The 1,070,367-nt window shown below is 44.0% G+C and overlaps 4 protein-coding genes and 3 long non-coding RNA genes across 23 annotated transcripts; 4 read left to right on the forward strand and 3 right to left on the reverse strand.

Moving 5' to 3' along the window:
* The first annotated feature begins 374 nt into the window (after positions 1-374).
* On the forward strand, positions 375-123,661 carry LRIG1 (leucine rich repeats and immunoglobulin like domains 1). Its single transcript, XM_081852401.1, has 19 exons — positions 375-1,635; positions 53,770-53,841; positions 61,784-61,858; positions 86,484-86,621; positions 88,786-88,929; positions 90,562-90,705; positions 91,554-91,697; positions 93,563-93,706; positions 95,965-96,045; positions 103,277-103,348; positions 105,512-105,583; positions 107,277-107,440; positions 110,878-111,195; positions 112,444-112,725; positions 113,468-113,887; positions 115,722-115,847; positions 116,622-116,765; positions 118,459-118,761; positions 120,055-123,661. The coding sequence occupies exons 1-19, from the start codon at positions 1,421-1,423 to the stop codon at positions 120,237-120,239; spliced, it is 3,243 nt and encodes a 1,080-aa protein (XP_081708527.1). The 5' UTR covers positions 375-1,420; the 3' UTR covers positions 120,240-123,661.
* An 882-nt stretch (positions 123,662-124,543) lies between these two features.
* Positions 124,544-254,515, reverse strand: SLC25A26 (solute carrier family 25 member 26). Of its 5 annotated transcripts, none has more exons than XR_014154133.1 (10): positions 254,393-254,515; positions 248,659-248,815; positions 243,229-243,338; positions 224,463-224,567; positions 222,483-222,530; positions 160,900-160,944; positions 148,366-148,435; positions 138,747-138,811; positions 136,623-136,765; positions 124,544-127,207 (listed from the first exon to the last, which is right to left on the reverse strand). XR_014154133.1 is itself a non-coding variant. In XM_081853899.1 (10 exons), exons 1-10 carry the CDS (start codon positions 254,423-254,425, stop codon positions 127,111-127,113), a joined length of 804 nt encoding a protein of 267 aa, XP_081710025.1. In that variant the 5' UTR covers positions 254,426-254,515; the 3' UTR covers positions 124,544-127,110. The 5 variants fall into 5 exon arrangements, 4 of the variants coding, with proteins under 4 accessions (XP_081710025.1, XP_081710027.1, XP_081710026.1 ...); XM_081853899.1 differs by having other exon boundaries at positions 136,692-136,765; XM_081853901.1 differs by lacking the exon at positions 222,483-222,530 and having other exon boundaries at positions 136,692-136,765.
* Positions 254,516-384,468: 129,953 nt separating this feature from the next.
* Positions 384,469-888,206, forward strand: MAGI1 (membrane associated guanylate kinase, WW and PDZ domain containing 1). 13 transcript variants are annotated; one of them, XM_081852290.1, is made up of 26 exons: positions 384,469-384,827; positions 653,204-653,320; positions 762,544-762,663; positions 774,789-774,995; positions 777,109-777,322; positions 779,843-779,925; positions 783,724-783,759; positions 791,490-791,547; positions 797,518-797,565; positions 798,868-798,974; positions 802,019-802,111; positions 807,165-807,350; positions 809,097-809,717; positions 827,855-827,886; positions 840,872-841,088; positions 851,947-852,024; positions 860,045-860,136; positions 862,137-862,329; positions 864,410-864,703; positions 871,074-871,277; positions 877,954-878,044; positions 878,187-878,247; positions 879,462-879,608; positions 880,296-880,434; positions 883,362-883,450; positions 885,325-885,515. In XM_081852290.1, the coding sequence occupies exons 1-26, from the start codon at positions 384,524-384,526 to the stop codon at positions 885,379-885,381; spliced, it is 3,888 nt and encodes a 1,295-aa protein (XP_081708416.1). In that variant the 5' UTR covers positions 384,469-384,523; the 3' UTR covers positions 885,382-885,515. The 13 variants fall into 13 exon arrangements, with proteins under 13 accessions (XP_081708416.1, XP_081708415.1, XP_081708421.1 ...); XM_081852295.1 differs by lacking the exon at positions 883,362-883,450 and having other exon boundaries at positions 384,470-384,827; positions 871,110-871,277; positions 885,325-888,206; XM_081852292.1 differs by lacking the exon at positions 883,362-883,450 and having other exon boundaries at positions 384,470-384,827; positions 807,168-807,350; positions 885,325-888,206.
* On the reverse strand, positions 481,417-482,678 carry LOC309337187 (putative CENPB DNA-binding domain-containing protein 1). The gene is made up of 2 exons (XM_081853924.1): positions 481,929-482,678; positions 481,417-481,853 (listed from the first exon to the last, which is right to left on the reverse strand). Exons 1-2 carry the CDS (start codon positions 482,409-482,411, stop codon positions 481,560-481,562), a joined length of 777 nt encoding a protein of 258 aa, XP_081710050.1. The 5' UTR covers positions 482,412-482,678; the 3' UTR covers positions 481,417-481,559.
* Positions 795,609-797,516, forward strand: LOC309337475. The gene is made up of 2 exons (XR_014154340.1): positions 795,609-795,693; positions 796,543-797,516. It is a non-coding gene; the product is annotated as an uncharacterized lncRNA (long non-coding RNA).
* LOC309337488 lies at positions 823,379-827,989 on the reverse strand. Its single transcript, XR_014154353.1, has 3 exons — positions 827,914-827,989; positions 826,675-826,761; positions 823,379-824,307 (listed from the first exon to the last, which is right to left on the reverse strand). It is a non-coding gene; the product is annotated as an uncharacterized lncRNA (long non-coding RNA).
* A 50,649-nt stretch (positions 888,207-938,855) lies between the features above and the next one.
* Positions 938,856-945,193, forward strand: LOC309337485. The gene is made up of 2 exons (XR_014154350.1): positions 938,856-939,243; positions 940,796-945,193. It is a non-coding gene; the product is annotated as an uncharacterized lncRNA (long non-coding RNA).
* The last annotated feature ends 125,174 nt before the right edge of the window (positions 945,194-1,070,367 follow it).

Below are 1,070,367 nucleotides of genomic sequence, written 5' to 3' on the forward strand. Positions count from 1 at the left end.
CAGCAGGCGAAAGCGCGGAGAAAAGGAGCGACTCTTTCCAGCTCTCTCTCGCGCGCTCTTCCCCTTTAAGAGGCGAGCGGCTGCTGCCGAAGCGGGAGCCTCCCGCTTTCACACCTTGGGTGGGAAAGGGAGGCGGGACCTGCTCTCTTCTGATTGACGGCCTGCCAACCTCAATGGAACGTTGTGTATCCGAAAGGCGGCACGCGGGTGGTGGGGCGGAGAGGGGAGGGCCTCCTGTCCAATCGGGAAGCGGGCGGGCGCGCCGTGGAACGCTAGGCAGCCAATGCGGAGCGAGAGGCGGGCGGCTTGGAAGAGGAGGAGGGGGGGATGGAACGTGTTGCAATGTGCCCAACGTGGGTTTGAGTCGGGGAAGCGACGCTTGCGGGGAGGGGGCGCTGGAAAGTGGAAGGGAAGGCGAGAAAGAGAGGGAGAGATGGTGGCTGGCAGGCTGCGGGGGCGCCCCGAGAGGATCGCGGCTGGCAGCGCTCCGTGTGGGCGCTAAGGGCTGCTGGCTCAGGGTAGGCGGGAGTGGGAGGTGTCGGGAGGGGGGAGGAGGAAGAGGAGGGGGGGCGGCCAGGGAAAAAGCCCAAGCGGAGAAAGTTGCGGAGGTGGAGATAAAGCACCGCTTGCCTCCCACCCATCCATCCCGGTTCCTGGGAAAAGGTGTCTGATCCCCGGGAGAAGAAAGAGGGGAGAGCAAGGAATCGGCCCCGCTCGAGCAGCAGGCGATGCAGCCCTCCTCGCCGGCTCGCCCCTTGCAGCGCTGAGACACTTCCCGGGAAGCGGAGGCGAGGCGGAATCTGCAGCGGGGGGGAAGGCGGAGGGACTTTTCGGGGGACGCCGAGCCTCTTTCTTTGCAACAGCAGCAGCAACAAGGCGCCCGCCTGTGGGACGGGGCGCAGGACTCTGTTATTCCCTCCCCGCGCGCCACCCCTGCCTTTTCCAGCAGCAGGATCCGGACCCTTATTTATTGCGCGAGTGGCGATCGCTGAGAAGGAAGAGGAAGACTTTTAAAGTTTGGCGCTGGTGCCAAGAGCTCGGGAGGCTCCATCCTGCCTCGCTTCCTCTCCCTCTCTCTTAGTGGCACTGAAATTCAGCTCTCTGGATGAGCCGGTTCTGGGCTGCTGGCCCCCCGACGAGTGAACTCCAGACCGGCCCCCGGAGAAACTTCAGGAGTTGCAGCTGCAGCTGCAGCCTCACTCGGAGCTGGCATGGTCTGACTAGTAAATGTCGCTGGAGGCCTAGAGACTTGGTGCAAAAGAGATCTGGGCTGAACGAGAGTGACGAGTTGTTGGCACTTCCTTGACTTTTCCTTTCTGTCTTTAGTACTTTATTATTATTATTTTTTAGTTGGTGGGATACCACCAACTCTGCGCTTCTGGCCTCTTATTCCTAACCCCCCCTCCATCCAGGATACAAAATGGCGCTGCCGGGATGGGGAAAGTGGGGGTCCCTCTTCTTTTCAGATGCCTTTTGGACCTTCTTCATCCTTTCCCAAACGTTGGTGGGGTTTGGCTGCTGCTCGGAGCGGCAGGCCTGCGACGTGAACTGCACGTGTAGCGGTGATCGTGTGGACTGCAGCAACCGGGGGTTGGAAGAGGTTCCCGAGGTGCTGCCTACCTGGGCAGTCTATTTGTAAGTCTCCCGCCTCCGAAGTCAAAAGTTCTGAAGATTTCTTGTGCCTTTTATTTCTTTCCCAGTCAGACCTCCCAACCTCCTTCAAAGTCTTCGCTGAAGGCCAGTTCCTAACCCTTTTCTTCACTGCAGTCTGTGATTAATGTAATATTCCGTCTTCCCTTTATTGAGAGATCTAATTGTAACCGGTTGCCGAGCAACTAACTCCTGGGAGATCCCTTTGGGGGTAGAGAGTTCTCATATCCTTGTGGAAAGATCCCGGTGGGAATAGAGGCTGCTCATTCCCCTTGTAGTTAGGGATGTTCTGCAGAATGAGATGTTCGGCCTTTTAAAGGGAAAGCTTCAAATTCTGATCATTTAAAGGGTTTTTTTGGGGTGGGGGTTGCGTTTTTGTGTGTGAAACTTTGCCACCCAGACTGTGGGACCTCCAGGTCCTTCTTAACCAGATGAACTTTTTGGGACACCAGCCTGTAAACTTGCACTTTTTAAAAATATTGTTGTCACTGATGTTGGCAGCGTTCTCACGGTGTGTTGCAAAGGTGTGGGGAAGAAGGGTTGTGTTTACTGTGTAGAAGTCCCTATAAGACTCAGTTTCATTTAGGCTTAGAAATGTCTGTAGTGTGGCACGGGTGTTAGCCCTTAAGAATCAGATCAGTAGTGGAGCTGAACATAAAAGTGGATGACAGGCTGAAGATTTTCAGAACTCTTAAAAAAAAAGAACTTTTACTGACTTGTGAAGCATTTACTCTTGCCATGGAATATAAAAGAGTTTGATTTAATAATCCCCTTCTTAGATGATTCAAACACCTATGTAGGACTTTGAAGACCTAAAGAATTGGGACTCTAAAGTTTCATTCTTAAACACACACACACACACACACACACACACGGTAGCAAGTAAGGCCCTTTCAAGTAAACATTGATAGAATTTTACTGAGTCTTTATTATGCACGAGATCAGGTAGTTAAGGCTTGCCAAGGGTGTTATAAGAGTAAAACAGATCCTCAAGAACTATGACGGTGTGTATCATCACTATGTAAACAGCTGCTGTGGTGTATTGGTGTTGGGTGTATGTGTATAATCTCAATATTTGAGATACGTGGGGTTTTTAATTTTAAAATTGCCTGTGCTTTCCTGCAGACATTTAGAACTAGTTCTTGAAAACTCTCTCTATCCCCCCCCTTTCTTCCAGCTCTGTGTGAGATTACATATCTCATGTTTCACCTCTAATTCAGTGGTGAAAGTTGGAGGGGCTGTGAATAAAAGGTTGCTGTTTGCCTCTTCAGGACAAAGAATAATCTTACTACTTGTTCGACCCACTTCCTTGTGTTTCTAAGGAATTAATAGCTGCACCCCAAAGTGGGGAAAACTTAACATGATGAACTTTTGTAGGGAAAAAAAAGAAGTCAAAATGGTTAGCAGATGTAGGCCAATCGCCCCTGGTTGCTGCACACTAGGCCCTTGTTATCTGTTAGAACAGTTTCACAAGACTCTCTTATTAGTTATTAAGTGATTGAATCGTGTTTTCTTCAGAATTGGGACCCAGGTGGCCAATTTGAGGTTAAGGTATTAAAATATGGATAAACTAGCCTGTGGTTGGTGCCTGACTTTGTGATTTTCAATAGCACTTGCGTTCAGATCCTGATAAATCTTCACATTTGGGATTATTTCCCTTTGACTCCAGCAAAGGGAGTTTTACGTGAAACTAAATGTGTTTTAAGATTACAACCTGTGGTTTGAAACCTAATAACAGCGTCACACTTTATCCAGTCAGAAAGTGGGAGTGTAGCAAAAGGTTACCTGTATATAGGTGTTATTCATAAAACGTATAGCTATATTGGTTCCTTAGATGTAAATTATTACTGTTGCTGTTTTTAAGATGGTATCAGGAAAACTCATTCTTCCCATGTTCCAGTCGCTGCTGCGTGTTGCAGGTTAAAGGGTTTTTTTTTTAGCAAAGAGCAACATGAGTTAAAAGTAGACACAAGTCAAGTATGGTACTCTACTTAAATATGTTAGAGTAGTTTAACACACATTGTACGAGAAATGTCAGAATAGGGTATGTTTAAATTATGGAATAGGGTATGTTTAAATCTGGAATGAAACATATAGGTAGTCTCTGGATGAGAATTTGGATAAGTTCATTTTATTGGCCACCACATTGTGCAGCAGCCTAAACATCTGTGTATACGTATCGTGTACCCAAATATTACAAAGCGTCTGCTATTGTACATATGGAGGACTGGAATTAAAGATGGGCAATATTGTGCCATTAGGGGGTTTATGCTGAAAGAGACCTGAAAATGCTAATAGGTTCTGTTTGTATCAGAAAAGAGAGTGGTAGCTGAGGTATTAACACCCCTATCTTCAATTCAAAGCCTTGACTAGAATTCTGCCTTTCATAGGTTGTAATGTAGGCTAAATTCTCCCTCTGAGATAGGGAAGATAAACATTCAATTGTGGTCTGCTTAGTGCTGTGTCAGTGTGAATGTTTAATTCAGATTGATGTCATTATAATTTAGCTGTCAGCCTCTGGAGTACAATTTATTTACCGCCACCATAATTATATCGCTATCTTAAGTTATTTACAACCGTGCTTTACAGACGTGTGAAACTCTGGAGTATATCATATGTTTAAAATTTGCTGCTGCAGAGCTGCAAGTTGTTGATCTTTCGAGTGTGTGAAGCACAAATGTGATTACTAGCTGATCATTACTTTACCCTAATTCCTATAATCCGCCATACTTGTTTTTTTGGAAGGATTTCACATCTGGAAACATGCACTGTTTTCTTTCTCTGTCCATGCACGCACAGAGTTAAGAAGCTGTTCGGTTTAGGGCAGCTCATATGCTACCATAAGAGGACATCTCGATGACACTTCTCTTGCTTTTCATATATGCCAGCTTCATTTTAACAGTAATTGCCACCACCGATGTTGAATATTGAATGTTCATTTGATTAAGCTTTACAGTGGTGATAATTATTGTACCTCATGAAGGGTGAAGCTCCTTAGATTTTGTTTCTTCCAGTATTCATACCATGTTCATAATAACTCCTATATGGGTCACAGTTAGGGACCGTACTGTAGCTGCCATACTAAGTATCAAGAGCAATTTATAACTCTTCTGTTTACTCTTCTGGATATCTGTGCAAGCTGTTGTAGCAATACCGGTCAAGAGTCCTGTAGCATCTTGAAGAGAAGACCAACTTACTGATTGAAGCTTATGCTTTTGTGGGCTAGAGTGCTCTTTGCTGAATGCGTGAAGCATTCAAGGAACTCTCTAGAGTCCATTCCATTCGTTTTGACAAAAGTGAACTCTAAACCCATGAAAATCCTGATCTCCTTTCTGCCCCCACCCCTGCTTCAAAATACAGGAAAACGTTTAAGCAACCAGGCCAGAGTTTCCCATCTTCAGTGCTTTCACTCCTTGTGTAAGTCGGGTGTGTGTGTTTAGGTCTTTGGGACAATGTTTGGATGGGAAATCAAAGCTGTAGGTTTCTTTAAAATCTCCTGGTGCAATTGGGAGAGGGGCATCTTCTCCCACCCTTTCTTTTTTTGGCCATGCTTCTTAACTTTTCAAGGAGGGCTATTCTTGAGAGCCTAAACCCTCCTGTGCAGTCCTAAGCACATCTACTACTAGGGAACAAGCACCATTAAACTTGATGGGAATTACTTCTGAGTAAACAAGCACAACGTTTCACTGTTTGAAAGTCCACACTTTGTGAATGGAAGATTGGCTTTGTTTATTTACTGAATTTCTAACTCACCCTGCCCTTTAGCTCAGGGCAGATAGCAACAGCTTGAGATGTGTATCAGCACTAAAATTTCCTATAAATGCAGTTAAAATGTATACAAGAAAACATCCCCATCCCTGAAAGGCTGCTAGTAATACTTTAAACAAATAGTCTCACGGCAGGCTCGTGACAGCTACAGAATTAACTTGGACGTTTTTATGTTTTGTAAATAGTAGCAAACGGTTTCAGTGTTAGTATCATATCTTATGAACTTGCTTGGTTGTTGTGGTGTTGCCAAGACCTCCTAGAGAGTTTAAGGATTGTGTGTGTGTGCATATTATACATATTGATTTGCCTTGTGGGGCGTGGAATATAATTCAATAACCTCTGGCACTAGCATGTGCAGGGAAATGTATTTTCTTTAAAAGAGCCTACAGGGAACTGGAACTCTGCACATGAGACTGAACTGTGTCCTTTCAGTGCGGTGTGTGACAGTGGTTATATAAGATTATTTATTTGAACTCTTAACTGCTCTCTGTGTAATTTGCTTTGCACTCAAACTCCCATGTGGTTTTGAAAAACCGAGAATCATTGTGTGTGGTTGTGGAGGAGAGGCCACAGCTCGTGTGTGTGTGTGTGTGTGTGTGTGTGTGTGTGTGTGTTGCAAGGTAGTGGAAGATCTTAAACCTAGCATGCAGTCTGAGGCTCCCGACCCCCTTTTGCCTGCCCACAATTTCTTGGTGCCTGGCTTTGAAGCTCAGATAGGCAACAAAAGATATAAAACGTCTGAAGTGTGATTTACTTGAGAACATTATCCGCAGTTAAAAAAAATGTCTGCAAGAAGAGTATAGGAAACCGAATGCTTGCTGCCAACAGATGCCAGGTGCAAAGTGTGGAGAACGTCAAAATGGGAATTACAGGCCTGGCAGCCCCCCCCCCCCCCGACACACACACACTTTTTAAAAAATTTAAAGCCATAAAACCCTTTCCCTTTCTCTTGCTCACTTAGGGTTGATAGAATTGCTGTGAGAGTTTAACTTCTTCCCCAAAATGGAGGAAGGGAAGAGAGAGACTCAGTGGAAAAGATTTCGAAGCTGGTCCGTTGTTAGTCTGGTTGCACCACATGGGCCCTCACAACAACACTTCTGATTATGTGCACATAGGATTAAAACATAAGACGAGCCCCAGCCTTCCAGTCCTGTACAGTGGTACCTCGGGTTAAGTACTTAATTCGTTCCGGAGGTCCGTACTTAACCTGAAACTGTTCTTAACCTGAAGCACCACTTTAGCTAATGGGGCTTCCTGCTGCCGCTGCGCCCCCGGAACACAATTTCTGTTCTCATCCTGAAGCAAAGTTCTTAACCTGAGGTAATATTTATGGGTTAGCAGAGTCTGTAACCTGAGGTACCACTGTATTCTCATTCCTCACAGTGGCCAGCCAGGCAAGCAGGGGCTGAGGGCAGAATTTGTCTCCTGTTGCTGTTCCTCAGCAACAGGTATTCAGGTCAGGTGTGGCATGCCTCTGATATCACAGCCACCATGACTAGAAGCCACTGAGGGCTTTATCCGCCATGAATTTGTCTTTTCTGCTTTTTTTGAAGTTGGCTCGTGGTAGCAAATTCCATACGTTTTAACTCAGGTGCCTTGCGAAAGAACTGCTTCCTGAATCTCCCACCATTCACATTTGCTGAATGACTCTGGTTTTTAACTAATAAAAACCCCCTCTATCCATGTTCTTGTTAGTATTATTGGGAGAGGGGGGGAAAACTGTCCACTTTCTCCACACATGCATTATTTTGTACGTACTTCTCCCCAACCCCGTTCACCTGCCCCTCCAAACTAAAAGTCCCCGAACACCTTTCCTCAGAAAGGAGTTGCTGCAGCCCTACCAGAATAATGGTTGCCTTTTTCCAGCTCTACAGCATCCTGTTTTGAGAGGTAGGGACAGGAACTACATGCAGTGCTGTATTCAAAGTGTGGTTGTACCATAGATGAATATATTCAAGGCATTTAGGTGCTGGGAGATTTATATTAGATCCTTTCCAAATGATCTTTACCATGAGAACTTTTTTCACAGCTTCCATTCACTGGGTTGAGGTTTTCTACCATGACTCCGATATATTTTTCCTGGTCAGTTGCCATAAGCTCAGATCCCATCAGTGTATATATGTGTCCTTAGAACCAATGTGCATTGCTGTATACTGGCATTGGACTGCGTTTGCCATTTTAATGCCCATTGCTTCAGTTTTGGAGCCCATTGCAATTCCTTCTTCTTTTATCATCCTGAATAATTAATTGGGTTTCATTGGCAAACTTGACTCACTCCAAACTCGGTATCATTTATGGATAAGTTTACAAGCACTGGTCCCAATACAGTTGCTTGTAGAACCCCATGAACTGATCATGTATTCCTACCTACTGTTTCCTGTTCTTTAACCTGTTAGTGATTCGTAAGAGGACTCGGACCTCTTTTTTTTGTTTGCTCAGGCAAATCTTTTTGAAAGTTCAGGTAAAGTCTTCTGGATCATCATTTCCACATACTTGTTGACACACCTAAGCACTGCAAGATTAGTGAGACAAGACTTAACCTTTGCTGAGGCCATGTTGATTCTTCTTCAGCAAGGCTTATTCTTCTATATGCTTGATAATTTTCAGGCTGCTCATGCTCTTATTTCCCTCTTAAATTGTCATCCAGAGCAGGAGCAAAGAAAACTGAGGCTTTCAGCCCAAATTGCTTCTCCTTTCTACCTGTTCCTTGCAAATCTCCCACCTCGATTAAATTGGCTCCTACCTAATCTCTGTTGGAGATATCAGATTGTGGCAATGTGTAACAGACCCCTAAGTCCTGTTGAAAAAAATGATCCCCTGTGAAAATTTAAAGCAGTATGGATGAAATGACGTGATCCCTGTAGCTGCTGATGCTTGTGTGAGAAGTGTGTGTATATACACTCATGCACGTGAACAGAGACATTACACCTCTGTGTTAACTGAATTCAGGTAATAAATGTTATATTTCTGAGTGTTGCTCAGCGGTCAGCTTAAAACAGACAAAATATCCCTATTCTGTTGAAGTCAGAAAACGAGATATGAGATGTCTAACAATATGCATTAAGTCTTTTTCCAACTGTATACGGTAATCTCTTAACAATTGGTGTGAGTGCATGAAAGGTGTTTATGGACTGTTTAAAAGCTCTTTGCAGATTAAAGTGGTGTTTTTTAGTGTAGGGAATTTGTTGACACTAAGGAGACTTGGGTTCAAATCCTTATTCAGCTGAGAAACTCACTGGGTGACCCGTTTAAACTGTTTTGAAAACAGCCAAGAGTCAGGGCAGGGGGTTGTTGTGACCCTGCAAATCAGGACTATAGATTCCACATCTCTGCTTTCTAGTTATGTCATTATCCCCCCAACCCCGCTTATTCAGAGTAGGCTGACTGAAATAAATAATTTCAGTGGATCTACCAGGAATATAACTGACGTTGAATTTAGCCCTATGGAAAAGCAGTGTACAAATATTTAAATGAGATCTTGGGTGAGAAAGTTCTGTTCTCTCAACCGTGCCCTGCCTTACAGGGATGTTGTGAAGATGAAAACGTTGCAAGCAGAGGACTGTGTATAGCAGGCATAGACAAACTCGGCCCTGCGGATGTTTTGGGACTACAACTCCCATCATCCCTGACCTCTGGTCCTGTTAGCTAGGGCCGAGTTTGCCTATGCCTTGAGGGGAGGTCAGGATAAGCATGAAATATAGAAAGCAGTTAATGTATTTTTGCCTTAAAAATATAACTGTTGATTATCTGCTGACTTGAATACATTGCTAGTAAACCACTTGATAGTTTGGGTTGAAGTTTTCGTTTGTTTATATGAACACATAAAATAGAAGTACTCACTGAAATGAACAGAGCAGTCAACAACAAAGCATATCATTAAATGCGCAGCCTAAATCAGTGATCCCCAAACTTTTGCCCCCATAGACCACTTGAAAATTTATGAGGGTCTTGGCAGACCACTTAATGATTTTTCTTTTCTGCCTCTTTTAGCAAACGTAATGTGTTGCACTAAATGCAATATGATTTAATTATATTTTTATGGCTTCATTTTTTCTTCAGTGTTGAATTTAATTGTGTTGCACTTTGAAATCAAATTGTAGTAGCTTCAGATAAAATATAATAAGCAAACGAAGCAATAAAAAAGACAAAGTCAATATGAAGTGTCGATGCCTTGGGTTTGCTGCTTCCCATCTTCAACCACAAATCCACAGACACATCACATAGACACATATCCACAGACCACAGTTTTGGAACCCCCTGGCCTAATTCACGACTCTTTGCTTCCAGTTCTCCAGTTGTTGTTTGTGTGTGTGTGTGTGTTTTTGGAATAAACATTTCAAGTGACACTTGCTGAACAGTTACGTGTTTTTCAGGGCCCCCCCCCCATGCTTTGTCTCTTGCAGCAGAAACAGAGTCTTGGGGTCCTTTAAAAAAAAGAACATTTTATTCTTATGGCATGGACTTCTATGGATTACACTCTGTTAGCAGTTTCTCTTGATTAAGACATGACATGTATTCTTGGAGTTGGAGGAGCCTTCCAAAAAACATTTTAAAGAACTTCTTAGTAATTAGCGGAGCTCAGGATAACTGGTGCTGCCAGGAGGTGCTTAGACAGTCTGCTTTGTGCCCCTGATGAAATACTTTTACAAGCCCTAAATTGGAAAATGTCTCTCTTTTTGGTTGCGGGTGTGTGTGTGTGTGAACTTGAGGAACAACAAAATGTCAAAGTTGACCCTCGTAAAGGAGGGTGTGTGTGTGTGTGTGTCTGTGTGTAGGCAGCTCACTCAAGCTTGGCCATTATGGCTTCATACCCCTAAATCCTATTCAGTATCGCTGAACAAATGGAATGGAACTGAGAATGAGCTGTAATCTCCAAAGGCCAGCTTGTTGCATAGCTCAGCAGGACTGAGGGAGAGCATAAGGATTTCTGTTCTCCTCTGTACTCTCACCCGTGCTTCCCACCGAAAACATTTCCCGCCTCTTTAATTTTAGCATTGATCAGCTAACTCCCTTCAGCAGGCTCTCTGAACCTGCCGCCCCTATTGTCCGTTGTTCCATATCTGGCTCTGTTCCTATTAGAATGCCTCGGCCCTATATTCTTCGTAATTTGTAGTGTTTTGCAACTCACAGGGATTTTTGCATTCTTGCCTCTTCCCAACTGAAAGGCTTTGCAGTCTGGCCCTAAACATGTTTACTCAAGGGCAGAGCCCCACTGTGTTCAAAGGGATTTGCTTCCTCAGGACATGTTCTTAAGATTGAATTTACACACCTCCCCGCCCTGCCTGAGGTACTAAGCTCTTCAGGACCTTTCAGACTCCCCTGTTCCCAGCATGGGGGAACTGTGTTTGTTGTTCATATGGGAGCCATTCACACAATCAGAGGTGAACATGTCTGAATTTGTGCAGTGGGCTTGTTGTGTGAATGAGCTATGGGCTTGTCCATTATTTTTTTATTACTTTATTTATTAAATTTGTATACTTCATCCGAAGATCCCAGGGTGGTTCACAAAATGAGAATAAGAAATGAGAATACAAAATACGTAATAAAGCAAACATCAGCCAATAACCCCCCTCCCACAAACACATTTCAAAGGCCCTAGAACAGGGGTAGGTAACCTAAGGCCCGGGGGCCAGATCCGGCCCAATCACCTTCTAAATCCGGCCTGCGGATGGTCTGGGAATCAGCGTATTTTTACATGAGTAGAATGTGTCCTTTTATTTAAAATGCATCTCTGGGTTATTTGTGGGGCCCACCTGGTGTTTTTACATGAGTAGAATGTATGCTTTTATTTAAAATGCATGTCTGGCTTATTTGTGGGGCATAGGAATTCGTTCATTTCCCCCCCCTCCAATATAGTCCGGCCCACCACATGGTCCGAGGGACGGTGGAGCTGCCCACAGCTGAAAAAGGTTGCTGACCCCTGTCCTAGAATGTTACTGTCTGATTACAGAGAAACGGTTTTGCCTGGTGCCTTAAGATATGTAATGAAGGTACCAGGTGAGCCTCCCTGGGGAGAGCATCCATAAGCGGGGAGCCACTACAGAAAAGGCCTGTTCTCAGGTTGCCACCCTCCAGATCTCTCAGAGCGGCACACAATGAAGGCCCTCAGATGACGGTGTAACTCAGGCATAGGCAAACTCGGCCCTCTAGATATTTTGAGACTACAACTCCCATCATCCCTAGCTAACAGGACCAGTGGTCAGGGATGATGGGAATTGTAGTCTCAAAACATCTGGAGGGCTGAGTTTGCCTATGCCTGATGTAACTGGATAGATGCTGCTCTTAGTTCTTTGGGGCAGCTTCTGATTTTCACAGGATTCTTTCTTCCTCAAAGTTGGGGGCTTAATTTTGCCTCTGGAGCCATGGAAGAGAGAGAGCTAGAGCAGTGTTTCCCAACCTTGTGCCTCCAGCTGTTTTTGAACTACAACTCCCATCATCCCTGACTAGCAAGACCAGTGGCAAGGGATGGTGGGAATTGTAGTCCAAAAACAGCTGGAGGCATAAGGTTGGGAAACACTGAGCTAGAGAGTGCACTACGGGTGAAGCTGACTTGGAGTTGCAACCAACCAAATTATTGGGTGGGACTTCCTCCCACCAGGAATCACTTGCAGTGCCCCCCAAATCTGCTGTAGAAGGTTGGGGGGAATCGCCAGAGCACTGCTCACAGAAGTTGTTTTGGACGTTTTGGATTTAGTTAGACACAACCCTTTTTGTTTTTCCTTGGATGCATTCAGAGAGCTTTGAACACCCCCGTGGCCTCAGATTTTAGAGGGATGGCATGAATACCAGGGAGTGGAAGACATTACTGTTGTGTTCCCATTTAGTCCAGAGCATCCTGTTCTCATAGATGCCTATGGGGAGTCCACCAGCAGGACACATAACGCACAGCAGTGGTCTCCTGCTTCTGATCTTCAACTACAAATTGCTACTAATCTTCCTTTAATCTCCTGGCAGCGAAGTTTAAAAATGGGAGGGTTCCCCCGCCCCCCAAGAAGGCGACACAAAGTGCTGAGAACACTAGAATTTCTGCAAATCCTCAATTTTCTGAGAGATTGCAGTGAAAACTGAGAATGGCACACTTCAGATCTTTCAGACACTGGGTTTAATTAAACAAGAATACATCAGTAACTTGTGTGAGTTAAACTTGTTCCTAGGGTGTCTGGTTTTGATTACAGCTTAAGTGTGCAGCTGTGGCTCAATAGCATACATAATAATAGGTATACATGTCACTATTATTTGAATGAGAATGCTGATAAGTAAAACATACTCAGCAGTATTCCTTTCATGGTAGCCAAACGATACCCCAATAGGTATAGTGTTGCATCCACATTTATGTGCTTGTGAAAATTTGTATAAATGCAAATTTCAAGTCGTAAGGTTGTATCCGACATTGTCTGTGAGCTGAGGGAACAGGCTTCTGCTTTCTTTTGCCCCTATCCTGGTCCTCTGTGTGCCTTCAAAATCTTCTCCTGGTGTGTTGGGTGTCTCTGGAGCCAATTTGCAGGGCACATGGGTGGGGGGGCTGCAGGGGGAGATGAGAGGAAACTGAAGTCCCATTGTGTGAGCAGATGTCCACTCACGCAGCATTGAATTCCTCCCATGGCACTTTTAAGTCTTTATTTTAGTTTTCTGTGTGAGAGCCTCCCCCCCCCCCAAAAAAAACCTGTTTGCCATTCAGGAGTTGTCCCATATTATGCCATTTAACTTAGCTTCCCCAGTAATGCAGTCCACAACGCACACACAACCAGTAGTTTCCCCAAGTGTTGTGATAATCTGTGACACTTGTTGTCATTGCTTTCTAACTACTACCTTTTTGAGTTTTATCAGTGTTTGTTTCAATTGTTGCAAGCCACCTTGAGTCATGGTTCTGGGGGGAAAGGTGGGATGATATTATTATTATTATTATTATTATTATTATTATTATTATTATTATTATCATCATCATCACCATCATCATCCTCCAGGGATTGTTAGTTTGGGAGGGAACCACTGAAGCCATCTGAGGAGGCTTAATAAATGGAGTTCCCCAGAACACCCTGGAACATTCCTTGAAAAAAGAATGTATTTCCATTCAAAATGTGCAAAGGCATGCCATTTGGGTTATTGGATGTGTTCATTCAGGGCAAAATCCAATTGTACATGTGCCTCCTTCACTTTGTATTTAAATCACGCTTTTGTAAATTCAGCTTTCTTAACGCTGAGGCCAAAAGCCTTTTCTTTTATCAGTGTATATGCGCTCCATCAGCACTGATACACATTTTTCAACTGCACCTTTTGTTTTGATTTGCTGGCTGGCTTGTCATTGGAGTGCATGAGTGCTCTGTCTTCTCCCTTCAGCACCATTCACAGATTTGTTTTTTGTTTTGTTTTTTGGCATGCTTTGCTTTGCCTTCCCTGTCCATGGGGGGGGGGGGGAGATTATTTTCAAAAGCTTCCCCTTGTTAGGATGCCGATTCGCTTCTCTGTAGATTATCAGCAATTTTGCTGTTTCAATTTTGTTGTCTCAGTTTGTGGTGCTGCCCGATAACTTCTTGTTGGTGCTTTCTGAAGGGCTTCAGGACCCCAGAGTTTAAGCCTCAGGACCCCCCCCCTTCCTCTTGAGAAGCTGTTTGCAGTCTTTAATTGCCCTGCTTGGCTTTCCCTCCCCATGGTGACAGCAATTTGAAATGCAAGGGCCTGCATACAATGGGAGCCACTTTTCAATAGAATTGTGTTAATAGTCAGAACTACTTACAAAGTGGGGGAAAGTTTGAATGAATGGGCTTGGGGAGGGGGTAGTGAGAGTGTTGGGGGAGGGGCAGTAGGGAACATTTTCAGAGGTAGGAAAAACAACCTTCTATGAAGAAGTCTGCATGCACACAAAAGCTCATACCAATAACAAACTTAGTTGGTCTCTAAGGTGCTACTGGAAGGAATTTTTTTATTTTGCTTCAACCTTCTCTGGAGGCAGCTGAGATATGAATCCTCTTGGCACTTTTGACACAATCCACAGTATTTCTTGTAGACGCAGTTCTCGCAGATTAGTTAGGTTCAACATGTACTCAGTATTCCTAAATACATATTTCTTTCTTTTAAAAAGTTCTATGTATCCCAAGGGGTTCCTCCAAGTGGCTCAAGGCATTATGGATGGTTCTTTTCTCCCTGTTTTATCCTCATAACCACGTTGTTGAGAGACACTGATGGACCAGGGTCACCCAATGAGTTTCATGGCTGAGTGGAGATTCGAACCCTGGTCTTACAAGCCTTAGTTTGATGCTCAAACCACTAAGCCACACTGGCTGTCATCCCAGTTGAATGTCCTTATGCCATACTTTTGGCTAGAGGAAATACCTGATTTTAGGCATGATGGCCTAAATCAGAGCTTTCCAAACTTTTCACGTTGGTGGCACACTTTTTATAGACATACATCGTTTGGCGACGCAGTAATTCAGTTTCACTAGCAAGACAGGTGTTAAACTAACCCCTTTCCAGCCCCGGGAAGAGCATGGGGACCGTTCGTGCGACATACCTACACACTGCAGCCGACACACTTAACGTGTCGTGATGCACAATTTTGAAAGCTTTGGTCTAAATTGTGTTGGCTGGTTGGAATTTGACTCGTGTAATGCTACTTTGGCTTCTCTTCTCTTTTGCGCCTCTTCCCTATTGGCCTCCCAGAGTTAAGTTTTGAAGGCATGTGGGAAGTGTGCAGCGGAAGAGGAGAAAGGTGCAGTCCTATACAACCCTGTTCCTTCCAGGACCGGAGTCAGTATGCTTCTCAGTACCAGTTCCTGGGAAGCACAAGTGGGCGCTAGCGCTGTTGTGGCCATTATGTGCTGCTTGTGGGCTTTCCATAGGCATCTGGTTGGCCACTATGAGAACATCAGGTGGCAGCGGCGTAGTGTGGGTTGTCAGCACCCGGGGCAAGGCAAGTAATTTGCGCCCCTAACCCCTAACCTGCCGCCGCTGCCAGCTTCTTCTTGCTGCTGCCTGGGCTGGGGTATTTACGGTAAGGTAGCCACGGCGGCGGCGGCGGCGGGTCCGTGTCAGGTGATCTGAGGCGAGTTGCTGCTGGCGCTGCCGCCCAAACGACGCCGTTTGCCCGGAGGAGGGCAGAGAGGCGAGGAAAATGCAACATGGCCCAGCGGCGGCGGCGGCGGGGCTGTGAGGAGGGGCTGCCTGGCGCACCCTCCACGGTCCTGATGCGTGGGGACCGCGGCGAGCGCTGAGAGCCGCTGCCTGCTGGACGCCTTCAGCCCGGACGCGCGCACAGCTCGTCGGTTCCGCGAGACATGGGGCTCTGCTACAGCCTGCGCCCGAGGCTCTTCGGCGACTCCGGAGGCGGCGAGCGCGCCCCCCCAGATGTTGCGCCCGGTGCGGCCGGCCCCTCCTGCACCCCTCACGCTACGCCACTGTCAGGTGGGCTTTTGGACTAGCCCAGCAGAGCTCTTCTTAGGCCTTGGAAGTATTAAAAGTACCCAGTCTACAAACTGAAGTAGCTGCTGCGGTGCTTGCTTTTCTCTTCCTCCCCAGTTCCGCTTTCCTTTTGTGACATGACCGTGGGCTGGAACTGTATTACCATTCAGTATACGTACGGTGTGTAGGCTGTATCGAACGAAACAAAACCAAATTCATTGTAACCATGAATCAGCAAAAAAACCCCAAATTGGTCATTTGTACAGTGTTGTTGGAAACCACCAGTGAGAGATGAAAGCATTGCCTGTTTCTGTTTTATTAGGAATGGTAGTGATGCGCTATTGGTTGCCACTCATGTTATAGCCTACAGTGCTTTAGCTAACAGTGGTGTGCAACCGATACCTTCTGTTTAATAGAAACAGCCTTCCATTCACAGTGCTCCGCCATGTATTGATACTTCACCATAGATTGAGATTATGCACGACTCCTGCCAGTGTTGCAGTTCCTGTGAAAATGTTGTATTTAAGGTCTGCGACTGAAAGGTCCAAGACCTCTCATTCAGTGTTCGAAATTCTAGGCACATTTTGCAACAGGGAATTTCATTAGCGTGAGCAGTTTCTGAGCGCTGGGCACAGTACTACGCCTAAGATTTCAGATTAAAACTACACAGTGGAAGGAAAGCAGTTGGCAGTTTTTTCCCAACCAGGTCACCCCCCCAGATACTTTGGACTTCAATTCCCATCATCCCAAGCCAGTATACTCAATGGTTGGGGAAAATGGGGGTTGTAGTCCAAAATATGTTGGGGGAACCCGGTTGGGAAATGCTGCTCTATGGAGAAAGAAGAAAAACAAAACAGCATCTTATGGGCCTATTGTAGTCAGGCTTGCAATCTCTGCCCATGCCATTTCACTTTGGGGGTTGGATTTGTGAAGGGTCTGAATACTGCTAAGAACCTTTGTAAGTTATCTTGGTTTTATCAGTGAACTTTTTTGGGTGGAGTGGGTAGCCATCGTGGTGCCACCAGGATGTTTTAGACTGCAACTCCTATAATCTCTGACCATGCTGCCTGAGGTGGATGAGAGTTGTGGTCCACAATGTGCTGGCTTCGCCTTATCTAGCTAGCCTTACGTACTGCATAGGTAAGAGGTCCTCTTGCAGGAAATGGGGCCAAAAGTAAACTCGTTGGTGTAATCTAGGAATTAGAGGAGGGTAGTGAAACTTGTCGCCAGCCGTTGTAAACGGAGGAGTTGTTCTCTGTTGTGATAAAACACTGAACTTTAAACGGAACGGGTCTATTTTTGAATGAGCCACTTCAGATAAAATGCAAATCAAGCTTCTTTGCTGGCCCATGGTGTACTAAACGAAACCTACGGTTCAGTGATGGGAAGAAAGTGGTCCGTCATTAATTGCTAATGGATCTTACGTTGTTCTGCTGAGAATGGTAAAAAATATATATTAAATGCCTGTTTGTGGCCATGTTCTTCAAACTGGTCACCACCTCGTACAAGCAAAGAGAAGAACAGTTTGTGCCCCAAGCCATTTACCCAACGCAAGATGTAGTATTGAAAACTGAGCAAGATTCATGGTTGCAGTGGCTTATGAGCATTCTGTTGGGCTATGAAAGCAGTGCATATTGAAACCAGTGTCTAGCATATTGCACCTTGACTGAGGAGAGCACTGGGACTGGGTTCAAATTACAGTTTTAACCATAAACTCACTGTTGCCTACCTATGTTACAGAGGTTTGAGGATAAATGAGAGCAATGAAATTGCTGTACCTTTTTAGTAGCAGTGAAGAAACTAGAGAGAAGCAAGCTGTGTGCATAGATGTTTGGGTGTGCCAAATCACAGAGCCAGAGTGTTGTTGTTTTTTAATTGGGGCTTAAAAACACACACGCTAGCCCCTTGCATCTCATTTCCTCTTCATCAGTTTGTGTCGGTGCTGCTAAAATTCTGCCTGTTATTACAGATGAGGAACCTCTTTCCCCTGTTTTAACATTCAAGGGTAGCAGTTGCAAGGAGAGTCAGATTTGCCCCCCCCCCCTTTCTCAGCTTAAGAGACGAGACTGTGGAAGGTATAGCGGACTGGTGAGCCTGCAAATACTATCTGCGGGTATAAAACGGATATCATAAGAAACCAGCCTGGTTGGAGGCTCTGTGAAATACAACCCCGTTAATGTCTTCCAGTTGTCCAAACACGGCTGCTTCACCCTCCCTGTGCGTGGATGTGTAGGAGAGGCTGGTTTCATTGGCCGGCAAAGGGAAAATGAAAGAAAATTGGCTTTGGGGTAGAATTAAGCACACTGTCCAGACAGCCTAAGCCAGTGGAAGCTGGCGTGTCTTGCACAGGTTCACTTTCCAATGGCCTGACTGCCTTGGTGGTGAATAAATGACAGAATCCGCTAGGGATGTTTGAGTTCAGTAGACTTTCTACAGTCTATAGTTTCGCTGAGGCTGTAGTCTGTTGTGTACATATTTAAACCATTCTGTTGCAAAGAGCTTTGGGGTGTGCTAGCTACCCTTGCTTAAACGAAACAGCAGGGCCATAGCTGACACCACTAAGCAAGCAAGCAAGCAAGCAAGCAAGCAAGCAAGCAAGCAAGCAAGCAAACAAACAAACAAACAAACAAACAAACAATGTTTCATTTGGTGCATAAAGTGCTGAATTCAAGTGTTCTCTAGGCTGAGCATGGATTCCTGCCTCTTCTCTATGGTCTTAAAAATTGTTTTATTTATTAAATTCATATCCTTCCCTTCCTTCCAGACAGCTAAACTTGTTTGGGACCCCACGTCCCCTTATTCATTCAGCGGGCTTCTATCATTGTGACAGATGATGAGCAAGATTTTAGTGCACGTTGGGTGCAAATCTGCAGTGAAAAATGTGTTCCGATGGTCAGTGTTAGAAATTAGCTGGGCACCAGGCATGTTTTGTTACTGGTATGGGTCCAGTTGCAACTATGTGGAGATCTCTGGGCACCAGGTTGGCGACCACAGTTTAAAAAGCTCTGCTTTAAAAAAGGGACCCCTGACCGACTCTGGGGTTGTGGCACTCATCTCGCTTTATTGGCCGAGGGAGCCGGCGTACAGTTTCCGGGTCATGTGGCCAGCATGACTAAGCCGCTTCTGGCGAACCAGAGCAGCACACGGAAACACCGTTTACCTTCCCGCTGGAGCGGTACCTATTTATCTACTTGCACTTTGACATGCTTTCGAACTGCTAGGTTGGCAGGAGCAGGGACCGAGCAACAGGAGCTCACCCCGTTGTGGGGATTAGAACCGCCGACCTTCTGATCGACAAGTCCTAGGCTCTGTGGTTTAACCCACAGCGCCACCCACGTCCCTAAAATTAGTTCATAGCTAATACCATTTCCATTTCCAGTGTGTGTATTTCTCCTCCTTGCATACTGGGACGAGTGAATTGTCGTAAGAGCAAGCTACAGTCGAGCAATGTAGTTGATGACATAGAATTGTAGAATTGGAAGGGATCCCGAGGGTCAACTAGTCTAACTCCCTGGCAAATAGACATTCTGTTGTGGTAACTGTAACCTAGGTTTAAGATGCCATTTGGCACCTAACCTATATACAGTGGTACCTCGGGTTAAGTATGTAATTCGTTCCGGAGGTCCATTCTTAACCTGAAACTGTTCTTAACCTGAAGCACCACTTTAGCTAATGGAGCCTCCTGCTGCTGCTGTGCCACCAGAGCACGATTTCTGTTCTCATCCTGAAGCAAAGTTCTTAACCTGAAGCACTATTTCTGGGTTAGCAGAGTCTGTAACCTGAACCGTATGTAACCTGAAGTGTATGTAACCCGAGGTACCACTGTATCTGAGTTTCTAACACTGCTGGTAGTTACATCTGTGTACACCATTAGCATGCCTGAATTCCGTTCTCCCCCTTGTACGCTGTGATAATAGTTAGAGGATATGAGCATTCTCAAACTTCAGTTTTTCTTTTCCCACAAAGTGACGTTGGAAGTGACAAAATTGCTCTTTTAAATAACTGTTCCCTGACTTCTGTATGTCTGTGTAGCGAGGTATAACATGGCTTTATGGAAGTCCAATGTTAAGTTTGTGTGTATGTGTTTGTGTGCTTAAAAGAAACACCACAGTCTTTGATGCCATCCCACACTACTGCTTTCTTGTGGTCCAGTCATTTCTTGTGGTGATGGTTTTGCAGTTCTGCTCCAGAGCACAGTGCTTTGATCAGTGTTTCCGCAAGTAATTTGGGTCATGTTTATCGCTCTTTCTTTTTTGTTATTCTCTTAGAGTTATGCAAGATAGCAGGTCTCAACTCAAACACTGCCCCAAGCGATGTCGATAGCAGCTATCGCAGCAGTATATTTTAGTGTCCTTAAAAGTAATTGGTTGTGACTCAATGAGTATTCATATTTCATTTTGTTCTGGCCATACCTGAGGAGTTGTTATGTTTCTGAAGATGTAAACAAAACATGTATAATAATCTTTGAAACTTTTCCAAACACTCTTTTTTTTTTGTAGCCTGTCATATGTTCGTGATACTCATATCTAGCCAATCTTGAAAGAATAAAAAGATGTTCTCTACCGATACCAGAAAATATAGTTTAAAAATAAGCAAGTGAATTTAAAGTTGTTGTTGTTGTTTTTGAGGGAAAGGGGTTAGTTTGTGTTTTGTTTCTTATTTGGATCACAGATCCCCTCTGGATTATGCCTTGGGACAGCAATAAATAAGAAACGCAAATCTATTCTTTTAGAAGCTGTCGTTTAGAAACATTCTATCTATACCATGGCTGGTCTTGTATAGCATCCTTTCCCCCTGGAGCACTTAATTTTGTTTGCAATGCTGTCGTAGAAGAACCGGCTAAAACACATACAAAAAGTTTTAGCCAAATGAACCATTGAGTCCAGTTCAGCCTCCCTGGATGTCTGTCAGAAGTGAAATGTGCAGATGTTCGCGTAGGACGGCCTTCCTTTTTTAAACTGCTGGCGATGAGGCATCGCTTCTAAGACTTCATTTAGTTCAGTCAGGCTGATTAAATCGGCACAGTTTTTCTATTCCTCCAGCCACCTGGATGGGGAGAGGGGGTGGAAATTACCTCCTGGCCATTGGCTAATGTAGCTGTTCTTCAGAGGACCACTGAGATTCAATTGAAGCCAGAACATTCCTCAAGCCACTTGAACCCGTGACCCCCATACCTTAGCGCCATAGGGGGAAGGAGGGAACTATGCAGGATCACAAATGGTTCGGTTCGCTACCTGTTGTGGGAAGCAGTTGGGGGGAAACTTGGTTCAGTTTTCCTCAAGGAAAAATAAGGGCCAACATGAATGAAAGCAAGGAAATACTTCATTCTTGAATACAAGCAGATGCGTATGTGTGGGTGTTTCTTTGACACAACAGTGCTGGTTGTTTTCCCCAAGGGGCAATTAGTATTGGGGGTGGAGGGGGGCTTAGTTCTGGGAAATGTTGCCCATCGACTCCCATCTGGGGAACATGTGGCCCACCAACTTCCATCAGTCCCAACCACCGTGGCCAATGGTCAGAGATTGTGGGAGTTATAGTCCAGTTCTGCAGCCCAACATAAGATCATTGACAACCTTGTTCTGGTGCAGCCTTTGCAATATACACATTTGTCATCTTTTGCTGATTGGTATCATCGTTGGTCTGCATTGGCCATTCTGGTGCAAAATGAGCCATTTTAAGAAGCAGAGCTTTGCTATATCTCTTGGAGAGAAGGAACAGTCTAGCTGTACCCAGCCCTTGGGAGCTAAGGAGGTAATGGAAATTTGTCTCTGTGACATGAGGAAGTGGCTCTAGTAACATATGCAGACCAAGGTTCCAACACCGCAAGAGGCGACGCCAGGAACCATCTGTAATAGTATTCCAGTATAGGCTCCCTGGCACATGGCTGACACAGGAAAGTGGATTGTACTCACACCATTGGTCCATCTGACTCAATATGGGCTATACTGACTTGCCCTGCTCTCCAGTGTTCCTGTAGGGCAGAGCTGTCCAAACTGTGTGCCGCAACACATTAGTGTGTCAGCTGCAGTGTGTAGGTGTGTTGCACGAATGCTCCCTGCGTTCCTTTCGGGGCTGGAAAGGGGTTAGTTTAACCTCTGGTTTGCTAGTAAAACTGAATTACTGTGTCGCGAAATGATGCATGTCTAAAAAGTGTGTCGCCAAAATGAAAATGGGTACTTCTCAGTCTGGAATGAACCTTTGACCTTCTGCATGCAAAACATGACTTATATGGAGAGACATCATGCATGGACCAGGGAGCTAAATCCATCCTTAGCACCATGTGTCTAAGCTAACACCCCCCCCCCCCGCTGTCTGCATTGAGCATGGATGTTAGGGGTGAAGCTAGCCCTTCCGCCTGGACATACCTCTACATATGAGTAACATGTGAAGGAACTTGGGTTCAATTTCTAGAGTGTAAACAGAATCTACCCTAATTAGATTACGGGACTTCTCCAATATGCTTGACGTTTTGCTGGCACTGTGGAAAAGTTCAGGGGGCTGGCGACTTCTAACCAAGCAAGAAGTGTTGCTGTTGAGCAGGCAAGCTTTTGTGTGTTGCCCATGTGAAGCTTTTGAACATGCTGGCTGCTTTTCCCTCCCCCTTTTTGCAAGACCGGCAGGAGAAGATGCCGGAAAGACTTCAACCAGCTGCATCGGTGTTTATCTTTTCTGAACGGTTCTCAATAGATGACTTCATTGGTTTAGCAATATGCATTTTGTGTGGGTTTTTAATAAGCCATTTGTTTCGGTGGTCCCTCCTGATTGTTTAGAAGGAGTTCCTGGCTTAGTGTGGGATACATGAACCTAAGGTGGATTTGAGGGCACTATTCTTACTCTTCCCCCTTCCTTGCCACCAATGCATAGATCTTGCGAAAGAATATATTGCGAAAGAATATAGTGCTCTAGGAACTGGCCCTGTGCTTGATTAAAACACTTCAGCTTGTCAAAATGCAAAGAAAGCACGGCCACTGGGCTGTGTAAAGGTGGAATGTTAATTGGCTAAAGAGACACATATATTTTACTACAGGGGAAGTTGGTACATGTCCCCTTCTGCCTCTGAATTCATGGAAGTGCAGTGTGGAAGTTGCTTGGTCTAATAACTTTTCCTGCGGTTTCCTCTATGGCTTCCTGGATCCTTCTGACCTCTTGCCACTTCAGAAACATCCGCCTTCATTGTTTTCATGACTTGTGTTGTCCCATTACAATTTATTTAATATAGCGTGCAGCAGTCTGCACAGTCTGGTGAATAAGATCTTTGCAATCCTGGGGATTTTTTGAAACGTAAATTTGTTTTAATCGGTTTGCGCAGTCGAGTCACGTTTTATAAAATGGAACGTGTGTATACCACCTGTGGAGAATTGGTTTCAAGCAAGTGGTTTATGAATTTTAAATAAATAAATGTGAGCGTCCCCCTCCCCAGTAAACAAATGTTTAGCCTTGATTTTTGAAATGAATGGCTAAATTAGGCTCATCAATTTCAGTAGGACTGCTCTGGTAAAGCTTGCTTGTTTACCTTCCTTGCTTTCTGTCCCAGCTCCACAGCTTGGGGGAAAAAGGACCAAGGAAAGCAGAAAAAGGAGGTGGAGTCTAACTGGTTAAGGAAGCAGTACTAGGAGGCATGTTCAACATCCTACAGAGTCCAATATGTGGAAGATTCCTTGAGCATTTAGCTGTTGTTTCAGGGAAGGGGACTGAATGTGCAACCCAGATTATCGAAACTGCCTTTTGTCTCAATGCGCCGCCGGAACGCCCTGTAATCATTGAGAGATTAAGGGCCAAACGACACACAACAAGTGTCCCGTCTGCACTTGGAGAGGCAAGGCATTTAAAAATGGAAATGGTGTCTGCTGAGTGCATGTATGTTGTTATTATCTGGATTGCAGCAGAAGGTGAAATGGAATGCTAATTGGGGATTTCCTGGTTTTTGCATTAGAAGGTGCAGGTGAGGGATTTTCCTCAGAACTGCAACAGGGGTAGAAAGATCTCACCTATTATTCTCTCTCTTACGCCCATACCTCCCAGATGCTGTTTTCATTTTAAAAAACCACATCTGCATTTGAAATGCAATCACCTGTTTAATTTCATGCCTAGTTTGGCCCTAAAGGTGTCATGTCATTGGTTTTTATTCAGAAATGGAAGTAGAGGAAGGTTGAATGACTGAAGCCCTCAGAAGAAGGCTTGTGGGCAGGGAGCAGAGTTGGTTCCTCTTGATCTGGGGTGGAGCATGTGGTAATATTGGGGTTGGGGCCAGGGTACCCAGTCCCCCTACACATTTTGCATCCCATTCCCCCCCCCCCCCCAATGCATGAAAGAAGGCTTCCATGCTTCTGGAACTCTGCTTTCTCCTATGCAAGTTCGTGCTTCAAACATACGCAGGCACCATCCTAAAAATGATCCTATGAAGTAGGTATGCTTAGGATTGGGCTGTGAAAGAATACTGTGGCACTGGTGTGAGTTCTCAGAGTAGCAGTTTCTTTCATGGCTTGTTTTCCCAGAGGGGAAATTGGGCAGTCGAAAGGTGGGGTGGGGTGGGGGGTTGGGTCTCATCATGTGATGAGACGTTTGTGGAATTGGGGTTTTTTTCCTTCTCCCTTCTTTTCCAAAATGGGTTTGAAATGCGCTCTGAAATGCTGCTTGGTGAATGTTATGGTCTGCTGTGTCCCAGATTTCCTCTGAACATTTCCCTCCCTCGTCTTGTGTGGGATTTGTTTATTTTTCCAGACTTCCAGGGCAGGATTCCTTTGCCTCCACTTGTTTGGGTGGCTTTGTGGCTACTGGAGCATGTCAGCTGTAACGCAGGAACATGACTTACCCCCATCATGTAATGTGTTTGTTTTGGAAGAGCAGCACAGCAGCACATTTGCTGGTTAGATCTCTTGTCTATAGAGAACAACTCCAAAACCAAGAATAGAAAAAAAAAAAATAATCCCTCCCTTTTAAACTTTTACTACTGGGTAATTTTGCCTCCTCTTAAAAGTCACATCATGTACGGAACTGCACTTCCTCTTCCTACATGGAGCTGCAGGCTGGATTTAGATGTTTCAAGTCAAGGTGAATGAACTCGTGTCGGCTTCTTGTGTTTTATGTGCATGCGCACACAATGTGCATGTACACCAAGCAGCCCCCGTAAAGCCAGCATGGATCAGTGTTTCATGTTGTATGTTCTTGGGTTGAAAGCAGATTCCAGGGTTCAGATTAAACCTGAGTATCAACTGTTGAAGGGATCCTTTCAATCACATTGCCACACTCACAATGACTGTACCTGAGGTGTATATAAACTGAAGGACCCCCCCTTTTTTTTAAACCAAGGTCTAGCACTGGGGAATCTAGTCTATATTGCATCCTTTTGGGATAATTGTTTTACTTACTGCACATTAAATGTGCAGCTGCTGCTTGGTTGTTCTATGAGTATGCATTTCTTTAGCATCCCTTGTGGGAAAATAGAGGGTAGTGCCCAGACAGTTAATTTCATGGATCTACTCAGTGTAAAGCTTAGTTGAATACCACCCTGCATTTTCCCAGCAGCACACCCCCCCTCAAACACCTACCAGTTGCATTTTGAAGACTGTGTGGAAAATAGCTATATTTCATTGGCATCCCTTTGATAGTGCCTCTCCAATGGTGATGAGAAACTCCCGCTCTGTTAATGCAAAGGGTTTTATCAGTGGCGTAGCGTGGGTTATCAGCACCCGGGGCAAGGCAAGTAATTTGCGCCCCCTAACCCATGGATTTGCGCCCCCTAACCCGTGGATTTGCGCCCCCTAACCCGTGGATTTCCCTAACCCCCAGATGTTGCGCCCGGTGCGGCCGGCCCCCCCTGCACCCCCCACGCTACGCCACTGGGTTTTATTATGAACATTCAAAAAGATTTTAAAAGATGCCTTCCTCTTTAAGGAGGAGAGCCCAGAGGCCACATGCTCTGTTAACCCTTCCTTTGCTGCAATCTGCCACAGTTTCATCTAACTGTTCGTGTTATTTTGATTTATTAATCTCCTTTCACCCTAAGGTCCCAGGATAGTTCACGACGATTTAAAACACAATATTTAAAACAATGTTGTTGTTTTTTTGTTCTTATTTTTATTGAGTATTTTATATTGTAATTTTATGTTGTGAACCACCCTGAGATGTGTGGATGAAGGATGACATAATAATTTTATTATTTATACCCAGCCACTCTGGGCAGCTTACAGCCCATATAAAAGCATAGTAGTAATAAGAGAAGAATTTATTTATTTATTTATTTATTTATTTATTTATTTATTACAAATGCAATCACAATTAGACTGGGTCCTGAAAACATACATCTTGGATGTCAATGGTTAGGGGAAAGAAGTGCATTTTCAGCATTTGCTGAAAGCTGTATAATGAAGGTGTCATGTACCCCACAACTTTTTTGACTACTACATGGAATACTGTCTCCCAGGCCTCTACCAACCAGATCATCTTGGGGCAGTGGAACTGCTAAGACGGCCCCCTCTGCTGCTCTTCACAACTGAAATGGTCTTCAAAGAAGAAGGCAGTCTTTCAGATATCTACCCTTTCTCTTATTTATTTATTTATTTTTGTAAAAATCATGTTAGGTTGTATGATCCCCCTTTCTACCACTGTAATGTAAATATCCCCTTATCACAGGTGATTTCATTAAAGCATCTTCCCCAGACGTCTCTTCTGTGGTAGGACAGTGTGTTTATTTACTGTGGGCCCACAGGACCATGGGGTGATCATTACTGTGGGCTGATGCAGTACAGAGACAGTGATCCTGAGCACATCAAAGAAAGCTGATCTTCATGTTGGATTAAGGAGCAATGAAGCAGAGGAAAGAACACTCTAGCAAATGTAAAGCTGTCCTTGGAGGAATTGGTTGAAAAACTTGAGCCATGAACATGGAAATTGGGGGGGTGTCCATCCATTTCAATATCACCTCTCCATAGAAATATTCTTGCCAAGCCCACCAGCCTTGCTAGGCACACAGGGTTTTCTTGGCGTTGTAGAGGAACCCAGCTGGAAAAATGTGATTTTTGGGTGATATTTGAGTTTCAGCTGCTTGTGAAGTCTTCTTGCTAAACAGAAAATAATCCTCATTTCTACATATTGATTTTTCCCTTATATTTTTAAATGTAGAACTTTACTTTGAAGCTATTTCAGAGAAATGGTTGGGTTTTCTTTTGCCCATGGTGCAAACATTCCTTCTCAAGGAGATAGTTTGCATTTGCCGGGGAAAATTTTCTTCCTCTGAGAAACACTCTGGCTAGATTTGAGGTTTTTGCAAACTTCCGAAACTGATTAGGGTGGGTTAAGTTCATGAGCTAGTGTCTGGAATGCTGAAGCTTTCATCCTAGCCACCCTAAATTCATATTTCATTTCGCCCCTATAGTTTCTGTATGTTATAATGAGTCAGTGCCTCTTGGGCTGCTGTTGTTGTTTTAGCTAATTCCTGGAATATGCTAAAGGCTAATACAGTGGTACCTCAGGTTAAGTACTTATTTCGTTCCGGAGGTCCGTTCTTAACCTGAAACTGTTCTTAACCTGAAGCACCACTTTAGCTAATGGGGCCTTCTGCTGCTGCTGTGCCGCTGGAGCCCGATTTCTGTTCTTATCCTGAAGCAAAGTTCTTAACCTGAAGCACTATTTCTGGGTTAGCTGAGCGTGTAACCTGAAGCGTATGTAACCTGAAGTGTATGTAACCCGAGGTACCACTGTATATGCAAGATTTATTTATAACACTGTAGTGTTACTTAAGTATCCTGTTAGCGTAAGGATCAACACTTTTATAATGGGACTGCTCACTTCCCCCACATGTGCTCTCCCCAAATCTGCTTTGGAGGATTGGAGGAACCCCATCAGATTTAGGGGGCCTAGGGCGGTGAGGGAAAACTTCTGTCATGCAAGTGTAAATCCATAGCACTATTTGGGATGCTGGCCTTGTTTTATTACATTAGATAGGCAAGGGGTGGCTAACTCTTTTCAGACTGAGGACCTCCTCTACCTCCAGGGTGGGATTCATCTAAAAATAGGTGTGGCAAATTTATTTTATTTTGTGGGTTTGGCGTATGCAAGCTGTTGGTTAGCCACCTGAGGTAGGCCTTTGGTGTGCTCCAGCAAGGATCTCCTTAGGTTTTTACTGCTGACCTCTTCAATGCATGTTTTTAATCTGATACCTTTATTCTGCTTGTTCAGTCGTAAGATGCCTTGTAAGAACTTGCCCTCAAAGGTGGGGTGGAAATAAGTTTATTAAATAAATAAATGTTGTTCTTCAGCCCAGGTGCATAGTGTGGGGGGGGGTGAGAGGGGGGTCAGCTTGATTTCCCTTCTCACTTCAGATGATCTGAGAATAATTTTGAATGGTGATACGATAGATAATTCCTCTGCACCCTTTGTAGGACATATCTGCACAGACTGAAGTTTAGGGTCCACTTTTTGGTCTATATTCCAGCAGACCATTTTTTTTTTTTTCAGAACGAGCAGCCTGTTCCTGTGATCTAAACCTAGCTTATATACTCCTCACAAAACAAATAATTCTCATTCTCTTGCTCTCATTTTTTTGTATATGTACATCTTTCGCTAGGAAGTTTGCCTTCTGTTCTTAATGTTTGTTTTGTGGGAAAAGTTGAAGCTTAAAAAGCTGAAATTGCTGATTGACTCCCCTCCGCCTCTTCCCTTCCCTTTCTGTTAAAAGCCGAGAACCACTTCAAAAGCTGTGATGAGTTGGTGCCAGACGCCACACAGTTATTGTTAGAGGAATCTGAAATATAATTGAAAACAAACGTTTGTTCAGCTGAGCCAATCAGCCTGGCTTTTCCTTTCCTTTCTTCCCACCCATCCCACATCCCCCTCCTCAAAAAGGAGAGATACTTTCTGAAATTGCCTGCACCCAGATTTCATTGTCTATGCACTCATCAGCATGATAGATGAATCACTTACAAATTCCTTTGCATCTGGTAACCATTTGTAGAGTTAGGAATCTCATATTTTTAAAAAGTCCTGTTAAAGACACACACACACACACACACACACCACGTTAAAGTTTTGGGCATATTCACATACTTTGTGCATATGTTAGCAAAACATCTGAGGCTGATGAGATAAATGGTGCTGAGAACACTAAGGGTCTTAAGTTATGGGTTTCCTGAGTTGCCTTTGTCATTTTAGTCTGCAGGATACATTTGTGATATTAAGAACATCTAAGTCAGGGATGGGGTACCAGCGGTTGTCTGGATGCTATTGCTGTTAAACCCCAGCTTCTAAAGTCCCTGACCATTGGGCATGCTGGCTGGGGTTTGTGGCAACTGGAGACGAAGATGGCTTACAAAAATTAACTAAAATGGTACTTTGGTTGATAGCTGCATCTTCAAAAAACGGGGCCCTCAAATATAAATGCCAGAGATAATTTTCTTATTGCCTTGGCTCTGTGTTTTTATTGGTGCATGTTCACCCATTTGCTACTAATTGTCGAGTATGCAATATTTGCTGCAGTCTTGTGACATGTGTACACATAAATCGGACCTGCAGATTTTGCAATGGTCCAGCTTTAAGCAGTATGTGAGTTACATATACTGAACTTAGCTTAGTGCAAGGATCCAAGATCTGCTTAAAGACTTCTTAACCTGTGTGTTAGCCTCCATCTGAGGTTACCGATGAATGAACATCTGTATGTAGGTTCAAGCTAACACAAATAAGCATGTCAAACAAGACCCTCCCACTTTAATAGTTTGGAATCTAATTATTTCTGTATCCACATACTTGATTCTTCATGTTCTGATTCTGGGTTTTGTTTGGATCGTAAGAAGAGCCTCGTGGATCAGGCCAATGGCCCATCTAGTCCAGCATCTGGTTCTCACAGTGGGGTGCCCCAGTGACTGTGGGAAACCCTCAAAACAGGACCCAAGCACAGGAACACTCCCTCCTTCTGCGGTTTCCAGCAACTGATACTCAGAAGCATTGCTCCCTCTGACTGTGGAGGCAGAACATTTCCATAACGGCTACGAGCCATTGATAACTTTACCCTCCATGAATTTATCTAGCCCTCTTCTAAAGCCATCCAGACTGGTGGACATCACTGGCTCCTGTGGAAGTAAGTTCCTTAACCATGCGTTGCATGGAGAAGTCCTTTCTTCTGTCCTGAACCTTCCACAGTTCAGCTTTATTGGAGGTCCACGAGTTCTAGTGTTAGGATGGCTTTGAAACTATTCTAGCATAGATTAGATCCCCGCCCCACCTTGTTTTGGATCTAATGATTTCTATTTCCACATATTTGATTCTCCATGCTGTGACGTGAGCTTCGTTTGAGATGGTGCTTTCACAATAATCCTACCATAGATGAAGTGTTCCAGTGTGGTGGCCCTCATGTAACTAAAGTGCAAATTAGATCTGGCCCCGGAGCCATTTAGTGTCTCCACTTTCTCTCTTACCTTCTGTCCTCGCTCACTATTGCTGCTGCAGAGCCGTTTGTCTCTTCATTGTTTGGAGCAAAGAGTGGGCCCATTGTCCATGTTAGGAGCTAAATCCACTAAATCATTTATAAATATAAAGCATACTTTTGGGGGGTTTAAGTGCTGTTTTCCCCCCCTGACCCTGCGCTGCACGTGCATGTTTGGCTAGCTGATCTAATGTAATCTCTCCATTCACATCGCCAGATGTTGAACAGATCGTGGTGTTGTTTTTATCCCAGAGAGATGGAAAAGGTTCATAATGTGTTTGTGCTGGGAAGGTCATCACGAAGCCCCCAAAAGATGAAAAGTGAAGTGGAAAGGAAGCAGACACTTTTTTGTTCTGTTTTTTTAAAGCAGAGACTAGGATGGCAAGAGTGCTCCACAAAGTGCTGTGATTAATCGGTTCAGGGCAAAAGAATGGGAGCTTCAAGGACTCTCCGTAACACAAATGCCCCAAGTGGGGCTATTCATTGGGTCAGAAAGCGAAGAGTCAGGTGGGGGTTGTGTGTGAGATGGAAGCACGTGGTCAGGTGTGGATTTGGGCGATTTCATGGATGCTGGTTGCACACTCACCCTTGCAAAACCCTCTTTGACATTGCATATTACGGGGAAGGTCATTTCCATTAAACTGTAGCTTTAAGGAGTCTCAACCCTACACAAATCTGGAGTGGGGTCTTGGATGACGCCTTGTACACCCCCTTCTGGAAACTCCCTCAACCAAGCTGGTGCCAAACGTATTGCTCTGCTTTTCTCTGGGCCAAGAGAGGGGTCTTGTTGTCTGGGCAGGCCCAGGACCTCCATACACTCTGCCCAGGTAAGCGAAAGACTCCTGTGTCTTTCAAGATACAGTGGTGCCTCGCAAGACGAAATTAATCTGTTCCGTGAGGCTCTTAGTATAGCGGTTTTTTCGTCTTGCGAAGCAAGCCCATTGACAGCTTAGCGGATTAGCGCTATTAGCGGTTTAGCGGCTTTTAGCGGATCAGCTGATAAGCGGCTTAGGGCTTAGGAAAAGGGGGGGTGGAGAAGGGAAAAACCCCCGCAGGAACTCGCAAGACATTTTCGTCTTGCGAAGCAAGCCCATAGGGAAATTCGTTTTGCAAAGCGCCTCCAAAACGGAAACCTTTTCGTCTAGCGGGTTTTCCGTCTTGCGAGGCGTTCGTCTTGCGGGGCACCACTGTAGATGGCTGCCAACAATAGCTTTAAGGAACAGTTTGACTGTGGAAAGAGTCCTGAGATTATGTGGGATATTCACTGACATGGGTATCAGGGCAAAAGTATTACCTCAGAGAGCTTATTTCAGTCATCCACAGAAGGCTAACATCTCAATCAACCTCATGATAGCATAGAAAAAGAAAGGTGAGCTAAATCTTAGAAAGCAAAGGCAAAGGGGCTTATGGTTTGGAGCCGGTCCTGCTGACCGACAAATGGAAAGAAAAATTTAAACAGTGGAAATGGATCCAGCCAATGCTGAAATGAAGGCTAGGGCTGGATCTAGACACCTCAAAGAAGCGTTTCAGTTCCTAAAGCGTTGTAAATTTGAACAGGGAAAACGGGTAGAGAAAAAACAGGACTCCACATCGCCATCTGGTGGCACAATGTTATATCGCATATGCAAAGCGTATAAATCACTTTTCCTTTACCAGTCTAGCTGAGTCCCTGGTCTTCGCTGTTTCCCCTCCCTTGCTTGCTTGCCTCCTTGGAGATTCGAAAGGAAGTGCTCAGGACGGAGAGTGAGAATAACATGATGAGGCTTAAAAATAATAATAATTGTACAGTCTGCTTCAGACTGAGTTTGTAATGAATCCTCCTGCTAACTAAACTCATAGCAGGGTAACTTTCAAGATGCGCATTCTATGAGAACACTTGTGCGGTGAACTCTGGCCTTTGCCTTAGCCAAAATGGCTGCCTTATTGGTCTCCCCTCACTGGTGGACTTTGGGCTTCAAAATTTCAGTGGTGCCCTGTGCGACACCAAAATTTGGCGCCTCTTCGCCTCTCCCCTTCCATCATTTGTCATTGTTACAGTTCTCCCTGCAGTACACTCTGGCTTGGTACCCAGTGTGGACGAACCAGTCATGCTCCCCTAAATCCACCTCTGCTCCCATTCATTCTGTAATACAGGACTACTCCATCCTATGCAGCTACTGAAATGCTGTATATGAATGTACATATGTAGAATGCTCTGAACATGCAAAGCATAAATGGGTCAAATGAGTCAAAAGCTCCCTTTATTATTTCCCCCCCTTTACAATATATTTCTTTAAAAGTGCTGTGGTGTAAATTCCCGTTTTCCCGCCAAGACTTGAGAAGCTATGTATAGTTTGACGTTTCATGTATGCCAGTCAGTCTCTACCCCCCACCCCCAAAAAATACAGCAGGTTCTTCGTGGGGATCGAGAAAATGCTGCTATAGCCTTACTCAACTTCAGCAGGCCATAATGTGTCCTTGTGGAACTCCTGTTTTATTGCTGAAAAATTTATGGCTCTTTGGTTATCAGTACCAACCTTTGAAAAACACGGATCACTTTTCAAGTGGAAAATAGCCTCAGTATGCCTGTGGTTCTTTGGAGTTTTTTTGGACTGGTGGACGAGTTGTTTCATAATTTTCCTGCTCGTGAGACTGAACTGAACAAGAGATCTGCTGCCTTTTCTGCTTTCATCTATGGACTCTGTTCCAAATAGGTAGTGTAACAAATGTCACAGCATTACATGGGTGTGAATGGTTTTAAAGAAATTTAAATCTCCTGTCAAAGTGGGCAAGAGCAGCATGGGACATGGCACATCGTTGCAGACTGTGTGGTAAAATCTTTTATCAGGCTGGAGGCTGGAGACTGAAATTCTGGGTTAGATCTCTGCGAGTTTGCTGGTTTAAATGGTATGTGCTGGTGCCCGTGATTTTTATGAGATTGCTTCTCGCAATAAAGCCAGAAAAGTGTTCTTTGTCTCACACAGAACCACCACCAGTGGGGATAAACCCATTAAAACACTCTCACACATCGCCCTGTCTAGAACCACAGAGCAAAGCCTTTAATGTACGGATTGCGCATTAATGAACAGCCAAGCAGAGGCGGTGGTTGCCAGGAGCCAGCAAGTGGGAGAGCCAACAATATCAGTGTGGCGAACTTTGCACTCTGCAAAGTGTGAAGTGATCTTGGTGAAAGGAGTTTATTGCACAAGTGGATGTCTTTGATGCCTCAGCTTCTGCTCTAGGGAGCCAAAGCTGAGCACATCTAACTGTGCCAGTAGACAGTTCTGTTGAGACCCAGTGGCAATTTATTGTGTACCTGAGATCTAAACCTGGGTGCAAATCCTCTCAGTGCTGCATCGGGCCTAGGAGGCCATAGTATTGCGCATATATATAACCTAAAAAACCATGCACAGGCCTCTCTACCTGGTACATAAATGGTACATCTGGTTTGGATCACCTTGAAGTATTTTTACTGTGCAGCTGTAATATGCAGACAGGATTCTTTTCTGTCTTCAGAGGCTTGTCTGGAAATATCAGGTAGACCAGAATCAGCCTGGAATATCTACAAAATGGCTTAATATAAATCCGTTTATGTAATAGAGCTGCGGTGTCTGTTACCCAATATGGACATAACTTCTCTCCTAAATATGTGAACTTCGATTTCTTTCTGGGTAACACATACTTTTTAACAAATATTCTTCTTAAGCTGCCATGAAGAAATGGTGGTGTTGGTGTACCGTTCCCCCCCCCCCCGCAAGTGGAGGGAATTCTTCTTGGACTTCAAAAGGCTCAGGTTGATTCCTTTCTCACCCTCCCATAGAGATTTCCTGTTTCAGAGTCTTGAAAAATCTCTGTGCTCTGGAGTTGTGGATAAGGGTGTCCATGTCCGATAGCCTTTCAGGAGCTATTTGGCATTTTCTTTTGTGGTAAGGTATGAGAGATGTGATTGCAGATGTGAGAATTCAGCGACTTTCAAAATGGTGTCTGAATTCACATAGCATCTGAATCCGCCTACTGTGGCTTAGCATTAAAAATGGCCAGCGCAAATCAAGATTAGAAATGAGGCAATTTTTGAATTGCGATTATTTTTCTGTTAGGATGCTCACTGAACAGCCAGTCTTAACTTGATGGTGTTGAACAACTGTCAGCTGAACCTGTCCCATTTGTTGTTACCTGGCATCTGCCATTTTATTAGGCTTCAGCAGAAGGCAGAAGAGAAGGGACGCAGAGCCACTTCCATCAGCATCGCTGAGAGCCCAGCAGCTTCTTACTTCTCCTCTTCCTCAGTTTTTCTTCCCCAGCTAGTCATTGGAAGATCTTGCACTTGAGTTTGCATATATCCTCCTCCCTCTCAGTCCACTCTTCCTTTTGTGCTGTATCTTTTATAGATTCTACGCCTGCCTGTCTTGTAGTGATCCGTAAGCCACCAACTTGGGAGCCTTTCTTCCGCTCAAGAGTGGCATGAAAATTCTTTAAATTGATGAATCAATTGTTGAGTCTACAGGAGGTGTAGATTGAAAGATTGCCAGTGTCCGTCAAACCTTAATTTTCTACTGTGTGGGTTGTGCTATCGCACAATCAGTTTGGCTTTCGGTATGGAAGCCAATTTGTCCGTAGGATTCCTAAGAGCCCACACTCTGTGAAATATATGCTTTCTTAATATGTCAAATGCAATGGGATCTTTAGAAAAGAGATTTTAGTGCAGGGATGGGAAACCTGTGGCCTTCCTGATGTTTTGAACTGCGATTTCCATCATTATTGGCCATTGGCCATGCTGGCTGGAGATGCTGGGAATGGTTTTTCAAACTCCTGAGTTCCCCATTCGTGCTCCGCTGATTAGAGAGAGAGGTTTGCATGTTTGTTCTGCAAACCTTCCTCTGCTACATTATACAGTGGTACCTTGGTTTATGAACTTAATCCATTCTGGAAGTCCGTTCTTAAACCGAAACAGTTCTTAAACCGAGGCATGCTTTCCCTAATGAGGCCTCCCATGTACAAGTGCCTGCTGTTTCGCCCTTTCCAACTTCCTGTGAGTCCAACCTGTTCTTCCCTAACTACTTCTATCTTTAAATGGAAAGTAACACCTGCCTTCAAATTATGAAGGAATTGCTTCATTTGCACCATATATTCTGAGGTGCAGCAAACTTGCAGAAATTAGCCTTCAGAATGGCAGAATTCTGATCTTTGACTCCACATAGGTGAAGATCCTGCACTGAAGTTGAGTAACTGTTGAAAACTCTAGTCCAATTCACACGTTAAGCCAAACCTGGGTTTGTGCCCAAGTATACACACAGCAGGGATACACTCCCTGATGAGTGTACCTACACGTCACACAGGATGACACTTAAACAACCCAGGTGTGCATCTTTAATGTGTGAAGTGGCCTAGAGGTGGGAGTGTTAGGCGAGCAATCCATTTCCTCCCTGCTCAAACTTGGCACGGTTGCTAGGAATCTCCGGAGGGCTAGTCACGATAGTCTCTTGCAGCAATAACGGCAAAGATCCTTGAGGCGCCTTTAAAGACTTGGCGGATTTTGTTGTGGTGCAAGTTTTCCTGGAATCGAGCCCACTTCGTCAGAGGGAAGTCTGAGGGAAGTGGGTGGCGGTTGACAAAAAGCTTTCGTTTTGTAATGCGCCCGTTGGTCTTTATGGTGCCCCAAGACTGTTGGGAATCAGTGCTGTGGCGACACCCTAAAGTCACGACGCCGTGTTTGGGAACATGCCAGAGTCACCGTGGGGCTGGGAGCGTTGGGGAGAAATCGACAGAATTGCCAATGCAATTCTGGGCTGCATCAATAGGAGTATTGCATCTAGATCAAGGGAAGTAATAGTGACACTGTATTCTGCTCTGGTCAGACCTCACCTGGAGTACTGTGTCCAGTTCTGGGCAGCACAGTTCAAGAAGGACACTGACAAACTGGACCGGGTCCAGAGGAGGGCAACCAAAATGGTCAAAGGCCTGGAAACGATGCCTTATGAGGAATGGCTAAGGGAGCTGGGCATGTTTAGCCTGGAGAAGAGGAGGTTAAGGGGTGATATGATAGCCATGTTCAAATAAATAAAAGGATGTCACATAGAGGAGGGAGAAAGGTTGTTTTCTGCTGCTCCAGAGAAGCGGACACGGAGCAATGGTTCCAAACTACAAGAAAGAAGATTCCACCTAAACATTAGGAAGAACCTCCTGACAGTAAGAGCTGTTCGACAGTGGAATTTGCTGCCAAGGAGTGTGGTGGAGTCTCCTTCTTTGGAGGTCTTTAAGCAGAGGCTTGACAACCATATGTCAGGAGTGCTCTGATGGTGTTTCCTGCTTGGCAGGGGGTTGGACTCAATGGCCCTTGTGGTCTCTTCCAACTCTATGATTCTATGATTCTATGACAGTCAGAGGAGGACCTTCCTTTGCACTCCTTGCTCTCTTTCAGCTCAGCAAGCAAGGCTGTGCAGGCCTCTTGTGTCTTCTCCCCATTGCCACACTTCTCCGGCAGCTTTCATGTCCCCCCTCCCGACCACCTCTGCCCCCGGGGCCAGCCTCCTGTTCCTGTTGTGGCTGCACCGGCTATAAATTAGACTGCTGTGTGTTCTCAGGCCTATCTGCGCTGAAGTAGGGTAATTGCTCTGGACAGCTTTACAGTAGGGAGGTGTGAAGGGCCTGCTGTCTGTCTGAGCTTCGCAGAGGCAAGAAGCGAGACCCAGGGAGTGCGGGGAGGAGGCGGTCAAGCGGGGGACGCTGATAGATTCCTAAATGCCCGGCAGTTGAGATACGGGCAACTGGACTGAGATAACTAATTGCAGTTGGAAACCTGTTGTTCCTGCTTTGCAGGAGCTGGAGGTGTTGCTTTGGGTTTGCGGGATTTGCTAGGAAATGGGCCTGTATCTTTCATTCCAAATGGCCAGGAACTGTGTGCTCCAAGCCCTTGGTGCTGGGCTGGTTGCTCTGGTGAGGGTGGGGTGGGTATATATTAATAAACATTCTCAGCAGGACCAATGGCACCTGCTGTTCCCACCTTGTGGGCTGCCTTCTGCAAGCCTGGAGAACGACTGCAAAATGCTCTTGTACTGTGAAGTGTTCTCAGCACCATCCCAGAGGTTTGCTGCCTTCTTGAAATGCACCCTTAGTTTTGATTTCAAAAGTCCTGCCCCCCCCCCCCGCTGTAATGTTGGCATCTGGGAGTGAGGCTTAAATACCCTTGCAAGGGCTTGTCGAGTAAATGGGCTTGCAAATGTAGAGTAAATGGGCTTGCTTGCAGTTGGTGCACATTTAAAGTTTTTGGTTAGCAGCCTGGTCAGCTAGAGTTGAATGGTAGGGTCAGTTCCAATTTTTCCTGCTTGCTGTGCAGTTCAAGATGCGCTTTAGATTTGCCACACAAAGCAAGCTGGAAGAAATGTCAGCGTGCATCGCCATGAGAAACCACCTTTTTAATTTGAAGACAGTTAAAAAAGTGAAGCAACGCTCCTGTTCATATATGATAAAACAGTTCACAATAGCAGGAGCATCATAGGGACCTATATTGACATTTCATTTCCAGCTTGTAATTAATTTGCCACACATTGCATATACTGATTAAATCGGTCATTTCCAAACCATGTGCTGCAGAAAACAAACACTGCAAAAGCTCTTGGGAGGAGCACAAAGTCCCCACTTTGACAGGAGCTGGGACCGAGCAATGGGAGCTCACCCTGTCGTGGGGATTTGAGCCGCCGACCTTCTGATTGGCAAGCCCAAGAAGCTCAGTGGTTTAGACCACAGCGCCACCCACGTCCCCTGTGGTGACTATAACCTAGGTTAAAGGAGCCATTTGGTGCCTAGCTTATATATCTGAGTTTCTAACACTGGGTGGGAGGTGAAGGAGGGTGGCTGGAATGGCGCTGTCTTATACTCTTGTTGAGAAGACGTCATCTTTCAGAGTCTAGGGATGTGGCAGAAGGCTGTGTTGTGTGTACTGAAATCAGGAAGGCATTAAGAGTGTCCATTTTCCAAAGGAGGTGGTAAAGCTGTGATTCCCACATCATGTCAACAAAATGGTGTACAGTGGTACCTCGGGTTACATACGCTTCAGGTTACATACTCCACTAACTCAGAAATAGTGCTTCAAGTTAAGAACTTTGCTTCAGGATGAGAACAGAAATCGTGCTCCGGCGGCACGGTGGCAGCAGGAGGCCCCATTAGCTAAAGTGGTGCTTCAGGTTAAGAACAGTTTCAGGTTAAGTACGGACCTCCGGAACGAATTAAGTACTTAACCCGAGGTACCACTGTATTACTAAATGGGACCACCCGTCTCTCATAGATTGCTGTTAAACGCCTGCTAGGCTGTGGTGTTTATGGCACCTGACATGTGAAGTTGTTTTGCATGTAATGTTTGGGTGCCAAGTTACCATTGTGTGCGTATTTGCTTAATGAGTTGGTTACATCACTTTTGTCGCCAAGGCGCTTGTGTTTTCCTTCTGGATATTAATTTGAAAAGACTGTGACGTTAAGTAAGCGTTCCCTGTGTCGCAATAGCACAGTTCTCCAGAGGACTGTTAAAATGAGCCCTATACTTGGATAGGTTTTTTTGTTTTTGTTTTTTAATTAAAACGTCTAAAGTTGCTAGTAATACATTTCTCTGTTTTATTTAAATATATCTGAAACATGCTGGAAAGGATGAATGTTTATTGTTAAATTAGCCCAATGCATCTCAGCTTAAGTGTCCTTTCGAAGGACTTGTTTCTGTACAAACTGCTGGAAAAAAACATCAGTTTCAGAGACCTTGCAAGGCAAAAGCTCCTAAAGAGAAGGCAAAAAAGCTAGAAACAAATTAAAAACTCGTAGGTTTTATTTTTCATAGATTTGCCATACGTAGCAAATGAAATGTCAATATATGTCATCATAAGAAACCTCCTTGTGTTGGTAGCCAGACATTGGATTGCAACTGATGAGGTCATCCTGTTAGTGCAAGGACTTCTGCTTGCACAAAAGGGCTTCCTCTTCTCTCTCTCCCCCCTCCAAATCCAGACAGAAGTGGGGACCCCCCCCCAAAACAGATTTATTTGGGGGGAGGAGTTGCAAGGCGAGGAAGTCCTGTTGCACAGGCAGATGTCCTTGTGCTAAAAGAACAGCTTCATTGGATGCATACAACCAGTGCTTTTTTTCTGGGCGAACGCAGGGGTACGCATACCCCTGTACATTTTGTGAATCTTTGCACTTTTGTCCATTTACTGTATTTATTTTCCCTGATTTGAACTATAAAATGGTGATTTTCTTGAGTCAAAACGAGAGTACCCCTAAACATTTTTTAAGGAAAAAAAATAGCTCTGCATACAACCCATTATTTATGATTGCCACCAAACCCTTCCCCTGTGAGGATATGGAGAATGTAAGTAAAGGCAGAAGTCTCCCACTGCTTAAAAGGAAAACCTACTGCTTCTTAGCTGCTTGGAAAATGCAGTGGACATAATAAGACCTGCAGGTTAAGGGTCTGTATGGTTGCTGGTTGTCCTGCTCACCAAGGTGCAGCGGGGTTATTGGCAGGTGAACCTGTGGATGCTTGGAGATGACAGAGCTTTCAAAAATATGTCACTCTAGTTGAAATGCGAAATAATGTAAGTTTACAGATCTGCCTCCAGAGTCCTTCCATCTCATTCTGTGTTATGCGTAGATCAGCTTTTGCAGCTCGAGAGACATACAAGACAGTTCTCATGCTTGATCAAAAGGGCTCCCTATTGGCTTCATATGAATGAAGGAACTTGAAAAGGAGGCCCAATAATTTTTTTAAAAAGGCCTTTGGAAAGCGTATCGTTATAGCACTGGCTGCTAGTTGATCTCAAATAAAGATTCAAATTTGCCATTGTGGTTTCCCCAGCTGCCTGAAAATGTGGGCAAGTTTTTGAGCAGCACGGATTTCTTTCATGAGAACAAGGTTGTGCAGCCCCATAAGCTAGCTGTTCCGTCTGCGTTGCAATCTGGACCATTTGAGATCCTGTTCATTTGGGAACTTAGGCAGAGGTCCATCTAGCCCAATGTTATCTGCACACCAGGGTTTCAGGCAGGGGTCTTTCCCAGTCCTGCTTGGAGATGCCCGGGTTGGAATCTGGGACCTTCTGTGTGGAAAGCAGATGGTTGACCATTGAGCTGCAGCGCTTCCCATGTTCAAAACGTGGTGTGCTAAAGGAACTGTAGGCATAGCTGCATCATGTGGTTTTGAACTGATGTGAGGACCCTTTGTCATTCTGGAGACTTAAGGTTGTATCCAACAAAGTTCTGCTTAGAGTAGGCCCACTGAAATTATACTAGTCATGTCTGTTAATTTCAATGGGTCTTCTCCAAGCATGAGTCACGTTGGATACAACCTACATGGTTAGTTGAGAAACCACCATGTGCATTTCTTTCCCACCCACCCTAATTCTCATGTCTAGCTTCACTTCTCATAGTACAAGTATCTCTCACCTGTGTCGAAAATGAGACGTGTGTTCCAAGGGACTCTTAAAAACAGATCCAGACTAGAATTCCTATATTATCTTCCCACACAGTATTAAAATTTTGTGCTGCTGTGACTATCTCCCATGAAATCTGGGGGTCTAACATCCTGCTGATTTTTTAATACTTATTTTAAACTTCCCAGTCCTGATCAGATATCAGAGAACAGCTGCAATGACAAACGATCTGTTAACTAATTTATGCTTGTGATATATACACCCACACACAGGTGTCGAGATCCCTCAAGGTATATCTATATTGCTATATATCAGGTTTGACATTTTTAAAATAAATGGATGACTCAATATAGAAAGGGCTGGGGAAGAGGGGGGAAGCCCTTGCATTCCTTTTTAGGTTTCCAAGCCAGTATTCAACTTCTGATCCTGCTAAATGGATCCTGTTTTAACTTGATTTATCTTATGCTGATGTGCTGCCAGGATTTTTTTTTAAAAAAACACAGTACTTTGAAGGAAGCAAAGGCACAAAATTCTCTACAAATTAGTTTGGGCTAAAATGAAATGTTAAATAGCTGGTAATAAAAGGGAAAGATTGTGATTCAGAAAAACCTGCCTTTCAAGATGGCAAGTTTTTCATTGTGTTACATGAGATATGACTACAGAGATGAGTGTGCAAGCTCATCTCATGGTTTTTTCCAGTAGCTTATGCAGCTAACTTATGCTGGTTTTGTGTACGGTGGCATTGCTACTCTTTTTAAAAAGGAGTGGGAAGCGATAATTCCACAAAACGATTGGTCTGAACAACAGTGATCAAAGGGTATGTGGGGTGATTATTTTGTTCAGGGGAACTGGTATTCAGAATGTTAGCTGCAGTTCTTCTGAGTGTGTATATTTATTTTTTAAATAAACTGTTAAGTATCTATGTGATATATATATATAATGAAACATAACATAACCAGGTATCCTGGTTTTATACCGGCATATAAAATAATAAAACGCAGCAACAGAGGTACTGAAAACCAACTTTTAAAAGGTAAAGGGACCCTGACCATTAGGTCCAGTTGTGAACGACTCTGGGGTTGCGGTGCTCATCTCGCTTTATTGGCCGAGGGAGCCGGTGTATAGCTTCCGGGTCATGTGATGAGCATGACTACGCCCTTCTGGTGAACAAGAGCCGCGCACGGAAACACCGTTTACCTTCCCGCCGGAGCGGTACCTATTTATCTACTTGCACTTTGACGTGTTTTCGAACTGCTAGGTTCGCAGGAGCAGGGACCGAGCAACAGGAGCTCATCCCGTTGCGGGGATTCGAACTGCCGACCTTCTGATCGGCAAGTCCTAGGCTCTGTGGTTTAACCCACAGCGCCACCCGCGTCCCGAAAACCAACTTTAGGGTTCAGCAAAATATATACGCTTTCAGATGGCACCTAAAACAGATAAAAGTTTCATGAATTGGGGAGGAAAGGGTGTTTCCAACTGGGAGGGGGACCATGGAAAACTCCTACTTCTGGGTCACTGCCCTACAATAGTTGGTAGGGCATAAAACCACCAACAGACCCCCCCCCAATCGTCCATAAGTGGTTGAGCAGGTCTGAATATGAGGTGGCTTTCAGATCCCTTGGTCTCAAGTTGCTCAGGGCTCTGTATGTCAATAACAAGACCTTGAACGTGGCCTAGTAGATAATTGGCAGCCAGTGTAGTTCCCTCAGCTCGAGAGTAACGTTTGTGTGCCCGGGTTCTCCAGTCAGCAACCTGGTCTCAGCCTTCTGGACCAGTCACGAGGGAAGTCCTACCTACATTGTGTTACCATAGTCCAGTTATGAGGTTACTAAGGCATGAGTTGTGGCAGAAAAGCTATCCATGTCCAGGAAAGGGCATATAGTACTTGTTGTGCCAACATAAATTGATATATGTGTCTGTCTGTCTGTCTGTCTGTCTGTCTGTCTGTCTGTCTGTCTAGCTACCTATCACAGTGTTGCACTTAATCTGTTACCTAACTCCCATAATGCAAAGAATGAAGTTGATTAATGCAGACGTTGTTCATTATATTTCAGAGAGGCTCATAAACATCAGATATATGACGAAAAGCCCCCTAAGGATAAATGAGTAAATGGAAATATATTAATCCCCTCTGGAAAAACAGCAACTGGGGAAAAAGTCACATTGGTTGTACCTTTGGAAGGTAAAGAACAGAAAGCTCAAAATGTATTAGTATACATATTGAGAAAATTCTTTTTCTAGTGTAACTCTATCTCTTCATGGAGCTTTCTACTTCTAGCGTGTGTGTTTTTAATTCAAGGCTTTCTGGGGGACCATTGGGGGGATGAAAATTAGTAATGTTCCTTACAATTGCCAATTTTCAGGATTCTTTAAATTGCCTGGTGCTTTATTAGTAATAAAAACCCACCACAAATGTGACTACATTATTGGGCATCGATTTCTGAAAAGGAGACAAGGTATACGGTTGTAGAAGCTGTACACCTCCATTTAAGACTGCCAATATTAGGGTTTCTTTTCTTAATCAGAGAAAATCACAACAAACATGTTTGGTCATCAAAGCCCTGTTCATAATTGCAAAAAGAGAGAGAGAGAGAGCGCGCGCGCATGCTTTTAAGGCGAGGGAATGGGGGGAAAAACCAGAAGAAAAACAAGACTGTGTCATGATGTCTTCTTTTTTAAGACTGGGATTAAAACCTTGTACCTTCCCATGTGCCGTTTGTTATGGTATGTGGTTTTCAGCATAAATCACGAGTAGCCAATCTGTACCACAAATGCAACAGGGACTAATGGTTTGTGGCATGCCTGGATGTGGGTGGGAAGGAGAGAGTTTACAGACCAGGGCCCCATCTGCACTATACATTTAAAGCGGTACCATACCCCTTTAAACCGTCATGGCTTCCCACCAAAGAAGAACTCTGGGTAGTGCTGTTTATTAAGGGTGCTGAGATTTCTTAAGAGCAGGGTTCAGTAAAATTTTTCAGCAGGGGGTCGGTCCACTGTCCCTCAGACCTTGTGGGGGGGCCAGACTATATTTTGGGAAAAAAAAAAATGAATGAATTCCTATGCCCCACAAATAACACAGATGCATTTTAAATAAAAGCACACATTCTATTCATGTAAAAACGCGCTAATTCCTGGACCATCTGCGGGCTGGATTTAGAAGGCGATTGGGCTGGATCTGGCCCCCGGGCCTTAGTTTGCCTACCCATGCTTAAGAGGCCCCTACTCCCCTCTCATAGAGCTACAGTTCCAGAGTGGTCTAATGGTTAATCCTCTTTCCCAGCAACTTCTGGGAATCGAAGTTCTGTGAGGGGAGTAGGAGTCTCAGCGCCTTTAACAAACCACACTTCCCAGGATTCTTTGTGGGAATCCATGACAGTTTACAGGGGAATGATGCTGCTTTAAATGAATAGTGCAAATGAGGCCCAAGACTATACTGGGGTTCAGGACTGTCTGAATTGGTACTGAAGAATGCACTAGCGTAGTGCTATCTTTGGTGTTAACTTAAGCTAGCTTTCACTGATACAGGCATTATGCACCCTGCCTGTGATGTTTAAAGTTACTTCTTCTGCATTGGTCTGCATTAGTTGTTAACATTTAGTTTATTTAGTTTATGTTTTTAATTATTGGCTTTATCTGTTATTGGCCACCCTTGGAACTTCTCTTGGCGTTCTCAAGTGGGGTCGAAATACTCAGATGGTAAGGTTTCAGGGACAGAGGCCTTCATGGTGTGGAGCACCATGAGAAGGAGCAAAGTAGGGTTTTAAATCTTGTCATATCTGCTGCTGGTACTTTTCGTCTGATTTCTCCTCAATACTCAACGACCGCTATGTCCATGCCTTTGAAAGCAAGAGCAACAAATCCAAGATCCTGGGCTTACCATGCTTTGTGAACCTCATGGTTTGATTCTGACAAAACAAGCCACAACCCGTATGCCATGGTTTGTCCTCAATTTACTGCTCATGGTTTGTCTTTGGGGAAAACAAACTGCCAGTGCTGGTTCACGTCCCACAGCAAGGCCAGGCTTGTGGTTATTGCTTCTGACTCCAGAGAGGTAAGAGGGAATAGAGAGTGATTTGGCAGCATGCAAGCAGCACAGTGCCTTGTCCGTGGTAAGCCAGGCATAGGCAAACTCGGGCCCCCAGATGTTTTGGGACTACAACTCCCATCATCCCTGACCACTGGTCCTGTTAGCTAGGGATGATGGGAGTTGTAGTCCCAAAACATCTGGAGGGCCGAGTTTGCCTATGCCTGGTGGTAAGCTGTGGTTTATGGCTCACCGTGAAGCATTGGACAACATTGCTGCAGGCCCGCAGATGTCCTAATAAAACCTTTTAAATTTCAACATCATACACCACAACAAAGCCTGGATTAGGTTGCAGAATAGAGGGAGAGATGAAAATCAGGCCTATTCTGTTTCCTTGGTTGAGAGACCAGCTGCCTTTGGCCATCTCTGAACCTGTTGCTTAGTGGCTGCCCTTCCATTTACAGTATCTGATCTGTTTCTACCCTAGCCGGTCATTATAAGAACTGCTGCTTTAAGAACTGATCCCTGAGCTTGCTTTCCCCCCTTCCTCTTTTTCCTTTTTTTCCTCCGTGTTTGTGTCTTTTAGAGTGTAGGCGGAGACTGTCTTCCTGCTAATCTTCGTAAGCTGCTCTGGGTGCCTTCTTTGGCTAAAGAAATTGGGGTAGGAAGTCTTAAATAAATAGAAAGAGTGACACGCTCCAAATGAGAAATTGCCTGCATTGGCACACATAAACAAACAAAGTCAAGTCATCAAGCAGTAGTTATTGATTTAAAGCGTTTCTGCCGCAAAGTGACAGGCTAACAAGCTGAGAGAAGTCAAAGCAAAAGGATGAAGCCATGAGAACGCAGCGACAAAGAGCAAGTCCATCACAGTCAGCCTGTCTTTTATTACGGCCATAAGATCTGTTCAGGTTGAAATAATAGACCACAAATAATAAGGAGGAAAAGCAACAAAAAGTGCTGCATTTCCAGTTTAGTTAATGCTGGCAATCAGCTGAGCTCTTAAGTGCATAACATTTTTTTATATAAAAAAAGTCAGTCACTTCCTTGGTAATATATGGGACTTTATCTGATATCCTGTCCTTGGCAGAAGCTTTGGCATGCGGCTCCCAGAGGTTTTGATTCAAGGCAATGCAGTCCTTGGAGCCAAAAAGGTCAGCCATTTCTCTAGCAAAGTGTACATAAGCTCTTACCTGGATGCCTCAGTGAAGGGTGAATTATAAGGTGTTTTCAGTTAGAATAAAAAAGAACCATATTAAAGGTGCAGGTGTTACTAATTTCAGGGACTCCCACCTTAAACGGATGCAATCTGTATTGGAAAAACAAATCAAAGTGGTACCAGTTGCGAACAGTAATGCTAACACAAACTAAGCTCCTAAAAACTACAGCCCATCATAAATCCTCTGCAAAAAGTCATGGCGGGCTTAGCAGCCTTCGTCTGATGCTGTTGGTAATCGGAAGAACCTCAGTGGGAGGGAGTTCCATAGTTCCATAGCCACCACTGAAGCAACTTTGTCACTAGTTGCCTTGCCTGCAGAGATGAGAACAGCTAGAGCGAAGGGCCTCTGAAGATTATCACAGCTGCCAGTCAAGCTGAGAACGCAACAAGAAAGCATATTTATAGTTGTAAAACTTCAGCGAGCTGTTTTCACGAATCTTGTTTACAAATACAACCCCTCCCCATAGGTGTTGTGAATTTTAATCGATCTTATTTTGTGAGTTTTTTTCATTCCACTCTTTTTTTTTTCCTGCGGAGGGGAGGGAGGCTCAAGCGAGACCTTTCTGTATTAATAGCTAACTAAGACCAGAAAGGAAAGGGGGGGGGGGGGGAGAGAGAGAGAGAGAGAGAGAGAGAGAGAGAGAGTCGCTCCCAGAAAGATGAATAAACACTCCTAGTAAGTACAGTGCCTGCTCTCGAAAAGGGTAATAATGATTGATTGCTTTGTGGTTTCACTTTCACAGAAGTCCATACTCAGTGATTGGAGAAAAGTTTGGCTGGGGCCACAGTTCTAACTCAAGACAATAGCTTTATTCCGACTTGCCAGTGTTGTAACGATTAAACTATGCTTTGTGCAATAAATTTATTTGCAAAGTAGGTGGCTTCATTTTGCTCTTGTGGGGTTGGTTGTTGGTTTGGATATCTTGGTTTGTTTTTAACATACGGATCAGACATCCTGTCTGCTGACTTTGTGCAGAAGCTGCAATGCTAACTACCCCCAATTAAAACCCAATTGGTCCAGCTCCTCTCCCCTCCCTATTTTCCCTCCTGAACTGTGTCACTATTTATGATGCAATAGCGGGTAATCCGGCAAATTTCTTTTTATGTAGAGGTTCATGGTGGAAAGCAGCTTTCTGACAGATATTATCAGCATTGTTCTTTACCTTTTGGAGCAGAGCTGCAACCGATTCAGGTTGCTGTGTACTTTGCAAACTGAATGGGCATGCAGCAGGGAGGTTTCTGAATGGGCTTTCCTTTATTAGCTTTGCTGATAACCCCAACCCCGCCCCCTCCCAAGTTCCTCATCCTGTTTGCCAGTCATCACTGGGTGAATAGAAATCATTTTCTTTAGGCAATGCAGATTAACAGAACTAGCAATTTTTCACTTTATTTGCTGCAATTAAGAACGGGCAAATGTATGCCTCTGTTTGCTGCACAATGGAGTCTTTGACTCTGCTCTGGTTTCTGAAGCAGAGGAGCGTGGCGTCCTGATGAGATGTCTTTTGTAGCTCGCAGTTAATGGCAGCCTATGTTTAGGGCTGTTATATTGTGAGCAAAACAGGAGATGGAAGGTCTCTGGTAGTATAATCCCATGCCTACTTTTTCTTAGGTTTGCTTGTAAGCCTCTCTCTTTGGTCTTGCTTTGTCCCCTTGGAGTGCAGAATCGTAAGGCATTTTGCTCTAAAGATGCACCTGTACTTCAGTGGGTTTCACTTGTTCCTTACTTGCTCCTATACAAAATTCTGCCTACCTATACACAAACACATACAATGTTCATGAACCCTGACAGATAGAGTGTCTGAGCCCTAGTGACAGATCATCAAGGTAGCAACCGAGTGAGTAAGCTGTGCTCATTGGAAGAGTACGTGCTTGTGGTATGCAGAAGGTCCCAGGTTCAATCCCTAGCAGGTAAAGGTAAAAGGTAAAGGACCCCTGGACAGTTAAGTCCAGTCAAAGGCAACTATGGGGTTGCGGCGCGCATCTCGCTTTCAGGCCGAGGGAGCCGGCATTTGCCTACAGACAGCTTCCTGGGTCATGTGGCCAGCAGGACTAAACTGCTTCTGGCACAATGGAAACCAGAGCACACAGATAGACATTTACATTCCCGCCACAGTGGTACCTATCTATCTACTTGCACTGGCGTGATTTCAAACTGCTAGGTTGGCAGGAGCTGGGACAGAGCAATGGGAGCTCGCCCCCTCGTGAGGATTCGAACCACCAACCTTCTGATCAGCAAGTCCAAGAGGCTTAGTGGTTTAGACCACAGCATCACCCGCCTCCCTATCATCTCCAAGTAGGTAGGGCTGGAAAGAGACCCCCTTCTGAAATCCTGAAGACCTGTTGTCAGTCAGTGTTGACAAGATGGATCCATGGAGCTAGATGGACCAATGGTCTAACTGTGTATAAGACAGCTTCCTCTATCCAAGTCCTGCCAGATCAGACCTAAGGTCAATTTAGTCCAGCAGCCTTTTAGCTATTGTGACAAGTAGTCATTGAGGCCTTATCCTCCAGGAATTTTGGCTGATCGGCACCATACACTTAAAGTACACTCAAAACACGTTTAAAATACATTTAAATACGTTTAAATTCCCCCAAAGAAGCCAGGGAACTAGTTTCTTAAGGCATCCTAGGAATTGTAGCTTGGGGGCAGTGGGGCAAGCTACATTGGAATGTGCTTTAAATGTAAGGTGTGGATCTGTCCTAAATCTAATCTACGTTTTGGTGACCATCTTTGGTTCCCGTCTTGTGGCAGTAAGTTCCATAGCTGAACTATGTGCTGTTTGAAGAATACAGTCCCAAACACTCACTTTTTTAATCCTCTGATAAGTGGAAGAGAAAATGAATCAGATATGGAAAAGGTCAAGGTGGGGGGAATAGAGATCCTTTAGGATACTGGAAAAGGACTATATGAAACAGGACAATGGATGGAATTGAAACTTCTTTCTTGCTTGCCATCCACATATTCAGGGATATTTTGTTAGTAAAAAGTGAAGCATTAACTCTACTTCAGCACAGGCTTTCAGAAGCTCTGGTTGTGGATTCATTCCACTGGACTAGACTGGAGGAAGTCATTTTATCCATAGACTTTATTGTTCTCCAGTCCCAAAGTTCCTAAACCAGTTTAAGAATGACAGGACCTATTCTGGGTTGGATCAGATGCCGATCAGTTTTTTATTCTTTCTTTCGTGCTCAATGTGCAGCTACCAAGGGGTGGGGCAGCCAATGCCATCTCACTATGCCCTCTTTTATGCTTGGATCCATAGTTACATGTTTAATACAAAAAAGGAGACTCACAGTTTTGCACTGAGTCCTTTCCCCCCTTGTAATCAGTGTGCATCTGTTTATTGTGGGATTAGCGTTTAAGCACTGAGCTGGCTAGTATAAATGCAGGAAACCGCAGGAAAGTGCATTGCAGGATATTGGGAGAAGAAGAAAAGCAGCAAGTTTATTTTCTAAGGCGAACTTTCACCAGCCTGGCTATTTCATGTACCTGATTACGTGATGTAACTTCGAACCAATTTTAGGGTCTAAAATGTATTGAGCACCAATTCTTTTCTTGTTACCCTGCAATTTCCAACAATTCAGATTTGGCCAAATTAGGTAACTTCTCCCCATGAGCCGATCTGTCTTAAATGCTGCACATAGAATCTTTTTAGGAAACTTTTTGAGGGTAGCTTGTTCGACTACTGTATGCTACACATTTTTTATTTTATTTTTTTGACAAAAGGCATGCTTGCTTTCCCTACAGCTTCCCCTTTTCCAATTTTACCCTGCAGTAGGGAGTGGGAAAGGGAATTTATACCTGGCCTGTCAGAATCTGTGAACGGGTTTAATAGGCTTGACGTTCAGCCACAGTCTGTTTCGAAAAAGCTTTTCCAAGAAGGGGTTCTTGTTGGCTTTCCACTATGCACTTGTCCCTTCATAAGCAACTCAGTGACTTCCCCTCCCTTGTTCCATTCAGATCCAGCCATGTGTGCACAGTGCTCTGTTTTGCTATGCTTAAAGAATCTGCAAGAGATTGTTTTTGGGGGTTGGGTGGGGTGCCTATTCAGTAAAGCTGCAGACTAGGCAGCTATCTTTCGACAGATTAGCCGGAGGAATTTCTATTGCGAGATTTTGATTGTTCAAGGGCCCTTTGGTTCCTTTTGTGTGTGAAACGGTGAAAAGTTGTGTTAGGACAAAGGCTGACAAAGTGTTTAATGAAAGCTGCGTTTGGCATTAGCAGACATTCCTAGACTTTCTCCCCTCCCCCTTTGCTGTCTCTCTTCTGTTAGCAAAAGGTGCCAAAAAGTTTTGGATAAAGTGTGCTGAATTAGCAATGACGGGTACATGTCTGTGAGCTAATCTGATGAAACCTTCAACTTGTTGAGTCAAAAAATAAATCCAATAGAACTATGACTTTATGGATCCATGCATTTTGTACAAGAAATACAAGATATGAGATCTGTGTGTGTCTACATGCTGTATTGACTTCCTGGTTTTCTCCAAATGAAAAATAAAAGAGATAAATTCATCTCATACTGTAATTACTCATAGGAATCCAGGGCATATAGAATTAGCTCTTTTGTTATTGGCATAATTTTATGTAGAAATTCTGCAGAAAGATATGACAGTCTTTTACTTCCAAGAATCCTTTTCAGCCATGCCACTATTTCATTCCCATTTTACAGACTAGAACCTGGGTCTGGGAGGCTTAATTTGATGTTTTTTACTGCTTTGCTTTAGGATTGTTATTCCCCCTATGTTATTCTAACTGAGATCAGGACATCTAATTTTAGTAATATATAAGTAGGCAAATGAATAAAGAAGCCCCTCCACCTTTTTTTATGGGAACAAACAAACATTTCTGTTTCTTTTGGAAACTTGGAGCTTAATGAGGTCATTCAGATCTGAGACATATGAATGAAATTGCAACTCTCGGAACATCTGTTATTACTTACACAAGTGTGTCTCACTCTTTTCTCATGTTGTGCATTCTTTTGGGGAGAATTATTGACTCCAGGGCTGATATGCTCCCTTACCTGCCCATTTCCCTCTTTGTCTCACTGACGAGCTCAGACTTGACTTTGTGGTGTGTGCATATGCATTTGAGGAAGGCATTCTTTGTCATCGTAATCTGGATAAATTGCGTTTTTTGTTCACTCTCATTTCTTGGGATGTATTGATTTAGGTTTCAAAGCACCTTGGAGTAATCGGGTGTCTTTTGTTACATATAGAAATTTCTCTGAATTCTGCTAGCCATGGTGTCTGTGTTCTACCTCCAACTGTCAGAGGCACTATGGCTTTGTAAACCAGTTGCTGGGGAAAGTGCTGTTGCGCTCCAGTCCTTCTGGTAGTCTTTCCATATGCCACTGTGAGAACAGAATGCTGGACTAGAGGGGCCTTGGGCCTGATCCAGCGGGCCATAATAGTGCTGCCTGCTTCCAGCCTGGAGAGGAAACCCAGTCCTTTACATGAAGTATGGATGGGATGGGGGGGGAAATGACATGCGCAAATCCCCTGCTTTGTGCCAGCTTCTGGCATTAATGCTGGTGTAATGGATTTCCATTGCAATGTGATTTAAAACAACAACAGCAGCACCCACTGTTTGGCACCTGGGATGTTATATATTTTTTAAATAACGCTAGATATGCACGTTGGTTTCCTGCACTTGATAAGGCAGAAATGCAGGGTGAAGTTGGGAGTTGTAACCAGAAGGCATAATGCAAGATTGTGCTGCAGTCTACTTAACATTTCTGGTGGATCAACATTTTGCAAAATAACTTGCGTTTATCAGTTCTGAAGATACCTAATTCTGAAGCTAGTTGCTTATCCCTTAACCTTGCTTTCAATCATCCTTGCTGCTCTCTTTTTTTCCTGCTGCCCTAGTCTACAAGGATTTATTGTTTCATACCAGGGTGAATAAGACTGGCTCAGAATGTCACACTTAACAGAAAATCTGAAGTTATGCTGTCACTGGCCAGACGAAAAGGATGTAGAAGGTGGAGAAAAGGGACTGACTTGAAAGTACACACACGAGAGGTTGCCAGGGGATAGCCACCACTCTTTCCCTGGTGGAATTAAAAGCCTTTCCTTTGGAAATCTAACCTCTAGCTTTTGTTATGGCTGACCAAGTTAGTTGAGGTGGTGGTGGTGGGGGAATTAACCTTGGGTACAAATTCTAGTAGGTGGCACAGGAAGTTGCAGGAGTAGTTCGTGTGGTGGCTTCCAGATGCTGTTGGACTACAACTCCCATCATCTTTCACTATTTGCCATGCTGGCTGGGAGATGGGAGATGGAGTCCAAGATCATCTGGAAGGAAACCACGTTGGCTATCCTTTGAGTCAAATGCTTGTATTAAACACTTATCTTTGAGTAAGCAGCCCTGGACACAGGAGGATTCACGTCTAAGTAATTACAGACATAGGATTGCATTGGTTCATAGACAGACCTGCATACACGGTGGTTTTTTAGAGCTAACATTAGAACCCTTCACCTGTGCCCAAGCCCGTTACAGTTGAAATTCATTATAGTGTTGAAATTAAGAGTGGCTCAATCTTTGTCTCAGTCATGTCATGATTGTGCAGCTTTTAATATAGATAGATGATAGATAGATAGATAGATAGATAGATAGATAGATAGAGCAAGCAAAATTCTGGTTGGTTCCAGCATACTAATGAGAATCTTTTCCTGTATGCCTGCTGTCTTTAAGGTAGATGGTGACAGTCTTTCAGTATTTCCTGCATGCTATGCTCTGACAGTGAAATCATGTAGTTTATACCTTTGTCTTTGGTCTTCATTGTGGTAGAAGTTTGATGGATGTCTGGCCAACTCCCCCCTCCCCACTGGAGATGATGACCTGAAGTTAAATGGGCTTATCACCAGGTCAACAATTCTTAAGGAATGCAGATGGGAAATAGCTGATGTTCTAACAAAAATATGCGGCCATCACAAAAATTGGTGTCCTTGATGGGAGCACTGGAAAGTTGCCAATGTAACACCATTTTTTAAAAAAAGGTATTTGCAGAGAGCCTGGAAACTGCGAGCCTGTTTTGTCTGATGTCTGTCCTGGGTCAATGATGGAAAGCATTATTAAAACAAGAATTTTGAAGTACATAGAAGAAACATCATTCTGGGAAAGAATCCACATGGCTTTTGCAAAGGGAATCCCTGCCTCTCCAACCTTTTGGAGTTCTTCTCCATAGAAGGGGTGATCTGGTAGACGTATTTGTGGACTTGTTGAAAGCTTTTGACAAAGTCCTTCACCAAAGGCTGAATTTTAAGATCTTTCCCGAAGGTCTTGCTCTGGGTTGACCCCATTGTCATACTGGGCAATAGGTAAACAGTCCACAAATACGTCTATCAAGGGCTATCTGCCATGGTAGCTAAATGGAATTTCATTCAGAGGAAGTCAGTCTTTCAATACCAGGTACCAGTTTGGGAGGCAAAGACCTGCTTGAGCCTCCTAAAAGCTTTAGGATGTCCACCTTTGGTAGTAAGTTGTTGGACTAGAAGGACAATTTTATCTGATCTAGGCAGGACTCTTAGGAACATAGGAAGTTGCCATATATGTCATTATGCTCTTGGCAGCTTCACAGCTGCATGATCATGCTCCCTTCGGTGAGAGACTTGAGCACCTTTTCGGAGAGAAGCATAAAGACTTGTTAAAATGTTAGGCTTAGCTTTAGGTGGCTGGGTATTGAACCACTTTCAAATAACGGAGCCTGCTTCTCCACCTGTTATGTAGAAGGACCAATCTGGTGAGCAGAGTGCATTTTCCTCCTGTGTTCACTCACAGGTAAATCCCCGTATATAAAACACTGCTAACTAATCTTGCTGTGCAAGCCCTTAATAATTAAAATTGCCATATTTTTGCTGAGTGAAGTGACTGCCAGGTATGCTGATTCGACTGTCTCTTTATTTTTAACAGAAACCTGAGCCACAACAAGTTGGCGGAGATTGATCCTTCTGATTTCTTTAACCTGCCAAACCTACGGGAAGTGTAAGTATTTCCTTCAGAAAGGACTTTAATCTTGGCTTCTCCCCCCACCCCACCCCCGCGCCGCCTTCACTTCGATTCTGGCTGGGATGGCAGCAGCAAAATGTATACTTTCCCGTGACATGCTTTCATTGTATTGCTAGCTTGCATCAGCAGATTAAATCTGAGCCATTGTTTTTCTTTCATACTGTACCTGTATGCTTTTTCTTTTTTAATTAAGCAGTCAATTAGCGGAACACAACATCTCAATTAAACCGCAATACATTTATTGGAAATCATTGATGTTTTGTCTGCCTCCTTTTGTCTCTACCCCACTCTGCCTGTGCATTTCATAAGTTGGAATTAGCCAGAGTAGTTCAGGTAACCACACCTGGCTGTGTGGATGCACTTTCATCTGGCAAGGCGGAATGGGCTCAGCTGTGACATCTGATGCTAACCTCCCCCCCCCCCCCGAATCTCTCGGGGAAACAAAGGTGTAGTGTACTGTACTACAGAATTATTAACTCGTTCTCCTCCCACCTTCTGTTTGCTTGTCTGCGAGACAAGGTGGAGATTTTGGGTTTAGTGGCATGGTGGAAAGATTGCCTTGGCACCAGTTTGTGGTAGTGGAAGCCAGGAAAGAAAAGAGAAATGTTAAGCTTGCTTGTAAAAGTTTATTCCCTTACCAGATCGTGGTCCATTTCTCTTACTGTAGCTTATATTCAGGTGGAAGGCTGTGGAAAAGGCATTAGGTTTATGTAAGGAAGGGCTGTACAGTGGTACCTTGGGTTAAGAACTTAATTCGTTCTGGAGGTCTGTTCTTAACCTGAAACTGTACTTAACCTGAGGTACCACTTTAGCTAATAGGGCCTCCTGCTGCCGCTGTGCCGCTGCTATGCAATTTCTGTTCTCATCCTGAAGCAAAGTTCTTAACCTGAGGTACTATTTCTGGGTTAGCAGAGTCTGTAACCTGAAGCGTCTGTAACCTGAAGCGTATGTAACCTGAGGTACCACTGTAGCTCAGTGGTAGAGCAATTGCCTTGCATGCAGAAAGTTTCAGGTTCAATCCCTGACAGCCCCAAGTAGGTCTGGGAATGTCATAGAATTGTAGGATTGTAGAGTCGGAAGGGACCCTGACGGTTATCTAGTACAGCTCCCTGCAATGCAGGAATCTCAACTGGAGCATCTATGACAGATGGCCATCCAAACCTCTGCTTAAAAACCCCCCACCTGAAACTTTGGAGAGGTGCTGCCAAACCACCATAGACACATTGCGCATGACCCAGGGAGGCCACTTAAATTCAGCACCCGCATGTTGAGCTCTTGCTGTCTCTCCCCTGTCACCTTTAGGATCACTTATGCAGGGATGGGGAACCTGCATCCCTGCAGATGTTGATGGGCTACAGCTCCCATCATTCCAGACCACTGGCCTTTCCGGGTGGGGCAGATGGGAGTTGGAAGTCCCAACAGCTTCTGGAGGGGCGCAAGCCAAGTTTTGACAGCCATTGATGTGCAGCATAGGAAGCCATCCTGAACATTACAGGACCAGGGTGTGGGTTGGTGTCACCTGAATGTGGAGGTAATTGTCTTTGCCATAGTACCCCTATATGGCGGTAATATGGGGTTCTAGCGTAAGGCAGCACAGTGTTCTGTTTCATAGATGAGAAAAAAAACATGCTTGTTCATATATATATATAGAGAGAGAGAGAGAGATTTGATTTTCTGCTATCAATTTTTAAAAGAAATGAGTAGCAAATTGAGTAAAGCTTCTTTCCCAAACATTTCTCTTTTTACAAAAAAAGAGAGAGAGTAAAAATAAATAAATAAATCTAAGTGCCTTTCAGCGAATCCTCAAGAGAACTGTGCTATTTTTGAGCAGGATCCATTTCAGCATGACATTAGCCTGGCAACTGGGCTGTAAATATTTTATACTGAGTGGCACTCCCACCTCCCCTTCTTTACCGCACAGAAGAGCACGATCAAAGGGGCTAGAGAAGACAGCTTCCAACCAGACAGCTAGTGGTCACCTTTGCTTGCTTGCGAACGTGTGTTTGGTTTTTTTTTGGAGGGACATTGGAGACCAGATGCCAAAGCCACTTACCCAACGCACTTTACAGCAAAACGTCTTGTTGGAACAATGTAAAATAACAACCGAGGTCTTGAAACCGTTTGTTTTCGTGGCCCAAGCTCTAGGATATATGGGAGATTGCCAAGTTCTGACAAAACTGCAGACCGACTCCCGGTGCTCTGCACCACCAGTCTCCTGTTTGTCAGACGCAACTAAAATCCTCTCCACTTCTGTAGCCTCCAACAATGCAGCCGTTTGACCCAGTCAGAAGCGCCATACGTGCTGTAGTGCTCACATGGAGCTCCTCCACAAACAAGGTTCCCATATACAGGGGTACCTCGGGTTACATACGCTTCAGGTTACAGACTCTGCTAACCCAGAAATATTGCTTCAGGTTAAGAACTTTGCTTCAGGATGAGAACAGAAATTGTGCTCCAGCGGCACGGCAGCAGCAGGAGGCCCCATTAGCTAAAGTTCTGCTTCAGGTTAAGAACAGTTTCAGGTTAAGTATGGACCTCCGGAACGAATTAAGTACTTAACCCGAGGTACCACTGTATTTTGATTTTGTGGGTGTGCGCATCCCTTAGTGCACAGTTGCTCCTTTTCACAGACAAGGACGTCTGTATGGCCAGAGGAGCTGCATCAGACCGCTGGGCCATCTAGTTAGCCACACTGGTCTCGCAGGGGCCAGGCACATGCTTGTGGAAAGCCCGCAAGCGAGCCTTAGTGCAACATCAATCTCTTCCTATTTGTGATTCCTAGTAACCTGTATTAATTGTCCTACTACCTCTGGCAGAGGAGGTAGAACATAGCCATCGATAACTGCCTCCTCAGTAAAATTGTTTAATCCTCTTTATTTAAAAGCCATCTGAGTCGCTGGCCATTACTGACTCTTGTCGGATTGAATTCCATAGTTTAATTATGTTTCATGAGCAGAATGTATAATGCATACACCTGCAAGGGAGAGCTGGATTGAAGCAACAATGTCTTTAAAACATTATTTGAGCAGTTACTGAAAATTGGTTACATGGTTCGGGACACTGTGCACTATTCCCAGGGTTTTCAAACCTGTGGCGGTTTTGGGGGCAGTTTCCTTGACGTAGAAGAATTGGTTTGCATTAGCACAAGCCCATTTTGATATCCCAAGCAGGATTTTTGACTGCTAAGTTTCTGAAGGATCTATTTATTTGTTTATTTCATTAAATTAATGCAGCACTTTTTAAGCACCAAGCTTCTGAGGGAATTATTTGGTTTCTTTGTTTGTTTATTTCATAAAATTTACACACCGCTTGATTGTTTAAAAAACCCTCAAAGCGGTTTACATAAAGATAAAAAAATAAAATCAAGGGGAAAAAATCACAACCGCACTTTCAACCGTATGATAGTTAAAATACTAAAGCAGATTTAAATTGCCTCAACTTTCTAAGCATCTGGACAGGCTTGTCTTAAAGAGATTAGGGGGAAAGAGACTCTCTCTTTCTTCAGACTTATCTCCCTAGAGCTTTTAGGATATCATGAGCCATAAATCCAAACAAACAACTTTTAAGCTATGCGGATCTGAAAACCTAAAGGGTAAATAAATGAGAACCAAATATGCATTTCCTTGTTAGAATTAGAAGCTCTAACACGTTCTGAGGCAGAAAGTCAAAATATTTCCTCTTGATTCCCCCACCGCTGCTCTCCTTAATTGCTGGTCAGAGGGTGAAGGCCAGGAAATTTAGGCAATTTTCAGTCTGCCAGACAAGCAACTGTTATTATGGTAATTAATTGACTAATTCGACACACAAACAAGGGGTTTTTAAACCAAGAACAGAGCATGCTATGTGACCCAGATCAGCTTTCACTCCACTCACTGACAGAATTTAAATCTTGTGCCACTGAGACGGATGTTCTTTTCTGTCTGGTAGCGTAGCAATGGAATGACAAGTTGTGAAGCTTCTTTCTTAACTAATTCTGCACACACACACCTTTAGAAAAGAGTTGCATATTCATCCAGTCATTCCACACACACCCCTTACATAATCCTAATTTGCCTTTGTTTGGATGCAAATGTCTTCAAATCATTTCCAGAAGTTTATGCAGCTTATTTCAGCCTTTTACCTAAAGACAAAGAGATACAGCTTTGCACGAACATTTGCTTGTGAATGTGGAGGTCTGTACAAAAATAATTCCTGATTGAGACATATAGATTCCAATAGTGAATAATTTCAAACATATTACAGTTGTACCTCGGCTGTCGAACACCTTGCTACTTTTCGGCTCTCGAACGATCAAAACCCGGAAGTGAGTGTTCTGGTTCCCAAACTTTTTTTGGAAGCCAAACATCTGATGGGGACGTTCCACGGCTTCTGATTGGCTGCAGCAGCTTCCTGCAGCCAATCAGAAGCCGCACTTTGGTTTCCGAATGTTTTGGAAGTTGAACGGACTTCCAGAACAGATACTGTTCAACTTCCAAGGTACGTCTGTAGTTTGTTTTAGACAATGGGCTGCAGCACATGTACAAGGGCATGTGTCTTGCATCCAGAAGGTCCCAGGTCATTTCTTCTCCCTGAGATCCCAGAGTGCTGCTGCCAATTGGAGCAAGCTGCCCCCCCCAACCTAGTGTCCTCCAGATGTTCTAGACTCATAACTCCCCTAATCACCAGCCAGCGTATTCAGGGGGCGACGGGACCTATAGTGCAAAATATGTGGTGGACACGCTTGGCTGTAAGGGAAAACTCTGGTTTGTTTATTTATTTAATTACATGCATATTCCAGCTTTCATCCAAGGAGTTCCAAGTGGCTTTCATGGTTCTTCTTCTCCCCCATTTCTTCCTCACAACAACCTTGTGAGGTAAGTTGGGCTGAGAGTGAGGGACTGGCCCAAGGTCACCCAGAGAGCTTCATAGCTGAGTGGGGATTAGAATTCTGGTCTCCCAGGTTCTAGCCCGAAATGCTTAACCACTACACCACAGTGGCTCACCACACTGGTTCCTTCCCTCTCCTGGGTTCCTAAGATTTCACCAGTTATTGCCCTGTATACTTTGAAGCCCACGTCTCTTGCAACTGGAGCGATGAGTAACGGCCGAAATGAAGCATTTAAAAAGTCACGGTCGCTTTACATGCCCATTTCCCTTTGAAATAAGCAGGATTTGCACTGGAATCCTATGCATGTTTACTCAGAAATAAGTACTGCTAGTTCCTTGGGGCTTCTTCCCAGGAAAACCGAGCTTTGGATTGCAACCTTCAAATTGACTGACTTTGGCTCATGTGCAGGGTTAAGCCCTGTGAAGCTTGTGCTTCAACCTCTCCTGTTGAAACCAAGGGGGCTTTTAAAGGGAGGGGCCTGCTTGCGTCATAGTTGAGCACTTTAAACATGAAGACTCTGACTCTCAAGTTGCTCAGGTCAGTGTCTCAAATTGCATGTTTACGGGATACAGGCAGAGCAACACCGACTGTACACAGCCAGCGTGGGCCCAAGACACTTTGCTTTTCTGCGATTAGGCATAACCATCCCTTCCATTCAGACACTAGTTCCAGATTTCATCTGTCTGCCCTCCTCATGGTGCCTCCCAAAGCAGGTTGCTTTCATTCTGCCAAGTGGCAGGGCTGGTTTGGCTAACAACCCTGCTTACGGGATAACACTTGAAGGGGGGCACAATAACTCCTCCACATGTGGAAAGGCCATGCAGAGAAGATTGCTAGACTGCATCATTCTCTTATATCTTTTGTCTTCCAATGTGCAGTGGTACCTCTGGTTACGAACTTAATTCATTCCGGAGGTGCGTTCTTAACCTGAAAACGTTCTTAACCTGAGGTACCACTTTAGTTAATAGGGACTCCTGCTGCTGCCGGTACCTCGGGTTAAGAACTTAATTCATTCCAGACCTAATGGGGCCTCCCGCTGCTGCCACAAGATTTCTGTTCTCATCCTGAAGCAAAGTTCTTAACCCGAGGTAATATTTCTGGGTTAGCGGAGTCTGTAACCTGAAGCGTATGTAATCCGAGGTACCACTGTATTTGTAACCGAGGTACCACTGTACACCAATAGTTAGTCATACAGCCCCCTTCCCAGCCCCTCCACCCGAATTTTCTGTCAGGTACCACAGAGTTTGTGACTACTACTCAAACACATTCTTTGCTGTGTGTAACTCCCACTTTGATTAAGTTCATGAGTAAGATGCCATATGGGGTTACAGTTCTCCCCTCCTTTAAAAAACAGGAAAGGTTGCATGCATAATACGGCAACAGGAGTTGCGCTCTGAAATCTCCAGGAGCTGAATGTGTCTCGTGATCTGCAGTTTGGCCACCCTTGATGGGGACCTGGCATGTGCTGCCGTTCCATAAATATGTCTTAGCAATAACTGAAGTAGGCATGGAATGTGCAGCTGGGTTTCTGTTACAAGTGTTCTTGGCAGAGACTTGGCTGGAAAGATACAGGAAGCGCCGAACGAATAGTTTTCTGCAAATAATCAAGCCTTCAAGGTAATGCAGGTTGTTGTTGTTGATGGTGACAGCCGAAATCGAGCTTCATCCTTACAGCAAAACGACTACCTGAGGCTCGCCAAATGGGCACACCTCGTTTCAGAGCTGCTTGTTTTTAAATTCGCCTCAGAGCAGTTACGACCAATAGTGTATAATAGTGTGCGAAAGGTTCTCTGAATCCCTTCATCCAGACTAGAGGGTAAACAACTCCCCTGTGAGGAAATATTAGAGCACTTGGGGCTTTTTTGTTTAGAGAGAAGGTGAGTAAGATGAGATTTGGTAGAGGTGTATAAAATTAGGCATGTTGTGCAGAATGTGGAGAAAGAGAAGTTTTCACATAACTTCAGAACTTGCAGGCATCCTGTGAAGCTGCATGTTAGAAAATTCAGGACATCTAAAAGTACTTCTTCAGATAGCGCATAATTGGCCTTGGTTGCACTGTTTGATAACCACCTCTGGGAGAGATAAAAGACAGTACTTCTTCACGGAGCGTATAGTTAAGCTGTGGAATTTGATTCCACAAGAGGCAGTGATTTCTACGAACTCAGATGACTTTAGAAGAGGATTGGAGGGCAAGGCTGTGCTCTGCCTTCATGGTCAGAAGCAGTAATGTTCCTGGATACCAGTGGAGAGGGCTGCTGTGCTCAGCGCCACCTTTCCGTGCATCTGGTCCTCAGGCATCTGGTCGGCCCCTGAAAACACCGGATACTGGACTATAGATAGGCCATGGACCTGATCTAGAAGACTCCCAGCTCGTTATGTAAACTTGCAATGATTTCTGTGTACTCAAAAACTTGTGTGTTATTTTATGACATCTTGGTTGCCACCTCCATGAGAGGTCTTGGAGGGTGGCAACATGAGAATGGGCCTTTTCAGTGGTGGCTTCCCGTTTCTGGAATGCTCTCCCTAGGGAGGCTTGTCTGGCGCCTTCGTTGCATACATTTAGGTGCCAGGCAAAAACCTTTCTCTTCAACCAGGCCTTGGGTAGATTAAACATTATATGACCTTTTAAATGTGTATGTGGGAGGAAGGTTATTGGTTTGTTTTGCAATAATAATAATAATAATAATAATAATAATAATAATAATAATTTATACATACATACATACATACATACCCCACCCATCTGGCTGGGTTTCCCCAGCCACTCTGGGCAGCTTCCAGCAAAATATTAAAATACAATAATTTATCAAATATTAAAAGCTTCCCTAAACAGGGCTGCCTGTTTTATTACGTATGTTGTGTTTGTATTTTGTATTTTTATGATGCGAACCACCCTGGGATCTTCAGATGAAGGGTGGTATGCAATTTTAATAAATAATAATGATAAATGTGTTGGTCTAATGAGATTTTTAAAATTTGTTTTTCTTACGGGCTGGCATAGGTACCATTTTGCTCTTTTGTTTTAAAATTATTGTTCTTTGTTTCTTCCAGGCATCTGAATAACAATGAACTGACAGCCATTCCATCCCTGGGAGCAGCTTCAGCCCACATAACTTCTCTGTACCTGTAAGTCTCAGTTTAGCATGCCTGTTGATATATTCTTTCTTTCAGGAATCTGTGCAGGGTGTGTGTGTAGAAAGCTGGAGCTTTCTAGAGCACTCTGGATTCAATGTAGGTTTCTCATCCCTATGTTCCTGCCTCTTAAAAATGCTGTCGGACAGGTGTGACCCTCCAGATGTTGCTGAACTTTGACTCCCATCATCCCTGCTTAATGGGTTGGACCAACCCTCATGACCCCTAATCATGGACATGATGGGTAGGGCCAATGGGAGCTGGAGTTAAACAGCATATAGGAGGGCTATCTGTTCCCCATCCCTGATCTAAAGGGAGACCTCTGACATTTCCCTCATCTGTATGTGACCGAAGAAAGATATGCAGTATCAGCTTTGGACCTCAATAAAACACATTTCCATAGATTCATTGCTGCCGCCACCCCAATCGTATTCCTGCCCTTCATTGTGCACTCCCAGATTTTATTGTACCCGACGTCGCTCAGGAATTCTAAGGAACCCAAAGAACTAGTGCGGTTTTGAGATGGGTGGTTACCATCAGTGAAAGGCTACATCCACCATATTGAGTCAAAATGGTGTCCTCTTTAGAGAAACATAGATGAAAGCTTGCCCCTTTTTCTCGGGAACCGTCGTGAAGAATTTGGGTTACTATATCTTCAGGGTGCCCAAATTCATAGCAAGCAGGACAACAAGCTTCAGAAATATAAAGTTGATCTTGCTTCCATTTGCCCCCTATATTGATTGAAGGTTGCAGTTGAGCCCAGTCATTTTCATACTTGGTCAGTGGCTGTTGTTATTCAGTTCCTCAAAGGAGGCATGCAAGGTCTTGGGAGAGAATATGATATTGGAGTGGAACGTGCAGTATACATGGTGTCCATCGAGCCCAGACTGTACACTCAACATGGTATGGAACTAAGACCTAGACTTGGGCATGTTACCCACTGTTGTGTGTCACATGGCTGAGGCATAGGCCTGTTCACATCCACACACCCCTCCCAAGAGATGATCAAGTGTTGTTGCTGTACCACCTGCATTGATTAGGCGCCGCTTTTTCTCATTTTTACTTTGTGATTCCATGGTTCCGCCGTTGGGTTTAACCAGGCTTCCTCCAGATGTTATGAGACTACAATTCCCATCATCCCTGACCACTGGTCCTGCAAGCTAGGGATCATGGGAGTTGTAGGCCAAAAAGATCTGGAGGGCCAAGGTTGAGGAAGCCTGGGTTTAACTGTTGTATTGCTTGTGGGCTAGCGCATTTGTTTATAATGCTGAGATATCTCCTGCAAGACAACATGAAATCAATCGGTAGGCATGAAAGTGAACACTGTTATTAAAAGGGGGGGGGAGAGGAGGCTCTTAATAAGATAGTTGCACAAGGGTGCAGTTTGTCAGCATCATTGCTTAGCTCCCTCACATCTAGCCACTGCTGTCAACTTTAGTCCTAGTTGGACATTTCCAGCGCTGGGCTGTCCTAGCTTAAGGCTTCCTACAGCCTGCGAAATATTGTGCGCTTCTGACTGATGTGAAGTGACCTTGATATATTTGTTTAATCCCCCACAAATTACATGGAGTACATAAGAGAGCAAGACAAATTGGCTGCATTCCTACTTTTCCATTAAGACTGTGCTAAAATATGGAAAGCTGCAGAGTTCCATCTTTCAGGTCAAAATTGGCAGCTGTGATCATGTCTTCCTCCCCCTCCCTCCCCAAATAGTTCATATTTCAAAGAAAACAAAGTCAAATCTAGATACTTAAGGGTCCATTATTTTGAGCGTATTTTGCTGCTCCCCCCATCTCCCGCCCCAATATGCCACCGCTGAAGGGCAAACCAGAGGAAGGCTCAGATGTCTCCGGCTTTATTTCTCCATTTTTTTGCGGAGTTTAAAGTTTTGCTGTCACCAGAGTGAGTGCTTAAACTACCTTTTATTCTTCAGTGGCAGTGATTTATTATCTACATCAGTGGTTCCCAAACTTCACAAACTACATGGAAATTGCTGAGGGTCTGGGCAGACCACTTGATAGGTTTACCGCCCCCCCCCCCCCGATGTAGCTGCGGTAATTCTATAGAATTCAAATTGTAATACAGTAAGATGCCACGTAAGGAATAAAAGAAGCAAGACAAATACAATTTTTAAAAAATCAATGTGAATATTTAATGTGATGGAGGTGTTGTCTTCAACCACAAATCCAGACATGTCGCAGACCACAGATAGTGTACAGACCACAGTTTAGGAACCCCCCCCCCAATCTACATTATGGTTTAAATTTGCTGTCCAGGTGCTCATTGGGACTGATTTGGTTCCCAGCCCATGCAAGGCACAACCGGCCAACCCTTTGCTTTTCTGATTAGTACTCAACCAATGCATGTGTTGCTTGCGAGTTTTGAGACTATTTTCCAGACTTGGGTGTGAAATATAAACAAATTAAAGCCCTGCACAATTCCAGCTAAACTCTCACCACCACCACCACCACTGCCCATACTGCTTCCTCAGATAAAAGATTGGGGTTTGGGGGCGGGGCGGGTTGGCCTGTTGTATTTTCTGGCCTGATTTTGATGATCCTGCAACTTGTCGTGTATATAGCAACTTCTCATGTTCAATTTGCTGCTGAAAGTCAGGTGTTGCTACTACAGCCAGGCATCCCACATGCATCTGTGCTGCAATGTTTTGAGACTTAGCATAAAGTTTAATTATTCACTGGGGAGCAGATTTTTATATTTCTCCCTTTCTGCTTTGAAAACATTGCCAAAGCAGTTCATCTCCGACACCAGCAAACAGTTGGGGAGGGTTTTCATGGAACAGAAGAAAACAATTTGTCTCTGAGTTAACCAAAGTCAGGCCTGTGAAGACATTTAAATGCTAACAACTGCTAATGCTACACAGTCACTGTTCTACCCCAGGAAACTCAAAGTGTAGGAACCAGATTCTGATAGTCATCTGTACTAATTCTAAAGTTACACAGGCAGGAGCATTTTTCTCATTCTTCTCTCGCAGCAATTTTATTTAACCATAGTCCACAAAAGAGAACATGTGGGAGTTATTTACAGCTGTTTTCAGAGAATGTGTAGCTGTGGAATTCCCTCTGCTACATTTATTGTTCCATCTTCTAGTGTTTTTAACTCCCTAGGTCTTTTATTAAGGGTCCTGGGGGACCCTGCATTTCCAATACTGTTGGCAGTGACAGTGGAATGCTGAGCACCAGAATCTAGCTTCCAGACTCAGAAACCAAAATAAGGCCTAGAGAAGGACTGGGAAACCTTTCACTGCACCCTGGATGTGGGATAGATGTGGGATACCACATTTCCCTGGTTGAAAGCTGGCGGAGTCTACATTGCAGGAGGGGCTGGAGTCAGACACACACAGTCACATGATCTTAATACACACATACACACACTTCACATGCACAGGTCTCACACATGGGGACTTGTACACAATTATGCACGCTCACACATTCTCCTCGCTGGTGCAATTAAGGCTTTTTGCTTGGTTTTTTTAAAACCTCTTTTCAGAACCCATAGGAGGGGTCTTTCCGAAGTCTAAATGCTGTATGTATATTTGAAAGGGACGGGATTTAGGCTGGGGGGAGGAACCCCTTCTATTGGCACCAGTAGGTCCTTTCCCCAAACCTAAATGTGGGGTGGTGGTGGTGTTTTTGGCGTTGGTGTGCAGCAGTTGTGAAGCAAAACGTCAATCTTTCTTCCCCCAGTTGTATTACCCCATGATATCAAGCCTTTGCCAATTGGCTTAAAAATCACCCTATTGACTTCAATAGCATTTTTGGAAGCCTAATTGAAGTGCTAGGAGGAAAAGCTGCAGGTTGCTCTGGATGGGGAGTATCTTCTTTGTGGGAGCTCAGTTACCTTTACGTGGCCTAGAGCCTTGTAAAATTAAGAATGGCCCAGAGATGCTCAGACTGTGATCCGACAAGTTAAATGAAACTGTTTTGAATCTTTTGTGTGGCTATCAAATGTAAAGATGATGCAAAGTAGTCAATCTGCTGTTCCCCAGCACACACATACATACACTCCTGGGAGACCTAAAAAATGGTGTAAAAGCCATTTGTTACAAGGGCACTCGCATCTGAAGAAAATTATTGGGAGCAGAGGAATAGGAGTTGCTGCTGTATGGTACCTGCGGCAAGGGGTAGGATCTGTTAGGGTGCTTGCAGGATGGAAAAGGGAGGGGGCTGCTCAAGAGAAAGCAATGCCCTTCCCTACCTAACTCTGCATGTAAAGTTTCTCCACGCTTTTACCAATCTTTCCCCTTCTGCTTTTGTGGTTACGGCAACAGCTTTGATATTATTATGGGTGACCTGAGAGGATGTTTCTTCAACTTCTCTGTCGCTGTCTTTTCCTTTATCTGTTCCCCGTTGTCCTCTTTGTCTTCTTCCTGCCATTGTTAAATCAAGGTATCTATTGCCGCGTTTCCTCCATGTTGTAAATTGGGGAGAAATAATAAGCTGATTGTTGTTGTTGTTGTTTAGTCGTGTCCGACTCTTCGTGACCCCATGGACCAGAGCATGCCAGGCACTCCTGTCTTCCACTGCCTCCCGCAGTTTGGTCAGACTCATGTTTGTAGCTTCGAGAACACTGTCCAACCATCTCGTCCTCTGTTGTCCCCTTCTTCTTGTGCCCTCAATCTTTCCCAACATCAGGGTCTTTTCCAGGGAGTCTTCTCTTCTCACGAGGTGGCCAAAGTATTGGAGCCTCAGCTTCATGATCTGTCCTTCCAGTGAGCACTCAGGGCTGATTTCCTGAAGAATGGATAGGTTTGATCTTCTTGCAGTCCATGGGACTCTCCACCAGCTGATAGTTACTTTCAAAAGTTGCAGACTCTCAATTCCTTGATATGGCTTAAGTTTCCATGATGATGATGATGATGATGATGATGATGATGATAACAGTGACAATGGTAGTGTTGTTTTTTATCGTATGTCTCTGGAGTTGAATGCTAGCTGCCTGTCCATTTTTCCCAGTTGGGAGGAAAACGAAGGTGAGAACTTGCAATTTTCATTGAATTACTGCTAGTTTCCACCCTACCACACCCAAGTCCCCAAAAACCATGTGACAGAAGATTATTATTTTTTAACACAACCCACAATCTTTGGGAAAGACTCTTACCTATCTTCTTGTTTCACCTATTGGGAGGCTGACCGATGTTTTGCACGGCAGATGTGTTTGCTATGCATATATGTAATGGTAAACACTCTGAAGACCTGCTTTCCACTAGGTAGGAGCCACATACTGGGGAGCCATAGCCAATGGTGACTTCTTCGCCCTTCCCCACATCTCCTTTTCACCCTCAACAGCAGTTGCCAGAGAAACATGGATAAGTTTAACATTGTTCATTGCTTTTGTAGTAGGGTTGGAATGGAGAATCTAGCTAGACATTTTTTTTTTACTGCAGTCATCAAACACAAAGGCATTTTATGACCCAATACACCCAACAGCTTGCCGGTTGTAATCCTACATTCTTGAGCTCCTCCAGCATTATGATCCTGCTAAGAGAAAGCACTGGATAGGAAGAAGTCACAAGCAGAGTTAAGAGCGTTTCCAAGTTTGTTTTGTTTTTGACCAAAGGAGTGGAAAACAGGATTAGCTAATTTGTAAAGAACACAGCGGTGCTCTGCAAAGTGTTCAGTGCCAGAGTGAGATCAATAGGGCTGCACAGCTGCCAAACAGAGCATAGCTCTCTCTTGTAAAACATTAAGTCATCTTTGCAGACTTGTTAGTGTAGAGGTCAGACATAGGCAACCTTCGGCCCTCCAGATGTTTTGGACTACAATTCCCATCATCCCTGACCACTGGTTCTGTTAGCTAGGGATCATGGGCGTTGTAGGCCAAAACATGTGGAGGGCCGAAGGTTGCCTATGCCTAGTAGAGGTGCTTTCACATTAAGCTGCGGTTACCAGAGAAGTAATAATGGGAGGTAAACAATCTGTTCTGCCATTGGTATTTCAAAATACATGGGTGTGAAGCTTTCTTTTATACAAAGACCTTTTAAACAGAGCTTCCAAGCTCTCTATGCAAGTATCAGTATCATAGGAGAGCCCATGTGGGGAAAGATCCAGGGCAGAGGTAGCAAACATGGTGCGCTCTAGATGTTGTGGACTACAACTCCAATCATCCCTGATTTCTGACCTAGGGGTGAAAGCCTAAGTCCAAATCCTAGGAAGGAAGATTGAAGGAATCCAGTTTGATTAGCGTAGAGAAAAAGGTTGTTTGTTTGAAATCTGCCAGCTCCACTTTTTATTTAGAAGGATCTTGGGGAAGAGAGGGAGCCTATGAATGATTTTAAATGGCAGGTTTAATGGCTGATCTCTAAGGTTTCATGCGTAGCACAGATGCTGAGGTGTGGTGCACTGAAGGCTAACCTAAACAACTTGTCTTGTCTAGTTAAGAAAGAAAAAGTCCAGGGGGGAATCTGGGCAGATCGAACCTGGTGTACAACTGACTGAACGCTTACTTCATTGTGGGCTTGATCCATCCAATCCACAGTCATCCCATTTCTTTCAACAGGAGAGCTTATTGAACCCCTCTTCCTTTTGGCAAAAAATAAATGAATGTCTATTTATCCAAGACAGAACTTTGCAGTGGCTATTTCTACAAGACAGAACTTTGCAACCCATGGATAAATTGCATGAAATTTGCTGTTTTAACCACAAGTGTGATTAGTAAATTACAAGGAACATGGAATGTGCAGCTTTTTCTGCTTCCCAATTCAGTTTGGGATGCATAAAAAACAAAAGATCCCATGCTCCCTGTCATGAAATGATGGTCTTGGGCATGGTCAAGAGCATCTTTTCCTGTTGAAGAGAAGCTAGAAAAACCTGTCCTGTCTCCCTGTCACTGTTTCACACACACCATCAAATCGTAAATAACTCCCCACCCCGACACCCATTTTCCTTTCTTTGGAAGTACTCGGGAAGAAGGTTGAGGGGTTTGTTTTAGCTTTCTTGGAAAACCTTGGATAAACTTGACACACACACCCCCTCGCATTTCCCAAGAACACTTAAATACATATTTTTGAGTGGAGCCCTCCCATCGCTAGTTTACAGCACACTAGCTCTACCATCAAATAAATCAGCTCCTCTCCGTTGCAGCTGTCGGGTGTGGTAATTCAGCTTGTTACATATCAAGTGGTGCCTGAAAGTTTCAACAAAATAGCCTGGCTCCGCATCTCGCTTTTTAGCTTTTTTTTGGTTTTTAATTGATGATCTTGCCCGGCTACCATTGTAGCGACAAGTTCAGTTCAGTGCATTGTGGCTTTCCAATGGCGCTTGGAGGTTGTCACGCTGCTCTTGTGAAAGCATGGTTTGGGCACCTGGGCTTGGTTAAGGCAACAGGAAGACAAGGGGGCGCAGGGAGGCTTGACCTATTACAAATTCGCAAGCAGCCAGTCCAGAAGTCCGCAGGATGGTGCACTTCCCACCGTGGGCTCCATTTGCTGTTGCACAAAGTACTTCTTTACCTCTTGGAGAATGTCTCCCACCGTGTACGCCTTCTTGCCTGCTTTCTCAGCCAGCAACGGGAGCTTAGCAAGTTCATTGTCGTTTTCATTAATGAAGGTCAGGTTGGGCACGTTGAGATGAGAAGCCACCATCCACTGGAGAATAGCCTGCAGCTCCTTGTTCACGGGGCTGTCGTCCGCATTCTGGTTGCCCACGATTACTTCGGAGTCGGTTAACTGTTCGCCGTTCGCCGGCGAAGTTGATGTTTGGCCTTCCGAGAAGGAGTCGCCCGAACCGTTTTGTTTGTCTGGTAAGTCGTCGGTTGCTGTCTCGGAGGCGTCGTCTTTAGCCGTGCGTAAGGACAGCTTTGTGACGGATAGTGACAGTTGATCCATCGGTTGGTCGTCCGTCTGGTTCATGTTGTCACTTGCAACAGAACCACCCATGGCCTGTTCTGGTACAGCCCTGTTGGATTGGGATGAGCTCTCAGGAGCAGCCGTTGTTCCAGTGGAGCTGTGAGACATATTTGCAGCAGCTCACTAGACAACCTTACCCAGGGCTGTACAGAGTTGCTCTTTTGAGTTGAGCAGGTTTGATGACCCAGCCGGACACGAGATGTTTGCCTGCTCTCTCAGATGCCCATGCTCTTAATACTGACCTGATAGCATTTTCACTCCTGTGGGCACATAGTTTCTATGCCAACGGTGACATCACAAATCATCATTATTAGTCACCAGCCAATGGTATGCTGGCAGTGCTTTATTTATTTAGTCTTGTGTTTCCCAAACTTGAGCCTCCATCTGTTTTTGGACTACAACTCCCATCATCCTTAGCGAGAAGGACCAGTGGTCAGGGATGATGGGGACTGTACTCCAAAAACAGCTGGAGACCCAGGTCTGGGAAACATGGATTTGGATGTTGAGCCTGCCTGATTCCAACAGCTCTGGGCAGTCTATTACCCTGTATGCTACATAATACAATAGATAATTGAAATCCATGAACAGATGAACTCCATGACTTGTAATGCTTCCAGATTTTTCCAAGGTTTTGGAATATTCCCAGAAGCAGGAGCTCTTCTTCTCAGAGAAACCACCAAGAATGTATTTGTACTTTCCTGACTAACCCACCTATATATCTATTTTTTAAAAAAAAATCAAGCCAGGTGTGGGGAACCTTTGGCCCTCCAGATGCTGCCAAACTACAACTCCCATCAGCCCCAGCAAGCATGGCCAAAGGCCAAGGGGGATGGAAGTTGTAGTTCGGCAACATCTAGAGGGCCCAAGGTTCACAATGCCCAAGCTAAATCATTGGGGAAAAGCAGAATAACAACAGTATAAAAATCCAGCATGAAACTTCAACCAAGTAGATAATATTGATATTACCTGTTAAAGAACTGGGCAAATGAAAATCTGTTTGCCAGGATTTGGAATGACATCACAGTTGCTGCCAGGCCAGCTTCCATGGAGAGGGTATTCCATAAGCAGAGTGCCACAACTGAAAAGTTCTTCTTCTTAAGTCATTACTTACCTAATTATAGGTGGTGGCAGGGAAATGTAGTGGTTAGGTAAACTCATGTGGGATGCACATTTCGTCCCACCAAATTAAGTACTGTCTGAAACTCCAGAAAGTGGCTGCCAGTCAGTTTTGACAATACTGAACTAGATGGACCAATGGTCATGGTATAAGGCACCTTCCTATGTTCTGTGAAGAATATTGCATTTGGTAGCCTCCATAGAGTGAAAAAGCAGCGTATAAATTTAAATCCCTGAGGCTATAAAATTAGAATCTTAAAACTGAAAGGCCCCTAAAATTCCTGGGATTTTAAAGCCCAATAAGCAGTTTGTGTTTGTTTGTTTGTTGCATTTGTATCACACCTTTTTCTTCATTGAGCTTATGGTGGCATTCTTGGTTCTTTCCCTGCAAATTGTTTCCTTGCACAATTTGGTTTTATGGGGTTGGGTTTTTTTTTGTTTTTTGGTGTGTTTTTTTTGCGTGTGGAAATATCTGTGCCAAGTGAAGGATTGATACTGGGGTGGTTTGCAACTCGTAATATCTGATTGCAAAGCAGCCTCATGCTTGGCTTGTAGTGACACAGAGCAATCTTTCTACCTGCCAGGAGATTGTCTAATCTAATATAAATATCAGCTAGGACAAAGCGCTTGCAAAGAGAATTCCTCCGTAGCTCACTCATAGTCTGGGTGGATTTCAAATGTAAATAGCTGTTGAATTTTATAACAAAGGTGTGTTTTCGCTTAGCATACTGGAGGTGAGAATTCTCTCGCAGCTCCATATTATTTCAGATTGCTCTGGGCGAAATAATACTAATAATGATAATAATTTCAAGGCGCACAGTCCTTGATTTTCCACGGCCAATATTTTAATAAAAAAACACCTTCAGGTGCTCTGTATTGATAAAGAATTCTTATGGGACTTGTTCCTTCCTGTCTGCAGCCAAGATCTACATCAAAGTATATCAAGAGCAGAGAGAGGTTTGTTTACACAGTGAAAATGGAATAGCGGCATTCTTGGAACAGTGTTTACCTGCCTTTGTCAACGTCCCAGTTCTCAACACTCTGGCCCGCTTGAGTGTGACCCAGGAATGCCATCAGGGGCACACAGATCTAGGCTTCAAACTTCGGCCGTGGTGGTCTTGGGCCCTCCTTTTCGTCCTACGTAACTTGAATGGCTGCAGTTAACTTATAATATTGGAAAAAGTAAAGCACATCTTTCTGGTTGGGAAAATTCACTGCCCCTGGTTAGCCACACACCCCTTTCAGAAATCCTGATGGGGGTCTGTCTTTCAATATAGAGGCCTGTCCTCCACACAGTGCCATCTCTTAAAATGGCCACCCGTTTTGCTAGTGTATAAATCATCTTGCCCTGCTCATAGGGACAATCAAAAGGTTACTTCAAACACACCACACACCCTGAGAAGAAAGCCGAACTATCTCTTGCCTCAACACTTGGTCCCCCGTATGCAACTTTCTTGTCAGTAGCCCATCTATAGGGCCCCACTTTTAAAAGAAAACAAAGCTGCCGTTTGATGTGGTCTCCAGTTTACTTGTTTCGTTTAAATCTTTGAAACCATTTTGACCTGCTGTCATTTCTAAACTGAGTATCTTGTTTGTTTCATTATTTAATACTGCCTCGTTCTTTGGAGAAGTCTAAAGCAAATTGTTCGGTAAGAAACTTGAGTATTTAACTGTTGTAGAGGTGCATGTATTTTGAATTATAATAGACTTTTTCACCCCCACCCACCCCCCTCTTCTGATTTTATTTTAAAACTGTGGAGATGGGTTTTTTCTTCTTCTTTCCTTCTCTTTCTTTCTTTTTTAAAATTACTTGTAATTAAGGTCCTGGTCCCATATTGGTGATGCTGAAAACAACAACAATATTACCCAGTATAAGTTGGATTGTGGGAAAGCAAGCGTGGCTTGGTGTTTAGCTCAGTGTGATGTAAATATCATGTTGTGATCTGTGAAACGTGAAGTTTTGCAACGTCAGAAAAAGTTGGAAGTGCAGGCTGTGAATGTGAAGGAGAGAAGTGATAAGCTCATGCCCGTACATAGGATCTTTCGTTTTTTTGTTTCCCCCCCCAGGCCACCTTCCCCACCCACCGCTGAAGCAAGTGCATAATGCTATTGGTGAGAGATATGTACTGATAGGATGAAAGTGGCTGAAAGAAAACATGTTGTGCATGTCAAGCCCATTTAATGTTGAATTATACACTAGGAAAATAAAATATAACATTTTCCCCTGACTTCACGTCGAAGGTACAAAATATTTAAGGTGTGGAAGGGCTGGCAAGTTGTGAATAAACAAGTGGGAATTGCAGCAAAGCATTGCATTGTAGAGTGCTTCTGTCAAGGTGCAGCACCCAACCATGCCCCTTTTCAGGATACGCCATTCCTTTTCCTTCTTTGCACCCCTCCCTGGAACACACACACTCTGCTTCCAGCAGTCAGCAGTTTTTGTCCAGTGACTATACTCATACCCTCCAACATTTCTCTGATGAAAATAGGAATGTCCCATGCCATAACAATAATTTTATTGTTTATACCCCACTCTGGGCAGCTACCAACATGCATAAAAAACATACATTTTTTTAAAAAACTTCCTTGTACAGGATTGTCTCCAGACGGATCGGGGGTCGGATAACTCCATACTCTCCAACATTTTTCCAGTGAAAATAGTGACACCCTAAGGAAAAGCAGGGCATTCCAGGATCAAATCAGAAACTGGGACGGCTTCTCTAAATCAGGGATGTCCCTGGAAAATAGGGACACTTGGAGGGGTCTGTATGCTCAATGTTCCCTGGGCTGTTTCTCTCTCTCTCTCTCTCTCTCTCTCTCTCTCTCTCCCTCTCTCCCTCTCTCCCTCTCTCCCTCTCCCCTGCCTAATACACACTTAAGGTTCCCCCCTCCCCTAACATTTTGTACTTCTGCAAATTTTGGAGTTCTGCCAATCTGGCTGATACCTCACTCCTCTGAGAGGACAGTGCCGTTTTGGCTGCATAAGGTTAAGCATCAGGAGAATGACTTCTCTGTTAGTATGTAAGATTTTAAAAAGTCAAAAGTACATAGAAGCAGCAGTCGAACCTTTTTTAAAATTATTTTTAAGAGTAAGCCACAGTTATGCCGGTCCATTTATTGCAAACCCACGTCTTACATTACAACGGTTTTGTGAAAGAGCACGACTGTTTGCTTGAGTGTATGTGGAAAGTATTCTGTGTGGTCATGTTGAATAAACGCTAGCCTCCCCATCTCTTCTCTCCCCCTCCCCCCCCCCCCCCATATATGGCCTTATAGCAATTAACACATTTCCTTTTCGGAATGGCAACAGCTAAAGATGTAATTTTGTGTAGCTGTTCCAGAGAGATTTCTGCTGGATTGGGCTGCTGGTTCATGCTTTCTGAAGCTTTTGCAGTTGGAGACCTTCTGTTACATAGATCTGGACTGTATGGTTAGTGATTGTTTTCTCCCAGTTCTAAACTCGCTTAAAAGATTTCTGGAGCCTGTTTTTGCACAGGCGTTGGAAGGATGTTAGTTTTATAAAGGAATGTTACTCGTGGGTCATTTAACCCATTTTCTATGGTAATGGGACTGTTCTGCTCCAAAAAGAATGTGTGCCCCCCCCCCAAGTTTGAATGCACTCAGCAGGGATGTAGAAAACTCAGCAAAGATTGCCTATTCACTTGCTATGCTGTCTTGCAGTTTTTCTGACAACACTCTCATTGATAAGGCCTTTCAACAGCCTGTGAGCAGGCTCCATGCTATAGCTGATCAGCTAGCCACGTTTTATCTTGTATGTCCTGAAAGTGTTAACAGAAGCCTAAAGTGATTGAGATAGTATTAACAAAGCTGCAAACATGGAGGTAAATCTCTTCCCCCCCCCCATCCCCCCAGCCTATTCTTACCTGTATTCGTATCCTTGATAGTCAGAACAGTATTCAGGAGACTAGGCAAAATCTTTGAAAGCTAATATTTTTAAAGATGGCCATGCAGTCCCCTTCCTCTTCCTTCAAAGAGGATTGGCAGTTAAAAAGAAAAAGGTATCCTTTGATTGATTTTGATCTAAACCAAGATAGGAGACCTGGCACCCTTGTTTTGGGTGACTTGCATCCGAGGTTAATCACTATATCTGCCATAGAAATGGTGGCGAAGTTACCAGCCGTTCCCAACTTTGCACCTTTCAGATGTGTTTGGACTGCAACTCCCATCAGCCATAGTATGGCCCAACAATCAGGGATGATGGGAGTTGTAGTCTGAAACAGTGGTCTTCAACTGTTAACAGACCCGAGACCCAACTCATGAGTCTCCGAACCAGAAACACAGGACCCACTTTCACATATTAGTTTTTGGTTTATATTTAATAGTGCCAATAAGGCACATTATCAATCCTAGAATGGCAATTCGCAGAACAATATATGTAGCATAACTTTAGCATAACAAAATGGAAACCAGCAAGGAACTATCCCGTGACCCATCCCTATTCCAGGATGCAGGGAGTGGACTGAGGGTGATGTAGAAATATGTTGCCTTATTGAAAAAGGCTCTTTCCTTTCTCCTGCCACTTTGCAGCACTCATGAAAATTGATAAAACAAGTGTCTCATTGGAATAATTTGCTCTTGCTCAGACACCGCATGTAGTCCTCCTTTGGTCAGCCTCAACTGGAGTCCAGCATGACAGCAGCAGCTGCGATAGCCTCGTGATCCGCGAGTTGGAGACCTACGGTCTTAAAACATCTGCAGGGCACCAGGGTGGGGAAGGCTGCTCTACATCTTAGCTTAGTAGAGGCCTTCTCACTGAGGTAGAAAATCTAAATCTTCTCTCTGTTCTACACTTGCTCTCCTAAATAGGTGCATATTGTGCCGCAGACTTCTCTTCTGCAGCAGAATACCCATCTCTTCTTAACCATGTTTCCTGCTCTCTAAACTAGTGCTAGTTTGGCAACACCTTTCTTACAAAATCAAGTTGGACATCTGGTGCAGTATTTCGGCTAGGCCTCTCCATTTCCAAGCGTAATGGAACAGTCGTGCTCCATTGTCTTTGGAACTAGGCTTATGCTGCCCAGTTCCTAAGAACTCAGCATATTACCTCTGATCTGGTGGTGTTTCAGAAATAAGCTAGAAAATTTTTGCTTTCATTGTTATCCATTCAGTCTCTGAGTCTAACTGTACCTTCCAAGCACATTAAATTGTGTGGGGATTATAGCAAAAAAGGAAGAAGTTTGCCTGAGATTAGAATATTTAGCATACCCCATTTAGCTAGATTTCTATCTAGCATACTCCACCTATCTAGCATACCCCATAGATTTCACTTCCGGCTTCAAAAATGCTTGTTCTGTCTGGCCAAGCAAGAAAGCCCTGCAAATATTCACGCTGGATTTTGTCTGTGTAGAGTTTCACCCTCCCTGCCCCCAGTCCCAAAGTAGGCTCTGGATATGAGTCTGCATGCCTGATTATGTAATAAGAGCCTCTATACACAGCAATCCAAGAAAGAAGAGCCAATATCCTGTTAGACTGAGTAGTGCATAATTGTTCCTAGAGCTTGCAGAGTTCCTACTTTGGAAAGAGCTTGAGATTCCAGCACAGTGACATGTACCGAATTTGGTTCCCTCTTATATGATATATTAAGGGTTTGGGGAGGGGGGAAATGGTGTGTAAAAGTTGTCTAAGCGTTTTGTCTCAAGCTCATAGAACAGTGCCTCTTCTAGAATCCAAAAGCAGAAGCAGCCTCCCCAAAAACTTTGCTTTTCAGTTCTCAACTGGGATAGCCCCCAAATTCCGTATCTTCAGCTGAATGTAGCTACAGTCAGGCGGGGCCTGTAGGGAACAGAGTCTTGTTTTTGTTTTAGCTTTTTTCTTTTGATCAGTGTCCCCCCCCCCCCCCTTTACATGAAATCTAGTTTTGTCTAGAGAAATGGTGATTGAGCAGTTGAGACACTTGATTAAATCCCTGGAGGTTATGAGTTGCTTACACAGAGATTCCTTTTGCCTGTGAAGGGCTGCCCTTTAGAAGCCCCACCCTGACTATCTGATTTCAGCAGGAAAGCCTACAAGCAGCTGCTCAAAAAGAAGCTCAACGGTGATCACCGAGAGAGGAAAATGTGTGCTGGATCTGCCCCATTCAGGATGCACGCCTGGACATGTTTACTAAGGAGTAAGCTCCACTGGAGAGGCTGGTGCCTTAGCTAAAAAACCCTCGAGGATTGCAGAGCAAATGTTCAGGATTGCAGCCTCATACTGTTCAACTGCCCTGAAAAATCCCAGGACCGTCCCCAAAACCCTTTAGCCTTCTCACGGTGACATGGAGATCCCGATTTCCCTTCAGTACAGCGTTTCAGAGTTCAGATCCATGTGTCTCTCTTAACACATTTCTTAGCTGCATGCCTCCCTCCCCCTCCTCCCTCACCCAATAAGCAGCACTTCCTGTTTGTATGAAAACGAGATCCGGGTCACTTGAATGCCCCTAAGAATGTCTTGGCTCTGGCTTGCTTAATTTGGCCTCTGTGTCCCTGCCTTGGAGGCAGCAGTGTGGGGGGGACAACACTATTTTTATCTGAGGTATGTTGGAGGGGGTTAGTGGAGAAGACCTAATGTAAGCGTACCAGATACTTCCCATCCCTCTTCCTCCTTGATTCTCCCCTGTACCCTGTGTATCTGCTGGCTAGAGCATGGTATGTCCATTAACTGCCTTCTAACAGTACATCTTTGGATGATGAAAGAGAGCGAAGGAGTGTTCACATGCGCAGTCAGCTAAGATTTTGCAACTTTTGAATTAACCCCATAGCTGTCCACACTTAGCTTGGGATCTGCACCTTAAGCATATCATGGTTCATCTGTCAGAGAAATATATTGTAAGCAGTCCCTTCAGAAAGCACTTTCTGCCCTCTTGGGTCCCAAGTGGACCTATATCAGCTCCTCGATAAGAAGTACAATGAAAGCAACTTCACCCACAACAAGCAAAGTAATTATGAGTGCAAGAGAGGCATCATAATTTGCTTTGAAATTGCAACAGGCTTTGTAATTTTCTGGTAGATACATCTCTCTTCCGCTTGTTGGTAGACTAAGGCTCTGCCCTATCTCTACACACACTTTAATCTGCGTTAATGGCAACAGCGGGACAGATTGCTAAAGGCTTAGAAAACTGCTTCCCATAAAGAAAAGAAAGGGGGGAAAAAGAGTTTCAATTATTTAAAACAACAAACACTGAAAACCACGTGACATTGTAGCTATAAAGAAAAACGTGGATATTTGTTGGAATAACTATATATTTTTATTGGACCAAACAGGTTTTAAAAAGTGTTTTTCCCCAAACTCCACAGGTTTATGATGAGAGATTTAGTTTTTGTTCACAACTGAAAGCTATCTGCAGTGGCGTAGCGTGGGGGATGCAGGGGGGCCGGCCGCACCGGGCGCAACATCTGGGGGGGGCGCGCGCTCACCGCCTCCATAGTCGCCGAAGAGCCTCGGGCGCAGGCTGTAGCAGAGCCCCATGTCTCGCGGAACCGACGAGCTGTGCACGTGTCTGGGCTGAAGGCGTCCGGCAGGCAGCGGCTCTCAGCGCTCGCCGCGGTCCCCGCGCGTCAGGACCGTGGAGGGTGCGCCAAGCAGCCCCTCCTCACAGCCCCGCCGCCGCCGCTGCTGAGCCATGTTGCATTTTCCTCGCCTCTCTGCCCTCCTCCTCCTCCGGGCAAACGGCGTCATTTGGGCGGCAGCGCCAGCAGCAACTCGCCTCAGATCACCTGACACGGACCCGCCGTCGCCGCTGTGGCTACCTTACCGTAAATACCCCAGCCCAGGCAGCAGCAAGAAGAAGCTGGCAGCGGCGGCAGGTTAGGGGTTAGGGGCGCAAATTACTTGCCTTGCCCCAGGTTAGGGGGCGCAAATTACTTGCCTTGCCCTGGGTTAGGGGGCGCAAATTACTTGCCTTGCCCCGGGTGCTGACAACCCACGCTACGCCGCTGGCTATCTGGTTATTCTTCTCTGAAAAATCAGGCCAGTGTCACTGACTTGAAGCTTACTAGGCTTTACCTTGGAGATTTCTGGTTGTTCTAAACCCTTCAGAAGCAATGGAGCCGATACAATTCTTCAGCACTGAGAACAATACCTTTCGAATCAAGCCTTTTCCTGCCTTCAGGTCAGTTCAGGTTTCGTGGTGCCATTTCAAGTATGGCCAAGCAAAAATGGTAATTATTTGAGTTAAGGGTGCAATCTTGTCCATGCTTTCGCAGAAGTAAGACCTGTGAAATTCAATGGTGCTTCCTCCCAGGTAAATGGGCGTAGGATGTTACAGCCTTAAGGTGATATTAATTGGAAGAAGAGCATAGTTGGCCATTCGTTCAACTGGATTTTTTTGTTCATTGGCACTGCATATTGGCTTTCAGACATGCATTTGGTGCAATGCTCATAAACTATAGGGAGAGGGGTCTAGTGGGATTTTCTCTAGGCAAAGAACATAATAACCTGGTGGATCCAGCCAATGGCCCATCTAGTCCAGCATCCTGTTCTTACAGTGGCCAATCAAATGCCTCTGGGAAGGCAAGAAGTAGAACATAAGCACAAGAGCACACTCATCTCCCGTGGATTCCTGCAACTGGTATTCAGAAGCATTGCTGCCTCCAGCTGTGGAGGTAGAGTACAGCCATCATGGCTAGTAGCCATCAATAGCCTTTACGTCCATGAATTTGTCTAATCCTCTTTTAAAGCCATCCAAGTGGGTGGCTTTCTCTGCCTCCTGGTGGAGCGAGTTCCATAGTTTGACTTTGCCCTTGATCAATACCAGCCTGCCTTCTGCAGCTCAGTTGGTAGAGCATGAGACTCTTGATCTTAGGGTCATGGGTTTGAGCCCCGCATGAGGCAAAAAGATTCTTGCATTGGACCAGATGACCCCCTACAATTCTATGATTCTATAGGGCAGGCATTGCCAAACTTGGCCCTCCAGATGCTTTGGGACTACAACTCCCATCATCCCTAGCTAACAGGACCAGTGGTCGGGGATGATGGGAATTGTAGTCCCCAAACATCTGGAGGGCCAGGTTTGGCCATGCCTGCTATAGGGTGTCAGACTACCAGCTATTATGCTTTGATATAAAAATGTGTAAACCTAAGTTTGGTGGAGTCTAATGGTATAACTGTAGTTTAGGAAGACGGCCCTGGGGGGCGGGGTGGGTCGCCTGGAGTCAGGGCCCTGAATCTACATATTGAACCAAGAGGGCAGGGGAGAAGAAGATGCCCAATCTGATGCCCTGCTCTAGCCTCTAGTCACCAAGGCCTAGGGATGCTTGGCACAAATCATAGTAGGATTTTTGTTTTATTTTTTTAAATCACGGTTCTGAGCAGCTGTTCAAATAAAGTGTGAATTTCATGTTGGGCAGATGAGGTTGGCAAGACAGGTGGGGATGTGAACGGAGTCAATGTGTAGGCTCCTGTGTGGTGGCTTGCCACACATGGACTCTGGAAAAACATTTGGGCTGCTGGCCCATGAGATGGACACCTGAGGCTTCCTGTGTAGCTTGTTTGGCTTGCGGTGCGAAGGCTAAAGTGATGTAACCCAGGAATGAGGTAATCGATGAGCTTATGTGTGCGTGCATGTGCTCACACACTTACTAAATAGCCAGGAGTCCCCCTAATGGAGGATGCCTGAGATACAGCGACCTAGAAATAGAAACGAGCTTTTGTTTACTCTTGTCAAAGTCAAGAGAGGAAACGCTGGAAACTCATCATGCTTAATTGGGCGCTGTCAATGCTGTGTAGTTGCTGACAGGCACCGGGGAAGGTAGCCTGACTAGGAGATAGGATTTTGGTGTGGCGTTTTTTTGCCAGGTTTGCCTTGTTGAACCCCATCTATTGTTGACCTGTGGGCCAAATGGAAGATCGTAGTTGATGGCTCAAATCCATTTTCATCAACAGGGGACCCATGCTCAGTTTGCAAACTCAAGGTTTGCCTCGGTTCCTGAATTCTAAAATAGGAATAACAAAGGTTCGCTGCAGAAGAGCTATGCCAGAGAAATCAGTAGCCATATTCACACCTGGCCCTAAACCTGGGTTTATTGCTATGTGCTCAAGCTGGAGGGATTTACTTCCAGACAAAGCATTTGCTTTCAGTTTACCTGAATCTTGGTTTGTCTTGTCGTCTTGATCCGAATAAACTGGCTTGTCCGTTGAGCCAGCTCAGCCTTCTAACAGGCTTGCAGGAAGTTTGTTGTGGCTCATTTCTTCTAACTTGCAGGAGGATCCTGTTGTGCCAGGTGCCAGGAAGTAAACCGAAGTATGAAATGTCCCATGCTATCAGTTCATTGACCTAATTTTCCACCTCCTGTTAGTGCCTGTTGGTGTCCTGTCGCCACCCACTCCCTTGTTCCTGCTGTGGACTTTTGCTCTGCCTAGCATTGATGGTTGGAATTCCCACTTATGCAAAACGTATTGATTTTTCCTGTGCTGTGAAATGCAGGTGGTTGGCGGTGAAGCTGTAGCACGAAGGTGATACTCACGTTAGCAAACAGTGTTCGGCAGTCCTCCACAAGCTATTCTGGCATCACTCTGTAGCAAAGACTCCTGTGGCACCATAAAAAAACGATGCATGTGCTTTTGTGGATTAGAGCCCACCATGCCACAATAAAACCACAACCCTAGGATTCTGATAATGCCTGCTGGCTGCTTGGGGATAGCATAGAGAGGAATACGTGTGAGAGTGTGTGTATATCCTAACCTACGGTACAGAGGCAAAAATGTACATAGTGCATCACACTGTTGATTCATGTTAAGCTTGTGATTCGCCAAGACCCCTGGATCCTTTTCTTATGTACTGCTAGTAAGCCAGGTGCTCCCCCCCCCAAAAAAAATCTTATATTTGTGCATCTGGTTCTTCCTGCCTAAGTACAGAACTTTACATCTGTCTCTTTCAAAATTCATTTTGTGAGTTTGGGCCCAGGTCTCCAATCCATTAAGGTCACCTTCAATCTTGGTTCTGTCTTCTGTGACATTATCTACCCCTCCCAGTTTGATGTCATCTGTGGATTGGATGAGCTCCACCTACTTTTGCCTCTGAGCCTTCCCAAACACTGGCATGTAGTCCCCATGTGTTTACCTGGAAGGAAACGTGGGCCTTGGGGTGAAAAAATGTCCCCTGCCCCTGGTTATGAGGCAGTGCTAGACAATGAGGTGGGTGGAAAATCTTTTCTGACAGAACTTAGTTGGTTTAAGTTTCACCCCTTAACATCAACCCTGGTCTTATTTGTACTGCTGTGTAGGCCGTATTTACGGACTGTTCTTTTCCCGTCTTATGAAGTGGAATAGTTCCTTATGGATAGGAGATTAGGGTAGGAGCTGGCCTGCTTCTCTCCCTTTTGTTACAAAGCAAGCATATCGCCCATCTCGTTCCAGGGCCAGTGCTGTAACTAATTAAGAAACTGGTGTAGGCAGCGTACGTTGAGTTTCACGGCGGCTGACCCAAGCATGTCAAGAGTGCATATCCAGCCCCTGGCCCGCTCTTGTTATGTATCTGAGCTCCACCTGAACAAACAGCCTCTCTGCAATGGGGCTTGAGAATCTGCCAAGCTTTCCCTTGGGAACTAGTGATTCGGTGGCCTCAGAGCACAAAGTGGGGGCTACTCACTTCCTGCCTGAAGAACATACTTAAAGAGACTGCAGTTTCCTTTCCGAAGTGTTACACTCTCAAAGGGTCAGCAGAGGCTTTCAGTGTGGAGCAAGGAACATCGTTTGTCGGTGTTTTCTTTTTTTAAATGCAGATCAGTGGGAAGCATATATATTACATTGACCCACTATTGCAGCTGGTAGAGTACACAGATCTGTGTCCTTAAACTAGGGGATAGCCAACGCGATGGTCTCCAGATGTTGCTGAACTGCAGCTCCCATATTGATCCATCTAGAGGGCCTCATGTGTGACCACCCTCAAGTATGGATTGGAGACCATGCAGGAAAAAAAGAGAGTGTGCACCTCGGTGACGCTTCTGCTTTCAAAACTTGAACGGGCTTTGTTGAAAAGCTGTCCCTCAGATGACGGGCCCTGTTTGATGTTTCATCACCCAGAGCCTATAGAGGCTGAGGAGCTGACTTTAATTCCCTTGATATCCATCTGTAGTACCACATCTGACATCAAATGGACTGAAATGGTTTGGGAGCTGTCATGTGTTTCCTTAGCTGATCATGAATATGCCTCTCTGCATGCTGATCAGTTAAGATAGAGATGCAAGTTTGAACATTACTTAGGTTGGAAGTATGCACAGACTGATGTGTTGGAACCAGTCTCAGCTGGGCTTAGAGGAATGACTAGCTGCTGCTCCTCCTCCTCCTCCTCCTCCTCCTCCTCCTCCTCCTCCTCCTCCTTCCAATTATTAACAGTTTCTTTCAAACATTTTGTAGCACAACTTCCCATCTCTACCTTTCCCTCACCTATTTCCCTCCACCTGCCCATTTTCCAAGGTGGGCTTAGGTTTCGGGATAGCGTCTCTTACTTAAATCCATTACACTTATGAAACATAAGCAGAGCATCTTTAACGCACCAAACCATAAAAATAAAATAACAACACCGTGAACAAAAAACCTCTCCCAGTGTGGTCATAAACCCTGAATTCTTTTTTGCACCCATCTTTTATCTCAGTTGACATGTTGTTGGGATGGCTACCTCTTGATGAAAGGCTGATCTGGATGGTTTTTATAGAATGTAGAAGCTGAAACTGGCTGTGACTAAGCAAGCAACTGCTTAAGAGACGGAAAGCCAGAAGGCCCATTCCTAGCAGCAGTGCTTGATTCATCCCATGTGACCTCTTTTTGATCTAGATCTCCAGTCATGGTCTGGCAGCCCTTTATAACACGAGACCTTGCATGTCCTCTGGTAGAAGGCATTTCTAGGTGGTTTAATTGTTCTCCTTCCGCATGTACATATCTGAATATTAATAGAACGAAAAGGGAGGTGCAGAGCTCCCCTCTCGTTTGAAGCTTCCTTTTGGTTTTGATGCTTATAGCAGGTGGTGCCTTAATGGGGGTTTTGCTGTATTAAGGCTTCCTTCCACCCCCAACTCCCTAAATTAACAAAGCTGAGCCAATACTGAAAGCTGATACTAGATGAAGGCCAACCGTGCAATTTCCCCCTGCCTCCCCGTTCTCCTCATGGCAAACCAAAAATAGCCTTCACCCTGCGGAAGGAAAGTCTTCCCCCTCCCACTTGTACTTGTGGAAAAAGCTGCCAAAAAGATTTATCAATAAAAAAATCCATGAAGACGTTTAGCACTGGCCTACCCACTGGGATTAAGGTGTAACCTTAGCTTCTCTTAAGGGATACTCCAGTATTCCTAGAAAAGCCATGATCCTTTTGAAGTAGCCCCACCTGTTTTGCTCTGTCATTTCTCACTCCACCTCTAGCGCATGCGCACCTTTCTTACCTTTTGTTTTACTATGCCATCTGCTTCAAATTGTGAACAATAATGTAACACCTTATTAAGAAATAAGAACATTGATATAAGGAGGTTTGGAGGGTGGTGTCTGCATGTCATCTGTGTTCCCCTTCTCCCAAGAAAGTGCAAGACTCACCAAGGCTCTCTTAGCTGAGACTGAGTTGCATTGAACTCTGCGGGGCTTACTGTCAGGTTAACGACATGTAAGACCAGGTTGCACATTTTGAAGGGCAACAGTATATATGTGCCTCTTGCACAAAGTGTTCAAGGTCAGTATGCTTCATCTGTGGAGATGTTAATTGTGAATAGCGTATACTGGAGGACTTCAGTGGAACGCTTGCCCATGTGGAGTAATCAGAGTTTCATGTAGTGATTGCTAAAAAGCCCCAGCACATTATTATGATTGGATCCCGAACGCCTTGGAAGTTGAACATTTTGGCCCCCGAACGCTGCAAACCCGGAAGTGACTGTTCTGGTTTGCGAACATTCTTTGGAACCCAAACATCCGATGGGGCTTCCGATTGGCTGCAGGAGGTTCCTGTAGCCAATCAGAAGCTGTGCTTTGGTTTCCAAACATTTTGGAAGTCGAACGGACTTCCGGAATGGATTCCGTTTGACTTCCAAGGTACAACTGTTTTGGGAAAAGGTATGGCGTTGCAGAGGCCAGGAAGGTTGGGTGTTTGTTTGCTGCAAGGTGCAATCTCAACTGTCACCCTACCTGCTCTTCCCTACGATGCCAACTGATGGTGCAACTTGAATAGGCTCTAAATGGCATGTAGGTGGACCAGTGACAAGATAGAAATCAATGTAGTTTGGGCTACACCCAAACTAGCATTGTTGTAGTCTTGACTGATTTCCTTACCCCACTCTGCAAATGGTGGTGGAGCTCTTTTAATTTAACAAGTCCATCTCCTCTAAACGATAACCACAAAAAATACCTCACATTTAGTATAATTTTCTCCAGCCAAGTGAGACCATAACTAGGTCAGTTGTTGAGCTTGGTGGGAGTGGGGGAAGCTGTTGAGGCCCACCTAGGACAGAGGTTGGCACTGCAGCGGGTCCCAGTTGCCTATGGGTCTGCTTTGTGTGCCTATGACAGAAATGGCGCTTGAGTATGGTTGGTTGATTTTACTTAAATGGTCCTAGATCCCTATAGTGTGGCCAAATCAGGTTGATGAAAGTGGCTTATCTGACAGTGGTGACAAAATAAGATTCTTCTGTGGACCCCTGCTCCCTTGTATTGGTACTGTTTCTTCACACTACTCATTCCTGGCTTCTGGTCTCCGATCAACACAGAGAGTCAGTTTAGACTAACTCTGGTGCTTCCGTCAAATGCAGGTAACCACACACTGATGAGGATGGAGTTAAAGACCGTTGGCTGATATGTTGCAAAATTCCAGTAGGTTTTACTTACATACACACCTGCCTTGTGTCATTCCATCTGGGCAATGCATAGTTTTATATAGCGGAAGTGACTGAAAAGAATTTACATTACTTTGCTCCGTTTGACTATATATCTCACCCTTCCCCCAGCTTGTAGGTAGGAGGCCTCTCGTATGGCCTTGTTCTTGTATTACATCTAAACGAATAGCTTTGAATTCTTCCTCCTATTCTGCCTGGTGAACTGTGCTGTGTAACTTGAAAGCTTGTCTATGCCAGCATAAAGGTAAAGGTAAAGGTACCCCTGCCCGTACGGGCCAGTCGTGTCCGACTCTAGGGTTGTGCACTCATCTCACTTAAGAGGCCAGGGGCCAGCGCTGTCCGGAGACACTTCCGGGTCACGTGGCCAGCGTGGTGAAGCTGCTCTGGCGAGCCAGCACCAGCGCAGCACACGGAAACGCCGTTTACCTTCCCGCAATAAAGCGGTACCTATTTATCTACTTGCACTTAGGGGTGCTTTCGAACTGCTAGGTGGGCAGGAGCTGGGACCGAAAGACAGGAGCTCACCCTGCTGCGGGGATTTGAACTGCCGACCATACGATCGGCAAGTCCTAGGCACTGAGGTTTTACCCACAGCGCCACCCACGTCCCTTCTATGCCAGCATATGCCTGTCTAATAAAAGGTATTCTCATACCTTTAAAAAGAATAATAATAATAATAAATCTAATCTAATTGTCTCCATAAAATGGACTGCATGCCATCCTGGAGCCAAACAAGTTAGGAGAGACTTGTTTATTAGATGCTAGTACTTATTTTTAACACAAGGGAGGGGAAAGTGGATTATGTCAGATTCTCCTCCTTTCTGTATTGTAGGAATCGCAACAAGATCTCCAGCATTGAAGCGAGCCAACTGGAGCCCTATATTGCCCTGGGAACGTTAGATCTGAGCTCGAATAACATCACGGAAATCCGAAGTGGCTGTTTTCCAGTGGGGCTTCGTATAAGGGATCTGTAAGTTCCTCCCACACATTTTTATTATTATTATTTAAACATTTTATGGGAAAGTATCTGTTTATACACCAAAGGCTGACTTTTAAAACCTATTTCTTTTAAAATTGGATTACAGGGGTGGATTATAAATCAGTTGGGTGTTGCTTTTGTGTGTGTGTGTGTTTGTGTGCGCATGTGTGTGCATATTATCTCAGTTCTTTAGGTGATCACGTTACGTATGATGCAGGTTGAAAAAAGTCCTTGTTGTTCCTTTCGCTTGCTCTCTTCTGACGGTTTTAAACAGACAGATGATGGAGTAGAAAGCTGAACACAGCAGTAATCCAGGGCAGGGGTCTTTGGTCCCTAGGCTGCTGCATTCTCTTATTCCCACTTGCTGTAGCAAAGAGAACAGGGGTTTTGGGGGGGGGCAGTGGAGGGCAGGGGTTGGGGAAGAGAATGAGCTACAGAAGCTTGATTGTGCACCACTAAGAGAGAGGCCAAGTGCCAATTATTTGTATGGGATTTTTAATCAAAACTTCTCTGCTCTCTTTTTACTGCATCACATATTATGAAAATGCTCGTGCTGCAGGGTTGTACACGGTTGTAAATGTCTGTTTTTATAAAGAAAGGAGAAAGACAAATTGTGACTTCTGGCTTGGATTATGTCACAGCTGAACTATACTGAACGTTGATGTGCGGCGGTTTTCTGATTTTTATTTTCTACAAAGTGGTCTGCAGCAGAAGCTCAGAGGCAAAAATTTGTACTGGTAAAGGCATATTTTTGTAAACATTGCTTTATGTGACCCTCAAGAGGTACAACGTTTAATGCTGTGAAATGAAACTGAGTGCTAAGAATACTGTGTCTTTCACTTTTCACTATGCATTATTGAAATTGAGTAGGGGTGGACAGAACACAGATTGAAATACCACTGGTTAGATTACTGGGTAAATTCCTAGGGATTCTGATTGTCAGTTGTTCAGCAATAGCAACAACAAAAGGCTGTTCTCTTCCCATACCTCGTTACACACATACAGGCTAGGCTATTTGAATCACCTGATGTGTAGCAAATCAGATGGAGATTTATACTTGTTTATCCTAGTTATCCCAGTTGATGGGTTACTTCTTCTTCTTTGAAGATCACTCATAGCTGAGTAAGATTGTCTTCTATGAACATGGTCTTAACCGTGAAGTGAAGGCCAGTTCTGGATCTGCACATCCTTCCACAGTGGGGACATAGGTTTCTGGGTGGGAGTTGATCACGATGAGGGTTTGCCAAATGTGCCTTCCTCTTAGCACATTTCTCCCTTTTGTCCTGAGTTTGAGCGTCTTCAGAGTCCATGACACCTTTGGTAAAGGCTGTTCTCCAACACTGGCTCACAGGCCAGTGTTTCTTAATTGTCGGTGTTTATACAGGTACCGTATTTTTCGCTCTATAAGACTCACCAGACCACAAGACGCACCTAGTTTTTGGAGGAGGAAAACAAGAAAAAAAAAGATTCTGAATCCCAGAAGCCGTAACAGCAAGAGGGATCGCTGCACAGCGAAAGCAGCGATCCCTCTTGCTATTCTGGCTTCTGGGATAGCTGCGCAGCCTGCATTCGCTCCATAAGACACACACACATTTCCCCTTACTTTTAGGAGGGAAAAAGTGAGTCTTGTAGAGCAAAAAATACGGTAATTGACTGTTCCTCCTGAGTCAGCCTTTTGCATCTTGCTTTGCCATCCTGCAAGCCCTCATTTTGCACTTGGCTCTGTTTGATGGACTTTGGGTTCTGTTAAAACAAAAAACAAAAAGCATCCAAGAATAGAAGCTATGTAGTATGAGCCAGTATTTAAGTCAAACTGAACATAGATGCTAAATTCCAATAATTGCACTCTTCCTACTAGGCTATAGTATATGTTTGCTCTGTACCCCTTCACTTCTGACATGGGATGTATCAGCTACTGATTCCTCTGGGAGGTTGAAGGTGCTGAGGTCCCTCTGGGGATCTCTTATCATCAGCTGTCTAAATTGTGCTAATGGAAAAATGGGCTTGGCTTGTCTGTGGAGGGGGAAAAACATTGGATTTTTTAAAATAATAAAAAACACACAGTGTGTCTAATGTCACCAGCCACTCAGATAAAGAGTGAACAGCCAATACCTCTGACATAGCCGCTTAAATGTTCTGTGATGATTTATTACAGGCACCTGGGGAGCAACAGAATCAGCATCCTGGAGACCAAGGCTTTTGATAGCCTGTCACGATCCCTTCTAACGCTTCGCCTGAGTAAAAACAGGATCACCCAGCTTCCAGCTAAAGCATTCAAGCTGCCCAAGCTAACACAACTGTGAGTAGAAATGTGCAGTTTAATTATGGGCAACCAAACTTTATGGAGACAAACGTTCCCTGAGGACATGCTCACCAAATGCAATCCTCCTTCACGTCCATAAAACATTGGATAAACTATATTTTAATGGCCCTATGGTAACACCTAATAAAGCAAATTAGGAATAGGTTGGGTTTTTTCCTGGTGGTCCTGCATGGCCTTGAAAAAGCCCTGTTGGGAGAGTAATCTGAAGATAATAATAATAATAATAATAATAATAATAATAATAATAATAATAATAGCATTAATTACTTAAAACATACAGTGAAGACCACTGCACTAGTCAATCCAGCCAGTGCATTTATTTTTCTCGTTCCTTTTTGTTACTCCCTTTGTTTCACAAGAGGGCAGTGAAAGCGAATTAGGTCAGAGGGCTTTCTCGAAACCCTGTTTTCAAGACCACACATGGGTCTTTTATTTGGTAATAAAACTACAACGAGGGAAGGCTGTTAAAGTGTGCGGTTGACATTTAGATGGGCAAAATGGTGCTTTTGATGAGTTAGCACACACGTCGTTGTTTGTGCAGTCAGAGCATAGTGTGGGCTGCATTTGATCACAAATACACATCTGCATCTGCGAAGGTGCTTCGTGCGCAGATAATTGACCTTTGGCTTCAACATTCGCTTGCTGCTTTCTAAACGCTTGGAACCCGACTCAAAAGGCTGGATCGCGCACCATTTAGTATATGATTTCAATTGACATTAAAAAAAAACACACACACAATGGAGATTTTTATATGAAGAGACAAAATAACTTATGAATCTCTTTTAAATTTTACACAAGCTAACAAGTAGGATTTCGGTCAGACACTTCCCTCCGGTGAAAGTAACTGGTCACCTGTTCAAACAGTGGATTCATAGAAGATTCCTATTTCCTTCACTGAAAATCCTGTGCAGAAAACGGGAGTTCAGTTTTCCACTGTGATAATCTTTCTTCTTTGAATATTTTTAGGGCATTCGAAGATAACAACCCAGCTTCTAATGCTGTGCAGCTATGGAGGGGCTACCGTATGTAGCAGTAGTGATCCGTAGGGCAGCACAGGTGGGGCAGCGTTGCTCACCTGCCTTCTGAACACAGGTGAACTTTACTGCTGGTTCCTGCGAAGGAGAGGGCTTGGGGATGGAGCCAACCTGACTTTTCTGCCACCACATTGCTCCCTACTACCTATCCCTTTTTCAAGAACCAGCAGCAATGCTCACTGCTCAGAAGGCCACCTCATCAGCAGTGCCCCTTCACCAGCCTCTTCTGCTAGATTTATAGTTGCACATTAAATATTGTTCTCTGGGCAACCTCAATTAAATTATTTCTGTAACTGTCCAGAGACTCTTAATACAAAAGCTCAAAGTAATGTTGAGAGTGGTCTTGGTCTCAATAGGGTTGGACCCAGAAGTCTCTTCTGTTCACCAATGAGCTGTGTATACCTTGCACTTGGATACAATGCTTCAGATCCAAAGTATAGGCACTCTCTTGTTTCATGTCCTTCAAATGATGCGTGTTAAGAGCAGCAGAGGTTTTTGGTTCTTGTTCCCCCATCCTCAACCCACTGGAAAACAATGGTCTTTTAACACCCTTCTGTGCTGTTGGCAATTTTAGGGAGCTGAACCGGAATCGTATTCGTCTGATAGATGGCCTGACGTTTCAAGGACTGGACAGATTAGAAGTTCTGAAGCTCCAGCGAAACAACATAAGCAAGCTGACCGATGGTGCTTTCTGGGGTCTGGCCAAAATGCAAGTTCTGTAAGTTAAAAGATGGTTATTACTCATAAGTTCTAGGCATGTACTGCAGATGCCTGGTGGGTAATTGCTGGCGTGCAACTTACAGTAGCATTGGTGTACCAAGGCTTTGGTAGAGATGCACTTTGACTTGATAGCCAAAGTGCACCTCTGTCTATAAAGATAGGATAGCCATCTTCAAATATCTTAAGGGATGTCACGTGGGACAGGGAGCTTGCTTGTTTTCTCCTGCTCTGGAGGGCAGGCAGGCCTTGAACCAATGGCTTCAAGGTGCAAGGAAGGAGATTCCGACTAAACATGCGGAAAACTTTCTGACAGTAAGAGCTCTTTGGCAGTGGAACAAACTCCCACGAGAGGCGGTGGACTCTCCTTCCTTGGAGGTTTTTAAGCAGTGATTGAATGGCCATCTGTCTTGGATGCTTTAGCTGAGATTCCACATTGCAGGGAGTTGGACTTGTAAGAGTATATGATTCTATGACTTTTACTCTAAAGCCACAAGCTTATGCATGCATGCCCATTGAACACAGTGAAACTTACTTCTGAATGCACCTGCCTGGGATTGAGCTATTAGCCTAGAAAGGAGGGCATTAATGGGAGGGAGATTACTGTGCTTCTGGGACCAAACCCAAATAATGGCATGCTAAAGCTGGCAGCTGGCTTTGGGAAGACCAAGGTGGCATGTTCTTGGTCTTAAGAGGTATTGTGGGCTGGCGGAGTGGGGGTGGGGATTAAGAGTCATTTTTTGGAAATAAATGTGGCATTTTGTACATGGGTTGTTTTTTGCTTCTTTAAGTACATGCATGTGAGATGTGAACTGGTGTGTAATATGTTTAAACTGGCCGTGCTTCCAGGAATCTGGAGTACAACGCCCTCACAGAGGTGAACAGCGGCTCCCTGTATGGACTTGGGTCCCTCCAGCATTTCCATCTCCGTAACAACTTGATTTCCCATATCAACCCGGCTGGATGGCGCTTCTGCCAGAAGCTGAGCGAACTGTGAGTTGTCTCTCCTGAAGTTGCTAATGGGCGGCAGTGAAAGTAGCTATTAACGGGCAAAAGCACCCAGTGCCTGGCATGTTTTATCCATGCTCTCGTAATGTCCTGTTTGGATTCCTGCAGTGTGCTGTATGTGTACGGCTGCCTGTGGAAACATTTCTGAAACTTCAGTTAGTGCAGAATGCGGGCAGCAGCCATAGTTTTGACTGGCACTTGCTCACGCACATCACATCACATCATGCTCCACCAGTTTTGAAAGAAGTTCACTGGCTGCCTGTTCATTTCTGGGCCTAATTCAGAGGGCTGTTGCCAAATGGTTTGGGACCCAAGAAGGTGAAGGTCCGCCTCCTCCCATGCCATCCTACTTGCACTCGAAGATCATCAACAGATGCCTTTCTCCATATATTCTCTTCATCAGAAATGATAGCTGTTTCAGCAAAGGAAAATGTCTTTATGGTGTGACATGCGTTCTACAAGGTGGTATGCCCAACACCAATTTTCTTGTCCTTGAGTTGCCAGACAAAAACCACCTTAAGTATTTTAAACTCTCTGTCTTTTAATTTTCATTGGCTGCGGTTTTTTTTTTTAAAAAAAAATTTTGCTTGTTTGTTTTTATCGCCTTGAAATTTTGGATAAAAAGGCAGTATATAAATATTTTAAATAAATCTCCCCCTGACTTAGGAACCTGCTGCCTTGCCCACTGCTCTGGCAGTTGCCTGCTCTTGCTGCATTTCAAATATGCAGAAAGAGTGGCGAAAGCAGTGTTAGAATGTGTGCTAGGCTACAGCTATAATGATGGATATTCTGAAGTGATATTCTGAAGTTTGCTCTTGGCTATCTGCGGATGACATCAGGAAAGAAACATGCCTCTGCCAGTTCTGACAGGAAACACCTATGCAGAATATCAAAGGGAAGGTCCCCCCCCCAAAAAAAAATCAAGTTTAGCATTACCTGCTGGCATTGGATTTCTTTTTCTCCCTTCCCCTGCCCACCCTTTGAAACATTCTTTCATCGCAGGTGAAGAAATAATTTTGACTGGCTGCCATTTCTTCATAATTCAACACTCCAGCCTCTTTAGGAACCAAATGTATGTTGTCCCATGCCTTCTTGAAAGCCATTAATCTCTCCTGAATTTCTTCCAGTGTTCCTCATTGCACCACTGCTGCCTTTGCTCATGCTTACAAAAGACAGACAGCTTATTTGCCAAGGAATGACACTCTGAGTACTTAAAAATGTGTCTGTTTTGACTTAGGCTTTGGCATATGCTGTTAACTTTCATGCACACCCAAGACGCCTTTTCTTCTTTTTCATGCCAGCGGTGGTGAGGGGCAAATCTGTAAGAGAAATGCAGAGATCTAGAAGTAGGCAAAATTAATATTATTAATAATAATAATAACAATAATACACTCTGAAATAACAGCGTGCTCATGAAAATAAAATGCTTCTTATGTTGCTTTGTAGAAATAAGATGTTGCTCTCAAAATGTAAAGGTCCCCTCCTGCTTAAGGAAAGCCTTAAGACTAGCAGTAAAACCCACTTGGTCTCATGTTTGCAGCACTTGTGTATGACCCTAGCTTATATTATACATCCAAGGGCTAAGTGAAAATGTAGCTCTTTGAGGCTACAAGAGAGCCTGCTTAACCCCAGAACAGAATGATTTCTGTACTTGTGGGGCCACCCCCAAGGAAGACCCTATTGCGATACACTTTGCCTATTTGAGGTAGTTTAGACCCTTTCCCCCGCAGTGTTGATGATGTGATTTACATAACTATTCTTGTCAGAAGAGAGGTGCTGCGAAGCAGAGTGGAGCCTGTGGGAAAGAAACAAATGAGAACTTACACTGATATTCTGCTTCTTGTTTTCAGGTCCTTGTCATTTAACAACCTAACCAGGCTGGATGAGGGGAGCTTGGCAGACCTGGGGGGCCTGCAGATGCTTCAGCTGAGCCACAACTACATCAGTCACATTGCCGAGGGAGCATTCAAAGGACTCAAAAGCTTGCGACTTCTGTACGTGTTTCAGTTTTACCTTTTCTGTCCCGTTAGATCGGCCCCTGGGGCAACAAAAGGGACTGCTTCTTATATTTGTTTGCGTCCTTTTTCTTCTTTTCTGTTTCAATAAGACGCAAGGCCATAGCATAAATAGTGAGGATTGCCATTGATCTGAAGCCCGCTTGGTGTAGCATGGGAGATTACTTGTCTCTGGTACAGCTTTCCTGCCTGAGAGCAAGGGTCCCCTTTCCAGTTTCCCATGCTTAGTGTGACTAAACAAAAACCCAAAACAAAACCCTGTTACACTACTACTGTCTTTGATGGAATACTTCATTCTCAGCTGGAATATATAGGAGCTAGCGATGCTGTGGCTGCTTCTTTCCCACAATTTATCTTGGCTTTTAATGCCTTGTGATTATGCACGCATAATTATTAATCCCCAGTGTCATGAAATCCTTAGTGCCAGTTTTCCAGCATGGTTTTGCGCTGTGGCCAGCATCTATGGGATTAATTTTCTTCTTTTTTTTCCAAAAGGAAACACACATTTTATTTGAGACAAATGAACAACGCTCGTTGTTGTTGCTATTATTATTATTATATTCTAAGCTTTGTTGAGGCGCTGGCTTATTTGAAAGGAAGCAAGAACTTCCCTCCTTAGCTACCGCGCTGTGCAGCCATTTATTCCTTTTATCGAGCAGAGGGAGGAAGCGCTTTTATGTTCCTTTGCCTTTTCCGAGAACCACTTTTCGGTCCCATGCATGCTTTCAGAAAGGCCCTTCTCCTAGGCAGCTGGCACCGAAAAGGACGAAAGGCTTTCCCAAAGCAAAAAAGAAAAGAAAAAAAAAGAGCTGTTTTGGATTGCAGCTAATTCGTGGGTCGCCTTTTGTGTCCACTGCCCAGAGAGAAAGTGAGGGTGGGAGAGCAAGTTCTAATTGAATCAAGAAGAAGGCCCATTGGGTCCTGCACCTGGTGAAAAAGAGCCGGGCATGCTTTAATTACAGCCTATTGTTGACAAGCCTTTGGTGGGTGTGAAACTGCTGAAATGCGAAGCTATTCAAATAGAGGTCAGGCCCAGGGACCTCACAGCAGAATGATTAACAAGGCAGTGTGCATTCAGGGCCAGCCAGCCAGAAAGAATAGGAAATTGGCAACAGGGGCTGGGAGAAAGCAAAGTTGAATGCAAGGAAAACTGGGCCGGAATACTGAATCCCTATACTTTGTGTGTGAAAGTACGCAACCCCCCCCCCCCCACACACAACTTTTCATCCCTTGGCATTAAAAGACATTTCAGGTTCCTTTGGAAGAACCAGCATAGCAACAAGCTATGTCTTTTCTCTCTCTGTCCTTTTATAGAAAATGCAGTGTAGAGTTCAACCAACCAACCAACTAAAAAAGTTTGCTGCAGAAATCTCACTCATCATGTGCAAGGTTCCCAAAATGTCCTTAGCCAATATGGCATTACGAGAGTGCGTCTTTTCCCACTCCTCCAAAGATAAATTTGCAAAAAGAGAAGTGGGGGAATAGGGAGGACCTTTGATTGGAGTAAAACTGCCTTTGTGGCATGTGTAGAACCAAAGACAGTGTGGCTCAAAGAAGTTTGCTGCTAATTGTGCTGATGTAACCTGGTCTCTCACTGAGTGAACTTTTTTTTAAAGACGTTGCCATATTTGCTTAGGCGCTGCTTCTTTCCCACTCACTGTTTCACCACTGTTTATACGCTAGCCAGGTGTGTTGATTACATCATTTATTTATTCTTTTGGCTTCTATCTGCACAGAATTCTTTCCAATAGCCACATCTGTGTCGACACACCCAGCAAACACCCTGATGCTTGGGATGCAATCTCCGTGCCGTTCTGGCACAGTGATTGTGGCTTTGATTGTTCTCTTCCTGATTTTTGTCTGATTTGGAGTAAAGCCCCAGTCCTTTGTTGCTCTGACAGCAAAAAAAGAAAAACAACAACAACAACCCAACTTGGGCACCAGAAGGAGAGAAACCAAAATCTATTTGAGGCACAGAGAGACAGGAAGCTTCACTTTGGATTTTTTAAAATTATTATTAAATAAAACAGTATGGAAGAGGCTAGACCTATTCAGTTAAGGTTAATTTTAGCTTTTTCTGCAAGTACTGGGCCGTCCTGATAAAAGCCTTATGCCTTGGGGACAAAAGAAGAGCCCTTTGGTAAACTCTTCCTAATGGTTACCCTTAGGCTCTTTCAACATTTTGCTCACAAACTGCGAAATTGATTGCGGGTTTTCTTTTGTCGTCTTCTCTACAGGGATCTGGACCATAACGAGATTTCAGGCACAATAGAAGACATCAGCGGGGCCTTTACAGGGCTGAAAAACTTAAGCATGCTGTGAGTGTCTTAAGATGTTTTGTTTTTCTGTTTTTTGTAAAGGGTGGTTTTTGTACAGTCCTTTATTCTTTTTGCGCTAAACACAGCATAGCATATCTTTTAGCAATGGAAGGGGAGAAGGGGAAGAATCTGTTGAAGATCATGTTGCACGTAGTTCCTGGGTGCTCATTAAATGTTTTCATTGTGCAGCATATGTCTTAGTCACGGTTTCGTTTTTCTGAATGATTTTGGGTTTCTTAGAATTGCACGCGGTTCTTTTATTCATATCAACCTTGAACTGTAAATTGGTTACAAAACCCAATATCTTTTTATACTCTTGTCATCGAATTTCTAGTTTCCTGCTGTTCAGCATCTGCCAGTGTGCTAACAAACCTGAGAATGCTATAGACTTTGTGGAAATTCTGTTTTCGGTGTTTAGTGCCGATTTTATCAGAAATGTACTTGGGATGTGGACTGTAGGCACAACACTATACTTGAGATCCATTAGTAAAGAGGGTATAGGGTTTGGCAGAAGTTTTGGATACGCTGGTGGATCACTTCAGGCTGTATAGCTGCCCTGTACTGTTGAAATGGGTGTAGTTGTAAGTGGAACATCGCAGCACATGGGAGATGCATCCTTATGTTGCATCCTCTGCAGTACGCAGTATAGACTGAAGAGGTTTAGAACATGATACAATTGTGCTCCTCCCTTCTATGGCCATGCCCTCATTGACTTTACACCAGCTCCAGTGCAAAGCATTTCCCTCCTTTTAGCTTTAGGGTAGGTGGGATTAAAAAACCCCAGATACCTCTGTGTTGATGACTGCCCTGCCCATTTCACCACAGCAAAGCATACGATATGGTGAAATTCAGTATCAACTCCACCCATGCTTGCCAGTGGAAATCTCAACACGGTAGCGGAGGAGTAGTTTTCTCTTCTTTTCAAGTTGCAATTCCGAATCCAAGACAAGCCAGGAGCCTCTCCTTTGTGTTGAGATTATTATTGTTAATTATTTTTTATTAAATTTATATGCTTCCCTTCATCTGAGGCTCACAGGGCGGCTTACAATATACAACAAAACCAAAACCATGCCATAGTAACAAACAAAAAACAACAACTTTCTCCCCCACCCCCCATGTCACATAAGGATGGTAAAGAGTTCAAGAAGAGGGATCACTCCCACTGTTTAACCCATTCTTCCAGCTAAGGAGTAGGCAGGCAATGGGTCAGTTTCTAGGAAGATTCTTGAATTGTACTGTAGTAACAGAGTAAGGCTCAGGTGCTTCTTAAAGCAGCACAGCCCCAGGGCAACATGGAGACTCCAAAACGATGGTCCCATTTTACAGGGCCTCATGTGTAGGTAGGAACCAGGTGGCAGGAAGTAGCTCCCGAAATGGTTGCAGGATGGGCCTGTCGCAAGAGGCTGGACAGGTTGAGTTTCACCCAAGATCAGGCACTGAACCGAGGGGACTTGGTTGGGATTAGAAAACGGAAGCGGTCAGATAAGCTAAGTATTGGCCTCTCAAAAGCCACACATCCTGCATACAAGCAAGGGAGGCTTGCAGAGGCAACCTAGCCGCTGGGCCTGAGGTGGTTGGCTTCCAGCTTCCTATTTCAGAGCGTTTAGACCCCATTGGAACAGTCTACAGCTTGGCACACTTGGTTAGAAATAAGTATTGCCGTTGCTGAAAGAGAGGTGTGTGTGACTTTCTTCCCTTACTTCAAATTGGAAGTTGTTGGAACCCTTTAAAACAGTTGCCAAGCAACCACAAAAGGCCACAGAACCCAGATTTTGCCAACTCCATAAACGGACTCTGGCATTTTCTCCTTCTCTGGGAAAATGCATAGCCGTAGCCTAATATGTAGCCATGCCAGCAAAATCATATTAATACCCCCACTTCTTCCCGCCCCCTCCATTTTGGTGTAAGTGCAGTATTTTAAGATTTCAGTGAATTGTCAGCCGCTGATAAGCTCAGAGGAGTCCGTGGTGTCAAGTGGTATAGTTTAAGAAGCACACACACGCACTCACTCTTTGGCTCACGACTTATTTTAGACTGTAATTGTTAGATTATTGGTGGGTTATTTGCAGCTATTCATTAAAAAGTCATCAAAGATTAACTTGGGTATATGATAAGCATTATTTTTCCGTCAGGCAGGGTCCTGTGTTTAAACTGTCAACCAAATGGATTAGCATAAGGGGGAGGCGTGGGGTGGGGGGGTGGGCAGACACTTAGGAGGAAACCTTCGAATGAATTAATAATTACCTCAGCACTTTGGAGATGGCTTTAAAAGCTGCTCCCCTTTTGATCTGTTGTGGATAAGCTTCTGAAAGGGTTTCTCAACGAGCCCTGCAGTGCCTTGTTCAGCATATCGGAGGTGTTAAACGGGGAGAAAAGGGCAGGCCAAGTCGCTAGCCTTCTCTGCATTATGGATGAGGCCCTTCACACTGCGGGGGGGGGGGGGGGAGCGGGCCCTGCATTACAACAGTGCATTATTGAGACTTTGTATTCAAAATACCCACCTCTCTTCTTAATAGAAGGCAAGTGGAAAGCAGGCCAAAATGAGCATAAGAAATGCAAATCTTGTTTTTTCATTAAAAAAAAATATAATGCTACAGAACACAGTGAAAGAACTAAAATTCAAATGATCGAAAACTCTGAAGGAGAGCAGAAGAACCTTCAATTACCTGTCATTACCTCCAGATAAGAGATTTTTTTACTTGGGAGCCAAACTGAATGGTGCCAAGTGAATGTCTCTCGGGAAGCTGTTCTACAGCTTGGGTGCCACCACTGAGAAGGCCCTGTCCCTGTTAATCGGCTACTGTTCCGTGGACGATGACCTCAGTAAAAAGGCAGGTCTGGAGGAGGACTGGAGGAGGCGGCCATCACTGAGGAACTAAAACCAGCTTCCATTTATCTGGTTTTGAGCTGAGGATGCGGTCTAACCTCTCAGCTAGGCCACACAGGGCTGTGTAGTAGGGTCTCAGCCAAGTTCAGAGAAAGCAATAAATCAAACCTTTATTGCATTAGCATAAAGCCATAGCAGGATAAAACAAAAATGCTAGAGACAAGCAACCAAACAAAATTCAAAGCGATATTACTGGGGTTATGACATTTTAATTACCCTAAGACAATAATGTAAAGATTTAGTTGCCGTCGCCGGGAATCTAGAATGCGGATGTATATAAAGCATATAATGGCCCCAAAATAGGCTCGGCACATTAGGTTAAAAAGGTAATAAAAGAATTAAAACAGGTCCAGGTCTGGGACACACTACCCAGTCAGAGTAGCCCTGAGTTTCAAGGCCTGCACTATAAAGATTGCCACCCCACGTGAAACTTGGGGATTTGCGTCCACAAGAAGCGATTTCAAACAGTCTTCCTTAGATGTGATGGTGGACGGGATCAAGAGGAGGAGCTTAGTTCTTATTAGCTCATAAATAGGGCAGTAGAAAAAGAAATGTATGAAGTCCTCTACTTCATTCATTGTGCATGGACATAGACGCTGAGTAATGGGGGTCAGTTCAGAGAAAGCCTTGCATAAAGTTCAGGCTTAAGAGCGAAGGAGGGGAGTCTGAGTCGAGTCACATAATGCTTTGGACTACCACGTTTCTGTTTGGACTGCAGCCAGGCAACAGGGTGCTTCCACATAGTTGGCTATGTGGACTAGTTTCCTTCTTTCCCATGAGATAGCTATTGTGTTTACTTTTTTGGAGCAGGGATGGGAAGAAGCATCAGCTAGCAAGCAGCCAACATGCAACCGGAATTAAAGCTTGAAATCAAGGGCTGGCAGAAAATAGGTCAGCTACGTGGGAAGGACTTGTCCAACTAGGAAGCTGCTTTATACAATGTCAGACGATTGGTCCATATATTATAAAAAGAGACAGAAGGCAGTCTAATTATTCAGGCTGCCATAATGACTTTGAAAAGGGGCGTTGGTTCCCTTTTCAGTCCCCAATGATAGAGCTGCCTGTTAAGGAACTCCTGGAAATACTCAGGAAAAAGTGCTCAGAATACTCTTGTCAGTAATTTGGCTTTCTCACACCACTGCAGTTCCCAGTGCTCCGTTGAGGGGAAACCATGGCAATTAAATCCATTTCTTGTGATTTGAAGTGAGGACATGACCTAACTCCATCACATCTCAACAATGGATCAGGAAGAGCACAGGCTAACCCTAAACTGTTTAGAGGGGGGGGGGGGCTTCCCAAACATCTTTGCCAAGCCCCCCAAAAGTTCAAGCCGCAATTAGCTCCTCTCGTCTGGTCATCGTTTTTGTTTTTGTTTTGGAATTATTATTTGCCCTCTTGAGACACACAGTTTTGTGAGACTGCAGTATTGGGTTACGTATAGCGTATATACCTGCCTTGGAGAACAGAGGTATGAGCTTTTTACCCAAATGCTGCTTTTAAGGACTAAACCGAGAAGAAGCGCAGGAGCTGAAGCATTGACAAGGCTTGGGTTGGCGTACGTGGGATAGTTAGTTCATGCAGCCAAGTTGCAGTTTCCTACGTACTGTTTGCCAATTCCTCGTCTGATCCACTAGCTTTGGCTAGGTGTGGCTGAGAAGCAATGTGCCAGAAAAGGCATATCTGAAAGTTGCAGGGTGTGTTCTTTGTGGAAGTGGCCACCTGTGCGAGTCGCTTACATAAACTACAAAGATAATTACATGGGCTGTTCCCAGCTCTGGAAACGACAGGCCATTTGCAAGTAGCACCACATGTTTAATTTGCCCAGGTACAGCTGTCTGTCCACGTGCAGTTTGCTTATGGAAACTGAATTGCTATGAGGTGACCCTGCCAATGTTTTATTTCCGGAATCAGTTCCAACAGTGGGGTCTCGGTTTTACAGACTGGAAGATCTTTAGTAGGGTAACTTTCTCTCACATCTGTTCCAAGCTAGGCACATGGGGTGGAATTCAGCTAAGTGGTTGCATCCACGGAATGAGGTCTACTCATGTCTCTTCCCCCATGCCACCTAAATCTGTTCTGGAGGGTTGGAGGAACCCCAGAACGGGTTTAAGGAGGGCATGGAACACACAGGGAGAGGAGATGAGAGACTGCACCATTGGCACAAACATTTCTGCTTGCCCAGTGGAACAGTCTGCACAACATTGAATTTCACCCTCAGTTTGCATTCAGCCTGTTGCCTCCAGTTTTTAGGACATTGCCAGATGCGCAGTTTTGTTCCGAAATAAGAGAGCTGCATTACATTTCCCGCCTGCTTGCTCAACACTTCTAGATACTGGCCTTGATAAAGTAATGCCAGAAACCATATAGGTTCTGAATATGAGCAACTAAGAATACTGTGTGAGAAATCTAGCAAGATAGCATATATAGCAGCATATCTAAAGAAGACAGCTTTGATTTTCTCCGTTTACTCACAGGTGAATTCCTATCCCAGAATCTATCCATTGCTCCAGTCATAGATTCACAAGGTGGGGTGTCTTCCTGACTCCCATAGTCTTCCATATTCTTGGGCATGCTGTCATGCTTCATCACATCTTTATTCCGGGTAGAGAGTTACCGGGATACTCTTAGTGAAAATTGAAATGCAATAAGCATTCCAGGACTCATCATATAATACTCCTGAGTTGATTTATTGTAGAATTTTAATCTCTTCTGTCATCAGGAATCAGGATGAGGCTACATTACATTAAAAAAACAACCCAAGGAAAACACTAGAAATCAGATATAAATAACAGGATACCTCTATGCCAATTTAGTCCCAGCTATTAAGACACCAAGCAACATAAGAAAGTCCTTAAAGCGTTTCCCAGATTGTGGGAATCCAGATTTGATTTCAAGACCAGTCCAGGTCTAATGCCTCCATACTTCATTTCTGTGTGTACGAGGAGGGTGGAACCGAGCAGCAAACGCTTCCTCTTGGAACTTAATGTAACTTGAATAGCTTTTACTTTTAAAGTAGACCTGCTAGCTCTCATGCTGCGGCAGATGGTTGAGGATGTGGCAGCAGCATATTGCAGAGTCAGAAGGCTAAAAACTAAACCCACATGATATGCCACAGTGGGACTGTGGCTTGCCAAGTCACATAGATTTGGGGATATAATGACTCAACGTTTTGAACGGCAGAAGCTAGCAATACCAAGCCTTTTGGTCATCATGGCTCTTTGGCCTGGACTCAGGTAACCAGAAATGAATAAGGTTGAGCCAGAAATGAGTTTTCTATATATTAAAAAAGTGCAGGCTCCCACCCTGGCTCAGTCACAGGCTCAAGTGCATTCATTTGGAAACAAATTAATGAGGATAAAGCGGGGGAGAAATGATCTACCGAAAAACACATTGTGTGTCGTGTGGTCACAGAAATCCATATTCAGCTGCCACACAAATTGTCCCCTCTATAATTAATACACCTAATTACTCCATGCAATTCTTCACGGGGAGGAAACATATGGAATGGTTAGGGTCCGTTATTTATCATCAGATGGAAAGCACAGAAGGAGCTCTTTTATCAACTGCTTAGAGATTTTACTGACAATTAAAAGGTATAGTACATTTTGTTAAATAAATTTTAAAAACCTAAAATAAAGGGCTTTATTAGGCAGCGGGCATTGCTCTAAGACACCTTATATCTTTTAATGCTCTAAAGTGCCTAGTTTGTTTTAGGTGCATAATAAATAGTCTCTAGAGGGATGAGGGGGATGTGTGCAGGACAAAGATACCTTGTCCCTTGGAGCATCCCCTAAATCCGCCGTGATGGTTTTAGCTGTTTCTTCAGAAGGCTCTCAGGGCTTCTCCTCATCCCTGCCCACCTGATGTGTGGCAAAGAAGTCACAGGATTATTTGGGTCTCTATTGCGAGCCATTTATTACCAGCTGCGAAAAGATCAGGAGTGAAATGAGGCGAGTCCAGTGTCTCGTTTAAACCGTGTTCTTTCTGATAACTGAAGGTCAACTCATATTCTGACTCCCCTTTCCCCAGCAATCCGAGTGAACCTGCGTTTCTTAATTCAGCACAGCGTGCCCCGTGTAAAGCTATCATCACTATTAAGTTCTAATAAAGATAAAAGTATTTAATTTCAGGGAAGGGGGGAGAGAGAGTACGCATACTTCGGCTTCCTTAATCTGCACAAGATCGTATTTCCAGTGCCTTACATGGGGATGTTTCATCAGATAGAGCCACGCTAATTGGGGTCTTTTCATTTTCTTTCCTTTTTTCTCCTCTATCTCTCCCTCCCTCCCCCCCCCCCCACCTCCCCAAACTGCTTATCTGACGCTGGGTGTTTTGAAACTGCAGAACTCTGTTTGGAAACAAGATCAAGTCTGTGGCCAAGGAGGCATTCTCAGGCTTGGAGGCCCTGGAACACCTGTGAGTAACCCACAATGCTTTGCAGTTTTGAAGAGAAGTGGCTGGGTGGGAGAAGGGAAGCCTGCCAGAAGTGGCTGCTGGAGAGGCCTGCGAGCAATTTAATAGCATCTTTGTAAGCTGAGAAGCCAGTCCGTTTGTGAGAGCCAGCTGCTTCCTTCTCATTATAAGTCAGCTCCAACGTTGACTCTTTTTTTCTTCTTGCCAGGAAGAAAGTTATAGAACACATGGCCAATTTGCATGCTATTATTTTATTTTATTTTTTAAAAAAAAAAATGCACAGTGGAGTATATCTTATTTATTAAGACAAGAGGCACGGCAAAAATTCTAACCTACTGGGAAATGTGACCTGTTATTATTCCCTTTGCTCTCACGCTCCGTTTTGCCTTTGCTAATATCCTGGGGTAGTATCCTTCGCTCCGTTCTTCCTCTCCACCTGGGTCTCTGTGTTTAAAATGCAAGAGGGAGTGGGGGAACAAGTTCCACAGGAGTCCCTCTCCGTTTATTTTGCTAGTGAAGCCAAGCAAGCTGTAAGGCAACCAGCAGCAAGGAAATGGTGCACATGTGTGTTGCTTTTGCTATGACGGATAACCTCTCTCTGTTTGAAATGAACTCTCAATATCGCAAGCAGTATCGGCTGGTAACATTGACTGAGTGGCATGTTCATCTGCATTGCCTCCATGTCTGCATTATGGATCCTTTCACTGCCATATTGTAGGCTTGAAACATTTCAAAAGTTCAGCCCCCACCCCATATTTTTGTCTTCCCTTCCTCTTCCTTTCCTGGCATTGGGAACATGACAAATTTGCAATAAGTTGTTTGACCTAAAAAAGCCAAACTGTTCCCAGTTAATTGGGCAGCAGATTTTTTTTAAAACAAACAAACAAACAAACAGAAAAATATACTTATTATTTAATGCAAGTACAGTGGTACCTCCAGTTGCGAATGGGATCCGTTCTGGAGGTCTGGCCAGATCCCGAGGTTCCTCTCTCTGCAGGAGAGGAAAGCGGAAGACAGTTTCATTTCTGCACGGAATCTTTTGGCTGCAACTCATCATATTAGTAACATTTAAAACATCAGTTCCCTCTGCAGTGTTTATTCAAAGCAGGTATAAACCATACAATGAGAAGAACCCAGCATAACCATAATAGTCAGCCGCTAAAGGTCATGGTGTAATTAAGGTTTCTTTAATCGGGCATCAGCAGAGCTGGTTTTCTTACTGAAAATGGCAAGCACTCTGTTTCTTTGAGCTGATGCTGGATTTTTTTGGTGGGAGGGGGGATGTGGTGGAAGTAGCTCTTCCTTTTCTTATCCCCACATCTCATCAGGAGTTAGATTCACTGGGGATCTTCTTCAAATAAGGAGAGTTTTAGATGGCCACATAAGCTTCTTATCTTAAATGTAGCTTTTAAACCGTTGGTCAGATAAAATCTTAAAGACATCTTACAGATGCCAGCTGTTTTAATGAACACTTACGATTCAGGAACAACACAATTGCACACATTTAAAACAACTATCCACAAGAAGTCATTAACATTGTGATTAGTTCAGTTAAGGACAAACTGGTCTTCAGTTCACACACTCCATGGGAAAATCTATACTGTCACACTAATTATAGCAATTAGTATACAGTCGTCCCTCAGAAGTCGAATGGAATCCATTCTGGAAGTCCATTTGACTTCCAAAATGTTCAGGAACCAAGGCGCAGCTTCTGATTGGCTGCAGGAAACATTTGCTTTTTTTAAAAAAAGCACAGTTTAGCATTACACCTGAACCCAACAAACTGTGGTTAATCTTTGTGTCATGTATCACGAGGTTCGCTCATTTCAACAAACCATGGTTTAGATGCAATGCTAAACTGCGCTTAATCTTAAACAGAAGCAAAAACCTCGGATCTCATCATGGCCAGGCAGGAGGGGTAGCGGTGGGGGTGGGAGACTCCAAAGCTCAGAGCCCCCCATTCCTGTCATGAAAAATCATTGTTTACGTATACTAGTTCACTTGCCTGATTTATACACAGCCTCTGATTGGTAGTAGAAATATTATGAAGGAGCGCAGACCTATAAACCATTTGACAGGAAGTAAACTGACATGAAATCTGGTTGAATGAAAAAAACTGTTAACACTTATATGTATTGGTTTCTTTTAATGCTTTATTTTCTGTAGGAATCTTGGAAATAATGCAATACGTTCTGTTCAGGAAGATGCATTTGCTAAGTTGAAGAACCTGAAGGAACTGTAAGTAATGGGGAGCGGTGCTGTTAATCTTTGGGCCATTGTTGCGACATGCCCCCCCCCCCAGCGGCTGCTCTCCCCCTCCCCAGCTACGCTCCCACTATTGCTGCTTTCCACTTGCCACCCCCACAAGCTATTTTTACACTGGAGCAGATGTCAGAGACTCGTCTCACATTCAGTAACGAGTGAAACAGGATCTTCTCAGCAGTCCTTTCATTGGGCTGCATCTGTGCCCTTATCCATCTCCGTTCAGGAAATCTAGGCTCCTCTTCTCAAGCCTTACAGAGCATTCAGTGGCTTACTTAATTTCTGGTGGCAAACCAGTCTCTCCTTTTATAACTACATTTTGGGTATGCTGACATTTCAGTGATAAGCAGGTTTCAAATTTGACCCATGTGCCCACTTATTCTCAGGGATGGGAAAATTACGTTAGCAGATCTAACACTTCAGCTGCGTCAGTGGGATCTTGTTTAGTACATTGCCAAACATCCTGTCTCATGATAATCTCCAAACCGGCTCCCCCCTTCCAATGTGAATACGCTGCTTTATGCTCTACCATATGTTCAAGCAATATTAGTTGTCCAGGATCTAAATTTATTAGCTCACTTTCCAGGTGAACATGTGTGTGTGCACACTTACACCTGTCCAAGATCTTATGAATTGTACCAACCAAGAACTTTTCCATTAGATGCCATTTCACTTAAAACATAGTTTAGAGAGGCACTCATCATCATATTCAGGATCTGTAAGAAGTAATTGCTTGCTTCCATTTGACGAAATAGCAGTAGCCATGTCCCTAGACCTGAAAAGAGGCAACTTGACTTACTGAATTTGCAGCCAGAAGATGCGGTGATGGACAGTGTCTTAGATAGCTTCCTCCCTCCCCACAAAGGACTTTTACGGAGCGCTTACTCTCTGTTAAGACAGATGGTATATCTGCCTTATACAGATAGATATTGCCTCTCATAGGGGGCTAGCGAGCAAGTTAAAAGCTATTAGCCTTTTCCCCCTAGTTCACATATACTAACATAGTCCTTTGCGGCACAGGATGACCTGAAAGAGACAAATAACAATTCCATCTCCAGTTTAAAAAAGGGTTGTTCAGCTGCAGTGAATTAATACTCACCCCGGGTGACCAGGCAAGCAGCTATTTATAAAGGTCATGTGCAGGGTCAGATTAATGTCTCATATATTATTCCCCTGCTCTTCACCCTGAATGCTCAGCTCAAGGCCAACGTTTTGTCTACTATACCACCAGCAGACACTCTCCGCCATTCTGTTGCCTGGGATTTCTTTGGGATCAGTGTGCAGTGGTACCTCTAGTTAATGGACTTAATTCGTTTTGGGGGTCCGTTCTTAACCTGAAACTGTTCTTAACTGGAGGCATGCTTTCGCTAATGAGGCCTCTTGCTGCTGCTGCGCCACTGGCACATGATTTCCATTCTCATCCTGGGGCAAAGTTCTCAACTCGAGGCAACTCTCCCAGGTTAGCGGAGTTTGTAACCTGAAGCATTTGTAACCTGAGGCGTTTGTAACTCGAGGTACCACTGTATATATAAGGCAGGAAGGCTGCCCTATTAGCAGCCATTATTTTTTCATTTGTCAGTATCTGGGTTGCCATTTGCATTAAAATTCCCTTTCAAGTTTCACAGGAGATGTTTCCCCCCCCTTTTGCATTTTGTTTGCTTCCCTCTAGCCGCATAAACAGCGAGAGTTTCCTGTGTGATTGTCAGCTGAAATGGTTGCCGCAGTGGTTAACCAACAGGGAACTGCAGCCGTTTGTGGAAGCTACCTGTGCCCACCCAGAGTCATTAAAGGGCAGAAGCATTTTCGATGTGGCTGCAGAAAGTTTTGTGTGTGGTAAGTCTTGGCCGTAGCTTGGTAATCTTGAGGTTGCTTTGGAGGGCAAGCCCTGACGCAGGAATGTTTGTATATTTTGTGGCCGGCTTGTTCTTCTGTATGCAATGGAGTGGAGCATACATAGGATTTAAATTCTTCACTGGGCAGAGCTGGTTTTATATCAGAACTGCACTTAAATTGGCAGTGTGTGGCAGCATGTATCTGGAGCAGCGATTTCCAAAGGGGGGGGGGGGAGAGGCATTAATAAGACATGGGGAAGTTTTTGGTAGAAGTGGTAGAGAGCAACTTTAGACATTCCCGAGTGTCTCCTCCATTTCAATCTTGTTTTCATGAGATGGCGATTGCCTGGGCATTGGATTTTCATCTTGTCTCTTCAGCTTTAGGAATTATTATTTTGCACTACCTTTCAGCAGCACAAGCAGACCTTCAGTGTGTCTGTAGGAGGAATGTTCACTCAAGCTAGCTGACGTCGTGTTAACACTTTTCTCCTGAATAGTCCTTCTCTGAGCCTTTTCATTGTTGCTGCTGCTTCAGGGAAAGATTGCAAACCAGCGTGGCAAATAGAGAACAGCTGAATACACACGTGCTTCATTTTTTTGTCTTTTAAAATGGAATAGTTTAAAAGCGTAGAACCACAGCCAAAGTCGCAGTTGTTCATACTTTCCTCCTCTTAAACTGAACGGGTCGTGGGTTCTCCCCGAAACTTTCCCCCTCTGTTCACTTGTTTATTGATGTAGAATTCAAGCTGTCGCGATTTGTCGGGCATTGCTAGCTTTGCATGGAGAATAGCAGCTTCAGGAGGATCTCTCCACTTTCGTTGAAAGCCCCATTCATCATCCCTGTTGGAGTATGTCCATATTGTACTCTGCAATCAGATAGGCGCAAATATACAGACACCTGCTCAGAACACAGGAACATCTCATCTGCTCGGATGATCTCATCCTCCAGCTGTGCGTGTATTAAAAGCTGATTAGGAAATCCATAGGCAGCAGCTCAGATAATGCTACAGTTCTACCCACCCATAGCAACCAATGGCTGTGGCCGCACCTTGTTTACTGCATGAAGTTAAGGTCACTCTCTGTTGATGAAAGCAGCAGCACTCGGATTAGGAAACCAAGCCATGAATAAGAACATAAATGAGAGGTTATGGTTATGCTTCCCAAACTCAAGAGCAAAGGGCCTGTCATAGCCTTTCCCAAGCTGGTGTCCTCCATGCGTTTTGGACTAAGAACAGCATGGCTGTGCTAGGTCGGGCTGGCAGTTGTGGTTGAAAACATTTGAAGGAAACCAGGTTGGAGAATGTGGGTTAAAACAGAACTTCACTTCTCAGCAACAGGCAGCTTTATGCTCTTAGCCCTGGCAAATCCAGATGTACGTAGTTCTGGCATAATGCCTGGCTCAGCAGCAGCTGCCAGGATTGCTCTAACTGGTGGGAGCTGGGGGAGAGAAGGAGAAGATAAATTCGGAAATAGTGTTTAGAGATCCTTATAAGCTGGGACCACATGCCAGAGGGTGAATGGGCAGGCAGAATTTTTCTATACTCCACCTGAGGCTTCTGTTACAGTCAGTGTTACTATATTGAACTGTACTGACCATTTGCCTGTCTGCATGTGGCATTTACTACATGTCATAGCTGATCGGCCCCTGACTTGCCAAACTGATGTTAATTCAGTTAGGAAGTAGAGAAAGATTTTGAGAGTAACGCAATCTACTCCCTCTTCAGTAGAAGGCTTCCCTTGACCCCCAAGTCAAACCATTTCAGTGGGTCTTCATCCATTAATGCCTTAAAAAAAAAAATCAATCCTGGGATGGAGATTCCACAAATTATCTGAGTAGTCTCTTCCATTGTTCAGCTGTTCTGAACAGTTAGGGGTGAAGGCAACAAGAAAGAGAACACATCCTATGTCAGTTTTCTGCCTCCCTTCACATGAGTCGCTTGTTGCTTCTCTTCCACTGGTGTTGGTGAATCTTAAAATCACCTTCCTTTATCACACCTATTCAGGTATTTGGACGCTGACGTCATTGTGAGCTCTGTAATCTTAGTTTCTTTTGTATCGGTCCCACAGGGCCAACTCAGATGCACAAAAATACCGTGTGATTGATTATGTCATGGAGAAGGCTAGATGAAAGCCTTTCCCTCTGACATGCCAGCCTTTTGGGGGATTGTCCCCCCCCCACACACAATGTAATATGAAGTAATCCAGCTGGAGTGGGAAAACTAGCCTTTCCTATCAATATTGGACGGCAACACCCATCATTCTTGAGTGCTGGCTATCTTAGCTAGAGTTGATGGTAGTCCAACGACATTTGGAAGGGTGCTGGAGTCCACACTCCTACTGTTTGGGAAGGGGAAAACTGTACCATGTGCTTTCTCCATCTTTTGGAATAGCTCTCAGGCTGCCTTTAATAATGTAATACGTTGGCATTCCAAACCTCTTTCTTTCTTTGCCACTGAATCCCATTCAGATTTAATCTGCCCATTGAGTTTCTCCATTCCATTGGTAATGGCTGTGTTTTTTTGGGTGGGGGGAAAACGTTCAACATTGAAATCAGAGATGCCTTTTGTGTGACTAATAAATTAAGCTGCTTGGAACTCAGCTAAACCAAATAGCCCTCAATGTCAGGCCTTAAGAGCAGAAGCCTCTTTGCCTTGGAAGGGTGACAACCAGCTACATCTGCCGTTCCTTCAACATCTTTGTGCCAGGATGCTATCCTGCCTGTCAGCACTTGTCACTGGTGACATTAATTGCAACAGTTGCTGTAACTCTTAACAAATTAACATTGTCAGCCTGTGGTAGCAGCACTTGGAGGGCATCTCTCAGGGACCAGCTGACGGAAGATGGAAATAAGGTGGCGCGTGCATGCATATATATATATATATATATCTGCATACCTTGGAATTTCCACGCCCCCTTCCTAAAATAAATTGGCCAGATGGTTCAGTTGTAAGTCAGTAGAAAGCACTGGTTTCTCCTTTCACCCAAAGGATTGATGGCAATCCTTTTTGCCATATGTCTCCCATTTGGTATTATATCTAGCTCACGCCAGGTTATTCCATGCACCAGCCCTAAATTCGGAAGATTTGCTTTGGTATTCCTTCTGGTATTCTGGGTGCTGCCTATTGCTTCATTTTTGCAAACGGGCAATCACACGTTTCCGTAAACCCGAGAATTGTTCAGTTTATAATTACGGTAAAATGAGGCTACAATGGGAAAACACTCAATAGGCAACCACCCAGGCTCGTATTATTTGTAGGTATTGAGCATTTTGCTGCATTTGAATAGCACAGCCAGGAATTGGATGAACAGCAGCTTTTCTTAGTACTCTTCCACGTAGGAAAACTTAACGCCTTGGGAAGGTGTTGAGATTTGAATGCCCCGTGGCCACGGCATCTATCTAAACCAAAAATGCTTTGGCATTCTGTTTTCTTTCCTCAGAGGATTTCCCCAAGCCCAAAATTATCGTTGAGCCGGAAACTACAATGGCTGTTCTTGGCAAGAGCATCCGCTTCACCTGCTCGGCAGTCAGCAGCAGTAGTTCCCCCATGACCTTTGCCTGGAAGAAGGACAACGAAATTCTGCACCATGCCGAGATGGAGAACTTTGCCCATGTCCGGACCAGAGATGGTGTGGTGTGGTTCACCACCATACTGCATCTGCGCCATGTCTCTTTCAACCACAAGGGGTGCTACCAGTGCATCATCACCAATCATTTCGGTTCTACCTATTCTCACAAAGCTCAGCTCACAGTGAATGGTGAGTAAGAATTTCATAAGGTAAAGGGACCCCTGACCGTTAGGTCCAGTCGTGGCCGACTCTGGGGTTGCGGTGCTCATCTCGCTTTACTTGCCGAGGGAGCCAGCGTACAGCTTCCGGGTCATGTGGCCAGCATGACTAAGCCGCTTCTGGCAAACCAGAGCAGCGCACGGAAATGCCATTTACCTTCCTGCCGGAGTGGTACCTATTTATCTACTTGCACTTTGATGTGCTTTCGAACTGCTAGGTTGGCAGAAGTTTCATAGCTAGGGCTAAAATTACATAACCTTCTAAAATTTTGGAGATTTATTTTAAAGCATAGTGACCAAAAGAGGGAGAGCACAGATGCCCAAAGGGCAGGTCAGCCTGTGTTTAAAAAACTAATGCCCCGAAGAAGAGCAATGACTCAAAATGCATCAGGATGCTTCTATAAACCACAGCTTGCACCCTTCCCTGATGCATGATATTATTACATGTCGTATTCCTTTTGGAGGTAGTTTGTTCACCTTTGGTCCCCACCCTCACTCAGCTCTCACCCGTGACTCCTAGGAGTTGTCAGCATGCAACAGCAGCTACATCCCAGGAGCAGTTTTGACTGGCCAGCTAAACCAAGTGAGGGTAGCTGATGGGTCCCAAACCCTCAGTGAGTTAGGGACTTCCCTGCATGCAAAGACAGGCTCCGGCAGATTGTGCAGATGAGACCGATAGTGGGTGCCACGGTCAAGGTGGTGGTTTCTGCACATGCTGGAGAGGGGAGAGAGGGGTAGGCGGGGCTTATCATCCTGGGAAGGTAGCCGATCTAGAAGGAAAACTCTGATCCTAAACCTCCACGGCCTTACAGGATATTTTGGGGAAAAGAAAAGGCAAACCCTATACAAATCCAGAGTGGAGGCCCTAAGATGGTTGGATGGCGCTTTTTACGCCTCCTTCCGGCAACTCCTGCAGCCAAGCTGGTGCCAAACCTATTGCTCTGCTTTCCTTTGAATTACACCAGTGACGTTGAGAGGGTGATTTGGGCATCTGGGCAGCCTAGGACCACCATACACACTGCTTGCGCCCCAGGGAGGTCGCTTTGGCACTGCTAACACGGTGGTTTGACTCCATTCCCGAAGGCACACTCCATTGTCTCTCAAGACGGACAGATGCCAATGATGACGCTGGATAGATTTTAAATTCTAACATTGGAAGAATGATGGCTGCTGTTCTTCGAGAATCGTTGCTACTCTCAATTCTCCTTGTCCCTCACAGTGTTGCCATCGTTCCTCAAAACTCCCCATGACATTGCAGCCCGGACAGGGACAACAGCCCGGTTGGAATGTGCTGCCGAAGGTCACCCAACCCCACAGATTGCTTGGCAGAAAGATGGAGGCACTGACTTCCCTGCAGCTCGCGAGCGCCGGATGCACGTCATGCCTGACGATGATGTCTTCTTCATCACGGACGTGAAGATAGAGGATATGGGGATGTACAGCTGCACTGCTCAAAATTCTGCTGGGTCTGTGTCAGCAAATGCTACCCTGACTGTGCTAGGTAAGGAAATTTGCTTCCTTTGGGTGGGGAAGTCTGGGCCATTCATTGCAGATGCATTAATTTTATACTGATGTCCCTTTAGAAATTTCAAAGTTGTGGTGTTTTAAGACACCATTGTCAATAATGGATGGGCGTAGATAGCTACAGCAGAGAGGACCCAAGTTAACTCTGTTTGGGATGGGCAGAGGGTGATAAGGAAGGGTTATAAGAATTTGTAGGCTGGGGCCTGGGGGTTTTGGACAGTATTTATCAGAAAACAAGGTTGGTTTCCTTGGAATATAGAACCTTGGAGACATGTATCAATACACCAGAAGCCCGAAAGTTACAATACCAGAAGTCTTGGACGTTTCTGCTGCTATATCACTGCCAGTTCCCTGTTGTTAGGCTTGTAACCTGGCTGATTTATAGTATCATGCCTTGCTTTTCCTTTGGGGCTAGGTGGGAAGAGAGTTGTGGCACTATTATTGCAGTCGTTTTGAATATGTCATGTTTGCATGCACTTAGATGCACACAAATACACCTGTAGCTGAATATTTATTGGGGAAAAGGTATACCTCAGCCGTTACTATTTGTTGCAAGGAAAGGCAGAAAGGCAGCCCAGAACTGAGCGAGTTCAGGTTTCTTAAAGAACACAGTGTCGTCCGAAGCCTTCGTTTCATAACTGTGCTGTTGAAGTCGAGAGGCTTAGCCCGTAGCATGAATTTTCCGTAGACTTGACATCTCTTTCTCTGGATCCTTACAGAGACTCCGAGCTTGGTTCACCCACTGGAAGATCGTGTTGTATCTGTGGGCGAAACCGTGGTCCTGCAGTGCAAAGCGACGGGAAGTCCACCTCCACGCATTACATGGCTGAAGGGCGATCAGTCTCTGCTGGTCACTGAAAGGCATCACTTTACCCCAGGCAAACAGCTGCTTATCGTCCGGAACGTTGTGATGGAAGATGCCGGGAAATACACCTGTGAGATATCAAACACTGTTGGGACCGAACGGGCGCACAGCCAAGTGAGCGTGCTGCCCTTGCTTGGCTGCCGAAAAGACGGCACCACCGTTGGGATCATCATTATCGCTGTGGTCTGCAGCATTGTGTTGACCTCTCTGGTTTGGGTGTGCATCATCTATCAAACCAGGAAGAAGAGCGAAGAATACAGTGTCACAAACACAGGTAGGCCCAGAGTCTTTTTTGGGGTAACCAGAAACATATCAAAAGGGGCTAGTTTTTGAAGCACCCCCCCATCATATAACCAGCATTCATAGGTGGCTTACTTTACTGCAGATACAGAGAGTGCTTCCAGGTATCCCAGGTGGAATTGTTCACTATTTGCATGGTTTACAGGCAGGGTCCTGGTTCTCGTACCTCTTCATACTGCCCAGGAATTTTGCAAACCCAGAACGTAGCCTCTTGTACTGCCAGCATTTTTTTTTTTTTACTTTTTTACCTGTTGTTTGGCTAAATGCCCAGCATTTCCCTAAATGTTCTTGGGTGTCTGTCTCTCCTCCAGAACACCCAGTTTATTTATTTATTTATTAAAACATGCACAGACTTCCCTTAGTCCTGTTGGGTTTCTGGGAGGCACACCCAACAAAAATTAGCATCCTAAATGCAAAAAAGCAAATGCGAACGATAAAACATAAAAAAGTTCTTATCCTCCAGCTTTTTGGAGTTGGGGCACAACTGCAGCTGCGGTCAAGTTCCTGCCTGAAATAGTACCAAGGAAACAAGCCGCTCAAGCGAAAACTCAAAAGCAGTGTTGCAACAACTCAGATACAAGCACTGCCAGAAAGTTGCTGTCAGCTAGCCGGGCAGGGCCCTTCTGGGAGCTCTTCCTGGAGGCCATGCTTGTCAACCGAAAGGGAGGTGCTTCTCAGAAGTGAAGGCTGCACCATCCAGGAACCACTTGAGAAACAATGACACACGGTGCATATTTTAGAACTGTGTTGGTACACTCTAGAAAAAAATCAGCAGAAATAAGTTGCTGGCTGCATGACCTGTAATAAAACTTTTTGGCTCCAGCTCTTGAAACACGATCCCCGCATAAGAAGGCATGCTAAGTTTTTAAGGGAGACACATCTTGTTCTCTGACATATTCGCTGAGTGCTCATCAGCTGTTTTTGTGGGCCATGATTGAGCCAGCAGGTAAAGCTAACTGCATGCCCTCTTTTGAACCAAAGTACTGGGAATATCTCAGTGACTTAAGAACACGAGACTCTTACTGAATCAGACCAAAGGCATCGCCAGACCAGCATCCTTTTCCCAGCAATGGCTAGTCATAGCATATGCCTATGGGATGACTGAAAACAGAACAGGTTTCATATACATAACTTATGTTGATATTGCTGACTAAAAAAAAAATTGGGCTGAGGAGCTTGGAGATATTCCCTGTGATAAAATGTTAGTACAGTGGTGCCCCGCAAGACGAATGCCTCGCAAGACGAAAAACTCACTAGACGAAAGGGTTTTCCGTTTTTCGAGGTGCTTCACAAGACAAATTTCCCTATGGGCTTGCTTCGCAAGACGAAAATGTCTTGCGAGTTTGCTTCCTTTTTTGTATAACCATTAATACCCGGGGAATCCGCGCTCCGCAAGACGAAAAAATCGCAAGACGAAGCGACTCACGGAACAAATTATTTTTGTCTTGCGAGGCACCACTGTATCTGTTCAGTCAGAGAACAGCTGGAAGATTTAACAGGAGCAAAAAAGTTTGAGCATAAAAGTGATTTGGAGGAGCACCAGGGTACCAGATATGTTTCCAGAATACTGTTCTCTGCATATACTAAATCTCTAAAGAGGACCAAGGGCAAATTTTCATTCAAAGAGCAAAAGAAGTCCTCCTATGTAGTCTCCCAAACTTTATCAGATGGCTCCTGAATAGCCTGGTTCAAAGATGGAGTGTAACCAAGTGCCCAGTGTCCAAATCTAGTCTTTTCCCTAGTTTCAATGCCAATATTGTGCTCTAACGCTGGCCCTTCACTTTTGTCTCCTTTCCCTGTATTTCCAGATGAAACCATTGTGCCACCTGATGTGCCAAGCTATCTGTCCTCCCAAGGGACACTTTCAGAACGGCAAGAAGCAGTGGCCAGGGTGGAAAATGGACAACAGCCCAATGGACACATACAGAGCAATGGTATGGGAAGAACTCTGCTGTCTGGCTACACTGTACTCCTTTTGCTTCTCTTATAACGCAATCCTATACATCAAGGATGGGAGGCTTTATAAGTATTTGCTGGATTATGGCTCCCATCATCCCTGACCATTGGCCATGCTGACCGAGGCTGATGGGAGCTGGAGTCTAACCATTTTTTGAGGGCAAAAAGTTTGTCACCCCTATGATATATGTCTGTCCACTGAGTTTAATTGAATTTAATCTCAGGCAAACGGGTATAGAATTATAGTCTTAAGGGACTATCTGCACATTCACTGAAATTACATGGTCAGGTCCTTCCTGGACTGTCCCATTTCAGACCGAAGGTTGGGGGGTGACTTTTTGGGTGTTCTCTTACGACAAATATTCCTGCACGTAGAGAACTAGCTACATATCAAGGGCAGAGCTAGGCTTAAAACCTTTCTCAAAACTGCTATTTTTCTGCATGAAGAACTGTTGGAGCACATAAGACAAGCTTCATTAGTAATAGTATAGACATCAAAGAGCTCCTATAATTTTTATAAACATATAATTCAGCTTACAGATAAAAGATGACCAAACCATGACTTCATGAGCAGATGTTCCCAGCTACACTAGCTTTCACTGTGTGTGCATGGAGATGTTTCAGCACCAAACTGACCTTTGCGGTTTTGTGGACCTCTGGTTTTCCCTTTCCATAGATTCGGACAGCTAATGTATTTATCTTTCTTATCTGCAAACATTTGTACATCTGGTCACTTTGTCATTTTGTTGCAGGGGTTTGCCAGACCGATGCAGCAAGAGATACAGAAGTCGATTCTCACCCTGTTTATCGACAGCCAAAGCTCTGCTTAGGATACAGCAAAGAAGTTTGGAAAGGAGATGATATAGCTGACAGGGCACTCGTCGCAGATAAGACAGGTATGGAACCTATTAATCTGCGAAAGCATTTTGGAAAATTCACTTTAATAAAGACCACAAGCACATCAAAGAAGCCTTTTCTTAGACATTCAGAGAATTTTATATTTATTTTATATTTATTGAAACAGTTATATACACACTTCGTTTAAAATCCCACCTTTCCTGGTTTCCAACTAGATTTTCGTGCCACCTTAAGTAGCAGTTGTCTTAACAGCTGTGAAAGCATCATATTATTATTATTTTGTCTGAAAGCTGGGTAGAATCTAGAGAGCATGAATTGTTTAGGGAGTTACTCACCAAAATGAGTAAGGAGCTATATAAGATTATTCCTCATGCCTATTTGTGGGTCCTGCCCCTTTTAGTGATAGTGGCATGAGAGAATCTCTGTAAAGGCTGTAATCCAGAATGGCTCAATAATACCTTTTATTGACTCACTTCTCCTTGGCAAGGATAATCAGCCTTTGGGCTGTGCTGAACTCTTTAAGTGTAATTCTCAAGTTTGCTGTCTACAACAGCACACAAGGTTGTATCGGCCCGTGATTGTCTACCCAATTAATAGGTCACAATTGAACTGCAAACAAATCAAAATGTAAACATGCATTATATATTGGCAAAGAGCAGCAAAATGGCAGAAATGGGCAGAGAAGTTGTGGGTAGGAGGCAAGGTGCTTAAGACTTGTCCTGTGTACCAGTTTCCCCTCTTGCAGTCCCTTCCCTTCTAAACACATATATTTAATTCCCCCTGGAGGGGGAAAAATCAGCACAAGAAGAGTAGCAGTTGAAAAGCAGCAGGCCAGTGGAGGACTGGTGTTTTCCTGCTTCACATCATGCCCTTCCTCTACTGTTTTTTATCTGACCATCAGAGAACCAACTTCCTGAATCAGCATCTATTTATTTCCTTTCTTATGCTGTGATGGAGATGATGTATTAGCATTAAGGCCACCCAAATCCTGCTTCACAAAAAGCTGGGTTCTGTGACGTGTGCCGTTTTGAAAATTAAGTGCAATACGTGGTTTATTCTTTGTAATTCAAAAGGAGAGGCAAGAAAGTTCAGGGTATTGTGATCCCGTGTTTGACCTGTGTGAATTTTACTCAATAACTCCCCCGGCTTCTGATAGTTCACTAGAGCAGTAGCTTCATAGCATTTGCCATCATGAGGGACAGAGGCTTGCTTTTCGTTTAAAATAATTTAGCATCCTAAGAAGCTCAGCTTTCAGAATGACAGCATATGCCTAATCCTAGCTATGGTGACGAACAAAAGGGCATACAGTGGTGCCCCGCAAGACGAATGCCTCGCAAGACGGAAAACTCGCTAGACGAAAGAGTTTTCCGTTTTGGAGGTGCTTCGCAAAACGAATTTCCTATGGGCTTGCTTCGCAAGACGAAAATGTCTTGCGAGTTCCTGCGGGGTTTTTTTCCTCCCCCCCCCTTTTCTAAGCCGATAAGCCGCTAAAAGCCGCTAAACCGCTAATAGCGCTAATTCGCTAAGCCGTCAATGGGCTTGCTTCGCAAGACGAAAAAACCGCTAGACGAAGAGACTCGCGGAATGGATTCTTTTCGTCTTGCGAGGCACCACTGTATAATAAGACAAGTCAGTCATTGAAGCTACCATTGCCTATTTTGTCTGAAGCATCACTGCCCCCAAAGTCATGGTTGCTTTAAAAGAATAATAACCTGCCTTTTCTCCCTCTAGGCTACAGCTTGCCAGTTGCGTGTACTGATTGCAGCGGGAGCACTGACAGCATGAGCGTCACCATTTACCCCAAGGAGCCAGATTACGGCCCTCTGCCTACAGAGACTGTGCCTCCAAATGCTTCCAAAAGCAAAGAGTCCAGCAGGCAGGACAGCATACCTGTTGCTAACCGTCAAGGCCCTCTAAAGTGCAACGGGAGTGCAAGCAGCAGAAAATCAGATGGCAGCAGTACCATCTACCCCAGTAATCACGACAGGATGCCAGCTGCTAGCCCAGGAACACCGCCTCAGCCGGAAAGCAAAGGTGCGTGCATGTTTTAATCTCTTCGACATGCCTGCTACTACAGTCAGTAGAGCATGAGACTCTTGGCATCTCAGGGTCGTGGGTTCAAGCCCAGGTTGGGCAGAAAGGTTCCTCCATTGCATGGGGTTGGGCCAGATTGTCTCTTCCAATTTTACAATTCTATTGATCCTTTTCCAGGTGCTCCAGTAAAGGGATGGGAACACCTGTGGCCCTCCAGATGTTTTTGAACTCCAGCCCTAGTCAGCATGGCCAGTAATCAGAATTGATGGGAGCTGGTGTCCAGCAACATCTGGAAAGCCCACAGGTTCTCTTTCCTCCTCTAGTAAATTGCACCTGCCTGTTAAGGTTTTGGAAAATGGATGTAATGTATCGTATTATTCGCTCTATAAGATGCACCTAGTTTTTGGAGCAGGAAAACAAGAAAAAAAATATTCTGAATCCCAGAAGCCAGAATAGCAACAGGGATCGCTGTGCAGTGAAAGCAACGATCCCTCTTTCTGTTCTGGCTTCTGGGATAGCTGCGCAGCCTGCATTCGCTCCATAAGATGCACACACATTTCCCCTTACTTTTTAGGAGGGAAAAAGTGTGTCTTATAGAGCGAAAAATACAGTATATTTGCTGCTAAGCCAGGCATGGTTCTTTAGCCTTGATTCTTATACGCCCATATTGCTCTTGCAAACGATCCCCTTAAGAGTCGCGTTCCAGAACTTGGGTTCTGGAGTCACACAGGCCGGCAGGCAAGCAGCCCCAAATATATTTCCGCAGGACCTTTTGTGGAAATATAGCATGACACATAACCAGGACACTCTAGTCTTGTAGCTTGGAATCTTGCGGGGTGGAGGAGCATCCAGAACATTGCTGGTTGGGAAGCACAGGAGAGGAGTGCCTAAAATAAGAAGACAGTGGCTGCGTCCCTGCAATGTCACCAAAGAACCTGGGGTGCATTCTGACTTGATGGTGGCCTTGGTGAGTCTAGTGACCAGTGTTTGTGTTGCATCCAATCTGGAATGCAGCTCACTTCCCAGAAACTTGCAATGAATTGTGTGGTTTGTTCTAAATTGGCAAGCCATCCTGCATCATGGGAAAGCCAAGAGATGAAGCTGAATCTCTGCTTATGGCTCCCAACAAATGCAAATAGTCGTGGAGGCAAAAAGTCTAAACTAGAGATTTACGGGCGTTTGTAACTAAAATTACTTTTTAACTAAGTTTGGTTTAGGTCTAAATGTGCTGGTGCGTGTACTGAATGTGTGTGAGAGAGCTAACAGTGGGTTTTTATTTTTTTATTTTTACAGGTTCTTCACAGCCTTTAGCGAAACCTTTGGAGCCTTGTGGCTTTCTACTGCCTTGTGAAGGCTCACTGAGGCTTCTGAAAGGAACTGCTGAACTATCGCTATCAGAGAGCAAAGCCAAACAGGCGCTTCTCTCCAACGGACACTTACCAAGGTCACGCGACTCCCTTCACGAATTGAGCCACTGAAAAGATTGCAACAGACTGAGGAAAACTGCTATGTGCAAATTAAAACGGAGCATCATATATATATATATATATATATATATATATATATATCTACAGAATTTCTTTCTTTGCACGAAATTATCTAGGCTACTTCTACCTCAAGTTCTGAACTGATAGCTCCTCAAAGAATAGGGAAAAAAAGAAAGACAGGAAACAAGATGAGGTATAAGAAGCAAGCTTGCGTGGGGGAATGAAGTCTTATCAACGCAACACCCGCATGTACATAGTGTCAGAACTTTCCTGGAAATATCCGTGGCTCACACGCTGGCTTGCATTATAAAGCACAGAAATGCAAAAGGTTCTTGTGTAAAGTGAAAAGTATTTGATAACAAAATTGTACATAAGAGTTTTCATATATAAAAATCTATCTAAATATATAAATATATATATATATATTATATTATATCTTTTAACAGAGGTTATTTTATTCCTTGGTGCATGATGGAACTGAGTGAACTTATACAATGACAACATACAAGGTTTTTCTCGCTTAGAAGGTTGCTGTTAGGTTTCTGTGTTCTGTTTTGTTTTGTGTTGTTGTTGTTTTTAATTCCCCAATCATTCTGGTGCCTTAGGTGAAAAAAGAACAGACTCATACATTTTTCTTACTGAAACAAGACCTTGTTTGTGAAATCTCTCTCCCCCCCCCCCTTTTAATAGCAAGTACTGAATTGGTTTGCTAGTTCAAATATCCCCTTAGAAATATTGCACTTACAGCACAATCCTGTCGTCTACTCAGAAGTGAGCCCTACTGACTTCAGTGGGGCTTGCTCCCAGGTAAGCGTGCAGGATTGTTGCCTCGGATGTTTTAAACTGAGCTCTGTTGCTTTAGTATTGCTTAGGCAGAGGTGGTGCAAAAGTGTCCCGGAAAGTTTGAAGAAGAATATGTTCCTTGAAACAAAAGGAAGTTAGACAAGAGTATGGGTACCATTATTAAACAGATGTACTTTGGCGCGGTTCCCATGCCGCGCAATCGGGCTTGTGAAGGGAGAAGAGGGCTGCAAGTTCTTTCTACATCCTAGCTCCTGTTGTGAATGCCGGGATACAGGCACACACATCCCATTGACTTCAAACAAATGTTAGCATGCATGCAGCCTTGGAGGAATGTAAGCAGCTGCCTCCTACTTGAGGCAGACCTAGCTCAGTCCTGTTTACACTGACTGGGAGTGGCTTTCCAGCACTTCAGAAAAGGGTCGCTCCCAGCCCTACCTGAAGATGCCAGGGATGGAACCTGGGACCTTCTTATAAGCCAAGCAGATCCTCTGCAGCCAAGCTACAGCCCTTCCCCTCTGCAGGATTGCAACGTTCGTGTGCCTATCTAAATGCGAACTGTTCATCGCACTAGTGCAGGCATAGGCAAACTCTGCCCTTCAAATGTTTTGGGACTACAACTCCCATCATCCCTAGCTAACAGGACCAGTGGTCAGGGATGATGGGAATTGTAGTCCCAAAACATATTGAAGGCTGAGTTTGCCTATGCCTGCACTAGTGGAACAGCATTAAAACAAGCATAAGGAAGAAGAGGATTGATTGGCAGACCATATTTTGCTCTGAAAGCTACAATTTTTTTTCCTTCTGGCATTTTAGCACGGTCTATGGATATTTCAAAAGGCCTGGTTGCTTTCTTACGCAGTAATCTGACACACAGAATAATCCGTTTGCACACAAAGACCCGGTTTTCTTTTTCTGGATTCTGGCTTTGAATCTAGATTTTTTAGCTAGTTGCTCTTTTTGCTTTTAAAGAAACTTCTCTGAATTTTGAATCGTCTTTTTATAGGTCCTCCAGGGCATTTTTAAATTTTTTTTAAAGGATGCAACCACAATAGGCTACTGCTTTCATTTTTAAAGTAACACTGCTTTGAGAGCTGTCATTTACCTAAAGCACTATTAAAAAGTAAACATAGAAAAACAATGTGAACACACAGGGAAAAGTTCTACTCAAAACTTAAATATAGAGAGCGTTCTTTTTGTCTGTAGAAGTGCTGCTGCTTCTCCTGATGCTTATTCACCTGGGTGAATAAAATTTCTCCTCTCCACCCCCAAGTTCTGTAGTTCAGGCTCTGCTAATATAAAGTTACATTTAGGTTGTGAATTAAGACGGAGAGAGGCAGAATGACATTTTGTGTTTTCTCTTTTTTATTATTCGTAGCCATGACTTGAAGGCCAGTTTCAGAGGAGCAAACGTGGGAAGCAAGAACATTTAGATTATTGTAGGCGCTTACGTAAGATTTCTGGGCCCAATTCTGCCTATGGGGCAGGACACAAGTGAGGGCTTCAGCTAGCTCTAAACATACAGAGTCTTTGGATTGGTTCCGGTGTTCCCTTGCTCAGATTGTTCACAGTTCTAAAGAAGGCATTGCGTTATTTTATTTCACCAGCAACAACAAATACCATTGAAGGCGGCGTTGCAAGGCCAGATTAACATGCAAGTTGCTCCTCACCCCAGTGTTAACATTGCTTCATTCTACCTAGGTTACCCTCTTCTACTGCAGCTCCAGAGGAAGTAACTAGATGTTTGTGGCCTGGCTACTGTGGGTATTTTACTATATATAGTTTTGTGCGTGTTGTGGGCTTTCCACGAAATGGAAAAGCCAGTGACACACACGCTGCTCTCTTAAAGCCTGGGTAGTGCCTGCAAACATCTGGCTATTTTGCACCTCCCATAAGAGAGGTCCTACTTCCCACCCAGCCCATTTGGAGGAGACGATGGGTTTGTCAAGCAAGGACCCTCAAAACCCAGGAGTGTAAGGAGAAAGGCAACAAAAACAAAAGACTCGGGACGAGTTTTGCCATCTGCTTTTTTAGCTGAAGCTGGTCGTTTTGAAGCAATGCATAACTTAGCCAGCTACCTGTCTCTATCACTTCCTGATGGTAGAGTCACTTGCACTTTCTGGTAGGTGGCTAATTATGTGAAGTGCCAACTTGTAGCTAGTCAGTGAATTTAAAAGGAAAAGAGTAGCCAATGGAGGTGGGAATCAGACTGCATTTTCCCTCTTGGTGGTACAGAAAGGGAATGCGTTATATGTTTTCTAAGAAGAGGTAGACTCATAAAGGCTAAGTTGATAGAGAGATGCAAGGGTGGGGGGAGGTATCATCATCGGAAATGCAAAGCACACTTGCCACGCTGACATTTTGAAAAATATTGTATTTTTGCATACTGTTAACTGTTTAAATAATATTGTTACTTCCACTAAATATGTGAATCTGCTGCTTCTGAGAGGCATTGTGAAAGAGGAAGTATTACTTTTGTGTACAAAGTTATTTATTTATTAGAAAATTTTGGTACAATGTTGTACATTGACAAAGTACATTGTAAAAATATTGGAAGTGTCCTAACAAATGGCATTGAAGTGACTTTAATAAACACCCATTTATAATATCAATGGTTTCTGTTTAGATTAGGGTCTGTGATTATTGTTGGGTGGGTGAATGGGGTTAAGAGAAAAAGCCACATTGCTACGTGAGTGGAATTTGCAAAACTCCTTTTTAATATGCAGTCCATCCTAAAAACAATTAACTAGAGAACAAGTCCCACTGAGCCAAAGTGGAACTTGTTTAAGAGCAAATAGGCAGAGGGTTGTACTTTCATTATCATTGATAAGTAAAGCTTTTAGGTGGTTTTACTAACGCCTCTCTCTGTCACCATGGGCCAATCTTATGGGCAAAAGTGACTGGGGGATTTGGCAGTGTGCCGTATTGCCACCATCAATAGTGTTATATGGCATGCCCTACTCAGCTTTCTCTCAGTCTCTCTCACCCTATGAAGTGGAATCTCAATTTTCAAGTGTCTTGGAAGCCGAATGATTCGGAAGCCGAATACCAAAAACCCGGAAGTGAATGCTTCTGTTTTTGAACACGCCTCGGAAGTCGAATGGCTTCCAAGGATTGTTTCTCCATTTTCTCCATTGACATTGCCAACCACCCATTGCGCCTCGGTTATCGAACGTTTCAGAAGTTGAACTGTCTTCCGGAACAAATTATGTTCAACAACCGAGGTTCCACTGTATCTTCTTCACCAGTTCGCTCCCAGCTTGGAGCTCCCCTTCACCCTCTTCCTTGAAAGATCCAACACTTATTCTAAGCCTCCCTACAATGCCTACAGAAGAACTGCTATAGAATGAGGGGATGTCTCAAGATGAAGGTTTGTGAAAATATGAACTATGAGCAAAAGGAGAATTTGCAGGCACACATGCAATACATTTCAAGCATTAGTGGCAAAGCAAGAGAAAGCAAAGCAAACTCATATCAGGCTTGTGTTGATACAAAGCACATACCCAACTAGGAACAGGTCAGGAAATGCTTGATTGAAAATAACTAGCAGCCATGGCTTCAAGTGGGCATGAAGCAAATTGGACAAAAAAGAACTCTGGACTTCTCAGGCATGCTTGAACCCTCAGTAGATATCACTGTAATCGAACACAAGCTCACTTAACATATTTGTAATGGACATAATTCGGGGGGGGGGGGGGGAGGTTGACAACATGGCTTAATTCACAGGGTTCTAAAAATTACACGGCACTGAAGAAGAGTTCTATGGCTATTGCCCATGAGAGCTGATGAGTACCTCCATGTTTGAGAGGCAGCGTAAATCCAAGCATCAGACGATGAGAACAAAATAGGATGTTTTCCAGGAGAGACAGAGAGAGAGCTGTTGGAATGCTGGAATAGACAAGCTTTTACTCCGAGCCAACAAAGCAGTTCTTGAACGGTCCATCTGAAAATCTGATCCTGCTTTGCTGAGCAAGATTATTGGCACAACATTGTGTCTACAAGAAAACTTAATTAGTAGTTATGTCTCCAACTTAAGCATCTATATTATGTGGGGGAATGGTGTGTTTCCCAGGAACTCTGGAACTTTGGATTATCTCCTGCCTGGGTAGAACATGCCACAAACGTTATCTAGATCATTGCTTTGTGATAAGGGCAGGTGACAAAAATTATTCTTCAATGGCTTCTTTCAATTCACTGCCAAGACTGTTTAAATATTAAACTTTAAAGACCTGATGAACATTTTGCCCTTTAATCTGCGTTATTTCTGTTTGCTTTTCCGTAAGTGGCTAGAATTCAATGAGACACTGACACATGTTCTGCCCAAGCAAGCATTTCAATTGCCAAGTACGATAGTGCTGGATTTACATATAAGCTAAGCAAGCTATAGCTTAGGGCCCCACTCTCTTGAGGGTCCCCCCAAAAAATTAAAGAAAAAAATATAAGATGAAAAACAAATAAAATAAAACCTACACATAGCAACAGTGTTTTGTGTTGTGTAGGCTCCTATGATGTAAGTAATGGGCCCTGCCTCCTAGCCTGCTCCCTAAAATATCACTGGTTTGATAATTTCTATATATAGGGTGCCTACATTCTGCATGGACTGGTTGCAGGGCAACATATGCAAATGGCTTTAGATACCTGTTAGGTCCATAAATTACCATGTAGCATATATTCAAGACAAAAAACAGTGACCATTTGTTGTTGACAAAGGACAGCTGGACATATAAAGGGCCCCATTACCTTCAGTAGCTTAGGGCTTCATCAAACCTAAATCCGGCCCTGGGCATGATCCCCCAGCATGCAGTTCTCCTGATACACGGACACCCAGCACAGAGGGGAGAAAGCCCCTTTGGGCAGTTAGAAGTCCTTTGCACATGCCGTCTGTTTGGCAGGGTTCATTGGGTGAATCCCGCCCAGTGTATTTACATCCGAGTGTAGCCTTAAGCTGCAAAGCGGACAGCATCTCTCAGGGACGGCATCGGAGACATGCAAGTAACAAACTTTGCACCCAGCTTTCTTTTGTAAGCAGCTTCGCAAGCTGCGCTTACAGGTGGTTACCAAGCAGTGTACAAAAATCAGAAGCCCAACTCACTATGTTACCCTGAGGACCGGAGGCACAGACTGCAACCCATCACTCCCTCCAGGACAGGCCCACCAATTCTTGCTTTGTTTGCTGCACTATTCCTCAAATAAAAGGGGCTGTAAACGGCACCCTTACCCATCGCCCCCCCTTTTGTTGGTCATCCCCCTCCCCTTCTTCGCGTTCTGCAAGACTGTGCTGCTCGTGAGGTGGGAGGCGGGTAGAGAAACCAAGAGCATTGTTTCATTTTCATAAGCAACCTTGTTAGACAGTAAAATAATACAACATTGTACTTTTACTGGAGAAATCTGAGTCTAATTAAAAAAGGCAGCCTTGCTTATCCAAGCAAGAATGCTTGCTATGCACCTGCAGGTAGGAACAGTGGTCTAAACTTTCCAAATGGGGTTCAAACCACACATACACACTCTTAAGGAAAGAAATCCCTGCGCCTGTCCTCTTTTCTTCTGTCCTCTGGAGCATGGCAGGCTTGGGGTAACGTAAATGCTGTGATGCCGGTCTCACAAAACAAATGAGTGCTCCTTTTATTCCTTCCATGCCGTGCAGGCCATGTTCTTCTCATTTGCACATCATTTTCCCTAAATGAGTTCTAATAATAATGCCTTTCAGGCACAAGGCTGGAGCCCATAAAACGAGTTGTTTGCCCCCCAAAGTTGCCTTTCTTGGCATGCTCCTTCCAATGAGCTCACCACTCGAACAGGGGTTTCCATACAGGGACATTTTATACTAGGGAAACGGAATTAAGGGTTTTCTTTTCTTTCTTTCTTTTTTTAAATAATAGTGAGAATAGAGTCCAGGCTGTTGAACAGCTGCTGAGCCACAGGAGGCAGGACCCAGGGCCTGCGGGGAGATAAACTTGTGGGAAGGCAAATGAATAACTTCACAAATGTGCATTTTTTTTCCTTAGGAGAAGGGGGGAGGGAGCAGCTCCTCAGCTGTTCCTTTTTGAGTCCCAGAGCCAATTCACAAGAGCAAACGGCGTATCTTGTCATACATCCCCAGGAAAATAAATCCTCCAAGACTGATGGCAGATATTCGAGGGACAACGCCTGCAAACAACCTGAGAGAGAGAGAGAGAGAGAGAGAGAGAGAGAGAGAGAGAGAGAGAGAGAAGCAAAGATTATTTTAAGTCTCTTATCAAGATGCATACAACCACATATGTTTGGATTTAGGTTTGATGAGGCCCTAAGCTCCTGAAGGTAATGGGACCCTTTATATGTCCAGCTGTCCTTTGCCAACAACAAATTGTCGCTGTTTTTTGTGTTGAATATATGCTATATGGTAATTTATGGACCTAATAGGTATCTAAAGCCATTTGCACATGTTGACCTGCAACCAGTCCATGCAGAATGTAGGCACCCTATATATAGAAATGAGCAAACCAGTGATATTTCAGGGAGCAGGCTAGCAGGCAGGGCCCATTACTTACATCATAGGAGCCTACACAACACAAAACACTGTTGCTGTAGGTAGGTTTTATTTTATTTGTTTTTTATCTTATATTTTGGAAATGTACACCCAGTGTTTATTTTTCCTTTAAAAAATTTTGGGGGCCCCCAAAAGAGTGGGGCCCTAAGCTTGTTTAGCTTATACGTAAATCCAGCACCGATCTGTTGGATGTAGCTTCACAACTTAAGGATTTCCATCAGGCGTTTCTTAGACTACGGTACCCAACTCGACAAAGTAGGAAAGCAGTGAAGGAAGGCCGGATCTGGGGACAATCTGCTACTGAACAAATCTAGAAGGGAAAGAGAAAGGGTACCCCAAGTCACCAACAGGTAAAGGTAAAGGGACCCCTGACCATTAGGTCCAGTCGTGACCGACTCGGGTTGTGGAGGTCATCTGGCGAATCATAGTTGCCACCTAAAACCACAAACAACGCATAATTGATTTATTTTATTTTATTTTGTCACCACTATTGGTTTTATACATAACTGAAATTTGTATTTGCTGTTGTTTACTTTCTCATTGGGACTGTGCACATTTTTGGCCCGCATTCTTCAGGCAAAGCGCATATTGTAAACACTTTAAACAGGTAAATAGTAACAGACTTGACTTCTTGCATTTCATTGCTATTTTACTCCCAACTTTCACATCTCTCTCCACCACCTTTACGCCCGTCCAGATATATCTGCCACCCAAGAATCTGCATCTGCTGAAGTGCCCCAATCCAGGAAGGTTTATGCCATAATAGATGTGTCAGTCTTTAAGGTGCCACGGGGCTCTGTTGGTGGCGGTGGTGGTGCACAAAACTAACGCAGCTACCAGTCTGGAAACCGATACAAAGGCTAGTGAGGTATTTAAAAGGTACAGCTCTGCCATTAGTAAAGACTTCGTTCAAAGGGCAGGTGGCAGCATTGTGGACTGGGAGGCTACAGTCCTTTCCTAATCTTAGGGAAGAGGGATGGAGAAATTCATCCTGGCAGTCAAAAAGCAATTTGTCACTCCCACACAATGGGGCTGTTTGCTTCTAGCCCAGTTCATTTGGGTCCAGCTTTCCTGTGAATTAACAATTTGCCAACGAGAGCACCAAAAATGCAAAAAAAGTGTGGGGATCTGTCAGGCTATATAACACTGGCTCACACCCTACCCCTTCGACATAAGAAAGAGGTTCTCCCTAATTCCAAGCACATGTTGGCTGATTGTGACCCATGGAGTGACGTAAGGCAATCCTTTATATGATCAGCAATATATTTCCTGGAATGAGCCGGCGGCACTAAAAATAGATTCTCACGTTAAGCTCCAGTGGTGGATCCTGGCTCAAATGAAAAGTCCTCTTTGGCTGAAATAATTAATTCTTTCCATTCTGGTTTATGAGAGATTGAATGAGTATCTGTTCAAAACCTGCTGGGCAATAAGCAGCAGGTGCTTCCTGACTTTTAAAAGCCTTGCTGTATGTGGCGAATTTAAATGCGGAGGATGGGTGTGTCTACGCATTCTCCTAAAAAATGCATGAATTCAATAACTGATTATGCAGGGTGACTAAGTTTCTACATGAGAGGCGCTGGGGGTTCAACTCTCTCTCTCACCAACAAAGACAATCTGTCTTTCTGCAAGTGCCAGGTGCTGTTCAGCAAGGACACAATGACACAAAATAATAATTAATAATAAATAATAATAAAAATAAATTTGTACACTCTGTACATGTTCAGTGGCATTCATTCCTTTACATATGTTGTAAGGAAATGTAGGAGGTGCAAGACCTGAATTCCCAGCGCCTTAAAGAGCAATCAGCCATCCTTGACCTCGCTTTGACCGCACAGCTTAAACATTGAAATCTATTTCAGAAACGATATTGCAGAGTGAAGAGGAAATGTGGATTAAATGTCAGCAAATAAATAAGACTAGCATTTGTAAGAAAACTGCTATTACTTATAAGTAGCAATAAAAGTAAATTAGAATTGTATGATGACAATACTATTATAATGATGACATCGTGTAGATTTCTTTGTTAGTGTAGCACTGATTCTGCAATAAACTAATCGGGAAGCAACCCTGGAAGAGAGCAGCAGGCAGGAGACCTCTTCCCATCAGGAAAGGCTGCTGGATTCAAGGTGTTTCAGTGCAGGATAAAGGTGGCTGGAAGGAAGAGGGGAGGAAGAAGAGGCCATGATGCATACATAAGGCCCTTGGAGAGAGCTAGTGTGGTGTAGTGGTTAAGAGCAATAGACTCGTAATCTGGGGAACCGGGTTCGCTTCCCCGCTCCTCCACATGCAGCTGCTGGGTGACCTTGGGCCAGTCACACTTCTCTGAAGTCTCTCAGCCCCACTCACCTCACAGAGTGTTTGTTGTGGGGGAGGAAGGGAAAGGAGAATGTTAGCCGCTTTGAGACTCCTTCGGGTAGTGATGAAGCGGGATATCAAATCCAAACTCTTCCTCTTCTTCTTCTTCTTCTTCTTCTTCTTCTTCTTCTTCTTCTTCTTTCCAACTCTGTGAGGTGGGTGAAGCTGAGAGTGTGTGTGTCTGGTTCAAAATGCCCTAAACGAGCTTCATGGTTTTGTGAGGATTTGAAATCTGTTCTAGCCCACTCAAGTCTGTCCTATGCTACTTGGGTTCTGGTGTGGAGAAAGTGGATGGAGCTGGGAGTTTTTTTCTGGTCCCCTGGATAAGGAAGTTCAGGTAATCCAGGGACACTGATGGACAGGAGATACAACGCAGACAAAAGGAAGTGCTTCCATACACATCAAACAAGGGAGGCAGAGACTTTGTTCCCACAAGATAACAGTGGGGGCTGTTGGCTTAGACGGCTTTAAAGGGGATTAGGCAAATTCATGGAGGATAGAACTGTCAATAGATATGAGTCATAGCTGCTCCAGGGAACAAGCAGGTTCAGAGGCAGCATACCTAGAATTACTAGCTGCTAGGTGGCAACAATGGGAAAGGGATGTTGCCTTCATGGCCTGCATGAGAGCTTTCTAGAGGGATTTGGTTGGCCACTGTGAGAAGCAGCATGCTGGACTTGATGGGCCAATTGTCAAACTTAGCAAAGCTCCTCACATGTTCTTGTGCTTGCTATACCGTTCTGTTGTGCCCTGGGGTCACAGGAGGATATGGGATTACTTTGATACTCTTGAAACAACCTTCCCACCATCACAACCCCTCTATATGGCTATGTAGGTTTTTTTAAAACAAATACCCAGTTTACCCAGGCAAAAAACAATGTTGCACAAGGAAAAACCAACATTCCTCTCCTCTCCTACTCCAGTGTGGTGTAGTGGTTAAGAGCAGTGGACTTGTAATTTGGTGAACCGGGTTCGCGTCTCCGCTCCTCCACATGCAGCTGCTGGGTGACCTTGGGCCAGTCACACTTCTCTAAAGTCTCTCAGCCTCACTCACCTCACAGGGTGCTTGTTGTGGGGGAGGAAGGGAAAGGAGATTGTTAGCCGCTTTGAGACTCCTTAAGGGGAGTGAAAGGTGGGATATCAAATCCAAATTCTTATTCTTATTCTTATTCTTCTCTACTGCAGTCCGGCACCCTCCAATAATCTACACTGGAGGGCACCCCAAACAGATTTTAAGAGTCAAGGAGGGCTGCAGGGGGCAGGGGGAAATAAGCTCTGTTGCAGCAGCAGAAGTCTGTTCAGTTTGTGATACAGATAGCTTTGGGTGCACCCCAAATCTCCCGACTTGAGTTGCTGCAGCAAATTCTGTAGTGTGAGGCTGTTCCACCAACAAGAAGAAACATGGTCATGTGTAAGCCCTCCATCTCACAATCAACTGCCCATCAGCCTCAGGTTTTCTGCTCATGAAAGGCAAATTCAACTTGGGAAAATGGTGATCGGTAGGTCTGGATTTCAGCACTTCTGAAAGAGGATATAATTCTCTATGGGGATAGTTTTTTTATGCCTCCAGGCTGCTCCAGTAATCCTATGCACAGGCCATTCACTGCCCCATTACATATGTAATCTTTACCTCTTCCCAACTGTACGCCTTCAACTTGCTCCTTTAAAGAAACCAGGTTCTCATAATCCTAGCAGAAAACGTCTGCTCACTAGACTTAGGCCAAATGTTACCGCAGTTCTCCCCGCTTCAATAAAAAATAATAATAATCAGCCTGGATTTTCTAACCTGATTAAATTCTTCCAATAGCCTTTCAGCACGGAAAATTACACATCCCTATTGGATTAGAATTCTTCCTACAACAAAGGTTTTAGCGAGCAATGAGACTTGTCTGTAAAGACCAAAGCTCCTTGATAAGTTCTGTGGGGCTTTGGAGACCTGGTGCCAACTCAGGAATAGATATTGGTGAGTTTTCTCTCTCCTCCACTGCTAAGTCAGATGCAGAGCTCAGTTCACCTCCTTCCTGCACTTGCACTTGTCTGTGGTAATGATCTTTGCTTCGGGGCTGCAGCAGGCAGATGGAAATGTTTTATGGTTTCACTAGACAGCAATTCGGTCTATTACCATAATTACAGCTTTAAAGCCAAGTAATTTGTAACAAGGCAAGTACCGACAGAGCATTCCATGGGCAGATATTGTGGTAGAGCACCATTGTTCCCTGTAGAAATGCTGTCATCTTCCTTGGAAGCTGAAGCAGTTTAATTGGGAAAGACCATCTTCTTGAACAGGCACCTACTCCTTGTGAAAGATGATGTCATTGACAAAAGAATGGCATATTATTACTTCATTATCCACACACTAAACCACCCGCATGCCTCGCTGAATCTCAAAATCACAAAGAAAGACCCTGGTTTCATTCCATCATCGGTTAACCATGGCCATCTTCCATACAGGGATAACTTTAAGAGGACTGGCACCTGAATTCTAAGCAGAGATGGACAAATCGGTCATTTTCAATCCCCCTCAGGTAATCATTTTTCAAACCCTAAACTCATTTTTTACATCAATTTGCGAAGTTTTCTTTCCACATGAAAGTGACTATGTATTTTTGTGCCAATTTCTCTTAATATATGCATTCATATATTCATTTTTGCAAGTAAGATCTTCTGTTATAATACAAGCTTTGAATTTTATTTTCATTTACCTATGCAATCTTTTTAATTTTTTTTGGCACACATTTTAGTTGGAAAACTGGGTCATAAAGTTTGGAGATGTGTGAATTCCGCAAGGTCACTGTCTTTTGGTTTCTGCATTGTTTTGGGAAACGAAAATTACGCAGGTTCACACAAAAATACAAACCAGACAAATTTCTCCCCCAAACCTAACACTAAGGCCACGTCTAGATTTTCCCAATTGCAGGTTTTTATGCTAGTTGATATCAGATGCAGCAGACCACTATCATTTGCCAATCGTTTTCCGTGAGACCACTTCCCACTCCTCATTCCAAGGCAGACTGTGAAAATCTATTAAGGCTACCACCCAAAAGCAAGCTTACTTGGAAAAGAAGGCCTACTGAAATCACGTCTAAAAGTCTCAGTGTTTGGGTGCTTGGGTGTTGCTCCCTCAGACACTAAAATGTGTTGACAGATCTTTATCCACCCACCCAAGTTTATGTCATATCATAGGTTAAAAATCATTCTCATGCTTGTCTCCAGTACTTCATTGGCAATGCTCTCACTACAGAAATGCTTGAGTCACACTTCTTGGTTTGGGTGGGTGCCCCAGTCTCAAAATGGAAGCGTCAAAAGATGCATCTCAGTGCCAGATGCTGACACTATAGATGTGATCCACGGGAGTCTTCGTGGGGCTACTTCCCCAACAGCATTTCCCAAGAGCAAGTCTCTTTGAATGCCCTGCTGAGTTGAGAAAGCAGTTTAAGAAACTTCCAAGCACGTGTAGACCACTGTGTGGATGGGCACGCAGTTTTGTAAGAAGAAGGAAAAGAAGAGTTTGGACTTGATATCCCACTTTATCACTACCCTAAGGAGTCTCAAAGCGGCTAACATTGTCCTTTCCCTTCCTCCCCCACAACAAACACTCTGTGAGGTGAGTGAGGCTGAGAGACTTCAGAGAAGTGTGACTGGCCCAAGGTCACCCAGCAGCTGCATGTGGAGGAGCGGGGAAGTGAACCCGGTTCACCAGATTACGAGTCCACCACTCTTAACCACTACACCACACTGGCTCTCACTGTAAGAATGCACCTACCGATTGCAGCCTACAACACTGGACTCCAGCAAACATTTCCTTGTTTTAGTTGCTTAACTATCCCTCTCAACCAGTGCCTCCAACCCTGGGCAACTCCTACATCCACCAGCTAAAGTGAACGAAGTCCACAACACCATAGGGAACTCCACTGTCCACTACTCAGTTCCAGTTTTCAACAACTCAGCAACACAGCAAATGGCGTTCCATGGTTGTTGGTTGTTGTTTTTTAAAGGTACAAGAGGCTTTGAGGGACATGTAACTTGAAGCCCGTCTCTAAGTTGCAACCTCACAACTAAATACAACCCATACATTCTGAATCCGATATCCAAAACCATGAGTGCTCTAAAACTGGAAGAAGAGACTCTCCAGATACCAAAAGGCCACATTGGATTTCTGACTCTGCAGAATGCAGACAGCCTGGAGCACGACGCAGAGAAGTGCCAGTGTGAACGAAACAGGGGAGCAGCCTCTCATCTGGAAGAAGAAAACCAGCGCAGGCGTATGTCTGCTTTACGCCCCTCTGATCTCCTGTTATAATCTCCTATTATATCACTGTCAAGACACCTATCTGCTGCTGTTAGTTCTCTTTCTCTCTCCCCTGACAGGACGGGATGTTAATTTGCTGGCCCACAGTGGAGGTGCCAACAGGAAGCCCAATGCGCCCTTCTGGTTTTAATAAGGTGTCAATCCGCAAGATAAGGCATTTGTCATTCTTGGTTTCAGACAGGCACAGAGCCTGACACTTTTACTGTTCTGATTAATAGATTTATAATTGGCAGCAGGCCTGGCAGAACTGGTCTTTCCTATTTCCCACCCTTTCCAAGACTTTTCTTGATGCTGCCCCAGCTTGCCACTTCTCCCTGCCTAGAGATTAATCAGTGCTATATTTTTTCCACCAGCTACAGAAATTTAGAGAAATTCTGAAGACGTATATCTAGAGAGGGGGGAGGGGAGGGTGATTGTAGGTCTAGAGCCTTTCAACAGAATTAATCAATGAAATTTAATTTTCAGCTGCAACTGTGTGTGTGCCTGTTCTTACAACCTTTCTTATTTACTGTGCTACAGCCAGTCTAGAGAGCCATGAAGTCAGGTGGTTTCCTCGGATGGCATTTTGCAGTGAATATAATTCAGAGGGAGCAATGTCCCAGGCATTTATGGACGCTGCATCTTTGCTCGGGTGGCTGGTCTGTGGCCTGCCGCACCTCGACAATGCCAGCAACTTCCAAAGGTCCCTGAAGGACATTACACGTCTGTTGATGCAGCCTAGAATAGCATTAGTCTTTTTTTTGCTGCTGCATCCCACTGTTAACTCATGTTAAGCTTGTGGTCCCCTAAGACCACTAGATCCTTTTCACATGTACTGCGAACAAGCCAGTGTCCCTCATATTATATTTCTGCAACTGGTTATTCCTGCCTAAGTGTAGAATCTTGCAGAGGTGTGGTTTTTCTTAGGATCATGGAGGGATGTGCCCCACCATCCTAAGGCTGCTCAGCCTTCCCCAAAGCTCATGTTGACACAACAACAAAGTGTGCACTCATTAATTGCATGCATGAGTGATTGGCTCAGGACCGCAATACCTCAAGGACCACCTCTTTCCATATGAACTTACCCGGACCCTGAGATCATCTTCTGAGGCCCTCCTTCATGTGCTGCCTCCTTGAGAGGTCCGGAGGGTGGCAACACGAGAACAGGCCTTTTTTGCAGTGGCTTCTCGTCTGTGGAATATTCTCCCCAGGGAAATTCACCTGGCGCCTTCATTATACACCTTTAGGCGCCAGGCAAAAACGTTCCTTTTTAACAAGGCCTTTGGTTGACCTGATCAACATCCCACACCCTTTTAAAATGTGGCTTTGGGGGGGGTATTATTGGGTTATTGCTTTTATTTTTGTTTTATATACTGTGATATTTTTATGTGAACTGCCCTGAGACCTCCGGGTATATAAATTCAATAAATGATGATGATGATGCAATTAATGTTATATCGAAGTTTGGCCCTAACTTAGACTTCTTTTTAAATGAAATGTTTGTAAGAGCAACGTGGCTCTGTCCAGAGGAGTCTACTTGATAATCTCTGAGGTTCTTCTAATTCAACAAACCTTTGCCTCCACAGAAGCTCGCAAGCAGGCCTGCTCCAGAATGATTATTAGCATTTGCTCCTTTTTCCCAGCTTTCTATTTGTTTTTAGAGTGAAGCCTAATATCAACCCCATTACTTATTCTCTGGCAGAGAGGATAGAAAGAAAAGACTGTTATTACTCAGTAAGTTTTGCAAAGCAGAGGGTGATTACTGATTGAAAGAAAGGAGGCAGCTGGAAAGAAAGGCTATTCAGGGTCTTCTTCTTTTAACCCCCTGAACTACTAAACCTACAAGTAAACCATAATACATATAAATATACAAACAGGGTGCAAATGACAAGCAAAGATTATGGACCCACTGTAGTATGTTATTATACTAAACCTATTAAATATAAACTCACTAATCCAAGCTAGAGTTTGAACCCATACCCCGCTTTGCTGATCACAACTCCATGGAAACCCTTTGGGCCACTGCAAAACACTGATTTATTTATTTTTTAAGTAACCCTCTTCAAAACAAATACTAGCCACATAATATTTGTTCTGTCGAGCTGTTGGGTCTTCCTTCCTCCCCTACTTCTCATCAAGTATTCTTTATTATTATTACTTTGTGTACATTGTTGAACAATAAAAACAGCTGAATCTTTCTTGTTTGCCCACATTTTGCTCTAGTGCTGTGCCTGCTGCACACTCAGTGACCCCCTGGCTTGAAAGGTACTAATTTAAGTTTCACTCATTCCTCTTACAACTTATCTGTCACCAAGCAGCACAGATGAAAACATTAAAACATTCTGCCTTTCTGCAGAAAAATATAAAAGCCCCCAGTAATTCACTTGTTACAAGTGAAACCCACCTTCTTCCTAGGCAGTGTTTTCAAATGCTACATGCTGAGACATTTCCCCTGTGTCCAATCCATCCTTACCCAGAAATCCCTTGGGTCCTCCATACTTGATGCAGAGCCGACAGCACATTCCCACTTGCAGTTCTGGAGCCGGTCTGTATAGAAGAAGCACACAGATAAACATTTGAAGCTGCCTCATATCAGGTTAGACCACTGGGATGTCTTACACACTACCGTCTACCTCTACTCCAAAGTCTTAGGCAAAGGTCTTTTGCAGCCCTTTAAATTGAGAAGTTGTGCATGCAAGGCTCATGAACTACCACTGTGCTCCACAGATATGGAATGACTGCTGGTTTCCTTTTTACGCCACCAAGCAGTCCTTCCTCTTCAACTGCATTTGGCGGGTGGGCATCTTCTCCACACCACCACACATCCATGAAGGACTGAATCTAAAAGCTGCAAGTCAAGGTACTTCTTCCAAGACAAAGGTCTGCTCCCAAGATGGCTTGTTTATATATTTTTTTCTTTCATTATGCGTCCCACCTTCTCTCCAAAAAGCTCTAGGTGGTGTTCATGGTTCTGTCAGTTTGCAGTTCGTAGTACAGTAAGTATTGATCTGATGTGTAGAGATCTTTCCTGTTCTGCTTAATTCAGGAGTGTTCTGGAAGGTTTCTTTCTATGTGAAAGAAACAGACAGAAGGTTCTTGTTTGGGTTATTCCTTCTGAAAAGCTGAATACAGCTGATTTAAACTGGTTCTGCTATATTTCTGTCAAGGTCATGCTAACTATAATAGGAAGGCCAAAAGGAGCATGAGCTTACTGTCTCTTTGTTCTGGTGTTCTGTTCTGTTCCGTATGCAGTGTGAAGGTTTCGTCTTATAAGTATTGTAAGTTTTATTGTAAGTGCTGCAACTGGATTTTTTATGGACTGTGCCAATCCTGTATGTGTTGGATTTGTGACCATTATGCTCATTTGCCTTCAGTAGCAGTAAAGCTCTGCTGGATGAAGTACAATGGCCTCTGGTCTATTATTTGGGAACTCTGCAATGTGTTTAAGTTTTCCCTTCCTCAGCGTGACAGGTTCTCCCCACCTCCGACCCCCCATTTTACCCTGTGAGGTAGGTCAGGAGATGCTGACTGGTCTTTGAGTGTCATAGCCGAGTGTTGATTTGAACCCAGGTCTCCTCAGTCCTAGACCAACACTCTTACCAGCATGTCACACTGGTTCCAGATGAAGTCATTTATTAGAAGAGGAGGAGGAGGTGGAGGAAGAAGAAGAGTTTGGATTTGATATCCCGCTTTATCACTACCCAAAGGAGTCTCAAAGCGGCTAACATTCTCCTTTCCCTTCCTCCTCCACAACAAACACTCTGTGAGGTGAGTGGAGCTGAGAGACTTCAGAGAAGTGTGACTGGCCCAAGGTCACCCAGCAGCTGCATGTGGAGGAGCGGGGACGCGAACCCGGTTCACCAGATTACGAGACTACCACTCTTAACCACTACGCCACAGTGGCAAATAATGTACATGTCCACTTTGTCTCTCTTTTGTTGAAGTGCAAGATCCTGGTGCTTAGAATGAAGTGCTGTGGGAGCACAGTGCTAAGGCTATTTTTCTCAATTCAGTCTTAAAAAAAGAGGTGTCAGGCTCAGATGGGCAGAGTGGCATGATAGGACCTGGGAGAGCTCTGGGCTTGACTCCCAGCCTAATGCAGCACAGCTTTGGGCAAGCCACCATCACTCAGTCTCTGTTTCTCACTTGAAAAACAGGAATAACACTGGTCCACCTCGGTGTATTGACTCAAGGATAAATGGGATTAGGGGAAGCAGTTGCCAGCCCCGAGTTACAGGAACGAGCCAAGCCTATAAATCTAAATTAATAGATCAGTTAATAAGCACCAACTGGGGAAGCCCTTTGGGGAGCAGCAGCAGCAGCTGAGTGGGAAAAGAAACGAGAGGTGGCAGGGAAAGCCAGGAAAAGGGGCACCAGAGTTGGAGAGACAGAGACCCCAAACTTAAAATGGAAGAAAAGAAACCATTAGAAGGTGCTGGGTTCGATTTTGTTGCTACTACGCAAACCCCCCAGTGCTATTAACCTGCAAACCTGTCAATCAGCCTCACACTGTTCTCCGAGCTCTTACCTTTGCCAGCATAATTCTTGTCTTGGCTACATCCAGAGGGGTGGTGACTGCAGCTGCAAATCCACCTGAGCATATAAAAATGCCGAACACAAGCAAGACTTTGTTTGTTAAATATGCATGCTACACAGCCCCATAGTTCCCACAGCTTCTGCCAAAACCACTTCATTATTAATGCTTACAGCTTGTTTCTCACTTCAGAATCTGGGCATAGGTTGTCTGAAGCCAAAGTCTTGTTGGATTGCAGGGTCATCAATGCAACACATTTATTTTAAAAACCTTTTGTTCAGACTCCTTTCTTTGGAGCCCACAAAGAATTGTAGAATTGTAGCATTGTCTACTCTGAGCAGAACTTGGTTGGCTACAACCTATCAGATGCTGCTTTCTACTAATCTGCCCATCCATCCCAGTGTTGTCTACTCTGACTGGCAGTGTCTCTCCAGGGTTTCTGGCAGGGGAACAGCTGTTCCATAACTTGCTACCTGATCTGCAGATTCCAGTGACTGAATCTGGGACTTTCTGCATGCAAACCATGTGCTCTACCATTGAGCTATGGCCCCAGGTTGAGAGGGAACAAGGTAACAACTAGAAGTTCACAACCCAGATTCTGACTCTCCCTAATCAGCTGATGGAGCAGGTCTGCTTCCTCAGTTCCTCCTCCATTCACAGACATCCAAATGTGTACATTCGTGGACTGAGGCTATCATTAGAACAGCTAAGTAAGGAGCAGGAAATAGCAGAAACATTTTTGCAATGAGCCAGGGACAAGGTACCACTTCATTGACCGGTGTAGATAGCACTCAGCAGTTATAGGGATCTGAAGACTGTCCTAGCAGTGTTTTGTTAGAACTCAGCTCAAACATGTGGGTAAAGCAATCTGCCACAGACTGGTTGGACGCAGAGCAATGGTGGGAGGAACGAGCTGGGGAACCCCCAAGGGAAGAAGGCTCAGGGCCTGAGAATTGGTGGAGGGACAACAATGAGGGGCCATAGGAAGAAGAGACAGAAGCCTGGGAGGAGGAGGTGTCAGAAGCTGAAGGGGTAAACAGGGCTTAGTGAGCAGGAGGAGTCAGGCGGAGATTCAGAGGCAGAAGCGGAAGCAGGAGAGGAGGAGGCCAAGAGGCAGAGATGAGTCTGGCTGGTGAAGAGGCACAGGTGTCTCCCTCTCCCACTGCCACAAGCTCCCCACCCTGCTGGTCTCCCGGAACCAGCAGGGGCATGAAGAGTGTGGAGAAGTTAACTTCATGCAGGCACAGTCTCAGATTGCTTAGGAAAACCCCTGGAGAGGAGGGGATTTAGTGGGGAGGCAGGGACCTTCAGTCTCAGCAACTGCTTCATGGGGTCAAGACTTGCTGGAGATGAGTTGCTGTGCTCATTAGGCCTGGCACTTCTGTGCAGATCCTGCGTTGGCTAATAAAGAGTTAACTCCAATGTGTTCAGTGTGATTTACTGCTGCTTTGCTCCTGACACAACTGGATGTGTTGAAAGAAAAACAGCAGTGAGGCAGGTCCCCTCTGGGTGGGGCACAGGACAGCATAAACAGGAGGCATAAACTTCTAGGAAAGGAGAAGAGCCTGTGGCAGCCAGAGACAGAGGCCTCCAGAGATTTAACCACTGTAGCCACCCAAACAGCTAGGCTAACCCCAGAAGCTGTGGAGAGGCAGAGAACACATTACACCAAGCCCATCTTAGAAACATTTTTGCCTTGTGCCTAAAGATGTATAATGAAGGTGCCAGCCGAACCTCCCTGGGGAAAGCATTCCACATACAGGGAGCCACCACAAAAAAGGCCTGTTCTTGTGTTGCTACCCTCCGGACCACTCATGGAGGAGGCACATGGAGAAGGGCAGCAGGAGATGATCTCAGGGTCTGAGTAAGTTCATATGCAAAGCAGAGGCCCTTGAGGTATTGCAGTCCTGAGCCCTTCCCATAAATACATGTAGCATGATGCCAGGAACACAGATCACGCCTCTGGCTGCAAGAAACAACACGGTGCCGAGAGAAGTGGGTTGTTGCTCGCACAGCAATAGCACCACTTCTCCCAAACCAAAGGTAATGTAATGCATGCCAAGATGTTCAGAACCAAGGAGATGAATTCTTGGCTCTGTCACCCTGGCAGTGCAGTACCAAAGCGCAAGCTATTAAACGGACGAGCGGTAATGAAGAAAAGGATAGAGGAGAAAAGCAGTGAGAGGTTAAAAAAGCAAGCTCCTTTCTAAGGAGTGTGCAGAAAATTCAGAGCCAAGGTCAGAGTACATGTTCCAAAAGGTCCAGCCCAGAGCATTGTCTTGGGAAGGAGCTATAAATAGTTGTCTTTTCCTCCCAGTTTTATGGAATATAGAAAGCTTGTTCTTTTCCAAAGTGTAGGCAGGAGACAGATATTTAAATCTGGAAGTGATTGAAAAGCATCCCCCCCCCCCCCGAACTAGGCTTTGAGCAAACCTGGAAGTGTTCCTGGTCTTGCAAGCTTCATATACTCAAGTTTCCACCTTCAGACAGGTAGAATAAACTGTAAGGGGCAACGAAATGCAGCTCATGTAGCCAACATGCATGGAACATGGTCAACGGAGCTCAGACCCTAGGTTTCCATGACGCTGCGGATAATCTAGTTTACGTGTATCAGAAGATCAGGGAACTTACAAGAAGTCCACAAGCAGCAGTTCCTGGGATTGTATTCAAAGTACTGCTAAGGGGAACAATCTGCCGGTGCATGTATGTAATAATAATAATAATAATAATAATAATAATAATAATAATAATAATTTATTATTTGTACCCCGCCCATCTGGCTGGGTTTCCCTACTTTTGTTTCCCTACTTTTGTTACTCGTGAAAAATACTGTAATAAAAACATATGGTGGAAGGAGAAAACCAAGGAACAACAATTCTAGGTAAGGAGGGTCTCTCCCCCCCCTAAATCTGAGGAATAACCTGTCTGTCTTCCTGAGCAGACTCTGTCAGGACACCTGACACCATAACACAGTGTAGCTTGAAAGGAGATACACCCCACACTTTGAGACACCCCCACACTTTTGAGATTCCTAGAACGAGAGCAGAGCAATATCTCCACCTGCACTGGTTGTAGATCAGACTGAAAGCTCACATTCCATAAGAATAGCTGCATGACATCCTTAAGACATGCAATCAGTTAGTCAGCAGATATGGCTAGTCTATAAAAGGAAGATTCAACTCATAATAGAAGGAAGAAATCTCAGGATGGGGCATTTCATCTGCAATGATTTAACCAATTTAGGTTTGGAAGAACCGTCTTGGGCATCTGTAAAGAGTCAGTTCTAAAAGAAGATTTCATCATTGCCTTTATACCTTGTATGGGCAAGGAGACTCTCAAAACGCAACACTGTAAACTTGTCAGAGCTAATTAGATCAGAAAGGGAAACCAAGGCAGCTGTCCAGGTTTATTGCACAAAAAAGCCTTCGCTAGCATTGTACTGTTCGCAGTCTTCACTTCCAATACATTTCTGCCTCGACAAAGATGCCCGTGATTAATAAAGGCAGATGGCAGCACGAAGCAGGGAAGACAACAGGTTTTAACACAGTAATTTCTCCAAATGCATCAAAGTAACGCCATAGATCTTATGCACTGTAAGATATGCCAAGATGGACTGGATCAATCATCCCCACCTGTTGTACCAAAACAAAACCCTCTGGGAAAACAGTATTTCAAGGTATCCTGACTTCCTTCAGCAAGTAAACAAAACAATTCCCTTATTGTATAAGACAAAGGTCTCTCACCAGCAGCCGTGAGTTGCTGCTGACCATTCACAAGCAGAGCATGGAAGAGAGAAAGTTACAATATTTGAGATCTTTTAGTTTATGGCTTTAGAAAAGATGTATTGTATTCCTAGACCTGTGAGCAAAGATAATCAGCTGGTCCCATTAAATACATTGCAAACAGCTGAGGCTGCTATCGAAACCCCACTCACCTGGGAGCAAGCCCCATTAAATTCAATGGGACACACTTCTGAGTAGACACGGTTAGCACTGCGCTGCAAAGCATCGTAGAAAGTTTACTTCAACCACCACTGCAATTTTGCAAGCATTTAAACAAAAATATAGTGTTGGCCATTTAACTTAACACTAATGTTTGTTTTCCCTCTGCCAAGTAGACAACATTACGATTAGGGGGCGGGGAAAGGATCCAGTATTTTTTCTTGGTTAACACAACAGTTCAAAACAGAAGGCTGTGTTTATCGTGTTTAATGTTTTTTCTCTCCTCTGACCTCTAAAAGGCTTTAAGTAAATTTTGTGGTAACGCAAAGAACATGAGCAGCTAGGGAGTCTCAGACAGTTATAGTGTCTGAATACAGCCTTTGTGGTATTGGCAACCTAGCCGTGATTAAGGATTGGCTAGCGGCTTGGGCTTATAAACTTTTATTTTCCTTCCAAGAGACCTGCAACATGGTGATAAATGTAAATAACTCTCACGCAATGGTTTGACTTACTTTATGCTTATAAACCATAATGTTTACGTATGGTTTTACATTGGCATGCGGGTGTGTGCACTTTTCCTCTCCACAAATGCTATAGACATGTTGCGTCTGAAGGAGCTGGATGTGTCAAAGGGGGAAAGGGGATCAACAAGGATCTAACCCAAGTAAAACAAAACAAAACAAAACAAAACAAAGGAGGTCCCGCCCCCGCCCCCCGTCTTCCAAAACATATTAAAAGATTGGGACAGTCTGGAATTTGTTCCAGGGGGACATGAAAGTAGAGATAGGTGGGGAATCTGGCTTGTTGCTAAGCAACCATTAATATACATTCCAACTGCTTCAGGAAGTAATTTGGAAAGGCAGCATTTCAAATCCAGAAAGGACTTTCCACCCAGGTCATACCATGATCCCAGCTTGGTAGGACCTCTTTGTCATGTGTAAGCAGTAGGAAACCAACAGGCCAAGTTAATCCTGAGGGGAACATAGCAAGTCTGTTAGGGAGGAATTCAAGGCACCTCTAATGCTGAAGTCCCCTCAACATTGTTCTAGTCGCACTAGCTGAATGGCCTTTGCAAAAGAAGGAGCAGGAAGCCGCTGTCGTTCTTGTGACTCATTGTGCATCAGATTGCTATGTCCCGTTCACCGGATTTCATTTTGCACATCCATGATTCTCACTCTTACATTAACACAACAGCCCTTGCGCTGGAAGTCAAGAAAGCACTGTCTCTGAGCCTATTGGTACAAATTCTAGATTTAGAGTATGGCAAAGCTACACGTGGGCAGGAGAGTCACATAAAGCAAGGGGTCTGCTTCTGCATCAAGAGAGGAACAGAGCACTGCCTCTCCATTCTCCCACTTTAAAGCAATCCCTCACACCCCCACCATTTCAGGCTTCAGATTGGTCCAGTTCTGGAATTGCAGCTAGGACAGTGCCTGAATTTGTGGGGGCATGAGAAGATAACATGGGAGATGTTTGAGTTCCCATCGCCAGCATATTTGGTGTTAAAAGAAGCCAACCCTACACCAAACATGCCCTGATTTACATGCCAACCAGGCAGGCTATGGCCAAATCCAGCACCTGGAATCCATGGACAGCTGCTGGGGCCACAGCATTCTGGCAGAGACCACAGGTGATGACTGCCCCCCAGCTAACCTTTAAGAAAGTAATATCTACACAACTTCATGCACATAACACAGCACTTTCCACAAGACGTACTGGGAAGCCCTTACAAGATCTCAAAGGTCTTAGCCAGGTATTTATAGTGAGAAAGCCTAAAAGCATATTGGGGGAGTGTGGCGTCAATGGAAAATGGTCAGAACGGTATCCAATCATCCACAGGTTTGCAAGGAAACTATAAACAAAAATCATACTGAAACTGTTTGCTGATCCTATAGGCCTGGGAAAGTGCTACAGAATATTCAGCATGTGGTCTGGTTTTAAAATGGCAGGCGTAATGCAAAATGACAGCTAAAAATGTTCCTTTCCCCACTTCTGAGGCCGGAAAATAATGGCGGAGCCTTGAAACAAAATCAGAATGAAAGCCAGGGCTTGAGGTTACATTTAACATAATTTTATTGCCTGAAATATTGGTGACATTTGATGTTATTTAACAAATGTGAAATGCCTAGTGCTTGTCAGGATGTGGAAAGCAAACAGGTAAAACATTACCTGTAGAATTTTCCTTATATCTTTCCAAGTAACAGAACTAAATACCTTTTTCTTTCAATGAAAGCTGAAAATTCACAGAAGGGGCCCGGAATACCCCTAGGCCATCACTCCACATGTCACACTGAGCTATGACCCTACACCAGTGTCTATTTACAGAGGATGGTTCTTTCAAGGCAATTATATGCCACAGAAGAAAGCACATGAATACTACTGCTAATGATTCCAAGTGCAATTAAGTATATAGTGTCTGAATACATCATCTGGTCATCCAAGCAACTCAGACCCAAGACATATTTACTCTAGTTTTTGAGGTTGTGGAGAAAATCTCAAAAAATGTCATCCACACAAACACACACAAATGTTGAGAACTGTTTCTCAGCTACTTTCAAATGTCTCCAAACACTAGTGGAGTTGCTCCACTGGAAACGACACAATACAAAGACCCCCCCCCCCAAAAAAAACCAGACGAACCAAGTGAACTGATATTAATATGACTATAAACAAGTACAAAGGGGCGCGGGTGGCGCTGTGGTCTAAACCACTGAGCCCAGGGCTGCGACAGGGTGAGCTCCCATTGCTCGGTCCCAGCTCCTGCCAACCTAGCAGTTTAAAAGCATGTCAAAGTGCAAGTAGATAAATAGGTAGCGCTCTGGCGGGAAGGTAAACAGCGTTTCCATGCGCTGCTCTGGTTTCGCCAAAAGCAGCTTAGTCATGCTGGCCACATGACCCGGAAAAACTGTGGACAAACGTTGGCTCCCTTGGCCAGTAAAGCAAGATGAGCACTACAACCCTAGAGTCGTTCACGACTGATGTAAAGAAAATGAAGGAACATTCTTTCACCTCTGGTGGTCATGCCCTAAGGTGAAGGCTTTCTGGGAAATGATATATAATGAGCTGAAAAAGGTATTTAAGTATACCTTCCCTAAGAAACCAGAGGCCTTCCTTCTGGGCATTGTCGGCCAGAAGGTGTTAAAGAAGGACCGAACATTTTTCATGTATGCAACAACGGCAGCAAGGATACTCATCGCAAAAAACTGGAAAACTCAAGATCTACCCACACTGGAAGAGTGGCAGATGCAGCTGATGGACTACATGCAATTAGCCGAGATGACTGGCAGAATCCGAGACCTGGGAGAAGAGAGGATTGAGGAAGACTGGAAGAAATTTAAGATGTATTTACAAAAACATAATTTGGTTGAATGTTAAGAAGGATGCTAGATTATAAAAAATTGGCCACCACTAAATTAGATTTTGAATTTGATGATAAGTGAGATTAAAGAAAACATAAATTTTATGGAGAATTGTTAGATTATACTTGATTGAGTGGATATAAGATCGTAAACAAGTTGATAATTTGCTTGGAAAAATCTTTTAACGATGTAAATGGGAGCGGGAGACGTGAGGGAGTCCAAAGAAGTGATGAAACTACGTTGTGATAGAGGTGGGATTGTTTGTTATTGGTGCATTTGTATTTAAAAATTCTAATAAATATTTATAAAAATAAAAATAAAAAAATAGAGTCGTTCACGACTGGACTTAACTGTCAGGGGTCCTTTACCTTTACCTTTAAACAAGTACAAAGGTGGCTGTTTTCAGGGACAATCCCAATAATTATAAAGTGGGAAGAAGGGAATTGAAGTGGTAATAGTCACAAAGGGCATATTGCTACCAACAACAAGTAGAACTGCCCAAATAGAGGTGTCACACGTAGTAGGTAACCAGAATGCACTGAAGAAATTGGAAATGAAGCAGATGATGGTGGCAGTGGTTCAAAGCAGAAAGGGGGGGCTAGCATTCCTGGATGCAAGACACCATGACAGCTAGATAAGCAGGAGGGTTCAAGAAGTGGAATAAAGGGATGACTTGACTGCAGGAAACAAAGCACAGACACTGTGATTCTAAATCTGTTAATAATAATTTCTAATTTTAATAAAACATATGTCCACATTAAAGGAGAGCACCACAGGAATGTGGTCTGAGTATACATAAGCAGCAACAATAAGGATTTGGAATGAAATACTGTAATACCAAGGGGACGCGAGTGGCGCTGTGGTCTAAACCACAGAGCTTAGGACTTGCCGATCAGAAGGTCGGCAGTTCGAATCCCCACGACGGGGTGAGCTCCTGTTGCTCGGTCCCTGCTCCTGCCCACCTAGCAGTTCGAAAGCACGTCAAAGTGCAAGTTGATAAATAGGAACCGCTCCGGCGGGAAGGTAAACGGCGTTTCCGTGTGCTGCTCTGGTTTGCCAGAAGCGGCTTAGTCATGCTGGCCACATGACCCAGAAGCTGTCTGCGGACAAACGCCGGCTCCCTCGGCCTATAGAACGAGATGAGCACAAAACTCCAGAGTCGTCTGCGACTGGACCTAACGGTCAAGGGTACCTTTACCTTTTACTGTAATACCATGGGGTACAGATAGACAGACGAGGGATTTTCTAAAATAGGCTGCCACATGTTGTCCTAAACTGTATGGGTAGGTTACCAACTCATTTAAATGGCTATTTCTATGGCTCCACTGCATACCTTGGAAAAAGACAACCTTTTATTTTTTAATTTATCATAAACAGGCCAATATATATGTATGTATATGTATTTAATGGTGTCTACTTTACTTTGGGTCAATCCAAAAGTGCCTATTCACAATTTGCCATTCACCATGACCACTTTGGACCCTCGCACTGTACTCACTCTGGAAAGAAGATTTTTGCCACTCCACCCTTAGCAGCCACTAACCTGAGATTTCTATCAGACCATTAAGTTCCCCCTCCCTGCTCCTTGTCAGACGTGTGGGATGAGCCACTTGTGACATCTTAAAGGAAGTTATTTTAAAGCAGGCTGTTAGAATAAGGCAAGGTGGCTCTTTAAGAATTCAATTAACTTCCAGCTTGTTTTGCAATAAATCGCCCAAAAGCACGTCCTGCCACTCTTCATTCCAGGGATAGTGTCCGGAGATTGCCCAGATGTTTCAGCCTCCGGTTCTCCTCCGTGGAAAGTTTCCGCCTGCAGGCTGCTGCATTTAGACATTCTGTTCTCCTGACTCTACTTAATCTAGAGTGCTGTCAGAGCTGTCACATGAACAGTGAATCATGGGCCCTTATTGAAAACCCTCAAGAGGAGCTCAGGGCAGACAGCTGCACAAACCCGCACCCAAATGCAGTCTCTTCTCGCTGAGGGTTTTACAACTCAACCTCTGGATAATCCCAGAGCTTGACTGACAGGGACTGTTTGTTCAATAACAGAAATTTGTTAAAAACAAATTGGCTGTCTTTCAAACAGACACCCTTTCCTGGGTTCCCTAACCTCACCTTTTTTTTTTTTTTTTTTTTTGCTTCCCTTTCTTTCCCCCTCTTCCATGCACAGCAAGATCCATTTTCTTTGCTCTAAACAAACTGGAATTATAAAAGAATGCTGCTGTGCTGCTCGCCTTAATAGATTTGCACATTTTCCCTCCTCCCTTCCTTTCTTCTTTAGCATTTCCCAGGATAACATATAATCCTTTGCACCTGCAAAAGCTCCACAGACTGCAGACTGCCAAGAATCGACCACGTGTCCTTGCTTCCATGACCAGAGATCCTGTGTTTAAAGAGATAGGAGAGGGGAAAGTTATTAAAAATTAGTATATCTGCCCGGTCTTCCTCGTTAACTTGGCGGGGGGGGGGGGTTGGAAACAGGAGTTTTAAAGAGCTGTTTGTGGCATTTTCAATTATGTAATAAGTCACATACACATACACATACTGAAGGACCTTATGTGCTCAAAAAAAGTAGATGGTCTGGGAAAGATAAATGGAACAGCAAGAGCGAAGGCATGTTTGCAGAGAGTTAAGTACATATTCATTTCAGCCTGGAGCAATGCAATTTTACAGATACAGCCTGAATCTTTCTTCCTCTTGGGAAGATAAAGCAATGCAAAAAGAACACTGGAAAAATATCAGGAGCGAGTTCCAATCCATATGTACATGCCAAACAAAATCCATTTCCAAATGACTTCCCTTTGTGTTACTTCATACCCAGACACAGTGTCCTAAAGCTGCTGAGAGGGGCAGCAGCAACAGCATTTTGTCACCCACTGCTAAATTGCCCAGTCTTGAAACCAAGGTGAACAACACAGGCACCACTAACAAGCGTGGCCTTATTGGCTTACGACGTAGGTCACTAACACACCCATTTTACAGATGTGGAAGTATGACCGAGGCAACCCTTTGAGCTTGCAGCTACGTTTTGAACCCAGAGATGTACATTTCTTTGAGCAGTGGATCTATACTCTACCCCTACCCCCCCCCATTTTAGACAGAAACTTCTAATCTGATTGCCGGCTGTGCTGAGTATCAATAGGCTGCCCCTTGTAACAACTGTGAAACAACTTCCCCCTGCTCCCCACGCCCCCAGACGGCTGCGCATAGGAATGATTGTCTGGCCCTTGTGCCAATCATGAAGAACAATGGTTGATTTTTAAATTGTTTTAAAGGGAAAGGGTGCAAAATCTTTAATCAAGTACAGTGGTACCTCAGGTTAAGTACTTAATTCGTTCCGGAGGTCTGTACTTAACCTGAAACTGTTCTAAACCTGAAGCACCGCTTTAGCTAATGGGGCCTCCTGCTGCTGCCGCGCCGCCGGAACACGATTTCTGTTCTCATCCTGAAGCAAAGTTCTTAACCTGAAGCACTATTTCTGGGTTAGCAGAGTCTGTAACCTCAAGCGTATGTAACCTGAAGCGTATGTAACCCGAGGTACCACTGTACTGTGTTAGTTGGAAAAGCAAAGGCATGCTGAAGTAGAGCTTCCTCCATAGCTGGAGGAAAAAAGCACAAACACTCATGGATGGAAGCATGCCTCTATCTGGAGTTGGGCTCCAAGTTCCCTGTGCTAAACTGTAAGCACTAGGCTACCCATGACTAAGGTGTATGGCAACTACTTACAACAGGTCTAAATGGAGAAAAACAAGAGCCATTAATAATGGACTACTCTACCCTACAGCCAAACTCGGAGCAGTCCAGGGGACGAAGGCCAAAGGAGAATTCAAGTTGGCCAAGAGGAAATAATAAAATCCACTCGCAGCAAGGCCAACTTAATTGTGGTGTGGTCTTCCCCAGGGAAGCAGGGAAAACCCTGTTTTCTGGATCATTTAAAAATAGACCATAGCAGACAGCACTTGAGAACATACCACAGGGAATAATCCTACACTGGAAGAGACTGGACGTGGATGACCTAATAAGTTCCATCCCATCCCTCCTTTTCATAGGGAGGCCCAAAATGAAATGTGCGAGAGAGAGGAAATGAATGCATCGAGTAACGGGAAGGAGAAGATTATAGAATAATAGCTGCATCCCATCCGGCTAAGTCTACGAAAACCCAAAGTAAAATATTTCAATTGTCACCCATTTTTGAGATTATCTCTCTCTAAAAAAAGAAAAGGTTCCTGCTTATGTTCAATGCTCCATATTTTATTGGTTAGATCTGGATGATTTTTTCAATACGGTGCATATTATTATTTTGCTTGTTTTTACCATGTTGCTGTGTTTTCCCATAAGATGAGGATATAAGCACAGCCTGCTGGATCAAGTCATTCACCCAACTATTCCAACACTCAAGGGTAACCCACAAGCAGGACCGGAGCACAACAGCATTGCCCCCACTTGCACCTCCCACTAACTGGCATTCAGAGGCGTACAGTGGTACCTTGGTTCTCAGACTTAATCTATTCCGGAAGTCTGTTCCAAAACCAAAGCATTCCAAAACCAAGGCACGCTTTTTCATAGAAATTAATGCAAAATGGATTAATCCATTCCAGACTTTTAAAATCAACCCTAAAAACAGCAATTTAACATGAATTTTACTATAAAACGAGACTACTGATCCATAAAATGAAAGAAACAAACCATGTACTGCGGTCACACAATCAATCAATCAATCAATCAATCAGTAGCTGAACTGGGTTCCACACAGTCACAAAAACAAAACAAAAAGAGCTGCAAAAACAAAAACGGAAAATGAATAGCAAAAAAAGCCCGACCTCAGCGTAACACTCAAAATGGAAGTGTGGCACTCAAAACGGAAGCGTAGCACTAAAAACGGAAGCGCAGCACTCAAAATGGAAGTGTGGCGCTCAAATTGGAAGCGTAACACTCATAACGGAGCATGTTTGGCTTCCGAAAAAAGTTTGCAAACCGGAACACTTACTTCCAGGTTTGCAGTGTTTGGGTTCCAAGTTGTTTGAGTACCAAAGCATTCAAGAATCAGGGTACCACTGTACTGTCTCCAATAGTGGAGGCAGAACACAGATGCTTAGATGCTTTGCTTGGGGAGAAATGCAGGAGAAAAATATCTATTTGTTTCCAGTTTACACTATTTTCAGCTTCTGGAAGTTACAAAAAAAAAAAAAAAAAAAGCACTTTAAAGCACTGCTTTCACATATTCTGCAAGTAGAAAGCGGAGGTCCCCGTGAGATGTGCTCCCATCTTTATCATCACAAACACACGGTGATATATGGAAGTCTCATTTTCTAACTCTGCTAGTGGGAATAAGCATGCTGCAGTTCTGAAAACTAAAGCCATTAATGAAGTAATTCCTGCTAGATAAGAGAACTCTCAGCTACTGCAATTCTCCCCTTCTTACTGCTAGTGGTTTGTGATAGGATGGCATTCCTAAGAAGCTCTGGCCACATGCGTATCTTGGCCCAAATGTGGCCCAAGACCAGGCACCCCCAAACTCGGCCCTCCAGATGTTTTGGGATTTCCATCATCCCTGTTAGCTAGGGATGATGGGAGTTGTAGTCCCAAAGCATTTTGGTGACTGAAAATCCAGGCAGCACCCTTCTTGACGATTAAAATATAATAATAGACTATATAATAAAAGACAATTAGAACACAGTAAGAGTCTGTTGGATCAGACCAGACCAGATTTGTTTAGGTCAGCATCCTTATTTCATACAGAGGTCAACCAGATGTCAATTCTCTGCCCTTTCATAGTATCCCAAACTCTGTGGCTGCTTCACTCTACCAAACAATAGGACAAGCACATCCCTTCTAATAAGAGATGTTGCTTTGTCTTAAATACATTCCTGACAAAGGTTAATATAACTAGCAGAATGCCAACAGTGAAAACAGCTAATGTCTACTATATTGAACTGGTGATATAAAAATATGTGTCATGGCATTGAGAGATTTGGGTTCAAGACCCCAATCAGTCAGTGGGTGCCATTCTTGGGTGGTTCCAATCTCTCAGCCTCAGCACCACATCAATAATAGGAAAGATGCAGAGTCCAACAAGATACAAATGCAAGTCAAATGTATAATCCGATCAACTGTAGAGCAATAATGACCTTCTATATGAGGACCTACACAGTTGCGCAACAGTACAATTACTTTGGCATCCTGAATAAACCCAGGGAACACAAAAGCATTTAGAGGATAAGGGAATTGGCAGTGCATCTCATTACGGAAGTTTCCTTTTTTGGGGTCCAATTAACTCTGAAATTGTAACTGCACTGACAAGGTATCAGTGTGAGTACACAAGCCTTTGGTCATCTTGTTTCTCTCTAATGATTCCCTGTCTGATTGCTCCAGGCATGCGCTATTAAAGACAGCAGGAAATAATTAGCCGTGTTTTTCTTTCAGGGCAATACCCATTCCCACCAGCATTCCCAGTACTGGAAAGCAAAGATGACAAGCGCTGCACTTTTAAAACAGGCTGTGATGCCAAGCCTGTGTCATGTGCATTCTATTAGACCCAAGACTGAATAGAAGACTTTGTTTTCCACTTCAAAGGACCCATCCCAATCTTGCGCTCTTCCCTTATGAATAACAAATTGGAAATAAATCTTCTGGCTGAAACACATGGAAACTCATACAACCCTGGCCCTCCTTAGCTTCCTAGGTCACTTGTATGCTAAGTTGTATTTGCTTGTTGTTGTTTTTTTTAAAAGAAATACCAAAGTGAGACCTTCATATAAGTTCATCTTCATCATTCAGCCTTCCGAGGGTCTTCTGGCAATTCCCTCACTGTGAGAAATGAAGTTACAAGGAACCAGGCAAAGGGCCTTCTCGGCAGTGGCACCCTCCCTGTGCAATGTGTCAGGGAGATAAAGAATTACACAACTTTTAGAAAACATCTGAAACATTGGGGGGGGGGGAGAGTTTGACTTCACCCCAAGGGGAACTCCTCCATTGTCTCCCAAGACAGATGGATGCCAACAACAGATGAAATGAATTTACTTGAACACAATGGAGGCCTAGATCGCTACGTTAGCCATCTTAGATAGCAACTACAACAACCTAGTTCTTTTGGGTGACCTAACTCTCCTCTCACCATAGCATTGTTTACATACACTTTGCCACCCACATCAGGGCAGAATTCCCAGTAGAGAGGTGGCAGTGAGCTATGTCTACTGGCACTGAGTAGCCCCTCCCCAATCTCAAATTCTGCACATGCTCAGAGGCCCTCTCCTCCCTATTTATGAACTTATCAAAGGGTTGTGCCGGGCTTTCAATTTCAGCTAGCGCTGGGTGCTATACCAAGGCTTGCTGAAGTAGGTTAGCCCTGCGAATGCAAAGGGCTGGGCTGGATTCCCCCACGAGATCTCCTCCAAGCGTCTGCCTACCATCCTGAATACTGAGAAGCTATTGCATTCACCTCCCTGCCCCCTTTCGCAGTGTGGAAACTGTTTTCTTTTGGATACTTTTGCAAAGAGAAAAACAATACTCTTCATGGAGAATTCCTGCTCAGGAGGAGGAAAGAACTAATCTGCCTGCCTTGCAATCCTATCCAAACCAGTGTTCTAAGGAAAGAAGCACTCTAGGGAGAGCAACAGGCTTTGGAGCCTAGAATGAATTCAGTACATATTTGGAAGGAGGCATGCACAAACTTTCTAGAAATCGGATCACTTCCCATTCTGAAAACAGGACTCAAACCAGAGAATAAACTTCATGTGCATCCACCCTCTGGGAGCCTGTTTTCAATGTGCTGCCTGTTTCCAAACTCTTGAGCATTTTCAAAGGGTGTTTTAACTCAGCCAGCAAAGCAATTCCTTTCCTTTCACTGTTCCAAGCGCACATCAGCTTACAGATGGTGCGCAAGAATGTCTTTGACAGTATTCTAAAGCCACTGTGAATAACAGTTATTGTGACACTGATAAAGTAAGGTTTGTTTGCTGAGCAGCTGTGGCTGTATTGTTCTTTTTTTTCCTGGGGTGGGGGTGGGGCAACCATTCGGCAAATGGAATGCACACTCCCCATTGGCTGGAGGTGACGTCACCTGCCTCGAAAGGCTGCACTAGAAATCTGGTTTCCGTGAAGGAGCACCTCAGCAAATGGCAGACACGTTAGTGTAACTGAACGATTAGTGCTTAATCCCCCAAAGAAGCAGAGTCGTTACACCAAGAAGGAGAAGGGAATGGTAGAACGCTTACTGCACAGCTTGCAAGGAAATGGGTTTAAGGCCCTGTCTGGGTTTCATCTACCCTGGGCTTAAATGCCACTAGGAACAGTAAGAAGAGAAATGAAAAGTTACCTTGGGGGAGGGGGAGGGGAGCTGTGAAAAGGGAAATGGAGGGGGGGGGAGAAGGAAAGAATGTGGGACAAACTTCGCTTGCCCACCCAGTAAAAACTATTTTAAGGCTTTTAAAAACAGATAGCTACATATACAGCCAATAACGTATTTCGCTTAAAAACGGTGTGTGTGTTTACTGGATATGCTAAAATTTCAAAAACCAACTAATAAATTAAAACTAACAACAGAATAAAAATACTAATTGGTGCGATACCATTTTAGAGGAATTTGCTTGTGACACAGGAGCATCTGAGAATGGTTTTGCCTAGACTTTCAACATCACACTCTCCTCTAAACTTTAGAATACCTAATTAGGTTAGGACAGCAAAACACGCTGAATCCATTTCTAAGCATCAGACTGCATATGCTCAGACCACTGAAGGGGAAGAAAAAAGCAAAAAAAGAGGCTTCCAAGCTGCAGCTGAACCTATTTGGGCTGCATATCAGGAACTGCTGTACATCCTAATCAAATGCATGTTTATTCCAAAGTACATGCCACTGAATTCAATGCTGCAAGTCGAACAGAATCCGTTCTGGAAGTCCGTTCAACTTCTAAAACATTCGGAAACCAAAGCGCGGCTTCCGATTGGCTGCAGGAAGCCAGGTTGGCGGCATATGGGAGCCAAAATGTCTGAGTACCAAGGCGTTCAGGATCCAAGGTATGACTGTCATGGTGCAGAGATGGAACTGCCTACCTGAAAATGTTTGTGGTCCACTTTTACATTCTGTTAAGTTACAGCACCTATCCGTCCTATATCTAAAAGGGTTCATATAAATGGTTCATATTAAAATCTACTCCTTGTCTGATTGTTGACCATGATATCTAGAAATATCTTTTTTTTTAAAAAAGTAAAGTGTCTGAAACACTTGAAAATTCATCTTCCATGGCAGCAGTAATTTTGCAGCTCAGAAGCCCACTCTACAGATCTTCTTGCCCAAATGGACTATAGTAACAGCCAGGGCTTCAGCGTTAACACCTGCAAGCTAAAATAATATGTGAAATATTAAGCCTCTTCATAGATCCATGCAGCCATTAGATCAACATGTTGCAAAAGATAATTTTATTATTCATTTTACAGATTTATAAACTGTCTTGCAATATAAAAAGGTTATCCCAAGCCATCCTTTCAAAGATGATAATAAACATCAGTTAAGACATTTATCAGCATTGAAAAAATAGACAATAAAGTATAATAAAAAAGCAGTAAAAGCGCAATAGAATCATTTCAATTTAGTACCCAATTTAAGCATAAGATCTAAACATTGCACGGAGAACAATATAGTAAAAACCCAACCTTTACTCTAAATTAAAAGCATAGAAATGAAATAGAAATGTTTTCTCTAAATCGGACCAATTGCTTGACCCATAAATTTAATGAATTAAAACATAGGTATATGGTTAAATGGGAAAGGGTTTTACAAATGGGGTGCCCAGAAATATGGAGTTTCTTACTTGGCTTCAGCTCAGATTTTAAAGTTGCTACGAACGACAGAGAAACCTGTACTAAAATGAAGTTACAGTGGCATCGGTCTCCATGGATAAGCAAAATGATGGGGTGGGGAATAATAATGGGAAGTGCTGGTTTTGCAAGAAAAGGAAAGGGTGTTTCATGAAAGAAAGGCTGCCCCACACAGAATACACTGCAGTAGCCTAGCCTGGATGTAACCAGAATATGAGTAATGGAGGCATGAGCTAACATATCCAGAGAGGGCTGCACCAAGTATATCAGCTTACGGTGATAAAATGCACACCTAGCTACTGCAATCTCTTGAATTTCTATGAATTTGGTCTTCCGGAGGGAGTGCAACTCCATGCAGACCCAGCTAAATACTGGAGCAATTGACACATAGCACCTCTGTCTCTTTTGAATGAAGCTTCAGCTTGTTTATCCTCCTCCACCCCAAAACTGCCTCCAGACACTGGCTCAGGAATTATTACTCAAGTTATCTGAATTTTACTGGCAATAAACTGTTTAGATTACACTCTCTCCAAACCCCCAATTGCCTATTTACTTTGTGAGCTGAATTCCACCAGTGTACTTCATGCCCTATGTTTATAATACATTTCACCTCCAGAGCATCTTGAATGTATCCTAAAGCAGCCTTGTATTCTGAGAATCACTACATCACACTCCTGTTTTTAAATGTGGTTGGGGTTTTTCTTGGAAAGCACACGGTGGCTCTTTCCCTCCTCCCCTTAATGCTGTCATCTCCATTGTCCAGAACAAAATTATACCCAAAATTACTGTGTCGGGCTAGTTCTTACAGTACACAACTTAAGAGAAAGCTGCCACAACACTATGGTATCACAGCAGACTCCAAATAAGGCAAGTGAAGTTATCCTAAAGGTTGAGACGATTCCCAGATGCCCGGATGACGAAGACACCTTTGCCAAAAAGCACTTCATAAACAAGCCACTTGGTTTCATAAGACCTGATATGTTTGTTAGTAATAGATTCAGCAGTTCCCAAGTAGGTGCACATCACTCTAAATTGGAAATCTCAGGGTTTTGAAGCTAAGGCCTGGTCTGGTGAGCTACCACAGACTGTGGGTGCTTAAGCCACTGGAGCCCTTGTGAAGCCCTCAAGGAAATGAGGATGTGAAAAATCAACCACACTGTTACAGTCATACCTTGGAAGTCGAACAGAATCTGTTCCGGAAGTCCATTCGACTTCCAAAACATTCAGAAACCAAAGCGCGGCTTCTGATTGGCTTCCTCCTGCAGCCAATCGGAAGTCGTGGAAGCCCCATTGGATGTTCAGGTTCCAAAGAACGTTCGCAAACCAGAACACTCACTTCCGGGTTTGCAGCGTTCAGGAGCCAAAACGTCCAAGTACCAAGGTATTCAGGATCCAAGGTACGACAGTACTGGCAAGTACAAAATCCCTGGATTTTTGAGATAAGTACTAGAAGCCTGGTCTCCGTTCTTTGCCTAGCCAAAAGAGTAGAACCTCCAAAGATGAGATTGGGAAACTGCCACTCAAGGCATTGGCCTAGCCCAGGCATCCCCAATCTCGGCCCTCCAGATGTTTTGGGACTACAACTCCCAACATCCCTAGCTTACAGGACCAGTGGTCAGAGATGATGGGAATTGTAGTCCCAAAACATCTGGAGGGCTGAGTTTGGGGATGCCTGGCCTAGCCTTTTAATCTTCTATGTTTTTCATGATGTGAGGAGGCAAACAGGTCAAAGATGCACCTCTTTGCAAAATATAAATAGAAAACCATCAATCCATCAGCAATTGTGTGGGCTGCATAATTTGTAGGCCTGACTATTCACAAGTTAGAAGAACGCAGGGACAAAACATGTGAAAAGTGTCCCCCATGCCTGGCAGTGCAATCTCCTGCTCTGAGACAACTTTCCTCTACACCCTTTTTACCAAAGCATCTTCAGCGGTATTTCAAAATGTGTGGGGAGCCTCCATGAATAACTCCTGCTTCAGACTGGAGGGTAACTGGAAGAGCAACTGAGGTGAAGCTACTGAGCTTGTCCATACACTCTCCTGTATGTTTACACTCAACCTTAATGCAGAATTCCTGAATGGGGCTTATTTCTTATTTTTTTACTGAACACAGATGAGGTAGCTGGCATGCTGAAGCAATGCTTGGGCATGGTAGTGGACTGCATGAGGGTGGATAAACTGAAACTCAGTACAGAGAAGACAGAAGTACTGTTATGATTCATCTGTCCAGGTGAGTTCAGCCAGGAGGATGAGTTGCAGACCTTCAGAAGTCCACAGTTTCAGGAGCTCTTTTATCCTTTAACAGTGCTTTGCCAGTTTCACTGGCTCCCATTCTGTTTCCTGGTCCAATTCAAAGTCCTGTTTGTGACACTCAAAGCCAGGCTTCCTCAACCTCGGCCCTCCAGATGTTTTGAGACTACAGTTCCCATCATCCCTGACCACTGGTCCTGCTAGCTAGGGATCATGGGAGTTGTAGGTCAAAAACTTCTGGAGGACCGAGGTGTTTGGAGCTAGGATTCTTGAATGATTGCTTGCCTCCACATGCACCTACTCATACTTAAGATCATCTTCTGATGCCTCCGCTGGGTACCCCACCAGATGAGGTGTGGTGGATGGTTGCTGGGGGAAAGGGCCTTTTCAATGGGGGCACCCATGCTACTGAATGTCCTCTCCAGAGAAGAATGCCTGGAAACTACCTTTGATATAATTTCAGCTCAAGGCAAATACCTTTTTATTTTCTCAGGACTTTAAAATCCATTAATTTCGACTGGTGTTTAATAATAATAATAATAATAATAATAATAATAATAATAATTACATGCATTGTTGATTGATGTATTTTTAATCAATCTGTATTGTAAGCAGTGAGAACATGGCTATTGTTTGACATATTAATATTTAAAATAAATAAAATTATTTAAATGTTTTGAGTTACTTTATGGCTTAATGTCAATATTATACCCAAAGCATTCATAATTCAGGAAGTTACAATCCCTTTTAAGCCAACACAAAATTTGCAAAGGCATTTTTAGAATGAAAATTCCAGTTTTCAAATGTCAAAAAGAGACATTCTCTTTATTTTTCAAAACATCTCAAATTTACTCTTTCACTTATAATATTAGAGCTTAGAATAACTGCTGTCTTTCCTAAGGTTTCTGCCACCATGTCCCATTAGATCAGCGGTTGTCAAACTTTTTGGATTGGGGGGATTCATTTTGAATTTTCAGGGTGCCAGTCACAAAATGGCTGCCATGGGGGGTGTGGCATAACACAATAGGGAGAGTACAATCATGGTGAAACTTTTTCCATAACTGTTTTTCTATACAAGAAAAGGCTTAACATGTTGAATTTCTGCCTTGGAAATAAGGCCGTAGCAGGAAAAGTGTATTAAAGAGCAAAAGAAAACAGCAGCAGTTTAGAACCCTGGTGTGCAAACAATTCACTTATCAATCGCATCTGTAGCTTCACTCATAAGCTAAAAACACTGACAGGCAAAAGCAGCCAGCCTGGCTCATCCCACAGAAATGGCTTAAAGGAGTTCATGCATATTTTGCAATAATGAAGGCCTTAATGGGCACCATGGCATGGCATGTGTAGGCACTGGACTGGGACTCCTGCACTAGATTACTATGAGAATTGTTTGTGGCATTTTCTTATAATCCATCCATACTGAATATTCAATCAAGAATAAAGCAAGCATGATTAGAAACACTATTCTCTTTGAGTTATGTGAAGCTACAGTTTTGGGCTTCTTCCAGCAGGGTAACTTCGAACGGAAAATATATTTCATGTCCCTTGAGCAAAAGCCTGGTAGTGGATGAAATTTACTAGCATCTGACAGCAGTTTGGTGGTTTATGTAAAATTATTTTGTGGTCTCAGTCAAGTTCCAAGTGGGCCAGTGGCTTCAACTCCAAAACCACCAGTACAATTTAAGTTAACTATGCCTCAGAAGATAGCGCAATGCCTCATTTAAAAGAGGAACTGGCTTATAAAACCACCCTAAACAAAAAAAATCTCCCCGGGACCACAGATAATAATTGATGACGTGTATTACTACAGGCTGGGCGGGCAGGATTTGCAACCAATTCCTTTCCCTTTGGTTAAAACCCAAATGATATAACACATTAAGCCCAGAATAAACAGCACTGATCATTTAGCTTACACTTAAGACCGTGGGCAGGAGTTACATCCAGGAAGGAGGGGAGGAATAAGGGCTGAAGAAATATGAGTAGAGAAATATTGGCAATTTAATTTAGCTTCAAACATTCTAGATTGTTTCAAGCACTTACAGGGTGCGCATTCTGAAGCTGCCACAAATAATTTGGCTCCAATCCTATACAGCCTGCAGCTAACCTGCCACCTTCCTGGTGTTGATGAACTCCAAGTTCCATCAGTGCTACTCAGCTTCCCCCAATGGTCAGAGATAATGGAATTTTCCCCTCAGAGCTGCCACTGCCATTATCTTTTCTGTCCAGTAACATCTCATTGGGAAGGCCAAAATTTAGCCACCCCGCTTCACAGCCTTGACTGGGAGTATGTCCCACTGAACTCAATGAGAACTGAACTTCTGAGTAGGCAGCACAGGATGGTGGCGCCAGTTTCTTTTATTTCACCCAAACTTCACAAGAAACTATGAGAAACGGTAGTGAAGTATGGTGTCAGTAATGCAATTCTGTCATGGGTACAGCCCAGTGTGTTAGAACAGTGACACTTGGAGAGAAAATAAAGTGGCGTATGATCAGACTGTGTCCATCCACCAAACCTCACAAGCAGGCTTTCCGTTTTTCCCTGAGATATCTAGCCAAAATTTACGTGCAGCATACTCATAGGTTACATTGATCTCACATTCACCACCTCCCCTTGTTCCTGTACTCATTTTTCAGGGATAGTCTTTCTTGCTCTTAATCACCATTCGGCCATTGGTTTGTCCCCAACTGAATTTTCCATTGCATTTATTTTACCTTTTTTAAAAAAATGGCAATATTCACATTTATATTTTTCACTTTCAAAACGTTTGTATGAGAGACTTACCTTTAAGGATTCCCACAGAGGAAATTGTACAAGGGAGAAAGGAATCTGGAAATGGAGAGAGAAAGGGGAAAAAACACCTGTCATACAAGCAAAAATTATGCTGGCATGTTAGTCGACTTTCTAAATTGGGAAGTTACTGTTCACTTGTTGAACTGTAGCTTATTAAATTTATAAATCCTGGAGGATTAAATTATGCACACGCCTTGTTAGATGGCTGGTTTTGCTACAGAACCTTTGACTCTGTTTAGCACATTCCCTGCCAAGAGGTTAACGTATTGTTATGAGGGTGGGCTCTAAGAGTAATAACTGGCACCATCTTAGTATGGTGAGTTTGAAAGTTTGACTCAACATCTGGGAAAGCCATACAGAGGATGGTTTAGAAGCTATGCACAGAAATCTAGCTCGCCAAAGAACTGCCAGCTCAGCTTTAGAGCTCCGCAGTCACAAAGGCTTAGGTTAAACAGAAGACTTAAAGACACTTTATAAGGGAAACTATATTTATGATATCTGGCTCACCTCAATATTGACCACTGGAAATAGAGTCAGTCCCAAAAGTTATTAATAACTTGGGAACCAAAGTTGTCAGTGCTTGAAAATGCAACTCTGGAGGTTGGGCATCTAACGTTTCCATCACTCAGCCACGGCTAGGCACCCATACTTGTCTGCCCCTCTTTTCAACTTCTGGTTTCAAAAATATAAATGGTTGAGGTGAAAATTTTCCATTCCTCATCCAAATATTCCAGGGCTTGACTGACAGTGGTAGAAGCCTTGGAAAGGTACCAATGACTACCACCACATGGTGACTTTCTATAGCCTCTTTTAGATAGATACTCAGTTCTGCGAGCGGACACAACAAATGCTTGGTTGCTCATCACTCCTTGCAGCTCCGCAACCCATGGCCCAACAGCCAGTCTCCAAAAAGAATTCCCTCTGTGCATGCATGAAATCCATTCATAAAATCCAAGACCACCACTTTGTGGTGTGGAACAGAGATTGTGTGAATTCACTCTGGGCCAGTGAGGCTGTGATGGGATATCTGGTTTACTGCACATTTAGTAAACCTTTATTTCCTGCTAGAAGATTAAGATGCTACGGATAAAGAAATTAGGTTCTTGCCATTAAATTGTCCAGGGATCTTTCTTCACAAAACAGTATGAAATAATCCCACAAACTTTAGCGAAACTTTCTCTGTTCTATCTTATTATTAATCCTTACAGGCAAATCCTTGTTTGCTACTTCTATGGGACGCCATCAACATAAAGGTACTTTTGTCTCTGTCCCTCTGAATTCAACAATGTTTAAGCATTGCCTAACTGTGCGCTGGACTGCAGCCATTGTTATTTTATCATGTGTGTTATTTTATCATGTCCATAATGTGTTTTTCCAAAAACTGGTTTCTATAAAGGCGCTAGAAACTTTTAAATGTAAAACATTATTATACTATGACTGTCAACATGACAGGCTTCAGCTCATACAAGTTTACATCATAGATTGTAGCTGTCCTATTAAATCTATACAGACTTACAACAAGGAAGAGTAAAGCTGAGAGCCAGCCATTCATTGTGACATTTAATTTAGCGTTATTCTAAAATGCACTCAAGAGGCCTGGCATGCATTGTTTACGCTTTCTTTCTTTTTTTATGAAGATGACTAAACCAATACATACATTTTTAACAAAACAGCAAAGAAACAGATGTAACCACTTAACATTAATCTAATATATTCACTCAAAAAAACCACTTGCATCTGGCTATCTGTCCACATCACCATCTGCATGTGTCTCAATTTCAACTTCCAAAAATGGAAAGCCAGCATAATAAAATGGGAGTTTGTTGTGATACTAACTCTTATTTTTCATGGCTATGACTCTCTGTCTTAACTACCGTAGGTGAAGAAACAGGCCTTTCTGCAACAAATGAATTTCATGCCTCTAGTGACATTGTGGTACATGTGGTATTGAGGTTTCTCAACTGCAGTTCAGAGAATGAACATAACATTTCTAGTTCTGAAAGCTTGTTGTTTCCTACCAAAATCTTTGCAATATAGCCAGGCAGTGTCCTGAGTAAGGTCACTCAGTGAAATTCTTGGGAGAAAGGGGTGTAGTGATTGATCCAGCTACCAGAGTAAGAACACCCTTTAGTGGCCAGAGAGATGCACTCCATGCCTACTGGCGAGGCAACACTGGTTTGATTCCTTTCCCTCCCATACAAATGCCAGTTCCCAGGCAAAATTAGGCTCAACACTCAATAACTTGGCCTCAGTCTTTGAGGTAAGAGGGTAGCATTCACTCCTTTCCCCCTTGTACTCATCCCTGTCTTCTCCACATTAGCACCTCAGGGGATCTCTCCTTGATCTTGCACTTTCTGCTGCAACACACTTCACACCAGTTTGCCTAAGAAAACTACTCCAGTCCCTGTAGTTACCCAACCGCGTTAGCCGCCCCTTCTTCTGGAGCTACTTTGGAAACTATAAGAGAGCAGTTGCAGTGGGATGTTGCAGTTACTTATTTTTCACCCCATTTTTCAAGCCGAAAAGGTTCTGAGAGCAGCTTGCATGACATCAGTAAACAAAACATGGCAGCTCCTCCAACCAGCAGACCTATTATAATCTAAAAGGCCAAGGAAAGTGGGATGAGGAGGGAGGATGAAAAGAAGCAGACTCAGGCACCAATTCTGAAAGCTGTGTGGTGGTTCGAAAATATCCACCTGGAATAGGAGCAATAGAGGGAGAGGAGGAGTTAAGTGGCATCCCATCTTCTCATCTGCAGCAGCCTGAGGGAGTATCTCCTGCTGGGTACAAGCTTACGGAGTGAAGATTTAACCTCCCTATGCTTCTTGTTAAGAACTGAGTCAATCATGAAGCTTTCCCAGACTGCATATTTCAACACTACCCATGTTTGAATCATCACACCATCTTATGAAGATCTGGACTATAACCCTTTTCTGGATCACAGAGATGAAGTTGGAAGGGGTACTTTGCCTCTCTCTGATTTTCATAATCTACAGTTCTCTAGAGAAACCTGCCCACTAAAATAGGAGAAAGCACACTTTTATAGAGTATACAGAGATGTAAGCCTGTTCTGAAAAAGCACTAGCAACTTGTATTTGGTCTATACCATGGGTAGGCAAACTAAGGCCCGGGGGCCAGATTCGGCCCAATCGCCTTCTAAATCTGGCCCACGGACTTTCCAGGAATCAGCATGTTTTTACATGAGTAGAATGTGCCCTTTTATTTAAAATGCATCTCTGGGTTATTTGTGGGGCATACGAATTTGTTCATATTTTTTTCCAAAATATAGTCCAGCCCCCCCACAAGGTCTGAGGGACAGTGGACCGGCCCCCTGCTGAAAAAGTTTGCTGACCCCTAGTCTACACTTATAATTTCCCTCAATAAATTCCTACCATGTAGGCGGTAAGGTCCCTATCACTCTACATCCCCCTCCATGTTTTTCAACACCACAAGAGTTAAAGATTATTGTCTGGTTCCTCATGTTGCAGCTAATGATTAATAAATGAGTCTACACCACTCCTCTGCCAGGCAAAACTTAGCCTGACAGACACCTGCCACGGGAAATTTGTTATCTAGTCAGGGAGGAAGTGGCAGTGAGAAGAAATCAATGTCACTGCTGTACATTGAGCTGACAAACTGAAATCTCATAGGAAGTTTGTCATCGCAAACAAGTAAGAATTTCCCTTGTGGCATCTCAAAGACCCGCAGTAAAGGTCAAACATGGTTCTTATTTATCAGGGCCATGAAACTCAAGCGCTGAGATTAACTTTCTTCCTGCCCCCAATTTCAGGTGCCAAAGCCCTGTTCACTTTACAGCAAAAGGCGTAATATATTTATGAGGAGATAGAGACTTGCAAAAGGATGCCTTCCCCCTGAACAAGAATTAAGTGGGTGATTACCTTGGGCCTGAAAAAGCAAATGCAATATTATATTTTATATATAGGGGGTGCCCAGGCTAGGGTAGAAGAAAAAACAGTTTTGCCCTTGCATGGAACCAGAATGAGGTCAAGCCCAATTCCAACATTGCACCATCCAAAATGAAAAATTCAACATCCTGAGATTTTTGGCTTACAAATATTTTTAAATATTTCACATTCTAGCCATGTGGGCTTACAACCCAGGCTTGAAAATGAATGGGCAATGGATGCAGGCTGGATTTCAGAGGACTAAGGCAAATGACATCCAAGACAAGGATAGATCCTTAAACTAGCCCCAGAGCAAAAAGATGCAATATGTTTATATAAATCGCACACTCACACAAGGAAGCTGATTCATACAGAACAAAGTCAATGGTCCATTTAGCTCAGTATTGTCTACAATGGTAGACAACAGTTCTCTGTGGTTTCAGATGATACATTCCCGGTCTGAAGATGCTTATAAATGAACCAGAGGCCTTTTGCATGCAGAGTAGATACTCTACCAATGAACTGTAACCCATTCCTACTATTCTCCATGTGAATTATGGCTTAACTTGACACAAATATTAACATTTTTAATCCATCTCTCTCTCATGTCTTTGGCCACTCTATCCTAGCCTCACCAAAGCACACAACTGTGTAATTCTCTCTTTTCCCCTTTCATTTTCCTCAGAAACAAAAGAACAAACGCACACACACAAAATGGCCCTTGAAGTAAATGTTTCCTGACGCAGACAATAAAAGTCACCAAATAGCAAGCTCATCAGTGTTCGAAATGGAGGACAAGACAGGAGGGATTCCCTACTAACCCCAATAAACCACAATTCCTTAAATAAACCGTGAATCTCACGCTGAGCTTCCCAGACAACAGGGAAATGCTAGTTTCAAGATGAAGATGAAGTCAGTTGCCATGGAAGTTGAACAGGTTTTATTTCCATGGGGTACTCAAAGGTACATAGTACCAGCACCCCTTTTTGTTGTTGTTAAAAAGTGTGGCACTTACTGTAACCACTTCATGGCGAGTACCAGCATCTATTTTTCTAGAGAGAGACAAAGCACTGCTCGCAAGCTATCTACCCAACAGTGAGAATGTTAAGAACGTAACCCTGTTGGATCAGACCAAAGGCCTATCTAGTCCACCATCCAGTTCTCACAATGACTATCTAGAACTGATTGAATTCACTTACCATGTGAGTTTGGAATTCTCCAACAAGCAAAAAGAGAGGAGTGGCTTCTGAAGCCACAATGACCCAGAAATCCAGATTGAGAGCTGTGGTGCTGAGCCGAGGGGCAGTCTTCCCAAGCTAAAAGCAGCAGGTTCTTTACCCACCAACATGACCTTCCTATCTACCTCAGACTTTTGATAGGTCTTCACCTGGTGATTCCAAGTGCAATTGGGGGGAGGGAGAAGTAGACCCACTCACATTTGTGTGCTCACAGACATCTGGGACATTATTATAGAAATTAATTGTTAATCTACATACAGTGCTTTCCCTAAGTGTTCGAAAAGTTTCACATACAGGAAGAATAAACTAAAATAAGAATCTAGATGCATTTCACAAACTGCAATCTCACACAAACCAGGAAATTTAAGAAACTGTTGCATTTTCCAAATCTTTTTTCATTATTATTTAACTACCCTTTACACCATCTTTGACAGAGAAAAAAGTGGAGGCTCAAATACAGAGTCACAGATACAAAGACCGCTTTCTTTACGAGGTCATTCGAAGAGTGACAAAAATTGATTGGATTCACCGCAAGCTTTTTACAGCTCCACCACAATTAGGGTGATTAAAATGTCTTGGGGTGGTTTGTGAACTGATTGCATTTTGTGATTATTTTCCTAGAGAAATCACCGAAACAGAAGATCATCACGCCCTGCCAAGCATTGATATTTACACCTGAAATATGTTAAAACAACAGTGAAAATGTGTTCCACACATGTGGATAACTTTCTGCCAGCAAAATGCTGGCTGGCTCCATCAACTCTCCTACAATGTTCACAGAAAACAGACACCAGAATACCAGCTCTCTCTGCCTGTCTGGCTTGATGTTATATAGCTTTACTGATTATTCAGCAGAGTTGACTAACACTAGAATTACTTCCAGACGGACATCAATTATCCTAGAATGTTTTACAGATTAACATTGTCAATTTTCTCTTAGATACATATACTTTAACTCTGTAATACTGATAATAAGAAATAGATTCATCCCACTCGTGGCAACAAATGCTGCCAGTTTTATTGCCTTTGTTGTTGAGAATTAACTCAGTCTTGTTTTATATATGGTAGCACGTGGTATATGTTGTTTAAGATTATATTCCTATACTCCCCAACTGTCCCTGCTTCAAGAGAAACAGCATCTATTTCTGAAGCATACCAAATTTGTGTCACCAAATTAGCACTTGACTATTGAACATGCTCTCCGGCTACAGCAATTTGGCTGGGCCAACAATATCTGCCTTTCTCTGAGCCTAATAGTAGGGTTTCAGGATTTCCAGTCCTGAAAAAGAACACACACAACACACACACACAACAAACAGTCTTCCCTTTGTGACAAATTCCAGAGAGGTAGCTGTATTATTTTAATAGAGAAAAAACCACATGGGTCCTTAGATGTTTGTTTACGCTACTCATCTTGCTATGAAACTTTATCTCCACTAGTTTCTACATGGGAACAGGTCTCACTACTCATTCTGATCAGATCTTGTATTCTTTTGGTTGGATTTTGTACTCATTTATGCTTTGCACAGGAACGTGACACAGTCTCTTGCATTGCTTGTCCTTTTGTTCTCACTTTGTAAACGTTTTCTCCTCCTACCCATATATATATATACCTACTTAGAACCAAACCAGACATGATGCTAAACAAATCAGTTCAAGTGTCATGTCTATTTTCACAACTTTAAAATAACCAGAAAAGGGGAGGATTTCATCAAGATCAAGATCCTTTTTGAGGTGGAGCAACCAGAAATGTACAGAGTATTCCAAATGCAGTTGTGCCATAGATTTGTATAACAGCGTTATGAAATCAGCTGTTTTGTTTTCAGATTCTTTCCAAATGATCCCTAGCATGGAATTTGCCTTTTTTGCACCAGTCGCAACACTGGTTCAGCATCTTCATCGAACCATCAACTATGATCCCAAGGTCTGCTTCCTGGCCAGTCACCCCTAGTTCAGACCACATGAGCATATATATATATATATATATATATATATATATATATATATATATATGCAGGTTTTGGTGTCCTCGGGTGTCTTCCCGTGTAAAAGTTGGGGTGTCTAGGCGACGTTTCGACGAGGTCTCACTCGTCATCTTCAGGCTGGTGCTTTCGGCTTCTTGTTACTGGAACAGAGCAGGATCTCAGTGTTTGAGTTCCTATAAATACTGTAGAGGGGGTGTGGTGTATAGCCTCCAATGTTCTGGGCAGAGAGGAAGTTCCCAGGCTAGTGTGCCTTTTCTTCTTTTGTTCCTTAATTACTTGAGAGATATCTTGAGTGATTTCTTGAGTGATATCCTGAGTACCACTTAGGTGGGTCATTAGGTGTGGATTAGTTGTTAAAGTCTTTGTGTCTTGACCTCTTGAACTTTGTGAAGAGTTTTCCTGAGAAGACCCACCTAAGTGGTACTCAGGATATCACTCAAGAAATCACTCAAGATATCTCTCAAGTAATTAAGGAACAAAAGAAGAAAAGGCACACTAGCCTGGGAACTTCCTCTCTGCCCAGAACATTGGAGGCTATACACCACACCCCCTCTACAGTATTTATAGGAACTCAAACACTGAGATCCTGCTCTGTTCCAGTAACAAGAAGCCGAAAGCACCAGCCTGAAGATGACGAGTGAGACCTCGTCGAAACGTCGCCTAGACACCCCAACTTTTACACGGGAAGACACCCGAGGACACCAAAACCTGCATTCCTGTACCCGTGAAAATCTACGAAAGCAAATATATATATATATATATATATATATATATATATATATATATTTGCCCCAACAATATGCATCACTTTACACATGCTTACACTGAATTGTATTTGCCAGTTTGGAGATGCCCTTTTGGACCTCCTCACAATCTCTCTCTTTTAAACAACCCTGAACTATTTAGTATTGTCAGCAAACTTGGCTACTTCACTACTCACCCCTAACTCTAGACTGGTTATGAAAAGTCTATTTATTGATCTACTTATGAGTGATCATTTATGCCAAACAATTTATATTTCAGCGGAACTATAACCCACAAGCCTCAGAGGTGCCTTTCACTGACCTCTTACCAGGTCAAAGAAACACCAATGGTCCCCAACCTAGGACCTATATATTGCCTCAATCCCAATTTAATCCAGATCTCAATGTTTGCACGGGAAAGTTTATTGCAGTTACGGGAAGGAATAGAACTGGAGAAACTCTCTGGTGCATTCTTATTGACACCTAGCAGGAGACGGGAATTGAATATTTATTCATTCTAGCTACGCAAGTTTTCTACGCTTTACACGACATGTTGACTTAACAATACAATACTGTAAGGAGCCTCAACTGTTGCTATACCATTCGACAGTAAAGTTTGCGAACTCAGAAGATAAACTCCAGGGATGCTCAAGTACGAGAAGATGCCGCTGCAGTCAGTTTACACAAGTGAGAAAAGAAGCTGGGAGACAATTTGGAAACCTAACTTACAAAACGGGTGGATAAACAACATGGCCTAACACAGTGTTTCCCAACCTTGGGCCTCCAGCTGTTTTTGGACTACAACTCCCATCATCCCTAGCTAGCAAGACCAGTGGTCAGGGATGATGGGAATTGTAGTTCAAAAACAGCTGGAGGCCCAAGGTTGGGAAACACTGGCCTAACAAAGGGCTTGATGGACTGCAGAGCAGGGCTTGGAAGGAAGGTAGCAGGCAAAGCATGTCGAAGAGTAGCAAAAGCAGGAGAAAGGCAGACTCACTGAGAACCGAAATAGCCTCCGAAATGCTAGAATTCTTCCACATCAAGAGGAAACAGATGTCCATGGCTGGAATCTGCATGTGGCTTTATTCTCTTCTAAGATACAATAAAACTACTCTTCTGCTGAGACTTTAAAACTTAAAGTTAAAACAGTGGCATGTCATGCTCAGTGCAGCTGCACCTTCTTCCCCCATCCTTTGTTACCCTTCAAAAAAAAAAATGAGTAAGGGGGGTGGGGTGGACAAACAAGAGCACAAAAAAGAGAGGGGAAAATGGTATGTGCTCTCAAAACAATCTAAAAACTACAGATGTTCCTACTAATCTGCAGCAAGCATTTGTTTATTCAGGTTCTGTCTGTTTCTGAAGCAGGACAGCTTTGCCCTCCAAATTATCTCCCTTTGCAAAACTCTAAAATAAATACTGGAAGAGGAGATCTGTATAAACAGCCTCAGGAGAGAACTAGCTCACCTCGCAGTACTGAAGGCCTTTGTTTAGTCCAACAGGTGTAGCTTTGTTTTTCTGTGGAGATCCTGAATACCTCATCCTAGCAGTTAACACATGGTTAAATTAAAACAAACAAATGGTCTCAATTAAAGCAATGGGTGAGAGGCAGGCAGAGGGGCTGGCTGCCCCCATATGGTCAAGAAGTGTTTCCCCCTCCCCACTTTGCCCAGAGGACATCAAGAAAAGAAGAAATAAAAGGGAAGAATTGGGGGGAAAAGGAACAGAGGGTGACTGCCAAGACCCAGAGAACTTCTTTTAAAGTATCACAAAATCCACTAAGCCATTTCTAAATTAGTTCTTCTAAGAGAACTGCACAAGTCAGGTATTTTTATACCCTGTCCTCTTCTTCCCCAGCTGATGGCTTGCAAAGCTCAACCACAGCCAGTAGCCTCTTCAGTTTTGCCACAGCTCTCTGGTTCCATCATGTCAGGGGACAACAATGGGCATGAACATGATGCACATGGTTTCCCCTGGATTCTCATTCCAGCTTCTTGCACCAGTGTTGGAGCATGAGAAACACGCTTTGCACATCTAAAAAGCAACAGAGAAGCAGCATGGCACAGGCAGAATCTATACTGCACTTTCCAGTATATGGACTAAACCAAATTATCTAGTACAGCACTAACAGCTCCCAACCTTTGGAATGCAGAAGGGCAGATCAACAAGTCCTTGAGTGGCTTGCAGCAAACCAACCCACAGTGCAGCTGATCTCTGGTTAGGAGTGAAGAGAGTAGTGTATGTTCTGAATCTTGAATTACAGTATCTGCTTCATGTACAGAACAGGGCAAGACACCCTGCTGGCTTCCTGAAGTACTTGACCTTCATGTAAGTACAGCTGTAATTGTATTTAAGCATTCCAAGAAGTTGCAAGGCTATTCATTCAGGCATTCAGATCTTGCTTGTGCAAAGACTCCATAACGTCATCATCACAAAGGCTGGAAAACAATTCAAAGTGCACGGCTGTTCAACCATCTAGGAACAGAACAAGAAGCCTGAAGACGACGAGGTGGCAAATGATTTCTGATGAGTAGATACAAGACAAGCCACTGCCACACACCCTTCCCAATTGCCTCGTGGCCCTCATTCAATTTGCAAGGTTGCAGTGTATAGGAAGAAGCCACTCCATTCTTAAACGTTGATGAACTCTTTCAGGATATAGACCTTTGCTCTTCAGCTAACTGGATCACAGTGAGCCTCACCATAATCCCACCTTTCCTCAATTTCTTGTCTCCCAAGAAATTATATTTAAGGAATGGGCCATATCTCAGAGGTGGAGCATCCATTTTGCTTGCAGAAGATCCAAGCTCCATCTCCAGGTAGGACTGTGAGAGATGCCTGTCCAAAACCCTGGAGAGCTACTACCACTCAGGGTAAACAACACTGAGCTAGATGGGCCAATGGTGTGACAGAGTAGAAGCCAATTTCCTGCATTCTTCTTGCCAGAACCTTGTATTTAGCCTACAGTTTAGTTCAGCTTTCCACAATCTGGTGGCCTCCAGATGTTGTGGGATACAACTCCCAGCAGCCCATCAATGGTTAGGACTGATGGAAGTTGTAGTCTGAAATGCCTAGAAGGCTGGCTGGGGAAGGTTGGTCTAGTTTGTCAAACTTAATCTGCCATAGGCTTTCAGCCCACATCCTTGTGCAACTGGATCTCATACACAACCTCATGCCACCATCACTCCCCACCCCTTCTCTGCCAACAGCATATATCTTCTGGCCTTCAAGTTGGGAGAGATCAGCACAACCCCTATTTGGTTTGTGGGTTTCAGACATGCTCAATTAGCATACCTGACACTCTAAATGCCCTCCATCTGGCAATGCTTTGACTCTCAAAAATATTTTGGAGGGGCGGAGGGAGAATCAAAGGTTTCAGTTCAATTCCACTGAATGCCCTAGGACACAGAAACCTCACCAACCAGATGTACTATTCACGGTTGTGGTGATTTTAAAAACACCAAGATGGAATTTTGTTTGTTTGTTTGCTCCTGTTCACCTGTCCCTTTTGTGCCACATAACATTTTTCCACAACTTTTTTTTTTGTATAGAGCAACATCTCATTTCAATTATCATGTCCCAGTAAATATGAGGCAGTGTATATTTTGTCCTCCAAGTTCACCTCTTCACCCATAATAGGATTAAAAGGTTAGTTTAAAAAAAGAACAGAAGACAGGCTGAAGCAACTCTTTAGTGAGAGCACAGAAATAAATAAGATGCTAGATATCAAAATATCACTGTATATATACCTCCCAGTAAGCAGTCCAAAGTCACTAGTCAAGATCATTTGAGCTGAAATTTCAATGAGAAACCCCTGCGTAACAGTTTCATTGAACTATTCAAAAGAATAACAGAAAGTGAAACCGCAGCCAAGGTCACTGGATAAGATGAAGACACTTTACTTCACTTATTTACATGAATAAAAATGAAAATATTTCACTTTTATTCAGAGAATTTAAATTGGAGAATTTTATAGCAACCAATAATGTAGCCGAAACCAATAATGCAAGCAGAAAGGGGCTTATCCGCAAAGCATAGCAGGAGAACAATGCTAATGGTGGTCAGCTTCCCTCAAAGCACCGCTAAAAAGCCAGGTGTTAAGCAGGTGATAAAGCAGGTGACTTTAAGATAGGGTCAGCAAGACTTCCAAGGGGAGAACATTCTACAGAACATATGCAGCGTGGTTTTATCTTCAGCCTAATGTGCAAGGACATAAGCAGCAACAGGGCACAAGACTAGATCTAACCATGCGCCACGGACAGGCCAACAGGCCCTTCCTGTTCTTGTCCAAGTGTGACACAAATCTCTACTTCCTATGCTACGTGTACTGCCCTTGCTGTTGATTGGTCATCTATGGTTTAGTCTGGCTCCGGTTTCTGACAGGGACAGAGCTCAGGCAATAAATATATTGTATCCTTTGATTCCCCCCTCCCAACCATTATCCAACAAGAGAAAATAAGTTGCACGAAAAATCAAAGGAGAAAATTGATGTGACATTTTCATGAGTGACGTGCAGTGGTTTTGATGTGTATTCCTTGCTTTCCAGCTAGCCAATGAATGTTTCTGGCTGTCTTTTCTTTCATTCTACAAATAATCCCACCAGCGGTCTTCACTCTGCAGCCTTCCCAGGTGTCTGCACTTTGATTAAAGCCCAGGGGAAAGACACCATGAGATGGGAGGAATTAAGTCAGGAAGTGTACACAGCCTAGGAGGCTTCAAGAGTGCTGGGAAAATATTTACTTGTGGGAAAAAGAAAACACACACAGCCTTGACCCATGCTAAAGGTAGAAACCAAAATGGGTACCCGCCAAAATTCTGAAGAGATTCTCAAGTGCCCAGAGAATGAAGCAGAAAGATGGAAGTCTCTTTCGCAGGAGGGGGACGGACAACCTTTGGCATAGTACTAAGATAAAATAAAAATACAACCTTCCAAACCTTATTCAGCAGTTTTGAAATAAGTTTCAAAAAAAGAAGAAAAATGTAGTTAAAATAAATCTACAAATGATGGTAACAGAGATATAGCACAGATGTTGAAGGAATTCTAGATCAAGCTAGAGCTTCTCTTTGACATCCCCTAGTGTTAGAGAAAGGAGGGAAAGCAACTATGAAGCTTTACAATTTCATGATTTTCTTAAACCTAAGTATTAAGATTTTTTTCCTTAAGTACATAAAATACAGGCAACTAGACTTGTGCTGCAGCCTAACATGATAATTTTGAAGCTTTCATTTGCAGTCTAAAATATTGGCAGATTTCTAGTCACAAATCACATTTGTAAAGTTTTGGATCGTTGTGGAGTCAGTACAATGCGCCCCTGATTTCACGAAGCAGCCTATGAAATGTTACCAGGGACACGCCTCCAAAAGATGTAAATAAGCTGTAACCTTCTAAATGATTATGCATTTTCAGCATGTTCCCATGGTCACTTACAACAGTGTGACAATATGCAGAGAGGGAAAAGAGCCCAACTGAGAAACTGAATATACAGCAATCCACTTGTACTTGCTGTTTTCAAGGCAAAGATACAAATCTCATAGGATAACAGATGAGTTTAGCAGCTCTGGAAGAATGAAGGTATTGTTTAACAGGAAGCAGATGTATGTCAGATGGCAAACTCATTAGAGTGTCCCATCGTTAAAGGAAACAGGATAACAATGAGCCATCTGAAAAAATGTGGAGGGATCAGGAAATATACAAGCCGCAGCTAATCTCCTATTTATTGGTAGGTAATGCCTTTAAGTCATGCACATGCATTGAGTTTAGGACCATGAAGGACAAAACTTTGTTCACAGCAGAGAGAAAAAACCAAAACCCTGTAACAGCCAGCCCTTTGAGCATTGAACACGGCATGGGGGGTGGGGAAAGAGAGACTTCTGAAGCACAGATGTAAGAGAAGAGGGCAAGGACCTTAGTATTTGAAGATGAAACCCATTATTTCTCACAACCAAAACGTTTCCACCCAAAAAGCTTTACATTAGAAACATCTTCTCAAAATGAGCATTTTGAGGACCGCAATCTATTGCTCCATTTGGCCATGTCCAACACTTCAGTGGAGATTTTGGATTTGATTAGATATGGGAAGTCATTCTGATTTCAGCAGAAGAGTTTTAAGCATGTGCTTAGCTCATCCACTGAAGCAACGGGCTTGGGAAAGGGCTTTGCTTTGACAAGGTCATGCTCACTTAGTACAACTGTGACAGGCAACACCAGCAGTCCAACCCTATGCAGACTTGGGCACACCTTAGTGAAAGGAACTTAAAATGAAACCAATGGTCTTGGCATGCCAAACTCTACTCAGAAAAGCACCCCAGATTTTAAAAGACTAAAATAAAAATCCATCCATGTCCTTATTCTGTTATACAGTGGTACTTGGGGTTAAGTACTTAATTCGTTCTGGAGGTCCGTTCTTAACCTGAAACTGTTCTTAACCTGAAGCACCACTTTAGCTAATGGGGCCTCCCGCTGCCGCTGTGCTGCCGGAGCATGATTTCTGTTCTCATCCTGAATCAAACCTCTTAACCCGAGGGAATATTTCTGGGTTGCGTAGTCTGTAACCTGAAGCGTATGTAACCTGAAGCATATGTAACCCGAGGCACCCCTGTATATTTCATTAATGGTCTTTACAGCCATAGCACGCACTGTAACTCTTCAACTGTTTGACTTCACCGCCTAAGGAACATTCTTCCATTGTCTCCTAAGACAGACAGATGCCAACCTAACCTAAAAATGTTAACAATACAAGTGGAAGGGACCCTGCCACAAAACACTACGTGCAGTGCTTCAGTTCAGGGCTATAGTCATACCACTCCATTCTCTCCCCCACCCCAAGCTTGTCAGCATTCCGTGATCACTGAGCATTTTGGGGGGAGTGCCTCCCCCTTAGTGTTTTTTTCTAAACAACTTCTCCACACTTCAGGGTCACCCCAAGTCTGCTGACACCTCCCCTGTTTTGGGTGGCCAGTAAAATAATAATTTCAAAGGAAAACAATTTCAGTTTTAGAATGATTCCGAAGGCAGGAGCAAAGTATCCCAAGAGGCTGCACTGATTCTGATTGTTTATTGCTGTCTTTTCTTGCCTGCGCTGATGTAACTGAATTATGCGCTAAAAAGAAAACTGAGGAGAAAAGCAAATGACTACACGTGAGCCCTGCACAATAGTGGATAGAATAAATCCCAATTCATTCCTTGTCTAAGGCTTTTTTTTTTTACCTAGAGAAATCATGCTGGTTTTATCTTGCACCGTCATCTCCATCATGTGGCAGAGAAGTTTATCGCAGAAGTTTTTTCAAGCAGTGAAAACAACACGCATTCCAGTGTCATTGGCTTAACTTTCACATCTCCGGTCTGCACTGCGCTAACACTGCCAAGTAATGCATATATCACTCCGAGAACAATTCCCAAATGCTGAGAATACCTTCTTGTTTATTTATTTCTTAGAATAATTCTATGCCCCTATTGCAACGGTTTGCAACAATATCAAAACATGAAACCAGACAGTAAAATCAGAAGAAGTTAAAAACAAGTTAAAACCAAAAGGAAATTAAAAATGAGCACCAGTAGACCATTGTTGTGGAATGTCCTCTTAATTGCCTCCAAAGGCCTGGGGAAACAGAAAAGTTTTCACCAGGCATATAAAAGTTTTAGAGTAGAAAAACTCTCTTCCTCCCCCATTCTTATTCTATAATCTGTAGTTCGGATCTTCCTGGTGTTTTTAAATATTGTTTTATTATACTCATGTTCTGCTCTTAAACAGGTTGGAGATATATTGAAGCCAAACAGTTATGAACCTGATCAAATGTGTGACCACTCTCCAACCTGTTTAAGAGCAGGATATGAGTACATATGAGGAGAGAAACAAGAGGACAGGAGAATGGACCCCCAACCACACAAAACAAATAATCATAGAGTTGGGAGGCAAATCCAAAAGTCTAATCTAAGTTGCTCGTGCTACAATAAATCCATTCCTACCACACCTGGTAAGTAGCCAGGGTTCAACACAAGTGCTTGCTTCTCCTCCTGCCGCCCCCCTTCCAAAAGAAATCTCCACTTCTGATCCTTTAGCAAATGACACACAAAATACAGTGGTACCTTGGGTTACAAACACCTTGGGTTACAAACACTTCGGGTTACAGACTCCGCTAACCCAGAAGTAGTAGTAGTAGGAAATCCTTGTGGGCGGGGGGAGGATGTTACAGTGGTACTTCTGGTTACAAACTTAATTCGTCCCGGAGGTCCATTCTTAACCTGAAACCGTTCTTAACCTGAGGTACCACTTTAGCTAATGGGGCCTCCCGCTGCCGCCACGCCACTACGAGATTTCTGTTCTCATCCTGAGGTAAAGTTCTTAACCCGAGGTACTACTTCCGGGTTAGCGGAGTCTGTAACCCGAAGTGTTTGTAACCCAAGGTGTTTGTAACCCGAGGTACCACTGTATTTGTTTCTGGAGATCATGGCACTGATAACCAACAAAGGGAATGAGGTGCAATACATTCATTCATAGCCAACCTTCCCTGTAAGCAGTTCAAAGCAGCAGAGATGCTTTTGCCTTTGTTCATTTTATCCTCACAACAGCCCTGTGTGCGAGACTGAGAGATTGTAAGTGACCCAAGGGGACGTTTGAATCGAGATCCTTCCAGTCCTAGTCCGACATTCAATCCATTAAATCACACCGGGACTGCTGCATTAGCCTTCTCTGCTGCCTGAAGCTCATAACTAACTCCCCCAACAACCCATTCATGCCTCCCTTGAGAGGTCCAGTTCACACTTTGAAAAGGCCACTTTGGACTACACAAGGAGCATTCATTCTGCTTGTCCAGACACTTCGAAGCCTCCCTGTGCAATTGCTTTAAAAAGAATAAAGAAAAAGACTGATCTTAAAAAGAAAAAAACTTTTTACTTGCTTGCTCTGGAACACATAGTGCCATAAGATAAATGGCAAAAGCCTTTACTATGTCAGGACAGCTAAATAAAATCACAATAACATTCCACCTGCCAAGCTCCAAAAGCACCGCACATGTAGAATTTATACAAGCTGAACTGAAGTTATTCCAGGGCATGTCATAACATTTAGTCATTTCTGCAATGTGTACTGTTAAAAATGGTCTGGAGATGAAATGAGTGCCTACGAAAGGGCAACCACATCTCAAGGAAACCAGGGCAAGCAAAGAGTATATGGACATCTTCAGGCTCTCAGCTGCATTCCAAGGGTGTTTAATTTTGCCTCCTATGTTTTGGGCAACGTGTTTCCACAGTGCTTCTAAAAATTCTATAATCCAGTAAAAATAAGCTTCAGTGGGGCTTAATAGCAGCAAACAGCCTTTGCGTTTATGCTGAGATTTTTATACACCGCTATCCAAACCTGGGCTTGTTAAGGATAAGCAGGAGCCACAAACACGCCTTGGCCGCCATAAATTGTCTGCAGTTTGTCAGGTTCCCATAAACTAAAGCACAGAGTTTCCATAATGACAGGATCAAATGAAATATTTTAAATGGTCATCTCTTCGTAGGGCACTTCAGCAAGTGCTGACCTTGAAAAGCAATATTATGAGAGTACCATCTTAAATTACTCTCAAGTCAAGATGGCAGGTCCTAACACTGCTCAGGAAAAGCATCGTCAAGGGACTGGCTCCGGCAGGCTTGGGAAAAGGCTTCTGTGGCATAACCCCAAAAAGGTACACTTTAGCCAAGTGTGAAAGCTGAAGCATTTTCCAGCTAGAGCACAGGTAGCATTCCATTGTACTTGGGCCCCGAGCTGTATTGTCTTATCCTTCAATAATATTAAACAACAGAGCACAGGACTGGCACACCCATGAGGCAAACTGAGGCAACTGCCTCAGTTGGCAGGATCCACAGGGGCAGCAGATCTGGCCTCCAAGGAATGCATTGACAACTGCTGCTGCTGTGGTGACAGCAATGGCTGTGGTGCTCTCCTTGGAGGCCTCCTTGGCAGCCCACCTCCCAATGCTCCTTCTACATGGCCTCTTGGTGAAGAGGTGGTAGTGCTGGTCTCTTCCTACCCTTCTTCCCAATACAGATCTTTATTTCCCCCTTGTTCCTGATGTAGATCTTCACTCGCCCCTTCTTACTTAGCGGGGGGCACGGGAGCCATTTTGTGGTTCATCTCAGGGGACTAAATGTCTTGGGCCGGCCCTGACAGAGTATACAGTGGTGCCTCGCAAGACAAAATTAATCCGTTCCGTGAGGCTCTTCGTATAGCGGTTTTTTCGTCTTGCGAAGCAAGCTCATTGACAGCTTAGCGGATTAGCGCTATTAGCGGTTTAGCGGCTTTTAGCGGATCAGCTGATAAGCGGGAAAAGGGAAAAACCCCTGCAGGAACTCGCAAGACATTTTTGTCTTGCGAAGCAAGCCCATAGGGAAATTCGTTTTGCGAAGCGCCTCCAAAACGGAAAACCCTTTCGTCTAGTGGGTTTTCCGTCTTGCGAGGTGTTCGTCTTGCGGGGCACCACTGTACCAGTGTTTTTCAAGCTTCATGAAGCAGCTGGTGGTAGCTCCCATGCATTTTGTTCTGGGACTGTAAAACAGACTAGCTTCCTTGGCCTGGATTTTCCAACTGGCACTCTATGGCAGGGACAGGGAACTAGTTGCCTTCCGTATCATATTAGACTATAACTCCCATCACCCTTCACCATTGGCTGATGCAGCTGATAGGAGCCAGTATCTGGCAACATATGGAAGATGACAGGCTCCCCACTCCTAGCCTATACGAATTGTTTGTCCTGTAAAATATTATTTGTATGTTTGTCATTTTTTTTGCCATGGCAGAAGTTTGCGGAAGTTAAATGTGTGCAGTGTGAAATAGCCAAGAGGTAGTCAGGTCATTCATTCATTTATTCATTCCAAATTGCCTAGCAACTTTCTCCAGTCTTAGTTATACCAATATGGTTATTCTGAATATAGGTATCATGCATTTACGTATTCAGATTTTTCTGAATGAAAGTAATCTGAAATTCTGCACACTGTATACATTACAGTAACTTACACAGGGGTTACGTTCTGGGGATCGCACGTAAGTTAAAATTTTGGACTGGGTGCAGTTGCAATTGCGATTGCCAAAGCCTTTCCCCCCCTGAATGACCACCCCCTTTTTAACTAGTTACATTGCTTTTGTCAGGCGTGTAAAGCTGAATGTGCACAAGTTAAATGCATGTAAGCTGCAGGCTTACTATATTTATGTATTTGGATTTTGCATACAGTAGACTGATTTGAGATCTCCAGTCATAAGCAGTCTACAAATAGATGAAATGAAATGCATATCCTGCCCTTAAAATGCATCTGCCTTGCTAAGAGTGGTTTACACTAACAAAACGAGCAAACCTCCAATAAAATAACACAAAAACAGTTAGTGTTTTGCCTCCTAACAATGTAAGGTTTCCTCAGCTAGGAGTAATGTTATCATATATTTAGCATTATAGAGCCCAGCAAAACAAGTCTGCTCTGTCATGCTGAATTTTTGGAAAAGACAACAGAGCAACACTCAAACACTTCCAGCTTTCAGACCAAACTAGCTAACTATCTCTATAGATGACACGTTTTATAAAATAGCCTCCTTGTGATTATATGTATGTAACTTGATTGCGCCCTATACCAAAGCTTCCATCATTCCTGAACATTGGCTATTCTGGCTGTAATGGGAGTTGTCCAACAATATCTGGAAAGCCACAGGTTCCCACCCCTGCAACATTCCAGTAGTAAACTTAAAGAATTTTAAATTAAAACACTTTATTGAAACTCCGTATACAGTGGTACCTCGGTTTACGAACTTAATCCATTCCGGAAGTCCGTTCTTAAACCAAAACTGTTCTTAAACCGAGGTGCGTTTTCCCTAATGAGGCCTCCCACCACCAGTGCCCTTCCACCGTTCGGTTTCCGTTCTTAAACTGAGGTAAAGTTCACTAACCGGGACACTACTTCCAGTTTTGCAGAGTTCGTAAACCGAATAGTTTGTAACCAGGGCTCTTCTTAAACCGAGGTACCACTGTACACTCTTTGCCGTATACATATATTTGTCTTAGGCTGCAATCCTAAGTACCCTTAGTACAGGTATGTATATAGATTTGGCAAATTAAATATGAAGAAGCTTTTATTCTTTACGCTCGTACTGCATCTCACAATAGTCAATACTCATTCATATTGTTCCTTGTGAAGCTTCTTCACTCCCTTAAATCAATTACCTCAACAGGACTATTTTGTTAACAACAGCTCCTCTCAAAATAATACCAGCTGTTAGCATTGGCTCAACTACTTAACCCTGCTCATTTTTTAAAAAAAACCATTTCCTATAAATTAGCCTTCCAATAGAGAGAGAGAGAGAGAGAGAGAGAGAGAGAGAGAGAGAAAATACAGCCAGCAAAACTCAAGAGGGGAAATCAGTACTTTGTTTTTATGCACTTTACAACAGAAAGGTAAACTTTTTCATCATTCCCACATCATTATTATTCTCAAAGGCAGCTTTCAAAAGCAGAACATTGTCATTTCGCCACGAAAAGCTGTTTTCCACGGCACAACTGGTAGTTTAGAACAAACACAGTTTTCCATTCTAAAATAGATTATTAAGATTTTATGTGATGTTGCTCTGAAATCTGTGCAATAATCTCCTTGCCCTCATACGCTGCTTAAGGTTTAGAGAATTGTTATTCCAGTATTGCGGCCCCTGTCTACATATAGTGGTTCAAATTGAAGCGAGACAATCTAAAGTTATCCATTCCAAAAAGTATTTACATATAGAATAGCTATAACGTCTTAAAGGAATCAGACCCAGAATTCTGTTTTCTGTAAGTTCTCGACACTTTGTCCTACTAACCTGCAGCTGTAGCCAGGCAAGTAAGCAAAAAACAACAGGAAGCCTATTATGTATAAATCATTTAAGCACGTGCATAGAGATTCACTGCTCCTTCAAGATAATTGCGGTTTTTAGGAGCTCCCAAATGAACAGGGGCTGCAAATGAATTCCCAACTACCACCCTGCTGTCAGAAGGTGTATTTTATTGGGCAATTCATTACCTTCCACTGGAGTTCAACCCTTACGACAGCTACTTGAATGAAAATTTCAAGATTATAAGCTGCTGAAGCTGTGGCACCTGTAGTTTTTGTTTTTCCCTGTAATTATTTAATGATAGGCAATTAGATTCCTTAAAGCTCAGGCAAAACACGTAGCATAACCCAAAAACTCTTTTCCTTCAGGAAAAAGACCTCAAGCTCAGTGGGTCATATTATATTCAAACGGATGACGCAAGCAAGTTGCAGGTAATGAAGATTAATTCCCAGTTCGTGTTCTCAGCAGCATTCACAGAAACAAAAGTGAATCCAAAAAGAGAGGCCTTCCTCATTTTTCCACCTGAATAAGAAGAGGCAAATAAGACATTCATTCCGCACAGCCATTCATGGGAACAGCTCCCTAGACTACAATCTGCAGAAGAACCAATTAACAAGTGAAAACTCCTACTGAAAATATCTAAGCTTCCAAACCATTTAATTACGAAATGAAAATGATCAGATTCCGTGAACTGAAATAAATTGAACGGTGAGTCTGAGATATTTCATCACTTGTCCCCAGATTCCAGTTCCTCTGGGTGATATCCAGTTGTCCTAGCGGAACACGCTTCTGCTTGTCCAATTGGACTTTTATTTCCTCTGCTCCCACAGACCTACACCCACACAAAACGTGGTGGGGGACTCTCTAGAGCAGTGGCTCCCAACCTTTTTTTTGGGCCATGTCCCACCTAAGCATCTCTAAAATTCTGATGTCTGCCCCCTGTGACATATACCGTATTTTTCGCTCCATAAGACGCACCAGAATATAAGATGCACCTAGTTTTTGGAGGAGGAAAAAAAGAAAAAAAATATTCTGAATCCCAGAAGCCAGAACAGAGGGATCACTGCGCAGCTGTTCTGGCTCCTGGGATAGCCGCATGAAACTTCTTCAGGGCAGCAGGATGAAGGCTCTCCCTACCTTGAAGAGGCTTCGCGCAGCTAAGCTAGAACAGCGAGAGGGAGCGCTGCGCAGCGATCCCTCTCACTGTTCTGGCTTCTGGCTTAGCCGCGCAGCCTGCATTCGCTCCATAACACACACACACACACACACACACACACACACACACATTTCCCCTTACTTTTTAGGAGGGAAAAGGTGCGTCTTATGGAGCGAAAAATACGGTAATTCTTATTATTCAAAAAGTGAACTCCTATTCACATGGAGGAAGCCTAAAAGGCCATTAACTGTTAATAACTCATTCTCGAATTGCCCCCCCCCCCAAATACCACCACCACCACCCCGTGGGGCATATGCCCCAAGTTGGGAACCCACGGCTCTAGAGCGTATTGGAGAAATGCAGAGGTCTGTAGGAAGTTAGAGAGGCAGGGAAGAAGTCCTGCTGAAGAATTGGAAGTCTGCTCATGCATGATTAGATTTCACCCTCTTTATTCCCACAACTCACCCTGCCTTCAAGGCGGCACCCAAGAAGAATTTTCTAAAAGCTACCCGGTGGAAGCAAAACACCATCGTACCGAGGCAGTTCTGTGACTCATCTCCTACCAACCCATTTCACTTGAGCACTAACTGTCCTCTCAGCTTGCAGCTCCGCTTCTACTGATGACTGTGGGTTGCATGCAATGCTAATCCTACACAGAGTAGATCCACTGAAGTTAACAGACAAGACTAACTAAGGTTCATTAAGTTAAATGGGTATACTCTGACTCCCTGGAAAAGACCCTGGTGTTGGGAAAGATTGAGGGCACAAGGAGAAGGGGACGACAGAGGACGAGATGGTTGGACGGTGTTCTCAAAGCTACTAACGTGAGTTTGACCAAACTGCAGGAGGAAGTGGAAGACAGGAGTGCCTGGTGTGCGCTGGTCCATGGGGTCATGAAGAGTCGGACACGACTAAACAACTAAACAACAACAACTCTGACTAGAACTTTGTTGGATACAATTCTATGGTACAGGACTGCTGCTGCTACCTCAACCAGCTTTTGATCTTGCATGGTCTGCCATTGCGTAAAACTCCTGCTTGCTGTCCACTGTTGCCAGGAATCCAACTATCAAACCATCTCATTGGATAGAACGAAACGAACAAACAGCTGAATCAATACCACTTCCCCAGATTGCATACAGTGACCCCCAATTTCTCATTTTCCCTCGATATCTCCACCTGAAAAAAGCTACATGTGCTTCAATGCCTTCCAAACAATTTAAGCACACACACACACGAGCTAAACGCAGGCTATACATTTTAGTTACTATATGTCCACTGAAGTGAATATAAACATTAAGTGAAATTTTAAAACAAATATATTTATAAGGCAGCAGCTGCTTTAGCCATTGTGAAACTAAATAAAACGGCTCTAGATTTCTCCATTTATGGAGCCAGCTTGTGACAAGAGAGGACAGGAGCAACTTAACCTCTCTCTAAGCAAAAAGCACAAGAAGCAGCATTAAATTATTATTCGGTATCAAGGTTGCGCAAAGATTTTGTTCAGTGCACGTTTTTAGGGGAACCAACCTAAGTTTCTTACCCGACCCTTCCTGGATTAATAAATGATAGTGGGCCTTCTAAGTAGTGGCACCTACCCTGGGGAACGCCCTCCCATCAGATGTCAAGGATATAAATAACTACAGTCATACCTTGGTTTTTGAACAGCTTAATTCTTGAATGTTTTGGCTCCCAAACGCTGCAAACCCGGAAGCGACTGTTCTGGTTTGCGAACTATTTTTGGAAGCTGAACGTCTGACGGGGCTTCCACAGCTTCCGATTGGCTGCAGAAGATTCCTGCAGCCAATCAGAAGCCGCGCTTTTGTTTCCGAACGTTTTGGAAGTCTAACGGACTTCTGGAATGGATTCCGTTAGACTTCCAAGTTACGACTGTATACAACTTTTAGAAGACATCTTAAGGCAGCCCTGCATAGAGAAGTTTTTGATGTTTTACATTTTGTTATGCTTTTATATTTGTTGGAAACCGCCCAGAGTGGCTGGGGCAACCCAGTCAGATGGGCGGAGTACAATTCCTCTTCTTCTTCTTCTTATTACACAGCTATCCTTCGGTAGTTGCACTTTTCCGTATTTTGAGATGCCATTCCTGGCTGAGGATGTAAGAAGGGTGGGCTATACGGGCCACTGGCCTCCTCCAGCAAGCTCGTATTATATTCTTATGGTAGTCTAATCGTGAGGGTCTCAATGACCACCTTCTGATTTAGATGGGTATTATATTTCTGACTTGCCTGCAGTAGGTGTCAAAAATGTTATCTTCCACCTGCAGTCGGAAGCAGTACAGTGCATTCTACCATATCACCATTCAATTTCCTAATTCAGCTTTATGCATAGACCAGCATATCCCCAGGACATTTGAAAGAATATGAGAATTCTCAGAAGGATTAGCTGTAGAGAGAAGGCAGCTTTCATGTGTGGGTTTGTAGATGGAACATCACAGCAACCCACAGAGTGTCTGAAAAGTGGTCTTCTCTTTCTCTCTCGTCAACCTTATGAACTTGTTTGGTTTTATTTAAAAAATAAAAAATAAATCGCCAGTTCATGACCCTGATTTTTAACTCATCTAATGCTTACTGAAAGTTACAGATTGTCCACGCAAGACATTACATAACCTTAAAATAATTAACTACCCCTAGCCAAGAGTGGCACCGAAAAATCCACAGAGAATTTTAACCCATGTTATGCGCTTTGAACATCAAACCGAACATTCTTCTCCCTTCCATATGCCCACATTCCCTGGTTATTGAAAACACATGCCGGCACTGAATCATTTCATGGTTCATTTCAGACAAACATGCAGAAAACTGTGGGAAACAAATATGCAGCCCCGTGAAACGGTGAGGAATAAAAGGGAGCTTACAGCAAATGAAAACTCGGACAAGCTGTTGCTTGAACCACAAGGAGCTACAGAAAGGATGCTACGTATGCAGTGGGAAAGGGAGAGGAAAAACTCATCAGAAAAGCATCATAAAGCATTATAAAAGGAAGAAATTTGATTTTATATGTGTGTGTATTGCTATGCGAATAAATCACCGAACTGAGATCTTGCAGCTTTCCGTTGCATCTCTGCTTCTATTACTGGAAATAGACATGGACAAAACTCAAGGAAAGTAGCATTAAAGCAACTGGCTACTGTACTGAGAAGCAGCAGATGTGTTCACATAAGGCACCTTCTAATTTAGTTATTAAGGGTAGAATCATAGAATCATAGAGTTGGAAGAGACCACAAGGGCCATCGAGTCCAACCCCCTGCCAAGCAGGAAACACCATCAGAGCACTCCTGACATATGGTTGTCAAGCCTCTGCTTAAAGACCTCCAAAGAAGGAGACTCCACCACACTCCTTGGCAGCAAATTCCACTGTCAAACAGCTCTTACTGTCAGGAAGTTCTTCCTAATGTTTAGGTGGAATCTTCTTTCTTGTAGTTTGGAACCATTGCTCCGTGTCCGCTTCTCTGGAGCAGCAGAAAACAACCTTTCTCCCTCCTCTATGTGACATCCTTTTATATATTTGAACATGGCTATCATATCACCCCTTAACCTCCTCTTCTCCAGGCTAAACATGCCCAGCTCCCTTAGGGTAAGTTTAACCCTACCTGGGAGTAACTTTGGCCTACGTCCAGTATAATCACCTGGCAACTAATATAAATCTATATTGCCTGGATATGAAATAACAATAATAATAATAATTTATTATATATACCCCGCCCATCTGGCTGGGCCTCCCCAGCCACTCTGGGCGGCTTCCAAATGAATATTAAAATACTGTGATACATCAAACATTAAAAGCATGCCTAAACAGGGCTGCCTTCAGATGTCTTCTAAAAGTCCAGTAGTTGTTGTTCTCTTTGACATCTGGTGGGAGGGCGTTCCACAGGGAGGGCGCCACTACCGAGAAGGCCCTCTGCCTGGTTCCCTGTAACTTGGCTTCTCGCAGTGAGGGAACCACCAGAAGGCCCTCGGTGCTGGACCTCAGCGTCCGGGCAGAATGATGGGGGTGGAGACGCTCCTTCAGATATACTGGACCGAGGCCATTTAGGGCTTTAAAGGTCAGCACCAACACTTTGAATTTTGCTCGGAAACGTACTGAGAGCCAATGTAGGTCTTTCAAGACCGGTGTTATATGGTCTCGGCGGCCACTCCCAGTCACCAGTCTGGCTGCTGTGTTCTGGATTAGTTGTAGTTTCCGGGTCACCTTCAAAGGTAGCCCCACGTAGAGCGCATTGCAGTAGTCCAAGCGGGAGATAACCAGAGCATGCACCACTCTGGCGAGGCAGTCCTCAGGCAGATAGGGTCTCAGCCTGCGTACCAGATGGAGCTGGTACACAGCTGCCCTGGACACGGATTTAACCTGTGCCTCCATGGACAGCTGTGAGTCCAAAATGACTCCCAGGCTGCGCACCTGGTCCTTCAGGTGCACAGTTACCCCATTCAGGACCAGGGAATCCTCCACACCTGCCCGCCTCCTGTCCCCCAGAAACAGTACTTCTGTCAGGATTCAATCTCAATCTGTTAGCCGCCATCTATCCTCCAACTGCCTCCAGACACTCACACAGGACCGTCACCGCCTTCACTGGTTCTGATTTGAAAGAGAGGTAGAGCTGGGTATCATCCGCATACTGATGAACACCCAGCCCAAACCCCCTGGTGATCTCTCCCAGCGGCTGCATGTAGATGTTGAAAAGCATGGGGGAGAGGACAGAACCCTGAGGCACCCCACAAGTGAGAGCCCAGGGGTCTGAACACTCATCCCCCACCACCACTTTCTGAACACGGCCCAGGAGGAAGGAGCGGAACCACTGTATGACATTGCCCCCAGCTCCCAGCCCCTCAAGACGGTCCAGAAGGATGTTATGGTTGATGGTATCAAACGCCGCTGAGAGATCCAGCAGAACTAGGAAACAGCTCTCATTTTTGTCCCTAGCCTGCCGGAGATCATCAACCAGCGCGACCAAGGCAGTTTCAGTCCCATGATGAGGCCTGAATCCCGACTGGAAGGGATCCAAATGGTCCGCTTCTTCCAGGCGTGCCTGGAGTTGTTCAGCAACCACTCGCTCAATCACCTTGCCCAAGAATGGAAGATTTGAGACTGGGTGATAGTTGGCCATCGTGGCCGCATCTAAAGATGGTTTTTTAAGAAGCGGTTTAATAACTGCCTCTTTCAGCAGGTCTGGGAAGGCTCCCTCACAGAGGGAAGCATTCACCACCCCACGAAGCCCATCGCCCAGCCCTTCCCGGCTAGCTTTTATAAGCCAGGATGGGCAAGGATCAAGGAGACAGGTGGTTGGTTTCACTCGTCCAAGCAGCCTGTCCACATCCTCGGAGGTAACAGATTGGAATTGATCCCACGCAATTTGACTAGACAGGACTCTAGCACTCTCCCGCCCCGGCCCTGCTCCCACGGTGGCGTCTACCTCTTCCCGAATCTGAGCGACTTTATCTGCAAAAAACTTTGCAAAATCATTGTAGGAGATCATGTGGCCCGTACTGGGCCCCGATGTAGCAGGTGGTTCCGCTAAATTGCGGACCACCTGAAAAAGTCTCCTGCTGCTGTTTTCTGCAGATGCAATAGAGGCGGTGAAGAAAGTCTTCTTCGCCGTCGCTACCGCCACTTGGTAGGCTCGACATTGACCTCTAACCTGTGTCCGGTCAGCTTCAGAATGGGTCATCCACCACCGGATGAAAGACACAAGAGCACACACAAGGTGCCATAACTACACAAGTTTCCCAAATGGCCAGTACTAAGTCACCACATGCGAGCTTTGGATATGTTCCTGGCTGGTCCATCAGTGAAGACAATGCAACATGAGGGAGTAATAAATGTCACTTCTGAAGCAGAGGACCAACAAGAGGAGGCATTAAACAAAAGCAAATCCCTCCCCCAACTGTTTCATTATAAGAACTCTGTAACACAACAGTTGGAGCATTTTTAAAATAGTTATATTCTACTGAAGAGATGGATCTAAAATTAGCCTCCCCCGCCAGTGAACTGCCAAACTAATGACCTGTGAGGGCAGCCCTCTTACAGTTCCCTGTACATAGAGAAAGAGATGCCGGTCTTTCCTATTATATTTCAGCTGCCTGATTCTCATTTATACGACTTTTCAGTTATTTTAGGAATTCAGTATAATATACTATGGAATCTGCTTTGACAGACAAGACTCTAGATTTGAATAAACCTTAGCCTCATACCTTTCCTGGAAATAATAATAATAAAAAGTTCATGAATTTGTTTATTTGAACTGCAGTATGTCAACAACATAAATTCCCACACTCCTAGTTAACTGACGTACATATTATGGTCTCAAAGTTCTTGAGGACTCCACCAAGATGCATTCCAGTTACAGTAGAAACCAGTGTTTCCCAAATGGGGGCCATATGGCACCCCCCAAGATATTCCAAGGGGGCAACAGGTGAAAATTGCATAAATGGGGAGGGGTTAGGGGGCCACAGAAGGAAGTGAGAAGTGAAGGGGGGGTCATTAAAAAAAAAAATCCTGATTGGTTGGCTATCCACTTGGCCAAAAAGAGGATTAGACAAATTCATGGAGGATAAGGCTACCTACAGCTACCTTCCGTGTCAGAAGCTCTGACTACCAGTCACTGTGTATTGCAGGAAGGGAAAGTGCTGTTGGGTTCATATTCTGTAGGTGGGCTTCCCACGGGCATCTGGTTGGCCACTGTGAGAGAAGAGCGCTGTAACCCCATCATGGCCTTGCGACTTCTGAGCTGGAACTGTATTGGTTTGAACATCCCTCGGAAGAGGAAGAATGTATTTCATATACTAAACAAGCAACAATTGGATTTAATTTGCTTACAAGAGACACATGTGATGAGAGCACATAGAAGATTACTTATCAACAAAAAATTAGGACAAGAATTTGTCTCATCTGATAGAGTGAAAAAAGAGGAGTTGTTATATATGCAAAAGACAATTTGATGCCAAAATTGATATTTAAAGATGAACAAGGAAGATATCTGGCAATTGAAATTCAAATCCAAGGACAGAAATTTCTGATTGTAGGAGTCTATGCACCGAATGAAGGTAAATCTGAATTCTTTAAGAAGTTGCATGAGATCTTGTTGGACTTTTTAGAATGGAATGTATTTTGATGGGAGATATGAATGGAGTTGTCTCCACAAACATGGACAAAGCGCAAAGACAAGTAATATCGAAGGATGGAAGACTACCAAAAACTTTTTTTGAATTGACTGACAATATGGATTTGGTTGACATCTGGAGAACAAAGAACCCCCTTGAAAGAGAGGGAACCTTCTTTTCTGAAGCCAAGATGACCTGGACTAGAATTGACCAAATATGGGTTACTAGAGGATTGGCACCAAAGATAAAAAAAGCGGAAATCTGCCCAAAAACATGCTCTGACCATAACGCCGTGAAGATGGAAATGAACCAAACAACAGCTGGCACCTTCAGATGGAGAATGAATGACACCCTATTCAGAGACAAAGAATTCTGTAAAAAGGCCCAAAAAACACTGAGAGACTATTTTGAGATCAATCTGAAGCCCAACGTTGAAAAAAGAGTAATCTGGGACGCAAGTAAAGCCGTTATGAGAGGGTTCTTGATACAACAAAATGCAATAAAAAAGAGAAGCCAGAATGCGAAAAAGGATAAGATTTTGGAAAAGATAAAAGAAGGAGAAAAGAAATTAAGATCAAAACCAAAGTCTCAGGAGATCTTGAGAGAAATTAAATTATATCAGGTCCAGTATATGGAATTGATGAACCAAGAAATAGAATGGAAAATTAAACAAATGAGACAGAAGACCTTTGAATCCACCGATAAATGTGGTAAATTTCTAGCTTGGCAATTGAAGAAGAGACAAAAATTGAATACAGTGACAAATTTGGAAGTGGATGGTAAGAACATTTATAACCCAACTGAAATTAGAAGTTGTTTCCAGAGATATTTTAAACAATTGTATGCACAAGGGCCACAAAAAGACTCTGATATAGAACAATTTTTGGAGAAAAACGGATTGAAGGAAATTTCAAGTGAGGGTAAAGTACTTTTGAATCAGAAAATAACTGAACAAGAAATAGAGAGTGCCATTCAAAGTATGCAACTGGGCAAATCTCCGGGGCCTGACGGACTGACTTCCAAATACTACAAAGCTTTAAAGGAATGGATATTACAACCTTTGAAGGAAGTCTGCAACGAAATTCTTGAGGGGAAAAAGGCACCTGAAACGTGGAAAGAGGCCTACATCACGCTTATACCGAAGACAGAGACTGAGAAGACCCAACTTAAGAACTATCGCCCAATTTCTTTACTAAATGTGGATTACAAAATCTTTGCTGACATTTTAGCTAGAAGATTGAAAAAAGTATTGATGGGGGAGATTCATAGTGACCAAGCAGGCTTTCTCCCGAGAAGACATTTATCAGATAATGTAAGGAATATAATAGACATTTTGGAGATGTTAGAAGTTAATATAAACACAAAAGCTGTTTTGATATTTGTGGACGCGGAGAAAGCCTTTGACAATATTTCTTGGACCTTTATGAAGAAGAATCTCCAGGGTATGGGGGTAGGCCAAGGGTTTGAAAACGGTATAGGCGCAATATATTCTGAACAAAAGGCTAAACTTATAGTGAACAATGTGATCACGGAAGAACTTAAAATTGAGAAAGGGACACGTCAGGGGTGCCCAATCTCCCCATTACTCTTTATTTCGGTCCTGGAGGTTTTGTTAAACCTGATAAGAAAGGACCAGCTGGTTAAAGGGGTCCAGGTCGGAGCGAAACAATATAAATTGAGAGCTTTTGCAGATGATTTGGTACTTACATTACAAGAGCCAGAATCTAGTACTAAAAGAGTTTTGGAACTGATGCAAGAATTTGGTCAAATGGCAGGATTTAAATTGAATAAGTTAAAAACTAAGGTATTAGAGAAAAACTTAACAGTTATTGAGAAAGAGAAGTTTCAGAATGAGACAGGTCTAACTGTGGTTAAGAGTGTAAAATATTTGGGGATCAATATGACAGCTAAAAATATGAATTTATTTAAAGATAACTATGAGAAATGTTGGAAACAAGTGAAAAAAGACTTAGAAATCTGGTCAAATTTGAAGCTTTCCTTGTCTGGTCGTATAGCAGTTATAAAGATGAATGTATTGCCTAGAATGTTGTTTTTGTTTCAAACTTTGCAAATTGTGGACAAGATGGACTGTTTCAAGGGTTGGCAGCAAGATATCTCTAAATTTATCTGGCAGGGCAAAAAACCCAGGATAAAATTTAAGATTTTAACTGACGCAAAGGAAAGAGGGGGATTTGCCCTGCCGGACTTGAAACTTTATTATGAATCAGCAGCTTTCTGCTGGTTAAAGGACTGGCTGCTTCTCGAGAATACAGACATTTTGGATTTGGAAGGATTTAACAATTTCTTTGGGTGGCATGCATATTTGCGGTATGACAAGGTTAAGGTCCATAAAGGTTTTAAAAACCATATTGTCAGGAAAGCATTATATAATGTCTGGATTAAATATAAAGACCTGCTGGAGAACAAAACTCCAAGGTGGCTGTCATCAATGGAGGCAAAAGCTTTGAAAAAAAATTAATATGGAGGCTAAATGGCCAAAATACTGTGAAATTTTAGAACAGGAGGGCGATAAGTGGAAATTGCAGAGTTTTGAGAATCTAAAAGATAAAGTGCGAGACTGGCTTCATTACTATCAAATATTGGAGGTCTATAAGTTGGACAGGAAAATTGGCTTTCAGGTGGAAAAATCAAAACTGGAAACAGAGTTGCTAGAATCCAAAACTAAGAATTTGTCAAAAATGTATAACTTGCTGTTGAAATGGAATACACAGGACGAAACAGTTAAATCAGCTATGATTAAGTGGGCACAAGATATTGGTCATAACATTATGTTTGCTGACTGGGAAAGGTTGTGGACCACCGGCATGAAATTTACGGCATGTAATGCCTTGAGAGAGAATATTATGAAAATGATCTATGGGTGGTACATGACCCCAGTCAAGCTTGCAAAAATTTACCACTTATCAGATAACAAATGTTGGAAATGTAAAGAAAATGAAGGTAAATTTTTTCACCTCTGGTGGACATGCCCAAGGATTAAGGCTTTCTGGGAAATGATATATAATGAAATGAAAAAGGTATTTAAATATACCTTCCTGAAGAAACCAGAGGCCTTTCTCCTGGGTATGGTAAGCCATGTGGTGTTAAAGAAGGACAGAACTTTCTTTATGTATGCTACTACAGCAGCAAGGATTCTTATCGCAAAGTATTGGAAGACACCAGATCTACCCACTCTGGAAGAATGGCAGATGAAGATGACAGAATATATGGGACTGGCAGAGATGACTGGCAGAATCCGAGACCAGGACAAAGAGACAGTGGAAGAAGATTGGAAGAAGTTTAAAGACTATCTTAATAAATATTACAAAATCAATGAAGGCTAAAAAGATATGGGTTTAAAAATTAGTGGTTTGCAGGGGCGTTGATTAAGGAAAAAGAATAGAATTAACAAAAACTATGGGAAATATGGGAATGGATTTGCTGATAAGATAAATGAGATTAGAATACAGAAGGGGGAGGTGTGAGGAGGTCGGTGAAATTAGGTTTAGAAAATATGGTATGAATTTATACTTGTTTTTGATTTGTTTGTTGGTTGGTTTATGTTTTTATTGTCCTTTGTGTTTTTATGTGTTAATTCAAAACTTTAATAAATATCATTTAAAAAAAGAGAGAGAGAGAAGAGCGCTGAACTAGATTGGCCTCTGGCTTATAAAAATATAAAAACTGGCAATGGATTGGTACCAGACTTTTAGAAGACATCTGAAGGCAGCCCTGTTTAGGGAACTTTTAATGTTTGATGCACTATTGTATTTTAATATTTTGTTGGAAGCTGCCCAGAGTGGCTGGGGAAACCCAGCCAGATGGGCGGGGGATAAATAAATAAAAATAATAATAATAATAATAATAATAATAATAATAATAATAATAATTAGTGATTGGCTTACAGGTGACCTCAGGCTTCACCACGTTTCTCGGCAATTACTGAGCTCTTCCTGCTCTAACACTCTTGGAACCACAAGAGTTCACCTTGTACAATTCGCCAGATTGCATCGCCTTTGTAAAAGAGATTCTGAGTACAGAACATTTGGTCTTAGATTGCTGGGATTTTAGCTCACGGCACACCACTGAGTAATCATCGCCAAACAAAATTCTTCCCTTTTACATATCTCTTTGACCACATTTTTACAGGGTTGGAAGTGGATGAAACGAGATATGTCCCCCTCACCACTTTAAGATCAATTATTTAGAGACACAGAGAGACAAAAGCAAACAGGCGTAATCCTCCCAGCTTTTCAACAGTTGGTGAACGCCTGTCTGGTAAAGATTTTAATTTGCCACCTGACAAACAGAGGCTGTAAAATTTAATGTCCCCCCCCCCCCGGCCTAAGCGGTTAAATGGTTGGGGAAATAACCAACTGAACTGGAAGGAAGAACAGACATATTTCTTTTGGCACACTGAAAATATTTTTTCTCTACTTGCCCTGTACCTTATAATATATTTGCTTTACCTTACTGGAAACTTAACTGGGGTTCAAAATGAATCAGCTGCACAAGCAAACAAAGCTAGCAAACACTTTGAAAAGAGATACATTCATGCAGCTCAAAAACAGCCAGATTAAACAGACTTAAGGCCAAGCCACAGGGAATTTGGTTGCTATCACATGCATTGCGTCACACATTTCTCATGTAGGGAAGAATGGCATAGGTTAGCCTGCTCTGCGTAGGAGTCTCTGCGTGAAGCATGCAGCACACACTGGGTGATAACATCAAGGAGGAGCAAGTGCCACCATCTCCTCTTCCACCTCGTGATCGGAGCCACTGGCCCAGTAAATTTAGAGCTGGGCTATAGCCATGTGACTCAGACCTTAGAAAACTCAATGGAAATCCTGGCACTGCTTGGCGGGATAGTTTGTGCACGCCAAGAAGCAAATTCTCTCCATTTGGTGACTTAGCACATGGATGTATTTGAATTAGACCCCCAAGATGGACACACCTAAATTCTCTCTCACGAAAGGTTCAAACAAAATGCTTTTTATTAAAACTAGTCAGCACTCACCAACAGATTAGTACAGAGAACCTCTAGCAGTTGTGCAGATCACTTATCTCTACCCTGTAAAACAGGAGTGGGGTTTAAGGGCCATATTCCCTTTGAGACTATATCCTGAGGGCCATATGTCAATGACGAGCAATATGGATTAACTAATCTGGAATTAAGGCAGCCCTGGTTCAATTTTCAGTGTGGCTATCCCAAGTAAGAATTCACAATCCAACTCAGGTTTACGCAGGGCAAAGTTCCACTGGGTTTGATGGGATTACTTTTAAATAAGCATATAAAGGACCCCTGACCATTAGGTCCAGTCGCGGTTGACTCTGGGATTGCAGCGCTCATCTTGCTTTATTGGCCAAGGGAGCCGGCGTACAGCTTCCAGGTCACGTGGCCAGCATGACTAAGCCACTTCTGGTGAACCAGAGCAGCGCATGGAAACGCCATTTACCTTTCCGCCAGAGCGGTACCTATTTATCTACTTGCACTTTGACGTGCTTTCGAACTGCTAGATTGGCAGGAGCAGGGACCGAGCAATGGGAGCTCACCCCGTCGCAGGGATTCGAACCGCGACCTTCTGATCGGCAAGTCCTAGGCTCTGTGGTTTAACCCACAGCGCCACCCGCGTCCCAAAATAAGCATATAGAGCTGTATTATTATTATTATTATTAGACCAATAGAGCTACTGTTCTGGAAAGCAAGTGAAAGTTATTTCCTTTCTAAATGTAATAAGCCTACTAATTTCTTCTTTGATAGCTCGGGAAGGAGTGTCCTCAGGTCATACAAGCATTATTTTTATTAAATACAACACTGGACCAGTTATTCTGAAACTACATAGAAAGTGTGGAAGGGAAAAACACTTTTAAAAGCACAGGAAAAATATGGAGAAAACCAACAGGAGGTTGCTTTAGGAGATGTCAGAAGCACAAAATAAGGATTGGGGGGCACATGTGATATCAGGGTTTCAGGTTGCCCACTTGAGCTATAAATGGTGAACTGGGAGTAACAGGTCTATGTCCCACAATTTAGGCAGTGATATCTAATTACAGGGACACGGGTGGCGCTGTGGTCTAAACCACTGAGCCTCTTGGGCTTGCCGATCAGAAGGTCGCGGTTCGAATCCCCGGGACAGGGTGAGCTCCTGTTGCTTGGTCCCAGCTCCTCCTAACCTAGCAGTTCAAAAGCACGTCAAAGTGCAAGTAGATAAATAGGTACGCTCTGGCAGGAAGGTAAATGGTGTTTCCGTGCGCTGCTCTGATTTCGTCAGAAGTGGCTTAGTCATGCTGGCAACATGACCTGGAAAAACTGTCTGCGGACAAACGTTGGCTCCCTCAGCCAATAAAGCGAGATGAGTGCCACAACCCCAGAGTCATTCGCAACTGGACTTAACTTTCAGGGGTCCTTTACCTTTTTATATAATTACATGCAAAAATAGGAGCAAAGGAAATACATCACACAATATCAGATAGTAGCAGTAATGGAAAAGGCAAATGTCAAATTTTAGCTGTAATTAAAAGTGCATAGTACAGCGTGTTTTAAAATAGGCATCTCTTAGCTGTTTGATAAACTAATTTTTATTCATTTGTTTGCAATGCGCTTTGCGCTTTAAAAAAATGAAAACAAATTTTCACCATATTGATTGGTCTTAACTCACAATGTCAATTTGTTATGGATTGTAAAGTTATGTGAAGTCCAAATAACATGTTAACTTTTTAAAAAAGAATTACTATGAAAATTACACTGACCAGAGTCCAGTTCATCAAATTTATTTGCTAAACCCAATGGTCAGCAAAATTTATTTTGGAGGGGCAGACAGACACCAAGCTGAAAGGTGCACTTTAAGATGATCACCAAAACACAAGACTCCATTTTACTCAAGTTTTCTTTAGGCTGCTAGAGCAAACGAAGAAACCTTACATAATCCCTCAGTCTGCATCTCCCTACAATCACATTTTCACAACTCTGTACTTCTCCATGAGTTCAAATACCTTTTCCCAGACCGCCCCCCTCCCCACAAAAAGTTATTTATCAAAATCCCCAAACATTTCAAACATCTCCCCAAAACCCAGTTGGACAAAGAAATTTGGTTTGTGGCAGGGGGCAAAGAGCTAAGCAATGACACAAAATTGTTAAATTTGGCTTTTGTGAATGCAGGATTCGTACATGACACCGAAGCTCCCCAGCAAATATGCAGACAGTACTTGAATCCTGACCTTGGCCCAGCCTTGAGAAAGGCCCAGGACCCAACTGAATGGCGCCAGGAGGTGTGGCTTCCTACACAACAGTAGCATTGTAATGGATGAAGCTGTGCCTGTCATAACTGTCTCTAGCTACCATACAGATATGAAAGGGACAGGAGTTGGAACTTCCAAACTGCAATGAAAGAGAGTCAAGAGACAAGGCAGACATATACAGAGAATGCAAGACATAATAAACTGACAGTGGAATTTTTCCTACCAGATGCAGTATGGATTGAAGATTGGGGGAAACAAAAAGATCATGGTTGTACAGTTTAGAGAGAAAGCTTGCCTGTGTCCAGTAGATTGTGGAAGGTATTCATCCTGGCCTATAGACTGCATACATATTAGATTAGTTATGCCGAGATCTATCCAAACTGGTCAGTCAAAATTTAAGCATGTGGATGACTGAAATAAGAGCAAAAATTATGCAAAATCTTCTGTAGTTGATATAAGTCACATGCAATCACAGCAGCAAGATAAGGAATTGATGAATTAATAATTTGCCGTCTTTCTCCTTTTATCAAAACCAACCTGAGCAGTGTTGAGAGAACTAAATCTCCTACAACACACTATTGTAGATTGTATACCGTATTTTTCACTCTATAAGACGCACCAGACCACAAGACGCACCTAGTTTTTGGAGGAGGAAAACAGAAAAAATAATAATTCTGAATCTCAGAAGCCAGAACAACAAGAGGGATCGCTGTGCAGTGAAAGCAGCAATCTGTCTTGCTGTTCTGGCTTCTGGGATAGCTGTGCAGCCTGCATTCGCTCCATTAGATGCACACACATTTCCCCTTACTTTTTAGGAGGGAAAAGGTGAGTCTTATAGAGCAAAAAATACGGTATTTTAGGAACATATTTGGACTTATTGTATGTGCATTTTGACTGTATACGCAGCAATGTCCATTGAGGTTACTTCTTGGCCTCCTGACAGACATTGGCATTCCAATTATGTGTGCCATAGTTTCCAATCAAGGATTCCCATCAAGTAGGTGAAACCGGGACCGATCCCACCCACACGAATGACACACACAGAGAGACAGACACAAACTCATCAGCAGGAAAGGATGTCAAAGGTAAGCAATTTTAGGACTGAGTATGAACAGCTTTGAAACGGCCTCACCCAAACGAATCCATCAGTGACATATTTTGCATAACGATTGTGTCTACTATGAACACAGATCACATATCGGTCATAAAATTAATATGAAAGAAAAGATCTGTTTCCAAATTACTGAAACCAAACCTCAACCTACTGAACTCTTTTTAAAAGCCGGCAGTGGTTCAGTAGAATCCTAGTTTTACCCACCTTCTCCCTCCCTTAGGAGAAACTGCTATGCTGTGTGTGCACGCATGTGTGTGTGTGTGTACACGCACACACACAACATGTTATCAGGTGGCCAGCAGATTCAGATGGAGAGCTTGGATTTACTTTAAAACATATCCTTGAGAGATAGTATAAAGAAAACTGAAACCAGTGAATGGCAGTGCTCTTTTCCTCCTACATGTTCCATACACATGACAACCTTCTGTATCTAAAAGCAGTGTGTACATCAAACAATGGTTGCCAACAGATGGGGGCAAGCTGGTAGGTCTCCGCCAACTGCTCTGCTGCAAGAGACTCGTCTCCTTACAGGAGGGTAGGAAACTCTGCAGTCACTTTCCTCAGATGCTCAACTTACTAGCAGAAAGCAGCCGAATGATTCCGCATATATAAAGATATATGGGAGGAAAATGGACTGTCTCTTAATAGCCCAGCTAATATACGTATGAATGTAAGGTTCTGCGTTAAGGCTGGAACAACCAGATGCATAAATATAAGATGGGGCACACCTGGCTTGACAGCAGTACATGTGAAAAGGATCGAGGGGTCTTAGTAGACCACAAGGTGAACATCAGTCAACAGTGTGATGCAGCAACAACAACAAAAAGAGCTAATGCTATTCTAGGCTGCAGCAACAGAAGTAGACTATGCAGATCAAGATCTATTCTGCCTTGGTCAGACCACAACTGGTGTCCAGTGTCCAGTTTTGGGCACCACAAACATGTGGGAAACCAAGATGACCAAGGGTGTGGAAACCAAGCCTTATGAGGAACAGTTGAAGGAGCTGAGTGTGCTTAGTCTGGAAAAGAGGAGACTGAGAGGAGATATGATAGCCACCTTCAAATACCTTAAGGGCTGTCACATGGAAGATGGAACAAGCTTGTTTTCTGCTCCTCCAGAGATAGGACCAAAACCAATGGATTCAAAATACAAGAAAGGAGATTCTGACGATACATTTCCTCTTGAAACAAAAACAAAAATCTGAGTAACAAGCAAAGAACTAAATACCATAAGGTTGTGTATACAATCTCTACTGCACCCTTAATTCTTTAATTCAAAGGGAGAAAGGCTTATATCGCCTAATAGACTTTTATAAAAATAACAAACCCTTGTCAACACAAGAAATACAAGACAAACTAGAAGACACCCAAATGACCTGGTTAACACAACACCAACTACATGCCTTCTTAAACAACCCAACAGTAAAATCAGCAGCAACTAGGCCCCTGACAGCCTTCGAAAACCTCCTCCTAACAACAAAGGGAAACGGTAAAGGGACGGTATCCGCAATATACAAAATACTATTCCAAAATCCCGCAAATCCCCTAGACACAATCAAAAAACAATGGGAGAATGACATAGGCTATGAGATTAACCCCACTCAATGGACCAGAATGTGGTCTAAACCCCCCTTTAAATCCATATCAACAAAAAGAAAAGAACTCACACTGAAACTCACCTACAGGTGGTACCTAACACCAAGGAAACTAGCGCTAATACACCCAGGAACCTCACCAAAATGCTGGAGAGGGTGCACCTCCTCAGGCACATACCTCCACATGTGGTGGGAGTGTCCCAAAATTCAACTATTCTGGACAACAGCCATACGAGAAATATGTAAAATAACTAAGCAAGTAATAGACATCACCCCAGAATTGGCCCTACTAAACATCTTCCAAGACAACAATGCCCATTTACACCACAAAGAACTCATAACCCACCTGCTCTCAGCAGCCAGAAGCATCATAACCAGACACTGGAGAGACCTGTCAGGAGTAAGCATGGACCAATGGTACCAAATAGTATGGGAAACAGCCCTACTAGAAAAATTAACTAATAAACTGAAACTGACACGGGGACAAACAGAAGAAGACGCCTTCACCGCGGTATGGCTCCCCTTTATCACATACACAGCCCAACAGGACAATGACAATAATCCACCAACAGCATACAAATCAATATGGCTAACCTGATCCAAAACACCCACCCACCTCACTCACACACGAAAACAAAGATCACCACAGCCAATCACAAGCAAACAATCACACCCTAAGCCAACCCCAACCTCTCTCACCACCAAAGGAACACAAGTGAACAACACAAGCAACGCTGACACCAAACTCTACATACATTAAACATAATAGAAACACCGCCACCCGACCCCACCCCCATCCATCCCCCCCTCTCCCCACCCCCCCCTTTCTTTTTTATTTCTGTTTTCTTCTCCCCCTAATGCCTCAACAAATGAAACGGATTTGTAAAAACGTTACATGGAAGAAGAAGAAGAAAAAAAAAATACGAGGCACTACCCTTCTGTAAAACAAGAAAATCCTTAATAAAAAAAAAAATAAATAAAGGCCAAGCCTATAGGCTGCTGATTTGCTCAAAAAAAAAAAAAAAAAAAAAAATTCAAAGGGAGAAGAGGTAGCACAACATGTAAGGCAACATTTATTTGCCTGAAAATCAAAACTGAATATACTTGGCTGCTCCTGCCTCTCTGGTTCCTGAAGTGCTCACATTCATGAGGCCCCAGCAAACATATGTCATATTGCTTATACTCAGATTGTTGTTTTTGGCCATCAAAGTATTGGTTATTTTGCAAGAGAGTGATACCGTCATTGTTGATACTTAATGAGGACAAAATCTGACTAATATTTACAAAATGTTAGTGAGAATGAACTGGCTCATTTGTAATTAAAAGGAACACTATTTGCATGATACTAGATTTTAAGACCATGCTCTGGTCCATGGGGTCACAAAGAGTCAGACATGACTAAACGACTAAACAACAACAACAGATTTTAAGGGAAATTTTCTAAGAAAAACAAGAAGGTCCAGGGAAAGAAGGAGCCATATTAGTCTGTGGTGGAAGAATCAGTTTGAATGCAATGTTAAACCATGGTTTAGTGCTATGTGCCTGAGCAGGAAGGAGCCGCTACAAGTCTTTGGCTCCTGCAACACCCTCCCGATACACACACTGATGGAGCCAGGATGAGGACTTCTTTAGCTTCAGTTTCCACAAAACCTTGCTTGCCAGGGTTTGCTGTTTAAAACCAAATTCTGGTTCATTTCACAAGCCAGCTTCATAAACCTGGGTTTGGCGTTAGCTTATTTAGAAACTGAACAGTGTGTTTAACAACATACTTTCTGGTTTCTAAGTAACAAGCCAGAATTCATACAAACTGAAATTCAGCTCTGCAGGAGTCTTTCTCCTGGCAGTGTAAAGGCGAATGCCGGAACCTAAAGCTTCATGTGAGCTCCTTCATGCCCAAGCAAGCGCAACTTATAAGGATTATTCTGTTGATGAGTCCTTTCAGCCTTGAAAATAATTCTGGGGCATGTTCTAGGGTGTCAACTCAGCTTATATGGGGCACCAGTCATGTTTGTGGTGCCTTATGTGAAAGCGAGCGCTCTGTAGCTCACAGGTTAGTAACTGTGGATGAGCTGTCTTTTGGGGAAGGTTGTCCACCATTGCCCATCTTCACAGTGTGCAATCCCAGAGTTCTCAGAAACGCTTTGTAAAGGCACTACACTACAGCAACCAAGAAACAGAACCAAGGATGGGGCTACGCAAAGAACTGGTAGGTTTTTCTTAATTGCTGGGCCATCAGGGGTGAGGGAATAGTTTCACACCCATCACAATAATGTCCCCAAGTGCACAAGTGTCACTTCTTTCAATGCAAGTGCATGGCTGTGTGGGCAGCACGAGAGAGGGGGGCAGGGGACAAGTGCCCCCTCTAAAACACAAGGGGCTTGCCCTCCCACTTGCCCCTCCATTGCTGGACGATGTCATTAACATATACTATCATTTTTCTAGAAATATGCTTTGCTCCTTCTGCGTGTGATTTTTCTTTTCTTGTGCCATCACTAAATGGCTGCCATTCATTCCCATAGGGGAAAAAATCAAGTGCTACACTTGGATATATATGGCTGGACCATAAAGAAGGCTGATCGCCGAAGAATTGATGCTTTTGAATTCTGGTGCTGGAGGAGACTCTTGAGAGTCCCATGGACTGCAAGAAGATCAAACCTCTCCATTCTGAAGGAAATCAGCCCTGAGTGCTCACTGGAAGGACAGATCGTGAAGCTGAGGTTCCCATACTTTGGCCACCTCATGAGAAGAGAAGACTCCCTGGAAAAGACCCTGATGTTGGGAAAGATGGAGGGCACAAGGAGAAGAGGATGACAGAAGACGAGATGGTTGGACAGTGTTCTCGAAGCTACAAACATGAGTTTGACCAAACTGTGGGAGGCAGTGGAAGACAGGAGTGCCTGGCGTGCTCTGGTCCAAGGGGTCACGAAGAGTCGGACACGACTAAATGACTAAACAACAACAACACTTGGATATAACATTGGGAGGCCTGGCCCTTCATGTACTAGATGGGCCGTTGGCCTGATCCAGTTGGCTCTTTTTATGTTCATTTTGCCTGTGATATAATAAAAATCCAGACATTTTGTCAGGGGGGAAATGCATTAAAACCTAACTCCTTATAGCACACACCCCTGCTAGAATCTGCCTTGTGTCATCTACATAATATAATCAAGCAACCAGAATTCTGCTAGGTGATACAAGCCACTGCACTTCTCAAGAAATCTGTGTGCTATCTATGGTGAACAAGTAGATGCATGTGTTTAAACAGTTTATGTGAAGTACTCTGAAAATGAAAAAGCAGGTTGCTAAGTGCAAGCAATCCAAAAAAGGAAACGAGTTTTTTTTTGGGGGGGGGGGGGAGAATAATGATCAGTTTAAGGAACATCACGAGACGCTTGCCCAGTTGTAAGGTGCATCATCTTTAAAGATGTGCTACTTTCATACAAACTAACTTGCAACTGGCTTCTATCAGGTGTAATTCGTAAAATACACCTGTTGAATTGGCTATCATGGGTCTAAGGCATCATATCTATGATTAAAATTTAACAACATTGGTAACAGTATGCAAAATACTTTCATAATTTATTAGAACATGCAAGTACAAGACGCCGTATGTGCTAATGCAGTATTAGGTGTCATTGAATAACAACGTGTAAGTTATTCATTTGATTTTTGTTTATTTGTTTCTTTGCATTTGCTCTCTCCCCCCCCCCCCCCAAAGTTGTTTTATTTAACTTGAATCGAAGTTGATGATGTAAGGTTATCAGGAGAAACTGCTATTGTGATTGATATTAATCATCTCTTTTTTATTGTAACGAAGTAGGAAATTAGAAACTAATCAGTGAAAATCTGCATAAATAATCAGCACCAGCTCTTTGGCTACTTTCAATGTGAGATTGCAATTTTGGCAATAGCTGGGGCAGCCATACCCCACCTTTTTTTCCTTTTCCTTTTTACAAATTCCTTCTCTGTGGCATGAAACAACACCAAAAACCTTGATTCTATAGACTACTTCAATCACTGATTTGTACTGTAACAACTATCTGAAGAAACAACGTGGGGTTTCACCCAAGTAAGTTGTACTCAATATAGACTCACAGAAATCCATGGAGTTAAATTAGTCATTATTAATTCTGATGGGTCTACTCTAAGTATGATACAACCCACAATCTGTGAATGCAATTTTTATATGTTCAGTCTCGATGTTGGGACTTCTTAGTGGAGAACAATTCTAATCTACAAAACCTATCCTACTGCTCTTTCCCCAATTGCAGGAAGTGAATGGTTAAATTCTTGGATGCCTAAGTTCAAATGAATTATCAGCATGGATGGATGAAAAGAGCCTCTACACAGCTGTACCATAAATGCTCGGAGGAAAACAGCTGATATAGCAAGCATCAAAGACTTGTAAAGCAAATGACCCTTCACTAGGCAAAGGCAAAGTGGTCCTAGCTGAAGCCCAAAAGCTGTACGCAAAGAAAATAAAGACCCCAATGACCAAATTAACAAGCTTGCACATTTTTCAATCCTTAGAGAAGCAGAACGTAGATGCTGGCACTGAGTCTGTCAACTTGCAAAACTCTCAAGAACTGGAGCAAGGCCTCTTATGGCTAGTTTCTACTATCGACTTTTACAGGGAAACAGCACCATATTATGACATTCCCCTGGAATTCTTTCCTGGTTATGTTAGTTATAACACTACATACAGTATAAGGTTTCTGTTTGCATTAGCAGCCCAATGGACAAAATTTAGACAAAATTTCATTGGACAACATTGGGTCTGGCGTGCTAGGGATCAGTTATGCCAAAGCGTACCTCAAAATGGCTTGAATTTCTTTATTTTTGTGATGGCCAGTGGTTTTAAGCAAAAAGATTTGACTGACTGACTGACAAGATGGGTTTTTTAAAAAAATGACCCCCCCCCCCTTCAGCTAAATGTAAACACAGAAGCAGAAAATTCAGCTTCACACAGCCTTGGGATTTACCTGCCATCCACTCATCTGATGAGACTTTCCTATAACAATTCCTCATATAAAAATCACAATTCAAATTGTTTTTATATTAAAGAGAAAAGGGAAATGCATTGTTAGTTGTTAAGGAACGCATTCCACATGGTGTTTCTCTTTCCATGCAACAAAACATGTCTTAAAGAAATAGAAGATTATGGGGGTGGGGGTGGTTCCCTTTTAGCTATTTGTTCCAGACACTGACAAATGAAACATAAAAATAACATTGTGTTAAAACCAGAAGTGCAACCACTGATTTCAGCTATCCAAAGTCCATGGTTGTACCTCTCTTGTACCACCTGGGGCTGTTTTACATAAACCTTACATCATGGAAGAATTCCAGTGAATCTGCAAAGGAAATGATTTCATGTGCTGATTCTCTTTATCAAAGCAATTTCCTAGACCTTATAAGTTACAAACTTTTCCAGTATTCAGCTTTCACTATCTAATGGGATTCTCTGTCCCTCTTTTGTGACCTCGCTTTAAGCCCACCTCATCCAACCATTTACCATACTTTTCCTTCTGCTACCACTCCTTTTCAAAAATAAATGTCTCACACACACAAACCCCCCAACCATATTCCTGGTTCAAATAAAGACCACCAATTTGCAACAGCCTTATTAGTAATTAGTAATTAGTTTCCAGTTACATGAATTAAGGATGTTTCTACCCAATTTCTGGAGGAGAATTCTCAGTGGAGGTGAGAACTGTGACAAATGATGGCTGAGGGAAACGACAGCTGAGAGGGAGAGACACAAAAAATTGGAAGCGGGGATGGCAGAGAGAGAAAAATGAATCTCTTACTCATTCCTGGAAGAAAAACTGAGACAATCCATGAGAAACACCTTGAGAGGAACCCTCGAAACTCAAACCCAGTAGCTTGCAGGCCTTGCCTGCTTACACACATGGAAAAAGTCAATCTGTAGAAGAGCTTAGGAGCTGGGAGAGAATATCTAAGCCCCGCCACTACTTAAATCCTTGACTTTCAGTCTTTCCATCTTATTTTGAAGGCAGAATCTTATTTCTTTCAGTCTTCTTTCTCATTTCACTCTTTCCTTGCATACCATGTGCTGTGCTCTGTGTGTGTGTGTGTGTGTGTGTGGTGTGTATTCACACACACAAAATATACAGGCACCCCTCTAAAGGTATTTTCTAAATTCTGTCCCCTTCCCCCACCTCCACCACTCCACCGTGAGATGGAAATGAAGTTGCCTGCCAAGCATAGCAGGTGTGAGATGAATTTGTTCCAACGCTGAAAAGAATTCTAACAGGATGACGTCACTCCAGAATGTTCCCTCTACTTGCACAGTTTTTCCCCTAGCTGCCCACCTGGCTATTACTTTGTAGACAATGCATTGTGGTATTTGTGGTACTTTGCCATTAAAAGAAAGAGAGAGAATGAACCGAAGCAAGTTCTAAGCATATTACCGAAACTTTGTTCTGGAGCAGGGTCAGTGAAGCAATTTGTTCTGAACTCTGTCCAAAACTTGTTAAAGAACTTATTCCTTCAACAAATCAAAATCAAACGGCAGCTTTCCCATTTTCGAAGGAATTGTGAGGGAACCAATAAAAGGTTAACAGTTTCAAAAATTGCTTGGGCAAATTATTGGGAGCCTTACTGAAGCCAGCTCCCGGGCAAGATTACTTTAAACATTAATTAATTTGTCACCTTTCTACAATATATCTGTACTCAAGGTGACTTAAAACAAATGGCTTTAAACACAGGTTAAGTATAAGTTACAGGCTGAATACAGCCCATGTATGACCAAATATGAACAACAGTATTCATCCTACCCGCAAAGCAGAATAAGGGCATTATTAGAACTAATCACCATACTGTACATGCGTAGATTCTAGAAGGGGACATTATACCTAGTACAGTACTTTTTTCTATGCTCAGGACACATCCAACAGACCACTTGTGCATTGCCCTGCCTAGCTAAGCATAGATGTAAACACAGATGAGACTAGAGATGTAAATATGGGGAGTTATAATTGCAGCTGACACGCTGTAATATGATTACCTCAGATGGTATACTGCTGGGAATAACAGTAAGAACAAAGATGAGATCCAACCACTGGAAGTTAGCAGCAGAAAAACAGCACGTCAGTTATAACTCATTGTAGATATTGTAATTCTTGGGGGGGGGTAAATTTTTGGCCAAAATCACCCAAATTAAAATACTGGAAATTCCTGGGGTGCAAGGGAAACAAAACAAAAAACAGGTTCCTGAATGTCGCTGTTAATAACTCTCCAAAACACTTAGAGAAATCTTCCCTCCAGGTTCACCACCTGTGACCAGGGAAGCAAAAATGAGGGCCGTTTAGGATCAGCCAAGAAAGAAAGAAAGAAAGAAAGAAAGAAAGAAAGAAAGAAAGAAAGAAAGAAAGAAAGAAAGCTCCAAACAAGTTTTAACCACTAGTGCAGTGTTTCTCAAACATGGGTCCTCAGCTGTTGTTGGACTACAACTCCCATCATCCCTGACCACTAGTCCTGCTAGCTAGGCATGATGGGAGTTGCAGACCACAAATCGTTTGGGACACACATTTGAGAAATACACTGGCATACACTAGTGTTGTAAAATTATTAATCCCAATCCACAAAATGCTCCAGTTCCACTGAAATCAACAAGAGTAGCTGAAACAAACCAAAGTCCAAGAATTGGTTCTCCCAACCAAACAGCCTATCACTTTCAAAGCAAGCCATTATTCTTCATACTCAAGTTACCTTGCCTTTACAAAAACACAGTATTGCCTTAAAACTTTGGGGAACCGTCTTACTCGAGTGTGCACATCGCAGCAGCGCAGAGAAAGCCCTTAAAGGTCAGTGACCCACTCAATTTTCTGTCATCAGGAGGGGCTTAATCCTTTTCAAATTTTCAGCCCAAATCCGCCGTTAAATGAAGGGCACTACTTTCATGAGGTAACACTTAAAGAAGATTCAAGAAAGCAAGAGCCAGTATGGTGTTAAGACTTGAAAGACCTACATTGGCTCCCAGTACGTTTCCGAGCACAATTCAAAGTGTTGGTGCTGACCTTTAAAACCCCAAACTGCCTCGGTCCAGTATATCTGAAGGAGCGTCTCCACCCCCATTGTTCTACCCGGACACTGAGGTCCAGCTCCGAGGGCCTTCTGGCAGTTCCTTCACTGCGAGAAGCCAAGTTACAGGGAACCAGGCAGAGGGCCTTCTCGGTAGTGGCGCCCGCCCTGTGGAACGCCCTCCCACCAGATGTCAAAGAGAACAACAACTACCAGACTTTTAGAAGACATCTGAAGGCAGCCCTGTTTAGGGAAGCATTTAATGTTTGATGTATTACAGTATTTTAATATTTGGTTGGAAGCCGCCCAGAGTGGCTGGGGAAGCCCAGCCAGATGGGCGGGGTATAAATAAATTATTATTATTATTATTATTATTATTATTATTATTACCGTAGCCCTGTTTTCACTGTTTGCAAGGGGTGGGGGCAGTGATCACAGAGGGTTCCTGATCACATGGAATAAAAGTTATACATGCAATTGTAAGTCTTGCACACACCTTCTGCCCCTGTCCTCTCTGGGTTGAGCAGAATCTCACCGGCAACCATGAGAGGGGAGAGTGCTCTTGCGCTCACGTTCTGCCCCCTGGTCTCCCCTACAGGCACCCGGTTGCCACTGTGAGAACAGGATGCTGGGCTAGATGGACCATTGGCTTGGCCCAACAGGCTATTATTATGTTCTCATGCATTCTCTGCATCCAGCAAACATGCTTAGAAGATGAGAATAAGGCTTATGACTGAGGAAAACTGGGTTCACATCCTTTTTCAACCACGAAGCTCACTGGGTGACTCTATCTCAAGTCTTACCCACCTCATTGTAGGAAGAGGGAAGCATGAGCTCCTTGGAGAAGGGGGTGGGTGGAAATAAAGATTAAGAAATAATATTTTGAATTTACCATCTGGCCTTTTAAACTAACAAATTGGGGGAAACATATAACACAGTACAAAGACATATGCCTTGCATACTAATCCAAGAGTAAAAAGCTTCTTAATTAAAATAAAAAATAAAAAATCCACAAGCACTCCTTGAAATCACAAAAACATGAATAATTTCATTAATATGGTTCAAAGCTGTGACATAAAATTAGCTCTAAGACTAAAAACAAAACTTTGCAAAACGTGTTTGAAGTATTTTGAGCCAGGCATTAAAACCCATCAGTTATTTACAGATGAAAGAAGCTCCAAGTGTCCTGGAACAATCAGAGTGAGAAATGCCAAAATCTGATTTCATCCATGTCCACATGTTCCTTTGAACTTGTAATTCAGAGAATTGGTCAGTGTATTGAACTAATTATCATGCTTAACGCTTGCCAATTTTGATGGCTGTGATCCTTTCTTGGTAAGAAGGGGATGAAGGCAAAAGGGGGGGAAAGGCAGGAAAAGGTGTAGTCATCTGTGAGGGGGATTTGGGAATAGTACACGTGCAAGGATATTATCGCATATACAAACATACAAAAACACATATAATTATACTGATGGAGTGCCAGAATGAAGTCATTTTTGTGCAGGTTATGCAACATTAACAGTACTCTTCCCATTAATTCTCATAGAAGACATTGCCTTTCGCAGAATGCAAATTTTAAATCAATCTCTTTAAGCAATAACTTTGCAGTTAAAGAAGGTCCAGCCGCTCTCACAGTACAGATTTAGACCTTGTACTCAACAATGATACTTGAAACCAGACTGCTATTATTCAAGCAGAGATACATTGAAATAAGACACGTTGAAACATGGATGAAATTAATGTTAATGAAAATTATTATTATTATTATTATTATTATTATTATTATTATTATTATTTATACCCCACCCAACTGGCTGGGTTTTCCCAGCCACTCTGGGCGGCTTCCAACAAAATATTAACAATACAATAAAACATCTAACGTTAAAAACTTCCCTAAACAGGGCAGCCTTAGGAGTCTTCTAAAAGTCAGATAGTTGTTTATTTCCTTGACATCTGATGGGAGGGTGTTCCACAGAGCGGGTGCCGCTACCGAGAAGGCCCTCTGCCTGCTTCCCCGTAACTTCGCTTCTCACAGTGAGGGCACCGCCAGAAGGCCCTCGGCGCTGGATCTCAGTGTCCGGGCTGAACTGTTTTAGACAGTCTACTTTCGTGCCTGAAAGTGCCCTAGAATCCAATTACTTTCATTGCTTGGTCAAATCCTATACAGTGGTACCTCAGGTTATAGACGCTTCAGGTTACAGACTCTGCTAACCCAGAAATACATTGGTACCTTGGGTTAAGAACTGTGCTTCGGGATGAGAACAGAAATCGCGCAGCGGCGCAGCGGCAACAGAAGACCCCATTAGCTAAAGTGCTACCTCAGGTTAAGAACAGTTTCAGGTTAAGAATGGACCTCCGGAACGAATTAAGTTCTTAACCCGAGGTACCAATGTAGAGTTATGTTGGCGAGCACAAAGGAGACAGGAAATTTTCGAACGTTATGAAGTGACTATCTAAAACAGTTGATCTATTGAAGCTTTCCAATATCCCCGGCAGGTAGCCAATCTTGTATTTAACAGCTCACTTGGTAGCTATAGGTGACTAAGAATTCCTTGCAGACAAGCAGACAAGCAAGTTGAGGAAAAGTTGAGGAAAAATTAGGCCATCTTATCCCTTCTCTACTAGCCCACTTCAGTTTCATGCAAGCCACAAGGAAGGAAAGACTCTCTATAACCATGATGGAAATCCTGTAGACTGGTAGAAGACTGGGAGATTGCTTCATACACTTCCATCATTCTGTGTAATACAAAAACTGCTTGTTTTGTTTTTAGTGTTTTACTGCTAAGAGGCAAGAAGCAGGCATTTCTATGCTGGTCACAGGGGAGGGGGCTTCCCCTTGTCCTCAGTGGGCATGGTATTGCAGGAAAGTACAACAAAAATTTTTTTTGCAGGGTTGTAACTTCTGTGGACCTAGAAAGTCTCTCAGGAGTTGTCACTTGTAGTTTTTAACTATCTCCACAGATTAATGCACCAGCTGAATCAGATGAGGCGATTCAGTCCAGATCAGCCTTTTTCAACTTTAGGTCCCCCATATATCAGCCTTAAATATCCTTTAAAGATGACTGGCAAGTGTATTTTTTTTTTTTATAAATATTTATTAAAGTTTTTAAATATAAATGCACAAATAATAAACAATCTTACTTCTCTCACAGACATAATTTCATCACTTCTTTGGACTCCCTCGCGTCTCCCGCTCCCATTTACATCGTTAAAAGTTTTTTCCAAACAAATTATCAACTTGTTTACAATCTCATGTCCACACATTCAAATATGATCTAGCACTTCTTCCAAAAAATTTTATATTTTCTTTAGTCTCACTTATCATCAAATTTCAAATCTAATTTAGTGGTGGCCAGTTTTTTATAATCTAGCATCCTTCTTAACATTCAACCAAATTACAATATTTTTGTAGATACTTCTTGAATTTCTCCCAGTCTTCCTCCATCTTCTCTTCTCCCAGGTCACGGATTCTGCCAGTCATCTCGGCCAGTTGCATATAGTCCATCAGTTGCATCTGCCACTCTTCCAGTGTGGGTAGATCTTGAGTTTTCCAGTTTTTTGCGATGAGTATCCTTGCTGCCGTTGTTGCATACATAAAGAATGTTCGGTCCAAGATGACTGGCAAGTGTAAATTGGGGGGGGGGGGGGATTTAAGGGTGCTTGAAATCAATTTTCAGTTGAAAATTGGCAGGTATTAAGATTACTTTTGAGGAGAACTGGCCAGACTACTTGAGTAACTTATGCAATTAAAAGGTAAAGGTAAAGGTACCCCTGCCCGTACGGGCCAGTCTTGACAGACTCTGGGGTTGGTGCGCCCATCTCACTCAAGAGGCCGGGGGCCAGCGCTGTCCGGAGACACTTCCGGGTCACGTGGCCAGCGTGACAAAGCTGCGTCTGGCGAGCCAGCGCAGCACACGGAAACGCCGTTTACCTTCCCGCCAGTAAGCGGTCCCTATTTATCTACTTGCACCCAGGGGTGCTTTCAAACTGCTAGGTTGGCAGGCGCTGGGACTGAACGACGGGAGCGCACCCCGCCACGGGGATTCGAACCGCCGACCTTTCGATCGGCAAGCCCTAGGCACTGAGGCATTTACCCACAGCGCCACCCGCGTCCCAACTTATGCAATTGGTTTCACACAAATTAGCAGCTTCTGAAACAACACCACTTTCAAAACATACTTTTAAAAGTCACCTAAAAGATGTTTTTAAATCAGTATTTAGCAATTAATTGGCTTCTTAACGTTCACAAAATCTACCCCAGGTTGAACCGGGGATGGGAGCGGGGTGACCAGTTTCAAGGGAATTGTTGCTCACTGAAAAAAAATTTAGTGATTATTCTGAAAGACAACCTCAATTGCTCTACAGCTTCAACTACAGCTGGAGACAACTGAAAATCCACTTTACGGGAGGGGGTGAAGCTCACAAGGTTTTAGGGCTGCCATATTTCAAACAGTGAAAATCTGGACAAAACAGCTGTTGAGCATTTATTTTTTTTAAAGCAGACTAAAGGTAAAATCATTTTTTAGCAGGCTAAAGGTGGCCCTTGCTATCAAATTCATCCCAATTTGTTTTTTTTAGATCATCTGATTTGGGATTACTATCTAAATGGTGTTTCAAAAGTGAGGCAAGAACTAAAGATTTGGAAGACTCTTTTACCTGCTTCCCATGAAAATTCAGCTGTTTGAAAACCAATCTGATAAATCATAGTAATCCACATCTTGCTTGCTTTCTTTATTTCTAAAGCCCTCAGTCAAGCAAACCACAGTTGAGTTTGATATGGAGTTCTCTTCTACGAAAAGTAAAGCGAAGGATAAAGTAGCTTGAACAGGTTTCTCCAATGTGAAGATAAAGACCTTGTGTGGTTTAAGCACCTCCAAACAACGCAGACATCAGGCACCCTCTAGAGTATTGTAAAGAAATTGTCACTCAACCCTACTTCGTTTTCTTGTTGTTTTTAGTGCAATGAGACGCCACGACTGAAAAGCCTTCAAACTGGCTTTACAATTAAAGATACAAAATTGTTTTTTTTTTTTTTTTTTATAATAATTTTTATTGATTTTACAACATAAACAAAAAACAAAACAAACATAATGCGACTTCCCCAAACCTCCCCTTCACTGCATCCAAATTTCAAAATTTTTAGCAATTCTTCATCCCATTTTTATATTTAATTCTCTTTAAAAAGAGTTTCTGCTTTATAAATTTCGATTTATAGCTGTAATTCTTTGTGTCCAATCCCCTGACATCTTAACATTCCGAAATTTTACAACAATTTTTAAGATAGATTTTAAATTTTTTCCAGTCCTCCTCCACTGTCTCTTTCCTCTGGTCACGGATTCTGCCGGTCATCTCTGCCAGTCCCATAAATTCAGTCACCTTGGTCTGCCATTCTTCCAGAGTAGGTAATTCTTTAGTCTTCCAATACTTCGCCAAAAGGATTCTTGCTGCTGTTGTTGCGTACATAAAAAAGGTCCTATCTTTCTTTGGTACCAATTGGCCGACCATGCCCAGGAGAAAAGCCTCCGGTTTCTTTACAAATGTCCACTTAAGGATTTTCTTAATTTCATTATAGATCATTTCCCAGTAGGCCTTAATCTTTGGGCAGGTCCACCAAAGGTGATAAAAGGTTCCTTCACATTCATTACACTTCCAGCAATTGTTATTGGGCAAATGATATATCTTTGCAAGCTTGACTGGGGTCATGTACCACCTATAGATCATTTTCATTAAGTTCTCTTTCAGGGCACTACATGCCGTAAATTTAATACCTGTGGTCCATAACTGCTCCCAGTCAGTAAACATAATATCATGGCCGATATCTTGTGCCCACTTAATCATGGCTGATTTAACCGTTTCATCTTGTGTGTTCCATTTTAGCAGCAGATTATACATTCTAGACAAATTCTTAGTATTGGGTTCTAGCAATTCTGTTTCTAACTTTGACCTCTCCTTCTGAAATCCTAGTTTTCTGTCCTGCTTAAAAGTTTCATTAATCTGGTAGTAATGTAACCAATCTCGGACTTTAGGTTTCAATTTCTCAAAACTCTGTAGTTTCAACTTTTCACCATCATATTCTATAATTTCACAATATTTTGGCCAGTCTGTATCCATGTTCAATCTTTTTACCGCCTTAGCTTCCATTGGTGACAGCCACCTGGGGGTTTTACTTTCAAACAAATCTTTATATCGATTCCATACATTATACAATGCTTTCCTAATAATATGATTTTTAAAATTTCTATGTACCTTTACCTTGTCATACCATAAATATGCATGCCAACCAAAACTATTATCATAACCTTCCAAGTCCAGAATGTCTGTATTCTCAAGAAGTAGCCATGGTTTCAGCCAGCAAAAAGCTGCTGCTTCATAATAAAGTTTTAAGTCCGGCAGGGCAAAGCCCCCTCTATCCTTTGCGTCAGTCAAAATCTTAAATTTAATTCTGGGTTTTTTGCCCTGCCAGACAAATTTAGATATATCTTTCTGCCACTTCTTGAAACAGTCCATCTTATCTAAAATTTGCAATGTCTGGAACAAAAACAACAATCTCGGCAATACATTCATCTTAATTACAGCAATTCGGCCTAACAAGGAAAGTCTCAATCTTGACCATATATCGAAATCTTTCTTCACTTCAGCCCAGCATTTCTCATAGTTATCTTTAAATAGGTTCACATTCTTAGATGTTAAATTCACCCCCAGATATTTTACTAAAGATACAAAATTGTTGCCTTTAGCAAACAGAGCTAAATTTTCCATGTTGAATAAACCTCCACCTTCAAAATGAACTAGTCCAAGCAAATTATTTAGGCACACTACAGACTGAATACAGAATTCACGGCTTGGCTTAAAAGTTGAGGCAGTGGGCATTTTACAAAGGAGGCATTGATATATGGAAGAGCACATACAGTCATACCTCGAGTTGCGTTTGCTTCACGTTGCATTTTTTCAGGTTATGAATGCAGCAAACCCAGAACTGTTTACTTCCGGGTTCGCTGCTTCGTGCATGTGCAGGAGCGATCTCTCACGTCACGCACACAAGCGGCGCTGTATTTACGGACTTTTCAGGGTACGAACGGCACCCCGGAACGGATCGCATCCGTAAGTAGAGGTACCACTGTACTTAGCTCATAAAACGGTTCCCAAATCTCCAGTTGAAATATCTCATTAAACAGAGCTGCTGGAAACGAAGGAGTAGTAGACTCTATTGGGGTCATACCTTTTCCTTTTCCTGGTCAGCGATAATGGCAACAGGTGTCCCAGTGTAGCCAAAGGTTCTTCTAGATTGCTTCTAAACTAGAGACTGAAACCCAAATGAATATTCTTCAGGCTCTGGTTTAGAAGCTAAACTGCAGTCGCAGCTGTTCAGACATATTAAATACCGTATTTTTCGCTCTATAAGACGCACCAGACCACAAGACGCACCTAGTTTTTGGAGGAGGAAAACAAGAAAAAAAAAAAAAAAAAAATATTCTGAATCTCAGAAACCAGAACAGCAAGAGGGATCGCTGCACAGTGAAAGCAGCAATCCCGCTTGCTGTTCTGGCTTCTGGGGTAGCTGCGCAGCCTGCATTCACTCCATAAGACGCACATACATTTCCCCTTACTTTTTAGGAGGGAAAAAGTGAGTCTTATAGAGCAAAAAATATGGTAGTTATTTCTAACCTGGAAAGGAAGTCAATTCACACAGCGAGGAGGAGGATGGAGGGAGCAGTTTGTGTCCCAGTTGGGACACAATACCTATTTAAGGGAAGCTTCTGCACCATTTTCTTTTTCTGACAGTGTATTTAGATTCCAAATCTGCCTCTTCAATCCACCCATCACCTCCACGTTCCTCTCTCAGTGTTGTGATAGTTGGTCTAAATTCCTTGGAAATCCAAAAAAAAAAAAAATGTTGGTTGCTTGACAAAGAGTCTAAGGTCCCGATCCTTGGTGCATGAAGCAAGTGAGTATGCCTGCAGAGATAACTTAAATCTGAACAAAAGGAAGTAAACGGGAAGCTTTCCACCAACTTAAATCAAGAGCAAACATTGCTCCATGGAAGAAAATTCCTTTTTAAATCCCACGTATTAAGAACTCCTTGTGAGCATGAAAAAGATGGTGTCACTGAAAATGAAAACTGTGCAGGAGGGAAAATGTTTTACACCAGAGGTAGAGAATCTGTTGTTGGACTACAACTCCCATCAGCCCTGACCACATGCTATGCTGGCCGGCACTGATGGGAACTGTAGTCCAACAACATCCAAAGGCCACAAACCTTCCTCCCCATTTCATGCAGTTATTTAAATTGTGGCACAATTCATGGGTGACATCAACATCATGTTAGCCTTTTGAGAAACGGAAATCAAGTGTCGGTGGTTCCAGTGTTTTTTCAGGTCAGTCATGTTCTTATAGGCACTCATAACCCTATGAGGGGCTAAATTTGCGGTAATGAAATCCACCATACTGTATTAGAAGCTGCTTCTCCAAAGTTTTCATGTTTGAAGCTAATGTTATGTATGAAATAGAGCATGTGACTCTGAATCCCAGGGTTGTGGGTTTGAGCCCCAAGTTGGGGTTGGACTAGATGACCCTAGTGGTCCCTTCCAGTTCTACAATTCTATGATTCCACAAAATGAGCCCAAAGCCAAAGTGGCACTGCACTGTTTGCCTTCGGGTCTTTGCACACATGCAACTCATATCAAACATAGTTATACACCTCAGGTTACATACGCTTCAGGTTACAGACTCCGCTAACCCAGAAATTGTGCTTCAGGTTAAGAACTTTGCTTCAGGATGAGAACAGAAATCGTGCTCCGGCGGCGCAGCAGCAGCAGGAGGCCCCATTAGCTAAAATGGTGCTTCAGGTTAAGAATAGTTTCAGGTTAAGTACGGACCTCTGGAATGAATTAAGTACTTAACCCGAGGTACCACTGTACAGCCAAAGGGTTGAGTGGAGTGGCGGCCCAGCAAACTTACGTTGCCGTTTCTTTATTTGGTTGTGTAGGGGGACAAGTTTAGGGACCCAGCAGTTGTAGAAAAAGTCCTGATACAGGCAACCTGTTCAATATGGAGAGGTGTATTTAAAGTGCAACATGAGCCCAGCTCTCGTTTCATGGCCCATCTGCATATGCTTACTATAGAATTCCACCGCACGTGTTGATCACAGCAGTTGCAAACACTGCATCTGAAAGATATTAAGTTGTAATAATCCTCCAGTGTTTCCTATTTGGTTCAGCCCTTGAGTATCATATGAATAAAAATCAAAGCCAGCCCGGAGCAAGCTATCATAGCTCACATCACTTTAGGAAAAGATTTTTCTTCCAAGGATTGTACCTGCTCTTCTGTTGCTCCAGAACAGGCATAGGCAAACTCGGGCTGAGACTACAATTCCTATCATCCTTGACCACTGGTCCTGTTAGCTAGGGATGATGGGAGTTGTAGTCCCAAAACACCTGGAGGGCCGAGTTTGCCTATGCCTGCTCCAGAACCACAGACTCAAAGGAAAGCAGATTGTTTTCGTCTGGTGCCTTCCATACTTGGTCATACTTAAATTCCAATTAACAAAAAAACCTTCCGGATTAACGTGTTGTGCTAAGGTCACCAACATTTTCAGGCCTGGGGGTGCATTTTGACTTTGATGCAAGTGCTGCGGACTCCGTCTTTTGGTTCCTTGCCTCCCACCTTACCAGATCACACACCCCCACCCAATCCCCCGGGACACAGAAAGAGAAAGTACATGTTGACACACATACAGTGGTACCTCGCAAGACGAATGCCTCGAAAGACGAAAAACTCGCAAAACGAAAGAGTTTTTCGTTTTTTAGTTGCTTCGCAAGACGGATTTCCCTATGGGCTTGCTTCGCAAGATGAAAACATCTTGCAAGTTTGTTTCCTTTGTCTTGCAAGTTTGTTTCCTTTTTCATAAAACCGTGCATTCACTTCGAGGAGCAACTCATAGCACGCGGTGTGGTAGCCTTTTTTGAGGTTTTTGAAGACTTCGGTGATTTTTGAAGCTTTTCCAAAGTCCGTGCTTCGCAAGACGAAAAAATCGCACGACGAAAAAACTCGCGGAAAGAATTAATTTCGTCTTGCAAGGCACCACTGTACTTTGGTTTTCCAAACAACCCCATCAGAACCAATTGAATGAATATGAGCTTGGAAAAGCACAGAGAGTTGAAAGAGGAAATGGGGGGAAAGAATCACTCTTCCAACTTCTTTCTGCAGCTTTACATACTTCCGGGGGGGTACAGACAGTAACCACCCTCACCATTTCGTGACTAAGGGGACAGTGAGTGGGTGGGGGCAGGTGGAGCAAAGTTAGACCTGGTATGGGGTGGGGGTGGGAAAACAGCTCAGTAAGCCCACAATACATTTCAGTCTTTTCATTGCATTTCTGAAAAAAAATTAAAATCTTCTAAGTCACGGGGGGGGGGGGCTGATAAGGCTTAATGCAGATTCGCAGCAATGGCTAAAGCAATTTAAATAACACAAGATGTGTTAGCGTTAATTGCATTATTACTATGCAGAATAAATCTTTACACCTAAACCACAGTGAAAGCTGCAGTTGCGTAAAGGGCTAGTTTCAATGCTAAGTTTTCATTCATTATAATGTCCATTTCAGACATCTGTTAAAAGAATGTTCGCTTCAGAGGAAAAAAGAAAAGTCTAAGGAGAATTTAGGATCGGAGAGGGCTTCCCTCCTTTACCACCCCCTTTTTCCCATGAACTAAATGTAATGGAATTTTAACAGATGTTCTCCTTGGTCATAGTTAATAAAATGAATTCTCCAGAAATGGAAAAGCCTGGCTCAGCTTACTAGGATAAACTTTCAGCAGAGGAGCTATAGATGTCATCACCAAACTGCAAGATCATGAATGCACAATTCCCTGTACAACTGGCTTTATCAGTATGATCACACTTTGCACAAGATCTACCCCACACATCGCTTTGCTTTCGCAGTCCTGGAAATTCACGCAAAGCTGCGTCAAAATCCTTCACTTCTGTTGTATGCGATTGGGTTCCCAATGCCTACAGCACCATCATAAAGCACCCATTCTTCCCGAGCTCCATTAACTGAACTTCATTTCTGCGCTGCTGCATTTGCATAGGATTGGTTAAGAAGCGGCCAAAAGATCACATTTTAGGATGCTTAGGTATAATTTCCTCGCCTTGTCATCTTCCAGGTTTTAACCATGCTGCTACAGAAGCCTGGAGAAAATGTTATCAGCAGGCTCAGAGACATAAAAATAGATAAATAAATTGAATTACATGCAATGGGAGCTGCATATGTGCTGCCAAAGAAAGAATCACCACGTTCCCTCTCCCGGTTTTGGCAACACCTACAAAATTGCACCACGTAGGTCAAGGTCAACCTTGTGGCAAGGTCTCCACCTCCACGACACTTCACTGGCTGCCATTGGCTGGGCTGCAGTGACATCATGCTGGATTTTGTTTCTCCTCAGATAAACAGGGACAGGAAAAAGAGGAGAAACGTGTGGTTCCTGCCACATCTAGTTATGAAACCAGTGCGCAAAAAGAACAGTGAAGTATCTAACAGTTCGCAGCATGTCTCCCATTCAGTGCAGAAATCCCGGGGCAACAAGTGTGTGTGTGTGTGTGTGTGTGTGTGTACACAAGTGTGTGCACACAACTGTTTTTGTTCATTACATGCCCAGTAAAAGAGTGCCATTTTGACACACAAAGCTGGAGTTAAATTTAAGAGAAGCTGGTCATTCACGATTTGTTTCAATCTGAAGTGAAGGTGAATCTCATTCAACCATAATTTGTTATTCATTCTATTAAGGTAGATGTTCAAGCTGCGGTGTGCGGGGAGCAATATTTTGACTGAAAGTGGCTCTGAAGGACCTTTTGTGAATTCACACAATGGAAAGGGCCCCAACAAAGTGTTGCCATTTTGAGTACCCAAGAGTTTTTCTCGGCAGGGTCAGATACGTAACTGTGATAAGAGACCCAACCAGAAATTAATTATCAACCTGACACATATCAAAAAATATATAATTTTTTTGAGAGAGAGAATAGCATCCAGTAGCAGCCATGCATTTTATCTATCAGTTAGTATGCCAAAAAATAATAATAATAAATCAGTATTCTTTGGCAGTTGCATTTTATTCATTTATTCAGAACCCCTCAGAGAAATCAAAAAGCCTTGTTGCCCTTTTTCTTTTCTTTTCCTTGCCTGAAACCAGATGAAATTGCAACAAGTAACATGTGCTTAGTGAGGCAGAAAATAAGTACAGGATGAAGATATAGCGGGGGTTACGTTTGAGAAAAGCAGGTGTCACCTCTTCAGACAAATAACTCTTCCCCTCCCCCCCCCCGACACACAGAGGTACGAGAACAAAGAAACCCTCATCACCATTCCCCACTACCTAGAGCTAGACTAAGTGTGGGATTTACTATTGTTATATGATAGTATTTACACAGGACATGGAGCTCCTGTTGTTTTGTTTGAAACCTGAGGTGGTCTGTACGTGCACAGAAGAAAGCATTTAAAGTAGGGGTAGTCCCTGTGAGGCCCTTCCAAATGTTGTTGGACTACAACTCCCATTATCCCCAGTCAATGTGACCCATTGGGCTCGGGGAGGGGGGAGGGGGAGGTTGTAGTCCAGCAATTTCTGGTGGGCACCACGCTGCCTACCCTGGCTTTAAAGGAATAAATAAACTTTGGAAGGAAAGCTAGCAAACTGGCGCTTCAGACAACAGTATAAACTATGTGCTGGTTGAAGAATCTGGAGCTTGCTCAAGTTGTTGATATTCTATTTTATTTTTCATTAATGCAGTATTATGGCCCCATTCTGCAAAAAAAATGCAGGGAGAAAAAAGAAGGGATAGGGAAGAAACAACTTTTGAGATTAGGGGAAGCGTAGCTCAATTATTAAAGCGTGAAACTCTTAATCCCAGAATCATGGGTTTGAGTCCCACGTTGGACAAAAAGAAGAGGAGGAGTTTGGATTTGATATCTCGCTTTATCACTACCCGAAGGAGTCTCAAAGCGGCTAACAATCTCCTTTCCCTTCTTCCCCCACAACAAACACTCTGTGAGGTGAGTGGGGCTGAGAGACTTCAGAGAAGTGTGACTGGCCCAAGGTCACCCAGCAGCTGCATGTGGAGGAGGGGAGACACGAACCCGGTTCACCAGATTACGAGTCCACCGCTCTTAACCACTACACCACACTGGCGCTGCAAGGGGTTGGACTAGATCAGCCTCATAGTCCCTTCCAACTTTATAATTCTATTATACTGGTACTATGCTCCTTCTCTTCTTCCAGATTGCCAACCTGTTGCCTGAATCTTCATGCGGTGCGTAGTTAAATTATGGCGCTCACTCCCACAGAAGCCACCCAGGTGGCTTTCAAAGAGGATTAGACAAATTCAAGGGGCAGAGGGCTACTGATTGCTACTAGCCACAATGGCTAGACCCTGGAGGGGAAAAAATAATTCTGAATATCAATAGCTGGTAGCTACAGGAGGATGTTCTTGTGTTTGGGTCCTGCTTGTGGATCTCGCGGACTGGATGAGCCATTGGACTGATCCAGCAGGTTGTTGTTATGTAAGGTTTTAAAATTTATCCCAGATGCCAAGACAACTTCTTTGAAGCACGCTGTTCTCGCATGCTCCCACGGGCCTGTGTGTTTTGTTTTTTATTCACCTACGACGTTACGAAGCATCACCAGCGAGTGCCTGACACAACATCAACAGCGCCTGAGGGAGAGTTCGCCCTGGAAAAATGCGGCCGCTCCCAAAGTAACAAGGAGCCCAGATAAAAGGAAAATGCAGTAGATCGTCCTGGAGATTACCATAGTCCCTAACAAAGATGGGAGCCGATGTTCGTATTGTTGTTTTTAATCATACTAAAGGGGCTCATGGCACAATGGCGAGAGGCGCCATTTGAGGCACAGGAGCCCCTCCGCTGTCCTTTAGTAGCAGCCGCTCTATCGAGCTGCAGAACGGGAGAGTAAAGAAACATGGCCACTGCCTCACCTCTGCTGAGAGACCAGCAGCCTTTGGATCTGCCCCAACTTTCACCCTCAGGCAATCTGAGCTGAACCCAGCTGGTCATTATAAGAACGACGGGTGGTCCTCAGTGCCAGTCCTATGCAGAGCAGACCCATTGAATGGAATAGAAATACATGCCCTTGGGTGGCCTGTAGTTCAGACAGTAAGATGATTCGTGGAGGAGTAGGCTATCCACGGTAGATGGTTACACTCTCCCTTGGCTGTTGGAAGCGACATTCCTCTGAATACTAATTTCTGGGAATCACGAGTAGGGAGAGTGCCGCTGCACTCAAATGGCCTGCTTGCAAGCTTCCCACAGGCATCTAGCTGGCCACTGTGAGAGTAGGATGCTGGACCAGATGGGCCATGGGCCTGATCCAGCATAGGCTCTCCATTTCAATCTGAACTGATTCTTTCTCCCTATGAGATGGAAGTTTAAAGGAGGCATTGTCCGAGAGGGCCAGGTAAAGGGAAGCATGAGTGAGAACTGCTTACAAAATTTCATCGTTTCCATTTCAGATGTATTACTACCATAACACATCTGGAGAAAAAGAAATAACTGAAGGAAATCCAAAAGACATAGATCATTTTAAAAGGGGAGGGGGGAAACGTGTTACCTCTCTTAATACTGTGCTTTTATAACCTCGGTAGAGTCCCAGAATACCCTGCGAATAAACAAGAGAAAACTTCAGCGATCGGGAATTATGTTAGCAAAGACTGCAATTTACGGATGATTACATGGCAGGTATTACAGCTTTACTAAGCGTAATGCTCAGGCTTCCAGCAAATTGACAATATTGATTATAAACACACTATAGGTTGTCTCCCTAGCTTTACCAACATGGGAGGGCTTTACCACCACTTTCAAAACTTGCTTAACGGCTACTAAAAAATAATCAGTCGCAGTGGCGCATCAAAAAGATAATATATTGCATTCTTAAGTTAGAAGAATGGGAAGGCATAGAAATATGTCAACACATTCTTGCCATGCATAGCTGGTATCTAGAGCCATCAGGTATTCCAAATGCGCAGGAACAGAGGAAGGGAGTCTTTGAGGCTGGTGGACAGCCAAACAATTAATGAATAACCCTTAATATTTAACAGCTTTGGGTCATACCCACTCTGAAGAGCAATCAATTTTATTTGTTGTTCCAACCATCATGGTCATTTCAACCACCACCAAAAAGAAATACATGTCCTATACACGCTATACAGAATGCTATACCACGCTATACCATTAAAAAACCAATTTATGCATAGATATATTAAAACAGAGGCCAACACAAATAAGTTACTATATTACATTGCCGATCAAACTTTGCAGCCCGCCATATTATCTTTGATGAACTTCTTCTCAGTTTCTGGTCTGCAACAGCAAATCCTGCAACATTAAGGTTGCAAACTTATCTGTGCCAGGCAACAAGTATGTGATCTCCACTTGGTCGTCCACATCAGGCATCTTACACAATAATTCCAGACCCACTCTGAAGAAAAAAAGGCTCTCAGAAGAGTGCCAGAATACTTTGTGTGCATTGCACAGATCTGGTCCACTGGTGTTCTTACAACACCAGCTTCCTGTCAGTATGACTTCTTACTTCCATGTCGTGGTCAATCCAGCCTCCTGCAGAACTGGCCAAGGGAGATCCTAGGAACACATCCACACCAAGGTGGATATGTCAAGACAGAAGATGAGGAGAGCCAAGTCAAGCTGCTTCATTGCTCTGGACACATCACAGGCCTATCCATACTTCTTCACATGACCTGCTTTGGCTTATTTGCTGGTCTTTTGAGGCTTCTTGCTGATCTGTCTGGTCATCCTCCAGTTTCATCCAAAATTCAGTGGATGTACACAAGCTAAATCCTTGCCCATGACAATTCTAAAAACACACACCCAAAAAACTCCTCTTAGAAGACACTCTGGGCCAGGCATCAGCAAACTCGCCCCCCCCCCCAGATGTTTTGGGACTACAACTCCCATCATCCCTGACCACTGGTCCTGTTAGCTAGGGATGATGGGAGTTGTAGTCCCAAAACATCTAGAGGGCCGAGTTTGCCTATGCCTGCTCTGGGCCATTCAATGAAGCTGAATGTTGGAATATTCAGAACTTACAAAACAAGGCACTTCTTCAAAAAGTGCGTAGCTAAACTGCAACAATGCAAACCTCCCAATCTGCACACCCCAACCCAGAACAACTACTTTCTCAACTTGCCATTTTACACTTTTGAACGGGGGCTACTTTTAACAAAATGGCAATATGATCCCTGGGGTTTCTGCAGACTCCTTGGTAAGAGACCAACAGGGAGTTTGAATATCTGGTCCAGAAGGACTTTGGGAATCATTAACGTTCTGGAGCATACAGTAACATCTTTCCGTTCTCAAGGAATTAGCAGCTCTCCTTAACTAAAAACTGCTTTTTGGTTTATTTATCCACTGCCACTCATGTATATTTGTCCTTTACAGAGTAGAAAGAGGCCAGGTCCCTGCCCTGAGGAGCTTACAAAACTCAATTTTGACACATGGGAAACCACAGTATAAGGAGATAGAAGTGGAGGCAGGGGTAAGCACAGGAATAATATATTATTGCTTCAGTTCATACCTCTTCGCATACAGTATTGGTAAGGATCCGTAAGGTACTGGAAGAAGGAGAAACTTGTGCTCTCTGTTTCACAACTTCAGAGGGAACCCGTATTAGACAAGCAACCTGCAAAAGCAACATAAACTTGAGTAAGAAGTTGAGAGAGATCAACCTGCTTCTAGATGCTGTTTTGTTAACCAGAGACCCTTTCTTGTTAAAAAAGGAAAAACAAGGTATGATTTATGTCTTTCCAAACAGCCTCAAGAAGCATTTTGTGTCTTTCTGCCAAGCATTCTATCCATCCATAAAGCCAATATGCTGGATTTGGAGAAAAGAATTAATTGGTTTTGTTTAAAGAGAATGGCAGGCAGGCAGCAAGTATGCACCCTTCTAATATTAGCAAGTACTTGGGAAGCTCTGACAGCTCAACATGGACACACTTCCATTTTCTGAGAACACAGGCAGGCAATGCCATCTAGTGACCGACAGAGAGCAACTTTAATCAAACTTATAGCCTCAAAATGTGTGAGGGTATGACAACACCCTCATCTCAAATATATTCTGTAATGCGGAGTATATTTCACACAGAATTAATCCGTACTGAATTATTCCTCCAGCTGTAAATAAGCCCTTTTACCAACCAAGACAATATTACCAAGGGGCTAAATTTGCCTGCATGTTGCTAAATTTCTTCCTAATATTGTCCCTAAATTTGTTCCTAATATTGCACAATTGCCTGGAAGGCTCCTTCTGCAGGAAAATATATTTACAATGACTCCTATCGTGGGTTAGTTTCGCAGGAGGAGTTTCAAAGCTGAAAGTTTTGAGCTGGATCCTCACAAGCAAAACAGCTAGACTCCCGGTTAAACAAATACTATTCCAGGAAAACCTGGAATTAATTTTGTTTAATAAGGTCCTCTCCCTTCAATCCTGTCCTGCCTTGCAAACATGCTGCCCAATCCAATGTATTTTTACTCAGAGGCCTGTAATGGTGCCTATTCCCATGTCCAAAGAACTTTAGGCCCATACAGTGGGCCCATTTTGAATTCTGAGAGAGTGCCAGCAGTGACAGTCACAAAACTGATGCTATAAGGGGAACAGCACAACACAAAATGCCTGCCAAGGGCAGTACAGTATATAACACAAAATGGTAGACACAGCCATCCCCAAACCACCTCATGCTTACCATGAGGCATATCAGCTGTATCTGGCTGATTCTGTTGTAGAGATCACACAATAATGCAATTTTGCGTGCGCGCACACACAATACATTTGCTGTCTAATAGCATGCAGTACTGGAGGAAAATATACAAGGTGGTCACACCACAATCATTCTCAATCCGCATATATCGCTTAGAAGCTACCTGCACATTTCGCCCCATAGCTTTCTTTCTAGGAGGGCTAGAGACTTGTTTTCTTTTTTTAATGAAAGCTCAGGCTCTGGGGCAGCAACCCAGAAAGAGCACCACTGAAAGCCTTGGGGGGGGGGGTGCCATAGCCCCTGTGATGCCAGAGTGGCAACAGAGACTGTAAGACCTAAGGACCATGCTGCGATACTGATCAGTACAGAGACAGTTACAAGACCGATATCAGGGCTTTTTCTAAGAAGGGCTTTCACTAAGAAGGGGAGGGCCAAAGCTCAATGGTACAGCATCTGCCTGGTGTGCAGAAGGCCCCAAATAATCCCCACCATCTCAAGGTAGGGCTCTCTCTGAAACCCCAGAAAGCTGTTGCCAGTCAGGGCTACCCAAACGTGGGTCTCCAGCTGATTTTGGACTACAATTCCCATCATCCCTAGCTAGTGGGACCTGTGGTCAGGGGTGATGGGAACTGTAGTCCAAAAACAGCTGGAGACTCAAGCTGGGGAAACCCTGGTGTAAGCAATACTGAGCTACATGGAACAATTGTATGACTTGGCATGAGGTAGTTTCTTATGCCAGTAACTATCTTCCAATAGATCAGTCAGACCCGAACAACCCAGATCCAATTGATTCATATCTCTCATACACACACACACACACACACACACACATTTTACAGAAGATATCAGATATTCTTTTATACAGTTGACATTGACATTGACTTCCCTCCCTCCCTTTCTGCTGTTACATAAGTTATCTCTTCTTTTTTTCTGCATTTCCAACATTAAAAACTAATTATAATTAATCTCTTACACTTAAAATTTCAACATCATCATGTGCACATGTTTATATCAGTCCTGCTAAAGTTTTAAGCTGTTTACAATAGTTCTTTAAATATTTAATAAATGATCCCCTCTCTTGATTAAAAATTCTCTCTTCTTGATTTCTTAATCCTCCAGTAAGTTTCATCATTTCTGCATATTCAAGTAGTTTTTGCTGCCAGTTCTCTTTGTTTGGAGCTGATTCTTCTTTCCACCTTTGGGCAAACACTATGGATTTTTCCCCCCATGACTGAGATGTTTCAGATACATTTGTGTTTTGTTTGTTGTTTTTTTTAAAAAAAAATTCTTATTTTTTTAAGTTTGCACAACAGCACACATTAGTTCAAGGGCATATATTGTTTCATCAGCCAAAGGCCTGGTTGTAGAGGAAGGTGTTTGTCTGGCGCCTAAAGTTATTTAATGAAGTCGCCAGGTAAGCCTCCCTCGGGAAAGCATTCCACACACAAAAAGTAACCATAGTGCTGGAACCAAAACTCAACTCTATTTCCTGCCCCAAACTGAACTTATGTTCATGTCCCACTAGGACTAGTTCCCACTTCGCATGGGATCGTTGCAGCATCAAAAGTTTTAGAAACAACACCTAAGTAGCTTACACCAAGTTGGTGACCAACGAGGTGTAGGATCTGATTTCTGAGTCCAAGCTTTTTCAAAGTTACCTGTGAAATGAAATCAATTCATCAAGAGCCAGAGAGAGATGTGCAGATACCCAAATGTCATTCTAAAAAAGGTACAAAGCCGTGTGTGCTCTTCAATCCCAGTGGTCAAAAACAACAAAATGACCCCAATATGACTGAGAAAATAAGAACCGTCAATGTTTTTTTGTAGTTTGGCATAAATATTTATAGAACTTCATGCTTCATAACACACCATGTCCTTATATTTAAGTTGTGGTGTGGTTTTTTTTAATGGTATTCCTTAATACTAGAGGGGGGAAAGACTTTAGAAATACTACAGATGAAAAACAATCTAACCTACCAAGGGGATTCAAGGCACCTACTGTGGCTTCCTGACTTCTGTGGCGTTGCAATCTTGGCATGAGAGGGGAAGCTACAAAGTAATGTGCCTCTCTCTATTTTCTCTCAGACACTTGCGGTGCCTTCCATTTTGTTTCATATTATACTTTGATGTCTTTTAGATTTGAATTTGAGCTACAAGGGAATTATTTCACTGCACAGGAACAAAAAGAGAGAGAGAGAGCGAAAGAGAAAAAGAGCGCAACACATTGTAGTGTGATGAAAGTTAATGTCATTCCGTTGTCAGGTTGGTTCTATATGGCACTCTTGTGCAGAAAGACAAGGGGGGTTGTTGTTCCATCCTAGATGGAAAGGTGACATTTTCACTTTACATCTGAACTTTGGACTTGCTGCGTTCTTCTTGCAAGCGCTTCTCAGAGACAGCCGACAGAGAGAAGCAGGCTTTGGTTTGCTTCCTCCTCGCAAGTTTGAAGTATGAAAAAGAAAAGGTCTCCTATTTGCTTTCAAGACACAGGGCAAAATGATAAAAAGGGGCCTAACTCATTCCTCTCCCACTAATCTCGCACGTGAAAACTTCCACAATTAAAAGGGGGTGTGGAAATCAGCCATCTGTATGATACAAATTGTTTTCTTAACCATTCTTTGCAAATGGAGGCCATTGATCTCCAGTCACGGAAAAATGAATCCAGTCACCGAAAAGGGTTCTGGGAAGCCATTTTCCGCTAAAGCAAAGACCCTCACTGTGCTTTTCGCCATGCACAGAACAAATTATTGTTTCTTGCTGCTTTCTGTCAAGCAGCTGTATGCCATTTATAGCCGCTTGGCTCCACCGTAAACGTGTACATCTTGCCCTCGCGGGGCAGAAAAGTGTGCAGGCTTTTTTAAAAAACAGGGATAAAAAGTAATAAAGACTTTTTAGCTGAAGTTCCAAACCTAGTACTACAGCAACAAATGTAGTTTCTCTTTTCTTTCAGCAGAGCAGGCTTGTCCTGTAGCTTGTTCATTTTGCTAATGAGTCAATGGGAGGCTTACGTCATGAGTGACCCTGATTCTCTGCTTCTCTATTCCCCCTGACCCCAGCTCGCTCGCTCGCGCTCTCTCTCTCTCTCACACACACATATATACAGGGCTCATTCAGATTTAACTTGAAAGCACTCTTCAGCTATTGCATTGGCTTTAAACTAAACCATTTACAGTGGTGCCTCGCAAGACGAAATTAATCTGTTCCGCGAGTCTCTTCATCTAGCGGTTTTTTCGTCTTGCGAAGCAAGCCCATTGATGGCTTAGCGGATTAGGGCTATTAGCGCTAATAGCGGCTTTTAGCGGCTTTTAGCGGCTTAGCGGCTTAGCAGCTTAGAAAAAGGGGGGGGGGACCGCAGGAACTCGCAAGACATTTTTGTCTTGCAAAGCAAGCCCATAGGAAATTTGTTTTGCGAAGCACCTCCAAAACGGAAAACCCTTTCGTCTGGCGGGTTTTCCGTCTTGCGAGGCATTCGTCTTGCGGGGCACCACTGTAAACTAAACCAGCATCCTGATTGCCTCATGGGTGAAGTTTATCTCCCAGGAATCTCTGGATCCAAGTCATTTAGCCTAGCATCCTGTCAGACTGGCCAGCCTGAAGCTTCTGGGAAGCCCGCCGCAAGGCTTGAAGAGTACAACTTCTTCTTTCTTCCCCTTCTGCCTACACCCAGCAATTAGTAGAGTGGTACCTCGGGTTATAGATGCTTCGGGTTACAGACGCCGCTAACCCAGAAATAGAACCTCGGGTTAAGAACTTTGCTTCAGGATGAGAACAGAAATCGTGCGGCGGCGGCAGCGGGAGGCCCCATTAGCTAAAGTGGTACCTCAGGTTAAGAACTGTTTCATGTTAAGAACGGACCTCCAAAACGAATTAAGTTCTTAACCTGAGGTACCACTGTACTCAAAAAAACAAGCAGGGCCCTGCAACAAAATATCGTGTGTGTGTGTGTGTGTGTGAGAGAGAGAGAGAGAGAGAGAGAGAGAGAGAGAGAGACACCTGAGCCTGCAGCTGAGAGGGTTGGGGAAAAAGAAAATTTGACATCAAACAAGGAGTCCCTGCTCTAACTTGCATTTTGTTTCAAGGGAGCATGAGGTTTCTGCATGAAACTGACTTGCCCGCCAAAATATTGGGAAATATTAGAAAAAGAGGGAGACAATTGGAAATTGCAGAGTTTGGAGAAAATAAAAGATAAAGTGCGAGACTGGTTACATTACACTCAGATTAAAGAAGTTTTTAAAAATGACAAAAAGTTAGGGTTCCAGGTGGAGAAATCGAAATTGGAAACAGAACTGTTAGAACCTAGGACTAAGGTACTTTCAAGAATGTATAACTTGCTGTTAAAATGGAACACACAAGATGAAATGGTTAAATCGGCTATGATAAAGTGGGCACAGGACATTGGGTATAACATCATGTTTGAGGATTGGGAAAGGTTGTGGACCACTGGGTTGAACTTCACTGCATGTAATGCTTTGAAGGAAAATGTAATGAAAATGATATATAGATGGTACATGACCCCAGTTAAACTTGCCAAAATATACCATTTGTCTGATAACAAATGCTGGAAATGTAAATGAAATGAAGGAACATTCTTTCACCTCTGGTGGACGTGCCCTAGAGTGAAGGCTTTCTGGGAAATGATATATAATGAGTTGAAAAAGGTATTTAAGTATACCTTCCCCAAGAAACCAGAGGCCTTCCTTCTGGGTATTGTCGGCCAGAGGGTGACAAAGAAGGACAGAACTTTTTTCCTGTATGCAACAACGGCAGCAAGGATACTCGTCGCCAAGCATTGGAAAACCCAAGATCTACCCACACTGGAAGAATGGCAGATGCAACTGATAGACTATATGGAATTGGCTGAGATGACTGGCAGAATCCGAGACCTGGGAGAGGAGAAGGTTGAAGAAGATTGGAAGAAATTTAAGATTTACTTACAAAAATACTGTAATTTGGTTGAATGTTAAGAAGGATGCTAGATCATAAATAATTCGGCACCACTAAATTAGATGGAATTAGGAAGATAAGCGAGATTGAAGAAAATAACTTTTTGGAGAAGTGTTAGGTTATTTTTTCAATTTGTGGAATACAAGAATGTAAACAAGATGATAAATTGCTGGCAAAAACTTACGGTGATGAAAGTGGGAGCGGGAGACGTGAGGGAGTCCAAAGAAGTTATGAAACTATGTTATGATGTTATATTGTTTATTGTTTTTTTCATTTGTATTTTTAAAAAATCTGAATAAATATTTATAAAAAAAAAAAAGAAAAAGAAACTGACTTGCCCTCCTGGAAGGGGGTCTGGGGGCACAATTGAACTAGAACAACTTTTGCTGCAACCTGAAAGGTAACTCCAAGGTTAGATTACTGTAATGCGTTATACGTAGGGCTGCTTCTGAAGACGGTTCGGAAACATCAGCTAGTACAGAATTCAGCAGCCAGAATGAGGCAAGACAGTCTCAGCATATTACACTGATCCTGGTCTGACTGCACTGGCTATCAATTCGTTTCCGAGCCCAATTCAAAGTGCTTGTTTTTATCTATAAAGCCATAAACAGCTCAGGACTGCAATACCTCAAGGACCGGCTCTTTCCATATTAACCTACTAGGACCCTGATAGAGTGGCCCAGAACCAGAGGCAGAAGTGGAGGCTGGAGAGGAGAGGAGGCAGGCTGCTGAAGAAGACAGGGAGTCTCCCCTCCAACGGCGGCCAGGGACTCAGCTACACTGTCACAATAATACGTTTTGAACGTGTTATAAACATGCAATACCAGATTCTGCCAGAGAGCAAAAATGAATTTATATGAATTTTTACATAGGCTCCCCCCCTTTGTTGTAACAATTTAATTTCTGACTTATTTATAGCATTTTTAACCTGTGTCTAGATCCACCCCAGCTCATCTCTCCCTGGTCTCCCATAACACGAAGAGGAATGAAGAGAGCAGAGCAAAGAGAGAGAAAATGAAGGAGTCTCATGTTGGTGGGGAAGGACCCAGGAGAAGAGAAGACTTAGGGAACAGTGGGAAGGCAGGGACCTTCAGTCCTCGCTACTGCCTCACTGGGGCAAGACCTACTGGGAACAGTTGCTGTGGCCACTTGGCCTCTGCTGGTTTGGTTTCTTTGAATGAAGAGTTAACTTCACTGACACTGGGTGTTTTATTGCTGCCTGCCCCTGACTCTAGCTCTCAACACTCACTTGCAGTATTCAGTGTGAACAACATTGCAGAGTTGTCATAAGCGCCCACCCCACTCAACTGCAGCCCGTTCCAACCAGTAACAAGGAGAATGAACTGTATTTGCTTTGTAATTTGCATTAAAACCAGTTTGGAGGGGTTTTTTTTTAAAAAAATAATAATTTATTTTATTTTTTTAAATCGCACTAAACAGAAACCAAGCTGCTATTACTATCTCTGAAATCGATCGTTCTATTTCATCACTGCAGCCAACAGCAGCTGATAAGAGTTACGGTCTCTAATTTGATCTAACCACGTAGCTATCGCCACATCTTCCAGCAGTGAAACACTTATCAATTATGAAGTCAATGATGAGAAAAGTTTCCCCTTTTTCTTTTGCTGTTCTTGAATCTACTGAACACGCACGTATGCATTCCTGGAGGACGTAGAAGTACCAACTCATTTCAAATACTATTTGGAGGAAAGTAACAAGCTAGAAAAGGAAAGCATATTTGCTTTTCGGAGCTGAAACATTTGTTCAGGTGTCAGAAATTGTTAATTAGGACTCATCCTTTTCCTGAAATGGGGATATGCTTTAAATACACAAGGATCCAATAAGTGTACCAATACTGCCATCTAGTGCTCAAGACTGCACTGCAATCCGTTTAAAACAGATTACAGAATTCAGTAACATCAGAAGAACATAACTTTGGTTTGTTTTTAAAAAACAGCCTTCAGTAATTACACACTTCAGCAGTTTGTGGCTCTAGTTCAGTTGTGATTTCAAGTCCGAACTTGAAGGATGGGAAGTCCTATTAAAAATTTGTAATCTGGCAGAATATTTGGATTATTTGATATGTATATGTATAATTTGGAATATTTAATGTGATTTGATTGGATTGTTAAAGTGGAAAATTTAATAAAAATGATTTTTTTAAAAAAATAGATCAGTTGTGATTTGCGCTGTAATGATATAAACATTCCTCAAGATCACTCGCCTTTCTGCAACATGAGGAAAAGAAACATTGGCCTACTTTACAGGACTGTTGTAAGGATTGCGGATATGGGAACTGTTCGAAGCACTTAAAATGTGTGCTATACAAATGCCTGTACAGTATAATCACAGCTTCCAGTGAAGGCAAGTAAAGATTTAGGAATTCATCTGGTGGTGCAGGGGGGCCAAGGAGGATATGTATTGCATGTACAAACAGAGAACTCCTTATCTATTTTATTTTATTTTTAAGACATTTATATGCAGCCTAACTACCCACAGAAAAGGGAACAGAATTTCATCATAAAGCGAAACACTTTCTTAAAATGCCTGCTGGAATAAGAAAGTTTTGGTCGTGTGCCTGAAGTTCAGCAAGGAGGGTGCCTGTCTAACCTCAGGTGGGAGGGAGTTCCACAGGCTTCGGCCAGCTACACTAAATGCACAACATCTAGTAGCCGTGAGCCTGAGCCACAGGGGACTACCGCCAGCAACTCTCCCAAGTATCTCAGTGATCAAGCTCATATATAAGAGATCGGGTGGCCCTTGCAATATCCTGGGCCCACGTTGTTAAATAATAATAATAATAATAATAATTTATTATTTATACCCCGCCCATCTGGCTGGGCCTCCCCAGCCACTCTGGGCGGCTTCCAAAAGAATATTAAAATACTATGATACATCAAACATTAAAAGCATCCCTAAACAGGGCTGCCTTCAGATGTCTTCTAAAAGTCTGGTAGTTAAAGGCCTCGGAAATTAATGCAAGGACTTTGAACCTGGCCTGGAAACATGGGTGGGCAGTCAGTGCAAGCTTTTAAGCGCTGTGTTAGCAGCAGGCTGTCCAGCTGCAGCGTTCTGTACCAGCTGAAACTTCCAGAGTTTCAAGGGCGGAAGCGCAGCCTTTCTATGAGTACGGATCCTTATGTAGCTGAAATGGTCAAGGGAACACACAGATATCAGGAGGCAGGATTTAGAATCCAAAACCACCAGCACAAGAAGCTCAGTGGGGACTGAGCCTGCCCTGTGGTGACAGGGACGTTGACGGGGGGGGGGGGAGAGACCAAGAGGGGGTGGAAAGGAGCATCCTGAAATGTGTAAGGCTGCAGCTATGAGCAGAAGCATCCCACTCTGCAATATTCTGCCCCAGGTTCCACTTGTTCATGTTACAACATGTTTTAAAGTTTTATTTGATGTTTTAATGTGTTGCAAACTGCCTTGAGATTTTTTCCTTTAAAATATAAAGTGGTTTATTTTTTTTTTATTTTTATTATTATTATTATTATTATTATTATTATTATTATTATTATTATTATTATTATTTCAGTGTAAAAAACGTGCCTAGACATTCCATTGTGGCATCCGTAACCAAGGTTTAAGGTGCCATTTGGCAATTAGCTTATATATCTTATATATCTGAGTTTCTAACCCTGGCCATAGCTGTCAACTTTCAGATTTGAAAATAAGGGATCAGCAGCCTCACCTGTCCTGGGGACAGTCTATGGGATATCTAACAATCCGGGACAGCAGCGGGAAGCAGCAGGAAACGGCACTGGAATAAGGGAATTTCCCGCAAAAAAAGGGAAGGTTGACAGCTATGACCCTGGCTAGCACACTAGCAGGTGAGGCAGCTAAAGTCTCATTATAGGCAATTAACTCTTGTCTGCCATTTTTCCTATGCCAGCTATCTCTCCCGTAGCCTTTAGCGTATTCTTTCTGCAGGGATAGTATGATAATAGGAAGAGCTGCTATAAGTCTCATGCACAGGGTAAAATTAAATATACACATTCTTTCCATCTTTCTCCCCTCTTTTGTGCCTTGCCCCAAAGCCACACAAGCAACCTCTGGCCCAGCGAAGCACCAAGCCTGAGCGTATCCCGTTACCAGTTGCCGTCCTAGTGGCTAGAGTGGAAGTTGCTGAAAACACTGACCTGGTGACACAGTCTTGTTCAGTGAAAGCAAAGTCAATGCTCTGTAAGAACAGAAGCTGAAAGCTACAGGGATGCTTAGCGAAAGGGGAGTCATGCACCAAGAGGGACGAAAGGTGGAAGCAAAGATTGCGCAGGTGAAAACGGTGTGATTCTGAGTTCCCATTGTTCTTCCAAACCATCCACAGTGCTACAAAGGGCACACGCGGGGGAACAAAAATAGCTGAAGCCGAATAAAACCAGGAAGAGGCGAGGGAGCGCCGATCAACATTTGGATAATAGGTCACTTGGTGAACACAGCATGCGAGAAAGAGGTAGCAGGCCAAATTGCAAAGTTACCCGTATTTTTCACTCTATAAGACGCACCAGACCACAAGACGCACCTAGTTTTTGGAGGAGGAAAAAAGAAAAAATATATTCTGAATCTCAGAAGCCAGAACAGCAAGAGGGATCGCTGTGCAGTGAAAGCAGCAATCCCTCTTGCTGTTCTGGCTTCCGGGATAGCTGCGCAGCCTGCATTCGCTCCATAAGACGCACACACATTTCCCCTTACTTTTTAGGAGGGAAAAAGTGAGTCTTATAGAGCAAAAAATACGGTAAATTTTTGTGACAGGAAGACCATTCCGAGTTTGCTTATGGATAACAAGTTTGGTTCCCTGCCCCGCACTCTGCCCGTTAACATCTTCGACCCTGATGTCAAAACATTTGCATTGGTCTGGGATGCCTAGACTAACAAATGGAGAAGAATGAGGCTGGACCACAGGGTGAAGATGATGTATTAGAATCACACACACACACAATTGCTTGCAAGAGAAAAACTGCTAGCCTACTGTGCTGTTTTCCTGCTTGCAAGAGTAACACCCCCAAACCTGTTTTCAAAAGCAATAGAAAACCCATTCCAGCCCTTCATTCAGCTGCAGGCGCAAGCCTGGCTTCAGACTGCGGCAACCAGGTGGAGTGCAATTGCCATCGCAGTCCCAGCCCTTGCTGTGCTTTTGCTGCATATAATCAGGAAAGAAAGAAAGAGCAGGTACAGACAGGGATGTCATTTTCAAGCACAGATATGCATCTCCCAGAAGAGGCTTTGTCCAAAAAAGCGGCCTACAGATAAACGAGCTAACTTAATAAATTCAGTTCAACCTAGAGGTGCCTCAGCAAATAAGGACCCTCTACCACCCCCACCACCCCCACCCCTCTCTCTCTCATACACACACATATATATACACACACTATAATATAAAGTTACCAATTTTGCCAGGGGCTAGAGGAGGCAGGAAATCTAATCCTTTCACTCTTATTAAAAACTTTAACACATACAATGGCAGAAAACTCCAAGAACCTTTCAAAGTAAGTATGCCTCAAAAGCACCTTTTTTCCTCCTTCAAACTCCAGAATTTTTATCATTTTAACTTGTTTTATGTGAACTTGTTATCACAGGCTGATATCATCCATCACTCCTTTTTTATCTCATCGGCTCATCACCTAATCAGAGGCAGGCAGGTTGGGATGTGATCAGAAAGAATGATTCAAAAGACCATCCGCATTACAGCCGCCGCCTCATGACAGAGACAAAGATATATCTGCGCTCCTGTCACAGCGTGAGCCCACACCCTCGGCCTCCGAGGGAGGCAGCAGACACAGCCTGCAGACAGATGGCTGCCAGCGTCACCAAAGGTCTAGTTCTTTCGCTTCTGACATCCTAAAAAAAAAAAAAAAATATGACCTAGCTTCCCTTTCATATACTTCCACAGCTCCTGCGGCAGAATCAGAAGTATGCAGCAATAAAACATTCTGAAGTTATCCGCAGGGGAAAGAGATGAGGAAAAGATGGGCTGGACAGATTGCCGAGCTCGGACCAAGAAACTCTCCAGCCAAACTTAAAGCTTAGCCACTCAGCTTCACGTGCCGACTGCTTCTAAGCTCTGCATCTTTTAAGATGGCGGGCAGTAATAACACGGCTTGAAGCAATTCGGATAGGGATTGCAAAACGCTTCTGCGCTTTAGAAAAAACTAACGCTGATTATTTGGATCACAGGTATCAAGGATTTTCCCTCAAGGAAAGACACTGCTGGGATGTTTTTTCCACACGAGACATAACTGGCTGTGTTCTTAGATAAATAAGGTATACTATTCATTGTATCAAATAATAAATTTCAACGGAAGTAACTCATAAAGTTCACCAAACGAACAAAGCAGAAGACCCAGTGGATTGGTTCATTCTCTAATCAGACCATGCATAAGGTCCATCCTTGTAATTCCACCTGTCTGTTCATAAGGTCCAAACAATCCACATGAAAGGTTGTTACAGTTCCACAGAATCCTTTCACAGAGTCTAAGACAAGGATTTCCAGAATATTGGCCTTGTTTCGCCGTCCTGGGCTTCATCAGTAGTTAAAGCTCATATGTGATATTACAGGACAGTGGATCTTATGAAGGACTGCAGCTACTACTATGCCCAAACCATGTTCATTCATATTTTCTTTTCATGGAAGTTATCATTAAGAGCTCCAACTAAAAGATCTATTTATTTACCCAGAATCAGGTAATTGCCCCTAGTTCTTTTTTTTTTTTTTGATACCTTGCATGTGCTGTTGATCTAGTGACAATACTGCCGTGTTTTTACACAGATGGCATTCATATGCAGTTGTGAATTCCTGCTCCCCCCCTCCCCCAGTAACGTAGAAAGAGTGAATGTGCCATAGGACACACTTGCAAGTAGTAATTGTGGGAATGGTTGCTTACTGCATGCTACTTCCATTGAAATTTATGATTTTATACAATGAATAGTATACCTTATTTATCTAAGAACACAGCCGGTTACGTCTTGTGTGTTTATTGAGTATGCTTTACGTGACCATAGGTTTGTTTGTTTGTTGTTGTTTTGTTGGGATGTTTTTTCCAGGCAGTGAGGAGAGAGGAAACTGGGGGTGTACTTGATTGCTGCCACTTGGCCTTCCCTGTTACCCAGAAACCCACTTCTCCTGGCATCACCTCCACCAAAACTCTTGTGAAGGAGGAGACTGGGCTTCATCAGAGCTGACTACCCAATAGCCTTATAAAAGATGTTGGGGCACCCTGGCTTTGTGGAGGACCCTCTGATACAGAGTGAGAGTGTGTCTGGAGTGACAAGAGCGTTTTCCAATCGACCTCTTAGCAAGTGGGCAAGCCCACAGGGGAATAGCCCTTTAGGGAAGTTTTTAATATTTAATGCTGTACTGTTTTTAACATTTGATTGGGAGCTGCCCAGAGTGGCTGGGGAAACTCAGCCAGATGGGCAGGATATAAATAATACATTTATTATTATTATTATTATTATTATTATTATTATTATTATTATTATTATTATTAGATAACTCAGGTAATCTTGACGGACAGGTCATTGTGCATGTTGCTGTTGCCAGCTTTGAGGCAAATATTGCATTTTGTTATTGGGGAAGCCTAAACTGCATGAGATCAGAACCATTTTAATCCATGGAGGCCCAAGTGGCGCAGGTAACCTTATGCTTGGACTACCGCAATGTGCTCTGCGTGGGGCTTCCCTTGTGACTGGTTCACGAAGACAGTACCATCCTGTTCACCAGTCCACAAAAAAGTATGCATTTATTTTTTAAAAAATGTTTATAAACAACAAGGGTTTGCCAAACAGGTCAGAGATCCAAGTACCATGGTACCTCTGGTTACATACACTTCAGGTTACATACGCTTCAGGTTACAGACTCTGCTAAACCAGAAATAGTGCTTCAGGTTAACAACTTTGCTTCAGGATGAGAACAGAAATCGTGCTCTGGCAGCGCAGCGGCAGCAAGAGGCCCCATTAGCTAAAGTGGTGCTTCAGGTTAAGAACAGTTTCAGGTTAAGTACGGACCTCCGTAACGAATTAAGTACTTAACCTGAGGTACCACTGTACTGGAGCAGCCAGGGTGGGGTGGGGGAGTATGCACCCCAGGAAAGAAACACATGATAGTGTAAAAAGGTAGGCATTGGAGAGATTCCTTGGCTGGCTGGTTATGTATCTGACAGATTCTAATTTGCTGGTTTCAGCCTTTAATTGTGTGATTAATCTGCTGGCGGCATCTGCAGCTCTCTGCCTCTATTCATCTTTATTTACAGTCAATTTCCAGCTGCAGCCTGAATTTGAGCTTCCTTCCAATATAACTGCCCTTCTTCTCTGTATTCTCCACCAGGTCCTAATGGCAGGAAAACACACTTTCTCTGCAGCCCCCCCCCCTTTTTTTGCCAAATGTGATCCTGTTTAGGAGCCCTGGCATACATCCAGCATTTGCATGACACAAAGAGTCTCGAGTAGTTTATGAATATTTCAGAAGCTAGCATGATTCATTCAAGAGACAACTCCTGCAGAGGCCTAGGTTCTGCAACTTGCAGAACATCACGATTTTGCAGCCAAGTGCTTCAATGACTTTACGACATGGCAGCTTAATCCCTGTACACAGAACGCATTTACGGAGCATGTGTTCACATGCAATTCACTCAAGGTACAGTGCCCACTTTGGAGATTGTTTGCAAATACAGGAGATCCAGCCAAGATACGCAGTCTGGCCATATTGCTCAAACTTTACAGAGCAGGGGTGCTTCCAACCTCCCCACACTTTGGAGATCCGATTCAGATCAGATGCCTGTCCCTATATGACAGAGAGAGCAGATTGCAATGTGGAAAGCTAGCATGAAATGGAGCAGTCTTGCCTATAACTTTTTGCACTGACACAACAGCTTTCTATATGTCGGAAATGTTTGTGATGGTGAACATTTAAACACAAAAACGCTCTGTCAGCATTCTGAAGTTGTAAAGACCCCTGGATGGTTAAGTCCAGTCAAAGGCAACTATGGGGTGTGGCGCTCATCTCGCTTCAGGCCGAGGGAGCCGGCATTTGTCCACAGACAGCGTTCCGGGTCATGTGGCCAGCATGACTAAATCGCTTCTGGCACAAAGGGGCACTGTGGTGGGTGCCAGAGCCATGGAAACGCTGTTTACCTTCCCGCCACAGCAGTACCTATTTATCTACTTGTGCAGGCACGCTTTCGAACTGCTAGGTTGGCAGCAGCAGGGACAGAGCAATGGGAGCTCACCCCGTTGCATGGATTTGAACTGCCGGCCTTCTGATCAGCAAGCCCAAGAGGCTCAGTGGTTTGGACCACAACGCCACCCGCTCCCTCCTGTGAAGTTGTAGCTTCTGGAAAGATTGGTGCCACTGTTATAAGAATTCTTAGGTCTCAAATATAGAATAAATGTTCATAAGTGCACAAGATGAACACACATACATAAGTATATAAACAACATGTCTGTACAGGAGAGCAATTCTGAAGCCATCTTGATTCTTAATGATATCAAGGTGGACACTGAGGTCCAGCGCTGAGGGCCTTCTGGCGGTTCCCTCACTGCGAGAAGCCAAGTTACAGGGAACCAGGCAGAGGGCCTTCTCGGTAGTGGCACCCGCCCTGTGGAACACCCTCCCACCAGATGTCAAAGAGAACAACAACTACCAGACTTTTAGGAGACTTCTGAAGGCAGCTCTGTTTAGGGAAGCTTTTAATATCTGAAGGACTATTGTATTTTAATATTTTGTTGGAGGCCGCCCAAAGTGGCTGGGGAGGCCCAGCCAGATGGGTGGGGTATAAATAGTAAATTATTATTATTATTATTATTATTATTATTATTATTATTATTACTACTACTACTACTACTACTACTACTACCTCAAATATTTCCCTAACCCTCTCCAAAAAATCCCTGCATTGCAGGGGGGTTGGGCTAGAATGTCCCTTCCAACTCTACAATTCTATGATTCTATTACTCCAGTTAGACTCTACCGCTTGTGTTATTTTGCATGCAACCCACTAGTTCTCCATTCTTTTGTCAGTACCCTCAAGAAAAACACTTAGAATCAGGAGCCGAAAGCTGGTGCCCTGCATAGATCTGGAGTTGTCTCTCAGTGCATCTACCTAGCCAGCACAGGTCCACGCTCTGCACTTGTAAAGCAGAAGAGCATGAAAACAACAGGGCTGAGTCCAGCCGGTGGTAACCAATAGGATTCAAGAGCGTTGCTTCCCTACTCACATGAAATCCCATGGCTCTGAAGCGCCTCCAGCTTCAAAGCTGGGGAGATAACGGAGGTAGCGGCAATGACCAATTTTGCAGAGGCGACTCTCCTGCAGGGGCACGCCCCTGTTTGCCACAGGATAGAAAATCAATTCCCCCAAAGGTGCCTAGGAATCCAGAAGAAACGGCAGACACAATAATCTCCTAATCAGCACTGCATTCTAGAGAAGGGCAGCAATTTGGCAATAGCCCAGCTGGCCAGAAAATGCTAAGAGAGGCGTCTTCGCGATTCTGGCACACAACAGCCCTGTTTAGGGAAGTTTTTAATGTTTAATGCTGTATTGTGTTTTTCATATTGGATTGGGAGCTGCCCAGAGTAGCTGGGGAAACCCAGCCAGATGGGCGGGGTATAAATAAGTAAATAAATTATTATTATTATTATTATTACTTGTGCTTTTGGCTCATTCCTTGCAGAGCGACATTACAACCCACTGGTTGCAACCAAGCAATTAAGACATTTGGAGGGATCTCAAAATAATAGCCTTTCCCAGTGGTTACGGCTTGATTAAAAACCTAATGACTAATCAATAAAACTATAATTACAACTTTCACCATTTTGCGTGCAATTTGGGACACGCCAAAAGGGGGGAGGGATCAATCAAGTAAGAATCGATAGGGAGTGGGGAGGAGGGGAATGGTTCTCCCCCTCATTTGCCTCACCTCTGAGGAAACTGAACCAAACTCCAAATTCAAGTATTTTGCAGCCTGGCTTCTTATCAAAAAGAAGAAGAAAGAAGGAAAGACGTGTTAAAACCGCCACATACAAACATACGCATTTTAGAAGGCTTCTGCACATTAACAGGGAGACCGTTTGTCCTGAAACGTAACTGATGTTCTAAGAGAGGTCTCTATAGAATATGCTTCCCTTAACAAGTAATGGGACCCTGAAGCCTCAAATAGTGGTACCTCGGGTTAAGAACTTAATTCGTTCTGGAGGTCCATTCTTAACCTGAAACTGTTCTTAACCTGAAACACCACTTTAGCTAATGGGGCCTCCCACTGCGCCGCCGGCACCGCCCAATTTCTGTTCTCATCCTGAAGCAAACTTCTTAACCTGAGGTACTATTTCTGGGTTAGCGGAGTCTGTAACCTGAAGCGCCTGTAACCTGAAGTGTATGTAACCTGAGGTACCACTGTAGCTGCAAACTCCATCCGCGCCCCGCCCCGCTAGAAAGAACATGGTGCATCTGAGACACTGCAACTCTTTCTGAAGGGCTCAATGGAAAGCAACAGATGCATAGCTGCAATGTTTCACTGGAGGGGAGGCCACAAGTGTCTCCTGCATCTACCGCCAGAGGCTGTGAAGGACAGCAGCAGCAGCAGCATGACAAAGTCCTGGCCTAGGAGGACTTCGACGCAAACCAATTGCTAAAACTTTCAGGCCAGCAGAGAACCAGGGCAAAACTGTACCACACTTTTCTGTGTACAGTGGTACTTCGAGTTAAGAACTTAATTCGTTCTTGAGGTCTGTTCTTAACCTGAAACTGTTCTTAACCTGAGACACCACTTTAACTAATGGGGCCTCCCGCTGCTGCCGCGCCGCCAGAGCACGATTTCTATTCTCATCTTGAAGCAAAGTTCTTAATCCGAGGTACTATTTCTGGGTTAGTGGAGTCTGTAACCTGAAACGTCTGTAACCCAAGGTACCACTGTATAAGACACCCCCATGTATAAGACACCCCCTATTTGGGGGGACTCAAGTTTAAGAAAATGGGGGGAGATGGCGCAGAGTTGTTCAGCTTTTTTTGCGGAGGGTTCCACAGAGTTGTTCAGCTTTTCTTAGGGCGGGTTGACGAAAATCGCTCACTCGCACGCATTGCAAAACCTGTCTCTCGTCTGTCCCCTCACCGGCAGAAGCTGCCAATCGCCTGCCCAATCGTCAGCCTATCAACACCACCCATTGACGTAGCAACCAGTAACACGCACAATAGCTGCTAACAGCCGTGGCAGCAACCAATCAAACGTCCACCTATGCACTACCCATGTATAAGACGACCACCATTTTAAGCATGATTTTTAAAGAAAAAACCTAGTCTTATTCACAGAAAAGTACGGTACATAGAATTCCCCCCCCCCCAGCATAGTAACTCTTGTGCATTTTATTGCATTTTAAATATATTTTAAAGCTGCCTCAAGATTTTCAGTTAACTGGCAAGATATAAACACTCCAAATACCGAACCTGCCCTGCTTTAGACCTTGTGATACATCTTGTCCCTCTGGATATAGATCAATGCTACCAATGGGTTCGTTATCCTTCCAAAGCCTACATTAGGCAGCCGATGGTGGCAGAAATCCCTTGTAAAATGACCCCCCCATTCAGGCGTGCATCTGCCGACTCTCCCCCATCCCCCTCTTGTGAAAAACAGATTCAAACTTCTACTTACTACTTCTCCCAAGGAAGCGGCCAGCATGTGCGTGAGAGGAGATAAATATGGAGAGGCATCTTTGCGGAGCGTGGCTTTTGTAAACTCGTAGGTGGCAAAAAAGGCAGCAGCTGAAACAGAAGACAGAGTGTCCGTTAAGCTACTCAGGGGTCCCCTCCAATAGCACATGCAACTGTGGGTGCAACGTCGACTACACTTCAAGTGTTATAAGGTGAAGATCTCCAAGCATCTTGCCAAAGGCAAGTATCCAGACAAAATCCCTGCCCCACCGCACATCATTCAGAATGAAAATCTCCAGAAGCAGGAAGAAGGCAGTGGCCTTTTCTAGCAGTGCTAGAAAAAAACCTACAGTGGTACCTTGGTTCTCAAACGCCTTGGTACTCAAACAACTTGGAACCCAAATACTGCAAACTCAATGAAGTTTTAAAAGAAAGGTGGGGAATTACACTGCAGACTGTACATGAATGAGCAATTCAACATTCAAGTTGGACTTCCAGGTGTTCAGAAACACCAACTCTAGTCACCTTTTATTGTAAATATTCCCTTTTACTTAATAGGTAAAGTTAAAGGGACCCCTGACCATTAGGTCCAGTTGTGACCGACTCTGGGGTTGTGGCGCTCATCTTGCTTTACTGGACGAGGAAGCTTCCAGGTCATGTGGCCAGCATGACTAAGCCGCATCTGGCGAACCAGAGCAGCACACAGAAACGCCGTTTACCTTCCCGCCGGAGTGGTACCTATTTATCTACTTGCACTTTGACGTGCTTTCGAACTGCTAGGTTGGCAGGAGCAGGGACCGAGCAATGGGAGCTCACCCTGATGCAGGGATTCGAACCGCCGACCATCTTATCGGCAAGCCCAAGAGGCTCGGTGGTTTAACCCACAGTGCCACCCACGTCCCACCTCCCTTTTCCTTAAAAAGCCACAAATCCAAAATACCAAAATGGTGGCATAAAAGTAAAGTTAGAGGTTGAAACCACAGCAGTAGCATATTTACTTGAGTCTAATGCAACATGAGTCTGACCAAACTGCGGGAGTCTGACCAAACAACATGAGTCTGACCAAACAACATGAGTCTGACCAAACTGCGGGAGGCAGTGGAAGACAGGAGTGCCTGGTGTGCTCTGGTCCATGGGGTCACGAAGAGTCGGACACAACTAAACGACTAAACAAACAAACAATGCAACATCAAATCCGATGTGAACCTTAATTTTCACAACGTAATTTGGCCAGAAAAGGTCACATTAGATTCAAGTGAATACAGTATTATGCATGGAAAAGGGTCTAAAAATCTGCCTTCTGTCCAATCAAAGGCCATTTAAAATATCTAACTCTTGCTGCATCCCAATAAACAGAAAGCAATTCAGAATGTAACACTGTAATCCATTTACACAACAACCTGTGCCTAAGTCCGACTGAGCTCAACTGAATTGAACTTCTGAGTCGATGTGCACAGGATTGTGCTGTAAAAATGCAAACGGTACAGAACAAAAGGAGTGAACTTTGCCAAGAGGAAGAGTTTTTAATTGTGTGACAGGGCTCCTCCGTCTGTCGCCCTCTGTTGCTAATCAAAAGATGCTTATCATCTCCAAAAGGAGATAAGAGCAGAGACGATGGAGAAGAGAAAATTTTCATATCATCTTATGAAGGGCTGGGAAGGTTTGAAGGTGCCCGAGGATGCTTCCGTAAACTTTCAATAACATCCACCACCAGAAGTCAAGCTGAAAGTGCTCAGAAAGAGTAAGGATATTGCTTGACCCTGCTTCTTTAAGTTCATTCAACAGTTATAGCAAGCCTATTCAAATGTAACACCGAGCCATGTTCTAGTGATATGAGCTGGGGAAGCAGCAACAGCAAATTTGTAACTGCAGTGTGGACTCCCAGCATTTGAACACAGCAAAATTATGGTTTTAAAAAGCAAAACCACAGAGTAGACAATACTGGGCTAAATGTGAAACAGAGGGAATTCAACGAAGCAACAGAGGAGACTACTCTGTCAGTGTGGGCAGAAGGGCTAGCACTGACGAAGCACACTCTCCTCTCCCTGGGCTGTTCTGGTTGTTCTCCTAACCCAGGCTCAGAGTCAACTGGAGGGGCGGGGCATTCAGGGGAGGAGAACCATTTACCGTATTTTTCGCTCAGTAAGACGCACCAGACCACAAGACGCACCTAGTTTTTGGAGGAGGAAAACAAGAAAAAAAATATTCTGAATCTCAGAAGCCAGAACAGCAAGAGGGATCGCTGCACAGTGAAAGCAGCAATCCCGCTTGCTGTTCTGGCTTCTGGGATAGCTGCGCAGCCTGCATTCGCTCCATAAGACACACACACATTTCCCCTTACTTTTTAGGAGGGAAAAAGTGAGTCTTATAGAGCAAAAAATACAGTAGTTGAATCCGGCCCATAGCAGTTAAGGGACTGAGCTACAATGAGGGTGTGCCCGGTCTGAATCTCCACTAGGCCATGAACTTACAAGGCAGTCTTAAGAATCCACTCTTTAAGCCCCAGTCCCCATCTACACCCTCACCTGCAATATGGAGACAATTATACTGACTTGCCTCTGGGTTGTTGCAAGGATTACAGCCATTTCATCACTTGTAAACGTGTTACCTATTACACTGGTCAACAACAAATTTGTTGTCTGTGTTTTTTCAGTTCATTTAGGACGAATCTGATGCACTGAATCCAAAAATCACATTGGTTTTGCTCAGTCAGGTCAAGTTTTTGAGCTATGGCCACATGTCATTTTTTTACGTTTTTGTTCACATATACGCTTGTGTGGAGCATTTTAGAAGAAGTTGGTGGGGGGAAATGCCATGTCGAATAATTGTTTTGATTGGAAATGATTATTTCAATGACAAGAAGTATTCAGGTCTGATAGTTCTGGGTGATTATGTCGAAAAGGGATCAGTTTGAAGTCATAAAACCTCGAAATCTTCCATAAATTGGTGCGCTGTTGATGTGACTGGGATCAACAGAAAGAACCGGAGCAGCCTCAAGTATCCTGATCTTCAATCATCACGTCGTCCTGTAGCTCATTGTGATGAAAATCCAGTGCCTATCTTCAGAGAACTTCCTGACATTAGTGACGAAGATGCCTCCAGTGTTGAAGGACATGAAGAAGAAGTGGTTCTTGAAGATGATGCTCCACATCTATTTTCCCAAAAGAAGTTGAATGATCTAGTTCGCAACCTCAGCTTGTCAAAGGACTCTGCCGAACTGTTGGCATCCAGATTGAAGGAAAAAAACCTCCTCTCTGACAGTGCTCGCATCAGCTTCTTCCGCAACAGGCATCAAGAGTACCTCCGTTTTTTCTCGGAAGAGAAGTATTTGGTGTACTGTGCAGATATTGCGCAGCTTCTGCTCAAGCTTGGAGTGCCACAGTACGAACCCAAAGATTGGAGACTGTTCATTGACAGCAGCAAGCGATCACTGAAATGTGTTCTGCTACACAACGGCAACCTGTTTGCCTCTATACCCCTGGCTCACTCGAGTACACTGAAGGAGAACTATGAAGCGGTAAAGTATGTGCTGGAGAAAATTGGTTATGATCAGCATAAGTGGTTTATTTGTGTTGACCTGGAGATGGTGAACTTTTTGTTGGGACAACAGTCTGGCTTCACCAAGTACCCATGTTTTCTGTGCATGTGGGATAGTAGGGACCGTGCTCAGCATTACACGAAGGACTGACCTGTGCGGGAGGAATTGGTGCCTTGCAAAGAAAGGAACGTCATCAACGACCCTCTGGTGGACAGAGACAGAATACTCTTCCCACCGCTGCACATCAAGCTCTGCTTAGTCAAGCAGTTCACCAAGGCTCTGGACAAGGTTGGTGACTGCTTCACTTACTTGTGCCAGGCTTTTCCAGGATTGACCATGGAGAAGTTGAAAGCTGGCATCTTTGACGGTCCTCAGATCCGTCAGCTCATTAGAGAGCCAGAGTTCGGAAACTCAATGAACGAAGTGGAACTGGAAGCGTGGAAGGCATTTGTTCTGGTAGTGAAGAACTTTCTTGGCAACGATAAGGCCAGAAACTACGCAGAACTTGTCAACAACATGCTGACTGCTTTCAGAAACCTGGGCTGCAACATGAGCGTCAAGATGCACTACCTATTTTCACATATGGACCGGTTTCCTGAGAACCTGGGTTCAATGAGTGACGAGCAGGGGGAGAGATTCCATCAGGACATGAAAGAGATGGAGACCAGGTATCAGGGTCGCTGGGACGCTGGGACGCAGTCATGATGGCTGACTACTGCTGGACTCTGAAGAGAGACCTCCCTGCCGCTGAGCATTCCAGGAGTTCCAAGAAATGGAAGTTCAAGCCCTGAAGTTTGAAAAATGGTGAAGCAACATGCAATTACTTACCTTTAGCAATGCGGGTGGCGCTGTGGGTAAAACCTCAGTGCCTAGGACTTGCCGATCGTATAGTTGGCGGTTCGAAACCCCGCGGCAGGGTGAGCTCCCGTCTTTCGGTCCCAGCTCCTGCCCACCTAGCAGTTCGAAAGCACCCCAAAGTGCAAGTAGATAAATAGGTACCGCTTTATAGCGGGAAGGTAAACGGCGTTTCCGTGTGCTGCGCTGGTGCTGGCTCGCCAGAGCAGCGTCGTCACGCTGGCCACGTGACCCAGAAGTGTCTGCGGACAGCGCTGGCTCCCGGCCGCTTAAGTGAGATGAGCGCACAACCCTAGAGTCGGACACGACTGGCCCGTACGGGCAGGGGTACCTTTACCTTACCTTTATCAATGCCCACCATTCAGTTTACAGTAAACCTGACCTGATGGAGAGAAACGGATGCCATTTCCTAATTCAGCAGTGCAAAAATACCCTAAATCAGTTGTAGAAATCTAGACAACATTCAAAAAGTAAAAAAATTGTTGCCCAGTGTTATTATTATAACCATTACTTCTAGATCAGGGGTTCCCAAACTGTGGACTGCAGACCACCAGCAGCCTGTAAGATTCATTCAGGTGGTCTGTGGCATGTCTGTGAAGAACCCTTACCATCTGAATCCCATAAAATTATATGGAATTCAAAATGCGATACAGTAAAACACAAGTATAAGAAATAAAAGGAGCAAAACGTACAACTGAAAACCATCTGGCATCTAGCACAGAACCTTACAATTCCCACAGTGGAAGAAAATAATAATTAAGTGGTCTGCCAAGACGCTCAGTAATTTCCAAGTGGTCTGGAGGGAGGGGTAGTTGGAGAACCACTGTTCTAGATAAATCCAAAATTTTATCTGGTCTGATTTCTCTCAGAGAAGGATAATAGTATCCAAAAGATAAGGGCCCTCATTTTCACACCATCTTGATGTCTTCAAGCATTTTTCAGAAGTACTAGCAAAGTTCAGGCCTGAAACAAACCAACAGTTAGTTAAGAGGCAGCAGCATTGATCACAAATACAGAGCATATAAACGGCCTCCTTACCATTTGGAAAGGACCCTACAGCAGTGGAAGGAACACCAGCATAGATGCCACGGAAGCCACCAGCCTTCTTAAATCCTTGAGGACTCTGCAGCCTTGTCTTGACTGTATCCAAGGGGAACAATATCAGGTCAACACACACTCCAGCTATCCCACCAGCCTTCAAAACAGAAAAGAAAAATTTTCATGTTAACTGGAGTGGGGGGTGGAGAAGAAGAAGAGGAGGAGGAGGAGGAGGAGGAGGAGGAGGAGGAGGAGGAGGAAGAGGAGTTTGGATTTGATATCCCACTTTATCACTACCCTAAGGAGTCTCAAAGTGGTTAACAACCTCCTTTCCCTTCCTCCCCCACAACAAACACTCTGTGAGGTGAGTGGGGCTGAGAGACTTCAGAGAAGTGTGACTGGCCCAAGGTCACCCAGCAGCTGCATGTGGAGGAGCGGAGATGCGAACCTGGTTCACCAGATTACGAGTCTACCGCTCTTAACCACTACACCACACTGGCTCTACTGGCAGGTCAAGTTAAGGACACGCTGGGCAGGTTCACGTGATTAATTTCTCAGTTTAATAAACCTGAAAATGTACAAGTTGTGCAATGGCGCACAGAGCCTCATTTCTGCTGCTTTGCTCCTTCCTTTGTGCAAGCAACTGAACAAACCAGGTTTCAGGTTTTATCCCTATCTTCCATTTAAGGGCAGATCTGAAAACGCTGCTTTAACAGTTTGCAAGCAGAACAGGATATTAAGCCAACTCTAAGCCACAGTTTTAGAGCCTGAAGCATAGCATAACACAAAATCAGAGGGACAACCACCCCAATAACCTTATCCTTGCTGGTCCTGATTTTGGAGTTCACACAATATTAATTACACACACAGACACGAAGGGGGGCAGTTGCTATCTAATAGCGGCAGGGAACATTCATCACTATCTGGAAAAATAGTCAAGGTGGCCACATCCCACTCACTTTCATTTCACAGAAATCTCTTAGACTGTATCTGTACATTTTGCCCCATAACTTTCTTTCCACAAGGGTTGTAGAGGATTTTGATTTTATTTTTTTTAAGAGTACTAGTCACCCACTAGTACTCCTGAACAACATTTTCAAAGACAGATTAAAACTGTATCCAGACCCTTGATCATCTTGGTTGCCCTCCTCTTGCACGCATTCCAGCTTGTCAACATCCTTCATAAATTGTGATGCCCAGAACAGGGCACAGTATTTCAGGTGTGGTTGGACCAAGGCAGAATGGAGTGGCACTATTACTTCCCTTGATCTGGACACTATACTTATAGAATACTTCCTAGAATACTATAAGCCTTTTTTGCTGCTGCATCACACTGCATCACACTGTTGACTCATGTTAAACCTGTGGTGCACTAAAAACCCCTAGATCCTTTTCGCATGTACTATTAGTAAGCCAGGTGCCCCACATTTTATATTTGTACAGTTGGTTATTCCTGCCTAACATTTGACCCTACTGAAATTCATTTTGTTAGTGAAGGCGCAGTTCTCTAATCTGTTACGGTCATTTTGAATCCCGATTCTGTCTTCCGTGGCATTAGTTACCCCTCCCAGTTTGGTGTCATCTGCAAATTTGATGATATGCACATATTATGTTGGAAGGATATGCCATTAGCATAAGAAATTGCTGTGGAATACAAGTATGCGGGAAGAGCAACAAAGGGACATGAACAGATCGCTAATATTTATGAATTGATAGCATTATACTAAGCACCAAATCGTAAACAGGACCAATACAGCCCCTGTGTATAGTATCTCTCTCATGCAGCCATTTTGAACCAATTCAAATTATTTCAAATCTGCAAAGACACAGGGAGGTCAGACAAGACTACATTACCAACTTGCCAAACAAAATATATCAAGAGGCTATTTATTTATTTAGAAGATTTTTAAGCCACCCTTTAGGGCACACTGTCCTCACAAGGTGGTTTTCACAAAGTTAAAAACAAAACATCACCACGACCATTGCAGCAATAAAATACTCCACCAACCCCTTAATTTGTAAGCAGCAGCAATAACATGGTTTAAAAGAACAGCACACTAAATTTAGACAGACACAGGCTGGAATAAAAATTACTTTAAGGGCCTTTGGCATTTCTCTAGGAAGGGAATGTTAATGGTACAGGGTCACAGCTGAAAAGGCCCTGTTCTTGGTTCCCTCCAATTTAACAGCTTTCCAATTTAACTGGTGGGCCAGAAAGAGCAAGGCCTTTGGTGCAAATCTTAAAGTTCTGGCAGGTTCATACAGGTGCAGAGAGTCCTTCAGATAACCCGGTCCAAACCATTTAGGAAGGAAGATGAACTTGTGGCCCTCCAGGTGTTGCTGAACTACAAGTCCTATCAGTCGCAGCCAACTTGGCCAATGGTCAGGGATGACAGGCAATATCTGGAGGGCCACAGGTTCACCCTCAATCACTTGTGCCCTTGAAGGCCAAAACCAGCACTTTAAATTGGGCTTAGAAATGAACAGGAAGCCAATATAAATAGTAAGGAATTGGTGCGATAGGATCACCTGCCACCCACAAGCATTTTAATTGCTGCATTCTGTACCAGCTGCAGTTCCCAAGCCATCTTCAAAGTGTAATGTGTATTAGGTGGGCTAATAAGGATTTCTACAAGCTACTAAAATGTTGATAACATACCTGCAAGACTTCATTACCACATTGCAAAATTAAATGGTGTTGTCTTAAAACACATACATACACACACATCAGCAGCATGTTCTTCCAAACCAAGGCCCAAAGATACATCAAATGTTCATTTTCTTTGAAAATAAATCAAACAGTAATTAATTTCAGCTCACAAAGTACTGCTGAATATCTTGATAGCAGAAACCCAGGGAAGCCACCCCCACTTCCGATATTCTTTTCCACACCATTCAAGAGGGACTCACTGGCTACAGTTAAAGTTTTAATCAATAAGTTAATTACTCTTCTAATCAGCTTGGCTATTTTGCATGCATTGATTTTGCAACCCCCTGAAAGTTATATCCTTCTAGCTTCTTCTCCATCACAATTCTTATCTGTAACAAGTGATTAAAAAGGGGGAAAACAAAATTGATCCGATTTTAATCTAGCCACCTGGCAAAAAGCATGAATCAAAAGTTACTAATTGCTTCTTTGGATTTCAAACTTCTGTATCTTAAATGTAATTTAAATTCATGAAGTGGCTAATGGAGCATCTGCAGGAGAGCACAAATATCTAGCTGTTTGTTCCATCTGTGGAAAACCATAATGGTTTTTTGTTTTGTTTTTATCACAACAAGGGGATTTAGTCACCCCCTTTTGCAATGCTACATCTGCAGGTTGAAAGCTGATAAATAGAAGTATTTGCATGCAACTGCCTTTGCAGCTCAAGGCGAATGTGTTCTGTCACCTTTGTATGTAGTGTTTCTAGTCTGGGTCTGCTTCAGGGCTGTGATGGTAAGGGGCCTGGACCTGTTTAACTTGTTTGAGGAGAGCCCATAGCACAATGAATGATCCGCTGCACGCTGTCAGGTTCAATCTCCATCATTTTAAAAGGAATTTAAGGGAAACAGCTTTGCCAAAACCTTGACAGTCAGAGAAAACAATAAAGGGCCAGCATCTGATAGGGTGTGACTATAAGTTGACCTTGCTGCTAAATAGTATACTGTAGCTTCATAAGAACATATTCTCAACTTACAAATGGAGAACTGAGAAATAGTGATGGTCAATTATTACTTTAATTAGTTGTTATACAGTTGACTCGCATCTTGCGGGCGTTTAACTTGCACAATTTTAGCTTTACATGCTTGGTGGCTGGCTGAAATCGCACACACAAGGCAAACTTACTATTTTCATTGAGGTGATACAATGTTATGCCAAATTAGCAACATAATATGTTCAATGTTTCTAATTTGTTAATTTTATTTTACAATACATTTGTTTTTCTAAAACTGGATAAAAAACATTGATTTACAAGGCATGCTCCCATGCTGGCGGTTGGTTATAACTAAAAGCCACCAAATGCCAATTGTTTTCCCAAATGGTACAAGGAAAGAGAATGAAAATCAGTAGAATTAATCAGGAACCTGATAGTCCAAAATGCTCAGGAAGGAAGAGGCCACGCAAGTCCGTTACTGTGGAGGGGAGAAAAGTCAGGCTAAATTATAGATTAGGCCTCTTGTACAGTATGGGGTTTGTTTGGGTTTGGGTTTTTTGTTGTTGTTTTGGTCATGCTATTTACTTATCCAACTCCATGTTATTACACAAATATATGCAGGATGTGTTACAATGGATATAAAGCTACTAGTCTGTAATGGGGCTGATAAAATGTTGCTTGGGGGCCTGCAAATCCTCCCCAAATTTGCATGAAGCCTGCAACTGCAAGAAAATAAATTGTATTGAACTTCTTCCAAAAAAAAGCTAAAAATTGGATTGTTAAATCTTTCTAGACCTCCAAGAGCTACTCAGTATAGTGCCATGAATCGCAAATTAAAAAATTAATATTTTATATATGTTCTCCTCAAACAAGATAACTGCCAAGAAAAAAAGTCAGGTATGCATATTCATACCCAGAAATCATCCCTTATTCATATACTTGCACACTTCTGCAATTTTATTCTGTAGAGATTGGTATTCTTAAAAAAAGGAGAACAATCTGTAGTGGAAAACTTGAGAATTTGCTCAAAGCAGGGTTCTATCCAACCTATCCTATGTTTATGGTTTACAGATGCAACCCTAATCCTAATTACCTGTGAGTAAACCCAACTGAATTTGATAGGACTTACTTCCTAGAAAGAAGTATCTGAAGAAGTGTGCATGCACACGAAAGCTCATACCTAGAACTAACTCAGTTGGTCTTTAAGGTGCTACTGGAAGGAATTTTTTTATTTTGTTTTTACTTCCTAGAAGACATGGTTAGAACTGCACTGTAATGCTCTCTACCTCACACTAAGCCATACATACTACTTTCCTGTATACACTGCTCTGACAACCTACAGAGTTAAGGTTGCAAATCCTGCAATCTTAGATTTCCAGAGATTAAGTCTTATTGAACTCAGTTGGGGTTACCTTTGAGTACACAGGCATAGATAGGATGGCACTGTAAGTGGTTTTTTAAACCATCACTTGACAAGCAACATCCTTCTAGCTTCTCATCACATATCTGTAATCAGCCATAACTACAACAAATAAAACTAGTGCTTCTGAGTGTTTTTTCCTTTGAATTCCTTTCCTCAATGCCTGCACACACACAAACACAGGTTCCGATCCTAACCATGCTTACTTAGGAGTAAGCCTAACTTCTACCACCACCCTGCCATTCTGATCACCCACCACAAGATGGAGAACAAATCTGGAGGCTCCCAGAACGTTTAAGATTCTTCAGGAAGCTCACACAAACAAGCCAAGCTAGACACATTGGGGATAGTTAACAAAGCAAAACAAGATCTCTGCCAAACACACTGGCAGGACAGTTTGTACGCACAAAACCTTGAACCCAGTTTAGGACCCCAGTTTAGGTATCTGAAGAAGTGTGCATGCACACGAAAGCTTATACCCAGAAGAAACTTAGTTGGTCTCTAAGGTGCTACTGGACAATTATTTATTTATTTTTATTCCAGTTTAGGAGGGTCAATTCTGTAAATGCCTTTAGGCTGAACAAAATCTCACCACCGGCTCGTTCATCCCCACCCCCGCCGCCCGACCCTTTCCTTAAATGAATCCGGCAACGCTGCTTGCGTTTCCTTCTCTCACCGTCAGGGAGACCAAGAAATCCCCTCGATCCATGTGCGCACAAAACGTCAGCCGCACGCTGTAAACACACCCGATACTCGCTCCACATGGGCGCAGCCATATTGAAACCTTCCGCCCCACCCCCTGGTCTGTCACATGACCAGCGCTTGCTCAATCAGCTTCCGCTAACGAAGAGTTCACAGGGCCGAGCGCTTGCAGCAGGCGCGTGCGCGGCGTCGGAAAGCGAAGCCGCGGTGAAGCATTTGCCCTCTTTTCTGTGCCCTTGGCACCTTCGTCTGTCGCTTGACCGTTCTAATGTCTCACTGCAAAGGAAACTGATCTGTAGAAAACACAACTTGGGGGAAAAGAGACAGGGCACGTATTTTTGTAAACTAAGAAATATTTAATAAAAATATTTTTTTTTTAAATAGCAGAAGGATGATTGTAACCCATTTTAGACTGTAGACGAGAAATACCTGTCAGTCGTGTGTGTGGGTGATGTTTTATCTTTTTTGTGTTATGGAATATTTAGTAGTGTGTGTATGTGTGCTATTAAGCAGTGTTTATACACCCTTTAAAAGAGAGCACGTTATAAAGGATAATTGATAGATAATGAAGCAGCTCCCACCCACCCTATTAAATTACAGTATGGGGGAAAGCAAACAGCTTGGGGAAATCTTTCAGCTAATAATGCTACAGAAGAAGCAGAATTCTAAAGCTTATTAAGCATAATAGTTAATTCCAACCTGGCTTCCCTTCTTGCAGCAATAATCTTGATGAAAACTATTCACAGGTAGTCTAAATAAAGCAGATTAGCAATAGCATGCAACTTTAAAAAGAGGACTTGGAATGTGTGCTGTTTAGGTATTTAAGCAAAGGTTTTCATTGCTCCTCTTCACAATTTGCAATGATTGCGTTCAGTTACAGATACCGTGCAGAGAAATGAGGCATTATAACTTCATAGCCTCACTTACCACACTGTAAAAAATGAAAGCTAAGGGCTTTGCATTTAATTCTGTGTAGAATTCATTTGATGTTAAGAACTGAGACATACACAGGGTTTTAGGAAGAAATATGGGAAGCTGCCTTATAATACCAGGCCCAGATATGTGTCCCTGGAGCTCAGTATTGTCTGTTTTGACTGGCAATTGCTATAGGGTCACAGGCAGAGGTCTTTTCCCATGACCTGCTACCTGAACCTGCTGATTTAAGATTCTGAGACTGAAGCTGAAATCTTGTGCATGCAAAATATATTCTCTGTCTCTGAGTGATGCTTCCTTATCCCCCCCCCCCATGCTCTTGTCCATCACATTGACATAACCACCTTTTTTTTTTTTTAACTTCAGTGCAAAACTGCTCCGTGTAGTTCTCCAGATACAGACCAATCAATATGATTTATTTTTTTACCACAAAGGATTTTCAAAAATATTAAGTGGACCCTTTCAAGTTACTGCAATTTTCTCTTCATTTTAAGACTAACTTTTTGTTATCATTTTGAGGTGAATAGTCTTTCTTCCCTAACCATGATTGTGGCTGACTCATTTTTCTGGTTTGCTGTGTGACGCATGACGATTTTGGAAAGGAACTTTTAATAATAATAATAATAATAATAATAATTTATTATTTGTACCCCGCCCATCTGGCTGGGTTTCCCCAGCCACTCTGGGTGGCTTCCAACAGAGATAAAAAATACACTAAAATGTCACATATTAAAAACTTCCCTGAACAGGGCTGCCTTCAGATGTCTTCTGAATGTCAGGTAGTTGTCCATCGCCTTGACATCCGATGGGAGGGCATTCCACAGGGCGGGCGCCACCACCGAGAAGGCCCTCTGCCTGGTTCCCTGCAACTTGGCCTCTCGCAGTGAGGGAACCGCCAGAAGGCCCTCGGAGCTGGACCTCAGTGTCCGGGCAGAACGATGGGGGAGGAGACGCTCCTTCAGATATACTGGACCGAGGCCATTTAGGGCTTTTACCGCTCCTCTCTTCCTGATCAAGAAACACCAGCAATTGGGGCTGACTGACTGCTGAAAAAAACCCTTGGGAAATATAAAGGTAAAGGTAAAGGGACCCCTGACCTTTAGGTCCAGTCGTCACCGACTCTGGGGTTGCGGCGCTCATCTTGCTTTATTGGCCGAGGGAGCCGCCGTTTGTCCGCAGACAGCTTCCAGGTCATGTGGCCAGCATGACTAAGCTGCTTCTGGCGAACCAGAGCAGCGCACAGAAACGCCGTTTACCTTCCTGCCAGAGCGGTACCTATTTATCTACTTGCACTTTGACGTGCTTTCAGACTGCTAGGTTGGCAGGAACAGAGACCGAGCAACAGGAGCTCACCCCATCACGAGGATTCGAACTGCCGACCTTCTGATCGGCAACTCCTAGGCTCTGTGGTTTAACCCACAGATCACCACCTTTCTGCTTTTTGTGAAATGGTGCAAAGAGATCTGCACCTACTCCTCATCTTTCCCTTCCCAATGGCTCGATTTAAACCATAGGAATTCCAGGTTTATGTTTTAAGGACCACCTGAAAGCTGTCAGCTCAAAATTGAGGGTGTGGGAGCCAGGAGCAGTAACTGAGATCCTGCCCCCATCTCCTCTGCCATTCAAGGCATCATGCACAGCACCCATGCAGAGTCAGAACTGCGATAGGGTGAGTGGGGCCCTTGCTCCAAGTGGGAACCCAAATCATGATTAATGTTATGTGTGTGTACACATTATTAAAATAAATAATTTTTATTTTCAGTGATACAGTGGTACCTTGGGTTAAGTACTTAATTCATTCCAGAGGTCCGTTCTTAACCTGAAACTGTTCTTAACCTGAAGCACCACTTTAGCTAATGGGGCCTCCTGCTGCTGCCGCACCGCCAGAGCATGATTTCTGTTCTCATCCTGAAGCAAAGTTCTTAACCTGAGGTAATATTTCTGGGTTAGCGGAGTCTGTAACCTGAAGCGTATGTAACCTGAAGCGTATGTAACCTGAGGTACCACTGTATAGCGGGTGATACTGAATGTTATTGGGGCTGGTGGTGAAACACAGTTGTTGTTGGTGCAACAACAACAACAACAACAACAACAACAACAACAACAGATGTGTAAAGGTAAGCTGACAGCAGCTGGGCAGATGTTTCAAAAGTAGGGTAGAAGTGCAAGGTGCCTTTCTTATTAACTGCTTGCATCTCTTTTGTCAAAGTTTGGGTTCCTTTTTGCTCTCCTTATTTGAACAAAAGTTCAGTTTTTAAAGGAAGCCGCCCTCTTGCCACTTATTAACCATACAGGCATCCTCTTGGCCCTTTCTTGATCTGCAGTATATATTTAAATGTTTAAATGATACATGCTTGTTGTTTGCCATTTTATTGCAACCGTTGTTAGTCTTTTTTCTTTCTTTTTTTACACCATAAAATACAGGGGTTGGCTTATGGCAACATTTCATGTTGTTTACCCTGGGTGCGAAGATAACCTAGTTCCATTTCTGCACCCAAGGCCAGCCAAATTATTCAGGCAGAAAAATTCCACAAATGTCTCTCCCCCTTCCTGGCAGTAAACTATAACAATAATATAGTAAATAACTAGCTAGCCATTTGCTACCCTTTCATGCTACTGGAATCGGCTGCCTGAGGCAGCCACTTCTGCCCAATGGGAGGACCGGCTCTGCAACAGGATAACAAGCTGTTCTCTGCAGAACAGAAAAGGAAATGTATCCTCTTCTTGGCCCAGTTTTTCATCATTTATCTCAGCCTTTTCAGCTGAGGATGACAGACATTGAAATTTGGCTACGACTCATTCGCTCAGCTCAAGGATCTCCTCCATCCCTCGCTTCATATTTGATTTGGCTAAGGCATAAAAGGTTCATTCATAAACATACTTTATTAAAGATAATGAAGCCTGCCATCACTGCTGGAGCTGAGAGCAAATGTGTACACAAGCTAAGCAGCAATTTCTGTTGAGGAGATGACCTTTCATCATTGCTCTTGATTCTTATGCACACACAAAGAAGATTTCCATTCATCCTAATGAGCTATGCTGGAATCAAGCTCTTGTGAAACGTGACTTCTAATAGCTTCCCTGCATAGCAGATTTCCAGGGAGAAGTCTTGTTTGTCTGTGGAGCAAAACCAACCAAGAGTACTGCAACAGCTTACAGTGGGAGTGAGGAACCTGTGGCCCTCCAAATGTTGCTGGACTTCAACAGCCATTATCCCAGTCATGCAGGCTGGGACTGATGGGAGTCGGAGTCTAGAGGAACCCAGGCTAACACATGAATTGTGTGGCAGGAGCATCCAGTTTTGCTGCACCATGGCTACTTGCTACAAGACCCTGATCCATTTTGTATGTGGTACAAATGCCAAAGCAAACATTTGCACACCAAAAGGGCATAGCTGTCAACTTTTCCCTTTTCTCGCGAGGAATCCTATTCGGAATAAGGGAATTTCCCTTATAAAAAAGGGAAACGTTGACAGCTATGCAAAAGGGATTCTATGGTTTGTTTCTACTCAGGCACTGGGACGTCTGCTCCAGAGGATCCCCCAACCCTCCAGAGATTGTTTTGAGGGCATGTGGGGGTGCTGGAGGGGCAGAAGATGAAGTTCCACTGCACCCACAGAAGCCTGTTGTGCCAACGCAGCTGCAGTGTTGGATACAACCTATGAGTCGTCATTCTCTCTTCCATATGATTCTTGTTATGTACTGAGTTGAATCCTAGAACAATAGGATCCAGAATGCAGCAGTCTGATTGGTCCGCAGGAGCCACCCAATCCAGCTCCAGGTGGAAGTGAATCAGCAACCTGATTGGCCTGCAGGAGCAGCCCAGAATTAGCCAGTCATGTGGGGCCCATTGTGTAAATAATGTATATATAGCTAGACGTTTTGGGGGAAGTTTCATTCATTGCTATTACGAGCTGAATAAAGAGCATGAAATTCACACTCAACTCCGAGTATATTTCAGTTCTGCAGTGATGAAATGCATAGCTCAGTGTTGGAATTGCAACTGTGGATTCGCAACAGGGAAATTAGAAGCATTAGGTATGTTGCAGGAACAACAGGCAGGCAGTAGTTGTTGTCAATTGAAGTGGACACTAAAGTCTTAACATCTGGCCTCTAGAATTTCTTTGGAATTCTCCTCTAGGTCTCAGCACTTTAGCAAACCCATTGGGCAAAGAGCTGGACTTGATTCTTGCAGTTTTGTGTTCAGGTTTCAATTCTGGCATGAACAAATTGCCCTGTATTGAACATGACGCTCTTTCTCAGATTCTGTCCTCTTGTTTTAAAAGCTAACCAGCCTCACTTGCAGGGCTCCTCTGTGAAAGCAAACCCACTATAAAGCACTTTGCAAATGAAAACAGCGACACATGCCCTGAAGTGTTAAATAGAACTTGAGTTTTGTCAGGAGCTGCTCACACAATTTCTGGCTATTCTGTGAAGAAGCAAGAGATAGGAACTTGGTTGTTGCTTTTAATTTAAAAAGTTAGGTTCTCACAATGCACCATTTTTGCTATAAATAATTGAAAACGACACTTTCGTGCCAATCCTAGAGCTATACAGAATGCACATCGTTCCAGTTGTGGTGTGCCACTTGCTACATATCAAAAGAATCACAGCTGTTTACAAAATCTCCTTGCAAAGAAATCTGGGAGTTATTAAATTTTCTAGGCGGTGAAAGGAAGGGAGAAGATGAGAGTGATTTGGCTGAAATGCTAATTGCTATAGATATAATCCAAACAGATGGGGGGGAACAGGCAGCCAGAGAGCTAATGGCTCCTCGGAGTGCTTAACAGTAGAAACACCTGTTTCAGAATTCATTAAGAAAAAATGATTAATGAAGATGTCAATTTTTTAGTAATTATAGAAAGACTTGAATGGTGCAAGTTATTATTATCCCAGTTTGCTTTGGATTCCAGTACTTTATTGGATGTCCAGGACAATCTAAGGCTAAAACTGCAATCCCAAAAGCATACAGTACTTAGTTGTGCTCTGTTAAAAATCTATGCAATTGATCCACAAACATTTTTTTTGTTGCTGTTTGAGGTTAAGGGTACCTGCCTGTTATTTTTAATTCAGCATGGATAAATGACACTATTACTTATCTAACATACAGTGAATTGGAGGATTTTAACGGTTAGATTTTTTTTTTTTAAGATTAGAGCTTTCTGTTTATAGTCCAAGAGAACTGTATTACATATAGGCACATTTGTTTCTATGGGAGTGACCCTTATATGCCAGCAAAAAGTGAGTGGGAAGGTTTACTCATCTCTTTAAAAGTGAAGTGAGATAAGATTCATCTCCTCTTCTATGAGAATCTGCTCACAGACCGACTATGAGTAGGCAACATCATCCATAGCACAACCATAATGGCTGAACATAGTCACCAAGACCATATAACACTGGTCCTGAAAGACCTACATTGGCTCCCAGTTCATTTCCAAGCACAATTCAAAGTGTTGGTGCTGACCTTTAACGTTCTAAACGGTCTCGGCCCAGTATACCTGAAGGAGCATCTCCACCCCCATCGTTCAGCCTGGACACTGAGGTCCAGCGCCGAGGGCCTTCTGGCGGCTCCCTCACTGCGAGAAGTGAAGCTACAGGGCCTTCTTGGTAGTGGTGCCCACCCTGTGGAATATCCTCCCATCAGATGTCAAGGAAATAAACAACTATCTGACTTTTAGAAGACATCTGAAGGCAGCCCTGTTTAGGGAAGTTTTTAATGTTTGGTGTTTTATCGTGTTTTTAATATTCTGTTGGGAGCCGCCCAGAGTGGCTGGGGGAACCAAGACAAATGTGTGGGGTCTACTTAGTTAATTAATTAGAGATGCATCTAGAATGAATGTCTTCCTAGGTGATTATTATCATTCCCTTTGTTTCTGTCTGCCAGAGGGGTAGTCATGTTAGTCTCTTGCAGCAAAAACAATAAAGAGCCTTGCAGGCCCTTAAAGAAGGCACAATAAATTTATTATGGCATAGGCTTTTGTGGACTGGAGTCCATTTCATCAGATATATGAAGTGTTGTCCTGAGCTGCAAGCCTGCAAATACAGGGTTTTGATGTATCTCTCTATGTTGTGAACAACGATGCCAGAAGGAAGGAAATGCAGGAAAGTACAGACAATGATGTTTATGTTTTTAACAGTGGTCATTCATATCACAGACATCCAGGCACTGGTACCACACGTGTTGTGTGATGAATATCCATTCTACCAGCCCAGTCCACAAATTAAGTGCTGAACCTCTTGATGTATTGCAATTCAGTGGGTTTCACATTGCGGTTTCCCTTTGATGTTCCTTTGCTCAAGGATAGCCACCTTAAGGTCAGCATGTCATACCCCCAGCCAACCGAGGAAGGATCACAACAAAGAGTGCAATCTCCATGCCTTCTGTGAACCACGCCTGGCAAAGGGATCACAAGAAACAGCCAGCTTGCATCTGGTCAGCTGTATATCAGGCTTAATTCTGGAAATGTTGTCCCAATTCCTCCCAGCTCCAAGCTCTTGTAGACCTCTTCTCCCCAGTGTTGTGTCCATGGTGTCTACATCTTTGGCCTCCTCAGTAGCAAGTCCTAACTGGCTGGGTTCCTCCCAGAGCTGCCTGAGGGTTCCCCAAAGGCTGTTCCCCAAAGAGGGCAGGGGTCTTCTGCCTCAGTGCCCCTGGCAAATTTAAATCCAGGGCTCCTGTGCTTTGTCAGGGAGCAGTGGGGGTTAGACAAGCCTTCCTCTGGCCCTGCCCGATGAAGCTCAGGGGAAGAGCCTGAAACATCCAACAGGGAAGCAAGAACCACTCTTCTCCAATCTTTGTAAAAAGGTAAAGGTAAAGGGGACCCCTGACCATTAGGTCCAGTCGCGGACGACTCTGGAGTTGTGGCACTCATCTCACTTTATTGGCTGAGGGAGCCGGTGTACAGTTTCCGGGTCATGTGGCCAGCATGACTAAGCCTTTTCTGGCGAACCAGAGCAGTGCACGGAAACGCCGTTTACCTTCCCGCCGGAGCAGTACCTATTTATCTACTTGCCCTTTGACGTGCTTTTGAACTGCTAGGTTGGCAGGAGCAGGGAGCGAGCAACAGGAGCTCACCCCATTGCGGGGATTCAAACCGCCAACCTTCTGATTGGCAAGTCCTAGGCTCTGTGGTTTAACCCACAGTGCCACCCTTCCAATCTTTGTAGAGGCACCTTATTTAGCCTGTGCCCTGTTTCTATATCCCTCCCAGTCTCCTCTCCCTCCCTTCTGCATAAGGCACAGCAGTGGGGTTCTTTCTTCAGTGGGGCAGATGGTGGAGAGTGACCCACCCTCCTTCACACACAGGCAGAATCTCCAGGCAATGTCCAAATGTGTTCTCCTCAGGAGTCTTCTTGGTGCCTGCTAGTGCAGATCAGGGGGTCCAAGAGCCAGCAAAGGACCAGCAAGCCCTGGCAATCCATCAAAGTCAGTTACATAGGCTCCTAGGATTTTGAAATATTCTCTTACTGGTTTTTCAGTATTGTCATTTTGGACATCAGAGCTGGGTCCATTTATTCTTTTGCTTAGGACATCGCTTGTTTCTTCTGCGTAGAGAGCAGGAAGGCATTGTTGGCAGGTGAGGGCATATGTCACATTGGAAGAAAAGCAGGGGAAATAATTCCTGATGGTGTGGGTCACATGGTTGGGTCCTGTAATAGTGTTGCCAGAGCAGACATGGGGACAGAGTTGGCATCAGGGTTTGCCACAGAGTCTGGTTCCTGTATATTTGTTGTGCGGAGTCTGTAACCTGAAGCATCTGTAACCTGAAACGTCTGTAACCCGAGGTACCACTGTAGTTGTATAGTGGTGCCCAGACGGGATGACGGCAGGGTGAAATCCTGGCACAACTGCACAAGTGCCTCCTATCCATAAATCCAGGTAGTAAAGATGTCATCAACACATCACAGGTAAAGGAGAAGTTTTTGGAAAGAGGAGCTTTAAAAAACACACCACATTGTTCTAAGTCAGCCAGCCATGTGTCCATCAGTCTGCATATGCTGTTGCTTAATGCCAAATTAATGTTTAATGCTTAATGTCGTTGCTCATCCATGACTTGATCCTGGATGATGGTACTGATCTGGCATGTATTAGCAAGACCTGGGTGGGTGAACCTGGGAAGAATTGATCTGACTCCACTGTGCCCACCCAGATGCTCAGGGTAGCATCAGTACAGGCTATATGGATAGCAGTGAGGAGTTGCTGTGGTTCATGGATGTCCACGCTGCAACATTTGGTTTCAGGACTCACTTGCAGTACTCAGCAATGAAATATCCACCCTATCGTAATGAAACTCAGCTTGTAAGGCAATTATTCTCAACCCTGAACTCTCAAGCATTACTTCACAGGAAATGGCAGTGCCGATGTACAGAACTAGCAATTTGCTTGAAATAATACTCTTGCTGCAGGCCATCCCCCCCCCCCATTAAAAACAAAAGTTTGGAGAGATTATTTGGACAGCTGAAATATCATTCTAAGCTAAAGATACACAAGGAAATGTGGGTGGTACTGCTATCTGCATCTATGTGGGGTTCTGGGAGTAATCATCACCCCATTGCACTTGAGTAGCAGAAAATCAAATGTAAGACTCGGATTTGGGTGGCTAGAAATTCCTTCCTCTAGCTTCTGAAATCCCTATTTCCTTTGTGGGTCCAGTCCGCCTTGTTGATAGATTTAGGTAGAACTGAGGAAATGAAGACCATAAAGAGTTCTGCTGGATCAGATCAACATCTAGCATCTACTTGTTTCTTTCAAGATCCCATAACAGAAGAAATAAATGCAGGGTTTTCCATTGCAAAAACCACCCCCTCTGCAATACATGGTGTTGGTAGTGAAACAGCACTTGGGTTCTACCTGGGATTATGGAAATGATAACCAGGGTTTATAGTAAAACCCACTAGGTGTCCAAGCAACATCCTTGAATAGCTTCAAGGCACCTTAAGCACATTATATCAAGGGTGGGGTGTGGAATTTGGATGGCAGGCCAGATGGCTATCTCTTCCATGGGCCAGGTGTGACAGGCTGGCTGATGGTTAAGCTGTGCATGGTGGCATCAGCAAAGCCCCTTTTGGGTGAGCCAAGTCGTTACCTGGCCCACACCTGATGCCCTGTATGGTATCAGGCATAAGGTAAGTGAGTGTAGCTTGGCCAAAATGGCCTCTTGGCCTGTCAGGCTTCAGGGAATCTGATCTCTCCCACAATGGGCAGCCAAGAATCACATAAACAAGAAGAGTTCTTACCAAGTCTTTTATTAAATATTCAGTGAGTGGCTTAGAAAAGGTGCTTCTATTTCAGCAATGGCGTTGTTCCGAGTAAAGCCCCACTCCCTCTGTCTCTCCTATTACACATCATCCCTATGCTGGCTGATCTGTGATTTCTGCCTCTGTGTTTTCTGTTCTCCTACTTTCAATACCCGCCAGCTGCTCCGGGTCTGCTGTTCTCCCCTCCTCTTCCCCCATTATCTCCCAGCATTGTTTCTCTTCTGTCTCAGAGTCATGACCTTCTGCAAACCACTGTTGTAAATCTATACTGTCTCCCTCTTCTATGGAAAATGCAGTTGTGGGGGGGGGGTCTCCTCCATTCCTCTTCAGCCCACTCCCTGACATGGGCCATAGGAGGAGGTTGAATCGCTCGAGTCAGTAGCACTCTTAAGAAAAAGGCAGCTGTGAAGGCTTTCTGAACCCTGTTAAAAACCTGTGCCAAAGGGATCAAGCATATATCAGTCAGAAAGGGAGTTCCAAAATTGTGTGGCTGCAACTGAGAAGGTCCTGCCTCTCACAATGACCTTGGGATCATAAGCAGGGCCTCTGAAGCAGATCTTCATGGGCAGGTATCGTCATATGGTCAAAGATATCTCTCAAGATATCCAGTGCCCCAACATTTCAGGTTTATAGGTTAACACCAGCAGTTTGAATTGGTCTGGAAGCTAAAGCTTATTTGTTTTGGAAGCAGAGCCCTCTTAATTAATGAGTGCAAACCACCCACAGCAGCTTTGCGTGTTTTTCCCCTCCCTGTACATAGAATTAGCAATGTGAAGTTAGATACAGTGCTTACAATGATTTAGATGTAATCTATAACACACAACTCCCCTCTCTGTCTAATTAATTCCTCTAATAGAATTAATCAGCACCCTAAATACAAGACTCTCTGGCAATTAAAAAAAATAAAAGATGCTCTCTTTCCCAAAATACAATTACCCTGACAAACTCAATTACACGCCTGAGTTGCTTCGTAAATTGTGTTGCTCAGTTGCTTCTTCAAACCAACCTGCGCCCTATTCAAGTTTTGATTGTTAAGAGAAATCGCAGCTCTCTAAATCAGATGGTGTTTACAAAAATATACGGCCATGATGTTTTATTACCCCCGTGGGCGAAATTAATTTGACACATCAAAGCTAAATGAGCAGAGCCAGGTGAGGGATAACTTCTGGGTGCTCTCCCACCCCAATTCAGCAGATGCAATTTACCGGTATATCAGAACAGTGTTTCTCAAACAGTGGGAGTGGACCCACTAGTGAGCCTTGGGCCTCTTTCATAGAATTGTAGAATCCTAGAACTGTACAGTTGGAAGGAGGGTCATCTAGTCCAACCCCCTACAAGGCAGGAATCTCAGCTAAAGCATCCATGACAAATGGGTAGCTGTCCTGTAAACACACAGACAGAAGGCAGGAGACTGGCAAATGCCATGTAGGGACACAATAGAGGTGTCTAATAAAATGCATGGTGGGAAGAAGATGGATAGAGGAAAGTAGACAGAACCCAGGGCCACCCAACGAAGCTGAACGTTGGAAGATTCAGAACACACACAGCATGTAGTCAAAACTATGGAATTCACTCCCACAATGATGGCCAGCAACTGGGATGGCTTTAAAAGAAGATTCAGCGAAGTTGTGGAGGATCAGGTTATCAGTGTCTGCTAGCCACATGTTCTACCACCAAGGTGGGAGGCGAGATGATTCTGAATGCTGGTGGCTGGGATTCACAAGTGTGGAGGAGCCCTCAGATCCTGCTTGCAGGCTTACCATGGGCATCTGTGCAAACAACGCACAGGACTAGATGGGCCTTTGGCCTGATCCAGCAGGGTTCCTCAAGCAGGAAGGAAGAACCTTGTTTATCAAAGCACCTGTCCGCAGTCATGGTTCCTCACCCCAGCTCAGGTTAGTTAGTGGAGGCTTGTATCCACACATGTATGGCCCCGGACTAGATCAGGCTGTGGGAGGGGGCTGGGAAGCAACCGTATGCAGCCCCCTCAATGCTTTTTATATTTTAATCAGAGCTTGATAGAACAAAATCATACATCAAGCTGATAGCTTTCTTCGTAGCTTCGGTAGCTCAGGTGCGATATCCCCAGAGCCCATCCTTTGCTCATTCTGCACATTTTCCCGGTCAGCAATGATGCACGAGATGACACTTGCAAAGGCCTGCCGAGCTCATACAATATTAGATAAAAATTACAAGTGAGAAGCTATTTTACTGCTATTTATTTTCATCAGCTAAGCATCACTCTCCTAAATGTCATTGCGGGCTGGTCGATATTGGCTTTTCAGTCTCCTGAAAAGTTTTGTAATTCTTTTTTTTGCCGCTTATGTATAGGAATCAATAATAGCTTGCTATTTGTTGAAACTGTGAAATGGCCAAGTTACCGCTAATGTGTTCCTGATTTCGCCCTGTATTATATTGCTGCTCACTCTGCGGAATGCAAATGGCTCGTTTTCAAGTTAAAGATCTATTTATTTGTTCACTTAAAAGAAGCCCTTAAAATTCACATTAAGATTTTCTGCCTTCTTCGCATCCTACATCCAAAAGCATTATAGAAGATAACTAATGATGCCACCGTGGTCTATGAGGATACCAAGCAGCTGAAATCTGCATGTGCAGGTAGGTACCTAGAGATTCTATGGTGCAGAGACATCAAGGGCAGAGTGGACCACACACTATATGTGTATTGGGTAGGGGGTGGGTTCTGACTACAACAGCAAACCTAGCCACCTCAACCTTGCCTCCAACTTACAAGCATTGCCCAATGGCCTAGGCTTGTACATACTAGCGCCAAAGCAAAGGGCACACACAGATCATAATGTTGGTCTCTCCTATGTGGTGTTTCCAGGCAGGGCTAGGAGAGACTCTTGGCTGAAATCCCAAAGAGCTGCGGACAATACTGAGCTAAATGAACCAATGATCTGACTCAGTATAAGACAGCTTCCTATGTTACAGTGCTCTGTGCACTGAACATGGATGTGTATGGGGAGAATTGCTGAACACCTGATCCCACAGCTCTCTGAGCACACATTGGAATTTCACTGAGCTTAGAATTGGATCAAAAGGACTAGAGTAACACTCTGTGTTTTAAAACCTACAATTGGGGCAACAGTTTTAGGACCAACCAAAATAGCGACCAAGCTTTCAGGTTCTCCGAAATTCTTCATCAGGTTGGATATTTAGCAAAATAGGAGGGTGGAGAGAGAGTAAAAAAGCAGCTTGGTGGTGTAGCCACAAAGTTTGTCATGGTTTTAAGATGGAGAAGATGGCAGATTTAATTGTGACTAGCATGCACATATCTGCTCAGATCCACTCCCCATTGGCTTCAATGGCTTTCCCCCTAGGCAAGCGTGTATAAAGGTGACCAAAGGCAGATATGGGCTTGTATCCCAAGTTTTATGTGGTGTAGACCCAATGGGATTAATAGATCTAAGGTAGTCATGTCCATTAATTTCAATGGGTTTACTCTGAGTACAACTAATGCTTTATACAACCCACTGTAGCCATAACTTCCAAGTCAAGTTTTATCTCTTCCACTTTCCCCAAACTTTATTTAACATCCAGCCTGGTTTTGGAGAATTTGAAAGCTTGCTCACTATTTTGTGACATTTTGGTTGTTCCTAACAAATCTGTTGCTGGACTGCATGCATTTAAAAAAAGAAAGAAAGAAATCCCCTTATAGATCAGCACAGCTTCCTTAGCTTTTTGTGTGTCATCAGATTTTATTATCCTTCTTTGCAATTGGTGCTGTAGTCATTCACTGAGCTAATCTCCATGTAGCAAATTCTGTACACCCTCACTTATTTTCAGTGAGTGAAGTGCAAGTAATAAATGATGGTAATTAAGTGATGATGAAGGGCAACACAAGTATTTATTTGCCAGGCGTACACAGAACAGGAAGGTTGCTACCTCTTCCTGGTAACCACTTTGGTTAGCAAAGGGAAAACTCAGAACTGTTGCTTAATAAGCCCCAGTTTTACTTGGCTGGTCTGAGTCTGCCATCTAGCGTTTTAGTGCCAGGCTACAGATTTTCCTTCTTAAAGGGCTGGCAAAAAGTTAGTTAGAAAAAGGGCCGTGTGGAGAAGTCCTTTTTTTTAATGAACTTTTAACCTAAGACTCTACAACTGCAAACACAATGTCAATATGCCCTATACTGGGAGCGGGCAGAGCTTCAGGTTTGCAGGATTTATGTCTTCTTATTTCTTTTATTAGAACCCCAAGATGCACCAGCCAGGTGCAAAATGGTTTCTCGCAAGTGGAGATTAACATCCTCTTGCCGTTAAGAAACAAGGTGCCTCTGAGCCACATACTCAGCCCCAGAATTGAGTCTCATATGAAAGTCCACTCCTGCCCTTCAAGCTTCCTTCATCTCAGCAGCCTCAGTTTGAAGCAAGGCAAAGCTCTTTTGGGTTTTGCTATTGTTTTTTTGTTTGTTTGTTTGTTTGTTTGTTTGTTTGTTTTAAAAAAAGGAGGCAGAAGCCTTGCTGATCGATTGCAAATTACTCAAGAGATCTAGCAGTAGATCTAGCAGTAGAAAGTAATGTTTATTCTGCTCCCCCCGCAACAGTGGCAAATGAGGCTACCCACAATCCTGCCTTCCAAATGTGCCACGTTACTACTGCTTACCAAGAGGGAAGCAGAAGACAGCAGGAACTTGGCACTGAGTGGGCACAGTTCCTGAGGCTACTGCCTTGTTCCTTCCCTTCCTGGTAAGCAGCACTGATCTGGAATGGTCAGAAGGCTGGAGAGCAGTGCAGCCTCACCTGTGCAGCCCCATTGGCGGCTACTCTGAGGCCTAGGGTGTGTGGACTGAAAACCAATATTCCCTCTCCTTTTCTCTCAGGGACTACCGCTTGCCCAAGGACTTGTGAGAAGCAGTGGCATAGCATGGGTTGCCAGTGCCCAGGGCCGTGTGGTGTGGCAGAGGGGAAAGGATGGAGTACGCATGCGCATTCAACTGCCTAATGGCATCTGTGTCACCCAGGAGATCGCAGCTGCAGAGATAAGAAAATAAGAGTTGTTCCATTGTATGGAGAAGTCACTTACTGGTTCACATGGAGAAGCCGTTTTTCACGAAGCCCTGCGACGGAAGCAAACAGCTGCATTGAGGCAGCAATAGGTGTTGAGATTTTGCACCCCTAACAATTTTGCACCCGGGGCAACCGCCTCTTTGCCCCCCCCCCCACGCTACGCCACTGGTGAGAGGAGTTGGTCAAACCCCAGCAATCATCTATTACCAGAACATTTACTCTTCCCTTAGTTTAATCGCCCATCTGTATCTTTTGAAAGGTAATCATGACAAGTTTAGATTCTTTAATCCTATGAGGAGTTAAAGTTGGAGAAGCCTTTTAAAAAACCCAAACAACTTGTCAAGTGGAATCTAGCTTCAAAGGAAGCAGTATATTATCCCTTGGACTTTCTGCTCACCTGAATTCTTCTAGCATTGACTCTTTCTAAATTGCCAAAAGAAAACAAACCACCAGTGTTTAGGATCCAGGCAGGTGCAGGGGAGGCAGTGAAGGGGTGTGCCTATGGAAAGTGGTCTACTGTTGCCCATTCTTGGAACTACTGACAGTCCTTTATCATGATGTGATCACCCAGCTCAGTAGCTCTCAAGCGTTAGAACCAGTGTCTCAAAGTAGAACGAGTTGAACAGTTAGAAGTATTTTATCCGTTTTCATTTTCCTTATCTCTGCCTGTTCTCCCTGATGCTTTCTATTGCCTGTTTCTATTAGCAATACTTGCTTGTGGCCAAGCCTTCTAGATTGGTGTGGTACTGCACCTCTACAGTTTCAAAACCCGCACTCTCCATTGTAAAAACAAGACCCACTGATATTCAGGAAGGAAGTGCATGGACCCACTACAGCAGGGATTAAAAATTCAGTCTCCAAATGCATGTTTAGGACAAAGGTGGGTCCTGGGTCTGGGGGGGGAAAATGACGCTAAGCACAAAAAAGGTTGAAAGAATTGATAAGGGAGACTTGGCACAGGTACAGTTGCTGAAGGATGACACACAAGCGCCATACAGCAGCTCTGTTCCGTTATTTTGTTTGCTTCTGTTTGGGTCCTGGTTGTATCTGTGGAAATGCCAATTTGAGAATCCCAGGTCAGCCATGTAGCTCAGTTTGGGCAGCCATTCCTTTTCCAGCCCAACTTATCTCAGAGAGTTTTGTGCGAAGATATACAGTGGTACCTTGGGTTACATACGCTTCAGGTTACATACGCTTCAGGTTACAGACTCCGCTAACCCAGAAATAGTGCTTCAGGTTAAGAACTTTGCTTCAGGATGAGAACAGAAATCGTGCTCTGGCGGCCCCATTAGCTAAAGTGGTGCTTCAGGTTAAGAACAGTTTCAGGTTAAGTACGGACCTCCGGAACGAATTAAGTACTTAACCTGAGGTACCACTGTAATGGGATTGCCCCCAACTAATGTTGGGCAGGGAGTGTTCTGTGGAGGGCTCAGGATCAGCACAATATAAATGCTTGAAAGTCTTGCATTGACCGTGTAAGAAAAAATGATCTTAAGAACATTTCTGGATCAGGCCAATGGCCCAACTAGATTTCACAGTGGCCAACCAGATGCCTGTGGGAAACCAGTTTCCAACAACTGGCATTCAGTTCATTTCTGTCTCCAACCTGGAACCCGCGGGCACCATGGCACTCACAAAGGTCTTCACTGATACACTGAGTGGTGCCCCTAGGCTCTGAACTTTCACTTTGAAAATAAATAAATCTCTAGACCTCCTAGAAAGGAGGTCGCGCCACAAAATACACAGGCACTATTTTAAGAGATTTCTTGTCGAATAAGCCAGCCTGGCTGCTCTGCTCCCACCCGTCAAATGTTTTTAGCCAATGAGTGAAGTCAGAGCTGTGATTGATAAATGGATTGTTTGGACACCAGGAAATGGGAGTCTACCTCTCTCCTTTAGTGGTGGCAAAAAATCTCACATGTCCACAAAAGGCAAAAAAGGTTTAAGTGTGTCTCCTACTATGCACTCACTCGTTAAGAATTTACTATATACTTACAGTATAATGATATACATGTATACTCAGAAATAAGTCTCTTTGTGTTTAATGGGGCTTACTCCTTGGTACTTTCTCAAAATTTCAAATGTACCTCTGGGGACCTAAAAGGGTTGGCGACCATTGCCCTAGAAATAACTTATTGGGAATAGTAGTATCAGTAGTAGTAATTTGCCTGGTTTGAGAAGCCTAAGTTTATGAATACTGGGAACTGTAATCAATTGGCTGAGCAAATCTGCATACATTTTCATATGTCATACGTTCTGAATAATTCTTTCAAAAAATTAGTGAGGTTAACTTTCATCTCCTTTCAACACGAAAACATAGTTCAACATGGTCATAATTCAGGCCGGAGTTAGTCCTCTGGCCCAAGAAACTTAATTCAGTACTTTGATGTGATAGCCATGTTCAAATATATAAAAGGATGTCACATAGAGGAGGGAGAAAGGTTGTTTTCTGCTGCTCTAGAGAAGCGGACACGGCGCAATGGTTCCAAACTACAAGAAAGAAGATTCCACCTAAACATTAGGAAGAACTTCCTGACAGTAAGCGCTGTTCGACAGTGGAATTTGCTGCCAAGGAGTGTGGTGGAGTCTCCTTCTTTGGAGGTCTTTAAGCAGAGGCTTGACAACCATATGTCAGGAGTGCTCTGATGGTGTTTCCTGCTTGGCAGGGGGTTGGACTCGATGGCCCTTGGGGTCTCTTCCAACTCTATGATTCTATTATTCTATTCTATGATTCTATGATTCTATGATGTCATCATTCTCCTGTTCTGGGAAAGGAGTTCTCTGCAAGAAACAGTTAGGGCAGGCTTTACCTTCCTTTGCCACTAGATGCAGCTCATGCTTCATTCTGAGTTACCTGTGGCAACACACAGTTTTGTTAAATCAGCTTATCATAGAGGCTAAATCCATACATTCCGGCCCCCGCCCCCACACACATACAAACACACGCACCCAAAATGCAAAGGCTGAACAAGATGGATCTTCATAATCCTGTGTTTCCTGAACTTCCTTTGCAAATGTGCACATTTTTGGCTATTCTCAATTCCAGTCTTCACAGCCCCACCAAGCAACATTATCAAGATGGCATTTACACACCCTAAGGTCTTTCATGGGCCAAATCATTTTAGATATGCAGCATCTGCAAAACCACCTTGAAAAACATTTCACTTTGAACCCCATGAGGAGATTAGGTATTGATTGGCTGGACCTGGCTATGATTGATTGATGATGATGATGATGATAAATTAAAAAAATTAAAAATTGTCCAGTAGCACCTTAGAGACTAAGTTTGTTCTGAGTATAAGCTTTTGTGTGCATGCACACTTCTTCAGATATACTGAAACAGAAGTCACCAGACCCTTATATATAGTGGGAGGGTGGGGTTTTTCTCAGAAGAGTAGTAGGAAATGGGTGATTGACTCAATGGGTATGGCAAACCTGTTGATCATGATCATCTGCATACTATCCCTTGCTTTTTCCTGTAGGACTAATTGCAGTCATTAACAGAAGTGTGCATTCACACGAAAGCTTATACCCAGAACAAACTTAGTTGGTCTCTAAGGTGCTACTGGACAATTTTTTAAAAATATATATATTTATTTTGACGGTGTCAGACCAACACAGCTACCTACCTGAATCAGTGATGATAATGATGATGAGTTTTTCAGCCTCAGCACTTCTGAAAGTCAACATGTTGGAAGAAGTTGTGATGAAGGGTGATGAGTGGCCTTCATAGCACATAGTGACATTATTCTACACTTTTTGTGTATCATTGTTAGTTTTGACTGATGCAGAGCTGCCATCATGGGTTGTGAAATATAATCGGAGTCGAGAGTGGATTTCATGCTCTTTATTCAACTCATAGTGGTGAGGAGGAATGGAAGTTCCCTCAGAATGTCTGCTTTATATACATTATTTACACAATGGGCCCCACGTGATTGGCTAATTCCGGGATTCTCCTGTAGGCCAATCAGGTTGCGGATTCACTTCCACCTGGAGCTGGATTGGGTGGCTCCTGTGGACCAATCAGACTGCTGCGTTCTGGATCCTATTCAACTCAGTACATAACAGGTTGGTAGCTTGGGTGCTTGCCAAGACCTATGTATCAGCCAATCCCAAGAGCCTCTGCTGCTTTTTGCTACTTCTACCTGTTCACCAGCTGCAGCCAGATTTGTGAACGGCAAAGAGAAGGAGCAGCAACCTTGATTTTCCTCTCCCTCTGGGTGTTGTTGCTGACTGGGCCTAGAGGGAAAGAGCAAGCACGTGGGCTGAAGGGATTGTTATCATGGAGGAGGTGGGGTGCCTGCAATGCTAGATGTTTCAACAGCACATATTTATTTAGTTGCTGTTTCTTTGCTTCCCATCCGCACTAAACATTTAAAGCCATATCATTCCACTTTAAACAGTCATGGCTTCTCCTGTCATTGGAAGGGTAGTTTGTTAAGGGTGCCAACAGTTGTTAGGTGATCCCCTGCTTCCCGCACAGAGCTATACTTTACGATACGATAATCTTTATTATCATTGTCCCATACAGAACAACGAAATTGAAATTACAGAGTTGCTTGGGAAGAGGAATGGACTGTTAAACCACTCTAGGAACTGTAGCTCTGTGAGGGGAATATGGGTCTTCTAACAACTCTCAGCAGTGCACCCTTAACAAACTACAGTTCCCGGGATCCTTTGAGGGAAGCCATGACTGGTTAGAGTGGTATGATACTGTTTTAAATGTATAGTGCAGATGGGGCCTTTAATAATACAAGAGATATGTTGACCATGTCATTATATGGCTTATTCACTAGGTTGGGCTGGACTTAGTTGTATCAAGAGGTTTCTGTGGAGATTGACAATGACAGTTCTTGTCTTGCTTCCTGACTGATCAGGGCAAGACCAAGATGTCTTGCTGCCTGAGGCAAAGGACAAGATGGCACCCTCTCCCATTCCATATACTGGAACCAGATGGACTAGCACTTGAATTTTACCTGAACAATGCTGACGGAACATCATCTTCCATGGCAGCTGAAGGTGGCAGGCTAGTTTAGGGGGTGCAAGGAACATTGCATGGCATACTGAGCTCTGTTTGCTCTGGACCCCTCCGCATCCGCCACCTGAGGTGGCTATCTCACGCTGCCAGATGGTAGGGCCTGCCCTGTACATGGTATATACTCTAAGATCTCAGGACCGGGATCGTAATATTGACCCATCTCGAGGGGGCATTTTAAAGAAGACTGCATGTGATGTGCTTTGAACATTCAGTGTGCTATTTTTACCGCCTTAGAGATCATTATTTGCTTCATGGTAGCTGCTAACCCCTTGAGATCCCAGCAATGCCTGGAATCAGCATAAATGCATTGCTGTGGGGCAATTATATACAGAAAAGATAAAGCAATCTTTTCAAATAATGAAAACCCTTGTATGCATCTTCAAGAGTCTGAGGATTCTGACACTGAGTAAATAATAATGATGCAGAATAAGGTTACAGGGTGGCAAGAGAAGAGACCAGGAAGCATTAAAGGCAACGTCCTATAGGCTCCGTGTGTGAATGACAGAGCTATGCCCTGAATACCCTCTGAGTCTTAATGAAAAGCATCAGGGCAAATCAAAGTCAAGTTGCTGTCAAAAGGACTGAGACTTTGGAAGGTTGAAGGGAAAAGCGACTTTGCCACAATATACAGTGAAACTCATTCAATGCAAGTTGTGGAGGCTATAGGCTGATGACTGGTGCAAAAAAAAAACACCTTGCTTTTTTGCATTATTATTTAATTTGCTTTGAGTCAATGAAATGAGTGGTTTTATATTGACTTCCATTTAAAAGGGGGGGGGAGAGGAGTAGCCATTTTCTCCCCAGGTCATGTGCCTTCTGGGGTAGTTTGTGCACCTTTGCTCCCCACCCTGCACTCATCTCCAGCGTGGAGATGTCAGTGTGGTGTAGTGGTTAAGAGCGGTGGACTTGTAATCTGGTGAACCAGGTTCGCTTCTCCATTCCTCCATATGCAGCTGCTGGGTGACCTTGGGCCAGTCACACTTCTTTGAAGTCTCTTAGCCTAACTCACCTCATAGAGTGTTTGTTGTGGGGGAGGAAGGGAAAGGAGAATGTTAGCCACTTTGAGACTCCTTTGGCTAGTGATAAAATGGGATATCAAATCCAAACTCTTCATCATCATCATCATCTCTCACCTGTTGGCATGCAACAGCAACCACATACCAGGAATTGGCTTTGACTGGCCGGCTACCTCAGGTGAGGGTCGCCAGTGGGTCTCAAACCATCATTGAGTTAGGGACTTCCCCTGCATGCAAAGATGGGCTTGGGTGGGTTGTGCAGATGAGACCAACAGTGACTCATGCGAAATTTTGGTCCTGGAAGACAGTGTCTCAGATTTGGACCACATCATGTTGGGGGCGGGGTATGCTGGTGTAACCTCAATACATTGTACCGGATGAGGGTGAGGATGAGATGGAGTGAGCATGCTCAGCTTTGCTCTCCCCTTCACATGTTGATTAAATGAGGGAGGGGGGCATTTGAATAAATCATGAAATTCTAAGGTGCTACAGATACCTGTATATCTATGTATCTATATCTATATAGATATCCCAGTTTGAGCTTTGTCTGTATAGCCCAATATTCCGAGTTGCACCTGGATAACCTTCCTGTCCCAAGGAAGAATGATTGTAGACATTAGAAAGCCCAGGGGGATTTATGTTTCTAATCTGACATTTGTGTCTACCTTTCTCATAGTTCCTGATGGCTTTAGCTTCCCAGCTGCGAGCATCTATCAGCAAGATATGCTCACATTTTATTTTCCTGTTAGTCATATCACCATACTTATTTTAGTTTGCTTCTTTTTTAAAGTTATCTGACAATTCTTGTTTCTGTGGTCTGCTGCAGATAACAGGCGTGTAGAAAGAGTCCGATATTGTTGGGGGCATAGGCTGTTGTCTGCAAATTTGTTCACTTGGGAAATTTCCTAGTAAATCAATGCATCTGTATGCTGCCTTGAAGGGATGAATGAAATCATTTAAATAAATAGATTTGCAAATAGATTTGTACCATATTTATTTATAAACAAACAAACAGGGCATGCTGGAGGATTGGGAAGGTCAAGGGTTAAGGACTGGGTTAGGCTACTTCATCATTAACATTTAACATTTTTGTGTCATCATGATGCTTAAGTGTCGAAGGCAGTAATGTAAAGGTCTGGGATGAGGTATTTGGGAACAAAATTACCCAGGGAGAATTAAATACTACAGCCTTATCTCTTGTGGTGCTTATTTCCCTTACTCCCCTCAGTGTGTAATAATGACCTGAGTCTCCTGTTTTAATAACTGTCCTGTTTTTAATGGAACTGTTTTATTGTTTATTTTAATTATGGATGTTTATATTTTAAGGCTAGCATAATTGGGTTTTTTATACTTGTAAACCACTTAGAATGTTAAAACAAAACAAATTCCTTCCAGTAGCACCTTAAAGACCAACTAAGTCAGTTCTTGGTATGAGCTTTCGTGTGCATGCACACTTCTTCAGATACACACTGTGTGTATCTGTGCATGCACACGAAAGCTCATACCAAGAACTGACTTAGTTGGTCTTTAAGGTGCTACTGGAAGGAATTTGTTTTGTTTTGACTATGGCAGACCAACACGGCTACCTATCTGTAACTGGAACACTTAGAATGTTGTTATTGTCTTGCATTAAGTGGTATATTACTTAAATAATTCTTAATAGGTTTTTTTTTAATGACAGTGGAGAAAAAAATACCAATACTGATATTAATTTCACTAGCACTTGAAGAGTATAACCATAGTTATAAATTATTATTTTTTTGAAATAAGGAATGTTATGACTACTTTTGCATTAGTGCTCCTAGTGACAATGGATGGATACAATTAGTACACCTTTTACTGCGTATTGTCCAAACGCCACTTAATGTGTCCAAGTCAATTCCACATAATGCTCAAAAAGGCAAGAAAATACATGGAGAGTTGGGGGAAAGTCTGGTGTGAGAGAGCCAGTGTGGTGTAGTGAGTGCCAGTGTAGTGTATTGGTGTAGTGGTTAAGAGCGGTAGTCTCGTAATCTGGGGAACCGGGTTCACTTCCCCGCTCCTCCACATGCAGCTGCTGGGTGACCTTGGGCCAGTCACACTTCTCTGAAGTCTCTCAGCCCCACTCACCTCACAGAGTGTTTGTTGTGGGGGAGGAAGGGAAAAGGAGATTGTTAGCCGCTTTGAGACTCCTTAGGGTAGTGACAAAGCGGGATATCAAATCCAAACTACTACTACTACTACTACTACTACTACCACTACTACTACTCTTCTTCTTCTTCTTCTTCTTCTTCTTCTTCATAGATATAAGGATATAATAATATGTCAGGAGTGCTCTGATGGTGTTTCCTGCTTGGCAGGGGGTTGGACTCGATGGCCCTTGTGATCTCTTCCAACTCTATGATTCTATGATTCTATGAGTGGAAGGATGAAACAGCAGACAGCAAGGAACTATTCCCCTCCCAATTTTCCGTATTCCCCCACAGTTTTCAAGAGTGGTTGAGACTAGTTTATTCCCAGCATTGCTTTACATCCCAGGGAACTCTGAGAATTGTAGCTCTGGGAATCTCCTAGCAAATCTCGGCACCCTTAACAAACTACAGCTCCCAGGATTATTTGGGCGAAGCCTTGACTGTTTAAAGTCACATGATACTGCTTTGCGTGGTGTGGATTCAACTTCACTTCAGTGACTTATCACACAGTGAAGCAGCACACAGAGACAAAGTTTCCTGGTTTGGGTCCAAGATATACCTGTTGCACTTTACGATGCAACATGATGCCTGAAGCCGTTCTCACAGTGCTGCAGGACCCGCAAATCGTTGCACGAGGAAGGGCATGGTCTGCCATTTGCACTAGAATTACTGTGTATCCTTAGGGAAAGAGAGGGCAGCATTTCCCCTTTTGAAAGGGCATTCGTTTTGGTCAGCATAGCCATAGGCAGCTGTTTAATCTGTCCCACTGTCTGCCGCTAGCAGCCTCGTCCCAGAGGCACAGCAGGGCAACTGCAATGTTAGCATCTATTTTTAAAACCCAAACCAATTGCATGCTAGTCTTCGGCAGCGGCTTCCCAGGACCACTGGAGGCAGTTAGTTTATCACCTTTTCTGAAAACTGACCAACGCAGGGCTCTAAATCACATTTTCCTCTAATAGCGTATGAGAAGATAGCGCTCAGATCTGCTACACCGGGTGCAGTAAGTCCGCAGCGCTGCTCTGAGCCTCTGCAGTAAAGGGTTTATCCCTGTAAAAGACCTTAAATGCCATTCTCTACTTCTCCTTTAAGCGATGCAAGCTCGCAGCTGGTTGCCATGGCAACCATAGGCTGCCCAGGCTGTGCAATGTGGTTCCTCTTAAGAACCAGGAGCAGTGCATGAAAGATGCTTAAAATATACAAATAAGATTTAATAATAATCTCCTTAACTAGAACACACCCTTCAAGTGCTGAGTCCTAGTTGAGAAATGGCAGTGGGCTACTAACACTACAGCAATCTGAAACTGAACCAGTTTCAGGGAATGATAGAGTTGGAAGGGATCCCGAGGGTCATCTAGTCCAACTCCCTGCAATGCAGGAATCTCAGCTAAAGCATCCATGACAGATGTCCACCCAACCTCTGTTTAAAAACCTCCAAGGAAGGAGAGTCCAGAACCTCCTGTGGGAGTCTGTTCAAAGAGATCTTACTGTCAGAAAGTTTTTCTGAATGTTTATTCGGAATCGTCTTTCCTGTATCTTGAAGCCATTGCCTCGAGTCCTACCCTCCAGAGCAGGAGAAAACAAGCATGGTCCCTCTTCCATGAGACAGCCCTTAAGATATTTGAAGATGGCTATCATTTCTCCTCTCAGTCTCCTCTTTTCCAGGCTAAACATACCCAGCTCCTTCAAGCGCTCCTCGTAAGGCTTAGTTTCCAGAACCTTGATCATCTTGGTTGCACATGTTCCGGCTTATCAACATCCTTCTTAAATTGTGGTGCCCAGAACTGGACACAGTATTTCAGGTGTGGTCTGACCAAGGCAGAATAGAGTGGTACTATTACTTCCCTTGATCTGAACACTATACTTCTGTTGACGCAGCCTACAATAGCAATACATTTTTTTGCTGCTGCATCACACTGTTGACTCATGTTAAGTTTGTGGTCCTACGAAACCCCTGGATCCTTTTCACATTTACTGCTACTTCCAGTTTGCTTGGAAGTTTCGGTACAGACCTTGGACTTTCAGAAAAGCCCCTTCACTAACATGCTAGGAGGTTTACGTTTATGTCTCTATATCTAGACTGAGCCATCTAAGTTGTTGGCCATCACGACAACTTACAGCAGCATATTCCAGAGTTTGACTGAGTGCTGTGTGAAAAGACACTTCCTTTTGTCCTGAACCTTCCACCATTCAGTTCCCTTTATATTATAATTATTTGCAATGGTATCCCATCTTCTCCCTAGAACACAGTGGTGTTCATAGTTCTCCCCCTTCCTATTTTAGCCCCACAACAACCCTGTGAAGTAGATTAACCCTGAGAGACAGTGAGCGGTCTAAGGTCACCCTGTGAGGGATGACTGGAGATTTGAACCCTGGTTTCCCAGGCCTTCATCTGATACACCACACTGACTTTATTTGATATTCCAAGTTCTAATATGTCTTATTGGTATCTTTCGGTGCTAAAACAAAGAGAACATTCCAAACGAGAGAAAAACATACAGAATGAACCTTATTCTGCATTCTCCCTCCCTCCTTATTCTAGTGGAGAAGGTAGCCTGGCACAACCTCACAGACTGCAGATATTTCAATACTGTATCTAGCTGATGGCGCTAATTCAATTACAAGCCAGCAGATGATGCTCAAGTCAAAAGCAGGAGCTATTTAACATTGTCCTCTCACCTGATGTGCCTGTAAGCAGCTGAGTCATACTATAATCATTATGGCCAAAGACATCATTCACCCACAGTGAGTCAGCCAAAATCCCTTTTTCTTCTTCTTTTTAAAGAAATATTCCCCTAGTGCAACTCGATAAGAGGAGAAGAACCACACGGCAGACAACAAAAGAGGAAGAGATTTGTTGCTGTCAAGAGATTTGTTGCTGTCTGTACTAATCGGCCACCTAGATGAAACCACCCAAAATAAAAGCAGAATGTCAGAGAGAAATTCAGGATCACAAGCTGACATGTCCCTTGGTAGTCTCAAAGCTCCCTGGTTCCACATGGGCTCGAGAAAGCAGCCTGTGGCCAAGAAAGGTTTATGTTAAGAGTGGCTATTTCAGGGCAACCATCTCTGGTTGGCTGGCCTGAAACGCGGCAGTGGTTTAGAATGTTGGACTGGGGTCCTGCAAGATCCACATTTAAATCCTAACTCAACTACGAAGCTCGTCAAGTGACCTTGAGTCACTATCTCTTGCCCTCACAGGGGCGTTGTGAAAATATGAAGAGGAAAAGCTGGGAAATAATTGTTACAGATCAACAAACAACATAAATGTGTGTTGCAGAAAGAAGCCATGCTCAAATTATAGGAGGAAGGGGGGGGCGTTCCTAGTGAAATCCACAAACCCCATGCACTGACTTCAGGGCCATTGCGTGCTTGCGTGAAATTACATGAAATTTCAACACTCTGTTCTGCCTCTGTCCCTCCCTTTTAGTGACGTCTTTTATGACGTTTCTGGGTTGCTTCAGGGTTTGGCGCATGTGCGCAATCGTGCACATATCAGTCGTGCCTGAAAGGGTAGTTGCCTGCATACATTGTGGGAAATGAATGTGTGGTGTGGACAGTTAAAATCCTTCTTTCTCCTCGGTTGATAGATGAACAAGAAGGAAAGGCAGGCTGGCTGGCTGGCCCGGCGTCATAGCTATGCTTCAGAATATTTGATCTGTCAGCTAGCCCCATTTTCTAGCCTCTAATTTCAGGTCTTTTCAAGAAACCACCAGGACCCAGCACTAAGCAGATGGGAAATAATCTTTTTCCTATAATCCCACTGCAGCATTTTTATATTCCTTTCCAGTTAATTAAGTTTGCTTGATAAGATAGATAAAATTAGAATGGAAAACACCAGCCGGTGGACTGGTGGGTGGGTGTGGGTGGGCGAAAACAGGCCCAGGGAGGTAAAATGGCTGCCCCAAGGTCACAGAATGACGCCAGGATAGAGAACTGGGAACAGGCAGCCCATCTGATTCCCCATCTATGCGCTAATTAATGTCTAATCATCCATCTGTAAACACTGCCAAACACTTTAAGAAATTATATAGCAGGAGGTGCCCTTGGTTGCATTGTGTGAACAAACAGACTTGGGCTCTTCCTTCCTTTTCACAGCAACCTAAATGTTTGTTGGCTAAGAGCTTGACTTGTTTATTTGAAACCAGCCAAATATAGCCAAGAGAGGAAATGGTAAACCAACAAGAGGGGTATTTGCATTTATCATCAAACTTATCAAGACTAAGCTTGCCTTAAACCAGGAGCAGGAATTTGAGGCCAAGGGGCCAGATATGTCCCTCCAGATTTCCCTAAGTGGCTGTTTTGACTCTCTCCAGGCTACACCCCTCTCCACTCTGGGAGAGTTGCTGCAAACATAACCCCTGATCCGGTCCTTGTGCCAAGTAGAAATGAATTTGCTCTCCACCGCAAGAATGAGTTCCAAAGCTTTACTGCAGAATGGTCTTAAAATAGTTATAAACAAACATTGCAGAATACAAAGTAACACATAGCTCTTAAACAGAAAGCAACGCGGCCCTCTCATCTTTAAGTCCTTTATAAAGTTCAATAACTTTCCTCTCTGTGGTCCCAGAGAGAGATCCTATACAAGCAAGATGCTTATATCCACATCGCTCAGCTTGGACTTGGATGCTGAGTTCTCAGGTTTCATATTCTGTTGACAGAGAGATTGCAGCTCAGGGTTCCGGGATGAGTCGTCAATTAAACTGAATGGAAACTTCCACCTTTACTTTGCTGCATTTATATATTTACATTAAACTCGTATCTTTAACACAGTCTTGGTCTGTTGTCCCCTCTAGTGCTCTTGCCTGGCTGGAATGTTGTGCTGTTGTTTTTAATTGAAGCTTGCATGAGTGCAAATCCAACCTTTGTAACAAGAATTAGAATGAAAGCCCAACTTGGGATCACACATGTTTTGTCTTATGCCCAAGAATGGCATGCATAGAATATGGGATCGATCACCCATTGTTTACTATTCCAACAAATCTCTCCGGTGATTGCTGTGTGACAGGGGTTCTCCCTTTGTACAAAGGTGCCAAACTGCATAGAAAGTGTTACATATCTTAGCTGCTCTAATCTGACAAGTGAGTTTCTCAGCTAATGCAATTGACCACACACGATTGTGCCAGGTATCAATCAATAGTCCTTGATGCATATGCCACTGGAATGTGATAATGAATGACAATAATGCTTCTTGCTTGCTTGGAAGGATGGATGGAAGATGAAGCGATTATAAAGGAAGAAGAAGCAGGGAGTATAGAAGCCTCTGACGTCTGATTGGCTCGAATATAGTCATATGGAACACCCTCACGTCTCCTTCCCCCTATATACTGTTACTGGGGCTCTCCTAACCACCAGAGCCAATGGTGTTAGAAGGAAGAAAGCCCTGTTATGACTCATTGTGCAGATTTCTGCTAGTCCTAAGTAAGTAACAGAGACTACCTGCCCCTGTACAGACACTTAGATCATTTGGGGGTCTTCCAACCCTACAGAATATCATAGGGTGGTGACCTGAAAATGGTCATTTTCTGTTGGCATGCAGAGGGTCGGGAGGCCAGCTGGCTAGCCCCAGCTGGGCCGTCTCCTTCTAGTCTTCCTGCTTCAGTCTGCTCTGACGTAAATCAGCGACCCGGGCTTCAAAGCCAGGGCACACTATCAGCAGAGCGAACTACGCACACAGAATAGGTGTGAGGCTTATGGAAGCATACTACAACTACAGATTTATTAATCATAAATCAGGACAAAGAAACATTTTGTGTGTCTCTCTCTCCTCGTCTCAGAGAGAACAGGGAAAAGCAAAAGCTGTACACAACGGAAGTTCCCAGCAAGCTGTGCTGGAATGTAAACAGACATGTGATGCGTAACAATCCCATTTCTGTTCCTCAAGGTGGAACAGAAATCTCAACATCTTCTGCTGTTGCCCCTGTACTAGAACCAGATGCCTTGAGTTCTGCTCACAGAAAGGAGAGAAGAGGTGATTTTTTGTGATTCCGCCTCCTCCCCCTTTCTCCCTGCAGCACCTTAGTACCCTTGAAAATTCTCTCCAGAGATTTGAAGGACCCTTCAGAACAGTGGCAGTGGTTGGCACAGAATCATAGCAAGCTGCGAGAAGAATGGGTGAAAACCGTCCTTCCACTGCCCTTTTCCATGAGACTCCACTGGATGTAAGCTCTATGTGCAAACGGAAAGAACCATTCTGGTTACAGTAGGGTGGTGTGCTAGATCCAAGCCATACCTGTGAAGGCACTCATCTCTCCCCCCCCCCACACACACAGGGCAAAGAATCAGAGCAGAAACACATTGCCAAGTTCAGCAAGAGCTGGGGTGTTCTGTATGCCACATGGCCACTTGTTTCCTCTGCCCACTTGGGGTGAAAAAGCTGAGAAGTAACACTTTGAGGAACACCCTAGCTTTTGCTGAGTTCCACAAGAGCTGGGACATCATGGCTTCAGAAGTGGGGTGCAGAAGTAAGCAGCAATTCTCCTTTTGCCTCAGGTGGCGAAACAGGCCGGGCCGCCCTGTCCCTGTGAGAGTGTTAAAAGGAACGAATCTGGGCCACAAGGAATCATTTATGAACGTTTAAAAAAAGTTTTTGAGGGAGACCCTACTTTTTTATTCTCTCCTTTGGGAAAATTGTCCATTTATTCCTCCTCTCTGTTTCCTGTTCTCTTAACAGTCACAGAACCAAAGGCGGGACTGTCCTTTTATCCTATTACTGCAAACTTTCGGTGAGGGACTTCAAATATACCCCTACTGCTGGATCACCCCTCTCTACATGCCTGTTTAGGAAACTGGCCTCAGAAATTCATATTTGAAATACAGTAGTTTGATTCTTCTTCAATCCTTGGGGACTTTGCAAGCGAATCAACTCCATCTACAGATTATTGGCATAACCCTTAAAAGGCTATCTGTTTAGACAGTCACACATCTGCAGTTTTAAAACAACGCAGCAGGAAACACTTGGTAGTGTGAAAATTGGGCCATACGTCTCTCTGTCTCTCTTTCTCTCGCCAGTGGTCCGTTTTCAAAATGCAGACCTACAGAGTCCGACCATGCATATCAATATTCCCCCACTCTGATCTGAGGAAGTGAAGGAGATTTCCCTTTAGGGAATGTTCTGTACACAAAGGCAAAGTTCTGGATGCGAGGAGGCCGAGTCTCTCTTTCCCCCTCCGGCCTTCTTGAAATGCCTGACACGAACAGGCAGGCCTGATTAGAATCTATATATTCTGTCCCTTTAGGAATAGATAAGACAGATAAAGATAGCCATGGAAGAAATTGCTTCCAGGGGCAATTTATGTGCTGATTCCTTATCCACACCCCCTCCCTGTGTAAGAGCATAAAACACTTCGGCTAGGAAAGAGACGAACTGCTGTCTTCTGGAACCACTGGGCATATTGTTCACACGGGCGATAGTTTTGTTTTTCTTAAAAGTATTGGCATTTGCAAACCAAACTCTGTAAAAGTACTTTCAGCAACAACAGAGAAGTCCACACCCCATTAACAGCATCCAACCAGTTCATTCTACAAACTGGAGCCTGCACAGAGAGAGGTAATTAAAAACACGTGCCTGGCTGGTTCGTGAGATCCAAACCCCTCTTTCTTCTTTCTCAGTGAGTGTATGATCCTTGCTGAGGAGGAATGCAGGGGAGGAAAGGTTTCCTAATAGTTAAAGTATTCACTTCAACAAGGAAGTTTGCCGCAAGATTCCTAAGGCAATGCCTTTTACATGTGTGGTGTAAAAAGCAACAAACTTTAAAAGAGAGAATGCAACACACCATACCCATTTACCATACAAAACATGGTAAATACCCAGGAACAATACTACAAATAGGATATAGGGAAAACCATCAATTAAGCTGCTTCAAAAGAATGAACTGACTTTGCCTCCTCTTGCCATATTCACATGCTGCAGCAATATTAGACCTATATTTTCTGACTGATATTATTTCTGCCACATAAAAACAATAGGGTTGTAGCCAGAAGTTCTACTCAGAGTAAACTATTGAAATTAACGTGCCTAAATTAGTCTATTTATTTCAATGGGTCTAATCTGAGTATGATTAATGTTGAATTTTGCCCCTATCTTCTGGTTAAAATTCATAGTTTATTATCAGAAATCTTTGGTGTTTGTAAGATATCTGTTGATCAAGGTGACAAGAGCGGCTTAGAATGAAATATGTAGTACACAGATAACTGCTGCATATCTAATTTTTCAAACTCTGAAAAGGCTTCCTTACATGAAGGCAATTCTAGCAAGAGTATCAGATTTTTTTTAAAAAAAAAGTTAAATGGGTGGCAACTAAATCATGCAGCCCAACACAGTTTGGTGGTATTGCCTTTATTCACCAACCACAACCAGGGAGGGGAGAGGAATTTGTTTGCTTCACATTAAAATTTGCAAATCTACCTAATTCACACTTCTGTACTCATTTCAGTAGAGCATATACTAAAACTGGAACGATACAGAGAAGATTCACACTTCCTGCACCAAAACATTGAAGGGCAGCTCAGTTGGTGCTGATAACTCCCAAGGTCACAGGTTTGATCCCCGTAAGGGACAGCTGCAAATTCCTGTATTGCAGGGGGTTGATCCTCAGGGTCCCATTCAACTTTATGATTCTATGATTCAATACAGTGGTACCTCAGTTTGAGAACAGTCCAGTTTTAAGAGTTTGGTTTACAAACTACGCAAAACTGGAAATAGTGTCATGGTTTCAGAACTTTACCTCAGTCTAAGAACGGAATCCGAACGGTGGAAGGGCACTGGTGGTGGGAGGCCTCCTTAGAGAAGGAGCGCCTCAGTTTAAGAATGGTTTCAGTTTAAGAATGGACTTCCGGAACGGATTAAGTTTGTAAACCGAGGTACTACTGTACATGGATTGAAACACAGCTCTTCCTTTAAAATTCGCACTTATCTGAATTTTGCTATGCAGTTTTCCACCCCAACACACCAAGTGCATGGCCTATACACTGGTACCTCGGGTTACAGATGCTTCAGGCTACAGACGCCTCAGGTTACAGACTCTGCTAACCCAGAAATAGTACCTCGGTTTAAGAACTTTGCTTCAGGATGAGAACAGAAATCGTGCTCCAGCGGTGCAACGGCAGGCCTCATTAGCTAAAGTGGTGCTTCAGGTTAAGAACAGTTTCAGGTTAAGAACGAACCTCTGGAACGAATTAAGTACTTAACCTGAGGTGCCACTGTATTAGGAAACTTGCACTAAAATGCATTAGTAAAAACTGATCTGTTAGCAACCTTAGAACGTACAAAAATGCACTCTGTTAGGGGAAATTGCTTTTCAAAATGTGTATTATGCACAGGAAAATGCATATGGCTTTCCATGCAGTCTTTAAATAAATGAACAGCAGATTGATGAGGAAATGATATGAATGGAAGGTGTGACAAATGAGAGAGGAGAGAAACTGAAACAGTCAGATTTGCTCGTCCCTAACTCCAAATAGCTGCTATAGTCACAGCAAAAGTTCACGTAGTCACAATAGTTATAAACCGTATCCATGAAAGGGTGGACTTTTTGGCGATGCCACTGGAGTTCTTTCATCTGCTTGCCAGAAAATGTTGCAGGATCTTTTAGAGTTTGCCTTGGCAACCAAAGAGAAAGGTTTAATTCAGTGCTCTCAGTACAGGGCAGGGATCCCACTCAGCTGCGCAGAGCAAAATGTCTGCCTTCTCTTAGAAACAGATATGGCAAATGTTAAGGAATGTTAAGGAACTGACACTTGGCTTGAAGAAGTGCCGTATGTTCAAATCTTTCACACTGGGCCTGCTTTGAGTGGATCAGGATGTTTCTTTGAGGCTGTTTTCACAAATGATGCTTACCATGATTTTTGTCCCCCAGTTTCCAATTATTTCAACTGAAAAGGTAATTTTTTCAACTGAAAAGGTAAAAAATAGATTCATTAGATAACTGAGACATTGTTTGTGAAGCGCTTTGAACACTTTAAATCTGCATCATCATAATTACTCAGGAGAACCACTTCATTAATTATGTCACCAAAAAAGAGGACCAAAAAAAGGACACAGAATAAATTTGCATATATTCATTTATAGGCATAGCTGCAAATGTAGAGATAATTACTATACTTCGAATTGAAAAAGAATATGTGTCACCTGTGGAAGACTGCAACCGGTAACCTATGTACCTGCTCAGTCTGCTCTCCAGGTGTTGGCAGGCAACGACAGGGACCCTGTTTCGCCTTCTTTATCTTTGAAGCAGACTTGGACTGCATGGTCCTTCAGACAGACAATGCCTTCAAAGAGATTGTCTTCTGTAAAGCAGAAGACCAGAATGGGACATGGCCACAGTATGCTATCGTCTGTTATTGTCGTTATCATCAGCTTTCTATCCAACACTCTTAGCTGATCAATTCTAGACTGCAAAATGTGTTTATTGTTACCTATGGAAACATCTAAAGTCATCTGAATTTTTCTTTCCAAGATTAATCAATTGTAAGACTTGACTGTGTGCTTTTTAAAAAAATATTTCTATTCTATTCTATTCTGTCCTGTTCTGTCCTGTTCTATTACTCGTGTCTGTTTAGGGCAGTGGTGAGGAACCTTCAGCCCACAGACATAACCCGGCCCTCCATGTCCCTCAGTTCAGCCCTGCCACTCCTGCCTGGTGGACCCCACCCACCTGCCAATCATCAAACATCAAACACTGTATTGCTCGTTTCATCTTTTTGTGGTTTTTAAAATTAGTCACCTCACTGTGTCTAACGATGGATCAAACAGTGCATCTGCTGTCTTCTACTGCCGGAGTAGGGACTCTTATTTCAGCTCAAGCACTGGATTCAAACTTGGGCATCCTCCAAAGGTCAGTGGAGCAAAAGCCAGTGGGCAAAAGCAACTCTCATCATCCCTGACCATTGCTGACTAAGGCTGACCGGAGCTGTAGTCCAAGACACCTGGAGGGCACCATGTTGGCTTCCCCTGTCCTAGATGATTAGCTTCAATCTCAATTTTTAAATGCATACTCCTCCTGTATTACATTGCCCCCACTCCTGCATTATCTCCCTATACAGATGGGAGAACCAAAGCTGAAAGAAAACCCAGTACAGGGAGTCTGTGTTAGATCCGAAATGGAAACTCAGGCCTTCCAAAGGCAAATGTTAATTTTGTAGCTATATATACAAGCTTAACAAGGTGCAATGTTCCTCATTCGGCAGAGACATTGGGCTTGGCATGAGTGTGGAAGCAGTTGGAGAAGAGTGTCATGTATTTCCCCACATCTTTCCATGCCAAGATAACGTTGTATAAATATCACTTCTTTCCGCTAGAACTCGGATTATCTGAGCGTTTGGTACCCCTATAGGTTACTTGGATAAAATAGGTTGTATTTATTGCATTGCTTAAGGTCCTTTGGAAAGTGCCGGGTTTTTTTGTCAGTACTGAGTGCCTTGGGAGCCCCTGAGAGAAACTTAGCTTCTCTTTTCTCCCTCTTCAATTGATCACCACCACAACCTGAAACATTCTGGTGACCTTCTGAAGAGGATAAAATAAAGGCTGTTGCCCTGGCAGAGTTCCTCGTTTTCTGTTTTGGTTAAGAAGGAAATAATTTTTATTTATGGCTATTGACTAAACGCTGTGCTTCATTGTTGACTTTCATTCTTCACAAAGAACTAAAGCTCAAGATTAGCAATAACTTAGCCTACTCCTACTGTAGCCTGCAAAGCTGGAGGCAATTATCCCAATGAGAACCCATCAATTTCCTCACCAGCCTTTCTTCTTCTTCTTCCTCCTCCTCCTCCTCCTCCTCCTCCTCCAGAAATGTTAGTCATTGTTAGACAGATAAAGTCTTCTAAAGATTTTTAACAGGCATAATGCCCTGGGTTTCCTGACATCTTCTCTTTTGCTTTAGCTCAGCCATTGCCAACTCTGTACAAAGCGATACCCCACTAGCATAACAGCAACAACCCTGGCGTCTTCATAACAGCACAGATCCTCCATTGCCTATCCCAGCCTTTCCCAAACTTGTGTACTGCAGATGTTTCAGACTACAACTCCCATCAGCTCCTGCCAGCATGTGCAGCATGTTCACTATCAGACTACATGAATACAGATGTTGCAAGTGTTTCAGCGTTTTGTTGATTGGGGCATTAAAACTGTTGGCTTCCCCAAACCTCACGCCTTCTTCCCCTTCCCCAGCGATAAGATTGGGCTGAACCTTCCGGAACACATAATTTATTGAGTCATTTCACAGGTCACCTCACATTAAGAGCCGAGGCTGCGATTGTAAATCAGAGGAAACCTCCGCCATAAAAATAAAATGAAGTGAGGCATGTTAGTTTGCTTCTGGCATCGGAAGAGAAAGGAAAAGATTCCATTCCATTCCAAATAGCCTTTGGTTCTTATGGGGTGAAATACCTGTTCTTGGGAAATGCTCCTGTGTCTGTGATAACTCCCTGGAAGGGCAGAAGGGGCGAAGTCAGCAAATCTAGTTTCTTCAGTCACCACAGCACTAAGAGGATGATGAGGAAAATGTGCGGAGCAGGGTGACCATGATGATCAAGCATCTGGAAACCAAGCCTGATGAGAAATGGTTGAGGGAGTTGGGTATGTTCAGCCTAAATAAGAAGAGGAGAGCAGATATGATAGCTGTCTTCAAACACCTAAAGGTTTTGGGTCTATGGACCGCAAGAACAAGCTTGTTTTCTCCTGCTCCAGAGAGTAGGAATCGAACCAATGGATTCAAGTTACAAGAAAAGGGTGTCCAACTAAACATCAGGAAGAACTTTCTGAGGGTAAGAGCTGTTTGACAGTGGAACAGACTCCCTTCCAAGGTAGTCTCTCCTTAATTGGAGGTTTTTAGGCAGAGGTTGGATGGCTACCTGTCATGGATGCTTTAGTTGAGTTTCCTGCATCACAAGGGGTTGGGCTAGATGGCCCTCGGTGCCCCTTCCAGCTCTACAATTCTGCGATTCTATGAAAGCAATGCAAGGGCTGTCTCATGGAAGCAAGCTTGACTTCTGCTGTTCCAAAAGGTAGAACCTCAGCCAATGGATTCAAGTGACAAGTAAGGAGATTCTGACTAAACATCAGGAATAACTTTCTGACAGTAAGAGCTGTTCAGCTGTGGAACAGACTCCCTCAGGAAGTGGTGGATTCTCTTTTGTTTGAGGTTTTTAAGCAGAGGTTGGATGGCCAACTGTGATTCTCGCATTTCAAGGGGTTGGACTAGATGAACCTCGGGTCTCTTCCAGTTCTACAATTTGGTCATTCTGTATGGGGCAAGCGTGTGCTGCTGCTTAATCAAGGGTTCCAGATATTTTTGTGTGAGCCTAGAGTCAACATTAACTTCCCTGAAGAGCAGGTATTTGGGTGTTTAATCCAAGCCAACCATTTCATATGAATAAGATCAGTAGAACAACAGCAGGAAGGGCTGCAGTTCCAAATGGTGTGCAGGATCAGGCCCTCTCTCCTGCAGTCATTTCCCTCTCATCGGGTAGGTTTAATGTCAAAAAGGAAAGAGGCCCAAATAAATCAAGGAAGAAACCAGGGATTTGTTTGGTGGCGGGGAGAAAGTGAGAGAGAAATGAAATACTGGGAGTTGTTCCATTTAAAATAGATTTGAAGAATGTGTTGGGGGCAGGCCAGGGGGGAGAGAAAATCTGTACATAGATCAAATCTTAATTAAAGATCTGGCATCAAATCTGGCAATATATATATATATGGAGACCAAGGAAGAAAAGACGAATAACCCATCCTTTAGCCAAAAATAAGCTGTAGATGAATCAGAATGGCTTTCTGCAAGTCAGGCACTGATAAACGAAGTATCTTGGGGGAAAGTGTTGAAGGCCCATTCAGGAGACGAGATTTCTTAACACTGTGCTTGGCTCTTAAGACTGAATACATGGTGCCAGCAGGAATCAAATTAGCCAGAGACTAATGAATGCAAACAAACCATTTTTCGATAGTCTGTGCCACTAAACTGTGATGTAGTAGCACGATGGCAAACAGGGAGGAAGTTCTGGAGAAATAAGGAAATCCACAAGCACCATCCTTATAACCTTCGAAGACCAGGAGCTGTTTCCATATACAGTGGTACCTCCGGTTACGTACTTAATTCGTCCATTCTTAACCTGAAACTGTTCTTAACCTGAAGCACCACTTTAGCTAATGTGGCCTCCCGCTGCTGCTGCGCCGCTGCCGCACGATTTCTGTTCTCATCCTGAAGCAAAGTTCTTAACCCAAGGTACTATTTCTGGGTTAGCGGAGTCTGTAACCTGAAGCATATGTAACCTGAAGCGTATGTAACCCGAGGTACCGCTGCATGCCATTGACCAACAGAATCAGTCAGTGGGTCCATACAAGCATTCTTGTATTACAGGTTCTTAATTCTATTATAAATATCATCATCACTGATTTATCATCACCTTCCAAACCATTGTCTCAAGGCGATTTACACATAATGTAATTAAAAGCAGTTTAAAAAATTTAAAGGACTCATTTATCCAGCTGGGAAAGCCCGTGGCCACAAAACACGTCTTCAATTGTTTCTGGAAAGTGCTGATTATGGGCTCCTGTGATATCTCAACAGGAATGCTCTTCCACAGAGCAGGGGCAGCCACACTGAAAGTCCTGCTCAGAGTTACTGTGCAGCAAGCTTCTGAGATATTTGGAACTTGCAGGAGAAAATCTCTCCCCCAGGCCACAGTGGGAGTATATGGGATAATGCAGTATCTCAAGTAACCTGGTCCTGAGCTGTATGCCAAATGCCAGGAACACAATTCTGGGACTTTGCATCTCCTGACGCTCTTAACAGCCCATATAGGACTCCACTAACAGGAACAATACTGGAGAAGGAGGCAGGTGAGGACACACAACTACTTTGGGAGAGGCTGGCCCCCTCAAATATTTTACTAGGGGGGCGAAGGGAGCTCAGCCCCTAGGAGTTGGCTCCTATGGTGTGTCAGGCAAAGGATCTGTCCTCTTTCTCGGCTGCCATCTTCTCAGGTGGCTGCCTGTCCTTTAACATTCTTCCACGCCCAGCAGACTGGCTCAACTAGAGACTCTCGTGCTCTTCCGTGGGATGTGTGTTGCTAAGGGCTGATTTTGCACATTACAGAGGTGCTGCCTCTGGCAGGCCTGCCCTTAAGTACCTGAAGGGAAAGCAGAGGCTGGTCAGCAGCTGGCAGCCACACAAGCAGAGGGCAACACATAGCTGCTCCACACAGCCTCCACTCACCACCCAGAAGGTAGGCTTAACCAGTGCTTTTCCCCCCTTAAAAAGATGTTTAGGGGTACTCTCATTTTCCTACTCATACTGAAATGTTGTTGTTTAGTCATTTAGTCGTGTCTGACTCTTCGTGACCCCATGGACCAGAGCACGCCAGGCACTCCTGTCTTCCACTGCCTCCCGCAGTTTGGTCAGACTCATGTTTGTAGCTTTGAGAACACCGTCCAACCATCTCGTCCTCTGTCGTCCCCTTCTCCTTGTGCCCTCCATCTTTCCCAACATCAGGGTCTTTTCCAGGGAGTCTTCTCTTCTCATGAGGTGGCCAAAGTACTGGAGCCTCAGCTTCACGATCTGTCCTTCCAGTGAGCACTCAGGGCTGAATTCCTTAAGAATGGAGAGGTTTGATCTTCTTGCAGTCCATGAGACTCTCAAGAGTCTCCTCCAGCACCATAATTCAAAAGCATCAATTCTTCGACGATCAGCCTTCTTTATGGTCCAGCTCATACTGAAATACTGCCCCTCAGTGAGACCAAACTTAGATTCACAAAGCTGAGAATTGCAGCTTGCCCACTATACTCCAGAGCTATGGAATTTCCAGAGCTTCATGTTTGCAGACATTGTTGTTGTTTAGTTGTTTAGTCATGTCTGACTCTTCATGACCCCATGGACCAGAGCACGCCAGGCACTCCTGTCTTCCACTGCCTTCCACAGTTTGGTCAAACTCATATTGGTAGCTTCGAGAACACATGCAGACATTAACTATTTACAAATACAGGACATCATTTATGCTCATTCGTTCTGCCTTCTGACTCGTTAACCAGCTGGTTTAATAAGATTCCGCCTTTGTCACTGTGGAATTGGGAAAATAGATTCTGTGAGCCACATTTTTTAATCTTGTAATTGGTATAAGAAGCCTGGAAAAAGGCTGATGGTTCTTTTATTAAGAATTCTCCCCGGAAGACCCACTGAAATTCTGGTATCTGTTTAAGTGATGATTCTTATTACGTTACTGAACAGGTACTTAATTTTTTTCCCTACCCCCAGTACAAATTAGGAAGCAGATGGTAAAGTAAATTTTCCTCTGGCTCCCTTGTGAATCTTATTTCCGTATTATGTTAATTATCCTGTGTGCCTCAGTTTTTATTGGTCTGTGACATCTATCATCTGTCTATCTATCCATTCATCCCAGCAGGGAAACTGGGTTGGAAGAATTCCATACACATCCCTGCTGATAAAACTCTATGCAGCGTGAGTTCCTTTTTTTGTGGGGTGGAGCAAGGAGACAATATTACTATATACCAGCAAAGCGAACATATATAAAAATATATTTTTATTCTCTCTTTTAATTTCTCTGCAGAGCAGCTGCTTGTATGGACACATCAACTGCCTGCTAATGAGAGATCTGTAGCTGAAGCCAACATTTATGTCGTTCAAGATTACTACTATAAGCCGCCAACTAGAAAGATAGAACTGTATAATATTTTCTGCAGAGTAGACTTGTTGTGGAATCCTAGCTGGACTATAATGCTGGACGATAGCTCTGAACAGTCCTATAATATATGGCCTCACTGTTTTTTAGCTTTGGAAGAGTACTTTTCTAATTAAACTGCGAAGCACTACCTATCTGTAATAAACACAACAACTCACATACTTGTGGAGGCCTCCAACACTTACATACATGAGCATGTACATTCTCTCTCAGTCACATGCACACATGTGTGCTTACATATACAAAGGGACGCAGGTGTCGCTGCGGTCTAAACCACTGAGCCTCTTGGGCTTGCTGATGGGAAGGTCGGCAGTTTGAATCCCCACGAGGGAGTGAGCTCCTATAGCTCTGTCCCAGCTCCTGCCAACCTAGTAGTTTGAAAGCACGCCAGTGCAAGTAGATAAATAGGTACCACTGTGGCAGGAAGGTAAATGGCATTTCCGTGCGCTCTGGATTCTGTCACGGTGTTCTGTTGCACCAGAAGCGGCTTAGTTATGCTGGCCACATGACCCGGAAAGCTGTCTGTGAACAAATGCCAGCTCCCTCAGCCTGAAAAGCGAGATGAGCATCACAAACCCATAGTCGCTTTTACATATACATCTTAAGAATTGCCTTGGATACTGGTAACATTCAGTTCAGTTCAAGTGCACCTATTGTACCTGTCTAAAACTGGAGAGAGATAATACTCTAACCAAGGTGCTAGGCATAAATAGTTAGGCTTCCACTTCCCCGCCAGGTGGAAATTTTGTTCCTTTTCCTGGCTGCAAGAACAGTATATATTTAACAACAAAGCTATTCCTGCCGTTTGGGTGCATTACACGCTTCATGCTTGTAAGGGGAAGGCTTTACCAGTTGAATGACTACCTGTGCCACAGAGCTAATAGCAACAAAAGAGACAGCAATTGTCCCTAAGCCCCTTTCACGTGCAAATCACAAAGCTCCCCCTGGAGACCCATTTACTGAGCATTAATCCTGATTTGCTTCCACAAAGCTGATTCAGAGTTAAAGCTATAGCTGTGTACACATTACCGCCCTGAAATGCAGCTAGGCTGTCGTTTTCCCCAATTTGGGTTGAAGCTTGTTTGCGGAGAAATACATCATAATGCAGTCGCAGTTAGCATCCGTCTATCTCAGGAGACCATGGAGGAGTGCACCTTTGTGGGTGAAGTCAAACTGTTGGAAGGTTGCAGTGCCTGCAGTAGCTGCAGAGACCAATGTGGGAGAGACATGTTTTGTTGCAGGTGGGCAGATGAAGGCATCCGGTTGCGCTGCTGCAGATGGACCGTGGCAATCCTTCTCTCTGGGCTCCTCCCGGCAGTCATTCCTCCTCTGGTCACTGTGGATACATGACCTGTCTGTCTCCAGGCACTGCTGTTGCCTGCAAAATATTCCCACATGGTGGGGTTGGTGTTGCCAGCCTTCATGTCTCATTTCCAAGCATCTTTGTAACACAGAATTGGTCTGCCAAGAAACAACAGGATAGATGCTGGAGTTGTAGGGAAGCAGAAAGTTGGAGTATTAAAGCAGTGTTGCTTCTATCGTAGATAATTTTTGCAGCTCACTTAACCTAAGGTGGTTGTTGTTGTTGTTTAGTCGTTTAGTCGTGTCCGACTCTTCGTGACCCCATCGACCAGAGCACACCAGGCACTTCTGTCTTCCACTGCCTCCCGCAATTTAGTCAAACTCATGCTGGTAGCTTCGAGAACTCTGCCCAACCATCTCGTCCTCTGTCGTCCTCTTCTCCTTGTGCCCTCCATCTTTCCCAACATCAGGGAGTCTTCTCTTCTCATGAGGTGGCCAAAGTATCGGAGCCTCAGCTTCACGATTTATCCTTCCAGTGAGCACTCAGGGCTGATTTTCTTAAGAATGGATCGGTTTGATCTTCTTGCAGTCCATGGGACTCTCAAGAGTCTCCTCCAGCACCATAATTCAAAAGCATCAATTCTTCAGCGATCAGCCTTCTTTATGGTCCAGCTTTCACTTCCATACATCACTACTGGGAAAACCATAGCTTTTACTATATGGACCTTTGTTGGCAAAGTGATGTCTCTAATTTTTAAGATGCTGTCTAGGTTTGTCATTGCTTTTCTCCCAAGAACCTAAAATTAACTCTGTATAATTAGAAATGTTTGCCATTGGTTGCAACTGCAAAGGCCATGAGGAATGGAGTTGGCGTATAGGTAAATCATTTCCATAGAGTAAGTTGCCATAACTTACATTTCTCTCTGCAAAATCTGTTTTAGAATATCTAACTTTAACTCTGCTGCAAGATGTATCACTTAGCAACAGGTATTGGCTCAGCAATGGCAAACTCATGTTAGTGCAATATTTCTTCCAGCTAGTATTTTAGTCTTGGAAAAGAATACAGCATTTTTACTGTGTTTTGTGCCTGCTCTCTGGAGAAGGTTGAAGAAGGTTCACATATATATCACAGCGTGTGTGTTTGTTTGGAACATAACTCAGAATAGCGACAGATTACAAAGTGAGGGAGATGGTTTTGGATAACATTCTTGCCTCGGTACGCTTTGCTATCCATCTATGCTTGTGCCATATGCAAATGTAGCAGTATAGTTTGCGATCTCTTAGGACCCATGTTCACTGTCCGTGTAAGAAAACAATTGTACTGATCTCCCATTAGGCCAGGTGTGAATTTGACTCAGCATAAACTCAAGGGATAAATTGTATTTTTAAAAATGCAGATATTCCAGGGTGAATAAATATAATTGGCACGCAGGGTTTACCCAGAAGCCCATGGTTCGTAATCCCAGCTAAGTATCATGGACTGCAGTTATTCAGAGGTGATGAAAATATATTTTGCTTAGACACAAAGACACTCTTTTCTTTATTACAACATCAAAAATCCTAGATCTAAACATTAGCACAAAACTATGTTCCAGACAAGCTTTATATTGAGCATCTATCGTGATCTATTTGCACAGAGGTTATACTCTGTGGGCTGCTTATTGGGCATTTATTCTGATTTGTTTGCACATGTGTCACTATTCCAAATTCACCTTAATTCCAAATCCACCTTATTTGTGCAACCTAAATTTGCTGGCATACAATCATACCTGCAAAACAGTGACAACCTGGAAATGGCCCAGGAAGTCACATCCACGGTCTTAGCTTCAGCAAGTCCTGGCTCCAGCGATGAAAATTTGCATCCTATTATGTGACTGAGCCACAAACCACTCAGGTGTGCATGGTTGGGCAGGCTGTCTCCAAATGGGATACCCATGGGCAAATCAGAGGTTAACCAACATCCCTTTCTAGTATAGGAGTGGTGGACATGTTAAGAGGCAGCAGTCAGAGAGGTACAATACCTAGATGTTAAGCACCAGTTATTTGGTGAAGGCCAAGCCAGATGTAATGTAAACACACAGCTGTCCACAGAAAATGGCCACCTCATGTCTAGTCCTCCATAATGACTAGTAGAACTTACCTTACATGTAATAAGTCAAGCTGATACTGTTCTCTGTTTCCTTGCAGCCATTGGCAGCAAATGGAAAAGACTGAAAATTGTGACGTCACCACACAAAGTAACTTGGACTAAAAGTTTCTTCTTCTTATAACATCGAGTCCAGTTTACTGCTGCCATTGCTGTGAACCAATGCATATAACATGAATAATCTTATTTTTAAACCGACTTTACAAGTTGTTGACTGATTCTTTGTTAAGCAGGGGAAGAAGGGAGAAGCCAGACTGCTTCATAGCTGGACTTGCTGAAAACAAGGTTTTATAGCCTAATTCCTATGCTTTAATTTTTGCTGCCAAGGATGGGATATTAAAACTCTGTTCAACCCACACATGCAAATAATATATCTTCTCCTACCTGTTAAAACCCATCCCGCAGACTTGATGCTCACAAAAGTCCTATATGGTGCTCTGGAGTGTTCAGCTAAAGTCGCCAAAAACAACACTGCCATCATGGGTTGCAGACAACATGCAACATGGGTCTCCATACATTTTTGCCATTTCCACCCAGATACCGCTTCTGACCGCAGTATTCCTGCTATGTCCAGGAAATTCTGCATGTATGGCAACCCTAACTGCCTAACAGTGAGAGCCAATGTGCTGTAGTGGTTAAGTGTAGTCTCGTAATCTGGGGAACCGGGTTCGCGTCTCCGCTCCTCCACATACAGCTGCTGGGTGACCTTGGGCCAGTCACACTTCTCTGAAGTCTCTCAGCCCCACTCACCTCACAGAGTGTTTGTTGTGGGGGAGGAAGGGAAAGGAGAATGTTAGCCGCTTTGAGACTCCTTAAAGGGACTGAAAGACGGGATATCAAATCCAAACTCTTCTCCTTCTCCTCCTCCTCCTTCTAACAATGTGCCCCTCAGTTGTAAATGTCTGTCACCACCTCTAATTTTAGTGTTTTGCAAAGACATATGTCAGACTTGCCTGTCCTGCTTTCAGGGGAAGGGGGGGCATCTCTTGAAGCAACATCTCCATCCTGAAAACAATGGACTTACTTTATCCCTTTCTTTCAGATGCTTGTTTTGAAACACCGGCACCCTGCATCCTAGTCCCGAGCAGTTATCCCACTGCTGTGAATCAGTATGGTTCCCCATCCCACTTAATGCGATACAAAAAAATTAGGAAGACTAGCTAGTGATACAAATTACAATTTCTTTACACTGATCAGATATGTTAAGCTTTACTGCCAGGAAAAAGCACAGCATGCTTAATTAAGGTAGGCACACTGCAAGGAAGCTAATCTCTGCTGCTTTATTAGATAATGCAGCAAAAGACAGATTGGGAATTATTCCCTTTTGTTGTTGTGACTTGTGGTAGGTGGGAAACAAGTGCCTCCATGCAAAGTCAACTTAATGAAGGGCTGGGAGGAGATAAAAGCAAACTGAAGATATACTTACATGCATCACTGCATACTTTCACACCCCAAACTCCATAGACCCAGCAACCATATTTACAGAAGGGTTGCTTCTCCTAAAACCTCCTAATTAAAGCTGTAAATCTGCTGAATTCACCTGGACAAGGGGGGAAATGGGGAGGGGAGGGGGTAGGCATGAGAGACAGATGATCAAATGGTCTCCAAGCACCACCCCTTTCCTCAGAAATCTTATTTACTTGTATTTGGCTGCCTTTGTTATTCCAGCAGTGTCCAGGTTTGCAAGAGATGGGAAGTAAAACCAGCCCTAGGCTATGGCTGGCCTCAGTTTGTCTTTTTCTTCTTTAATAAGATGTTTCAGAACCTGATGGGAAACCAGCCATGCTCTGCAATTTACAGTAAATCACGGAGGCTGGGTTTTTTAAAAAATACAAAAATGTGGGTAAATTTAGATGTGAGGTTTTAGTGCCTGGCTTAAATGGGCCTAGCCAAAACTTGATTCTGGGTCAGCTTCTCCCTTCCCCTCAAGCTTTGACTGTGAAAGATAATTCAGGGTTTAACTAGTTATCAAACAACTGGCACACACTGATAAATAAGTACAGGGCACAACTGAGTGTTTTAGTTTCTCAGAGCAACCATCGGGACATAGTAGGATTGCCATATTTTAAGAAGTAAAAATCAGTTGCTGAGCTTTTTGGGGGGAATTTAATATACTCAATATAATATACTTGGGAGAAAAGCAATGACAAACCTAGACAGCATCTTTAAAAATAGAGACACCACCTTGCCAACAAAGGTCTGTATAGTAAAAGCTATGGTTTTCCCAGTAGTGATGTAAGGAAGTGAGAGCTGGACCATAAAGGCTGATCGCCGAAGAACTGAGGCTTTTGAATTATGGTGCTGGAGGAGACTCTTGAGAGTCCCATAGACTGCAAGAAGATCAAACCTATCCATTCTGAAGGAAATCAGGCCTGAGTGCTCACTAGAAGGACAGATCGTGAAGCTGAGGCTCCAATACTTTGGCCACCTCATGAGAAGAGGAGACACCCTGGAAAAGACCCTGATGCTGGGAAAGATGGAGGGCACAAGGAGAAGGGGACAACAGAGGACGAGATGGTTGGACAGTGTTCTCGAAGCTACAAACATGAGCCTGATCAAACTGCGGGAGGCAGTGGAAGACAGAAGTGCCTGGCGTGCTCTGGTCTATGGGGTCACAAAGAGTCGGACACGACTAAATGACTAAACAACAACAACAACAACAACAACAACAATATATACTCAAATACACACTTCCTGGTTTGGTTGGCAAAAACCTGGACATTTTGCAGATTTTTTGAAATTCCGTTTGAATCCCGGACATGTCTGGGAAATTCTGTACTTATGGCAACCCTACATAATATGAGTCTATGTTGTCTAGTGGATTCTGGGCTCATGCCAGGCTTGGACCCAGGAACATGGAATGCACAATGACTATCTGGTCTGTGTTTTATTGCATGGGCTCAGTAGGTTTTTCTGCAGAAAACCCAATTGGCGTTTGTTCTGATTCAGTGGTAAACTGCAGGTTTTCCCAGGGAAAGCAGCAGGGGGGAAAGAAAAACCTCTCAGACCTTTGCCTAGAAATCATGGGACAAGCAGTAGAATGGATGAACCTCAAGACTGCGTGATTAACACCTGCTCTGTTTTAGCCCTAATTAATCCCAAGGCAAAAATCTGGACAGGACCTCCTCCTCCTTCTGTTTCATTTTACAATATAATACCGCCAAAGAAGGCTTCCGACATCACTTTTTGAAAATGCAACAACAATTTTAAAAAATCCCCAGCAAACCCAGCGTATTAAAGCAACAATAAAGCCATCCAAGGCCATTAAACTACAAAAGCCGTTGTCCATTACTTCTTGGGAGCAAGTCCAACTAAGTGCTTTGGACAAAAGTCTGGATGCTGACCAAGGAGGAACCAAGGAGGAGCGGTTTCACACTTTAGCCTCCAGGTGACTTGTCCCGGATTTAAGCACCCATTTATAAGCTTTCAGGTCTCTCATCAGCGATGTCACAGGCAATGTTACTTCATACACTTGTCCTCCCAAAGAGCAGTGGACCTACATTTTCCCGGCAACAGCGAACGGTTGGTTCGAGTGCTGAGAAAATGCAATATCCTGAAACTGAAGTACTCCCTTGAGGGAAGACGACTGCGCATTTGTTGCTATAAACTGATTGCCTGGAAAGGCTCTCCATTTCTCATCTGACAGATGGAGACATTAAGGATATCCTGTACGGTTCCCATGATGTCACAAAACCCCAGGGGATGGCAAGTTGGGCTGAGTCTATGTCAGGCTGTGACGCCTGCCAGGAGAAGTGGCATGTGTCTGTTTGTATGTCAGCTCTGATGATAATAATAATAATAATAATAATAATAATAATAATAATAATAATAATAATTTATTATTTAGACCCCGCCCATCTGGCTGGGTTTCCCCAGCCACTCTGGGTGGCTCACAACAGATTATTAAAAACACGATAAAACATCAAACATTAAAAGCGTCCCTAAACAGGGCTGACTTCAGATGTCTTCTAAAAGTCAGATGGTTGTTAAGAAAATAAACAACCATCTTGACATCTTTTCTTGACATCTGATGGGAGGACATTGCACAGGGCAGGCGCCACTACCGAGAAGGCCTGTAACCTCACATCTCGCAGTGAGTGAACCGCCAGAAGGCCCTCGGAGCTGGACCTCAGTGTTTGGGCTGAATGATGGGGGTGGAGACGCTCCTTCAGGTATACTGGGCCAAGGCCGTTTAGGGCTTTAAAGGTCAACACCAACACTTTGAATTGTGCCCAGCAGGGAACGTCAGGGGTAAACTACAGGAGAGGACAGTGCTCTTGTCCTCAAATCCTGACTGCTGGTATCCCATAGGCATTTGGTTGGCCACTGTGCAAGCAGGGTGCTGGACCAGATGGGCCCTTGGCCTGATCCAGAAGGGTCTTCTTACATTCTTACATTCTTATATCATGGGTTCATGGGATTCGGGTGATGCTGTAGTCTAAACCACTGAGCCTCTTGGGCCTCCCAATCTGAAGGTCGTCAGTTCAAATCCCTGCAACGGGGTGAATTCCTGTTACTCTGTCCCAGCTCCTGCCAACCCAGAAGCTCGAAAGCATGCAAGTAGATAAATAGGTACCACTGCAGTGGGAAGGTAAACAACATTTCCATGCTCTCTGGTTTCCGTCATGGTGTCCCATTGCACCAGAAGCGGTTTAGTCATGCTGGCCACATGACCTGGAAAGCTGTCTGTGGACAAATGCCAGCTCCCTCGGCCTGAAAGCAAGATGAGCGCCGCAACCCCATAGTCACCTTTGACTGGACTTAACCATCCAGGTGTCCTTTACCTTTTTACCTTTAGAACTCTCTGACCTCTATGTGGCTTGTCTGTCCTATACTACTGTATAATTGCTCTGCCCGTATAGCCTGCCCTACAAGTATTGGCCCGCTAGCAAATGCAGCCCCTTGGCTGAAAAAGGTTCCTCAACATCCCTGTCTTACAAGCACATCACTTCTTTTGGGAAAAAGTTAGTGATCTTGGCATTGTTTTCCCCTCTGGTGTACAGCATCTGCAACTGAAGAGCCCTAATTGTATTGCGGAGCACCCTGCATGCCAACTGCCGGTGGGAGAGGATAATCAGCAAAGGTTGTTCTTAGCAGCAGTGCTGGCATTAGGAATCATTTTAAGTGTTTTCTTATTTTTATTTATGAAAAAAATTACTGGGTGGGGCTGATTGTATATAATTGCTCGCTTCAACGCTTTATTGCAAGCATACAAAAACAGAGGGTGGGTGTGGGGCATGGAATCCGTGCTTCCCTAATTTCCAACTTTCAAGATTATATTCCATGGAGTCTATAGACCATTGCAGACCCATTGATAGTAACACTGGGGGGGGGGGGACTTCTTAATAACAAAGCCATTTGTTTGATGGCACTCAGTCCTGCAGCTATTTCTTAAAGTGCAGTTATGCTATAGCCAGCTCCTCTGGGAGCAATTTATGAGGGCTATAAATACGCAGAAGGAAAATGGCTCTTTTATTTACTTTTCTGATAGTGTGCGTGAGCTTTGCCGTGCTAGAATTTGTAAGCTGATTTATGACAAAAAAAATATATGAAAGCAGTAAAAGTAAAACCCCTTTTTTTAATCCTCCACCTGTTTCTGTCTCGCCTGCTTTCCAAGTTGCTCATTCAGATAGGCTTCGACACAAAAGAAGTCTGGAAAAACAAGCCAAATATTTAGGCTGCAGTTCAGAACTTTCATTACAGGGTCGCCCACTGTAAGTACACAAGTACGTGAGCTGGTAGAAAACAGGGCTGTGCTCACAACCTGAAGGCTACACATTCTGCAAAACTGCAGGTGAGGAATCCATCCATGGACAGTTGCATGTGCATAATGCAATTGAGAACACCACTCACCTAGGCAGCGCTAGACCCAGGTTTGAAGGGCCCCAACTCACCATCCTTGGTCTCCCCTCAGTTTACTTGTGGCGCTGTGGTCTAAACCACTGAGCCTCTTGGGCTTGCCAGTTGGAAGGTCAGCGGCTCGAATCCCCGCGACAGAGTGAGCTCCCATTGCTCTATCCCAGCTCCTGCCAACCTAGCAGTTCAAAAGCATGCCAGTGCAAGTAGATAAATAGATACTGCTGTGGTGGGAAGGTAAATGGTGTTTCTGTGTGCTCTGGCTTCCGTCATGGTGTTCTGTTGCACCAGAAGCAGTTTAGTCCTGCTGGCCACATAACCCGGAAAGCTGTCTGTGGACAAACGCCAGCTCCCTCGGCCTGAAAGCGAGATGAGCGCCGCAACCCCATAATTGCCTTTGACGGGACTTGCCCGTCCAGGGGTCCTTTACCTTACCTTTTACCTTTTACTTGTGGGCATGTTGCATTTTGGGGTGGAAGCCCCACAAAAAGAGCGTCTTTGGGGGCTGCAATTTCACACAGGTTACACGACTTGTGCGGGAGCCCCGGAAGGCAGCGTCCCGATGTTTTTCCGCCTCAATGTGTTGGAGGGTATGGGATTGTCTCTGATGACCTTGCTCTTGTGGTGTCTGCCCTTGCTCCCCCCTTTTCTCCCTTTTGAAAACTATAACTAGCAATGAGCAGCACTTCAGGGTTACAGCAACCATCCTCCCTGCCAATCCAAGTCAGCCTTCCCCAACCTGGTGTCCTCCAGATATTTGGGGCTACATGTTCCATCATCCTGACCTTGGCCAATGTGGCTAGGGCTGATGGAAGTAGGAGTCCAACAATAGGCGTAGGGCACCAGATTAACGAATTCTGGTCTAAGGGATTTAAATAACTGAATTGGGGCGGTGGTGTTTGCTGCGGGTACATTTAATACAGCAGAATAAGGGACTACTGAGCCCTGCTGTGCTGTAAGGTGTGTGTGGGGTGTGTGCATCCTTTCCAAAGGAACTTGAGCTTCTGCCATATATTTTTTTTCATCTCAGCAGGAAAAGAGAGGGTAGTAAATACTTCAATGCAGCCTGTCAGTGCCAGCTCCGAGTCAACTTCATCTCTTGTTCCATAAAGCTGGAAGATAAATGTGTTACTGAACTGTATTAATAACTCTGTTGACTCCGACAGAGACACAGAGTACAATAGACTTTCACCTGTATCAGTGTTCATAAATAGCAACAGCAAGAAAAAAGCCTTTGGAGCTGTTGGGGCAGCGGGGGGGGGGGGGGTTGGGAAGTAAGATCCTTTGCCCTGACGAAAGCACCCCCAAGCGCTCATCCATTTCTGACCAGGACCTTCTCTGTTGGAGCACAACGTTGTATAGGGCACCATGGCTCCAACTCAAAGCATGTTTATCCGCTAGAAAACAGCAATGAGCATCCCTTATTTATTATTGAACTTATTAGTTGCTTGCCACCCAAAGGGTCTTCAAACAGCTTGTGTTGGAACACAATAGGCATAAATACATTATACCATAGAAAAGGGGGCAGGCATATAACACATTAATATTCCATATTGGAAGATCTCTCCCCCCACAAAACCCCACCAGTTCCCTCCTCCCATAACAGCGGCAGAAAACATTGGCAGCACACTAACAATCATCAAACAATACTTTCACAAACTAGCAGATAAAAAACAGCACGGACACCACATCCCCTAGCCTCAACATCATTCAGGGTTGTTTTTTCCTTTCTTCCATCTCCTCACCCAGAAGTCTGGCATCAAGGCCAGCTGCTGTTCCTCCACAGATGGTGCAACAACTCCTGTGTTTTCAGGGAGAGCAGCAGCAGAAGCAGAGCAGGGAGATGGCAAGCTGTTCCTCCTCTCCAGCTGCTATTGGGGGTCTAATGGGGCATATTTCTGTGTGAACGTGCATAAAGGTAAAGGTACCCCTGCCCTTTAGGTCCAGTTGCAGACGCCACTGGGGTTGCGCGCTCATTTTGCTCTATAGGCCGAGGGAGCCGGCGTTTGTCCACAGACAATTTTTCCGGGTCATGTGGCCAGCATGACTAAGCCACTTCTGGCGAACCAGAGCAGTGCATGGAAACGCCGTTTACCTTCCCGCCAGAGCAGTACCTATTTATCTACTTGCACTTTGACATGCTTTCGAACTGCTAGGTTGACAGGAGCTGGGACCAAACAACGGGAACTCACTCCGTCATGGGGATTTGAACCGCTGACCTTTTGATCGGCAAGCCCTAGGCTCTGTGGCATAGACCACAACGCCACCCGCGTCCCACAGTGCCACCCGCGTGGCACTGTGCATAGGATTGTGCTATTTGTCCTGAAACAACATGTTGCAGCATGGGAAGCTGCTGTTCAGAGCTCCAAACGCTCAGTTCCATCCTGCTCCTCACACCCTCCAGTACCCCCTAAAAAAACCAAAAACCTGTCAGCATTCTGTGACTGCTGAGTATGCTCAGTCCTTGCTGAGTTGTTTTAGGGGCTTTCTTTTCTGGTGATTTCCTTATACTTCTGCAAACCTTAGAATTCCCCCAAGCTTGTTGATACCTACTTAAATGGGTGTGGGAGGTGTCACTTTCGGCTACATAAGCCTTGGCACAAAGTGTCTGAACATCAGAAACAGAATGAATTATGGACATTTACAGAAATGCCCTTTGTTTTAACATGCCAAATAATCTTTAGGTGTTTTGAACATTTTTTCTAACTGAACTTAGATCCAACCTGATGCATGTTTTTTATTTTTGGACTTGAAGACTGGTAAAGGAACTTGCTACTTCAAACTCAGAATGGTGCAGCATTGTGACAAATATATCCCACCCAGAGTTGACAGCCGAGTGAAAAAGAAAATGAAACAGCGTTCCCAGTAATAGAAGGGTGCAGTCCAGAAGCATTAAAATCAATGAGATTTTTGCCCTTGGGGCATCACATGTAAGAATAACACAATATGTCATATTAAAAATATTTTTTTAAGGAAGTGAGGAAAGATGGAGAAAATAAACACATATTGAGGGAGGCCAGCAGTGGTTCTTCTAAAAAGAGTTGTGGATGTTTTCAGAAGATTTTTTTATTTTTATTTTTTGTGTGAAGGGGGTTTTGTTTTCCAAAACGAAACAAAAAAGCAAAACAGGCAATAACCATTGTTTCTTGTATGAACAGCATCAGAAAACCCAAAATCAGGAAGGAGCTCTGTGCTTCTTTCTGTTTTTCCTGTAACATTGCAAAAGAAATATTGACAGCCGAAGAGAGGCAGAAGGGAACTTTTCACTTGTGCAAGTTAATTATTTGACAGTTGCAACATCAAATTGATGACCTGCGTGCATGAAATGCATTTGTGCAGCAACACAGATCAAAATGCTCTGAATAGAACTTTTGCATAATTGTATGTCACCTCAGATGCGATGCACTTCAGTGGAAGCACACCAGCCATGCAAACCTCAAGGCATTAACAGCACGATCCCATGAGTTTCTGCTCAGAAGCAAGTTCCATTGAGTTCAATGGACCTTAATCCCAGGTTGGAGACTAGCAGCCCAAGTGATGACATTTCAAATTGCCGTTTCAATCAGCCCAGAGACATATAACTAGCAAGCTCTGCACTGACACCTGCAGCAGCAAAACCTGGGTGCCTGCAGCTGCAGGTGTGATGGCAGGGTATTCCAATTACAGGCAGCGGTGATCCACTAGGCCAATATTTCAATGGTGAGTCATGATTACAGCAAGCACTGATATTGTTCAAGGGTTTACAACCCAGTGAGTCCCATGTTGTGTTCAGGATGCCACTCTAGAAGCAACCTGTATAAAGGATACAGAGTGAATGTAATACAACCACCATTGCCTGGATCAGAAAGCAGTGGATCTGCTCCAGTCTGAAGAAGCTGCAGGCGAATGGGAAGCAAGACACTGAATGCATTAAATCCAGCCTTGTGGCTGTCAGAGCATGAAACACATATGGGCAGAGCCCAAGCTGCACACAGAGGAAACCTACTTTGGAGCTGTGTGTGAAATCTCATATTTCATAAAAGAAGATGATAATGGTCCTTTACTGAGCCTCTAAATTCTCCCTCAGCCCCATGCGCAGAGGCCTAAGAGAACACAGAGCATTCTCATGTCAGCTATCAGGTCCTACCAGTTGAATACCAAATAGCTCTGGCATGCCTCCTTTCATCGCTGTTGCCCCCAAAGCTTCTGCTACTCAAGTCTCTTTTGGCTCCAAACCAGGGCAAGCCCTATAATGAGCCACAATGAGCCATGTGGTTCAGGTGGCAAATTGGAAAGCGTGGCAGATGGCCCCCAACTGCCTGCTCCTGCCATCACAGGACACTGTCCCCACAGCCACCGACAGCTCACCCTCCTGCCAGCTGCAGGTAGCAGGTTTCAGTCAAGATTGTAGGCCCAGGCTTCTCTCTGAGGAAGGAGTCCTTCCTTCAAGTGAAATTAGTGGCAGGTGCCAGTCGAGAGTGCAGGCCCAGGCCTTTCTCTGAGGAGAAGCCCTTCCTTCAAGCAGGGGCGCCAACTTGCCCCCTCACATGACATGTCCCACCCAGTGCACAAGCGTTCGCACACTAGGCCGGGCTGGGCTGCGCGGGCATCCTTTCCCCACCTCTGCGATGCCAGTGCTTGCACGCCGGGTGGGAAATGGAGAGCATGGAGATGGGCTTCATGTTCGGCCTCCTTCTCCCCATGGCGTGCATCTGGGTCATGGCAACAGGTACATGCCCAGCAAAGTATTTGGTGGGGGCAGCAGAGGACACGACAGCTGGTAGTACACATCAAAACAAGCTACGTGGAATTAGTTGCAAAGAGATTCTGCATAGCGTTGCAGGTCTGAAGTTTCGTCAAGGTGATCTCAAGATGCTATAAAGGCTGGGAGCAGAGGCCATGAATTTTAAATATCCCTCCTTGCAGACGGCTTGCCTGCCAACTGCCAAGAGGGACTTGAAATTACAGCCTCGGGCCTGAAATAAGATGCTACCCTAGCGTGTTGCCATTCTCATGCTAATCTTTGTCATGAGGACAGATAAAATATGCCATGTTCCAGTCTTGCTATTAAAATAAAAAGGAATTCAATTTTTTTGTGTTCCATCTTTAGTTTTCATCCCCGCATTTGCTATCAGATTGAATTATCACTAAAAACTTGGCGGGGGCCTTATAGATCTTTGTTCTCACTGTCTGCTCTCACTCACTTTGGCGGCCAAGATTGCTAGAGCAGAAAATAGCACGCCATTAAGCCAGTCCACGGGTGGTATTAGAACTAAAGAGGTTTAATATGACGCAGAGTAGTGATGGGAAATCCGTGGTCCTCTGAATATTGCTGGAGTCCAGCTCCCATCAATAGACAAGGATGAGGGGAGTTTGTAGTCGAACAACCTATGGAGGGCCAGAGGCTCCACATTTCTGAAATATAGAAGAAGAAGAAGAAGAAGAAGAAGAAGAGGAGGAGGAGGAGGAGGAGGAGGAGGAGGAGGAGGAGGAGGAGGAGGAGGAGGAGTAGTTTGGAATTGATATCCCACCTTTCACTCCCCTTCAGGAGTCTCAAAGCAGCTAACATTCTCCTTTCCCTTCCTCCCCCACAACAAACACTCTGTGAGGTGAGTGGGGATGAGAGACTTCAAAGAAGTGTGACTGGCCCAAGGTCACCCAGCAGCTGAATGCGGAGGAGCGGAGATGCGAACCCGGTTCCCCAGATTACAAGACTACCGCTCTTAACCACTACACCACACTGGCAAGAACAGGGATCGTGATGCTCGCTAGATGTTGCTACAACTCTCATTCTCCCTAACCACTGAGCATGCTGGCTGGGTCTGATCGGAACAGGTTGACCAACAGTTGTCCTTATGTGGCCCTGAGAAGTAGCCCAGCTGTTCAAGGGTACTTCACGTTATTTTCATTATACCTATAACCATTGTGTCTGGTGAAACGTCATTTTCCAAGGTGATGTTGAGCATATATAGTTGTTGGCATCCGTCTGTCTCGAGAGACAATGAAGTCAACCCGATGGGTTTGCAGTAGCAAAGAGACCTCCCCAGGGCGCAAGTCTTAGGAGTGTGTATGGAGGTCCTGGGCTGCCCAGAAGGCAAGACTCTTGCTCTCGCTGATGTGGTTCAAAGGAAAGAAGAGCAATACGTTTGGCCCCAGCTTGGCTTCAGGAATAGATGGAAAGAGGCATACAAGGCGGCATGCGACCATCTTAGGGACTCCACACCAAGTGTGCCCACAAGATGTTGCTGAATGACAGCTCCCATCAGCCCCAGCAAGCATGGCCAATGGGTGAGAGTTGTAGTTCTGCAACATCGGGAGCCCAGAAGATTCCCCTAGAGCCAGCACTGCTGTGAGATTAGTTAGGCTGAAAGACAGCAGCTTGTGCAAGGTCACCCAGAGAGCTTCATGGATGAGTCAGGATTTGAACCCTGGCCTCCCAGCTCCTAGTCTAACATGTTAACTGCTATGTTCCTCCGGCTCCTGAAGTCTGGGGACAAACAATGTGGGAAGGCTACTTACCATATTTCCCCGTGTATAATACTAACTTTTTGTTACCAAAAAATTAGGTTTAAAATTGGGGCTTGTCTTATACACGGGTAGTGCTGAGGGGTGTTTTCTTAATTTGGAGTCCCCAAAAATAGGGGGCATCTTATTCATGGAAATATACGGCACCTTTGTGCCTGGATTGTGAGACAGGGGTGAGGAACTTCTGGCCCCTCTGGATCCTGTTGGTCAGGGATGATGGGAGATGTAGTCCAGAGGGCCACTGGTTCTCCACTCCTGCTATAAGCTATCTGGTTTTCGAGTGTTAAAAACAAGATGGTGGACCAGACAGACCTTTGCAGGGCTCTTCCCATGTGGAATGATCCCTGGGAATTAGTGCATATTGACAGGTCATGGAGTACTGAAATACCATTCACACGAAGTGGCATTAATTTAAACAGCAGTTAGATGACATAAAAATCTGCCCAAAGTTGGGTGACAAATAGCAAATTCTGTCCATGTTTGGATATTTAGCACATACTTGAAATGTGCAGGGCAGGGTTTTGAGGAGAATGAATGGGAGCAGAGATGTTTCCAGCAAGCTCTTTCCTTTTTGTGCCAGTACCTCTTCTTCATCCATTCTCCCAGCTCCAACCTGCAGGAGCGCAAAGCGTGAAGCTCACAGGAGAGCATCTTTCCAAGATCTGTCATCTCCCTTTCAAGAAACTCTCTGAGCTATGTCCATTCCTCCATCCACATTTGTGACAACTTTGGGAAATGTATGAGTCTCCTTCCTGCTAGTGGCATTATAAATGGTAATGAGGAAATCACGTTACTCTCAGAATATAGCTTGCCGCTCTCCCCGCCACTATAAATTTCAGGGGAAATGACCTTTAATAACAGTGAGATGAGGAAGTTGGTTGCATTAATAAAGTTAGTCTCTGAGCTAGTCACGTGGCAGGTGCGTGTGAGCATAAGCTTCTTGCTCCAGGTGGTCCAAAACTTTGCAGCGCCTCCGTACTAAAACCAGAATTGACTCCGATCTCCGGATAGATAACATCCACCTGTTAAGGCCCAAACTACCAAAAACAAAGAAAAACAAAGAAAAAAACCCTTAGGATGTTGTGGGATACATTAGGTTGCTTGTTTGTTTACTGTGCATGGTTCTTTACAGAGTGCAAATAGTTAACCTGCCCCCCCAAAAGAGGCTACAATCCAAAATTCAACACAGAGCAAACAGAGGCAGTGGTTGTTGGTGTCCATTGGAGCCAATAGGACAGAAAGAAGGTTCGGCCAGAGTCAAAGAAAGGTACAGCCACTCCGTTGCAGGTAAGAAGGCAGGCAGGTGACAGTTGGCTGAAGCTGGTGGAGCATTGCCCCATTCCCCCCAATGGACCAGCCTACTCTAAGGAAAGAGATAAGTGGAGGCAGGGATAAGCAGGGGAAGTGATATTGCAGATGGGTGGGGTATGATGATGAAGCAGTTGTTCCAATTGAACAGCCTTGGTTTTGCTACAGTGGGGCAAGGGAAACTGGGGGCAGGAGGCTGTGCCAAAGGCTTCTAACGAAAGATGGTGCCTGAGGTTGGATTCTGAAACACCAAAGGTGGTGGCATCACACCTGTGCTGTGGGAGATGAATGAATGGATGAAAAACTATCCATCAAGCCCACCCTTAGAATTTAAACCAGTAGCTATTAGGTGGTTTCATGTTACTGAGCATCCAGGAAATGCCGCTGAAAGTTTTTCCAGCAGTTAATAATCACACATCAGGCTATGTTCAGTACACCAGCCACAAGATGCAGTTCAGATCCTGGTTTGCTGCTTGAGAATACAGCCCAATTTGTGTTTGGACCAATTTGGAAGCTACCTGATTCAGCTTGCATCCAAGTCCTATCTGGGAAAACTGAAGCTTTGTGCATTTGAACATGGTTTCCCCACCACCATGACGCGGGTGGCACTGTGGGTTAAACCACAGAGCCTAGGAGACTTGCCAGTTGGAAGGTCGGCGGTTCGAATCCCCACGACGGGGTGAGCTCCCATTGCTCGGTCCCTGCTCCTGCCAACCTAGCAGTTCGAAAGCACGTCAAAAGTGCAAGTAGATAAATAGGTACTGCTCCAGCGGGAAGGTAAATGGTGTTTCCGTGTGCTGCTCTGGTTCACCAGAAGCGGCTGAGTCATGCTGACCACATGACCCGGAAGCTGTACGCCGGCTCCCTTGGCCAATAAAGTGAGATGAGCGCCACAACCCCAGAGTCAACCACGACTGGACCTAATGGTCAGGGGTCCCTTTACCTTTACCACCACCACAAAATTGGGTTGAATGTGCTAGTATATTATCCCAACCTGAGTGGATAAAGCTGACCAAATTCCAGATAAATAGATCCAGGGATTTTTGTGCTAGGCACATTTAGAGTTGTCTTTCTTTATTTATAGGAGCCATATATAACTTCTAAAAATGGCTAAATGAGATGAAATTTGCAGGCATGATACCACCTTCTGAGGGGATGAATACTGCCAAATTTTAGTGGTTTTCCTGAAAGGGCTGCCTGTACTGTTTTAGCTTGGTTAAGCAAGGGCTACCTTTGGTCCTAAGCTGGGGATGATGTGCACATTAGCTAGATAGAGACATCAAAAGCATTTCAGAATTCCCAGGATACCTCTGAACCTGGAGCCCACTAGCCACTTCCATGTGTGGTATCCCTCATTCACATCCGGGGGGGGGGGGGCGAGCCCTATACATAAATCCCTTAGCACATTCAGAACTTTTCCCTGTCACTGTAGATTTTATCTCCCCTCTGAACTTTAGATATCTATTTCAACATGCCACTGCTTTACCAAGTCTGTTATAGGAACTGTGAAAAAGAAATATAGATCCTAGGAAACCTCTCTCGGGTTTTTTATAAGTGCACGAGATAAAACGGATAACATGGGGTCTCAAGAGTAATCGTGTGTTTTTATCAGCAAAGAAAAAGGAAAGTAAAAGACAGAAAAGCTTAAGGCATCCGAAAATTCATGGAAATCCTTGTCAGAAACCACACAATGCAATTGTTAAAATGGTGGCGTGAAGTTTGCTTGTATTACCACATCGACAGGCGCATTCCATTTGACAACTCTTTCACTGCAGTGTCGCTTTTTACAAAGAACAGAGGGTTAAGTATCGCAAGCATACGAACATACACTATTGCCTTCTACAAAGTCAGGTCTACCTTGCCCCACGGACTGTCAATGTGTGCCTTCCACAGGCTGTTGTACTACATTTCCTGTCACCTCTGATCTTAGGACATGGCAATGTGGGATGGAGTCCAACAGCAGTGGCTCCCTAATTTCACCCTGCCCTGGACCACTTGAAAATCGCTGAGGGCCTTGGCAGAGCTTTCCAAACTGTGTCACGACACATTAGTGTGTCAGCTGCAGTGTGTTGGTGTGTCGTGCAAATGCTCCCCATGCTCCTTCCAGGGCTGGAAAGGGGTTAGTTTAACCTCTGGTTTGCTATTAAAACTGAATTACTATCTCATGAAATGATGCATGTCTCAAAAGTACGTCACCAACATGAAAAGTTGGGAAAGCTCTGACTTAATAATTTTTCTGCCGGTTGTTTAGCAACTGTAATGTGTTGTGCTATTTTTTAAAAAATATATGGGGTGGTATTCAACTAGGTTTTACTCAGAGAAGACCCACTGAAATTAAGGGACCTAACTGCATCATGCTCATTAATTTAAAGGGCCCTACTGTGAGTGAAACACTGATGACTATCACCCCTACAGCTATGCCTTGAGCAACTGATTGACATGCAGGCTGCACTACAGCTTCTATTCATGGAAAAGTTTCAACCAGGGCTGCACTACAGCTTCTATTCACGGAAAAGTTTCAACCAGGGGTCAGCAAACGTTTTCAGCAGCGGGTTGGTCCACTGTCCCTCAGACTTTGTGGGGGGCCGGACTATATTTGGGGAGGGGAATGAACGAATTCCTATGCCCCACAAATAACCCAGAGATGCATTTTAAATAAAAGGACACATTCTACTCATGTAAAGAAGAGTTTGGATTTGATATCCCGCTTTATCACTACCCGAAGGAGTCTCAAAGCGGCTAACATTCTCCTTTCCCTTCCTCCCCCACAACAAACACTCTGTGAGGTGAGTGAGGCTGAGAGACTTCAGAGAAGTGTGACTGGCCCAAGGTCACCCAGCAGCTGCATGTGGAGGAGTGGAGACGCGAACCCGGTTCCCCAGATTACGAGTCCACCGCTCCTAACCACTACACTGATTCCCAGACTCTCTGTGGGCCAGATTTAGAAGGCAATTGGGCCGGATCTGGGCCCCGGGCCTTAGTTTGCCTACCCATGGTTTCAACAGTTGGCTTCTGCACATCAAGGAGCACTAGAAAAGTCCCAGCCATTCCAGCCTACCCTGCTACCAGCTAACAAACCTAGGAAGACTGCGGTCCACCCCTGGCTGACCTCCAACAGACAATCTTGGCTCCTAGGACTATTGCCAAGAAATTTGAATCAAGCAGAACTTGGTTTCAATGCAATAAAACATAATTAGATATATAAGAAGCAAGGAAGATAATAAAAATAAATGAAATGAAATAAGTAAATAAGATAGAGCTGCTGTTTCAGACCTCCTGAATGAAGCTCACAACCATCAATGGTCAACAGAACATACTTTGGGAACTCCTGATTTAGAAGGCAACAAGTTGAGCACCCTTGACCTAGCCCACTGCTGCCCCCTCCAACTGGCAGCTGCTGGCAAAAGTCAACCCCGTCGTCTGCTACCTGAGCCTGTTAACACTAGGGTTTGCCCCTGGAAATTCCTGTATGCACAGCATGTTGTCTGTGCCCCCAACCCCTGCAAAATGAGGGTGTGGGGGAGAATGCGGCCAGGAATGGAGACGATGCAAAAGAGGAGAGAAATGGCAGTAGTCAACAGCCAATTGAAACTGATGCAACTGAGTAGGAAATGGGTGCAAGAGATAATTCCTCTGCAGGGGCTTGGGGGAGGACAAGAGCCTCATTGCACACCTGAGCCTTGCCTCTTGCGATCTTACAGCTTGATCCTGTCCACTGCCAAGAAACCTTTGCCACAGTTGTTGGTTTGTGCCACTGCTCTCTCCCAAGTCACCATCATATAAAATGAGAAACCCATCCCATAATGTTCCTAGCAAGATTGTGTTACCTCCCCAGATTTATTTTTATTTTCTTTCATATGCTTATACACTGCCCCCCCACATTACAAATGCCCTTTACATTCCACTTTTGTGCTTTTCCCAAAGCACAGGCGAAGTAGCAGTACTGGAACCTGGAGCAACAGCGCTGAATATATAAAATAGCACTAATAATATTATAGCCTGCTAAAGAGTTTGATTTGCATGGAGTGCATCTGTCACCGAACAGCACTTGGTATTTGCAAGCCCTTTCATTCTCACAACCTCACAAGTTCCATAGGGAACAAACAGACACGAAGTGATTTCCCCTGCCTCTTCCTTTCTTATATGCAGGCTGGTGCGCATTCTGTGTTTTGCAGTGGGTCCAGAGAGATTGTTTCCACCAACGGTTGGCTTAGGGAGCTGCACATCTGTCCCCTTCGCTCCTCATAAGACTTAACCGAGACTTGCAAGTGAAACCACGCTTTGCTCTCTCTGTGTGCAGATATATGGGAAGCCTCGAATTTCCATATGAATTGTATCAAGCACTTGAAAACATGCCAGCTTGGGTTTGGGGCGGAAATGTGAATAGATATTCACTCAGCACTATAAAGTCATCCACAGAAGGTTCTGAGTGTAGCAATAAATCATGCCTTTTAAACAAATAATTGACTAGTTAGGAATCGGTAACCATTTATCAAAGGATCAATTACCCATTTAAGAAGGCAGTTGTACACAAAGCCTCCTGCAAACCAGAAAAGGAACTGACTCAACGGGGTGGGTGTGAGGAATAAAGGGGCAGAGAATTGACTTGCAGAAAAATGGTGATGGTTGTTTATATTTTATACTGAGCCATCAGTATACCTGTCTTCTTAGAATTTTATATAGGCAGCATCCCGTTAAGCTTTTACAATCTACATTAGGCAATGTGGAAAGAGAGGGAGGAAAGGAAACAGATTTGGAAATGACTCTGTCAGAGGTTGTCTGCAGCAAACCCATTGCTACAATATCCCACAAAAGATCCCAATGAACTAAAGTCCATCACCTTCGAGGGGTTCTACTCCACTGTCAAACAACTTGGACCATCCAAAAGTTCTTCCTAATTAATGTTTAGTTGAACCCCCCCCCCCTTTTTTTTTGAGGATATGCGAACTTCAGCAATGCAGAAAAGTCTCCACTGGCACAAACGGGAGCATTTCTTTCAGTTCAAATATGTGATGCAGGTTCTCCAATCCAGATGAGAGCCACAGGAGGAAGCAAAAATTCCCTTCCCATTAAGAAGCAGTGGAGATGGAATAATAATGAACTATAGCATGCAGCAGAATCGTACAGTAGCTGCATTTTCCAAACTCGTCAAATGCAATTGACCCTAGATGTAAACAATGGGAGGAATTCAACTTTGCAAACTTCAGGTTGCTCCATTGCAAGCCAGATGGAATGACCCCTCCTCATCCCTCATGCACTGTTCTGGGGGTACTCCCAACCCCTCCCCATCTTTATTTGGGGCTGGAGTGCAGTGGGAGGAGAGGAGGGGAGCCTTGCTGTGCATGTGGAAGTCCTTGCCCAGGGTTTCCACTGACGGGACTCATTAGTTGAATCCTACCCAATAGTTTAACCTGAACATGATAGTGGCCCGATTTGCCATCTCCAGAAAAGGCCTCAGCTGGCTCTCTACCAAAGTTATCGAAAAGCACTCTAGGCCATATCCAGAAATAATGCTGGGTCTAGAAGCATTCCCGAGCTGCAGATCTGATTATCAAGGGGAGGGCAATCCCCTCCCAGACAGCCTGCATGCCAAATCCTCCATCCACTTTGCTGCTGGCAAAAGGATCTCTCTCTTATAAGGATTAGATCTCGGCTTGTTAGCTCATCATTGCCTGCAGACACAAGCTCAAGAGCTCCGCCACCTCCCCAGAACTTGATGGAAGGATAGAAGCGGGTGTCATCAGAATATTCATTGCAACATGCTTTGATTCGGGGGGAAGGAACCCTCTAGTAGTTTCATGTAGGCATTTGTAGATGTATTTGGAATCATTTGCATAGACCAGTATGGCACAGTGCAGCAGAGTGTTAGTCACAGGCTGAGGAGACCAAAGTTCACATCCCCAGTAGGTTCACGGAGTGAGCTTGGGCTTAACCTACCTAACTGGGTGGAAGGGGAGGAGTTTTATATCCAGGGTTGGCCCTTCTATGAGGCAGAGTGAGGCAGCTGCCTCAGGCAGCAAATTTTGAGGGGCGGACAGTGGCTAGAAATGTGTGCCCTGTAGGCCCCAAGCTAACTTGCTGCTCTAGGGTGCAGTGGAGAACTCTAGTCCATCACAAGTGCTGAAGTATGATTCAGCTACCAGATTTTTGTGCACAGAATGGGGAAAACTACATCTTGTCCTGAACCTCAGGCGGCAAAACGGCTTGGGCCGTTCCTGTGTTAGATATCTCTCTTGAATTCTTTGGGTGCAATTCAGATGTAATTCACAGAAGAATCAGGGTACTGCCTGCAAAACAGGAAATAAGTTTATCCGAAAGTGCAAGGGTGAAGTTGTGAGGCTGGTTTTTATGCCCAGACTTCATATACCAGTGAGATGATGATTTAGCTGCTGCATGAGCAACAAGGCCCAGGGAATGAAAAGGGAAGTCAAAGAAACCCCAAATGGAAACAAGGTGCACATTCTGTTAGTTTGAGTGCTTCTGGATCTGTTATGTGGGGTTTCTCCTTCCTGGAACTACAAGCCAAATGAAAAGTTATGTGTTTAACTTATAGTTGAACTTTGGATGCAATAAAAAGCTGAGTGAACTATGAGAGCAAAGACATGGAAGGGAGGGGACAGTGGGGGGAACTTCTGGTACGTTCTGTACCAGAAGCTATAAAAATATTCATATTCATCTCTCTAATCCCGGCAGCCCATGATATATTGCTGGCATTAATCTATCGAGTTATAGCAGGTTTCAAACATCAGGAGTCACATGACCACATCTTTTTGTAAACAGCTACATTCTAAAGATGCATTGATCTGGCTCACTTTGTGAATATTTATCAGAATGTTCCCTTCTTCTCGGAGCACTTAATAACAATAATAAAGAAGAATGCCAACTTTGGCTGGCCTAAAATGTTCCAGAGCTATTCTTTAGGCTCACATTTAAGGAAGCCTATTTATAAAAACAAGCAGATTTGTCATCCTGTGGGGTATGAGGCTAACTTAAGAGCTTCCTGAAATCGCTATGAAACAAGATTATGCAGCATAGCTAATACCAAAACATCTATCTTTTGGTTTTCTAGATCGGTTAGTAATTGTGTTCAAATAAGTAAATAATAATAACAAGGCTCAACTGTTTAGCTGCCCAGAGTGGCTGGGGCAACCCAGCCAGACGGGTAGGGTCTAAATAATAAATTATTACTAATACTATTATAACTTAGATATCTTGTTTCTTGAGGTGAAGGACAAAATGGCAGCCTTTCCCGATCCACATCCAGATGTTGACTGAACTGGCACCTGCATCTCAACTCAGTGATGTTGTGTCCTCCATCACACCTGAGGCAGTAGGCTTGTTTATGGGGACAAAGACATGCCATGTAGAATATACAGCTCTACCCTCCAACAGAGGGGAATGGTCAGAGGGCTCAGGAGGACCTAAGCATTGCCACCTGAGGTGATTGCCCCACTTTGCCTAACGGTAGGGCTGGCGCTGCTGAGATTAGTTTACTTGCCAGTTTTCTACCACCCCACCAAGATTCCAAAACTTTCGTGGGCTCATTGTGCTTTATGACACATCTTGTTTAATTAATTATTTAACAAAAATTATATACTACTTGATTATACTAAAACCTCTAAGCCGTTTACAAAAAAACAAAAACCCCAGACATTAAAATTATCAATAAAAGACGGTTAATAACAGGTATTTAGAAACATTCAAAGATCAGTAAAATCAACAGTAAGCTAAAAATATGTTTTTAAAACACAGAACATCTTAAAACACAGGGATGGGAGAGACACAGAGAAAGAATATATAGTTGATAATAGCATAAAATAGTTGTATTAAAAGCAATTGTAACAGAGAGATATAATCACCCAATACTTGTTTATCCCTGATCACCAATGTAATTTTTTGTGTTTTCACTAGATTATTGCTGCTTTCACATACTTGCTTTGCTGGGAGAAATCGCTATTGAGCTATTAATTTGCTTCCAGGGAGATTTCCCCCCTGAAATCTTTTTCCTGTTTATGTTGAAAACTTGTTATCAATAGGTAGCAATGGCTGATATAGGACAGTTGTTTTCCTGGTTTCTTATATATGAAAATCTATTTATTTAAATTTTTTATTTTATCTTGTTGAATATGAATCCCAGCATGACAACATTTATCATCACCATCAGATTTCTAACCTTATGTTCCTATACTCCAGTGGCGTAGCGTGGGGAGTGCCAGGGGGGCCGGCTGCACCGGGCGCAACATGGGCGGGAGGCGCACTCGCACTAGCAGCTCTCTGTCCCTACTAAAATCCACGGGTTAGGGAGCCCGTGCTCGCTCGGCTTGGTGAGGAGGTCGCGGAAGGGGGAGAGCGAAGCCTTCTGCCGCGGGCAAAAAAAGGAGAGGAAGCCGGGCGGGCGGGCGGGCGGGCTGGCTGGCTGGCTGGCGGGGGTCTGGCTGCGCCTGCTGCTGCCGTCGCCGCTGCTGCCGGGCTTTGACAGCTTGGCGAAGCGGAGGGAGAGGAGCTTTATGGTAATTGCGGCTGTCTCTCCACTGGCCGCCTGGGTAGTGAGCCGAGCCGAGCCGGGAGTCTGGCGAGGGGGCGGGAAGAGACTTCCCCCCCTTTTTTCCACCTCGCCTGGTCAAAAAGGAGAGCGGAGTCTCCTCAGGGCGCCCTCAGGCAGGGCAGGGCAAGGCAAGCAGAGCGAGGAGGAGAGAGAGGGGAAGGGGGGGGGAAGCAGCCAGGAAATGCCGCGGTGTGGAGGGGGAATCAATTAAGGAGAGAAAGCGAAAAGCCTTGGAGAAAGGGAAAAAAGGAAAGAAAAGAGGCAGCTCCGGGAGAGCGCGGGGGAAAGAGAAGCCTCGCTGCTGCTGCTTGGGCGAGTAAATTACTGTACTTGCCTTGGCCCGGGTTAGGGGGTGCAAATTACTTGCCTTGCCCCGGGTGCTGATAACCCACGCTACGCCGCTGCTATACTCACAAACCAGATGCAGGCCAGCTTAGTTTCAGCAACATGATAGCCTCATAAGCCTTCAGACCATATACTGGGTGGTCCATAATTTTAAATTTAGTACCTCCTTTGATACCTGGGTGGAATCTACACACATATAAAAAAACACTGGATTTTAAAAAAAACACGTTTTGAAAAATATATTGAATTTGCCATAGCTCACCATCGCCATCTAGTTTCACATTTGTATACTGCACTTTACAACACACTTAAAACATTTTATTTGTAGCTGTATAGCTGAGTCCCAGGTTACCCATGTAAACTATATGGGCTTCAAGGCAGGGACAATCTTCTGCTTGTGTTAAGCTATAAAAATCCACGTATTGATGATGTTATTCTAATTCTTCTCCCATTTATCAGTAGGAGTCCAGAAGCAAAAAAAGGGGGGAGGCACGGCTTATGCACCTTTAATAGCCAAGTAGAAGATGGAATTTTAGCAAATACAGAAGCTCTTTTGCTTTTTTGGCAAAACAAAGTCACGTATCAGTTTGTTACATCGTTTTGTAGTCTCTGGGTGAGGCCATGTGCAGGAAAGGATATGTTTTTTTTCATATTAGAAACTGGTTTCATTTTACGACTTTAGGAGTCTGTAGTTATTTTCTGCAAATGGGCTCCAAATGAAGATTTATATATCGTTTTATTTAAATCAATAGCACTTGAATGCAGTTTTGATTCATTATGCCCACATGGTCGCTTTAAATTCCAATATTTCGTGTACCAGCAAAACAAGGACAATCACTGGTAAAGGACAGCAAGGCAGTTTATTCTTTATCCATATCTGCAGAAAACAAAGTCATACAACTAAACAGCCACTCTGGCCTTTAACTCCCGATTTCTAACCATACTATCAGATAACATTTGCTTGAGATTCAGTCTAACCTTTAAATCAGAGTTTTCCCAAACTTGGGTCTCCAGCTGTTTTTGGACTACAACTCCCATCATCCCTAGCTAGCAGGACCAGTTGTCAGGGATGATGGGAACTGGAGTCCAAAATCAGCTGGAGCCCCAAATTTGGGAAACCCTGCTTTAAATCCAGGGTCATTAATCTGTGGCACTGCAGATGTTGTTAGAATCCAACCACATCTTCCTCATTTGTTAAGTTGGCTGGTGCTGATGGGAGTTGGCCTTCTGGTTTGCTTTAAGTCTTTTATGCTTTTCTAATGTTCACAATAACATAGTTGCCTGACGGAGAAACTCAAGGCTGGGGCAAGCATTGAATATATTTTTATAAGGTGGACATAGTCCATTTGTAACAAAGATTCCAAGTATATTTTCCATTGGGTAGGACCATTTGGAGGGATGGCAGTGGGGCAGGGGCAGCCAAAGGCATTTTGGCACCTGAGGTAAACCACAAAATGGTGCTCTTCTCCCCTGACCAGATAAGAAGGAGTGGGCGAAGATCTACAGCGGGAATAAAGATCTACGTTGGTAACTAGGCTGGGAGGAGACCAGCAGCACCTCTTATTTGCTAAGAGGCCTCTGTAGAGGCAACTTTGGAGGAGGGCAGCCAAGGCCAGCATGGTGTAATGGTTAGAGCGCTGGATTAGGACCTGAGGGAGCAGGGTTCAAATCCCCAATCAAATCACTGGGTGACCAGTCACCATCTCTTAGCCCAGTGTTTCCCAACCCTGGTTCTCCAGATGTTTTCAGATTACAACCCCCAGCATCCCTGACCACCGGTCTTGCTAGCTAGGGATGATGGGAGTTGTAGTCCAAAAACAGCTGAAGCTCCAAGGTTGGGAAACACTGTCTTAGCCTAACCTATTCCACAGGGCTCTTGTGAGGATCAAATGGGGAGAAGGAGAACCACGTACAGAACTTGAGATTCTTCTAACGTAAGGATGGCATGTAAATGTAAAATGAATGCATGAATGCATGAATGAGGCAGCAGCAGATTCGGCAGTAGGCGATGCATTCCTTGGAGATCGAAATTTCTGCCCCTGTGGATCCTGCTTTCCAGAGTGGTGACCTCACCTTGCCTCATGGGTGGGCCGGCACTGCAGTGTGGGGGGGGGGGAGGTTTTAACTCAAACCAGAAGCATTGGAGCACATTTTGTTTCATTCAGCAGAGGGCAAAACCGCACTCCTGTGCCCTGTGTGGATTATCTGTTGCTACCATGCGTTTGGGGGGGGGGAGTGTGGCGTTTGCCCTCCTAGGTGTGTGACATCATACTGGGTTCATAAGGAAAGGGTTAACTAATTGTAAAATGACTAACCAATGGGAACCCAAGGGGAGGAGTTAGAGTTAGGGGGGTTGAGAAGTTAGTCTGGAGTTAGAGAAGAGAGAGGGAGGATAAGTCTGTGGGTTGGGCTAGTCTGATGTGAGAGAGTGAGGAAATCTGTTAAGAGGAGTCAGTCAAACAGTTGAGATAGTCAGAAGGTATTAGGAAGGTATAGGACGGTAAAGAAACTAAGGTTAAGAAACTGACAAGAATATTATCTGAGAAACCATAAACTTCTTAATGCTTATAAAATAAACTTGTTTATTTGGTTCAATTTTAAGAACTGTCTGGACTCAGTGTTTTACCCGAGAGTAACGGGTTGGTGGCAGCGGGGAAGCAAGCACAGTGGTGACACAGGGATCAATAGACCGTCAAACGTCCGGGGACCCTGTGTGATCGCCACAAGGAGGCATGCCATTTTCTATAATTCTACGATCATGTGGCTCATGACCTGAAGTATATGTCCCTTACGTCCTCCGAGAACTCTATGTATTTCTAAAACTCTAAGTATTGTCTGAGAAGGACAATCTTGCCCCTGATCTGTTGGTCTTGCCTTTCATTTTAACTTGCTTTGCCTCCTTTGTCAGCTTGGTTCTGGCACTAACTGCAGATTTATGGGCAAAGCAATGTCATCAGGTGCACCCTGCCATTGAATCCTTAGCTTGCCTTCTGCCCACTTATTCTGCCCCAGTTCTGGTTGGTGGACCTCAGTAGTCCTGGAAGGCAGGTGTTTGCCCACCCTTGCCTTAAAGGTAAAGGGACCCCTGACCATTAGGACCAGTCGTGGCCAACTCTGGGGTTGCGGCGCTCATCTCGCTTTATTGGCTGAGGGAGCCGGTGTACAGCTTCTGGGTCATGTGGCCAGCATGACTACGCTGCATCTGGAGAACCAGAGCAGCGCACGGAATCGCTGTTTACCCTCCCGCCAGAGCGGTATCTACTTGCACTTTTCGTGTGCTTTCGAACTGCTAGGTTGGCAGGAGCAGGGACCGAGCAATGGGAGCTCACCCCGTCACGGGGATTCGAACTGCCGACCTTCTGATCAGCAAGCCCTAGGCTCTGTGGTTTAACCCACAGCACCACCCGCGTCCCTACCTTACAAAGCCCTCAAAAAAGTTCCTCATCTGTAACATATCAACTTTTCATTCTGGCTTGCTCCTTTGCTCATCATAGCACTTCTTCCATTACTAAATAGGCTTTTGCAAAACACTTGTGTAACCGTAGAGAGTACAGCTCGTTCTGCTAGCAAAAATCACACATCCTCCCTCCCCCGCAACCCCCAACCATTGTCCTCTCCCTTAGCAAAATTCCCCATTCCCAGCAGATAAACTGTCCTGTCAGGGGCTCAGGAGCAGAGACACAGAGGAGAGGGGAAACGGAGAGCGAAGGGGAGGAATCTGAGGGCAGCGTAGGGGAGTATGACAGTGGCCCGAGAGATTCCATGAGCTTCTCCAGCAATTCAGAAGATTCCCAGAGGGGGGCGCCGATGGCCAGGGCAAGGGGGGTCCCAGGGGGGACACACCAGAAGCAAGGGGCCAGCGGGGACTCCCAAAGCAGCAGCGGGAGATCAGGACCAGTTCCCCCACCAGAGCGTAGTGGGGGGGAAGAGTCCCATGTATCAGGGCCAGCGTCTCCTCCAGTAGGGAGAGAGGATGAGTCAGGGCTGGCCACGCCTCTATCGCAGAGTGAGGGAACGGAGGGGAAGTCAGGTCCAGCTAGCCCTCCCGAAGAGGGAAGCAGTGACAGGAGCAGTGAAACGGTCAGGAGAAAGGTTGCCGGCTGGGCGCGCGCGCCAAGTTCAAATGTACAGGCGCGCGGGACAGCAGAAAATCCGGATTGGGAACCAGGTCCTAAAGCCCGCCGGAGGCAGGGGGAAGACTCAGGGGACTCAGCGTCAGAAGAGTCTAGAAAGGGGAAGACCTCAGCGGACAAGCGGACCCAGAGGAGGAAAGAGCAAAGGAAGAGGTGGAGCAAGGCTAGAGTCTTAAACTGGTGTCTGGGGGGAGGAGATTCAGACGGAGCTTCAGCGGTCTAGAGTTTGAGACGTAGAGCTGCGCGCCGCGGCTTTGAAATGGAAACTGAACTTCAATAAAGACTTTTGTATATAACAAGAACTGGCGTTGGTCCTTTGTGAGCTGGGACCTCGGGCAGCTCTGACATGTCCAAAATCCCCCTTTCGGATTTCTGCTCTCTGGAACTGAGTGCTGCCTAGTTGCTAGGCTCATCCTCCGTGTATTTTTCAAATGAGGACATCCTGATCTAATTGGTGGCAGCAGCAGCAGCAGTGGAACACTAGCCAGGGCTATAAATTTGGGGCAACTGGGTAAGAGCGCCGATATCAGGAGGTGGTGGAAACAGAGGCATTCTTCGGGCCTTGTAACCCTATTAAACTCCAACAAGGGAATCTTCTCTCTTCAAACGAGAAATCGCCGCTGCAGCTAATCACAAGTAGGAAGAGCGCTATTGCACTAATATCCTGCCTGCAAGTTTCAGAGCGGCATCTGGTTGGCGACGATGAGAAGCGGATGCAGGAGCTGACAGGACTCTGATCTGATTCAGAAAGGCTCTTCTTATGTTCTGGTTCAAAGGGGCTAAAAAAGTGTTTGCGAAGGTTCTGGCCTTCTTTTGCAAACACTCCAGAATTACAGCTGGGAGGTAATTCTATCCTTTCCTCTCTCTCTTTTGAAAACGCATCACAGGGAAAGAGTTGTCAAATAACCAGTGTGAAATTTAAGCGCAATTTAGGTGTACATGGAAAGGCTCTTATCTTTAAAGGCTGTACAGGATCTTCTGCTCCAGGTGCCCCTTTCCCCTGTCACAGAAATAACGCATAATCCTAAGAACTAGCCAAAGCCAGGTGTAATTTCATTTCTATGCATTAAAGACTGAAGAGCCCATGCAAGGTCTGGATCTGGTCATCAGTTGATGACTGGATGTTGGAAGAGAAACAGCAACAGTATTCTTTTCCCTTTTGATGTTGAATTTTCAGAGTCTGCATAATAAAAGGATCCTGGATTTCAGGATATTTATTGGCAATGCTTTTCCAATCATCTTAATTACTGGCTGTTATCTTTCAGTATGGGAGCCCTTGCAACATGTCTCCTTCCGAGTTAGCACATCTGTAAACATAGATGGAACTTGCCTTGTAGCACTGCCAACTGGCCAGCTCCTAGGCTTTCTTTTTTAAAGAGAGGGTTTGATCAATGGAAATCAGAGAGTAAAGCTTTTCAAGGGATGGGATAACAATTGCAGAATGACAGAGTTGGACGGAAACCTAGAGATCATTTAGTTCAGCCAGCTGCCGCAAGTCAAGCTGTGGTTACAGGGAGACCTATACTAGCAAGGTCACAGGTTAGCAGCTCTGGCTGAGATGGACTGTAGAATTAAAGATGTAATGGAATCAGAAAGGGCTGAAGATGTTGTCTGTTTCATTCCCTTCATCGGTGATATTACACTTAACTGCAAAACATACAGTAAAACTGCATTTATATGTTATCTCTGACATCTGCTTAGATATACAGTGGTACCTCAGGTTAATAGCTTAATTTGTTCTGGAGGTCCGTTCTTAACCTGAAACTGTTCTTACCCTGAGGTACCACTTTAGCTAATGGGGCCTCCTGCTGCCACCAGAGCATGATTTCTGTTCTCCTCCTGAAGCAAAGTTCTTAACCTGAGGTAATATTTCTGGGTTAGTGGAGTCTGTAACCTGAAGCATATGTAACCTGAAGCCTATGTAACCCGAGGTACCACTGTATTTTAAAAGTCATGCTAGAGAGGAGCTTCACTGGATTTCTGCTAAACTCCTAGCGCTCGGGTTGCTTTTTACACCGAGGACAAAGTAAGTTTGGGATCCTGATTCATAGCACTGAAAGGAAACACAACCTGCTTCAGGATCACTGCTGCCAGGTGGAAAAGAGAGGCTTGCAAGCTGCAGTGTGTTCCTTCTCTGCTGTTGTGGGAACTAACACTAAGAGGTGTTGCTTGTTTTGGAATTGAAGCAGGTGAATCCTGACCAGGCCCTTGCGTTCCAGACAGCAGATCACATCCTCAGCTGAGTTTCTTTGCATTGTTAGGATGACAACAGCTGTGTATAGATGGTTCTCAAGAGCCAAACAGACTTTCCTTGCTAGTATAGGTCTCCCTGTAACTGCAGCTTGACTTGTGGCAGCTGGCTGAACTAAATAATCTCTGGTTGGCTACTGTGAGACTTCGGTGTGATCCAGCAGAGCTCTTCTAATGACAAAAACAGCAAAAACCAGACAGCACACCTCTCAGGTGCTGGTAGGATCAGCCACAATGCTGCATTTGCTTCCATTTCCCCTTCTTTTAAAAGGCATGACAAAGAAGCAGAGTGGGACATTAAACAGAAGGAACATCTGCAAACGTTTTAGTCTCCTAGAATTCCAGGAATGCTTTGCAACTCAAAGGTTCTCGGCTTAATTTTTTTATTTGTTCTCTCTCCAATAGAATAAGCCACATCTTAGGAAAGGGCTGGTCTGCCCTCGTGCCTCTCCTCCCATGCACTATCACATAACGTCCCTGTGGCAACGTAACTAAACGCCAACATACACAAGTCATAAGGTGGGTGCAGTTAACACATTTGTACTCTCTTAGTAACTGAACGACTTGCAGTCGAGCTCTTGTAGGCAAACGAGGAGACCGCCCAGCCACTCCTTCCTGTCAAAGTGGCACCATTTCGGCTGTTCACCAAAGATCTGTGGGGAGCTAACTTGAGAATTTGCAGCACATCTATCCTGGCACATACAGTGATTGGAATTCCATATTGCTCCCTAGACTAATATTTGAACGCATATTCTACAGGGAGGAAGCACTAGAGGGGATGGTGAAACCTTCTGTTTCTTGTTACAGAGAAATGCAGAAAGACGACTGCCCTTAAACGCTGAGTTGCAATGTTGCTTCTTAATAGAGCTCAGGATCCATAGACTGAATCTTTGCAGAGCTTGCAGACATTAAAACATAGAATAATATGGGGCCCAGAGCTTCTAACCACATTAGGCCCCACTGATTTCATCTGTAGTGCTTAAGCCTTATGCTGTCAGCCACTGCATGGATTCTTTTCTCCATAGAGAATATAAACCCAGTCATTACAGGTAGAGTATGCACCTGAAAACCCAGTCATAGCCAGCGTCTTACATTAACATTTCCCAGCTCTGATACGTATATGTGTATGCATCCATCTTGTACTGAATATATCAACTGTGCCTTGAGTTCAGCATCACAGGTCCTCCTTGCTGGCCTACCTTGAATATTGCAAGGCACTAGAAACAGGGCCTTCTTAGCAGTGGCCCATAATTTGTGGGACTCCGCAATTAGCCTCTTCCATATTGTCCTCTTTCCACACTGGACATATACTGTGGAGTAACCAAACTTTGTTCACTCACTTCTTATGGGGCTTCTGCATGATGTCATGATCAAAATATGCTGCTCCCTTTGTTTTCCTTGTTCCATTCCCCCTTTTTTTCTTCTCAGAGCTCAGAAAATCTATCTGTGGACCAGCTGTGCCTTTTCCCCAGGTACAAATGGGCTGTTGTGCATCTTAGGGGTTGGACTTATGTGGAAGAAGGGATGCTATTATACTTGACTGAAAGTTGTGAAATTGCCCACATTGGGAAGCACCTTTGGTTTTCAAAGAGGCTTTGAAGAGTTATTGGTGCCAAGTGTATTTTTAATTCATAAGATTTTATTGGCTACACAGCTGATTTACTGCTTCACTGTTGTGGTTTGTTTTTTTGCTGGCAGTTCTTTATTTTTAAATGTGGTTGGTTGTCTGTGAATTTTGCAAGCATTTAAAAGTGTTAATACTGCTTTCTTGTTCTGTTTTGCCATTTATTTACCATGTACTCAGGTAACCTCTTGGTTAAACTACTGCAGTGCACTTTACATAGATCTGCTTCCAGAAGCTAAGCTGATATAGAATGCAGCAACCAGTTTATTTACTGATTCCACCAAGTGGGATCCTGTTTCATTGACCCTTAAGGCTCTGCAATTACTGCCTGATTCCACCAGCCACAATTTCAGATGCTCACTTTGGTCTATAAAGCCTTCTACAGCTTGATATCCAAGTATCTGAAGGAGCACCACACCCATTGCCTGCCAGCATGTGCGAGAGGAGAGGCTCTGTTTGTAGCTCCATCCACAGCTATAATTTCCTGTGCGACAGCAGGGACTTACCGGTCATGGCACCTTGGCTGTGGAACACCCTCCCACTGGAAACGCAGGTATCCCTACGTTATTGGTTTCAGATATCAAGTTAAGACCTAGTTTGCCTTTCCAGCTTATGGAGATGTTTGCTTGTTCCTTCTACTTGATTTGTTGTTTTACGTATATGATGTTCATCAGGTTTTTATGTGATATGCTGCATTTTAATGAATTGTTTGTGAACCTTCCCACTGAAGCATGGGCTGGAAATATAAATACCAACAATTTGCTGTCGTCTGCTGCCTTGAAAGGACCTAAAGTGCTTAAAGTTAACAAATAAGAAATGTGGCACGTGTTTCTTCGCAAAGAAACTGCATTTCATACAAGCCAGCGGTTGTTTTCTACACAAAGAACGTAAGAAGAAAATGCAGCAGCTGAAGTAGTCCTAAGTAACAACAGCTCAGGTTTAATTTGAACTGGTGACTGTCAAGAAAAAGGTTCTGGAATCTATTAGCAAGCCCTGAGTGCCCACTCCTTCCCACCTAGGGGGCATTGACATATATAATACAAATCAAATGTTGAGAGTAAATCATTTTCTTCACTTCAACCAAAACCATAAGTTGCAGACCTTTAGGGGAAACTACATTACAATTTACACTTTAAAAAACAACAACCCAACAACAACATAAAGGATTTATTTTTTTAGAGAAAAGTTGCAGATGTACTGCTGTCACACTGCAGATCAAGTTACTAGGAATCAGTGCAAAAATTGTGTCAGGTCCCTCAGTACTGAAAATGAGGGTTTCTGTGGGTTGAATCCTGTTGTTGGTCCCATCTTCCTCATCACCCTGAAGGTACCTGTGGATCAAATCTCCACAGGTCAGAGCTTCTAGAGGAGGAGTTAGCAACTGGATGCCAAGGTTGACCCTTGGAGAATTACCAGCTAGCCTTTCACTTACTTACGCAAGGGCAAAACAGGAACTCACAGGTGGCATAAGGAGCCACTATTTTCTGTCCTGTCCTGTACTGGTTGCAAGCAGCATCGTTTCCATTCCTCTACAGTTTGTCTTCTGCAAAACAAAAAACAAAAATGACATTATTGACGTCACTGTCTGCTAAGGCAAACTTTCCCAACTTACATTATTAATTACATTATCCCACCCAACTCAAGGAAGGCAATGCAAATGGAGTTGGGGGAAATAATCACTTACGCATGGTTTGCAAGCTGAAAGCAACAACAACAACAGAGAACGCCAATCATATTCACATATTGGATTTCGCTTCCAGACATTGAATGGATAAGAAAACACTGGAAATTTCTGCCCCTGTTTCCATTTTCATCATCATTCTCTACTTGAAGGGAAAGCGGTGGCATCTTGCTAAAGATGTGGCCGATCACTTTTGAAGGTGGAAGATACATCCTTGGCCATCTATCACTAGCTCTGTTCTCAAGACTTAACTGGATGGGACAAGGGACTCACTCATCTCTTCGGATTTTAGTAACCATGGTGGAGCAAGGAGCAATTTGAATTGGGACAATAAGTCTATAACATCTTGATGGCACCATATTAGGTACCTATCATCTATCTATCTATCTATCTATCTATCTATCTATCTATCTATCTATCATCTATCTATCTATCTATCTATCTATCTATCTATCATCTATCTATATCTATCTATCATCTATCTATCTACCATCTATCTATGTTTCTATCTATCTATGTTTCTATCTATCATCTATCTATCATCTATCTATCTATTTATCTATCATCTATCTATCTATCATCTATCTGTATCAATTATCTGTATCTGTTTGAACATAAAAATGCACATTTTTTTCTGTAATTGCAGCTTTCCCCCTTATTAATCTTTATAGCAGGATTGCAGTAATAGGGCTCTTGGTATTGCAGTAAAAAACAATCTACCACATGAATATTTCAGTGCATTAGTCCAGATTGAGAAAGCATTAATTGCTGCCTAATGAACACTTTCAATGGACCGATCCCTGCATCTTCACACTAAAACAGAACAAAAGTTAAGTTGTGAATTTGTCTTTATGTGTATCTTGGGGAGTGGGAGTGGGCAGAGTGAGAATCCACGAGAGACAGGAGGAGCACACAGACAGCATGAAACCATCCAACCCCTGTTTCGGTGAAACATTATCCTTTTATTATAGAGGCCACATCCCAGCAGCATGCTTTCGTAAGGGGGGGAAAGTGTTCTGGTTTCCATCAAAAGCAACCGTAACCCATATTTCCACTTCCCTCTCTAGAAAAGGGGTAAAATAGCAAAATAAGAGAACACACAGAGCAGACCTGATGCATCCAACACCAAAGCGCGTTTCCACTGGACAGGAAGACAAAGTTATCCATGGCTTTTCTCAAGCATCTGCCGAAATTTGCTTGAACACTTCAAAACATGTTGCCAGATGTGCTCAAATAATAACTGAAAGAGCTGGGCTTTGTCTCTCCAACAGCAAAATGTCACCCCGTTAACACTCACGTTCATCTGCATCAACAAAGGTGGTAACAGTATTAATTTTTCTAATTTCTTTCTGTTGTTCCCCTCCTTTAGGAAACCAGCAGGGCTTCTAACATTTTAAAGATAAGGCGTTGACTGGGTGGGCGCAATCTGAGCAGGAATTGCACTTTCGGATCCTGTGGCCTGAAGGATCAGATTCACAATCTGGGGTTGCAGCACTGCCCTTGACTTCAGTAGCACCAAAAAAATTTTTAGCTGGGTGTACCAGCAGCAGCTTTTCCTTGACCAAGATAGCCTGGCCACTTTAAGTCATGCTCTGATGAAACTGCATCTGGATTTCTGCTAAGAACATTGTACATGGGGCTGCCCTTTATAACTGCTCAGAGGTCAGCAACCTTTTTCAGCTATGGGCTGGTCCGCCATCCCTCAGACCATGTGGTGGGCCGGACTATATTTTGAAGGGGGGGGAGAGAACAAATTCCTATGCCCGCAAATAAACCAGAAATGCATTTTACATAAAAGTACACATTGTACTCATGTAAAAACACCGGGCAGGCCCCACAAATAACCCAGAGATGCATTTTAAATAAAAGGACACGTTCTACTCATGTATAAACACACTGATTTCCAGACCGTCCACGGGCCGGATTGAGAAGGCGATTGGGCCGCATCCGGCCCGCAGGCCTCAGATTGCCTACCCCTGGTGTAGCTAGTATGATGTACAGAACATGGACTGTGAACTATGATTGGTTCTGTGGACCACATCTTGCCAGCCTTAAGCAAACTTCACTGCCTGGTGCCTGATCTGCTACCGGGCTCAATACAAGATGCTGGTTTCAATCAAGGATGCAGGATCTCAGGCCCAGGGAGACCCCTCCTTCCCTCTCTAGGCCCAGCCCACACTCCTTCTCCCCAGGGTACATCTTCATTGGCCTCACTTTGTACCCAATTTGAGAGTTATTTGCCTGGCTGGAAGGTGCCCTTGAGCTCTGGATAATGCTTCTTGCCTGCCTGGATGAAGAGGGGTATGTGGAGAAAGAAAGAAGCCTGCTGTACAAAGGTAAAATTAGCATTCTTTTTCCACCTGCTTTCGCTTCTGGCCCCCAGGCTGGAAGAGGTTCCCCACCCCTGCTTTTGAAGCTTTGAATGGATTCGAAGCAAGGTCCTTGAGGCCTGCTTCCTCTCACAAGAACCTGCCCGGCTGGCAAAACCTTCCATGATGACCCTCTTTCGCATGTGTGGAAGTGACATCTGCAATTGGGCCTTTTCATTTGGAGATGCAGGAGCCAAGAAGGTAGGCCTGGCACTTAGCCCATGCCTTTTTGGCACGGGTTAAAGATATTTTATATACACGGACTCTTTAGTTTTTAGTCCAGGGTGTTTCCAGCGTTATTTAAATCTGGTTTTTTATTGCTTTCTGCTGCTCCTGTTTGTATGCGACTGGCTACTGTTTTGTTGTCACTTCCTCATTTCAAAGTGCATGTTAAGATGCTCTGAGGGACTGTTGCCTGAAGCGTGGTGCATATGTTTTCTTAATAAAATCGTTTGCTGCACAATCAAACACAATACGGCTTAGGTCCAGACTATCTGAAAGACCGTATTCTCTCATATGAACTGCCTGGGTTTTAAGATCCTACAGGGATGTCCCACCACACTTGCAGGCATGCTTTGTGTGGAGTAGAGTCCCTAAGATAAGGTTACCAGATTTTTTTCAATGAATCCAGGGACACATTAATTAATTAATTACTACACGTTCGGGACATTGATGCTGCAGCGATGGCAGTGGTAGAGGGGCAGCTGCCGCCTTGACCTTAACCGCCACGTTTCCCCTTCTTCCGAGGCTTCTATCTCTTTTCTGCATGAGCCTGGGCAGCCCCTGAGTTGTTGGTTCTTCGGTGGTGGTGGTGGGGAAGCAGTGCGCAGTGGGGCAGGCATGGAAGGCAGAGAAAGAGGGTTGATAGCAGCAGGGGCAGCAAGGCTCAGGCAGCGTGATGCCTCCCTTCCCATCAGAGCAGCCCCAATCCCATTCCTACTTGTGTGCAAGCAGGAGGTCAAGGAGATCCCACAGCTGGGAAGGGAGGCTTCCCATTGCCTAACTGAGAGATCCCTGCCCCCTCCTGCTTGCACGCGAACTCTGATAGGCAGCATGAAGCCTTCCTTCATAGCTGAGAGATCCCCACCCCACTCCTGCTTGCCCCAGAGTAGGAGTTGGGAGGCTGCTCCCATAGGCAGCATGAAGCCTCCCTTCACAGCTTAGTTGCGGGGGTCAGGGAAGGTGGAGGCAGCCTGGAAGCTGCATCTTAGAGTCCCTGCACCACCATCATATGGGGACTTCTGAGCAGCTCCTGGAGCCAGCAGTTGGCACTGTTCCGGGCTGCTGAGACTGCCGCTGCTGCGTTTCCCAGGGACATTAGATGAAATCCGGGGACATTCCAGGGATGGAATTTGTCTGGGAACTTATTCGCGAATCCGGGAACAGGCCCCGGGAAACAGGGACGTCTGGTAACCCTACCCTAAGATGGTTGGATGGTGCCTTGTACACCTCCTTCCGCAGCCAAGCTGGTAACAAACATATTGCTCTGCTTCCCTTTGGACCACATCAACAAGGCTGAGAAGTGAGTCTTGTCATCCGGGCAGCCCAGGACCTCCATAAACACTGCCAAGATTTGCACCCCAGGGAGGTCACTTTGGTGCTGCGAACGCAGCTGTCAGAGCTGCCCGAGGCCCCAGCTCACAAAGGACCAACGCCAGTTCGTTGTTATATACAAAAGTCTTTATTGAAGTTCAGTTTCCATTTCAAAGCCGCGGCGCGCAGCTCTACGTCTCAAACTCTAGACCGCTGAAGCTCCGTCTGAATCTCCTCCCCCCAGACACCAGTTTAAGACTCTAGCCTTACTCCACCTCTTCCTTTGCTCTTTCCTCCTCTGGGTCCGCCTGTCCGCTGGGGTCTTGCCCTTTCTAGACTCTTCTGACGCTGAGTCCCCTGAGTCTTCCCCCTGCCTCCGGCAGGCTTTAGGACCTGGTTCCCAATCCGGGTTTTCTGCTGTCCCGCGCGCCTGTACATTCGAACTTGGCGCCCGCGCCCAGCCGGCAACCTTCCTCCTGACCGTTACACTGCTCCTGTCACTGCTTCCCCCTTCGGGGAGGCTAGCTGGACCTGACTTCCCCTCCGTTCCCTCACTCTCCAATAGAGGCGTGGTCAGCCCTGACTCATCTTCTCTCCCTGCTGGAGGAGACGCTGGCCCTGATACATGGGACTCTTCCCCCCCACTACGCTCTGGTGGGGGAGCTAGTCCTGATCTCCCGCTGCTGCTTTGGGAGTCCCCGCTGGCCCCTTGCTTCTGGTGCGTCCCCCCTGGGACCCCCCTTGCCCTGGCCATCGGCGCCCCCCTCTGGGAATCTTCTGATTCGCTGGAGAAGCTCATGGAATCTCTCGGGCCACTGTCATACTCCCCTACGCTGCCCTCAGATTCTTCCCCTTCGCTCTCCATTTCCTCTCTCCCCTGTGCCTCTGCTCCTGAGCCCCTGACAGCAGCAGTTTGACTTCACCTGCAGAGGTGCACTCCATTGTCTCTCGAGACAGATGGATGCCAGCAACATGCAGGAGGATCCTTCAGGATCCCTCTGTAGTGCGCCCAGGTTTTCTTGCTCAGTAATTAAGGACAGCAAAAGGGAATCCTAAGTATTCTGGAGGTAAAAGATACTGATCACTGAATTCTATAAACCAGAATCTGCTATTAATTTATGGCTAAGGCGTGGGAGGTGTTGAAGATGCTGTCATTGTCATATTCACTTTATGTAGATGAAATTGAAAGTGATTGGTTTTTAGTTAAAGGGAGGATCCTTGTTTATATTTGTGCACACATGCAGAGAGAGAGAGAGAGAGAGAGAGAGAGAGAGAGAGAGGGACTTATTCTTATCTTTTAAGGGCTTTAGACATTCAAACCAGTAGCCTGAATTGTGCTCAGAAGCTAATTGGCAATTGCTCTTACTAGATATAAGACAGTATAATTTCAAAATGGGGTTCTTTGTCTTCTGAATTAGATGTTAATGGCAGGATCGTGTGTTGAGACAGCATTCTGGTATTGAATACAAGACAGCCAGTGATATATGGCTATGGTGTCAGACTTCAGAGAAGGAAATCCAGGTTAGCTCCTTCATTCACCCAGAAAGCTCTCTTTATGATTGCAGACAAGTCCCTCTTAGCTTCACCTGCATTGCAGGATTTTAGTTGCTCTCGGACACCTGGAGGAAGAGCAGGCTATTCTCATGAATGACTATCTCTGTACCACAGTGAACATATAACATTTAGGCTGCAGTCCTAATCCCACTTACCTTGGAGTAAGCCCCTATGAATTCAGCAGGACTTCTGAGTCAACAAGGTTAGAGTTGCATTGTCAGTGACTATCAGCATGCACTTGTGAATATTGCAATCGAAAGCAAATTTTGTGATTATCTGAAGAGGGTGCTGACCATCAGGTAAATGCAATGGTCACTGTTGTGTGCCCATTGGTGGTGGGGATGTGTCTCTTTTCAGACACTCCTGAAATCCACCTGATTGTCAGCATTTGTGCATGGATTTGTGCAAAATTTTGACAATTCATGGCTTTATAATATAATAATACAATACAATACAATATACTAATGTGGCATTTTTCAGTGCCTATGTATTTTAAATGTATGTATTTCTGTGAGCAAGCTCAAGTGAAGTGCTTGCACATCTGGGTAGCATGTGTAGGCCACAAAGATGCCAGTAGGAAGCATCTAGGAAACCAATGAACATACTTCCTGCAAAATGTTCTAGAGTTATACAATAGCTAGAGAGGGAGGGTATTTTTTACCACTAGTATAAAAAGCTAAGAAATAACCTAAATCAAGTTTGATCACAAATGAATTGATAGGCCATATATATAGCCTCTGGCAGAGGGAAGGGGTCCAGTGGAATGAAAAGAACATTAAATTTACTCTTGATCTATCAACCCTGTCAGGTAAGCAGTCCTTTAATTATTATTGATTTTCACAATTGTGTTTTATTAGGCTTGACTGAACTCAAGTTATAGCCACACACACACACACACACACAGAGAGAGAGAGAGTATATACACTATACACACACAAACGTATACACAGACCAATGCAGTCATCAATGTCCATACCCGCTATGCACATTATGCAAACCCTTGTCTCACTATTAAATACTGAGTGTTTAATGTACCATTATCGAACACACACACAATAACACAAATGGCTGGCTGCATTATCATTTCAAACAGAGGGGGTTTTTTTGTTTTGTTTTTTACAAATAAATATTTTGAGGCTTTGGCTTGGATCATGCATTCTTTCACTTTGGTCGTTAGAGCCCTTTACATTCGATGATTGACAGCAGCACGTTTGAACTGAATGCACTCAAAGGCATTGTGATTGAGACAGTTTGAAGGTTTTAATGCAGCATTTTTGGGAGGGCCCTTTCGTTGATGCGTCAGTCATCGTCATGTGTTTTTTGCAACCATCAAATGACAGGCATGCATGTGTGAATAATAATAATAATAATAATAATAATAATAATAATATTTTTTTATTTATACCCCACCCTCCCCAGTCAAGGCCGGGCTCAGAGCGGCTTACAAGCAATAATAAAAACAAGATGAATGATTACAACTTAAAAATTAGCCCATGATAAGGGACGTGTGTGGCGCTGTGGTCTAAACCACTGAGCCTAGGGCTTGCTGATCAGAAGGTTGGCGATTAGAATCCTCACAATGGGGTGATCTCCCGTTGCTTGGGCCCAGCTCCTGCCAACCTAGCAGTTCGAAAGTGCAAAGTGCAAGTAGATAAATAGGTACTGCTCTGGTGGGAAGGTAAACAGCATTTCTGTGCGCTGCTCTGGTTTCACCAGAAGCGGCTTGGTCATACTGGCCACATGACCGGAAAAACTGTCTGAGGACAAACGTTGGCTCCCTCGGCCAGTAAAGCGAGATGAGCGCCGCAACCCCAGAGTCGTCCAGGCCTGGACTTAACTGTCAGGGGTCCTTTACCTTTACCTTAAGCATTGACTGAACTGGCTTGGCAACTTTAGACAAATATCCTTTCCATGTTCTGAACTAGAGCTATCCTGTTTGCCACAAGCCTTCTGTGGCTTTTTAGTAGATATGCAATTGAGCCAAGTTACTGCGTCCGCCCCTGCGTGTAGTAATTAGCTCTGACCTGGCACTCACATGCCTTGCATAGAATGATAAATCAAGTGGGTAAATTAATGGCTCTGTAATGCTGCTAAGGCTTTAAATGTCTCTTTTTGGCAGTGCGGAAGGAGCATCCTAGTGAACCATGTAAAATACGTACTTAAGCCATCTAAGGTAATGGTCCTGTTGGTCATTGTTTATTTATGACAGCATGAGGTTCCTTGTACAGCCTCACTCTGGTTGCTTCAAGGCTAGCAGAAGTGGCAATGAAGAGACCCACTTGTCGTGTTTCAAACAAAGCTATTAAAAGAAAATTATTTCAAGTGTAATTCTTCTGTTGTGATGAACTGGCTGAGTCTACATTATAGCAGGTGAGGCTGGGTACTCATATCGTATTATGACAGTCACATTGTAACACACAAACATATTTTAAGCCTTCTTTTTTAAAAAAAGGAAATATAGCAATGTATTTCATATTAACAGGGATACAGTCAGTGCTATTTTTCTAGAAAAAGAGGTGTCGGAACTCACCATGAACTCACCCTTTCTCTCTTATACAGTGGTACCTCGGGTTACGTACGCTTCAGGTTACATACGCTTCAGGTTACAGACTCCGCTAACCCAGAAATAGTGCTTCAGGTTAAGAACTTTGCTTCAGGATGAGAACAGAAATCATGCTCCGGTGGCGCAGCAGCAGCAGGAGGCCCCATTAGCTAAAGTGGTGCTTCAGGTTAAGAACAGTTTCAGGTTAAGTACGGACCTCCGGAACGAATTAAGTACTTAACCCGAGGTACCACTGTAGTGGCAATGGCAATGGCTCCTACCTAAGTCTTGCCAGCAGGTCAATAAGCAGACACTCGTGTCAGTATGTTTCCAGCATTTGGCATTACTATTCATATTTATCATGTGTCAACAGTGTCATGTTTTGTTTTGTTTTGTTTTGTTTTGTTTTGTTTTGTTTTGTTTTGTTTTGTTTTGTTTTGTTTTGTTTTGTTTTGTTTAAAACATTGGTACATTTTATAAGCATGTTGCAGAATACTATGGAAATTTTGTTCATTTCTGTTTCAAGGTTACAGCCATTTCCCAGTGTCTTATTTTAAATCACTTGTTGGCTTATTTTCTCCAGGGCAGCTACTGATTTTAAAGTTGTTGAAAAGTGTTCTGCTCGGTCAAGATGCAATGCAAACACGTATTATGAATATTTGAATCGTTGTTTGCGAATGGTGACTTTTATAAAGTAGCAATGAAGGCACAGCCACTGAAGGCATTTTCAGTATTCTGTAGAATTGAGAGCAATGGCAACATTTGTATCCAAAGGGGCTTTTCCAGACAACCTCTTTATTGAGCATTGATTCTGATTTGCTCACACAAAGCATACACCGAGGTTAGACTATGGTCAGTTTTTACTGAGCCTTCATTCTGAGTTATTTGCAGAGTGGTTATGCAACAACACACATTCATCCTGATTGGCTTGCACAGTGTTCATTCATCTTCTCTTTTTTTAAAAAAAGAATATTTATTCGTGTTTCAAAAATAGTACAAAAACAAAAAAAAGAACAAAAAATAACAAAAGTACAAAAATACAAAACTAAAAACAATTAAAAACAGATAAAATTTCAATTGCTTATTTTCTTTTAACTTATTTCCCAGACCTCCTCACACCTCCCCTTTTTGTATTCCAATTCAAATTATTAGCTCAGCAAATCCTTTTATTATAACTTATTATAACTTATTTCTCAACCTTTACATTACAGCTGGGAACCACTTAATTTCTGTCCAACATCATTCTAACATTCATTAATTTTACAATGTTTCTGAAGATAGTCTTTGAATTTCTTCCAGTCTTCTTCCGCCAACTCTTTTCCCTGGTCTCGGATTCTGCCAGTCATTTCTGCTAGTCCCATCTTCTCAATCATCATCATCATTTGTTCACCCCACATTGTTCAGTACATTTCCGCTTTCCTAACCACAATACTTTTTAAACAGATTTTTTTTTTTGCAGTACTGTGACAGAGCACTTTAATCCACCTTAATTGTGCAAACCTAAATTTCTAGGATACACTTGAATCCCTGATATTCGAGAGGTAAGCTAGGATTTGTTTTTAAAATAATGTGGAATAAGGATATGTGCAGTATTTTGCTTTTGTGCTATGTGGACTAATTTACTTGGAGAGCTTACACATGGGTAATGGGGTGTCGTGGGCCTTAGAAAGCCATGTGACCCTACCTAGTTAAAGCCATAGGTCCATTGTCCAAGCCTCTGCAAGCATAAACAAAACACTTTGCCTGGTAGAGCTCAAAACAGATTAAAGAGAAGCAGCAGAGCCACATGTGCCCAAAAACGTATTTTAAGCAAGCAAGAAGTTGTGTCATTTCAGATCAGCAGAATCACTTCGACTCGAGCATTGTACTGATTGGGATGAGGTGAAATAGTGTCCTAGTTTCAAGGCCAGATCCAGCTCCTGTGGAGAAAAGAGGGAGGCCTTCGTGAAGATGATCTCTGAAGCTCTGTTAGAATGCTAGCTGTGACAAATATATGTAGTGAGAAGGGCCTGCCCAAGATGTTTTGCTGGACAGACCTAGTGGTCTCCCATGACATGCACAGAAGCCAGCAGGAATGGCAGGTGACAATATCTTCCATGCTGGTAATGGGGCAGCAGTATCCATAACTATAACCAGGAGCAGGAGGCTAGCTTCGGCAGGGTGCCTGGAAAACACAGCTCTGTCCCGCAACAAAAGTCACCACACTTCTCCAACATTTTGCTCCCCATACTCAGCATCCGCCAAATGAGGCTTCTGCTTCACTCTGCCTAATGGTAGGGCTGGTCCTGGTGCTAAGTCTTGGAGTTAAGAAGATTAGGGTGGTGGTTCTATCTTTTATTATGGGAAGCTTGCAGCAATCCATGGAACTCCAGAGTTCCACTGGTACTGTATATACAACTGCCTGGAAAATCTGAAGCAAACTTATGTGCAACAGAATGAGAAACACACCTAAGCTTGTCATTTTAGCTGAACTTCTTCTTAGATCAGGGATGGGGAACCTATGAACTTACAGGTGTTTTTAGATTACGGCTCCCATCATCCCCAGACAGAAGGATGGTAGTTGGGGAGTCCACAGGGTTCCCTATCCTTGCCTTAGATGATGCTGCAGCAAGTAACTGCTACAGCCTGAAAGCCGCATGTCTGTTATACAATCAGCTGCTGTAAAAGTGGTTCAACTCAGTACTGCAAGCGCTGCTGTAAGGGCAGGAATACACAACAGCCGGAGCAGAAGGAATAGTAGAAGGAAGACAACAGGAAAGAAAAGGGGGAAAGTGTTTTGTTTTTAAAGGAAGGATTTTGACTGAAATAGATGTTGGTGAACTAAAGAGGCACTCTACACACACCCAACAGCTTTAGAACAACCAATGAGAGGTTGAAGAGGAAAAGTGTTATATGTTGCGAATTGGTTTTCTAATAAATAAATTGATTCAGTACCACATATTCCAAGGAATGCAAAGTAGACCAGTCAAGGGCATTCATCTTATAAAAGCTGTTTCTGACAGATACTGATACAGGAAGGAAGAGAACTTCTTAAGTTGGGAAATGATTAAAATAACAACTGCTGAGAAATTGTTTCAGCGTCGTGCCTTAGGATCTTGGCAGTAAACATGTAAAATCTCACCTGATTCTTACACTTTGGAAAACCACAGAGAAACTATAGTGGTACCTCTGGTTATGTACTTATTTCGTTCCAGAGGTCCGTTCTTAACCTGAAACTGTTCTTAACCTGAAGCACCACTTTAGCTAACGAGGCCTCCTGCTGCTGCCACGCCACCGCCATGTGATTTCTGTTCTCATCCTGAAGCAAAGTTCTTAACCCGAGGTACTGTTTTTGGGTTAGCAGAGTCTGTAACCTGAAGCATATGTAACCTGAAGCGTATGTAACCTGAGGTACCACTGTACTTCACTAAATATTCACTGGAGCTCCATGCTGGCAACCCAGTCAGATGGGTGAGGTACAAATTAATTAATTCATCATCATCATCATCATCATCATCACCACCACCACCACTAAGACTGATTTGCCTTCTCCAAGTGATTTATCCTTTATACTATTCATTCTCTGAATGTTGATCAAAACAGCTCCATCCAGACTCAAAGAGGGACATATCAGCAGACTTGAAGGAACATCAAGGTTTGTAGAAGTGCAATAAATACGAGAAGGAAATGGGGGAGTGGTCCAGAAAGGGGGAAGGAATGGAATATCCTATTAGAAAATAAATAAATGCATGACTGACTGAAATCCTGAAGGGGAGTACTCCACTTTGTTACATCCAGCACAATACCCTGCTAGTAATGGTAGCTGTATTCCTGGACAGGACGTGGACCTTTCCTACTGCAGATATCACCACTGTGAGCCATAGCACAGTCCCCTTGTTATTTAGGTCGGTGTGCATGCTAGGTCTGACAGCTGGTGAGTGGGCCAGTCCTGGATCACACAGAAAGACCTCTTTACTGTAGCTAAGAGGTTTCCTTGCAGGCCTGGCTGCTTCTTTCTTTCATTGGCCACTGCAATCTGAATCCTTCTTTGACATCACTGAAGCTCATCTAGGACCTGCTGTGGACCCAAGTTGTGGTATCAATGCCTGCTTCACATACTGCTGGACAGCTGAGTCCACATAGCTGAGACCACAGAGTGCCTCTGTGACAAATCACCCTGTCACTTTCTAAGCAGGGTTGGGGAAACGCTGGTGGGCTTCACCTCCCATCATCCCTGACCACTGGTCATGCTGGCCGAGGCTGATGGGAGTTGTAGTCCAACAAAAACCAGGAAGGAAATAGGTTCCCCATTGCTGAGCTGAGGCATCTGCTGGTGGATCGTGCCTCATCTTAAATTAAAAGTGAATTAAAAGTTCCCAAGTTAGAAAGGCATTGTTTATTTCCACTTTGCCTTGCTACAAAAAAAAAAACCAGATTGGTGCGTGGGTGATGTTAAAACTGGACTCATAAATCAAGTGGTATTATCAAGCCTGTGCTGATGCTGTTCGCAAGCCCCTTTCCTTCCTATTGATTACTTTTACAGCAGTTTGTTTCGTATGCTGCCCACATCTGCGCAAACCTTGTTACTGTTACCAGCCTATCTTTTTATTCTTGTAGAGCCGTTCTCGATGCTTAGCTGCAGCAAGGTTGACAGTCAATAGTGTATGTATATATATAAAAAAGGCTACAAGAGAAAGGAGGGTTGGGGTGGGGGAAGGAAAGACTATCAAGATAGGATTTCAGATGCATGTGCATTGGTATCTTGGCAGCAAACATCACTCCTCCGTCGCCACCTCTAAAGAGATTTGGCACCACACAGGTTGCCTCACACAACTTCTTGTCCAATTTTGGCATCAGGAGTGGATGTAGACTGGCCAAATCCAAACGACAGAACCTGCAACTTTAATCATTGTGTAGCTGTACCTGCTAGAACTCCCTGTTTTGCACATCGGCTAAAGCCGTAGCAGCCCTGGCTGCTTGTTTATCTGGATACGGCGAATGTGGTGTTCTCCAGATGTGCAGGGCTACAACTCTCAACACCTCTGATGCTGGCTGGGGTTAATGGGAACTGTAGACCCAACAATCTGGAGGACAGCACATTGGCTAACAGTTGCCCAGAATAGATGTGGTGGCGAGTGAGCCACCTACTTAAACTTAGAACTGCCCCAGTTAGAAGAAGAGTTTGGATTTGATATCCCGCTACCCTAGGGAGTCTCTAAGCGGCTAACATTCTCCTTTTCCCTTCCTCCCCTACAACAAACACTTTGCGAGGTGAGTGAGGCTGAGAGGCTTCAGAGAAGTGTGACTGGCCCAAGGTCACCCAGCAGCTGCATGTGGAGGAGCGGAGACACGAACCCGGTTCACCAGATTACGAGTCCACCGCCCTTAACCACTACACCACACTGACTCTAATAGAAAGTCCAATTTTAACAGCAAAAGAATTGCACGTGAGAAGGTGATTGGACTTTCTCCATCCTTGGTGCTGATGTTTCTGCCGCCCCTCTCACTAGATGCTTTTCATCAAGCCCATGGTCCTTTGCAGTGTTGGAACCTAGTTTTCTCCAAGTGTCAGAACAGAGAAACTGCACAGAGCCCTAGGGGGTGGGTGGGAATAGTCTGCTGTTGAAACCAGACTTCCCACTTCCCTTTTTTCTACATTAGGGGTGGAAAACCTCAGACATAATGGCATCCCTCTAGACCTCTCTATCAAGCCTTTGAAGTGGTCCTTGGACCATGCCCTGTCTTTCAAGGCCACACACCGCACCAGACCTCTGTCTCTCCCCTCGAGCGCTTTTGCCTGTCTGGAATCCGTCCTTCGGTTGTCTTCATGCCTCTTCCTTGCCTGGATAGAGGTAGGTAGGGATATGTGTGTTTGTACAAATGTAAAAAAGGCTTTTGCGTTGCTGGCATGCAGCCTCCTATTTGATCCGCTGCCCCGCCCACTTTTGCCTCTGGCTCTGCCCATCAAGGCACATGACCCTTAATGGTTGCTCATGAGGGAATGTGGCCTTTGGGCAAAACATGGGTGTCCTAGTCTTGTTCTGCACCATTGAGAGCGGTTCCATTTTCAAACACAGAGAACTTTAGCAGCAGGAAGACATTTGTATTATAGAAAAGGATTACAGTGGTACCTCTGGTTAAGAACTTAATTCGTTCCAGAGGTCCGTTCTTAACCTGAAACTGTTCTTAACCTGAAGCACCACTTTAGCTAATGGGGCCTCCTGCTGCCACCTTGCCACCGGAGCACAATTTCTGTTCTCATCCTGAAGCAAAGTTCTTAACCCGAGGTACTATTTCTGGGTTAGCGGAGTCTGTAACCTGAAGCGTATGTAACCCGAGGTACCACTGTATAACTGTTGAGTGACAAAGTGTTACTTTGAATCTTGAAATAAAATAAAATATTAAAGAGAGAGAGAGAGAGAGAGAGAGAGAGAGAGAGAGAGAGAGAGAAATTCAGCAGTCCTTTGGGGATCTATACAAGTCTTAGGTATACATGGCAAATGCACAAATTCCTTTGCTTGCAAGCATGATCAAAATTCTTGTTTGCCCTATGCAGATATAGCTATATGTTGTTGTTGATGTTGCTGTTGTTGTTTGTTGTTTTAATGCAGTACTGTATTTTTAAAAAGACCCCCAGAAATGTCTTGCTTTTTCTCTCTTCCATGACTATATTCAAGAATTACGATTACGATATCTTTATTGTCATTGTCCCTTGTGGGAACAGGGTTCTTTTCGGGGGGGAACAGCTGTTCTCCCACAACCTGCACAACAGGACTCACACACATACTATGGTACAGAAAAGGAACTGGGGAGGGCTGGACTCTGTAGCTCATTACAGACATCCGCACTTGGAGGTGGGGGGGGGGGAACACTCCGTTACTATCTTACATTAGCAGAGGTAATGATAGCAATAGCCCCTTATCATCTGCCTGCTCACAAATGGATTACTTAAAGAGAATGGGTGGTAATGAGCAATTTCTGTGAGGGATTATTGCTTTATGCTCTCCTCGAATGTGACATTTCAGTTTGCAGAGCCCAAGCCAGACAGCCTTGGGAAACGACACATCTCCTAGCTGAGTAAGGCTGCTAAGACACTAATAGAAATGCTATGCTATACATCACGGGCTAATTCTGAGCAAGGGACGTGACAGGGTCACTACGGCTTGCCCTTGGAGCTCCCAAGGCACTGTTGATACTGAGAGCCAAATGAGGCAGTGGGCAACGGGAAATAAGGGGAGGGGAAACTGACCAAGTGGACAGAGAGGAGCTTTTTTTTTTAAGAATAGAAAAGAAAATAAATTCAAAGAGCAAAGTGAACGGCAATGCCTTACCCTCTACGTCCCCCCAGTTGATCACAGTGGTGGCACACTATGACAGGTCCCCCGTGGACCAGAAGAACGACTTCTGTCCAGGAGAGCTGTGTCTTGTAGGCCCAACTCTGTGGAACTCCTTCCCACAAGAAGTCAGACAGGCACTGTTCCTGCTGAGTTTCAGGTGCCCTTCCTACAACCATTTTGTTTCGAGAGGCCTTTGCATCATGAATGCTTCTCTGGTGTTTTTATTCCAAATTTCTGAGGTTTTAAATTCTTTGAGGTTTACTGTATTTTTCGCTCTATAAGACGCACCCGACCATAAGACGCACCTAGTTTTAGTGGAGGAGAACAAGAAAAAAAATATTCTCTCCCACCCTGCGCAGGACCTCTCCAGCAAAGCAGGAGGAGAAATGGAAGGGGTTCTGTTTCTCCCGCTTCGCTGAAGGGGCACTGCGCAGAGAGGGAAAGCTGCGCAGCACCTCTCCAGTGAAGCGAAGTCAGAACAGCAAGAGGGATCGCTGCGCAGCGAAAGCAGTGATCCCTCTTGCTCTCCTGGCTTTAGCGATAGCTGCGCAGCCTGCATTCGCTCCATAAGACGCACACACATTCCCCCTTACTTTTTAGGAGGGGGGGGAGTGCGTCTTATAGAGCGAAAAATACGGCACTTTATGTTTTAAATTGTGTATATCTTGTGCTTGAGCTGCCAAGGAGGGGGGTGCATATGACCTAAGATTACTTCAGGAGATGGAACTTGTCTCACAATTTGCTTTTTGGAGCAGGCAATAATGAACTTTTGTGACATCACTACTTCCCTTCCAGTGTACTTAACGTGATATGATGTCTCTTCATCATATCACGTTATATATATATATATATATATATATATATATATATATATATATATAAAATATTGTTGCATGCGCCCCTCCCCCCAAACAAAAATGTTTTGAGTGGTGTGAGATTCCAGGAGCTCCAGGCAGAACCCAGAGTTCGGTTTCCTTGGACTGAGGGACAGCAGAGACTGTGGTATCTTTAGGATATCTGGTTTATTTGCACATATATACACCCTGAATCTAAGGTGGAGGGGCTCACAGCATTAACACCCCAAGAACGTCTTGCTTCTCCCATAGCCACAACCTTGGATTCCAGCAGAAATCAGACATGACTCTGTCTCTCAGCTGCCCAGCCTGCTTCTAGCTCTGACACACAACTCTCTGGGCTCTGTCCTTCTCATCAACAGCCAGGTGAGGAAGGGGAGTCCCATCCATTGGTTCTCTAGCACAGAGCCATTTTCTTTCTTTCCTTAATGGCCCATACTTAGGGGGCTTTTATGCCCCTTACCTGGCTGATTCAGCAATTGAATCCTTTCCGGATCCAAGAATTAAAAGAGTATCACCCTAACTCCCGCCCCCAGCAAACTCAAAACAATACTCATTTCCCGCTTTCTAGCCCATCATTGTGACATCTTTATCATGCCATGCCCTTTTGTGTTATCTTGCTCTTATCTTTCTTAAAGAGGACAGCCCTAGATGTGGTCTCTTGTAAGGCTTTAGCAAGGACAGAGTTAGCACACCACACCCCAAACCCTAAATCAGCCGCCAATGCCTCTCTTTATCAATGCCTCTTTTTTTACTGGTTGTGTGCAGGGTATGTGTCCGTTTTATCTCATGCACAATCTCCCAAAACATTCCCTAGGATCTTTCCACACCTTAGAAGGCACAGGCGCTGGCAAGTTACTTTCATAATAAAAGAGAACGTAATCTTTCACACCAGCCCAATCTCCAAGCGGCGCGAGATTCCAGGGCGTTCCGGGCGCTTACCTGGGGTTCGTGTTTCCTTCACAATGAGGCACAGCGGAGACTGTGGTGTCTTTAGGATATATGGTTTATTTACACATATATACAGCCTGAGCCTATGGTGGAGGGGTTCGCAGCATTAACACACCAAGAGGGCTCCTGCTTTCTCCATACCCGCAAGCCTTGGATTCAAACAGAAATCAAATGCTGCTGTGTCTCCCACAGTCCCCATCTTTCTGCTCCCCCCGCCCCGCCTCACTCACATTACTCCACTCGCTGCCCTCAACTTGGTGGGGACAGAGACCCTACCCATTTCTCATCTCGCACAGTGCCTCTTCCTTTGTTCCCTATCATCAAGAGGCTAGCTTGGCTATTCCAGGAATTAGAAAGGAATCCAGGCATTCACTCTAACCCCACCCTCCACCCCAAACTCATAACAGTAATTAAAGCGTGTGTCAGATTGAATTCATTATGGCCCTTTCCCTCTCTCGACCATGTATGGGTATTGATTTCACCAGTGGCTTGGGAGTCATGTAGTTTGATACCTTCTCTTTCATATTAACCAGACCTCTGCATACATACCGTTCAAAAAAGGACCCCAGGAGTATACTTTCAATCATCTTTGATTCCACAAGGCTGAGTTCCTATGACATTGGGTCAGAATACAAACTTACAGCAAACTGAGACAGTGCTTGTATGAGGAAGGTAGTTTTAAAACATGATTTGCAAAGAGCATGACAGGGGCATTTTCCCCGAGTATAATTTTGGATAAAGCAGAAACACAGTCCACAAATCCCATTGCTTGGAGGATAGTGTGGCATCATTTAGGTAGATGGATGGCTGTGTTTGTGTGTGCTTTAGGTTTAATCACTGTGTGTATTTGAACTGCCCATTTGAGATACATTAACCATTCCCCTGTGAAGTGCAGTTTCAGCTATGGCATTATTCAAGTGGGGGCAAAATATGAATAGTTTCTGTTCAGGGTTTCAGCCTCTCTATTCCACACACACATCCCAACAATCAGTCAGCATTCTGTGCCCACTGAGCATGCTCAGTCCTCAATGGGCTCTGCAATCAGTCAGCATTCTGTGTCCACTGAGCATGCTCAGTCCTCAATGGGCTCTGCAATCAGTCAGCATTCTGTGTCCACTGAGCATGCTCAGTCCTCAATGGGCTCTGCAATCAGTCAGCATTCTGTGCCCACTGAGCATCCTCAATGGACTCTGCAATCAGTCAGCATTATGTGCCCACTGAGCATGCTCAGTCCTCAATGGAGTGTATGCTGGTTTTTGTCTATCCATGTGGGGACCTTTACTGTGTAGGATGGATGCAATTGTGCCCAATGCCAGCTACATTAAATGTCTTCATTGGCTAGCTCTCTGCCACACCAGGAGATACTGACGAATAGCTTATCAATATGAAACAGAAAGTTACCAACCCAATGAGATAGGTACTTTCTACAGGTTGTAGATGGGGGGGGGGTTAGTCTAGATGTCATCTTTGGAGACGTCCCCCTCCCCTGGCCAAACAGCCTGTGGTTTTATGCCAATAAGATTGGAGTCTGTAGAGGAGGAGACTGATTTGAATGGTCAAGCCACTAAAGAGAACAGCTGGAGATGCTTCCAGAAGGCAGGCCTCCTCACTGACTGGATGTGATGTAATTGAGGAGTGTAAAAGGTAGCTTAGAGCAAGGACCATGGCTTTGTGTTGGAGTTAGGAGACCCAGAGGCTTGAATCCGGAGCTAAGGCCTTGGGAACCCACCTAGAAACCAAATGGAGGAATAGGAGCTGCTAGGCTGGCAGTGCTGTGAGTCCTCCCGACTTATGCTCATCATATATCAATCCCTCTTCACAGAAAACTCTGGGAATTGTGGCTCTGTGAGGCGAAAAGGGGCCTCGTAAGAACTCTCAGCACCCTTAACAAATGATAGTTCCCAGGATTCTTTGAGGGGAGCCACGACTGTTTAAAGTGGTGTCATAGTGCTTTGAATGCATGGGTACGGATGTGGTCGCAGCCCCAGGCAGCAGCATCTCCTGTAGTTTCAGTTGCAAGAGAAGCAGTGCTGGTCAGCTCGTCTCAAGCCAGCCCTGGAAGGACCCTTGCAAACTCCCTTAATCTTTAAGAAGCAATGCTTGCCTATCTCTCTGGGGAGCTTTGCTTTAAAAATTCAGTAGAAACCTGGAGCTATTCCCCCCCCCCTTTTTTTAAAAGCACGTCTACTGTTTCGGCTTCTAAACTAACAAACTGTGGGCTTCATTTACAAATGGAAATGTTAGCTGTTCTCTGAACACACAGGCAGGCATCGGGTTTCGCAAGGCCAAAGCTGGCTGTAATTCCTCGTTAGAGGATTGCCGATGCAGCTGAGAAAGGAGACCGGCGTTTTACCTGCAGTGCTTACCAATGAAATGAGCAATAATTTATACAGATTATGCAGACGATTCATCCCATGGGATGAACTGGTGCATAGGTGGTTTGTTAGCTGCATGCAAACTGTCCTCAATGGATCAAGAACTTTGGTTATATAGCCTGTTGTGCTGATGAGTCATTCTAATAATCAAGGTATATTAAGCTTTCTTTTAAAAAAAAGAATCTAGCACAGCCTAAGGCTAAAAGATGCTGAATGCCTTTTAGTCTAGACTGCGTCACTTGCGAATTTCATTACTGCAGCAGAAATCACAGGAGCCCTATCCTTAAATCAAAGTTAAGTTCTAGCCAGTGCTTTCGTCTAGCTAGGAGGCAGGTGTGCAGGGAAACAGCTGTCTTCACTAGATGAGGAACAGTCTGCACAAACAGGCACTGCACACACAGGTCCTCCGCTGGTTCACCTGACAGCCCAGGGAGGGCATAGTCTGAGCCAGCAGAGTGGTTTGCAATCCTTATGAAACTACCTGTGTGGATGTGCAGCATCTACGCTTTGCCTGTGTGGCCCCAGCCAGGAAATCTTCAACTCTGTCAATCAGCTGTTCTTCAGGGGACATGACTGGAACAATTATTTTCTGTCCACAGCTGCTTTTTCTGACAGGGCCACACAGCTACATCTCAGGTACATCAACCCAGTTGGATCAGAGGGAAGGTAAGCAAGCCATGTTTTACCAACATGGCAAATGCAGAATCTGGCTTAAGTGCCGGTTGTAAAAGTCCAGCCAAGACCAGAGAGGCTTCACACATTATCTGGGTCCAGAGTGAGCAGCTGTGCAAAGGTGTTCCTACTTTTTACATGCACTTTACATAGCACATACCCCGCAAGTGTCCCAGAAAAAACAGGTCACCCCGTTTTTCTCATGCAAGGGCACAGCAGCCATTTTGGATGCTGTGATCTTGCAAGCAAGGCCCCAAAGAAAGCGCTTCTTTTTGGGCTCTGTGAACTTGAGCGGGTCACATGACTCACATGGGACCCCTGTTTTGGGACTCAAAATGTTGGAGGGTGCATAGCATTACAATAAAGGAACACAGCAGGAGGAGACAGGTTTCGAGCTCGCACCCTTGTCCCGTGTCAGTTCCTTTTCAAACAGGAAGTACAAATCACATGTGCTTTCCTCCCCCATCCAATCAAAACCCCATTTTGAAAAGAATAAGGTGGCAGGGCGCATCGCTAAAAAAAACATGCCTTGTTTTGCCAGGTATCAGCAGGTGGCGCTGTTGCACATCATCTCCAAAATTCTTAATCTTCATTCAACAACAGAAAAGGAGGAGGAAGGAGGGGAGAAGGAATACTATGCTGGCTGCAATTCTAACTTCAACAGGGTATTTATTTATTTTTTGAAAAAGAGGGACAGAGGAAGTAGTGCATCAGGAGTGTTTGCCTTCTTTCACTCCTTTGGAGGCTGCATTACTGAAATGAGAAATCCCCAGTGCTGCTGGGTATGTAAATCTTTATGAAAATCAGCGTAACACACCCGGCCGAATAAGCTATTGTGATCTATTGCCTGTCTTGTTATATCATGCTTGACTCCCAATCTTATCCACACACATAGAGAAGTCAAATGCAGAATATACCCTATAGCCTTAACTCTAATGCTTTCCCCTTATATAGCTAATGTAGATGTAAACCCCCTCCCATTCTTTTGCAGAAGAGCCTTCCAGCTCTGCAGCAACACCGCCGTGGAAAAGTGTGCAGCCAGCATAGTACAGTGGCCTCCGAGCATCGATTTGTGATGTGGGTAAATTCAGACTCAAAAGTTCATTGTGGGGCATTGGTGCACAGAATAGCTGTGAGGTTAAATTATTGTTCTGACCTCCTTGGAAGAGAGGGCAAGGTGCTAATACGGAACGCTCCTCTGATAGAGGTTCAGTTGCCGTTTTCTATATTCGCTTTAAACGTTTGCTGAAAATTCCTCTTTGCTGCCAGGCTTATGCAAATATTTCGGGGAGGAGGGGAATCATATTCTGCAATACGTGGTGATTTGCTTGTTTGCTTAAAAAAAAAAAAAGAGGTAAGTTTTGTGCCATATAGAATAAGTTTTGTGCATATATCATTGTGGTAAACTTTTGTATTTTTTTAAATGAAATTGCAATATGTAAGTATTTTATAAATTGAATGCTTGGTGTTTTTATTTTGCAAACCGCCCTGTGATCCTCAAATGAAGGGTGTTGTAGAAATTTAATAAATACAGTGGTATCTTGGGTTACAAATGCTTCAGGTTACATACGCTTCAGGTTACAGACTCCGCTAACCCAGAAATAGTACCTCGGGTTAAGAACTTTGCTTCAGGATGAGAACAGAAATTGTGCAGTGGCGACGCAGCGGCAGTGGGAGGCCCTGTTAGCTAAAGTGGTGCCTCAGGTTAAGAACAGTTTCGGGTTAAGAACGGACCTCCGGAACGAATTAAGTACTTAACCCAAGGTACCACTATAAATAAAATGAATGAATGAAAATATAGCAAACCTCCACATGCTCAGCTGCTTCCAACATTGTAGTTTTGCAGTCTGTGTTGTTCTGTTGAGTATTTAATATGCCTTTAATGACACAGCAGTGTGCTTACATGCATGCTTTACTCTGGATGATGTTTCTCTGCATGCTTCATACTGTCTATCGATACTGAACATGTTCAGAGGTATAAGCAGGCCTCCGTTGTCTCCAGTGACCACGGAGGGAAGCATTTATCCTGCTGCCAGTGAGGTGGCAACCTGATAAAAGACAGGTGGGAGCTACTCACAGGTGCTGTGCAGTTTGTGGGTACCTGATGCACTGAATGTAATGATCCGCCTGAGTCTCGTGTGGGCATATCAACTAAACGCAGCCTACTATTTTGTAAACAGGTGAAGGGAAGGACATAAATACTACAAATGAATTAATTAACAGTGCAATTGAATCCTGTACATATCTACCCAGAAGTAAGTCCAACTGAGTGCCGTGGGACTTAGAAAGTTAAAAACAGCATCATCTCATATTTACAGTTGTTTCTATATAGTGCACGCAAATAATCAGTAACATCCTTTTTTGCTTTTATTGTGGTTTTTTTGTAAAAAAGTAGCATTTTAAATAAACTAAAACTAATAAACAAAAATAGAGATGGTCTGTGACCCTCAGTTGTGTTTTCCAAAATTTACCCTTCATTTTCATAGTCTGGAGCTGCTGTTTTCATTTTTATTTAGAGCGTATGTACATTTCTAAAGTGTAGGAGGAATGCCGAGAGAGAGAGAGAGAGAGAGAGAGAGAGAGAGAGAGAGAGAGAAGTTTGAAAGATAACTTTGAATAGCGGGTGTAATCGATTCCAGGAAAACAATTGTTTTGCTATTGCTTATGTCCTACAATCTCAAACAAGGTACAATGCTTTGGGGACCCCTAGGGTTCAACCACATAGTGGCTTTAGAAAGGGGTATAAGAGTAAAAACCAAGCGACAAAACTTTGTGCAAAGTATTGAGAGAAATCCGCCAGCTGTTAAATTTTGCTGTGTGTGTATGTGTGTGCCGACAGTCTTAATTTTAGCAACTTCAAAGCAATAAGCCTTTCAAAGGCATAAGTGATGTTAGCGAAAGTCTTTCTCAATTTGCCTCAATCAAAGCAGCAATCAGTAAACTGCTAATCACTTATGTGTCAGGGCGACAGATACTATGGCAATCAGAACTTGCAGGCACCGAGAGACAAAGGTGTGTGAAGGACATGGAAGCGATTGGCCTCTGGGAGACGGGATGTGGATAAGCTACCATTGACCTCAAGGACAGATGCTGCAGCGACAAGAATAGCAGAGCTAAGGGTAGTGATCCTCAGGGATGGCAAGGCGTTTCCTGTGAGTTGGGGACGGCAGTAGCACTCTGTGGATGTGGTAGCAACTTCTTCTGCACGATGCATCTGGGCTTTGATCCTGCAAAGTAAAGTATTTGGGCTACAGTTGCAATGGATGGGGTGGAGGAATGCCTGGCTTTTGCCAACAAAACGCTTACCTACAAGTGAGGATGAGTGACTGCCCTGAGAAAACCTTGTGAGGACAGCTAAAAGTAAACAAGTGAGCAGATGGGTGTATCTCTGCTGCCCCCATCTCAAACAAATGAAACCTTCTAATAAGGAAAAGAAGGTCACCAGTTGTTAGGAGTGCTTGCAGGAGTTAGGAGTGTGACCATTAGGACTTTGCAGGACTGGGGCCTTCCTAAGTTTGTTCTGGAGAGGCAAGGCGCGGCCTCACAGGTGAGGCCAATTGGTAACTCACAGCACCTGGTGGCAAGAGCTGGGAAGGGATATAAGGTCAGCATTTCCCTTCGGCTCTTTGCCACAGCAACTCATTTCCTGCCTTGCTGTGGTTGGCTTCTGGCTTCCTGGTCCTCAGACCTCAGCTTCTTGACTCCTTGCTTCTCGACCTTCGGACCCTTGACTTTGTGACTCCTTGCTTCCTGACCCTCGGACCCCTGGCTTCTGGACTCTCGTTCCTGCTCCCACCCCGCCATCTTGTCCCCGGTCCCAACGTTCTCAGCCGGGACTCCGATCGCCCGTAGACCGGACCGTGACACCAGTGATGGGAAGAGCTTCCAAGGGAGAGGGGAGTCACACTTTTTCAGAACAGGGAGTGCTGCGGAGAAGGTGCCCCAAAAGAAAAGGCCTCTGAACTAGTTTGTGCTTACATGAATGAGCAGGGGACTACCTCTGACCTTACTTCAATTCAGAAAGTATTTGGGAAGAGAGATTCCTTTTAAAACAGTGGACCCAGGCCCAGCCCACCCATCAGGCAAGGTGAGGTGATTATCTCAGATGGCGGGATCCACAGCAGTTCCAGCCTCCAAGGCATGCATTGCCCACTGCTGCTTCCAAGATGGCAGCAATAGCTCCTTGGAAGTTGGATCTGCCTCTTACAGTGGCCTCTCAGCGAATAGGAAGCACCGCTGGTCTTCTCCCACCCTTGTTCCTAATGTAGGTCTCTATTCCTTCCTTATTCCTGATGTAGATCTTCACTCACCCTTTCTTCCCTGGCAGGGGGATCATTTTGTGGTTCACCTCAGGTGCCAAAATGTCTTGGACCAGCCCTGCCAAGGCCTTTCTGTGCTATGTACCCTATAGGGCCAGGGCAATATTATAAAACGATGTTGGCTTTTTGTTTCTCGTCCTTCAACATTTTAAATTGTAGTGCTGAAGGCTCTCCCCACCCCACCCCTGGTCTGTGAGACTTTAGGCACAACAAATTTTGTTTGTGTATAATTCTCAGCACGCTAGCTTGATCTAGTTAGCAAGAGCTGCTAGGAGCTATATGCTCACATGTTGTGATGATAGATGAATTAGGGTATGTTCACATAGCTCTGACCCCTGTCTGGGTTTGAGATTTCCTGCCATGTAAGCAAGATCCTTGGGCCATGTTAGGACCCCACCCTGTATGCCTGAGAGAGACACACACACACACCAGCATTAGGGGTGAAACCTTTGCTATGCCAGAGGCCTCTGATTCTTTCTGGAATGGCTCCAGAACTGCTGGCCCGGCGTTCATTCTGAAAAGGCTCTCTTCCCAGCTTGGCATCCAGCATTCTGGTCTGGCAACAACATCCTTTGTTTAAGCAGCTGTCCGCCTCCATCAGCATCTTGTAGAAGAACTGAAAGCCAGTTCTCCAAATGGACCTGACATGTCTGATGAAAATAGGAATCTCCTGTTCCATGATGATGATGATGATGATGATGATGATGATGATGATGATAGTTTTACTATTTATACCCCACCCATCTGACTGGGTTGCCCCAGCTATTCCTGGCGGCTTCCAACATATATGAAAACATAATAAAACACTGTACATTTTAAAAACTTCCCTTTACACACAGCTGCCTTCAGATGGCTCAGGGGTCGGATAACTGACATGAAGGCTGCACGCGTAACCTCGCTTACCTGGGAGTAAAGCCTGTTACATTCACTAGGATTTATTTCTGAGTAGACCACAGTTGAGCTTGGCTGTAAGTTTATACTATGTGGTGACCTATTTGTGTGCTCTCTCTCTTTGCATGTAGAACATTGAATGTGAACCAGAGTACAGTTGAAGAACAGCCCTGTTTACGAACTATTCGGTATACGAACTTTACGAACTATTCGGAACTCTGCAAAACTGGAAGTAGTGTTCCAGTTAAGCGAACTTTACCTCGATCTACGAACTTCCAGTTAAGTGAACTTTACCTCAGGTCTACGAACGGAATTCGAACGGTGGAAGGGCACCGACGGCAGGAGGCGTCATTAGGAAAAGCACACCTCGGTTTAAGAATGGTTTTGGTTTAAGAACGGACTTCCGGAACAAATTAAGTTTGTAAACTGAGGTACCACTCGGTAATGTGTCCTTTACTTCCTACAGGAAGATGCCCAAATCACCTGATCAGCCTGCTGAAGAAACCAAGGAAGTCCTTTCCCATGTTGCGATATATAGGGTTGTATCTTACTCAGAGTAGACCTATTGAAATTAATGGCTGTGATTCATTAATTTCAGTGGGTCTACTCTGAGTAGAGTTGGCGCAGGATGCAACCCGCTGTCAGAACCCTAGGTCCCCATAAAGTGGTGTTTTTTTTTTAAATGTAAGTCAAATTGAGACACTTGTGCAAAGCAACCAATAAGCTTAATAAATATCAGCAGTTTTCTTGTGCCAGTTTTTTTAATACATGGGCACAAAATGTGTTATTCTACTATAAATGTGAGTTGCAGATGTTTCTCATCCTAGACGTTCTCCGTCAATTAATCAAACATGGGTATTGGGCTTCATTCAAGCCCATGGGTTTACGGCATGCATTTTTCATCTGGAAAAAAAAAAATGTCCTGAATGCTTTTAATTCCCTCCTTTATTAACTGATAGTTTCCACATCAAGGTAAAGGCGTCTCTCGTACAAGCATGGGCTCCATCTGGATGCAATGCCTCTGATATGCTTCAGGGAGTCTGTCTGACAATATTCCTTTTGAAGGTGAGGACGGAACTGGAGGGGAATGTAGGACTCCTGTTCATGAATCCTGAAATGTTTCCTTTATCCTGCTCGGTTGTGATTTTAAAATGCATTAGCTCTTACCCAAAAATAAATTTGAATGTGGAATTAATCAGAGTTCTCCTGGTGTTGCCCAGCCAGATGCATCCCTTTTGCATCTGTGAGAACCTTGTTCTCCCCCACAACCCAGTCTCCAAGCAACGAGGGGTGTTAGCGCATAGGTTGGGTTTCCTTAGAACTGTGGTGGGAGACCTCAGCCCCGCAGGCCATTTCCCCAAAGCCCTGCCCATCAGGTGTGGAGCAGGTATGGCTGCAAAGGAACATCAGGGGCCTCAGGCTGTGTTCACATTACCTGTGTTCACACACGCAACAAGGTCATTCTTCTCAATTCAGACTGAAGCTGTTTTGGGGAGGTGGGAAGACATAAAGCACAGTGAAGGCATACACCCCCACTGACACGATTTCTACGACCATGTTTATGCACATCGCTGTGAAATAAATAAAGGATTTGAACGTGGAAATGGTGCCAAAACAGCACAGAAAGAGTGGGAGAGAGCTGGAGTGGGAGGGACGACAGCTTGCACTGTCGCTCTGATTGTCTCGTTGCCCCCATTCACCCTCCTGTGCTTTCTTCTTCCTGGCCAGCAGGGGGTGCTCAGCCCCTCTGTCAACCTGACTGTCATTTGCTTGTCGATTTTGTCCCCTTGGGCAGGATCCAAGAGTCCCTCTGCCCTCCGATCACCATTGCCCTCTCTCGCTTACCACCCAACAAGCAGGCAGCAACATTCTTTCTTGGGGGGGGGGCAAAAAAAGACGCCAACTCCAGCAACTTCCAAGATGAACAGGTCCTGCAGTGGTGCGGGGGCACTGGGAGCTACCCAGCCACCAACCCACTGACCCCCCAGCTCAACTTTTTTGGTCACTGGAGGCCATAGCTGTCAACTTTCAGATTTGAAAATAAGGGATCGGCAGCCTCGAAAATAAGGGATCAGCCGCCTTACCTGTCCCAGGGACAGTCTACGGGATATCTAACAATCCGGGGTGGCAGCGGGAAGCAGCAGGAAACGGCGCTGGAATAAGGGAATTTCCCACAAAAAAAGAGAAGGTTGACAGCTATGCTGGAGGCAAGCAGGATGCATGCGTGCAAGGGTGTATCCCTCCCTGGGAAGGCTTGTGGGATAGACAGGATCTACTGAGAGAGATCTCTCTCAACAGCGGCTTCCCTACTTGACGTGATTTCACGTACATGCGTAGAGGCCAGGAACATAACCCTGTGCAAGTGGGACAGGGACACACACACACACGCACCTGTATTTCATATGAAAAAATAGGATAGATATGAATTGTGGCTAATGTCATGTGCACCCTGCTTCCCAAACCAGCAATGGGAGCACATCGGATGCAGAGTAAATGGGAGTGCACACACAGCCTTAAAAGTGTGTTCCCAACTGTTCATTGGCAATTTGGGCTTATATTCAATTTAAAAAAAAAAAAATGGTGCCAAATGCAAGCTCTGATGGGGTTGTTTTTACACAGGAACTCTCAACTGGAACTCTTGTATGGAGATGACTCCTAATGGAAGCAGGGCTTCCAGCCACTGTCAATCAACAAATCGGCACAGGGTGCAAACCCTGCTTGCTTTGGCTGTGTGCTCCGCCTGACATCATGGCAACATCAGAGAATTAATAGCTGGGCGGTGCCTGTGATCCTCCAAATAACCCCATTGTCCCTGCCCACCAGCCATGCTGGCTGGGGCTTATGGGAGTTGGAGTCCAGCAACATCTGGAAATCCATCGGTTCCTCACCCCTTATATGTAATCTTGCCCTGGATAAAGAGGGGTGTTTTTTGAGCAGGCAGGAATGAGATGCCCTTGCCGAGATGACTCTCTCATTCTTTGCTAAGGAAATAAATAGCTTAAAGTGTCCAGCGCCTGCCTCTGACTTTATTTGACAGCATGAAGGGGAGCAAGGAAGCACAGATTGCGATCCATATGTTGTGTGTAACTAATTTGTACTGCGTTGTCACTCGAGGCACAGAAGGCCAAAGCTGCTCACTGGCGTAGATCAGCCCAAGACCAGTGAAATCAAAGGCAAGGCTCTCATTTTCACCAAGAAAAGATTTGGCCCCATGTCAAAGGCAGACCCTGCCTTCCCTGACTCCCCCCCCCCCCAAGTTTCCAGTTACTGCAAACAAAATCCAGCTCCAGCCCAAATTACAAAACTGTGTTTGGGTGATACGAGCAGCACACATTTTATGCCAGCTCTTTCTCTGAGAGGGTTCCCCCCCCCCATGCAGGATGGCAAGATGATATGAATCTCTTCCAAGAGCAGAGTCCATTAGAACAAAACTGAAGGTTGACCAGTCAACAGCTAAAGCAGCGCAGCCTGATGAAATAAACAGCCCCGCCGTACCATTCCTTCCGCATAACACTCAAAGCAGTATTAAAAGCTTTATCTCAGGAAGGAACTGCAGGCACCAAATGAAAATCAGATGCAATATTTTGTAGGCTGAAGGGCAGATCCCTGTCCAGATGCACTGAGAATTATGTACACAAACGGGGGGGGGGGAATAATTCGGTTCTATAGTGCACTTTTCACAGTCAAGCTATATTCCCCAGGAGGTTTGCAAAGAAATGTGTTAGTTACCGGCTGCACAGCGGACGGAAACGTACTCAAGATATGTACAGAGAAGGTTTGGGGCTCTGCAGAGGAGGGACGTCAGCTGCTTATTCGCTGTTCCAGCCGATGAGTGCTATGGGCAACTTTCAGCGGGAGAGATACTAGAGGAAAGGCAACAGTTTTCATGAGTCCACAGCCCCCCGACTGCCTTATCTGCTTGCACATTGTTGTAGAAATGTTGGTGATTCACAGATGTGATTCCCCGCCCCCCCAGCAGAAGCAGAGATGGCGTGCATGTACATGTGTGCTAAAGAGCTCCTCGGAATTTTGTTGCATACAGTTAAATTACGTTAACCAAATTAGATGGGATCTCAAATGGTTCGGATAATACTTTCTGACAGAACCAGTTGTGTTGGTGTGCTGCAGCTTAAGACAGCTGCTACCCGCCCGCCCCCTCAAGACAGCTGGTGCAAGAAAATGGCCTATCTGCATCTTCCCATATCTGCCCACCCTTGCGCCAACGCAGGAAGCACAGTAATGGGAGAAATAGATAGATGGGTGATAGACAGATCAGATTTATACAGTGCAGAGGTCTCTGTGTGAATGGTGAGAACAGGTATATAGTGATGTCCAAGCATAAGGCGGCATGGAAACCAACTGCGGCTACGTCTGCATTGTACACCTTCCAATTCCACTTGAACCAGAATGTTTCTAACCATTCCCAAAGTGATCTAACAATCCTTCCTCCCAGTGAATTCTGGGAATTATAGCCCTGTGAGGGGAACAGGGGTCCCCTAAGAACTCTCAGCCCCCTTAACAAATGGCAGCTCCCAGGATTCGGGGGAAGCCATGACCTTTTTAAGCGGTATGATACTGGTTTAAATGTACAGTACAGATGAGGCTTCAGATCTATTAATTTCCACCCCACAGAGCAGATGCTTTTCCTTATCTTCTGCTCTCCACCTCTTGACCTCTCCCCCCAGGGTGAAGAACAAGTTCCTCTGTGCCCTCTCCATTTTTCACCCAAATATGGACTGCAAGCTTCCCCTTCCTTAAAAAGACTTCCACGTCAAGAAGAGATTCTGGTGGTCTACAAACAGTGGCAGCAAGCTGTGCAGGAAAGGCAGGAGAGGGCGGGCAGGCACACACACCATTCCTTTAAATCACACACCCAATAATGCTGGGCACTGTAGTTCCCCCTTCACAGAGCTGCAATCCCCAGCACTCTCAACAAACTACAGTTCCCAGCATTCTTTGGGGGCAACGTGTTTTGAATGTGCTTTAAAGCTTTGTGCAACCAAATCCGTATGGATGCTGGATAGAGAGGTCATTGGGAGGAGGCCTGCAGAAGTCCAGCTCAGTAACGGTTTAGCTGGACGAAGAGAGCTCCTCCTCTTTTTACCCTCTCAAAAGATCCCAACTTGCTCGCTTTAAGAGTCTGACAGGTGAAAATAGAGCTATCAGAAAGGCAATGAAGAGAGTGAAACCCCAATGCAATAAGCTGCAAATTGATCAGCTGTAGTTATGGAAACCAAGCCATGAAGTTATAATCCTATCAGACAATGGGGGAGCGTTTTCAGCTTCCACCATGGGCTAGGCAAGAGTACATTTTCTTGAAAGCACTGGTTTCGGCAATGACTCTTGCTCCCAGCTATTTCGTGAGATACTGATACCCCAGTCGATACTGTAATCAGAGAAATCCCCATTCCAAGCACTCTTCAAAAATGCATTCATAAGGTGTAACGCGTGATGGAGACAAATGGCGCGGGAAAACCTTTGCCTTGCTTGCTTCTCCATCATTAACAAAAATGGAAAGCACCGAAAATATTATAGGGTGGTATCCAGTTGTGTCTGTCTGTGAATGCAACAGATTTGCACAGTGGGGTTTCCCCCGCTCTGTCCCCCCACCGATCGAGAGGAATGCAAGACCAGAAACAGATTTTGGGTAGGGATGGGGGAAAGCACAGGGAATTGGAGGAGAAAGTGGAAGCCTGCACGTGGAAGCCTGTTTGTGCAATGCTGGGCATCGCACTGTACCTTTTCTCTTGAACATTTGGGATAATACAAAATAAAAAAATTCCTTCCAGTAGCACCTTAAAGACCAACTGAGTTAGTTCTAGGTATGAGCTTTCGTGTGCATGCACACTTCTTCAGATACCAAGTGTGCATGCACACGAAAGCTCATACCTAGAACTAACTCAGTTGGTCTTTAAGGTGCTACTGGAAGGAATTTTTTTATTTTGTTTTGACCATGACAGACCAACACGGCTACCTATCTGTAACTGAAATTTGGGATAATGGCACCGTTCAACGATAAAGCACAAGCTTCGAAAGCTAAAGGTTTGAGGTTCCATCTGCAGCCTCACTGGGTAGGGTGAAGAAATACTATTGTCTGAACACCCTGGACAGTAGCCACTGCCAGTTAGTGTAATTGTAATAATAATATTAATAATAACCCAGCCAGATGGGTGGGGTATAAATAATAAATTGTTGTTGTTGTTGTTACAGTGGTACCTTGGGTTACAGAAGCTTCAGGTTACATACACTTCAGGTTACAGACTCTGCTAACCCAGAAATAGTATCTCGGGTTAAGAACTTTGCTTCAGGATGAGAACAGAAATTGTGCGGCACTGGCAGCGCGGCGGCAATGGTAGGCCCCATTAGCTAAAGTGGTACCTCAGGTTAAGAACAGTTTCAGGTTAAGAACGGATCTCCAGAACAAATTAAGTTCTTAACCTGAGGTACCACTGTATTATTATTATTACCCCACCTATCTGGCTGGGTTTCAGCTGTAGACACAACTGAGCTAAGTGTGACTTCATACAAATCAGCCTCCCCTGATCGATTGGGTTTCAAGAAATCAAAACAAGTAAATAACCGGTGTGCGAAGGACGTCTCTCCATTCAGCCGCAACTACATATGTTGTGAAGTTGCGACACGCAGCAGCAGCTTCCCAACATGTGCAGTTGCGGCAAAACAGACACTTGCTTTTATTACACTGTAGGTTATTACAGCCATGCTGTTTCCATTATAGCGGCTCTGTCTTCCAAGGTTTCGTATGATCTGAGGAAGATGGGGGTGGGGGGTGGGGGGGACCTTTGCTATTCCAAGTATGTAGAATGAAAGTTGCATCCTCCTGCCGAAATGCAGGCAGTTGAGTCTGAGTGTGCAGAGTGCATCAAGGAAAGCAGAGAGCAAAGTTTGATGGCCAGTATTGGTAAGTTCCAGGGACGCGGGTGGTGCTGTGGGCAAAACCTTAGCGCCTAGGACCTGCTGATCGCATGGTCAGCAGTTCGAATCCCCGCGGCGGGGTGCGCTCCCGTCGTTCGGTCCCAGCGCCTGCCAACCTAGCAGTTCGAAAGCACCCCCGGGTGCAAGTAGATAAATAGGGACCGCTTACCAGCGGGAAGGTAAACAGTGTTCCGTGTGCTGTGCTGGCTCACCAGATGCAGCTTGTCACACTGGCCACGTGACTCGGAAGTGTCTGCGGACAGCGCTGGCTCCCGGCCTATAGAGTGAGATGAGCGCACAACGCTAGAGTCTGGCAAGACTGGCCCGTACGGGCAGGGGTACCTTTACCTTTTTTATTGGTAAGTTCCAGCATCTTAAAAAGCAGAGACATCACCTTGACAACAAAGGTCCGTATAGTTAAAGCTATAGTTTTCCCAGTAGTGATGTATGAAAGTGAGAGCTGGACCATAAAGAAGGCTGTTCGCCGAAGAATTGATGCTTTTGAATTATGGTGCTGGAGGAGACACTTGAGAGTCCCATGGACTGCAAGAAGATCAGACCTATCCATTCTTAAGGAGATCAGCCCTGAGTGCTCACTGGAAGGACAGATCCTGAAGCTGAGACTCCAATACTTTGGCCACCTCATGAGAAGAGAAGACTCCCTGGAAAAGACCCTGATGTTGGGAAAGATGGAGGGCACAAGGAGAAGGGGACGACAGAGAACGAGATGGTTGGACAGTGTTCTTGAAGCTACCAACATGAGTTTGACCAAACTGCGGGAGGCAGTGGAAGACAGGAGTGCCTGTCGGACATGACTAAATGACTAAGCAACAACAATTGCTAAGTTCCACCCCTTCAGGTGCTGGTGTTTCTCCTCCTTTGTTTGCTTGTGTGTGCCCCAATGTCCTTCTCAACCTGTACATTCGTATAGCAATAGATTGTTTATTGTATAAGGAGCTCTGGGGAGCAGAACTGCCAGGTATATATTTGCAAAAACAAATCAGTGATAAACGCATCCAGATGTTTCCAGGACCTTCTCTCTCCACCTAGAGCATGGTTAGGGCACCTTTCTCAGTTGGAGAGCATCACTCCCTTCTACGCAGTCCTCTGCAAGCCACATCGTACTGGTGGCGGGTGAGGCCAAAGCGGGTAGAACAATGACTGTAAGTTTCACCTTTGTATAGGAGGCAGGTTTCTGCAGGAGGCTGCATCCAGGAAAGAAAGAGTCTTTATTAGAGTTCAAAGAAACATTCCAGCTTAGCAGAAAGCGGTTACAAAGCAGGGCTTGTGAGGAATGTAGCATAGCTGCAGGAGGAGCGGCCTAGACAGAGTCCCAAGGGCCAGACAAAGAGGTTCAGGGGCCACAGTCCGGCCCCAGGCACGAGATTCCCCATCCCTGTCCTAAAGGGAGCTCAGCCCTGATAGGATTTCCTGAATTTTCCATGGCTTTCCCACTTCATTTTATTTAACAAAAATTATATACAACTTGCTTTGGGGGGGGGGGTGCGCAGCTACTGAGAAACCTCTAAGCAGTTTACAGCAACATAAAATAAAAGATTAGAATTATGAACAAAAACAGGTTAAAAACATTCAAAAGACCATTACCAATAGCTCAACAGAGATAAAGCACATGTTTAGGGAAGTTTTTAATGTTCAATTTTTTTATTGTGGTTTTTAATATTCTGTTAGCAGCCGCCTAGAGTGGCTGGGGAAACCCAGCCAGATGGGCAGGGTATGTATAAATAAATGAATAAATAACTTTTCATGTCTGGACATTCTTGCCTAAACAGAAATGTTTTAAGCAGATGCCAAAAAGAAAGAAAAAAGTGACAGTACCTGCCTCTTGTCAACAGGCAGGCAGTTCCAAACTTTAGGTGCTGCCACACTAAAATATTGATTCCTTATATACCATATTTTTCGCTCTATAAGATGCACCAGACCACAAGACGCACCTAGTTTTTGGAGGAGGAAAACAAGAAAAAAAATTTCTGAATCTCAGAAGCCAGAACAGCAAGAGGGATCGCTACACAGTGAAAGCAGCAATCCCTCTTGCTGTTCTGGCTTCTGGGATAGCTGCGCAGCCTGCATTCGCTCCATAGGACGCACACACATTTCCCCTTAGTTTTTAGGAGAGAAAAAGTGAGTCTTATAGAGCAAAAAATACGGTATGTAAGATGTATCAAGACAGGAAGCTGTCCAAAACTAAGGCAGACCATTGGTCCATCTAGCTCACTGTTGTCAATGCTGACTGGTCTCTGCTCTCCAGGGCTTCAGACAGAAGCCTCTCCCAGCCCTGTTACCACACACCAGCAGATGTCCCAAAATAACTCAAGAAAGAAAACAGGGGCAATGATGCAGCAACATCCAAAACAACTAATGTCAGGGAATCCATCCAGGTCCAAAACATAATCCAGAGGCCATGTCAGGCAGCAGCCCAAAATCAACAGCAGGAATCCCATTGCAGTGTAGGCAGCTAGGCTCCCAGGAACCAAAAGCCTGTGTTGTCTCCAACAACTGGAAAGCTCAAGAGGGACACCTAATATACTCACACCCCAGCCATAGCTGACAACGGTGAAGGTGTTTCAGAGATTCCCTGCTCTCAAGAAGCCCCACGATCTCAAGCAGTCACCTCTCTGGATCTGTAAATGCGCCCTGCATCATAGCTCCACAGCCCAGTCCAAATGACCACAAAATGCAAAATGTACAGTCCATGGCAATCCCATTAAAGCTTAAATCTATTTAAAGTAAGGACATGCAACACACACAGGAGAAGTAGCTGGCGATTTCACAGGTATCCAAGCTTCGCTATGTTAGTTAGCACCTGTAGTGAGACAAGAACCACACCTCTGTCCAAGCCAACTTTTAAAAACAAATGGATCTCCACCAACCGGCGAAAACTGATTAATGTTGTGGCCTGAGGGGAGGGAGTTGCATAACTGTGGGGCCACCACCAAGAAGGCCCTTTTCCAAGCACATGCACAACAAGCAACACTTATTGGAGGGACCACGAGTAGAGGCATAATGCTATGAAGTTATTTACAAGGGCTGTGTACACACCATACATTTAAAGCACATGACTTCTCCCAAAGAATCCTGGGAACCATAATTTATTAATGTCACGGCTAAAATGGCTGCTGTTTCTTTAATGCGAATAAAGCTGTGTCAGCATGACCCAGCGTTCTGCACCAAGTTGTATATATAAGTGAGAAATGTTAGTTTGTTGCTGAGGCTGGTGTTTGGGTTGGTTGGCTGATTGGTGCTGGTGTGTATAGTTGTTCAGTCGTGTTTTGCACAAAGACTTTTAAGAATAAAACTCTGCAAGGATATTCTCGCGGACTCTTTTTGTGCCGACAAGGAGACTGAGGAGACAAAGGGAGGTCAGAACCCTTTCCTTCTGACAATTAAGAGTGCTAGCAGCTGTAGCTCTGTGAAGTACAGTTGCCAGTATTCTCGGGGGGGGGGGGAGTGTCACAGGCTTTATATGTACGGCATATACACAGCTGTTTTAATTTGTTGGAAGCCACCAATTGTTGTTGTTGTTGTTGTTGTTGTTGTTTACAACACAGTGACAACCGAGGTCTAGACAAAGCCTCTGATTATTTAGTGGCTCTTACTGCATGCTTCCCCTATGGAGTTAATTCTTGTTTATGAAAATATTTTTTAACAAAAATCCCAAAAGGATGGAGCAAACTCTGAGGCCAATATCTCATAAAACGTAAGGCATAAACAAACCCCAGGAAGACAGAGCGCAGCACTTGGTTTTGCTTCAGCACAGCAACGTTTCCTATAAAGTAGCGGGAATGAAAATACATTATGAAAGAACTGCTGTCACTCAGGAAGAATGCACGCGCAAGAGGCGCCTGAGAAGTTGAGCCGAGGGTGCTGAAAGCACCCCCAGGGGATATTTAATGAGCAAACACACTCACAATCTGCCTTGTAAAAGACTTTCAATTCTGGCATCACCAAAGAGCTAGACTTGATAATTGGAAGTTTAATGTGATGTGAACTAAACTTCAGAATTGGGAAGAGAGATAGTTATTGCTCTTCTAACAACATCAACAAAATAAAGGAAATCTTCTGTGCTTTCGCTCGCTGATTTATACTGTCACACGCTAGAAGAGGGGAGCTCATAGGCCAGGTAAAAATCCTATGCATGTGTCAGACATATCAGTGTTATCGATGGCCATGAATATTTGCTTTAGATTGGGGTGGGAAACTGGGTCTTGCAGAGCCAGGCAGAGACCTGGGCCAGGTAGATAATGTGCCCCCCCTTTTTTTTACCCGGGGGAAGTCTTATAAATAAGTAAGTATATACAGTGGGACCTCAGGTTACATATGCTTCAGGTTACAGACACTTCAGGTTACAGACTCCGCTAACCCAGAAATAGTACCTCGGGTTAAGAACTTTGTGGTGGTTTCTGTTTATGCCACTGTGCAGTGCTTGGAGTCACAAGACTCTGTTTTGCATTCCAGAGATTCCAGGCTGTTGGAAGTCTCACGGAAGACAGGAGACGGATGTGGTGTTACTGGTTTCCTGTCCCTTTGTGTTTCAGTTGCTCTTCTTTCACAGAGAGAGCATGTATATTTCTTTTCTGTCTGCGTAGTTAGAAATAAAACCTAGCAACGTAGCTCAAACTTCTCGTCTCTTCTGCTGCTTAGATACTGTGCTAAATGGGGAACGTGCCTGGAGCCTTATCAAAGGCTCAGGTCGTTAATCATCGTCGGAGGAGATTCCGAAGGCTCGACCGGAGGAGTAGCTCAGTCGTAGCGGAGATTCCGACATTTTTCTTCAGGATGAGAACAGAAATTGTGCTCCGGCGGCGCCGCAGCAGCGGGAGGCCCCATTAGCTAAAGTGGCGCTTCAGGTTAAGTACAGTTCCGGGTTAAGAACAGACCTCCAGAACAAATTAAGTACTTAACCCGAGGTACCACTGTGAATAATTTTCACAAAAGTTATGCTGACAAATAATTTTATTTCAAGGCTTGAACCGTATCTGCATATAAAGACAAAATGGAAAATATAGATAAATATGCTGACCGAGGCCCCCTTTGGAATCGGAGGCCTGGGCCAAGTGGCCCATATATGGCCCCCCCTCTGTCTGGCCTGGTGGGAAATCCAAATGCGGACCTCCAGGTATTTGGCCCTCAAGACTGTCCCCAGGCCACTTCCCTGGACTTAGCCACTCCGTTGTGCTGAAGCAAAAGCAACTGGGAACCACAAGTGGGGAGAATGCTCTTGTGCTGGTGTCTTGCTTGTGGCCTTTCCATTGGGACCTGGCTGCTGGCTGAGAGAGCAGGATGCAGGGCTAGGTGGGCCTGATCCAGTAGGGATCTTCTTATGTCCTTATCAATATCATGCTCAACTGCTCTTCATCCTAACTGAGAAGGTGGGTGCAGTAAAAAAGAAAGCTTACAGTCGCCATTATTGTTGGGTTACACTCTGATTGAAAGTGATAGGAGCAGGGTCTGAGCCTTGTTAGGGTTGAGCTGTCAGAGGTCAGCCAGGAATTGTGCCTCTATTCCAAACCTGCTGCACCTTGCAACCAATCTGATTTACGCATTAAAGTCTTTGGCAGAAACCGAGCTGGGAGTCTGAGTTCTGTCCGGCAATGAGGGCGAGAGTGCCACCACCCTCCCTGTCCTTTTGCCCCTCTCCTTCCCCCTCCTGGCAAATAACAGCAACTCAGTCACCTAGAAGCCACCCCAGCCAATGACGCATCTCTTAATAACAGCAGAATACAAACGTGGATGTCAGGGGTTCAGGGAGAGAGGCGCAGATGAGGGAGGAGACAGAGAGTGAGGGGAAAGGATTCCAGAGTGACGAGGAAGAGGATGACAATGACCCAAGATTGTCCATGAGTCCGTCCAGTGAATCGGAGGACTCCCAAAAGGGAGCCCCTCTGGTCAAGCCAAGGGAAGCTAGAGGGGGAAGCAGTCAGGAGCAGGGAAACGAAGGGGGAACCCCCAGTGGGAGTTGGAGAGCGAGACCGGCTGCTCCGCTGGAACGGAGTGAGGGGGGAGGAGTGACCAGTGTGTCAGAAGGAGCAGAACAGGAAGCAGAGAGGGGAAGGAGATCAGGGCAAAACGTCCTGCCGGAAGGGGAGGAAAGTAGTATCGAGGGCAGTGTAACTGTCGAAGGCAAGGTCAGGAGCAACGTACGCGCGCCAAGTTCAAAATGGGAGGCGCGCGGAAATGAAGAGAGTCCTGGGGAGGAGCCTGGTCCCAAAGCCCGAAGGAGGGGGGAGGAGGCAGCAGAGGACTCAGCCTCTGGAGAGTCCCGAAGGGAGAGAACACAGGGGGGCAGAAAGACCCTGCGGAAAAGGAAAGAGAGAAAGAGGTGGACCAGTACAAGCCTCTTAAACTGGTGTAGAGGGGGGACCGACTCAGAGGGTACTTCAGCGGTCTAAGCGTAACAGACGTAGGGTCACGGAGCTCGGATGTAAAGCTAATAATGTTCTTCAATTAAAGCTTTTGTACATAAGCTGGAGTGGACTTTGGTCTCTTGTGAGCTGGGACCACGGGTGACTCTGACAGTAGTTAAGAAAAACAAATATTCCTTCCTCCAGCAATCAGTCAACAAAGCAAAAAGCAAAATGACTGATGCACACACACACATACGTAGACCAAAGAACTATCTCAACAATCACTTGTGTTAACATATTCTGAATAATGAAGCTACCTGCAAGTTTGATTCATTACCCAGAGATTTCTAAAGTGAGAAAGCAGCGTGCAGCAGCAGTACCACCATGCTGTTTACAAAACAAATATAATCAGAGAGGCTGGTGCTGCTGGGTGGTTAAAAACGTAGCACTCATCAAACTATTCAGAAAATGTACATGGCCCCTTCCGGACTTCGCAGTGCGGGGGGTGTTAATATGCATCTCTCTCCCTTGTTAGTGGAAAGTTAGCATGTTACCCTACCTGTCTCCTTATCACTGGTGTTCTCTACAGGGTGTACTGTTGCATTGACGAAGAACCGAATTTGCGCCTCCCATAAGCATTTTCAAGTGGTAAAGGCCACAGTCAATCTGCCCTGAGTTGCCAGGGCATTTCAACAATGGATACCATCTTGACTTTGAGCCCTGGAAGACCAGCTCCCTGCCTTGCAGGACTTTTTCCACCTGGCCTGGGAGGGGAGGACCCTGACTGACTCCAGCTACAAAAACTAAGGTTGATGAACAGACTCTTGTGCTGGAATGTTGTTTGGGTTGTTGTTGTTGTTGTTGTTGTTGTTGTTGTTGTTGTTGTTGTTGTTGTTGTTGTAGGGTAGGTGTTTTTATTGCTGTTATTAGTATTGCTTTTTATATATTTCGTTTTAGATCTTATTATGATTTATGCAGAAATTATTCAGTTTGGTAGTGTACTTTCTGATGGGTTTTATTTATTGTTTATGACTACTTTTGCTATGTTTGTAATTATGAAAATATTTTCATGCTGCAAGTAGGTCCCAATGAGAATAGTGGGATTTGTTTGAGTCAATTTCTATGGATCTGTACTGTTATATTAGTCATTATTGGATATAGAAATGTTCTGCTATTAAAATACACACATATGTCACCATTACTCATTAAACAGTGTCCTTGCTTAATTTGATCTAGGTCTGTTTTTAATTACAATTACCTCCCTTCTGGAACCTGGCAAGCAAACTGCAAGCTCTCACTACTCAGCAACCTCCCTGAAGTGCCTCCCTATATAGTGGTACCTTGGGTTACGAACTTAATTCATTCTGGAGGTCCATTCTTAACCTGAGGCATGCTTTCAGTAATGGGGCCTCCCGCTGCCGCCGCACAATTTCCATTCTCATCCTGGGGCAAAGTTCTCAACCCGAAGTACTACTTCCAGGTTAGCGGAGTTTGTTACCTGAAGTGTTTGTAACCCGAATCGTTTGTAACCTGAGGTACCACTGTATTTTGGACAGGTGACAGCGCTTCTTTGTCAAATACAGTGGTACCTCAGGTTACAGACGCTTCAGGTTACAGACTCTGCTAAGCCAGAAATAGTACCTCAGGTTAAGAACTTTGCTTCAGGATGAGAACAGAAATCGCACAGCGGCGGCAGGAGGCCCCATTAGCTAAAGTGGTACCTCAGGTTAAGAACAGTTTCAGGTTAAGAACGGACCTCCAGAATGAATTAAGTTCTTAACCTGAGGTACCACTGTATTTTGTTTCAAATGCACATAGACTACCTTTCGACCCACACAAAATGTACAAGCAAAATCGCATCCTAGGACAATTTGAATCCGACGCCATAACTTAAATGTTCAGCAAACAATTTTGATTCATTAACATCAATTCAATAATCCATTGCAGCAAGGAAATATCAGCTAACGATCAAATAATCACTGCTGGCAATTATAATAACACATTAATTAGGAACAGCCAAAACAGTCGCAGCAAAGAGATACAATGCATAGAATGCCTTAGTAGACCGTTGGTTAGGAACATAGGAAGGTGCATTATATTGAGCCAGACCATTAATATTGCCCCCACTGACTGGCAGCAGCTCTCCAGGATTTCAGGCAGGGTTCTCTCCTCGCCTACCTGCCGATGTCAGGGATTGAACCTGGGGCCTTCTGCATGCAAAGCAGATGAGCTACTACAGTCCTTAGAGGCGGCCATCTTCTCACCCATGAATTGGTCCACCTTCCTGGCTATTTCCAAAGTAACACTTGGAAGTGGGCTGAAAAATCATGAGCCGAAAAAGAGGACATCTGGAGCACTACTACAGAAGTGGATGTTGTTGGACGCTGAGGATGGACTGGCAGAAATGGGGAGCATGCCATCCCATTAAAAATGCTTCCACAGGCCCAAGTGTACCTCCAGCAATAATACTTGCTGCCATTTGCAGTCACTGCAACGCTTTCTGGATCATTCGGGAATTTCGTTCCTTGTACTGGGCATCCTTCCTTTGAAAAAGAAAATCCATTCAGAAAAGCATTTATTACCCTACGGGAATGTCGATTTGTCTGGCTTGACTTGCACAGAAGAAAGCGAGTGTGATGTTGAAGCCAATGTTTAGACTAATGAATTATAGGAGGTCAGGATACGTGAAGATGAAGCGGATAGATCATCCTACGGCTGCTGAACCCTTTCAGATCTAATTCATTTTGGGAGAGTTTCACAGGATTGATATTTTAGTGGCTAGGCAGGTACAAAGGCAGCCTAGATGGCATTATAGGGGCAAGGATACCGGGGGGAGGGGGGAGTGTGTGCAACGACAGAGAAAAGGGAAAGTTGCTATTTTTGTTATTAATCCATTTATATCCCCCCCCCCATCCTTTCCTTTCCTTTCCTCAAAATGACGTTCTTGGGTCTCCCTGTTTCTCTTTTATCCTCATGACAACCATGTGAAGGTTAGGCTGAGAGACAAAGGTCAGCCAGCGAGCCTCACAGGTTTTGAACCCTGGCCTCGTAGCTCTTGGTCCAACACTCTATAACTGTTATGCCACAGTAGCTTCTCCACATTTCCAAGTTGACAGTGGACTGAGCCAGTGTTCTACCCAATGGAATACACTTGTGCTAATCCCGTGGGAGAAACTGGCCAACCAGTGAAATGTGTGCATTTCTCAGGGCTGCAAAGTCTGAGCTTATCTGGCCCAGGCCTGCCGGCTCTTATCTCGAAATGCTGCAGCTGCTTGTTTCAGCCCCACTACCACACAAAGAGATTATTGGTGCAGGGATTTGAACCCAGATCCTACACTGACACTCTGACCACCATACCACATAGACTTGTCCATGGGAAGGGGTCTAGACAAAGGCGACAGAAGCCAAATCTATCACAAACTTTTCCATGTATTGCCATGACCTGCTATGGTTGTTTATTATTATTATTATTATTATTATTATTATTATTATTTATTTATTTATTTATTTATTTATTTAAAAAAATATTTATTTATACAACAAGAAAAAACAAGAAAACACACACACACAAAAAAACAAGTACCAAATTACACACAAATTACAAAAATAACCATAGATGCATAATTTTCTTGACAAACAATAAAACATCTATTGGTCTTAACACTAAAGACCCAACTTCCCGTCTATTCCATATTTCAAATTCAAATTACTTATTGCCAATACACATTTTTTTCAAAATTAAACTTATTCTCAATAAATCTGATTTCTTCTCTCTACCTAGCAACTATTACTGAAGTTCCTCGAATGCTGCAACAGAATTTAAACTACTATATTTATTTTTCAGATATTCTTTGAAAACCTCCCATTTAGAAACAAATTCCTGTTTGGATTTATTCTTTATTTTTTCTGATAAACCATCTAATTCGGCATATTCTGTCAGCTTTTGGATCCAATCTTGTATAGAGCGGATTTCATTACTCTTCCATTTTGCTTCGATCAAAACTCTTGCTGCTGCCGTCGCATATAAAAAGATACCCTTCCTCTTTTGTGGAATATCCAAATCTGTTATTCCCAGGAGGTAGGCCTCTGGTTTTTTATTGAATGAGATCTTTAGCATTTTTTGCAGTTCTGCATGTATACTCTCCCAGAATACCTGTATTTTCCTACATGTCCACCACATATGGTAGAATGTTCCTGAGTCTCCGCATCTCCAACAATTACTTGACACATTTTTATACATTTTTGAGAGTTTCCATGGTGTTAGATACCATCGATGTTGCATTTTTTGAAAGTTCTCTCTAATAGTGTAACAATTTGTGAATTTCCAATTGATCTTCCATAAATTTTCCCATTGGGCCATGGTTATTGAATGGCCAAAATCCTGAGACTACCTCACCATTGCCACTGTTACCTCCTCCTCCTTGACTGTCCAGTCAAGGAGTTGGTAAGTTTTGGAAAGAGTTTTTCTTTTAGAATTTACAAGATCAGATTTGAATCGGGAAGTTTCTACTGAGAACCCCTTTTGTTTGTCAGATTTAAATTTTTCAAATAACTGATGGTATTGGAACCAGTCTGAAATGTGTTCTCTTATTTCCTCAAATTTTTTAAATTTTATTTGGTTATCTTCATTTTTTAGAAGTATTTTATATGTTGGCCAGCTTTCCTGAGTATTTTTCCGTTTTACTGCTATGGCTTCTACTGGAGAAGTCCACCACGGGACTTTAGGCTATATATAAAAACCTGATGGGACCTGCTATGGTTGTTGTTGTTGTTGTTTAGTCGTTTAGTCGTGCCCAACTCTTCGTGACCCCATGGACCAGAGCACGCCAGGCACTCCTGTCTTCCACTGCCTCCCGCAGTTTGGTCAAACTCATGCTGGTAGCTTCGGGAACACTGTCCAACCATCTCGTCCTCTGTCGTCCCCTTCTCCTTGTGCCCTCCATCTTTCCCAACATCAGGGTCTTTTCCAGGGAGTCTTCTCTTCTCATGAGGTGGCCAAAGTATTGGAGCCTCAGCTTCACGATCTGTCCTTCCAATGAGCACTCAGGGCTGATTTCCTTAAGAATGGATAGGTTTGATCTTCTTGCAGTCCAGGGGCCTCTCAAGAGTCTCCTCCAGCACCATAATTCAAAAGCATGAATTATTCGGCGATCAGCCTTCTTTATGGTCCAGCTCTCACTTCCATACATCACTACTGGGAAAACCATAGCTTTAACACCTGCTATGGTAAGCTTCCTCTATAATTATTTTGTCCAGCTCACCTTCCCAACCCTACCTACAGTGTTCATTATCCTTTCCATTTTGCAGATGCGAAGCTGAGACGGAGCGGTAGCAATTCACATAATGGATTCACCCAAGGGGTAGTCTTTGAATCCATGGCTCCATCGCACTGGATTTCAATGGAGCGGTTTCTGAAAGTCATTTTGCTGTGTAGCGTTTGAAATTAACTGCCTGATGTACTGTCAGTTTGTGTGTTATTTAAGTCAAAATGAATAACTTACGGGTCATATTTTATGGAACCATTAATTCATACCATGGTTGACTTCCGCCACCCAAGCGGTGTATTAATGGAGCCATAAAACAAACCCTGGAGTATCTTAACATGATGATGAGATTGATCTTCAGCTTTATATTTCACTGTTTCAAACATGACCAGACTTAATTACAGAAGAAGACAACGCTACAACTTCTCCCAGGGAGAAAAGTACAGTGGTACCTCTGGTTACGTACTTAATTCGTTCCGGAGGTCTGTTCTTAACCTGAAACTGTTCTTAACCTGAAGCACCACTTTAGCTAATGGGGCCTCCTGCTGCGGCTGCTGCTGCTGCCGCGCCACTGGAGCACGATTTCTGTTCTCATCCTGAAGCAAAGTTCTTAACCCGAGGTAATATTTCTGGGTTAGTGGAGTCTGTAACCTGAAGCGTATGTAACCTGAGGTACCACTGTATAAGGTTTGCACCTCTGATTAAAGTGCACCTAGACGGACACATTTTTTCTCTCTCCCTCCATTTCATTTCAGTTTTGTCCTTCATAGTCCTCCATAGTCTCAGCACGCTTTTCATACATTGATGCTATTCTTGAATTATGTACCCATCCATCTTGCCTTAAAATAAATATGATGCAATATGACAAGCTGCAGAGGACTTGAATCCTGAGATAACGAACCAGACTCTGCAAAATGAAATCAGAAGAAGAAATGAGAGGTTTTTTATTTTTTTTTCAGGCATTTAGATATCACCATCCTTCTCTAGTCCAGATGCACCACTCAGGGACAACGTTTTTTAAAATACAGTTTCATGAAACTATAGCATAAAACAGCTGATGCAAGAGAAAGGGTATAATATGGAACAAATTCAGCATGAATAGGATAGCATTTCTGTCTTTGAGCACAGGTTCCAGGTCAGATTGATGGAGTTTAATTTAAGTCTGCATAAACTGCATGCCTTTGCCCCTATATATTGCAAACAAACAAGTACATACATCCATGTTTAAAGTGTTGGGATGGAGCCCCGTCACTTTCCAGCAACGCTTTGGGGCAGAACTGGGTATTACAGCAGGTATCCAGGTGAAAAGGACACATTTTAAAAGCAAAACGTAAACACCAACACTTGAAATTCTGCCAAATTCTGAATGTGCGCAAAAATTAATTTTCATTCCATGGTGGACCCCACCCCCCGCATTACAAGGTGCAAGGCTGACAGAATTCTTTTTTAAAAAATAAATAAAATAAAAACCTCAGCAGTTCCTCTTGAGAAGAAAAAGTGCTGAACTTCTTATGGCCTTAATGATTCCATTTCACTATCCCCTATGTGTTCTGGAGCTTCATTAATTAATGTTTGCAAAGAGCCCTGTTGCCCCTTTGTGAGAAGAAAGTGCTACTATTAGTGCAGTGATGGTTAGCAGTGGAAATGGCCTGTGAGATTATTGCTTCCACACCACCCAGCTAAAAGCAAACTGTAGCCTACCTACCCAGACGGACTCTGAATGTACTGGATGTTAAGAGCATCTTGCTTGACTCTTGAATGCCTCAAACCGTATCCTTGTTTGGCATATATAGGTAAAGGGAAAAGACCCCTAGGTGGTTAAGTCCAGTCAAAGATGACTCATCTCGCTTCAGGCCGAGGGAGCCATCTTTGTCCACAGACAGCTTTCCGGATCATGTGACCAGCCACTTCTGGCACAATAGAACACCATGACGGAAGCCAAAACACACGGAAACACCATTTACCTTCCCTCTGCAGCGGTACCTATTTATCTACTTGCACTGGTATGCTTTCGTACTGCTAGGTTGTCAGGAGCTGGGACAGAGCAACGGGAGCTCACTGCCATTGAGCAGATTTGAACCGCCAACCTAATCTAATGATTAATTTGTATTGCACAAAGAGGACCAGCCTTACTACTTTTCCCATAGCTGTCAATGGAAGGGAGCTGCCAGCAATTCTTCCATAATCTTTGTGGCTCCTGGATATTGCGGGTAAGGAGGAGACAAGGGAGGGATATCAAAGTTTCAAGGGGGCCTGAAGAAAAATACCCTTGGTAGGTGTCATTGGCAACTTCCCTGGAAACCAAGGAAACAAATTTGTTTTGTAAACGTCCAAATGGGAACTGCAATTAGTTCGCTTTCGGACGTAATGAACTTGAACTAGAACTGGTTTCTTTTTAAAGTTCTGGGGGAAACAAGCAAACCCCAAGACAGGCCAGTGCTAGCTGGAATGCTCACTGACTGTGGGAGGAGGGGGGGAGAATAAAATAGGAATGGGTGTGGGACAGAGTGGGTAGAAGGTGGACCAGAAGCACTTCACACTGCAACATTTTGTTGTGGTGTAATAATCAGTAGCTACTAGTGGATAATAATAATAATAATAATAATAATAATAATAATAATAATAATAATAATAGGAAGAGGGTTAGATTTGCTAAAGCAGACAAAGAACAGGCCTGCGAAATATGGGTCAACTTTAAGGTTTGTTTATCCTTTATTCCACTGCAAATTAGCAATGCTCCTAATGAACGCTTAATATGTATCCCAGAGGGGCCTCAAAGAAGTCACACCACTTGACCTAGAAACACCGGCATCTAATGCTAGATGGGTGGATTTGGATATGGTTACTCAGTGGCCATAGAAGTGCACTCTGCACATTCTCAGAGACACTTTCTCCTTTACCACACAGACCTCAGCCCTGAGCTTTTTGACAGCAGAATGGACTCCCTTGGAAAGTGGTGCGCTCTTTCCTTTTTAAAGCAGAGGTCGGATGGCCATCTGTCCTGGAAGCTTTAGTTGAGATTCCTGCATTGAAGGGGGTCAGACTAGATGACCCTCGGGATCCCTTCCAACTCTGCACTTCTATGATTCTGTGTTCCCCCCATTTGTCAGGGATTTGCTTGATGGGGAAGAAAACACACTGGAGATAGCCCAGACTTTCCCGCTGTGACTTGGCAGGAGTATCCCGATGTCGAGTGTCTTCCCTGGCTGCTTTCTTGCGAGGCAGCAGCAGCTCTTTCCAGCACGCAAGGCAGGGCATGTGACATTCACATGCAGCCCAAATGAGCTTTGCTGACCCGGCGGAGGCTGTCACAAAGCAAATCGCAGGAACTGATAAATGAAAGGGCTGTTCTCCAAGCAGGAAAAGCAGGCCGGCTCTTTGCTTCTCCTCCTCCAGCCTGTTGCTTAATTCTTTTCCTTCTAATGTGGATCACTTGCTGCAGGAACAGACTGGGATCTACATTTCTCTCTCTCTCTCTCTCTCCCCACCAATCCATGCTCCTGTCACTCTTGCCTGTTTATTGCCTCGTGTTCCCTGAGAAAGGGCTAGGTTTGCAGATTTCCACAGGCTTGCCGATCAGAAGGTCGACGGTTCGAATCCCTGCAATGGGGTGAGCTCCCATTGCTCGGTCCCTGCTCCTGCCAACCTAGCAGTTCGAAAGCACATCAAAGTGCAAGTAGATAAATAGGTACTGCTCCTGCGGGAAGGTAAATGGCATTTCCGTGTGCTGCTCTGGTTCACCAGAAGCGGCTTCGTCCTGCTGGCCACATGACCCGAAAGCTGTACGCCGGCTCCCTCGGCCTATAGAGTGAGATGAGCATGCAATCCCAGAGTCGGTCGCGACTGGACCTAACGGTCAGGGGTCCCTTTACCTTTACAGGTTCGCTGTACTGTTTACCTTTGAAGCACCCTGCTCCCCTCGAATAATCCTGGGAACCACAGTTTACCCTCTCGCATAATTGTGGTTCCTGGCAGCCTTGGCAAACTACAGTTCCCAGGATTCTCTGGGGGAAGCCACGTGCTTTAAATGTGTGGTATGTACGCAGCCTATGGCAGGTCTGGGATGGAGCAGAGATCCACTGAGGCCACACAGCAGCTGCCATACAGCATGTGCATAGAGGAGGGAGAGGTCACTGTCTCCTGGTGTTCAGATCAAACCAGGGCAGCAGGGCGGCTTTGTAATTAAGGATTAAAACAAAGCACAAAGCAAAACAAAACCCCGTAAAGGGGGGTGGGGGTGGATAGCAGGAGAAGCTTAAGCTGGGAGAGAAATAAACAAGGATTTGCCCTGTGGGACTTCAGGGTTCTTTCTGCTTTCAGATTTAGAGCATCCTTAAAATGCTTGTCTTATCTTCTTTGTTATCCCCGCTCTTGCTGTATTTCTGGCTTACTTCCCCATCTTCACATACTGAGAATTGATGGTGAAGTACACCATTTGAAGCCACTGTGTGAGATGGGCAGATTGAACCTGAGATCATGTTTGCATATTCATAACCAGGCAGTCCTCCTGCTTTACAATTGCAACGCGATTGGCAGTTCAGATGTATGAGTTATGATCCAAAGGGCTGAGGATCTGTTTCTTTATCATTGCCCACCCTTCACCTTAACTAAGGTCCTGGGGCAGGTTACACGATCTCGCACAATTTCATGGCGTGATTCCTCCCCGAAAAGAAGCGTGGTGCAAAATTGCGCAAGATTGACTGCCATTCTCTCACGAGAAAAAACAAGAAGATGGCATTGTGGTTTTTAGCTTCAAGGCGTTGGAGGGCCTGTTAGTTACTTCGGTCCCTAGCCATTTTGCTTTGTATTCTGGTGTTAAATTGGGCTTGGTAATGTGCAGGCAGCCAGGGCAGAGCTTTCTGGACCAGTGAGAGAAGGTCACTTCAGGTTGCCCACTCAGTGACCTAGCAGCCGCATCCTAAGCCAGCTGCAGCCTAAACTGAACAACCACCACAACATAATGATCAGATGATCACAAAGCCATATTTATATCAGTCTTCTTGCCAGATGAGTGAGGTGATGACCTTAGCCTCTCTCAGCTATTTGCCTCTCCCTCTTCTACTTGAACCTGAATTTCATTCCCAACCAATTATCTCCTGGCCCAGCATAAGATGACCAATTTTTTTTTGGGGGGGGGGGAGGGAACAGGGCCTGAGAATCTACACTTAGGCTGTATTCAGATGAGGGGTTTATTGTGTTACTTTTCATGATTATAATGCTAGTGCTTCCGTCCCAATTCCTTAATGTTCCTTTTACTCTACAATACTTGTTGTGTTTTGAGGGATGCAGGTGGCGCTGTGGGTTAAACCACAGAGCCTAGGACTTGCTGATCAGAAGGTCAGTGGTTCGAATCCCCGCGACGGGGTGAGCTCCCGTTGCTCGGTCCCTGTTCCTGCCTACCTAGCAGTTCGAAAGCATGTCAAAGTGCAAGTAGATAAATAGGTACCGCTCCATGCTGGCCACATGACTCGAAAGCTGTACACCGGCTCCCTCGGTCAATAAAGCGAGATGAGTGCCGCAACCCCAGAGTCAGTCACGACTGAACCCAATGGTCAGGGGTCCCTTTACCTTTACCTTACTTGTTGTGTTCCGGATCAATATACTGCCGTGTCATGCTAAATTTAAAATGGCAGGAGAGAAGCATATGCTAGGATGGCACCCCAAATTTCACCAAGTGAAATTACAACGCAAAAGGCCTGCATTTCCCCCTGGTTGAACTGCGTTTTTTTCCTACAAATGGATTCTGTACGCGCACCCTCCTGGAAACATGTCAATGAGTGCTACTTTTACATCATATGAAAGATCTCATAAAATGTAGAAATTAACAGGTAAGGAAATGTCAGGAAGGCGGAAGAAAGTGTTGTCTGGATGCAGCCCACTTGAAACGTTATCTTGTATGCAAATTATTGCATGAGACCTCTGCTTTTCTCTTCACTTTGCTACCCTAGAAGAGATGCCAGGAATTGAACAGGGGCCCTTTGCATGCAGAAGTGCTCTGCAATTTAGCTATAGCTTTTCTCAAAGCCATTCTAAGGGGTGATTTGTACTTAGGGTAAACTCTTGTGGTCCTTTGGCCTGGGACATAGAACTTTGGGTTTCTTCTGCACCCATCCTAATTCATGCCTGCATATTCTCGAGTTTTAAGAGGAGTTTGGCTCATGGTATCGTCAAGTTTCTGAATGTTTTGCTGTGCAGTCTAGTTTTACATGTGCATATATATATATATATATATATATATGCACACATATAGGTGTGCACATGCCCCAAGCCAGATTTGATGCTGGGGTGGGGGTGGGGGGAGAGAGATCAGTGGCTACTTCTCAGATTTTGTTAAAGAACCATTTGTTAAACCTTGTCTCAGGGGGCCATCATTTCGTAATCTTATTAACCACCACTTGGCCTCCAAACAATAAATCAATAAATAATGAACAGGCAGATCTGTGCCAATTACAGCTCAAATACAGTTTTAAAAGGGAAGAAGCTGGGTGGGTTGTGGACAAAAGCCAACGGTTGTGATGGTGTGTGTGTGTGTTTTAACAGAGGGGTTGTTCCCTGGCTGTTTTTGAACCTCAAGTGCTTCTGAGAATGGGAGAGAGAGAGAGAGAGAGAGAGAGAGAGAGGAGCTGGGGGCAGGCTGCAGTATCAAAGTCAGGAAAGTGGATTGTTTGCGTTTCATTTTTTAAATTTTTTTTGCAACACTCCAGAGATTCCAGGATTTTAAAAGCAACTGTCTTCTCCAATTCCTGCAATGAAACTTCAGAAAAACTTGGAATCATGTAGTAATTGTAGCCAGCTGCCAGAATGATCACATAGCACCTTTAGAACATCCCCCCCCCCTTACAATATAATTTGCTCCGATAGGCTTGAGGAGAGAAAATGGAACTGCATAGAGAACCAATGCCTCAACTTCCACCCTACCCCCACCCCAGATAACTTGATATTGGTTTCTGTAAATACTATATATAGGGCTTGCAACGGGGTGAGCTCCTGTTGCTCTGTCCCTGCTCTTGCCCACCTAGCAGTTCGAAAGCACATCAAGTGCAAGTAGATAAATAGGTACTGCTCCGGCGGGAAGGTAAACTGTGTTTCCGTGCGCTGCTCTGGTTTCACCAGAAGCGCCTTAGTCATGCTGGCCACATGACGCGGAAGCTGTCTGCGGACAAACGCCGGCTCCCTCGGCCTATAGAGTGAGATGACTGCACAACCCCAGAGTTATCCGCAACTGGACATAATGGTCAGGGGTACCTTTACCTTTACCTTTAAGCTGCCCTGAGCCATGCAGGGAAAAGTGTTTTTAAGCACATAGGGAACTGCTTTTTATGCACTCAACATCACTTGCCCACCAGGCCTCCTCATTTCACCCCAACCCATGCCACCCTGAATCACACCAGACATAATTTGTGGTGTTCAGGTACTGTGCAGGAAAAGGTGTGGCTGGATCCTACTGCTGGAAAAAGCACAATTTCTATTTCCCCACACATCAACTGATGGTGGGGAGTTCTATCCTGCTTGGTTTGGGTGTGTGAGCTACCGGTATAATTCCTCGGGGGTGGAGCGTGTCATGGTAGTGGTGGGCTAAATTCAGCTTGACCACAGGGTCCACTGGGACAAAAAGCTTTCTTTTCCTTCCCGCAGCCATCGTGGGATCTGCTGCTGCTGCAGCCAGTTGCTCCCTAATGTACACCCATGGGGCATCTGGTGCTGTGGTGGGAGGGGAGGACTGCTCCATAAGAGGAATATCAAAGCAGACTTCTCAAGGAGACCTTCAAGCTCCAAAATCCGGTGCTGGTCCTGAACTTTGGACCTTCTGCACGAGCTGTGGTCCCACAAACAATCTGGAAGTCCTGATTAGCTCATTTCTAGCCTCAATATTCACATAGAGGTGTCCATGTTTGTCCCTGCTGTTGCAATGGATAAGAAACTGGCTTAGTGTGTGTCTGCAGTACTCACACCATGAGATTCTCAGGATGCTAATGATGAATTTCATGCTTGCAAGACGCAACAGGGGGTGCCGAGAATAAACGCAGCACTGACAATTACTCCCCACAGCTCCGTTGCTGCCAAAATAGGTAAAGTTGACACGCACGTTTCTTCAAGTATTTCTGTTTATATATGTATTTGGATAATAATAATACCTATACATTATTAGATAAGTATATGTAGCATTGTAAATATAGTGATATAGGAAACCTTTTCTCCCCCACTTTTTATTTTCATTTTCTGATGTTCAGTTGAGCTGTTCTTAAAATAAAAAAGTATGTTTACAGTATAAGCTTTCATAAATAATACATGGTCATGTTCATGTAAAATAAGACTTTCCCTCATGAACTGCCTTCTTTGTCTACGAGTTTTGTTCATGACACTGGTGCGGTTCCTGGCTCAGGACTATGCATGTAGCACCAATCACCAATAATGTGTGGCTCAACGGAGGCCCTTCTCTCTCCCCCCCCCCCCCAGCCCAACAAGTGGTAGTTGCTGTCCCTGTTTATGGCACTGATAATCTCCTTTGACAGGTGAATGTAAATGTGCACCAATATTTCTGGAAGTAGGATTGTGGGCTGTAAATTCTGTGAATTCAAATTAATCAGAATTTCACCCTCAAAGAGGAACAAAATTGCTTCCATAATTGTTTAATGCCACACCACAACTAGTATTTAATTATATATAATTTTGCTGCATTTGGTAGGCTTGCCGTAGGTCAGGAAAATTCCTGACTTGTCCTGGTTTCCGGGTGTAAAACTAGTGTGTGTGTGTGTTTGGGGGGGGGGGTATTTTGCCAAATTGGCAAAATGTCTGGGGTGTATGGCAACATGATGGAAAAAGCTGCAGGAACAGCTCAAAAAGCTTAAAATCACTATTTGGGGTTAGGTTTGCTGAAAGCAGCTCAACAATTTGGGTTTGTTCTAATAATAATAATAATAATAATAATAATAATAATAATAATAATAATAATAAAGCTCAGCAATTTGAGGGTCAGGAGTTTTACTTTTTGAAATATGGCACCCCTAGTATTTGGTTACATCTTTCGAGATGTTAATATCCCGAGACAGAGAAGGTTGGTAAAAAATTCACTAATTAATAAATTTCCTCTAAGTAAAAACAATGAAAATCTCACTGTGTGCTCTTTTTTTAAAGCAACTCCTTAGGATGTATGCTTCCATGTACTTCTTACTAAACTCCCTTAGGCTTACGGTGTAGCTAAGTAACAGCACAATCCTGACCGTGCTTACTCAGAAGTAGGTCCAACTGAATCCAATGGTAAATAAAGCGTTGGCATCATCGCAGCACAATTGTCTGCTGGTTTTCGAAGCAACTCCGTTTTTATTTTAATGAGTGAGCTGAACTCTCGAGTTAAGTGCAGCCTTAACATTTCGTCTCAGGTGGTGCACCTTCCGGCTCAATAAAGCAACAGAAAGGGTGTATAGATAGATAGGCATTCACTTTTTAAAAAAGTACACATGTGCTGCAACTCTGGGAATCAAGCGCCGACTTTTATGCCGCTCGTCTGGGCCAGCCTCGGAAAACAAAGGGGACAAATAAGAAACATCTGGCCAGCCTAGATTCTGGTCTGGGCTGCTGCTTATGGGCCATTCAGCCTTAAGGGCAACGGCTTCACTCCCCGCCGGCGCTCCTGTGCGCGCTCACATGCCGGGGAGAGAGGCGCGCTTTCTCCAAGGGGAGGCGGCCAGGGAGGAGGAGAGGGCGGAGCTTGTGCCGGGCGCCTGCGCCGGCGGTGCCTATCGCTGCTCGCTCGCTCGCTCTCGCTCTGCTTTGGTCTTGCTAAGAAGCGACCCGAGTGAAATGTAACAAAACAAGCGGCGCCTTCGCCCGCGCTTAAAGGAGCCGCGCTCGCTCGGAGGCGAAACTGAGGGCGGGGGGGAGAGAGAGAAGTCGCGGGGAAAGTGGCCCGGAGGAAAGGGGACGAGGACCCTGTGGTTGGTTTGCTTCCTCCACGTTCTCAGGCGGGACGCGGAGCCGCACGGAGGGGAAGCTGCGCCGGGGAAGGAGGCTTGCCTACCAAGAAGGAAAGGGGAAGCAGGAAAGCGGCAAGGCGAGGGGGACGCGCGCCGGACTCTTGCTGACGGACCAGGGCCGGCTCGATGGCAGCGGCGCCGTCGGAGGAGGCGCTCGCTGCCGCCGCCGCCGCTGCTGTTGCCGCCGCCGCCGCCGCTTCGGGCAGGACCTGCGCGAAGTTTGCTCGGTGATGGCTTGAAAGTTGCCGGCAGCGCCCGGGGAAGGCTGGCTCGACGGCCCCAGCGCGCCTGCCTGCCTGCCTGCCTGCCTGCCTGCCTGGCCTTTCTCTCTCTTTCTGCTGCTGCTGCTGCTGCTGGTGTTTGTTTCGGACTCGGCCATGTCGAAAGTGATCCAGAAGAAGAACCACTGGACGACCAAGGTGCACCAGTGCGCGGTGAGCCGCGGGGCTCAGGGCCAGCTGGGGGTCACCATCCTGGGGGGAGCGGAATATGGAGAGTTTCCTTACGTCGGGGCGACGGCCGAGGAGGACGGCGGCGGAGGCGGCGGCGACGGGAAGCTGGGCGAAGGGGAGCTCTTGTTGGAGGTGCAGGGCATCCGGGTGTCGGGCTTGCCCCGCTACGACGTGCTGGGAGTTATCCGCAGCTGCAAGGACCCCGTCCTTTTCAAAGCCGTCAGACAAGGTAAAAGGAAAGGAAATTGCGGGCCGGGGGGGGGGGAGAAAGAGGCTGGTTGGTTTGCATGCTGCGGGGTTGGGGGGCGAAGAAGACTTGCGGGAGTTTCGCTGCGGGACTTGAATTCCTCCACTTTTTTCTTGGTTTGGTGCGAGGAGGACGCTTGGAGATCTGTCTCCTCGACTGCCGGCTTTCTTGGGGTGCTGCTGGCGACTTCGGGGGAAGTTTGCGGGGCTGCGAACCAACTTCAGCCGCCTCCTGAGACGGAGCAACGACGGCGAGGCTCCCGCTGGTCCTGGAGGCGGTTTTGGGGGGGAAGGAGGGGGGGGGAGCCTCTCTTTCTCCTCCGCAGTGCACCGAGTCTGCGGACAAGGGAACGGGGCTGGTGGCGCAGGAGAAGCTGCGCTCTTTCTCGGACTGGCTCGGGGGCTTCTGGTCTCTGCGTGGAGTCCGTGTGCCTGGTTTTTGTTAAGTCAGAGACAGAGACAACGCACTACGGTGGTCTTCACACTTTGGGCACCTCTAGCTTGACCCGTCTCGAAGGGATGTGTGATGGGTTGATGGAGCTGGCGTAGCTCAGGTGGTAGAGGCTCTCAAAATCTCAGGGTCGTGGGTTCGAGCTCTGCGTTGGGCCAAAAAAAATCCTGCATTGCAGGGGGTTGGACTAGATGACCCTGTGGGTCCCTTCCAGTTCTATGATTCTATGAAGGGAAAGGTGCTTTTGAGACGTGAGTCGGAGAGGTGCCTTGCTTTAGCCAGGACAGAAATAGGTGCTGGGAATTCTTAAGGTGACCTATGGGATTTGGGGACCCCTAGCAATGGAAGGAGGATTTTACCCTGCTCAAGATTTCATTTATTTATTTATTTTCGTAAAATGGCTCTCTGCTAGGTCAGGGTCAAGGTCACATCTGCCCAATGTGAACTTCATCATGCTCTGTTTCAAGTGATTTTTTTTTTTTTAAATTTTTTGACAGGTGTGAAAGTCCTGATTTAGTCCACCCATCAGGGTTGGGTAAACTCTGTTGCATTCTAGAACCTTATAACTGACTGACTGGTGCTGGAGTGAGTGATAGGAAGGTGTAGGAACCTGCCTTATACTGAGGCATATCATTGGTCCATCCCACTCAGCAATCCTCTGTACTGATGACCCAATGACTCTCCAGGGTTTCAGACAAGCTTTGTTGTCAGCCTCTCTGGAGACGCCGGGGATCTAACCGGGGATCTTCTGTGTGCAAGGCAGAAACTCTGCCACTGAGCTATGATCCACCCCCAAATTAGATGGTTCAAAATTTCTAACCTGCCCCATCCGTAGGGTGAGGTCGGGTTTGCTTCTTAAAACCCTGATGGCAACACACATCCCTTAAAAAAACCAGGCAGAAAACTGAATACATCTTGGAATCTCAGACCTGTAAAAGCAATATTAAAAAAAAAAAACTAGCTAAAGTTTGCTCTTGCTTCAAAGGAAGACTGGGACTTTTTCTGTTTGGAACGGTGGATTCCATTCCTAGTTCCTGAGATACGAGGTGGCCCTATAAAGAGCTTGCCAAGCCTCCAGAAAGAGGAAGTCCATTGGTTCCGTTCCTCCTTTTTTTGTACTGTGCTAGGAATAAGTCCCATCTCAAGCCTTCCATCACAGGAAGAAGATGCTGCTGCTGCTGCTTCTCAGTCCCATTCCTGGACGAGGCTTGGTTTCCACTTGTTGGACGCTGTTTGAGCTATAAAAGTTGCCTTGGGAGTGGACAAACCCAACAAGCTCTTGTGTTGCATTGAGCGGCGTGGGAGGTGTGCTTCCTCCCAGGTCAGCTCCTTGGCTGGTCCTTGGGAAGCGAATGAGGGTGGTAGCTGGTGTGTTTAGAAAAGGGGAAGGCTTGGTTTCTATGGGAAGGAAATTGCTGGGTAATGCCGGGTGTGAGTGCACCTCAGATGCTTATCGGTTCTAAGTAGAGTTTTATTACTCTCCTAAAAGATCACACACAAAAAGATAAGTAATGGGGAACTCTTAATATGTTTAAAAAAAAGAAAGGGTGGAGAACCACAAAGTGTTGTTTTTTTTTTAAGTCTCCCAAAATAATGTGCTCTTCAAGTGTTTTTGTCCTGCCCCCCCTTACCAAAAAAAAGATTACAGTGGTACCTCGGGTTAAGAACTTAATTCGTTCTGGAGGTCCGTTCTTAACCTGAAACTGTTCTTAACCTGAGGTACCACTTTAGGTAATGGGGCCTCCCGCTGCTTCCGCGCGATTTCTGTTCTCATCCTGAGGTAAAGTTCTTAACCCAAGGTACTATTTCTGGGTTAGCGGAGTCTGTAACCTGAAGCGTCTGTAACCCGAGATACCACTGTATTTTTGTGTGTGTAATCATTCTGTTGCCTATATAGATGAACGAGTTGGCTTCTTTGCTTTTCTTCTTTGCAGTCTTTGCCTGCAAAAGTTGCAATGGGCAAAGCCACCTTCAGGGAGCTTTTTACTGCTGCTGTTTTCTTTTTTTAAAATGCAGCCACAAATCAAGTCTGCCTTTTCTCTCTCTCCTCGCCCTTTCTCCCTCCCTCTGCCAGTTTGAAAATAACGGAGTCACCCTAGGAGAGAGAGAGACAGAGGGGAGCATCTTTGCTTTGTTTTGATGCCAAGGCAGTAATTATTTGGGGATGATGCTCTGATTCTCCTGGGTAATCCGAACTGCATTCTTCTCCGCTGCCACCCTCCACACATCTCCCTTGGGGACTCGGCTCTAAGTTTTACGGCTTGTGCTGGCTCCTTTCGCCCTGCAGCTCCCCTTCAATTGGAGATGTTCTTTTTAAGAACTGCACCAGCGCCCCTGGCCACAGACGGTTCCGGGAAGGGCTTCTGCAGTTTGTCAAGTGGTGAGTCCCTGGGTCTGGTGGCAAACTCTATTAGGGAGCCAAACAAATATTCCACTTGACTGGACCTAGAGGAATTTCCGGAGAGACCGACTCCTCCCTTCGAATTGGAACATTCGGCTGCTTTGCTGGAGGATGACTCCTTGCCTGTGTGTTTCTTAAGTGTAGGCATGTGATTGCCAGCTGCCTCCCTTGCTTTATGTCAAAAGATTGGCATGGATTTCTGCATGGGAAATGGATTATTTCTCTCCCCCCCCTCTTCCCCTATTGCTTGCCAGGAATGGTTTATTTTCTGCTTTGCTGAAATCCCAAACGTTTCTTCCTTCAGACTTCCCTAGCAACAGGACGCTTCTGGATCCCTCATAGCCTATGCAGAGACGCTTGGCATTCACTTCTGGCCTGTTCTGGTTGGCATCCACCAAGTTTTTAGGGGCCATAGCCAGGGATAGTGCTTGTTCCTCTTTTGTCCCTGTGATTAAGCAAGCCAAGCCACCTTACCCTACCCGTCCCGCTCTGTGGCTTAGAGGCCATTGCCTGGGGATTGGCTGAAAAGCTCTTGACTTCTGCAAGTGTCCTGGACCCGAACAAGCTCCTGAATTATCAAGTGGAATTTTTGTCCACAGCCTACCACAGATTCATCGTGCCAGCTGATTAGTTAACAGCTGCTAGCTGGGATAGCTAAGTGGAACCTCAATTTCCAGAGGCAGTAAACCTGTGAGAGCTTTCACCTCTTTGTGGTGTTCCCCTGTTTAGAGCAGGGGAAGGGGGGGGGAGAACCTTTGAGGCTGATCCAGCAGGGCGGTTCTTCTACTCTCGACTGCAAAATGAAAGATGCCAAGAAGCTGCTTTTTTATTCCTCCTCGGAGGCTGTTGTTGGGGTCTTGCAGCCCTGCTTGCTTCCCTTTTCTCCCTGTGTTTTGCTGTTGTGAACTTGAGTAAAGCTGCCGGGCAACCTGCCTTTACGTTATCCTAAGTATGCTTTAGGGAAAGGGCTAAGGAGTTAACCCTACACAAATCCAGAGTGGATGTCCAGGGACTGTTGGATGGAGCCTGGCAGACCTCCTTCCAGCAACTCCTGCAGCCAAGCTGGTGCTCTGCTTTCCTTTAGACCACTGTTCCTTTCAACAGGTGCAATGCAAGTTGGCACCAATTGATCTTGGGCAGTCAGTTCTGAATGCTTTCAGGAGTTCGGCTGATTGAACTTAACTGCAAGTCTCAGTTCTGTTTGCACCTTTAAGTTATGACTTGTAGATGTGTGAGCTATGATCTGGAATCTGCCACAGCTGATAAACGTAGTTACGTGTACTTGTGCTATGGGGTGTAAACTACCCATGGGACATCCAACAGCAGTTGGATTACAGAAGTTAGTGCCTGTCACAGTTGGCAGAATTATAACATAGGACTGTGGAATTATAATGTAGGGCAGTAAATTATAGCTGCTGCTAGATTTTCTACAAAATGTAATTATTTTTATTTCAAAATTTACTTCTTTACTTCTATTGAGCCTGCTTTCTTGATAAATTTTCCCAAATACATTTTTGCTCTGGAGACATTTAAGGCATATTATCTGTGCTAAACTTCAGGCCACACATTAGCATAATAGTAACAATTTTTCTTTGTATTCTTTTTTAAAAATAACTTTTTATGGTGTTTAATAAGTAAGGATCATCATCATCATAAATGACACAAATCAGTAGACCAAGTCTTCTCATGTTACTTGTATATCGCAAAAAAACCCAAACCCCAGCATAATAAATTTGAGGCAATATCCATGACATATGGTTCATTATTAGTGGTCAATGTACAAACTACTAGTTCATGGATTATTTTCAACAAAAACATAAGGGAAACAGAACAGAGTTAACAGAGAACATTCAACATTGCATAGCCACTCTGTATTTTTTGCATTTAACTGAAAGGCGTACCAAAGGGCATCCAGGTAACTTCTTGCTCAGAGACATTAACGTAGATGTCTCCCATGCTTAAATGAGAGATGCACCAGTTGTGATAAGCAGTGGTTCTGCTAGAACACTTATTGATGCATCTCATGGCAAAGTTTTATTTAGCCTAGGGCTTGGAGGCAGGAATTAGTCTCTGAGAGGCATCATACTGTACAGACACATTTCTTCTGTTCCAATCTGCTGGTCAAACAGGTCTTTCAGGAAAACTTGCGGAACTTGCTGGCCAGATATAGAAGCAGGAAGAGTGTTTCATGCTACTAAGCAGTGATCCTGTCTTCCATTCTGCTTCTGCCTCTATTTAATACACAGAGACTGCAAGTCACACTGGAAATATTCTTACCAAAAATTGTGAACTCTTAAATCTTGATTCATGTTTTGACGGGCACAAACTAATACTTAGCAGACCCTTCTTGATTGCCTGGGTTCCCACAAAATAACCTTGGGGCAGGTACAGAAAATAAGTTTAGATGTCCACCTCTCCCCCTTATTTTGTAAAAGGGCCAGCCCTACCGTTGGGCAGAGTTTTCAGGAGACTTCTTCCCACACAGGTGCAGCAGCAAAGTTTAGGATGTGAGCTGTTGCACTCAGGTCCTGTTTACAGGCTTCACATAGGCCTCTGGTTGACCACTTTGAGAACACGATGCTGGTCTAGGTGGGCCGTTGGCTTGAGCCAGTAGAGCTCTTGTGCCCAAGAGACTTCTAAGCTAGCCTGTTGCCCTGGGGTGCACTGGAAGATGTTGTCTCATTGTCAGTGATAAGTAAGGCTCTATTGCATGCCAGCTTTTGTATGTAGAATGGAAAGGAAGGTGCTATCTTGTCACTGGTCTCAGGCAACAAGATGTCTTTGGTTGGCCAGTCTTGTAAAAGCAGTGTTGGATTGCCTTCTAGTTGCTTGGAGATCCCTACTGCACAGCATTCAAACTCTTGTTTGTCATTAAACATAATGCCACTCGTTCCCTCAAGCAGGATCCTGTTATGCTTGTTAAGTACATTGAGTTGCCCCTGAAATAAATGCCTGTTTCCACTTTTGAAGGCCTAGTGCCAAGCCCATCCTTGGCCCCAACTCCAAATGTGCTTCCCCGTAAGGATAGGTTTCCAAATCGATGGAACACTTTGGATGCCAGTAGGCATTCTCCTTGCTTTTGCAATGTGGAGGTTGAAACCTACAAAAACCCTGTGGTGAAACTGACGGGAGACGAAATGAAACCGGTGTTTCCTTGCATGTGGGTAAAAAAGCCCAAAGCCTGGCAATGGGATTAAAACTTGCATTTCCTTGCATGGCTTTGTGTCTGTTTTGAGTTGTAGGCCGTTGGCTACAGAGATTATGAAATTAAAGTATGAACTGATTGTCACTTAAAAACTGAATGTCTAGATACATAGGATGCTGCCTTATCCCAAACTGGATCCCTGGTCCCATTTAGCTCAGTGTTGTCCACACTCCAGGTTTTCAGACAGGATGGATTTTTAATCCCTCCCCATTTTTATTTTTCTTTTTTAAAAAAAGAAATTGCTCTTGCGTTTTCTAATTCGCTGCATGAATCAATCCTTCTAAAGTTACAGCCCATGAAGATCAGTTTACTTCAGTGATATGGTATTTAGATTATTTTTGGTTGATTTAAATTTTTTTTAAGGAAACAAAAGAAATAAAACCCAGCATGCCGGCGAAGGAAGACAGTGGTCCTGTTTTCTGCTTGCTGTCACATGTGCTGCTTTGACAACATTAATTTGACCCTGAGATGTATGTGAAAGCAGAAGGATGTAATGGTAGATTTCTGTGCAAGGGCTGGCATTAATTACCCAGGCCAGCTGTGGAATGTTAGGCTCAATTACATTTACCAATGCGAATGAAACAGGCTCTTTAAAAGTTATTTGCCTGAGCACTTATTCTGACATGTTTCCCCTGAGGGTGTCTGGGAGGGATGTGATGTCTTCAATAGTCTGAATTTCTCCTCTTGTGTCCCTCCAACACCCTGCCAAAAAAGAAAGAAAAAGATATATATATATATTGGAGGGGTTGGTTAAGGAAGGAAGGGTGGGTCATAATGATCAGTGCTTCAGTGAAAGTTTTTTTACCCCTTCAGCAGCTTCATGTATGCAGGGAAGCAAACTGCCAACTTTTGTTAACAGATAACTCAAAACCTCTGGCCATATGTATATTCTAACCATCTGCAGCCAAAGTGTAGAAATAGTTGCAATAGTTCTTTGTGTTTTGATTTTCAAATTCCTGTGCTGGGTAAATGCATAACAGGTTAACCTCCCCACCCCCCTTTTTTATATTAAAAAAAACATTTTAATAATAAATAATAATAATAAATTTTATTTATATCCCGCCCTCCCCAGCCGAAGCCGGGCTCAGGGCGGCTAACAACAATCAACAATCAAACAATCAAATATTCACACATTCTAAAAATATTACATTATAAAAATCAATTAAAATCAAATTAATGGCAACTAATTAAGCAAGATTCTAAGCAGGTTGCCAGAGGAGGGAGTCAGGCTGCGCCCTGACCAAAGGCCTGGTGGAACAACTCTGTCTTGCAGGCCCTGCGGAAGGATGTCAGGTCCCGCAGGGCCCTAGTCTCTTGTGACAGAGCGTTCCACCAGATTGGAGCCGCAGCCGAGAAGGCCCTGGCTCTAGTTGAGGCCAGCCTAACGTCTCTGAGGCCTGGGACCTTGAGGATGTTATTATTTGCAGACCGTAGGTTTCTCTGTGGGGCATACCAGGAGAGGCGGTCCCGTAGGTACGAGGGTCCTAGGCCGTATAGGGCTTTAAAGGTTAAAACCAGCACCTTAAACCTGATCCTGTACTCCACCGGGAGCCAGTGTAGCTGGTATAGTACCGGTTGAATGTGATCTCGCAGCGAAGACCCCATAAGGAGTCTCGCCGCGGCATTCTGCACCCGCTGGAGTTTCTGGGTCAGTCTTAAGGGCAGCCCCACGTAGAGCGAGTTACAATAATCCAGTCTGGAGGTGACCGTCGCATGGATCACAGTGGCTAGGTCAGGGCGAGAGAGATAAGGGGCCAACTGCTTAGCTTGGCGGAGATGAAAAAATGCCGCCTTTGTTATAGCTGTAATCTGCGCCTCCATAGAGAGGGAGGTATCGAAGATTACACCCAAACTCTTAACGGACGGTGCTGGCACTAGTTGCACCCCCGCAAGAGATGGGAGTTGCCCCCTCAATCCCATATCATCCCGCCCCAGCCAGAGGACCTCTGTCTTCGAAGGATTTAACTTCAACCGGCTCCCACGTAACCATCCAGCCACAGCTTCCAGACATCTCGCCAGTGTATTGGGGGCCGAGTCAGGATGGCCATCCATCAACAGATAGAGTTGGGTGTCATCGGCATACTGATGGCAACCCAGCCCAAAACTCCGGACAAGCTGGGCGAGGGGGCGCATAAAGATGTTAAAAAGCATCGGGGAGAGAATCGCACCCTGAGGCACTCCACACACCAAGGAGTGGCGTGATGACAATTCCCCCCCGAGCGCCACCCTCTGTCCCCGACCAGAGAGAAACGAGCGCAGCCATTGAAGGACTGTGCCCTGGATCCCCACGTCGGCAAGGCGGTGGTCCAGGAGTTCGTGATCGACCATGTCGAAGGCTGCTGACAGATCTAGAAGAATCAGCAGCCCCGACCCGCCTCGATCCAACTGCCTACGGAGATCATCTGTTAGGGCGACCAGAGCCGTCTCGGTCCCATGACCAGCACGGAAGCCGGACTGGAATGGATCCAGAGCAGATGTTTCATCCAGAAACCTACCAAGCTGTTCAGCAACCGCTCTCTCAATCACCTTACCCAGGAATGGAAGATTCGAAACCGGGCGGTAATTGGATAGATCTAAGGGATCTAATGATGTTTTCTTTAAGAGCGGACGCACCACTGCCTCCTTCAGTTCCCCTGGGAATATCCCGGTGCCAAGGGACAAATTGATGATATCCCCCAGGGGGGCCCGCACCTCGTCTGGACACGCTCTAATCAGCCATGACGGGCACGGGTCAAGAGGACAGGTGGTGGGCTTTCCAGCTTGGAGGAGTCTGTCCACATCGGCTGGAGATATCCGGTCAAAATGGTCCAATACTGAACCCGAGGACAGTCGAGGGGCCTCCAGTTCCTTTATTGTATCCAAATTGGCAGGGAGGTCATGGCGGAGCAACAGGACCTTCTCCGCAAAAAAGCTCGCAAATGCCTCACAGCTGTGTGTCAGATTGTTATTTAAATTTGGCTGTCCTTCAAGGGACGTTAAAGACCGAATTATACTAAATAATTGCGCCGGGCGAGAGCTAGCGGATGCAATGGAGGCCGAGAAGTAAGACTTCTTAGCGGCCTTCACAGCCATCTCATAGGTTTTCATAAAAACCCTATAAGATGTTCTTGAGGCTCCGTCACGGGCACCCCGCCATACTCGCTCTAGCCGTCTGAGGTCCCGCTTCATTTTCCGAAGCTCCTCGGTAAACCAGGGAGCCCGGTTTCTGCGGGGTCGCAGAGGGCGCTTAGGTGCGATCTCATCGATGGCTGCCAGGAGCTGGGTATTCCAGCCCTCAACAAGCTCAGTCAATGAGTCGCCAGGGAGAGCAAGGTCCCGCAAGGCTTGACGGAATCTAGCAGGGTCCATCAGCCTCTGCGGGCGAGCCCAAATCGGCTCGCCACCTAAGCGGGGTGGGGGTGGAAAGTCAATCCTGGCTTTCAGAGCATAGTGATCAGACCATGGCACCTTCATCGAAGGAGACATGATCACATCTATACCGGCACCAAAGATCAAATCCAGCGTGTGGCCTGCTTGATGTGTGGGGCCCGAAACAAACTGGGAGAGCCCTAGTGTCGCCATGGAAGACACCAGGTCCAGAGCCTGTGAGGAGGGAGCGGCATCAGCATGGAAGTTGAAGTCTCCCAATACCAATAGGTTAGGGAACTCCAAGGCCCAGCCGGCCACCGCCTCCAGCAGGCCTGACAGGGTGGCTGCTGGTGCGCTAGGTGGCCGGTACACCAGCCAGACAGCCAAGCTCTCCTCGGAGCCCCACACTAGGCCAACACATTCAATGCCGGGGATCGATGGCGATGGTAGAGCCCTGAAAGAACAATCTTCCCGGATTAATAATGCCACCCCTCCCCCCCGGCCCACAGTCCGTGACTGGTGGAGGACAGAGAAACCCGGGGGCGCCATCTCTCGTAAGGTAACAGTTACCCCTTCGCGCACCCAGGTCTCCGTCACACAAGCCAGGTCGACCCCCTGCGAGGTAAAGAAATCTCGCAGAGTGGCGGTTTTGTTGCCTATAGACCTGGCATTGCACAACACCAGTGAAGGAGGTGAGTAATCCTTGCTCACCCTACCCTCGTCTCTCGGGATGGGGCGCAGATTGGAAGGGGTACGAGCATATCCGTATCTCGATCCCCTTCGCTTATAACATCTGCCCCCACCGCCATACCTCCCTCGCCCCTCCACGGTAGCAATCCCAAGCCTCATAGTAACCTCCATTTACAAAATAGAAAAACAATACAACCAAAAAACAATTGTGCCCAAACAAAAACCAATCCCCACCCTACTCAATATCCCACCCCAAAACAGAACAAGATAGAACAAAACAAGAATACATAGATAAAACCCACCATTCATGGTGGTACAACAAAATAAGCAATAAAAACACGTTTAAAACACATTAAAATATATAAAACATCTTTAGCATTTGCTGCAGCAGCACCGTCCTTAAAACTATCAGGGAGGTGAGCCTGGGCCCCACCCCCTAGGCCAGATGGAGTTAGCCGGAGGAGGGAGAGGCCTTACACTCCAAGCACTCACGATGCAGCAGCAGCAATGTCCCTGGCCTCAGTGAGGCCTCTTAAAGCCGTGGCGAAGGTGAGCCTGGGCCCCGCCCCCTAGGCCAGATGGAGTTAGCCTAAGGAGGGAGAGGGAGAGGCCTTACACTCCAAGCACTCACGATGCAGCAGCAGCAATGTCCCTGGCCTCAATGAGGCCTCTTAAAGCCGTGGCGAAGGTGAGCCTGGGCCCCGCCCCCTAGGCCAGATGGAGTTAGCCGGAGGAGGGAGAGGCCTTACACTCCAAGCACTCACGATGCAGCAGCAGCAATGTCCCTGGCCTCAATGAGGCCTCTTAAAGCCGTGGCGAAGGTGAGCCTGGGCCCCGCCCCCTAGGCCAGATGGAGTTAGCCGGAGGAGGGAGAGGCCTTACACTCCAAGCACTCACGATGCAGCAGCAGCAATGTCCCTGGCCTCAGTGAGGCCTCTTAAAGCCGTGGCGAAGGTGAGCCTGGGCCCCGCCCCCTAGGCCAGATGGAGTTAGCCGGAGGAGGGAGAGGCCTTACACTCCAGGCACTCACGATGCAGCAGCAGCAATGTCCCTGGCCTCAATGAGGCCTCTTAAAGCCGTGGCGAAGGTGAGCCTGGGCCCCGCCCCCTAGGCCAGATGGAGGTAGCCTAAGGAGGGAGAGGCCTTACACTCCAAGCACTCACGATGCAGCAGCAGCAATGTCCCTGGCCTCAATGAGGCCTCTTAAAGCCGTGGCGAAGGTGAGCCTGGGCCCCGCCCCCTAGGCCAGATGGAGTTAGCCGGAGGAGGGAGAGGCCTTACACTCCAGGCACTCACGATGCAGCAGCAGCAATGTCCCTGGCCTCAATGAGGCCTCTTAAAGCCGTGGCGAAGGTGAGCCTGGGCCCCGCCCCCTAGGCCAGATGGAGGTAGCCTAAGGAGGGAGAGGCCTTACACTCCAAGCACTCACGATGCAGCAGCAGCAATGTCCCTGGCCTCAATGAGGCCTCTTAAAGCCGTGGCGAAGGTGAGCCTGGGCCCCGCCCCCTAGGCCAGATGGAGGTAGCCTAAGGAGGGAGAGGCCTTACACTCCAAGCACTCACGATGCAGCAGCAGCAATGTCCCTGGCCTCAATGAGGCCTCTTAAAGCCGTGGCGAAGGTGAGCCTGGGCCCCGCCCCCTAGGCCAGATGGAGTTAGCCTGAGGAGGGAGAGGCCTTACACTCCAAGCACTCACGATGCAGCAGCAGCCTTAAAAGTTTCTCGCTGTTGAGGATTTTGATGTGTCTCTTCTTACTGACATTTGTATATGTAAACATGACACATACAGGATTTGGGAAGATGCTCTGGCTTGCAAGTTCTTGGCTGAAGTTCCTTTTAAAAAGGCATGGCTCCCTGGTTTATATTACTGCAGTGATTAGTTACATTATCTAGTGTTCAAACTACAAAACTTGCAGATTAAAACAGATGTACATGGCGTTTTTATAATTATGCCAGAGTGCTCTGAACAACTGACAATCAGTAGTTTATGAATTAGGTTTTTCTTTCTTTCTTTTTTTGACCCGTTAGGAAGAAGGTTTAAATCAATATTGCAGTGTGTAGTTTAAAATTTCATTTTTTTCTCCTATGAATTTTACCTTGCTGCTGTTGAGCCGATTTTCTTTTTCAAGATTGTTTATTGCATTAATTGTGTCTTGCAGGATCACTGTGCCACCTGTTGTATAAGTTCCCGTTATATAGTACCATATGGCACACAATAAGGGGGGAAAACAGCAATTTTATGGAAGCACGTGCTCAAAGAGCAGTGGTGGAAGCTGCAGAGATTAGAGCATCTTTGAATGAGAGGCAGGTGCTGGATGGCCGGACATCCAGGTAGATTCTTATTTCAGACTATCCAGCTCTTGCACAAAGCTGTATGTTCAAATCTTAGTGTATACAAGGGGCCAGCAAACTTTTTCAGCAGGGGGCCGGTCCACTGTCCCTCAGACCTTGTGGAGGGCCGGACTATATTTTGAAGGGGGAAAAAAGAACAAATTCCTATGCCCCACAAATAACCCAGAGATGCATTTTAAATAAAAGGACACATTCTACTCATAATAATTTAATAATAATAATTTATTATTTGTACCCCGCCCATCTGGCTGGGTTTCCCCAGCCACTCTGGGCGGCTTCCATAGAAACCAAAAATACACTAAAATATTGCACATTAAAAACTTCCCTTAAGATGTCTTCTGAATGTCAGGTAGTTATGTATCGCTTTGACATCTGATGGGAGGGTGTTCCACAGGGCAGGCACCACTACCGAAAAGGCCCTCTGCCTGGTTCCCTGTAGCTTTGCTTCTCGCAATGAGGGAACCGCCAGAAGGCCCTTGGCACTGGATCTCAGCGTCCGGGCAGAACGATGGGGGTGGAGACGCTCCTTCAGGTATACTGGGCTGAGGCCGTTTAGGGCTTTAAAGGTCAACACCAGCACTTTGAATTGTGCTCGGAAACGTACTGTAAAAACAAGCTGATTCCCGGACTGTCTGCGGGCCGGATTTAGAAGGCGATTGGGCTGGATCTGGCCCCCGGGCCTTAGTTTGCCTACCCATGGTGTATACTATTCAGAAGACAACCTTTTGAGTGTAATGTATGACAGCCTACTCCAGAGTAGAGTCTCCCTAGTTTCATTCCAAGGAAACCTCCAGTTTCTGCTCTTGACCTGTGGTGGTGCTCTGAAAAGTTGGTATTCCACTTGCATAGGGTTCCCTTGTTCCCTTGTTCATGGTTCATAACTTGCCAGTTGGCAACTGCTATTCTGCAGCAAGTACAAATTTATAACAATGCAATCGCCAGCCATGATTTCCATGGGAAAGGCAGTATTGATTAAAGATGACACATTTTGTTCCAAAAACTTATGCATTGTGTTAACGGCAGCCGTTTAATTGTTGAATGCTTGTGTGACGCACCCATTGAGCTCAGTGCTGGCATACCCTGGCACATGGTGTGAAATTTAACACAAGACATCTGTGTACTGGGTGCTTAAAATCTCAGAGAGAATGCTCCCTGTAAGCATTTACCAGGGTATGGAATGTAAAAAGGGATCCTCTTTAGCAGCCAACTGATGTGCACGGTTCTTGCCATTCGCCTTTACAAAGATCAAGTTAACACTTTATATTTTTTTCCCTTGTGTTCTTTGGTGTTGACTTCAATTGCTTTCTGTTTACAATTTTTCAAGAATTAATATGATCCTTTAATGGGATAAAATTGGATTATGTTTTCCACAATAAGGTTAAATCTTTCAGCCTCATTATTAAATAATACTGCAGGCTTTCATTTTTAGGGGCTGCCAGATCATAGTGCAATTATCCTTCAAATTACAGTGTTAATTGCAACCGATGTTTGAAAATTATTGCCATGTAGGGTATTAAATAATTTAACTACTCTTGGTGGTTGTGTGGTGTGTGTGTGTGTGTGTGTGTGTGTGTGTGTGTGTGTGTGTGTGTGTTTAAAGCTGTTTACAAACTTGAAATTTAAATGTGCTTTCGGTCTCCCAAAGAACAAGAGCCTGAATTTAGAATTCAGCCTTTCTAGCTTGTTTCACAAGCTGCCAGTGCAGACTCCCCCCCCCCTTTAATTAAAATTGGAGACACCTTCTTCCCCCACTGCTTATGCATCTGAAAAGGATATATTGTAAACAAGTTGATACTTCTGTGACCTCACAGAAGTCACCTTTCTTGATTGGAAGGAGAAGGCCTTACAGCACTCAACCACACACAGATCCATTGGGAGAGTGTCACAGGAGCATGTCAGTCAGTAATCACACAGTTCAAAGTTGGAGCTAACTTTGTTGTTTAGTCGTGTCTGACTCTTCATGACCCCATGGACCAGAGCACGCCAGGCACTCCTGTCTTCCACTGCCTCCCGCAGTTTGGTCAAACTCATGCTGGTAGCTTCGAGAACACTGTCCAGCCATCTCGTCCTCTGTCGTCCCCTTCTCCTTGTGCCCTCAATCTTTCCCAACATCAGGGTCTTTTCCAGCGACTATTTATTAGCAAAAACACAATCTCCACAGACTTGGCTGAGGATCGGGCCTAATGAGCACAGCAGCTCATTCCCAGCAGTCTTATTCAATGAAAATCAGTTACCAAGACTGAAAGTCCCTGCCTCCTCACAGCCGTCGTAAGTCCCCTCCTCTCCAGGACTTCCCCCAAGCAATCGGAGACTGCGTCTACATGCGGCCAACCTCTCCTCTGCCCTTTTCATTCCTCTCCTGGTTCTGGGAGACAGTGGGAAGGGGAACTTCTTGCAGCAGGAGTGGGGGTGGGGTGGGGGAGACCCCTGTGACTCTTCACCACCCTCACTCATCTCTGCCTCTTGGGCTCCCTCCTCTCCTGCTTCAGCTTCTGCCTCTGGTTCTAGACTTCTCTCTGCCACAGACTCTCCCTGCTCACTAAGTCCTCTTCTTCAGCTTCCGACACCACCTCCCACCCTCCTCTCTCTTCCTGTGACCACTCATTGTAGTCCCACCACCACATCGTTGTCCTGGGATGTTCTTCATTTGTAGGCTGCAGTGCCCAAACAGAAGGGTTGAGGTGTGAGTATTAAAATTCAGCCTGCAAAACCGGTTTGTGGGGAAATAAAGCATAAGTTGTTGTTGTTGTTGTTGTTTAGTCGTGTCCGACTCTTTGTGACCCCATGGACCAGAGCATGCCAGGCACTCCTGTCTTTCACTGCCTCCCGCGATTTGGTCAAACTCATGTTAGTAGTTTCGAGAACACTGTCCAACTGTCTCATCATCTGTTTTCCCCTTCTCCTTGTGCCCTCAATCTTTCCAAATGCCCGTGGCAGTGTGTATAGTGCTGAGTGTGGTTCAAATCTCTGTAAAGTCTTGAAATTCGCTTTGGAACACTTCTGCCAGATTATGTCCTCTATATTTAGACACGCATGCACTATGATGTGGTAGACACCACTGGCTCATTTTGTTTTCGTACATTTATATCTCCCCCTTTCATCCAAGGCAGCATACATGATTCTCTGTCTCCCTGCACCCATTTTATCCTCCTAACAGTCCTGCAAGGTAGGTTGGCTTCACACCTGGGTGGAGATTTGAACCCAGGTTCCCCACTTTCCTAGCTCACCCACTTTTAACCACTTTACTGGCTCACATTTTGCTGCACTGCTTGTGTTTAAAATTATAGACATACTTTCACGCGTACCCCATTTCTGCATCTTTATATTACGTGAAATAAAATCCTTCCAACTCTTGCCATTCTGTGATTCTATGAAATAACCAAGGGAAGAAATAATTAGCTGGAATTCCCGTCCTGCTTTTTGACTGTGGAGTCCTCAAGTCTTGGGTCTGAAGACAGCCTCGTGTCACCTTGAACAACGCAACTATACTGCAGTGTTTGTGCAGCTATAAAAAGGGAGAGGATGATTCCCCCCAACCTGTCATAAGCCCTTGGAATAACACAAAGATAGAAATGTGAATTAAATTAGTGTACAAATCTGTGAATGCATGATTATTTAATACTGCCCTAAAGATACAGCTATATATGTTCAGTTGTAAGGTTTTGTTTTGTTTTGTTTTGTTTTTAGAAAGAAGAGAAGGCCACATTTGCCTGCTGCTTTTTCAGCTTAAAATGGTCATGCATCCAAAACGTCTGTCTGAGCTCCGAAATCCTACAGGGGCAGCAGAGAGATCATACAGGGAAAGCAAAAATAAGTCTGTCTTGGGATGGAGCTGTTTTAAGAATGCAAGTCCTTTTAAGTATTTAAGAGCTAGTAACCTCTCAGCGCTAAAGACTTTATTCTCATTACTTATACATCTTCTGCTTCATTTTAGGAGTAAAGGGTGCCCATCTATTATTTAGGAGGCCTGTTGGGTTGGTGGCAAAAAAAGGCCAAAAGCAATTCTTGTGCTGCCTCCTCCTCTCAGAAGCTCCTCTTAACTTTCAAGCAACTGTTTGACAACCTGCATTTAAACTCCACCGCTGGATAAAAATATGGACTGAGTGCATTTTGTGAGGAAGCGAAACAGGGCGAGGCAAGCAGAGAAAGGCCACGGTTTTTCTGTTTGATGAGACGCCTGTCTGTTCCATCCCTCCTGCCTCGTCCCATAAAGTGGTACCGGAGGAGTCGGGAACCTGTGGCCGTCCAGATGTTGCTAGACTCCAGCTCCCATCATCCCCAGGCAGTATGGCCAGCGTTATAGTGGTCAGTCCAGCAACATCTGGAGGGTACAGGTTCTTTACCCCTGTGGTACAGGCTGGTGCTGGTGAAGGCAAAGTCACACCTCTGTGGCTTTTGTCAGGGGACTGTAGCCAGGAAGCCATTTTACAGTGTTACACTCTTAAGGAATATTAGTAGTTAGCAAGTAGTTAGCATCACCTTAACCGTTATTCCACTCCTACCTGCAGGGCCATGGCCAGAAAGTAGTGATGCAGGAGTTCTTCTCAGATCCTTGGCTCTTAGGCTGTGGGGTCGCCTGCAGGATTCTGTTCTGTTCCCCATCTTGTTTAACATCTACATGAAGCTGTGGGGAGATGTTGTCACTAAAATTGTCAATAAATGTTGTCACTAAAATTGCTGATCATACCCAGTTGTGTTTGTCTGACCCTGCTGGGTTGGGTGGAGTAGCGCAGTTCTTGGAGGGCCAGGATGAGGTCCAGCAAGTTGAAGCTGACACCTTTAGGTGGCTAAGGCTGACCTAGTGACTTCATATTACAGTGGTACCGCGGGTTACATACGCTTCAGGTTACAGACTCCACTAACCCAGAAATATTACCTCGGGTTAAGAACTTTGCTTCAGGATGAGAATAGAAATTGTGCTTTGGCGGTGCAGCGGCAGCAGTAGGCCCCATTAGCTAAAGTGGTGCTTCAGGTTAAGAACAGTTTCAGGTTAAGAACAGACCTCCAGAACAAATTAAGTACTTAACCCGAGGTACCACTGTACAGGCAAAGATTTGAAAAGGGATTTGATTGCAGAGTTGGTAGGGTCTTCTAGGAATCCTTTTGCTCAACGTGGGGCTCAAACCCATGACCCTGAAATTATGGTAAGTGTCTCATGCTCCACTGGCTGAGCTAACTGTTGATTTATAAGTTACCACTCTAGCTGCCATTTTGATCTCAATAGCAGTTTGTTTTAGAAGCCTGCCAAACATCCCCTTTGCATCCTGGACAGCGCCTTACAGATGTTGTTGGACCACAGTTCCCACCAACATCTTCTGAATAACACATTTGCTGCTCCTGAATTAGGGTCTCTGTCCTCCTTGCCCCCTTCTTTTCATGGTTTTAGCAAATGCTTCTTAAAATATGCATTATTCATCTATAGCATCTGGATTCTGGCATCTTCTGGTTGGGCTTCTCACAGCTTTTTCCTCAGAGTTTATTTCCTTAATGCAATTGAGTGACTTAATTAGTTCTGGGGCTAATCTAGCATTAGCAAAATGCGTTTGTCAATACTTCTTTGTCCTAGTCACATAGGACTGCCTAATGTGGTTTGTCATATATTCTTCAGAATAGCTTTGCATTGCAGTTCTTAGCTACTACTAGAAATATATTCTGCAAGATCAAAATTTTGTGACCAGAAGGGACACATTCAGTGACTGGTTCGTTTTATGCAAATTATAGCACAAACTTCTGGGCTTGCAAACATTGGCCTTATGCGTGTTTACATCAAGAACTGGTACCCATAGAAGAGGCATGGTACATTGATGGGCAATAGCCACCCAGTAAACCCTCTTAAATAACATAAATTACAAACTGAAATGGAAGGGTTGAGCATGCAAAACAAGTCTGTCCATGGTATTATTGTTCAGCTTGCATTCTGATCATAACTACTTCAATAAGTCTTCCTTGTAAGATTGTGGGCTTAAGAGTGTTTTATTCTTGCTAGGGGTGGGGGGACGCCAGTAATAAGAGTCTGATTTTATACCTGGAGTTCAAACAAGGATCTTTGAAATGAGATGCACTGAAACTTAAGACTATGCTATGGCTTTGTTTGCATGTAATGCTAAACTGTGGTTTAGCGTTTCAAGGGCACGTTACAGTGAGCCTTGAGCTTGCACACTATGCGTTCTCTCTCTGTTCTCCCAAGCCCAGCTGTGAGGATGAGTTTGGAAGCTTCATCTTCCACTTTAAACTAACCACAGCTTGTCATGATGTCTGAATACAAGCAAACTGTGATCTCAGCTATGATTAGTGGACACAAGCCAACTTCAATCTACGAAGCTGGCTTATTTTCATTAACCGTACTTAATTAGCCAGAGTTTAGGTTTTGGAGGGAGCTCTAAACTGTGGTTAATCTAAAACGGAAGCAGAAACTTCTGATCTCTGCCTCATGGCCATGCCAGAGAGGGAGAGGAGAGAAGATTACTGCAGTTCAGCCTCATAAAGCTAAACTGTTGTTTAGCATCTTGTGAAAACTGGGCATGTGTGACCCTGGACCCAAACACTTTCCCTTAGCCTGGCCTACCTCATAGGGCAAGACCTTAAGGTCCATGGGCAAGGGCAGGGAAAAGTGTGTAAAACCTCATCTATCACCAGGAACGATTCCATGAAGAGGAGACAGGCAGGCAAAGGCTAGGCCTCTGCTCCAGCTAGGCCAGTTTTCTTCAAGTGTGAGGCTCTTTAATTCGTTCATTGCATTTTGTCTATGTTCTAAGCAACTTTGGGACATAGATATACTAAAATAGGCTACACTCGATTTTGAAGCCAAGAACTGCATGGGCCTCATTTTGCGCAGTGTGTAATATACCCGCTGGGATGCATGTGGGGAGTTGCTCTCAGAGAGCATGGGCAATTCCAGCTTCCCCTGCCTTGAATTCTGCCTATTTTTTTTCTATCCAGCTCTTGGGATCCAAACTGAGGTACATGGGGGTAAATACACTTTAAAATTGTGACATTTGCTTCCTTATCCTTAAGCATGTTTGCTTGGAGATAAGTCTTTTTGTTCAGTGGGACTTGGGCAACCATACATTTAAAGTTATACCACTTTAAACTGTTGGCTATTTGCAGTATGGTAGCGCTGCAGAGAGCTTGCTGGGGAGACCATGCATTAAAAAGGGACTCAAAAATAACTTAAACAAGGTTTTAATTACAAAAACAAAAACTCCCTATACACTAAATACATCAACAACAAACCAGACCCAACCACCAACCCATCCCCCAGGGTAATGGGAGAGCTAGGTGCTGCTCCTTATATACTACACCCAATTGCTGCCACAGCTTGATTAACACAACTCAGCAGCACCTGCTATGTTTCACAGCTGTAAAGCTAGGTCTCGTTATCTGCTCTGGCCCCTTAAAGTCATACACATCAGGTGGAACAATGATGAACCTTTACATTTAAAGTGACCATTCAACATAAACAGTCATGGCTTCATCCAAAGAATATTGGGAACTGTAGTTTGTGTTGAGAATTATTAGGACACCTCTATCCCAGAGTGGTTTAACAATCAGTCCCTCTTTGTGAGGAGAATAGAGACAACTCTCAGCACGCTTAACAAACTACAACTCCCAGAATTCTTTGGGGGAAGCTGTGACTGTTTAAAGTGGTGTCGTAGCACTTTAAGTGTATGTATTGAATGTTGCCTTGGTTCCAAGCAGATGTGCTTAATATTGCTGCCTTGAGTGCATGAGTTCAAGATCAGTTGACGGTAGGGCCGGCCCACCCATTAGGCGACCACCTCAGGTAGCAGATCCCAATGTAGATATTAGTTCCTGCCCCCCTTGCTCCTGATGTAGATCTTCACTCATCCCCTCTTCCCTGGTGAGGAGGGAGTGCCATTTTGTGGTTCGCTTTAGGTGCCAAAATGTCTTGGGCTGCCCTGGCTCTCTCTCACACACTGTTCTGGATTAGATTTTTATTTTTTTAAAAAAGGTAAAGGACCCCTGACAGTTAAGTCCAGTCGCAGACGCCTCTGGGGTTGCGGTGCTCATCTCGCTTTACAGGCTGAGGGAGCCGGCGATTGTCTGCAGACAGTTTTTCTGGGTCATGTGGCCAGCATGACTGAGCCGCTTCTGGCACAATGAAACACCGAAACCAGAGCAGCGCACGGAAATGCTGTTTACCTTCCCGCTGGAGCGGTACCTATTTATCTACTTGCACTTTTGGGTGTGCTTTTGAACTGCTAGGTTGGCAGGAGCTGGGACAGAGCAATGGGAGCTCATTCCCGTCGCAGGGATTCGAACTGCCGACCTTCTGATCGGCAAGCCCAAGAGGCTCAGTGGTTTAGACCACAGCGCCGCCCGCGTCCCATTGGATTAGATTACTGCAGTACAATTGTGAGTGGGGAAGTAACTCCAGCTGTGCTCCATAGGGCTTACTCTCAAGAAAGGCCTGCTTAGATTAGCAGTCTCCATGGCTGAAGGAGCTGACTTCTTAGATGCACTAAGCCAAATAGATACAAGCCTCATGGCTGCCAAACATTTAAGCAAGTGATTGCTCTTGAAGGGAAGTGTCTCCTCTCCTTGCTCTCAACTTTGTGAGCGAAGACGCTTGCTGGACTTTACAAGGCGGCTGTGCTTGGCACCCAGCTTCTAAGCAGAAGACATTTCAGAGCAGGGTGAGCTTAATTTAATTGAAACGGATGACTTTGCAATAGCCGAGCTGCCCGTGAAATGGGGAATGGTGCGTACGCTTGTTATCTTTGCTGCATAAGCTTGTGGCGGCGCATAAAAAGAGAACTGTGGTGCTTTGATCTGGGGATAGAGCTCTCTGTGAAGTTTGCTGCTGAGACAGAGGACGGTCTCTTGTGGCGGCAATTCTTGTTTGGTAGAATTCAGGTAGTTGATGACGGGTGGGTATGTTAAGCACAGGGAATGAGAGAGGGAGAAAGAAAGAGAGAGAGAGGGAGAGATGTCATTGTTAGGTGCGAGTGAATTGCGCATGTACGTCAAGGAAGGCTGGATCCTGCAGGTAGAAAACTATGTGAATTCTGACTCAGTGTTTACTTGGTGTACTCTCTGCATAGTGGCAGAGAGAGGTTGTGCTACTAATCAGGAAGTACTTTGTTCGAATCTCACCTGTGCCATGGAACTTACAAGGTGGCCTCAGGCAAATCACTTTTCCTCGCATATGCACCAGTCTGCAATATGGGGATAATAAAATTAGCATTACAGCCTTATTAGAAGGATTGCACCAAAGTAATATAGGCAGCTTGAAAGCACTTTGGAAATGCTAAGTATTATTGCTCTGACGGTAAGAGCTTTTCGACATTGGAACCGTCTCTCTTGGGAGGTGGTGGATTCTCCTTCCTTGGACGTTTTTAAGCAAAAGCTGGAATGGCCACCTGCCATGGATGCTTTAGTTGAGATTCTTGCATTGCAGCGGGTTGGACTAGATGACCCTTGGCGTCCCTTCCATCTCTCCAATTCTGTGATTCAGTATGATTGAAGATTTACGTTTCTTGGGAATGCAACATGGTGGGCAGCAGCGGTTACTAGCAATAAAGGGGCAGTGAGTAGTAACTTGAAAAGTGCTCCTGCTCCAGGGTTTTTTCTAGATCCTATCTATTCAGCTTGGAGACTGAATAATCACAGAGTCATAGAGTTGTTGGAGGGACACAAGAGGAGAAATTCAGACTATTGAAGACATCACATCCCTCCCAAACACCCCCAGAATAAGGTCAGAATAAGGTCTCAGGCAGGAATATGCAGGTGGGAGCATATGGGGATCGAACCAGCGACCTTGGCATTATTAGCACCATGCTCTGACCAACTGAGCTGACTGGTATTTTAGTGTTTGTGAATCCTGGAGGCTGCACAAATCCTCTACAGTGGTACCTCGGGATGCGAATGGGATCCGTTCCAGAGCCCCGTTCGCATCCTGAAGCAAACGCAACCCGTGTCTGCGTGTGCACGGGTCGCGTTTCGCAGCTTCCGTGCATGCGCGTGACGTCATTTTGACCGTCTGCGCATGCATGCACGGCGAAACCTGAAAGTAACGCATTCCATTACTTCCGGGTTGCAGCGGAGCGCAACCCGAAAATACTTAACCTGAAGCACATTTATCCTGAGGTATGACTGTACTGCAGTTGGAAAGGAACCTGAATTTAGAGCAATACAGTTCCAACCACCAAAACACTATGTGCAGATTGCTAGGCGTTCCCCCAGATTAGCCATTGCGTTACAGTGGCTAAAACCCCTGCTCAGCCATTTAGCGATCTACCTCGTAGGCTGGTTGCGAAGATCAAGCGGTGGTGGTGGGTATCGTGTACATCGCCCTTGAGTTGGTGAGAGGGCAGTATAAAATGAGAGGCGTGTGAGAGGGAGCCATGAACGTTGCATTTGTCATGCAATGATTTGCAGTGGACGCTGGATCATTAATAATGGCTTTCCACATCGAGACGGCCATGTAGTTCCCTGTTCCGCTTTGAAAGGTGAGCAAGCCCATTGCTCTCAGTTGCTCTGCTGTGTCTTTCTCCAGTCCCCTTGGCTGGCTCAGATGCTGCAGCCTGGTGCAGTTTCACAAAGAATTGAAGCTTGGAGACAGTATCAAGGCAAGTAGTCTGGAACCAAGCTGTTCACACAGTGGCCAGATGGAAGCGGGTGGAAAAGCCTTCAAGGGTTGGCTCAGGTCATTTCCTGTCTCTCTCTGACACTGGCCAGTTTTGGGGTTGTTGTTTTTTGCAGTTTCAGTGCAGAGGTGAGGAAGTGGTGACCTGCTGGCATCGCTGGGCCCATCATTCCTAACCGCTGGCTGGGTTTTGATGGAGTTGGATCCCAGCAACATCTGGAGGGTGCCAAGTTCTCCACCCTTTCTCTAATGGAAAGACAGACGCCTGGCTTCTTTGCAAGCGTGAGGGTAAATTGTGTTTGGCGTTTGGGGGTCTGCTCAACCTCACCGCAGCTTCCTTGAACCCTGGAAAGATGCATAGAACGCCCTCATAATTTGAACTGGTGGCTCCACAGCTGGACAGAATAACATTTGGTTGTCTGCAAGACTAATTCTAAAGAGATGGCAGAACAAAGGCTACCAAATGCTGTTGTTTTGCTATTTTTACTTTGGGAAAGGAGGCTGATCGCTCCTAACATACTTGGCTGGTTTAGCAAATATGTCTCAAATGCTGCCAGCACTGGAGTTATGTGCTACTTACTAGGACGCAAACACTTTATGTTGTATAGTTAGGTTTTCCTCCCTTCCTGCTTACCAAATGCTAAGATATTGCATATTGCAAGCTGGATTTGCACAGGTAACTGAATGTAGAGGTTGAGGCATAAATAAAAGTGTGTTTTGGGGGGAATACAGTTTCTGAATTCTCTTGTATGTTAGGGGTTGACGGTGGAAACTAGCAATTTAGGAAGGCAGTTTGAAAATATGCTTTCCCTTGCAATGCTAGGTTTCTGCCTGCAGGGACTGGCTTAAAAAACATGGTGGTCTTGGGTTCGAGCCTCACGTTGGGCAAAATATTCCTGCACTGTAGGGGGTTGGATCACATGACCTTTGTGGCCCCTTCTAACTCTACCATTCCATGATTCCATTGTTCCATGAAACCTGAAGAAATGGTACTTTCTCACCTGCAATAATGTAGTCCAGTGTCCTAGGCGCGTTTTGCAACAGGGAATTTCATTAGCGGGAGCAGTTTCTGAGCTCTGGGTGCAGTACTGTGCTTAAGATTTCAGATTAAAATTACAGAGTGGAAGGAAAGGAGGACCTTTTTATGCCTCCCCACTTCCAGACGCTCTCTGAAGACTGGAGAAGAGACCCTCTTAAGAATATTAGGGTGGGTGGTCAGGGGAAGGACTAGAGCACGTGAAAAATGAACATAATATTTTGGCAGCAGTTCATTCATTTTCAGCTTTGGGTTCTTGTTATAAAAAAAGCGCGCCTAGACATTCTGTTGTTGCGCCTATAACCTAGGTTTAAGTTGCTATTTAGCTCCTAGCTTTCACATCTCACTTTCTAACACTGATGCTGCACCATACAGCTCTGCTGCATGTATAAGCCCAGCTTCCTTTCCCCTCCCTAGAAAGCAAGTTGGAATATGGCTTGTACCATCTTCGTCACTGGCTTTCTTTCTCTTTTTCGTGTGTGCTCTAGACCAGTTAATGCAAATTGACCATTGCCCCAGCACACTTCAACCATCCTGTTCTGCCTGCAGTTAAAGATGGAGAGCTGCCACCTTTTTTTTTTTTTTTTTTTTTTTGCGCCGGATGCTTGGGAGCGGTTTCTGATCCATGTTTGTATACGGTATGAGGCACTTTCACAAATGCTCGGCACTGCTAATTGCGCTGATCCTAATAATAGCTCCAATAAATCCTAGGCACTCTATCTTCTTACATAAGAAGCTGAATCTGAGATCCAGTGTTTTCCTTAAAGCTGACCAGCAAGCCTATGGTTTATCTCTGGGGATCTCAGACCTGTGACCTAGCATATGTTGTTGGACTCCAACCCCTATCAGCTCTAGCCAATGGGACCAGTGGCAGTGGATGATGGAAACTCTATTCCAACAACTTATTTCTCAACCATTGCTTGTACATTATAATAAATACATTATTGTCAATTTAAGCAGGATTCCAGCTAAGGTCGCTTAAGGTGTTGCTTGCTTTCTGTCCTGCACAGTATTGTTTAGTTTTCGGCATTGCTTCAGATCTTGCTCTTCTTCCAGAGAATTTGGGGGCAATGTATCCAACACTATGGATCCATTCGAACTTTGCAGCTTGGATTCCAAGCTGGTATGTGCTATAGCTTTAAGGCATCGGAACACGGGTCTCTCTGGTCCAAGTCAAGCAATCCAACCTTTAATGCAACCTGTGGGTGCAAACAAATAGATAACACTAATCTTTGCTATACATCCCTGGTCCGCAATTGGATTTTGAGAGGGTTGCCTTCAGGAAGGAATGGAGAGTGGTGGAAAAAGATATCAATTCAATAGTTGTGAAGCAATTTTTGTGTGTGTGTGTGTGTGTGTGTGTGTGTGTGTGTGTAACCTAAACTCTTGGAACTTCTTCCTGTTTCATAGGTCTGAAAGGCACACTGATCCCTTTTCGGTTACAGAATAAAAGCTTTGTGATTGGCCGGAGCAATGACAAAAGTATAAATGGAGGGTGGTTCAGCCAGTCTCAGCCTGGGTTTTGCGAGCTGATATCCAGGCAAATATTGTGGTATGTGAGACCTTGGTAGGCTTGGCGGGAGAGAGGCTGGAGGTTTAAGTTGAGGAATTTTTAGAGCTCACAAATATTTAGCAGTTCTGAACAACTGTCATTCCTGAAATGTTTGCTGCTCTGTATAAGAAGCTGGGGGACATGCTCTGAGCGAGTGCTAGAGACAAAAGCATAAGCAGGAAAAATTTTGCTGTGCTGCTGAGCTTTGCGTACTGGTAATGGGAGGCAAACTTAATGCTTATTTTCAGCAAAGGGGATTTGGTAAATCTGTTCTGTCCCTCTGCCCTGATGCATATTCTGCTTGCAATGCCCAGGTAGCACAAACACTTGTTTTGGGTCATTGGTGCATTAATCCATGCACTCAATAATGAAATCTGTTTCTGCATCCCGCCTCTCTTTTAGAAAGAACCCAGATACTGTTCCAACACAATTTTCATTCTGCTCTCTTATCTGTGTGTTTTTTCTTTTTAACCTGCTGCTTATTGCTCTACTAATTGTCATTTTAAAGATGGGCTTGTCGTTTTTATTCTTGTGGCCAGTATTGTAAATGAACCACTTTTCTCATAACAAGGTGGAGTAAAAAAAACCCCATGATCATCCTTCAAAGAGGGGTTTTTTTTTTAATTAAAAAATTGCATAACTACAGAAGCTCGCCACAATCAAATTGTTATCTGTATTTGTTCTTAATCACTTTTTACCACACCTTTCCACCCACAAAGAGGCCCTTAAGGTGGCTTACATTGAAATTGCAGGCTTTAATGCAATGCAAATTAAAAACCAACAATGTTGTATAATAAATAACAATCTAGTCATTGAAACAGAGGCAAGGAGAAAAGTGAGCCAGTTTTAGCAGTGCTTTGTGAAGGGCAACTGGACCAAACTGTCTTCCAAAGGCAGGTTGAGAGACTGTCAAGATTCTAGCGAGCAAGATGCCACTACCAAGAAGGCCCTTCTCCTTGTGGATGTCACCTTGCAGTGCAGGAACGACAGATGTATGCCTGGGAGAAGGCCTTGCAAATGTGTAGTTTTGCGCTCCATGTGAAAGTCTGTGGCAGAAATGGGAACTCTACAAGTCATGTGCATTTCTGACTTGTCTTCATACCCATCCCTTCCATCTCTGTGTTATGTGCAAAGGACTGAGGGTTGTATCCAACCAAGTTATACCTGGAGTAGCACCACTGCTATGAACGGAACCAAGTTAGTCATGTGCATTATTTTCAGTGGGCCTACTCTGCATAGGGCTAATGCTGGATACAATCCTGAGCTGTCTTGGTAGTGAGATCAACAAGTTGCTTTTTCCATGATACCAGCGGAAGCACGGCTTGTTGTTTGTTATGTGCAAATTCTTCTGAGATAATCTGGTATATAATTTAGTTGTTCTTAGGGATAATACAGGGATAATATAGACAGTAGTCATTTTTTTCACTTCTAAAACAGCATTATGCTGCAGTGATACTGTTTGGTATTTGCGTGGTGTTAATCCTCACTCCCCACCATATTTGGTTGTGTTTCCAGATGATTATCTCCACTTTTCAAACATCCTTCTGAGAATGGAATAGAAAGCTGGCAATAGAAAGCTAGAAAGGCAAACCAGCCGTTCTACAGCAAGCACAAGACTTCTGTGTATCAGAGCGCACAATGTTCAATAAGACCCTGAACTTTCAAGTTCACAAAAGTTAATATTAACTGCATCCTGCACAACTGGCTGTTAAAATGAAAAAACAAATTGTGTGCTTGCTTCATTCAGTTCTTTGTGCTGGACACGTTCTTAGAAAAGAGTTTAGCATAGTGTTTAATTTTTTTAAAATCAAAACCCATTTATTTTTAATAAAGTTGAATGACGTTTCTTACAAATCAGGGCAGAGAGAACTTGTGCAAATGCCATCTTTTCTGTCAGGAGCATGCAGAGTGCTATCTAACTGGGGATCCTAGGATTAGGTAGCTCATGGTGGATAAAGCCATTGGTGGCTACTAGTCATTATGGCTATATGTTGCATTGAGAGCCAGTGTGGTGTAGTGGTTAAGAGCGGTAGTCTCGTAATCTGGGGAACCGGGTTCACTTCCCCGCTCCTCCACATGCAGCTGCTGGGTGACCTTGGGCTAGTCACACTTCTTTGAAGTCTCTCAGCCCCACTCACCTCACAGAGTGTTTGTTGTGGGGGAGGAAGGGAAAGGAGAATGTTAGCCGCTTTGAGACTCCTTAGGGTAGTGATAAAGCGGGATATCAAATCCAAAATCCTCCTCTTCTTCTTCTTCTTCTTCTTCTTCTTCTTCTTCGGGGTCAGAGATGTGTTGCCTCTGAATCCTGGTTGCTTGGGGGCATAAGTGGGGAGAGAGTGCTCTTGTGCTAATGTCCTGATTGTGGGCTTCCCATCTGCAGCTGGGTGGCCACTGTAAGAACCAGCTGTTGGACTAGATGGAGCTTTGATCAGATCCAGCAGGGATCTTCTTATGGAGGAGATAATGAATGCAAATCATGACACTAAATGATTCGTCACAAACAATATAAAGCTGTAGTAGAGCAAAACCAAAGCTGCCTAATGGTGAAGGCAGGATGTGTGTGCATTCTCATGATGCATCACAAGATGCATCACTGTGAAGGAGCCTGACTTGCATGTTGGGCAGAACTGCAGTTTATGCTTAATTGCAGCTCTTGTGGTATGTTAACCGATAAATGGTGCTGGTGGCCCTTGTGCCTCCTTTGCAGCCACCCTCAACAAGTAAGAAGAGCCAGGCTGGTTCATCCTGAGCATAGGTCTCATTTGGGAACATAGAGATGTAGCTCTGGTCAGGAAAGCAGATTAAGATAAAGAAGCATTCTTTTCTCTTCTCGAATGAAGATTGATGAGATAATTTGCTGCTGTTAGATCTAATTGGAACCAAGTCTATAAAACCAGGCGTCTGTAAGAGTTGAGTTATTGCCGTGTTTCAATGCTTGAACCAGAAATGTGCTTTAATACCTATTGGTTGACATTGTTATTGGGTGAGCTCATCTATTCCTGGCTGAAATCACTGCTGGGAGGTTTGTAAGCCATCCTAGCAGCTGGGCTATTGCTTGCACCTGCTGTTGACTGTGGCTGTGGAGAAGCCAAATTTCTGAAGCCACTTGCTAGTCAGAGTGCAAAGTTGCTTCTGCCTCTGGAGGGATGAAGTCCTTGCAATGTGCCCAAACTCCCTGCCCCCGCATGCCGGAGTATTTATATTGCCACACTCTCAGCTTATTGCATCTTCTTGAACTATGCAGTGGGCCCTACCTCACAGAGTTCATCCTTGAATAAGTCCAAAATACACAGACCTTGGAAGAAGGTGGGCTTGGTAGATAAATTCAGTGTTCCCCATCTCATATTGATGTTGCTGCTGTTTATATACTTGAATAAATACAATTGTTCAGATACCTATGTAAAACCCATAAGAAGGGCCTGAGTGCAGCAGCAGCTCTGCCGAACAGATTTTTCATTTATTTCTATTTTCATAGAATAATAGAATTGGAAGGGCCCCCAAGGGTCATCTAGTCCAACCCCCTTCAATGCTGGAATCTCAACTAAAACTTCCATGACAGATGGCCATCCAACTTTTGCTTAAAAACCTCCAAGGAAGGAGAGACCACAACCTCCAGAGTGTTCCACAGTCGAACAGCTCTTACTGTCAGAAAGATAAAAAAAAAGTATCAAGGCGGTGTACAAAATTCTGATTAAAACCCACACAACCACAATGAAGTAAAAGGAAAACACATTACAGAAACAGAAGTATGGAATGGACAATCTGAAAAGAAGGTTAAAATAAAAAAACTGCACAAAGGGGCTGTGGAGATAAATCAGTGGCCCTGCCGTTGGATGTATGGACATTTGTACAGAGCACTTATTCATGAACAGGTGAACCTGCGTTGACAATCTGTGTGACAGTTGTGCTTCCCATGGCCTCCTCTTGCTTCCCCAAGAAGTTGTTGGCTTTTTAAGCAGTAGTCTGCCTCCTTGTGCGTAAGCTGGTTCTCTGGGCTATTCTGTCCCTCTCCCCCGCAATTGCTTTTATACTGCTGCCAATTCCTTGACTCTCTAGTCTTGGAATGCAGCTTTTAAGATGATTTTTTGGGGGGCCTCTTCCTTTCTCTTCCTGCATTCCGCTTCCTCCAAATTGCCTATATTAAACTTTAAACAACATGTGAAAGCCTTGTAGTTGAGAACTATAAACAAACCTGATAGGTAGCCGCAATTTGAGCCGTTGAACTTGCTTAAAGTCTCTCTCCTTTGCCTCGCCGTTTCATTCTAAAATGACAAATTGCTCAGAGCGGTTTCCATGTTGGGTTTTTTTTTCCTTTTAAAGCTTAGCTCTTCTTTCTTTGCCCACCCCCACCCCCTTTGGGGGCATGTGGAAGGCATTTGTGCACTTGACTTACCATGGCTCAGGCCTAAGGTTTGTGGTTTCTACATGACTGTGTCAAACATTCACACATAGCTGTTCATGTTCACTTCAATTAATGTTCTGCTGGGCCAGTGCGAGAGAAGCCAACTCCTTTTCTCTTTTGGTTGAGTGCAGCTCGCGTTGCAGGGATTCAGGGTTTTACAGGTTCATTTTTTTAAAATGCAGCACGAAAGCTTTTTAAATGCTTTTTAAAAGGAGGTGGTGGGGAAGAGAGTAGTCCAGTGGATATACAGTGGTACCTCGGGTTACAGACGCTTCAGGTTACAGATGCTTTAGCTTACAGACTCCACTAACCCAGAAATAGTACCTCGGGTTAAGAACTTTGCTTCAGGATGAGAATAGTGGCGGCATGGCGGCAGCAGGAGGCCCCATTAGCTAAAGTGGTACCTCAGGTTAAGAACAGTTTCAGGTTAAGAACGGACCTCCAGAACGAATTAAGTTCTTAACCCGAGGTACCACTGTACGGTTCAGCAGCCTGTGCCAACCTGATGCCCTCCAGATGTTTTGGCCTTCAGCTGCAGTCTGGCTGGCTGGGACTGATGGCAATCGTAGTCCAAAACATCTAGAGGGCATCAGGTTGGCCAAAACTTTCGCACACTGTGCCTGTTAATAGAGGAAGCAATGGTGTCTTTAAGGATTCATTGTCTTCCCACTGAAAGCAGCGAGGCAAACCTGCATGCAGAAAAAGGCTGAAGGAATAAAGGTGTGCTTTGCATATCAGACGACTGCAAATGTCTTCCATTGGGTTTATAGTGGTTTCCCGACCACGTCGCTCGCTTGCGGCTTTCCCAGCCCTACCTGGAGACACGGTTGATCAAACCAGGGACTTTCTGCATACAAAGCAGGTGCTTTTCTACTGAGCTATGATGTGTGGGAGACCAGGGTTCAAATCCCTGCATAGCCATGAAGCACTCTGGGCAGCCTTGGGCCTAGTCACTGTCTCTCAGGCTAATTTACCTCACATGGCAGTTGCAGGGATTAAATGAGGAGCAGGGATAACCATGTATGCTGTCACTTTGAGCTCCTCAGAGAAAAAGCTGGGACAGAAATGCAATCAATCAATCAATCAATCAATCAATCAATCAATCAAACTACAGAAAAGCTGGGGGGGGGGCAGTAGTTGTTGCCATCTGCCCCTGGCCCTCTGTATATAGGACCAGTTCCCCAAAAATGGTGTTATAAAAGGGTTGCTGGAGTCAGTCTGGACCCCAGTGTTTGCTTCATATTAGTAAGTGCTGTAAGACCAGCTTTTGGCCTTTTTTCTTTTTGTAGTACAGGAATTACTTCAAACAGTGAGTTGCACAGACACTTGCCCCCACGCATATATGTACTAGGCCTGTGGAGGAAGGGGGAAGATTTGCAGTTAAGCCTCATGGATTTTTGCAGGTCTTCTCTAAGCACAGCTAAGTCTGGATCAGACCCGTTGTGCTGGAGGATTTGGGGTTGGTGTTCTGAACACTGACCTTTTTTATTGTGGGGTCATACTTGGGAGTTCGCTCTGCTGAATGCAAGTGGAAAACAGTGTTTTTGCAATAATAACCTTTTTTAAAAACAAAAAATCCCTACTACTCAGGCAGTAAACAAGCCCGTGAGGCTCAGTGCCCCACGTGGCCTAAGCTGGCAGGAACTGGGTCTTGCCCTGTTGCTCCGCTTGAGGAAATGTCTCCGCATAAACAGGCACACGGTGGTAGGCAGAGCCAAGGGGATCTGAGGACATTCCACATGCCTTTGCTATAACTTGGAGGCATGTTGTAGCTTGGCATGTCTATTTTTACCCATTTCTCTTTTCCCTCCACCACCCACTTTCTTGTCAGCTTCGTTTCTCCGTGGGCAGACGGTATGTAGGCTTTGCTTACATTTATGCAGGCAGTCAACATACGTGTGCTTTTAGTGTGTGGTTTTGAACTGTCTTTTACCTCCAGAATGCACCAGACGTGTTGCTCTTCCGTGTAATAATAATTCTCTTCAGGAGACTTGCTGATGCTCTCAGGTCCTCCTTGTGGTGTTTCCATAGGTATCTGGTTAGCCGCTGTGACGATGGCCTGCATGGGCCTTTGGCCAGCTCTGGTAGGGCGCTTCTTATGCTATTGGGTGCTTGAATTCTTCCCTAATGTCCACATTTCCCAGTTCTTCTTCACAGAGAGAAGGAACTCGCCTACATTGCTCCCTAATGTGCTCGAAGTTGCGGTGGGGAGCCTCAGGCCTGAGACCCCAGTTGTGACTCTCCAGCCCTCTTGATATGGTCCTCAGGACTCTCCCCAGGGAACAGCCAGACTGCTCCATGCCTTTCTCATGTGTGTGTGATGTGATCATGCTTTGTGCTGCCCTAGGTGAGGTGTGTAGGAACCTCTGACTTCTGTGTGACTTGGATGTGGCCTCCTTTTGCTCAGCCCCTTTTGCTCCTCATCCTGCGCTCCACTAGCACATGTCCCCTGAGGCAATGAGGCCTTCAAACCAAAAAAAAGTGTCTGCACACCTGCTGTAGATTTATGGGGCGACATCCAAACATGGCTGCCAAAGGGGGTTACACTCCTTATAGCTCTGTACCATGCGATTCATCCACGTGCACAAATCAGCTTGTCTGCCAACAGAACTTTTTTTTTTTGGGTGGCCGGCACCCCAGAATAAGTACAACACCTCTGCTCAAAGTTGACTCGGCCTCAATGGCTTTTTCCTAAAGTGGTTGATGCAAAATGGTAGTGGCCAAGTTAAGTCATCATGGTCCTCCCAGCGCGTGAGACTGCTAGGAGTTGCGAGGCCTTGGGGTAAATATTTCATTACTGCCTCAAATGTTAAGAACATTATTCTTTCCTCAAGAAGTGCCTGGTTCCTGCCCGCCCCCCAGTCTGCAATGTATTCTTGTACATAATTCAGAATGCCTCTTTGTCTATCAGCCTGTCTAATCCTTTCGCAAATTCTCTTAAGCCAAGTAGAATTGGACGTTGTATATAATATTTATTTATTTAATGAATATAAAGCCCCGTCTTTGGGCTGGTTGTTTATCTCTGGCTATTAAAATTGAATACTCCGAAGCCGGCAATTATGAAACCTCTTTCCTCTTTACGTAACGGCTTGGAAATTGCTTTTTTCTCCTCCAATATTTCTGTGTCACTCTCTTTTCTGGCTCTTAATTCTCCGTAATGTATGACCTAAGCTGATCTTTATTTTTCGTTGTAGGACAGACAGATTTGGAGATGTGTGTGTTTTTATAGTAGTGTTTTCTTTTCTTTTCTACTTCTTCTTTTTATAACGTTTTAATCACATTCCCAGGCCAAATAACTATTATGCTCTGTTCCTGAGGGGAAATGTCATTAATGCTTGCTTTAAAAAGAAAAGAAAAAGAAAACTAATAAAATTGCTTTTGCTCTGATTCTGAAGGCGCACAGTGCTGTGCATATGGTTTGAATTTTTCCTTCACTCGGCTGAAGGCACTGAATTGTGCAAATAGGGATTTTGATGGCAGCAAGCTGTATTCAATACCAAAGCCAGCGCAGGTATGGGGGACCCTGCAGCCCTCCAGATAGGAAGCTGCCTTATGGTGAGCCAGACCATTAGTCCATCTAGCTCCATATTGACTACACTGACTGGCAGCAGCTCCCTGGATTTCAGGCAGGGTGTCTTCCAGCCACACCTGGAGATGCCATGGTCCCCAACCTGAGACCAATGACATGCAAGGCAGATGCTCTGCAACTGAGCCATGGTTCTTCCCCCAGATGTTGTTGGACTGCAGATCCCATCATCCATTTCAGAGAACAAATTGATTTTCAGTTATAATATTTGGACTTTTTCTGTAGGGTTTGGACATTTGGAAAGGTGGTTTTGCCTGCAGTAATACCTACAAACAGCCCAGTCCTTTTAACATTATGTTTACCCATTTATATATCTCCTTTCCTCAAAGCAATAGCGTACATAGCATAGGTACCTCTGCATTTTATCCTCACAACAATGCTGGTTGAGCATCATGACTGAGTGGGGACTTGAACCTTGGTCTCCCAGGTCGTAGTCTAGCTCTCTAGCCACTGCACCACGCTGGCTCCATATTGCAAAAAGGGTGGGTGGGTGGATGGGACTGATTCAGAGAGAAAAGGACTTGCTGTAGCCACTTACTGAGTTCGAGATTGTCATGCAACAGGAAGCTATCACTTTGCATTGGAACACATTTTAAAAAGAAAATCCCAACTACCTTTTCAGATACCTTTTAATTGAATAACTTTCTAAAGAAATGCCTGAAGTAACTGATATTTTAGTTTGAAGTCTTGTTTCTTCTGTTATATTTTACTCCAAGAAGATCCATTTATCCTGAATTGAACCCAATAAGGCAGACATGTATGTACTATATACATATATATGCGTGTGTGTGTGTGTGTGTGATCCTGTTGAGATCCCAAGATGAAATTTTGCAGGTAGTACTTAGAAATATTAAATAATACATTTTTTGGAATTTTGAATCATGTTGATTTTTTAAAATCACTTTTTTATTTCTAAATTTTAAATTTTGTAACTTAACTTTAAAATTTAAAGTAAGTCTATCATGTGACACATCATATTCAAGCCCATGATGTTCTGGAGAGATCGGTGTTTTTAGTTTTGAAATACCTCAATTCTGGGCTGAGCTTTTAAGGTTTTCGTGAAGTCTGGCAAGGCCAAAATTGTCTTCTTTTTTAATTTCAAACCCTCATAACTCAAAAATTGGGGAATATATATATATACACACACACTTTTAGATTTAAACTTAGTTTTGATCATTCAGCAAGTATACAAAATATAAGAAAATTGGATGACATGAGGGAAAAAATTGGATCATTTGATATGGAATGACCCTGAGGCACGTTTGGGTGAGAGATGGTGCCTGGCTCAAGGTCAACCATTGAGCTTCATGGCTGAGTGGGAGGTTACGGGAACAGGGACATGAGTCTCACCAGACTGGCTCTTTCTGCTACACCAGCTCTTCCAGGATGCCATGAGGCTGACTTGAAGGCCCAGGACATTTAGAACAAAACTTAGTTCCGTTGGATTCCTACCACATGATGTTGATGAATAATCTGACGCCACATTCCCACCGTACATTTAAAGCACTATGATCTGACGGCTTCCCCCAAAGAATTCTCGGAGCTATGGTTTGTTAATGGGCGCTGAGATTTGTTAGGAAACCCCAGTTCCTACAATTCCCAGAGTAGCTTAACAATCCATCTTCTTGGGGAACTCTGAGAATTGATCTCTGATGGGGATAATGGTGGTCGAACAACTTTGGCACATGGATGAAGATCAGGGGAGCAAGCTCTTATCAGGATTGTTAAGATGTGCCCAAACTGGTTTTCATGGGAGGACATTGGGTTCCCATGCTGCCATCCCATCAGTTTGTGTTAATTAGTTACACCATCTGGGCTATTAGTATGCCCCGTACAGCCGATTTTAATTCTGCTCTTTGCTGTTAACAATAATGATAAGCTACATAAATATTTGAGAGTGTTTTAGTTTTGGTGACTAAGAGGGAATTTCCAATTGATTTAGGAAGACTGTGTTTGAAGGTTAAAATTGACATGTACCTGACTCCTTCAGAATAACAAACAGCTTTCATTTGGGGCCACTTCAGGCTGTCCTTCTGAACTGAAAAGTGCATATAAAATTTATGATGGATGTGGATTTTTCCTTTTTGTTACACGTTTCTTTGCTCATGAACAAGATGTCTGTAAGTACAAGTGTATTAGTGAACTGTAAAAGTTCCATTACTCGCATCTGATAATGGAAATGCACCAGCAGCAACCCCATGAAAACAGTACTGTACATCTTTTAAAGTTTACTACCGCAGTTTTACGAGCTTCCGAGCATTTTGCACAGAACAAAATGAGTTACTGCTTTTTAAAAGCCTCTTGCCTGCCTTGACTAGGGTTTACATTTAATATTTTTTTTGTGTTATTTTTTTCTTTTTTACACTAGTGAAGAGGCATCTCATATCTTCAGGGTGTAGCTCAAAACTTGAGAGGTGTGTATGGAAATATCAACATGTATACATTGACCTCATTCAGGGGATCCACTATTCAATATATTATATTACTTGGGAGTAAGCAGCACTGAACTGAAGGGGATGTGGGAGGACAGATGAGATGACAATTTGTGCATTTAATTGCTTCAATTTCCTGCCCAGAGCCTCATAGTCTCTTTTGATTTTCTGGAGGCTATTGCTTGCAGTGTCATTGGTTCCCACATGAACCAAGAGGAAGGGGTATTTGTCAGTGGGTTTTATGATTCCTTGCAGTCGTTCCGTTACATCTTGGATCTTAGCCCCGGGGAGACAGCACACTTCCCGAGACATCTTGTCAGGCCCACAGATCACTGCTTCTGTTCCCCTCAGTAGGGAATCCCCTATCACTACTACACGCCTCCTCTTAGGTTTGGTCGGGGTTCTTTCGTGAGCTGTCCGTTCCAAGGTCGCCTGCACATTCCCTGAGGACTGACTTTGCTGCTCGTCTTCATATACCTGATCGACAGTAATGAGGGAGAGATCCTCAAATGGAGTCTGCTCTTCGTCTTCCATGCTAGGGGAGAGGACCTCAAAGCGATTGTGTATTTCTAAACAATCAGAGCGAACCCTGGGCCTCCTACTTCTTTGAGTCACGTTTCTCCATATATCTGGCTCCTGTGTTGGTGAACTAGCCTCCTTCTCAGGGGAGTCCCCTGTCTCCTCCTTGGTGGAGACGGTGTGCTCTGTTGCTTCCAAGAAGAGCTCCATGGCTAATGGCTTAATAAGCAGAAATATGATTGAGCCTTGTGCCTCCCAAACCACCCTTGGCTCTCCTCTTGGCAAACTCTAGTTGTCCCCAGAAGTCTCAAGTTAACCATAATTTCTTCTTGCGCTTGAATTGGGAAAGTACTGCTATTAGGCTTGGAACAAGCCAGTATCTTAAACCATAGCATAAAGTTCTTTTAACATCTTGGTTTGTTCTCAGATTGGTAACCATAGATTCCCAATTTTAAAAATAATAGGAAATATGGCTAATTGGAGATTTCTCTCTTTAGGTGGTGGTCGTGAGGAGGAGGGCAAGGGGCCTTGATACCCTTCCTTTGGTGAAGGGCCTTCGTTCAGTGGTAGAGCATCTTCTTTTTCTGTAATCTTGCCCCTATCCACCTGCCATCCCCTGGATCAGCACGACAGACAGACAGACAGACAGACAGACAGACAGACAGACAGACAGTGTGTGCACATTCACTTTGTTTTACTAAGGAATCTCGCTAGAAGGCAGATTCAGTAGAATAAATCAGAGCCTTGAAAAACACATAGAGATGAAAGAGGAAGCGGGAAAGAGAGTCACTCTTCTGATTTCATTTTTCAGCTCTATGTACTTTTCAAGGTGACCCTTCTCACCACCTCTTGCCCAAGGGGGGAGGGAGTACTCGGAGGCTCTGTGGGGCCCATTAAGAAACACCAAGGTCATTATGGCACCCGTGGGCCATGTAGCAGAAGAATCTGGTGTGTTCCTGGTTGTCATAGTCATTTCTCTCCCTTTGTTTTGATTAGCTGGGCCTGCAAAATGCCAATGACATTTTGTCATTTGTCATTTGTAGAAGGGAAAAATACAGCATGACACAGGACTTTGGGTGCAGGCACACAACTCCTTAAGCGAAGCATCTTCTGCACAGGTTCAGTTCTGAGTATTGTCCATGTTGCTGTGAAGCAGGCTCAGGTGCGCCTTGGGGGAACTGAGGTGTGGCAGAGAATGAGCAGCTAAATGGTCACTGTCAATACTGCAGTTGACTGTGGATCTCATTAAAGCGCTTAAAGATTATTGGTAGATGAACAGTTCCAGAGTGCTAAATAACTTCCAGGTACCGTGTCCAGCTAACTTAATTACCAGGTTTAGGTTCCAAGAGTAAGAAGCGGAATCTTAAGTAGGCCAGTTAACATACAGAAGTTGGAGTGTGAAGACAATTAGAACTTTTATTCTGGCATAGTCCCATTAGAAATCCATTAGGTTTTATTTATTTAGTATAGGTGCCACACAGATAGCAAGAGAATAAAAACCGGGAGAAATTCAGCGTTGTGATAAGGTCATTGTTCCACCAGGGTAGGCATTTTGACTTGCCGGATGGCACAATTCCCTTGCATGCTGTCCTGGGGTTTCTCCCACTCCCCCCCCCCGCCATTCCTTTTTGGGGAAGCAAGTGAAAGTCCTTGCATAGGGCTTCTATTGTTGGGACTCATTAGTTTCACCCCACCCAATAAACCCACTAAAAACTTGACGCCCACCTCTCTAGGATATTGGAAACTTCTTTCGGAGCTGGAACAAACTAATTTGCCTCCCCCTTCCCTATGGAGAACATACTCTTGGTCCTTTACTTGAGGCCCTCCAGATAGATGTTGCTGGGCTACAATTCCCATCTGGGCCATTGATTAGGCTGGTTGGGCTGATGGAGTTGTGACACCAACATTTGTAGGGCCATGCATTTCCCACCCCTCCTTGGGCAAACTACTGTTCTCTGAACCTTGGCTTTCCATCTGTATTTCCATCTATTACCCTTGAGGTTACTGAGATAATGTATGTGTGGTGATTTGAGTGTTCGGTGCTATACAGTCATACCTCGTGTTACGTTTGCTTCATGTTACGTTCTTTCAGGTTACGTCCCACAGCGACCCAGGTGTACCAGAAGGGGTTACTTCCGGGTTTCGCCACTCACACATGTACAGAAGCGCTAAATCGTGCTGCGCATCTGCGCAGATACGGCGCTTCAGGTTGCGCTCTTTTCATGTTGTGAACGGGCCTCCGGAATGGATCCTGTTCACAACCAGAGGTACCACTGTATAAATGCTTCATATCTGTTAATACCACTCATTGAAAGGCTTAGAATTGAGCTTTTGGACTGGGTGAGATGTGAAATTGCCTAACTGTTGTTGAGGTAGAAACCCTTTAAATAATTAGTTTCCTTGAAAGTAAATCACAGCAGCCATTTTATGTTCTATTAAATATCGTCTGCAATCTTTCGGGTTATTACAGTTACATGGTTTTTGAAAGTGTTCATAGCAACAGGGTCCTGATGGCCACAAATTCTGTAGTGGAATATACCTAAGATGATTTTGACCAAACAAGGCCCTTGCTATGTGCTGAAGTACTCAACTGATCAGGTTTTGACATCCATGATGGATGACCATTTTTTGACAACGGCATATAGCAGTGGTGTCCAAACTTTTTTCAAAGAGGGCTATATTTGATGAAGTGAAGGACCATGAGGGCTGACCAAAGTTTTACCCTAGGAAATAAACTGCCACAGGGGCCAGATTAGACCAACCGGCGGTCCACATTAGGACCCCAAAACGGACTTTGGACATGCCTGGCATATAGAACCACTATGCAAGCATGGTTGACTTCAGATATGGGACTCTAGAAACAAGAAATGTTTGGGATCCCCATGTTCTGATTACAAGAGAGAAGTTCCTTCTTCTTGATCTCTTTAGGCCTGTGGTGGCCAAACCTGGCCCTCCAGCTGTTTTTGGACTACAACTCCCACCATCTGTAGCTAACAGGACCAGTGGTCAGGGATGATGAGAACTGTAGTCCCAAAACAGCTGGAGGGCCAAGTTTGGCCACCACTGCTTTAGGCTGACCTGTGAACTGCCATCAGTGGCACAACAGCATCCCAGATGAAACACAAAGTCTAGGAGTCTTCTCTGTACGCCTCCTAGATGTGACTCTTCGGAAAGACATAACCTTCTGACATGGTATGTTTTAGGAAGCAGGAATTAGGAGTGTTGGCGGCATCAAAGGCATTTTCTACTTAAGTGGATTTGGAAATGGTAGCACAGAGGAAGCACACAGGACTTTTTGTTTGCTTCGTTTCCTCGTTCCTCTCCCTGAAACTGTTAGTAATGCAGTTTCGAGTTCCTGTCATTCCTCTACTTTGGTTTGCAGAGGTGGGCAGAGCAGGACAGTGTCGCGTCACGCGGGCAGAGTGGGTGCGGGGAGAGAAGAGGTGACAGCAGCTATACTGCACAGTTCCTGCCATGATCTTGTCCATAAGGAAGGAAGTGCTGCATGTAATGTATTTGAGATATGTACTTAGTACTTCAAACAAGACTGTTCTCTCTTGATGATGAATAATCTTCTGCCAAATATGGATAAACTGAGGCTACACAGAGTAACTTTTTGGCGGGCAACCAGGGTCAACACTGATCGGCTGATTTATAATGGAGAATCCTTGGACAAAACCAACCGGGCAAAAGTAGTGAATACTTTTATGTAAGGCATCCACTGTTTAGTGGAACAACTTCCACTAAGCAATGCTGACATGCTGCTGCATTTAAAATGCAGTGAAACAAGTCATATGAGGAGGAGTTCCATAGGTCTCCAAAGAGCCTGTTTCCCCCCATTATCCATTTGACATGAGTACTGTGCATGGCACTTTGCTGGGCTTACTGGAGCAGCATGGGAATCTCCTCTGCCTTGCAATGCTCCCTCTTGCTTCCTGTGAGTGCAAAGCAAAATTCCATTAAGCCTTGTTTGACTCACATTGTGGGGCTGCAGTCTTAGGGCTCATCGGCATTTGTTTTTGTGCTGTGTTTCTAGGTGTCCCAGTGCTTCTCCTAGGAAAACCCACATTTTACTGCTGAATTAGAGTGAACACCAATCGGGTTTGCCGTTTGCTCAGATTCCAGGTTTTCCCAGGGAAAGTGTTGGGCCAAACAAACAAACAAACAAGCATGCCGCTCTGACACAGACCTGGAAAACCTGAATCTGCACCTAGAAAGTGCAGACCAAAGGTAAGTGTGCCAGAGCCCCAAGTCTAAGGGATTATCCACTGTCAGGGCTGCCCGAGGTCCCAGCTCACAAAGGACCAACGCCAGTTCGTTGTTATATACAAAAGTCTTTATTGAAGTTCAGTTTCGATTTCAAAGTCATGGCGTGCAGCTCTACGTCTCAACTCTAGACCGCCGAAGCTCCGTCTGAATCTCCTCCCCCCAGACACCAGTTTAAGACTCTAGCCTTGCTCCACCTCTTCCTTTGCTCTTTCCTCCTCTGGGTCCGCCTGTCCGCTGGGGTCTTGTCCTTTCTAGACTCCTCTGACGCTGAGTCCCCTGAGTCTTTCCCCCGCCTCCGGCGGGCTTTGGGACCTGGTTCCCAATCCGGGTTTTCCGCTGTCCCGCGCGCCTGTACATTTGAACTTGGCTCGCGCGCCCAGCCGGCAACCTTTCTCCTGACCGTTACACTGCTCCTGTCACTGCTTCCCCCTTCGGGGGTGCTAGCTGGACCTGACTTCCCCTCTGTTCCCTCACTCTCCGATAGAGGCGTGGTAAGCCCTGACTCATCTTCTCTCCCTGCTGGAGGAGACGCTGGCCCTGATGCATGGGACTCTTCCCCCCCACTATGCTCTGGTGGGGGAACTGGTCCTGATCTCCCGCTGCTGCTTTGGGAGTCCCTGCTGGCCCCTTGCTTCTGGTGCGTCCCCCCTGGGACCCCCCTTGCCGTGGCCCTCGGCGCCCCCCTCTGGGAATCTTCTGATTCGCTGGAGAAGCTCATGGAATCTCTCGGGCCACTGTCATACTCCCCTACGCTGCCCTCAGATTCTTCCCCTTCGCTCTCCATTTCCTCTCTCCCCTGTGCCTCTGCTCCTGAGCCCCTGACATCCACAATTACCTTTTGCCCTGCTATTTCCAGACACACAGGTCAGCATTTTGAAGCTCCACATATGAATGCTCAGACTTGGAGCTTTAAAGCGCGGGCCTGGAAATGGCAGAGGAAAGGGAAGTGTAGATAAACCCTAGCACACAATCACACTCTCTCTCTGTAAAGTTTAATTGTTTAATGGGATGCAGCTACTAAAAGCCCATGTAAATTTCTTATGATACCTTCAGGTCTTGGGTTTGATAGCATAGAGACTAGATAACTCACAAGACAGCCTTTTTTGTTCTGATTCATGCAGCAAATACGCCTTAAAGGCCTCTGCTGTAATATAAGCCTTCATAGCTCTGCAAGCTAAACAAAAGCTAAACTGTTTACATCTAGCATTGGAGGGATTTTTAAAAACCCACTTTTGTAGTTTGGAAAAGTAATAGATGTGGCAAAAGAGAGAATCTTTTGTTTTGGAAAGGGTGTCCCACTCTGAGATTGCAGTGTATGATTTAGTATTAAAGTTAAAGGTTACTTCAAGAATCCTGGTAGTTTAAATATATCTATATCTGTGCATATCTATATGTATATGCCTTGCCTTTCATGCTTTGATGTGGTTTAGCACATATTTGCACTGCAACAAGTAGAGAGTGATAAAAATCAACTTCTAGCTGCATTGGAGGGGACTTGCGACTGAAAATATCTGGAGGTTGGAAAAGGATGTCCCCAAACTGGTACAGATCCCTGTTTGTAGCTTTTAGATTAATGGAAGGCTAATAAAGGAAGTGGGGCTGCCTCAACTATATGTGTCTTGGACCATTAAGGGCTTTGAAGGAAAAACACAAATGCCTTCGATGAAGGCTCATCATGGGCAATGTGATAAAATGCTTACAGGACCCAAACTTTTCCAATTTTCTCAGTGCCTTTTCTCTTCAAGGGTGCCAGTCTTGCACTCTGCTCAGTCTCTCGATAGCAGCAAGGGATGGCAGAGAACTCGTAACTGCTCGAACTGTGCAGCAGCAGATGCTAATTAAAATATATATAATACTCGCATGATTAGTTTGTAATGATCGTAATCCCCTTCTATTTGCTTATTACCGCAGCGTGACAGACCTTAAACCACCCCGCGCTTCATCTGAAGCCTTGTAAGTAACAAACCAGCCATTAGCTGCTGATAACCCATTCCTAAAGGATTGTTTTCCAAATAGAAAAACATGGCTGAATAAAGGCGTCAGTTTTCCCATTTGCTATTGAACTCAGAGGGGTTGTTGGAGTTTTCCCCCCTTCTTGTTGGTTCTTCTGCTCAGCTGGCTCCTTTTGCTGGAGTACAATAGTGCCTTGTTACTCCGTTGCGCTGCGTCTCATTCAGACACAACAGCTTCTCATGTAGGGGAAGGGAGAAACACAAATGGTGATGAAGACGTTCCCCTCCTGTTAAAATATTTAGATGCACCAGCCAAAATGGAATAGTTCAACTGTGTGTCAGGTTTCTCTGGAATTTATTCCATTGTTGTTCTTTTTGTTGTTGTTCCTCTCTCTCTCCCAGCAGCTTCTGCTAGTGTGATTCTTGCAAAATTCAATGGGTTTTTCAACCAGGTTCTTAGTAAAGATGGTGTAGGCTTCTGCTGGATTCAGCGGTCCCGAATCTGGCCCATTTGAACCAGGGATGGGGTGGGAATTTGCTAAGCAAGTGCTGAATCAGAGAGAAAGAGAGGGAGAGACCGTCCAATTTATTCGTTTGTTCCATTGTTTATTTCATAAAATGTATATGCTGCTCCATTGTAATAAAACCTCAAAGCCATTTACAAAAAGAATTAAACGATAAGATTATCAGCATAAAAAAGTTATATGCAACTATTTAAAACGTTAAAAACAAACAAACAATTGAAACCAACAATAAAAACTTTCAGCATTCTGGATATGCTTGCGTAAACAAAAAGAGCACAGCAAAGACTCCTGCCTAACATCAATAGTCAGGGAGTTCCAGAGTTCCAAAGAGCTGGAGCTACATGCAGGATAGCAAATTATAGCATCAAACCACCTTGAGAATCCATCATGCAAAGCTGTGATTTTAGGCGGAGGAGATTTGAAGAGGGAGGATGAGTGGAAAGACGCTGATGCCCATGTAGCTGTATTTTTGTCCTCCCCTATTCAACCTTCATCCAGGACTTAAAAAGCATCTTTACTGGCAGAGGTGTTGCTAGGTACTTTAAAGGACTTGGGGCAAAGGCTTATGGCATCTATTTGCATAAAATTTGCATATGCTAATTTTTTATATACAGATGCCTCTGGGTAAATTAAGAATGCATGGTGCCAGTGTCTCACCAGCAGAGTACTTTTGAAGTGTGCTTGGATGCTCTATAGACAAGTTTTCTTTTTTAAAAAAAAGTTGAAAGAAAACAGGGGAGGGAAAGGGACACGAAGTCTGGAGCACAGTACAAAAAACTCATAGCGAGGGGCTTCCTGGGCCACCTTATAACTATGCTCACCCCTGCTGGTTAAGGGATGTAAAGCAGCTTATGGGATATAACCTGCGTTACTGAAGTGTTTGGGCTGAGTTCCTTCTTATCCCAGCACACTACTTGATATGTTGCAAGCAATGTGATAGTTTGTGCCTGAACCTCTGAAGTGGAAGACGAGTTTCTTTTCAGGGTATCTCTTATCTCAAAATGCCTCTTGCAGCCACTTGCACAACCTAAAATTAGGTTTCCAGCTTTGCACTGTATCTCAGGTGTGCTGGCAATCATCTCTTGGCATTCCTCTGGGAGAAGCTTCCTGTAAATTTCAGGACTCTGCTGAGCGAGAAGAGCGTTGCGTGGCGACAAAAGTACAGCTGTGCTGGATCTGGTTTCCTTGTATGTTGATGCACGATGAGGGACGCGGACTGGTTTTATTGAGATAACATAGCAGGGATGGGGAGCTCGTGGCTCTTCAGGTGTCATTGGATTCCAACTCTCATCAGCCCCAGCTGGTGTGACCAATTGTCCGGGATGCTGAGAGTTGTAGTCTAGCCACATCCAGGAGGTAACGGCTTTCCCATCTCAGGAATATAGACTCCTGTTATATGAAGCTGACAAACCTAGACAGCATCTTAAAAAGCAGAGACCTCACCTTGCCAACAAAGGTCTGTATAGTAAAAGCTATGGTTTTCCCAGTAGTGATGTATGGAAGTGAAAGCTGGACCATAAAGAAGGCTGATCGCCAAAGAATTGATGCTTTTGAATTATGGTCTGGAGGAGACTCTTGAGAGTCCCATGGACTGCAAGAAGCTCAGACCTATCCATTCTTAAGGAAATCAGCCCTGAGTGCTCACTGGAAGGACAGATCCTGAAGCTGAGGCTCCAATACTTTGGCCACCTCATGAGAAGAGAAGACTCCCTGGAAAAGACCCTGATGTTGGGAAAGATTGAGGACACAAGGAGAAGGGGACAACAGAGGACGAGATGGTTGGACAGTGTTCTCGAAGCTACCAGCATGAGTTTGACTAAACTGCGGGAGACAGTGGAAGACAGGAGTGCCTGGCGTGCTCTGGTCCATGGGGTCACGAAGAGTCGGATACGATTAAATGACTAAACAACAACAACAACAACAACAACATATGAAGCTGAAGTCCATTGGGACTGCATTGCTTCTTGATTGGGGTATGGAAGACCCATGACTTATGTGGGGGTTATGTTCTGGGGATAGCACCTAAAGCCCAAATCACGTATCATTGAGGCACACTGGGTGCAATGGAGGGTGGGATTGCCAAAGTCCCCCCCTCTGGTCGCCTGCCCCCTTTCCACCCCCTTTTTTCATTTTTTTGACAATATTTTTGCTAAGTGTGTAACCCTGAATGTGCACAAGTTCAGTGTGTGTAAGTACTGTACTTGGTTTTGGGGGACTTTTCTGGAGGAATCTTTCAAAGTAGCTTCCCAAATGGCTTGTGATTGGCTTCTATGATCTGAATCTGTTCCTGGGGCTCGGTAGTTTTCGTTTGGAGCCCTTTCCGGTGCTTTGAGAATCTGTGCAATAAAGACAATCCGATGGAGATTTAACTGTCTTCAGGGAAGGGGTTGGCTTGCCTTGCTTCGCTGTCCCTGCTGTCAAAAAAAGTTAATCGCAGCCTCTCCTGGGTTGCCGGGTTACGTTGCTTTAGAGGAAATGTGCAGAGCTGCTGCGAGTAATGAGAACAGCCAAAGAAAAGCGCTCTCTCTCTCTCTCTCTCTCTCTCTCTCTCTCTCTCTCTGAAAATAAAAAATGCCACAAGACCCATAGAGATAATAGCCACTTGCGCCTGAAGGGAAAGAGAGAATCCACCCACCAGCAGATTATTGATTTGTGGTTTTGCCAAACAAAACACTCCTTTTTCTTATTTGTAAAAGCGGAATGCTTTTGTTTTGTCTACAGTGGAGGATATGCGATATTTGTTTAGTATAAGCAAAGTGTTTTGCGGTGAGGCAAGAGGAACTTTATTTGGCGGAAAGACGTGCTCTGTGCTGGACTTGGAAGGTGCCATCACTCTCGCTTCCTGAGGTGACATCACTCTCGCTTCCTGTAAGGCAGTTTATCATGTCTCTTTCCATGCATGCTGTCCTCCTTCAGAAACCAGAGAATGGGGTTGCACACATTGGCCTTTGTGGTTCCTACCAGATCTCTATGCATTGAGGGAAAGGTCTGAAGGGGGAACCTGCATATTTTTAACTGGATGTGGATTGGTTCCTCCATATGATCAGGAGCTCTGATTGTATGCATCTCCCAAAGGCACAAACAAACCTGTGTGCATTCAGCTGAAAATGTGTCGATTCCTCCTTCAGTGTGTTTCTCCAACCCTTTACCCAAATCTGAAGGCTGACTTTGCCAGTCTGGTGCCTTCCAGATTTTTTAATTATGGCTCCCACCAATTGCAGCCAGGCCGTGGCTGATGGGAGTTGTAGTCCAGGACATCTGTAGGACACCAGGTTGCTGAAGACTGGCCTAGAGCAAAGCTTTCCATGGTGACACACTTTTTAGACATGCATCATTTCGTGACACAGTAACTTATCAAACTGGAGGTTAAACTAACCCCCTTTCCAGCCTCTGGAGGAACACGGGGAGCATTTGCATGACACACCTACACGCTGCAGCCAACACACTTAACGTGTCGCAACACATAGTTTGGAAAGCTCTGGTCTAGAGAGTAGCGTGGAGGGTCTTCCATTAATAGTTTCATTTAAATAAACACATGGTGAGTTGCCATATGCAGCCCAAATCACAGGACATTCATATTGGTGGTGGTGGTGGAATGGAAAAAGAAGGTTTATACACCATGTTTTTATTTCAGTTACATGACTGTAAATTCTGTTGGTGATTTTATCTGCTGTATCACTTTTGTTCTTAATGATTGAGCTCCTTTTCCCCCTCGCCGCCTTTGTGATGTATTTGGTGCCTGGATGACATGGAGATGTGGTTGAGTTGGTCCTTAAGTACCTTGATTCTGCTTTCTGGCATCCTCCCCAATTGTGTTTGGCAAATGTGTCAACTGGCCAGGTGACTGCTAGTTGCAGAATCCAAGAACCCTTAAGTTTGTCAGTCTGCAGGTGTTCCTAAAACCATCATCTGGTGTCCATGTGGATGAAAATACAGGACCCCTTTCTCTATCATCCTCCTTCTCCTCCTTTTGACAACTCTGACTAGTCTTGAAAAATTCTAGCTCTACAGTCTCCTGCAAGGCATACGCAAGAAGGTGAAAAAACACTCCAGAAGGATCTGAATTCTTCTAGGTGATCCCTGTACTTCAAAGAGAATGCAGTCTAATTAAAACCATCCATCATGAAAAAAGTGTGCATGCTTCCAAGTTTTATTCTGCAAGAGGGAATGGTGTGAACTGCTAATCTAAAAGTTAGCTTTAAATTGCCAGGGAAATTAATATAGGTGTAATTAAAAATGTGCAAATGGGTTTAAAATGCATGGTTTTGGGAGAGGGAACGGAGACTCTGCGCAACAGTTTTAAAGTAATGTGAAGATGATTTTAATAGCCATGAAGGACTTCCAAAGAACAACACAGTCGTGTGAGGACGGAGTTTGAGGGTTTGGGTGCATTTGCTCTTGTGGCATTCTGTTTTCATGCTGTCAGAATGAAACCAGTTCTGCTGGTGGTAAGGAAAATCGTAAACCTCTCCTGTATGAGCTTTACTGGATCAGATCAGAGACCAATCTAGCACCCTGTTTCTTCCTCTGCAAAACCAGAAGTCTTTGGGAATCCCACAAACAGAACGTGAGGGCCATAGGCATTCTTTCTCTGATCCTGGGGGTTTTAAGAATGTACCCCATGCATTTGTCTAAACCCCCCTTTAAAAAAAAATCTATCGTGAATCAATGGTTATTGCTATATCTTGTAGCAGATTCTGTAGCTTAACTAACTGCTGTCGGGAAGTACCGTGTTTTTTGTACCATAACACTCACTTTTTTCCTCCTAGAAAGTAAGGGGAAATGTCTGTGCGTGTTATGGAGCGAATGCCTGCAGGTGGCGGGGGGATCTGCTGCAGTCGTGAGCAGAGGATCCATGGTTCCCCTTCCTTCCCTCCTCCGTGGTTACAAAGCATGGATCCACATGGATCCTCAGGATTTTTGCATTGGGCTACTCCAAACTCACTGTCAGATCACATGTCTGTGGCCACAGCATGAACCACAAAAATCATATATCCACTATTTCGTTTAGAATATTTTTTTTCTTGTTTTCCTCCTCTAAAAACTACGTGCTTGTTATGGTCTGGTGCGTGTTATAGAGCGAAAAATATGGTACTTCATTTTGTCTGTCCCTAATCTCTCACCATTCAGCTGCTTTGATTGGCCCATGATTCCAGCATTATGAAAGACTGAGTAATATCTTCCCCCTATACTTTCTCAACACCATGCATTCCCCTATCCTAACCATATCCCCCTTTGCTTTCTTTTTTCTGAACCTAAAAAGGCTCCAAGTGTAACTTTTTCTTTTCTATCTCTACAGCACCCTTGCTGAGGTGCAGTAATTAGAGCTTGGTAGAGTTTTCCAAGTGTACCTGCCACAGTGCCAGGTATACTATGGCTTATAGTTGGAATGACGCTGGTTTACTTTTCTTAAGATGTTGACAACTCAAGTGCGAAGCTGCCTAGCTGATTTGCCACCTGATTGCAGTGGGTCCAGAAAATTGTTCTACAATCTCCTGTGCACGTCAAGGTTTAGAGACAAGGCAGCTGCTGAAATTGGGCAAAAAGGTGGATGGAAGAGGAAGAAATGCACTGTGTAAAAAGGAATGCTGTAGCACACGTTTGTACAGTGGTACCTCGGGTTACATACGCTTCAGGTTACATGCGTTTCAGGTTACAGACTCCGCTAACCCAGAAATAGTACCTCAGGTTAAGAACTTTGCTTCAGGATGAAAACAGAAATCGTGCTCTGGCGGTGCGGCGGCAGTGGGAGGCCCCATTAGCTAAAGTGGTGTTTCAGATTAAGAACAGTTTCAGGTTAAGAACAGACCTCTGGAACGAATTAAGTACTTAACCCGAGGTACCACTGTAATGGAAATGCTAACTGTCTTTATGTAAATAAAGCACTCCACAACAGGACAAGAAATGCTATTTAATTCCATGAGCAATGGGTTTTATTAAGTGTCTAAAAAGTCTGTTCCATGTAAGAGACTATAAACTGGATTTTGTCTGGAGACTAGCACCCATCTTAAGGCTCGGCTGCTGTGATGTCATGGAATGTTAGTACAAAGTTCTGTCTGTTAAAGTTGAAGGCATGTCACTTTCCATGACCAGTCAGGATGGATGAAAGTTGCACGGTAAGTTAGGAATGGGGACTGTATGCCAAGGGAGCACAATCAAGGCACAGCCTGAGCAGTGCCTTGTTCTGTGTGTATTCTCATGCTTGGTCATAAACACATTGGTGCCACTCAAGCTGGGCCCCACAATATTTCCCTTCTCTCATTTGTGCCTGGCTTGTGTCCTGGAAACAGGTACGCCAGGTTGATGCTTCTGCTGCTGATCTCTAACTCAGGACAAAACTCGCCCTCTGGGTATGCCACCCTGTCAGGAAAAGGAGAAGGAAGAGTTCACACACTATATCCTTTGAAGCTGACAGTTGGATCGCTTTTTTTGTTATAGCAAACAAAGTCTCTTTCTGGTTTGACTTCAATTTGTTTAACAAATGGCTGTGCTGGCACCAACATTCATGGGGATCGAAACTGATGGATGGGTGAAGAAACAAGAGAATGGTTGAAGGAGATGACGCAAGTCGCCCTTAACTTTTAATAAGTGCAATAAGTGAATACGGACATTGTGGATCAGAAAGTGCAATCAAATAGTTACCATTTGATTCGGCACACCATGTAGATGTAGAATTATCTATAGCAAAACATCGTTTTCTTTGCTGGGGGGATTGGAAAGGACTAGATGGGAAGTGAGAAAAAGCAACACCCTACCTCCACTTCACACATGCATTTGATGGAAGTACAGTGGTACCTCGGGTTAAGTACTTAATTCGTTCCAGAGGTCCGTTCTTAACCTGAAACTGTTCTTAACCTGAAGCACCACTTTAGCTAATGGGGCCTCTTGCTGCTGCTGCCGTGCCGCCGGAGCACGATTTCTGTTCTCATCCTGAAGCAAAGTTCTTAACCTGAGGTACTATTTCTGGGTTAGCGGAGTCTGTAACCTGAAGCATATGTAACCTGAAGCGTATGTAACCCGAGGTACCACTGTAACAACTTCTCTGGGTTAGCTGAGCTGTTGGGAGAGCAGGCACCACAAGTTGGATGTGCATATTCTCTTGAATGCAGTGGTTTCTAATGAGGGCAGTTCACATGTTTAGCTGAGAATCAAGTGTCATTTATGTATTTGCGAACCAGCCAGGACGTTTGCATTTGCAGGTCTACTTATACAGTGGTACCTCGGGTTAAGTACTTAATTCGTTCCGGAGGTCCGTTCTTAACCTGAAACTGTTCTTAACCTGAAGCATCACTTTAGCTAATGGGGCCTCCTGTTGCCGGAGCACAATTTCTGTTCTCATCCTGAAGCAAAGTTCTTAACCTGAGGTACTATTTCTGGGTTAACGGAGTTTGTAACCTGAAGCGTATGTAACCCGAGGTACCACTGTACTTGCATGGATCTGTGCATGCAAGTATAAGTAGAAAAAGGCTTTTGAAGGTGGGCGACTTTAAGATATGGGCCAGGATAAGGTCTCTGTGTCCCTGAAGATGGGCACATAGATAGAAACAACAGTAGCTTGACAAGGCTTTGGGAAACATGCCACTTTGACCAAGGGAGGTTGCTTAGTGACAGGGTGGCTGCAGAGAATACTGTCCTCTCCTGTGAATAGAGAGAGCAAACAGTCAAAAGGGGTTGGGGGAAAGAGCAGGAGCCAGTGATTAGGAAAGGAGCTTTCTAATCTTGAACCCCATATCTGATTGACAGCCGCTTTTTGTGAAACTGCTCCGTGTGTGTGTGTGTGTGTGTGTGTGTGTGTGTGTGTGTGTTGCTAATTTTGCCAAGATTATAATATAATAGCACTTCAGAAAATGTCAGGCTACACTTATTTGCATCAATAAAGAAATGTCAAGAGTCTAGCGTGTGCATTTCAAGCCTGCTACCATCCTTCGGGATGCAAATATGTTTTTTTTTAATAAAAAAGTTCATATTAAGGTAACCGAGGACCAATTTGATTTGTTCCAAAGATCCACCACATAGCATAAACTGAGAACATAAGAGCACTGCTGGATCACACCAAATCCTGTTTTCCTATAGTGGCCATTAAGAAGTTTATGGAAGGACCACAAGCAAGGCATGAATAGCATTCTCCTGCTTTAGTTTCCCAGTGGCTAGTATTTGGAGGCATGCTGCCCCGATCCTGGAGGTAATTCTGCAAATGATGGTAAAACCTACACCTGTGTCTTTCTGACTTCCGCAGAATGTTTGGCAGTGCATATATTAATCAGATCACATACATGATTCCAAGCATTTATCACCAATGGAAACTGAGCTGAAGTAACCTCTGGTTTGACAATACCTGGAATACAGATGGTCTAAGTTCCCGGCATGCACTCTGGTTGATTGCTATAATGTTGCAGCAAAGGAAAATGTGGCATTTCCTAGTATTTCCTGTCATGTACCTTTCCCTCTTTTCACTGCTAGAATCTGGGAGGATTTTAAAATTTTGCAGCAAAATATTATGCATCTGTAAATCCCACGGTGTTCAGTTCAATTTACTCTCAGTTTATGGTGGCAGGTTCAGTCTTGTTATCATTTGAGATTAGAAATCCTGGATGGCCAAAGAAAAGCTTGCCTATTTTAATATGGTGATATAGACAGCCTTGCATTTGGGCCATTAGTGTTCTATTGGCCTTAAAACGACTCTGTGGCTGAAGAAGATATTTGGACTGGTTTGCACATTATGCTAAGGTCAATCTTGACTTAACTCCAACATGCGGGCTCTCAGAGAGGAGATCATCACCACTTTGCTCCTTCCCAGTTGCTCTGCCACTGCACTGTTTGCCTTAGCTTGTCCTCCACACCTCGTTGAACTCATGGTTTAACTCTCTCTAAATTAACCATGAGCTGTGACCAAGGTTGGTTCCGTGTTATGGCTTGTGTCTTAGTTCACTGCAGCACCAGAAAAACTAGGGGCCACAAACCTCTCTCCTGGAGCCTGCAGGGTTATGCATTTTCACTAAGCCATGGCTTCTCTTAGCACAATGTGCAAACTAGGCCAGTACAGTCGTACTGCGGCTCCCGAACACCTGGGGAGTCAAACGTTCTGGCTCCCGAAGTGATTGCTGCAGTTTTTGAATGTTCTTTCAGAAGCCTAATGTCCAACGGGGCTTCCGATTGGCTGTAGGAGCTTGGAAGTCGAATGGACTTCCGGAACGGATTCTGTTCAACTTCTGAGGTACAACTGTATTTACAATTTGCCAGGGGGCAGGGGATGTTCATGCAACACTTTGGTCTTGGGGCAGCCATACATTTATTTAGCCTTTTTTGACCTTTGATCATACGCCAACCCCCATGAGCTGAGTTTGGCCTGGGTCTGTTTTGATACCCAAATGCAACCACATATTTGAGAGCAATTAGTCAAAGACTCCCAAACTAGTCTTGATTAAAGTTCAGGGGATGCATAGGTTCAGCCTGTGGTGACCTGCTGGAAGTTAGCTAAATGATGATTGTGGCTGGCATGGGTTTCAGTGCCTTTGGTTGCTGTTAACAATTTTGCAGTTCATAGATGGTTTTTGTCTGCATGTTGTAGTTTTGAACCCAGCCAGGAGTTTATTAGATTATTTTAGCCAACCATGTGTGTGTGTGTTTGCCCTGGATTAGAGTAGGTGAACATACAAATGTCCTTGGAGACTCTGCAAGGAAAGCAATCCTTCTTAATCTTATGGATTTTCCATGGTTCCTTTTGATGAAACAGCCCAATGAAAATGAAGGTGTGAACTCACCGCAGTATAATTTATTTGTAAATGATTTCTTACCTCAGTCCTAAAACATATTTACTTAGAAGTGAATCCTGCTGATTTCATGAGAACGTAATTCCCAAATGAGTGTGCTTAGAGCCTGTATTCTGCGCATAATAAGCTTCTCATTTTCTTGTTCTCTCTTCCCCTTTTGCAGCCTGTTCAAGGTTGGCAGAATAAAATTATAATGTGGCACAAGGGGATTAAGAATAGTTAAAAGAATGATTTGAGAGAAGAACCCAAATAGTGAATGGGTTTTCTTAATAGCTTGCAATGATGTCAACTACCTTTTTCATAAATGTGACAGGCCCCTTTGTGGAAGAGTTGTAAATGGCTGTGAATTGCAACTGCATCTTTGTGTAGGCAATTTTTGTTTAAAGTAGATCCTCAGTGAAAACCAAGCTTCTTGTGATCTGATTGTTCTTTGGTGCCTGAGAAGGTCATGGCAGTAGAAAACTTATTCAGATTGTAGAGCTATTGTTGGCACCATACCAGCTGTTTTATGGTATTTGCTAATACATTTATTTAAAAATGGCATACTTGATCCTCACCACATTTATATTACAATGATGATGAAGTGGCGATGTTCAGTAGCAATATACTTCTTGTCTTTCTATGTAAGGACAAACAATCTTTGTGTGTGCATTTTCTTCTCTTCTTTGGAAGCGTTCAGCTGGACTCTACAGTGGTACCTCGGGTTAGGACTTTTCTATGTTAGTACAGTGGTACCTTGGGTTACATACGCTTCAGGTTACATACGCTTCAGGTGACAGACCCGCTAACCCAGAAATAGCACCTGGGGTTAAGAACTTTGCCTCAGGATGAGAACAGAAATTGCACAGCGGCGGCACGGCAGCAGCAGGAGGCCCCATTAGCTAAAGTGGTGCTTCAGGTTAAGAACAGTTTCAGGTTAAGAACGGACCTCCAGAACGAATTAAGTACGTAACCGGAGGTACCACTGTATTGGAAATATAGCAGTGGGAGCTGTAATCTACTCTTGATTCATAGAATTGCAGAGTTGGAAGGGATCCCTAGAGTGATCTAGTTCAACCCCCTGCAATGCAGGGCTGTGCAGGTTGCCCGTATGAGGATTGAACCAGCAACACGCTCTAACCACACGGAACTAACTGAGTTCATGGAAGTTGGAACCTTATTCCTGGGTGTTCCAGCTCCCCTCTTATTATTGCAATCATAGCATTGCCTGGTGAGCACGCTGGCTGAGCCAGGATTTGAAGCCCAGATCTCCCTCATATTTCACATGGCACTGGTTCTGACATGGACTCCCTACATCCAGTATTGGAGTTACAGATGCAAGCCTGCTGTTTCGAACATTTTTGGGGGGAGTGTGTGTGTGTATTTCCCCAATTTTATTACATTTCAATCCCACCCTTCTCCCAAAGAGCTTGAGATAACCTGTTGTAAGAGTTTGGTAAATATATTTGCAGCAGTGTGCAGGGGAAAAAAAACAATAATCTGGTAAGACTTCTGGTTGAAGGGATAGAGAAAAACTTTAGGTTAAATTACTCATGGCAAACAAAGCCATTCTAAGTATATAGGCTTTACATGTGGAGACACTTGCTCATACTAACTGGCTCAAACTAACTTGCAGAAGTAGTAAATAAAGCATGAAGAAAGAATCAGTGAGAAGGAAGAACAGGTTGACTTTCTGTCTGTTACACACCCACTCTGCCCAGGTTCAGCTGGGTTATGGCCAGTGTAGTGACTCCTAACACATAGTTAGGCCCAGTTGAGGCCATCACCTAAGACATGCCTTAGTTCAGGGGTGGGGGTGGCTCTCCCAGATGTTCCTGGACTAGCCAGCGTGGGTAGTCAATGTGGTACCCTCCAGATGTGGTTGGCCTGCATCTCCCATTAGCCCCAGGCAGCATGGATGGTCCAGGTATCATGGGAGTTGTCATCCAATAACATTTGGAGATCCCGAGGTTCCCTCTTTCTTAGGTGACTAGGGAGGAGTTTGGCAAGCCCTGAGGTTCACAAACTGACCCTCTCCTCCTTTTTTTGTACGTGTGAGAGAGTGAAATGCTTCTGCCCTAGGACAAACCACAGTTGTGTGTTGGGAAACTGTGGTCTAGGATAGAGGTAGGCGATTGTGGAACCTGCAATATGTTGTTAGACTTCCACTGTCCCTGATCATGGGTGATACTGACTGTGGCTGATGGGAGTTGTAGTTCAACAACATTGGCTTCCCCTGGTTTAGGTGATCTTTGGAATCAGGCCATGGTCTGTACCCTTTTTACCCTCAGAGCAACACTTTTTGATCGTGACTAGCCCAAGTTCATTTCCTTGAACCCAAGGCTCCGACCTTGGGACTGGGGTATCAGAATAAGTAGAAGCTGGTAGTGCAGTCGTGACTCATTCTGTTAAAACACGTCATTAGTTGGTCGACTGTAACAAACCCTTGATCATTATACTCCATTTTAGGTTGGGATGTGTAAATTGGTTGGAATTAACAGTGTGTGGAAATCAAACTGAAGGCTGTGACAGAATTTCACAGGTACAATGGCTTTGGTTGTGGAGGTGCAGCACTCAGTTCTGTGGGCAGCTAGAGAGCAGACTTCTATAGTGTGGGGGTGCTCTCCTTTCTTTCCTTTTCCAAGCAGAATTTTTGGAAGTGCCACTTTTCTTTTAACGGGAAACCTGAGCAAGTGGTACATTCCGCCAAGGTTAATGCAAATCTCAGTTCTAAGGAAAGTATGCAGAGTGTGGCACACTTGGCGTATGTATTCTGTATATTTAATTTCAGCCACATATCCTGTCTTGAGTGATTGTTAACATACCCTGCTGTGCTTAGACTTTGTGCAAAAGGTTTCCAGACATTGGGTGGTCTTATGGCTGAAATGTTAAAGGATAGAGGGGCCTTGGGTAACTGGAGCTTCAGAGTTAATTTCCAGTTAATTCTGAGCTTCCTTGTGTTTGAAAACCTGAGGCCAGAAGTACTCTCTTTTTGATCAGATTTGTGGTTCAGCTTTTGAAGGGAAAAGAAATAGACCAACGTTGAGTTCTGCTTTGCTCTTTCTGCCTCTTCCTTCCCCCAGCGTAGTTTTGCATTTTGAATTGCTGCTACGGATTTGTTTGCGGGGAAGGCATGTTGAGAAAATCGCCTTTGAAATTATAGGGATCTTGATTGTATCCTGCCTGTGCATTTGGGTGCTTTTTCCTTTCTCAATTAAGGAAAAAAACAAAAGCCACAGTTGGGGAAACAGAGACAAATGGGGGGGAAATGAGCTTGAGCTTTTATTACTAGATAAGTAGGGGAATACAAATAGCTTTTGTGCCCTGAGATTCCAGTGACGCTAATCATTCTAGACTTCACTTGCAATCATTTTTACAGCCAGTCAAGAGCGCAAAAAAAAAAAAAAGCGCAGAGAAACATAACAAATTTTGCTTTCTTTTGTAGAGCTCTCGCTCTGATCTTTGGTGTTCTTGGAAGCCAGCCATAAAATGGATTTGTATGATTTAAGGTACAGGGGTTTCTTGCAAATTTACATTAGGGAAAAAGAGCTATGGAAAACTCTCCAGAAGTAAGTCTGTGCCGGGAATAAATAAGCAGTGGTTCCTGAGAGAGGCTGGAGGGTGATTTCCCCCACTTTTTAAAAAAATACTATTTTAAAAAATACTATTCTCCCCCCCCCCCGATTTTTTTTTAAAAGAATAGTTTTGCCCTTGAATTCATTTTTGTGCAAGCAAGGCCCACACTAGTGCACAAGGGTGCATATGTTTCATGGCCTGTAGGAATTGAGATGATGTTACAAAATGCTTTCATGTTACAAAATGCAATACAATTGCCCAGAACCTTAAGAGATGTGATTATTAAAATGAATCCAGGGCTACAGCTGCTGTCTGGACTTGGTGGTGGTGGTGGCGGCTGTAGAGGCAAGGGCACCTATAGCTGCCAAAGACCACTCATTCTCCTACCAAAGTCCTGCGTCTCGCTTGTGGTGAGCACTGCCAATGTATTATTTGCCAACTCCTCTGGCAGGGCAACCAGAGAACCTTTCCTCCAGTCAGCAAAGTGGACTCAAAAAGTTAGCTTCTTCCCAAGAGGTGATAGTGCTTCCAAGATGTAGGGTGGGATTGTGAATCTGTGGCCCTCTAGATCAGTGTTTCCCAACCTTGTACCTCCAGCTGTTTTTGAACCACAACTCCCATCATCCCTGACTAGCAAGACCAGTGGCAAGGGATGATGGGAATTGTAGTCCAAAAACAGCTGGAGGCACAAGGTTGGGAAACACTGCTCTAGATGATGGTGTGTGTGTGTGTGTGTGTGTGTGTGTGTGTGTCTGTCTGTCTGTGTGTGTGTGTGTCTGTGTGTGATGAATGCCCTCAGTGCCCGCCAACATGGCTCAGTGGTCAGGGATGAAGGGACTTGTTGCCCAACAGCATCTCGAGATGCCACAGGTTTACTATCCCTGTTGCAGAGGGAGAGAAGGCCATCTTCCCACCCTGTCACCCCCTGGGACACCTGAACAAAAGCTATGTACCGTATTTTTCGCTCTATAAGACGCACCAGACCATAAGACGCACCTAGTTTTTGGAGGAGGAAAACAAGAAAAAAAATATTCTGAATCCCAGAAGCCAGAACAGCAAGAGGGATCGCTACGCAGCGAAAGCAGCAATCCCTCTTGCTGTTCTGGCTTCTGGGATAGCTGCGTAGTCTGCATTCGCTCCATAAGACGCACACACATTTCCCCTTACTTTTTAGGAGGGAAAAAGTGAGTCTTATAGAGCAAAAAATACGGTAATTGAATGTTGCACAGCATCAAACTCTGCTCGTTCTCAGTTTTGTAGGGATGCCAGCTCCCTCACCCCATGCCTTTCAGTACAACAAAACTCCTTCAGAGCTTCTGTGAAAGATGACATTTGAGCAGATTAGCAGCTCCTAATTCAATACCAGCAAGTTGAGTTTTATCACCTATCTCCTATAGGATCAGTGAAGTTTAGGGGAGAAGAAACAAATAACCAAATGATTGATCTGCACTGTGGGGTGGGTAGGGGATGAATGTGAGCATTTTAAATGAGGAATGATTAGCTCTCTCTCCCTCTCTCTCTCTTCTCCCCTTTGACTTGAAAAGCTATTGGTTTGCTATGAAATAGCTTTTAACTGCCCTTGGCTAGCCTGCCTTAAGTTGCACTCATGTTCCTCTCCCTTCCACTTTTTCAAGCTGCTCTCAGTTCGAATATTTGACTTGATTTTAACTGAAATACGAGCGGTTTAAGGAAGTTGAGTGATCTAAAACATTGAGAGGTAAGACAACAATAGCACTGCTAAAGCAGGTACTTAATTAAGCTTCCATTTGTCCTAATAAGCCTCCAGCCACTGAGTAATTGATGCAGTGCACATTCTCGATCTGTGAGTTGGTTTTAATGCGAAATCTTCACTTCTCCATCATGTAAACTCCTTAACGAGACAACAGGAGCATTAGAAACACAAAGCACCAACTTTTAATGAAAGTTGTGCTCTGCCAATGAAAGCATAGTTGAGAAATCCTCTGTTGGAGCGATTTCCTACAGGTTGTTTAAACTGGGCAAAATCCAAAGAGTCACTTTTGACCTTTTTTTTTATTTTTTGAAACGTGAATATTTGGATAATGCTACCGAAGAGTCAAATGAATGCAAAGTTCAGGACAAAAGTATCATTGCATGTCGCTTAGCAATTGGCATTGTCTCTGTGTTGCCTGCTTTTGTCTATGCTTAACAATGTGTTTCTGTCTTCATAATTGAATGTTTAACTTTTCTATTTGTATTCAGTTCCACCTGGGCTTTAGATGCATATTGACCATTTGACTGTAACACCTTCGTTGTCATTCGCTGTCACACTCTCCTAACTTCACAGGGGTCAAGCCATAGCCCATTATGGTGAAGGGACTGGTAGAATTTGCCTTCCATCATGTTATTATTACTGTTTTTTAAAACGCCAGACTTTTTTTTACAGTGTTGCGGAACAAAAGGACTGTCCTACTTTGGAACATGACAGGTTTCTCTCCCCCTCCCTACAAAGCCTGACATGTCAGATCTGTATCATACTATTTTGATCTGAATCATTGTTTCCTGTAAGTCTGTCAAGGATGTGAAATACAGAACGAATTCAAACATTGCATTGTTGCGTTTGCGGTAGTTTATCCTTCTTGATATCCTTATGGCCAGAAACAGCAACACCACAGTTCTCTTCAAACAATAACCTTCTCTGGATAGAGCTACGTCTTCGGTGCCGTTTTGAACAACAAAATCTTTGTTCCTCCTTTCTCATTGCAGGGGTCTGTCGGATTCTTTTTTAATGAAGAGCCTTGGGCTTTGTTGGGGCTGCGGGACTGATATCCTTGATTTGTGGCATTAGCCTTGTTTTGGCGTTGATTGAACCTGTGGAAGGGTGACTTTTTGCCCACAAGCAACACACATTCAGGGGCCCTTTATACATAGAGCCTGTGTCCCTTGAAGGATGTTCCCAGAGGTCACCTGGATCCAAGTTGTTCAGGGCATTTTACGTGCCAATTGAAATGTCTTATATTTGGCTCAGTAGCATGTTGGCAGCCCTTTCACTGAAGGCAACCTTGCTCTGACATTCCTCACGAGCTCCAGCTCAAGGCTCAGCCTTAAGGGAAGCCCCACATAGAGGGCATTGCAACACGACAATCACCAATGCCTGTTTTATGGATGAGACCAGTGACACACTGGTGGTGCAGTGGGAAGTTGAATTATGGTCCAGGAAGCTGAGAGGACACTTTCGTTCATGTCATTCAAGTTGATCTTTGAAGTCAACAGAAAATGCCTTGGGGAACCCTGGGGTAAGCTAGAACTCTGTTGTGTGGACTGCCTGGATGATGGAGATGTGGAGCTGTTCTCCATCCATTCTCCTGGACCAAGAGGTCCCCCTGGCTCAGTCCCCAAGCTGAGGTTGCAAAGCTGGAAAAAGGCTTCTTGTCATTTGTTGTCAGGACATTCTTGTTCAGGCTCCAAGTCCCGGCTCTCCTCTCCGTCTTTCACTGGGCCTCACGGATTTCGATTACCGTAGCCATTTGTATCTGGTGTGTATGGCACTTTAAAAAGGAGAGAAAACAGCTTCCTTTCCCAGTGCTGCTCTTGTAGCACAGTGCACCTGATCCCTTGGATTTGGACCGGTTTGACTAGTTTCACCTGTGCTGGGGGAGCGCTCCCTCTGAGCTGCTTTAAAAATAAGTGTTGCGAAACCTCTCAGCCTTGGCAACAGCATGTAAACAGTCTGTGCGCCAGAGTGTGTGGCCGCCTAGAAACCTCCCAGCCTTGGGAGTTGCCCTTATTTTGATATGTACAGCAGGTCTGCTGCCTCGACAGACGGGATCTTATTTCTTCTGAGACAACTTTGGGATCTTGGAACTTGCCAAGCAGAGGCATTGCTGCCAAGAATGAGTGCAAGGATTAAAATCAAGAGAACCCAGGGGGGAAAGGGATGTGCGTGTCTCTTCCATGTCTCTTCCCAATGCATCCTTCTGTGCCACAACACTTTGCTTTGTGAAAGCAACCAGCCTTTTTTTTTTTTAAAAAAAAATATTTGCTACCAGAATAGAGAAGAGCCCTTTCTTTTCCTACCTGTGTGCCTCCTGCTTGATTCCCAAATGGGATTCCTAATAAAACCAGAACTGATGCTTTAGTATCTTCTAGTTGTTCAGATGCGGGTGGCGCTGTGGGTAAAACCGCAGCGCCTAGGACCTGCCGATCGCATGGTCGGCGGTTCGAATCCCCGCGGTGGGGTGCGCCCCCTTCGCTCGGTCCCAGCACCTGCCAACCTAGCAGTTTGAAAGCACCCCCGGGTGCAAGTAGATAAATAGGGACCGCTTACCAGCGGGAAGGTAAACGGCGTTCCGTGTGCTGCGCTGGCTCGCCAGATGCAGCTTGTCACGCTGGCCACGTGATCCGGAAGTGTCTGCGGACAGCACTGGCTCCCGGCCTATAGAGTGAGATGAGCGCACAACCCTAGAGTCTGTCAAGACTGGCCCGTACGGGCAGGGGTACCTTTACCTTTACTAGTTGTTCAGATTATATATTGAGCATCTGCACCACAAGCAAGCCCATTAAGATGTTTCGTAATGACCATGTTTTGGGACTAAGCAGTAGACTTTACAAACACCTGGATGAAAGCATGCCAAAATAAAAATCCAATGTGCATGTATCCACGAACCTTTATTTTTATATGATTACACCGCTTCTTGACTGCCCATTGGCCAGAATCCCCTAGGCACTTTGCAAAAATCAAGAAAATGCACAAATGCAGCATGCACAATCTGTGAAATAAAAATGAACAAGAAAATTAAATCCGTGAGAAAAGGACATACAACACAATATTACTAAAATGTCTATCCTGCCAAAGGATACTAGGGCAGCAGACACCAAAGTGGCAAAATGAAACTATTAAAAACAAAATAATTCAAAAAAAATCAAAGTCTTTTAGAACTTGTTAAAGCATGGAAAACATCTAAAAACATGCTTCAACTTTCTCTTACTTCTCTTCCCCTATCTTCTCTCCATCCCTCCTCCTCCTTTTGGCTTTCTGGTTCACGGAGCGATTTTGTGCATGCACGACTGGAACTTTATTTGTGCATATGCAAAAATCATTAACAGTGCATCCCTTTGCATACATTAATGCAAATGAGGAAGTGTGAATTTTTAAATGGCTCAAAACCAAACATACCCCAACAATGAAACCATTCTTCCCTTCCTGGAAATAATTTGTTGTTCCATTATATTTATGCAGTGTACCCAGTCAATGATATCAGGTTAAGCCAAGTTTATCTGTAACTGAGCAACTCTTTGGAGCTAGAACATTGTAGTCAAAGTGAAATGTTTCCAGCCTTCAACGCCCTGATCAGCTATTGGTCCAGCTTTAGGGCATTTTCCCCTTACCTCTTCCCCTCCCCAGCAAAATCTGTATGTTATTTAACAAACTTTTAACATCATTATGTGGGACTCTGCATTTCAAGACAGCATGGAGCTTGAGTTCTGAACGGGTGGCAATGAGACTGCATTTCCTTAATGAATAAAATTCATTTAGTCAACCACCAGAAATAAACTTTGTGCCTGTTTTGTTTTTCTTGCTTTCCAGTCACCGCTCTCATACTATGGAATGCTCTTCCAGCAGGGATTCGGCAGGCATCCCTGCTTTTGAATTTCGGGCATCTCTTGAAGACTGTTTGTGCTGAGAAGCATTTGCAGCTGTTTTGTTAGCCGGTTGCCAGACTTGATCTCCTGTATTTTCTTTTACATTGTATGATGTACAGCCATTTAATGTATATTATGATATGACGGTATAGAAACACCTTTTGTAAATAAATAACCATTGCTGACCACTGTTTATGATGAATGTGGATGGTGGGAATTGTAGTCCAACAGCATCTGGAGAGAACCAGGGTTGGCTAACCTCTGATTTTAATTTGTCTGTCTCATCTCCCTACCCTTGTTTTTCACTGTTAGATCCTGAAATTCCAAGCTGGTAGCTAAAATAAGGAAAACAAGAAGTGCAAATGATAGCAGCTGGGCTTAAACTGATCATTTCCTATACGGGGAAACCCCACTCCCAAGCTAGCAGTGTATGAGGTTGTAAAACCTGTTTGCTTGCTTGCCAACAAGAGTTCAGCATCTGTGCAGGCCTGCTGGAACATGTGTACAGCTGTGCATTCTAGTGGGAACTCTGTATTCCTCTCTGTGTTTTTATTTTTTGATATTCTGAATTAAGACACAGTTTTTACAAGGTTTCTTTATTTTTAAAATTCCCAAGAGCTCTTGAGATATAACAATTCCTGTTACCCTTCATCCCATGTGAACATGAGGAACACATGTTTGGATCTTTTAAGAGTCACTATATGCTGCCGGCAGTAATTGGAGGCACCCAGGTGGGGTGTAGTGCAGAGTCGATAGATGGGGATAGGGTGCTTGAGCCATGCGGTTTATTACAGAAGTGGGAAGAATGGTTACAGAAACAGCATTCAAGTGGGGCCTGTTAATTCTATAGAGGGCGTTAGGGATGGATGGAGTCTGAGATTGAGTGAACTTTTAAGTGTTCCCTCTGCTCTTGTGAACTTCATACTGAAGGTGGGGTTTTTAAAATCACTGATTTGAAATCTGACTGAAGCAGCATATGAGTATGATCTCAAACCTCTGCGTGTCTTAATAGTTCCCATAATGACAAAATCCTTTTTCCCGTCTTCATTTTTTTTTGTAAACACATGTGCACACTCACTTGCATATTTATTTAAACAGTTCACATCTGCATATGTGTTGTCTTTGAAACGGTTTTTTGCTGTTGTTGGTTTTAATTGTTTGTATAGATGGAGTTGCGTTTCGTTATTCTGCTGTTGCAGTTTTCACTGCAAAATTGCTTTGAGATATTTTATGGGAAGCGGTTCATAAATGCAGCCAGTTGAAAAATAAATAAAACGTGTGTTCTTCCATGTCGGCCTACATCATTTTCACTTTGTTTATTTTATAGCGTTTGCGCCCCCTCTTCAGCCCAAATGCCTCTCAGAATGGCTTACACACAATCAGTCAAAGCAAGACAGATTCTTGCCCAGAGGCGTACCATTGCGAAAGCAAATAAACAAGACACACAAGGGAAAAGTGACAGGAAGGGAAGAGGAGAAAAACAAACTCAGGCACCAATTCTTCAATAGTTGGTTCTTATATTAATAGGAAGTGAACCTACACATTCCTATCCATACCTGGCAGTTGGCGTGAGAAGGCATCCCTGGCCTGTCATTAGCAAAATCAGATTGCAGGTTAAGAAGACAGGGCTTTCTCAGCGGTGGCACTGTAGTTATGTCATTTGGTTCCCCAGGGAAATGTACCGAGCCTCTTTCCCTACCTGATTGAAAATATTTCTGCTCCACAAGACTTTTCATGACTTTTTAATGCTAGGTTGTTTGTGCTACGTCTTACATATTTTGTTTACGGGGGGATGTGCTTTTAACTGTTGGATATTGTTCTTCTTTTTCCTTGATAACTTGGGGGAGATTTTATTTTTGAAGGCGGGATATAAGTCCAAAAAACAAAGTGCCATGTTGCTACTTGGTAGTACTCTAGCATTTGCAGGCATGCCATTCCCTGCAAGTATCAGTGTTCTGCAGTCTTTGGGAAAGTACATTGTTTGAGCATCTCCTGACCTGAATGTGGAACTTGGTGTTTGAACTTAGGGTTTTTTTTAATGTGTGCAACAGCTTTTGTTCCCCACTTGAAAAAAGGTGCAGGAGGCAAGCAGGTATTTAAAATGTAAGCTGATAAATATGAGTTGTATCCATTGCACCTCTTCCATTAGCACATGGATTTTTGCTTGTGCAACAAGACTTTCCTCCCCTCCTTTCTCTGTTCTCCTGCAAATCTGTGCTGGGGTTTTCCCCAGTCCTCTGGAGCAAATTTTGGAGAAGGTTCAGGGTGCACAGAGGGAGGAAGTACAGTTGTGCAAGTGGAAATCCTTGCATAGATGGGATGGTTGCTTAGCCTTGCATTGGATACACACCTATGTATTTAGGATGTAGCCTTTGTTCAATGATAGAGTGTGTGCTTTGCATGCAGACAGTCACAGTTTGAACCCACGGCTTCTCCAGGTAGGCCTGTGAAAGAAGCTTGTCTGAAACCCCAGAAAACTGCTGCCAGTCAAGGTAAACAAGACTGAGCTAGGTGGACCCAGGTCTGACTTCGTATAAGGTGGTGCTGTGTCAGACACTATGTTTCACAATCAATCTATTCAACTTCGTTTCAGATATTACATACCCTCCAACATGTTCAGTCCCAAAACTGGGATGTGCATCTTTCCGTCTGCACTTCCACAAGATCATGGAGCCCCAAAGATGTTCTCTTTTCAGGGCTGTGCTCTTGGGGTGCTGTGCAAAAAGGTTTTTTGGGGCGGGCGAGATCTTGGTGCAAAATCGCATGAGATCATGGTGACCAAAATGGCCGCCATTCTCTCACAGGAAAAAAAACAAGATGTTCAGGTTTTTCCAGGGCACTTGCAGGGTATGATATATTACACCATGGGCTTGGTTGCATTTTCCCAGATTCCCTTGAATATAGGGCAAGGCCTGAGTTTGGGTTTTGAACTTGTACCACATAACAGGGTCCTGAATGAATGTACCAAATTCTTCTCAGAAACATAGCCTTCAGTGGAGCTACCCAGCTACAGGCAAACTGACAAGCGGGCTTCGCTTGGCCAGTTTTAGTTTCCTAGCATAATCTTTTGTTCAGCTTTTGTTCCACAGTGTGTGCTGCTTCCTGCTTTTCCTGTTGTCTTCATATAGGGAAACCATATATGAAAGAAGGGCAAGCGTGTCCCTGCAATGTTGGTGTGGCTGTTTCGAAAACAGGAATTGAGTCATAGCCTCCAAATGAGGTGGTCTCCTGGAAAAGGATAAAACAACACAAGGCCACCCCCCTTAGAGACAGGAAGACTGCTGGTATTGAGCTCAAAGCTCCCAAGGCCACCATTGTTAATATGCAACAGCATTTCCTTTATAAACATGCCTCTCCGGTCAGCCTTGTAAGCACACCTGGGCTCACTGTCTCCAAAATGTAATTGACCAGGCCTCGCCTGGGAATGATTTTAAAAGCCAATCAGCCCATTTGGCCAAATTACCGTATTTTTTGCTCTATAAGACTCACTTTTTCCCTCCTAAAAAGTAAGGGGAAATGTGTGTGCGTCTTATGGAGCCAATGCAGGCTGCGCAGCTATCCCAGAAGCCAGAACAGCAAGAGGGATTGCTGCTTTCACTGCGCAGCAATCCCTCTTGCTGTTCTGGCTTCTGAGATTCAGAATATTTTTTTTCTTGTTTTCCTCCTCCAAAAACTAGGTGCGTCTTGTGGTCTGGTGCGTCTTATAGAGCGAAAAATACGGTAGTTCTTAATTTGAAGGACACTTCAGACTTTTAAATGGTGACCACAATCAACCTGCGGCGAGAGGTTTATGTGGATTTTAATTCTTTGTTTTTTAATATATATTTTTTAAAGCAAATGCTTGTTAGCTTAGCTTCACACATATGCAGCAGTAAAGAGGAAGATATTTGGGTTCCTTTCTCAGAGCCGGTCTTGAATAGAAGTTGGCGCAAATCACAGGTGGAGAGAGTCCTGTTGCAATCAAGTTCTGCTTGTTTCCTCCCATGAGTATTTGGCAGGCCCTGTGCTCCATAGTTGATGGTTCATTGTTCATCTCATCAGCTAGCCTTCTCCTCTAGAAACACCACTGTGGCAGAAGAGGCTGTAAAAGAAATCTGTCCTTTCCATAGGCATAAGGACCACTGTTGTAGTGCAGCAGTTTACTTGATCATAGCCCCATTGCATCTAAGGCGTCTCAGTGTGTATTTATTGTGTTATATAAACACAAGAATGTTGACCTCTCTGTGGCACTACCAGCTCCACACCTTTGTGAGACATACAATTCATAGCTATTAAATCCATGCCTCGGTTTCACTGTGAGTTGGTGTTTTCCTGTGTTTTCTAGTGCCAGGCTGTAATTTGGTTCTGATAATGGGCTGGACTGTGTAAACTAAATATAAGGTGTGTTGTTTGGGGTGTGGTAGATTATAAGGCCACCCTTGGGAGGTGGTGGACTCTCCTTCTGTGACGGACAGCAGAGCCAGACTAGAGTCTGGTTGGTTACAGAGTCAGCTGACCACCAAGCAGTGGGGTACAGCACTTTTTTGGGGGTGGGGGAAAAATAAAAGGAGCAGTTTCTGAGGGAGAGAGTTAGATAGGGCTGGGTTTAAGATGAGATATAGTGCTGGATTTGAGAAGAGGGATAGGATTTCATTTGAGATGCTAGACAGGTTATAGGTTGGGAGATAGGGAGTGAGATAAGGAGAACTGGTTCTGAGTGAAGTGAAACATATACATTGAAGGGACTATCCATAGTGAGAGGACAGAGCCTCACAGCTTGGATAGAGAGACCGGGTTGAGGGTTTGGGAAAGGTATACAGACAGGAGTGTCCTGGGAGGGCTGAGTCTGAACTGGGAGAGGTAGATCCTGTGGGAATTCAGGCTACCTGGGTCTCAGTGTTGTTGTTGTTAGAATTTATATACCACCCTATACCCAGGGCTCTCAGGGCGGTTCACAGAATAACAGCCAGGAGGGGAGAGTTCTTCTAGGTAGAGAAGACTCCCAACCCAGTAACAAGGGGTGAGGCGATCCTCTGGGTCTGTTATACCATTTAGAAAATCTCAGGTGTGGGATTCTTAAGAGAGTGGGTACCTGAGGAGAAGTGCCCCTCGCTCATGAACCACAGTAATAATCTGTGAAGGAAACTGTATGGTGTTGAAAATATTTAACTGTAATATCTAAGTAACAGAAGCTGAGTTGAGCATTTTGCCATCTATCCTAAAAACCTTAACATCCACCATCTGATTTTTAGTAACTGAACTTGAAGAAGAGCTGTGCCAATTGTGTTGTGTTTGAGCCTGAGACATCTTAGAGTTAGTTAAAGCAAACAAGTTAACTTCTACCTGAAAGAACACTTTTCCTGACCCACTTTGTTTCATAAACCTCTTTTGTTTAATAAAACTTTTCTAGCTTGTTTAACCAACTCTTGCCTGAGACTCTAAATCATTAAGTTTCCCCTCACACAAGTCCCCCACTAGATAATCTGTGGTAAATTGTAGGAATTCATGTTATTGGTGTACCTTGAAGTGGGTGCGCTGTATTTAATAGGGAGTGGATCCGCCACATTATTAATTCGTGGTATTAAGTGGTGGTTCCACTACACCTTCCTTGGAGGTTTTAAGCAGAGGTTGGACGGCTACCTGTTATGGATGCTTTAGTGGAGATTCCTGCATTTCAGGGGGTTGGTCCTCACGGTCCCTTCCAATTCTATGATTCAGGGATCTTGGTCGAAGCTAAATGGCAGTCTGATGAGCAAAATGTGCTAGCAGCTCTTTACGTGTATGTTTGTAGCAGATGCTGTTGACTAAATGTGAATTTCACAAAGCAGTTTTGATTGAAACCGTTGGCTACAGCAAGACCCGTAGAAGTGAGTCAGTAGAAATCCCCACTTTTTAAATTCCCTGGCATATTCCCAGTTGATCTTCATGGTCTTAGCTGTTTTCAGTGAAACCCATTTTAGTCATAATTTTATTTTTGTAAATCAGGTTATCCACATGCAGTTGCATTGTAATTAAATTTCTCCCCTCCCTACAGCACAGCCTATCTTCTGCAGGCAGAAACAGGGTAAGGGTGTATCATGCAATTACTTTCCCAGCCAAGTTACTTTCCCATCGAGGAAGTGGGCATTTGAATAGCCCGAATGCTTGGTATTTGAATGCCTTGAACACGTTCGGGGAAAGCAAATGAGGTGACATACTGGAGATGATGGATTGGAAAGCAAAAAAGCCTTGAATTTTTCTTTTTCTTTTTTACCTTCTAAAATGACTGCAGTTTGCATTGCATGGAAATGTTACGGATCATGGAGATAAAGGCAAAGCTTCCAAATATTCTTTTGGAGTTTCCAAACACTGGTCCATGGACTGCAAAGGGATGTGGGTGACGCTGTGGTCTAAACCACTGAGCCTCTTAGGCTTCCCAGCTGGAAGGTCAGCAGTTTGAATCCGAGCGATGGGGCGAGCTCGCGTTGCTCTGTCCCAGTTTCTTCCAACCTAGCAGTTTGAAAGCATACCAGTGCAAGTAGATAAATAGGTACCGCTGTGACAGGAAGGTAAACAGTGTTTACATGAGCGCCGCACCCCATAGTCGCCTTGGACTGGATATCCCGTGGTCCTTTACCTTTACTTTTTACCATGGACTGCAAGTGGTCTGTGAGGTTCATTCAGGTTGGTCTGTGGTGTGTGTCTGTAGAATAGCGGGATCATTGGCTATGAATGGCAGGTTCAGTGCATTAAACATTCATACTGATTTTTAATTTTAACTTTATTGCTTCTTATATTGCATTATGGATCATTTCATGTTACACTGAATTCTATGGAGTTCAAATTGCAGTACACACTGAAATACAATATAATAAACAAAACAAAAAGAACTAAAATGCAACTAAAAGTCTCACAGTGTCTAGCAATATAGTACTGAACAACATAGTACTGAAATACAATATAATAAATAAAAGAAGCACTAAAATGCAAATAAAAATCACACAGTGCCTAGCACGGTGAGTTACAATTGTTACAATGGCCGAAAAATCCTCAAGTGACCTGCCACTTTTCAAGTGGTCAATGTGGGGACAGAAAGAGAAAGTCTGAGGTACTAAAGCATGTGTGAAGAAAGTGGATAGAGAAAATATTTTCTCCCTCATAACACCAGAACTCATGGACATCCAATGAAGCCAAACATTGGAAGATTCTTGCAGCAGATAGTTGAACTATAGAACTCACTCCTGCTGGAGGCAATAATGGCCACCAATTGGATGGCTTTGAAAAGAGGATTAGAAGGATTCACGAAGGCGAAGGCTATCAACAGTTACTAAGCCTGATGGATATGCACTGCCTTCATTATCAGAGGCCTTCCCATTGCCAGAGGCGGATTCAGGGGAGAGTGACCTGTTCGGTCACACTGGGTGCAGAGCCGTCCTAGGGGGTGCTTCAACTACAATTTAGAATGGAGTGTGAGAGGCAGAGGTTGCCGAATTTGGGCATCACACAGGGTGCTGCTGAATTTGAGACCGCAGGTCCTCCGTTGCCATTGGCCATTTTCCCTGACAGGACTCAATTTATACCCAAGATTCTCTTTGGTAGGCTGATATTCCCATTTTACATATTGGAAACTCAGAGTCCAGACTTTGCTGTGGGTATCCTGCAAGGATTTTGCTGCCTGTATCCCAGTGGCTCATCAAAGCTTATATATATTTTTGGTGGATATACAGTGGGGAATCAAATGTGTTAATCTCTTCTGTGTTCCTACAGAGCTTGGGAATGCTAATCAGAGCTTTTGTTCTTTTAGTTCATAATTCACTTGTTGGCATCTTCGGGATATTGGATTAAGGGAAAGCAAAACCAATGGGTACAAGACAGACTTGATTTAACAAGCTCTGTTTTCAAGTTTCCATTGCATTTCAAATCTAATTGCTTCTCATGGGAACTACTCAACGCTGAATCCAACCAGAATATAGATTTTGACTTCTTCCAGCTTACTTACTAAAGAGTAAATGGACTTATTAACAGTTGTACGATTCCAGAGGCGCCCCCCTTCTGTGCCCAGGCATGAATTGAAAGCTGCTTCATTTTCATTTTGTGTGTTGCGTGAACTGCTTCCTGGCCATTGTTGAGGGCACTGCCTGCTGTTGCTTTCATTGTCCTTTGGGGATGAATGTGCGAGACTAGCAACCACTTACTAGCACAGAAGATTGCTGTTTGTTTAAGGAAGAAGGAACACTGCACTCATGATGTCACCCAGAAGGGTATTACTACCGAATGGGAAAATTGGAGAAAGCATCGTGAAATCGTTTACTTACTTGTTTTCTATGCATCTCTCTGCCCACAAGCCTGGAAGAAAAGTATGGAATAGGTCTGTGAAGCGGCTGGCTAGAAGGCTACTGAGAATTCCCCTTTTACGATACTTGTTGTACCTTAAGAGCCCTGTTGTCCTTAAAAAGCCATACCAGTCTCTCTGCACATGGCGTCCCTTTTTTATAAGCACGTTCTGGGTCTGGCGCCACCCGTGAACTTCATTAAATAGGCCATCGGTCCTGTTAAATAATCAAAACTTACTTTTGTGTAGCAATAGAATTAAGTGCTGGGATGCCTTTGCATATGCTACATGCAAAGCAAACAAAAACGGTGCAGAGAAGCGGCATGTATAAGATATGCTCAGGAGCCAATTGCAAGAAGCATAGGCTTTGGAGACCTAGAGCTCCTGGCAACTTGGCTTTGCTGATTCATACAGCAGAGTAATGAGTGTTTTCTTTGGCTGACAGGACATTGCCACAGTTCCCCAGAAGTGACCTTTCCCCCTCCCCTCCCCAAAACCTGCAGAGCCTCCTATGTAGTGTTGCCAGCTTAGGAAACAGCTGCTTTTCTAGGCAGTGTCCAAGGAAAGAGATGACTCATCCAGCTGAATCCAGCCTAGACATGAAAGTTTTGCCTAGCCTACGGGGTTCAGCAAATCCCATCTTTAGCAGACAGGGTCCCAGCAATGAGGAGAGCAAGAGAGTTTTGAAAGAAAGCATATAACAGCCTCTACTTATTGCAGTCAGATACCATTGAAATGCAGTGCTCAGAGAATCGCCACGCTTGGGAACAAGTGAGCTAAAATCTTCCCTTAATGTGATTATATTTTCCTTTCATAGTCAGTGTGTCGTATCAGACAGAATGTTGCCTGCTCATGTTCTGGAATAACTTCCCTATGTTTTTGTAACCAGTTTTTCAGGCTGCAGAGGGTTATCTGTCTCTGCCCCCACCCCACCCCGCTAGATTATAATTTTGTTTTGAAGACACTTGCATTTCATGCTGTTGTCACCTCAATTCTAATAGTCAGTTTGAATGGATAGACAAGATCAGACTAGGATCCTCCACTCGCTTTTGTTGCATTGGCCCATAACTGGGATCTTGGCAGCCTTCCAAATGACTGGCCGTTTTTGCAAAAATGTTTCATACTCTGAATAAACTTCCTTTGGGTGTGCAACTAGTCACTGTGAGTTGCCCTCCTTGAAGCCAATCGTTATCCGCTAACAATAACAATTTTATAGCACTTTGAAAGTGTTTTAGGATGTATTTCATTAAAACAACATTTTCTAATCCCTCTTGCATAGGTAACAATTCTCCTCCTCGGCTATCTTATGATGAAGGTTTATTTATGTATAAAACAATTTCTGTACTGTTTTATGGCCCTTGCAAGGACCCTTAAAGCTTTTTACACAAAGCAGGGAGGGAGAACCTGTGGATTACTTTGCTGAGCACGTTGTTGGATTCCCATTTGCATCATTCCTGGTCACTGGTCATGCTGGCAGTGGATGATGGAGTTGACGTCCAGCAACACCTGGAGGTCTACAAGTTCCACATTCCTGACACAAATGAATAAAAAACCCCAAACCCAAACAACATCAAATAATAAAAAAAGATAACAAAGTCAAAAACTTCCACCACATGGAATAGTATTTTCACTGCTTGGTCTAGCTACCATCAGAGTTGGGCAGCGTTAGTTCCAGGTTTTACAGGGCCTTTAGGCAAGACACCTGCCTCCTCCATCATTAAGTCCATCTCCTCACTGCCCTTATCACCAGCTGCTCCTCCTGTTCTTTTCACATCAGTGCTACCACCTGCTTGCTTGCCAGGCAGAACGCCAGTGAGCAAGCAGGCAGGAACATCTACTCATCCTTCTTGCCACTACTGGTGTCTGCAACAGAGTGAGAAGCTGACAAACAAATAGAAGAAGAGGAGCAGGCCCAAGGCTCTTTTGTCAGTGGAGATCTTGCCGGGGTCTCTGCCTGCCTGCCTGGGCCTACTCTTGATGCCAGCTTCTGAGGATGAAGCTGGTCGTCTCACCTCCTTTAGAAGGTTCAGTTATGCAAGGCAGGTTCTGGAAGTGCCCTCATTGTGAAGTTACAGGAAATCAGACAGAGGGCATTCTTGGTAATCGCACCCACCCTGTGGAACGCCCTCATGTCAGATGTCAAGGAAATAAACATCTATCTGACTTTTAGAAGACATCTGAAGGAAACTCTGTATAGGGACATTTTAAATGTTAGATGTTTTACTGTGGTTTTATAATTTGTTGAAAGCTACGCAGAATGGCTGGGGCAACCCAGTTAGATGGGCAGCATATAAATGTGTTGTTGTTGTTATTGTTATCCTGCTTTCTTCTGTGGCAAGCAGCTTTGACTTCCTAGACATAGTAGGATATGATACGACAGTGACAGCTTGATACCCTCTTTCTCATGCAGAGGGAAGGCTTTTGAGAACAGCAGATTTCACTATATTAAGTACAGTGGTGCCCCGCAAGACGAACGCCTCGCAAGACGGAAAACCCGCTAGACGAAAGGGTTTTCCGTTTTGGAGGCGCTTCGCAAAACGAATTTCTCTATGGGGTTGCTTCGCAAGACGAAAAAATCTTGCGAGTTCCCGCGGTTTTTCCCCGCTCCCCCCCTTTCCTAAGCCGCTAATCCGCTTATCAGCTGTTCCGCTGATAAGCTGCTTAACAGCTGATCGCTAAAAGCTGCTAGACCGCTAATAGCGCTAATCCGCTAAGCTGTCAATGGGCTTGCTTCGCAAGACGAAAAAAACGCTAGAGGAAGAGAATCGCGGAACGGATTCTTTTCGTCTTGCGAGGCACCACTGTACAATATTCAAGAATGGTTAATCACTGGATTAGATGGTCAAATACCCACAAGGTTTTCTCTGTGGTTATACATGTACATACGATTCTCTCTCTCTTTCTCTGTGTCTCTCGGCAAATTCATGCTAAATTTGTATTAAAACCAGTTCAGTGTTCTATGAGCCTTGTTGGAGGTCTGGTAACTCCAGTTGCTTCTGGGTGAAACTGACTCGAGCCATTTCAGCTGGATTTCAGACCTTGTTTGGGGGGCAGAAGCAATCTTGGTTGCCTTGTCCGATGACCTTCATGTAGAAAAAGACAGAAGGGACGTACAAACAGATTTATGTTCCTGCACTTCTCAGCAGCTTTTTGATATCGTGAACCATGCTGTTCTTTTGCACAGGTTGTCCCCGTTAGGCCCTGCTACAGAGACACCTCTTGGCAGTGGTTCCTCTCCTCCTTGGATGGCCCTTTCAAAAAGGTAGTCCTAGGAGATTACTGCTCATCCCCTGTCAGTAACCTTTCAGCCTTTCTTGTTGTTTTGCTTATCTTCCAGCTTGAATAATTGGAAACTGGCTTGTTACTTTCCGACAATTTAGTGGATCGTAATAATAAAAGGAAACAGATGGGAGTCTGAGAATTTGGGGTTAGTTTGCCATCAGGCTAGCCTGGGTTTTTCCTGTAGCCTAGGACTGGGAAACCCCAGGTGATTGGATCATCTAAGCACTTGGACATCCTTCCATCCCTGTGATGGGCTCATGTTCCTTGAAACTTCTGGCACCTCTGGACTGATTAAAAACGAAAGGACTCCAAACTCTGTGAACCAAGTCCAGAATTGTTGGTACTTCAGTGTTAACATTTTAAAAGAAATCCCCAAATGGGTGACCTCATTATTTATGTTCATGATGGACGGTGGTTGTGGAAATATCTGTTGTTAGTTGTGGCTCTCTTTCCCACACCACTCCCAGCAGCTCTCAGATGTGCCAAGGAGACACACAGAGAATGCTTGAGAAATTGGCCGTGAGCTCAGTACAGGAATGTGTTGGTCTTAGTCTTGCTTCACAATGGGAAAACATGCTGTTTGTGCTATGTCATTCTGTTTCTGAAACGGTAGAGAGTCTGCTTAACTAAAACGCCTCAGACAAAGTCTGGTTAAACAGTAATGGATCTTTATCGCTACATTAGTAGGTGCGCTGTAAATATGGCAAGCAGAAAATATGTGCTCATGTGACTGGCGGCCCATCAAGGTTAAAGTATGAAATACTGCTACAGTTACTCATGGAAGTCAAAGGTTGTATTTGTCGTGTGGGAATCGATCTAACACACTTATCTTCTCCTTCTCCCCCACCCCTCGGGGCTGTTAATCCGAGCATGTTTTAAGACTTGGCAAATTCCTGGAACCTGGTGCGCTATAAAGCAATTCTCCATTAGGCCTGCATTAGGAAATGCCAAAGGTTCTCTCTTTCGCCCTCCCCCCCAAAAGCCACTAATAATGAAAATTAATATATGCATGTGAAAATTGCACTTGAATGAAAGCTTGTTCTCATAAAATGTTAAACCGCAGCATAATCTTGCCTTCTGATTCTCAAGCCAAGTTGGGGCAGAAAACATGATGCTTGTGTCTGTTGGTGCTTAGAGCAACAGAAATCCAAAGTAGGCCATTTGCTCAGGCCCTGTGTCCATAAAACCAGTTTTGTTTGGTTCCTAAGTCCTTTCCCTAACTGGGTCTTGACAGTGAGATATACTCTCTGGAAAAATAAATGTGAACATAGTCACCATTTGTAGGTTTGGGGAAGGATATCAGGTTGTAGCTCTCGCCAGCATGGCCAGGGGTCGGGAGCGATGTGGGATGTGCTTGGGCAACAGATTGCCAACTACTGGGAAATACTTTTTCTTTCAGGAGTGATCAGAATGTCCTTTTGTTGTTGTTTTAGTCGTTTAGTTGTGTCCGACTCTTCGTGACCCCATGGACCAGAGCACGCCAGGCACTTCTGTCTTCCACTGCCTCCCACAGTTTAGTCAAACTCATGCTGGTAGCTTCAAGAACACTGTCCAACCATCTCGTCCTCTGTCATCCCCTTCTTGTGCCCTCAATCTTTGCCAGCATCAGGGTCTTTTCCAGGGAGTCTTCTCTTCTCATGAGGTGGCCAAAGTATTGGAGCCTCAGCTTCAGGATCTCTCCTTCCAGTGAGCACTCAGGGCTGATTTTCTTAAGAATGGATCAGTTTGATCTTCTTGCAGTCCAGAGGACTCTTAAGAGTCTCCTCCAGCACCAAAATTCAAAAGCATCAATTCTTTGGCGATCAGCCTTTGTTCTTGGAGTTTTCTTGGCAGGGATACTGGAGTGGCTTGCCGGTTCCTGCTCCAGGTGGATCACGTTTGGTCAAAACTCTTCACTATGACCTGTCCATCTTGGGTGGCCCTGCACGGCATAGCTCATAGCTTCTCCGAATTACTCAAGCCCCTTCGTCACGGCAAATAACAGTAAGCAGCTTTCCTACATTGTGGAAGGTGGGGAAGAAAGTCCATAGCTCTGGTGTAGAGCATCTCCTTTGCCTACAGAAGTCCCCAGGCTCAATCTTCAGGCAGGGGCAGGACAGAACCCTGTCTGAGGCCCTGGAGAGCTGCTGCCAATCAGTGTAGACAATACTGAGCTAGATGGGCCAATGATCTGACTCACCATAAGGTCTCTGGTTATGTTCAAGTTATATGGCTGGGGGAAGATTACTTTTCTCTTCCTCACTGCTCATCCTTCCATCACCTTGTAGCCCAAGCTGGCAGGAATCTTTCAGTGTCAGCCAAGTGTGAGCTGTCACTGAGGTGAGCCAGCCACATGGCTGTTAAATGACATGTGATGCATGTTGGGCAACAGGGCAATTGGGAGATTTCGGGTCCAAAAAGAGCCTACGCTAACTGTTTTAGCTGTACCGACTACTTGCCCAGACTGCATAGTTTTTAAAAACCCAGGTCTGTGGAAGGAGGAACGAGTATAAATATGGTACAAAGTGTCTGAAAACGATGGTGTTTTTTAAGTAAAGCATTTCATTTTGTCACACTTTATTGCATGCTGGGTTTTAAAAACTGGCTGTGGTCTCCTGTTACTTCATAAATGCAACGGCTTGAGACGGCAACATGATGAAGTTAATATGGCTGCAACTAAAATATTTATTGCAGCTTTAAGGGAGAGATTAGAGCGTACAAAAATTCTGCATAGTTTATTAAAACCGCCATGCAGTGTTTTAAAAGTTCAAATGTTCACGGCTGGTTGTTGTCTTATTTAAAAGGACAATAAAGCTCGCTATACTGCACTTGACAGTTCTCAAAGCCTTGTTTGGCACAATTAAAGGCTTAGGCATGCTTGCTCTTAGAGACACGTGCCTTCAGAGCTGCTTTCTGAAGGGAAACCGCTATGAAGTTTCCCGGTGATTCTCAGTGAAACTCGTGGCTCTGGAAATATCTTCCCCTTGAAGCCACTCTGCTGCAAATATCTGTCTTCACCTTCAGCAATGTGCTGAGAATTGTATACGAAAGAGAAGGATAATCTATTTCCTCTTTTGTGCCCTCTTTGTCCCATGATCTAAGATTATGCTCCGCAAGCAATAAGAATAAAGTTGTAGTCTTCGTTGCATTGTTGAACAAACATCTTGTGGCACGGGTGGGGAAGGCTGAATCATGCTAAGGGCCGTGTTCCCTCCCGAACAGCCTTTTAAGGTCCACATGCCTAGAGATGTGAAGGACTGAGGGGGGGGGGGACCCTGAAAAAATTCAGGGGGGATGGCAACATTTTTTTTCCATTTCCCCCAAAGCCTTTTTCGGATCCCTGTACCTTCTGCAGGTGAAATAAACTTGTATGTGTTCGGGAATACTTCATTCCGAATAAAAACTGCTAGCACATTTGCAAAGCTGAGCAGTGTGGGGTATGGTTTCGAACTGGATGGGGGACCTTGTGTTGAGTTTCCTGCATTGCAGGGGGTTGGACTAGATGACCGTCAGGGTCCCTTCCAACTCTACAGTTCTATGAAGAAAGAAATTGGCGTGTGAAAGGCTTGAAGCTTATTTCAATCTAGGCAAACCTTCTGTTTTTAGAGGTCCATGATAAATATGATGACAAATATGAAGAAAGTGAATCTGATAGCGATAGCTTAGAAGAAAGAGACTGATTCAATTTCATGAATGTTCATTTAGATTTGTTCCTCCTCCCTGCTTTTTCTCAGCTCTTTTTATTTCTGCTTGACACTGTGGAAAATGGGAGAAGACATAATAATTTCCAGAGTAAATAATAATTTGTTTTACAATTATGCTGATGGTTTCTGTGTTGTTGTTGTTTTTTGCATTCTGGTTTTTGTGTGTGTTTTTTGCATGCTTGGTTCCTTACCATTCAGCAGATTATAGCTACATTTGTAACAACAACAACAACTTTTTAAAAATAAAATCCTTCTCATTCACTTTCTCATTAATTGATGGAGAATGGTTGGAGGAAATGCAGGGTTACGTTTTTCTTACAGCACATAATTCTGCTCTGCACAGATACATGCATCCCTGCACATGGATCTGCAAACATATAGCCATATTACAGACAGAGTGAGAAACATCCACATTCCCAGATGATCCCTGTGCTGTACCTTAAACCTATCAGCTTCCTTCTCTATCATCCTGTTCAGACAGATACATTTTAGGCTTTGTCCTGTTTACAGCTTCCTCCTCCTCACACTGCTCTCTCAGACCTCAAGATGAGAGGTCATTTAACTCTCCTCTGAGGGACAAAGGAGAAAACACGGCTGCCTTGTTTTTTCTCTAGACTAGTTAGGTAAAGGTAAAGGGACCTCTGACCTCTAGGTCCAGTCGCAGATGACTCATTGGGACGCGGGTGGCGCTGTGGGTTAAACCACAGAGCCCTAGGGCTTGCCGATCAGAAGGTCGGCGGTTCGAATCCCCGCGACGGGTGAACTAATTAGGTTAGGTTGCAACTAGAAATTTTTCTATACAAGTTATGTGTTTCCTACAATAAACAATTTTATTATTTCCTTGCTTACATGCATCTCTCTGTGTCTGATTGCAGCAAGTAAAGTCCACTCTCTTAAGACCTACCGGCGAAACGCTGCTCACTCTGCAGATGTTTCAGTAGATAATTGACCTGATTATCCCAACAGTTTCTGCAGTGAGTGTTCTCTTTGCTGGTCTACTCTTTGAGCCCCGGATAACCTGATGGCTAGTGACAAGTTGTTTGTAGTAGATGGCTCTGGTGCTGCTGTAACTTCTAAGTGGGGAGAAAAGAGTCTGGGACCAGTGTGTTTGCAAAATTATGATTCCTGCAGCATTTCAGAGAAGGTCATGCTACATGGTTGAATGCTTGCTTGTTCTTTTTATACAAACACACACAGAGAGACAGAGAGACAAACAGACAGAGATAAATTGGCATTGGTAAAAAAAGAGCAACTCCTGAGAGCCTTGTCTAGCGTGCACCTGAAAGACTTTGTCATTTATTTTAAAGCTGGCAAACTGAACAGAAGTGAGCACCTAAATTCAATTAATACTGAAGATAACCCTGGCATCATTCATGCTTGTAATAGTTAAGAATTTATGCCCTCCTTTGTGAATTCAAGCTTTAATTTATCGCTTCAGCCTTCCAAAGGTGTAAATACTTTTATTCCTGGAACCGTAACCATGGAAAACAGATGAGTTTTTATCTCAATTAAAAATATCCAGCTTCAAATTCAGATGGGAATACAGCACGCAAGTTACCTTGTTCTTACAAAAATGCAAAATGAATTTGGAAACATACTTAAGAGGATATTTGGTGTGGCTTCTCCCTTGTTCCCCTCCTTACTGTTCTTCAGGTAGTTGTGAGCAGTGCAGACATTGTACCCGAACCGCAAGTTATAACTGAACTTTGACTGCTATACATTTTACTTACCAGATATTATTGGTTGATCTTCATCTTGGCATTCTGGGAAGGGGGAATGTCCTTTGGAGGTTGCTATGATCCTGAAGCTGAGGCTCCAATACTTTGGCCACCTCATGAGAAGAGAAGACTCCCTGGGAAAGACCCTGTTGTTGGGAAAGATGGAGGGCACAAGGAGAAGGGGACGACAGAGGACGAGATGGTTGGACAGTGTTCTCGAAGCTACCAGCATGAGTTTGACCAAACTGCGGGAGGCAGTGGAAGACAGGAGTGCCTGGCGTGCTCTGGTCCATGGGGTCATGAAGAGTTGGACACGACTAAACAACAACATGATCTGGTTGAGGGACCTTGAATAGATTCTTGGTTCTAGATAAAAGATTTGAGTGCCAGTAATAATGGACCTAATGACACTGGATGAAATTTCTCTTACAACATTTGCTGTGCCCTCTGCCCTTACAAGTGTTGCACCTCTTTGAGCGCCTATTAAGGTATTTTTTATAAGGCCACTCAGTGCCACTGAAGCAGTTGTAACTTGGTAGTTCACAATGCATATTGTCATCACCATCACAACGGAGATCCTTCGTGGCTGTCATTGCTGGTGATGCGCAAAGGAACGTGTTTAAAGTAGTTCCTTGCCATTTATTCCAGTTTTTATGGAGCCTATCTATATCAGATGCTGTATGAAAAGCACCCACTAGCCCTTGTGGCACACACAAATGCATCTTAACTATGCACTGACCCCACAACATATAGCATGTGCGATGATCTGTTGCCCAGTGATGTATCTCCACTGGCGTACAAACACAGGTGTTTAAGCCTCTCACAACATGGTGGTCACTTACGTATCGCCAGAGAAGAGGGCGCAGTTTTTCAGGAAATGTGCATATGAAAACATTTCACATATGGAAATTTGTAAACAAGTACAGTAAGTTAAAATAGAAATGCACTACGTTTCACTATAGTGGGAAAGACTTTTACTTCTGAGGTTCTCTTCTGTAAAGCAGAACACATGGCTGCTCTACATCTCTGTTGACACCAGACTGTGTGGACAGGTTTGGTGTTTTTTGGGGGGCACCAAACACCTTGGTGAAATCTAGGAGGAAAAATGGGTTGCCCACACCCTCACAACCTTGTCTTGGGTATCTGTATGTTTGCTGGACAGTGTTCTTTTTCACAAGCTCCCCACCCCCACCCCTGTGTGGATACAGGTGCTGCTCACAGACAGACATATGTTCCAGCAGGTAAAGATAGCTAATCTCTTACCTCCTTTTGAAATCAGCTCAGTTTACTTCAATTTAAGCCAAGGTTATAGGCAGCCAACGCCCACCCATCCCGAACTACTACTGCTTTCATTGGGGGCCATAAAGTTCTTCTTCAGGAACAGCAGGACATTTGAACCCACCGCAAGGTTGTAGAAAATGGTCCCACGAATTACCTAAGCTATGGTGCTGAGACTGCAACTGCTCCAGGATTCGGATTTCCAGCACTATGGCTACAGTGCAAGGGAAGGAAGCTTTTTTTCCTTTTATGCAGGATGCACCTGTAATGTTTTCTCCCCTTTGCTTTGTATGAATATTTATGTGCAGATATGCATGTGCTCTCTTCTAAGATCATATACCGTTACATGCAGTGACAAACTCCAGAGGCAGGGCTAAAGGATTTAGTTTCCTTCTGGATGAGTGTGCGCCAGAGACTTGCGGCACTTCCGTGATATCTGTTTATTTACAAATGCGCACGTTGAGCACGGCGGAGCAGTCATGCACAGAGGCAGTTGAAATCTGTAAGGCATTGGTTCCTCAGAAGAAGAAGAGGAGGAGGAGGAGGAGGAAGAGGAGGAGGAGTTTGGACTTGATACCCTGCCTTTCACTCCCCTTAAGGAGTCTCAAAGCGGCTAACAATCTCCTTTTCCCTTCCTCCCCCACAACAAACACTCTGTGAGGTGAATGAGGCTGAGAGACTTCAGAGAAGTGTGACTAGCTGCATGTGGAGGAGCGGGGATTCGAACCTGGTTCACCAGATTATGAGCTGATAGACCACTGCTCCTAACCACTACACCACACTGGCTCTCACACGCCAGTATGCCTTCGTCATCTCCCAGTAACACTGTTCCTTTTCCAAGCTAGCTCAAAGCTGATGCTGCCAGGTACCTAACTACAAACTGCTGACAGAACTCTGTTGCTGCCACCACCCTGCAGAGTTTAATTTAGTTTAGGTGCAGGTTATGCAAAACGAGAATTCATGTTGAGTTAACATTATTGATAGAATCTGTGTATAAAAACTGTATGTGCCAACTTGAGGTTTAATAATATTTACCAACTTGGTGTTTAACTGCTGCCAGTTGGAGTATATCAGTGTTTCTTAAACTTGGGTCTCCAACTAGACTACAACTCCCACCATCCCTGACCACTAGTCATGATGGGAGTTGTAGTCCAACAACAGTCAGGGAACCAAGATTGAGAAAAACACCGGACTGTATGAAGTACAGAGCTAGATGGAGCAGTGGTCTGACTCAGCATGTGACAGCTTCCTATGTTCCTAAACTTTTAAGTAACCAATACCAACACACATGACAGAATATATAGGTGCCTTCTGAGTTTTAAGCAGCATTTTGTGTTCCTGGGAAATCTGAATTGATGGCTGGTCAGCCCCCACCCTCCCGCCCCGCCGGCTGGCTGGCTAGTGTCATTGCTCATTCAACTATAAGCATTATTTATTAACCTCATAACTATTTCTTTCCAACAGAGTTCTGTCTGCACCCCCTAGTGGTATGGGGGGGGAAACGTATCCATGGAACAGATGAGAGCTTACCTGCGTTGCCAAAGGGCTTGGCGTAACACGGGTCTGAAAAGTGAACATTAATTTGGAGATGGCCTGGATAAAATATAGCAGCGTGTCAGCAGCGCTGCAAAGCACATGATTGATCTGAGTTTCGCTAAATGGCTCTGGACCTGAAAATAAATAAATAAATAAATAAATAAACAGAACATTAGCATATAGAGAGGGTTCGCTGCATGTGACAGAACCTGCTTGGCTGTAAACTTCCAGTCGCGATGAAATATAATGGCGGGCTTAAGGGTTTTCCTGTAGCTACATTTTGATGGCGTCTCTACTTCCTAATTTGTTGGACAGGTGAGCTCTGATTTCTCTAGGCACACTTTGCACAAGTTAATATATTCTGGCTTGACTATTCAAACCAGCAATAAAGAAAGGGACCCCCTATGATGACTTTGTACATAATCCTCTTATGTAGCTGCAGGGCTGTCTCATTTTGTGTGTGTGCTAAGTTATTCTGTTCCAGCTTGTTCCCTTTAGCATGTATATCATTTCCCCTCCTTCTCTTTGTGCTGTGCTGGGTATTCAAAACACTGCTTTCCCAGACTTTTAAGATAATGAGCCCTCCTTAAGATGTTTGAGGAGATGCTGGAGAAGGAGATAAACGTGTTTTTAAATCCTCCCCCCCCCAAACCCCTTTGCGAAGCCTGATTTTTCTCAGCATGTTGACAGGTGAGAATGGGAATCTTGCAATGCCGGCAGTGCAATAAGGTGATAACAGCAGAAAAAGCTTTTCATGCTTAAAGCAGTTTGCTTCCAGGTGCTTCCTCCTTTCGTGTGGACCCACAGCATGTGGAGATCCACAGATGAGGTCCCGATCCCCGTTCCACCATTGTCTGAACGGGGGCATATGTGAATTTGCAAGAGGAGGCCTTTTGGGTAGTGGCACCCAGGCTTCAAAATTAGTTGTTCCCTAGGAATCACCAAAGCTCTCTGCCTGCCTCCTTTGAGCTGCCAGGTCAAAACACATTGCTTCAGCAAATGAATGACATGAGTAGTTCAGGTGACTTTCCTTTCTTCTTATTAGCTATCAGAACATAAATAACATGGTCATTCATACAACAACAGCTTACGTAATGCAACAATTTTACTGCCTCGACAATTATTATTATTATTATTATTATTATTATTATTTGGTATAAGGCATATGGTAACAGTTGAGAATAAAAATAAGCAATTATAACTACAGTGGTACCTCGGGTTCAGTACTTAATTCGTTCCGGAGGTCCGTACTTAACCTGAAACTGTTCTTAACCTGAAGCACCACTTTAGCTAATGGGGCCTCCTGCTGCTGCCGCGCCACCGCTGCACGATTTCTGTTCTCATCCTGAAGCAAAGTTCTTCACCTGAAGCACAATTTCTGGGTTAGCAGAGTCTGTAACCTGAAGCGTATGTAACCTGAAGCGTTTGTAACCCGAGGTACCACTGTACTAACATAGAAAAAGGAATGGGAAAGGTATGGTGAGATCTCTTCTAAAAAAATGTAAGGTCTGACACATATTTATTTTAGTCTGGAATACAAGTCAGTTTCTCTGGAAATGTTTTATCCTGCTGCCTTCCTTCTCTGACTTCAGCACATCACAGTAAATTAGCTAATGTGCCACACACAGATGATTATTTTGAGCCACTCATCAATAGTAGGTGGACGAGTGTTTTGTTCCTACTCAAAGGAGACAGCCACACAAGTATGCGGCCAAGAGGTTTTACTTTTCTAATGTTGTTTTATCCTCTGCCCTGGATTGTATCATCAATCTCTGGGGCTAAAATACATTCAGAGGTAGTTATCACAGATATATAATGGTGCCCAAAGCTCTTGTTGCTATCTGCAGGATAATATGATCGGCTTTGTGCCTTCTGTTGCTGATACAGTGGTACCTCGGGTTACATACGTTTCAGGTTACAGACTCCGCTAACACAGAAATAGTACCTCAGGTTAAGAATTTTGCTTCAGGATGAGAACAGAAATCATACCCGCGGCAGCGGGATGCCCCATTAGCTAAAGTGGTGCTCCAGGTTAAGAACAGTTTCAGGTTAAGAACGAATCCTCCAGATCGAATTAATTACTTAATCCGAGGTACCACTGTACACAGAAACTCAACATAAAAGAGTAGTTTAATAGTTCTGGGATGAGTTCCAATTAAAGTGGGTGTGGGGAGAGACCCCACCATGTTTATACCCTTGGCCTCACCACCATGGCTTCTTCCTCTGCAACTAAGGCAAAAGTCCCCCCGCCCCCATGGCAGCAGGATTATCTGCCCCCTTTCGGTACATTAAAAAAAAAAATTAAGCCAGGGCAAACACAGAAAGTAGACAGGGAGGAAGTCTGTGCAAAGTGGAATTGTAGTACAGTGGTACCTCAGGTTAAGAACTTAATTCGTTCCGGAGGTCCATTCTTAACTTGAAACAGACTCCGCTAACACAGAAATAGTACCTCAGGTTAAAAATTTTGCTTCAGGATAAGAACAGAAATCATACTCCGGCGGCAGCGGGATGCCCCATTAGCTAAAGTGGTGCTTAACCTGAAGCACCACTTTAGCTAATGGGGCCTCCTGCTGCTGCCGCGCTGCCAGAGCACGATTTCTGCTCTCATCCTGAAGCAAAGTTCTTAACCCGAGGTACTATTTCTGGGTTAGCGGAGTCTGTAACCTGAAGCGTATGTAACCTGAAGCGTATGTAACCTGTATGTAACCACATACAGGTATGTAACCTGTATGTGAAAAGCTAGATAAAATGAAAATTTGCAACAGCAGTAGACTTCCTTGCACTGCTAATTGACTAATTAGTCTGTTTGCAGCAAAAAGACATAGGCCGGAGGTCTAGAAGCTGCAGAATGAGCTGGAGCCCTGAGGTGGTGGATGGGGTGCCATTTTTGAAGACTCGTTGTCCAAACAAACTCAGTTCCCCACAAGCAGAGAATTAGTTGGAACAGAGGACACTGCCATAGACAGGACCAGACATACTGGTTGATGTATTGTCTTCAGTGCTCTGAAGCTGCTTTCTAAGGTTTCAGGCAATCCTTATTGAAGATGCTGGGGTTCAAACTTGAGACCTTCTATATGCAAGGCAGATGCTGTACGACTGAGCTACCACTGAGCTATGGCCCTTAGGAAGCTACGTTATGCCGCGTCAGCCCATTGGTCCATTTAGGTCAGTATTGTCCTCTCTGCCACTGAATTATGGTAGGTACAGGACTAGGTTTGAGCCTTCTCTGCTATGCTTGTTTTCCATTTGAAGGAGAGATGTTTGTTTTCTTTCTTTTCTTCTTTTTTGCATAGGGGAATCTTTTTTTATTTTTTATTTTGTTTATAAATGATATTTCACACTTGCTGCTTGAATGTTGGCTTTCTGTTCTGCCATCTTGAGACTTGACTGCCTCATTCTACTGGGTGTCAAAATAAGCTATTTATTTGGCTGCACTTCCACACATGTTTGCACGGAACTGCATAAACACCCTATATTTAAAGCATGTCATTTCCTCCAAATAATCCTGGCAACTGTGCTTTATCCCTCACAGAGCTACAGTTCTTCCTCCAACACCTTCAACAAGCCATAGTTCCCAGGATAATGTGCTTTAAATGTATGGTATGTACACAGCTACTGTGTCATTCAAATTTGTGGGATTTGTGGGTTTTGTTTTTTTTAAATTGTTAAAATAATTCAACATTAATACGCATACAAACATACAAACATACAATTCATACAACATACCTACATACATACAACATACCTACACTCAATCCCACAGATAATTCCCATCACTATCCACCACCCCTCACCCTTTGTGTTAGACTTCCAATCTACTCAATTGCAATTTCTTTCCACTTCTATTACTTTCTTTCACACACCTTTAACCTAATTTCATACTTCTTTTTCTATTACACATTGTTATCCATCTTATTTAGTATTCCAATATCTGAAACGAAACTTGTTTATTCTAATAGGAGTTCTGATTTTTCGATATAGTTTTGCAAGTATCTTTTAAACACTTTCCACAGGGACTGGAAGGTGTTTGAAAGGGGATTTGTGGCTTTTAAAGTGAATGATCTTGTCAGCTTTCCCAGAAACTTTAATTCTGAAGGCATCTCTACCAGCTGACCATAATGGGGACCCTTTTTTGAAACACAGATGTTGGAATCAGGACCCGAGCACAAGAGCACTCTCTCCCCTCCTGCAGTGTTCACCAACTGGTTCTCAGAAACATTATTCCCTCTGTCTGTGGAGACAGAGCACAGCCATTATGGCTAGTAGCCATAGATAGCCTTCTCCCCCATGAATTTGTCTAATCCTCTTTTAAAGCCCTCCAAGTTGCTGGCCATCACTGCCTCCCGAAGTTTAACTGTGTGCTGCGTGGACGTGCTGCTGTCTTTTACCTTTCCTGAATCTTTCAACATTCAGCTTCCTTGGAATTCTGGAGAGAAGGAGGAAAACCTTTTCTTTATCCATTGTCTCAGTGTCATGCATAATTTTATAGACTCTGTCATTCTACCTCTTACTCTGCACAGTATTCAAAATACAGTTGCATTTGTTTGTAGTTTGTATTGGGCTCAGGACCACAATACCTCCAGGACAACCTCTTTCCATATGAACCTACCTGGACCCTGAGATCATCTTCTGAGGCCCTCCTTCGTGTGCCCCCTCAAGAGGTTCAGAGGATGGCAAAACGAGAACGAACCTTCTCTGCAGTGGCTCCCCGTGTGCGGAATGCTTTCCCCAGGGAAGTTTGCTTGGCACCTTCATTATACACCTTTCGGCACCAGGCAAAAAAGTTCCTTTTTAACCAGGCTTTTGGTTGATTTGATTGACATCCTATGCCCTTTTAAAATGTGGTTTTTTTGTGGGTGGGTATTGGGTTGCTGCTTTTGTTTTTACTAGGTATTTTGTCGTTTTATATCTTGATTTTATTCTGTGAACCGCCTTGAGAACCCTGGGTATAGGTGGTATATAAATTCAATAAATAATAACAAAAATAGTTTTGTAGTTTCTCCTACTGCAGTTTATTCACTTCTTGCACAGTGTAGATCAGTTAACAGAAACAGAAGTGAATAAACTGCAGTGGGAGTAACTACAAAACTACACACACACACACACACACACACATCATAACACTTTGTATATGGAAAATCTGATCTTTTCATGATGAATTTATGCTGTGATCTGTATTTAACCTAGGAACTGCTAGTTTAAAAATCTAATTAGTCCTTCTTGGTGACTTGTCTACAGAAGTGAGCGTAGGCCAGAATTGTTAACTACCCCTAGGAAGATGAAACAGACTAGCTTTGAAGACAGAACTGTGAAGGAATGAAAGGAGGGAGGGAGGGAGACAGAGTAGGGGTGGGGGTGGGAAATTAAATCCTACCGCAAAATTCCCCTTGAGGTTTTTTCCCTTGCCCCTGGACATTTTCTCTTAATTAGTCTTGTCCTTAGATCAGTATAGTCAATACTTCATTATCTGATTTGCAGTGTCCAGAGAAGAGAGTGAGACAGAAAGCCCCCTTGTTTGTTTCATCTGGCTATACTGATATTGGCTGGTGTAATCCATGTGCACATGCGTATATCGACTTCAAGCAGAATATTCTTCTTAAGCCTTCTATGGGTGCCTCTAAATGGAGATTGTAAGGCAGCGCTTCAGCAACACTGAACAGTTTTTATTATCGTATACATGCTACCAGGGAACCCTAATTTCTGTGCGAAGGTAAGCTGAATTTGGTGCCAATAGCAGCTGAAGCCTGTGATTGCCATGATGTGGGGAAATTTTCACGTTTCTAAAATTTCTGAAATTCCATTAATCACTGGGAAAGACCAGACTCTATATAACAGTTCTGCTGGAAGTCTTTTATTTCCTAGTGATCCCTGGTAGTCTTAGGAATATGCATTCTAACCCAGCCACCTTTTTTTTTTTTTAAAAAAAGAAAAGTTAAGATGTTTTAGATGCTGAATTTGTAGCTGGTACCATATTTTGGATTTGCGTAGCACAGTCGTGGAAATGGAGAAACATTGTTTTCTCCCAGTAGTGTCAAAAGGCATTAATGCTTTTTAAATTTTATTTTACGAGCAGTGGGGAGATAACTCCCACATAGAGCAAGAGTTTGATTAGCAGAGTAGGATATGCGAGGAATCCATGCATGTTTGTGTATGAATGAACATGCATACACATACACTGGGGACCAGACCCCAGGCATTGCACCAAAATAACCAACCAGGGCTCTGTTTTCCCATTTTTGTTGGAGGTTGCTGCTGGAGGTTGAAAGAGGGCTTCCAGTCCACCAGATGCAAGAAACTGAGCTGCCATCTTTGCTATGAGCTTTTGGGATTTTGCTGTGTGAAGAGGAGTTGAATTCGTGTTTTTTGAGCATTGCTGATTGGTCTGGAAGGGAGGTGGAGGAGATGATTTTGAGCTCTAACTGCAGATTGGGAACCTGGCTCGATACTCAGCACGGTCAATTTCTTTTATATAAGTGTCCTCCCCTTCTATGTTGACGTTTAAAGCTGAGCTGGGCTTGGATATGATGCCTTACTTTTTATCAAGGGCAATGACAGTGATAAATATTCAACTTTCAGTCCTGAAGACAGGTAGCATGTTATACATTTTAAGTTGTAAACAGAAAGATATATCACAAGCAAGACCTGCAAAAAAGCTTTGCTGAGCAATGAAAGCTGTGTTTGGAGCAACGCTTGGGGTTGTTTGCCTGGAAACTGCTTTCTCCCCAGAGAACATACACTCCTTAACAACTGTTCAATTAACTATGGTACATATACTTGCCGTGTAGTTTGCAGCTTCCTTCCCCTTCAAATTTTTTTTATTTGAAGCAAAGCTGTATGTGTAATTCAAAAGTTTGCATATTTTTTGCACGGACTATACCAGGCATAGGCAAACTCAGCCCTCCAGATGTTTTGGGACTACAGCTCCCATCATCGCTGACCACTGGTTCTGTTAGCTAGGGATGATGGGAGTTGTAGTCCCAAAACATCTGGAGGCTGAGTTTGCCTATGCCCGGACCATACAGTGCAAAAAAAAAAAAAAAGCAAACTTTTTTTAGTGACAGAGAATTGTGTTTCAGAAAAGGAAAAGGAGCTGGAAGTTGGCTGTGTTCCTGCTCAGCCGGCAAAAAGTCTTCTCACTTGAATTTGCATATGCAGATATTGTTGGCTTCAAGACCCCATCAGCCTCAGCCAGCATGGCCCATGAATAGGGGAAATAGGAGTGATAGCCCTGCAACATCTGGAGGGCATCCCTGTGACCAACTCCGGGCTCCCACTTGTCGTCTCTCTGCAATTTCGTGTAGCTGCAAGACAGGAAATTGGTTGGCTCACCACATCTAAAGATCACCCCCAACAACAAGGTCTGTGACCATGCAGATAGCAGTCCTGAGTTTCCACACTGATCACCTGCTGTAACCCACTGATGTCAGCCTGGCTGTAAGGAACAATAATCTGACTGGATGCTTGCTTCTGGCCACTGGTTGAAGGTGTCTGTGTGGAGTGCCATTTCATACATACAAATGCAACTTGATGGGAGCCTCATGGGGACAGGAACAAAATGCAGAAAGAGAGAGACAGAGTAGCAGCAAGCGGGAAAATACGGTGACTTTGATCCTGGATCCGTTGAGTCTGCCGGCGTAACAGCCTGTGTTTCCTGCAAAGGAAATAGGTAATACTTATTGTGCCTGGCAGCCAAATTACATAATCTTGAATCAGGGAGCTGTCGGATCATTTAGAACGAGATCGGCTTCAGTTTGCTTTCCTCTGGATGCAGGCATCCATGCCTGCCTGTCGCCAGGCATTAAGCCTTCACCAGATTGGCAGGGAGACTATTAGACATCTTCTGTGGTTGAAGAGCAACAGTGCAAAGGAACATCTTAATGAGATTTGGGCGCCGATGGCGGGGGGGGGGGTGAGAGTTGACATAAGGACATGTTGCCAGCTTCAAACTGTATTATGATGTAGAACAGAGCAGAATTATTTCTTGCCGTATATAATACAGGACACGAGCCTGTGCTATTGACACAAATCAGAATTTTGATGGCTGGCAGAACATTGCCACCCTTGTCACACCTCTGCCCAGTTAATTTTCGTGACCTGTCAGGCAGAACATCCTTGCTGTCCTTTTTTCTTTTTTCTTGACAAGGCTCAGAGTCCACCCTCCTTGGCAGGATTTATTTATTATATTGATACCAAAATGTCCTTCCTTGCTTTTCTGTATTGACTACAGTCAAACTGGCTTTACAGCATTGACAGCGACTAAAAGTCTAAAACAATATAAATTCAGCAGCAGCAAGTCAGCAGAAGACTTTTAGGAAGTGTGCAGGCTGAAAATGTCTAATGAAATAAAACAACATCCGCCGCGTAATAGCAAGCAATGAAAGGGCCAACAAATCTCTCTTGAGGGCCACTGAATATTCTGGAAGTTTCTTGAGCACCCCCCTCCCCTGGGTACCTCTGAGGGAGGCAGAAGGGATGCCTTAGAAACACGATGCAATTATTTGGTGCTCCTTAAGCCGGGAAAAGGTGAGCCTGGAAACAAATAGGCAGCCAATGAAACTGATAAGGGGTCAGAATAATAGGTGCTTAACTGGTAGCTGAGTTCCAAAACAGTGGATGTTTCTGAAATGACTTCAAAGGCAATCCCCCACATAGGTTGGATCATGCTGGTGCTTATTTATTAAATTTGTATATCGCTCTTCATCTGTAAATCCCAGGGCGGTTCAGAACACAAAAATACAAGTTAAAAAACCACAAAATTCATAGTAAGAACAAGAATAAACCAATAACCCCTCCCCAACACATCGAAAAGGGTATCTGATGTTAATCAGCCAAAGGCCTGGTTGAAGAGGGACATTTTCGCCTGGCACATAAAGGTATATCATGAAGGCATCAGCTGAACTTCCCTTAAGGCGCATGCTCTGGTACGGGTGTACAAAGTCCTGTACAGCTTTGGACTAGGATACCTTAAAGTAAACACACGTATCCCAGTGCTCTGTGGGAAAGGGCCTCCTGCAGATACACTCACAACAGCTTGTCGGTTCTGTGTCAGGTAGAATCCAGGCCTTTAGTGTGAATGGCACCTAGTGCCCTCATGAACTCCCTCCTGTTGCATATTGGGCAGATGCAGTTCTTTTTTAGTGCCTATTGAAGACCTTCCTTTTTTCATGCTGCCTTTTAAGTGGAGTCTTTGAAACAAACATAGTTTCTCTCCCCCCTCCCCAGTGTGCCCTCGACAACAGTGTTTTGTGGTTGTACACACCGTTTGTTCTCTTAACATGGCAGATGCTATCCATGTTGTCTGTGTGTGATGTGGGCATGTCTTCTTCACACTGGTGGAAACCTTCCCCTCAGCTAGTGTTTCCACAGACTTTTAAAACAACAGCAACAACAAAACGCCACCATCAGTCTTTCAAAAGGGAGAGGCTGGGAACTGGTGTGTGGCTATACTGAGATACAGAGGAGATACCGTATTTTCCCGGGTATAAGACTAGGTTTTTTAAAACCAAAAAAATAGGTTTTATATTGGGGCTTATCTTATACACGGGTAGTGCTGAGGGGTGTTTTCTTAATTTGGAGTCCCCCAAAATAGGGGGCGTCTTATACGCGGAAAAATATGGTACTTCCATTTAAGTTACCATGCTGATTCCTATTTTGCCTATGTCAAACCTAGTGAGAGGCTGTGGTTGCAACCCTGATAAACCAAGAGGTCAGTCCCAGTAGGAGCTGATCTGAGAAAGTGCTCTCTGTGTACACAGGTATACAGCAAGTGCGCGAGAAGTGTGTCTCGACACATAATGGAGTATAATCTAAACCAATTCATGAACCAAGAACCTATACATTGACCACTAATAATGAAACATATGTTGTAGATATTTTCCCACATTTATTATGCTATTTTTGTGATATACAAATGGCATGAGAAAATTGGTATATTTGCTTGTGTTACATTATTCTTGTTTATAATATCCCATATAAAAAATAAAAAATAATGGATTATAACCGTTTCAGCTTTAGATTGACAAATACAGTTGGGCAGGGACAACATTAGGATGAGGTTGTGTGTGCAGCACCCCCAAAAAAGGTGCCAGCATTCAAAACTGAATGCATATTATAATGCAATGTGCATTCGCTCTCTGCATCTTTATTGGACAGACAGACACACACACACACACACACACACACACACACACGATAAATGAATATAGGAAATTGTCTGTTGCTGATGTTTTTATTCTTAAATCTCTTGGAGATCTTTCACAGGAAACGATTCGTAAATTAAGCGAAATAGCATGAATGAAATGAAATATGCAAATGAAACCAAGTGTCTCTCCGTCTCTTGTGTGTCTGATTTATTTTCCATGAGGTGAAAGAGGAAAATGATACAAATGACTATTGGTTTTATATAATATTCATTCCTCAAACCTTCCAGAGAAGTTTGTTGCTAGGGAGTGACTGAGTATTAAAAGAACAAATTAGAACAAAATGAAAACTTCAGTATAAGCAATTCGAATGGAGACCGTTTTGAAGGGGGAAAGTCCACTCTTCCCCATCTAAGTGCATGACTCCACATGAATCACTGCACTTTCCTTTTTATGTGTGAGAGAAAAGCACTGCCTCCCCAGACAACTCTTCCTTGTTCAACTTGAAATTCCAGTGGAACTATATCAAATCACTGCTACTCTTCAAGAATTCTGAAAATGGGGCAGGAATGGACAAGTGTGGAATACCAGTAAAACGCGATGGAGTCCCAGCAGACTATTCTTTTAACATTAATCACCCCGTGTCTTTTGATCAGTACTTTGTGGTGGCATGTGTGTTTCTGGGTTTGCGGGGAAGTCTGCTGCATGCGCATAGACAAGTGCACACACCCTTTTTGCTTGCTGTGCATCACTAAAACTCTCCTCCCCCCCTTTGAGAAACCGGGTTGCAAGGCAGCTCCAGGCATGCTCGCAATCTCCTTAAGGAGTCAGAAAGGAAAGAAGGGGAATGCACCATTTTTGTTTTTTTTGTAAAGTAACTTCAGCAGGCTTTGAATTTAGATCCTAAGGGTGAAGAAGAAACAGGTAAGAAGCTCCTATTATTATTATTATTATTATTATTATTATTATTCCACAGGCATCTCCAAAGTGAATCCTTTTGCGGAAATGCATTCCAACTTCCTCTTTAAAAACTGATCTTGTGTTCTGTTCACAAGTTCTGTTGCTTATTGTTTGAGGCCTCTTGCACTGACTTCTTTTGTCAGGAAGCCATCTTGTATGCTCTCTCTCTCTCTCTCTCTTTCTCTCTCTCTATATCAGTGTGTATTTATTTGGGGTGTATTTTTCCAGGAGCTGGTGCTCAGGTGGTAGCCTCTTCAGTGAGGCAGATGGGCTTCAGAGCATGCCAGGAATACTCTGACTGAATGTTTTCGTTCAAAGAAGCCGTGTACTTTTAATTCTTGTTTTACAACAAACACACCCACACACGCACACAGGCAGCGTGCCTCACTCGCACCTGTTTTCTTTCAAAAAATAAAAGTTGCTAGCCCAGGTTATTTCTCTTAGAGGGGGAATGTGCCCTTCTTCTAACGTGCTTCAGTTTTGTTAACTGTGTGAAGCTAAATCCTGTTACCATGCAAAGTTTTTTTTAAATGTATTTTTATTAAAGATTTTCGTTACCATGCAAAGTTGAGGGTTTTACCCCCTAGGCATAGTTGTGTTAGCAACAATCTTCCTTCCTTCCTTCCTTCCCTGTTAAACATGTAAACTGAGCACTGACTGACAACATAGAGCATGTTAAATCCCACAATCGTTACGATGCTGGGCATTTCAGTGTTAAAAGATTACTTACACAGCTCAATTTCTATACTTCAGGGTCACTTACAAAGCTTTGTGATGTACGGGTTTTAAGTGTGCACGGTGCGTTTGTGCAGCTTGAAGGATGGCAGCACAATGGTAGTTACGGAGCAGCTTCCTTTTAAAAAAGTGCACGCTATTTTTACCTTTTGGGAAAACGTTTGGAAGCCTGGGCGCATCGTGTTGGAAGGCCATATTTTGTGGAGGTCTGGTGTGCATTTTGCTTTTTAGGGAAACTAGGTTTAACATTGCTTTCGGAACTGAGTAGCTAGTTGTGCAGTTTATGTTCCCATGCCTTTTCCTTTTTAAAGTAATATGGTACTTTGTGGGTAAATAGGACAGGAATTACCATATTTTTCGCTCTATAAGACGCACCAGACCACAAGACGCACCTAGTTTTTGGAGGAGGAAAACAAGAAAAAAAATATATTCTGAATCTCAGAAGCCAGAACAGCAAGAGGGATCGCTGCGCAGTGAAAGCAGCAGTCCCTCTTGATATTCTGGCTTCTGGGATAGCTGCGCAGCTTGCATTCGCTCCATAAGGCGCACACACATTTCCCCTTACTTTTTAGGAGGGAAAAAGTGAGTCTTATAGAGCAAAAAATACAGTATATGGATCTGGAAACCCTTTTCCTCCCCACCTTTTTGTTGTTGTTGTTGTTGTTGTTGTTGTTGTTAAATTGCCTTTGGGCTTGGTGATGTTTCAAACATTCACTGTCAGTTTGCTTGGCATATCCAAACTTAACTAAAGTAATTTCCAACCAAGGCTAGCCTGTGATTCTAGATTTTACCTTGTCGGGTTTTGAGAAAGTCTTCTGTAAAGTTTGGTTGAATTTTAGGTTTTTGTTGTTTACCAGCAAAGTAGGATTGGAATGCATTTGTTAGAGAAACTTCAGCTCATGGGCGGGGGGGGGGGGGAGAAATCAAAATGAAGTTTTTGTTCCTTTACAGTGCAGCAGAAGCATAGCCTACATAGCGGCAAAAAGAAAGCTGCCCAGATATTTTAACAGATTTTAAGTGCAAGAGGGAAGGACCTAGAGACAGGGAAACTGATGCCTGTGTTTTAGATCAGTAGTTCCCAAACTTTTTTGGGCCACTGCCCCCTTACTTCCAAAAACTCATCCCCCGTGCCCCCTGCCCTACCCTGTAAAAAACATTATTCAGAATAGCGGTTTGCACAGCACACTAAAAAAAGATAATACAATAAAATTCAAAGTGGTAACAATTAATTGCACATTTATTAAAATCCAGTTAAAACTGATGAACTTGAAGCGTTATCCAGTAGCACCGTAGAGACCAACTAACTTTGTTCTGGGTATAAGCTTTTGTGTGCATGCACACTTCTTCAAACTTAGTGTGCATGCTAAGTTTGCACTTTTTAATTTATTTCATCTGCATCAGACCAACACAGCTACCTACCTGGAACTTGAACCAGTGATGCCAGCTTTTGAAAGTTCGACAGCCATTTTCACCCCCCAGCACTCACCCTCCAGGGTGGTCAGTGCCCACTTTGAGAACCACAGTTTTAGATTATTAGTCTTGGCTCAGTCCTTTGGAAGCAGCTGAGAGGCCAGTTACTTTAACGTATTCCTCTGGAAGTTGTCAGCCTGTTAATTAAAACTGTTTCCTGGCACCCTCGGACAGAAGGTACATCTAACAGCGAAGGGGTACAAAATCACATGCAGCGGTGTTAACTCGGAGTGCGATATCACATACAAGACAGGAGGATTGTGAGAGCCAGTGTGGTATAGTGGTTAAGAGCGGTAGCCTCGTAATCTGGGGAACTGGGTTCGTATCGCCACTCCTCCACATGCAGCTGCTGGGTGACCTTGGGCTAGTCGCACTTCTCTGAAGTCTCTCAGCCCCACTCACCTCACAGAGTGTTTGTTGTGGGGGAGGAAGGGAAAGGAGAATGTTAGCCGCTTTGAGACTCCTGAAGGGGAGTGAAAGGCGGGATATCAAATCCAAACTCCTCCTCCTCCTCCTCCTCCTCCTCCTCTTCTTCTTCTTCTTCTTCTTCTTCTTCTGTGCTAAGATTCCTCTCATTTGGCATTTTGGAATATGTTTCCATGGTGGCTCTGCGTATGTGTGTACAAGACAAGCTCCTTGGGGAATTACGGCAAGGCAGGGGATCATAGCTTTGTGGGAATGCTAGAGGACAAAGGTTCAGTCCTGAGCATCTCTAGATTAGGCTGGCAAAGACCGTGTAGATAACACTGAAGCAGCGGTCTGACGTGGGACCAGGCAGCTTTCCTGTGAGGTTTCTCTCTTCTCAAAGCACACATTTATTTTATTGTTCTTCTCTGAATTGGCTGCGTTTTTACAGGTTTGAAGCTCTCTCTGAAGTATCTGTGCATTCCATGTGCTTCAGCATGTGAGAGCTGAAAACCATGGTGGCAGTTGTAAACTAAACAACAGCTGGTTTATGATCCAGTAGCCGGCAAGGTGGAATACTACTACTGTACTGTGATACTGTGAAATGTGGTGGCGGCAGTAGGTATTTGCCAAAGGATGCGTGCGACTTTCCCTACAAATCAGCAACCATATACAGTGGTGCCCCACAAGACGAAATTAATTCGTTCCGCAATTTTTGTCGTCTAGCGAATTTTTCGTCTTGCGAAGCACGAAATCCCGTAGGAATGCATTGAAAATCAATTAATGCGTTCCTATGGTCAAAAAAAGTCCAAACAAAGCCAAATTTGGTACAACAACAGTTTATTAACTGCTCTTTAAAGTCACACATACTGTAAAGAGCAGTTCAAAAATTGAAGGGAAAATAAATTAACTTTATAAACATGACAGAAAAACATTTAAAAATCAACAAAGTGTACAGTACATTTTCTAAGACTCTGGGGGACCACTCGAAGAAGGCTCCTCTTCCACTCTTTGCTTCTTGGTCAAGAACCTGTCCATAGTCTGCTGCTTTATCCGCCTTTTCAGCAGCTCCCTGAAAGACGACATGACCCTCGTATCATAAAAGTTCCCAGCGTCATGTGCCACGTGCTTCTCATGGTGGTGTAGATCTGCAAAAGTCTGCACCTCCTTCCACTTCTGGCAAATGTCCCTCAGTCTTTCGGAGGACAGCCGTTCCTCAGTTGCTTCCTCCTCTTCCAGTGAGGCCTGCTCCTGCGCAGCCTCTGCCTGCAGAACGTAGCCCTCCGTCGTCACAACCTCCAGGAACTCCGCTGCAAAGTCTTCAGCCGCAGGAACATCAGAACTGGCAGCCTCTCCATGCCTGACCACACTGTGGATGCCAGATCTTGTCTTGAACCGGTCAAACCAACCTCTGCTAGCCTTGAAGACTTCTGGCTCGGCTGAGGTTCCTGGCTGTTCCCGGATGAGGTCAGCGTGCAAGGCCTTGGCCTTCTCACAAATGACGGCCTCAGACACTGTGTCCCCTGCACGCTGCTTCTCTTCTATCCAGATGAGCAGCAACTTCTCGACCTCCTCCAGGACAGCTGGGCGGTTCTTCACGATCCTGGTGACTCCCTTGGCTGCATCAGTCGCCAGGATCTTCTCCCTCATCTTCAGGATGGTCCCGATGGTCGATGGGTTCCTGCCGTACTCCCTGGCGATGTCCGTCACACGCATTCCGCCGTCGTGCTTCCAGATGATCTCCTTCTTCATTTCCAGCGTCACCTTCTCCTTCTTCCTCTCGCCGGCCACCGCAGCAGCAGTCTTCTTGGGTCCCATGGCAGCACAGCTCCTACCTTCGTAAACTCAGAAACAGAAAAAAAAATCAGTGATGTGCTTCAAACCCAAAAAATACAAAAGCAGCCAGCCACCCACCACACAGAAATTAAAACCCAGAACCAAGGCCTTGAATCCCAAGCACCCCAACCCCAAATCCAAAATCCAAAAACCCCCAAAAAAGTTTTAAAAGTTTAGCTTACCAAATGGATGAAAGAGAAGTTCTGGAAAAGCTTCAACAATCAACCACCGACGTCCTCAGAAACCTCAAATGGCTGCAAAATAAGTTTAGGAAAAGCTTCAAAAATCACCAATGTCTTCAAAAACCTCAACTGCTCCCACAGACACGCACCAACCCACCCACAACACAGAAATTGCAAACCCCTCCCCAACTGCTCCCCCAGCCCCTCCCCAACTGCTGCAAACCCCTCCCCAACTGCTTCCCCACCCAGACAAAAAAAAAATTTCAAAAAATAACAACATGGCCAGCACTCAGAAATTCAAACTCAGAAAAATTTTCAAAAAAAATCAACCTGGCCCAGTGGTCACAGAAAATCATAAAAATTCCCAAAAAAGGCCCACAAGCCCCCAGATTATCGCAAACCCCTTCCCAACACCAAGTCCTTGAATCCCAAACACCCCAACCCAAAATCCAAACCCCCCCAAAAAAGTTTTAAAAGTTTAACTTACCAAATGGATGAAAGAGAAGTTCTGGAAAAGTTCTGGAAAAGTTTTGGAAAATCTTCAAAAGTGAGCAAAGTCTGAGAAAAGGCTACCAAACCACGTGCTAACAGTTGCTCCTCGAAGTCAAGTCGCAACTGCAGCTGCTCAAGCTAAGCACCCTTGGTTTTAACGGTTTTTACACAAAGGAAACAAAGTCGCGAGACGTTTTCGTTTTGCGAAGCAAGCCCATAGGGGAATTCGTCTTGCGAGGCAAATCGCGGGCGAAAAAACCTTTCGTCTAGCGAGTTTTTTGTCTTGCGAGGCATTCGTCTTGCGGGGCACTACTGTATTTGTGGTTTGAATACAATTACCGTAACTTTTAAGCTTTGTGCTCCCAAGTTTTTGCAATTTGGGAAAAATAGTAACATGTAGTTCATGCTAGGAAAGTAATGAGATTCAGTTTGCTAGTAAGGCGGGAGTAACTAGAATTGCATGTGTGTGCATGTGCGCATGCGCACACTCGCGTGCGCCCCCCCCCCACAGGGATGCATATTGAGTGTTCCTTCCTTTTCCCCTTTGCAGGCAAGCTCTTGTGTGTCCATGGAATGCCACTCTGGAAGGCATTCTGATCTTTGGCTACCACTTGCCGACTACCACTGTAAAGCAGAGACCTCAAATCCTGGTAGATGCATGCAAGTCAAAGGGTTGTATCCAACACTGCAAGAGCAGAACTCTGCTTGTGCAACATTTTACCCTCCTCTCCTTGCCCCACACATCCCCAAAGTGTAATTTGGACGGTCCTCCGACCCCCCTGGAGCTGATTTGGGGGCTGCAGAGGCATCATAGAATAGAATCATAAATTGTAGAATTGGGTGGGACCCTGCGGATCATCTAGTCCAACCACCTGCAATGCAGGAATATGCAGCTGTCCCTTATGGGGAGCAATCCTTCAACCTTGGCATCATCAGCACAACACTCTCACCAACTGAAGAAGGGGAAGTTTCATTGGGCAAGTGGAAAGGAAGACTGTTGCATGAGTGGAACTGCAGCTTTGGATATAAGCCAAAGTATTGGGGTGACTCGGAAACTGCAACTAATCCAGAAAGCAGCAGCTAGACTGGTGACCGGGAGTGGCCCCCGGGACCATATAACACCGATCCTAAAGGATCCTCGTCAGCTCCCAGTGCGTTTCCGAGGACAATTCAAAGTGTTGGTGCTGACCTTTAAAGCTCTAAATGGTCTCGGCCCAGTGTACCTGAAGGAGTGTCTCCACCCCCATCACTCAGCCCTGTCACTGTGGTTCTCCTCTGAGAGTCTTCTGGCAGTTCCCTCACTGCGAGGAGTGAAGTTACAGGGAACCAGGCCAGAGGGCCTTCTCGGTAGTGGCACCCTCCCTGTGGAACACCCTTCAAATGTCAAGGAAATAAACAACTATCTGACTTTTAGAAGACACCTGAAGGCAGCCCTGTTTAGGGAAGTTGTTAATGTCTGATGTTTTATTGTGTTTTTACTATTCTGCTAGGAGCCGCCCAGAGTAGCTGGGGAAACCCAGCCAGATAGGCAGGGTATAAATAATAAAATCATTATCATTGTTACAATTATCGTTATCATTATCATTATCATTATATCATTATTACTATTTGCTAGGTAAATATTTGAGAGTCACCAGATTGGTAATGTGCCTTTTTAATTATTAGACAGGTGGTGTTAGACAACAAGGTATTTTGGAATGTATGTAACTTGAGCAATGGTGCTAAATGCTTCTCCCCCTCCCAACTTTTTCTTTTTAACCCTTTTCCTAAGGTCTCAGAGCTTTCCTCTTCACTGCCCTATCCCCCCCCCCGATATCTCTTTGCTTATATGCGTGTCTGACCTATTCACATCAAGCTTGCAGAAGAATGTTGGGAAATGATACATTTCATTCCTTTCCAAATTGGTTCGATATGATGTGACAATTGCTAACTGGCTAAGACGTTTCCAATTACTTTTTGTGGTGGCAATTTCGTTTTGGTGTGCATCCTTTTGCAGACAGATACATGGTTGCCAAAAGCAAATGGTGTGTGATAAGCTATAAGCAGCAATGGATACTAAAGTAACTGTGTAGGAAGAACCAGACCAATTTTTAGCTCCTCAAACTCTATAGGCGGCCTTCACACACACAGGTAATGGTTTGCTGTGAATTTGGCCCCATACTACATCTCCCCTAGCAGGAGCTGCAAACCACAGTTCTTGCCTTAGTGTTGCATCCCAACTGGAAACAATAGTTTGCTTCCCTCCAAACTAATTATGTTGTGAAGCCAAGATTTGATACTGGATGCAGAACTGGACCTCTAGACCAGTGTTTCCCAACCGGTGTTCCGCGGCACACTAGTGTGCCGCGAGACGTTGCCTGGTGTGCCGTGGGAGGGAGGCGGGCGAGAGCGCAAGGCTTGGGGCGGCAGCTGGCAGCGCGGAGCACGGGGCGCCCTTCGGAGGGCTCCGCGTGCTTCGGGCAACAGGCTGCCGCCCCAAGCCTTGCGCGCCCGGCGGGAGCTCCTGCCGGGCGCGCAAGCCTTGCAGACACTCGCCCGAAGCACGGGGAGCCCTCCGGAGGGCTCCCTGTGCTTCGGGCAACAGGCTGCCGCCCCAAGCCTTGCGCGCCTGGCGGGAGCTCCTGCCGGGCGCGCAAGCCTTGCAGACACTCGCCCGAAGCACGGGGAGCCCTCCGGAGGGCTCCCTGTGCTTCGGGCAACAGGCTGCCGCCCCAAGCCTTGCGCGCCCGGCGGGAGCTCCGCGCGGGGCAGACATCTGCAGCTTAGGGAGCCCTGCAGGACTTCCCCGCAGGGCTCTCCAAGCTGCGGATAGCAGCCTGCTGCCCCGCACGAGGGGCGCTCTTAAGCAGAGCGCCCCTCGCGCGGGGCAGACATCTGCAGCTTGGGGAGCCCTGCAGGACTTCCCCGCAGGGCTTTCCAAGCTGCGGATAGCAGCCTGCTGCCCCGCACGAGGGGTGCTCTTAAGCAGAGCGCCCCTCGCGCGGGGCAGACATCTGCAGCTTGGGGAGCCCTGCAGGACTTCCCCGCAGGGCTTTCCAAGCTGCGGATAGCAGCCTGCTGCCCCCCACGAGGGGTGCTCTTAAGCAGAGCGCCCCTTGGGCGGGGCAGACATCTGCAGCTTGGGGAGCCCTGCAGGACTTCCCCGCAGGGCTTTCCAAGCTGCGGATAGCAGCCTGCTGCCCCGCACGAGGGGTGCTCTTAAGCAGAGCGCCCCTCGGGCGGGGAAGACATCTGCAGCTTGGGGAGCCCTGCAGGACTTCCCCGCAGGGCTCTCCAAGCTGCGGATAGCAGCCTGCTGCCCCGCACGAGGGGTGCTCTTAAGCAGAGCGCCCCTTGCGCGGGGCAGACATCTGCAGCTTGGGGAGCCCTGCAGGACTTCCCCGCAGGGCTCTCCAAGCTGCGGATAGCAGCCTGCTGCCCCCCACGAGGGGTGCTCTTAAGCAGAGCGCCCCTCGCGCGGGGCAGACATCTGCAGCTTGGGGAGCCCTGCAGGACTTCCCCGCAGGGCTTTCCAAGCTGCGGATAGCAGCCTGCTGCCCCGCACGAGGGGTGCTCTTAAGCAGAGCGCCCCTTGGGCGGGGAAGACATCTGCAGCTTGGGGAGCCCTGCAGGACTTCCCCGCAGGGCTTTCCAAGCTGCGGATAGCAGCCTGCTGCCCCCCACGAGGGGTGCTCTTAAGCAGAGCGCCCCTTGGGCGGGGCAGACATCTGCAGCTTGGGGAGCCCTGCAGGACTTCCCCGCAGGGCTTTCCAAGCTGCGGATAGCAGCCTGCTGCCCCCCACGAGGGGTGCTCTTAAGCAGAGCGCCCCTTGGGCGGGGCAGACATCTGCAGCTTGGGGAGCCCTGCAGGACTTCCCCGCAGGGCTTTCCAAGCTGCGGATAGCAGCCTGCTGCCCCCCACGAGGGGTGCTCTTAAGCAGAGCGCTCCTTGGGCGGGGCAGACATCTGCAGCTTGGGGAGCCCTGCCGGACTTCCCCGCAGGGCTCTCCGAGCTGCAGATAGCAGCCTGCTGCCCTGCACGAGGGGCGCTCTTAAGCAGAGCGCCCCTCGCGCGGGGCAGACATTCACAGCTTGGAGAGCCCTGCAGGACTTCCCCGCAGGGCTCTCCAAGCTGCGGATAGCAGCCTGCTGCCCCGGACCTGTCCTGAAGGCTTGCAGCGGGAGGAGGGCTTTCCTCCCCACCGCCAACATTCAGAATGCTGTTCTGAATGTTGGCGGTGGGGAGGAAAAACCCTCCTCCCACCGCAAGCCCCGGGAAGAGAGGAGAAGCTGTGCGCCTTCTCTTCTGTTCCCGGACCTCCCACCGCAAGCCTTCAGGACAGGTCCCAGAACAGAGGGGAAGGCGCGCAGCTTCTCCTCTCTTCCCGGGGCTTGCGGTGGGAGGAGGGTTTTTCCTCCCCACCGCCAACATTCAGAACAGCATTCTGAATGTTGGCGGTGGGGAGGAAAGCCCTCCTCCCGCCGCAGGCCTTCAGGACAGGTCCGGGAACAGAGGGGAAGGTGCGCAGCTTCTCCTCTGTTCCCAGGGCTTGCGGTGGGAGGAGGGTTCCCCGCTGTCCCGGAGATTTCCCTATGGGCTTTCGTCTTGCGAAGCAAGCCCATAGGGAAATTCGTCTTGCGAAGCCGCTAAAAAATCGGAAAACCCTTTCGTCTTGCGGGTTTTTCGTTTAGCGAGGCATTCGTCTTGCGGGGCACCACTGTACTTTATATATAGTCAATATAGGCACAGAGTTAATTTTTTAAACATTTTCTAATGGTGGTGTGCCTCGAGATTTTTTTCATGAAACAAGTGTGCCTTTGCCCGAAAAAGGTTGGGAAACACTGCTCTAGACAATCTTCATTTCAAGTTTCAAGCCTTTGTGGTTGCACTGATATTCCTGCAAGTGTGTGTGGTTGGTGCCCACTGAGATCTGAGGGGTAGGTGATGTTTCATTTTTTAGCTGCTCTTGCCTGTACAGCTCAGTGAAGATCTGGGATGGGGTGGCCAAAAAAACCTGTGTCTGTTGACGTCTTTCTTTTCATCAGGTGGTGGGACACGTACCGACTATTAGGATATAGGATAAGCTTTTACTTTGTACTGGTGGCTGCAGTTGTGCAGAAACAAGTCTTGCAGCTCTTTAAACACTAACAAATTAATAATAATAATAATAATAATAATAATAATAATAATAATAGGTAAAGGTAAAGGTACCCCTGCCTGTACGAGCCAGTCGTGTCCGACTCTAGGGTTGTGCGCTCATCTCACTCTAGAGGCCAAGAGCCAGCGCTGTCCGAAGACACTTCCGGGTCACGTGGCCAGCGTGACGAAGCTGCTCTGGCGAGCCAGCACCAGCGCAGCACACGGAAACGCCATTTACCTTCCCGCTATAAAGTGGTACCTATTTATCTACTTGCACTTAGGGGTGCTTTCGAACTGCTAGGTGGGCAGGAGCTGGGACCGAAAGACGGGAGCTCACCCCGCCGCAGGGATTCGAACTGCTGACCATACGATCAGCAAGTCCTAGGCACTGAGGTTTTACCCACAGCGCCACCCGCGTCCCATAATAATAATAATAATAATAATAATAATAATAATAATAATAATATATTTATACCCCATCCATCTGACTGGGTTTCCCCAGCCACTCTGGGAGGCTTCCAACAGAATATTAAAATACAAAAGTCTATTAAACATTAAAAGCTTCCCTAACCAGGGTTGCCTTCAGATGTCTTCTAAAAGTCTGGTAGTTATTTTTCTCTTTGACATCTGGTGGGAGGGCTTTCCACAGGGCGGGTGCCACTACTGAGAAGGCCCTCTGCCTGGTTCCCCGTAACATGGCTTCTCGCAGCGAGGGAACCGCCAGAAGACAGTTGCTTACGTTTTCATGGACTAGAAGTCCACTTCATCAGATGCATGAAGCATTAGCCTGAGTTACAAGTTTACTTATTCTTCTCCTGGGGGGTTGGATTAGTTATTACATCACAATAAGCAGCTGCACATTGTACTGCAATTGCCAGTGCAGAAGGCAAATGTAGTAAGTACATAAAATGAGTACACAGTGGTATTATAGATATACTCCTGTGTTCTCTCTGTCTCTCCTGCAGCGTGTACATTGTAATAGATGTTCTAGTTTTATCTGATCCATTATTCATTCATGCACCCAACGTTCTATTTAGGGTATGTTTTGAAGTGTCCACTGAACTTGTGATTTATGTCCTTTTAAGTGTATTACGACTGAAATGCTTGTGCTGGGTGATGCTGATGGGAAACACCACTGAATGACAGGGTGGTGGCGTTCTGTTTTGTTTTTTAAAAAGCGATCTTGACTCCACTAATGACACATACGACAAGGGCATTTTAATTTTATTGTTTGGTAGGATTGAGAAATATCAGATGTGCTTATCCCATGTACAGTATTTGATTCTCACGTATTTCAGGGGATCTTTCTTCAAACCTCAAATCTGGTACTTAAAACGCGTAGCCTGGACTGTGAAAGTGAGAAGCCCTGCAACAACATAGCATTGGGTAATGGGCTTTTGACTTGAGCACTGCGTTCACCAGGTCTCTTGGGCTATGCCAAAACCTTGACGCCTCCTGGGTATTCATACATACACGGGTGGATTTCATACAGACGATAGTTCCTCCCGCAAGTTTCTAACCCCTGTGGATTCTGGAAAGAGAAATGGCATTTTGTGGCAAATTCTGCTGAAGGTTCAGTGTACTGAGCTCCGAAATGTTGAGGGCATCATCCCATCCAAACCAGAACTCGTTTATTTAAATGTAATTCAGATTTTCCTGGGGGTGCATGCACATTTGATGAGTGAAATAATTTGAAATGGATGCTGCTGTAGTTTGACATACAATACCCATCTTTAAGCTCAGTGTGCTTGTTATTGCTGGAGGAAATAATCACTACTATTAGATTTTGCTACCTATCTGTCAAAAGCCAGTTTTGCCTTAACTGACAGAGTAGCTAAGAGGCTAGGGGAAGGCAATGCATATTTTTATTTATTAAAAGTAGTTCCACATGTAGTTCTCAGATATTATAGGGTGATACTGTTTTGCTGGCTCTACAATTTCCTGCTTATTTTTGTGCTCCCCCTGACCCCAAAACCTGCTCATTCTTCATATTTGTAACTAGAAAATTACCAAATCACTGTAAGCTGCCTGCTCGTTTACCTCATAAGCTTATACTGAGTAAGAAAGCTGTCTTATACAGAGTCAGATGCTGGGGTTTGAACCATGATCATTTGAATACAAAGCAGATGTTCTACCACAGAGCCGCACCCCCTCCCCCTTTTCCCCATCCTGGAGAAAAGGGGAGGGCAAAACAATGTTGTGCATATATAAAAATGCAAGAAGCATGGTAAATATGATTTAACATTAATTGTGAGGGCAATTTGGCAGTAATCTTGATGAGATATTAAGGAGCTAATTTATTCCTTTTTGATTTTGGTTCTAAGCTGCAGACTTGGCACTCTGAAACTGCATAAAATTTAGATTAAGCATTCATAAGGGGGATTTTGTGGTGAAAAACCATTAATCTTACCCAAGTGCTCTTTATTACTGACTTAACTCCCCACCCTCAAATCTTTCCTAGTGCTAAATAACCAAATGCACATCATGAGGAAGACTCATCTATGGCATCATAACCTCCCCATCTTTGCCTGTTCCACGTGTTCCTCTAGGACTACTGTGGTGACATTAATAGTCACCAAAACAAAGTCATACAAGAACCCCCCCCCCCCCAAGCTTTGTTAATTCCATGGCTGATTCAATAACAAAGGAGCACAGATCAGTGAGAAGCACACTGTGGCATCTCACCCACTGCTTTTGAAAGATCCGTTGGCTTCAAAAGCAGTTTGTCATGTGTAGGGATAAGGGCACATTGGGACTGCTTCATCTGAGGAGGCCTTGTGCAACTATCTGCATGGTTGTTTAGAGATTGGTGGCCTTCAAGAAACCTAGAGCTGATGTACTCCTTTAACAGGGTAAAGGTAAAGGTACCCTTGACCGTTAGGTCCAGTCGCGGACGACTCTGGGGTTGCAGCGCTCATTTCGCTTTATTTGCTGAGGGAGCCGGCATTTGTCTGCAGACAGTTTTTCTGGGTCATGTGGCCAGCATGACTAAGCCGCTTCTGGCGAATGAGAGCAGCGCACGTGTCAGGGTTTCTGGGAGAAGTGAGGAGATGGCAGAGGAGACGGAAAGCGAGTGGGAGGAGGGAGAGAGAGACGAGGAAGAAGATGACGGAATTCGAAGGGAATCTATGAGCCTAAGCAGTGAGTCAGAGGATTCCCAAAAGGGAGCTAGCATGATCAGGCGAAAAGCAGGAGAAGAGAGAAGCTGTGAAAAGTCAGGAAAGGAGGGGAGAAAGCCCAGTGAAGCACAGACGCTGTCAGAGGGGTCTCAGCCGGAACGGAGTAAAGGGGGTGGAGTTGTCAGCCTCTCGGAGGGAGGAGGAACAGGAGAAAACAGAGAGAGGGGGTTGGAGCAAGGTGTTCAGCCGGAAAGGGTAGAGAGTGGAACAGGGGGCAGTATAGAGGACGAAGGAAAGGTCAAAAGCAACGTACGCGCGCCAAGTTCAAACATAGAGGCGCGCGGAAGTGGGGAAAGCTCAGAGGAGGAGCCCGGCCCCAAAGCCAGAAGGAGGGGGCAGGAGGCGGCAGAGGATTCAGCCTCAGGCGAATCCCGGAAAGAGAGAACCCAGGGGGGCAGAAAGACCCTGCGGAAAAGAAAGGAGAGGAAGAGGTGGTCTAGAGCCAGGCTATTAAGTTGGTGTGGAGGAGGGGAGGAGTCAGAGGGGGACTTCGGCGGTCTAACGTGACAGACGTACAGCCACAATGCTGAACTGTGAAAGAAGCAATTATCTTCAATAAACTTTTCCTGTAAGTAAACTATAACGGAGTAAGGTCTCTCGTGAGCTGGGACCCACCTGGGTGGCTGTGACAGAAAGTCCCCCTCTCTCTGAAAGCAAAAATTTTTTTTTGCGAAGCTCACGAACGGGGCAGCCATGAGTGCTGAGGAACAGCTGGCTGCACTCCGGGATCAGATTACCACTCTCACAACGGCAGTCATTGCTTCGCAGAAGAAGAATGCTGACTTGGAGAAAGCGTACCAGGATTTGCAAGCAAGGTGGGAAAATGCGGACAAGGCGGGGACCCCGGGCTCCAGAGCGGAGGGCATTGCGCTTGGAAGGAGGGGGGGTGCCCTAGTTTCGCATTTTAATGGCAACTTGCAAGACTATCCCAACTTCAGAGCAGATGTCGTGTATGCACTGCATTTACTCCGTCATGATTTTAGAGATGAGGAGGAGAGAGTGGGATTTATTGTTTCGCACCTGCATGGGGAGGCCAGGGCTTGGCTACGCAATCTGTGGCGCGAAGATGGACCAGCCCGTCGCAATGCAGATGCGTTTATCAAGGCAATGGATGCTTGTTTTCAATCCTCTGTGGATAAGGACATTGCGCGCCGGCAGATGCACGGGCTGAGGCAGGGGAGAGCCACTGTACGCCAATATCATTCTAAATTTTTTGCATTGCTCACCGCCTTAGATTGGCCGAAGGACAGTCTACCGGTCAGGGATCTTTTTTGGGAGGGATTGAGCCCCTCCGTCAAGGATGAGATCGCAAGGGGGGACAGACCCCAGACCCTGGAAGACGTGGTGCAACGGGCTTTGGCTATAGGAATTCGACATGAGGGACGTCCGTGGCACGAGGAGGGGGGGCCCCAAGCGCGCGCGCAAGCAAAAGCTCTCCCTTTTGTGCACAGGGATTTCAGCCGTGCGCACCCCTCACCAATGGGGAAGGAAGGCGAAGAGCCAATGGAGATTGGTGGTGCTAGGGCTCAAAAGCCATCCCAGAGCCCCATCCCTGCTGCAGCCAAAGCGAAGCCTCCTAGAGGGACCAGGAAGTGTTACATCTGCGACAGTGCACACCATATGGCGAAAGAGTGCCCCCAGAGGCTCCAGAAGCACACTGCAGCACTAGCAACTGTGACAGCAGAGGTGCAATCAGAGGAGCAGCTTCAGGGAAACTGCAGTGCCTGGCTGGAAGCAGAGCTACTGGGGCTCAGCCAGGCGGATCTGTAGAGAAGTCCCCAGCATCCTTGCAGCGCATGGACCCTTTACCTCCCAAACCAGCAGTTTTACTCACAGCAACACTCCAGCTGCCTGATGGGCGACTTCTCGAGGTTCCAACAACCATCGATTCGGGAAGCAACGCCGATTTCGTGGGATTACAGTTCGTCAAGCAGCATAACATAGCGCTCCTGCCTGCAACGACGCCTCTGAACGTGGTCACGGTAGACGGCAGGAAGTTGCTGGGGGGGCAAGTGGTGCAGCAAACCCCTCCCATGATGATGCAAATTGGAGACCATCGAGAGCTTATTAGTTTCAATGTCACCCACTTATCGGACACGCCCATCGTGTTGGGCATGAGTTGGCTGGACAGGCACAGTCCCGCGGTTGCTTGGTACCAGAGGCAGATCACCTTTTGTTCATCGTATTGCGCCCAGAATTGCATCCAAACCGATCAAGGAGGAGAAGCCGAACAGCAGCTGCATCTGAGTATGGTGCAAGCGGTTCCTCACAAGTACTCGGAGTTCTTGGAGGTTTTCTGCGAAAAGGAAGCTGACAAATTGCCGCCTCACAGACCTTACGACTGCGCGATTGACTTAGTGCCAGGCGCGCAGTTGCCAACTGCCAGGCTGTACTCCATGTCGGAAGACGAGCTGCAAGAGCTTCGGGAGTTCATAGAACACAACCTCAAGCGCGGATTCATCCAGGAATCTAAAGCAGCGGGAGGCAGTCCTGTTTTCTTTGTGAAAAAGAAAGACACGCCCCAGAAGAGGCTCATTGTGGACTACCGGTTCATAAACAGACTAACTAAGCCCAAGGCCTTCCCCATGCCCAAAATTGACGACCTTTTGGCTACAGTCAGGAGGGGGAAGATTTTTACCAAGCTGGATTTACGTGGAGCTTACAACCTCATCCGCATCAGGAAGGGCGACGAGTGGAAGACGGCCATGTTCACTCCTTTGGGCACGTACGAATACAGAGTTATGCCCTTCGGTCTACAAAATGGCAGCCATGTTTTCCAAGCATTCATGCATCACGTCCTGGCAGGTCTCCTCTACAAGAAGTGTGTCTGTTTTCTCGACGATATCCTGATTTTCTCGGAATCGCCAGAGGATCACGATAAGGACGTGAAGGAAGTTCTGCAGAGGCTGAAGGAACACAGGCTGTACGCCAAGTTGGAGAAGTGCCAGTTTGATGTGAGAGAGGTAGATTTCCTTGGCTACAAGCTGTCCGACGAGGGACTGGCCATGGACAAGACTAAAGTCCAAGCGCTGTTGGACTGGAAGAGCCCTCGAAATCGGAAGGAGGTCCAGAGGTTCATCGGCTTTGCCAATTTTTATCGCAAGTTTATTAAAGGTTTTGCAAACGCGACGGCGGCAATCACTGACACCCTCAGTTCCAAGAAGAAGAAGTTCGTCTGGACCGAACAAGCAGAGCGATCCTTTCGGAAGCTTAAAAGCCTTTTCGCCTCCGAGGAGCAGCTGCTGCACGTGAATCCTGGCAGGCCCATGCGGGTAGAGACAGATGCATCAGACAGAGCAGTTGGGGCCGTCCTCTTGCAAGAGGATTCGCAAGGCAACTGGAGACCGGGTGCATTCTACTCCCGGAAGCTCAGCAAGACGGAGCGCAACTACACCATATGGGACAGGGAGTTGTTGGCCATTCATGCAGCTTTCAAAGCGTGGCGACACTTCTTGATAGGAGCCAAGCACACGGTGCAGGTCCGCACGGATCACAAGAACTTGGAGTATTGGCGGACGGCTAAATTGCAAACCCAACGACACATGCGCTGGGCGGAATTCTTTGCGGATTTCGATTTCAAGATAGAATACATCCCTGGAGACTCCAATGTTATAGCAGACGCGCTGTCCCGAAAGCCTCAATACCTGGAGGAAGTAGCTCCAATCGCAGCAAAGTACATTTTCGCACCGCAGGCGTGGACGTGCGCTACCATCGCAGTCGACCTGGACGCGGTGCGACGCGCGCTGCAAGAGGATCAGTTTGCACAATCCAAGATGGAGGAGCTCCGCAGAGGGTCGCCTGACAACAATGAGTTTCAGTTGCAGGATGGACTTTTGACTCGCAAGGGCGCCCTTTACGTGCCCACCGACGAGCTTCGCGCCACGGTTTTGCAACAATTGCACGATGCCCCGAGTGCGGGCCATTTCGGCAAAGAGAAGACGATGGAGTTGGTGGCAAGGGACTTTTGGTGGCCCCAGATGAGAGGAGAGGTGGCGGACTACGTAGCCAGGTGCGATATCTGCCAGAGGTCCAAACCAGTGCATCAGAAGCAGGCGGGATTGTTAGAACCGCTGGAGACACCGCAGCAACCGTGGGAGAGGGTAGCGTTGGACTTTGTTACAGACCTGCCCAGCTCCAGAGGTAAGACGGCGGTGTTAGTGGTTGTGGACTTGTTCACCAAGATGGCGCACTTCATTCCTTGTGCCAAAGTGGCGACGGCAGAACAGACCGCAAAGCTCTTCATCGATCACGTCTTCAGAGTGCATGGACTACCGCAGTCCGTCTTGTCCGACAGGGGGCGCCAATTTGTTTCCACTTTCTGGCGGAAGCTTCTGGGCATCTTGCACGTCAAGATCAACCTGACGTCAGCGAGGCATCCACAGACCAACGGTCAAGCGGAGAGGGTCAACGCGATCATGCAGCAGTACCTACGGTGTTACGCCAACCAGCGACCCGCGGCGTGGGTGGACTACCTGCCGATGGCTGAGTTCGCCTACAACAACACGAAGCACGCATCCACCGGGGTGACGCCTTTCTTCGCGAACTATGGACGTCATCCCAGAACCTTCCCGAGCTTTACAGCACCTGAAGGGGGGGGACCTCAAAATGCCGACCAGTTTGCAGCAGAGTTGCAAGAGGTGCACGAGGAGCTGCGGAGACATTTGGAGCTGGCAAAGCAGGCGTATAAGGTGCAAGCCGATAAACACAGAAGGGCGGGGGAAGACATTCAGGTTGGGGACTGGGTATGGTTAGCAGCCCACGCGATGCCGGCCAGGTCGTTGGCCAAAAAGAAGTTAGAACACAGGCAGCTAGGACCATATCAAGTTGAGGCTAAGATCAATCCGGTGGCTTTTCGCCTAGCCCTTCCGGAGGGCTCCAGGGTGCACCCGGTCTTTCATAGGTCGGTGCTCACTCCCTACAAAGCCCCACACAGGTTTCAAGAGTCAGGAGCACCTCCAGAGCCACGTAGAAGGGCGCCTGAGGGAGGGGAGTCGCCAAGACCAGAACCTCTTAATGAGGTCACAGAGATACTGGATTCACGATGGGGGGAGGAGGGAGTTGAATATTTTCTCGCCAGGGAAGGCACTCCAGTCTCTGCAAATAGCTGGGTGCCGGGTTACGCTTTGGACGAACCCCTGTTGAAGGAGGAGTTTCATGCAATTTTTCCGCACAAACCCATGCCCGAGGAGTATTTTGATGATTGGCTTTTCACGCCCACTTTGTCGGGCAGCACGTTCGGGGGTTTCTCCTCGCCCGAGGGCTCTACGCCCAAAACAAGCCCGACCAGGGATCCCCGCCTGGGGGGGGGAGAGACAAACCCTTATTGGTGGGTGGATCAGCCAAGGGAGGTATGGAGTCAGAGGTGGATGATAGGTCCTTGGCAGGCAGCGCCAGGAGAAGCAGTGAGGGAGGAAGAGACTGTGATGCCTTCAGGGGGGGAACCCGAGTTCGAACACACGTATACGGAGCTGCCAGAGGAGAAGATTGACGTGGACACCCGGTATCCTGAACCGACCCAGGAAGAACCACATTTCCCTCAACCTGCACCCAGCGACCGGGAGGGGGGAAGGGGGGGCTTCGAGGGGGGGATGGATGTCAGGGTTTCTGGGAGAAGTGAGGAGATGGCAGAGGAGACGGAAAGCGAGTGGGAGGAGGGAGAGAGAGACGAGGAAGAAGATGACGGAATTCGAAGGGAATCTATGAGCCTAAGCAGTGAGTCAGAGGATTCCCAAAAGGGAGCTAGCATGATCAGGCGAAAAGCAGGAGAAGAGAGAAGCTGTGAAAAGTCAGGAAAGGAGGGGAGAAAGCCCAGTGAAGCACAGACGCTGTCAGAGGGGTCTCAGCCGGAACGGAGTAAAGGGGGTGGAGTTGTCAGCCTCTCGGAGGGAGGAGGAACAGGAGAAAACAGAGAGAGGGGGTTGGAGCAAGGTGTTCAGCCGGAAAGGGTAGAGAGTGGAACAGGGGGCAGTATAGAGGACGAAGGAAAGGTCAAAAGCAACGTACGCGCGCCAAGTTCAAACATAGAGGCGCGCGGAAGTGGGGAAAGCTCAGAGGAGGAGCCCGGCCCCAAAGCCAGAAGGAGGGGGCAGGAGGCGGCAGAGGATTCAGCCTCAGGCGAATCCCGGAAAGAGAGAACCCAGGGGGGCAGAAAGACCCTGCGGAAAAGAAAGGAGAGGAAGAGGTGGTCTAGAGCCAGGCTATTAAGTTGGTGTGGAGGAGGGGAGGAGTCAGAGGGGGACTTCGGCGGTCTAACGTGACAGACGTACAGCCACAATGCTGAACTGTGAAAGAAGCAATTATCTTCAATAAACTTTTCCTGTAAGTAAACTATAACGGAGTAAGGTCTCTCGTGAGCTGGGACCCACCTGGGTGGCTGTGACAGCACGGAAACGCCATTTACCTTCCCGCCAGAGCGGTACCTATTTATCTACTTGCACTTCGTGCTTTCGAACTGCTAGGTTGGCAGGAGCAGGGACTGAACAACGAGAGCTCACCCCGTTGCGGAGATTCGAACCGCCAACCTTCTGATCAGCAAGCCCTAGGCTCTGTGGTTTAACCCACAGCGCCACCCACGTCCCAGGGTTTCACAGGGTAGAGTTGCAGAATTCTGCGATGTACTTTTTCAGGCTGCAGGTAGATGGCTCCTCTTTTGTTGGGTGTATCTAGGGTGTGCAACAGGTTGTCTGTGGGTTGTACAGGAGTAGCTGCAGTGGTTCATACTTTTAAACGGCAACAATTAATGAATTATCAAACAAGTGCAACAAAAAGGCGCGGGGGGGGGGGGAGGAGGAGAAGCCCTGTATCCTATAAAATGCTGACGTATTATAGGTGTGCAAAGGACACACTCTTAGTGTTAAACAATGGTATCCTTTACGGCAGCATTAAATAAAGACCTCTGGGATTTAAAATCTCATGAGTGAGGAAGGGAATAATCTCTAGCCAGCCATGCCCTTCAGGAGAGAACTTAAGGGCTTTTACTTTTTAATAGCCTGTTATATTTGAATTCTCCTCTTTTGTGATTGTAAATGAATCTCCCTGGCACATTTATAAGGTGGATAACAGAGAAGGTATTTAAGATCTGCTGCTATGGCTCCAGGATCAAACTTTTAAAAATTGTATTTAGATTGTAATGATTCTTACTTTAAAAACAACCCCCGAATAAATTCACATTCTTCACTTGTTTAATTCTAGGCAAGGGATGGGAAGCCTCAGGCTTGGGGGGCAATACTCTAGACTTCTCTACCTGGACCCCAGGGCTTTCCCCAAGCCACATCCCTCACCTGCTTGGCTTTGCATCCTCTTGAGTGTTTTTGCCTGGCTGAAATGTGTTCTTCAACTCTTGTACGCTTCTTACTCGCCTGGATAAAGGAATGTGTGAGTGTACAGAAACTAGTCTCTGTGTGAAGCCTGTCACTGCTCTGCTCGTTTCAGCCCTCTTCTGGTTCTGGGAGACAGGAGCTTGTCACAGCAGGATAGGAGACACCCATGACTCTTCACCATCCAGACTCATTTCTGTCTCTTGGCCTCCCTTCTCCCACTCGCTGAATTTTGCCTCAGATTCTGAACTTCTTTCTGCCCCAAACTCTCCCAGCTCACTATGCCCTGCTACCTTTTCAGCTTCCGATGCCTCCTCTTCCTGGTCTTCTCCCTGTGATCACTCATCGTTGTTCCCCAGGTGGTTAGCCTTCTTCCCTTGGGGGTTCCCTAGCCAGTTCACTCTACCATTCTTCCATGAGCAACCTGTCCATAACAGCTAATTACTAAATTTACTGAGGATATTCATGTTTTATATACTGTATTGGCCTGAATATAAGCATCACTTTCCCCCCAAATTCCAACCGTGAGAAGTTAAAGTGTGGCTTATATTCACGACCTTACGGTACGCAGTCAGGAGCACAGGGCAAACAGCGCCAGGAGTGCGGCACAGCAGCTCCCGCCCTGCACCTAGTCCCCCACCCTCTCCCCCAAGGCCAGAAAGGGAGAGAGCAAGGAGTGGAAAAGGCCACCGACAACACAGCCTGGCTGCCCCTCCCCAAGTATGCAGCCAGGAGCAGCAAGGAATGGAGCAGCTTATATTTCGGTATTTTAAAAAAAAATTCTCTCCCCCCTCCAATTTTAAAGGTACGGCTTATATTCAGGCCAGTATGGTATGTATGGGATTTTAGAGATGTTGTATTTATTGTTGTATTGATGTACGTCTATCGGTCTTGGGACTGTGTGATGAGGGTGAGTTGCAAATGCCATTGATTGATTGATTGATTGATTGATTGATATAACAGTTTGGTATTTGTTTTTTTTTTTAAGAAAAAAACCTTGTGTTTAAAAAGTGGTTTCAAAATGTTATGTAGCAAACAAACAAGTTGGAAGTAAAGCAAGCATCCTATATTGCTGTTATAGCTCATCAACTCTTCAGGAAAGCCATCATTTATCCCTTTGTTTTTAATACCACTTCAGATGCGTCTTAAAGGCTGCAGTTGCTGTAAGGAAGCCGTTCCCTCTTTGCTGCTAGTGATTCTGGAGCTCTTGCCTAGATGTTTCAGTCCAGTTCAGCTGGTTTTGGCATAAGCTTTCCTATTCCTTTCAACTAAGTTCGTGACCATCATTTTAAGCATACAGACCTTAGCTTGCATTGTGAGCAAGCGGCGATAAAGAAATCTAGATCTCCGCTCTTATCGTGTAAGCCCTTTGGGGCGGGCTAAGTTCATGCTTTTGTGGAGTCTGGAGCTGTAGTATAGTACTCTGAAAAAGTACACGAGGATAAGGATTACAGTGAATCATGCATCTATGCCTACGCATGTTTGCTTAGATTTCACAGTGTTCATAACACCCACTGCCAATACAGGCTATATATCCAGAAAACAGTCTCATCCAAAACAGTTAGTGCTAACATTCCTGAGGTCAATCACAAGAGTAGGGTCGAATTAAGGCCTTCGATGTTTCCTGTTTTACGCGACTTTCTTAGCTCTGTTGCCAGTTCCTGAATCATAGCTCCGTTTCCTATGTTGTCAGCTTCTTCTTCACTTCGTTTAGAGCCAATCTGTCTCCTGGAGGAGTCTCTGGCAGGAATTGTGGGTGATATTAATTAGAACTCGCTGCCTGCTCTAATATCTGCGGTAACGGCTGCTTTGAAGATTTGCCTGCTGACCATGGTAGTTAACCGGAGCCTCCATGTTTGCAAGCAGGAAAGCAGATGCTGGAGCTGATGACAAGCTGCTTGGGTTGTAAGCTTCCCAGAAATATCTGGCTGGCCAATGCTGGAAGTGAATACTGATAGCTTACCTGAAGGCTATTTTTGTGAGGCCCTAAATCTTCATCCCATGCAATCCCAGTTTGCTGCTGTTTAGATGTTGCTGGACTACATCTCCCATCAGCTCTGACTCCTGCCCCTGCTGGCTTGGGCTGATGGGAGTTGTAGTCAAGTAACACTTGAGGGGTACTAGGTTAAGGAAGCCTAGACTAGGCTGTTTTCAAAGGACATTGGTATTAATTTGCGGGCCCCCGCAGTGGTCACTCTTTCTAGCTGTGTTGCATTGCTCCTGTTTTGTCCTACTCCATATGAGTGATCATCTTCTACAGTTACCTGATGGCTTGGAGCTGTCTGGCCTGTTCTGAATCCGTTGGTCTCATAAAACCCGTGTACATAAGCAGCGCTAGAGTGAGACTGTCTGACCATCGGTGAGAAAAGCCTGAGTTCTTGCTATCTCTGGCATACATTACACTTAACACTTGGGCTTTCTTTGGGAATCTTACTGAGGAGAACTTTGTTTCTTTTTAATATCAGTCTGCAGGGATGATAATATCCTGTGTGAGATGTCAGAAGCATCTGAGATCATTGATGCAAGTAGAATTATTTTTCTCCCCTTCTGCCGGAGAATTAAGACACCATAAGCTTTTTATTTGCATTAAATCATGGGTGTCTGCCGACATCTGAATCCCCTGGTTTTCAGCTGTTTATGTGCATATTTTACAGCCATTAACAGCGCAACCTGGGGGCGGTTCTGAGTCGGAGATGTTCGTTCTTCAAAGTCCTTCTTAATACCACTCCACTCCCTCTTGACGGGTTTCCCCAAACCCTCCCGCTGGATGTCTCCAGTGCCTGTCCTCTACCCGTGCTCCTAATACCTCCTAATAACCACAAGTTATCCATACTGATGGAAGTGGCGCCAGCCAAGGCAGCAGAGGCATGAAAGGAGATATAATAGAATGTGCCTGTGACTGAAATCGATGTTAATGTGTCTAAGGTATGTGTAGGCTGGAGTCTTCTGCCTGGTCTGAAAGCTGAGTGGGTTTCCCTCCCTTCTTTTGTTAAACAAGATTATTCTACTTTTTGAGGACCTTGCCAGTCCCAGCACTCTTTTTGTCTTGCCATGCTAGCTGTCCAGGAGGAAAAACAAAGAACTTCCAGGACCAGGAACCACAAAAAGCAGGAATTGCAACAAGAAACCGGTTTCAGAGCCTTTACGGTCTTACCTCAGTACTTACAGAATCATAGAGTCAGAAGAGGTCCCTGTGGTCATCTAGTCCAACCCCCTGCAATGAAGGAATCTCAACTAAAGCATCCATGACAGATGGCCATCCAACCTCAATTAAAAAATACTGTATTTTTCGCTCGATAAGATGCACCAGACCACAAGACGCACCTAGATTTGCAGGAGGAAAACAAGAAAAAAAATATTCTGAATCTCAGAAGCCAGAACAGCAAGAGGGATCGCTGCGCAGTGAAAGCAGCAATCCCTCTTGCTGTTCTGGCTTCTGGGATAGCTGCAGAGCCTGCATTTGCTCCATAAGATGCACACACATTTCCCCTTCCTTTTTAGGAGGGAAAAAGTGAGTCTTATAGAGCAAAAAATACGGTACCCAACTTAGCTTATTTTTAAGTGTACAGTGCAGCATAAGTAGAATTCTGCCTTTGCAGTGGGGCTTCCTCTCCCTCTCCTCTCTTCTCCTTGTGTGCCTCCAAAGTCTGCTCTGGAGGAGCCCCCAATGCTGTGCAGTAAATTTTGAGGATACTTGAGGGGCTGCAGGGGGGGAGTTCCATTGCACAAGTGGAAATATGCTGTGCAAGTGGGACAGCAGCATTGGATACCAATCCTATGATTGCCCTACCTCCCATGGGCTTTGGTTGGATTGGCATCTCGTATGATTCACTGGTTCAAGAGACAACTGTGGGCAGTAAGAGGGGCTTCTCTGCGGTGGCACCCTCTCTGTGGAATCACCTCCCCTGGAATTCAGAGCTGTTGATACTATGGTGTTTCAGCAACTTCTGCCAGGCGATTGCTGGTATTTAATTCTGGAGGTGGCATATTAATTTGCTCAGGATTGCCAACTCTCAGGGACTGGACATTGGAGGAGGAATGGTGGAGTCTGCCCCTTCCCCCTCCACTTCCCAGAGAAGAGGGAGACACTATAGATTTAGAACAGTGGTTTGCAGAAGGGCATAGTTCAGAGGCCGCAGAGGGGAGAAGCTGGGAAATATAGGGTGAAGATCAGGAGCAGGAAGAAGAAGCACCAGGGGAGAGACAGCTGACAGACTTAGTGTCTTTAGACAGCATTCCTGACCCCCCTCTCCCAGGACACGGCGTGCTTTGAGAATAGCAGAACAGAAAGCTCAGAGGCAGAAAACACAGGTTAGCTGGTGCAGGCCCTGCGGAAAGATGTCAAGTCCCTCAGGGCCCTAGTCTCTTGGGACAGAGCGTTCCACCAGATCGGGGCCACAGCCGAAAAAGCCCTGGCTCTAGTTGAGGCCAGCCCTGTGGCCCAGGACCTCCAAGATGTTTTTATTTGAAGACCATAAGGTCCTCCATAGGACATACCATTATCTAAGAGAAACGGCATTTCTACGTTCTCTCTCAGTGAATATTGAATAAAGGACTCTTCTTGTTTTTCTACTTCTTGGCTGCCACCATGGGAGGGATAAGATTCCCTGAAGCCTTGACACCAAGGTATTTTATTCTTTGTAGATTTCCCTGTTGTGTCAATATTTATTTTATTCAATTGATTCTCTCCCCCACCAGTTGTGCACAGCTTTGGGATGTTATATGAAAGGTAGTACAAAATATTTAAATTACTTTTAAAAAAAATACTTAAAAACAAACATTGTGGGTAGTGAAGAGAGGAGGGTTAAAACCAAGTTCGTTCAACAGTCTGAAAACTGGATGTCAATGAGGGAATGCCAGCGTGAAGAATGCTTAACAAAGAAAAGTCAGTGGGAGTTCATAATTGATGATTGAGAGGAGTTTTTATTAATTAGTACATTAGCAGATCACTATCATGCTCCAGTTTCATGTGTTTTAAAAAAAACCTGAGAACTTAACTCGGCAGGGGAAAATGCCTCTAATGATTTATTGTGCATGCTTATATAAGGAACACAACATTTAAGTTCATAAAAAATATTAACCATTAAAATTAAAAAGGAGAGACAGATTGCATGGATAAGGTGGTGCTAAAGACATTGAGATAGTTGGCTGCAGTGCAAGTGGGGAGAGGACTGTTGGGCTCAGATCCTGCTAGTTGCAAGCTTCCCATGGCCACCTGGTTGGCCAAGATGAGAACATGATGCTGGACCAGAGGGAACTTTGACTTGATCCACCAGGACTCTTGCCTTGATTTCATCTTACTTCCTGTGATTTTCCGACTGCAAAAAGCAAGTGGATTAGATGTTCTCCTTCAACCCCCTAGAAATCTGCTCACTATGTTTTGTTCCAAGTTTACCTTTTGGATGGGGCAAGAAGGGGGGCATGGCTGCAACCAAATTCATATGATGACCCTTGTTTGGGGTGGGGGTGGAATTGGCTGGTTAGAAATCAGAAGCTGGCAATTTTATCATTTTGTCCCGACATTGATCTCTAACCAGATGTGAGTCATTTTTCACAGGTATTAAGAGCCTTGCTGTTTCATAAACTGATAGGTAGCGGCAGAACGACAGAAATTATGGGGTGGGAGACGGGGTATCATTCCATCTAGCAGGCTGAAAAGCTTGCACAGACAGAACTTTTGTCGTAGTGTGACATTGAATTCAGCCCCCCCCCCCCCGTGTGTGTTGATTTTCGTTATTGGCTTCATATGAAGAAGGGCCAAAGAAGACCCTTCCACCAATTTGGCTGTGGCCAACTTCCATACCAAACTGCAGGAGGCAGTGGAAGACAGGAGTGCCTGGCGTGCTCTGGTCTATGGGGTCACGAAGAGTCGGACACGACTAAACGACAACAAACTTCCATTTAGATTCTCCACTCTGAACAATTTTCTGCAGTGACAACTCCTGGCTGTCATGTGACATCTGTAGTTTTGCTGTGTGCTTCCGTTATCTGCATTTCCTATTCCCCTTTTCCTATTGTTTTCTCAGAGATTCACAAACATCATTATAAAATGCAAACCACTTGGATTTCTTGGGCAGAAAGGCAATACAGTGGTACCTCGGGTTACAGACGCTTCAGGTTACCTACGCTTCAGGTTACAGACTCCGGTAACCCAGAAATAGTACCTCAGGTTAAGAACTTTGCTTCAGTATGAGAACAGAAATTGAACGCTGGCAGCAGGAGGCCCCATTAGCTAAAGTGGTACCTCAGCTTAAGAACTGTTTCAAGTTAAGAACGGACCTTCAGAACAAATTAAGTTCTTAACCCAAGGTACCACTGTACATAAATGGAGTGAACAAATTAGTAAAACTCGGCTAGCTAGCTCCTCATCTATTCAGACTGGAGTAAGGAGATGGGCAAAAACTCTTCAAGTAGTCTGGTAGGGGAAGAGTCATAGCTCAGCGGTAAAGCCTGTGTTTTGTATGGATGATATCCCACATTTAATCCCTGGCACCTCCAGGTACGGCTAAGAAAGAAACCCTGGAGAGCAATTGACCATACAGTGGTACCTCAGGTTAAGAACTTAATTCGTTCTGGAGGTCTGTACTTAACCTGAAACTGTTCTTAACCTGAAGCACCACTTTAGCTAATGGGGCCTCCTGCTGCCGCCGCACCGCCGGAGCACAATTTCTGTTCTCATCCTGAAGCAAAGTTATTAACCCGAGGTACTATTTCTGGGTTAGCGGAGTCTGTAACCTAAAGCGTATGTAACCCGAGGTACCACTGTACTGAGCTAGGTGGAGCACTTATTATATTACTGTAGCACAGAGATGGATGGGCCAACCAGGCCTCCCCATGTTGCCTACCAGGCCGTTGTGCCCCATGCAAGCCCAGCTGCCCTATACCTGATGCACTATATGCAATCAGGTGTGGGGCAAGAAAAGTTGCAGCTGGTCCCCCAAAAGGGTTTGCGGGGCTGCTGATCGGCCTGTGTAATCCTTTGCAAGTTGCTTTTGAGCCCTGACTATCGGCCGACATTTGAGGCGTCAAAGCATAGAGCAGGGCTCTCTGTAAGAATCAAGGCTCAGCTAATTGTCAGTGCTTGGAAAGAGCCAGAGTCCCACTGAGGACATTACTAAGCAGTAAAGAATTAATAGTAACTTCAAGTGAAATGAGATTTGCTGTCACCCAGGTCTTCATTTTAATGTTAAAAACCTTGAAAGCTCAAACACACATGAAAAGGAGGGAATCCCCCCCCCCTGTTTTCATATCATTTCACACTTAAAAAGAAATCAGTTTATGATATATGCTGGCTGACTCATGATTTTTGGACGCTTGCATTTGGCACTGTTCCTTAGCCACATTCTGTAAAACTGGTAGCCGTTTTGCCTCTCCTGTTGGCGGCTGAGCATAGTGGCCGGCTGCCAAGACTGCAGTGAAATCCAAGAAAGGCTAGACTTCATTATAACTGCTGTAAGGAATGATTGGAATAGTTAATAATCCTCTCACCTCCTTTTTTTTTAAAGTCATTGGGACAAAACCTTGAGGTGGATTTTTTGTTTGCTATCGAGTTCAACATTCTGGTGTATTAGGAAGGTGAGCTGCAAAAGTGACATGAGAATCTGAACTTTTTAAATATATATTTTTTTGCATTGAAAGATATTATTGTCTAATTTCTTAAAATTATGTTTCTTACCAGATCTGTGATTGTAAATTTTGAACATAGCAGCAAGTTGGTTTGTGTATATTGGCGGTGATGGTGGGGATTTGCACTTGGGATATGATCTCTTTTTTTCCTGTTTTAACTAGAAATGGAAGCAAAACAGGATCCTGCAAATAGTGCAGTATTTCTGGTAACACCAGGTCCATAACATGCTTCTGTACACTGGCACGATTGTTTGATAGACGCAATCATCAGTGGGTGGACTGATAGTGGTAAGAGAATGCAAGATAATTCATGCAGAACAGGCCAAAATAAATGTTAGAGTTGTGAAAGTCTCTGTGTATGTGTGAATGAGAGAGAACGGTGATCTCCTCCTACTTTTAAAAAAAGAAATAAGTAGGATTAGTTGGTTGGAACTCCTGTGTATGTGTTAGATCTCTAGGGCCCCAGTAGCATCCTACAAATCCTACTAATGCTTTGAAGCCACTCCCATCCATACAAACCATATCCTGCTTGCTCTACTAATGTAATACCCTCTAAGCCAGTGTTTCCCAACCTTGGGCCTCCAGCTGTTTTTGGACTACAACTCCCATCATCCCTAGCTAGCAAGACCAGTGGTCAGGGATGATGGGAATTGTAGTTCAAAAACAGCTGGAGGCCCAAGGTTGGGAAACACTGCTCTAAGCAACCATGATGGGTAAATGGAAGCTTTATGTTCAGAAGAGGTCTGCCTTTTATGTGCAACTGAAGTGTGTAAATAGATTTCCTCTTAAGAGGTTGTACCAAACTGAAGAGCTTGTTTCTTTGGGCAGAAGTAATAGGCACAGCTTGGTTGTAGAAGGACTGTTGTGCTGGAAATCAAAGATCACAACAAACACTATCAAATCTCTTGCTAATCCCACCTGCGCAGGATGAAATAAAGCAAAGATTTCCATATTTAGCAAGGGTTCTGTTCTTAAAACAAAAACAAATATGGTGTGTTTCAATGCAATTGAGACTTGCACAAAGCCAGGCCATTATCCTTTCATCTCTTCTTCAAATAAGCTAATAGCTTAGTGATTACGTTTAATGGCATGAGAGCTTTTTGTATCTGTTCCCTCTCACCATATTTCTTTGACAACTGTAAATATGTCCGTTGTGGACAGAGGTATAATTTTGCATCCTATCCATGGCTGCAACATAGGTGGTTGCCAGGTCACTCCTGGCACCTTCTGAGATTTGGCTATGAGGACAAGGAGGATAAAGTTCTGGGGAAGGACACTGTGTCTTATTTGCCGTACGTATTGAGAAGAGAAATGGAGAATCAATAAGTGAGCTGTTTGCTGACCAGTTCCCCATGGCAGCTCATTTTAGGGAAATGTAGAAAATTTATATTATATGGTAACTGATAAATATAAGTACTCTTTAGTCAAGTGTTGTGTAATGGTTAGCATGGGGCGTAAGATGAGCTCAGGTGGATCTAGCCAAAGACTGTTCTCACATTGGCCAACCAGATGCCCTGGGGAAGCTCACAAGCAGGGCTTGAGTGCAACACTGCTCTCCCCACTTGTGGTTTGGAGACATATTGTCTCCAACAGTGGAGGTAAGAACATAGCCATCCCGGCTCTATAATAGTAGCCATGGATAACCTTATCCTCGATGAATTTGTGCAGTTCTATTTTAATGCCATCCAACTTACTGGCTATCACTACCTCTTGCTGGCCTGAGCTGGATCCTCAAGCTGAATGAGGGAGACTCAAGTTGAAGCTACTTTTTGGAACTTTGTAAGCTTAGTCTTTCTCCAAGAAATTCCCCCGTGTCTCCTAGTTGCACAACAAAGTTATGATACAGAGCAGGGATGGGAAACTTGGTGTCTTCCACATGCTGCTAGACTAGAATTCCCATCATCTCAGAGCACCGAGTATGCTGGCTGGGGATGATGGGATTTACAGTGTCACAGGATCCCCATCCTTGATACAGAGACTTAGTGCCCCAAGGTTACCTAATGATTTTCTTGGCAGAGAATAGGTTCAAATCTAGGTCTCCCCAGCCAAAAATCCAACAGTCTATGCTAGAATAGCCAATGTGGTTCCTTCCAGTCATTACCAACTCCTGCTCTCACCAACCCCAGCTAAAGCAGCCAGTATTCAAGGGGTTATGGGACTTGTCATCACAGTGGCTGAGGTGCACATAGAAGCCCATGGTAGAGCCATTATGCAAATGGAATCTTTCTGCATTTATTTATTCTGATAGGTAGACGAGGGCACTGGCGGAGGAAGAGGAGTGTGGGAGGAGCACACCGCCCCTGCAGCATGATCCTGGCAGGGTGCCATCGTGGCTGCCTCCCCCGCCTGCGCTGGGTGCCCCACCCCTGCGGGGGGCTTACCACACCCCCAGGATGCACGCCAGCCCCACCCCCACCTGCCCTCTGCCCCCCGGTGCCGGAGCATGAAGTTCCGCCACTGGATGAGGGTGATATAAATGCTTACCTGTAGCAACATCAAGTGATGATACTTGATAAAATGCATGTGTTTTACATGTGGTTTGCATGTCTGAAATTTTTGAAAGCCTGTGTAGAGTCAGGGGCAGCAGACAGTGAAGAGAAGAATAGCATTCTAAATCGCCATAGCCAGGAATCGCTTCCATCAGGCCCTGCCAATGACATCTGTAAGGTTTTCCTTCCCCATCAATCTGCCACACCACTGTCCACCCTGTTCTGGAGCTGATTTTTTTTTTTTTTATGGGGGGGTGTGTGTGTGTGCAAAAGTGGGAGATGGAACTGGCAAACATCCCCTCCCTGTTTCTTGCATTGATTCTTCTGCTGGATTCTTCTGCGACCACAAGGGCACCAATAGGATGTTACCCTCCAGTTCTTTAGGATGCCTTCTTCTAATTCATGTGAATGAGAATCAGAAGTGGACATTATTGCAATGGCAACTGGGAAATCCTTGACTTTAAGGGCAACAGATTGCTAGGTATTCATTAAAATAATGTCCCCATCTCTCCATCCTATCCCCCTTTAAAATAACTCTGTGTGAGCATAATACAAAACTGGGATCTCTTTTATTTTAGATACTAAAATTCATGGGTGCTTTCTTTTTCAAACACTGTGTGTGAACAGTGTGCTGTTCGGTTCTCTAAAACTGGGTATTTTAGCCCAAGCCGCACCTTGGGTCCTATATGTCTTCCATCATGGAAAAGTTTTTCACAATGGCCTTGTTGTTTTTTAAAGGAGCACCACACTTAATGGATAACATTGTCCAAGGCCTATAAAGAAATTAGGGGAAATTTCAGCAACATAAGCAGAATGTTGGCAGGTCTGCCCTTTGTAACAATTGATGAGAAATGGGAACAACAAGAAAACTAATTTGTTCTTCTGGTATATACTAAAAAAAAACCCACCAACACCTCACAATTTGTCCAGCCTGAAGAAGCACTTTCAGTTTTGCAAATCTTGTAGATACAATGACATTGAAGTGACTTGCAGAATAAGAGGGTGGAGAATAAACTTTTTGTATTGTTTCCAATAGCATAGAAATGTTTTGCCACAAAGAAGCAAAATACCACTTTGCACATACCTTCCCCTTCAATATGAATACTGTACCTCCTTCCCTCTTGCATAGAAAAGGTTTGCAAACTCAAAAGAATAAATTCCAGTTTGTCTGTCTCTGGTGTGCTGATGATGTAGCTGACTCATCACCAATTAAACAGTGTTCTGCTGCGTATAAACGTTTGTTTGCAGAAGGTGATTTAAATGAAAAATACAAGGAAGAAACATTGAGGCCCATGTGCCAAACAGGTTAATCATTGTCAAACCCAGCAGCCTAGCAATCCCACAAGCCTTTGCAAGTGCAATCCCAGGAACCCATGCACTGACTGTTGAGGCCAGTGGAGAGTTGAAGTTTGAGCAAGGAGGAGCGACTGCAGTGGAATTTGACAAGGTTTGGCATCTGGTAAGTGCTGCTGGTTTTTTAAAGGGTTTCCAGAGGCTTAGGTGGCATTTGCAGGCTTTTCCAATAGTGTTTCATATATACAGGATTTCACGTAAACGTGTGGTGCCTCAGAACATAACCCCCACAGGAATTGGGAGTTGCCTTTACAATTAAAACAAAAACTGGGCATGATAAAAGATCTCCCTAGCCGTTGTCACAGTGTGGACAAGTTTCACATGGCCAGGAATTGGGAAATCTCCCCACAACAGCCTGTCACTTAATTTTATCCTGTGTAGCTGGATAAAATATGGGACATGGTGATTTCTTTTTTTTTTTTATAAATATTTATTAAAGTTTTTAAATATAAATGCACAAATAATAAACAGTCTTACTTCTATCACAGACATAATTTCATCACTTCTTTGGACTTCCTCACGTCTCCCGCTCCCATTTACATCGTTAAAAGTTTTTTCCAAACAAATTATCAACTTGTTTACAATCTCATGTCCACTCATTCATATAAACTTGCATAGCGTATGCAGGCAGCCAGTTTGGTACCCTGCTCAAACAATTGACTACATGGTGACCTGACTCGCCCTAATGCCTGCTTTAATTGGCACTGTGACAGTATCCAGTTATGGCTGCCTCCCAAAGACTTTTGTGTCACAGGTAACAGGCCACTACTGTGCGCATATGCTGCCCCTAATCTTCCCACATGCATTTATGTAGCAAAAAGCTCACATGTGTGATTGCCACATGACCAACTGGCTTGCATGCGGATTGTGCACTGTAGCGCTTCTCCTTTAGAAGAAAAACGGTAGTTACAGATTAAATGCACACTGCTGCACGGAAATCTGTGTTGAGTGCACTGTGCACATGCAAACTAGCATGTTGCATGAGGGTGAATGAAAAGAGACACCATGGCCATTCCTGGTCTGTGGCAATGTGGCCTTGGGGTTCACCTTTTTTAAAAAATAAAAGTTTATTGGCATAAACACATACAGAATACAATTAACGTGGTGGTTATGGTGAATAAAAATAAATGTGAAAATAGAAAATGAAACACATACAGAGGAGGGATAGAAAAAAAAACAGGGAACGCTGAAAATACAATGCCACATTCAGTCGTCACATATGCAAAGAAGAGGGAAGCGGGTGGCACTGTGGTCTAAACCACTGAGCCTCTTGGGCTTGTTGATTGGAAGGTTGGCGGTCCAAATCCCTGCGTCAGAGTGAGCTCCCAGTGCTCTGTCTTGGCTTCTGTCAACTTAGCAGTTCAAAAGCACACCAGTGCAAGTAGATAAATAGGTACCACTGTGGCGGGAATGTAAACGGCGTTTCCGTGCGCTCTGGCTTCTGTCATGGTGTTCTGTTGCGCCAGAAGAGGTTTAGTCATGCTGGTCACATGACCCGGAAAGCTGTCTGTGGACAGAAGCGAGATGAGTGCTGCAACCCTATAGTCGCCTTTGACTGGACTTAACTTTCCAGGGGTCCTTTACTTTTACCTTATGAGAAGAAAAAGGTTGGTCCCTTTAGTTCTCAATAAAACCTCTCCATATACTTTTCTGTAAAGCAGGGTGTTTAGTAGGCTGTTCAAATGAGTTAGCATAGGCGACAAAGGTACCATATCAAGTAAAAAAAGATCCATTTTTGATGAACCATGAAGGACTCTCTGTTTATACATCAGGTGTTCTGACAGTGCAGCCACATACTTTCGCTGGCCACTCCTCCTGGAAAGGAGGTGATTTGAACTTCCAGTGGGCAGCCACTTCTTCATGTTGCCCTGAAGACCAAGAGCGTTCGCTCATATATGCGCATAATTGCAACTCAGAAGTGCAAGGGGAGAAATTTTATTTATCAGGGTGCTCCGTCAGCATGTTAGGAATTAAGCACTAAGGACCACTATGCCGATAAGTGTTTTACTGATCATTGTAGGCATTCGTCAATGTTATGGGTTGCTGTCTGCAGTTGCGATAAAAAGCCTGGCATGTTCTACAGAAGCAAGATAGGTTTTTCTTCCAGGAAGAGGTGTATTTAATGTGGAGAATGGATAACATAAGCCATAGCTGTGGCATGATGGGCTTAATGTTTTATATTTTAAAAAATGGCTGTATCATACCAGTGGTATGCAATTAGATGCTTCCTAATGGAACTTGACTGGGCTTTTTGGGTAGAAACAGATGTTTGATTGGCAAGGTTTGGAAGAGCTTGGGAGTTCTCTGAGGAGTGATTTCCACTTCTCCTCCATGTGCCTTGTCATCAGAAAAAGTGACATTCGTGCCTGTGTTCCTGCCAGAGTTCTTCAGTCCCAGACTTGGCAGTTCAATGTGTTGAGTGTGGGGGCTGCCCCTGAAAACTACTTTGAAACTTCTTCTGGTATTGGCTCCTTAATAGCGGGCAGACTTGTAGATGTGCACGTTTTGGGTCGAGGGCAAATAATAAGGCTGGAATCTTATATATGCTTAACTCATAAGGTGGCTTCTAAGTAGGCATGCATAGGATCACACTGTAAGTTGAGGACAAACTGTAGTTGGGAAGCAGAACATAATGAGAATCCCTGGTTCAATCCGTGATATCTCTCATTGAAAGATTTAGATAGCAGGTGATATTACAGGATTTTCGCTGTCTGTGATCCTGCCAGAGTAGAACCATGGGTAGCCAATGTGGTGTCTTTCAGATGTTTTTGGACTGCAACTCCCATAATTCCTGACTACTGGCCAGGGTAGCTGTGGCTGATGGGAATTGTAGTCCAGCAGCAGCTCAGAGTAGACAATACTGAGCTGGATGAACAAGTAGTCTGACCCAGTATGTGGAAACAAAACAAATTCCTTCCAGTAGCACCTTAAAGACCAACTAAGTCAGTTCTTGGTATGAGCTTTCGTGTGCATGCACACTTCTTCAGATACCAGTATGTGGAAGTTCCCATTCTTTCCTGGCCCATTCAGAAAATTGTATTGGCAGTAGGAATCATGCAGAAGCTTCTGCCTCACTCTTTGAGAGTCTTACCTTAGGGGATAAGACAAGGATGTGTTGCTTTCTCCCCTATTCATCATGCCTGGGTACTCTTTTGTAAATATCTGAGCTAATTTGTCATGCGTGCAAAGCCCTTAACAGAAAACTGCAGTGAACAATTTCCCCCAAATGGCAATTCTCATCATTTAATGGTGTCTGTTTTATTTATTCCAGTCCACTGCATCTGACCTAGAAGGACAGGTGTTGTTTATTATTATGAACTTTGTGAAACAGTTCATACAGTAGAATTTTTCTCTCTAAACACCTTGAGCTGTGCTTAAAGCTGCCGGATAGTCTAATGCTGCTATTGAAAAGCTCAGCTGCTGGATTAGCTCCACAACAACCAGTGTCAAGCCGTGACGCCTTTCCTAATTAAGATTTTTCAACTTCATCTCATCTAGTGTGGCGTCAACATGAATGAATCGTTGAAAGGAAATGTCTTTCGACATATTTGTGTACATGTGAGTATGCATTGGCATGGGAGGGAGGAAGAAGCTGATGATGATAAATTCATTTATTGACCTGGTTGGGACGATCATATCTCAGCTTAACAAGCCAAGATATCAACGAGCCTCTTGCCCACACAGATAGCTCCATCTCTCCTCCTTTTATGGCATGAGCAATCAAGCAAGCAAACTTCTGATAACCTGTAGTTTTCCAGTTCATCCAAACTGGTTGCCAGCGTTGGAACAGGCCAGTCGACTTTGGTTCAGAAAACTCGGAAACTCAGTTTAATTAGAAGCTTCCTGGCTTGATTAATTCCACTGCAGGAGGTGTGAATGGGATTATATGCCCTAGGAAAAGGCTTTCTCATATATTTCTTAAGCAGAAATTTGATTGCCCTACCACAGCCGTTATCAATTTATTCCTCACAAGAAAGGGTGGTGTCTAGTGGTGCTCCTCATGCTGACAAAAGGCTCTTTGATCTAGCTCAGGCTTCCATCAGCAGAAGAGAGGGAGAGGCAATTTCAACTGATTTCTCTATTGCTCTGAAGCTCTGCCCCCCTGCCCCCTACCAAATAAATCGCTCCAGGGGGTTGAATCTCCCTTTGGAACAGTGAAAATTAGCTTCTCACCCCTGTTCTGATGGTAGAAGTCTCCACCAGATCAAAGGGCTTTCCATCAGCATGAGAGACACCAATGGGGGCACCCAAAAGTTTAATTATTGTTAGAAATGATAGGAGATACCAAAAACAAATATGGCTACCTGCATAATTATAAAGTCTATCTATCATGCATTGGCAGTCCCGGGGCAGAAGGGGAGTGTGTCTAGTTCTGAATGAAAGAGATGGTATCTGAGTGTCATTTTCATTGCAATAGTACTGTAGACCAGCCTTCCCCAAGCTGGCTTAATCCAGATGTTTTGGACTACATTTCTCACCAGCCTCAGATGGCTTCTTTCTGCTGTGTTGTTGAAAATAACCTTGGGAAATCTGTGCAGAAGATCTGTTAGGAAAGTTTTATGTCAGAATGAGAGAGCACTGTAGTGTGTGTGTGTGTGTGTGTGTGTGTGTGTGTGTTGGCCATTTTTTTAAAAAAAGTTTTTAATTAGATCTAATCTGTTCAAGTTAATCAACCCGATGCACAAACGCACGTTAGCATAATAAGGCCTCGAGAGCTAATCAGAGTCTCATCTGCCATATATCTGAATTTCTGTAATTTTGAAGTAAAGTTTCACAAAGCAGCAGGCAGCTGCCAAATGAAAAAACACACACATCCTGACTGTAAGTGTGAAAGAGACTTTATAAAACTGCCAAGGAGTCTCATGTGCTTTCTTCTTTTCAAAGGCGGTTACAAAGAGCCAAAGTAGATGTTTCGCTAATTGTGTGGCGGATGCCCAAAATGGCAGCCACACGCCTAAGTAACATCTCACCTTGCCTCCCCATAGGAGCGCCAGGCATGGCATGCCGCTGCCCTTCTTCTCGTGTCTGATTTGACCCTTTTAAAAGACGCTTAATGATTGACAGTTTAATTTCCTGGCTGTCTTTCTGGCTGACTAACAGCCTTGCCTACCCATTCCTCTATTCCCGTAGGTTTTCAGTCATGCTTCCTTGCTCAGTGATTCAGGTCTTGACGCCCACTTGAGATTGTGGGGATGCTATGTAAATGTTTAAACAAATAGGTTCTACCCTGGGGTCAGTAAATGTTTGCGATGATTACGGAGCTCACATAACCTGAGAATACTAATGATGTATCATTTGCTGTTAGACTAAACAGGAGACAAGGCTGTGGGGCTGCAGCTCATTGGGAGAGCACATGCTCTGCAAATCCTAGGTTCAGTCACAAGCACTTCCAGTTAGGGCTTGTTGAGAGCCATGGCCAGCGGACAGTGCTGAGCCAGATGGAATAGAATAATAAAATTGTAGCGTTGGAAGGGACTCTGAGGGCCATCTTGTCCAACCCTCTGCAATGTAGGAATCTCAATGAAAGCATCCATGAGAGAGGGCCATTCAACCTCTGCTCAAAAACCTCAAAGAAAAGGAGAATCCACACCTCTTGTAGGAGTTCATTCCACTTTCGATACGATACGATTATCTTTATTGTCCTTGTCCCATACAGAACAACGAAATTGAGAAAATCTACATCAGACATTCAAAAACCAACACGCCTGCTATCCCAGCCTGGTTAACCCCCTAAAAACTCTGATACCCCATAATTAAATACAATACACTCCCACAGAGACTACCTACCACTGCGTTTAAAACCAAAATCGCATTTGGATAGAAACTGTTTCTCAGGCGGCTTAGTCCTAGGCTTTATAACCCTGTACCTTCTTCCAGAAGGCTGAAAGAGATCATTTCCATGGTGCACACTATCCTGCACTATCTCTGCAGCTTTCTTATGACACCTGGAAGCATAGATTTGATCCAAGGTGGGAAGAGTGCACCCAGTTATTCTCTCTGCAGTCTTTGCAACTCTTTACAAGCCTCTTGCTGTCAGAAAGTCCTTCCTGATGTGTAGTCGGACTCTCCTTTCCTGTAACTTGGAGGATGGAAAGATGTGTCTGTAAATGTCTAACTTTGGGTTGACCTGCTGCACAAGGTTAGATAGTCACATTCATTGTTTCAAACACTTTTGCCTTGCCCGCCACTGACATGGAGCCCCAGGAAGCTTCCTCGTGAAGAAAGGCGGTCCTTGGATTGAAATGTTTTTCCACCCCTGTCCTAGAACACTTGCCCACTTCTTAGTTCTTCCCTCTCCATGGACCCATTTCATAGATCCCACCTCTGCTTGCATCCTGTGCTATTTCATCACTAGCCTGCGGGCACACGCCAGGAGTGTTCAGAGTATTCCAGTAAGGTCACCATCTCCACGTTGGGAAATGCTTTGGCAACCCTGCGAGCTGCATCAATCATATGTGCAATAAAGTGTTGACTTTAATTGGTGATGGACTGAGGGGAAATTTCCAGACAGAGCGACAGAGCCCTTGGTAATTTCCACTGTTGTTGACTGTGTGTAGATAGGTAGTTTTCTTTTGAAGTTCAGTGGATGGCTCAGGAGTTCCAATTTAATAATAGAACAAGGTTGCTAAACTACCTTCAGGTGGGCTGTCGGGGTGGGGGTTTGGGGATTGCAGCCTGTCAGTCCTGCTCTAAAACTTTTATTTGCTCCTCAGAAGCAATGGCTGAAGAAAGTCATTTGGTGTATCCTCAGCCGGTTCTTAATTGCATAGAAGAACATCAGCAGAAATAACAGCAGAACCTGGCTTCATGAGTGCTACGATTGGGATTGAGTTTTTGCCAGCATAGTGGTAATGGGGAGAGGCTAGCCAAGCAAACTATTTACTTCGTTTATATAGCAATAACAGGAGTACTCTGGTGGTTTGCAGAGCAAGAATAAAACGAAAACAAGAATTCTATTATTTTTGTACGCGGCTTAGAAGGTTTTTTTTTCTCCTGATGAAGTGGTTTATATTTTTTCTAAATGAATAAAATAAAAATAAACAGTCACAAAATGTTTACACTTGCTGCTGTGCATCTGTTATGCTTCTGTAAAATGATTTAAAAGTAATGTAGCTCAAGCATAAGACTCTTAATCTCAGGGCTGTGGGTTCAAGCCCCACATTGGGTGAAAGGTTCCTTCTTTGCAGGAGGTTGGACTAGATAATCCAGGTTGTCCCTTCCAACTCTATGATTCTATGTGCCTTTTGCATGTAGCCAACATAGTTTACAGCCTGCCTAAATTCTCATCAATTTTGTCATCCAGAATCATCTGCTTGCATGTGCTTTTAATTCCCCATTTCTCCATGTAGTACTGTAAATTATGAGTTCGGATTACATTGGGTTGTATCTAACAAAGTTTTCCCAAAGGACTTTGGTTTGCACAATAGAACTTCCCCTCCCCTTCCTGCACAGTCCCAGTGTCCTCCCCCCCCCCCAAAATGGTCTGGTCCAGAAGCTTGGGAGAACCCCCAGAAAAGATTGGGAGTATATGATAGGAGGAGAGGGAGGTGAAATTGGATTGTACAAGTAGAAGTCATTGCAGGAACATCCTTGGAAGCAACTCAGTGACACCAGTCTACATTGCTAGATTACTTGATTCTTCCACCTTGGCTATGCCACTTATGCATGGGCACGTCCTGATTTTCAGCTATGAAGCACCACAGGATTTGGTTCTGTGTAGATCAGCCATGGGACGCAGGTGGCACTGTGGTCTAAACCACTGAGTCTCTTGGGCTTGCCGATCAGAAGGTCAGTGGTTCGAATCCCCGCAACGCAGTGAGCTCCCGTTGCTCGGTCCCAGCTCCTGCCAACCTAGCAGTACAAAAGCACACCCAAAAAAGTGCAAGTAGATAAATAGGTATCATTCTGGTGGGAAGGTAAATGGTGTTTCCATGCACTGCTCTGGCTGCGCCAGAAGTGGCTTAGTCATGCTGGCCACATGACCCAGAAAAACTGTCTGCGGACAAACGCTGGCTTTCTTGGCCTGTAAAGCGAGATGAGCGCCGCAACCCCAGAGTCGTCTGCGACTGGACTTAACTGTCAGGGGTCCTTTACCTTTAGATCAGCCACTAGCATTCTCCTGCACTAACACAGTCTGAATGAACCCAGCATATCACGCTTATTGGGCAGATGTCACAACATGAGACGTATTGTTGTTTACTCTGACAAAAGTTTACTCTGGAAAATCCACAGAATGGCTGAATTGCTACGCTTCTGATTTAGGGTGATAGCAGTCAATCTTAGAGTTGACACATTGAAATCACTGGACAAACAACATAAAGCGATTGATTCTAATGGATCCACCCTGAGTATGACTTAGTTGGATACATATGATTTCTCTTTTCCAGCACAAACCTGGCATTTTTTCACAGCAAGGGGTTGAAACAAGTTTGTGGGTTGTTGTTTTTTAAAACTGGGGTTGGATTCATTCCTGAAACAAGTACAAATCTGCTGTCTCCATAAAATAGTAACTCTCATGCCAAATTAAATGAAATTTTATAATGTGCCTCCCGTCTCATTACAACAGGCAATGCCTATTCCTGATAACAAAGTCTCTGCCTAATTCATGACAGTTATGTCTTATGACAAGCAATTTTAGCTTGCCTAGGCTTCCACTAGTCCTTTGCTCCTATTTGGCAAGTCAGCTGCAGGGCAGTCTTCCAGCAAGAAGAGTATGGCACCCTCAGTGGGCTGGATTGGTGTCAGCCCATTTTGTATGATGGAGGTATTTCACCACTTTATGGATTAAGGCAAAAGTGTTGCAGAGCTTATAAGTCACTCTGTCATTGAGTTAGGCAAAAGCTTCCATTCAACTGGTGAATTTCATATTCTAAACAAATAATAATAATAATAATAATAATAATAATAATAATAATAATGCTTAGTTCTAGTAATTTTGAAGAAAATATATGTTGCATGGTCCAATATATTTTGTTCATTTCACTTTTTTCTTGCATTTTGCTTTGTGACTATGTGTGTAGTGATGCTAACTAAAATAAACAAGGTATGAAAGATAATACGCTCCTTTAAAAGCCTATATCAATTTCGTTAAGTCTTCAGTTTAGGGTATCATTTAACAGAGCAGCAGTTTTTTCGCTAGTCAAATGCTCATGCTTTGTCTTTGGGTGTGTACGCTGAAGTGTGTTTGACTCTTGCAGATGAGCAGCTCAGAGTTTCGCACCAGTATTACTAATCTCTTTTGTTCTGGTGTCCAAACATCTGCCTCAGATTTAATGTTGTCGCTAGCAACATTAGAATTAGAGGTATAAATCCTCAACCCGTTGCTGGAGATTTAGCTTCTGTCCTTCTGACAAAGTGCCGTGTTGAAACTATATACTTGTTCTTTGTTAGTGATGTGTGCGTGTGTTCGTAGAGGTCTTCACATGTTTGAAACGGCAACTCTGCATGGGAAACAAACAGAAGTTTCTGTTACAGTTGAAATTTTGAATAAAAAGAGACCTCAAATGACCTCCAAATTTCTTCAAAAATATGCTTTAATTGACTAGCACCTATTGTATCAGACCTGTGAAGTGTTGGTCTCAGCCTTGTTTTGCCTGCATATATGCTATACATATATGGAGCCTCAGCTTCAGGATCTGTCCTTCCAGTGAGCACTCAGGGCTAATTTCCTTAAGAAAAAACGCATCCATTCTTAAGGAAATCAGCCCTGAGTGCTCACTGGAAGGACAGATCCTGAAGCTGAGGCTCTAATACTTTGGCCACCTCATGAGAAGAGAAGACTCCCTAGAAAAGACCCTGATGTTGGGAAAGATGGAGGGCACAAGGAGAAGGGGATGACAGAGGACGAGATGGTTGGATAGTGTTCTTGAAGCTACAAACATGAGTCTGACCAAACTGCGGGAGGCAGTGGAAGACAGGAGTGCCTGGTGTGCTCTGGTCCATGGAGTCACGAAGAGTCGGACACAACTAAACGACTAAACAACAAATGCTATACATATGACATACTTGCCTGCAGAGAATAGCACTTTTGCATTATATTGTGCCACAAGGCTGTTGGGTAAAGATGCATTTTCAGTGTTTTAAAATAGCACTAATGTTTTCAGAAATAGCAAGCTGTTTATACGAAACAATCCATTGCTGGGTCGCATTTGCCTAAAGCCATGAGTGTGTGAAGGGAAAGAGAGGCATCCCTACTTAGAGTACCTTTATTATTATTTTGTCTTGATCTTATTGCATTCACGACTAAATACAGTCGTACCTTGGTTGTCGAACGGAATCCATTCCGGAAGTCCTTTTGTTTTGTTTTTTTTTATAAATATTTATTAAAGTTTTTAAATATAAATGCACACATAATAAACAATCTTACTTCTTTTACAACAATTTCAACACTTCTTTGGACTCGCTCACGTCTCCCGCTCCCATTTACATCTCATGTCCACTCATTCAAATATAATCTAGCACTTCTTCCAAAAAATTTTTATATTTTCTTTAGTCTCACTTATCATCAAATTTAAATCTAGTTTAGTGGTGGCCAATTTTTTATAATCTAGCATCCTTCTTAACATTCAACCAAATTACAATGTTTTTGTAGATACATCTTAAATTTCTCCCAGTCTTCCTCCATCTTCTCTTCTCCCAGATCACGGATTCTGCCGGTCATCTCGGCCAGTTGCATATAGTCCATCAGCTGCATCTGCCACTCTTCCAGTGTGGGTAGATCTTGAGTTTTCCAGTTTTTTGCAATAAGAATCCTTGCTGCCGTTGTTGCATACATAAAAAATGTTCGATCCTTCTTTAACACCTTCTGGCCGACAATACCCAGAAGGAAGGCCTCTGGTTTCTTTGTGAAGGTATACTTAAATACCTTTTTCAGCTCATTATATATCATTTCCCAGAAGGCCTTCACCTTAGGGCATGTCCACCAGAGGTGAAAGAATGTTCCTTCATTTTCTCTGCATTTCCAACATTTATTATCAGACGAATGGTATATTTTGGCAAGTTTAACTGGGGTCATGTACCATCTATATATCATTTTCATTACATTTTCCTTCAGAGCATTACATGCGGTGAAGTTCAGCCCAGTGGTCCACAACCTTTCCCAGTCCTCAAACATAATGTTATGCCCAATGTCCTGTGCCCATTTTATCATAGCCGATTTAACCATTTCGTCTTGTGTATTCCATTTTAGCAGCAAGTTATACATTCTAGATAGTACCTTGGTCTTTGGTTCTAACAATTCTGTTTCTAACTTCGATTTCTCCACCTGGAACCCTAACTTTTTGTCATTTTTAAAAACTTCTTTAATCTGAGCATAATGTAACCAGTCTCGCACCTTATCCTTCATTTTCTCCAAACTCTGCAATTTCCAATTGTCTCCATCTTTTTCTAATATTTCCCAATATTTTGGCCATTTGGCCTCCATATTGGGTCTTTTTCGGGCCTTAGCCTCCAGAGGTGAAAGCCACCTTGGAGTTTTATTTTCCAATAAGTCTTTATATTTTGTCCAGACATTAAACACTGCTTTCCTGACAATATGGTTCTTAAAGGCCTTATTGATCTTAACTTTGTCATACCATAAGTATGCATGCCAACCAAAAGCATTGTTAAAACCTTCCAGGTCCAGTACGTCAGTGTCTTCGAGAAGTAGCCAATCTTTTAGCCAGCAGAAAGCTGCGGCTTCATAGTACAACTTTAAGTCTGGCAGGGCAAAGCCCCCTCTTTCTTTCGCATCTGTTAATATCTTAAACTTAATTCTGGGCTTTTTGCCCTGCCAGACAAATTTAGATATATCTTTCTGCCACTTCCGGAAGCACTCCGTTTTATCCACAATCTGTAATGTTTGAAACAAAAACAACATTTTTGGCAATACATTCATCTTAATAGCAGCAATTCGGCCTAACAAAGAAAGCTTCAATTTTGTCCAACTATCCAAGTCTCTCTTAATTTCAGACCAACATTTTTCATAATTGTCCTTGAATAGACTCAGGTTTTTTGCTGTTATGTTTACCCCTAGGTACTTTACCTTTTTAACCATAGTTAATTCTGTTTCTCTCTGAAACCGTTCTGACTCTATATCTGTCAAATTTTTTCCCAGCACCTTGGTTTTCTGTTTGTTTAATTTAAATCCCGCCACCCGACCAAAGTCCTGAATCAATTGTAATACTCTTTTCGTACTAGATTCTGGCTCCTGCAGGGTCAAAACTAGGTCATCTGCAAAAGCTTTAAGTTTGTATTGTTTCGCTCCGACCTGAATCCCTTCCACCAACCGGTCCCCTCTGATCATATTCAAGAGCACCTCCAGAACCGAGATAAATAACAAAGGGGAAATCGGGCAGCCTTGTCGTGTTCCTTTTTCAATTTTGAACTCTTCTGTAACCACATTGTTAACTATCAGTTTGGCCTTTTGTTCTGAATATATTGCATCAATCCCATTCTCAAACCCCCGTCCCACTCCCATTTCTTTCAAATTTCCCTTCATAAATTTCCAAGAAATGTTATCAAAGGCCTTCTCCGCATCTATAAAAATTAACGCTGCTTTTGTATTTATGTCTGTTTGCAAAAGTTCCAAAATGTCAATAATGTTCCTAGTATTAGCAAACATATGTCTACCTGGGAGAAAGCCTGCCTGGTCTTTATGAATTACTTCATTAAGAACTCTTTTTAGTCTACTTGCCAAAATGTCTGCAAATATTTTGTAATCCACATTCAGAAGGGAAATGGGACGATAGTTTTTGAGTTGTGTCTTTTCAGATTCAGATTTTGGTATCAATGTGATAAAAGCTTCCTTCCACGATTCCGGCGCCTTCTTCCCTTCCATAATTTCATTACAAACCTCCATCATTGGTTGGATCAGATAGTCTTTTAATATCTTGTAATACTTGGAAGTCAAGCCATCTGGCCCTGGAGATTTGCCCAGTTGCATGTTCTGAATGGCTTGTTCAATCTCTTGTTGTGTTATTTTGTTGTTCAAGATTAATCTGTTTTTTTGTGACAACTTTGTTAGTCCATTTCTTTCCAAAAATTGTTTAATCTCAGCCTCATCTTGCGGCCCTTGAGTGTATAATTTTTTGAAGTATCTCTGGAAGCACTTTCTAATTTCCATGGGGTTCTGAATGTTTCTTCCTTCAATTTCTAGGTTTGTAACTGTATTTAATTTCTGTCTCTTCTTCAACTGCCAAGCAAGCAGTTTCCCACATTTATTCGCCGATTCAAAAGTTTTTTGTTTCATTAATTTAATCTTCCATTCTATTTCTTGGTTTATCAATTTGGAATATTGTGCTTGGTATAGTTTAATTTCTCTCAGAATCGGCTGTGACTTCGGATTTGATCTTAATTTCTTCTCCAATTCTTTAATTTTCTGCAAGATCTTATCTTTCCTTTCATTTTGTGTCCTTTTCTTTACGACGTTCTGTGTATCAAGAACCTCCTCATCACAGCTTTGCTTGCGTCCCAGATAGTTCTTTTTTCCACCGTAGTGTTCATATTTATTTCGAAATAGTCCTTCAGAGTTTTTTGGGCCTTCTTAATAATCTCCTGGTCTCTAAACAAGCTATCGTTCATCTTCCATCTAAAGGAGCCGGTTGGCAAAAGTGACTCCCGAAAACGTTTGACCACCAAGGCGCGGCTTCCGATTGGCCACAGGACCTTCCTGCACGCGATCGGAAACCGCGTCAGACGTTTGGGTTCCAAAGAACATTTGCAAACCAGAACACTCAGTTCCGGGTTTGTGGTGTTTGGGAGCCAAAACGTTTGAGTCGCAAGGCGTTCGGAATCCAAGGTACGACTGTAGGTACTTTGTGCCTTATTATGAAAGTATCAGATATCTATCTATATGTATATGTATATGTGTGTGTGTGTGAGAGAGAGAGAGAGAATATTCTCGAGAATATTTTCCACAAACTGTAAATTCTAATGTAAGAACCAGTTTTACAACCCACATTTAAAAAATCTAGTAAATAATAAGTTAAGCTGTCATATTGCCAGTGTAAGTAACGAATAATGATTTTTTTTTTATCCAGTTACATTACTTGGCATTGTGTCATTCACCATTGGCAGTTCTGAAATGTGATTAACATGAGTCATTCATGTTGAATTTTCAGTTTTAAGTTTGGTGCAACAAAAAAATCAAATAATGTGAATTTACTTTATTGCTCCATTGAATAAAAGTATCTGTACAGTTTTTGGTTGCCATCTGAACATGTTTACCCATAAATAAACATGTATATTAACTAATTATATCATTTTCAATGCATTAAAATGAATATTCTCCTATTTTAAATGAAAATTCTCTAATATTCTCATTAATCGAGAATAATCTTTTGGAGAATATTCTAGAGAATTTAACATCACTATTTGCATGTATATACAACCTGAGTCAAAGATGGAGGGGATCACAGCATTTGCACCCCCAAAAGGTCTTGCTTACCCCATGGATTCCAGCAGAAGTCCTGCATGGTACTGTCTCTCTAGCTGCAACCTGCTGCTCCCTGCTCTCAGCTCTCACACCCAAAACCCTGGACCTGGCTTTTGTCTTCTAACCACCAGTCAGGTGAGGAGAGGGCAGCCCACCGATTTGCCCTCTGGCACAGAGCAACTTCTTCTGTTACACTAAGTGTCTTTGGGGTTATTAACTCACAAAGAAACACGCCTGACTAGTTCAACAATGGAATTCTCCATTAGATTTCAAGCCAGGACTTGGGGCCCCAAGAAGTAGCAGGGACTCTGGCACCATATAGATTAACCTTCCTCCCCAACTTATCACAACACCAGCAGAACAGCTGTGATTTTGAATGCATGTGGAAATTCCCACCCAGGGCAGTTTGGTGGAGCTGCGCGTTTTTGAATTTTTTTTTGCACATGTGCAAGCTGCAACACACGTCTTGTGCCTGCATTCCATGTGCAGTTTCTTTGTCGAGGTTTCTAGGTGACACTACATAATTTGGTGATGGTGAGGCTGTGTCAAAGCATTAGGAGGGGCTTTTCAGTAGGGAAGCTTTTAAAATACCTTAAACTTTCTGGTTCCCTCTGCTATCCCATGTGGGCTGTCAAAAATTAATATGAAATAGAGTACTTTGGAACCAACCAGTTAACGGCATCTTCTATATTGAATTTTTTTGCAGTTAAAAGTTAATTGTTTTCATGCATTCCAATTATACTTTCGGAGCATAACTCTGGGAACTTGCCATCTTATAACTAAATAGCTTTTGCATTACGCATTTATGAGGAGCTGGTTCATAGCAACAGATGAACAGCTTCATGGCTTTCAAAAGGTCAGTTTTTGTGTCTGTTGGCAGAGGGCACTTTGCTTGCTTGAGCTGGAGTGCAAAATCCACCTTTGCGAGTGAGATTTCCATTAAAAGTTTTTCGGCTCTTGGGTGGAATGAGAAATAGTGGAAGCCTCGTGGTTGATAGTGTGTAGAACAGTCTTTCCATAGCCTGTTGGCCTGCTCTTGTTTCGGACTACAAATCCCATCATCCTGTGTCTGCATGGCCAATAGTATGGGATGATAGGCTTTTTAGTCCAGAACATCTGGAGGGCAACAGGGTGGGGAAGGATAGTGTAAGATTTCCACTTGACTAAAGCAGTTCACAATGTTAATTATTTGCTACATGATATCTCTCTACAGCTCAGGTTACATACACTTCAGGTTACAGACTCCACTAACCCAGAAATAGTGCTTCAGGTTAAGAACTTTGCTTCAGGATGAGAACAGAAATCGTGCTCTGGTGGCGCAGCAGCAGCAGGAGGCCCCATTAGCTAAAGTGGTGCTTCAGGTTAAGAACGGACCTCCGGAATGAATTAAGTACTTAACCCGAGGTACCACTGTATTTCCCTTTAATGGACTGCTCATCACCCTTCTCACACGTGCAGAAAAGGCTGTTACATGCCTCCTCCTCATACCTCTCATTCAAAATTAAAATACCATTGGCTTCCAATCTTTAGAAAGACTTCCCTTGTTTTTCAAACCAGTATTATTAAGCATTTGTATGGCTTCTTTTCCACAGCTTTGCATGCATTCCTCAACTTGGTCTCCTCTGGATACTCTGGACTGATGGGAGTTGTAGTCCAAATCACCAGGTTGAGGAAAGCTGGTGTAAGTAATCCTATAACACCACCTCAAGATAGGTCAGGCATAGGCAAACTCGGCCCTTCAGATGTTTTGGGACTACAACTCCCATGATCCTAGCTAACAGGACCAGTGATCAGGGATTATGGGAATTGTAGTCCCAAAACATCTGGAGGGCCGAGTTTGCCTATGCCTGAGATAGGTCGTTGGGTGATGTTTGGAACTGAAGTGAGTTTTAAAGCAGAGTCTTCCTGGATCTCACCCTGTCGTGGTTTTAAAATGTTTTGTGGTTTTAACATTTTGTCTTAAAATGTTTGCATCAGTAAAAATACCTGTGCTTGAAGAGTCATCCTTAGCTACCAACTAATATAATAAGGAATCAAGTTTAAACATTACTCTTTTATGATCTGAAGCTCAGTCTGTTACGATAATTCTTTCCGTAAGTTAAACTTAGTGTCAGTGAAAAGTGAGAGACAGAAGGGATATGTGTGTGTGTGTGTGTGTGTGTGTGTGTGTGTGTGTAATATATATATATTGTTCTGACCAAGTACAGCTTCCCTGAGCACACTTCCAAGTTTTTATAAAATGCACGCAGCCGTAAAATGTCACCTTCGTGGCTGTGTTTGCTGTTCTTCCAAATGTAAGCGACATTCCTTCTTGTGCACCTGCACCATAAATCAGCGAGTAATGAGCTGTTTTACTGTTACGATTATGGGTTTGTAATTTGGTAGAGGCTAAAATATAGCAAATAGAACTGGTGCAGTTGAAGCGTCTGTAAATGTATATAGTTTCCATGCATTTATTTATTTAATTGTATCCCCCCCCCCGTTGTCGTTTCCTTTTTATCATAAATTAAAAAACAATGCTGCAGATTAAACCCAATAATTCCAAACAACCAAAGCAAATTATAACTACTTCTTTTTTTAAGGGCAGGAGGATGAAGCAATAAAACAGCGAAAACTCAGCAGAGGTGTGTGGTTTTTTTAAAAAAAAAACAGCCCTCAGCTTTCCTCTTCTCTTTAAAACAAATACATTTGGAAGATGGCGCTGCAGCAAACTTCACTATGCCTGCATGACATGCCCTCCCCCTGTGACTTGAAGTTCAGTTTGTACTGCCGGGTAGCTCTCTCCTTTTGCCTCCCTGTAACCCTACCCCTTCCCTGTGCCACAGCTCCTCATGTCTGATATCCAGAAGAGACTGATATATGGAAAGTTACCAGGTATTCATATTGATTTAGAATAATTTATTCAGAGTTATTCAGGGTGAGCTCCTATTGCTCGGTCCCTGCTCCTGCCAACCTAGCAGTTCGAAAGCATGTCAAAGTGCAAGTAGATTAATAGGTACCGCTCCGGCGGGAAAGTAAACGGCGTTTCCGTGTGCTGCTCTGGTTCGTCAGAAGCAACTTAGTCATGCTGGCCACATGACCTGGAAGCTGTACGCCGGCTCCCTCGGCCAATAAAGTGAGATGAGTGCTGCAACCCCAGAGTCGGTCACGACTGGACCTAATGGTCAAGGGTCCCTTTACCTTTAAGGTGTCCTGGATCTAGTCATTTAGGTGCCACAAGCTACAAAATTCTGTTGTTTTGAGAGCCGAAGAGTCACAGAAAAAGCAGAAGCCCTTAGTGGTAGCTGGACTGTATCAATTCAGACTGCAAGCCTTGTAATGAGTGAGTGAATGCTCTCTTCCACAAAAAAAGAAGAAGCTCTCTGCATCTGTAAATGTAGGAGCTGACCTAGAACCTCCTTACCTTTATGGGGAAGGGAGCATTTTATGTAAGCAGTATTCTGGCATCCAATCCCAAATTGCAATCTGCAATGGTAGAGTTGAGCAACAAGTTAGCTAGCCATCTTGTGGTTGCTTCTTATCTACGTTGGCACTCCCTACAAAAAGACTCGCTTGGGCCTGCTCTTTTTTCTATGTGTGTAGAAGACAAATATCATCCAACTATATGTGCAAAAAGTCTTAATGCATTGCCATTGCAAAGCTGTTATCATTCCATCCATTAACTTGGCTTTTATGGCATGCCAGTGTATCATGGGTAATGTTAGCTGGCAATTTCTCTCGCAGCCGTTGGTAATCTTCTTCTTTGTTGACTCCAGCTTGGTTACCAGACGTGAGTCTATTGAGGACAAGACAGCCCTTGGAGGACATCCACCTATTAAACCGGCATATAGTAATCTTTTGCTAAGACATGCATTAGCAAAGTGGTGGGTTTCAAATGAGGAACAGATGCAGCAACTAATGATAGGAGCAGGGCTGAGTGTGTGGTGATAAGGGAACCGAGAAATGAATAAGAAGGGGAAATAGAGCCATAAAGTTGTACTTTTAAGTCTGCTAAAGGAGAGAAGTTGAGATTTGGCCATGATTTGTTGGCGTTAGGGTTTTATCTAGGGAAGGATCACAAGTTCTGGGGCTCTCTCAGAACATTCATATCTGATGCTCTTAAAATTGGTTAGATAGGGGGTTTGATGTCATCCAAGTTCACTCACTGTTTCCTCAATAAAATCCAGCACTGAAGTCTCTGGAAAGCTTCTAGACTCTCCCACATGCTCCCTATCGTTTGATTTCTGACTGTTGCTTTCCTCTTGTGCCAGGTTTGTCACTTACCATTCTGGGCTGGTTTTCTTCTCCCGAGGATGTCCTGCAAGGAAGCAGGTATTGATCAAGAGTAGACACGTTGATATTAACTTAGTCCGAGTGCACCTCACCAGCTTACGATACAGCCAAGCTATTCTTTTCTCAATTCACATCAATGATAGTTTGCCCAGAGAAACATCAGTATTTCATAAGAAAAGGCGGGATGGATATGGATTATGGCCAACACTGTGGGCACACTGCTTTCTATTGGATGAAGAATGAACGAGTGTGTTTGTTCATGGCCTTAGTTATTTCAGTGGGTCTACTTTGAGTAAAAGTTAGTTGACTACTACCCTATGAGTTGGGTTTTTAAAAATATCTTTATTTAAAAATCCAACTTGGGTCTCCTGCCACCCATCTCCTTTAAAATTACTTTCTGTGTTAGTAATTGGGAAAGGGCGTGATTCATTCAGTCATACAGGTAGGAAGCCATGTGTAAGGGTAGAGACCATAGCTGGATGATGGAGAATACACTTAACCAAACGGAAGGTGCAACGTTTTAACTCCTACATCTCCAGTGAAAAGCCGGGGAGGCGCAGAGCAGGTACACCCTAAATGGCAGTAGACAGTCCTGGGATAGACAGGTAATTGACTTGGTCTGAGGCAGCTTTTGTAGAGGAATAAAGTTAGCCGAGGAACAGAAAAAAGTCCATAGCCTGGCATATTCCCATTAAGACAACATTCTGATTGCAGAATGTGGTGAAACTGTGGATTGGGAGAGGTAAGCTATTGAGGCTCATTTCTAAAGGGGTCCCTGTCAAATGAAGCAGGGGCAAAAGAACTCATAAAGTTTGTTGAACTCATTAAGTTCAACAAACGAACAAAGCAGAAGAAGTTTGTTGAACTTTATGAGTTACTTTTGTTGAAATTTACAATTTGATACAACGAATAGTACAGTGGTACCTCGGGTTAAGTACTTAATTCGTTCCGGAGGTCCGTTCTTAACCTGAAGCTGTTCTTAACTTGAGGTACCACTTTAGCTAATGGGGCCTCTCACTGCCGCTGGTGCATGATTTCTGGTTCATCCTGAAGCAAAGTTTTTAACCCGAGGTACTATTTCTGGGTTAGCGGAGTCTGTAACCTGAAGCATATTTAACCTGAAGCGTATGTAACCTGAGGTACCACTGTATACCTTATTTATCCAAGAACACAGCCGGTTAGGTCTCGTGTGTTCATTGAGGATGCTTTATGTGACCATAGGTTTGTTTGTTGTTTTGGGATAGAGAACAAGGCAAGGACTGGAGTTTGTTAACTGCACCAGGTAGGTAGAAGAATAGATCTTTAAAAATGTAAGCCAGAGAAAGAGCCTGGTGTGGCCTGCTCTTCTTCCTGCATTCTGTGGTTTTTTTCTTGCGTGGAATTAGTCAGACACACAGTGAAGTGGACCTGCCTTTTCTCCCACCCTGTGACTTTATTTAGCACTTTGTTCTTTGCTCAGCCTTCATCTCCTAGGCACCATGCAAACAGTCTCCTAAGCAGTCCAGTTCTCAGAATGCCTGCAGTTCAATTTTACCCTGGAAGCGAGTTTAATATTCCAGTACAGTGGTACTTGAGGTACCACTTTAGCTAATGGGGCCTCTCACTGCCACTGGTGCATGATTTCTGTTCTCATCCTGAAGCAAAGTTCTTAACCTGAAGCACTATTTCTGGGTTAGCGGAGTCTGTAACCTGAAGCGTATGTAACCTGAGGTACCACTGTATTTGTCTCCATAATCTCTCACACATAGACCTACCTACTTGAGTTGCCAAATTCCATCCCTAAGAGCTCGCATCGCCCTGTTTAACAGCACCGCAGTAGCAAAGAATGAACCAGTTGCTCCTTCTCATGGACTAGACTTTCTCTTAGACAAGCCATCCTCCTGCTTGCTGTGGGGCAAAGCAAACCACATTGCTCCAGCAGGCAAGAGCAAATTGAAGAGGGGCGTGAGAAGGAAGATCTTGCCGTCTCCTCTTTCAAAGTTGCAATGGTCTCCGAGTCATGTCTCACCTGCGTTTGTGGCGTGCGGGTGTGGCAGTTGCCACACCTATTAATGAGCCAGTCTGCCACAAATTGGAGAGAGTGTGGAAAATAAAACAGAATCCAGATGCATTATTGGTTTTCATAACCTCCTACGTCGTCTAGCGACGTTTGGGAAGGAAGAAACTGACAAAATGGCTCTTGTCCGCTTTCTCTGTGCTGTTTTTTTGTGATGACTGTAATCTGCCTGGATGTCTAGACTTGCCAGATGTTGCTGTGTTCGAACTCTGGAGGGAGCCTATGGCTCATACGCTTTCAGGGTGGGGAAGTAGCACAAACCCCTACTGTCTACCACAAGCCTTGGCATCTGGTAACTCTAATAATTCTCCTCCCCCGACATGCCAGAGCCTCCTTTTTTTTTCTTTTTTTTTTTTGAAGTTGCGAAGTCTTAAATGTGGTGCACATAGAATTTAGGCGGCAGAGCATCATGCTCTGTGAGAATAATGCTGAGTTTTCTCTTTTAATTCTTTGAAGAGTTTTAACAACAGCAAAATGGTTTTAATCCTATTTAAGCAAGTGTGACTCTCTTTTTTTACGAATAAAAATAAAACTGCCAATATCATAATGCCGTTAAATCAATCTGTGGCACAACCACATTTGGGAAACGGTGTACGGTTCTGACCTCAGAAAGCGTGTTGTAGAGTTTGGAAATGTTTCAGAAAGGGGCAGTCGAAGTGATCAAGGGGATGGAGCAGTGTTTGGGATTTCTTAGTTTAAACAAATGGTGCATAAGAGGTTGCGTGGTAGAAGTTTATAAAATTATGCACGACATGGAGAGTGTATAGAGAAAAGTTTTTCTTCCTCTCTCATAACACTAGAACTTATAGACATACAGTGAAGCTGAATGATGGAAGATTCAGGAATATACAGTGGTACCTCGGGTTAAGTACTTAATTCGTTCCGGAGGTCCGTTCTTAACCTGAAACTGTTCTTAACCTGAAGCACCACTTTAGCTAATGAGGCCTCCTGCTGCCGCTGCACCGCCGGAGCCCGATTTCTGTTCTCATCCTGAAGCAAAGTTCTTAACTCGAGGTACTATTTCTGGGTTAGCGGAGTGTGTAACCTGAAGTGTATGTAACCTGAAGCGTATGTAACCTGAGGTATCACTGTAAAAGAAAGCATGTCTTCGCTCAGCGTAGTCCAACTATGGAACTTGCTCCCACAGTTTTCCTTTTCTCTCTGTGCCCCCTTCTAATGACAGTGGTACCTCGGAAGTCGGATGAAATCCGTTCCGGAACCCATTCGACTTCCAGAATGTTCGGAAACCAAAGCACGGCTTCTGATTGGCTGTAGGAAGCTCCTGCAGCCAGTCAGAAGCTGTGGAAGCCCTGTCGGACGTTTGGGTTCCAAAGAACATTTGCAAACTGGAACACTCACTTCCTGGTTTGCGGCGTTCGGGAGCCAAAATGTCCTAGTACCAAGGCGTTTGGGATCCAAGGTACGACTGTATATTCCATTTACCTATGGAAGTTTCATTTCCATGCTGTAGCTCCCTCACTCTGCTTCTTGGCATAGAAGGCCTTGTTGATTGGTCCATGCACGTACAGGCAGAGTTCTTAGTGTTTCTCATCAGCGTTGCTTTCCCTCATAGAAAAGCCTATCAGGTGTCCTTTGCAGTCAGCACTGCAAAGGTATCAGCGGTGGTGAGATGCTGTGCTGTGAAAGGGAAGGGAACGATGAAACCTCAGACAGTTGGAGGCTTTAATGTGGTTTCTGAATTGTTCCACGTTGACCTTCAGCCCTGCTGCTTTTAGCCATGGAGAAGAATTAGCAATTAATTAGAAAATTCCCTCCCTCTTCCCTCCCCCCCCCCTTTCAACACTGATAAGAGGGAGAGGTGGCACCAGTAACCTGTAAGCATTAGGAAGGGAAAATGTACAAGGGTGGATGACAATACAGTGGTGCTTGTAAAGTGCAGTCGAATTAATGGTCATATTTTGAAATATGTTTTGAAATCCTAGTTTTCAGACCCATCAGGAGCAACTGATGAATGATGCTTCACTTGTGGCGGAGGGAAGGTGGCCTTCCAGAGTGCAGGGGCAATGGCAGAAAACACCCCTTTTTTGGGGGGGGGGTGTCAATGCCTAGCAGTAATTCTGTAGGGTGCAATGGCACTAGTAAAATGTATTCATAGCTAAGTGATCTTACAGGTCTTTACAGGGGGAGGTAGTAAAATGTATTTGGAAGTGTGGTTTGAAAGCTGATGTTCGCTCTCAATGTGTGAAGGAGGTGCACGCACTGAAAAGCGAAATGGATCCATGCTGCTGGTCTCCCTCCCCCACCCCGTGACATAGTGCAGCTTCTTCACCTCCACCCCCACACATTGAGCAAGGACATACCCGAGTCAGGTAAGCCTATGTGCACAGGCGTCCGCTGGAGTTCAAATGCTGTGCGGTGCGGTTGGGATTCCATCTCCCATGGAAGTCTACCTGCATATGACAAACCTGCTCAGATGTCTCTATTAAGCACACAAATATTAGAACCAGGCCTGCAGAAACAATGTGGCTTTGCTACCCTTTTTGACAATTGTTTTTAAAACTATATGGTTTTTTTAACTTTGTTTTTTTGTGTGCTTTTATTAGATGGATTTATCTTTTTTTATTGTTGCAAACAGCTTTGATATATATTTGTGATATAGCAGCATATAAATATTTTTATAAACAAATAAATAAAGGGGCCCCTTTCACAGGTATAATGCATGAATGGAGCTACTGACGTGATGTTCTTTTGGGGAATGGGAGAGGCTTATTTAAATAGGCTGCTGTATCACTTTCAGTTCTAAATCATCACTCTCAATACCATCACTGCTGCTTTGCCTTTATGAGGAGCTTTTCTCAGCCTTCTGACCCCAAAGTCATACCATAGCGTCCCAGATAAGTCTTTCCTGTATCCCTCCCCATGCACCAGTCTCGTTTCCATAATCCACTGGGAATTATGGACTATCTTCCTTCAACAATGGCTGCAGGGAGCACTGTTTGGCTAAGTCTTTTCTTCACTGTGTGTACACAGAACAGGGAATCTTTAAGTCCTTCTTTTGTTAATGGCATGACGTGGTCCGTGAACCCATCCTCACTCAAACTAATAGAAAAATGTAAATATTTGAAGTAGCTTTTTTCTTTTCTAACTTGACTATTTCTCTTTTGCGCGAATGAATTAATATTAAATTCTAAAACAAGCACAGCGCAGGAATTGTCTGAGCTTATATGACAGGAGCTAAAAATAATATTTTCTGCAGTAGGCTGTCTCGGTGCAAATTCCTTTAAAAACAATGGCCTAGCTAGAGGATTGTATTCCTGGAGAGCTAATCACACAGAGTTTCCCAGTGTTTCATCTCTTTCATCTCCTCCTGTGTGAACACCAGGCCTTGGGTTGATTAAACAATCTATGGCATTTAACATGCTTTGTGGGGGGTATTGTTGTTGTTGTTATAGAAGCTTTAGCTCATAGAATCATAGAGTTGGAAGGGATCCTGAGGATCATTTAGTCCAACCCCCTGCAATGCAGGAATATGCAGCTGTCCCTTACAGGGATTGAACCTGTAACCTTGGTGTTGTTCTTAATATGAAATGTATGTTTTGTTTTCATTTTGTATTTATGTTGTAAACTGTCCTATGGTCTTTGGGTGAAGGGCAGTATATAGATATTATTATTACTACTATTATTAAATGACCATAAGCCCTCCACATTTAGGTTTTGTTACTGGATTTGCTAGCACGTCTGTCTATGAACACATGCATAAGAACTTGTATCTTACATGCATGTTCACAGAAAGCTCCAATTCAAAAAGCTCTTGAGATCTTTACTGGGGTCTGTTGCTAACTGCAGACAGGGTTACATTGGCTTCAGTAAACTTGCTCATTTGGGGGGAATTTGGAAATGACTTGTGCAGATTTATTCAGAAACATTCTTTTGATTTCAGTAGGACTCATTTCCAGCTAAGTGAGTACAGGATTGCAGCCAGCCGGGCTCCCCACCGTGCAACTGGGCAGGCAGCTCAGTGCAGCTCTGTTTAGCTCCAATGGGCAGGGGTAGCTCAGACATAGCGCCCCGCTCTGGACACCATCGAGGAACGCTCTGCCACTGGTTTATGAATGGCATGGAAAGAGGCTCCATTGGTCTATTCCTCCAGTTGCTCCAACTCTAATACTTCAGGAGCTGAGCAGCTCAATGATTAAATGAATGGGCTATAGATTTCCCACTTGTGCCTTAGGTGTTCTTTTAGAATCCTGGCATATAAACACATGTTCACAAGTGGCAGGTACCACATGCAGGTTTTAATTTGGGGGGTATGTTTTAGTGAAAACAACAATTGCTGGTGTCCTAGTAGTTGCAAAGTGTGAGTTTTAAGTGACCCTGTAGGTCAGTGGCAGAACCTTGTGTACCTGGTTTCTCTAATTGTAGGACCTCAGGTGTAGTAGGGTTGAGAAGGACCCGTGTTGAGACCCACTGTCAGTAAGAGCACGTAATACCAGTGGTCTGCTTTGGTATAAGGCATTTCAGTTCTTCATACAGGGATGGGGAACCTGCAGCCATCCAGGTGCAGATGGACTCCATCTCCCATCCATCCCAGTCAGCCTGGCCAATGGTCTTGGAGGATGGGAGTTGTTGTTGAACAACATCTGGAAGGCCACAGCTTCCCCCCTCTGATTCAGCAGAATGGAAGGTACTATTCCTTTGCCGCTGGTGGTATTATAATGGCCTCATGCGCTGCATTAGCTTCAATTGTAGGACATTTTCTGTCGTTCTTAAGGCTTCGTTCTTTAACTGGCATCTTTATTTATTTTAGTTACATACAGGCATAAGTCATGTCTTAATCAAAGCGCTGACTCGTTAATGCGTACTGCATTGGATCAGATGACTTGCACGAAAATGCAAACCAAACAATACACCCTTTGTCCACTGAAGGTGGCCGTCCCTCTGTACAGCTGACAGTGGATGGGGCCAAGTGCCATTTGGCTTGCTCTTTCAACAGCTGTATTAAATCAAACAGAAATCAAAACTTATTCTAGGCACAAAGCCCTCTGGAACTCCCTCTAAGGCTTTGTGGCTTTAGAGAATTGAAGGCTTGTGTATTGTCTCTGGCAGCAAAGTCTCTAGTTTCTATTTGATGCACATGGTTGTGGGCTGCACAGCTAAATGCTCCTTTAACATGCACCAGAGTTGCCATTGCTGATGTCAGATTTACATCCGTTTATTCTCTTGTGTAGAGAACGACCTGCTTCTCCTCTGTAGAGTGCAGAAATGTGCTGCTGAGCCACTGATACTGTCGGGTCTTGTAGCAATCTTGCCTGAGCCAGACAAGAGGATTGATTGCGTATTTGGGCTTATTGCAGGCTCTGTCCCCTGCATTTGTGTGTCTGTCGTGTGGTCTGTTGTTCCTGGTGAGTAGCTGCTTTAGGTTCTCCCACCTAAGGTCGGTGAGAAGGAAGTTCTGTTGTCCAGAACTGTAGAGTCATTCATACATTGTTGGAGTGGTTTTAGCTGGGAGTTGTAGTGGTGGTTTGTCACCTTCTCTTCTGACCTTGCTGATCTCACCCCCCCCCCTCCTTCCTTCACTGGGTATTGTAGTTTAAGGCTAGCCTGATGTCAATCTTTCAGGTGTGAATACCTGTCCTGAGTTGCAGCACCTGTGGCTCTGTTGTAGGGCTTGCCTAGTATAGACAAGTGGACACTTGTGTGCAGATATCTGTAGTGATCATTGGGTTTCTGGTACAAGGGAGTTCTAAGGTGTCCATGATATAGTCCACCCAGGCTCAGTTCAAGTGCAGGTTTTGACCAATAAAGACCCCAATTCCTTAGGTGCTGCTTCATCCAAGGACCTTCTTTGTGTGTCTACTCTAAGGGAGTTGGAGAGGGTGGCAGCGCATGATTGGGCCTTCCTGACACTGGAATCCTCTCCCCAGAGAGATGCATCGGGTGCCACCACTATCAGCTTTTAGGCACCGGCACTTTTAATTAATAATGCATTTTAATATTTTGATGTATTTTGATTTGGTATTGAATGCTTTTTTAAAAAAAAATTAAGTCGCTTTGAGAAAAAAATTCTTGTAGGAAGTGACAAATAAATATAGCCATTGTCAGGCCTGGGGGCCAAATGCAATCCTCCAGCCTTTGGGACCCCGAGGCCACAGACCTTGTGGTCTTGCTTTGCAGCTACCTTGAGTGGGTCTGCCTGTCTGAAATGTGCCCTTGAACTCAAGGCTTTGAGTTCTTTCAGTGAATCTTGCTTGCCTGGTTGCAGGATACAAGTGATGTGCCTCTGTGAGTGTAGAGAAATTAGCCTAGTTTGCAAAGGTGAAATTCACATTGGTTAGCCAGCCCACCTTTGCCTCTGACCCTGCCCACCCTCTGTTTGCAGCCTCCAGAAGGGAATGTGGTCCTGAGCCTACAAAGGGTTTTGATGTAAGTGAATTGTAGTGCCTAGTAATAAATAGTGATGTAGTGATGTATGGAAGTGAGAGCTGGACCATCAAGAAGGCTGATCGCTGAAGAATTGATGCTTTTGAATTCTGGTGCTGGAGGAGACTCTTGAGAGTCCCATGGACTGCAAGAAGATCAAACCTCTCCATCCTGAAGGAAATCAGCCCTGAGTGCTAAACAACAACAACAACAACAGTCGTTTAGTCATGTCCGACTCTTCGTGACCCCATGGACCAGAGCACGCCAGGTAATATTAGAAACCTGGAAATGTTTAAGGCAACGACTAAACGACTAAACAACAGTAATAAATAAACCTGATACTTGTATTAGTCCAGGTTGATGCTTCAGTGCAAGTTGAAGCTCTGCTGTTAAGTTTTAAAGAGCTTTCTGCCCATGTGGTTCTGATGAAGATGGTGTTCTATCTCAAGCAGTTTTGATGCTATAGCATCTTGCGGGACGTTTGCAGCTTATATTTGCATAATATACACCTATTTTTTCCCGACAACTAAGTCAACTGCAAAAAGGTTCGGAGCAAATAATGAATGCCGAGTGGAGGACTTTTAATCAATGAATTTGGCAAGTAACCTTGCTTCTTGAGTAAAGCGTATTCACCGAAGAGTTAGAAGGCGAAGAGTGGCTTAATCGAGAGCTTCCTTGTAAAAAGGAAAAGTATAATTCAGGGCTTCCCGCAGCAGCCATGCTGTGCAAAATACCTCTGTACTGGGATGCAGACGCACACATAGCTCCACTATAGGCATTTGCCGCCGCACCACAAATAACATCAAATGCTGTAATTAAGGAACCAACGTAAAATGCCAAAGCCTATCATTTCTGTGCTTTTTGGTCTGGAGGGATAAAGGGGAAGCATAGAGATTCTTTGTGTGGGGCTGAATCTGGGTGGTAGGGGAAGGGATTTATTTTCTGGCTGGCTTTCTTCTCCTTTGCTAAGATGCATTTTTGTATCATAGCGAGGGAACGTCGTTGTCGGAGCAATTTTTCATCTGCCAGTGATGTCGACATAATAGGAATGTGTGAGAGACAGCCTGCTCACAGCAGCTGAAATACCGAATCATAGATTTTGAAGGGATCGCATGGATCACCTAGTCCAACCCCTGCAATTCAGGAATATGCCCCCATATGGAGATCAAATCTGTGACCTTGGTGTTATCAGCACCAAACTCTAACCAACTGAGCTAACCTATGGGGATAGTTTCTGATGCCCAAATAAACTTTTGTTGGCACAGGAATGTGCATGTCTCTAGGTTAAACAGGGCTGCTCATCAGGCAGAATGTGGAATGACTAAACTTCGCCTCTATTTAGACAAAGGTTGCTTCAAGAAGATTAAAAACCGAGTTTTCTGTTTTGGCATAGTTTAATATCCTTCAAAAGTCAGCTGCAACTTTAAGCGGAGAGTTTGTGTGCCTGTGTGTGTTTTATTACGTCTGTTTTCAATTTACCTGAAAAAGAATACGTGTGCTTTCTTTTTCTTTTTTCCTGGGTTTACTCATGTTGCACTATCATCCGAGGAATTTCAGCTCCTTCTCATGGAGACTCTCTCCTTCTGCAAAACAAAAGGAAAAGGAAAAAGAAAGCTGCCTTTTTCACTTGACCTGGGAATATGATTTCCTTTGCACAGCCTGCTTGCTGCTGTTTGGTTTAGTAAAATGTGGAGCTGCGTTAGCATTTGGCAGCCCTTCCTGGACCGTTGTGAAAGAGAGAAATGTTACTTGGACTCCATCCGCCTGTGTATCCACCCATTCACACGCCCTCACACATCTGGTGCCAGTTGGACGGACTGAAAAGGAGTGCTATGTACTCCTTTGAATGGACATTGCATAGTGCATTCCCTATGGGCCACAACGTGCCTTTTCTGTTCAGCTCTGAAAGAGAAGGGAAAGATGATAATGTATATGCTATTTCATGAAGAATCAAGGCTAATGTATTTCAGATACTGGAACCTGGAATGATACTCTTGCTTTTTGCTCCAGGAAAGAAGCCGACCATGTGCAGAATGCAACAAAAACAATTAAAAACAATTTTTAAAAGTCAAGTAGACAGCCATAGCAAACCATGAGTTTGCTTCCAAGCTTGCTGATACTCCCTTGAACGTGGGCGATGCTGTGTTGGCTACATAAGGACATATTACTTTGCTATTAGTGCCTAGGAGGGTGGTAATATGGAACAGCCCTGCTGGGTAGCAACAGCTGGTAGTGTTACTGGCTTGAAGGGGGCTTTCTTGAGGTATTGGGTTGGCTAGTGCTAGAAGCAAGATGCTGGCAGACTAGATGGACCTTTTTTTGTCTGATCAAGCAGGAATGGGCCCTTAAAGCAAGGTTATGCAAAGTTCAGCGGACCGAAAGGAATTGATCCCAATTCTAAATAATACAGAGTTCATGTTCAGAAAACAGTGCTGTATAAGAAGAAGAGTTTGGATTTGATATCCCGCTTTATCACTACTCGAAGGAGTCTCAAAGCGGCTCACATTCTCCTTTCCCTTCCTCCCCCACAACAAACACTCTGTGAGGTGAGTGGGGCTGAGAGACTTCAGAGAAGTGTGACTAGCCCAAGGTCACCCAGCAGCTGCATGTGGAGGAGTGGAGACGGGAACCCGGTTCAAGTGCCTGGTGCTACAGATCACTCAGTCCTCCCTTATCTTTCCCCCACCCTGCTTCTCCTTCTTCCAGAACTAAAACACAACACAACACAACACAAAATCGCCTCTTTGAGAAGGAGGAGACAGCGAGATCTTCAATCAAAGCATGGAATATATTTTCCCTCATTAGGGATCAGGGACCAGGGGCTGTGTATAGACTGTACATTTTAAGCACATTTTAAGCACGTGCCATTCCTCAAAGAATCCCGGGAACTGCAGTTCGCCACTAGCAGAGCTATGGTTCCCAGCACCCTTAAGAAACCGCAGTTCCGAGGGGAAGTCATGTGCTTTAAATGGGTGGTGTGCAAGCAGCCGAATCTGTAGTGGGAAGACATTCCAGGTGTCGGTAGGAGTGTGCACCACCTCCCTCCTCCCCGAAGTAGAGCTTTTAACGCAACACGATGAACAGCGATACTGCAAACATTTATTTTGTTCTTGTTTTGTTGCTCTTTTTTCAATTTAAAAAAAGCAGCATGATTCTGAGCAAAGCCTGTATTGGCGTAGGAAATGTGGCTGTACAATAAATACTCTCTTAGGAAAGAGAGCTCTATTCCACTTTTCAATACCCAGGCTGCTGCTGCTGCTGCCTTCGTCTCTTTAGTAGGCTGCTGCTGTGTCTGCAAATATAAGCTAGCAGCTCCCTCTGCAGCTGGCATCAATGCAGGCTTCCTTTTAAGAAACTAGTTGCAAACCCTGTATTCAGTTGCATGAAAGGGGTGGTCTGTGATCTCCTTGCAGTTCGTTGTCATTTTTGTGCAAAAACAGCTTCAAACAGCTGTGTTGACATAGTTAAAAAAACAAACTAGTACATTTAGATACTGCTTTGCCCCTCTTTACCCCAATTGTTTGTAGGGATTTTATCTACATCTTGGTTTAACACCAGTTTAATGAAAAATAAAAGGGTGGAAGGTCGAGTTTTCACTGTATGAGCAGGTTTAAGCTGAACACCGAAGCAGAAATGAATTATGGTGAGAACATGGTTCTGATTTATTGCGTTTTATTCTGAAGGTTCGTAACAGTTGCGTTGGGGAGCAGATCTGGCGTTTTCAAGCATGCAAGCTTTCTTTCAACCCCAAATGCTTAAAAGATACAGGCTCGACAAAACCTGCAAGTGATTAGTTGTCGAGGGTTTTTTTAAGGCTTTCTGTGAAAGCAGAGTACTGGCGGTACAAAAGGCTATGTAAGGAATGAAGTTTCGCTTTCAGGTGATAACTCCATCAGGGCAAGCATTTAGGTTTGCCAGGCCCAACAATCCCGCCTCTTCTCCCCCATGTGCTGTTCTGGTGCTCTCCTGACGTTCCCCCCAATCAGGTGAGGGGAGGAGAAATGGGAAAGACCCATTGCACAAGCATGGAGGTCCTTGGGCAATACAGTGGTACCTGGGGTTACATACGCTTCACGTTACTGAAGCTTCAGGTTACAGACTCTGCTAACCCAGAAATAGTACCTCAGGTTAAGAACTTTGCTTCAGGATGAGAACAGAAATGGTGCTCCGGCTGCGTGGCAGCAGCAGGAGGCCCCGTTAGCTAAAGTGGTGCTTCAGGTTAAGAACGGACCTCCGGAACGAATTAAGTACTTAACCTGAGGTACCATACATAGAGGACTCTTTAGTTGAATCCCACCATACATGTGTGTGTGTCTGTGTCTATGTCTATGTCTATGTCTATGTCTATGTCTATGTCTATGTCTATGTCTATGTCTATGTCTATGTCTATGTCTGTCTCGTCTTTCAGGGAAGTAGAAAAAAAGTAATGAAACATAATAAAAGCATCATTATGAAATCTGCACTTCAGCAAAACAACACAAGACACATCAATTGATAAAAATTAATTAAAAGTTAATTTGACAAAGTCAAAAGGCACAAGGAGAATAGGAGATACATTAATTTTTTTGGGAACAAAAATGGGGCCCACAACTGAAAGGTACCTGTTCTCTTTTTTTTTTAATGAGTTGTGAGTAGGGCCTCCAGCTTGGGCAGTTTCGTACAGGTGCAGTCAGGCCTTTAGGTAATGTGCTCCGAAACCATTTAGGGCTTTAAAGGCCAAAAGCTGCACTTTAAATTGAACCTGGAAACAAAGACAGGCACACTGTGGTCTGCGTAATTTTTTTGTGCGTGCATGTGTGTATGTATGGGGATGTGGACCAGACTGTTGCATAGAAGTTTTGTGTGGATTTGTGTGACCTTCTAGGCTGCTCCGAGCCTAACAGCACCCCCCCCCACACACAAAAATTGAGACACATCAGTGGGTCATAAGTGCTTTGGGGCATGCTGTGTTGCTGACAGAGACTGTTTAGTGCAAGGGCACATGTTCCTTACAGGAAGCTGCCTTATACTTAGAGCAATGGTCCATCTAGCTCAGTATTGCGTGCACTGACTGGCAGCAGCTGTCCAGGGTTTCAGGGAGGGGACATTCCCAAACCTAGCTGGAGATGCTTGGGGTTGAACCTAGGACAGGGGTAGGCAACCTTTTTTTTTTTTTATAAATATTTATTAAAGTTTTTGAATATGAATGCACAAGTAATAAACAATCTTACTTCTATCACAAACGTAGTTTCATCACTTCTTTGGACTCCCTCGCATCTCCCGCTCCTATTTACATCGTTAAAAGATTTTTCCAAACAAATTATCAACTTGTTTACAATCTCGTGTCCACTCATTCAAATATAATCTAGCAATTCTTCCAAAAAATTTTATATTTTCTTTAGTCTCACTTATCATCAAATTTAAATCTAATTTAGTGGTGGCCAATTTTTTATAATCTAGCATCCTTCTTAACATTCAACCAAATTACAATGTTTTTGTAGATACATCTTAAATTTCTTCCAGTCTTCCTCAATCTTCTCTTCTCCCAGGTCTCAGATTCTGCCAGTCATCTCGGCCAGTTGCATATAGTCCATCAGCTGCATCTGCCACTCTTCCAGTGTGGGTAGATCTTGAGTTTTCCAGTTTTTTGTGATGAGTATCCTTGCTGCCGTTGTTGCATACATAAAGAATGTTCGGCCCTTCTTTAGCACCTTCTGGCCGACAATACCCAGAAGGAAGGCCTCTGGTTTCTTAGTGAAGGTATACTTAAATACCTTTTTCAGCTCATTATATATCATTTCCCAGAAGGCCTTCACCTTAGGGCATGTCCACCAGAGGTGAAAGAATGTTCCTTCATTTTCTTTACATTTCCAACATTTATTATCAGACGAATGGTATATTTTGGCAAGTTTAACTGGGGTCATGTACCATCTATATATCATTTTCATTACATTTTCCTTCAGAGCATTACATGCAGTGAAGTTCAGCCCAGTGGTCCACAACCTTTCCCAATCCTCAAACATAATGTTATGCCCAATGTCCTGCGCCCACTTTATCATAGCTGATTTAACCATTTCGTCTTGTGTATTCCATTTTAACAGCAAGTTATACATTCTAGATAGTACCTTAGTCTTTGGTTCTAACAATTCTGTTTCTAACTTCGATTTCTCCACCTGGAACCCTAACTTTTTGTCATTTTTAAAAACTTCTTTAATCTGAGCGTAATGTAACCAGTCTCGCACTTTATCCTTCATTTTCTCCAAACTCTGCAATTTCCAATTATCTCCATCTTTTTCTAATATTTCCCAATATTTTGGCCATTTGGCCTCCATATTGGGTCTTTTTCGGGCCTTAGCTTCCAGAGGTGAAAGCCACCTTGGAGTTTTATTTTCCAATAAGTCTTTATATTTTGTCCAGACATTAAACACTGCTTTCCTGACAATATGGTTCTTAAAGGCCTTATTGATCTTAACTTTGTCATACCATAAGTATGCATGCCAACCAAAAGCATTGTTAAAACCTTCCAGGTCCAGTACGTCAGTGTCTTCGAGAAGTAGCCAGTCTTTTAGCCAGCAGAAAGCTGCGGCTTCATAGTACAACTTTAAGTCTGGCAGGGCAAAGCCCCCTCTTTCTTTCGCATCTGTTAATATCTTAAACTTAATTCTGGGCTTTTTGCCCTGCCAGACAAATTTAGTTACAGATAGGTAGCCGTGTTGGTCTGCCATGGTCAAAACAAAATAAAAAAATTCCTTCCAGTAGCACCTTAAAGACCAACTGAGTTAGTTCTAGGTATGAGCTTTCGTGTGCATGCACACAACGATGGTTTACAAGCTATAAGGAATACCATTTCAGATAAAACCACAGCGGACTTTGCTACCAAACTCTGCCAATTTGTCCTTACCCACAACAACTTCAAATTCGGTGATGACCTGTTCCTTCAGATCAGCGGCACAGCAATGGGCACCCGCATGGCCCCACAGTATGCCAACATCTTCATGGCGGATTTAGAACAACGTTTCCTAAACTCCTACCCACTCAAACCTCTCTTGTACCTGCGATACATTGATGATATTTTTATCATCTGGACACATGGTCAACAGACCCTGGACACCTTCCACCAGAAATTCAATGATTTTCACCCCACCATCAACCTAACAATGAATCAATCTATGCAAGAAATACATTTTTTGGACACTACTATAAAAATACAGGATGGGCGCATAGACACCACCTTATACCGTAAACCAACTGACCGACAAACATATCTACATGCCTCTAGCTACCATCCCAAACATACCAAACAGTCCATTGTATATAGCCAGGCACTACGTTACAGCCGCATCTGCTCCAATTCTACAGACAGAGACTCTCACCTAAGAGATCTACAGCAAACCTTTTTAGAACTAAAATACCCAGCAGATGAAGTTAGACAACAGATCAACAGAGCCAGACTGATACCCAGAGAGAACTTGCTGCAAGACAGACCCAAAAAAGAAAATAACAGAACACCTCTAGTCATCACATACAGCTCCCAAGTTAAAACAGTACAACGCATCATCAGAGATCTACAACCTCTCCTGGACAATGACAGTTCTCTTTCTCAAGCTCTGGGAGGAAGACCTTTCATTGCCTACAGACAGCCACCCAGTCTTAAACAACTCCTAACCCACAATAATACTACAACCAGACCTAACACGGACACTGGCACCAGAGCCTGCAATAAACCCAGATGCCAACTTTGCTGCCACATACACCCGGACAACACCATTACTGGCCCCAACAACATCACACATACCATCTCGGGACTATTTAATTGCTCATCGTCTAACATTGTGTATGCCATAAAATGCCAACAGTGTCCTTCAGCTCTCTATATTGGACAAACAGGCCAGACCTTACGCCAAAGAATAAACGGACATAAATCCGACATCAGGAACCACAAGACAGAAAAACCAGTAGGAGAACACTTCAATCTCCCAGGACATTCTATACAAGATCTCAAAGTAGCTGTTCTATTACAAAGGAATTTCAGAAATAGACTGGAAAGAGAAGCTGCTGAATTGCAACTTATCACCAAACTTAAAACTATGGAGAGACCTGGTTTGAACAAAGACATTGGATTCTTATCTCATTATACATGACAAAGCCATTTTTCACCTTCTCACCCCTTGCTTTTTCCTGTTAGACCTATTGCAGTCGTTAAGAGTCGTCAACAGGCTCATCGCAGCTATCTGCCAATCACCCATTCCCACCACCCTTCTGAGTAATACCCCTCCCCACCTTCTCACTATATAGAAAGGTCCGGTGACTTCTGTTTCAGTGTATCTGAAGAAGTGTGCATGCACACGAAAGCTCATACCTAGAACTAACTCAGTTGGTCTTTAAGGTGCTACTGGAAGGAATTTTTTTATTTTGTTTAGACAAATTTAGATATATCTTTCTGCCACTTCCGGAAGCACTCCGTTTTATCCACAATCTGTAATGTTTGAAACAAAAACAACATTTTTGGCAATACATTCATCTTAATAGCAGCAATTCGGCCTAACAAAGAAAGCTTCAGTTTTGTCCAACTGTCCAAGTCTCTCTTAATTTCAGACCAACATTTTTCATAGTTATCCTTAAATAGACTCAGATTTTTTGCTGTTATGTTTACCCCTAGGTACTTTACCTTTTTAACCATAGTTAGTTCTGTTTCTCTCTGAAACCGTTCTGACTCTGTATCTGTCAATTTTTTTCCCAGCACCTTGGTTTTCTGTTTGTTTAATTTAAATCCCGCCACCCGACCAAAGTCCTGAATCAATTGTAATACTCTTTTCGTACTAGATTCTGGCTCCTGCAGGGTCAAAACTAGGTCATCTGCAAAAGCTTTAAGTTTGTATTGTTTCGCTCCGACCTGAATCCCTTCCACCAACCGGTCCCCTCTGATCATGTTCAAGAGCACCTCTAGAACCGAAATAAATAACAGAGGGGAGATCGGGCAGCCTTGTCGTGTTCCTTTTTCAATTTTGAACTCTTCTGTAACCACATTGTTAACTATCAATTTGGCCTTTTGTTCTGAATATATTGCATCAATCCCATTCTCAAACCCCCGTCCCACTCCCATTTCTTTTAAATTTCCCTTCATAAATTTCCAAGAAATATTATCAAAGGCCTTCTCCGCATCAAGTTCCAGAATGTCAATAATTTTCCTTGTATTAGCAAACATGTGTCTACCTGGGAGAAAGCCTGCTTGGTCTTTATGAATTACCTCGTTTAAAACTCTTTTAAATCTACTTGCCAAAACATCTGCAAATATTTTGTAATCCACATTTAAAAGGGAAATGGGACGATAGTTCTTGAGTTGTGTCTTTTCAGTTTCCAGTTTTGGTATCAATGTGATAAAGGCTTCCTTCCACGATTCTGGCGAGGGGTAGGCAACCTAATGCCCGTGGGCCGGATGTGGCCCAATCGCCTTCTCAATCTGGCCCGCGGACAGTCTGGGAATCAGCATGTTTTTATTTAAAATGCATCTCTGGGTTATTTGTGGGGCCTGCCTGGTGTTTTTACATGAGTAGAATGTGTGTTTTTATTTAAAATGCATCTCTGGGTTATTTGTTGGGCATGGGAATTCGTTCATAATTTTTTTTCAAAATATAGTCTGGCCCCCTACATGGTCTGAGGGACAGTGGACTGGCCCCCTGCTGAAAGAGGTTGCTGACCCCTGACCTAGGACTTTCTCCATGCAGATGAGCTGCAACCCTTTTTATTAATCCCTCAGTTGTTTTCATGTAGAAGCAAGAGCTGATTTTACAGGACCAGGTAGGAAAACCTCTGGGAAGTCGAAGAGGACTCTTGGAAGTATTCTTTGTTTTGTTTTATTAGCTCTTCTTTTCAAGCCATTTTTGTGTGACAGTGACTAAGGCTGGCATGCCCACAAACATTCTGAGCAGTTCAGTATTTCTGGACTTCACCTACAAGGCTGCATAGGGGATTCTCTTCCGTAATCAGCAGTTCAGAAGCGCCATTCAAAAAAAACATTGCCGGCGAGCCTTTTATAGGTGGCCGAGGCCCTGACTCACTGCAGTACTTTAATCTGCCTCGATGTTTTCATGAGGAACCCAGCAAGACACAGAGGTTGCCAGCGCTCGTTGTAAAGCTGAACTCTGCGGCCTGACCACCAGAGCAGTTTGTGGTAAACTAAGCTGGGAAAGGAAAGGAAAGGACGGAAATCGCTTGACAAGAGATTAAAGGAAAATTAATGGAGGGTGAAAGAAAACGGCTTGAAAGAGCCAGGCCAGAGTTGTCTCCCGAAGTCAGCCCTTGGCCAAAGATGCTATGGGATTTTTTCTGAGGATTGTTTGGGTCACTATGTAGCTTTACTTTCATTAATGAGAATTCTTGTGAACCACCATAAAACCTTGGTGTTAAACCTCCAAGTTCAGGGCAGGCATACCCATTAAAAGCCTCCTGCAAATTAAAGACATGGATCTGCTGCAAGAGTTGGCAATCTGATTCCCTCTATCTGTCGAATCTGAGCACTGCATACCCTCTCATGTTGCACAGCGATACTGTATGTGTAGCAAATGTGGTTTCATTCCTGTGACCACTTTTGCTCATAGAAGTGGGCAAGACTCCACAGGTTTGTGAAATACTTGCAGTGGACCAGTGTGGTTTAGTCAGACTAAGACTTGGGAGGCCAGGATTTAAATTCCTATTTGACCATTCCTATCTGGCCCAAGGTCACTCACTGGGTGACCTTGGGCCAGTCACTGTCTCCTGCCTCTACCTCACAGGTGGGATATAAATGCAATTAATACATTTTACACCCCCCACCCCCACCCCCATAGCTTAGTGAACTTCTGCCAGTGATGCTTCTGCAAGGCTGTTACCTGCTTTCTGAATGGTAAAGGTAAAGGGACCCCTGACCATTAGGTCCAGTCGTGACTGACTCTGGGGTTGCGGCGCTTATCTCGCTTTATTGGCCGAGGGAGCCGGCATACAGCTTCCGGGTCATGTGGCCAGCATGACTAAGCCTCTTCTGGCGAACCAGAGCAGCGCATGGAAACACCGTTTACCTTCCCGCCGGAGTGGTACCTGTCTATCTACTTGTACTTTGACATGCTTTCGAACTGCTAGGTTGGTAGGAGCTGGGACTGAGCAACAGGAGCTCACCCCGTCGCAGGGATTTGAACCGCCGACCTTCTGATCAGCAAGTCCTAGGCTCTGTGGTTTAACCCACAGCGCCACCCACGTCCCTTCTGAATGGCAGCGACAGTTTAAATATGGTAATGTGCCAGTATCAGATACTGTGGACTTTACACATGGCACATGTTTTTAAAAGTCTGACTTATGAAACACTATTGCCTAGTGAAATTGGAGTGAATGCAATGAAACCAGTGGGGATTCTATATGATATTTCTGCTTTGACCTCCCCCTTTAACAAAACATTAACACTATGCTCTTGCTGTCTATTTATCTGTCAGTTTGTTTATTTATGTAACAAGTGTATCAATCTATCTAATATAGATCTATTTATCTGAGTAGAAGTTGTGGTTTAAGTCTAGCAATGAATAAAGTCAAATGATACATTGTGTATTAACTTTGGAAAGTTAACGAGATCAGCATTGTATCCTTTAGTGAAGATGAAGTCCTAGATAGCTTGACCCTTAAGATTATGTGTGGCCAGAAATTGACTTGACATTTCATATTTATTTATACTAACTGATGCCTTGGTAACAGGGTATTAACTTGTTCACCCATGCTGAATTTGATTAGAGACAGTCTTCTGATAAGGAAGCCATAAATCTATCAAAAATGTCTAGAGGAGAATATCTGCTGACTGTACTTGGACACAAATCATCCTATGTGTTGATGTCTCTCTCTGCTCTCTGACCGTTTCATAAACAGAAGCTGCCGTTGAAATAATTTTTCGGCGTTAAGCTTTTTAAAAGCCCCCTCTTGTGGTGTATTGAAGCAGCTGCATCTCTCCAGTGAAACTATTCTCCCAGCGAGTTTGTTGTGGGCACCTAGCTGTAGCTGTAACCCACAATGGCTGCCATCTTTGCATTTATTTTTCTCTTCTAATTCTGCCACAAACACGTCCAAGAACAGATGAATCCTCCAAATTGCTCCTTAATGTAAAAGTCTATCAAAGTTGTGCCAGTGTCAAAATGAATACTCAGGTGTCAGTTGGTTGCTCTATCCTAACTAGACATTGCTTAGGGAGCTGGTGATAAAAGGAAGTGCCAATCTGGGATTTGTGTTAACATTTTTGGTCCTAAGTAAGACAAACCCCAGTTCCTCAAGGACTGCCTCTCCCCATATGAATTGACCCAGACTCTGCGAACATCCTCTGAGGCCCTTCTTTCTGTGCCTCCTTCACAAGAGGTCTGAAGGATGGCAACATGAGAATGGGCCTTTTCTGTGGTGGCTCCATTTGTGGAATGCTCTCCCCAAGGAGGCTTGCCTGGCACCTTCATTACATATCTTTTGGCACCGGGGGAAAAAAAACAATCTGTGGCCTTTTAAACTTAGGGGGGGTATTGTTTTTGTTTGTTGCTATGTTATATATTTTTGCATATTGTAAATGCTCTGTGATTTTTGGATGAAGGGCAGTTAATAATAATAATAAGAAGAACAACAACAACAATATCACCAGGAAACTTCTCATCACATCCCATTAAAAAGCTAAAGGTAAAGGGACCCCTGACCATTAGGTCCAGTCGTGACTGACTCTGGGGTTCCGGCGCTCATCTTGCTTTATTGGCCGAGGGAGCTGGCATACAGCTTCCGGGTCATGTGGCCAGCATGACTAAGTCGTTTCTGGCGAACCAGAGCAGCACACGGAAACGCCGTTTACCTTCCCGCCGGAGCGGTGCCTATTTATCTACTTACACTTTGATGTGCTTTCGAACTGCTAGGTTGGCAGTAGCAGGGACTGAGCAACGGGAGCTCACCCCGTCACAGGGATTCGAACCGCCGACCTTCTGATCAGCAACTCCTAGGCTCTGTGGTTTAACCCACAGCGTCCCTCACATCCCATTAGTTCCGCCATAATGGGCGTATTCAGCTAAATTTGAATATCACGTAGTGACTCACTTGAACAATGCATCCTAATCTTTTACTGTGGACCTCTGCGGTATCAGAGGAAGTAGGCGATGGGGACTTTTCAGCTGTGGCCCTACCAGAATAGCCTTTTTAAAGTGTATGCAATTTTTTGACATATGTAAGGTGAAGTTGGTTGATTTTACTGAGTTTGCATATCCAGCAGTATTTTATAAACATTTTGTGTTTTACATGGTCACGTAGCCAGATTTAAATATATATTTTGTCAATCTGTCTTCTAATTCCAGTTCATAAGCGCTATTCCATATCCAGCTAAACTGGTAACAGCTGCACACAAAAGAGTGGTACCAGTTGACTTGAGGTAACCCTCAGTTTTGCAGAAGTACAAAGAACCTGGGCGGGGGCAACATAGCGGGGAGCCCCCACCAGTAGCCCAGTAACAACTGAATAAACCATTGTTGTCTAATTTCATCTGAATTGGGTCCATAGTTAGATCTGTTTCATGTCTCGAAAGTTTGGTCTCTGCTAACTTGAGTTCCGCACAGAAAATGATCATTCCTGTATTCGGCAGGCTGAGTGGTGTCTGAAGCGTAGAATCTAGCTACAAATATTCCATGGTTAATGCATAGACCATATCAACCTTCAGCTGGCTGACCAAAAAGAAATTGGTCTCATCTGACCTTTTCTGCCTAGGCCTGAACCTTCTCCGAATCTAATTGAGACTGACTTGAAGTGAGAATGTGAATTGATTTTGTTCCTATCTGGTTGGGTTGCAGGCAAAATATCAATAATGGAGGAGGTCATATCTGCACTAATGGTTGCTGAAGTGTAAAATGCAGCAGCTGCCATTGTGCTTTTCTGCTCCTTTCTCTATAAACCTCTGTAACACAATAATAGGGCAGGGTGATCAATGGCCAAGGAAGATGAGTGCTGTTCATGCATGCAAATTTTTCCAGTGTCAACATGATGCCAGTGACCTAAACATGCCACCTGGCATTTCCCCCTATTAAATCTCGATTTACCCTTTGATAAGTTAAATAAACCTGTTGCTGATGACCCATTTGTGATATCTGAATGCACAGAAGCCTAAGACTTGTCCCTGTTGTTGCAATTACACAAAACCATGGTTTCTTGTAATGTCATCATACTCTAACCGAAAATGTAAGTTAGACATTCAGAAAAAGCAAAAGGCCTGATTTTATTGGAACTGATCCAGTTTTTTCTGGGAAGAGCGCTGATTGTTTAAATGGTTCATAAAATAAAATAAAATACGAAGGGGGTTGATAGCCTAATAAGACAATCCAAGTCTTTCTGTTTGCTTCATGAAGCAGTTCTTCTGGCATCAGTGTGAAGTACTTTGCTTTAGCAGAGTTATAAAAGTGCAGCTGAAAGAAGGCACTCTGTGCTAAATATTGTGATCTCCTTTATATGTGTTGATGCACCATATTTATTAATGCTTAAGCAAAAGGTTGGAGACGGAGAAGTGAATGGCAGAATCTCAGTCTAGTGTTTTTTTTAGCTTGTCACTCAGGCATATGCTTTCTGTTAACTGAGAGGGGCGTATGACACTCATTAAAAGCAATGCACAAATCTGTCATATGGTACTGAGCTTGCTGTTTTGGTGTTTGCCGTTGAGCTTCAGGAAAAACAGTGACAAGCCAAAGCAATATTTTGATCCCCTGCTTCTGCTATCCACCCGCCCACCCACTCCTGTCAATGGGTTTCAACATTCCAGAGCTCTCTGCTCCATCTGTCATGGCTTGCTCAGTGCTTTGTTCTTGCATCCATGGCCTTTAGCAAAGCTGTCTCCAGCTCAGTTGGCCAGGCTCCCACCGTTCAGCGAAGAACTTGGTTCTACTACAAGATCTGCTCCATAGCCAACGTGATTTGTGTGAGACTTTTTTTAAAAAAAAAAAACAACTGGTGGGAGACTTAGTTCTGAGTCTCTGAAATGGTCCTCAGGCGATGAAGTTATATGAGGGGAGATCCAGTTGGCTGACGCAATCGTATTTTGTCTTCTGTAGTCCAGATGAACGTGCTCTTGGTATTCTGTTGAATGAATGTGTGTTGATTTTAACCCCCTTGAAGGCACATGGCAAAATTTGGTAGAAACAGCAACAACATTAGGGTGATCGCCTAAAAATTTACTGCCCGGTGAGATGACCACAAGACACAGGCCTTCATTATCTTCATTATCCCTGTCTCCGCTATAAGCTGCCACCACGTTTCAGTAGGTTCACACATAACCCTAAGACAAACTATGGTTCAGCATGAGTGTGTGAGTGCTGTCCTGGTTGTCCTGCTTCCAGGCTAGCCAGAGTTAAGCCATATTTTGGCATAGTGTTATATGTGAAATGCACATATAACAACACTCAGCCAAAGCACCACCATCATATAATTCACATAATCTCCAATCGTATTGGACACTGATACCACCACATAAAATTCTCGAGTCAAGCTTATTGCAGCAATTGGTAATTATAGAGTAAAATATTGTCACATTGTATTTTTTAAAAATTAAAGATTTTGTTGATTTACAAAAGTGTGCAATGTCTCTCTCTCATATTTTTTTTCCATGTAACATTTTTACAAATCAGTTTCATTTGTTGAGACATTAGGAAGAAAAGGGGGGAAAGGTGGAGGGGGGAGGAAGATGGGTGGGGGTGGGGTCGGGTGGCGATGTTTCTATTTTACTTACTATATGTAGGGTTTGGTGTCAGCGTTGCTTGTGCAGATTCTTTGCTGTGTTCCTTTGGTGGTGAGAGAGGTTGGGGTTGGCCTAGGGTGTGGTTATTCATTTGTGGTTCGCTGTGGTGGTCTTTGTTTTCATGTGTGAGTGGGGTGGGTGGGTGTTTTGGATCATGTTAGCCATATTGATTTGTATGCTGTTGGTGGATTTTTGTCATCTTGTTGGGCTGTGTATTGTCACATTGTGTTATGGGTTAGAACGAAGAGTCCATCTTTTAGCATTTTATTTTGTTTTCATCTTCAGGCACATGCCTAAATCTCTTTAAAAGTATAGATCAGGGGTTGTCAACCAGGTCCCTACAGCCCACTAGTGGGCGTTTCAAGATTCTAGGGGGGCGGTAGGGGGTTCCATGGCACAAGCTGAATCCTCCTTCCATCAAGCACTGGTGGGCAGTCAGGAAATTTTACCATCAAGAAAGATGCATTAGTGAGTGGTAGGTATAAAAAGGTTGACTACCCCTGGTGTAGACTGTGTCTATGCATTCTTTCTTTCATTCTGACAGGGTCATTCTGTATACAGCTTGAAACGGGTATTATGATGTTGCATATTGTGTTGCTGCTGGCCACCAAGAAGTTGTTATGCATCAAATGGAATTTCTCCTTGCCAGAACTGCTGATGTTAGGAATGTCAAGTGACAGGCTATACATGTTACATGTGGTGAAGCCATCAAATTGGTACAATTTTAAGTGGTAATGCAGACTGTGATGACTGTCAGTGAGACAACAGGGGCTTTTCAAAACAAGTGTATCAAACACCTAATTGGAAACCCCAGAAATGGATAATTTTATGGCATTGAATGATGCCACATGATTGCCATGCGTGTTTCATGTCTGTAGATAAGGGGCGTTGATGGCAAATGGATATTACGGAAAGGTTCATTTCGAAAATTTTCCTTAGTAAACACAGCAGTGCTTGTGGATCGAAAGTGATCCCCTCCACCTCTTTGCTGTTGTCTTTTGTGTGAAGGCGGTCACCTCATTGCCATCCTGCGTGACAGAAGATTATTGGGTAATTGAGGCTGTTCATGCAATGGTGACAGCTTATAGTAGAAATCTGACAGCTAACTTCCTTTCTAAACAACGTGGGCTTGCTGAGTGACTTAGGGTGACGTTGCTCTTAATGCTTTTTCATTTTTAAGCGAAAGCTATTAAATGGTTGAGGATTTAACATCCAGGGGCTGCCCTTTAATGAACTTACACAGTAGTGGCCAAGAACATGCAGCATGCAAGTGCCCTTATGCCCCTTGAATGCTTTTATTAAATTTTTTAAACTAATCAAGCAAAAATCTCTAGTCCTCCGTTTTTGCTGATGTGCTTCCAATTGAAGGAATGGGTTTCCAAAACCCAAACACTGACTGTGCAGGCAGTTTTAAACTGCACCAAAATTCCTATTTTTCCTTAGCTAAAATGCATAAACTTTAGCCGTTGAGCAAATGCAAAACAAGAACACAGCTCTCTCCCTTATCAGTTTGACGGCAAGACTGGCCTTGACTTTACCAGTAGAACAGACACAGACATATCTTATGTCCTGACCACAAATGACGCAGAGACCTAAGCCTGGGACTAACGCCAGAGCATGTTCTCGGAAGTAGTGACCTCCTGCTCCAAGATAGGAGTAGGAACAGGAATATCCTTTTATGGTCAGAAGTACAGGAAGGAAGATCCTTTTATGGTTGAGAGTACCAGAGCAGGAACATATGTGATGTCAACCTGTGTACGTACGCCGAGGTGGTTGGGCTCCTAGGGGAGGAGTGAGAGGGTGCCTGGAGGATATATAAACTGCATGAAACCTGTCACTTCTTTGGACTTGCTGTGGACTTGATCACGCAAGTGCCTTCTGCTATCCGGAGAGCAGAATAAACTCTTTCTTTGAATCAACCTCAGGTGTCGTTTGACTTCCTTCCTCCTGTCCCGGAGCAACGCTGACCCAATCGGTGAATTCCAATAAGGCTACACAATGCTGAGGACTTGGAAGGCAAAGAGAGAGAGGCACATGTTCTCTGGCCGTGGCAGTGACCATGGCTTAGCAACATGGCATCTGTTTTGTAGGACGTCTCAAGCTCAATAACTTGGCATCACCAATTCAGTGGAGATCTAGATGCTTGCAAGGTTATTGGAGGCGTATGGCCTCCCACCTCTTCGTTTGCCCCCTTGCCCTTCTTGGCTCATTACATTGAGCAGGGCGGGACCAATGGAGGCAAATGAACCATGGGCATGCAGTTATTGGGGGAGTGGTTTATCTACCCCCACCTCCCAATATTTTATTCAAGTAAATGCACCTGATGCCAGGTCTTTCTAAAACTCATTGGAAACCATTCTAAGTAGGGTTAACAGGTGCCTCCAGAATCATTTAAGTGAACTCTAGCTTCCATTTCAAGATTTTATTTTTTCTGCGACATGCAGTGGGAATTCATGAATGTTATACAACATTAAGTTAAGTGTTAGATGCAGGTTTTGATGAGTGATTTTATTGGACTGAACCCTACTGGAATCTTGTATATGCCAATAAAGGTCTGAGAATTTGAATTTGATCTTCAATAGTCAATACCACTTATATAATAAAAGCCTCTAGTATAACATATATTATCCCTGCATTCTTTTGTTTTTGAAGAATGGATTGAAATTTTGACAGTGAGTGCAGATGTAAATGAGGCTAGATGGTAACCACAATCTTTTTCAAATAATTGGGATTGAGTTTTTAACAGGGTTTTTGCAGCGTAATATTCATTGAAAGGAGCCGTGTGTGTTTTATCTAGACAAGGTTATTTTAGTGAGCATTTCTTTTCTCCTTGTAATACCTACAGTGCTCTTTCCCTCTTTATTAATGTAATTACCGCAGGTTAACATGACAATCATTTTTGCTCTTTCGTGGCTCTGTAGAATACTATTACTTTTTTCTGGAAAAGAAATGTAGATGGCTTTAATGGCACTATTACCACTCTTCGGTGTTTAAATTTCATATCAAAACTGGTTAAAGGCTATGATCAGTGCTTAAAATTGCTCTGTGGGGAATGCAATAAGATGATTTATAATGTAAATATAAACCTTTAAATAGGAAATGAGAATAGCAGCTCTTGAAGATCCAGCAGTAATGGTATTTAGCTCCAAATATTCAGTCCATATCTAGGTGGTGGAATTTGTGTGTATGTGTGCATGCTCTTTCCTCTGTGGCTTCAAACTCCTGGGCAGTTGTTTTGGTCCTTTAGCTGTGCCTGCTGTTCTGAAGCTGTTTGCTTTATAGTAGTAGTGCCACCATTATAGCACTGGTTCAGGTATAGCAGAAGTGCTTTAGATGGATTTCTGTGGATGAACGATGCACTGCTGTTGACATTTGTATGTCTCAAGAGACAATGGAGTGCGCCTCCGGTGGTGAACTTAAAACATTGTGTTAGCTGCACTGAAGTGACCTCCCCAGGGCACAAGCCTGGGCAGTGTGTATGGAGATCCTGGGCTGCCCAAACAACAAGGCCCCCCTCTTGGCCTCACTGATCTGGTCCAAACAAAAGCAGAGCAAGATGTCTGGCACCAGCTTGGCTGCAGGAATTGCTGGAAGGAGGTGTACAAGGCACCACCCAACCACCTTAGGGACTCCAGATTTGTGCTGGGTTTACTCCTTAGCCTTTTCTTCTCAAGATATCCCTCAAGGCAGCAGAGGTTTAGGAACAGAGTTTTCTTTCTCCCAAATGGGCTCTTTTTCCAGGTTGAGAAGCCTCATCTGCCCCTCACTTCCCTCTGCAGCACATGCAAAAACTTCCTCCTTGACCACTGGACTTACTATTGGTCTCATCCACTCAATACAACAGAGCCAGTCTTCACATGCAGGGCAAGTCCCTAACTCACTGAGGGTTTGAGACCCATCGACTACCCTCACCTGGTTTAGCCAGCCAACTGAAGCTGCTCTTGGGGTGTGGCCCCTGTCGCATACTGAAAGCTTCTGGGAGCCGCAGGTGATAGCTGAGTGCAGGGTAGGGACCAAAGGTGGACAAACTACCCCAGAAGGAACAGGACATGTTGCCCACCAGAGGTGCAACCCCTCCGCCAACACCCCACACACCCCTGAATGATGTACACCCAAACATTAATGTGGAATATGGACTCCACATGGAATCTGCCACATCATCCTTTACAATTGCTCCTCCTTGTAAGAATTTTGCAGGGACCTTCCATTCACACATGTTTTTGAGACATACCTATCTGTGGGGGAATATTTCCAAAGCAGTTCCGTGGCGATAAAATTGCTACGCGCGAACCATTCCCATGAAGGTCAGTGTGCTGGTCCAGGGGGGAGGTTACCGTGGGGCGAGGTCCAGGACCTGAGTCGAGGGTCGGCAGACAGTCCTCCACGGGCGAAGCAGGGTCCACAGCGAGGAGCCGGGCAAGGACAGGAACTCTGGGGGAACCGGACTGGGTGCTGGCCGAAACAGCTCTTCAGTGACGTTGGTCCCGCAACCTGGGACCGGGCTGACTGGCCTTTATCTTCTCTGAGGCCAGGGGCGGTCCCAGCCCCCAGGAGACCCGCCACTCCTGGCCTTAAGGCGAGCACTCCTCCTGGGAGAAACCAGTTCCCTCCGCCTCTCTGCCCTGAGCTTCTGCAGTTCAGGAGAGGCTGAAGGGTTACTGGACCCAGGGGGAGACTCACCTGTAGGCACTGAGTCCTCAACCACCTCCGGAGCTAGAGTAGATTCACCTGGTGCCTGCTCCTGAGGATCCGGCACAGGTGCAGGCGCTTCAGAATCAAGGCCCTGCCCCAGTTCAGCCGGCCCTGGAGGTGGGGACTCCTGTGCAGGCTGGGATTCCTCCGGTTCAGCCTCTGAATCGGATTCCCAGGCCATCATAGTCAGTTGCAATCATTTGCATTTCACACACCCTCCAAAGAATCTGTTGAAGGCTTAGTGTCTCGAGTGGACTGGAAGGCAACTTACAAGTGTGAAATTATGCATTCGCTTCTTCTGCAAAGTTTATTCATCAGCTATGTTACAAATGGGAATAACAAGCTGCTAAGGCCTTATGTTAGTCAACACTGTGGTGATGTTACCTTTGATCAAGGACCAAAAGACCTTTGATCCCTCATCTTCAAAAGGTACACAAAGCTAGGAGATGGGAGCAAAAGCTCTCCATGTCGCCAGAGGCACAAAATCGTGCTCCATCTGAACTGCTCCCTCCCTGCCATCTACCACCAACTGCCCTACGGAAGGATCTTGGTGAATTGTTATATTTTTATACTGTATTTTTATGGAACTTGTGACGTTAAGAAACTTAACACATTTCACAAACCCTACTACTCAATCATGGTTGTATTTTGATTCTACATGTAAGGTAGCCTACGAGGATTTGCGTCCAGAAAGGCAGAGAATGCCTTTAAACAGTAGGCATACTGTGGCAGGATCATATTACTATTGGAAGCAACTCATGGGCACCTGCCTCAATGCTTTCAACATGTGCTGCATCAGGAGAATTGTAGGTACCCCATGGCAGGACAGAATTTCCAACAAAGGTGTGCTCTCCCAAGCCAACAGTATGTTTGCATTCCTGTCTCAGCGACGTCTACACTGGCTTGGCCCTGTCCACAGAATGGAAGATGGCAGGATCCCCAAGGATGCGAAGGCCCCATGAGATCTTACGTAGACCCCACAGGATTTTGCACAACCTTCCCAGAGCCCAGTAAGCAAGGCGGTGGGCTGAAAAAGCTCTTTATGTACTTGATTTTCTTCTTGGGAGAACTTGCAGGAGCCACCCCCAGCCTTCCAGAGGCCTCACACGACCTGCCCAGAGTTTAGTAGAATAGGGATGGTCATGAAGGGGGCGGGCATGTTCCTGGGGGGCCTTTGTACATGGACCACCGGAACATAACCCCTACATTAAGTTTTGGTCCTGCTGTAAATAAAGACTAAAAGCTGAACAAAACTGAACTGAATCTAAACACTGTCTCTGAAGGCATGAGAGAACAAAAAATTCTTCACTGTGTGCCAGAAGCCCATAAATCTATGCCAGCAACTGATTTATTAAAGGTGTCGCTTCCCCCCTCACATTTTTTCCCTCAAGGGGAGAGGAGGGCAGTCAGCTTTGGGAAAAGCCTGTCCTGCAGATCTGGAAGGCAGGCTCTTGAGCAGGGGTCAGCAAACTTTTTCAGCAGGGGGCCAGTCCACGGTCCCTCAGACCTTGTGGGGGGCCGGACTATATTTTGAAAAGGAAAAAAAAAAATGAACGAATTCCTATGCCCCACAAATAACCCAGAGATGCATTTTAAATAAAAGCACACATTCTACTCATGTAAAAACACCAGGCAGTCCCCACAAATAACCCAGAGATGCATTTTAAATAAAGGACACCTTCTACTCATGTAAAAACACGCTGATTCCGGGACCATCCATGGGCCGGATTTAGAAGGCGATGGGGCCGGATCCAGCCCCCAGGCCTTAGTTTTCCTACCCATGCTCTTGACCAACATCTAGAGGAGTCAGAATTGCACTCTGGTTCTACAGACTACTTCTTGCCTCCTCCTGTCAGGTTGCGTGTGAGAGATGGCCACAAAGGATGGGGATTAAGAAGAGTGGAGTTGAGAAGCAAGGAGGAATTTGCAAGGACTGGCCGGGGTGGGGTGGGGTGAATAAAGGTTCCAGGACCGTCTTTGGGTTTTGGCGAGTCCACGTGGTGAAGTCAAATTCCCAAATTGTGACTCCCACCAAGAATTGGATTCTGTTCTGTTTTCTGTTTCTCATTGGTTGGATTCTTGGTATTTGGGGAAAGAGGTATTCTTATGAAATGTTATTCGTTCTATTTTGGGTGTTGATCTTAGAGTAGACCCAGTCGTAGTATTTGGCATAAGTCAGGGCATTAAAGCTAAATAAATGTTAAAATTAATAATTTGCCAAAGCTTCTTTTGATGTCAGGCATCACTGAGTCGTCTCCTACATTGAAAGAGGAAATATTCTTCTTTAGTACAAAACAATAAAATTAAAATAGAATCCCACTGTTTGCTTAACTGCTCTTGCTCTTGTTTTTATACCTCTCTGTAGTCTGCAAGGTTCATATTAGCAGCACAGTAAAATGAAAAATGGCAGCAATAAAATACCGCGAGTCTCTCTAAATATTGATTTCTCCCAAAAAGCTCGCATAAATCATAGTACTTGATGGCCCGTTTCATCATTTCTTTTTTTTAATTATTATTAACACCCTTTGGAAATGACCCCCATTTCTCTTTCTTGTAAATAAGGCATCTCAACTGTTTCTGACCAAAATTCATGTGAACTGCTCTCCTGGCTTGCTTCCTGAAGCACATCGTTTCTGACATATCCCAAAATGTGTGTGATATGGAGCTGATTGGATGTAATACACAAAAGTTAAATCTTGGCCTTGTTTTCACTGCTTCGTTCATCATTTGCGGGAGAGAGGGAACATGACAGGGGATGGTTCTAAGCATGTTAGTATTACAAGCAGAGCACACTTGTGAAAGAGCAGGATATAAATAACTTTCGTTATTATTGTTAACAGACCAGCAATTAGAATGCTAGCACTGCATACTTACTAAGGATTGCATCCAAATAAATAATTGTACGTGTAATGTGACTTCTGCAATGGCAGCTGAGGGTTCACTGAGCCCCCAGGAGCAGATTGGGGGGGGGGGAGAGAGCGCAGGGGGGAGGTGGAGGAGCCATTGAGCTCATGTAATTTGTTCCGCTTGCACAATTATTTTGTTGGATTCAACCCTTAAAAGGTAAGTCCTGCTGAATTCAGTAGGGCCTTCCCCAGAAAACTTAGTCAGACTTATTTCTCGACTAAACACGCTTAGGAACTAGTTGTAAATTTTATGGATTTTTTTTTTTAAAAAGATGAAAAATGAGACTTGCTCTTCAGAAGAACCAGGATTCCACTTTCCAGTGGGGAAGCGATCAAGCGATCGTACCTTGATTGAACGCTGTCAGCCGATGTTATTTGTGTGTGTCAGTGAACTGTCTCCCTTTGAATGAGTCATATGGTAATTTCACGCCATAAATAGGCAGGTAGAAAGGATTAAAATAAATCCTTAAGTTCAAATGATATTTAGAAGATATTTATGGAAGCTGGTTCCTTGTGATTGTGTGATGCAGCTAAATCCATTGTCTGCAAAAATCTTTTAAAGAAGAGTTGCCTACATACTCTTCACATCTTCTGAAACACTTTCCCGGGTATTTTAAAACCTGTGATTAACTGATAATATTTTTTAGCCCTGTGCCATGAAGGGGAAAACTACATTTGCAAGGAACATGTAAGGTAGAGGGCTACTTAGATTGTAAGGCAAACTGCATCAAAACAGAGAGTGAGTGAGTTACTAATTCCAGTTAGGGCAAACAGACTGTCAAAGCAGTGGAGAGAATAGAGTGGAATTGCCACATGTGTCACAGTTTAAGCATGTTGTTCTAATGATGGTTTGCTGCAAGTACTCATTAAACATTAAGAAGCTGCTGCTTTAAGAGCCACTAGAAAGCACAGAGACAGATCTCATAAATACTCGTGCCTCGTATATAAGGCTTGATCGATCTTGACTTTGGCGGCGGGAGCTTGGTTAACAAAAGCCAGATGCTAATGTTCCTTGGGCCTTGATGAAATTAGAGGGCGATCGCTGAGAGACTTACCTGGATTTGAAGAGCCAAACCATCTCTCTGGCATGACGTTTTTGATGGAGTAATTCTCAATACACTGGTACCTCGGGTTACAAACACCTCGGGTTACAAACACTTCGGGTTACAGACACCACTAACCCGGAAGTGGTACCTTGGGTTAAGAACTTTACCTCAGGAACAGAACAGAAATTGCATGCTGGTGGCGTGGCGGCAGCAGGAGGCCCCATTAGCTAAAGTGGTACCTCAGGTTAAGAACGGTTTCAGGTTAAGAACGGACCTCTGGAACGAATTAAGTTCGTAACCAGAGGTACCACTGTATTTATATGCTCCGCTTTGCACATTTTATCCCCTCCCCCGAGCAGAACATGAGATTGGTTACATGCCCATGGCTAAATGTTGGGTTTATGCATGGCCACAATTGTGTGCCTGAGGCAAGCGAAAATCCCTTGTGGTTTTCAGGATCATAGCATTATGCACATCACTTCCTTGTACTTATGAGCAGCCTTGGTTGCTTCACAGATTCTACGGTGAAGGAGATATTGCTGCCCTTTTTTCTGCTTCTGGGCTGTGTAAGGGGTTGCCAGTGTGCAGCATCCAGCTTGGAACAAATTTACATAGACTATGGACAAGTAGTGGATGGTACAGTAAATGAAGGGAGTTCAGGGAAAAAGCAGACTGTTTGATAGCATGTTATTATGAACTCAGCAGGAAGGTATTTTTGGAGACCACTTTGAGGTGGGTTTTTGGTTTTTTACCATAAAGTGGTATATAAATTTCATAATCCATTAAGTAAGTAAGTAAGTACAGTGGTACCTCTGGTTACATACTTAATTCATTCTGGAGGTCCGTTCTTAACCTGAAACTGTTCTTAACCTGAAGCACCACTTTAGCTAATGGGGTCTCCTGCTGCCGCCGCACCACCGGAGCACGATTTCTGTTCTCATCCTGAAGCAAAGTTCTTAACCCGAGGTACTGTTTCTGGTTTAGTGGAGTCTGTAACCTGAAGCGTATGTAACCTGAAGCGTATGTAACCCGAGGTACCACTGTAAGTAAGTTGCAGGGAGCAGGACTAGGATTTTACTTCCTTCAATTAAGCGGCTCATGCAGGCTAGATGTAGGAATATGAAGACAGGGGAGACTTCCAACTGATCCAAAATACAGCTTAGGGAAGGGTTCCACTAGGAACACATGCAATTCCTGCATTAAAACAGCTGCACTAGGTTGCCGGTTCATTTCCAAGCCCAAGTCAAAACGATCGCATTAGTGTTTAAAGCCCTGCACGATTTAGATCCCAGATGTCTGAAAGACTGTCTCCTTTCCTACAGACCCCTTTCCTTTCCTACAGACCCCTTGTGAGTTAAGATCTTTTGGTAGTTCCACCACCCTCAGATATGTGGAGGATAGCAGCCTGGGAGAGGGTATTATCTGTAGGTGTTCCTAAGTTGTGGAATTCCCTCCCCACAGAGGTGCAGCTAGCACCTTCAAGTTCCTTTGTATGTTGAAGGAACATTCTGGTCCTCATAACAGATGAGGGTTTTGGGTAAGAAGAAAGAAACCTGAAAATAGGAGGAAAGTTTTTGATACATGCTTTGAAATTAGAGGTTTGTGTAGGTCAGTGGTTCCCAATTAGGGGTCTGGGGACCTTTGAGGGTCCGTAGAATGCTCTCAGCGGGTCCATGGCCCTTGCCTCCCTCCCAACTAATTTTTTGTCATTTTTGCATGGTAATATCACAAATTTTATGGTCTCTTTTAGCCCTCTGCAGCTTTTCAATATATTGGCCAAAATCTGTTTTGAAATAACACCGCCATAACGATTTTAATCTGGCAATACTCAGCAATATATCGCTCTTAATGCGAGGGGAGCAGGGCAGCTGATTTCAAGGCTTCGCTGATATCGCATGGTGATCTCAGCCGATAATGCTGTTCCTTCCCTCATCCCCACACCTGATCTGCACGCCCCCCACCCGTGTGATCTCCGTGACATCGTCATATAGCGGAATTTCAGACATCATAATATATCAGAATATCACAATGTTTAGCTGCTGATATATCACGATGTTGAAAACCAGATATCGCTTAGCCCTATTCTGTTTTTTAAGTATACCTAAAATCCTTTGCTTATTGGGGCTATTGGGGCTTATTTTTTAAGTATACCTAACCTAAAATCCTTTGCTTATTGGAGCTTATTGCTTATTGTTCAAAAAATTGTTTTGTAGAGGTAACTACCATAGAGCTATCAAAATTTTCAAAAGTAGGGGGTCCATGGCTTGGCTTTTGAAAAATAAGGGGTCCTCAGTAATTGGGAACCCCTGGTGTAGATGATGGCCAAAGCAGGTATATAAGGATTCTGATCTTCTGTCCTATGTACCAGTTCAATTCTTGGTGAGCATTAATCTGCAATGTTGATTAGTCCCACCCTTCTTTGTCCAATATAATTAAAAGTATTTAATTTTTTTTACAAAGCATCATTTAAGTGTTTTTTTGCAGAATGTTTTTATATTATAGAATTATGGGTTCTTTGTAGTGCAGAATTGCAACCCCAGCATGTGCACTACACAACCTGTTGCCTGTATCCTATTGGCTTGTGTTTCATTTCTTGGTAATGCATTAATGGCAGGCTATTGATTCTTCTTGTCTGTGGTATTTATTAGTCACTTAATATGTTTGCTACATGCCACGATGGGAACTTTACAAGATTAATAAAAATTTATGAACTTAATTACTAGATCGGCTCATGTCATTGCAAGCTTAGCAGCATAGTTATTGGCTCATGACCGCTCGATGATTGCTTGGAATGATTCCAAGCTCATAAAGCTGTCTGCGTTTGTACTCCAAATGACTTGATAGGAAGCACTATAGGAGAGAGGGAAGGGTGCTATGTTTGTAAGTAGGTCACCGTGAGGATTTTAGACAATTCAAGGTGGCTCCATGCTATATACAGCAAGAATGTATCCTGCAGTAGAAAGTATGGGCGATAGACATATATTTTAGGAACTGTGCTCTCCCTCTCCCGCTATCTTTCACTTTCTCTGTTTAAAATAATAATAATAATAATAATAATAATAATAATAATAATAATAATTTATTTATACCCCGCCCATCTGGTTGGGTTTCCCCAACCACTCTGGGCGGCTTCCAACAAAACACTAAAATACAATAACCTATTAAACATTCAAAGCTATTGGCCACATGTAATGTCTTTTCACAATACAAAAGCTATAGTGCATAGGGATTGGAGCTGAGGCTACTCGCCTTTTTCAGCCTGAGGGCCACGTTGACAGCTGACCAGCCCACCAAGGGCCACATGCCACTAGTGGTACAGCCACCACAATTTGTGTGCTTGCACACACATGGAATATGCAAGCAGTGGTGGACTTTGGGCCCTCAAATTTCAGCGGTGCCCTGTGCTACCCTAAAATACAGCGCCCCCTGCCTCTCACGCTCTGTTCTAAAGTGTTGTTGTTGCACCCCCTACAGTGTGGCACCCAGTGCGCGGCTGCACTGGTTTCGCAACCCTTAAACCGCCTTTGGTACAAGCTTGTCACACACACCATGCCCCTTGCTTTTCAGTCATACCCATGTTGGACAGCCAGCAATTTCAGTGGAGTTTTTTGTATCCCCTGCCTGTGATAGCGTTTCTGGAGACGTTTGATGGCAACCTGTGCAGCTTCTCTGATGGTGTTGAGCAAGACAGTGCAATGGAGAGCTGGTTGGAGGGCTCTAGAAACAGGAAGGCAGTCTCTGATATGCTTTGAAGTTTCACCAGCACTTGTTTGGAGAACAAGTTTATTAAGAACTGGTGGTGCTGTTTAAAAAGTTCCTATGCAAGGCATTATACTTGGCCAAAGATGCATTTTTATTCTGGTTCAGATCAGTGATTTGGGTGAAACACACTAATTACCTTTTCTGAAAATGTGAAAAATGGAAGTGTGAAAAATGTAGCAATCATTTAAGGACCCGACATCTGGTGGCGGTGGAGAGATGTATCTTCAGTAGAAATATATTGATTATGCATCCCTCCCCCCCCCCCCTGTTTCTGCCTGGCTAGATATAAATGCTTCTGAAGTCGTTTTAATTAGAAGATGTGTGTGGATTTTTAATACTGTATAAAATAGTTGATGCAGACATCTCTCTGAGCTTGGCAGAAAGGGCTGATTTTGCATATGTTTTAATATAGTAAATGTGTTATTAATGTCTGTGGAGTAGAATGTAAATGTGCATTTCTTCTCTATGTTTTTCAGGTAAGAAATTGCATTCCACTGAGCCAAGCTGCCTTTGGGACTTGACAGATGCTTCTTCTTTACTCTCATTTGTAAGCTGCCAAATCATGCAAAAATGTTCTAGCTCGCAAAATTAGGGACCCCACTTGTAAGTATTTCTTAAAAAGAAAAAATCCTCCTTGACATGGCAGACACTGTACTGGTGTGGATGTGATTATTGAGTGACACGTTCTGAAGTACCGTATTTTTCCCTCTATAACACGCAGATTTTTTCTCCTAAAAAGGAAGGGGAAATGTCTGTGCGTGTTATAGAGCGAATGTGTGGTCCCTGGAGCCGAAAAAGCAGGCAAAAATCAAATCGCGGGTCTCCTAGAAGGGAAACTTGAAAAGAGGAAGCGGCTGCTTTCCTCCATTCTGCCTCAGGGTCTTACTCCCCACCCTCCTCTGTTTCCTTGCTGTGTTTGCTCAAACGGAACAAAGAGCAGGGAAAGCCCCTCCCCTCCAGGCAAGAAGAGGGGAAAGTGTCGTCTCTGTGCTCCGGTACTGCTGGGGGAGAGGGAGAGAGAGGGGGGAGGGAGAGAGAGAGAGAGAGAGAGAGGGAGGGAGAGAGAGAGAGGGGGGAGGGAGGGAGAGAGAGATGGCTGGCTTGGGTGGGGGAAAACTTTTGCCTTTCTTTCCTCCCTCCCGTTAAATCCCTCTCCTGCATTCCTCCCCTCCAGGCAAGAAGAGGGGAAAGTGTCGTCTCTGTGCTCTGGTACTGCTAGGGGAGAGGGAGAGAGAGGGGGGAGGGAGGGAGGGAGATGGAGAGAGAGAGAGGGAGAGAGAGAGAGAGAGAGATGGCTGGCTGGCTTGGGTGGGGGGAAACTTTTGCCTTTCTTTCCTCCCTCCCGTTAAATCCCTCTCCTGCATTCCTCCCCTCCAGGCAAGAAGAGGGGAAAGTGTCGTCTCTGTGCTCCGGTACTGCTGGGGGAGAGGGAGAGAGAGGGGGGAGGGGGAGAGAGAGGGGGGGGAGAGAGAGAGAGAGAGAGAGATGGCTGGCTTGGGTGGGGGGAAACTTTTGCCTTTCTTTCCTCCCTCCGTTAAATCCCTCTCCTGCATTCTTAGCCAGCTGCTTCTCTGCACACCCCTCTCATGTCCCTTCTTTGTTTTTCCTTCGCTCCCCACTTAAAATGTGGTTACAAAGCATAGATCCACATGGATCCTCAGGATCTTTGCATTGGGTCACCCCAAATTCACCATCAGATCACATAGCATGTCCATGGCTACAGCCTGCCCCCCCAAAATCACGCACCCACTGTTGCTTGGGGCTGCAATGGTGCAAAAACGTGGTTACAAAGCATGGATCCACAGGGATTCTCAGGATCTTTGCATTGGGTCACCCCAAATTCACCATCAAATCACATAGCATGTCCATGGCTACAGCCTGCACCAAAAAAATCACGCACCCACTGTTGCCTGGGGCTGCAATGGTGCAAAAACGTGGTTACAAAGCATGGATCCACAGGAATTCTCAGGATTTTTGCATTGGGTCACCCCAAATTCACCATCAGATCACATGCCTGTGGCCACAGCATGAAGCCCAAAAATGATACATCCACTGTTTCATTCAGAATGTTTTTCCCTTTGTTTTCCTCCTCTAAAAACGATGTGCGTGTTATGGTCAGGTGCGTGTTATAGAGCGAAAAATACGGTAAATGTTGAATACCCATTGCCTCAGTGGACATCTCTTGATAACACATGAAATTATAGCTATGGAGATGTCGATTTTTGACCTTTTGGCCCAGTATAAATCATGACAGTAGTGTAATTTTGTTTATCCCTTTGCAATGCATTCTGTGCTCTGACTTTGGTGTATCTTCTTGGTGCAACGGAGACCAAGGTGCAAAGCAAGCATCAGGAATAATTTTGTATCTTGGAGGTTATTAAAAGTTAGGCATTGCTGTCCATTAATTATGAGATAGTTGAGCTTGTCTTCAAGGTGGTAAATGAAAATCTGTCTTGCTCAGAGACTTAACTAAAATCAGGAGGTCAGGCAGAATGCACTGCAATTATTATCTGCAACCTAACGCAGTAAACCACATTCAGTGAGTGGGGCGGAAATATTGGCAGAATTGTGATGGAGCCAGCAGATCCACTCCTACCCACCAACACAGCTTTTGGGAAGGACTGTTTCATACAAGCAGAACTTTCAATTTCAGATTCTGTGTTGTATCTGAAGAAGTGTGCATTCACACGAAAGCTCATACCAAGAACTGACTTAGTTGGTCTTTAAGGTGCTACTGGAAGGAATTTGTTTTGTTTTTTCAATTTCAGATTCAGTGTTTGCAAAGTCCTACAACCATTCTTGACTTGTGCCATTGATAGATTGTTGGTATAGAATCATGAGCCTGGCCCCAACTGAGAAAATGACTGACTAACAGCATCCCAGAATTACTTGGTCATGCACACACACATGCACGCGCGCGCGCACACACACACACACACACGCATACACACACACACACACACACAAACAACTCCTTGGCTGGTTCTGCCTCCTTGATTAGTAGTAGGCAGGCAGAGCTGTGCATTAAATGCTGACATCGCTAAGGGCAATGGCAAAAGTGTCACCTATTTCTGGTAAAGTTGTGTAGATTTCCCTGTACAGTGGACGCTCGGGTTGCGAACGTGATCCATGTGGGATGCATGTTTGCAACCCGCACCTGCGCACCTGCGGGTTGCGCTTTGGTGCTTCTGCGCATATGCGACCACCAAAACATGGAAGTGTCCCGTTCCGGTACTTCCAGGTTTCGGCGTTCCATAACCCGAAAAACGCAACCTGAAGAGTCTGTAACCCAAGGTATGACTGTAATGTGTTACACTGTACTCTCCCCCGCCCCCCTCTCAGGACCCAAAACAGCTGTTCATTATTACAGATATCTTAAGGGAGTGTTTGGTAAAATATAAACTGTGAGGAGACTGACAGGCCAGAGATGGAACAGGACCGTGCTGTGTTTCTTCTGGCAGAATTCAGCTAGATACTTTTGTGGGAAGGGAAGTGGGAAGCAGGTCAATGGCATATCAATATTTCAATAGTTAGCGCAATTTCCTATGAAAAGAAGAGTGCAATTTCCTGTTAAAAGAAGAATGCACATTGTATAGAATGTGGCGGGCCAAAAATTGCCTTCTAATTCAACTGAAAGTGGTTATGAAGTTAAGATTAGCTGTTTTGATATTCTGTGGATAAGTGCCTGATGATTTAACATAAACTTAGGAAGAATCTTCCTGGATCAGGTCAAAGGTCCTTCTAGTCCAGCCGGATAAGAAGCCCATAAGCAGGATCTGAGTGAAACAGCTCTCTCGCCACTTGTGATCCCCAGCAACTGGTACAACTCTGACAATGGGGGTAGAATTATGCCTATTAGTCGTTGAGTGCTTTATCCTCCAGAACTTGTCTAATCCCACTTGGTCGTCATCACTACCTCCTGGGGGAGTGAATTCTATAGTTTAACAAAGTGCTCTGTGAATAAGTAATTTCTTTTGCCTCTCCGGAGCTTCATTGGGTGTCCCAAAGTTTTAGTGTGATAACCTTTTCTACACCATGAATACGTTATACAGCTCTATCATATCCCTTCCTTGTATTTTTCTCAGCCTCCAGATTTAGCAGCAGTATAGTCCAGCATTTTGTGTGCCCCCCCCCCCATCATTGTCTGGTAGACACATTTTCCACCCAGGAAATATCGATAAGTGGATATATAATTATTGTTACTATTATTTTATTAAGTTTCCATACTGTCCTTCATCTGAGGACAATTGTCTCCCTTAAGTACCCTTCTGTGTGTCTCCAGCTGGAAAATGGGGACACTCAGTAGGAGAAAAGATAGACAGAAAGGTTTATGAAGGAGAGAGAGACTCATAGAACCATAGAATTGGGAGTTAGGAGGGACCCTGAGGGTCATCCAGTCCAGCCCCGTGCAATACAGAATCTCAGCTAAAGCATCCATGACATGGCCATCCAATCTCACCTCAAAACCTCCAAGGAAGGAATCATGAGAGCTCGCATTGCATGCTCATTCATGCCTTCTTCTCCTTCCATCTTTCCCAGCCACTCCTCACACGCTTATAAAAATACAACACAAAGAGAATATAAGATACTAATAAATACTACTTGAGAAGCAATCCAGAAACTTTCTTACAAGGATGAGGATTCCTAGGACCACTAGATGTTGTCTAACCCACAATTCCATCAGTGGTCAAAGATGATGAGAGTTTTGGTCCAGCAACATCATAGGGCCTCACTTTCTCCATACAGTGGTGCCTCGCAAGACGAAATTAATTCGTTCCGCAAGTTTTTTCTTCTTGCGAGTTTTTCGTCTTGCGAAGCACGGTTTCCCATAGGAATGAATTGAAAATCAATCAATGCGTTCCTATGGAGACCGTCCGGGGACAGAGGGGAAGCGCCACGCGTCTTCCCCTCTGTCCCCGGACCTGTTTAAAGCAAGGGGCGGCGGGGAGAAGATTGCTTCTCCCCGTTGCCTGCCCCGCAATCTCCGGGGACAGAGGGGAAGGCGCGCACACCTTCCCCTCTGTCCCCGGACCTGTTTTAAAGCAAGGGAAGGGGCAGCGGGGAGAATCGCTTCTCCCTGTTGCCGCCCCTTGGTTCAAAAGGGGTCCGGGGAGAGAGGGGAAGGCGCGCTGCGCTTCCCCGCTCTCCCTGGAGCTTGCGGGGCAAGCTTCGTTTTGCGAAGGAAGCCCATAGGGAAATGCGTCTTGCGAAGCGGCTAAGAAAACGAAAAACTCCTTTGTCTAGCGAGTTTTTCGTCTTCCGAGGCGTTCGTCTTGTGGGGTACCACTGTACCTAATTTATTGACATTCTGTGCTTGAAGACTTCTCATGGAAGAGATTTGAAATGAAGTGACTATTGGCTTTGAAGAATAGTGGTGATATACTTGAAATATGTCAGACAAAGTTACTGCTAAGTTCAGAATTCTGGTTTTAGTGTATAAAGTCCTATACAGTTTATGATCAGGATACCTGTAGGGTGATCTCACCCCTTACTTACCCAACCGATCACTGTGCTCTGCAGGTGAGGGACATCTGCAGATGCCTTCTCAGAGGTATCTACAGAGGAGCAAAACTCTCCCTTTCTGCTGCTTATGTCCTAGGCCACATAGTTTTGCAGAGGCTTCTACTCTGGTCCCACAAGTGTGCAGCTTTAAGAATGTTATTCAGGCTATTCTCATTTAGTTTACCTGTTCTCAGGTCCTTGGAAACAAATAGAATACCACCAACTTTTAGCAACTTAATTTCACTTCAGGTGTGCGCTTGTATCAGAGGGGAATAGATGTATCAAAATTAATTTACCTGTTCATACATCAAGTGCCCTGGGATATAATTTCAGTTGCTGATTTCTTTTCACATTGATTGGTTTCAGATGAATGTGGTATAGTGAACACTGGCGTGGTAACTGTAGCTACATGGAGAGTTAGGCATTTCTGTTGATGCTCTCCATGGGAAGGTGAATTGTACCATGTTGCTGCAACCGACTGGGGAGAAGCTATAGTTCAGTGGTAGAGCATTTGCTTTACGCATATAAGGCAACAGGTTCAGTTCCTCACATCTTCTGGCAGAGCTGGGAATGTCCTCTTCCTGAAACCATAGAGAGCTGCTGTCAGTTAGTGGAGGCAATACTTAGCTAGATGGCTCAATGCTCTGCCTCAAGTTAAGGTGTCATGGACTGGCTGGATGCAGAGGAATGATGGGAGGCAACAACTGGGGAACCCCCAAGGGAAGAAGGCTCAGAGCCAGGGGATTGGTGGGGGGACGACAATGTGTGGTCAAAGGGAGAAAAGGGAGCAGACTGGGAGGTGGTGGTGTCAGAAGCTGAAGAGGCAACAAGGTTTAGTGAGCAGGAAGAGGCTGGGGAACTCAGCAGGAAGGTATTTTATTATGAACTCAGCAGGAAGGTATTTTTGGAGACCACTTTGAGGTGGGTTTTTGGTTTTTTACCATAAAGTGGTATATAAATTTCATAATCCATTAAGTAAGTAAGTAAGTACAGTGGTACCTCTGGTTACATACTTAATTCATTCTGGAGGTCCGTTCTTAACCTGAAACTGTTCTTAACCTGAAGCACCACTTTAGCTAATGGGGTCTCCTGCTGCCGCCGCACCACCGGAGCACGATTTCTGTTCTCATCCTGAAGCAAAGTTCTTAACCCGAGGTACTGTTTCTGGTTTAGTGGAGTCTGTAACCTGAAGCGTATGTAACCTGAAGCGTATGTAACCCGAGGTACCACTGTAAGTAAGTTGCAGGGAGCAGGACTAGGATTTTACTTCCTTCAATTAAGCGGCTCATGCAGGCTAGATGTAGGAATATGAAGACAGGGGAGACTTCCAACTGATCCAAAATACAGCTTAGGGAAGGGTTCCACTAGGAACACATGCAATTCCTGCATTAAAACAGCTGCACTAGGTTGCCGGTTCATTTCCAAGCCCAAGTCAAAACGATCGCATTAGTGTTTAAAGCCCTGCACGATTTAGATCCCAGATGTCTGAAAGACTGTCTCCTTTCCTACAGACCCCTTTCCTTTCCTACAGACCCCTTGTGAGTTAAGATCTTTTGGTAGTTCCACCACCCTCAGATATGTGGAGGATAGCAGCCTGGGAGAGGGTATTATCTGTAGGTGTTCCTAAGTTGTGGAATTCCCTCCCCACAGAGGTGCAGCTAGCACCTTCAAGTTCCTTTGTATGTTGAAGGAACATTCTGGTCCTCATAACAGATGAGGGTTTTGGGTAAGAAGAAAGAAACCTGAAAATAGGAGGAAAGTTTTTGATACATGCTTTGAAATTAGAGGTTTGTGTAGGTCAGTGGTTCCCAATTAGGGGTCTGGGGACCTTTGAGGGTCCGTAGAATGCTCTCAGCGGGTCCATGGCCCTTGCCTCCCTCCCAACTAATTTTTTGTCATTTTTGCATGGTAATATCACAAATTTTATGGTCTCTTTTAGCCCTCTGCAGCTTTTCAATATATTGGCCAAAATCTGTTTTGAAATAACACCGCCATAACGATTTTAATCTGGCAATACTCAGCAATATATCGCTCTTAATGCGAGGGGAGCAGGGCAGCTGATTTCAAGGCTTCGCTGATATCGCATGGTGATCTCAGCCGATAATGCTGTTCCTTCCCTCATCCCCACACCTGATCTGCACGCCCCCCACCCGTGTGATCTCCGTGACATCGTCATATAGCGGAATTTCAGACATCATAATATATCAGAATATCACAATGTTTAGCTGCTGATATATCACGATGTTGAAAACCAGATATCGCTTAGCCCTATTCTGTTTTTTAAGTATACCTAAAATCCTTTGCTTATTGGGGCTATTGGGGCTTATTTTTTAAGTATACCTAACCTAAAATCCTTTGCTTATTGGAGCTTATTGCTTATTGTTCAAAAAATTGTTTTGTAGAGGTAACTACCATAGAGCTATCAAAATTTTCAAAAGTAGGGGGTCCATGGCTTGGCTTTTGAAAAATAAGGGGTCCTCAGTAATTGGGAACCCCTGGTGTAGATGATGGCCAAAGCAGGTATATAAGGATTCTGATCTTCTGTCCTATGTACCAGTTCAATTCTTGGTGAGCATTAATCTGCAATGTTGATTAGTCCCACCCTTCTTTGTCCAATATAATTAAAAGTATTTAATTTTTTTTACAAAGCATCATTTAAGTGTTTTTTTGCAGAATGTTTTTATATTATAGAATTATGGGTTCTTTGTAGTGCAGAATTGCAACCCCAGCATGTGCACTACACAACCTGTTGCCTGTATCCTATTGGCTTGTGTTTCATTTCTTGGTAATGCATTAATGGCAGGCTATTGATTCTTCTTGTCTGTGGTATTTATTAGTCACTTAATATGTTTGCTACATGCCACGATGGGAACTTTACAAGATTAATAAAAATTTATGAACTTAATTACTAGATCGGCTCATGTCATTGCAAGCTTAGCAGCATAGTTATTGGCTCATGACCGCTCGATGATTGCTTGGAATGATTCCAAGCTCATAAAGCTGTCTGCGTTTGTACTCCAAATGACTTGATAGGAAGCACTATAGGAGAGAGGGAAGGGTGCTATGTTTGTAAGTAGGTCACCGTGAGGATTTTAGACAATTCAAGGTGGCTCCATGCTATATACAGCAAGAATGTATCCTGCAGTAGAAAGTATGGGCGATAGACATATATTTTAGGAACTGTGCTCTCCCTCTCCCGCTATCTTTCACTTTCTCTGTTTAAAATAATAATAATAATAATAATAATAATAATAATAATAATAATTTATTTATACCCCGCCCATCTGGTTGGGTTTCCCCAACCACTCTGGGCGGCTTCCAACAAAACACTAAAATACAATAACCTATTAAACATTCAAAGCTATTGGCCACATGTAATGTCTTTTCACAATACAAAAGCTATAGTGCATAGGGATTGGAGCTGAGGCTACTCGCCTTTTTCAGCCTGAGGGCCACGTTGACAGCTGACCAGCCCACCAAGGGCCACATGCCACTAGTGGTACAGCCACCACAATTTGTGTGCTTGCACACACATGGAATATGCAAGCAGTGGTGGACTTTGGGCCCTCAAATTTCAGCGGTGCCCTGTGCTACCCTAAAATACAGCGCCCCCTGCCTCTCACGCTCTGTTCTAAAGTGTTGTTGTTGCACCCCCTACAGTGTGGCACCCAGTGCGCGGCTGCACTGGTTTCGCAACCCTTAAACCGCCTTTGGTACAAGCTTGTCACACACACCATGCCCCTTGCTTTTCAGTCATACCCATGTTGGACAGCCAGCAATTTCAGTGGAGTTTTTTGTATCCCCTGCCTGTGATAGCGTTTCTGGAGACGTTTGATGGCAACCTGTGCAGCTTCTCTGATGGTGTTGAGCAAGACAGTGCAATGGAGAGCTGGTTGGAGGGCTCTAGAAACAGGAAGGCAGTCTCTGATATGCTTTGAAGTTTCACCAGCACTTGTTTGGAGAACAAGTTTATTAAGAACTGGTGGTGCTGTTTAAAAAGTTCCTATGCAAGGCATTATACTTGGCCAAAGATGCATTTTTATTCTGGTTCAGATCAGTGATTTGGGTGAAACACACTAATTACCTTTTCTGAAAATGTGAAAAATGGAAGTGTGAAAAATGTAGCAATCATTTAAGGACCCGACATCTGGTGGCGGTGGAGAGATGTATCTTCAGTAGAAATATATTGATTATGCATCCCTCCCCCCCCCCCCTGTTTCTGCCTGGCTAGATATAAATGCTTCTGAAGTCGTTTTAATTAGAAGATGTGTGTGGATTTTTAATACTGTATAAAATAGTTGATGCAGACATCTCTCTGAGCTTGGCAGAAAGGGCTGATTTTGCATATGTTTTAATATAGTAAATGTGTTATTAATGTCTGTGGAGTAGAATGTAAATGTGCATTTCTTCTCTATGTTTTTCAGGTAAGAAATTGCATTCCACTGAGCCAAGCTGCCTTTGGGACTTGACAGATGCTTCTTCTTTACTCTCATTTGTAAGCTGCCAAATCATGCAAAAATGTTCTAGCTCGCAAAATTAGGGACCCCACTTGTAAGTATTTCTTAAAAAGAAAAAATCCTCCTTGACATGGCAGACACTGTACTGGTGTGGATGTGATTATTGAGTGACACGTTCTGAAGTACCGTATTTTTCCCTCTATAACACGCAGATTTTTTCTCCTAAAAAGGAAGGGGAAATGTCTGTGCGTGTTATAGAGCGAATGTGTGGTCCCTGGAGCCGAAAAAGCAGGCAAAAATCAAATCGCGGGTCTCCTAGAAGGGAAACTTGAAAAGAGGAAGCGGCTGCTTTCCTCCATTCTGCCTCAGGGTCTTACTCCCCACCCTCCTCTGTTTCCTTGCTGTGTTTGCTCAAACGGAACAAAGAGCAGGGAAAGCCCCTCCCCTCCAGGCAAGAAGAGGGGAAAGTGTCGTCTCTGTGCTCCGGTACTGCTGGGGGAGAGGGAGAGAGAGGGGGGAGGGAGAGAGAGAGAGAGAGAGAGAGGGAGGGAGAGAGAGAGAGGGGGGAGGGAGGGAGAGAGAGATGGCTGGCTTGGGTGGGGGAAAACTTTTGCCTTTCTTTCCTCCCTCCCGTTAAATCCCTCTCCTGCATTCCTCCCCTCCAGGCAAGAAGAGGGGAAAGTGTCGTCTCTGTGCTCTGGTACTGCTAGGGGAGAGGGAGAGAGAGGGGGGAGGGAGGGAGGGAGATGGAGAGAGAGAGAGGGAGAGAGAGAGAGAGAGAGATGGCTGGCTGGCTTGGGTGGGGGGAAACTTTTGCCTTTCTTTCCTCCCTCCCGTTAAATCCCTCTCCTGCATTCCTCCCCTCCAGGCAAGAAGAGGGGAAAGTGTCGTCTCTGTGCTCCGGTACTGCTGGGGGAGAGGGAGAGAGAGGGGGGAGGGGGAGAGAGAGGGGGGGGAGAGAGAGAGAGAGAGAGAGATGGCTGGCTTGGGTGGGGGGAAACTTTTGCCTTTCTTTCCTCCCTCCGTTAAATCCCTCTCCTGCATTCTTAGCCAGCTGCTTCTCTGCACACCCCTCTCATGTCCCTTCTTTGTTTTTCCTTCGCTCCCCACTTAAAATGTGGTTACAAAGCATAGATCCACATGGATCCTCAGGATCTTTGCATTGGGTCACCCCAAATTCACCATCAGATCACATAGCATGTCCATGGCTACAGCCTGCCCCCCCAAAATCACGCACCCACTGTTGCTTGGGGCTGCAATGGTGCAAAAACGTGGTTACAAAGCATGGATCCACAGGGATTCTCAGGATCTTTGCATTGGGTCACCCCAAATTCACCATCAAATCACATAGCATGTCCATGGCTACAGCCTGCACCAAAAAAATCACGCACCCACTGTTGCCTGGGGCTGCAATGGTGCAAAAACGTGGTTACAAAGCATGGATCCACAGGAATTCTCAGGATTTTTGCATTGGGTCACCCCAAATTCACCATCAGATCACATGCCTGTGGCCACAGCATGAAGCCCAAAAATGATACATCCACTGTTTCATTCAGAATGTTTTTCCCTTTGTTTTCCTCCTCTAAAAACGATGTGCGTGTTATGGTCAGGTGCGTGTTATAGAGCGAAAAATACGGTAAATGTTGAATACCCATTGCCTCAGTGGACATCTCTTGATAACACATGAAATTATAGCTATGGAGATGTCGATTTTTGACCTTTTGGCCCAGTATAAATCATGACAGTAGTGTAATTTTGTTTATCCCTTTGCAATGCATTCTGTGCTCTGACTTTGGTGTATCTTCTTGGTGCAACGGAGACCAAGGTGCAAAGCAAGCATCAGGAATAATTTTGTATCTTGGAGGTTATTAAAAGTTAGGCATTGCTGTCCATTAATTATGAGATAGTTGAGCTTGTCTTCAAGGTGGTAAATGAAAATCTGTCTTGCTCAGAGACTTAACTAAAATCAGGAGGTCAGGCAGAATGCACTGCAATTATTATCTGCAACCTAACGCAGTAAACCACATTCAGTGAGTGGGGCGGAAATATTGGCAGAATTGTGATGGAGCCAGCAGATCCACTCCTACCCACCAACACAGCTTTTGGGAAGGACTGTTTCATACAAGCAGAACTTTCAATTTCAGATTCTGTGTTGTATCTGAAGAAGTGTGCATTCACACGAAAGCTCATACCAAGAACTGACTTAGTTGGTCTTTAAGGTGCTACTGGAAGGAATTTGTTTTGTTTTTTCAATTTCAGATTCAGTGTTTGCAAAGTCCTACAACCATTCTTGACTTGTGCCATTGATAGATTGTTGGTATAGAATCATGAGCCTGGCCCCAACTGAGAAAATGACTGACTAACAGCATCCCAGAATTACTTGGTCATGCACACACACATGCACGCGCGCGCGCACACACACACACACACACGCATACACACACACACACACACACAAACAACTCCTTGGCTGGTTCTGCCTCCTTGATTAGTAGTAGGCAGGCAGAGCTGTGCATTAAATGCTGACATCGCTAAGGGCAATGGCAAAAGTGTCACCTATTTCTGGTAAAGTTGTGTAGATTTCCCTGTACAGTGGACGCTCGGGTTGCGAACGTGATCCATGTGGGATGCATGTTTGCAACCCGCACCTGCGCACCTGCGGGTTGCGCTTTGGTGCTTCTGCGCATATGCGACCACCAAAACATGGAAGTGTCCCGTTCCGGTACTTCCAGGTTTCGGCGTTCCATAACCCGAAAAACGCAACCTGAAGAGTCTGTAACCCAAGGTATGACTGTAATGTGTTACACTGTACTCTCCCCCGCCCCCCTCTCAGGACCCAAAACAGCTGTTCATTATTACAGATATCTTAAGGGAGTGTTTGGTAAAATATAAACTGTGAGGAGACTGACAGGCCAGAGATGGAACAGGACCGTGCTGTGTTTCTTCTGGCAGAATTCAGCTAGATACTTTTGTGGGAAGGGAAGTGGGAAGCAGGTCAATGGCATATCAATATTTCAATAGTTAGCGCAATTTCCTATGAAAAGAAGAGTGCAATTTCCTGTTAAAAGAAGAATGCACATTGTATAGAATGTGGCGGGCCAAAAATTGCCTTCTAATTCAACTGAAAGTGGTTATGAAGTTAAGATTAGCTGTTTTGATATTCTGTGGATAAGTGCCTGATGATTTAACATAAACTTAGGAAGAATCTTCCTGGATCAGGTCAAAGGTCCTTCTAGTCCAGCCGGATAAGAAGCCCATAAGCAGGATCTGAGTGAAACAGCTCTCTCGCCACTTGTGATCCCCAGCAACTGGTACAACTCTGACAATGGGGGTAGAATTATGCCTATTAGTCGTTGAGTGCTTTATCCTCCAGAACTTGTCTAATCCCACTTGGTCGTCATCACTACCTCCTGGGGGAGTGAATTCTATAGTTTAACAAAGTGCTCTGTGAATAAGTAATTTCTTTTGCCTCTCCGGAGCTTCATTGGGTGTCCCAAAGTTTTAGTGTGATAACCTTTTCTACACCATGAATACGTTATACAGCTCTATCATATCCCTTCCTTGTATTTTTCTCAGCCTCCAGATTTAGCAGCAGTATAGTCCAGCATTTTGTGTGCCCCCCCCCCCATCATTGTCTGGTAGACACATTTTCCACCCAGGAAATATCGATAAGTGGATATATAATTATTGTTACTATTATTTTATTAAGTTTCCATACTGTCCTTCATCTGAGGACAATTGTCTCCCTTAAGTACCCTTCTGTGTGTCTCCAGCTGGAAAATGGGGACACTCAGTAGGAGAAAAGATAGACAGAAAGGTTTATGAAGGAGAGAGAGACTCATAGAACCATAGAATTGGGAGTTAGGAGGGACCCTGAGGGTCATCCAGTCCAGCCCCGTGCAATACAGAATCTCAGCTAAAGCATCCATGACATGGCCATCCAATCTCACCTCAAAACCTCCAAGGAAGGAATCATGAGAGCTCGCATTGCATGCTCATTCATGCCTTCTTCTCCTTCCATCTTTCCCAGCCACTCCTCACACGCTTATAAAAATACAACACAAAGAGAATATAAGATACTAATAAATACTACTTGAGAAGCAATCCAGAAACTTTCTTACAAGGATGAGGATTCCTAGGACCACTAGATGTTGTCTAACCCACAATTCCATCAGTGGTCAAAGATGATGAGAGTTTTGGTCCAGCAACATCATAGGGCCTCACTTTCTCCATACAGTGGTGCCTCGCAAGACGAAATTAATTCGTTCCGCAAGTTTTTTCTTCTTGCGAGTTTTTCGTCTTGCGAAGCACGGTTTCCCATAGGAATGAATTGAAAATCAATCAATGCGTTCCTATGGAGACCGTCCGGGGACAGAGGGGAAGCGCCACGCGTCTTCCCCTCTGTCCCCGGACCTGTTTAAAGCAAGGGGCGGCGGGGAGAAGATTGCTTCTCCCCGTTGCCTGCCCCGCAATCTCCGGGGACAGAGGGGAAGGCGCGCACACCTTCCCCTCTGTCCCCGGACCTGTTTTAAAGCAAGGGAAGGGGCAGCGGGGAGAATCGCTTCTCCCTGTTGCCGCCCCTTGGTTCAAAAGGGGTCCGGGGAGAGAGGGGAAGGCGCGCTGCGCTTCCCCGCTCTCCCTGGAGCTTGCGGGGCAAGCTTCGTTTTGCGAAGGAAGCCCATAGGGAAATGCGTCTTGCGAAGCGGCTAAGAAAACGAAAAACTCCTTTGTCTAGCGAGTTTTTCGTCTTCCGAGGCGTTCGTCTTGTGGGGTACCACTGTACCTAATTTATTGACATTCTGTGCTTGAAGACTTCTCATGGAAGAGATTTGAAATGAAGTGACTATTGGCTTTGAAGAATAGTGGTGATATACTTGAAATATGTCAGACAAAGTTACTGCTAAGTTCAGAATTCTGGTTTTAGTGTATAAAGTCCTATACAGTTTATGATCAGGATACCTGTAGGGTGATCTCACCCCTTACTTACCCAACCGATCACTGTGCTCTGCAGGTGAGGGACATCTGCAGATGCCTTCTCAGAGGTATCTACAGAGGAGCAAAACTCTCCCTTTCTGCTGCTTATGTCCTAGGCCACATAGTTTTGCAGAGGCTTCTACTCTGGTCCCACAAGTGTGCAGCTTTAAGAATGTTATTCAGGCTATTCTCATTTAGTTTACCTGTTCTCAGGTCCTTGGAAACAAATAGAATACCACCAACTTTTAGCAACTTAATTTCACTTCAGGTGTGCGCTTGTATCAGAGGGGAATAGATGTATCAAAATTAATTTACCTGTTCATACATCAAGTGCCCTGGGATATAATTTCAGTTGCTGATTTCTTTTCACATTGATTGGTTTCAGATGAATGTGGTATAGTGAACACTGGCGTGGTAACTGTAGCTACATGGAGAGTTAGGCATTTCTGTTGATGCTCTCCATGGGAAGGTGAATTGTACCATGTTGCTGCAACCGACTGGGGAGAAGCTATAGTTCAGTGGTAGAGCATTTGCTTTACGCATATAAGGCAACAGGTTCAGTTCCTCACATCTTCTGGCAGAGCTGGGAATGTCCTCTTCCTGAAACCATAGAGAGCTGCTGTCAGTTAGTGGAGGCAATACTTAGCTAGATGGCTCAATGCTCTGCCTCAAGTTAAGGTGTCATGGACTGGCTGGATGCAGAGGAATGATGGGAGGCAACAACTGGGGAACCCCCAAGGGAAGAAGGCTCAGAGCCAGGGGATTGGTGGGGGGACGACAATGTGTGGTCAAAGGGAGAAAAGGGAGCAGACTGGGAGGTGGTGGTGTCAGAAGCTGAAGAGGCAACAAGGTTTAGTGAGCAGGAAGAGGCTGGGGCAGAGAGCAGTCCAGGAGGAGGTGGGCCAGGAGACAGATACATGGCAGGCTGCGGAAGAATCCAGGGAGTCTCCCCCTCCTGCTGCAACAAGCTCTCCTCCCTCCTGGTCTCTCAGAACATGAAGAGGAATGAAGAGGGTGGAGCAAAGAGAGACAAGACAGCAAGACCTTAGGCTGCTGAAAAAGGAACTGGGGGGAGGGGGTTTAGGGAGTGGTGAGAAGCCAGGGGCCTTTAGTCCTCGCAGCTGCCTCATTGGGGCAAGACCGACTGGGAAGATCACTGGTGTGATCACTGTTTTGGTTTCTTTGAATAAAGAGATAACTTCACTGACACTGGCTGTTTTATTACTGACCTACTCTGGACTCTGGCTCCTGACATGAGGTAGCTTTATGTGTTACAAATGACTTTTAATTCTTCCCCACTCCCACTGCTGCCCTATTTTGACGGACTACTACCTCTTCTTGTGACTACAGTTTTCATAGGATGAGTTTTGAAGTAGTTCGTCATTATAAAAATGATTATCTGAATCGGCCAACTCATGGATTAAATGAAGGATTGGAATGAGCTGAAAGGCTCAGCAAATTGTAGCAAAACCATGGTCTCTTGACTTGCTCTTCTTCTCTCTTCCTAGGATGTTCATATAAATCACAGCAGGATTTTTGTATTGTTCCTTTGCTCATAATAATCTGTGAACAAGCCATGCTATGTACCGTATGTGGGCTGCAGTAGCCTTGAATTTCCTTTGTCATATATAGGGGTTGGTATTTTAGAGACTCCAGACATGGGGTAATCACTTCTGTACTGTGATTGTTTGAGGAAATTCTTCCTTACAAAGTAGTTCCCTCCATGACTACAAGAATGGCTGCATAATATTTTGAAGGCACCATTAGTAGCATCCATAATAAATGGAACACTCCAGGGATATGCAACTTAAAAGAATTATGAAACTTGTATTAATTCATTGTATTCTGAGTGAACTGAACTAGGTCAACTGGAATAATAATCATCATCACCTGGCCTTCACTCCAAGGTCCCAGGGCTGGTTACAACAATTAAAACACAATATTTGAAAAGCTTAAAACAACTTAAAATTACTGAAATGAGGTGGGTCTATGCATCTCCGGTGTCAAAAGTCATTTGAGTAATGACATCTTTTTGCTAGTTCTACAGCGGGAACTCCTTGAAGTTATTCCCGCTGGGCGGGGTGAGGGTGGGGTAAGGTGACCAAGCGGAGCCTTGCTCTTTCTCATGTCAGGTAGGTGTGGGAAGTTATGAGGTAATAAAGGTTTTGTGAGCAGCCTTCTTGTTGTTGTTGTGGTTTAGTCATTTAGTCGTGTCCGACTCTACGTGACCCCATGGACCAGAGCACGCCAGGCAGCCTTAGGCCACCTTAAAGGTGAAGGGTGTGGTCCCAAGACTTGCCTTGAGGAACGTGGTATTCACTGGCATGGTTAGGGAGTAACACCTGCCACTTGTGGTTTAGAAAGGAGAGAGATTAACTATGATCCTGAGCCCAGATGACCCTGGGGAGGAGCAGAGTAAGTGCAAACTCCTCTCTTGGAGTTAGCATGTTGATGTGGTCTAGTAAGCCATAATTGGGCTTGCAATGACCTGCCAAACAGGACACCATTTTCAGGTATTCTTTAAGACTTCCACTCTCTTGTTGAGCCAGATGTTCCCACAAGGAGGTGGAATGGAATGTAAAAGAGTAGGTATTTGATATTTCCTTTAGTGAATGCAAACAGGAAGGGGAAATGGCTGACTTTTATCTCAAGGAGGCCTTCCAAGGAGGTTAGAAGAGTTGTTTAAAGTCAAGGGGAAGTGGTTGGGTGGCAGCGTACCAACCATGGCTGGGGCTAGTGAAGCCCAAACCAAAAGTGAGTGCAGAGACCACTGTTCAGTCTCATCCATCCGTTCTGTATTCACATCCACCCACCCACCCACCCACCCACATTTAAGCCTGTTTATCTCCCATTATTCCCCCTCCCTGCCCCATGGCAATTAGGCTTGGAAAAAAGGTCCCACCATCACTAATGGGACCTTCTCCCACTGTGCCTAATTGCCATGTGGGAGGCAGCAGCATATGGTGATGGGAACCTGCAAATTGCCTTCCTGTACAATAATTTGGCTTTGGACGAAAGGATCCATTTGTGTGAATCACCTTATGGTGTGGGCTCCTTTTTCAATGTGACATTCAAAGCTAAAGCCCAGTTATTCTGTTGGAGCCAGTTAGTACTAATTTTGATCAGTCAATACAATTTTTCTTTTCTTTTTTTATTGCTAGCCACTGTATCGGCAGATACAGACAAGCTGTCATCTGAACAGATGCTTAGAAAATATTTGGCAGTGTGGAATTTCCTGCATGTTAATGAATGAAATGTTTTTGCAGAGATATGAAATATAATGGACGAACGTTTAGCCATATTGGAGGTAGAACATGAGCGTGGGAGATTGATATGTGCAATAAAATGTGTGTATGTGTGCATATGTTAAGTATTTGACTGTTTTATTTTAAGATTTGGTCTGTTATGATTGTGGAAAGCTTGGCTACATGGATTTGTGACAGTGATTTGGAAGTTGTTTCCATTACAATGATAATAGAATCAGCCATCAATGTTACTTGAAGATGCTCACAGTAGGCTAAGTTAAATCTTAGTCTATAGGAAAATTGTCTCCTGTGTATGGCAAAATTTCTCAAAATCTACAAGTCTGTAATCCTATACCCACTTGCCTGACAGTATGCTCTGCTGAACTCAGAAGGACTTCTAAATAGTCATATACAGGACTGCATGGTGTGTAGCCCATCTGAGCTTCACTGAAGTTTCCAAAAAAGGAAAAAAGGGAAAGTCTGATGTGCTCTCTATTTAGAATGATAGTGATCACTTCTTGAACCCAGTGTAGTTTTTGTATTTATTATCTTTCTGTCTATTGGCATATTGTAAAGACCTAGACTTTGCAACTTGCTGCAAGAAGTCCATTTAGAAGGCCATGAAGAAGTTTGAATACTTTTAACACTGAGCAGTTGTGTGTATACACACACACACACACACACACACACACACTGTAATAGCAACCTCTGGTTCAAGCTAGGATTGGCACAATAGTACAAAACTGCTACAAAGGAGCTCACACAGGCAGATTTTTAAAAATATGTTGTGCAGTTGTTGTACCACATACATCCATATTTCTACTAATTACACCACCAAAAGAGTATTAAAGTTACAGTCAATGTGACCCTGCCTACAGTTAGGCAGTTAGGCCCTCTAAAGCTTTGGGCAGGGATTGCTGCCTTGGATCCTTTAACTGGAGGGGGCGGGCGAGATTGTGTCTATGACATCATGCACAGAAAGCAGGTAACTCTACTAATCTGCTGTGGCCCTGCTTCCAGCCATCTCATTATGGGTAGGTTCCACATCCATCACCCAGAGTTCCAGGTGAGATTAGAACACAGTTGAAGACTTGCTCGGCAGCTCTGAACTCAGCTAAGTCCTGTAGACTTCAAATTTGTCCTGGAAACCTGCCAACTGTTCCTTGATGCTTCTTGCCGATGGCCGGGTCACTCCTTGCTCTCAGCCCAGCTGGGACAGGACACAATAAGTAGGAGACTACTAATTGCACAAGATTTATGGACACACATCTGGTTGTTAGCTCAGTTAGTTAGAGTGTGGTGCTGATAACGCCAAAGTTGCAGGTTTGGGGGGTTGGACTAGGTGATTCTTAAAATCTAGTGCATGCATAGCCATCATAGTTGTTGAACTGCAACTTCCATTATCCCTGACCACTGGCCATGGTAGCTGGGTCTGAGGGAGTTATAGTGAAACATCTGGATGGTACCCCTTTGGCCAGCAACATCTGGGCCGCACTAGTTTGGCTTCCCCTACTCAAGTGCATGCTGTGTTTGTGAAAATCAGTTTTGGGGATTCTCCTCTAGTTGTGTTGATCTTGAACATGGGTAGGCAAACTAAGGCCTGGGGGCCGGATCCAGCCCAATCGCCTTCTAAATCTGGCCTGTGAACGGTCCAGGAATCAGAAGGTTTTTACATGAGTAGAACGTGTGCTTTTATTTAAAATGCATCTCTGGGTTATTTGTGGGGCATAGGAATTTGTTCATTTCCCACCACCCAAAAATATAGTCCGGCTCTCCACAAGGTCTGAGGGACTGTGGACCGGCCCCCTGCTGAAAAAGTTTGCTGACCCCTCATCTGGAACAAAACTGTTGCAGACAAGTGGCAACCCATTAGCCTATTCATAAACATAACTGTCACTAGGTTTTGAACCAAATTTATTAATTTGAAAGAGGGGAAATTGTGAGCCCAACTATGATTTCATTAAAGTTATTATTCTATATCCACTGTTCTTTGAACTGGGCCTTAGGATACTTATTAATATAATTCAATCACTACACAAATAAAACAGCAAAATCATATCTCAATAATATCTCCATAAAACCAATAGCTATGTCAAATTAAACTTAACAAGATTAGTTTTAGAATGGAGATAATCTTCAGTTGTATCCTAGAGTAAATAATACTAAATTACGGTGAATGTGAAATAGGACACATAACTACTTGGCTTCTAACCAGTTTTTCTAAGCTGCAAATTGTCCTTTTATTCTATGGACAGAGTCCCTTTTAATGAACGAGCACAGTTAATGCCCAGTATTAGACTGGCAGACACTTGGAGAACCTATTATAATCTAATAATGTAACCAGATTATTATTAATCAACAACTAGATGCTACCAACATTGCCAACCAATAATACTTTTTAAAAGCACTGTGCTTGGCAGGGAACTAGAGAGTGGAAGCCAGTTTGGCTCTGGATTAACCAGAGGACAATGGGTGGAGATGCACTGATAATTTACAAGTGTTGGGAATTTTCTAGCATGACATTCACACGTGCTGAATTTGAGTGCACTTTGGGTCCATGTTCTGATGTATTTATTCTCTTCCTCCCCTCTCTCATTTTCTGAGGATTTAAGCTTTTTGAACCATTGTCTTAGTCACCAATGGCCCACATTATGGTATATGGAGAATAAGATGAACTTAATTGACCTCAGTATGACTGAAAGTCCTGGTTGAGCCAAAGACTCAGCTTCCTTCCTACACTACCGTAGAGCATAGCTATAATCTTGAGTTGTTCTTTGACAGTGACAGTAATCTTTGTTGTTGTTTAGTCGTTGTTGTTGTTTAGCATCTTAAAAAGCAGAGACATCACCTTGCTAACAAAGGTCTGTATAGTTAAAGCTATGGTTTTCCCAGTAGTGATGTATGGAAGTGAGAGCTGGACCATAAAGAAGGCTGATCGCCGAAGAATTGATGCTTTTGAATTATGGTGCTGGAGGAGACTCTTGAGAGTCCCCTGGACTGCAAGAAGATCAAACCTCTCCATTCTTAAGGAAATCAGCCCTGAGTGCTCACTGGAAGGACAGATCGTGAAGCTGAGCTCCAATACTTTGGCCACCTCATGAGAAGAGAAGACTCCCTGGAGAAGACCCTGATGTTGGGAAAGATTGAGGGCACAAGGAGAAGGTGACGACAGAGGGCGAGATGGTTGGACAGTGTTCTCGAATCTACCAGCATGAGTCTGACCAAACTGCGGGAGGCAGTGGAAGACAGGAGTGCCTGGCATGCTCTGGTCCATGGGGTCACGAAGAGTCGGACACAACTAAACAACTAAACAGCAGCAGCAACAACAGTCGTTTAGTCGTGTCCGACTCTTTGTGACCCCATGGACCAGAGCACGCCAGGTAATCTTAGAAACCTGGAAATCTTTAAGGCAATGTAGAACGTGGGAGGCAGATGTGGGAGCTCCCCTTTCTTCCAAATGATGGGTTTGGAGGATTGGAAATGAGACGTTTGAATGTGAGCACTGCACTGGAGCTTCAGTTTATCTCTTTGCCTTTTTTTCCTATGTAACAACTGTATCTAAGAAATCTGCAAGGCAAATGCAGATTAGTGTTCTATCATTTTTTCTGCATTTTAATATTTTGTAATAATCTCAGCCAAAAAGGAGTATAAAGGGACAGAACATAGCACTGATTTCTTTTTTTTAAAAGTGAACATTAGAATTAACATTAGCTCAAGGAACATCTCCTTGCGGTAAAATGTGGGATTTATAGTTGGCGAGGGATGCATTGTAAGTACACATAAATTTTGCCATGTGCTTTATAACATTGCATGTTCACTAATGAATAATGTGGGAGAAAGCCATTCCTTCTTAATGCAGGGACCAGGAATAAATTAACACATACTGCACATTCAGTTCTGTATAGATTTTGTGGCATGGGTTTTTGTCTAATATATCATGGTTGTAATTTTTGTTAAGCATAATCTTCAGAGATTTCTCTTAGCCTCAAAGCAAGTCTCTAGCCTTGTGAGTTGTTTAGTTTGGCGTGTGCTGTTTTCAGAGAGATCAGTCAGACCAGCAGTAGAGTTTGTTTGCTCTTGTCGACTTTGATTACTGGCATGTTGCTCTATTTTAAGATCTTTTTATTATTATTATTATTATTCAAGGATTGATATAGCTACATAAAGACAGTGGTTGGAATAAAGGTCAGTTCTTATGTAATATAACCTGCTTTTCCTCCTTCGTTGTTTATAATAATGCCATACAAATTTATAGGCACCCTGGAGATTTTTTAATTTCCTCGTTTAAGCAGCTGTTGCAGTCCAGTGGACTTGGACAGTGAAGAGCTGGAATTAATTTATTGCATTTTCATCCATCTTTCTTCCCAGGAAGCTCAGGGGCAGCATATATTATTTTCTCTCCCTGCTCCCGCCATTATGCTCCCACAACAACCCTGTGAGGTAATTTAAAATGATGATTGCCTCAAGCATGCTCAGTGAGCGTCACGTCTGAATAGAGTTGTGAATGTCTGGAAGGTGGGGGGGGGGGAAATGGAAAAATGGAAAAAGAGCAGCAACCTAATTTTTTGGTTTCTCGTCTATTTGGTTTTTTTGGGGGGGGGGGGAAATGAGAAACAAAACAAAATGGAAAATTGATTTTTTTCTTTCTCCTCTCCCAAAGTCTTCACATCTGTATGTCTGAATTTCAGCTTGGGACTTTCAGCTATCTTAGCCTGACAAGCTTAGCTATTGCCCTACACTAGCTCTCAGACTTCTTAAATTATAGCTCATTGTCTTGTCATTGGAGCAATAGAGTGCATCACAACCGCATCTGTAAACTAGAAAGCAGAGTGACTTGTCTAACAGGGTGATTGCAAAGATCATGGAGTTGGGTTCCTTTTGGGGGGTGGGATAGCGGTAGAACTCTGAAGCAGAAGGGAAAGGGCACGTAGGGCACATACTCAGAAACACTTCCAGCAGCTAGCTCTAGGTCCACACTGTGGTAGCCTAAATCTGTAGTTGCCAGAGCCTGGATTTCAGTTGTGTGCCTGGGAACTTTCCTGCTTTGACTGCTTCACCATTGAGGTGCTCTAGGCATCTGGGCTTCTGAGCAGCCAAAAACCCCTTGCCACCTGCCACTTTGTTTGAAATGGTCTGGTAAACATGCTGATTTGGATACTGTGCGGCTGAAGAGCATTGCCAACACAGCATGGCAGCTGTTGGGTGACCCCCTGCCCACCTCAGGAACTCTTTAAGGATGGGAGGAAGGCTCATCAGAGGGCAGTGGCACATTCAACATGGCGGCCAAAGATGTGGAAGATCTTGGCCAGGGGTCAGCAAACTTTTTCAGCCGGGGGCCGGTCCACTGTCCCTCAGACCTTCTGGAGGGCCGGACTATATATTTTTTGGGCGGGGGGAATGAACGAATTCCTATGCTCCACAAATAACTCAGAGATGCATTTTAAATACAGTGGTACCTCGGGTTAAGTACTTAATTCATTCCAGAGGTCTGTTCTTAACCTGAAGCACCACTTTAGCTAATGGGGCCTCCTGCTGCCGCCGCACCGCCGGAGCACGATTTCTGTTCTCATCCTGAAGCAAAGTTCTTAATCTGAGGTACTATTTCTGGGTTAGTGGAGTCTGTAACCTGAAGCGTATGTAATCCGAGGTACCACTGTAAAAAGACACATTCTACTCATGTCAAAACACGCTGATTCCTGGACCATCCGCGGGCCGGATTTAGAAGGCGGTTGGGCTGGATCTGGCCCCAGGGCCTTAGTTTGCCTACCCATGATCTTGGCTGTTTTAACGTGAAAGCGGAGGAATATACAAATGGAGAATGCTTTCCTTTGTTATTTCCGAATGCTTTATGCAAAATGAGATGGTGGGGTGCTGTTGATGCTTGTACAGTCTTGGTGATCCTAGCAAATGGCTGACCTCATCAGCCTGTGGTGCTAGTTATTTAGACAATTGGAATAATTTAAGGGAGGATCCCTGTATTAATTAGTCCGAGGTTGTACTGGAAGACAAGTGAAATTGCCTGTGATTTAATGGTCCACAGGATACATTCACAAGATCAATATAAGCAAATCTCCCCTCTGTGGCCCCCTCTAGAGGGTTTAATTTGAGTGCTTTGCTTTATTAATTAAAAAGCAGGAATTTCTGGTATGAGAATATTTTGAATGCTGTAGCTGTAATTGCAGAACAGTTCGAAATTATGCTCTTGCGTCATCTGCCTAATTTTCTTTTTTAAAAGTGAAGTCTAGTCAGCTTTTCAAGTTTCAGTCTCAAACCTGCTGTGTAAATGTAGAAGCCCACACGGAGAAAAAATAGCTAAGCTTTTGTGTGGAAATCACAAGATAAAAACTGTTAAATGCCAAATCAACATTGCGGGAATCTCAGAAACTTGTTTTTTCTTTTTGAAATGTTTTTAGTATGAAAAGTTTCTGGAGTAGGAACAGAAAATGGAACAAGCATCTCTCTCTCTCTCTCTCTCTCTCTCTCTCTCTCTCTCTCTCTGTGTGTGTGTGTGTGTGTGTGTGTGTGCACTCTGTTTTTCTTCAAGAGTCGTCTCTATAAATGAAATTGCAATCTGCAATACATTTGAAGAAACAAAAATGGCACAGGCTTTGGGACAGACTTGCCAGACTGTGACTCACAGGTTAGGGGACACTGGTGCAGTGGTTAGATGTTATACTAGGCCCAGGATCAGGGAGACCCAGATTCATATGCCAACTCAGCCATGAAACTCATTGGGTGACCTTGGGCAGTCACTATCTGTCAGCCTTACTGACTTCATGGGATTGTTGTAAGGATTAAATGGAGGCAGGTGTGATACACTGCCTTGAGCTTCTTGAAAGGAAGGTGGGCTACAAATGCAGTAAATTAAATAAATGAATTTTGGTTGATCCCAATAAAGGCGCTGCCTGACTGAATTGTCTGTTTAGATTTGCTTCCCTGGTTCTTCAAGCTGCAGGAATATCAGAGTGGCTCTCAAGAAAATTGAAATCCATAATAAGAAAATCAAGAAAACGCAATAATAACAAATGAAATTGCGCAGCAAAAAACATATCTAGCAAGGAACAGAGTTAAAATCTAAAGGGCTGTGGGGGGAATGAAAAAGTTTCATCTACACATACACACACAACACACAAATGCCAGCACCATGTTTTCACAAGTTTTATATAGGCAAAGCCACTAGGGATATAATTTCAAAGGGAACTACTGAAATGGCCAGAACCTTCCATTAAAAAAATAAATAAATCACTGTATAGTATTTGTTGCTCAAACCTCTTCTGCCCCATACAAAAAAACGCATCAGCAGTGTAGAGCTATCATTTCATTCAGGCTTCATGACAAACCATGGTTTATGTTAACCATGTTTTGAGCCACACATGTAATCTATGATCTGGTTGACATGCAACACTAAGCCAAACAATGGTTTAGCACGAACAGGCAGACATGCTGGTGCACGTTTAGATAATCGTTTCTTCTTCGCCCCTCCTCTGGTCTTCTTGCTGACCAGGAGCCTAAACCATGGTTTAGCTTAGCCTTCATGCAAATCTGGGCTCATGGTTTGGTTTGGGAGAGACAAACCACGAGCTGAGATTTGTACACAATGCTTAGCCCAAACCAAGGCTTAGCTCTCTGTAGTGTGATAGCAGCAGGAGCACGGGAGTAACAAAGCTGCAGTAATTTTCTAAATGTGCTGTGCAAATTTGTTTATTCACAATAAGCCATAGTTTGGCTGAATGTTGTGTGTGAACTGAACTGCTGTGAAGGGTGGGATACACATTTCTATAATATGTAAGTAATAAATAGTCATGGTTCCAGACAATCAGGCATACAATGGTTTAGTCCCACTTGTCTGTTTTCGCTTTATATTTGGTCAATATGCCCATTTAAGTCCATTGGCCTCTGGAGGCAGAGAAACAACTTTGGTGAAGGTTTGTCTATTTAGACACCCCACCATGGTTAGCAGAAACCGTACCATCCAAATCTACAGCAAAATGGTTTCTGATTCTGATTTGCAGGAATTGCAAACAGTGGCTTGTCCAAATACTATACCTACCGTAAATCCCTTAACCATGTTTTGATGTCTGAATTGCAGCGCTGTGCGTTTGATGTCTGTATTAAAGCATTGGGTTCTTGCCTGAGCACTCTGCTACTTAAGCACACATGAAGGTAGCAGACAGTGGATATATCCTGGCCTTTGGATAGAGCAAATGTGTTTAATGTTAAGCCAAAAAAAGGTTGTGAAATGATTGTAGAACCGTAATAGCATTTCCTAAACATATATGCATTGTTTCCAGTCCAGAAGTGTTTTCATTTTATACTTGGAGATATTCTTACCCAAGCACCCAGTGGGTGGCAGTGTACTTGCTTTGGACGAACGAGTACATTGATTCTTCTTCTCTCTCCCCCCCCCCCCGCATTATTATTCTGAAGCTAGTTTCCATGGTAATCACTGCAGCTTTGATGCTTGTGGAGAAGGGAGGAGGGTGATAGTTCATTAAAACCAGAGCTGAAAGAAGCATGCAGCTACCTGAAGAGTAGCCTCCATTAAGCAGCTTTTTAAAAAAACTTCCCAGAATCTCTCTTGAAGAAAGAAATGATGAAAATCCTTTTAAGGGTGGTGGATCAATAATGGAGGAGAAAAAAAATACAGAAATGATTCTGTTTATCTTAGTGTGCCATGATCCGCTGTCTTTCTCCAGAGCTAACACAGCTTGGAAGAGAGACTGAGGTGGGGTTTTTTTTTTAGCTAAATGTCTCTCTCTCTCTCTCTGTGTGTGTGTGTGTGTGTGTGTGTGTGTTTAATTAAAGGTAAAGGGACCCCTGGCCGTTAGGTCCAGTTGTGACCGACTCTGGGGTTGCGGCGCTCATCTCGCTTTATTGGCCAAGGGAGCCGGCGTACAGCTTCCGGGTCATGTGGCCAGCATTACTAAGCCACTTTGGGTGAACCAGAGCAGCGGACGGAAACGCCGTTTACCTTCCCGCCAGAGCGGTACCTATTTATCTACTTGCATTTTGATGTGCATTCAAACTGCTAGGTTGGCAGGAGCTGAGACCGAGCAACGGGAGCTCACCCCGTCGCGTGGATTCGAGCCGCCGACCTTCCAATCGGCAAGTCCTAGGCTCTGTGTCTTAACCCACAACGCCACCCGCGTCCCGTGTATTTAATTAGGAACTAATTATTTATTAGAAAACTCTGGAAGATCCATGGCAAGAATGTAGACTGGTTATAACAGAATATCAAAACACTTATTTTTCAGTCCAGCTTAGCTTTAAACCTGAGTCCTTGAGCTCATGATTCAGCAGGAAATATTGCCTGAAAACAGGGTACATAATTGCCTGGTTCAAATGTCACATGAAACCAAACTATGACTTCATGGGAATGCCCAGAGAGGGGCTTGCAGCTGCTTTTCTCCTCCCCACTCCTTTTTGCGGTTGCGCTGAGCTCAGCCAAGCTTTGGTTTACTGAGTTGTCTGAATCGGGGGCTCATGGTTAATATCTCCTTGCCCTAACCACAAGCTGTAACCAGGAAAAAAAATTGGCTACAATTTGTGGTTAGCAAGGAGAGAGCTTAACCTTGAGCCTGGGTTCAGACAATATGCATAGCTAAACCTTGGCTTAGTATGGTGCGGCACAGCAGCAAGAATAAAATAAGGAAGAGCAAAGCAAGTACGAGCCCTCGTGTGGAGTTTGCACAGTCCCACTAAACTGTGGTTTGGCTTCATATCATCATATGAAGATTAGATTAGATTAGATTAGATAAATTTATTGTCATTGTCTGTATATACACAGTATACACAACAACGAAAATCAAACACCCAAGACCGGATTCACATACACATTTGCACGTATCTCCAACACTCTCATCCTATAATCTATTAAAACATACATAATCCAGAATATAACACAACCTATTAGAAGCATAGCATAACCTAAAACCTATCTCATTCCTTACTACTCACTGCTTGCTATTTCTTACAACTGGCCCTGAGATCATTATTTAGTGCAATCAGAGCTCTTGGATAGAAACTATTCAGAAGGCGTGTGGTTTGTGTTTTCATTGTCCTGTATCTTCTGCCCGAAGGCAACAGTTCAAAGAGGTTGTGAGCAGGATGGGTGGGATCTCTCAGGATATTGTGTGACTTCTTCAAGCTGCGAGACGTGAAGATCTCATCCAGGGTTGGTAGTTGGAGCCCAATAACATTCTGGGCAATTTTAATTATTCTCTGTAAAGCTTTTTTATCCATTCCAGAGCTGCTCCCATACCACGATAATATACTATAGGTTAAGACACTCTCAATGGTACTATGATAATAGGACAGAAGTAGGTGCTGAGATAGATTCAATCCTCTGAGCATTCTCAGGAAATACAACCTCCCCTGCACCTTCCTCACATGAAGCAGGCCATTCACCGAATTAACGTGCTTCAAAAGTTGACCTCCCAAATGTTGTTAGATTCCCAAATCCCATCAGCCCCAGCTAATGTGACCAATGGTGAGGGAGGATGTTGGATCCCAATATCATGGCATACGTTCCCAATTCCTGTTCTAAGTCATGGTGTGGATGATTCAGTGAGCTGTGACACTCATCCTTTTCTTCTTGAGCATTTGGAAAGAACTTCAAAACAACAGCTTGGAAGCACTTTGATTCACGTCACATGAAGCCAAACTATGCCTGTCTATGTTGCACTGGGTATTTATGCCATGAATTAGTGGAAAGTGGAAACTATAGATTACACTTTATGGTGGTGGTTCATCCAAGTGGAATCGATGTCTAGCGGATAGCATGGCATGCTCCTGAACCAAACCGGTGGCAATGTAAAATAAGCTGCTTAATTTTCTCTATAGCCCCTGGAGGGTTCTCAACTTGCAGGATACTCCACTTAGGAAATCATCACATGCAATGATGTTACAGTACCGTTTTCTGTGCAATTTTGAAAATGCTCTGTAGTGCAATACATGCCAGGCAGACTAGGGAGCTGTGCATCTGGACTCTTTTAAATCATTAGAAGGTTAAGTAGTAGAACAGTCTCAGGCAGTTTCAGGGGAGAGAGCAAGAGACAATGTACGGGGGTGGGGGGGGAGATGGAGTGGCCCTACTTACCTCTGAAATGCAGGCCCCAACAGATTATTCCCAAGATAATGCAGCCCCATTTTTTAAAAAAAGATTGCCACCCCTATTCTACTGACTGTCCATGCATTTATTTTGGATTTGAGAATCACAATTTTAAAATAACTTTATTTATTGCTTTTCTTTTTCCTTCATTTTGTGTGGAAGGAAGAAAGAAGGATGCCTAGGAAGTTGCCTAGGTCAGGCTATTTATTCCCCTAAATCAAAATTCTCTACTTTTGAGCTTCAGCCGCTCTCCGGGATTGTAGGCACCAGCTACTGGGCCATTTTTAATTGGAGACACCAGGAACTGAACTATGTGTCTTCTGCTCGCAAAGCCATGCTCATAATCCCTGATAATTCACCCAGTGACCCCAGCCCAGGAAAATCTCACCTGGTTCTTTCTGGACTGTTCCTTGCTCAAAGCTGGTGTGCAGAGGCAGGAGGAAGCTATGTGATTGGATGGGTGTCCTACTTGAGATCCCCTGGGACACTCAGGACACCTGCTGGAACTGGGTGTATGCTGCTTCAGAAGGGGGTGAGCATGAAATTTGGGGGTAAAAAGGGAATTGGATGCCTACATTTGGAACTTCCTCTGGCAGCCTTCAACTCATGGCTGCTGCTGCTGTTGCTGCTGCTTCTTCTTCTTCTTCTTCTTCTTCTTCTATTATTATTATTATTATTATTATTATTATTTATTATTATTATTATTATAATTGGATCTCTTACCTGCCCTTCAACATAAGATCCCAGTCCAGGTTACAGCAATGTAAAAACACAGTTTAAAACATTTGCCTCAGAAGGATGGGTTAGGCCCCCAGCTTTCTCTCTGTTTCTGTCTCAAGTGTCAAAGCTGGGCACCTGAGCTACATGAAGAAGTACAGTGGTATCTCTGTTTACTGAGTATTAAACTGAATTTATTGTTTCGGTCATAGACCAGTTCCAGCCCACATACAATATTAAGGAAGTCATAAAACACGATAGGGATACATTTGAATTTGCAATTCAGTATAACAGGGACAATACAGATATAGCAACAGTTAAAATATATATAAATTATAACTTAGGTAAAGGTAAAGGGACCCCTGACCATTAGGTCCAGTCGTGGCCGACTCTGGGGTTGGCGAACCAGAGCAGCGCACGGAAACGCCGTTTACCTTCCCGCTGGAGCGGTACCTATTTATCTACTTGCACTTTGATGTGCTTTTGAACTGCTAGGTTGGCAGGAGCAGGGACTGAGCAACGGGAGCTCACCCTGTCTCAGGGATTCGAACTGCTGACCTTCTGATCGCCAAGTCTGTGGTTTAGACCACAGCGCCACCCGCATCCGAGTTAAAACTTAGGCACTAACATATAACCTAAAATTATCATTTAAGGCCTTCATCATTATGATAGCACAGCTTGTTCCCTAAGTTTTATGGCAATCACACAGAATTTGACTACCCTCTGTTTACGAACTTAATCCGTTCCGGAAGTCCATTCTTAAACCAAAGCCGTTCTTAAACTGAGACGCACTTTCCCTAATGAGGCCTCCTGCCGCCGGTGCCCTTCAACTATTCGGCTTCCGTTCATAGACCGAGGTAAAGTTCGCAAACTGGGACACTACTTCTGGTTTTGCGAAGTTTGTATACTGAATACTGTAAACAAGGCTGTTCTTAAACTGAGATACCACTGTAATTCTATTCTGGTGGGGAGTTCGGGGGGGGGGGAGTCAGCCCCCAGAAGGAGCTCCAGAAGTGAGTTTCCTCCCATCTTTAATTAAAGAAATTTCACGCACACACCCTCCAATGGCCAAACCAAGTTCCCTTTTTTGACACCCTTGAATTTTAGCTCCACTTTAGATGTAGCTCTGTATTACTTGAGAACAGGTGGGGGGGCACATTTGTTAGCTTGTCGTATATGAAATGAGCTTTTAGATCTGTTGGGTTGGGATCACCTTGCCGTCACTTTGCTGTAGTGGTTCAGGACTCTCAGGAAACTGTACTCCACCCCTACATAAATACTCAAACTCTCTCTTGGAGGCAGATTGTTTGAGATGACAGCAATTTTGCTCTTATGGCAGAGTGCTCTCTGATCCCAAATATCTAATTCTCCCCCCGCCCCTTCCTCACACTCTCCTCCCCTGTGCAGCTCTTGAGCTGCTGACTAGTCATACCGGCTGAGTATGCTTCACTTCATTTAAGGAAGAAATTGTCAAATTGTCTTACTTCTGACAAGGAAGTGTGGAGGTTGAACAGAAACGGCACGGGAAGGTTCACCAAGCCTGGGTAAATGCTTTCCCCCTCCTTCCTTCAAGTGGAGCTAATTTAATAGCCAAACCTTTGCTCTATTATGTTAAATTACATTTCATGCATATCCAACTGCAAAATGGATCTGCTTCACCTCACCTCTGTGACACCTTGCTTTTCTTGTGCTAAAAAAAAAAAAAGCGCTTATCCACTGTTTCCATTTCCCACGACTTCCTGCAATATCTGCCTAGTTCTGGAGTTTCACAGGCTTCATTTTTACTCACGGTAGACACCTATAGACAACTACCATGTTGCCAGTGTGGGTTTCGATTGTTTATGTGTGTGATGCAGGTGCATAGTGCCAAGACAATTTTATCCTGACCAGTTCAAGAGAGGTATTTGACAACTTTATTTAGGAAGCATATTAATGTAACTGTAAGTAATGAAGCACTTTGGACAATCTTACTATCATCAACGTTTAGTGGAAGCACATGTTGGTTATACTTTGGCCTGTAATAACCACATATACTTTTATTGTACTTCTGAATATTGTACGGGGTTCTGGGATGCCATAGCCTCCATGATGGCAAAATGCAGGACACAATCTTCCAAGACTCAATCTTCCCTTTGTTTTTTCTTGCGAGATAGCAGCGGCCATTTTGGATGCCATGATCTTATACAATTTCACTCTGCAATTCCCCCCGCAAAGCACTTTTTGTGGGGCACGGTATCAAAAAGCACACCAAAATGGCTGCTGTTCTCTCACAAGGAAAACAAAACAAAACAGGATGTCCCGGTTTTTCTGGGACACTTGTGGGGTATGGAATGCCCCCCTATGGCATTTTCAGAGGGCCCCTTCCCTCAGCCACAAGGTGCCAAGGGAAAGAAGGCTATCCCTTGTTATGTACTGAAGTTCTCACCCTGGGCCAGCAGGGGGATACTGTAGATAGTTATGCAAATAAGGGATCAAAAGTGACGTTCAGTGATTGGATAATTTTAGAAAATTGTTACAGTTACATTGTACTGGAGCTCTATATAAGCAGGCTGACTGAACCCTTCAGTTCAGTTCTGTCCTGGCCTGTGAATAAACAAGAGTTGTTTGAAGAATCGCTGTGTCGTCTGATATGTTCACCCACAACTCAACATCCCTAACATGCCTTAAAAATAATGCTTGCGTTCTATGCATTTGGGCAAGCAGAGTATGGAGAAAGCATATCAACTTCTATGCCAAGTAGAACAACGTCTATTTTTGGGGGGTGGGGTGGGGTTATTCCTCAGAGCAAGAGGGTTGACCTGTGTAGTCTGTCACCTTCCTTGCACTCCAAATAAACTCACTCTGCAAGTTTATGTCTCAAACTTAAACTATTAAAAAAAACCACATAACCCACTTTGTGTCAAATTGTGATGGGTATCACATTCTAAAGTCTAGAGGGATATTCCAGACCATTAAAGTCTTTTGGTTCTGCCTCAGTCACAGACCAAGCTTGTCAGAAAACCACGGCAATAGACTCATTGAGGCTAATCTCCTCCCTCTTTATTTGTGTGTGGGGTGGTGGTTATCAGAACAGATTAGTATTAGTCAATTTTAAATTGGACCTAGATTGACTGTTTCCATATTCCATTCCATTTGTAGATAAATTTTAAAAAATGTTGAAGCTCCGTGCTTGAGGATTAGTAGAGTTAATTAAAAAATCAGGACTGCCATCCCTGGAGAATAAAAAATCTCAACACTTCTGAACTCTTTTTGGGATTTATCTTTTAAATAAGGCCTATCTCGTTCATTGTAATTGTTACGAGCAGAAGCATGTACACGTTTGGTTCTTATGTGTGCCAATTCATGCTTGGTTGCTTTTCAAAACAATATTTGTCATCAGTGGTACTGCTGTTGGTGCCATTGTCTTGAGAAATGATGATAAAAATGAACTGAGAATGTTTTTTAATTAAAATGCTTCTGAGTTTGAAGGTAAGGGAATGCAATAAAACATTACATTTCCTTTTTCTTTTCAAGTTTTGTATGTTGTGTTCTTCATTGTGTGTTTCTTTTTTTTATAATTTTCACTTATGACAAATAAACATTTCAAACAGAATCATCTTTACATATCATATGTCGACTTTCTTCTTCCTCTTTCTGTTTTTCCTTATATTTCCTGCATATCCCAATTTAATTCCATTTCATATATGAATTCAATACTGCACGTTTTTACATTAATCCTGCTAATGTCTTAATTTGTTTACTGTAAAACATTAAATTTTTCAGTGGCAGCAACAACAACAAATAATATTATCTGTGGGTTGCACAATATCTGGTTTTCAACATTGTGATATATGTGATATATAAACATTACAATATAGTGATATATCCCAATGTCTGAAATAAGGTTGAAACCACATAGAGGCAAAAACTAGGCAATATCTAGTTTTCAGCATCATGATACATCACCAGCTAAAACATCACAATATCACAATGTCTGAAATAAAGATGGAGTTATGTAGAGGCATTTTTCCTGCATCACGATTTTTGTTCTTGTGATTTCTCTGCCCCCTGCGGGGGGGGGGGGGCAGGGGAGAGCCAGCAGAGTTAACAGGGGCTGCAGGAATTGAGAGAAACACTGGCTGGCGTCATGATTTTTCCCGCATTGCGTTTTTTTGCATAGCACACACGCACATCAGGATTCATGATATATTACCAGGTTCAAAATTATGAAACCAATATCACAATATGGACTCCAAACTGGTTTTGGATGATATATCGATACATCACCCTCCTCTAATTATCAGGGATGGGGGAACGAGTGGCTCTCCAGTTCCTATTAATTTGTACAAGGAAAGAAAGGACACTCATAAACACTCCACCGCCGCCTTGAAGTAGTTCAAGTACAATGAAAATCCCTACTTCATCCATGTGAATTACATCATTTCCCCCTCTTTATTTCATAATTTTAAAATGCAATGCCTTGTATCATAAATTGATGGAGAATGTTTGGAAAAAACGCAGGAGGAAATTTCAGTACAGCCCTGCTGTTCCTACAACAACTGCGCAACTTTACATTTCGTGGAGAGGTGACTTGTTAACTTCCCCTTCTGTTCAGCTTAGATCAGGGCGGCCCACTCCCGAGTGGGCCGCAAGAGTACTTCAGTATGGAAGCTACAGGCCTCACACTGCCTTGTCGTCTAGGGGAGCCCTTGCGTCTCCTTCCCAAAGCCCAGTGCCTTGCTTACCAGGCTTTGAGAAGGCAGCACAATGGCTTGGGGAGAGGGCATCAAATGTTTCTGAGGGCCGCTGAAAAAGTCCTTTGGGCCACACATTGGACCACCCTGGCTTAGGCCCTCTGGGACTAGTTTATCAAACAAGATAGATGTTGGGTTGTCGTGAGATACAGTGAATGCAGTGCTCAGTTAGTAAGATTGCTATCGAAATGCCTCACCAGTCTGAGCCGCTCTCCATTCTTTTAGTTAAATAGTGTCACTTTTGTACATTACCACTCAGAATGCACATAGTGCACAACATCCCATCATGTGGTTCTCATTTACAAAACAATAATATAAATGCCAATATAATAGACACTTGCCCATTGCAGCAGCGTAAAAGCACGTTTAACTTCTTTTAATTTCTTAATGGACATTGTCTTTTAGAGTTTTTCCCCTCCTTCCTACTCTAACCATCCCTCTAATAATGCCCACAGTTTTACCACCTAAGTGGGTCCTGTAGAGATTTCAACTCTTCTCAGACTGATGCTGAAACAATCAGATTTAAAACACAGCACCCTATTCTTTCATATTCCTGGATATGGCTTTTCTAGTGCTTCAGGTTGCTTTTTCTGAAATGGCTTCGTGTTTGGACTAATCTGCCACATGCAGGAAAAGTCTCCCTATGTCTCCTCCTGACAGTTCTAGCACCTGTCAGGATTTGTGTTAATATTTTATATCTCCTCCAGGTTGTCATTGGAATAGGACTTTATAACAGTTTTGTCTTGAAATCAAACGTAATGAAAGCTCAGGAGTTATCACCCCATACATATTTTTCCAGGTTCTTCACTTTCTTCTCACATTACTCTACAATTTTCTTTTCCTTCCAGGGTCCCTATAATCTCAACAGCAAGCGATAATTTTTTTTTTTCGTTGCCAAAGCTGATCTTTCATATTCATTTAGGACATTCACTATCTTCTTATTTTATTTTCAAATACTTTCTGTTGTGGAAATATTGATTTGAAGGAAGGCAGATGTCATTAATCCCCTCCCCCCCCCCGTTGTACTGATCATAAGACAAAGTAGAGGCATTTATTGCCGGCCTTACAATTCTCCATAAGATCAAAGGAGTTTTGTCATTTATGAAGATACGGAACTTTGAAGCTACGTGTTTGATTATGTTGTCCAGCTTTGCCTGTTATTAGTTTGTAATAATGACTTGTCTGCAAACTCGTTCAAAATTTCTATTCAATGTGTCTGTTTCGTAAGCCTATATTTAATAGGCTTGATTTTGCATAATGAAACCTTGGGCAAATATAATTTACTCCTAGGCCGCTTCCAGATACTATTGGCATACCAAATTTCAGCTGGTAATTTGCTCAGGGAAAAAGAGTATTGTTTGGTTATAGTTTTACTGCTGAACTAGAGCAGCTCAAGCAGATACATTGGCATGCGCAAATGACCCAACATCAATAAATCCAGCTAAATCAGGGATGGGGAACCACTGGATGCTGCTCTACTACAACTCCCATCATCCTTGAATATTGCCCATTCTGGTTGGGATTGATAGAATTAGAGCCCAACAATAGCTGGAAGGCCACAGGTACCCAATCCCTGAGCTAAAGCATCCTGGGTTGAAGGACTGAGATAGTATTCTGTTTGGGCGCTGCTTCTCGTGATCAAGGGCAAGAGTACTGGGCTAAGTGGACTTTTGGACTACCTTGATAGCAGACAGTTACTTTTATAGCCCTACCTGTTTTGAGTACAGATGGTTCAGTGGTTTTTCATTTGTATGCTGTGTGTAGGACCGTGGGAAGCCCTGTTTCCCCAGAACTACGGCTGTACTGCTTGGAAAACAGTTAACTATGGTCAGTGTGAGTTGCCTGTCAGCCAGAGCTGCCAGTCAGCCTCAGGGTCTGGTTTCTAATCCTGCTTAATATGCAAACTATAGGTAACATTAACCATAGTTACGGTTATTACAGACATAACCTTAGTCATGGTTAAGGTAGATGTGGGGAGTTCACTTGTAAAGGTGCTAGAGGGATAGATCTCATAATCCTGCAGCCTGCTTTGATTAATAAATTGAGAGTATTGTATTTGTATGAGTGTAGGAATAATGGAGACGACAGGAGGTTGAATGCAGGTGAGCTGTGCAGAAGCACGCTGGCAAGCATGCTCCAAGCAAGCTGCTGGCTAGCTCTGCCGAGGCTCCTTTTATTAGCAGAAGTCAACAATTGGAAAAAGTAGTGAAACCACCCTGAACTTAACGTATTTCCATCTAAGCACATTTTCAGCATTAGCAAATACACGTGTCAGCAGGTATTTCCCTCAGATGGTCCCCCGATACTTGATTATGTCTGCGTCCCCCGTCGTGCGCCAGCCAAGTGATATGTCTAACAAACAAATTGTGAGAGGACAAAAGATCAGGGGGGAAAAACTGTTTTCTAGCCAATAAGGCAAAAGGTCGGGGAAAGCAGACACAATACTCCTTGACATACTTTTGCATGTCTGGTGCAAGGTTTGCCTTCACAAAGCGGAGCATTACCTCCACGTATGAGTCCTGGTTCTTAAGTGTGCCAGCGAAGTCAATATGCAGCTGATTTAGAGAGAAAAATCCAAGGATAGCCTTATATCTGGTGAACTGGAGGAAAGGTCTGTTAAGGATGTTGTGAAATATTGCTTCCTTGTGCTGAAGAACCTCATTATGACCAAAGTCATGAACCACTGCTCTCATCTCACTGGCGGTGGAGAATATTGCACTAACTGCTCTCATTCCTCCCCTCACTACTCCAGATTAGAAGGTATCATTTGCCAAAGTTAAAGGAACATATTTATGTCAAATGTTAAGTCAATGGAAAAGAAATGGCGTTACAAAGATTGCTCCCTGTTCAGGTGTGGGAAAGAGACTGTAGACGTGCAAAAGCAAGACCCTCATTTTATGGAGACTTAATGGCTTTTGGTTTTGCTTACTGTCGTTTTGCAGCAAGTACTATCCCTGTCAGTGTTGTTAACTGACCCTTTGCCAGCTGGCTGCCATCCCAATCCTTGTCTGACCCAGGTATTGATCAAATTACAGATATGCCTTTGCGTAGATATGATGTGCTCAGTGTCAGTGTCCTATTGATCAGTTACGCAGTGTCTAGTTTGTACGTCCATATTTTGGTGTATGTTTTGTTTTTAAATAGTTAGGCGCAGTGCTTTTTTTCTTAAAAATGTTTAGGGGTACTCTCATTTTCCTACTCATATTGAAATATGGCCTGCATCCAAGACATGCTTCCCACGTACATCTGGTTGGCCTCTGTGAGGATGGGACGCTATTCAATTCAACAGGCTCTTCACAGAATTGTAGAGTTGGAAGGGACCCAAGGGTCATCTAGTCCAACCTCCTTCAGTGCAGGAATCTCAGCTAAAGCATCCATGACAGGTGGCCATCCAAGCTCTGCTTAAAAACCTCCAAGGAAGGAGAGTCCACAACCTCCCGAAGGAGACTGTGCCACTATTGAACAGCTCTCACTGTCTTCTTATGTCCATAGTCCATCAACATCTGGGGACCAAAATCTGAAGAAGGTGAGGATTAAGAGAAACCTTTCAAATTGTTCTATAGCAAATGTGGTTGTGTTTCATTTGCTAACAGGTTGGGTTATGCTGTCAAGGAGACAGTGACTGCCTGCTGTCAATAACCATGCAAGTTTAAGAGCTCCAGAACTGGGAACATTGCATATGATTGTTGGCTTCTGCAGCTGTAGTAAAGAGTCTTCCTTTACTACCACTAGCGAAAGATGAGAGCGGATGACTACATGGAATATCCTGCCTTAGTGTTCTTTCAGAAACTAATGCTGCTTCTTTGTCAGACATAGCAGCAATCTGAGCAATGGTGACCAAGACTTGGGGGCTCTGAACTACATGTGTCTTCAGTACTGGGACAAGTAACCTAATGGAAATAGATGTCTGACTCACAAATCTGTAACAGATTTGTTTTGCTTTGCTGTCAAGTTAAAGCAATCACAGTTTCAATGTAACTTAAGGTTTTGATAAACATCAAAAGGAGACCTTTATTGGGGTTCTGCATAGGCAACCCAGAAGTACCTAAGCAAAGAATCCTTTCAAACAATGGTCTATTGCAAAGGGTCACAATTTTTTTTTAAGACATGGATATTTCAACGGGGTATAGGCAGATCACCCTCTGATCACTTCTTTTCCCCCAAGACAGAAAGAGAGAAGGTGCATGCAATTAATCTGGATCTTTTAAAAGCACATAGAGCTGAAACAGGTGTGTCACTCTTCTAATTTCCTCCTTCTGCTCTATGTACTTTTCAGGGGACAAGAGGCAACTATCCTTATCACCTTATGATCAATGGGGCAGTGAGTGGGGAGCCTCAGATGCTTCAAGGACACCCTTGCAGCTATGGGAGCAACACTGGTGATTCCCTGGTATACCGTTTCCAGCTGCTGCAACAACAGTGTTTGTGATCTGAACTTTTTTACTCCCTTTCCCATTCTCTTAAAAGAAAGTGTAGTTCTTGTTTGGTTACTTACATCAGAAATCACACGCATCACCCTCTTTTTCATAAGCTATGTGTGTGTAACACACTTTCTCCTTTTATTCAGTTACCTTTACACAAACACAAACACACACACTCATCCAAGTACCATTCTGTTATCCATTCTCACAGTAGCACATGAGGTATAGAACAAAGTAGATAAGCTGTTTATAACCTTTCAGCATGTTGTCACAGCAGAAGATTTAGGAACCTGTACCCCACCACTCCTCATTAATAGATGGATGGTTCTGTTGCAGCAGAGGAAGGAAGGACCTTCACCTTTCTAAACTAGATGGAAGTGACACTGGACACATTGACGATTTGGCTCTTAAAGCCAGAAAGAGCAAATCAAACGTTTTCCAGTATTGCGAGACTTTCTATTTTTACAAATCATCCTTTTTTCTCCTTCTTCTGAGCCTGGTTAGGAATTCTAGCTGTCAATCAAAGGCTGTTAAGATTCTGGTAGAGACCCCGCAGCAGTTGCCAGCTGTAATGTTGTACAGTATGCTATTATTAACTAGGCGTTTTATACAAATGGTTTTGATTTGCTAAGATAAAAGCTTGGTGTTTTTGTGCATGCGTGTCTTTCTGTGTAGGTGTAGCAAATGCTAAGTTCCCTCCCCACAACCTGCTGCAGACATAAATGAAGCTTTTGCACACTTGATTGATCAAGCGAGTTGCAGATACCTTTTCCCCCTTTTCCTATAGTAGACCTGTGCTTAAGAAATGCTTTTTTTAAAAAGCCATTATTTCAAACCAGGTCTTATCCAGGTCTTATCTCCTATCTTTAATAGCAATACAGTGGTACCTCGGGTTACAGACGCTTCAGGTTACAAACACTTCAGGTTACAGACTCCGCTAACCCAGAAATAATACCTCGGGTTAAGAACTTTGCTTCAGGATGAGAACAGAAATCGGGCTCCAGCGGCACAGCAGCAGCAGGAGGCCCCATAAGCTAAAGTGGTGCTTCAGGTTAAGAACAGTTTCAGGTTAATAACGGACCTCCAGAACGAATTAAGTACTTAACCCGAGGTACTACTTTACTTATTACAGCAGGAAAAATATGGCTTTTGTCAAAGTGTTAAGTTATAAGGCCAGCTTCAGACTTAAGGGGTGCCTAAAACTGTCTCTCACGTGTTGTAGTGTTTGCCCTTTATCTGTGGCAAGGGATCCCAAGGCTCATCACAGCTAAGGAATCCCTGACAGATGGCCACCCAACCTCTGCTTAAAATCCTGCAATGAAGGAGAGTCCGCCACCGTTCGAGTTATTTCGTTCCACTGTTGAACAGGTCCTGCTGTCAGAAAGTCCCTCCTAAAATTTATGTTATGTGTATATATCAGGAGGAAATGGTTTCCTCTTTGTCCCAAAAGTTGTGTAAATAACTCATTCTCTCCCTACGTTTCTTTCTGGTCTGGTGCAGAAGCAATGGAAAATTCTGGTTTCAAGTTATGTGAATGAGCTCCAGTGAGAACAAGGCTTGCATACACCTCCTCCTCTCCTTGTCTTTTGTGGATGTGAAAGGGATATTGGAAGTTGTAGGCAAACTACAGTAGTCCAGTGGCATCCATATTTGGAAACCTTGGTTTGCTTAACCTTAACTATGGTTAAAGAGAACAACCTGGGATGATGATGATGATGATGATGATGATGATGATGATGATGATAATAATAATAATAATAATTTTTATTTATACCCCGCCCTCCCCAGCCAAGGCTGGGCTCAGGGCTGCTAACAAGCAATAATAAAAACAAGATGAATGATTACAACTTAAAAACAAAAATAAAATACAACATTAAAATAATGGAACATTAAAATATTAAAATGTAGCCTCATCGCAGGAGGAGAAGGAAAAGAAAAAAGAAAAAGAGGGAGGGAATCAAATTGGCTCCAAGCCAAAGGCCAGGCAGAACAACTCTGTCTTACAGGCCCTGCGGAAAGAAATCAGATCCTGCAGGGCCCTGGTCTCATGAGGCAGAGCGTTCCACCAGGCCAGAGCCAGAGTTGAAAAGGCCCTGGCTCTGGTTGAGGCTAATCTAACTTCCTTAGGGCTCGGGACCACTAGGGTGTTGCTATTTATGGACCTTGAGACTCTCTGTGGGGCATACCGGGAGAGGCGATCCCATAGGTACGAGGGTCCTAGGCCGTGAAGGGTCAGACAAAGATTCATTTTCTGGCTTGTTCTCAAACCACAATATTGGTTTTACTACCCCATCCCTTCTTTCCCAAAGCCAGAGAAATGCAGGCAGTGGGTTGTGGAATGGACCATGGATCTCCCACCATGTTGCCCCCTAACTCCCAAATTCATTACTTGGGAAATATTTCTTGGTCATGTATGACAAGGAATATAATTCATAGCATAATTATATTGACATATCTAATATGTCTTCCCTTTTAGGATTACAGTGAGTCTTTTCTCTGGTCTCCAGAAATATTGACTTGGTTCATTTGACGTGTTCATTGAAATACCATGAACTTCGTTTGCCCTTAATGTACATCCATTTATCTCTCATTTCCCAATGGATGTTGGGAGCATATTCTTAGCGCTCCACATTTATAGCTCCTAGCGCCGACTTTCTCCATCCTTGCTATCCATATTGATGCTAGTTGCCCAGGTTGACATTTTTAAAGCTATTGATAGGGGGAAAGGCATTGCAATGGCTGTTATGTAATTGAAATGATGACAAGGGCCTCCCACAAAGGTTATCCAGATGCATGCCATTGATTGCTCAATATTACTTTTCCAATAATGCAATAGCAGATGAGCTGCCAATTAACAAACTGGCTTGTATTGACTTTGCTTCCTCAAAACATCAGTATCCAGAGAGCCTCTAGGAAGACTCTGTGCTTTGCATGCAGAAAATAATAGGATTAAAACTTAGGAGGTTTTATGACCTTGAATTGGGCCTAGAAAACAATTAGCAACCACTGTAGCTGTTTTTAAGATGCTCATGGCCTGCTGCTAGCATTTTTGCTGCAGGATTTTGCACTACATCCAATTTCTGGACAGTGTTCAAGAGCGGCCCTGTGCAGAGCACATTATAGTAATCTATCTTGGAGGTTACCAGAGCATGAATTACCCATGGCCAGGCTATCGCTATACAGGGACAGAGATTGCAGGCTTGCACTTCTGTTTTTGATTACCATGGACTTGTGTTTTCTGAATGCTGCAAATTATGGCTAATTTTAACTGAGATTTGCTTAAACCTAGGCTGTGTACACATCGTGCCTTTAAAGCACATTTGAAGTACATTTCCCCCTCAAATAATTTGGGGCACTGTAGTTTACCTCTCACAGAGTTACCGTTCCCAGCAACCCTTAACAAACTATGGCACTCATAATTCTTTGAGGGGAAGAATGTGCCTTAAGGTTGAATTGTGTACACCGCCTAACTAGTTTTCCCCTCTATCTTTTATGGATGAACCCTCCCACTGTTGTCCTTTAAAGTAGTATGTCATTACATAAAACTTTTCACTGGGTGTTCTCCAAAGACAGTGGCCTTATTTCTTTAGTCTTTAAATTTGAATTTAAAAGTTTAGAAAGATCTGTTACCGCAAGGTTTCATCAAGAAGTAGCAGTGAGCAGTCTGGGACTAACTCTTTCTCAGAAGATCTCAGCTGGGCCACTACACCAGTGCAAGTAGATAAATAGGTATCACTGGAGCGGGAAGGCAAAACTATGTTTCCGTGCGCTCTGGCTTCTGTCACGATGTCCAGTTGTGCCAGAAGCTGTTTAGTCATGCTGGCCACATGACCCAGAAAGCTGTTTGTGGACAAACACCAGCTCCCTTGGTTTGAAAAGCGAGATGAGTGCCACACCCCATAGTCATCTTTGACTGGATTTAACCATCTTGGGGTCATTTACCTTTACCTTTTACCTTGCAAAGTAATTTATTTTGCAAAGACCTCAAACTGAATGAAAAGGCTATTGCATATGGATATGTTTTCTTATATTGCTGTGGTAGTGTGTGTGTGTGTGTGTGTGTGTGTGTGTGTTATTCATAAAAGAATAAGAAAATCCAGAGATAGACAGGAATAATTTTCAACTCCGAATATATTTTGCCTTCTCTGGCAAAATAGGGTAATAATAATAATAATAATAATAATAATAATAATAATAATAATAATTTATTATTTGTACCCCGCCCATCTGGCTGGGTTTCCCCAGCCACTCTGGGCGGCTTCCAACAAAGATGAAAGATACACTAAAATGTCACATATTAAAAACTTCCCTGAACAGGGCTGCCTTCAGATGTCTTCTGAATGTCAGGTAGATGTTTATCGCTTTGACATCTGATGGGAGGGCGTTCCACAGGGCGGGCGCCACTACCGAGAAGGCCCTCTGCCTAGTTCCCTGTAACTTGGGCCTCTCGCAGTGAGGGAACCGCCAGAAGGCCCTCGGAGCTGGACCTCAGTGTCCGGGCAGAACGGTGGGGGAGGAGACGCTCCTTCAGATATACTGGACCGAGGCTGTTTAGGGCTTTAAAGGTCAGCACCAACACTTTGAATTGTGCTCGGAAACGTACTGGGAGCCAATGTAGGTCTTTCAAGACCGGTGTTATATGGTCTCGGCGGCCGCTCCCAGTCAGTCACCAGTCTAGCTGCCGCATTCTGGATTAGTTGTAGTTTCCGGGTCACCTTCAAAGGTAGCCCCACGTAGAGCGCATTGCAGTAGTCCAAGCGGGAGATAACCAGAGCATGTACCACTCTGGCGAGACAGTCTGCAGGCAGATAGGGTCTCAGCCTACGTACCAGATGGAGCTGGTAAACGGCTGCCCTGGATACAGATTTGACCTGTGCCTCCATGGACAGCTGTGAGTCCAAAATGACTCCCAGGCTGCGCACCTGGTCCTTCAGGGGCACAGTTACCCCATTCAGGACCAGGGAATCCTCCACACCTGCCCGCCTCCTGTCCCCCAAAAACAGTACTTCTGTCTTGTCAGGATTCAACCTCAATCTGTTAGCCGCCATCCATCCTCCAACCGCTTCCAGACACTCACTCAGGACCTTCACCGCCTTCACTGGTTCTGATTTAAAAGAGAGGTAGAGCTGGGTATCATCCGCATACTGATGCAGAAAAGATGGAAAAACAAAGTTGTCTGAGGTTGGAGTATGTCTCATCTTTCCCCTTTCAGCTCTCCCCAAACACTGCACACTTAAATGATGTTGTGACACTGTTTCAGTATCTGTTCTCTCTCTGTGCAGCATCTATTATCTTTTAAGGCTTACTTATCAGGACCAGCAATGCTTAGACACGCGCAGAATCAAGCCTGCCTTGCAAGCTCATAAACTTACAACCACCTTGGATCAAAGTGCAGTCAAAGTTAACGGAAAATCTTGGGGAGAAATGAATTTTTACAGTAGCCCTACTAATGAGCAAAGCAATCTTAATTTTAGTTATCTAGCTGCAAAGCTGAACCTGCTGTGCTGTTGCATTTGCTGTGTGCAGCAGGCAGCCACCTACTTCTACGCGAATGAGTCTTTGGTCCAGTGGATATCAGTCTAGAACTGAAGCAAATGCTGTCTTTCCCTGCAAACTAGGCGACTCTGCAGTGACAGCATACAGTATCTGTTGATGAATATCAGGCCTTTACATATAAGAGCTTTAATTTCCTAATGTTTTCTTTCAATTGGGAAAGTTATTTTTTGCATGCACAGTATGTCCTGTGTTCAACGAACCGTATTATCACAAAGCCAGCCAGCAATCTGCTAGTGATATTTCTTGGTCTGCAAGCAGTATCTGCAGCCCATAGGCTTTGCTGAGTGTTGACGCTTCAGTAGCAATCTCATAAAGTAGCCATCTATGTGTTGTAAAATAGTACATCCCCTTCCACCTCCTTGCCACCTGCCAGCCCCAATTTCTCCTTAGTACTAAACATTTTGGACTAAGCATGCATCAGGATGCCATGCCCTCTTTAGGAGTCCTCTTGATATTCTTCAGTGTCCTCAGCTCTGCCAGATCCCTGCCCAGTGCCGGTTGAAGGAGTACTGGGGCTGTAATGTTGCTAGATGCTATATTCTGCTTTCTGGGGGACTCAAAAACATAGGCCAGAGCAGGGTTGGCCGATGTGCCCTCCAGATCTCGTTGGACTCCCAGCTCCCATCAGCCCCAGCCAGTCTGGCCAATAGTCAGGTTGATGGGAGTTGCAGTCAAACAGTGTCTGGGGACCCAAGGTTGAAGAACACTCTAAAAATGCAGGAGCCAGTGTTGTGTAGAGGTTAAACTGTTTATTAAGAACATGGAGGCCCGAGTCAAATTCTCAGCCAGTTCTGTGGCTCACTGGGTGAACTTGGGCCAGATGCCGTCTCACATGCTAGAGAAACAGCGGGTAACCATTTTGCAGGTCAATGGCAAATTCCCTTGTGGGAAATCATCATCAGTCTGGATAGCACAGCTGGTTAGGGTGTGGTGCTGATAGTGCCAGGGTTGCTGGTTCGATTCCCGTAGGGAACAGCTGCATATTCCTGCATTACAGGGAACTGGACTAGATGATCATTTCCAACTCTACAATTCTATGATTCTATGAAACTTCCTGGGGCCACATCTCAGCACTAGGCAGATGGGTGCCAAAATTGAAAAGAAATAGAAAGAAAAATGGTGACACACACCCCCACACCAAACATTCATTCAGTTATCTCCGCTCCCCCTTCTCTCTCTCTCTGCTGATACCTCTCATGTGTGGAGGGGCAGACAGGGTAACAATTTTGGCCAGATAAACAATAGCACTATCTCCTAATGTATTGGTACATAGGGTTACCACAGGGTGACTGTGTTTGCTGATTGAAGTTTTTCTTTTATTCACGATTGGTAGGCTGCATGCTCTGCAAAACTATGACTTAAAAAGAAACCAAGGCAATCTCCTCCTTCCTCACCCTGTGATAACAGAAGATGAAGAAGCCTTCATCATTCAGGGATTTCTGGGCAATAGACTTGAGGTGCTAAATTGCTTTCGGTTGAAGCTGATCCTTGCTACATCTCAGGTGACAAAATATTCTCTTTGAAGCAAGGTTGTTCTGTTGCATTTGGTGTTCAGGGATTCTTGGCACAGCAGAGAATCCAGCACAGAAGATCTGAAGTTCATCCAGTATTGATTTTGTTACAGTGAAAGAGAAGAACGGGATTTTTAACTTCTTTCCTTACTGAGCATCATTCCAGCCTTTAAAAAGAACCCTTGAAAGGGAGAAGTAAAGTAATACTGCCAACAACTCAGCATACCAAAGTGGAAGGTTTCTCATCATCCGAGAATTCCCTGCCCCATTCGCCATATATCTATCTATCTATCGTTTCAATCATATATACATATATACATACATATAGAGGTGAATGGCCCACCTGGTAATCATCAATTTCAGTTCTGGGTAGGAATGGATGTGTATCAGTCTATCTCCAGGCTGTGTTGACTTTGCATATGTTCATTCATAAGTCAGTTCTGTCCTGTTTTCGTATTAGTGGTTTTTTTAAAAAAGAAAAACCATTAAAACTCATATTCAAAGTACAGTGGTGCCCCGCAAGACGAACGCCTCGCAAGACGGAAAACCCGCTAGACGAAAGGGTTTTCCGTTTTGGAGGCGCTTCACAAAACGAATTTCCCTATGGGCTTGCTTCGCAAGACGAAAATGTCTTGCGAGTTCCTGCGGGGTTTTTTCCCTCCCCCCCCCCTTTTCCTAAGCCGCTTATCAGCTGATCTGCTAAAAGCCGCTAAACTGCTAATAGCGCTAATCCGCTAAGCTGTCAATGGGCTTGCTTCGCAAGACGAAAAAACCGCTATACGAAGAGCCTCACGGAACGGATTAATTTCGTCTTGCGAGGCACCACTGTAGTATTTTATCAGAAAAAATAGGTATTTGAATAGGTATGTTATCTTAATATACACATTTCTAAATGTATTTGCTTGTACAAAATGCACATTTAATATATTTAGCTACATTTTTTTTTTTTAACTGATAACTGCATTAAAACTGCAGAATCAGAAGGATAATTATGCCCTGTAATTTGCCCTGCAAACAAGTTGGTACAAATGCTCAGTAAAGGCTGGATATAATTTAACCTCAGTGTGAGCCTTATGCAAGTAAATCAGGATGAATGAACAGGTCACTTGGAAAGGCAACAAATGTCTCGTAACACCTTACATGTGGACCAGAACACCCTACAAGTTCTGGTTGTGGACCAGAACTTACATAAGAGTTTTAAAACATCTGTGTTGCTTTGAATCCATCACATCCAATTGCTCTTAAGGAAGAGCTCCATGCCTCTCTGCTGCCAGCCAGTGATTAAAAATAATTGTGTTTCAGGGTTTACTAATGAGGGTCTGACAGCTTTGTTTAGATTCAGACCACCCAGAAGACAGACAAATGTCCCTGAACATGTTAGCAATGCAGAATTTGTGTGGCTTTGAAAAGTATATTTTAAGGTGCAGCTTTTCGGAATTCACAGCAGGGTAAATTAATGCTGGAATGCAGCTTTGCCAAAATAAATCCCACCCACAAACATCAGAATCCAAGGATCTGGCCTGCAAAATATACCTAGTATTCCGAATTTGCATTGTGTGCAATACAAGTAATTGCGTTGGACTACTCAAACTAGAATTAAAGGTCATCCAGTGTAACTGACTGGCAGGAGATGGAGAAAAGACAAAGGACTCTTTCATAAATCTCGTAATTAACTTATGGATTCGCTGCTGTAGGATTTGGTGGTGGCCTGTAGCTTGCATACATGGATTTAAAAGGGAATTAAATGCATAAAGGAAAACCCTACCAACGGGTATTTTCCCCATTTGCCTGTATGCATTCTCTGAATTTAAAATGCAGGCCAAGTTGCTATTGATCTAAAGCAGGACTACTGCCTTCAAGTCCCATTTTGTGGTGTTCCTGGAGGTGCTAGTTGGTCACTTTGGGGAAAAGGATGTTGGCCAATCTGTTCCAGCATCCTGTCTCTCTAACCTGTTGAGTTTTCCTAGGTTTCTTCTCTTTAAGTATTTAAACATTTGTTGACATCTTTTTCGTTTTAGGAAACCTATGTTGTTGTTGTTGTTGTTGTTGTTGTTGTTGTTGTTGTTGTTGTTGTTGTTGTTGTTGTATGTTTTTGCTTCCGTTTTGTGTATTTGACTTTTAACCTGTGTTAGGTTTTAGCTACCATGTTTCTGCTGTTGTGTTTTATTCATATTACTTCACTGTGTGCAAATAAGTGGAAAAGTTTGTACTGCTCTCTCCTTTGCTGGACAGAGATCTGTCAGGGATGCTGTGATTCCTGCACTGAGCAGGGATTGGAAGAGGTGACTTGCCAAGGTCATTTTCAGCTCTGAAACTCTGATTCTAAAGTCACTTTGTGTGTTCCTGGGCAGAAATGCAACGTAAAAGTAATAAATCAAACATACTTCTTGTTCACCATAGATGCTGTGTTTGCTGTCAGCAGGGTAATTTCCCCTTTCCATATCACTGCACACCTATGTATTTATCAAGCAGCAGTATCCTTTTTTATTAATAGAGCTTTATAGTTTTATGTTTAGCAACAATTTGCTTTTATTTAGCAATATCCTGCTGATTTAACTTGAAGCCAGGAAGAGGAGGGGAAGAAACAATGAAAGAGTCTCTCACCATTTTCTAGGAGTTAAGATTCATAACTGTAATTTAATTTGTTTATTGATCTCCCCACATCCCCGGGAGGGGGAATCTTGCTTATTGAGCAAATATTGAACATACAAGGGATAGTGAAGGTAGCAATGGAGAGAGCTGGTTTTGATGCCAACCAGGAACTCATGCTTGTGTTACTCGAAGACTATCTTTTAAACTGTGTTGGGAGGTTGTTCATCACAATAATAAGTGTTGTGGCTCCCGCCCAAAATATGTAAGTTTGGGTGTGTATGTCTTACACAAAATTTTATTCAGGCAAATAATGGTACAAGATCAGCAACAGACATGAGGCTCAGGAGTCATGGTTCAGGAGTCCACAATCAGGGCAAGAAGCTCAGAACTGGACAAAAGCAACAAAGATGTCCAAACAAGTTTCCATGCCCTGCCCAACAAGCTTTGAAAGACAAGGCGTGGAGTGCTCATTGGCGAGAATCTCTTGCCTTTTGGGAATGACAGGATTGCAAATATAGTGGACCCTCTAGTTACGTACCGCTCTGGATACGTAACTTTCAGGTTACGAATGCGGTAAACCCGGGAGTGTATACTTCCGGGTTTCACCACATGCACAGAAGCGGCGCTTCTGCCTACGGACTTTTAGGGTTGCGGACGGACCCCCGGAACAAATTTAATTTGTATTCAGAGGGTCCACTGTATGTATTGCTTTGGGGTGGGTGGGCCTGTTCCTATCCGCAAAAGCAGTGTCTGCTTCTAGGTGACAAGACTGCACCCTCTTGTTTGGAACCCTGTTCAGTCGCTGCCTCTTGCGGTTCTGACTCCCCCATATGGCTGCTCCAAGCCCTCCCCAGCCTCCATTGAGACTTTGTGCACTGCAGGAAAGTTGGGGTGGGGTGGGGAGGAAGAACCAGAATCTCGTGCTTCCCCTTCTGAAGCTGCTGAAGTCGTTGCAGAAAGGGGAGATCCCTCCTGCTCCAACTGATGGTACCAGGTGGTTTTGAATTTGGAAATATTTCCCTGTCTTCTTCAATACAGTGTTCCCCTGCTGAAGATGGCTAGATATTTCATTAGCAGCGCTGGTTAATTCAGTGTCATTTCCATTCAGAAGTGCCTTGGATGCTTTTCTGATCGGCATTCAAATGGTTCATTATTTCACACGAGAATGAGTTAATATACAAACTTTAAAGGTTTTAATGTGCAAACTTTAAATTACAGGAAGTAAATTGCTCGTCGCAGTTCTCATTATGCAGCAGGCATGAGGGAGACAGGAAATACAGCACTTGAAAATGCATGTTGTTAATCTTTCTTCTTTTCTTCTTTTTAAAAAAATCTTGGACATGAGTGAATCCTTTGTTGATTGTGACTCATGAAATGCACTGTTGAGGGCACATGCTTATCAGAGGGATAAATTGATGTGTTAGTTCACAAGCCAAACTTAGCCAACGAGAAATTAAGACAAGTCTGGAGGTGAGAGGGATGAGCAGATGGATCAAAGAAATAAAGGTGGACAGTTTTGCTAGGCCTTGAGCCAGGTAATATAGAGTGACAATGTGCTCAGTTCCCAAATATCCAAAAATGTGTCAGTGGAAATACGATTCCATTTTAATTAAAACTGCTAAGTTGAATAGAGCTGGGAAGGCAGAGCACTTGGCAGACTGATATGTTTTAGCTTGGATGAGCTCTGTAGACTTGTTTGTGTTGAGTTTTAAAGTAGGAAGAAGAGAGGTGGTAGAGACATGTTCAATTAGTATGCAAAACTGTGTGGAATAAATGCGTTGACTCTTAGCCCTATTCTTTTTGATTGTAAATTGATTTAACTGATTTAATTATTGTACTTTTACTTTGCTGCCAACCTGCCCAGGTACCTTATGATGAAGGATGGGCAAGAAAGCTAAGTAATAATTAATGTGGTTAAAAAGTAAGAGTCTTGATTTAAAAAACAACAACACTTTTCAAAGGTAATTGTTAAAATGTCACCTTGCATATGACAACTGTGTGTTTTGTTAAGGTCTAAATTGTTTGCCCTGTTTTGAGGGGAGGTCATCCTGTCACTGAATGTCAAAGAGGAAGACCTCAAAGTCCACAGCGCTTGCATGTGTGGACTCTAGGTTGACTCTGTGAGAGTGAGATTAAGTGTGGCCAGACTTAAATGAGCGTCACACTTCTTAGGGATGCTTCCCTGGATAAAATGTGGAGATGTTGACTCTTCATTTCAGCAGTGTTCTTGCCTATGTAAAAGAGCAGAGTCTCTATGGGCTCCATTTTGGGTATTGGTTGAATGAGTTTGGTGGAAATATTTCTTCTGACTCCTAATTGCCACATGGCCTCATTTCTTTTTTCTTTTCTTTTCTTTTTAAAAAAAGTGTGTTCACAGCACTGGCAACTGGTTGCCATCGCTGTTTTGCAGTCTGCCTTGAACTCTCACAACCTGTGTGTTTTCAATAGGAAGAGTGGGGTACCTAATGTGGTACCTTCGAGGTGATGTCAGACAAGAAATCCCATCAACTCAGCCAGTATGACCAATGGTCAGCGATGATAGGAGCTGTCATTCAGCGACCTCAGTATGGCACCATGAATAGAGTTTCCATCTCAGACGGAACATGCCATATCTCCAAGTAATGATTAAAGTCAGCAGTCATTAAGTACCTCTGCTCTGTGCCAAATTATTCCATTTATTTTTGCAGGGCTGCAGGGCTTTCACTGATGGGTTGTTAAGCTTTGTTGGCAGTAGTGATGTGTGTCTTGGCTGTTACACGGTCCAGCTCTGTGCTTGTGTTGGGCTCTTTTCTCTTCCACATTGGTGGCAGAAATGGTGTACATAACAGACAACTTATTAGGTGTGCTTAAGGATGTGTCACTGAAAACAGGAGCTTTCCAAATAATTTCAGAACAAATCAAGTGCATTGTTTGCGTTAAAAGGCTGCTCTCACAGCGTTTTACAAATCTGCCTCAGTGGGAAAAGTTCTGTGTGAGGAAACTTTTCAGAAAATGCAAAGCATCTGGGGGAAATTTCAGGCAAACCTTCATTTTTTTTTTCAGAAGAGCTGAAGTATATTTCAGAAGCTAGAGTCAGAAATATGGCAAGCAGTAGAAGATTCAATTCTAAAAGTAATGATGCTTAATACATTTTGGGATATAATACCTCTCTTGCTGGTGCTAAGACACTTTTCTGTCAAGCGCTTGCCTGACAGTTCAATTACAGAATAAAATAAAAAATTCAAGTGGAGCAGGGTACAACTGCAGTTATGGTCAGTGCGGCTGCCCTGAAGCTGGTCGGGTTTCTCACATGAAAAGCCTAAATCTGTTCAGGCTCTCGCTGCCTACAAATAGCAGCAAATCTAGCAACAGAAGCCTGTCTCTTTGCTGCCTAGGGCTTTCTTTTGTTTTTTAGTGGGAGGAAGATTATGTAGGTACTTCTTGATTCTGTGCTTTTAAAAAATAGTGGATGACTGACAGTCGGGCTGCTTCTTCAGTAAACCTCTTCCCATGTCATGTTTGGGTTTCACACCAAAAGATGTAAAGTGTGCATTTGGCAAACATGAGTACCATCTCCTTCCTTCCTTCCTTCCTTCCTTCCTTCCTTCCTTCCTTCCTTCCATCCATCCATCCATCCATCCATTACAAGCTTGGTAGATCAGGGGGATGCTGTGGACGTAGTGTATCTTTTGATTTCAGGATTTATAGCTTGTTGACTTGACGGAACCCTGGAAAAGAGGAGACTGGGAGGAGATATGATGGTGATCTTCAAATATCTCAAGAGCTGTCACATGGAAGATGGGACAAGCTTGTTTTCTTCTGTTCCATAGGATAGGACCTGAACCAATGGCCTCAAGTTACGAGAAAGGAGATGGCAACTCAGCATCAGGAAGAACTTTCTGGCAATAAGAACTGTTCAACAGTGGAACAGACTCTCTTGGAAGGCTGTGGCCTCCTCTTCTTCATTGGAGGTTTTTAAGCAGAGGTTGGAAGGCTATCTGTCATGGATGCTTTTGCTGAGATTCCTGCATAGCAGGGGTTCGCTCCATGTCTTGCATGAAATGGTTTTCTCCCTAAGCCTTCTAACCTTTTCTTTTGTACCATAGGTCATTGTCATGGGGAAAACTAAGAATGCTTTCATTGCATCCTAAAGTGAGCGGGAAGGATCCTCTACGTATGCAGTTTATGTAGCACACAAAAAATGGAGCTTCCCTTTCTTAATTCATGTATTAACTCTTGAATGTGGCTTTTAAATTTCAGGTTATTTTTAAAATTCTTTTTCATTCTTATGAAGAGGTGTGTTCTTAAATGTAAGCACTGTTGTTCAAGCCATAGTATCTGGAATGGGCTCTTCTCAAAAGGCGTGGCCATCCCCAAAGTGATTGTTTGGATGTGAAGCTAGGAGGGGAACCCACAGAGAAAGAGAACATAGGACGCTCACTTCCCTTTCCTTGATCTACCTTAGTGTTGTCTACACTGCCAGTGGCTCTCCCAGTTGTCTTCTGAGCCCTACACAGAGATGCCAGAGGTTCAACATGGGACCTTCTGGATGCAAGTTATCTGTCAAACAAGTGGGCTTCTTTTTTGGAGGATTTTCATAGCATCAGATTGGAATGGACTGGGAGGTATTGTTTATAGTCCATTATGATTTTGCTTATTTGTGATAACTTCGTGTTTCCCTCACATGGGCAGGCGTTTTTGTATCATGGCTCCAGAAGTGTCTGGAACTCTTTTCAGATTAATCTTTTGGAGCTCTTTGAATGTTCCGCAACCCTGTTTGCTTTACTTGAATTGTGTTGGGTGTTCAAATATTGGAAATGCTGTGCATCTGTACACACCGAGAGCTTGTGCTAAAATATTGATGGGCTTTTGCAGACTATTTGGTGAGATGTTTGTATAGCGGTGCCCTTTTACTTTGCCTTGAGTGTTGCATTTGCAGAGGCGGGGGGTTGGGTGGATGGTGTTAAATGAAATTACCTCTGTTTATAGAATTCTCTTATTAAAAATTTGTTCGCCCCTTCTCTGAGCATGGAGCTGACTTGAATTCTATCTGAAGATCAGTTGGAAAACTGATACAGCCTCCCTGCATCACCTGGTGATTATAACATCTCTTCTTCTTCTTTCCATGCCCAGTATGCATAGAAAGGCAATGGGTTGTATCCCACGGTGCTATTCTGTTCATGCAGCAGGTTTCCACTTTTACATAGGAATTTTTTTAACCCGTCAGCCAGTTTTAAACAGTATAGGGGTTGGGGGTTGGGGTGGAAGTTCACAGTGTATTTTATAATCTACGTGCAGCCACTGGTAAAGTGTGTGCATTTGCCGTGTAAAGAATGAATGGGTTTCAGGCATAACCTGATTGCATGCAAACAGCCCTGTCTCTGACTATGCTACAGACATAGGGGCAGCGGCAGAGCGAGCCGATTGGGCCCAGGGGCGGGGCCAACTGTGGCAGGACACTCCACTGGGCCTCCGCAGTGTCTGCCTGCCTCCTTCCACTCAGCCACCCTACAGCTGAGGGGGAGGTGGTGGGTGGACTGTTTGGGGCAGCATGGAGCCTGCAGGCCCCCAAGCCACTGTGTCACTCCCAGGAGAGACGCGCGGCTTGGGCGCGTTGCAGGCCCCACAGTGAGTGCTGCCCGGCATTTTGTCACCTCACCTCAGTGGTGACACCTGGGGTGGACCGCACACCCTTCCTCCACCCCTGCATGGTGGATGCCCCTAAGGTGAACACCTGCTATCTCATATCTAGCCCCCAAATAATGGGGATCTCACACACGCAGGGAATATAAGAGTTCAGCTGCTACTCAGGGTGCACAATATGGAGAAAGGCCAGAATAAGGCAAATTCCTCTGTTTTTGTTTTTTTAAAAACTGGGTGATGATGATGGTTTTATTATCCCTTTGATATGATTTATGGGAATTGATTTCTAAATGAAACCAAATAAATAAAATATTATTTTCCTGCACTAGATCTCTTGACTATTTGACTATACGGTATAACCAAAATAATAACTGTGCATGACTGAAATGCTGTAGCAGGTGTTGAGCACAAATGGGGAATAGGTTTCCAGAATCTTGAAGATAGTACTTTAGTTGCTTCATATCTCTCTCTCTCTCTCTCTCTCTCTCTCTCTCTGTGTGTGTGTGTGTGTGTGTGTAAAATTTGGTTTGTAAATAATATAACAACATTTCATCAATGCCAAGAAGGAAATGAACTCCCAATTGTCACTTGAAATTGTAGGATTTAAGATTCCTGGTTAGCATATTTCATAAACAGAAGTGCGTCTCAATTTCCTTTCCCTAAAAAAATAAATGCTCTCCAGATATGCAACAAGATTTCCCTTCCATTAACAATAAATAAATACATAAAATTTTATGTCCTGATATTGCGAAGAGCAAGAGATTGTCAAGACAGTGGCACAGGTTTTCTGTTCTATAATTTTTGTTAAATAAAGAATGAGGATTGCTGTGGTGTGGATTTTGTCATAATCGTGTTTCGTGCCAGTCTTGCTCTGGTGTCTGTTGACTCTTTCAGTCTTGAGCCCCTCTCTTAATTTAAGATGTATGGCGTTGAGTATTCTTTTTTTCCTTTCTTTAAAGTATACTTCTGTCCGCTGAGACAGGTTTTCCTCAGATCTGATCTGGTATCCGTTTGTCTCTTGACTCAAGCAATTTAAAACTGTGCTCCCTGTGTACTCCCTAATATCAGCTTTTTAAATCCCCAGAAATCCTATCCTGTGCAACTTGCCGTATAGATGTGGTATTGTGCACTTCCAAAGGTCAGCAGAAGCTCCTGAGGCGGGAAGGCATAAACAGAACAGAAATGCATCCTTCACTACCCCTCAGACAAAGGGAATGAAGGAGTGCTCAGATGTGGGTCCTTAATACTCAGTATTAGGAGCCTGCTGGAGCATCATCATTTGGATGTTGGTCTGTTGAAGTAAACTGCATTATCTTGAAAGGTCCTGAGAGAGAGAGAGGGCAGGCCAGTACAGCCGGGTGATATATTTCACCACACAATTGGCATGAAGCAATGTCATCACATGGCATGGGTTCAATGGTGGGGAATCTCTGGCCCAGTTTAGGCCTAGCAGGCCACACCATATGGCTCCATGAGGCATTTTGGCCAAACCACGCCCACCTGCCCTACTAGTAAAGGTAAAGGGACCCCTGACCATTAGGTCCAGTCGTGGACGACTCTGGGGTTGCGGCGCTCATCTTGCTTTATTGGCCGAGGGAGCCGGCGTACAGCTTCCGGGTCATGTGTCCAGCATGACAAAGCCGCTTTTGGCAAACCAGAGCAGTGCACGGAAACGCCGTTTACCTTCCCGCCAGAGCGGTACCTATTTATCTACTTGCACTTTGATGTGCTTCGAACTGCTAGGTGGGCAGGAGCAGGGACTGAGCAACGGAAGCTTACCCCATTGCGGGGATTCGAACCCCCGCCCTTCTGATCTGCAAGCCCTAGGCTCTCTGGTTTAACCCACTGCGCCACCCACATCCCTAGTAACAGCAGCCAAAAAGGGTACTGATCAGCTGATCAACAGTCCATTTTAAAGCATGGCATAATATATAGTGCTTTGAAAGGGGCTTCTGAAAACCCCTGTGTGTGGAAAAGGTCATCTGACATCACTGTGACATCAGGTGGTTGGGTCTGCTTACTTGTCAGACTTGGCCTGCGAGGCGTGAGGAAGGTTCCCTCCCCTAGAGAGATGCAATTCTATGGAAAGCTTTTAGCGGACCACCTTCAGTTAATGATGTAGATTTGAATTTGTATGCTTTGAGGAAATAGTAGTGGAGATAGGCAATTTTCAGTTATTTCCCCCTCCAGAGAGCCATTGTGGTGTAGTGATTAAGAGCGGTAGACTTGTAATCTGGTGAACCGGGTTTGCGTCTCCGCTCCTCCACCTGCAGCTGCCGGGTGATCTTGGGCCAGTCACACTTCTCTGAAGTCTCTCAGCCCCACTCACCTCACAGAGTGTTTGTTGTGGGGGAGGAAGGGAAAGGAGATTGTTAGCCGCTTTGAGACTCCTTAGGGTAGTGATAAAGCGGGATATCAAATCCAAACTCCTCCTCCTCCTCCTGCCTTACACCCCTCTGGTGTCTGTACTGTCCCCCAATTTGCTCTGGATAATTGGGGGGACCTTAAGATTAGGCATGCGGGGGAGGGGATATTCCATTGCTCAAGGAGAAACGAATGAAACAAATTGATTAGTGCTACATTCAGTGCTACCCATATAAAGCTGCTGTATATCTAAAAACCATTGTTAATACAATTACTTATATAAAAACAATTTCAAGTCTAGTGCTAATGCCAATTGGGATAAAAATCTCCACTTCAAAGAGAGTCATTGGATAATTTTAAATAGAGGTTGGGTGGCCATCGGTCAGGGGTCCTTTAGCTTTGTTTCTTGCATTGCAGGGAGTTAGACTAGATGATCCTTAGGGTCCCTTCCAGGTCTACAAGTCTGTGGTTATATGAAGGCTTCTTGAAAGAGCAAAGTCCTGAACAGATGCCAAAAAGGCAACAGAGAAGCCACCAGCCTGATATGTAACAGGAGGGAGTTCCAAGGTAGCTCACGTTGTGGCAGGGAAGGAAAAACTCAGATCCTATAGCGTGCAATTTGCAATAAAGTGTTGTGTACAAACATTTCATCTTTACTTTTGAAGGTCAGAGATGCCCTGCACAATGCATATTAATCACTATCATTATTTAATAGGGCTCTGAGTCACTGCATAATTTATATACAATCACTTTATAATTAAAATGATTTTGTAATTTATTATAATTTATTATTGTGAATATGCAGTGTGCAGGCAATATGTGGCCTTAAAATGCGAGGGGAGTGTTGGCTATTTGCAGAGAGCTTGCTGGGGAGACCATGCATTAAAAAGGGACTCAAAAATAACTTAAACAAGGTTTTAATTACGGAAACAAAAACTCCATTTACACTAAATACATCAACAACAAACCAGACCCAACCACCAACCCATCCCCCAGGGTAATGGGAGAGCTAGGTGCTGCTCCTTATATACTACACCCAAATGCTGACACAGCTTAATCAGTACAACTCGGCAGCACCTGCTATGTTTCACAGCTGTAAAGCTGGGTCTCGTTATTTTGCTCTGGCCCTTGCTCCGGCCCCTTAAAGACATACACATCAGGTGGAACAATGATGAACCTTTACATTTAAAGAAACCATTCAACAGGGAGAAGCAAAGCAGAGCAAATACGGGATCAGGTAAGCAAGCTTCCAGGTACCTCAGGTTGCATACGCTTCAGGTTACAGACTCCGCTAACCCAGACATAGTGCTTCAGGTTAAGAACTTTGCTTCAGGGTGAGAACAGAAATTGTGCTCCGGCGGCGTGGCGGCAGCAGGAGGCCCCATTAGCTAAAGTGGTGCTTCAGGTTAAGAACAGTTTCAGGTTAAGAACGGACCTCCGGAACGAATTAAGTACTTAACCCAAGGTACCACTGTACCTTTATTGAGCTGGAAGTTCAAGAAGAGTTCTGGAAGTAAAGTTAGATGGAACGTTAGGAGTGGATTGTCCGGAGAGGAACAGAGTTTGTGTGTTATCTGGTTTTAGTCTGGTCATAATTTCTAAGAGAGGCACCAGTGTTTTAATTTGTGTGAGGACCCCACCTCGCCAGTTAATCAATGGGTTGATTCAGATGTAACGGGAATGAACGGTTTTTATTTTTTATTTTACTTTTCTTGTTTTATACTTTGAACTTTTTTTTGAATTAGAATTGTGTATTTATTGCTGTAACCTGCCCTCAGATGTTACGGTAAAGGGGCAGGTGAGAAAAAAATATTATATATATATATATATATATATATATATATATATATATATATATGCAGGTTTTGGTGTCCTCGGGTGTCTTCCCGTGTAAAAGTTGGGGTGTCTAGGCGACGTTTCGACGAGGTCTCACTCGTCATCTTCAGGCTGGTGCTTTCGGCTTCTTGTTACTGGAACAGAGCAGGATCTCAGTGTTTGAGTTCCTATAAATACTGTAGAGGGGGTGTGGTGTATAGCCTCCAATGTTCTGGGCAGAGAGGAAGTTCCCAGGCTAGTGTGCCTTTTCTTCTTTTGTTCCTTAATTACTTGAGAGATATCTTGAGTGATTTCTTGAGTGATATCCTGAGTACCACTTAGGTGGGTCATTAGGTGTGGATTAGTTGCTAAAGTCTTTGTGTCTTGACCTCTTGAACTTTGTGAAGAGTTTTCCTGAGAAGATGGCTGTACTGTACTTAGTTGTGCTCTGGCTTGGCTTCGTGTATAGGGGCGAGCTGTGGTTTTGTGGCTTGTGTCAGCCAGATCTGTGTAGGGATTGCAGGGGGGTGCAGCATCCGGAGGTGCCACCATGGATTGGCTACTGGATGGTGTCTGTAATTCATCTGTGGAGAGGGTCTGGGTTTGGGTCTGGTGTGGTTGATTGGTGTTGGCGTTCTGTGTGCCTCTGGATCTGGTGTCAGTTTTTGTGGGGAGGGCTAATTTCCAGATGTCTGGCAAGCGGGATGTGTCGTCACGCTTGTTCATGTTGTGAGGGTGTTTCTCTATCTCGATGGCTTCCATGATTATTCTCTTGTGGTGATGTTCCGTGTTAAAGAGCAATTTGGAATCTGCAAAATTAATTTCGTGTCCTGTTTCTTTCATGTGTTGGAAAAGAGAGGAAGTTTTTTCTTCTTTTTTGACGGCATTCTTGTGTTCTGCGATACGTGCATTTATTCGTCTGTTTGTTTGTCCAATGTACGTGGCTGGGCAGACTTTGCAGGGTATTTCATAGATCCCTTGGTTTTCCAACTGGATTTTATCCTTGGGGTTTCTGAGGATATTGGCTATTTTTTGGTTGGTGCAAAAGGCTGTTTTGATATTGTGTTTATGGAGGATTTTGCTAATTTTATCTGTAGTGCCCTTGATATAAGGAAGGAGGGCCATGCCATTGTTTTCTTCTGTGTCTTGGTTTTTGGGGGGTGTTTCCTTTTGGATTAGCTTCGTAATCCTGTTTTGCTGGTATCCATTGGCAATTAACACGTTTGAGAGATTCTGTAACTCAGTTGTCAAGTGGTCTTTGTCAGCCAGGCGTTTGGTTGCACTCTGGGACAAATGCAAACAACTAGCCGTCTGGAGAGCTGAAACGGAGACCTCACATAAGACAGACACACACACCAACAAACTCCACAAACTAGAGAAACGCCAGAAGCCCAGCCACCCTCCACAGCAACCCATGAAACAAACAGTACATAACATATCAGACAGGATCCTCACCACAACTGAAACCAAAGTACTCTCCAAAGGTTTCAACTTTGCAGTCGCCCCGAGACGCATCCCCACGGAAAACATCATATGCGGAGTCGAAGCTAGCCTAACCAAAATCAACCCAGATGAAGCCAATAAAATCAGACTTGAAGTCACCAACATCCTCTGCTCCAGCAAACCACCCAGAAGCAATTTACACAAAGAAGAACAGAAAGCACTCACCAACCTGAGGAAAGACAACAACATAATCATTCTCCCAGCAGACAAAGGTAATGCCACAGTGGTGATGAACACATCGGACTACCAAGCAAAACTATCAAATCTACTCCAAGATCCTGCCTACAAACCTATAAAAACAGATCCCACCACCTACCTGGAAAAAACCACCAAATCCAAAATAAAAGCCTCTCCTATCAGTGAAGAAATCCAGCTAAGAATCATCCCCAGAGAAAAATCATCCAGATGCCCCAAACTCTACGGCCTCCCCAAGATACACAAAGAAGGAACACCACTCAGACCAATAGTCAGCTCCATAGGCTCACCTCTACAAAATCTCGCTAAATTTCTCGCCAAGCAACTTCAGCCCTATGCAGAATCCATCTCTTCACACGTACCAAACTCCTTCCAGTTCATAGAAACAATAAAGAAGCAAAACCTACATCCTAATGACCTACTTGTGAGCTTCGATGTTGTATCTCTCTTCACACAAGTGCCCATTAATGAAGCCTTGACAGCTATTCAAAACAAATACAATCCCCCCGAATACATCTTGGACCTGACCAACCACTGCCTAACCAACACGTACTTCATCCACAATGGACAAAGATACAAACAGATAGAAGGAGCACCTATGGGATCACCCCTCTCACCGGTCATCGCAAACCTGTACATGGAACACTTTGAAACCAATGCTTTAGACAAGTCAGAACACAAACCCAAACTTTGGCTCAGATATGTTGACGACACCTTTGTAATTTGGCCACACGGGAAGGAAAAACTGGATAGCTTCCTCACACATCTCAACAACTTACACCCCAAAATACAATTCACTATGGAAATAGAAGCCAACAACCAACTTCCCTTCCTTGACGTCCTAATCTACAAAAAACCTGATGGCTCCCTAGGACACACTATCTACCGGAAAAAAACACACACCAACCGCTACTTACATGCACAATCACACCACCACCCTGCACAAATAAACTCCGTAGCCAAGACTCTCATCTCCAGAACCAAACGCCTGGCTGACAAAGACCACTTGACAACTGAGTTACAGAATCTCTCAAACGTGTTAATTGCCAATGGATACCAGCAAAACAGGATTACGAAGCTAATCCAAAAGGAAACACCCCCCAAAAACCAAGACACAGAAGAAAACAATGGCATGGCCCTCCTTCCTTATATCAAGGGCACTACAGATAAAATTAGCAAAATCCTCCATAAACACAATATCAAAACAGCCTTTTGCACCAACCAAAAAATAGCCAATATCCTCAGAAACCCCAAGGATAAAATCCAGTTGGAAAACCAAGGGATCTATGAAATACCCTGCAAAGTCTGCCCAGCCACGTACATTGGACAAACAAACAGACGAATAAATGCACGTATCGCAGAACACAAGAATGCCGTCAAAAAAGAAGAAAAAACTTCCTCTCTTTTCCAACACATGAAAGAAACAGGACACGAAATTAATTTTGCAGATTCCAAATTGCTCTTTAACACGGAACATCACCACAAGAGAATAATCATGGAAGCCATCGAGATAGAGAAACACCCTCACAACATGAACAAGCGTGACGACACATCCCGCTTGCCAGACATCTGGAAATTAGCCCTCCCCACAAAAACTGACACCAGATCCAGAGGCACACAGAACGCCAACACCAATCAACCACACCAGACCCAAACCCAGACCCTCTCCACAGATGAATTACAGACACCATCCAGTAGCCAATCCATGGTGGCACCTCCGGATGCTGCACCCCCCTGCAATCCCTACACAGATCTGGCTGACACAAGCCACAAAACCACAGCTCGCCCCTATACACGAAGCCAAGCCAGAGCACAACTAAGTACAGTACAGCCATCTTCTCAGGAAAACTCTTCACAAAGTTCAAGAGGTCAAGACACAAAGACTTTAGCAACTAATCCACACCTAATGACCCACCTAAGTGGTACTCAGGATATCACTCAAGAAATCACTCAAGATATCTCTCAAGTAATTAAGGAACAAAAGAAGAAAAGGCACACTAGCCTGGGAACTTCCTCTCTGCCCAGAACATTGGAGGCTATACACCACACCCCCTCTACAGTATTTATAGGAACTCAAACACTGAGATCCTGCTCTTTTCCAGTAACAAGAAGCCGAAAGCACCAGCCTGAAGATGACGAGTGAGACCTCGTCGAAACGTCGCCTAGACACCCCAACTTTTACACGGGAAGACACCCGAGGACACCAAAACCTGCATTCCTGTACCCGTGAAAATCTACGAAAGCATATATATATATATATATATATATATATATATATATATATATATAAAAATAAATAAAATAAGCAAGCAAGCAAGCCCAATACAAGCCTTTCATACAAGTTACAAAGTGATGCCCATTTTCCATAAGAAAGCATTACATATATTTCCGGTTTTCACAAGTTGTTAATTGCTTCTTCCTCCAAAGCCTCATTTTCCACCTAAGGGCTTACGAATTTCTGCAAGTCTCTAATATATTAAACAGTTAACATGAATCCATATGTTAAAAACAGTTAAAATTAGTTCCAGTATGCTATAGTTCGTCTTACAGAAAAATCGTCAAACTGCAGATTCCTTTTCTTAAAAAGCATTTCATTTATTCCTAAAGGGAAAAATATTTCCTAAGATCCTTTTGGTCCTTTTCCTGCCCCAAATACAATTTTTCCCCCACTGAAAAAACTTGAGGAGAATGGAGCCTGAAGGTGGGGAGGGAGGGAGGGAGGGAGGTTCATTTCTCCCTGGATTTTCTTTGCCCTTCTCCAGCTAATAGTTTTCATTATGTGCTAACCTTTTCCTAATTATGTAGGGGAGGTTGGTGCAGTTTCATAATTACAGCGGTACCTCAGTTTAAGAACAGTCCTGTTTACGAACAATTGGTTTATGAATTCCGCAAAACCGGAAGTAGTGTCCCGCTTTGAGAACTTTACCTCAGTCTAAGAACGGAATCCAAACAGTGGAAGGGCACCGGCGGTGGGAGGCCTCATTAGGGAAAACATGCCTTGGTTTAAGAACGGACTTCCGGAATGGATTAAGTTCATAAACTGAGGTACCACTGAATATTATGTACACAATTGTTTTGTTTATTTGATGTATTTTCTTTTGGAACTTACTGGAAATAATCTCAACTCTGAACCATTGCTTTTGTCGTATGTTGTGTATGTTTTTGTAGATGCTATTACATAGACCAAGTGAAATAGTTTTAGAAGAGCATTGCGGCAGATGTCTTTAAACCCTATTCTTTTCCTTTTCCTTTGGGTGAACGGATAGCTCAATTGTAAGGCTTAAGAGAGCCTCACATGTTTAAAAAGATTCGTTACAACAAGAGCAGAGCTTCCTTCAAAGGTCATTCTCTATCCTTTTATCATTATCGCCATCTTCTGTTTCCCACTGTGACTCTGTGCTGCCCTTGTTCTGAGGGTATATGGCCAATGAATGCCTAAACACACATACAGAATTATTTGTCTGTGCTACAGACCATTTTATCTCCCATTAACAAGGAATCGTGGCATTTGCTGTGTGTCACTACTTTGCGACCATAAATGTCAGGCCCAGAGGGGCTATAATAAAAGAACCAATTTACTTGGGTGGTGTGTGTGTGTGTGTGTTTTATCAAGGGGGAGGGGGTTATTTATTTGTTTAACTTGAATAGCAAGAGAGGAGGAAGACAAGAAGTGCTGCAATTGTGAGGTGCTTCACCACTGAATTTCTCAAAGAACATTTAAAAACCTTGGAGGTTTTTAAGCAGAGGTTGAATGGCCATCTGTCATGGATGCTTTACCTGAGATTCCTGCATTGCAGGGGGTTGGACTAGATGGCATTGCTATGCTTTTAAGACAACAACAACAACAACAACAACAACAACAACAACAACAACAAGAAGAAGAAGCAAACCTCACCCCTCCTACCCTTCCCATATTTCTCCTTCATGTACTGTCTTCTGAAAATATATAAAATATTCTTTTTTTTTTTTTACTTTGCCTCGGCATATTGTGGAAAACAGACATAGCCCATGCACCATGCAGGAATTGCCAGTTTACTAAGTTTGATAATGGTTTGGTTTTGTCAAAACGAGAACTTGCTTTCGGAGTTAGTGTTTGAAGAGGAGACTTTCATCAGTCTTGCTTGACTTCTGTGGCTCATTTTGCGAAACATGCAAGTTGTCCTGGCTATGTGCTGCCTGGAACACAGCTATGGTTTGGGCTCAGTGTGTCCTCCAAACCCAGGTTTGTGGTTTGTCTATGTAAATCGAAGATTTAGAAGTCTGAAATTACTTGCTTCCTCCCTAGAGTTGTGCACAGGTGATCTCTCAAAGCGCTCCACCTGATTCATGGGGAGAGAAATCGGATGGGGGTTGCTTCACCCTATTTCTCTGGGACGAGATGGCCTTTTCCAGGGAGGGGATGAGGAACAATCTCAGAACATGTTTGGCTCAGCTCTATTTTCTTCAGCTGCAGGAAATTCACAGTGGTGAAGGTGCCCAGTAGTTGAAGTTGTAGCCCTCTGACTCACCTGTGTGATGGGTTGGCATACTTTAGTTAAGCCAGTAGGTGGAGCAAAATCTTTAGCCTTTTTTTGGTCTATGGATGTTGTGTGCTCTTTAATTCTGGTTGGACAGTGGGTGGACCCTTCCTTCCTTCCTTCCTTCCTTCCTTCCTTCCTTCCTTCCTTCCTTCTCTTACTGTTGAAGCTTCATCAACAGCTACTGGGCCAGGCTTTTTTCTTTGATCATATAACGTTGAAAAGCCTTGAACACCTTTTTTTACTTACAGAAAATTTCTGTGAGAAATTTCAACGACAACCTGCTCTAGTAAATTTTTTTAAAGGCATACCTATTTCTAGGTAAGCCAAATTCTTAAAGGATAGTTGAACACATTTATTTACTTCTGTAATACTTGGCTTCTTTGTATAGAATTCACAGTATTTAACTGCATAGAATTGACTGTGTCTAGATACCTTCCTTTCTTGACATGCATAAGAAATGCTCAACAGTGTTGTCATTTGTTAATATTAATGTAGGAATAATTCTTTTTTTAACCTTGTAATTATTCACCTTTTATGAGCAGCACGTTGAGAGTTCTGCCTTGACCGTCAGCAGATCCACACTTAGATATATAGACATTCATTAAATATGATGAATGTTTTAATATCTTCAACATTTTCACATGTGGGAAGAAAATCCACTCTGATCTGATTTCTTTGAGCTGCAAATGCAAATATAATACATTACTTTAAGCTCAAATAAAATATATAACAATGCTGCTTAATCCATGTCTGAGTTTGAAAAAAATGAAGCCTGATATAAATGTACCATTGGAGGAGTATGGGTCTAGGGATGCTGCTCTTTTGGAGTATCAAACCTGTTATTGGTTATTTCTTTGCTATTTCTTTAAAAACACCCTTGAAAAACAACAGTTAAAAATCATACAAAAGAAAAATTAGGTGAGATAGAAGGGTTGAGAAGCAGAGATTAAAATTTCAATACACTTACTTTCATTTGGGAGCTGTTGATAAATTAATTAAAACTGCCCCCCCCCCAAAAGGCAGAGGATCACTAATTGGCTGCATTCACGTGTAACTCTGGCGGCAAGCTGAACAAAATGTTGGGTTTGAACCTTCCTGCTCAAATGCAGCCAGTTAGGGGATTTCTGAGGGATTGGTTTGCCTTTCAAGGATGTTGTATTGCCACACTGTACAGATCAGAATCCTGTTTTACAGCAGAAAAACCAGCTTCATAATCCATTGTGTGAAGTGGTTGTTATTTTTTTTTTTTTAAAAAAAGCAAACCCTAACTAAAGTTATTGTAAGCAAGGATTCCTGGCTTGTATGCCATGCCATGGCAAGACAACATTCTTTGGAAGTAAACATGTTATGTGTAGGAATTGGGAATGGGCTGTGGAGTGCATGAACTCAGCATGTTCTTTGTTTTTTAATATATATTTTTATTGATTTCTTTTTTAACACAATATTTCAACATACCAATAACAAAACAAATAAGTTCTTTGCTCTGCTGAGCTCATGACTTCCCTCCATCCCTTCAACAGTTTTTTTTTTCTTCAAGTCTTTATATCACACTTTATATCCTCACCTTCTGACCTTTCTATCCTTATAAGCAACTCTGTCTCTTTTGGTCTAGAAGGTTTTAGCATATCATTTTCGTTGCAGAATTTATGTCAATCCTGCCAGTGTCTTCACATTTTTTACAATAGTTAATCACATACCCTATAAATTTACTCCAGTCTCTTTGGAATTTTTGGTCTTCTTGATTCCAGACACTGCCTGTCAGCTTGGCCAGTTCCTCATAGTCCATCACCTTCGTCTGCCACTCCTTAATCATTGGCAAATCCTGCAATTTCCATCTTTGGGCTAATAAAGTTCTTGCAGCCATTGTGGCGTACATGAATAGTCTTTGATCTATCTTTGCAATTTCTTCTCCCATCAACCCCAGCAAAAATGCCTCTGGTTTTTTGGGGAAGGTATATCTAAACATCTTTTTCAACTCATTATAGATCAGTTCCCAAAATGCTTTTACTTTGTCACACTCCCACCACATATGATAAAAGTCTCCCTCTTTCTCTTTACATTTCCAACTCAGCATGTTCTTTGACCTTGCTGCCACTCATTTCATAGCACAAAACCATGGTTTATCATCACACACTGACACTGTTTAAAATAGGGTTTCAAGCTCAAAGGGGTTGAAAGTTCTCTTTCACCATCAAATTAGATATCTAAGGTAAAATCTAGACCTCCTATTGATAAATTAGTTTTCTGTATGCATAGATTATGTATACAGAAAGAGAGAAACATCTTAAAGTGTTGTCTCCCTGCTTTCTGTCTTATTTCAAGTTTATGTAACCTCAGTTCTTTATTCGCAATATCTGTCTAGGATGTAGTGTCTGTAAATGCAGTAGCACTTTCTGCCTATCATAGCTCATAAGCAATGATAGTCTAATCTATGCAGTTAATCTTACACAGGTGCATTTCCATCACTGTTTTCAATACCAGTATGATCCACGGACACTGGCTCTATAAACAGTTGTGTAAAGATATTGCGTTTGTCTTTAACTTCACTTCCTACTTATTTTTTGTGCAAGGTTTTGGTGTTGTTGCTGTTTTTTGTCTTGAGATTGGATATAGTTTCCACATCCACTCATAATTGTTTTAAACTCTGGTATGTCCTCATTCAGTCATCTAATTCTGTAAGGTACAAGATCAAGCTATTTGAGGCTTTCTTCATAATGAAGATGATTCATAGATAGGATCATTTCTCTCTCTTTCTCCCTTTATTCAGCACTACTACTTCAATTTAAAGGCGGGTGAAAAGAATTTCACACACTATTCTAAATGTGTGCTCCATTACGGTGCTTGCTATTTTAATAATTTGCGTTTAAAAAAGAACTGCTGAAGCACAATCTTCAAGACGGTCTAAAACGTTCAAGCATAAGCAAAGGATGAGACCAGAGGCCCAGCATCCTGTTCTCTCAGTGCCCAAGCAGATGCCCAAGGGAATCCTGCTAGCAGGACTTTAGCCCAGCAGAATTCCCCCCACTTGTGATTCCTAGCGAGTGGTATTTATCCGCACTCTAGGAGCCAACGCCTGGGGGCCAACAGGGGCTTCGGACACCCCAATAAAATATTTGAGGGGGCTGGGGCCTTCCTAAAGTTGATGGTCATTGCCATTCAAATGGTGTGTGTGCAGGATGGGGCTTTCCTGGGCCCCCCAATATTTTATTCAAGTTGGCACCCCTGATCCACACCATAGATTTTGTAGAATGGCATTGCATGTAGTTAGGATCACTTGCACTTTTATTTATACCAAGCACTTGCTACTTCCCTTGCAAGGTAAAAAATTGGTCAGCATCCTAATGAGGCTGAGAAAATGGTACAAAGGAAAAAGCTCTTTTGTGTGTGTCTGCGTTTGACCAACTTAGAGGTCCCATGGTGTGCTTCAATCTCTGAAGGCATTGCAGTGCACTAGCATGCTTGGCTGTTGCGCCTACAGGAGGTTAGTAGCATTAGCAGATGATGATGTACAACAGAGAAGCAAAACAGCTAGGAGGTGTTGTTTTCCCTTATGGTGATTCTTCTTTCACCAAATTCTGGACTTTACTCCTTGAGGTATGGTCTCAGTGCAGCAAGCAAAGAGAATATTTTGAGGCTTTGAATCAAAGGGAAAGGTTGGAATAGTGGGGAGAAGAACGCTTTTTCTGTTCTCTCTGTTGAAGCAAAACCTGCAAAATGAGTGCTCAGTACAGCAGGAGTACAGATGGGATATTAAAATTCATTGCAATATCTCTGGGTGTCTCCATTCCGTAACTCCTGTTGCTGCTTCTGCAATAATCCCCATTTGACTGGAACGAGTTTTTTATATTCACTTGGAGAACGGAGTGTGCTTATTTGTTTCTGTTCTCTGCAAACAGTTTCCTCCACTTATTCATTATTCATTATTCATATATTTTGATTTAAAATGCATCATACCTGTAGAAAGTCAGGGTAAGTGACTGCCTTTTAACTATTTTTAAAAGATGAAAACATTTGAAAGATAGGTATTTTTAAATGCACTGTTAACTTTTTGCATTACAGTATTTTATCTCGGAAAGCTTTCCCTGCCTTATATGTGGTGCTTCAGGTTAAGAACAGTTTCAGGTTAAGAACAGACCTCCAGAATGAATTAAGTTCTTAACCCAAGGTACCACTGTATATGACAAATAATGGTGGGTAAGTAGTTGACTGTTCTGCAGAGATGGGCTAATTCTTCTGCACGTTGGCGAATGAGCTGTAGGAGCTTGGGAACTTCCTCTCTCTGTGCTGCTACGTTTAATTTAGAATTATGTAGATGTACTTAATGGGTTATGGCTACCATTGTGCAGTGCAGGAAGGCATAAGTGGCAAGGAAGATTGATTAAATGCCTCACTGTAGCCTCTGTTATTAATCATTCCCAAAATCCATTCGTAGCGGGAAGAGTGGAAGGCAGTGAAGGGTGCTGGTACAATCCATAAACACTAAAAAAAGAATAACCACTGACAGAAAAATAACCCCAGCCCTTCGCTTTGTCGGTAATGGAAAATGCTACTTCTTAAGTGGGTACCCTCCAGTTTGCCAGTGAAAAACTGTAGCAAGATGGTAACTTAACATCTTAACATCATCCGGAACCTTCCAGGGAGAAAGGAACTCTGAAGTGTTGTAACAACAGTTATTTCATACTGAATAACTCTACAAAATAAGGCAATTCAAAGCTTTAAAAGGAACATTAACTTTTACAAAGGTTTGATGGGTTCATATGCCTTGAATGTCTTTTACCTTTGGTAATTACATCGCCTCAAGTATGGATGTGGCATGTGACATTTCGCTCTTCATAAAATCAATGAGAACTGAACCCAGTAGTGTGTACCTGGTTATGAATGCATTGCCACAATAATCTGATAACTAAAAATAACTGTGCCTAATTATGTTTGTTGCGATAGGAAACTTTGAACCTGAAATTACCACCATTCAGCTAAAAATGCTAAGCTGACAGGATTCACGCTAAAAGCTAACTTAATGCTAAGAAAGTCTCCGGGATATAAAATATTAAGCCACAGCTATTGATTATGGATTATTGATTCTGATATATATAACTTTAACAAAGGGAAAGTACAGGCGTAATGTTATTGCATTTTTTATTTCGGTTGGAAATGAGGTATAAATATAAAAGAGATGGCTGCTTTTGAGAAGCGGGGAAAGAGGGAGATGTTACAGCATAGGAATTTGTGGGGAGGGGGGAGAAGATTGCTGGTATAAGGTTTCAACTATTTTTTTTTTTAAAATAATATTTATTGAAAGTTTCCAAATATAACAAAAAAAGAAAACATTTACTTTTAAACCTTATTTTCATTAGCATCTTTCCAGGACTTCCCCACCCCACCCCCTCTTGTATTCCAGTTCCTTCGAATAAATTCAGCAAGTTCGTACCCCAAATTTTAGACTTATTGTCATTGACCCAATGTTAAAAATATTTTTCCATCCCCTAAAATCGACCCCTGTTCCCTTCCACGAGTTCCCCTCTTTAATATGCAGAACAGAATAGAATAAAAAAATAAAAAATAAAAAATATAGTATAATTTTACACCCTTTGGATTCCAAATTTCCCTCCCCCCTTTCCCGGTTGTGTTCCCCAATGTCCATCAATGTCTGCTGTCGTCCTGGAGATCCCACATCTAGGCCGAAATCCTTCACAACTCCACTTTGCCGTCTTTTTAATAGTCTTTGCCATCTTTTTTGTCGTCTTTAATTTCGAGCATCCAATCTTGGAAGGATTCTATCTCAAGAAGGTCCATTTTTTCCATCCAGATCTCTATATTTAAGAGTAAAACTCCAATTTTATTTCTTTAGACCTTTCAAATCTGGATGTCCCAAATGTTCCCACTTCCAGCTTTGTCCAATTCTTGTTGTTCTTGTTGTTCTTGTTGTTCTCTCTCCTCACTTTCCTCTGGTTTCTTTTCCTGCTCCACTGCAAAAATGTTCTAATTCCAAAAGCTTCTAGTTCCTCTACAGAGGCTTTGTTATTCAGGAACAAAACCTTACGTCAAGTCCCTTCCATTCTTCAATAGATAAATCTATTGTCTCCTTTAGTGTAGAGACCTCTGTAGACAAAATAGTGTTCCATTTCTGCAGTTTTCCCAGGAGATAAAAAGTCCTATTCAATTCCATGCGTACAGCAATACTTGTAGTGTCCCACAGCCCCTCTAGAGGGATTATGGTAACTCAGTTTCCTTACAGATCACACCCAACAGTCAAAGTAACTTGTTATCCCTTGTTTTCAACAATTTATATCAAATTGTAACAAATGTAACTGGCAAAGTCCTCGTAACAAAGTTCTCTTTTTATTCTTCAACTTTGACAGCTCCTTTGACAGCTGTCAAAGCTTCTATTTCTCCTCACCAGGCACTCTCACGAATCGCTCCCGGTTCCGGGGGGGGGGGGTTACGTTTTAGCTCACAAGTTCCACTTTTCTCCTCCAGCACAGTCTTATAATTTTCCGTCGTGAAATTAATAACTTTATCAATATAAAATAGCTCTCGATCTTAGTTGTCAAATCTTTGCTTTAAATCCTCTACAACAGGGGGGAGACGGACTTCCTTTTTGCACCTCCCCCGCTTGTTCCAAATTTTTTTTTAAAAAAAATTCCTTTTAAATTCGATTTCCCAATTACTCACGGGTTGTTCTTTGTAGTCCAAATTTTCAATGGAAGAAGTCAGCGCTCTCCGTCAAATGGCATGTGGCTTCACTTGGCAGGGGAAGCGGAGGACTCATAGCACCACACCACCCCCCGTCCCCCGCTCCGTAGCCTTTAAAAAGGCTCCTTCGCGGGTTGGGGGGGCGCAAACGGTGCCCGCCGAGTCACCATGTCCATGGGTTTCAGCGCCCATGGTTTTTGAGGGTCCCCGCGTCGCCGGCGCGGTAGGACCCAGCCCCTGCCGAGCAGGCTCCCTCCGGAGCTCGGAGGGAGTCCGCCATTCGGCGATGGCGCTAACCCGGAAGTCTAAGGTTTCAACTATTTGAATCTTACACAAGATTCAAGCTGCAATCCTGTGTATGCTTACAGTAAGCCCTAGACAACGTACACGGGAGTTACGTTCCAGAGATTGCGCCTAAAGCCAAAATTGTGTATGATCAAAACCCATTGGAATCAGTGGTGGGTGGGAGTGCGAATGTCATTTTTTTTCTGGAACCTTGCTCGCTTTTTGCCCCTCCCCTTTATTTATTTATTTCTGATGACACACAAGTAAAATTGCACGCAAGTTGTAGCCGCACTGTAAAAAGGGAGCAGGTGAAATACTTTGGATAGAGGTGTGTAGGATTGGGCAATCAAAGATGCAATGAACTCCTTTTTTAAGGGAAAATTGGCAAACCGTACTTTTCCGTGTATAAGACTAGGTTTTTAAATTTAAAATCTATGTTCAAAATTGTGGGTCGTCTTATACATGGATACAGTCTCCCGTGTTATACACGGAAAAATATGGTAAATCAGACTATTGTAATATCTCAAAAACCTTAAAATATATGTTCAGTCCATTCCCCTTGGAATTCAGCCAGGTAGCTCATTACAAGTGTTAGTTATTGGCCACAGAGCAGCAGCAGTAAAAAAGAAAGAAAGAAAAGAAAAAGTGATGCCACAGGTTAGAAAGCTGTGCGGTTAAAACCACTTTCCCCACTCCTGGTATTCCTATTATCCCCCTAGGTGTCTGCCTTTCTTCTTGATTGCTGCATCATTACTGCTATCATCTTCAGTGATCTCCCCTCCCCCCCATGAAGGGTATTAAGTCAAATGTTTAGATAGAGTGGTTAGAAGTACCTGCAGTCCTGTTCAGTGCATGCAGAAGGCCATACCCTCCAACATTTCTCCGATCAAAATAGGGATGTCCCATTCCATATGTATAATTTTACTATTTATACCCCACACATTTTACTGGGTTCCCCAGCCACTCTGGGTAGCTTCCAACATATATAAAAACATAGTAAAACATTAAGCATTTCAAAAAAATAATAATCCCTATACAGAATTGCCTTCAGATGGCTCGGGGGGGGGGTGTCGGATAACTCCATACCCTCCAACATTTCTCAGATGAAAATAGGGACGTTGTAAGGTAAAGTAGGAAATTCTGGGATCAAATCCAGAAACCGGGACAGCTTCTCTAAATCAGGGAGGTCCCTGGAAAATAGGGATATTTGGAAGGTCTGCAAGGTCTGTATGAGAAGGTTATGAGCAAAGGGTGGGAATAAGGGCGGCTGTGTTGTTGTGCAGAGGCTTGTTAACTGATTTCTCTTGGCTAATTTCACTGAGCAATGCTTGAGTGTGTTGCATGTGCTTCAACAGAAGAGGGAGTTAAGTGCTTCTGTGCTCATCTGCAATGTGAAAAGCTGCTGGTTATCCCCCTTCTCTTCCAGTCCCTTTGGTTTGAGCCAGGCCAGTCAACGGCTACAGGCAAGACGCGCAGAAATCTTATGTGCGTGTGTTTATTTATAAAACATTTGTATCCCGCATTTCCCGCACTTGTGGCAGCCTAGAACAATAAATAGAACAAGGAAGTGTGTGATGATCTTGTAAAACCCCTAAAGACAGCCAAATTAAAAGATCTGCATCAGCTTCCAAGTACCTTCCCAAAGGACGTAGGTCTCAGAATCCCTTCTTACGTCTCTCCAGAAAGAGCTTTGCCAAACCTCTGAGGGACTGTTCCATGAACCTGAGGCAGTCTCTGAAAAGCCCTGCTGTTTCCTGCTGTTGTCAGGGTCCCCTGCAGAGAATAAATACAAAGCAGGGCACCAGTGGAAGAACTTAATTGATGGAGAGGTATGTAAGAGGCAAGGTGGTTTCTAAGATATGTGCATCCTAGACCAAGCCATTTGGCCATTGCTTCAACTTATTCCTGCATTTCAGGGGGTTGGACCCTAGGGTCCCTTCCAACGCTACAATTCTAGGATTGCTTCAGTGATCCTTGCTGCTTTCTTCAGACTTTTCTTCAAAAAATAGTTGTTTAGAAGCACTCTTGCATCTTAAAATTGTTAAATAAATAGGGGGAACGGGACGAATGATGTACAGTGGTATGTCGGGTTAAGAGCTTAATTCGTTCCGGAGGTCCGTTCTTAACCTGAAACTATTCTTAACCTGAGGTACCACTTTAGCTAATGGGGCCTCCTCCTGCTGCTGCGTCGCGATTTCTGTTCTCATCCTGAAGCAAAGTTCTTAACCCAAGGTACTATTTCTGGGTTAGTGGAGTCTGTAATCTGAAGTGTCTGTAACCTGAAGCGTCTGTAACCTGAGGTACCACTGTAGTAACATTAGGTGTCAGCGCTCCCAGCAGGGTTTGCAGGACTATGTTCTAGAGGAAAATATATTTGGAATATTGGGGACTGAATAGGGGCAGCCCTACCCTTATATACAGTCAGGCAGCAGCCTCTCGAACCAGATTTTGGTGTCACGAAAGGGTAGCAACTTTAGTTATTTAATTTGTTACGGGTCATCATCTGTTTTCATAACAATGAGCTGTTTATTTACTGTACTACTGTACTACCTTTCTAAGCAATTACGCCCAAACTGCCTCTCAATGTATAAAATGCACAGTTAGTATACGAATTCAAAAAACACATTATAACAATCAGAAATTATAATAATATCAGTAAGTAAACACACACACACACAAATCCCTCCCTCCAAAACTGTATAAAGCAATTTATTATGATTCTGTTTTTTCTGCCAAGAAGGGAGAGAGATTTTAGATTGTTAGATTTTCTGCCTCAGGTGCCACAATAATGTGCCTGGCCTTGGTGTTAGGTGGGGACAGGGTTTGTTGCTCTGCCTCAGGCTGCAAAATGTATTGGGCTGACTCGGGCCCTAGGACTGGTTCATGTCCTTCTGTGAGTTCAAAATGAAACAGCACAGTGCCAAAATGAGCAGAGAGGCCTATCTGCTGCCTCACGCTGACCGCTTAGTAGACAGAGGCTATCAGGCAGATGGCGATTGAATTTGCCCCCAGTATGATTTCGCAATACGATCAGGTGCCTTTGGGTGAGAATTGTGCTCACAGATTGCTTTAGGTTGGTCGTTCCAGAAAGAGCTTTCTTCCCTAGTTAATAGTATAAAATGGTTTGGTTGAACAGCAGGTGGGGATTGCTTTATTTTAGGAGGAAAGTCTAATGATTCTGAGGGAGCATTGGGGCTGTGGGGCTGCTCACAAAAGCACTGTTTTAGTGGACACGTAAATTGGCAATGGCAACTGCAGGGAACGTGGCTGGGGGACAGAAACAGCAAAAGGGATCCAGTGTGAAGAGAGGTGGACTCAGGCTCTGTTCATTCTAGATTTTAATTATGTAAAAATTGAATATTTTTCTATTACTCTATTACGTAATATGTAAATCCCCTATTACTCAGAGTTGCAAAACATGGTTGGGTTCCAAAGTGCCACTGTTCCTTTCAGGAGCCAGCGTTAAATGTTTATAGACACCGATCTTGCAGAGACTTGGAGTAGCGGATGTTTCATTCTTTGGGGCGAGTTTCTAATGTTTAGGCAAGCAGATGCCAGGGCTCCTTACACCTCTGCAGACATCCTCTCTCCCCGCTTGTGTGTTTAATGCCCTGCAATTTGCTCCTGGTGTGGGTTGAGTAGACACTTCCTTGGAATGAGCAGCAGAGGCCAGCAGTGTCACCGCCCAGCCATCTCTCTCATTTAACTCTTAGTGTGGTGTAGTGGTTAAGAGCGGTAGACTCGTAATCTGGTGAACCAGGTTCCCGTCTCCTCCACATGCAGCTGCTGGGTGACCTTGGGCCAGTCACACTTCTCTGAAGTCTCTCAGCCCCACTCACCTCACAGTGTTTGTTGTGGGGGAGGAAGGGAAAGGAGAATGTTAGCCGCTTTGAAACTCCTTAAGGGGAGTGAAAAGCGGGATATCAAGTCCGAACTACTACTACTACTACTACTACTACTACTACTACTACTACTACTACTACACTTCTTCTTCTTCTTCTTCTTCTTCTTCTTCTTCTTCTTCTTCTTCTTCTTCCCTTCTATTTTATACTCCATTGCCCGTTTTGGTTATACAGTGGTGCCTCGCAAGACAAAATTAATTCGTTCCGCGAGTTTTTTCGCCTTGCGATTTTTTCGTCTTGCGAAGCACGGACTTTGGAAAAGCTTCAAAAATCACCAAAGTCTTCAAAAACCTCAAAAAAGGCTACCACACCGCGTGCTATGAGTTGCTCCTCGAAGTGAATGCACGGTTTTAAGAAAAAGGAAACAAACTTGCAAGACAAAGGAAACAAACTTGCAAGCCCATAGGGAAATCCGTCTTGCGAAGCAACTCAAAAAACGAAAAACTCTTTCGTTTTGCGAGTTTTTCGTCTTTTGAGGCATACGTCTTGCGAGGTACCACTGTATAAGAGTGCACAAAGAAGGGTTGAAACACACAACACTTGGTTTCTGCGATTGGCAATGGCGGTTGTGGTTGTGTAGCAGTCACACAGAACCAGAGATGACACAACAGCAGGCGCTGCACAGTGTTGCAGGCGAGAGAGGATGGTCAGGCAGTGAAGACAGAAGCTTGGATGAGACAAACAACTTTGGGGGAGGACACACACTCCCTGTGCTCAAGAAGTAATATTTATATATATCTAGTTGCATATAGATCTAGTTACATATGTGCCTCTGTATTCGTTTAAACCAAATATCTATTCAGGCACAAAAATAAGGAAATATCCCAAGCTACTCTGTGTACAGCCAACACATTTCCTGAAAGAGTAATCTGGACTCCAAGGAAACGTGCAGTGCCAGCTGCAGATTTTTTGGGGGGGTGGGGGAGCAGGCTTGGGCAAGATTCCCTCAGTGGGCCCCTCCCTGAGTGGGTTCAGCAACTGTTCACTTTTTGCCCAGTCATTGCCCCCTGTATGTCTGCCCAGAGGGAAAGCACAAGGGAAGTGAAAGAAGCTATCTTCTTATCCTTCCACTCTTGGAATAGATTGTATGCCCAGAGATGGCAGGTGAACAGGCCAGAAGGCTCCAGTGGTTGATAGTGGTTCCCTTGTGGAGATGGGCTTTGGCAGCTGCCCAGTTGTGCCTTCCACTTGCACTGCTACAAGTTTAGTAGCTCCTTATGCCTGCATGAGCTACTGACAGCTCAAATGTTGTAGCTCTTTCTGTTTGTGACATCCAGAATCTTCAGACTTGGACCACGCAGGATGCTGGTCTATGCACGATGCACAACCCGCTGGCCCAACGTGCAATGACTGCAGCGATTTTTGTACTTCTTATTACAGTTATTCAAGGGTGAATTCACCCATTTTGCTCTGCATGGTGAGTCTAGTTATATGGCTCCCAGTGACTGGCCTTTGCTTGCCAGGTGCTGCAAAAGCCCCCACAAAGCTAAGGTTCTATCTATGGCAAGTAATTACATGTGGAAATAAGGAGGCAAAACACAAGGGTTGAGTGCAATTGCAGGGAGGGTCTACGAAGAGTGGCATTCTATGCATGCTTACCAAGGCACATTGAAATGTGCAGAATTTGCTGCCAAGGAAGCATGAATGGGATCAGGCTGATGGACTCATACCAAGGTACCATTCAGCTAACCTTAATAGATGCTGTACCGATTTACGTGCTGAGCTTAAATATTTGATAGCCAGTGCTGAATAGGACTGGAACCTTTTGGCAATTTTTATTCCTTTGGCCGCTTGCCTTACCTGGGAAAGTGCAGCGCTGTTGAGAGCAATTTTGAAATAAAAGCGCAGTTGTGACACTGCAATGTAGAAATGTACAATATTGAGTTACAGGTAGCTGTATATTTTCATTAATCCACCAGAGAATGGCACAGACTGGAAGCATCAGTGAGTCATGCTTCTTCATACCACGCACTGCCTTGTTTGTAGTCCATAAATGTGCATGGGCCATTCTTGTTTCTACTGTGTACGCATCCAAAGGCACTGAACTATGCACTTTGTCTGAAAGTGGGTTGATCTTGATCATCGTATATGACTTTGGATTGCTTATGGACAGTGAATGTTTCAGGGGGTTTTTTATGACAAGAAGCTAGAGGGCTTGGATAAGCCTTCAGTAGGTGGTGCAGAGTAGCTTCCTTGCCATTAATATTGCCTGGCTGTGGATTCTGAAATTTCTCTAATGAACCAGCATGGTTTCCTGTGTGTCAGTCTTGGGGTGCCCATTTTAGTGCTGCCTGGTGGCTGTCATTCACCCTGTGGAGCCAAGAGCTCAGAAATGCATTAAGAAATTATTCTACATCACCAAAAAGAAATTGTGGTTGTTATTTTTTTGGGGTGGGGTGGGGTAGGGTAGAACCTGCCACTCACTCACAATTCCTCAGTGTCCTGGCAATTCACCTCCACCTCACTTCCGTACCTTTTCAGATATTTTGGAGAATAGACATTTAATGGCGATTCCCACTATTTTAAGAAATGTAGCAAAATTTGCGTTCTTCTCAGTCGAAACCCTCAGTGTCCTGGCAGCAAGTGCAGGAGGAAGTATCCTGTGCTATTTCAGCTTTCCACGTTTACTGGTGGCTTCCGCTCTTCCGTGAAGCAGGTAGCAGAATTTCCATTATCCCCAAAGTATGTTTTGGTCTAATCACCTTTTTCCGCAGCCCATTGCTTCTCCCTGGTCATCACCCAGTGCTGATTTTCCCCAAGTGCTTCCCCTGTTTGATGTGCATGAGGATCAGTTCTGATTCTTAGCTTGGCCTAGATATTTTCATTTCAATCGGATAAATGCCCTCCTGTATTTGATCCCCTGGGCACCCTTTTCTCACCTTTGCTCGCCTCTACTCTTTGGTGTCAATTCTAGAGAGGTTTTGAAGGCATGCCTCTCCTCTCTTTTCCCACATCAGCTTGTGTTTGATGAGTATTCTTCAAAGAGAGGAAAGGAGGAGGTGAAAAGAGTTGGAACCAAATGCTTGTCTCTTTTTCAGACACCAGTGAAGTGTGTGGGGGTGTCGTCTCTGGCTCCCAAAGAAGCTGCAGCTGATCTGTTCTCTCCCAGTGAAAGAATCAGAATCAGAGGAATCTTTATTTGCATCAGACATTAGCTGTAGCAATAAAACAAAATACAATGTACTGAAGGTAGAGGTAAAAAACTTAACTGTACAAAATACATTCTGGAGGTTTACATCAATAATCAAATTATAGATCTTATTCTAATTGCCCCTGCTAAATGTTTTGCAGTTTTTGCTGTCCCATGGTTATCTTGATCTGCTAGAAGATATGACACAGTAGAGACCTTGGTATGGATAGCAGTAGAGGGGTAATAACCTCACTGCTCCAATTTTTATAAAGAGTGCAGACTAGAAGCACATGACCCACTGACTCAACACCACCATCTCCACATGGACATAAGCATTTTTCCAGCGGAATTTTTGGAAATCGACCCTCAAGTACAGCTGAAGGCAGTACACAAGGGAAATCTTGCATAAGTGAAACCGCATATGAATTTTGGAATTGTTGCAAATAGGGTGCCAACGTCTCAAAATGACTATGTGGAAAATAATCATACCATGGACACAATTTCCCAATGTTCTCTCCCAATGAAATATTTATTCACACACTATAAAACAGTTTCTATGTTTTTCACTCCCACCTTTGCAGTGCTTAAGCTAGAGGTCCAATTTGCAGCTTGCCCAGAGTAGCATCTGGTCTAAGAAAAGCACCCATAACAATAAAGCCCTAAATCTAGCACTGTTTGTTTATTGCATCCTATGAAAACAGAATCTCCCCCACCCCATCCATTTGTCTATAACACACGGCAGTGTTGCAGTTCTGTGCACACTTACTTGAGAGCAAAGCCTGCTGAACTCTTAAGTAAGCATGCATAAGACTGTGTTGCAGTGCCCATTACAGAGCAATTCTAAATATGGTTTGGGATTGCAGAACCACTACACTAACCAAAGCCTTGCAGCTTAAGATCAGCAGATCCATGGTTTGCTCTGCTGCGTGCGCGTGCGCGCGCACACACACACACAACACACACAACACACACAACACACACAACACACACACACACACACGACAGTCTGTAGGTAGTCACATTTCCTCTGGCAGCACAAATCAAGGAATTAGAAGTGTGCTGTTAGCATGCCAGACATTCTCCTGGACCTTGGTTTAGGAACTGGGAAAACTGTGTAAGTTCCAGGTCTTACGTGGAATGATGTTATTCAAGCCCTCATTTCCTGGCCTTATTTCTACCTCTTTAAGCACGAGTAGAAAACCAACCGCACTCATGAACATGTTTTTTGAGAATGAATGATGTATGAAATTGTTTTTGCTTGCCTTGAATCAAAATAGCTTTTCTAGCTTGTGCTAGCTGGAAGGGGTGTGTGCATGCCCACATTTTATATAAGCGAACTGTCCGCTTCCGTGATATTTTAACTTTGTTCTGTGTTGATGTATTTTGTGTGTTTTGTAACCTGTCCTAAAACAATTCTACGAAGAAGGGGAGAATACGCATCTTTAAAAAATAAATTCAAAATAATGCTGTGTAAGGTGTATCAGAGAAAACCCGGCGCATCTGCTGTGATTCAGATCACACTCCCTGTCCCAACAAAGAGACACAATTCAGAGATGAGAGCAACAGGTTCATTCTGTTATGCAACATTCAAGCCAGCCAGCCAAGCCATAAGAATAATAATAATATTAATAAATTATTAGTACCCTGACCATCTGGCTTTGTTTCCCCAGCCACTCTGGGCAGCTCCCAACAGAATTAAAAGCGCAATAAAACATCAAACATTAAAAACTTCCCTAAACATTCTCACTAACCAGCACGATCTGAACAGAAATTTCTTCCTGATCTTAGATACGGCAGTCACCTAACAGAGCCTTCCCACCCAGGTCCCCTTCATTTTAAAAAATAAAAAAGAAAGAGAGAAACTGTGCAGACAAGAAGCAGGCCATTCAATACTGTTTTGTTTGTTTTCTTCCTCTTATCTCACTGAGCAGTGTGAAGCTTTGACCTGAAAGCCACAGGGATATTGCAGCCTGTAGACTGGCAGATGTAACATTCCTGACTTACATAAATCACTCTCTTTTGTCACTGCTGGCATAAGGCCAGTGAGTGTTCTAATTATTGAATGGCTTTTATAGCCCCATTACTTATAATCACTTTTGGTCTACAGCTGGGAGGCCAGGATGGAGCAGAGCGAAGTAATATAGCACAAAATGTTACCATTTGTTATCTGCTCCTGGGATTAGGGTTATGCCAGCAACAGGAGTTTAGATGCTTGATGTTGTGTTAATCTTTTTTTTTTTTAATGCACCAAAAAACCCCAACATTATTGGACGCTGCTGTTCTGAACAGGGTGACTGCATCCGAGCAGTTATCAATATATGTTGAGTATGATGGGGGGTTTTTTTTTTGGACTGATGGCGGAATATGTGTTTTGATTTTGCTGTATTGGTTGTGTTTGATGGCTACGTTGGCTGCAAACGACCCACCCTGTGATCGTTTTGGCAAAGAGCAGGATATAAATTTCAAAAAACAAATTAAATGGTATGTGCTCACCTGAAGCTTTCCACTTCACAAGGGAAACCGTTCTGGGCAATACCCAACAAATAAAATTCTAAAGGGTGCCATTTGCTCAAGCAGGAACAGCATGTATGATTTTTCCTTTCTGCACCAGAACATTTGCAGTGGCCTGAATGCTGTACAAATCGCTACTGTGCGACCTCTTAACTCACGGAGGGCCTCATTTCCTATATGTTCTCTTGCAGGGTTTCCCATTCAGTCCTAATACGGACTCGCAGTGGTGATGTTTCTCATTGCCAAGCACCAAGGTGCAATGGCATGTAGAGAGGAGTCCTCCTCAGATTTGGCAGTCATTTCCTCTGGAGTTGTGCAGTTTTTGGTTGGGATGTCTTTATAAGAACAAGCATGTCTCGATTAGGTTGTTTTTAAAATTATATATTGGGAGAGTACCTTTTGGGGACATCGGATTTGGAGAAAGCAATGGGGAAATACTGAAGGAAGTAGTCTTCTGGAGTTCTTTTGGACTTTAAAATTCCAACCAATGTTGTGAAATTATATATGGAAGGTTATTGGGAACCAGTACTGAACCTTAAGTACTTGTGTGCATGTGTCAGACAAACATCACTGCAGCATCCTATAGTGTCATCTGGTGCTACTTACTTGCATCTAGTGAATAAATGTATACTCAAAAGAAAGCCACACTGAGTTCTGTGGGCCTTACTCCCAGGTAAGCTTGAGTGGGGATGGAGTGTTTTATCTAAGCAGCCAGGGCTCCTTGGGATGACAAGATCTTTTTGCACCAGGTCAGTGAGGACCATTTGCTTTTTAAAATTCTCCCATATATACAGAACTTCCTGTGCGCCTTTCAGACTGTATCTTTAGGTTTCCCCCTCAGTGTCAAATAACTGGGGTGAAATAAGTGTTGTTTATTTTTTATAATACATGGAAGATGAATCTCCCTTGGGAGGTTCTGGACTCTCCTTCCTTGGAGGTTTCTAAGCAGAAGTTGGCTGGCCATCTGTCATGGATGCTTTAGCTGAGATTCCTACATTGCAGGGGGTTGCACTAGAATAGGCTTCCTCAAACTCGGCCCTCCAGCTGTTTTGAGACTACAATTCCCATCATCCCTGACCACTGGTCCTGCTAGCTAGGGATCATGGGAGTTGTAGGCCAGAAACATCTGGAGGGCCGAGGTTGAGGAAGCCTGCACTAGAAAGATGGCCCTTGGGGTCCCTTCCAGTGCCATGACTCTATGTGTTTTTCTGCTTCAACAATATTTCCTTACGTTCCTATCATTTTATGTAATTGTATTATGTATAAATTAGAAAAATTATAAATGAAATATGTTCTGTTTACAAACAAAACATTTAAATAGCTACCTTTCTACTGGTAGGATGGAGGGGGGCATGGGTGTAGCCAGAATTTTTGTTAGGGGGGGGCAGAACCTCAAATTTGTATTGATTTGTATTTTTACTTGGGGGGGGGGAACAACTGCCCCCTCTTGGCTACGCCTATGGGGGGTCCAGGAAGGAAACAAGGTCGGAAGGGAGCCATGGTTGGAAAAAGTTTGAGAAACAATGTATTCCAGATGGGATTAATCTTGAAGTTTGCTGCCTTCTGATTTAGCAGCATCTTCCACTTTTCTTTCAAGAAACATCCCATCTGGAGTGTTGCCAGTGCATGATGTTCTGTATTAGCTTCCAGTAGCCTTCTAGATATAATTATAAAGATGCTGGTTTAGACTTACAAAGCCACAAATTGCTTGACCCCTGCAGGACTACCTCTTTCCATGTGTTCCATTGCGCGCGCGCTCTCTCTCTCTCTCTCTCTCTCTCTCTCTCTCTCAAAATCCTCTTTCATTAGCTTACATTGTGCAACAAATCTGTGAGTTCCATTGGGTGAGGTATGGAGCGTGGCTTGCTCAAGGTAATTAAAACAGATTAATAGTTGAAGAGGCATTTGAGCTTGAGTTCCCTACATTCATACCATTTTCTAGCTTCATCAAGGCAACTATGTAGCACTCAAGTGTACAGTGTATCAGCAGTTAGGAGAAATAGCTTTTCAAAAAATGGTTTGAGCCAAATGGATGATTAGGGTTTTTGGTAGTTATCTTTTGCTTTGCATTCTCAGAGGTGTTCAGTCCACCTGCACCTAAAAGCATCATCATCATCATCATTATTTTTTAAGTGTTTGACAAGGTTTGCATGCAAATTTATTACTCTCAATGAATAAGAATAAGAATGTTATTATTTATATGCTGCCCAGCTGACTGGGTTGCCGCAACCACTCTGGGCAACTCCCAATTTCCCTATATGGGGCTGCCTTCAGATGTCTTCTAAAAGTCAATAGTTGTTTATTTCCTTGACATCTGATGGTAGGGTGTTCCACAGGGCAGGCACCTCTCCCAAGAAGGCCCTCTGCCTGGTTCCTTGAACCTCATAGTGAGGGAAACACCAGAAGGCCCTGGATTCTGGACCACCATGTCCAGGCTGAATGATTAGTATAGAGACGCACCTTCAGGTATACAGGGCTGAGACTGACCTAGAATTGTTATTTTACCTTTGACAAAAAAATAACTATGCATTAACATTTTAATTCCCGGGATGGGGGTGGGGGGTGGGTCAGGGAATATGTCCACACATATATTTATTGTATTTGTCACCTAGGTTTGTAGACTGCCCTTCATCACTTATTATAGTGATCTCAGATTGGTTTCCAGAATGTCCTGAAACAAACAACAGTTAGAAAATATACAAGCTGATAAAGCAGTGACTGAAACTAATTAAGAAATATAAGTGCCTTGGCTTTCACCCTCGGGCACAATACTTGATACTCTTGGCTCCAGGAAACCCAAAAGCTTTATTCCATAAGTCAGCACAGAGTCTCAGCATTAGCTCAGAATACAAGATGTACTGCTCAGAGATCCATTTGCAAAGTTCTAAGATGCAGAGCTAGGGACACGGGTGGCACTGTGGGTTAAACCACAGAGCCTAGGGTTTGCTGATCAGAAGGTCGGCTGTTCAAATCCCCGCGACGGGGTGAGCTCCCGTTGCTCGGTCCCTGCTCCTGCCAACCTAGTAGTTTGAAAGTACAAGTAGATAACTAGGTACCACTCCGGCGGAAAGGTAAACAGCGTTTTTGTGCGCTGCTCTGGTTCACCAGAAGCGGCTTAGTCATGCTGGCCACATGATCCGGAAGCTGTACGCCGGCTCCCTCAGCCAGTAAAGTGAGATGAGCGCCGCAACCCCAGAGTCAGTCACGACTGGACCTAATGGTCAGGGGTCCCTTTACCTTTAAGATGCAGAGCTAGGCATGAGTTTAAGTGCTTCTGCCATGTTGGTGTGGCTGCTGGAGCTGTTTGTGACGGTGCAGACAATCATAATGGGCCTCATTTCTCTTGACTTTCCCTTCTCCTCCAGTTCACCAGGCTCTGCCAATCGGCCAACTGCCTCTTCAGCTACCCTGAGAAACTCATTCTTTGGAGGTGGGATAGGACTCAACCAACTCCTCTTGCTGGAATGTCTGACCATGGCAGGCTGGAAATAGATAACCTTCTCTATCATTTTTGTATGATTCTATGTTTTATATGCTGTGGCTTCTGGGTGGCTTCATTTTTCAGTAGAATTTTGTCCTGCAGCCTTGAATGCCTTTTGGCATTGTGGCGGCATATAAATCTTTAAACCAACTAAATCGTAGAATCTGTCCATAACCTTCAGTTGGAGATGATTCAAACTGCTATTGGAAAGTAGTTTATTGCAATGACAGGATTGAAAGGAGGGTTCAGACTGGAAACTGCTGCTCAACGTATATAGGCTTAGGGCTTCAGTGCTTGCAATCTGACCAACCACTGTGCTGAGTTCATTATGGTTCTGGAACGTAGAATCATAGAATAGCAGACCTGGAAGGGACCATGAGGGCCATCTAGTCCAACTCCCTGCATTGCAGGGAAATTTTGCCAAATGTAGGACTCAAATCCATGGCCCTGAGATTAAGAGTCTTATGCTCTCATGCTCTACCGACTGAGTTCCTCTCATTTGCTTGTGAGGAGGGGCTTGTCAGCTAGGGAATTTACAGTGGCAGTGCAGCGTTAGTGGCAAGTTGTTCTGTTATGAGAAGACCCAGGTGTCTTCTGCCCATAGCCGCATAGGAGCCACTCTTCTGTAATGTTATCCTGTGCTTCTGGGAGCAGTATGTGAATGGTGGAATCATGTGAGTCTTTCCTAAACAATGGAAAGGCCCAAGCAGTGTGCCACAGCCACATATTTACGTCTTTTACTGAAAACCCACAGTGGGAAAGGATGTCATCAACAGATAGCTCAGTTGATAGCTCAGATAGCTCAGACTCAACAGATAGCTCAGACTCTTAACCTCAGGGTCATGGGTTTGAGCCCCACGTTGGACAAAAAGATTCCTGCATTTCAGGGGGTTGGACTAGATCAAGGTTTCCCAAACTTAGGGTTCTTGGACTACAATTCCCATCATCCCTGACCATTGGTCCTGCTACCTAGGGATGATGGGAATTGTAGTCCCCCCAAAAAACAGCTGGACACCCAACTCTGGGAAACCCTGGACTAGAAAATCCTTGTGGTCCCTTCCAACTCTACAATTCTATGAAAGGTATCTCCCATGTGAATGTGATTGGGGGGAGAGGAGGGCACCCCGTTCCATTTAAGGCAAAGCAAATGTACTTATTTTCACTGGAAAACTCTTGGAGCACGTACAGTGAAACTGGAATGGGGGTGGCGGTGGGATTTGCAAAGGTATCTTAAATCCTGTGGGAGTTTGCATTAGTGGAACAATTTCATTTCAGCTTAATTATTTCGCGTGCCTGGAGAATGAATTTGCTGGGCCCTTGTGGGACTCTTGGAAGTGTAAAAATAGATGAGTATGTGACAGAGAGAAGTGTTGCTTAATTGTTTCCCCTCCCCCCCTTTTTTTTGGGGGGGGGAATTGACTGATCCCATGCCCTGCTAGGAGCTCATTAGTGGGAATTCAACAGGACTAATAAAAATGTCTCTTTCGCAAATCCCAGAACAGTGATTAGTCCTGGAAGTCTCTAATGGAGTTCTGTTCCTATAGAAAAACTTAGAAGATCCTTGATTTTTTTTTTTAATTAAGTGTTTCAAATTCATATTTTTAACTACAGCACATTAAGTCCCTGCTGGTCTATGACCAAAATAACTAATGAGTACATTTATTGATGTATATGATTATGAACATAGAAGAAGAAGCTATATGTGATTTATATCCTGCATAAATTGTGTGTGCTGATACTGCACAATTTCGCCTTTGAATATTTCACCTACTTGTACAAACATCTCATGACACTGTAATATATTTGACTTAAAAGGAACCTATACATCCTTCTTGGTCAACAGAAAAACCGAGATGCAATTGCAGCTTAGATATTGGGGACTATTAAATCAAGAAACCCATTGCCTGGTTAAGATACTGTTAATATGTGCAGGTTGTTATTAGTTTAGCAGACTGGTGTTGGAAACGACTTGTTATGTTACTGTTTAAACCCACTGGGTAGATTTGGTCATAATGGGTGGTATTCAGCTAAGTTTAGACCCACTGAAATTAATGAACATGACTAAACTAGGGTCATTGATTTCAGTAGGTCTCCCTGAGTAGAACTTAGCGGTTTAGTGTACACGTTTATGTACACCTAAGTGTACAACTTTGCCTTTCCTCTTTCATTTGTGTCCTGGTTTTGGTGCTTTGTTCTTCGTTCGTTTACACCAGAGTTTTGTCTCAAATGGATAGCTCTCGCTTAATATCTGCTTATCATCTACAGTGTTTCCCAACCTTGCATCTCAGGCAGTTTTTGGACTACAGTTCATATCATCCCTGACCACTGGTCTTGCTAGCCTGGGATGATGGGAGGTGTAGTCCAAAAACAGCTGGAGACCCAAGTTTGGGAAACACACATCTAGGATTTGAAACTCAGAGGCCTGTCTAAGTTACAGCAGTGGATGTTTAGACTTTACCCAGACCTGATTGCTGTGGAGGTTGCAAATGTTAGTTTATTTGAGTATTTCCCAACTAAAGACCAGGCAGCTCTGCTATGCTAATCTGTGTGTCCAGCCTTCCTTTTTACCTAAGCCTTGGGCTTTGTAGAAGAAGAAATGCTCTCCCTTTTAAAATATTTTTTCCCCATCATCATTTTGTCTATGTCATTTTTTCTCCCAGTGCAGAAAAAATATGTGCTATTGCCAGGAGTGAGGGTGATAATCCCTTTAGCACCAGCAGGAAGGAAGAAGGGTTGTAAAGCCAGGGAGATTTCATGTTTGCAGCAAGTTATTTTTGGTAATTAGCCATTTACAGAAAACGCACATGAAAACAGCATACCATAATTCAGAGGAACTGCAGATTGCAAGTCTAATGTTAGCTAGAGCTGGCAATGTTAATCCCTTCTCTGCTCAATTTGTGATTGCTTTCTTTTTCTTGCAGGAAGTCGTCTGAACAAAGATCTGAGACATTATCTCAACCAGAGGTTTCAGAAAGGATCTCCAGATCACGAGCTGCAACAGACTATTAGAGATAACCTTTATCGTCACGCTGTGCCTTGTAAGTAGCTAACAATTCATCTAGTGAATTTAGTATAATAAAACTAAAAACAAACAAACCCTTTGGTGCTAACTTTTTGATGACAGCCAATGGGGCTGCTGTGTGGAGACCTGGTTTTTTTGGTTTAATTTTCTTACTAGGAGATGCTTGCTTCCGGTGGTGGTTGAGAAAATGCTGGATTTGCTTTGTTACCAGTTGCACAGAGTGCTTGGATGGAGAAGGTTAAGAAATTAAGGAGCAACAGCCTAGTGGTTAAAGCACATGGTTGGTCTATAGGAGGTCCCAAATTAAATCCCTGACATCACCTGTTTAAAAGATCAAGTACCAGGTGATGAGAAGGACCTTTGCGTTAAACCATGGAAGGCTACTGATGACAGTGGGCTAGATGGATTGAGGTTGAATCCTGACAAGACAGAAGTACTGTTTTTGGGGGACAGGGGGCGGGCTGGTGTGGAGGATTCCCTGGTCCTGAATGGGGTAACTGTGCCCCTGAAGGACCAGGTGCGCAGCCTGGGAGTCATTTTGGACTCACAGCTGTCCATGGAGGCGCAGGTCAATTCTGTATCCAGGGCAGCTGTCTACCAACTCCACCTGGTACGCAGGCTGAGACCCTACCTGCCCGCGGACTGTCTCGCCAGAGTGGTGCATGCTCTAGTTATCTCCCGCTTGGACTACTGCAATGCGCTCTACGTGGGGCTACCTTTGAAGGTGACTCGGAAACTACAACTAATCCAGAATGCGGCAGCTAGACTGGTGACTGGGGGCAGCCGCCGAGACCACATAACACCGGTCTTGAAAGACCTACATTGGCTCCCAGTACGTTTCCGAGCACAATTCAAAGTGCTGGTGTTGACCTTTAAAGCCCTAAACGGCCTCGGCCCAGTATACCTGAAGGAGCGTCTCCACCCCCATCGTTCTGCCCGGACGCTGAGGTCCAGCGCCGAGGGCCTTCTGGCGGTTCCCTCATTACGAGAAGCAAAGCTACAGGGAACCAGGCAGAGGGCCTTCTCGGTAGTGGCACCCGCCTTGTGGAACGCCCTCCCATCAGATGTCAAAGTGATAAATAACTACCTGACATTCAGAAGACATCTTAAGGCAGCCCTGTTCAGGGAAGTTTTTAATCTGTGATATTTTAATGTATTTCTGGTTTTTATGGAAGCCGCCCAGAGTGGCTGGGGAAACCCAGCCAGATGGGCGGGGTACAAATAATAAATTATTATTATTATTATTATTATACCTGGCCCAATATTTGGCAGCTTCAAATGTTCCATGGTGAATGTGGATCAATGAAGAGAGCTTCATAAGTTCCTGTTAACAATATGAAAAATGTTGGTTTTGACCTAAAAACTGTCTTTGACTCAAAAGCCGCCTTTCACCGCAAACCAACAATTTGATTACTTTCTCCCCCAATATACCGTATTTTTTCGCCCTATAGGACAGGACGCACTTCCCCCCTCCAAAAGTGAAGGGGAAATGTGTGTGCGTCCTATGGGGCGAATGCAGGCTTTCGCTGAAGCCTGGAGAGCGAGAGGCGTCGGTGCGCACTGCCCTCTTGCTCTCCAGGCTTCAGGAGAACCCCAGCGCCAGCCCCGCAAGCTCGGGGAACAGCGGGGAGGCGGAATGCTGCCATCCCGCTGTCTCCCGATGTGGTTTGGAGGCTGACGGCGGGGAGACGCATGCTTCTCCCCGCCGCCAGCCCCGCAAGTTCTGGGGACAGACCTGGTCTGAAGGCTGGCGGCGGGGAGAAAAGCGCTTATCCCCGCTGCCAGCCCCACAAGCGCCTGGGGGGGGGGAATAATTTTTTTTCTTTATTTCCCCACCAAAAAACCAGGTGCGTCCTATGGCGCGAAAAATACGGTACTTGGATATCTGTGGAGGGCCCTTCACTTTGAACAGGAAAAAAAAATGTATAAAGGCAGGATCACTGCCCTGCAAATTGGAAGCTTCTCAATACTTAATCCTGACTCTTTTGCAAAGTGTTGTATCGCCTTTCTCTTGACAGGCCAGCTTTTACGGAGTTGGTGTTAAACTTTAGTCCATCTTCCTGACGTTTCCTTACCTGCTAATGTTCATGTTTTATGTGATCTTTCAAACAGCTTAAAAGTTTAGTGCTCATCTCTGTTTTAAGTGTTTCCCAAAAAAGACAAATCCGTTTGCAACCTCGTCAACTCAGAAAAATGCAGGAGTTTTGTGTTGTAACTTTCCCATGGTTTTCATGATCTGCTGCTCATGTGACACAGTTTGGGGTGGTATCCTGGCATACAGTTCTTTCCTGCCCTTTAAAATTCAGCGTGGTGTGGTAGTACAGTGGTACCTTGGGTTACGAACTTAATTTGTTCCAGAGGTCCGTTCTTAACCCAAAACCATTCTTACCCTGAGGTGCGTTTTCGCTAATAGGGCCTGCCGCTGCGCTGCCGGCACGCGATTTCTGTTCTCATCCTGGGGCAAAGTTTGTAACCTGAGATACCACTTCCGGGTTAGCAGAGTTTGTAACCCGAAGAGTTTGTAACCCGAGGTGTTTGTAAACCAATGTACCACTGTATATTGATTTAAAAGGCACCGTTCCGTAATGCAACAGATACTGCAATGTAGAAAGAATGTTATAAGGGGGGAAAAACCCCACACCTGAATGCAGCCATATTACTTGCACAAGAAGAATGACCTATGTTCCCACAATGCAACTTGCTCACCCTTTCTTCCCCTCACATGCCTCTGTACCCACCAAATCTGCTCCAGAGGGAGCCCCCAGAGTACCGTATTTTTCCATGTATAACACGTCCCCTGTATAACACGCCCCCTATTTGGGGGGGCTCCAAATTAAGAAAATGGGGGGCGGATTGCTCAGACTTGTTCAGCTTTTTTTGGGGGGGGGGGAAGAGATTGCCCAGGGTTGTTGAGCTTTTGGGGGGAGGGATTGCCGAAAATCACTCACCCACACGCCTCGTCAAAGCAACCAATCATCGGTCCGTCGCTAGCAGCCACCAATTGCTGCAGCGACAGCCAATCGACACCAACCCTTGACGCAGCCACCAATCTCCCACCCAATCACCACTGACAATCTCCTGCTCGCCGCACCAACCAATCCCCAGTCCACTCTATGCACTATCCGTGTATAAAACAGCCCCCAATTTTTCACATTATTTTATAATTCAAAAACCTCGGCTTATACACGGGAAAGTACGGTATATTTTGGGGAGCGCATCAAAGAGGGGAGACAGAAGAAGGAGCAGAATTCCAGTGCATGAACAGAAGCACTCCACTCGTGCAATTACTTTCGTAGCCTACAACCCAATTACTTTTTAAAAACTTGTTACATGCTTCAGGCTTTTATATGAATTGGGTATTTTTATCGTATTATAAATGTGTTACTTTCCTTACGCCTTTTTAAAGGCAACATGGCCTACCTATTTTTTAAAAAAGCAAGACGCTGAATTGTTTTCATGTGGTCAGCTGTACTTGGTGTCAGATTTTGAGGGTCTGAAGAACTTTTGCTATAGGGAGCCGTGTGCCCTTTGAACCCCCTGTAACTGCAGCTTGTTGCCGCCGACTTTCTTGCTTCATCATCTTCCTCTTCTTTACGGTTCCAGTTTCAGAAACGACGAATAAAGCAAAACGGGCCTAAGTTCTGTTGGAGCATTTTTCTGCGTTGCCAAGGTTACGTTTTGAAATGCTCTCGACTTGAATCTTTTCTCTGATTTATTGGACTTGACTGTGAGCTAAACTACTTTGCTTGCTTTTTAATCTCACCCAAGGCCTTGATTATAGAATCAGGTGTGTATTTGGGGGGGAGGGGGTGTTTAGCAGGGAGATGCTTTTTTTTTTTAATATACATTTTGCAATTCTATTTTTAATGAAAGGAAAGGGAGTGGTGACACTGCGAATGGGAGACAATTCTCTTCTTGCATTAAAATGAACATCTATATTCATGCCTCGCAATTATATAACCGACAGACAAACCTAGAAGGGGGAGTTGGTTGTTATGCAATACTTACCTTTGTAGAGCAGTTAGCTGAATAGCATTCTCTCTCCTCCTCCTCCCCCTCCGCCCTGGCGGTTTTTCTGCAAAGAGCTTTCCTATGGGCTTTGGATGTGATAAAAATGTGCAGGCTTGAAACTGAATGAAGCTACTGTATGTATGGCTGTTTGGTACTTGGAAGTGGTGAAGTGGGGGAGGGCAAGGGGAGGGAAGAGATTTTTCCAGGGCTGAAGATTAATCTGGCTGCTGCATACTAATATTTTTTTATTCCTCGATGCACGTGATGAGAAAATCCAGTGCTCTGGGCCAATCTCTGTTGCTAATGGATTATGAAGTCTTGTATTTTGAAAATGGAATTCCCTGCTGATTATGTGGTAAACATGTTAAAGGCTCACAAGGTCACTCAAACTGAGCATGCCTTGACTGCCTGCTGATCCTTATTGCTGCAACCAGAGGACTCTGCTGAACGGACGACTAATGGCCCAAAATGCATAAAATGGGTCCTTTCCTCTACGTCCAACCCCCCCCCCCCAGTCATTTGAAATCCTCAGAATTCGGCTCTAAGTAGTGCAGTTACATTGCAAAACCAAACTAAGTCACAAATCAATAAAATCGCATGTGTAGCAGGGGAGAAGGGCTGGCTGGCCACCACAGAAATGCTCGTGGAACAATAGCCGTTTTCAAAATGTGCAGCTCACGGCATTGATCAACAACCCCCGCTGCCTTTTTCTGAATTAGGAAGGAGCCGCCATACTTAAGAAAAACAGCCACGGCCAAAACTGAGCAGCTACAGGCAGCTTTACAGTTCTTGCAGTGATCAATTGGCTTTCTTTAGCTGTGGTAGAGGAGCAGTCTAATAGCCGGCCTAGTTGATATATTCCAGCCTTTAAAAACTGCTCCCAGAACTTACAAAGAAAAATGCAGCAAAATCAACTAGTTCTTTTTTTAAAATGCAGCTGAGTTGCATCTCTACATCTGGGGAAATGACTTAAAAGCATATGTTACTGTGTTTAAATCAAGTGTGAAAAATGGCAAAGGAAAGACAAACGGGCACTTTCTGAAACAAGGCGATACCACACCAGCCTATCTGCAGTTAAGCCCCAAATGAGATGTCGTTTTGTTGCTAAGGTGTAGAAGAGCTTATACAGTGGTACCTTGGGTTAAGAACTTAATTCGTTCTGGAGGTCCGTTCTTAACCTGAAACTGTTCTTAACCTGAGACACCACTTTAGCTAATGGGGCCTACCGCTGCTGCCGCACAGCCACCACACAATTTCTGTTCTTATCCTGAAGCAAAGTTCTTAACCCGAGGTACTATTTCTGGGTTAGTGGAGTCTGTAACCTGAAGCGTCTGTAACCTGAAGCGTCTGTAACCCGAGGTACCACTGTAGATTCACCTGTGTTGCCATTTTGCAATCTGACTGAGGGCACGAAACAGAAGGCCCTTTTAGTACAGATTCTCTCACGCAGGTGCTGCTAGATTTTCATTATATTGGTTTTATTAGATTTGTGTACTCGGTTTTTGACTACAATGAGTGAGAAATTATGCAAAGGAGTGAAAATGGTGAGAGGTGGTACTTAGGGTGATCTAAATGTAGGGGAAATAGAAAAGGTTAAAAACAGAGGGATTCTAGTGGAAAGTCGAAAACAGAAGTAAAGAGAACTGCAGTGGAGTGGAAGAGTGAACTTAGTGTGCAATGGATAGATAAATATAGATACAGTGGTGCCCCGCAAGACGAACGCCTCACAAGACGGAAAACCCGCTAGACAAAAGGGTTTTCCGTTTTGGAGGCGCTTCGCAAAACGAATTTCCCTATGGGCTTGCTTCGCAAGACGAAATGTCTTGCGAGTTCCTGCGGGTTTCCCCCCCTTTCCCCCCCTTTTCCTAAGCCGCTAAGCCGCTTATCAGCGGAACAGCTGATAAGCCACTTATCAGCTGATCCGCTAAAAGCCGCTAAACCGCTAATAGCACTAATCCGCTAAGCTGTCAATGGTCTTGCTTCGCAAGACGAAAAAACCGCTATACGAAGAGCCTCATGGAACAGATTAATTTCATCTTGCGAGGCACCACTGACTTCCTGGAAAAGACCCTGATGTTGGGAAAGATGGAGGGCACAAAGAGAAGGGGATGACAGAGGACGAGATGGTTGGACAGTGTTCTCGAAGCTACCAGCATGAGTTTGACCAAACTGTGGGAGGCAGTGGAAGACAGGAGTGCCTGGTGTGCTCTGGTCCATGGGGTCACGAAGAGTCGGACACGACTGAACGACTAAACAACAACAACAAAATTTTCCTAAAATGCTTGCTGCATTTCTATCAATTTGTGCTGCAGCGCTGAGCTAAAACTGGTTCATAAGTTCAAAATGTGAACTACTTTCTTTCTTTTTTGAAAATAAGAATCTTTATAAGTTTTAGATCCTGTTGGTTTCACCCAACTATTTGTTTTTGCCTTTAGCAGCCACCCACATTATATTTTTCAGCCTAGCAAACCATTTCAGGTTTAATTTTTTGTTATGTTTTGGGGGAGGGGGAAACACATCTGCTGACCAGCATCATTGAAGAGCGGCTTCAAAGTGGCCAGAGATTAAGAGAATACAACAAAAATCAGAGCGAACACTTCCCTGAAGTTCATCTCGAAAGTTTTTCTTTATCACTTGCCAGGCAGCATTCCAGTAAGTAGTGTGGGAAGATGGCTGATGGTTTTAGATGCCTTTGTTTCTTTATTAATTCCCAGTGCTCTTCAGTTTGCTCCCATAATTACGACACGCAAAGGGCTTCCAAAGGGCTTTGTCCTCATTGTGAGGAATCTGCAGTGGGTATTCAAGTGGTCCTAAAAGGTATTGAGACTTGAAAGCCGGTGGCCAAGAGGGAAGAAATTGCAGCTTAATGCTGAGTTATTAGTGCTCTTTACAATCTCAGACGCAAGAAAGATATGCATCTCAAATGTAATATTCCGTCAGCAGAAAACAGTGGCATGCTCTCTCGATTGAATTCTAAGCACCAAGAGGGAGTGGGAGCTTTTTTTTCTTTTTTAGCTGTCTCCCAAAGCCTAATCATGGAGTTCCATCAAGGGAACATGGAATGGATTAAAGCAGGGGTAGGCAACCTAAGACCCATGGGCTGGATGCGGCCCAATCGCCTTCTCAATCCGCCCCACGGTCAGCATGTTTTTACATGAGTAGAATGTGTCCTTTTATTTAAAATGCATCTCTGGGTTATTTGTGGGGCCTGCCTGGTGTTTTTACATGAGTTGAATGTGTGCTTTTATTTAAAATGCATCTCTGGGTTATTTGTGGGGCATAGGAATTTGTTCATTTTTTTCCTTCAAAATATAGTTCGGCCCACCACATGGTCTGTGGGATGGTGGACTGGCCCACGGCTGAAAAAGGTTGCTGGGTTAAAGCTTCATATAGCCATCTGGGGGAAAAGTTTTTTTATGAGATGGAGCTCAGGAGCAGTTTAGAAGTAAAAGAAAGTATGATAGCTTAGCAAAGATCAGCAGCTGGTGATGGACCCTTTTATGCAGTTGGTTTCCAGTGTTGTCATGCTGTTTGCCTTCCAAAAACCTATACCTCTCCCTCCACAAACACCTACCTCTGCATCTTCTCCCATAGCTTATGTTAGCTTGGATACAGCCATACCTTGGAATTCAAATGCCTTGTGAGTCAAATGTTTTGGCTCCTGAACGCTGCAAACCCGGAAGTGAGTGTTCTGGTTTGCAAACATTCTTTGGAACCCGAACGTCCAATGTGGGTTCCGCAGGTTCCTACAGCCAATCGGAAGCCGCGCCTTAGTTCCTGAACGTTTTGGAAATCAAACGGACTTCCAGAACGGATTCCATTCGACTTCCAAGGTACGACTGTAATGTATTTCCATAGTTCCATACTTAGTTTGTTGGCATAGTTAGCCCCATTGATCTCATCGGAACCCGATGTCACATCAAAATACTTAGAGCTGAACTTTAGTCAGTGTATTCAAACAGGATTTGGGTGGGAAGGTGGTTTCTGCACACCACATCCAAAACCCAGTGTTAGGTTATAATATTGCCTAATGAATGTCATCTTGCTCATGTACTTTCTCCATTTGTTTTAATACTGCCTCCCAGTTTCTCACAGTTTAATAATGTGGTCAGCACGCTATTAAAGTTTTCTCCATTGTCATATGGTTAGGAATTTACGAGCTGTTCCAGATTGAAAGAAAGTACTTCAGTTGCTTGATTCCTTAAGTTTTATGGCTGAACTGAACATTAGTTGCCCTGGTTCAAGAGAATATTGCGAGTGTGTGTGAAAGAGAGAGAGGGAGAGAGAGGTCCAGCTGCTAAAAATCAATTAGCACATAAAGCAAATATTTTCAGTTCTGCTTCTGTTAAAGGTGAAAATAAATCTCTCTGCTTAAGTCATAACACTCTGGAAATATCCATAATCAAAGACTTGTCCTCCTTGAATAATTACGGCCTTGAGTTATGAAGTCAAGATTGCTGGGAAGTTGCCAGAGCAGATTTGTTTAAGAATGGAGAGGAGGAGGGGGGGGGGTTCCTCCTCTGATAGCCTTTTAAGAATTGCAGTGTCCCGCGATGCACTTAATTAGTGATTTAAGAAGAGACACATCTGTTTCAACGAGAATCGTGAAAATTATTATTATTTGAGTGGGAATGCATAATAAATGGCCCTTGAAGGGCTAATGCATCTTGAAAATGAGACGTATATTGTAAAATGATCAGGTAGATATTGGCCTGGTTTGCATGCAGATCTAAACTGTTCTGTAGCCTCCGTGCTTGGGTGTCCCTCTGCCCCTGCTCTGGCACAGCCGCAAGAAAAAGTCTAGAACCTTTTTGCGTTCGGTAAACCATGGTTACAGTTATGTCTGAGTCCCGAAAAAGGCCTTATTTGCACAATGCAGTAAGACAAACTAATGCTTACCAGGACCGCATAGGCTCTCAGAAAGGAGGTCGAAAACCAGGCCAAGCAGTGGTCAGTGTCAGTGCTCCCCCCCCCCTTAGAAAAATAGGTGCTGGTATTCACCATTAAGGATGCGGGTGGCGCTGTGGGTTAAACCACAGAGCCTAGGGCTTGCTGATCAGAAGGTCGGCGGTTCGAATCCCCGCAACAGGATGAGCTCCCTTTGCGCGGTCCCTGCTCCTGCCAACCTAGCAGTTTGAAAGCATGAAGTGCAAGTAGATATATAGGTACCACTCCGGCGGGAGGGCAAACGGCGTTTCCGTGTGCTGCTCTGATTCGCCAGAAGAGGCTTAGTCATGCTGGCCACATGACCTGGAAGCTGTACACCAGCTCCCTCGGCCAGTAAAGCGAGATGAGCACTGCAACCCCAGAGTCGTCTGCGACTGGACCTAATGGTCAGGGGTCCCTTTACCTTTTACTCACCATTAAGTTTTTACAGTAAGTGGCACACTTTTTAACAACAACAACAACAAAAGAGGTGCAGGTACTTCGTACCCTTGAGTACTCCAGAAAGAAAAAAAAGCACTGGTCAGCCCTAACTGCAGTTTAGGGGAACTAGCCAGCTTCAGACTGTTCTTAATTATCTTGTCTTGTTCCCCCTCTAAATACAAATGACAGTTCTTGGCTTAGACAAAGTGAGTAACCACGCTCAGTTGAAAATGGATGCAATCTCTTTCTTGCAGTTGCACCAGGAGAGGGGAGGGGTTTTTATGCAAGACCAGGCTTGTTCTTAAACTACCTGTCATGACCCCTGAAGCCGAGAAGGGGAAAGGTAGGCAGACCCCAACCTAGAAATGCTTTGTCAGATAAGTTTATGGTGCTAGTGCCCCTCTGGTCCGAGGATGTAGCGTTGCTATCTTCAGAGGACTGCTTCTCAAAGACCCCAGTGTCTACCCTGCTTCTTTGGAATAGAAAACTGGGAAATGGAATGTGGTCTTTTAAAAAGCACCTTCTAATGAGGGTGAGGCTGGCAATAGGGATGCAGAAACGCCAGAGCTCTAATCTCCTATAGTTGGGGGTCCCAAACTGTGGCCTACGGACTTCGTTCATGTGGTCCATGGCCTGTCTGCTTTACACATTCATCTTGCATGTTCATTGCTGATTTGTTTCTTACATTTCCATTTTATCGCATTACTCTGTGGAATTCAGACTGTAACGCAGTGAAACACAATACAGGAAAGCACACATAACCAAGTGCAGTGCATTACAAATGCTACAAGAGGCAGAAAAATCTCTAGACTGCCAGGACCCTCAGCGATATTCATATAGTCTATGGGGGGGGGGGGAGAAGTGTAGGAGCCGCTGCCCAATAGTCCTGCTTGTCTTCCAACTAAATTACATGTTAACATTGCATCCGAATGCAGCCGCTAGAGACATGCATAAATTACTTTGCATCACAGGCCGCAGATATTGAGCTCGCTCAACCTTGTAAATAAGCTGACAAAAGGAAGTCACCTGCAAATTTATTTACTAGTCTGCTGCGGACTAGCAGAGGAGGGCCCGTTAGATTTCTGCACTGGGTGCAGAGGAGAGGGATTCTGTGCTCTTGCAGCCCGTTTGATTCCTGTGCCTTGCAGAGAGGAGCGACAGAGCGCTCCATTCATAGAGTGCAAGGAATTTTGCAGCCTCAGTTGATTCCTTCTTTCACCACTGCTGCCCCTTCTTACCTCCACCACGGGCTCTGTATGCCCTCAACCCACCCACTTACCCATTGACTCCTGCTAACACAATGTCAACACTGTGCCTCGGCCACTTCTAAGAAAGGGGTTGGGGAGCAAGTGGGGAGGCTGAGGTGTGGCCAGTACTTTGGCTACATTAACAGTAGCAAAACAGTTAACAAGTAAACAGGTGGGCAGGGAGAGAGGAAGAGTGAGAGCAGGGCAGATGTAGGGGGCCAGGTATGATTCTAAAGAACCATACGGAAACCGTGGTGTCTGGATGGGTTTGTGGGCTGGTCAGAAGAGATGAGCTAGTTAAGAGGGGCCGGGTCACTAATTTCTTGCCACCCTTGCTGCCTAAGGAAATTGCATCATTTGCCTCTTGATAATGCCGACTCTGGCCCTCCTCCCCCAGGAACCCACTTAGTCTCTTGCATAGAATCCCAGATGTTTCCCTGCATGCGGTTCCTTGTTGCCTATGGCTACCAGGTGAGTGCTTCAGCACAAGGATGAGCTCAGCCATAATCCAGGAGCTCGGAGAATGCGAAAAGAACGCCGTTGGCAAACTACATTTCTTATTAACTCTCTTTAGAGGAGTTTGGTTTGTTTCAGCAGCCGTGCATGGTGACTTTGATGGGTGTGAGTACACAGCCATATGCCAGAATAGTTGGTGGCATTAGTTGTTCATTAAAATTATATCCCTCCCCTCTTCCCAGAGGAGCCCAGGGTGGCAAACTGTGTTAAAATAAAAACACATTGAAAACAATTCCAATGCAGATGTAGACTGCGAAAGATCCCAACTTCAAATAATTGATGAAAGAGGAAAAGGTAACCTTGGCAGCACATGTCTGTTATTCAAGAGGAAGGGATTCCAAAGGGTAGATGCTATAGCCACTAAAGGCTCTCAAACCCTCAGTGAGTTAGGGACTTGCCCTGCATGAGAAGACAGGCTCTGGTGGATTGAGTGAACAAGACCCATAGTCCAACGTTCAAGAAGGCGGTTTCTGCATGTGCTGTAGAGGGAAGGAAGGGGTGGATGGGGCTGGTCAACCTGGGAAGGCTGCTTTTCTAGGAAAAGGGAAACTCTTATCCTAAACCTCTGCTACCTTCAGTGTATCTGAAGAAGTGTGCATGCACACGAAAGCTCATACCAAGAACTGACTTAGTTGGTCTTTAAGGTGCTACTGGAAGGAATTTGTTTTGTTTTGACTATGGCAGACCAACACGGCTACCTATCTGTAACTCTGCTACCTTGTGGCTATACTCATTTGTGAGAAAGGCTTTGGGAGTATTCAATGATATGGCGATTTATTGCACAGCCCTAGTGCTAGATTGTATGGTCCCATCCCAGAGTTCCCAGAATCTGGTTTCCACTTCTGAATGAGTAATTTTTCTGAAAGCACTCACATATGTCGCTTAATATGCCATCACTTACCACTCAGTGACTCAGCTGAATGGAGGAACATTCTGCGTGAAGAATACTGTATTTGGGATCATATTAGGAAACGGTTTTAAATATTTTTGGGCTGCATTTTTGTTCTCCTACTTTGTAAGTGATGCTGAGACATTTGTGTAAAAGGAGTAATAAGTTTAAACAAGCAAGCAAAACATAAATAAAGAAGGCTATTTGTGCTGTCTGGCCTTTAATTGGTATCTCTCATGCAAGTCATCGCTCAAATGCTGCAGCATCAAGTAATAAATATACATGTGTGAATCCTTGCAGAGAGAGGCTTTCTTTCTGCTGCAAGTTCTTCTGCTTGGCATGGAAGCTCATTTGCTTCTGTGCTTTCCTTGGTGGTTTTGTGTCAAAATCCAGTCCTCTCCACACCCACAGGAGAAAGAACCCTAGGTGATTGTTAAATATTATCCAGGAGAATGTAAAGTGAGAAGCGGAGGCGAAATACTGACCCTTTAATCTGAAGTGAACCATCTGTGTTTAATTTCCACATCTTGCTGAGTTTTCAGCTAATGTGAATTCACAGTTTGTTTCTCCATTTGGTGCTCCCACATGCTAAGCAAATTGGTTCCAATATGTGCTGATGAAACTCAAGAGAGGTCTGATTGCAGAAGTTAGCTTCTGCCTGAGAACATTGGAGTTTCTAGCTTGCCATAAACTTCTTGTTGGTTGGCGATCTGTTGGGAATACCTTTCTCCTTGACCTAACTGCGTGAAGTGGAACTGTAGAGGTCTAAGGTGGAGAACGTGAGAACAATTTGCTTACAAGTGCTTACTCATCTCCCAAGTTGTCTATGATGCTGCTGCTGCTATTATTATTAATTTATTTCCACAGCAGGTTTTCCCCATGAAGTATGCTGAGTTGCGTTTTCCCTACTCTTATCAGCTCCCAAGTCTAAGCCCCAGACTCTGCAGCCCTGCATTTATATAGAGAGAGAGTCAGAGATTTGTCACTAAATCCTGGTCCTGTTATGAGGTGACATCCATTCCTGAACAAGTACTTTTCTAGCTATACCATTCATGTGCCAAACACACACACTAATGGCACTTAGGGCTGCTTTTTCCAAATATAGCTGCCATATGGAACAGCTGCCATGCAAAGGACACTTAAAGTGTCTGTGACATGACTCCTTTTTTTGTGTGAGAAGCAGCCCTTAAATAGTATTCTCCCTAGCTGCTCCTCCAGAGACATTCCAGAGCCTGTGTTAGCTTTTGGAACTGTTTCAAGGCTCTTTCTACTTGAACTGGCATTATGTGATAAGAGTTTCTTTCATTCCTGTTGCACAATTGCGTGTGACATGTAAAGCTCCCAGCCGGGCCTGGTGAATTTTGCAGACAACCGGGCACCTTTTAGAGGGCATGTATGTCGTACTTGGCTGCCAAGCTATAAGGCAGAGCAACTTCTAAGGAGGAGCATGTGCTGGCTCTCATAGGACTTTGGGCCAGTGAGAACCTTCATATGCTTTTGGAGTTGGACAGTCTTCTCTGGCCTATAGCTTGAAAGTCAAGAACAACAAACATGGAGGTGGATTGGCACCCTAAAGAACGCCCACCCTGTGGAATGCCCTCCCATCAGATGTCAAGGAGATGAGTAACTATATAACTTTTAGAAGACATCTGAAAGCAGCCCTGTATAGGGAAACCTTTTAAGGTTTAGTGTTTTCATATACAGTCAAACCTTGCTTTGCGGACGGGATCCCTTCCAGAGGCCCGTCCGCAAGCCGAAAATGACGTACGTCTACGTCAAAGTGCTGCGTCTGCACATGTGCATGGCGCGACTTAGTGCTTCTGCGCATGCGCAAGCGGCAAACCCAGAAGTACTTTCTGGTTTGCCGTAGATGTTCGCCGAAGCGGATGCAAGTGGAGGCAGCTGCAGAATGAGGTTGGACTGTATGTGAAAGCCGCCCAGAGTGCCTGGGGCAAACCAGTCAGATGGATGGGGTACAAATAATAATAATAATAATAATAATAATAATAATAATAATAATATTAAGAGAAGTCAGGAATTCCAGTCAAATGGTCACATGAAAGTGGGCCCATCTCTCCAAGACTTGGAGAGGCATTTAAAACAGGAGAACTGGGAAGTTTCCAGGAGAGCCAGATTAAGAAAGTCTGCACATGAATGCCAGCAGCACCACTTTCGCTAATAATGTGGGTACAAAGTATGCCTTTATTTCCCAATAGCCTTGTAAATGAGCCCACAACTAGGCACAGACAAGTGTGACTCAAACATCTGAAAAGGCGAACCCAAGGGTCAGATCGGATGAATAAACGAAGCTACCTTAAATTGAGTCAAGCAGGTGGTCCGTGCAACTAGGGTGTTTTTCCTGTTGCCTGATATTTTAGTAGGGCATGTCAGGGATTGAACATGGAAACTTCTACATTCAAATCACGTATTTTACTCACTGATCATGGTTAATTTCACTATACAGTGGTACCTTGGGTTAAGTACTTAATTCGTTCTGGAGGTCCGTTCTTAACCTGAAGCACCACTTTAGCTAATGGGGCCTCCTGCTGCTGCCACGCCGCCGGAGCACAATTTCTGTTCTCATCCCGAAGCAAAGTTCTTAACCCAAGGTACTATTTCTGGGTTAGCGGAGTCTGTAACCTGAAGCGTATGTAACCTGAAGCGTATGTAACCCGAGGTACCACTGTAAATGAAAGGATCCTGAATGGCTGTTCACAAGCCAAAACCCAGGTAAGACCCATAGGTTTGGCAGAAGAGGACATGATCTTGCTACAAATGGTCTGTAACCAGGAAAATCAAAGCAATGGTCCTGGATAGGCAATGCACTACGTGGAGGTCTTGAATGCAAGCTTCCGTATGAGCTTGTGCCCACAAGTGCCCACTGCCCGGCATCCTTCCCAAATCTGCTCTAGAGGGTTGGGGAACCCTTACAACAGATTTAGGGGGACTTAGGGCAGGGGAGGAGGAAGTTCTATTGTAAAAGTGGAAATATTTGCATGGATGGAGGAGCAAAATAAAATCTTTATCTGCTTCTTTTTGCTGTGCTAATAGTATTTACATGCATTTCAAAGTTTTGTAAGCCACCTTGAGGGCAATGTGCCATGAAAGGTGGGTTAAAAAACACTCACTCCAATTTAAAGAAAGAGAGGATCATAGCTATTGCTGATGTACATGTAAGCAAATTACAAGAAGAAAGGCAGAACCAGGCTTCCTCATCCTCGGCCCTCCAGATGTTTTGAGACTACACTTTCCATCATCCCTGACCACTGGTTCTGCTAGTTAGGGATAATGGGAATTGTAGGCCAAAAACATCTGGCGGGCCGAGGTTGAGAAAGCCTGGGCAAAACAGTCGTCTTGGGCATAACCCCTGACCAGCCTGATATAGATGTTGGTGGTGTTGGTGTTGGTGGCGTCACCCACCTCCACCCAGCTTGGTTTATCTCTACTACTGACTGTAGTTAGGGTGCCAGCAGCATCAGTGGAAAATGATGCCACCTTGGATGGCTGGGAATACTGCAGACCAGCATTAGGCCAAAGGTCATGTATGTAGTTGCAAGCATCTCTGGACTTGTGGAAGCAAGGTTGTTGGAAGAACTAGGCACAAAATTAATTAAGTATGTGTCTAGAAGGGACGCGGGTGGTGTTGTGGTCTAAACCACAGAGCCTAGGGCTTGCCGATCAGAAGGTTGGCGGTTCGAATCCCCACGACGGCATGAGCTCCCATTGTTCGGTCCCAGCTCCTGCCAACCTAGCAGTTTGAAAGCACGTCAAAGTGCAAGTAGATAAATAGGTACCGCTCCGGCGGGAAGGTAAACGGCGTTTCCGTGTGCTGCTCTGGTTTGCCAGAAGCGGCTTAGTCATGCTGGCCATATGACCCGGAAGCTGTCTGCAGACAAACACCAGCTTCCTTGGCCTATAGAGCTAGATGAGTGCGCAACCCCAGAGTTGTCCGTGACTGGACCTAATGGTCAGGGTTCCCTTTACCTTTACCTATGTGTCTAGAGGAGAATGAAGCATTTCAAGACTGTTTCCTTTACGTTGGTCTGCAGAGATACAAGAAAGTTCAAATGAATAGTTTGACATGGAGGGGTGGGGAAGGGCGCCTGTGCGTTTTTGGCTAAAACTTTCTAGTAATGTCCAAAAGTGCCCCTGCCCTCCTGTAGTGATATTTTGGGTATTGCCCTAAAAGCAGGTGAAAATTGCCTGCCCTTTCAGCCTGAGGGCAATGCTGATTTTTGGATTTCTGCACCTCAGCTCTAAGGGCTGCTATCCACCTAGTAATTCTCAGCTCCTGCAGCCAGTCCAGTTAATCAGCCTTTGAACTAGGATTGATTTCCCTCCTCATTTTGATCCCCACTCCTCCATTAAAAAACACTGAACTGATTGTAGAGTAACGGATGGAGATCACCCCAGATGCACACACCTGCTTGACTCTTCATGAATCACAACAATAATTAGATAACCTTGCAACCTGTCTCCATCATCAGCAACACCATCATTATTTAACGTCGCGCACATGCCTAAGTTTCAGCAAATGTCCTTCTGGGAAACAAGATTTTGAGAGAGGAGCAAAATGTCTATGAAGGAAAAAACCGAGAGAAAAAAGAATGCCTGGTTTTGGCCTAAAAATAAATCCGGGGAAGGGGGTTGGGGGGAGAGAAACTGAACTGCTGCATTTGCTACAGACACATGCATACATATATATTCATTCTCTAGTTCTGTTGCCTTGCAAACGAGGGCAGTACCATTTCAACACTTCCCTGGGCGTCCTCCCAGACAAAGGCAGAGAGAAAATTAAAAGGGAGATGGGGAGAGAGGGGGAAGGGGGGCTGAAAACCCCTCCGTAGGTATTTCACATTTCAACACACACAGGTGCTTTTTAATCCCCCCTTGGCCTACAGTGCCGACACCTCAAGGAATAGAAGGAATTGTGATGTAATGCTCTTTTTTCCCCTCACACTCCCGGCTTTAAACACAGATGGAAGTTGTTGTCATGTGTTAGAAATGTCACCAGTAATATAAAAGGCAGGCTCCTTCTTTTCCCCTTTTCTGTGCTGTCAGCTGCCGCCACCAGCTTATTCTGTCTCTCTCTCCCGCCCCACCTTCCTCCAAAACCCTCTCTTCTTTTTTTCTGTCATGTGGCAAAAGCTGTGATGCATGTAAGCATCGACCACCCCCACCTGACCCCCTCCCACTTCTGAGTCTTGCTTTTCCCTGCCTTCCTGCCTTCCTCCTTTCCTTCCTTTTTTATTTAAAAATAAATAAATCCCCCCTTTTTTACTGCAGTACTGTTGAGGATCATTACATGCACAGGAGAAAATATCTCACAAAGGAAGGATTAATCTGGTAGCGGTGCTTGAATTTCGAAGGACCCAGGCAAGTCAGAATGCTGGTTTGTGTGTGTGTGTGTGTTTGTGTGTACATGTTCTGGGTGTGGAATGCTCTCTGTCTCTCTGTGTGATGCCCAAGCAAGAGATGCTTAAAAGCAGCAAGTCGTGGGGTTGGCAGTATTTTAGCGAGCCAAAACCCCAGGTTCTTCCTCCTGCTCCAGGGGGAAAGGAGAAGCTGGAAATGGGGAAATGTGGGTTGTGATGGGGAGAAAGAGAGGCAGCTGGAAAAGGTGGAGGGGGGGGGGGAAGGAGGTACAGCCCCTCTGCCACCCTGTCTGAGTTCAGCTTGGGAGGACAGATGGCTAGTGCTGCTTCTCCCCCCCCCCCACTCCACTCTTCTCTCTCACCCTCCCCCCCCCCCGCCCCACAATTCATCAAGCAAGCTTTACGTGAGGCCCATTCGCGAACGGGTTGCGCTGTGAAAAGCGGGGTCAATGGGCACGAATAGGTTGAGATCAGGACCAGATGCCTGCTGAACAATGGGGCTTTTGAGCGAGATGCAAGGGGAAGCGTGGCGCTCGCTTTGTCTTGCCTCCGCATTGCAGGTTGGAATCGGGCAGCTATATTTTAATGAAGTGCATTCCGAAATGTGGTCGTCAGTCTGTAGCTGGGGGGGGGGGGGAGGGTTCCGCACACCCCCTCCTCCTCTCCTGCCAGGGAGGGGGGGGGGGAAGGAACATGTCAAAAGCGGCTTGGGGTTGCAGGGGGAGGAGGAGGGCGAAGGAAGCCCAGCAGCCCAATGGATTGCACACTGGCAGAACAATGCTGTCTCGGTTGTTGTTGGCGGGGGGGGGGGCAAGGGAGGGGGGGCGGGGAATCCATCCATCCATCCCCGTGCATTTCAATAGGGTCCGGCAGGTGTTGTGCAAAACTATTTCCTCGCGCTGTGTTTTCCCCTGCAGCTTAGCCAAAGGATGAGGGTGGGGTGTGCAAGGGAATTCCTTGTGTGTGTGTGTGTGTGAAGCAATTCAGTTGGAATAGAAAATGCAGTTGTTCTTCAGGCATCGTTGTGGGCTTTGGCTGGGAGGGAGGGGTGCAAATATCAGCCCCCTTTTTTTTAGTTCTCCTGTGTGGTCGGTATATATATAGAAATGAGGAGCCTTTGGTTTGTGGGGAGGGATGAATGTGTGTGAGAGAGACAGACAGCAAGGAGCACTTACAGAAAGAAGCTTGGATCTGTGAGGGAGACAGCTGTGAGCTGCTACACTGATCGCCTGCTTTGGGTGCCTGATTCTGGCAAGCAAATTATTGAAGCGGGAAGAGACTGGATGTTTCCTTAAAGGGACAGCAGAGGCTTTAATTTGCAGTGCATAATCCTATAAAAGCAGTAGAACCAGGAAGGCTGATATCAGTTAGGAATGCTGGGCTGGTGCTGTTGCTTGGGAGATCCTAAGTAGATCTGCTAACATAGATCAGGGTTTCTTGTTGGCCGAAGAATTAAAACCACATCTTTTATATATGCTGTTCTTCTGTTTTTACTTAAAAAATAAATTGCCTTGTGTTTTTACCCACTGAACGCTGTGTGATTTAGAATTCTCACAATGATATTCATGTTAAATAAAACATTAAATGTTATTTTTCTCCTGGTTCCGTTCAGGATGGGGTTTTAGGTGGGGGGTGGGGGTGGGGGTGAGGGAGGGCAATTTATCTTTGCCCTAAGTAGTAATAGATATGTTAACCAGTTTTATAATGGGTGATTATAGGAGGAAAATGTGTGTATTACTGTGTGTTGACATGTCTCCTCCCACTTTCACAAATGCGCGGTTGCGACTCTGAGATATTATGAGCATCGAGTTCCATTCTGCTGTTGGGGAAAGACCCAAAATGGCAAATGGGCAGCTTTGTTCCTGCAACACAGTCTCTCCCCCCCACCCCCCACCCCCCACCCCGTTAAAAACAGAATGCTTCTTTGCAAAGCTTGCTTAACAGGTTGTACCTATACGGAGGATGCCTATAGGTATTTGGATGCTCAACAGGGCTTATGCTGCTTTCAGTTATGAACATTGCAAGTATTTATCAAGGAAACATACAGGACTTTTGTGTGCATTAAGTGCAGTGGGAAAGGAAATGAATATATAGCCATGCATGGTAATGTCTGTTAGTAACCTTATGCACTTTGTTTTCTATGTGAATTGAATTCACATAGAAAAAATAATGCAGTTATGACTGTAGCAGACCACTGGTTCTTCCTCATTGGTCAGCACTGAACTTACCAGCAAGGGTGGTATTCTGTCCCTCCACCGCCACCCCCGCTGCCTTGTGAGCTTTGCCTGTGAGGATGAAGATTGATCACACCTTTCTTCTCAGAGATGAGTTATGATTTGCGGATCATATTGACTTGGTGAGACTAGCTCTGATTACGGCCAAGCCACTTGAGATCCTCTGTAATCAAATCCTGCACATCTCACTTCATATCACCTAGTACTACTTATTGACCACCCCGCTGAGCTACTTAAATATCATTCTTGTGTGCAAGCAGGCAATATTTCCAAGCGTGATGTATTTTTAATGCTGACACCAATGGCAGTGGCTTCTCAAGATTAATAAGCCCTTGCCTTTGCACATCTATTTCTTAAATGCTTTGCTTTTAATGTAGAAGTGGGTCATAAAAAGGCAAAGCTGGGGTGGCATATAACAAACTGCTTTATGGCGACCTCAAAAAAAATTATAGGGTGCCGTCCATCCATTCACCTATTTGGATTTCTAGACCTTCTCTATCAGTTGTGTTGAGCATTTATTCATTTAAGATGGTAGCTCGTTTGACCTCAAAAGGTGGATTAGACATATTCATGGAATACAGCCATTGTATCCATGGCTCTTATCCATGATGGCGATAAGATGGTTATATAGCTCCAGTTATATGCTGGCTCTATTTTCAAAGGCAGTATATCGCTGAATATCACTTACTGTGAGCAACTGGGGGACTCCGTTGCTGTCAAGCCCTCTTTGTGGGCTTTTTGGAAACATCTTCTGGACAATTTTGGGAAGCAGGATGGAAGACCTGTTGGACCTTTGGTCTGCCCCAACAGGACTCTCTAGTTCTTAAAACATGCATTGAGATGAAGGGGACTAAAGTGAGCATTAAAATGTCCTAAAGGAAACATGTATAAGTCATATAAAAGCAAACTAAACTAGATGGCAATTTAGCACTTGCTTGGACCTTTTATGGCCTCACTATGGACAAAAGCCAGGTCTTTGGGCTAAATCCACAGTTGTAGTGGATGTGCTTCTACTTGCCTCTGGTATCTCAAGTTGGCAAATGGATGGTTAACTCAAGAGGGGATTCTTTGTCAGTCTTTTAGATCAGGACAAGATAATAGTAAAGGGGAGGTAATTATGGGTATGATAAGCTGGAGGGCAACTTTAAGAATAGGCTATAATTTGCACCTTTAATTGTGCAAGGTATTTTGAAGTTAAGACTTTGAAACTGGTATGCTATTGTAAGATGATCCCATTGACTCATACCTATCAGGAGGTGGGCCGTGATTTTCCACATGAATTGAGCAGTAGTTAAAATGAACTATATTACAGTCATCTGCCCCTGTTGACTGACATATTCTAGTGTTTTTGCAGCATGGTGTTATTGGAATGTGCCTGCCCTGTTCTTAGCATTCCAGGTGTAGCGATGAATTCTAGGATGACCTCGGCAACATGAGAGTGCAAAGCAAAAGTTAGACAAATGGTTTCTTGCTTACACCTGGCTGCTGAATACCATTCCACATATTTACCCTGCATCTTTTCCTGAAGATTCTTGGGTTGTGGGAAAGCTTTCAAGGGAGCAGGGGCAGAGATTTCCAGAGCTAGGAAGCTGCTTATCTCTGTGCTTTCATTGTTTCTTTGAATGGCCAGAGTGACACGGGTAATTCAGAGAAAGACATGGGGAGCAACCCTAAACTCCTAGAGACAGCAGATGAGGATCCTATTGGGTACTGTGGACCTCCTCCTCCATTGGTGGAAGGAAAAGTCAGTGCAGCCGTTGCCAGCTCTCCTGCTGGCACTTCACCACCATTGGGGCTGTGTGGGCAGTGGGTATGTGGAAAGAGTTACAGGTATGTGAAAAGCTGTTGGCGTGGCATTGAATCTGATGGACTTCTCCAGTTCACCCCTAGAAATGCTGAAAAGTGCTAAACATGTACAGATGGTGACCGTTTCGCTTGGGGGTTCCTTTTCCTGGTCCCCACACATGCCGGCAGAGCACGTATAAGAGTATCCCATCACGTTCCACCTCGCCCCTGTTCCGTACCCTGTTCCGCCTTATTCTGGGTCCAAAGGGACCCACACATCAACAGTTGCACATCAATTGGATGCCCCTAACATGGTCACAAGGTAAAGGTACCCCTGACCGTTAGGTCCAGTCGCGGATGACTCTGGGGTTGCGGCGCTCATCTTGCTCTATAGGCTGAGGGAGCCGGTGTTTGTCTGCAGACAGCTTCCAGGTCATGTGGCCAGCAGGACTAAGCCTCTTCTGGCGTACCAGAGCAGTGCACGGAAACGCCATTTACCTTCCCGCCAGAGCGGTATCTATTTATCTACTTGCACTTTGACGTGCTTTCGAACTGCTAGGTTGGCAGGAGCAGGGACCGAGCAATGGGAGCTCACCCCATTGTGGGGATTCAAACCGCCAACCTTCTGATCGGCAAGCCCTAGGCTCTGTGGTTTAGACTACAGCGCCACCCGCATCCCAACATGGTCACTACCTGTATTTAAATACCAGTTACTGGAAATCACAAGAGGGGAGAGCGCTGCTGCACTCAGGCACTGTTTCTGGGCTTCCCATTGGCATCTGGTTGGCCACTATGAGAACAAGAGGCTGGACTACATGGGCCTGAGCCAACTAGGCTTATTTTGCAACTGATGAAGTTATTTCTGCTCCCATTGGTGTAAATTAAAAAGTTTCTATGTTTTTTGAATGCAGAAAGCAGTTTAAAAAAAGGGGGGGGGAAACTCCCACTCCCCCTTCACCATGGAAACTCTCCTCACTCTTTCTGATCACCATAGGCCTGTAGATCTGTAGTTAAATCAACATTTCCTAGAAGTAAAGGCAATGAAAGAAAAGCAATTGGTGGCTTTCGAGTTTGAAGGACATGGATGATCTACTGTGAAGCTGTGAATAATAATAATAATAATAATAATAATAATAATAATAATAATTATTATTTATTATTTATACCCCACCCATCTGGCTGAGTTTCCCCAGCCACTCTGGGTGGCTTCCAATAGAGTGTTAAAAACAATACAGCATTAAATATTAAAAACTTCCCTAAACAGGGCTGCCTTCAGATGTCTTTTAAAGATAAAATAGCTACTTATTTCCTTCACATCTGAAGGGAGGGTGTTCCACAGGGCAGGCGCCACTACTGAGAAGGCCCTCTGTCTGGTTCCCTGTAACCCCACTTCTCGCAATGAGGGAACCACCAGAAGGCCCTTGGCGCTGGACCTCAGTGTCCGGGCAGAACGATGAGGTTGGAGACTCTCCTTCAGGTATACAGGACCGAGGCCGTTTAGGGCTTTAAAGGTCAGCACCAAGACTTTGAATTGTGCTCGGAAACGTACTGGGAGCCAATGCAGATCTCTCAGGACCGGTGTTATGTGGTCCCGGTGGCCACTCCCAGTCAACAGTCTAGCTGCCGCAGTTTCTGGGTCACCTTCAAAGGTAGCCCCACGTAGAGCGCATTGCAGTAGTCCAAGTGGGAGATAACTAGAGCATGCACCACTCTGGCACGACAGTCCGCAGGTAGGTAGGGTCTCAGCCTGCGTACCAGGTGGAGCTGGTAGACAGCCGCCCTGGACACAGAATTAACCTGCGCCTCCATGGACAGCTGTGAGTCCAAAATGACTCCTAGGCTGCGCACTTGGTCCTTCAGGGGCACAGCTACCCCATTCAGGACCAGGGAGTCCCCCACACCCACCCTCCCCCTGTCCCCCCAAAACAATACTTCCGTCTTGTCAGGATTCAACCTCAATCTCAATCTGTTGGCCACCATCCATCCTCCAACCGCCTCCAGGCACTCACACAGGACCTTCACCGCCTTCACTGGTTCTGATTTAAAAGAGAGATAGAGCTGGATGTCATCTGCATACTGATGTATGTATTAAATAAGTGAGAGAGTTTTCTTAGACTCCAGATCTTTTCCTTTTTCCTGTCAGTAGCAGATAGAATCCCTGAAGGCTTCTTAACATACCTGATACAGGTGATTCTTTGCAGCTTGGTGTAGACTAAGTTTAATCCACATAACATCAAATCAGCTTCCCATAATTAGTGTTGCGGGAAGAAGTGCTTTAATTGCAGAGGGAAGGGACAAACTTCTGTTAAGAAGAACTCCAAGAGAGATGAGATTTCAGAAGCTCTGTTGCTGGAGCACAGCTGGGGAGAGCAAGAACAGAAATGATAAATTTGGTGAAACTGAACAAAAGACACCATCAAGGGTGGCTATGGAGTCATAATTCCCAGAAATTAATTATCATTGAATAAATATCTGCTGAGGAAGTTTAAAAATTATTTTCACCTGACCTTGCCTAGAGGGTATGACCCAAAGAACCCATAAAATGTTACGGCTTTATTTAAATACAGTGCTAAACAAACCTCATTGCTCAGAATAATATAATTCAGAAGTGGTAACGCCACCTTAGAATCCTGAAACCTATTTTCAGAGTGCTCACAGCAGAATCGAAAGGACCATATCCTGAACTTTCTTTAAGCTGGGAGCGGATGCTTCTACTCCATCCCACATTAATAACAAACAGGTGTTCACGCCTTTCCAGATTCTATCAAATCAACTATATCTGCAATCAGACAAACACACTGATTGATCTTAAAAGTGTATGCTACTTAGATTAATATCCAGATTCGTAAATTCAGACTGAGCATATACCCTGGTGAATACAAATAGCATGCTGTGGTAAAAGCAGGCTTGTCATAGCATTCAGAGTGTCTCAAAAAGGGGCGGGTGGCTGGGACACAACAGCACAAGGGATTAATTCAGCAATGCAAGCTGATTAGTTAGCTCAGGGTTCTGACTCCTTGCCTGACAGTAAGAATGCTTACATTGGATTTTAGTCATTTTTTAAAATAAAAAGGAAAGAAATCCAAGTCCTATCGGTGTGGCTCATGCATGCACTTTGAAGATCCACTCCGATGCCTTCCTTGACAGCCTTTCATTCACTCCTTGCCACTGTGCCTGGGAAATAATTTATGCTACAAATGCCTGCAAAAATAACATGCATTATAAAAAAAAAAAAAAATCTGTGCTGTTGACAAAGACGGTTGGATGTGATGTGTTGAGAAATGTGGTGCCATTTCTTTGTCACTCAAATCTTCTCCTGAAAATCCGCTGCATAGATCCCCCTCTTGAATATTCTAGTAGGTATGATGGCTGGTTTCACTTTGTTAATCCCACATACGCTCCTGTCTGCAGCTTATCCTGAGCTGCTGTCATTTGCATACAGGAATGAGTCAAACCCTCACCCTATTTTTAATATCCATTAGAATTTCAGAAGGCTGCCGTTTTCCACACATATATTATATATTGTCGTCGTCCTCCTTAATTCATACTTTCAGGTTCCAGTGTAGAACCAAAACGCCATGTTAAAGACTTTTGCTTGAAAATGGGTGAAGAAAGCTTACTCATTCTAACTGAAGATATGGTTGCGTAAGGTTGGTTTACCAGGCTCATGGCTACGTAAAAACCACTGCTGGAACTATGTCAGGATTCGTCTCATTCATTTGAAGTTGATTGTTGGAACACAAACTAATTTCACTCGCGGTTTCACTGCGTCAAGGAGTAACACATTGTGCAAAGGAAGTTGGCTTGGTAGGAGAGCATGTTCTTGGATGCCAGTGTATGTAATATTGTAAGAATACATCAATACACATCCATGGATCTCATAAGCACATTTATGCATTTATTTATTTTGTCTGCCACATTTCACCTGCAAATCTCAGGGCGGTTTATCAAAGACATGCTGGATTTTAGACAAGGGTTTTGCGTTCTGGGTCCAACTAAGAGTTCTGCTTGTAGCAAAATATCATGGAGCTGTCAACGAGCTGGGTTGTCCACAGGGCAGGCACACACATGGAAGGGACAGAATGCAATTCGCTTTTCATTAGCCGAAAAAACAATACAGCAGTGCCCCTGGTTCGTCTTAACTCAACGAAGGCGTTTCTGATGCTAAGCTCTAGACATACCCTTCCCCTCTAGCCTCTCACTCTGGCTCCCTCCCAAGCAGACGAAGGCTTCATCAAGAGGATGGGCTCCTCCTCTGGGCCTGTTTGGTGCATTGCTCAGCAATGTGCAGGTTCCTCCTTGAGTGGGGAGTCGGAGGAAGGGGAGAGTCAGTAGGACTGGGAATGTCTGTGCCCACGCTGTGACTCTCGGCTTCCAATCCTCTCCTGGAGGGCCCTCCTTCTCCTGACACCTTCTCAAGTCTCCGGTTTCTATCGGCTCCCAGCTCATCCCTTCTGCTGACTGCTCCTCGGTGTCCTACCACCAGGCTCTGGGCTCTAAGGTGTCATCTTCAGAGCCCTCCCCTGTGAGGCAGGCTCCCACCAGTCTTCTTCATCCATGCAACAAGTCTGAATCCGCCCTGGGGTAGGGTTACCATCCATCCAGAATTTCCTGGACATTGCTGGCAATCGTCCTTCGCAAACAACGTCCGGGCAGAAAACGCTGAAACTGAAGAAAGCTCGACAACTTTTCTGTCAGGATTTTCATTTTTTGAAATATGGCAACCCAACCTTGGGGGAGGCTCTTGGGCTAGCCTCCCACCACTCCTCATTATCCAGCCTGTCCCTGATACAAATTACAAAGGTAATTCGTGGACAATAAAATGGCTCAATGGTGCAATGAATTAACAGGCAATGAATTGTTCATCGAAAGGAGACAGGAAGAAGAAAAATTGTGCCCCAGATGCAGGAGCTTTGGGCAAGGTCCTATGAACCTGCTTTCTTTCTGGATCCATCTAACACTGTGTTGTCTTCCATGACTGACATTGGCCCTCCAGTCTCCCTAGCAGAAGTCTTTGCTATCGCCTGCTACCTGACTGCTTAGCTGGAGATGCCAGGAAGAAGAAGAAGAGTTTGGATTTGATATCCCGCCTTTCACTCCCTTTAAGGAGTCTCAAAGCGGCTAACATTCTCCTTTCCCTTCCTCCCCCACAACAAACACTCTGTGAGGTGAGTGGGGCTGAGAGACTTCAAAGAAGTGTGACTAGCCCAAGGTCACCCAGCAGCTGCATGTGGAGGAGCGGAGACGCAAACCCGGTTCCCCAGATTACGAGACTACCGCTCTTAACCACTACACCAAACTGGGGACCCTTCTGCATGTAAATCACATGTTCCACTTGTGAGCCGTGAGCTGTGACCCTTCTGCAAGTCCTGTGTCTCAGTTGGGCTTTCTATGACCATCCCAATAAGACTTACTATGGAGCAAGCGCAGCATATACCTTACATAAACCATATCACAAGTGCCAAACTGCATGTACCCGAAAGTGAAGGATCCAAGCTCTGACACCCATATTCCAACATGGTCTTGATTTTTATATCCTTGTGATGAAACTGAGTTGTATGTGTTTAAAATTCCTCTCAAAAGCTGTTGAGTCTTAAGATCTTAAAGGAGATGCATCCTGGTGTTAAGGCCTGATATTCAGACCTTTTGAATGCAAATTTTCAGTCCTCTTGAGCTATCCAAAGCATAATTGCTGATGCTTCTTGATCCCTGTAGCTTAATTGCAGTTTCCGTTATGAAAATCTTTTTAAATATAATTAATATCTATTCAAATATTTTTTGGTTAGTTGCATATGTTTATAGGAACCTGAGCGCTTACAGATGTCTGGTGTAATTTTTATTTTTAAATAAGAATTGGTTTATCACATATTGCTTAACCCCTGACTGACCAGGAAGGTTGATGCTGCTGAATGGTCTGGTCCCTCATCATGCAACTATGGTTTTCCTTGTATAGCAAGGAAGAGTTAGTAAGAGGATTGATGTGAGAAATGTGTCAGTGCCTTTCTTGTCTGACAGACTTTTAGAAGACATCTGAAGGCAGCCCTGTTTAAGGAAGCTTTTAATGTTTGATGGACTACTGTATTTTAATATTTTGTTGGAAGCCTCCCAGAGTAGCTGGGGAAACCCAGCCGGATGGGCAGGGTATACATAATAAATAAATTATCATTCTCATTATTATTATTGCCTGTTTTGTCATTTTTTTTTTAATCATAAGAATGCAGAGTGAGCCCATAATGGAGGCTGTAATCTTAGGGATTCCAGTCCATTTTAAAAAAAAGTTTTCCAGTTGAGATTTCATGTAAAACTGCGGGGTTCTAGAGTTGAAGTCCTGAAGCAGCTGAAGAGTTTTCTGACGGGCTTTTCTCATGCTTAACGGTGTGCTAGAGATGTTAAAAATAAACTCATTCTCTGGGGAAACTTAAAAGAAAAAGCAACGTAAATTATTAAATAAAAAATAGGTTCAGATATGTTCTACTTAGCAATGGACAAAACTCACCCATTCGTCATTCAGAATGGGCTAGGTCTTTTCAAGTCATGGGATAATTCTCAGAAAAAGCTCACCTATTCCTCCCAGGTGGTTTTTCGTCTTTTTCTAGACAGGAGATTTCACAATCCCTCTAAGCAGCATGTTCATACCTACAAGAGGAGTTCAGCAATAGAACTGAAGTTGTTTTTTTCTTTTTAAACCTGTTGTTCAGTAAACCAAAAGTGATTAAAAAGAAATAAATCTGATCTTCATGGAATGTAGAAAACAACTCCTTCCTAACATTTGGTTCTAAAATTGTATTGAGATTCTGAGCCACAACAGTGATGGTGATGATGTAGCAATCCTTACAAGAGTCCTGAAAGGTATGCCAGTATTATTATCATCACTTTATTTCCAATAGGGAGCCAAGACTGAAAAAACATATTTGCGGAGTCCATACCTATGGTGACATTTGAACATGTGACTCCAGTTTCACAGCCTGTTCTTATTTCTGTTCTTCCTCTGTCATTACCCTATGTCTGTTTTGATAATGCTGTTCCCTAAGCCTTTGTCTCTCATCTTTTACATCACTGGAGACTTTTGGCAATGTGTTCTTCACTTCATAATAAACTGACCACCTTATTAAAGTTTTGTAAATATTAAATACTGTATTAAATATAATACAAGCATTATAAAATATCATACAAACATTACCTATTATTAAAGCCTCAATCTGCACTAAATGCAGATTTCCCAGTGTCCCAATTAATTCTGTGTTTCCTAAGCAAAACAAAAGCTACTTTTCGCTCTGCGACTCAGCTTTTCCACTAGTTAACTTGCCACAATTATTTTTCTATTTGTCTAACATCCTAAGAGAGTGATATATTATTATGAGATGTCAGGAACCCATCCAAGCTATAAAAGCTGGTGCCAGCTGCATTGATTGCCAGTTCAACGTCTTCAGAGTTCCCCAGTTTTATTGTAAATTGCCAAGATGTGTGCCACTCTTGTGTACGGATCTACTACACTTACGGCTGAAAGTGAATATTACGCTGTGTAGCAGAGGTTCATCTATGACCTTGGTGCCCCATGTCCTTTAGTCTCCATTGGAGTTGGACAGTAACTATCAGCAAATCAACAGCTGATGCTGCTTTGTGAGAACACTTCTACATTTTGTACCAAACTGTGTGAGGCATTGAAGCATTTCTCCTGTGAGAAACTTTTGTCCCATTTGGGCCTTTTTTGTTTAGAGCATGAGAACATAAGGATAACTCTGCTGGATTCAATCACCAAGGGTCAGCAAACTTTTTCAGCCATGGGCCGGCCCACTGTCCCTCAGACCTTGTGGGGGCCCAACTATATTTTGGGGGAGAAAATGAATGAATTCCTATGCCCCACAAATGACCCAGAGATGCCTTTTTAAATAAAAGCACATATTCTACTCATGTAGAAACACCAGGCAGGCCCCACAAATGACCCAGAGATGCCTTTTTAAATAAAAGCACACATTCTACTCATGTAAAACCCGCTGATTCCTGGACTGTCTGCGGGCCAGATTTAGAAGGCGATTGGGCCAAATCTGGCCCCTGGCCTTAGTTTGCCTACTCATGCAATCCATCATCCTATTCTCACAGTGGTCAACCAGTTGCCCATGGAAAATCCCACAAATAGGACCTGAGCAAAAACACAAGTAAGAAGGGACTTGGTCTGCTGCAGTAAATGTTTCTCCTTTTCTCAAAATGCTCACTGCCCAGAGATCCTTAAAATTAATTTCATAAACAAGTAACTCAGTAAACAGAACTCAGGGCCATCTGAATGTTGGAAGATTCAGTTCAGGAAAAGAAAAGTACTTTACACAGCGCACGGTTAAACCATGAAGTTGACTGCTACAAGTTGGCCACCAACTTGGATGACTTTAAGAGAGGACTAGACAAATCCATTGAGAGCAAGGCTATCTTGTGGCTACTTGCCTCCACTGTCTGAGGCAGTGTGTCTCTGAATACAGTTGCTGTGAATCACAAGTAGAGAGAGCGCTGCTACACTTGGGTCCTGCTTGTGAGCCCCTTTATATTCTACTTGGTATCTCATAACAGACAGAAGGCATCCTCTTTATGAAAGGCTGTAAAGGCAACTGATTTGAGTTGTGTCACAGTTGGCTTCCTCCCTTGCCTTGCCCTTTTCAAATGCCAAAACAGACACCCCCCCCCCCCGTGCCTACAGGTTCAAATTGGTTTCCTCCATGGAATTTCACATACAGAAGAATTGTGTGGACATGGCTTAGGAAACAGTGGGTGAATTCTTCTCTTCCCCACTCCCCCGTCTATAGACATGTTTGCAAGGATTTAACACTTGAGAAAATCAGGCTGTTGGAAAGTATTGAAAATGAGCCACACACAACAGGCAAACAATTATTCCACTGTGTCTCCTGCGTTTTAATTTCTGACCTTCTTGGAAGACAAGAGTGTGTCATTCAGACATGCTTCCTGGGAAATCTTTTGGGAATTTGTTAGTATTGGCTCCAGTTTTGGAAGGTTTGACAAACTATGACCGGTATTATCCTGCAAGTTACACACTGACTGGGAGCTTTGTGCAATCCCTTCTTGTGTTTCAACACTGTATTTTTAAGCTGTTATGGAATAAGCCTTAAGAAGAAAAAGAAGAGCAGTTAAACAGGGATAAAAACACAAGGATTGTCTGGAATTTGTACCTGCTAAGCTTGTCAGTCAGGGAATTTGATGCAGGGCTTGTTAACCACCTCAAATTTTGTAGTCGCCACCAGTTTTCTCCTCTTGGATTCTGTTCCCTAGGTCGGGGACCTTTGAAGGAGGTGCAAGCCAGGCAAGAGAAATTAACTGTGTGAATTATAACCGCGTATATATGTTTGGGACTGGATGGAAAAGGGAAACTCATGCTCTGCTAAAAATTACCAGAATGGTAGAAATGAAATACTAATCAGTGCAACTGGCACATTTGTTTCGAGGTTGGGGGGGGGGGGACGCTCTGGAACACAACCAGCTACCAATAAATTGTAGATTGCATGCCTGTGGACAGTGTCCATAATGTTCTTAATATTTTGTACAGGATTAGGATTTTGGGTTTTTAATGCTGATTTAATTCTAATAATATATAAGCATGCCAGTGAGCTTTTATTGAGAAACTGGAATAAGAGCATTGAGCCACAGCTGTGCATAAGTAAGCAGTTCACGAACCTCTTGAGACCCCTGAGTCATCTGGCTATCCAATTAGAAAATGCGGGTTCCTGATTGAAAGATCCCTGGGTAACGGAACATGAAGCTTGAGTGCTGCCTTTCTAATTGCTCTGAAGTTTTTTTTTTTTAATATAAAAAATAATTATTATTGTGGCACGGCAAAGAACTTTTAATTCCATTTTATCTTTAGACTTTGTAGTAGCTATTTGATTGGAAGCCTCTTTATCAGAATTTCGCCCCATTTATCTCTCTAATAATTCCTTGTGTTTTTATAGTTTTATTAGTTCTGTGGTCTTTGATGTCTTCAAAGGCTAAGTGTACCAGCCTTTTAAGAAGATCTTGGTAAGAAATTGTCACTGATGGCAAGAATTTTCTCTGCCTTCCTCCCCGCTCTGTTTGCTTATAGTTCTTCCAAGCCATGTTCGTTCAGATGATAACGTCTGAATCTCTTGTGCTGTCTGAGGCGGTATCTGTTAGCCTTTTGTCTTGACTAATCAAATACAGATATTTTATAAATGATGGATTTTGTGCACTCGTTCCTTTTACACAGTTCACCGCCTCAGTGTTTGGGGACGGGGGAGGAGCATTTGCTAGATTTTGTCTAACTAATCAGCTGCAGATTCTTTTCAAAAATATGGATCAATCAGTTTGCTATTTCAGTGTGAGGGTGCAGAGGAGGAATAGATTTCCTATTCTACATCTTCCACACCCCATTAGTTCTGCCAACAAAACTGATACAAGCAAATGTCAAAGGCTCCAATTAGATGCATATATTTTGAAAAATGCTGACAGGCCCAGGGTGCTAAGGAAGACTACCAGACTAGTATGTTTTTCCAGTGGTTTTCTGAACTCGTCTTCTCTGTCATATGTAGCGGAAATTCAGTGAAAATGGTAAAGAGACGAAATCTGGATGTTGCTGTAAATTCTCCCCAAATCCTACAATGAGTTACATTTTGGGGCCGTGAAAACTGCCATTGTAAATAAGCACCCCCCCCCAAAAAAAGCTGCTCATTTTCTATAATTAGATGCAGACAGAACTTTCTGTGAGATCCCTTGGGTCACCAAAGTGGCCGGTCCAATGTGCATTGTGGCTGGCAAGGGCACGAGGCAACAAAATTAAGCCGGCATTGATGCAGCGTTCAGCAGTAATGCACACTCTGTTATTTGGAATACCATGAGAAGGAATTCTAGGCAGGGTTCCACAGATTCTGGTTTGGCTTGCTAACGAACTACCATATTTTTCTGTCTATGAGACGCCCCAATGTATAAGACACCCCCTATTTGGGGGGACTATGATTTAAGAAAATGGGGGGAGATGGTCCCTGTGTATAAGATGCCCCCAAATTTTAGGGGGGAAACCTAGTCTTATACATGGAAAAATACGGTAATATTTGTAGCCGCCACCTATCTCAATCTCTTGGTTTCTGTCCTTTAGGCTGGGCACACCAAGCAAAAGCCCAGCAAGCAGAGGAAGACAACTCCTTTCCTCCAAGGAGATGACTGAGCAGAAAGGATGTTTTCCTTCCCATATGCGAGATTTCTCTTGGAGGCACCAGGAACAAACTGGCCTTCCTCTGAATGTTTTAATAAAGTAGGGCGAGAGGAGGTAAAATAAGTGATGGGAAGAGAAGCCTGTGATGTCATATGTTTTTCAGTCAAAGCCCACAATTTGAATTAGGCCCTGAAGCTTAGGGTAAACAGTAGAGGCAGCTAAGTGACATTCCGTATCTGCTGAAGTTTTCAGTGCCACTCTTTATATATAGCAAGTGTGGGTGTTGATTTTTCTCATGAATAATAGCAAGATCCCCATTTATAAGAAGAGTTCTAACAAGACATGCCACTGGCTCATTCACTAACAAAGGTGAATCAAGAAGCATCCATCTTCTTGAGTAGGATACATAAGGAAACCCAAATAGTGCTTTTTTAAAAAATAGAAAAATAGGTGTCGGTACTCACCATGAAGTTGTTACAGTAAGTGCCACACTTTTTAACAACAACAACAAAAAGAGGTGCTGGTACTACATATCCTTGAGTACCCCCTGAAAAAAAAGCACTTCAGATAGTAAACACTTCTTTAAATGGTTCCAATGGGGATCATTCTCCGCCCTTTATATGCCATGAGGGGCGGTGTTGTCAAATGGGCATTAGTTTTATTGGGGGGTGGGATTGCCTTTAAAATGGTGGCTGTGACCTAACCAAGAGAGCCCAGGATGCCAGTATACCAGGTTGGGTATGCAGAGCCTGTTTGCTTGGTTTACTTATAAATAAATATTTGTTTTCTCACATGCAAGCTTCTGCAGATTTAATTGACTCTCATGTGATTAAGCAGATATGTTTATTTAATTGGTGGCTGCCCTAGTTTGGGACAGTGCAGACGTCTACTACAGACTAAAGCACATGTGATAATTTCCACAATCTATAACTCAGTAGGAAGGAACACCTGAACCAGGTTTTGGGTTTGCGTATCACTTACCTTTTGTATCCCTCCTGGAAATGATAGGGCACCTGTCAAACAGCCACAGTACTTGATTTTTTTCTTTACCACCACCTTGACACAAAAATTTAACATGCTCTCCCTTTCTACATCTAAGTTACAATTTTGCAATTAATATGCTAATATGGGCATTATTTAACATAAAAGCATTCTCCCAGTTTCCTTTTATAATCCAACTCCAATATTTAAATATGTGTGTGTGTGTGTGTGTAATCTTAAAAACCCGACACCTTTTTGGATGCTCTTAAATCCTTTCTCTAGCTGCAAACATCACATTATTATCCTTTGTGGAACGGTCTTTGTATTAATAAAGTTCCATTTTTTGCTTCTCTAAAAAAATCACTATTGGTTATATCAACTTGAAGGGCATGTTGGAAAATGAGAATGTCATTATCTCAGTGGGGTTCCTTTAGTATAAAATATTTAAAAGTAACTCACTCCCATTGAATTACCTGCTGACCTGTTCCTTTAGTAGCTGCATGATTTCCCTTTATTAAGCAGCAGCCTGTTGACGATTTCCCCGAAATTTTAAAAGTATCTGACTGCACTAAGGCCCAAACCAGATATCCCCATTATGACAAAAACTCTTTGTACGGGAACACTTTGATCTGACGATTCCCATGGGTGCTTTCATAATGAGGGACCGACTTGGAGTGACTGTTCTCTGATCCCCTTTTCTGCTCAACCTTATTCCTCCGTTAGGAGGAAGCGGGGGACTGAGGCGGTGCACTGCAATAGTATTTTGGCTTTTTCAAACTGCAAGAATTTATACAGTCGCACACTGCAGAACCAGTGTGGCAAAGGTTCACAAAGATGGATGCAGTGACTCCAGAATATAATAAAAATTCCTACCTCAAATCATAGCTAATTCAGCAGTGTGCCATCCCAAAAGTTCCAAAATAGAGTGGTCTCAGTAATCACTATCAAGTAACTTAATTCCTAGTGTCTCTGCATGTCAAAGCATTTGAGTAGTTGTGTATATCATTCCTTTTCATGTTGCAATAGGTACAACAGCGTATTCTGCAGCAACTTTGTAAAGTGTGAATACCAAGGGCTGTGTCCTTTAGCAAGCAGGCAGGACTAGGGTCAGTTGTGACATCATTGGGCACACGACAAGGCCCGTGCCTGTTCTCTCCTAGACATAGCTGTCAACTTTTCCCTTTTCTTGCGAGGAATCCTATTCAGAATAAGGGAATTTTCCTTAAAAAAAGGGAAACGTTGACAGCTATGCTCCTAGAACAATGGAGAGAAGATACTATAACCTCTGCTTTCCTTATCCTTGCACTCTCTCTTCCTTTCTGGGAGATGGCGTGGTTTGAGCCAGTGGCAGACCTTGGGGTCTCAAATTCTAGCGACGCCCTGTGCAACACCAACATTTGGTGCCTCTCTACCCCTCGCACTCCATTCTAAATCATAGTTGTGGTGCCCCTGAGACTCCACACCCAGTGCGGCCGAACTGGTCGTGCTCCCCCTAAATCCCCCTCTGTTTGGCGCCATATATAGTGGTGAATGGTCAGTGGTGATAATGGTGGGCAAGAAGAGATGGGGGCGCTCAAGAGAGGAGGCCCATTGACACAGCCTTGCCCACAAGCCCCACAAACCCTGGAACTCACCCTGTTCCCAGTCATGTAAAACAGAGGAATATAACAGGGGTCAGCAAACTTTTTCAGCAGGGGGCCGGTCCACTGTCCCTCAAACCTAGTGCGGGGCCGGACTATATTTTTTTTTGGGGGGGGGGGAGAACAAATTCCTGTGCCCCAGAAATAAAGAGAAGGATGCAGCAACTCTCTTAGAAATGATTGTTTCAAGAAATGACTCCACAAATGCACGGAAGATAAGACCATTGATGACTATTAATCACGGTATGCTACCTCTAGTGTCGGGGATGGCATGCCTCTGAATACCAGTTCCTGGGGGACACAAATGAGAGTGTTGTAGTGCTCATATCCTGTGTGTGGGTCTCCCATAGACATCTGGTTGGTGTGGGACTAAACCAGCAAGGTTCACCTTATGTTCTTAATACAGGTGTTGAACAGAGGCTTTTCAGATTTCCCAGCACTGCCTTTCTCCTGGCACCAGGTAGCAATTTATTTTATTTCCCCCCAAGCCTTTTTAGTGTTTGTTTACATTTTATTTTATTTTATTTTATTTATGTGTTGTTGTTAACAACAACAACAACAACAAACACTTTCGACATAAATATCCTAAGGTGATTTGCAAGTATATCCTTTAAAACAGCTAAAATAATTTTAAAAACAGTACAAGAACACCTTTTTAAAAGCAACATGGAATAATATAAACACCTAAGCAGAGACCTTTGCATCTCTAGGTGGAAAAGCTTGTTATGTTTTGATTTTAGTTGCCTAAATTTGTTCCCCGCCTGCCCCAAAGCTGTTGTGGATGCTACAGCTATGGATGCTATGGCTGAAAAAGTGACAAATGTTAAAAAATAAACAACATTTCCCCAGGCCAGATTGAATATTGCACTTCAGACTGAGGTAGCTGAGTATGGCTTGTCTCTTGTTGGTTTGGATGTAAATTAGGTAGTCACAGGTTTCAGCTATACCTGCTCTGAAATGAAGATAAAACTGGAGCTGCTAGTTGAACTTTAAGAAGTGGAATGTTGGTGGGAGAAAGATCAAACAGTGGCTCAGTGCACTTCACAATAAACTGCATGTAAAGGCTTACTGAAAACAAGCAATGTGCTAAATCGCAGAAACATAGTCCATCTATCTCAGTATGGTCCACACTTACAGGCAGTGGCTCTAGTTTTCAACAACATGATATATCACCAGCTAAACATCACAATATACCAATATATCACAATGTCTGAAATAAGGATGGGACTATGTAGAGGTGAACAGTAGGGCTGGGTGATATCTGGTTTTCAACTTTGTGATAGATCACCTGCTCAACATTGTGATCTACTGATACATCACAATGTCTGAAATAAGGATGGATCTGGTTTTCAACTTTGTGATATATCACCACTGAACATCACAATATACTGGTATATCACAGTGTCTCAAATAAGGGTGGAGCTATGTAGAGGTATTGGCTGGCTTTACAGTTTTTCCCCACATTGTGATTTTTGCATAGCACACACACGCAATGATTCGCAATATATTGCCAGATCAGAAATTATGAAACCAATATCGTGATATGGACTTCAAACCGGTTTTGGACGATATATTGTTATATCAACCACCCCTACTCTCCAGAGTTTCAGACAGAATTTTCTCCCAGTCCTAACTGGGAATGCTGGGGACTGAACTTGAGATCTTCTGTATGACATTCAGTCCCTGAGCTTTGGTCCCACCCAGAAGTCACACTGCCTGGTCACATCTGCTTTCCTCCTACGCTGGTGCAAAAGAGATCAACAAGCTATGAAGCTTGCATAGGGTGATGCCTGTGCCTTTGTTCCTTCCAATGTAAACGTATTATTGGAAGTCACAGTTACAAATGGGGCCATGTACATGATTTGTGGCTATCTTTCCTTGACAGCGACAAAGAATTGAAACGGAAAAGAGACAGAAATATCAGGAACATCAAGGTTAGAGTTGAAACAACTTAGATGCAGGAGAAAAATAACAATTACCCAGATTAAGTTATAAAGTTTTGGAAAGTCGATTCTACTCTTCGTTGAAATATTGAGATTTTGGAGAATTAACTCATTCAGTAATTTTATTGTAATTAGTAATAGCCAATGATGATAACCTGCAATGAAATCAAGGGAATAAAACTAACGATGCCTGACAGAGCCACTTGTCTATCCTGGGGTCTTTGGAAATTCTTAACTTGAAAGCTCTCTGCAGCTTTGTTTCCTCCCCTCATCTTTTTTAATGGCCATTAAGTCTGAATGCTGGTCTCCACCACCACCTCCACCCGCCTCAAGGTGAAGGCACTGCAAACTTTTGCAAAAGAGAGTGGCCCATAGATTACAAAGAAAATCCATTTAATGCAATTTGCTGCCTCAAACGTATAGTTTTGAGTGCGTTCAGTGAATCGCCAGATGGTTCAAATGGTCCATTGTATCTCCTGGATATTTTATTGTAGGAAATAGCTCTCGGGAGAATTTGGTTGTGAGCTTGTACATGCTATTATATAGCTGGATTCATCCGTGTCTTTTGTGTTTTGCTGTTCAAGCATTTAAACTGTGTGAGATGGGCATAAGAATAGATATTTTTTCCTGCAGTTTGGTGAGACACAATCACAATTCATTTGAGGTTCTTTCTGAGCTGGCATTTCTTAAGACTGAGAAGGTGGTGTGTTTTCATCAGCATGAGTAGAATGGAGCAGTTACTTGAAAAGAGAGTTGCCTCAGTGAATGAACTTGCCAAAAGGAGAATTCCAAGCCATTTGCAATGCTATAGAGTCTTGTCTCCTCTGCACCAAAACATTGGTTTATGTGCATAAATCCCACATTTAATTGCACGGTTTTGTTCTTTTTATGTTTCCTCTTGGCAAAATGTTGAGTTCTGTAAGATGATTTCAGAGAATTACTTACTCTACCTGGCAAGTTGACTTGAGAACCAGCTGATCAGGCAGTTAGAAGAAAAAGTGGTCAGCTGTGCAGAATGAATGAATTAATTAAAAGCACTTGTATCCCGCCCTTCATCACAAAAGTGATTGCAGGATAGGGTCCTGTAAAGCCTAAACCCATCACATAAATTTAAAAACAGCACCATCAAAACAATATCAGATTAACAGGTGCCCAGTACAAACTATGTCAGTACAAGCCTAGGATGAATATACAGCGGTACTTCAGTTTTCGAATGTCTCCATTGACAAACATTTCGATTTTCAAACACCATAAACCCGGAAGTAAATGCTTCAGTTTTCGAACACTCCTTGGAAGTCGAACATGCCACATTGCTTCCACTGAGTGCAAGATCCTGAGGCCTAGCTGTTGGCTCTTGAGTTTTCGGTTTTCGAACGTTTCAGAACTCGGAACGGTCTTCCGGAACGAAATACAGTATATTCGAAAACTGAGATACCACTGTATAGGCCACTTGGTACACTGGTTGCAACTTTCTTCGGCATTGCCCAGCCGCCACTCACCCATCCATCTTTTGTGGCATCTCCAGAGTGAAAGCACCACCCACATGACTCCCTATGAGGAAAAGGGTCGCTCCTCAAAGCAAGGCATTCTGGGAGGGATGGTCTCAGAAAGTGCTGCTGTGTCTATAAATTCTTCACCCACCCAAAAAAAGAGAGTTAAAAGTAACCAAAGTAAATTTAGAAAGGTGATTCCTAGCCGTCATAGCAAAGCACAGCAATTCAGGCATGTGCACTCAGAATGTCATCTCAGGCCACCTCGCTTGGTATGCCTTGCTCTGTGGAAGGGTCCAAGATGCCAGATTTAGACATAATCCAGAATTACATCTTGGAATAATGTCACTTCTATATTTTGAAGTGCAGCATTTTCTGTGTTCTTAATGTTTTCCAAATTTCTGGTAGAATTCGTTATGAATTAAAATTTCAGGTGATATTCACTCATTCACTCAAATAACTTCTTCACTTTTAGTTGGGATAAATGTCCCAGAATAGGCACACCTTGCCACTGTCAAGTGGTAAATGCTGAGGGAGGAATGGTAATTGAAATGTTAAAGATAGATGTTTGCTGTTCTTACAAACCTGCAGAGAGGCTTTTCCTGTCATTGTTGATTAGGTCATAGTGACTAATTGTAAATGCTTCCATTGGGAAGACACTGAGAGCCACAAAATAAGTTTGTGAGATTTGCACTATTAGAACAAGAAACAGAATGCATTAATAAAACCTATTTCTGTATGGTCTCATAGCCTGTTCTGGCAGCACTGTCCTTTTCATGTGTTAAGCTAAATCCACAAAACTCTAATGCAACCATTTTTGGAGTTCAGGTGTGAATGGGAACAAAGACATTCTTTCCACTAAGACTGACAAAGTATAATGACTATCACAATGGTGATGTTCAATAAAAGCCTGTGAAAACCAGACTTCCTTTAAGAACAAAACAACCAGCAGCAGCCAAATCCAAAAAAGGAAGTGTGTTTCAATAAATGACTTAAATCTGTCATTCAAAGATTCAGCACACAACTTTTGTACAAGAAGAACAAACTCCAAATATTGATAGAATGAGATCAGTAAGATAGAATGAGATAGAATGAGACGTTCCCTGACATTTTTAAATCATTAGTTGTTCCCTGATATTATTAAATCATTAGTTTATGACGCTGACATCAAGCTTCTTCACCTTAGCAACACGTGAGACTGTTTCAGAATAACCTTGCCCCTGCCCCCAAGTCTTGATTCCCGCAAATCAAGAACTCAGCCATATCAACCTCTTAAGTTTAAAGGGAGGCAGCTATAAGAAAAACTTGGCATTAACAGTTCGAATATGTTCAGCTAGAGTTATTATTCTGGTAGTTACTATGATCCCTGTGCAGTTTCTACATACATGGGCACATGTATTTGTTGAATAACATACGACAACTGTATCTATTTAGGATCTATTACAGCTTCACCCAACATTCAAATTGGGCTTCTTCGCATCTTGGGTTCCTTACAATGAGAGTCCGCCATTGGCTGCTTCTGTTTTTCTCTGTAGCTTTTACAGTTTGCTATTCATTTCACTCTTGACCTAGAAGGCAAGGGTGAGATTGCTACATACATTCCACAAAACACTTGCAACCAGTGAAGTCAATGAGAATTTTTCCAGTGAGGTCAGTGGGTGAAGTCTTGGCAGATCTCCGGCTGATTTCAGCAGGTTTAATATTTCAGCCTTGGGAGTATAGTTTTGAATACATCAGAATTTTTTTAAAGTAACTGTGGAGCAACTAGAGCTAAATTCAGTCGGCAGTAACTCGATCTATAACTTGATCTGTACCTAGGAACCTTAAAAAGCCTATTAATTTATATTCTTGATACTGCATTGAAATTATTGTTGGCAACTGTCTGTCTCAGGAGACAACGGAGGGGTGTGCCTTGCAGGTGAAGTCAAACTGTTGGAAGGTTGCAGCGCCTGCTGTGGCTATAGAGACTGAGACTGGAGAGACATGCTTTGTTGCAGCTGGGGCAGATGAAGACACCTGGTTGTACTGCTGTAGATGCACCACGGCGTTTCTTCTCTCTGTGCTCCTCCCAGTGGTCATTCCTCCTCTGGTCACTGCTATGGTTACACAACCTGATTGTCTGTCTCCACTCATGGCGGGGTTGATGTTGCCAGCCTTGATGTCACTTTTGCAGACATCTTTGTAATGCAGTTGCAAACCCAGAATCTATTACAGTGGTACCTCGGGTTAAGTACTTAATTCGTTCCGGAGGTCCGTACTTAACCTGAAAAAGTTCTTAACCTGAAGCACCACTCTAGCTAATGGGGCCTCCTGCTGCTGCCGTGCCGCCGGAGCACAATTTGTGCTCTCATCCTGAAGCAAAGCTCTTAACCTGAAGCACTATTTCTGGATTAGCGGAGTCTGTAACCTGAAGCGTATGTAACCTGAAGCATATGTAACCCAAGGTACCACTGTACTTAAGGTTGGGCCACGAAACTGACCACGAAAGTGGTGACCATAGTGATATTGCAAAGAGCTAATCTAATGTAGCAAGTTGTCTAATACAACTGTGGGCATCATAAAATTTAACCTCCATACAGTGGTACTTTGGTTTAAGAACAGTCCTGTTTATGAACTATTTAGTATACAAACTCTGCAAAACTGGAAGTAGTGTCCTGGTTTGCGAACTTTACCTCAGTCTAAGAACAGAATCCGAACGGTGGAAGGGCACTGGTGGTGGGAGGCCTCGTTAGGGAAAGCGCGCCTCAGACTTCCGGAGCGGATTAAGTTCATAAACCGAGGTACCACTGTATTGAAAAGAAAATGGTTACATATTTCTTCTTCACATATGCAGGATCTCTTGCTGTATCACTAAGTGGCCCTACATCAAATAAAGTTGGGCAGCCTGGATTGTTCTTGATTTCTCCCCAGATCTGGGCCAACTAAATAAAAATTGTGCCTTTTAATGTCCACAAGGATAAAGTATAAGGAAGGAAAGCTATTTTTTTAGGGGTGGAGAATCTCATTAGAGCTGAATCTCATTAGTTTCTGCCACCATAAATATTACTATGAATTGTATTCAGGAATTGAGTATGTGTTCTCTTGACATCAAGAGAAAAAAGAAACACGCAACGGATGCTATATTTCATATTAGATAACTTAGAACCATAGAATTTTGTAGAGTTGGAACGGTCGTCTAGTCCAACCCCCTGCAATGTAGGAATTTCAAGTCAAGCATCCATGACAGATGACCATCCAACCTCTGCTTGAAAACCTCCAAGGAAGGAGAGTCCTTAGCCTTCCAAGGGAGTCCATGCCACTGTTGGACAGCTCTTACTGTCAGAAACTTCTTTCTGTTGTTGTTTTTCAATAGGAATCTCCTTTCTTGTAACTTGAAGCCATTGGTTTGAGTCCAATGCTACCCTCTGGAGCAGAAGACCTCTGGGCAATTTGCTATAGTTTCAGACTCTCAGTTGTCGAACAATCACCATCAACAATATGATTTCCCCGACTTGCTTTAGGCTGCTGAATTGAAGAGATCTAATCAGGTGTGGACTTGGCTAAATGAAAGGATTTTGCGCCTCAAATCGCTGGGCTCAGAATCTCCTCAGAGGCAACTTGTGTCTTTCATTCTCTTGCGCCTGGATCTTGGGGATCAAGTGAAAAATAAAGTAGTTCCAAGAAGTCAGGACTCTTCCCAACCATGCGATTGAAGCCCCTCAATCGCATGGTTGGGAAGAGTCCTGACTTCTTGGAACTACTTTATTTTTGCCCACATGTGCTGCTGCTTTAGCATGGTCAGCAACCGCATTAGGTGATGCCCGGGGTCCCTGGAAGCTGCACCCGTTGCATGGTTGCTATAGCAACCCTCACAGGCAGAAGTATTTAGATGCCCATTTACTGGAGTAGGAAAAACCTGATAACATTTTTTTTTTTTTTAAAGGTCTTTGTTTCTGGAATAAGAGAACTATTAGGTCCCTTGTAATAGACTGGAATTCAGAAATGTTTAATGTGCTTCTTTGGTAATGCTCTGGGAAATGGATTTTCCACCTCAGTGGTGGGGTGTCTTTTGGCTCAAGAATATAAGGTTCAGGGTCTGGGAAAATGTTTTCAACTCACATCACCTCATGAACAACCCTGGGCATGCCAGTCGTGGGTGGGTCCAGAGATAAAAGTGTAATGGATGTTGCTTTTACCTTTGTACCATTGGCGGCATAGCATAAGGTTACCATATTTTTTTCAATGAATCCAGGGACGCTTTTGAACTTCAATCGATTTTGTATGGGGACTGATTTGTAAATCCAGGGACTGTCCCCGGGAAACGGTGACGTCTGGTAACCTTAACATAGCAGCCACACAAAAACAGAGGTTCCTTCAAACGCACACACCATTTCCCCATCCATCACAGTTAGAGGCATCATCAGGATCACGTTTCAGCCAGGAATTTGACCCTGAAGGCTGGGCTTTCCCATGCTTGTCCTATGGGATGCTTTCTTTTACTGCATGGCCAAAATAAGATTTGGAGATTCCCCATTCGTCCCATGAACAACAGTGCACCCTTAATGCCAAAAAAACGGTTAGCTCCGCTTCTCGTTGTTTGAGTCCACGTGGCAATAAACCCAACTTGGAGGCATCTTGTACAGCAGACTTCCCCCAACCCGGTGCCCTCCCTGATACTTTTGCACTACAATTCCTATCGGCCCGACCCAGCATGGCCCGTGATCAGGAATTATGGGAGTTGTAGTACAAAACACCTGGAGGGACACCAGGAAGGGGAAGACTGTCCTTCTGTAGGATCCTCTGGAAACAAAGTATGCCTGCTCTCATTTCCTTCTGTTCAAGCTTTTGTGTAAGGGCACTTGACCAAAATATTGTTCGGCCCTCAGCATGCATCTTTCTGTGTGTGTTTTTTTATACTCTTTGCCTAATTAAATGGGCTAGAAACAAGTTGTGAGACATAAGGAGTTCTCTCCCTTTTCTTCGCATGACTGCGCAGTTTGCTGACATCTATATAAAAACCTCTTAGGACGGGAAGAAAAATGTATGGTGAGTGGAAACCAGCATGAGAGACTGAAGCAACTAATTTGTAGGTTATTGGGTTGAATGCTCAGCTCTGAACGCCCTTTCCTTGTAATAGAAGCTATGCAGTAGAATGGTTTGCTCACCATTTAATGCAAAAGCAACACCGGCCGGATGCCCTGTCCTTGCCTTGAATACCTTCATTTTTTGTCACTTGGATCAAAAAGTCTCGTGGGCATTCTCTTTCATGGTAACTTTTCTGCAGGTAATTAATTTCCTAATATGTTCCCAGGAGGTTTGGGGAGAGGGGAAACTTCTTCCTGGCAACGTCTTCTGATAGTATCTTTATTTCAGAGTGTGTGTATTAACAGAGAAACTAAAACGGAAGGAAGGGATAATTTGAGAGCTGCACAAGTTTCTGCTTTGGTTATTCCAGTATAGTTCACTGTTTTCTGTTTGCAAATACAGTTTCCATTTGATAACTCTGGAATAATTAGGAACACTCATCAAGCAGAGATGTGGCACGCAATCACCCTCGCTTTTTACTTTCAGGTGTCTCTTGAAGATTTTTTTTTTTTTAATGCTGACAGGCCTAAGTAGTTGTTCAAAATTTTCTTGAGTCGCCTGTCATCTTAATTGATTCTAAAAGTTTTTGTGTTACTGTAGAGAGCCCTGATGTTTTGTGAGACGACCATATATAAATACTAAAACCAACTTACCTTGAATCCGGTGAATGCCATTAAAAAAAGACTTTTCAAAATTTTATATCGTGGTACGTGTGTGGGGGAGAACGACTTTAGGCAAGACCCTTTTCTGGGGGGAAAGCACATTGAATGTGCTTCTCAGAATACCTATGGACAACTCTTAATCAAGGCCCTCTTTTGTCCATATAATTCGTTGTATTCTAAAGCAGAGTTAACCTGCCACAAAATCCATGTGGCTAGCTAGCTTCCTAGTTGGTCTATATTTGGACCGCCTATAAATAATACTTGGAGTGGGGTTGGCTTTTGCTTAATTTGGATTCCTCTTCTTTTGCCGTACAGCTCCCGCCCTGCCATGCCATCCTTATTAAGGAACCTCCTATCTTAAAGATAACAGCTCAGCATCTCCTGATATTCTATACTGGCTATTGTTCATTTTGCAATGCTAGCATAAATCATCCTCTAACCTCAGTGATAGGGAACTTCATTTGTCTGCATTAGAGGACTTATCCACAAAGTAAATGATGTAGTGGATGAAGAGGAGACTTAGAACAAAGGAGGCATTCGTTATTAAAAATATGTAAAATATGACAAATAGAGGGAATGACTCCGCTCCACCCATAAAGACATCTAAAAGGATGGAATGTTTTGCAGTCAGTGGTCCAGTTTGTGATGTACTGCTAAGCCAAACCTTGGCTTAGCCCCAGCGAACAAACGTGTAAGTTCCCAGAGTTAATATCGAGGCCATAAGTGCTCCTCCTTCAGGCCTGCTGCTGCTATGCCGCCCTGGGCCTAAGGCAGTGTTTCTCAAACTTGGGTTCCCAGCTGTTGTTGGACTACAACTCCCATCATCCCTAGCTAGCAGGACCAGTGGTCAGAGATGGTGGAAGCTGTAGTCCAACAACAGCTGGGGACCCAAGTTTGAGAAATACTGGTTTAGTGTTGCATCTGAAATCAGGCTTAAGGTTTGTCTCACTTCCAAGGTTTAACCAAGGTTTGTTCTTGTTTTACCCCTCATGGTTTGCCCGGAGGAGACAAGCCACAATCTGGATTAGGACAGAATGCTAAACTAAACTACAGCTTAGCTGCAGGTAGCACTAGGGCTGTAGTCTTCGATCTGGAAAATGACAAGTTTGCTCATTCCAGCTAAAGTATGTTTCGGTTTAGTGTTGTTAAACACGTGAATTGGGCCAGTGTTTCTCCAGGGTGGCCTTTCTCAACCTGTGGGTCCCCAGATGTTGTTGAACTACAACTCCCATCACCCCTAGCTAGCAAGGCCAGAGCTCAGGGATGATGGGAATTGTAGTCCAACAACATCTGGGGACCCACAGGTTGAGAACCGTTCCTCTAGGAGCTATGTTTAAATTGGACAGAGTTACAGTCCAAGGATAATAAGTATGTAGATGTGTACACACCTGTGTGGGTTTATATGCTCCTACATGTATGGGCATGTAAATTCCTTTTGTTTCTCTCTTGAATATAAACACACGCATTCCCCATCCATGCACAACTCCCATCTATACTGGTACTTGACTAGAACAGGGTTCCATACCTTGTGTAGATTATGAACATAAGATACCTGCTGGATCAGACCAAAGGCCCATCTAATCCAGCATTTTATATCAGCCAGATGCCCATGGGAAGGTCATAAGCAGGCCCTGAGTGCAATAGCCCTTTCCAGTGGTGATGCTTAGCAACTAGAGCTCAGAGGGAGACTGACTCTGGTACTGGAGGTAATATAGACATCATGACTAGCAGTCATTGATAGTCTTACCCTAATCCTCTTTTAAAGCTGTCCAGGTTGACAACCATCATGACATCTTGCAGTAGCAAATTGAATTGTTCAACTATGCATTGTGTGAAGAAGTACTTCATTTTGTCTCACCATTCAGCATCATTGGATGAGCTTTAGGAGAGGAGAAAAAGTCTCACAATCCACTTTCTCCATACCACCTCTTGGCTCATTAATCATGCTGATATCCTTTGTTATTTACTATTTATTTACTTCCCAAGACCCAAATCTCTTGGACTTGTTGGTGCATAATCTGCAGAATGCATCTCTGTTGAGCTGCTGTTATTGTTGATTTGAATAACCCACAAATGTTCTGGAGAGATTTGACCCTCTTGACTTCCCCTTTCAACCCAGACCCATCATTTCTGAGAATTTCCCCTGCTTGAAATCAAATAAAATGTGACTATGTTGGCCTTTTCTTGGGGAGGCTATGTAGGCCAGCAGAGGGGCAAAGTTTCCCTGTTGCTGCAACTGCTCCATTGGGCCCAGACCTGCAGACAGCTGCCTAGAGGCTAGACGTGTGGGTACATATGTATCTAGAGCACTGCGGAAGCTGCTGTGAGTGTTTCTCTTGCTAATAAAGAGTTAACTATCAAACTATAAGATAACTGTGTTATTTGGGATGGGCCCTGACACACCAATTTTGATGTCATTTCAGTATTAGACAAATACTCTTCCCCTCTCCCCAATATAATGTCATGAATTTATAAGTAGGACCGATCATGAATTTATCTGTTCTACATGAATTTTAGTTTTGCTTTGATTCCCATTTCTGCTATTTTGCTTTGTGGTGGCTTTATATATTATTTTTTATCATCTTATTGTGTGTTGCTCTGAAAGTGTTTAATGTGAAAGGTGGCATAGCTTTCTAAATCAACAATTGGTTAGAATAATGGATATATTTTATTAAAGAAAAAATGTGTATTGCTTTACGTAAATATATTGCAGCAGCTTGGAAAATTAAAGTAAAAGCCACTAACATACAATACACTAAAACTGAGGTAGGGCCAGAAAAGCAAAAGCAATTAACACAGCAAAGCAAATATCAAGTACAGGCCAAACAAAGTACACTTGTTCCTTCAGAATTACTGTTTATTCATATGCAAATTTAGGCAATTTAATTGGTTTGATTACCTTTATTTAATTGGGCAAGAGCGCTATTTTCCACCCCTTGGAGCAGAGGCAAATTTTGGAATAATTCTTCTGCGTTTATGTCACTTTGAGTCATTCTGTCTGTCTTTTCTCTCTCTGGACCAAAATCCACAACTGTAACTCTTTATGAATGGCTCACTTTACAGTAGCCTACATATTTTCTTGTGCCTCAAAAGGTATCTCATGTTTGATGTCATTATATTGGACATGCACCAGTCTACCAGGCTTCTAAGTTGTTATAGATAGCAGAATAGACTTCAGGAGTTCAGGAGAACAGGCTATTTTTAAAGCTACCCATCTAAAGCATATAGAAGTGCGTATTATTTTTTGGTCTTAATTTGGTTCCATTTATTTAAGTTATTTATCTACTGCTCTTCAAGCTAAAGCCAGATCAATGAATTTACAATAAAACAGTGTAAGACCAATTAGTCAAAGGATTAAAAATTAGATGAAAACAGTACTGAGGTGGGGTGGAGGGAATCTGAATGCACAGATGTCGGGATGGAGAAGGAAGTCTTCACTGGTATTTCCCTGAGAACAATGCCGAGTTAGAATAGCATAAGAGGGAAGACCTTGTCTTGGGTCTTCCTCACCCCAGTTTCGTCTGGGCCAAGGCAAGTCACAAGTCTTGGTTTGGATGTACAGTGGTTCTCAAACTTAATCTGTTCCGGACGTCCGTTCCAAAACCAAGGTGCGCTTTCCCATAGAAAGTAATGAAAAACGGATTAATCCATTCCAGACTCTTAAAAACAACCCCTAAAACAGCAATTTAACATGAATTTTACTATCTAACAAAACCATTGATCCATAAAACGAAAGCAATAATCAATGGACTGTACTATAAAATGAATAAGACAGTATTGTAGATGATAAAAATTAAAATTAATTCCCCCCCCCCACCTGCACTGATGATAGTCATTGTTTGGATGGGGGGGCTTTTATCCATTTCCGCAGCCACAATCAGTAGCTGAACTGGGTTCCACACAGTCAAAAAACAAATCAACCGAAAAAGCCTCAAAAACAAAAGTGCAAAATAAATAGCAAAAACAAAAGTGCCAAACTTAATCCGTTCCGGAAGTCCGTTTGACTTCCAAAATGTTCAAAAATGAAGGCGCAACTTCTGATTGGTGCAGGTGCCCCGGAAGCAATAGCCGACAGCCGCATCGGACGTTCTGAAAAACGTTCGAAAACCTGAACACTTACTTCTGGGTTTTCGGCGTTTGAGAACCAAGGTACCACTGTAATGTTAAATCAAACCATAGCTTAGTCCTGGATAGCACAGCAGCAGCAGCAGGAGAAGGAGCACTTCAGCCATGAACTTTGCACTAGGAACCCATAGTATACACTAAACCATGGTTTGACTTAGTGTTACATGTAAACTAAGCCAGAAACCGGGTTTGCTTTAGATATCTATATCGCTGCATCCCACGATTGACACAGTAAGTGTGACTGACCCTTTTTAAGTGGGATTTGGGAACCTCTTGCAGAGCAGACGTTGATGATGGCTTGTTTGGGAAGCCTAAGCACACAAGACTTAGGTGGTGGTGAGGGTCTCTGTGCTGTTGGAATTTGCCTCAAAGCTTGCAAATGTCATGAGCTTTTTAATAACGCATAGCAAGCAGTATTAATAAAACTTCCTGAGGGGTTGCGAAAGAAAGAGAAACCAAAATGTGTGTTGAATTATCATAATTAGGCAAACGTCTAATCTTAAATCCGCTCAGTTATGATTATCGCTAGGAGAGGGGGGGGGAACCCCCCACACTTTTTTCAGTTTTGATATTCACAAAGATTTATAACCAACTACATGTGCAATAAAGCCTCCTTGCTCATTTTGTTAAACGAACTAAAAATCCCTTGGTAAATGGAACCTCACATATAATTGGGTACAAACTGCTCAGACTTTCACCTGCAGGAAAGACCTTGATGGGCAGAAAGTGTGTGATGGTTTCTGTACAGAAGGAGTCTGATATAATTACCCTTCATGGGTGAGGTATCTTGCTCATCTCCTGGGAAGCCCATATTTCTGAAAGATCTGACAAGAATTTATGGTAGTCTGCAGTGACTAGAATCAGATGTTTCTTTATTATTGTTAATTGAGCCCTGTGAGAATGTGGACTCTGCCTTTATCTTACCTTCACTTGTCTCTGAGCTGATTGAAATGCTAAAAAAAGAATCACATGGTGCAATTCTTCAGGGACTGGACCACATAAGAATGCAGCTGGGGGAGATGGCTGGTTTGATCACTCTCCCTACATCTGACTGTACGCAGAAAACTGACATGCCAAGGGAAAGGCTAGGCTTGGGACACACTTGCTAGCTAGCTTGCCACAGCCTGGAAAAATACATTGCATGCGCTTTCTGAATGGCTGAATCTCCTATTAGCAATATGGAATCAGGCTTACAGTGGGGCAGTGGTGACTGAAAGTTTAGGGCACTGCCCTTAATGAGGTATTGCCCATGTGGAAATATTAAAATGAGTCATTTCTTCCTTACAAATTATCAAGATAAAAAGATGATGATGATATATTATTATCTGAAGGCAGCCCTGTTCAGGGAAGTTTTTAATGTGTGACATTTTAATGTATTTTTAATCTTTGTTGGAAGCCGCCCAGAGTGGCTGAGGAAACCCAGCCAGATGGGCGGGGTACAAATAATAAATTATTATTATTATTATTATTATTATTATTATTATTATTATTATTATTATACCCCGCCCATCTGGTTGGGTTTCCCTAGCCACTCTGGGTGGCTCCCAATAGAATATTAAAAACACGATAAAAATCAAACGTTAAAAACTTCCTTAAGATGATACGCAAAGTTGAATGTGGGCACCCTAAATTTTGCTTGTTTCTAAACATTAGTAAGTATCACTGTTGGGTTTTCTAAAAAAAAAAAGCCCAACACAGTTAGGAAGGGGGAAAGCAATCAAAGATAAATAGTTTCGATTTTAAGTTTCTCAATTTATCTTTCTAGAAAAGGTAACAGCAGCAACTTGGTGTTCAGGCATCTATTTTCCAACTCTAATTCAGGTGACCACACCTGAGTACCACAGCCGTACATTCCCAACATTTAAAAGTAGAAAATTGGGTTATTTTTATTGACTTAAGTAAAATATTGAGTTTCTTATATGATAGAAAGCCAGCTTTGCTAATGAGTGCTTTGAATTCCAGGCTTTAAAACACAACTTTTTGTATACTGTCACAATTAGATGTCAAATTTTTTTTGCATATATTTGTCGTTGTGTAGTGTCATTGTTGTTGTTGTTGTTGCTGCTGCTGCTGCTACTGCTGTTATTTTCTGTCTCACCTTTCCTTCCAGAGGAGCCCAAGGTGGCAAACAACAAAGTGGTAAAATAATACAAATAAAAATACTATTGAAACAAATCTCAAACACATAAAAAAAATTCTGAAAATATGTAAAAGCTTATGACTTCAGTACTAAGTGTGTGGAATTCTTGTTTCAAATAAATTGCATTATCTGTTTAGGGAAGCTTTTAATGTTTGACAGTCTATTGTATTTTAATATTTTGTTGGAAGCCGCCCAGAGTGGCTGGGGAAACCCAGCCAGATGGGCAGGGTATAAGTAAGTAAGTAAGTAAGTAAGTAAATAAATAAATATTATTTGAATTGAAATATAAATATATCCACAAAACATCGTAAATGAGAGATCATAGACCACTGCTAGAAAATTAGGATGTGTTTCTAAATACCGGTAAGTCTCACAGTATCTATGCCAGCAACATAGGATAGTTTGTTTAAAGGTCTGTAATTTGTTTATAATCCTCTTTAACCCATGCCTCCCTTTGATTTTCTCCCCATCCCAGTAAGAAACATTTCAGTTGTAAGCTTCTTGGAGCCTACGTGTTGTGATTAAGTTACCGTACTTAGGAAACTATTGTGTGCATTGATGGCACTCTATAAATGGCATTAGCAGAGATTCAAAATTCACCAGTCTCTACTGAACAGGATAGCTACATACAGGCTTTACAAATGTCAGGAATAAAAGGTGTGAGAGGGTGGAGGGGATGAGCACCCTGATTCTTCCCTCCACCCACCCCAATTGATTCCATCACCTTCCAACTCATGGAAATCCTGCAATATGGGGGAGCCTTTTGGATCCATGGAAGTTCCCCCTCCATTTCAGAACCCTCCAGGGTTCCTTGTATCTCCATGGATACAAGAAAGAAAAAATGCTTGCTGCTACAGACATCTATCTGCCTTCCACACATTTTAAATATTGCATTTTAATGTATTCTCCCCTGGGACCTTATGGTTTTATGGTGATGGAAGGGAAATAAATAAATAAAATAAAGTTGGAAGTTTATGAAACAAAAATCCCCCCCCCCTCTCTCTCTCTCTCACACACACACGTTTATTTCCCAGTATTTGTAATGGCTGAGTAGAGATATTCTGTATCTATTCTGTAAATTTATCTGCAATTTTTAAAAAAATATTCAACAGTAAGCAGTAGACCTGTTTGTTAGGCCACCTGTAGAGTTCAGAGTTGCTTTTTCATTTCACAGCAGTCCTGTGTGTTATTTTTGGCTAAAGAGATAGCAGCTTGCCCAGGGCAGTCAAGGAGACTGTGTGGCTGAGGCTAGGTGCGAACCTCATTGATCAGAAGGTTGGTGGTTGGAATCCCCACGATGGAGTGAGCTCCCGTTGTTCGGTCCCTGCTCCTGCCCACCTAGCAGTTTGAAAGCATGTCCAAGTGCAAGTAGATAAATAGGTACCACACTGGCGGGAAGGTAAACGGCGTTTCCGTGCGCTGCTCTGGTTCACCAGAAGCAGCTTAGTCATTCTGGCCACATGACCTGGAAGCTGTCTGTGGACAAACGCCGGCTCCCTCGGCCTATAGAGCGAGCAACCCCAGAGTCATCCACGACTGGACCTAATGGTCAGGGATACCTTTACGGTGACAGCAGTCACGAAATTAAAAGACGCCTGCTTCTTGGGAGAAAGGCGATGGCAAACCTAGACAGCATCTTAAAAAGCAGAGATATCACCCTGCCAACAAAGGTCCGTATAGTTAAAGCCATGGTTTTCCCAGTAGTGATGTATGGAAGTGAGAGCTTCCATAAAGAAGGCTGATCGCCAAAGAATTGACGCTTTTGAATTATGGTGCTGGAGGAGACTCTTAAGAGTCCCATGGACTGCAAGAAGATGAAACGCATCCATTCTTAAGGAAATCAGCCCTGAGTGGTCACTGGAAGGACAGATCGTGAAGCTGAGGCTCCAATACTTTGGACACCTCATGAGAAGAGAAGACTCCCTGAAAAAGACCCTGATGTTGGGAAAGATTGAAGGCACAAGGAGAAGGGGACGACAGAGGACGAGATGGTTGGACGGTGTTCTCGAAGCCACAAATATGAGTCTGACCAAACTGGCGTGCTCTGGTCCATGGGGTCACGAAGAGTCGGACACGACTAAACGACTAAACAACAAAACAACCTTTACGTTTACACACCCAGTGCATTATACAGAAACCCTAGCCAAATATGTCAAGTAAGCTGTGCCAGCGTTCATCAGGCTGACTGATGTAAAAACCACCTTGCCAAATTCAAAATGCGTATGGAAACTAGGCAAGGGCCATGCTGTTTGCTTCCTTCTTGAAGCACGTCATCATTGTTGCAGTTAGCGAAGTAGGGCACCAGCAGGTAATAGACCTCCTGGATCCATGATTACTTATCAGTATTCTGTGCTGGCAGGATGTCTCAGGTGCCCCACAGCTAAGCAAAGCAAAAATCCAAACCATATAGGAATAAGTACTGTTAACCATCTGCATGCAGTTGATACAGATGAAATGAGACTTGTTTTTTTTTTTAAAAAAAATCAGTCTCCAGGGGGTACTGATGCTCTAAGGCTCTTTGTTTTTGATGAAGGGCACAACAGAAGGCCAGCATCTCTTGTTCTGTGCTGTTTATTCTGTAATAGTGGAGCAGAGGACACCGGCTCCTGTTTCAAACTATATTTGGGGGCCCTGCAGCCCTTTGAACTATGTGCTGCGTGTCCTTCTCTTCCTGTATATATGCACAGAGATTCAGTCACAGCCAAACAACCCTTTCCAGACCCAATAATTCCACCCATCTAGCGCTTTCCAAACTGGCAGATGATCTGTATTTTATGTTTTCCTGCAGTTGAGAATATTGCCACTCTTCCTACGAAGAGTGGGAATCTCCCAAGAGAATCCTACTGAGGGGGCAGAACATCCACTTTTTTAGGTAGTTAAACTGCTGGTTCAAGTCTTCTTAACTGTAGTCCTAGGGCTTTGGGCATGGGTTGCTGTTTTAAAAAGCTATGTAAAACATCCAATAACATGACGCACAGCTGTATGCACATCAAAGGCATATTCTTGGCAATCCAAAGCAAAGCAAAGCTAAAAATGTTATGTACGCATTATAGAAATTTATAACCCAACCTTCAAATAGAGTTGGAAGGGACCTCAGAGCCCAGCTAGAACCATAAGAGCATTTTGGAAGCACACAACATACTGGAAGCTAGGAGGAGGATCAAAAAGCTAAGGTAGAAGAAAACATAATGCCCTCGAAGCGATAAAAGAGTTTAGATTAGAAGGCCCAGGAATGTAAAAAGCAGACCTAGTGTCAATTGTGAGCTAGGTCAGACTCTGGCAAGGGCCCAGTTCTGACTTGGAAGGGGTTCTCACTCTGTCTCGGCTACATCACCGGTCTCCTCAACTGACCCAGGTGCTTTTCAGCAGCAGGCAGCAATGACAGGGGATGATACGAGCAACATCTGGAGGGCACCAGTTTCCTCACCATCCCTACTTTAGTTGTATTTGCAGTGCATAGGAGTGGGAGAGGACATCTGTGAATGCACAGATGTGATAAAGAAGGCAGACGTCGTACGTAATAGGAGGGTCGAATATTCGTATGGGATCTTTTCTGCATGAGACATTGCTCAAGCCATTATGAAAGTAGATGTAGAGGTGCCGGACTGCTACATCCTGTGAAAAGCTCTTGCCGTGGTATCCTGGTTCTAAGGAATCTTTTAAGGTTCTTGGGTGTTGCTGCTTGCTTCATTTTCACTTCCAAGTGGACGGTCCGGGAAGCAGTGTGTTTTTACATGAGTAGAATGTGTCCTTTTATTTAAAATTCATCTCTGGGTTATTTGTGGGGTGTAGGAATTCGTTCATTATTATTTTTTTTCAAAATATAGTCCGGCCCCCCACAAGGTCTGAGGGACAGTGGACTGGCCCCCTGCTGAAGCTGTTTTTAAGTTATTTTCATTTTAACTTTTGTGTCAGGGAACTGCCATCGGAGCCAAGAGTGGAGGTAAGGCCCCCCAATGACGCCGGAGAGGGAACCAGCAAGGAGCGAGGGAGAGCTTCCTCTGGGGAAGGAAATCAGCGTGACGCCAGGAAGAAAGGGGAGGCTGAGAGGGCTTCAGAGGGAGAGCTCCGAGACTCTTCCACCAGCGGGGAGAGCACAGGACCTCCACTGGGCACATCCACTCTGCGCAGAAAGCTTCCGCGCATGGAGGCTAGGCGGAGACTTGGTGTCAAAGAACTTTTATGTTGGAAGAAGTTCAGGAAACGCCCACTGACGGATTCTGCTAGTGATTAGGACAGCCACGGTGTGAGGGCTGTCCAGCCAGGGGAAAGTTTTAGCCAGACAACCCAGCCTGGAGCAGTTGCAGCTTACGCACAAGCAACCCCAATTCCCATTACATTTTGTATATCGCTTGTCATTAAATGTGAAGGTAATAGATAGATGATTCCCACATTTTCTCCCATCCAGGAACTGACCAGACCAAGAGTTGCTTAGACTGTATACACACCCCATGGCACATTTAAAGCACTGTAACGACCCCTCAACAGAACTGCAACTCCCAGCACCCCCAACAAATCCTTTGCCGGGAAAATGTGCTTTAAATCAGCTTCAGTACCGTGGTTCCACCATGTGCTTTCAGACCATACCTTGGATGAACTAATGGCCACCACCGCTTCTTATGATAGTAAATTTAGTCTGCTAACCTAGGTTCAACATGTATCTCTGCCATTCATTATTGAGCAAGACACCGTAATTTAGTTTAATTTCCAATGGATAAAACAGGAATAATAGTGATGTACTTCAAGAGTGTGTTGTTTAACATCAGACTGTAGAATGCTTTGGGGTTGTTGTTTTTTTAAGTATTACAATTAGAATTCCTGATGTGAATAATGGTCATTGAGAAAACATTTCAGATGTGATCAGAATACGTTTAAATGCATAAGTATAAAAGCATCTAAATCAATCTGCTGTTCGGCAGCATATTTAATAATTACATATTGAAAGGGAGTTATCAAACATACTGTCAACTTTTAGTAGAGCTTTTAATGAGGGCTATTTAGTTGCTATTCATTATTGTTTAAGCAGTGCTGTTGCTGTGAAGCTGAATGAGAGCAAAGAAACAGATTTTCTTTCTTGGTGGCAGTTGGTGATATAGTATGTTGGTGATAACAGACTGTGAAGTACAATGCTGTCAACAACTTGAATGGTTCTTGTCTACAAAGTAGCATGGAAAACTGGGTTGTATCCAATTCTAGTCCTACTCAGAGTAGGTCAATTAAATGAATGAACATGACTGCTGTAGGTTCATTAATTTCAGTGCTTCCACTCTGAGTAGAACTTAGTTGGCTACAAGATTAAACCACAGTGATTAAAGAACAAAAGCATTGTGGTTCTATGGTATCTAGCCATCCATTTGGAATTTTTCCCAATGAAGTTATCCCAATTCTTCTATATGTATGATCAATATTATAAATAATATTTTTTTATACTATCGCTACAAGTCTCTCTGGTCCTTTGACTAAAACAATAAACTTCTGAACTTGAAGAACATGAATGCATCATGTTTAGTTTTGCCACAACTTCAATGATCTCAGATACGGAAGGTTTACATGTGTGCATTCTTTTAATAAAGGCACAGGAGTGATCATCTCTGGTCTGAGCTCTGGCTGATCCTTTGTAGTATTTCTCTACCAGTTAGAGGATATAACTCAAATCCACCCAAAGTTGTCTGTTTCAAAATGCTATTTGCAGTGGGGGGATGGGGACTAGCCAATTTCAGTATTTTAAATTTGCATAAGAAAATTCAGACAGACTGTGTTTTATTTTTTTGGTCAATATCTGACCTTGGCCAAAGATTTGATCATCAAGATGATTTTTGGGCCACATTGCCAAGTGTGTCTGCCGCAGCTCAGATTGTTTAGGGTACTAGTGAGATCCCTCCAGCGCAGCAGGGGTCCTAATTTGGCCCAGGAGGCTGTTTTTCCCCAAGCCGCGCCCACTTGCCCCACACTTGACAACATATACAAAATCCTCCACTTAAAGGACTTATTGGAAATGGAAGGTGCTGAAAAGATAATAGAGGGCTTACCTGTCTGATACAAAACCTGCCTTGAGATTTTGTTTTTCCTTTGATGTATATAAAGCATTGTAGGGCTAATTTAAATAAAGTAATGGAGACAAATAATCTCATCTTGCATAAGGCATCATTATAATGCATCTGACTCTTTCAGACCAAGGTCCCTAGCCAAAATCTGCATCTCCCTGCCTTCTCCCCAGCCCTACATTTCATGAGGACTTTTCTACCCTGGTGTATTTATTCTCCATTATTAGCCTGTTTGCATTGGCTTCTGAGGCAAGGGTATTGAAAAGCTGATCGCCACCTTTTCCTTTTTTAAACACACACACACACACACACACACACACACACACACACACGCAAATGCTATAACAGGGTGCTTTGCACTTGCAACAGATGGGGGCTGTGCTTGTTAAACAATAGGTGCTGCAATTCAAAGATATTCAGCAACATTTATTATTTTGATATAAGCACATCCTGACCCTACAGAGGCTACAAAGCCAAGGGGTGGAAAAGAGAGCTAGCTGGCGGGCTCTGCAGCGGATGTGCGCAACTTCAGATACTGGTTTTAAACAAAGACAGGTTCCTCATGCAAGGCAAAAATCAGTATGCATAGAGATTTGCCTGTGGCATAGGAGATTGCCTATGGGAAATAGGGTCAGAAGGGTGCGCCTCTCACTCCCAGCCTCGTTTCAACCTGATGTTCCTCAAGCCCACAGATTCCTGCATTGCCGGGGGGGTGGGGGTGTGGAGGTGGTTCCGGACTAGATGAACCTTGGGGTCTCTTCCAACTCTGTGGTACCTCAGGTTACATATGCTTCAGGTTACAGACTCCGCTAACCCAGAAATAGTGCTTCAGGTTAAGAACTTTGCTTCAGGAGAAGAACAGAAATTGTGCTCCGGCGGCTAAAGTGGTGCTTCAGGTTAAGAACAGTTTCGGGTTAAGAACGGATCTCCAGAACTAATTACTTAACCCGAGGTACCACTGTATTTCAAGGCAAGGAGGATGAAACCGGTATTTGGTGATGAGTCTCCCAGGAGAGAGGAAACCTGATTTCAGCCCCTTGTCAAAATAATAATAATAATAATAATAATAATAATAATAATAATAATAATGACAACAACAACAACCTCCTGCTGCTGCTGCTGCTGCTGCTGCCTGTTTAATAGGCTGTCTTCACCTATCAGCCCAGCCCAGCCCAGAGCTTCTCCTCTCCCTCCACCTCCCAGCCGTGCCGCGCTTTGCTCCGTGGCTGCTGTGCCAGAAGAGCCTTGTTTATCCAAAGGCCATGTGGAGGTAGCCGGGCGCTGCTCGCCAGAGGGACGCGGCCGGGCCGGGAGAGGCTCGCCTCGCAGCAGCGCCGCTCGGGGTGTGCGCGCCCTGCTAGCACCGCGCGGGGGCTCTGGGCAGGGGGACTCCTGGGCTCTCTGCCTGTGGGCTTAAGAAAAAGAAGCAGCTGCTGGCGACCGCTCGCTCAGATGCATGTAGATGAGACGGTGGACTGCGAAAAGCGGGGAGGGAGGAGGAGGGGGAAAGGAGGGACGCGAAAACCTCGCCGGGTTTTTTTCTCTCTCTCTCTTCCTCTCCGCGTTACCTCCGGAATCTCTGCCTCGCGCTCTCGCCGGTGAAGTTGCGTGCAATCAGGTAAAAAAACAACATTTCCCTTCGCCATTTATTTATTTTTGTTCATATCCTCGTCTGCTTTGCTTCCGATTGAGTGACGGGTGAGCGGAAGGCACGGGCGAAGAATAAGGCTGCGATGCAAAAGGAGATCCGTGCAATATCGGCCAGACCTTTTTCCAACAGGCAGGCGAGCTGCAGTTGGCTGTCGGCGGCAAAACTTTGATTTAAAATGCGAAAGGCTCTTTGCCCTTTTAATGAATGGGGGCGCAGCTCCTGAGTGGCCGTGGGGGGTGGGGGGGTGCTGCTGATGTTTGCCTTTTCCTTTTGAATGCTGTGCTGCTCTAAATAAGCCTCAGTCGGTAAGTTCTTGTTTGCATCTGTCGATGCACCAGCCAGCCATGTTTTTCGTGCGCTTATCTACTGTGTTTGCCTCTCTTGCTGAGAGAAGCGAGGATGCTCACTGCTCTCTCGGAGGCAGCTTCGCCCAATGCAATATGGGGGAATCGCAATATTCTACTGGTGGCTTACAGATGCACACACACAATATTTTCCAGGGAGAATGAGGAGGTAGCAATATTTGCATGGAAGGGGCGAGATGAAACAACCCCCTCCCCCAACGATCTCCCCCCCATTCCCTTTCCTGATTCTTGTACGGCGGCTATTTAGTTTCCCTCCTTTGCATTGTGCTTGCTTTTTTAAAAAAAATATAATAAAGATGCTGTTTGAATGAAGCTGGGTCTCAGCTGGGGAAAATGGAGAGGCAGGCAGGGTGAGAAGGATGGCCTTTTGTGTTGCGCGCTATTGTGCAGTCCCTTTCCTTCCCTCTCCCTCTTCTCTTTCTGTCCCCCCCCCTCTCCCCACCCCCTTCAGCTTCACTAGAGAGAGCACCCCCTTGTGAGTTAACCGTCTATTGCCTGAAGAAACAGGTCTGCTGACCCTTGTGGTCTGGGGAGAAGGCTGGGGTAGGTTTTGAGTCACAATATCAGAAGGATGCGGAAGGCGGCTCAGAAACTGTAGGCTGGGAAAAGGCTGTCAACTTAGCCAAAAGTGTAGTATGTGAACCTGCCTCCCCTCCTCCTCCTCCTCCTCCGCCCTCCCCATTTATTGACAAGCTGTTCTCTTGGCTTCATGAGCACTGCATTTCTCAGGTTCCTCTTAACAGCAGACTCTGCCACGGTTTTTCTTTCTTTCCTGGAGTGGTATTTGATGTGGCTTTAATAAATCAGGCTCGAAATCGCCTGGTAGTTGATTAAAAAAGAAGTGCAATTTTCTCCTTATATTTCAGCATAGTGTTTGAAGATGTCACACCTCTCTCTCTCTCTCTGACACACACACACACACACACACACACACACACACACACAGATGTGTGGTATACAGTATTTGGGCAGAAGCGAGCAAAAGGATATTGAACTTGCATCTGTGGAGAATGCCAAAACTCCCAGCAGTCTGGCTCCCTCCACCTTCTGGGTGTGAACGATTCTGTTGCCACAGGCTCATCACTGAATGCTAAGCAATCGCCAATACTTTGCTTCTATTTCTGGATTGTCAAATCTTTGTTCCCTGCTTGCAATAAATGCATTCAAAGGCAAATGGGTGAAATGCAAAGAGCTGCAATTGTATAGTAAGTGATTTTTGGTGTGTTGTGTGTGTTTTTGCAAGGGGAAAAAATGACAACCACTGTGAGAGATTTCTAGGGAATGAAATCTTTTTCTTAGGTTTCGCACGGAAAAGAAATATTTGGCTTTGGTCTAAAATGTTAGCATGAGGTTAGCCTTTAAAGAAACATAACTTTTGATTACTTGTATGTTTTTCACGTTGGAGTTCTAACGTTCTTTGGTGTCGCTGCAGGGAACAAGAGGGTCCCAATGATAATAATAATGCCAGTATATGCCTATTTGCAACTGCACTGGAATCATTCAGTTTAATCAGAAGCTTCCATATCCTTGAAAGATACCTTTTGCAATGGCAAATGTGCTTCTGTTAAATGTTGTAGGAGAGAGGTAAACCTCTCCCCAGCTGCCTCTTTTCCACTATATACACATAATTAGGCATTGGCAAAAATGCATCTTCTCATCCCTTCCATAAATGCAGAAAACTAAGCTGCTTTCTCATTGTACTTGCTATTGGTACAGGAGTGGTGTGAATGTGTGTTTTTGTAAGAGGGGGTGGGGGGAAGGGAGGAACAATTTACTAAGAGCCAGTGCCCTCAGGGATGTTACCACACTGATGCTTGGGGCCCCCTTCCTTCTCCTTTGTTTCTGCTTGGCTCTGGGCTGAGGACAGGTGTGGAGACTGCCCCATAAGCCATCTGCCTTTGTGGTAGTTACACTTGGCCCAAACTTAAACAGTTTTCCTCTGTTTGTATCAAGCCTCTCAGAGAGTGATAAAGGACTCCTCAGGGGAGTCATAGTGATAGACAGAATAATCACAACCAGCTCCTTGATAGGTCTCCCCACCCTCTTCCTCTTAAAATGCCCCATTTGTATTGCATGTCTTTCCTAAACCTGAAAGTACTATGGTCAGTTTTGTGTGCCCCACCTGCCCCCCAGTACCATGTGGGGTTTGGTTAGCACTGGAATCTAACAGTTCCATTTTTTCATGATCCTTGCCTTTGCTTCCTGGTGACCTCTCTTTAGGGGACCTTGCATCATATCTCAATCCCACATCCTGTTTCTTCCACTGTTTTGCGCTAAATGTTATGTTTTGTTGTTGTTGTTTAGTCGTTTAGTTGTGTCCGACTCTTCATGACCCCATGGACCAGAGCACTCCAGGCACTCTTGTCTTCCACTGCTTCCCACTCAGCTTGGTCAAACTCATGTTGGTAGCTTTGAGAACACTGTCCAACCATCTCGTCCTCTGTCGGATGCTCATTTGAATTGCATGTCCTTGGTTCTTGGTTTTCTTTAATTTATATCGCCACAATAGCTTGGCAACATGGTATGTCACACTTGAGAATGGCTAGGATTACTATTCTTTTGACCTCAAACATATACCGCCATGTCCAAAGGGCATTGAATGAATTGTTAATGGTGTGGTGCATATGTTAGCTATGCATTCAAAAAAATAGTACCAGGTGATCTGTTCACTCTTGCTCAATAATAGCATTTATTGTTTATTAGTTGAAGGGATAATTGCCTTTTGGTGTGTGTGTGTTATGTTTAACTGAACCAAAGTGATAGATTTAAGTCCAGATGTGCACTGGTTAAGGAAGAAAACCAGAGTGGCCAACATGAGAGCATCAGGGTCTCTAAACTCATTCTCAGCTGCCGCTTAATTTCTTGTAGCTGGAAGCATCCCACCCCCAATGTCTGCTTAAGAAACTGAGAGTGATCCCAACTAGAATAGCAGTGGTTAGAGTTGAGGGGCTGAAGGGTCCCTGGCAAGTGATGGGAAAGGAAAGGGTTCTCCACTCCTTACCAGTATGAACCCTTTGCTCCTTGAGATAGAACTCATCTGCTCTTGCTTCCCTTTAATTGACAAATTAGAGCAGTTCCTAGAGTTCCTGAGAAGCCTAGCATGATAATGGTCAGGAAATGGGAAAATGCAGACTAAAGTGGGGAAATAAATTAACTAGAAATGGGAATTGTACTTAAGCTTTTGTTTCATGCTCGTATTTAACAATTTGTGGGCGTTTAAGTCTGAGATTGCAGAATTGCGCTGGGCAAAACTTTGCCCCATAGTGCTTCATTACCAAAGACTGAAAAAATATGAGATGCTCAGCCCTATTAAATCTCAACTACTTACACATCAGCTTCTTCTGTAGAAGAACAATAGGACATGTGTGTTGCTGATTTTGGAGCAAGCTCAGAAACTCTAAGCATTACTGAACCATAATGTTTAAACCTGGAGGATTCTGAATGGAAAATATTGCTATAGCCAATGTGTTACTTCCGTGCATCTTCATCCTGCATGGGCAGCAGGCCTCAAGTGAAGACACTCAAAGACACCAATACGTAGTAGGTTGCCCATCATGGAATAACGGAATAGCAGTTTCTTTAGGGAGTCCTGCACATGGTGTTGAATATACAGTACTGACTGTTCACATGAGAGAATCTTTAAGACAGGATGGGGGAACTTGTTTAGCTCAAGGGCCATGTTTCTATTTGGTCAACCTTCTGAGGGCTGCACGCTGGTGGCAGAGGCAAGAGTGGGTGAAACAACCGTGGTACATTTTCCCTTTGTGCAGTTGGCTGCTTTCTGCACATGCTGATATACACCTCTGTATCCCCCATTCAGAAAAACAAGAAGGGTTTTGAGGTGCAGATAAAAGATAAAGGTAAAGGACCCCTGGACGGTTAAGTCCAGTCACAGGTGACTATGGGATGCGGCGCTCATCTCGCTTTGAGGCTGAGGGAGCCGGCGTTTGTCCACAGATAGTTTTCTGGGTCATGTGGCCAGCATGACTAAACCACTTCTGGCACAACAGAACAGTGTGACAGAAACCAGAGTGCATGGAAACGCCATTTACGGTACCTTCCCACCACAGCGGTACCTATTGATCTACTTGTACTGGCGTGCTTTCAAACTGCTAGGTTGGCAGGAGCTGGGACAGAGCAATGGGAGCTCACCCTGTTGTGGGGATTCGAACCGCTGACCTTCTGATCGGCAAGCCCAAGAGGCTCAGTGGTTCAGACCACAGTGCCACCCGCGTCCCTTGAAGTGCAGATAGAGAGGCCTAGAGGACCACATCTGGCCTGAGGTTCTCTAACCTACTTTAAGATCATTCTCATATAGTAGAAGTTTATATTTTTAGTACCATCTGTATACATGATATTTTACAAAAAGTGATAGCCCAAGGAGCCAACAATCTAAAACAGATTTAGGGAAACAACAGAGGAAGGCAGGGGGTGGGGGGCAGGAGAAGAATATGTGATCATTTCCATTATATGCCTTTTGGCTTATTTACAATAAGGTATAGTGACTTGGGGATGACAGTGACAACTTGAGAGGAAACAGGAAAAGGGAATCCAGGGGAAGGCGGAGAATAGGGATGAGGTATTTGGACCCCTTCTCACAGCATACATAGCCTAATGGTAGCTCCAGTACATAGGTTCATATATTTAAAATAAAATTTGGAAGCACTTATGGGGTGGGGTGATGCTGACATTTAAAGAAAATAGGGCATTTGGAAAAAAAAGCTTCCAACTAATTATGCCTATCGAGACATGAAAAGAGCCAGTGTAGTAAAATTGCTCACCATCCAGTTGAACTCCTATTTATGTCATAGTAAAACTAAGCTACCACTTCTCATTCATTAATTTTTCACATGATGGAAGCTGTAGGTCAGGGATGGCTAGCACCCAGTTCAGATACATTTCTATCTGTCTCCTTCCCCCTCCCCGAAGGCTCTAAAAAAAATAAGTATACACAGTAAGCAGCAAAAAAATAAGTATGCACAGTGCTGGGGTGGGCAAAGTCCAGCACCCTAATGGGGATGCAAATTACCACATCCTCAGTTATCAGACTCGCCATTTGATGAATGGAGGGTGGACAGTAATTTCTCCTTCTCAGCTGATCTGAGCTGTGTGTGTGTGTGTCTGCATGTGAAAGTAGTGGGAGAGAGGGTGTGTGCTCTGCCCACTGCCTTGAGAGTTGTCCAAGGGTGAGTTGGCTGGGGGTGGGGAAAGGTTAACCACCCCCTGCTGTGGGTAGTTGAGAGATTGTAAAGTTCTGACCCAAATTGTAGCATAACCGCTTACTTACTGGCTGCAGATGCTTTCCAAAATTCCCCCCCATCTCAGAATTGCATTGCATTACTCCTTCCTGAAGAATGCTCTACTATCCCTGCTATAATTGTCTCCAGTGACAGTCTGCCATATAGCTTGTTAAATTCCAAAACATAAACCATCATGTGACCTATGATACCATCTGTTACATTGCACTACCAAAATGATTTCCCTTTACAAAGCAAATCTCTTGGTGGCTGTAAAGCTAGATAGTGTCCCCTCCTCCCTCATACACATACTGTATATGCTTTCCCCATCCCATCTCAAAAGAAAGGTGTATCTGTTACTAAAGACTGTAAACATGCACACATTCCCTAACCTTAACTGTCTAAATTGGGTTACAGATAGGTAGCCGTGTTGGTCTGCCATGGTCAAAACAAAATAAAAAAATTCCTTCCAGTAGCACCTTAAAGACCAACTGAGTTAGTTCTAGGTATGAGCTTTCGTGTGCATGCACACTTCTTCAGATGTATCTGAAGAAGTGTGCATGCACACGAAAGCTCATACCTAGAACTAACTCAGTTGGTCTTTAAGGTGCTACTGGAAGGAATTTTTTTATTTTGTTTTGTCTAAATTGGGGTTTAATTCAAAATGAATTGTGTGCACGCACTTGTTGGTTTTAAGAGAGAAGCTGTCTCTTTCACCACCTCATTATTTTTGTTCTTAATAACAATCTTAAGAGGCATTTGTACTGCTGAACTATCATTGTTTAATGCCCTTTCTCTTAATACCATTTGGTCCTTTTCACTGTTGTTTTGCCCGGATACAGGAATGAAAAATCATATTGAAAAGAAAATCATTAATGGTATATGATTGACTGAGGACAATGGATTTGTCTGGCACTGAGATACACCAGAGATTCACTTTCCTCATTCAGGTGTTGCAATCCTGGCCTGGGAAGCCATGGTTTGTTGGACTGGGAATACACAATGTGTCCCCTCACCCCCAACTTCCCTCCTTTCCTTACATGCTTGTTTAACAAACCAGGGATTTTTATTTTAGGTCAAAGCAGTTTGTCATAACATCCAAACCAGGCAAACTGGGAGTGCTCATACCACACACTGGTCTATCAAACCAGGTCGTCTCTCTATGCATGGCACATGGCTGATGCAACATACAGTGGAGTTCTGGACTGTTGGTGTGACATCTAGACTGGGCCACTGTGTGTTTACGATTAAGATCATTTTAATATTATTTATGTCTTCATTTTTATTTCGTAACATTTACGTACCGCTTGATTGTTAGAAAAAAACAAACAAACCTCAAAGCAATTTTACAAAAAGATAAAACAATCAAATTGAGAGAGAGAGAAATCACAACCGTACTGTAAATCATAACAAAAGTTAAAATACCAAAACAGATTCAAATGACCTCAACTTTCTAAGCATCGGGGTAGGCTTGTCTAAACAAGAGTACGATGAAGGGCAAAGCATTGCAGAACACAGGTGCTTCCACACTAAATGGCCAAGTTCTTATTGCACCAACACATTGTGGACAATTCTGAAGAAATGTGCATGCACACGAAAGCTTATACCCAGAACAAAATTAATTGGTCTCTAAGGTGGTACTGGGCAATTATTTAATTTTTTAATTTATTTCGACTGCGTCAGACCAACACGGCTATCTTCCTGAATCTACATTGTGGACAAATCAAGATAAATGGAAGAACCCATATTCGCTGTTTTGCAAGTGGAATAGTACCATGAGATAATTAAGTAGCAAACTAAAGGCAGCTACGCTAACATGTTATCATACTTCCAGGTTGGTGCCTCCGGTAATGGCGGAATTCCTCTGATCGGGAGGAATTTGCCCCGTGGGAATTTGGGTCTGGCCGTCACGGTGAAGGCGGAGACCCGCAAAAAATCACAGGCAGGAGAAGCCTGTGAGCGTGGGATTCGGCGGGCACCTTTTGCACCTCCCCTACTCGCGGGGAAACCCAGAGCGACGTGGGGTGAGCGGCGCGGTGCTTCGAATCGTCTGCTTCTTCCACGGAGCGAAGCCGCATAGCTGTTGCCGGAGAGCGCTGACTTTTTCCTGTGGACAATTTGATTTTAAAGTAATTACCCGTGAGTAGAGCTGAAGCGGGAGAATTGGATTTCTAAAAGTTTAATTTGGTATCGTAACGGAGAGGTTCAATACAGGAAGTCCGCCTTCTCCTTTTGTAAATAGACTGAAGCATTGAGGCTGCAAGCTGAAGCCTTGGAAAGCCTATTGTAAAGGACTAAATTTCCATCGGTAAAGAACATTACCCCCCCCCCCACCTTTGGAGGCAGGAGAAGAGGGGGGGAAGTTGTGAACTGAATATGCCTGCGGGAGAGAGCGAAGAGAGTTAAAATACCGCCGCTCAGACCCTGGAAACGGGCTGCTAGCAGGACTGATGTTCTTTGGAAGGCTCACTGACAGCGATTAGAACGTTCGTTGACAGCTAGCTAATAAGAGAAATACATTGTTTCTACTGTCTCCGTCTGCTCTTAAAAAGGAGTAAAAGTAACTGAAAATTGAAACTAACTTCATTGTTTGAGCTGTGTTTGACTAATATAAACAGAAACTGTTTCCCCCTAGAGGAAGCTTTTGAAACTGTTACAAGAGCTGGGCTGGGGAATTTCCAGCTGCAAGATAAAAAGCTGTGAGACTCTGGGACTGACCTTGAACCGGTTAAGTGTTATGGCAAATGGAAAGGAAAAAAACGGACTAGTCAATTCCTGAAAAAACATTAAGGTCTGGGAGGACTCGGCAGCAATCTAGGAGAGCCTCAATATCAGGCCCCCCTGCTTCTTCCGCTATTGCTTTTGTAACAGTATATTCAAAATCAAGAGGAATGTCGACAGAAGAGGCCTTAGCGGTTGCATTAAGTAAGATAAGTGATTCATTGGAACAGCTTAACAAGAAAATAGATGTGACAAATACGAAAGTGGACGTTGCAACTATTAAAATTGACTTAAATACAGAAAGTATAAATAATCTGGGACAAAAGGTGAATATTAATACAGAAACAATCCAGAAATTGATACAGGAATCTACTTTGATACGGCAGACTGCGGAGGAAGCTAGGGAGAAAGCCGTTGCTGCTGAATGTAAAGTAACACAATTGGTGAGAGAGTCCCCGCCTTACAGAGGCAACTTGATGACCATAAGTCGACGCTTGTTATGATTGAATTTAAAGAAAAACAGACAAATTTGAGGATCAGAGCCCTACCTGAATTGGAGAAGGAAAGTTTGATAGACTTCTACACACAGGAATTTGCTGATTTTTGGGACTTGGATCTGGGTCAAGAAGAGTTTAAAACTGTGAGGGCCTTCAGATTTGGAAGAGGAGGGAAAAAAAGAGGAGAACAGAATAAGAGACTGTTGGCACTACCAGAAGAACCTAGAAGTACAACAGCCAAGAGTGGAAATTTTTAAAGACGTCCCGAAATACTTTTTGGATCTTAGGTCTAACTACGGAGATTTGGTTGCCCTGCTGAGAAGGAATAAAATCATCTTTAGGTGGGAGTTTCCCCAAGGTCTATTCTTCAGCTTTAAAGGAAGGAAAATAAAAATAAAATCAGTAGAAGACAAAGTAAAGTTTTTGTATAAATACGAAGAAGATCTGCAGAAGGGACTTGGAAAAGAGCTAAGAGCATCGGACAGAAGATCACCAGGTTGATGGACCATATGGAATAGGCGGAAATGACGGGCAGAATCCGAGACCAGGGAGAAGAGTCGGTGGAAGAAGATTGAAAAAAAGTTTAAAAACTATTTATAGAAATATTGTAAAATTAATGAATGTTAGAAAAATGTTGGAATGAAGTTATATGGCTTTAGTAGAAATGTTATAAGGAATTAGGTATAAATAGATTATTAGAGTATTAAAGGAAAAATAAGGCTAGAATATGTTAAGATAATTATAGGACAGAAAATAGAGGAAGATGGAAAGGAACTGCTGAAACAATTAATAGAAGTGGAATACAAAAAGGGAGGTGTGAGGAGGTCGTTGAAACAAGTGAATGAAAGATAAGATACTGAAATTGTATGATGTGTGCTAAACTGTCTTTGTTTTGTTTTGTTTAGTTTATTGTGTTAGTGTTGTGTAATCTTTTTATATTGTATTGTATTGTCTTTTTTCTTCTTTTTTCTTCTTTCTTTCCTTTTTTTTGTAGTGTTTAAAAGTAATAAATATTATTTTTAAAAAATATAACATGTTATCAATATATGATAATACTTGGTAATGTTTATTTTAAAAGGCCAAGGGACAAGACCCTTCTTTACGTCCGAGTGGATGCTAGATTTCCACTGCTCTCTCCTGCCGGAGCTCACCGTCTTCATTTATATATAAATATATTTTTTGTTCTCCCGTGAAGCAACTGCAAACAGCATTGATGATGCAGGCGACGTAGCGCAGTGTAAGCTCTCAGAATTACATTGCATACCCTGTGGATCACAGTCATAAAATATTCAGCCAAGCACTGCAGTTCACAGCTTTCTGTTCACATAGTACAAGCACATCCCTTCTGTACTTCCCTCCCCCACTTCCCCAACACCCCACTGCTTTTGAGTTTTGGAATTAAAATAACTGGAGGCTCTTATTAAGAAAAGCAGCAGCATGGGTTTTTGTTGCAGGTGCCATGGCTTCCTCACAATTTTGGATTGTGTCTGTCGGTGGGGGAGATCCCACACCAAATGAATTATTTGTAGTGTGCTTTTTCCCCCCGAATGGCTTTTGGTGCATTCACTCTGATTTTCTGTTTGTTTTCTGTAAGAACAGCCCCTCTACTAGTGGCATTGGGTGGCTTAGCTTACACACTGTTCTTGCCTGCTAATTCCTCCACACTTCTTTGCGGTTGGGGTAATTCACAATAGCCGGAGTGTTAATAAGGAAGAAATAGCTGACATGATTAGTATGGGAGATAGGTTGGGGATAACGCGCACGCACAACACATATTCTATAAAGTATAGGCCATTTTTTTGTGATAGCTTAGAAATTCAGGTCTATTGCCACCCTGGGTTTCAGGTCAGCTTCTTGTAAACCCAGCTATTTTCCTCCAACTTTTGGCAGCTGTGATGAATGACTTGTCAGGATACAGAAACTTACCTTCTGATGCAATCACACAAGACAATTTATTTTGCAATATAAGCAATACCTCTTGGGGTTTGCACTGTCAGCCAGTCTCTTATTTAAACTTTTCTCAGCAAGTTGTAGACTTGCGCATTTATTCCTCTTTGTGGGTAACAGTATTCTTCTGTTGTCAATGGATGGGCTGGTGTATCCAACAATTTCATAAATATATGTAATGGTAATATTAAGTTATGGGAGACAAAGTGATGGCTAGGTTAGATGGCTTTTCAAAAGGCAATTACACAAATCTGTAGAGTGTGTGTGTGTGTGTGTGTGTGTGTGTGTGTGTAATAGCAGCATAGTATCATGGTAGCAAAATTAAAATTGTATTCAGCAAAATTCTCCTTAGAGTAAAGGTAATGGGTAAAGGACCCCTACTTAGAGCAGACCCAGTGAAATTACTGGACAGAAGTTAGTCCTGGCCATTAATTTGAATGGGTGTACTCTGACTTGTGTTGACCACAACCCTACATTTAGAAGCTTTGAACAAATTGTATACCAGAAGCTAAGGATGAGTAGCAAAAGAATGACAATAAGCTTCATACTCAATTTGTGGTGCTTTTTATTTTTTTAACAGCTTCTGTTATGTATCAACAAAATAGGATTGAGATAGAATCACTTGTCTGGTTAGCACATAGCACTAAGTCATGGTTTAATGTTAACCATAGTTAATAAAACATGGTTAAAGTCACTGAAACATTGGTTTATTACATCACAGAATAGTTAAGCACAAGTGAGAACAGCCGATCCTTGCAGGGTTTGAATTTTTAGCTGCTCATTACTTATGGCCCATGCGGGTTGTTTAAACGGCCCATAGACCCCCTCCGCCCCCTCAGTTGGCTCCGGTGCACCACGCGAAACAGGCATGGAGCAGAGCAGGGACCGCCTTCCACAATGCTGGCTGGCTTCCCATTGGCTGCAAGAAGCTCCTGCAGCCAATGGGAAGCTGCACACGCCTCCTTGCGCCAAAAGGAGACCAGAAATAGCGTTTGCGCATGCATGCGCACACACGTGCACTTCGGCCCACCGTGACATCTGTGGGACCGTGAACTGGCCCAAGCCACAAAAAAACCCTTTGCCAACCCCTGCTCTAGGCTATGGTTCATGTTAACAACGGTTTATAATCCAACTGCAAAGCTTAGTTAATGAGTGACGTTTAACTAAACAAAAGTTTATTAACCATAGTTAATAAACCAAACAGTATACTGGGTTGACACGAAAAGCTTAAGCTATGGTTTAATAAACCATAACTTAGTGTTATATTCGAACCAGGCCACTGAGTTCAAATGGACCTTGGAACTCAGATGGACCAACTTGTATGTTGAACTTGCTTTGTTGAACTTGCTATGTTAAAAGAGAGACTTGGAACATGGCCATCGACTCTCGTGCCACATCTGCATTCTGGGGGATGATGCAAATATTTGGGCCCAGATTTTAAACTGTACTATTGGGGCGGGGGAGGGAGAGAAAGAAATCTCTTGGTAAACGTAACGTGGGGAATTAATTGACCGATGCAGCCTCCACCCCACCCCTCTAAGAAGTTTATTTTCCCCAGCTTACATTGTGCCTATTGTTACTTATTTATGAGCAAAGTTTCAGAATAAAAAAAAGTCTAAAATAAGTGAATATGACCTCTAGCTGTGCTTTGGTAACTGCTATGTTTATTAAAATGTTATGAAATTTAAATTATGCCCAGTAAACATATGTAAATTAATGGTGACCTTATAATGTATCCCTCTGAGCCAAACAGGTTGCTCACCTTTCACGTGGTGGAAATGGTTATCGCTTCTTCCCCCCCCCCCTATAAGCAGAAATTGTATAATGTGTTTGATAAGAATAGTGAAAATGTTTAGACCACCAAGGGTAGTTAAAAAGTGCATATGAGAGGGTGTGCCTCCCTTTAGCAGATACTGGAGTTGCATCTTGAATATACCACATTTTTTGCTTTATAAGACGCACCAGACCATAAGACGCACCTAGTTTTTGGAGGAGGAAAACAAGAAGAAAAAAAATCTCAATCTCAGAAGCCAGAACAACAAGAGGGATCGCTGCGCAGTGAAAGCAGCAATCCCTCTTGCTGTTCTGGCTTCTAGGATAGCTGCGCAGCCTGCATTCGCTCCATAAGACGCACACACATTTCCCCTTACTTTTCAGGAGGGAAAAAGTGAGTCTTATAGAGCAAAAATACGGTACGTTCTTGTCTATAGTCATGCCACCAGGAGTCTTAGCTCAATCTTAACTGTTTTCTCCATCAGAAGGAGAGAGATGGGGGATGTATTTAGGACTCTGCTTTCTCTTCGCTGAGACTCTCTCTAGCGTTTAACAGTGGCAACAAAATCGCCTGGCCTATTTTCCTCAGACAAAATAATCCTGCCCTAGAACATCCGGAGAGATTGCACTGGAATTCTGTGACACACACTTAGGAGGATCTTGCTTCCAAGTGTATGAATGGGATTCGAGACTTGACTAGTAGCAAAGTAATGAGTGTCTATAAATAACTCGGCATAGCTCTGCCAAGCAAACACTGGGATGAGCTGAAGTCACAACTGATCCGCCGTGCCAACCCTACTGGGCAACCAGTTGTTTCCATTAACAGCACAAATTCCTGGCAGCAATAGAACGTAAATAGAGCAGTAAGTAGCACACGTAACTTGCGCAGGCTTATTTTGTAGAGAGGTGAGCTGCAGTCATACGAAATGTGTCATTAATAACCATTTCACACCGAAATAAGTTGCGGTTGGATGGCTAGGACAGCTGTGGCTAATTTAAAAGTCTGTCCCTTTCTTTGGAATGTCAGCAGCCCATAGCTACAAGCGGTTGATATTGTACTTAAATCTAATTCTGGGTAACTTCTATCTAATGTGCTGCAAGCTATTTTTGTCAGTTGTGATTTCCAGGGCAGTAAACGATTGGCATGTAAACTAAGGAATTTCTCGATGCAAATTTCTCGATGCAAATCTTTTTAAAAGAGTACAGCTTAAACGGGATAACCCATTGAGAGAGATTGTTAGATCTACCTTCTCTGCTTGGATTCATATTGAGAAATGTTACCCCAAAGTCCATTAAGATTAAAATTTTGTACATGCAGCTCAACAATTAAAAAACAACTTTTATCTGTATTAACTTTTTTATTTTTTACATAAAACTATTTAGAAATAAAATGTGAATTGAGATATCAGATGTAGGTTGGATTGTTCAGCTTTCAGTATTTGTTGGAGAGTGGTGGATCAGATTGATTTCAATGCCACTTACCTCCAAGTGCACAGGTATAGAATAGCAACCTCAATTAGGAAATAGTGCTTAGTGAATACACTTAGGATTCTTTTAATTCAAGGGGTGTGCTTTGAGCTGTGCTTAAAACTGTATTTTCCTGAAATGCGTGTGTTTTTGGAGAGTACTTGATTTGTGTTATTTCAGTGTGATTATTCTTAACCATAGAAATTATAACATTATTTATAAAAAAGAAAGAGGAACAAATATTAAAGCCATGTTAAAGAATGCACTGAGTTTAGAGATGATATGAAATATTGATATTATTATTAACAACAACAACAATAATAATAATTTTATTATTTCTACCTCACCCATCTAGCTGGGTTTCCCCAGCCACTTTGGGCGGCTTTCAACAGAACAATAAAAACAGAATAAAACTTCAAACATTAAAAACTTCCCTAAACAGGGCTGCCTTCAGATGTCTTCTAAAAGTCAGATAGTTGTTTATTTCCTTGACATCTGGTGGGAGGGCATTCCACAAGGCCGATGCCACTACCGAGAAGGCCCTCTGCCTGGTTCCCTGTAACTTTGCTTCTTGCAGTGAGGGAACTGCCAGAAGGTCCTCAGGACCGGTGTATTATGGTCTCGGTGGCCAATCTCAGTCACCAGTCTGGTTACCTTCAAAGGTAGAGCGCATTGCTGTAATCCAAGCAGGAGATAACCAGAGCATGCATCACTCTGGCGAGACAGTCTGCGTGCAGGTAGGGTCTCAGCCCGCAAACCAGATGGAGTTGGTAGGCAGCTGCCCTGGACACAGAATTGACCTGTGCCTCCATGTTGGAGCCAGCCATCACAGGTGGTTTAGCATAGCATAGAAAGAAGACACAATGAGGCAGCGAGTATTTTCATAATACTGGAGGGCAGCTCCTTCCAGCCTTTCTCCTCCGGCAACTTTTTATTATCTCCTTTGTTCTCCCAGCCGCATGGCCGTTTTCCAAAGTCTCCTGTTACCTCATCCGGTCAAGGCTTGACACTCCCCTCTCCATATAAGGTAATCATTGTCCAGAGGAATGTCAGGGGGCACCCTGCATTATTTACAAGCCTCTGCCTTGGCTGTATGACTCCCACACCTCCATGGACAGCTGTGAGTCCCAAATCACTCCCAGGCTGCACACCTGCTCCTTCAGGGGCACAGTTGCCCCATTCAGGACCAGAGAGTCCCACACACCTGCCTGCTCCCCGTCCCCCCAAAACAGTGCTTCTGTCTTGTCAGGATTCAGCCTCAATCTGTTAATCATTATCCCTCCTGGCACTCACACAGGACCTTCACTGGTTCTGATTTAAAACAGAGGTAGAGCTGGGTATCATCTGCATACTGAGGAACACCCAGCCCATACCCCCGATGATCTCTCCCAGCGGCTTCATATAGATATTAAAAAGTGTGGGGGAGAGGACGGAACCCTGAGGCACCCCACAAGTGAGAGCCCAGGGATCTGAACACTCATCCCCCAACACCACTTTCTGGACATGGCCCAGGAGAAAGGAGCAGAACCACTGTATAACAGTGCCCCCAGCTCCCAGCTCTAGACAGGTCTGAAGCACATGAGGCTCTATTTGCTTCAATGACCATTTATTTATTTATACATACATACATACTTATTTAAATATTTATACCCTGCTGTTTAGGACAATTACTTACAAGGTGGCATGAAGACAAAAGAGAAATGCGGCAGGTGTTAGAAATTAATAAGATGCTGATCAAAATAAAAATGTCTTGAGAGTCTTTAAAAATCAATAATGAAGGGTCATGCGTACTTTCTGGAGCACACTTGTGTACCTCCTGGGGGAACATATTCTATAGGTATGGGGCAACCTTTGAAAGCATGGGAAACCTGTCTCTGATACCCATTAGTCTGACTCAGGGGTGGGGAAGTGGATCAGGCCATTGTTCCCCTACCCCTCAAAGGGCAGGTTTGACAGGTGGAAGGAGCAAATCTCTTACACACACACGTGTGTGTGTGTGTGTGTGTGTGTGTTTCCACTCTTTGTACCTTTCCCTCTGATAAAACTATTACTTCTCTAAAATGTGGTATTTCCTGCTTTGCAAGAATGCAGCCAACAGATCAAATTGTGAAGAAACCGAGCCACACGTTATATTTTAATTCTGACATTGTTCAGGTTCTCAAATCAACACTGGTTTGTCCCGACAACATCAATAAAACAGATAATTGCAGTCCCTCCCTTTATTAAAAAACCGTTCGTAACCAAGTTATGTTAAAATGAATAAATTAGGTTTGCAAAAAGCTCAAAATGACTGTGAATGCCAATCATTGGAAACATAGCTGGGTTTTTGTGAGAGAGGGAAAGGAGAGACAAGGAGACAGAGAGACTGCTGGTTTCATTAAAACCCCAATCTTGTTTATTTAGATTACCTAAATGTATATGGAATATCCTACCCATACCTTCAGTGCTTGGTCTCTGATCCCTGGGCGCAATACTGAATGTCTTAATACTTGTCTTTTTGGTTTTAGCTATCATTTGTTCTTAAACACAGAGACATATGAAGGTTTATAAGACTAAGAGCCAGTGCAGCATAGTGGTTAGAGTGCCATACTTAGACACTCTGGGAGATCAGGATTAAAAAGCAACAACTCCAAAGTTTCTCGTTTCCTGTAGCAAGTAGAATACTGTAGTTTGTGCTTGAGCAGCATGCAAGGTTTTTACTGGCTTTTACTGTGCGGACACCGTTTATAGGCTTTATTGTGTTGCTTACTAGTCTTAATTGAGTGGATTAACCTGTTGAATGTTACATTTTCTGCAGAGGTGATCCGATACCACCCCAATTCAAAGTGTCTTTATAGATCAGAAGCCTCTCTTCTCTAGTCTCTAATGCCCCTTTGTGGTTAACTACGAGAGGAGTATCAGAGTTCTAGTCCACAAAGTTTGGCTGGCTTTGAGATCGTCGACACTCTTCTTCTCCTTCCTTTGTATGCCTACTTGGAAGTACCGTATTTTTCGCTCTATAAGACACACGTTTTCCCTCCTAAAAAGTAAGGGGAAATGTGTGTGTGTCTTATGGAGCGAATGCAGGCTGCGCAGCTATCCCAGAAGCCAGAACAGCAAGAGATATCGCTGCGCAGCGATCCCTCTTGCTATTCTGGCTTCTGGGATTCAGAATATTTTTTTCCTTGTTTTCCTCCTCCAAAAACTAGGTGTGTCTTGTGGTCTGGTGCATCTTATAGAGCGAAAAATACGGTAAGTCCTATGTGTTCAGTCCCACGAAGTTAGAATAGGATTGCAACCCTTGTCCCTGAGCTCCGCCTGCATATCTGTGGGCACTCACGAAAGATCTCCAGCTCATCTCTTCAGCTGCAAACGTCTGGGCTCGGAGCAGGGACTTGTTACTGTTCCTTGGCAGCCAAGGTATTTGGAGAGCCTTAGCAGCCCATTGCCAAAGTCTTCTCCTCAGAACCAGGATTGGCGCTTGTTTTGGTATTTGGCTGTTGAAGCACTCTGGGCACTTCAGTGAGCTTCCACCAACTTGACCAGCCATTGCTTTAGAACTGAAGAGGGGTTGGGGATCTTGTGCTGAGCCCCATGAAGCTGAGGGTCATTGTGGGATGGTCTCCACAGGTCAGAGCTTCTCAAGAAGGCTGGGGGCCCTTGTCAGATGGAACCAAAACATTTGTCACGATGAGTTTGACATGTGGAAGTGTGAATCGACCATTGTGTACTCTTACGGACCCTGAACGTAATAGCCCCAGGATGGTAATGTGATACTAAAAATGATTTGATACTTAGAAAATTAGACATGGTTCTCTAACCGTTTTTGTGAATTTGTTGTTAAAAAATACATAAGTGTTTTCCTAATGATGGTTTTGGCACTCTTTGTGACTAATTTTCTAAAGAGGTCAGAGATGAAATGAAATGAAAGTAAGTGAAATATATGGGATTAATTGCTCATGCAGTGACCAGAGGGCTGCTTAGATGGGTAATATTAGGCACCAGGCAAAAACATTCCTCATCTCCCAGGCCTTTGGCTTATTAAACAATCTATGTTTAGGGTTATCAATTTTCTTTGTTACTGTGTTATGCATTTTTGTGTTTTTATATTGTAAAAAGCCCAGTGATCCTGGAATGAAGGGTGGTATATAAATTATAAATTATTTATAAATTATAAATATAAACGTGGGTGGCGCTGTGGTCTAAACCACTGAGCCTCTTGGGCTTGCCGATCAGAAGGTCAGCGGTTTGAATCCTCACGACGGGGTGAGCTCCTGTTGCTTGGTCCCAGCTCCTGTCACCCAAACAGTTCGAAAGCACGCCAAAAAGTGCAAGTAGATAAATAGGTACTGCTCTGGCAGGAAGGTAAACGGCGTTTCTGTGTGCTGCTCTGGTTCGCCAGAAACGGCTTAGTCATGCTGGCCACATGACCCGGAAAAAGCTGTCTGCGGACAAACGCCGGCTCCCTTGGCCTGTAAAGCGAGATGAGCGTTGCAACCCCAGAGTCGTCTGCCACTGGACTTAACTGTCAGGGCAGGGTCCTTTATCTTTACCATATAAATTTAACTAATAATAATAATAATAATAATAATAATATGATGATGATGATGATGATGATACTATTAAAAGGCATCATTTAGTGGCAGGTCCTCTCAAAACTGGTTACCTTGCCCTCTCCAGACCCTTACTGAAGAAACCCTTCGTGGCTGTGGCTAGGATGTACCATAAGAGCAAGATATAACAATGCTCAAGAAATGCATCGCATGAACTGGAACCAAATGGACGGAGCCCTTTTAGTTAGCAACCCAAGGCTATTTTGGACAGCAGCCTTCCTAATTTAGCTGCTAGCATGTGTGTGTTTCTCCTTTTTTTGCTGTGGCATTTGGCTGGTGCATTTATAAACCATGACTAAAACCAAATAAAGTGCTGCTACTACCAAGTTGAAGAAGATTAGGGAAGCAGAGTCTTAACACTACTAATTCTTTCCAGTATTATCATTGTGATCATCTTGAGCATCCAGGTTGTGCCGTCAAGAGCTGTCCGACTGTAATGAAGGCATCGTTTTGAAGGTGATGTGTCTGTGTCTTTATTAAAGGCTACTTTTGTGGCAAATGCTTAGCATCATTGTTCCATTTGTAAAAAAGAAAAGAAAAAAGGAAGCATCCTAGCAAAATTGCTCAATGGAAGTTAGTAGTGCTTGGTAGTTTAGCTTCTGGGATGGGGAACCTCAGGCTCAAGGACCGAATGCAGTGCTTAGAGAGCCAGTGTGGTGTAGTGGTTAAGAGCGGTAGACTCGTAATCTGGGCAACCGGGTTCGCTTCCCCGCTCCTCCACATGCAGCTGCTGGGTGACCTTGGGCTAGTCACACTTCTCTGAAGTCTCTCAGCCCCACTCACCTCACAGAGTGTTTGTTGTGGGGGAGGAAGGGAAAGGAGAATGTTAGCCGCTTTGAGACTCCTTCGGGTAGTGATAAAGCGGGATATCAAATCCAAACTCCTCTTCTTCATCATCTCTTTCCAGCCCTCAACACTGTCTCCCTCTGCTCCATGCGTTTATCCTGGGGTGGAACGTGTCCTAGAATGGTGACAATCTCACTTGCCTGCCTGGATGGAGCTAGTGGTGTGTGTCTGTGGAGAAACATCTCTCTTTGGGATGTGACCTACTCTGCCCACATTCGCCAAGCACACTTTAGTCTCTCTTCCCACCTACCAACTGGTGTATGCAGATCCCAGAAGGTTGCCAATGAGGGAAATGCTTCTGGGGCTGAAGCACATGCCCCACCCCAGTTTAGCCATACAGAGTGACAGAATCAGCCAGCTCTGAAAGTTGAGTCGCCTCCCAGCTAGGCTATATTTGATTGCCCCAGCAACTACTGACAAGAAGCTGTCACCTCTGTGATACCTCGCCGTAACAGTTTCAGCAACTCATGTTATCAAGGGACAATGCTGCGAGCTTCAGATACAGGCAATATGAGAGCACTCCCCGAGTCCCTTACTGAATCTCTTCTTGGCCCTCACCCAACAGAGCTGAACAACAAAATGCAATGAAATTGCTAAAACCACTTGTTAATCCTGCTACCCTGGTGCATGCTATATCTCCATAGGGATTCCTTTCGGCCCCCTTGTTATAGTATGCCAGTGTTATTTGGGTCTGCCATTCCTCCAAGCATAAGGACAGCTTACATTGCCATTCCTTAGTTTTCTTTCACGAAACCTGTGAGTTAGTTGCTTTATTTCTGAGCAAGTTTTGAAATCTGGTCTCCTTAAGTCTATACAGTGGTACCTCGGGTTACATACGCTTCAGGCTATAGACTCCGCTAACCCAGAAATAGTGCTTCAGGTTAAGAACTTTGCTTCAGGATGAGGACAGAAATCGTGCAGCGGTGGCGAGGCAGCAGCGGGAGGCCCCATTAGCTAAAGTGGTGCTTCAGGTTAAGAACAGTTTCAGGTTAAGAACAGGAAGGAATTAAGTACTTAACCTAAGGTACCACTGTATTTGGTACTGTATCCACCTGGATCTCAAGCTATTCTTGACTCTAGAGACTGGCATTTCAAAAACTAACAAACATATTGTGGTGTGAGCTTTTGAGGTCCAGAGCCCACTTTGCCAGATGCGCGAAGGAGAGAGCAGGCTGCTTTGCAGAGAGCAAAATGAATGCAGAATCCAGCCATATGAATGCAAGACCCAGCTAGCAGCTACTGATGATGGATAGCAAGATGAATAATGTAAAATGTGCAGACCAGAGAGAGCTGGTGAGGACTGTGGCCTAGAGTGAGTCTGGCGAGCTAGATTGACAGGACTGGCAGGCGGCAGCCTTCCATTCCTTGGGTATAAATGAGGAACTGAATAGGGACAGCTTCTTATTATAGTGAACTAGCCACTTCCAGGCCCTGTGTGCATAGTCTATTAAGCACTTAAAAACTAGCTGTGTGGAAAGTTTAGTCATGCGTAATCTAGAATAGCCATTGGTCACCTCTGGAAAAAGAGGGAGGAGTAGAGAATTTCTAAGATCCTTTATGAATTGATACTTTGGGATGTACCGAGGTGCTGGAAGTGGTGGCGCTCCCTGTAGACAGGTGCAGTGGATCTAATTTATTTGTATGCTCTCTTGCAGTCAAAGAATTCAGGGGGCTTTATAAAATTTGTCAGTGCCAAATTCTTTGAGGGGTCCCCCCTCCAACTGAAGACATGACAGAAAACTGGATTTAAAGGGGGTCACTTTATTAAAGCAAATGAGGATCTGCGACTAGGTAGAGCAAACCATGATATGTGTATATGAAAACCATGATAATTTGTAAATGAAAAAGGCTAGGGGGAAGCACCCTGGCTCAGGGCGCAGACCTGGCAAAGGAGGTCACCACCAATCCCAGTTAGGGATGTAAGGAGGCAGGAGTTTCTATCCTGCCCTGTGTTCTTACAGTCAGTGCTGTTTCAATTCCGCTGCAGTTTGGCTTCTGCTGAACCCTACATTCACACGGCCACATGGCAGGCAGCTGTCGGCAGAAGCGGTCGGCCCATGGCAAGGTCTGCCCCTTTCCTCTGCCTCCAAGGGGTAGGATGGGTTAGGATCCCATTTGCCTTGAGTTGTTCACCAAAAGCACACTCCTACCCCTCAGGTGTTGTTCCCCGGCCCACCTAACATTGAGAATATTGAACAACCTGATAGGCAAAGATGGTGAGCAGCAGGAGAAAAGATGGCTCCCATGGCTGGTTCAGGCCTCGCTAAAAAACCCTGCTCAGACTCTTTAAAGGATGAGCAAGTGAAGTCCACATTATCAGCCATAGGGCAGGAAGATGGGTAGCCACACTGAGAGAAGAGAGACATGGAGGCACCTAATGGGCTTACCTTAAATAGAGTGAGGCCATGCCAGTAATGTGTCTGTGTCGCCATTCAACATTGGCAATGTTGGTGGCTTCATTCCATCCCAAAGGGGAGGGGGGCCAAACTTGTGCCAATTTGAAGATGGGGGAATAACAAATTATGTCAGAGCTGCTCTGACATATGTTTACATTTGCGACAATGCCTGAATCTTGCTTGCCCAAGGCTAATAAGTTGTTGTGGCGAGTTCATAAGCATGAAGTCTGTTCAGTGGTATAGGGGTCTCCCTGTCGGTCTTGATTATAAACAAGATGCTTTGTGGTTTTGTAATAAAGCATTGATACATCTAGAAGAAAAATGTGTGGTTTAGGGTTTTGTTGGAGGTTTGTTTTTTGTTTTTTTTTGTTTTGCATTTAACATGCCTACTCTCAGAAGTTGATTCCATTGTTTCAAATTTTAATTTAATAGTGGTGGTCTGTGTCATTGAAGAGGGTGACCACGTGAGCCACTTAAGCCCTTATATAAGAAACTGATTTCTCCTTAATGCGCGTACAGCTCTAATTTTATTGATATATTTGTCCAAAGAAAGAGCAATTTAAAAAAATTCTGTAGCGCCATTAATGAGAATATAATGAAACATATCCGTAAAATGAGCACAGGAAAAAGCAGTAAGTGCTATATTGATTTTTATTTTCAGAGGCTAATCACTGCAAATAAGGTTTGTGGGAAATTGCATAATTCACTCTGAAGCCAACTCTGAAAACCACATTCAAAAGGCACAGAGGACCAAAGGCAGAGATCTGAGCCTCATGATGCTGATACACTGTGAAATGTTGTTGCATGCTTTGGGAGAGCAGAGGATGCCTCTCCCTTGATATTAAAGCGCTGAAACACAACGGCAGCCAGGAGAGGAGGAGAAAGAGAGCAGACGAGATTCATGATATTGCATTCCCATCCCAGACTAGCTGGCTGGATGAGCTCAAATGTATCTAAGAAATCTGAAGAGGTGGAATTGTGTGCTTATTCAAAGTAGGAATCTCTTAAAGACAGCAGAAGTTTAAATGCTTAGATTATAATCAGTTTCCCCCCTTTGTGAACACTCCGTTAGGTACTCTGGATATTATATATTTTCTCTCTAAATTACTTTGCAATGTGATTGCGGATCTGATGTTCTTCTCCCCTGTTGTTGAGTTTCCTTCCTCTTGTCTGCGGTGCGCCCAGTAGTTAGTCAGCAGCAGCTGATGATTGATGTCAAAGCTAGGAGCAAACAGCTGCTGATTTGATTATTACTGTTTCATCTGATAGCCTTCAGAGCATTATCGGGGTATATTTGCTCACCTCGGGACACTTCAGTGCAGTACTTCTCTGGAAGCAAGTGGGGTGTGTGTGTGTGTGTGGTTTGTGTGTGTGTGTGTGTGTGTGTGTGTGTGTGGTTTAGGTATTTCCCTAAAATAAGAAGCATTCTTGTTCAGTATTATTATTATTTTTAAAGGAAAAATAAGCTGAAAGGCTTATAGCAGGGGTAGGCAACCTAAGGCCTTCTCAATCCAGCCCGTGGACAGTCCAGGAATCAGCGTGTTTTTACATGAGTAGACTGTGTCCTTTTATTTAAAATGCATCTCTGGGTTATTGGTGGGGCCTGCCTGGTGTTTTTACATGAGTTGAATGTGTGCTTTTATTCAAAATGTATCTCTGGGTTATTTGTGGGGCATAGGAATTTGTTCACATTTTTTTCTCTCCAAAATATAGCCCGGCCTACCACATGGTCTGTCCTGCCAACCTAGCAGTTTGAAAGCACGTCAGAGTGCAAGTAGATAAATAGGTACCACTCCGGCAGGAAGGTAAACGGCGTTTCCGTGTGCTGCTCTGGATTGCCAGAAGCAGCTTTGTCATGCTGGACACATGACCCGGGAGCTGTACGCCGGCTCCCTTGGCCAATAAAGCGAGATGAGCGCAGCAACCCCAGAGTCGGCCACGACTGGACCTAATGGTCAGGGGCCCTTTACCCTTTACCTTACCACATGGTCTGAGGGATAGTGGACCGGCCCATGGCTGAAAAAGGTTGCTGACCCCTGGCTTGTAGGTATGTGAATGGATGTCATTCTGCCTTCCGTTTTCTGTTTGGGACTATTAGAAGCAGAGGGGGGTGGCTTTCGAGGCAGCATATTAATAAATTAATTGTACAAGGATGCCATAAAAGGACCGGATTCATTATACATCGCATGTTGTAATGCTTTCATTATAGCAAATGCATAGCATGTGGAAATAATTTGCATGCAGATAAGGGAATCCAGACAGCTTGCTTGCATAATTACAGTATTGCATAGAGAATGTTACCGATAGGAACTGGAGCTGTTATTGGAAGTATGCTCTTGTGGCTAATTAGGTTGCCTGCGTTATGTGTCAAGATGATAGACAGAAAAATAATAAGGATTTTTCCCAGTACGACGGACATACCATGTACATTGACTTCAGAAAGACCCTGGACTGTTCAAACCATTCTTTAAAAAAAAATAGATATCTTAAATAAAAAGGTGTAAGTGCTTTTAATAATGGACAGAGTCGTCCAGCCCATCATTGTGAAGCAGAAACAGAACTTGAGAAATGGTGGAATCACCGATGAGGTGTTTTGTTTGCTGAGCAGACACTATCACAAGATCAATAGCTTGAGTAGTGCTTGTTGAAAACTGATTGCTCATGTGTTGAAAATATGTTTTGTCTCAGATATTTGTGACACAGTACAAGAACTATCAGTACAATTAAGTGTCTGTGTATTACAGTTTCTGCCAGATTTGAAAAAAATTCTGGTGGTGGAACCTACCACAGAATTTAGGGGAGGTTTAGGGAATTCATCAGGGCACGAATTTCATTCATGAATGAGTCAACAATAAAGTTGATCTTTGGAAAGTAGTGTTGGTTTTCTTCATTGACAGTTCTTAAATGGCTGCTAAATGCTGGCTTCTCCTATGGCATTCCATTGCACTTTCATTTACAGCAGGGATGGCTAACCTATGGGGTCCTCCTGATGTTGTTGGTCTGTAATTCCCATCATCCTTCGTCATTGGCCGTGTTGTCTGGAGCTCATGGGAACCGGAGTCCAACAACTTCTGGAGAGCCGTAGGCTAGTTGCCCTAATGTGGTAAGCTTTTTGAGTTGCTCCTCTTCCCCATCTCACCATAATCTGAAAAGGTCTAGAAAATATTGAGGGGGGCATACGTAACAGATAATGCATAGAAAGTATTTGCAAAAGCTATAGGCATTTCTTCAGTTCCTAACCAGGCAGACTTGGGGACCATACAGCTCCTTTCCCCCAGGATTGTGGAGCTTCCTGGCCTTCGGTTATGGCGTGATCAACTCCCGCCCTGGAACCAATGTCCCCACTGTGGAAGGACGTGTGGGTCCAGAATTGGCCTCCACAGTCACTTACGGACTCATTGTTAAAACCATGATTATGGAAGAAAATCTTACTCGGCTACGAATGATTGCCAAAGAAGAAGAAGAAAGAAGACTTGTATTCTTAAGAAAATTTCCTTAGCTGTTTTTGAGTACCAATGGGTACTCAAAAATAGAAATACACTACCACTCTCTATTCTTGTGCAAAACCTTCTTTAGCATTCTAAACGGTAGAATAACATTAAATTTGTATTTCATCTCAACATTACGTGCTAGGAGAATTCCTATTCTGAATTGGGTAATAATGAGGTTTGGGGACCTCTTTATTCAGCAGGCCCTGTCAAGAGCTAGCCAGGATCCATCCCCACCCTCCCACCCATATGGCAGTGCTAGAAAGGCAATAATCGTAGCCACAATGTTCAGATATCTGTGTACCATTTACTGTTGTGTTTTTCAGTTACTTGAAACGTGAGATCAGTATTGGAACTGATTTGTAGACATATTTTGACTTGATAGCCAGTTGAGTTGTTTAAGCCTCAAAAATCCAGTTTCTTTTATTTGTAATAAGACTTGAGCTGAATATAGGTTTCATTTACATTTTTTTATTCATTTGTGTCATACAGACGTCCTTTGTTTCTTTAATAATGTGTTATTCCATAAAACTGTTAATAATAAGAAAAAAGCAACAACCGGGCACGTCATGGCTGCAAGTTGGCTCTATAGATGAAGCTGCGTGTGCCAGTTATTATGCCCGATGCCTTTAGGAATGATGGTTCTGCCTTTATGATTGAGCTATAAAGGAATGGCAGACAGAAATGCTTTTCCTCTGGCTGTCATGTGGTACAGCAGGTGAGTCACAGTTGTTAATGGAGAGGAGCTGCAAGGGGTTATAGGGCATCTGACAGTCACAGGCTCTTGAAGCTGTACATTGTTGAAGATGGTCTGAAAGGGACAGTGTTTGTTCCCTGCTTGTCAACCTGGCAGGTGGCTTCAGCATTTTCCAACTACAGCTTCACAAATCAAAGAAGTTGCTTTGACTCCCATAGTTGATGCTTGCAAAGAGACAAGGAAGCAACTGTGGAATTTTGATTCATTTGTGGATAGTTTGCTGGGTGTAACCAATTCAGGCTCCCCCAAAGGAAAGCACAAGTAGATGATGGGGAAGACAAAAGTCCTCTTTCTGAAACCTCTCCAAGTGACTGGGTGGGTAGTTATTTGATTGTATGGTTTAGTGATACATATCTTAGTGATGTGTGTGCACCTTACTTCTTTGATGCAAACAATCCCAATGTCACAAATAGACTGAGGAATCTGAACAGATTCCATGCAGAGGATTATCAGGAAAGGGATTGGAATGAAAACAGCCAATATTATAATGCCCTTACATAAATCTATGATAGAGACACGTTTAGATAAGCAGTTGCAGTGAGCAACCAGCTCTGTACTTAATTTTCGTTACTCTAACAGAAGCTAAGGGGACACAGGTGGCGCTGTGGGTTAAACCACAGAGCCTTGGACTTGCTGATCAGAAGGTTGGTGGTTCGAATCCCCGCCACGGGGTGAGCTCCCGTTGCTCGGTCCCTGCTCCTGCCAACCTAGCAGTTCAAAGTGCAAGTTGATATATAGGTACCGCTCTGGCGGGAAGGTAAACGCCATTTCCGTGCACTGCTCTGGTTCACCAGAAGCTGCTTAGTCATGCTGGTCACATGACCCGGAAGCTGTACGCCAGCTCCCTTGGCCAATAAAGCAAGATGAGCACCGCAACCCCAGAGTCGGCCACGACTGGACCTAATGGTCAGGAGTCCCTTTACCTTTAACAGAAGCTAAAGCAGTGTTTATTGCTTGAGATTCTGATTTTACTCTGCAGGCTCTGTACTAGGTTCATAACCACATGCATAGAAATGACTTTCTGGTTTAAAATATGAAGTCTAGCCTTGTGGATAAGATACTTGGCCAGTTTCCTAGGTGGCATGCTTGAAATGTTAACAGGAATGTTTGTTTCTCCTCTCAGTGAATGTGTTTTCATTATTTCATCTGTGTCTGCACAGAGTTGAATTTTCTTTCCTTGCTGTATAAATGCTGGGGAATCCATCAGTCTGTTTGGCATTGACAAATGTCATAAATAAGTGTAATACACTTCTTACAGCAGTTAGTCCCCATTCTGGTTAAAGCATTTCCTTGGTGGGGAACCAAATAATGCCTGGACTGCATAATTGCATGAAAATGTGAGCACACCCAGTGTTTCCCTGTTGTTCTGGCAAGCTCCTTTTCCAGCAGAAACTTGGCGCTGAGGTGCAGTGTAGGGGATTGTATCCGACTCCCTGTGGAGGTACAGTATGAGGTCAATGCGAAGGGAAGGATGCAATGTCCTGGTAACCACAACTGCTTACAACACAACATTCCTGTACTCTTCCTGCTTTGCAGGGAGTTGGACTAGATAATCCTCCGGGTCCCTTCCAACTCTACAACTCTATGATTTTATACCCTCCAACATTTCTCTGATGAAAATAGGTTGCCTCAGCCCTCTGGGCAGCTTCCAAAATATATAAAAACAATAAAACATTAAACATTTTTTTAAAAAACCTTCTCAATGCAGCTGCAGATGTCTTCTAAAGGTTGTATAGTTACTTATCTCCTTGACTCAGGGGGTCACATAACTCCATACCCTCCAATGAAAGTAGGAATGTCCTAAGGAAAAGCAGGACATTCCAGGATCAAATAAAAAACTGGGACGGCTTCGGTGAATTTGGGACTGTCCTTGGAAAATAGGGACCCTTGGAAGGTCTGTGATTTGTGAACTTTAAACACACCCACTTGCAAGAAAACAGAAGCTGCCTGGATTAACTGAGGTCCATGGAGGCTTGAGCAGGAGTCTCTTGAGGCTGCAACAACTTAAATGGAGGAGGGAAATTAGCTGATGTTTTGACCCCTTTAAGCCACCCAAGGCATGGCCATCCTCTGGGAAAGTTCCACAAGATACCAGTAGGGAATCGTAAGGGTTGCATCCAGTGCTAGTCCTCCTCAAAGCAGTTAATAGAATTAATCAAATTTAGGTTGATTGATTCCAGTGGGTCTACTCTTGAGTAGAACTTAGCTGGATGTCACCCAAAGAGCATAAGAGGCTGGATCAACCCAAAGGCCTATCTAGTCTAGCATCCTCTTCTCACAATGGCCAACCAGATGTTCATATGAGCAACAGCGCTCTCTCTGCTTGCGGTTCCCAGCAGCCTGAGACAGTGGAGGCCATAGTAGCACGTAATCATATATAGGCCACCTGTCCTCCATGAAATTTGTCTAATCCACTTTTAGACACTTTGGTTGCCGTAGTTTAATTATGCCCTGTGTGAAGAATACTTTGAACATCCAGCTCCAGTTTCATGTGAGGAGAAAAATTGCTTTTCTCTGTTCACTTTCTCCACACTGTGCATCATTCTATACCCCTCTATGATGTCCTCCCTTACTCACCATTTTCTCCTAGGCTAAAAAGCCCCAAATGCCGTAACCTTTCCTCATAGCAGAGTTCCTCAAACCCTTGATCATGTTGGTTGCTCTTTCCTGGGGTGATGCCTGCCAGCTAGCATTATATGAGTACCCTTACCATCCTGTCAGAAAGGACTTTTCACTCTCATGCATTTCTTTGTTGAGCCTTACCATTCTGTTTTATAGTTTCAGCTGACCTTTCCTTGAGAAAGGAGTGCTGTTGCCTCAGCCCGGGGTACTTCATTTCAGTAGTGGAGCTGCATCAGCAGTTTCCTCCTAGTTCCATGACTTTGCTGCCATTGACCTTTTAATGTCACAATTCAGCGAGGAATGTGCTGTGGAGATGTACAAGTGTTTCCCCATCAAAACTACTTTTCACTTACATAAATGTGACGCCGAATTCAGGTTCTTAGGTCCCATAGCCCGCGTGACATTTGAGATGCCCTCTAACACTTTAATTAAACCATATTAAATCTCATTCAGTAATCTTACAGTGCTATATGGTGGTGCTGAGAAAATTATCCCCAGCCATTCTCGAATGCAAAGGTCCATAAAACCTCTAGATGTGTTTCCCACTAAATCCTTCTGTGTCCTTCACTTCATTTCGGAATCGTTTGTGGAACAAATTGGTTATTTCCACACAGCAGCAGGGCTCCTATGTATGCAGCATGCTTAGTTTAATAATAGTGCAGATCCACAAAATTCACAGACCTTTGAATAACCCATATCTATTGGTATTGCTACCTTTTCTTTTCTTCCAAGGAACTATTAAGTGACATGTAGCGATCACTCTCCCACCCGCAATTTAATAGAATCGCAGAATTTGTAGAGTTGGAAAGGACTCAGAGTGTCATCTGGTCCAACATTCTGCAGGCCAGGAATCTCATCTAAAGCATCCCATGACAGATGGCCAACTAACCATTTAATCCTCACTAGAAGAATCCTAAGAGAGAGATGGTGGGAGACACTGTCCCAAGTTTACCCACTGAGCTTCGTAGCTGAAAGGGGATTTGAACCCTGGTCTCCTTGTTTGTAGTTCAGTGCTCTAACCATTATACCACACTGTCTATTGAGTATGAGAAGAGTTTTTACTTCAGTTGGCTTGACTGAGCCATTGGCTCAGTTTCTGAGATGAAGGTATGATTGCTTGATAGTCAACTGCTAGTCACTGGCATTCTTGATGGTGGTATGTGGTGTATTTGTGCGCAGTTTGAATAAATGGGGGAATGTGTGAAACATGGGCATTGTATACACAGAGAAGGTGTTGAATGCCCATGCACAACATAAATTTACCACACAGACTCCACTTGTTTGATGCTGTGTTGCTTTTCCGCCGATTGATTTAAAGCTGATTTTATTAACTCTTCTTCTAGTCCCCTCCCATAAAAACAAAAGTAATTTAATCGAGAGTAATATCAGTTAAGTTCAATTCAATCCGTCCGTTCCCAGCCTTCTAAGCGGCTAACACGGGTTCATATCCTCCTCTGAGAATGAAAATGAACAATCTATTCATCCAGTCTTTCCCCCATTCATTCTCGTTTTGTATTTATCATCTCACTGATCGGGCACAATGCTGCCTGCAGAATTGGCTCAGAAAAGCTCTAAAAGGTTGTTGGCTTTCTTGAAATTCCTCCTCTTCGCCAAGGCTTTGGATAGAAGGTGATTGACCGCGAACTCTGTTGGTGCAATGTGATCCTGGGAAACAGAAGAGCAGTGAGCATTTTTGAATGAACTCTGATATGTTGCATATATGGGAGTGGGGAGTTATTCACTGTAGAGGAGGAGGAGCTGGGGTCTGTAATTCAACGAGGATGGAGAATCAACACGAATTATAGGTAAAAAAGTAATCTTTACCTATTCCAAACACTGGTTGTGCCAATTGAACACTATGGAGCATGACTGGCTGGATTGAGGTGTTTTTTTTTAATGTAGATAATTGTTTTGGTCCTAATCTTCTGACAAACTTCTGAATGTTCAAGCAGCGCAGGAACCAAGAACCTACTCAGACACTTTATCCCTGTGTGAGTGGTAAGGAAGGACCATACAAGGCCACTCTTGATTTTTCTTCTAGTAAAAGTTCTGGGAGGAGGGGTGGTCTGTCATCCCCAGTATGTTGGAGTCCATTCGCTGTTTTATCATGGTTTCTGTTTTCCAGTCATGGTGGGAAAGCAAGTCACTGTTAAATAGAAATAACGCTAAACTGCTTTATACGAGGACGCCAATCCCTGCCCTGTATTTCCATTTACACTGATGTAAGACTGTGGCCTTGTTAACTTTGCCTACAAAGGACTATGAGGATAGAAAGCATATAAATACCCCTTGAGTTTTGACACATTGGCCTATTACTTCATTATTTATTCTGGTGTTTACAGTGATGTTGGCTATAATTAGAAACAGAAGGGATCAAAGCCACGAAGGCCTGATATATTCAAATTTAATTCAGCCGCTCTTTCATTTGTGCTCTTATAGAAACAAAGCTTGTCCAACTGTGCTTTGTTGGTTCCCACTGAACTGGAAAGAAAAGAAGAAAATGTCTTGACAAGAATCCGAAACTCTTACTTGTAATACTATTCAAGTAAATTATTTCCAAGTGAAGCTTGTGGGAAGGAAGGCTGGAACAAGGCAGTATTTCCCCCATTCTGAAAGATTATTTGTGCTTCTGGTAGTCGCTTTCAGACTGTGTTCTTGGGGAACCAGGAATCCTTCAGAGCTTAGCTGGGCTAAGATGAGTCATAGCAGACAAGCTCGCCTTAAAAATAGCTTGCCCATCTCTACAGTCTTCAGGTGAATGCTGGATGTGTCTAAGGCACTCTGAGGTCGTGCGTCATAAGGGTGAGCCTCACAGGTCTGGCTAGTTCCTTACATGAATTTATCACTCAGAATGTGACCATGATAGATGCTTAGTGGTCCACAGACAAGCTACAAGTAGAAAGTTTGAAAAACATTAGCAGAGGATGATGACACCTATTTAATTTTTCTTTGGGTTGATTCCGTCAGTCGGTTTTGCTCAGAGGTGTGACTGGTACGTTGAGGGTCAGAAAGTGAACTAACACTGACAAGTGGCATTGGTATCTGGGTGTTGTTGTTGTTTTTAACTCTTTTTCATTTTGTCTGCCCTGTTGTTTGTGACTTGACTTACTTGGGTGAGATACCTTGAGCTATTTGCATTGTACTTTCCTTTCTGCAAAACAACAACAACAAAAAAAACAACAACAAACCAAAAACAAAAGCTCTCTGCTTGCATAACACATCCTGGGTCTTGTATGGTAATCTGAGAAGGGGGTGTTGAGGGTTGGCAGGATCCTTTCAGCATTTGGTTTCGAGTTCTCCCAACCCTGCTTCTCTGTATTTTTCTTGGAGTGGAGAGCTAGCCCTTTATAGCAAAATGTACTGAGTAAAATAGGGCAAGCCTTGTGCCCTATGTTCCATGTAGAACAGGAAAGGGAAATAGTGTGGGTGGAATCCAACATATAGTGCTAAATGAATGTTTTGTCAACATAAGGATTTCTACTTCTGCAATGGAACATTCTCCTTCTCTGCCCCCCACCAACTCCCCAAGAGCACCATCCAAATCTGTTCTAGGGGTTCACCCAACTCTCTGAAGTAGACTAGGAAAGAGCATAGGCTCACACCGGGGGGAAGAGATGGGGTGAAAGTCGCCTTGCGGAAGTGGGAATCCTTGCACTTGTGGGCTGGGTTAATTGAATGCCGCCCTGTATGTTTAAGTAAGGCTGAAGTGAAACGGAAATCTTCTTTAAGTACTCTGTGACTTGCGCATTCTGCTTGACGGCTTTAACTCCCACAGTTAGCCAGTGGCAAGATACACGCCATGTTCTGGTCTTAAATCCTCGCAGACAGGGTAAGACATTTTCAAGCATTACGAATCAAGTTCATTTTCAGAGATGTGAATACAGTAACTCAGATTGCGCCTGGCATCCAGGCTCTGGAAAACGGAATTCTCCTGTGTCTTATGTCAAACTTTTCTTTGGCACAGGCATCTAAGCTGGATTCCTAATGAGAGTTTGGCACTCTGATCCTATAGATGTGCTACAGCTGTGACAGCAAAAAGAGTAGCTCACGTCAATTGTAGCTCTAGTGGTGTCCAGCACTTGACAAGTGAGGCAAAGCTATCAAATTCCACTGTTTCTTATTTACTGGAGAATGTGATATGTGCAGCATTGTGGGTGGAGCTGATCTGTGGCTGCTGAACTACGCTTAGGATGTATCCATGATATGTGGACACAGCCATGTTAATCACCCAAAACAAATTATATTCTCCACCAAGAGAGGGGCGCAGGCAGCTGTTTGGCACGACTTTGTCATTTACCCAGCAATTTTCTGGGTGGACTATGCTTTGGTTCCTTTACCAGTTGGCTACACTGGCTAGTGAGCACTGGTCTATAAGTATCACATTTACCTGAATGGATAATTTATTAGAAATTATTTGCTGATGAAGATTCATCTTCGAAACAGTTGACTTAATTTGGAAACACTGTTGGTATTCCCCGACAGCAATTCATTACGTTGACTATTTCTTGTTTATGGACTTATACATACATTATATAATGATGTTTATGATTTGTAAATTTTGGATTATATTCTAACTACGAACAATAATACATTTACCATACTTTATTAGCCACGTGTTGTGGCTGTATTTGAGCAGATTGGTTCCTTTATCAGCATGGGAAACAAACCCAACTACCCCAAGTGGTTAATTTAGGAAGTCACTGAAACAGAGCAGCGAGGCTCTTTCTTGCAATGCACCCTCAAGTTGCTTCTTAAAAATGCTTTGCATGCATTCTTGGCAATCTGTACAACAACTCTGTAACTGTAACTGTGACGGTATCCTTGGCTTCAAGTTGGGAACCTCCAAGTTTGAGGTATTGACATGACCAGTTGAACAATGAAGTTATGGACCTGATAATGTATTAGGTTTCAGATATGTTTTGAAGAAAGACTAAGGTGTGTGCCATCTTTCAATTTAGCTATTATGAAAGAGTAGATTTCTTAGAGCAAGAAATGAATGGGTTCTTGCTTAAATTATGAAACAAAACAAAATTACTTTCACAACACTTCGCAGGAGGAAATTGGTGTTGTCTTGCAGGATGTTTATTATTCTTTACATTTACCTGCCAGTTCTTTATTTTCAACCCCACACCCCCAGTGATTTTGTTGAAAATATGTTTTCATACAGGAAGCATTGATCTATTGACTATTCTATGTGCAAAACTGAAAATGATCTTTAGCAATTATTGTATTGAACTTTATTGCAGCTACTCCAGCTAAATTAATGAAATCTTCCAGACAATAGATTTATTTTCCATTTATTAAGAAGCTTGATGGAAAATGTACTCCCTCTCCCATGTTAGTCTCACAACAGGCATACTTCAGAGATATTTTAGGTTCCGTTCCAGACCACCACAATAAAGTGAATAAAGCAAGTCACACAGTTAATTAATTAGTTAGTTAGTTAGTTAGTTAGTTAGTTAGTTTCCCAGTGCATATAAAAGTTATGTTTACACTATACTGTAGTCTATTAAGCCAGAAGGGGTGGGAGTGGGAGTGGCAGGGGGCTTCCTTCCCCTGAAAGCAGCCAAGCTGTCTTCAGCTGCACCCACATCCTTGTAAGGAGGTATGCCTGTATTGGCCGACTGTTGTTGATAATGATCATAGAATAATAGAATCGTAGAACTGGAAAGGACCCTGAGGATTATCAAGTCCAATACCATGCAATTCAAGAATATGCAACTGTCCCAAATGGGGATGGAACCTGCAATCTTGGTGTTCACCCAGTAAGCTTTATGGCTCTCCTTTATCCGATCTAATACATTTGTTTGTTGGCTTTGAATGTGTGTCATTATGGTGTGTGTGTGTGTGTGTGTGTGTGTGTGTGTGTGTGTGAAGTTGTAGCTGAGCATGATTCAGAGGTAACAGAGAGCCTGGAGCAGCATTTCCCAGCCTTTCGCTTTTTGGAGGTATTCGACTACAACTTCCATCAGGCCAAACCAGAGCATGGCCAATGGTAAGGGATGATGGGAGTTGTAGTTCTAGAACATAGTGAGGCCATCATATTTGTTACTTCAGCCCCTACAGTACAGGAAACAGTTTAGTAAAGATGCCAGGCCCAAATCATTTGTGGTTGTGTCAGCAAAGGTCCTCCCTTGCCTTCATTGTCCCCCCCAACCCCATTGCCTACATAGAATTTTTCCTTAGCAGATGTTTAGAAGCATTAATAATTGTGTTTTCCCCTTCACCTCTAAAAGCTGCCTAATTTGGCTTAGCAGTCAGAGTGAAAAATAATAATTAATGTGACTCATCCATCTAGAAAGTGTAACACATAACACAAAATGAATTGAAATAGTGCCCCAGAAATACAGTGTGTTATATGTATCATGATATAATTTTTCCCTGTAGAAGGAAGTGATGCAAATGAAGAGAGTTATCAGCTGATGAATTAATTTGCATCTCAGGAAGCCTTGTACGGTTCCCCCCCCCAAAAAAACCCACCTTGTTGTGATTTAATAGTTGTAGAGATATTTTTTTTGTAGCTAAAAATGTAGAAGAATGGCGTAGCCTGAAACCAGACTGTAAATAATTCATTTTGCAGGTAAAGTGTTGGTATGTTAAAGCCTAAGAATAGTGGATTATAGCAGTAAATTCCTATCTTCCTGCTGTTCCACAACACTCTGTTGTTTGTGCTTACACTTAAAGGGGCCACCTACAGAGAAATCTGCACTCCCTCTCTCTACCTTGGGTGAAATTAACTTCTCATTGCAGAAAGATATACAGTACATGTTTTTCCCCATTCCATGTAAAACCTGGATGTGGCAAGAGAGTAAGCTAAAGTAATTCGTTCTTCCTGTCGCCACTTCTTTAAGTCCCTGCAGAACGTGTCTTCAACCTCTTTTGCTCCCAGCCCAAGTGCTCCCAAGTGCTAGAGCAGGGATAGGGAACCTGTGGCCAATCACATGCTGTTGGACTCCAACTCCCATCAGCCCCAGTCAGTGTGGCCATTGGTCAGGGCTGATTGGAGTTGTAGTCTAGGAACATGTGATTGGCCACAGGTTCCCCACCCCGCTGTCTAGAGCAGTGTTTCCAACCTTGGGCCTCCAGCTGTTTTTGAACTACAATTCCCATCATCCCTGACCACTGGTCTTGCTAGCTAGGGATGATGGGAGTTGTGGTCCAAAAACAGCTGGAGGCCCAAGGTTGGGAAACACTGGTCTAGAGGTTTACTTTCTATTATAAGGAGAGAATTTGATCCATAAACTTGTACAGCAGAAGTTAAGGCGAGGCCAGACCTCTGCCCTTTCACTTTCCCACTGCTGTGGGGGGGAGAGTGGGGAGACTCATGTCTCCCCCCTCCTGAATCAGTCCAATATTAGCACATCTCTTTCCCTGTTTACCCAGACTGCAGTTTTCAAGTGGCAATAATTAACACTAATGTCAATGATATTAAAATTACTCACAATATAGCGTGAACAATAAAACCCATCTCAGCCGTGGATATGTGTAGCATCGCTAAGTAAAGTGCCAGTCCTATCAGCTTAACCTCAGCAACAAGATCTAATACAGCTGCAAAGGTCTTGAAATGCTTCCATAAGGTGGCCAGACTCTGGATTTCGTAAGCCAAGAGAAAATAATCCAGTGGAAGAGTGTTCTGTAACTGGGGGGCAGTCACTGAGGACACGATGGCATACTTCCTGTTGCAGGTTAGAATGCTGGCAAAGGGGACTTCCGGGTTAGCGCGAACGGCTAATGGCGGATTCCCTCCGAGCTCCGGAGGGAATCGGCTCTACTGAGGACGGGTCTTGCCGTGCCGGCGACACGGGGACCCTCAGAAACCGCAGGCGCGGAAGCCTGCGGACTTGGTGACTCGGTGGGCACCTTAAGCGCCCTCCCCGACCCACGAAGAGCCTTTTTAAAGGCTGCGGAGAGGGTACGGAGAGTGGCGTGGTGCTGAGAGTAGACCGCTACCTCAGTAGAGCGAAGCCGCAAGCCATGGCCGGAGAGCGCTGACTTTCTTCCCAAAATTTGGACTGGATAACAAAGGACCCGTGAGTAGTGGAATTTGGACTTTAAAAATTTTATCCTGTGAATTCGGCACGATCGGGGGATGTGTTAAAGGGAAGTCCGCACCCCCTCTACTTATAGACGTTTCAAAGCAAGGAACGGAGAATTAAGGCGGAATGAATACTGTTTTGATGATTTAAAAGTTTCTCACAAATTTGATAGAACAAGATTTTTGTGCTGGAGAGAAAGGGAATTTGGAACTTTGTGTGTATCCCCCCCAAAAAACCCGGGAGTGTCCTATTTGGGTCCCGGAGGAAGAAGTGAAAGGAGTTTGACAGCTGTCAAAGAAGCTGTCAAACGGGCGGACAAAGTAAAGAATTTTGCTATTTAATAACTCTTGGAATTAAAGCTGATACATTTGGACTGAGGCGATTGGAAACAAAGTATTGATAATAACAAAGTAACAGATTATTGGAAAAGGACTACTAAATAACTGAAAGCCCCCTAGGGGGAATTAGTGACATTACAATGGCTGCAGAGGGAAAATTACTGGCGGAGATAGAAAAAATGTTCTTTCTCGTGGGAATCCTGCAGGAGCAGAGTATGGCTCTGAGTAAAGTTTTTATGACCTTGAATCCTGAAACAAACAACTCTGCTGAATGCACAAAGGAGATGTATGATAAAAATTCTGCAGCTGAGCAGGAAGAGATGCCTTTGGAATTGACAGAGAAAAAAGAAGGAGTTCAGACACTACAAGTGGAAAATATCAACCAGGAATCTGCAGCGTTAGAGTATGAGCAAGAAGACCTCTGGATTACAGACCTGCGAAAGATGAGAAAGAAGAAGAGAGAAGCCCCTGGAGTACTTGGAATATTAAAACTAGAAAGAACAAAGCAATATGATTGGGACTTTTCTCTTGAGTATGGAAAACTAGATGGTCTTTCGCAGCAAACACTCTTCAACATTCTGAATGAAAGAAAATATGATCTGACTCTGACTGAACTCCTTCGGGGTCTTAGGACCATCAAAGAGGACTACCAATATAGTTGGCAGAGAGGGACTGACAGAGAATCAGACGCCTCGGACGTGAGGAATCCGGGCTAGAAATATTTTTTGTTTGTTTTCTGGACATTTGTCTAGGAAGGGACAGAAACCGGGGCAGGGGGGGGAGAGAATAGAATTATAAAATGTTATGTTTTGTTTTACTTGGTCAATGTGACCTATAATTAATATAATAAAGGGAAAATTTGTGAAGGGGAAGTTAGATCGACCTTAAAAAAAAAAGAAATTAATGATTATAAGAGAATTGGATAGTTGAATATAGATAAACAAAAGAATTTAATTTTTAAAAGCAATGTGAATATCTTTAAGAGGTTAGGTAAGAACTTGCTGAATTAATTTTGGAATTGGGATGTAAGAGGAGGGGGTGGGGGGAAGTCAATGAAAGTGGGTAAAGAAACTTAGGGTATGTAATTGTATTTGTGTGTATGTTTGTCTTTGTCTTTGTGTGTGTGTCTGTTGTTATAAAATGTAAAAACCCAATAAAAATTATTTAAAAAAAAAAAAAATAGAATGCTGGCAAAGGTGGTATGTTTATTAATATCTGAGATTAGAATATCTAATATCAGGACCGCAATACCTCAAGGACCACCTCTTTCCATATGAACCTACCCGGACCCTGAGATCATCTTCTGAGACCCTCCTTCATGTTCCTCCTCCTCGAGAGGTTCGGAGGGTGGTAACATGAGAATGGGCCTTCTCTGCAGTGGCTCCCCATCTATGGAATGCTCTCCTCAGGGAAGTTCGCCTGCGCCTTCATTTAGGTGCCACGCAAAAAGGTTCCTTTTTAACCAGGCCTGATTGACGTCCTATACCCTTTTAAAATGTGGCTCTTTTTTGAGGGGGCACTATTGGGTTATTGTTCTTATTTTGATTTTATTTATTGTGATCTTTTCTGTGAACCACCCTCCGGGTATAGGGCGGTATATACATTCAGTAAATTAATAATAATAATAATAATAATAATAATAATACCCACAAATGATCTAAGTAATTGTCCTTAATCATGGGAGAAGAGGTAGTGTCTTATTGATAATTAAAATAGAAAGTGTCTGCATAAGGAAGAAAACCTTGATAAAAACAGTTCTTTGGCAAGCTGATGCAGTTGCTTGTGAAACTCCCTCGTCGTTGTAACTCAGTTTGGAGTATTGAATGTGGAGAACTACGTAATTGCTTTTCTTTCTGCCCTATCCAACTTCAGTTCCTTTAGTCTTGTGCAAGTAGAAAATTGCAAGTTATCCGAGCCAAGATGTACAATGGGTTCCCTATGAATAAGAGCCAAAAGGAAAGGAAGAGAGCAGATGTCCGTCTTGTTGAAAATTGGCATGTCACAGGAGCCACAGATTTGTAAGAAACCAGTGAGGTTATCCCAGTTGGAAGTCCATTAAGTTTATAGCATTTCACAGCTTCTGCACTGTGGGAAGAAAGCACACTGTAGAGAAGTTGTCTCTAGTGTTCGTTGTTCAGGAATAGGAGCGCACTGAATAAAGGCAACCCTATAAATCTGGGTTGTAAATGTGATGCTGTGGTGTCGAGATGCCAGAGACGACGAGAATGTCAAGTCTTCAGTAAACAGTCCCGGTCTACATGTGCGGTAGACCGAGACGAGTGGACAAATGGACAATGCTGTTTTGGACCAGAGGCGGGGAATCACAGCTTTGAACGCTCCTTTACAAAATCCCCTTGCAAATAGACAGCCAGCAGGCAAAGGGCTGGCTTGTATTCACCTTCTAGTTTGAAAATTGTTGGGGGGATTCAATTAACAATTCACCCCACCCGCCTTAAAAATATGAAAGCTTTGTGTCAGGGCATTGTCTGGGTGTGCCAGGAGCTGTGGGACCCAGCCAGTAGTCAGGACTGAAGAACAAGTCAGGACTATAGGGAAAACCAGGAGGCAGCATCAAGGAGCAAGGGCAGGAGTCAGGACCAAAAGGATAACCAAGGATGCAGGAATGTGCCAGAGTTCAGGAACGCTTGGCAAGATTCAGCTGATACAGGATGATTTTGATACCCTTTCCTGTCCAAGAAGATCCAGTGGTCATGTTGGACCAGAAGAGTCTGTCAAATGTCGGAAGGTTCTTCTCTTAGAAGACTGCTGCCTGCAACTCTGCACTTCACCAGACAGGGCAACTTCTAACACAGGCATGTCCAACTCCCAAGAGACTCTGATCTACTCCCAGTATAAAAAAACTGGCAGTGATCTACCCATTGTCATTGAAGGGAGGAGGAGTGCGTGTGGGGTGGGTGGATTGCCCACAAATTGTTAAGCTTTTTGGGGGAAGGATTGCCCAGACTTGTTGAGCTTTCTTCCATAACTTTTGTCCCAGGATCAGCAGGGGATCTACCAGTAGATCACGATCTACTGGTTGGACATCCTTGTACAGATCAGGCAACTTCTGACACAGTGCCCTCCTGCACTATGCATTTAAAATAGTAGAATTCCACATTCAGCAGTTGTGACTTCCCCCAAAAGAATCTGGGTACTGGTAGTTTGTTAAGGGTGCTGAGAATAGTTAGGAGACCCCTATTTCTCTCTCTGTTCCCCCCAAAGCTACAGTTCCCAGAGTTCCTTGGGGAGAGGGATTGGTTGTTAAACTACTCTAGGAATTGTAGCTCTGCTCACTATTCAGTATAGTTTGAATTTCCCTTTAATCACGTTGGTCATTTGCTTGTCTGTTTTTCTGTAGATTGTAAAGGTGATCTCGAGATACTCTTTATCCTGTATGTCAGGGATCAGCAAGGTTTATCTTGCCTGGGCTGGATGCGTCCCTCAGAGATCCGTCTGTGGGCCGGATCGTGCACGTGTGTGAGCGCGCGCACATGCAATTTTCAGCATCTGTGCATGCGCAGATGTGACTTCCAGCGCTGCAGAAGCAAGTCCTCACGCTGCGCTGCTCTGGTTTAGCGCAGTGCATGAGTGGGCAACTCAGTTCAGGGGCAGCTCATGGGCCGGTCAAATGACCTCTGCGGGCTGCTTCTGGCCCATGGCCCTTAGGTTGCTGACCCCTGCTCTAGGTCTTCCTGGAAAGTTAGTGACCTCCACTAATCACTTTGCGCCTGCCCTTTGCCTTGGTAGTTTCTTCCCAATCAATCCATTGTTTGTTGTGTATTACATAAAGGAACCTTGAAAGTCTCCAAACAAGTCTTTATGGCCCTAGAGTTAACTAACATGCTTGCTTTCACTGTGGCATTGCTCTGTTGCACAACATTTGGTTTTGATATATTGCGATTTATTGGTTAATTTATAAATAAAGAGCTTGTGTAATGTCTTGGACAAGGTGTCAGACACTAGACGTGGAAACCACTGGAGGACCCCCAGGGCATAATCACAATGTCTCAGCCCAGCCTGAGAAATCAGAACTCTAAACAGGTACACCCAAAGACATTTAGCAAGGGGTTACCAATGGGGTGCCTGTGGTCAAACATATTAATATTAATAGTATTATATAGTATGTTTTGACTGGTGCCCAGAGGATTTTCTCCCCACCACCACCACCACCACTGTAGGCATGGAAGAAGCATGCAATTGTAACCAATATAATAGATTGCAGTGTGTTCGTGTGTGTGTGTGTGTGTGTGTGTGTGTGTGTGTGTAGCCGCAATAGTGTTATCCAGTTTCCATATATGTCCACAACAAGCCCAAAATGGTTGTCAACCCCTTTGATTTGGTGATCCTAAATGTCTAGATTGCACTCTTAAGATCTTTTGTGACGTTGGAGGGAAATCCTGCGTTTCAACTCTTGGCTCATGCTGTTTAGTCAAAGCTATGCCCCTGCATCTTTTTGTGTCGTCAGAAGGGAAACCTGCAATGCACTCCTTAAATCATGCTCTGCATTCACTTCTGGCCACTTAATATTGAAGGGAAATATTTGGTGTCTTGCCCCAGGTGACCATTTAGAATGCTTGTATGGTTAGCTGGCACTGATTGCAAAAACATGTTAGGAATTATGAGGAGTAGTAATTTTATCTCGCACCTCATCCTAAAAGCCTCAGGCCAGGAAGAGTATTTTTTAAAAAATAATAAAAGAAAGCCTAGATCTAAAATGCATGTTTAAAAATGAATTAAATCTATATGAACCCTATTCCACTAAAAGCTTAAAAGGAGTTAACTCTGTGGCACTTATTGTGTAATCCGTTGACTTCTAATTGCTTTCTGCCACAAGGTAGCATTTATTTGGCATATTATTTTGCTGGCAGTTAAGTGCATCCATTCTGCACAATGTTGGAATGGAAACTGATGTTGCTGTTACTTACAACGGATGTCTAATGTCTAGACACCACGCAAACACTTTTCAATATCTTAACTTTCTCCCTTGTTTACAGCATGAGCATTGTTCACCATACAATGGTCATTCATAATTTGGGGAGCAGTCCTCAGTCAAGGTGCACATACAGGGTTCTGGTGTGGGGTGATAGTGTGACATTCCAGGGTGTGCATTGAAGCTCTGGTACAGGCAATCTCTTTCCTTCCCCACTTGACAGTGATTAGACTCTCACAGATCCACACTGGATTTGTAACCTGTGGAGTGATTTTGGAGGGTGAGAGTTTTAAGGAGAGCTGCTTCTCACAATTATTATTTTTTTTTTCTGTAGGATGAGATGAGAGAGATTCTGCTTTGTATCTCCAGCAGGAGATTGCTAACTAATCTACCGAACCTTGCACACAGGAGCAGGCTGTAGACATAGCCACATGCTAGGTTCTCTGTACATTAACAGGTGCTTGTTGGCTGGGTTGGAGATCCTCAGAAGATCCTCTCTCTTAGAGGGGAAGCGGAATTCAGAAAGCTTGAGGAACACTACCAAACACAAAGTTAAACCAGAGATCTGTTTACATCGAAAGAAAGTAGATTCGGTTGAAACACTCTAAAATATTACACAAGTTCAGCAGTACAAAAGCTTTTATATTGTGGTAATTAAACGCAGAAAGGTAATAACAGGGGCCAAGGCATAAAATCTTGGCTTTCCTTCTAGATCAGCGATCTAGTACCAAGCTGTGACTTCTCTCCCTTCCAGTGATACCCTTGATTTTCCTATTCCTGTCGTAGAACTCATTTTCCGCTTCACTTTGTTCTACTTTAAGCCACTCAGTTGTAGACCATCTAAGACTGCTCACCGACCCTCCTCTTGGCTTGAAACCTTATTGTTATAATCGGTACATTCAACTGGTGGCATTCTATAGCTTGCTTGCTTTCAGGCAAAGTTCCAGGGATATAAATCTAACAGCCCACTGTTGTGATCACACCATTGCCACCATCTTCCCACCCTGTGGAGTCTACAAGGAAAGGATTTGTAGGTACCTGCTGGGGATACTCCCGATATGGGTACAGTGGTGCCTCGCAAGACGAAAAGAATCCATTCCGCGAGTCTCTTCATCTTGCGGTTTTTTCGTCTTGCGAAGCAAGCCCATTAGCGGCTTAGCGGATTAGCGCTATTAGCGGCTTAGCGGGTCAGCTGATAAGCAGCTTAGCGGCTTAGAAAAAAGGGGGGGAGGAAAAAAAAACCTGCAGGAACTAGCAAGACATTTTCGTCTTGCGAAGCAAGCCCATAGGAAATTCGTTTTGCGAAGCACCTCCAAAACGGAAAACCCTTTCGTCTAGCGGGTTTTCCGTCTTGCGAGGCATTCGTCTTGCGGGGCACCACTGTATGTTCCTTTAGGAGCATGAATTGTAACTGACAACTCTTGGGGTCTGTGTTGTCTCTGCAATTCTACAACATTGTGCTGAATGTCCATTACATAAATATTCTACCAGATTATAATTATTGTTATACATCGTCGTCATAACAAGCCCACAATTTATTTGACCTAGTAACAGATTTAAGGGTTTACTTCAGATGTGTGTGTGTGTATAATAGCCCTGGGAAGGGTTGTTAATTTATTATTATTGTGTGTGTTGACAGAACAGAAATTCATTGCTTGCTTCTGATTGCTTTGTGGCTTTAGAATGCATTGGTATCTCATCTACAATGAGGAGCAGTGTTGGATTGTGTGCTGCCATGAAATAATAATAATAATAATAATAATAATAATAATAATAATAATAATAATATGTTATTTATACCCCTCCCATCTGGCTGGGCTTCCTATTAGAGACTGGGACAATACAGCTGTTTCCGCCAGTTCTCTGTTTCAGAAGGAAGTAGCAGGTACTAGGAACTGTGTGATGGGGAAATAGAAAGCTACCTTATACTAAGTCAGCCCATGTTGCTCAGAGTTGTCTGTCCAGCTGGCAGCTGTCTGTACTGAAACTGGCAGGGTTTCAAGCAGGAGACCTTCCCTGTACTACCTGGAGATGCCAAGGATCAAAGCTTTTGCTTCCAGGGCATGTGCTGTCCACTCTGACCTGTGACCTGTTCCTTTAGGTGCATTGATGTACTCAATGAAGAATTCTCAGGGTATGAAACGGCACTCTTTACAGAGGTTGTGAGCACTTGCTGGAGGGTGTGTGTATGTAATCTTTCCTCTTAATTTTCCCATTCTGCCCAATCCTTCCCCAAGCTGGCTTTTGTGTGTCACTTTCAGGTTGGATCTGGATCTGTACAGCAGGGGCTTGTCCCATTTCCCAATCAGCTTTGCACCTTTTCTCCCTGCATTGCTTGTGCCTTTATTGCAGGATTTCCCTAGTTTCTCTTTAAAGGGATTGCCATTTCATATTGTCTTTCTTCTCCTCTGATCTGCTTGGCTAGATCCCGGGACAAAAGTGGGCTCTGCCAGTCAGGTCTGGAGGATGTGGAATTGGCATATTCCTCATACAGAGAGAGGCAGGCTTCCACTGTGTTGCATTAACCTGAAGTGTGATGACACATTACAAATCCAAATAAATATATAGCAGATACAGTGGTACCTCAGGTTACATACTTAATTCGTTCCAGAGGTCCGTTCTTAACCTGAAACTGTTCTTAACCTGAAGCACCACTTTAGCTAATGGGGCCTCCTGCTGCCGCCACGCCACCGGAGCACGATTTCTGTTCTCATCCTGAAGCAAAGTTCTTAACCGGAGGTACTATTCCTGGGTTAGCGGAGTCTGTAACCTGAAGCGTATGTAACCTGAAGTGTATGTAACCCGAGGTACCACTGTAGTCAAAATGAGTGGACTGGTAATAAACATACTGTTTTTTTATCAGATGTTTATAGGTAGAATAGTTACCCAACTGTTTTTAATACTCCAGATCCTGTATAATGAATATCACACATGTTTACTTTTTTGCCCTTTGCTTCCCCTTCTGAACTATTGGGCTGGTGTGGGTGCGATTAATTTGTCAAGCCTGACTTTAGAGACCTGCTCTACAATCTATTCACTCAGCTTTTAGGGAAATTAGGATCAAGTAGTTCTCCTTGCAGAGGGACCAAACTGACAGTAGTTTACAATGTATGGTGGACATTTCTTGGAGGGCAAATGCCCTTAGGAGCCTGAATTGCCTTGGAACAACAGCTGTTGTTCTTTTGTCATTCACAGTCCCTGCCAGGAGTCAAGGAGGAACAGAAGTCTCCCTTCTCCAGACAGCAGCTGTTCCTCTTCATTTGTACACTGGGTTGTAGAGAGAAGCGGGTAGCAGCTGACTCCTCTTCCCACCTGCACATAAACAAGTTTGCATGTATCGAAAGTGAGGGGAAGAGGTCTGGGTTGGAGTCCAGAGTCACCACCCACTCCCACTGTTTCTGCTATGGCTTTAGCACTGCCAAAGTTGAGCTGCTGTTTTCTTCCTTGCTGTAGAATGGATCCACTTCTGCTTCTGTTTTGATGCAGTCACTTGTGAAAATTTGAATGGAGGAAAGAAAGATACTACAGGGTGCCAACTTTTGGGGGGTCCTTGGCACATTTACAAACTGGAGAAATTGCTGTGGGCATCAAACACACAAACCCTTTCCAACTATATTGGGGTGGGGTGGGGTTCCCATGACTCTTTGACCCAGAATGTGACCCGAATCTATGGAGCAAGACTTTCTTGAGGAATCCTCTGTTGGGATACTGCCAGGGAGACAAAGTCCATCATGCCCCCACGCCGATGCCGGGTGATCCATCGATCTCCCGTAGATACAGTATCAGTCAATTAGCAACACAAAGCCTCAAAAATAGCTTTCCACATTTCAGAGCTCGTGCACGCTCTATCAGCAGAGTTCACACAACGAAAGATGCCCTCAGGAGAGCATATTTACAAGTTTATTCAGCGTTGGTCAGAACAAAGAAAAAAAACATGACTGCCTGCTTCGATGTCTCAGGCACAGAGAGAAAACGAAAGCATATACAAAACATAAACTTCCTGTGAACAGGAAATACGCAGGCTGTGACACAACAACCTGCTCCCTTTTTAAGGTGGAACGGAAATATCCTAACATCCTCTTGGTTTAAGCTTCTTGGAGGGCCTGGACCATGAATAAGCAAACTAAGGCCCGGGGGCTGGATCTGGCCCAATTGCCTTCTAAATCCGGCCCGCAGGCGGTCTGGGAATCACATGAGTAGGGAATTACATGAGTAGAATGTGTCCTTTTATTTAAAATGCATCTCTGGGTTATCTGTGGGGCATAGGATTTCGTTCATCCCCCCCCCCCAATATAGTCCGGCCCCCCACAGGGTCTGAGGGACAGTGGACCGACCCCCTGCTGAAAAAGTTTACTGACCCTTGGGGTAAAAACTGGCTCAACAATGCAGCATCTTTGGGTTGTTAGGCACACAGTCGGTGTTGTCAAGAGTTCTGCGTAGAGGTGTTGGAGCTGGGTGCATTTTTCAGGGTTTTGTCACAGTTTATTGGGATAGTTCTGATTATGTGTCACAGGTAATTAGTTCATACTTGTGCCTGGCCACTAATCAGGTTGCCTTTTCTGGAAATATGGAGCAGGTTGTCTCTGTCTGTTCCATTTTCGTGTTGCCGTCAGCAGATCTGCAGAGCTCTCTTTCTCCCTTGCCTACCATTTAACTGTGATTTAGGTGACAGATGCAAAAGAGGTAAGGCAGTCTTTCCAAATTATCAGATGACATGGTTGAAGAGGGTGACCTTTAAATGATACAGGATCCCCTGAGCTGTTGAAGATTTTCAGAACCACAAGAACATAATATCTAAGTGGAGACCCTCTCAGATGATTCCAAGTTGGATGAGTAAAACTATGTCACTGATTCAAAGAAGTCAGTAGGGAGACACACCCAACTACACTATATGCAAAAATTTAACTTTATACTTTTCGAGTTCTGAATATTTTGGCATAAGGCTTCCTGGGAGATAATAGTCAAAATACATCCATTTACCATTCTTCTACCCAGCTTGAGAATGCAAACCTTACTAGTTTAAATTGCCGTCATCCAAATCAATTCACTCTACCGACCACAGCCAAAGGTAAAAGGATTATTAAAAATGTACCGGTATATTTAAAAGCACACAGATGGATTGGAAGGGGCCCTTGGTGGGCACCAAAAGTGAGTTTCTGGGGGTACTGTGGTACTACCCTAGGACACAAAGATTTTTTCCAGAGGATTATTGTTAGGACCTCCCCTCCCCCCAAAAAATCACCCTTGTCTTTCATCTGGGTAAAAGACACTCCTGCCTTTAATTTTCTTCTGCTTAAGAAAATGTATTTGATAGAGTACCATTCACTTCTCCCCACCCCCTTTCTTTAATAATTAGTTTTTAAGTAGTTATGTGTACGTTATAGGCATAATGGCAGAGGTTGATTCCCAGGAAAGACCAACTGATTCAAGAAATGTATATGTGCCTATCCGAGTTGATCTTCTTAAAATTTGCCTGGCTTATATTGGGTTGTGGCTTCCAGGTTTCCAGTAGGGGGACCTGCACTTCCTCTCAAAGGAGCCTTGTTTTTGCAGGTGAAAGTAAGCTGACTCCTAGATTACCTGGAAGACTTTAGGTACTGGGTTCATCCCAAAGAGTTGGGAATGTTTACAGTATTTTACAAATAACAAGCCCAGTTCAGATTATCTTTTGAGGCTTCGTGTCCCTGTGGTTTATGAAGCCAGAAACAAGGGCTGGGACCAAGTTCCCTTCCTCCCCTCCTCCTTTTCGGTTCTTTGGAGTGAAGGTGCTGGCTGAAGTCCCCTGTTAAATCTCTGCTGGGAAACTCTGGATTAATGTCAGGTGACAAACCAGTACAGGGGTCAGCAAACTTTTTCACCAGGGGGCCGGTCCACTGTCCCTCAGACCTTGTGGGGGACCAGACTATACTTTGGGGGGGGGGGAAGGAACGAATTCCTATGCCCCACATATTTATTTTTAAGCACATATTCTACTCATGTAAAAACACCAGGCAGGCCCCACAAATAACCCAGAGATGCATTTTAAATAAAAGGACACATTCTACTCCTTTAAAAGCACACTGATTCCCGGACAGTCTGTGGGCCGGATTTGGAAGGCGATTGGGCCAGATTCAGCCCACGGTCCTTAGTTTGCCTACCCATGAACCAGTAAAATAAGCCAGGATCACAGCATGGTTTATGAAGACCTGAACACTTGTCCCAACTACCCCATCATAAACTCTCTAACTGTTCTCATTTGTTCATGCACATCCCTAAACTGCTTTCTGAAGACTGTTTATATGCTTTAATTGTGGTGCAATATCAAATAATTGTTTTAATATAATGCAAAAGTAATTGAGGTGACTGAATGCAGGCTTCTTGAAGTGTTGTTCTAATATTACAGTAAGCAAGTTTCTGATTAATTTAGCCTCAGGGTGTCAACTTTTATTAAGCAACCTAACAGGAAACCTTGCACAACAAAAGAAGTGCATAGCTGGGAAAGAGCAGAGAGAGAAAGTGAGCAAGAGCTCTGATTTTTCAGAATAACTTTCTGACTCTGGTCTAATTTTGGATTCCTTTCAAGTGGTTTAGCTTTTTAACGAAGTTACTTTTGCTTGGGAACACGTTCTTATTCAAAGTTTTATCATTCAAACGGTTTCAAAATTTTGCAAAATGCCTCACTGAGCATTTTAAGTGCTTTTCTTTTCTTCAATATCTGATGTTTTAATTTCTCTACTAAATTCCCTATTAATTTAGATCGGTTTTTGCTGAAAGGAAAACTCGAAACTGGAATTTCTTTTTGACAAAACTACTCCTTAAAAAGAAACTGATTGTGTGAAATCAGTTGCTCAACTGGTTTTTATCTCAAAACCTTGCAGAGTAGGTAGAGTCGTGGCCTCTGACACTGTTCTTTAGAAATTAATAGTGAAATTTGGGTTTTTCCCTGTTCAGGAACTCAGCAGAGAAAAGGGTGAACTTATTGCTTATGTAAAGATTGCAGGGGAAAAGAGACTGAATTTGGTTTGCCTGTTTTTCTGTGTCTCCTCTTAAATAACATTGAACAGGAAAACCCCCCTGAGTTGGTAGTAAGTGTGGTTTGTAGTCATTGTGTACACCCCAGATGGTTCATAAAAACCCTTTGAAATGCCATCTGTCAGGCGTGTGTCCAGCCGGCAGCCTGTCATTTCGCTACAGAAAAGCGGAGGCAGGAATTCCCTTGCCCCTTGTTTTCTTTACTACCTTTCTGAATTGTCGTTGGGAACATTTGCTTAGATGCAGTGAAGCCGAGAGTAATCCTCGCGCTACGCAAAAATGCAGAATGTGGGTGTTTGCAGCCCCGTTGATCCCACAAAATGAGAGGGACTTGCCAGTGATACTATATCTTAGGCTGCAGTGGAAATTGGTATGTTTTAAGTTACTAGCTTCTTGACGTTACAAGGCTCTTCTAGGTGTGTTTATCTTCAGAGCGCAAGTAAAAAGCCAGATGAGATGCAATGGGTCATCTTAAGTGTGAATGAATAAATCAACATCCTGGGCAACTCTTTGTTCTCTGAGCATCCTGGATGAGCAATGGACTTAATTTGTGCCTGCAAGAACAAACTCCATCTGATTCAGATGTGCTTGTTTTTGCTCTGAGCACTCATTGCTGAAGTAGAACATGGAAACTTTAAAGCCCTACAGTTGTATCTCAGTAATAAAGCAAGTACACTCTGCCTTGGTTTGTGAATTTCCCTTCCCCTGAAGGATGTGTGGTGTGCGTGTATTTTGGTTGTATGTAAAGAAAACTAATATGTGTAGCATATGGCAGATGGATGCACTTAGTTATGTTTAATGGGTTGGATCCAGAGAAACACTGGCTTAAAGGAGTAGGCATGGGAGGTAAATTTTGCACCTCTTGTTCCTCCCTAGAAAGAATCTCCCAAGGATGAGGGGTTCCTGCTGAATGGGGTGGTCTGGGGTGGCAAGAGGGAAGGGGGAGGAATTATTTTTAAATATTAGGAGGAACGAGGAAGCACTTTCAGTGAGAAGCAGCTCATCTTCCAGCCTCCCCTTCCATTTGTGTTCTTTTAGGTCCAGCCCATTGTTATCTAAGCCCATCTGAATTCACAATTCTTACAGAGTGTTTTAGCAGACCACCCTACGTTGATAGCAAAGGGCCTCTGCAACATTCAGATTTCAGCATCCCTAAAAGATTAAGAGCAATGGCTTGAAACAAGTAGAACTATTCAAATGCCTTAGAAAATTAGTCTGCAGTTTTGACAGATGTGTTGATGTAATGTAAACAAAGGCGGAGAAGGATGATAAAACGTTAGTAATTGTCATAAAAAGACAGATGGAAAATGTGGGGGTGGATGCCAATAAATATTTCATGCAAGTTCTGGGTTGTTGAGGAAAGCTTTGTGAAATCGAATAAAGCGAGTTTTCACCCAAGTTCCCCAATATAAGTTGACTCGGAGAGGATATGGGATTGGGGAGAATTTGCATGGTGCTTCCCTGCAAAGGCCAGAAATGGATTCAGTTAAAACGTATCTTGCAGACACCTGGACCAGGGCCGGACCACCCATGAGGCAAGGTGAAGCAACTGCCTCAGGCAGTAGGATCCACAGGGACAACAGATCCAGCTTCCAAGAAATGCATCACCCGCTGCTGCAAGCTTATGCCATTTTTTAAAAAATGCAAATCTTTTAAGGCACTGCTAGACTGCACTGTGCTTGGTGTGGGATGGTTGTTGTTGCAGACACTCATGTATGGTGCTACTTTACTTTGTCTTTTTCCTTTGGTATGTGGCCTCTTTCCCCAGAAGATCGTGGTTCCATTTCCCTCAGTAGTGTCTTGATGCGATGATACTTGTTTTGCCGTGATGGTGGTAAGGAAGCCTGAAAAGTCATTTTTGTTACCCTTTTTTGTCTCCCCTTAGGCACAACACGTCCTCCACGAGAAGGAGAAGTGCCTGGTGTGGACTATAACTTTCTGACTGTGCAGGAGTTTCTTGAGCTTGAAAAAAGCGGGACTCTTCTTGAAGTGGGAACCTATGAAGGTATGTCGTAGTAATGTGGGCTCAATGAGATGCCCGTGATGAAGGACAGCTTCTAGAAATGCTTGAGGAACTTCTTGGGGAAACTTAGGGCCACTGCTTGCTTTTTATTATTGTAATGGCACCATTTCAATCCCAACCCCTTTAAAAGCTTTAAAACAGTGTTTTGAAAGGTAGGAATTAACATGGCAATGCTGAGGATTGTATTGTATTGTATTGTATTGTATTGTATTGTATTGTATTGTATTGTATTGTATTGTATTGTATTGTATTGTATTTTTTAACTGTTCTTCATCAAAAATAGATCCCAGGGCAATTTCAAAACATTACACAAAACAGAACCCAATTCACAACAATAAACAGATTAGGAAATTATTAAAAAGCAGCAATAAAAGAGGGGTGTTTCTATGCAAACAGCTGCAGTGCAACATGAGAATAATATTAAACCTAACAACAACAACAACAACAACAACAACAAATTCCCCTCAGGGCTGCATGAGCAAACACTTCTTATTAGGCATAAGAAGCCTAAAAGTGTAGGGACCACCCATACTTCTAAGGAGAGGGAGATCCACATTCAGAGGGCCACTATAGAGAAGACTCTGTCTTATGTCACTGCAGCCATCATTGAGTATAGTGTCCCCCCGCCCCCCATTTCATGATCTAGATTGGCTAATTTGCAGGGTTGGGATGTGTTCCCTCAAATACTTAGCCCCCAAGTTATTCAAGTCAAGCATGCCAGCATTAACACTTTGAATTGAGCCTTGTTACGTATAGGCAGGCAGCCCACAGAGATCCTGCAAATATGTCTGCGTGGGTTCATCAATAAGAGCTCTGGCAACTTTGACATTCAATCCCATCCAAATGCTTGCTGAAGTTAATGAAGACCTATTGCTTTCATTATTTATTTACTTATTTTGGGTTGCCTGGGCGGATGCTGCACTAACCACTTTGGATGTATTGGTTTGTTAATGGTGCTGCAGCCTGGTTTGACGAGTGCTGCCTTTTAGACTGCAATCCTTTACACACTTACCTGGGAGAAAGTTCTGTAACATTTAGCGACACTTTCCTTGGGTTGAGTTGAATGGGATTGCTTTTCGCTAGCCTGAATTAGCCATGTGTTTGAGCTTTTCTGACTATAAAGCAAATAGTTTTTCTCCTTCTTAAACTTAGGGAGGCCTCCTAGCTGAGATTTGAAGAGGTAATGACATTTGTCTTTTTAATCTACAGAAAAATGCTAAAATTACAGTAACAAATGCTGAATTATAGGCTGAGAATTTAGAATATACAGGTCCTGTGCCCACCCAACTATGGGAGTTTATAGTTGACAAGTTGCAGTGATGGGAATCACTAGTGACCTGCTTTTCAAGTTTGTTGTGAGGATGAAGAACTGTAAAGAATTGTAAGGCACTTACTAGTAGTAGTAGTAGTAGTAATAATAATAATAATAATAATAATAATTTATTCCCCAGCCACTCTGGGTGGCTCCAGAAAAATATTAAAATACAGTCATTCATCAAATATTAAAACCTTCCCTAAACATAGCTATTAATACAATTGTTACAACTTTAATGACTTACTCAGCATCTTGGCTTTTGACTGCAAGTTATGTAGGACTTAAAGTTGGACATCTTTATTATTTTCAGGATTTTGTAATGGTGAGTAATAATATTAATAAACAGTAAGCATGTGTGTGTTTGTGTGTGTGATGCCCTCTGGATGTTGAACAACAATTCCCAGCACCCCCAGCCAGTCAGGGATGATAGGATTTGTGGTCCGACAATATTCAGAAGCTACCATGTTGGCTGCTGATGTTCTAGAGGCAGGACAAGAAATGCATTTATAGATTTTTGTCAAGTCACTCGAGGCTTCTTTGTATCACAGCAAAGTACCATCCCGTCCAAGTTTATTTCATTTAAGAGTATTTTAAGATTCTATGATTCATCCTCTGGGCATGAAGCATAGATTTGTCAAGGAGAGGGAGAAGTTATCTTTAATTACTTCTGTCGAGGTCTGTTCAAAATGTAATAAGGTGGCCTTTTAAAACAACAAGAAGTCATACATTTTGAACAATGAAGATTTAGTTCTGTTTGGAAGCAATTAACAACTCAGTTGCCTTAGGAATATTAGTCAAGGGTTCCATTGTGTTTCAGAACCTCATGCTCATTATTTTTTTATTAATAAAATAATTCAGGCCTGAATTCCAAATTTATGGAACTTTGCAAATACTTGCAGACAACCCCTAAACTGACTCACTCACTCATTTTCATGTTTACACATGAAGCTGTATGCATAGGAGTGTTCAGTTGTGTGCTCTGAGTTTTTCCCATTCTTTGCAAATAATGGAGGAGCCCTCAGATAGTTTATTGTTTATTTTATTTACCATTTAAAAGATTTTTTAAGGCTCTCTCATTCATCAGTTTGATGCCAAGGTGGTGTACAAAGCAAGGCCAAATACACAACTATAAAATATAACAACTGTGGAAATACTGGCAAAGCAGTAAACTATCGTCAGAGAGACTACACGACTGAGATACAGCTGTTATGATACAGTTATGGTATCATAACAAAGAAGGCTTGCTCTTTCATTGAAACATAGCATGTAGAAGTTTTCTATGACAGAGCTTAGGACACAGACAGGCTGCTATCAGGAGAGACACTCCGCGACTTGGGCCATTGAGGGGTTTAATAGTTGAAAAGTACAATTGGGAGGAAAGAGGGGGGAGGGAGAGAGGGAAGAACAGAGGTGGGGGGCTGTTCTTTCATTTTATTGCCTAGTGGGATTGTGTCAGTATCATGTGGATAGGTCCTTTGTTTATATATACACACTCAAATTGAATAATTTCCACATAAATCATAATTATATCTAAAATAAAGATACAAAAATTAATATCAATAACAGCAACAGCCTGTCCCCAACAACCCCCACCCTAAAAAAAAACCCAACAATACCCCAGCCCAATAGCTGAGCCTTTGTAGGTGAATTGATAGGACCCCACCCTCCCAGGCTAGGTGGAAAAGTCCTGCAGGCCAGGGAGCAGGTCTTCCAGGACTCAGAACCAAGATGGAACAGATTAGGTGGTTGTAGATGTGGCATATATTGCATGGCGAGGCCCCAAGCCCCACCCCATTTCTTAGATAATGAAACACACGGACTCCAATATTTTGGGTTAATGGGATAATTAAGGCCACGACTTTATTGGTTACAGATGTGAGCAGTATTGGCTTAGGCATTGGAACTGAACCAACTATATCTGACTCCTGCCCACCATGCAGGTAGTCTCATAAGGGTCAACCACCAGTAGGGGGAGCTCTGTTGATGCGCATCAACTGTGAGCTCCTCCAGGATCACCGATGGGGTCGTGGCATGGCCCTAGCCCATACCCGGGCTTCGGACAGGATCCACACCCCCAGATCCCTTTAACGGAATACCCTTAAAGAGGAGGGGCAGGTGAAGGCCACAACCTCCCCTCCCATAAACCAGGTTTACCAATTCCTAACCGCCAAACCTTACAAAGTTGTGACAATTGCTGCAAGGCAGGCAAAAACCATGTGGCGGGTGCCAATTTGCCAAGTGTGAAAATTCCTACCTGGCCCCCGTACCAGGCGACCAACTGTAGTCCATAGCAAGGCCAAGATGGCGAACGCACGAAAATATGGCGGGAGGGCGGGAGATCCGACGCTGGAGGAGAAAATGAGACTGAGCCCCGGCCGCACAGATGTTTAAATCAGGTGAGCCACGTCCCCCGGTCAACCAGTTTGGTTGGCCGTGGGTCGTGACGCGGCCGGGACTCCCAATGACGCCCCCTGCTGTACACAGAGAGTGCTCATGGCCAGCCTGCAATTCCGCCCCCCTGGGAAGGTGAGCGGTTTTGTCAGGAGCAGAGCAATTAGTTTCCATTCATAGAAAAGATGTACTTACTAATGTTTCTATACAACAGATCAACTCGGTACAGTGGTACCTCAGGTTACATATGTTTTAGGTTACAGACTCCGCTAACCCAGAAATAGTACCTTGGGTTAAGAACAATTTCAGGTTAAGAACAGACCTCCAGAATGAATTAAGTTCTTAACCCGAGGTACCACTGTAATCCGAATGGCCCTTTAACCACATTAGATCACCAAGATCTAATTGCAGTGGAATATTTTATTTTCTCCTTATGCTTATGCTCTTTTAAAACTTTTTTAGGCAATGCCAGTGTGGTGTAGTGGTTAAGAGCGGTGGACTCGTAATCTGGTGAACCAGGTTCGCGTCCCCGCTCCTCCACATGCAGCTGCTGGGTGACCTTGGGCCAGTCACACTTCTCTGAAGTCTCTCAGGCTCACTCACCTCACAGACTGTTTGTTGTGGGGGAGGAAGGGAAAATGAGATTGTTAGCCGCTTTGAGACTCCCTAGGGTAGTGATAAAGTGGGATATCAAATCCAAACTCTTCTTTTTCTTGATAGTTTTCTTTTTGAAATAACATCAGTGTTGTGTAAGTTCTACTTTTAAAAGGTGTTGGTGATTATTATTTCTTTGGTCTTTATTACTTTTCAACTTATTTCCAACACGATGCAATTTGTCCTTGACAAGGGTTGGCAGTGGCCTTTTAATTTCAGAAAGTTGAAGTTATGATGTATGCATTGTTGAGATTTCATTTTGTCCACTGAAGGCCACTCATTCCACCCGCTGTGAGAAAGGAGCTATTATGATTCTGCGTTGTTAGAAAGCTGAATGCTGCTCACTGCAGCACTGTTATTTGGGCTATAATTTAATGGTCTGTGGATTCCTGAGATAATATTTGGGGAGCTAAGGTAACTTTGCCTTATCCAAAGGAGCCTAAAGGGTAACAATAAATGTGGATCTGTGTAAAAGGCATCAAAGGGTAAATTGTGAAATCTAATCCACTCACTAACTTTTGATAAATTACAGTCCTGCAACACAGCAACCAATCAAACAGATGGTAAACAATTTTCTACTCCATCAAAACCTTACAAATTATCTTTGGCTGGAACCAAACGTTACCAAAGACTTGAGTGGAGTTTTTCCCACCCCGGCAATTAACTGATTGTCCTTTGCAGTGTAGAGAAAATGTTGATGTGATGATGCCACATCACTTACTATGTTTTTATATACGTTGGACCCAGAGTGCCTGGGGCCACCCAGTTAGATGGGCAGGTCAAACAATAACATTATTTTGTGGTCCCTCCTATGATATCTGTATTAATGGTTCTACACACCTGCTCATCAAATGTTTCTGAATTGCTATCCAGGCATTGAAGAAGGAAGGGGCACATGTCCGGTGTCCATTTGGTTCAGTGTAGCACAGGGGAATCTGTCGGCTTCCAGAAGTTTCCGGACTCCAGCTTCCATCATTCTTGCCCATTGGGTGATATTGGTTGGGGCTGGAGGGAACTTGCGAGTCTCAGCAACGCCTGGAAGCTCACAGATTCCTGATCCTGGACACAGTATTAAATCCCTGGTCTAGTGTTACGTGTGAACCACCCCATGTGTGTCCTATACTATGATCTCCTCTGTTGTCGCTTGAATCTAGTTGAACTTTGGCTGGATGCATATGGCTAGAAACTGCTGTGCAAATGGTCAGATGTAAGATGTTGTGGGTCTGTTTTGTTTTTGCTCTTGGTTAAAGAAGCTCAGTCAAGCAAGTTTGTCCCTGACATACTTTGGGAACCGCTGTATTACCATATGAATCATGGGTGCAGACTTCCCACCCATGTGCTACAATTTCATCTGGAAGAGAAGAGGTGTGCAAATCTGGAGAAAGAAGTATCAGTGGAGAGTGTCCTACCCCTCTGTAGCCTGGAACTTGAGTGCGGAGTGCCATCATTGATTGCTGTGGGCAGCCTACAGTGAGAGACTAGGATGAGGCCAACAGGTTCAGGGGACCCTCTTTGTTGAGAGAGATTTTGGGGTTACTTGTGGGTGTCTTTGGGCTCTGGCTGAGAACCAGGGTGCGTGGGCTGAGTCCTGAGGCAGAGCCAGGAGCATGAGAGGAGGTTCGTGGGAAGGCACATTAGAAGTAGAAGATGAGTGACAATTGGTACCCATTTCTCTTACTGATACCTGTATATATTTATTAGCATTGCGTAGATTTGCATTGAGGCTTCATATTTGTCTTTTTAGACTCATCCCACACCACTTAGATCTATTTTATATGTCAGGTACTACAGATACATAAATGACCTAAATAATAAATAAATGACCTAAATAATAAATAAAACGAAAAATGAAATCAAAGGCATTGTAACTTTATCACTAAATTGTAGCAGATTGATATCTGATAGATGCAGAATGGGCTCCAACTATTAGGTGCTTCTGCCAACAATTTAAAACTTACCTTGTTACCTGAACTTTTTCTGACCATATCAGTTCTTGGCATTTCTGGCTACTACAAGTCATACTATTTTATTTCTATATTGTATTTTCATGTTGCAAACTGCTCTCAGAGCTACGGATGAAGGGCAGCGGTCCATACATGTAATTTATTATTATGAATTACAATAATAATATTTCTGCTTTATTAATATGGTTTTTGTGTTATGTCTTCTTATATGCTGCCTGTTGTATTATTCTATAAACTTGCCTTAGTATTTCTGTGGAAGAAAAGGTGGCGTCCAAACAATTTTAATAAATTTGTTTAAATAAATAAAATCACTTTTGCATCCACAGTGAAATGCAAATACATGTGCAAACCAAGATGATGATTAGATATTGATTGGGTATTTTTATTGGGTTCCCCCCTCCTGGTACAGTGGTACCTCGGGTTAAGAACTTAATTCGTTCCGGAGATCCGTTCTTAACTTGAAACCGTTCTTCACTTGAGGTACCACTTTAGCTAATGGGGCCTCCCACTGTCACTGCGCCGCCGCTGCATGATTTCTGTTCTCATCCTGAGGTAAAGTTCTTAACCCGAGGTACTTCTTCTGGGTTAGCAGAGTTAGTTCTAGGTATGAGCTTTCGTGTCCATGCACACTTCTTCAGATACACTGAAACAGAAGTCACCGGACCTTTCTATATAGTGAGAAGGTGGGGAGGGGTATTACTCAGAAGGGTGGTGGGAATGGGTGATTGGCAGATAGCTGCGATGAGCCTGTTGACGACTCTTAACGACTGCAATAGGTCTAACAGGAAAAAGCAAGGGGTGAGAAGGTGAAAAATGGCTTTGTCATGTATAATGAGATAAGAATCCAATGTCTTTATTCAAACCAGGTCTCTCCATAGTTTTAAGTTTGGTGATAAGTTGCAATTCAGCAGCTTCTCTTTCCAGTCTATTTCTGAAATTCCTTTGTAATAGAACAGCTACTTTGAGATCTTGTATAGAATGTCCTGGGAGATTGAAGTGTTCTCCTACTGCCAATCACCCATTCCCACCACCCTTCTGAGTAATACCCCTCCCCACCTTCTCACTATATAGAAAGGTCCGGTGACTTCTGTTTCAGTGTATCTGAAGAAGTGTGCATGCACACGAAAGCTCATACCTAGAACTAACTCAGTTGGTCTTTAAGGTGCTACTGGAAGGAATTTTTTTATTTTGTTTTGACCATGGCAGACCAACACGGCTACCTATCTGTAACTGGGTTAGCAGAGTTTTTAACCTGAGGTGTTTGTAACCTGAGGTACCACTGTAGTGCTGTGTTTCCTTGAGTGCCTTCTCTCTCCTCCCCCTTGCTCTTTTCTTAGCTTTGAATGAGTAGGTCTCCAGACGCCAGGTTGATTTGTTCTACATGCGCTTTGCTTTGACTATTCTCCTTATTTGCAATGGGTGTGTTGTGCTAAATCATAGGGTGGTACTTGTGCTTCTTAAGTGGTTGACTGAGGCAATTTACATTATTAGGAGATGAAAAGAACAAATGGGATACAATGGAGGAGGCTTTGGAATCAGGATAGCATTCCCATCAACATTCATTGCATACAACAGGCCTCTGGATCAGCTCAGCATTTTAGCTGCCGGATAGTCAAAGTCAGCAAAACAGGAATGTTTCATTTATGAGTGATAGAATTGCCCCCTAAGCCAGTTTTAACCTGTCCTTGCATCCAGGGGCCATTACCTTTACCTTTTTACATTTCCATGCCATTTTAATTTTACGTATTTAGTGCTCCCCCCCCCCAATAAGCTTCCATTTTATCTCCCCACCGCCCTCCCGTAAAAATGAATACCTGAAAAGGGATGAATACCTGAAAAGGAGATAGCCTTTAATGGAGGATGAAGCATGATAACTATTCCACCAGTTAGATTATCAAGAAAAAAGAAACAGAATAGACTGCCTCCGAGAAGGTTATCAAGGCTTTGCTGTGTATTTCTGTTTGCAGTCAGTGACATATACACACGGCAGTGAAACATTTGGCATCTGTTTTGACATTTGTGTCTCCACCTTGTTAGAAAACCAAACTTAACCTTTAATTACTGCTGCTGACTGAAGCCAGGTTAACTTCATTCCCTCTTTTGAAAGGGAAGCATACCGCTTATGCTCTTACGCTCTGGATGGATCCTCGTCTAATTTTCCGTGATGCTGAATTAAGATGCAAAAGGTGATTCTGACATTCCTAAAAAGTCTATGGGTTACAGGTTGCAGAAATTCAGTGGTGACCAAAATGGAACCCAGAACCGAACAGCAACAACAACAACAGCAACATGTTTCACTGCAAATCTAGCAGTAGGAATTTGTGGAGTAAGCTAGGAATCTTGTTTTGGGAGTATTCTAAATTTCATTTGTTCAACCCAGCCCATGAATGGGAATCGGGATGTAGACTTCCTAAACTCTTGTTACCGTTGCATGGACGCATACCAGTTTGAAAACTTGTTTTGAAATTTGAACAATGAGTGCAGTGGAGAGGAAATCTACTGTGGAAAACTCACAGCTTTGGATACCAACCCTTTTGTTGGCTACAGCTTCAGAGTCCTGTTGAAACATATGGGAGCTGAGCTAGAGCAGCACTAGAGGGATTATGCCATTTTAGGAGAAGCCTGCTTGGAGATTTTTTTTCCAACAGGCTTGTCAGCCTCAGTCTCCTCTATAAAACAGAGCAAAGAAAAGATCAATGAAGTGTTGGTTCTTCCCTCTCTCCTTCCTTCCTTCCTTCCTTCCTTCCTTCCTTCCTTCCTTCCTTCCTTCTCTCTCCCCACCCCCTGCTTTTTCTGGCTTTATATAGAGCACAGAAATACCTTCTCTTAATAAAAAGTGGGTCTGCCGTACCTTCCTTATTCCCATTAAGGCTTTTAGTAGAATAAGTTGTTTCCTTTCTATCAATAATGCATGTATGTTCATTCAAGATTCAAAATGAAGGATGAGTTAAAGGTGCTCCCCCTCCTGTGGAGATGAAAACTTTATGCTTCATTACAGAGATTTGAACAGGGCGAATTGAGATTTGGAACCGTCCTTTAAAAGCAGATTGGGGCCGTTGCCCTACAACCACCTCCACCCCACGGAAACTTGGAAATAAACTTCCTCCCATGGCCCAAGCCTAGAATTCTGAATTTCTCTAAGATGTTAGAGCCAATGTGGTGTGGAATTGAGCAGGGTGTTGGTCTGGGACCTGGGTTCAAATCTCTGCTAGGCCATAACTTTCAAACCCTATATCTTACTTAGTCTGGCCAAGCTCACATGGTGGTTGTGAGAGTAAACGGGGGAGTCCTTTATGTCGTCCTAAGCTCATTATAGAAAGGAAAGAAGAAGAATGTTATAAGAACAATGTGTTTGCTGTTGTTAAATCACACACCTTATCCCTAACATTTTCAGAACACTGCAAATATATTAAAGCATAAGACAGTCCCTGTTTGCAGGCTCACAAGCTAGTGGACATGATACACAAGGAAAAAGGAATGGGAAGAGAAGAGGAAAGAATTCACTAGATACAATCCATCTTTGTACTGCTGGTTTTTCAACATATGTGGCAAAATGAAGCATTATATCCCAAACTGGACTCCTTTTATATATGAAAATAATTCGGAACTGATAGCTTGATTTTGACTTAGTTACGCAACTAAGAGGTTAATTCAGAGCTGAAGCACAGCGGCACCATGAAACATTGTGCAGTAGATCTTGTTCACCTAAAGCGTTGGCAGCAGTAAAATCATATTACAAATCCTCGCCCGTATCAGGATATCCTCTTACTCTGTGATATTAGCAAAGTCTTGGATGTGCTAAAGGGTTTTATTGAGACAACTGTAGTTCTTCCAAACAACGAACCTCTACTTGTACAGTAGATATTTCTAATAATTTTTAAACCTGGCACTTTAACTCCTCTGTGCTCTTTGTATTAATCTTTGGTCCAGGGTTCAGTGAAGGTGTGTACAGGGAAATCAGGCTTGTACCCATTCCCTTCACATCTTCAACTGGACTTAAATTTTGTACGTACGTGGATAGGAATCCTGCAAAAGATTGAACCCCCACTCCACCTCTGACCTCATGCTGTCTCACATGAGTTTCATTTCTTTCCTTTTGGGGGGAAACAGCAGCACAGTATCAAATCTTCACCAATGTTAACACTTGTTAGCTTTAAACAAGAGAGTGTGTGGCCAAAGTGTGTGAGCAAACACTGGTTTGCGTACATGCTGTATATATAAACCACGCCTCTCTTCCTCCCCTCCAAAGAATCCTGGGAACTGCTGTTTGTTAAAGGTGCTGAGAGTTATAGCTCTGTGAGGGTTAAACTACATTTCCCAGGATTCTTTGCTGTGGGGGGGGAGGGGACTGTGACGAGGGTCAGAAAGTAAAACAATATGGAACTGGGATTTTACATATGGATACGCGCCGAGTTCCACCCAACATTGGGGGGTGGGACACACACATCATTGTGCACACATGACCTCACACGTGCGACACACACGTGTTACATGACATGTCTTTGGAGGAGGCTGCGAAGCCTTGTCTCTCCGCCCATCCCTGTTCCCTGAAGGATCTAAGGCAGGCACCCCCAACCTGCGGCCCTCCAGATGTTTTGGCCTACAACTCCCATGATCCCTAGCTAACAGGACCAGTGGCCAGGCATGATGGGAATTGTAGTCCAAAACATCTGGAGGGCCGAAGGTTGGAGTTGCCTAATTCCCCATCCACACCCTGCCTTGAAAGCATTCTTACTTCACTTTAATAGTTATGGCTTCCTCCAAAGAATCCTGTCATTTGTTAAGGCCCCCTACCCCCCACCCTCACAGAGTTACAGTTCCCAGAGTGGTTTGACCATCTTCCCACAGTGGTTCAATCCCTCTTCCCAGGGACCTGTGGAAATTGTAGGTCCAGTGGTGGCCTAGGTTTAAGGATTGGCACCTCCTATGCTTGACTCTCCTGTAAACCTGCTCTGATGTAGGTTTTGTTTGCAGTGACCAAGTAATTGTGTGTGTGTGTGTGTGTGTGTGTGTGTGTGGAGCACGCACGTCCAGTGGGTGTGCCTCCAAAAATGTGTGTATCGGATGCCTTTTGTCCCTATTCTCCCTGACCTAGCCAAGCCAAAAGCCTGCCTTAGCAAAGCAGATACCACGTTTTGCCATTCCCCTTTTCTTTTGGCAAAGTTTTCCCCTTTTTTTGGACAGCACTTTATTTTAAAAAGTAAAAAAAAATGTTTAACTGCTACCCATTGAGGATGCCTATTAAAGCAGGTCATGCTAGTCTGCCGTCGCTTTTCTGGGTGTTGTTAAGAACTGAGTTTTTATTTATTTATTTCATGAAGGGCTCACTCTCAATCTGGCACAGCATTATGTGGGTGCTTCCGTCTCTGTGTGTGTGTGTTTCAAAGCTACTAATTGAAATTCAAATGTAATGAGATGAAGGCCTCCCCCCCCCCCGCCGCCCCCAATTCACCACAGTCTTCTTTTGTCTTAGTCCTTGTACGCCTGGTGCACCTCAAAAAGACAGGCTTTGGTTCTTTGGTTTTAAAATTCAAACATGAATAAGTTTCACGAAGGTAAAACAGCCGACATCTTTTGAATGCTTTTTCTTTAAGTTGGTGGGCAGGGAGGGGGGAGGGAACAATATTTGTTCCTGTTAGCTAAGAACGAGAAGTGGCTTTGATTATGGCGGGTGGAGCTGAGGAGGGGAGTGGTGGTGGTGGGAGAGAAAAAAGAGAAGAAATATTTAATGGCACGAAATCTGCAAAAGCAAACAAACACGCAAATGTCTTTCTGTTGCCTAGGTAACTACTATGGAACACCCAAGCCTCCCAGCCAACCCCTCAGTGGGAAAGTGAATAATACTGATGCTTTGCAAAACCTCCAGTCCGGCTCCAAGCAGTCGACCCCCAAGCGAACCAAGTCTTACAATGATATGCAAAATGCTGGCATAGTGCATACGGAGAATGAAGAGGAAGATGATGTCCCTGAAATGAACAGTAGCTTTACAGGTAAATAAATTATTTGCTTGCCTTTGTATAAGAAGGAGGCGACCAATGGGCGGGGGTGGGAATTGGGATGTGCAAATTGGTGGTTCTTCTCAAGAAAATTCCTGCGTATACATATTCACAAAATCTTTAGCATCTGAGGGATGCACAGCTCACCATTTACTGCTTTCCCCCTTCCCCTCAACAAAAGTCTGTAGTTATTACTGTTAGGAATTTTCCTATGAATGAGTGTGATCTTAGCAGAACCCATTTCTTTGACTTCACAGTTAAGGCTTTGAACCGCAGCTCTTGGCAGAGCATGTGAAAAGAACTTCAGATAGCTGCCTGTGCAATCTCTTGACTTTTTAGCTATCAGATAGGCTAAAAATTGCAATTGAAAGTTGGCACCTGGATGAAACGGCTGTGTTTTTCTCATCCCCGCTAGTATATTCCTTTATCAGCTGAGGAACCTGTTGCAAGAATCAGCTGATTTCAGATCAGTTACTTTGAGAGTTAGATGTTAAAAATATCATGCCATTGATTAAATAAAGGGCAAAATATTTAGGAGATCTGCAGGGTCTTATGATCCTAAGCCCATATCTTTGGAAACGAGTGCCACAGAATGCAGTGGGATTTCTGAGTGAACATGGTTTGAACCAGAATGTATGTTTAATTGATTGAGGTCACATTAAATAGGACTTGCATTTTCATTTGGCATTTTATGCGGCTGCAATCACGTAAGAGCTGCTTAACACCTGTGGAGGTGGTGGACTCTCCTTCCTTGAAGAGTTTTAAGCAGACGTTGCGTGGCTGTCTGTCATGTATGTTTAAGTTGAGATTCCTGCATTGCAGAGGGTTGGACTAGATGACCCTCAGGGTCCCTTCCAGCGCTACAGTCCTATGATTCTATTATTCTAGTGCAGTAGCAGCAAGACTGGAGGAGGAGTGCAGTGACCCTGATCTTCATTTTGGGAACTTGCACCTTTGCTTGTTTGCAAGAGGCAACTTTGCCATAGGCTGCATTCGGATGTAATAGTAATAGTCTAGTCCCTTCCTCGGTTGATGTGCCCCCCCCCCCAATCTAGCACAGGGGTCAGCAAACTTTTTCAGCAGGGGCCCAGTCCACTGACCTTGTGGGGGGCCGGACTTTATTTTTTTTTGGGGGGGGGGGGGATGAACGAATTCCTATGACCCACAAATAACTCAGAGATACATTTTAAATAAAAGCACACATTCTACTCATGTAAGAACTCGCTGATTCCTGGACCGTCTGTGGGCCAGATTTAGAAGGCAATTGGGCTGGATCCGGACCCTGGGCCTTAGTTTGCCTACCTATGCTGTAGAACAATTAAATGTCTATCTCATCTGTGGGTTGGTCAAATAGCCCTGGGTGATAGTCAGTCGGATGTATGGTATTAAAACCTGATCTTTCCAATGTGACATGCTTCCATTTCTAACCTCCCCACCCCCCTTTTGCAAAATGCCTGTATGGTTTGTAACAACCCAGTAAGAAATATGGATTAAAATAAATAAAACAGACAAAGGTGAAAACAACAGGACAAGACAGGCATATAATTACAAACTATACAGTAATTACCGTATATATTCAAGCATAAGCCGACTTTTTCAGCACATTTTTTATGCTGAAAAAGCCCCCCCCCCAAGCTTATACTTGAGTGAGGGTCCTTTTGGGCTGCTCCTTCCTCCTCCGCCGCCTTTGCTGCTGGTGGCGGTGGCGGCGGAGGAACCAGCAGCCTGAAAGCAGCCCTTTTGGGCTGCTTGTTCTTCCTCCGCCTCTGCCCCCACCACCAGGTTTGTGGTGTGGTGAACCTGCTTATTCTCAAGTCAGTAAGTTTTCCCATTTTTTTGTGGTAAAATTAGGTACCTCGGCTTATATTTGGGTCGGCTTATACTCGAGTATATACGGTATATGCCTCCATTTCTGAATAATCTAATAGTCTTTGTTACTCACTGGTTACTTAAGAAACAGCCCCAGCTTGGTGGATCGAGTTTGCATGTGTTTTTTTTATGAAGCGCCTCAAACAATTATGGAAGCAAGCAGGGTGAAAATAGTAATGTACCATTGACTAATAATCACTATGTCTAATTCTCTCTCTGTGTGTGTGTCCTTCTGCAGCAGACTCTGGTGAACAAGACGAGCACAATACACACAGCACAAGAGAGTCGGCTCCCCCATCTGTGAATAATAGCAGTATCACCACTGTTCCCACCACGGAACCTTCTCAGAAGCTCCCTCAATACCTACCTCCTTGTGCAGAGGAAAACTTGGGTCCTCTGCCTGAAAACTGGGAGATGGCCTATACAGAAAATGGAGAAGTCTACTTTATAGAGTAAAGAGATCATTTTCTTGTCTGTTCTTTGAACTTGAAGATAAACGATAGAAGGGTTGAACCTTTGCACCATTTTTTGAGGCCGAACTAGGCACAGCTCGGGCAGCCTTTGGGGCTTTCTTTTACTGGTTGGTGGTGGTGCTGGAAGTGGCAAGGAGTTAGGCAAAGGACGGCTAAGGGCTGCCTTTCTCCTGGGGCCTTCAGGTTTCCCTCACTTGTGACTTAGAAGGGCATTGCACTGAATGCCATGCTACTAACCCCCCCACATTGAACTGCAGTTTAACCGTAACTCATTCGCGCTTATTCTGAAAACAAAAGCATAATTGTTGAGGAATTTCTTTAGGAAACACTATTGTCTGCAGCAATCAAACTGTTTTGCCAAACAAACCAGTAGCTAAGTGAGCCCCTGTTAAATTCTCTGTCAGGTCAAAGCATCAACAGTTTGGCGGTAGAGGGTAATGTGTTGCGCTTCTCAAAAGTTAGTCATCATTTCCCTCAATAGTAGACAAATCATAGTGTGGCAAGCTAAAAAGTTGGCTTCTCATTCATCACAAGGCCCAGAACCTTGTGAAGTTCTGCCGCCGTTTGTCTTAGAAGCATCTTATTTTCTCACTTCTGAAGGCTATCCAAATACTGTATAAAAATCCCTTTATCCCCTTGGGACATAAAATGTTTTGTACCTTGGCAGACCCCTTTTACTCCATTATTGTTAATTTGACTTGCTTGCTGGACTTCTATGCCCCGGTTTACCAGTTAGAGATTAATTGCCCTGGAGTGCACAAAAGAATTAAAATGCTTTTTGCCTTCTGTATTGCGAGGGTGGGTAAAGTAGTGTGTGAAACAGCGACCTTCCACTCCAGCTTTCATATCGCCAATAATCTATAGCAGGGATTGTGAAGCCCGTCCTTTGAGAACGGGTCTGCTGTTTAGTAGTGAAGTCTTCAAAGGTACATGCCCCTCATAATTTCAGAGGAGGGTTAGGTTGTGTTGCAAACCCCCCTTGAGACTTGTGGAAGGAACTGTGCCATGCTATTTAAAGTGATACTGGAACCGGAATGCTATGTAGTTCCCTGTTTGTCAGCGGGGGCCGTGTTTGAGCCATCGAGGTTACGGAAAGGAAGGGAGGTGAATGATGTATCTGCTGCAAGAATTAGAATGCCACTCCTTTAGATGTGTCAGAAAGGTGACCAGGTGGATTGGTGGGGGTAGGGCAATGGCGTAGGAAGGGGGGTGCGGATAGTGTTATCACTGAGGGGGGTGACAAAATGGCAAAAATATATGGTTGTTTTTTGTTTTTGTTTTAAAAAGGGCTCATGACACTTTTTTTGAAAAAAATAATTCCTGCACTCACCACACCCCCCTTCCTACACCACTGGTAGCTAGGTGAGATGGGGGGCACTGGGCGCCACACCGTGGGGCCTGCAGGGTGCCTGAGCCATGCGTCTTTCCTGAGGGGGAGGCGGTGCGCAGACTGCCTGCAAGCTCCATGCTGCTTTTTCAAGCAGCGTGGGGCATGCATCTGCCCACTGCCTCAGCCGGCCTACAGCTGAGGGGGAGGCTGTGGAGAGGCTCCACGCAACGCGCCCTGCCTTGGCTCGCCCCGCCCCCAGCTGCAGGACGTATGCGCTGAATCGGGCACCCGAGCAGCTAGCCATGCCGCTGGGGTAGGGATCATGGAAGGGCCGTGTTTGCATCTGGCCTGTCATACAGTGCCATCCAGCTCAGAGGAGTGCCATGTGCACATTGCTAGCTCTGGTCCTGGCACTTTTCAATAACGCCTGATCAGTGTAAAAGGCATTCCTTTAATCCGACCTGCATCTTAGAGCTCGGATAGATCATGAGACTCTTAATCTCAGGGTTGTGGGTTCGAGCCCCACGTTGGGCAAAAGATTCCTTCATTGCGGGGGGGGGGGGAGTGAACTGGTCCCTTCCAACTCTACAATTCTAACTCATCCCTCGTCAATTTTCAAGTGGTCTGTAAGGGGAAAGATTTGCTCCAGATCATTCAGGAACATGGTCTATGAGGGGAGGTCCATCCAAATGGGCCCACCACCATTGCATCTTCAAATATCAGTTTCCTTTTTCTCCAGTGTGGTGTAGTGGTTAAGAGCGGTAGTCTCGTAATCTGGGGAACTGGGTTCATGTCTCCGCTCCTCCACATGCAGCTGCTGGGTGACCTTGGGCTAGTCACACTTCTCTGAAGTCTCTCAGCCCCACTCACCTCACAGAGTGTTTGTTGTGGGGGATGAAGGGAAAGGAGAATGTTAGCCGCTTTGAGACTCCTTAAAGGGAGTGAAAGGCGGGATATCAAATCCAAACTCTTCTTCTTCCATGTATTTTCAGAGACTAGACTGGAAGCCATGTCTTAGAAAGTTTAATTTTTATGCTCCGTTCTAAATGAAAATGGATTTAGCTCAGATGAGTCAAAGTGGTGGCCACAGGCTATTTTTCTGTCACTGATACTTTATTTTTAACAAAGGTCTCTTTTCTTTTCTTTTTTCTTTTCTTTTTGGTTTGCAGCCATAACACTAAAACGACGTCTTGGCTAGACCCACGGTGCCTGAACAAACAGCAAAAGCCTCTAGAAGAATGTGAAGATGATGGTAAGGGAGTAAACGCTGAAATGAAATCTGGAAAACATTTTACCTAACTTAAGGTTGCAAAGGAATGAGTGGAACCGGATTCTCCTCTCAAAATCACACAGCTGGTTCAGGGGGGCCGAGATTTGTATCATAATGCAGGTGGGGATGCTAAACTATATCCTTGGTAGAGACTTCCCTTGCTGGGTATGTGCTATGTGTACCAGAAGCATTTTTTAAATGGCAACATGCAGGACAGAATCTTCCTAAGTTCTAGGTGGCATAATTTTTGTATATCCCCTCAGCTATAGAATTCTGGCCACTCTGAAGGCAGACTTAGCTACAATGGCATTAGCAGAAGAAGCATCCTCAGCAATTGTCCAGTTCAGCAAGTTCAGCTTGCTGTTTTCCCTTGGAGGTTTTTAAGCAGAGGTTGGATGGCCATCTGTCTTGGATGATTTAGCAGAGATTCCTGCATTGCAGGGGGTTGGACTAGATGACCCTTGAGTCCCTTCCAACTCTAAGATTCTATGATTTTTCCACTATAATCACCTTGCAGCTTTTCAGAGCTGGTTATTATTACTTTTTTAAAAGAAGCAGCAGCAGCAGCTAAAATCATAGCTACAATTCTCCTGCTTTGAAAATTACTCTTTGGTGAAGCCACTGAAAAAGAAGAAAAAAAGGAAAAGACAATTTAATTCCATCCTTATAGAATCCTACAATTAGTCTTAAGACACTGTATAATGCAGTGTATGGGATATTGCAGTTTCATCACTTCATTTTGATCCAATGGTCATTATTGCTTATCTTAGTGAAAATAAAAGGTGTGTATATATACGTTACTCCATTTTTGCAGTGTTATTTCCCAGCAGTTATTGAAATAATAAATCAGATTTGATATTTGCACCCCTTGAGACCTTCAGGATGCCAGCCAGTTTCCAACTCAAGAGACCCGGCTACTTTAATTTAACTTGGGAGAAGAAAATGGGGTATGTAACAGCAATTTAAAAAACAACAGGTAGAAAGCTGAGAGGAGAGAAAATGAAAGGGGCAGCAACACATGCCTGATTCTTAAGTTCATTTTGAAGCAAAATGAAACAAAATAGTTAAACGCCCTCAACTTAACTTGTAGGTCAAATTGCTATGCGTTAGGACCAAACTAGAGGTGATGGTGGCAGGCACAGTTATTCATACACTTCCCCATCCACATATGAATCGGGTATTAAGGCAGCTCTGGGGCAAAAGTGACCTGGGAGAGGTAAGGTGAGGAAGGCTCAACTGCATGTCCCATTGGAGCTTAGAATTAGACGCTTACAGCCAGGGCTGCCTAAGACATTTTGACACCTGAGGTGGACCCCAAAATGGTGTCCCTGGGGAAGAAGAGATCAGGGAAGATCCACATGAGGAACAAGTGGAAGGTAGGGAAAAAGATCAACATTGACCGCCACCTGAGGCAGTCGCCTCAACTTGCCTCATGGGTGGGCTGGCCCTGCTCTCAGTCCTATTTATACAGGCTTCTGAACAAGCAGAAATGATATTGCTACTCTCACATCTAGCCTGGCCCTTAGCTGATCAATGCATTAACAGTTGTTCTTCAGAAACTAGCAATCACAATTTTTTTGAATTTGTTTCCAAAATGGCTTTATAAGAAGCATTTCCATTATATTGAAATTTGTATTACACCAGCCCGTGTATGGGAGGTGTCCCTCCAAATAATGCACTGCCCACATTGCCCTACACTAAGTAGTTTCTTTAACCCCAGCCTCCAGACCACATTTTTATGAGAAGCCTCAAGGCTGCAGCCCTGTGCTCCCTTCCCTCGGAGCAAGTCCTGCTGAATTCAGTTGGACATCTCCTGTCCTCTTGCACAAATCGGCCATTCCCATTTCAAAACTAGGGTAACAAATAGGTGGTGAACCAGCAAATAGGCACAATTAATATATCCCAGTATTATAATTTTTAATGAGTAGGCGTGTGATTGTACGGCAACTCCTTTATTCAGCAAATTTACTTTCTGCAGCCTATTGGGTAGCTAATGAATACATGCATCGGCAGGGGGTATAAATGTCAAAATACTTAACCGTTACTTTATTTTGATGTGCACTGTGATTTTCTTCTTTTTAAATTGTGAAGGATGTCCTGTGGAGCAAATGAAGGGAAATCCCTTTTTAAAATTATTATTATTTCCAACTTTGAGTATGGGAAGGTGACCTCAGTGAAATAACACTGGTAACTTTGCATGGTTTACGCATATGAGTATATAAAGGTGTGATTATGCTTTATATTGAATCAGGCCCAGTAGTTCAGCCTTTGCAAATCTGGTGCCGTGCTGATGTCTTGGACTGCAACCTATGCTGACTGGGGCTGATGAGAATTGTAGTCCAAAACATCTGCGGGGTAACAGGTTGGTGAATCCTGCAGTAGTTCAACTACTCCACTGTGGTCTCCTTTGACTGACCCTGGTTCACACTGGTGTTTCCCAGTGATACTTATTGAGATCTTTGAGCTAGATGTGCCAGCAATTTGCTCTGGGTTGTTGCACATGAAAAAGTATGTTATTTGGGCCCTCCAACTTGGGCAAGTGTTTAAAAATTAGGCAGGTCATTTTTACAGATATAACCATTAGAAAAATATATAAATGGACATATTTTTTGGATGCATTCACTGTCTGTCATATGGCAGCAATCTATTACCAATTTTGAATTAATCTAACCACAAAATACAAATCTTTTTACGTTGACGTATCTCATGTTTGGAGAAATTCTGAGATTCTCTGGCTGACTTGTGCTAAACCGAATCCATTATTCTTTTATCAGTCATTTGCTTGCAAGTTTTATCATCTTTCATTTGCTGGCTGCAATTTTGTTTCTTGACAAAATGACATCCCCAGTCATTCATAACATTGTTAGCAGATGGAAATGGTATGCAATAAGTAAATGGATGATTAAATTACGTTTTATTTAATAGAAGCTCTCTGCAAGTGGTTGTCCCTTAATACAACCATAAAGTATAAAGTAGGACTTTATACTTGAGGCATGTAGTTTCTAGAGTAGGACCAAAGTCCAATATGCAGCAATCAACACGTATATTGAACTCTTGAAGCACACCTGAATAACCAGCTTAATATTATCCATTTATTTGGCTTTGAAAAGGTAGCTGGATGGGTTCACCAACCTATGAGCATGGGCCCTGAGCAGTCTCAATTCATTCTAATGCGGTTCTGCTCTTCTTTAAGAACAAGCTGAACTGGACTGGGGTTTAGTTGTTAATTATTTTGGGACAAATGAAGTAGTCATTTAAGTTAGTTGAAGGTACACCAACTTTCCTTTTGAAGCTCCAATTCCTTGCATGTGCAAGGGCTCTGAGTTAAGCACTGGAGCTCTGCCTAGTCACAAGGACTTTCCAAATGGGATATGCAGGCAGAGTCATCTTAGACTTTTCACCATTCACAAAAATGAATGGGAAGCCCAAGTTCTAGATTTGGCAAATTAAACTGAGTAGACCAGACAGCACCCATTGAGCCAGGGGGCAGGGGCGGGAGGAGAGCAGATCCATGTTATTAGCCTTTTGGAATGCCATATATATATATATATATATATATATATATATATATATATATATACACACACACACAGTATTATTGTCAGTGGCCACGGTGTCCCTCCTGACTAAGATGTCGTGGCATATGGGTTTGGGCTAGGTTGGTACAAAACCTGGTGTTGGTTCTGCTGTATACTGGAAGGAATTTCTTGCTTGGTGCTGGTGTCTGAATTTTTCTTTTAATTTTTTCCTATCTCACTTACTGCTCTTCCTTTGGAGAAGAAGGGGTACACACGGAGGAACTGGACAGTGAACTAGGTAAATCATCCATCTCTCATTTTTGCACCGTTGGTTGGACTGCACCGTTAACTGCTTTAACATCCTTTTCTTTGTATCACTTTTTTCTTCTTTTAATTTCAAGCAAGATCTAACATAGTCGTATCCAAAGGTGTTTTCTTTTCTTTGTTTGTTTGCTTGTTTTTGCTTAAGCATGTCATTTTCAAGCAGGGTTGTTGCTGTCCAGTAGATTTGTGGAGCCGTCAACCCTTTTTTCTCTACATGACTCTGGGTCAAATCCGGCTAAGTTATTGGACAAGCAGAATGACTTCAACTCGCACAATGTAAACTTCTCCGTCCTCTTCTGTTTCTGCTAGCCCCCTCGCTCTGCCCCAAATCTGCTCTGTATTGTTGGGGAAAACCCTGGAGCAGTTGGGGTTGTGTATGTGCAGGGAGATGGAAGCACCAGTGCAGAAACGGGAGTCATTCCACTCACTTAATGACTTGGTTGGATACAACTCACTGTTTGAAAGCGTTTCTGTACTACAGGACATGTGTATATGCTTCTCATTAATGCTAACTGCTATTGCTTTTATATTCAGTTCGCAGTTTAAGTTGGGCACTTGATTTGTGAATCTAACAGTAGTCTGGAATGCCGCCATAATAGTGTAGGGTCCAGTGCTTGCATACAGATTGCTTTCTGCCATGACTCAACTTTGTATCATGCCCTCTCTTGAACCCACCTTTTTTTTTGGGGGGGGGGATATCTGTGGTTCCACATGGCCTAAACCGTACCTGAAACTGCCAGAACTCTGTATATTTCATCAAGCTTGCTCTTAGCATTGGGAATTAAGAATCCAGAACCGATTCCAGAAATTAGGTAGAATCTGGATTATAAGCCTGGTTCTATTTTCAGAGCATGGCCATTTCTAACCCTGATGAGCTAGACTAGATCTGCAGCTGGCATGGTTGTATTGCCATCATCGTATCTCCGAAACCATCAAGCAATTATATCTTAATGCTTCGTCCTCCACCCACTATTAGACACTTGATTGTGTTTGGATGTAATGAAGGCTACAAACCATAGTTAGGGAGGTTTGTTTGTGAATGAGTTGTATGCTTGTGTTCGCTTCCCAAGCAGGCTCTGCTTTGTTCTCTGAGTGGGCAAAACAAACCATGGTGTGCCTGGGTAGCACCTGCAGCTGAACCAGTGCTTGCAGCTTGTTCGAGATGGCCTGTGGAAGGGAGGAGCAGAGAGCTGAGTGCAGCATCACACACCTCCTTCACAGACTTGATTTGCCTAACTATGGAGCTGGCCGGCGGTTTGTCCAAACAGCTCTCCCTGAAGTCTCTTTGTTGTACACTGCATCCGTTTACTGCACAACAGTTAGCCCTTCACTGATACAGCAGCGACGAGTGTAGCTTTTCTTTAAAGCGTATTAGGAAACATGGTTGTCCTACAACATGTTATCACCCTTTCAAAATGTAGCTCGGCAGCTGCAGTGTATGAAATGGCAGATTGTGCACTGTGCAGTGCCTTAGTATTCAGATACATGCATGTGTGTGTGTGTGTGTGTGTGTGTGTGTGTGTGTTTGTGTGTTTACTAAGGATAAAATGCATCCACTCCCACTTAGAGAATGAACTTTTACAGAATCCGAGGTGGAAGCTGATCCCTTAAGACTGACAGTGTTGGTAACTTACTCTAACAAAATGTTAACGAGGCGAATATAAATAGAGCAAAATAGTGATACACTTAGGACAGGTACCCGAAAAGAGGAGCTGCCTCTGGCACTTAGGGTTATAGGATGGTATTCAACAAAGTTCTTTTTTCCCTCAGAGTAGAAGCATTCAAATCAATAAACGTGTATACTCAATAAACAGATGTACTCTGAGTAAAACAGAAGTTGATTTCCACCGAACATGTTTTAGAGATTTGGTATACAATGCAATGTTGCGCTTTTACAAATGTTCCATCTGCACAAACCTATCTGCATATCAAACATATCCACTTGCCAGATGGAGGAGCAATCCCCCCTTACGTTCTGAGGGGGTCTTCCGCCCCACCCACCCTGAGCCAATTTCAGGAGGAGCAGAGGTGGGGAAAGCCCCCTTGCGCAAGTGGAAAAACCCTCATGGAGATCTTCTGCTAACAGGGTTTGTCAGGCGCACCCCGCCCTTTTGACTTGTTCATCTCCCACTTGTGGGTGTTCTGTTTGCTTCATGGGGCCTTCATGGGGCCTTCTACTTCATGAACAATTCTTCTTCCATACTCTGAGCAGCAGGCCTGCTTTGCAGCACGTGCCCTGGTGTTCGAAGCACTAAACTCTATGAAAGGGGAAAGAGACGGTTCATGTTTCCAAATGCTCTAGGACAAATGTTGTAGAGCTGCAGCTGGTCCATGGCTCTCTGGCAGCTCATCTGTGCGTCCCTGACTATTTGGAGCTTGTACTACTTTATCATTCACTCATTTGTTATATTTCTAAATATACATCCCAAAGGGGTCTCATTGTGCTGTGCAGCAAGTAGTAAATACTGTAACACGGCATATATATTAAAACATGAGTAGGCAAACTAAGGCCCGGGGGCCGGATCCAGCCCAATCGCCTTCTAAATCCAGCCCACAGACGGTCCAGGAATCAGTGTGTTTTTACATGAGTAGAATGTGCCCTTTTATTTAAAACGCATCTCTGGGTTATTTGTGGGGCATAGGAATTCGTTCACCCCCCCAAAATATATATATATAGTCCAACCCTCCACAAGGTCTGAGGGACAGTGGGCCGGCCCCCTGCTGAAAAAGTTTGCTGACCCCTGTATTAAAACCACAAACTACATACCTTAACGCAGCGGTAGGCAGCCTAAGGCCTGGGAGCCAGATGCGGCCCAATCGTCTTCTCAATCCGGCCCACGGACAGTCCGGGAATCAGTGTGTTTTTACATGAGTAGAATGTGTCGTTTTGTTTAAAATGCATCTCTGGGTTATTTGTGAAGCATAGGAATTCATTCATTCCCCCCCCCCTCCAAAAAAAATATAGTCCGGCCCCCCACATGGTCTTTCAGCCCACAGCTGAAAGAGGTTGCCAACCCCTGCCTTAACGGTTAGAAGTCATGGTGAACAAAGCAATGCTCAGCTCACCCCTTCCCACATGCTTGATCAACTTTTTTAAAAAATGGCAGTGTTTACAGCTGCAAAAAACAACAACACTGATACACACATGGCCAGTCTGCTTGTCACACATGTTACTAATTAGCCATAAGTTTATCCAGGGTGAGGACAAGCAAGAAAGCCAATGTCACTACCTTCTGTGTGTCTGCGCATGGGCAGAAAGAAGTAAAGTAACATATCAGTCAGTCAATCTCAGTTGGTTAGATGTGGTGCTGATAACGCCAAGGTTGCAGGTTTGAGCTAGTCCAAGAGGTGATGCCCAGATGATACTCAGGGACCCTTCCAACTATGTTTCTGTGGGTCTACGAATCGTCTTGTTTGTATGCCACCTCTCCAGAACTAAAACCACGCTCAAGGTGGCGTACCACATCCAAAAATTGCATAACTACAAACAGAAAAGCAGTCGTAAACAAAACATCAAAAAGTACACAACAAAATTGATCAGTTTCCATATAAATCATCATAAGATGCAAAATAAAGATACAAAAAATAAACAGCAGCAACCCCAATAAAACCCCTGAGACAATACTCCAGTATGAGAAATTTATTCTCCAATTGGCTTTACAATTTTCCAGAGAAGCCGCATGCAAACCTGTGCACACCTGTTAAAATGCAAATCATTCAAGATAGAAAGAAAACAAACGAAAGAAACAAAAAAAGCTTCTTTTTTGGTAATGTTTTAAGTGGCAACCTTTCACCTTGGTGGTGGATTATCAACAACATTGCTTACAATTTCAATATTGATGTTTGTTTTTGGAATTTAGCACTTGTTTGTCAAAATGCTTCAGATCAAAAAGGCAAAGAAAAGGCAGGGACAAATCTCTCCAAGGTGAATTTTAATAACATTTTATTTGGTACATTTTAGAAAAAATGGCACAGGTACTAAACACAGAGACCCAGAGCTGATTTCACTCTTCGGTGACATTCCAGCCAGCTTCAACTTCCACATTTTGGAAGTACTCTGGACACACAAACATTGATTTTTAAAGAGGTGTAATATCTTTGGAAGCACTTTTAAAGCCCAGATTTTAAGCTCACATGTGACTCTAAAAAAGAAAACAAACAAACCATATTTTGTTCGGTTTTCTTTGCTGAAGGATTACAGAGCAAAATTTAGGTCTTCTGTTGTTTTCCCCCCCAAAAAATTTTAAAATAATTTTTCACAAAATTATAAACAAACATAAATCATAACCTTATTAAAATTACACTTATTAACATTGTTAAGTGACTTCCTCGCTTCCCCTTGGTTGGGTTTCAATGTGTATCCATTTAATGGTTTTCCAAATCAGAGATTTGCAAAATTTGGGTCTTCTGAGAGGCAATTTTATTGTCTTCTAATGCTGTACCCAGAAAGCCCTTGTTTCTGGTCTGCAGCAAAGACCAGTTTATCATTTTTGCCAAGTGTTTCCTTTCTTGCACATGCACCTCCAAACCACTCATCCTCTAGCCCCAATCAGTGCTGGCTTTCATTTCCTTTCTTTATATCTCAAGGAATCCAAAGATGCTTCAGAAGGATAGCATAAAAAGAAAAGATCTGGGTGGGGGAAGTTGGAGGGAAACCTGCCTTTTATTTGCAAACAAGGAACATGTGGAGCAGAACTCATTAAATAATTTCTCTTGATTTTCAGCCAGTTTCCGCATTGCAAACATACATTTTGAGTAATTAGCCCATGTGTGTTTATAAGGGTTTCATTGCTGTTCAGTCTGGAGCTATTTGTGTCCTTATGGCATTGTAGCTGGAGCCTGTCGAGAGCACACTGGATAACTCTTTCGTGTTACGCAACCATTTAATTGTACAGACTACAAAATAGGGTTTGGGTGTTTTTTCTTTTCTTTTCAAGGCTGCAATCCTATATGCGCTTCTTGGGAACAAGTCTTATGGGGACGTCCTTCTAAGTAGACATGCATATGATTGTGCTGTTAACTAACGCTCGTTTCACAAACATTGCTTCTTGCTGTGGTCTTAGAATAATTCTCACACTGGTTATTTTTTACCATTATAGGTAAGCTCAATGAAACGGTCTGATTCTGAAAAAGACACTGATATGCTGAGCATAGAGTGTCTCCTTACTCTCTCTTTCTTTCTTTGAATTCACCCTATGAGTTTAGGAAAAGCCCATGGTTAAAACTCTATTTGGAGTGTGCTATGTCAGAATTCAGGTGGGGTGTGTGTGTGTGTGTGTTTTAATATTCCCTGCTGAGGATGAGAAAAAGGATGTTGGACTAGATCAGCGTTTCCGAAACTTGGGTCTCCAGCTGTTTTTGGACTACAACTCCCATCATCCCTAGCTAGCAGGACCAATGGTCAGGGATGATGGGAACTGTAGTTGAAAAACAGCTAGAGACCCAAGTTTCAGAAAGACTGGACTAGATGGATGTTTGGCTTGCTCCAGCAAGGTCATTCTTGTTTTGTATTCACGCCAAAAACTTCCTGCCTGTGAAAGCTTGGCTTATTGAGGAGTGTAGCTCTGATCCAAGACCGTGCCTTCCTGATGTTATTGGACTGCAACTCTCATAGCCCTTGCTTGCTTAGGCAGCCAAAGTCCAGCAACATGTGGATGGCACCACAGTAGCTAACTCTTAAGAACCTAATATGTTGGGGATGGTTTTAATAAGTGTTATATATGTATGTAGCTTTGATTTTTTTTTCAATGTTTAATTGTATTTTTAGTGGTTCTTATTTTTGTCTGTAAGCTGCCTTGAGTCCCATCGGGGAGAAAGGCGGGGTATAAATAAATATATTACAGTAATAATATGAGCCTGCAGGATCAGGACAGTGGTTCAGCATCCTGTTTTCACAGTGGCCAACCAGATACCCTTGGGAAGCCTGAAAGTTGACCATGAGCATTGTGCACACCTAGGAGAACCAGCAAGTCTGAACCAACTTTTGCTATACACAATGAGTGTCCCCCCCACCCCCAATATGGGAAGTGTTCAGTCAAGTAACCCTCCCCACCCCTACCTTCTCAAGTGGAGTATCAGGAGCTTTATTCAAAATAAAACCTCTCTTAGTCCTGGCTTGTGATGTTCACATAAACTGGGGAAAGCAAAAGTGATTCATTGGAAAAGGTTTCCCGTGAGCTGGAAGAATTGCTCTTATCATTCAGACTACACAGCCCACACAATTGCCCTCATCTGTATTGTGTCCACAGATGATGGATTTGTGTCTTCTGAGGTTGTTCATGGCTGCCTTTCGAAAAGGATGGCACATCCCATCCTCCTTAAAGCTACTAGGCCAAGTTAAGCTTTCCCCTCCCCTTCTTCTTCTTTTTTTTTTTTTTTAAAGGTAGCAATTTGCTTCTGATAAGTAGAGCTTCTTCAGAGCAAATCTCATGTTTTGGTGCCTGTGGCCCTTTTGACGCGCCATTCTCTTTCATCGAGAGCAGGAGAAAACAAAGCAGACAAGTTAAAAAAGCAAACTCCGATGTACGCTCAAATGGTTTTTCTTCATTGACTAATTATGCTTATAGACGCATTTACGCCTCCAGCTTTGCAAACCTGCAGGCGTGGAGCTCTTAGCTTTTCCTGAGCAATCTTCCTCTTGCTGCATTCCCCCACCCCCCCACCCCGCAGTTGTAAAACTGAAAATTACTTTAAGGTGCGATTAAGGGATAATGATTTTGTGACAGGTTTTGTAACATGATAAAATGACTGCACGTGCACAGAGATTTCTGCTGTCAGCACCGGGATTCTGATCCCTTTCAGTTGTGATAGAAATGTGAAGTGCTTAGATAGAGCTAAGAGACAATTGCTGCAAGTTGGGCCACATTAGCAGTTTGCTAGGTGCTGCAGGAGGATGTGCCTTTTTGGGGGGTGCTCACATGGACATCAGCTGGGCATGTTGACAGACACCAGATCATGTGACATTGCTGGGAACGCTGCCCCTATTTTGCAATATAATTGTATTACTCTCTATTGTAAAGAATTTCAAAAATCTCGCTCTGTAGACGTAGCTAATGAATATGAGCCTGTTGTCATTTGATCCTTGTTTCAGGGCCCTGTTACCTTCTGGGCTCTGTAAGCCTTTTTCCATTAAATGTCCATCCAAATGCATTTCGACAGCCATAACAAAAACTTCTGACACCGAACTAAGTGCTGCACGAAAGCTCCCAGGAGATTGACCTGTGAAAGCTGATGCTGTACCTTAGGACTGTTGGGGTTGCATCTAACGAAGTTATTCCTATTAGTGGCAGGGCTCCCCACTTGCACAAAATTACATATTCAGCCCACATGCCTCCTGTGCATTTGGGGAAAGGGATCACCAGGAGAAGAAAACAAAAAGTTCTGTTGCACAGGTGGGAGTCCTTTGCACTAAAGGAATGACATATTTGGATCTTGGTTCATTTTACTGCAACAGATTACCTTTTGGGGGGAAAGGAAATGTGTGTGCCTCACCCTTTAAGCTGCACAATGTGTCCTGAGAAGCCATTTCCATGAATGTGTTGTCCAGTGAGTGAATAGATGGTTTTAAAAAGCGTATTCTTAAAAGTTGCATGCTCTAGGATTGCAGCAAGCGTTATGTGAAAACGTAGTTGGGGGCAGCGGGGGAGGATAAATCTGCAAGTGAAAGTAAAATGCTTTAAATAAGTAATATCCATTTGTTTCCAGAACTACCTACTGGTTGGGAAAAGATTGAAGATCCTGTATATGGTGTCTACTATGTAGAGTAAGTAACTTTGTTGCCGTAATGATTTTTATGTGACCCTTAACACGCTGCAGATAGCAGCATCCAACCACTGTGTGGAAACCCACTTGAGCTGGGCATTTGTCATTGGAAATTTAGCCACCTTGACTGATTTATCGTTAACAGGCTGTGGTGCTATGTGCCAATATGTAGCTAGCAGCATAAAACTGCACATACTTGGCTCTTTTTGTAGTATGGATGCTTGAAAAGGGAAAGAGAGAGAGGAGGGTACCTCATGCATTGCTCTTGTGCACCCCCTAGTGATAATTAAGGGAGAAAACACAAATTCAGCCTGAGAGATGGGAAACTCCATTTCCTGTATGCTTTGGAATGATATCCTAGCCGTCTGGTATAAGCTGTTTAATGAAAACGAGTATTGAAAAGAGTTGCTGTGAAATGAAGACAATTCAGACCTCAGTTTTAAGTCCTGGGTTCCTAAGTAAATGCCAGTTCAGAAACATTGCCTGTGTCTGAAAAGCAGGAGCACAGGATTTGCAGATTCAGTATCTGAAAATGGCAGCAAACTGGCATTCTTAATGACAGGAATCTTCTTAGATTAACTGAACTGGGTCACAGTTTTGTGCTTTAATTCCTGCTTTTGCTAGCGTTGCAGTGTAGCCAAAATGACTACTGTGACTTTATTCCAAATGTATGGAAACAAACATTACCCAGAAGGAATCCTGCAGTGAGCAGTTGCTTAAAGGGGGGCAACATATTTATGAGGATGACTTCCTTCTCTCCCCCACCCCCCAATTCTGCCTTGCTCTTGATTTAGACGGCAGCTCTCTCCCTTAAGAAATTGAGATTCCATTTTAGTTTCATTGCTAACCCCCACAAGAATGCATATTTAATTATATGTACGAATGAATAGATGAGCTCCCTGGTATCTCTCAGCTCACAGTGTTTTCTTTAGTTGGAAGAGTTAACCTTTCATGGTGTATGTTTGTTGTTTTAACTCATGGCCTCGATGCCTTGGACTCCAACGTTAGCAAACCGTATAATTAAAACATGACATTTATTTCGCTGGAGACATCAAGGGGAAATATTTATCTTTTCTCTTTCTTTTTCTTTTTTTGCTATTAAACACCATACTAAGAAATCTCTCCAGTATCTTCCAACCCACTGTGTGTGTGTGTGTGTGTGTGTGTGTGTGTGTGTGTGTGTATGCATGGTGCACAAATAATCCATTTATATTAAGTCCTCTGCTTCATTGAAAAATTGACTGGCAGCATGAGAAAGCAGCACAAGAGAAACAATGATTTGGGATCTAAAGAGCTGGTCTGTAGCATTGGACACACGTGCTTGGGCCTCTTAGTCTTCCCTTTCCACAACAGTCCTGTGTGCCTCTGAAAAGTTACTCTGGAAGTCAGGGACATCTTTGGAGTGTTTTTCAGCATGGCATGAGGGGCTGCTGTGGAAAGAGGAACTACACAAACATTGCATGAGTATGTACATGTTTACCTCTGGAAGTTGTTGTTATTATCATCATTCCTGCCTAATTTGCTAAGAAAAGCTCAGGGTGGCTTACAACCCAAAACATAAAGCAATAATAAAATACATTACAATTCCAATAACAAATATCGACATACATTCATATGTTTTAATTGTATTTCTATAATTAACACCATGCTCAAGGCGGCTTACAACATAAAAAGTAGCCACAAACAATAAATTAAACACATCAAAAAGCACACAACCAAACAGAACAATTTCCACATAAATCATACTAAGATCTAAATTAGTAGTGCAAAAAATTAGCAATAACATCAACACCCCCTCCTGCAACAAAAATCCTGAAATGATACCCCAGCCCAAGAGTCTGTTCAGTAGCCTCAGCTTTTGTAGCTGGAGTCAGTCGGGGCTCTGCCCTTCCACTCCAGGTGGGAAAGGCTTGTAAGGCCTTATAAGATCTTCCAGGACTCATGGCCAAGATGCACATAAGAACTAAGCTACCCCATGCTTCATAATTGCCACTGAAACTATGCCAGAAAAATCACGTAAAGGCCTTTTGAAAGAGCCAAGTTTTCCCCAGCCACCTAAAAACAATGCAGTGATGGGGGCTGACATACCTTACTTGGCAAGGCATTCCACAGGTGGGAGGCCACAGCCAGGAAATCTTTACTGCTGCTTTCTTTACCAGGATCAAGGGATCTAGAGAAAGGCTCTAGGCCAGGGATGTCCAACAGGTCTGTCCCCGGGAGGTTGCAGCTGATCGTGGGCTCATTTTCCTTTGCTTTTGCCTAAGAGCACCCAGTCCTCTCTCCTGCCTGGATTTTCTCCTGATATCTGTAGCTGAAGACTGCGTTTCACAGCGCTGTTTTAGTGAGTGACTAATCCTGTTCCCCCTTAAAAGTCCCCCCCAACAGAACCCCAACAAAATGGGCATAAAAAAGGTCAACAACTTTTACCTGACCCCTAAAAACGGGGGTAGATCACTGTCAGATTTTAATTCTGAAAGTAGATTGCAGTCCCTCAGGAGTTGGCTACCCCTACTCTAGGCGATGATCACAGCATGCAGGGAGGAATGTATGGGAGAAGGCCGACCTTAAGTTACCCTAGTTCCAAGCCCTTTGGTACTTAAAATGTTAACACCAGCTCCTTGAATTGAGCTCAGATAGAAAGTGGTAGTCATGCTGGTCACATGACCCAGAAGCTGTCTGCGGACAAATGCCGACTCCCTCGGCCTATAGAGCAAGATGAGCACGCAACCCCAGAGTCGTCCGCGACTGGACAAATCAATGCGAATCTTAGAAAACTGGCATGGGAGAATCAAAATGGCTAGCACTTGTCGGCATCCTGGTTTCAACCTTTGTAGCCATTTTCAAACATTTTTCGGTGGCAACCCCACACACAGCGTGTTACAGTGGTCGCATCGTCTGAAGGCCATGAGAGGTATGTCTGACTTTGTCAGGGTGGACTGGTTGACAAATCAGTTGAAGCTGGAATAAGGATTCTTTTGCAACTGATGCCACCGACACATTTAACAGCGCTGGATGAAGGAGCACACCCAAGCTACAAACCTGAACTTTCTGGTGGACTGTAACCACACTCAGAACATGCTATAGCCCAAATACCTAGATGCCCTCCCTCAGCAGCTTCATTTAGAGGTTAAACAGCGTTGTGCCAGCAAGACGGAGCCTTGCAGAACCCCATTAGCCACTGGCCAAGGAGAAGAGCAACAATCTACCAGATTCACTCCTTTGGGCCTGTCTCCCAGGAATGCAACTGCAGCACTGAACCCCTAACCTAGCCTCAGAAGGATGCCCATGGTGGATGGTATCAAAAAACACTGGGAGAACCAACAGAGTCACACTTCCACTGTAGATCATAGAGCATCCAAATCAGTTTCCATGCCAAAAGACCAGCTGGCTGAAATCTGTATATGATAAACCCACAACATGTGCTTAACACAATCGCAACTTTATGTTGGTGGTGGTGGTGGGAGGACAAATAAATGAATGCAGAGTGAGAGAAGCCCACTCTCCATTTATTTTATTTCATTTTCCCACACACCCAGTGGCTTTTCCTCACTTACTGGGTTTTGGGAAGGCAGTACGAGGGCTCCTGACAGCGTTCCAGAGCCTGTGTGCATCCTTCCTAAAGTCCCGTGCTTTGATTACTGGGATCTGGGAAAGTCATGGGTACCAATGTGACTTTCCTCAACCTTCTCTGACCCCAGTAAGCACCCCTCAGCCTTGCAGAGGATGGGGCAGTTCCAGGGGTTCCTGACTTTGCACAGTTGTGCCTTTGCGCACAAACTCCCACAACGGAGCCCTTGTGTAAGTGGCAGGCCCGCCATCGTTCATTTCACCAGAAAACTCCAGGAGCTAGAAAGGTAGGATTCACACAATTCTGCTTTTCGCACCGTAATTTCACTTCTCTCCCGATACCCTGACCATTTGATGCTTCACTATATTGCTGCTGTTCTGGGATAGCTTTTTTCAACACACGTTATTTAGATAGGGGAAATATATTGCTTAATGAGACTATCAAATCTGATGAATAGTATGAATGCATGTTCAGAATAATACAATTCTAAGCTTGTCTATTGTCATTTCCTCCTTTGAATCCACAGTTGGTTTTTTTTTCCTCCTTATCCGGCCATTCCTACCTGCAAGTAGGATCAACGTATATGTAAGAGTTGTGTGGATGATGAAGATAGCAATAGGTCTGATAAGGTCATACTGATGCTTTTTCACTTTTGCCTTAGTCTTTTTTCTAAAAAATGACCAAATATAGCCACCAGGCCTATTGCTCCTAACTGCTACCCATGAACCCGAGAACCTCCATGCTAGTGGCAGTTTAAGCACACGGAGAGAATACTCATTTTGCGTATGCATTCATACCCCACCATGATGCATGCACATCCACATGTACCCTTGTATCTCATTTTCCTAGTATTTTAACCCATTATAAACACTTCAGCTGACTTTTCTGGCCTTTTCCTGCCTGTTCCAAGGCCTTCGTCCTTGTCAGAGACGGCATTTGTAACCTATTTTGAGGAAGTGCCAAGTGCAGTTAAGAACTAAGACAAAACTTTATCACCATTCACTCACTATTTTGCATTTGAGAGATTTGGATTATCTTCAGCTGGAAGGTTTCCACCTTTGTTGTCCAAGATCCATTCTCAGTATAGGATGGTAAGGCATTATTTCTCACACTGAGCTTTTGGAGAGGCGTCTAAACATTGTTTGCATATTTGTGTTTGTGTGTGTGTGTGTGGTAGGGAAGCAGACTTTTCAGTTAGTCAGCTTTGTTGCCTGTACAGCTGCTTCTCATACACCAGGGATGGGGAGCCTTTTCCAGCTTGAAGAACACCTTGCATTTTGGGGAACCCCCAGGGGTGAGCAGGGCCAGAGGCAAAAGGGGTTGGAGCAACAGGTGCATGCAGTTGGCTGCATCCCAGCCATGCAAATACCAGAAGTTTTAACACTCATACATGTTTCCACATGCAGAAAACAAGAGGCATCGTCATAGATCAAGGACACCTTCTAGCCAAGAGAAACAGCTTAGAGAGGGCATGGAGCAGGGCCGATGAGCAGCGTGGCCTGAAGCAGGGGATGGATATGTAGCCTGGAGGTCTGCATTTGTTCCTCAGACCTGAGCCTTGCAACCCCTTCCATCTACCCCTTCCAGCAACCAAATGGAAGGACGCCCTGAAGGCCAGCTCCAAAGCATGCATAATAGCAACATGGGGGCTTGCTAGGCTTAGATGAGTGAGGTCTGCCCCAGGAGCAAGATGTACATCCTCTGAAGGAATACTTCATACTTGCACTTTGCAAGACCAGGAACAACATCATCCTTCACACTGACACCAGCTCCTATGTTCATAATATGCAAGCGCATCTGCCGGTCCAAAACTGGACTTGCGTCTCCCATGAGAAGCTGCAGAAGAGCCAACAATGGCTGTATTACTCATCTGGTGCATCTACCAGGGGAGGTTTGTTTTTTAGCTGGAGGAAGAGAGTGGACTTTCTCCTTCCAGTTCCATCCATCTGTGTGCCAATAGGGAAACCAGTTCTGCTCATTCTCCCTACTTGCTCTGCATGGCCCCACTTGGGAAATGGGAGAGAATGACAAAGAGAGCTACGAATAACCTCACGTGCCCTCACCCACCAATGTCTGGGGGTGGAAGGTCTGGGTCACAGCACTGGAGTCCCACAGAGGCTCAAGAAGGGGCTGCTGGCTTGCAGTAACACGGAGACTCTCATGAATCGGCCCAAGCCCTGTTCTTCATAACCAAGAGGAACCTGGGAAGCATTTCCTTCACATTTATTGCACTCATTAAATTAATGTTGCTCTGTCAAATGCAGCCCCTCTCCCTAATAGCTTTTTTTTACGTTGCGAGCTTCTATTACGAGCCGAGCCAAAAGAAATCTGAGCTGGACCCTGTGAGTGCAATGCTGTTGTTTGATAATAGTTTTTGTTTATATATTCTATAACTGCTACAAGGACTGGAGTCCAGATGGACATGAGGGTAAACTTTGCATTGGGCTCAAGGTTTGTATTCAAAGAATTCATGTGAATAATGCACAGGCACAAACAGGGGAGTAATAGGGGATGTCTTTCAGCGTTTAGCTTATAAGGAAACCTGCACTACTCTTATACTTAGTGGCTCAAAAGCTGCCAGGGTGCCCTTGGCAAGATGCTGGCAGCCTTGTCTCCTCCCTGCCACGGTGCCCCACAGCCTTGGCAAGTGCAGTGATACGGGTGCTGCTCCAGCCATTCACACAGCGCCTTAAACCTGTTCCATCGTGGTGCTTCAAAAAGTCTAGGGCCTGATCCTACCCACCACTGCACCATCATAGCAGATCAGGCTCTAAGATTGCATCCAATTGCATCCAGCCGATCCCCAGGTGTTCGCACTTTCCTATTGTTTTCAATGGAGCTGTGCCAAAGGCAGACAGACACCGATTGTGTTTCTTTTTCGTTGGGTCATCCAGGCACGGCCATGTAGTAATTCAGGAAGTGTCAGTCGGACTCCAGCTCAGGTTCGTTGAAAACAATGGAGCACCCCAGGGAAAATGAACATGCTCAAAAGAACTCTTGCCTTTGGAATCACGAAGCTGTGTTTTGTTTTGTTTTTTTAAAAAAGTAACCTATAAGCGAGATCTCCAAGTGGCTGTAGCAAGACTACTAATGGCTTAAAGTTATTGGCTTAACTTTTTGATAACAGAGTTGCTTTGTTCTTCTAACCTTTTCACAGGTGTTTTTAATTTTCGGCCATCCATCCTTTATTTATGTGGCAGACTTTGGAGTCCCCATATGCTGATTTTTTTTGGAGATTTCTGCTAGGGTTATTAACTCGCAGCGATGGTGTCCGTGGCTTGTTTGTGGTCTTTCAGCTAAGCCTCTCTGCAGTCCGCTTTTGCAAAGTTTATTCCGGAGCATTTATAAGTAGCTTGCATGTACTGTGATGATATAGCATGTTGTTCAGATATCTTAGAGATATCGCTGCCGTATTAAACTCTGCTGAACCCAACAATGGCTGCACATCTGAGAATCTGATGACTGTCTTGCATGGACTCTCCTGCCTTAATATCATTGTTTGCAGATAAACTGCTACTTTAGAGTATTTGAAAGAATTAGCTGTACCTCTTCAAGATGCCATGCCAGATAAGAAGCTGTGAACATTTCCCCACCCCTTTAGAGCAGCTTTCTGACACATAGTTCACAGGTCTTGCATTTGACTTCTCTCCTCCCCCTGCCACGTTTCTGTTAGAGGAGTTTTTGAGCTTGCTTAAGGTTTCTTTTCTGTTTTCGCCAAGTATTCCCTTATTTAACGGTGATCTTTCTTTTTAGCCACATCAACCGGAAAACACAATATGAAAACCCAGTTCTGGAAGCTAAACGGAAGAAACAGCTTGAGCAGCAGCAGCAGCAGCAACAACCACCACAACCACCAGAAGGTTGGCAACTACTCTGCAAAATTCTCAGGGTTGAAATATTTGCTAAACACCACATGTACTTCCTTAAGGTTTTGTATTGTTTAATTATTGAATTCCTGGCTAGGCCCAGCTGCCCTTCCATACAGAGCCAGGCGCAGTTGAAGAGAGATAACAATGCATGGACAGAAATACACCAGAACTGATTAATAATCCTGGCCTGCAAAAACCAGTCCCAATATAACTACATTTGCCTCTATTATGAAATATATGCAGCCTTTTCAGAGTCCCCATACAGAGTCCTGCAGGTTGTGATTTACTGTATTTTTTGCTCTAGAAGACTCACTTTTTCCCTCCTAAAAAGTAAGGGGAAATGTATGTGCGTCTTATGGAGCGAATGCAGGCTGCGCAGCTATCCCAGAAGCCAGAACAGCAAGAGGGATTGCTGCTTTCACTGCTCAGCGATCCCTCTTGCTGTTCTGGCTTCTGAGATTCAGAATATTTTTTTTTCTTGTTTTCCTCCTCCAAAAACTAGGTGCATCTTGTGGTCTGGTGCGTCTTATAGAGCGAAAAATACGGTATCTATCAAGAGTACTGTTCTGAGAGCATCCACAGGCAGCTTAGCACAAGCAAGCGAAATGGCAGGTTCCCAGAACTGCGTACCACGGGCTGTAACCAACATTTGCCACTCACAGTTTGTTTTGCAGAGGCAAACCATGAGCCTGGGTTCGGACATAATGCTAAGCCAAACCACAGCTAAGCCCCAAACAGCAGAATCAGTTGGGAGTGCAATAGCTATGATCTTCGCTTTGGGAACCCACATGTTTGTTCACTCACGTTGACATCACATTGCTTGCATTTGTGCAAACTGAGCCAGCGTATTTAGAGTGTCTTTACTCTATTGGTTTATTGTGTTAGGATGCATAGTAGAATACAGAGTATATGTGAATAGATGCTGACGGTTCAGATATCCTTTTTGTTTTAATGCGTAAATGCTTCATGCAGCTGACCATTATTGCAGCACCCAATGACAAAATTGCAGGCATTAGGAAATAGAACAAGCAGGAAGCTGTCGTTGAAAATGGCTGGCCCTCCCTTCAGTGTCTGTGGATGAGAAAGAACTTGTCTAGTTCCTCAAGTTGGTGCTGTGTGTTCACAATAGGCAAACCAGTGAATACTTTCGGGGGGGGGGGGGGACTGATATGTGCAACTGCTTTAAAGCACAGAGCTGCTCCAGAAGTAATGCAAGTGCGATGCAAGGCATTCTCTCCTGTGTGGATTTCAGCATCCATGATCTAAAGTTCCAAATGTAAAGGATGCAAACCCATGTGGGTGTTTGTGCAAACCCATCCAATGTGGACAACTGAGAGGTGGCCAAAGAAAGATCAGGGATTGCAATGAAGAGAGTCCTGTGGCACACATCTTGCAGGCAGGAAGCCCAGCTTCAATCACTGGCATTTCCAGGTGTGGGTCGTTCGTTTTTTACATCGTATCAGGATGAAACATCTCTGTGAGAGAGCTTGGAGAGCAGCTATCACAGGTAGTAGGATCAGGCTAGATAAAGCAGTAGTTATACGATATACAATATCTTTATTGTCATTGTCCCATGCAGAACAATGAAATTGAAAAACTACATAAAACATTCAAAAACCCCTAAAAACTCTGAAACCCAATTTTAAAATACACTATACTATAGTATAAAATACACTATACTATACTTATGCTGCATTTAGAACCAGGAATTGCATTTGCGTAGAAACTGTTTCTCAGGCGGCTAGTCCTGGCCTTTATAACCCTATACCTTCTTCCAGAAGGCAGAAGCTGAAATAGATCATTTCCGGGGTGCGCACTATCCTGCACTAACTCTGCCGCTTTCTTATGGCACCTGACAGCATAGGGTGGGAAGAGTGCACCCAATTATTCTCTCTGCAGTCTTTACAACCCTGGACAGCATTGTTTTTTCCCTGGCCGTGCAGCTCCCAAACCACACACACAGACCATAAGTTAATACACTCTCCACAGTGCAGTGGTAAAATGCCATCAACAGGTTTACCTCTGTTTGAGATAGTTTCATAATCTCACATGTTCACAGATGAATTTGAACTATAATCAGCTTAGTTGAACTCAGGCATATCATGAGGAGCTGCAATGGGAAGGAGAAGCTGTCCCCACCTGCCCTGATCTCCAGAAAAATGGCAAAGGCAGCAGACAGCTCGGTTCCAGGCATTGCCTGGTTAATGGGCAAGTTGTATCTAAGCCAAGCAGCACTAAGTGCCTCTCCTTTCCTTACAGTTATTGTTTATTTCATCTGTTTGAACACGTATACCCTTCCCCACCACTCAGGGCATTTTACAACGTTTAAGATTACGATGTCATCAACATAACCAGTATAAAACAGAGCCAAGGAGACTGGATCATTATTTTTTTTAAAAAAAAAACAAGCATAAAAACATGATCTGCCACATACAACAAAAGCTCACTCTCCCCCATTGATTTGTCTGAGATTCAAAATAAACAAAGGCCCAATAAAAGGCAAGGCAATTTCAGACGGGAGGTTGAACGAGTTGTAACGTGGACTGAAATGCTGTGTGTGTGGCCTTACAGTGTAAGCATGGGCGGTTAACCCCAACTACTGCATCTGTCTATCCTCTGTGACCACAAATACCCATTCGCTAGTCAGGCATTGCCCCTCATTTTCCACACTCCCAACGTGTGGTTAATCTTGCGCTCTCATCCTTGATCACATTAGGCAAGGATTCCAGATTCCAGATGTTGTTGGACTGCAACTCCTACCATCCCTGACGGTTGGCCATACTGGCTGGGCCTGGCAGATTCCAGCAATATCTGGTTTTGGGAGATGGATCACTCCCCCCCCCCCCCGTAAATTCCCATGGTTGGGCAGGCTCTGAGAGACCCCCATCGTGATGAGTCTTCTGTAGGGTTGCAAAGAAAGTTGACTAGGCACTTGAAGAGCCATCATGGTCGGCATGTCGAGTCCCTCTTGATTGCTGATTTTCCCCTGGTGTCAACAGAGTAAAAGCCAATGCACATTTGTTTTCTTTTCTCAGAATGGACAGCGGAGCACCCGCCACTTGCCCCTCCTGCTGTTCCAAACCACACTCCCAACAACCAGGAGACAGTTCGAGATGCTCCAGTACAAGGTAAGTTGCTGTAATAAGTATTTCTCTTTTTCATAAAAAATAAAAATGATTCAGATAGTGTCATTATCAAATAAGATATCCTTCCTTGGGGGTGTGGGGAAGTGCTCAGGGAAAGGTTTTGCCTGATTTACAGTTAGAGGAAGGGTCTTCTTAGCTCTGTGGTAGAATCATAGAATCGTAGAGTTGGAAGGTGGTCCCTTCCAGGAATCTCAGCTAAAGCATCCATGACAGATGGCCATCCAACCTCGGCTTAGAAACCTTCAAGGAAGGAGAGTTCGCCACCTCTTGTGGGAGTCTGTTCCACCGCCAAATAGCTCTTAATGTCAGAAAGTTTTTTCCAAATGTTTAGTCGGAATCACCTTATTTGCAACTTGAAGCCATTGGTTCTAGTTGTACTCTCCAGAGCAGGAGAAAACAAGCTTGTTCCCTTTTCCATGTGACAGCCTTTAAGATATTTGAAGATAATAATAATAATAATAATTTTTATTTATACCCCGCCCTCCCCAGCCAAGGCTAGGCTCAGGGTGGCTAACAAGCAATAATAAAAACAACTTGAATGAATACAACTTAAAAACAAAATTAAAACACAACATGAAAATATTGAAACATTAAAATATTAAAATGCAGCCTCATCACAGGAGGAGAAAGGAAAAAGGAAAAAGAAAGAGGGGGAGGGGGAGGAAATCAAATTGGCTCCAAGCCAAAGGCCAGGCAGAACAACTCTGTCTTACAGGCCCAGCGGAAAGAAATCAGATCCTGCAGGGCTCTGGTCTCATGAAAAGTTGAAAAGTGTTGAAAAGGCCCTGGCTCTGGTTGAAGCTAATCTAATTTCCTTAGGGCCCAGGACCTCTAGGGTGTTGCTATCTATGGACCTTGAGGCTCTCCATAGGGCATACCGGGAGAGGTTGTCCCGTAGGTACGAGGGTCCTAGGCCGTGAAGGGTTTTAAAGGTCAAAACCAGCACCTTAAATCTGACCCTGTACTCCACCAGGGAGTCATATCTCCTCTCAGTCTCTTGTTTTACAGGCTAAACATACCCAGCTCCTTCAAACACTCTGTGATCACAACCTTGTTTGGGGGGGGGGTGGCTAAGTAGAGCTGCCCAGAGTAGCTGGGGCAACCCAATCATATAGGTGGGGTTTTCCTCGCTTACTGGTCTTTGGAAAGGGAGTCATATCTCCTCTCAGTCTCTTCTTTTCCAGGCTAAACATAAACATACCCAGCTCCTTCAAGCACTCTGCCCAGAGTGGCTGGGGCAACCCATTCAGATAGGTGGGGTTTTCCTCACTTACTGGTCTTCGGGAAGGGAGCAGGAGGGCTCCAGCAGCATCCCAGAGCCCTCACACTGCCTTCCCAAAGCCCGATAAGCATGGCTGCGCCTTCCTTACCAACCTCTGGGAAGGAGATGTGAGGGCTCTGAGAACATACCAGAGGCAGGCAAAAAAGACATCTCCTTGATTACTGGGCTCTGGAGAGATTACTGGGCTCTGGAGAGCCACTAAGAAGGCTTCTGGCTCATGGTGGTTTCCAGGCGTTCCTGACTTTGCACAATTTTCCCTTTGTGCACCAACCCCCAGAACTGAAGCCTCTCACAACTGCTAGGTCCACACTAGTGCTTTCTCATGCTCAATAGCTAACCATGACTTAACGAGAAGGGCTAGTGCATGTGACTGTGCAAAGAAATCTCTCTCACACACAAACTAGCTTGAGACTAGGTCACTTCCTGTCCTGCAGGTTTTGCCTCCGCCCCCAAACAAATACACTGGTGGAGTTATCCATTGTATGAGAAGCATGAAGATGCTGGTAGCTTGCTGCTCTCAAGCGCAAGGAACTTCTGTGTGCTTGCCTTTCTCACGCTTGTTCGGCACACTTGCCAATGCCTCTTTGGGACACGTTGAGTCAGGATGGCGGCATGTGTTGAGCCCATTCAGAAAACAAGTCCGTGGAAAACATGTTGAGTTCAGCTCATTGAAAAGAACCATTGTGTGAACTAGGGCCTAAGCTGCACAGGCTGAAATGAAAAAATGAAGTCAGGTTGGAAAAGGCACTAAAATAGTACCGACTCTGCTGCCTTCTTATTATTTTATTAACATATTTTTATTGCTGGTATGTAAAGATGCAAATGGTAAAATTGCTAATGAATTTAAGTGAATAAATACATAACTTATCTCTTCTTCAGAGGTTCCCCATGGCATACTCATCTCCTTGCTTGGTGATTTTATACTTTCAAAAATCCATTCAGGCTCAAAAATAATTAGCACCGCTTAAAGCTTTGGTGTTCTGAGTCACCCTTGAGAGTCATATTATGTATCACCTTGTCGTCTTGGCTAGTGTGTGCAAAAACCTGTTTTTGTAAATACCAAATTCACCCTTGCGGTGTTGAAAAGTATTCTCCTTCACTGTGTGTAATTCTTCAGCAGCTTTCAATTCCATAGCTGTCCTGTGGGGAAGACGTATTTATCATGGCTATTTGCGAGGGGACAATGCCAACATAACATTATCTGTGGTTTGTTGGTCCCTCCTATGCATTTCGCCTGTGCGTGTTTCCAAGCAGTTCATCCTTGTATCCCCTTCTCAGTTTTCATCAGATATGATGCTCTCAGTTTCAGCTGCACAAAGAACAAAAGCATTCATCTGTTTTGATACTTCCATGAGGCTGCAGCCTTATAAGGCAATGGGAGGAAAAATGTTATTTCTAATACTAGTGTGCAAATCTGTTCCTACGGATGTTGCGGGCATGGGTGGGGTTGGAATTAAAGGGGAAAGGACTCCATAGGTCAGTGGATGAGCCCATGGATAAGGGCCTAGATTCATTCTCCAGCGCATGCTGTAATATCAGGAAATATCTCAGCTCAAGAACTTGAGGAGCAGCTGCCAGACAATACTGTATCTGATGAACCTGTGTTCTGACTTGGTGTAAGGCAATCTAGCATGAGCTAAGCCATTACACTTGCCATATTCTTACACCTGCTATGTCTGTAAATGTATGCTGAGCCAAACTTTGGCTCAGCCTGTGCCTGGGTTCATGGTTAAGCACTCTGCAGACTAACCATGACCTGTAACCAAAAGCCAACCTTGGTTACTGCTCATGGTTAGTTTGAAGAGAGCTTAACCACGAGCCCTCTTAGCTCCATACAGTACGGTATCAGTTTATTGTTCTAGCCACAGGCAACGACAAACCCACAGCGACAGTACCAATAAAACAATACAGATTATGTGTCCGTAATGTGAGCCATTAGGGACGCGGGTGGCGCTGTGGGTAAAACCTCAGCGCCTAGGACTTGCCGACCATCAGGTCGGCGGTTCGAATCCCCGCAGTGGGGTGTGCTCCCGTTGCTCGGTCCCAGCGCCTGCCAACCTAGCAGTTCGAAAGCACCCTCGGGTGCAAGTAGATAAATAGGGACCGCTTTATAGCGGGAAGGTAAACGGCGTTTCCGTGTGCTGCGCTGGCTCGCCAGATGCAGCTTGTCACGCTGGCCACGTGACCCGGAAGTGTCTTCGGACAGCGCTGGCCCCCGGCCTCTTAAGCGAGATGGGCGCGCAACCCCAGCGTCGGACACGACTGGCCTGTATGGGCAGGGGTACCTTTACCTTTACCTTTTCATGTGAGCCAACATCCATGATGTAATTCAGAGGTTACCAGAGGCACCAGCAAAGTCAAATCCACCTTGATTTCAAATTAAACCTCGGAATCACCACAATAATTGCAGTGATTTTATCTAACACCTTTCACCTGATTTTATTTTTTTATTATTTTTTGCAGTTAGTGCATAGAGGGCCATTCTCTGTGTTACAAAGCTATTATTGTCACTCAAAATAAACCAAAACACACACCCCACTCCTTAGTTCAATGTGGCAACCAAAAGGACCAGGGGGGATCAAAGAGGAGATGCCAAACAATCAATCAGTCAGTCAATTTATTGTGCATAGCCTTTACAATGTACAGCAAAGGGCAAGGCAAGGGTATGCTCTGAAATCGCATGACATACCCTATAAAAGTTTACAGCGTAAAATTTAGAAAATTAGAGACCATTCACATACCCAGAATGAGCTTCTTAGCTGCCAGAGCAAATTTGGTTGCCAGGTGTGTAATCTCTAGATCTTTTATCAGCTAAAAGTTCGACTGTCACCTCCTGGGGCGATTAGTTAAGAATAGATTATTTTTTTAAAAAATCTCTGTGCAATGTATATAGGGGCAAATCGGCAGGTAGCACATGATATCCTTGACCTGATTGCTTCTATAAATGCATTTGCGTTCCATATGGGGAATGCCCCTCTTAAGTATGCTGATGGCATCTGCTGGAACCTTAGTTCAAAAAATGCCCTACGCAGTTGCAGGAAAGTCAGCATCTCAAGTTAGTGGGGCCTTGAATGGTTGATCTTAATTTGGGGGTACCAAGTAGAGTTATGGGCAGCTCCAGTGGATGTTCTATCTTGATTGGCATCCTGGTCAAAGAGCCAATTTCTAAGGTCACGTGAACTGAGGGCCAAATATTTATCCATTTGGAGATTGTAAGCTCTGAGCTTATTGTAACACTTTGGCGCCAAGCCAGCTGTCCTTGGACACTCATGAGTTTGCACTAAGCCATAGTTTGGCTAAGTGTGATGTGCAGGCCAGGCCTTTGACGATAACCGGCTGTACTTAATAAGGTTGTCTTGCTTTAAAAAGAAAAGCACTTTTGCAATTAGGATGTGCATTACAGTGGGAATTAACTTGTACCACTGCCCTTTAATTTCCTTTTGGATTGCATGTTACTGTACTAATCGCTGTAACAGTTCCAGCCGAGGAGAGATGATCACGGCGATGCATTTTAATTGAGCCTCCTTCTTGGGGGAGAATGTACTCCCATCTTTTGAGCTTCCCGGGAGTTTCTCACCTGCTTGGGGGGAAAAGGAGCCCTCTGAAGCTTTAAAGCTTGCTCATCCTTAGAAGTGAGTTCATAGTGTTGCTGAGAGAGGTTAAGGAAAGGGGGTAGTGGAGAGGCGTGCTTGTCTCTTTTTTATTCTTTCTTTCCTTCCTTGGCATGTTTATAAACTTCTGAAACTTCCACAGCAGGAAAGCCGTTTTTCACACGGAACCCATCTGAACTGAAAGGAAAGTTCATTCACACCAAACTGAGGAAAAGCAGCAGGGGTTTTGGTTTCACCGTCGTCGGCGGGGATGAACCGGATGAATTTCTTCAGATAAAGAGTTTGGTGCTTGATGGGCCTGCAGCTCTGGATGGCAAAATGGAAACAGGTAGTGTTGTCAATCTGGCTTCAAAAACACTCCCAAAATGCTTTGCGCTCATGTAATGTTATCAGGTTCGGGCAGCTGGTGTGGCCCAGAGAATGGAGGTTTTTGAGCTTTTAAACCGTGAAGATCTGAGGTCAAATGGCAAGTTAAGACACAGAATTGGTGGGGTGGGGTGCGCCTGGTGTATCAGTTTGCTGTGACCTCAGTTTATAAAAAGGTAAAGGGGCCCCTGACCATTAGGTCCAGTCGTGACCGACTCTGGGGTTGTGGCGCTCATCTCGCTTTATTGGCTGAGGGAGCCAGCGTACAGCTTCCGGGTCATGTGCCCAGCATGACTAAGCCGCTTCTGGCGAACCGGAGCAGCGCATGGAAACGCCGTTTACCTTCCCGCCAGAGCGGTACCTATTTATCTACTTGCACTCTGACATGCTTTCAAACTGCTAGGTTGGCAGGAGCAGGGACCGAGCGACGGGAGCTCACCCTGTCGCGGGGATTCAAACCGCAACCTTCGGATCGGCCAGTCCTAGGCTCTGTGGTTTAACTCACAGCGCCACCCATGTCCCAAACAAGGCTAATAAAGCCTCCCATGCTATAAGTGTTTTAAAGCACTCAGAAGCATGCAATAATTTTTTGGCCACTTGATCAATGAATCTCTGATGCTCAACAGAACAAGCAGGCTTGTCACAGTGTCGTATGCTTGACAAGTAATATTTTGTACCTAGATGGGTACAAAAATGGGTACCATTTGAAACATGGCGCTCTACTGAAAGGGGTTGGCAAGCATTTGATGACCCCTTTTATGTAGCTCCTAGACATCGTCCAGATGTCGATGGACCACAACTCTTTATTGGCCATCCCTGTTTATTGGCTGAGGCTGATTTGACTCATACCGTTTTACAGGAGGCTATATTCCAGCCATGTAAAAGCTCCACACACCCTCTATCCAAGCGAGCAAGGGGATTATCACAGTTATAAGGCAGGTTTGGGGGTTTTTTATTTGGGGCGGGGGGGTGTAATTGAAGAGTTTCTAATCAGCAACATTGAATGGCAGTTAAGTGCGTTGTAGTTGTCTGGAACCCAGCTACTTTGTTCCAGAAATTAAAAGATGATTCCACTGCCTTTTGGAGTTATTTCTCAGTAAGTTAGTCTGCACGACCATCTCTGCAAGTGCCCTTGTCTTCTTATAAAAGTTTCATTGCGTTGGGGATATTTAGGGATTCCCATCTTAAAGCAAACTTATGGTCAATATTTCATCCTTCACCTTTGTTTTTCATGGTGTTTCTACTTTAAAGATAGGGAAACGAGGATTCAGAGAAACCCAGGTCTGGACTCTGAATTCTGCCCATTTGACCACATCGGCTTGCTTGTCGTTCGTACAAAATTCCATTTTGGTTTTCCTGTGCTTTTCCTCTTCACAGTTGCTGTTAAAAAGTCATTAAAAAGTCTGAGGCATCCAAAGACAAATGCACTTGATGCTTCATGCCCAATAGGTTTGTGCATAACGTTTCTTAAAACAGCCACCACCCACAACACAAAATTTAAAAACTTGCCATAAAAGGGGGGGGGGAGTTTTTTAGACAGCTTTTGACATAGCAAAATGTGTTGAGTGTTTGCTGGTCAAATGTATGTTTAAAAAAGATGACTGGATATGCACTTCGGCAAACCTAAGGTAGTCCCCATGCCATGATATGCTGATGCAACAGGCTTGGGCGTGTAAATTCACAGACTTTTCCTCCACTTGCTCCCTAGGGGACGTTATCGTCAGTGTGAATGACACGTGTGTGCTGGGCCATACGCACGCTCAAGTTGTCAAAATCTTCCAGTCGATCCCCATCGGCGCCAGCGTGGATCTAGAACTCTGCCGAGGCTATCCTCTGCCTTTCGACCCTGACGATCCCAACACGAGCCTAGTGACCTCTGTGGCCATCTTGGATAAAGAACCGATCATTGTGAACGGGCAGGAGAACTATGACTCCCCGGCGAGTCACGGCAGCAAAACGGGGAAAGTAAATGGGATGAAGGAGCCCAGGCCCAGCAGCCCGGCTGAGGTTTCCTCAAATGGATCCCACGGCTACCCCAATGATACCGTCTCTTTGGCTTCTTCTATAGCGACGCAACCTGAACTCATTACTGTACATATAATCAAAGGGCCCATGGGCTTTGGCTTCACTATAGCAGACAGTCCCGGGGGCGGGGGACAGAGAGTGAAGCAAATCGTTGACAGCCCAAGGTGCCGAGGCCTAAAAGAAGGGGATCTTATAGTGGAAGTCAGTAAGAAGAATGTCCAGAATCTAACTCACAACCAAGTGGTGGATATGCTTATCGAATGCCCGAAAGGAAGCGAGGTGACACTGCTTGTACAGCGAGGAGGTAGGTGTGAAGTGTATTTTCTTTTGGTTCACACAGAACAGCATGGACTTTAAAGCAGCTTCTCCCAGCCAGGTGCCCTCCGGATGTTGTCGAACTTCAGTTCCTATCAGCTGCCAGTGGTCAGGGATGATGGGAGTTGTAGTCCGACGATTTCTGGGCAATACCAGGTTGGAGATGCCTGGCTTCAAACATATATGTTTGAATACACACAGCCACCTGAGACTGATGAAAACTGATAGTCATTTGCCTCTTCATTTGGATCATTGTTTTGAATAACCCTGTAGAAATATAACAAAAGATGTGTCCCTGGTATTCTAAGCTTATTTTAGATATGGAAGAGTCTCAAGTCAATATGACTCAGAATTGCTGAGAAGCGTTTTCTCACCGAAAGTGGAATAGTTAAGCAAGCTCAATATTGAGATTCTTCATCATATACTTAGAAGCCTGGCAGTTTCGATTTTTTACTTTATTTTAAATGCATCCGTACCGATGCATTAGAAAAAGAAAATGACACATAGTATTAATCTTCCCATAGCAAACTGCATATGGAAATGGGAATAATGGTTGACATTTAAACTTCCTCATTATATATCCTGGGTATAATGAGATGGTGTGATCAGAAACTGCAGGTATCCAGTTTTAATGAGAATCTGAAATGATGAGTCAGCTGATTTTTGATTTATTTGTTTTTAATTAATCGGTCTCATTTCTGTCTTATATTTTAGTCCCACATCAGTCTATCACCTTATTGCAGAAACAAAGGAAAGGAATTGCTATGACCTCGCTTTAGTTGCCATGCTCAACTTTTTGCACCCCCAGAAAGGTTTCTTTGCTGCATGGTGGATTTGATTCAAATCCATTAAAATCACGATTTAACTCATGATTTAAATCACTAGTCAGTAAGACTTGATTTAAATCATTATCTTTTTTTACAGAAAGACTCATTCTTTCTGGTATAATCTTAATATTTACAACCAGATGAAGGTTTCATTTCTGGAATAATAAATTTCCAGAGTAGTTTTTACAGTTATATCAAAAATTACTGATTTGGTTATACTATTAGAAATACATAGACCGATAATTATGAAATTATTGTGAGGTTTAATAAGTTAACTGTTTATATTTGGACAACTTTTCTGCTGTACTTTATTGGAAGGAGAAAAATCATCATTTCCTTAGTAACAATTGAAACAATTCATTTAAGTAAAACAATAACATTATAGCATATGTATCCGTGTTTGTTAACTGATGTGGTTAAACAATTTTTTAAAAACAAACAAACCTTAGACTACATTTTAGCACACATGAAAAACTTAAATCCTTATTTCTTGATGAATAGCCTTTGGACTCTAATGTAACTTAAATAGAAAACTATCTTTAGATAGATTTTTTCCCCTCCAAAAGCATTTTATTTTAAGAATCCAATTTAAATTTAAAAAACCCTGATTTAAATAAAACAATCATTTTTCTTTTTTAAAAAATCATTGATTTTTATGCACCCTGCTTTGATGCTCAGTGCTTAATTATGCTTTCCACCTGCTGGGAAAGCGATCCAGTACTTTTCTGAGAGGGGGGAGGGCTAATCACCTCCGAGTTGTGTCTCTTACCATCTCATAACCTGCCCGACATCAGCTGTCTACATTCACGTGATCACAGCCAGGACATACATATGCAGCTTTCACTTACATGCAGCCCTTTTGCACCTGCTTCCTGGGAATGAGCAGGAAACAAACCAGGAAGCTACAGGTGAGCTTAATATGGACTTCCAAATCCAGGCTTGTTCGGAAGCCATTAACTCTGTTTTTTTTTTTCCACTTTGCACATCCTGGGAAGCTGTGGTTAACTGCAGCTTCTTGGTTTATCTCCCCACTTCCCCGAAGGGAAGAGCGAAGAGGGAGAAAAGGACTATGTTGTGAGTGGATGAAGCTCATCCTTACTTGTTGAGCTAGAATTTGGATACACAGACCTTTGCTCAGCCTTAGATTCACCCAACAGGTTTCCACATGGACTGTGCTCCTACAGACTTGCTGCACCCATGGGTCTGCAACCTTTTGGGGCTTGTTCCATCCCTATTTAGGAATCTCTGCCAACCGTTTCACTTTCTTCCAGCAACAGGGCAGAAAACATCCTGCCATGTTTACAGGGGCTTTTTCTTTCTCTCCCTGTGTTTCCCTGCCGCATTGCATCCATCCCAGTCCAGGGGTTTCTCAACTCAGCCATATACCAGGTGGGCTGTGGCTACCTGCCTGTGCTCTATCATAGGCAAACCCGTGCATACCTTCTGAGTAGCTCAGAGATTTTAGAAATCATCTGCACAGTAAATGCATCACTGCTCGACATCAGGAGATTTGACAATTCACAACCACAGAATGCGCCCCTCCCTCCCAAAAAAGCAGCAGTAATGGCTTGACCCATCTCAGTTTTCTGGAGTTTTCGATGATTTGGTAACTTCTATGTATACTGTATTCCTATGTATACTGTATATATTCCTGCCAACCTAGCAGTTCGAAAGCACGTCAGATTGCAAGTAGATAAATAGGTACCACTCCGGTGGGAAGGTAAACGGTGTTTCCGTGCGCTGCTCTGGTTCACCAGAAGCGGCTTAGTCATGCTGGCCACATGACCTGGAAGCTGTACGCCAGCTCCCTCGGCCAATAAAGCAAGGTGAGCGCTGCAACCCCAGAGTCGGTCACAACTGGACCTAATGGTCAGGGGTCCCTTTACCTTTTTATGTATACTGTATGGGACACTTTCACAAGGTTGGAGCATAGACAATATGGGCTGGAAGTCACCTTGCGATGACTCCATTCCAAAATGGGGATAGGATATTATGACAGATTTTATGAGCTGCTAATGGTGTCTGCCTCATTTTTTGCGTGCATTACTGCCTTTGCATGAAGGCAGGGAAAAGGGCAGGCTGGAGAGTTGGCACCTGAAGTATAATTTGGCATAGTATTGTCATGCACACTGAGCCTGAGCTAACTAGAAGAATAGGCAATTGCACATGCAATTTGTATTGTAAAAAATTATGTACACACACACAGAGCAAGCCCAAAGTTTTGAAATGATTTTTGTGGTTTCTAGACTTCCTTTATTACTTGTGCCTCTGGCGATCAAAACAAAGAGTAGCAAAGAGAAACGAGTCTTTTAGTAGTTGTATAGGCAAGGAAGCATTAACTGATGCGGCTCATGTGGGGATAAGAAATATTTCACCTTCTGAAGAACCCAGTTCCACAAAACTATTTTAGGTTTCAGAGTCCTCTTCTTTTCTTTTCTTATTAAAACCACCTGCTGTTGCCTGTTCCTTTTCTAGAGCCGTAGGTCCCTGATACGGGTATCAGTATTCATAATTTTGCTGCGCTTCTGAGAAGTGTGTGTGTGGCTCCCCCTTTATGATCTCTCTTAAAGGAGATGATTCTGCGGGTTGCATTTCCCTCCTTCTCCCTCTGCTGTCCACTGAAGAGAGTGCCGGGGAGACGCCTTGATGTCAGGCATTTATTTTATTAACACACTGCTTGTGTTCACGCCGGCTTCAGTAGGCATCCTCTGCTACGTGGCACAAAAGGCTGGTGTTCAGAGTTGTCGAAAGACTTTGTCAGCGGTGGTTACTAAGGCAGAAAAATATCAGAAATGGATGAGTAATAGATTTGAAAACTCAGCCAGCTCCGAGCCGCTCGTGTGCTCTTGACAATTATGCCTGATTGTTAAAATGCAAGGCGCATAGCCAGGGAAAGAGCAGCCCGTAAAATATTTACTACAATGCATCTTCATCTGGAGCTGTGACTTGCGATATTAGACTTGCTTGTGCCCACAGACCCTGTCAGGTTAAGGGACGGGAAGAGGGAGGTAAATGAAGGAGATGCGGAGGAAAAATAAAGCATTGTGTGAAAATAAAACCCCATAACCCACAATATTGTTGCGTATGCTGTCTCAAAGTTACTCATCAAATAAAGCGAGGTTTGATTCATAGGTTACAGTAAGTGCCTGAAAACAGAACTATGTGGGTGCTGTTTTGGATAAAGCAATTCTCTTGTCTTGTTTGTTTGGTTTCAGCTATGCTGTCATATTTCCACAAAAACGAGGAGTCGAAATGTATGACTGAACTTTTATTGAACCATAGAGCTAGCTGCTTTTGTACCATCAGCAGCCATGTGTTCTGAAGTATCCGTTGCATCAAGATTATAATGCATGAATCAGGCAATTGGAAGAAGAGTTTCCTGCCACACTTTTAATGCACTGTGGTGCTTCTTTATAAACAGCCATGGCTTCCCCCAAGGAATTTTGAGAGCTCTAGGTCAGACTAGATGAACCACAGGGTCCCTTACAACTCCACAGTTCTATGATTCTATTATTTAAATTGCAGATACAGTATCTCATATGATTTCCTAAGCTTGCACAATTGGCACGAAGTTTGGAATGCTGGGAAGACTGTTGTAGAAAATTAAGCAAATAGGCAATTAGTATAATTGAGATGGAAAAATAATTTTAGCCCGCAGGGAATAGGTGGAAATAAATTCTCTTCCATTTGCATAACACTGTTGTTGTGCAACATGTGCAAAATTTGGGTATGCAGCTGTCGGCTGGTTATGTTGGCGGTTTGTTGGTTAAAAGTACCAGGAAGTGGGAGAGGATATTTCTTTGAATAGACCCTTGAAATGAGGGTAAGGAAAAGGTGGCCAAAGCCAGTCCTGTTTCTGTTGGGTTATACAACAGCAGCAACAAAAAAACCAGTTCTTTGAACAGACCTCAAGTATTTGGTGCCAATTCCATAGGGCTAGTTGCGTTAAGTCATTGGAACTCCCCCCTCAGGGGAAAAAAATACCCAGAATTTCGTAGCACCTTAAAGATCATCTGATTTATTGTGACATAATCTTTCATGGGCTAAAGCTCACTTTATCAGATACATCTGATAAAGTGGGCTCTGGTCCATGAAGGCTTATGCTACAATAAATCTGATAGCCTTTAAGCTGCTACAAGACCCTGTTCCAGTTCTTGGTGCTTAGTGGACAATACCATCTAGTTTAAACAAAGTCCTTGCTAACACTGTTAAATTTCAGTAACGGGCCCTTCTGCAAAATAATAATAATTCAGTTATTATCTGTGTTTTATTGCTAGGCATTCCCTAGCCTTGTGCTGGTGTTTTATATCAGATGTGATTTGATATAACACAAGGTGGCACAGCAGAACCTTATATTGTGCATTAAACAAGGCAGATTTAACTAGAGATGATATTCTCCATTCTCCCAGCTATTCCTTACATGCCGGTAACTCGAGCAGACGTTAAATTGTCTCAGCTAAGAGGACAACCATATTTTATACTGGCTTGCTGAGAACAGATTGCCATGCTATGCTCAGCGCAAGGGGCTTCTGTGCATAATTTGGGAAGCATGAAATACTGAGGCCGCAGCTGAGTTTGGTTGGAAAGGTTGCAGCTGAGTGATTGATTAAGCATCCCCGTAAACACACAATGCCAGTAGCCTCAAGGAGGTGCCTAGGCATAGCTGTCAACGTTTCCCTTTTTTAAAGGGAAATTCCCTTATTCTGAATAGGATTCCTCGCAAGAAAAGGGAAAAGTTGACAGCTATGTGCCTAGGATTCAAGGAAATGGCTGTAGTAGTTGCTCAGAGTGAGTCACGGGACCGCTAGTGCACATCCGTTGTCCAGGGAAGGCATAAATGGATTGCAGGTGCATTCTGCTTCTTGAGAATGGCTCTGCAGCATCTTGGGATTTGGCTATTACCGGATACTTGAATTTAACTGGTCACATTTCTGAAACACCGTGGTTTAATTCTTCTTCCCTGCCTCATCTACAGGACGGTCCTTCTCTTTCAGCAGAGGGCTAGAAAAATGCAAATATGAGGAGGCTCGCTTTTGTTTGCGGTTGCTGTTTGTGTCGCTTACATTAATATAGGCTAACTGTTGGACCCTCCATATAGGATCATAGGATTTTAGGGTCAGAAGGGACCATCAGGGTCATCTAGCCCCTGAAATGCAGGAATCTTTTGCCCATGATCCTGAGATTAAAAGTTTCGTGCTCTACTGTCATCCTAACCTTTGGCCGCGCTGGTTGGGGCAGATTGGAGTTGGTGTCCAACAACATCTGAGGAGCCACAGGTTGCCCATCTTTGTGTTAATGCCGTGCCCGAGCTTTAAGCTGATATTGTGGCTTTGTGAAAAGTGGGAGAAATTTCCCTCCCTCCCTCCCTCCCTCCCTCTTGGGGATTACCTGTTGAACAGACCAGCTACAGATGGAGTTCAGGCAAGACAATCCCACTTAATACAACACATAATGTATTGTGTTTAGCATCATAAGATGTAGTTAGCTTCGATGCCTTTTTAAGGAAGACCCCCCCCCCTCCCCAATTAATCAAGTTAATGGAGCATGGATACCTATTAGCAATTAGCCATAATAGGTAGATTGCAACTCCGTGTTCTGAGGCGTTCTCCTCAGTCTGGTCCCCTGCAGATGTTGCTGGACTTCAGCTCCCATCATTCTCAGCCAGCATAAGCAATGGCCATGGGATGATGTGAGTTATAAGTCCTGAAGGGCACCAGGTTGGGGAAGGTTTTTCATAAGCAAGAAATAAGTGGATTCCATAGGTAGAGGGAGGGAGGCAAACAACCAAGAAGGGCCTTGTGTGCTGTCTGAAGCGTGGCCATTGTTGAAAACAAAGTTTTATCTCATACAGTTTAATTGGTAAACTGCTGTCGCTATTTTGCCCTTCGTATTTTTTCCCTTTTGGAGTTGCCTCGCGATAATAACATGAATGAGAACTCCAGGAAACAACACTTATCAGAGCTTGGCCTCTGTTTTATTTATGGTATATCAGTAAAAGTTATAAAGTAGGTACCGTGAGAATTTTTTGAAAGCCCCTTTGAGAACTTATTTGGGATATAAAATGGGATATACCATATTTTTCCATGTATAAGACTAGGTTCCCCCCCTAAAAAATAATGTACAAAATTTGGGGGCGTCTTATACACGGCTAGATCTCCTCCCATTTTCTTAAATTGGAGTTGTCTTATACATGGGGACGTCTTATAGATGGAAAAATACAGTAATTAGGTATTCTAAATCAAATAAATAACTAAAAAGACTGCATGTGCATTAACACAAAGATGCTGTGCAGCCTGTGATTTCACACACTGCAGCTGCTGAGGTGTATTTTGAACGCTGATAATATATTCTGGGGTAATTTTGTTTTTCTGGTGTCTCTTTATTGAGGGAAAAGAGGCCACAGCATAGTGGTAGAACAAGTCCTTTGCATGTAGAAGACACCAATTTCTTGGTGTCCTGATTCCTGCATAAAACCAACATCAGGTGCCCTTGCTTACAGGTAAAGAAGTTGATTTTTATTATAGCAGCCTTACTGGTACAAACTCCATGACTAGGAAGGAGCAAAATCTAGTCCAGATGGTCTTACAAGGCAAAGGAGTAATATCTACACATCCAGTCTGGGAGCAAGGACCAAGATTCAGGAGTTCACAATTAACAACTGCACAGGAGCTGTGAGGTTGTTCCAACAGGTTACCCTGCCCTACCCACCAAGCTCGTAAGCAGAGGGGGCAAATGGCCAAGCTACGCATGAAAATCCATGTCCCTGTGGGAATTCTTGGCCTGTAGGTGTAGAGTCCCTGAGAGACAGCACGTCCCTTTCTGAATCCTCCCCCCCCCCCCCGTCAGAGCAGGTCATGCCCGTGAGCCGTCCTCATCCTTCACAGGTAGGGAAGAAGGCAGGGAGTCTCCTGCCTTGTCAGTAGATCTGGGAACATCCAAGGGGACAGGGTGGGGGGCATCATCACAAAGCCTGTACTGTGTAAACTCCTTCCAAGTTCTCCTCCTCAAATGCCTCCCACTCCTGGTCTGAATCAGAGTGCTCCATGGGAACCATGACCCCCTGCATCAGGGGAAAGATCTCTGCATGAGAAAGTAGAGTCACCACCAGCCAGAAGAGACAGCCCTGGAGTAGATGGAACAGTGGTCTATCTCAGAATATGACAGCTTCATAACAAGCATCCTCTGGGATTTTTAAGCCGTTTTGGACAGTCTGTTGCATAGTGTACAGCAAGTGGTGTACTCACCTGTTGCTGGGTGAGGCCTCGAGGCAGCTAGCCTGTGTGTCCCTAAGCAAGTGTGCAAGCAACTGTGTCGCTCCTCCACTGTGAAATATTAAAGAGTATGCTTCCATCCTACTTGAGTCCAACAGTCCATCAGTGGTTTGAGCAAAGCAATGATTTAGTGAAGCACCAGGTTCAAGACAGAAGGCTGACACCTGGATCCAGGTACAAGCATGAGTGGCTGCTCTGTTTCTGCCCATTCCTGCCTGGTCCAACTGTTTGCAACTGGTGCGAGAAGAGAATGATTCTAAGCACACAAAGAAGGAGACAACTGAAGTCAGTAGATGGTGATTCACAACTCGTATGTTGATTACCTTGGTCTTTACCTGTTGAATATGAACTGCATGGTGGAAAGGTAGCCATTTCCCTGTTCGATGTGATCACTAGCCCTTCAATGAAGAATTATTTGCAAGAAATTGTTCTTTCAGCTCAGTTCCACTGATTCTACACCTTGAAGATGCAAAAAAATAATAATCAAACTTTGAGGAGTTCTGAGCTCTGGCTTGGGATAAGTGAATGTAGAATTAGAACCAGAAACGAGTTGCATGCATGTATCTTCTGGACCTGCATTCTCTTGACAAAGCTAACACTGTGCTTCATAAGTTATGATGTATACTTTTTTTTCTTTAAAAAACACACTTCTAAAGGACTTGCTTGCGCAAGCAATCAAATCCCCCCCCCCCCAAAAAACCCAATCCATCCAGACTTTCTGTCTTCTTTCCCCCTCTTTTTATTTTGTACCAAGCCTGGAGTCGTTTTGACTTTCGCAAAGTCCTTGAAATGGGGCTTTATTCATCTAATCTTTTATTAAAATTCTGCTGGCAACGTTTTATGCAGAGTTAGTTTAGTATCCTCCTGCCTTCTCCACCAAAGAGCATTATTGACCATTAGTGTTAATAATTAAGAGCTCCTTGTTTTGCACTTGGAAGTCAAACATATTGACGTGCATTTCCTGAGTCACAGGGAGCTTACATTGGCTCCCTGGCCACGTGGTGAGAGATTTGTTTTACACTTTTATTGTCTGTCTAGAGTAAGATGGATGCCCCTGTTTTAAAAATACATAGAAATGTCTCCCTTTTTCAGGTACCCAGGGAAGCTGAGAGGCATCCCTTATCTCGGAATGTACCCAGTGTTCTAACTTTCTGTAGAATCGCCAACCCAGCTCTGTTTGCCTTTCATCTTGATCTGCTAATACAGAGGTCCATGAGCTCTCAGGGTTGATTAGTTTTGCATTAAAATCAGGGAAAGGGGGCATTCAAGAAGGTCTTAAGTTCCGTTGGTTAATGAGCTTGATTATTAATTACTTTAGGTTATTATATTGGTAGCTGCCAGCATGATTCATGGAACTCCAGACTGACCACCTATTTTAGAAAGCAATAAAAAATTTCCCGTTCACAGAGCAGCAGAAATGTTGTGCAAAGGGAATTTATTAATATAGCAAGAAACTGTGTAGCTGATAGTTTCCCCCTGTAATATAGTAAAACATCAAAGTCATTATGAAACAGTAAAAGTATTACATACGAAATGCTTAATAGCGCATGATTATCCTTTTTCCCAAAGTGTCATTTGCTAAGTAGAAGAAGCTGCTGCCAAACACGGCTTTAAGAGCACTGAACAATGAGAGAAATGTTTTGGTTCAGATGTTTATGATAATCTCAGTGATAATTAGTTTCATTTAAATGCTCTATTCCCTTCTTTTGGGAGGAACCCTGTGCATACACATGATTCCTTTAACTGATAGGAATATTAAATTAGTCTTCGGCATGAATTCCCTTTTGCAAAGAAAGTAAGTTTTAACGTATTACACTGATAGCTAAAATGAATATAGACTCTATTTTATTTTATTTTATTTCTGTGAGGAGCTGGGTTTGTTTGTAATTATTTGCTGTGAGACTTCCCGTCCAGTAGAGGGCACTATTTCGATTCACTCATGTCTCCATTTCTTTGTGCTCAAACCACCTCTATCTACTCCTAATGCTTCTCTCCTACTACAAAAGGACCATTGCTCAGTCATAGAGCTCATGCTTTGTATACACGAGCCCTAGTTCAGTCCCTAGCATCTCCAGGTAGGGATAGGAAAGACTCCTTCCTCCAATGTTGGAGGCCCAGTGTCAATCAATGTTGACAATCCTGAGCCAGATGGATGCAATGGGCTGACCTGGTAGCTTGTAGCCATGGCTAGTCTTATCCACCATGAAATGGTCTTGTTATGTACTGAAGTTCTCACCCTGGGCCAGCAGAGGGATACTGTAGATAGTTTTCACTCAGGTCCACATATGCAAATAAGGGATTGAAAGTGACGTTCAGTGATTGGATAGTTACAGAAAATGGTTACTGTTGCGTTCTAGTGGAGCTCTATATAAGCAGGCTGGCTGAACCCTTCAGTTCAGTTCTGTCCTGTGAATAAGCAAGAGCTGTTTGGGAGTGAACACCATACTTTGGTGAGTGAACACCATACTTTGGGAGTGAACACCATACTTTGGGAGTGAACACCATACTTTATTTATGCGCTGTGTGAAGAAATCTTTATTTTCTCCACCCTGCATCTTCCAGCATTCAGCTTCATTGAATGTCTGCAAGGTCTAGTGTTGCGCAAGAGGGCGAAAAAGGTTTCCCTATTCAGTTTCGCCATGCCATGCTACACTTTTCTGGAGTGTAATGATCCTGCTGCACTTTCATTTTCTACAGCATGCCCCTTCAGGTCATGTTGCAGGCTAGCCTTGATGAGAGATGAATGCAACTTTGCAACAAGCGGTAGCTTAGCACACTATGCATGCAATCATTTTCAAGCTGGACATTTATAACACCTCCAGAGTGAACATTTTGCCATGCATCCCTGTTAAATCAGAGAATGGGAGAGGAACATCAGAATATCCAAACTTAGTGATGATGACCAACTTACTATATAAATGCTAAAGTAAGTTTTCTTGGGTAGATGGCTATATTCCCCCAAGACAATGACTGATGGCAAGGGGAAGGCTAAGTCTCATCTTTCACTGCATGACATTTACAGCAAGTTACCTTCTTGCTGCTTGCTAATGAAATCTTCTCGGGGAGTTTCTGTTTGTTACCCTAGCAGAGACAGTTCTAATCTGTGGCATTCATTAGCTTAAAAATACTTGTTTGTGAAACCTAGCCCCCTTTCAGTCTCGGTGGCGATGCAGTTGTTAACCTTGGGCTGTATCCAATGCTAATCCTACTCAGAACAGACCCCCCCCCCCGAAGTTAATGGATGTGGCTCATTAATTTCAGTGGGTCTACGGGTGGCGCTGTGGGTTAAACTACAGAGCCTAGGACTTGCTGATCAGGAGGTCGGCGGTTCGAATCCCCGCGACGGGGTGAGCTCCCGTTGCTCGGTCCCTGCTCCTGCCAACCTAGCAGTTTGAAAGCACGTCAAAGTGCAAGTAGATAAATAGGTACCACTCCGGCGGGAAGGTAAACGGCGTTTCCATGCGCTGCTCTGGTTCACCAGAAGCAGCTTAGTCATGCTGACCACATGACCCGGAAGCTGTCTGCGGACAAATGCCGGCTCCCTCGGCCAATAAAGCGAGATGAGCACCGCAAACCTAGAGCTGGTCACAACTGGACCTAATGGTCAGGGGTCCCTTTACCTTTTACTTTGAGTAGATCTTGGTTAGATACAACCTTTTGCATATTTATTTCTGTATGTTTGATTAAGGGATGTGCTTAAGCAGAGTACACAAAGGAGGAGGCGCAAGTGTGATACCTTCCCAATGGCATTGGACAACAGCTTCCATCATTTGTGATCGTTGGCCCTCCTTGCTGGGATTGATGGAAGTTGTAGCACAGCATTTTCAGAAGGGCATCACGTTCCTACCCTAATAAAGGACAGCAGTGTCTACGGAAGTCAGCTAAAGAAAGGCAGTGTTAATACTGCCAATCTTCAAATGCACAGGGAAATCCTCAGCTGTGGTTTCTTGTTGGCTGGTAGTACTGCTCCTTGTCCTTCAGTTGAGAATACACAATGCAGATTGCGGCACATTTATTTCCTGGCTCGGTCCTTGGCAGCTAGAATTACTGTTGTAAATATGCCCTGATTTTAAATTACAAAGCACCACTCTATAGGCAAGTATTAACAAGAAAGTCTTCTCCAGGCTGTTCCTTGTGATGGTACGTTTTGCCTGGATGCAAACCGCCTGTGTTGTATATGTGTGTTTTTTCATACAAATTGTGTGTGTTAGCTTGTTTTGGTAAGAAGTCAATTACTGCTTGTTCTTCAACAAACTCTGGCAAAGAGCAAAACCCCTGCAAGATTCATGGGCCCTTGAAACGCCAAGCAGTAGCCTGTGTATATTTCCCACCAATTTCCCCCGCTATTTTCATTGGGGGGCAGCTGGAATTAATGGCAAACATTGAGAGGGAAGGTTTTTTCAGTCATTCATGTTTATGACATTTTAACATTTAATAACCCTGGTGCCATAAGCAAATCCCTTGTTCATTTTAAAAATGCAAAAGTTTTTCTTTGCTGTCATATTATTATTATTAATTAGGGAATATCTCATTGCTGAGATTACTCTGTCCAAATGAGTGACCAAATGTATGTATGTGTGTGTGTGTGTGTGTGAGAGAGAGAGAGAGAGGACACAATTCTATAAAAGGTGAACCCATACATGTTAATAGAATATTAGGAGTCTAAACCAGCTTCTATTGGTACCCCGGTTTGGTGCTTGGGCAAACAGTTTCAGAGCAAGACATGTCATAGTCTGCCCAATTTCTCCTTCATTTTCTCCCTCCATTCATGATTGAGTTATCAAAAATGGCTATCACTCCCCCTCCTGCTTTTGACAGAAGTGTGTGAAATAATACAGGCATACTAAATGTCTCTAAACTAAATAAAACCTGCAGAATTACTGAAAAATAGGGGATTTTGTGCTGGGCATCTTTAAAGTTTAACTTGCTTTTTGGGGGGTGGGGGAGAGAAAAGAAAACTTCCATAATGTGTTTATTTGGGGGATGAAATTTACAGGCAAGGTTACCTCTTCTGAGTGCAAGAATTCTGCCAGGTTTCAGAAGGATAGCTTCAGTGGTTTTCCTGCAATGGCAAACATTTCAGTTTTAGGGTGTGCTTGTATGCGCGCATGTGTGTCTCCCTGCTTTGTGGGCAATTGTTCTTACATTTTCAGAGATGCCCCTGCGTAAGAATCTTGAAAATTGTGAGAGATATAGGTCGATGGCCTTTGTGCTAGGTAAAGGTAAAGGGACCCCTGACCATTAGGTCCAGTCGTGGCCGACTCTGGGGTTGCGGCGCTCATCTTGCTTTATTGGCCGAGGGAGCTGGCATACAGCTTTCGGGTCACGTGGCCAGCATGACTAAGCCGCTTCTGGCGAACCAGAGCAGCGCACGGAAACGCCGTTTACCTTTCCGCCGGAGCGGTACCTATTTATCTACTTGCACTGCGTGCTTTCGAACTGCTAGGTTGGCAGGAGCAGGGACCGAGCAACAGGAGCTCACCCTGTTGCGGGGATTCGAACCGCCAACCTTCTGATCGGCAAGTCCTAGGCTCTGTGGTTTAACCCACAGCGCCACCTGTGGCCTTTTGTGCTAGATACTTTTAAATATTTTTTGTGGAGAAGAGCTAAAAATGTTTAGCTTTCTGGGTACATTCATCCCCTCTGATTACAAGCTTGACCTATCAGTCACAACCATTCCTGCCACTTTAACCTCTGTCCATAACGGTGGTGGTCTCCCTCTCCCCATCATCCCACTCGGATGGTATCATTCATCGAGAGGCATTCCTTCTGCTTTCAGCAGATTCCGGCCTGAAACTTCCCCAAACCCCCCTGTCTGGATTGCCGGTTTACCTCGAAGTGCTTGCAGTTCTCCGCATTTTGACTTGCACCGCCTCATAGAGAGCCCACTTTTTCTTGAGCAAGCCACCAATCTCTCTCGAGGCATCCTGCTTGCTTCTGGGATTTATCCAATGCATGAAAACGTTCCGAGAATGTTACTATTTATGATATGTAGAAAGCATTTATAATTTACACAACACCTCACAGTTTTAATCAGATTCACTGATAATCTAATTCTATACATATGGGAAACCGCAACTGGGAGGAACTTATAGAGGTGGAACTTGCACTGAATTTTGCTGCAACCTGGTCCAGCTCTTTAAATAGTGAGTGGCTTTTGCTGGCTTTCCTAGAATTCCTTGTGCAAGTGTGATGGACATATGGTTTCGTTTCAGAGGGCAGCAGACCTTAGTGTCAACCATGTTGGCGAAGGCTGGCTTAGATAAAGGCAGCTCAGGTGCCAATGTTCTGTTCTGCTTCCTGGTGCGTCAGCTGTTAAAGTTGAACAGACACTTGGAGACAAGGATTGTTCCCCCATTGTAGAGCTGCAAGCTTTCTCACAAGCAAGCAGCAGGTCAATGAGTCAGTTCACACACTTTTTAATTAGAAGTTGCGTTAGGTGTCACACTGCCCCATAGGTTCAGAGCAGGTTGAGATGACCCTGGAAACAGAAAGGTAAGCTTTGAAAAGGAAACACAGCCAAAGGCAGCCTTCTACAATCTTGTGCCCTCCATCATTCCTGGCCGTTGGCTATTTTGACCAGAGCTGGCGGGAGTAGTAGTCCAACAATGTCGGAGGGTGCCAAGTTGGGAAAGCTGCTTCAAGGCTTAGATTTGTCCCAACCATCTAATCTTTGACCCAGAATGTCTATGCGAGAACCTAGCTAGCTAGCTAAATCAACCAACCAACCAACCAACCAAGCTGAGAAATGGCTTTTCAAGCATTTCTCCTTGAATTTCAAATTTCCCTTTTGGGGACCTCCCCTCCCCATCCCTTTTTGTTCACCACACCATGCCTCTTTTTTTTCTTTTTGCTGATTTAGGTTTTCTCAAAAAAAATCAAGGAAATTGTTGGGGGTATTGCCTTTCCTTTTTGGCAAAAATCAACTGTGTGTTCATAAAAGCGTAATTTTTCTTATTTCTCATTTAAACAGATAATTTCAGTAAAGGCAAGTGAGTGTCATATGAGGAGCATGTTACCAAAAAAAAGATGGCTGAGGAGGCTTGTGGCCCAGTAGATAGGGGAAAGTGGGGGCCGCGATGAGTGTGTGTGTGTATGTGTGTGTGAGAGAGAGAGAGAGAGAGCTGTGTTCCTCAGTTTGTATGCATTTTTGAAGTGTGCCAGAAGTGTCTTCACATGTGTTTTGTGTGGAGAGGTTGTGAAATTTTCTGTGTGAAGGGTTTGTAGGTTTGCAGGTGATGGAGTTGTGTTATGAAGGGACCTGCCCAAGCAGGGGCCTTAGAAAGTAAGTCCCACTTAGTTCATTGAAGTTTATTCCCCACCTAAGTGGATATAGGCTTGCCACCTAAGTAAGGAGTTGAAGGTTTGAAACTTTACATACACCAGTTGATGGAAACTTGTTATGTAGGAAATGACCTGTTTGTTGACATGATTAAGATCTACAATACGCTGCGTACTGTTTTGTGGTATGCTTCTTTTTTAAAAAAAAATATTCACTTGTATCTTTTGTAACATAAGATAAATTTGGAGGTGCTTTTTTTTTGTCTAAAGCGAGTCAAGAGGCCTTCCCAGCTAAAACAATATACGATGCCCAAATCTATACTCCTTCCAGCTCATTTTTAGACCTATTATTATAACAGATCCATGGAATTAAATTTTCTGCCCTCTTTCTCAACAGGGCTCATGTGTAATTAAATTTCATTTAAAAAACAGAAAACCTTGACTCTTTCTCAAACCAAAGGTTTTTTCGATCCTAGAATTTCTCTCTGAAAGTGGACTTGAAAATTTTGCGGGGACTGAGAACACCCTTTATTAGGAAATAATAATGAGGGAGGTTCTCCCTCAGTCCCTGGCTGGGATTGTGAGGTCTAAGGTGAAGTGAAGATTGGGTGATGTTTAGACAGTGTTAAGCTTGAAGGTGCACCATGTCAACAAGAAATTTTGTCAGGGGCCCAATTGTATTTAAGGAAGACCATGTATAGACAAATATCTCAGTTACTGGCTAATACCAGACATGGAACATTTGCAGTGTAATACAGTGCTTTTAGTACAACTGCATCAGTGTATAAAGGGCCATTCTAGTTCAGCATTTCTCAGGTTTGGCTCCTATATAGTAACAGTTACAGATAGGTAGCCGTGTTGGTCTGCCATAGTCAAAACAAAACAAATTCCTTCCAGTAGCACCTTAAAGACCAACTAAGTCAGTTCTTGGTATGAGCTTTCGTGTGCATACACACTTTCGTGTGTATCTGAAGAAGTGTGCATGCACACGAAAGCTCATACCAAGAACTGACTTAGTTGGTCTTTAAGGTGCTACTGGAAGGAATTTGTTTTGTTTTTCCTATAAAGTAAGTATTTGATATCATGGACTAGCTTTGTGCTCCTGTATATCAATGATTTCTAAGGTTTTAGAAATCACTGATATACAGGAGCACAAGCTGACTACTCCATATTGATCCTAAAGATCCATTATATATCAATAACCCAATACGAATTTATTGTGGACATCTGACATCATGTTGCATGTCACCAAAAGCCATTCTTCACACACATTATTATTATTATTATTATTATTATTATTATTATTAATTATTTCTCATTCACACAACATGCTTCATTCTCTGCGTAGCATTGGATTGTGAAGCTATTTATCACATTAATGCATTAAAGGAGCAATAGAAAGAAAAGAGAGCATAATGTTATGTGTGTGTTTTTTAAAAAAAAAATGGGAGCAGATTTCACACTGTTGAGTTGCTTTGCAGTTTTTAACACATAGTTGAAACAGCACTTCTAGCTATTTGCTCCACAGTTCCTGTTTCCCGGATTTCTAAAGTAATTTGTTTCTTACCTTCTCACATCTGCTTAGGGACATTGTCTTCCTTTATTAAGACTCATTTCCCTTAAGCATGAACTCCATTTCCAATGGGACATTGTGCTACCAAAAAAGAAAAGAAAATGCCAATGGCAGGGACTGGGAGAATCCTTTTATCCAGTTTCCCCACTGTCAGAGAAACAATGATATGCGGCAGTGTTCCGGGTCTGTCTCCAAAATGTAAAATCTCCTCTAGGCTTTCCCTCTCAGCATTAAATGCTTTCTCATTTGCATTTTCATCACCATTAATGCCCAGGAGAGTGAAAGAAAGAAAAAAATCTCTCCTTGCCTCTGCTCCCTGGCCATCCATTCACCTCTCCCTATCCAAAAATAACATTGCATTCATTGTGAATCTGCTGCACTCTTAACTAGTTGATGGTGATCACTCCTATAATCATGCAGACTGGACTTGGAAGCAAACTTAAAGGGTTTGCCAGGAGCATCTGTATTTATAACTGACCCTTCTTAGAGTTAAACCTTACCCTTCTTTGTTCTCTTGCTTCTGCTTTTGCTTTCCTAATCCTGTGGTGGGGAAAACATACACCCCCACCCCCCAAAAAGGCTTGCGTTATTTTATTTTATTTAAGTATGTAGAAGCAGATCATCTATCTTATCTGCCTGTCTGTCTTGTGTTTCTGCACTACCGTTCCAATTGGTCTGATAAATTTGACACGCCGGCCGTGTCAAAAGGTAATATCCTTGGCTTAATTGTGAGCTAAGTCCCTCTTAATCCAGGGGAGCGTTTGAGATTCTGTCCAAGTGTTCAATTTCCCATGCCGCTGAGGTCTGTGAATTTCTTTCTCCAGCCTCCAGGCTGCTGCAGCACAAGTCAGCATAGCTAATGCAGATAGATCTCCTCCCTTCTCCAAGCGCGCGCTCTCTCTCTCTCTCTCTCTCTCTCTCTCTCTCTCCCCTCCCCTCTCCGACTCCCCCCCCCCCAAACCTCCAACGCTGTGCTTTGATTCGATATGAACAGACTGGCAACTCTGATGCTAGAGCAAAATCTGACATAACTCTGCAGATGGCTACGTTCGGATGATACACCTAGGGATTTCTCCCCCCCACCCCCCTTAAGGAAGGTAAAGATTTATATGCTGCTAATGGTTTGTTGTTGTTTTTTCTCCCCCCCCCCCCCCTTGTTGCCATTTTTTTCCAGGACTGCCAGCCCCTAAGAAGAGCCCAAAGTCGGTAAGCACTTTTACAGAGCTACTATACCTGTTTGATTATTTTCGTCCGAGGCATGGGTGGGCATTTCTGGAAATGCGAAATAAAAAAAAAATACGGTGTGGGTCCGCGGGGCTCCCCTCTTTCCCACCCCCCTTCCCTTCCAACCCCACCCCGGTGGTTGTCATTCCGTTTGAAAGTTGCGGTTCTGTCGCTGCACTTGATCGCTTTTGCATGGCTTGTGCTGAGCAGGGGTTAGCCGGGGAAGAATGCGGCGCAGGAGAAGATTTGGCCAGCGAGCTGGAGGGGATGGGCAGGCGGAGGGGTGTGTGGGCTTGGACGAAATTCAGCCTTACTTCTGGTGGACTGCTCTTCGCAGGCATTTAACTTGCCCGTGAAAATGCCATTGTTTCCTTCTTGGCACAATTGCGCGTGGAGACTCCACCTCCCTTTCAGATGGCATTCGCTAGCAGCGGGCTGCACTCGTTTTTGAGCACTATATGGTGGATAATTGGGGGAGAGGGAATTCCTGAAGCTTGTTTCCTAACAGCGGCAAGAGAGGAGGGGGGGTGGGGAGAGAACCCTTTTGGTAAGGGTATCATCCTAGTTCCCTGCCTGAGCCTTTCGCAGGTCCGACAGTCTCTTCTGCTCTCTGCAGGGCATCCTTTGTTGTTTGCTGGCTTTGCCAGGGTTTAGCAGTATTATGCTGCAGGTGTAGGTTCCCCCCTCAAACTGCCCCCCCCCAGTCCATTGCCTTTTTAGAGGAAAGATGGAGGGCTGCGGGAGTGTGGGGGGAAGGGGAGAGAATCAATATCCCCCTGTCCGTCCTGATCTTGTTTCTCTGTGGAACGGTTACCTGGTTGACACGCCAGCTAATAGCTTGTAGGCTGTTGTCCGGAAAGTACAATTAAAAACAGAGGACTCTGCCACTCCAGGGAGTGACACAGATCAAGAAGCATTATAGGGAGTTAACTGGCTGCAGAGTGAAAGTTTCTCCATTTGTTTGAAGAGTGTGCAGTGGTGGGGGAGAAGCAGAAAAAGCGGGGGGGGGGGGGCAAAGAGCTGTAACCAACCAGTTTTCCGAAACAAAATAAAAAAATTCCTTCCAGTAGCACCTTAAAGACCAACTGAGTTAGTTCTAGGTATGAGCTTTCGTGTGCATGCACACTTCTTCAGATACCATCTTCAGTTTTCCGAAGATGGAGAGATTGTTGCGGTAATGCAAGATGCTGTAAAACTTCCCTGGCGGTCGGCTCTGGGGCTCTTCCTGCACCTTTTACAATGCCCCGCCTTTTTCTGAGAAGCTACCCAAAGGGGAAGGCTGAGCAGAAGCCTCCTCCTCTTGATATACAAGTTTTCCCCCACCCCACCCCACCCCCTCTGCCCATGGAAAAGAAAGCCCCGAAATAATTAATGTGGTTCTACTGGCTTAGGGCCGCGCTGATTAAAGTCACATGACCTCGGGCCTCTACTATTGTCAGTTTGCATTAACGTTGGCCAGGGAGGAGAGCGCCGTTCGCGCTCAGCCTCAAATCCCACAAATGTCAAACCGTATGGGGTTTACTTCTGTGTCACAGTCAGGGAGGAATTTAGCCTTTGGTTAAAATAGAAGCCAGTGTGTAAAACATGTAGAAAGCGGATCAGATTTATTTGGGAAGAGGAGAGATAGCTGTTAGCTTTCGAGCAAAACAAACAAACAAAAAACCAACATTGGGGGAAGGGTATCGGGTCCCCATCTTCTTCCTGTCGTCCTTGTCTCACTGCCCCTGTTAATTAAGCCGCATCTAATGAATGGATTAACAAGGTTGATTTGGAAAAAGAAAAGAGGGAGAGGAAAAAAAGCAGTCAACTGCAATCAACTTATAGAAAATCTCCTCCAGTCATTTGGAGTTGCCGTGAACCGGCCTCTCCAGTGAATGGCGATAACATTAGGAGCTTTGAAATCCTGTGTGTGGATCCTAAATCCCTTTAGAGATAATCCTCCCCTAGTGAACAAAGAGACTGTTTACAAACAGGTGTCGTTCTGTAGCCCTTTCTCTTCCCATTCCTCCAACACTCTTCTCTCTCTCACGCACACCCTCAAACAGAATTCAGATTACCTCAGGAGATTGTATGGGATTTTTGTTTTAATTTTTTAATTTTTTTTGGTCAGTAAAGGAAAATGGAATCCTTGGATGACACATTGCTTCCCTCTACCTCTTCTTCATTTCCTTCACAATATTTTGAAACCTCAGTCAGAGCCCATCCTCTTCTAGGAGGAACACCCCCCCCCATAGTTTTTCCTTGTTTAAAAAGAGATTTCTAAAGGGGCCGTTGTTCAGCTAATGTTATAATGCTATTGTGTTGAGGGTGTTGCTGCTTTCTTTTCTAAATAATACAGTGCTTAGAGACAGTGGTATCCTGCTGTAGAAAAATGAGCAGGTCCGCACCAATCCAGGGCACTTATATCTTACTGAGATGAAATCACACACAGTATTATATTCAGCAATCCATTGTTTGCTTTTAAGGGAGAGGTAGAAAAATAATAATGAAGCTTCAGCGTTGCTGAAGGCTGTGAGCAGCAAATTGGTTCAAGTTTTCTGTGGACATGTTACGCCCAGTGCCAATCCATGTGGGAGTTCCCTGAATCCAATTCTTGAAAATGCCATGAAATATTTCCACTGGCTGTTGCTATTCAGAGAAGCCTGCATGTTGACAGCTTAGTGTGATGACGCAGACCACGCAAATGCCAAGCGTCAGCCCTCGGAAGGCCCCTGAGGCTTCTTACGTGGTCTTGTGGTCGTGCTCCTTTTTGCCTTCCACCTTTCCGGTTTTTCTCCAGGAGTCCCTTAAAGCACTAATTATTTCTTGATCAATAATAGATTAGCTCCTTTGCTATGAGCAATGTGTAGACACTCTTTGCGGCATTAAAAGGGGTGGGGGATCTTCCTCTTCTCTCCCCACCCCCACCCCCACCCCTCCATCCTCCTCCTCTGAATTAAATTCAAATAAAGTTCAGCTTGACCCTTCCTTTGCTGCCCCTGCCACTGATCAGCCATAGGCCTGGTTCACACAACATCCTAAGACAAATCGTGACCTAGTGAGACTGCATGAACTTGCAGCCTCCCAGAGAAGCTTCCGCTGCCCCTTTGCCCTGGTTCTTGTGGCTGCTGTGCTGTGCTAAGCCAAGGTTTGGTTTTGTGTGTTGTCCATGCGAGGACTTGTGATGAAGGACCCCCTACTCACTAGCCATGAGCTGGAGCCAGGAGTTGTTCGTGGCCACAGTTTACTGGTTAACCAAGAGTCCTAAGTTGGAAGATGCACAAGCCAAGCCTTGATTTAGCTCACCGCAGTGTGGCAGCAAAACGGACTAGCAAAGGCGGCTGCAAAGCCCTCTCCAGGAGCCTTCTTTTTTCGTGTGGCCTCACTACATCTGGGGTAGAAAACCGTTTTTCAGCCATTACCTTCTGGGAGCTGCATACTGGTGGTGGGCGGGGCCAGAGGCAAAAGTGGGCAGAGCAATGAATGCAGTTTTTTTTTTCCCTTGGTGCAGAAGGCTAGATTCTGTGCACACTTAAATACACTGCTGTTTCCTCCATCCAGCCAAGCAATAGCCATTATCAAAGTTCAAGGAGCCAGGCAGAAACACTCAAGTACAATGTGATACAGGACCAGTGAGGGGGCTGGCTGCAGAGGGTCTGTGGCCTGGGGAGAGGGCCAAGGGCCAGAGAGAGAGGTTCGGAGGGCCGCTAAGCTAGGGATTCTCTTAGCACATCATGTGAACTGGGCCATATTTTGCAGGTAATGATTATCACTGGAAGGCCAAATTTGCATGTAATGTATCAGTATGGTTGATGCCAGGACACAAACTATGTATGTATTGTTGTTGGCGCCCATCTGTCTCAAGAGGTGGGAGGAGTCAAACTGCTGCATTAGCATCACCAAAGTGACCTCCCCGGGGTGCAAGCCTGGGCAGTGTGGATGGAGGTCCCAGGCCGCCCAGGCGATGACCCTCCTCTTGGCCTCGCTGATGGGTAAGCAGGGCTATATGTTTGGTTTGCAGGAGTTGCCGGAAGGCACCATCAACCATTTTAGGGACTCCACTCCAGATTTGTGTGGGGTTTACTCATTAGTCTTTTCTTCTCCTGAAGATACCCTGCAAAGCAGTGGAGGTTTAAGATCAGAGTTTTACTTCTCTTAGATGGGCTGCCTTCTCAGGTTGATGAGCCCCATCTGCCCCTCAGTTCCCTCTATGGCACATGCAGAAGCTGCCTTCTTGACACCTTAAGAAGCAGGCTTACAGCCTGGCAAGTATAGCACTGCCAGGAAAATATGGTTCTAGTAAATCTCATAGAAGCACCTGCCTCCTAAGGCGTCCTATCTACCCCTGCGCACCTGTGATTTCAAATTAAGTAGCAAGATTTTCTAAAGAAAATAAAAGATGCCTGTCGAGACATAAACATATGGAAGGATCATTTCCCCTTATCATGCATGTGCAGGCTGTCTCTTGCCAATCAGCGGTGGGAAACTTTAATCCCACACCTCTTTATCTGGCCCTTAGGATACACCCCAGGCTGTGACCCTCCCTTGACTCCATCCCACTTGCTACATGCCCTCCTTGAGTCTTTTGTCTAGCCAGAATGGCCCCTGGAAGATTACCCACAAGGGAATGTGGCCCTCAAAAAAGTGAACAAGAAGTACGATATTGAATTTTTCTTGTCTCCAGGAGGGTCCACGAGCCTGTTTTAAGTCTGGCAAGCTGTTGTGGAATACCCGCCTGTGCCAATAGCTAAATTCCCAGCTGCCACGATCCAAAATATTGGTGTCAGCCCATTCCACAAAGACCCAACTGTCTTTTGCTTCCTATGAATGAATGGATGTGTGAATGGAAGAAGAAAGATCGCGGCTGCCAGTCTGAGACCCCAGCAGCTGGGAATCTCAGTGCCGATAGTTCTTTGCAGTACAGGAAGAAAGGAGGGTCCGTAGGCGAATGAAAAACAACAGAGAGTAGTCCACCAAGAACTATATACCCAAGATAGCTGACGATCTGGGGGAAAGAGAGCTGTTCAAAGAGGGCTGCTTCATTATCAGTTTGCAACCCAAATTCTAGTAAGGGAGACAATGAGTGGGGAAGGTAGCTTTCCTTTAAGAAAAAATGCTGCACCCCTTCTCCTCTCTCACAATGTTTATCATTCTGAAAGTGGCCTTCATTTGAATCTCGGTGTAGTCACTTGCTAATATGTCTACTGAGCCCTCATCCATTCTCCTATAGATGCGCAGCTCTGCTACGCTTTTCTAGGTAGCAGCATGTTCAGAATGTATCACAACATCAGGCAAAAACTTCTTTAGCCCAATAATTTGTTGCAGACCTGTAGGGTAGCTCTGCTGCATGGTTTCAGCTTACAGAAAAGAGAAGCGTTAGAAATTTGGCTGCAGTGTATCTTGATTCCATTCACTTCCCCCCTCCCATCCCAGTCAAAATCTCTGATGACACTAAAGTACACAGAATGTTACCAACATTATTACTATGCAGAATCATATGAGTTGAAAAGGGAACTCAGTGGTCATCTAGTTCATCTTACTACCAATGCAGTGGTTTGAAGGGTTGTAGCCAATGTTCAGCCTACACAGAATGGACCCACTGAAATCCACGAGCATTATCAACTGGCATCTATTACATTCATTGGGTCTACTCTCAGTAAAAGTTAGTTGCTTGCAATCCTCTGTATTTGTCTATAGCTTTTGCACATCAACAAATATTTTTATGATATATGTGTGTGTATACACACATACACAGAGAGAGAGAGAGGAATTCATCCCACACTCCCCTGGCTCCCATAGCATGGTCACCTCACAACTGGACTAGAGCTTCCATTGCACCCTATCGTGCTTGGATGATGCATTCTGCTCCAATGTTGGCCCACCACAGCATTGGGTGTTTGCCAATGGGCAGCACCCTTAGGAAGGTCCGCTGCCAAACCAACCAGGCCTCTCAGCACTTGGCAAAGGAAAGGTTTGCACTTGCCACTTTTAATTCTCTGACACCCCTCCTCTGGAGCTCGCGACATAGTGTTGCTCCAGAGGTATATGGGGGAACTAAAACGGCCAGAGGCGGCTGCAGTACTTACTAATATGACAGGCATTTTTGCTTCTGCTATGCCCACCTGATACTGTTAAGGGTGGGTCCTCCTTCAGGACACCTAGGGTCCTCTAATGAGTACATGCTAACTGCTGCTTACTTTTCTCCATAGACATGAATGGATACCACTCACTTAAAAAGCAGAAAGTGAAGTGATGTTCTTAGGGACCTTGCTGAGTTTAGGGAACAAATCCCTCTCCCATCTCTGATACCGGGCAGTCCATCCTTTGCTGACAAAGCCCTCTTGGGATACCCACAATTCCCTTCTGTGCATCTCCCATGGATTCCTACAACTATGGGCTCTCTTCCACTCCTCAACCATGGTGGGTGTGTTATTTTTTGTGTGTACAGTATATATATGGTCCATAAATATACAAAATGAAAGAAATGGGGTCTTGGATGAAGTGAGACGACTAGGCGTGACAGCAGATTAGCAACCTTGGAGACAGACAACTTGTCAATTTTATCTGCAGACTGCACTTGATTATGTGCTTTGTGGCAGAAGTGAACTTCCTTAGATCAGGGTTTGAAATAAGAGTCCACAGATCACAACTGGATATCTGGCACATCTGAAAGGATATCCCAGTGTGGACATGAGGAGGCATTTCTTCTTTCTCCTAGCCAAGTATAAAAATAAAACGACCCTTTGCACTCTTCCTTACATCAGTAAGAGTAAGACAGACTAGTAGCACCTTATTTAAATACTCCAGTATTTCTTAGGTGTTTCCTGTGCCACCCTTTACAATAGTGGCCCCTTCCTGTCCATATGATGCATCTTGTGAAGTGGGATAAACCACTGTGGCAGCTTAGGGGAGCATCTGTTTTGCATGCAGAAAGTCCCTGGTTCAATCCCCGGTAATCCCCGGTTGGGCCTGGCTATGGCCCCTGCCTGAAACCCTGGATAGCCACTTGCAGTGTGGATAATACTGAGATAGATGTACCAGTAGTCTGAGTCAATATAACGCAGCTTCCCATGTTCCCCTGAAGATTTATATGTGAAAATTCAGTGAATTGTTTGGCATTTCCACATTATCTTAATTTTTAATTTCTCTTAAGTATGGTTTCTGTTGCTTAGTCTTATGACACAAAATCTAGATTTGCAGATTTCAAAGAAATGATCTCTTGTGAGAGGAAAAACACATTTCATGGATTTATTTATGCAGCTGGTAATATGTGTTTCTGTATCTCTCCATTTCCAATTTAATGAAGTTTCTGCCTTGACTGTATAAACAGGCTGCTGCACACACACAAAAAGGATCTCCAGCCTTTAAAAGCAGCTTCTCTTTTCACTGTATGTCTAGTGTGAGTGTATAACATCTAATACGGCTGAGTTAAAAAGGGACAGTATCTAATAGAAATGTTTCTAGCCCTCCAGAGTGTGCACATGTCCCACTTGGAATGCATGCTAAAATCATTCTAAAATAAAAACTTGCTATCACATGGGCAAAGTAAACTGTGTCCCCTTTCACCCTTTCTAATGCCATATTCTGCTGTGTGGTAAGGACCCATGAAATGGGCCCCACCCATAGAGGCAGACCTTTCAATGTTAAGTAGCCACATGAAATAAACCCATGAGAAAGTGGCTGCCATACCACTGCAGCAGCATCTCAAAAAAGAAAAGCCTCACATGGTGTGTTAAAATGTAAGCCACCAGTTCATGCTGCCTTAAAAATAATAATTATTTTTTATTTATTTTATCAAAACCATATCATTTAGTACACCCTTGAGTCGCTCAGAGGCTTGATGTGGTGCAGGTACCCCCTTCCCACCCCAAAGATAAAGTGATGTGTAAGCTGCATGCTCCAGGAAAGTTTTGAGCTCATGGTAGCTCTGCTGATTCAGCGGAGGGGGGAGAATGATGCAAAGGGTGCCATAGTGTGATTGGGCCCTTCTTAATGACCATGTACTCTGGCCTAAGTCACCTAGAGCAGTGATGGCCAAACTTGGCCCTCCAGCTGTTTCTGGACTACAACTCCCACCATCCCTAGCTAACAGGAACAGTGGTCAGGGATGATGGGAACTGTAGTCCTAAATCACCTGGAGAGCCAAGTTTGGCCATCACTGGTCTAGAGGAAATGCAGGATAATAAAACGAGTTCATACAGGAGAGGAGGGAGAAGCGCCCATAGCACTTCCCTACTTCATGGAGCCTTTTACCAGCCCAGGTGTATATAAGTCAGATCTCAGGTAAGAGATTAGTTAAATGTATGCAACAGTTTGTGCTTGTACAGACCCCTGAGATTTTCTTTATTAGACGATAGCCAATACGTAAGAGTCATATCCAACGCGCTGCCCAACTTTGTCTCTGGCAACACCCGCCATTAGCATGCAGGACCACCACCAAGGTTGCCCTAAGAACATAGCCCTTGGGCTGAAGAAAGCTTCCATACATCTAATGTGGGCAATAGAGAAGGTGGACCTTTATACATCTAGGTAGGGGAAGATGCAAAGCATGACTCGGAAGTTCATTGGGGTGGCGATTGGAATTACGCTAAGAACCTTTTAGCCAACCCTTTGACTGGACTTAACCATCCAGGGGTCCTTTACCTTTACTATGGAGGAACATACAAGTTTGTAATGTAACAGTAATAAACTAGTGGTTTGTGATGCTCTTAGAAGGGAAAAGTTTGAATGAGCTGACTTTAAAAAAATAAACAGATGCTTGGTTGCCAGAGGTACTCTAGTTCCCTGGAGTGACTCTTCCCCAGCAGTGGGTGGATACAGAAACTACCTGTGTTTTAGATTCAGGTAGGTAGCCGTGTTGGTCTGATGTAGTTGAATTTTTTTTAAAAAAAAATGTTCAGTAGCACCTTAGAGACCAACTAAGATGCGGGTGGCGCTGTGGGTTAAACCACAGAGCCTAGGACTTGCCGATCAGAAGGTTGGCGGTTCGAATCCCCGCGACGGGGTGAGCTCCCGTTGCTCGGTCCCTGCTCCTGTCAACCTAGCAGTTCGAAAGCACATCAAAGTGCAAGTAGATAGATAGGTAACGCTCCGGCGGGAAGGTAAACGGCGTTTCCGTGCGCTGCTCTGGTTCACCAGAAGCGTCTTAGTCATGCTGGTCACATGACCCGGAAGCTGTACGCCGGCTCCCTCGGCCAATAAAGCGAGATGAGTGCCGCAACCCCAGAGTCGACCACGACTGGACCTAATGGTCAGGGGTCCCTTTACCTTAAGGTGCTACTAGACAATTTTATTTATTTATTTATTTTGACTACCTCTGTTTTGTTTGATTGAAGGGAAGAAAGACTCTCTGCAAGGGAGAAGGTCAGACACAGGGTCAGTCTGGACCAGTGGAACTGAGCTGGTCTCTCTTTCCTTCTCTGCCTCCCTACTTTCCATCAGTAAAGGGAAGCGAGAGGGAGAATCAACATCTACCTGTTCAGTCTCCATAGTGATGCTGCTACTGAGAGAGAGGGAAAGGTAGACTGAGGCTGTTTTGCCCCTTGGCTGCCCTCTTGAGAAACAGCACCTGGGTCCTAAACCTGTGTGTGTGTGTGTGTGTGTGTGTGTGTGTGTGTGTGTGTGTGTGTGAAAGAGAGAGAGAGAGAGGGAGAGAGGGAGAAAGAGAAATAGTTTCTTCACTGTATTTTGGAGGTGCAAAAGAAAGGGAGCAGGATGAGGGAGAAAGGCTCAGGTAACTGGATTGGTTGAACAACTGCCTCCACCCCAATTTATCTGCAAGGCTGGGCTAATCTTTTACTTCCTATTTTGCTACCCAGCTTTCAAAATGGCTGAGAGCGTTTCAAACCATCTTTCTGATCCGGTCATCCTGAAATTTGGCATATGCATTTATAGATGGGGGTTTGTTCCCATCTTTATAACTCCTGTGGCAAGAGTGTGGACACCCAAAAGGGCATCTGCAGTGTCTTATGCTAGCGTACCTCGATAAAAGAACATTTGTCTATATCTGAAGGTGGTTTTCACAGTCTTTGTCCCAAACTTCCATATTATTGTTCTTAGCCAAGTGGGAATTAGCCATATTTGCTGGGGAAATAAATTGTCGACAGCATTAAGGCACCTGAAAAGCACGGGTGGAGAAATCAGAGATATCACACACACTGCTCAAAATGTCATTTGAAGTCGAGAGTTAATTTCAAATTCAAGTCACTTGAGAGTATATCATTTTAAAGAAATGCCATTGGTGTGTCAAAAGCTTCAGCAAACATCAATAAAGCTCAATAAAGCGTTCCAAAGCAATTTCTGCTCTCGGGAGTTGCCACGCCCCTCCAACCAACAGCTATATTCAAAACTATTGTTAAATAGAACACAGCGTTTTCGGTCACAAAGAGCTTCTAGTGAAGTGGCAGTAGTCAACGCTACTTTGTTTTCTCTGCCCAGCTCTGCTCCTGCTTGCTAGTATTTAGTATAGTTCACGTAGAGACGGTGGAGGAAGGGGCACATTGCACGTTCCACTGACATGTGTAGCTATCTCTTCATTTTTCACCTTAATTAGCTACCACTGCAGCAAGGTGATTCTTACTGAGAAGGTAGCACCCAGAGAATGGCGGCTTATCTCTTCCTCGCTCCACTGAGATTGGAACAAATGTTGGGGAAGGGCATGGAGGTTTATCACAAGCAGGGCCGGCCCACCCATGAGGCAAGGCGAGGTGACTGTCTCGGGCGGCAGGATTCATAGGGGCAGTTGCTAGTTTCCTCCCACTCCTAGAGAGGAAATGGCAGGGGATGTCCTCTGGAGTCTCCTAGGGTCTTCACCCTCCCAATGTGATTCCAATAGAGTCCCTCCCCCTCCCCACCGTGACAGTTTTGATTCCCACTTCAATCATCGGATAAGGTTGATTTTTTCCCAGTATAGATCTTCACTCACCCCTTCTTCCCTGGTGAGGAGAGGCACCATTTTGTGGTTCACCTCCAGTGCCAAAATGTATTGGGCTGGCCCTGATTCCATGTGCCAACATTGCCCGATGGCCTGCTGAGATGGGCTGGATGAATATTTCGCTCTATTTGCAGATGCTCCCCTAAAGAACAGCCAGAAAAGGAGAGGAGACCTATTGTAGCCCACAAATAGGGCTGCAAAATTAGAGGCCTGTTTTAACTAAGCCCTGTTTTTCTGTTTGTATCTTTTGTAAAAGAGGTCTTGGTTCCAGCCTGCAGTCTTTGTAATTTACATGTGTTTTATCTGTTGGGTGCGCATCCTCTTCTGTTAATACGAAATTATGTTTATGCTTTGAGGGGACGTGAAGAATATTTGAGCAGTCAGATGCTTAATTTAGTATTTTTCAAGCTCTGTTGATGGGAATTCTTTGGAGTTCTTTGGAAATCTAGCTAAGTGTCCTCAAGAAGATTAGTGAAGGCAAGCAGGCTTCCCTGAATGACAATTTGCCTTTTATTACTGCTCTCTGCTTACAAGGAGTTGCTGCAGGAAAGGATTGGGAGCATTGTTGAGCATGCTGTGTTCCATTGGCAGGTGACCATGTCTGAAAGGAGTGTTGAGCACTCCACATGAACTTAAGCATTAAGCATACCTCAGGGAAATGTTCTGGAATCCTCTGCAATGGTTCCTTGGCAGATAAATCAGCGATAGATGGAGATTTCCCGAGTAAAGAGTTTGAAAACCACTGGGTTGGTTTTTTAAAATAAAAAAATAAATGGGAATTCTACTTACTATTTGTAATTTATGTGATACTTCTCAATACCTGCATGGGGCAAACGTTTCAATATGGGGACATTGCTCCAGTACTGGCTTATTGTAAAGTCTTGTGACCTTAGAAAGGGCACAGGTCAACCACTTCTAACTTTAAAAAGAAGATAGACAATGCTATGTAAAATGTATTGTCCAAAAGTTGCAGTTTCTAGAGTTGTCAATGAAGTTCCCACAATGAAGTTTTTGTCTGATGCTTCATGTTGTAATAGAAACCGATGGAAGTGAAGGGAGATTGAGACATGGGAATTTAAATTTCCCACTTGCCCATTTACTGGAGCTTAGGTTGCAAAGAATTTTGGCATGCTTCAGTCTTGCAGCAGTTTTAAGTACAGTATGCAGCCCAATTTCTCCTAACTTCTTTACTCCCAAATTTTGATTTTGAGTTATTTCATCTGTTTGGGAATTTCATCTGATGTGGCTCTTGGTCCATTTTGTTTCTTGCATCTCCATCACAGCTTGCGTGAATTTGCAACCCCCTTCTTTGGATCTGGCCGCAGGTCCATTAGTATGGGGCATGGCTTTCACATGGAGGGTGCATGGTGTGTGTGTGTGTGTGTGTGTGTGTGTGTGTGTGTGTGTGTGTCTAACAGAGTTTCCCTAGAGGAAGTTGAGTTCAGAACAGAAAACAAGGGGGGGTGCTGTATCTTTCAGATTAATTTCTAGTACTGGAGTTTTGTTTGTCTACTTCTTCAGGTTCAGCACAGGTCCTGGCCAACCTGTCTTTGGTGGCAGGCAAAAAGCTGGGCTGCATCCATGAGAAATCCTGAATGTGCATGAGCATGCATGCATGTCAAAGGAAGCATTTTTATTTATCTGGTATTGTCCAGTTCTGACTGATGCTCTGCACCGCTGCTAGATTTCAGATTGTGTTCTTAACTGGGGGCGAAAACATATGGTGATACTAATGCATAAGGAAACCTTGATTTGTGTTGTGTCGGTATATGAAAGCTTGCATGGTTTTCTCTCTGTGTGTGTGATGAATGGCTTTCCCTTTTTGTGCATCCCCCTGTCACTCTGTCTGCCTATCCTTGGGGAAATTCACCTGCGCTCAGCACAAACTGGAAATGGTAGAAGCCCAAAGAGGGACGTTATGTATTTACGCAGGAGCACGCAGAAATGCTGAACGTAGAGGAAAAGCAGTGGGGGAATGGCTCAGTTGCAGGCCATTAACCTTCTTGGGATTCCCCCCTCCCCCTCCCCCTTCTTTTCTGGCTTCCTTCCTTACAGCAACCGCTTGAAAGGAAAGACAGCCAAAACAGCTCTCAGCACAGCGTCTCCAGCCACCACAGCACCCACACCGCTTCACCTGTCCGCAGCACCCAGGTGCTTCCCGAATACCCTGCCACCGAAGCACCAGCTGCGGAGCAGCCAGACAACGCTGGGCAGAAGAAGCCAGATCCATTCAAAATCTGGGCCCAGTCCAGGAGCATGTATGAAAGCCGACGTGAGTATCAAAGGAGACTTCATTATTTTGGCAGCTGCTCTAGATCATTGCATTCTGTAACTCTTGGTTTAAGGGGAGTTCCCACTCCTAGAAAATTAGATATATCTATTCATTTCTGGATAGGATGAAAATGAGCAAAGCTGAGCATTGCTGGAGATGGGCATGGGGTGGGTGAATACAAAGCCAAGGAGCCAGAGAGACCAGCAGTTTACATATGGTTGACATTAATCATTTTTTGATGGTGGCAAAGGAGCTTTGCCTCCTGTCAGCCTGGATGGCTCAGTTGGTTAGAGCATGGTGCTGATAATTCCACGGTTGTAGGTTCGATCCCCATGTGGGACAGCTGCATATTCCTGCATTGCAGGGGGTTGGGCTAGATGATTCTCCTTCCAACGCTACAATCCTATGATTCTATGAACTTTGTGGCGCAATATGCAAGTACTGATATCTTTTCTTCTCCTTCAGCGTTTACTTCTTTAAAAGAAATCAATTTCTGAACGGGGTAATGTCAGACAAGCATGACATAAGAGGTTGCACAAATTGCTTTCCAAGCTTTGTGCTGCAGACACTTGTGGACCCAATCCTTCTAAGCTCTTAATTCATGAAGTAGTTGAAATATAGCCTCACAGTATTGTAGTATGGCTTGGCAACTTGTAGGAATGTCATGCCCTTTCAATGCCTATTCATTCAGTTATTCCTTCATTCATATAATATAGAGAGAGGGTCAGTGCTTTTTTCTAAAAAAAATTTAGGGGTACTCTCATTTTCCTACTCGTATTGAAATACTGCTCCTCAGCGAGGCCAAAGTTAGATTCACAAAATGTTTAGGGGTATGCGTACCCCTGTGTCGCCCCCTCCTGAAGAAAAGCACTGTATTAAGTCTTGCTGTTTGCAGGCATAAAGGTTAAGGCCAAAGGAATAATTTTGCTAAATTAATGATAGCATTGCCTAGCTGACCCACATGCTGCCAAGCTATGCTCGCCTTTATCGTTGTGCACTATTTCAACAATGCAGAGGTCAAATAGATACAGTAAACAACTTTTATTGTTGGTTATTAATAGATGCACCACACTAATAATTCATCAGGGTTTTGATTTGCTTCCGAGAATACAAAATGGGTTTCAATCAACCCCCTTTTCTTCAAAGAAAATCAACCTCCTTTTCCTCTTCAGTTGCAATCTGTAGAGCATTAGTTACACTTGTAGAGTTATGTGGCATCCCGTAGAGTGAAGCAGCTCTCAAGCAACCTCCCATCACAAAACGCTGCTCACCTTGTAGACTTGGGGTTTCTGCATAGTTTGGAGTCATCTGAATGGCTGAGCAGTTGAATCGGTTACGTAAAATGTCATTTAAAAAAGGAAAGGGAAGAACTTGGAAGCAGAGGCTTTGGGAAAATACTGGAAAATGTATTTTAGCAGCATGATATCTTGTGTTTCTTCTGTTTTCCTTCACAACATTCATTTCTTTTCTTATTTTTCTGGGCATGGCATGGATATACAACCCATCCTCACACAATCTTCTGCTCTCAGGAATTGTTTTCACAGAATCTCGTGCCCCCATTTTGTTCGTGGGACTACTTTTGATCCAGCAGGGGAGGGCATCTGCTAATGTAAGACAAGAGGGTCCCCCCCCCCCGATTCCTCCTTCAGTCCTCCCTGCCACCTTCCAGTCCCTCAGCCCTATGAAATGGATAATCAGGTGGGGGGTGGGCGGGCTGCAGGGAGCTGCATTGAAAGAGAGAGTTGGCAAAGAAAGAAAAAAAAGCACACATCTCCTTCTCATGCATTAGTGTATGCCTCTGTTGCCATTCTTCAGAATGGTAGCATTGGATTTCACCCCATGAAAATTATTGCAGTGACTGGCCTCTGTGGCCCACAATAATAGCATTTTTAAATTCTTAGAAACAGGATGCCTGCTACTTTTTAATGCAGTAGAAGTCATTCCAAGGAAGGGAGCTCTAATGTTGGTTTTGAACTTTGCTGATCAGCCACTGAGGATTCGCCTTGTCAAAGACGAGCATCCTTACCTAGGAGCAGGGTAGCAGCTGTTCTATTTATTCACAAGTAGGCTATTGCTTCATCTTATGGGCTGTGTCTTGAGTGCCCTTCTCATGCTTTACTAGTGCAACACCTTTTTTGTACAGTGAGAAGAATTAGGACAAAAGCAAAACTAATTCTTGGGCTCTTTGAAAGGCAGAATTGAGTTGCGGTATGTGGAAGGGGTCTGGGCAAAGGGCTTCCTTATCTGCCTGAAGAAAACAGGTCTCCTAACACCACAGTGCCTCCAACTCAGCTACGCTCTGAGCTGATGTAATGGCCGCCAGAAATGCCACTTTGAAAGTTAGCCACAGGGCGATGGAGGCTAGCGGTCCAAGAGGCACTTTGGTCAGGGTGGTCGGTGCCTTATGTAAGTTCCATGAGGGACATCTGTGTACTGGATAAGACACCAGCAAGGACGCCTCTCTCAAAAAATGCGGTATGTGCAGACGACAGGGAAGCCTGGCCTAGTTTGGATAGCATAGAGGAAAGGGCATTTTAAGGTCGTCAAGTCATGTTCAGGTACAGTCCAAAGGAATATTAATAGCCAAGAGATTCCCGCTGTGGACCAGTCTATGTATTTTTGCTCACACCACTGCACAAATGCTTTGCAAGTGGCTGGGGTTTGGGGCAGGGCGGTTCTTGAAAATGGTGGAGTTCCTCCCGTTAACGTTAAAAGTTATTTCCACTTTGGGGCTGAAGAAGGTGGAGCAGACTCCTCCAGGGCCACCTTTAAAAAGAAAGGGGTTCTTGCACTCACGGTAGCTTCTTCTAACGTGATTTCCCTTGCCCGAGCCTTTTAAGAGACTGACTTTGGCAGAGTGGGACATAAGCGTTAACCAAGTAAAAAGTCCTCAGCAGCCCCACATTTCAAACTGCAGACCTGCATGGATGGATGAACTCACTAAAACCTTGGAGATAGATCAGCACGTCATTTCGATGCATTCAGATGCAGTGCCAAAACAACCCAGCAAAAAGAAGGGAGAGATTGCTCTCCAGCGCCTTTGTGGTTCTACCAATTTAATTTGCAGATCAATGGCTTCCCTTTCCTGGGGGGCCAGGGCCTCTCTAATGCGGCCTCCCCAGCCTATGCCAGACTAAGATTTGAATGCTGATAAGTTTGGGGATTTACTTAGGAAATGAATGAAGGTCTAGGAAGTGGGGGTTTCCCCCCCCCCCCCGATACCAGTTTCTCTGGTTGACATATTGGACTGTAGATAACAATTTCAAGATGCATATTATGAAAATTGTGCATTGGCTGCCTGTTTAGCAGCAGGGAAATGCAAAACAATGAAATATCTGGACACACGCAAGCCCTACAAGATAATACAGGAGGGAATAAACTGCCCTTTTGCCCTTTTTGGTGGCGGCATCACTTGTGAAGGTTTTTGTGCTCTTGTCCTACTACTTCCACTGCTCTGGATTTCCCCCTTCCCCAGCTGGATGCTCACATTGTCATTGTCTCTGACCCCCTGCAGCTATTCAGTACCAACTAAACAGTTAATTAGAAATTATCTAATTAGTCATTAGGATTAGCTCAGCAGTATTAACTGCTGCCTGTTCTGCCTTAAAAAAAAATAATAATAACTTGGGAATGTGCTGCAGGACACAACTGTTTCCTAGCCAGTCCACCAACATGGCAAGTTTTCTGTATTTCAGTAGCAAATTATTTTATTTTATATGTGCAAATAGTTTGGAAGCTTTAAGTGACTACTTATTTCTGAAGTTTTGCATGCATCCCATACCCTTTTTCCATTGGCTTCTCACTGTACCACTGGGCAGCTTGCACTTCACTGTCCTTCGCTAGCTTACTGTGTTTGGTTGGGGACCAGCTCCTTTCTAGTCTACTGCAGTTGCAAACCACACAACTTTGTATCTTACAGATAATTTGCTTAGAAATTGAGAGGTGGAGAGGTATAATTCTCACTGAAGTTGCAAGAAGAGCCCAGGTTGAAATCAAAGATGGGATTTAGGCTGGCCACTATAGGAAGCTGATTGCTGGATGTACTAGGGCCCTTCTGAACAACCAGGCCATTCCATGGGTTTATAGATTAAATTAAGAGAAGTACCTAAAATATAAAGACCCAGGGAAAGGTTACCCTTCAGAAAATTTTCTTTGAACCTTCTGAATAGGCACTAGATCAGGCACTCCCAGCTAGCTCCCCAAAGCCAAGACCTAGAGTTCCTGATAAAATTTGGATTCAGCCCTTAATTCACCATTATCTTAAAGAGCTTGATCCCAAACACATAATTTTCTAAAAACGAGTTGATTAAACAAAAATCAACACCGCGCACTATTAAATTACCAGTGCCATAGGTTAAATAAGTCAACACCAGTTCAGTAATTCCAAATTTTCAGGCAAATTTCAGAGGGTATGGGAACCTTGACTTGTACGTTTTACTATTAATTCAAGCACTGCGTGTCTCAGATGATTTCCCCCAGTTGATAATTATTTGTCGGTGGTGATTAATTTCGATTTGGACAACAATCCAGAAGGAGACCAATTTGAATTTTGAGAGTTTTCCTGTCACCTTCTGCCTCCATGCAGTCTCCCAACTATCTTTCAAACACTGTCACATTTAAGAGACTGCAGACTGAACTGCAAGGGTCATTTCTCTAGAGCTGAGCACAAATGGCCTCTTGACATTAATAGTGGCCATTTTACCAAATTTCTCAGTGGGGTAGAAATTCTCCAATAGTCTTTTGGGCTGGGGCTCGCCATTTGCCGTTGCGGTAGCACAGCTTCCCTGTCTTTCGGTCTCTCCACCTCTTTTTCCTTCTTTCTTTGCTGCTGCACGTTGGACCATTTGGAACATCCTCCATGATACTCCAGGTCAAATCTCATTCCAAGTTACTGTGTTTGTGTGGCAGGGCAGGGTTGTTAAATGGTCCCTCCATAAAAAAAAAATTGCTGGAGAAAATTCTGCAAAGTGGCCTTCTTTATCAAAGGGGGTGATAAAAAAAAAAAAGCCTTGGCTCAGTGTTCATTTCACACCTGGCTTTCCTTTAAGCACTTCTCAGACTTTTGAGTTTTAAAAAAGACATTCTGAGCACAACCTGACTTCAGCTAATGATAGGGAAATTCTTAACAAGCAGAAATCATGTGGGGGTGTCCTGCTTCTGCCCCACTGTTGCCTTGGTCATTAAGCCAGCATTCAGTTGAAGCATTTCTTGTTAAAAGATGGGCTTATTGGTTGTAGCCTTTTTGTGAGTTACACCTATCCATGCAGGAGATCTGTATTGGTATTTGATGTTTGAAATCTACCAAGGCACTGGGAGATAAATCATATTAAGGATGCTGTCTTCTCTGCAAAGGCAAATGAGCCTGTCCTCGAAGGGTGAGGAGCAATGTGCCTCTGCCTCCATCCTGGCAGTCTTCCCAGAAGTGACTTTCACTCACAGTCCTTTCCTTATTTAAGACGGAGATACTGGCAATAACATAATCCTGCGGAATAAAAATAGTGGCTCCCTCTTTCTTAAAGTGCCAGGCAGGTTGCAGAAGTACTCCTGCGCAAGAACAAGCCAAGCTGCTTCTGATGGACATGAGCTGCTCCCACAGAAGCAGCTGGCGGTGCAGGATTGAGCCCCAGGAGGCACTTGAGAGACCCTGTTTAACAGAACAGCTCTAAAGTGGGCTGAGCTGTTTGTTTGCTAAGGAGTTTGGATCATGTGGTTTCCCACATGCCCGCTTTAGGTTCAACTGTCTTCTCCTCACCCACCCTTCTCCAACCCCCCCCCCCCCAAAAAAAAAACCCTCTTAGTGCCGTTACTGTCTTGCTTGTGTGAAATTGACAACCTGGGACATTATTCATGACTGCAGGGATTAAGATGCTACTTGGTTCTTTAACTGTAATAGGAGGATAGATTCTAGGTGGAATCAACAGACATCTGAGATTGGAAGAGCTATCAGAGAAGCTGGCAGTTTTAGTGGAACCTTTCTAGTAAATATTTGCACCTAAACAAAGTCAGACACTGAGACCTAGGAGGGAATTAGGCATTGGTCCTTAGGATACTCCAGGGCCTTGGAGGTTCCAGGAATTTATGATGTGGAATAATCCAAGGACAGCAGGGGCACGATTTCCTCTATTTCCAATGCCCAGGCTAGGAGCACTGCTGTTTCTGCAGCTAACCTGGAACCAGGCACACTCAGGCAAGTAGGCTTTGGGGGGAACCCCAAAGTCTGCAAGAGCAAAATAAAAGAATAAATAAATTAAAATGGCCAAAGGAGTGGACGGAATCCTGAACAATGAGCACCCTTGCACTGCAACGTTTTGTTGCAGGTCCCACTGGTTCATTCATATTTCTAAGACTTCTCCAGTGCTTGAGCCATGAAGCCTCATCTCTTTGCTGTTTCCTCAGTTGAACACACAGGACTATATCACTTCATGTCCTACACATGAAATTGGTTTATTTGGCCTGTATTCAGTTAGCCTGGTAAGCTAGCAAAAGGCAATTCAGGGGCTCCCGCTAGTGCCATGGGTCTCCCCCCCCCCACCTTTCTCCACGCACACACTTCATGCATCTCCCCCAAAGTCACTCGGCAGAGTCAGGAGAAACCCCATAGCAGCTCAAGGGAGGCAGGGAGGAGAGGGGAAAACATTGCGCTGACTGAATGCTCAGAAGAGCGTCATGCTGAATTCCCCCTTGTGGGGGAATCCTTTAATGGTGGAGACAGAAAGAACTACCTTGCTTTAGACTTGTCTCAGAGACCACGGTCATCTCTGAGTCCTGCAGTAAAGGTAAAGGTAAAGGTAAAGGTACCCCTGCCCATACGGGCCAGTCTTGACAGACTCTGGGGTTGTGCACCCATCTCACTCAAGAGGCCGGGGGCCAGCGCTGTCCGGAGACACTTCCGGGTCATGTGGCCAGCGTGACGAAGCTGCATCTGGCGAGCCAGCGCAGCACACGGAAACGCCGTTTACCTTCCCACCAGTAAGTGGTCCATATTTATCTACTTGCACCCGGGGGTGCTTTCGAACTGCTAGGTTGGCAGGCACTGGGACCGAGCAGCGGGAGCGCACCCCGCCATGGGGATTCGAACCGCCGACCTTTCGATCGGCAAGCCCTAGGCGCTGAGGCTTTTACCCACAGCGCCACCCGCGTCCCGATCTAAATCACAGTTTAGTCACACAGTCCGTCATCTTCAGTCAGTCACAATTTTCCCTCAGTGGGATGGGAATAATTATTACTACTTAGTCTGGATGTGTGCCAATCCTATTGGAATGTTGTAAAACTATGCTAAAGCCCATGTCTTTAAAAAAAGGCAAAACAAAGAACCTTTTTCTTCCATGAACCTTGTCCACTAAGATGGCAGCTTCTAAGAAATGGTGGGCTTGTGATGATAAACTGCTGTTTGCCTTCTTCCCCTTAAAGTTCATGCCACCTGTTCTTTTGCATACCTTCATACTGCTTTAAAAATGCTATTTCTGTAAGTGATAATGAGTGACATAATTCTTGGCTTGATCATTTCCAAGGAGTATCCTTTACCTATTCAGAGATTAAGAGTTCTCCAGAGAAATTTAGGGTCATGAATTTTAAAAGTGGACCTATTTCTGGAAAAAAAAATTAGAATATTCTCCTCTCTCATTTATTGTTTTAGTCTTAAACTTCCTTGAGGATTGCAACAATCTGTTGTTGTGCTGCCTGCATGCTTTGCGGAGCTGCTGTATCCTACGCATGGCCATCTGTCAAAACAGCAGTGACAAAATGAATTAATCTGAATTGCAGATGTGTTAATGAGCCCCTTTGAAGGGCTTAAGCGTGTTTTAATTAAAAGCAAAGCAGAACAGGGTCGAGGCTTTCTAAAGCTTTTAAAATATTGCAGGTTTTTTAAAAAAAAATATTTGGATTTTATTTTCAGTCACACAATAGATAAAAAGCAGCACGCGAAGCTATTCCTTCATCCACAATTAAACAGGCTTGGGAAAAATCTGAGCACCACGTAACTAAGGAAATGCTGATGAAGCAGCCTTTAAAAATGGAGTAATTGTGTAACAGGGAGGAGTGTTTACCCATTTTATGGCTAGGAAACAAAGCACCTACATTTAAACACCCACAATCTTTGTTAGTTTTGGCCATCTTACCAAAAACAGGCCTCTGTTAATGACCAAGAGGCTGAGTTGTAGCAGAGCTTGCTCATTTATTTTTTTGCTAGTTCAGTTCTAAACTTTGGATCATGGTTGTGTTGTCTAGAGGTCTTTGGGCCTTTTCTGTTCCTATTTCTATATGATTCCGAGGCATAAGCTTAACATAGGTTCAAGTGTAAAGACCTTAAAATTGCTCTTTGTGACTGGCGGGCCAAAATATATGTACAGTGGTACCTCGGGTTAAGTACTTAATTCGTTCCGGAGGTCTGTTCTTAACCTGAAACTGTTCTTAACCTGAAGCACCACTTCAACTAATGGGGCCTCCTGCTGCTGCCGCGCCTCTGGAGCACAATTTCTGTTCTTAACCTGAAGCACTATTCTGAAGCACTTCAGGTTACAGCACAGAGTCTGTAACCTGAAGTGTATGTAACCTGAAGTGTATGTAACCCGAGGTACCACTGTATTCTAGCTATTGAGGTACAGTAAGAGCTTCGAGGTACTGAAAAACATTGTTTTATTTTGGGTACACTAGGGTGGGCTAAAGGGTGAGAGCTCAAGTATCTCTCCCTCGAATAATAAACTCGGGTTGTGAGTGCTGCTGTCATGATTTGAAGCCCAAACCCAGAAATATATTGGAACATTTGGGGGAACCCCAGTGATGGCAGAAGTACAACCAGCCTGTTCATTCATTCATTCATTGGGGTGGGGAGCACAACCTAAGGTAGGAACTCTTAAGAGCTCTGTGCAAATTGAGCATCAATGACAGCCAAGGAATGTTGACTGCCATTTGGAAAGGGAAATAGTGGAGTGTCATGGAGGAAGGCATGGCTGACCGACAAGAACCCTGAATAGGAGTGGTCCTGATAGAACATGAGGATTGGATGTTGTGTTGCAGGTCACACTTGTGTATTTTGGGTTTTTTTTAAGAATAATTTTTTATTAACCGACCAATCACATCAAATCAAACCAAATTACATAAATTCCAAATTACACAGCCGAATTTTAAATTTTTGTTGGGGGTACCCATATTTCAAGTTCCGAAGGGATCCAATCAACTTCTTGCTTCTTACTGCTGTATTAATGTCCACAAATCTAACCTTACGATGTTCACAGTACTATCCAGTCCTTTCTTATTATTTTTCCACATCTCTTGTTGTTATTTTCATATATTTTTCCTTTCTCTGATAGTCTCCGCAAGCTGGTTAGAACAGTTTGTAATCCTGCGTGGATATTTTTTTTTTTATCCAGTAGCCATATCCAGACGTTTTCCATATAACATCAGTTCCATACATCAAAACAGTCTTAGCGTCATTAATCTTCACCAATCTGCCTCCTTTCTCAAAACCTCTGAGGAGATTCACTAAGAATGCAGTCTGAAAACCAAGTCCATTCTTCCTCCCGGCTATAAATCCTTTGGCAAGATGGCGACTCCGAATTAATTGCTGCGCCATTCCCAAAAGCTCTTATTGCTTCTCGGTCTCCATAAAGCATACTTTTGGTTAAAGTTTATCTCCACACAGACCTTAATCATCCTGCTTGGGTCAGTTCGACCAACGGTTCTAATGAGGAGGGGTTCTTGTAAATCACATAGAAGGAAAGTAAAAAAGGTCCCCCCCCCATTCAGCCCCGTTGTCAACATACCCCGCCTTTGGTGTATCTTCATCGTAAAATATTCCTGTTTCTCCAGCCCGTCGTCTTCTTTCGCAGAGGTCACTTAAATTAGCAGACTTCACTCCCCTTCTTCACTTGAAATATGTGCATTTGCTTCTTTTGAAATTAATTATTCCAAATTGCTGCAACTAGTGCGCGATCAGAGACAGCGTCCAGGAGAGCCGAGGTCCACACGGGGGCATTCTGCCTAGGGCCCTCACCCCCTTCTTTCGAATTAGGGGGTGATTTATGGGCACAGCAGGCAAGGGCAGTGTTCCCCATTTCCTTGGGGCAACAAGGGAGGCTGCCTACTCCCATAACAGCCTCTTAATTACCCCGTGTGGGTCGGAGAGATGGTATTGTCGGCCATCTTCCAATGCGCCCCCTAGTGGCCCCCACACACACTTGTGTATTTTGATCCTGATAACGGGAAGCCACATTATGTGAATATCCAATATGCGCACCAATAACAAAACCCTCGTGCTATAAGGACTTGTTGGTTAACTTAATACATGCATTGTCTTAGACTTGCATGAACACATGTCCATGATGAAATAATAATAGAATCCAATTTTCAACTAGCGCATGTATTTGGTTTAAGCAGATACTCTAGGGACACAAGGCAAGACTTTACTCAACCTCCTGCTGCTACTGGTTAGCTTTGGTTTTAAAAGTAGCACCATAAAGCAGCAACTTAATGAAAAGCATTCAATATAATTTTCTTGTGTGTATAGTTTTTGTTTCCTAATCCACAAGATAAGTCTGTTGTCAAACGTCTAAGCACTTAAAATAAATAAATAATGGCAAATATTTCCTAGTTTTTCTGAAACCCAGTTTGACTGTATTTACAGTGATGCATATTCTATTCTGGTCAGCTGTTTCCCACATCAGATAAGGCCAGTATTGTATACACCTGGCAAAACAGGTAGGTCTGTTCTAATCCTTAGCAGCAGCAATCTTTTCTGTAATAGTAAGGGCATGAAAGCTGAATCAGAGCTGTTATCAGTCAACGCTAAACTGAAATGAACAAACAAGAAAGCAAAATCCCATTAAGCTTTGCAAAATGTTAAAATTAATATTCACAGCTATGTCACCTTCGCCTGCGACTGGACTGAGCAAGGGTGAAAGAGAGAGAGAAATCAATTCCACGAATTTTGGAGAATGTAAGAATGAGCCGAGAGCTTTATATCTGTCTTGTTGTCCATCTTGTGGTAGTGTCTGTGATTGGGGGGCAATTCATACGGGTCAGGTGGGGTTGGAGGGTGAAGCATGATGGGCACTGACGGTTTCATATGCTTTCTTCAGATGTTCCATTGCCATAGAGCAAGAAGGGAAGAATCTTGTTGTGTTGTGTAAGCTTTACCTGAATAGCGATTGGATAGGGGAGGGTTACCTGTATCCATCTGGGATCATTCTTTCTCATCAGCTGTTCAAAACTCTTTCTATTACTTTTGCAATGAAGCCCTTGAGAGAATGGCAGTAATGAGCCAACACGGACTGCCCTCAAGCCACCACTGGTTTTAGAAATGCTACTTATGTCACGGGGTGAGGTGGGGTTAGAATTAAGAAGTAGTTGTGCTAAAACGCACAGTTTTTCCCATTAAATTTTTTTTTGGTGGGGGTCTGCAGTCAAAATTTTAATTAAGTTAGATTTGAATTAAGTATTCGCAGCAGCATCTGAGTGTGCTAATCAGTCTACAAACACTGATTTACAATTTGATGAAACAAATAAATTAAAATAAACCCTGCTGTGGTGGAAAAGAAATCATACTGTGGTAAATAGGCAAACAAAGGGATGCGGGTGGCGCTGTGGGTTAAACCACAGAGCCTAGGACTTGCCGATCAGAAGGTCGGCGGTTTGAATCCCCACTACGGGGTGAGCTCCCGTTGCTCGGTCCCTGCTCCTGCCAACCTAGCAGTTTGAAAGCACGTCAAAGTGCAAGTAGATAAATAGGTACCGCTGCAGTGGGAAGGTAATCGGTGTTTCTGTGCGCTGCTCTGGTTCACCAAAAACAGCTTAGTCATGCTGGCCACATGACCCGGAAGCTGTACGCCGGCCAATAAAGCGAGATGAGCGCTGCAACCCCAGAGTCGGCCATAACTGGACCTAATGGTCAGGGGTCCCTTTACCTTTACTGTGTTCGGGCTTCACAGATGTCTTCCGATTTATGTGGCTAGTTTTTGCCACTGCCACATGTTGCATACTAGGCTCTATATTCACATATAGGAAAAATGCCAGTGGCGTGTTTGTAAGATACATAGCAAGAGCAAGTCTTGTGCAACAACAACCAGTGGCTGATCTTCAGTAATCTTATGAATTCAGGGTCACCCAGTTTGCCCAATCCTAAACACGCAGAAACAATATGTGCCGGTCAGAACTGGGAATGAGCTTTGGTTGGCTGGCAGCCTGATCAATTCCTAATGTCAGCCATTAAATTGGGCCCATCAGTGCAAAAGTCTTCAAAAAGAATTTTGTCCCACCTTTGTTTGTGTTGTGCCGTATGTTGTGCATGTGTGTGTTTGTGTTTCAGAGTGTTGTTGTCCTCTTAACATAGCATTTTGTTCAGAATGCAGTTTTGGATTATATCAACCTTAATGAAAGAAAGGGGGTATTAGAAGCTTCCTTGGCTTGTTCCCTTGTACTGTATTGATTTAAAGCCCTGGCTGAAAAGTATAGCTTCGGGGTCACACATGCTGGCTTTTCGATTGGATTGGATTGTTTCAAACCAAATTTATCATTAAGTGTTCTAGCCATAGGGTACAACAATTAAAATTCACAACAGCAGGGGGATAAACAATAATTGTGTAGGCAAAGCCGTAAAAGAAAGATTCCATGAAATACACAAGGATCGATGAATGAATCTTTAAGTGGAGTGAGTGACTAAGCATACAAATCCTGAACAGTATACTGCAGACCGAACACCCTTCTTAACCTTGAAAATGTCAACTCCCTTACATAAAATCGCATCCGTATGAACAAAAGTCCGTGTAAACTATCACTATAGTCGTCATGAAACAAGCTGCCCTGTTTACCAGACTGCTACCTTTACAATTTAAGAATAGCTCTCTGATGAGCTGGAGCCCCAAACAGAGGAGCATTGTTCAAGATGAGATCTAATTCATTCTCTCCAGCTTGAACCTTACAAAGATCGTGATGATAATATGGTATATATGTCGTTCAAGAGAACAGAGCCTGAAACAATAGATTTGTATCTGAACAAGAAACAGAAGGCAACGCTTTGGCTGCGGATGGGAAGCACTGTAGAGTTGACAAATGGAAAGGTGTGAGGAGATGCTGAGACAAAAAGTGTTCCATGCTGGAGTGCCCAGCAGAAGCTCTTTTGCCTCTATCAGACAAGCTGTGTATTCTCAACTGGTTTGGCCCGGGCTCCAACGTGAGTCACTGGACAGAACCTTTGCCATCTATCTCTAGTTTCTTTTGCTTTGGTTGTCTAAAGCCAATGATAAATACCAATTAACTTAGGATGCGGTCCACCTCGTGTCAGAGGTTAGTGTCAGAGTTCGCCAATTTTAATGCAATTGAGCTTGCATTGTTTTCACTGCGCTGCCGCAAGAAGGCAAGAGTCACCGTTTCCAGCAAACCAGCCTTCAAGCAACTAAGGCTTAACTGAGTCCAATTATGGTCTTCCACGATATTTATCACATTATTATTCTGTAATTGTATTTAGAAGATTGTTAAGCCATGGCTCAGTGCACTAATACATGGGAGTTTTAAAAATATCTTAGCTTAATAAACACTGATCAATTAAGATGAGAGTGCATACAAAATGTGCACACAGATCAATGGCTGTAAAACATTACAGAAACTAGCAGATGTCTGCCTTGTTTCATTTCTATACTTTTTGTTTATGCATTTGTTTGGTGTTCCTACTTGAATAAACCCTCTGTTGTGAGCCATTGAAAAAAGATAGCCGCTCAGAAATCTCAGCCAGACCCCTTTTAGGGAGGTTAAACTGTGAGTTCAGTTCTGACAGCATAGCACCTGCTTGGTGTGATATAATCAACAATACACGGAACCCAGAGTACTTGTATTTAAGCTGATTTAAATTCATTAGCTTCCCACCAGCATCCCAGTCAAAGTACAGTAACTTGACTTTCTAAGTGGAAATGTCGAGAAGCTCCTTGGTGCTTCCATGAGCCAGGTGTGTTCAGTCGATGGCAGCTTTCATCCACAGAGCTGATGGGAATTATAATGGTATGATTGTGGATCCAACAATAAGCAAAACCTGCTTGATGTCATGAATGTGGCAGAGCATGGAATTGGAAGTACAATCCCATCTAGAACAGGTTGATCTCCATCTCCTTGAGATTGAGTTTCAGTTTATTGGCCCTCAGCCAGACAATTACTGATTCTGGGCACTGGCTCAGCACTTCAATGGCCTCTGCTAAATCCAATGAAAAGGAGAGAGAGATGGAGAGAGAGAGGTGAACATTTTAAACATCACAATGGCTCCTTTTTCCAAATCCCCAAATTTACCAGCAGTTTCATGTAGGGACAAGATGGAACACTGCATTTGAGCCATCTCTCTCTGGTTGGTGTTTCATTTAGGATCATTTCAGTTTCTGAATGAGTCTTTGATCATGGAGAAACAAAAGAGACACCTGGAAATTCAGGGTTGACACAGATTCTACTGATACGATGCTGGGAACATAGATGCAGCTATTTGATGTTATTATTATTAACCAGGCCACCTCTCACCATAATTCTGTGCAGATTTGATTATGAAAGCTTCAAATTTAGTTTCACAATTGGTGCAACTTAGTGCTGGCTCATTCTGCCAGTGGACCATAATACAAATTGATGAGTCAATCATGTTTTAATTGTCTTTTGCCTAAGTATTATTTTAAGTGGAGTCTTAAAGTGGAGCCTGAAGTCTTTCACTTCCTCTAATTCACCATTTCACAGATTTGGGATAGGAGTGAGTACCATTGTACAGTTTTTGTCCTTGATCTAGGAAAATTCTTTGTCACAGTCTCATAGCACATGCTCTAGATCAGTGATGGCCAAACTTGGCCCTCCAGCTGTTTTGGGACTACAATTCCCATCATCCCTGACCACTGGTCCTGTTAGCTAGGGGTGATGGGAGTTGTAGTCCCAAAGCAGCTGAAAGGCCAAGTTTGGCCATCACCGGACTAGATGGACTTCTACATTTTGGACTCCTTTATCTGGGCTTTCTCTGATTGGACAGCCTTCAGGGTTGAATGCTGTCTTTGATAGGAAGCTTCTCCTTCAGCTCCACTAACAGAGCAGTTGCTTTATTCACATGTTGGGTTTCAGAGGCCCTAAACATTATTTTACTATAATCACACATATTTAACACATGTTTCTGGTTTTCAAAAATTATGTTGAATGTATTTTGGGGTCTTGAAAAAAACAGTTAAAAGCATGTGTTTATGTTTGTGTTTTAATGGAAATTGGATATCTGGTCTTTCAAAGAGTTGTTTCTCTACCTTTAAGTATACATCATGGAAAAGTTTTACGCATAGACATACCAAAATTAATCAAAGTGCTACAGTCCCCTACAACCCAATAAATAGTAAATGTATTTGAAGTTGTCCCCTGGTGTTAGTTCATAGGCAAAATTAATTTTGCATTTTAAAATAATTAATAACCCGGTTCAAATATGCATCACCTTTGTTAATTGCATTTGACGCTTAGGGCTTTGGTGCATTTTACATTTAATTGTTGACACCTTCTGGAAAGTTGGTGCAACCGGCTTTTACAGTAGCTTATCTCTATATTTCAGGGGTTAATGTGGTACATTGAATGGGATGTTTGGCCCGTAAAATAAATCCCTTACCTAGAAAACTGTGGCCAATAATTAGCAAATATTGCATGCTGTTGTGAAAATAATCATAAAGCACCACCATATACCAAAAAATTCTTCCATAAATATCTCCTTTCATCCATAATTAGACAAAAATCGAAGCACACCATGTTAGGAAGAAAAGTTTAATGCAATGCAGTGTGTGTGTGGCAGCTCTGGAAAATAATAATAATAATAATAATAATAATAATAATAATAATATTTATTTATTTATTTATTTATACATACATACATACATACATACATACATACATACCCCGCCCATCTGGCTGGGCTTCCCCAGCCACTCTGGCCGGCTTCCAACCAGATATTAAAAACAGTACAGCATCAAACATTAAAAACTTCACTAAGCAGGGCCGCCTTCAGTTGTCTTTTAAAAGTAAAATAGTTGCTTATTGACTTGACATTTGATGGGAGGGCGTTCCACAGGGAAGGGGCCACTACCGAGAAGGCCCTCTGCCTGGTTACCTGTAACCTCATTTCTCGCAGTGAGGGAACTGCCAGAAGGCCCTTGGCGCTGGACCTCAGTATCCAGGTAGAATGATGGGGGTGGAGACGCTCCTTCAGGTATACAGGACCGAGGCCATTTAGGGCTTTAAAGGTCAGCACCAACACTTTGAATTGTGCTCGGAAACGTAATGGGAGCCAGTGTAGGTCTTTCAAGACCAGTGTTATATGGTCTCGGCGGCCGCTCCCAGTCACCAGTCTAGCTGCCACGTTCTGGATTAGTTGTAGTTTCCGGGTCACCTTCAAAGGTAGCCCCATGTAGAGTGCATTGCAGTAGTCCAAGCGGAAGATAACCAGAGCAAATTCCATCCTATGGATCATTAGGAAAGGGGTTGAAAATAAAACTGCTAATAATATCGTAATGCCATTATACAAATGTGTGGTGCATCCACACTTGGAATTCTATGTTCTGGTTGCCACACCTCAACAAGGATATCGTAGAACGGGAAAGGTTTCAGGAGAAGGTAAGCAAAACCATTAAAGGGATGAAGCAACTCCCCTATGAGAAAAGGTTGGAGCACTGGGGGCTCTTTAGAAAAGGCGAGGGAGAAGGGACATGATAGAGCACCATAAAATTACATATGCTGTGGAGAATGTCATTAGAGAGAGTTTTTCCCCCCTCTCTATAGAGTCCAGCGCCATCCAGTGAAACTCCTTGTTGGGAGATTCAGGACAAAATAAATGGGGAGGCACTGTTGCACTCAGGTCCCACTTAAAGGTTTCCCCGTGGATATCTGGTGTAAGAACAGGATGCTGGGCTCGGTGGGCCTTTGACCTGATCCAACATGGCTCTTTTTACCTTCTTATCATTTAACCAAATCTGGTATGTGGCATCATTGATGCCCTCACTTTTATCACCTGATCCCTGATTGGCCGGATCGCTTGATAAAGGCAAAAGCTGGGTGAATAGAAATGGTTCCAAAGTGGTAGCTGAGAAGGGAAACCACAGAACCGCACTCGCACAATCACCTAAAAGTGCCCGAAGATTTTATGAGGGAACAGTTCAGCGGCCCCCGGAGGGGGGGGGGAGATAATCGTATTTCACCTGGAGTATGTTTGCCAGTGACTATTTGGTGTAGGACAGTGATGGCCAAACTTGGCCCTCCAGCTATTTTGGGACTACAATTTCCATCATCCCTGACCACTGGTCCTGCTAGCTAGGGATGATGGGAGTTGTAGTCCCAAAGCAGCTGGAGGGCCAAGTTTGGCTATCACTGGCGTAGGACTACTGCTACAACTTTTTGACATTAATATGATAGCCGGGACATGCTCTTTTGAGGTCACATAATGAATGTAAGCAGGTCTGGTTATGGTCATTGGGCAGACATGAACTTTACAGAAGTAATGTTTAAAACAAATGCAGGTGTATAGAAGAGAGAAGCTCCTAATAATTTCATCGGGACTTACGCAAGAGAGGTTTTGCAAGGGTTATGCCCAGTTGTTCCAGCTATTTATAGCATTATTCAATAGCAGTAATGCTGACAATAAGAAATAATGTCGCGCAGATGTCAATTATTACAACAGCCGTTGCAGCGCAGAGCTCTTGATTTGTTCTCCTCTCTCCGGCCTTATAAAAAGAAAATCAACTGTTTTATGTTACTAATGGAGTTACACTCTTTTTTAGACCCTCATTTGTATAATGACAAAAGTCTATTTGCTCGTGATTTCCAAAAAAGACCCTGGATTTATTACTAACAACAGATGATTTCTAATACTGCAGTGCTAGGCAAACGTCTGATTTGCATCCTGTTGCAAACCTAAAACGAAAACTATGCCTAATAACATGATTGTTCTGAAACTGTTTAGCATAATCACAAAATCCCAAAAGGTGCTTCAGTATTTCTTGGTGGCGGGCCTCATTAAAGTCTGTAAGCAAAAGAAGGAAATATCCAGTAAAGCAGCAATAAAATATTGAGGAACAGCATTCCCGGTTTAACACTAAAAGATGACTTCAAAACTATGGATCTGAGAGATTAACAGACCTTACTTTCCTTGCCCAGGATTCTAATTTCCCAATGGATCCTCTAACCTCCTCTTCATATTTGCACTTCTCTTTTGCAGAGGAAATAGTAGGTTGCATTTTGTTCCCACTCCTCTCAGTCTTTCTTTTAAATATACTACTAGGAAGTTACAAACCTGGTGCCTCCAGGTTTGTGAGAATATTATATCAGAAGGGTATTATAGCAACTATTCCACAAACCCAGAATCTCAGGTTGGTGCTGTTCTAAACCAGAAAAGAGGAGCGGAGCAATGGCACAAAGCTAATGCCTCAAAAGCAAGAGCATTATTTTGATTTGTCATCTGCAAGGGCCGAGAGACAGCGTGGTTACTGGAATCCCCTTCATCTGGTGTGAACAGTATTCAGGAATCCCTGGCATGTGCAGGCAAGGGGCAGGATATGTAATGGACATGTACAGACAAATGCAATATTGTTTTGACACGACTTTCTCTGGTACCTTAAGCCAGTAGGGGCCAGGGGGACTGTGTGGTGGGGTATAAATAAATAAAAAGTACATACATAAAGGTTTATTTCCCGCGCAACCCTGTGGAGCTTGGTATGATGCAGAGTTCCTCCCAAGATCAAAGGCAAGTTGTTGGGTCTTTCCTTTCACAGCTGTCCCCCATCTGTCCAGGGAAATCCCCAGAGGCCGAGACATTTTATAATAGGACATCATAGATAGCTACACAGGCATTTTGAGAATTATGTAATGTGGTGCCATTCAGCGTAAGTAAAATGGTCTGCTTAGAAGGGGATTTCATTGTGTATATGTGCTTTTTTTCAAGTCAGCTCTGTGGTAAAGCATTAATTCTTCCTATTTTCTTGCAGTTCCAGATTATCAAGAGCAGGATATTTTTCTATGGAGGAAAGAGACTGGATTTGGATTTAGGATTCTTGGTGGAAATGAGCCTGGAGAACCTGTAAGTATTTTGACATTTTTAGGCTTGTTTTACCTTTTTTATCTCTTTACCCCGGAATTTTCAAAGCCGCATTCGCCAGAATACGTGTCCAGTAATATTTCATCTGCATCCTTTCAGCCACTTGATTTTAAAAACAAGCAAAACCAGAACAGAGTGCTGAGCTATGTTCTGAATAGCTAAGGTTATGAAGAGTGTTGATCTTTGTTCACATAGAGGCCTATTTCTGCTATCAACTGGCTTAGACCCCCGAGCTGTTTTGCAGCAGCTACTGACCAGAACGTCAACAGATGTTAGCAACTTTGGGTTGCTTTGATTTAGGTCACACTTGAGCCAAGGCTTCTGATCTTATTACCAGCCCCCTGAGCTGAATAAATACAGTCTCATACAGCAGGACTCTCCAAGAAAGTGAATGTCATGTTAAATAGAGGAGGAAAGGCACGATCATGGGTAAAGGAACAGAAGTCTAGAGATTTGTGCTAGTAATGATCTGCTGAGCCTTTCCATGAATCTCAGGATCAAAATTCTAGAATTCGTTTCCCCGGGGCAAAGTCATACAATACATATATTCTTTGAAGAAGGGTGTTCATAGGGAAATATGAAAGCGACTTGTATCAAGTTGGGCCAGTGACCCATCTAGCCTAGTTAACAGCTGCTCTGGCTGGATAATTAATTTCAGTGGTTTTACTCCGCATTGGACTTAGTTGGCTACGGCCCAAAATTTGTAACTGTCATTACAGGTAATTTGTAAGATGCCTTGCATGCCTGTGGCTCTCTTAACTGTGTTGCACCATGGGAACAGTAGTTCATGGAAATGGAAACATTCAGAAGAGAAAAAAACATACTTTTTGAGAATGATGGGATGATGGGCTATTTGCTGCCATGCCATGAAGACTGCAGCCTACACAGAAGCCTTCATAAGAGCCAGCATAGTGTAGTGGTTAAAAGCGGTGGACTCGTAATCTGGTGAACCAGGTTCGCTTCCCCACCCCTCCACATGCAGCTGCTGGGTGACTTTGGGCTGGTCACACTTCTTTGAAGTCTCTTAGCCTCACTCGCCTCACAGAGTGTTTGTTGTGGGGGAGGAAGGGAAAGGAGATTGTTAGCCACTTTGAGACTCCTTAAGGGGAGTGAAAGGCAGGATATCAAGTCCAAACTCTTCTTCTTCTTCTTATTCTTCTTCACATGGTCAACTGATATCATCAACTTGTGTGCATGTGAAGAAGCCTCTAGGTTCCTCTGTCATAGTACCGGGAGTGGGGGCAGTGCAGAGATATGCCCCCTGTATAAATAAAGTTAGGGCATAGTTTTGCTAAAGGGATAATGACCCTGTTGGGAAGCTCTGAGAATATGTACTGCTTCCATGTTCAAAGTTTTGGAAAGTAAGGTAGTTGACCAAAGTATGGCACTGACTGACCCTTTGGGCCTTTTCTGCCATCCCTTCCACTTTGTTGCCTCACTGGTATCATCCATCTGGGTCTGGCCCTTTGGGCACATCTGACATGACCCAGATGTAGTCACGTAACAGCCTCGATTACATTGGCCCACTTGGCTAGAAGATGTTTGGGTATAGACCAAGGGCAGGGAACCTCTACCTTGGTGGGCAAATGCAGCCCTCCAGGCCTCTCTATTTGCTGCTTGGGACTTTCCCCAGTCATACCCCAACTCCATGGACCCACAACTTCCCAGAGTAATTTTCCCAGCTGAAACGTGTCCTTAAACCTCTGGGTTGCCTGGGTGGAGAGATGTGAGCATTTGGGCGTGTCTAAGCAGCCTTTGACTTATGTATGGCTGGAATGTCCCCTATGCCCGTTCTACTGCCCCCTATTGCACTGGTGTGCACCCCCTGGTTACAGTTGCCCACAAGGGGATGCAGTCCTTGACCCCGATATAAGGTTCCCTGGCTGTGGACAGTCCTGATTTGCTGCTGTGGAATGAGATTTCACTTCTTCTGCAAATTCTGACAGTGATTCTTCTCTCGCACATGCACATGCTTCTCGCAGATTTACATTGGTCACATTGTGCCACTGGGTGCTGCAGATGCCGATGGCCGCCTGCGATCTGGGGACGAATTGATCTGCGTGGATGGGACCCCTGTTGTCGGGAAATCTCACCAGCTTGTAGTTCAGCTTATGCAACAGGCCGCCAAGCAAGGCCATGTCAATCTGACTGTCAGGCGCAAAGTGGTTTACACAGGTAGGTTGCAATGTGACTCGCAGGGGTTTTTTTGTTTGTTTTGTTTTTACTCCTGTCTCTGGATGAAAGTGAACTACTTTCTAAAGATCAAAAGCTTCAGGTTCTAGCAAAAAATAGCAATGCACCGTTCTGTTATTTATATTTTGCTTTTTAACCTCTGGGTTGTTTTTTCTGGGTTTTGTTTGAGGCTTTTCGAACACGGTATAAATATAGGCTGAAATGTTTTCAAGCTGAGAATTTGACTGCTGGTGATTAGAAGAGATATGTTGCCACTTTCTAAGGGTTTCCCCCCACTGGGTTTAGTTTCAATTTACCATTTTAAAGGATAATCTCTTATAGGATAAAAAATATTGTGAAACTGATAGGCCGGTAAAGTGGTAATCATTTTATAGTACTACCTGCAAGGGAGCACATTATTACCTAGCCATGTTATCCAAATCCTAATGTTGGATGCCGATGGTTCTGCCCTAAAAAAGGACCTTGCTGGAGCGGACTAAACTACATTTAGGCCATAATCATATACACACTCACCTGGATGTGTGTCCCATTGAGCTCAGTGGGTCTTATTCTGAGTAGATAAGCATGGGGTTGCACTATTTATCCAGCAATCTGTATCCAGCAGATGTTTCAGAGAAGCCTCCCTAGCATGAACAGCCACCCCCCGGTTGTTCCCAACAAGTGTCCTGCATATATGACTGTGTGCTAGTGCTAACCCAGAAGTATAGGAAGTGCTCCTGGTGTCGGCATGGCATAGCTCAATATCAAACATCAGGTCAATTGAATTGCATGATCTATGCTGGGCCCCCAGTTGAAGTGTCAGTATGGACTTGGAATTGCCAGTGGGTGTGGATTTGGGAGGATGATTAAGATGGGCAGTGTATAAATATATTACTACTACTACTACTACTATTATTATTATTATTATTATTATTATTATTATTATTATTATTATTATTATTTCCCCAATGGCATTCTCTTAATTTTGCCTTTGGACCTATAGGAAACTATATTTTATCATATTCAGAGTCAGTGTTGATACATTTCCTCTGCATAAAAATAATAATGGAGGGATAGCCATGGAAATAAAGTTAAGGCAGAATACAAACCCCACTGCATGATTTTGTGCAGGAAAGATTCATTAGCAGGGACAAGCAGGCATCCAGTCTCATGCCTGTATATATTTCCCGCAAAATCTATTTGAAGGAAATTTGCCTTTTGATTTTTAACATACCTCTCACGAATTTCTGCGCAGTATGCCTCCATGGAGAAAAAAAAACCTGGCATACAATTTGGCTATAGTGTGCCTTTTCTTTCTGATGTGGCCATGTTTAGTACTAGTGGTGGTTGCTTTTCTGTACATAATTATTTGAAGTGACTTTACAAAATAATAATAATAATCAAGGTAAAATACCATAAATAAAATGTGTGAAAACAAAACAGAAACAAGAAATTGGCATGAAAAGTCCCCAAGTAAAAGTGTGATAACCCAGTGTTAATCCACCATGAAATCCACCACCAGAAAAAACTAAATCCCCAGTTAAATATTTTCTTTCCTGAATAAATAGGTCTTCATGCTATCAGTGAGTGAAAGGAGTTGACAGAATGCCCCCCTCTCTCTCTAGACAAAGAGTATTTCATAAGGTGGGTCGTCACTTCTGAACAGACTGTGCTCCAAGCCCCAGCTGACAGAACAGCAGAAAGAAGGGGCATATTTCAAGGAAGCCTCAGATGACTTCAGGGATTGTTGGGGAGGAATACATGGAAGAAAACACTCCCTAAGATAGTCTTATACAGTGGTACCTCAGGTTGCGGATGGGATCCGTTCTGGAGATCCGGCCGAATCCCGAGGTTTACGCAACCAGAGAGACCGCTTTGGGGCATGCACGCACGGCAAAAACCCGGAAATATACTTCTGAGTTTGCCACTTACGTAACCCAAAGTTTATATAACCGGAGGAATACATAAGCGCAGGTACAACTGTAGTATGTAGACCTTGATATTTCCCTCACATAATCAGAAATTCAGCAGCTCGTTCAGTTATCTCTTGGTGTTGAGCGATGACTGCTTCTTTCCAAAACAGTTCCGAAAGCAGAGAACGAGGTCCCCTCCCCAGCCTCATCTCACCACAGCAGCAACCAGCCTGCTTCTCTGACAGAGGAGAAGCGCACTCCGCAGGGGAGCCAGAACTCGCTCAACACCGTCAGTTCCGGCAGCGGCAGCACCAGCGGAATCGGCAGCGGAGGAGGCGGGGGCAGCGGTGTGGTCAGCACTGTGGTGCAGCCCTACGATGTGGAAATACGCCGCGGAGAGAATGAAGGCTTTGGCTTTGTCATCGTGTCTTCCGTTAGCCGGCCAGAAGCTGGAACGACGTTTGGTAAGTGCAGAACATGCTTAGAATTGCTTTGGCTCTTTACTCTGTTTCCTTGGTGGCTGGGGCTCTTTTACCTGCACTCATAAGCGCCTCTATGTTTCCAAGGTACATAAACTAGCTTGGCACACCGTTGATTTGCACATCCCATTGCATAGTGCAGGCTTCCTCAACCTCTGCCCTCCAGATATTTTTGGCCTTCAACTCCCATGATCCCTAGCTAGGAGGACCAGTGGTCAGGGATGATGGGAATTGTAGTTTCAAAACATCTGGAGGGCCGAGGTTGAGAAAGCCTGGCATAGTGGGTCCCATTTTAATGGGGAGTTTTGTCTTGCGTTGTCCTGTATCGAGGCAGCTGAATTCAGCAACTCTTTCGCTATAAGCATTAATTACCTGGGTGAGGTCTTCTTCATTTCACCCATGGTGTTGTATCTCACGAGTAAAACTCAACTCATTTATGACCAACACTGAGGCAACACTGTGAAAAGAGCCTGAGTTGATGTGCCTCTGTACAGTGAGAATAATAATTACAGTTACCAAACAGTAATTGCAGTACATGAATGTACTCCCTATTCTATTTAATTAATATGTTTAATTGGAAAGTCAAGCTTTGGGAGTTGTTTCCCTCCAGGGTCTTGTTCAAAGCTGTATTAGAGGAGAGGGGCTGTTTTTGTTTTTTGGAAAGCAGACTGACATTTTGAACTCTTGAGTAATAACAGTAGTAGAAGAGGTTGTCACTCACTGAACTCTTCTCCCGCGACAAAGCCTGTAGGCCTGAGTTTAACGCAAGTGCCCTCTCTGACAGATGGCTATCCCTGGGAACAAACGGTGCTTTATTCCATATATGTACTTGTGAATAACACTGGGTTTTTTTAAAAAATAAAAAATGGCCCTTTCACATTTATAAACATAAAAAATATTTTGTTAAAATATTAATTTAACTGATCTTCGGGATGCACTCCCAAGTTCCCATTAAGTGAAACATGCAGACATTTAGTGGGGCCCGTGAAATCACTGAAGGTAATGCTAGACTTAAATTTTGTTTGTGATACTTTTACGGCCCCTTCTCAGTATCTCCGCTGTCTCTCGCATTATGGCCACCCTGTGAGTTTGGGAAATGCCATTTATTTCAAGCTCTGGCAGCCAATAGGCATTCCAGATAAGGAATGGCTCCTGCTGTTCCAGCGAGTCTCAGTTTAACATTTACCACTATAAGCACTCCATGCGGCCAGCATCACATTTCAGAAGTGCTTCACCCACACACCAGCATATGTGTGTACATTGTATGTATTCTTGCAGTCTGGATCCCCTGTGGGTTCTGTGCTGGCATGTGCAGCCTGCCCTGCATGGTGCCCATGCCTGGGGGTAAGGCATGTTTTTGAACATGATGCCAACAAGTGGGATGCTTGTGCCAACGTACTTTGTCTGTGGCCGTGTCTTACGTGTCTCTTCAACATTCAGCTGAGGACCGTAGATGTGACACACACACAGCAAGTCCTTTCCATTCAGGTTTTGTTTCTCCAGGCACCAGAGAAAGCATAATCTAAATTAACTCAAGCATCCATCAGTGGTAATTAGCTGCCCCATAAATAAATGTGGCACGGGGATGGAACTGGAGGTTCTCGAAAGGAACCACCCAGACATAAAAAGAAATAGGAGAGCTTCTTTCTTCCACTGTTTTTATACCTGAATCTAGATATTACAGCAGAGTCTATTCAAATCAATCTCAATGTTGGGTTAGGGAAGGGCTTCATTTCTTCCGTTATCCAACTCTAACTTGTCTAAACCTAAAACTTACTATAATAGACTTTAAAATATGGTGTGCTTCGTTGCATTGCTTACCCGGCAATGTTTTGTAATCCTGCCTGCAACATATAACATGCACTGCTGTTAATTATGACAACAGGGGTTCCTGAACCACCTGTGCTAAATGGTCCTTTGCAAATTCCGAGAGATAAGAGTTCTTCTGTCCCCAGAGGAGAGAAAAGCACATTTGGAATTGCATGGGATAGCCATTCAGTTTTGAAAGGGCCTCTCTGACCATCTGTGATGGCTATTAAGAAACCATCATTGCAGATGAGAGGATGAAGCAAGTACAGTTACGGAACCAGTCAAGACACACCAAATTGGTAGTAACTCTGAGGTGCTGGGGGCTAACATAAGGAGACAGTCCTTCCTTGTGATGGTGTAGCACACGAGCACCCATTCCACATATATGTGTATTTTTTTTTACTCTAAAACTTAATTAACCGTTGTGAAATGTATTGAAGTGGTCTCTTAAATAAGAGTATTCCAAAGCCTCTGCTTGCCCAGATCAGCCAGAATAAGAATGATGAATGTGTTCATTTGTGAAAAGATAAATTTTCGTGGCTAGAAATATGAGCAATGTGGAAGCAAATTTATGTCTTGACTTGACTTCCCCCCCTTCTGCTCCCCAGAAAACACTTCTCCCCTATATTTTGCATGAGATGCTTGCCCTTAGCTACAAAGTGTGTTACTCGTTCCCATAGGGGTTCTTTGTATCGTTATTCCGATCTCACAGAGGTAGTCTGCTGAGATGGGCTGAGCTACTTCAAAATTGTATTCATTTAGTTGTCTGGGTGTGTTAAGGAATTAGCCAGTTAAAGTTACTCTCATGTGACAAAGCTAGGAGTGGGTGGTACTCACCAATGTAAATTATATAACGACCAATTATCATCAGTTATACTGCCTTCTGTTAGTGAGTAGACTTTTCCTCATGTTGCCATTTTAACTCATCCTTCATTGTGATCTGTTTGATAAAGCACAGCATAAACATGTGTTTCAAACTACTAATAAAAATGCAGTGCAAGCATATCTTTGGATGAATGAATATTATTTCCAGCCACTTGGAAAAAATTACGTAGGTGTGATGGATATGACCACATTCAGATTCAACTGCACCCACTTACTAAATGCTAGTCTCTAGATCTGCCTTGTGCAACTTTGGAGAAGTACACACAGATGTGGAAAGGAAGTGTTGTGAAAGCTAAGCAGTGTCAAGGCAGCAGATTTTGACTTTAAAGTTCTCCTCAAGAAGTCAGATCTGGGAATCTCAAACGGAGCTGGTATTCTGAAATCAAATTCCAACGGTAGATAGGAGGAAATAGAGGCAGGTGCCAGAATTGATTGCCAAACCAGAGATGAGAAGCAAGAACAGTACAACACATTAGGTCTTGCTGAAAGATGAGTGTTGTCAAGATAGCCAGTGGCCTGGGCTGAATCAAAGCAAGGAAAAAAGCCAGAATCCTGCAGCCAGTTAAGTCCAGTTCTGGACCCCATTAAAGTATATATCCGTTAGATTAGTAGTCCATAAAGTGATCACCCTTGTACTGAAGATAAAGTGCTGTTGGTTTAAAAAGAAAGAAAGAAAGAAAGAAAGAAAGAAAGAAAGAAAGAGAGAGAGAGAGAGAGAGAAAGAAAGAAAGAAAGAAAGAAAGAAAGAAAGAAAGAAAGAAAGAAAGAAAGAAAGAGAATGACCAAAAATATTGCTCAGCTCTCTGCTTCTTTCCCGCCCCCCACTCTTCTACTTTTAAGTTATTATAGAACAATTATATCACAAAAATATTTGTGGGTGTTGTCCAAATGCAGCGCCAGCCTCGCATTGTGGAGTGAGTTGGGCTTACGCATTGGACTCTTAATCGATGTGATGGATTTGCCTACTGTTAAATCGTTGCAAAAATTCTGAAGCCGCAACTCTGAAAGGTGCACTGTTTTTTGCAGTATTGTCAAAATATCACTGCGATTTAACGTGCATTGAATAGTTAAAATTTGAAAGCTATTCTTCTTCATCCTAACAATATAGTAAGAGGCATCAAATTTATTTCATTTTCTTGATTGGCTTGTATCCAGAGCGTTTGGACAGCTGGGCTTGCCTGCCGCCAGTGGAAATAAGTTGCTATATCTCCACTTGTGCTAACTCCAAAGTTTTGCTGGAACGTTGTATGTATTCTTTCTGGTATAAGATACGAGAAGGCATATTTCTAAAAAAGGTTTCTGTTAACTTTACACTGTATATCACATTTTAAGTACTTTTAACAAACCTCTTGTCACACATTGCTCCCATTTTAACAGATTTCAGTCTCCCGTTTGCTACAACTTTTGTTACCCCCTCATAACGCAACATGGTGCCAGTGAGTAGCATATTGAAAATAGAAGGCAGTGGCCCAAATCACACTTCAGCCATAGCCCCACTGGGAAACCTTGAGCTTTTCACTGTTTCTCCACCTTCAGTTAAAATGGAGGCACAATAGAGAGAGAAGAGGGGTGGAAATGCAACAGCATGACCTAATAGCATTGTGAGGATGAATGGAACAGTGGGAAAAATTGAGAAACTTTATTGTTTGTGGATTTCAGGGTAGGTCAGTTAATACTACCTTTGGAATATACCGTATTTTTTGCTCTATAAGACTCACTTTTTCCCTCCTAAAAAGTAAGGGGAAATGTGTGTGCGTCTTATGGAGTGAATGCACGCTGCGCAACTATCCCAGAAGCCAGAATAGCAAGAGGGATTGCTGTGCAGCAATATTCTGTGAGATTCAGAATATTTTTTTTCTTGTTTTCCTCCTCCAAAAACTAGGTGCGTCTTGTGGTCTGGTGCGTCTTATAGAGCGAAAAATACGGTACCTTGATTTAGGCTGAATCATCCCCAGTGATTTTGTAAAGTTGATCACATGGCTGCACAGTATTTCCTGACAGCGGATCCCTTCTGGTTAAATTATAGTAAAGGTTCTAGTAAAGCAGTGATGGCCAAACACGGCCCTCCAGCCCTACAACTCCCATCATCCCTAGCTAACAGGACCAGTGGTCAGGGACGATGGGAACTGTAGTCCCAAACTGTAGTCCCAAAACAGCTGGAGGACCAAGTTTGCCATCACTGGAGTAAAGGGAACAAGTAGCCAGTGTTCATATTCTGCTGCAACAAAGAAATAAGAATTCACCTGTTTGTTAGAATTCACAATATGTGTTAGGTGGTGATAGGAAATAAAATACATTCATCCCAGATCACTTGCTCGTTTTCTCTTGCGCTCTCCAATACCAGGGGTGGGGAACTTGTAAGCCTCCAGATTTGATGGGACTTCCAGCTCCCATCAGCAACCAGTCCTTGTGGCCCGTTGACAGTGATGGTGGAATTGGAACCCAGCAACACCTGGTTAGGCCACAGTTCCCACACCTAATTCTAAGCACAAACACCTGGAAATGAGTTCTACGGAAGCCAGTGGGGCTGACCCTAAAACAAATAAATGCATTTAGTTTTTTGGCTTGCAATCGAGAGCTGTTATGGTCAAGTTTGGGGATTTCCCACCCACTTTTTTACCAAGATCGCAAAAGGGGAAGAGTTATCAAAGGCGAGTGGCTTTGGAAGACCGTGGGTGGAATTCGTCATAGCGCTAAGTCTCTCGTCCCTTTGACACAGATTTCTGCTTTTGCAATGAAGTGCTCCTCCCCTCTCCTTTCCCCTGCATGCCCCTTAAATCTGTTTTAGGGGTTCCCCCCAACCCTCTGGAGCAGATTTGGGGAGGGTGCAGTGCGCACGCAGGAGAGGGGCTGGGGAAAGTCCCGTTGCCCAAGTGGAAACCCTCGCACTGGTGGGAGGCTGTGGCTGAATGCCACCCCATATATTCCAGTCCTCCTGTCCCTTCTGTAGTGACTCTGCTCCTTGCCTCAGATAGTTCCCTCAGAGAGGAGGGGAAAACAACACCCAATTCCCTTCTGCTTTTATCCATGCTGTGTTTATTTTATAGTGCTGATTGCTATGAGGGTTTTTTTTAAAAAAATCAAACAAAACTTCCTTATTCCTTGGTAGACATAGAATGATTGTCTTTCAAAATGGAGAAAGAACAAAACATTGGCAGAAGCTTTAGCAGGCACTCACTGAGATGACGATGATAAGATATTACAAGGTTAGGAAAACAATAGAGAGTTGCACTTCTGTACAGCAGCAAACCTTGAAGTTTGCAGCTAAAATCCTCTGTGATTTTATTTTGGGGACCACAGCCCATCTGAAGAAACTGTGCAATTCTCAACCATGTTAATGGGAGAGAATGTGTGTGTGTTTTGGGGGGGGGGGCAGGGAGTGGGGATTACTGAGCAAGATGTAGGAAATGCAATTTTGTGAGGCTTACTTTGCACTCCCAGAGCCAATTGCCAATGTTTTGAGCACTGGCAGCAAAGCTATCCTTTAATAACTTTTGCTTGATGCATTAATTAATTAACCCTTAACCTTCTCTTTCCCTTTTCAACCCTTTTTCTCCTTTCCCCCTTCACCACGTTCCCAACGTATGTAAACGATTTGTTAAAAAAAAAAAATGCACACGCACACGAAATATATATATATATCGCAATATCAATACAAAAGCGGGCAATGCATGTGTGGCCATGCCTCACAAAATAGGTCGAATTATTGAGGGGAGCCCAGCAGACCGCTGTGGGAAGCTGAAAGTGGGGGACCGGATACTGGCCGTTAACGGATGCTCCATCACCAACAAATCACATTCGGACATCGTCAACCTAATTAAAGAAGCGGGAAATATGGTTACTCTGCGCATTATCCCAGGGGATGGTAAAGTATAAATTATCTTAATTTTTCTCTACCCACCCTCTCCACTTCCCATCATAGTTTGTCATTGCTTTTTATGGGCTTTTGAGTTGCTTTGAGCTACACTGACTTAGGAGATTGTGGTCCAAACAATTCTAAAGCCCTAGACATATTCTGAGAGGAACTTGTGCTGTACTGTTATTTATTTATTTTCCTTCTATAGAAATGCTACAATGGGCAGGTGGGGTTTTTTTAGGGGGGGGGAGGAGTAGACTTTGTTCCCACAACATTGTGTCTTGTTGTGTGTGGGAGTTGAGTAGTGTATGGGGATTTTCTAGTTGAATAGAAGGGCACTTTACAGTTCTAATTCCTAGCTGGGACATACTTTTCCCTCACACTCATTGTCCATTTCTTTCTCCCCCATTGGGGAGGGCTTCCCAAACTTGGGTCTGCAGCTACTTTTGGACTACAACTCCCATCATCCCTAGCTGGCAGGAACAGTGGTCGGGGAATGATGGGAACTGTAATCCAAAAACAGCTGGTGACCCAAGTTTGGGAAGCCCTGGTGTAGAGGATCTACAAGACATCTCGGTGCTTTCACAGTGCCAGTGATGTGCGTTTTGGCACTAAGCGATCAGATGCGTTCCAAATAGCCACTCCAAAAGCATGCTCAGTGCCAAATGCCTGTGCATGGTTGGAGATATGAACCACTGAGGATCTTCCTGCCATCTCAGCAAGGCCATTTAAGCATTAGAAATATTTTTGGGTGATTATCAGAAATCGGGGGCATTTGAAACTTGTGGAACATGTTTTAGATGTATCTCCTAAAGAATAGCTCCAACCATTTGGATGTGTTAACTTGTGGTGATAACTCTAAAGCATTTTGCCAACCCATAGAAGCTGGTACGGCATTACATGCCCTGGAAATCTCAACTTTATTTTTAAAAAACCAAAACCCTCCTTAGTCCTCATGGTTGCTTGATAGTTCAACTGAAGGCAAAAAGGTACATAGAGGGAGTACATGGAGCAGGACCCAGCTCAGACATGAGAGAAGAAGCTTATATTTTTGATCCGGTGCAATTTGGTCCTTTGCAGTTTGGTGAACCTTCATTCATGACCACTGTTTCCTTTCCATCTACTTGCCTACTGACTACAATCCATATACTCAAGTCTCACCATTTCTCCTCCTTACTTCTTTTATTCTTTGTTAACTTGACTCTAAGAAGCAGAATAAGTAAATTCTGAAGCAGTGCTTGGATTGTTACAGGGGTGTGACATCTTTGTGCTGGAAGCACAACACTGGATTGACTTTGAGACTAAAATCCATTAGGAATGTGGTTGGAATAAACTCTACTCTTTCTACAACATACTCAGAATCATCTGGAAAAGCACTAGATGTGATTCTTGTGGTCCCTTACTCCACTGAGAAGCCATGAATCACACACACTCTTTCTGGAGAATCACTGATACCCCTTTCCCTTCTGTTTGCAGTCTTAAAATACCATCACTAAATCTAATGTACATCCTGCATGTTTTGAATCTGCTTTTGTCTTAAGGGATGGCTGTGCATGCAACGCGAGGATTGCTGGCTCTCATTCTCTGCCTTTCGCTATGTGTAATCCGGAAGTTTTATGTGTTGGAAAGGAAGGTTAGGAAGCAAAAGGGATAAGCGCATGTTGAAAAGAAGCTTTGTTTCTTCTCTTTAGATCACTCTAAAAGCTTTTCCGTAGTCATGAGAGTGCTTGCTTTTTAGCTTCAGAAGATAGAACCAGATTGAGGATTTGTAGTCTTACGGACAGAGCACAGGACAGAAAGTTGCATTGTCATGAGTTAGTAGGGTAGGATATTTATTCAGCAAGTTACTTCATCATATCTTAAGATACTGTTTCGTTAGATGCGTTCTTATTTTGGAGAGTGCTTACATATTCCAGATTCTCAGAGGCCCATAAAAGTTAACGTATGCCATTTATTTCAGAATAGATGCTACAGAGAAAAGTACCATAATTCGGGTGTCCTTTGATCTCAACGGGATGGTGTTGGTGGGAAGGAGAATTTGTCTGGTCACCTTTCTCCAACTCTGCTTTTAAGTGCTGCAGAGTGATTAAACTGACACACTTCTACTTTTGTTGTAAACTGCGCATGGAATTCTAAGAAAGAAAGAAAGAAAGAAAGAAAGAAAGAAAGAAAGAAAGAGAAAGATTCTGTTATATGACTTCTTTATAAGCTTCAAAATCCATCTATATCCCTAAGAAACATATTTAGACCCATGAATACAATTATCCCTGTCATGGATTCCAAGAAAAGGCAGATAACATGGAGGAACTTGAAAGTAGCGCTGTGCCATATATTCTTAAATGTATGGCATCATATTTGGGGGGTGAAGCAAGGGCCTTTTAGAGTTCTTCCATGTTTTCTCTGAAATGACTTTGTTACTATTAGCTTTGTCTATGTGATGGGAGTCATCAAACAGACATGTCACCCCTGTTTTCAAAAGCCCCCATGAACAATTGCTGAAAGGGCAGTATTATCACAGACTTGAAATATCGGATTGCTTCCGAGATTTGAACTTTATAAGTTTTATAGGTAATAATAATAATAATAATAATAATTTATTATTATTACAATAATAATAATTTATTATTATTATAATAAATGAGTGGTTTCCCCAGCCACTCTGGGCAGCTTCCAACAAAACACTAAAATACAGTAACCTTCTGCCGACTGGGAGGGAGGAGAGCTCCGAGGGGCTTCTCTTTCCCTATTAAACATTAAAAGCTTCCCTAAACAGGGCTGCCTTCAGATATCTTCTAAAAGTTTGGTAGTTATTTTTCTCTTTGACATCTCATGGGAGGGCATTCCACAGGGTGGGTGCCACTACCGGGAAAGGTAGGGTATAAACATTTCAAATAAATTATATCTCCATAAACATTGGATTTATTTACTTTGCTTCATTTATACCCATATACGCAACTCTGTCCTCACGAGTGATTTGCAAACTTATTAAGAAGCCCAAAATACAATCCCAAAATGGTAAAACAATAAAACAAATTATTAGCAATGAAGCAAGGAGGAAAGAACTTAAGAAATTACCTTTTTTTTTTCCTTGCTGGAATAGGCACAAATGTTTACTTGCGCTTTGGTGTAATGGTACAAAATGTAATTTAGAAGCATACATTGTTTATTTGTTACATTTTTACCCTGTTGTTTCTTCCAAAGGGAGTCCACCCTTTATGTCAGAACTGCTGGCACCTGCCCTATTAATATCCTTACAAGCTGTAGAGACCTTGATTAATCAGAGATTTGACAGTTTGTATCTTAGACTTCTGAAGAAATCAGGGGGGAAATTAACCTCTGTATTTCAAATGATTTTATTACGCTATGCCAGAAGTCAATAAGTTGTCTCAAAGATTGAGTGATGTGATTTTTACCATATAGATTCAGTTCTTTAAACAATTCAGCAGACTTAGGGTTGCATCCAACTAAGATCTTAGAGTACATCCCTTTAAATTAAACACCACAATTTGGTTGTGCCTGTTAACTTCAGAGGATCTACTCTGGAGTAGGACTGTTGCTGGATACAACCTTTACTATTTTCTGAGACTATTCAGCAAATGTACCATTTTACTATGCATTAACAAAATAGTCAGAGCTGCCAGTCTGGAGTTTTGCCAGTCAGACCTGCATTGTAGCAAATATACATATTCAATATACTTTCTGTTTTCAAGTCTGAAAACAGTAGAGAAAACAAGGATTTGTTTTCATTTGAGGCAAATATTATCCTTATTCTGAAATATTCATGAAATTTTTTAAGAGACTTGGACTCGCTACATTTTGAAATTGATTGTACATCATGGGGCTGCTAAGATGCTCTCTTAAACTAGTTCATATCCAACTAAGTTAAACTCAGAGTAGACCCACTGGAATTAAAGGGCCAAATTTAATCATGCCCATTATTTCAATAAACCATCTCTGAATAGAACTAAAACTGGAGACAGTCCCTTGTGTGTGCACCCAAACCAGTTCAGTTGTTGAGGGCCTGAATTGCTTGGATTTTGTAGGGCAACAGCCACCAAATGACTTCTACCATGGGTGTGGCCTAACACAAAATGGCTGCTGGCTCCCAAACAACCGGAAAAAGAATTGTTCATCACTAACATATAAAAAATACCTGCAAGTTTACTAAGGGCTGGTTGAGTCAATCATATAATTCACTTGATTTCTTTAGCTGATGACTGGCAGCTAGTGAATATACTCATTAAAAATCAGTGTGCTTGAGGTGCCATAACATTCTGCATTTCTGATTTTCTCATCTATTCCTGCTTGCAGTGGCGTAGCGTGGGTTGTCAGCACCTGGGGCAAGGCAAGTCATTTGCGCCCCCTAACCCCTGGATTTTAGCACTCGAGTGCGAGCGCGCCCCCCCAGATGTTGCGGCCGCCCCCCTGCACCCCCCACGCTACGCCACTGGGGCTGGGGGCGAGCGAAGGAGCCAAGGACCCCCCCTTAAGGCTCAGCAGGAATTTATTAAATTTATTATTTGCGGAGCCCCCGCGGGCCGAGGCAGCCGAAGCCCCCTCCCCTCGGGCGCCTCCCCGCCCCCTCCTCTCCTTGGGCTGTAGGTGGAGCCCGCGCTCCGAGGCGCTCCAGATCTGGGCTTGGCGAGCGCCTCTCCTCCCCCCGGCCTGGTCTGGGGGCTTCCAGCCACGCTCCGTCCTCGCCCGACACCCCCCCCCCGCGGCTGAGACTTGCGCTGAGAGCCGGAGCCAGTGGCGCCCCCTTCCGCCGGGAGACCCTTGCCCGCCCGCCGGCTTCCTTTCGGAGGGTTTTGGGGAGCGCAGGGTGCGGCGAGGCCCCTCGGAGCTCTCCTCCCTCCCAGTCAGCAGAAGCAGCCGCCGCCTGTGGCTGGGCTGAGGGGATGGCGACGGCGGGGTGCGGAGGCTGCCCGTGCCCGGCCAGGCGTTGGTGGCGGCGTCGGCGCTGCTGCAGCGGCTGCTCCTCCTGCGAGCAGTGAGTGGAGCGCAGCCGCGGCGGCGGGGGGCGCGCTAGGGCGCAAGGCTGGCGGTGGCGGCGGGGAGCCCAGCGGAGGAAGGAACTTGTCCCTTCCCTCTGGACTCGCGCCCCCCCCCCAGATGTTGCGCCCGGTGCGGCCGGCACCCCTGGCACCCCCCACGCTACGCCACTGCCTGCATGCCAGTGATGTTGCAGTCATGAAGTGAAGAACGATCCTGGCATTTCAGATCATGTACTCCGTAACAAGCTGCTTGACGTAGTCTGCCAGCCTCTGTAAAAACTGGCGGAACCTCTTCCTCTTTCAAAGGCCCCTCTCTTCTCTCTTTCATGCTACCATTGCAATGAGGTCGTAGTTCTCCTTCCTGGTGTCTTAGTGCTCCTTCCTGTTTCTCAAGTTCTCCTCCTAGCTCAGTGCTCTTATGGGAAAGAAAATCCTTCCCCCAAAGACCAGTGGAAGAACAGGCAGGCATGTCTCTATATGTGTTTTTGTGTGACTGTATGTCTGTATGAGCACTCACATGTGCCAAGACATTGGCCATGCCCTTGAAGGGTTGGCCAACAGCACCCCTGCTTTAGAAATGAAGAACAAAACACATTTTCTCATTCTTTACTATCATTGTTCATGGCATCCCTTGCCTTAATCAGTTTGGCTACAGTCACCTGTGTGATTTTATCAAAGACACCATAATAATACACCAGACAAGATGATGTCAAGGACAAAATCACATAGGTCACCAAAGCCAATTGGATTAAGTGATTGTGGACTGTTGTTTTTTATAGTTTATTTATTTGAATACACACTTCCCTAAAATATACCATAAGGGAGCAAGGACAGGGAGGGCAAAGAAAAAAAGAAGGGCAGTGATGTTGAGAAAAGGCTGCCAAACAATACCGAAACTGTGTGAGTGTTCAGCAAATTATTTTTTCAACAACTTGGCTGTGTGCATGTGAATGCTGCTTTTGAAAGTGAATGTTGAAATTAGGGAGCGTTTGTCTCAACCCTTCATAGAATCAGCTTTTTTTGTTTTTGAAAAACAGCTCTTAAACATTATGAAGTGTAACAAATCCCTTTTACCAGCTGTATCATCAAGTCAACAGAAAGCTGAACATGCTGATATTGCTCAGTGTTTCTGTTTAAATCGGGAGTCAAATGGTGAGAGTGAGTCAAAAAGTGACAAAGAAATGTCTTTGGATATGCCAGAATGACAGCCTCTGCACCCCACTCGTGTGCTTGCAACCATGAGGTCTAAAACGTCTTGTGAGACAAATCGAATAGTAAAGATATCAGGATCACAAAGCATAAAAAGCCCTAAACAACAAGGATAAAAACCTAGACATACAACTAAAATTGATGTTGTATGCAATTATGTGTTCACTGCCATGATGGAAGAAGGGGAAATTCCACTATTATTTTCATACATACACTAGTCCCCTCCCACCTTACTAATATATTAAAGCTTCGCAGGCAATCTGTTAACCAGTGTGGTGTTAAATAAATACTCAGTGGGCAACCACTTATATAATTCACTGTCTGTTACTGGATTACGTGAGCTGGTACAAATCTTTGTTGGGCAGCGTGTTGTTTAAAAATGTATTTGATGACTTTGGGTTACTTTGGCCAAGGGAAAGCTGTGTGTGAATCATTATCACGAAAATAGCCTGCCTTACAAAGGGCATTGCTTTATTTTGCAGAATCCTCCAATGCAACCTTATTGACCAATGCAGAAAAAATTGCTACAATTACAACCACACATACTCCTCAACAAATGCCGCAGGAGACCAGGTCAGCCTAATGTTCATTTCTGAAAGTGTGTTGATCTTCTCTTTCCCCTTTTACTTCCCATGCATCTTCCTAACCATAACACTGATGCTGTTCTCTCTCCCTCTCTACTCCCCACCTCCGCATTCCTTATCAATTTGAACAGGAACAACACAAAACCAAAGCAAGAGTCTCAATTCGATTTCAAACCACCCACAGCCTCACAGGTAAGGTGTCCCTATCCATTTTGTGTCATTTATGCTGTCCCTTGCATGCCTGCAGGAAATCTGTATTGCAGAGGCCCTACTTTAGGACTGGGGAACCAATGGCCTTCTAGAAGTTGTTTGACTCCCACTCCCATCACAGCTAGAGGGTTAGAGAGCAGCAACATCCAAAAGGCCACACTGCTTCCTCATCTGTGCCCTACGCCCTTCCTCCGTCTAGTTTGTCTGAAAAATATAAATCACTAATTAATGTACTCAAGTGCACTAATGGTGCCCCAACCATATTTGTAGTAGAGATGTGTTTGTAGCAGACAAAGCTTACACATGACTGATGAGAAGGGTGGTGAATATTCTGTGATGATACTATTCATGGTGTGTTTGCAAGATTGCTTCAGTTTCACCATGGTGATAAGTTGTGTTCCAGGCCTACATTTAGAAGGTAAAAACTCAGCGTCGTAAAAGATCCCTAGAAGTAGCTCCCCGGTCATCCCTTCCATAGGTGGTTTTGTGCCTGTTTCATTGACTATTATGGTCTCACATATCTGTTATATCTTCTGCTGACAATTGCTATAGAAACTGCTGCAATTCTTCCCTGTTGAGTGCTAGTTTACAATATGGAAATGATAAAGGAGGAAGACATTTTTGTATCTTTCTTAGCTATGTATTCCTCAATATATAAAACAATAATAATTAGAAAACAGGATATATGATGTACCCGCAGTATGCCTAAGGATCACATAGGAGACTTCCTAGCAATTATAAGTACAGTGGTACCTTGATTTACGAACTTAATCCATTCCGGAAGTCCATTCTTAAACCAAGGCGTGCTTTCCCATAGCAGCGGGGGACTCAATTTACAAATGGAACACACTCAACATGTTCTGTTTCTAAGGCAAAGTTCACAAACCAAAACACCCACTTCCGGGTTTGCAGCATTCTTAATCCAAGTTGTTCATAAACTAAGCTGTTCTTAAACCAAGGTACCACTGTAATGACTATGTAGTTAACTTCAATTCTGTATACAGAATGAGATTAAGAAAGAAAGGTCACTGTCGTTTGCTCTTAATTTGGGATCCTAAATTGGGTCTTTAAGAGCAGATAGATTTCTTCTGAAAACAAGCCTGATTTGATGCACTTTTCGTATTAACTTAAAAATAATGATAATTGTAATCTCTTTCAAATTGGTCACAAACTGCTTCTTATTACTTCCCTTCTAGTCGGACCAGGATTTTTACACAGTTGAGCTTGAAAGAGGAGCCAAAGGGTTTGGCTTTAGCCTACGAGGGGGCCGAGAATATAACATGGATCTCTATGTGCTGCGGTTAGCGGAGGACGGTCCTGCTGAGAGATGCGGGAAAATGAGGGTATGTCTGTAAAAAGAAAACATTTTTCATGAGCTCCCCTTTTCACTAGATCTAAGAAAAGTCTGTTGAGAACCAGAATCTCTGCCCCCAGCTCCCTGCTTCTTCTCTTGCTCTGTTTGGGGGAGGCGTGGGCATGGGGAAAGAGGATGGTCTCTAGGTACAGCGATTTTTAGGGTCCTGAGATAAGCTTCCTGTATTGCCCGTTATAGAATGGACAATGCAGGAATGCTGTGTCATACAATTCTCTGCAAAACTATCATATGTTTGAGCAGTACTAGTATGTACAGTGAAAGCAGTGCTTTTGGTTTCTGTCCCCTCAACTTTCTGGGGCAGATTTGGGGAGCGTGCAGGGAGCATGTGGGAGGAAAAGAAGGGAAGAGTTCAGTTGTGCAAGCAGTTGTATTCAGTTGTGCTAAGGAAATAAACAATTATCTGACCTTTAGAAGACGGCCCTGTATAGGGAAGTCTTTAATGTTTGATGTTTTACTGTGTTGGATGTTTTGATTTGTTGGAAGCTGCCCAGAGTGGCTGGGGCAACACAGTCAGATGGGTGACATAGAAATAAATCATCATCATCATCATCATCATTATAAATAATTGTGCTAACAGAACAAGGGCATTGGACATTGCCCAAATTCATGTTCTTCCAGCATTTTTCTTTAATCATGGATTATTTTGTTATGGCAGATCGGTGATGAAATCCTGGAGATCAATGGAGAAACCACAAAAAACATGAAGCACGCCCGAGCCATAGAACTAATTAAAAATGGTGGCCGCAAAGTTCGCCTGTTTCTCAAACGTGGAGATGGCTCTGTACCAGAATATGGTGGGTCAAACTATGAAAACATTCCTTTTCTTCCTCCCGGCATCACACCATGAATGATATGTCTCAAGATCTGAAGCGGGGATTCTTTTCTGTCCCCCACCCCTCTCTCTTTCTCTTTTTTTTCCACCAGTGTCTTACCAACCTTGGCAACAAGTGGCTTAATTGCCTTACTTGTGCTGAATTTTCTCTACACATTTTCATCCTTTGCTTGCTACTATGGACTTTTGTGGGGGCACAGTGTGCAGGCAAGATCATCTTCAAAGCAGTATTTTTTTGGTGATCAGAGAGGGCAAAAAAAAAACCCCAGAGAGACAAAAAAAAAACAAAACCCTACTATCCTGTCCGACCAAACAAGGAATGTTTATTGAACTGTGCCAAACTCTTTCTCAGCGGATGAATTGTTTCTCTCGTCTTCTGATCAATGCAGAAATGGGAATCCTGTATTATACTTCTGAAGCTGTAGCCTTTGTTTGGCTTTTGTCCTTGGCTGTTGTCTGTAACCGTAGGCATGAATTCCAAGATGGTGTCTGGGCTTTTACTGTCCCCTTATATTTATGTAAATATTTATAAATTTATTTTTTAAAAGTATGCAATACAATATATATATATATATATAAATATAAATATACACACACACTTGGACCCCTCTCCTGACACCTTCTTTAATGTTTGTTCGTTCACAACTGTGTAAGCTATGCTATGAACAAATTCAATTTGCCATTCTCAGTGTTTTGTCATGTCCGGTGAGATCACATAAAATTTTCTTGCCAAGGGTTTAAAAACAAATAAATAAGGTCAATGTTAAATGACCCTCTTTTCCCACCACTGTATTTGAGTTCCCTAGGTAGAGGTTTTGGGTGGCTTAATATTGTATATAATGTTACGCTGTCTTATTTATTTGAGATAATTATTTGAAGGTATGCCCTGGATTGTGGGGTTTTCCCCAGCTATATAACAGGTTTCCAACCAGTTATGAGTTATAAGCACATAAATGAACAGAGATGTCCTTTATGCTTCCCCATATTTGGGATAATAATATATCAATAAATTATATTCCTTCTATCCCAGTGTGGGAAATTACAATGGTCCCAACCAGTCTCCCTTTATTGTCCTTTTTTTTCTCCACAAACTGAATGGAGGGGTTGATTGGTTAGCACAAGGCCACATGTGGATGGGAGCGTTCCACATTTAAAGGGTCACAAGCTGGGCTTTTTAGAGTAAATTTGCACCAAGTTGAACTGATCTTATGAATGGTTGAGTGTGTGTCCAGGTGTCAATCCAGCTTGTCCTGAAAAGTTGAACTTGAGGTGTGAGGAGTTACAATCTAGGCCACCCCTCGTCAGCCTTGTGCCGTCCCAGACATAGACTAGAACTTCCTTCATCCCTGATGGTTGGCCTGGAGGACACATGGAGGGCACCAGGAAGGCTGGTCTAGGCCCGTAGATCTAGGCCCAAACTGTTTATAAGGCCAGGTCTAGAAACACAATCACCTCAAAAAGTCAAGCTAACATGTTGACGTTAACATGGTTTAAAAAACAACAACTTGTGAGATTCTTCCCTAAAGGCAACACATAAATGAGTTCTTTCCACTGTTCTGTCAGAGGCAGCCAGGCGCTGCTTTGGCGTGAAGTAGCAATGCCGCAAGTGCTGGGATGGGATTTTTTTCCTTACACACAGAGAGAGAATGCCAGAGGAAGCTGTAAGGCTGCTTGCGGACACACTGGAGTGCTTTTCCCCAAGCTGGGCTGGTGTTGATATCTCCACTAAACACCCCACACTCCAGTTGCTAATTATTTGTTTAAAAAAGGAACAGTGCGAATGTATCAAACATAGGCTCATCGTCTATTTTTATTTATGACACACTCAAGACTGTGCACTCAATTGCCCGCAAAATTACACTGGGCCCGAATAGCCTGGCCGATTCCACTCTATAAATTTAAGTCCATTTGTAGTACTTAATGAATCGAAGCTCTTTTGTGTTTGCAATTCTCTTGTACAAACCACTCTGTTAGCCATCTTTCAGCAGGACTAAAGTTGTGTAATGTTCTTTCTTACTCTGTCTTTTCCTATGCTCTTTTGGCTGTAAAATCATATGTTAAGCATCGTAAATATATCCTGGGTTGTTGTTTTTTCCTTGGGGGCAAAAAATATTGCTTCACATCTTCAAGAAAGTCTGTTGCACCGAGGATGAAAAATCCTAACACCAGGGCATGGGGTGGGGCAGCTTCTTTTATTTTCTTTGTCTTTTGGCTGCACGTAACAAATGTTAATCACGTAACCAATTCCATTTCTGAGCAAGGGGCTTTGCTGCTGCTGCTGCTGCTGCTATGTGCTTGTAACATTTGGGGGGCTTAAGGCATCTACAGTTCGCTGCAGTCACTAACAAGTTGCTTCGAAAAAATAATATGTTAGGTTCCGATATTTTTCTGACTTGATTGGAACGTGCTTCTCTAACGAGGCTGTATATTTTTGTAATGAGTTTTGTACTTATTTTTAACGTTGTGATCTTTCGTGGGCTTCTTTTTGTCGTTGAATGTTAACTGGTTTTCCTCTAACATTCTGTCTCACTTTCCAATTATGTCTCTTTCTCCTCCGTCTTTCTCTTTCCTTTCCTCTTTTCCTCTCTCTCTCTCCCTCTCTCTCTCTCTCTCTCTCTCTCTCTCAGAATGGATGCTTTAGTTGTCTGGGTTACCTAATCACCTTTTTAAAATGTTTAATTATAATATGTCGCTTTAACAACTGCTATCTCTGCAGCCTTATATCTGGGTGATCCGGACTTGGAAAAAAAATAAACTTTTCTTTATTCTAAGATAAAAACAAATGAAGATTTTTTTTTTCTTTCCTCTTTATTATAGGGTATCTAAACATTCTACTTTTCTCTTTCTCTTTCTCCTACTTTTCTTGGTGCCGGGCTCTTCCTTCCTCAGCGATGATACCTCCTAATATCGCTGCATGTATGAGAAATGACAAGCTCGGGGAGTCTTGCTTCTACCTTATGGGCCATAATCAAACTACGGTTTGTAGCTAAAATCAATACTAGGTGTTTCTGTGCTGTGGCCTAATTCTCTCACATTGCTTTCCGCTTTGCTATACTTCTGTATATACGGCAATTCATTCTGAGCAACCTGCAGTTCCTTGAATTACTGTAAGTACACTCAGCAACACGGTCTCCTACTGTGGACCACAAGATACCAAAATAAGTTGGCATCAATAGAAGAGAAGAACGTGGTCCTCCATATTTTTATTTTTTTGAAAGCCAGCTGATAAGATGAAACTTGAACATGGTTTCCACCTAGATATCATCAAAATAATGGCCTGCACAAAACCAAAACTAAGCTGGTTGATCAAGAAAAGAGCTCACATCTCAGAAGATTATTTAATATTCAGGAGGAGAGAAAGAAGAGTCTTGGACTCTAAAGCATTTGGTCATTTTAGTTTTCCTAAAACACCTGTTGGGCACATGTTGGGTATCTTGATATAAAATTGTCTTATAGAAGACATATGTGTATATATAAATAACACACACCCCTCAAAGCAACCTAACTGCAATAGTTTGACATTTTTATAATACACAATTCACAACCATCCATTGCAAATGATGTGTCAAATTTTAAAATTCACTCTAGCACCAATTCTTTGCTTTTCATATTGCCATTACAATGTCATTGAGCTTACATCATGTACGTTTGTTGCAAAGGAGATTTTAATATTCCTACGAGCTCCATTCTGCACATCTAAACAGCTTTCCATTGCTTTAATAAGATGAGATCCTGTCCTTCTCCATTCCCCATCCTCCTTGCTGCCTCTCATTGTGTGTGTTTAAGTTGAGTCATTGTGGCAAAACCAAAATTGTTCCCACCACACTTCCATGATATATTGAAACAAACTGGAGTTAAGCTGTATGCCTACTGTTTCCAAGAATAGGAACGCAAGGGTCATAGTATAAACGCTATGCCATTGAAATCTGTATCTCCAAGGCACATCACTCAACAAGATGTTTGTACACTTAAAAGAAAACTATATGAATAAAACACTAAGCTTTCCAAGAAGAGCATTTTCTCCCTGCCTCCCATTTTTTCCTAAAAATATATATAAACACACTCCTTTTCTTTAACAGACATTTAACACAGGGAGGTGGCAATGAAAGGAAAAGGATATGGAGATATTAATTGGATATAAGATTATTAATTCTAAAGGAATTAGGGTAGGGAAGGGCCATAACACAGTTGTGAGGCGCATCCTTGGCATGTAAAACCTTGCAGAACACCCAGCATCTCCAAGCAGAGCAGGAAATACAGTGGTACCTCTGGTTACAAACTTAATTCGTTCCGGAGGTACGTTCTTAACCTGAAACCGGCCTTAACCTGAGGTACCACTTTAGCTAATGGGGCCTCCTGCTGCCGCCGCACGCTTTCTGTTCTCATCCTGAGGCAAAGTTCTTAACCCAAGGTACTACTTCTGGGGTAGCAGAGTCTGTAACCCGAGGTACCACTGTATAGGGCAAACAAAGACTTCTGTCTAAAACCCTGGGGAACAGCTGTCAGTCATTGTAGGTAATACTGAGCTAGATGGATCAATGGTCCGACTTGGCATAATATGTAAACATATTCTCATTTGAACCTGGGAAAGTTTAAAATTTTCCCACTCCTGATGTAGAGGAGACCAGAATCTGGCCTAAGATGGCCCCAGCCAGGACAAATGGCAGTGCTTATCTCCAGCCCTCAGCCTTTGCGGTTTCTCTGAAATTAACGAACGCTTCAGTTAGTCTCCTACTGACTGCTTAACAGTTGTTTGTTTTTGTCACTAATGAAGCCTGAGGAATGAATGACTGGTGTCAGACTCTTAAGACGAAGGTGCCGATACCAAACATGTTTGTTGTCTTTTTTTCAGACCCCAGCAGTGACAGGAACAGTCCAGCCACAGGTTCACAAAATGTATCGGAAGTGAAAAACATGCCATCTGACAGACGACAACACACATCATTGGAGCCCAGTTATCCACCAGATCTTCACAAATCATCACAACATGGAGACAAGCGGATATATGTTAAGGACCCAAAAGGCAGCAGAGAGTTTGGCAGACAATCTAATGAGCACCACACATGGAATGGAACTTCTAAAAACAGCAATAGCATAGGAGGCAGGAAAAAAGACAGGTCCCCGGAAGGCAGGAGAGACCGGCAACTGGAGAGGATGGTGGTGATCAATGGACAAAAACGGAAATCTCCCGAGAAGAGGAGGGAAGGGACCAGGAGTGCTGACAACACTTTGGAGAGAAGGGAAAGACATGAGAAGAGGAGAGACTTTTCTCCAGAGAGACGGAGGGAGAGGTCACCAGCCCGCAGGAGGGATGGCTCACCAAGCAGAAGGAGGCGGTCGCTCGAAAGGCTTATGGATCAACGAAGGTCACCTGACAGGAAAAGGGAGAGCTCCCCCCCTGAAAGGAGGGCAAAGTCAACTGACAGGAGAAGGGAGAGGACCCCAGAACGGAGGAGAGAGAGGTCTCCTGACAAAAGGAATAGAGATGATAGAGTGGGTTTCAGGGAGAAGGAAGAGCGCGCTCTAAAATACGACACTAATAAAAATAACAGGCACCCCCCTGAGCAAAGGCGGCGACCCTATAAGGAATGCAGTACTGACCTCAGTATCTAGTGGGTTTTGCAAGATCAAGATACAACTGCGGCCTTTCCAGCATTCAGAGTTCCCAAGAGCGCGAAGGTAGCAAGCGGGAATCCATTTTAGTTCCCCACATCCAATGCCTCCAAAAGCAACAGTGTAATGAAATCTAAATCATGAGAGTTTGTGCAAGTCTTGTGCCTGGTTTATGACAACATTAAAGTATTTTCCAATGTATTCATTTAAAAAAAAAAAAATGTCACCAAATGTTAGTCTTGAAGGATTATGAAAGTTGTGTTCTTCCATAATCAGTAACCATAACGAGCATAAAACCTTTCATTGATAACTTTTTGTTTCATTGTTGTCCCTTTCCTAGTTATTTGGAGGGCGAGCCAACAACGGTTCAGGGTTTTATGACCAACCACACTGATTTGCTCTCATTGCAATTCACTGCAGTGACGTTATGTAGGATTTCCTAAAAGATGGGTTGGAGGAAGAGTGTTCTCATAAGAGTAGGTTTATAATTAATAACCGAGAACTACTGTGGTAGAAGGGTGTTCCCCCCCTTTACATATAAAGAACGTATTGCTAAAATTAAGAACTATTTGAAGAGACTACTATTAGGATGAAGGATATTTATACAAATCCACACAGCACAAGATGTTAAAAGGAATTTATAGTGTGTTCCATGAACAATATGTACTTTTGGGTCTCCTTTAAAAGGAAGCAAGGTGGCCAAGGACTGGGAGCCATTGTGTCACACATGGGATCAACCATCTCCCCCCCCCATCTGGACACTGAATATTTCACAAAGGCAGCACCACTGTGAGTCTTCTTCGACTGGGCGGATGAAACTGGAGTCTGGACGATATCATTTGTCTACTCTGAAGGGAAATTTATATTAGTTTTGGTTCCTGAGTCAAGATGCATTTTGAGGAACAAACGCTCCTTTCACAGACTGGGTTTTAATGCCTTCAGTTCAGGCTATATGTTTTTATTACTATTATTGCCAAATGGAGCTGCCTCTCTAGGATTCTGTTTTTTGTTTTGTTTCGTTTTTCCGATTTGCTGGTCCACACTTACTTGAGACAAAAGAAGTGCATTTGCAAAGGAAATGTGATGTGTCGAGGACTGTTAAAAGAAGCAGTGGCTGGAAAGTTTGGCTTTGGGGTTTCAACACCAAGTATATGCTGTACTTCTGGACTGTAAAGAATGGGGAGAAACCAATACAAGGTTCTATTTTTTTTTAATGGCAAGTTTGTGTGGTAAGTCTGCTGTAGTACTGATATGAGATATTAATGGATTACTGCCTAGCTGAGCCAAAATGTTTGCCATTACCATTGGACCACTAAAGGTTTAAAGACTGCTGCTTTTTTTTTTTTTACAGTGCATTGATGTGTACATGTATACTGTTTCACCATCTTTTACACACACACACACACACGAGTAAGGATTACAAGTCTATCACTGTTGTTGCCATGGTACTGTAAAGAAAAAGGAAAAAAAGAGATGGCCAATCATTGTGTGTACAGAGTTTAAATTGTAATTAATAGAGCCTGTTGAAAACAAAACAAAAAAACTGTTGCCTTTTTTCTTATATAAAAGAGACTTTATGACAAAATTTAGCTGTGGGGAATGTGCTAAGTGTTTATATTTCTGGAAAAAAAAATGGAACAAATTGATTCATGAGGATATATTTTAATGTAAACTGAATCAGGTATGTAAAGCTGTTTTAAACAGGAGACTGTATAAGTAACTGAAGCTTTTGTTGGTTTGAATATCATATCTTTCCTCATGTTTGGGGGGGAGGGGGCTGCCTGTTTGACCCTTAGGCACTTGTGTGCGGTCTGTGTTCTTCAGTCCTCATTTCCTGCAGTGTGCTATATCATAATGCTCTCTCTTCTGTGTTGATGAAAAGCAGTATGTGGGCCAATCTTTTTTATAAAACACTATGCATATATAAATACTACATTGTTCATAGCTTTATTTGACTTAATTGGGTTTATACATGACATTAGTTATAAGTAGATGTGGACTTTACCCAGTATAAAATTCTTTCCTTGGGATAAAACACAATGTATATGATGTAGCTACTAAGAAGGAAAGAGTCTGTGAATGCTATTTTTATTATCAAATAAAGATTTCCATACAAAGTAACCATACGGCTGTAGTGGTAAGATGAAGAAAGTCTGCGGTACGACTCGGCCAGGTTTGCCCTGCTCTCCTTATATAGTACTTGACAAAAGAAGGATGCAAGACTCCCTTAGGAGGTACAAAGAGGTTTGTATGTGGGTGTCTTGGCTGAACCAGTGGAAGACCAGCAGTGTGTGCAGTTGTGTTCCCAAATCACAATAGCTTTAATAGCCAGTGGAGAAGAGTAAGGGCCATAGGTCAACAGTAGAGTTTCCGGGGTCATTCCTGGCTCCAGGGCTGTCTGAAAACTTGCAGAACTGCTGCCAGAAGTAAATTCTGAGCTAAATAAACCAATGACCTCGCTCAGTGAAAGGCGACTTTCTTGGTTTCCTATTGTATGCATTTTCCTTTCTTGGGTTTGCGTTTCAGTGACTTTCTGACTAGGGTCCTTTATCAGCAGGGCAACATCTCAATTGATCTCGTATCCATCCAGTATATGATGGAGTTATATTGCTGGAGCGAAGAGGCCTAAGCAGTGCAACCTGCCTGGGGAAGGACCACATCTAAGTCCCTTTGGAGAAAAAGCATGGCATGAATGGAATAATGGATTCGACCACACATTTAAATATATTGGGTTGGCTACAAAGCAGTAATTGTGTGACAGTTTTCTTATTCTATGAGCTAAACTGATAAAAAGGTCAAAGACTCATTCAAATGCTGATGGATATTAAGAGTGGGTCCAAATGATTATTCCTTTTCTTTCACATGGAGGAAGGAAGATAAATGAAGCCCTGATGGACACATGCACCCTGTAAGACTTGAGTCTAGTCATCCTCTTCTCCCATAGAGGTAGCTTCTTCTTTCTCAATGCAGCTCTAATTTTATAACATTGAAAATTTAAAAGTGGTTTTCATCCAATATGTCAGAGCTGCTGTTAGTGGGGGTTAATAAAATAAAATAAAGTTGAAATACTAGGTATGTAAAGGTAATTCTCGCTGTGTGTGAGTGCATTTAAAACATTACAGACTGATAGCATTGCTTGATGCTATTTTTTCAGTCCACACAACTGGGGTCACAATTTGCTAGGAATATATTCTGAACAGCCTTGATGAAATATGTTATGCATGCTATAGGCCTGGGAAAGATGTTCTTTTCTACATCTTTCACTTTACCTCAGAAGAATGTCGTGCAGGCCTCAGTCAGGGACTTTACTCACACCCAAACTTTTAAAGTGAACTCGTCTCTTAAGATCCTATAAACTTATATTTGTTGCCCAACATTAAGATGCTGAAATCATGACATTTCCAATAAAGAATGACTCTTCACAACATGTGAGACTAATTCAAAGAAGGAGGGCCTAGCCTAAATAGAAAAGCACTTGGGATAAGGCATTCCACAATTTGGTGATGCCAAACACTGGAATCTTTTTGTCACCAGAAGCACCTTAGCTGGCGGGAGGACACACAGAAAGACATATCCAACTAAACACACAGGGTAAAGGTAAAGGAAACCCTGACCATTGGGTCCAGTTGTGGCCGACTCTGGGGTTGCGGTGCTCATCTCGCTTTATTGGCCGAGGGAGTCGGCGTACAGCTTCCGGGTCATGTGGCCAGCATGACTAAGCCACTTCTGGCAAACCAGAGCAGCGCACGGAAACACCGTTTACCTTCCTGCTAGAGCGGTACCTATTTATCTACTTGCATTTTGACGTGCTTTCGAACTGCTAGGTTGGCAGGAGCAGGGACCGAGCAACAGGAGCTCACCCCGTCACAGGGATTCGAACCGCCGATCTTCTGATCGGCAAATCCTAGGCTCTGTGGTTTAAACCACAGCGCCACCCGCGTCCCCATAAACACACAGGGTGGATAGAGCCAAAAACCAAGGAGATGGTCCTTAAAATATTCAGGCCTTACATTAGAGACAGGGGACCCATGCCCTCCAGGTGTTGATCTTTGAGGGCCATCATCCCTGAGATTTTGCCATGCTGCTTGGGGCCAATGGGAGATTGGAGTCCCGTGACATCTGGAGGGCTATAAGTTCCTCATTCCCATCTTAACAGTCTGGGACTGCCACGATGGTATGGTGAAGGACCAGAGCTAAGTGCTTTGCATGAAGAAGGCCCCAGGTTCAACCCATGGCATAATAGTAATAATAATAATAATAATAATAATAATAATAATAATTTATTTATTTATACCCCAGCCATTCTGGGTGGCTTTCAACAAAAATATTAAAATACAGCAATGCATCAAACATTAAAAGTTTCCCTAAACAGGGCTGCCTTCAGATGTCTTCTAAAAGTCTGGTAGTTGTTCTCTTTGACATCTGGTGGGAGGGCATTCCACAGGGCGGGCGCCACTACCGAGAAGGTCCTGTGCCTAGTTCCCTGTAACTTCTCACAGTGAGGGAACCGCCAGAAGGCCCTCGGCCGTGGATCTCAGTGTCCGGGCAGAACGGTGGGGGTGGAGACGCTCTTTCAGGTATACTGGACCGAGGCTGTTTAGGGCTTTAAAAGTCAGCAGCAACAATTTGAATTGTGCTCGGAAACCCATCTTCAGTTAGAAAAATCAAGTGGACCTCTGCCTCTGGAGAGCTGCTACCAGTCAAAGTAAACAATACTGGACTAGATGGGCAAAGTGTCTGGCCTGGCATAAGCAAATTCCTAGGTTCCCAACCAGCATCTTTAATTGTGGTTGGAAAAGAGCTCAAAAGCTGGCTGAGGAAGGGAGTGACCTCCAGAACAAAAAATTTGCCAGTTCCACTCGAAGCTTCATTTCCTTGATTAGTGCTTCATTAGAAATGGGTAAGTTCTGAATGAAGGGTTTTGCATGACTCAAAGCATGCATAAATGGAAACATAAAAGAGTGTGGATCATTATTCTGGGGTAGAGTGGTACCTCAGGTTAAGTACTTAATTCGTTCAGGAGGTCCGTACTTAACCTGAAACTGTTCTTAACCTGAAGCACCACTTTAGCTAATGGGGCCTCCCGCTGCTGCCGCGCCACCGTAGCACGATTTCTGTTCTCATCCTGAAGCAAAGTTCTTAACCTGAAGCACTATTTCTAGGTTAGCGGAGTCTGTAACCTGAAGCGTATGTAACCTGAAACGTATGTAACGTGAGGTACCACTGTACAGTTCCTAAACTTCAGGGCAGCCAAACGTTTGGTGGTGCTCTACCTGTTGCACCGACAGAAGCCCAGAAGGCTCTTGCTGTACCCAAGTCAGTTGAATCGAATATTCTAATGCAGAATTATATATCAAGGTACAGTGGTGCCCCGCAAGACGAATGCCTCGCAAGACGAAAAACCCGCTAGACGAAAGGGTTTTCCGTTTTTTGAGGCGCTTCGCAAGACGAATTTCCCTATGGGCTTGCTTCGCAAGACGAAAACGTCTTGCGAGTTTTCCCCCTTTCCCCCCTTTTTCTAAGCCGCTAATAGCCGCTAAGCCGCTAATAGCGCTAAGCCGCTAATAGGGATGCTTTGCAAGACGAAAAAACCGCTAGACGAAGAGACTCGCGGAACGGTTTATTTTCGTCTTGCGAGGCACCACTGTATTTGGTTTACCAATGAGTAGAGCCTTGACCACCCTCACTAGCACACTTTTTTCAATAAGCTCTATAATGGCTTTTGGTAGATTTGTATTTGGAGTGGGATGTGTACTCATTTCCTAACCCAGGCCAACAGTGACGGCACCAAAGGGGTGTCACAAGACAGAACCCCCAAAAGCAGCAGAAGCAAAAGTCTGATTTTTTTGAACTCCATGGCATAAATCTTAAATGCAAAAACATTTCAAGCTACCATCTTAATTCAGGGAACAATATTTTTTTTAAAAAATACATGAAAACGATCAATAACTTCAGTTAAAAATTCTTCTCATAAAACATAATGAAATGTATAATGATCAAATTCAACAAAGAAACAACAACATATTAAGAACAAATATATCAAGGATCAATGTTTCCCTCAAAGAAGAAAAGTTATTTCAGGAGCTGGACAATTAGGATAGCAGATGGGCTGCAAACCTATATAGAATCCGTCTGCATAAAGCAACTTGAAATCAAATATAAGCAAACATTTATCCCTTCCTAGATTCAAAACAAATGCTGAACTTTATACACCATATAACATAATAATGCCAAAAAATGAAATAGTATTTCCCACTAGAAAAAGCCCAACATCTTTGCTGCTTTATTTAGAAGACTTATCTTCCTAAATCAGTGGTTCCCAATTGGTGGTCCACAGACCCCACAGGGTCTGCATAACTTACCCAGGGTGGTCTGTGGCCCCATTTGCATAGCAAAAACTACCACAGAGATCTCAAAAGTCTTGAAAGTAGGGGGTCAATTCCTTGGCTTTTGAAAAACTGGGGGTCCACAGTACTTAGCTAACTGGGAACCACTGTCCTAAATGAAGCCCTGTGTATATAGTGTACACAGTATATTTGGCCAATTATTTAAGGGCTGTCCTTCCACCTCTACTTATGTTGGATCAAAGGCTGTTATATTGATCTTCAATCTTCTCTAGGTCTCTCAAAATCAATGTTTTCAAAAAATCTGAATTGATAGATATATCATACCAGAAGGAAGAAAAGTTTAGTCATCTGCAAATGGTCTATAAGCCACAGGGGAGGCAGCATAGTGCTCCCTAAATGGCATGTTCCCAATAAAATTAAATAATTAAATTTAATTTTCAATGCATAATGTCTAAATAGAAGGCTTAAATATGTACCTTTATTTAAAATATACTGTGTCTGAGGAATGAGCAACAATTAGGTTGATTAGAAATCAGTCTCTCTCTTTCTCTCTTTGTTCCTGTTGCAAAAATTCAAAGCTTCATGAAGTTGCTCCTGTCCTTTGCTAGAAAAGATCCCTTTGTGGGTTCTTACTGAAAAGAAAAGAAAGGGAGATAAATTGGAAGCAGATGCTCTGTTGTTGTCATCTGAGAAAGCACAGTCTGAATCCTCTGTAGGTCATCAGAATCCACAAAGGAAAGATAAAATGTGTGTACTGACCGGATTCTTCTTTAAAGAAATTCTGATAAACACTATTATCCTCCTAGTCACTTTTGTGTCTCTGCTTCACATTTTTCCGTTCTTGGAGGTGAGAAAAACCCTAGTTCAATTGACTCCAGTGCACCATAAAAGAAAGATTAAATGTGGTTTAAGATCTTCAATATCCGTCTCTACTCTCTGGGTCCTACCAAGTTGAACACACCCACCAGTCATACATTGCGGCAATCTAGAGACTTGAAATAAAAACAAAAAGTAACACCAAGAGTGTAAGGCAAGGGGTGGGGGAACCTTTGGTGCACCAGATGTTTCTGAACTACAACTTCCACCAACCCTAACAACCATGGCCAATGGCCAGGGATGTAAGCTTCCCTACACCTGCTGTACAGGAATATCTTTACTGCAGCCCCATGTGTTTTGTGTCAATAGGCAAACTAAGTCATTGTGGGAAACTGAATCAATTTCCGTGGGGGACCTGCTTATTATTATTATTTTTTTTACGAACTGCTTAGTCATTTCAGCTTCCAGGTACTTGATGATCAGCCTGGCTGTGCAAAAAGGAAAAAGAACAGCCAAATCTGCCACAACAGGTGACAGCAATTGCAACAATACCCAGCGTGGAACTGCATTCCTATTATTGTTTCATTCCTTCCCAAAAAAGCATTAGAGAATAAGAAGTTCACTGCTGGATCAGACCAGAGGAACCGAGGGAACTGCCTTATGACAAGTCAGACCATTGGTACACCTAGCTAAGGATGATCTGCAACAGTGAACGGGCTGTGTCTTTTCGGATTTTCAGAATAGGTCTTTCCCCACCCTACTTGGAGATCCTGGAGCCTATCTGAATCTGAAGTGTGATATGGCCCTCCCCACATTTGCATTCATCTACTCCAGTATTTTGCTTCCCACATAGATGTCCTACTAGTTCAAGAATGACTAGTAATTAGGATTCCGTGGCACTGCCTGCACATGGAAGCTCTGTTCTGCTTTTGTGTAGCTATTGGCAGTTCTGTTCTTTGTGAGTTTGCCTAATCCCCCTTTAAAGCTATCAGAGTTCGCCACCATCACATTTTGTGCACAGCCTCTTCACTATGTCAAGCAAACTGTCTAGTGTTTTCCTGTCCCAGGGACTTGATCCCCAATAAGCTTGATATTTGCCGCACCTCCTCTGCCAGCGCTGCAACTGCTGGTGTGATAAATTGCTGGTAATCCAACCTAGATTCCCGTCCTCCTCCAGTACCTGCTCCTTCCGCCAGCCACCTGCTCAGTTTGCTGCCAGCAGCATTGATGGTGGCCGAATCTGCTGTGACGCCAATAGCGTTGTCCTGGGGTGTTTTGGCAATCTTTGCAGGAGCATTTCCTGAGTGCTTGGAGAGCACTGGAGCAGTTCTGAGTGCCTTTTTCACCACCACTGACAAGAGACGCCAAGTTGCCCTCAAGATTAAGGGGGCCTGGTCACATTCCATGCAAGCAACATTGCCTGTCGTCGTGTTGTCTAGGAGGTCGAGCGCTCTGGAGGAGCCGGCCACTGAAGCTGCGCCACACTTGGTTTCACACTCGGCCTGTGTGGTGTAGTGGTTAAGAGCAGTGGACTCGTAATCTGGTGAACCGGGTTCGCTTCCCTGCTCCTCAACATGCAGCTGCTGGGTGTGTTGAATGGTTTCTTTAAATGTAAAGGTTCATCATTGTTCCACCCGATGTGTATGTCTTTAAGGGGCCGGAGCAAGGGCCAGAGCAAAATAACGAGACCCAGCTTTACAGCTGTGAAACATAGCAGGTGCTGCTGAGTTGTATTGATTAAGCTGTGTCAGCAATTGGGTGTAGTATATAAGGAGCAGCACCTAGCTCTCCCATTTCCCTGGGGGATGGGTTGGTGGTTGGGTCTGGTTTGTTGTTGATGTATTTAGTGTATAAGGACTTTTTGTTTTTGTTATTAAAACCTTGTTTAAGTTATTTTTTAGTCCCTTTTTAATGCATGGTCTCCCCAGCAAGCTCTCTGCAGCGCTACCATACTGCAAATAACCAACATCTTTACCTTGGGCTAGTCACACTTCTTGGAAGTCTTTCAGCCCCACTCGCCTCACAGAGTGTTTGTTGTGCAGGAGGAAGGAAAAGGAGAATGTTAGCCGCTTTGAGACTCCTTTGGGTAGTGATAAAGCGGGATATCAAATCCAAACTCTTTTTCTTCCTCCACCTCCTCAACGTAGAGGGGGCCTGGCCACCTTCCAACAAATATTGAGGAGGCTGAAAACACCTTGGCCCCCTAGAGTTGGCATGTCTGACCACTGACAAACTGACCCAGGTGAATGCAGTTGGACAGAAGTCTGTGTAACTCATTGAAGAGGATCTGAAGAGCTTAGGTAAAGGTAAAGGGACCCCTGACCGTTAGGTCCAGTTGCGGACGAGTCTAGGGTTGTGGCGCTTATCTCACTTTACTGACCGAGGGAACCGGCGTACAGCTTCCAGGTCATGTGGCCAGCATGACTAAGCCACTTCTGACGAACCAGAGCAGTGCACAGAAACGCCATTTACCTTCCCGCTGGAGCGGTACCTATTTATCTACTTGCACTTTGATGTTGTCAGGGTTTCTGGGAGAAGTGAGGAGATGGCAGAGGAGACGGAAAGCGAGTGGGAGGAGGGAGAGAGAGACGAGGAAGAAGATGACGGAATTCGAAGGGAATCTATGAGCCTAAGCAGTGAGTCAGAGGATTCCCAAAAGGGAGCTAGCATGATCAGGCGAAAAGCAGGAGAAGAGAGAAGCTGTGAAAAGTCAGGGAAGGAGGGGAGAAAGCCCAGTGAAGCACAGACGCTGTCAGAGGGGTCTCAGCCGGAACGGAGTAAAGGGGGTGGAGTTGTCAGCCTCTCGGAGGGAGGAGGAACAGGAGAAAACAGAGAGAGGGGGTTGGAGCAAGGTGTTCAGCCGGAAAGGGTAGAGAGTGGAACAGGGGGCAGTATAGAGGACGAAGGAAAGGTCAAAAGCAACGTACGCGCGCCAAGTTCAAACATAGAGGCGCGCGGAAGTGGGGAAAGCTCAGAGGAGGAGCCCGGCCCCAAAGCCAGAAGGAGGGGGCAGGAGGCGGCAGAGGATTCAGCCTCAGGCGAATCCCGGAAAGAGAGAACCCAGGGGGGCAGAAAGACCCTGCGGAAAAGAAAGGAGAGGAAGAGGTGGTCTAGAGCCAGGCTATTAAGTTGGTGTGGAGGAGGGGAGGAGTCAGAGGGGGACTTCGGCGGTCTAACGTGACAGACGTACAGCCACAATGCTGAACTGTGAAAGAAGCAATTATCTTCAATAAACTTTTCCTGTAAGTAAACTACAACGGAGTAAGGTCTCTCGTGAGCTGGGACCCACCTGGGTGGCTGTGACAGAAAGTCCCCCTCCCTCTGAAAGCAAAAATTTTTTTTTTGCGAAGCTCACGAACGGGGCAGCCATGAGTGCTGAGGAACAGCTGGCTGCACTCCGGGATCAGATTACCACTCTCACAACGGCAGTCATTGCTTCGCAGAAGAAGAATGCTGACTTGGAGAAAGCCTGCCAGGATTTGCAAGCAAGGTGGGAAAATGCGGACAAGGCGGGGACCCCGGGCTCCAGAGCGGAGGGCATTGCGCTTGGAAGGAGGGGGGGTGCCCTAGTTTCGCATTTTAATGGCAACTTGCAAGACTATCCCAACTTCAGGGCAGATGTCGTGTATGCACTGCATTTACTCCGTCATGATTTTAGAGATGAGGAGGAGAGAGTGGGATTTATTGTTTCGCACCTGCATGGGGAGGCCAGGGCTTGGCTACGCAATCTGTGGCGCGAAGATGGACCAGCCCGTCGCAATGCAGATGCGTTTATCAAGGCAATGGATGCTTGTTTTCAATCCTCTGTGGATAAGGACATTGCGCGCCGGCAGATGCACGGGCTGAGGCAGGGGAGAGCCACTGTACGCCAATATCATTCTAAATTTTTTGCATTGCTCACCGCCTTAGATTGGCCGAAGGACAGTCTACCGGTCAGGGATCTTTTTTGGGAGGGATTGAGCCCCTCCGTCAAGGATGAGATCGCAAGGGGGGACAGACCCCAGACCCTGGAAGACGTGGTGCAACGGGCTTTGGCTATAGGAATTCGACATGAGGGACGTCCGTGGCACGAGGAGGGGGGGCCCCAAGCGCGCGCGCAAGCAAAAGCTCTCCCTTTTGTGCACAGGGATTTCAGCCGTGCGCACCCCTCACCAATGGGGAAGGAAGGCGAAGAGCCAATGGAGATTGGTGGTGCTAGGGCTCAAAAGCCATCCCAGAGCCCCATCCCTGCTGCAGCCAAAGCGAAGCCTCCTAGAGGGACCAGGAAGTGTTACATCTGCGACAGTGCACACCATATGGCGAAAGAGTGCCCCCAGAGGCTCCAGAAGCACACTGCAGCACTAGCAACTGTGACAGCAGAGGTGCAATCAGAGGAGCAGCTTCAGGGAAACTGCAGTGCCTGGCTGGAAGCAGAGCTACTGGGGCTCAGCCAGGCGGATCTGTAGAGAAGTCCCCAGCATCCTTGCAGCGCATGGACCCTTTACCTCCCAAACCAGCAGTTTTACTCACAGCAACACTCCAGCTGCCTGATGGGCGACTTCTCGAGGTTCCAACAACCATCGATTCGGGAAGCAACGCCGATTTCGTGGGATTACAGTTCGTCAAGCAGCATAACATAGCGCTCCTGCCTGCAACGACGCCTCTGAACGTGGTCACGGTAGACGGCAGGAAGTTGCTGGGGGGGCAAGTGGTGCAGCAAACCCCTCCCATGATGATGCAAATTGGAGACCATCGAGAGCTTATTAGTTTCAATGTCACCCACTTATCGGACACGCCCATCGTGTTGGGCATGAGTTGGCTGGACAGGCACAGTCCCGCGGTTGCTTGGTACCAGAGGCAGATCACCTTTTGTTCATCGTATTGCGCCCAGAATTGCATCCTGAACCGACCCAGGAAGAACCACATTTCCCTCAACCTGCACCCAGCGACCGGGAGGGGGGAAGGGGGGGCTTCGAGGGGGGGATGGATGTCAGGGTTTCTGGGAGAAGTGAGGAGATGGCAGAGGAGACGGAAAGCGAGTGGGAGGAGGGAGAGAGAGACGAGGAAGAAGATGACGGAATTCGAAGGGAATCTATGAGCCTAAGCAGTGAGTCAGAGGATTCCCAAAAGGGAGCTAGCATGATCAGGCGAAAAGCAGGAGAAGAGAGAAGCTGTGAAAAGTCAGGGAAGGAGGGGAGAAAGCCCAGTGAAGCACAGACGCTGTCAGAGGGGTCTCAGCCGGAACGGAGTAAAGGGGGTGGAGTTGTCAGCCTCTCGGAGGGAGGAGGAACAGGAGAAAACAGAGAGAGGGGGTTGGAGCAAGGTGTTCAGCCGGAAAGGGTAGAGAGTGGAACAGGGGGCAGTATAGAGGACGAAGGAAAGGTCAAAAGCAACGTACGCGCGCCAAGTTCAAACATAGAGGCGCGCGGAAGTGGGGAAAGCTCAGAGGAGGAGCCCGGCCCCAAAGCCAGAAGGAGGGGGCAGGAGGCGGCAGAGGATTCAGCCTCAGGCGAATCCCGGAAAGAGAGAACCCAGGGGGGCAGAAAGACCCTGCGGAAAAGAAAGGAGAGGAAGAGGTGGTCTAGAGCCAGGCTATTAAGTTGGTGTGGAGGAGGGGAGGAGTCAGAGGGGGACTTCGGCGGTCTAACGTGACAGACGTACAGCCACAATGCTGAACTGTGAAAGAAGCAATTATCTTCAATAAACTTTTCCTGTAAGTAAACTACAACGGAGTAAGGTCTCTCGTGAGCTGGGACCCACCTGGGTGGCTGTGACAGATGTGCTTTCAAACTGCCAGGTTGGCAGGAGCAGGGACCAAGCAACGGGAGCTCACCCCATTGCAGGGATTCGAACTGCCGACCTTCTGATCAGCAAGCCCTAGGCTCTGTGGTTTAGACCACAGCACCACCCGTGACCCTCTCCACCTGTGTCCCTCTCTGAAGAGCTTAGCAGATGCCATATTCCTTGCTATTGCAACACTGGGGTGCACTGTTTGCGGTCCCCACGGTGTTTACACCCATTGCTGGCAGAGGAGTTGTGGTGAGCTAATGCCGCCCATTCCTGATGTAGTGGGACATCCATTGTGGCCCAGATTCAAAAGCCAAATCTCATATTCATTCTCCTCTTCCCCCTTGTGAAAAGCTCATTTGTCACTCCATGTCTTTGAAGTGCATTACAAAATGGTTGAGATTCTACAATATATTTTGTACCATATGCACAGTTGGGGTTTTTTTATGTTAAATGTGTTGCTGAGATCACCTGCACATTTCAGGTATTCTCGGCAGTTCGTGGCGTTAGCATTTGTATAAAGCCATTAAGCAATTGCTGAGGGGATGTTTGATCCAACAGGCTCTCAAGAGTTCTATTAATTCTAGTATTTTTAACCTGGTGCAATATTCCTTCACATTTTTCCAGCAGGAGACAGTTAAGAAGCTGTAAAATGCCTATTAAGGTATTCCACACACACCAGAATGGCCCCCCTGGGGACAAAGTGATATCCAATGTGTTTTTAAATGCACCATTTAAAAACGAGGAGCCGCCTCACATAAAACCAACGTCGTTTTTAGAATAGCTTTCTTCCTACACCACAAAGACACAGATCCTAAATGGCATGTGGGTGCTGAATTACTCAAGGAACCAACAAAAATGTCAGGATCAATGGCTGTGCAATTTTAATTCCGTTCTAAATATTACGTTTAAAGGGAGGGAAATGGAAAGCGATCTGTTGGAATAATTGCTCTGATTGGTGAGGGAAATGGATTTCATGTTGAGCTCTGTGTACTAGCTTATGAAGAGAGCTTTTGTATGTAAAATACAAGCCTAGTTTCCTGTCAGGGACTGAGTAGATGAGGAAGAATGGTGGAGACCGCCAACCCGGGCGTCATCTAGAGAGAAGGAAGGGGCAGATATCATAGACCTCCAGGAGTGGTTTGGCACAGGGCAGACTTTTATGTACTGAGCTGAGTCCTAGAACAATAAGATCCAGAATGCAGCAGTCTGATTGGTCCGCAGGAGCTAACCAATCCAGCTCCAGGTGGAAATGAACCAGCGACCTGATTGGCCTACAGGAGCAGCCCGGAATTAGCCAATCATGCAAGACCCATTGTGTAAATAATGTATATATAGCTACATGTTTTGGGGAAAGATTCATTCATTGCTACTACGAGCTGAATAAAGAGCATGAAATTCACACTTGACTCCGAGTATATTTCACAGACCTCAGATGGAGTTGAGGGCAAAGGTTGGGAAATAACGGGAGAGGAAGAGGATAGCATTCAGCAGGCAGAGCCTGAGCAGCAGTTGAATGAGATGCTGTTGCTGGAGAGCATCTCAGAACCTGTAAGGTAAAGGTAAAGGGACCCCTGACCATTAGGTCCAGTCGTGGCCGACTCTGGGGTTGCGGCGCTCATCTCGCTTTATTGGCCGAGGGAGCCGGCGTACAGCTTTCGGGTCATGTGGCCAGCATGACTAAGCCGCTTCTGGTGAACCAGAGCAGCGCATGGAAACGCCGTTTACCTTCCCACCAGAGCAGTACCTATTTATCTACTTGCACTTTGATGTGCTTTTGAACTGCTAGGTTGACAGGAGCAGGGACCGAGCAACGGGAGCTCACCCCGCTGCGGGGATTCGAACCACCAACCTTCTGATCGGCAAGTTCTAGGCTCTGTGGTTTAATCCTCAGCGCCACCCATGTCCTTAGAAAGCATGAGACAAGTGGGAAACTCCTCAGACCTGTGTTTTCCCGGCATGGGACAAGCCAAAGTATGGACAAGCCCTGAATATAAGGCCTTATGTTCTTTTATGAGGTATTAGGTCACCAGAAGACAGTATTATTCTCTTGCCCAAACCTTTCCTGTCACATTTTTCTTCATTATATCGCCATAGCCCATCTCTTCCTTTCTACTTTCCCCCACTTTGTTTCAAAATTTCCTCTCCAAGCCCCTATTCATTTCTGCCCGAAGAATGGCTGCTATCTAACTGAGCTCCCTGACTCTCCTCTCAGACCCTTTATTCCTGTGCTCAGTTCTTTCGCCGATCTCATCTTTCTTCGCTTTCCCAATTTGACCACATTACTCCTCTGAACTGCTCCCTCCACTGACTTCCTCTTCCATCTCATATTATTTTTTTCAGGTTCTCCTGACCTTCAAGTCTCTCCACGGCCTCACTCCTCCTCATCTTTGTTCCATCCTTGCATCTTTTCCTCCTTGCCTGAACTCTCTTCATTACTACTATTATTCTGAAACTGGAACCTTCTTGTTAAAAAACCTTTTGCCACCCACCTCTCATTTCACATTTGCATTCCTTTCATTTTCTGCTGTTCCCTGCCCCCCCCTTTTTGCCGTCTCAGTTTTTCCCTTTTCAAATTATTCCAGTCCAGTTGTGGTTGTTTTTAATCTATCAGTCCCAGCATTTGGCAGAGTGCCCTCTCTCCCCATTCTTTCCAGTCCATCTCTTGATTGGTTTGTTCCAGCAGGAAGCCTGTCTGTTTAAGCTTTGCACCATGCCTAGCACATTGAGCGCCCTAGAAATAATTATATATGTGGCAGTTGGCAAGATGTCACCTATCCACCCGTGTGCCACCCACAAGGGCCAACAGATACCATCTGTCCTTTGGGAAGGGAGAAGAGAGTGAGGGAAGCAGGCAGAGGAAGCACTGGGGCCTATTCCAGTCAGGCTGTCGCCTCGCCTCAGGGCCTATTTTATTTTTATTTTATTGTATATAATTTTTTATTAAATTTTCTGTTTTACAATTTAAAATACTCGTTTTTACATCCTTAAGATATCAGTGACTTCCCTTCTTCTCTTTCCATGGTTCATTTTACATATCATAAATCCCCACATATTTTACAAAAACTGTACCATTCAGTATTCCACTATTGCATCCATCAAAACTTATTCACACTGTTGAGTTTATCTTAATGCTGCCAACGTTATCAGCTGTACACAATTATTTCCCATATATTCAATGAACGTTTTCCAGTCTTCTCTAAACGTATGTTCTTCTTGTTCTCTTATTCTATATGTTAAGTCTGCAAACTGCGCATATTTTGACAGAATATGCCTCCCAGCTTATTAGTATTAGTCCATTTATTCATTTTTGTATTTTAAAATTGTAAACCGCCCTCAGTGCCTTGGCAGAAAGGCGATACAGTAAGCCCACAACTTACACATATTTAACGCCTTCAGTTTTATGTGCTTGGCAATTTATTTATTTTTTTAAAAAGGGGGCAGAAAGGGGGTGAGTGTCTGGGAGAAAATACTTTGGCAATCCCACCTGCCATTGAGCCCAGTGTGTTTTGACTACGCAATTTTGGCTTTAGGCATGATCCCTGGAGTGCACCTCCTGTGTAAATTAAGGGCATATATAAGGAGGAAACAAATAAGAAGAAACCATGAAGAAAAAGAAAACACAAGCCCAATATTCAAACTGGCTTTCTTGCTACTCAAATAATGGATGAGGTTTTGTACATTACTGTATTTTGCTGCTCACTTCGGGTAATTTGATTAGTCCTGTTACCTCAGATCTCCTTCATACAAATGCATTGTAATGTTTAGCCTCCTTTCTTCATGTCCATTTTTGATATGCGACCTCTAGCCAATTCCTTTTCTCTGGGACATTCTTTGTCTTGATCAGCCTTATTGCATCCTCTAATTGTTCATTCTCTCTGAGCCCTCTCAGAAGTCTTGCCTCAGACTTTAATGCTGATGGATTTCAAACAGCAATCATCAAAGCGTCCGTTATGCCTCGAATGCTTTTGGAGCAAAATCCCAGCATCAGGAAGATCAGGAAGAGGAGCGGAATCAAGGAGTTGCGTTGATTCAAAACCTATTTTGGATTTATCTGAAAGATAACCAGCTGCCTTTCATTTGCACAAAGTTCAGCTAAGCTTCTGTAATAATTACTTTATTCTGTTTATATATGTGAGCATAGAAGAAGAGCTACTTGGTGTGCAAATATTTGAGAGACCATACAGACATATTAAAGATGCAATGGACTGTCAAAAATGTAGGCAACAAAAGCCATAGTTTTGCCAAAGCTTAATTTGAAGCAGGGCTCGCATAACTTGTTTTGAGTAAAGCACGTCTGCATTTGGCCTGGCCAAGTTGGTTGGATGTGCAGGCAGAAAACCTGGAACGTTGTTGTTGTTTAGTCATTTAGTCGTGTCCGACTCTTCATGACCCCTTGGACCAAAGCACGCCAGGCACTCCTGTCTTCCACTGCCTCCCGCAGTTTGGTCAAACTCATGCTGGTAGCTTCGAGAACACTATCCAACCATCTCGTCCTCTGTCGTCCCCTTCTCCTTGTGCCCTCCATCTTTCCCAACATCAGGGTCTTTTCCAGGGAGTCTTCTCTTCTCATGAGGTGGCCAAAGTATTGGAGCCTCAGCTTCACGATCTGTCCTTCCAGTGAGCACTCAGGGCTGATTTCCTTAAGAATGGAGAGGTTTGATCTTCTTGCAGTCCATGGGACTCTCAAGAGTCTCCCCCAGCACCATAATTCAAAAGCATCAGTTCTTCGGCGATCAGCCTTCTTTATGGTCCAGCTCTCACTTCCATACATCACTACTGGGAAAACCATAGCTTTAACTATACGGACCTTTGTTGGCAAGGTGATGTCTCTGCTTTTTAAGATGCTGTCTAGGAACGTATGAAGGGCTTAAGTGTGGGAAACCGAGTTGGCTACATGCAATCCGCAATAATCACACAATTCCTTAGTGTAGTATTTCTCAGGTCAGGAAACAGTTACGGAGGTGATATGGTGAACAACAACTATTTATTGAGTAGAAAAGCTGCATCCACTGTTTCTTGAGCTTGGGCCCCCGGCTGTTGTTGGACTTTGACTTCCATAATCCCTAGCTAGCAGGACGAGTGGTCAGGGATGATGGAAGTTGTAGTACAATGACAATGTAGTACTACTCTAGGTGTCTCCTAGAGTAGTACACAGTGAACGAACCTCCCAAGCTCTATCCGTGTGACCAATATTCTCTGGCTGAATGTCATCTGGGAGTTTATCCTATAGCAACAGTCACATCTACAACACATAAGCCCCCATCACCTGAAAACTTCTAGCTGAATGCTCAAAATCATTGTCCCTTCCACAACCCATAGATATTTGGCATGATCTGTGGCTGGAATTCTATTGGTTCAATGTTCCTGACAGGCATTAATCTCAGGGAAAGACCAAGGTGAGATTTTTATTTTTATTTTGTTTGTTTGTTAAAGGCATTTATATACAGCCCTTCACAAATGTTTATCCCTGTGTAGTTTACAATGCAAGTTAACATCAATCCCATAAAAATAATTATACAGTAAAATACTCAATAAATCAATAAAATGATTAACTCAATTAAACAGCAATTTAGAACAGCATTGTGCAAAACTTCAGTTTTTAAAGAACAGCCTCTCTTCAGCACTTAAAGATGGGAGCTTATTAAAATGCCTAAAAGTGGGTGCCTGGGTGGCTTCTTGAGGGAGACAGAAAATTCCTCTTCTTTTTGCCATCTGCTTGATCTTGGATAGTGGTGGCACACTGAGATAGATGCCTCAGTAAAATATTTTAAGATTCAGGCAGGTGGAGATGAGAGAAAGAAAAGCACATTTAGAAAAGTCCAGTGTGCTGGGGAAACTCACAAGGAATGGATAGTGTGTGCGTGTTCAAATTTGACACTCCTCTTTAAGGACTATCTTAACAAATATTATAAGATTAAGGAATGTTAGATTGACATGGACTTAAAAATATTGTGGTTTTCAGAGACATTAGAGTAAGAAAAGGAATGGAATTAGTAAAAAACTTTTGGGAAATAAGGGAATGGAGTTGCTGATGGGATAATGAAATTAGAATACAAAACGGTGAGGTATGAGGAAGTCGGGGAAATTAGGTTGAGAAAATAAGTTTTGAAATTATACTTGTTGTTTTTTGTTTGCGTTTGTCTTTATTGTAGTTGTTTTGTATTTGTATGTTTTTATTGGAAAGTTTAATAAATATTATTTTTAAAAAAACCACAAATTTGACACTCCTCATTCTGTAGGATGTGAAGTGCTCAATGTATCTTGGCAGTAGTTTTTTTTTTGAAAGCTGAAATATTTTCTGCCTTGTAAATGAATTTTCATGTTCTTACTACCTGGGGTAATTATTTATTCACTTTCAAGATTTTTCTCCAAACTTACAGTTTCATGATGAAGCACTCAAGGTAAAGTAACATTATCAAAATTAAATACTCTCACACCAGTGGAAACCGATCAAAAAAGTACATGGGAGGCAAAGGTCTACAAACAAACAAAAAGTAATCTAATGGTGATAGAAGTCTGATAAGGACTGGCTCAATCAAATTCCTATGGCAGTGAGTTCCACAGCCTCGGTGCTGCAGCAGAGAAAGTGCCTCTTCCTTGTTTGCACCAGCCACACATAACAAGCACAAGCACAAGCACAAGCACAACAATAGCAATAGCAATACATTAATTGTTTAATAATCATCTTCCACATATATGTCCAAAGGCAATGTATAAAATATAATAAAAAAGTATATATATTTTTAAAAAACTTCCCTAAGCAGGGCTGCCTTCAGATGTCTTCTGAAAGTCAGTTAGTTGTTTATTTCCTTGACATTTGATGGGAGGGCATTCCACAGGGTGGGTGAGGCCACTGAGAAGACCCTCTGCCTTGTTCATTTCTACAGAATGGGGCAGCCACATTGAAAACCCTGCTCCAAGTTACTGTGTAAAGGTAAAGGTAAAGGACCCCTGACAGTTAAGTCCAGTCGCAGATGACTCTGGGGTTGTGGCACTCATCTCGCTTTACAGGCTGAGGGAGCCGGCGTTTGTCCGCAGACAGCTTTTCTGGGTCATGTGGCCAGCATGACTAAACCACTTCTGGCACAACGGGACACCGTGATGAGTGCCAGAGCACATGAAAACACCATTTCCCTTCCCGCCGCAGCGGTACCTATTTATCTACTTGTGCAGGCACACTTTCGAACTGCTAGGTTGGCAGGGGCTGGGACAGAGCAATGGGAGCTCACCCCATTGCATGGATTTGAACTGCCAGCCTTCTGATCAGCAAGCCCAAGAGGCTCAGTGGTTTGGACCACAGCGCCACCTGTTCCCTTTTGATCTACTGTATACTGATACAGTGACTGAATACACAAAAGGACTACTCCCACTGAGCTCAGAGTTTGGGTGGGATCATATGGGAGATGACCCTTAATTCTTGGATGCAACACATTTAGGTCTTCAAATGCAACTGCCAGCATTTTGAATTGTGGCCAGACGCAGACTTGCAGCCAGTGAAGTTGGCATGAAAGACTGACTGCTTGCGTGCTCCAAGCACCCCAAATTTACAACCTTGATAGCTCAATGTCTGATATCAGAATGAAAACTGGTAAGATACTTGTGGCGTTTGCCCGTTCTTTTGAAAATGTCTGTACAGGGGGAGAGAAAGAGTTAATAGGTAGACCAATAGAAAAGCCAGAGGCGGAGCCTACCTGTTTATAAAAGAGCTTAGCCCAAGGTTTAGTTAGTTGGTTAGTTAGTTGGTTAGTTAGTTGGTTAGTTGGGAAAGCAGTTGGAAATAGAGAGACAGTGAGTGCAGTTGGTTCTTGTGTGAGGGGAGGTAGAAGAGTTAGAGACAGAATAAAATAAGACTAAGAGGGTAAATGGTAACAGCGTTTTGAATGCATTAAAGTTTATTTGTGTTTGCAATAAACTACAATCTTCATTGTTAACTTGAGAACCTGACTGAGACTAAGTGATTTACCAGGGAGGAGCTGGTTGGTGGGAGCGGATTAGTGGTGTACGGGTCAATAGTCCGTGAGACAACCGGGGGCTCCGTACAAACACCACAATACTCCTTAAGGAAGATGCATATTCAGAAATACATTTGAAAATGAGATGTACAGTGGTACCTCAGGTTACATACACTTCAGGTTACATACGCTTCAGGTTACAGACTCCTCAGGTTAAGAACTTTGCTTCAGGATGAGAACAGAAATTGTGCTCCGGCGGCAGCAGCGGGAGGCCCCATTAGCTAAAGTGGTGCTTCAGGTTAAGAACAGTTTCAGGTTAAGAACGGACCTCCGGAACGAATTAAGTACTTAACCTGAGGTATCACTGTATCTGATGCCTCACTAAGCGTATACTGTTTCTTAATGCTTTTAGATGGAGCTTCAGCACCCGGGAAGCTTAGGAATCCATATGGATTTACATTCATTTTTCCCCTGTCGTGTTTGCCAGGCCTGACAACGTTCATGATATCTGACTCTTGTCAGCTCATTTCCCTGGCAACAACTGATTTTAGACCCTCTGAAGTCGCAGATTCCCTCAGAAATTCAAAATGCCTACTGTGTTCTGCATTTTTCTTTTTAAGATAAACTTTACAGGGGTGGGGGGCTCTATATTTGACAACTGCTGATTGCCATGTTCTGTTAATTAGCGTGAAGATAAAATGCCTGTTTCCTCACCAGCTCTAGTCCAAGTAGAATTTTAAAGAGTTCAGGTTATGAATTAACTGAGTGTGCTGCAGTTTGTGGGTCACTCCATATTGCATTAGATCTTGTGGAAAGGTTAGAGCTCTGCAGAATGTTCCTTAATTTCTACATTCACTTTGAAAGTTGCTCATTTCATGTAGCTAAATATCTTAGTGAAAAATACATTGCCAAATAATGGCAATCAGCAGTTGTCAAATATATTCAATATTCAATATTCCTTGAAACCTCGTCGTTCTTCTGGCAGCTGCTTGTTCAGTGTAAAATTTCTCCTCATTGTCCTTCTCCTCATTTGTCCATGCTGCTGATGCCATCATGTCAATCATCAACATGGCCATGTGACTCTCCATAGCCAATGGCATGAGGGGATATAGTGCAGCGTATATATATCATGGCATCATCAACATGGCCATGTGACTCTCCATAGCCAATGGCATGAGGGGATATAGTGCAGCGTATATATATCATGGCATCATCAACATGGCCATGTGACTCTCCATAGCCAATGGCATGAGGGGATATAGTGCAGCGTATATATATCATGGCATCATCAACATGGCCATGTGACTCTCCATAGCCAATGGCATGAGGGGATATAGTGCGGCGTATCGGACTAGGATCACCTGCAGGTAACAGGTTTATTGAGCATTCATTAAGACTTCTTTACACCAAGTTTCCAGGGATGTTAAATGACACTGGCTGTTTACTGAGCATTCATTATGATTTGTTTACAGGAAGGTTAGAATGCATTGTGTCAAGAAAGTGCTGTCCCACACTTTCCAGTGCCTATTCCCCTCACTTTCCTTATTACATAAAGTCTGGTTTGGGAGAAAATGAGTTTGTTGTGCAAAAGTGCCAAATCAACTTTAATTCCACAACCTGGACTTGCTGGTATATAATTGAATCACACCCCACCAAATGGGAGGCCTGGGTTGAAATCTCTGTTCTTCTATGATGCTCACATGGCCCAGTTACTATCTCTCAGCCTGACCTACTTCACAAGTTTGGTGTGAGGATAAAATGGAGGCAGGGTGGACTATGTATGCTGCCTCGATTTCTTTATGAGGAAAGTCGAGGTATGAGTGTAGTAAATAATAAAGTAACACCGAAACTATGTGAATAGTCTCATTCGCAATGAAAATCTCCTAGGAATACCACTATGCAACATTCATGAAAATGAACACAAAATGAGGTGATTAGTTGTGGTGGTCAGACCCCTCTGGGTTCAATTTGTGTGCTTGGGTAACTGAACTATTTTCTTGAAATGTCACAAAATAAATTGGTTATTTATCATCTCTGTTACAAGGACTCTTTTAGGATCCTGGCATGGTTCCAAGGATGCCACTGAGAGCATGACAGATCCCTTCCCCAGATGCCCTCAGATCTCCTTATCTGGCTGTTGTGGCTTCAATGGCAACAACATACCTCTGGATTTTATTGATTGATTGAATTTATATCTTATCCTTCCCCAGGAAGGAGCCCAGGGTGCTAAACAGATACACAACTGAATAAGAAAAAGAAAGCCAACACACACACACACACACACACACACACACCTTGCAGTTAATTTAAAACATTAATCCATCCAATGAACTTAAGGTTGCCAGGAAGAGTATTCTACGGGCACCGAGTGTCTGGGTGAACAATAATGTTTTCAAATCCACCCTGAAGCCCAATAATGATGAAGAGAGGAACACCTCATTAGGGAGGGCTTTCCACAACAAGGGAACCACCACTGAAAAGGCTCTGTCACAGGTCAGTGCCAGCTGGTGGCAGATACCAGTTGTTACAGAGGAAAAGCAGGAGCAGGATAGTGCCTTTGTGTCTTGCTTTTGGGCTTTCCAGAGGCGTCAGGATAGGCACTGTGAAAACATGATTCTGTGATTAAATAGGGCTTTGGTCTGATTGAGGAGAGTACTTATGTCCATATGCACTAGGATACTGCCTTGCCCCCTACTCCCACAGTCTTTTTAACTATTTATTTATTTATGGAGCTCACCTGGAGATTTAAGGCTTCCCTCTGCTACCTGGGCGCAGGAGGCGGGGTGCAGCCCAATCTGGGAACTTCAGGTCAGCCCTAGAGGGTCTGCCACCCCTATTTGCCACTGTGAGAACAGTGGGCTCTTCTTGTGTTCAACTCGTGCTTGTTTTATCTATCTAGTGTTTGAACTTCTTCATGTCCTTTATTGGCAACTGAAATGCGCCTTTTATGAGAATCTCGCAGACAAATGGCAATAGCAGTGATGTGCGCTTGAATAGGAAATGGGATGTGTTGATAGACGAATGGCAATGGGGCAACATAATCTTAAGTAGAAAAGGGAATGTGTTGAGTACATATATAGGCAGAGCTTAGCCATAAAATGAAGAGAGTATATTAGTAACTCTGCACTGTAAAAGATGCAAGGCTGCATCTGTCATGCTTCATAAGACTGCAAAAGCTATTATCCTTTTTGAAAGGCAACATATTTCACAGGGTGGAACGCTCGGAACATCCTTGCTGTGCTGTGTGCTGTTGAAACGAACTCTTCCACACTCACTATTGAATCTATCTATCTGGTCTTGGCTAGATGTCTTTCAGCTGCCCTGCGGGTGCTGTGGAACAATATCTCACTCCATAGGTTTGCATTCTTCAAATAAAGATTTGCTCCAGCCATATGTTTACTGGCAAATGCGCACTCTGGTGCAGCTGCTGGTGGAGTTTGCAGGACTTTATGGGAGAGCTGCAGAAGTCCCACTGCAATATGACAAACAGAGTAATCCTTCCTCGGAGTTAATGTCTGCAGCATTGCTAATAAATCCCATAACACTGCCTTGTTGGTGTTGACAGCATCTTCTGCCTCTTACAGCATGGCTTCTGTTATGGATATACACTGCATATTGTGTGATGAATACCATTGCTACAAGTTAGTCTTGGCCCTTCGTCTAGAACGACAAACTTTTGAACTTGAAGTAACAAATCCCATCACACTGTGGCAGAATATGATGACACACCAGCTTACTGGATTTGCTCTGGATTGATGGTGGAACCCTGATGCTGGCAGGGCTGATGCCAATACAAGGGGTGTGTGCCATTGTTTCACTCAAAACTTAATTGGAACCAGGCCTTTTCCAAATATAGTTATGCCTGCAAAAGAGGTGGTGACTGGAGGCAATGCAGAAGCCCAGATAACTGTCCCTCCTTCGCATCCCAGCCACTTTAGAGGATAGCTTGCTGACTGGTTCAGTAGCTTCTTGAACCTCAGCACTGTAGGTGTATGTAAAGTCCAAACAAGAGAACACAATTCATGTTTCAAGATGTCTGGCACAGGTTTACCTCACTCTCATCTGCACAACTTTGGATTGGATTGATCTTTATTACGGCCATTGGCCCGTTACACGACAGTTTCCCATACCAACATATTATACATAAACCTCCAAATTTAAAATCGCCAAAACTTACAAAAGACAAACAAGAACCGAAGCAAAGCAAAGACAAAGACCACCATCATACATTACAATAAATTTGTAACCTATACATCGCCCTCTGCTCATAAATTAATCAAGGATATCAATGGTGATATCGCCTAAAACATAGATCATGGTTTAAAGGGGTTATCCGAGCCACACAGGAGACCGTTTCTCTTCTTTGGGGATAGGGTGGTGATCAAGAATCTGGCAACCATGAGTGATCTTAGGGGGTCATCATCAATTAGTAGATATCTCAGTTTGGCTTCAATCGTATCATCGGCAATTCCCTTAAGATATTGAGCAAGAAACGTGCTCCTGGCCGGTAAGTGAAAAGCACAGTCAAAAATTATGTGATGCAATGATTCCGGTGCCCCACAATTGCAATCACATAAGAGCGATATCTGTCCATTGGAGAATCTATTTCTCAGCACGTTCGATGGAAAGGTGTTGAATCTTGCCTTTACAAAGGCATATCTATGAGCTGAGGAAGTTAAGGAATTCAAATAGTTTGGGAGCCTTAAGAGGGGTAATAAACCAAGATTTAGAGGTGAGCAGGTACCATTGCCCAAAACCATTTTCTGCTGCAAGTCCATCTCCTCTAGCTTACAGGTTACTGTTCTTTTAGCGGGAACTATGTCCTGCTCTAGTAATTTGGATGGGGAGATTCCCATTGCCGTAATTTTCAGCTGTAATTTTTTTTTACCCATGGGCTCTGGAAATCATCTCTCCACATACGTTGTATCAAGTACAGGTTTGGGAGATTACTTTAGTAATCAGTGGTGTCCAAACTTTTTTCAAAGAGGGCGAGATTTGATGAAGTGAAGGGCCGTGGGAGCCAACCAAAGTTGTGGAGCTTCTTTTAAGATTGAAGTTGTTGAGAGGTTTTTTTTAGGATTTTACCCCAGGAAACAAAGATTAAACCAATCGGCGGGCCAGATTAGGCCCCCGAAACGGACTTTGGACATGCCTGCTTTAGTTGATGGCAAGTATGAGAAAACCAACTGGACACACACCGATTATTGGATGAGAGAAAGCTAGAAAAGTTGAAACCTTCAAGTTACTGAACCTTAATGTGTGGGGTGGAATTTTATCCAACTGGTCCCCACACTTTAAATATAAAGCTTGATAGTCTCATTGTGGCCTTCATACAAATCGACAACTTTGTTGTAAAAAGTTGACTTTGGGAGGGAGAGGCTGAAGAGTTTCCCAAATTTCTGCCCAAAAATACTCACTTTTTTGCACCTGTTTGCAGTTCACTGTTCCACAGTTCAGCATCATTTTGTGTGTGTGCAGGGAAGAGTCTCTCTGCTGCCCAGCTTTGCCTCATCAATACATGGATGGCAATGTTATTTGCTACAGGAATGCAATGGAGAAGATGGGGCCAACAGGCTTGTCCCTGCTCTGCTTGTTATGTGGTGTAATCATCGGTGGAAGAGAATACCTGATTAGCCCTTGATTTGGAGGGCAGAGAGGAGAGAAGGGGCATGCAATTTAATTGTTGAAGCAACTCATTTCATGCTCCCTAAGTTTCTGAGTTTTTAACTGAAGGGAGTCACATGATTTGAATACTATTTATTTAGAATGCATCTGAGTAAAACACCGCTCTTCCTGTTGTTCCGAACTGGCAACTAACACACACTCCCAGCATTATTGAAGGCTGCCATGACACTGTTTTGGGTCACCGTTTCCCTTTGGAACCATGATGAGAAGACATGAAGGATGAATAGCCTTTCCTGCTGTACCTCCTGATTTCCTACACAGCCGTCCCCACCCCGTTTTAGCTAACTAGGTATCATTTTATTACAGAAAATCCTGCTCTGGCTTCTTCCTTCTGGACACCATCTCTTCTTCCTCCCCCCTCACTTGTCCTTTCCTCTCCTCCATTTTGCGGTTCCCCTCCATCCTTTTACGAGACAGAGCAACCTGAATGAGAAATGTTCTGTTGGCAGTGATGCCGAGCTTATCCCGAGAGGTTAACTCTTTTTAGAAAAAGCTCTTGGATTATTAATATAACATCCACTTTAAAAGAGCCACTGGCAAAAGATACCGAGAGGGATCTTGGTGTGGCGTTACAGTTGATGAATAGGAAAGTTGAACAGTGCGAAAGCTCCTCCATTATAACTCTGCTGTGAGTTTGAGCACAGTTCGCAAGCTGCCTTTGAACTCTTTATGGCTTTTGAGTTCCGGGTCTGAGATGTTTGACGCTTCTCAGAATTATAATTGAAATCCTGTATCAAGCATTTCTGTTGCTTACCTTGGTGAGCTTTGGAGAGTTATAGCTCTGCCAGCTATGCCTTGGTGGAATGGGACAATGGATTCAGCCAATCATCTGGCAGGCAATATATTAAGGCAGGCTTGTCTTTGTGGAAACTAAAGTTAAGAAGGCCCTATAGCAAGGGGACGAGAGAGTATTTTGCATGCCTAGGTGTTTGGTACCTCTTTCCGTTCGTCTAGCAAGAGAATTCCATTCTGAAGCTGTCTGCTGTATTCGCCTTAGCCAAACTGGAAAGCATTCAAGTGTTTGCTCAAAACTGAAACTGCCATGAGCTCACTTTGAGAGACACCTCTTTGCTCTTCTATCGATTGCCCCGCCTCAGCTCCAGTCTGAGGAGGAGGTGAAGAAAAAAGGAGGTGGATGAAGAAACATTTTTGTTTGTCAGTGTGGAACTTGGATGTGAATATGCAGAAGGTACATTAAAGGTTAGGGATGGAAAGGGGCCACTGAAAGGCATTGCCAAGGCATTGCATCCCAACTCAGTTCTGCTGGTGCAATGGAGCTTCTGTTTCTCCTCTCACCAAATCTCCTCTGGAGGATCTGCCAACCCTCAGGAGCTGATTTTGAGAGTGTGTGAGGGAGCGGAGGGAACAAGAGAAGAAGAAATTCCATTGCACACATGCAAGTCTCTTGTGCCAACAGAGCTGCAGCCTTGGATGTGGCCCACTGTTGGTGGGTATGTTTTGTTTGCCTGGGTGGAAAATAGCCCCTAGAGCAGGTGTGGGAAACCTGTGGCCCTCCAGTGAGGCCAATGGTCATGCATGATGGGAGTTGTTGTCCAGGAACATCTGGAGGGGCCACATTCCTCCTGCCCCCTGACATAGTGGATGATTGTCAGGTTTCTTTCAATATACTCCCGTGTGGCTGATTCAAGCTTGCAGGAAATGAGTCCTGCTAGCTAATGGAAGTGAAAGCTGGACCATAAAGAAGGTTGATCGCCGAAGAATTGATGCTTTTGAATTATGGTGCTGGAGGAGACTCTTGAGAGTCCCATGGAAGGCAAGAAGATCAAACCTATCCATTCTTAAGGAAATCAGCCCCGAGTGCTCACTCGAAGGACAGATCCTGAAGCTGAGGCTCCAATACTGACTACTGGGCATCCTGGCTGCGGCTGGTGGGAATTGTAGTCCTCCAGGAGGATGAGCAATACTTTGGCCACCTCATGAGAAGACAAGACTCCCTGGAAAAGACCCTGGTGTTGGGAAAGATGGAGGGCACAAGGAGAAGGGGATGACAGAGGACGAGATGGCTGGACAGTGTTCTTGAAGCTACCAGCATGCGTTTGACCAAACTGCGGGAGGCAGTGGAAGACAGAAGTGCCTGGCGTGCTCTGGTCCATGGGGTCATGAAGTGTCGGACACGACTAAAAGACTAAACAACAACAATTTATTGCCTATATTTATCGTCACACTCTTCAAGAAGCTCACTGTGGTGTGCATGGACTGCTGCCCCTACTCTTGCACTGCCCCATATGCCTTCAGACAGTCTGTTTTCCCCTAAGGGTCACTCAATAAACTCCATGGCTGAGTTTGTGATTTGAATCTTGGATGCGGGAGTCCCCACTACTGGCATGACACAATACTGTGCTACCATTATGCCCACCATTCTACTGATACCCAGTAACATGTTCATAAGCAAACAGCTCCCCCCCCCCCCAATTACATTAGATGTCTTCTGGATCCTTAACAGAAAAGTTCTCATTTGAAATCCTACCTATCCCCAAATCCTGGGCAGTTCTTCTTCACCAGCTGTATGAAAGCCCCCAATTCATACTGCCCAGGAGACCAATGATTAAAAACATCCACTGCCTGGTGCATCCTTAAGCACAATGCAAAGATTGTTCAAGTAGTGAGAAAAAAGCATGAAAAGCAGTGGATTTGTGAAGTTTTGTTTGATGAAGAAAAGAGTCTATGGAACCACTGGTATGGAAGTGTTTTGAGAATGTGTGGGGTGTACCCCTCACGGCTAGCATCTACTCTCCTTTCCATTCCCTATTGAGCCTGCTAACTTGTTTGTTAATTTATCTGAAACATCTAATAGCCTGCTTCTAGGCTTTTCTCTAGGCTCTTAAAGCCGGATGGTTAAACAGCCTTAAACCGGTATTCTGGCATGACTGCTTGGTGTGTGTCTAACCAAGTGGGATACAACGAAAGGAGCATTCTGTTATGTATGGTTTTGGGGAAATGCCCAGCTGTGTGGGTCTTTCTGTGGCTGGCACAGATTGTGACAGAATGCTCCATTCTCTAGCCACCCTTTCTATTCTGAACCCACCCGCAGTACTGTTCTCCTCAGAATAGCATAGGAGTTAACGTTCTCTTCTAAATTGTCTCTTTAGCTACATATGCATGGAATTATGACATTCAGGTGGTTGCCCACATTATGGACATTGTTATAAGTTTGGGAGGGAGACCCCCCTAAACCCAATAAAATAATGAACGTCAGAATCTAGCTTATATTTTTTATATTGAAGGGAAAATACAGGCTACAGCAGTAGACTAGGCCAGGCCACGCTGGTTGAATGAAACAACGGCCAGGCATCCAAACATCAAAGAATGTGTGTGAGTCTGGGCAAAACAGAGGTTGCCAAGACGATGGGAAGGAGTTGCTGAGAAGAAGAAGGGAGAACAAAGGTCCATGATCTGTTGGACAGGTTAGAACTCCATGCGGGGGCTGGAGGGCCAGAACCACCTTATCTGCTGGCTGGAGAGACTGCGACCCAGAGACTAGGGAGCATGGCTAGCTGTTCTAGACGCAAGCTGGTTGATTCCATGAGGGAAGCAGAGAGGGACACTTTGAGATGATAGTGCTTCAAGATCTGCAACTCCCCCCACCTACACTGAGGTTGTGCATATGCACATAAAGTCACTAAAGTCTCTGCCCCATCTTGATTCACATGGAAACATGACCTGGGTGAGCGCCTGGAACTCCCTGGAATTTGGCAGAGGTTGGGGGCTGGTGTGCCACTGTTGCAACAATATACTGCATTGGCCCGAATATAAGCCTCACCCAAATATAAGACACATATTTAAAAGTCAAGGGGGGGGGGAGAGAGAAAAAGACAATACCTGAATATAAGCCACTCCCTTCCCCGCTTTCTCCCTTCCTGGCCTTGGGGGAGAGGACGGGTGACTACGCGTGGGGCGGGCGCTGTTTGCCCCATGCTCCTGGCTGCATACTGGGTAATTTTTGTAAGGTCACAAATATAAGCCGCACTTTAACTTTTCATGGTTGGATTTTTTTTGGGGGGGGGATGCGGCTTATATTCGGGCCAATGTGGTACTATAGGAGCTGCTGGGATCTGTGTGCAGCTGCCCCATGGAATACAGCTGGCTGCTTTGTGGTGAAGTACTTTAGGCCCTGGACTGCCTCCATCCTTCCAGGCTGGCCTTTGGAGCCTACTAGACAGAAAGGAGTATGGGCAGTGCCTGAGCTTCGCCATCTTCCTATGTCCTTGGTTGTTCTTCAGTCCTGAATTCGGACTTGCTGCTTCTCCTGTCTCCTTCGTCCTTTTGGTTCCAACTCCTGCCTCCCTTCTGCTCTCTCCTTGGGTTCTGACTTACTCTTGGGTCCTTAATACTGCTCTGCCCCACAGCCCCTGGTTCCCAGCTCCTGGCTCACGCAAGACCGCTCTCACAGTGGAGCCCTGAAAACTGGGATGTCAGATTCTTTGACAGCTGAAAACCTGCAGCTGAAAAATACAGTGTGCAAGGAGAAGGGACAGAAACCAGATCATAGCCTTAGATTTCAGTGCCCTCCGCAGCGGTCAAACATTTCCCAAAGCACACCAAGGATGCTGAAATATTCTGATGCGCAGCAAGGTGACCAGGCAAATTGAGTTGGTATAGTCCTGAATCTCTGCTAACTCCCACCCTAATCACTATTGCTAGGGCTGGTAAAAGAATCAACATTGCCAAGGAAATTCATAAATAAGTTTTGTGAGGTTTCCTTTATTCCTGGCTCTCGCTTTTTTTTAAAAAAGGCAGAGCTCCCCGCAGCGTTCCACTGGCCTTGAAGTACTTTTGAAGATAATGTCACTGGGTAGCCCTGCTGCAAAGCAATACTGTTGATGTGCAAATGCGCTTGGCTGCAGGGAAGCATACAGGCAACATAAAGCAAGTTTACCTGCTGTGCTGGACTCTTGGAACAATCTTGTTTCACCCTAAATTTAAAAAGGAGAAGAAAAGGAAAAATGGATCAGAGGAAGAGGCTGCTCGGTGCACCGAGAGATCTAACAGGCTTCTTCAAGTAGCTGAATTAGTTGGATGACATACTGTGAATACAGCTGTTAATTTATATTTGGAAAGCGGATACTAAATTAAAAGAATTTGTATGCTTTTGCAGCATGAATTGGTGTGTGTGTGTGTGTTCAGCTACATCATCAGTAGGGAACCTCAGACCTGGTGACTGAATACCAGGAAGATGCAGGTCACCAAGGTGTGTGGGATGGGATTGATTGTTAAACCACTCTGAGAATTGTAGCTCTGGGAGGGGAATAGGGGTCTCCTAACAACTCTCAGCACCCTTATCAAACTACAGTTTTCAGGATACTTCGGTGGAAGCCAAGACTGTTATAGTAGTACAACAGTGCTTTTAATGTAGGGTGCAGATCTGGCTTAAGACTAAATTAATGCATGAAAGGGTTAAGACCACAGAGTAAGCTGTCCTGCCAGGCTTAGCTCACCTTGGCAGGAACTAGGTTTATCAAGCCTTTGTTCCTCCAGTCTCCCCGATGAACTCAGCATGTGAAGAAGCTAAGCTGATTCCTTCAACTTAGCTGCATGGCTCTCACAAGCCACTCTTGAGTTTCTATACCCATAATTTAGGAATTTTCTCCACTTTGGAACTAAACTAAGCGTTACTTCCTGTGCAACTTTTTATGAATGCTGTACGGAAAAGCACATGAATCTGACCATTGGAGAGTTGGTAAGTAAACTATTTTTAAATTACCAAATGTATGGTCTTTTTCTATGCTAGAGGGAAGTTTTTGGCACTCACAAGAGCATATTTTAAAGGTCTAACAGCCTATATTGGATCTTGGCATCCAGGAATTCTCCTTTCTATATTTTCCCTTGCACCAGCAGTTTGGTCACTGAAAGGACAAATAGATGAAATCTCTGTAGTGGTACCAGCCTGAGAGATTACCACACTATTTCCAGCTCAGATTGGAAAAGCAAAGGTCTATCTAGTCTAACATCTTGCTCCCTAGAATGGTGAAGCCCACAATCTTGAAGATCATATTACCATAGGAGCAACAACCTGCCAGGAGACAGTAGGCAACTGAGCAGGTCAAATGAATTACTCAGGATCAGGAAGCATTATTTCATTTTACCTTTGCATGACATTTTCCCATTGCAATTAACTTCTTGGGATTGCCATTGGATGTTAAAAGATGAAATAAAACATTCCTTTCAGTACATTGTCTCCAAGTTACTCTGCATCAAAGACAGCGCTGGCCATAAAACCAATACAATAGCCCAGTGTTTATCACCATCTGAGGAAGCAAAGCTGCTTTCTCAAGTCTGTCTGTCTAGGATCAAAAACAAATTGTTTTGCTCCTTTCATTCACACCCTGAGGTAGGTGGGACTTCCAAGAAAGGTGTTATGCAGTCCAAGTTGCGGAGCAGCAGGAGAGAGTGCAAGGTTGTGGTTGTGGTTGATGTTGTTGTTCTAGCTAAAATAGGGACACTATTTCCTTTCAACCTTTCCTAGTTTCCTAGAGGCTTGGAGTGGGAGAGGAATCCCATGAAGTAACTCCATGACTGAAGTGTCTGAAAGGTACCTTTCTCTCAGTTAAACCTAATAGCTTTCAGCATGGAGAATCTTGCTAGGATGGTGTCATCCTAGCATGAAGAGTCTCTATCTGATTAGACTGGACGATATTAAAAAATGACTTCCGGGGACTTCCGGGTTGGCGCCCCCGACAATAGCGGAGCTCCTCCGATCGGGAGGAACTTGCTCCATGGAAAGTTGGGTCTGAACCGCCACGGCGAAGGCGGAGACCCATTGAAATCACAGGGGGAAGAAGCTTGTGAACCTGGGATTCGGCTGGCACCTTTTGCGCCTCCCCTACTCGCGGGGAAACCCTGTTTTGGGGATCTGGAGCGACATGGGGTGAGTGGCGCGGTGCTTTGAATCGACCGCTTCTTTCACGGAGTGAAGCCGCATTGCTGTTGCCGGAGAGCGCTGACTTTTTCTTGTGGACAATTGGATTTTAAACAACAACCCGTGAGTAAAACGGAAAATTGGATTTTTAAATATCTTAATTTGGCATCGAACGGGGAAGGTTCAAAACAGGAAGTCCGCCTTCCTCTTTTGTAAATAGACTGAAGCAAAGAGCTTACAAGTTAAGGTCTCGGAAAGCCTTATGTAAAGGATTAAACTTCCATCGATTGAAGTTATTAGACCCCCCTTGGAAGCAGGAGAAGAGGGGGAAAATTTGGACTGTGTATCCTGCAGGAGAGAGTGATTAAAATTAAATTACCACTGCTCTGAACCTGGGAATGGGCTCCCAGTGATTGACGTTTTGGGAGAGTTCATTGACAGCGAAGAGAATGGATGCTGACAGTCAGTTAAATAAGAGAAATATATTGTTTCCATTGTCCGCTTCTGCGTATAAAAGGGAGGAAAAGTATCTGAAAATTGAAACCATCTTTACTTTTTGATCTGTGTTGGAAAAGATTGATACAAGTGGAGACTGTTCCCCTTTAGAGGGAGCTTTTGAAACTGTTACAAGAGTGGAGCTGGGAAATCTCCAGCTGCTTGATAAGAACTGTGAGAACTAGAGACTGACCTTGGATATTCAAGAATGTCGACAGGAGAAGCCTTATGGACTGCATTTTCTAAGATAAGCCACTTGTTGGAACAGCTTCATAAAAAGATGGATGCTATGAGTACTAAAATTGACATTTTGGAACCAAAAGTGAGCACCAATACAGAAATTATTCAGGATTTGGCACAGGAATCTATTTCAACAGGACAAATTGCTGAAAAGGAGAAGGAGAAAGTTGCTGTTGTCGAACCTAAAGTAATACAAGGGGGAGCCTTAGCCTTACAGAGGCAAATTGAGGACTACAAGTTGAGGCCCTTTATGATTGAGACTAGAAAAAGTCAGATTTTGAAGATCGGAGCCTGGCCTGGACTAGAAAAGGAAAGTTGGAAAGATCCCTCTATGCAGGGATTAACTGACTTTTGGAATATGGACTTGGGTCAGGAGGAGATTGGAGTTCTGGGGGCCTTTGGATTTGGAGGAATTTTGAAACATGCCCGGAAATACTTTATGGATCCTAGTTTTAATTATGGAAATCTGGCTGACCTGTCGAGAAGGAATAAAAGTATCGTTGGATTGGAGTTTCCCCGAGATCTGCTCTTCAGCATCAAAGAATATGAAGAAGACTGGCAGAAGGGACGTGGAAAAGAGTTAAGAGCCTCGGACATAAGATCTCCAGGTTGATGGACTGTATGGAGTTGACGGAAGTGGCTGGTAGAGTCCGAGACTGGGGAGAGGAGATGGTGGAAGAAGATTGGAAATTTAAAGTCTATATATAGAAATATTGTAAAATTAATGAGTGATAGAAAAATGTTGGAAGGAAATTTTATGGCTTTAGCTGAAATGCTATAAGGAGTTAAGTTTAAATAAGTATACTAATTTTAATGGAAATAAGATTAAAAATATGTTAAGACATTTATATGATAGAAAATAGAGAAAGATGGAAAGGAATTGCTGAAACAATTAATGGAAGTGGAATACAAAGAGGGAGGTGAGAGGAGGTCAATGATACAAGGGAATGAAAGATAGAATATGGAAAAGGTATGATGTATGTTTTTAAATTGTTTTTGTTTTATTTGGTTTAGTTTATTGTGTTAGTTTAATGTGTTAAGGTTGTGTTTTGTGTTGTTTATGTATTGTATTGTTTTTTCTCTTTTTTGTTCTTTTTTTTACTTTTGTCTTCTTTCTTCCTTTTCTTTTTTGTAAGCTTTAAAAGTAATAAATATTATTAAAAAAAATGACTTTCAACATCACTTTGATGTCTCATCAAAGGAAATTTCAGCAGCCTCTATGGAAACCATATATTGATTTGGCCCTCAGTTGTTGTGGAGGCCTAGCTTCCCACATGGTAGCAAACACCATGTGGAGCAAGTGAAGCGCCTGAGGCACAATTCAATGCGTCAGTGTCACCACTAACAGTAGCCAAATGAAAGGATTTCAAAGATGCACCAACACCACCTCCTTGTTTTATACAAACCAGCTCTTGGTCAGATGGGTCTTGATTTTGACGGCGATCCCACCTTGTTTTGGGGTGAAAGTGGTCCCCCACTCTGCTCCCAGCATTGCACACTGGAATATGTAGCCAGGCTGTTAGTTGATTGCTTTATTTCTTAAGTGAAGCATTTTGATTTGAAAAATGTTTGCAGAGTCTTCTTCCTCCCAACAGCCTTGCCAGGGCAGTAGCTGTCAATGTCACAGATGGTGACCTGAGGAAATGTGGCTTGCCCGAGGCCACACGATAACTCGAGCCATGCACATCTGCTAGCGGGTGTGGATAGGATAGATATCCCTATCCAAATGAAAAAAAACAAACCTCCAGTCAGATCAGGGGAGCCTTGGTGACCATTGCAGTACAGTCTGCAGGTACAGTCAAATCAGCTGCACGCATGGAAACCTGTTTTTGCAAATGTGTCTCCCTTGCTGGATTGGGGTTAAATGAGTCCATAGGAGAAGCATGACTTAATGATAGGTTCCTCAAGTTCATGTCAAACTCTTTAGCTGTCCTTCTCCATGTGGACTTTTGACAGTCTACTCAGCCCTCTTTGGGGTTTCATTTTATTCATATATAAACCATCTGTCCACTGTGAATTGAACAAATGACAGGCTGGCATTTGCTTGATTCCATTGTCAGATGCAAGAGCAACGGCTGTCATTCCATGTCACGGAAGGATGTTGGGCCAAAGACAGATATGAAGCATGCTTTGCCCGAATGCTTAAATAAAATAGGAAAGGATTCTCTCATGAGCTGAAGTGGCTATATGTGCTAAGTGGGAAATGCATGTGGAAATGGTGGTTCCGATAGGAATGTAAAGCAATACTGCTTTTTCATATATTACAGGTCTTTGGGTTTTGTTTGTTCTTCTGCTGGAAATAAGAAATATAGTGTTTATTGTTGCCCTACCTCCTATTTTTTGAGAGAAACATTGGTTCAAATAAGGGTGCAGGTCAGCTTTCCCTAAGCTGGGACCCTTCAAATTTTCCAGACAGCAATATAGACTATGATTCCCATCAGCCTAATTGCACAAAACTGTTTCTGCCATAGGTTTCTATTTTCCCATGGGCAAACCAATATTTACGTGTCCTGTTCAAACCCAGTTTTCCCGGGGAACTGCCAGTCCTGTCAGTGTTTTGCAGCGTTCCTTCCTACTGGCGTGGCTGGTTTCTCTCCACAAGAAATGGAGGGAAGGAAGAGGTGGAAAATAGTGCCAAATTACCTCTTCCTTTCTCAGCTCCCTGTCACCACTTTGATTCCCACGTTGGCCAGAAACTCTACATACCCGGTCGATAACGCTTCCTCGCCCCTTTGGCTGAGCACCCAGCCGCCTGCATAATTTGTCCTCAGCTGCTGCCGAATTCCTTGCTTGCCCTATTTTGTGCTTCGTGCGTTGCTGTGTTTTGCATCACTTTCTGGAAACGTTATTCGGTGCTGAAATCCATGTGTGGTTTGCGAACGCAAACCAGCCCTGTCCTTTCGGTGGTGTTAATTATGCATGCAGCTCCTGACTGCGACGTCCAGGGGAGGACTGTAGCTTACAGAATATACTTGCTTACGTTTAGGAGCCCTGCAACAATGATGCCCTTTATATCACTGCCCAGCACCCTTTGCTTCCTTCCCCTGCATGTCACGTTCTGAACAGCTCCCTCTCTCATACACTATTTGGTAATATATGAGATTAAACGCCTTGCAAATATGTTGCAGCTGCAGAGAGAGAGACAGAGAGACACAGAGAGAAAATCACAGGGAGTGGGGGAAATCAGAATCTGGAGCATTCAAAAACTACAATAAAAATGACACTCTCAGCTTTAGAGTCTAAAGCTTTGGTTTTTTCCTGCCCTAGTCATGAATGTCATCTGTGCTTCTCTGCATAGGGAGCAACCTAGAATAGAGCCCAGTTGGCTCCCTTAAATAAATAATCTTACTATAATTTTAAAACACATTTGAGCCGAGTTAATTCTAAAACCTGGAACATTTTTGGCCAGAGTGTAAGATGGCACAAAAATAGCAGAATATTTTGTTTTGCATGAGAATATTGCAAAATATGAAATTTCTATAATGTCCTTAACCATAGCAGGTATCCCTAGCCTTTCTGGGCCCAGGGCCACATTTGGAAAGCTAAGGAACTGTTGCGGGTACCCAAAAAATACCCATTTCACAGATGAAAAAATGGTGATGCTTAGAACCCCCCCAGCCCAAACTCCTGTATGCACCCCAAAATAAAACAAACAAAAATAAAACTGGGCAACACCCCCTCCAAACAAAAAATCAAGGTGCAAGGGAGAGTGACTGAGGGTGCTGTTGTGCCCATGGGTATCCTGTTAGTGACCTCATAACTATATTATTACAATATGTGAATTGCTATGTTGAAACTGAGGATAGATGTTTGATAATAACACTGCCAGTTGTGGGGAGAATACAGATGGCTAAATACTGTAAACACGATCAGTTGCCAACATTAGAAATATGGAAGAGAAAAAAACCTGGAATGTTATGCTAATGCACAAACTGAGCTATTTCAAACATCTTTGGGACTGAAAACTTAGCTCAAGTGAACCTTTCAAAGACAGCAAGTTCTCTCTCTTTTTAGGCAATGTGGTGTTCTCCAGATGTTTCTGGGACTACAAGACTGATCATCCATGACTATTGACCATGACAACATCTGGAGGTCATCACATTGGCGAACCTTGTATTAGATACAGACTGGACTAAGACACCTGAAAATGGAAGCTGCTACTTTGATCTATGAAGCATTACTTATAATTAGATTCACCCCCTTTTGTGGCATACAATAGCACCTTGGGTTATGCAACCCTCGGGTTACGTAAACTTCAGGTTGTGAAAGTGGCAAACCTGGAAGTATTTGACCAGGTTTTGCCATGCACGTATGCGCCGAAGTGGTCTACCACTGCGCACATGTGTATAATAGTGATCCCCGGGTTGCGAAAACCTTGGGATCCGGCCGGACCTCCGGAATGGATCCCATTTGCAATTGCAGGTACCACTGTATTTGGAATTTTCCATGGTGTTTATTTAAAAACAACAACAGCACATAATTTCTTTCAATGTACATTAAAATGTAAGGCTGTCACTGTGCAGCCCCCATTTAAGAATTTGTAGTACCTCATAACAATCCTAAAGGTAAAGGTAAAGGGACCCCTGACCATTAGGTCCAGTCGTGACCTACTCTGGGGTTGTGGCGCTCATCTCGCTTTATTGGCCGAGGGAGCCGGCGTGCAGCTTCCGGGTCATGTGGCCAGCAGGACTAAGACGCTTCTGGCGAACCAGAGCAGTGCACGGAAACACCGTTTACCTTCCCGCCGGAGTGGTACCTATTTATCTACTTGCACTTTGACGTGCTTTCGAACTGCTAGGTTGGCAGGAGCAGGGACCGAGCAACAGGAGCTCACCCCGTCGTGGGGATTCGAACCGCCGACCTTCTGATCGGCAAGTCCTAGGCTCTGTGGTTTAACCCACAGTGCCACTCGCATCCCCATAACAATCCTAGAATTACACAAAGTCAGGGTAGTGGAGGGGAGTACAAGAGTAGGCAGGTTGCACGAGAGCAGTGGCCATGCCATGGGTGTGAGAAGGCCGGGGGAGGGAAACACTGAGAGGGGAAAAGTGGTAGTTTAGAACAATGACAGAAGTTTGAGTGAAGCAGGGATGGAGGCAACTGAGAGGAAAATTGGAGGTTTGTAGGTTTAAACCACAGCAGAAGTTTGAGTAAAGTACTAGAGAATGTTTGAGGGACCCACATCCTTTATTTTTCTCACATGTGGCAGATGACGAATGGAAGAAAGACTCTCCTCCTGCAAAAGAGGGGAGTGGTTGTGGGCGGGAGCCAGTCTCCGCCTCAAGCAGGGGGCGTTAGCTCCCTGCCTCCCACTCACCTGGCTGGCTCCACGCCCACGGGCAAGCACCCAACCAGGTGCCTTCGAGGGGGCATGGACGGCAGCGTAAATCGCTGCTGTGCCAGCCATGCGGCCTCATTCTTCGTTGTCCCGTCGCGAGTCACAACTTTCGTGGTATTGGTGGGTAGGTTAGGCACTGGAATAAAGTGTTGTGGTGTGTGGAAGGGCTAGGTGTGGCCCTTCGCCTACACCTTCAATTTTTGGGTGTTCCGTTAAAGGAATCCGGCGGTCGTGTATTCTGTCCGATGCCTGCGTGGCGGGGGGCCATGGCACGACCCTCGGTGACATCAGGGGAGAGCTTATAGTTGGATTAGCATCAACAGGCTCCACCTACTGGTGAATAAGCCCCCGTTTTAGACTCATCCCTCTCCGAGTGGGTGGAGTCAACTGACGTAATCCAATGCCTAAGCCAATACCTTTTCACTTGCTGTAATCAATAAAGTTGTGGCCTTTTCTTGCCCATTAACCTTATATTACGTGTCTGTGTGTTTTCATTCCACTATGCGGGGATCGGGTCCTCGAACCACAAGCAGAGGTTTGAGTACAGCGAGAAAGGAAAGGACATGGGAAAGGGAGAAAAAATATGTTTTAAACAACAGCAGAGTTTTGTGTGGAGCTCCAGGGCATTAATGTCACGAAATAGCAAGTGAGTGGAGCAATCAGTGGCTCAGCCCATAGTACGAAAATATCTTTCTAATAAACTTTGAGTTTGGGATAATAGAAAATATGCATGAAATATGCATGAAATCAGCTTTATCAGTGCCATATATCCTACAATTTTTTTTGATTTTTTTTTTTTTTTTTGGTCCTAACTTATCCTTTCAGGTGTGAAATGTCTCTGAAATATAAACTTTAAACATTTACACACATAAACACAGCTGAAGCAGTAATTTTCTCATTTTTCTTCAGATAATTGAGTTCCCAAGACACTTTCCCATCTTATTTCAAAATTACAATCCATGTGCTTTTTAGACTCCAGCAATCTCTTTTTTTTTATAATAATTTTTATTGATTTTACAACATAAACAAAAAACAAACAAACATAATGCGACTTCCCCAAACCTCCCCTTCACTGCATCCAAATTTCAAAATTTTTAGCAATTCTTCATCCCATTTTTATATTTAATTCTCTTTAAAAAGAGTTTCTGCTTTATAAATTTCGATTTATAGCTGTAATTCTTTGTGTCCAATCCACTGACATCTTAACATTCCGAAATTTTACAACAATTTTTAAGATAGATTTTAAATTTTTTCCAGTCCTCCTCCACTGTCTCTTTCCTCTGGTCACGGATTCTGCCGGTCATCTCTGCCAGTCCCATAAATTCAGTCACCTTGGTCTGCCATTCTTCCAGAGTAGGTAGTTCTTTAGTCTTCCAATACTTCGCCAAAAGGATTCTTGCTGCTGTTGTTGCGTACATAAAAAAGGTCCTATCTTTAGCAGCAGATTATACATTCTAGACAAATTCTTAGTATTGGGTTCTAGCAATTCTGTTTCTAACTTTGACCTCTCCTTCTGAAATCCTAGTTTTCTGTCCTGCTTAAAAGTTTCATTAATCTGGTAATAATGTAACCAATCTCGGACTTTAGGTTTCAATTTCTCAAAACTCTGTAGTTTCAACTTTTCACCATCATATTCTATAATTTCACAATATTTTGGCCAGTCTGTATCCATGTTCAATCTTTTTACCGCCTTAGCTTCCATTGGTGACAGCCACCTGGGGGTTTTACTTTCAAACAAATCTTTATATCGATTCCATACATTATACAATGCTTTCCTAATAATATGATTTTTAAAATTTCTATGTACCTTTACCTTGTCATACCATAAATATGCATGCCAACCAAAACTATTATCATAACCTTCCAAGTCCAGAATGTCTGTATTCTCAAGAAGTAGCCATGGTTTCAGCCAGCAAAAAGCTGCTGCTTCATAATAAAGTTTTAAGTCCGGCAGGGCAAAGCCCCCTCTATCCTTTGCGTCAGTCAAAATCTTAAATTTAATTCTGGGTTTTTTGCCCTGCCAGACAAATTTAGATATATCTTTCTGCCACTTCTTGAAACAGTCCATCTTATCTAAAATTTGCAATGTCTGGAACAAAAACAACAATCTCGGCAATACATTCATCTTAATTACAGCAATTCGGCCTAACAAGGAAAGTCTCAATCTTGACCATATATCAAAATCTTTCTTCACTTCAGCCCAGCATTTCTCATAGTTATCTTTAAATAGGTTCACATTCTTAGATGTTAAATTCACCCCCAGATATTTTACCTTTTTGGTAATTTCCAAACCAGTTTCTCTTTGAAAACTATCTTTTTCCTCCACCGTAAGATTTTTTTCCAACACCTTTGTCAAGACAAAGGTGTTAGACAAAAATAGACTCCAGCAATCTCTTATGAATTCCAGATAATAATTTTTCCTAGTAAACCTTTGTCAGACATTTCATATTTAATATTAGACAATTATATAATGTGTTTTTTTTTAGAAGACTGAGAATGCTATAAATTAGTTGAAAATATTGGGATCACGAAGAGTTCTATCTCTTCATATTATTACAAATTCCCTGGCGTGTTCTCACGTAGCTGCAACTCTATTGTATGCTTATATTGCCATCACACTCTTAAAGAAGATTAGGACACCAACTTTGGAGAATAGTTTGTTAAAAATCTTTCAGCTCAGAGGATCTACAAAACATGTAACCTGGTTAACCAGATCAAAACATAGTCTGGGCAGGGAGACTCTATTACTGGAGGGATAAAGTCCCTCCATATTCCTGGGCATGTTTATTGGCATTGCCAGTGGCCTCAGAAAAAAGGAAAGGAAGGAATCCCTCCTACTTGCTCTGAGCACCTTGGGCATAAGAACTTGACAAGCACACTGTGGCCCCACTGGGTCAGTGTGCATGCCAAATTTAAATGCATGCCCAGTAACCCCCGCCCCTGCCTGAGATGACTATCCCGCCAGCTCCTAACTTGTTTTTCCCACTTGGACTAACAGCCACAGGAGGCAATCAGTTCCAGCTAGTTCACCTCCTTCCCAAAACATCTTTATTGAATTAAAATACAAATACATATACTTACAGTGGTACCTTGGGTTACAGACACTTCCTGGTTACAGCCGCTTCAGGTTACAGACTCTGCTAACCCTGAAATAGTACCTCGGGTTAAGACCTTTGCTTCAGGAGAACAGAAATTGTGCGGCGGCAGCGGGAGGCCCCATAAGCTAAAGTGGCACCTCAGGTTAAGAACAGTTTCAGGTTAAGAACGGACCTCCAAAACGAATTAAGTTCTTAACCCGAGGTACCACTGTACATACATAAAGATAAAAAAGAAAAAAATAAGACATCAAACGAAAGGGGGGGGAGAATTGGAAGACTTTTATTTAGAAATTCAATGAGCGATTGTATAATAATGCAAATTCTTGTTTTGTATGTGTGTGTTTTTCCCCTTCCCAAAACAAACAATAGCTCAAAAAGAGCTCTCTAAGAAAAGGCTGCAACCCATAACAGAGAAGTAGACACACACCATCCCAGTAAAAGTGGGGAAGCTCGGAATGGATTGTCCCATGTGGAATGCATGCTCCATGTGAGACAAAATAAAGCCTTTAACCAGGCTTTTTTGGGGGGGCGGAGGGGGGTAGCCCCTATCCACCCTGGTGGGGTGGTCAACCACTTTCCATACATGTCACTCCAAGAGCACCAATGAGACCAACAACGTACCTGGACCCTGTGTTTGGATTCAACATGCTGGCAAGGATCTTGATTCCGGTCTGTTGGATGAAATCAGTCTCACCAAGTCGATGACAAAATTGTGAGGCAAGGTTGCCTCAGGCAATGAAAGGTGGGCAACAGTCCCTCCCAATGCAACCCCTGCCTTGTCACCCACTGACAAGTAGCCTGGGCTGAAAGGTATCCCTGTATCCCAATGGCCAGTGAAGCAGCTGTTCTGTATACCCAGAACAAGATGGAGTGTCCATACAACATGACTCTGACAGCATCCAGCAACATGCCTAGGCCAGAATGGCCCCCAAAATGCTAACAAAGCAACAGCAGAAAACAACTGCACCTCATATAAAGGAGAACAAAGGAACTAGAACTGAGGCAGAAGCAGCATTAAGACATCGGGTGTGATAGGTCTGCATTTGTCAGGGACAGGCAGGAACGCCTTGTCCCAACCTTCAAAATCTTCTTAACACAGAAGTCACCAGTGAAGCTCTTCACCCCAGAAGCCTGGAACCAAAGAGCTAAAGCAGCAAGATGCCCTGCTATAGTAATGACTGCCCCACCCTTGTCTTTCAAGTGCACCAGGAACTGCCTCAGGTGGCAGGGATAATTTCTGAATTCACAGTCCATTTCCCCCCCATTGCCCAGAAGCTTTCATCATACTCTTTGGATGATGTGACAAGTACTAATCGGAGTCTTGGCCTAACCTATTATTAGAACCTTGAGAAAGGAAGTCCACTTATTTTTATTTATGTGCTGGGTCTTAACAACATGGTAACAAATTCAATCTGTCTGTGTAATTAATGCAGAGGCAGTACAGAAGCCTAATGCTAGCAAATGTGGCATTTGACTCAACAAATTGAAAAGTAATGATAAAAGGTGATTAATGTTATAAAAATGCAATTACTGCTTGACATTATGAAGGTTTTTCAGGGCTTCCCCTAGTTTGGGAAGATGTGAGCTGTATACAAATGGCACTTTACATTGATTGCTAGCACCAAAGAAACTGTAAATGTTTTATGATATGTCTCACCCCAGGAAGAAAAATGGCAGGCAAGGTGTGACTTCTAATTCATTTACTCCTTGGCTTCCTCTTCATTGTTGATTGAATCTATGCCTCTGAAGCCTTTGACATTAAACAATTGGGATGGGTGAGATGGTTTATAACTAATTTCAGGTTCTCTTGAGCATTTATGTGTTTGGAAGCTCATCTCTGACCTTTCTTTCCACCCTCCTGTCTTCTCACCTGGGGGTCAGAGGAAAGGCAAGCACGAGGGGCACTCTGCTGTGTGAGGTGGACCATGGGCAAAGTCCTTCAAGGTCATCCAGGTTGTGCCTACTATGGAACTCTTGGGAAGTTCATTGGCTGGCTTTTGGAAATGCTCTCCACTTTCTCGATTGATGAAATGGAGACGTGCCACCTGCTTGGGACGTGGCTGGTGCTGTGGGTTAAACCACAGAGCCTAGGACTTGCCAATCAGAAGGTCTGTGGTTCGAATCCCTGCGATGGGGTGAGCTCCCGTTGCTCTGTCCCTGCTCCTGCCAACCTAGCAGTTCGAAAGCATGTCAAAGTGCAGGTAGATAAATAGGTACCGCTCCGGTGGGAAGGTAAACGGCGTTTCCATGCACTGCTCTGGTTCGCCAGAAGTGGCTTAGTCATGCTGGCCACATGACCCAGAAGTTCCCTCGGCCAACAAAGCGAGATGAGCACCGCAACCCCACAGTGGGCCACAACTGGACCTAATGATCAGGGGTCCTTTACCTTTTACCTTCTCCATTGATGCGGTACCAAGGTCAGTGCACCTGCAAGTTCTTAATGCCCTGGTCCTATCAGACTAAAGGTTCAGATCCAAAAGGTGTCTATCAAGGTGTAATGAAGAAAACAGAACCTACAGCAGTGTGGAACTGTAGCAGGCAGCCAAAAAGGTGGGGGAGGTAAATTGGCATAGATGGCAGTTGCACACAGAGTGCTTTTTACTAAAGTAGCCTTTAAACAAAGAGGTAAGAATTGTTCAGATTTAAGAGCAAAGTAAGTTTCCGTAGAAACCTGAAAACCCACTAGTCATGAGGAAACAGCTCAATCAGCCTGGGCCACATCATGTAGCAGGTGGCAGTATTTTCTTCTGGCTAGATGCCTTGCAGGTGCGCAAGAGGAGAACTTAAGAGGCATAAGGCATCAGTAGCTCCCTTTTATGGCAAATGCAGTAGCTACCAACCAAATGCAGGGCTTCTGGATCTCAAGGTTTGGGACCCATGGGGATCTGACATTTTGGGAACAAATAATCCTTTGCATTTGCCTGAGATGTTAGACATGAATGCGTCAATCAAACACCCATCTTTCCAAGGAAAGGAGCACTTCACCTTTGCCAATCCTAAGAACTGTTGCGTGTGCAAGTCCCTAGGATGGGCTATGTGCTTCACTTCGTAATTTGTTTTTCGTATGCATGCATGCATGCATGTATATGTGTTAAAGGTACACAGAACTCTTGCCAGCTTGGGATAATATGGGACATCAGAGCTGTATGCAGTGTTTCTGTAGCAAAGGATAAATCAAATATTCTCTGTGTACAAGCCTCTCTGTGTGTATGAAATGAATATTTGCCTGTGGTTGAGCTTTCCCCTATATGCTTTGTCTGTTCCTTTCCTCAATACTTTACAGGCCTTTGACAAAACAAAAAAAATAGCAATGCTGTTCATTCGAGAGAAGGTAATAATATGCTATTCAGTATCTCTTGCCTCGTAGGAACTCCCCCAGCACAATCTCCTTTTCATCAGAATTTGAAATATGAATACTTAGCTTGATGGATCACATCTGGATGGGTGACAATGCATAATAGAGGTCAAGAAGGATTGTATTGCTTGGTCCACTTCAGTGGCCAGGAGCAACCTGTCTATGGAGGAGGCATACTTATGAGATTATAATGGCAATTTGTAAAGCTTTTGCTTTTAAGCATCACAATTGAATCTGTTGTACAGGCAAAGCCGGTGGCTGCTATCCAAAACTTTGATAAATCACTTTATTGCTGACCTAATGAGTTCTTCATGACAGGAAGATTTCTGCAGTGGCTCACTCAACAACCTATTTTCTGAACCAGCAGTCATGACTGGAGAGCAAGAGAGTGAGCAAGGGAGAAACGTGCTGCTTTGCAGAGATTAATCTGAGACCTGATTGGTGTAGCTCTTGAATGCCAGATGTTCCTCCCCCAGTAAAAGATCTGTCAGGCCGGGGCTTAATTTATCTCCACCTCATTAGCTGTGAGTATCACTGTGGAAACAACCATATTTCTCGAAATAATTGCAATTAATGTTTCGGTCTTTTCCAGATAAGGCTCATCTTTATTTTTAGGTATTTTAGGTATTTTTTCTTTTTTTCTAAAACTGCTGCTGCATTGTATTCAGAATTTTAGAAATCTCTTGCTATAGATTGCTGGTTTTAACCTTTAAAGCCCTATACGGCCTAGGACCCTCGTACCTACGGGACAGCCTCTCCTGGTATGTCCCACGGAGGACCTTACAGTGTTCAAACAAAAACATCTTGGAGGTCCCGGGCCACAGAGTGGTTAGGCTGGCCTCAACCAGAGCCAGGGCTTTTTTGGCTGTGGCACGCTCTGTCACAAGAGACTAGGGTCCTGTGGGACTTGACACCTTTCTGCAGGGCCTGCAAGACAGAGCTGTTCCACCAGACCTTTGGCCAAGGCACAGCCTGACACCCGCCCCCCTTGGTAATCCTCACAGAACTCTAGCCCAATGGTTGCCATCAATTTGATTTGAACTGATTTTATAATGAATTGATTTTAGAATGCTGTATTATTTTACTGTTGTTAACTGCTCTGAGCCCGGCTTTGGTTGGGGTGGACGGGATATAAATAATTTTTATTATTATTATTATTGTTAGATGAGCTTCTGTGGAGGTGCAGAAATATCATAAACAAGGACAGGGATAAACTTCCCATCGCCTCACAATTATATTACCTGAAATGAGCTTTAAAGTTAGGAGATACAATATCCCTTTGGGGTGGCATTGTCTCCTTTCAGGGGACAATTAGAAGCCCAACCCAATCCATTACAGACACAGGTCTTATGAAAGGGTTTAGGGAGCCTCGGTTAATACATTGTGCTATCCCCAATTCCTCTCACTTAATCTCCCTATGAGTTGGCTTGCTTTCACTGGTTCCACTCAATTCTGAATACTGGTTCTACTGGTTTGACCTTTTGTACCGGCTGAAGCATCATACCTCCCTCGGTTTGAATCCCTTTGTGCAACTTACATTGTTTGTTGACCCCCTTATCCTTCAGTCAGTTGAATGGGGCGAAGATGAGCATCGCTAGCCCCCACAGTGGATCTGTGTGACGAAGGCTGCTTCTGTGTATGGACCTCGCTTGCTGGATATCTGATTGTTGCTGCCTGTTTTATGATTATTTAAGAATATGATTGACTCTTGATTATGTGCTCCTTTGAAGACTGTGTGTATTGTGTGCTGGCAGCTTGAAATATCGGGTAGTTTTATTACAGAGAATGTGCGTAGCGGGTTGAATTATGCCCTGGCCTATGGCTTGTGTACTCATAAGTCAACTGAAATTTATCCTGTTTACCTATTTCTCAGCCATAGCTTCATGTTTCAAGGACTAATACTCATTTTATCGCTGCCTCCTCCGATATGTATCTTCCTCCACCTGCCTCCTGTATCTCATCACAGCTTGATGCTCATCCTCCTGTTGTTTAGTCGTTTAGTCGTGTCCGACTCTTCGTGACCCCTTGGACCAGAGCACGCCAGGCACTCCTGTCTTCCACTGCCTCCCGCAGTTTGGTCAAACTCATGCTGGTTGCTTCGAGAACACTATCCAACCATCTCGTCCTCTGTCGTCCCCTTCTCCTTGTGCCCTCCATCTTTCCCAACATCAGGGTCTTTTCCAGGGAGTCTTCTCTTCTCATGAGGTGGCCAAAGTATTGCTCATCCTCCTGGAGGACTACAATTCCCACCAGCCACAGCCAGGATGCCCAGTAGTCAGGGATGATGGGTGTTGTAGTCCAACAATGCATGGATTGTCTTAGTTGGTGTTGTTGTCTCTCACTTTTTTGAGAGAGAGACTTCTCTTGTTTGAACCATGCCTGCCTGCACACCCTTCCTCTGGCATCCACCTGGAAGAAATTCACCCGACAGTCGCATACATTAGATCCCTGCTTGATTTAAAAATATCCCCCTCTCTCCAGACACCAGTGAGTGTGCAGATGGTAGGCTGATGTTGCTGTTCTCTTTTCCCCCCCTTCTCCTGCTGCATGCTGTAATAGATGGTACTCAGTGGGTTATAAATATTTTATACGAGCTGCCACATTAGCAAGGTTGTTCCACAAACCAGTCACAGCAACACATTCATTTGGGCCTCTTTTACGTTTTCATTGTTATGTGAAGAATGTTTATAAAGACTTGTCTAAACAAAAGCTTACAGATGCTGCAAGCTGCCCTGGAGATGCTACCAGGATATACCTCTTTGGAGCGATAGCACCACATAAGATCAGGCTGTGGAAAATTGTGCATTCTTTTTTCCACCTGCAAAACTGAGCCAGAAAATGCATTTTCTTTAACTTCTGTGCAAAATGATATATGCCCACCTCTGCGGGTTCGGTACACACACAAACACACATTTCCTTTTCCATGCCAAGTAAGGCTGAGATCTGTACTCTAAATAGCTTGTGCAAATTAGACGCATTCTAGTTTGGCTAATTGTTGAGAAGAGTTTCACCCCTTGTGCCCTGGAAGCACTATTCAGCCTCTCTTCTTCTTCAAGGCATTGTCTATCTTTCCTCAACCCCCATTTCTGAGAAAGTATAGAAATATGCTTTGAAAGATAGAAATAATGAATTTAAGACTGCTGCTTTTTGTGTGTGAGGTTATTGTTGGTGCTTTCAGAACTTGAACAGAACAGAGCACCCAATCCCTGTTGGAGGAACACTTTACCATCAGAATGAGATTAGTAAAGAAAAAAGACATATTTATTTATTGCAGAAAGCACATACTTGATAAGATCCCAGTTCTATGTAACTAAGATGCAAAGAGCCACACTTGCTCTTTCATCTCAGCAGGAGAAACACACAAAGATGCTTCCTCTCCCAAGGTAAGGAAGAAGAAGCAGGACGTAGAAAAGAAGCTAGCAACCCTGAGAGTATCAGTCTAACAGTGAAGGAAGAGCAAGAGGTCAGCACAAGTGGGATGGTCTAGGAGGTTTGGAGGTTCTTCTGTATCTACTCTTCCCATGCAGATATGTCAGCCTACAGCGCAAGCTGAGTTGTAACCCAACACATCCAACAGTTGTTGCAAAAGCACAGAATGCTAACATATTGTATGTAAGATTCCTGCCAACACACTTGCACTGACCACACTCCTAGCTGGCATCTGATTGCCTCATTCTGCTTAGCCAGGATTCCTATCCATCCCATGGATGAAACTATATATATGTTGAGGTACCTCCTTTCAGATTGTGTCAATCCTGCATCAGCTGGTGGACATTGCTGGTGTTTTGCTGAAGGGATTGTGCTAGCTGGCCTGTCACCATGGGACAGAAACAAATGCCTGAATAGGACTTTGATAAATGGAGTGAAAATTCAAATGATGGTGTTTCACTTGTCATTTTGTTGTCAAGTTAGAAGAAGTCCATAGGGCAGCAAGACGGGGCAGATAAGAATGAGCAGTGTCATGGAGACCATTCAGAGTAGATTTTTGGAGCAGCTATGAATCACCGTACCTGCAGAGACAGGAGGCCCCTCCATGTAACAAAATGAGCCACTGAGGAACCGAGCATGTGGAGGCAGCCAGGAAAGTTGCCCTTCATTTTTAGCTGTTCCTCTTAACGAAGGCAAAGAGCCCGGTAATTGTTAATGCAGAATGGGATTGTTTAAGTGAGGCTGGTAATGTGGTGTCTGAAGAATGGAAACTTGTTACAGAATAAAAGAAGCCCTGAAGTGGAATGTGCAAAAAGCTTTTGAAGGCTCTTTCTTATTACCCAAATCATGTTCTTATATGTCACGAAAAAGACTTGTTTTTTTAGAGCCTGAAAGGAAGGGAAACATTATCTGATTGTCAAATGGAGCAGGGCAGGCAATCAGTCAATGGGCCAATCTTCAATATGATATCTCGGGATATGGGAATGAGAGTAACCCTGTGAAGATAAGCATGACGAAAATGTACTCCCCACTATGCTTAATTAGGAGATTTCTCATCCCATCCTTGGAGGAAAATGGGCACAACTGGGCCAGTATTGATGGGACTTATTTCTTAGTAGATACAGATAGGAGATTTCAATTTAACACCAGCAAGAACTTTCCGATGGTAAGAGCTGTTCAACAGTGGAGGCCTTCGCCTGCCCCTCCTCAGTAAGGGTACCTTGTTAAAGAGATCTGGGGTGTGAATCCTGTCTGAAGCCTGAACTATGGGGACCCTTGGGGTGTCCCTATTTGATGTAAGTCATAGGGCACCCCCATCGGCGGTTTACCCTTAAGTGGACTCCCTGCAGATGGGCAGGTGTCAAGATATAGCTTGGCTTCACCCCAATGCCTAAGCCAAACCGCTGACATCTGTAACCAATAAAGTTGTGGCCTATTTGAACCCATAAACCAAAATACTCAGTGTCAGTCTGATTTATTGTTCTCCTGGGAAATTTGTGGCTCGGGTGCCTTGGTGTGCAATAAGAACTGTTCAACAGACTCCCCTGGGAGACAGTGGATCTCCATCATCAGAGGCATTTTAGCAGTAGTTAGATGGTCACCTGTCATGTGTGATCTAGTTGAGATTCCTGCATTGAAATGGGCTGGACTAGATGAACCCCTGGAGTTCCTTCCAACACTACAATTCTATGATTCTATGATTCTTTGCTGGTACCTGTAGGTTTGCCTGTATTCTTCTTAATACATAAGGTTATACAAGGTGATATCCAGTAATTATTATACCCAGAGCAGACCTCACTTAAGTCACTTGATTTCATGGGATCTTCTCTGAGCATGACTAACACTGGATTTCACCCACAGTTTTCAGTATGATAATAAATTATGAATAATTTAAATATTAGCTCCCTTCCACCTGAATGAAAGTAATTGCTGTTCTGAGTAATTAAACTGTAGTAGTCAATCATTACCAAAAGTAGTTTGGCTAGGCAGTTTGAACTATTGTTCATAAATCAATTCTAATTACCATCTAACTATATGAAAAGGTGTTTAACTAGCCATTCAGCTATTTTTTTGTTTGATTACTTGGTCATTGAACTACTTCTTGACACTGTGCTGGTTGTGTACACACCACATATTCAGTCCCATTGATTTCCATGGTAAAGTCTGAAGCATGGAATTAATTTCCCCAGTGAAGTCAATGGGACTTTTTAAAGTGCTGGACTTTGGTTCTATCATAGCATATATTTCTCATATTAAACTCAACCAAGTCCTTCAGAAATTACTGCAACTGAATGCTGCAATTTTTTGATCAGCATTTTGTTAGTAGGTTACTGTTGCTATTGATGACTCTGCTTGTTTTTATAGGGTGATGTGGTTTTAGTATTACATGATAATTGTTGTAGGCCATTGATTTGCTTTTAAATTTCTGCATGTTTTAAATGCTCTGTGTGTTGCCTCGAGTCTTGTTTTGAAAAATGCTTCTAAAAAGCCTAATAAGATACAACATTATTATTTTTAAAAATACTATTAACTCGTTCTCAACATATACACATATCCTTTCTAGCAAGTTCATAAATCCAGAAGAAAAACTAATTCAAATAAGCAAAGATAAACTATCCAATGAATAACAAGGAAATAGATTTAAAATTTGATGTGGGAGATACATGAACCCTTTCTCTGGAATTTCCATTATTAAGTAGACCCCACATTACGTTCCTGCCATGTGCTTGTGCTAGGGTTTCCTAGGTTGTCTGCGTGAATTTTATAGAGATGGGTTTGTTACTTTAAACACATTTAGTAGCCTTGGCCTGAGTTGGCATCCACGCTTACAGCCTATTGTAGCATTCAAGCAACTATCAACTGCAACGTAACCACTAAAAGCTTTGCGTCTGGCCTTGAACATTACTGGATGTGTACTAGTGGGCCCTGACCTCTAGCACTCGCACCAAACTCTAAGTCACTCACTCAAAACAATTCCCACCCACCCTGCCAAACAAAGACAAAACCTTTTACGTGTATGAACATAAGATGAACATTGCCGTATCAGAACAAGCCCAGCTTCCTACTTCCCTGGTGATTTCATAAAGTGCCTAGTAGGATATGAAGTCAATACAGAGCTCCCACTGTTTGTCCGCAGCAGCTGGTATTCCCATGAAAATTATTTATTTCTTATATATTTTAACGATTGATGGTAATTTATAGACCACTAATGCAAAGGGTTTCCAAGCGGTCTGCATCTTATTAAAAGCAACTACGTCATTGCCCTAATGGAAGTCAGTGCAAGGATTTCCCTTAGCACAATGGGACTGTCCCGTCTCCTCCTTCTGCATGTCCCCATGCTCCCCACCCAGATCTGTTCTAGAGGGTCAGGAGAACCGCCAATAAGACACATGGAAGAAGAAGACAGAAGATCGTTCTGTTGGACAAGCAAAAATGCTTGTGCTGATGAAACAATCTCCTCAGCACTACTGGGAATACAATGCAAAATACAAAGTATAACATAAAGATAAATATAAAGCAACTGAAGGACCTACAAAATCAGAATAAAAGGAAGCATCGCCACTCCCAAAGGCTTGACTGAACAAAAGCGATTTAAACGTGCGCTAAAAACAATCAACTGTTGGCACATGCATATATCAGAAGGGACTGTGTTCCATAAAGTAGGTTCCATCTCACTGAATACCGTCTTCCAAGTAGCTGCCACACAAAATCTTGCAGGCATGTGGCGTCACCAGGTGGGTGTCTCTCTATGACCTCCGTGATTGAACAGGGAAGTTTTATTGCATTTGTTTAGTTGCAATAGTATAAAAAAAAAGTATCGAAATGACTTAACATCGTAAAATACAGATAAAATAAATAAAAGATCATAAATTTTAAAACCACGTCCAATGCAAAATTCCTAGAATGCTCCTCCATCAACACAATATGGACAGGCCCTATTGTACCTCACTAAAAGATGAGCACCACAGTTGTTGCCATCTATCTGTCTCAAGAGAGCATGGAGTGTGCTTCTGAGGGTGAAGTCAAATGGCTGCGTGAACCTCCCTGGGGTGCAAGCCTGGGCAGTGTGTCAGGAGGTCCTGGGCTGCCCAGATGACAAGACCCCCCTCTCGACCTCTGATTTGGTCTAAAGGAAAGCCGAGCAATACATTTGGCACAAGTGTACAAGGTGACATCCAACTGTCTTAGGGACTCCACTCTGGATTTCCATAGGGTTTACTCCTTAGCCTTTATTTCTCCCAAAGATATCCTAAAAGGCAGCGGATGTTAGGGATCAGGGTTTTCCTTCTCCTAGATGAGCTACCTTCCCAGGTTGAGGAGCCTCACAGTCGAGGCGCACCTAACCACCAAAGGCCTGAGCAACTGAAAATAGCTTAGCTTGGCACCTAAAAATTAGCAGTGATGATGTCAGGTTCATGGAGAGGCAGTCCCTGAGGTATTGACATCCTGAGCATCACTTTCAGTTGATCCCAGAAACTAATGATTACACTTGGTCATCATAACTAATAGACACTGGTAGACCAGTCCTCCATACATTTGTCTTAAAGCAGGGGTGGGAGAAACTGTGGTCCTCAAGATGTTAGGTCCTCGAAATGTAGCCTTATGCGGCTTTGCCTTCAGGTGGGAAAAAGTATTGCACCCGGGAGAGGGAGTGGGAGTCAAACAGACACTCAAGGAATAGTTTCGGAGAAAAAGCTTTATTTCTACCATCCATGAACTGGTAGAAGGATCAAGTGTGATAGATTCACAAAACAAGCACGAGTTCACAGTCATTTGCACAGAGCATATATTCCCCTTCCAGTTCCCTCCCCTTTCTCCTCCTCTTCAGGAGTCCTGCTGTATGTTGGGTTTCCTGAGCATGAACAGAAAGCTCCTGTCTTGGGACTCTTGTGGACTCTTGCCAGGAAAGGGGATGAGAAGCCAAGGGGGTGGGTTGAGGAGCCTTGTGGTTCAGCATGTCCAAGATGTTGCAACTGAATGAGATAAAAGTTAGTTATCAGGCTTGCTCTGAACAGAGCCTATTCATTAGCCTTTTTGAAGCTCTCTTGTACTGATAAAAGAATAACATTTTGCCTTTGCCACAGCATCTTGTGAGAAAACAGAGGAAAACTTTAGCTGTGGATTTTTAGAAGAGAGAAAAGGAATTTTGGACAGTTTTGAGGCCTGGTTGGGGGGGTGACTTTGGGCCTAGGTGGGGTCACCTGTCCTCACCTCCTTCAAAGATGCTAGGCAGCAATTCCCATCACTCTTGACCATTGGCCATGCTGCATGTGACTGTTAGGGCAGTTGTAATCGAACAACATCTGCAGGACAACAGTTTTCCCTACCCCTGCTTTAAAGCCGTTCTAGCTCGTGACTGTCACTGCATCATGTGGATGTGAATTCCACAAACCATTTATGAGTTGTGCGAATAAGTACTTTCCTTTGTTTGTCCCCCAAAGTCCTGTGAGCCAGTTTTATTGGATGAACCTGAATTTCAGCATGGAAGTGTGATGAGGCGAGGCTGAGTTTTCATTCTTACTTTTCTGAGGTGTTCAGGTAACGCTCCCCTTACACACTGCCTGAGCCCTCAGTTTAGGGAAAACTGCTGTAACTGTCATTTCAACTGTCACACAAGTTGAAAATTCCACCCTCTCAACTCCCTCTCCACAGAACCGTATGCAAATGAGCCTGCTGGCTGCATACAGACCCTTACATTATACATTTCCCACTTTCCTTCTCTCATCCTTCTGTGGAAACCTTGACATCCATGATGAGCTGTTGCAAACCATTGTGGAAAGATGGGAAGGCGGGGGCGGGTGAGGGGAAAAGCTCCCAGTTTAATAATTTAAATATTCTCTTTTGGTAGATATTTTCTTAGTTTTCAGTTTGTCCCAAACACCACCCATGTGACATTTGATGGGTGTTCTGTGTATCCTTCAGACTAGTCAAAAGAAGAAGAAGAAGAATTTGGATTTGATATCCTGCTTTATCACTACCCTAGGGAGTCTCAAAGCGGCTAACAATCTCCTTTCCCTTCCTCCCCCACAACAAACACTCTGTGAGGTGAGTGGGGCTGAGAGACTTCAGAGAAGTGTGACTGGCCCAAGGTCACCCAGCAGCTGCATGTGGAGGAGCGGAGACGCGAACCCGGTTCCCCAGATTACGAGACTACCGCTCTTAACCACTACACCACACTGGCTCTCCAAAAGACCTACCTAATATTTTTTTCAAAGTGAGAATTTGCATTTTCCAAAAGCCTAGATTCTGATCAACCTGAGAGAAAGGATTGCCAAGCCAGGGTGGTGCCATGCTAGGTTAAAAAAAATGAATGCAAATATGAGATACCCCCATACATGAGGTGATTTGAGAGGAAACAGTTTATACTAAGAGAGTAACAAATGTTCTGTAATGTGTGAAACAAGACAGCCAAATAAAAGGGAAGGCTCATTGATTCCTCCCTTAGTTGGGGAAGGAGCATAGCTCAGTGATAGTACATCTGCCTTTCATGCAGAAGATGGTCCCAGAGCCCATCCCAAACATCTCCAGGCAGGGCTAGGAATGTACCTTGTCTGAAACCCTTAACAGCCACTTCCACTCAGTATAGCACATAGATGGACCACTGGTCTAAGCCAGTATAATGCAGTTTCCAATGTTCAGTAGAGAGAATAATTTTATGGTTTTAATTGGAGGGGGAAACTACACTAAACGTTTCATGTTGTAAATTGCAAATTCAATTTCCATCTCTGTTTGTTTAGATTCATGTGATTTGCTTGTGCTTTACTTTAAAAGGGATTATATTGAATTGAGGATCTTCCCCACCCGCCCTGAGGCCTTTTCCCGGTTAAAACCATATCAGTGCTATTCAAGACATCAGGTGCTTAAATATGGTTCAGCAAACCCTCGTCTTCCTATGTCTGCTTTACATGCCAGGTGGAAAAAGTGTGTTTCCTAACAAGCCATCCTTCATAAAATCTACAATAAAAGGAGGCATAGAGGGAAGGCATCAGATGTAGCTGCAGGCAGAAAGCAAAGTGGGTTTGGTGACCTTGATGTGCAGGCTGCAGTTGTTATGGCAACAGGAGAGCAAAATCACTGTTGCTAAGGCACACAGAAGTAAGGCAATTTCCCCCTTACTTAATGGTCATTCGTCTACAATAAGTTAATTCCAAATTTGCTGCACGCAAAAATGATTTAAAGATCATAGTAATGATGATAAAAAGTCCTAATGAGTCAGCAAAAGACATTTTTATGCCTTTAAGCAAAGTAGGGTTGTCTAGAGGATGTTCCAAAGTAACACATAATAGTAATGGATAGGGCTGAGCTGTAATCCAAAACAACAGATATGGTAAATCTGAACTATGTGATCAAGCACATCTTGGGTGCTTTGCTGCCTGGAGAGGCACTGGTGATTAAACAGCTCACCTTTGAACCTCATGTGGCTCTCCCGCCTTGTCCACGCTCTGAGAAAGGAATATTTTCTCGATGGCCCATATTATTTCCAGTTTAAGGCACCAGACCTTTCATCTGTGGAGCTGCATTTGGTCACTGAGCACAAAGAGCCACAACTTGCTCTTCAGACTCTGCTCCTTCTCACTTGCTGTCATACTTGTCAATTCTTGATCTGAAGGTGATCGTCATGACATTCATAACTGTGTGGCAGATAAAGGTTTCTCACAGTTTAGGTAGGTTGGGAGGGAGAAATCCCTACGTGCTTCATCAGAGGGAAAGGTGAACAAGTGAGGACCTCTTCACCAGCCTAACTGCCCCTGTAACTGCCTCATGCAGTGGTCTGCATATGCTCCTCTTCCTTCCTGAAAGGTCCTGTCCCCTCTTTTGTTATGTGTCCCTATTGTCCTGACAACTGGGAAACACTGGTCTGCAAGCAATCCAATTGGAGAACAGTCTTTACCAAAGGTGTCATGGGCTTTGAAGACCCTCAAACTCATGATGAAAGGGAGTAACGTGCTAAGAGTAACATGTTTGGTAAACCTGCACCATGATCAACCTCTGCCTGGAAACCAGTGTCCCCACTGTGGAAGGACGTGTGGATCTAGAATTGGCCTCCACAGTCACTTATGGACTCATTGTTCAAACCATGTTTATGGAAGACAATCTTGGTTATGAGTAATTGCCAAAGAGAAGAGTTCTTTATTACTCAATGGCTTTTGAATGTCTGAATAGGGTTTGGGTCTTTGCATTTTTTATGTAAGATCCAAGAGAGGAAGCCATGAGGGAGTTATTTCAAGTTCTTCTCCACCATCCCCTCAAAACTGGAAACGAGCAAAAACAGATTCACAATTCACTTCTGATATCTGAAGCAATCTTTAAGAGCTGAAAGTGGCTGGAACGTCTAAGACAAGTGAGTGGGGCCTGAATTTTCTGTGTCGAGAAATTGTCTTTTAATTTCCATGTGATGCTCCATGCTTTGATTTCTGAGAACCTTCCAGCAATCCATTTAGGAAACTTCCTGCTATCATTTGATTCACTGGCTTTGCAGTCACTATGCGGATTTTCTTCAAGGTGAGTCTGAACCTGCATCTTGGCAATCCTGAGCATCCCACTTTTTAAAACAACAACAACAACAAACAAACACATCAACAGCAGCACAGTCTTGGCCACGCACTTGCTTATGATGCAGGTTGCTGTCTTTGTTTAGTATTACAGTATGCAATTAAGGTATTCCTTAAAGGAATTGATCACTTAAATTAACGGTCATAGAAAATGCAATTGTGGTGTTTTTTTACAGTGCCCAATAGATTGTTAAGTAAAGATTTACAGGAATAGCCCAAATAAGTGTGATAGCATGCTTATCTCTGCTAATTGATGGATTTCATCCTTATCCAAGTGCAGCCATGAAAGAATGTTTGCCACTTCAGCAATATGACAAAGGTTGCAAGATCCTAAAGCTCAAGGTATAACTAGGAGTGAAGTACTTTTTGGGTTGGTTAACGCCCACCCTCTACCCCAGTCTCTTATAAATGTTAAGACTGCATTGGTTAGATAACGGGCAGTGGTGCCAAAGTGCTCCATCAATCCTAAGATGCTGGTTTTAGCTTCAGAAAAAGAAGAAATTGCTAAGTTGCCAACCACTAAGTGCTCACTGTCCTTGCTATCAGGGACAAAGTCATAGCTTGCAACCTGAGATAACAAACTTGTTGGAAACTTCAGCTTGCGAACTTCCTACAGATGTCTGATTGGCCACTGTGAGAACAGGATGCTGGGCTCAATGGGGCATTGACCTGATCCATATAAATAAAACATCATTATCATTGTCCATCAGGCTCCTTTGCTGAGAAGCAAAGTTTTCAAATTGTTAAACAGAAGTTACTTCAAAATCAAGTTAAGCTCTGTTGATCTATGTGGCATTTGCCTCCTAGGATGGGTCATAAGGAAAGGGTTAAAATAGGTGTGATGTGATTGGCCAGTGAGAATGCAAGGGGGAAGTCAGTTGAGTTGAGTTCAGTTGAGGTTTGGGAGTTGAGGTTGAGGTTTGGGAGTTGAGCGTTGAGGTTTGGGAGTTGAAGAAGGAAGAGGGAGGTTTAGGTGTGGGTTGGTAGAGTTGTATTGTGAGAGAGTGAGAGGAATTGTTAGGTGGAGTCAGATAGATAGTTGGAATAATCAGTTTGGAGTAGTTAGGAACTAAGAATAAGAAACTGACAAGAGAAAAATTAACTGTAACCATAAGCTTGTTCCTGCATTTAAAAATAAACTTGATTATTTGTTTATGTTAACAACTGACTGGACTCCGTGTGTCCCTGTGCGATACGGAGTGGTGGCAGCGGAAAAAGCAATCGCAGTGGTGGCACAGGGTCAATAGACTGTCAAATCTCCGGGGGCCCTGTGTGTGATCGCCACAATCTACTTCATTATCACAGCATAGGCCCCTCCCTTTCTTGTAACTTGAAGCCATTGGTTTGGGTCCTACCCTCCAGAGCAGAAAAAAAACAAGCTTGCTCCATCTTCCATATGACAGCCCTTTAAATATTTGAAGATGGCTATCATATCTCCCCACAGTCAATGTATTGCTAAATAATAATTGTATGGGTGCATAGCCCAATGGTACAACTTTGGGTGGGTGGGAGGAACACGAAAGTGGAAGCATTCGTGTGCAGGAAATGCAGGGGTATTTGCACTGGGACAGGAATGGATAAAATGTGCTAAACCATTATGAATTGCATCAGTTCCCTCCCTGTGCACACATGGGGATGGTGGGGCAATGAAAGTATGCCTCAAAATGCATTTTTAGCTACAATAACAAGTTTTTTCATTTTCATATATTTGAGAATGTGGGAATATTATGCCAGCTGGATGCTAGATGTTAATTACATAGTGACAAAAAATACACTCTCTTGAATTTTTTTAACATGCCCCCACACCCGTAGAGAGATGTATATATTACATAGTCTTCTGAAATAGGCTTGGGGTGTAATGGGCAAATGAAATGACTACTCTGGAAACAACTTTCCACATTTTCTGAAACAGACCACACTACATATGAGCTGAACAAGTTGTCCGAATCACAAGTAGAAGTCACAATTCTGGCACGGCATCTCAAACTTTCCTGATGTGAGTTGAATTGCACAGCAAAATGTTCACTCTGTTCATCATCAGCACATTTCAGACTACCTGTATGCCATGCTCGCTGTGTGATTGGCTTTCCAAAAAAGTGAAAGAAAAGAGCCAGCAATGAACAGAGTGGCCATATGTGAACTGGCCCTATGTCATCATTCAACGGCAAGTCAAATGACACAGTTGGAAAAGTTAATACAGCGTTTCTATGGCCAGCTAGGTTATATTTTAATTAACTGCTGGCCATCTCACTTTGACCGAGAGTCAATGGTTCCTGAAACGCAATGCCTCTGTACTGGCTGGATAATGTATGGCAAACTGAATTGTCTGAGACTCCAGCCCTTCGTTAATCTGAATGGAGTTTGCAGGCTCCAGTTAGAATTCTGTCTGCTGATCTTGTTTATATACATTCTAAATGGATATTGAAAGGAAATCACAAGAGGAAGTTGATTGCAATTTGTGGTTAAAAAGAGATAATGCCATCCTTGAAGCTACAGAGGCTGGTGTTTCACTGCACAGTTAATAAAGACAATGCTGGCTTCTGAGAGCAGATATGCAAAATAGGTAAGATATTATTTCCTAGGACAGTTTTTTGCTATTGTATGAATGCACAAGCTTTTGAGCTATGGAGAGCTATTCCAAAGTGATCCTGTCCCTGAGTTATAACTACTGGGCAGGCAGGATCACATTTAAAACCCCTTTGAGCCAATCCATCATAATGCTTTGCTGGCAAAGGTGGGGAACATGACAGTACAGCAATACTGACTTCATTAGCACAAGGAAGAAAACTGCAGAATTGAGAGCAGAGCTGGAATAAAAGTGGGGAATCCTATAAGGGATTTTTTCTAGTCTCATATTTCACCTGCAAAGCAGACGATAAAAGTTAAAACACTCCCACTGATGTCATTAGAAGGCCCCTAGACAACTTCCCTACTACTTCTTTTCTGCACCTCCATATGATTCTGAAGGTATGATTCAGACTAACTCTGCAGCCAATCACCACACAGCCTCAGGAAACTATAAACCCCCATCAGGGGATACAGCCTAGGGATACATCATTCTGCTCCCCTGGTCAGAAAACCAGGAAGGCACAAGAAAAGAACTTGGTAGTGAACCTTTGGGTTCACTTTGGGACACTGTGAACTGAGGAAAGACTTTGTTCAAAAACCAAATGCCCAACAGCCAGTGTGGTATAGTGTGGTTAAGAGTGGTAGACTCATAATCTGATGAACCAGGTTCGCGTCTCTGCTCCTCCACATGCAGCTGCTGGATGACCTTGGGCCAGTCACACTTCTCTGAAGTCTCTCAGCCCCACTCACCTCACAGAGTGTTTGTTGTGGGGGAGGAAGGGAAAGGAGAATGTTAGCTGCTTTGAGACTCCTTCGGGTAGTGATAAAGAGGGATATCAAATCCAAACAGCCAGAGTGAATGATTTATTTTTATTTTTATGAAGAAATAAATTTGCTTTGCCGGAACCTGTATAGACACCTTTTATCTCAACAATATCACTTAGGGTAAAGAATATTATTTAGGCTGCAATTTTCTACACCAGAGGCGTAGAACTTGTGGCCCTCCAGGAATAAGTAGTAATACCAGTGGCACAGCAAAGAAGTGCCAGGGAGAAATGTTTGCCTGATGCAGAGAAGACGTGGGCACTGGGAATTTCTATAACCAAACGTTCCTCCTAGATTCACCCATATCACCAAATATTCCTGTATAACACCTATAGCTTTCACACATGTCTACCCAAAGTAGGAGTTAATAAAACAAATCCCAACGAATGATGCATATTGCACCTCAGTGCACAAATACAGAACCAAGTAAATAATTCACGGGATACTGTCACAGCTGCACTGTCAAACTGCCATCTACTTCTCTCTTGTAACTCACCACAATCCCTATCCCCTTGTTAGACTCAAGAGAAAGTGGGAAGGATTGCTTCTATCTTCCAGCAAAGGCCAAACCTATGTTGGCACAGCAGCACCCTTGCCGAAGACAAAACTGTTACAACTGTAGGGAAGTAACAAGGAGGGAAATGTGGGGTTGTGATGGAAAAGAAGCATAGCTTAGTAGGAGTGCCAATAGTCTGTCTGTACCAATTTTTACTGTCCATGCCCACCTTCACCCTGGCATAATGCTAACAACTTCAACACTTCAGTTGAAATTAACGCAGGTCCGAACTGCACCACAGCTCCCCTCTTTGCTGCCAGAGAGGTTGTGAACCAACCTGAGATCTGCGGATGAAGGGCAGTATGCACATTTAATTAAAATAACTATTATTCTGCAGGCTCATCCGGACTTTCCCCCACAGAAACCCAATCTTTACCACTGAAACAGACCAAACATCAATAGGGTTTCCTTCTATTTATTGATAAAGAGCTGGTTTTCCCAGGGAAAATGACAGAGCAAGGGCAAAAATAACTTGGACCCATACACATTTTCTAGGTAGGGGACAAGCACAAGTCTGGATGAGCCCTGACTCACACTGCAGACAATCACTGTACAGGGGTACCTTGGTTTACAACAGCAATCCCTTCCGGAGGTCCGGTTGTAAACCAAAACAGGTTATAACCCAAGGTGCACTTTTGCCAATGTGGCCTTCAAAAAAAGAAAGAAAAAAGGGTTGTAATCCAAAAAAAAAAAAAAAAAAAAGGGACACACACTTCCAGGTTTGACATGGTTGTAATCCAAAAAGGTTGCAAACCAAGGTACCACTGTATTACAGTAGGAATATACAAGATCTGCCTTACATGTCAGCAAGAGGCATGAGACTACAAAACTCTGCCCTCTTAACTGGAAAATTTAAAACATTGGATGATGGAGATCTTTGCAGAAAGGGAACACTGTGTGTTCAGGCATGTGTACACAACAACAACAACAACAACAACAACAACAACAACAACAACCAGGGCTTACTGTTCAACCTGGGATGAAAAGGGCATCTTCTTGGGAGCCTTACTGCTATCCTACCAATGCCCACTAGGAACCTCCGCTCCCTTTGGCAACTGAGGCTGCAGCGAAAAGGCAATACCCCCAAGTAAACAAGGGAGGCAGGCTCATTGAAGAAGTCAAGACCAAATGTCAGTTCAGGTTTCTTGTCCATCCTTCATCACCCCCCGCCAACCCCCATTGCTCAGAAGGTTGTAGTAGCAACTGCTACACAGGCCTTACCTATGCATAATGCAAGAAGACAACCCCTATTTGCTGACAGCCCCAGTAATCTTCATGGTTGGATATGCAGAGAAACATGTGATGTGAGTGATTCGAATAGAATTTCTGAGATTGCCATCTCATCCATTTCAGGAAGAATTCTAGAGCTTTGGAGTTCATGAGATTAGGAGCAAATTGCAAATTTGCCGCTTCCATGTGAGTTTCAGCTAAGAACCTCAGAAGATCCTGCTGGATCAGGCCAAAGGCCCTTCAAGTCCAGCATGCTGTCGTTACAGCGATGGACAAGATGCCTGTGAGAAGCTGGCAAACTGGACATCGGCGCAACCGCACTCTGCCCACTTGCGATTCCCAGCCACCAGTATTCAGAGGTATAATGTTTCTGACAGTGGAGGTAGAACATTGCCATTGTAGCTAGGCACACAGAGAAAAGTGTTTGCTAATGCTGCTGCTTTCAACTAAATCACCCCTGGAGGAAAGAGACCCTTGGCTCAGTTTTATTTGCAAATTTGTATCAGCCACCCCTCCCCACCAAACAGAGAGGTTTGCAAGCATCTTTCCTGGGCTTGCCAATCCATCACACAAAGACCTTCAGGGAAGGTAAGACAATGCATATTTATTCTCCCAGGCATTAATAGTTTGCTGTGCTGGGTTTCTAACAGAATTTTGTCATGCTCATGTTGTTGGAAAGATACTGCGGGTGGTGGAGAGAAAGAGAGAAAAGAGACTCCCACCTCCTTTTGGAATGCAGCCCAGAAAATCCAAGATTCCTGCAGTTAAATATTTGTCCATCTTTTTTTTTTTTTGCCAACCCAGTTCTATGCAAAGATGTTTACACTTCCTCTACCTCTAGGGTGGTTTCCATAATTGGATTAGTACTGTGTGGATTTCAGATTGCTGCATTAGGGTATGTACTGAAGCTGGCATGTTGCCCTTCGAAGCTAATGCCACAACTTCCCTAGAAATTCTGTCTGGACTGCAAGGTGAGTAGAATAGATAAGAGCACTGCCACATCCAAATAATCTTGGTTAGAAGGTTGGGTGGTCACCTATCAGGGATGATGTAGCAATGGATTTCTTGGCATGGGTTGGACTTGATGGCCTTTGAGGTGCCTTCCACGATGTAATTATTCTAAATTTTGTTCAGCTGCTGCTCATCATGTTGTTTCACAGATACCAGGCCTCTAAAGAAAATGCAAATTCCAACTCAAAACCTCACCAAACTGTAATCTGAGGAAATGCCAGTAGAGTCTAGGAGAACAGACCCTTAGGTCACTCGGTTTATATATTTCAGGAGATGAAGTGTCAATTCAACATTCTTGCCATCTGGGCAATCTGGGTGGCAGGCATGCTTCCAACCTGTCTGAGAGTGCCAAGGATCAAGTCATTTTTGCAGAGGTTTCACCCATTACTTTGAAGCCTAATTCATACTCTTGGGCTCATATGGCCATGATGAGAGCCACAGCAAGAGGTACTTCCCTTTCTTTCGTTTTAGTTAAGCTTGGTGAGAAGGATTTCGTTGGGTGACAAGGCAACAGCACTCCAGCAGATGCAGGGCCAAAATGATGGCAGAGGAAAGGCTGTCATGTCAATACAGGAGGCCAACCCCACCTTTTTATCTTCAGATATGTAATAGTGATAGCCTCTACAGTGGATTGGGCACTGGCAGCTATGAACTCTTAGTCTAAAGCTTGCCTGTTTTGCAGCTTTAGCTGTTTTGCCAATGATGGCTATTCCTAGACGGGGATAGTCTGGCCCACAGGAAGTCATGCTCTGGTAATCTCCTGACTGGATTACTGTAATGCGCTGTATATATGGAACGCCCTCCCACCAGATGTCAAAGAGAACAACAACTACCAGACTTTTAGAAGACATCTGAAGGCAGCCCTGTTTGGAGAAGCTTTTAATGTTTGATGCATTACTGTATTTAATATTTTGTTGGAAGCCGCACAGAGTGGCTGGGGAAGCCCAGCCAGATGGGCAGGGTATAAATAATATATTATTATTATTATTATTATTATTATTATTATTATTATTATTTAGGGCTGTCCTAGAAGATGACCTAGTGATGTATGGAAGTGAGAGCTGGACTATAAAGAAGGCTGATCGCCGAAGAATTGATGCTTTTGAATTATGGTGCTGGAGGAGACTCTTGAGAGTCCCATGGACTGCAAGAAGATCAAACCTATCCATTCTTAAGAAAATCAGCCCTGAGTGCTCACTGGAAGGACAGATCCTGAAGCTGAGGCTCCAATACTTTGGCCTCCTCATTAGAAGAGAAGACTCCCTGGGAAAGACCCTGGTGTTGGGAAAGATGGAGGGCACAAGGAGAAGGGGACGACAGAGGACGAGATGGTTGGATAGTGTTCTCGAAGCTACCAGCATGAGTTTGACCAAACTGTGGGAGGCAGTGGAAGACAGGAGTGCCTGGCATGCTCTGGTCCATGGGGTCACGAAGAGTCGGACATAACTAAATGACTAAACAACAACAACAGAAGATGACTAGGAAATGGCCAGCCAGCAAAAGACTGCAATGTCACCAGCACCTGATAATTTGCACAACAATATAATGCAGGAAAGAGTATTTAGAGTGTGGAGAGGTTCTGCTCATGTTCAAGCCCCCATGCAGACCTCTCCTGCTCAACACACTCAGGGATGGTGAGGCTTGTGTGCAGAACCTTATTGTCACTTTCTTAAACATTGTGTGATGAAGTAAATGTATCTGAACACGGCTACAGTCAGCCACAGTTGTACCCACTCTTAATTTCTCTCTCTTGGCCCTTTTCCACTCTTGCTTTTATCTACAGGTGGCCTCCTTTAAAATCAGACAAATGTTGTTGGCATGCATTCAGCACAACTCCATCTTCCTGCTGCCACTTCTTCACCCTTTGACCAGATGCCTGCCTTCTGCCATAACTCTCCCTTTGTTACATCCACCGCCTAGAAATTCTGTATAATTCTCTGTCGATCGTTGTTTGGAAATGTCTCTTGCATGTGTGATCTTAGCTGTCAAATCCAGCAGGCTCTTCACATTGCTGTTATCTCGGCGCAATTCATTTTTCAGTCTGAGTTGATTTGGGATGTAGGCTTGTGGGTGGCTCTGTCACTCCATTGTGCCTCTTGATTGCTGCCTTGCTATGTTTACTGAATACATATGGCACAAATGCAGGCAGCTCACAGGCTTTGTGGACAGGTCTCTGCTTCTTATTGAGTATTTGGAGAGAACATCATCCCAAGGTGAAGGCACCTTTGGAAAGTTCATGACATCAGGGCTGTCACTTCAGGCCTTCCATTAATTGACCCAGGGGCAAAATGAAAATATGCTTTCTGTTGTCCTGGTAACCAAGGAAGTTGTGAACACAGATATTTTAGGCAAGAACTGTTTTGAAATTTCCTAAATTTTTGAGTTTGATCCTTGGTCACAGGAAATTGCTAGATATATGCTTTGTTTGAATCTGGGTCTGCTGTATCATAGAATCATAGAATCATAGAATCATAGAGTTGGAAGAGACCACAAGGGCCATCGAGTCCAACCCCCTGCCAAGCAGGAAACACCATCAGAGCACTCCTGACATATGGTTGTCAAGCCTCTGCTTAAAGACCTCCAAAGAAGGAGACTCCACCACACTCCTTGGCAGCAAATTCCACTGTCAAACAGCTCTTACTGTCAGGAAGTTCTTCCTAATGTTTAGGTGGAATCTTCTTTCTTGTAGTTTGGAACCATTGCTCCGTGTCCACTTCTCTGGAGCAGCAGAAAACAACCTTTCTCCCTCCTCTATGTGACATCCTTTTATATATTTGAACATGGCTATCATATCACCCCTTAACCTCCTCTTCTCCAGGCTAAACATGCCCAGCTCCCTTAGCCATTCCTCATAAGGCATCGTTTCCAGGCCTTTGACTGAATGTAGTTCATTCAGAATCTGAAGTAAATGTGTTACTCATTCCAAGGCAGTTGTAAGTTGTGCTCTCGTAACCTGAGCAGCCTGATGGTCATCTGTGCCAGTTGTTTTCTACTTGCATTCTTTAGACCCCTGGGACTCTTCTAAAGATTCCTCAGTATTTATTTTTGGCAGAATCCAATGTTGTGTGAGTAGATTCTGCTCACGCAGTGGAACGTCGCCATCCTCTCATCTCTTACATGCTCCGCAAATTTGCTCTAGGGGGTCCCTGCAAATATTTTGAGGGTGTGCAGAGGGCAGCAGAGGGGAAGAGAGGAAGGTGAAATCCTGTTGCGTGAGCTGAAGACTGTTCTGCAAGTGAACAATCAGCATTGCATGCAACACCTTATTTTTTAAAAAGTATTTCTATGCCACCATTCTTGAAAAAATAAAAAATAATCAATGGCTAACTGTATACATCAGTCATACAAAGAGATGCGGAAAGGTAATAACATAAATAAAGCAACCAGAAATGTAAAGCAGAAAGGTTCCCTGAAATACAACACTGCTGATCATCTTGAAAAATGTCCAATTGCAAGGGAGAGTAGGATGTGTGCTAGAACTTGTGTGGAAGAGTGGTGAGGTCCATTAGGTGAGCCTAGGGTTCACCTTTTGTGAACTAAGTGTACACCCTGAAACATTTCCCAGAATCCTCTGAAATCTGGGAAAAAATTCTTCCGTTGCAGATGTGCAAGAATTTATTGGCAGGGAGGGTGCTGTTCTCTGCTGTGTGGACCAAAACTCACACATTTGCTGCTGTGAGTTAGTGCTTGCATTATAGCAATTGCTTTGTGAATTGTCAGCACAATTAAGCTAGCCTTTTAAAAAGTATTGTTGTGTTCTATATACGTATAAGCTGCCCAACCTCAAATCTTCCATTCAGTGGGCTCACCATTTGGTCTTCTAGTTACACTTTATGAAATTGGATTGAGGTCATATAATCGACCCTGTGTACATTTGGGTAAATCAATCATTCCACTACCTTCCTGCCTAGAACTGGCTGTCAACTGGTATTAATCAATTCCTGTCATTCCCCGCTTCCAAAAGTCATTTGCATGCTTAGCCTCATGGTAAATTCCCTGACACAGAAAGAACACATTGTCAATTGCAGTTTTGCTACGAACAACTGTGGAATGCTGACTCCCCCCCCTATCAAAAGATATATTTTTCTTTCCCTGAGCACATTTGGCATTTTCTAAATTTGTGCGATTGTACAGAAGGACTTCAGTGTTTTGTTACTCAGCGATTGTGATGTTTAAATTAAGATCACCCCAAATCTGGCACAAATGCTGTAAGCAAATGAACATGCCCAAAGTATTTGGCTGTTAGAATACTAGTTAGAAATGATAAATGAGACTTGAAAGTGTTGAAGTTGGCAAAGAAGTCATTGTCACTATTGTCACATTTTAAAACTACTTCAACAGTGGCAGTGAGGCTGCTTGGCTGGCAAGTCTAAATGAGCTCCCACATTGCTGGGCTCCGCTGATGGATTATTTTTCTTGCAGCAGAAAACAATTAGTTGGCAGATGCGATTGGCTTACAGGAAAAAGACATTAAGTATTTAGATAGTATCTGTAGCCACAGATTCCAGGAAGTTTTCTTACATGCCATTCCTTAGCTTGTCATTCCAGAATAACTTGGTAGTCTAAACTGAATTTTACTTGATTTATTGTTAATTGCCTAGTGCTATAATACTGATAGTCTACTGCCTGTTCCTTATGAAATATTATGCAATCCTTATGTCACTTGTCCTATCCTCATTTTTTTATATATTGGATAAATCTGTCTGTTTCTGGTGCATGTTACTTTGGCATCTGTTCCCTCATAATTCTATCCCATCGTATTTCTGGATTTATCTGCAATTTTAAACAATCAGCACATTTATGCATTTAAATATGTATTTAAATGCTACAACTGTACAAAAAGAACCTCTTTCCACAGCTTCATTTTGTTGCTTCATTTCATTATTGATCTGTAGGATCATTTTTTTTCATATTTTCGACTAATTAAAAGAGAAAATGAGATATGGCTTTTTTATTGTTAGCAGAATTGATTGACATTTCTAAGGATGGTTGTCCCCTTTGAGGGGTTGAGGCTTTGCAAATATAAGACAAATGGGCTCAGGAGTCTTTGTGTTGGATATCTTTAAAGTTGGAGTGTTGCTGTTTTGTTTTTGTTTTAAAAACCATGTCATTTGGGTTTTTTTGTACCACACATTTGCATGAAACTCACAAAGAATGTATACATGTCCATTGGTAAGATTCCCTGCAAAAAATTTTCATGGATATGTGTTGGGGTTCAGAAGTTATCCAATATACACTAAAAATAAGCATTTGAAGCTATTTGTTAATACTATTCAATTATCAAAACTAAAAAACCCCTGCTCATTTATAATCAGTGTTAAGGTTTGCCTCAAATTCCATAAAGCTGGAAAATTGGAAGTTTATGTGCCCCATGATCAGCAATGATGTTGTGTTGTGCCATAAATTGTGCTTGCTTATAACTTACCCTCTACACCCTCACACTTTTCCTTGGTCTTTCAGGCCCCAATCCAGATGGAGTGGGTGGAGAACGTGGCATCAGCAGAGATGTCCCATGCTGTCCTGGTTCTATATTCCATTTTGAAGCATCTGGGCCTTGTGGCATTGCTGGAGCAATCCTGCTTCAAGTTGACCTATGCCTGTTTGTTGCCTCCATCAGTAGCTGGCAGAATGGGAAGTGGGAGGTGGGAATCTCTTCAGATGCACTAAGAGAAAGAATGGTACTGCTGTTAACGACTTTGGGGTGTGGCACGGATAGCCATGTTTCCTAGCACTGTTGTGATTGATGATGGTGCTATTAATGAAAAATGTCAACGCGAGCTTGAAAAAAATCCACCTGCTTCATAGAATTTTCGGAGGCAGCAAGGAAAGGCAGAGATTGGGAAGATGCTGATTTTGAGCAGGTATCGGTTCCTTAAATATTAATATTTCAGTACCCTCTTCCCCGCTAAAGGTGTTTACAAGGGTTTACACAGAATATCAAGTTAGACAACCTTAGCCCATGTATCTTTTCTGTTCTGATGTGGTCTTGGGAGGGTGCAATGTGAAGCAAATATATTGTGTGCTGAAACCCTTCCACCTTTTTTCTAGCACCAACCTGCTATATCTCCACCTCAGGGTCCTAAGATACCTCAGATATCTTCCACAATGCCTGGTGGTAAAAATACCAACATTTCTCTTGTTTGTCATGTTGCAAGTCCACATCAGAATAATTGTGGAATCCTATATATATATGTGAAGCCAGCAAAGTGTATATTGGCTTAATTTAAGAACCAAACTATGAGTCACAATGAGGGGGAGATTGAGGTAGTCCGAGAGTAGGAGCTGAAAAAGGCATCGTCTGCTGACAACCTTTGTTAGAGCAAGTTGCTTCTCAGAGCTATCTGTGGTCCTCCAACAGCTGCCCTGACCTGCCTCCAGCCTAGCTCAACCTAGCCCTGTGCCCAACCCAGCTTTGCCACCTCCTCTGTGAAATGCTCCACCAGACTGGACAAAGCTTGAGAGTAAGCAACAAACAAGGCATGGGCAACTCACAGGATGATGCCAATTAAACACATGCCACACCTCACAGGAATACATGGAAGACAGTCATGAACACAGCCAAGAGTTCCAGGGCAGGCAGTATTATTATTATTATTATTATTATTATTATTATTATTATTAAACAAACCTTTATTAAAAGAGCCCCCCCCATACACTCAGTCTTGTTCGCACTCTGTGTGCTTGTCGAAAGTCAATTACACCACTAATTTTTTTCCCATTCAGCAGCCCAACAGCCCACAGATAAAAACTGTTCTTTAACCTGTTAGTGCGGCTGACTATACTTCTGTATCTCCTGCCCAAAGGTAAGAGATTAAAGAGGTACTGGCCGGGGTGTGAGTCATCCCTAAGAATTTTCCTCGCTCTCCTGAGGCAGCGGTCTCCTGCAATGTCATCTAGCAAACTCAAAGGACAGCCCATGATATCATGTGCTGTATTCACCACCGTCTGTAGGGACTTCCTGTCCGTGGCTGTCAAACCAGCGTGCCACACTGTAATACAGTATGAAAGGACACTTTCTATTGTGGACCAGTAGAAGGAGATCATCAGTTTTTGTTTGACATTGTTCTTTCGCAAGACCCTGAGGAAATGGAGTCTCTGTTGGGCCTTCCTAACCACCTGAGTTGTATTGATTTTCCAAGTGAGGTCTTCACTAAGGTAGACTCCCAGGAATTTAAAGGAAGAGACTCTCTCCACACACACACCCTGATATGCAACGGGGTTAGTTCCCCTCTCTTCTTCCCAAAGTCCAACACCATCCCCTTTGTCTTATTGATATTTAGGTGCAAGTTGCTCTCTAGGCACCATGTCGAGACTTTTTGAACCTCCTCCCTATACGCTGATTCATCTCCACCTGTAATTAAACCCATTATGGTGGTATCATCTGCAAACTGCAAACTGCCTCTGTTTTGGAACGTTTCAGCTCCCGAATGCCGAAAACCCTGAAGTAGGTGTTCTAGTTTTCAAACGTTTTTCAGAAGTTGAACGTCCAACATGGCTTCCACTTGAGTGCAGGAAGCACCTGCAACCAATTAGAAGCCACACCTTGGTTGTCGAACATTTTGGAAGCCGAACAGGCTTCCAGAACAGATTACGTTCGACAACCGTGGTTTGACTGTACCACACTCTTCTTTACTTTCTGCAGTTGACTAACAGAGCAACAGCTCCAGCAACATAGAAAAGTCTGTACCTTGAAAGTAGGCATTGTGCATAGCACCCACTAGGTGGCTCCCCCTGCAAACAACTGCGGTACTGGTTTAATTCTCACTTCAAGATTATAGCTGTGCATGCACCATCTTATTTTGCCAGCAGTTGCTGCCCTTAGTTTAATGCCCTTAGTTTAACGGGGCTGGGAAACCTCGATAACTTTTGAACTACTGCTAAGAATTTCACCAAGTCAATGGAAGATTGCCTTCCTTCATCATCTTGAATAAAGTATATCAGTAGTTTTCACCAACATGGGAAAGAACTATATAACATTCCTGTTCAAAAATTGGAGAGGGGTAAGTGTGCCAATTTCTAGGACTTTTTAACTTATTGTATCTGGGGCAATTTTTATTGTAGAGGTATGAGATTTGGCACATTCATAGATCTCATCAGGTAGTTCACATATGCTGGGTTTCAAGTTATTAGCTCAATGGGTGTCTTTTTATAAGATAGGATTTTGAGGCTTATAATGGCGGAAGCATTTTCCTTCTGACTAAACGTTAAATTTTTGTCCAACTGTCATAAAGTCACTAAAACTGTTGCCTTACTAACACAAAGATGGGTTGATAGAGAGGCACAGAAGCTCCCCCAAAGTCTCTACCCAATCACTTCATTGGAAGAAGAACAAGACATGAAAGAGGTAGAACCAATTAACAGGAACCTTCAGAACGGCAAGCCAAGAGGCAGAGGCAGCCATTATTCCATTAAGAGATAGATTTGTCCAATTACAGTACTGGCTTCCTCTCAGTCACTCTTCCTTCCCTCACAGCCTCTTTCTTGTAAAGGAAAGGCTCCAGGGTCAGCTGGAAATCACCCAAAAAGAAAGGGGGAACAGCCTCTACAAGGCAAACATTTTTTTTATTAATCATGAAACATTTATTTCCAAAAAGTTTGGTTTTAGCTGCTTTGTCCCTCTTTGGTATGTCTCTTGCTCAGTGTGGTGTAGTGGTTAAGAGCGGTAGACTCGTAATCTGGTGAACCGGGTTCGAGTCCCCGCTCCTCCTCCACCTGCTGCTGCTGGGTGACCTTGGGCCAGTCACACTTCTCTGAAGTCTCTCAGCCTCAATCACCTCATAGAGTGTTTGTTGTTGGGGAGGAAGGGAAAGGATATTGTTAGCCGCTTTGGGATTCCTTAGGGTAGTGATAAAGTGGGATATCAAATCCAAACTCCTCCTCCTCCTCTTCTTCTTCTTCCGCTTCTTCCAAAGCATCCCTAGTTAATTCTAGATTGCAATAAGTTGCACAGTGCTATCTTGCTATATACAATAAAATGTAATGCTGTTGTCAGGCTGCAGGTTGTGTGGCTGCCAACTCCAGAGTGAGGACAGAGCAGTTGGCAGCCTGATGAGCAAGCAAGCAGTGCAGGGGGACAGACAGTCCAGGTGTGCTGTTTAACAGAGGGAGAACTGCTTCGCAAAGTGGTTTCATTAAAAAAAACAAAACCCCCACTTTCCCCCCATTTCATTTCTATGCCAATTTATATTTTTAAGGGGAAAAAATCTCAAAGTGGTTTACAACACATTAGAACATTACTGAAGAAAGTCATCTGTAAAGTATGCTTTCAAAGCAATGTACAGTGGTACTTCGGGTTACATATGCTTCTGGTTACATACGCTTCAGGTTACACACTCAGCTAACCCAGAAATAGTGCTTCAGGTTAAGAACTTTGCTTCAGGATGAGAACAGAAATCGGGCTCCGGCGGCGCGGCGGCAGCAGGAGGCCCCATTAGCTAAAGTGGTGCTTCAGGTTAAGAACAGTTTCAGGTTAAGAACGGACCTCCGGAACGAATTAAATACTTAACCCGAGGTACCACTGTAATTAACAGGAAACTAAAATATTATCTTAAAAGATTTCAAAATAAAACATTACAAAGCGAGTCAAGTACAGAATGCCCATTTAATGCAGCAAAGTTAACAAAAAAACCCCCCTTAAATATTTTAAAGGAAAACATAATTAAAGGACACAGTTTAAACAGCATAATTAACAAGAGAATAAAATATTGGCATAAGCACAGAACATATCTGCTGCTGTTGCTGCCAGTCCTGCCAACTGTGGTACATGGTGGGCAGCAGCTGTGGAAGCTCAGGCTCAATTACCTACGTCTGCACTGAGAGACTGCCAACCCACACCTTGATCCCGCCCCCTTAAGCAGAAAACTGTGTCACAATGGCAGAAGAATGTCAAGATCCAAGGGATAGCTCCATTCCAATCCACATATTAACCTGGGAGGTGCAGATATAAATTTTATATATATATATATATATATATATATCACAGCAGAATTCACTAAAATGGAATTCAGTAAACTTTATCATTTTCAAAAATGTTTTTGAGACATATTGTACGAAAACATTGCAGCAGAACACTTCCAGCCGCTTCCCACTCTCATGGAGAAAGGTAGGTCCAAAGTTGCAGGACCACTGATAGCTCCAAGTGAGCAACTTGTGGTGACAAAGGTGGAGAGCAGACTGAGCATTGTAAAGCCTCTGCCCTCAGACGACCTCCACCAGGCCTCATCTGCTGGTGGAGAACTTCACTGCCTTAAAGGGCCAACTCACTTGCCTGAAGACATGCACTCCTCCTCTGTTCCAAAGCCTCTCTCCTGCTATGTTCCTTGTGATGCGGAGATGCTGTGGGAAGCATTGAGTTCCTCATACTCAGAGGAAAATGCCTGTGATGGACCTGGAATTGCAGACCTTGGTGGTAGGGGAAGTTGCCCTGTAGGTTCCTCCGTGCTCCCTCCAGTCTCCAGGAGCAGGCTCAGAGCCATGAATCTGGACTGGCTCCATAGCCAGAGACACTGCAGCCTCTGGCTCCAGACCTGGATTGCTGCTGGATTCTGGGATTATGACCCCAGTTCTCTGTCTGCTTCTTCTCGCCATACCCAGTCATACATGTCATTGTCTTAGAGCCTTTGTATTCCTTTCTGATTTCTGCCTTGTGAGGACAGACTTCTTGCAAGCTGTACCAAAAATATGTAAGTTGTTTGAATCCACAAGCACGTAGCAAGCATGCTACTGGTGTGTGTGTGTGTGTGTGTGAGAGAGAGAGAGAAAGAGAGAGAGGGGGGGGGGGAGAGAGAGAGTCCCAGAGATCAAGTCTCCTCTGGATCAAGTCTAATAATCTGGCCACTGTAGTGAGGTGACTCTTTGGGTAGATTTGATTTCATGTAAGCTGCTTTGGGAGCCTTTTTTGTGCGTGCGCTGAAGAGTGGGGTAATAATAATAATAATAATAATAATAATAATAATAATAATAATTTATTATTTATACCCCACCCATCTGGCTGGTTTCCCCAGCCACTCTGGAAGGCTTCCAACAGAATATTAAAATACAATAGTCTATTAAACATTAAAAGCTTCCCTAATCAGGGCTGCCTTCAGATGCCTTCTAAAAGTCTGGTAGTTGTTTTTCTCTTTGACATCTGGTGGGAGGGCATTCCATGGGGCGGGTGCCACTACCGAGAAGGCCCTCTGCCTGGTTCCCTGTAACTTGGCTTCTCGCAGCAAGGGAACCACCAGAAGGCCCTCAGCACTGGACCTCAGTGTCCGGGCAGAACGATGGGGGTGGAGACACTCTTTCCGGGTCACCTTCAAAGGTAGCCCCACATAGAGTACATTGCAGTAGTCCAAGCGAGAGATAACCAGAGCATGCACCACTCTGGCAAGACAGTCTGTGGGCAGGTAGGGTCTCAGCCTGCGTACCAGATGGAGCTGATAAACAGCTGCCCTGGACACAGAATTGACCTGCGCCTCCATGGACAGCTGTGAATCCAGAATGGGGTACAAATGCTCTAAATAAATAAATATTGCTCAAGTTCAGTCATGAATAATAAAACTGTTGAATGTTCTTTCACTGACATCTTTCTCCAGGGTGCCATAATTAAAATTATATCTTCTGGTGGAATGCAGAGCAAAACATACCTATATGATCTTTGGCCTCAGCATGTGCCTGTAAAATGAAATGCACAAGGATGGGGCTGATTTTTTTTTTAAAGCAGCTCACAGCAAGCAAATATCATAGGGAAGAGAGAGCGTCCCAGTTGCCTTATTATGTGTTAAGTAGGGTGCCATGCGTATGTTATGGAAGAAGGAAACCTTCCTGACACACATCCAATGTATGTGTGATTCTAGAATACTGAAGTGAAGTGACACTTCAAACCTCAAGGCAGTGTCTGCTGCTGCAGCTGTGTCACTGCTTCCGCACGATGGACTGCCTTATGACATAATGTCCCTATTTAAAGAAAAATTGGATGCTGATTGATTCGTGGGGGAGCAGGGGTGCAACCATCCACAGTATGTTGGGTGGCTGGTGCATGTCTGCAGTTGCTGTCTGAAGTGGAATAGCTAATGGCACCCCCCACCCCACAAGTAAAAGTGCATACTATCCTAGGTTGGCAAAGTTATTTTGGCACCCGAGAGAGAGAAAAGCCTATTAGCGCTTCTCCGTGGCAGTAAAAATACAAAGATAATGAATAAAATCAATTGCAATTTGCTGCCCTGTCATGGCTGTCTGTGGCAGCCGCCCCACTCCGTCTAATGACAGGGCCGGTGCTGTGTGTTTGTATGTGTGGGTTTTGCAAATTGGCTTTGAATATATTCAGGTGTGGACTTTTGAACTTGGCTGTGAATCTCCCCGCTCCCTCTGAAATGGTGTCTCCAAGGAGCTTCTGCATATATATAGAGAGAGAGCGTGCATGAATTTGGCATATCTCAAATTAGAAGTATGAAGCATCCATCTTCCTGTGGCCAGGCACCGAATCTGATGTGTAACGCTAAAAACATCAGCTGTATTCCATTGACATTTTCGCTTGTGTTTGGATGCCTCTGAAATGTTCCTCAGGTTAATAGGGCAAAACATGTTGGAGCACAAGCTCAGTCACTGGCTGCCTTTTCTTCCTATGCATCCAAGCACAACGGAATACTTAGCTGTGCTGGAAAATGTGGATTGGGTATCTAGACCTGGACTCTGACTTAATAAGTTCCAGTCCCCATAATCCGTGGGCCAAATAGGCCTGGTTTAAAGGCTGAAGATCCTGATAGACTGTGGCATGTAGACCGAGTCACGACTTTGCATGCAGACCACTGCACATGGGAAATAATGGGTATCACAAATACACCCATGTATGTGCAATGTATGTGCAATGTGCTTGATTCAGCGACATGCCTCTCTCTGGGTCACATGTTATCAGGATCTTCAGTGTCTGCACTGGCTGGATTTCTGTTGTTTCCTAAAAGGGATGTGTCTACATTACTGATACCTTGCCCTGTAGCAATCCAGGAGGAGGAAAAAGCTATTCCTTCCCAGCTACTTCTAATTGCTATGCCCCCTCCAATATCTCAGTGGATTTATTCTGATATTAACTATTCCCCCTTCCTTTCCTTCCTTCCCCTCTCCTCTAGACTTCTGCTATAACAGAGTAGTATAATCAAACCCCCAATTACATGCTCTGTATGTACATACATATCTGAGCTAATATTTCTTTTTTTTGTTTGTTTTTATTGGAAATTGCTTAGTGCACCAAGGGAAAAAGGTGTTTATTTGCTGCTCTGGCCATTCTGTCTCTCTCTCTTGGTAGAATGAACATTAATCATTGTTGATTTCTTTCTCCTTTTTTGGCACGTGGGTAGAATATGTGATTCCCAACAAGAAGGTTCCATCCAAGCATTCATTAATGTACAATTTGTAATATCTGGTCTCTGAAAGGCGGTAAAAGTGTACCTGGCCTTTCCCATTAGCCTTATTTTTGCAGTGGGCATATTTGTTATTTTCAACCTATGGTACTCTCTGCTCCAAGGAGCCCAGGATAGTACCCATAGTTTCTCCCCTCTCTATAATCACAAAAACACGAGGCTGAGACATAGAAAGTGATCTGGGGGCACCTAATAAGCTTTACCCAGGTTTCCTCAGTCATTGACCACACTGGTGTTTGTTTTGACTAACGCAGCAGTCCAAAGAACACAGGAAGCTTGGTTGTACAGAGTCCATCCAGCTCTACTTTCTACACTGACTGGCAAGAGTTCAAACATTGACTCTGTCTCAGCCCTATCTGGAGATTGAAGCTGAGATTTTCTGCATGCAAGGAAGATGATCCATTGCTGAGCTATGTCCCCTCCCACACCTAATTACTTGGGATCAAGTCTCACTGAATTCAGTGGCACTTGTTTCTGAGTAGTCATGTACAGTGGTACCTTGGCTTACAGACGCTTCAGGTTATAAACATTTCAGGTTACAGACTCCGCTAACCAAGAAATAGTACCTCGGGTTAAGAACTTTGCTTCAGGATGAGAACAGAAATTGTGTGGCGGTGGCAGCGGGAGGCCCCATTAGCTAAAGTGGTACCTCAGGTTAAGAACAGTTTCAGGTTAAGAACGGACCTCCAGAACGAATTACGTTCTTAACCTGAGGTACCACTGTATTTGGTTGTGCTGTAAGTCCCACTGAAAGCATGACTTAAACTGTTCTGTTTGCTTTACCTAATTTTAGCTAGACTGGGTTCCAGACCTTTCTCTTCTCAAGTTGCCCATCGAGGTTCAACTGCTGCTTCTGAGTATATAGATAAAAACCTAAACTACCAAAATTGCCCAGGAATGGAAAATATGAGAAAATGCCACCAATATTTATTATTATGCGCACATGCAAACACACACACCCCTCTTTGATTTTAAGCCCGCTTTAAGCAGGGAAAGCCTCTAATGAGAAGAGGCACAAGAGGGCAGTGTTACGTCGAATTAGGCATCGTAAGATGCCATTAGCACTGGCGTACTCTATGGCAGATTACAGCAATCAAAATATTTGAAATAAAATTGTTGCAGTGGTCGTACGACAGGGAAGTTGACTTATTTTGGAGTATGTACAATGGGAGGTAGGGGACAATTTCCAATTGCTGCCATTGCTTTTTGTGGTAGAACACAGCGTGATTATTACTGAACTTATTTGGGTTCTTCCTGGCTTTGCAGACTGTTGTTTCTGTAGCTGGAGAGGAATATCATGGGAGCCAGAGACAGATAAAGATAGCACAAACATAACCAGTAAGACTGATGGCATTATCATTGGAATGGCATGCCAGGTTCATTCCGTTCAAAATTAGACAGAAGAAATGGGTACTTCTTAAGCCAATTTAAGCCGTTATGCATCAGCCAAACAGATGCGGCTTGCAAATTTGCTTGAGTATTGGGTTACATACCTGAAATGAGCACTCAATGTGGACAAGAAGATATTGGATGAAAGTATAATGCCATCTTTGTGCTATGATCACAAGCCATTAATTTTGCGTCATCCTTGCTGGGGCAGATGGACTGGGTAGAATAAAGATAGCTTCATTTAGCACTCTTGAACAGAATTTCATTGTCTGAAATTGACCAGTAGTAGATGCTTCAGGGGACGACACTTGTTACATATGATGAAAGTGAAAACCAGAGATGCTGCTCCTGTGTACTGGTTAGAGAAGGTATCCCTGCAGGCCTACCCTAAGCTTCCAGTAAAGGATTGGGAAGCAGAAGACTATGCCGTGCCCTCTGGCAGCTTATTTTGGCAAAAGGCAATTGCTACAGGCTTTCTCTTTGCTTTGCTTTGATTGATGGCCTTGTATTTTATTAGGCGAATTAACCTTTGCACACCACCAATGAGTGGCATATAAATAAAATCTTTCTTACTTAGGTAGTTTCTTTCTTCCTCCTCTGGCTTTAGTGCTTCTCTTAGCCAAAACTTAAGTGCCATAAAATCCCCCACTTTCTGCAATCTCCTGCTGCTTCTACTCCTCCCCACACCCCATACTTATTCTTTAGCTTCAGAGCAGAAGTAGGATGTAGTTTCATCAGCACACACAATGTGATACCAGTTCTCTGTCGATACATTTGGGCAACAGCTTTGCAGTTCCAAATATTTTGGAGGCTACATTGGCGCATCAGAGTGCTGGTGTTCTCTTGCAACACAGTTCAGCGGCCTTCTGATGTGTACATGGAGCTCAGGATGAATAAATGGATGAAAAAGTGCACCCCATTTAGTCCCCCTTCCAGAAGAAATAGACAAAGCACAGGTGTTGGGTAGACTTGGCCTATAACGTTATTTAAACATTAAGCTCTGCAGTGAAACTCTAGCTGTCCAACATCTGGAGGGCTACAAGCTCCCTGTTCTAGAAGTTGGCTCAAAAGACTTGAGAGACATCTGCTCCATCAGGTGACTTGGGTACCAATAACACACCACTTTGCTCTGTAACTTCCTGGATGACCTCAGATCTCCAGCCTTGGCAAGATATGATGAACTGCTGACTTGGCTGCTAGATCATCTTGATACCTCTTTTCTGGATTTTTACACGTCCCTCCGGTCTTTCATCCTTCCCTAAAGCTTTGCCCTTGGTCTGTCACCTATGGGCTGTCTTCTGAACTCCACTAGTTCTGATTGTCTCTTCATCTGCTTCCTGGAGCATGTTCCTTGTACGCCTAATCAAACTGCCCACCATCACCACTTGATATTTTCTCAGTTACTTTCAGGCTACAGAAGTTTGTGTTGCCTCCGCAGACCTGCAGAGTTGGGCAGATCAGCAACTGAACTTCTTTGATGAATTCTGTGCTGCAAACCACCATTCTGGTGGAAGAGAATGAACAACAACTGCTTCCTAAATGCCTTATAAATAAGGAGAACTCTAGATCAGACATGGATTCCAACCTTTTGGTTGGACTGTGACTCTACAGATGCTCTGGTACTTAAGGAAGATCAGCCGGAGTTATATGATTTGGGTATATAACATTTCCCCTCGAAGCAGTGTCTGTTGATAAGAACCAAACATTGTACTTAATCAAATATCTCAGCCTCCCATTTGCTATTTATTTATTTATTTGTGTGTGTGTGTGTGTGTGTGTGTGTGTGTGTGTGTGTGTGTTTAAGTTCCCATTGTGACTATAGCAACTTTGGGGTTAATTTGGGTTGATCTCCTAAGGTGTTTCATTAAGTTTCTTCAGCACTCACAGCAGGAAATAATCAATGCAGGTTTAACAGGAATACAAATGCATGTCACTGCAACCCTCTTGTTCAGAGATTGGCTTGGCTTGGTCAAAGAGCCATGATCTCCAGCAGGAGGCCAAGACTTACAATTGCACATCATGAATTTTCCTCTAAAATAAGCTGGGCAGTGGTGGCCTGCACAGAAGAATCATGATTGGTGACATGATTCACTTCACCAAAACTTGGTTCATTGTGAATTGATTGTTTCTCTTTTCAAATTTGCTTCTCTCTTCTCTGTCGCCGAAAGATCAGGCTAGTGTGCGGTGACAAATATTGCAACCAGTGCATCATGTTTGCAAGCATGATCAGCAAAAGTATGAGCTTTCTCCTCCAAAGGCTCTGAAATCTTTCAGCAGAACCACACCAACAATACACGGCCATAGTTTGCCAGCAAATATTGCATGGTCTGGCTTACCCTTGCAAGTGCTCATGTGATTTCATCTTAAGTACAAGATTCCCCACCTGCAATAAAAAATAGGTGTGGACGGAGGCCTTGGCATGGGAAGAGGGCTGACTTCCTTGCTCTGGTTACCAGTCGGACTGCCATGCCTCCTATTTGCATTGGAGAAAAGCTCCCATTGAAGCTAATAAGAGCTTCTTTGTTAGTCAGATAGCAGGAGTGGAGTTCCTAATTTGGACTAAGTCCTTGCAGGGCTAGCCCAAGACACTTTATTGCCTGAGGTAAGGGCAAGGTAGCATCCCTCTTATCCTATGTATGGAAGCTGACTGGAGTGGTGATTGGGCAGCATCCTCCACTGTACCTGAGAGCAGCAAAGTTGGATGTGGCACATAGAGAACTATCCTCCAGCATCTCACTGCCTGAGATGACTGCTTCATTCTACCTAATGGTAGAGCCAGTCCTGAGTCCTGGGTGTTCAGGATGATTGTCCGAGGGAATCTCAGTATCTACACCAAGTCCATTGAATCCAGGGCAACCATTCCAACATGGAAGGGGTCCAACACAGGTAGCAGGACACACATTTGTTTGGGTTTTCTATACTGGACAGAAGGAAGGTGCTCCGGAATTGAAGGCTAGTCTTCCCTTGTTGTGGTCAGATCATTTGATATTGATATTTAGAATCACAATTGCCACTTCCCTTTGCAAGGGTTCTGTGGGATCTTCTAAGCCCATTGGAGTTTATCAGGATCCATTAGCTTCTAGGGTGGACAGCACTGGTTGATCTGTGGAATGCATAAATAACCCAGAGGGTTGACATTACCACTCCTGAGTAATCTCCCCCCCGCAAAGTCTGGACAGCTTCTTGGCGCATATCAGAACTGAGGCTAATGAAGGCTAACAGATAGATGTCTACAGCGCAGGTGGAAGAAAACTAATTATGAATCCAACCAAACATTAATATGAGCCCATCACAAGTTTACCATTACATCCTCTCAATGTCATCCAGTGGAGCTTTCCCCAATAGATTGGCAGGTCAATTTGCAGAGACACCTAGAGTAGTATCTGGTCCTGTTTTGTTGATAGACTTTCAGTTTGTGTTACTCAAGGATGTGGACAAGGTGCTTCATTGGATTTGTGCAACCAACCCCTTTGGTTTCCCCCTTGATTCTCATGGTTTATTACCTCTTATAGTGAGCTGGAACTAAGAGGTAGTAAATTCCTCCTTAAGGGAGGGAGTGGTCTCAGTATTCTCAAAGGGGCAGCAGTGTGACCATTCCTGAAGAAATCTTATTTAGACACAGAATATCTTAAATTGTAGAGCTATAAGTTGGTAGCAAAGGTCCTCTTCCAGTACAGTGGTACCTCGGGTTACATACGCTTCAGGTTACAGACTCTGCTAACCCAGAAATAGTACCTTGGGTTAAGAACTTTGCTTCAGGATGAGAACAGAAATCATGCAGTGGCGGCACAGCGGCAGCAGGGGACCCCATTAGCTAAAGTTGTGCTTCAGGTTAAGAACAGTTTCAGGTTAAGAACGGACCTCCGGAACGAATTAAGTATTTAACCCGAGGTACCACTGTATAAGATTCTTGAATGAATAGTGTCAAAGCAAGTCCAATCGCTCTTGGATGGGACTGATTTTCTGGATCTATTTCTACTGGAGTTTAGGCCTACTTATACTAATGAAGCTGCTTTGTATCATGTTTGTCTGGAGAAAGACAGAGGGAGTGCAACCCTATTGATTCTCCTCAATCACTCAGCAACTTTTGATGCCGTTGCCCATTGCATCCTTCTGGATTGGACGTGGGTGGCACTGCTTTGTGGTTGTTCTACTCAAACCTGGATGGCCATTTTGAGAAGGTAGGTTGACTACTGTGGAATTTATGGGTCATGGGATTTATGGTTCAGGGCTCCATCTCATCTCCCACAATATTAAATATCTACATGAAACCACTGAAGTGAGGACATCCAGGGATTTGGAGTGTGTTGCCATCAGTATGCAGATGAACATGCAGTTCTCCCTCCTCATTTCATATATCATCATCATCATCATCATCATCATCACTACCACATAAATCAGATGTGGTGGTGGGAGAGCTAGATCATTGTCTGGCCATGGTAAGGGATTGGCTGAAGTCCAACAAACTGATGCTCCTTCCAGGCAAGATGGAGGTGGTTTCTCTACACAGATGAGTGATGTTCAACCTGTTCAGGGAGGTGTTTTGTTTTGAATTTTGGAGGTACACAACGTGGAGCCAATTGGAAGTGTTGCTTTTGACCTACATGGCAGTGTACAAGCATGGGTCCGCCAAACCTAACTCCTATTTTCTACCCATACCTTAAGATCACCCACTAAAGCCCATTTCCAAGTACAGTGGTACCTCGGGTTAAGTACTTAATTCGTTCCGGAGGTCCGTACTTAACCTGAAACTGTTCTTAACCTGAAGCACCACTTTAGCTAATGGGGCCTCCTGCTGCCGCCACACTGCCAGAGCACGATTTCTGATCTCATCCTGATGCAAAGTTCTTAACCTGAAGCACTATTTCTGGGTTAGCGGAGTCTGTAACCTGAAGCATATGTAACCTGAAGCGTATGTAACCCGAGATACCACTGTATCTCCTCCATCTGAAGTACAAAGGATGGCAGCAATGGAGGGTTTACAGTAACACCTTTTCAGTACCAGGTAAATGCCTTCTTGTTCATCCAGGCCTTTTAATAACATCCAGCTTTTTTGTACCATCTGCAATATGTTTTAAAGACCAGATGTACTCTTTTAAAACTTTGATATCGATGTTATTTTGGCCTTCTCTTTCACAGCTTTTTTTTTTTTTAACCTGGTGGGATGGCCATCACTCTCTCTCTATGTGTGTTTATTGATGTCACGTTTTAGAATGTTAGCTTATTGTGCTGCTTGCATTTTTGTATTAATTTTTGCTTGAACTGCTTGTTTGTAACATTGCCTAGAAGGCTAGGTTGATAGGCAACTAATAAATGTGAGTAATAAACAAATTAAGCCTGGGGACCACCAGTTATCCATCTCTACCATAGAGACAAGTCAGACACTTTTACGGTTCTCAGCTGACAAGCAAAAAAGAGAAAGGAGGGAGTATGAATTGACATTTTTTCATGTCGTATTCAAACTGCTGCCTGAATATAATGTTGTGTAACGTTGGGAAAGGTACTGGGGCAGCATGGGGTCGGCTGAAGTTGTGTTGTCGGAGGCACTTGTGTGTTAACTGTTTTGTTTTTCGCAGCTGGAGAGGGCAAAAATAACAGCTGTTAATTAGACTTGGGAAAGGAGCCAGTTCTTGATTTTTTTTTTATTTTAAAAATGGAGAGGGAAAAGGGGGTATGCGGAAAGCAACTCTCCTGAAGCCACCAACAAAATTTCCATTCAGCTGTTTTGCTAGTGAAGCAACTTCTTTCGCTAGCACAAGCTGAACTCTTTCTCTTTTGGGTCATGTGCTCGCATGCGCGCACACCAATTCCCTGTGGACAGTAACTGATGGAGAAAATCTCTGTTGTGCCAGTTTCGATCCAGAGGCAAGATGAATAAGTCATGCGGATTTTATCTGCAAACAGCTGGAGGAGGGCTCTAAATATTTTCGTGATTCTTTGCCTTCCAAACTACCACCTCTGCATGTGTGTAGATCGAGAAATTATTTATTTATTTGGCAGCGGTGCTTAAAATCAAATCAAATCACCCCTTCTGAATATCTCCTTGAAGGTTTCTTCTTCTTCCTCAACAGCTTGTTTTTGTAGCAGCACCAATGCATTAGGGATCTGCTATTCTTCCTAACTTGATGTCTGGACTAATAATTAATTGATTGATTGATTGATTGATTAATTATGCTGTCCTTCAGCTGAGGATCACAGAGCAGTTTACAATACAAAAACACAAAATTCCGTAACATAATAACAAATGAAACAATACACCCCACCACGAATTTAAAGGCCACAGATTGTTTAAATAGCCAAAGGCCTGGAAGAAGATGGAATGAAGGTGTCAGGTGAGTCTCCCTGGGGAGAGCATTCCACAAATGGGGAGCCACCACAGAAAAGGCCCATTTATGTGCTGTCAACCTCCAGACTTCCCATGGAGGGGGCACATCAATAAGGGCATCAGATGATGATTGCGGGTTCCAGGTCATCTCAGATTGCAGCTATAACAAAGGCGGCATTTTTTCATCTCCACCAAATTAAGCAGTTGGCTCCTTACCTCTCTCGCCCTGACCTAGCCACTGTGATCCACGTGACGGTCACCTCCAGACTTGATTATTTTAACTCACTCTACGTGGGGCTGCCCTTGAGACTGACCCAGAAACTCCAGTGGGTGCAGAATGCCGCAGCGAGACTCCTTACAGGGTCCTCGCCGTGGGATCACTGGCTCCCAGTGGAGTACAGGATCAGGTTTAAGATGCTGGTTTTAACCTTTAAAGCCCTATACAGCCTAGGACCCTCGTACCTACGGGACCGCTTCTCCTGGTATGTCCCACGGAGGACCTTACGGTCTTCAAACAAAACATCTTGGAGGTCCCGGGCCACAGGGAGGTTAGGCTGGCCTCAACCAGAGCCAGGGCTTTTTCGGCTGTGGCCCCGATCTGGTGGAACGCTCTGTCACAAGAGACTAGGGCCCTGCGGGACTTGACATGTTTCTGCAGGGCCTGCAAGACGGAGCTGTTCCACTAGGCCTTTGGCCAAGGCACAATCTGACCCCCTCCTTTGGTAATCGATTTTAAATTTTGAATTGATTTTAAAATGAATTGATTTTAGAATGGTGTGTTACTTTTATTGTTGTTAGTCGGTCTGAGCCTGGCTTTGGCTGGGGAGGGCGGGATATAAATAAAATTTTATTATTTATTATTCTTATTATATGGGAATGTGAGGTCCTTGAGGTATTGTGGTCCTGAGCCGTTAAGGATTTATGGGTCAAAACTAGCAGTTTGAAATAGGCCCGGAAACTAATTGTCAGCCAGTGCAGTCAGGGCAGGAGTGTTGCAATATGCCCAAATCCTCTTGCCCTTGCAAGCAACCTGGCTGCCAAATTCTGCATCAGCTGAATATTTTTTTGGAAGCCACCCAGAGTGGCTGGGGAAGCCCAGCCAGATGGGCAGGGTATAAATAAATAAATAAATAAATAAATAAATAATAATTATTTCTTCAAACTGTCTTCAGGGGCAGCCTCACATATAACGCGTTGCAGCAATCTAGCCTAAAGGTTACCAGAGCATAGTTTCCTTATTTGTGTAGCTTATTCTTCTTTACCAATGTGCACCAGCCCATATGTGTACTGATTAGATCACGGCATGAAAATACGTCTTTCTGCGATAACAAAATCACCGCTCTGTTGCTTCACTTCCCCTTGACCCCTCTCCCGAACCCCATCTTCTTCTTCCTCCTCCTTCTCTTATTTCATCTTCTATATTTAGGGCTAGACCACATGTGATTCAAGAGATTATGACCAGACCTTTTCCAGTTTTTCAATCCTTTAAAACAGTTGCTGTGGAGGACTCATGTTTTGATCAGAGTAGCATCAGGGCTGGGTAAAGGGTGGGCTAACCCTTCTTTCTGTACAGTATTCCCAGTCTAAATTCACCCCTAGCAGTGAATTAGTCCTATAACAGAAAAAAAGGCACCTGTATTTTATGGCAGTATTCCCTGCCCCACCCCCCAGTTAGGCTGATACCAGCTCTGTGCATATGTGTGATTCAGATGGGGCAAACAGCATGGGGAAGAGGTTAAAGGTCAAGGTACAACTGTGGGGTTGTGGCGCTCATCTCGCTCTATAGGCCGAGGGAGCCGGCGTTTGTCTACAGACAGCTTCTGGGTCATGTGGCCAGCATGACAAAGCCGCTTCTGGTGAACCAGAGCAGTGCACAGAAATGCTGTTTACCTTCCCGCCGGAGTGGTACCTATTTATCTGCTTGCACTTTGATGTGCTTTTGAGCTGCTCGGTGGGCAGGAGCTGGGACTGAGCAATGGGAGCTCACCCTGTCACGGGGATTTGAACCGCCAATCTTCTGATCAGCAAGCCCTAGGTTCTGTGGTTTAGACCACAGTGCCACCTTATACCCACACCATTCTTCCACTGAAAATCTGAGTCTGCATGGCTACTTTAATATAAAACAAAACAATCCCATCTGGATGTCCGATAAGAGATCTCCTGCACCGCATGTGGTTTGTTGCTTAGCCTTTTCTTCTTATCTCTTACTTTATCTGGATGCTTTTCTTCTGGTAGCCAACTGCCTTTTATGTTTCTCTTTCCTCCTTTTGGCTGGGCTAAGGTGAGGAAGTGAGACAGGACTGGAGTTGTCTCATCTCTGTTTGTTTCTATGATTTTATTAAGAAGACCAATGAAAAACACGTCAATGGAAAATGTGCTCTGAGCAGCACAACCATTTTCCCGCCGCCAATCCCAGTTCCATGCCATTGGTCCACCCTACTTAATTGTCACGATTCTACAGCACAAGGGTTGCTCACCAACCTCTGAGAGCCTGTAGGCACAACTGCAAATGGAAGAGTTGGTTGTGGGCACCCCTCCGAACAATGTGCATGATGAAACATGCCCTGAAATATAATATATTTGAAACCTGAGTTCAGATTGGCGGGGGGTGGGGGTGGCAGAGAGGCTATGGGTGTGGGTGAAGGCCTCTGTAGGCACATGTGGGGCTGTGGATGCCACACTGGCAACCCCTGCTCTAGCAACTTACAGGTGCACGTTCACTCAAAAGTGTGCCCTAGGACATTTTCTCATGGTTCGTATTGGAGCCTAAGAATCACCGTAGCCGTCTATTTCATCATGCATTCAAGAATGCCACCCCTCATGGTTTTATCTAATGTTTTCAGTAATATAAGTAATGTATCCCTCTGTATGTTATCTCCCCCTCTGCCTTTGATGTCTCTCATCGCTTCATCTAAAGACCACTGAGAAGGCAAACCAAACTTACTAAATTAAAGATTTCATAGATCCAGAGCAAGCACGTTTCCAGCTTCACTAATGGGGCCTTGTATGTATTAGTTATTAGGTTGTTTGGGGTGTTTGATGTGTCTAATACCAAAGTAGTGCTGGAAGGAGATAAAGCACAAAGTTTCGTGTACCTGATTGCAACATGCCTTTGTGGAGAAATTAGATCAATGATCATTTTCATTGTACTTGTCAGTTAGAAAGGGCTGCAGTAGTTCATTATGGCGTATTTACAATTCCACACAGTTGGAGCATCTCAGTGTTGGAGTTCTGCCAGAATGCAAAGTAAACACTGCAGCTGTCTGTCAGTATCCTGAAGTGCTGGTGGTTTTTGGAGCACACTTAGAAAATTTAGTCGTATGGACTGACAGCTCGGGGTGCTAAGAGAGCTTTTAAAATCAAAATGAAAGGTTGTGTCCTGAGAGTCGTGTCCAAAAGGATGAGTCACCTTCGGGGGGGGGGGGGGGATATCAGGGTGCACTTGTGTTTCTCCAGTGCCTTAGAACCTTTAGTAAGAGCTGTTTCACACATATGGAGCAAACCCAGATTTGGCAATGAGTGCACATGGCAGCCAATCAAACAGTGCACCTAATACAATAGGCACATAAATAATGTAATATACAATGTACTCACGTAATTATATAATATCTACAGGTCAGGGACTGCTTGGACACAGAGGAATGGTGACACTTGCTGGTTCCACTTGCTGGTCATTTGGGGTGGGTGTGTTGGGGTGCTCCTAACTGGTGAAGACTGCCCACCAGCAGAGTCTGGTGGAGCTGGGCAGAGGGACACTAGCACAATGAGTTTGGGGTTTTCCATTGCTCTGCCAGTCAGGTTCATGCCTCAGAATTCAATGTTTGATTTAGTAATTAATGTAGCCAGTATGGTTACGTTTTGAAGAGCATTCTACTGTGAAAGACAAATATCTTACACTTACGTACTTACCTGTTTAGAAAAAGTAATCTATGCACATTTTCAGCATCTATCTATGGATATATATTTCCCATTTGCATTACATCTGATGCACATCTGAGCTGTGGTGAATGGGTTTTATGTGTCTTTTCATCCGGACAACGTATGTCTACATCTTGGACCACCAAGTACTGTGCATGATTAGTTGCCCGGGATTACATCTGAATCAAGGACATACAAACTCTTCCTATAAAATACATCTTCAGTATAAAAACAATTTTCTTTGCATATTTAGTGGCAAGAAGGGGAATCAGCTCTCCGTATTGGCTTGCTATGTGAGATGGATGTTTGTAAACTTCAAAACTCCACAATGCCTTCGCAACCAGAGAACATTACTGCAAAGCAAATTGCTCACTCGAAAATTATAAAGAGCGGCTCTAAGCGTTTATAATTAGTACTGTGTTTGTATCACGTAGGGTAGGTGTTAATCTTCGACAAACACATTTTAAGGAATCAATTTGCATTTAAATAAATACACATGTAGCATCAGTCTTAATATGTCTCAAATGCTTGTATACAAACCTCTACCGTGCTTTGCTGGTGCAGGCTGAGTTTGATGAAGCACAGCAATTGTGTGTTTGAAATGGAATTTGCTTTTGGGTACTTTCCCTAAGGCTTTCTCTTTCTCTATGACTGCAATCCCCTATACAATTATTTGTGAGTAAGTCGCATTAAAGGCAATGGAGCTTGCTTCTGAGTATATGTGATGATCCACTGAAATTGGTGGGACTCATTCCTGAAGGCCTGCTCTTAATTTGGCAGGCCACATGTACTGAAGACAATACCTACAGAGGTATGGAATGGAAGAAGTCATTGCTTAAGAACTCTGCCCAAGGGAAGATGAGCGCCAGTGCCACAAGCTGGAATACCTCCCTCTCACCGGCAAGAGGAGGGCAGTCTAGTGGGGACAGAAGCAATGGAGTGGGTAGGGCACCACCTCTTGTATTTCTGCCGCCTGAGGTAGGTGTTTCACTCTGCCTCATCATTGGGCTGGCTCTCACTGTGCCTCATAAACAGCCCGGATTGCCAGTTTTCTGTTGGAAAGGAAGGCAGAGATTTTTATTTTTATTTTTTTAGCCAGGACCTCTGGATTCTGAAATGAGGAGAAAGATAGATAAATGGTTGCTATGGTGACTAGGCCTTGTCCAAGCTGTGCCACACTGAACTGTAGCGGAAAGAAGATACGAAGCTAAATAGTCTTTCAGTGACCTTGGGCTCAGAGTGTCTCCCCTGATAAAGGGACCCATATCAGTTTCCCCAAAAGTAAGTGGTGTAATTGTAAAGTGATATGATGGACTTTCCCTTCCTGATATGGCACTTACCAACATGGAACCAAATTTTAGATGTGAGCAAAGGGGGAATAGAAGGAACCATCAATGTGCAAAAGAAGTTCAAGAAGGTTTTGGAAGCTTGTGGATTGGAGAGATGGGCATTTCAACTCCACAAAACATAATTGGCTGAAGAAACAGCACCCCACCATGCCCTGTAAGTTTGTCTTCAGCATGGAAGAACAGCCCAAGGTCAGCAAAGACCCGATCTTTGTTGTTATAGGACCAAAGTTTCTCTGACCGTGTGCTAACAGCCTGTGGCCAAGATGACAAGGAGTGTGAAGGAAGGAGGCAGTTGATCTCCTGTTAGCTGGGGAAAGCTGGTAAGAGCCTGTACCCCAGATAGCATCTATTGGCAAAAGGCAGTGGGGAAGTGTGCAAAGAACTCTGCATCCCTCTAGAGCAGCATGCAGATGCCACAGCCATACTGATGCCTTCCTTCCATCCTTCTATCTAAACTCCTAGACTGGCCATCTAGCAGTCAGAACACCTATGCCTGGTAATTTAACACCTGTGAATGTAAGTGTGTAGGGGAGAGAGCTCTTGGATTTTCTGAACTGTATTCAATAAATGTGGTTGTTTTGCCTTTGATCCTTATTTAATGCCTTATTTTAATGGTTGGTTCAGCATCCCAGGACACTGTACTCGACCTTAAAGTGGCCACTGGTGAGCAAAGGCACTCCAAAGGGAGACCAAAACATGAATTACAGTTCATCAAGAGGTTCAATAGGTGAACAACATGTGAATTAAATTGGCTCATTTCTTTTCTTAAAAAACAACAACCCACACTACTTGTGTTAAATAGGCTTACCAATGCTAGGATGTTTGTGTTATCAACTACTCTTTTGTGTGGTGTCACTGTTAATAAGGTAATTGTCACCGCCTGTACTTTTCTGCACTTTATTTCCTTCTGACCTCACTGTTTACACCCTCCCCACTTGTACATAATGTGTACCTGGAACTGAGGATCCAGTTACAGATAGGTAGCCGTGTTGGTCTGCCATAGTCGAAACAAAATAAAAAAATTCCTTCCAGTAGCACCTTAAAGACCAACTAAGTTAGTTCTAGGTATGTATCTGAAGAAGTGTGCATGCACACGAAAGCTCATGCCTAGAACTAACTTAGTTGGTCTTTAAGGTGCTACTGGAAGGAATTTTTTTATTTTGTTGGAACTGAGGATAACACTTCATGCATCTGATGAAGTGGGCTGCAGTCCATGAAAGTTTATTCCATTATAAATTTGCTAAAGGTGCCAAAAGACTTTGTTGGTTTTGCTGCAAGCAACTACCGTGGCTGCTACTCTTTATTCATAACAGAAGCACCCGCTCCATTTTTAAACTAACCACAGTTTGTAATTTCGTCCTATCCACCAATTGCACTTAAGCTATTGTTCACCAGAACAAGCCAAGATCATATACTGTAGTATAACATGGTTTTGTTCGGACATACCGTGGTTTAAACTAGCCCCAGTTTGGACAAAACAACGAATTCTACTAAGTTGAAACAGAAACAGATGCTCCGAACCTCCTTCTTGCAGCCATGTCAGAGAAGGAGATGGGAGAGGAGGGTGTTTGGTGTCATGTCTGAACACAGCCATTGTCCATTGACCATGCCCCACGCTACTGTTAGTATGGGCTGTTAAGTGCCTGCATGAATATTCACAGTGTGGTCCTGCTCTTACGCTACCATGGGAGTCTGGAGATTATGCTCTAAGGATTTGCTCTGTGAAGTCTGACATTCCTCTTTTGCTTTTATCTAAGTATAAACAAAAGATAAGTCCTACTGAAGCCAGACTTCCTGTTTTACATTTTTTTAAAAAAATCTGCCAAAAGGTCTTTCCCTCTCTCTCTCTCTCTCTCTCTCTCTCTCTCTCTCTCACACACACACATGAGAGAGAGGGGGGGGGCTAAACTCCCCTCTAAAACTGTTGGGGATATAGCATAACCTCTACAGATAAAGCAAAGTCTGCCTCCATGAAAGGCATGCTCAGTGCATGAGATTTGAACATGGATACTAAAATTACAACCCTAGTTAGTTTCATACAAAGGGAACTTTCAAAGCAAGGGGCTTCAATTCAATTAAAACCAACCTGTTTGTGAACATGCATAGTTCAAGCCATAATCTCTGTTTTTTATATAACCTGCCCCTTGTTGTCGCAGCACATGCATTCTACATGTGTATTATGGGGTCTGTAGTCCTAAAGATACACAAACATTTGTCCCTGTGAATTAATATTCAACTGAGGCCACAACTAGTGGAGCAGGGATGAAATGCTACTAGGGTTCTAAGTAAAGCCCATTGGCATTTTGACTCGGGGGGGGGGGAGGCAGGATATAAATAAATACCACCACCACCATCATCAGTGGGGACAAAGTTCAACTAACCTACTCTGGATTCGATTCAAATATCTGGTGCAAAAGCTGGAGTTGAGCAGGGAATAATAATAATAATATATATTTCCTTGGAACTCTGCCTTGCAGTCAAGAAACAATAACTTTTCACATTTTAATAGTCTCCATTGCTCATGCAATCATGCCAAGAAGAGTAATGCTACTGACCACAGCTTATTGTTATTTCATATTGGGTTGTAAGAAATACGACTGTTTCCATGTCAAACGGAGGTCATTCTGACCACTGGTGACACTGGGGATAATTTTAGTGGCGCGTGTTTTTCTTCTTCCTAGTTACAATTTTTTTGGTTAAGCAGAAGGAGTGGATGCAGCACACCCACAAATCTCCCAGGGACTTTAGAGAATAAAGGATCTAATCGGCTTTGGGAAAGGGCTGTAGCTCAGTGCTGGGTTCAAGCCCCGGAATCTTCAGGTAGGGCTTGGAATACCCCACACCAGGAATACCCCACAGAGCTAAATGGACTAAAGGTCCAACTTGGTATAGGGTAGGTTTCTATATTCCTAGGGCCACGTTCCATATTTCTAACAAATGGTGTGCTTCCAACTATCAGATTTGTAGCATACAGTGCTCAAGCTAAAGAAAGTTACAGATAGGTAGCCGTGTTGGTCTGCCATAGTCAAAACAAAAAATTCCTTCCAGTAGCACCTTAAAGACCAACTAAGTTAGTTCTAGGTATGAGCTTTCGTGTGCATGCACACCTGTGTATCTGAAGAAGTGTGCATGCACACGAAAGCTCATACCTAGAACTAACTTAGTTGGTCTTTAAGGTGCTACTGGAAGGAATTTTTTGTTCAAGCTAAAGAAAGTTAAGGAAGTAGCAAGAAGAAGCTTTATAATTGTAATAATAGCTATGGGCATTTCCATCCTATTGGCGATGCTGGAAAAGGATTTTGGCTTCATCAACCTGGTCCACCCCTCAGCACTGTGACTAGTTGCTGCCACATTTGTTGGCACCTGTCTGTCTCTGGAGACAATGGAGTGCACCTTTGCAGGTGAAGTTCAACCTCTGGAGAATCATAGCATCTGCTGTGGCTGCAGAATCTCATAACTGCTGCCTCCCATGTTGTTTTTGCTGTATTAGTAGCACCAAAGTGTTCTGTCTGGGGTACAAATCTAGGCAGTGTGTATGGAGGTCCTGGGCTGCCCAGATGACAAGACCTCTCCGGCCTTGCAGATGCAGTCTAAAGGAAAGCAGAGCAATACATTTGGCACCAGCTTGGTTGCAGGAGCTGCTGGAAGGAGGTGTACAAGGCCTTTTCTTCTCCCGAATATGTCCCACAAGGCAGCAAGTACAGATTTTTTTCTTCTGTAAGGTAGTGGAGGTTTAAGATCAGAATTTTCCTTCTCCTAGGTAGGCTAGGAGGTTGGCCACCTCATCAGAAGAGAAGACTCCCTGGAAAAGACCCTGATGTTGGGAAAGATTGAGGGCTCAAGGAGAAGGGGACGACAGAGGACGAGATGGTTGGACAGTGTTCTCGAAGCTACCAACATGAGTTTGACCAAACTGCGGGGGGCAGCGGAAGACAGGAGTGCATGGCGGGCTCTGGTCCATGGGGTCACGAAGAGTCGGACATGATTAAATGACTAAACAACAACAACAAGGTAGGCTACCATCCCTGGTTGACTAGCTCCATTTGCCCCACATTTGTCTCTACAGCACATGCTGTAACTGCTTTCTTGACTGTTTGACCCACTTTAAGTCTCACCCACTCAATCCACCAGAGCTTGTATTCACATGCAGGAGAAGTCCCTAACTCACTGGGGGTTTGAGACCCATCAGCTACCCTCACTTGGTTTAGTCGGCCAGTCAAAGCCAATTCCTAGAGTGTGGCCACTGTCACCTGCTGACAGCTTCTAGGAGCCACAGGAGGGAGCCGATGATACAGATGAGTCTGGGAAAATGGGGTATCCCAGCACAACAACTTTCCATTCTCCCAGTTTGGCACTTGCTGGTAGGGACAATCAGTCATGTAGAAAGTGTCTCTTTCCCTAAGTAGCAACCCCTCTTTTCTCTTTCCTTCACTTTTGGGAACAAAACATTTTATTTACTTATTTAAGCCACCGAACTGTTGCTTTTGAATTATGGTGCTGGAGGAGACTCTTGAGAGTCCCATAGACTGCAAGAAGGGTACGACAGAGGAAGAGATGGTTGGATAGTGTTCTCGAAGCTACCAGCATGAGTTTGACCAAACTGCGGGAGGCAGTGGAAGACAGGAGTGCCTGGCGTGCTCTGGTCCATGGGGTCACGAAGAGTCGGACACAACTAAACAACTAAATAGCAACAACACGAAAAGTACTACAAGGCATCTACAAATCTGAAGCTGCAATGTTAAAATGAAAACAATTGTGGAACATCTCATGCACAGCTCATCTCACAATTGTACAAAACTGGAAAACAATGTTGAATGTTAATGTCTCAAATTGGTGGCATAACTTATTGCAGTACAAGAGATACCAGGGATCAAACTTGGGAGCTTCTGTGTGAAAAGCAGATGCTCTGCTACTAAACTACAACTCTTCTAAACATCAGCTAGTGGGGTGACTTCCATTTCTGAAGAAAGGAGGTCCAGATTCAACAGCTCTTCAGAGTCACTGGCTGTTCTCCTTCTCCCTGGGTGCGGCTGAGTCCCAACAGTGGATTTTCAGGTGCTTGCATGAGATGTGGTTCTTAAATTATGGAAGAAAGAGAAGCATTTTCTCATGAATTCTTCATTGTTTTTCTCCTAATTCATCCAAGCACTAGCAGCAGAAGACAAAATTTCAGGAGGTGCCCCTTGTTATATTATAATTTGGGGACCTGGCTTCAGCTTGCAAAAATTTCCTGTTCTAAACACCTGTTAAAAATATAGGAAACCTATTGTTTGAAGTTTGGCCATCATTTCTGCCACTGCTATCATTTGTAAAACAAATGAGTAGGAATAATGACATACCCTTTTGCTAATGCACTTATATTTTGCCCAGCACCATTCCCCATAAGGTTCCTGAAACTAATGTAATTATCTTAGACTTGGCATCAATGCAGTTAATATAGAAAAATACAATTCATTTTTCTCATCTCCGAAACTTTGTTCCACAGAGAGACCATTATACCCTTGCAAATTTCATGCAGTTCTTCTCCAATATCTACAAATCGCAGACCTCCTTAGCCTCAAACCACCTGATTCTTATTTTCTACTTCTTCATAAATCTTTTTTTTTAAAAAAAAACCTTTATGATATCTGGGACTCATAACAGATGGGATGTTTGCCAGGTGGAGTACAATGGAAGGAAATGAAAGATAAAAAATGATTGGGCAGGAATTAAACAGGAGATGAAATTACTCTCAAGTGGTTTGGCCAAGAAAGAGGATCTTTATTTTTGGAATACAAAATAAAATATAGATTTTAAAGACTGAATTTTAGGGGGGATTTTTTTAGGTAGGGAAGAGCTCCTATAGATAAGATGATATCTACCCTCTATTTATGTTCCAAAGCACTACATATGTGCCAGTCATTTTAAGTCCTGCTGCTATTCTTGGAACCACATCACAACTGAGGGGGGTTTGCTGACTCTGAAATAGATAAATCTTACTAAAATGACTGCATGGTAGCAGACAGATAAAGTGGCTCAGGATGAGGTTGAGAGGAAAAGTAACTGAATAGCAGAAGACTAGCATGTCCTCTTGAACTATGGCTAGCGGTGAAATATTCCTTGCTTGGAGATTATCACTGCACCTTCTTCACAGTCTCTGGCTACCATTACAGACGCATGAAGCATCACGGGAGCCACTTTAATGAGATCTCACAGAAGCAGGGAAAGAGTACAAATTAAGCAGCCACATGGGCAGAGGCCATACTGTGGGTGTGATGAAGACAGCCTCTGTCTGTGGCACATACTGGATGATTGCTGTCTCCCACATGAATTCAACATTTATTAAGGTTTGTGGATGGGTTCTTGTCCAAACTCAGGAGCTTGATAAAGAAGGCAAGGACAGTCACCCCCACTGTGTTCACAGTCCTCCTCTCTGTTTCTAATTTCCTCCTGCTGACTCCCAAATCCTACCATATCTTTGGGCAGAACCCCTTCAACCTGTGTTGGTCCCTTGCTGGGCTGCAAAGCTGAGTTGGATCTATGGCGCTGTGGTCTAAACCACTGAGCCTCTTGGGCTTGCCGACTGGAAGGTCGGCAGTTCGAATCCCTGCAATGGAGTGAGCTCCTGTTGCTCTGTCCCAGCTTCTGCCAACCTAGCAGTTCGAAAGTATACCAGTGCAAGTAGATAAATAGGTACTGCTGTGGCAGGAAGGTAAATGGTGTTTCCGTGCGCTCTGGTTTCCGTCACGGTGTTCCATTGCACCAGAAGCGGTTTAGTCATGCTGGCCACATGGCCGGGGAAGCTGTCTGTGGACAAACGTTGGGTCCCTCAGCCTGAAACTTAACCATCCAGGGGTCCTTTACATTTTTCTTTTTATTTTACAGTAAGTCCAGTTGTGGCTTCAATGTTTATTCCCTGATTATTTTTTAAAATAATATTTGTTGAATTTTGTTCAGCAGAAAAACTAAAATAAGAAAGGAAACAGAAAATATAACCAAGAATTGCTGGCGTGAGAGGCCAGAGGTAGAATAAAGTAGATCACAGAATCACAGAAGTGACCATGAGGATCATATGGTCCAGGTATCCCCAACCTTCAGCCCTTCAGATGTTTTGGACTACAGTTCCCATCATCCCTGACCACTGGTCCTGTTAGCTAGAGATCATGGGAGTTGTAGGCCAAAACATCTGGAGGGCCACAGGTTGGGGATGCCTGATCTAGTCCAACTCCCCTGCAATGCAAGAATACTTATTTGTCCAATGTGGGGATTGAACCCATGAGTTTAATATTAATATTCTCATGCTCTACCAATTGAGCTATCCCAGCTGAGCTATCCAGGTTAGGCTGATGCTTAGTCAACTCCAGGCATTTGGTTTTTGTTCAAAATAAAACAAATCTATTTTAGTTCAACAGATTTGCAGCCTCCAGCGATGAAGGAGGGCTTGGAACCCTTTTCTCAGATAAGCTTTGGATGGAGGTGGAGACAACAGCATGTTCAAAACTAACCCCTTTAAATGTTTTTCCATTGGGAGAAATTTCCTGACAATGAGAGCAGTGTTGCAACACAACAGGCATTCTCGCAAGGGTGATATTTAAACAGAAGAAGCTGAATGGTCCTCTGTCAGGCACGGTGCAATTGCAACCTGCATTGTAGAAATGCCATTGAGTAAGGGGTGGCTAAATAACCACTAAGTTCACTTCCAACTCTGTAATTCTTTTTTGTTTAAAAGCTCTAATTCAATTAAATAATTTTACAAAATAAAATAGTGTAAAAACTTAGGGTATGTGTATATAGAATGTTATGGGCCTGGGTACTTTGGCATATTTCTTTGGAACACTAGTGTGACTTCCCTGAGACAGCTCTAATGCTATCAGTGTGTAATGATTTTGTTCTTTTGCAGTAGATGATGTTGCCTCTTTAATGATTTTTAAAACTCACAAATCAGGGCTCATGATACATGTTTCAGGCTATAAATTACACCTATTGGATGGTGTAAGACCACAATTTTAAATAGACAAGCCAATGGTTGGATTGGGAACTATAAATGCATAAAGATCTTGGGGAAATCTGAACTTCATTAGTTAAGATTCTGAGGGAGCTCCCTGTGCAGACTGATATGAAGATTAATGCCAGCACATCTGACATCATTCCTATAAATCTCATAGCAAATAAAACTTCCTTAATAGATGTCTTGATTCCATCGAAATATAACATCACCGCACAGAGAAGAACATAAATTTCAGTTACCATCGGGTGTAGAATGAGCTCAAAATATCTGGAAAGCAGACATTGAAGAAATTCCCATAGTCATCAGAACCATCGAGGTACCACAAAAGAGTATGTTCAAAATTTGACCCATTTTTTTGGGATTTATTTTATTTGGAAGCCAGCCACAAGACACATGGTATTATTTGTTAGCTGGATCTAGTGTTGAGAGGCACAGAAACTATACCTGAGTTTCTTAGCAGATGCTGACAATGACCAGAACACCAAAAGCAACGCTTTGGCTCTGGTTCACCTGCCTGAAAATTTCTAACCATGACAATTACAACATTAATAAGAACTCATTATGATCATAGTGTATACAGCGTTTGCCAGATACAGCTCCTTTTGGACAGAATTGACTTGGCCACTCTGCTCTGTGGTCTTGTATCTTCCAGAATGGATTATTGCAATGTTTCCAAGCTCCTCATGTGAGCTGCCCTTGAACTGACAATATGGACCTCACTTCACAGTGCCCGTTTCTGCAAAATAAAGCTTGAGCCACTCAACTGCATTGGGCCTCTTTTGTTCTGTGGACTGAATGCATAAATGATGAATATACCCTCCAACGTTTCTGAGATGAAAATAGGGGCATTCTATTCTACATCAGGAAGCTTCTCCCGCATTTGATCTCGCCGCACACATATTTGTCATATACATGTATACACCAGTCACATTGAGCCAATTGCAATTTCTCTGCCGAACCTACCTCACAGGATTGTTGTAAAGAAAAAATGTGTGTGGATCATGTACAACACCTTCCACAGATAAATGGAATGAAATAAAATTTTAGCTGTAAGCTGCCTTGAGTCCCTGTCTGGGGAAAAGGCGGGATATATTATTATTATTATTATTATTATTATTATTATTATTAATCATCATCATCATCATCATCATGAACATACCAGGCAGTAAATCTTATTGAAGTCACTGGGACTTAGTTCTGAGTAAAAATGTTCAGGACTGCAGTGTAAGGCTGCACAGTCTTTACCCAGTTACCTGTGAATACAGTGGGACTTTTGAGTAGAAAGTGTAAAGCTCCATTTACAATAATGGAATAACCACCCCCATGCGTTTCCTACAAATGGTTGGCTGTTAAAGCATTGCAATTCAAGAATGTTAAGAGGATTGGTTGCATGTCCCTCCAAAATTATAGGAAGGGCTACGAATGCCAGCTTGACAGTTTCCTTCTTTTGGTGCAGGTATTTTATTTTCAGTATAAACAGGACTCCATTTTTGCAACTACACACACACCTACACACACACACCCTGTTTCCAAAAATGTCTCATCTCTCCACCACTTTTAATTGAGACAAAGGAAGGGAGGAAAAAGGAAGGTGTTATGTACTAAGCTTGGATCCTAGAGCAATAGGCAAGTAGGATCCTACAATGCAACAACTGATTGGTCTGCAGGAAAAGACCAATCAGGCTCCAGGAGGGAAGCAGAATCAGCCAATCAGACGGGACTCGTGTAAATAATGTATATAAAAGTCTGAGGTTTGGGGGGCAATTCTGTCACTGTTTTACAAGCTGCAAGAAAGAGCATGAAATCACTACAGGACTCTGAGTATATTTCAGAAAAGCAAGACATTCCGGGATCAAATCAGAAACTGGGATGGCTTCTGTCATTCCAGGACCGTCCCTTGAAATTTGGGACACCTGGAGGGTGTGGCTTAACTGTTTTTGGGAATGAGCCACCGCGGAGCATAGATGTCATGCCTGCTAATGAGCCACAGATTAAGCCCAGCGTCATGGGACGTTGACCCTCAGTTGATTTCCAGTAAGGAGTTTGTATTTCATAGCCTCGAAAATGCTTTTTTAACAGCAGTATTTCTGTGGAAAGCTTAGTCAGCTGTTAGTGACTCCTTTATTCCAACACGGCTGCTGTAAGGTATAGATTTCCCTTGTAGCTCCCGGTAATGAGGTTCCCAGCATTGCTTCCTTGCCGTGATGCATTATGCATGGTGAATGAGCAGAGGTGAGAACTGATTCCCCAGGAGCAAGTTTGATGGCTCCTTCTGATTTTGTAATTCTGCATATTTTGCAACCATATCTCCAAAGCTCATGTTGCTTCCATAGGAAATCGGGTGTGCCTTAAAAGAACCAAGGTTTAGCCCTGACTTTTTGTTAGGTGGCCATACGATTTATTTTGCTACTTTTGAATGTGAACAAAGAACTATGAGGCTAACTAGAATCACATGTTGCATAGAAAACCAACATTTGGGGGGGGGGGGCAGGACTCAATCGTGATTGCTTCCCAGCAAATCTGGAAATGAGGCACTTCCTAGCCAATCTGGAAATGTGGTTATGTGTTGTTGTTTTTATCACTGTTGGCATTCATTAGTTGTTGCTAATGTCTTCGGATTGAAAACAGAACAAATGACTATAAACTCCCTGTGCTGTGAAGAATTAAAAGGGGGAGGGGGACCTGACTCCCCACCTCCAATCAAGTAAGTGGGGCAGTGGTACCCATTCTACAATAGCTTTAACGTTATAGCTAGTACAGTGGTCTAAAATTAACAAGATGAAATTCGGGGCTAAATGTAAATTCTTGTGTTTAGGTGCAAATACATACGTAAAATAAAAGGCACAAGTATAGGACAGGGAAGGCCTGATTTGTTAACACCACACATGAAAAGGATCCAGGTACTCAGTGGATCACAAGCTCAACATGAGCTAGCAGTGTGATGCTTTGGCTAAAAAAGCTAATTCAAACTTAAGCTGTGTTAAGTGAGAAGACATATCTTTCCCCTATTCTGTGCTGGTCAGACTGTTTCACTGTGTCCATTTTCAGGACATGGGCAAAGTGCAGGGTCTGGAAACTAAGTCCTGTGAGAAATAGTTGAAAGATCTGGGTATGTTTAGCCTGGATAAGAAAAGATGAAAGGGAGACATGATAGTGGCCTTCAAATATCTGAAGGGCTGTTAGCACAGAAGATGGAACAGATTTGATTTCTGTTGCTTCAGCTGGCAGGATGATGGGTAGAACCAATGGGGAGAAATGGCAGAGAAGCATCTTTCAGCTGGGCATTGGGATAAACTCCCTAATGTTAAGAACTGCCCAATAGTGGAATGAGCTACCTTGGAAGGTGGTGGGTTTTCCATCTATGGAGGTACTTAGGTAGAGTCTGGATTATCATCTGCCAGGGATGTTGAAGTTACATTCTGTACAGAGCATGGGGGTTAACAGAAGACCTTCAAGGTGCCTTACAACTCTTTGATTTTGTTGTTGTTGTTTAGTCGTTTAGTCGTGTCCGACTCTTTGTGACCCCATGGACCAGAGCACACCAGGCACTCCTGTCTTCCACTGTCTCCCGCAGTTTGGTCAAACTCATGCTGGTAGCTTCGAGAACACTATCCAACCATCTCGTCCTCTGTCGTCCTTGTGCCCTCCATCTTTCCCAACATCAGGGTCTTTTCCAGGGAGTCTTCTGTTCCCATGAGGTGGCCAAAGTATTGGAGCCTCAGCTTCAGGATCTGTCCTTCCAGTGAGCACTCAGGGGTGATTTCCTTAAGAATGGATAGGTTTGATCTTTGTGTAGTCCATGGGACTCTCAAGAGTCTCCTCCGGCACCATAATTCAAAAGCATCAATTCTTCGGCGATCAGCCTTCTTTATGGTCCAGCTTTCACTTCCATACATCACTACTGGGAAAACCATAGCTTTAACTATATGGACCTTTGTTGGCAAGGTGATGTCTCTGCTTTTTAAGATGCTGCCTAGGTTTGTCATTGCTGGCTAGGATTAATGGGAGCTGTAATTTGGCAGCTTCTGGAGGGCCACAGGCTCTTCGTCCCTGTGCTGTGGGATTTGAAAGGCTTCACGCTAAAAGTGTCGTGTATGGGGTTGAATAGGAGCAAAGGATATGGACTTCCTTCAGTCCACCCCAAAGACTGTCTAAGTGGGTTTGACTAACCTGTGTCCCTTCAGATGTTGTTGGACTCCAACTCCCATGTTGGAGCATAGACCAGCAATGGTCCATGTTGGAGCATGAACCAGCAATGGTCAATAGTCAGAGATCCTGAGAGTTGCAGTCTAATAACAACTGGAAGGCCACAGGTTAGCCACTCCTGTGAAAGTAACACCCGCTTATGTGGGAGTAAGCCCCACTGAATTTGATAGGACTTTCTTCTGAGTCAACATAGGATTGTGCTATTAAGTGAACAGCTTCCAACTCACCTAGTCCAGAACCTCAGAAGTGAGTGCTCAAAGGCAATTGCACTACATATATACGCAAATATATGCACACTCACACGTATTATCTCTTCCGTTTTTGTTTTGTTTTCTGTAATAATAGTGTTTTTTTTTTAACAATAACTCCAACAAAACATACACCAATAGTCCAGAGACACTTGTCCAATTACAGTAGTGATCTTCACGTTCATCAACATGCATATGCCATAAATTGGCTAAAGTGTTTTTTATATATACAGAGCTTGCAGGTAACACAACAATCAATATATCTTCCCCACAAGTGATTTCTTCGAGGTTTTATAACTTACTGTTACATTTTCATGAATTACATTTCCTTGAATTTTCATGTTCTGAGGAATAAAGCTATGTTTTACTTAACATGCTTTAAAAAAAGTCACAGAGTGATAACAAAGTGTTTTCATTTTTATTTTGCTCTCAGATAGAATTCCTAATAAAATTTCTGTTGCTCCTTGCCCCCAAGCTGCAACAATCCCCAAACAGAATAAGGGGAGAATGTTATGAATGCAGAATGCAATTATTTTCTGGCGAGACCAGTAGAGAAATGAACTTCCTCAGTCAGAGAACTAATCATGGCAATCCTGGAAAGAGAGGACAGCACGTTACCGTTCTCTCGGGATACTTTGGCACCGCGTATGCAGTGTGTTTGCGTATGCAGTGTGTGCACTCGATCCAGTGAGCGTCATTTTCAAACCTTTTTATAAACAGCCACTTCCGATAAGACGCACGTTACAGGAATAGCTGCAATCCCTGTTCTCCCAACGCAGCAATGTTATGAAGTCATGAATGTTAACTGACTTCTCAAGATGTTTCTGCAGGGAACGTGTGTCAGAAAGGAATTATGGGTTTGGAATTCCGGGCTGCGTTAACCTTGCCAGAGATGCACAAGAGAATTTTAACTCCAGGAGCACTATCTGCAGAGCGAGTTAATCAAAACAAGAAGAAATCAGTCTCTCTCTCTCCCCCTCCTGCCCCCCCCCTCTTACATACAGTGGTACCTCTGGTTAAGAACTTAATTCATTCTGGAGGTCTGTTCTTAACCTGAAACTGTTCTTAACCTGGGGTACCACTTTAGCTAATGGGGCCTCACACTGCCGCCGTGCCACCGCACCGCGATTTCTGTTCTCATCCTGAAGCAAAGTTCTTCACCCGAGGTACTATTTCTGGGTTAGTGGAGTCTGTAACCTGAAGCGTCTGTAACCTGAAGCGTCTGTAACCCGAGGTACCACTGTACAATGTTCCACGTGCTTCTGCTCTTCAACTGCATACAGTTAGGAAAAAGCAAAAAGGATGCCTTCTGCAAATGTCAGGAGGATATTTTACATGGCAAGTATCCATCTGTACAAATATTATTCAATTTGATGTTGGGGAAATACAAAAGTGCCTAGAAGTCTCATTGCTTTGTCTGTGGGGTGTCTGCTTTCAGTTTATGAAGAAGTGTGATGGATGCCCAAAGAATCCAATTTAGAGTTGCAGAGGCTCTTAAAGCATGTTCTAAAGGAAATTTTCATGATTTCGTGAATTCGTTATCTAGTGTTTGGAAGCAGTTTTTTTTTAAGGAAGAAAACACCCATTTTTTAAAAAAGCGCGCCAACCTTGCCTTATGCTAGAGGGTAGACAATGTGGTGCTTTCTAGATGTTGCTGAACTGTAGGGCTCATCAGCCCCAGCTGGTGGTCAGGGATGATTGGAGAAATTATTATATAAAGAAAAGGGAAGAGAAATTTCAACAAAACTGCAATGTTGACTGAAACCAGGCCTACCTTCATCTTTTTTCAGGCAGGGAGGTTTATGGCTTAGGCTTGTTTTAGGGTTTTATAAACTGTTCTCTTGTTGCAATGGATTGAAAGGGATGCATTTCACATCTAATGCTTCAAGACACAACCCTTCTTTTTCTCTGCTGAATCGCTGGTTCTCAAGGGAAACTTTGTAAAAACAAACAAGCCAAGTATTCCTAGCCTGTGTATGGAGACTGTAAAAAAAACAAAACCCCAAAACCAACTCCTCTTGAAATAAATCTCCTGCATCTGGTCTTGCTGTTTAAATAGTGTTTAAAGCAGAATCCAAGCATGGAAACCAAGATGGAACTTGCATTTCTCTCAGAGCTGGTAACTTATGGGGGCTCAATATGGCAAAATCACAGTCCCAACTTTGTTTGCCCTGTTCTTCCTCTAAACCTCAAATGCATGAGGCTGATTGGCACATGAGTTTCCCATCTGAGCATTTTATGGAGCCAGTCTTTCTCAGTTTCAGCAGCAGAGTTGCATTGTGTGTCTTCAAAGTGGTAGACAGCATACGTCTTACACCTGACTGTACAGAGTTTGGAGCAACTATTACGTTGTCGTTGGCCGCTTTTGGTAGCTCACATCAGCATACCAAACTACAGCAGCTGCCATTCATGAACAGGGAATTTCACCGAGTTACCTTCTTTTTCTCCTCTGCAAAAGCATGAGCACTGCCTTCCCCACACCACGTAGGAACATGGAATGCTTATTTGCATTGAATCAGATGGTTCGTCCATGTGGTTCAGGATTGTCAACATCAGCTTTCCCTAAGCTGCTGCCCTCCAGATGTTGTTGGACCACAAATCCCATCAGCCCCAACCAGCATGGTCAATAGTCATGGGCAGGGGCGTAGGAAGGGGGGCAGACAGCCCCAGGTGCCACTCTGGGGGGGATGACAAGATGGCCCCTGCCTCTCCCCAGCTGTATAGTGTCCGCGGGCACACGCGGTCCATATGGGCGCTGCTCACATGGCTTCCATACGGGCTGCCGCTCTCACACGCCGTCCATACGGGCGTCCATATGGGCTTATGCTCTCACAGGCATCTGTATGGGCTGCCTCTCGCACGATGACCATACGGGCTGCCGCACGTGCGCACTCCGTATGGGATGCCGCACATGCTCAGTCCGTACGGGATGCCACTCACGCGTGGCGGCCGTATGGGCTGCTTGCGCATGTGCGTACCGGCTGCCCTGCCCCGGGTGCCAGAGAGGGTTCCTCCGCCACAGGTCATGGGATGATAGAAATCATAGTCTAACAATATTTGGAAGGGACTTGGAAAAGGCTGGTCCACATTGCCTGACGGTGGCTGTTCTGTGTTGCAGACCTGAGGCTTTTCCAGCCCTAACTGGAAAAATATCAGGGGAAGTGAAGATGGAAACTTTTGCATGCAAAGTAGGTGCCCTGAGCTCCATCCTCCCCTCAACCTCATCTTCTTCCTTTTATGCTTCCTCCTTCAAAACTTCCTAATAGTATTTAATTACGAGAGGGCCATCATTTATTTCTAAGATTCATACCCTGCCCTTCAGAAGTTCATGAGTATTCCCAAAACAGCTTACAAAAGAGTAAAAAGAAAATACAGATGTTACAAAGCACATAAAATAAACAACAATGGGAAAAAGCAGCTGAGAATAAACATCCACAACAGCTTACAACATTTTTTTAATTAAATGTAGCAAGGTTGAAAGCACTAGAAAAATAAAATAATTTGCCTGGTGCCAAAACTATAGGAAAGCAGACACCAGGTGAAGCTTCCTGGGAACTGAGGTCTTCCATAAGTAGGGCATCATCATTTAAAAAAAGTCTTTCTGGTTGCTTCCCACCTTATTTCTGATGGCAGGGGGCACCTGAGAGATGGAGATGGAGATCTCAGCACAGAGGTAGCTTGATACAGAAGAAGGCATTAGAGCACATTGCCGTAGTAGTAGTAGTTGTAGTAGTAGTAGTAGTAGTAATAGTAATAAATTACTTATACCATAATAATAATAATAATAATAATAATAATAATAATAATAATAATTTATTACTTGTACCCCGCCCATCTGGCTGGGCCTCCCCAGCCACTCTGTGCGGCTTCCAACAGAATATTAAAAACACAATAAAGCATCAAACATTAGAAACTTCCCTAAACAGGGCTGTTTTCAGATGCCTTCTAAAAGTCAGATAGTTGCTTATTTCCTTGACATCTGACGGGAGGGTGCTCCACAGGGCAGGCGCCACTACTGAGAAGGCCCTCTGCCTGGTTCTCTGTAATCTCACTTCTCGCAGTGAGGGAACTGCCAGAAGGCCCTTGGCGCTGGACCTCCGTGTCCGGGCCGAACGATGGGAGTGGAGATGCTCCTCCATGTATACTGGGCCGAGGCCGTTTAGGGCTTTAAAGGTCAGCACCCACACTTTGAATTGTGCTCGGAAATGTACTGGGAGCCAATGTAGGTCTTTCAGGGCCAGTGTTATATGGTCTTGGCAGCCACTCCCAGTCACCAGTCTGGCTGCCGCATTCTGGATTAATTGTAGTTTCCGGGTCACCTTCAAAGGTAGCATCACATAGAGCGCGTTGCAGTAGTTCAAGTGGAAGATAACTAGAGCATGCACCACTCTGGTGAGGTGGTGACCTCTTACACATCGCCAACAATATGGGCAAAAGAGGACCCAGGTTTGTGTGGAGCTGGAGCAATAGGTTCTGTTGATCACATTCTTCTTGCACTGTAACCTGTATATAGTGAGTGTGGAAAGACACCAATTCTCCCACTATTCATAACTCTTCTGGGAAGATCCTCTGCTTTGCTTAAACAATTATGCTTAACAGTAGAGCATAGCTGTTGTAGTTAGTAGTCATTGATCACCTTATTGTCCATGAATTTCTCTAATCCTCTTCATCATCATCATCATCATCATCATCATCATCAAATCGCTGCCCATCACATATCGGTGAGCTGTTTGTTTGCTTGGAAGTGCATCAATATAAAGATAGAAACAGTGTGTACGTTAACAGTATGATCCTAAATGGGCTTACTCAAAAGTAAACCCTATAGTAAGGGCGTTTGGCTAAAAAAAATTCTGGCTGATGTTATCCATTATAAGAAGCAGAGTGTTTAAAATAAAATTAAATAATCCCCCATCGCTTTGATTAATTTAACTTTGTTTCTTTACTTGTTACATAAAAACATCTTTGCACATTCCTCTCAACTTTGTCACTAATGCCTCATTGTCTCAGTATCCTGCATCACTTTAACATTCAAATAATTTACAATGTTTTTGCAGATAAACTTTAAATTTCTTCCACTCATCTTCCGTTTGTTCTTCTCCCATGTCTCGGATTCTGCCAGTCATCTCTGCCAATTCCATATAGTCTATCAATTGCATCTGCCATTCTTCCAGGATGGGCAAATCTTGTGTCTTCCAATACTTTGCGATAAGTATTCTTGCTGCTGTTGTTGCATACATAAAAAAGGTTCTATCCTTCTTTAACACCTTCTGGCCAACAATGCCCAAAAGGAAGGCCTCTGGTTTCTTAGGGAAGGTATACTTAAATACCTTTTTCATTTCATTATTGTCAGGGGTTCAGGAGCAGAGACACAGGAGAGGGAGCAAATGGAGAGCGAGGGGGAGGAATCCGAGGGGGGTGTAGGCAGTGACAGTGGTCAGAGGGATTCCACGAGTCTCTCCAGCGAATCGGAAGATTCACAGAAGGGAGCGCCGATGGCCAGGGCGAGGGGGGTGCCAAGGGGGAAACCCCAGAAGGAAGGGGCCAGCGGGGACTCCCTGAGCAGCAGTTGGAAATCAGGACCAGCTTCCCCACCAGAACGCAGTAGGGGGGAGGAGTCCCAGGAATCGGGACCAGTGTTCTCACCACCAGCGAGAGGAGATGAGTCAGGATTGACCACGCCCACATCGGAGAGCGGGGAAACGGTCAGGAGGAAGGTTACCGGCTGGGCGCGCGCGCCAAGTTCAAATGTACAGGCGAGCGGCACAGCAGGTAGCCCGGATAGGGAGCCAGGTCCTAAAGCCCGCCGGAAGGAAGGACAAGACTCAGGGGGGTCAGCGTCAGAAGAGTCCAGGAAGGAGGAAACCCCAGGGGGCAGAAGGACCCAGAGGAGGAAAGAACAGCGCAGGAGGTGGAGCCGGGCTAGGATCTTAAACTGGTGCGGAAGGGGTAGTGATTCAGAGGGGACTTCGCCGATCTAAAGTCAAGACGTAGGGCTGCACGCTCTGGGGTTTGAAATGGAAACTAAACTTCAATAAAGACTTTTGTACATTACATCAACCGGGCGTTGGTCCTCTGTGAGCTGGGACCTAGAGGCAGCTCTGACAGTAAGTCCCCTCTCCTGTTTTTTTTAAAAAAACCTCGCACGTGAGGGAATGCAGCGAGGGGCGAAGATTGGTGCTTCGCGAGCTCACGACAACAAGGCAAAATGACTACCGAAGAACAAATAGCAAGCCTGCGGAATGCAGTAACACAACTTAACGCAGAAATTTTGGCATCCAGAAAGAAGGAAGCGGAAGCAGCTGCTGTCTGCCAGGATCTGCGAGCCAGGTTAGAAACGTTGACTACACAGGGGCTACCGGGACCCAGACCAGAGGGGATTGGGCTGGGGAAGAGAGGAGGGAGCCTTGTGTCTCATTTCGTTGGGAATCTGCAGCAGTATCCTAACTTCAGAGCAGACGTGGTTTATGCGCTAAAGTTGCTGGAGAAGGACTTTAGAGATGAGGAGGAGAAAGTAGGCTTCATAGTAAGTCATCTCCATGGAGAAGCTAAAGCATGGTTGCGCAATCTCTGGAGAGATAAGGATCCAGCCCTCCGGAATGCGGATGCCTTCATTAAAGCGATGGATGCGTGTTTTTTGTCAGAAATTGATGTAGATATCGCCAGGAAAGAGGTTCATGGACTGAGACAAGGCAGAGCCACTGTGAGACAATATCACTCCCGCTTTTTTGCATTGGTCAACGCGCTGGGGTGGGAGAAAGAGTCAGCTGCCGTCAGGGACCTGTTCTGGGAGGGGCTGAACGGAGCTGTGAAAGACGAAATTGCAAGGGGGGAGAGACCCCAGACCACCAAAGATGTGGTGCAGAGGGCACTGACGATTGGGGTGCGCCTGGAAGAACGCCCTTGGAGCAAGGAGGAAGGGCGTTGGGGACGCACGCCAGCAAGAGCACCGCCCTCCTTTCCCAGGGAAACAGCGCGCGCTCAATCCACACCTCCGCTGGGAGGGGGAGAGGAGCCGATGGAGATAGGTGGTGCTAAGGCTCAGTCAGCAGCCGGAGCCCTAACGCCGGGAGCAGTCAAAACGAAGCCTCCTAGAGGGAACAGGAAATGTTACATCTGCGACAGTGCTCAGCACATGGCGAAAGAGTGTCCCCGGAGGATTCACAAGCACACTGCAGCCTCAGCAACAGTAACAGAATCAGTTCAGCAGAGTGCATCGCAGCAGGGAAACGAGATGGTCTGGCTGGAATCGGAGGCACTGGGGCCCAGCCAGACAAGTCAGTGAAGCAGTCCCCAGGGATCTTACAGCCCACAGACCCCCTCCCACCCAAACCAGTGGTGCAGCTCACCGCATCCCTCCAGCTTCCCAATGGGCTCACCATGGAAGTCCCTATTACCATTGACTCTGGCAGCAATGCAGACTTTATCGGAGTGGATTTTCTCAAGCAACACAACGTGGCGCTCCTACCGGCCATGATGCCCCTGAACGTAGTCACGGTGGACGGCAGAGAGCTGCTGGGAGGGCAAGTGCTGCAGCAGACACCTCCAATGGTGATGCGAATTGGAAATCACCGCGAAATCATCAGCTTCAACGTCACCCACCTGTCAGACACGCCCATAGTGTTGGGCATGACCTTCGGCTCCTCCTACTGCGCAGAACACTGCATCCTCGCTAACCAAGAAGATGAGGGGCACGAGGATGGACCACAGCTGAACTTAGGCGTGTTGCAAGCGGTACCCAACAAGTACAAAGAGTTTTTGGGGGTCTTCTGCGAGAAGGAAGCGGACAAGCTGCCTCCCCACAGACCCTACGACTGCAAAATTGACCTCCTGCCGGGGGCGACGCTGCCGATGGGGAAACTATTCCATGTCTGAGGATGAACTGCAGGAACTCAGGGAGTTCATAGATCACAACTTGAAGCGGGGATTCATCCGAGAATCCAAAGCAGTGGGGGGCAGTCCCGTGTTTTTTGTGAAGAAGCGGGACACGCCCCAAAAGAGGCTTGTAGTTGATTACAGAATTTTGAATTCGAAAACCAAGCCCACGGCCTTCCCCATGCCCAAGATCGATGACCTGCTGGCGACGGTGAGGAAGGGTCGCATCTTTACCAAGTTGGATCTACGCGGAGCGTACAATCTCATACGCGTGCGGGAGGGTGACGAGTGGAAGACGGCCATGTTTACGCCGCTAGGCACCTATGAATATAGAGTTATGCCTTTTGGATTACAAAATGGTTCCCACTGTTTTCAAGCCTTCATGCACCACGTCTTAGCGGGTCTCCTCTACAAGAAGTGCGTCTGCTTCCTGGACGACATCCTGATCTTCTCGGAGTCGCAGGAGGCCCACGAGAGAGATGTCAAGGAAGTCCTGCAGAGGCTGAGAGAGCACAGGCTTTATGCCAAGCTGGAGAAGTGCCAGTTCGACGTGACGGAGGTGGATTTCCTGGGCTACAAGCTGTCCGACAAGGGACTCGCCATGGACAGTGCCAAGGTCCGCTCGGTGCTGGACTGGAAGAGCCCTCGCAATAGGAAGGAGGTCCAGAAATTCATCGGCTTTGCCAACTTTTATCGCAAATTCATCAAGGGTTTCGCTATGCAGACGGCGGCCATCACCGACACCCTCAGTTCCAAGAAGAAGAAGTTCATCTGGACTGAGCAGGCGGAGCTGTCCTTTCAGAAGCTCAAGCGTCTCTTCGCGTCCGAAGAACAACTACTGCATGTGAACCCCAGCAGGCCCATGAGGGTGGAGACGGACGCCTCAGACAGAGCCGTGGGGGCTGTCCTGTTGCAGCAAGACCACCAGGAGGACTGGAGGCCGTGCGCTTTCTACTCCAGGAAACTCAGCAAGTCGGAACAGAACTACACCATCTGGGACAGGGAGTTGCTGGCCATTCATGCAGCCTTCAAGGTGTGGCGGCACTTCCTCATCGGAGCCAAACACACGGTGCAGGTTCGCACGGACCATAAGAACTTGGAGTACTGGCGCACGGCGAGGTTCCTGAACCAGAGGCACATCCGCTGGGCGGAGTTCTTTGCAGATTTCGACTTCAGGATAGAATACATCCCGGGAGACAGCAACATCATGGCGGATGCGCTATCCAGGAAACCGCAGTATCTCGAGGAAGAGGCACCGGCAGCGGCCAAGCACATTTTCGCACCGGAAGCGTGGGCATGCGCCTCAGCCACGGTGGACCTGGACGCGGTACGTCGCGCGCTGCAGACGGACTCCTTCGCTCGGGCCAAGATAGAGGAGGTGCGCAGCGGCACGGCGAGGGGCGACGAGTTCCAGATACGCGACGGACTGCTCATCCGCAAAGGGGCCCTCTACGTGCCGGGAGACGACCTCCGAGCGAAAGTACTGCAACAGTTGCACGACGCGCCCAGCGCTGGGCACTTCGGCAAAGAGAAGACGGTGGAATTAGTAGCCAGAGACTTTTGGTGGCCCAAGATGTGGGGGGAAGTCGCGGATTACGTCAATAGGTGCGACACCTGCCAAAGGGCCAAGCCGGTACACAGGCCGCCGGCGGGACTGTTGGAACCGCTACAGACACCGTTCGAACCGTGGGAGAGGGTGGCTCTGGACTTTGTCACTGATCTGCCCAGCTCGAGGGGAAAGACAGCAGTACTCGTGGTAGTAGACCTGTTCACCAAGATGGCCCACTTCATTCCTTGCGCGAAGGTGGCCACAGCGGAACAGACAGCCAAGATGTTCATAGACCACGTGTTCAAGGTGCACGGCCTCCCACGGTCTATCCTGTCCGACCGGGGGCGCCAGTTCATCTCCAACTTCTGGCAGAAGCTGATGGGCATCCTGAACGTCAAGGTCAACCTGGCGTCGGCGAGACACCCGCAGACCAATGGACAGGCAGAAAGGGTCAACGCCGTCATGCAGCAGTACCTGAGATGCTATGCGAATCAGCAGCCCTCGACCTGGGTGGACTACCTACCGCTGGCCGAGTTTGCCTACAACAACACGAAGCACGTGTCCACGGGGGTGACACCGTTTTTCGCCAACAATGGGCGGCATCCCAGAACCTTCCCGGGTTTAGAGAAGGTGAGGGAGGGGGAGCCGCAGGGAGCAGAGGCCGTGGCAGCGGAGTTACAGGAGGTCCACGAGCAGCTCAGAAGGCAGTTAGAGCTAGCGAAACAAGCTTACAAAGTGCAGGCAGACCGCCACAGGAGAGTTGGGGAGGACATCCGGGTGGGGGACTGGGTCTGGTTAGCAGCCCAGGCAGTCCCGGCCAGATCGTTAGCTAAGAAGAAGCTCGGACACAAGCAGCTAGGCCCTTACCAAGTCGAGGCACAGATCAACCCAGTGGCTTTCCGGTTGACACTCCCGGAGGGATCCAGAATGCACCCGGTCTTTCATAGATCGGTGCTCACGCCCTACAAGGCACCTCACAGGTTTCAGACGCCAGGGACAGCACCAGAACCGCTCAGGGGAGCACCTGAGAAGGGGGGGTCGCCGAGAGGGGAGCCACTCAATGAAGCCACAGAGATTTTAGACTCGAGGTGAGGGGAGGAAGGGATTGAATACCTCCTCGCCACGGAAGACACCCCGGCCAGCGCCAACAGGTGGGTGCCGGATTATGCAGTGGAGGAGCAGTGGCTCAAAGAAGAATTCCATACAATTTTCCCGCACAAACCCATGCCAGCGGATTATTTCGACGAATATCTTTTCACACCCACACTCTCAGCCAGCACTTTCCAGGGTTTCTCATCAGCTGAGGAGACATCTCCGGGGACTAGTTCCCCAGAGGGATCACTCTCAGGGTTTGGCACGGGAGGATCTTATTGGTGGGAGGATCAACCCGAAGTGGGCTGGCGCAGAGACCTACCGAAGGGACCATGGCACGCAGTGTCATCCCAGGCGACAGGGGAAGAGGGGGTCATGGGTGATTTGGGGGTGGCTCCAGGTTTCGAACACGCCTCCCAAGAGATGGAAGCAGAGGAGATCGCCGTCGATGAGCCCATGCAGGACTGCCCGGACTTATCCCGATGGCTGCACGCCACGGGGGACGAACTGTACCCTGCGCTCACCCCCACAACACTGGAGCTCCCGGAACCCGCACCCGAAGAGGGGGAGGGGGGAAGGGGGGGCTTTGAGGGGGGGATGGATGTCAGGGGTTCAGGAGCAGAGACACAGGAGAGGGAGCAAATGGAGAGCGAGGGGGAGGAATCCGAGGGGGGTGTAAGGCAGTGACAGTGGTCAGAGGGATTCCACGAGTCTCTCCAGCGAATCGGAAGATTCACAGAAGGGAGCGCCGATGGGCAGGGCGAGGGGGGTGCCAAGGGGGAAACCCCAGAAGGAAGGGGCCAGCGGGGACTCCCTGAGCAGCAGTTGGAAATCAGGACCAGCTTCCCCACCAGAATGCAGTAGGGGGGAGGAGTCCCAGGAATCGGGACCAGTGTTCTCACCACCAGCGAGAGGAGATGAGTCAGGATTGACCACGCCCACATCAGAGAGCGGGGAAACGGTCAGGAGGAAGGTTACCGGCTGGGCGCGCGCGCCAAGTTCAAATGTACAGGCGAGCGGCACAGCAGGTAGCCCGGATAGGGAGCCAGGTCCTAAAGCCCGCCGGAAGGAAGGGCAAGACTCAGGGGGGTCAGCGTCAGAAGAGTCCAGGAAGGAGGAAACCCCAGGGGGCAGAAGGACCCAGAGGAGGAAAGAACAGCGCAGGAGGTGGAGCCGGGCTAGGATCTTAAACTGGTGCGGAAGGGGTAGTGATTCAGAGGGGACTTCGCCGATCTAAAGTCAAGACGTAGGGCTGCACGCTCTGGGGTTTGAAATGGAAACTAAACTTCAATAAAGACTTTTTTACATTACATCAACCGGGCGTTGGTCCTCTGTGAGCTGGGACCTAGAGGCAGCTCTGACAATTATATATCGTTTCCCAGAAAACCTTTACCTTTGGGCACGTCCCAAATTAATCAAAGCGATGGGGGATTAGAAGATAAGTGGACAGCAGTGGGAGTGGTTAATTTAAAAGAAATTAAAAAATGATAAAATTAGTTAAAATACAACAAGATTTTGCTGAAATTAAAATTGGAAATTTGAATACAGAAAAGGGAGATGTGAGGAAGTCAGGAAAGTAAGCTATATGAGAGTAAGAGTTGAACATATATAATTATTTTGTTTGGTTGTGTGTTTTATATTGTTTATTGTTTTTTGTTATGTTGTTTTGTTTTGTCTGTTACTATAAATCTGTTGAAATCTCAATAAAAATGTATTAAAAAATAAAATAAAATAAAATAAAATAAAATAAAATACTGTTTTTATTTTTTAATTTATTTATAAAATTTATTTAATTTATTTATTTTCATGGTACAGAAGATACTTTTTGAGAAAACAATTGTTACAACAGTAAACAACAAAGAACTTGTCCTGATAAAACTACTGACTTTTATCGTGCCATGTGTTAAAGCTTCATTTGATTACTCTAAGAGTAATTACGTCACATTTTCTTATGAGTGCTGGGTGGATATTCTTGGTGGAGAAGCAGAGTTTTGAGATGAATTTGCGTTGGACTGAATTTGAGCTCTTGAAATGAATGTTAACGTTACTGCTTCCTTTTTGCTCGCTGACAGATGCGCATGGTGAAATTTGGCATACCACAGAATGATCCAACAGAAAGCACACGCCAGAAAATCTAAGGGAGTTTTCGCCAGACCGGCTAGTGTTTTCTAAGGCTGATGAATGATGGGATTTAGTAGAAGCATATAGCAATTTGGTCAGTTAAGGAATGCTTACCCCGTGCTACACAATACCAAAGTGTGTGAGGCCAAAGCAAAATGTATGGTTGCATCCACACAATGATTCCCCTGGTGTACAGTTCCCCAGAAATGGTGGTTTGATAAAGATGCTAGGAATTTTGGCTCAGGAGGTGTAAATTTCAATTCCCATGATTCTTTTAGGTGAAGCCACATGCTTTGAACATATGAATGTGACCTGTCTTAAACATAACCTGTGGCGTGACAGAAATCACCAGCGATGAGAAGAACTGAAGAGTAATGGGCAGAACAACACAGTGGCTAAATACTGAGGGAAAGAGAAAGCAAATGAAAAGAGAGCAGGGTGGGGGAAACCTCTTTTAACGAACAGAGAAATGGGAATGAGATTGTAATAGGAAACAGGCCCAAGGGGTTTCATATCCATTATAGGTAAACAAGAGCGGAGGGAGGAACCCCTCCATTTGAATTGAAGTAAATATTGCAAATTTGATTAGATGATTTATTACCCGTTAACCGAAGAAGCAAACAATAAAAGACACACATTTCCTCTTGTATTCCTAATAAGAAACAAAACTTTACATAATTGCATTTCCAGTTTTACATGGTTGGACATAAAGGCTGAACTTGGCCCTTTCCCCTTCTGAATACATAATCAGGTTCTTTGAAATTCTGTTTTCTGATCACGGATTTATTTTCTGGTACAAGAAGAACGGGGGCTGTATGGTCTTGAAGCATCCTTGTAATTTTTATTTTGGTGGACTACAACTAATTGAGGGTGGAGTGTATCTAGTAAGTCTGTTCTGTTATTTTGTGGCCAAGCCTTTGAATGCTTATTAGCAGGCTTTGCATTTTGACTAATGATGTGAAATCAACTCAGCTTTTCCTCTCCTGCTGCCAGGCCTCTGGAAGGCTATATTGGAAGGCTATATTGGGCAGCTATTGTCTCTGGAGCAGGAAAAAGCCAAACAGAATCCCCACATGTTGCTCGACTTGTAATGGAAAATAGCACATCCTGTGCACAAAACCAAAAAAAGTCGCTTACTGAGGAAAGCCCTGCAGCTGTGTATCGTATAGCTCTTCGCTGGTATAATACGTTCTGCTAAACCCATGTCAAATATCAGCATTCATAGAATCCCAGGCCTCCTGGAAACAGCATATATTAAAAGGAAGGGATTGGGGAGGAAGCAGAAAACGTTTCTGCCTGCACTGAATATTGGAAGGAAAGAATACGCCATGTCTCCATTATTAGTGGTTCAGCTGGAATGGGGCTGCCAAGGAAAGCATCAAATCAAGGCTGTTTTATCAGTTTACATATTTTTAAAGCAACAGTTTATTTCCAGCGTAATCCCCTTTCAGGCACATTTGGAATTGAGCAGAACCATTTCCAGAAACGTTACTCTTCCTGGCCTGCAACTCCCCCTGTCTATCTGAGCAGACCTTTTGAGAGAGCGCTAAGTTCTGCATAAGGTTGATGTTGATGGGAGCTTCCTACATCCAGGATGGGGCCTCTTGGGGGTGCAGGGGACGCAAAACAGCTCAGCACAGAAGGCTTGGTTGGAATGCAGCCCACGATAGCACCAGACCTCCGAAATCAAATGGCCTGTTTCCTTTTCCTCTCATTTCCTGGCACAATATTCCATCTAACATATATATATATATATATCACAAAAGAACCACATGATCACCAGCGATAGGAGTGATTGTTTCAGTTGTACATCCGTAGTCTTAGTTACAGGCTCAGGCTGCAACACTAATCCTATTTCCCGGGCGTAAGCCTCACTGAGTTAAATATGACTTACTTCTGAGCAAATATGGTTAGAACTGCGCTATTAGTTGTGTCAAAGACTTGCTGGAGAAGGTGGGTTTTGGGGTCGGAGTTGAAGGCAATCCGAGTTGATGGGTCCATACTTGTAACATAATTAAATCCATACCCCAATCTTGTAGGGCTTGCTGCTCTGCTCACTGTTTTGCTTTCCTCAGCATGTCCTGGAATGATGTCATATAATAAATCTTTCTACGATCCAGAAACAGGGACGCAGGTGGCGCTGTGGGTTAAACCACAGAGCCTAGGACTTGCCGATCAGGAGGTCGGCGGTTCGAATCCCCGCCATGGGGCGAGCTCCCATTGCTCGGTCCCTGCTCCTGCCCACCTAGCAGTTTGAAATCACGTCAAAGTGCAAGTAGATAAATAGGAACCGCTCTGGCGGGAAGGTAAACAGCTTTCCGTGCGCTGCTCTGGTTCGCCAGAAGCGGCTTAGTCATGCTGGCCACATGACCTGGAAGCTGTACGCCGGCTCCCTCGGCCAGTAAAGTGAGATGAGTGCCGCAACCCCAGAGTCGGCCATGACTGGACCTAATGGTCAGGGGTCCCTTTACCCTTTACCTTTATGATCTAGAAAAGGGGGTTCTATGAAGAAATGATCACCACTGTTAATAGAGGCTGCCACTGAGGTAGTTGTTTTTGAACTAGAACTCCCAAGAGTAGGGGAAACCAGCAACAGTTCACCAGGTTATTATTCAGAAATACATTATCCTTTTGACAATTGACATTTTCCAGCAAAGGTATGGCATCTCTTCCTTCAGAGGAGAACCTTTCTTACCTACACGTCTCCTCCTCCATTTGGAAAGGTGGTGATTGCTTACAGAGGTTTATTTTGAGGGGTGTCCCACTTCTCAGGCTCGCTTCTCCGATGGCGGTCCCTTTAGAAGAAAAAAAAACACCATTTAATCCCCTCTGCTAAAACCAAACATGCACCTTCAATTGCTTGGATGAATTATTTTGTGTTGGCTGACAGACTAAATGGGGTGCCTCAAGAGTAACATAACAAGCTAAATGCTGCAAAAAGGCGAGGGGTTGCTGTTTTTGAATACAGGAAGCTTAAAAAAAAAATCACTGATAACCAATTTCATTAGTTCATAGGCAATGTCACAAATGACTGTCTTGTGCCAAGTCAAGGTCTTAATGAAAAAGGGCTGAGAGATTAACTAGAGCAGTAAACTGACAGTTTTGACTCTTAAATTATGGAGAGCTTTGAAGTCGGAGGGTTCCTTTTCTCCATTGTACTGTGCACAAGAGATACTCGTCTTCTAAAGCTGAACTTTATGCGTTATTTTAATTTCAATTAACATCCTTTCCCCCACTGTGGCTTCTTTCAGGTTGTTCCCATTCATCAAAATGCTTAAAGGCTAGCTTCTTAAAGAATGGAATGATTTGACATTTAGCTCTCCTGTTAACGTTTAGCTTGCATCTTCTCAAAAATCTTATCCAGTTCTGAGCCAATTTATCTATAACCAGCAAGGAGGGCAACTGTGCACCCACATGAGGTAATCGTATCCCTGGTTTACAGAGCAGATCAGTACTGTAGTTTTGCACTGAACTGTTGCTTTATGGAGCACAGCTTTCAATCAACATCAACCCCCGTTTTAAAAATTACTGTGAAAGCCTGTTGTCACGTTATGTTTGCATACATGCAAGTCCACACATCTTTCATGATTTAAGGCTATTTCACACATTACGTGTTTTAGGTATACACCTAAGATCATTCAAACATATCCTAAAGAATGTAACATGAGAATATGACCATTTCTCCAATTAGAAATTAGAAAGGCAGGATTGGCAGCAACTGCCCATCCCTCTCCATACATATAATAGAAATATAAGAATGTTGTCACGCTGCAGTTCACTTAGTCACAGACAAGTGCTGCTGTGAACTGCAGCGTTGCAAGAAACTGGGCTCTCAGAGCTGCTGAACCACTGCAGCAGTGTCAGTGGGTGAGGAGGGGGAACCAGAGATGGAGGCTGACAGGTGGATGAGCAGGTGGGCAGGTGGGTGGATGGGTAGGCAGCCCAGGCCAGCAAGTGGGCATCACAGGTGAGCTGCATAGGCTTGGAGAGCGGTGGGTGGCTTTGACAAGGAGTAAACAGAGGACTGTTTTGGTGAGCTGTGGGTGGAAAGGGAGGGTGGCATGGGTGGTTGAAGGGTTGGGGCTTGGCAAGCTACTTGAATAAGCTATGGAACTTCCCTTAAGAATGGATACCCAAGTGTGCGTACATTCCTCCAGTTCGTATGTAATGAAACAGAGGATTACTTGTCCAGTGTGCGAACCAAGATGAAAAAGAAATATGAGCAGGATAACAAAATGCACGTTGGACACATTCATATTACCAAAAATGAATCAGACCATTGGTCCCCCTAGTGTAATACCTCTACTACCAGCAGGCCTTCACCAGAGAACATGCCTTTTCTCTTTAACCAAGACCATTTTAAGTGGAATTGCTCTGGCCCAAACGTAGCATAAAACCAGGCCCTACCATGAGGCTGAATGAGGCAGCCACCTCAGACAGCAGGTGCAGAGGGGAGGGGAATGGGCAGATCTCCCTCAGGTGCCGGGGATGATGCTGTCTCCTCACCAGTGATGAAGTAATATTCCACTACCCAGGTCTGGTTGGCTTTTGGGCATGAGATGAGGGAGAAGTGCCATTCTGTCTTTCACCTCAGACAACAAAATGTCTTGGGCTGGCGACCACGGACTTTTCTGTAATGGACCTTCTGAGTATCGGTTGTGTCCCCGTGCCAGCATCAGAAGTTGTGTGGTACACCTGAATGCTTGATTGTAGGAACAGCTGCAGTCTATTCTTTGTATATTCTAAACTGTTTCATATATTCTACTGTTTGAGCACAGCAAATGTTCAGACCAAGAGGAAAAAACTGAGGAGCAAATTTATGTTCATAACGAGCTTCTTGTATTCTGGATTTATGTCAACATAACATTGGGCTTGTGGGGGGAGGGGAGTTCTGGAACCACTTTTGGCATTTGAAATAAATTTTTATTATTCTCCTCCCCACAGCCTCCCTAGGTTATTGGAACATCAGATGTTACAACCACAGCTTCAAAGAATCATGCTCAGATTACATCTGGTTATAATAATGCTAACAAAAACAATATAGTAAGACAAACTGGAGCATGGACAACTGGCTTACCACAGGGACACATCGACCCAAAGGTTGCTTGGTTTTCTTAACTATATTTTTAAAATAAAAATAAATAAATAAAGGTGGAAAGGGAAAGGGGTCTTTCCACAAGCTGATTCCTCTACAAGTCCTCTTGTCTTCTCCTTTGTAGCCATTCTGTCCTTGATTTCTCTTCTGACAGAAAAGTCAACATTTGAATGAATACATACATACATACATACATACATAGGCTCAGGGTGCCAGGTGGATTTTCTGGGCCCTATGCATTGTATGGTGATTGGGCCCTCCAACTCTCTTGCCAAACAGGATGTATAAAATGTGCAGGTGCTCTGGGACATATGCCAATTTGTGTCTTCTTTTGGAGGTAGGGTTGCAGATACATGGGGGAAAATCAATGTAATAAAATGTTGGTCAGACAGAATGTGAACAGGCAAAGCTTTCCCCATAATTCTATTTCTGTAATATAAAAGGTTTGAATTTCTGCCTGCCATGCAGCTGCAAAGGATGCAGGACCATGGCTGTCAATTTACAGATCTGAAAATAAGGGACCAGCAGCCTCGAAAATAAGGGATCAGCAGCCAAAATAAGGGATTTTCCAAGCACAGGTATGTTCAACTTCTGAGCCCCTCCGAGCCAAAGGCAGAAAGCCCAGCCAGCAGCCAAACGAAGCCTCAAGCGGTGGTTCCCACAGCACAGCAACCCGGCAAAGGGGATGCAGCAAGGGAAACCACTGTCACCTCTCCGCTGGGAAGCGCTGAGCAAAGGCGAGTCCCCAGGGAACGCGGCTGATTTGATCGGCACAAGGCATGCAAGCTCCACCCCCCAGTCGTTCTTAGACTCCTTGTTGGGTAAGCAACGCAGCCAAGCAACACAGTTGGAGCCTCCCTCCTCCCTGGCTGGCAGGGAGGGAGGGAGAGGAGCTGCTTCCTTTGAAACCCGGGAAATTTAAGGGACATCATCAATAAGGGACAGCAGTGGGACACAGCGCTGGGATAAGGGATTTTCCCGCCAAATAAGGGACGGTTGACAGCTATGTACAGGACACCAGCTTTCTCCCAAGGCCATCCCTAAACCACAGCCTAGGCTGCATTCCTGTACCCGCTTACCTGGGAGGAAGCCCCATTAACCACAAAGTAATTTACTTCTGATTAGAGATGCACACCATTATATTGCAAGTTAATTCTCAAGAAGTGCCTGGTCTGCAGCTTCTGCACAGCAGGAGATATGCCTAAACCTCTTAGCAAAATATTTGACATTTTTCATTGCCATTTTGGAGGGGGGAATTCTTTAGCATCCACCCACACTTACTGTGTAATAGACTTTGCATAAAGTAACTTTAGGAAGTACCATTGTTGGCATCTGTAGGGAGTACATGATCTTAAATTGATCTGCCACAGAAAATATGCACCCTTCTCTATGGGGGGGGGGGACTTAGGGATGTTCCCTGTGGTTATTAGACAACAACAGCACCAGTGTTTGTGTGATCTTTATAATCAGGGCCAGCAGGACATGACTGACTTCCCATGGGAAGCATATAGTTATCGGGGTGGTTGTTTACCTAATATTATGTTATGCCATGCCTGGCAACCATTTTGTGTGGTGCCACTTGGCAGCCATTTTGTGACTGGCACCCCCAACAAAATCTCAAAATTCAAATTGCCCCCACTAGGTTGATTACGTGGGTACATATTTTAAAACACTCTGGAAACACAGAGCTTTTCTAGTGAAATTTCTATCTCCTCCCTTATTTCAAATGCATATGCAATGTGTATTTGACTGCAAGATCAAATACAGGAGGGGTTTACATGATCATCTAGCAGTTGTATTAAAATCATAGCCACATGTGTACCTTTCAGCTGTAGCCATTAAAACTACCAATTACATTTCGGCTGCGCTCAATCTGCAAAACAGAATTTCCCAGGCAAACACAACAAACACCTCCCATTTCTGCAATGCATAAGCTGGACAGCTTGCTTGGATAGCCGTCAAACTATGGTTCTAAAAGTGACCATGTAATGCTTGACTAAAATCACTGAGTTTCAGGCCAAAGTTCAGGAAGAGTTATTTAGACAAAAGCTGCACAGGGGAGCAAGCTGTCAGTTTATGAATGCAGATTGCAAGGAGAAAAATCAGAGGCAGGCAGGTTTTGTGAGGTTCACCAAAGTGGCTATCTTCCTATTGCCACTTAGATGCAAATACCTCATGGAAGAATGGAAAGACAAGGGGAACCTGTGGTTGTTCCGACATTGCAGAATTATAACTTCCGTCATCTAGGGGGCGTAGGTGTGGATGCAAACCTGTAAAGTCTAAGACCATATAAAGGTACCTGGAATTTAGCCTTCTGCAATGAAGGTAAGAGACACACCCACCCACATATGCCACTCAATAGAGGGTCCCAGGAGGGTTGCCCATGAGGGAATGCCGGGTAAAGCTATCAATGGCTACTAGACATGATGGCTGTGCTCTAACTCCATCAGGGGTGTCAACTTGAATAAAATATTGAGGGAGCAGGTAAACTCTACCCTGCGTAATTGATCACATGATGCAGTGCACACACTATTTGATTGGCAATGCCCATCAACTTGGGAAGGGAAAGCCCCTTCAAATATTTTATGGGGGGGTGAAGACCCCTCGGCCCCTATGAGTTGGCTCCTATGACCTCTACAGTTGGAGACAATAGTGTCCCAATCAAGGGAAGTCATAGTGCCACTCTATTCTGTCTTCGTTAGACTACACATGGAGTACTGTGTCCTGTTCTGGGCACCACGGTTTAAGCAGTGTTATGTACTGAAGTTCTCACCCTGGGCCAGCAGGGGGATACTGTAGATAGTTATGCAAATGAGGGATAAAAAGTGACGTTCAGTGATTGGATAGTTTTAGAAAATGGAAAAGTTACATTGTTCTGGAGCTCTATATAAGCAGGCTGACTGAGCTCCTCAGTTAGTTCTGTTCAAGCTTACAAATAAAGAGCTGCTTTGGAAGAATCGTTGTGTCGTCTGATATGTTCGCCCACAACTTAACAAGAAGGATATTGACAAGATGGAATCTGTGCTGAGGGGGGTACCCAAGATGATCAAGGGTCTGGAAATAAGGCTGCCATATATCCAGATTTCCCCTGATATTACTGGGATTTCAAAGTTGGAATTGAAGTCCGCAAGGGATTTCCGAAAGATGGCACTTTGTCCTGGATCTTAAGCAAGTCAATTGAAAAATTGCGGGGTGGGGTGGGTGGGTTTGGCGCTATATATTTTTAAATAAGCTCAAAAATTCCGGTGGTTTCCTAAAAAAAAAAAAACCAAAAAAAAAAAAAAAAAAAGCTGCCGTGATTTTTTACTTTTTGAAAGATGGCAACCCTATCTGGAAACCAAGCCTTATGATGAACGGTTGTTAGTAGTGTAATGCTAACATTTAACTAGCACGGTTTTATATAGGAACACTCATATTTATATATAGCACAATTACACTTACTACACTGCAGTTAAGCTGAATAGTTTTAGTAGTCCTATAAGAAATCTAGTAAAAGCATAATTCCAAGAGGCTATTAAGAAAGAAGATACGCAGGAGGAAACCTGGGTGAGTTCCCATCTTGAGTCCAGTGATTGTTTGGCAAGTTTTTAATCTAGTATTTCCCATATCTACCCTTCCCAAGCATCTGTGCTGTGCTGTCCTCAGGTCAAGGGGAAAGCGCATCATGTAGAAGATTAGGGAGGTTGGGAAGAGCCTCAGCAAAGAGTGCATGATTATAGCACCACCAGGGAATCTCCTGTTAGCTTTATTTTTAACCATGCCCCCACAAAAATTAATTCCCTCCCAATTTTAGCACAAAGTCCCTCAGGAACAAAAGAAAAGAAGAAGAACTGGGAATTAATTTTTTACAGCTGAGCTGGGATATTGAATGAAATAAGAAAAGCTCAAAGCTCACCTCAGGCCCTTGGCAGGAAGCCATATTGTGATGGCAACTGGGAGGGAGAAATCATGCAGATGAGCAGAAGAATGTGAGGCACAAGGCTGGCTGTTTCCCTCCAACTGCTGCCTGAACTGATGTGCTTTTTTGCTTAGAGGAAAGTGCCAGGGCGTTGAATGGGACTTCTGAGAAAACGGGCTTCGGAGTCCAGCTTTAATCAAAAATAGATGCAGCCCAGCTTCCCCCCTTTCCTTTAGAATAACGAGACTTTGGTGAATATGCTTTTGCAGCAAGCATTGCAATGATTAGAGATGATGGGAGCCATCGCCAAAAACATCTGGAGGGCACCAGGTTGGAGAAGGCTGCCAAAGACCATCCTACAGACAGCAAAACGTTGAATGTTGCTAAATGACAAAATTATGCAAGATTAATAGAGGGAGAGGTAAAACACAACTAAGCATCACAGCTGTAAACCCATTCCCAAACATTAATGGTTCCTTTGCATGGTTATCTCATAAACATCCAAAAATGCCATTTTATTATTATTATTATTTTGGGAGACCCATATGTACAAAAATAGTTCTCATGAAGCTTTACAGAGGTTTCCCTTGCCTCAGGGCTTGTTTAATGGCAATGTCACAAGGCAAATGCAGATAGGTTTGCAGCTATTCTTTCTTCTTCTTCTTCCTTTAATATATAGGCCATTTTTGCTGTAAGCATGAATGCTGATATGTTTCCATAAATATACAGTGGAAATTACAGGGTAGGTTTTATGAATGGCTAACCTACACTGTGCTAATGCTTTGTTTCATTTTTGTTGTTGAAAAAAGAATATTACTATATAACAGTTATTGCTTTCAGCGCATCTCCTCCAGAAGAGTCTTATTTTTTTATTATTATTTATTGAACTTGTATAGTACCTTATACCCATAGATCTCAGGCTGGTTCACAACATAGAATTACAATATAAAAAACACAAAATACACAATGTCTTATGTCTTATTTTGTTTCTCTGGGGTAATCATGTGTTACCAGATCTGTGCCTATGTGCCTGTGTACCTTCAACATGCATTCAAAAAAATACAATTTGGGGTAATAAACAATGCTGTTTTGGGGATCTGATGATTGTGCACAGTAGGCCTTGCTGCAATGGGCCTGAATACCATACAGGGAGCAAGCCTACATATGAGAAGCTAGCGCAAAGTAAACTGGCATAAGTTTGGCTGGTATAAAGTTATGCCAAATCCCAAGCCCTGTTTAAGAGCAAGGCTGCTGACTTAATATCTATGCGAGTGAAACCAAGCTGATGAAGGGCATCAAAGACCAGTATATACATAAAACCATGTTTCTTGCTCTGATAAAATGCTCTTCTTCATTAGTAAGGTCAACATAACCCTTCCTGGTAGAAACTCCATAACCAGCCAAAGATCCCATTTGTCCTGAAAACTATATAAAAAAGGTAAAGGACCCCTGGATGGTTAAGTCCAGTGAAAGGCGACTATGGGGTTGTGGCGCTCATCTCGCTTTCAGGCCGAGGGAGCTCACATTTGTCCAGACAGCTTTCTTGGTCATGTGGCCAGCATGGCTAAACCGCTTCTGGCACAACAGAACACCGTGATGGAAACCAGAGTGCACAGAAATGTCGTTTACCTTCCCGCCGCAGAGGTACCTATTTATCTACTTGCACTGGCATGCTTTCGAACTGCTAGGTTGGCAGGGGCCAGAACAGAGCAACGGGAGCTCACCCCGTCATGGGGATTCAAACTGCCAACCTTCCGATTGGCAAGCCCAAATGCCTCAGCACCACCTGCATCCCTCCTGACAACTAAAAAAAATCTTCACCATCTGCTTCAACCAGTATATCTCTTTCCACTTGTATATGAGTCAGTTCCTGGGGTCCTTCCTCAGGCTCCGTGTGCAAGTTCGCCCCCTAAGTTGGCACTTAGTTGTGACATTGACAAATGCTGCTTAAAGTAAGCTTAATCTTCGTGGTGAGTTTACAAAATCACTCCAATCTGTATTTCCTGCCATCTTGGCAAAATGAGATTCCCTCTCATCTGCAATGCAATATAAGGATTCAAAGATAATAACTTTGTTTCAGAGGTGGCATTTGACGTTTGTTGAGTTGCTAGCCATCATACCCACCCTCACTCACTCACTCACTCACTCACTGACTAATAACGTTCTGAAGCTATTTCTCCTAAATGCTTTGGAATCCCTTGGGGCCTGCAGGATACTTTGCAGGCAATGAAATCTGAAGCCTTTCCCTTCTCGACGTTCACAAATCTGTGGCTGGAGATCAGTGCTGGCTCAGCTCCTCTGGCTGTTAAGTGTACGTACATTTTAGCTCCGTGCATTTATGTTTCCATAAGAAGAGGGCTAAACTCTGCTGCTGTCAGAGTTGGTATTTCACAGACGCCTTTCCAGGAATTGGGTCAGTGAGTCAAAACAGTCCTATTTCTTAGGAGTACTTTCAAGTGTCTGTTTTTGGGAAGAGATGATATACATTACAGTAGTCTCTTCTATTTACATTAGCCTCTTCGCTGCAAGAAATATACACTCCACTTCCCCCCTTTAGGAATAGATCAGCTGCTATGGCAAATGCACATTCTGTTCCCTAAGATGTCAGTGGAAAGACATACTGATCTCTCTCTCCCTGCTCCCCCCACTGCCTTTGCACCTCCACACCGCCTTTTCCCTTAAAATATGTCCTAGATACATATGAGCCCTTTAAAGTTCATAGGTCTGTGGGATTTATCAATATCCTTTGTCAGGACTGGAGTGCTGGCTTCCTATTTGCTTCCAAAGTGGGATATGATTTATCATCATTTTAAGTGTAAATAGCAATACCTGATGTATTCCATCATTTGGCACACAAAAACTATTTCCCCACACAATCACCTTCAAAGGATGCTGAAGGAGAACTCAATGGTAGAGCCCAAGATCTCAAAAACCATTCTTAGAATTTTAACTTTGCACGTTAACATGGAGTGAAGATAAAGAGAGGTAAGCTTGACCCAAGTTCAGATTGCAACTTTCATTGCTGTGCTGACTGAGCATTTAGCAAGCTTTAGGAACTAGGTACCTTGCCAACAAAGGTCCGTATAGTAAAAGCTATGGTTTTCCCAGTAGTGATGTATGGAAGTGAGAGCTGGACCATAAAGAAGGCTGATCGCCGAAGAATTGATTATTTGAATTATGGTGTTGGAGGAGACTCTTGAGAGTCCCATGGACTGCAAGAAGATCAAACCTCTCCATTCTTAAGGAAATCAGCCCTGGAAGGACAGATTGTGAAGCTGAGGCTCCAATACTTTGGCCACCTCATGAGAAGAGAAGACTCCCTGGAAAAGACCCTGATGTTGGGAAAGATAGAGGGCACAAGGAGAAGGGGACGACAGAGGACGAGATGGTTGGACAGTGTTCTCGAAGCTACCAGCATGAGTTTGACCAAGCTGCGGGAGGCAGTGGAAGACAGAAGTGCCTGGCGTGCTCTGGTCCATGGGGTCACAAAGAGTCGGACACGACTAAACGACTAAACAACAACAACAACAAGGAACCAGGTAAGCTCCCTGGGAGTCAGAGTTAGGATACCCCCCCTGATAAGAACTGTTGCTCTGATCTTCCTTCCTTCCTTCCTTCCTTCCTTCCTTCCTTCCTTCCTTCCTTTTGTTAACTCACAGATTATCTCCCAGGCTCCATTTTAACAGTGTCAGTGATAACCATACACAAGGTGAGTGTTTTGTTTTGTTTTGTTTCAGGCTTGTTAATCTCATATTGAATCAAAAGAGCCAGTGTGGCTCATAAACAGCCTTAAATTCCCTGATTCTCAAAGTTTGTGGGGAGGAACTTGAAGAAACTTGGACACTTGCTTGGACAGATGCAAGCTCTTCCTTGGATTCAGATATTGCTGCAATTTTTTAATTGGAGTGAAGAAATAAAGCATTGAGCTGATGCAGAAGCCGACTTACATTCCTGCTCCTCTTCTGCCTTTTGGTTGACTCTACTGAGGGCCAAGAGTCAACGTGTTACATTTAAGAGTGAAGACAGACATTCTAAGTGAGGCAGAAGTGGTTCCAAAGCAAATGGCTCAGAATGCTGTGAACTGGCATTCAAACCATTTGGAATGTATATGCAGCTCTGTGCAGACATTGCAGTGAATTTATGGAGGGACGAGTACAGCGGTGTAGTGCTCTGGGCTCAAGGGGGTGGGGGCTGAGGACTCATTCCTAGGCCTGCAGCTGGGTTCTTGTTTCCAACTGCCTAGACCTACCTAGTCAGCACGAAAGGAGTGCTTTTTAGCCACTGTATGACACTTCAGCTTCAAGAGAATGGTGTACAAGTTCTGTTATGTACAACAGAACGTCGTGGAAAACACAACAAGTAAAGTAGATATTTGAGTACTCCAATTCATTGGCCTATATATGTGGATGGAACATTGTAGATCAAGCTGAAAAGCAATACATGGAGATCTGCATTGATCATTGCAATACATCCCTCATTATTATTATTTATCCTGATAAGATTATTGTTTAACAAGGGACACGGGTGGTGTTGTGGTCGAAACCGCTGAGCCTATTGGGCTTGCCAATCGAAGGGTCGGCATTTTGAATCCGTGCAACAGGGTGAGCTTCCATTGCTCTGTCCCAGCTTCTGTCAACCTAGCAATTCAAAAGCACACCAGTGCAAGTAGATAACTAGGTACCACTGCAGCGGGAAGGTAAACAGCGTTTCCGTGCACTCTGGCACTCGTCACGGTCCTCCGTGCACGAATAGCGGTTTAGTTATGCTGGCTACATGACCGGGAAAGCTGTCTGTGGACAAATGCTGACTCCCTTGGCCTGAAAGCAAGATGAGCGCCGTACCCCATAGTCGCCTTTGACTGGACTTAACCACCCTGGGGTCCTTTACCTTTCCCTTATTGTATAATCGTAGAAGGTTACATGATCTTAGGAAATGGCATGGCTGTTACTATCACGAAGGGACTCTGCACTTCTGAATTGGTCACTACACTACTGGACACATGGGATTACACAACCCTTCCCGGATCCTGACCTCCACAGCCCTTCAAATCAATACCAGCATAGGTACATAGGAAGTTGCCTTATTCCTAGTCAGACCCGTGGTCCATCTAGCTCAGAACTGTCCACAGTGACTAGCCATGGCTCTCCAGAATTTCAGACAAGGGCCTACCAGTAGATGCCAGAGACTGAACCTATGCTCTACTGCTGACCTACAGCCCTTCCCTCTAGAGATATTATGCATGCACATTTCTATCTGTACAGGCCTCTTTTTGCACAATTGCTTTTCCAGGTTTTACAGTAGCATGCAGAGAGTCATTCCAAGTAGAACTGCCTGCACTTTCAAATGAATGTATCCCCCTACCCCTATGCAGTTATCGTAATGTGTCAAGAACTTCAGGCTTGACCGTTTACATCACTGTAATTTCAGAGGAGAGCTTTCCTTAACAGTTACATTATGTGGAAAGAAAACTGTCACCATGAGAAGCTGCTGCAGTTATTGCTTTTAGGACCAGCAGCTCCTTATATACCAAACCATTTTCTACCTTAAGGACAAAACTCCTTGTTTTATTCCAAAGCCTTTCCCTCACAGTGAGTATTTAAGACTTTGTTGTCACATGGCGGAATGATGGTCTTTGCTTCACTTCTTGGCCATCTCTCTTCTCCATCTTTTTTTTTTTTTAAAAAAAAAACAAATCTTGTCAGGCCTTGTTTTATTGTGACAGGATGAAATTCGCAGGCATTTGCTGCTCTATATAACTTCTTCCGGATTTCTTGGTTGGCACTCAGGTGCTAATGGAATGGAAAAGACACTTCTGGGTCAATAAAAAGGCAATTGAATGGCAGTGGCAGGGAAATAGTATGACAATTCATGGTGATGAGGCGGGAAGCCTGCTCTCAAGAGCGTTCGACCTGCTCACAATTTATTTTCCAGCGGTGCTTCCTTTGGGTTTTCTGAGGGGTTTATTTTGGCTTTGATGACGGGCTCCTTCCCCGATGTCTTATTCGTCAGTTCCGCTAAGCTTAGTCCTCTAAAGCCCTAGACCTGCCTGCTAATCTCATACCTTAACTGCTGCCAGATGTATTTCAAAATCATCTCTGCTCCAAGATTTGATAACATTTGGCAACTTACGTCTCTGTGATGCTTCACCAAGCTTTGCTGGAATCCCTTTGCGTCCTTTGGTTTGAGCCAGGGCTTAACCCTAGAAACTGTCTTTCAGGCTCTGAGGACATGAAGGAGCCAATGTTTGGCCCTCATCCCTTAATAATTGCAGCCAGCTGTCTTTTTTTGTGTGGTGATCAGATGAGGAGAAGCACAAAGGACACATGTCACTCAGTAAGTTTAATGGCTGATTCGGGATTCAAACATTGGGTCTCCCCATTCCTAGTCTGACACTCTAACCACTGCACCACTGTGATTCTTTGGGTAAAAACTTTGTCATCATGCTTGGGGAGGACAGTGTCTCTGTGTTCAGGGAACAGATCTTTCTGGAGCACAAGAGACTGTGGGGAAAACTAGTCAAGACATGGGAGCACTCATGTGAGCATAGGTGCCAACTCACTGGGGCCCTGAGCACCCACAAAATTCCCCATGAAGGGTCTGGGCACTCACAAATTTCAGTGCCAGGGCCATGCACCCACAGCCCTGGGCACCCACAATTGCAGGCCCAAATTGGCACTTCGGCACATAAGGTAATCAAGGGAGCAATGGAGAGAACAGCAGAACTATGTTTTATTGAGGAAGTATAACAAACTATTAACTGAACCACTGGCTGTTGAAGACTTTCCAGGAATGGAGAGAGGGCGAGATGGAAGGGATTGAGGGTGAGTGATGTGGTTGTGCAGTGTGACTTTGGATCCAGAGCGACTGCAATTTGGAAGCAATTGGGGAAGAAAAAGCGGGGAAGAGGATAACTACTACTAAAAAAAACAGGTCATCTGGAGGGGTAGTCCAAGGAGATTTTGGGAAACCTCAATAGAGCGCAACTTCATTGCATGATCCCAAGTTATAGTATAACGAGCGAGGGAGAAAAGCATCCCACTATCCACTTTCTTCACAATATACACGTCTGTTATACCTTCCTGCTTATTTGTTTCTTCTTTTTTAAAAAGAAGAAGAAGCTAAAAAGCCCTGAATGTTGTAGCCTTTTCTCACAGGGGAGTTGCTCCATCCCTACGATAATTCTGGTTGTCCTTTTCTGCACCTTTTTTTTGAGGTGCAGCAACCAGAACTCTACACAGTTCTGATTCCTTTCCAGATCTTGAGTCCAATGAGTATTTGGTCAGGAACTTTGTCAGTATCTGCTGGATCACTCCAAGTACATCCTGGTGGACATTCTCAAAGAAATCCAAAAGTTTGATGAGTTAGGACTCACCTGTTACCTGGCTCATCCTACATTTGTTGCCTATTTTTCTTTTCATCTTTGTCTGGTGATTTTTTAGAAAATAAAAATGAAATAAAACAGGAGTGGAGACAGATTTCTCTAGCATACATATGTGTGAATGAAGCACTCATATTCACACAAAGGCATCGTAATGAAAGCTGAACAAATTGCAAGCTGCTGGTGGTGTTCATTTCGAACTGCTGGTTATGTATTATGGGGCAATTATATTTGTAGAATATATTTAATCAAAAGGACATCCTATTTGGTTTTAAGTCATTGCAGTGACTATCCATATATTAATGCAGTGTGCAGCAAGTGGGAAACTATCCCCCAGCAGGGTATTAAGGCAGCACTGAAGGAAGTCCTCAAGCACAGATCTTTGGTGAGAGAAAAGGAACGTCAGAAGCTCACAAATGTGCCCCTATTTTTGACTGTGTAAAGTTAGAAAGCATGTTATTGGCTTGCCATGTATCTTCCTCTGTGGTGGGCAAATAATTTTTATCTAATGCAGATCACACAGTACCAACTGTTGCCTTTTGCACTGTGGTTTGCATTTGTTAGCAACTTTGAATGCTGAGTTTCAACATTTGAAATGAATTGGAGCATAAGAGAATTGGATTGGAGCATAAGAGAAGGAAATCGCAGAGCAAGCGATGGGTAGCCTTTGATTTTTTCCTCAAACTGAATTTTAAAATGTTGAAATGATACATTATTGGTTGGAGGCAGTATCAGATGCACACATGTTTCAAATATCTAGTTTTATTGCAACGAAGTGGTATATAAATTTTGTTGAATAAATAAATAGACGGTAGTCTGAAACGGGAATGCTGCTGAAATTCTTTCGATAAAAAATTAACAGGGTGGTGATACAATGACTACTGCAATCGACACAAGATAATATCACCAAGGCAACTATCTGGAAACAAACAATAAACATCCATTAAAATGGCAAAAGTAGTTTCTTTCTCAAATAGGTTTTATCTTAAACAATAGCAAACACAGTAAATAAAGAGCTCACTTGTGGTTCAGTGGTTCAGTGCTCATTTCTTCTCTTTCCAAAATAATTCATTTTCTTAAACAATTGCAAATGCAGTAATAAGGCTCCACTTGTGATATACCAGTGCTTGAATGTCGTTCCAGTAATCTGACGTTTTGTCGCTAAAGAGCTTAGTCATCAAGCTTTGTAGTAAATAATGTACAAGAAAAGACAGTATGTAAATGACTTAAGGAGGTTTAACAAACTGAAGGACACCGTCCTCTTTCTATGCTCTTCCTGATGGAAACATGCAGATGGGGACAGATATACCCCTCCCCCCCCCTTGGTGAAATTCTTTCGAGTCAGGTAAATGGGCTCAATAATTGTACTACCTTCACTGATAAAAAGGGGAATCTGAGACATGTTAATTGTGGGAAAGCTGAGGGGAGCAAAGCATCAATGCGGGTGGGAATGGAAGCTTACGTCAGTGGATATGAATTTGGTCAATTAATTAATTCCATTTATGATCCAGTGCTCATAAAATGCCTCAGAGCAATTTCACAGCCAAACACCAACAATTAAAACAATTGAAAACTATTTCCTATGTAAAAACAATTACATATATAGAAACGATGAAAAGTTGTTAAATCCATCTCCCATTGCAGTGCTTCTCTCACACTCAACAAGTCTATTTTTACAGCCAGCCTGGTTGAACTTAGAAGGGTATTATTGAAAAGCATATTTGCATGCCTTGCCTCTGCTCTGCTGAAAAAGTGAAGAGATGAAAAGATCCCTTTGGATGTACAAATTAATAAAGAAGGTGATGTGTACTGATAGGTTCTTCATTATTTCTTTTCAAATAAATTGTCCTTCATTCTTATGATTTTGATCATTGACATGTGTATTAATGAGGAAAAGGAATGGAAAAGGTATTATTAATGGGAAAACATAGACAAAATAGAAGCAGGATATATAATGATTTGCAGTATTTGGATCTGGTGGATTTAGGGCTTTCCTGGATTAGCCAGGACTGTGCTAGCACAAGTCTCTTACTCTAGCTAAGATGGAGGTACATTGGCATAAGTCCCTCACCACAGCTTAGGCAGGGCTCAACCAGAAGAACTTAAGCCAATGGAATTTATGCTGGCATAAATCCACAAAAAGGGGCATTCTGGCAGTGTGGCATGGCATGACTGGAAATGTACACCGATTCCAAACCCCATTCAGCTTGATCATATGATCTAGGGCATGATCCTCAAAACTTGGGAAGTTGCAAGGATATTCACTGGGAGTTCCTAGACCAGTTTGGCAACTTCTTGTGTAAATCAGCAGTTCATGAAAGGGTTTTATTAGTGAATTCAGTTACTAGTGGTTTCATGAATTCCCAAGCCTTTGTGTTATCAACAAGTTGTACAAACATGTAAGAGTCACTCATGCAAGTATGTAGTACCAGTAATTCTGATGAGAGCCTTAACCCACCCAACAGTTAACTATACCCTTTCATGTGGGAGACCTGCATTTACTGGATGATGCTAGTTGCTTGCCTTATTAAACGATTGATTAAAGGTATTTTGTTGCAAAGCTTTCCTCGGACGTCTCTCTTTCTCCAGCTTTCCTTGTTTATAAAAACGTTTCTTAACAGCAAAGGAAACAGATTAACTTGGGTTAATTATTATTTAACTAAAAAGGTTATCTCATTATTTCATCCCTGTTTTTTAAAATAACAATACACTGTCTAAATACAACATGGAACAAATAATTATGGAGTTAAAGTTCTGCTTTATTGCTCCTTTTATCCTATAAACACACACACACACAGACACACACACACACACACACAAATGACAGGTGAAGGATTAATGGAGCCTAAAGCTAACATACAAGAGATAAGAAAAAGGAATGGGGTGTTCAAACATCAGTATCCTTCGGGCTGTTTATTGACTGTTTCATGTGAATTATCAGCAGCTTAGTATTGATGGGTTCTGTTCATACATTGGCAGTGTTTCTTCAGGACTGCAATTCAGCTTGTAGACAGGTACAGTGGTACCTCGGGTTACATACACTTCAGGTTACATACGCTTCAGGTTACAGACTCTGCTAACCCAGAAATAGTGCTTCAGGTTAAGAACTTTGCTTCAGGTTGAGAACAGAAATCGTGCTCCGGCAGTTCAGTGGCAACTAAAGTGGTGCTTCAGGTTAAGAACAGTTTCAGGTTAAGTACAGACCTCCGGAACGAATTTAGTACTTAACCCGAGGTACCACTGTATAGGATTCAGACATCAGTATTCTTCTGGGGAGGGCCGTAGCTCAGTGGTACACTAATGCATTCTGCTTTGAATGAAGGAAGGTCCTAGGTTCAATGCCTGGTATCTTCAGGTAGGGCTGGGAGAAGAGCTTTTCTGAAACCCTGAAGACTTGCCACCAGTCGATGTAAACAGAATATGAGCTAAGGCAGCTTTCCATGTTCATATCACATGATAAAACCATGTGCTGAAATAAAGACAAAATGCTATCTATCATAATTAATTGTCAGGGAACTGCCATCGGAAAGGCAGGTGGTGGAGGGGCTCTCAGAAGCTAGGAGAGAATTAGCAGCGGGGGAAGGTACCAGCAGGGGGAGTGCGGGAGATCAGAGAGAGAGTGAGGCGCAGGAATTGCTCAGGGAATCTTCCAGCGAAAACAGTGGAGAAGTCGCAGGACCTCCTATAGGTACACCCACTCCGCGCCGGAAACTGTCGCGCCGAGAATCCAGACGACACGTTTCCGTTAAGGAGCTTCTATGCTGGAGTCGTTTCCGTAAACGCCCACTGTCAGATTCTGCCAGCGATTAAGGGAGTCATGCTTAAGGGGCTCCGCTGTACACAGAGTCTTGAAGAAACATGCCCAAGATCTGAGGGACTGAACTTTTACGCACAAGTAGCTCATAATCCCATCACAGCAATCCGACAGTCTCCGTAAGCGCTTGTGCAAAAGGCATCATGAGCAACCCAACCGGAGCTGGAGATGCAGGAGGAGCTGGAGCGGGTCCAAGCCTGGAAGAAAGGTACAGGGTGTTGGAACTCCAGCTAGTGCTGCAAACAGCGAGGCTCGAAGAGAGGCGGGCTCAGGATGCAGACAAGGGCAAAACCACCCCACTTGCCAGGAAGGTGCCAGGGTTGGTGCAAAAGTTTGGGAGTGATCCCAGAAATTATCAAGCCTTTAGGACTGAGATGCAATACGCCCTCAATCTGCAGTTTGATGACTTCCCAGATGAGGAATCGAGAGTGGGGTATGTCATTGGGCATCTCGAAGGTGGGGCGAAAGACTGGGTGAGGCCCCTGATGGCAGGGAACAGTGACGCTCTAAAGGACACGAGGAAATTTTTTCGCGCCATGGACCTGATGTTTTCCAGTGAGATTGAGCAGGGGGTGGTGCGCAGACAATTGATGGCGTGTAAACAGGGGAACCGATCCGTCCGAGAGTACTGGACTGAGTTTACCATGTTGATCCATAAACTGGGGTGGGACCTGTCTGCAGACCCAATTCAAATGCTTTTCGAAGAAGGGTTATCCTCGGCGGTGAAGGATGAACTTTCCCGCGCGCCCAGGGCGGAGTCTATGGACCAATTGACTAAATCAGCGCTTGCCGTCGGAGCGCGCCAAGAGGCAAGAGCCTTGGAAAAGCGGGAAGGGAAAGGGGAACGTTGGAGTGAGTTCTGCATTCCAGAGATACCAGGGCAGCAGTTACCGCCAGTAGAACCGATGGAGATTGGAACAGCGCGTGCGCGCGGAGTTTCAAACGCCAACAAAGGGCGGAAGAAAGAGGGAAAGAGCGCCAAGAAGTGTTTCCTCTGCCAACAGCCAGGTCACTTTGCCAGAGTCTGCCCTCAGAGGAAGAGATGGCAAGGAAAGGCGGGAGCTGTTGGGGGGGAGGAGGAGGGGGTTAAGGAGCAGGTAAAAGCCAACGCCTGGTTGCCAGCATCGGGGCACAGCAGCCAGGCCAAAGAGCAGTGAATGTGCCCAAGCCTGAACCCCCAAGACCAGCGCTTGTCGTGGAGGTGGTGCTAGAGCTACCAAACGGACATCCGCTGAAGATAAGGGCGCTATTGGACTCAGGCAGCTCCTGCAATTTTATGAGTAAGGAGTTTGCAGCGGAACACCAGATACAGACTGTTCCTTTAAGTAACCCTCTGCAGGTGACAACGATTGATGGGAGGGAGCTGTTGGGGGGAGAAGTTAACCTCCAGACTGTTCCCATGATAATGAGGGTGGCAAGACACACGGAGGTCATAGTGTTTAATGTGGCTACCCTGGGAGGAGCGCCCATCATATTGGGAATGAGCTGGCTAGCGCTGCATGACCCGCTAGTGGGATGGCACCAGAGAGTAGTCTCATTTGGGTCAGCGTATTGCCTGGTGCACTGCAAGGGAGGGGAAGCACAGGCAGAAGCCCAGGCCACGCTAGCAGGGATGGAAGTAACAGATAAAGGGGAGGTACCACGACAATATGCCGACTTGGTTAACGTCTTCAGCGAAAGAGAAGCAGACAAACTGCCCCCGCACAGACCCTTTGACTGTCAAATTAACTTACTCCCAGGAGCACAACTGCCAGTGGGCAAGCTGTATGCTATGTCAGACAGGGAGATGCAGGAGTTAAGGGAGTTCATTGACAAAAACCTCAAGCGAGGTTTCATCAGAGAGTCACGAGCGGTGGGGGGCAGCCCAGTGTTCTTTGTGGACAAAAAAAACACGGATAAACCCAGATTGGTCGTGGACTTCCGGGCCCTAAATGCAGTGTCAGAACCCGTGACTTTCCCCATGCCCAGAATCGATGACATTTTGACCCGGGTGAGGAAAGGGAAAATTTTTACCAAGCTGGACCTAAGAGGGGCGTATAACCTGATACGTATGAGAAAGGGAGACAAGTGGAAAACCACGATGTTCACCCCCTTGGGGGCCTTTGAGTACCTCGTTATGCCCTTCGGTCTACAGGCGGGCTCAGCCTGTTTTCAATCATTCATGAATCACGTCCTGGGACCCTTGCTTTACAAGAACTGTGTAGCGTTCTTAGATGACGTCTTGGTGTACTCAGAGAATGAGGAGCAGCATGTGCGGGACGTAAGAGAGGTACTGAGCAGACTGCAAGCAAACCAGCTGTGGGTGAAACTGGAGAAGTGTCAGTTTCATACCAGAGAGGTGGAATTCCTGGGGTACTGGTTGTCAGACAAGGGATTGGCCATGGATCCCAGCAAGGTTCAAGCGGTACTGGAATGGAAGACACCGAAAACTAAGAAGGACGTGCAAAGGTTCCTGGGCTTCAGAAACTTCTATCGGAAGTTCATCAAGAACTTTGCCCACTTAACGGCCCCCATCACTGATTGTCTCAGCAGCAAGAAGAAATTTGTTTGGACGGAAGAGGCGCAGCGAGCGTTCGAAAGTTTAAAGGAGGCGTTTGCGTCGGAAGAACAACTTTTGCACGTGAATCTACGGCAACCAATGAGAGTGGAGACTGACGCATCAGACCGAGCGGTGGGGGCGGTGCTTCTACAGCCGGGAAAAGATACGTCGGAATGGAGACCGTGTGCCTTCTTCTCGCGGAAGCTGAACAAATCTGAGAGAAACTACACCGTGTACGACCGAGAACTACTCGCCATTCATGAAGCGTTCCGGAGATGGCGACATTTGCTGATCGGAGAGCAGCACAAGGTCCAAGTGCGCACCGACCACAAAAATCTAGAATACTGGAGAACTGCCCGAGTACTGAACCAGAGACAAGTGAGATGGGCCCAGGAGTTTTCCAAATTCCATTTTGAAATTTGCTACGTGCCGGGGAAGGAGAATGTCAGAGCGGACGCTCTCTCTCGAAAACCAGAGTATTTGGAGGGAGAGGGAGCGCCAGAGGAGAGACATATCATTCCCGAGGACCACTGGGTGTGTGGGGCGGCATTGGTGGGGCAAAGAGAACTGGTAGAGAGAACCGAGAACGATGATTACGCCCAAGATAAACTCAGAGGACTCCGGGGAGGTGGAGAGAACACAGGGGGTTTTGAGGAAAGGAACGGAACGTTGTATTACAAGGGGGCACTGTACATACCGGAAGGGGAATTGAGGGGCAGGGTACTCAAACAATTGCACGACAGCCCCACAGCGGGGCACTTCGGGCAACACAAAACCATGTGGTTGGTTACCAGGGAGTTTTGGTGGCCCAAGGTGAAGGAAGACGTAAGGGAATATGTAAGGGGGTGCGACCGATGCCAACGAGCAAAAGGAGAGAGGCTGGCACCAGCGGGGTTATTGGAACCCTTACCCACACCAGAAAGGCCATGGGAGGCAGTATCCATAGATTTTATGACGGATCTGCCAAAATCCAAAGGGAAGACAGCGGTCATGGTGGTGGTAGACCTATTAACTAAGATGTGCCATTTTATAGCCTGTTCACACGCGGTCACAGCGGAAGAAACCGCCAAGTTGTTTGTAAAGCATATTTTTAGGTTGCATGGCGCCCCCTTGAGGGTGGTCTCAGACCGGGGGAAACAATTTACTTCCAGGTTCTGGAGGAAGCTCATGAGCTTACTGCACGTAGAAGTCAATTTTTTGACTGCCCGACACCCAGAAACAAATGGGCAGGCGGAAAGGGCAAACAGTATTTTACAACAGTACCTGAGGTGTTATGTAAATGACAGAAAAAATGATTGGGTAGATAAGTTGGCCCTGGCAGAATTTGCCTACAACAACGCGGAGAATGTGTCCACAGAGATGAGTCCCTTCCTGGCTAATTATGGGTGTCATCCCAGGGCATTCCCAGGAGAAGGAGGGGAAAAATGGAGTGTCCCAGCAGCGGAACACTTTGTGGAAGAGATGGAAGCTATCCACAGGCAACTCCAACTCAACTTAGAGAGGGCCAAGGAAGAATACAAGAAGCAAGCAGACAGAAGCAGAAGGGAAGGTGAAACCATAAGGGTGGGGGACCGGGTGTGGCTGTCCACCCAAGGACTGCCGTTCAAGGGAGGGTGTAAGAAATTGAGACCCAAACGGCTAGGATCCTTTGAGGTCATACAACAGGTCAACCCGGTAGCATTCAAACTCAGGTTGCCCAACCACATGAAACTGCACCCAGTATTTCATAGGTCCTTACTGTCGCCGTACCGAGAAGGGCGGGAGTGGGGGGAACGTGAGAGGGAGGTCATTCAAACACCAGTCATAGAACCAGTTACAGATAGGTAGCCGTGTTGGTCTGCCATAGTCAAAACAAAAAAAATTCCTTCCAGTAGCACCTTAAAGACCAACTAAGTCAGTTCTTGGTATGAGCTTTCGTGTGCATGCACACTTCTTCAGATACACTGAAACAGAAGTTTCCAGACCCTTCTATATAGTGAGAAGGTGGGGAGGGGTATTACTCAGAAGGGTGGTGGGAATGGGTGATTGGCAGATAGCTGTGATGAGCCTGTTGACGACTCTTAACGACTGCAATAGGTCTTACAGGAAAAAGCAAGCACCACCCTTCTGAGTAATACCCCTCCCCACCTTCTCACTATATAGAAGGGTCTGGAAACTTCTGTTTCAGTGTATCTGAAGAAGTGTGCATGCACACGAAAGCTCATACCAAGAACTGACTTAGTTGGTCTTTAAGGTGCTACTGGAAGGAATTTTTTTTGTTTTGACCAGTCATAGAAGAAAGGGAACGCAACATGCAGGTGGCAGAAATCATTGATTCCAGGTGGAAAGGGAATCAGGTGGAGTATTTGGTTGTATGGGAAGGGGAACCGGAATCGGAAAACACATGGGTACCGGCAGAGGAGGTCAATGACGAGGTTCTAATAGAAGTGTTTCATCAACGGTTCCCAAGGAAACCTCAGCCCGTAGCACGGTTCGGGAGGGAACACTTCGGCACCACCGATGAAGAAGAAGAGTTCGAAGGGTTCCCAGAATCAGGGCTGGAGGAGGGAATAGACTCCGACGAGGAGGGGGACTCAGGGAGAAGAGACGGGAGTCAGTGGAGAGAAGTGTTTGAATCCTCTGACGATGAGGAGTGTTCTTTCCGGGGTTTTCCATCCTCACCGCCAGTAAAGGAGGGGGCGGGAGGGGGTGAAGGGGGCCCTGGGGGGGAGGTGGATGTCAGGGAACTGCCATCGGAAAGGCAGGTGGTGGAGGGGCTCTCAGAAGCTAGGAGAGAATTAGCAGCGGGGGAAGGTACCAGCAGGGGGAGTGCGGGAGATCAGAGAGAGAGTGAGGCGCAGGAATTGCTCAGGGAATCTTCCAGCGAAAACAGTGGAGAAGTCGCAGGACCTCCTATAGGTACACCCACTCCGCGCCGGAAACTGTCGCACCGAGAATCCAGACGACGCGTTTCCGTTAAGGAGCTTCTATGCTGGAGTCGTTTCCGTAAACGCCCACTGTCGGATTCTGCCAGCGATTAAGGGAGTCATGCTTAAGGGGCTCCGCTGTACACAGAGTCTTGAAGAAACATGCCCAAGATCTGAGGGACTGAACTTTTACGCACAAGTAGCTCATAATCCCATCACATTAATAAAGAACAAAAAGTTACCCACCTGTGTTCTAGCATGAAGTAGCTTCTCTGACCAGTTGTTGAGGTTCAACCCCACTCTGGAACAGCAAAAGGCGGAGGGTGCTTGGGGTGCAGATCAACGGATTGGAGTTGGAGCCAAACAAGATGTGATGGGCCAAAGATTAGCTATCTCTGATTTACCGAGATCAGAAGGCTTCTGGTTTGAGAAGTGAAAGCTCCTGACAGAATGGGAAGGAATGTGGAAGCTTTGGGGCTCTTTAACTATAATTAAACTTGAGTTACATGGAAAACTCTGGAAATGAAGCAGTAGTTTTCTGTCACAAGATACGCTACAAATTATGCTATTTGCATTATTATCAATAGCAGAACATATGTGAACAGACTGCAGCCTAGTTGCCTATTAGATGCCATCCTGTAGTAATTTGAAACACCCTTAAAATTGCTTGTAAATATACTCTTACATCATTATAACTTTAGAAGAGTATCAGTGCCTTCAGAATCTTTTGTTCTTTTATTCTCTCATTTGCCACATCGTCATTTTCTCTGCCTGGAAGGTAAAAACCAGCTAGAAAACAAACTCCTGGTTTTGTGGTTGGGAGAAGGAGGCCTTCATATGTTTTTTTTTTAACTCACCACACAAAAGACAAGGAGCCATTTGCTCTTCTGCTCCTTAAGCATGTTATTGTCATTTGGGCTGCCAGGAGACAAAAGGAAGGTTTTCTCTTACCAAGCATTTTGAACCAAGCATATTACAGGCACAATTTATTTGTCTGCTTGGCCTATAAAGTCTGTGGGGAGAGAGTGAATGTAATTCTGTCATGACTCATTTCTTTACAAATAGCCCTTTGTCCAGTTGCAGCTGTGTGCTAACATTGTCTCCTCCTCTCCCGAAATCCTTAATAGTCAGGTGATCCCTCTTTTCTTTGTCCTTAAAAATGACATTAGCTTCATTTTTTAGTACTAGGGTTAAATTTTATCTGGAGTCGCCTGCCGGCGTGGGCGGCATTGCTGAATTGGGAGTAAGCTGAGGGCAAACAGACCAGGCAAGATTTCAGGGCAGAATCATGGATACTGAAGGGGGAAGAACTGCCCCCTGGCTCAAATTAGACAGGCTTGGAAATAAGACAAGCTATTATTTCTGCCTCCCCCCCATGGGAAAACAGCTCAACCAATATTCAAGCTTTTTGAATTCAAACTGCATCCATCCCTACCTTCAATAATCTCCAGTCTTCCCATTCCCACTGGCTTGGCTGCTGAAGGACCTCTGGTAGATGTGTATGAGCAAGCAGAAAGCAACATCTCTCCTCTATCCCTGCTGCTACACAGCACCCAGGCATAGGCAGCCCTCAACAACATGACATTTCCTTGGGGAACAGCACCACTCCAGCCACAGGGAGAGTCCTCCCTCCGTTTTTATTACTTGATTCCACCTGGGCACATAGCTGTCAACCGTCCCTTATTTGGTGGGAAAGTCCCTTATCCCAGCACCATGTCCCGCTGATGTCCCTTATTGATGATGTCCCTTAAATTTCCCAGGTTTCAAAGGAAGCAGCTCCTCTCCCTCCCTCCCTCCCTGCCGACCAGGGAGGAGGGAGGCTCCAACTGTGTTGCTTGGCTGCCCGGCCCGTCCCCCTCTGGCCTCCTCTCATCAGCCTTGGCCCCTGGGAGCCCCTCGCCGCCAGGACTGAGGAGCCTTGAGAGGAGAGCGAGGGCAACCATAGAGAAAGCAGTTCAGAGAGAGGAAGAGGAGGCGGCACGGGCAGGTGTTCTAAGGGCTAACCATAGAGGAGGAAAGCGGAGGACGGACCACAAGCACTTTTCCCATAGATTTGTAGTGGTAGACTAGCATAGATGGTCTGATCTGTGGGTTTACTTCACGCGCTATTCCCTCCCCCTTCCTCCCGCCCCGCCTGAAGGAACTGAGAGCTGCAGATGGAGCACGAGAGAAAAGATATAGAACTGCAGCAGCATCTTCGTAGCTTGGACTTCGTTTTGCGTGAAAAGTGGTGGCTGCTTGTAGTTATTTAATTGCAGTGTTTCATTAGCTGGTGTCTTGAGCAGCAACCTCTGGAAACGAAGGGCTAAAAACCGGCGCTGCTCTCCCAAATTATCTGGTCCCTTTTAACTTCGTATTTCAGCTGGTTGACTAAAATCCCTTATTTTGGCTGCTCATCCCTTATTTTCGAGGCTGCTGGTCCCTTATTTTCAAATCTGTAAGTTGACAGCTATGCCTGGGCATCCCTGAGATTTTCATACTTTTCAGTGTATGGGTCATCCACCCCAATATGCGTCACCTAGTGCTTTTCCTGCAATCCGTTACTCACAGACTTTGTATCTGGCATCTGTATCTTTCTCATGCATTGACTTTTCTGCCTCACACCTGGTGTTTTGTAAGTGCAGATGTTGTATAGGTTTTCTTTGAAACTTCAGGTAATGTGCCAGTAAACCAGATGCGGCTATTGGGTGTGAAGAAATCCAAAACTGCTTCTCCATTGCCAGTAAAACTAGCCTGTAGTCTGAGCTCATGCACAGGTCATGTACTGATTTCTTCAAGACAGCTTTTGGGTGTAATTGTGTGTAGAGTTGGAGTTCCAAGTCCAAGAGTGAGAGCCAGGACAATATTGTGAGAATATGTGTTAACCTGGATTTGAATGTGGGGTTCCCCTCGTAAGTCTTAACCAGTCTTGTGGGTTTTGTGGAGACATCTGCACCTGCAACTATCTATGTGTCCAAAATATGTGTCCAAAATAAAAGATTAAGGCCCTGCTTTCTGTGCACTCTGTCAATTCTCAACTTCGTATCTGGCATTTGGTGTCTTTGGCACGACTTGTTTTTTTTCTGCCTCACACCTGATGTTTCATAAGTGCAGATGCAATACAGATCTTCTAAACTTCAGATAATGTGCCAGTAAACCAGATGTGGACTTTGGGTGTGAAGAACTACAAAACTGTTTCTCCTTTGCTAATTTCTTAAAAAAGAAGAAGCCTTTCTTCCAGCATCTGCTGCATCAACCTAATGGACAGGAAACCTATGGCCATCCAGATGTTGTTGGACTACAACTCCCATCAGCCCCAGTCAGGTTGGCCAATGGCCCAAGATGTTGGGAGTCTTAGTCGAACAACACGTAGAGGATCACAGGTTTCACATCCCTGGCAGTGTGTGTGTGTGTGTGTTTGTGTGTTTGCCTGTTGGATGTTATTTATGGCTGCTTGCCATTTTTCTTTAGCTTAGCCCAGCCACTCCCAATGTGCTATTCACAGGTGCACATACACCCACAGAGGCTTTCCTGGGCAACCACAGGATCTCTTTCTGCTGCTGAAATTAAGCTTGAAACAAAGATTCTGTTGATGTCAATAGAATAAGCTGCAGAGTGCCTACGTGTGTAGTTCCCTTGGTTTGCAAATGTCCACAGACCCAAAATTGTTTGGCAACCCCTGGCTCAACTTTTCCCACTAAGTGAACTTGGAGTATGCTAATTTAAAGCAAATAAAAACATTCAAGAATTATTTCTGCTTCCAGTGGAGCAATATTTAAGTGTGAGTGCTGAGCCCTTCATTTACATGCAGGGGAAGAAATCAATAAAATATACCAAAAGCTCAATAGGGAGACGGCGAGTTACATTAAGACCTTCCTGGTATTAAATTCTACCTCAGTATATTGCCTGAAGTGGTTATATCAGCAATAACATCTAATCTGGGTTGTGTATCGCATACTATTAAATGGCCCTATAAGAGCTGGTGAAGGCATCTGGGCTGAAAATAAATAATTACATAGGCTCTCTAGGGAGCCAAACTAACTAATTAGACTATGAGAATTATTGTTTCCAGTGCAGAGAATAAATTCATACTGTTTCCACTGACACTGAATATAACCCACCCCGGGGGGGGGGACCCTCCAGGCCCTCAGGAATCAATACAGGACAAAGAAACATAAAAATGAAGGATAGAGAGTGCTTGCATTGATCAGAATGGAAAGCCCCATTCACGAGAGTGCGTATAAAGTCAAAAAGCGTTTTACCTTTGGCTAATTATTACATATGGAGGTACTGTTTATGTAATGTCGTGAGTCACTCATTGTCATCCAAAGCCACTTGTATAAACCTACTACATAATTCAGCATGAGCTCAGCTCAGCTTCCCTAGAGAAGTGAAGGCAGTTTACACTTCTCTACCTCCCCAGGGCCTCTCCTTGCGCTATGAGAGTTCCGGGCTTTCAACCATATCAGAAGTCAGTGTGAACTGCCACGTAGTTGACTTTACAGAGGACTGTCCTTCGTTTGAAGGCATCTTCTGCTTCGGAGGTTCTGGAACTTACCTATCCCTAGGGCCCAATTGAGAGGGATAGAAATTACATGGCCCCGCCAGTCACAAAATGGCAGTGCAGGGGCAAAGCCAATCGTAAAATGGGGGCAAATTTGAGGTGGCGCTTGGCACAATCAGTTGGCAGTTACTATTTACTATTGACATTGAGTCCCTCTTTGGAAATTGTTTCTCCTGTTCCAGTCCCTCAGTCCATTTGTTCCTTTTGCCTCTTCCTCTCTCTTCCTTCCCACTCTGTCCGTTTTCTCTTTTTCTTTCCCTTCTTCTGCTCCAGCTTAGCACGCTCCAGCCTTGCTCTCTAATCAGCTCCTGTTCCACAGAAGTCTACACGTCACGGATTCAGGATGCCGCTGCAGCCATTAGTCCAATCAAAAGGCTACAGCACAGCTGAGGGATGAGGCCTACTTAAAAGTGGGCTAAAACTCACCAGTGGTCCCTGCTCCACAGAGAGTTTGGCATTGCTTTTAAAACAGTGGAATGACCCAGTAGTCAGTTTGATAATTTATGCTTCTGAAGGACCCAATCCAAAGGCTGAAATATGTCTAAGAACCAAAACTGGCTTACACGCTATACTAGCCATTGAGAAGACCCCTGAAATACTTTTCCTGTCACAAATGCACCTACATAATGGGTGTAATATGTCACCAGGTGCAACTCACTATTGCAGATACTAATATAGTGCAGTTTGAAGTGACTGGATGCATGAAAACTGACTCCTTTTGGAAATAAAGCAATGTACAGACCCATTAGATATTATTCAAAACCTTACTTGCAGAACTTCCTTCAAAAATAACCAAAAGCAGTAAATGATACATCCAAACAGCTCCATAAGACATATGCCAGTCCAAGGCATAGGCTTAGCATCTTACAAAATATGAAATAATTTCAACAGACCTAGAAGCAGAGGTCTATCTCTCCCCACAGCCTGCATTCCAGCCTGCGACCCGCCTTAGGCTGTTTACCTTCATTTACATGTCCTTACTTCCACGGAGCAAAGAACCTAAGGCAACTCCCTTCAAAATGGAGATTTGCAACCAAATACCTTTGTCACCTGATCTAAGGTTAAACACCCATGTGTTAGCTAGCAGGAAACAACAATAGTAAATTATCAACTCAGTTATTGCTCAGAGAGCCCATACTTGGCTTTAATATGACCGCATGGAAAATCCCCATGTTAAAGCCTTCATTAATACACATAGCCATTGCCATTTCAGTGTCAATTAAACCAATTATACTTAACACTCACCATACAGATCCTACGAACCACAATGCAAAGGATGCTGCCAGCCCACTGCCTTGCTTTGGTAAACAGCATAAGGATTTATGGTAGGTAGAATGGAGAGGAAGTAACTTGTGATGACATCACTGGGTTTAAGAACAGGTCTAATGAATTGCTGATAATTAAACTGATAAAACAATATTAATCTGAATAATTTCCTGGATTAATTACACATCAGGCTGGGAGTAGGATATTCCCCCATCTTGGAACTTGTAAATAGATCGAATTTGCTGTATCCACCCCCCACCCCCAAAAAGCCAAAAGCAGCAATATGGGATTAATATTTTTGGACATTTTTATGTGGAAGCTCCAGCTGCACACAACATATAAACGATCCAGCGAAGACGACGTTCTCTTGGAATTTACTTAGCAAACATAAGCATTCAGCTTCCTTCCTCTGCATTTTAATTGGAAGATTTGAAGGATAATAGGTCACTCTGCTGGGTCTTCCTTCAGTATTAATAACCAAACTGTACTCATAAAGTAGACAGAAATTATACTAAGATGTCTCAGGCTATATTTGCTCAAAACTCTGCGGGTGATGTGTGCGTGCATTCCGTAAGATACAGTAAGAGAGACAGTTAAGATGCATTAATGAATGATAGTGTAGAAAGACTCTAAAAACCTGCGGTGCCAAGAAACTGGAAGCTATGTGCAATATATGGGGCTTTGCTTTATTCCAAATGTGAAAATTTATATGCAGGACCATGATGACACCTCTGGAAAAAGGTCTTGCCTCACAGGGACGGGGACAAGCTACAGTGGTGCCCCGCAAGACAAATGCCTCGCAAGACGAAAAGCCCGCAAGACGAATTTCCCTATGGGCTTGCTTCGCAAGACGAAAACGTCTTGTGAGTCTTGCGATTTTTTTTGCTCCCCCCCCCTTTTTCTAAGCCGCTAAGCCGCTAATAGCCGCTTAGCTGCTAAGCCGCTAAGCGGCTAATAGCGCTAATCCGCTAAACCGCTAACAGGGTTGCTTCGCAAGACAAAAAACCGCTAGACGAAGAGACTCACGGAACGGATTCTTTTCGTCTTGCGAGGCACCACTGTATTTCTGCAAACTGTACACCACTGTATTTACACCACTGTATTTCTGCAAACTGTTGGAAGAAAGAAGACGGAGTGAAACCATGAATTGAGATTACATCAGTGTCCTTCTCCAGTACAGTGGTACCTCAGCTTAAGAACTTAATTCGTTCCGGAGGTCCATTCTTAACCTGAAACTGTTCTTAACCTGAGGTACCACATTAGCTAATGGGGCCTCTTCCTGCCGCTGCACCACTGGCACACGATTTCTGTTCTCATCCTGAAGCAAAGTTCTTAACCTGAGGTACTACTTCTGGGTTAGCGGAGTCTGTAACCTGAAGCGTCTGTAACCCAAGGTACCACTATACTTTAGGAAAGGATTTGCTCAACCTTTAAAAATAAATAAATAAACTCCTAGGTCTCATTAGCTAGCATCTATCATGCTGCTTTCTACATGCTTGATTCTGATTAGAGCTTAGAACTCAAAGGAGGATAGGAAGTTATTATTCTCACACCCTGCCTTTGGTTATATATCTTTCCTTCTGGATCGATAAAACTAGGTTAATCTTTTTACAAAAGCAAAATAAATGTTGCAGGGTTTTGGTTTTGCATCTAATGAATTTGTGTGAGCTGCCCAAATCTGATGCTGGTGAGTGCCCAGAAAACAAACTACCAAACTGTTGTTGTTGTTTAGTCGTTTAGTCGTGTCCAACTCTTCGTGACCCCATGGACCAGAGCATGCCAGGCACTCCTGTCTCCCACTGCCTCCCGCAGTTTGGTCAGACTCATGTTTGTAGCTTCGATAACACTATCCAACCATCTTGTCCTCTGTCATCCCCTTCTCCTTGTGCCCCCCATCTTTTCCAACATCAGGGTCTTTTCTAGGGAGTCTTCTCTTCTCATGAGGTGGCCAAAGTATTGGAGTCTCAGCTTCACGATCTGTCCTTCCAGTGAGCACTCAGGGCTGATTTCCTTCAGAATGGAAAAAACTACTAAACTAGGAAAGGGCTATAGCTGTTTTAAATAGTAGTTGTTTTTTAGGTTACTTGTAGTATTTTTAAAATTTTACCAGTAGTTCAAAAACCCAGTAATGGTAAACGTAAATTATTGTTTTCTCCTATGCTGGGTTTTCTATTCGTTGACACTGTTTCTTTTAAAAGATTTGTTTCACCAGTTCTTAAGTGTGTGTGACTTCTGTATGTGAGAGCGAGTCATCTATTACTTTTGACAAAGAGGAAGAGAGGAAGGAGCAGCAAAACCCCAAAGGAAATAAAAAACAGGGCAGATCCTTGAAAACAGTGCTGAACAATATCTTTATCAAATAATACCAGTCACTAATGAAACTTTAAAATCCCCCAGTGCATTTCAGCAGATGACCGAAAGAACCAACATGTAAATAAATAAGTCAGCCGCAGTACAACTGTAACTTTTGGCTACCATCGTGATTTCCATGTAGAATTATGGAATCATTACTGCCTATTGTGAAAACAATTTCACACAACTTACTAGTTTGTTCCCCTGAATAGGTTCTCTGTGCCAGTCCTATATTTTAAACTATTCAAGGACTCCAAAACTGTTAACCATTGTGCCCTAAAGTTTTGCAAAATTGGAATAATCTAATGCCTGGAACTCAGCTTTGGTGCAATTTCCTGATTTGTGGCTGGCAATATTAGAAACATATTGGCATTAACTTCAATTGCAGTACCACATTCAAAAGAAATTGACTGTGGAGTGAGCCAACCTCAAAATAAAAGGGTCTAGACACAGACTGGAAGGCAACTAACATTTATTTCTGAGCTTTGGTACCATTTACAACAGGAGTTTTGGCCCGTGAGAAAGGCTTTCGCTGGCCTTTTTCTGATGTCAAAGCCATGTTTTGGGAGGTAAGAAGAGAGCACAATGGAAGATCAAACATGGGGAATGTACAGCATGCTGTTTAAATCAAGGATGATTAATTGCTTCTTGCAAACCTTTACATGAAATACTGCTAAAAATACAAAATGAGAATTGGCTGCCCTGTACTCATTGTAAGTTTGCAATTTCTTTTAAACAAAATAACTGGTGGTATTTTTCTTACTGTTGCATTTCAGAACATAAGAATACAATTATCGCATAATGAGTCCATAAATATATTCCTCCCTCCACTTTGCTCCTTTAGACATCTACAGTGACTTCTTGCATTGTAGATAGATCCACGGCGTTTCTAAACAACTTTTATTGTGCAAGATCACCAACAGGGGTCCTTTTAAGATTTGATTCTAATTATATCCCTGGATAGGTTCATCCAAACATTCGGAGCTCTGACATCTGAGTTCACTTTTTCTTTGCAATTTCTCAACTTCCAGTTCACCCGCTTCCAGGAGATTGCCTGCTCATTTCCATCACTATATATTATAAGCAACAGTTCGTTCACTACTCTATTCTTAGCACATCTTGATCTTTGCTTGATTTAAAGTTTCAATTGTGATCTTTTTCAGACAACATGCAAGGTAAAATGGTTAGAGGATCAACCTTGCAGTGACAGGTCCTGCTTCAAGCATTTGAAGGTCTATACCAGGCTTCTCCAACCTGACGCCCTCCAGATATTGTTGGACTGCAGCACTGTCATCTTTACCTTTGACTCTGTTGGTTGGGGCTGATAGGAATTGCAGTCCAACAACATCTGGAGGGCGTCAGGTTGGGGAAAGTCTATACATCGTATGTGCATGCAAAGTTGCATACATATAGGATTGTCTCTGCGTGATCAGAAACCCTGCTTTTTCAGTTGCATATATATAGGCTGCTTATGTCAGGTTCAAAGTCTGAATCAGCCTCTTTACCATGCCTGTTTATTCTTTCCTGTATATTGTGTTTCCTCCCAGGTTCGTAGCTTTCCTCCACGAGACTGCCTTGCCTTACAAACTCCAGCTCTCTCCAGTTTCCATCTCCTTACCTTCCATGTGGCTTCTCTCAAAGATATCATAGAATCATAGAGTTGGAAGAGACCACAAGGGCCATCGAGTCCAACCCCCTGCCAAGCAGGAAACACCATCAGAGCACTCCTGACATATGGTTGTCAAGCCTCTGCTTAAAGACCTCCAAAGAAGGAGACTCCACCATACTCCTTGGCAGCAAATTCCACTGTCAAACAGCTCTTACTGTCAGGAAGTTCTTCCTAATGTTTAGGTGGAATCTACTTTCTTGTAGTTTGGAACCATTGCTCCGTGTCCGCTTCTCTGGAGCAGCAGAAAACAACCTTTCTCCCTCCTCTATGTGACATCCTTTTATATATTTGAACATGGCTATCATATCACCCCTTAACCTCCTCTTCTCCAGGCTAAACATGCCCAGCTCCCTTAGCCGTTCCTCATAAGGCATCGTTTAAGGCCTTTGACCATTTTGGTTGCCCTCCTCTGGACACGTTCCAGTTTGTCAGTGTCCTTCTTGAACTGTGGTGCCCAGAACTGGACACAGTACTCCAGGTGAGGTCTGACCAGAGCAGAATACAGTGGCACTATTACTTCCCTTGATCTAGATGCTATACTCCTATTGATGCAGCCCAGAATTGCATTGGCTTTTTTAGCTGCCACTAAAAAAATATACAGGTGGGGATGCATTTTTAAAGCCACCCAGACTATCGAGAGATTGCGCTAACTGCATAGGATGGAAATGGCACCTTCTGCCTGAGTTCTGTGGCTCACCAAAATACAGAAAACCTCTCAGAGGAATACAGTTGAAATTCCAAACTGTCACCTCCAGCTCCATAACACTCAGGAACAATCAGGATAAAAGCCATGCTGGAAGAAGAAACAACATGGGTTGAGATGGGTGAGGAGAGATTTCTATGAAGATGGCTTGTGGATTTCTAGAGTATTGTTTCATCGGTAACTCTCTTATCATTGGCTAAGCTTTCTAGGGATGATGAGCTGTTGCCACCAAGGGAAGACTGCTCCCATCTTGGGCTGAGTGAGTTCTAGATGCTTAGCCCTACTCTCTTGTCTCAGAAAGGTCCAGGGTGAGCTTCTTCCTACAGGGGCAGACTTTGGTGCTATGGCACCCTGAGCTAGGCCAAAATTTGGTGCCCCGGTCCACTCATCAAGCTAGGCTTTGGGGAAGAGGTGTAAGAGCTCTGGCAGGGTCCTAGAGCCCTCCCATCTCCTCCCCAAAGCTAGGCAAACCCTAACTAGACTTTGGGATGTAGATGAGAGGACTCTAGGACCCTGTCAGAGCCTTCATACCTCCTTCCTGTAGCCAGGCAATTGATTACGGGGCTCATTGTGGGGGAACTGATCATGCTGCCCTAAAACCTGCCTCTGCTGCCTGGTATGACACTAGGATAGAACAAGGATGAGGGCAGGAAATGCTGCTTCCATACAAGCTCCATGTAATTTCTGTTCCTAGAAGATATGTGAACACGATTTGAGTATCTTTTCTAAGTCACTTCAGAGCCTTAGGGGATCTAAACCAGGCTGTAATTATTCTAAATAAGTAATAATAGATTCTGGTAGAGTTTTGTTTGGAGGTAGGTTAGTCTGGAATCAGGAAAGATCTGCTGGTGGTCTAGGAGGGGTTTTTTGGTTATAATTGTAATGTAAACCTTGATTTGCTACTCTGCTTTTGAAAATCACAATTCCTTTTTTCACAATAATTTTAAATATTTCAATCTCAGGAAACCCAGCATAAATCACTGTCTTTTTCAAAGCTGTTGTCATAACTCATTTCTTAATTTGTGTATAGAACCGTCAAAAAGTTAGCCAAAATTGCTTTTAGATTGTATGCTTATTCCTTAGAGTAAAATAATAAATCTTAATCAGTGGTAAATAAAATGTATTCATTTATTTGTGTGTGTAAGAAAAAGGAAGAAGCAATCGACTGAGTTTCATGCAACTATGCCCAATGCTCACACTATTCTTTTTAGATAATTTAAAGAAAAAATATATGTTATCAACATTTTGCACCACATTTGTAACTAATAAAAAAACATTTAATGCCTGGTCCTGTTGCTCGATGTACACAAACCAAAGAAAAAAATCAGGATGGTCTACAGTATGAGCTACATGAGATCATTATCGTGATTCATGAACCAGACTGGGAGGTAGTAGTAGGAAGCAACTCAGTGAATCGGTGCCTGCACAGTGTGATTGCTGGTTTTACAATACAGATGCACGCAGGCTGATTAATCCTGCTGGTCCATTTGAGCTAGCAACAGTCAGCCACATCCCAGTTAGGATTCAGCATCTTGATCCCAAATAATCTCCACTGTATTCAGAAATAAACTCAGATCTCACTATCCAAACACAATGCGTCCTCAGGAAATGGTTCGTTAGGTGAGCATTTGCACAAGTCAGCGATTTCCAGTGGCGTAGCGTGGGTTGTCAGCACCCGGGGCAAAGCAAGTAATTTGCGCCCCCTAACCCTGGATTTGCGCCCCCTAACCCTAACCCTATCCCTAACCCCCAGATGTTGCGCCCGGTGCGGCCGGCACCCCCTGCACCCCCCACGCTACGACACTGGCGATTTCCATTAATTCCTATAGGGAAATTGCTAATGTGTTCCTGACCACAAAATGAGGAGGAAAAAATAGTATTCCCAGAAAACCCTCTGAAGCCTTGCAAAAGGCAAAGAAGAAGAGGGAAAGTTCTCTTATTTGTTTGTTCTCTTCCCCTTCCTCCTCCACTCCCACCATGGATTTTGGCAAAATGGCTGTCACAGACTAGCAAAACAGAAAAAGTAAGGCTTATTTGAGGCAGCTTAATTGTTTAGGATACTACACACAGGTCTGGCTGTTTGGATATCTGAATCTGTGGTGTGTATAGTGAGGTTTTCCATACTACTTCCCCATGTTTGGATAAGTGATTTTTTTTTAAAAAAATGAGCATTTGGAGAGCGGGACCTGTGTATATCCTATTTCAGAGGAAATGTTTATTTGGCTAGTTGGGGACCTTTTTCTGGTAGTAAGTGACTGACAACTTACCAGAAATTAAGAACTGAGGATAAAACTGATGCATTACAAGCAGCAACAACTTTGCAATGACCCACAACAGTCCCAGGCAAACAGCAAAAATGGCAGCAGCAGAAAACCTTTAATCAATAAACAGCAACATTTATCATGAACTGTCCAATGTCTGGCAGAAGAGGTAAGTTTCTACATGGTGCCAATGATAGTGCCAGGTGGACTTTACTGGGAGAACATTCCAGAAGTGTGGAGCTACAACAGAAAAGTCTCTCTCCATTGTCACCAGCTGCCAAACCTCCCTGAAACACCTGGATGAGGGCCTCAGGTGAAGACCAAAGTGTTGGGAACATAAAAAAATAGGAAGTGCCTGCTGGATCAGGCCATTGGGCCATCTAGGTTCATATCTTAAAGATACTGGAGTCCAGAACCATACGGGGCTTTATAGGTCAAAGCCACCAGGTGGGCTTGCAAACTCTACCAAAATTTATGTAATAAAAATAAAAATTGAGATCCAGCGCCGATGGCCTTCTGGCAATTCCCTCATTGCGAGAAGTGAGGTTACAGAGAACCAGACAGAAGCCCTTCTCGGTAGTGGCGCCCACCCTGTGGAACACCTTCCCTTCAGATGCGAAGGAAATAAGCAGCTATCCTCAAAAGACATCTGAAGGCAGCCCTGTTCGGGGAAATTTTTAATATTTAATGCTGTATTGTTTTTAACACTTGATTGGGAGCCGCCCAGAGTGGTTGGGGAAACTCAGCCAGATGGGCGGGGTATAAATAAATTATTATTATTATTATTATTATTATTATTATTATTATTATGGTCAGCCCAATGTGAGACTATCAGCAACTGGGCAACACCATTCTGCACAAAGTGCCGTTTCCAAACCATCTTCAATGGAAGTCCCATGCAAAGCATATTACAGCAATCCAGTCTTAAGGTTTCCACAGCATAAAGTACTGCAGCCAGGTTATTCCTGTCCAGAGACTTTCTCATGTGTTAAGCTCTTGGTAGTTCCACCACCCTCAGGGCATCCTCCAAGTTTCCTAGCCCCTGATATGGAGGAGGGGGAAATGTAACCATAGATAGCTTCCTTTTCATAGAGGATGCCATGTCTTTCCCTGAGATGCCTAGCAACTTGCTCTTCCTCCTAGGTATTTATTCCCTTGTGTTTGATCATGCTAACAAATCGCACAATTTATGACACAGCACGGATCTTCCATGCTCTGCGTAGCTTCTGACACAGCTGAAGCAGCATAAGAATGCAAGCTGGGAAGGCAAGTGGTCTTACAAAACCCCAGGTAAATTTGCTAGTTAGCTTGCCGCCAGTGAAAAGGAATGTGTCACACAGTGCAGGGTACAATATTATATGACCTCACTCCTGAGCTGAACTGGCAATGTGTTAAGGTAGGGGATTTTGGAGGGATCTGTTTGTGCTGCTTGTTGAAGTAGTAATGTGTTCTGCAGAGGCAGAGATATTCATGGTAAAGCTAGACTTCCTGTATTGAGCAGTGTGATGTTTTCCCATTTAACTCTGAGATGTCGCCGCCCCCCCCCCCCCCCCGCAACTAAATTCTCTTTAAGTTTTGCTCAAAATGTTGTGTTTCTCGCTCTTCAATGCCATCTGAAAATGTAAGGCCGAAAGGTGACATAATCTGCAAGAGAGAATTGCTTCATCATATCCGTTTCTGGAAAGGATGTCTTTAAAAAGTAGTCATAATGATGGGGAGGAAACCTCAACTAGATGGTGCTATCAGATCCATTATGAGGGCATATTTTTACGAGCTGTGCGGAGGATAAGTAATCTCTTCAGGGTAAGCAATGAGGGGAATTCCATTAGTGGCAGGGAAATGGTCTAGGCTTCCTCTGAGCGAAGAGGCAGTATTTTAACAATGAGCTCCTATGTGCCCAGTCCATCAATGTGCTGAATCACTTTATTTGAGCTTTTATTGCAATTAGAGCATTGCATTCCTCCGGAAATCCATCCTCTCTCTCTGACTCTTCCTTCTTACAGCTTCTGTCTGGAACGGAAAGTCCTGTGAGGCTTGTGCCTTAGCCCTCAAGGACCCAGGATTCTTCCAAATTCCCGTAAGTTACGTTGTTATGAGTAAGAGACCGAATCCTGACTTGCTCAGATTCTGAAACAGTGAATCGGGTGGGAATAAGTGTAGTGAGGCTTTCCCATGTGGTAAAGGAAACGGCATAACCATCCTGCAAATTTCACTTAACTCTGCTTCGGATCATTGACTCAGTCAATCCAAGATCACTGGTGCAATTTAACAGAGAGAAAGTCTATAAATATCATAGTTTGCCAGGCCAAATTCCAATTAGTTGAGTTTCTAAGAGATGCTACCATTTTTAGGGAGCTGGACTATCTGCAATTAGGCTATAAGACGGGGGGTGTCTAGACGAGAATCTGTGGCATTTAATTGAACTTGCATCGTGCTTTTGTTATTCTGATACTGCGTTTGCTTGTTTTGCAAGCCTACACACTTTCTCCCCCCCCCCCAAGTGCGGGATCAGTTCTTTAAGTCTTCATTAATGCTGAATTTGCACAATTTTGTCTGAGTATCTATTTACATACTGCTAAATGTCATGCTCCGGGCAGAGGGGGAGGGGGGCTTGTTTAAAGAGCCAGGATAATGAAAGAGGAAAGGCAAAAGGCCAATCAAGAGACACAATCTGTAATATGCATAATGCACAACATCTATGTATTAATGTTATTGAATCGCCACTTGATATTCTAGTGTTCTGTGTGCTTTAAAATAACAACAAATACATTAAAATACAATTGTAGTCATAGTCTATTTATTTATGCACCGCATTTTCAATAAATTCATCCATGCTTAAAGCAAAAAAAGGGGGGGTTGAAATGATAAAGCAAAAAGAATGAAATTATATATAATGCAACATTCAGCCCTGGATAATTTAAAAAAAAAAATCAAACTTTCAAGCAGCACAACAAAAATTTGAACTATTAAAAAAAAAAATCAGAGGTTTAGGGTGATGTTTCATTCTAGTCTTACTCAGAGTAGACCCACTGAAGTTAATGCACAGTTTTATTCATTTCAGTGAGTCTACACTGAGTGGTACTTAGTTGAATACAGCCAGAAGGAAGCAACCCTAACTATGGGAAGCGAGCTTAATTTATGCCAGTTTAAGTTAAACAAGCATAAAGGACACCATCTCCAAACCCAGTTCAGAAGTGGGGCTACTACTGAGCTAGCTGAAGCCTGACAGAGGGAAAACAAGGGTTTAAAATAGAGTTTGACTTGGCACCACCCTTTTTTGCAAGTGCAATTTCTACTGGGTTGTCAGGTCACCTGACGGCAGGCTTAGGAACCAGGATAAGGAATCACCTGCCCAGTCCCCCATCTTCCATGTCCCTGGAACACATCTTTTGGAAACTCCCACTGGACTTGGCTGACCTGAGCTGGCTGAGTGAGCTGAACTCAGCTATCTCTGGCCGAGCCAAATTTCATGACTTATGCCTGGTAACCAGTTGTGGCAAGATTCTCAAGCTTTAAGGAATGGTTGCAGACCAAGTCTCTTCTGAAAAGCCTGGAGGAAAGGGAGAGGACACAATTTATGGGCAATTTGTACCCAGTGCCTAAATATTCTGGTGCTCTTATGTACTCTAGCCAAGTTCTTGATCCTTCTGTAATGTGTGAAAATGAGAGTCTCCCATCTGCTGGTTATTGGGCATTCCTTTCTTGCCTGCATCTGGGGAAAATATTCCATGAGCCTCTTGGGCTTGCTGATCAGAAGGTCGGCAGTTCAAATCTGCGTCATAGGGTGAGCTCCCGTTGCTCTGTCCCAGCTTCTATCAACCTAGCAGTTTGAAAGCATACCAGTGCAAGTAGATAAATAGGTACTGCTGTGGCAGGAAGGTAAACAGTGTTTCCGTGCACTCTGGTTTCCATCACGGTGTCCCATTGCACCAGAAGCGGTTTTGTCATGCTGGCCACTTGACCCAGGAAGCTGTCTGTGGATAAACGCCGGCTCCCTCGGCCTGAAGCGAGATGAGCGCCGCACTCCATCATCGCCTTTGACTGGACTTAACGGTCGAGCGGTCCTTTGCTTTACCTTTACCTCAACCTTTCACAGGCTCACCGCACTTTCCTTATTGCTGCTAGACAATAATAAGTCAGGGAAATGCACTTCCAGAAAAACAATTTATCGGATTAATAAAGGCACATCTCAACCAGAACAATAGCAAGGGCTTTAAAACATTGCGATACATGGCAGAATATGATGCTGAGTCTGCAGTAATAAAGCGATCTAAACAGCACATTTTGGCCAACGCAGCAAAAAGAAATGAGAAAGGCAAAACCCACACTAAGTTGTAAATTAAATGCAACTGTGGTCTTGTGATTTCTGTTTATTGGTTGCAGGCCTCTTAAAACATTTCGCTTATCTACATTTCTCTGTAAATTAGACAACTATGATAAACAAGACTGGAACTGGAAAACATCTAAAATTTAATGGTCATGGTGCTATTGGATCTGAAATGTCACATGGGAAATGGCACTTTTTTTGCTCCCAGGGAAGTGGCTGTGGAGGGGGCAAGAGGAACTGTGAAATTTAATTCAGCCTCAGCTTTTCTCTCTCTTTTTTTTGAGAAACAGAGTGGCTTCCACACACACATCCCCCAGCTTGAGAATACTTGAAGGGGAAAACGAGGTAAAAGCTCGAAAAATAAGTAAACCATACCCCTACTCCCGTCAGTTTCCCTCTCATTCTCTTTCCAAGCAAACCCTCTTACTTTTTAAGAAGGGAGAAAGGATTAAAAGGGAGTAAGACAGGATTGCTTGGAAGAGGAAAGGCCATGCCAGCCAGCCCTCTCCTGAAGTGGAAATGGCACTACTGAACTGATACTCGGCAGCATCCTTCCACACACACAATCAATTGATTTGTAATTTTCTCTTCTTTCTTAATTGGACTGGAGGCAGAGAAAACTACAGAACCCATGAAATCTGGTAAAAGTAAAGGTAAATGGACCCCTGACCATTAGGTCCAGTCATGGCCGACTCTGGGGTTGCGGCGCTCATCTTACTTTACTGGCTGAGGGAGCTGGCATACAGCTTCCAGGTCATGTGGCCAGCAGGACTAAGCCGCTTCTGGCGAACCAGAGCAGTGCATGGAAACACCGTTTACCTTCCCGCCAGAGCGGTACCTATTTACCTACTTGCACTTTGACATGCTTTTGAACTGCTAGGTTGGCAGGAGCAGGGACCGAGCAACGGGAGCTCACCCCGTTGCGGGGATTCGAACTGCCGACCTTCTGATCGGCAAGTCCTAGGCTCTGTGGTTTAACTCACAGCGCCACCCGCATCCCATGCTATCTGGTAGTCGCCTTCAAATTATTCTGCTGCTGCTAGGACAATTCCTCCTGATCCAATGTGACATTATTTCACTGCAATGTCTCATGGCCCTGGCACTTGGAAGGAAATCACTTAATATATCTAGGGTTTCCTATAAAATACGAGGTTTCATTAGTGAGGAATTATGGGCAAAAAGCTGAGGAAGCCTTAAAATCCCATTTAGTGAGAGCTGTTACATATTTATCCATGGTTCCTTTTCTTTCTTTAAACCCTTATTAGGCACTACAGATATAGACCATCTTAAAACATCCATATACAAAAAATTCAAAAAAACATACAAAGGAACAGCCATATAAGATATACAGTAACAGAAGTTTTCATTGGAGTGTCTTCCCGCTAAACTGTGCCATTCACCCTATTGGCAGGAATTCAGCCACCCTTGCAGTTACTTCCGGGTTAATATCAGACAGATAGAATATGATATTTTCATTGCGCTATGATATTTAACTACCCAAAAAGGAGGATAACACACATTTACGTAGCTGGTTGTACAGTGGACAGTAGAAAAGAATATGTTCTACAGTGTCCGGCACTTTCAAATAACATCCGCAATGTCTATCATTTCTAGGGATGTTTAAATATCTGCCCTTAACAAAAGTTCAGTTGGGGTAACATAAATGCCCTGTGTTGGGCTGGAATTATTAACTTTGAGATATAAATGATCCTGTTATCGGCTGTATTTAAACCACAGAAGCTGGGGGAGCAGATTTTATTTACAGCTGGCTCAATGCTTTGTTTTTCAATATCCCTTAATCTAATTTGGATATTTTGATAAATATATTCCTCACTAGAATTATACAATAATTCCAAGTCAATACCAATAGATCTAATTTTGCTGTGTATGAGTTGGAGCCATCTGGATTTATAGGAGTCCTTAAGTAAATCGGAAAGCAGACTTAAAGGTTGGGAATGAAAATGGCAATGCAGCCAGTATTTTATAGTGTTAGTCCATGCCCAATATTCCATCATGTGTATACCGAATTCTACTGCCTAGTTCATTTTCTCTGTAGCTTCAGGATATCGTGCTCAACTACGACCAACTGTTTATGTAGACTGAAGGTCACCCAATCTATGATGCACTGTGACTGCGGTCAACATACACATGTGAAAAATCTCAGGCTCTTAATTAAAATATATATTTGACAGTGCACAAATAGGACTGGGATGAAATCCAGTCTAGGATGACAAATCCAGGATGTGTCATTCAAGCTGATTAGGGGTGGTATCTGTTTTAAGTACAGAAAACTTAAGAAATAAAACATTTGTTTCCATCCCGTACTGACACATCCCTATAGAAAATAAATTCCATCCGTATACCAGAGACTAATTGGGAGCTAACCTTGACCAAAGCCTCAACAAAAAGATCACAAAGTGCACAAGGTTACTGAACTTTCTACCCTGCTAGAATGTAGAATTTGTTTTTCTAGACAAATGGTTTATTAATTCTGGGTTCGATTTCTGGCACTGCATTATCAACTGATGTTTGAAGGACAGGGAAAACTAATGGGCTCTAATGTTGTTGAACTCATTCTCGGGTCAGAAATATTTGTTTTTAGCATGGCCTCCTAATGGTGGTCATCTCATAATGGAGCAGATCAGTATGGGAGAAATGTCCTGAAATGAACCATCTTATTCAAAACTACAGCAGTAACCACCTAATTCTTCACTCTAGGAATGCACTTCAGTATGTTTAACAAATCCAGCCCAATTCAAAGCTCCCCAAAATTGGAAGGAACCGAAAAATTAGCTGCAATGGCGTTGGGCTAATTTGCCAATGGACAAGCAATAAAGTAAGAGAGCAGCACATTTGGGAATATGGAGAGGTTTGAGGAAGCTAGGATAGGGAAATTGGACTAAGTGTTGGAAAGAAGGTATTTCTCAGGCCAAAATGAAAAGAGCAGGACTGTGGTGCGGTGGGACGCGGGTGGCGCTGTGGGATAAACCACAGAGCCTAGGGCTTGCCGATCAGAAAGTCGGCGGTTCGAATCCCTGCGACGGGGTGAGCTCCCGTTGCTCGGTCCCTGCTCCTGCCAACCTAGCACTTCGAAAGCACATCAAAGTGCAAGTAGATAAATAGGTACCGCTCCGTCGGAAAGGTAAACAGCGTTTCCATGCACTGCTCTGGTTCGCCAGAAGCAGCTTAGTCCTGCTGGCCACATGACCAGCTGTACGCCGGCTCCCTCGGCCAGTAAAGTGAGATGAGCGCTGCAACCCCAGAGTCGGCACGACTGGACCTAATGGTCAGGGGTCCCTTTACCTTTACACAACAGGACACAGGCAGTTTTTACATGTGAGCAAAACATCTGCAGAGAGCTTCTGGCTCTTTCCTTTCAGATAGAAGAGTAGGCATCTTTCTCAAGCACCACATCCAAGTTCAAAAATGGCAACTGATTTCCATGCATCTGCTGAAATGAAAAAGAACAGCAAAATATCTAAGGCAGTTAGTTACCATAATTCAAGAGAGGAGGGTGACGATGTGCTGATGATGGTGGGAAAGGTTTGGTTTTCTTTTAAGTATTTGGGCAGATAAATTGCCAAGTAAACATAATGTGCACTGAGAAAATGTCTACAAAAGAATAATATGACAGAAAATGAGTCTGGCATTTGGCAACTGTAATTCCATTATTCATGACAGAGAGACATGTTGTAGCAAGCAGAGTTGTTCTGAAAAAGTTGAGCTTTAGCACCCACAAAGGAGAAATGTTTTATTTTTGAGGGTGAAAAAAAAAAAATTCACAAAAGGTTACCAGGTGGCAAGAAGAAAACTGTATCCGAAGTTTTGTCCAATTAAATATCCGATTCTGAAGTGTTGTTTTTGGTGCTCTGGTAAAGAATTCTATTTTATCTGTGGTAGATACAAAAATTGAGTGGGCATGAAAGGTGAAGGAACAGGATGGTTACAAGAATGAATGCTTTCTGAAGATATATGTGCACGTTATATTTCAAGGTGTGATATTCTGCCATTGCTCAAAATGGCAGTGTGGGATTGGCGGTTCTGGAAGGCAAACAGTCTCCTTAGTAGATGTAGTAGCTAATGGTCAGTGTCAGAACAAACAGGACTGGTGTGAACAAATAGGACTGGTATGATTCTTTATTTACTTACTTACTAGTGCTGCACATATATGTGGTTGAGCGTGAGTAGAACACATGTAAGTGGGGAAATGTCTGTATTAAAAAACAAACAAAAACAGAGCCCTGGAAATGGTAGCACGAAATCAACAAATTGAGTCAGCGAAAGGGTAGACTTAATAAATCTTGTCAAAGCGACATTTTTACACTTACTGTATATTTGTACTGACTAACAAACTGACAGGCACTAAATGCACCCAATTAAGCACACAATGAAGATCTGGGCTTGTAAAAGTCCTGCAAAAATGGCCACATCGACATGCCAGAAAAGAGGCCAGTGAATTGCAGCTTTGATCAGACAACATGACTCATCTCCCATATAAAAACCAGCTTTCTATAAATGCGACTAAACAGTCTAAGACATTAATCCTGTACATTACACACTTTCCTGGGTGCAAACCCCACTCAGGTTGCACTGTAACAAGGGCAGGTTTAGGGGAAGTGCTGATGAAAAGCTTGGACGGGAGAACGTTTGAGAAGGCTTCTTTTAGATGCCTGTATTTATGGAACTTTGACCAAGATTTTATGAGTTGATTCTTCTGAGTCTCGCCTTGGGGAATGCAGACTTTTCTTTGAGAACCTTTCATAAATCAGGCCCCAGACTATAAGATTAAAAAGAGATTTTGGTCCAAGTTTTGATGTTGGTTTGGAAACACTGTGCCTTTCTTTGAAAGAAGGAGCCATTATTTCCTGATGTAGAAAGTGACAATATGATATATGGTAAGGGATTTACACATAGGTCTCTCATGCCCAACACTCTTTCACCAGCACCACTGTAGCCGCAGTAGAATGGCACTATTTAAACAGGGGACCATTAATAATCGCTTGAACATTTCTGAAGAACATCAGAAGCAGTAAGCCAGCATGAGAGGGAGCAATGACCAGTGTGTGGAAGGAATACTGAAGGGAGTTGTGGAGAAACTAAATTGTTCTGGCAGGCTTCTTCTGTTTGTATATATATATATATATAGAGAGAGAGAGAGAGAGAGAGAGAACGAACTTTAGATTTTGGTGGGAATAGATGGCAAGCTTTAAGTCTGCTGACAAATGCATCAGGCTTTGTTTGCATTATGTTCTTTTGCAACTACACCAGACACAGGGCAGATTTGAGGACTGAGTGCAAAAGTGGTGTGCATTCTGGGAAAGGTGCTGAAGATTAAAGATCCTTTGAGATAAAAGGAAATGTTGCACTATTTCTACCCGCCCCCATCCTGCAGAAAGAGGATGAAAGAAATAGCAAATCATACCCTGACAATCAGCATAAATATTGCATAGCTAGCAAAAAAAATGAGTGTTATTAACTGAGAAACAAAAAGAGGAGGAGAGATACTTGAATTAGTCATCTCCACATGGTACAAGAGGATTAAAAGAATTAACTTGTCGAATGTGGTGCAACCTATCAAAGATAAGTATGTTAGTGTAGCTCATCAAAGTTATTTCCCCCTTTTTATCTCTTAGCAAAACATGCCAAGTCATGCTAAATAACCTTGGCTAATCTAATCGTATTCTACTCCAAATATAGGACCAGAATAATTATTCACAAGAACTTACTGTTAAGAAGCCCAGTTCAGAAGGCTATAAGACAGAGCTTTCCAAACTTTTCATGTTGGTGACACACTTTTTAGACATGCATCATTTTGTGACACAGTAACTCAGTTTTACTAGCAAACCGAAGGTTAAGCTAACCCCTTTCCAGCCCCAGGACGAGCATGGGGAGCGTTCACGTGACAAACCTACAAACTGCAGCTGACACACTAACATGTTGCAACACACAGTTTGGAAAGCTCTGCTGTAAGATTTGCTCAGATCTGCAGGCATCTGACCACAACAAACGCATTAACACTGTGCCTTGTGTACAAGCTAATAGACAAGTTTCCAAGGGGCATGGCAGGAGTGTTTATGAATGTCTCATCAGATTTCTGGACTGATGTGGTCTCTGCAGGGCCGTCTTAAGCATATCTGGCGCTGTGGTGCAAAGCTCCCTCCGGTGGCCCCTTCCCCCCGTTTCCCAGAATTGTCCACCTTTTTTTAGGGAGGACGGCGCTGCCAGCGGGGCTGGAGGAGGCGGGGAGCGACTGAAGGGCGGTTCCTCCAGCGGGGAAGAGATGGAGGCTGGGCGCGGCACCTCCCAGCTCAGCTGGCAGCTTCGTGCCGTGGTGGCCATGGCAGACAGAGGCTCCGGGCACTGCGCTGCTTTGGTGCGGCATGACGGAGGTGGGCAAGGGTGGCAAGCTGATGCCATGAGGTGTTGCATCCAACCTCCGCCTCTTTCCTGGTGCCCTCCAGAACTTGGCACCCTGGTGCCCCACACCACTAGCCTCTATGGGTAAGACGCCCTTGGGTCTCTGTCCTATTTGGAACCCCAGTACAGCAGAACTCTGTAGGGGTAAGGGAAAGATGACATTTATGGACCTTCTAGTTATGTTAATGGATCTGAAATTAAAATTCTGGATCAGGCCTGTCCGGATGCAGATCATTGTAGCAAGAATATATCTGTCGTTTAGCGCTGGATTAGGTGACACCTGGATTCTACATATTACTCTTTCCAGGAATGTAACAGGACAGTGTCTAAAGGCTTGAGCTAACAACCCTCTTGGGTTACGGTTCTCCCCCATTTCCACAGTGAAACTGTGAACACAGCTAAAATCCTCAGCCCTCCTTTTATTATTGCCTTGCCCTTCCTTTTAATAGTGGCTGCTCCAACTGTAGAGATGAAGGCAAATTTTAATTCAATTAAATAGAGTACGCTGCCAAAGATTACTATTTCTTCCTGCAACAAATAATGTAAGCTTGTTTTTTGGCTCTGGCTTGATATGTGATGGTGACCTTTTTTCGAACCGTGAAATCAAAGCCTTATGTCTCCCTGAAACCTCCACCATGTGTTTGATCAAAATTCTTCAGTACATTTTTCCATCCAAACACATTCAGGCTTGGGTTTGCTAGCAAGCTCTCCTTAGCCAGAAGTGGACTGAATATTTTCCTATATTGGCTCCAAGGTTATCAATAGGAGGTCTCCCTGAGTCAAGAAAAAAAATGAAACAGAGTCTCCGCAACAGAGGTCCATCTGACAACCTTCACTTTTGCCCTTGACAGAAAGAAAAATGAACACATCAAAAGGTCACACATCTAAAGATTACTTGGTAGTGAAAATCTTCCAAAAGTATACTTTCCATTCAGACACTATTGTATCACACCAATTAGTGAAGGCTGGCAGTAAAATGGGCGCGCAATGGGAGCAAAGAGTGCCTTCCTAGGAAAACTTGCTTTTCCTCGCTCCAAAAAATTGGGTTGGATCCAGAGGAAGTTGAGTTTGGTTCCCATTGAAATCAATGGGGCAAGTTGGTCCTGAAGTCCTATTGATTTCAGTAAGAACAAAGTTCAACTAGCTTGATCTATGTTCAAGTGTGTACTTAGTGGTATTTGGATGGCACGAAAATATCAAATGTAATACTTGGCTAAAATATGTATTGTATCATTTTTCTTACTCTACACTGTGTGTGTGTGTGTGTGTGTGTGTGTAAGGGGACCAGAACTGTATTCATTAGCCTTATATACAGCACAACTATATTTCCTATACTATGTTGCCAATTTCATTGCCGTTTTGAAAGCTGCATTGTACCTTTCTTTTCTTGGTGAGGGCCAGATCCAAATAAAGCTGTGATGGCTCTCACCCACACTGCTAGCCTCATGCCACCTCCCACAGCACCCTCCTGTAAGGGCACAGAAGCCATTTCCTCCCTTGTTTACTAGTCAATGGCTGGCCTAAAGCCTATTGCCACCACCTGTGACCTGTCTCACCATCTGCTGCTAGGCCACTTTGCCATGTCTGCCAAAGCTCCATCAATTTAATTCAGGCTTTCTAGCTTCAGGTCTCTGCCGTACACAGCTTTCTGTAAAGACAAGAACAAGGATGGGCCCTCCAGATGTTGGACGACAGCTCTCAGCATCCTTGACAATTGACCATGATGATGGGAGGGCCATCATTTCCTCATACCTGGACTAGAAGATCATATGTATTACACATATTGCCCAAGAAGATGATGAGTTAAGATAGAAATCTAAGATAGCCTTCTCTTCCTAGTGGCCTCCAGATGTTTTGGACAATTCCCACCAACCCTGACCATCTGGGGCTGGAGGGAATTTGGTCTGAAACATCTGGGGAACACCAGGATGGTAAGACTAAGATATATGAAGCTAATGGCTATTTGGCATCTAGTGAAGGTTAAAGGACACATGTGACATGAAGACAGATGATTATTTGAGGGATGGGGCAAACATTGGGTGGTAGTCAATTCTAGTAGACCCATTCAAGTTAATGGACATGACTAAGGTCCATTAATTCCAATTGTCTGCTCGGAGTAGAGCTTTGTTGAATAAAACCCATATGTATGTTCAATAAATATTAGAGGCTGGAAAGAAAGTGCAATATAAGTGAGCCACTGGTGCCATAGGAAAAGATGTGTGTGGGAAGTGTGCCTGTTGGTCCAGCGCCAATTGATGGAACAAGGGAGAAATAACTCTGAGTTAAAAGGATGTTGAAAGTAGAGGCTTCCCTTTGGAAATATCACTTCTGACAAACCACCTTTTATGTCTGCGAAACCTTTTGGCCGCAGGCCTGTGACCTGCCGATCCACCATCCAATAGGAAATTGCACATTTCTATTTGAAAAGGAGTTGGCTTTGTAAGCAGCACTGCATCCGAGTTCAAATATGCTAATCGGAAAATATTTGCCACACCTTCACCCCCCACCCCCCCACCCCTTCTTGGAAACAAGCTTCTTCTGAACTCTACACTCTAGCTGCTAAAAACCTCTGCCAAACTTGAGGCTGCATGTTTGGGTTCTGAACTAATCTGCTTATGTAAAAGGCAACACATTGACTTATATTCGGTTTTCTCATATTAGAAGAGATGAAAAGCCGGGTGCGGGGGGAGGGGGGGGAATGTGGAAAACAACTTGGATTGCTTGGCCAACTATGCACAGCTGTTGCTGGATGGAAGGAAAAAATGCTAGGAACATGCCAAGAAAAGAGGCAACAAACAAGGGTGAAGGAAGGAGATCCTATTTGGAGAAGGAGGACTAATGCAGGGATGGGGGACCTGTGGTCCTTCAGATACTATTGGACATTAAGAAAAAGAAGATATCCCGCTTTATCACTACCCTAAGGAGTCTCAAAGCAGCTAACAATCTCCTTTCCCTTCCTCCCCCACAACAAACACTCTGTGAGGCTGAGAGACTTCAGAGAAGTGTGACTGGCCCAAGGTCACCCAGCAGCTGCATGTGGAGGAGCGGAGACGCGAACCCAGTTCACCAGATTACGAGGCTACCGCTCTTAACCACTACACCACACTGGCTCCTGCTAAATTGGGCCAATGGTCCATCTTCCTGTTCGCACACTTCCAGCTTCCTGTTCGCAGACTGACCAATCAGAAGCCTGTGGGAAACCTGAAAGCAACACAACAGCAGCCTTCCCACTTGTAATTCCTAGCAACTGTTATCCAGAGGAATATTGCCTTCAGCAGTGGAGGTAAAACATAGCGGCCATTGTTAGCCTTACTCTTCATGAATCTGTCAAATTCTCTTTTAAAGCTATCCAAGTTGGCAGTCCTCAGGGCCTCCTGTGGATTTGAATTTTGTAAATTTGTTTTTGCCCCCCCCCCCAATTGTTATAAGATGACAGCACAGCTATCACTGCACATTTTGTCGTTTCCATGGATTGTAAACTGCCTTGAGTACAGTGCTGCAGAAAGGCAGTATGCAAATGGACTGAAGATGGTGAGGGAATGGCATGATCTTGGTTTCAAGACGAAGCTACATTAATGTTATATTTCATAGAATCATAGAATCATAGAATCCTAGAGTTGGAAGAGACCACAAGGGCCATTGGGTCCAACCCCCTGCCAAGCAGGAAACACCATCAGAGCACTCCTGACAAATGGTTGTCAAGCCTCTGCTTAAAGACCTCCAAAGAAGGAGACTCCACCACACTCCTTGGCAGCAAATTCCACTGTCAAACAGCTCTTACTGTCAGGAAGTTCTTCCTAATGTTTAGGTGGAATCTTCTTTCTTGTAGTTTGGATCCATTGCTCCGTGTCCGCTTCTCTGGAGCAGCAGAAAACAACCTTTCTCCCTCCTCTATGTGACATCCTTTTATATATTTGAACATGGCTATCATATCACCCCTTAACCTCCTCTTCTCCAGGCTAAACATGCCCAGCTCCCTTAGCCGTTCCTCACATATTTATTAACATTAACATTATTTATTAACATTAACTAGGGTTGTATTCTGTCAAGTCTTTGAATGACTCATTCCTCTTTGCTGCTGTCACAATCATCACCCTCAGAATTTGCTTTGGGAATGAAACTCAGTTGGACTAGACCACTCAAACGATACGTACCTCTGGAAACCTGCCATTCTGTCCTTGCTCAGGCAGTGTTAAAAATGCCTACTAGTATTTCCCCTGGGAATAAGCCCCAATCTGTTCCAAACACACACAGCACACATAAGCAATAAATCACAGGCCCAGGATTGTTTCATGGTTTACTCTGATAAATCACCTCAGGAGTTCAACAATAAATGCCCTTGAACCTACTGCTAAATAGAGCTTGGCTGACTGTGTTCCCTTCCAGATGCTTCTATACCCATCGATTTCAGATTGTGCCAGGGAACAAACTTGGGGTTTGCTTGGAAGCTTGTCCGGGGGGGGGGGGGCGGTCATCAGTGTGAGCACCCATAATAATGTAAATAAATTTCCGTGAAAAACCACTAGCTCACCATTACCAATGTGCATCCATTGAATAGCCGAGTAATATTGTCTTCCATGAACACGGTCTTAACAGTGAGTTTGTAAGTGACTGTGGAGGCCAATTCTGGATCCACACGTCCTTCCACAGTGGGGACACTGGTTTCCAGGCAGGAGTTGATCACGGCGTAGATTTGCCAAGCATGCCTTCCTCTTAGCACATTTCTCCCTTGCGTCCTGAGTTCAAGATTATATGTTCAAGCTACAGGGAGTTATACAAATTCACACAGGGCAATGCTGAGGCTCAACACAGAGACTCTTTTAGGGTAGCGCAACCGGTGCGGCCACACTGGGTACCATGCTGTAGGGGGCACCACAACAATGCTGTAGGACGGAGCGTGAGAGGTGGGGGGTGCTGAATTTTAGCACCACACAGGACACCACTGAAATATGAGAGCCCAAAGTCTACCACTGCTCAACAGCTCCTTACGTGAACTGAAGATGCTGTTCTATTGTAGAATTCAGCGATACCTTGGCAGATAAGTCAACACTGAAGAAGGATTTCTCCTGAAAGCAGGAAGTTTGGAAATTACTGTATTGGTGAATAGATTGGAGACTACCTAGAGCAGGCCTCCCCCATTTGGTGCCTTCCAGGTATCTCAGACTACAACTCCCATCATACCTGACCATTGGCCATGCTGTCTGGGACTGATGGGAATCTGGATGCTGTCAGACTGGAGAAGACTAGCCTACTAGAGGATAATCAGTAATTAACCACCTGAGAAAGGGTCTTAGCTCAGTGACAGAGCACAGAAAGGCCCAGGTTGTGTTTCCAGTGTCTCCAGGTTGGGCTGGGCAAGACTTCTGTCTGAAACCCTGGAGAGACACTGCAAATGGCCAGATGGCTTAGCTCAATAGAAGACCGCTTCCTTTGTGCCACAGAGATGAGGTGGCAGATCAAGGCTAGGTGGGACAGTAAAACAAAAGCAAGATTCTAGGCAGGATGAAGTCAAGGAAGGGGACAGTGTGCTTATGACAGCCCAAGACTAATTGTCCTTTGTACTCTCACATGCTTGGACAGGACGTGGGTTGCTGAATAGTCTCCGACTGCTGAGTGTGAGTGGACAAGATTTGCAAATGATTCGTAAATGAGAGCAGTGTGATTCACAGGCTGCAGAGCCCCACAGCTCCTGGTTTCTTCAGCACTAATGGACAGCTATTTAGGAATAAGGTAGGGAGCAGCCCTTCTGACCTCGGCCCGCAGAGATCAGGATTTTTTTAGCAATGCAAAAACTGACGGAGACCTCATAAAGTTTTGGGATGTGACCTGAGTAAAACGGGGAGGCTAAAATAAAAAGACTAGATCCTCAATGTGCCTGTGTTTTAAAACAAAGTCTTAGAATCGCTTTGGAAAGAGATTAAAAACAAAACAACAAAACCATGCATTTTCACTCTCCCCCTTTTACCTTGCTGGAAAATCAAGCACACCCTGAAAATAACTTGTGCAGTGTAAAAGTGAAATCCAGATTTCCCTCCCATCACCCCAAGCCTCCAGAAGGGAGTCAGGGAACAGCATCTCTTCATAAATCTGACGACTCATAGTGCCAGGATGATCCATCACTTTGCTGGCTTTCAATGGCGCTGCTGCTCATTGTGCTTGGGGTATGTTTTATCAGGCTGGAACGGGACGGAAGCCAGGAACAAAGGAGGAAGTGAGGAATCTGATTACCCTGGGCCAGTTCTGTACGGGTTGGAGATTGTCCATTTCTCTGCTGTCAGCTCATTTCCCCCCTCCTTCAACCCTCCATCCCACACATGAGGTGAAGTATCCAGCTAGCAGAGGCATCCTGATTACTTTCGCCACCTCACTGATTTCCTAACAATGCATTTTGTCAGGGGAGCCGAGCTGAATTTCAAATCGGGTTGGTAAGGAATTTGCTGCTGATGCTATCTGCTATAAATCACCATATGCTGTCCTAATGAATCCCTGGCATACCACATCACCCTGGACGTCTGGTGGAATTGCCCCCCTGCCCTCTCTGTTATTTCTGGGCCCTGATCCAATCCTGGGTACATGCTGTGGCCAGGGCCGTGCAGGCAAAACTCCCGTCAGTGCCAGTCAGCTGTTTGGCGAGGGCAAGCTATCTAAATCCAGCTCCAGGAGAAACTTTTAGTTGCTGCTCCCCATGAGTGATAGCAAAATGAAGCCTCCACATTCAAGAGCAGTTAGCTTCTGATTACGAGATGCTATGGCAAGCAAAATGGCTGTCTTCATCTTGCTTCTCTGGTGAGCTTCCCAGAGTCATCTAGTTAGTTGGACGATAGCCAACTATCGCCCAGTCTCAAATCTTCCATTCTTGGGCAAGGTGATTGAGCGAGTGGTTGCTGAAGAACCCCAGGCATGCCTGGAAGAAGCAGACCATTTGGATCCCTTCCAGTTGGGATTCAGGCCTCATCATGGGACTGAAACTGCCTTGGTCACACTGGTTGATGATCTCCGGCGGGCTAGGGACAAAGGTGAGAGCTGTTTCCTAGTTCTGCTGGATCTCTCAGCGGCGTTTGATACCATCGACCATAACATCCTTCTGGACCATCTTGAGGGGCTGAGAGCTGGGGGCACTGTTATACAGTGGTTCCGCTTCTTCCTCCTGGGCTGTGTTCAGAAAGTGGTGGGGGGGGATGAGTGTTCAGACCCCTGGGCTCTCACTTGTGGGGTGCCTCAGGGTTCTGTCCTCTCCCCCATGCTTTTCAACATCTACATGAAGCCGCTGGGAGAGATCATCAGGGGATTTGGGCTGGGTGTTCATCAGTATGCGGATGATACCCAGCTCTACCTCTCTTTCAAATCAGAACCAGTGAAGGCAGTGAAGGTCCTATGTGAGTGCCTGGAGGCGGTTGGAGGTTGGATGGCGGCTAACAGATTGAGGTTGAATCCTGACAAGACAGAAATACTGTTTTGGGGGGACAGGAGGTGGGCAGGTGTGGAGGATTCCCTGGTCCTGAATGGGGTAACTGTGCCCCTGAAGGACCAGGTGCGCAGCCAGGAAGTCATTTTGGACTCACAGCTGTCCATGGAGGCACAGGTCAAATCTGTGTCCAGGGCAGCTGTTTACCAGTTCCATCTGGTACGCAGGCTGAGACCCTATCTGTCCGCAGACTGCCTCGCCAGAGTAGTGCATGCTCTGGTTATCTCCCGCTTTGATTACTGCAATGCGCTCTACGTGGGGCTACCTTTGAAGGTGACCCGGAAACTACAACTAATCCAGAATGCGGCAGCTAGACTGGTGACTGGGAGCGGCCACAGAGACCACATAACATCGGTCTTGAAAGACCTACATTGGCTCCCAGTACATTTCCGAGCACAATTCAAAGTGTTGGTGCTGACCTTTAAAGCCCTAAACGGCCTTGGTCCAGTATATCTGAAGGAGCGTCTCCACCCCCATCGTTCTACCCGGACACTGAGGTCCAGCACCGAGGGCCTTCTGGCAGTTCCCTCACTGCGAGAAGTCAAGTTACAGGGAACCAGGCAGAGGGCCTTCTCGGTAGTGGCCCCTTCCCTGTGGAACACCCTCCCACCAGATGTCAAAGGAAACAACAACTACCAGGCTTTTAGAAGACATCTGAAGGCAGCCCTGTTTCGGGAAGCTTTTAATGTTTGATGTATTATAGTATTTTAATATTCTTTTGGAAGCTGCCCAGAGTGGCTGGGGAAGCCCAGCCAGATGGGCGGGGTATAAATAATAAATTATATAATATATTCACTGGTCTGGCTCTCCAGCTTGCTTCATACTGCTTGCTGATATGCTATTTGCAGATGTTGGGAATTCGCCATTTGTCAACCCATTTCACATGCTAGTTAAACTAGAGTTTAGATTTAAGGTGAGTCAGTTCTGCAGGAGTTAATAGGACTAACAATCCTGTGTGGAAGTTGACGGTGGCATAATAATATGAGCTGACATATTAAAATGATTTCCTGAATTTATTTCTAGAGCTCAACAAGTCTTTACCGGCCTTAATGTATCTATTTATTCATTCACTTAACAAGCCAAACGATGTGATGAAGCCACCATATTTTGAGTGTTTTGACAACCCAAATGGCTATTTGAACTAGCTGCTCACTGATGTTAATGAAGCAGCTACTTACTGTAGCACATTCATAAGAATATATTGGATGAATCACGTATATCCTGCATTTTCCACTGAATAACAATTTCCAAGTTGGATTACAAGTGACACAATAATACAAGACAGCAACAACATATATTAAAAAAATAAATAACACAGACATTTCTTTTAAAAACAACAACAACAACAAAGCAACACAAAAAATATAAATCTATTTTTTTAAAAGATATTTATTAAAGTTTTAAATAAACACATATAAACACAAAAAACAATAAAGACATAAACAAATAAACAAACAAATCATAAACAAGTATAAGTTCAAACCATATTTTCTAAACCTAATTTCGCCGACCTCCTCACACCTCCCCCTTCTGTATTCTAGTCTCATTTATCTTGTCAGCAAATCCATTCCCACATTTCCCATAGTTTTTATTAATTCTATTCTTTTTCCTTAATCAATGCCCCTGCAAACCACTGATTTTTAAACCCATATCTTTTTAACCTTCATTAATTTTGTAATGTTTATTAAGATAGTCTTAAGACAGCAACAACATATATTAAAAAAATAAATAACACAGACATTTCTTTTAAAAACAACAACAACAACAAAGCAACACAAAAAATATAAATCTAGGCAACCATGTCTAAAAATCATAATTCAACTGAACCTGAATATTCATTGGAACAAAACAGTTGTCAGCTGGAAATGACATGTTATCAGAGGGTGGGAAATGGATTGAGAACTCTTTGAGTAGGGCATTCCAAAGTCTGGCTGCTGCTGCTACAGAGAAGTTTGATGGTGGGGTGCAAAGAAGCCTCTCCCCCAAAGATGTGTATGGATGAGTCCTGACATGCATCAAGACCTTAACACAGGTAATGATAAACTCTGCCCAAACTACACCATGTCTAAGATCACCCCTATCAGTTGCATAGCACATACTTTCCAAGCCAAAGGTCCCAGGTCCAATCTTTGGTGTCTTCTTGTAGGTCTGGGGAAGACCCATGCCTGAAACCCTAGAGAGGCACTGCCAGTCAGTGTTGACAATACTGAACTGGATGGACTAACTGACTTGGTAGAACTTGGTGGAATTTGGTAGAACTATTGTTCTATGTGGAATAGTTTTTTGCATTATGCTCTACATGGAAGTGTTTTTGTTTGGTTTTTATACTATTCTTGCTTTAGGTTTCTAATTGTTTCATTCACTTTCTAATGGTGTATTTTATTGTTGCAATCCACACTAGCATCTTGTGGTGAAGGCCAAGTAAGAAATCCAATAAAATAGATAGACTCCAGGAAAAGCTAGGCATATTGACTCTGTGAAATGAGTAAGAAGGACCTAGGTCTCCTCTCTTTTAAAGTAAGTGGAGATTGCTTTGGGCTGACTTATCTCAGCCACATCTGCAATACACGTTTAATGCTGTATCATAACACTGTAAATAGTCATGGCTTCCCCAAAATAATCCTGGGAATTGTAGTTTGTTGGAGTGTTGTTGTTAGGATTCCCCTTAAAAAACTACAATTACCAGTTTCCTGGGAAGAGACACTGATGGTTAATCCACTCTGATAATTGTACCTCTGCAACTCTTAAAAACTCTCAATACCCTTAGCAAACCAAGGATGATTTTGGGGAAGCCAGAACAGTTTAAAGTGGGATGAAGATGCTTTAAATGTATAGTGCAGATGGGATATTGCAACTCTTCTAGCTGAAGTCTGGAAGTCCCTCGTCTTGTGAACCCCAATTTGTCCAATGTGTCATCCATAGAATAAGGGGGGTGTGTGTCAATTTTCAGACAAGAGTTGATGCTGAAAAACAGCCTTTGTTTTAGAATAATGATTCAGTGATTCTGAATCAGATGGTCTGAGTCTTTGTAAGGGACAGAACATCATTTAGATCAGAGACCCTTTTTTTTAAAAAAAAGAAAAGGTTAAGGCCAATGAAGGATGTCTCACGGGATGTAGCATTGTGTAATTGCTTGCTTGATAAGAAACCGAAATAAAACACCAGAATTTCAGGGCAAATTAACCTTTGATGCTCAGACAATGTCAGTGGAAATCAGCCCAAATTTCCCCACATCCTTGGAACATAGTCACAGCAAATAAGGATATTGTTCATTGTCCACAGTGCTCTGTCTCTAGAGGATAACTTTCCAATGTTAAGCCAAATTGCATGGAGAAGGTCCCAAGTTCAATCCCCAGCATCTTCTTGTAGGGCAGGAAATGTAGGGCCTTCTCAGTAGTGGCCCCCTCCCTGTGGAACGCCCTCCCACCAGATGTCAAAGAGAAAAACAACTACCAGACTTTTAGAAGACATCCAAAGGCAGCCCTGTTTAGGGAAGCTTTTAATGTTTTAATATTCTGTTGAAAGCCGCCCAGAGTGGCTGGGGAAACCCAGCCAGATGGGAGGGGTATAAATAATAAATTATATTATTATATTATAAATGTCCCCTGTCTGAAACCCTGGAGAATCATTAGATGCTGAGCTAGATTGACCATTGGTCTGACTCAGAACAAGGCAGCTTCCTATGTCCTTATGACTTACCACTGCCTGCATGGAAAGTGCCATAGTATGTTTGAGTCACCTGATGGTATTGGACCTAACTGCATCTTGGTGGAGTCTGGCATTTCCTTTGGATGTACTGTTCCTGCTTCAGAAAGAGAATGGATCCTAAAAAGGGCTGCTCAGTCATGGATACAGCTGCCGAGCTGCTCAACTGCTTCGTTCCTTGAGTCAGAACAACTGAATCTGTATCCACCACCCATGTGCTGATTCATGACTAGGGGCTTCCAGATTTCACAATCCTGCCCCCATTACCATTTGCCGATCACCATGGGACTTTGGGGGTTTGGGTTGGGTTTTTAGAAGACGCCTGTGTGTGAATTTGTTTTATGTGTGTAGATCAGTGCACGCTGACCAACACATAGTCTTGGCAGTAAGGCTCTGTTCCAATAGTCACGACAACCGGTAGATTCTTATCTGATGTAGCCTTCATCCGCCTTCACAGCTGTTGTAACATACCGCTTGTTATCATCCACCTGTTCAGCCATTGAGAATTTCTTAGATTACATTGGTGCCTCGCAAGACGAAATTAATCCGTTCCGTGAGGCTCTTCGTATAGCTGTTTTTTCATCTTGCGAAGCAAGCCCATTGACAGCTTAGCGGATTAGCGCTATTAGCGGTTTAGCGGCTTTTAGCAGATCCGCTGATAAGCGGCTTATCAGCGGATCAGCTGATAAGCGGCTTAGCGGCTTAGGAAAAGGGGGAAAAAGGGGGGGAAACCTGCAGGAACTCGCAAGACATTTCGTCTTGCGAAGCAAGCCCATAGGGAAATTCGTTTTGCGAAGCGCCTCCAAAACGGAAAACCCTTTCGTCTAGCGGGTTTTCCGTCTTGCGAGGCGTTCGTCTTGCGGGGCACCACTGTATTCTTTGTCTAGCTCCTTTCCTTTGACCTTACCGCCTTGGGTGACCCTGCTGGGAGTACGAGATTCCCGACGGCTTTGCTCACAAGGGTCATAGGAACGTGCAAGCCCAATCATCACAACAGGGTGATGATCCAGCGACTGAGGCCCCCCGCAGCAGCACCCTCTCAGCTCTATCCCCAGGCTAGAAAAGTGCAGAGCCATTAAGAAACAATACTGGGACATTAAGGGACATTGGCAGTGCAAAAGAACTGTCCTCATCATCACTGCCACCCCAAGTTCTGAGGAGTGAACAGAGACAGGAGAATCAGCAGAGTTGGCAGAGTCAGATTTAGGGCAGCGTGGCTGGTTCCACCACATTGGACACCAAGTCTAGGGGATGGTACAGGGCATCCCAATGATGGCATAGCGAATTGAGCAGAATGGAAGGTGAGAGGTGGGGACACAAAGAATTTCGGCCTCACACAGGACCCCACTGAAATCTGAAAGATGAAAGACCCTCCCCCAGAATTGGCAGGTTACCAAGGTGATGGGGGCGACAGAAAAAAAGTGCCTCTTACGAGAGATTTTTTGAAACAGAAGTTACAGTGAGACAGTGGGGATGTTGGAAGCAGAAGTGGAGTCCCCCCCCCCCTGCAAAGAGAGCTGGGAAGAAGAAGGGGAGGTCATGCAGTCAGAACCATCTGACTGGAGAGGCTGCAACCCAGAGACTGTGGAGCATGGCTGGCTTCTCTGGACTCCAGCTGGCTGGAGCTGTGAGAGAAACAAGTAGAGACACTCAGAGGTGTAGGAAGGGGGGCTTGGGTGCCATCCCTGGGGGGGGGTGACATCGCCACCCCACCGCCCCAGACGCTTGCGGTGGGTGGTGCACCCTCTAGGAGGCTCATGGCGGGCCGCGCATGCCCCGGGACACTTGTGGCGGGTGGCACACACCCCGGGACCCTTGCCCCGCCACCTGGGGTGCTGGCCGAACCCCTGTGGGCAGCTAGCCCTGCCCCCACAGACAGCTAGCCCCGCCCCCAGGTGCACAAGCAGCTAGCTCCGCCTCTGGAGACACTCTAGAGATGTAATAATGTGAACTCTCTTCCTCTCCATGTAGGTCCAGATGTGTACAGGGCAAAATAAACCATATATCTTAAAACATTCCAACCTCTGCCATGACCCGAATTCACAATACAGAAACATGACCCTGGGTGAGCTCCTGGAACCCCTGCAAGCTCGGTGGGAACTGGGGTGGTTTGTAACAACAATGTCCTTCTGTAACTTCCGACTGGTGTGCCCAACAAACCCTTCCACAGCATTGTCCTTGTCTTAAGGACTGTGCACACATTTCTGCTGATTCTGATATTCCAAGGCTAGTGTGGGAATGTTTAGACTAGAGACCAATTTGCTTTATCACAGCCTTTATTAGGCTGCAGGCTTCGCTTCTTAATTAAGAAGCAGAGGAGTCCCACCGCCAAACATGCCTCCACTGTTTGTTCTGTATAAATAATGCAAAGCAATTATTGTTTACTCTGTTCTTCCATATATATATATATATATATATATATCTCCTGCAGGCAGGATCTGTTCTTTTTAATTTCATAATTGCACAGTGCGGCGAGTCTGAGGTGCTCCGTGCATAATAAATATTAATTGGGTTAAATGGCTCAATGTAAGGGGACTTGATTGCTTCAACGGGTCTTTTAAAAAGAGATCCGCAGTCAGTGCCAACTATCTATTGGGGAATTGGGTGCCCTCTGCATTGTTGAGTGGGCTTTCCTCCTAGAGAAGGATAAAAGCTGGGAATCACTTTCATCCAAAAACGCTGCAATAAGCAGGAGGGACTCTTGTAAGATGTCTATATGGTCTGCCCAATTTCAGCCAGAACTCAGAGTGATGCCGCTTGCAGAGTTTTACATAAAAGCTTTTTGCAGTAGCAGCTTGAAAGGCTTCTGGCATCTATTTCCACAGTAAATAACCCACCAGAACTGAGAGTTTTGAGGGGTTTCCTCCTATGATTTCCTGCTGCTGCAGGGGCAGTCCCTGTGTTTGTCTGCCTTCTCTCTCTCTCTCTCTCTCTCTCTCTCTCTCTCTCTCTCTCTCTTAAAAAAGGTCAGCACAAACCCTCACTTTGGTGCCTGTCCTTGGATGGCTTGCTTCAAAGTAATTTTGTTGAATTCAATAGGACTACTCTAAAGAAAATCAGCCCTGAGTGCTCACTGGAAGGACAGATCCTGAAGCTGAGGCTCCAATATTTTGGCCACCTCATGAAAAGAGAAGACTCCCTGGAAAAGACCCTGATGTTGGGAAAGATGGAGGGCACAAGAAGAAGGGGACGACAGAGGACGAGATGGTTGGACAGTGTTCTCAAAGCTACCAGCATGAGTTTGACCAAACTGCGGGAGGCAGTGGAAGACAGGAGTGCCTGGCATGCTCTGGTCCATGGGGTCATGAAGAGTCGGACACGACTAAACAACAACAACTCTAAAGAAAGTAGCTGAAGTCCAGGTACTTACAGAGTCAGTCATCAAAGCAAAGCAGTACAGAGCTAAATCCAGAAGGTGGCTCTCTCTTCTCATAAGGGTACACATACATTTGATAGGTATAACAGCCTCACTGAAATTTGTGGGTGTTGCACTGCCACAGTGGGACGTTTTCATTGGATTCCTCCCCAAAGCAGGCAGAAAGGACTGGGGCATTGTGAGCCAAAGTTCTCTGCAGTTCCGACCCAGGTTGCATTGGGTTCATCCAGCACCTGGCTCCCCTGCTGCCAAGAAGCTCTCTCAGATAGCATGTTCCAAAATTTATCTTTGTGGGGAAAAAGAGGTTGGTGGTTATAGCTAGGCATGGGGGAGAATTAGCATATTAATGAGAAACTACCTCATTTTCACCTCTTGAACAAATACGCAAACACAAGTACCCTTTGGAATGCACAGTGCTCCGACCAAACATGCAACAGGGGAGGGTACATAAAAATGCACACATGATTAAAAATAACACACACAAATGCATTATATTAGAGGAAATATGTGTCTATCAGTCAAAGCTGCAAACAAAAATGTATATTTTTGGAGAAATTTGTGCTAAAATGCCAACCAGTTTTTGTTAGCATTATTTTTAAAAAAGAAAACCCACAAATTGTGGTAGAATTGTGGAGAATTGAATTTTTAACTGGAAAAATTAGAAACCAGGAGGCACCCAAATCAACAGATTCCTCCATCCCTAGACATAGCAAATGGAAAGGCCTGAGTGGGGGCGGCCTCATCTTGAAGGCTTCGATGTTCATCTGTTGTGTTCATTAACACCAAGGAGCAGGAGGGTGTCGTTTGTTCTGTCTCCTTACTCAATGGATCCATCTAGGAGAATAATAGAACCATAGAATAGTAGAGCTGGAATCCTGACCACTGTCATCACCGGGTGGGCTTCATCCACCAACCTTCTGGTTAACAGCCAGACACACTGACCCACTGCGCCACCTGAGATCGGAAAACTATAACTTCTGTGTTCTCCAGGGGAGAAATGGGCAATTCCAAACACACTCAGGAAACTCCATGCTTTTAATAAGAGGCCTTTGGCAGTGCTGCTAGCCCTCCCTCCAGGTAAGCCCTGCCTCACATAATTGATCAATGACACAGTGCAGGCACATCATTTGAATGGCAATGTCCATCAATTTTGGGGGAATGGCCTCCTCAAATATTTTATTGGGGGTTGCCAAAGTGACCCCAGCCCCTGGGAGCTGGGTTCTATGCTTCCCTCCTTCCTTCCAGTACATTTCTGAGCACAATTCAAAGTGTCGGTGCCGACCTTTAAAGCCCTAAATGGCCTCGGTTTGGTATACCTGAAGGAGCGTCTCCATCTCCATTGTTCTGCCCGGACACTGAGGTCCAGCGCTGAGGGCCTTCTGGCGCTTCCCTTGCTACAAGAAGCCAAGTTACAGGGAACCAGGCAGAGGGCCTTCTTGGTAGTGGCGCCCGCCCTGTGGAACACCCTCCCACCAGATGTCAAAGAGAAAAATAACTACCAAACTTTTAGAAGACATCTGAAGGCAGCCATGTTTAGGGAAGCTTTTAATGTTTAATAGGTTATTGTATTTTAGTGTTTTGTTTTGTTGGAAGCTGCCCAGAGTGGCTGGGGAAGCCCAGCCAGATGGGTGGGGTATAAATAAATAATAATAATAATAATAATAATAATTACCTCTTAAGCAGTCACTGTCGAACCACTGTTGCTCCTGTCTCCAGGGCTTCTCGCCACAACTGGAAGTTGGGGACACACGGCCATCTTCTGACTTTGGAATGAGCAGATATGGGAAGCAGTGGTGCGGGTTAGGATATGCGAAATGAGGGACCTTTCTTGCAGCAACACCACAGAATAAAAGTTATGATGAATGCTGCCAGGTGCCTTTGGATGAAATATTAAGTGAAAGTAGTCCGGGCAACGTACTTCCCAGTAATGGAAGCTATTCATATATGAGCCGTTTATATCAGTGAAAGTGATCTGGTCTGGAAGCTACAGGTAACCGGGGCTGTGGCTGCATTTGCCCTGCGTCTTTTTACAAAGCATTGTCCAGGCCAGGAAAGTATTTGAGGCATTTGGCTGACAGCTCAGCATTCTTTATTTAGAACCCCCTTGTCTTTCATTTGCCATCCATTATTTAGCGTTTTTGACAATGTCATGAATATCTTAATGGAAAGCAAATTAATGAAAAAGAAGGCCGATAGGATGGGAAGCAGCACCTTCTGCTCTGAAAGGAGGTCCTTTGTGCTTTTAGTGCTAGCAATGGGAAACATCTCTCCAGCTGCTTAGCAAGCTTATTTTCAAATGACACATTTCCCTTGCGGTGTTGGCAACGGCCGTGGGGTATATTGTAAAGCTCACAGCTGCATTTCACTCCTATGTGATGCTGTGCATAGCTCAGGAGTATTGCATACCTCTAGCACTAAGTCTGGATGCACAGACGCACTGGGGGACCAGCAGAATAATAATAATAATAATAATAATAATAATAATAATAATAATAATAATAATAATAATAATTTGGGAGAAAGCACTGACTTGGATGGAAGGGCAGCTGTGTTTCAGTTTGCTTATAGGTTTCGGAAGTGTGAAATTAGGAGGACCACATAAAAATGCAAACACAACAAAATTCTCCCCCATCTCCTATTTTTGAGGGTCAAAGCCTGGGGTGGGTACTGAGAGGAAAGGAGGGGGGGTCCATAAAAAACCAGGTGGAGACTCCTTCTGTGAGTGGAAGACAAAAATGCAGTATTTAGGTCTTTAAGAAAACCCCAGTCCCCAGTGTCTCCTTATTTACAGGAAACCAGACACCCATTTGGCAAACCAGCTTCTTTCTTGCTCTTCACAAAACACCAGTTAGAATTTCCTCAACCAGACCCCCTCCAGAGTCTCCTATTACATAGGCAATTTCTAAATAAATGGAGTTTCAATAAAATGGGTAGGGCAAGGATTTAAAGAATGCTATTTTGCTACACGTGACTTCCCCCCCAACCCCAAAACAAACACCTCTTCTAATTATTCTAAGGCATCTTCATTATCCATCTAAAATAGATTTTTCATATTTCTGTTTTCAGGCATTCCAAATATCCAATAACGTCACACGACTCCAGCAGTTATCAAAACTAAACACTTAATTCTGCAGCCACATTGTCAAAACACAATTTCCCTTTGACAAGCCACATTTCTCTTTGTCAAGAGACTGCAGAGGAAGACCTCACTTTTGTAGTGATTTTTGCTGCTTAGCAAAGGATCTCGAGAAACATTAATGTGAAGATCCAATCAAATCTCCAATCACAGTGAAGTGGTCTTTCACCATGATCTTTGGCCTTGCTTTGAGTATCTCCATGTGCCATGCTGACAAATGTATTTCACCCCTTCTGCATAAGGTACCCCTTTCTTCCTTTTCTTGCATTCCTGGTCTACTCTGGCTGGTATCATGATCTAAACTGCTCATCTAAGGTCTCACATGCCTTTATCCAGTGATAAACCCAGTAGCATCATCAGCTATAGAGCTCATGCTTTGCATGTGGAACATTCCAGTCTTAGTCAGTGGTATCTCCAACGAAAAGGAGTAAGTAGAAAATCATGGTCTCTGTCTAGAGAGCTCATTCATTCATTCCATAAAATTTAAACATTGCTTTATTGTAAAAAAAACCAAACCAAAACAAAACCTCAAAGCACTTTACAAAGATCTTCTGCCAGCTAGACAAATTGTCTGACCCACTGTCTAGAGTTGACCCAACTATTAATCCCTTTCTCTCCACCATCTCAGCCATTAAAAATATTAGACGAGCCCTGCTGGTTAGAAAAGCCACATCTGATTGGCCACTGTGAAAACAGAATGCTAGACTAGATGGGCTTTTGGTCTGATGCTGGTGGGACTCTTCTTACTTTCTATTGTTTCCTGCGAAAGGTTCTTCCAGCTTTTCATCTCCGTTATTGCTGCCAGGCTTTTTGGACAGACAAAGCTGCTGATTCTCTGCTACTGATTACAATGCTACACCATCAAAGCTCATCAGCTGTCCCTTCATTGTTGCTCTACGCGTGGGGCTCCAAACTCCCCTTAACTGTTGCATCGTGTTCTTCCTTCAGGCTCACTTTGAATATCTCCATTTGCTATTGGAATACAGTGATTTCTGCAAGGAACGTTGTTACCATTTCCCCCATGCGAGCTCAAACGCACCAGTTCACCTTTAGTCTCTCACAGAAACAATACCCCACGTCTTTCACCAGCGTTATAAATGCATACACAAACCACTTCTCTGGTCAGTGAGAACACTGCAAGGCTTAAGTTTTCCTCCAGGGAGGACAGCAGCGGTGATATGCTTCTTTTGGTAACATTTGCTATTACAGTGGTACCTCAGGTTAAGTACTTAATTTGTTCTGGAGGTCTGTACTTAACCTGAAACTGTTCTTAACCTGAAGCACCACTTTAACTAATGGGGCCTCCTGCTGCCGCTGCGCCACCGGTGCACGATTTCTGTTCTCATCCTGAAGCAAAGTTCTTAACCTGAAGCACTATTTCTGGGTTAGCGGAGTCTGTAACCTGAAGCGTATGTAACCTGAAGCGTATGTAACCTGAAGCGCATGTAACCTGAAGCGTATGTAACCTGAAGCGCATGTAACCTGAAGCGTATGTAACCCGAGGTACAACTGTATACACAAATGTTCAAGCAAAGCACTTTTCACACCTGCAGGTAAGCAAAACAGTCATTTTGGAGTTTCTGCCTAGAGGTAGCTTAAAATGGGGGTGTGCTATCTGGAAGATTTGCTGCTTGCTTGCTTTGAGGAGCCCATTTGGTTCCATAAATCTCTTCTTGTATATATTCACAAAGAAAGCTTGAGTCTCCAGTATTCTCTCAACTGAAGAAAATTAAACCGTTCCATTTCACCGTACTGCATGTAACAGTAATCTTCCACATGAATGGTAAGCCCTTCTTGCTTCTCTCAACTTCCTCCCCTCCCCTCCTCCCCTCCACA

The sequence above is a fragment of the Podarcis erhardii genome, assembly GCF_964252035.2.
Source record: "Podarcis erhardii genome assembly, chromosome: 2".
NCBI classification, from domain to species: domain Eukaryota; kingdom Metazoa; phylum Chordata; class Lepidosauria; order Squamata; family Lacertidae; genus Podarcis; species Podarcis erhardii.

Bases quoted from the DNA above. Each gene is read 5' to 3' on its own strand.
- LRIG1 (XM_081852401.1), top strand. From the start codon at position 1,421: ATGGCGCTGCCGGGATGGGGAAAGTGGGGGTCCCTCTTCTTTTCAGAT. The intron at 88,930-90,561 runs GTGAGTAGAAAT...TGGCAATTTTAG, and splicing joins CTGCCCAAGCTAACACAACT to GGAGCTGAACCGGAATCGTA. The intron at 107,441-110,877 runs GTAAGTCTTGGC...TTCTTTCCTCAG, and splicing joins TGCAGAAAGTTTTGTGTGTG to AGGATTTCCCCAAGCCCAAA.
- SLC25A26 (XM_081853898.1), bottom strand. From the start codon at position 254,425: ATGGATCGAGGGGATTTCTTGGTCTCCCTGACG. The intron at 243,339-248,658 runs GTAAGGAGGCCG...CTTCTGTTTCAG, and splicing joins TGTAGGGTCCTTTCCAAATG to CTGCTGCCTTTTTTGCCACC. The intron at 222,531-224,462 runs GTATGAACTGAA...GTTTATTCGCAG, and splicing joins CCAATACTGTATGCGAAGAG to GGTATTCTGGGACTCTACCG.
- MAGI1 (XM_081852287.1), top strand. From the start codon at position 384,524: ATGTCGAAAGTGATCCAGAAGAAGAACCACTGGACGACCAAGGTGCAC. The intron at 653,321-762,543 runs GTAAGTAGCTAA...GTCTCCCCTTAG, and splicing joins TTATCGTCACGCTGTGCCTT to GCACAACACGTCCTCCACGA. The intron at 827,887-840,871 runs GTAAGCACTTTT...CCTTCCTTACAG, and splicing joins CTAAGAAGAGCCCAAAGTCG to CAACCGCTTGAAAGGAAAGA.
- LOC309337187 (XM_081853924.1), bottom strand. From the start codon at position 482,411: ATGGGACCCAAGAAGACTGCTGCTGCGGTGGCCGGCGAGAGGAAGAAG. The intron at 481,854-481,928 runs GTTCCTGCGGCT...CTGCAGGCAGAG, and splicing joins GAGAGGCTGCCAGTTCTGAT to GCTGCGCAGGAGCAGGCCTC.